General features: G+C 48.1%; 5 protein-coding genes and 1 long non-coding RNA gene across 15 annotated transcripts; 3 read left to right on the top strand and 3 right to left on the bottom strand.

Annotated features, from left to right (window-relative positions):
- Positions 1 to 16,204: 16,204 nt before the first annotated feature.
- zbtb24 (zinc finger and BTB domain containing 24) lies at positions 16,205 to 51,657 on the top strand. 2 transcript variants are annotated; one of them, XM_072499990.1, is made up of 7 exons: positions 16,205 to 16,251; positions 24,640 to 25,631; positions 31,573 to 31,740; positions 35,720 to 35,803; positions 40,028 to 40,111; positions 41,605 to 41,686; positions 49,093 to 51,657. In XM_072499990.1, exons 2-7 carry the CDS (start codon positions 24,677 to 24,679, stop codon positions 49,928 to 49,930), a joined length of 2,211 nt encoding a protein of 736 aa, XP_072356091.1. In that variant the 5' UTR covers positions 16,205 to 16,251; positions 24,640 to 24,676; the 3' UTR covers positions 49,931 to 51,657. The 2 variants fall into 2 exon arrangements, with proteins under 2 accessions (XP_072356091.1, XP_072356092.1); XM_072499991.1 differs by having other exon boundaries at positions 16,214 to 16,251; positions 24,637 to 25,631.
- On the bottom strand, positions 33,478 to 49,374 carry LOC140411026 (uncharacterized). The gene is made up of 4 exons (XR_011940787.1): positions 49,111 to 49,374; positions 48,968 to 49,021; positions 46,974 to 47,203; positions 33,478 to 34,622 (listed from the first exon to the last, which is right to left on the bottom strand). It is a non-coding gene; the product is annotated as an uncharacterized lncRNA (long non-coding RNA).
- Positions 51,658 to 65,556: 13,899 nt separating the features above from the next.
- Positions 65,557 to 169,373, top strand: ppil6 (peptidylprolyl isomerase (cyclophilin)-like 6). Of its 7 annotated transcripts, none has more exons than XM_072499983.1 (10): positions 65,587 to 65,716; positions 77,576 to 77,799; positions 83,534 to 83,646; positions 89,402 to 89,497; positions 100,126 to 100,314; positions 102,087 to 102,149; positions 103,633 to 103,780; positions 107,811 to 107,867; positions 109,752 to 109,887; positions 122,984 to 123,193. In XM_072499983.1, exons 3-10 carry the CDS (start codon positions 83,569 to 83,571, stop codon positions 123,093 to 123,095), a joined length of 879 nt encoding a protein of 292 aa, XP_072356084.1. In that variant the 5' UTR covers positions 65,587 to 65,716; positions 77,576 to 77,799; positions 83,534 to 83,568; the 3' UTR covers positions 123,096 to 123,193. The 7 variants fall into 7 exon arrangements, with proteins under 7 accessions (XP_072356088.1, XP_072356089.1, XP_072356083.1 ...); XM_072499984.1 differs by lacking the exon at positions 77,576 to 77,799 and adding an exon at positions 77,858 to 78,058 and having other exon boundaries at positions 65,591 to 65,716; XM_072499986.1 differs by lacking the exon at positions 83,534 to 83,646.
- Positions 169,374 to 172,232: 2,859 nt separating this feature from the next.
- On the top strand, positions 172,233 to 193,851 carry cd164 (CD164 molecule, sialomucin). 2 transcript variants are annotated; one of them, XM_072499980.1, is made up of 7 exons: positions 172,234 to 172,409; positions 175,287 to 175,376; positions 184,436 to 184,522; positions 186,190 to 186,249; positions 186,408 to 186,470; positions 187,486 to 187,551; positions 191,367 to 193,851. In XM_072499980.1, exons 1-7 carry the CDS (start codon positions 172,331 to 172,333, stop codon positions 191,531 to 191,533), a joined length of 612 nt encoding a protein of 203 aa, XP_072356081.1. In that variant the 5' UTR covers positions 172,234 to 172,330; the 3' UTR covers positions 191,534 to 193,851. The 2 variants fall into 2 exon arrangements, with proteins under 2 accessions (XP_072356082.1, XP_072356081.1); XM_072499981.1 differs by lacking the exon at positions 186,408 to 186,470 and having other exon boundaries at positions 172,233 to 172,409.
- Positions 193,852 to 194,524: 673 nt separating this feature from the next.
- LOC140411021 (uncharacterized) lies at positions 194,525 to 593,821 on the bottom strand. Its single transcript, XM_072499979.1, has 48 exons — positions 593,673 to 593,821; positions 589,558 to 589,630; positions 572,884 to 572,994; positions 565,150 to 565,263; positions 556,377 to 556,571; positions 549,144 to 549,309; positions 540,527 to 540,610; positions 538,814 to 538,971; positions 535,956 to 536,108; positions 532,715 to 532,816; positions 509,353 to 509,511; positions 507,490 to 507,608; positions 497,789 to 497,924; positions 497,100 to 497,303; positions 490,956 to 491,142; positions 474,310 to 474,458; positions 472,300 to 472,500; positions 467,780 to 467,904; positions 467,160 to 467,388; positions 463,162 to 463,364; positions 446,619 to 446,774; positions 433,017 to 433,110; positions 415,647 to 415,784; positions 414,538 to 414,689; positions 403,310 to 403,421; positions 399,952 to 400,001; positions 397,206 to 397,382; positions 393,738 to 393,855; positions 390,567 to 390,726; positions 382,955 to 383,093; positions 354,934 to 355,087; positions 348,550 to 348,645; positions 346,049 to 346,213; positions 344,560 to 344,780; positions 337,457 to 337,595; positions 329,328 to 329,448; positions 325,270 to 325,379; positions 321,858 to 322,007; positions 313,875 to 313,928; positions 304,570 to 304,737; positions 294,755 to 294,907; positions 287,684 to 287,818; positions 266,956 to 267,108; positions 264,866 to 265,075; positions 245,541 to 245,661; positions 212,603 to 212,668; positions 203,922 to 204,070; positions 194,525 to 194,811 (listed from the first exon to the last, which is right to left on the bottom strand). The coding sequence occupies exons 1-48, from the start codon at positions 593,807 to 593,809 to the stop codon at positions 194,698 to 194,700; spliced, it is 6,780 nt and encodes a 2,259-aa protein (XP_072356080.1). The 5' UTR covers positions 593,810 to 593,821; the 3' UTR covers positions 194,525 to 194,697.
- An 11,683-nt stretch (positions 593,822 to 605,504) lies between these two features.
- On the bottom strand, positions 605,505 to 771,894 carry cep57l1 (centrosomal protein 57, like 1). 2 transcript variants are annotated; one of them, XM_072499977.1, is made up of 14 exons: positions 771,794 to 771,894; positions 746,397 to 746,562; positions 740,654 to 740,821; positions 718,601 to 718,722; positions 712,946 to 713,120; positions 710,509 to 710,679; positions 694,766 to 694,887; positions 685,065 to 685,181; positions 672,261 to 672,338; positions 650,513 to 650,605; positions 634,778 to 634,855; positions 628,307 to 628,572; positions 611,487 to 611,631; positions 605,505 to 606,245 (listed from the first exon to the last, which is right to left on the bottom strand). In XM_072499977.1, exons 1-14 carry the CDS (start codon positions 771,890 to 771,892, stop codon positions 606,009 to 606,011), a joined length of 2,037 nt encoding a protein of 678 aa, XP_072356078.1. In that variant the 5' UTR covers positions 771,893 to 771,894; the 3' UTR covers positions 605,505 to 606,008. The 2 variants fall into 2 exon arrangements, with proteins under 2 accessions (XP_072356078.1, XP_072356079.1); XM_072499978.1 differs by having other exon boundaries at positions 740,654 to 740,818.
- Between the last annotated feature and the right edge of the window lie 58,601 nt (positions 771,895 to 830,495).

Raw genomic sequence — 830,495 nt, 5'->3', positions numbered from 1 at the left:
CACACTTACTCCAGGTGTGGTCTCACCAAAGCTCGAACTGAAACAAGACTTCTTTACTCCTATGTTCAAACCCCCTTGCAATAAAGGCTTATTTACCTTATTAATTGCTTGTTGAAACTCATAATAATGTGTAGATCTTTATTAAAGTGCACAATATTAAATGGACTTCTGAAAAATAGTATTACAATTATAAGGTTTATTGGGCCAGGGGGAGGGGTGCAATTCACGCAACGCCGGAGACCGGAAAATCGCTGCCAGACCGTACCGGCAGCGGCCTCCCTCGGTGATTCTCTGCACACGATGAGCCAAGTGCCCGCCGAGATAGGCCGAGTCCCGCCGGCGCCGTTCACGTGTGGTCCTTTTCCATTTCTGCTGTACCACACCTGTAGAGTGGGCCGTATGCTCCCCATACCACAAGCTATTAAAGGTTGTGGGTCAGGTGAACTCCATGATACACTTTGGGGTTCTCTAAACTCTGGCCCATAACAGTACTCTGCCGATTATTCTTTGGATTGGGTTGGATTTGTTTATTGTCGAGATACAGTGAAAAGTATTTTTCTGCGAGCAGCTCAACAGATCATTAAGTACATGAGAAGAAAAGGGAATAAAAGAAAATACATAATAGGGCAACACAACATATACAATGTAACTACATAAGCACTGGCATCGGATGAAGCATACAGGGTGTAGTGTTAATGAAGTCAGTCCATAAGAGGATCATTTAGGAGTCTGGTGACAGTGGGGAAGAAGCTGTTTTTAAGTCTGTTTGTGTGTGTTCTCAGACTTCTGTATCTCCTGCCCGATGGAAGAAGTTGGAAGAGTGAGTAAGCTGGGTGGGAGGGATCTTTGATTATGCTGCCCGCTTTCCCCAGGCAGCGGGAGGTGTAGATGGAGTCAATGGATGGGAGGCAGGTTCGTGTGATGGACTGGGCGGTGTTCACAACTCTTTGAAGTTTCTTGCGGTCCTGGGCCAAGCAGTTGCCATACCAGGCTGTGATGCAGCCCGATAGGATGCTTTCTATGGTGCATCTGTAAAAGTTGGTAAGAGTCAATGTGGACATGCCGAATTTCCTTAGTTTCCTGAGGACGTATAGGCGCTGTTGTGCTTTCTTGGTGGTAGCGTCGATGCTACTATGTCTACTATGTGCATCCTGTGGACGTTCCCTTTGCCGCAGAAAAATACTTTTCACTGTACTTCGGTAGATGTGACAATAAATATCAATCAATACTGGAATTCTTCGAGGATGTAACTAGTAGAATTGATGAAGGGGAGCCAGTGGATGTAGTGTATTTGGGCTTTCAGAAGGGATTTGACAAAGTCCCACATAAAAGATTGGCGTGCAAAATTAAAGCGCATGGGTTTAGGGGTAGTGCATTGAGATGGATAGAAAACTGGTTGGCAGACAGGAAACAAAGAGTAGGAATTAACAGGTCTTTTTAAGATTAGCAGGCAGTGACTAGTGGGGTACCACAGGGACCGGTGCTAGGACCCCAGCTATTCACAAATTTGCAGATGACACAAAGTTGGGTGGGAGGGTGAGCTGTGAGGAGGATGCAGAAATCCTTCAGTGTGATTTGGACAAGTTGAGTGAGTGGGCAAATGAATAGCAGATGCAGTATAATATGGATAAATCCCTTTGGTAGCAAAAACAAGAAGGCAAACTATTATCTGAATGGCCATAAATTAGGAGAGGGGAACGTTGAATGAGACCTGGGTGTCCTTGTACACCACTCACTGAAGGTAAGCATGCAGGTGCAGCAGACGGTAAAGAAGGCAAATGGTATGTTAGCCTTCATTGCGAGAGGATCAAGTATTGGAGCAGGGATGTCTTGCTGCAATTATACAGGGCCTTGGTGAGGCCACACCTGGGATATTGTCTGCAGTTTTGGTCTCCTTATCTGAGGAAGGATGGTCTAGCTATGGAGGGAGTGCAGCGAAAATTTATCAGACTGATTCCTGGAATGTCGGGACTGACATACGAGGAGAGATTGAATCTGTTAGGATTATATTTGCTGGAGTTCAAAACAATGAGGGAGATCTCATAGAAAACTCTAAAATTCTAACAGGACTGGACAGGTTGGATGCAGGAAGAATGTTCCCGAAGGTGGGTGTGTCCAGACGAGGGGCACCGTCTGAGGATATGGGGTTGATCATTTAGGACAGAGATGGGGTGTTATAACCTGCCTGCTTACCATTGGCTGGGGACTAATGACAATCCCACAACCCTGTGGGAGTATGAGCTTCCCCAATGAGGGGGGCGGAGAAACCATTAGTAAACTCGAAGTATAAATGAAGCTGGCCAGTTCAGGAACCAGCAGGAAGGAGTGTGCAGCAAGGGAAGTTACTGCTGCTGTTATTATATATATACATATATATATATATATATATATATGTTATTGTAAATAAATGTTATTACTTTGTATCCTTAAAACTCGTGCTGGATTCTTCGTGGCCCTCACAAACTGGCGACAGGGATGGGATGTGAATAGCTGTCTACACTGCTGAAGCCACCTCCCTGGATTTTTGTTGAATACAGGTTGGAAGTTGTTTTCTATTATACCATGCCTCTGTACGAACGTTTGGATGTTTTTAATGCTGCGCTGGAAAGTTGGAACCAGTACGCACAACGGATGCGTTACTATTTCCGGGCAAACAATATCACCGAAAACGAGCACCAGGTGGTCATATTGCTCACCGCCTGCGGCCCGCATACGTTTGGGGTGATTAGGAGCCTTACGTACCCAGCTGTGCCGGACACCAAAACGTTTGATGAACTTGTGAATATAGTGGGGCAACATTTTAACCCAACCCCGTCCACGATAGTCCAGTGTTACCGGTTTAATACTGCTGAGAGGACCCCAGGAGAATCCCTTGCTGACTTTCTATCCAGACTACGCAGGATTGCGGAGTACTGTGACTATGGTGAGACCTTGTCAGAAATGTTACGCGACCGTTTGGTTTGCGGTATTAACAATGCGGCCACCCAGAGAAAGTTGTTAGCTGAGCCACCATTGACTTTTCAACAGGCCATTCAAATAGTATTGTCCCGAGAGAGCGCAGAACGAGGAGTGCAGGAGCTACAGGGAATGGAAGTGCATGCCTTGGGGCGCAACCCCTTCCATCCGAAAACATCCCCCCCGCACTCCTGCGGTACCTTGGGCGAGGCGACGTCCGGACCGACGCCAGTGGCCGTCGGACATTCCTCCCTGAAGGGAGCCTTCTCCAGAACCAATGGATGAGGAGCCATGTCCGTGTCAGACTTGTAGGCGCCGACCCCGTCGCGGACGCCGGTCCTGGGAGCGCCAGAGGCGCCGTCGTTCCGACCAAAGCTGGGACCAGCCCAGGGGCCGTACCTTCCATGTGGATGAACCTGCGGCGACTACTCCTGAGGACGTGGAGACGGAGGACGATTGCCTGCAGCTGCATTGTGTGGCAGCTCCCCGTGTGGCCCCCATTAAGGTGACAGTACGGGTCAATGGTCACCCGCTTGAGATGGAGTTGGACACTGGCGCAGCGGACTCCGTGATCGCCCAGAGGACATTCGACCGCATCAAGCAGGGTATACAGACCCTGACATGAACCGACTCACAGGCCAGGTTGGCCACCTACACGGGGGAACCACTGGACATTGCAGGAACTACAATGACCCGTGTTGTTTATGGACGCCAGGAGGGGCGTTTCCCACTTATCGTGGTGCGCGGCCATGGGCCCAGCCTGTTGGGTCGGGACTGGTTGCGCCATTTGCGGTTGCAGTGGCAGCACATCCTCCAAACAGTTTCTGGAGGGTTGACTGAGGTGCTCGGACGATACCCAGATGTATTCAAGCCTGGTTTGGGGAAAATAAAAGGGGCCGTAGCCCGTATCCAAGTCGAACCAGGAGCCACGCCGCGCTATTTCCGGGCGCGCCCGGTGCCTTACGCCTTGCTCGAGAAGGTAGAAGGGGAGCTCACTCATTTGGAGAGTTTGGGTATTATCAGGCCCGTCCGTTTTGCTGACTGGGCAGCACCAATTGTACCTGTAATGAAGCCAGATGCCACAGTTCGCTTGTGTGGCGACTATAAACCTAAAGTGTATATGGCTTCCAGACTCGACCGTTATCCAATGCCTCGCATAGAGGATCTCTACGCGAAGATTGCAGGCGGACTCTCGTTCACAAAATTAGATATGAGTCACGACTACCTACAGTTGGAGCTGGACCTTGCCTCCCGACCATATGTAACGATTAATACACACCAGGGCCTGTATGAATATACACGGTTGCCCTTTGGAGTATCCTCTGCCTGCGCTATTTTTCAACGTGTTATGGAGGGCATTTTGAGAGGTTTACCACGTGTCGCTGTCTACTTAGATTACGTTTTGAATACAGGGCAGTCGGAGCAGCAACATTTGGAAAATCTGGAGGCTGTCCTTAGATGGTTTTCGGAGGCTGGAGTCCGTTTACGTCGCACAAAGTGCGTATTTCAGGCAAAGGAAGTAGTCTACCTAGGTTATCGGGTGGACCGCGAAGGTTTGCACTCCGTCGCAGAGAAGGTGCGTGCGATTCAACATGCCCCCGCCCCGACTGACACTTCGCATCTTCGTTCTTTCCTCGGTCTCGTAAACTATTACGGGAAGTTCCTCCCCAATCTGGCAACTACGCTGGCCCCTTTGCACCTTCTGCTAAAGAAAAATCACACCTGGGTTTGGGGTCAGCCGCAAGAAACCACTTTCCGGCGGGTAAAGCAACAATTGTCGTCGTCTGGGTTACTAACCCACTATGATCCTGGAAAGCCTTTGCTCGTCACATGTGATGCATCCCCGTATGGTATTGGGGCCGTCCTGTCCCACAAGATGGAGAACGGGGCCGAGCGACCGATAGCTTTCGCCTCCCGCACATTGACTGTAACGGAGAAAAGGTACGCGCAGATCGAGAAGGTGGGCCTGGCAGTGGTTTTTGCGGTGAAACACTTCCACCAGTACGTGTATGGCCGCCATTTCACTATCGTGACTGATCATAAGCCTCTGTTGGGACTTTTCAGAGAGGATAAGCCAATATCGCCCATTGCTTCCGCACGGATCCAGCGCTGGGCTTTGTTGCTTGCTGCATACGAGTATTCTCTGGAGCACAAACCAGGAACGCAGATAGCAAATGCCGACCGGCCCCATGTCGACCTCCACGACCGGTGAGGTGGTTGCAACCCTAAATTTTATGGACACCTTGCCTGTCACGGCATCACACATCCGTGAGTGGACCTAGACGGAGCCAGTCCTGTCAAAGGTTCGGCACATAGTCCTGTATGGTGGGCAGCATAAACATCTCCCAGGCGAGTTTTCCTCCAAGCTGTCAGAATTCAGCGTGGAAGACAGCATCCTCTTGTGGGGAACGCGTGTGATCGTCCCGGGAAAAGGCCAGGAGCTGATACTAAGAGACTTGCACAAAATGAAAATGTTGGCCCGGAGTTATGTCTGGTGGCCAGGCCTCGACACCGACATTGAGAAGGTGGCCCAAAACTGCTCCATTTGCCAGGAGCATCAGAAGCTTCCGCCGGCCGCGCCCCTACATCACTGGGAATGGCCAGGGCGGCCTTGGGCACGCTTGCATGCAGATTTTGCAGGCCCTTTTCAAGGATCCATGTTCCTTCTATTAATCGACGCCCAGTCTAAATGGCTAGAGGTGTATAAGATGCAGGGGACAACGTCCTGCGCAACAATTGAAAAGATGCGTTTGTCTTTTAGTACGCATGGCCTCCCCGAGGTGCTGGTCACGGATAACGGCACTCCATTCACGAGTGAGGAGTTTGCGAGCTTCATAACTGCACTGCTCCTTACCACCTGGCTTCAAATGGGTTGGCAGACATTCAAAAGAGGCCTAAAGAAGCAGTCTTCCGGATCAATGGACACGAGACTGGCTCGCTTTTTGTTTTCGTATAGGACCACCCCCCATGCGGTGACTGGGGTAGCTCCCGCAGAACTCCTAATGGGCCATGGACTTCGCACCCGCCTTAGTATGGTTTTCCCGGACATTGGTGCAAAAGTACGCCGCACACAAGATTGGCAGGGACAGGGATTTTCTCGGCATCGACCGATTCGGCAGTTTGCGCCCGGTGACCCAGTGGGTTCCTGGCGTAATCTTTCGCCAAACGGGCCCTATATCTTACCAGGTGCAAGCCCAGGGTCGTCTCCAGCGCAAACATGTAGACCACGTTCGGTCCAGAAGACTATCCCCTCAAAAGATTCCCCGCCCCCGGAGCTCATTTCTACAGCCGCAGAGACCAGAGACAATGGAAGGTAGTCCTCACAATCGTCCTCTGGTGCCTCACTCAAAGCCTGCGCAGGTTGTTACAGAACGGAATGGAGATAAAGACGCTGACATGACGGAGGCAGCAGACTCTGACTCCGAGATGGAGACACAGGACGCAACAGAGGGGGTATCCTCGGGTCCAAGGGCCGTGGATGTACAACCGTTATGCCGGTCACCGTCTCGTTACACGCCGCCTGATCCCGTGCCACGTGCAAATGGTGTCCGGCCTGCGGCCAAACGAGTCCGACGCCCTCCTTCGCCAGGGTCTTCGGTGGAATCCTTGGACTTTGGGGGGGGAGGGATGTTATAACCTGCCTGCTTACCATTGGCTGGGGACTAATGACAATCCCACAATCCTGTGGGAGTATGTGCTTCCCCAATGAGGGGGGCGGAGAAACCATTAGTAAAGTCCATGTATAAATAAAGCTGGCCAGTTTGGAACCAGGAGGAAGGAGTGTGCAGCAGGGGAAGTTGCTGCTGCTGTTATACATATATGTTATTGTAAATAAATGTTATTACTTTGTATCCTTAAAACTCGTGCTGAATTCTTCGTGGCCCTCACAAAATGGGGAGAAATTCTTTCACCCGGAGAGTGGTGAGCCTGTGGAATTCGCTACCACAGGAAGTAGTTGGGTCCAAAACATTGTATGGTTTCAAGGAGCAGTTAGATATAGCACTTAGGATGAAAGGGGTCGAAGGATATGGGGGAAAGCAGGATTAGGTTGGATGATCAGCTATGATCATAATGAATGGCATAGCGGGCTTGAAGGGGCGAATGGCCTCCTCCTGCTCCTATTTTTTCTATGTTTCCATGTTTCTATAGGACCCACATGATGCTGGTGAAAATGAGAAGGTCTTTTGAGGGGGTGGAAGATAGGTCTGGGCAGTGCGCGGGGGAGGGTGGGGCGCGATTCACGTCTACATGTTCGGGGTGTGTCCAAGACTGAGAGGGTTCTGGCAGGAGTTCTTGGATGTTATATCAAGGTTCTAGGTGTGAATCCAGAGGTGGCAATATTTGGTATGTCGGAAGACCCGGGAGTACGGGGGTTGGGGGGGCGGGGGGGGTGGGGAGGCCAATGTATTGGCCTTTGCCTCCCTGGTAGCCCGGAGACGGATTTTATTACATGGGCGGAACTTGGAGCCACTGAAGGCAAGGATGTGGGTGAGCAACTTGGTAGAATTCCTGAGGTTGGAGAAGATCACGTTCGCTCTGCGGGCGCCGGTAGAAGAGTTCACCCGGAGGTGGAAACCATTTATTGATTTCTTCAAGGAGCATTGAAGGGTCAGCAAGGGCGGTGGGGGGGGGGCGGTGCTTTTGTGGGGTTAAGGGGATTAAAATGGGGAAGGTGGGACATGGATGGGGGGGCGGTATCGGGGGGGGGGGCTGGAGGATTGTGGTAGTTTGTTGGGTTGATGTGATGTTCTTCTGATGCTCTTTGGTTGTTCTTTTGATATTTTGTATATTTATACTTTTGTTGAAAAGCCTTGAATAAAAATATTTTTTTAGAAAAGAATATCTCCAACATAAACAGAACCAGCAAACTGTTTATAAAACTGGACAGGGAAACCATGCAGACCCAATGCCTTACCTGTCTGCATTAGACGAATAAAGTTCAAAATCTCATCCTGTCCAATTGGTGCCTCTAAGTCCTGCCTTCTATCCCACTCCACCTCTGGAAAGGTCAACTCATCTAAAAATTCTACATTGGTGGTTCTTCCTCCGGAGGCTCAGACTGATATAGCCCACAGTAAAAGTTCTCAAACACCTCACTGATCTTCTCTGGGACAGAAACCAATCACCAACCGAGAACTATCTCCTGAGAGGCAGCCTGCTGCCTCAGCTAGTGAGCTAACAAGCAGCTGGTCTTCTCCCCATACTCATAATACATCCCCCTCATGTGATGAAGCTGGCTCACCGCCTTCCCCATTGACAACTCAAAGTCCATTTGTGACTTCTTTCTCTCTGCCAAAAGCTCTGGCATCGAAGTACTCGAATATTGAAAGCCCACTTCCAGAATTGAATTCATCAGGCTCTGCCTCTCCATCCTCCCAGATTTATCCCTATGGTACTTGTATGAAATTATCTCCCCCCTACTGTCTGCCTTCAATGCTTCCCAGAGCATGGAGGGCGAGACCACCCTATTCTTATTCAACTCCCTGTACTCCCAATGGCAAAAAATACCCACTCGCAAAACCCCTTCTCTGCAAGCAACGCCGTGTCCAACCTCCACGGGGGTCGCAGAGAGTGGCCCGGCTCCAACAACAGATCCACATAATGTGGGGCATGATCCAACATTACTATCGCTCAGTACCCCGCCCCTTTGACCCCTACCCAACACAAAAACAATCGATCCGGAAGTAAACCCGATGAACATGGGAATAGAAAGAAAACTCCTTGTCGCCCGGATGTCTAAATCCTCACGGATATGCCCACCCCACCCTATCAGTTCCATGAATACCTTTGCCACCCCTGATGTAGTGAAGGACTTGGAACTCGACCTGGGGTCCAACACACAATTGAAGATCCCCCCCCCCCCCACAATAATTAACTGATGCGTATAGAGATCATGAATAGACACCAGCACCCTCTGAATAAATTCCATGTCATCCAATATGGAGCATATACGTTAACCAAAACCACTAATGCCTAATAATACGCCCTTTACTATTATATACCTACACCTGAGTCCACCATAAGGTTGACCGACAAAAAAGCCACCCTCTTATTAATCAATACTGCACTGACCCATGATGTGGCATCAAAGCTAGAGTGAAACACTTGCCCAACCCATACTATTCAGGATAGTCACATGGATTGGATTGGATTTGTTTATTGTCACATGTACCGAGGTGCAGTGAAAAGTATTGTTCTGCGTGCAGCTCAGACAGATAATTCCGTACATGAAAAGAAAATAAATAATAGGGCAAACATAAAATACACAATGTAAATACATAGACACAGGCATCGGGTGTAGTACTACTCGGTAGAGACGATGTGTGAAGAGATCAGGGGAGGGATTCTCCGACCCCCCGCCAGAATCGCCGGGGGCTGGTGTGAATCCCGACGTGTCCCGAATTCTCCGCCACCAGAGATTCGGCGGGGCCGAGAATCGCGCCGCGCCGATCGGCGGGCCAACCCCCGGCGATTCTCCGGCCCGCGATGGGCCGAAGTCCCGCGGCTGTCAACCCTCTCCCGCCGGCATGGATTAAACCACCTACCTTACCAGCAGGAGCAGGCAATGCGGGCAGGGTCCGGGGTCCTGCGGGGGGGTTGGGTGCGGGGAAACACAGAAAGAGGCCCTTCGATCCCTCAGTTGTGGCGGCCCTCAAACACCTATCTATTCTAATTCCTTTTTCCAGCATCTGATCCATAGCTTTGTATGCAATGGAGTTTCAAGTGCTTATTTAAATCCTTTTTAAATGTTGTGTTCCCGCCTCTACCATCCTTTCAGATAGTGAGTTCCAGATTCCCACCACCCTCTAGGTGAAAAAGGTGTTCCTCAAATCCCCTCTAAATCTCCTCTCTCCAGTGGCGGCACAGTAGCACAATGGTTAGCACTGCTGCTTCAATAGTGACGCACGCGACTGGCGGCGATGCTACGCTGAGCCTCCAACTCAAGCTCTGAAACCCGGCTCTTAGGCTGGTCAAATCAGTGGCACATCCTGCAAATGTGGTCATCCAGACATCACGGAACATCTTGGAATTCCCACATATTGCAGGCCAAGCAAAACACGGGACTGCGCTCCCAGCCATACTTTTAGTTAAAAGACTTATCTTTGGCTTCCGGGTGTGGCGATGACCAGCTGAGTCGCACGTTTTGGCAGCTCCCGGTGGAACGGACTTTTGGGCTCTTAATAAGAGCAATTTTAACGGCTAAAAGTACTGTGCGGTGGACCAGAAGGGAATCCCCCCTGGATACGGATGAAAAAAGGAGAGGACGGTGGCCGGATTGCAGTGGATCCTTTAGAGCAGCGGCAAGGAAGGCAAGCAAAAACCAAGATGGCGTCGGAAGGTGGCAGTTTAATATGGGGCCCTGAACAACACGAGTTTTTGAAACGCTGCGTGGAAGAACTCAAAAAGGAAATGAAGAAGGAGCTGTTGGCCCCGATATTACAGGCGATCGAAGGGCTAAAGGAGGAGCAAAAGACCCAGGAGCGGGAGCTTCGGGTCGTGAAGGCAAAGGCTGCCGAGAATGAGGACGACATACAGGGCCTGGTGGTGAAGACGGAGATGCACGAGGCACACCATAAACGATGTGTGGAAAGGCTGGAGGCGCTGGAGAACAACGCGAGGAGGAACAACCTAAGGATTCTTGGTCTTCCTGACGGTGCGGAGGGAGCGGACGTCGGGGCATATGTGAGCACGATGCTGCACTCGTTAATGGGAGCGGAGGCCCCGGCGGGTCCGCTGGAGGTGGAGGGAGCATACCGAGTGATGGCGCGAGGACCGAGAGCAGGAGAAATTCCTAGAGCCATAGTGGTGAGATTCCTCCGTTTTAAGGATAGAGAGATGGTCCTTAGATGGGCAAAGAAAACTCGGAGCAGTAAGTGGGAGAACGCGGTGATCCGCGTATACCAAGACTGGAGTGCGGAGGTGGCGCGAAGGAGGGCGAGCTTTAATCGGGCCAAGGCGGTGCTTCACAAAAAGAAGATAAAATTCGGAATGCTGCAACCGGCAAGACTGTGGGTCACATATCAAGGGAGGCACCACTACTTTGAGACGGCGGATGAGGCGTGGACTTTTATCGTGGAAGAAAAATTGGAATGAGCGGGTTATTAAAAAAAGAACGTTTGAAACAAAGTGGTGGGGCGAGTATGGGGGGGCGAAGAGGGGGATAAAAAAGGGGGGAAAGAGGAGTTTTATGTTATTAATCCTGCGATGTGGTAACTTTTCTCTCTTCCACAGGAGGTGGTGGGGGGAGGAAAGGAGGTGGAAGAGATGGGGCGTTGGCCATTGGGGCGGGGCCAAGGGGGAAGCGCGGGCTCAGTTCCCGCGCTGTGATAATCATGGCGGGAATAGGGAAGCAGGAAGGAGGGGGCGTCGCACGGTGCGAGCCGAGGTCACGGGGGGAAGCTGAGGTCGGCCAGAGTTTGCTGACTTCTGGGAGCAACATGGGGGGTGTAACTACGCTAGTGGGGGATCTAGCGGGGGGGGTGGGAGGGGGGAATTATTGGGCTGCTGTTGCTGGGGAGAGGGGGGAGCTGGCATGGGGTGGGATGGGCGGGGGGGCACCGCCTGGGGGGGACACAGCTGCGTGGGAACCGGGTGAGGAGCTGGAAAAAGGGGATGGCTAATCGACAAGGGGGGGTAAAAAGCCCCCCAACCCGGTTGATCACGTGGAACGTGAGAGGGCTGAACGGGCCGATAAAGAGGGCACGGGTACTCGCACATCTTAAGAAACTTAAGGCAGACGTGGTTATGTTACAGGAAACGCACTTGAAACTGATAGACCAGGTGAGACTACGCAAAGGTTGGGTGGGGCAGGTGTTCCATTCGGGGCTAGGTGCGAAAAACAGGGGGGTGGCTATATTAGTGGGGAAGCGGGTAATGTTTGAGGCAAAGACTATAGTGGCGGATAGCGGGGGCAGATACGTGATGGTGAGTGGCAAACTACAGGGGGAGACGGTGGTTTTGGTAAACGTATATGCCCCGAACTGGGATGATGCCAATTTTATGAGGCGTATGCTAGGACGCATCCCGGACCTAGAGGTGGGAAAGTTGGTAATGGGGGGAGATTTCAATACGGTGTTGGAACCAGGGCTGGACAGGTCGAGGTCCAGGACTGGAAGGAGGCCGGCAGCAGCCAAGGTGCTTAAAGATTTTATGGAGCAGATGGGAGGAGCAGACCCGTGGAGATTTAGCAGACCCAGGAGTAAGGAGTTTTCGTTTTTCTCCTATGTCCACAAAGTATATTCGCGAATAGACTTTTTTGTTTTGGGAAGGGCGTTGATCCCGAAGGTGAGGGGAACGGAGTATACGGCTATAGCCATTTCGGATCACGCTCCACATTGGGTGGACTTGGAGATAGGGGAGGAAACAGAAGGGCACCCACCCTGGAGAATGGACATGGGACTAATGGCAGATGAGGGGGTGTGTCTAAGGGTGAGGGGGTGCATTGAAAAGTACTTGGAACTCAATGATAATGGGGAGGTCCAGGTGGGAGTGGTCTGGGAGGCGCTGAAGGCAGTGGTTAGAGGGGAGCTGATATCAATAAGGGCGCATAAAGGAAAGCAGGAGAGTAGGGAACGGGAGCGGTTGCTGCAAGAACTTCTGAGGGTGGACAGGCAATATGCGGAGGCACCGGAGGAGGGACTGCACAGGGAAAGGCAAAGGCTACACGTAGAATTTGACTTGCTGACAACGGGTACTGCAGAGGCACAGTGGAGGAAGGCACAGGGTGTACAGTACGAATATGGGGAGAAGGCGAGCAGGTTGCTGGCCCACCAATTGAGGAAAAGGGGAGCAGCGAGGGAAATAGGGGGAGTGAGGGATGAGGAAGGAGAGATGGAGCGGGGAGCGGAGAGAGTGAATGGAGTGTTCAAGGCATTTTATAAAAAATTATACGAAGCTCAACCCCCAGATGGGAGGGAGAGAATGATGGGCTTCTTGGATCGGCTGGAATTTCCCAAGGTGGAGGAGCAGGAAAGGGTGGGACTGGGAGCACAGATTGAAATAGAGGAAGTAGTGAAAGGAATTAGGAGCATGCAGGCGGGGAAGGCTCCGGGACCGGATGGATTCCCAGTTGAATTTTACAGGAAATATGTGGACTTGCTCGCCCCGCTACTGATGAGGACCTTTAATGAGGCAAAGGAAAGGGGACAGCTGCCCCCGACTATGTCTGAGGCAACGATATCGCTTCTCCTAAAGAAGGAAAAGGACCCGCTGCAATGCGGGTCCTATAGACCTATTTCCCTCCTAAATGTAGACGCTAAGAATCTGGCCAAGGTAATGGCAATGAGGATAGAGGATTGTGTCCCGAGGGTGGTCCATGAGGACCAAACTGGGTTTGTGAAGGGGAGACAGCTGAATACGAATATACGGAGGCTGCTAGGGGTAATGATGATGCCCCCACCAGAGGGGGAAGCGGAGATAGTGGTGGCGATGGATGCCGAGAAAGCATTTGATAGAGTGGAGTGGGATTATCTGTGGGAGGTACTGAGGAGATTTGGTTTTGGAGATGAGTATGTTGGATGGGTGCAGCTGTTGTATAGGGCCCCAGTGGCGAGTGTGGTCACGAATGGACGGGGATCTGCATACTTTCGGCTCCATAGAGGGACAAGGCAGGGATGCCCTCTGTCCCTATTATTGTTTGCACTGGCGATTGAGCCCCTGGCAATATCATTGAGGGGTTCCAAGAAGTGGAGGGGAGTACTTAGAGGAGGAGGAGAACACCGGGTATCTCTGTATGAGGATGATTTGTTGTTATATGTAGCGGACCCGGCGGAGGGGATGCCAGAGATAATGCGGACACTTCGGGAGTTTGGAGAATTCTCAGGATATAAACTGAACATGGGGAAAAGTGAGTTGTTTGTGGTGCATCCAGGGGAGCAGAGCAGAGAAATAGAGGACTTTCCGCTGAGGAAGGTAACAAGGGACTTTCGTTACTTGGGGATCCAGATAGCCAAGAATTGGGGTACATTGCATAGGTTAAATTTAACGCGATTGGTGGAACAAATGGAGGAGGACTTCAAGAGATGGGACATGGTCTCCCTGTCACTGGCAGGGAGGGTGCAGGCGGTTAAAATGGTAGTCCTCCCGAGATTCCTCTTTGTGTTTCAGTGCCTCCCGGTGGTGATCACGAAGGCTTTTTTCAAAAGGATCGAAAAGAGTAAACAGAGTTTTGTGTGGGCCGGGAAGACCCCGAGAGTGAGGAAGGGATACTTACAGCGTAGTAGGGATAGGGGGGGGCTGGCACTACCGAGCCTAAGTGAGTACTACTGGGCCGCCAATATCTCAATGGTGAGTAAGTGGATGGGAGAAGAGGAGGGAGCGGCGTTGAAGAGATTGGAGAGGGCGTCCTGTAGGGGGACTAGCCTACAAGCTATGGTGACGGCCCCATTGCCGTTCTCACCGAAGAAATACACCACAAGCCCGGTGGTGGTGGCGACTTTGAAAATTTGGGGACAGTGGAGACGGCATAGGGGAAAGACGGGAGCCTTGGTGGGGTCCCCGATAAGAAATAACCATAGGTTTGCCCCGGGGAGAATGGATGGGGGATTTGGAATATGGCAAAGAGCAGGAGTAACAAAAGATCTGTTTGTGGATGGGAAGTTCGCAAGTCTGGGAGCGCTGACCGAGAAATATGGGTTGCCCCAAGGGAATGCATTCCGGTATATGCAACTGAGGGCTTTTGCGAGGCAACAGGTGAGGGAATTCCCACAGCTCCCGACGCATGAGGTGCAGGACAGAGTGATCTCAAAGACATGGGTGGGGGACGGTAAGGTGTCAGATATATATAGGGAAATGAGGGACGAAGGGGAGATTATGGTAGATGAGCTAAAAGGGAAATGGGAAGAAGAGCTGGGGGAGGAGATTGAGGAGGGGCTGTGGGCGGATGCCCTAAGTAGGGTAAACTCATCGTCCTCGTGTGCCAGGCTAAGCCTGATTCAATTTAAGGTGTTACATAGGGCGCATATGACTGGAGCACGGCTCAGTAAATTTTTGGGGGTAGATGATAGGTGTGCGAGATGCTCGAGAAGCCCAGCGAATCACACCCACATGTTCTGGTCATGTCCGGCACTACAGGGGTTCTGGGTGGGGGTGACAAAGGTGCTTTCGAAAGTAGTGGGGGTCCAGGTCGAACCAAGCTGGGGGTTGGCTATATTTGGGGTTGCACAAGAGCCGGGAGTGCAGGAGGCGAGAGAGGCCGATGTTTTGGCCTTTGCGCCCCTAGTAGCCCAGCGCAGGATACTGTTGATGTGGAAGGAAGCCAAGCCCCCGGGGGTGGAGACCTGGATAAATGACATGGCAGGGTTTATAAAGCTGGAACGGATTAAGTTCGTCCTAAGGGGATCGGCTCAAGGGTTCACCAGGCGGTGGCAACCGTTCGTCGAATACCTCACAGAAAGATAGATGGAATGGGAAAGAAGAAGGCAGCAGCAGCCCAGGATCGGGGGGGGGGGGGGGGGGGGGGAGGAACCAGAAGGACTCTCAGGGTTGTTAATATATATGTATAATATGTATAGGTCGTTGCTATAAATAATTGTATATTGGACTGTTAAATCATATTTTTGGAGAGTGTTTATCTGAGACAAGTCAGTTGCCATTTAGTTTTAGTTTTAGTTTTTGTTATATATTATTTATTCTTTGTTTATAAAACAGGTCATTGTTATTTATACTGTTATATTATTGTGGAAAGGATGCACAATGTACTGTGATGGTTGACCAAAAAATTTCAATAAAATATTTTTTAAAAAAAGACTTATCTTTAATTTGTGTCAATTAGAAAATTATTTGTTATTCATAAAAAAAGCTAGAGCTCTTACATTTCCTTAATGTAGCTTTAAATGAGCGAAAGACAACTCACCAATCATCACTGTCCCTTATAGCCTCTACTTCTGCAGCAGGGAGTCTCTTTTTAAATAAAGCAGAGGGGAGCTGGGCTGATTTACAGTAGTTCAGCTTCAGTGGGGAACAATTGTTGGGGCTATTTTATTGTATGCACTTTCAAAAGTTAATTGTGGAGGGGCACAAGCTGAAGGTTCGCCTGGGACGGTTTATACTCTTATATCGGCCTTGGCAATTGTCAAACACCCAATCTACCTCTGATCAAACTTTTGCCCACCTGCCCTAACATACCCTGATGGCTTGGAGCCAGACTGTCCCCATTGGGAAGATGCAGTGGGATGAAGGATTGGCAGAGCTCTTGCTCTCTGCCGCCCCCTCTTGGTGACTGTGCGCTCGCCTCCTCAGTCTCGCGGGAGTTTGGCCGCTCGGGCCGGGCTCGCCGCCATCTTGCCGCCGCCCCGGGTAAGGTCCTGGCAGCGGAAGGTTTAAAATCCGCTTTTAAACCGCCGCCCGCGCCCGCGCCGCTTCCGCCTCAGAAACCCGCCTGGTCCGCGCGCCCGCTCCCGGCGCCCGGCGACGCGAGCCCAGCTGCGGGGCGCGCCGGCTGCGGAAATGTGTGTTCCCTGCCCGAGAGTTAGTGACCCGAGAGGGGCCTTGGAGCAAGATCCAAACCTCAGAACACCGAGAGAGAGGGGGAGAAGGAGAGAGAGAGGGGGAGAAGGAGAGAGAGAGGGGGAGAAGGAGAGAGAGAGGGGGAGAAGGAGAGAGAGAGGAGGTAACGAGAGACAGTGGAGAGGAGAGATGGAAAATAGAGCGGCAGGATAGTGAGCACTGCTGCCTCACGGCGCCGCAGACCCGGGTTCGACCCCGACTCCAGGGCACTGTCCGTGTGGAGTTGGCACATTCTCCCTGTGTGTACGTGGGTCCCCCCCCCCCCCCCCCCCACACACACACAACCCAAAGATGTGCAGGGGAGGTGAATTGGCCCTTAATTGGAAAAAACAAAGAAGTGGGTACTCTAAATTTACTTTTAAAATTTTAAATGGAGAAAATAGAGATGGATAGAGGGATCGATCGGGACAGCGAGGAGGGAGAGCGAGATGAGCGAGGGGGCAGCATGGTGGTACAGTGGTTAGCTCTGCTGCCTCACGGTGTCAGGGACAAGGGTTCTCAGCACAGGGCTAAACCACTGGCTTTGAAAGCAGACCAGCAGCACGGGTTCAATTCCCGTACCAGTCTCCCCGAACAGGTGCCGGAATGTGGTGACTAGGGGCTTTTCACAGTAACTTCATTTTGAAGCCTACTTGTGACAATAAGCAATGTTTATTTCATTTCAATTCCAGCCTTGGGTCATTGTGTGGAGTTTGTACATTCTCCCCATGACTGTGGGTTATCTCCGGGTGCTCCGGTTTCCTCCTACAGTCCAAAGCAGTGCAGCTTTCGTGGATTGGCCATGGTAAATTGCCCCTTAGTGTGTGTCCAGGGATGTGCAAGTTAGGTAATGGGGTGGACAGGGGAGGACACGGGTAGACTTCTCATCTGAAGGATCGGTGCAGACTCAAAGGGCCAAATGGCACCCTGTACTGTAGGTGATTCTATGAGAGGGATATATAAAGAGGTGGAGAGAGTTTGATAGAGGAGAGGAATAAATAGAGGGAGATATCGAGGAGAGAGATTGAGAAAGGGGAATACAGAGAGGGGGATAGAGATTGGATTTGGGTTTATTGTCACGTGTACCAAGGTACAGTGAAAATTATTGTTCTGTGTACAGTCCAGACATCATTCCTTACATGAAAAACATGGGACATACGATGAATACACAATGTAAATACACAAACACAGACATCGGGTTACGCATACGGAGTGTAGTACTAATCAGTAGAGAAGATCTATGGAAAGATCAGTTCAGTCCATTCAGGAGTCTGGTAACAGCCGAAAAGAAGATTGTTTTTGAATCTATTAGTGCGTGTCCTCAGACTTTTGTATCTCCTGTCCAATGGAAGAGGTTGGAGTCTTTGTCAAGATGTTCCAGCGATGCGTGTAGGGCCAGGGAGTTGCTGTTTGCTGTGGCGCGGTTGTGGTGGTATGCAAATTGCAGAGGATCAAGGCGTTCTGGGAGTATGGAGTTGATGTGTCGCATGACCAACCTCTTGAAGCACTTCATAATGATCAATATCAAGGCCACCAGATGGTAGTCATTGATATAGAGAGAAAATAGATAGAGACAGAGGAGAGATAGATAGGATAGATAGAGACAGGGGAGAGATAGATAGAGACAGAGGAGAGATAGATAGAGACAGAGGAGAGATAGATAGAGACAGAAGAGAGATAGATAGAGACAGAAGAGAGATAGAGACAGAGGAGGGATAGATAGAGACAGGAGGGATAGATAGAGACGGAAAAGGGACAGATAGAGACAGAGGAGAAATAGATAGAGACAGGTGGGATAGATTAGAGACAGGAGAGATAGAGACAGAGGAGAGATAGATAGAGACAGAGGAGCGATAGAAAGAGAAAGGAGAGATAAAAAGAGACAGGAGAGATAGAAAGAGAATTAGAGATGGATACAGGAGAGAGATAGAAAAATAAAGATAGAGGAGAGAGGGAAACGGGAAGGAGAAATAGATGGAAATTTGGAGGAGAGATAGAGGAAGGAGAGAGGAAGTGATGGGGAGAGATGGAGGAGAGAGAGATTAGTAGAGGAGAGGGAAAGATGGAGGAGAGAGCCAGGAAGAGAGAAATAGGCAGACAGGGAGGAATAGACAGGAGAGAGAGGGAGGGAGAAAGAAATAGGGCAGAGAGAGAAATAGAAGGAGAGAGACAGGGATGTAGGGGTGGCACAGTGGTTAGCACTGTTGCCTCACAGTGCCAGGGATCCGGGTTCAATTCCGAACTTGGGCGACTGTTGAGTTTGCACTTTCTCCCCGTGTCTGCGTGAGTTTTCTCCGGGTGCTCCAGTTTCCTCTCTCGGTCCAAAGATGTGCAGGTTGGATGGATTGGCCTTGTTAAATTGCCCCTTAGTGTCCAACGGTTAGGTGGATGTACGGGTTAGGGTGAAGATTAGGCTTAGGTAGGTTGCTCTTTCCGAGGGTCAGTGCAGATTAGATGGACTGAATGGCCTCCTTTTGCACTGTAGGGATTCATAGACAGGGAGAGAGGTCGGGGGGAGTGACAGAGAAAGAAAGAGACCGGGAGTAGGGGGTAGAGAAATAGAGACAGGGAGAGAGATGGGAAGAGAGAAAGAGATGTGGAGGCAGTCGGGAGGGTGGACAGCGAGATGGGGGAGAGAGAAAGGAGGGAGGGAGAGAGAGATGGGAGGAGGAGAAAGTGGGGGTATTGAGTATAGTGAATGGAATGGCAGGGTGAGAGAAACATGGGATGCTAGATAAAATGGAGGGAAAGAGTGACAGGATGAAGTGGAAAGAGAAATGCACGTCAGATAAAGTGGAGAGAACCGGACAGACATGGGATAAAGTAGAGAGAAATTATAAAAAATTTGCAGCTAGTATAAAATTAGTCGTGAGGTTGACAGTGTGGAAGAAAGCTGTTAATTGCCAGAAGATATCAGTGGATTGGAAAAATGGCAAATGGTATTTAATTTGGAGAAGTGTGGGGTTATTGATTGGAGGAAGACAAACAAGGCGAGAGAATAGACACATTGTGGGATAGTGAGCACTGTGGAGGAACAGGGGCACACATCTGTGACTGCCTGAAATCCTCATAACACTTCAAAAATGCTTGAATGTGCACTTGAGTTGTAAGTGTCAAGATCGCTCTTTTTCCGCATTTATGCAGAGGTAGTGGTGTCATGATGTCACTGGGCTAGTAATCCAGAGGCCCAGGCTAACTGCCTCTGAGGTCATGGGTTCAACTCTCATCACGGCAGCTGGTGGAGTTTAAATTAAATTAAATTCATAAATCTAGAATTAAAAGCTAGTCTCAGTAATGGAGATCATGAAACCATTGTTATTTGTTGTAAAAACCCATCTGCTTCATGGATGTCCTTTATGGGTGGAAATCTGTCTTACCTGGTCTTGCCTAAATGTGACTTAAGCCACAGCAAAGTAGTTGACTCTTAAACACCCTCTGAAATGTCAAAATGGAATGAAACTGGACGGACCACCCAACATTGACCTCAACACCAGAAACAGCAAAGGCACATCCCACCCTGCAAAATCCTCCATGCTAACATCTGGGGGCTTGTGCCAAAATTGGGAGAGCTGTCTCTCAGATTAGTCAAACAACAGCCTGACATAAACTCAGGGAATCATACCTTACAGACAATGTCCCAGATACCACCATTGCTGGGCATGTGCCCTGTCCCACTGGCAGGACAGACCTACCAGAGGTAGCAGCACAGTGGTATACAGTTGGGATCGGATTGTCCTGGGAGATCCCACTATTGACTGCAGACTCCATGAAGGCTCATGACTTCAGGTCAAACATGGGCAAGGAAAAGTGCTGATCAACACGTACTGTCCGCCATCAACAGATGAATCATTACTCCTCTATGCTGAACACCAATTGGAAGAAGCATGGAGAGTGACAAGGACTTTGGGGACTTCAGTGTCCATCAAGAATGGCTCGGTTGCACCGTTACTGACCGAGCTGGCTGAGCCCTGTAGGAAATAGGTTCATGCCAGGTGATAGGGGAGTTAACAAGAGGGAAGAACCAATGTGACCTCGTATTCACCAGTCTACCTGTCGCAAATGCATCTGTCCATGACTGTAATGGTGAAAGAGACCACCACTGTGGAGGCAGCATCCTGTCTTCACATTGAGGTTCGCCTTCATTTATGTGGTACTAACACCATGCTAAATTTCTATTTTACCCAGTCTGTCTGAAGTTATGGAAAGGATTGTCCATAAGCAGCTACTTTTTTTAGGCACGAACAACATTTTGTCAGATATGCAGTCTATTTTGGGTATGTTACAGCTGCATTAAAAGTTTTAAATATTATAACTGCCTTCGACAAGAAATAGATTTTGCAGCTATTGTGGCTACAATAGCAGGCCAGAAGCTGGGAATCATGTGATGAATAACTTCACGACCTGACTCACATATTACAATCATAGAATACCTACAGTGCAGAAGGAGACCATTTGGCCCATCGGGTCTGCATCGACCCTCTGAGCACGCCACCCAAGCCCACTACCCCGCCCTATCCCAGTAACATCTTAACCTAACCCGCACATCTTTGGACACTAAGGTGAAATTTAGTGTGGCCAATCCACCTTTGGACTGTGGGAAGAAACCAGAGCACGTGGAGGAAACCCACGCAGACACAGGGAGAACATGCAAACTCCACACAGTAAGTCACCCAAGGCCGGAATCGAACCTGGGCCCCTGACACTGAGGCAACAGTGCTAACCACTGTGCCAAAGCCTGTTCACCATCGACAAGGCACACGTTAGCAATGTGGTAAAATATTCTTTCCTGGATCAGTGCAGTTCCAACAACACTCAGGAAGCTCAACACCATCCAGGGTAAAGCACCACATGCATAAAGATTCACTCCCTCCGTCACCACTGATTTACTGCGGCAGCAGTGTGTACTATCTACAAGATGCTGTGCACTTTGACAGCACGTTCCAAACCCACAACCTCTTACACCCAGAAGGACAAGGGCAGCAGAACACCACCACCTACCTACACATTCCCCTCCAAGCTGAACACCACCCTGACTTGGAAATATATCGCCATTCCTTCACAGCACTGGGTGTACCTACACCACATGCCTGCAGTGGTTTACGAAGGCAGCTCAACAACACCTTCTCAAGGGCAATCGGGGGTGGGCAATAAATGCCGGCCTAGTCAGCGAAGCCCACGTCCCACGGCAGAATTTTTAAAAAGACATGACATCCTTTTAATTTCAGTTGGTCATAATGTAAAAGACATGGTAGCATTTTGACTTGAAGCAGGAAGTCTGCTATGCTTAGAGTACATTCTGTTTTGATTTTGTTACTGCACCAAATTGGTATTACTGATTATATCAACAAGCAGTCTGTAAGTGGGTGACTGGTAGGTGGAATTAAGGTGGAGAAACAAGTCCTTTTTCTAGTCAAATGGGATCATCTCCTAAATAGAAAAAAATTGTCAAGAAGTATCTGGGGATATGGTAAGTCAGCAAGCCCTGAATCCAGTTTACTTAAATATTTTTAAGAATTGATGCAGAAGTTTGTAGATTGTCCTCACCCAAAAGTGTTTCTAACTTTAAACAAGGTGAAAGGACTGTTGATGAATGTTAAAAATAAATGAGTGTAAGATGAGTTTACATATATGTGGATGTATATATTTGTGAAGACAGACAAGGTTCAGAGAAACAGTATTTTGTAAACTTTTTATTCTTAACTTTCCTCGCCCACAAACTAAGAAAACAGATGAATTGTTTCCATGCTTTCCTCTATGTTTCTCACATGTACCTGCAAGCAAGTCATCATGGTAATACAAGAAAGATTGCATTCTTTCTTAGAATTTCTACTTGCAGAGTATTGGATGGACTTCCATTCAGCCAAGTGTTTAGCATCTCTTTATTTGGCAGAATTACTTGTATTCCACGTAGTTCCCAAACGTGCTGTTTTCTTGGTGTTGTGGATCCAATCTATTTACATTGCAGGGTATATTTAACAGCACGGTCTGCAATAATGACAAAAATTATCATGGATAATTTTGCACTTGGTGCAACTGTTTAAAAGTTGCAATTGAAGCTTTCATTTCAGGCCGTGAACCTCCCCTGTGGCCAACACAACACAGGCCAATTTTGCAAAGCATGCAGTACTCCGGCAGTAGGTATGCCTCCACTGTGCTATTATCTTTCGAGCTCCCAAATAGCACATTTTACAGTAGTAAAACAAGAGTGCTCAAATTTCTTTGGCAAGCAAATGAGGCGATTATAAGAGATCCTATTATGAAAATTGTGTCTTTGGGAACTGGTGCGAGATGATGATGCTGACAGTAAATAAATCAGGATAATGTGACACTAGATTGAACTCAAAATTGGACTGATCTAAAATGTTGAGTTCATTTTTATTCAGCTTAAGTTTTCGAGGATCTTGACTGGTTGCTTGAAGGTCTCACACAATTACTGTGGAAGTATTCCGATCAATAACTTGTTGGACCTGGGAACTTTGATCCTTGCCTGCAGAAACTCCCAACTCAGCTAATAATAAAAAAACTCTCAAAGACTTACCTATTAAAGTATCAAAGTATTTTTAACCTTGGACATTCTTTATCAAAACTGCAAGAGTTATTTATAATGGGTTAGCTGATGGAAATGGGTGAAGCAAAGGCAGTGGATGTGCCGTACAGGGATTTTGAGAAAGCCTTTGACCAGGCAATACAAGATTGCTACTGTTCATTGCATATGTCAATGATTTGATAATACACCCAGAGGAAGCAATATCCAAATTTGTAAACTCTGTTAAAATAGGAAGTACAGTAAATAATTATATGAACCAAAAATAGCTACAAAGAAGATGTGATGAGACATGGAATGGACAAAAAGAGGCAGGTAAAAAGTGAGGAAATGTGAGATGGCATGCATGTTCCTTTAAAAGCAGTACCTGAAGTGAATAGGGCCTATCTTTAGGGATATACTTGATTTTATAGCAAGCGGTTTAGAATGAATTCAAGCTGTCGTGGTAAATCTATGTAAAACCATAGTAGGACCATCAATGGAGTAACCTGTTTTGGGCTGCACATTAGGAAGGCATTGAGGCAAATGTGGTACGTATACGTAGAACAGGCAAATAAAAAGGATAGTTTATTGGAAGTGTTTAAAATTATGTAGGGATGGGGCAGATAGAAACTGCCAGGTTCCAGTGATTGAGGGATAAGATTTATCAGCACATTTACTGAAAAGCTTATTTGATTATTTCAAAATGTATGTTTCGCGGTTACACGTAGTTGGCCATCCAATGGATTGCTGAAGGTCACATGATTTTGTTCAAGTGCTTATGCATGGCCGTTTAGCACAGATGGTTAGAGCGTGGTGCTAATAATGGCAAGGTCGGGGGTTTGATCCCCATATGGGCCAACAATGCAAACCTGCCACAAAACCATCTCCATGCCTCGTATGTGTTCAGACCCTCTTTGGTGTCATGTTTCCACGGCAGCTTGACTAAGGTGCAGCAGTGCGAAGTCCCATTTGTCGCCTTGAAGGGCGGCATGGTAGAACAGTGGTTAGCACTGTTGCTTCACAGCGCCAGGGACACGGGTTCGATTCCCGCTTGGGTCACTGTCACGTTCTCCCCGTGTCTGCGTGGGTTTCCTCCGGGTGCTCCGGTTTCCTCCCACAAGTCCCGAAAGATGTGCTTGTTAGGTGAATTGGACATTCTGAATTCTCCCTCAGTTAACCCGAACAGGCGCCGGAATGTGGCGACTAGGGGATTTTAACAGTAACTTCACTGAAATGTTGATGTAAATCTACTTGTGACAATAAAGATTATTATTATTTATACAATTGCAAAGTATGTATAGTTATCACTAGGATTTCGGGAAAGCATAAAACGTAGTGAAATTTCCATGTCTACAACATGCAATTTTGAACTATGAAAAATACCCAGCCATGAAGTTAGCTTTGTTCTTCCAAACTTGACATTGCGTCAGGAGGAAGTATGATACGCCATAAAAAACTGAGGTGCAGTGCTGGTCTGCTACAGATGGAAAAATGAGTAGACAAATTAAGAGCAGTACACAATGCTAATTTGTATGCGTTGACATGTAAAAGGTCTTCCTGTGCTACACTGTTATCAAACACAAATGTGACCTGAGATCTGTCTTGCTGAATCAGAATATGATATTAAAAGTCATCAATACTTATTAGTCAAATATTTTTTTTCGCATCAGCAGATATGCCAGGAAGTATGTTTGACTGAGTGTCATCGAGATGGCTGGGACATTGCCCAGTGCCCCACCCTCCTCCTCTCTTATCATCCAGTCTAAGACTCACAAAGATACTGTTCTAACTAACTTTGCAGAACAAAGAAAGAGAAACTTCTTGTGCGACATCACTTTAATTGCCGAGGATGTTCACTTCAAAGCGCATAAAGCACTGCTTGCTGCTAGCAGTGAGTATTTCTCTCTGATGTTTGCTGATGAGAACCAGCAAGGCCAAGCTATCTACATGCTCAATGGGATGGCTGCAGACACGTTCAGTGCTGTGCTGGAATTCATATACACCGGTCGCCTGAATGTCACTGAAAAGTCCATTGAACACATTGTGACCACTGCCGAGGTTCTGAAAGTCAATGATTTGATCAAAGCATACTCAGACTATCAGGACAACCATTTACATGTTAAGGTATCGTTGGCTTCCAATGGAATCAAAGTAGTAGTTGTGGAACCCAATGCTGACCATGATCAACCCTCAAAGCCAAAACGCAAGAGGGGGAGGCCTCGGAAATGTGAGCAGGCACAAGCAGGAGGGAATGAAGTTAACAATGGTGCTCCAGCCGACCCACAGGAACATCACAGCACATTTGAAGAGCCTGCAGAGGAAGCTAATTCTAAAATGAGCAGTAAAATGGGTGAAGGGAGACAAGGCTGCAAGACATCAGAACCACAGACTTGTTTTGATACTGGCTCTGAAACAGCTTCTCATTCCGAAGAAGTCTATGAACATAAGTTAGCAGTGGTGAGTCGCAGCCGCTATAGCAACCGTAGAATTCAAAGACCGATTAAGTTAATGGGATACAAGCTTGGCATGGTAGATGAAGAACAGGAGGAAATGAGGAAGCGAGGGAGGAAGAGAAAGTATCCAGATGTGGAGGCCAGATGTGAAGACTGTGACAAAACGTTTAAAAATCACCACTTCTTGGCCATTCATCGAAGGACACACACAGGTGAGCAGTGAATCGGCTAGCTTTTTTGTATTGTGGTTGGCAGAGCATTGAAACAATGACAATTCATAGGTCAGCACAGCAGTAGAAAGGCTAAGATACTCCTTTTACAAACTCCCACACGGGAATCATGAACTATTCAATATTTTCTAAAGATCATTTTGATACAAGTGATTGCTTATCTATGCCATGCTTGTTTATTAAAATGGCCATCTATTCATTTGCTGTGCCTAACACCATAAATTATTTTTCACTGTGTCTGGGGAGTGTTCATGTTCCAATTTGTTCCTCTGTCTTAGAAGCATTAGACTGTGAAACCTTTGGGCAGTCCTATCAAACCTCAGGGTCAACCCTTGTTCTGTGTTACTACTCTGCATGACCCTTCAAATGCTGTAAAACCTGCGTTTGCCCATTCCCGTTCACTGTGAGTAGTAAATCCTATGGACCCCCTTTTTTCCATTACAACTAAATGCCAACCTGGCATATATTATACACCACATCACTGTGCGTTTTGGGAATTAAACAAAGTCCAGTTCATTGACAAATGAACATATAATAATCAAGAGACTGATGTGCTTTCATGAAAAAATTAATTGGAGCATGGAATTCAGTCTCTCAAACACGAACAGACAGACACACACACGTCCAGAATATAAAGTCATAAAAATGTAATTTTGTTTTAGATGGCTGGCCTTCATAATCACATCCCACCAGGGAAGCTGGTGGAATTTCAATGAATAAATCTGGGAAATAAAGCTAGTCTCAGCAATGATGACCATGAAGCCATTATAAAGAACCATCTGGTTCACTCATGTCCTTTAATGAAGAGAATCTGCTGTCCTTACCTGGCCTGGCCTCGGTGTGACCCCAGTCCTGACACAATGGTCTAGCTAGCCACTCAGTTTAAAGACAATTAGGGATGGGCAACAAATGTTGACCTTGCCAGCGCCGCCCACATCCCTTGAAAAAGTACACTTTTAAAAATTACTTTTTTCTCCTCTGCACCCCCTCCAGTGCCAGTATATCCTTTCTAAAGTAAGGAGACCAAAACTGTACACAGTACTCCAGGTGTGGCCTCACCAGCACCCTCTACAGCTGCAACATAACCTCCCTGTTTTTAAACTCCATCCCTCTAGCAATGAAGGACAACATTCCATTAGTCTTCTCAATTACCTGCTGCACCTGCAAGCCAACCTTTTGCGATTCATGCATAAGTGCACCCAGGTCCCTCTGCACAGCAACATACTGCAATTTTTTACCATTTAAATAATACATAGAATTCCTACAGTGCAGAAGGAGGCCATTTGGCCCATCGAGTCTACACCAACCCTCTGAAAGAACACCCTACTTAGACCCACTACCCCACCCTATAACCCCATAACCCCACCTAACCGTTGGACATTATGGGACAATTGAGCATGGCTAATCCACCTAACCTGCACATCTTTGGGCTGTGGGAGGAAACCGGAGCACCCGGAGGAAACCCACGCAGTCACGGGGAGAAAGTGCAAACTCCACACAGTCAACCAAGGCTGGAATTGAACCTGGGTCCCTGGAGTTGTGAGGTTGCAGTGCTAACCACTGTGCCACCATGGTGCCCATTGCAGACTAATAGCCCATTTTACTGTTATCCGTACCAAAATGGATGACCTCACATTTACCAACATTGTACTCCATCTGCCAGACCCTTTTTCACTCACTTAAACTATCTATATCCCTCTGCAGAATTTCAGTGTCCTCTGCACACTTGCTCTACCACTCACCTTAGTGTCATCTGCGAACTTTGACATATTACACTTGGTTCCCAACTCCAAATCATCAATGTAAATTGTAAACAATTGTGGGCCCAACATTGATCCCTAAGGCACACCACTAACCACTGATCGCCAACCGGAAAAACACCCGTTTATCCCCACTCTGCTTTCTGTCAGTTAACCAATCCTCTATCCATGCTAATGCATTACTCATAACACCTTTCACCTTTATCTTATGCACCAGCCTTTTGTGCGGCACCTTGTCGAATACTTTCTGGAAATCCAGATACACCACATCCACCCGTTGTCCACCATGTTCGTAATGTCCTCAAAGAATTCCAGTAAATTAATTAAGCATGACCTGCCTTTCATGAACCCATGCTGCACTGCTCAATGGGACAATTTCTATCCAGATGTCTCGCTATTTCTTCCTTGATGAGAGATTCAGGAATTTTCCCCACTATTGAAGTTAAGCTAACCGGCCTACAGTTACCCGCCTTTTGTCTACCTCCTTTTTTAAACAGTGGCGTCAAATTTGTTCTTTTCCAATCTGCCGGAACTGCCCCAGAGTCCAGTGAATTTTGGTAAATTACCAGGAGCGCATTTGCTATTACCCCCGCCATCTCTTTTAGTACCCTGGGATGCATTCCATCAGGGCCAGGAGACTAGTCTACCTTTAGTCCCATTAGCTTGCCCAACACTACCTCCTTAGTGATAATGATCGTTTCTAGGTCCTCACCTGCCATAGCCTCCTTGTCATCAATTATTGGCATGTTATTTGTGTCTTCCACTGTGACGACCGACACAAAATACCTGTTCAATGCCTCGGCCCTTTCCTCATTATTAAATCCCCCTTCTCATCCTCTAAAGGACCAATGTTGACCTAAGCCACTCTTTTTTTGTTTTATATATTGTAGAAACATTTGCTATCTGTCTTTATATTCCGAGCTAGTTTACTCTCATAATCTATCTTACTTTTCTTCATAGCTTTTTTCATGGCTTTCTGTTGACCTTTAAAGATTTCCCAATCCTGTAGTTTCCCATTAATCTTTGCCACTTTGTGTGTAATATCTTTCAATTTGATACCCTCCTTTATTTCCTTAGATATCCATGGCTGATTATCCTTTTCTTCAGTCCTTCCTTTTCACTGGTATATACTTTAGCTGAGCACTAAGAAAAATCACTTTGAATCACTGTCCCACCATAAAGTCTTTACTCCCAGTCTACCTTAGCCAACTCCTCCCTCATCCCATTGTAGTCTCCTTTGTTTAATCACAAGATACTGTTAAAGGATTGTACCTTCTCACCCTCCATCTGTATTTTAAATTCAACCATACTGTGATCGCTCCTCCCAAGAGGATCCCTAACCATGAGATCATTAATTATTCCTGTCATTTTACACAGGACCAGATCTAGGATAGTTTGCTCCCTCGAAGGTTCCATTACATACTGTTCGAGGAAACTATCGCGGATACATTCTATGAACTTCTCCTCAAGGCTGCCTTGACTGACATGGTTTGACCAATCGATATGTAGATTAAAATCGCCCATGCTAGTTGCTGTACCATTTTTAAATGCATCAGTTATTTCTTCCGCCCCACCGTGATGTTATTATTTGGTGGCCTATGGACTATGTCTATCAGTGACCTTTCTCCTTACTATTTTTAATTTCCACCCAAGTAGATGGATTCAACCTTTTTCTCCATAGATCCTATATAATCTCTCACTACCCCCTGATATCAACCTTATATATCACACCTCCCTTACTTTCCTGCCCATCCTCCCGGATAGTCTGATACCCCTGGATATTTAACTCCCAGTCTTGACCACCATTCAACCATGTCTCTGTAATTCACAATGATTTTAGCTGCCAAATCATTTACTTTGTTGTGAATGCTATGAGCATTCAGGTAAAGTGTCTTGCTAGTTTTTATACCCTCTTCTTGAATCCTAACACCTCCGTTAAAAACATCTCCTGAGTTCTTCTTCCCTTTAACATTTTTCATCATTTTTCATGTAGTTGAGCTCACCTCCCCACGTGCTAACCTGCTTCTTTGCTTCCCATTAACCATTATACTTTCCCTAATTTCCTCCCCCCCTCCTCCCCACTTGCTAGTTTAAAGTCCTTGCGACCATCCTATTTAGCCTTTCTGCTAGAACACTGGTCCCAGATCGGTTCAGGTGAAGACCGTCCCAATGGTCCTATCCCTCCTGTCCCAATACCCCGCATCACTCCTTTATCATGTGTTTACTTCCCTTTGTTGTTTATTTAATTCCCTTTCAAAAGCCAAAATTGAATCTGCCTCCACCCCACTCTCCGACAGTCCATTCCAGATTCTGATCACTTGCTGCATCAAGAGTTTTTCCTTGTGTCGCCATTGGTTCCTTTGGCTTTGGCTGCTGAGACAAAACCATTGTTTGAAAGGTTAATCGTAGCTTCAAAGAAGAACAAAGAACAAAGAAAAGTACAGCACAGGAACAGGCCCTTTGGCCCTCCAAGCCTGCGCCGACCATGCTGCCCGACTAAACTAAAATCTTCTACACTTCCAGAGTCCGTATCCTCTAATCCCATTCTATTCATGTATTTGTCAAGATGCCCCTTAAACGTCACTATTGTCCCTGCTTCCACCACCTCCTCCGCAGAGAGTTCCAGGCAGCCACTACCCACTTCCTTTTTTTTTAACTCTGAGCCTTCTTTCTGAAACCCAGGATCCCCTCTGCCTTTTAACCACTTTCTCAACCTGCCCCCCCACCTTCAACAATTCGTGCCACACACATTCCCAGTTCTCTGTTCCAGCACCCTCTTCACTTTATATTGCCACTGCTCATTCCTACTGAACTGTATCACTTCATGCTTCTCTCCATGAAATGTTACCTGCCATGCCGATCACGTCTATATATATATATCCATTCAACCAGCCTGTCTGTTCTCTTGCTCTATCACTATCCTCCTCACAATTCACAGCACTCCCCTGTTTTGTAACACCCACAAATTTTGAAGTCAAGATCATTAAGTATATAAAGAAAAGCAGAGGTCCTCATTCTGACTCTTGGGAACCCCGCTGTATACCTTCCTCCAGTCGGAGATAACGGTCCTTCGCCAACACTGTTTCCTGTCATTCAACTGGCTTTGTACCTATGCTGCCACTGCCCTTATTATTCCATGAGCATCACCTTTGCTGGCAAGCCTGATATGAAGCTGAGGCATTTGAAGAGACACTATCACTTATGGAACTGTGCCCAAATATAGGTTATAGACAGAAAATGCTCAGCATCTGTGGGAGAGAAAAAGAGTTAAGGGCCAGAATTCTCCAGCCATCGGGATTCTCTGTTCCCGCCGGCAGCGTACCCCCGCCCGTGGGTTTCCCGGGTGGCGTGGGGTGGCTTCAATGGGAAATCCCATGGACAAGCCGCGGGAATAGAGAATCCCGCCGCCAGTGAACAGTGCACCGCTGACAAACACGAGAATTCAACCCAATATTTCAGGATCTGAGATTTCATCAGGACCAGGCTTGTATTCCCTTGAGTGTGGAGGACTGTGGGATAATCTAATTGAGGTATTTAAGATAACTGAAGAAAGGCACAGGGTTGTAAAAAACATCATTTTCTCTGGTGGTAGATATAACTTTAAAATTAGAACTTGGTCCAGGTGGTGATGTCAGGAAGCCACTGGAAATCGGAATCTCCCTCTCTCTCTCTAACTCTCTCTCTCTCTCTCGCTCGCTCTCTCTTCACCCCCCACCCACTCCCAAAAATCTGTTGATGCTGAAGATTAGTTAAAAATGTGAAAATTGACAATTTTGATAATATTAAAATCATAGAATCACTGCAGTGCAGAAGGAGTCCATTCGGCCCATTAGGTTTGCACTGACCCTTTGAAAGAGCACCCTAACTAGGCCCAATCCCCTCCCTGTAACCCTAGCCTAAGGGGCAATTAAGCATGGCCAAACCTGAACATTTTTGTGGGAGGACTGTGGACTGTGGGAGGAAACCCACGCAGACAAGTGGAGAACGTGCAGACTCTGCACAGTCACCCAAGGTCGGAATCGAACCCGGGTGTCTGGCGCTGAGGCAGCAATGCTCAACACTTTAAAAAGAGGAAAAAAGCTTCACTCAGTTCTTTTGTCATACGGTTGAATGCAAATTTTGACATTTAAGTATTCATCTAAAGAACAATTTTTCCATGGCAGGTGAACGTCCTTTTAAGTGTTTTGAATGTGGTAAAGCATTTACACAGAAGCACACGCTGCAGGTTCATGAGCGAATGCACACTGGAGAGCGTCCTTATCACTGCACAGTTTGTGGAAAGGCATTGACCACCAAGCACTCCCTGTTGGAGCATATGAGTCTGCACACAGGTAATTGCACCTTGTTTTTGTTCATCGGAATTTGAAGAACAAACGGATCATTAACAACAAAAGATAATTAAAATACCAGCATGGTGCACGAAACACAAGTGAATTGTATCAAAGATTCCTCGGGAGAGACTGAATTAAGTTCTAGCAAAGTACTTACAGAGTCGTTCAACTTGAGAGGGGGGCAATCTGTCTGTTGAACTCATGCCAGCTCTCAATATGGCAATAACCCTGAAAGTTCTTTCCCTCCAGTGCCTATTCAATTATCCGAAACCCATGTTTCAATGACATGAGACTGGGGAATATGTTTATTTGGTAATAGATTCCACTCGTGCTGCTTTGATGGCACAGTCGGTAGATGTACCTCGTGTTATAATCGAGTCAGACAGACCAGCAAGGTATCAGCTTGATCACAGTGCTTCTCTCATAAATCACAATAATTACCTTCTTGTATGTTAATGATCATCTTGATTGTGTGTATTTTCATACAAAACTCACATTCCAAAACCCATAATTTGAATTAGTGCTTCATGATCTCGTTGGTGAATATCCTGGGTTTGTTTTATTATTGCTGTAACGCTGCAAGATTCCATTCCAGACATGTCTGCTTTTTCAACCCTACATTGCATTGTTTTTGTTCCCATTCCAGATCATTTCCTTTCACTTATGGCCAATATATTGGTTTTCAATACCAGGGAAACATTTAAAAAACGTGTTTCTGATATTCCTCATTTTTTATATTTTGCTTTTATTTTCAAAGATCAAAAACATCTTTAACTTCACATACTGACTTCCAAAGCTTCAAATTCTGAATGTGAAAAGAAGCAACTTGTGTGACCACAGAATCATTTGCTTCTGTGATTTTGTGATGTTTTCTGATTTTATGTCACACTTTGATCATTGTTATGAGTAGGCAGGTGTGGTTTATTCAAGCTCATACATTGCATGGATGAACAAAAGTGAAGTCGGGAACTGGCGCCGGTCCAGATTCCTTGCGGGAAAATAGATTCACCACCCCCGCGCCGACCACGATTTCGGCATCAAGATGCAGAGAATTCAGCCCAATGCCTTTGGTTTAAAAAACCACTGGTACTGACATAGCTGGAGTGGTATATGTGTTCAAAAGAGTTTCTCTCCACAACCTACACTCACCAGGTTTGCAAGAGGGGCAAATGCACATTTTGGATATATATCGTGTTTGGTTCTAGTCATTTTTGAATATGGTGGCAGTTATGAAAATCTTTGAATTTTGATAATTATATCAAAGTGCGAATGGAATTTGTATTGTGTGGTTGTATTATAATTTCATTCATTCATTGCTCAGTAAAGTTGCGACATAGTTTAAGTCTAGAGCAAGGTCTGACTTGGCGAGCGGTGGGCAGTAGAGGATAGCTATAATTTCCAAAATGATATCGATGGGTTGGTGGAGTGGGCAGTAAAGTGGCAGATGGAATTTAACACAGAGAAGTGTGAGGTTATGCATTTATGGAGGTAAAACAGTTATAGGGAGTACACAATAAATTGGAATATAAAGAGGGGAAGATGAAGTGAGAGATCTTGGTGTACACAGGTCCCTAAAGGCAGCAGTCCAAGTAGACAAGGTTGTTAAAGCATATGGAATGTTCTCTTCATTGGCAGAATATAAAAGTAAGGATAGAATGTTGGAATTGTATAAAACATGGTGAGGCCACAACTGGAGTATTGTGTGCAGTTCTGGTCACCATATTACAGGAAGGATATTATTGATCTGGAGAGAGTGCAGAGGAGGTTCACAAGAATGTTGCCAGGGCTAGAAAAGTGTAGCTACGAGGAGAGATTGGAGAGTTGGGTTTATTGTCCTTGGAACAAAGAAGGCTGAGGGGTGACTTAATTGAGGTGAACAAAACTATGAGGGAAGAGATATAGTGGACAGGATAAAATTGTTTCCCTTGGTGGAGAATTCTAGAACCAGGGGACAGAGATTCAAGATAAGTGGCAGAAGGTACAGAGGGGACATGAGGAACAACTTTTATACGCAGAGGGTAGCGGGAGTCTGGAATTCACTGCCCAAGTTGGTGGTGGAGGCAGAGACCCTAACCTCTTTTAAAAAGTACCTGGATCTGCAGCTTAAGTGCTGTAAGCGACAGGGCTATGGACCGGGTGCAGGAAGGTGGGATTAGAAAGGGCACCTGGGAGTCCTCGGGCTGGCATGGACAAGATGGGCCGAATGGCCTCCTTCTGTGCTGTAACTTTTCTATGATTCGATGACTTAATTCATCCAGCATCCCAGGTTCGATTCCCGGCTGGGTCACTGCCTGTGTGGAGTCTGCCAGTTCTCCCTGTGAGTGTGTGGATTTCCTCCGGGTGCTCCGGTTTCCTCCCACAGTCCAAAGATGTGCAGGTTTGGTGGATTGTCCATGATAAGTTGCCCTTAGTGTCCAAAAAGAGAAGGTGGAGTTACTGGGTTACGGGGATAGGGTGGAGGTGTGGGTAGGGTGCTCTTTCCAAGAGCCAGTGCAGTCTCGATGGGCCGAATGGCCTCCTTATGCACTGTAAATTCTGTAATTCTATAAGTCTTTTTCCCAAGACTACAAAGTACCCAATACAGGAGACAGGATCCAAAACACAAGATATCATAAACCTTGCTAATTAACTGTTGAGGTTCTGCAGAAATCAGGATTTTTCCAAAGAGAAATAGAGGAGTTAAGACACAGGGTTATCTTATTCAGGATAAAGACTGAGTTGCACATATTAAAAAGGAGGTCTCAGAATGTCAAATTGTTGGCATAGCTGCCCAAAGGATGACAAGGAAACATCACTGATTATTTCTCCCAGCTACAAATGCCTCTATCTTTCCAAGCATCGGATCCATGGTCCATAAGAGATGGTGGGAAGACCGGGCTGCCCTGGAGAGGGGAAAGAGCAGAAGTCAGTTTAGATCTCCCTTCTAGTTTATGGACCATTCTCTATGCTCTAAGAGTATTAATAATAATAGGATTTTCATATCTAACAGAACCTGACCTAAAATCCCCATAAAATGACAAGACCTACAAAGGCTAAACTGACAGGTCTACACCAATATCGAGCCAAATGGAAATAGGTCCTTCCTAACCCAATTCCTTATAAACCTAAGATGAGAGCTTAGCTGGTACAATCTAATATTCGGGACACCCGGACGCCCCTTCGAGGCTGGGAGCCCCAACTTGGCGAACTTTAGACGAAGCTTGTTCTTATCCAAATAAACAAACTAACCGTTCCAATAAACTCTTTTTACAACTCTTGCAGACAACAAGATTGGCAACACCTGCAAAGGATACAGCAATCTAGGAAACACATTCATCTTAACCAAAGCAACCCTTTCCAGGAGACCAATGAGTCAAATCCCACCTAATAGATGGAATCAGATGAAGGAAATTGACCCCATATATAATTGTTTGAAAGAGAGTGTTACTGCAACATGCAAATACATCAACCCCAAAGGGAATCACCTAAAGTGGAAGTTGGCAAGGAGAGGTTGTCTACACCTCAACTTCTCCACCAGATGGCTTCCGATTTTGTAAATTTAATCTTATAACCGGAGAAGGCACTAAATCTACCCACCATGTCAATAATAGGGGGGATTGTAATTTCAGCCTCGACACAAACAGCAGCCACAGTTACTGTACGTGTTTGAGAAAACGTTTGTTGAAAGATATTTTGACAAGATTCTTGCAACATTTTTAATAATATTGACAAATGTTTTATCATGTTCAAAAATACCAGAAATCTGGTGCTATGAAGTCAGACACGTTTCCTGACACAAGCCTGGCAAATTGAAGGGATTATCAACATTAGGGAGACATCAGTGTGGAACAAACACTGCCCTCCGTTTGCGTTGCCACCGACTAAACATTCAGCATCTTTTAATTTATACTATTCCTGTTTTCAGTCATCTATTCAATTGGCAGTGTTACGTATATATATCTCCAGAAAACCTCCCCTAAAATGTTCTTTTTATTTGAAGGAAAGAAAGCTTTTAACTGTGACCAATGTGGAAAGTTTTTTACTCAGAGGAGACAATTGAAGAGCCATTACAGAGTCCATACAGGTATGGTGTATTGTACATTTGTTTTAAGTATCAGTCTACCAAATGTACCATGTTCCCCAGCTTGTTAGATTTCCAAAACAAGAGTGCGCTGGGATTTGTTGTTTATCATAAATGTCATAATGTAGCCACTATAAATGGCTGAAATGTTGCCCTTTGGTTTTGATCATCTCTGAACTGGATAACTCCTTTGGGAGTATCCCAAGTGTTTTCTTCCCTACTGCAACAACTTGTATTTAGGTAGTGCCTTTAACACAGTGTATATACAGTGTCAGCTGAGGCACCGTTGTTGGCATTCTCACCTTTGAGTCAGGAGGTCAAATGTTCAGGTCCAACCCCAGAGGCTTGAGCACCAAAATGTAGAATGATGCTCTGGCGTAACACGGAGCGAGAGAGTAGCACTGACAGGTAGCACGGAGCGAGAGAGTAGCACTGACAGGTAGCACGGAGCGAGAGAGTAGCACTGACAGGTAGCACGGAGCGAGAGAGTAGCACTGACAGGTGAGAAATTCAGTTGAGACATTAATCCATGACCTCATCTGCCCTTTCATGTGGACATAAAATAATTCACGGATTCAATATTTTGAAGACAATCTGTGTTATCCTGGGTGTCATGGCCTGTATTTATCCCTCAGTCTGGTCATTATCACATTGCTGTGTGCAAGCAATGACCACACTTTCCTGCACCACACTTTTTTTTTTAAACAGTACTTGATTCATTGGAAGACGATGTGGGCTGTCCGGAGATTATGAAAGGTGCTGTATAAACACAAGTGTTGTAAAATTTCCTAAGGCACTGGAACTTTATCAAACAAAATTTAAAGAAAAAGGAGGAAGATAGAACTATTAAGGTAGATATCAAAAGCTTGGACAAGAGGTAGACTTTAAGGTTTTAAAAGAAAGTAGAGCAGAGGAGAGAAGGATTTAGGGAGGGAATTCAGAATTTAAGCCGAGGTGGCTGAAGGTGGTGGTGGAGTGATGAAAACAGGATATGTGCAAGAGGATAGAATTGGAGGAGTACAGAGGTCTCAGAGGGCTTTAACGACTGGAGGAGGTTGCAGAAATAGGGAATGACAAGGCCATGGAAGGTTTTGAAATAAATGTGAGGATTCTCCTTGTAATTGATTAACTAAGTCCCTCATTATTCTTCAGAACTGAATCATGCCGTGAGCCTTGTTGGTTCAACATTAACTGGGCAAACTGGAGAAACAGTAATAATCTTTTAATAATCGTTATTTTCACAAGTAGGCTTACATTAACACTGCAATGAAGTTACTCTGAAAAGCTCCTAGTTGCCACATTCCGGCGTCTGTTCGGGTACACGGAGGGAGAATTCAGAATGTCCAAATTACCTAACAACCCATCTTTCGGGACTTGTGGGAGGAAACAGGAGCAGCTAGAGGAAACCCACGCAGACACGGGGAGAACGTGCAAACTCTGCACAGACAGTGGCCCAAGCCGGGAATTGAACCTGGGACCCTGGAGCTCCCCCCCCCTACAGTATAAATCTGACCCCCATCTCCAGTTCTCTCTAGCTTTGACAAAGGGTCGTCCAGACTCGGAACGTTAGCTCCCTTCTCTCTCTGCAGATGCTGTCAGATCTGCTGAGATTGTCCAATATTTTCTGTTTTTGTTTTAGGTTCAACATTAGCTTCCTTTCAGCTCTCTTATTATTCTATACTGTATTATTCTTATGTTGGTTGTTTTGCTTATTTTACAAGTTAGTTTTCCTTATTTTTGCCATTCCCCACATCATAATGTCAAATTATAATGTAATTAAGAAAAATTCTTCTGATTTCCTGGCTATCTCACATTTGTGTGCTGGTTCCTGAGCTGTGTTAACCCTGGGTTTCAGCAGAAGGCCTGAGAATATTACAGAGATCTCAGCAGCTGTGTTGTAAATGGTCCCATAAACCATAATGCTTGTTAGAAATGGCCATATTAGAGCCATGTGAAATGCTCATTTGTGAAAGGACTCGTGGATCCAATTTCAGTACACTCCAGTGTCAGATTTACAATGTCTGCAACACAAATGGTTGCTTTATGCATTTTACAACCCTTGATAAGATGCTCGCTATTGGGGAGAAATTACTGTTGGTCAATCAATATACAAATTCTGAATACGTTAACCATTTGAGTTCATACATTCATTAAAGTTTAGTAAAGTAAGTTATTTCACAGCATCATGGAGCAGTTGGAGAATAAAAGGAGGCCTTTTGGCCTGCCATGCCTGTGCTAGCTTTCTGCAACAGCAACTCAACTAGTTTCTTCTCTCTGCCTTTTCCCCGCAGTCCCGCAAAGCTTTTCTCTTCAGGTAATTATCCAAACTCCACAGTCACCCAAGGCCAGAATTGAGCCTGGGTCCATGGTGCTGTGTGTCAGCAGTGCTAACCACTGTGCCACTGTGCCATGTATAACTCTTAACTCTACAACCACCATTGCCAGTAAGTGTCTCTTTGATGTCTCAAGTCGTCATCTAATGAATGCCCTCCACCTGCAAATCCTTAACCATAATTTATACAATTAACAGATTCTTCCACTAACATGAACAGTTTCTCCCTATATAATCTGTGCAGACCTCTTATGTTTTTGTATTCCAGAAATCTTCTTTCAACCTTCTCTTTAAGGCAAATAACCCCATTTTCTCCAAAATATCCACATAACTGAAGTCCTTTGTCCCAAGAACAATTTTTGTGAATGTTTCGTGCACAATATTTCAGTTGAGTCCAAACGAGTGTTTTACTAAAATTCAGCATAACTTCCTTACTTTTGTACTCTGTACCTCTATTTATATAGCCCAGGATCCTGTATGCCTTATTAACCGCTTTCTCAACCTGCCCTGACGCCCTTAATGATTCGTGCACATATACCCTCAGGAAATTATTTGATATCATTTCACTGGCATTCATAAGGTGGTCGTGTCTACATTCATTTCTACCTGACCCTTTTTATGTACTAAATGTGGCAAACAATGAAATTATTTTCAGATGGTTGGCACGTGGCGCAGTGGTTAGCACTGGGACTAAGGCGCTGAGGACCTGGGTTTGAATCCCGACCCTGGGTCGCTGTCCGTGTGGAGTTTGCATATTCTCCCCGTGTCTGCATGGGTTTCACCCCACAACCCAAAGATGTGCAGGTTAGGTGGATTGGCCATGCTAAATTGCCCCTTAATTGGAAAAAAAAATAATTAGGTACTCTTATAAAAACAAATTTAAAATATTTTCAGCTGGACCTCAAAAACAATCATATACACAGACATATATAGTCTCACAAGATGTATTGATGTTATAATGTTAAATAGTTCTCCAAAATATATTATGGAAGAAATGTGAGGTGATGCATTTGGGAAGGTCAGACAAGGCAAAGAATTATATAATAAATAGGAGGATAATGAGAGGTGGAGAGGAAGTGAGGGACCTTGTAGTCAATGTCCACAGATCCCTGAGGGTAGCAGGAAAGGTCAACAAGGTGGATAAGGAGGCTTATGAGGTATTTTCCATTTATTAGAATATAAGAACTGGGAGATTACGCTGGAACTGTATAAATCATTAGTTAGGCCACAACTTGAGTACTGTGTGCAGTTCTGGTCACCCCAGAAAGGATGTAATTACTTTAGAGCTGGTACTGAGGAGATTTACAAAGATGTTGCCAGGACTGTGAAAATACAGCTCTGTGGAAAGATTGGATAGGCTGGGGTTGTTCTCCTTGGAACAGAAAAAGCGATTTTATTGTGATGTACAAAATTGTGAGGGGCCTGGATAGAGTAGTTGGGAAGGACCTATTTATCTTAGTAGAGAGGTCAGTAACCAGGGTCATAGATTTGAAGTGCTTTGCAGAAAGATTAGAGGGGAGTGAGGAAAGATTTTTCAGCCAGAGGGTAGTAAGAGTCTAAAACTCATCAACCTATTTAAAAGAATATGCACCTTGTGCGCTAACCTGGGAGGCTTTGGAACAAATGCTGAAAAGTAAAGGAAAAGTAAGTAAAGTCTCCTTGGTCCCAGATGACCATTGGCTGCTTTTCCCTTTGAGGGGGAGAGCTGACTGGTGGTGATTTAACCTGAGGGTCACATCACCTCAGGCGAGGGGCAAGGTTGAAAAGGCCTCAGCCAGTACGCTGTTGGTCTCACTCTGCATCGCGAACCAGCTTTGAGCTAGGCAGACATAGTGGGCCAAGTGGCCTCTTTCTCTGCTGTACACCTGCAATGATTCTATTCTATATTTTGCTAGGTCAATCTATGCCCGAATGTGTGCACTGTCATCGTAAATTCATGGATGCTGCTCAGCTGAAGAAACATCTGAGAACACACACAGGTAATTTGCACTTTGAAAGATGGATGGCACAGTAACACATTTTTAGATAAAATGTGAACATGTGAGAAACCAGTGATGAATAGGAATCAAGTTTGAAACTTACGCGAAAAAGTAAGATTATGTACCGTCTCCTTCTACCTGGACAAGTGTGCAGACTGAGTTAGGTGAAATGGGACAGAGCTTTTGTCTGGAGGCAAAGAAAGCTGGCTTTTGTTTCATCGCAGTTTGGAGAAGATGTTGTCTGATCTATGACTTACCATATAGACAGAGGTGGTTGCAGAATTCAGGCTGATGTCTGAGAGGTAGCTCTGGTTGTTGATAATGTGTACTTGGAAAGTGAGCATGTACCCGTGGATAATTTCTCGGAGGCGGCAGGTAAATAATGAAAAGAGTGGGTCCAAATTGGAATCTTGGAGTACTCCGAAGATGATTGGGGTGAGATGTGAGTGCACACTAATACTAAAGATGCGCTCGCTCTGTTAGGAAAAATAGGTGGAGTGAAACAAAACTGATCCCATGGATGCGGACAATAAAAGTACAACAGGAATGGAGATGGAAGGAGTGGCCGAGAATCAAACATTCTCATAAAGGCCAAGGAGAACAAGGGGCAATGGCACAACATGGTTGAAGTCAGGGGAGATCATAGAATTCACAGTGCAGAAGGAGGCTATTTGGCCCATCGAGTCTACACCGCCCCTTACAAAGAGCACCCTACTCAAGCGCGAGTATCTACCCTATCCCAGTAACTTCCACTTAACCTTTTTGGACACAAAGGGCAATTTGGCTGTCAGTACAGTCAGGGCAATTTAGATGTCAGTACTGACTTTGACTTGGGCAGTTTGGTCCTCTGAGGGAGGTGTAAATAAGATATTTTTGAGGGAAAATATATTTGAGGCCAAAGGCGGGTTTATAATTGACAAGTTATTGTGAGTTTTTCTTGAAAATGAAAATCGCTTATTGTCACAAGTAGGCTTCAAATGAAGTTACTGTGAAAAGCCCCTAGTCGCCACATTGCAGCGCCTGTTCGGGGAGGCTGGTACGGGAATCGAACCATGCTGCTGGCCTGCCTTGGTCTGCTTTAAAAGCCAGCTATTTAGCCCAGTGTGCTGAACCAGCCCCGTCGTGAGGACGGGGGTGACAAGGTGACAATAGCACCTGGAAGGAAACGGATGTATATGTGAGAAAAGGTCAGTCGTTCAGGATTTGGCGACCAAGGAACAACAAACCACCAAAGATGTACTAAACCAGATGTACTTGATGCTAACACTGGTCCTGGCACCACTGTGGTGAGCACAAAAACATTTTTTTTTTAAATGTTGAGACCAATAAGACCAGAGTTGGGTTGGAATTCCACAAACAAACTGTAGATGCTGGAAATGTATCTTTCAGCATTAAACAGGGCTTAACATTTCAGGGCAGCTTCAGTCAGAAAAACATATTTAGTCATGGTGACCAACTATGGCAATAATGCTCACTTACCATTGGTTTTACAGGTGAGAAACCATTTACGTGTGAGATTTGTGGTAAATGTTTCACTGCAAAGAATACCCTGCAGACCCACATAAGAATCCACAGGTATATAGTTTTGTGTTTCACAACGTTAACATTGCTGATAGTAATTTGAATATAAAATAATATAGTTGTCATGGACTATAATTGTCTATACTTAAACAGTCATTGTCTATACTGAATCATAACTGGAGATGTGTTTTTGACATGATCTGTTGAGGAAGAGAAATTTGATTTACAAAAGGAAGAATTTTCTTGTATAAACACTTTCCCAATCTGGGGACATTCCAAATTGCTTTGCAAGCCATGAAGCCCCTTTGAAGCCTAATCACTGATGTAATGTTAGGAAACATGGGGCGAAATTCTCCTACCCGCCCCGCCACATTTCTGCGCCGACCGGCCGGCGGGAGTCTCCGTAACACCGGCCGGTCAATGGGGTTTCCCATTGTGGGGCACCCCCACGCCGTCGGGAAACCCCCGAGCGCCGGCAGAACGGAGACTCCCGCCGGCGGAGAATGACGCCCTTGGTGTCCAATTGGTGAGCAGAAAGATCCCACAACCAGCAGTTTAGCAAATGCACAACAAATCTGTTTTTGGGCTGGGAGAAAAGGAGCAAAAGAAGCCCTTCAGCCTTCATGTGTTCTCCACCATTAAATTCATTCATATCTCGTCTGCACTTGAACTCCACTTCTCTGTCCTAGATCTCGATTCCCATGTCTAACGAAAATCCACCTCAATCTTGAAAGAGCCGATTGTTGAAACATTCAGGGCGCGATTCACCCAAAAGATTTCTATGTCCAGTTTTGGGTGCGTTTGGCGGGGTGTTTGTTGGCGGCTGCAGGGCAGAGAAACATCTCAGTATTCAAAAGCAGATTGCCATGATTTTTTGGCCTCAGGAAGATTCGCTCCTGCAAAGCTGCACTTAGAGTGATCTCCTGCTGGTGAGTTGAGATAGGGATGTCATAGAATCATAGAATCATAGAAGTTTACAGCATGGAAACAGGCCCTTCGGCCCAACCAGTCCATGCCGCCCAGTTTTTTACCATTAAGCTAGTCCCAGTTGCCCGCACTTGGCCCATAACTCTCTATACCCATCTTACCCATGTAACCATCTAAATGCTTTTTGAAAGACACAATTGTACCCGCTTCTACTACTACCTCTGGCAGCCCATTCCAGACACTCACTACCCTCTGAGTGAAGAAATTGCCCCTCTGGGCCCTTCTGAATCTCTCCCCTCTCACCTTAAACCTATGCCCTCTAGTTTTAGACTCCCCTACCTTTGGGAAAAGATGTTGACTATCTACCTTATCTATGCCCCTCATTATTTTATAGACCTCTATAAGATCACCCCTAAGCCTCCTACGCTCCAGGGAAAAAAGTCCCAGTCTATCCAGCCTCTCCTTATAACTCAAACCATCAAGTCCCGGCAACATCCTAGTAAATCTTTTCTGCACTCTAGTTTAATAATATCCTTTCTATAATAGGGTGACCAGAACTGCACACAGTATTCCAAGTGTGGCCGTACCAATGTCTTGTACAACTTCAACAAGACGTCCCAACTCCTATATTCAATGTTCTGACCAATGAAACCAAGCATGCCGAATGCCTTCTTCACCACCCTGTCCACCTGCGACTCCACCTTCAAGGAGCTATGAACCTGTACTCCTAGATCTGTTTGTTCTATAACTCTCCCCAACGCCATACCATTAACTGAGTAGGTCCTGGCCTGATTCGATCTGCCAAAATGCATCACCTCACATTTATCTAAATTAAACTCCATCTGCCATTCGTCGGCCCACTGGCCTAATTGATCAAGATCCCGTTGCAATCCTAGATAACCTTCTTCACTATCCACTATGCCACCAATCTTGGTGTCATCTGCAAACTTACTAACCATGCCTCCTAAATTCTCATCCAAATCATTAATATAAATCACAAATAACAGTGGACCCAGCACCGATCCCTGAGGCACACCACTGGTCACAGGCCTCCAGTTTGAAAAACAACCCTCTACAACCACCCTCTGCCTTCTGTCGTCCAGCCAATTTTGAATCCAATTGGCAACCTCACCCTGGATCCCGTGAGCTTTAACCTTCTGCAACAACCTACCATGCGGTACCTTGTCAAAGGCTTTGCTAAAGTCCATGTAGACAACGTCTACTGCACTACCCTCATCTACCTTCTTGGTCACTCCCTCAAAAAACTCAATCAAATTTGTGAGACATGATTTTCCACGCACAAAGCCATGCTGACTGCCCCGAATCAGTCCTTGCCTCTCTAAATGCTTGTAGATCCTGTCTCTCAGAATACCTTCGAGCAACTTACCTACTACAGATGTTAGGCTCACCGGTCTGTAGTTCCCAGGCTTTTCCCTGCTGCCCTTCTTAAACAAGGGCACAACATTCGCCACTCTCCAATCTTCAGGCACCTCACCTGTGGCTGCCGATGATTCAAATATCTCAGTTAGGGGACCCGCAATTTCCTCCCTAGCCTCCCACAACATCCTGGGATACATTTCATCAGGTCCCGGGGATTTATCTACCTTGATGCGCTTTAAGACTTCCAGCACCTCCTCCTCTGTAATATGCACACTTCTCAAGACATCACTATTTATTTCCCTTAGTTTCCTAACATCCATGCCTTTCTCCACCGTGAATACCAATGAGAAATATTCATTCAGGATCTCACCCAACTCTTGTGGCTCTGCACATAAATGCCCTTGTTGATCCTTAAGAGGCCCTACTCTGTCCCTAGTTACTCTTTTCCCCTTTATGTATCTGTAGAATCTCTTTGGATTCTCCCTTGCATTATTTGCCAAAGCAATTTCATGTCCCCTTTTTGCCCTCCTGATTTCCCTCTTAACACTATTTCGACAATCTCTATACTCTTCAAGGGATCCACTTGATCCCAGTTGCTTATGTACGTCATATGCCTCCTTCTTCTTTTTGACCAGAGTCTCAATATCTCGAGTCATCCAGGGTTCCCTACTTCTACCAGCCTTGCCCTTCACTCTAAAGGGAATGTGCTTACCCTGCACCCTGGTTAACACATTTTTAAAAGCCTCCCATTTACCAGCCGTCCCTTTGTCTGCCAATAGTCTCCCCCAATCTACCTCTGCAAGTTCCTGTCTGATACCATCAAAATTGGCCTTGCCCCAATTAAGAATTTTAACTCTTGGGCCAGACCTATCATTCTCCATAGCTATCTTAAAACTAATGGAATTATGGTCACTTGTCCCAAAGTGATCCCTCACTAGCACTTCTATCACTTGCCCTTCCTTATTTCCCAAGACGAGGTCAAGTTTTGCCCCCTCTCTAGTCGGTCCATCCACATACTGAATGAGAAATTCCTCCTGAATACACTCAACAAATTTCCCTCCATCCAAGCCCCTAATGCTATGACTGTCCCAGTCAATGTTGGGAAAGTTAAAGTCCCCTACTACTACCACCCTATTATTCTTGCAGCTATCTGTAATCTCCTTACATATTTGCTCCTCAATTTCCCGCTGACTATTTGGGGGCCTGTAGTACAGTCCTACCAAGGTGATCTCTCCCTTCTTATTTTTCAGTTCCACCCATATAGACTCAGTGGGCGAACCCTCGGATATATCCCCTCTAAGTACTGCCGTGATGTTCTCCCTAATCAAAAACGCCACTCCCCCTCCTCTCTTACCTCCTGTTCTATCCTTTCTATAGCATCTGTAGCCCGGAACATTGAGCTGCCAGTCCTGCCCCTCCCTTAGCCATGTTTCAGTCATAGCTATAATATCCCAGTCCCATGTGCCCGTCCATGCCCTGAGTTCATCCGCTTTGCCCGTCAGGCCCCTTGCATTGAAATAAATGCAGTTTAATGTAGACCTTCCTTGCTCTCTGCCCTGCTTTCTCTGGTCATGCTTTACACACTCTCCCTTCCTGCCTTTTGTTTCTGTCCCCACTGACTTCCTACATCGGTTCCCATCCCCCTGGCACATTAGTTTAAACCCTCCCCAACTGCACTAGCAAACACCCCCCCGAGAACATTGGTTCCGGTCCCACCCAGATGCAGACCGTCCGATTTGTACAGGTCCCACCTCCCCCAGAATCGGTCCCAATGTCCCAGGAATTTGAAACCCTCCCTCTTGCACCATCTCTCAAGCCACGTATTCATCCTAGCTATCCTGTCATTCCTACTCTGACTATCACGTGGCACTGGTAGCAATCCTGAGATTACTACCTTTGAGGTCCTACTTTTTAGTTTAACTCCTAACTCCCTAAATTCAGCTTGTAGGACCTCATCCCGTTTTTTACCTATATCGTTGGTGCCTATATGCACCACGACAGCTGGCTGTTCACCCTCCCCCTCCAGAATGCCCTGCAGCCGCTCCGAGACATCCTTGACCCTTGCACCAGGGAGGCAACATACCAACCTGGATTTTCGTTTGCGTCCGCAGAAACGCCTGTCTATTCCCCTTACGATTGAATCCCCTATCACTATAGCTCTGCCACTCTTTTTCCCGCCCTTCTGTGCAGCAGAGCCAGCCACGGTGCCATGAACCTGGCTGCTGCCACCTTCCCCTGGTGAGCCATCTCCCCCAACAGTTTCCAAAACGGTAAATCTGTCTTGGAGGGAGATGACCGCGGGGGATCCCTGCACTGCCTTCCTACTCTTCCTCTGTCTGTTGGTCACCCTTTCCCCATCTGCCTCAGTAATTTTAATCTGCGGTGTGACCAACTCACTGAATGTGCTTTCCACAACTTCCTCAGCATCGCGGATGCTCCAAAGTGAGTCCATCCGCAGCTCCAGAGCCGTCAAGCGGTCTAACAGGAGCTGCAGTTGGACACACTTCTTGCAGATGAAGGAGTCAGGGACACCAGAAGGGTCCCTGACTTGCCACATCTCACAAGAGGAGCATGACACGGGTCTGAGCTCTCCTGCCATGACTTAAACCTGAAGTTAAATTTGAACTACACTACACAGCTAGGAGAAAGTCAAAGAGAGAGAAATCACTTACCAGTTACAAGCCAAACACTTACCTGCTGGCTGTGATGTAATTGCTCCAGAGACTCCCTCACAGGTCTGCTTCTCTGCACCTCCTTCAGGTGAGCACCAAATTCCCTTAACTAGTTAATTAATTTACTTAATTAACTTGATTTTTTTTTTTTTTTTTTTTGTCACTCACCTCTTAACCGAACTCAGCCTTACCCAAACTCAGATACACTCTGTTTGCCTTCAGCACTCTGTTTCTAAAGGCACTTCAGCCACACCCTTTGTATCCTTCCTGATTTACAGTCAGCCAATAGGCCTGCTCCCAAAACTGATCTCTCTCCCAAACAGCTGACCTGCAAGGTAAGGAAGTGGTTAATCAGTACTTACCTCACCCACAGCGCGCCCTTTTAAACTGTCCCCTCTGCCTCGCAGCTCCCGCGCTTTTTGAAACTCCCGCGCTGTTTCCAAGGTCCTGGCTCCCTCTCTCTCCCGAACAGCTGACCTCACCCACAGCGCGCCCTTTTAAACTGTCCCCTCTGCCTCGCAGCTCCCGCGCTTTTTGAAACTCCCGCGCTGTTTCCAAGGTCCTGGCTCCCTCTCTCTCCCGAACAGCTGACCTGCAAGGTAAGGAAGTGGTTAAGCAGTCATTTTGGAAGGATGCCCCAATCTTTCTCCACCCCCCTTCAGCCACCCCCCCCCCCCTGTTTTTGACCCACTCCCCCTCATCTCCCCAACCTTGAGGAGGCCCCCGGGAACTTTGCCCCCCCACCCCTCCCCTCACCCCTTCTCTATCTGGTAAGGCACCCGGGATTGATCCCTGCTATTACCACCCTGGCAGTGCCCCTGCCAGCCTAGCAGTGCCACCCAGGCACCCTGGCAGAACCAGGGTGACAGTGCCCAAGAGCCAGGTTTCCAGAGGGAGAGCCAGGGTACCAAACTGCCCTGCCCCCCAACACCTGGCGTTCTCTAATGGCCTGAGAGACCCTTCCCCCCCCCCCGCCCCCCCGCTGGCACTGTTACGCCTGGTCCACGTTTGTGTGGACCAGTACTAAACGGCACCAGGAAAATCCGGCAAACATATAGGCTCATTGAAATATACTGCTCTGGGTCACGCCCAGTGAGGTTGAGATCCAGATCGCGAGGTTGATCTACCCTATCAAATTGTGTTAATATTTAAACTACTCAGTCTTTTCTATTTGAGGGAATGCAAGCTAGGCTTCAGTGCCTGTCCTCATTTTTTTAAGCGTGTTAGCACTGGTATTACTGGTGAACCTGCACAACACCCATTTCAAACCCAAAATACATTTCCTGAGTTGTGCTGCCCAAAAATGAACTCAGTAATCCAGGTGGAACCGGACCAAGATTGGTTACAGTAGAGCGATGACTTCCTCCCACTGGGTTGACAGCCCTTTTAAGATTAAGTCCAACATTCCTTTTTAAAAGATTTTGTACCTGTGCCCTAGCTTTCAATGGTTTGTGCATCCAGATCCCAAAATGTCTTAGCTTCTCTTGTACCTAGTAACTCACCATTTGGTTTTCTTTGATCCAAAGTGGTTGACTCACACAGGACCACAATGAACTCCATTTGCCACCACTTTACTCACTCATCGAATATGTCTGTGTCCCTTTACAACTTCTTAATCCCGCAAGCACTGCTCACCACGCTTTCTATCTTAGTTTTATCAATACATTGTTTGTACCTGTGTCTGTTCTTTGAAATAGATGTTAAATCAGTTCCACTCTCCTGCTCGTTCCCATAGCCATGCATTTGTTTTGCATTCCAACTGTTAATCCAATTCACTTCTGAATATTATTATTGAATCACCTGATCCTGTCCGTGCCTCAGCTCATGTGCTGCTGAAAATCCTTTATCCATGCCTTTGTTACCTTTAGACTTGGCTATTTCAGTACACTCCTGGCCAACCTGATTCACATTCAGCTACACTCAACCCTCTGTAAACTCGAAATCATCCAAAACTCTGCTGCCCATGTCGTAACTCATATCAAATCGCATTCATGCATCACCATGTGCTCGCTAATCTCATAGATACGTAGAAGATTGGAGCAGGAGGAGGCCTATTGGCCCTGCGAGCCTGCTCCGCCACTTATCACGATCATGGCTTCAAATCTTTCCACTCTCTTGTTCCTCTCTATCTCTGTAATCTCCTCTAGTCCTATTACACTCCAATATCTGCCCTGCTCTAATTCTGCCCTATTGATCATTCCTGATTTTAAGCGTTCCACCTTTGATGGCCATGTCCTCAGCTGCCAGCCCTAAGCTCTGGAATTTACAGGAAAATCCCGATATTAATAGATATATATATATATATCAAAAGGAACAGTGACCCTAATACTGACCCCGAAGGTCATTGTATACTTACTTCCCTCTGGTCTGAACATGTGATACTTGATTGAGAATTTATTGTTATTCCTGCCTAAAAGGAAATAATGTTACTTTTCAAATTTTCCATGTGAAAATTAGTGTATAATATTTATTTAATTTTAGGGGAGAAAAACCTTTTACCTGCACAATCTGTGGAAAATCCTTTGCTGATCCGAGTGCAAAAAGGCGTCATGATGCCATGCACACTGGAAACAAGCCTTTTGTATGTCCAACGTGTAATCAACGATTCACTCGCGCTGACAACCTAAGGTCCCATATGAAGATTCACAGCAAAGAGAGGAAATCTCATGAGATTATTGATGTTCCAGGTGATGGAGGTACAGAGGAGGTGAAGACCATCTTGCAACTACAGCAGTACCAGCTTCCTACTGCAGGTGAACAACAGATACAGCTAGTGGTGACAAATGATGTTCATAACATTAATTTCATGCCCAACCACGGACAGAGCATCAGCATTATTTCAGCGGAGGGGCCACAGAGTCTCCCCGAAAACCAGGCTTCGAACTTGGCTCTGTTGACACAGCAAGGAGAGCACATGCAGAATTTAACTCTGGTAGCTCAGCCTGGCCAAACAGACCACATCCAGGCCTTAGGCATGGTGGAAAACCAGCAATGTCCAGGTCAGCCAGAGCAGATGCATGTGATCACATTGACAAAAGAGGCAATAGAGCACCTCCAGGATCAAGCTCAGCAATTACAGATAGCACAGGGCAGATCGCAACCGATTAGTCTTGGGCACGAGTCCAGCCAGCCAGTTAATTTGAACCAGGAGGCCGCTCAACATGTCCAGCGGAGTCGACCTGCACATGTTCCTGAACCATCAACTCCAACAATCTCCATTAACCAAGCCACACAGCAAATGCAAGGAGAGCAAACATTCCAGCTGCAAGCAAACGGTGTTTCTTACCTCTATACCACTAATTTAGTCACACAGAGATAGGATAATCAATAAATGTAATTGAAATGTTTTACTGAAAATGGAATACCTTTTAATAATCATGTTTCAAAGAGGTTATCCTATAACCAGGGCTTCTTACAGTCTGCAGAAGTTACATTTAAAACAGCATCTATCGGTCTATTTTTTAATATAAATTTAGAGTACCCAATTCATTTTTTCCAATTAAGGGGCAATTTAGCATGGCCAATCCACCTACCCTGCATATTTTCTTTGGGTTGTGGGGGCAAAACCCACGCAAACACGGGGAGAATGTGCAAACTCCACACGGACAGTGACGCAGAGCCGGGAACGAACCTGAGACCTCGGCGCCGTGACGCAGCAGTGCTAACCACTGCACCACCGTGCTGCCCACTTCTTGTCTATTTCAAGTATGCATTTAAAGGTTGATTTATTCCAGATTATTTTTTCTCCTCTTTGCTTTCCGATCTCTGCAGAGGTTTTGTTGAGCCTTGCAAAATATTATACTACATTTTCTTTCCCCTCTACCTCCCCACCTCAAAATAAAATGGAGGGGGTGGGGAGGAGTGAAATGAGGCGAAATTCTCCCGAAACGGCGCGATGTCCGCCGACTGGCGCCCAAAACGGCGCCAATCAGACGGGCATCGCGCCGCCCCAAAGGTGCGGAATGCTCCGCATCTTTGGGGGCCGAGCCCCAACATTGAGGGGCTAGGCCGACGCCGGAGGAATTTCCGCCCAGGCGGAAACGGCCTTTGTTGCCCCGCCAGCTGGCGCGGAAATTACATCTCCGGGCGGCGCATGCGCAGGAGCGTCAGCGGCCGCTGACAGTTTCCCACGCATGCGCAGTGGAGGGAGTCTCTTCCGCCTCCGCCATGGTGGAGACCGTGGCGGAGGCGGAAGGGAAAGAGTGCCACCACGGCACAGGCCCGCCCACGCCCCCCCCAGGATCCCGGAGCCCGCCCACGCCGCCTTGTCCCGCCGTTCAAAAGGTGGTTTAATCCACGCCGGCGGGACAGGCAATTTATCGGTGGGGCGAACCGGCGCGGCCCGATTCCCGTCACCGCCGAATATCCGATGCCGGAGACTTCGGCAACCAGCAGGGGCGGGAGTCACGGCAGCCCCCGGCGATTCTCCAACCCGGCGGGGGGTCGGAGAATGACGCCCATGATGTGCATATACTTGAACTTTAGGTTGAAGATCATTGGTTAGGACCCACCTTTTGTTGAAAAATGCCATTTCCTTTTTTGTCAGCTCAAACACCCAAATAGTTCTGAAGGGGCTCAGATTAAATCTAACCGTGTTCTCTTGTGCCTTTTCTTAACCAAGATTAAACTTTAAAGCTTGACAGCAAAAGTAACTCATTGCTGTTCCCCTCCAAACTGCTGCTGTCCTTTGTGGTATTTTAATCTAAATTAACAATGTCATTGTGGTTTTGCCATTTTTTAAATATTAGAATGCTCATGGTTTAAACTCATTATGTCCAAATGATTCATGCATCACAGAACGCAAAGTACTTGTTATATAATAATGTGCCCAACTCAATTGCAAGCTCAGGAATAACAAAGTTAAAAATCTTTTCCTTGCAACTTTTAAGATACATCTTGTGATTCAGTACCTCACAAGTTGCATCTTTTTCTCCCTCTATTTTTAAGTTTCAGATGTAGTAGTGGAGGTAATTAAAATTACACTTTTTATTATTTCTCTTTTTAAAAAGAGGTCATATTTGATAAATAAATACACTTTTGCTTGAAGCATTGCACACACTTTTGGTTTGTTTTTTGCTTATGCACGTGATGGGCTTCAATTTATTACTAGTAATATGTGGGAAGTTAACAAAAAATAAAGAAAATTAACAGCAAAGGAACAGGCCCTTCGGACCTCCAAGCCTGCACCGAACATGCTGTCCATTTAAACTAAAATCTTCTGCTCTTCTGGGGTCTGTATCCCTCTATTTGCATCCTATTCTTGTATTTGTCAAGATGACCCTTAAACGTCACTATCGTCCCTGCTTTCACCAACTCAGGCACCCACTACCCTCTGTGTAAAAAAACTTGCCTCGTACATCTCTAAACCTTGCCCCTCGCACCTTAAACCTATGCCCCCTAGTAATTGACCCTTCCATCCTGTGAAAAAGCTTCTGACTATCCACTCTGTCCATCCCCCCATTATTTTGTAGACCTCCATCAGGTCGCCCCTCAACCTCCGTCGCTCCAGTGAGAACTAACTGAGTTTATCCAACCTCTCCTCATAGCTAATGCCCTCCATTCCAGGCAACATCCTGGTAAACCTTCTCTTCACCCTCTCCAAATCCTCCACATCCTTCTGGAGGTGTGGCGACCAGAATTGAACTCTATATTCCAAGTGTGGCCTAACTAAGGTTCTACACAGCTGCAGCATGACTTGCCAATTTTTATACTCAGTGCCCCGGCCAATGAAGGCAAGCCGTATGCCTTCTTGACTACCTTCTCCACCTGCGTTGCCACTGTCAGCGACCTGTGGACCTGTACACCCAGATTCCTCTGCCTATCAATACTCTACCATTCACTGTATATTTTCCACCTCTATTTGATCATCCAAAATGCATTACCTCACATTTGTCCAGATTAAACTCCATCTGCCATCTCTCCACCCAAGTCTCCAACCGATTTATATCCTGCTGTATCCTCTGGCAGTCCTCATCACTATCCGCAATACCACCAACCTTTGTGTCATCCGCAAACTTATTAATCATTTTTACTGGTTACATTTTCCTCCAAATTATTTATATATACTAACAGCAAAAGTCCCAGCACGGATCCCTGTGGAACCTCACTAGTCACAACACTCCATTCAGAAACGCACCTTTCCACTGCTACCCTCTGTCTTCTATGACCGAGCCGGTTCTGTATCCACCTTGGCAGCTCACCTCTAATCGCGTGTGACTTCACCTTTTGTACCAGTCTGCCATTAACAATTCTGATTGTCACAACCCCAGTGTGTAAAATAGATATTTTATATTAACACAAAACTTTCATAATGTTTTATGTTTGTATGGATTATATCGCGTTGTTATTCACGCACTTTTTCAGCTCCCAGTAATTCATTACTCACCACTTTCCACAAAAATAGCATTCAGCAATAATATAACTGCAAAAGTCAATTTTATTTTTTTCCCTTTCGTTGGTGACAGATCAGTCTGCAAATCAAATGTTTTGTGCAAAAAACATAATGCACATATAACTTTAAAAAATGAAGAGTTTTTAATAGAGCGCACTTCGATTGCCACAATGCAATCATTCCAAGCTGCTGCAGGTGTGGGGTGATGCAAAGTTGTGCCTGTCATGCTCCCAGCTGGTGTCAACTGTCGTGCACCTCCTCACAAAATAAGTGGGGAAATTGAGGGGCAAACTCCATTTCCCTCATCCCATTTCCCCTTGGCCTGCTATGCTCTTGGGCATCTTGCTCTTTACAGGCCAGCACCAGCTGAGGCCAGGAAACAAAGCTTCATTCCAGGTGATGAACAGTAGACAAGCAGCTGGGCCTGAGGACAGAGGAGCAAAGGTGAGCCCCTAAAACTGCTGTTTGGTTATGTTGCTAATTGTGTTTTCTTTATTTGGCTCTGAATACGTTTGCCTTCCTTAATTCTGATTACGTTTCGCTCTAGAGTCACCAGGTATCTTTCGTTACCGCCACAAGGTTCAAACCGAATACTGATCAAATACTCGATACACCAGTTAGTTAGTTCAAAGTCAAATGCTTATTTATTTACACACACAGTTAAATATACTCATGCACAAATATTACAGACTAAACTATCACTACTGCTGAAGCCTATACGTAGCTTCGGGCGCCCACTCAGTCAGAGGAACAATGGCCGTTGTTTGGTTCTGAGGCTGCTGGGGTTGAAGTGGTGAAGGGGAACAGCTAAGATCATCTCTCTGGTAACGTGCGTTGACCTTGGACTTACTTGTTCTGGTGCAGCTGTTGGGCAGGTCTCTCCTCGGTGAGAGCGGAGCCAAGAGAGCGATTCTCTCTTGGGGTATCCTTCTTATACCCAAAGGGGCTTTGTGCGTTTTTGGGCGAGCCTTTGAACTTGGCCCCAATTAATAGGGCCGTTTCTCGATCGTTCCTATTGATTTCCTCCAATAATGTTCTGTGCTGTATTTTTCTATGTCCTAAAGGGGTGGGTGCCCTGATGGCTGGGCGTGTCCTAGGTGGCCGTTGGCCTGCTTTGTTCTGGTCTCCTCTGGCGCCGGGGTGTCTGCCTTAGTATCGGTTGCTCAAATGTTACTCTTTTGTTCCCGGAGATGGCCATTAATATGCTAATGGGTTTGCAGTTTTGGTCTTGTCTGGGACCTGCGGCTCCAATATGCAGACAAACCCTGAACCTGCTTGTTTTCTCAGTATTGTCCATTTTCCCTGCAATCTTGGCAAAGTGTCCATTTTGTAATCGTGACGTGGCCATCCCAGATGGCTACAGTTACTACTTATATAAATGTTTTAAATTATTTACATTTGCACATTACAAGTTGTGTTGATCAACTGGGATTGCTGGGATGGCATTTTCCCCTGAAAACTATATGAATTACATGATATATATATTATTGAATCTGTTTACTCATTTAAAGTAAAGCGTGTTGGGTAATATGTAATAATAATTATAATAACCTTTTATTGTCACAAGTATGAAGTTACGGTGAAAAGCCCCTAGTCGCCATATTCCGGCACCTGTTCGGGTAAGCTGGTACTTGTTCTGCATCACAAACCGAGTTCATTTGTTTTAATGCATTTATACCCTTTGAGATACAAAAACAGTTTTACCAAATTATGAAAGTTCTCATTGGATCAGATCATTGTTGGTGTTGTTCTGAACCACTTCAAATCTCGACTCTTTAAAAGTTGGGACCTGTGATCAGCCTTACGTACCATCTCCACTAAAGAGCCAATACTGCAGTAGCTGTTCCATAGTGGAATTTCTTTTTCGTGCAGTCCTGAACTGTAATGGTTTTACTAAGGAGTTGGCCAATTTTGCAAGTGTAAGCATCGTAGGGCTGAAGTGCAGTGCCTAATGACACCAATAGTGCTGGTTCAGTCCCCGTGCCAGCTGAGGTATTGCTTGAGTCCTACCTCTTCTATTTGCCCCTTTGCGGTATCATGCTATCATGGAAAGATTGGCAGAGATAGCGACACGTGGAGAGCCATGATTAGCAACCTTAGGACAACCAAGGATGCTTCATGACAAAAGAGAGAATCAACTGACTGAAAACCCTTGACATAATTGTTAAAACCCGACAGGAGGCCCGGGATCTGCAACCTCCGAATCCCTGTGGCCTCACCTGAGTCTGATCTACCCAGATGAGGGGCATGGGGTGGAGCTACCCCCACCTTAATCCTTAGGACTGCTGGGACATAAATACTCCAGTCCAGGTGTGGGCCGGGCCACGGGAGTCCCTTCAGGAGTAGGAGGTGTAAATAGTAAGGAGAATAAATCAAAGCTTTTCTACAGTCAGCGCTTCCGAGTGGTCGCTTGCCTGAGACATAATAATAATGTCAATAACCCTTGACAATAAACAGCAGAAAAACAGGCCTTTCAGCCAAATCGATCAATACCAGTATTTATACTTCACTCAAATGGGCGGCACGGTAGCACAGTGGTTAGCACTGTTGCTTCACAGCTCTAGGGTCCCAGGTTCGATTTCTGGCTTGGGTCACTGTCTGTGAGGAGTCTGCACATTCTCCCTGTGTCTGCGTGGGTTTCCTCTGGGTGCTCCGGTTTCCTCCCACAAGTCCCGAAAGATGTGCTTGTTAGGTAATTTGGACATTCTGAATTCTCCCTCTATGTACCCGAACGAGGCGCCAGAATGTGGTGACCAGGGGCTTTTCACAGTAACTTCATTGCAGCGTTAATGTAAGCCTACTTGTGACAATAAAGATTATTATTATTATCTTCCCATCTTCCTTCATTTAAATCCACCCTTTTGTGGATTGTGACAAGCACTTTTGACTGTTGGACAGTGATGAAAATCTCTACAACATTGCTGCAGGAAAGTAATACAGTTCAGGCAGGGCTGGAGTACTGACTATTTTGTTTTCTACATAAATTAAATTTTGTAATCCATTTTTAAACTTAATTTATCACATATCAGTTTTATGTTTGTGGTCAGCAAGGTAAAGATTAATATTGCTGTGGAATGGGGCACATATCCCTTTCACCTGGAGCACATGGCCTAGGCCCAAATGTCTTCAGTTACTTCTTTATTTCTCTTCCCTCCAACATGAGGTCAGAATAGGGGATGTTCATTTCCATTCGCAACTCCTCATATATTGAAGAAGTTTGAATGCAACAAGATCTAGACAATATTTAGTCTTAAGCTGATAAATATCAAGTAATATTCACGCCACACAAGCGTCAGGCAGTAAGCACCTCCAACAAAAGAGAGTCTACACACCACCTCCATGTCATTCAATGCCATTACCATCACTGAAGCACCACCATCAAAATCTTAATAGACAGGAAATCTAAACAACTATATAAGTAATGTGGCTACAGAGCAGGTCAGAAGCTGGGAATGAGTGAGTGACTAACCTCATGATTTCTCAAAGCCAGCCTCATCACCTACAGTGCTCAAATCAGCAGTGTGATGGAATACTCTTGATTTTCTGTGCCGCTTCAACAACACTCACGAAGCTGAACACCATCCAGAATAAAGCAGCTCCCTTGATTGATCAAATCCCCCCATCTTAAATATTCATCTTGGCTGTAGTGTACAACATCTACAAAATGAGCTGCAACAACTGACCAAGGCTATCTCAATAGCACATCTCAAACCTGCGACTTCTACCACCTAGAAAGACAGGAGTATCAGGTACTTGAGAATAACACCATCTGCAAGTTCCCTTCCAGGTTGCACACCAACCTGACTTGGAACTATATTGCCGTTCTTTTATAGTTACTGGGTCAAAATCCTGGAACTCCCTCACTAACAACACCAGAGGAGTACCTACACCACATGTACTTCTCTGATTAAGGAAGATGGCTCCCGATCACCTCAACGGCATTTAGAAATAGACAATAAATGTTGGCCTTGCTAGTGATGCCCACTTTGCATGAAGGAGTAAAAATTATCATGCTCTCTGAAACAATACAGCTTTGGGTTACATCCAGATTTAGACTTCATTTTAGCCGAATAGCAAGTAACAAGTCGGTGGAGGCTGTGATCAAACTGTGTAGTGCTCTTGGGCATTTCAGCTTGAAAACAAAGCACCTAAAAGAGGTTTATATAAAAGTATGTGATGGCTTAATGAATACAAAAGATAAAACCAGAAGATTAGATAGAGGGTAAAATGAGACACATGCAAGCCAGTAAAAATTTACTTTCGACTAATGCCGGGGAATTCTTTACAGGAAGTGATTCAATGTATGGAATGGATTTCTAGATAACCTGCTTCAGGAATCTTTAAAAAAATACCTGGGGCGAGATTCTCCGACCCCCCGCCGGGTCGGAGAATCACCGGGGGCTGGCGTGAATCCCGCCCCTGCCGGTTGCCGAATTCTCCGGCACCAGAGATTCGGCGGGGGCGTGAATCGCGCCGTTTGGCGCCCCCCCCCCCCCCCCCCCCCCCCAGCGATTCTCCGGCCCGGATGGGCCGAAGTCCCGCTGCTAGAATGCCTACCCCGCCGGCGTGGATTAAACCACCTCTCTTACCGGCGGCGCGGGCGGGCCCCGGGGTCCTTGGGGGGGACGCGGGGCGATCTGGCCCCGGGGGGCGCCCCCACGGTGGCCTGGCCCGCGATCGGGGCCCACCGATCCACGGGTGGGCCTGTGCCGTGGGGGCACTCTTTCCCTTCCGCCTTCGCCACGGTCTCCACCATGGCGGAGGCGGAAGAGACCCCCTCCACTGCGCATGCGCGGGGATGCCGTGAGCAGCCGCTGACGCTCCCGCGCATGCGCCGCCCGGCAATGTCATTTCCGCACCAGCTGGCGGGGCACCAAAGGCCTTTCCCGCCAGCTAGCGGGGCGGAAATCAGTCCGGCTCGGGCCTAGCCCCTCAAGGTTAGGGCTCGGCCGGTCAAGATGCGGAGGATTCCGCACCTTTGGGGCGGCGCGATGCCCGACTGATTTGCGCCGTTTTTGCCGCCGGTCGGCGGACACCGCGCCGATACCGGAGAATTTCGCCCCTGGTTCTTGAAATAGGGAAATTTGGGGATCTTTCTAGGTGGATGAAATGATCCAAATGGCCTTCCTCATTTCCAATTGTCAGCACAGCAAAAGATATGGAACTGAGAAGGAAGTTAGAAAATTGGTATAAAGCGGAAGCCAATGTTTATGGAAATATGAGGCTTCATACAGAGGAAGAATACGAGGGAATTGAGGATCGGGCTGTGAGGCTCCCTGGAGGTTACCTGAGGGCAAGAGAAGTGTCCTTGGAGGAGACATGTTTTCTCTGACGGGTGCTACAGTAATGGAACAATGCAAGTGTCACCATCTGCAAATTTCACCATCTGGCATTGCGGGGTTTGAACCCGGATCCCCGGATCATTATCCTGGATCTCTGGATTACTCATCCAGTGACAATACCACTGCCTCCCTTTTATCAAAAGGTCCATTAACATTGGGAAATAGGGTGAATTGACTTTTTTTTTAGAACGTTGTGTGTTGTTTAATTTTGATTGTTTTCGAATGTTGTGGATTGTCTCAGCTGCTATGATGCAATTTGTTGCAGCTGTCAACATGAGCAGAGTTCCCAGAGCAGGTTGTTTGATGTGCATTGACCTGAAGCCTCGGTGAGATGGAAGCTGTTAAGAAACTGTTTATTTTTTTCAGCTATGTAGTTACAGAGAATCAACCGGGCAGGGGAACGCCTCGAGTGTGAGCTGTGTTATTGTAATAATGTTGAGTTAACACAGCACGGAGGAGCTATGTGTTCTACTAAGTGCTCTCTTTTATTCAATTGTTTTAGCTATGTATTTCAGCATTTACACGTCACTCATGTATTTACCTGTATGCAGTACTTTCCATTTCTCTTCATGGAATGTTATGTCATTTCCACCCGATGAAATATTTTAACACACTGTAGGAGTGCCATTTTCCTGTAGGTGACTCCAACCCCAGGTTGTTAAACTGAGTTTCCATTCTGCCTCTCCATTTAGACATGAACCACCTAATTTCACTGCTCAAAAGGAGTACTGGATTAATCCCTCAGCCAGTTCCAGAGTAGTTATGGGTATTATTTTTTTCTCTGTAAGATCACCATAATTAAAATGGAATAAGCTATTTTACTTAAGATTTTAAATATTAACAGTTCCGACCTCTGGGGAATGAATCACGCTTATATTTATTTATTGTTTTTTGCACGTGTTTTCAAAATACTCATGCAGATTTTTGTTTGGAATAGCAGATCCACAAGTGTAAGGGTTTTAAGAATAAATTATTTTTCACCTCATCAGTGCACAATAAACTTCAAGCTCAGTTCGAGACTAAAAAGATATTATTCTCCAACCATCTATATTTACATTACATCTAATAGATTTGAGGTAAACTTTCTTCATTTATTGAGAATAAAGATCTTATATGCAATGTTAAAATTAGAAGTAAAAATTATTGCAAACTGTATTTTTTTAATAGAATGTACCATGCAGAAGGAGGACATTCAGCCCATCGAGTCTGCACCGGCCCTTGGAAAGAGCACCCTACTGAAGCCCATTCCGGTACCCCAGTAACCCCACCTAACCTTTTGGACACTAAGGGCAATTTAGCATGGCCAATCCACCTAACCTGCGTATCTTTGGACTGTAGGAGGAAACCAGAGCATTCGTAGGAAACCCACGCAGACACGGGGAGAAAGTGCAAACTCCATGCAGTCAATCACCCGAGGCTGGAATTGAACCTGCGTTCTATGCATCTGGATTTATATGTGCAGACTCTTTGCTCAAGAGCAATTAAAACACCAAGTATAGTGATGCTTAACTGTTTCCATCATGAACTAACCATATTGGACCAGGATAACAACCAGTTTGAGACAAAACTAGCAAAACACTGCTGAACGGGATCCAGACTCTGCCAAGCTTTTGGGAAGAATGTGAAGGTTCAGTGCTTAGAATCAGAGCTGTTAGATTTAACATCTGTATGTGGGGGTGGCACAGTGGTTAGCACTGCTGCCTCACAGCACCGGGGACCCGCTTTCAATACAGGTCTTGGGTGATAATTTGCACTTTCTCCCCGTGTCTGCGTGGGTTTCCTCCGGGTGCTCCAGTTTCCTCCCACAGTCCAAAGATCTTCAGGTTAGGTGGATTGGCCTTGATAAATTGCACCTTACTATCCAAAGATGTGGAGGTTGGGTGGGGTGGTGGGGGAGTGGGCCTAGGTAGGGTGCTCTTTCAGAGGGTTGGTGAAGACTTGATGGAACAAATGGCTTCCTTCTGCACTGTAGGAATTCTATCATTCTATTTTCTAATTCTAATTGCTTGAGGAGCTGATATGTAAATTAGCCATGGCAGCCCCCTTTACCTGATTCACATAGATTACAGAAACCAGATACAAGTAATGGAAGTCATAGCATACACACAATTGTTAAATTTAACATGATGAAAGATGCAGATGTACTAAAGAGCCAGGTAATTTCAACAACTCTAAATTCAAAGAATTGAATGGAAAACTAAAGCAAATGGATTGGAGAGGTATCATAGAATCCCTACTGTGCAGAAGGAGGAAAAAGACAATGTTGTCGAGGAGAATACTGAGATACAGGCTACTAGACTAGACGGGATTGAGGTTCATAAGGAGGAGGTGTTAGCAATTCTGGAAAGTGTGAAAATAGATAAGTCCCCTGGGCCGGATGGGATTTATCCTAGGATTCTCTGGGAAGCTAGGGAGGAGATTGCAGAGCCTTTGGCTTTGATCTTTATGTCGTCATTGTCTATAGGAATAGTGCCAGAAGACTGGAGGATAGCAAATGTCCCCTTGTTCAAGAAGGGGAGTAGAGACAACCCCGGTAACTATAAACCAGTGAGCCTTACTTCTGTTGTGGGCAAAGTCTTGGAAAGGATTATAAGAGATAGGATTTATAATCATCTAGAAAGGAATAATTTGATTAGGGATCGTCAACATGTTTTTGTGAAGGGTAGATCATGCCTCACGAATCTTATTGAGTTCTTTGAGAAGGTGGACGAGGGTAAAGCAGTTGATGTGGTGTATATGGATTTCAGTAAAGCGTTTGATAAGGTTCCCCATGGTAGGCTATTGCAGAAAATACGGAGGCATGGGATTGAGGGTGATTTCGCGGTTTGGATCAGAAATTGGCTAGCCGTAAGAAGACAGAGGGTGGTGGTAGATGGGAAATGTTCAGTCTGGAGTTCAGGTACTAGTGGTGTACCACAAATGAAAAATGAACTGAAAATTGCTTATTGTCACAAGTAGGCTTCAAATGAAGTTACTGTGAAAAGCCCCTAGTCGCCACATTCCGGCGCCTGTTTGGGGGGGGGGCTGGTACGGGAATTGAACCGTGCTGGCCTGCCTTGGTCTGCTTTCAAAGCCACCGATTTAGCCCTGTGCTAAACCAGCCCCTTGGAAGGATCTGTTTTGGGGCCATTGCTGTTTGTTATTTTTATAAATGACCTGGAGGAGGGCGTAGAAGGATGGGTGAGTAAATTTGCAATGACACTAAAGTCGGTGGAGTTGTGGACAGTGCGGAAGGATGTTGCAGGTTACAGAGGGACATAGATAAGCTGCAGAGCTGGGCTGAGAAGTGGCAAATGGAATTTAATGCAGAAAAGTGTGGGGTGATTCAAGGAGCAACAGGAATACAGAGTACTGGGCTAATGGTAAGATTCTTGGTAGTGTGGATGAGGAGAGAGATCTCGGTGTCCATGAACGTATATCCCTGAAAGTTGCCACCCAGGTTGAGAGAGTTGTTAAGAAGGCGTACGGTGTGTTAGCTTTTATTGGTAGAGGGATTGAGTTTCGGAGCCATGAGGTCATGTTGCAGCTGTACAAAACTCTGGTGCGGCCGCATTTGGAGTATTGCGTGCAGTTCTGGTCGCTGCATTATAGGAAGGATGTGGAAGCATTGGAAAGGGTGCAGAGGAGATTTACCAGGATGTTGCCTGGTATGGAGGGAAGATCTTATGAGGAAAGGCTGAGGGACTTGAGGCTGTTTTCGTTAGCGAGAAGAAGGTTAAGAGGTAACTTAATAGAGGCATACAAGATGATCAGAGGATTAGATAGGGTGGACAGTGAGAGCAGGGTGTACAGTGAGAGCCTTTTTCCTCGGATGGTGATGCCTAGCACGAGGGGCATAGCTTTAAATTGAGGGGAGATAGATATAGGACAGATGTCAGAGGTAGGTTCTTTACTCAGAGAGTAGTAGGGGCGTGGAATGCCCTGCCTGCAACAGTAGTGGACTCGCCAACACTAAGGGCATTCAAATGGTCATTGGATAAACATATGGATGATAAGGGAATAGTGTAGATGGGCTTTGGATTGGTTTCACAGGTCGGCACAACATCGAGGGCCGAAGCGCCTGTACTGCGCTATAATGTTCTATTCTATTTGGCCCATCGCGTGTGCATCGACCCTCCAACAGTGCATCCTACATAGATCCACTTCCCTGCCCTATCCCTGTAACCCCACCTAACCGTTGGACACTTGTTAAACTAGAAAAAATGCATAAGAGATTTACGAGGATGCTACCAGGACTTGATGGCCTGAGTTATAAGGAGAGGCTGGATCGGCTGGGACTTTTTTCCCTGGAGCGTAGGAGGCTTAGCGGTGATATTTTTGAGGCCTATAAAATAATGAGGAGCATTGATAAGGTAGATAGTTAGCATCTTTTCCCAAAAGTAGAGGAGTCTAGAACTAGAGGGCATAGGTTTAAGGAGAGAGATACAAAAGAGACCAGAGGAGAAATATCTTCACACACAGGGTGGTGAGCATCTGAAACGGGCTGCCAGAGGCAGTGGTAGAGGTGGGTACAATTTTGTCCTTTAAGAAGCAGTTAGACAGTTACATGGGCAGGGTGGGTATAGAGGGATATGGGCCAAATGCGGGCAAATGAGACTAGCTTAGAGATAAAACTGGGCGGCATGGACAAGTTGGGCTGATGGGCCTGTTTCCTTGCTGTAAACATGACTATGATTCTAAGGGGAAATTTAGCATGGCCAATCCACCTAACCTGCACATCTTGGGACTGTGGGAGGAAACCAGAGCACCCGATGGAAACTCATGTATGTTTTTGATGCGCTAAGCATGTGAGACTTTAACTCAGGCTTTAATATACTACATGGGAGGCTTACCCGACACAGACGACCCCAGAAAGAATGGGGCCGGTCCCAGAAGAGGGTTCTTATACTAACTCCCGGGGGAGTGGCTAAGGCGGAGCTCTCCGTGGCCAGGTTGGGTTACCTACCAGTGACCGAACCTCTGCAGAGCTACAGTACAATACACAGTATTCCAGGGCCACGTTACACACAACTATTATATACTATGTACAATGGTAGGGAAGTACAGTGGTGTATCACCACAGTTTTACAGTCAATTACAATTTCTCCTAACCTATATTTTTTTATTCCATCTATTGAGTAAAAAGTCAGTGGAGGACTATGTTCTGGCCAGGCTCTATCTTGGGCAGTATCCCATTCTGGTTGCTAAGAAACAAGCCTTTCTGTTGCTGGCACAATCCTCTCATATCCAAAATCTGGGAAGCCTTGGGCCTTTCGACCATTACAAATAGTGTCTGGGATGTGACGTTATAGAGGGAAATGATAATAAATAAAATTGGAAATGAAAATCCCCCAAATTTCTCCAAATTAAACCATGGGATTAGGACGGGCATGCAAATTCATTGAAGTGTTGGAAGTAAATCCCTGAAATACTTTAACAATTAGAAACAGACTGAAGAATTGTAGGATCCTGATTAATTAAAATGGACTAAAGGGACTTCACTCATCCATAAGTTCTTGTAAAGTCCATTTGAACAATTTGCTCCTGGGACCCTATTGAAAAGAGGAAGGAAAATATTTTTTAGTTAATGTTGTTTTGACATGGAATGCCAAACAGAAACAGCAGTGGAAGCAAAATCTGTAATCTCTGAAAGGTAAGTGATTAATTATTAGACAAAATGAGAAGGGCACGGGGAAAGTTGCTGAGTAAATTACCGAGGGTACAGCACAAACTTCATGGATTAAGCAGTCCCCTCCTGTGCTGTAAAAAAATCAACAATTTAATGTTTTGTTCTTCATTTGTAAGTCACGGCAATAGGTCTGGGAGGCTGTTTGGCTGTGGAGGGAATTCCAGGAAAGCCTAATTCGTCTTTCTCCAACATCCACGTGTACGTGTATTCAGCAGGGACACTGAATAATCATCTAGAATCCCTACCGTGCAGAAGGAGACCATTTGGCCCATTGAGTCTACACAACCCTCTGAAAGAGCACCCTACCCAGGCCCATTCCCTGCCCTATCCCTGTAACCACACCTAATCGTTCGACACTAAGGGACAATTTATCATGGCCAATCCACCTAACCTGCACAACCTTGGACTGTGGGAGGAAACCGGAGCACCCGGAGGAAACCCACGCACACACGGGGAGAACGTGCAAACTTATCACCTGAGGTTGGAATTTAACCCAGGTTCCTGGCGCGGTGGGGCAGCAGTGCTAACCACTGTGCTGCCGTGATGCCCCATCTGGAATGGGGAAAGCCAAATGTTTCCTTCACTGACTAAAACAAATATGGTATAAAAGAAATTTCCGTGTTTATGAAGTAAATTCATGACACTCTTTCTTGGGATGTCCGGTTGAGATTGGTTAAAGCACATCTGAGTCACCAATATAATAATAATCGCTTATTGTCACAAGTAGGCTTCAACGAAGTTACTGTGAAAAGCCCCTAGTCACCACATTCCGGCGCCTATTCGGGGGGCTGGTACGGGAATTGAACCCACGCTGCTGGCGTTGTTCTGCATTACAAGACAGCTGTTTAGCCCGCTGTGCTAAACCAGTCCCTAAACCAATATCAATGGGACCACGATGTAGTCAGGGCTGAGAGATCGTCTGTTAGGGAGTCAAAGCTTCCATCACCGCCACCTACACCCCCACAACCCCCACCCACCAACCAATCCCCAGTGGGGGTGATTTATGCCCTTTGGTCCAAGGTATTATGTTTGGTTGAAATTGGACAGAGGACCCTAGTGGAGTTTGTGAGCAGACATTTTGTGAAGATAGGAAGGAAAAGGGAACTCAGAATATAATCAAAAATGACACCTAGCTAATCATTGATGAATACTCCAATAGTTCTGTGTCTCAAGTTGATTCTTTTTTACTGGTCTTTACTGGTTTGGTTTGAATGCTTGCACGTTTTTTTGCGTTGGGTCTCCCTTAAAGTGCGGCACGGTGGCGCAGTGGTTAGCACTGCTGCCTCACTGCGCCGAGAACCCCGGGTCGATCCCGGCCCCAGGTCACTGTCCGTGTGGAGTTTGCACATTCTCCCCGAGTCTGCTTGGGTCTTACCCCCACAGCCCAGAAGATGTGAAGGGGAGGTGGATGGGCCCCTGAATTGAAAAAAATAAATTGGGTAATTTAAATTTTAAAAAAATCTCCCTTACAACATTAGCTCTGACTTCCTGAAACATTAGCTCTCCTGTAGTCAGTTTGAAACTACCTTCCCTCGTTCCTAAGGCAGGAAGGTTTCTCTGCACAGGACTTTGACCTTCTCCATGGAAACTGCATGTCTGTTTACAATTTCTCCCTTCAGCATGGCTCTGTCTCCGTGTTTACTGCTCGAAGTAGTCGGTTGCATTACAGATCCAGCATTTTGCCAAGTAAAATGTGAAGCAGAGGTGATTAAAATGGTTTTGCTTTCTTTCTGTTACATAAAGGTTGGTTTGTTTTAAAGGACAGGCGACTAATGAATACAGAGATTCCTGACAGCAGGATGAATCCGTTGCAAGATGTTCTCTGGTTTTACTTTAGATAAAGGGTAAATGTTTAAACCGTAAAAGTGTTAGCATATATATACCAAGCGAATTACTTTCTAAAATTGTTAACATAAAAATGCAGCGACTAGTTTTGAGTTATTTGAATGTGAGCATTGCACTTGCAGCATTTATTGCCCATCCCTAATTGCCCTTGAGTAGGTGATGGTGATTTACCTTCTTGACCCGCTGCAGTCTATATGGTGTAAGTACCCTTAGGAAGGGAGTTCCAGCAACAACGAAGGAATGGCGATATAGTTCTGAATCAGGGTGGTATGTGACTTGGAAAGGAACTTACTGGTGCCGGTATTCCCATGCAGATGTTGCCTTGTCCTTCTGGGTGATAGAGGTCATGGGTTTGGAAATTGCTGTTGAAGGAGCCTTGGTGAGTTGCTCAATGCATCTTGTGGTCAATACACAGCGCTGCCACTGTGGGGCAGGGGTGGAGTGAGTGAATGAGGTGATGGGGTGCCAATCAAGTGGGCTGCTTTATCTTAGATGGTGATGAGCTTCTTTAGTTTTGTTGGAGCTGTTGTCATCCAGGAAAGTGGAGAGCATTCCATCTTGACTTGTGTGGCACGGTGGTGGACAAATTATTGGAACTAATTCTGAGAGACCGGATAAACTGTCACTTAGAAAGGCACGGATTGATCAGGGGATTTGGTGGGTGAAGATTGTGTCTTATTATCTGAATCAAATGTTTTGAGGAAGTAAAAAGGAAGATATACGAGGGATGTCATGTGCATTTGACAAGATTCGGTCACAAAAGTGATATTTCATGTGATGCACTGAAAGATGATGAGTTGTATTCAAAATTGGCTCAGTGACAGGAAACAAAGGTTAATAGTAAATTTATGTATATTTTAATTTTTGCCAGCCAGCCATTATGTTTATCCCTGTACGGTGAGCTTCTATTTTCCGCAGTAACCTTTGATAACCACCTGATTGAATGCCTTCTGAAAATCCAAGTACAGCACGTCAGCAGTCTCCCCTTTATCCACAGCACACTTCACTCCTTCAAAGAACTCCAATAAATTTGTTAGACATGATTTCCCTTTCATAAAATCATGCTGACTTTTCCCAATTACCTTGAGTTTGTTGAAGTGCTGAGCTCTTCCCTCCTTAATGATGGATTCTAACACCCTTCCCATGACAGATGTCAAACTCACTGACCTAGAGTTTCCTGTTTTCTGTTGTCGTCCCCCCCCCCGAAAAGAGGGGTTTCATTTGCTTCTTTCCAGTCTGAGTGGAAGGAATAGTGGCAAATGGAATTCAATCCAGAGAAGTGTGAGGCAATGCAATTGGGGAGGACAAACCAAGCAAGAGAAGTCACAATAAGAAACCAGCCAGAGGAAGAGTAGGAAGGCGGCCATCTCCCAGGTATACCGTTTTAGATACTGTTGGGGGAGATGGCTCACCAGGGGAAGGCAGCAGCAGCCAGGTTCATGGCAACGTGGCTGGCTCTGCTGCACAGGAGGGCAGGAAAAAGAGTGGTAGAGCTATAGTGATAGGGGATTCGATTGGAAGGGGAGTAGGCAGGCATTTCTGTGGACGCAAACAAGACTCCAGGAAGGTATGTTGCCTCCCGAATGCAAGGGTGCTGGATGTCTCAGAGCGGCAACAGGACATTCCAAAGGGGGAGGGTGAACAGCCAGCTGTCGTGGTGCATCTCGGCACCAACGATATAGGTAAAAAAACTGGATGAGGTCCTACATGTTGAATTTAGGACGTTAGGAGATAAACTAAAAAGTAGGACCTCACAGGTAGTAATCTCGGGGTTGCTACCAGTGCCACGTGCTAGTCAGAGTAGGAATGGCAGGCTTAAGAGATGGTGCAGGAGGGAGGAATTCAGATTTTTGCGACATTGGAACCGGTTCTGGGAGAGGTGGGACCATTACAAATTGGACAGCCTACACTTGGGCAGGACTGGAACCAACGTCCTCGGGGGAAGTGTTTGCTAGCGCTGTTGGGGAGGGTTTAAACTGATATGGCAGGGGGATGGGAACCAATGCAGGAGGTGAGAGGGTAGTAAAGATGTGATAGAAACAAAAGTTTGTAAGGTGGAAGGCAGAGAAACAGTTTGAACTGTCTAGTATGGCAGAGGGCTGAAAACCAGAGCAGTATGTCAGCGGGAGAAATAACAGAGAGAACTACAGACTAAGGCCAGTAAGATTAAGAGGAAGAGCAGGCAGGGAGTGGTTGTTCAACACAGCGGGGTTGGTAGGCTGAAGTGCATTAGTTTCAATGCGAGGAATATTTCAGTTAAGTCAGATGAACATGGAGCTTGGATTGGTACGAGGAATTATTTTTTAAAAATTTATAGAGTACCCAATTCATTTTTTTCCAATTAAGGGGCAATTTAACATGGCCAATCCACCTAGCTTGCACATCCTTTGGTTGTGGGGGCGAAGCCCATGAAAACATGGGGAGAATGTGCAAACTCCACATGGACAATGACCCAGAGCTGGGACCTCGGCGCCGTGAGGTCGCAGTGCTAACCCACTGCGCCACCGTGCTGCCCCGGCATGTGGAATTCTGATGTTGCTATTACAGAAAGAGGGACAGGATTAGCAACTAAACATTCCAGGATTTAGATGCTCCAGGAAGGATAGACAGGGATGCAAAAGGGATGGGGGAGTTGCATTATTGGTTAAGGAGAATATCACAGCTGTGCTGAAGGAGGACGCCTTGGGAGGGTTCAGGCTGCGAGGCAATCTGGGTCGAGCTCTGAAATAGGAAGGGTGTTGTCACAATATTGGGGGTTTACTACAGACCTCCTAACAGCCAGCGGGAGAAAGAGGAGCAGATATGCAGTCAGATCTTGGAAAGATGCATAAACAATAGGGTTGTTGTGGTGGATGATTTTAACTTTCCCTATATTGACTGGGGCACACTTACTGCTAGAGGCATGGATGGAGCAGAATTTGTAAGGAGCATCCAGGTGTGTTTCTTGAAACAATATGTAAATAGCCCAACTCGGGAAGGGGCCATATTAGACCTGATGCTGGGGAATGAGCCCGGCCAGGTGATCGAAGTTTCAGTAGGCGATCATTTCAGGAACAGTGATCATAATTCTGCAAGTTTTAAGCTGCTTATGGATAAGGAGAAGTGTGGTCCTCAGGTGAAGGTGTTAGACTGGGGGAAGGCTAATTACAACAGCATTCGGCAGGATCTGGAGAGTGTTGACTGGGCGAGGCCGTTTCAGGGAAAATCAACATCCGGCATGTGGGAGGCTTTCAAATGTCAGTTGATTATAATTCAGGATCAGCATGTACCTGTGAGGACGAAAGATAAGGGTGGCAAGTATGGGAACCCTGGATAACGAGGGATATTATGAATTTTGTCAGAAAGAAAAAGGAAGGTCTATAAGGCTTAGGACAGATGAAGCCCTTGAAGAATATAAAAGAAAGTAGGAAGGAACTTAAGGTAGGAGTTGGGAAGACTAAACAGGGTCATGAAATGTCATTGGCAAGCAGGATTCAGGAAAATCCCAAGGCGTTTTATGCCTACGTAAAGAGCACGAGGGTAGCTAGAGAAAGGGTTGGTTCATTCAAGGATATTGGAAGGAATATATGTATGGAACCAGAGGAAATGGGAGAGATACAAAATGAATACTTTGCCTCAGTATTCACCAAAGAGAAGGAGTTGGTGGATGAAGAGTATAGGGTAGAGTGTATAAATATTCGGAGTCATGTTGATATTAATAAAGAGGAGGTGTGGACATCTTAAAAAGCATTAAAGTAGATAAGTCCCCAGGGCCTGTTGGGATCTACCCCAGAATACTGAGGGAGGCAAGGGAGGAAATTGCTGGGGCCTTGACAGTAATCTTTGTATCCTCATTAGCTACAAGTGAAGTTCGAGAGGACTGGAAAATAGAATTCACAGTGCAGAAGGAGGCCATTCGGCCCATCGAGTCTGCACCGGCTCTTGGAAAGAGCACCCTACCCAAGGTCAACACCTCCACCCTATCCCCATAACCCAGCAACCCCACCCAACACTAAGGGCAATTTTGGACACTAAGGGCAATTTATCATGGCCAATGCACCTAACCTGCACATCTTTAGCCAATGTTGTTCCATTGTTTAAGAAGGGTAACAGATAATCCAGGAAATTATAGGCTGGTGAGCCTTACGTCAGTGGTAGGGAAATTATTGGAAAAGATTCTTAGAGACTGGATTTACTCACATTTGGAAACAAATGGACTTATTAGTGATGGCCAGCATGGTTTTGTGAAGGGGAGATCGTGCCTCACTAATTTGATCGAGTTTTTCGAGGAAGTGACAAAGATGATAGATGAGGGAAAGGCAGTAGATGTTGTATACATGGACTTCAGTAAAGCCTTTGACAAGGTACCTCTTGGTAGACTGGTACAAAAGGTGAAGTCACATGGGATCAGAGGAGAACTAGTAAGTTAGATACAGAACTGACTTGGGCACAGAAGACAGAGGGTAGCAGTAGAAGGGTGCTTTTATGAATGGAAGGCTGTGACTAGCGGTGTTCCACAGGGATCAGTTCTGGGACCTGTTGTATCTGTCCAATTCAGATACTTCAACCAGCTCTTTAATTAAAATTTACCCAGGTGTCTTTATTTATGAGGAGAACAAATTAGGATACAGGTATAATACAACACACTTTATTAAATATAGTTAACCCATAAATTACCCACTATACATACAAGAAACACCCAGGATTCGACTATTCTTCCCGTAAAGGTGATTTGGTAAGCTGCAGATCTGATCCCAGAGTCCTTCTGGTTCCTCTTTGTAAAGGTGATTCTCGCTGGCTGTTCCTTGCTTGCTTCCTTCCTTCTGGTCTGGTCAAGGGCACCTCACACACAGTCTTTGCCTCAAGTCTTTTGCTTCCAGTCCTATCTCTCCAGATGTCTGGAAAATGCCTATCTTTTTATCCCCCTGTTGCCACCCATCTCCTTTCTCCACCTGTCCTTGGCCTTCTGCCAATGGAGTCTCAGGAGGCAGGGTCTCAGTGCCCAATGGTCTGGTTGATGACCTGTTGACAGGGTACCTGAGCCCGCCCTGGGAGGAGCGATGATTGCTTGATGGGATATCAGGAACTGTGGATAATAGGCCAGTGAATCTCAAGTAACAACGATAATTACTCGATGGGTTATTCAGGGCTGATTCAGACAGACCCCGGCAGCTTGTCTGAGTTCTGTATATTCGGATTCTGCAGGCTTCTGCAAACTGTGGTTTTTAAAGTGCCCAATTCTTTAATTTAAGATATCCAATTTAATCGGCCTTAAAACTAGGCCCTGATTATTACTACAGATCTTTTGCAGTGTATATAAATGATTTGGAAGAAAATATAGCTGGGCTAACTAGTAAGTTCACAAACGGCACAAAACTTGGTGGTGTTGCGGATAGTGAAGAGGATTATCAGAGGATGCAGCAGGATATAAACTGATTGGAGTCTTGGGGGGAGAAATGGCAGACGGAGTTTAATCCGGACAAGTGTGAGGTAATGCACTTTGGAAGGTCCAATGCATGTAGGAATTACACAGTAAATGGTCGAACTCTTGTGAGTATTGACAGGCAGCGAGATCTGGGTGTGCATGTCCACTGATCACTGAAAGTGGCAACGCACATGAATAAGGTGGTCAAGAAAGCATACGGCATGCTGGCCTTCATCGGTCGAGGCATTGAATATAAAAATTGGCAAGTCATGTTGCAGCTGTACAGGACCTTAGTTCGGCCTCATTTGGAATATTGTGTACAATTTTGGTCACCACACACCAGAAGGATGTTGATGATTTGGAGAGGGTACAGAAGCGGTTTACTAGGATTTTGCCTGGTACGGAGGGCATTAGCTGTGAGGAGAGGTTAGATAAACTCACTGAATCCACATCCTTCTGGTAGTGCGGTGACCAGAATTTTACACAATATTCCAAATGAGGCATAAGGTTGTACAGCTGCAACATGACTTGCCAATTTTTTAAAGAACAATACAGCACAGGAACAGGCCCTTCAGCCCTCCAAGCCTGCGCCGACCACGGTACTTCCCTAAACTAAAACCGCCTGCTTACAAAATCCGTATCCTTCCATTCCCACCCTATTCATATATTTGTCTAGCTGTCCCTTAAATGCAGCTATCGTACCTGCTCCCACCACCTCCCAAGGCAGTGCCTTCCATATATTTACCACCCTCTGTGAAAAAAACTTGTCTCGCACATCTGTTCTAAATTTTGCCCTGCGCACTTTAAACCTATGTCCCCAGTACTTGACTCTCCTACCTTAGGAAAGAGCATCTGACTATCCACTCTAACCATGCCACTCATAATTTTGTAGACCTCTATCAGGTCTCCTCTCAACCTCCGTCGTTTCACTGAAACCCTTCATGCGCAGGTGTGGTGGCCACTAACCCCCCTGACCCATCAAGCATGCGGCTCACAATGTTCTCTCCTTGTCCCCGCAAGAGAAACTAGCCCATAATAAAGAGAGAAAGAGCAGGATGGGGTGCGGAGTACCAGAGATTCGAGTCCTCACCCCCTCTGAGGCCCGGGCCCTGGAAATCATGGGGTTGCCCGAGGAGAGACCAATGACTGGCCTGTGCCAGTGAGGTAAGGTCCACTGCCCCTTCACCCAGATGAACTGTCTGAAGTGAGTTGTTGATATCCCTCAAAATTAACCTTTCCCTTTCACTGATCACATGTCCATTGCCTTAAAGGATCACCATCTGATGATGCAATGAGGTCAGGCCATCGCCGCCCCCACCCCACATCCACCTAAGAGAACACCTTTGGTGGGGGGGGGGGTGGGGGACCAATGGCGAGACGTACATTTATTACCACCACCTTACACAAGTGAAAATCGCTTATTGTCACAATGCTTCAAATGAAGTTACTGTGAAAAGCCCCTAGTCGCCACATTCCGGCACCTGTTCAGGGAGGCCGGTACGGGAATTGAACCGTGCTGCTGGCCTGCCTTGGTCTGCTTTCAAAGCCAGCGATTTAGCCCTGTGCTAAGCAGCAGACACACACCTCGGTGGGCGACATTAGTGGTCCACCTTCGGGACATTCTCTGGTGAGCACCTGATGCCTGATGCACATCAGGTGGAGGCAAGAGCATTCAAGGGAGACAGCAGTTGGAGGTCTGCTGGATCCCAGGACACAGCCAGTTGCCGAGCCTTTGGAGCAGTTTCTCCCAAAGTTGCTGCAGGTGGTAGGCCAGAGCCGTGAAATTCAGGAGGGGGTGTCGACATTCCAGCGACCGCAAGCCGATTGGAGGAGTCGCAAAGCCTCCAGGTGCAGGAGATGGTGCTGGCAATGCATGGCACTGAGGCCAACACTGCTAGGGAGTGACTGGAAAACGTGGAACACAACGTACGGTCTTAAGCGGTCCAAGGCATGATTCAGTCTGTGATGACCGATGTTACTTTTGCGGCCAGCAGAAACACCCCCGCCAACTCTGCCCGGCCAGCGCTGCCCTTTGTAAGGCTTGCGGCAGGAAGGGGCACTTCGCCACGGTGTGCCAGGCCCGCGCAGTCGACGCTATCGCCCCCACCCCCTCGTTTATGGACCACGGGCGCCGCCATCTTCACCACCCCGGAACACGTGCGGCCAGTGGGCGCCGCCATCTTCTCCCCCTCAGACCACGCGGGCCAGTGAGCGCCGCCATCTTCCCCTCCGAGCCACACGTGCGGCCCATGGGCGCCGCCATCTTGCTCAACCCCCGCCAAGTGCGGCCCATGGGCGCCACCATTTGTCCTGCTCAAGATCTTCAGGTGCCGCCACCTTGGGGGAGACAAGTAACATCGGGGACCCCCGGGTTCGCTGGCTGGTGCGTGGCGTAGGCATATTGGCTGGGTAAGGCCCTCGCTGGGGAGGCCGTCTGTGGGGTCCACTATGCGTAGAGTGGGGTGGGCCTCGCGGCTGGGGGTATAGGCCTGAACGTTGCGCGAGGCGACCGTCATAGAGAGTGCTACTTTCTTTGTCTCTGCTAGGTCGAGCGTGGCCCCTTCTAACAGTCGCTGGCGTATGAGGTCCGACCCAATGCCCGTAACAAACGCGTCCCACATGAGGAGGTTTGACTGTTCAGTGGCCGTAATGGCCTGACAGTCATAGTCCTGGACGAGTGGGATTAGGACCCACCAGAAGTCTTCTCTGGACTCACCAGGGAATTGAGAGCGAGTGGCGAGTACGTGCCTGGCGAAGAGCGTGTTCGTCTTCCGAGTATAATTCTCTTTGAGAAGCGTCATGGCTTCGGCGCGTCCTGGATTAGCGGAAAGACGCTGGAGCTCAACCTTGAGTACAGGATCTGTATCTTCTGAGCCTCCGAGACAGGGCTGGGCGGCGAGTTGATTTACGCCTCGAAACAAGCTAGCCAGTGTTGAAAGTCCTTTTTGGCGTCGCTTGAATGCGGATCCAGCTGCAGGCGATCCGGTTTGATACGGAGGTCCATCTTTTGTAAATCTTAGAGCAATAAATTGATGCACGATCAATTGCACAAAGAATTGGGTACAACTGAGGCTTTCTTGCTCTAAGGTGTGTGGCCTCCCACAGCAGCTGGCAGAAGATCAAGGAGAGTGAAGAGCACTGAGTGGGCACTGGTGAGGTCACTATCCGTGGCTAGGGGGATACATGTGAAGCTTCTGTCACGTTAATCTTCAGAGCAGGCTTGACCGAAACCCCACACTGCATCCCCCTCGGGCACAGTGATCCAAGGTCAAAAGCCCCCGATGCAGACCCCATTCAGAGGATGGGTGTGAGCGCGATGTCAGCAGAGACTGGAGTCAGACTTTATCAGACCCTGAGGAGCACTAGAGCTTTCCTCACAGCGCGTGTTCATCGCTCTCCTGCCTTGTATGGTGACCTGCTGACAGTGCCCATCACCCTGAAGTGATGTTACACGACCCTTGGCGGGCTGAACAGGGTGGTCAGGGAGTGAGCAATGTGATGGGGGAAGTGGTGATGGGGGGGCAGTTGGGGAGGGGGTGGAGGAGTTGGGCGGGAGGGGAATAAGTGGGCGGGGACCGGGCAGCACGGTGGCACAGTGGTTAGCACTGCTGCCTCACAGCGCCAGGGACCCGGGTTCGATTTCGACCTCGGGTGGCTGTGTGGAGTTTGCACATTTTCCCCGTGCCTGCATGTGTTTCCTCCAAGTGCTCTGGTTTCCATCACAGTCCAAAGATGTGCAAGTTAGATGGATTGGCCATGTTCAATTTCCCCTAAATTGAGAAAGGTTGGGTGGGGTTACGGGGATAGGATGGGGGGATTGGGCATAGGTAGGGTGCTCCTTCGAAAAGTCGGTGCATTTTCAATGGGCCGAATGGCCTCATTCTGCACTGTAGGGATTCAATGAAGTGGGGGGGGTGGAATGGGGATAGGGAGGGCAGCGGGGATAAGGTTGGCGAAGGGGGAAATGGAGTGGGTGGGGCTGAGCAAACAGACACAGCCTCATCCTAGGAGAATTTGGAGACAATGAAGGCCTCCTTGGTCCTCCTGGCATGTCGGAAGCTCGCCACCGCCTGGCCTCCATCTTCCGGTTCCTCTTCAAACTCGTCCTCCAGCCCCTCCTGGCCAGGCACTATCAAATCACCTACCACTACTTCTAGTCTTCCTTGTACACTCCCCCCACCCCCCAACCAAGTACAGCTGAGTTGCCAGTGGTGCCATGGACATGTGTCTGGCTGCATTCCCCAGATGAACCACCATCCTCACCAGTATTCAGAGCTGGATGCACTTGGGGACTCCAACACTATCTGCCTGCTCCTTTATGACTATCAGGTATTCGTCCATTCTTTCTCTCCTCTGAAATGCTGAACCTTACAGATGAGTTGTGATGTTCAAGTTCTAAAACCTGGAGCTCATGCTGCTGCAACTGATGGCATGTCCTGCACAAATGGTTATCCAGGACACAGGAAGCATCCCGGAGTTCCCACATGGAACAGGATGTACAATCTGGAGGCAGAAATAGCACTGCCTTTTCTATTTTTGTTAGTTGACCTTGCTACTGCTAATAAACTGTACTGCTATTAGTAAAACATACTACTATTGTTAATCCTTACTAATACTGATAAATCCTACCAATACTTATCACACATTACTTGTAGTAATAAACCTTACTTAAGATAACCGAGCTGTCTGAAGACTGGTGCCAATTAGAAGGAGGTTGGGATGGATCACTCAGAGCTTCTGATTGAAGATGCTGGCTCCACCATGATTGAGAATTTTAGTTGTCTACTTGTCCATTCATGACTGGATGTGACAGGATAATAGAGCTTTGATCTGATTGGTTGGCTGTGTTAATTATAAATGGGCAATTATAATAATAATCTTTATTGTCACAAGTAGGCTTACATTAACACTGCAATGAAGTTACTGTGAAAATCCCCTAGTTGCCACACTCCGGCGCCTGTTCAGGTACACTGAGGGGGAATTCAGAATGTTCAATTCACCTAACAAGCACACCTTTCGGAACTTCTGGGAGGAAACCGGAGCACCCGGAGGAGACCCACGCAGACACGGGGAGAATGTACAGACTCCGCACAGACAGCACTCCAAGCCGGGAATCGAACCTGGGACCCTGGCATTGTGAAGCAACAGTGCTAACCACCGTACCACCATGCCGTTAACTATATTTATACCATGCTGCTTTCTCCTTGGCATGTATGTAGCCCTGTGTTGTAGCTTCATCACATTGGCATCTCATGTTAGGTAAGGTAATGCTGCCCTCTGGTTTGATGGTAGAGTGGGGGAATATGCCATGAAGCTGCAGATTGTGTTTGAAAACAATGCTACTGCTTCCGATGGCACACAGTGCATCATGGGTGCCAAGATTTGAGCAGCTATGAACAATAAAAATTATGAGCACGCTGACTCCCTTCACTCAGTGATAGCCTTTCAGTCCAAGTTATGGGTTCAAACCCCACTCTAGTATTTGAGTGCACAATCTATCTGCAATCAGAAGGGCCCTGTTTTAAATGCTCAACCTGACATGACGGTAAGTGAGCACACAGGATTTTGAATTAATAAGTATGGTTTGTAATGAATATTAAATAGCTGGCAGTAAGATTCAAACTAATTCAACATCCAGGTCTTCCTGCTGTTCACAAACAACCTTAAGCTTTTCTTGCACTTTATGCATTGCCAGGCTGCCATCTGTCATCTGATAGGATAATAAAAAATTCATGAACTACGAGAGATTTGTTTTTATGATCTGCTGAAAAATGGTGAGACAGTGATGTTGTACTGACAAGACAGAATGTAGAAAGGGAGCTACTTCAATGGAAAATATTCTCATGAATAAACAATTAAAAAAGACTTTACAAGACCTTCCCACAAGGACAAACTGAATTGATTTCCTAATGAGATATAAGTCAATATGAAGCCAGCCACATCAAAGGGCCTGATTGGAAAAGACCTCGTCAAGGGATAGTCAAGGCCACCTCCTGCTTGCTTTCATTATGTTAAATAGAAACCTGAGTTGAGGTCCTGACATTTGACCCTGGTACTGTTGGCATAAGCGAAGAGCTTACACTGCAGGATCTGAACCTCGCGTAAAACTTTGAAAGACAGTGGAAAGTTAAGCTTGGCATCCAGCTTCAGGAATGTAGCCAATTCTCAGTCAATAAAATAACAGCTCTTCTAAGATTTCATGATAGACTTCAGAAGGGTGTAATTAGCTAGTAGATATAGTGTGACAGATCTTACATGTACCACTTTCTCCTTAGAAACCAGGAAATATCACCTTTTTAAAAATTCACTTACAGGATGCTGGTTCGATCAGCGTTTATTGTCCATCCCTAGTTGCCCTTCAAAAGGTGGAAGTGAGTTGCTCCAGCGAGAGTGAAGGAGCGGTGATATATTTCCAAGTCAGGGTGGTGTGTGGCTTGGAGAGGGACCTCTAGATGGTGGGGTTCCCAGGCATCTGCTGCTCCTGTCCTTCTAGATGGTACTGGTCATGCGTTTGGAAGGTGTTCTCGAAGGAACCTTGGTGAGTTACTGCAGTGCATCTTGTAGATGGTAATAATCTTTATTATTGTCACATGTAGGCTTACATTAATACTGCCATGAAGTTACTGTGAAAAACCCCTAGTCGCCACACTCCGGCGCCTGTTCGTGTACACATGGCTGCCATGGTTTGTCGGTGGTGGAGGGTTTGAATGTTTGTGGAAGGCGGAGCAATCAAGCGGGCTTCTTTGCCCTGGAAGGTGTTGAGCTTCTTGAATGTTGTTGAAACTGCACTCATCCAGGCAAGTGAAAAATGAAATGAAAATCGCTTATTGTCACAAGTAGGCTTCAAATGAAGTTACTGTGAAAAGCCCCTAGTCGCCACATTCCGGCGCCTGTTCGGGGAGGCTGTTACGGGAATTGAACCGTGCTGCTGGCCTGCCTTCGTCTGCTTTCAAAGCCAGCGATTTAGCCCTGTGCTAAACAGCCCCTGATGGAGTCCCCAAGTGGAGAGTATTCCATCACACTCCTGTCTTGTGCCTGTAAATGGTGGACAGGCTTTGGGGGTTCAGGAGGTGAGTTAATTGCTATAAGAGTCCCAGCCTTTGACCTGCCCTGTAGCCACAGTATTAATGTGGCGAGTCAAGTTCAGTTTTTGATCAATGGTGACCCCCGGGATGTTGATTGTGGGGATTCAGTGGTGGTAATGCCATTGAATGTCACGGGGCGGTGGTTAGATCCTCTCTTGTAGGAAATGGTCATTGCCTGGCACTTGTGTGGCACAATGTAACTTTTTAATCGGAAATGGGCAATTGGCTAAGAATAAAAGCAAAGTTCCATCTATTGGGGACAATTATCCTTTGACAGAATGGTTACTTATGAAATGTTTGCTTCATTTCTGAAATGCAGGAACATCAAGAGAAAAGGAACTGACAATACTTGATAAATAGTCTTCAACAAAAACAAAGCTAATATTTGTGCATTACCACATAATGACATCTTTGGAGACTGCTAAATTATTAAAAATATTGTCAACCCCATTTTGACCCCAAATATGTCCCAAGTGCAACTTGCGCAAGGAATAATGGAGTGAAGGAGAGGTGACAATGATAGTGTTAACTATGATGTAAACATAAGAACTAGGAGCAAGAGGGGCAGCACGGTAGCATTGTGGTTAGCACAATTGCTTCACAGCTCCAGGGTCCCAGGTTCGATTCCAGCTTGGGTCACTGTCTGTGCGGAGTCTGCACATCCTCTCCGTGTGTGCGTGGGATTCCTCCGGGTGCTCCGGTTTCCTCCCACAGTCCAAAGATGTGCAGGTTAGGTGGATTGGCCATGATAAATTGCCCTTAGTACCACAATTGCCCTTAATGTTGGGTGGGGTCACTGGGTTATGGGGATAGGGTGGAGGTGTTGACCTTGGGTAGGGTGCTCTTTCCAAGAGCCGGTGCAGACTCGATGGGCCGAATGGCCCCCTTCAGCACTGTAAATTCTATGATAATCTGGCCCCTCGAGCCTGCTCCACCATTCAATGAGATCATGGCTGATCTTTTGTGGACTCAGCTCCACTTACCCGCCCGCTCACCATAACACAGAGTTCTGAGGATTATCAGTCTGGAGAGGATTACTGACATGGAGTGAGACCACAAAGAGATTAAAACAATGCAAATTTTAAATTTCGGGCATTGGGGCTGAGAGTCTGTTAAACTACATGGGTAATGATGTGGCGATGCTGGCGTTGAACTGGGGTGAACACAGTAAGAAGTCTTACAACACCAGGTTAAAGTCCAACAGGTTTGTTTCGAATCACTAGCTTTCGGAGCGCTGCTCCTTCCTCAGGTGAATGAGGTGAATGAAGACCTCTTCATTCACCTGATGAATGAGCTGCGCTCTGAAAGCTAGTGAGTCTAAACAAACCTGTTGGACTTTAATCTGGTGTTGTAAGACTTACTGTACATGAGTAATGGGTGGGGAGGACTTGGTGTGGGATACAATATTGACAGCAGAAGTAAGAGCAGGAAATTCTGAAATACTCAGCAGATCTGACAGAGAGATACAGGCTGAATGTTCCAAGTTGAACATAACTCTTCAGAACAGTCCTGGTTGTTCTGAAGAGTCATGTTCGACTTGAAACAAACTCTGTTTCTGCCTCCATAGATGCTGCTGGACCTGCTGAGTATTTCCATCTCTTGCTGTTTTTATTTCAGATCTCCAGCATCCGCAATATGTTGCTTTTATTTTACTGACAGCAGAGCTTTGGTTGTGCTGAAGTTTATGGAGAATAGGAAGGTGGCCAGCAGAGCATCATGACAGTCAAACCTGCAGGCACCAAAGGCATTATTGAGATCTTCCATATTGGGCTGTATTCAGGATGGAGATGAACTGATGACATTAAAACTAAACTGGAGATTGTCAGATTATTAGCTCACCATCTATTCTGGCTACTCTCTTTTGGAACTGTGGCAGTCAATTCTTCCCCAGTCAACTCGTATTTATCTTGATATCTTGCTATTTTTTAATGTTTCTGTTCCAGCAAACCTCCTTTGTGCTTGAACTCAATTATTACCCTGGCCCCTCCCACCGTAGTTCTCACTCCTGGGCTTCAGCCCTGCCTTTGCTATCCCGACCTCCACGCTTTGTTTTTGCAACTCCCACTGTTGCTTCACAGCGCCAGGGTCCCGGGTTCAATTCCGGCCTCGGGTGTGGAGTTGCACTTTCTCACCCGTGTCTGCATGGGTTTCCTCCGGGTGCTCAGGTTTCCTCCCACAGTCCAAATATGTGCAGGTTAGGTGGATTGGCCATGATAAATTGCCCTCAGTATCCAAAAGGTTAGGTGGAGTTACTGGGTTACGGGAATAGGGTGGAGGCATGGGCTTAAGTAGGGTGCTCTTTCCAAGGGCTGGTGCAGACCTGATGGGCTGAATGGCCTCCTTCTGCACTGTAAATTCTATGATTCTATAACTCGAGTCCTTTTTGTTGTTGACATCTACTCCTTGGTCAGCAGTGTCGTTTGAGATTATGAGCAAGAATATATTCGTGCTTCAATATTCAGTCCCCCCTCCCCATGTAAATTGTCAAGACTCGCGTTGAGCTCAGCAGTCAGAATTTTAAAAATGGCTTAATTGTGAGATCAACAATATGCCTTCTAAGATCTTCAATTTATCATGTCATGTGAACATAATACAGCATTCTGCTAATCAGTAGTTTAGGCATATTATAAAATAGCATAACAAGTGCTTCATCAAATAGTATTATAGGGGAAAAGAATGATGTGGAGATGCCGGCGTTGGACTGGGGTGAGCACAGTACGAAGTCTTACAACACCAGGTTAAAGTCCAACAGGTTTGTTTCGATGTCACTTGCTTTCGGAGCGCTGCTCCTTCCTCAGGTGAATGAAGAGGTCTGTTCCAGAAACACATATATAGACAAATTCAAAGATGCCAAACAATGCTTGGAATGCGAGCATTAGCAGGTGATTAAATCTTTACAGATCCAGAGATGGGGTAACCCCAGGTTAAAGAGGTGTGAATTGTACCAAGCCAGGACAGTTGGTAGGATTTCGCAGGCCAGATGGTGGGGGATGAATGTAATGCGACATGAATCCCAGGTCCCGGTTGAGGCCGCACTCATGTGTGCGGAACTTGGCTATAAGTTTCTGCTCGGCGATTCTGCGTTGTCGCGGGTCCTGAAGGCCGCCTTGGAGAACGCTTACCCGGAGATCAGAGGCTGAATGCCCTTGACTGCTGAAGTGTTCCCCGACTGGAAGGGAACATTCCTGCCTGGTGATTGTTGCGCGATGTCCGTTCATTCGTTGTCGCAGCGTCTGCATGGTCTCGCCAATGTACCACGCTTCAGGACATCCTTTCCTGCAGCGTATGAGGTAGACAACGTCGTACGAATGGGATATGGCACTCGACTCATCGATCGACAGTTCCAACGCCCCACAGCGAAAAACCGGACCGACCTCCTCAGAAGACAAACATGGGACACAACCGACAGAATACCCTTCGTCGTCCAGTACTTCCCCGGAGCGGAGAAACTACGTCATCTTCTTCACAGCCTTCAACACGTCATTGATGACGATGAACATCTTGCCAAGGTCATCCCCACACCCCCACTACTTGCCTTCAAACAACCGCGCAACCTCAAACGAACCATTGTTTGCAGCAAACTACCCAGTCTTCAGAACAGCGACCACGACACCACACAACCCTGTCATGGCAATCTCTGCAAGACGTGCCAGATCATCGACATGGATACCACTATTACACGTGAGAACACCACCCACCAGGTACGCGGTACATACTGGTGCGACTCGGCCAACGTTGTCTACCTCATACGCTGCAGGAAAGGATGTCCTGAAGCGTGGTACATTGGCGAGACCATGCAGACGCTGCGACAACGAATGAACGGACATCGCGCAACAATCACCAGGCAGGAATGTTCCCTTCCAGTCGGGGAACACTTCAGCAGTCAAGGGCATTCAGCCTCTGATCTCCGGGTAAGCGTTCTCCAAGGCGGCCTTCAGGACCCGCGACAACGCAGAATCGCCGAGCAGAAACTTATAGCCAAGTTCCGCACACATGAGTGCGGCCTCAACCGGGACCTGGGATTCATGTCGCATTACATTCATCCCCCACCATCTGGCCTGCGAAATCCTACCAACTGTCCTGGCTTGGTACAATTCACACCTCTTTAACCTGGGGTTACCCCATCTCTGGATCTGTAAAGATTTAATCACCTGCTAAGGTCGCATTCCAAGCATTGTTTGGCATCTTTGAATTTGTCTATATATGTGTTTCTGGAACAGACCTCTTCATTCACCTGAGGAAGGAGCAGCGCTCCGAAAGCTAGTGACATCGAAACAAACCTGTTGGACTTTAACCTGGTGTTGTAAGACTTCGTACAGGGGAAAAGAAGGCCTTACAAATAAAAAACATTTCTGGGTCATACAATCCCTACAGTGCAGAAGGAGGCCATTCGGCCCATCAAGGCTGCACCGAACCTTGAAAGAGCACCCTGCCTAGGCCCACTCCCCCGCTCTATCCCCGCAACCCCACCTAACCTACATATCTTTGGTCACTAAGAGGCAACTTCGCAAGGCCAATCCACCTAACCTGCACCTTTGAACAGTGGATGGAAACCAGAGCATCCGGAGGAAACCCAGACACAGGGTGAAAGTGCAATCCCCGCACAGTCACCTGAGGCCGGAATTGAACCTAGGTCCCTGCCGCTGTGAGGCAGAAGTGCTAACTAACCACTGTGCCACCGTGCCCCCCTAATCATTATGACTAGCCAGATTCTAACACTGTACATTTTCACATCCCTGTACTCTGTTACCTTGTTCTTAAAGTTGTGTTTCCAAACTCCTGCCAGAATTACTAAAACGTTTGGTGTCATTAGCCTGGGTATCCAATGTTTTCAGCAAAATACTGCGGATACTGGTCTCTGAGCCGAGGACAGCGGATGCTGGAAGTACTCAGCAGGTCTGGCAGCATCGGGAGGGTTGCTGTCCAACCAGTTGAGTTTTTCCAGCATCCTCTCTTCTTGCACCCAATGTTTTGAGGGTGGAAATTGGTAATGAATCAAGCCTCTGATTCAAGTGTATTTGCTCTGACATCACAAACGATTAATTGTGAATGGTTTGTGGTGGTGTGCTACATTTGTGCTGCATCCTCCCTAGCACGCGGCCACCTCTCTGAAATGTCACCTCTTTAATTGTCCGTTTGGAACCTTCACGCAAAGTTCCCCCTTACTGATTTTTGTTCACCTTCCAGAAAGCTGCATATTTGGTCAGCGGCAATAACCCAGCATGGACCAACACTTTTACATCGAGGTGGTGGGGCTCCTCAAAGATTCAAGATTTCATACTGTGGTACTAACCACAAAGGTGATTTAAGAGACTTTCACTGTTTTTTTGTCTTTTTTCGCTGGTTTGTTTGATTTGAATTGAGCTTTAATAAGAACCTAAGAAACCAGGATCAGGAGTAGGCAGTTCAGGCCCTGGGGCGTGCTCTACCATTCAATATGATCATAGCTGATCTCATCTCGGCCTCATCTCCGCTTTCCTTCTCGCTCCCCATAAGCCTTCACCCCATTACTAATTAAAAACCTTTCTATCTCCCCCTTAAATTTGTTTAGTGTTCCAGGTGTCCACTGTACTTTAGGGTGGGGATTTCCAGAGATTCCCAACTCTTTGTGAGAAGTAATTCCTTCTCATTTCGGTTTTAAATCGACCAACCTTTAGCCTAAAACTAAATTCAAGAATGTCCAGCAAAGGGAAAATGTCCACTTTATTTCTCCCCTGTTTATCCTCTTTAGCATCTTATATACCTCAATTAGATCTCTCATTCTTCTAAACTTCAGCGAGTGTTGGTCTAAACTGCTCAATCTCTCGGGCCCAGGAGTGGTCGCCCCTTAAAGAGGCCACGCTACCACATTCTTTATATTGGGTGCGGCTGTTGAAGGGTAAATCAACATCGAACATGTGGGAGTCTTTCAAGTGACAGTTGATTAGGATTGAGGAAAGTCACGTTCCTGGGAGAACAAAGCATAAGTATGGGAAGTTTAGGGAGCCTTGGATAATGAGGGATATTGTGAACCTTGTCAAAAAGAAAAAGGATGGGTACAGTTAAAACCCTTGAGGAGTATAAAGAAAGTAGGAAGGTACTTAAGTGAGAAATTAGGAGGGCTAGGAGGGGTCATGAAAAGTCCTTGGCAAGTAGGATAAAGGTGAATCCCAAAACGTTTTATTCATATCTAGGAGTACAGGTCCACAGGTCATTGAAAGGGGCAACACAGGTGGAGAAGGTAGTCAAGAAGGCATACGGCATGCTTGCCTTCATTGGCCGGGGCATTGAGTATAAGAATTGGCAAGTCATGTTGCAGCTGTATAGAACCTTAGTTAGGCCACACTTGGAGTATAGTGTTCAATTCTGGTCGCCACACTACCAGAAGGATGTGGAGGCTTTAGAGAGGGTGCAGAAGAGATTTACCAGAATGTTGCCTGGTATGGAGGGCATTAGCTATGAGGAGCAATTGAAGAAACTCGGTTTGTTCTCACTGGAACGAAGGAGGTTGAGGGGAGACCTGATAGAGGTATACAAAATTATGAGGGGCATAGACAGAGTGGATAGTCAGAGGCTTTTCCCCAGGGTAGAGGGGTCAATTACTAGGGGGCATAGGTTTAAGGTGAGAGGGGCAAGGTTTAGAGTAGATGTACGAGGCAAGTTTTTTACGCAGAGGGTAGTGGGTGCCTGGAACTCGCTACCGGAGGAGGTAGTGGAAGCAGGGACGATAGGGACATTTAAGGGGCATCTTGACAAATATATGAATAGGATGGGAATAGAAGGATACAGACCCAGGAAGTGTAGAAGATTGTAGTTTAGTCGGGCGGCACGGGCTTGGAGGGCCGAAGGGCCTGTTCCTGTGCTGTACATTTCTTTGTTCTTTGTTCTTTGTTATATGTAAAAAGCAAGAGGGTGCCACCGAAACTAGGGTGTGGGTGAGTGGCCAGGCAGAGTTCCTTAATAATAATATAATAATAATTATTATTAGGTTGGAGAAGATAAAGTTTGCCTTGAGAGGGTCTGTGGAGGGGTTTGCCCAGAGAAGGCAGCCGTTCATCGACTTCTTTAGAACAGTTAAGATGTCAGCAGTCCGGTAGGGGGGAGGGGGTATAAAATAGGAGGTAGGGGAGTGGGAGGTGGGATGGGGGGGGGGGGGGGTGTTAGGTATTGAGTTGGTTTGATTATTTGCAGCCCTGTTGGCTTGTTTTGTTTTATGGTTGTGTTTGATGTGTAAATATATAAATGCCTCAATAAAATTATTTTTCAAAAAAATTGCAAGAGGGAAAGGATTGGACCATTTAAGGACAGTGGGGGGAATCAATGTGTTGAGCCAGAGGAAATGGGCGAGGTGCCAAATGAATACCTTGCTTCAGTGTTCACCAAAGAAAGGGAATTTGTGGAAGATGATTCTTGGGTAGGGTGTGTGGACAGTCTGGATCATGTTAACATCAAAAAGGAGGAGGTATTGGATCTTTTAAAAGATATTAAGGTCGTGCCTCACTAACTTGATCGAGTTTTTTGAAGAGATGACAAAGATGATTGATGAGTGGAGGGTGGTGGATGTTGTTTACATGGACTTCAGTAAAGCCTTTCACAAGGTGCCTCATGGCAGACTGGTACAAAGGTGAAGTCATACGGGATCAGAAGTGAGGTGGCAAGATGGATACAGTACTGGCTCGGTCACAGAAGGCAGAGGGTAGCTGTAGAAGGGTGTTTTTCTGAATGGAAGGTTTTGATTAGTGGTGTTCCACAGGGATCTGTTCTTGGGCATCTGTTGTTTGTAGTGTACATAAACGATTTGGAGGAAAATGTAGCCGGTCTGATTAGTAAGTTTGGAGATGACACCAAGGTTGGTGCAGTGGCAGATAGTGTTGAGGATTGTCAGAGGATACAGCAGGACAGAGATAGGTTGGAGATTTGGGCAGAGAAATGGCAAATGGAGTTTAATCCTGACAAATGTGAGGTAATGCATTTTGGTAGGTCTAACATAGAGGGGAAATATACCGTAAATAGCAAAACTCTTAGGAATATAGAAAGTTAGAGAGATCTGGACGCGCAGGTCCACAGGTGTTTGAAACACAAGTTGTCAAGGTAGTCAAGAAAGCATATGGATTGCTTGCCATCATTGAACGGGGCACGAGTTGTATAGAACCTTGGTAAGGCCGCACTTGGAATATTGCGCACAATTCTGGTCGACACACTACTAGAAGGATGTGGAGGCTTTGGAGAGGGTGCAGAGGAGGTTTACCAGGATGTTGTCAGGTCTGGAGGGTGTTAGAAATGTGGAGAGGCTGAATAGACTTGGACTGTTTTCATTAGAAAGGTGGAGGTTGAGGGGTGACCTGATAGAGGTCTACAAGATTATGAGGGGCATGGATAGAGTGGATGGGCAGGCACTCTTTCCCAACGTGGAGGGGTCAATCACCAGGGGGCATAGGTTTAAAATCCATGGGACAAAGTTTAGAGGAGATGGGCGAGGCAAGTTTTTTACACAGAGAGTGGTGAGTGCCTGGAACGCGCTGCCAGGGGAGGTTGTGGAAACAGATTCAATAACGGTGTTCAAATGGCATCTTGACAAATACATAGATAGAATGGATATAGAGGGATACGGCATAAGGAAGTGCTGAGAGCCATGACCGGTACAGGCTTGGAGGGCTGAAGGGCCTGTTCCTGTGCTGCATTGTTCTTTGTTCTTCCCCATCCCCCCTCCCTCAAGTCCCTCTATACTATATACATTACAGGATACAAACAGACAACTATTTAAAATAAGGGCGGAACAACAAAAAGGGGTGATAGGGTACAGTCTTTCATAAGGTCAATCTATCAGGCTACTTCCAATGTCTGGTGGAATGCCTCAGTTCTTTGACAGGTTCTTCCACCATTGAGGTTGTGGTGTCATTAGCAGCAGATGGTTGACTAAAAATCTCAGAAGGTGCGTTGGTTCAGACCCCTCCAGTTCCTGCTGAAGTAACAAGAGGGTCCCCTTCTGAAACAACCATTCCCTAATTTCTGGCTCTGATGAAGAAACATTAGTCGTAACCAGTGGATCCACTTGTTTTACTGTTGGGCCTGAAGCCTCTCTCCTTATGTGGTCTACATGCTTTCAGACCTCTCTCCCTTGTAGATCTCCCAAATAATATACAGGCCCAGACCTGGCTACGATTCTCCCAGATACCATGGAGGGCCAATCCCCAAGTTTCTGATGAAAACGAGATCAACTGCTCTGAAAGTTCTGTTACCTTCGGTGGAGTCATGGTGTTTTTTGCGTAGCTTGCCTCACCTCCATCCTCCCCACGTCAAATTTGGGAACACCAATGTAATGTGGGGAGTGGTGTATGAAAGAAGAAAATTGGCTAGCTTGAGATGCGAGGCCTATCTAGCTGCTTATTCATCGTGGATTTAAAAATATGCACCACTCTTTCTGCCGGGCCATTCGAGGCTGGGTGATCGGAAGCTGTGTGGATGTGCTGAATTTGATTAACCTGTATGAAATACTGGAATTACTCCCCCGTAAAGGTGGTGCTATTTATTATCAACACCAGGAGTATTGTGTGCAGTTTTGGTCTCCTTATCTGAGGAAGGATGTTCTTGCTATGGAGGGAGTGTAGCGAAGGTTTACCAGACTGATTCCTGGGATGGCAGGACTGTCATATGAGGAGAGACTAAATCAGTTAGGATTATATTCACTGGAGTTTAGTAGAGTGAGAGGGGACCTCATAGAAACTTACAAAATTCTAACAGGATTAGACAGGGCAGATTCAGGAAGAATGTTCCCAATGATGGGAGAGCCCAGAGCTCGGATTAGACAGGGGTCATAGTTTGATGGTAAGGGCTGAGGTGAAATAGCGCTGTTTAGCATTGGTCCACACAAATGTGGACTCGGCGTAACAGCATCTGTGAAGGTCTCCCAGGCCATCGGAGACCCTTGGATGGTCGGGTTCTGGGCAGGGTGGTACCCTGGGACTCCTGCTGCAACCCGGGCATGTTGGCACTGCCACCCTGGGTGAGGTGCCCAGGTGCCAGGTTGCCAGTGACACGGATTGGGCCCATGGGTATCCTTCCCTTGCGCGGTTGGGTGAGGGGGGCGCGAAGACCCCCTAAGAGGTAGGTTGGACAGTGGTATTTAAAAATGGCACCCCAATTTCTTTCTGCACTGACGAGCTCAGTTCAGTTCGTCAGTGCAGGAAATGAGGTAAGTGCGGCCTTGGCGGGGCTTTCCCAACTAAGGCCAGAAAAACGCCAGTCTTGTCTGATAGTGGGGCCATTCTCGGTCCTGCAGGTGCCGTGGAAGACCCCACTATGCCTGTCCAAAACGGACCGTTTTTTTAACGTTAAATCGCGCCCATTAACTCTGACAATGTGGAATCTGTATAGGTCGAGCTGAGAAACACTGAGGTGGAAAAAGCCTTAGTGGGGGTTGTATGTAGACCCCCAAATTGTAGTGGTGCTGTTGGGAATACAATGTCAAACATACAACCCAAGGGGTTTTACACAGTTTCCAGTTCACTGGTGTACGAAGGTTGAAAGGCCTTATGGTGCCCCTTCCCCATTGCACCTCTGCGGTGGCTGCCCCAAGTGTTAATGCATCCCTCAGCACACAGCCTTGGACCTTGGAAGGTACCAGTCTGCAATGCTCAGCCATCGACAACATTTTGAACTGAAAGACCAAACAGAAGGAAACTACTTCCTCTGGCGGGGGAGCTCAGAATACCTTAACCTTGGAGCCAGGCAGAGTTCACTGGTGATCTCAAGAAACAGGGAGCGGGATTCTCCGCCGGCGGGATTCTCCGGTTTCTCGACGGCGCGGGGCTGCCCCACAATGGGAAACCCCATTGACCTGCCGGCGTAACGGAGAATCCCGTCGGCGGGTCGGGGCAGAAAGGTGGCGTGGCGGGGTGAAGAATCCAACCCCAAAGGTCACACAAAGGGGCCGTGTAAATCTAAAACTCTTCCCCCTAAAAGCTTTTGAGTTTAGGTCAATGGAAATATTGAAATAAGGATTTCTCGCTCTCCTCATTGTGGGATGAAAGACTGAAAGAAAAAATAAAGTTTTAAAAATCCTTCCTTTTTATGCAGGTGCTGAAGCAGACATATCCTTCCCAATTGGCTGATCCAGTAATACGCCCGCTTCTGGAATTTGCCTGGCATGTGTACTTGGATGAGGCAAAGAAGGTATTTGCGTCTTTTTCATTCTTAATCTAAGTTAATTATTTTATTTTTTCATGGTAGTTGAGCGTCACTGGCAAGTCCAGCATTTATTGCCAATCCCTAATTGCCCTTGAGTAGGTGGTGGTGAGTTGCCTTCTTGAAAGACAGCAGCCCATGAGGTGTAGGTGCACCCACAATGCTGTTAGGGAGGGAGTTGCAAGATTTTGGCCCAGCGACAGTGTGGGAACAGGAATATATTTCCAAGTCAGGTGTAGCTTGGACGGCAAATTGCTGGTGGGTGTGTCCCCATGCATCTGTTACCCCCTTGTCCTTCTTAATGGTAGATGTCATGGGTTTGGACGGTGCTATAGAGAAGCCTTGGTAAGTTGTTGCAGTGCATCATGTAGATGGTGTACTCTACTACATTGTGGAGGGAGTGAGCGTTGAAGGAGTTGGATGGTGGGCCAATCAGATGAGCTGCTTTGTCCTGGATGATGTTGAGCTTCTTGAGTGTTACTGGAGCTGCCTCTGACCTGCTTTTGTAGCCACAGTATTTATATGGTGAGCCCAGTTCAGATTCTGGTCAACGGCTATGTTGAATTTGTCCTGATTTTTGTGGACAGGGCATAACTGGGCAATTTTCCACTTTGCTGGATTGGTGCCAGTGTTGTAGCTGTACTGAAACAGCTTGGCTAAAGCTTAGCTGGTTTGGAGCATAAGTCTTCAGTACTATTGCCAAAATGTTGTCAGGGCCAATAACCTTTGTAGGATGGCCTTTAGCCATTCCTTGATATCACATGGAGGGAATGAGATTGGCTGAAAACTGGATTCTATGATGTTGGAGATCTTTGAGGAGGCCAAGTTGGATCATATACTTAGCATTTCTGGCTGAAGATTGTTGCAAATGTTTGAGCCTTAACTTGTGCACTGATGTGTTGGGCTCCTCCATCATTGAGGATGGGAATATTTGTGGAGACTCCTCCTCTCTCCTCCTTTAGTGAGTTGTTCAATTGGCCACCACCATTCATGGCTGGATGTGGCTGGACTGCAGAGCTTAGATCTGATACGTTGGTTGTGGGATCGCTTAGCTTTAAATTTTAAAAAATAAATTTAGAGTACCCAATTATTTTTTTCCAATTAGGGGGCAATCCACCTAGCCTGCACATCTTTGGGTTGTGGGGGCGAAACCCACGCAACCACGGGGAGAATGTGCAAACTCCACACGGACAGTGACCCAGAGCCGGGATCGAACCTGGGACCTCGGCGCCATGAGGCTGCAGGGTTAACCCTCTGCGCCACCGTGCTGCCCCGGTTAGCTTTAGAAGGGCAATACTTCAGATACAATGGATTTGTTTGAAGAATTTGCTTCAGCAGCAGGAATACCATTTGGTTATCAGTGGTGCTGCCTTAAACCATCCCAACAATGGACTTACCTTGCAGACTACAACCAAATCAATGTACCCAAAATATATGGCCCACCAGTCAATTCCTGCCATGACTTGGCCGAAGGCCTGGAAATTGAACCAGGATCCAGATAACCTAGATCCACCCTGAGGTGGTGGAATTTAGTGGAATTGCAGATAGCGATGAGGACTGTCAGAGGATACAGCAGGATTGAGATTGTCTGGAGACTTGGGCGGAGAGATGGCAGATGAAGTTTAATCCGGACAAATGTGAGGTAATGCATTTTGGAAGGTCTAATGCAGGTAGGGAATATACAGTGAATGGTAGAACCCTCAAGAGTATTGAAAGTCAGAGAGATCTAGGAGTACAGGTCCACAGGACTCTGAAAGGGGCAACACAGGTGGAGGAGGTAGTCAAGAAGGCATACGGCAAGCTTGCCTTCATTGGCCGGGGCATTGAGTATCAGAATTGGCAAGTCATGTTGCAGCTGTATAGAACCTTAGTTAGGCCACAATTGGAGTATAGTGTTCAATTCTGGTCGCCACACTACCAGAAGGATGTGGAGGCTTTAGAGAGGTTGCAGAGGAGATTTACCAGGATGTTGCCTGGTATGGAGGGCATAAGCTATGAGGAGAGGTTAAATAAACTCGGTTTGTTCTCACTGGAACGACGGAGGTTGAGGGGCGACCTGATAGAGGTCTACAAAATTATGAGGGGCATAGACTGAATGGATGGTCAGAGACTCCACAGAATGAAGGGGTCAATTACTAGGGGGCATAGGGTTAAGGTGTGAGGGGCAAGGTTTAGAGGAGATGTACGAGGCAAGTTTTTTACACAGAGGGTAGTGGGTACCTGGAACTCGCTACCGGAGGAGGCGGTGGAAGCAGGGACGATCGTGACGTTTAAGGGGCATCTTGAAAAATACATGAATAGGATGGGGATAGAGGGATACGGACCCAGGAAGTGTAGAAGATTTTAGTTTGGATGGACAGCATGGTCGGCGCAGGCTTGAAGGGCCGAAGAGCCTGTTCCTGTGCTGTACTTTTCTTTGTTCTTTGTTCACCCATTATTCCAGGATTTCCATGGAGCTTGTAAAGAGTGGAATTTTTTCTATGGTTGTGTCATCCAAAGGCAGAAATTCCAGAGCTAACGAATACTGTCAGGCGTTGTATATCTGATATGAGACCTAGGATGTCATACGGCCAAAGAACCCAAGTGGTCACACTGAAGAATGCGGGGCAGGATTTGGGTGTGGCACCAAAAACTAGGCGAGGCTTTTTATATATCATTTTAAAATGTGATCCTCTCACAAAGTAAGTTCTTAGGTACTTGATGGTTATTTCCTGAGGGAGAGAACCACTGCACCATCGCAATCCATGGGTCTTTACCGGGCAAACACCCCATGCTAGTTAAATGGTGCTGTTGCTCGCCAGTCCTATTCAAATTAGACGTCTTCTCCCAGTCTTGCTAAAATTTGGTGTGATCAATATAAGAGTTGCTGCGTGGGCGCATCCTAGACCACTCATTGGTTTTACAAAGAATCTTATGAGTTGGTATATAAAATAATTGACTTTCCAGCAGGAGTCACTACTGTCATGTGAGAGTACCTTTAAGAGATGGATGTTTAAGCAATGTACCTTTAAGAAAACAGTGATGTCAGAGAGTGGGTGGAGCTGGGCTTTAGATCAGCCATTTTGCAATTTTTAGTTTTGCAGTTTGAAAAGAGCTTGTGAGTGTCTATGTTTGCAGTGAGCTGGATTTGCTGTGATGTCTGCCATGAAAGACTATCTCTGGATCATTTGGGTAATTTAAACTCATAATAGTAAAGCCTTTAACCTGATGTGATTCTGTTTAAAGGTGTTAAGTCTCTTGGAAGTTTGAAGGAACATTTTGAGGAATTATTTACTGTTGCAATATTTTCTGAGTTATCTTTGAAGTAAGGGGTGTTAAGAGATCCAATGTTTATTTAAAATGTTGAGTTGAGTTCATGGAATAAACATTGTTTTGTGTTTAAAAACCCATGTGTCCATAATTGTAATCCCACACCTAGGGAACAAGCCGTGTGCTCGGAAAAGCAACCAATACATTAAAGGGGGAGGTTGGTTGAACTTCATGATACATTTTGGGGTTCTGAAAACGCCTCGCCCATAACACTACATGCTATGTGGAAACGTGGAAATTCTGTTCTGACTGATGGCACCTTCTCAGCCAAGCTTAAGGATGGTGAGATCATTGGTAACATCCCCAACCTAGTCCACATCCTCAACCTAGTGCAAGATCTAATGGCTACACTCCACCTGAAAAGCAGTTCAACGGGGCGCAGCGTGGACAATAAAAGTCAGGATACCCTGCTCCCGGGTACCACCTAGCTCGCAACACCTCACGAGATCCAACGCCTAGTTTTTTGGTGGCCACACCTAAATCCTTTTGTTTCTTGGCGTCCCAAGCGGGAAACACACGGCCAAATGTGCTCACCATGGGACTTTGTTCCCAATTAGTTAAATTGAGCCCAATGTTTATTAAAGCAGCAGAAAATTAGTCAGAGGATGTCATGATGAAACTTAGCATTGTCCTGTTCAAACTGCAAGTTGTCAGGGTGCACAGACCAGCCTTGAATTTCCTCTAGTATGGGAGATTGAGAGGTGATCTAATTGAGGTGCTTAAGGTGATTTAAAAAAATTAAAAAGGTACAAAAGAAATAATAGTCCTTAATATGGGGACCTTACTAAAGGTAAGCTATTCAGGTGTAATATCAGGAGTTACTTCTTCACACAAAGGGAAGTGGAAATCTGGGACACGCTCCCTCAAAATGCTGTTGGACGGGATTCTCCGGTCGCCGGCGGCAAAATTGAGTTCGGTGATGGGCCGGAGAATCACTGTTTGCGCCGAAATCGGAGGGGCATTGCCGCATCTGCGTTGCTCCGCCCCCTCAATAACGGCAAGCCGCTGGGGCGCCCTCAGGACATATGAGGCCCTCCCCCGCTGCTGCACCCCCGATGGGCCGAGTTCCCGACGGCGTGGATCACTTACGGTATTTTTTTTTCATGGACCATGAGTCCAGTGCCGCCAAAGTCGGGGGGAGCCGTTCTTCGGGCAGGGGGCCTTTGTTGGGGGCTGGGGGCACTGGTGGGGGGGGGGGGGGTGGTGGTCCGGGGGTGGCGAGGCTGGCTGCAGGGGGACATTATTTCTGTGTGTCAATGGTACGGCTGGCATTTATTCCCCATCCCAAATTGCTCTTGAGAAGATGCTCGTGAACCACCTTCCTGAATCGAACTGGGTGGCTTGCTAGGCCATGGCAGAGGACGTTTCAGAGTTAATCACACTGCTGCGGGCCTGGAGTCACATGTAGGCCAGGCCAGGCCAGGTAAGGGTGGCAGATTTCCTTCCCTCAAGCACATTAGTGAACCAGATGAGTTTTTAAAACAATTCAGTCATTCCATGGCTGCCATTGTTGAATACTATCTATTTATTGCAGATTTATTTAATTAACTGAATTTAAATTCCTCGGCTGCCATGGTAGAATATCACAGTTGGAAAACGACATTCAACTGTTACTCAGTGAATACCCTGAAGTATTTCATGGAATGGGCACTTTGCCATATCAGTACACGATTTTGCTAAAAAAGGATGCAAAACCCATCATCCATCCGCCAAGAAGAGCTCCAGCACCTCTACGAGAGAGATTAAAAGTGGAATTACAGAGATTACAAACTCAAGGCATAATATCCAAAGCCATGCAACCGACTGATTGGGTCAGCTCATTGGTTTGTGTAAAAAAACCTTCAGGAAATATTAGAATTTGCATGGATCCCAAAGATCTAAATAAAAACATACGTAGGGAACATTATCCTATTCTCAAAAGAGAAGAAATTACTTCTGAAATGTCGAATGCGCGAATTTTCACAAAGTTGGACATCACAAGGTTTTTGGCAGATGCAGCTCGAAGACTCCAGCAAGCTCCTCTGTACATTCAACATGCCTTTTGGAAGGTACTGCTTCAATAGAATGCCCTTCGGGATCATCTTCTGTTTCACCGAATTATGGAGCAAATGACCGAAAAAATAGATGGTTTTCGAGTCTGTATGGACGACATCATTATATGGTCAACCACTGAGGAAGAGCATATTGCAAATCTTAGGAAAGCATTTCACCGAATATATCAATATGGTTTAAAATTGAACCACTCTAAATGCACATTTGCTACCTCGTCGTTAAAATTGTTTGGTGATACCATCTCAGCTAAAGGTGTCAGACCGGATGAAGAAAAGATAGAAGCAATACAACGAATGTAGCAACCAAAAGACAGGAAAGCTATAGTTAGGTTTCTTGGGTTCGTAAATTTCCTCAGGAAATTCATCTCCAACTTATCTTCAAGAAACTTGATCAGAAAAAATACTGAGTTTGAATGGACTCCACTTCATGCAGAATGGCTGCACCTCAAACAACAATTAATCAAAGCTCCTAGTTTAAATTTCTTCGATCCAACTAAACCCACAAAATTCTCGACAGATGCAAGTCAAGATGGAATTGGTGCAGTTTTACTTCAGCAAGACGATCAGACCAATTGGATTCCAATAGCACACGCATCTAGAGCGATGAGTGCCAGAGTGCAGGTATTCGCAAATAGAAAAGGAATGTTTAGGACTAGTAACAGGCATCACTAAGTTTCATGACTATGTGTATGGTCTACTTAAGTTCATAGTTGAGACTGATCATCGACCTCTAGTAAATATCATAGAGAAAAGCCTCAATGATATGACACCAAGATTACAGAGAATGATGATAAGTTGAGGTATGATTTTACCTTAATCTATACTCCTGGCAAAGATCTCGTAATTGCAGATACACTTTCAAGATCTATAAATACCGATAATCTACTGTTTGAATCCATCAATGACCTAGAAGCTCAGCTGCAGTTATATAGAGAAGAGAAACACTTCCTGCATCAGATGCAAAGCTGAAGCAGATACGTGAAGAAACAAAAAAAGATTTAACCTGGCTTAGAGTTATCGATTATCTACAGCATGGGTGGCCAAAAGGACACTGTCCTTAGTATCAAAGTATTCAAGCTGAACTTACGGTAGATGGTATATTATTAAGAAATTACAGGATTGTCATTCCATCAAATTTCAGGGCAGAAATGCTTCATGAAGGACATCTTGGCATCGAGAAGTGCAAACGAAGAGCTAGGCAAGCTGTGTATTGGCCGAGTATAAACAAAGACATTGCAGAATTGATAATGTTGTGTTTGACATGTCAAAGGCATCAACCAGCACAATGCAAAGAAACACTCCAACACCATGACATTGCTACGTCACCATGGGTGAAAGTAGGCATTGACTTGTTCCATGCAAGTGGAAAAGACTATGTTCTTGTCATTGATTATTATTCCAACTTTCCGGAAGTAATGAGACTACCTGATCTCTCCTCTACAGCTGTGATCAAAGCGTGTAAGGAAACATTTGTGAGACATGGCATTCCGCCAACTGTTGTGTCAGATAATGGTCCATGCTTTGCAAGCTAGGAGTGGACGTAATTTTCGTGAACATACAACTTCAATCACAATACTTCAAGTCCCCATTTCCTCAATCAAATGGAAGAGTGGAGAAAGGTTGTGAAGCAATTGTTGAGCAGAGCAAGAAATTCTCAATCGGATTTTTACTTGACTTTACTATCATACAGAGCCTCTCCGTTGAATTCAAGTTTATCTCCAGCTCAAATGTTGTACAATCGTGAAATTAGAACAACATTACCGAAAATTCATGTAGGTGATCCAGATCAACTGGGTGTGCTGAAAAGAATTCAACAGCAACGTGAAAAACAACAAAGTTACTCTGACAGGCCAGGGTTGGAAACGGGAGCGGAGGCAGATATCATAGCCTTCGCCTCGTTGATCGCCCGAAGGCGGATCCTGCTGGGATGGAGAGCAGCCTCTCCACCCAGTGCCCTGGCGTGGCAGGGGGACCTGTTGGAATACTTGGCCCTTGAGAAGGTTAAGTTCGAACTGAGGGGAAGCTCGGAGGGGTTCTACAAGTCATGGGCACTATTTAATATGCACTTTCAAGAACTGGATAACATCGAACATTAGTTGGGGGGGTGGGTAGGGGGAGGGGGGCTGTGTATATTAAGGGTGACTACGGGTAATCCCTGATTCCTTTTTGTCATTTGTTTATGTAAACATGTGGGCTGATGTTTGGGGGTCGGTGGGCGGATGGGATCGTTGTTATTATGGGGACTGACATATCTTGCTGTTTATTGTTTATTGTTGATGGGTGTAAATGTGGGAGAAAATGTGAAAAAGGAGGAGAATAAAAAAAATGTTTTTTAAAGTTACTCTGACAGGCACGCAAAACCACCAAAACCTCTCACAACAGATGACGTTGTTAGAATCAGATGCCCTGTTGGAGGATGGTCTGATACTGCTATGGTTATTAGGCAAATATCACCACACTCCCACATAATCAAAACTGCAGAAGGTGAATTGATTAGAAGGAACAGGCGTGACATTTTTAAAAAGTGCACATTTGTCAACCTATCTTTCCAAATTTGAATGTAAACCAATCTTTGAATCATCCTGTGAATATCAAACAACCTGTTGAAAGTGAACAGCAGAACATTAAAGTGTCGACCATCTACAAGGCAATTTAATTGGAGAAGTTGACACTTTAATGTTCTGCTGTTCACTTTCAACAGGCTGTTTGATATTTTCAGCACACCCAGGACATGGTAATGCCATTGAATGTCAAGTGGCGATGGTTAGATCCTCTCTTGTAGGAGATGGTCATTGCCTGACACTTGTGTGGTCCTTGTCAGCCCAAGCCTGGATATTGTCCAGGTCTTGTTGCATTTGGACATAGATTGCTTCATCATCTGAGGAGTCGCGAATGGTGATGAACATTGTGCAGTCATCCGCAATCATCTCCACTTCTGGCCTTATGATGGAAGGGAAGTCATTGATGAAGCAGCTGGAGATGGTTGGGCCTAGGACACTACCCTGAGGAACTCCTGCAGTGATGTCCTGGAGCTGAGTTGATTGGCCTGCATGTGTATTTCAAGTGTTTAACTCCGTTACATCATTGCAAGTGACAAAATAGGCAACAGACAGTGTCTGTTTAGTGAATACTGATGGAGAAATGATTTTAATGCACCAACAACTCCCAACATGTCCTGTTATTTTATTGCAACCACACATTTATAAATTAAAGGGCACAATTTCTCCTCATAAAATGCCAAATCCTCAATTTTATTAGTCAGATACTTGATATGATGATACCGCTTTAGAACTTAGCATCGCCAGGAGACAGGGAGAAAAAGTAAACTGTCACGTTATTAATAATATCACCTCAATGATGTAGTGGTACAAGAATGAGACTTGGGGTAATTCCCACTTGCCCTCACCCCCATTCCACAACATGTATCACTCTGTAGCCTTCAGAAAGAAATCCAAGGCTGATTAATCTAAGAGGTGATCCTAAGCTAAGCTAAGAGGAAAAGTCACTGTTGGATAAACAGATTACGGATCGTAAACCAAGCATTACCCATTGTTACAACTGCTGCATCTTAAATCAAAGTCACTTAATTCGAGTGATCAATCATTGAAAGTGTTGGCTCTAGTATATATTGCTTAATTCACGTTAACCAAGCGCAAATACCCATATCAGCGCAAAATGAGCTTTGGAGTAGCTTTGCCAGGCTGGGTGCAGCGGTGTGGTGTGGTGCACTCGTGTGGGGTTCAGTACGCATGCATCGGTGGTCATATTGTCCTGTCATCTTGATTTGTAAGTGAGGAAGGTGAGAACAGAAAGAGAAGAAAAGAGCAGTGTTAGGGTGGAGGGCAGGAGAGATTACTTGATATAAGGTTATATTGCAAGGCCAAAGGGAGTAAAAATGGAAAAAGTAAAGAAATAATAGATGTGTCTAGAGAAGATGTGAATGGCCGGATAGATGGCTGCCATCCAAATGCAAAGTGAAGGGAACAAGAGAGAAACAAGAGCAAATAAAAACAAAACTAGCAAGAAACATGGAACAAAATCAGGTTGTGCTCCAAAATTGTTGAACTCAGTTTCAGTGCCCAGTTGAAAGATAAGGTGCTGTTCCTTAAGTTTGCCTTGGGTTTCTTCAGAACACTGGGGCAACCAGGGACAGAAATATCAGATTGGGAGAAAGGTGGATAATAATAAGGGTAGATGGCTGGGAGCTCGGGATCAGTTTTGAGGACTGAAAGGAGGTGAAAGTGATCTTCGGGTCTATTTTTGGTCTCCCCAATGCCGAGGAGACCATAATGTGAGCAGCGAATACAGTAGGCTAATTTGAAAGAAGCAGGAGAAAAATCACCGTTTCACATGGACGGAATGCTTAGGATTTGGATGCTGAGAAGGGTAGTGTTAAAAGGGCAGGTGTTGCCTCTCCTGTGTTTACATGGAGATGTGACTTAGGAAGGGAGGTGGTGGACAAGGGTGTAGCGGAGGGAACGGTTCCTTCGGAATATTGGAAATGGAAGATATTTTTAGTGATGGCATCGTGCTGGAGATAGCAAAAATGGCAGAGGATGGTCAGTTGAATATGGAGGCTAGTGGAGTGAAAAATGAAGACAAAGGGAAGCTTATCGTGGTTGTGCAAGGGCAGGGCATGGGCGGCATGGTAGCACAGTGGTTAGCACTGTTGCTTCACAGCACCAGGGTCCCAGGTTCGATTCCCGGCTTGGGTCACTGTCTGTGCGGAAGCTGAACGTTCTCCCCATGTCTGCGTGGGTTTCCTCCGGGTGCTCCGGTTTCCTCCCACAAGTCCCGAAAGACGTGCTGTTAGGTGAATTGGACATTCTGAATTCTCCCTCAGTATACCCGAACATGCACTGCAGTGCGGCTACTAGGGGATTTTCCACAATAACTTCATTGCAGTGTTAATGTAAGTCTACTTGTGACAATAAAGATTATAATTATTATTATTATTATGAGAGCGAATGTGCATAAAAAATAACTGACTGTTTATTGTTGATATCCAGCTAAATTGGGACTGCGACAGGCTGAAAGGTCTCCTTCCCTGCTACTTGAATCTGTGCTCTACATGGATGTTAACTTGCTTAATTTAAATGACTTGATGCTCAAAGGAAAAAGAGAAAAGCACCTTAGTGCAGTTACAAGTACTGCATCATTGTGTATCTGTAAACAAATTAAAAGTTTACCAAAAACTGTTCATGAAGATGGTACCCCCCTTACATATTGAAGACACTCGCTATTCTGTTTTCACAGACAATGAAAGGTAATGTGTGGGGCTTCTCCTCCAGTGTCATGTGCTTTGTCAATGGCCAGCTTCTTGGTGATGAGAAGGATTTCCTGAAATGGGCAGAAGATGAGTTTGACTACACAGATTTCAGACCTAAAGCACTGTATGAGGCAATCGCTGAAGATTCTTATTCTAAGTACCTGAAGGGCATTGGGGTAAGTATCAGTATTTCCTTACAGTGTAAAGCTAAACTTCCCAGTCACTCATACTCAGTGATAACCTAATCCACACATTGAATAGGCTGGAGTCAAAATAAATGCAAACAAAGTGTTTAAAATATATGATGCTTTCATGGATGAAGACTGGAAATATTCTCGCAATGTTCTAAACCACACAATGGTGCTGTAAAGAACAAAGAACAAAGAAAAGTACAGCACAGGAACAGGCCCTTCGGCCCTCCAAGCCTGCGCCGACCATGCTGCCCGTCTAACCTAAAACCTTCTACACTTCCAGGGTCCATATCCCTCTATTCCCAAGTGGTGCTATCTGAGGTTTGAGCCCTTGATTGGTTTTTTGCTCCAGTTTTTTAAGTTGCTTTCTTCCAATTTGGGCTCCGTGTCCCCCACCATTGTCATCGGAATAATCTTTTAAGTAAATAATATTATTAGCACATGTAAAACAGGCCTTTAATATGTGTACATTTATTAATTAACATTGGTTAATTTTCTATTTAGCAGAAGCTTGTCAGCCCATCACAAAGTTAAAGTTCATTTCTTGTAGATCTCTGAAGATCATCGAATGCACCTACCATTCATTATGAGATTTGGTGAAACTGATGGATCTTTGCTTTGTAGAACATAAAGGTTCTTCATCTTCTTACAGTTGGATCACTGACTTAAATGCAATCTTTGAACAATGTAGCGAACCGTTTTATGAAATACAGTAAAAATCCAACCAACCCTACATCCCATGTCCTTTATAATTTTGCCAATACCAAGGGTGTTCCTGATCTTGTGGAATTCTAGGATATCTTTTGGATGGTGGGATCTCTGGCAGACAGAATGGTATATCCCTGACCAAGGCCAATTTTCGGCCATCCGTAGCAATTGCGTAATTTTGGCACGCTCTCAACAACACCTCAACCCTACTGAGGAGGTCTGCCCTCAGAAAGAGCTTCAGAAACATGCTGGAGCTGCAAAGCTCCACTGACCATCTACTGGTGGCCAAAGAAATTTTAAAAATATGTATACCGTCAGAATAAATGCAAAACAAAGACTAACTCGACACAATATGAGCGATTGGAGTCACTTAAACATCGAGGCAGAGAGGCAAGAGGAAAGTCATAACATCTGCTCCCAGCATGCCCTGACTTCAGCAGAAAATCTAAGCTCCCTGCCAGGTCCTGGAATAATAGCTGAAGCTGGTGCATACTTGCATTGGGTCAATCACCATCTGAATGATGAGGGTATAACCCTTTGTACCAGGATCATTAACATGGCTCCCAGGCAGGTGCTGCCCCCATCTCCTTCACCCTTTCAACCCCTTTTGTTTTTAAGAGTTCTGGGATTTGAATTTTCTGCGGGTTCCAAATTCCGTGGCTTGAAAGTTTCTTTCTTGTCGAAAAACAATTCCCTGCATTAGTCGACGATCCTTTACCTCAGAACTGCGTTCCACGGTTCTGTCCGTAATGTGTTGCCCTGATTCCTAGCTGCCCATATTTGTTTGTTTTGCTGCTACAATTACTTCAAAGAAATAGCCTTCCTATTCCGGTTTTCAGCAAAACCTGAACTGCAGGCGTCCTGATCTGGCAGCTCCCAATTTGACTCAGCTTTTAGATTGACCCTCCGTGTTGTTGATAGTTTCTTCTGCAACTCTTCAGGTTTTCTAGCAGGCTGTTTTGCTCTGTGCCCGATTCTTCGCTGGCTTCTTGAAAAAAGGATAATTGGACTAGTTTGATGTTTTGACAGATTGTTTTTGTTTTTTGCAGCACACATTTATTTATATGGACATTTGCATTGATCAGAAACCAATTGGGAGGTTATTGTTTGAGGTAAGGAAAAGAGTGAGAGGTTGTTAGAAACATAGAAACATAGAAAGCAGGAGTAGGTTGTTGGGCCCCTCAATCCTGCTATCACGATTCAATATGACCATGCTTGACCTCTACCACAATGCCATACTTCTGTGCTCTCCCCATACCCCTTGATGCCTTTAGAGACTAGAAATATATCTACTTCCTTCTTGAGTATATTCAGTGACTCGGTCTCCACAGCCTTCTGTGGTGGAGAATCCCACAGGTTCGCCACCTTCTGAGTGAAGAAATATCTCCTCATCTCAGTCCTGAATGGCCTACCCCATATCCTGAGACTGTGACCCCTTGTTCTAGACCACCCAGCCAGGGGAATTATCATCCCTGCATCCAATCGGTCTAGCCCTGTCAGAATTGTATACAATTAGATTCCCTATCGCTCTTCAAAACTCCTGTGAATACTGGCCCAGACAATCCAATCTCTCCTCATATGACAATCCTGCCATCCCGAGAATTTGTTTGGTGAACCTTTCCATCCTCAATGGCAAGTTTAACCTTTCTTAGGCAAGGAGGCCAAAACTGCACAGAATACTCCAGGTGTGGCCTTACCAAGGCCCTGTACAGCTGCAGTAAGACATTCTTGCTCCTGTACTCAAATCCTGTATCTGTCCTCCCCGCAATCTAATTTCTCCCTCATTGTCCCTTAATTTGTGAAAGTCCTGATTCATTCTAGAATAGAGTCTCGAGGGAATGATAGCATCCAACATTCCAAATAAATGCCCAGTCTTCAGACATGAGACTATATCATGTTGGAAAGCTGCTCAACCTGGAACTACTGCTGTTAGGCCTGATGCTGTCCATATCCAAATTCAATGTGTATACTCGCACATTTTCAAGAAGGTTGACAATCAGTATCGGGACCCCTGGCTGCTTTTAGTTCTTTCTATTCGCTCCTTGCACTGAGGCAGAAAATGCCAGATCCAAATGTATTGCACCATTGTGCTAACTAAGGTCATATATCTGAACATTGGCCAGCATCCTGATTCAGATTATGGATTGCTTGGTGTTGGCTGTGGTTCAATGATAGCACTCTCACCTCTGAGTCAAAAAGTCCTATTTCAGAGACTTGAGCAAATTGACAAAGCCATCAGTGCACTATTGAGGGAGCACCTCCCTGTCAAAGATTCGGTCTTTCAGATGAGGTACTAAACTGGGGTCCTGTCTGCCCCCTCAAGTGGCCATAAAAGATCCCATGGCCCCATTTCAAAGGCAATCAGGGAGTACAGCTTGGTGCCCTGGCTAACCTACCTGGTCATTACTGCAATGCTATTTGTGGAGTCTCACTTATACAAACCAGCAGCAGCATTTTCTGCATTGCAACAGTAACGCTTCAAAAATACTTAAATGGCTGTAAAGTGCTTCTCTTGCAGAGAGGGCAGCTTATTTATCATCAGAATAATAAATTCAGCCATCAAAATCCTGACACTAATCAATAATACACTGAAAGCTTTTTACAGATGTTTGTCCAAAGACTTGCAAGAATTTTGAGGCACTGTGTACAGGAGAGGCAGGATTCTCACCTACAAACATAAAGTTGTGTTATAAAGAAACCAAGTTTCACAGACTAGTGAGGAATACCTGGATTCAAGGAGGAGGTGAGACTGAAAGCTAATTTAAATACAACATTGTAGCATCCAGCGTGGATCAGAATTCTGCATATTTTAAAGTCACCGTGACTGCAAACAAGGTTTAAAATCACATTTTGCAGATTATTTTTTTTTAACCACAGTATTCCTTCCCTGGAGCCGCTTAGACACTGGCATTTGCCCATGGAAAGGGGGCTTCCACTCTACAAGGAATGCCAACAGAATGGAGCAGCTGCGAGGAAATTCCCCAGCCAGTGTGTTGCCCAGGCGTGCACCACATCGCCTGTGATCTCCTCCCATTCAGGCTCAGAGATGAGAATGGAGGGGCTATTGGAGGAGGGGTTTGGAGTGGAAAGAGGAAGTTGGGCTCATCCTCATTCTCCTGAATGAATCTAATGTAACAGAAGAATTTGGTTTTGGAAGAGTGAGACTGTGAAGTGGACCAACTACCTCCACAGGTGGGTGGCAGTCCAGTCATAAGACAGTGGGTGCGATTCTCCAGAAACATTTCTAAATGTGGCAGCGAGTGGGAATTGCCGCGAGCTTCCTGAAACGAGGCCCAGCGAGGCCGGCAACGCAATTCAACGTTAATTGGTCCACTTAACGAGGCCACACGGGCTTCTCGTCGCAATGAAAGGCTCACCAGCTGATTTGCCGGGACCGCGCTCGCCCCAGCTAACAAGATCGAGCAGCACTTAAGCTGCACTTGCTCAGGCCACCCCAGCCAGCTCCCAATAATGGCACCCTGGAGACCAACCCTAAGATTCAGGGACACTGACCTGGGGAGGCTGCTGGATGGTGTGAAGGCCAGGAGGGATGTCCTGTTCCCCCGAGGGTCCAGGCGAGTCAGCCATAAGGCAGCCAGTGCTACCTGGGATGAGGCGGCGGCAGCTGTCAGCTCGGGGAGTGTGACCAGGAAGACTGGCCTCCAGTGCCAAAAGGTCAACGACCTACACCAGGCAGCACGAGTGAGGAGACACCAACTTCCCCCACCCCCCTCACCCCCAAGGGAGTATCCATCCCCCGACTTCTCATGCGACCCCCACCCTTCCTCCACCCCCCCCTCATCCTTCAACACCCCTCCCAACCTCTTCTTCATACCCCCTCTCCTACCACTGTGAACCACACATGTGGCTAACGATGCCCTCTCTGTGTCTCCTCAGGAAAAGCTCTCCCATAACCAGCGTGAGAGGGTCCAGACTGGTGGAGGGGTGCCGGACATAAGAACCCTCAGCTCCTTCGAGGGGCGAGCCCGGAGGTGACTGGCGTGGCCGATGACAGGTCGGTGACCCTCGCGGAGGCTGGCGGACACCGCAGAGGTGAGGAATCACTGGCCTCTACTCGGAGAACCTGTCAAATGTGAGTTGTTATTGCCTTACTGACTGACCCATCCCTCCCACTGACCACATCTCCATTCTCCCGCAGGTCCTCCAGCCGACGGCACTGGCCCATCCCGGACGGCCCCCTCTCCTGACTCCAGGGAGAACACCTCGGAGGGGGGCTACTAGGATGAAACTTTTATAGTTGCGGCACAGCTGCAATCCCCACCCTCCACCAGCGCAGAGACACACACCTCGGTGGGACATGTTAGTGGATAAGCTTCTGGGGCACAGTCTGGTGAGCACCACACTGCTGCTGATGTACATCAGGTGGAGGCAGGAACCCCCAGGCGGGACAGCAGTCGGAGGTCTGCTGGATCCCAGGACCCAGCTGGGTCCCAGCCTGATGCTCAGCCTCTGGAGCTGATGGAGATGATAGGGAGCGGCCAGGACGGTCAGAGGGAGATGTCACCGTCATTGCCGCAGATCCATAGCCGCTTGGAGGAGTTGCAAAGGCTACTGGCACAGGAGATGTCGCCAACAATGCGTGGCACTGAGGCCAACACTGCTAGGATGGCGGCCGCAGTGGGAAGCCTGGTGCATGACGTCGGCTCCATAAGGAAAGGTGTCCAAGGCATCGCGCAGTCGGTGATAATGTGGTCAAGAGTCTCGGCAGAATGTCCGAATCACTGAGGGATGTCACCCAGGTTTGACAGGTCCTCCGGGTGGAGTCCGGTGGTTCCTCACCTCTGTGGCATCCGCCAGCCTCGGCGTGGGTGCCCGCTCTGTCATCGGCCACCCCAGTCACCTCGAGGACTTGCTCCTCGAAGGAGCTGAGGGTTCATGTGTCCAGCATCACTCCGCCAGTCTGGACCCTGTCCCGATAGTTATGGGAAAGCCTTTCCTGAGGAGACATGCCCCGCTCTCAGGTGGGCATGGATGAGGCATTGCGGAGCTTGTCCCAGTTGTAGGTGGGCATGGCTGAAGCACTGCAGAGCATGCCCCAGTCACTGAGGAGCATCGCTGAGGGTGTCGACACAACGTGCAGTCCATGGAGAACCGCCAGGGCTGGCAGAGCCAGATGATGCAGGGGCAGCCGGGGCTCGAACCAGCTACCCCTCCATCCCAAGGTGGGCCCCAGGGCCCTATGGGCACCAGGCGGAAGGAGGGGGCGCTGGGTGCAGTTATGGGCGAGGCGTTTTCAGAACCCCAGAATGTATCATGGAGTTCAACCAACTTACCCTTTTAATGCTATTTGTTGCTTTTCCGAGCATACGGCTTGTTCTCCAGGTGTGATACAGCAATTATGGACACGTGGGTTTATTCTATGAACTCAACTTAACCTTTTAAATAAATATTGGATCTCTTAACACCCCTTACTTCAAAGATAACCCCGACAATATTACAACACTAAATAATCCTTCAGTTACTCCTTTCAGCATTCAAGAGAAACTTAATACCTTTAAACAGAAACACATCAGGTTAAAGGCTTTACTTTTATGAGTTTAAATCACCCAAATGATCCAGAGATAGTCTTTCATGGCAGAGATCACAGCAGATCCAGCTCACTGCAAACACAGACACACACCCAAGCTCTTTTTAAAACTGAAACTACAAAATGGCTGAACTGAGCTCAGCTCCACCCACTCTCTGACATCGGATGGTGCAAGCCTCCCGCAGTGTTCAAGCACAATGTCCAGACATCAAAGTCTGATTGGGATGCTAGGCAATGACTCCCACATGCTACATGGCCACCCACCCACTGGAATCCACTTGGCAGCTGTGAAGTGCTTGCTCACTTCACCACGATTGCCAATTCCCTCTCAGCAATAGCCTTCAGCCGCGCAGCCATAGGAAGCCTCGGCAGTCGGTGGGGGTTATGGGTGGTCGTTAGGGCAGACGGGGCAGTATCAGGGGTTGCCCCCGGAATGGGTACACATGATCCAGGGGCAGGTATGGTGGTGCCGTGAACAGTTGCCCCCCCGGTTGCCCCCCAGTGAACCCCCCACCTCCCCCATGGCAGCCGACCCCTGCGGAGGCTCCTCCACCCCCAGCCGAGGGTGGCAAGCCCAGCACTCTTGGGCTCTTTGCCTGTGAGCAGAGATGGCTACTCACCACCTCTGCTCCCCACAGCAGCTCTTCCGCCAGGTTCATGTTTTTAAAAAGGAGTCCTAATCAGCACCTGCTGGGGAGGGCGCTGTATGGCAGGAGGCCGTTGGATATGAGGTGGCTCTCATTAATTGTATGGAAATGGGGGGTTAAGTGGTTATAATTAGTTTATCGCCACGCTCTGACGAGGTTCCAATTTCGCCTACAGGAGCTGGCCGGTTGTATCGCAAACTGTTTGGCGCCTACGCGGATCTCGTTTTTGGCTTCTCCCGCTATTCACCGGCCTCGTTACCTTTGAGCGAGAGTACAACGAGGCCAGAGAATCACGCCTAGTATCTGCAGTCTGCCATACTCAAAAATGAGTTGATGAAGATGGCTCTTATGAATAAGAGGGTCCAGGGGAAGATGGAAAACTGTTAAATGTATTAATAGAATGTGTATTATTTTATGTTTCATGCAATAGGCTTAAGTAAAATTAATTCCAGGACTACATAAATACAAAAGCAATATATAGTAACAGAAACTAATCACTTTGGGGATATAACTGTTAGAACGTTGTCTAATTTATAAATTATGATTCTCATTCTGGAATTTTATTCCTAAAACTATAGACATTTTTAAAGGTAGAGGAGACGGTGGAGCATCCATTTACGGAAAAACGTTTGAAGGTAATAAAACAGCAAGTTTTATAATGGGAGAACCATTACAGAGCATGATCTGTAATGTTTGAATATCACCTAACCTTGCTAAAGCGGATGTTCCAAGTTGGTGCTTGAAACAACATGAAGTTTATATCCCAGAATCACAGAATAATACAGCACCGAAGAGGCCCTTCGGCCCATCGAGTCTGCACCGAGACATGAAAGGCATCTGACCTATCTACCTAACCCCATTTGCCAGCAATCGGCCCATAGGCTTGAATGTTATGAAGTGCCAAGTGCTCATCCAGGTACTTTTTAAAGGATGTGAGGCAACCCACCTCCCAGGTGCGCATTCAAGATCGTCACCTCCCTCTCGGCAAAACGTTTTTCCTCAAATTCCCCCTTAACCTCCTGCCTCTGACTTTGAACTCGTGTCCTTCATAACTGACAGCTGTTCCCTATCCGCTCTGTCCATGCCCCTCATAACCCTGTACACCTCCAACTGGCAGGTTTTGGGTTCTGGCAGTTTGGTGACAAGTAGTGCACTTCTCAGAGAGACTAAATCAACTAGCGAATGTTTCCAGTGCCCTCAAGTTCAAGAAAACACTTGGAACCCCCCACCCCCAACCCCCCTCGCACCACTACCACCACCATCGACTCCCCAGTGTTTGTTTGCCAGAGTTGCTGGGATGGTGCTTGAACCCTTGACTTGTAACAGAGTGGTGGTCACTCAGGATTGCAAGTAACCACTAAATGGCGGCCCAGAGTTCAGTTCTTTGGGCCTCCGAATCGTCGTACTCCAGAGGTACCTCACAAAATGGGCTGGGGGCCCACTCAGAATTCCCCACACACTAACTGCATGGTAATTGCCCAGGAAGTTTTAACTTCCAGCAGACAATTATCCTGCATCTGGAAACCTCCAAGAGTCTGATTTAAAGTTGGAGAGCTTGGATGGTTTCCACTCGTTTCATTGAATAGTTAGTTATCCAGATAAAGTCAGAAGGACTAAGACAAGTTCTAACTCCTGGGTGACCCCACTCCTCACCCTCCTGACCCCTGAAAAACCCCACCCCCAGCTACTTCTCCCGAAACCCTCACCATCTCCACAACCGCATCCACTGCCCGGATCCCCGCAACCCACTCTACCCCCTCAGCCACTTAGCTTACCTTGTCAATGTGGTTTTAGGACACTTAAAATTTCCGGTGCACAGCAGTCAATGCTGTAACAATGGGACATGGCTTGGGTTCCCCCAATGCTCATTCAACTACAAAGGAAGGGTTCCAATTAATAAAATATAATTTCCTCATGAATCCAGTTCGGTGATTTAACAAGAAGCGGGCTGTATGTTTGTTTCACCATATAAATTAATTTTGCCACGACAGACTGTGGGAGCTTTTCAGAGTTACTAAATACAGCAAGCAAGGCCCTTTCAGATTAACATTTGACAAATGTCAACCTTGTGGGATGAGGTTGTTACAGAGAATACAGTGACATTCACTGTGTACAAATTCAATAGTATTCATCCTCCTGAAGGTCAGCAATCAATGTTATCAAATTGTTATGGAGATCAATAGGTAGACATGATTACTGGGCAGTAATCTCATGAAGCAGTTCAGGTGGCACCATAAGTTATCCATGAAAAAAATATTCCTTTAAGATTTGAGTGCAGTTTATTCCGTGAACGATTTATCTTGAGGTTTTACATATGCCTTGCGTGACATGGTCCACGAAATAAATAACAGTGGGTTGAGACGTTCCGATCCGAATTAAAATAGAGCAATGGGACTCGGATAGACTCTCAGTTTAATCTAAGAATACTTGCTAACAGCATATCCCAAATGGAAAATGTTTTGGTCAACACCAGTACCAGCAATAGCTACTATTTCACAGGATGTGTTTTCTATTATTAGATGAGACCTTTGCAATCTCCCACTGCAAGAGAGGAGTTCTTGGAATGGCTAACATGGGGCGACATACTAACGGAAGCCAGTTTTACATCACACTACAGCCATGTCTTTGGATGAACACCAAGTTTGTAGCTTTTGGGTTGGTACTTTCTACTTACCTTTGTCTGAATATTGTTAGTTTAACATAGTGGAGAAGAAACTCAATGATGTGACTGAAGAATACTGCACAGGTATTGAACTGCAGAATTGCGTATTCCCTGGGGAATGGAGTTAAGTCTGTGTTGAATCACGTTATGCAAACTAATTGACATACACACTTATGAATTAGGAGCAGGAGTAGGCCCCTTGCGCCCGCTCAGCCATTCAATAAGATTATTGCTGTTCTGATTGCGGCCTCAACACCACATTTCTGCCTCCCGCGATACTCTGATTTACTTGTTAGTCAAGAATCTATCTAATAATAATCTTTATTAGTGTCAAAAGTAGACTTACATTAACACTGCAATGACGTTACTGTGAAAATTCCCTAGTTGCCACACTCCGGCGCCTGTTCGGTACACAGAGGGAGAATTCAGAATGTCCAGTTCACCTACTAGCACGTCTTTCGGGACTTGTGGGAGGAAACCGGAGGAAATCCACACAGACACAGGGATAATGCACAGACTCCACACAGACTGTGACCCAAGCTGGGAATCGAACCCGGGTCCCTGGCGCTGTGAAGCAACAGTACTAACCATTACCTCTGCCTTAAAAATACTCTGCCTTTGTCACTCTCTGGGGATGAGAGTTCCACAGACACATGCCTCTCTAAGAGAAGTAAAATTCTTCTCATCTCTATCTTAAATGGGAGACCCTTTATTTTTAAACTGTGTCTCCTTGTTCTGGCTTGTCCCACAAGGGGAAACTTCCTGTTAGCATTAACTCATAACTGCTCGGAATACTGTATGTTTCAATAAGATCACCTCTTATTATTCTAAACTCCACTGGATACATGCCCAACCTGTTCAACTTTCCCCCATCCCAAGTATCAGTTGAATGAAACGTCGCTGAACTGTATCTAATGTAATTATGTTTTCTAAAATAAGGAGATCAAAACTTTTTTTTATATATATATTTAGAGTACCCAATTATTTTTTTTCCTATTAAGGGGTAATTTAACGTGGCCAATCGACCTAACCTGCACACATCTTTGGGTTGTGGGAGTGAAACCCACGCAGACACGGGGAGAATGTGAAAACTCCACACGGACAGTGACCCAGGGGCCGGAATTCGAACCCAGGTCTTTAGTGCCGTAGGCTGCAGTGCTAACCACTGTGCCACGTTACGCCCTAGGAGATCAAAACTGAACACAGTACTACAAATGTGTTCTCACCAATGCTCTGTACAACTGTAGCAAAACATCTCTGCTTTTAAGTACCAGCCCTCCCGCAATAAACAACAGGGTTACAAGATTTCATTTGACTTCCTAATCACTTGGTGCACCTATGTACTAACGTTCGTGATTCATGCACCAGATCCTTTTTTACATCAAAGTTCTGCAATCGTTCTCCATTTAGATAATTTGATGTTTTTCTATTCTTTGTGCAAAAATAGACAAGTTCACATTTTCCCATATTAAACTATATCTGCAAATCTTTTTGCCCATTCAATTACCTATCTGCTTCCCTTTACAGACCCATGTACTCTCTACAATTCACTTTCCTACCTATCTTTGTGTCATCAGCAAATTTAGTAGCTATACATTTGGTCCCTTAATTCAAATCATTAATATAGATTGTAAATAGTTGAGGCCCAGGTGTTGATCCCTGTAGCACTCTATTCATGACATCTTACCAACCCAAAAATGACCCATTTATGCCCACTCTCTGCTTCCTGTTAGCTAATCATTCCTCTATCCATGTTACTAAGTTGCCCCCTATGCCATGAGCTCTTATTTTGTGCAGTAATCTTTGATGTTGCACCTTGGTGCCTTCTGGAAAGCTAAGTAGACCACATCTACTGGTTCCCCTTTATCCATGTTACTAGTCACTTCCTCAAAGAACTCTAGTAAATTAACCAAACACAATTTCACTTTCAAAAAATCCATGTAGACTGCCTGATTGTGTTATGATTTTCTAATCCATATAGCTTTTTGTTTCTTTCATGCAGTGTGGCGGGTCACTGGCTCAGTCACTATTTATTGCCCAACCTTCCTCAATAATAGATTCCAGCAGATCCTGGAATGAAGTCCTTCAGGACCTGGGAACTTGTCAATTTTTAATTCTAATAAATTTTCTCAGTATCCTTTCTCTGGTGAACAAAATTGTTTTCAGTCCCTCCCTTTGACCTGTTGATTCGTAATCATTTCTGGGATGGCAGATGAAAAACCTCTATTCAAATCATCTGCCATTTCCTTACTTTCCATTATTAAATTCCACATTCTTATTTTCTAGAGGACCGTCCCTCACTTTACTTCTTATTTTCCTTTTTAAATACCTGTAGGAACTCTTATTATCTGTCAGTTATACGGACTTCAAAAAGGCATTTGATTAAGTCCCACACAAGAGACTGTTAACTAAGGTGGAGGCTCACGGAGTTGAGGGCAAATTATTGGCATGGTTAGGAAATTGGTTGAGTGACAGGCGACAGAGAGTGGAGATAATGGATAATTACTCAAATTGACAGGGGGTGACTAATGGTGTACCACAGGGATCAGTGTTGGGGCCTCAATTATTCACATCGTTCAATAATGACTTGGATGATGGCATAGAAAGTCATATCTCTAAATTTGCGGATGATACAAAGTTAGGTGGCATTGTAGACAGCCTAGATGATTGCATAAAATTGCAAGGAGATATTGACAGACTAGGGGCGGGATTCTCCGACCCCCCGCCGGGTCAGAGAATCCCCGGGGGGGGGGCGGCTCGAATCGCGCCCCCCGCCCCTCACCCCGACGCCGGCTGCCGTATTCTCCGGCGCCGTTTTTCGGGGGCGGGATTCACGCCATGCCGGACTGGGGCCATTGACAGCGGCCCCCCAGCAATTCTCCGGCCCTGATGGGCCGAGCGGCTGTCTGTTTTTGGCCAGTCCCACTGGCATGTGTTACGTATGGTCTCACACTGCGGGACCTGGTAGGTAAGTCAGCGGGGGCAGCCTTCGGGGGGGGGGGGGCACGGGGGGATCCGACCCTGGGGGGGGGGGGGCCACGGTGGCCTCGCCCGCGATCGGGGCCAACCGATCTGCGGGCGAGCCTGCGCCGTGGGGGCACTCCTTCCTTCCACGCCGGCCCCTGTAGGTCTCCGCCATGGCTGGCGTGGAGAAGAGAACCCCCCCCCCCCCGCATGCGCCAAACTAGGCCAGACGGTCTGCGCGTGCACAAGATCACGCCGGTCCTTTGGCACTAGCGCAAACTCGCACCGGCCCTTCAGTGCCGGCTGAAGAGGTGCCAACCCCTCTATCATCCACCTAACCCCTGAAAGTGCGGATAATTCCACACTTTCTGGGGCTATTGATGCCGGAGTGGTTGGCGACGGTTCTCCCGCCACGTTAGGACTTAATCCCCAGAAGGGAGAATCTTGGCCTAGGTGAATGGGCAAAATTGTGGCAGATGGAATTTAATGTAAGTAAGTGTGAGGTTATCCATTTTGGACCAAAAAAGGATAGAGCAGAGTAGTTGCTAAATGGAAAGAGGCTAGGTACAGTGGATGTCCAAAGAGACTTGGGGGAAGTTCAGATGCATAGATCCTCAAAATGCCATGAACAAGTGCAGAAAATAATCAACAAGTCTAATGGAATGCTGGCCTTAAAACTAGAGGATTGGAACATAAAGACACAGTGGTTATACTGCAGCTATGCTATACTCACTTGGAGTACTGTAAATTGTTCTGGGTACCACACCTTAGGAAAGATATTTTGGCCTTGGAGGGAGTGCAATGTAGGTTTACAAAAATTATACCTGGAGTGAGTGTTCTCTCCATCCAGGTATAATTTTTGTAAACCTACATTGCACTTGGTTTCGCTCAAATTTAGAAGGTTATTAACAGGGAAAGACACGGTAGATAAAGATAAATTATTTCCACTGGTTGGAGATTCTAAAACTAGGGGGTATAGTCTAAAAATTAGGGCTAGACCATTCAGGAGAGATGTTAGGAAAAACTTCTTCACTCAAAGGGTGGGAGAGGTTTGGAACTCTGTCCCACAAACAGAAGGTGAAACTAGATCAGTTGTTAATTTTAAATCTGAGATAAATTAATGTTTGTTAAGCAAAAATATTAAGGGATACGGGCCAAAGGCAGATATATGGTGTTAGGTCACAGATCAGCCATGATCTAATTGAATGGTGGGACAGGCTCGAGGGGCTGAATGGCCTGCTCCTGTTCCTATGGTCTTATATTTCTGGCTAGCTTTCTTTCGTATTCCAATTTCTCCCTCCTTATTATTCTCTTAGTCATTCTTTGCTATTCTTTCTACTTTATCCAACCAACTAACCTGCCACTAACCTTCACAGTATTGTATGTTTTTAAAAAATGTTTACACTATTTCTAATTTCCTTAGTTTGTCACAGCTGGTGCATCCTTTTCCTAAAGTTTTTCTTTTTCACTGGAATATATATTTGCGGAGTGTTATGAAATATCTCCTTAAAAGTCTCCACTGACCTATCCCACAACCTAAGTTCCCAGATCACTTATGCCAGCTCTGAATTCATGCCCTCAAAACACTTGTCTTAGACCCACTCTTCTCTCCCTCAAACCAAATGCAAAATTCAGCCATGTTATGATCACTGATAACTAGGTTCTACTTTACTATAAGGTCAGTAATTAATACTGTCTTGTTGCACCTTACCAGTTCTAGAATAGCCTACTCCCTGGCTGGCTGTGGAGTGTGATGCTCTAAGAAACCATCCTGAAAACACCCTATGAACGCATCTTCCAGGCTACCCTTGCTAATCTGATTCACCAAATCTATATGTAGATTAAATGTATCCATGAATAGCATTGTACCATTCTCACAAGTCCCCATATTTCATCCTATGAACTGCATCATCCAGTGTGGCTATTATTAGGGGGGGTCTATAAACTACTCCCAGAAATAACTTCCTATCTTTATTACTAATTCTACATCTTGATCTTGAGAATTAAGTTCAGCCCTTTCTATTGTACTAATGCCATCATCTGTTAACAGGGCTACCCCTCCACCTTTTCCTAGCTTCCTGTCCTTCCGAAATGCCATGTACCCTTGAACGCAGCCATTGGCATCTTGCAGCCATGACTCTGTAATGGCTATCAGATCATGCAGATTTATTTCTATGTGCAGTCTCAATTCATTTGTTTTGATATGAAACCTCCTATTGGGTGTATAAGGCATTGAAGTGTCCAATCAGCCACGATAATGTCAAATGGCGGAGCAGGCTTGGCGAGCTGAATGGGCCTACTCTTGTTCCTATGTTTCTATGGACCATGACCACCAGTCACAACCCCCCACCCCCCTTTTAATTTCTTCCCCTGAATGCTTATAAGACAGTGGTTAATTTATTTGTTCAATCTGAGATTTGTAATCTTAGTTCTACCATTCTTCATGAAATATTTTCTGGGAAAAATGAAATCCTATTCTCGTGAAAGATCAAATTGATGTATATTTTCTGTTTAGTTTCTTATTCCAAATTAGGGTTCGAAAGTATTGATCCTTCAAAGAGTTGACTTGCAGCCTTGTTTGTATCCCACACATAAATGCACCCAAGCACAGGCACAGACATATGTACACGCATGTTGTATCTATTCGCACATGGATAGACAGATGAAAACAGTTTTAAGATGGTCCACGCACAGAAAGGGGTGAGATTATTTTTTAATTGAAAAGTCAAGGTGAAGGTTCAAAGCCTTCAATAACACAATTCAATAATACTGGACAATTCCAACCTTGAAAAGGCTGAAATAGAAGACGAGGTAAATGAAGCAGTGAGTGACGGCTTTCTGGGTTTTAAAAGCCGAAAGATTGCAGCAGAAAGTCAGGACTAGGGGAGAATATATTAGGAACTCCACAATTCTGAGGACCTGGGAAAGAATTAGATTAGGATTTTTAAAACAAATATTTTTATTAAAGATTTTCCAGTTTTACAGTATATTTTGCAACAAAACCCATATTACCACAGCGGATGATGCACAGAAACCAACATAGCAAAAACACGGACTAACAATCCCCATTTCATCCACCAAGATTTTGTTTAAAAACCGAAAAAAGGAACAAGATAAACTAAACCCCAAATCCTATTCCCCTGCAACCCCCCCCCCCCCCCCAAACAACTGAGAGTGACCAATTTCCTTAAAGTAGGAAATGAATGGCTGCCACCTCTGGTAGAACCCCTCAACCGACCCCCTAACGGTGGACTTGACCTTTTCCAGGTACAAGAATTCCATTAGGTCGCCCACCATACTGAGGCGCTGGGCGGAGACAAAGACCTCCACCCCAGCTTAACTCGCCTCCGGGCTACCAACGAGGCAAAGGTGAGGATATCTGCCTTCACTCCCGTCTGCAGGCCCGGCAAGTTCAACACCCTGAAACTAGCCACCAGAGGGCAAGGCTCCAGTTCGAAAGTCAGAATCACTGACGTGGTGTTGAAGAAGGAAACCCAAAAGCTTACCAATTTGGGGCAAGACCAGTATGTGATTGGCTGGCCCACCAGAACACCGCTCACACCTGTCTTCTACCTCCGGGAAAAAAAAAGGGAACCGGGTTTTGGTCAGGTGTGCCCTGTGCACCACCTTAAGCTGGATTAGACCAAGCTGCGCACAAGAAGATGTGGAGTTCACTCTCCGCAGGGCCTCACTCCACACCTCATCATCCACTCTAGGTCCCAACACCCTCTCCCACTTCGCCTTCACGTTCTCCACCAATTCCGAGTCCTCAAACACAATTTGCCCATAAATACCTGTCGTGGTACCCTCTTCCAACCCGCCAATGAAAGTATCCTTTCCAACAGAGACTCCCGCGGTCCCTCGGGAAATGTTGGAAAGGCCACCTGCCCAAACCCCATTCTCTGGAGGTACCTCAACGAGTCTGCACACCACCCCCGCCCTCCATCACAAACTTCACCGACAATTCCTCCAAGGCTGAGAAACCGTCCCTCCAGAAACAAATCCCTGAATCCCTCCAGCTCTTTCCCTTCCCACACCCCGTACGTAGCGACCAATCCTAATGGTTCAAATAAATGATTCGCACAGATAGGGGCCAGCTTCGACACAGTTCCAAGCTTAAAATGCTGCCTGAATTATCTCCATATCCTTAAAGTTGACACGACCGCTGGGTTCGAGGAATATCTAGCCGGAGAAAAGGGAAGCAAGGCCGTCACCTACACCCCCAACACGACCTCACCTCTATCTATCCCCATACAGAACCTGCACTGCATCGCCCAGCACCTTCTCAGCATTGGCCGCCCAATAATAAGAAAGCAAATTCAGCAGTGCTATCTGACTGCCTATCCCGCTGAAGAACTACCCCCTGGATGCTGAAAATAGTACCTGCCCATATTAAGGATGAAATATACCTGTTCACCCTCCCATAGAAAGATTTAGGGAGGATGATAGGAAGACATTGAAACAAAAGCAAAAACCGTGGAAGAATATTCATTTTGATTGACTGGACTCTGCCTGCCAGGGACAGAGGAAGGTTGTTCCACTTTTGCAGATCGGACTTTTAACCTTGTCCACCAGACTCGTGAAGTTCAGTTTATGAAGCCAGGCCTAATAATGGTCCACCCGGACCCCCATATATCTGAAGCTAGAGCTGGCCAAGCGAAAAGGAAATACTTCCAAGTTGGCTCTGTGGTGATCTCTGTAGGTGCATGCACACAAGGGGTTAATGGGTAGATAGCAGCACCACATGATTACCAGAGGGCTGGACCAACAGGGGTATAAAGGGCAGCCACACGGGGTCTGTCTCTCTCTCGGGTGTGCTGTGAACAGGGAAACATCAGAATCACATAGATAGTTAGTGGAGTTACATTTAGTTACAATTGTTAAATCTTGTTATCCAATTCCCAGTTCCCACGTTAAGGTAAAGAACTCACGCATTAATAGTTATAGTTATTCAATAAACCTTTGTTGTTACTGGACGAGTTCAAGTCTTCTTCAACAAGATTCAGAGGACCTCACCATCAGCCAAGGATTGAGTAACACGTGTTATGGACCACGCAGGTAACACTACATGGTACCACGGAGTGTGTTGGCCTTAACAACGAAAATAGAAACTAGCTAGTTTAGGTTCGACAGACAAGAGAAAACAAAAAAAAGAAAAAAAAACTCGGGTAAGATATTCGGCCAAGGAAGGCATCGCTACACTCGGATCTCTCGGGCACAGTCCGGTAAGTTGGAATCACTTCCAGAACACCTCAGAATTCTGGTAATCTCCAGTATAATTGGAAGATGTTCCTGCAACAATTTAATTTGTTTCTGGAAATTAAGGACATGACCGTTGCGCCAGATAAAAAAAAATTGCATACCTCTTAGCTGCGGCAGGAAAACCAGCCATGGAGATATATAACTCATTTACCTATGCCGAAGGGGAGGATAAGAATAAGTGGGACACAATTATAAAAAAAATTCGATATCCACTGCAAATCGGAGGTGAATGAAACATTTGAACGCTTCAAGTTCACCAGGTGTATACAAAGACCAGGAGAATCATTCAGCAGCTTTCTCACTGACTTAAAGCTGCTGGCCCAATCCTGTAATTATGAGACCCTCCGTGGCTCCCTCATCAGAGACCAGATTGTCAGTGGTATTTCTGACGAGGGACTCAGAAAATCTCTCCTTAAGCACAAAAACCTTGATCTTGAAATGGCTACACAACTATGTTCTGCTCATGAAATCACTGAAGCACAATATCAACAGTTTACTCACCGGGACCAGGGCCTCCACCACGAGGTTGGAGCAGTCAAAATGGTAGCCCAGGCTTCTCGAAGGCGCTCCTCCACCGGCAATCCCGTGCGCGCGAATCTGCAAGTGGCCCACACACATGCGCAGTTCGCACGGAGACTGGAACTGGCTGAGAACTCTACTGCGCGAACATGCCAGGACGGCATCATGATGTGTCATAACTGCGGACACGCCCACTTAAAAGGGCATTGTCCAGCTTATGGCAAACAGTGCCTGAGGTGTGGAAAGTACAACCACTATGCCTTCAAATGTCGAGCTGTGCTACAGATAACTTCCACGGGACAACAACTAAGACCCTGCGACGTTCGGAACGTGGCATCTATGGACCGCCAACCAATATTCAGTGATTACCTGTCCGAAAACGAAGACCTTGCCTATGATGACTCCTACCGTGTGGCCACGGTCACAGTCGCGGAGGAACCTTACATCACCACGCCTCATCCAAAATGCCCGAAAGCGAACAAAAAGGGGTTTAAAATCTCAAAACAAAAAATTATTTTCCCCAGCGACAGAATGAAGCTCGAGCCTCCACTTACAGTTAAAGATCACTGCCGCAGCACCCTGAAACATACCGTTTGCAACACCCAAAGAGAAGAGCACAATGACAAATCCATAGCAAAAGATTTGTTCACTGACAATGATTACTCAGTGGATGAGTTCCTCATTGGACAAATAGAGCACCATGACACATCCTCGACAAGAAGCGATGATTTGCTCGCTGACGAATGCCACTCAGCTATGGATCAGTTCTCCAGATCTGATGGTCATTGCAGCAGCAACATGGGGGCCAAGTCCCATACGAGTCTCATGGTGGGAGAATCCAGTACCATGGCGACATGGCAGCTCGTCGACAAAATGGATGACAACCACATGTCATATATCCTAGCAGAAGGCGACGCCACGCAGAGAGCACAGGTTGACTCCACTGAGGGAGTGATACCGGCCTCCATAGCGAGCTCGTTGACAGGCTCCAGAATGGCCGCAAGCAACGACTCCGGAGCGACAGCCGTGAACGAGGAAGACGGTCTATCTGCCTTGTGTGAGCAGCCAGCAGCAGACATTAAATGTCTACCCACTGTTGATCAAAGCAGTGAACAAAACCACAACAACAACAACAACAAATCTCGTGATTTTGTGTCTGCGCCGCAGCAATCGCCCAACCCAGCTTGCAAAAAAGATGACATACGGGGTCAACACTGCAAGCACAAAAGAACGTCCGCTACTAACGTCAACTTACTTCGACCATTCCGATGTCTCATGATGTCCTCACGGACACACATAAACACTGACGGTCACAACGACATGGCGACATCAACACTGCCACCTCGACGACAGGCAAAAGGATCAACCCACCTGATCAAAGGCATACAGTCTGGGCTCACAATGTTTTTCGTTAGAATTGGACTTTTTAAACGTTGATTGACTTTGTACAGTCATTAATACCATCCCATTCTGTACACGGCGTTACTTGTTCCCAGTTGACTTAATTCATTATGTTTGTTTAGTTTTCGTTACACAGAAAACCTGTAGCACATTAAAAAGGGGGAGATATGGTGATCTCTGTAGGTGCATGCACACAAGGGGTTAATGGGTAGATAGCAGCACCAATGATCACAAGAGGGCTGGACCAACAGGGGTTTAAAGGGCAGCCACACGGGGTCTGTCTCTCTCGGGTGTGCTGTGAACAGGGAAACATCAGAATCACATAGATAGTTAGTGGAGTTACATTTAGTTACAATTGTTAAATCTTGTTATCCAATTCCTAGTTCCCATGTTAAGGTAAAGAACTCACGCATTAATAGTTATAGTTACTCAATAAACTTTTGTTGTTACTGGACGAGTTTGAGTCTTCAACAAGATTCAGAGGACCTCACCATCAGCCAAGGATTGAGTAACACGTATTATCGACCACGCAGGTAACACTACAGGCTCCCCTCCCTGGGGGCTTGTCTGGAAAACATTCGCTCTTTTCCAGATTCAGCTTGTAGCCCAAAAATGTACCAAAGCTCCTCACTAACTCCATTATGTCACCCACAGTGAGGACTGGGTCTGTAACATAAAGCAGCGGTTCTTCGGCATATAGACACGGTATGCTCCACCCCTCCCTCTTTATTGCCGACTTACCAGAAGCCCTTAAAGCTATGGCTAAGGGCTCAATTGCTAATGCAAATAAGAGGGGAGACATCGGGCATCCCAGTCTAGTCCCCCTTTTCAAACTGTAGTACCCCGAACTCAAGGAATCGGTACAGACACTAGCCAAGGGGGCCCTATACAACAACCATACCCATGAAATTAAATTTGGCCCTGGTCTTCCGGGAGTCCGCCTGCTGCCTCAGCTGATGAGCTAACGAATGGCTTGCCTTCTCCCATATTCATAAAATATACCCCTTGAACAACGCAACAACTCAACGCCTTCCCTGTAGACAACAGATCAAACTGTGTCTGCAGCTCTTTTCTGGGTAGGGTACCTGCGGTCCACCTCCAAGATCTCATCCCCCAACCTCTGCCATTCAACCTTTACCTCCCTCTCCATATGCACCTTGTACGATATAATCTCTCCCCAATCACTGCCTTCAAGGCCTCCCAAAGCATGGAAGGCGAGACGGAATCATTCCAGTAGAATTCCAAAGACTCGCCAATGGCCTTGGACATGCGCCTGCAAAACCCCAAATCCGCCAATAACCCCGCACCTAAACTCCACGGTGGGCCACTGAGCGGGGCCCGATTCCAGAACCAAATCTACCAGATGCGGGGCATAATCCGAGATAACAATGGCTGAGTATTCTTTTGTCCTCGCCCAACGGGGAAGAGACCCACCCGCCAGAAATAAGTCAATCCTGGATTACACCTTATGTACTGGAGAGAAGAACGAAAATTCCTCACCTCCCGGGTCCACCGATCTGCCCCCCGCACCTGTTCCATAAATGCTCACAGCGACTTAGCCACCCCCGAGAGCACCAATGATTTTGGTCGAGAACAGTCCATCTTCGGATCTAGCAAGCAATTCAAATCACCCCCAAAAATCAGTTGGTGCGTATCCAGATCTGGAATGGAAGCCAACATCTTCCCAACGAATGCTTTATCATCCAAGTTCAGGGCATATACATTAACTAACACCACCACTCGTCTAACCAAGGACCCTGTAATCATCACAGAACTACCGTATGGATCCGCCACTACCTTGTCCGTCAAATAACTAATCCAATTGCCGCCCCCCCTGCCCCCCACCCCATTCCCACCCCCTCGCCCTGCCGTCAAAGCCAGAATGAAAAACTTGGCTCACCCACCCCTCCCGTAGCCTGGTCTGGTCCTTCATCCGCAGATGAGCCTCCTGAAAAATACCACATCAGCCCTCAGATTCTTTAGGGGGGAGAAAACCCTTGACCTTTCTACCCCCCAATCCCCGTGACCAACCGAACCAGGGGTCTCCCACCACCCACCCTTAACCTGGAGTTAGCCATTTCTGCTGTAAAGGATTAACAACTGCTAGCCCAGAGGATGTAGGCCCACGGCCCACCCAAGATGGCCACCAAACCAACCCACAAAACGAAACATAGAAAATCCCATGGTCACCATCAGAAAACTAACCATACCCTCTTCCCCCCACCAAACCCCACCCAAACAGCCATGTTAATCACATTGCACAGATCAATACCCCCTTCTAACCAATCCCCACACCCACCTAAACAAAAACTCTTGGCTCATTGAACCACAAAAGGTCCAACAGGCCACAGCCCCTTCCCCCACCTCACTCCCATTAAGAATTTAGATTAGGATGTTGTACAATTAATTATAGTTTCATATCATGTGAAAATGGGAGGAATGGAATATAATACATGTGGGACTTTAGCTACAATGAGAGGGAAATTTAGAGGAGCATTCACCTTATTAATGTACAGGGAACAGGGATAAACAAGGTAGATTTTCACAGAGGAAGATATTTTGCATGTACTTTGACATCCTCTTCCCAATCTACAAGCTCTATTGCTAAAGGGAATAAGGGCAGTAGGCGCTTGGGAACATCACCACGTGCAAGTTTCCCCAAACCACACACCGTCCTGACTTGGAACTATGTCACTGTCCCTTCACTGACACTGGGCCAAAATCCCTGGGACAATCTCTAACAGCATTTTAGGTGTACCTACACTGCATGGAGATCAGTGAATCAAGAAGGCAGCTCACCAGCTGAGGGCCATTATGGGTGGGTAATACTTGGCGATACTCACACCCCACAAACAAAAGTTTGAAAAAATACCCAGCCATCAAGTTCCTTTTTCTTCAGATTCAAATCTTTCCTGACCTGGCTTTTTATTTTTCTTTCGCCAGACACGTGGTAGCCGGCACAAAGGTTCTTGAAGAATTGGAACTGGTTCCCACATACAATGAGACACCAACGGTAGAATGCAAAATTGAAGATTGTGGCATATATTCTCCCTGAACACCATTGCACTTTTTGCTTGGTTCCAATAACACTCTATTTCCTGCACAATATTTAATTTCCTCACAATAAAATGTTATCTTGCAGCACACAAACAATCTGGAGTCTTCAATACTCTGTACCTTTATACTTTTATTTATACAATAAGTGATACATTAATGAAAGTGAAAACTCCCAAAGTTAATAAACTGGGAGATGGGGACACTCCTTCATAAACTATCAACAGAAAGCAATTAGTTGCCCCAATCATAGGCTATAATTTACTTTTTCAGACAAATGCTTGCAATATGGCAGTCCTCTTGTGTTCGTTTAAAGAGCATGATCCACATCTGTTTTATGACATGACTTACCAGTGTCACTGGCATCGCTGTTCCACCCTGTTCTGCCCGCTGCCCTATAGATGGACCGGTGTCAGTCAGGTGGGATTCAGTAGAGTTAGAGACTGCCGTCGTCGCCTTGGTTGCAGGCTCAAGGTTGCCTCTAGCGTGACCTCCTCCCTGACGGTGTCCATAGGGCACTGGGATGGAGGGGCAGCTGGAGTGAGCTCCAGAGGCCTCTGCGTCATCTGGCTCTGCCTGTCCTGGCAGCTCCGCATTGTCTGCACCGTGGTTTCGGAGCCCTCAGCGATGCTCCGCAGTGACTGGGCCACGCTCGGCAGAGCTCCCACAATGTCCACCTGCATTTGGGACATACCTCTGATCGATTGGGACATGATATCAAGGCCCTCAGCCATGATCGTCACAGACTGAACCATGCCTTGGGCAGCACCACTCAAGACGCTGACTTCCAGGTTTTCCACTGAGGTCGCCACCCTGGCAGTGTTGGCCTCGTTGCCACACATTGGCGGCATCATCTCCTGCGCCTGTAGCCTTTGGGACTCTTCCAATCAGCTGAGTCTTGGGGTCCAGTTGACCTTTGACTGCTGACTCCCTTGAATGTTCCTGCCTCTACATGATGTGCATCACCAACTGTGTGGCAATCACCTGTGGAGGAAGTGGACACCCTCTCCCTGTGGCCGTGAAGGTCACCGCAGCCCTGAATCTCTGTGCAACCGATTCATTCCAGGGCTTGAGCAGGGACTGGTGCGGTATTTCCCAAGCCCACAAGTGCATCTGTGAGGCAACGTATACTATCTGCCCGAGGCGTGTGTCTGCGCTGGTGGAAGGTGGTGGTGGTAGCTGTGATACCTCGATGCTGGTCTCCTCGGAGCTCTCCTCTGAGGTGGTGTCTTGGGTGGTATGGAGACCCCGCGAGACAATGGACATGAAGGGAAGGATCATTTTGTCTGACATGAACAATTCATTTTGAGACAGGGGTGAAGGGGCGATGGATCTTCACCTCTGCGGCGGAGGCCTACCTCGCTGTCGGTGACTTTGCTCTCCTCGGTCAACCCCATGATTTCTAGGGCCCATTCCTCATAGGGGGCGAGGTCCCGAATCTCTGGTACTCTGCCAACCCCATCCCCCCCCCCCCCCCCCCCCCCGGCCCTTTGCATGCATATTATGCAACTTCTCCTGCGAGGACAAAGAGAGGGTATTGTGAGCCGAATGCTTGATAGGTCAGGAGGCGTCTGTAGCAGGTGGGATGTGTGGGCATTACACCTGGATATGATGGGGTTGTGCTGGTGAGTGCCAGTGGGTTCTGAAGAGCAAACCTGAAGATCGGATACGGGGAGGGTGTGAAGTGTCAGCCAGTGATTTGGTGGTGAGGGGGGAGGAATTTGAGGGGTGGCAGGTGGAACCTATGTTAGGAGGGAGGTGGTAACTTACCCTTGCTGTCGGTGGAGGTCATTGGTCTTCTATCATTGATCACTGGTCCTCCTGGTCATGCTGCCCGCACTGAATCCACTGCCACTGCCTCCCAGGAGATATTGGTGACCCTGCTGCTGGTCCTCCGACCCCTTTGGAAGAACAGGACGTCCTGTTTCGCATCCACAGTGGCAAGAAGCCTGGCCAGGTCGGCGCCCCCAAAATGAGGAGCAGGTCTGCGCACTGCCATGCTTGTGTGTTGACTGGGAGTGAGTGGTGAGGGAGCTTTTAAAAGCAGCTCCATCTTGTTAGCAGCGAGACGCTGACGCGCGAGTCTGGCCAATCAGACGGCGAGACAGCCAGTAATGGCGAGAAGCTCGTGGGGGCCCATTTCCGGCACTACGTGCTTTTAAATACGGGCCGTGAACTCGCTGACGCGGCTGTCAAGAAACACCCCGCCATCACGCCCAAAATGTCACATAGAAATGGTTCCGTTAAACGCGCAAGTAAACCTCCACCCACACTACCTCACAACAAAGTTCCTGTCCCAAACAACTCCTCAAAAAGGGAATAAGGTAAGTCAGGGATACAGTCAACCTGACCATTTTCAGAGCCCCGCTAGCTGGTTTGCAGTGTACCATCCTGACTAGGAACGTTGTGTGGTGAGAGGAAACTCGGAGAGGAATTTGGGTGCGAATATTGCACTCATTTTATAAACGTTCCTTTTATTTTTTTGACATGTTATTTAGATGACAAGACTGACACTGCCTCATGTTGTAGGACAATTATGAAAGTAAGAACTTGCATTTCTATTGTCCCGAATATCCTAGGGAGTTGGTGGCATCGTGGTATTGTCACTGGACGGGTAATCCAGAGACCGAGGGAATTGCCCTGGGGGAACCCGGGTTCGAATCCCACTGCGACAGATGGTGAAGTTTGAATTGACTAAAAGATATGGAACTAAAAATGAGTGTCAATAGTCGTAAGAAAGACCCATCTGGTTTACTAATGTCCTTTAGGGAAGGAAATCTGACACCCTTCCCTGGTCCTGACCTACATGTGGCTCCAGATCCACAGAAATGTGGTTGACTCTTAAATGCCCTCGGAAATGGACTAGCAATAAATGCTGGCCCAGCCACCAATGCCTACATCTCATGAAATAATTTTTTTTAAATTCTAAAGCGCTTACAACCACTGAGGTACTTTTGAAATACAGTCACTACTGCAATTGGTATACATATAAATATATATAAGGGGAATAAAGTAGAGTGGAAGTCAAGTGAGAGTAAAACTAACTTGACCTGAAGACATTAGTCCAGAATTTGCTGGTGTGGGGCATCTCACAGCATAGCTTCGGGAGTTAGATTTTCTCCCTCAGCCTCTGGCTCAGAAGGTATTGTGCTGCAATTTGCTGGGAGTGTGAACTGGAAGGCACAGCAAGAGCCATGGGGCACCTGAGACCTTGGTGAACGACACGACCATCGGTCTATCCCCTCAACCAATCAAATTTACAGATTGAGAAAGAACCAGGGTGACCGAGAAGGGATGAACTAGATTCCAATCAGTTACAGAAAGTGAAATAGATTTGATTGAGAGGGCAAGAAAAAAAAAACGAGTAAGAAAAAAATTACGGGCCGGGTTCCCCGTTCCTTAGACTAAGTGTTGACGCGGGGCAGGGTTCGCAGCATTCTAATGACAGCAAAACTGGCAGCACACCTGGACCAATTCAGGGACCATTGAGGGGATAGCACCAGCATCACGTGGGACACGACCAATTCCTTTTTTTTTTAAATATATTTTATTCAAGATTTTTTTGGCCAAACATAACAGCACATAGCGTTTCCTTTACACAGCAATAAAACAATATAAATAACAATGGCCAGTTTTAAACAAGTAAATAAATAATATATGAACAAAATCAAAAATAAAACTAAATGGCAACTGCCTTATCCAAGATAAATACTCTCCAAAAATACAATCCAACAATCCAATATACAATTACATATACCAAATACCTATACATATACAATAACATCCCTGAGAGTCCTTCTGATTCCTCCCCCCTTCTCCCCCCCCCCCCCCCCCCCCCCCCCCCCCCGGGCTGCTGCTGCTGTCTTCTTCTTTTCCATTCCATCTATCTTTCTGCGAGGTATTCGACGAACGGTTGCCACCGCCTGGTGAACCCTTGAGCCGACCCCCTTAGAACAAACTTAATCCGTTCCAACTTTATAAACCCTGCCATGTCATTTATCCAGGTCTCCACACCCAGGGGCTTGGCTTCCTTCCACATTAACAATATCCTGCGCCGGGCTACTAGGGACGCAAAGGCCAAAACATCAGCCTCTCTCGCCTCCTGCACTCCCGGCTCTTCTGCAACCCCGAATATAGCCAACCCCCAGCTTGGTTCGACCTGGACCCCCACCACCTTCGAAGGCACCTTTGCCACCCCCACCCAAAACCCCTGTAGTGCCGGGCATGACCAGAACATGTGGGTATGATTCGCTGGGCTTCTCGAGCATCTCGCACACCAATCCTCCTCTCCAAAAAGCTTACTGAGCCGTGCTCCAGTCATATGCGCCCTGTGTAACACCTTAAATTGTATCAGGCTTAGCCTGGCACACGAGGACGATGAGTTTACCCTACTTAGGGCAACAGCCCACAGCCCCTCCCCAATCTCCTCCCCCAGCTCTTCTTCCCATTTCCCTTTCAGCTCATCTACCATGATCTCCCCCTCGTCCCTCATTTCCCTATATATGTCTGACACCTTACCGTCCCCCACCCATGTCTCTGAGATCACTCTGTCCTGCACCTCCTGCGTCGGGAGCTGCGGGAATTCCCTCACCTGTTGCCTCGCAAAAGCCCTCAGTTGCATATACCGAAATGCATTCCCTTGGGGCAACCCATATTTTTCCGTCAGCGCTCCCAGACTCGCAAACGTCCCATCTACAAACAGATCTCTCAATTGTGTTACCCCTGCTCTTTGCCATGCTCCAAATCCCCCATCCATTCTCCCCGGAACAAACCTATGGTTATTTCTTATCGGGGACCGCACCGAGGCTCCCGTCTTTCCCCTGTGCCGTCTCCACTGCCCCCAGATTTTCAGTGTGGCCACCACCACCGGGCTTGTGGTGTATTTCTTCGGTGAGAACGGCAACGGCGCCGTCACCATAGCTTGTAGGCTAGTCCCCCTGCAGGACGCCCTCTCCAATCTCTTCCACGCCGCTCCCTCCTCTTCTCCCATCCACTTACACACCATTGAGATATTGGCAGCCCAGTAGTACTCACTTAGGCTCGGTAGTGCCAGCCCCCCCCTGTCCCTACTACGCTGCAAAAATCCCCTCCTCACTCTCGGGGTCTTCCCGGCCCACACAAAACTCATAATACTCTTCTCAATTCTTTTGAAAAAAGCCTTCGTGACCACCACCAGGAGGCACTGAAACACAAAAAGGAATCTCAGGAGGACCACCATTTTAACCGCCTGCACCCTCCCTGCCAGTGACAGGGACACCATGTCCCATCTCTTAAAGTCCTCCTCCATCTGTTCCACCAACCGCGTTAAATTTAGCCTATGCAATGTACCCCAATTCTTGGCTATCTGGATCCCCAAGTACCGAAAGTCCCTTGTTACCTTCCGCAACGGTAAGTCCTCTATTTCTCTGCTCTGCTCCCCTGGATGCACCACAAACAACTCACTTTTCCCCATGTTCAATTTATACCCTGAGAAATCTCCAAACTCCCCAAGTATCCGCATTATCTCTGGCATCCCCTCCGCCGGGTCCGCCACATATAACAACAAATCATCCACATACAGAGATACCCGGTGTTCTTCTCCTCCCCTGAGTACTCCCCTCCACTTCCTGGAACCCCTCAATGCTATTGCCAGGGGCTCAATCGCCAGTGCAAACAATAATGGGGACAGAGGACATCCCTGCCTCGTCCCTCTATGGAGCCGAAAATATTCAGACCCCCGTCCATTCGTGACCACGCTCGCCATCGGGGCCCTATACAGCAGCTGTACCCATCTTATATACCCATCTCCAAAGCCAAATCTCCTCAGCACCTCCCACAAATAATCCCACTCGACTCCTGCGGCATCCATCGCCACCACTATCTCCGCTTCCCCCTCTGGTGGGGGTATCATCATTACCCCTAGCAGCCTCCGTATATTCGTATTCAGCTGTCTCCCCTTCACAAACCCAGTTTGGTCCTCATGGACCACCCCCGGGACACAATCCTCTATCCTCAGCGTCCACGTTCAGGAGGGAAATGGGCCTGTATGACCCGCATTGCAGCGGGTCTTTTTCCTTCTTTAGGAGGAGCGATATCGTTGCCTCTGACATAGTCAGGGGCAGCTGCCCCCTTTCCCTCGCCTCATTAAAGGTCCTCATCGGTAGCGGGGCCAGCAAGTCCACATATTTCCTATAAAATTCAACGGGGAATCCGTCTGGTCCCGGGGCCTTCCCCGCCTGCATGCTCCGAATTCCTTTCACTCCTTCCTCCGTTTCAATCTGTGCTCCCAGTCCCACCCTCTCCTGCTCCTCCACCTGAGGAAATTCCAGCTGGTCCAGAAAACACATCATTCTCTCCTTCCCATCCGGGGGCTGAGCTTCATATAATCTTTCGTAGAATGCCTTGAACACTCCATTCACCCTCTCCGCTCCCCGCTCCATCTCTCCCTCCTCATCTCTCACTCCACCTATCTCCCTCACTGCTCCCCTTTTCCTCAGTTGGTGGGCCAGCAACCTGCTCGCCTTCTCCCCATATTCGTACTGTACACCCTGTGCCTTCCTCCACTGTGCCTCCGCATTACACGTAGTCAGCAAATCAAATTCTACATGTAGCCTTTGCCTTTCCCTGTACAGTCCCTCCTCCGGTGCCTCCGCATATTGCCTGTCCACCCTCAGAAGTTCTTTCAGCAACCGCTCCCGTTCCCTACCCTCCTGCTTTCCTTTATGTGCCCTGATTGATATCAGCTCCCCTCTAACCACTGCCTTCAGCGCCTCCCAGACCACTCCCACCTGGACCTCCCCATTATCATTGAGTTCCAAGTACTTTTCAATACACCCCCTCACCCTTAAGCACACCCCCTCGTCCGCCAATAGTCCCATGTCCATTCTCCAGGGTGGACGCTGTTCTTTTTCCTCCCCTAGCTCCAAGTCCACCCAATGTGGAGCGTGATCCGAAATAGCTATAGCCGTATACTCCGTCCCCGTCACCTTCGGGATCAGCGCCCTTCCCAAAACAAAAAAGTCTATCCGTGAATAAACTTTGTGGACATAGGAGAAAAACGAAAACTCCTTGCTCCTAGGTCTACTAAATCTCCAGGGGTCTACTCCTCCCATCTGCTCCATAAAATCCTTAAGCACCCTTGCTGCTGCCGGCCTCCTTCCGGTCCTGGACCTCGATCTGTCCAGCCCTGGTTCCAGCACCGTGTTAAAATCTCCACCCATTACCAGCTTCCCCGCCTCTAGGTCCGGGATACGTCCTCGCATGCGCCTCATAAAGTTGGCATCATCCCAGTTCGGGGCATATACGTTCACTAAGACCACCACCTCCACTTGTAATTTGCCACTCACCATCACGTATCTGCTCCCACTATCCGCCACTATGGTCTTTGCCTCAAACATTACCCGCTTCCCCACTAGTATGGCCACCCCCCTGTTTTTTGCATCTAGCCCCGAATGAAACACCTACCCCACCCATCCTTTGCGTAGTCTGACCTGGTCTATCAGTTTCAAATGCGTCTCCTGCAGCATAACCACATCTGCCTTAAGTTATTTTAGGTGTGCGGGTACCCGTGCCCTCTTTATCGGCCCGTTCAGCCCTCTCACATTCCACGTGATCAGCCGGATTGGGGGGCTCTTTACCCCCCCCCCCTTGTCGACTAGCCATCCCCTTTTTTTATCCAGCTCCTCACCCGGTTCCCACGTAGCTGTGTCCCCCCCAGGCGGCGCCCCCCCGCCCCGCCCACCCCACCCCATACCAGCTCCCCCTTCTCCCCAGCAGCAGCAACCCAGTTAACCCCCCCCCCACCCTCCCCCCCCGCTAGATCCCTCACTAGCGTAATTGCACCCCCATGTTGCTCCCAGAAGTCAGCAAACTCTGGCCGACCTCGGCTTCCCCCCGTGACCTCGGCTCGCACTGTGCGATGCCCCCTCCTTCCTGCTTCCCTGTTCCCGCCATAATTATCATAGCGCGGGAACAAAGCCCGCGCTTCCCTTTTGGCCCCGCCCCCAATGGCCGACGCCCCCAGCTCCTCCACCTCCCCCCCCCCCCCCCCCCCCCCCCCCACAACACGGGGAAGAGAGAAAAGCCACAGGGCCGCAGGATCAACAACCCAAAAATCATCCCTCCCCCCCTTTTCCCCCTCCCCGCCCCCCATATTCGCCCCACCACTTTGTCTCAAACGTTCTTTTTTATAACCCACTTATTCCAATTTCTCTTCGACAATAAATGTCCATGCCTCATCTGCCGTTTCAAAGTAGTGGTGTTTCCCTTGATGTGTGACCCACAGTCTTGCCGGCTGCAGCATTCCAAATTTGACCTTCCTTTTATGAAGCACCGCCTTGGCCCGATTAAAGCTCGTCCTCCTTCTCGCCACCTCCGCACTCCAATCTTGATATACGCGGATCACCGCGTTCTCCCACCTACTGCTCCGAGTTTTCTTTGCCCATCTGAGGACCATCTCTCTGTCCTTATATCGGAGAAATCTCACCACTATGGCTCGGGGAATTTCTCCAGCCCTCGGTCTTCGCGCCATAACTCGATAAGCTCCCTCCACCTCCAACGGACCCGTCGGGGCCTCCGATCCCATTAACGAGTGCAGCATCGTGCTCACATATGCCCCGACGCCCGCCCCCTCTGCACCCTCGGGAAGACCAAGAATCCTTAAATTCTTCCTCCTCGCATTATTCTCCAGCACCTCCAGCCTTTCCACACACCTTTTATGGTGTGCCTCGTGCATCTCCATCGTCACCACTAGGCCTTGTATATCGTCCTCGTTCTCGGCAGCCTTTGCCTTCACGACCCGAAGCTCCTGCTCCTGGGTCTTCTGCTCATCCTTTAGCCCTTCAATCGCCTGTAATATCGGGGCCAACAGCTCCTTCTTCATCTCCTTTTTAAGTTCTTCCACGCAACGCCGCAGGAACTCTTGTTGGTCAGGGTCCCATATTAAACTGCCTCCTTCCGATGCCATCTTGGTTTGTGCTTGCCTTCCTTGCCGCTGCTCTAAAGGATCCACCGCAATCCGGCCACTTTCCTCTCCTTTTTCTATCCGTGTCCAGGGGGGATTCCCTTCTGGTTTACCGCACAGTGTTTTTAGCCGTTAAAATTGCCGTTGGGGCTTCTATTAAGAGCCCAAAAGTCCGTTCCACCGGGAGCTGCTGAAACGTGCGACTTAGCTGGTCATCGCCGCACCCGGAAGTCTTGGAACACGACCAATTCCAATGAGCATTTGTGTCTGATTCGCCGGGTCTGTGATTGACACTCGGGAGGCTGGCAAGCCGCATATACACACTTCACTCCCCACACACACTCATCCCAGCCAACAAGATAGCACTGGTTGTGCTGGAGCACACTCATCCCGTTGATGGGTTGGCTGGGGCCAGAGGGCACCTAGGAGGGGGGGGGGGGGGGGGTCTGAGGACACACCCATACGACCTGTGGCACTAAGTTGACAGTGGGCAGTCAGCGGCGTGCGCAGCTACATGGCTGCCTTGCAGGCTGCGGCAATGGTGTTCCATGCCTGTCCACCCCAACTCCACAGCCCACCTCCTGGCCGCCCCCGCACCTCCCCCCGTACCTGGCCAAAGTCCCCTGGCCAGCGGCGCAGCTGTCAGTGCACTCTGGCGATGTTGGACACTTTCTGTATCCCTTCTCTCCCCCTCAGCAGCCATGGTGCCTGGTTCACAATTTTTGAAAGCACAAGTGAACCTCGCCGTCGCTGGAGGCGGAGAATGGCAGAGGCCCCGGAGAATACCGGGTCAGGCCGCTAATGATATGCGAACGGCATTTACTCTCTGTGTGGAGGGGAATGCACTGACGCCGCTGTTGAGGCCCCGGGGAATTGCGATTTGGAATGAACCCGGAGCCTGCCACACTTTTGCCGTCAATACCGATTCTCCGCCCAATCGCCTTTCCAGATTTCGGGGTCGGCCAACGGAGAATACTGCCCTATAAATTTTAAATATCTCAGAACAATTTACTATCTGCAAGAATGAGATTCCCCTGTTTCAATTGGTCCTTTTCTGGGCCGGAGAACTTGAATGTTATTTTGCAGAAACATGGGCTATGTCCCCACGCCCAAGAGAAAACGGGTGCGAATCACTCTAGACTTTCCTGTTGGTTCCGCGCAACATGGGGGACCCACACAGCGGGCCGACCCCGACAATATAGGCACCCCCGAGATCGCGTGCACCTTCCGATCGATGCCCCCGATCTCGAGCCTGGCCATCCTGGAGGCCCCCCCCACCCTGGTGACGGATCCCCTCGCCCCCCCCCACCAGGGTGGCCGCGGACTGGGTCCGCAGCCACCTCTCTGAGCTCCCACCGGGTGGAACCACAGTGATCGGCGCCGGCGGGAACTTGGCCAGTTGTCAAAGAACAACAAAGAACAAAGAAAAGTACAGCACAGGAACAGGCCCTTCGGCCCTCCAAGCCCGTGCAGACCATGCTGCCCGACTAAACTACAATCTTCTACACTTCCTGGGTCCGTATCCCTCTATTCCCATCCTATTCATGTATTTGTCAAGATGCTCCTTAAATGTCACTATCGTCCCTACTTCCACCACCTCCTCCGGTAGTGAGTTCCAGGCACCCACTACCCTCTGCGTAAAAAACTTGCCTCGTACATCTACTCTAAACCTTGCCCCTCTCACCTTAAACCTATGCCTCCTAGTAATTGACCCCTCTACCCCGGGGAAAAGCCTCTGACTATCCACTCTGTCTATGCCCCTCATAATTTTGTAGACCTCTATCAGGTCGTCCCTCAACCTCCTTCGTTCCAGTGAGAACAAACCGAGTTTATCCAATCGCTCCTCATAGCTAATGCCCTCCATACCAGGCAACATTCTGGTAAATCTCTTCTGCACCCTCTCTAAAGCCTCCACATCCTTCTGGTAGTGTGGCGACCAGAATTGACCACTATACTCCAATTGTGGTACTCCAATTGTCGGCGGAGAATTTTTCAATGGCCCCCAAATGGCGCCAGGTCGCCCACGGGCGAGCGACCGATGCTGATTTTCCAGTCCCTGGAGAATTACGGGAATGCGTCGGACCTGATCGTGGGTCTGACACCCCATTCTCAGAGGCGCAGAGGCTCGGAGAATCCCGGCCCATAAGTCTCATCATTAAAAGGGTCCTTAAGCTTTTAAGTACCAGCCCTAAGTTTCTGCATCAAGTTTAATTGGTAATTAACGCAGAAGTGTTTTGAAACCCATGGGGGGAAGCAATTTGTGACCATTCACAGCACATAGGTTCACAACACAAATTGCTGGACAATTTACACAATAATGATGACGAGCTCATTCGACCCAGTAAGAAATGCCGGCCCAGTTTTGTTTTGTGATATTGTCTGTTTTGCTGAGTGATGTGCAGTCCTGCAACTGGCTTAATTAACATAGGTTTCTCCAATCTTGACTTATTGATCCAGATATAGTCAACTGCAATTCAGAGCTATAAACATAGTGCAACAAGAAATATGTGTGTGTTTGCCTGTAGGCCAGGACCAAGGTTTCATAAATCATATTCATTTCTTTCTTCACACTGTATGATTTTTATATTGCTGAGGTGTGGAACAGTGCGTTATATACAGCCCTTTTGTCAGATTCCTGGGTTCGAGTTAAAAGTTGCGCTCACTGTAAAAGTGTTGAATAAAATGAGTTTGACCAGGCATGACCCAATTCGCAATTACTTGTCTGAGGCTATAATACAAATCAGCTCAGCATTTGGCATTTACAAATTAATGTTTATTAATTATACATGCCCCAAGGATGACTGCTGTAGCAACTGGAAATGTCACACCAGTGCACTACTTCTCAAACTTTTCCATGGAAGCAAATATTCACATACCCCTGGTATGGGTGCGGGTACATTCCTCTGTTTTGACATTTAAAAGGCAGTCTCAGGTGCCCAAAGGAATACTTAGATTTAGATTTAATGTCACGTATACTAAGGTACAGTGAAAAGTATTGTTCTGCGTATAATCCAGGCCGATCGTTCCATACATGAAAGCATAGGACATATGATAAATACACAATGTAAATACATAGACATAAACATCGGGTGAAGCATTCGGAGTGTAGTGCTACAACAGGAGAGAAGATGCGTAGAGAGCTCAGTTCAGTCTGTAAGTGGATCATTCAGGAATCTGGTAACAGCGGAAAAGAAGCTGTTTTTGAACCTGTTAGTGCATGCGATGCACGATCAATGACCACTAAAGCCAGGGTGTAGTCCAACTGAAGGCTTTAATAAGCTAGATGTTTCCCCCAGCAGCTCAGGTACAGGATGAAGGCTGCTGGGGTGGCACGGGCTCTTATACCCCGCCTAGCAGGGCGGAGCTACCATACAGCTTGACCAATAGGAAGCATACAATATCTACCAATGGTGTTCCAGCATTACCAGGTACCGTAATAGCTCTACACCGACTACCACATTCACCCCGTTAAAAAGGAGTCCGGCGGGTTTGGTGGCCTGATACTGCAAACATGGCAACGTGGTAGAATTAGTTATGGAGGTGCCGTAATACCTCCGTACAGTGTTTTGTAACTATTTACAATTCTATTAACTATTTACAATTTATGATTTAAATTTACAATTTAAAATGAAGCAATCAGTCGATCGGGGGCCCTGGTCGTCCTCTGTGACCGTCGGAGCTTCGGCGGTGACTCCGGTGGAGGCTCGGGCGTCTGTGACTCCGGGGGCATGGCTTCGATCTCCATGGCAGCTTCGTCACCCCTAGACGGCGCTGGTGGGGTTGACCTGGGAAGGGCGCGCCTGCGGGGTGCGTCGGTGGGTGGGGGGGCCTAAACGGGGCCGACGGAAGGACCGATCCTCCTGTAAGGTGCTCTGGTGGGGGGGAGAGTGGGATTGGTGGCTGGGGTGTGCGTGGGGATTCGGCGGGCGCCAGGTCTCATAGAGAGACCGTATCTTGTCGGCCGTCAGGGTACGCCACGTAGGCCTACTGGGGGTTAGCGTAGAGAAGATGGACCCTCTCAACTAACGGGTCCGACTTGTGCGCCCGCACGTGTTTTCGGAGCAGGATGGGTCCGGGAGCAGCCAGCCAGGTTGGGAGCGAAGTCCCTGAGGAGGACTTCCTGGGGAAGAAAAGGAGACGTTTATGAGGTGTCTGGTTCGTTGTGGTACAAAGCAGTGACCGGATGGAGTGGAGGGCATCCGGGAGGACTTCCTGCCAACAGGAGACTGGGAGATTCCTGGATGACCATAGGGCCAGTAGGACGGTCTTCCAGACCGTTCCGTTCTCCCTCTCTACCTGTCCGTTACCCCGGGGTTTGTAACTGGTCGTCCTGCTCGAGGCGATGCCCTTGCTGAGCAGAAATTGACGCAGTTCGTCTCTCATAAAGGAGGACACCCTATCACTGTGTATGTAAGCGGGGAACCCGAACAGTGTAAAGATACCCTGGAGGGCCTTGATGACGGTGGTTGCGGTCATGTCTGGGCAGGGGATGGCGAATGGGAACCAGGAGTACTCGTCAATCACGTTCAGGAAGTACGTGTTGCGGTCGGTGTAGGGGAGGGGGCCTTTGAAGTCCATGCTGAGGCGTTCAAAGGGACAGGAAGCCTTTATCAGGTGCGTTTCTCTGGCCGGTAGTAGTGCGGTTTGCACTCCGCGCAGATTTGGCAGTCCCTGGTGGCTGGCCTGACCTCCTCGATGGTGGAGGGCAGGTTGCGTGTCTTGATAAAGTGGGAAAAGCGAGTGACCCCTGGGTGGCAGAGGTCCTCGTGGAGGGCTCGGAAGCGGTCCGCTTGTGAGGTGGCACATGTGCCGTGGGACAGAGACTTGTTTAGCTTCCCAGGACGATACAAGATCTCGTAGTTGTAGGTGAAGAGTTTGATCCTCCACCGCAAGATCTTATCGTTTTTTTATCTTGCCCCGCTGTGCATTATCAAACATGAAAGCAACCGACATTTGGTCAGTGAGGAGAGTGAATCTCCTGCCGGCCAGGTAATGCCTCCAATGTCGCACAGCTATGGCCTGGGCCTCCTATTCGACTAAGGAGTGGCGGATTTCGGAGGCATGGAGGGTACGTGAGAAGAAGGCCACGGGCCTGCCCGCTTGGTTGAGGGTGGCCGCCAGAGCTACGTCAGACGCATCGCTCTCGACCTGGAAGGGGAGGGACTCATCAGTGGCGTGCATCGTGGCCTTTGCAATGTCCGTTTTGATGCAACTGAAGGCCTGGCGGGCCTCTATCGACGGGGGAAAAGCTGTGGATTGGATCAGGGGATGGGCCTTGTCCGCATAGTTGGGGACCCACTGGGCATAGTAAGAGAAAAAACCTAGGCAGAGTTTCAGGGCCTGAGAGCAGTGAGGGAGGGGGAACTCCATAAGGGGGCGCATGCGTTCAGGCTCGGGGCCTATAACTCCATTTCGCACTACGTAGCCGAAGATGGCTAGGCGGTCGGTGCTAAACACACATTTATCCTTGTTGTATGTAAGGTATTTAAAAAATAAATTTAGAGTACCCAATTTATTTTTTCCAATTAAGGGGCAATTTAGCGTGGCCAATCCACTTACCCTGCACATCTTTAGGTTGTGGGGGTGAAACCTACGCAAACACGGGGAGAATGTGCAAACTCCACATGGACAGTAACCCAGAGCCGGGATCGAACCTGGGACCTCGGCGCCATGAGGCATCAGGGCTAACCCACTGCGCCACAGTGCTGCCCCGTTGTATGTAAGGTTAAGGATCTTTGCGGTCTGGAGGAATTTTCGGAGGTTGGTGTCATGGTCCTGTTGGTCGTGGCCGCAGATGGTGACATTATCGAGATACGTGAATGTTGCCCGTAAACCGTACCGGTCAACCATTCGGTCCATCTCGCGCTGTAAGACCGAGACCCCGTTGGTGACACCGAAGGGAACCCTTAAGAAGTGATAGAGCCGCCCATCTGCCTTGAAAGCAGTGTATTTGCGGTCACTAGTGCGGATGGGGAGCTGGTGGTAGGCGGACTTAAGATCCACCATGGAGAAGACCTTGTAATGCGCGATCATGTTTACCAGGTCGGATGCGGGGGAGAGGGTACGCGTCCAGCTGCGTAAACCTGTTGATGGTCTGACTGTAGTCGATGACCATCCTATGTTTCTCCCCGGTCTTTACCACCATTACTTGAGCTCTCCAGGGACTGTTGCTAGCTTCAATGACTCCTTCCCTCAGTAGCCTTTGGACCTCTGACCTAATAAAGATCCGGTCCTGGGCACTGTACCATCTGCTCCTGGTGGCGACGGGTTTGCAATCCGGGGTGAGGTTCGCAAACAGGGAAAGCGGGTCGACCTTAAGGGTCGCGAGGCCGCAGACAGTGAGGGGGGGGGGGTTATTGGGCTGCCGAATTTGAAAGTTAGACTTTGGAGATTACACTGGATGTCTAAACCGAGAAGTGTGGCCGCGCAGAGGTGGGGAAGGACGTAGAGCCGGTAATTTTTAAATTCCCTTCCCTGGACCATGAGGTTTGCGACACAAAACCCCTTTATCTCTACTGAGTGGGAACCGGAGGCCAGGGAGATTTTTTGATTAACGGGGTGGACGCGGAGAGAACAGCGCCTTACCGTGTCGGGGTGTATGAAGCTCTCCGTGCTCCCAGAGTCGATTAGGCAGGACGTCTCATGCCCGTTGATAAATACAGTCATAGCAGTTGAGAATGTTCGAGGCCGGGACTGATCCAAAGTCACCGAGGCTAATTGCAGCAGTTGAGTGTTCTCTTTGGGCAGTGTGTGGTCAGCCGAGCTGGGGTCCTGGGAGTCCATCCAAGATGGCGGCTCCCATTGGTCGCACATGGCTGGGGGTGCACAAAATGGCGGCGCCCATCCATCTAACGTGGCGTCCGCGGGACAAGATGGCGGCGCCCAGGATCCGCACGTGGCCCTGGAGTAGGAAGATGGCGGCGCCCGCTGGCCGCACTGGGACCATGGAGAGGTTTGTGGTGGCAGCCCGCATTTGCCGCCGGAGACCGCGGCAACCGCACGGGCCTGGCATACCGCTAAAGTAGCAACGGGCCCCCCCCAGGGTTGCCAGGCAGCCTTGCAGCACAAGTAAGGGGCAGGCCTTGGGGCAGCACGGTAGCATTGTGGATAGCACAATTGCTTCACAGCTCCAGGGTCCCAGGTTCGATTCCAGGTCACTGTCTGTGCGGAGTCTGCACATCCTCCACGTGTGTGCGTGGGTTTCCTCCGGGTGCTCCGGTTTCCTCCCACAGTCCAAAGCTGTGCAGGTTAGGTGGATTGGCTATGATAAACTGCCCTTAGTGTCCAAAATTGCCCTTAGTGTTGGGTGGGGTTACTGGGTTATGGGGATAGGGTGGAGGTGTTGACCTTGGGTAGGGTGCTCTTTCCAAGAGCCAGTGCAGACTCGATGGGCCAAATGGCCTCCTTCTGCACTGTAAATTCTATGATTCTATGAAGCTTGTGGGGGGATGGGGGATGTCTCGGGGTCGGCTGCGGAGGAGTTCCACGCTGCCCAGGGGGCTGCCGCGCGGTCGGGAACGTAAGCGCGGGCGTTTCTGGGGGCCACATCCAGGGAGCCTGCAAGGGCCCGTGCCTCCTTGAGACCTCGAGTGTCTTTTTCCAGCAATCGCTGGCGTATTTGGGAGGACAGCATACCTGCCACGAAAGCATCCCGGCCCAAGAGTTCTGTGTGTTCGCTCGCCGAAACTTGCGGGCAGCTGCAGTTTCCCCCCAACACCAGGAGCGCACGGTAGAATTCTTCCAGCGATTCCCCTGGGGTTTGTCGCCTCATTGCTAGCAGATGTCGGGCGTAGACCTGGTTTACCGGGCGAATATAATGTCCTTTTAGCAGCTCTATTGCTGCATCAAAGTCTTTCGCTTCCTCGATGAGGGTGTAAATTTCCGGGCTCACCCTCGAGTGCAGGACTTGCAATTTCTGTTCTCCCGTGGGCGTGTTTTCGGCCGTCCCGAGATATCCTTTAAAACACGCCAGCCAGTGCTTGAAGGTTGCCGCTGAGTTCGCCGCATGGGGGCTGAGTTGCAGACACTCCGGCTTGATTCGGAGCTCCATCCTTTTAAATCTAGCTTATTAAATTGATGCACGATCAATGACCACTAAAGCGAGGTTGTAGTCCAACTGAAGGCTTTAATAAGCTAGATGTTTCCCCCAGCAGCTCAGGTACAGAATGAAGGCTGCTGGGGCGGCACAGGCTCTTATACCCCTCCTAGCAGGAAGGCGCTACCATACAGTTTTACCAATAGGAAGCATACAATATCTACCAATGGTGTTTCAGCATTACCAGGTACCGTAATACCGCTACACCGACTACCACAGCATGTTCTCAGACTTTTGTATCTTCTGCCCGATGGAAGAGATTGGAAGAGAGAATAACCCGGGTGAGAGGGGACGTAGATTATGCTGCCTGCTTTCCCAAGGCAGTGGGAGGTGTAGACAGAGGGCGGGATTCTCCCAGCCCATGCCGGGTTGGAGAATCGCCTGGCCGGGCGCGATTCGCGTGATGCCGCCCCGACGCCGGTCCACCGATTCTCCGGTGACCGGAGAATTGGAGCCATTGGTGCCGGCGCGGTCGACACGGCACCAGTCGGGGTTCGCTCGACGCGCCCCCCCCCCGCCGGCAATTCTCCACCTGGGTTGGGCCGAGTAGCCGCCCAGAAAAGCCCGAGTCCCGCCGGCGCCGTTCACGTGGTCTTACCCGGCGGGACCTCGGCATCCATCCTGTCGGAGACGGCCTGGTGGGGGGGAGGGAGGGGCCTCCACCGTGGCCTCCACCGTGGCCTGACCCGCGATCGGGGCTTACCGATCAATGGGCCGGCCTCTCGTGGTGGGGGCCTCTTTTGCGCCACGCCGGCCCCTATAGCCCTACGCCATGTTGCATCGGGGCCGGTGCAGAGAAGGAGGCTACCACGCACGTGCGCATTTGCTCTGGTCGCAGCGCACATGCGCAGACACGCGGCGCCCATTTGACGCCGATATCGGCAGTTGGAGTGCCGTGGATCGCCCCAGTGCCCTACTGGCCTCCTGTAGGGCAGAGGATTGCTACACTTAGCGGTCCGATGACGCCGTCGTTAAACTCTCCAGTTTTTATGACGCCGTCAACACCCTGCCTTCAGATGGGAGAATCCCGCCCAGAGTCAGTGAATGGGAGACGAGTTTGCGTGATGGACTGGGCTCTGGCCACTGTGATGAAATGCATCATGTAAGTTTGTACATAATGTTATGTATGACCTCCGACCACTAGGTGGCATTGTAAACCCATCACGTCACCATGTGATCTGGGAGTTGGTAGTTGATCGTGATGGGAGATGGATGCATTTGCAGTAGTTCCACAAGAGTTGTTTAGTGGGAGGATTTCCGGAGGTGGGACCCGCTCCCATTGTCATTGGCGTGGCGTGCACAGACAGTTAAAATGACAGTCCTCCCGAGGTTTCTGTTTCTTTTCCATGGCCCCCCAATTTTTATTCCCAAGGCGTTTTTCAAAAAGTTGAATGCAGAGATCTCGAGATTTGTTTGGGCGCATAAAACTCCACGGGTGAAAAAGGTGCTGCTGGAGCGGGGGTGTGAGGGGGCGGGCTGGCTCTCCCGAATTTTATCAACTATTACTGGGTGGCGAATATTGCGATGGTCAGGAAGTGGGTAGTGGGGGAGGGGTAGGTATGGGAATGGGTGGAGGCGGCCTCATGTAAGGATACGTGTTTGGGGGCATTGTTGGCAGCACCTTGGCCATTCTCGTTGGCCCAATACTCCACAGGCCCAGTAGTAGTGGCAGCCCTGAGGGCTTGGGGATAGTGGAGGCAACATATGGGATTAGCGGGGGCATCGGTGTGGGCACCGATATGTGATAACCACTGTTTCGCTCTGGGGGGGGGGGGGCAGCGGGCGGGGAGCGAGAGATTTGGGGATCTCTTTATTGAGGAGGGCATCCTGTGTCTGGAGGAGCTGGAGGAGGAGTTTGAGTTGTCAGGGGGGAATGGGTTCCGTTATCTGAAGCTGAGGGATTTTGTCTGGAGGGAGGTTTCAACATTCCCACACCTGCCGCCCCAGGGGCTACAGGATAAGTTGGTGTCGAGACAGGAGTAGGAGAGGGGAAGGTCTCCGAGATCTGTAAAGGAGCTGATGGAGGGGGAGGGAGCCCCGATAGGGGAGGTGAAGAGAAAGTGGGAAGAAGAGCTGGGTGGGGAGTTGGAGGCTGGGTTATGGGAGGAGGCCCTGAGGAGAGTTAATGCATCCTCGCCGTGCGCCAGGCTCAGCCTAATACAGTTTAAGGTGGTCCACAGGGCATATTTGACTGTGGCCTGAATGAGCTGGTTCTTTGAGGAGGTGGAGGATAGGTGTGGGCGCTATGCGAGGTGGGGGGGGGGGGGGGGGGGGGTCCTCCGAACCCTGTCCATGTTTTCGGTGTGTCCGAGGCTGAGGAGTTTCTGGGAGGGGTTTTCTGACGTCATGTCAGAGGTCTTACATGTGAGGGTGGTGCCGAGTCCAGAGGTGGTGATCTTCAGTGTGGCGGAAGACCCGGGAGCCCAGGGGGCGAGAGAGGACGACATCCTGGCCTTTGCCTCCCTGGTGGCCTGGAGACGGATCTTACTAGGATGGAGGGACACGGAACCCTCGAAGTCGGGGGTGTGGGTTAGCGACATGGCGGGGTTTCTCAGACTGGAGAAAATGTAATTCGCCTTGAGGGGTTTGTTGCAGGGGTTAGCTTGGAGGTGGCAGCCGATCATCAACTTCTTTGAGAAAAATTAAGCTGTCAGCGGGGGGGTGGTGGGGGGGTGGGGGGGAGGCATGGGAGGTGGTTGGGGAAGGTGGCATTGTTTGTGTAAGCCATGTTGGCTGGAGTTTGTGTCTGCTGGGACGGTGGGTTATTGGGTATATTATTGTGGTTTTGTTTTTATTGAAATTTGATGTTTAAAATTGTTAAAATTATAAATGCCTCAATAAAATATTTACTAAAAAAAAAGAGTTGTTTAACGGTAGTTGTTTATTAGTTTATTTATCCTACTTTTTTTTTACCATGCAGTTGCTTCACAATAAGTTATTTTAAGCTATATGTTCTGTAGATTATCATTCACTTCGGCCAGTGTACAGAACATGCCATTCACGACTCTCTGTAGTTTCTTACGGGCTTGGGCCGAGCAGTTGCCATACCAGGCTCTGATCCAGCCAAATAGGATGCTTTTCATGGTGCATCTGTAAAAATTGAAGAGTCAATATGGACATGCCGCATTTCCTTAATTTCCTGAGGAAATATAGCCATGTTGTGCTTTCTTGATCGTAGCGTAGACATGGGTGGACCAGGACAGATTGTTGGTGATGGGCACACCTAGGAATTTGAAGCTGTCAAACCATCTCCACCTCCGCAACATTGATGCAGACAGGGCTGTCTACGAGACTTTGCTTCCTGAAATCGATGACCAGCTCCTTAGTTTTGCTGACTTTGAGGGAGAGATTGTTGTCATTACACCACTCCACTAGGTTCTCCATCTCCCTCCTGCATTCTGACTCATCGGTGGACAAAACTATGATGGTTTATTCATCTATTAAGGTCTGGGACACTTGGATTCGCAAACCAATGCATTGATATTGCAAAGAATCCTGGCAGACGAGACGCATTCCCACAAGAGGGAAAGGAAAGGCACCAAGACTAGCTCTCTCTGGTTAAAGATACAGGGTGCGATTCTCTGGCCTCGTTAATAATAATAATCTTTATTAGTGTCACAAGTAGGCTTATATTAACACTGCAATGAAGTTACTGTGAAAATCCCCTAGTTGCCACACTCCGGTGCCTGCTCGGGTACACAGATGGAGAATTCAGAATGGCCAATTCACCTAACAAGCACGTCTTTTGGGACTTGTGGGAGGAAACCGGAGCACCCAGAGGAAACCCACGCAGACAAGGGGAGAACGTGCAGACTCCGCACAGACAGTGACCCAAGCCAGGAATCGAATCCGGGTCCCTGGCGCTGTGAAGTAACAGTGCTACCCACTGTGCTACCGTGCCGCCCATTTGCACGCGCTCAAGTGAAACCAGGCCGGTGAATAGCGGGAGAGGCCCAAACTGAGAAAGGCGCCAGGTGCCAAACAGTTTGCAATGCAACTGGCCTGCTCCCGTAAGCGAAATCAGGATCTCACCGTGGCATGGCGATAAACCAAATATCACTCCTTGAGACCCATTTCCATACAATTAACGGGAACCACCCCATCACCAACGGCCTCCCGTCATTCAGCGGCCTCCCCAGCAAGTGGTCTCGCTGCCGCCGATTAGTACTCCTTTTGAACGACGTGAACCTGGCGGAAGGGCTTCTGTGGGGAGCTGAGGAAGTGAGTATCACAGTCAAAGCGCCCAGGGATGCTGGGATTGCCACCCCAGTACCCGGCAGGGGACGGGGGACCCTTGGCTGGGGGTGGGAGACCCTCCGCAGGGGTGGGCCGCCATGGGAGGGTGGAGGGTAGATGCTGGGGGGCAACTAGGAGGAAACCGCTTGTTGCACCAACATGCCAACCCCTGGATCATGTTTACCCATTTCGGGGGCAACCCTTGTCCCTACCCGTCTGCCCCAATGACCACACATAAACCCTGCTGACTGCCGAGGCCTCTGGGCATATGGCTGCAGACTATTGCTAATCGGGAATTGCCAATCGAGGTTAAGTGGGCACTTCACACATCCCAAGTGAATCCCCGTGGGTGGGCGGGCCATGTAGTATGTGGGAGTTATTGCCTAGCATCCCAATCACACCTTGATGCGTGGACACTGTGCCTGAACACTGCGGGAGGCAACACCACACACGCAACAGCCAACATCCGAACACCCTGGGGATGGGACACAGCTCCGGGGACATGTCCAAGGCCGGAGGGTGGGTGGGTGCCACGGGAAGGCGGAGGTACCTGGAGACATGGGCAAAGGGTTCGGAGGTCGTCCCGCATTGCAGAACAAAGTGACAGAGGCATCATATTGTTTGTGCACAGGGGTGTTTAATGTGTAATACAAGTCTCCACTCTCCCAATGGTGCCAGCCCCCAACCCCCCTCCCTACCCCCTACCTACCCCCTCCCCAGTGCCCTCCATGATCCCCAACGTGCTTGGCCCCCCTAGCTCTACCGCTGCATCCAGGTGTCTTCCCAGGATGCACATCTGAGATCAAGGCAGCCAGCTTCCAAGGCCCCTGACGGGCGTCCTCTGGGGCGCTCTGAGTCTGGAGGACCCCGGCCCACTTGTCGGCACACATGCACAGCCATATCGCAATGTCCCGTGTGCTGACTTCGAGTGGCAGCCTCATCAGAGAGTTGGAATCGGGGGAGCTGGTGGCCACCTTTGCCATTCCATGAGACGGGTCTGGGTTGGCACTCAGCACCCTCCTTTCCACTCGGTGCCTATAGGGCCCTGAGGTTCACCTTGGGACAGAGGGGTGTGGTGATATGCATCACTGTATATACACAAGGGGTTAATGTAAATACACTACAACTAAGTAACCACTAGAGGGAGCACCAGACATGTCATGACATGCAGACATACAGCCAATGGGTCATTACAACAGGACATAACCAATCGGTAATCAGGACACCCAGAGGTGGCATTACCACAAGGGGGCATTTACAACCCATATAAAAGGACAGGGCACACATGCTCTGCCTCTTTCCACAGACAGACATCTAGAGAGTACATCAGGGTTGATCAACAGCATCACACCCAGCACGTGGCTTAGAGCAGGCTGGTAAAGATAGACTGAGTTACTACAGTTAGATTAGCAGAGAGTCAAACTCATTTAAGAACTGTGTTAATAGTTCAAGAAACAAGTTGAACTCATTTCATAGTCTGAGCTTCCTTTGTCAAAGCATACATCAAGGAAGCAACTTATGCTACACGAAGCAGCATAACACAACAAGGGGCAGCTGGTTTGAGCTCCAGCTGCCCCTGCATCATCTGGCTCTGACAGCACTGGCAGCTCCCCATGGTCCGCACCATCTGGACGATGCCCTATACGCAGTGGAGGCCAGGAAGGATGTCCTGTTCCCCTGAAGGTCCCGGAGGGCGAGCCACAGGGCAGCCAGAGCTGCCTGGGATGAGGTGGCGGCAGCTGTGAGCTCAGGGTGTGTGACCAGGAGAACGCCACCCCCCCCTCTCAAGGTTGCATCCACCCCCCAACTCCCCTTGCAACCCTCCACCCTCCCTCCACACTCCTCCCCCTTCAAACCCCTCCCCCCACCCTCCCTTCACAGCCCCCTTCCCAACACTATGAACCACGCATGTGGCTAACGACGCGTTCCTGTATTTCCTCTCTGCCATATTCGTCCAGACTGGCGGAGTGGTGCCGGACTTAAGAATCCTCACCTCCTTCGAGGAGTGGGCTCTGGAGATAACTGGGGTCGGCGAAGACAGGGCGGTCACCCACGCAGAGGCTGGTGGATGCCGCAGAGGTGAGGAACCACCAGACTCCACCCGGAGGACCTGTCAAACGTGAGTTGTTATTGCCTTACTGACTGACCCATCCCTCCCACTGACCACATCTCCATTCTCCCGCAGGTCCTCCAGCCGACGGCACCGGCCCATCCCGGGCAGCTCCCTCTCCTGCCTCCCAGGTGACCACCTCGGAGGAGAGCCCAGAGGATGCCACCATTATAGTCACGGCACAGCTGCCTTCCCCACCCTCCACCAGCGCAGAGAGACATTCCTCGGTGGGACATGTTAGTGGGGCCGGTACCTCCACGGTGCCATTGTTGCGAGCTGGCTGGGCAAGTGCAGCTTAAGTGCTGCTCGACCTTGTTAGCAGGGGGCTGGCAAGCAGGTCCCGGCGAATCAGCTGGTGAGCCTTCATTTGCGGTGAGAAGCCCGTGAGGCCTCGTTAAATGGATCAATTAACATTGAATTGAACTCACTGGGCTGAGTGCCAGGAAGCTCGTGGTGATTTCTGTTCGCTACCACACACTTAGCCCACAGAGCTTATAAATGGAACGAAGGAGGCTTATGACATATGTTAAGGTCACAATGCAGCACAGAATAAAGCTGACTACAGAAAGTACAGGGAACTGGAGAAGTACAAAAGAAGGGCACAGTAACTGGATGATAATAGGCAGTTCAAGACACTGTCAGGTCCTATTTCTTATGGTTAGTGGGTATCATAAAAGTAAACCCACAGGTCCTTTATGAACAAATATATTATAACATGATATTCGAAAGAAGGGTGGGGTTGATTAGAGATCAAAAAGGCAGATCACATTGTGGAGGCAGAGGACATGGCTCAGGGACTAAATACAAAGAACAGGAGTAGGCCATCCAGTCCCGTGTGCCTGTTTCAGCATTTAATAAACTCATGGCTGATTGCCAACTGGGTGGATTGCAAACTCCATTGACCGACACAGAAATCAGAAAAGGCGATTGGGCGGAGAATAGGCGGTGAGGTCAAAATCATGGCTGGCGTGGGCACCCGGCAGAATGCCATGCTCTGGTGCCACGACAGCGGTGTCAATGCAAGATTGTCCGCAGAGAAGGAGACTTGATGCTCCATCACCCTGCCTCTCAATACCACTCCACCCCCCTCCCTACCCCCCCAAGCCTTAAGTGCCATTGCCATAGGCTCGATCGCCAACACAAGAATCAACGGAGACAACGGACACCCCTGCTTCGTTCCCTGGTGCAAACGGAAACAACCCAAACTAATATTATTCGTGGGGGCCCTATGAAACAACAACCTAACCCAATCCATGAACCCCTGCCCAAATAAATCCAAACCACCCCATCTCCTCGAACAAACAATCCCAGTTAACCTCATCAATCGCCTTCTCCACATCCATGGACGCTATCACCTCTGTTTCCTGACCCACCAAGGGCATCATAATCACATTTAACAGCCTCCTAATATTAGCTGACAACTACCACCCCTTCACAAAACCACGTTTGGTCCTCATCTATCACCGCCAGCACTCAACCCTCCATGTGTGTTGTAGCCAATAATTTTGCATTTACTTTCAACAGCAATATCGGACAATATGGTCCACAATCCTCTGGGTCCTTATCCTTCTTCAAAAAAAGTTAAATTGATGCCTGTGTCACTGTGGGCGGGAGATCCCCATGCCAGTCGACTTGTTAAACATCTCCACTAAAAGCGGCCCCAATTCTGTGACATATTTTTTATAGAATGCAGCTGGGAATCTGTCTGGACCCGGGGTCTTCCCAGACTGCATCGAACACATGCACCCTATCACACTCCCAGCTCAATCGGGGCACCCAACCCCTGCACCTCCCCTCCTCCACCACCGGAAAATTCAGGCCATCCAAGAATCGCTCATGCCTGATTTGGCACGACATCTCCCCCAGTCCCCGATAGAAGGCCTCAAAATCCCCATTCATCTTCCCACTGTGATCACTCTATCCCCAAATTCTTCATCCGCCCAATCTCCCTTGCCGTAGAACCATAGAATAGAATCATAGAATCCCTACAGTGCAGAAAGAAGCAATTTGGCCCATTGTGTCCGCACCGACTCCCCGAAAGAGCCCCCCTAACTAGGCCCACTCCCTGTAAACCCACACAACCTGCACATCTCTGGATACTAAGGGCAATTTAGAATGACCAATCCACCTAACCTGCACATCTTTGGACTGGGAGGAAACCCACGCAGACACCGGAGAACATGCAAACTCCTCTCAGACAGCATTAGAAGCTGTAACTGCCTTGGGTGGTTTTATTTGTAAATCAAATTCTGCTGTGCGGTTACAATAAGGTGTTAATACACTGGTGCACTTCCCAATTGATTGTCAATTAGGAAGTTTATTATTGTGTCCCTTGACTGTTGGAACTGTATGTTACTGTTGAAAGTACTAAGTTACCCCTGTATTGACCCAAAAGGCATGATCAGAAAACACAAATCATTGATGCAGCACTTCAATAGCTTTTATAATTAAATATTGATTGGGCAGGTCCTTATTAAAACTCTTTAATCAATAACCTAAAGCCATGCGGCATTGATCTATTCTCCAAGCTGACAGTTGTATTGACCAATTTTACAATTAGCCAGAGTCACAGACAGTGGTACAGGATCTCTAATTGAATCTACTTAAATTGATAATCTGACTGATCATCTGCCTTTCCCATCCATCATTAGGTGGGTAGGTAGAATTAATTGGTTTCCTTGTGCATCCTCTGAAAATGCTCAACTAACAAATCTGGAAGATGTGGATCAGTTCAGAGAGGAAACCCCACTTCCCACAGATATAGTGGGCGGGATATTACCATGTTTTTTCAAAATGTTGGCCCCAGCAAGAAAACTGGAGAGAATCCCTTCTGCACCAACAGTGGGAAAACTCATTGTATATTCCAGAGTTTTCCCAAACTGCGGGTCGCGACCCGCGGATGGACATGGGTGCATTGCCTGGCACAGGTGGTCCACCATCCCCAGGACAGACAGCATCATCTCCGGCACAGGATCTCTGACATCTGGAGGTAGGAGGTTCTATGTCGGTATACCCATGGCAGTAGTGTCTTCTCCTAGGCTCCACCATCTGTGGCTCTGCTCGCAGAAGGTCAACGGGCCCTGCCTCCCTCTCCCCCAGGGCCCTGTTCTTGGCCGCGTGCAGCTGCCCGATAACAATGAAAAGAATTGCCAGCACAACTGGCTCCATGATTATCCAGAATCAAGAACTGAAAGGAAAAGAACATCACAGTGAGTGATGACAACGCCCTGACCCTCAGGGCTCTCTGGATCTGGGGCATTCACCTGTGTACATCCATTATGTGAGCGCCTTTCCATTGAGCCTCACTCTCTACCCGTTACAAAATAGCCACTTTCCCACAGTTCCCCTCTCAAATCCACCTGAATGAAACACTTCAACCCTTGAGAGCCTCAGCGGTCCGCATGTCCCCTCCATGGGTGAGGAGTTGAGTTAATTCAATCTGCAGTCTAACCTCACGGGAGAGGACTCTTCCTGTTGATTCCCTTCATTTCTATTTCTTTTATTTTGTCTTTATGATTTTTGGTCCATAGATCGTGAATGGAGACATACCTTTAAATCGAGCAGAGGAAGTAAGGAACTTAATGTCAAAATAGTACACTGTGTTATAAAGGTTTGTACTTTGGGCAGAAGAACCAGACTTTATGGCACCCAAGAGATCGGAGGAGTTCATTTTGATTGGATGGCTGGTGGCCAATGGATTGGCCAGGGACAGTATTCTGCCCAGCAACTGATAGCGATTGGTTCCTGTTAGGTGGGGTTTTTTGGAGAAAACTCAGGAGAAGCAACTGGACCCTCAAGGTGGAAGCAGCTCTCTCGCTCTGCTCTGCTGCCTACTGTCTGAAGGCAGAATCTTCTCGACCCTGAAAACAGGAGCTGTCTCGCTGTCTCTCGAATGTTGGGTGCATGTTGTTTCTGTGAGTCTACAGTGGAAACCATTACAAGCTAAAAGAAACATTAACATCCATCTGAGAGCTCAGACTGAAGAAACTAACTGAAAGAGTTCATCTGTAACAAAGATTCTGATCCTTTTACCTTCATCATCATTTTACACCCCTCTTTCCCCTCTGTGTTTGTTTGTCTGTGTGTGTGTATGGAGGGTGGGGCAAGTTAAAAAGGGGGCGAGATGGGGAATTTGGAGATTAGATAGTAGTTAACTAGTTGTATTTGTTGCCTATTTTAATTATAGTCACTGTTAATGATAAAAGGTTAATTGTTTAAAAGTTTGCATTTACAAACCTGGTGACAATGGTTACTGGGCAGCCGAAGACATCGGGTATTTTAAAATAAAAGTTAATTTCAACTGTGTTGCCACTCCAGGTCAAGTAGGACTGGAATTGACCATGCTAGGCCCAGAGTGTCATAACACGTGGCATTGCGATGCTGAGCAAATTGGCACAATTGACTCATCGTGGAAGGCGTAAGCATGGGACCAGGTCAGAGGCACCTGCAATATATGTATGTGTGTGTGTGTTGAATGCATATCAATGTATACTAACCACAGGTACATATTAACAATGCACATGCACTAACCATATATAATAATCATGCGCACATACTAACTATATAGATATATAATCATAGACACACGCTAACAATATATAATCCTAAATCCTGCTTCAAAGGGAAGCATAGCAGTTTGTGAGGCATCATGGGGCTTATGACTAACCTACTTGGCCATTTGTGAAACCTTGTTAGTTCCCACAGACATACATGGGAATGGTTTATGCAGCGGGACATCCCTTATCACCAGCTGCCTCTGAGGAATGCTGCTTGTAGCGTCAGTCCGTAACAAGGTTATGCTAAGGAAGTCCCAGTCTTTCGGTGTCACAAACCGAAGGACAGTTGATAAGGGTGGGCTTTCATCTGTTGCTGAGCAGACCACACAGCCCATGTTGCCTAGCAACCAATAATTTTTATTGAGCTGTATCCAGCCAAAATGGACTGATGAGCTGTTTCCATAACTGCATAAATGATTTCCTATACTCGGCGGAGAGAGAAGTGCATAGTGTGTACAGCAGCTTATTCCCGCTGGTGTTAAATAAACCATTTGATGGATGAAGCAGACCCGAGTGTTGAGTGATTCTTTGTGATTCATTCCCGCTAACAAAGAGTCAGGGACCTGATTAGGCAATTGGCTTGCCCTTATGGCAGGTGAGGCACACCTGATGTGTGTGAAGACTGAAATTAGCTTGTCAACTTCATCCTTAGAGGACACCCTGTGGTCAGGTGACCCATGACCTCCAGGATTATCACAGAAATATTGATAAATACTTTTCATGAACATGGATAAAAACTCAAATTGTGAGCGTGGCACGGTGGCGCAGTGGTTAGCACTGCTGCCTACGGCACTGAGGACCCGGGTCTGATCCCGGTCCCGAATTACTGCCGTGTGGAGTTTGCACATTCTCCCCGTGTCTGCGTGGGACTCATCCCCACAACCCAAAAAGATGTGCAAGGTAGGTGGATTGGCCATGCTAAATTGCAGCTTAATTGGAGAAAAAAGGAATTGGGTACACTAAATTTATTTTTAAAAACTCGAAATGTGGAAGCCAAGTTTAAAGATAGCAGATCCTGCAATTTGCAAACTGCAGAGCTGGAATAGACTGTATTCATGCACAGTAAGAAGCCTTACAACACCAGGTTAAAGTCCAACAGGTTTGTTTCGATATCACTAGCTTTCGGAGTGCTGCTCCTTCCTCAGGTGAATGAAGAGGTAAGTTCCAGAAACATATATATAGACAGATTCAAAGATGCCAGACAATGCTTGGAATACGAGCATTAGCAGGTGATTAAATCTTTACAGATCCAGAAATGGGGTAACCCCAGGTTAAAGAGGTGTGAATTGTGTCAAGCCAGGACAGTTGGTAGGATTTTGCAGGCCAGATGGTGGGGGATGAATGTAATGCGACATGAATCCAGGTCCCGGTTGAGGCCGCACTCAAGTGTGCAGAACTTGGCTATAAGTTTCTGCTCGACGATTCTGCGTTGTCACGTGTACAGGAAAGGATATCCCAAAGCGTGATACATTGGCGAGACCATGCAGACGCTGCGACAACGAATGAGCGGCCATCGCGCGACAATCACCAGGCAGGAATGTTCCCTTCCAGTCGGGGAACACTTCAGCAGTCAAGGGCATTCAGCCTCTGATCTCGGGGTAAGCGTTCTCCAAGGCGGCCTTCCGTACGCGAATATTTATGAATCTTATTTAGTAGTGTTAATAAATTAGTTTTGTTCATTAACAAAGCTTGTTCTTTGTTCAACACGATGCATCCAAGCCATCCAGGTAAAGCAGAGAACAGCACATGGTACCAGGGCTGGTTTCTAAAGCGGTAATGTTTAGGGAGAAAGAAAAAAAAATCTCCGTTCGAAGAAAAAAATACATGTCACTCTCAACTCCAGAATCAACCTAGTGAATCTCTTCTGCACCCCCTCCAGTGCCAGTACATCCTTTCTCAAGACCAAAACTGTACACAGTACTCCAGGTGTGGCCTCATCAGCACCCAATACAGCTGCAACATAACCTCCCCATGTTTGAACTCCATCCCTCTAGCAATTAAGGACAAAATCCCATTTACCTTCTTAATTACCTGCTGCACCTGCAAGCCAACCTTTTGCCATTCTTGCATAAGAGCACCCAGGTCCCGCTGCACAGCAGCATGCTGAATATTTTTACCATTTAAATAATAGTCTATTTTGCTATTATTCCTACCAAAACGGATGACCTCACATTTACCAACATTGCACCCTATCTGCCAGGTTTACCCCTTATCCTCAAACTATGGCCCCTAGTTCTAGACTCCTTCACTATCAGGAACATTCTTTCTGAATCATAGAATTTACAGTGCAGAAGGAAGCCATTCGGCCCATTGAGTCTGCACTGGCCCTTGGAAAGAGCACCCCACTTAAACCCACGCCTCCACCTATCCCCGTAACTCCATAACCCAGTAACCCCACCCAAACGTTTTCGACACTAAGGGCAATTTAGCATGGCCAATCCACCTACCCTGCACATCTTTGGACTTTGGGAGGAAGCCGGAGCACCCGGAAGAAACCCATGCAGACATGGGGAGAACGTGCAGACTCCACACAGACAGTGACCCAAGCCGGGAATCAAACCTGGGACCCTGGAGCTGTGAAGCAACTGTGCTAACCACTGTACTACCGTGCTGCCCATAAATCTACCCTGTCTAATCCTGTTAGGATTTTGCAAGTTTCTATGAGGTCCCCTTTCACTCTTCTAAACTCCAGTGAATATAATGCTAAACGATTTCGTCTTTCCTCATATGACAGTCCCGCCATCCCAGGATTCAGCCTGGTAAACCTTTGCTGCACTCCCTCCATAGCAAGAACATCCTTGCTCAGATGGACACCAAAATTGCACACAATACTCCAGATGTGGCCTCACCAATACCCTATACAATTGCAGTAAAACATCTCTATTCCTATACTCAAATCCTCACGCTATGAAGGCCAACAAGTCATTTGCATTCTTTACCGCCTGCTGTACCTGCACGCTTGCTTTCAGCGACAGATGCACAAGGACACCGAGATCTCACTGAGTACCCACCTCTCTCAATTTACACCCATTCAGATAATAATCTGCCTTCCTATTTTGCTACCAAAGCGGGTAACCTCATATTTGTCCACTTTATACTGTATCTGCCATGCATCTGCGCACTCACTCAGCCTGTCCAAATACTGCTGATTCATCTCTGCATCCTCGTCACAGCCCACCCTCCCACTCAACTTTGTATATTCTTCAAATTTGGAGATAATGCATTTAGGAGGAATAACAGCAGAATGGATTATTATTTAAACGGTAAGATGTTAAAACATGCTGCTGTGCAGAGGGACCTGGGTGTGCTGGTGTACGAGTCGCAAAAAGTTGGTGTGCAGGTGCAACAGGTGATTAAGAAGGCTAATCGAGTTTTGTCTTTCATTGCTAGAGGGATGGAGTTCAAGACTAGGGAGGTTATGCTGCAATTGTATATGGTGTTGTGTTCAGTTTTGGTCTCCTTACCTGAGAAAGGACATATTGGCACTGGAGGGAGTGCAGAGGAGATTCACTAGGTTGATCCCAGAGTTGAGGGGATTAGATTATGACGAGAGGTTGAGTAGACTGGGACTGTACTCATTGGAGTTTAGAAGGATGCGGGGGGATCTTATTGAAACATATAAAATTATGAAGGGAATAGATAGGATAGATGCGGGCAGGTTGTTTCCACTGGTCGGGGAAAGCAGAACTAGGGGGCATAGCCTCAAAATAAGGGGAAGTAGATTTAGGACCGAGTTTAGGAGGAACTTCTTCACCCAAAGGGTTGTGAATCTCTGGAATTCCTTGCCCAGTGAAGCAGTTGAGGCTCCTTCTTTAAAAGTTTTTAAGAAAAAGATAGATACCTTTCTAAAGAATAAAGGGATTCGGGGATATGGTGTACGGCCGGAGAGTGGAGCTGAGTCCACAAAGATCAACCATGATCTCATTGAATGGCGGAGCAGGCTAGAGGGGCCAGGTGGCATACTCCTGTTCCTAGTTCTTATGTTCTAATTCCAACTTTTTGCTTCCTGTCTGCAAACCAGCTTTTTAATCCATCTCAAGACAATACCGTAATCCTATGTGCTTTAACTTTACATATTAATCTACTATGTGAGACCTTGTCGAAAACCTTCTGAATAAACCACATACACTGGTTTTCCATGCTCAACTCTACTAGTTACATCTTCAGTGCCCATGTGGCACCAAGCTGGCATTTTTTGCGTGTGCACGACTGGGCTGGAGGTGCCTTGCCTGGGTGTTGGGGAGGCAGGGACCCTCCCATAGTGCGTTCGGGCTGGGTGGGGAAATGTTGGGGATTGTTTTGGGGGCCTCAGAGATCGGGACGCCATTTAAAAATGGCATCCCGATCTCTCGCTACACTGGGGAGTTCTGGCGAATAGAGCGTTTAATAGCCATGTGTTTCTTGGCGCTGAGAGCGCTGGGAAACATACGGCTAAATGCGCTCACTATGGGACTCTGCACCCATTTGGGTGAATCGCACCCCTAAAGCATACTGAAATGGACCACTTTCTGTGGCGGGTTTAGTTTGTATCGACTGCCCAAGTACATCAACTTCAATATATTTCAATAGTGAGGCAGACATCGAGATGTTGTTTTCACAAAGCCCAAAACAGAACAATGCAACTGAGACAGGAACTATTGTATTTCTGCTTAGCTGTCCTTGCCTGAAGTTGCATACACTTGCACATAGATAACAAGTGCCGTTAATGTCACTGTTACTTTGACAGCAAATCTTGGGGCCAATATGTGGCATCTCATGATTAAACCATGGAGGGTCTGTGGGATTTGAAATTAAAGCAATATTTAATTTGACCTATCGCTTAATATTTATTTGACTGTCAACTCAGTTCTTTTCAGTGGCAGCGAGTCTGGTTCATAAGGAAAGGAAATATTGGAAACTATTAGCTAGGAAATAGCTTGTGCCGAGTGCTGCCAAGTGAATCTCTGCTAATAAGCCCGCCTAAATGTCAAGCAAAGATAGGGCGGTAATCATCCACAGTGAAATCACTCACTACCAATTATATCAAGAGAAAAAGGTGGAAAATTTAAAAACAAAGTGAATTCAAATAACTGATCTTGAACCCTTACCTTCCCAGACAATTTGGAGTGAAATCCTACCTGTTTAAAATGTTTGTTAAACTATTGGGTTGCATATGTAGTGGTAGGAGTTGGAGGTAATTGAAGTAACCACTTTGCAAAACCTTGTTATTCAACTGCACTTCAATGAAATGTCTACTGTGAAGTTTGACATTCTGAAATCTTTAGCTGTGTTCGACTGGTATTAATGTGTGTGAGCTTCCAGATCACAGGAAGAAGGGAAAAATGACTGGTGCAAATGGCACGGTAGCCGAGTTAAAACTGAAGTGATTACTCTCTCCACTGTGTTTGTGTTGTCAGACCATTAATTCAACATCAAGTTGTGAATAAACTGCAGTGAAGTTCCTTTGGATAATTATCTACATTGAAGCTGTTATATAAATGCAATATATTTTGCTGCTGGAATTTTAAATGGTGATATTTAATTATGTTGAAAATGTATAATTAAGGGGTTGCAAACATTAGTTTTCAAGAAAAGAAGGAACATTTGAGTTAGTTACCTTATTTAACACAGTTTTTAAGGTCAATGGTAGAAGTATTCGAGGGGATATTAGGAAAGTATTTTTCCACCCATGATGTGGAGATGTCGGCGTTGGACTGCGGTGAGCACAGTGAGAAGTCTTACAACCCCAGGTTAAAGTCCAACAGGTTTGTTTTGAATCACTAGCTTTCGGAGCACTGCTCCTTCCTGCGCATTCACCTGAGGAAGGAGCAGTGCTCCGAAAGCTAGTGATTCAAAACAAACCTGTTGAACTTTAACCTGATGTTGTAAGACTTCTTACTTTTTTCACCCAGAGGGTGGTAGGTGTCTGAAATTCGCTGCCTGAATTGGTGGTTGAGGCAGAAACCCTCAAATTGTATAAAGGTAGCTGGATCTGACCTGGAGTGCTGACCTGGAGTGCTGTAACCGGCAAGGCCACGGACCAGCTGCTAGAAGGTGGGATGAAAATTGGCGGCTGGGTTCTTTTAAGCCACCATAGACATGATAGGCCGAATAACCTCTTTCTGTGCTGTGACCTTTCTATGCTTTCTAATATTTACGTAATCTCTTTCACACTCTCAGGGTGACACAAAGTATCTTAGAATCAATGAATTATTTTGGAAATGTAATCACTTAGTTTGGCAAGTACAGCAGTTAATTTTCAAACATCAGTATCCCACTAACAGCAATGTGGCAGTTTTGTTGTTGATTCAGAGATAAACGTTGGCCAGGCCACCAAAGCATTGGTTTAAGGTCTTGCCTGAAGGATGACACCATTGACAGTATTGAAGGATTGGCTGTGATGGTGTAACGTGGGGTAGGCCTTGAATGCATGACCTTCTGACTCAGAGGGGAGAGTGCTTCTACTGAGGACGGTGAGGAGTTATCAGAGGCCAACAAAACCTGCAGCCTGTGAGAATGTTTCATTTTCTAGACTTTCCCACAAAAGGCTTATCTGTCCACATTTCACAACAGCAGTGTCCATAGAGGTGGGCCATTTGCTGCGGGGTAACCTGTGGACTACATCTGGGACAGGGACGAGTCTTTCTGTAGACTGATTCTGTTATCCCTCCAATCTAAACAGGCACCACCAGGCAGTCCCACGTGGATCAAGCAAGTGATAAACATGTTGTTTGTAGCACATTTACAGAAGTATCAACTTCTGTGCACTCTTTGCAGTTGATGGCAGAGTTCCCTCCAAAGCAAGGAGGCCCTGGACGAATACTGCAGCATGGACCTCTTGAGTCTTGGTGACATTATTAAGCTCCAGCCTCACAAACCACTATAGACAGCTACAGCGTTATTTATTATCGATTAGCTGAGCATCTTGTTTAATTTGTTAATTCTTGTCTGCAGTATCTGGCCACAGTGATTTGAATTTATGATCACTCCCAGAACTCTATCAACCTCTCCCCAGACAGTTCTACACCACTCACTAACGTAGTCCTTCAGTTAACTGCAATGTTTAGGACCTTTCACTAATATGTACTGGTTTTAATTTAATCACTTGCCAATATGCCCAGGTTCTCTATAACTCTTTGACTACTTCATCTACTCTTATCAACAGTGCTGACATAGAATGAAGCTGAAAGAGACAAATGGAGTGTTGTAGACTCTACATTAAACATTTCCAATAAATGCAAAGCAGTAAGAAATAAAATGTTGATGTAAATGGCCTTAAGAGTAGAATGTAAATCAAGGAGGTGGTGATATATATGGCACTTCAGTGACTACAACTTGAATAATGACTAGTTCTGGTAATCTAGAAACAAGGGAGCATTTAAGGACAGCAGGTAATACGGAAAAGATCCATAATCTTGATCCCTAGGGAAGAAAGACTTTAGAAACTTGGCTGTCTTAACCTAGAGAGAAAGTTATCTGAGAGGTGATCTTTTAGATGTACGGAAGGTTGTTGATGCAATGCTGAAGATAAAACCAGAATATCCATTTAAATTGCGGGAACACAGGGTACAGGTTTTAACTGTTAAATGGTCATTTTAAGACTAGCATCAGTTCATTCTTTTCCACTGTGTGATCATGGCGTAAAGTACTGGAGGTAAAGACACTGGAACAATTTGAAAAAACAATTGAATGTTACATTTGGATGATTAGTCGGATCTTTTTAAGTGGATGAAATAAGATGGACTGAAATGGGCGGCACGGTAGCACAGGGGTTAGCACTGTTGCTTCACAGCGCCAGGGACCTGGGTTCGATTCCTGGCTTGGGTCACTGTCCGTGCGGAGTCTGCACGTTCTCCCCAAGTCTGCGTGGTTTTCCTCTGGGTGTTCCGGTTTCCTCCCACAGTCCAAAGATGTGCAGGTTAGGTGGATTGGCCATGATAAATTGTCCTTAGTGTCCAAAAAGGTGAGGTGGGGTTGCTGGGTTATGGGAATACTTAAGTAGGGTGCTCTTTCCAAGGGCAGGTGCAGACCCGATGGGCCAAATGGCCTCCTTCTGCACTGTAAATTCTATGATTAATTCATAAGTATCTTATGATTAAGCTGAACGACACCCCCTTTTTAAACCTTTGAGACTGTTGCGCTCGCTCAGTGTTGTAGTTGCGTCAGTCCACTTTAGAACCAACAACCTCTAGGTCTACTAACAATCGTCCGTATGTGTCGCCACAGTTACCGTCCCCTAGCAAGTCCGGCACTAGTAGTCTGTCCAGTAGGGTGTGTCTGGGTGTCTGGGGGAACATTGTGGTCTCTTTGCGGAGGAAGTCCTGCACCTGCAGGTACCGGAGCTCGTTCCCAATCGGGATCTAGAGCTTCTCTGTTAGCTCCCCAGGATCGTGACTCTGCCGTCCCCATACATGTCTCTTACCGTCATTACCCCTCGCTCCTCTCTCCATGTTTTGAAAGTGGCTTCTATTTTGGCCAGGATAAATTTGTGGGTCCTGCAGATGGGGCCCGCACAGACATGTCACCCAGATTAAATTATCGCCTGACATGGTTCCAGGTCTGTAATGTGGGTATTACCACCGGGATGCTCGAGTGTTGGGCTGGGGGGATGAGAGTGAGGCGGCGGCCAACACCCAGAGGGACATTCCCATATAGGGGGCTTCCTCCACCTGGACTCATTCCACCTCCAGCTTCCTCAACTACCCCTGCACCCTCTCTGTGTTTGCTGCCAGTAATAGAATAGGAGGCTCGGCAGAGCCAAGCCCCCCCATATGCCGCCCTCTTTGTAGGACGGTTTTCCGTATCCTAGGGTTCTTTCCCGCCCAGACGAAGGCCATGATCCTGGTGGACGATTTTGGGGCTGAAGATTGGGAGTGATCTGAATAGGAAGAGGAACCATGGCAGCACGTTTATTTATTTTCTTTAAATATTTTTTTATTCTCCTTTTTCACATTTTCTCCCAAATTTACACCCAACAATAAACAATAATCAATAACGAATGTAATGTCAATCCCTATATCAATAACAACGATCCCATCCTCCCACCAAACCCCAGACATTGGCCCACATGTTAACATAAACAAATGACAAAAAGGAATCAGGAATCACCCATAGTCACCCTTAACACATACAGTCCTTCTCCCCCAACCCTGCCAGCCGCCCCCCCCCTAATGTTCGATGTGATCCAATTCTCGAAAGTGCATAATGAATAACGCCCATGAATTGTAAAACCCCTCCATCCTTCCCCTCAGTTCAGATTTGACCTTTTCAAGCATTGAGAATTCCAGCAGGTCCCCCCGCCACGCCAGGGCCCAGGGTGGAGAGGTTGATCTCCACCCTAACAGGATCCGCCATCGGGCGATCAACGAGGTAAAGGTTACGACATCCGCCTCCGCGCCCGTTTCCAGCCCCGGCTGGTCCGACACCCCGGATATGGCCTCCCGAGGGCCCGGGTTCAGTTTCACATGCACCACTTTAGAGATTACCCTAAACACCTCCTTCCAGTAATCCCCCAGCTTCGGACAGGATCAAAACATATGAATGTGGTTTGCGGGGCCCCCCCTGCAATATTCATACACATCTTCTACCCCTCAAAGAGCCGGCTCATCCTCACCCTTGTAAGGTGTGTCCATACACCACCTTCAGCTGTATCAGCCCCAACCTTGCACACGAGGTGGAGGTGTTCACCCTCCGGAGCACCTCACACCAGAACCCCACCTCCATACCATCTCCCAACTCTTCCTCCCACTTTGCCTTGATGGCATGGTCATTTTAACCATCTTCTTTCTTCCTGCCAGGGAGAGTGGGAGCAAGTCCCATCTCCGTAGGCCTCTCTTCACCTCCTCCACCAGGCTGGACAGGCTCCACTTAAGCGCCATGTTCAGTCATGAGCTATACGTATTCCCAAGTACCTGAACTTGGTTTGGGCCAGTTTGCATGGCCACGTCTCCAGCTCTGCACCTCCCCTCCAGGGGTTCACGGGGAAGATTTTGCTCTTGCTCAGGTTTAGTTTGTATCTCGAAAAGGCTCCAAACTCCCTCAGGAGTTCCGTTATATTGCCCATGCTGGCCAGGGGATTCGACACGTAGAGCAGCAGGTCATCCGCATAGAGTGAGACTCTGTGTTCCCTGCCATCTCTCTGGATGGCCATCCACCCTTTCGCCGCTCTGAGCGATGGCCAATGGCTCCGTGGCCAGTGCCAACAACAGCAGGAACAACGGGCATCCTTGCTTTGTGCCTCTGTGTAGCCAGAAATACTCAAGAGCTGGTGATGTTCATTCGCACACTCGCCATGGGCGCTCTGTACAGGAGTTTCACCCACGAGGTGAAAACTGGCCCAAACCCAAACCATTCAAGCACCTCCATGGGGTACCTCCATTCCACTCATTTGAAGGTTTTCCCAGCGTCCAGGGAGACGATCACTTCTGGTGTCCCCTCCCAGGGTGGGGGGTCATAATCATGTTCAGCAGGTGTCTGATGTTTGTCGTTAGCTGTCTGCCCTTGACAAACCCGGTCTGACCTTCCGCGGTCACTTCTGGCAAGTGGCTCTCCAATCGCCTTGCCAGAACTTTGGCATCAGTGTTCAGGAGTGAGACGGGGTCTGCATTCCGTCAGCTCTTTGTCATTTTGGGGGAACAGTGAGATCGAGGCCTGTGCCGACATGGGTAGCAGAAACACTCTCAACAGCGAGTCATTGAACATCACCTGCATGTGAGGGGCAGTGCTGCTATAAACCCCTTACAGAAGTCCACTGGGAACCCATCCAGTCCTGGTGCCTTCCCTGACTTCCATACATTCCATGATTTCTTCCAGCCCTCGCGGTACTTCCAGTCTGTCTCCTCCTCTACGACTGGTATGTCCAGTCCATCGAAGATCTGTTTCATCTTTGAGTCCCCCTTCAGGGGCTCGGAGGTATACAGGTCCGGTAAAAGTTCACGAAGGCTTCGTTGATCTCGCCTGGAGCTGTGACCACCCTACCGTTCCCATCCTGAACCTGTGCTGTCTCTCTTGAGGCAGCCTGCTTCCTCAGCTGGTGTGCCAGGAGGCAGCTGGCCTTGTCCCGGAGATCATAAAAGGTCCCCTGTGTCAGGCAGAGCTGGTTCACTTCTTTCCTCGTGGAAAGTAGGTTAAATTCCAGTTGTACCTTTTACCTCTCCACCAGCAGCTCCACGGTCAGGGCCATGGAGTACCTCCAATCGACTTCCAATATAGAGTTGATCAGCTTCTGTCTGGCCACCCTTTCCCTCCTGTCTCTAAGTGCTATTATTTCCCTTCTTATCACTGTCTTCAGTGCCTCCCGGAACATGGTGAGACTTCCCTGTTTTGGTTGCAGGTTACATAGCCATCGATGGCTCTTGTTAACGAGGACGGCTGTGTCCAGCATCCATGGGGGGCACTGGGCCCAGCCCGTCTCCAACCTCACGTCCTCAAGCTCTTTAGATGGGCGTAGACTCTGGATCTTTATACCGGTCGTTCCCTCATGTTCCAGGTGACTATTCTGATAGGGGGTTTCTGTCTCTCCCCACCCCACCCACCCCACTTTGTGGTGTCAGCCATACTTACCTCATGGACGAACCGTTGCACGCCAGGGTTTCCCTTTGTTCGTAAGCCATCCAAGATGGCCACCATTGCCTTCTTCTTTTCAGCCATTTCCACGTGTGACCTGTTGTATTCAGCATTCTACTCTCCTCCCACCCCCCCTCCCTACGCTCTTCTACCCATGCGGCCCCCCCTTCCCTTTTCCACCATTATTTTCCCCCCTAGCCACTCGCTCCTTGTCCTCCGTGGATTGTTTACCACTCCCTACCAGGTGTTCCCTCCCTTCTGGAAGGTCCATCGCGGTTCCCCCCTCTTCTTACTCCCGTGCACCAACTTGCTCGCTAGTTTGGTGGCTCCCCTCGAGACACAGATTATTTTGTGTTCATTTAATCTGATTCCTCAACCCCCCCCTCTGTGTCTCCAAGTACAGTTACCCCTTTCCCCCCGGATCGTGAAGGTACGCATTGAGATTGTTGTCCCTCACTGCTTATTCCAAACTCATTCTTATGGACAAACCCATTTGCCTCCTCCAGCGTGTCAAAGTAGTGTTCTTTGTCTCTGTATGTGACCCATAGACTAGCCTGGTAGAGCATGCCAATCCACACCTTGCTTTTAAACAGCATGCTTTTTGCCCCATTAAATTCTGCCCGGCGCTAGGCCAGGTCTACTCCTTTGTCCTTGTATAAGCGAACGGTGTGTCCTTCCCACATGCATGACTGCTTGCTCTTTGCCCACCTCAGAATCCATTCTTTCTCTTGGAATATGTGGAGCCTTTTTCTCATTGCCCGCGCTGATTCTCCCGACTTGGGTCTCTGTCAGGTGACCTTTGGGCCTGGTCCACCTCTGGATGCTTGGCGAAGCCCTCCTCCTCGACCAGTTTTCCGAGCATCGCTGCCTCCTCCTCTCTGTGCCCTCCAGTAGCCCAACGATCCATAGGTTCTGCCAGCGGGACCTGTTTCCCTGGTCGTTCAGTGTCTTCTGGGTTGAAACCAATCTTGCCACCATGGCTTGGAGCGAGGCGTTTTAACCCCCCCCCCTCAGTCCGTGTTTGTCTTTTCCAGGTCCTGTACTGTTTCTTCTTGGGCACCCAGTCTCCGCTCTGTCCATTGCTTCCTTTATGGGGGCTAACGCGGCCTCTACTGCCACCATGAGGCTTTCTTTGACCGCTTCTCTGTCCTTCTAGAGTTACATTGTGATGGACTCCATCAGCTTTCCATTGGCTGGACCGGCATTGCCGAATCTGTTGGGTCCGCCATGCTTAATCCTGGGCCTCGCTGCGGGGCTCCCTGTTATTGGGTCTCCCTGTTCTTGGGTCTCCCTATTTTGCTGTTTTTGCGGCATAATGCTGGCTCCTTGGCATCTGGTTGGTTGAGTAGTAGATGGGGGTTAAGCTGGGGAACATTTTGTACTTTTGGTGCCTGTTTGGCGGGGTTAAAATGTCTAAACCAAAGTGTCTGATGCCACCTTTCATACAACCGGTCAGCTCATGGCCATCACCGGAAGTCCAATAGTTAATAACATAAGAGCAGGAGCAGGCCACTCAAGTCTAAAATGTAATGCCATGATTGATATTTTCCTCAGATCTATTCGCCCTGATTTCAAAATAGTGTTGTGAATATCTGATTCCAAAATTCATTTGTTAGAGGTATAACTACTAGTTTTGGAATTAACTTTTTAGGATAAGGTGTAAATTGTCAGATATATGGGGTGAAATTCTCCCGAAACGGCGCGATGTCCGCCGACTGGCGCCCAAAACGGCGCCAATCAGACGGGCATCGCGCCGCCCCAAAGGTGCGGAATGCTCCGCATCTTTGGGGGCCGAGCCCCAACATTGAGGGGCTAGGCCGACGCCGGAGGAATTTCCGCCCCGCCAGCTGGCGGAAACGTCCTTTGTTGCCCCGCCAGCTGGCGTGGAAATGACATCTCGGGGCGGCGCATGTGTGGGAGCGTCAGCGGCCGCTGACAGTTTCCCACGCATACGCAGTGGAGGGAGTCTCTTCCGCCTCCGCCATGGTGGAGACTGTGGCGGAGGCAGAAGGGAAAGAGTGCCCCCACGGCACAGGCCCGCCCGCGGATCGGTGGGCCCCGATCGCGGGCCAGGCCACCGTGGGGATCGCCCCACGCCCCCCCCCAGGACCCCGGAGCCCGCCCATGCCGCCTTGTCCCGCCGTTCAAAAGGTGGTTTAATCCACGCCGGCGGGACAGGCAATTTATCGTCTGGACTTCGGCCCATCCGGGCCGGAGAATCCAGCGGGGGGGGGCCCGCCAACCGGCGCGGCCCGATTCCCGCCCCCGCCGAATATCCAGTGCCGGAGACTTCGGCAACCGGCGGGGGCGGGATTCACGCCAGCCCCCGGCGATTCTCCGACCCGGCGGGGGGTCGGAGAATGATGCCCATGGAAGCATCTGTTGAGAAACTGATTAACAAACCCTGAAGAAATGTAATTCAAACAGACCTGGGGTCTTTAGAGTTTCAAGTGATTATCTAATGCCAGAATTTGATGGGGGAAGAAAACGTAACTTCAATAATGCATGACCCACCTTTGAGTTTTTGGCAGGGACAGCGAATCTAGTTGTTTTCATAAGGGATTTAAGTTATTTATGCAGTTCCAAGATCAGTCATTATGAGCACGTTTGTAAACAAAGGAGTTCCTTGGTGGAACTTGGGGCCAGGATTCTCCGAAACGGCGGCTAAGTGTTGACGCCGTTGTAAACATCGGAGTGTTTCACGCCGGTGTCAACGGACCCCTTGGCCCAGCGATTCACTTACCTGAAGGGGGCCAGCAGGGCACCGGAGTACTCCGCGCAGCTCCGGCTGCCGATATGGGGTCCTGCACTTACGGCCGTGGATCCGTGCATGCGCGCGGCGGCCGTCTGCAGTGGCGGCCCCGCGCAACATGGTGGACCCACACAGCGGACCGGCCCCAACAATATAGGCCCCCCCCCCAGATTGCGTGCGCCCGCCGATCGGTGGCCCCCTATCAGAACCCTGGCTGTCCTGAAGGACCCACCCCGGTGACGGATCCCCCCCCCCCCCACCAGGGCGGCCATGGCAGCCGCCACTCCGAGTGCCCGCCGGGTGGAACCATGTTAGAACCACGCCAGTGGGAAGTTGGCCAGCTACCGGTGGAGAATCGCTGCGGGGGGCCTCTTTCAATGGCCCCCGACCGGCGCTGCGTCGACCGCGCTTGCGCGACTGGTGGCGATTCTCTGATCCACGGAGAATCGCGGGAAGGTGTCAGACCTGATCGCGGGTCTGACGACCCATTCTCCGCCCCCCGCACCCAGTGCGATTTTGGCGCGGAGACCCGGAGTATCCCGGTCAGGGAGTTTGTAGAGCGGGCAATTATATCCATTAAAGGCATAAATTAGTCATCTGGGTCACAAAATCAAAGGGGTTTGTTTGAAGGTAAAAACTGGTTACATTTTTGTTTGAAAAATTCAAAGAATGCCATGTTACTATTGGGGATGGGCTGTGTGTGTTTTTGCTTACATGAGCAGGCAGTCAGCTGTTCAGTTTAGAGACAGAGTGTGTAAGGGAATAGAGGTTGGAAGATTTGCCTAGCCTGGAGTTAAGAGTAACAAATATACATTAACACTCGTAGAAAAGCAAGCAGTGAGCTTGGAACCATACAGAGAGACAACTGCGGACTAGGAAAATTGAGCTATTTAAGCCACTGCACAGGAAGCTTTGGAAGTCCCAGACCTTACAGTGAAAAGTGTAAATAATTGTCTAAGATGGTGTTAAATGACTGGTATTTTGTTTCATTTTGTTTTATATATGGTATTTAAAAACATGAAATCTTGTGGAATAGTTCTTTCAGTTGATCACTGAGTGTTTGAATTTCTCTTTGATTGTTAAGTCTCTCCGGGGATCATAACAAGATGCAGACATTATTTTTCCTGAGTTTGATTTGTTGTTTTTTTGTGTTGTTGCTATCTTGCACAACTGCAGGAAGTTAGATAAGTAAAAATATCAAGAACAGGATCTGTCACCTTTCACCAGGATGCTAAATGATGAAACAGCCATCGGCATACCAGGCCAAAGAATTGTAGAATGGTTACAAGTCAGAAGGAGGCTATTCAGCTTGTTGTGCTTATGCTGGCCCTGTGAAGGAGCAATTCACTCAGTGCTACTCTCAAGGCTTTTCCTGTTGGCGTCCATTTTTTCCCTTCTCAGATAATGATCCATTTAAAAGCCCTAATTGACACTGCCTCCATCCCACTCTTAAGCAGTGCATTCCACACCAAACCACATGTTGCAACAAACCGATATTCCTCATGTCACCATTGCATATTTTACCTTAAACCTGTGCCCTATGGTTCTCAATCCTTCCATCAATGAGAACAATTTATCCCGATCTACTCTGGCCTGACTTTTCGTGATTTTGATTACCTCTATCAAATCCCCACTCAGTTTTCTCTTCTCTTTAAGGAGCACAGTCCCATCTTCTACAATAATATGGGGACTTAACTTTCTGGCTCCCCAGCGTTGCATTTTGGAGGTACCCCAAAGATGCGCTGTCCTCTTGGAGGTTCTCACATAAGGATCGACACAGAAATTGTCCAGAAACGCTAACTTCCCCTGGACAATTGCACTGGCAACCATCCAACAAAGCCATTTAAATTGCTCACTTCAGAGATCTGCAGTTTTACACCCGTAGTTACTTTTACCTCAGATCCATTAACCCTCAGGAACGAAAGTACTTCTAATTTCAGAGTAACTATTTTAAAGAACCCAGTATGGAACACACCCCACACACTGACCCTCCCAGAGGACTCCCACAGCCCTCCTCAACCAAGCATCGCAAGCCCCTGACCTGACCGGGTTTGATGTCCCCCAACCCTCCATCTGAACGACACACATCCCCCATGTCTGGACCCGACCCAACCCCCTCCCCATGTCTGGACAAATGGCATGTGGATGACACGGTAGCACAGTGGTTAGTACTGCTGCTTCACAGCTCCAGGGATCCAGGTTCAATTCCGACTGTGGGTCACTTCCTGTATCGAGTTTGCATGTTCTCCCCGTGTCTGCGTGGGTTTCCTCCGGGCGTTCTAACTTCGCCCACAGTCCAAAGATATGCAGCATTGGTGGGTGGGCAGGATAAATTGTCCCTGTGTCCAAAAGGTTAGGTGGGGTTACGGGGATAGGGCGGAGGAGTGGGCCTAGGTAGGGTGTGCTTTCAGAGGGTCGGTGTAGACTCGATGGGCCGAATGGTCCCTTTCTGCACTGTAGGGATTCTATGAGTACTGCGGATGCTGAAAATCGTAAATAAAAATAGAAAGTGCTGGAAATGCTCGGCAAGTCTGGAGATAGAAACAGAGTTAAAGTCTTCAATCAAATGTGACTTCTTCAGAACTGAAAATCTTCTTCACTCGACCTACGTAACTGACATTCCTCATCCCTGGGAGTACTCTTTTGAATCTTTACTGCAACCTCCTTCACATCCTAAATCCGGTACCCAGTTTCTTTTATACTCTGTGTCCGTGGTAATAATGCCATATGCTTTAATAACCCCTCTCCCAACCTGTCCTGCCAGGGTTAATGCTGTATGCATATATACCCCCAGGTCCCTGAGCACCAGCTTTAGGATTGTATCTTTTCTTTTATAGTGTGTTATTTTGTGCCATAACACTAGGGAAAGCACTTCCTGCACATGCATATATGTGATGTTTTTGTCAGTGTCAAGAGTGTCAGCTGCCTGCATAAAAACAGTAGGTCAGTTTGACACAGACTGACAATAAAGTTCAAGTTACCCATTTCTACATCTGTGTCAATTGCAAGTTCTTGTAGTTAATGCACCTCCCATTTAGCTACTTCTCCCTCTGTAAAACATGCTTCTGACGATTCAGTAGATGAAGAAGATATATAATCAGGAAATTTTCTAACTTCTAATGTGGAGAATTGATGGTAACATTTTGTTTAAGGCCACAATCCGGGTAAATAAAATCAGCAGAAAAATGAATTTAAAATGAAATATCAATGTTGAGGCTTGAAAGCTTAACCCTGAGAATAAGTCCTATTATCTACCAGCTGAGCTAGCCAGGCTAAATGGGAACTGCTTACACAAAACCTGTCCAACTTATTCATGGAGTTTCCAAGAGCTATCAATCTTGTATCAGTCAAAATATAACCTTACCTGCTCCAACATTAATACTGGTACCAGTGTTGTAGAACTAGATGGTTATTAATGTATACAACTGCTGTGGTCAGCAGCAGATGTTATGGAACTAAGTTAAAGTGTATGTAAAAAAAACAGCACAAGTTCAGTTACTCCGTAACCAACATCACTGAATACACAATAGATTGTATGTGATCAATAATAATATTTATCTTTATTAGTGTCACAAGTAAGCTTACATTAACACTGCAATGAAATTACTGTGAAAATTCCCTAGTTGCCACACTCCGGCGCCTGTTCGGGTACACTGAGGGAGAATTCAGAACGTCCAGTTCACCTAACAGCACGTCTTTCGGGACTTGTGGGAGGAAACTGGAGCACCCGGAGGAAACCCACGCAGACATGGGGAGAATGTGCAGACTCCGCGGACAGTGACCCAAGCCGGGAATCTAACCTGGGTTCCTGGCGCTGTGAAGCAACAGTGCTAACCACTGTGCTAAGACATAAACCCAATCAGTGGGGGATAAACCCAATCGAAGGGAAGGATTTTGTCCCACTGCATCATATTACAACCAATCCGTGCAAGGAACTAACGCTCTCACAACCCTGCCTCTGAACAAAGCTGTGATGGTTGTAGGCATTGTGAGGAGAAAGAAGCGATACCAGCATGTAACGTTGAAGACTGAATAAAATTTTGTATGATTGTACCACAACTCCGGCTCAAGTCTCGTGAATATAAGTGGAGTGAGAGAATTTACAAATTGCATTTTCTTCATATTTAATCCCACAAATAAGACCATAGGAACAGTAGACAATTCAGTCCTTCGAACCTGCTCCATTTAATAAGATCATGGCTGATCTAACACTAAGTCCACTGTCCTACCTTATCTCTTTGTAACCCTTAATTCAACTTATTAAAAAAAACTATCGAACTCAGCCTTGAAAATGTTCAAGGACTCACCACGCTTTGAGAAGAAATTCTTCCTCAAATCAGTCGTAAATGAGCACCCCCTTTTTCGATGCCTGCTGGTCCTACATTCTCCCATACATCCTCCCAACATTTACCCTGCCTAATCCCCTAAAAATCTTTTATGTTTAGGTCTGGCTGATGTCAGAAGTCTCACAGACATACAACTCTTCTCTCTCCACTGTTGCTATAAGACCTGCTGAGTTTTTCCAGCATTTTCTGTTATTTCATTCCAGCATCCGCGGTATTTTATTTTTTTATCATACAACTGTTCCTGACACCTTTCTGGACAGCGGCTGGAGTTACGGCAGATTTCATATACTCTCTCTCCACATTAGTGTCATTAGGGTTTTATAAGTAGGCTGTCAGATACTAAAGTCGGTGGTGTTGTCGATAGTGTGGAAGGATGTAGCAGGTTACAGAGGGATATAGATAAGCTGCAGAGCTGGGCTGAGAGGTGGCAAATGGAGTTTAATGTAGAGAAGTGTGAGGTGATTCACTTTGGAAGGAATAACAGGAATGCGGAATATTTGGCTAATGGTAAAGTTCTTGAAAGTGTGGCTGAGCAGAGGGATCTAGGTGTCCATGTACATAGATCCCTGAAAGTTGCCACCCAGGTTGATAGGGTTGTGAAGAAGGCCTATGGAGTGTTGGCCTTTATTGGTAGAGGGATTGAGTTCCGGAGTCGGGAGGTCATGTTGCAGCTGTACAGAACTCTGGTCCGGCCGCATTTGGAGTATTGCGTACAGTTCTGGTCACCGCATTATAGGAAGGACGTGGAGGCTTTGGAGCGGGTGCAGAGGAGATTTACCAGGATGTTGCCTGGTATGGAGGGAAAATCTTATGAGGAAAGGCTGACGGACTTGAGGTTGTTTTCGTTGGAGAGAAGAAGGTTAAGAGGAGACTTAATAGAGGCATACAAAATGATCAGGGGGTTGGATAGGGTGGACAGTGAGAGCCTTCTCCCGCGGATGGATATGGCTGGCACGAGGGGACATAACTTTAAACTGAGGGGTAATAGATATAGGACAGAGGTCAGAGGTAGGTTCTTTACGCAAAGAGTAGTGAGGCCGTGGAATGCCCTACCTGCTACAGTAGTGAACTCGCCAACATTGAGGGCATTTAAAAGTTTATTGGATAAACATATGGATGATAATGGCATAGTGTAGGTTAGATGGCTTTTGTTTCGGTGCAACATCGTGGGCTGAAGGGCCTGTACTGCGCTGTATTGTTCTATGTTCTATAGCACAGAAAAGACGGCCTTTGGCCCATCATGTCCGTGCTCGCCAACAAGCACCTCCCGATTCTAATCCTATTTTCTTCTTTTTAGAAAATAGTTTATTGAGGAATTTATAATTTTAACACTTTTCAACAATAACATCGAACAGAACACACAACGAAATAACCACCATTCCCCCCAAACACAAACCCCAACCAACATGGCTTAGAAAAACATAGCGCCAGCCCTCCCGCTATTGGTTTTCCTACCCTTATTCGTCACTTCCATGACTCCCATTTTCCCACCCTCCCCACTCCAATTTTTCTCGAAGAAGTCGATGAATGGCTGCCACCTCCGAGCGAACCCCGGTAACAAATCCCTCAAGGCTAATTTAATTTTCTCCAGCCTGAGAAACTCCGTCATGTCGCTAACCCAAACCCTCCCACTTTGGGGGCTCGGAGTCTCTCCATCCCAGTGAAATCCGTCTCCAGGCCACCAGGGAGGCAAAGGCCAAAACATCGACCTCTCTCCCCACTGGGTTCCCGGGTCTTCCGACACACCAAAGATTGCCCTCTGGCCTGGGAGCCACCCTCCCGTGCAGGACCTCTTGACGTGACGCCCACAAATCCCTGCCAAAAGCCCCTCCGCTTCGGAAACACCCAGAACATATGTACACGGTTCGCACCACCCCACCTATCCTCCACCTCCTCAAAAAACCTGTTCATCCGGGCGTCATATGAGTGCTATGGACCACCTTAAATTGGATCAAGCGGAGCCTGGCACACGATGAGGACATGTTAACTGTCCGCAGGGCCTCCGCCAATACCTAACTTCCAACCCCCCCCCTTCCCACTTTCTAATCCCATTTTCCAACACTTGGACCGCAGCCTTCCTATCAAAATGAATAATTTCCAGGTCCCTGCATCCAATTTCAGCTGCCACCTGCCCGCCCAGGCCACCAATAGGCGGGCCACACAGCAGGCGTTTATAAATGAATCCCAACAAAACGTCTCTACGTGGAAGCTGTAGCGCGGGAGTGAAGGCGGCGCCGGCATCAAACCGCGCAACTTCCTCCCAGAGCCAGAGGGGCGCCATGTTGCCAATCTCCCGGACAGCCAGCGGCTCTCAGCCAATCCCGGAGCAGGAGGCGACTCCGCCAATCCCGGGCCCAGCGGCTTTCAGCCAATTCCGGGGCAGGAGGCGACTCACAGCCAATCCCGGGGCAGGAGGCGAATCGGCCAATCCCGAGAGAGGAGGCGGCCGAGCCAATCCCGGGGCGGTATCCGGATGGCGCTGAGCCAATCCCGGGGCGGTATCCGGATAGGGCTCAGCCAATCCCGCTGCTCCATTCCCCCCCCCCCCCCCCCCGGGCCGGTCACGTGAGCTCGGACGTTGTTTGCGGAGCTGGAGTGGCGATAGTAGCGGCTCTGGCGCGGCCTCCGATTGTTTCTGCCCCGCGCCACTCTCATCATGCGTTGGCCGCTGCTGTGCGGCGCCCTCGCCGTCCTGCTGTGCTGGAGCGGGAGGCTGTGCGCGGAAGGAGGGACAGGTATGTTTACCCGGCCGGAGGGAGCGGGGCCTCGGTCAGCCCGGCCGGGCGGGGGAGCGGTGGCCTTGATCAGGGAGCCGGGCCGGGGGGAGCGGGGCCTGGGTCGGGGGGCCGGGGGGGAGCATGGCCGGGGGGAGCGGTGGCCTTGATCAGGGAGCCGGGCGGGGGGGGAGCGGGGCCTCGGTCAGGGAGCCGGGCCGGGGGGAGCGGGGCCTCGGTCAGGGAGCCGGGCCGGGGTGAGCGGGGCCTCGGTCCGGGGGCCTGGGGTGAGCGGGGCCTGGGGGGGCCGAGCCGGGGTGAGCGGGGCCTCGGTCAGGGAGCCGGGGGGAGCGGGGCCTCGGTCAGGGAGCCGGGCCGGGGTGAGCGGGGCCTCGGTCCGGGGGCCTGGGGTGAGCGGGGCCTCGGTCCGGGGGACTGGGGGGGCCGGGCCGGGGGGAGCGAGGCCTCGGTCTGGGAGCTGGGGTGAGCGGGGCCTCGGTCCGGGGGCTTGGGGGAGCCGGGCCTCGGTCGGGGGGCCGGGCCGGGGGGAGCGAGGCCTCGGTCGGGGAGCCGGCCCTCTCTCTACCCCCCCCCCCCCCCCGGAGGGCCCTCCCCAGGGCTGCAACGAGGCGCCGACCCGCCGCCGCCAGAAAGACCCATTTACACCTGAGTGTAAAATGGTGGCAGCCCCTTCCCTGGGGTCAGCCTCTTGTGCCTTCCCCTGTTTTATTGAACATGACCAAAGTGCTTCGTGTGTCTGTGATTCCCGACTGGGATGTGCTGAGGCTGTGGAAAGCCCCAGATTCTCACTTTCTCAACCGTTAGATGCTTAAATACATTTTGGTTGTGATTTTTATTTTCCGCAAAAGACATGCAGCGAATTGGGAACCCGGTTAGGCAAATGGGACGAATTTGAACCTTTTTTGTTGATTACCCTAACCCATGATTACAGGCCCGGCATTCGGGAGGGTGAGGGGGAGATTTCATGTTTGTAAAGTCAAAATCCTGGGAGTCCCTTTAACAACACTGAATATCTTGGCCACCTGGACATCGAAACAAACCTGTTGGACTTTAACCTGGTGTTGTAAGACTTCGTACTGTGCTCACCCCAGTCCAACGCCGGCATCTCCACATCATTGACTGCGGTGGTTTAAGATGATGGTGGACCACCACCATGAGGGCAGTTAGTGTTGGGCAATAGATGCCAGTCATGGCAAGTCCGTGCTCTGAAAATTGAATATGAAATAAGATTTGTTGCGTGATATCCAAGTTCGGGTTTCAAAATCTTGAAGATTTTGGATGGAATGGCCATACTGAAATACCCTTTTAAAATCATCATTATGGCCGACGTTCTCAAGTTGAATTTATTGATGCAGTTAACTCATGAGTTCAGCTCTTGCTTCAAATGTGTAGCTCTTAACAGTATGTAAATTTTAAGATAGTGGTGATCTAAATTTGCGATTCTTTTAGTTTTCTATTAAAGTAACTATTATTGATCTAATTCTCTCTTCACACTCTACCTGCAATTCTGTCTTTTCAGTACTGTCTGCAACCCATTCAACTGAAAGGTGATTAGATGAATTTTAAAATATGAAGTAACTTCCTGTAACTTAACACAATCCAGTCTCCAGAAAAACTCTGGGCAGCATCTGTAGTTCTCCCTCTTCTGGCCAGTCTCAGAGCAGGGAATCTGGGAATATCAAATGCTCCCACCTAATTATCTATTGTAAAGCGTACTGCAATGATAGGCTGAACAATTCTAAATCTATAGAGTACTGATTTCAGCAGAGGTTTACTTTGTGTACTGGGGTGGAGTCCTGTTGCTCAGGAAACAGCTTGCTTATGTTTGCTTTTTTAAAGTCAGCACAGTTCCAGTGCTGAAGGAAGAGCTGTCATCTGCGCTCAAGCAGATTCTTCTGGTTGTTTAGTCAAGATCTGCAGTAGAAATTCTTACCGTTTAAATTTTCTTGCTTCGTACCCCATGGAATAACAAGGATGTCTACAATATTTCTCTTCAGGGTTTAAATTATATGTGGAGGTTCAACTCATAGCTTTTCAGGGGCAGACATGAAAGACAATAGATACCACACCTGCCTGATATTATTTGGAGTCAGTAGCAGAAAGGAAGGCTTCTTCCTAATATTTTTACTTGGATACATTCATCAGATTCCAGGCTTTTTGTCATTATTGACTGCAAAGTGTGTAATGTGAAATCCTGGGAGCTACATGTAATGTTTACATGAATTTTGTTTTGTGTCTCAAGTTGTGGATACCTTGAGATCTTGATGTTCTGATTTGGGATTCATTTGCCATGGAGGTAATCACAAAAAAGCAGTCCTTTTCAAACCTCTGGACAAACAAGCAGACTGAGTTTCCCAAACATTGTGATCTTGATTCGTCTGACAACTTATGGACCAAGGGCATCATTTTATACACTCAGAATGCTATAAAATTTGTAGTTACTACCATTTTAATTATATTTTTTGTAAACTAACTGTTGCGAGATAGTCTCCTGACTTAAGTAAACATTTTCCCTGATTAGATAAACTTACAGATAAAGTTCGCTTTTATTTCACATTTGACTTGATTTAGCTGTATCTTGGCAGCTATGTTCACATTGCACACCCCCTCCTAAGGAGCAGAAATTCTTTCAAGAGCCCTGTAGGAGGTTCTAGTACCAGTAGAAGTATTTTTTCCTTCCGCTGAAAATACTAAGAATCATGCTACGTGAAGTTGCGTTCAAAGCTATTTCCAATATTGATATTGTTGACATAGTATTCACATTTTTATTTCCGTATTGAAGTAAAACAGTTGATGACTTTCCAAGTAGTTTTGTGCTCTATTCACTCCCAACTAGCTGTGTACAACATTTGACTGTTTTTATTGTACTTTTTCTAGATGATTGCAGCACTTTAAATAATTGTGCTAATTGCACTTCGCAAAACCACACGAATGCCAACCTAACCTGCGCCTGGGTGGTGTGTAGAGGTAAAAGATTTTGCTGTGTTCTATTATAGTTTTAAGCATCACCAGCAACTCCCTTTTTTATAGTTAGGTCAGTTCTTGGATAACTAGATACCGGTTGGAGTCTCTTTTTGCTTTATATAAATTGCACTCGAAATTTGAGCTTCTGAAAATTAAATGATAGGTAAGACATTAAAAGATTCTGAGCCATGTATTTTGGAGAATTCGAACACTTGTCCATGAGTTAATGTTTGGTGATCATACATAATAATGGGTGTGTGAGATATTCATTTAAATCTAGATTTAATTGCAACCATAATTTCATGAGATGCACCAATTTTTAGTAGTGTTGTAAGTATTACTTTTCCTAATTTTGTGTTAACAGACGCTGCTCCAAAAGCTAGCAGTTAACATGCTGTCTGGATTCGTATGTTCTGTATTGCTTTGGCAACACAAGTCACTGGAACACCTTGAGAATGCAATAGTGAATTTGAGAGATTTAATAATTTCAGGAATAATAATTTCAGGAAATGTATGTTGATCAGTTCTTCATTGTGGTGACCTGAATAAATGATGTTTCTGGTCTTCATATATTCTAACTAACACATGACATTTAAGGTATAATTTCAATTTCTACCCAGTCTTTTTTGCCATAGGAAGAGGAAAAAGAAACACTAAATTAAAATGGGACCTTGCAATTATTATTGTGATATATTTGTTTGTGTATTTACTAATGTTGCCAAGCTCAAATTGCATGCAGGTCCTATTCTGCCTCCTGTAAAACTTTGCGACTATTCCCTTTCCTCTTTTAATGCCAGAAGTTGCCCCTCGGGTTTATTCAAGGATTGAATGCTATCGCGACTGGGAAATGCTTTTCCAGTGACCCTTGCCCTTCTGGGCGGGATGTAAGACGATACTTGTTTATCTACCTCCAGCATCCAACTAACTCGTGCATTTAATAAAGCAAAATCGCAGTATGTTTGTCCAGGATATTCTGCACCAGCAGCTACAGAAGAACAAATAAAACAGTTCTAAGATCATTTTTTTTTTTTTAGTAAATCATGATTTTAAGCTTCAGTATGAGAAGTGACACCAGAATACCTATTAAATCATCCTTAAAAAATGTACTTAAATTGTGGAATCAAAATCTTGATCTTAATTCGAGTAACCGACTGCGGAAACTAGGTGAGCATCCTAGCTGAGTACTCAACAGTATCTTGAAATGCCTTTATCATAGAATTTACAGCGCAGAAGGAGGCCATTTGGCCCATCGACTCTGCACCAGCCCTTTGAAAGAGCACCCCATTTAAGCCCATGCTTCCAACCTATCCCAGTAACCCCAACCTTTTTGGACACGAAGGACAATTTAGCATGGCCAATCTACCTAACCTGCAGACTCCACACAGACAGTGACCCAAGCCGGGAATCGAACCCGAGACCCTGGAGCTGTGAAGCAACTGTGCTACCGTGCTGCCCTTAATCACAAGTGAAGGATCACTCTCGTCATGACAGTATGCCAATATAAGTTATAATGTTTGGCAAAAGGCTCCCCCCTCTGAACTGTGGTTGCACCATTCTGACTTTTGTTTTATTTGTTCATGGGACGTGGGCTTCGCAGGCTGTGCTAGCATTTATTGCCCATCCCTATTTGCCCTTGAGGGGCAATTAAGAGTCAACCACATTGTTGTGGGTCTGGAGTCACATATAGGCCAGACCAGGTAAGGATGGCAGATTTCCTTCCCTGAAGGTCATTAGTGAACCAGATGGGTTTTTATGGCAATCGACAATGGTTTCATGGTCATCGTTAGACTTTTAATTCCAGTTTTTTAAAATTGAATTTAAACTTCACCATCTGCAGTGGTGGGATTTGAACCTGGGTCCCCAGAGCATTACTCTGGGTCTCTGCATTACTAGTCCAGTAACAATATCACTATGCCACGTCATGGTCTCTCTCCAAAGTTTTCTAGTGCTGGCTACAGCTCGTATGAAATAACCTGTTTAAGCTGTTGGTCTGCATTCCAAGAAATATTTGACAGATGACTTGCTGGCTGCATTATGTAAAGCATCTTATTTTGGCAACGTTGCGTCTCCTGCGTTTCCATTGATCACAACGTTCAGAGAAGTAGGAATAATAGAATAAAAACAAAATACTGTGGATGCTGGAATCTGAAACAAAAATCAGAACACTGGGAAAGCTCGGCAGCATCTGTGGAGAGCGAAAATAGAGTTAACCTTTTGAGTCTGTTTGACTCTTCAGAGATAAAGAGAGGAAAAAATGTGATGGGTAATGTACTCTGAGTGGAGCAGAGTAGATCACTGAATTGGGAAATTGGAGAGATTGTAGCAAAGATGTGGATATCACAAGACACAGGAAGAGTGGTTGCAAGGACTATAAAAGGTGCTAATAGTTGTATTGGGGTAAAATATGTTAATGGGCGAATAAAAGTTACTGCTCAGTGAAAGCATAGCATAAGAATAAATGACAGGTTGTCCGGTGGGGAAGGTTTTTTGGCATTCGAACAAAATGTTTTGAATATTTATAAAAAGGGTAAAGACAAGGAAAAGTTGTTCAACTCAATATTGAGTCTTAGGGCTATAATGTTCCTAATCAGCTCCTCCAGTTTGCATTGGGCTTCACAGGAACATTGCAGCAGGCTAAGGGTGGACATGAGAGCAAGATGTGCGTTGAAATGGAAAGCGGCTGGAAGTTTGGAGTCATGCTTGTGGACTGAGTGAGGTGTTCCGCAAAGCAGCTACTCAGTCTGTGTTTACTCACTCCGCGCGAGGCGGCATTGGGTGCAGTGAATACAGTACATCAAATTGAAGGAAGTGAACTGTTGCTTCACCTGAAAGGAATGTTTGGGGCAGGCGATAATGAGGCAGGTGCTGCACCTTGTGCGATTGCAAAGGAAGGCGGCGTGGGCAGGGGATGAAGAGTTAGGGGTGGTCCCTGCAGAATGCTGACGGCAAGGTGTGTTTGGTGGTGGCATCATGCTAGAGGATGAATGGGGAGGCTGGTGGGGTGGAAAGTGAGGACGGGTGTCCCTATCTCGGTTCTGGGAGGAAGGAGTGAGGACAGATATGGAAAATGGGTCAAACCCGGTGAGTGCCCTGTCAACCACAGGTGCAGGGAAACTTGGTTAAGAAAAAAACACATTTCAGGAGCACCATTTTCAAAGGTGGCATCATCAGAACAGGTGTTTTTCCTTTCCAGGAAAAAAAAAGCAAGCTATGAAAATGGGCTTTAGCATGAGGAGCTATAGTCGAGGTAGCTGTGGGAATTGGTGGGTGGTCAGTGGTATCGCCAGAAATGGGGGCAGCGGAGTTAAGGAAGGGAAGTATCCGAGATGAATCATGTGAAGGTAAGAGCGGAGTGGAAATTGGAGGCAAAATCAATACATTTTTCCAGAAGAGAGCATGAATGTATTTTTCCAGATGTAGAGGGGAGCATCAATACAGTCATAGATGTAACAACAAGAGTTGTGGGAGGGGCACTGAGTTAGAGTGGAACAAGGAGTGTTCTACATAACCCACAACTAGACAGGCATAACTGGAGCCCATGCGGGTACCCATAGCCACTTTTTCAGGAAGTAGGACAAGTTAAAGGAGAAATTGTTGAGTGACAGAACAAGTTCAGCCAGGTGGAGGAGAGTGCTGGTGGATGGAGATTGTTTGGGCCTTTGCTCAAGGAAGAAGCAGTGGGAGGTGGAGGGGTTGGACATCAAGGCAATTAGGCTAGCGAGCTGGAAATTGATATGATGCAGGACATCAGATGAATCAAGAGTGTAGGTAGGAAGAGACTGAGCAAAGAGATAGAGGATTGAGTCTAGATCATAAGAAATTAGTTCCATGGGGGACTAATGGAATAGCTTTATCAAAAAGCAGGCACTGGGGTGATGGGCTGAATGGTCACCTGTACTGTATGACTTATTAATTTATATGGTTTGGGGTGGGCGTTCTCAAGGACATTCTTGTAGGTTGCTTTTAGCCGTGTTCTATCTGATGTAGTTATGGTGTGGGTTCCTGTTGGTCATGTAATGCCTTAAATCAGTTGAGAAAGTCTGCTCTGTTTATAAAGCAATGCTAGCTTAAATCAGTGGCTATTGGGACCAGTCAGTTGGGTTTCTCTGTGGGTTATGAATTCATGTGTCCTGGTTATTGGGAGTCAGCCTTAAATTGTCATTTTGATAGGAATGGAAGTGGACAAGGTATAGAACATAGAACAATACAGCGCAGTACAGGCCCTTCGGCCCACGATGTTGCACCGAAACAAAAGCCATCTAACCTACACTATGCCATTATCATCCATATGTTTATCCAATAAACTTTTAAATGCCCTCAATGTTGGCGAGTTCACTACTGTAGCAGGTAGGGCATTCCACGGCCTCACTACTCTTTGCGTAAAGAACCTACCTCTGACCTCTGTCCTATATCTATTACCCCTCAGTTTAAAGTTATGTCCCCTCGTGCCAGCCATATCCATCCGCGGGAGAAGGCTCTCACTGTCCACCCTATCCAACCCCCTGATCATTTTGTATGCCTCTATTAAGTCTCCTCTTAACCTTCTTCTCTCCAACGAAAACAACCTCAAGTCCGTCAGCCTTTCCTCATAAGATTTTCCCTCCATACCAGGCAACATCCTGGTAAATCTCCTCTGCACCCGCTCCAAAGCCTCCACGTCCTTCCTATAATGCGGTGACCAGAACTGTACGCAATACTCCAAATGCGGCCGGACCAGAGTTCTGTACAGCTGCAACATGACCTCCCGACTCCGGAACTCAATCCCTCTACCAATAAAGGCCAACACTCCATAGGCCTTCTTCACAACCCTATCAACCTGGGTGGCAACTTTCAGGGATCTATATACATGGACACCTAGATCCCTCTGCTCAGCCACACTTTCAAGAACTTTACCATTAGCCAAATATTCCGCATTCCTGTTATTCCTTCCAAAGTGAATCACCTCACACTTCTCTACATTAAACTCCATTTGCCACCTCTCAGCCCAGCTCTGCAGCTTATCTATATCCCTCTGTAACCTGCTACATCCTTCCACACTATCGACAACACCACCGACTTTAGTATCATCTGCAAATTTACTCACCCACCCTTCTGTGCCTTCCTCTAGGTCATTGATAAAAATGACAAACAGCAACGGCCCCAGAACAGATCCTTGTGGTACTCCACTTGTGACTGTACTCCATTCTGAACATTTCCCATCAACCACCACCCTCTGTCTTCTTTCAGCTAGCCAATTTCTGATCCACATCTCTAAATCACCCTTAATCCCCAGCCTCCGTATTTTTTGCAATAGCCTACCGTGGGGAACCTTATCAAACGCTTTGCTGAAATCCATATACACCACATCAACTGCTCTACCCTCGTCTACCTGTTCAGTCACCTTCTCAAAGAACTCAATAAGGTTTGTGAGGCATGACCTACCCTTCACAAAGCCATGCTGACTATCCCTGATCATATTATTCCTATCTAGATGATTATAAATCTTGTCTCTTATAAATCTTGTCTCTTATAATCCCCTCCAAGACTTTACCCACTACAGACGTGAGGCTCACCGGTCTATAGTTGCCGGGGTTGTCTCTGCTCCCCTTTTTGAACAAAGGGACCACATTTGCTGTCCTCCAGTCCTCTGGCACTATTCCTGTAGCCAATGATGACATAAAAATCAAAGCCAAAGGTCCAGCAATCTCTTCCCTGGCCTCCCATAGAATCCTAGGATAAATCCCATCAGGTCCCGGGGACTTATCTATTTTCAGCCTGTCCAGAATTGCCAACACCTCTTCCCTACGTACCTCAATGCCATCTATTCTATTAGCCTGGGGCTCAGCATTCTCCTCCACAACATTATCTTTTTCCTGAGTGAATACTGACGAAAAATATTCATTTAGTATCTCGCCTATCTCTTCAGACTCCACACACAATTTCCCATCCCTGTCCTTGACTGGTCCTACTCTTTCCCTAGTCATTCGCTTATTCCTGACATACCTATAGAAAGCTTTTGGGTTTTCCTTGATCCTTCCTGCCAAATACTTCTCATGTCCCCTCCTTGCTCGTCTTAGCTCTCTCTTTAGATCCTTCCTCGCTACCTTGTAACTATCCATCGCCCCAACCGAAACTTCACACTTCATCTTCACATAGGCCTCCTTCTTCCTCTTAACAAGAGATTCCACTTCCCTGGTAAACCACGGTTCCCTCGCTCGACGCCTTCCTCCCTGTCTGACCGGTACATACTTATCAAGAACACGCAGTAGCTGATCCTTGAACAAGCCCCACTTATCCAGTGTGCCCAACACTTGCAGCCTACTTCTCCACCTTATCCCCCCCAAGTCACGTCTAATGGCATCATAATTGCCCTTCCCCCAGCTATAACTCTTGCCCTGCGGTGTATACTTATCCCTTTCCATCATTAACGTAAACGTCACCGAATTGTGGTCACTGTCCCCAAAGTGCTCTCCTACCTCCAAATCCAACACCTGGCCTGGTTCATTACCCAAAACCAAATCCAACGTGGCCTCGCCTCTTGTTGGCCTGTCAACATATTGTTTCAGGAAACCCTCCTGCACACACTGTACAAAAAACGACCCATCTATTGTACTCGAACTATATCTTTTCCAGTCAATATTTGGAAAGTTAAAGTCTCCCATAATAACTACCCTGTTACTTTCGCTCATATCCAGAATCATCTTCGCCATCCTTTCCTCTGCATCCCTAGAACTATTAGGAGGCCTATAAAAAACTCCCAACAGGGTGACCTCTCCTTTCCTGTTTCTAACTTCAGCCAATACTACCTCGGAAGAAGAGTCCCCATCTACCATCCTCTCCGCCACCGTAATACTGCTCTTGACTAGCAGCGCCACACCTCCCCCTCTTTTGCCTCCTTCTCTGAGCTTACTAAAACACCTAAACCCCGGAACCTGCAACATCCATTCCTGTCCCTGCTCTATCCATGTCTCCGAAATGGCCACAACATCGAAGTCCCAGGTACCAACCCACGCTGCCAGTTCCCCTACCTTGTTTCGTATACTCCTGGCATTGAAGTAGACACACTTCAAACCACCTACCTGAACGCTGGCCCCCTCCTGCGACGTCAAATCTGTGCTCCTGACCTCTATACTCTCATTCTCCCTTACCCTAAAACTACAATCCAGGTTCCCATGCCCCTGCTGCATTAGTTTAAACCCCCCCAAAGAGCACTAACAAATCTCCCCCCCAGGATATTTGTGCCCCTCAGGTTCAGATGTAGACCATCCTGTCTGTAGAGGTCCCACCTTCCCCAGAAAGAGCCCCAGTTATCCAAAAATCTGAAACCCTCCCGCCTGCACCATCCCTGTAGCCACGTGTTTAAATGCTCTCTCTCCCTATTCCTCATCTCACTATCACGTGGCACGGGCAACAACCCAGAGATAACAACTCTGTTTGTTCTAGTTCTGAGCTTCCATCCTAGCTCCCTGAAAGCCTGCCTGACATCCTTGTCCCCTTTCCTACCTATGTCGTTGGTGCCAATGTGGACCACGACTTGGGGCTGCTCCCCCTCCCCCCTAAGGACCCGGAAAACACGATCCGAGACATCACGTACCCTTGCACCTGGGAGGCAACATACCAAACGTGAGTCTCTCACGCTCCCACAAAATCTCCTATCTGTGCCCCTGACTATAGAGTCCCCAATTACTAATGCTCTGCTCCTCTTCCCCCCTTCCCTTCTGAGCAACAGGGACAGACTCCGTGCCAGAGGCCCGTACCCCAGGTAAGAGTGGAGCTGTCACGATGGGTACATAGTTTTGGAGGAGGGCCATCTAGAGTTGTCTTCAGGAATACTACTGTCTTTGAGACAGCAGCAAAATGTGTAATCCTTGGCTTTTTCCAGTTCACATCACTGACCTTGCAGGGGTTGCTGTTTTTTGGAATCTGGTTCTTCCTGCATTTTTGTTTTTGCGGTCATAACAATTTGGTTGCTAAAGTTGAAATTTTGAAACTTAAAAGAAGTTAATTATTCTGTTCCTGCAAATTAGTTATCTTCTATTGCAATGGATTCTGCTTTTGCTAATGTAAGCAGAAGTTTGTCTTTTTTGCCTAGTGCTTGTATTTGTTTATGTTTTCAACTGAATCAAACTGATTTGTTTTGTCCCCTCTGTTCACTGTGCTGAACAACTACAGCAATGATATCCTGGGACTGATAATTGGCCTGCAAGATCCACAAGCATCTTCCTTTGTGTTTGATATAACTACAACCAGTGGAGTGTTTTTAATTTTTACTGATGCCATACTCTATTACAATACTAACTTGATTTTATGGGTAGTCACTCTTATCTCTGGAATTCAACTCTTTGCATGATTGAGCGAAGATTGTAATGAGTCTAAAGATAAGTGGTCCTAAAACAGCCCTCACTGAGCATCGGTACATGGCACATTGCTATGTGCTACATGGTAGCACCCTCCGTGACTGCTTCCATCACCTTACTTATGATTGGGATGGCCTGATGTGGTGATACTTGGCTGGATTGGATGTGTCCTGAGTGTGGGGCAACCATATGTGGGCAATACCAGTATTGTAGTAGTACAGCGATAGCTCAAGGCGCTGCTAATTCTGGAGCCAGTCTGTAATATCACAAGATGGGTTGTCGGGGCCTTTGTTGAATTTAGTACGCTAATGCCATTTTATCAAATTCGCAAGAGACTTGATTCTGTGATAACTGTTCAAAAAAATAGGGCTCACCACCACCTTCTCGAGTGCAATTAGGGATGGACAATAAAAATGCTGGTCTAGCCAATGACACTCTTATCCATCTTTGCTTTCTCCCGAAGTTCCCACTTTTTTATTTCTTTTGAACAGCAATTGTGACTGCAGCTCCGCCATCTACATTTTTTTAATGTTGGTTTTAAAGTAAAGGTTCCAGTTGGAAAGCTCTGATATGTGTTAAAGCATGGAATACTTTGCCATGGAATCGCTGTTATTGAGTCAATTGCATCCCAAGGAAAAAAATTGATGATTTAATGGTGAATTGAACCTATGCTTAAATGTCTGATTCTGTATATAAATTTGCTAACTGACCTTTATGGTGTTCCAGATGGAGTTAAAAGTGAAGAAAAATGTGTCAACACAACAGTGACTCCACCAGAACATTGCACATTGGGGAATGAGACTGTGTGTGAAGGTGAGAAAACCATTTGTGTGGCTTTCTAATGGCTGTAGTTTGAGGCAATTTTGATAGCACTTTTTTTTATAAAAACCAAACCATAATGCCGGTTGGATTCCTCTTAACAATTTGCTAATTGTTTTGCCTTTTATAAAATGGAAAAATAGATTTAAGAAATACGAAAGTAGAATTGAAAATAAGGTGTAGGCTGACACAACATAAGCTTTGAACTGTTTCATCGTGCAACTCAAAACCATAAATCTTTGACCCCTGTTCCTTGTATGATCAGCTAATTGGAAATGTTTTTTCTTGTCTACCGTGCCTATTTCTATAATAGTCTTGTACAAAAACTCTTATTTGTATACATTTCCAATCTGGAAAACTGGGCAATTCCCTAAAATAGGGCAACTTTATTCAATGATTGAATCCAGTTATCCAATTCTAGTTAAGTATTGTAACCAATATTTTATGGATCTGCTGTGATTTTGTTTTTTTCTTTTAAATTTGGAGTCTGAATTTTTAACTGGGTCCAAAAAGAGCTATTTGACTTTGGCATGCAAGTTGAGCACTGCCGCCGTAGCAACATGCAACTCTGGGACACCAGCCTGCTCTACCTTGCTCGGAGGGCAGGTATTTTTACATCATGTGTGCATTTCTCTGTTTTTGACAACCTGAGAATTGCTACCAGACACTAAGTTTCTTGCACTGAACATGAGTGCAAAGTGCAAGCAATATGGTTATTGTGAATGAGTTGGTAAAACTGGTTGCCTCCAGTGAGATTTTTGTTTAAACTGAGTTCTTGTGTAATATCCTTCTTGCTTAGCCATTAATTTGGCAATCACAGTTGTAATGGAATTTAAACTTCCTTGGTACAGTTTAGATCCAGTGCTAACGCAATAGGGCAGAATTGGGACACGAGGCTCTTCCTCTAAGGCACTGTGATTGAAGAAAGACTATTTAAACGCAAGTTCAGTAAAAGATTGCAACTGTCATATTTCCTAAGTTGTAGAATTACTGGTGCAGGAGGTACCCTAGCCCACTGCAAGTTCTTCCGCTTTCCATCCCAACCCTCCCTCCTTCCAACTAAACTATTTACTTTAATCTATGTCCCTGGAGTTTTCTAAAATTGATCTATGTGTGTGGCCGTTCTTGTGTGTGTCCTTGAGATTATAAAATCAAAGAACAAAGAAATGTACAGCACAGGAACAGGCCCTTCGGCCCTCCAAGCCCGTGCCGACCATGCTGCCCGACTAAACTACAATCTTCTACACTTCCTGGGTCCGTATCCCTCTATTCCCATCCTATTCATGTATTTGTCAAGATGCCCCTTAAATGTCACTATCGTCCCTGCTTCCACCACCACCTCCGGTAGCGAGTTCCAGGCACCCACTACCCTCTGCGTAAAAAACTTGCCTCGTACATCTACTCTAAACCTTGCCCCTCTCACCTTAAACCTATGCCCCCTAGTAATTGACCCCTCTACCCTGGGGAAAAGCCTCTTTTGGAGGAAAATCGTTGCCTTCAGAATGGAAAATAGTTGTTAACTTCAATTTCATGAGAATCCCAGGATACTGTAGCTTTAAATTCTTATGTCAATGCGACTTCTGCGTTATGATCTGTTGACTTACCTGGTACAAGTTGTATTTGCTTTTTTAAATGGTTGTCATGCTGTTTGTGTATTTCAGCTCCTGAAAGTACAACTGCAACTCCTCCGATTACCAGCGCTTCAAACACTTCCACTTCAGGTAATGAGAGAATCTGGTGGGTTTCTGTGCACATCAGTGATCCAACATCAATCCGAGGATATTGTAGAGTTTTAAATTTTGTATAACTGTGGCTCATGAAGTATGATATCTGGTGATGGCTACTTGTAAATGCTTTGCTTGCTGTTCTTGTCCTTCAGCCACTACACATACAACTGCAACTCCTGCTTCATCTACCAATTCTTCAAACTCTTCTACTTCAGGTAATGGGACAATCTGATGGCTTTCTGTAGGTTAACTATGATTTTTTTTTTAATATAGAGATGTTTATTTGGGTAATTGCTTTTTCGTGAGAACAGCTTGCCTTGGGACCTGTATCAAAAACACACATGCTGAAAATACTCCGCTCTGGCAGCATCATTAGAGCGGGGCTGATGGTCTTTCATCAGAGCAGATATTATCAGATCTGCTGAGTATTTCCCAGCATTGTGTTTTTATTTGGTTTCTCACATCTGCATTAATTTGCTTTTGTTGAGGGTAGACCTGCATTCTGGGCCTGGGATTCTTCTCACTCTGATTATATAATGATGCAGGACAGTTCCCTGACTGGTAAGATGGCTGGAGAAAGTAGGCATGTCGTGTTGAATTTCTCAAATTAGTATTTTAACTTTGACAGCTTAAATCATGATGCACATATGTCTGGTCGACAATCATTGGTAATTCCACTAAACCATAGAAATTTAAAAATAAAAAAACAATTGGGCACCTACATAAAGTGATCTGGTCTTTACAGAATGTTCTAGTAAAAACCATACCTCTGTCCAAAAGATCTCATTTTACCAGCCTGTGATGCTTTCATATTCTTGACATGATTGGAAAATCCCATCCCTGTTTTCTTTTTAAATGCTGTACATTTCCTGTATTCTATCTAGTTAGTAGAGAAGAGCTTAGTATGTTGGTTGACTAGCTTCCTCCTGTGTTCAGTGTTAAGATGCAAGGCATGGGGACAATAATATGATAGGTTCAAGTTGCTTTGTTTTGGTTCTGGATATTGGTTCCCAATACAGATTCTGACAATTTCTTCTCCCATCCCCCCACAAAAGGTGATGCCATGTGCAACTTGTGTTCCAATACATAGCCATAAAAACTGGCTATTTGTTCATCTCCGGTCCCACTGTGACAGATTTCAAAATTGTAATCTGACTATTGACCATAAAATGGTGTATAATTATTATGTTTATTCCATTAACCACCTTCTGTTATGACTTGCTTGCACAGCTACTTTCACTCCGGTTAGCACAATGGTTACCCTGGCACCCAATACCAGCAGCCTTACCACAGCAGGTAAATGTGTTGCATGTTCTTTGCTTGGAGATAAAAGAATATTTCCAGTAGTGTTCCTGAATATTTATATTGGAGCAATTAGTATCTACGGGAACTGCTTCTAAAAGATGATCCAGGTATTATTGTATATGAAAAAGAGTGTAGGCCATTTCATCCTTCAAGCCTGCTCCACCGTTCGAAAAGATCATGCCTGATCTGGCTGTGGTCTCAGCTCCACTTTTCCATCTTTTCCTCGCTCACCCCCACCAAACTCTTGATTCCCTTGCCTGACAGAAACGTCTAACTTTGCCTTAGCTAAATTCAAAGACCCAATCTACTACTTTCTGTGAAAGAGAATTCCATACTCCAGCAACTCTGAAAGAAAAGGTTTCTGTTCCCCCCCTCATTTTTAAACTACAACCCCTAGTTTTAGTGTCTCCCACAAGAGGAAATCTCCGGGTATCCATCCTACCAAACACCCTTCAGGATCTTGTGTTTCAGTAAGATCACCTCTTGTTCTTAACTCCAATGGGTATAGGCCTAACCTGTTCAACCTTTCATCATAAGGCAACCCCATCATCTCAGGGATGAGTTCAGTGAACCTTCTCAAAACTGCTTCTGAAGTAATTATTTTTTTAATGAGGACAAAATTGTATCCAGTACTCCAGATGTGGCCTCACCAAGGACCTGTGCAACTGTAATAAAACTTCTCTACTTCTATATTTCATTTTCATTCCTAATCACTTGCTGTAACTGCATACAATTTGTGATTCATGTACCTAGATCCTTCTGACTTGTGCAATCTTTCTTCATTTAAATACACTCCTTTTTTTATTCTCCCTTCCAAAGTGAACAGGTTCATGTTTGCCAGTAGTATACTTCATCTGCCAAACTCTTGCTCACTTAGCCTGTGTATTTCCCTTTGTAGACACACTGCCTACTTTCCTATCTATCATCGGGAAATTTAGATACCACACGTTTTGCTCCCTTCATCCAACCCTTCATCCTGATCGCTGAGGCACTCCACTAGTTACAGCTTGCCAATCTGAAAGACTCATGCATCCCTACTCTCTGCTTACTGTTAGCTAACCAATCTTTCATTCACGCTAATATGTTGCCGCCTTCACCATGTGCTCTTATCGAGAATCATAGAATCCCTAGTGCAGAAGGAGGCCATTAAGCCCATTAAGTCTGTACTGACCTTCCAAAAGAGCACCCTACTTAGGCCCATTCCGCCACATTCTCCCTGTAACCCCACCTAACCTTTTGACACTAAGTGGCAATTTATCATGGCTAATCAGGTGGATTGGCCATGCTAAATTGCCCCTTAGTGTCCAAAAGGTTAGGTGGGGTTACGGGGATAGGGTGGAGGCGTGGGCTTGAGTACGATGCTCTTTCCAAGGGGCATCTTGACAAATACATGAATAGGATGAAAATAGAGGGATATGGACCCCGGAAGTGTAGAAGATTCCAGTTTCAGCTTGGAGGGCCGAAGGGCCTGTTCCTGTGCTGTACTTTTCTTTGTTCTTTGTTCACAGTTGCTTCACAGCTCTAGGGTCCTGGGTTCGATTCCCGGCTTGGGTCACTGTCTGTGTGGAGTCTGCACGTTCTCCCCGTGTCTGCGTGGGTTTCCTCCGGGCGCTCCGGTTTCCTCCCACAGTCCAAAGATGTGCCGATTAGGTGGACTGGCCATACTAAATTGCCCTTAGTGTCCAAAAAAGGTTGGGTGGGGTCACTGGGTTGCGGGGATGGGGTGCGGATATGGGTAGGGTGCTTTTCCAAGGGCCGGTGCAGACTTGATGGGCCGAATGGCCTCCTGCGCTGTAAATTCTATGATTATGAAATCAATCTCTTCCCTTTAACTTTAGCATTTAAGTTGACCTTGTTCAAACACAAATGAGACAGGTGAAAGCAAACTGATCCATCTACCCTTTTCCACATAGCTGTGATGCCTTATGAGAACCACACACTCTCAACCCCCCACACTACATTGTACACTGCATTTATCACATTAGCTTTCATTTTTGCTTTTCTATTCAAGATTTTTTAAAAATTGGTTTTCTTTCTATTTCTTTAGATTGCATTTCCTTTTCAAGTTTGATTTTGAACTCTTAAATAGAGTCTCGGACTTGACTGCTGCTAGGCTGACTGAGCCAGCCTTCAGTTGTCTTCCTTCCATAAACTTGAACTCACCCATTTCCTATACCAAGCCCCGTGCATCAATCACTTCTGTTATTCACCTATATAGTTTTTGGACAGCCAAAGCTTCACTTAAATTTCATCCTTGTTTTTAAATATTTTCATGGCCTTTCGCCATCTTGGCTCCAACTCAAATCTAGTGTTTCAATGTCCTCCATAACTCTCCCTCCGATCCTGGCTTCTTGTGCAGCACCCCACTATGGGGATTGCCTTTTCAGCTGTCTTGACCCCATGCTTTTGAGTTCCCTCCTTAAAAAATCATTTTTAAAATTGCTTGTTTGGGCAAACCGTTGCTCACTTGTCTCAATATCTCCTGCTTTTGATTCAGCATTCATGAATACGCAATACAAGTGTATGTTGTAACCATTGTTATTCTGTTCCCATTCCTTTTATATCTAGTTGCCCATTTCATTTTCGCAAAATAGAGTTGGCCATGTCATTTTCCTTGTTAAACCAAAACATGGGTCTGTAGAACAGTGTTCTTCAAACTTTTTTTCTGGGGACGCATTTTTACCAACCGGCCAACCTTCGTGGCCCACCATTTTCTCTTACCTTGTTTGCTGCTGACAAAAATGGAGGAAATGGTTTTGGGTCCCTTTGGCCCTCGTAAACGCTCCTCCAATGGAACCTGTTGGATGAAGGTGAAGCCTTCCGGTGTCGGAAAGTATGGAGTCTCTCCATCTGTCTAAAGTTGTGCATTTTTTTTCCTGTAACATTTTATCAAATAAAACCCCCCCAAACTTGTAAAACAAAAAGCTGCAACCATTTTTTAAAAAATGGACGCACTGCGCATGCGTGCCCGATCACTGGTTATGCGTATGCGCACTGCTGATTGGGCGTCAATGCGGCCGCATTTTTTTTTATATATGCATGTTCGCGGCCATTTTGAAGGCCGCTTGCAGCCGGCGTTGTTAAACGCCGGCTGCTGTGCGCAGATTTGCACGATTGGGAGCGCCGCGAAGGACTGCTCCGCAACCCTCCCGGCACCCACCTGCGGGTCGCACCTGAGTTTTACCCTTTTTTTTTTACTATCAACATCATGTAGACATTTAATTTCAGATTTGTATTGAATTCAAATTTCACCATCTGCCCTGGGGGATTTGAACCAGTGTCCCCTGAGCATTGCCCTGGTCCCTGGATTAGTAGTCCAGCCCTGCCTGCAACAGTAATGGACTCGCAACACTAAGGGCATTCAAATGGTAATTGGATAGACATATGGACGATAAGGGAATAGTGTAGATGGGCTTTAGAATGGTTTCACAGGTCGGCGCAACATCGAGGGCCGAAGGGCCTGTACTGCGCTGTAATGTTCTATGTAACAATACACCTACACCACTGCCTCCTACTAATGGTTCCCTTATTACTGAAATCATCCTGATCCCTTCATGATTATTTTAGTGCTGTAGTGGAGTCTTTCGCTTCTGCATCTGCTTTCAGTTACTTGGTCTCTAGGGAACCAATTGACTGCTTGTGTTTCTTTGGTTGTTAAGATATGCATGTGGCCAACTGCAGGCCCTCTTTGAGCATTTAAAGCAGGCTAATGACATGCCCAGAATAGACTTGTGCTTTAGTTATGTTTAGTCTTAAAAGTATGCTGAATTTGGTTGTTCCCTAATGTGTATGTTCATTTTCGGCAGCTACAAGTAATGGGACGACTCCTGTGCCATCGCCGCTTCATAAGAAATCTACTTTTGATGCAGCAAGTTTCATTGGAGGAATTGTACTCGTGCTTGGATTGCAAGCTGTAATCTTTTTCGCTGTGAAGTTCTGCAAAACCAAGGATAGGAACTACCATACGCTCTAAGCACCTCACTGTTGGACCACATTGACTCAGCTGTTGCTCACATTGTTGGTCCACTATGTTAAGTTTCAGGAGCTCACACACCACTCTTTAGAATTAGCCATAGTTTAGTGATGAATATGGTATAACTTTTTAAATTTGGTTTTGACTTGCCATCATTTGTTCAACAGGCCTGTAAACTTTAATTGATCCAAACTTAATTTAGTACTGGGCACATCGATTTATTTGGGGGAGGAAAAACAGCCATGCCTTAAATAAATGTGGCCTTATTCCTGCTAATGTTTTGTCCTCTGAACAGGGGCGTCCTTCAAACAAACTAGAGTTCTGTATTCACAAAAGTATTTTCTCTTTAGATTGTTCAGTGTTAAAAAGGTTGATTTGTAATCTAGAGCTGCCAACTGGGCTGATAGCTGTAGTACAGTATGTAAATTATTTTTAGTGAATGTTCCAAACTGAATTTACCTTTTATTATTGGATTATTTGCACTAGATCCAGACTTTGGCCATTTTTAGTTTACATTCTCCAAAGTAACCCACTCTACTTGCGGTGTATGAGTGTGGTTGTATACCATGCACAAATGGGTTGTAAATTAGAAAGCATGTTATCTACTTTTATTTGGAAATTCACTCTTGGTGATTTTGGGTGTTTGATTTGGTTCCACTATCCTCCCTGGCCATTAGCTCTTGTAAAATACTGCATGCTATGGTACTTTGAAGATTTCCGTTGTTGTAAGAAAAGGACAGATTATACACGGCAAATTTTAGTTTATCTTTGAGCAGTTGTCACTAAAGTTGGTAGCTCTTGCAATGACCTGAATGTGAAGAATTTAACATAATTGTCCTGTTGATGTGTGAAGATTGGAAGACAATCATTTCAGATTAAATTTCTAAATCTTGAAACGTGGTATATTGTTGTTTAATTCTGGGGTTGGTTAATTGCTTTGATACCTTTTTTTAAAATGATTTTATCAGTTGTGTACAATAACTTCACAGTCATTACTTTCGGGTTGGAACAGTGTGGCTCTTGCACACCTTGGAAATGGAAGCAATTGAAATGTGAATGGTAACCAGGAACAGTGATGCAATTCAGGGGGGGAAAGAGAGGTTGTGTACAAAATTATTGACCTGAGGCAGATGATTTGAAGATGGACATATGGATTACCCAGATTTTTCATTTGGTGACCAGTGCAATGAGATTTTCTTTTGAAATGCAAAATGTATCCTGGTGTAACTGCCCCCTCGCTGATTCTCTCTTCCCCCCCCCCCCCTCTTTTCGTAAATTTGCAAAGCAGCATCAAAAGCTGAAAATCATGCCCCAGCTCCATCACTTTTGAAGCTGGTGCAAAGTGACTGGTTCCCAGAATCAAAATGGACAATCTGAAGTTCTGACAATACCACAAATTCTCCTCCCCCACCTCAACCTCTCTCTATAACGATAAACTACGTAGAAATGACACTTGCTGTTTAATGGGGTTGGGGTGCTGCTCAGTTGGCCACCAATGTTTGAATAACCAGAGTACTTTCTGATAAGCAGTGCTAACTAAATTGTACAATTTAAATGACAGTGTGTTTCGGACTTGTAGAATATTAAAATCTGCTTTAAAAACAAACTGATCTTGTAATAGTCAAGCTAATGCACTCCAGTGCTCTAACTTGTTGTTGATAATGTGTTATCTTTGTCTCATTGCTGCATTTGTTTTGTTTGTCATCTGAAACTTAAGGGACTCTGTCAATTTGTTCTTCGTGCCTATGCGCATCTTTGCATTAAATTAACAAAGCTTTAGTTTAACTGAAATGTCTGAATTTGGGCAACCTACTTGAAGATAACAAGACTAAATTGCATCCAGCTGTGAGGGGCCTTGTTGGCGATCCATGTTGTTCAGCTGCTTTAATTTATTGCACTGAATTGTTCACTGCACCCAGACATTACTTTGTAGTTGTAGCTGCATATTGTATTACTGTCCTCTAGTTTCAGGTGCTCAAGATTTGCACTACATCTCAGCTGTGCAATTGAGAATTGAATTCAGGTTAAAGTGCCTTAAAGGATACCTTGCAAGCCATTGACTTGAAGTATGGCCAAAAATATAATTGGAGGGCAGGGGGGAGATGAGAAAGAGAGGATGTTAATTTTATGTTTTGGAAGTGCTTTGTTCAGAACTCTGCTGCCTTCACTTGCCAAAGTGTGATGTAATGTGTAAAAGCTGAAGCGTTTTTGGATGCCTGCTTTACCTGTAACATTGTGAAGTGTTTTTACACCTCACAATCTCATTGAGAACAGAATGTGTAACCATACCAACCAATAAATTTCACGTTTTACTTGTTTTTGTGATTCTGGGGTTACTTAATTAACACTTGTTGAGCTTGGTCACTTGTGACAGAAATAAAACTGGGTAGGTGTACAGGGCCTACATAGCAAGGACGCAATTCTGTTGATTTTCCTGATCATGCTGGGACTGAAAGTATCCTGAGTCTTTGGTCATAAGCAGCAGAATGAGTTAAGTTTGTAAGCTTTTAATAAGTGTGTGTAGTGCAGGATAAGAATGAGATTTTGGACAGTGATGTCCTCATAGCTTCATAACCTGCTAACACTTTGCCTCATGGAACCAAATTCCTGGGAGGTAAATGGGGGGAAAAAATGATTATAAATGTCATTGGAAGGTGCTTTTCCCCCCCAAACATTTAGTCCTCTTCAGAAACTAATTGATATTGCTGTCAGAAATGTTGTTAGTCTTTTGTAGATAGTTCCATTCCTGTTGGGAATCAGCAGCATTTCAGCTGATATTAAGGGTTTATATGTGCCAATTGCCACCCCTATCCAAGCTCGTCACATTTTTATTGGATCCATAATTCCAAAACAGATTTTGGAGAGTGACTGCTTGGTGCCTGCTGAATAGCCTGGACTCTTGTGAGCGAAGGGGAGAAACCAGCCTGGCTTGACAAGTAAATGAAGAAGCCACAGCTCCCACAATCTTCCTCCAAATAATGAGAACAAATGTTTGATCAATTGTGAATGTTTACTGCAATAAAATAGCATTTAGTCTGGAGTTGGTTTAACGACTTATTCGTGCATTCCATTGAAAAGAAATGTACTGTAAAACTAGTGACTGGGAAAACTTAACATAAAAATAAAACATTCTGTGCAATGTGCCTCCCAGCAAGTCTCCCCAATTAATTCTGATTTAATCTGAAGCCTTGCAGCTCTCTGAGAAGATTGTGATGAGTTGGTTCTTCCAACTCTGGCAATAGTGCTTCCACCACCTTGTTACGGAGTCTGCATGGAACCTTTAAAAAAAGAAAATATATATAAGTTTGTCAGCCCATGTGTAGAATGTTTATCATGACGGATCAGTCCCTTCTCAAAGACCAGCAGACATGTTCAAAATATGTGATATCTACTTACTTGCCCTTGATGTGGGTAACAGTTGCAAAAGGGCTTTTGTTGCCCTGGACCATGAAGTGGCCTATGCAGTGTGGTAGGACTGACTGCTCATTAATCATACAATTTAAGCATATCTTTCCCTTACAATTTAAGCATATCTTTCCCTTAATATGCTTGAGGTCTTCTCGGAGTGCATAGTCTATACTTTGCTCTTTTATGGATAATAAAATCATAGAATGTCTACAGTGCAGAGCGAGGCCAATCAGCCAATCGAGTCTGCACCAACCCTCAAAGAGCAACCCACTATATCTGCACATCTTTGGACACTAAGGGGCAGTATGGTGGTGCAGTGACTCCAATTCTAGGGGCACGATCTACTGTCCGCGTCACATCCCTATACAGCTGAATGGGCGTGCGGCATGGCTGGTAGATGCTGGAAGAGGCCTCTTCCTGGATCTACCTGGCTCGCCACGCTTTGCTGTCTCATGGCGCTGAGGTCCCAGGTTTGATCCCGGCTCTGGGTCACTGTTCGTGTAGAGTTTGCACATTCTCCCTGTGTTTGCGTGGGATTTGCCCCCACAACCCAAAGATGTGCAGGTTAGGTGGATTGGCCACAATAAATTGCCCCTTAATTGGAAAAAATGAATTGGGCACTCTAAATTTCTAAAAAAAAATCTTTGGACACTAGGGATTGTGGGAGGAAACTGGAGCACCCGGAGGAAACCTATGCAGACATGGAGAGAACATGCAAATTCCATACAGTCACCCAAAGCTGGAATTGAACCTGGGCCCTGGCGCTGTGAGGTAACTGCTAACCACTTTGCTGCCCTTATTTGTGGAAGATCTAGGCCTGTTACTTCCAGTTCATAGTGATAACCAATTTGGTTAGAGATCTGGGATGGATTTTGCAGATACCTGTATTCAGATGCTGCATGCGGTTGCAGTGAATCTGCTATTGTAACCAATTACTGATCCATATGAAGGTTAACAAAATTGCAACATCATTGTATATCATTTCAGTAAGTAATGCATACTTACTGCAGGAAAGGTCATAACTTGGTTGGATAATGAGAACTCTAGTTGGATCAATTGTAAGTCCACCTGATTTTGAATCTAATATTAAATTTATAGTTTGAATTGAGCTTCATGTTTAAGCATTGTTTAGAATGTAAGCTGGGATTGATCAAACTTGATGTGAAGTTCGGACCACTTGGAATTTGGTTGCAACAGCTTAAATCATACCCCCTCAACGTCATAGCTGCATCAAACATGATGCATACATACCCATGTGCTATATGTTTCAACCTAAACAAAGCTTTTTGCATGTTTTGATTTTACATCATATAAATGGATTGGTCCTATTTGGGTTACAATGATAAAAGTTGGCCTGCAGTGTGCAGTAAATCACACCTTCAGTACCTTTGACTACTCACAATAGCCTGCAAGGCTGTGTACTTAACCCCCTACTCTACTCCCTGTACACACACGACTGCGTGGCAAAGTTTGGTTCCAACTCCCATCTACAAGTTTGCTGATATGACCATAGTGGGCCGGATCTCGAATAACGACGAGTCAGTACAGGAGAGAGATAGAGAACCTAGTGGTGCAATGACAACAGTCTATCCCTCAATGCCTGTAAAACTAAAAGAGCTGGTCATTGACTAGGAAGCAAAGTCACACACCCACCCCTGTCAGCATCAACGGGGCCGAGATGGAGATGGTTAGCAGCTTTGAATTCCTAGGGGTACACATCTCCAAAAATCTGTCCTGGTCCATCAACATCGATGCTACCACCAAGCAAGCACAACATGCCTCTACTGCTTCAGGAAATTTGGCATGTCCGCATTAACTCATACCCACTTTTACAGTTATCTGGCTGCATCACAACCTGGTATGGCAACTGCTCGGCCCAAGACCACAAGAAACTTCAGAGAGTTGTGAACATAGTCCAGTCCCATCACACAAACCTGCCTCCCATCCATTAACTCCATCTACACCTGCTGCCTGGGGAAAGCAGGCAGCATAATCAAAGACCCCTCCCAATAGGCTTACTCACTCTTCCAACTTCCATCGGGCAGGAGATACAAAAGTCTGAGAACATGCACTTACAGACTCAAAAACAGCTTCCCCGCTTTTACCAGACTCCTAAATAACCCTCTTATGGACTGACCTGATTAATGCTATACTCCTGTAAGCTTCGCCTGATGCCGGTGTTACGTAGTTACATTGTGTATGTTGTGTTGCCCTAGGGGCTAGTTTAGCACAGTGGGCTAAATAGCTGGCTTGTAAAGCAGACCAAGACCCGTTCAATTCCCGTACCAGCCTCCCTGAACAGGCGCCGAAATGTGGCGACCAGGGGCTTTTCACTAACTACTTTTGAAGCCTACTTGTGACAATAAGCGATTTTCATTTCATTATGTATTTTCCTTTCATGTACTTAATGATTTGATGAGCTGCTCGCAGAAAAATACTTTTCACTGTACCTCGGTACATGTGACAATAAACAAATCCAATCCACCAAGTTGCAGTGAACGCTTTAAGAATTTTGGGGTTGATTTTTGAATCTGTCAAAAGATAGAAACTATTCCATTATTCACTTTTGTTTCTTTTTTAAAAAATATTATTATTCTCCTTTTTCACATTTTCATCCAAATTTACACCCACCAACTATCGATAACAAATACAATGTCAATCCCCTAGTCAACAATCCCTTCTACCAACAACCCTTAGCATTTTAAATATAAACATCAAAGAAAAGGAATCCACCATCCACCCATACAGTCACCAAAAGCATACCACAGTCCCAAGCTCCGCCCCGAATGTTCGATATCATCCAACTCTTGAACGTGCATAATAAACAAAGCCCATGAATTGTAGAACCCTTCTATCCTTCCCCTCAACTAAAATTCTGACATCCCCCCCCGCTACACCAGGGCACAGGGTGGAGAAGCTGACCTCCACCCCAATAGGACCCGTCTTTGGGCGATCAATGGGGTGAAGGCTGAAACATCTACCTCCGCACCCTCCAGCTTTGGCCAGGACCAAAACATATGAACGTGATTTGCGTCCCCCCCCCCCCCCCCCCCCACACACACACACACCGTTCACAAACATCCTCTACCCCCTCAAAGAGACGGCTCATCCTCGTCTTTGTGAGATGGGCCCGAAAGTTTAAGGGGTATGTGCGTGGAGCGTTTTTTACGCAGAGGGTGGTGGGTGTCTGGAACGCTTTGGCAGCGAAGGAGGTAGAGGCGGGCACGATAGCATCATTTAAGATGCATCTAGACAGATATATGAACGGGTGGGGAACAGAGGGAAGTAGATCCTTGGAAAATAGAAGACCGGTTTAGATAAAGGATCTGGATCGGCGCAGGCTGGGAGGGCCTGTTCCTGTGCTGTAATATTCTTTGTTCTTTTAAACACCACCTTCAGCTGTATCAGCCCCAACCCCGCACACAAAGTTGAAGCATTGACCCTCCGGAGCACCTCACACCCCAACCCCTCCTCCATGCTCTTCCGACTCTTCCTCCCATCTTGTCATGCCTTCAGATGGCCGGAGCGAGGCGACTTCTTCAAGCTGTGCCCAGCGTACCCTCTAATTCTATCTTTTACTCTCGTTCTATGCTTCTAAAACGTTATTCTAACTTTTACCTCGTATTAAGTTGATCTTTTCTCTACACCTTGCTATAACTGTAACATTATATTCTGCAGTCTCCTTCCTTCCCGATGTACGGTATGCATTGTTTGTACAGCATGCAAGAAACAATACTTTTCACTGTATACTAATACATGTGATAATAAATCAAATCAAATTGTCTTAATCCCTTCCAGTGGTGCCTTCTCTTCTAGAACCACCCCATAAATCGCTGGCACCACCACCCTCTCCACTCCCCCTGTCGTCGGCACCTCCTCCAACAGTGTGGGGGCCGGCGCCACCAGAAAGCTCTGTATCTCAGCAAAATCTCAAACCTGCATATCATCCACTTTTATTTCTGGTCAGAAGATTCTGTTTCATTACTTTTTTAATATTTTGACATAGCTACATGGAAAAAAAAGTATGCAAAACTTTTGATCTTAAGAACTGGTAAGTGGTGTGTGTGTGTGTGTTTTTATAAATGTACCGTTTGTACTTCAACAACATCAGCCACAGTAAATAATGGAATTGCTATGGTGAAACCAGGCAGGTGAGGCAGCAGCTATGAAGTTGAGGGGGTATGATTGAAGCTTGTGCAACCAAATTCCAAGTGGTCTGAACTTCACACCATGTTTGATCAATCCCAGCTTGTATTTACATTCTAAACTAATATTCAATTCAGTAAGAACTCCTGAATCTGCAGATATTAATATCTATTAAATAGTTTTCTTGCGCTGTATTTAGGCACTGCGTAAAAACACTAGTGTATGAAACAACATTGATTTGGCAAATTATTGGATAATCTCTTCAGGAAATTCAGGTAAGGTGGACCTTGCTGCATTTATCACCTTCTTTGACCTTAAGAGGTAGGGGAGCTCAAGGCCCTTGGTTGAATGTATCCATGATCCATCTCCATACCTGCTTCTCTGACCACTCCTTGTTTAAAGTGCTTTAGCCTGGTTCTTGTTCTGTCACAGCACTGACACCAGGGCAACCTGGAGTCTGATTCTGATGCCCTGAGCAAAATAGTGCCGTATCCACTAACTGGAGGGCTACAGGATCAAGTCACATTGGAATGAGGCTTATTCTAAATGATCTCTTTCTGTCTAGTCTCCTCATAGGTCTTTAATTTATGCATGGGGTTCTCCCCTTCCCCAAATGCACATTTTGGATTTGCCATGTTAAATGTGCAATTTCATTTACTCATTGCCAGCTCGGCCAGCATTTATTGCCCAACCCTAGTTGCCCTTAAGGGGTGGTGAGCTGCCTTCTTGAACCGCTGCAGTCTGCCGTGTGTAGGTATACCCACAGTGCTGTTAGGCAGGTCCATGATTTTGACCAAGCGACACTGAAGAAACGGCGATATATATTTCCAAGTCAGGATGGTGAGTAACTTGGGAGGGGAACCTCCAGGTGGTGATGTTCCCAGGTATCTGCTGCCCTTATCCTTCTAGATGGTGGTGGTCATGGATTTGAAAGCTGCTGCCTTAGAAGCCTTGGTGAGTTCCTGCAGTGCATCTTGTAGATGGTACAAACGGCTGCCACTGTTCATCGGTGGTGGAGGGTGTGAATGCGGAAGGGTTATCAATCATGCAGGCTGCTTTGTCCTGGATGGTGTTGAGCTTCCTGAGTGCTGTTGGAGCTGCATTCATCCAGGCAAGTAAAGAATATTCCATCACGCTCCTGACTCGTGCCTTGTAGGTGGTGAACAGGCTTTGCGGAGTCAGGAAGTGAGATACTCACCACAGGACCTACTCGTGTAGCCACAGTATTTATATAGTTAGTCCAATTCAGTTTCTGGTCAATGGTAGCCCTCAGGCTATTAATGGGGGATTCAGCGAAGGTAATGCTATTGAATGTCAAGGAGCGATGGTTAGATTCTCACTTGCCAGAGATTGCTTAGCACTTTTGTACATAATTTTGTACACCCCGATCAGGTCGACCCCTCAAGTCTTCTCTGCTCCAGTGAAAACAACCCAAGCCTATCCAACCTCTCTTTATAACTTAAATGTTCCATCCCAGGCAACATGCTGGTGAATCATCTCTGCACCCCCTCCAGGTCAATCACAGCCCTTCAGTGCAATCACATCCTTCCTATAATGTGGTGACCAGAATTGCACACAGTGCTCCAGCTGTGGCCTCACCAAAGTTCTATACAACTCCAACATGACTTCCTTGCCTTTGTAATCTATGCCTCGATTGATAAAGGCGAATGCCCCATCTGCCTTTTTCACTACCCTATTAACCAGACCAGTGCCTTCAGAGATCTATGGACAAACAATCCAAGAGCCCGTTGTTCCTCAGAACTTCCCAGTGTCAGACCATTCATTGAATATTTCCTCATCACATTACTCCTTCCAAAGTGTATCACCTCACCTTTCAGGGTTAAATTCCATCTGCCACTTTTGTGCCCATTTGACCATCCCGTCTACGTCTTCTTGTAACCCAAGACACTGAACCTCACTGTTAATCACCCGGCCTAACTTTGTGTCATCCGCAAACTTACTGATCCTAACCCCAGATAGTCATCTATGTTGTTTATATAAATGACAAACAATAAGGGACCCAGCACAGATCCCTGTGGTACATCACTGGACACTGACTTCCAGTCACTAAAGCAGCCGTCTGTCATCACCCTCTGTTTCCTACAGCTAAGCCAATTTTGAATCCACCTTATCAAGTTACCCTGTATCCCTAGTGCATTTGCCTTGTGTATAAGTATCCCATGTGAAAAGCTTTGCTGAAATCTGTGTAAAGTACATCAACTGCACTACCCTCATCTACACATCTGGTCACATGTTAAAAAAATTCAATCAAATTTGTTCGGCATGACCACCATCTGACAAAGCCATGCTGACTATTCCTGATCAGAGGGTGGTGAATCTGTGAAACTCTTTGCCACAGAAGGCTGTGGTGTCCAAATCACTGAGTGTCTTTAAGACAAAGATAGATAGGTTCTTGATTAATATGGGGATCAGGGGTTAAGGTAGGAGAATGGGGATGAGAAAAATATCAGCCATGATTGAATGGCGGAGCAGACTCAATGGGCCGAGTGGCCTAATTCTGCTCCTATGTCTTATGATCATATCTTACCTCTCCAAGTGGAGATAGACTTCCCGCCTTCAGAATTTTCTCCAATAGTTTCCCTACCACTGACGTGAGGCTCACTGGCTTATCTATACAACCTTTCTTAAATAGTGGGACCACATTAGTTCTCCAGTCCTCCAGCACCTCCGATGCCTGAGAGGAATTAAACATTTGGGTCAGAGCCCCTACAATCTCTTCCCTCACCTCCCATTGCATCCTTGGACACAATTCATCCGGACCTGGAGGTTTGTCCACTTTTAAGCCTGCTAACACCTCCAATATCTTGTCACTCCCTAGAAATCAGCCTGGTGATACAGTAGCCAGCATTCAAAAGGCATGATGAGATGCAACTTTCCTAGAAATGAGACAACGGGCGGGATTCTCCAACCACCCGCCGGGTCGGAGAATCGCCGGGGGCTGGTGTGAACCCTGCCCCCGCCAGCCGCTGAATTCTCCGGCACCGGATATTTGGCGGGAGCGGGAATTGCACCGCGCCGGTCGGCGGGCCCCCCCCTGGCGATTTTCCAGCCCGCAATGGGCCGAAGTCCCACCGCTGCCATGTCAGTCCCACCGGCGTGAATCAAACCCCCCACCTTACCGGCGGGACTGGCGGCGCAAGAGGGCTCCGGGGTCCTGGGGGTGGCGCAGGGCGATCTGGCCCCAGGGGGGTGCCCCCACGGTGGCCTGGCCCGCGATCGGGGCCCACCGATTCGCGGGCGGGCCTGTGCCGTGGGGGGCACTCTTCCCTCCGCCTCGGCCATAGCCTTCACCATGCTGATGCTCCCGTGCATGCGCGGACTTCCGCCGGCCGGAGAAGCGGAAACCACTCCGGCGTAGGCCTAGCCCCTCAAGGTGAGGGCTTGGCCCCTAAAGGTGTGGAGAAATCCACACCTTTAGGGCGGACTGACGCCGGAGTGGTTCCCGCCACACCATCCCTTGGGACCCCCCGCCCCGCCGGGTAGGGGAGAATCCCGGTCCAGGTGTAAATTGCCCCATTAGTAGAAAAAATTACCTGGACGACTTAAAAGATCAGTGAAGGTCTACACATGCTAATTTCTAGAGTCAATTAATTTCAGAGAGCCAGACAGCCGAATACACAGAATGAAGAATCAATGGGGCAAATGGTATAATTGCCAGCACCCGCAGAAGCAGCCTGAGAGGTTAGTCCACCATTCACAGCCTGGAGGTCAGTATTACAACTAAGTCTTAGGGCTAAGGTTGTGCACAAACCTTCGTAAAGGCACTGACTATTTATCAGACTTGATTATCAGCCCTGTATTGTGTGGTAACTATAAGCTGGATTTGACGCATAGATTTATTTAATTTGGATGTTGTTTGGGGGAAGGGGACGTCTTAAAGAGTTCAGGGATCGTAGATATATTTTGGAACAAGGGGTACATTCTCCAAAAACATATACTTAATTGTCTTAGAGTATTGCAGTCCAGTCCGTGTGTTTTTGTCTTTTAAGTTAATAGTCTTTAATAATTATTGCACGACGACTGGGCTGTTTTTTTCACTGGGGTTGTGCGTGACTCTTCACACTATTCCAAATACAACTATACACCCCCATGAACTGGTGTTTCAAGTTAGGATACCCTTGCAGATAATCATCAGCATGGTTCGTGACAGGAGGCATGAATGGTGCTGAACATTATACAGTCTTCTGTGAACACTCCCACTTCTGACCTTGTGATAAAAGGAAGGTCATTGATGGTTGGATCTGAGGAACTCCTGCAGTGATGTCCTGAGATGTTTGACCTCTAACCACCACAACCAGCTTCCTTTGTGAAAAAGTTGTGTGTGTATAAATCGTAATGTCAAGTAATAATAATAATCATTTATTGTCACAAGTAGGCTTCAATGAAGTTACTGTGAAAAGACCCTAGTCGCCACATTCCGGCACCTGTTCGGGGAGGCCGGTACGGGAGTTGAACCCGCGCTGCTGCCTTGTTCTGCATTACAAGCCAGCTGTTTAGCCCACTGTGCTAAACCAGACCCTGTGCTGTGCTAGTCCAACTGTTTAGCCCAACTGTGCTAAGTCAGAATATTTGTGTGGAATAATAGAACATTTTAAATTTAGTTCATCTTCAGGTTCAGTCTTAATTAAATGGTGCTTAAGTCAAGTCTTGTTTTAGCATTAAATTTCTATTCTGTAGTGTCACTTCCATTGAGTGCTTAATTCAAATTATTTTCAGTTGGAGATTTACTTTGTACAGATAACTCAATATAGAAGGAACATACTGCCAACTAGAATGAGGGGCATGACATAAGTGTTACAAAACTGCTACTCACCGTTTGTGGCCGTTGCACCTTTCTTCCTCCACCAGTAATGGTGCCACTCGAATCAATGGTCTTTGAATCAGTGGTCAAACAGCGCCGATAATAGTCTCTGGAAATCACCATTGAGGAATGGATTCGAAAGGGACTCAGTGATCCAGTGCCTACGTAAGTACACATGTATTTTACATGCTGATTATATCCAGAATTTACCAAGCAGAATTGAATCCAAGGTTACTAAACTGTTTCCACTGCACCCACCACAGTTGTAATACAGCATCAATTATAAATCATTGTGAAAACGTTTTATAAGCAAAAACAGTATTAAACAGACCAATACAGAAACCCTAAATGGCACTAAAATACAAGAAACCTACAGCAGCATAACAGGCCATGCCTCCTTTGACAGCATCTTTCAAACTGGTGGCCTCTACAATCTTGAGGGACAAATGCATGGGAACACACCCATCTGCAAGTTCCCCCCCCAAGCCACACAACATCCTGTCTCGGAATTATACCACTGTGCCTGGACCAATGTCCTGAAACTCACTTCCTAACTGTGGGTGGACCTACGCCACATGGACTACAGAGGTTCAAGGCAAATTCGGGACAAACTATAAATGTTGGCCTTGCCAGTGATGCCCACATGAAAGAATTTTGAAAAATCTAATCCAGAGGTGGCACAGTGGTTAGCACTGCTGCCTCATGGCACCGAGGACCCGGGTTCGATCCCCGCACCGGGTCACTGTCCGTGTGGAGTTTTCACATTCTCCTTTTCACATTCACATTTCACATAGCAAAAACCTGCAAGTTCATTTGTTCCCAGCACTGAGCCACCTATTTATTTTTAATCAGAATTAAGTGAATTCCATTTGCCACTTTTTAACCTATTCCCCTCTCTGATCAATATCTCTTTGCAGTTTCCTTTGGTTTTGTAACTATGCCACCTATTTTAGTATAATTTGCACGCTTTTCACAGTAACTTCATTGAAGCCTACTTATGACAATAAGCTATTTCCTTTTGGGCCTGGATCCAAAACGTTGTTGTAAAACAGTGATGGGCACCCCAGGATGGTGAGTGGGCCGCGTGAGTGGCCCTCCTTCACCTCAGTGGAGCTTCACTTTCCCTTGCTTTACAGTCACGCCGAAAAAAACTACCGGAATGTGGCAACCCTGGGTGACGGTCAATAAAATGTCTCATGGGCCGCATTCAGAGCCCAGATGGGCCGCTTGTGGCCCCTGGTTGCCCACCACGGTTGGAGAATGAACAGAAGTCGCCTCAGAACTGAAACCTGTGGTTAGCACTGCTGTCTCACGGCGCTGAGGACCCGGGTTCAATCCCAGCTCCGGTCACTGTCTGTCTGGAGTTTGCACATTCTACCCGTGTCTGCATAGGTTTGACCCCCACAACACAAAGATGTGCAGTGTAGGTGGATTGGCCACATTAAATTGCCCTTAATTGGAAAAAAATAATTAGATACTCCAAATTTATAAAAATAAAAGAACTGAAGTCTGTGGGGTACATCCAACGCATCACCCTCAACTTTTAGTGTTTTCTCTCTTTAATCAATTTTCAAATTCATGATTTAATTTTGTCTAGTAATCTCTCCTGTAATAAGTTCTTAAACACCGTGCAAGGTACATACACGGGTTTGGATCTACCATGCCTGTAAGCTCCTTGAAGAACTTTAAAAGATTTGCCAAGCACAATTCACCATTTGAAATCCATGCTTACTATTTCTAACTATTTTTTATCCACCTACATGGTAATTTCATCCATAATTAGACTTCAAATTTTCACCATCATGGACTTTAAACTGTTGGACATAATTATTTTTAAAAGGACACTCAATTGACTGCTCAACAAATTCTTGAAATACAATTGTTAGGACCTTGGCAATTTTCTCTCTCTGGATCCTTGGATATATTCGGTTGGATCCTGATATTTTGTCTTCCTTTAACCTAACTAACAATGATAGCTAAATGCTGTCTCTAAGCCATCATAATATCACTTAGCTTGGTCTTATCATTTTAGGATTCACCTCATCGTTGATAGTCCCTCTCGTAAAGATTGTTGTAAAATATTTATCAAATCCCTCTGTCACCTTTTGATCATCTATAAGTTTCCTCTCTGGTCCCAGCACCATTTCATCAATTCTCTTTATAGAATCATAGAATTTACAGTACAGAAGGAGGCCATTCAGCCCAACGAGTCTGCACCGACCCTTAGAAAGAGCACCCTACTTAAGCCCACACCTCCACCATATCCCTGTAACCCAACCTAACCTTTTTAGACACTAAGGACAATTTAGCATGGCCAATCCACCTAACCTGCACATCTTTGGACTGTGGGAGGAAACCGGAGCACCCGGAGGAAACCCATGCAGGCTCCGCACAGACAGTGACCCAAGCCGGGAATTTATAAATTGACATACTTCTAAAAAACTTAACTGTTCTTTTCGTTTTAGTATTTTGTTCTCCCTTTCCTTTTGTTATCCTGCTCTAACCTCTTCCTTTCTCATATTCTTCTTTTAGTACCATTTTTGTTCTAAAGGTCCGTCCTTAAATTTAATTGATTTCTAACTACATCGCTGTGATATTCTGGGCGAGATTCTCCGGTCTGCCAGCCATGTGTACCTCTGCGGCACGCCATTCACTGGTGACGGGATTCTATCTTCCCGGCACTTGTCAGTGGGATTTCCCACTGTAACCACCCCACGCTGCCGCAACATCCACTGGCGGGGATGCACTGTCAGCGGGAAAAGTGAATCGCAACGGCCGGACAACTCTGGCCTCATAGTTGCCTTTCTCTTCTCTTTATTCTGTACCTTTTGTACATTAGTAACAACGGTCTTTCGCTGAACACCAAATTTCTCCTTGCACCTCACCTGAGCTAGTTAGGTCACTCCCCACCTTTCTAAAACCTCAGTCAATCCAATCTGGTGTTCTAGTGTTTTATCGTACAGACGTTCTTCCTTTCCAGTTGGATATTAACCCACATTTTGGTCACTATTTGCTAACCTGACCTGTTTCATCTCTTGGGACCGGTTTCTTGCAGTTTCTCTGCCTGCATTCCAATTATTCTGCTCATTCCAATCTACTATGTGAACACAGTACAATATACCCACAGTCTATATTGTGAGTAAAGACAGCAGATGTGGCATCAAGCCATATAGCTAAATCAAGACTTTGCCAGGTCTACATTCAGTCACCACAGTTGAACTCAACAGGTTAAACAATCGGGCAGGGGATGGTGTGGCGATCAGGGGAGTATCACCAAGGCTATGCAGGCTGTTCTACTGGTAAGTCTGGGCCAATGGGTAAGGGCAGGGTTTAAGGTGCACCGAATGATAATACTTTGGCCAGTTGGCATTACTATAGCTGGGGGAGGCACTGGCATAGAGGCACTGTCACTGCACTAGTAATCTAGAGACCCAGGGTCCGAATCCCACCATGGCAGATGGTGAAATTTGAATTCAATAAATACTAAAGTCTAATAATGTAAAAACACATCTGGTCCACTAATGTCCGTTATAGAAGCAAATTAGCCGTCCTTACCTGGTCTGGCCTACATATGCTCCAGATCCACAACAATGTGGTTGATTCTTAAATGCCCTCTGAAATTCCGGGATGGTCAGGAGGCCAGAATTGGAGGAGCATGAAGGGACGGCATGGTGGCACAGTGGTTAACACTGCTACCTCACAACATCAGGGACCCAGGTTCAATTCTGACTTTGGGTGACTGTGTGGAATTTGTACAATCTCCCCGTGTCTGCGTGGGTTTCTTCCGGATGCTCCGGTTTCCTCCCACAGTCCAAAGATGTGCAGTTAAAGTGGATTGGCTGTGCTAAATTGTCCCTTAGTGTCCAAAGGCTAGGGGGGGTTATGGGATTACAGGGATGGACTGGGGGAGTGTAGACTCGATGGGCTGAACGGCCTCATTTTACACTGTCGGCATTCTATGGTCTCGGATGGTTCTAGGGTTGGATGAGGTTACAGAGTTGGGAAGGAATGGTGTCTTGGAAGGGTTTGATTATAAGCATGAGAACTGTAACACAGTGGTGTCATTCTGAATCACCTCATTCTGGAAAGTAACAGGGAGAAAAGTGAGTGGCAGGAACTTTGAACAGTTTTTCATAATTCCACCATTGGCGGCTGTGCCTTCAGCTGCCGAAAACCTAAGCTCAGGAATTCCCTCCCAAAACCCTTCCACCTCCCTGTCTTCCTTTAAGATTGGATTGGTTGATGAAGGAAATGCAATGGATATTGTCGACATGGATTTTAAGAAAGTGTTTGGCAATTTTTCAAATATCATTCTGGTTAACAAAATTGAAGATAGAAGAGTCAGTGCCAGCATGGATCGGAAATCTCCTTAAGGACAGAAAGTGGTAAGAAATGGTGCTTTTTCAGACTGGAGGGTGGCAGGCAGTGGTGTCCCCCAAGTTCATTGTGAGGACAACAGTTTTTATTGATATATATGGCCAAGATATTGGAAACAGAGTAAAAAAATTTAATTTGCTGCTGCTACCAAACTTTGAGGTGTGATGGATGGTGTGGAGAATACCAATCAACTACATTAGGACACAGAAAACACGCAGAATGGGCAACTGAAAAAGTGAAAAGTGGAATTTAACAAAGAAGGATGCTGTAATGCATTAGGGTTAAGGGGACACAAACCCGACTTAATGGCACAGTTCCAAAGAGTGTATAGGGACAAGGGGACCATGGGATTCATGTGCATAGATCTTTGAAGAGGACAGGACAGATTGAAAGAGCGGTTAGAAAAGCTTATGGGATCTTGCACTTCAGAAATAGAGGCATTGGTTGGGATTTTCCAGCCCCACCGTAGCAGATACAGTGAGCAAGCCAAAGGTCCTTTGACTTCAGTGGCACTGGTAAATCCCACCAGTAGGTGGGACTGGAAGATCCCACAGACCGAGTTGAAAGTTGTGCTGAACCTCTGTCAAGCTCAGGTTCGGCCACAACAAGAGTATTCTTTGAGTGTTAGGAACAAGATACAGCTTCAAGTTTAATTTATATAGTTTTATTTGCGTGTTAAGAAAGGTGAAATCTGAGTTTGGTTTCATTTTAGTGTATTTTTCAAGGGGAGCCGGGAAGTCTCCATTCCCTGTTTGTATGCATGTATTTTTAACGTGGTTTTATGACTCTTGAAGTGTCGAGATGGGTTACCAAGGGGTTAGTAGTTTTGGGAAATTACAGTAAACACAGTAAGTAGAAAAACCTGCTGTTGCCTCGTATCAGATGGTCAGCGAAAAGTCCCACACAGAGACCAAGAGATAAGAAAAGCAGTTTTAGTTTCAGATGTCATGGTTATACCATAGACTGAAGAAAGGATGATCTAGGACTCTCTAGCTGAAAATGATGCCAGACTATTAATTAAATAAATTTAAGGGACTTGTAATTTAGAGTGAGTTTTCTAGATCTCAAGGGAGATACTAATTGTAGAAGAATTTCTAGTGAATCTTCAGAAGTGTTCTGGAAAATAAACCTCTTTGCAACTGAACCAGCTCTACCATTGGTTTGGAAATAGAGGTACCTGTTCACTGGAGTGTTAAGTCTATAAGGATATTGCTGAGGAGCTTGTGGAGGCATTGGTGGTGATCATTCAGGAATCACTGGAGGCAGGGAGGGGCCCAGAGGACAGGAAAGTGGCTAATGTAACAGCCCTGTTTCAGAAGGGAGGGAGGCAGAATACGGGGAATTATAGGCCGGTTAGCCTGACTTTAGTCATTGGTAAGATTTTAGAGTCCATTATTAAAGATGAGATTGCATGATAAAATAGGACTGAGTCAGCATGGCTTCGTCAAGGTGAGGTCATGTCTGACAAATCTGTTCGAGTTCTTTGAGGAAGTAACAAGGAAGTTAGACAAAGGAGAACCAGTGCACGTGATTTATTTAGATTTCAAAAGGCCTTTGACAAGGTGCCGCATAGGAGACTGTTAAATACGTTAAGAGCACATGGTGTTAAGGGTAAGATCCTGGCATGGATAGAGGATTGGCTGACTGGCAGAAGGCAGAAAGTGGGGATAAAAGGGTCTTTATCAGGATGGCAGCCGGTGACTATTGGTGTGTGTCAGGGGTCGGTGCTGGGACCACAACCTTGTACAATATACATTAACGATCCAGAAGAAGGAACTGAAGGCACGGTTGCCAAGTTTGCAGATGATACAAAGATCTGGAGAGGGGCAGGTAGTATTGAGGAAGCAGGGGGGCTGCAGAAGGACTTGGACAGTCTGGGAGAGTGGGCAGAGAAGTGGCAGATGGAATACAATGTGGAAAGAAAAGTGTGACGTTATGCACTTTGGAAGGAGGAATGGAGGCATAGACTATTTTCTAAATGGGGAAATGCTTAGGAAATCAGAAGTACAATGGATCTTGGGAGACCTTGTTCAAGATTCTCTTAAGGTTAACGTGCAGGTTCAGTCGGCAGTTAGGGAGGCAAATGCAATGTTAGCATTCATGTTGAGAGGGCTAGAATACAAGACCAGAGATGCACTTCTGAGGCTGCACAAGGCTCTGGTCAGACCCCATTTGGAGTATTGTGAGCAGTTTTGAGCCCTGTATCTAAGGAAGGATGTACTGGCCTTGGAAAGGGCCCAGAGGAGGTTCACAAGAATGATCCCTGGCATGAAGAGCTTGTCGAATGAGGAACGGTTGAGGCCTGGATAGAGTGGACGTGGAGAGGATGTTTCCACCTGTTGGAAAAACTGGAAGCAGAGGACACCATCTCAGACTAAAGGGATGATCCTTTAAAACAGAGATGAGGAGGAATTTCTTCAGCCAGAGGGGGTGAATCTGTGGAACTCTTTGCCGCAGAAGGCTGTGGAGGCCAAATCACCGAGTGTCTTTAAGGCAGAGTTAGATAGGTTCTTGATTAATAAGGGGATCAGGGGTTATGGGGAGACTGGGGGTGAGAAAATATCAGCCATGATTGAATGGCGGAGCAGACACGATGGGCCGAGTGGCCTAATTCTGCTCCTATGTCTTATGGTCTTATTGCTGGGATAAAAAGGATAGCATGAGTTCGTTTCACGTTTTTCCTTGGTTTCTGTATTGAAATCTTTCCAACCTTTTTGTTGTCTTGTGTAATATAGTTAATGTTTCCTATTTAATAAATGTTTTATTGTTTTGTAAAAAGCCCACAGCAGACTCTTGTGAATCTGTTCAGTAAATAACCTCCACAGTTTTTAAAAAAGTATGATCTATCAAGACAGGTTCCACCTGGGATCTGACTTGTCCAGTAATAACATCAGCTAGGATGATCAGTATTGTGTTCACCAGTGGCCACACTTGCGGCAGGATCTGAGGGCCTTTGAGAGGATTCAGAAGAAATTTACCAGAATGGTTCCAGGGATCAGGGGGGGTTTCCTACAAAATTAGGTTAGAAAAATTGTGATTTGGTCTCCATAGATTAATGGGGGATTGAGGAGTACAAGATTGATAGGTTTAGAGGCTGTTTAGCACAGGGCTAAATCGCTGGCTTTGAAAGCAGACCAAGGCAGGCCAGCAGCACGGTTCAATTCCTGTATCAGCCTCCCCGAACAGGCGTCGGAATGTGGCGACTAGGGGCTTTTCACAGTAACTTCATTTGAAGCCTACTTGTGACAATAAGCGATTTTCATTTCATAAGGTGGAGCAAGAAAAACAGTTTCCATTTCCTGACAGGGAAAGAGACTGGGCGAGGGGGGTTGATTTCTCCATGGCCGTCACCGGAAGTCACATGCATGCATTTTAATGAGGTTTTACCACCCTTGAAGTGAAGAGATGGGTTACCAAGTGGTTAGTAGTTTAGGGAAGTTAAAGTAAACACAGAAAGTAGAAAAACCTGTTGTTGCCTAGTATCAGGTGATCAGAGAAAAATCCCACACAGAGACAGAGAGATAAGAACAGGGCAGCACGGTAGCATTGTGGATAGCACAATTGCTTCACAGCTCCAGGGTCCCAGGTTCGATTCCGGCTTGGGTCACTGTCTGTGCGGAGTCTGCACATCCTCCCCGTGTGTGCGTGGGTTTCCTCCGGGTGCTCCGGTTTCCTCCCACAGTCCAAAGATGTGCAGGTTAGGTGGATTGGCGATGATAAATTGCCCTTAGTGTCCAAAATTGCCCTTAGTGTTGGGTGGGGTTACTGGGTTATGGGGATAGGGTGGAGGTGTGGACCTTGGGTAGGATGCTCTTTCCAAGAGCCGGTGCAGACTCGATGGGCCGAATGGCCTCCTTTTGCACTGTAAATTCTATGAAAAAAAAAAGTTTATCTGCAGGATTGGAGCAGGGGATGGAGCTGCCAGGGTTGCTCGATGGAGAGCCAGCATGGACGCAATGGACCCCTGTGCTATAGTAAAGATGCTATGACTCTGCCTGACTAGGACTTAAAACCTCCTCTGATCAAGTGCACAATAATGTTTTATTGAACTTCTGTTCAGTCTCTTGGCACATTTTACTTCATTAAAAGTGCTGCTTAAATACAAGTTGTTATTGTAGTCATTAGGAAGAAAAAGCTGCTCACCGACAAAGAAAAATTGAACGACGACCTTCATGTCAGCTCGGGCCGCAGGAGGGGGAGAGGAAGGCTGGTTACGAATGGATGGCAAAACAGTTCAAGTATATATCGCCACATAAAGGGATATATATACTTGACCAAAAGATTTTAGGCAACAATTTATTTATCAATGTCAATACCTGGTAAAAGACTTCTGAAGCTGCTTGCGCTGCGACACAACGATGACGGTGATTTCTTCATGGTACCTGTAGAGATTTTTCAAAAAGTAGGAAATATTTTCAACGTTGGTTCATTCACACCAGCTATTGCTCTCGGGTTTTTAAATCAAGTTGTGGGTTTTAAGTCTGTGCTTGATGGTTAACAGTCATTTCATTGCAATCCAAAAAGGAAATAAAATAAAAGCAAAAGTAATGTGGCGCAATTCTCTGTTCCTGAGACTAAGTGTTGACGCCAGTGCAGGATTCATGGACTTCCGCAACAGCAGAACTGCCGCGGCATCTGGACCGATTCAGCGTCCATTGAGGGGCTAGCACCGGTGCCACGTGAAACAAACTCGATTCCAATGAGAAACGATATGGGACTCACCGGATTTGTGATTTACACTTCGGAGGCTAACAAGCTGCAGCCGCACATACACACTTCACTCCCCACACCACTCATCCCAGCCAACAAGATGGCACTGGTTGCACAGAAGCATGCCTGTCCCGCTGATGGGTTGGCTGGGGCCAGAGGGCACCTGGGGTGGTGGCCCGGGGGCACACCCATATGACGTGGCCCTAAGTTCACAGTGGCGAATCAGCGGCATGCGCAGCTGCATGGCTGCCTTGCCGGCTGCGGCGATGGTGTTCCATGCCTGTCCATCCCGACCTCCTGGCCACCCCCTGCCTCTCCCCCCGGCCCTGGCAGAAGCCCCCCGGTCAGCGGCACAGCTGTCAGTGCACTATGGCGATGGTGGAGACTTTCTGCACCCCTCTCCCTCCCTCAGCAGCGTGGCGCCTGTTTCACGACTTTTAAAAGAGCAGGTGAGCCGTGCCGTCGGGAATTCGCCCCAGTGGAGGCAGAGCATTGCAGATGCTCTGGCGAATACCAGGTCAGACCTGCTAACGTGCGTTCTGCAACGTATTGGCACCACTGTCGACGCGACGGAGAATTGCGATTTGGCGTGAAACCTACACCCTCCACTATTTTGGCGTTGGAACCGATTCTCCACCTAATTGCGTTTCCTGATTCCGGTGTGGGCCGACGGGGAATCCCTCCCTTGGTTTTTGAGCTTTGCAGGTTAATGGCTGTGATAGTGCAGCGGCTGTGTTACCAGATGGATAAAGGCCTGAACCAAAGGTCAGAGTTCAAATCGCAGTGTGTCAGTTTGAGGATTTTAATTCAGTTAAAGATTAAAATTTGGCAGTAAGAAAACCTGTACCACAGCGGAAGTGAAAATATAAGTAGTCGTAAAAGTCTGCCATTTCTTTCTGGTTTGAGTTGTACAAGATCATAGATTATCATAGAATTTACAGTGCAGAAGGAGGCCATTTGGCCCATCGAGTCTGCACCGGCTCTTGGAAAGAGCACCCTACCCAAAGTCAATACCTCCACCCTATCCCCATAACCCAGTAACCCCACCCAACACTAAGGGCAATTTTGGACACGAAGGGCAATTTAGCATGGCCAATCCACCTAACCTGCACATCTTTTGGACTGTGGGAGGAAACCGGAGCACCCGGAGGAAACCCACACAGACACGGGGAGGACGTGCAGACTCCGCACAGACAGTGACCCAAGCCAGAATCGAACCTGGGACCCTGGAGTTGTGAAGCAATTGTGCTAACCACCATGCTACCGTGCTGCCGATGGGAGATCTCAATCTCCCATCGATGCGGTTGACTTTTAACTGCCTTCCGAAGTTACAAAATACCCAGTTATTGCTCTGAACCTGGGCAACTAGAAATGGGCAATACATGACAGTGATGCCATATCCAGAGAATGCATTAGAAAACTGAGAATGAGCATTCAGATGACCACTTCATTAGGATATGGGGCCTTTTCTGAGGGTAAAGCAAATCGCAGTTTCTAGGAACTCTTGCCCTCCCACCCAGGGGCAGCAGGTTAAATATCCACCATGTTGGCCAATATCCAGCCTCCAGACACTGGGAGGGAGTACAAAGGTCAAGCTGTTGACTTCCCTTTCAGCTAAGAAATGAAAGGCAGTTCACGGATAGAGAGGTAGCTGTTCCCCTCCCCGAGATGGTGGCACTCAGGATTTGGAGGGCGGCACGGTGGCACAGTGATTAGCAGTGCTGCCTCAGTGCCAGGGACCCGGTTTCAATTCCGGCCTTAGGAGTTTGTATTTACTCCCCGTGTCTGCGTGGGTTTCCCCTACGTGCTCCAGTTTCCTCCCATGGTCTAAAGACGTGCTGTTAGGTGGATTGGCCATGATAAATTGCCCCTTTCATGTCCAAGGATGCATTATGGGGATTAGGCGGGGAATGGGCCTCGGTAGGGCGCTCGTTTGGAGGGTTGGTGCAGACCCGATGGGCCGAATGGCCTCCTTCTGCACTGTAGGAATTCTATGATTCTATGCAGATGGGAGCAGCCAGAGATGGTTCTTCTTCTCAATTTCTTATTTCTTCTCACTTGGAACTTTAGCTTACCCACCAAAACCCCACAGATGAAATACTCTCAGCAACAGCAAATGATTATAACTAGTTCAGCCATTCATGGTCAAGTCTTGCTGGACACAATATTGGGTTCTGTTCTCCTCTGCAAAAACTGCTCATTGTTCCCACATCCATTTAGAATGTTACGGTAACCTTCAGCTTCTTTTCTTTACTGCGAGGTGTCTTCACAAACTCCTCTCCTGGGGCAAAAGATCATGGGCGTGATTCAACGACTCCCAATTTGCTCAACGGGTGAATCACGTGACTCAGTGCCAGACATCGGGCTGATCGTGAGTCATATGACTGCCTCCGCCCGGTGCAATCTGGGTGAGATCCAGATCTGCATATTTAAATGAGTCTAACGTCTCTCCCCAGATGTTGGATTCACCCGAGGTCTCTACGGCCGCACCTGCAAGACCTCCCCAGGGCACAAACATGAACCAGGCATTACGGCATCTTGGGGGATCTCGTAGGCCATTGGAGACCCCTGGTTGATTGGGGACAGGGCAGGTGATACCCTGGCACTCCCCCATGGCACCACCAACCTGGCAATCCTATGTGGTTTGCTTACCAAATGTTGCCAAATAGAAAGTTGACTCGACTATTAGAAATAATTAATATTGACCACTAGGCCATCAATTTCTTGTGCTTCCATACGTGGTCTTTGCAACTGTTCAATCAGCAGCTCCCACCTATAAGATTTGGTGGTGTTCTGAAGAAATAGGTGCTGCTTCTCAATAGGTAACCCTTTAGGACTATAAAAACCTATCTTGATTGATGGGCCTTTCACAGGACGAAGTGGTTCATTGTGAGTTTGCTTTGATTAAATATGAACACCATCTCCTGATCTTCCTTTGTATTAGTACGAAGTCTTACAACACCAGGTTAAAGTCCAACAGGTTTGCTTCGATGTCACTAGCTTTTGGAGCGCTGCTCCTTCCTCGGGTGATTGAAGAGGTCTGTTCCAGAAACATATATATAGACAAATTCAAAGATGCCAGACAATGCTTGGAATTAGTACAGATCATTGGTATTAGTACAGATCAAAGAGGAAGAGGTATGGCTCGGCTTTGAAATCATTAACCCCTTTTCTGTGACTGATATGTACTGAGGGAAACCAGATCATCTCGTTCTCATCTAAAATTAAAAAGACTCCTTCAGTACATTTGCATTTGACTTGAAAACAACTGAATTTTGTTTGAATACTGCAGTTGTATTACAATTCACAACAGGCTGTTTGTGACCGTTAAAGTTCAGATAAAGGCCATTGCTAATAAACATATGAAGGAACAGAGCCTGGTTGCTGTGAAATCAAACATATTTTTGCGGGTCAATTCATTTTTTTAGGTGGGAAACCAACAAACTATTCATGATTAGAAAACACTTACCAGCTCTCTCTGCAACAATTAAGAATCCTTTGGTTTGGACTTCCACAATGTCCTGAAAACCAACTATGTTTAGTGGGCATCCCAGGACACCCTTGGTTCATTACTCATTAGTGAAAGAATACAGAGGTATGATGACTGCCTTGCTCTCATGAATTCCATTCTCCAAATTAGTTGTTGTTGAGACATTTGCTTCCACCTTCCTGGAGCACTGCTTTTTCTTTTTTACTTCATTTAAGGGATGTAAACATTTATTACCCATCCCTAATTTCCCTTGAGAATGTGCTGGTGAGCTGTCTTCTTGAACCGCTGCAGTCCATGTGGTGTAAGTATACCAAAGTGCTGTTTAGGGAATTCCAGGCTTTCAACCTCTACTAGTAAGGGAACAGTGATATTTTTCCAAGTCAGAGTGATGCCCTTGTTCTTCTAGCCGGTAGGGGTTGCAGGATTGGAAGGTGCTGTTGAAGCTGCCTTGGTGCATCTTAAAGATGGCACACATCTGCTATCATTGTACGCCAATGGTGGAGGGAATGAATGTTTAATGTGGCAGACCTGAACTGGACGGGCACCAATATCCTGGGCGGGAGGTTTGCTCGAGCTCTTTGGGAGGGTTTAAACTAGTTTGGCAGGGGGATGGGAACCAGAGCTACAAATCAGAGAATAGGGTAGCTGTTGAACGGGCAGAAATAGTATGCAGACGTCTGTGACGAAGGATAGACAGTTGATAGGGCAAAGTTGCACTCGGTGGGATGAGTTAAAGTGTGTCTGTTTCACTGCAAGGAGTGTCAGGAATAAGGGAGATGAACTTAGAGCATGGATTAGTACTTGGAACTACGATGTTGTGGCCATACAAAGACATGGAACTCACAGGGGCAGGAATGGTTGTTAGATATTCCAGGGTTTAGATGTTTTAAGAAGAATAGGGAGGTAAAACAGGAGAGGGAGTGGCACTGTTAATTAGAGAGTGCATCACAGCTGCAGAAAAGGAGGTAGTCGAGCAGGGTTTGTCTATTGAGTCAGTATGGGTGGAAGTCAGATACAAGAAAGGATCAGTCACTTTATTGGGAGTTTTCTTTAGACCCCCAATAGTAGCAGAGAGATGGAGGAACAGATTGGGCGGCAGACTTGGAAAGGCGCAGAAGTAACAGAGTTGTTGTCATGGATGACTTCACCTACCCTAATATTGACTGGAACCTCCTTAGTGCAAATGGTTTGGATGGAGCAGATTTTGTCAGGTGTGTCCAGGAAGGATTCCTGACTCAATATGTAGATAGGCTGACTAGGGGGAGGCCATACTGGATTTGGTGCTTGGCCGCGAACCAGGCCAGGTGTCAGATATCTCGGTGGGAGAGTATCTTGGTGACGGTGACCACAACCCCTTGGCCTTTACCATAGTCATGGAGAGGGATAGGAACAGACAGTATGGGAAGGTATTTAATTCGGGGAGGGGAAATTATACTGCTGACAGGAGCTGAGGAGCATAAATTGGGAACAGATGTTCTCAGGGAAATGCACAACAGTAATGTGGGAGTTGTCTAAGGAGCATTTGCTGTGAGAGCTGGATAGTTTTGTCCCACTGAGACAAGGAAGGAATGGTAAGGTGAAGGAGCCTTGGATGACAAGAGAGGTGGAGTTTTTAGTCAAGAGGAAGAAGGAAGCTTACTTAAGGTTGAGGAAGCAAGGATCTGGAACGGCTCTAGAGTGTTACAAGGTAGCAAGGAAGGAACAAAAATGGACTTAGGAAAGCTAGAAGGGAGCATTAAAAAGCCCTGGCGGGAAGGATTACGGAAAACCCCAAGGCGTTCTACACTTACGTGAGAAATAAGAGGATGACCAGAGTGAGAGTAGGACCGATCAGGGATAGTGGAGGGAACTTGTGCCTAGAGTCTGAGGAGGTGGGGGAGGCCCTAAATAAATATTTTGCTTCAGTATTCACAAGAGAGAGGGATCTTGTTGCTTGTGAGAACAACGTGAACCAGGTTAATAGGCTCAAACAGGTTGATATTAAGAAGGAGACTGTGCGGGAAATTTTGAAAAGCATCAGGATAGATAAGTCCCCTGGGCCAGACGAGATATACCCAAGGTTACTACGGGAAGCGAGGAAGGAGATTGCTGCGCTGTTGGCGATGATCTTTGCGTCCGCACTCTCCAATGAAGTAGTACCGGATGATTGGAGGGAGGTGAATGTTGTTCCCCTGTTCAAGAAAGGGAATAGGGAAATCCCTGGGAATTACAAAGCAGTCAGTCTTACGTCTGTGGTGAGCAAAGGATTCTGTACTGGAAAGGATTCTGAGAGATAGGAAAAACATAGTTTGATTAAAGATAGTCAGCATGGCTTTGTGAGGGCAGATCATGCATCACAAGCCTCATTGAATTCTTTGAGGATGTAGTCGAAGCCCAACTTTGTATCATCTGTAAATTTGGAGATATTTAATTTAGTTCCCTCATCGAAATCAGTTTATCAGGCCCGAAGGTTTGCATAACTTGATTATTTCAAATGTCTGAAAAAAGTGTTGCACAAAAATGTTACATATTCACATTAATATATTAAATTTATCCATGGAGTTGGCTCTACAACCTAGCACTGGGATTCTCCCCCCCCCCCCCCCCCCCCCCCACACACACACACCATGGATTTTCCGATGGGGGATGCAGTGAGCCAATGGTCACCGGCGGGATCTTCCAGTCCGATCACAGTCTATGGGATTTTGCGTGGCTTGCCGCCCTGTTATTGAGAACCCACTGCAAGGGGTTGACTTTGGCAGGACCGGAAGATCCAGCTGGTGGGATGGTCTGGAAAATCCCAGGACCTGCCGCGGGGGGATACGGCAGGCCAGGCAAATGTCCATTGACTTCTGGCGGAACTGAACAATCCCAGTGGTGGGCGGAACTGGAAAATCCCACCCTGGGTATCTGTGCCGAGTGCTGCGTATTGTCAGAGATAGGGGGCGGGTTTCTCCGTCCCGCACGCCGCCGGGATTCTCCGTTTCGCCGGCGGGTCATTAGGTTTCTCAATGTGAGACAGCCCCACGCCATCGGGAAACCCCCGGGCTGCCGGCAAAACGAAGAATCCCAACGGCGGAGAATTGAGCCCAGGACCATTGACATGTTGGTGCAACAACTGGAGAGTCCGCTTAACAATTGACATTAACCAGGTCTGTGTTGCAATGAACCAAACTTGTCAATCAATGTTCTGAGAAGCACTGAAAGGAAACCCTTTGGTGTTTTAAAGATCTAATTCATTTAAAGAATTATCTGCACTTAGGTTGCAATTAGTATTAAGCAAACTTTTTGTTTGTTTCTTCCTTTTAGGTTAGTGCAGGCACACACTATCCCCCTCCCTGAACAGAAAGGTGGGGAAATTGCTCCCTGGTCACTGGCAGACCCATTTTACCCAGCTCCTGGTAGATATGTTTTACTTTTTGAATTATTAGTAAAGCTCTCTGCTTTTTCATGCCCTGTGGAAAAGTGCCTGCCTTCTGTTTCAACCCCCTCCCTTCCCCTAACAGCTCAGTGGAGGTTGAGGAGCTGCTGTGTGAGGAACTATTGGCACAAACCCACGCCCGCCACCCACTGGCAGAGCCAGTTACCCCGCCACACACTAGCGGGGGTGTTACCCCACCACTCACTGGCACAAACCCACGCCCGCCACCCACTGGCGGAGCCAGTTACCCCGCCACACACTAGCGGGGGTGTTACCCCACCACTCACTGGCACAAACCCACGCCCGCCACCCACTGGCGGAGCCAGTTACCCCGCCACACACTAGCGGGGGTGTTACCCCACCACTCGCTGGCACAAACCCACGCCACATGTCTCAGTTAATCATTTTCTTCTTTTGTGTTCTGAAGCAGAAAACATTACGCACAAAGATCTACTTGCATTTCAAAGGCTATTACACGTTTGCAAGGAAATGGTGAATTGTACAGTGCTCATTCTCAGCAGGTGTCAAAAATTGATTCACTGTCTAGGCTCATTCAGAAAGTCAGGGACCATGGGATACAGGGAAATTTGGCTGTCTGGATACAGAATTGGCTGGCCAAAAGAAGACAGCAAGTGGTAGTGCATGGAAAGTATTCCGCCTGGATGTCGGTGACCAGTGGTGTCCTGCAAGGATCTGTTCTGGGATCACTGCTCTTTGTGGTTTTTATGAATGGCTTGGATGAGGAAGTGGAATGGTAGGTTAGTAAGTATGCCGTGACACGAAGGTTGGTGGAGTTGTAGATAGTGTCGAGGATTGTTGCAGATTACAACAGGACATTGACGGGATGCAGAGCTGGGCTGAGAAGTGGCAGATGGAGTTCAACCTAGATAAATGTGAAGTGATTCATTTTGGAAGGTCGAATTTGAATGCTGAATACAGAGTTAAAGGCAGGATTCTTGGAAGTGTGGAGGAATAGAGGGATCTTGGGGTCCACGTACAGAGATACCTCAAAGTTGCCACCCAGGTTGATAGGGTTGTTAAGAAGGCGTATGGTGTGTTGGCTTCCATAAACAGGGGGATTGAGTTTAAGAGCCGCGAGGTTTTGCTGTAGCTTTATAAAACCCTGGTTAGACCACATTTAGAATATTGTGTCCAGTTCTGGTCACCTCATTATAGGAAGGATGTGGATGCTTTGGAGAGGGTGCAGAGGAGATTTACCAGGATGCTGCCTGGACTGGAGTGCATGTCTTATGAAGAAAGGTTGAGGGAGCTAGGGCTTTTCTCACTGGAGCGAAGAAGGAAGAGAGGTGACTTAATAGAAGTGTACAAGGTGATGAGAGGCATGGATAGAGTGGAGATAGTCATTGTCTGACACTTGTGTGCCTTTAATGTTACTTGCAACTTAACAGTCCAAGTCTGAATGTTTTTTATTCATTAATGGGAGGTGGGCATCACTGTCTCGGCCAGCATTTATTACCCATCCCTAATTGCCCTTGAGAAGGTGGTGGTCAGCTGCCTTCTTGAACTGCTGCAGTGCATGTGATGTAGGTACACCCACAGTGCTGTTAGGAAGGTAGTTCCAGAATTTTTACTGAGCAGTGAGGAAATATGTTTCCAAGTCAGGATGATGTGTGGCTTGGAGGAGAACTTCCAGGTAGTGGTGTTCCCATGTGTCTTCCAGACCCTTGTCTTTCTAGATGGCAGAGATTGTGGGTTTGGACAAGCTGCCTATGGAACCTTGATGAGTTTCTGTTGTGGATCTCATAAATGGCACACACGGTGGATATTGTTCGTCGGTGGTAGAGGGATTGAATGCTTGTGGAAGGGGGAGCAATCAAGCAGGCTACTTTGTCCTGGATGGTGTCGAGCTTCTAGGTGGTGGACAGACTTTGGCGAGTTCAGGGTGAGTTAAGCATTGCAGGATTCCTAGCCTCTGACCTCCTCCTGTAGCCAGAGTATTTATATGACTAGTTCAGTTCAGTTTCTGGTCAATAGTAACCCCCAGAATGTTGATAATAGGGGATTCAGCGATGGTAATGCCATTGAATGTCAAAGGGAGTTGGTTAGATTCTCCCTTGTAGGAGATGGTCATTGCCTGGTACTTGTGTGGCCTGAATGCTACTTGCCGCTTGTCAGCCCAAGCCTGGATATTGTCCAGGTCTTGCTGCATTTGCACATGGGCTGCTTCAGTATCCGAGGATCGCGAATGGTGCTGAACATTGTGCAATCACCAGTGAACATCCCCACTTCTGACCCCATGATGAAGCAGCTGAAGATGGTTGGGCCTGGGACACTACCCTGAGGAACTCCTGCAGTGATGTCCTGGAATTGAGATGACTGACCTCCAACCACCGCAACCACTTTCTTTTGTGCCAGGGATGACTCCAACCTGCGGAGTTTTCCGCTTGATTCCCATTGACTCCAGTTTTCCTTGGGTTCCTTGATGCCGCTTTTGGTTAAATGCTGCCTTGATGCCAACGGCAGTCACCCTTGCCTCATTTCTGGAGTTCAATTCTTTTGTCCATGTTTGAACCAAGACTGTAATGAGGTCAGGAGCTGAATAATCCTGATATTTATTATTATTATTGTCTGGGACTTGTTGCACATGGGCACAGGGGGCATCATTATCTGAGGAGGTGGGACAGGAGTGGAACAAAACAATCAGCAGCGAACATCCTCACCTCTGAATTTGTGGTGGAGGGAAGGTCCATTTGTGAAGCAGCTGAAGATAGCTGGGCCTACGACACTACCCCCAGGAACTCCTGCAGTGAATCCTGGGTTAGAGATGATGTCCTCCAGCAGCCATTGCCATTTTCTCTGTGCCATGTATGACTCCAGCTAGTGGAGAGTTTTCTCCCCAATTCGTGTTGACTTCAATTTTACTCAGGCACCTTTGTGCTAACCCCAGCTGCCTTGATTGTCCAGGGCAGACCTTCCTACCTCAGCTTTCTGAATAAGATAATGTTGCAAAAAGCATTCTCAACCCATCCTTGCAGCTGTACAACTCACACTGTATTATCAGCTAGGAACAGCTAGAAAGACAACAGCCTGGAAACCATGTCAATTTTACAGACTAAACTGGGGCGTCATTTTGCGACCCCCCGCCGGGTCGGAGAATGGCCGTTGGCCGCCGTGAATCCCGCCCCCGCCCCGCCGAAGTCTCCGCTCCCGGAGATTGGGCGGGGGCGGGAATCCGGCCCCGCCGGTTGGCGGGACCCCCCGCTGGATTCTCCGGCCCGGATGGGCCGAAGTCCCGCCCAGAAATTGCCTGTCCCGCCGGCGTAAATCAAACCTGGTATTTACCGGCGGGACCAGGCGGCGTGGGCGGGCTCCGGGGTCCTGGGGGGGGGCGCGGGGCGATCTGACCCCGGGGGGTGCCCCCACGGTGGCCTAGCCCGCGATCGGGGCTCAACGATCCGCGGGCGGGCCTGTGCCGTGGGGGCACTCTTTCCCTTCCGCCTCCGCTACGGCCTCCACCATGGCGGAGGCGGAAGAGACTCTCCCCACTGCGCATGCGCGGGAAACTGACAGCGACCGCTGACGCTCCCGCGCATGCGCCGCATTTCCGCGCCAGCTGGCGGGGAAACAAACGCCATTTCCGCCAGCTGGCGGGGCGGAAATCCCTCCGGCGTCGGCCTAGCCCCTCAATGTTGGGGCTAGGCCGCCAAAGATGCGGAGCATTCCGCACCTTTGGGCCGGCGCGATGTCCGTCTGATTGGCGCCGGCTTTGGCGCCAGTCGGCGGACATCCCGCCGTTGGGGGAGAATTTCGCCCCTGATGTCTACAAGTTGCATCTTGTTGTATATGTTGTGTCCTCCAAACGCAGACTTCCACAAAGATAACATTTATAGTAATCCAAATTATACAGAAGGGATAAACTACTAATGGTTGGACATATTACAAATCCTAATTAATCCTGCCTCACGGTGCCGAAGACCCGGGTTCGATCCCAGTCCTGGGTCACTGTCCGTGTGGAGTTTGCCCATTCTTCACGTGTCTGCGTGGGTCTCACCCCCACAACCCAAAAGGATGTGCAGGGTGGGTGGATTGGCCACGCTAAATTACCCCTTAATTGGAATTATTATTATTTTTTTAATCTTAATTAATTACGACACTGGATTGAACAGAAGTATTCAGTGGGTCAAACGATTTGTTAAATCAGTTATTTGACATTAGAAAGGGAGCAGAAGACTTCCGGTTGCGGTGATGCCTTGCTAGCCGCACGTTTCGGCGGCTCCAGCTCCGACGGACCTTCGGGCTCTTTTAAGAGCCCCAACGGGAAATTTTTTGACGACGCAACCCGGTGTGGGGTGAGTGAGAAGGGAGTCCCCCCCCAACGAAGGAGGAAAAAACCGGCGGCGGCGGCTGCAGCGCGAGGAATCGTCGACCAAAGGGTCAGAAAGGGAGAAGCACAAGATGGCGGCGGAGAAAGCGCAGGCGACATGGGGGCCTGAGCAGGATGAATTTTTGAGACGGTGCGTGGAGCTGCTGAAGAGGGAGGTGCTGACCCCGATGCTACAGGCAATTGAGGGGCTCAAGGAGACACAAAAGACCCAGGAGACTGAGCTCCGCGTGGTGGAGCAGAAGGTGACAGATATTGAGGACGAGATCCTGGGCCTGGCGGTTAAGACACAGACACACAGGCACTTCATAAAAAGTGTACTGAAAGGATCGAGGCCCTAGAAAACGGAGCGCGAAGGAAGAACCTTTGGATACTGGGTCTCCCTGAGGGTGTGGAAGGAGTGGACTGTGGAGCTTATGCAAGTACGATGCTGAGCTCACTGATGGGTGCTGAGGCCCCTACGGGCCCCTTGGAGGTGGAGTGGGCACATCAGATCCCGGCGAGAAAACCAAAAGCGGGAGAACCACCCAGGGCGATAATCGTGCAATTTCACCGCCTTAAGGATAGAGAAGAGGTCCTGAGATGGGCTAAAAAGGTGCAGAGTAGCAGATGGGAGAATGCAGTGGTACGGGTGTACCAGGATTGGAGTGCGGAGGTGGCGAGAAGGAGGGCGAGCTTTAACCGAGCCAAAGAGGTGTTGCATAAAAGGAAGGTGATGTTCAGGATGCTGCAGCCGGCAAGACTATGGGTCACGTATCAGGAGAGACACCATTATTTCGAGACGGCGGAGGAAGCATGGACCTTTATCAAAGAGGAGAAATTGGATCGGAACTGAGGGACTGATGCTGCAGGAAATGTTATTGTTAATGTTATGGTTGAAGTTAATTGAGAAGTAAATTGGGAAGGGGGGAGACATTGGGGAAATGTGGGCGCCGGTGAGGGGGGAAAGACGGGACATAGTTGGAGAATGGGGAAGGGGAGGGGGAGGGGAAAGGGAGCTGCGCCATAAGAGGCGGGTCAGGTAAAGGGATGTTCCCGCGCCAGAAAGAATATGGTGGGAAGACAGGCGCAAGGTGGATGGGAGTTCCCCACACGGGGGGGTCGAGGAGTGAGCAGGAGTAGCCGGGGTCAGTTGAAGTCAGATGACTTACGGAAGTAATATAGGAAATGGCTAAAGAGTGGGTGGACGGGGATGGTATGTGACGCTGGGGGATCGAGTGGGAGCGCGGAGGCGGGATATGGGACTGGCCTAGAGAAGGTAATGGCTAGTCGACACGGGAGGGGGGCAGGTAGCCCCCTAGTGAGGCTGATCACGTGGAACGTGAGAGGCCTGAACGGACCGATAAAAAGGGCCCGAGTGCTCGCGCATTTGAAAGGACTAAAGGCAGACGTGGTTTATGCTCCAAGAGACGCACCTAAAGGTGGCGGACCAAGTTAGGTTAAGGAAAGGATGGGTGGGACAGGTGTTCCACTCAGGACTAGACGCAAAGAACAGAGGTGTGGCCATTTTGGTGGGGAAACGGGTAGCATTTGAAGCAAAGAACATCGTAGCAGATAGCGGAGGTAGATATGTAATGGTGAGTGGCAGGCTGGAGGGGATGGAGGTCGTGTTGGTTAATGTGTATGCCCCAAACTGGGACGATGCGGGATTTATGAGACGGATGCTGGGGCGTATACCGGACCTGGAGGTAGGAAACTTGATTTTAGGAGGGGACTTTAATACTGTGCTGGATCCGGGGCTAGATAGATCCAGCTCAAGGACCGGAAGAAGGTCGGCAGCGGACAAGGTACTTAAGGGGTTTATGGACTGTGGTAGCATGCATTAGGGGTCATGTGGGACTGTGAAGCCGTGATGTCATTGGCTGACAGATCCCGGGTCCTGGTTGGCTGTTGATCTCTAGCTCCGCCCTGAAGGCGGAATATAAGAACCAGAAATTCTCCCCGCAGCTCCAGTCTGTTGCTGAACTGCGGGGAACGAGTCACGCTTAATAAAGCATCATCGACTTCACCTCTATTCGTCTCTCGGGAGTCTTTGTGCGCTACATGGACCAAATGGGGGGAGTGGATCCATGGCGATTTCTTAGACCTAGGGCTAGGGAGTTCTCCTTCTTCTCCCATGTCCATAAAGTGTACTCCTGGATAGATTTTTTTGTTTTGGGAAGGTCGTTGATCTCTAGGGTGGAAGAAGCTGAGTACTCAGCCATAGCGGTTTCAGACCATGCCCCACATTGGGTGGACCTGGAATTAGGAGAGGAAAGGGAGCAGAGAACACTTTGGCGATTAGATGTGGGATTGATGGCGGATGAGGGAGTGTGTGCAAGAGTGCGGGGGTGTATTGAGAGATACCTGGAGGTCAATGACGACGGCGAGGTCCCTGTGGGAGTGGTATGGGAAGCACTAAAAGCGGTGGTCAGAGGAGAGCTGATCTCCATTGGGGCCCACAAAAGGAAAACAGAGGCCAAGGAAAGGGAAAGATTACTGGGGGAGATTTTAAGGGTGGATAGGGAATTTGCAGAGACCCCGGAGGAGGGACTGTACAGGGAGAGGAGACGACTCCAGACGGAGTTTGACCTTCTGACCACCAGAAAGGCGGAGGTACTGTGGAGGAAGGCACAGGGGAGGAGGTATGAATATGGGGAAAAGGCTAGTCGCCTGTTGGCTCATCAATTGCGAAAGACGACAGCAGCGAGGGAGATAGGAGGAATTAGAGATGAAAAGGGAGACACGGTGCAAAGAGCAGGAAAGATAAATGAGGTGTTCAAGACCTTCTATGAGGGACTGTATAGGTCTCAACCCCCAGAGGGAGAGGAGGGGATGCGGCAGTTCCTGGACCAATTGAGGTTCCCGAAAGTGGAGGAGCAGGAGATGGTAGGCCTGGGGGCACCGATTGGGGTGGACGAGGTTATTAAGGGACTGGGAAGCATGCAAGCAGGGAAGGCTCCGGGACCAGACGGGTTCCCGGTGGAATATTACAGAAAATATGTGGACTTGTTGGCCCCGTTGATGGTGAGGACGTTCAATGAGGCCAGGGAAGGAGGGACTTTACCCCCGACGATTTTGAAGAGGGATAAAGATCCGTTGCAGTGCGGGTCCTATAGACCTATTTCATTATTGAACGTGGACGCCAAATTGTTGGCAAAGGTACTGGCATCGAGGATAGAGGACTGTGTCCCGGGGGTGGTGCACGAAGACCAGACAGGGTTCGTAAAAGGGAGACAACTGAATGTTAACGTGCAACGACTATTAGGGGTGATAATGATGCCCCCAGTGGAGGGGGAGGCAGAGATAGTGGCGGCAATGGATGCAGAGAAGGCATTTGATAGGGTGGAGTGGGAGTATTTATGGGAAGTGTTAAGGAGGTTTGGGTTTGGGAACGGGTTTATTAGCTGGGTTAAACTTCTTTATGGGGCTCCAACGGCAAGTGTAGTTACGGGTCGACAAAGATCGGAGTATTTCCGACTATATAGGGGAACAAGACAGGGATGCCCGCTGTCTCCATTGTTGTTCGCGTTGGCAATTGAACCTCTGGCCATGGCGTTGAGAGACTCCAGGAAATGGAGAGGGGTGATTAGAGGGGGAGAAGAACACCGAGTCTCGTTATACGCAGATGACCTATTGTTATACGTGTCGGACCCAGCGGGGGGGATGATAGAGGTTATGCGAATGTTGAGGGAGTTCGGGGATTTCTCGGGGTATAGGCTAAACATGGGGAAGAGTGAATTATTTGTGATACATCCAGGGGACCAGAGTAGAGAGATAGAAGGCCTGCCTCTAAGGAAAGTGGAAAGAAACTTCCGATACCTGGGGATTCAAATCGCTAGGAGCTGGGGAACCTTGCACAGACTTAATCTGACACGGCTGGTAGAACAAATGGAGGAGGACTTCAAGAGGTGGGACATGCAGCCTCTGTCGCTGGCGGGCAGGGTGCAAGCAATTAAGATGATGGTCCTCCCGAGGTTCTTATTTGTATTTCAATGTCTCCCTATACTAATCACTAAGATCTTTTTTTAATAAAATAGACAGGAGCATCACGAGCTTCGTGTGGGCAGGGAAAGTTCCGAGAGTAAGGAGGGGGTTCCTTCAGCGTAGTAGGGACAGAGGAGGATTGGCACTACCGAACTTGGGCGATTACTATTGGGCCGCCAATGTGGCAATGATACGTAAATGGATGATGGAGGGTGAGGGAGCGGCGTGGAAAAGACTGGAGAGAAAGTCCTGTAAAGGGACGAGTTTAGAGGCGCTGGTGACGGCGCCGCTACCGTTCTTGCCAAAAAAGTTTACCACGAACCCGGTGGTGGCGGCAACATTGAATATCTGGGGACAATGGAGGCGACAGAGAGGGGTGCGGGGTGCCCTGGTGGGGTCCCCAATTAGGAAGAACCATAGGTTCGCCCCAGGAAGAATGGATGGAGGATTTCAGAGCTGGCACCAGTTGGGAATTAGGAGGGTGGGAGATTTATTTATAGATGGGACTTTTGCAAGCTTGGGAGCATTGGAGGAAAAGTATAAGTTGCCCCGGGGAAACTTCTTGAGATATATGCAGGTGAGGGCATTTACTAGACAACAGGTGAGGGAATTTCCGTTGCTCCCGACACAGGGGATTCAGGACAGAGTGCTTTCAGGGGTGTGGGTCGGAGAGGGCAGGGTGTCAGAGATATACCGAGAGATGAGGGAAGAGGGGGAGGAGTCGGTGGGCGAACTAAAAGGAAAGTGGGAAGAAGAACTAGGGGAGGAGATAGAGGAGGGTATGTGGGCTGATGCCCTAAGCAGGGTAAATTCCTCTTCCTCATGCGCCAGGCTTAGCCTGATTCAATTTAAGGTGCTACATAGAGCACACATAACGGGAGCAAGATTGAGCAGGTGCTTTGGAGTGGAGGACAAATGTGGGTGGTGTGGCGGGAGCCCGGCAAACCACGCACATATGTTTTGGGCGTGCCCGGCACTGGAAGGGTATTGGAAGGGAGTGACGGGAGTGATTTCGAAGGTGGTGAAGGCCCGGGTCAAACCAGGCTGGGGGTTAGCTCTATTTGGAGTTGCGGATGAGCCGGGAGTGCAGGAGGCGAAAGAGGCCGACGTTGTGGCCTTTGCGTCCCTAGTAGCCCGGCGCAGGATCCTACTCATGTGGAAGGAGGCGAAACCCCCCGGACTGGAGGCCTGGGTAAATGATATGGCGGGGTTCATTAAATTGGAGCAGATAAAGTTTGCCCTGAGAGGATCGGCTCAAGGGTTCACCAGGCGGTGGCAGCCATTTCTCGACTACCTAGGGGAACGTTAGAGGGAAGACAGATGACCAGCAGCAGCAACCCAGGGGGGAGGGGGGGGGGAGGGGGGATGGGGGGGGGGGTTAGTTTAGTTTATGTCAAAAGATTATGGGGTTTAGTTATTTGTATATTGTTAAAAAATTCTTTACTGTTATGTTTGCTTTGTAAGAGGGAAAAAATTGTTGTTTGGAAAAAATTTTCAACAAAATATATATTTTTTTTTAAAAGAAAGGGAGCAGAAAGATTCACAGGAATGGTGGTGTGGTTGAGGAACTGCAGTCATTGTAGATAGATTGGAGAAGCTGAGGCTGTTCTTGGAGAGGAGAAGGTTGAGAAGAGATTTGATAAAGATGTTCAAAATCATGAGGGATAAGGAGAAATTGTTAGCGATTGGTGAAAGCCAGAGCACACCAACTGACTGACAAAGTAGTAATGGCAACGTCAGAAAAACATCTTTGCACAGCAAGTCTTTGGGATCTGAACTGCATTGCCTCAAGAGTGTGGCAGAAGCAAGTTCAATAGTGGATTTCAAAAGAATCTTGGATCATTATCTTTGTTCTTCATTCATTTAAGGGATATGGGCATCGGTGGCTAAGTCAGCATTTGCTGCCCATCCCAAGTTTCTCTTCAGAAGGCAGCAGTGAGCTGCCTCCTTGAACCGCTGCAGTCCATGAGGTGTAGGTACGCCCACAGTGCTGTTAGGGAGGGAGTTCCAGGAAGAGGAAAGATCTGAAGAGGAAGAATGTACAGGGCAATGGAGAAAAAAACAGGGGAGTGGCACTAGGCGCATTGCTCTTGCAGAGAGCTGGCACAGACACAATGGGCTGATTGGTCTCTACCTGTGTTGTAACTGATGCACGATCAATTAAACTCAAAGACGAGATTGTATCATAACTGAAGGCTTTAATAGACTAGATCTGTTCCCCAGCAGCTTCGGTACAGAATGAGGGCTGCTGGGACGGCACCTGATCTTATACCCTGCCTGTCAGGGCGGCGCTACATACCAAACAGCCAATGGTAAGCTGCTAGGCTTACCCAATGGTCTACACCCTTTCGGGTACAGCAATACCTGATACTACCACATTCACCCCCTGTTAAAAAAAGAGTCCGGCAGGGGGTGGTGGCCAGTGGTTACAATTGCATTTAACATGGTATGATCAAATATGGAGGTACCGTGAGTATTTACAAGTGTGGCAGATATATATAGTCAGTGTTCATTTACAGTTACAGTTACACTGAAGCAATCAGTCGGTCGGGTGGCCTGGTCGTCCTCCTGGATCGTCTAAGCCTCTGTGGTGATTCTGGTGGGGGTTCGGGCGTCTGCGACTCCGGGAGCATGGCTTCGTCGTCCATGGCAGCTTTGTCACCCCTAGATGGCGCTGGTGGGGCAAACAGTTGACACGAGAGGGGGGGCGCCTGTAGGGGGCGTCGGTGGGTGGGGTGGCCTAGGTAGGAGGGGCGGGAGGACCGACCCCCCCAGTGAGGGGGGGTAATGGTTCAGGTGCGTGTGGGGTTCCGGCGGGCGCCAGGTCCCGGAGGGAGACCGTATCTTGCCGGCCGTCAGACGTTCCTGAGGTGTCTGATTGGTAGTTGTACAGAGCAGCGACCGAATGGCGTGGAGGGCCTCCAGGAGGACTTCCTGCCAGCGGGAGACGGGGAGAGTCCTGGACCGCAGGGCCAGTAGAACGGTCTTCCAGACCATTCCGTTCTCCCTCTATACCTGCCCGTTTCACCGGAGGTTGTAACTGGTCGTCCTGCTTGAGGTGATGCCCTTGCTGAGCAGGAATTGACGCAGTTCGTCGCTCATAAAGGAGGACCCCCTATCACTGTGTATGTACGCAGGAAACCCGAACAGTGTAAAGATACCCTGGAAGGCCTTGATGACAGTGGTTGTGGTCATGTCGGGGCAGGTGTGGCGAACGGGAACCGGGAGTACTCGTCATTCACGTTCAGGAAATACGTGTTGCGGTCGGTGGAGGGGAGGGGGCCTTTGAAGTCCATGTTGAGGCACTCAAAGGCGCTTATCAGGTGCGCCCTCTCTGGCCGGTAGAAGTGCGGTTTGCACTCCGCGCAGATTTGGCAGTCCCTGGTGACTGTCCCGACCTCCTCGATGGAGTAGGGCAGGTTGCGGGCCTTAATGAAGTGGAAAAAGCGAGTGACCCCCGGGTGGCAGAGGTCCTCATGGAGGGCTCGGAGGCGGTCCACTTGTGCGGTGACACACGTGCCACGGGACAGGGCATCGGAAGGCTCGTTTAGCTTCCCAGGACGGTACAAGATCTTGTAGTTGTAGGTGGAGCGTTCTATCCTCCACCGTAAGATCTTGTCATTCGTTATCTTGCCCCGCTGTGCATTATCAAACATGAACGCCACCGACCGTTGGTCAGTGAGGAGAGTGAATCTCCTGTTGGCCAGGTAATGCTTCCAGTGTCGCACAGCTTCTACTATGGCTTGTGCCTCTTTTTCGACCGAGGAATGGCGAATTTCTGAAGCATGGAGGGTACGGGAGAAGAAGGCCACGGGTCTGCCTGCTTGGTTGAGGGTGGCGGCCAGAGCTACATCAGACGCATCGCTCTCAACCTGGAAGGGGAGGGACTCGTCGATGGTGCGCATCGTGGCCTTTGCAATGTCTGCTTTGATGCGGCAGAAGGCCTGGCGGGCCTCTGTCGACAGGGGGAAGGTTGTGGACTGGATATGGGGTCAGGCTTTGTCTGCATAGTTGGGGACCCACTGTGCGTAATTACTGAAAAACCCGAGGCAGCGCTTCAGGGCCTTGGGGCAGTGAGGGAGGGGGAACTCCATAAGGGGGCGCATGCGTTCAGGGTCGGGGCCTATAACTCCATTTCGCACTACGTAGCCGAGAATGCCTAGGCGGTCGGTGCTAAAGGCGCATTTATCCTTATTGTACGTTAAGTTAAGGATATTCGCGGTCTGGAGAAATTTTCGGAGGTTGGTGTCGTGGTCCTGCTGGTCGTGGCCGCAGATGGTGACGTTATCAAGATACGGGAACGTTGTGCGTAAGCCGTACCGGACAACCATTCGATCCATCTCGCGTTGGAAGACCGAGACCCCATTAGTGACACCAAAGGGAACCCTTAAAAATTGGTAGAGCCGCCCATCTGCTTCGAAGGCAGTGCACTTGCGGTAACTAGTGCGGAGGGATAGCTGGTGGTAGGCGGACTTGAGATCCACCGTGGAGAAGACCTTGTATTGCGCGATCCTGTTCACCAGGTCGGATATGCGGGGGAGAGGGTACGCATCCAGCTGCGTAAACCTGTTGATGGTCTGACTGTAGTCAATGACCATCCTATGTTTCTTCCCGGTCTTTACCACCACTACTTGAGCTCTCCAGGGTCTGTTGCTAGCTTCAATGACTCCTTCCCTCAGTAGCCTTTGGACCTCTGACCTGATGAAGGTCCGGTCCTGGGCACTGTCCCGTCTGCTCGTGGTGGCGACGGGTTTGCAATCCGGGGTGAGGTCCGCAAACAGGGAAGGCGGGTCGACCTTAAGGGTTGCGAGGCCGCAGACAGTAAGGGGGGGCTATAGGGCCGCCGAATTTAAAGGTGAGGCTTTGCAAGTTACATTGGAAGTCCAACCCCAGGAGTGTAGCCGCGCAGAGGTGCGGCAGGACATAAAGGTGGAAATTGTTGAATTTCCTGCCTTGGACAGTGAGGTTTGCTAGGCAGAACCCCTTTATCTCCACTGAGTGTGACCCGGAGGCCAGGGAGATTCTTTGGTTTACAGGGTGGGTAACAAGTGAACAGCTCCTTACCGTGTCGGGGTGTATAAAGCTCTGCATGCTCCCAGACTCGATCAGGCAAGATGTCTCGTGGCCGTTGATGAAGATTGTCATCGTTGCTGTTGCGAGTGTCCGAGGTCCATTTTGGTCCAGCGTCACCGAGGCCAGATGGAGCAGTTGTGGGTTGTGATCGGGCAGGATGTAGTCGGCCGTGCTGGGGGCCTGGGGCCCCATCCAAGATGGTGTCTCCCATGGATCGCACATGGTGGTCGGGGATGGACAAAATGGCGGCGGGGATGGACAAAATGGTGGCGCCCATCCGTCCAGCGTGGCGTCCGAGGGGCAAGATGCCCACGGCCGTGGGTCGGACGTGGCCCTAGGATAGGGGGGTGGCGGTGAGTGCTGGCCGCCTGGGGCCCGAAGGGAAGGTTGTCGCGGTGGTCAGGAGTCGTTGGTGACTGCGGCCACGGCTCGTGCTTGGCAGACCCCCACAAAATGGCCCTTCTTGCCGCACCCTTTGCAGGTGGAGGTGAGGGCTGGGCAGCGCTAGCGGGGGTGCTTCGCATGCCCGCAGAAGAAACAATGGGGCCCAACGGAGTTAGCAGGCCGTCTTACAGCGCAGTCCTGCGGGGACACGGGGAAGGTCAGTTGGGCTGCCGCTGCGGGATGCCACGCAGTCCAAGGGGCCGCTGCGCGGTAGGGCGCATAGGGCTGCACGTTTCTGGAGGCAACATCCATGGACCCTGCCAGGGCCCGTGCTTCTCTCAGTCCCAGGGTGTCCTTTTCTAAAAGTCTTTGGCGGATCTCTGAAGAGCTCATACCTGCTACGAAGGCATCCCGGATTAGAAGTTCCGTGTGCTCGCTGCCCGAAACTTGCGGGCAGCCACAGTTTCTGCCCAGCACCAGTAGCGCATGGTAGAAGTCCTCCAGCGATTCCCCGGGGCTTTGCCGTCTAGTTGCAAGCAGGTGACGTGCGTAGACCTGGTTCACAGGGTGTATATAATGTCCCTTTCACAGTTCGATCGCATCATCATAGTCCTCTGCCTTCTCGATGAGGGAGAAGATTCCAGGGCTTACTCTCGAGTGCAGGAGATGCAGTTTCTGTTCTTCTGAGGGGGTGCCTCCGGCCGTCTCGAGGTAGCCTTTAAAACACGCCAGCCAGTGCTTAAATATCGCAGCCGAGTTCTCTGCGTGGGGGCTGAGTTGTAGACACTCCGGCTTGATTCGGAGATCCATTCTTTCAGCTTAAGAGTAGTCTATTAAATTGATGCACGATCAATTAAACTCGAAGACGAGGTTGTATCATAACTGAAGGCTTTAATAGACTAGATCTGTTCCCCAGCAGCTTCGGTACAGAATGAGGGCTGCTGGGACGGCACCTGTTCTTATACCCCACCTGTCAGGGCGGCGCTACATACCAAACAACCAATGAATGGTAAGCTGCTAGGCTTACCCAATGGTCTACAGCCTCTCGGGTACTGCAATACCTGATACTACCACATTCCTCTCGGGTACTGCAATACCTGATACTACCACAGTTACCATTTTATGATAGTTGAGCTGTGAGTACATTTGTGTCTGGAGGCTGAGATTTTTAATCAGTTAGGGAATCAAGGGTTATGGGGGTAAGGTGGGAAAGTGGAGCTGAGGAGTGTATCAGATCAGTCATGATGTCATTGAATGGTAGAGCAGATTCGATGGGCTGAATGGCCTACTTCTACTCCTACGTCTTATGTTTTTATTGCTTCACCAAATTTGATTGCACATTCCTGGGGCATCCCGGAGGTCAGTTTCCTATCTAGTAAATTGAAAATTTTGGTAAATTTCCAAAGAATTCCATATATTTGGATAACTGCAAAGTTAATGCATAGAAATGAGAAACTGTGCAGAACTGAGGGCTGTGTTTGAAAAGACTGCAGACGATCAGTCCGTGCTTAAGCTGCGATACGAAAATCATGGAAAAATGTATTCAGTGCTAAGCTTTTTTAATAAAAGTTCCAACGGTTTCAGTCAGCTCAGTGATCGTGGGAGCCTTGTTGGAGAAAACACCATCAAAGGCGGTTGAGCTAACCGGAAAAATCTTGCATCTTTCACAAATGATATCGCTTCTTTCACAAATGATGTCTCAAAGAGTTTTACAGCCAATGAAATAATTGTGACGTGCAGTCACTGTCGTAATGTAGGAAACACGGAAGACAATTAGCACACATGTTCCAACAGACAGCCTTATGACCATGATCAGATCACCTGTTTTCAGGGATAAAAATTGGTCAGGACACCAGCGAGAGCACCTCTGTTCTTTTGTTTAAAATGTTTCCAATGAAGGGGCAATTTAACGTGGTCAATCCACCTCCCCTGCCCATCTTTGGGTTGTGGGGGTGAGACCCACGCAGATACGGGGAGAATGTACAAACTCCACACAGACAGTGACCCGGAATCGAACCCAGGTCCTCGGCACCGTGAGGCAGCAGTGCTAACCATGGAGCCACCGTGCCACCTGATGTGTTATGTACTCTGGGATAGTACAGGCTGCAACTGGATGCAGCTTTAACCAAAGGACACTCCAGACCTTGAAGTTAGTTCAATCTGATTTATTGAACCAGTAGCACAGTTAGCACAGTTCTCTATGAGTTCGACTATCTGCTAACCTAAGTGTGGTTACTCTGCCTGACTGAACCAGACTAGCTCTTAGCCACGTGCTGGAGGTACGATGCTGTGCATACACCCTGACTCACTCTGTAGATGTTCATCAGTGTAAAGAGACAGAGTGTGAGTGCCTTGTGCCTTTTATCGTGAGATACCACCCCTGAGTGTCCTGTCTGCTCATTGGTCATGTCCTGTTCTCTGTGTTCATTAGCTGCCTGTCTGTATATCATTATCTGCATGTTTGCATATCATGACATCACCCTTTTTTTTGTGTTCTGTTGGCATGTGGGAATGTATTTACACGTGGTGGCATATACTAACATATGTACAAGCGGTGGCATTTGTGAACGTATTTACATGTGAAGACAGCTGTCTAATGTGAGAAAACAGAACATAGCAAACAAAACAAATGTTCATAAGTTCAGTCTCTGGGGGTTGCGTCTGATCCTTGTCGACCGCCGGAGAGGTGGTGGTGGGGACGATGACGCCTTGACAGGCGGGATGGAAGCCTGACTGGTGGCCTCGTAGTTCGAGGTATCAGGAGGTGGCAAAACAACGGACGGAAACGGAGAAGAAAGCAGTTGCGGGCAGGCAACTTTGCACAGTGCCCGTCTGTTTCGTCGCACAACAGATCCATCAGCCATACGTACAACATACGAGCGGGGCGCAGCCTGTCGAACAACGACAGCTGGAGCAGACCAGCCACCATCCGGTATCTTGATCCTGACAGTGTCTGCCGGGGATAACACGGGCAAATCGGTGGCATGAGCATCATAGCCCTGCTTTTGCTGGTTTCGGAGCTGCTGCACCTTCTGCAGCACCGGGAGGTGATCCAGGATGGGCAAGTATGGCTGGAAGTGTCGTCCGCATTCATCAGGAGTTGAGCCGGTGACATGCCAGTGGACAGTGGGGTCGCCCTGTCGGTAAGCAGCGTGAGGTAGATGTCAGAAGCAGAATCCGCGGCCTTGCAGATGAGCTGTTTCACAATGTGTACCCCTTTTTCAACCTTCCCATTGGACTGTGGATAATGTGGGCTGGAAGTGACATGTTTGAAATGGTATGACTTGGTAAACATAGACCACTCGTGGCTGTTGAAGCACGGGCCATTGTCACTCATGACAGTGAGTGCGATACCATGCCTGGAGAATGTCTCATTACAGGCCTTGATGACGGTCCAGGATGTGAGGTCTGAGAGCTTCACGACTTCAGGGTAATTGGAGAGATAGTCAATAATCAACACGTAGTCCCGACCATTCGCACGAAAGAGGTCGATGCCAACCTTGGACCATGGGGAGGTCTCGATTTCATGCTGCTGGAGCGTCTCCTTGCTCTGCGCTGGCTGGAAGCGTTGACAGGTCGCACAGTTGAGGACCATGTTCGAGATGTCCTGGCTAATACCGGGCCAGTAGACAGCCTGCCTGGCTCTGCGCCTGCACTTCTCGACGCCCAGGTGTCCCTCATGGATTTGGCTGAGCACTAAGCTCTGGAGACTGAGTGGAATGACAATCTGGTCCAGCTTGAGGAGGATACCATCAATCACCGTCAGGTCGTCCTTTACATTGTAAAATTGAGGGCACTGCCCTTTCTGCCAGCCATTGGCGAGGTGGTGCATGACACGCTGCAAGAGGGGGTCTTTGGCTGTCTCCTCGCGGATACGAACCACCTTCTCATCAGACGCCGGGAGGGTGCTAGCACACAGCTGCACCTATGATTCAATCTGCCGGATGATTTCCAGCGGTTCACTCGGCAATGTGATGGAGCGGGACAATGCATCAGCGATGATGAGCTCCTTGCCAGGCGTGTACACTAAGTCAAAGTCGTACCTTCTGAGTTTGAGGAGGATGCGCTGCAACCGAGGCGTCATGTCGTTCAGGACCTTGTGGATAATGTGGACCAAGGGCCTGTGATCCGTCTCGACAGTGACTGTCGGCAGGCCGTAGACATAGTCGTGAAACTTGAGAATGCCAGTGAGAAGACCCAGATATTCCTTCTCTATTTGCGCATACCGTGTTTTAGTGGGTGTCATGGCCCGCGATGCGTAGGCTACCGGTGCCCAGTCTGAAGTGTCATCGCGTTGAACCAGCACCGCACCGATGTCATCCTGGCTCGCATCTGTTGAGATCTTTGTCTCCCTGTCCGGGTCGAAAAATGCCAAGACAGGTGCAGTGGTGAGCTTGGCTTTCAGCTCCATCCACTCTGCCTGATGTGCTGCCTTCCACTCAAAGACAGTGGACTTTTTCACCAGGTGTCGTAGGGCCGTGGTGTGTGAGGTCAGGTTTGGGATGAACTTGCCCAGAAAATTGACCATGCCCAGGAAGTGCAACACCGTCTTCTTGTCTTCAGGGATCTTCATGGCTTCGATGGCCTTGACCTTGTCTGTGTCCGGGCGAACGCCCTACTGGGAGATCTGGTCACCTAGGAACTTGAGTGTCGACATGCCAAAGCAACATTTGGACCTGTTCAGCTTCAGGCCATTGGCATGGACACTGCGGAATACCTGCTGGAGACGGGAAACATGCTCTTCAGGGGTCGTGGACCATATGATGATGCCGTCCATGTCCACACGAACCCCCTCAATGCCCTCCATCATCTGCTCCATGATGCGATGGAAGATCTCCGATGCCGAGACAATGCCAAACAGCATGCGATTATAGCAGTACCTGCCAAACGGTGTGTTGAAGGTGCAGAGCCTTCTGCTGGACTCATCCAGCTGGATTTGCCAAAATCCATGTGATGCATCTAACTTGGTGAAAAAACGTGCATGTGCCATCTCACTGGTGAGTTCCTCCCGCTTCGGGATGGGGTAGTGTTCACGCATTATGTTCTCATTAAGATCCTTGGGATCAATGCAGATGCGCAGGTCTCCCGAAGGCTTTCTAACACATACCATCGAGCTGACCCAGTCAGTCGGTTCGGTTACCTTGGAAATGATGCCCTGTTGCTGAAGACCCTTGAGCTGTGCCTTCAGGCACTCCCTCAGCGGAACCGGGACCCGGCATGATGTGTGGACCACTGGCTTGGCATCAGGTCATAGCAGAATCTTGTGCCGATATGGCAGCGTGCCCTTCCCGTCGAACACATCCGGATACTGAGCGAGGATGTCGTCAATGCCGGCCTGAAGATCCACGTTGGAGGATGTTGTTGTGTAAACCCGCTGCACGAGGTTCAGCTGCTTGCAGGCATGCGCGCCAAGTAGGGATGCCCTGTCTGGCTTGACAATTTCAAAACGTAACCATGCATGGGTGCTCCGGTTGGAGACGAGTAGATGGCAGGATCCCAGTGCCATGGTGGCATTTCCGTTGTAGTCCAGGAGCCTGCAGGATGCTGGAAGGACCTTGAGGGGCTTCTTGATGCGTTTGAAATCTGCCTGTGAGAGGAGGTTGGCAGAAGCACCCGTGTCCAGCTTAAACTGGATGGAGCAGTGGTTGACCTGCATCACCGCACGCCATTCGTCCGCAGAATCCACAGCGAGGATGGATTGACTTTGTGATGAGTTGGATGTGGCATATTCACATTTGGTAATGATGCCCACACAGTGGGCGGAGTCCAGGCATTCTTCCTCGGGATCCGTTGTGCTGCCAGGATCAAAATCCTGTAATCGTTGTTGCACACTCTGAATGCGCCGTTGTCGGAATTGGGAGCGCTGACCCCTGACTGGTGGTGCAGACCTGCACAAGGCTGCATAGTGTCCAGGCTTCCTGCAGTTTAAACATCGCCTGCCTCTTGCAGGGCAATGTTTCTTTAAGTGGGCGTTGCCGCAGTTCGAGCACGTCATGACGTCGGCATCCTGACATGCGCAGTGCGGGTGTCGGCCGCTTCGTTATCCCGTTCGCATCGCGCATGCGTGGGGCCCCGGGAAAAGCGTGCAAAATGGCCGCTTTCATCAATGCTGAGGCGCTGCATCCGGGAGATGGCCTGCAGACTCTCTGCTTCGTGGGAGGCAAGTTTCTCATTTTCAGCCAATTTGTACTGGGCATAGCGATTTTTGGCGTGCTCATGCATTGTGCATGTTTCAATCACGACTGGCAGGATCATATGCTTGAATTTCAGTAGCTGCTCTCTCAGAGGATCAGAGTGAACTCCAAAAACGATTATGTCTCTGATCATGGAGTCAGCAATATCACCAAAGTTGCAGGGCAGCGCTAGTGGCGGAGGTTAGTAAAGGAGTTGAAAGATTCATCTTTGCCTTGTAGACGCTGTTGGAACAAGTAGCGCTCGAAGATTTCATTGGTGTCCACTTCACAGTGACTGTCAAACTTGTCCAGGATGGTCTGAAACTTTGTCGTGTCGTGGCCTCCGGTGAGGTGAAAAGTGTTGAAGAGTTTGATGGCTTGATCACCCGCTGTTGAGAGGAGAAGCGCGATCTTCCTTGCATCAGACACACCCTCGAGGTCTGAAGCTTCGATGTACAGCAGAAACTTTTTCTTGAATGTCCGCCAGTTGGCACTGAGATTGCCGGAGGTCCTGAGCTGGTGAGTGTCATGATATTCAGATAAACATATCATGGTGCAAACACACATACACACTGATGGACAGATCAACGGACCAATCAACACACACGCAACATCACAGCCAATCACCAGTGAGAGCACACGCACTATAAAACGGGGAACACCACAGTTCCCGCTCATTCCAGCAGGAGACAGCTCAGGGCACAGAGCTCACAGCAAGCCACTCAGACATACACCATGTGCTGAGTGCCTCTCTAAGATAGTGTTAGGGCTGGGTCCACAGGTTAAAGGGTAAAGTACAAACCACAGTCATAAGTTTACAGATGTTGTTATCAAGAGTAATAAAACAGAGTTGTACCATCTACAACCGTGTTGGTTCGTTTGTGTAGCGGAACACCCAACACAACAGTGAGGAGCCTGAATCTTCGCCATGGTGCCGGGATACATTCGCTGGTCGTCACGGAACGGACTGAGGTAAATCACCTAGATTAAGCAGTCTCCTGGTTGCATGATGTGTTATGTACTCTGGGATAACACAGGCTGCAACTGGATGCAGCTTTTACCAAAAGACACTCCAGACCTTGAAGTTAGTTCAATCGGATTTATTGAACCAGTAGCACAGTTAGCACAGTTCTCTGTGAGTTCGACTCTCTGCTGACCTAAGTGTGGTTACTCTGTCTGACTGAACCAGACTAGCTCTTAGCCACGTGCTGGAGGTGTGATACTGTACACACATCCTGACTCACTCTGTAGTTGTTCATCAGTGGAAAGAGGCGGAGTGTGAGTGCCTCATGCCTTTTATAGTGAGATACCACCCCTGAGTGTCCTGCCTGCTCATTGGTCATGTCCTGTTCTCTGTGTTCATTAGCTGCCTGTCTGTATATCATTATCTGCACATTTGCCTATCATGACACCGCCCACAACAATTCTGTTCTTAATCAAAACATTACCATGAAACCTCTTATTTATCTGAGAGGGCAGATGTGGCCTCAGCTTACCATCTCATGCAAAAGACAGCACTTCTGACAGTGCAGCACCCCGTACTGTCCGTCTAGATCTTGTGCCCAAATCACTGAGGCAGGACTTGGACCTATGACCTTTTGATTCAGATATTCATGCTGCCAACTTAGGTTTGTGCTTTTAACTGAGCTCAATCCTTGAATTAGATGGAGCCTGCAAGCTGTGACGCATTATTAATACAGTAATCAATAAAGAGTGACAAAATGATCGTCCCTGGCAAGCAATGTATCAGTGTCGTCGGAACATTGAGGCACTTGGGATTATCATAGATTATCATCGAATTTACAGTGCAGAAGGAGGCCATTCGGCCCATCGAGTCTGCACCGGCTCTTGGAAAGAGCACCCTACCCAAGGTCAACACCTCCACCCCATCCCCATAACCCAGTAACCCCACCCAACACTATGGGCAATTTTGGACACTAAGGGCAATTTATCATGGCCAATCCACCTAACCTGCACATCTTTGGACTGTGGGAGGAAACCAGAGCACCCGGAGGAAACCCACGCACACACGGGGAGGATGTGCAGACTCTGCACAGACAGTGACCCAAGCCGGAATCGAACCTGGGACCCTGGAGCTGTGAAGCAATTGTGCTATCCACAATGCTACTGTGCTGCCCCGGGGATTGAATGATGTTGCTCATACCCATGTGTCAATAACAACAACAACTTAGATTTACATAGCGCCTTTAACATAGTAAACGCTCCTCAGATGTTCTCAAACAAGCAACAAAGGAGATGATCAAAGATCGGCTTTAAGGGGACCTTAAAGGAGGAAATAATTCTAGAGCTTCGGAGCTAGGCAACCGGAGGCATGGCCACCAATGGTGAGAAATTAAAATTTGGGATGCACAAGATGACAAAACTGGAGGAGCATTGAGATCTCAGAGTGTTGTAGGACAGGGAGAGGTTAGAGATAGGGAAGGCATAACGGTGGAGGTATTTGAAAATAAGAATGAGAACCATACCATTGAGGTGTTGCCGGATCTGGAGCCAATAGAGTTCAGTGAGCACAGAGGTGATGGGTGAAAGGGACTTGATGTGAGTGATGGTGTCTGAGAAACGGTGTTTGTGGTAGGAATTGAAGACAATGGGCTCGATTGTCTCACTGTGTTGAGCTTGGCACTGATCCGGGTGCATTGCGGTAGAAGCCCTAAACTGGTTTCGCGCCGGGAACCGAGCCGATCGCCTCACGAGGGCGTGATCCAGATAATCATATTTAAACGAGCCTTAGGCTCGTTTAAATATGCGCGGTCCGTTTGGGGCCACGTTCTCCCAGCTACCGGGAGTCACCGGCCAAACCGGCTCGGATTCGCATCGGTGCGGATTAGTACTGGTCCCCACAAACAGAGACCAGGCACGATGGCCGTGATGGGGTGGGGCAGGGTCACCCTCATGCTTGGGTGGGGGTGGGGGCGATCATGCTAACGTTTAGTGATGGAGCGGATGTTGCCCCTTGGGGAGCAAGGGTTTGGGGGGGTTGCATTGTCTGTGGGTGAGGGGTGTCGGAGACCCTGAGCCCCACTTTGAGACCAGGGCACCCTTTCAAAATGGCGCCACATCTCTTGTGTGGGCCAGTCTTGCTGGCGACTTTAGTTGTCCATTGCAGAAAACAAATTCTAAGGGCGGGATCTACCGTTGCGCTCGAGCGAGAGCACAACATGTCTGGTAGATCCCAGGAGAGGCCTCCCGCGGGTTTGCTGGCAGCCTTTACACTTCACAGGATAAAATCAAGTCCCGAGAGGTGTCAAAATCAGAATCCCGCCCAAAGGGGACGTGGCCAAACAGCGCACGTCTAAGTGAGGTTTATACCTACTTAGGCAAGTTTACCCATAATCTACCTGCCTCCCGGGATCTACCAGCCTCCCAAGCAAGGCTGCCGCTGTGCGCCGTACAGTACTGGTCATCATAGATGTGGAACAGGCAGAACGGCATCCGGGAGATCCTCCGGGCCATCGGAGGCCCCTAGATGGGCAGTGATAGTGCAGGGTAGCTCCCTGGTCCTTCCCCCAGAACGCAGGCATCTTGGCATTACCCAGCTGGAATCTTGGCACTGTCACCCTGGCATTGCCAAGCTGACAGGAGCACTGCCAGGGTAGCAGGGTGGCACTACAAAGGGGCAGGGTCCAAGGGGGGCCGGCCAATGAAAGGAGGCTGGAGGGGGGTTTGAAAGGTGGGAGGTGAAGGGCAGGTAAGTAGAGGCCTCTGGGAGGTTGGGGGGTGACATGTGAGGGTCCTGGAGGGAGGGCGCCTGTAAGGGGCGAGGGAACCTAGAGAAGGGGAGCCCAGGGACTCCATAGTGATGTGTTCTCACTTGGGGGTTGTGAGGTAGTGTCCATGCATTTGGGGGGTGACATTGCCCATGGGTGAAGGGGTGTGGGGGACCCACAAGCTCACTTAGAGATCGAGGCACTCTTTCAAAATGACGGCCTGATCTTGGAGTTCAGCTTCCCAGTGCAGAAATAATTCTAAGGATGCAATTCCCAGGCCTTGTTGTGCTCTCGCTTGAGCAAAACAAAGCTGGTGAGTAGCGGGAGAGGCTGAAAACGAGAACCGCGCCAGGCGGCAAATGGTCGTGGTACAACCAGTCCACTCTCATAGGCGTAATTGGGATCTCACTGTAGTGTGGCGAGGAACCAATTATCACCACTTAAGCCGCATTTTCATACAATTTACGGGAGCGACCCCATATCCAACGCCTCCCGTCATTTATCGACCTCCCCAGCAAGTGGTCACGCTGGCGCCATTTAGTACTCTTTTGAAAATCGTGGACTGGCGGAAGGGCTTCTGCAGGGAACCAAGGAGGTGAGTAGACATCTTTGCTCACAGGCAAAGAGCCCGGGGCGCTGGGTTTGCCTTGCTGGGGAGGCCGTTGAATGACAGGAGGCGTTGGATATGGGGTGGCTCTCATTAATTGTATGAAAATGGAGCTTAAGTGGTGATAATTGGTTTGTCGCCAGACTACATCAAGATCCTGATTTTGCCTATAGGAGCGGGTCGGTTGCATCACAAGCTGCTTGCCGCCTGGCGCGGATCTCGTTTTTGGCCTCTCCCGTTATTCACCGGCATCGTCATACTTGAGCGAGAGCGCAACGAGTCCGGAGAATCATGTCCTTAGAAACTCCCCAAGTTCAAAACAATTACTCCGTTTATGTGAATACCAGTTTGGATCTCAACAAAATAGCTGCCGTGAATCATCCCACCAAAACTTGCCCAAAATGACACTAAGATGCGCACAATGACTTCCCTCTTCCCAAGTGCCAGTTGTGGCTCAGTTGGTCTACTCTTGCCTCTGAATCATAAGGTGCCAGTTTCAAATCCCCCTCCAGGGTTTGAGCACACCAAACAATGCTGACACTCCAGTACAATACTGAGGGAGCGTGGCACTGTCGTATGGATGGGATGTTAAGCTGAGGGCCCGTCTGGTTGCTCAGAATGGAAAAGATTCCACGGTGACATTCTGAAGAGGAATGTTGGAATTACCCCACTGACTAATATTTGCCCTTCAACTAACATCACAAAAAAAGCCAGGCGACCTGTTACTATCACATTGCTGTTAGTAGGGGTTTGCCGAGTGATATTGGCGCACCATTTCCCACATTACAACAGTAACTAAAGTGCTTTGAGGCATCCAGTGGTTGTGAAAGGGCTGTATTAAAGTAAGTCTCTCTTTTTACTCCTTTTAATGTTTAGTTGGAGGAAATTTCTTCTTGTGCAATGTGGCCAAACAGCATGGCAAGAGAAAGAGTAAGATCAGGGTGTAGAGAGGCTGAGATAGAGCTGGATATTGTCAACATTCAGGACCTGGTGTGTTTTCAGATATTGCAATCGCAGAGCCGCAGAGAGACGAGAAATAGAAGGTAGATCCTTGAATTCAGGTGTAACGATGTGAAGGGGGCAGAGAAGCCAATACAGCTGGCTCTCTGGGCACACGAGAGGTAAAGGCCAAAATCTAATTAATCCAATGCTCTTCATGTTGTAGTAAGTGGTGCTACTATGCTGCCTGCGATTTATTTATGTGTGTGATTGTGTGTATGGTGAGCACGCTGACAATTCAGGTATCGCAGGCACAGTGACATTGGTCATCTAAATATACAGGCAAATGTATCTGACATGCAAATACAAACTTTAGTGATTAAAGCAAAATACAAAATTCCATGAATGAAAATAAATAGTTAGACAAATATATTTGCTTTACCTGTTGCACTTTCTCTCTGAGACAAAGCAGCCTCAACATCGTACATCTGGTTTCGCAATTCACCGACCCGCTGGAAGGCATCGAGTTTCAAATTACGCTCGTGGACCAACTGACAGCGTACCTAACCAGGGACAGAAAACGGATCACGTTGTGGGGCAGTGCTACCAGCAGACTCTCAACAGGCTTCTCGCACAGAAGGTATTGAAGGAAACAAGGCTTCCAGCTAACTCGGCTTTGTTAACTTCAGATCAACACACAGAGCAATGCGACTGATTACTGAATAGCCACGATGAAGGGCAAGCCCACTAGGGCAAGGATCGAGGATGAGAAAAGTGATCAATACAGGCCCAGAGCACAGTATCTAGACTGGCACCTAAGTGCCACGCAGTTGGAGGCTGCGTCATTTGGATGAGACATCAAACCGGGGCCCCGTTTGTCCTCTTGATTGGATGCCAAAGATCCCATGGAATTATTTGAAAAGGAGCAGGGAACTCTCCAGGGATTATAATATTGCTGTTGTGAGAGCTTCCTCTGTGCAAATTGGCTGCCACATTTCCCACATTACAACAGTGACTACACTTCAAAAGTGATTTATTGGAAGGTGCGGCATGAACACAAGTTGCTGCTGTTTTGCTTTTTTTCAAGATTTTAAAGGCCTGAAAATAGTAAGAGATTAGAAAGGTGCTTACGAAGCTGCACAAATTTGGAATTTAACCATCCTTTCCTCCAACTAGGCAATGGAAAGACCAAAACCATTGTTTTTAGCACCCGCTATAAATCCCGCTTTCCAATGATTCTCAGTCAGGCTGAACCAAAATGTAAAATCTTGGGGTTCTGTCGACCTAACGCTTCAAACCTCACACTCTATTCATCATCAATTCTGTTTGCTGTAACCACTTGATGTATCCACGCTCACCTCACTCCCATTACCACTCCCACTGAAATCTTCAACACTTCTAGCTTCAAATCTCCATGATCTCTGCCAACCTCCGCCTTATAATAAATATCGATTTCTACTTGTTTGCCACCTTAGATCCCACAAGGTTATATCTCCAATTTTTCTCAGTCACACTGTCTCTGTAGTAACCTCAAATCTGCATCCTGCCTCCCCCTGAGAATCTATCACCCCACCCCCCGGCTTACCATGAATCTGTCCACCTCTGCCTTAAAAATATTCAAAGACTCTGGGCGGGATTCTCCGACCCCCCACCGGGCCGGAGAATCGGCAGGGGGTGGCGTGAATCCCGCCCCGACGCCGGCTGCCGGATTCTCCGGTGGCGGTTTTTCGGCAGGGGTGGGAATTGCGCCGGTCGAGGGCCGTAGCCAGTGGGCCCCCCCCCCCGGCGATTCTCCGCTCAGCGATGGGCCGAGTGGCCATCCATTTTCGGTCAGTCCCACCGGCGTAAATCAAACAAGGTCCTTACCGGCGGGACCTGGCTCTGCGAGCGGCCTGCGGAGTCCTGGGGGGCGCGGGGGGATCTGGACCCGGGGTGGGGAGGGGAGCCCACGGTGGCCTGGCCCGCGACTGGGGCCCACCGATCTGCGGGCAGGCCTGTGCCGTGGGGGCACTCTTTCCCTCTGTGCCGGCCGCTGTAACGGTCTGCCATGGCCGGCGGGGAGAAGAACCCCCCAGAACACGCTGGCGCTCCCGCGCCTGCGCCAACTCGCGCCGGTGCCGGCCTAGCCCCTGAAGGTGTGGAGGATTCCGCACCTTCCGGGCGGCCCGACGCCGGAGTGGTTCACGCCACTCCTCGGGGCCGGTACGGCCCGTCCCGCCGGGGAGGGGAGAATCCCGGCCTCTGCTTCCACCACCCTTCCATCAAGAGAGTTGAAGAGACTCACGACCCTCTAAGAGAAAACAATTTGCCTGATCGTTTTAAATGGGCGACCCCTAATTTGAATGTCAATTTAGCAGGAACAAGAGCACAGTCACCAATAAATCCAATAAAGAAATTAGGGGGAGCTTCTTTACTCAGAAAGTGGCGAAAATGTAGAACACGTAGGCACAAAGAGTGGTTGAGACAAATAACATAGATTTAAGAGCAAGCCAGATAAATGCATGGGGGAGAATGGAATGGAAGACTCTGTTGATGGGTTGTGATGAATTAAGTGAGGTAATGCTCATGTTGAACATACACCCCAGTGGAAATCTGTTGAATTGATTGGCCTGTTTCTGTGCTGTAGGTACATGTAAAAACATGTGTGCAAGTTCAGAGGAGCACTGACCAATATAGGAATGCATGTCTAAAATTAATACTCAGGGATGTGGGCATCGCAGGCAAGGACAGCAGTTATTGTCCATCCCTATTTGTCCTGAGAAAGCAGTGGTGAGATGCCTGGGGTTACTGGGTTACGGGGATAGGGTGGAAGTGTGGACTTAGGTAGGGTGCTCTTTCCAAGAGAAGGGCCGGAGCAGACTCGAATGGGCCAAATGGCCTCCTTCTGCATTGTAAATTCTATGATTCTATGATTATTGAACTACTGCGGTCTATATAGTGAAGGCTCTTCTGCAATTGTGTTGGGAGCATTGACAAAATAGGGAACAAGGTTTATGACAGAGAGCTAGGAGCGAGAGGAGAGAGAACCGGCGTCATCAGTCAGACAGGAAGCTGTTACCTGTGAATCTCACCACATGTGGTCCCATATCCAGGTTTTCCACATGACCTAACCCTTCTCTAAGCTGCCTCTGCACTTGCTCAATAATATGCTACAGTAGGAAACCTTTCACACCCTCAGCATATCCTAAAACCATTTCACAGCCTGTGGATTACTTTCAAAGTTCCGTTTTTAAAAATTTGTTGGATATGTATTTTGCTGTCTGGGCCAGCATTTATTGTCCATCCCGAATTGCCCTTGAATTGAGTGAATTTCAGAGGGCAAAACATTCAACCACATTGCTGTAGATCTGTAGTCACATGTAGACCAGAAGGATGACAGATTTCCTTCCCTAAAGGGCATGAGTGAACCAGATGGATTTTTACGACAATAGTTTCATGGTCATTCTAGGTTCTTTTTATTGAATTCAAATTTCACCATCTGCCACAGTGGGATTCGAACTTGGTCCCTGGAGCATTCCCCTGGGTCTCTGGATTGTTAGTCCAGTGACAATACCATTATGCCACTGCCTCCCCTCACATGCTTATTCTGTGGCTAAGCATGGAAGCTTTATTAGGTACAAGCTCCTCAGCAGCTCAAGGGATAAATAATAAATGAATCTGTTTGGGGAGGTGTTGATTGAATGCTGAATGCTGCCAGGATTATCTCAGCTGAGTGAGAGCATTCTCAGTATTGTAAGAAGTCTCACAACAACCAAGTTAAAGTCCAACAAGTTTATTTGAAATCACAAGCTTTCGGAGCATTGCTCCTTCCTCAGGTCCTTCCTCCTTCCTGCTCACATTCACCTGAGGAAGGAGCAATGCTCCAAAAGCTAGTGATTCGAAACAAACCTGTTGGACTTCAACCTGGTGTTGTAAGACTTCTTACTGTGCGCACCCCAGTCCAATGCCGGCATCTCCACATCATGGCATATATAGGCAGAGATACAATTGCAAGATAATTACAGATTCGAATGTGAATAATGGTTGGAATGTGAGTCTTTACAGGTAAACAAATCTTTACAGGAACAGACAGTGTGAGTGCACGCATGAGGAAGGCCTCAACCAGGATCTCGGGTTCATGTCACTTTACGTGTAACCCCCACCATACTGTCCGGGTTTGCAGAATCCTACTAACTGTCCTGGCTTGAGACAATTCACACCTCGATTATCTGTGATTATCACTCACTCCACTCACACTGTCTGCTCCTGTAAAGACTTGTTTACCTGTAAACACACAATCCAACCATGCTTCACATTCCAATCTGTAATGGTGTCTCCCCTATATTTGCTGTGATTGTAAATCTGTCTTCACTTCACCTGAGGAAGGAGCTGCGCTCCGAAACCTTGTGATTTCAAACAAGCCTGTTGGGACTTTAACTTGGTGTTCTGAGACTTCTTACTGTGTCCACCCCAATCCAGCACCAGCCTCTCCACATCATGGCTCTCAGTATTGGACGGAGATGTTCACCTAGATTATGTAATCAATTGCTGGGGTGAGGTTAGAACGCACAATTACTTACTTATTACAGAAGCAGAAGTGTTTGTTTCAACAACTATGGTCCACAGACTCAATTTCAAATCCTCTTCCTGATGTCTGTGTTAACAAACCAAACCTACAATAAACTCATTTCCTGATTCTATTTTTTTAACAAACAATTTTATTGAGGTATTTTAGGCATATAGAAAAAGTGACATTGTACAGTACAAAAAAAAGCCAAGACACAAATTAAACATAGTGCAAACCACAGCTCTGTTCACGCAAGGACCTGCCTCAATATCCCCCTACTCTACTCTACCCTAGCCCCCCCCCCCTTCCGCTGACGCTTACTCCTCTGCGAAGAAGTCAATGAATGGCTGCCACCTTCGGGCGAACCCTAATAGCGAACCTCTCAAGGCGAACTTGACTTTCTCTAGGCCAGAAAGCTCGCCATGTCCGATAGCCATACCTCAGCCCTCGGGGGCTTTGAGTCCCTCCATGCTAACAGTATTCGTCGCCGGGCTACCAGGGAAGCAAAGGCCAGAATGTCGGCCTCCCGGGTCCTCCGAAACCCCAAACATTGCCACCTCAGGGCTCATTACCACCCCAGTTTTCCATACCCGGGACATGACATCTGCGAATCCCTGTCAGTTCCCCCTGAGTTTAGGGCACAACCAGAACATGTGTACATGGTTAGCCGGCCCTCCGGCACATCCGGCACACTTGTCCTCCAGCCCGAAGAATCTGCTCATCCGGGCCACCGTCATGTGGGCCCGGTGCACGACCTTAAACTGGATCAGGCTGAGCCTGGCGCATGTTGCGGTCGTGTTTACTCTGCTCAGGGCTTCTGCCCAGATACCGTCCTCCATCTCCCCCCAAGCTCCTCTTCCCACTTAAGCTTCAGGTCCTCGGTCTGCGTATCCTCAGCTCCCATTAGTTCCTTGTAGACGTCTGAGACTATACCCTCTCCCACCTCTCCCCTAGAAACTACCCCGTCCTGCCTCCCCTTCGGCGGGAGACGTGGGAAGGACGGCACCAGTCTGCGTACAAAATCCCGCACCTGTAAGTATCTAAATTTGTTCTCCCTCCCCAGCCCAAACTTCTCCTCCAGCGCCCTCATGCTTGGAAAGCTCCCTTCCAGGAACAGATGCCCCATCCTCACAATCCCCGCCCTCCTCCACAGTCGATACCCCCCGTCCATGTTCCCCGGGGCAAATCGGTGGTTGCCGCAGATTGGGGTCCACACCGATGCTCTTACCTCCCCTACATGCCTCCTCCACTGGCCCCAGATCCGAAGAGCCGCCACCACTATCGGGCTGGTGGAGTACCGCGCCGTGACCAGGGCTGCTAAGCTAGTGCCCCTGCACGAAGCAGCCTCCATCCGCTCCCAAACCGACCCCACACCCACCATCCATTTCCTTATCATCGCTATGTTGGCCGCCCAATAATAGTAGCTGAAGTTCGGCAATGCCAGCCCCCCTTCTCCTCTGTTCCTTATAAGCATCACCCTCTTCACCCACGGGGACTTCCCCGCCCATACAAATCCCAGAATAATTTTATTCAGCCTCTTAAAGAAGGACTGCGGGATAAAGATGGGGAGACACTGAAAAACAAACAACCGCGGGAGAATCGTCATCTTAACAGTCTGCACCCTCCCCGCCATTGACAGCGGGAGCACATCACACCTCCAGACCTCCTCCCTCACTCGTTCCACCAGTCGGGACAGGTTGAGCCTGTGCAACTTGCCCCAGTCCCGTGCCACCTGAATTCCCAAATATCGGAAACTCTCCCCCACTAGCCTGAACGACAACTCCTTCAGCCTACTCTCCTGCCCCCTCGCCTGAAATACAAACAACTCGCTCTTAGCCATGTTCAGTTTGTATCTGGAGAACCGGCCAAATTCCCTCAGGGTTGCCATGATACCGTCCATCCCCATCATTGGGTCCGATACAAAAAACAGCAGATCGTCTGAGTATAACGAGACTCTATGTTCCACTCCCCCCCCCCCCCCCCCCCCCCCCCCCCCGGACCAGCCCTTTCCAGCCCCTAGAAGCTCTCAATGCAATTGCCAGCGGCTCTATGGCCAGCGCAGACAGCAGTGGGGAGAGAGGGCAGCCCTGTCTTGTCCCACGGTGCAGTCTAAAGTAGTCCAATGTTGTCCTGTTCGTCCTTACACTCGCCTCCGGGGCCTGATACAATAGCCCAACCCAGTCGATGAAACCCCCCCGAACCCGAACCGTCCTAGTACCTCCCACAGATAATCCCAGTCGACCCGGTCAAAAGCCTTTTCAGCATCCATGGCTACCACTATCTCTCCCTCCTTACTCTCCGGCAGCATCATAATCACGTTAAGCAGCATTCTTAGGTTGGCTGCCTCCCCTTTACAAACCCGGTTTGGTCCTCCCCAATTACGTCCGGTACTTTGTCCTCAATTCTAGTTGCCAAGATCTTGGCCAGTAACTTGGCGTCTATGTTGATCAAAGAGATCGGCCTGTATGACCCACAGGCCTCCGGGTCCTTATCCCGTTTCAGAATGAGCGAGATGGTGGCCTGCGACATCGTCGGGGGGTAAACTCTCTCTGTCTCTTGCCTCATCAAAGACCCTGACCAGCACCGGCCCCACTATCCCAGCAATTTTTTTATAAAACTCCACCGGATACCCGTCTGGCCCCGGGGCTTTACCCGACTGCATGACCTTCGGGCCCCCCCAATACCTCTTCAATCCTGACCAGGGCCCCCAGTCCGTCCACCAATCCCCTCCCCACTCTTGGGAAGGTCAGCCCGTCCAGGAATCGCCTCATCCCCCCCCGGTCCCCCGGGGGGGTTCCGAAGTGTAGTTTCCTATAAAAGTCCCTAAAGACCTTGTTCAGCCCGGCCGGGTCACCCATTAGATTACCTTCCCCATCCACTACCCTCACTATTTCCCTAGCCGCTTCCCTCTTCCTGAGCTGTTGCGCAAGCATTCTACTGGCTTTCTCCCCATGCTCATAAATCGTGCCTTTTATCTTTCTAAGCTGCTCTACAGCCTTGCCTGTAGTCAGCACCCCAAATTCGGCCTGCAGCCTCTGTCGTTTTCTGAGTAACTCTGGCCTCGGGGATTCCGCGCAACTCCTGTCCGTCCGTAGAATTTCCTTAATCAGTCAATCCGTCTCTGCCCTATCTGTCCTGTCCCTGTACGCCCGGATTGAAATCAGCTCCCCTCTCACCACTGCCTTCAGTGCCTCCCAGAGCACCGCTGCGAAGACTTCTCCAGTATTGTTCACCTGCCGGTAATTCTGCATGCATTTCCTCAGCCTCTCGCACACCGCCTCGTTCGCGAGTAATCCAACTTCCAGCCTCCAAGGTGGGCGCTGAAAGCTGTCCTTGCGAAACTGCAGGTCTACCCAGTGCGGAGCATTGCATTTGGTAATTGCCGAATATTCTGCCCCCACCATTCCGGCCAGCAGGTCCCTACTCACAACAAAGTAGTCAATTCGGGAATACACCTTGTGGACGTGGGAGTAGTACGAGAACTCCCTCGCCGCCAGCCGGCTACATCTCCACGGATCTGCTCCCCCCCCGTTTGCTCCATGAACCCTCTCAGTTCCTTTGCCATCACTGGCAACATGCCCATTCCAGGCTTGGGTCCAGGACGAAAAGTCATTGGCAAATAGGGTTAAGGAAAATCCCAAGGCTTTTTACACGTACATAAAAAGCAAGAGGGTAGCCAGGGAAAGGGTTGGCACACTGAAGGATAGGCAAGGGAATCTATGTGTGGAGCCAGAGGAAATGGGCGAGGTACTAAATGAATACTTTGCATCAGTATTCACCAAAGAGAAGAAATTGGTAGATGTTGAGTCTGGAGAAGGGTGTGTAGATAGCCTGGGTGACATTGAGATCCAAAAAGATGAGGTGTTGGGTGTCTTAAAAAATATTAAGGTAGATAAGTCCCCAGGGCCTGATGGGATCTACCCCAGAATACTGAAGGAGGCTGGAGAGGAAATTGCTGAGGCCTTGACAGAAATCTTTGGATCCTCACTGTCTTCAGAGGATGTCCCGGAGGACTGGAGAATAGCCAATGTTGTTCCTCTGTTTAAGAAGGGTAGCAAGGATAATCCAGGGAACTACAGGCCGGGGAGCCTTACTTCAGTGGTAGGGAAATTACTGGAGAGAATTCTTCGAGACAGGATCTACTCCCATTTGGAAGCAAATGGACGTATTAGTCCATGGGCATGGACGGGCACATGGGACTGGGATATTATAGCTATGACTGAAACATGGCTAAGGGAGGGGCAGGACTGGCAGCTCAATGTTCCGGGGTACAGATGCTATAGAAAGGATAGAACAGGAGGTAAGAGAGGAGGGGGAGTGGCGTTTTTGATTAGGGAGAACATCACGGCAGTACTTAGAGGGGATATATCCGAGGGTTCGCCCACTGAGTCTATATGGGTGGAACTGAAAAATAAGAAGGGAGAGATCACCTTGGTAGGACTGTACTACAGGCCCCCAAATAGTCAGCGGGAAATTGAGGAGCAAATATGTAAGGAGATTACAGATAGCTGCAAGAATAATAGGGTGGTAGTAGTAGGGGACTTTAACTTTCCCAACATTGACTGGGACAGCCATAGCATTAGGGGCTTGGATGGAGGGAAATTTGTTGAGTGTATTCAGGAGGAATTTCTCATTCAGTATGTGGATGGACCGACTAGAGAGGGGGCAAAACTTGACCTCGTCTTGGGAAATAAGGAAGGGCAAGTGATAGAAGTGCTAGTGAGGGATCACTTTGGGACAAGTGACCATAATTCCATTAGTTTTAAGATAGCTATGGAGAATGATAGGTCTGGCCCAAGAGTTAAAATTCTTAATTGGGGCAAGGCCAATTTTGATGGTATCAGACAGGAACTTGCAGAGGTAGATTGGGGGAGACTATTGGCAGACAAAGGGACGGCTGGTAAATGGGAGGCTTTTAAAAATGTGTTAACCAGGGTGCAGGGTAAGCACATTCCCTTTAGAGTGAAGGGCAAGGCTGGTAGAAGTAGGGAACCCTGGATGACTCGAGATATTGAGACTCTGGTCAAAAAGAAGAAGGAGGCATATGACGTACATAAGCAACTGGGATCAAGTAGGTCCCTTGAAGAGTATAGAGATTGTCGAAATAGAGTTAAGAGGGAAATCAGGAGGGCAAAAAGGGGACATGAAATTGCTTTGGCAAATAATGCAAGGGAGAATCCAAAGAGATTCTACAGATACATAAAGGGGAAAAGAGTAACTAGGGACAGAATAGGGCCTCTTAAGGATCAACAAGGGCATCTATGTGCAGAGCCACAAGAGTTGGGTGAGATCCTGAATGAATATTTCTCATCGGTATTCACGGTGGAGAAAGGCATGGAGGTTAGGAAACTAAGGGAAATAAATAGTGATGTCTTGAGAAGTGTGCATATTACAGAGGAGGAGGTGCTGGAAGTCTTAAAGCGCATCAAGGTAGATAAATCCCCGGGACCTGATGAAATGTATCCCAGGATGTTGTGGGAGGCTAGGGAGGAAATTGCGGGTCCCCTAACCGAGATATTTGAATCATCGGCAGCCACAGGTGAGGTGCCTGAAGATTGGAGAGTGGCGAATGTTGTGCCCTTGTTTAAGAAGGGCAGCAGGGAAAAGCCTGGGAACTACAGACCGGTGAGCCTAACGTCTGTAGTAGGTAAGTTGCTAGAAGGTATTCTGAGAGACAGGATCTACAAGCATTTAGAGAGGCAAGGACTGATTCGGGGCAGTCAGCATGGCTTTGTGCGTGGAAAATCATGTCTCACAAATTTGATTGAGTTTTTTGAGGGAGTGACCAAGAAGGTAGATGAGGGCAGTGCAGTAGACGTTGTCTACATGGACTTTAGCAAAGCCTTTGACAAGGTACCGCATGGTAGGTTGTTGCAGAAGGTTAAAGCTCACGGGATCCAGGGTGAGGTTGCCAATTGGATTCAAAATTGGCTGGACAACAGAAGGCAGAGGGTGGTTGTCGAGGGTTGTTTTTCAAACTGGAGGCCTGTGACCAGTGGTGTGCCTCAGGGATCGGTGCTGGGTCCACTGTTATTTGTGATTTATATTAATGATTTGGATGAGAATTTAGGAGGCATGGTTAGTAAGTTTGCAGATGACACCAAGATTGGTGGCACAGTGGATAGTGAAGAAGGTTATCTAGGATTGCAACGGGATCTTGATCAATTAGGCCAGTGGGCCGACGAATGGCAGATGGAGTTTAATTTAGATAAATGTGAGGTGATGCATTTTGGCAGATTGAATCAGGCCAGGACCTACTCAGTTAATGATATGGCGTTGGGGAGAGTTATAGAACAAAGAGATCTAGGAGTACAGGTTCATAGCTCCTTGAAGGTGGAGTCGCAGGTGGACAGGGTGGTGAAGAAGGCATTCGGCATGCTTGGTTTCATTGGTCAGAACATTGAATACAGGAGTTGGGACGTCTTGTTGAAGTTGTACAAGACATTGGTACGGCCACACTTGGAATACTGTGTGCAGTTCTGGTCACCCTATTATAGAAAGGATATTATTAAACTAGAGAGAGTGCAGAAAAGATTTACTAGGATGTTACCGGGACTTGATGGTTTGAGTTATAAGGAGAGGCTGGATAGACTGGGACTTTTTTCCCTGGAGCGTAGGAGGCTTAGGGGTGATCTTATAGAGGTCTATAAAATAATGAGGGGCATAGATAAGGTAGATAGTCAACATCCTTTCCCAAAGGTAGGGGAGTCTAAAACTAGAGGGCATAGGTTTAAGGTGAGAGGGGAGAGTTTCAGAAGGGCCCAGAGGGGCAATTTCTTCACTCAGAGGGTAGTGAGTGTCTGGAATGGGCTGCCAGAGGTAGTAGTAGAGGTGGGTACAATTGTGTCTTTTAAAAAGCATTTAGATAGTTACATGGGTAAGATGGGTATAGAGGGTTATGGGCCAAGTGCGGGCAACTGGGACTAGCTTAATGGTAAAACTAGAGGGCGCAGAAGAGATTTACCAGAATGTTGCCTGGTATGGAGGGCATTAGCTATGAGGAGTGGTTGAATAAACTCGGTTTGTTCTCACTGGAACGAAGGAGGTTGAGGGGAGACCTGATAGAGGTCTACAAAATTATGAGGGGCATAGACAGAGTGGATAGTCAGAGGCTTTTCCCCAGGGTAGAGGGGTCAATTACTCGGGGGCATAGGTTTAAGGTGAGAGGGGCAAGGTTTAGAGTAGATGTACGAGGCAAGTTTTTTACGCAGAGGGTAGTGGGTGCCTGGAACTCGCTACCGGAGGAGATGGTGGAAGCAGGGACGATAGTGACATTTAAGGGGCATCTTGACAAATACATGAATAGGATGGGAATAGAGGGATACGGACCCAGGAAGTGTAGAAGATTGTAGTTTAGTCGGGCAGCATGGTCGGCACGGGCTTGGAGGGCCGAAGGGCCTGTTCCTGTGCTGTACATTTCTTTGTTCTTGACTGTATTAAAGTCCCCGCCCATGATCAGCTTACACGAGTCCAAGTCGGGGATCTTCCCCAGCATCCTCCTAATAAAATCCACATCGTCCCAATTAGGGGCATACACACTGACCAGGACTACTCTCACCCCTTCAAGCTTACCCATCACCATAACGAACCTGCCACCCCCACACACGACTGTGCCCTCCGCCTCAAATTGTACCCTTTTATTAATCAGGATCGCAGCCCCCCTCGTCTTAGAATCAAGCCCCGAATGAAAGACCTGACTGACCCAGCCCTTCCTTAGCCTAACCTGGTCTGCCACTTTCAGGTGCGTCTCCTGCAGCAAGACTACGTCTGCCTTCAGAACCCGCAGATGCGCAAACACACGCGCCCTCTTCACTGGCCCGTTTAACCCTCTAACATTCCAGGTGATCAGCCTGGTTGGGGGGCACTTCGCCCCCCCCCCCTTTGCCGATCAGTCATCCCCTTTCCTTGGCCAGCCCCCCAGCCATGTGTCGCGCTTCATCTGGCCCACCTCCTGACCGGCTCCACCCATGACCTCCTCACTGTTACCATGCCCAGTTTCCATCCCCGTCAGCAGAACAACTCCCCCCCACCCCCACCCCCCTAGCAACACCATCCTATCACCTAACTCCTGCTCTAATCTAACTATATGCACACACCCCACCTCGGCTACCGTTGACTAGCCGCACTCAGCTAGCTTGGGGCTCCCAGCCTTGGCTCCAGCCCGTCTCCCACCCATTGTTCCCAGTCACCCCTCCCCCGACCCCTCCACACCACTTCCCCAGATCAGCCCTACTTAAACAAACACCCTATACAAGTCATAAACAACCCCCACAATAGCACAATTCGAGTTAAACAAGAAAAAAGAGATAAGAAATATCAGGCATTCTCAGTCCCTCCCATACAGACGCAGAAAAAGATTGCACAAAGTTCCCCTGAAGAGTCCATCTTAACCCAACCCTTTTAACTGTTTTCTTTATTATTTTCCCCCCAGCCAAACTCCAACAAATCAAAGGACCCAAAAAGGAAACATTCAGGTAAACCATGCAAAAAGCACGCAAAAAAACACATCTGTACCACCTTCCACCACCCTAAAAAGGTCGAAAAAAAGAACAAAAACTGACCCAAACATGCAGGCAATTTTCAAAACGGGAGAGACACCACATATACTTAAAAGCTCTATCATGAGTCCAAACGTCCTCAGCTCAGGGCCAGCCCTTGCTTCTTAATGAAGTCCATCGCCTCTTCGGGTTCCTCAAAATAGTGGTGCTGACCCTTATACGCAACCCACAGTCGTGCCGGAAAAAGCAGCCCGAATTTCACCTTGTTTTTATACAGTATCTCCTTCACCTGCCTGTAGCCTCCCCTCCTCCTGGCCACCTCAGCGCACAAATCTTGGTGAACACGCAGGATGGTATTGTCCTAAGTACAGCTTTGTGTGCTCTTTGCCCATTGCAGCACCCGTTCCTTGTCCAGGTACCTGTGAAAGCGTACCACCATCGCTCGTGGGGGAACCCCTTGTCGCAGCTGCCTCACCTGCACCCTGTGTGCCCCGTCCACCACTGACGGGCGCGGGAACACCTCGTTCACCAGCAACTTCTGAAACATACCCTCCACAAACGCGGCAGCGTCCAGCCCCTCTGCCCCCTCCGGGAGGCCCACGATTCTCACGTTCTGCGACGAGATCTGTTGTCCAGGTCCTCCAGCCTTTCCAGAAGCACTTTTTGCTGGTCCCTCAACCTCCGAATCTCCACATCCGCCACCGTTTGAAAGTCAGCCTGCTCCTCCACTGACTTCTCCAACTGCTGGAGCTTCTCAGCCTGATCATCCAGCCTTTTCCCATCCGATCAATCGACTTCTGAAGCGGCTCCAAGTTGTCACGCTTCAAAGCCAAAAAGCCCTCCTGCATAGTCTGCAGCAGCTGCTCCATTGTGGGCTGGGCTGTCGGCTCCTTGCTCTGCACACCAGCCATGCTGGTCCCTCACAGCCTCCACTGAGCCCTTACTCGACCACTTCTTCGGCTGTTTACGGTCCCTCCGGCTTCTTAGGTCCATACAATTCTGTATGGGTCCTGTGCCTGAGTACTATTGCTTTCCAGTTCCGCATTCAAAAGCGCAAAAAAGTCAGGGGAAAAGGTCCAAAAGTCCGACCGAAACGAGAGCCACCAAATGTCTGACCTACTCCCACATAGCCGCCACCGGAAGTCCATTTCCTGATTCTTAAAGATCAGGCTAAGCTACGCATCATGAGCCAGAAAGTCTATGAGAATGCATGTATTATAAAAGTTAACTGGAAAAAGCACCATAGAAACCATCCTATCTGGCTGCATCACAGCTTGGTATGGCAACTGCTCGGCCCAAGACCATAAGAAACTAGAGAGTCGTGAACATAGCCCAGTCCATCACGCAAACCCACCTTCCATCCATTGACTCTGTCTGCACCTCCTGCTGCCTTGGGAAAGCAGGCAACATAATCAAAGACATCTCCCATCCGGATTATTCTCTCTTCCACCTTCTTCCATTGGGCAGAATATATAAAAGTCTGAGAACACGCACTAACAGATTCCAAAACAGCTTCTTCCCCGCTGTTAGCAGACTCCTGAATGACCCACTTATGGACTGAACTGATCTCTCTACGCATCTTCTCTACAGTTGTAGCACTACACTCCAATGTCTGTGTCTATCCATTTACTTTGTGCATTTATCGTATGTCCTAAATTTTTCATGTATGGAATGATCTGCCTGGATTGTAGCAGAACAATACTTTTCACTGTAGCTGGGTACACGTGACAAATTTAAATCTAAAATCTAAATCATAGTTGTGCCAGTACCATCAGATTTGAATTGTTATCGAGGAACTATCATACTGTTCCAAGCCTGCTGAACAATGGGCTGGGTTTTATTGCCACAAATCAGGAACGCCGACATCCTTTCCGCAAAAATGTCAAACAGGGCGTGATGACGTCATTGCGCCAGCCTCCCAAATTACGGAAAGCGAGCAGAGGCAGAAATCGGCAGCCTGCCGCCCTTTTCAAATCACTAATTAACAAGCTATTAAGCTTATTAACAACCCAGCCGTCTTCAATTTTTTGATGCCTGCTGCATTTTCCTGGTGTCAGATGGGAGTGTTTTACAGCAGCTATGACGAGGTGGCACAGGGGCAGAAGGACAGGCCTGCCATGGGTACCGGATGTACCAGCAGATTCTGCTGTGGCAGGCAGGCAGCACCTGCATGTTTTTGAAGTTATTTTAAAATATTTTTTGACGCTTCAATAAAAAAAAGACTGATTCTGAAAGTACGAGGTCTTTACACTTCTGACCAACTTCCTGTTTATGGCATTATCCCTCTGCCACCTGATGTCCCGGGCGACAGTCGTGATTGGGCGCTGACCCACCTACCCCTAGCTTCTCAAATTGGCGTCCTGGCGTTTGATTGGATGAGCTGAGACTGTGAGGGTGGGAGCAGGCAGATCACTCAGCTTCCATTCTACCTCCCTCACCCACTACAACGTGTAAAATCCAGTTCAACGTTCACAATTCATTGCGAAACACTGAAGGTAATTTTACTGCTTCAGTGTAACTAGTCAAAAGCCCTCGAATCAGCAACCACTTTGTACGAAAGGTTATCCACCTGAAACATTTGGCAGACGTTTATGCTTCCTCGGGGGTGGATTGGCAGGTGAGCGGGGGCATGAAATTGGGTGTAATGCCACCCAAATCCTCGCCAGAGAAGGTGTCAGGTGGCCCACCCACCGTTAAATGGACAATTAATCAAGCTGTTAATTGATTTCTTTAAGGAGGTTTGAGGAGTCAGCAGGGGGGGGTAAGGGGGTTAAAATGGGGAAGGCAGGATGGGAGAAGGGGGTGATATTAGGGAAGTGGCGGTGGGGGAGTGGGTGTTGGTTATTTATGATGGTTGATTGTTCTTCTGCTTTCATTTGTTTGTATGAAAATGCCTTGAATTAAATATTTTTTTAAAAATGGACAATTAATTACCACCTAAAATCCTCGTCCAAAAGGTAAACTTCTGTTTGCGTTGGCGATTGGGCCTTTGGTCACAGCGCTGAGATCTTCGGGTAAATGGAGGGGTATTTAGGCGGGGGGGGGGGGGGGGGGGAGTGGGAGGGACCGTAGGGGGCGGGATTCTCTGTCCCGCCAGCCCCGTTTTCCAGCACGGCGCTCCCCCGCTGGCAGCAGGATTCTCCATTCCCACAGCCGGCCAGTGGCGGTTCCCATTGTGGGCCACCCCTATCGCTGTCGGGAATCCCACGGGCGTGGGTCCACTGCCAGTGAAACGGAGGATCCCGCCGACGGAGAATCCCACAGAGGGTGTCCCTATCCGCCGATAACCTGCTTCTGTATATTACGGACCCAGCTTTCCCTCGAAGCCATTCAGGAGCTTTGGCTGCTTTCCGGAAAAGAGAGAATATTTTCCGGTTAACCTCCCTGCCCCCAGGGAGGGAAGCCAATCTGGGTGTATTATCTTTTCCTCTTGCCGGAGGTTGCTTTCGTTATCTGGGTATCCGGGTGGCCCATGATTGGCAGTCACTCCATAGATTGAATTACGCTGGTCTGGTGAGCAGGGTGAGTTCTGACTTGTAGAAGTGGGATAACCTCCCTCTGTCCTTGGCAGGCAGAATCCAGACTATAAAAATAAATATCCTCCCAAGGTTTTTATTTCTTTCTCAGTGTCTCCCTATTTTTCCACCCCAAATATTTTTTTGCTAAGATTAATAAATTAGTGGCGTCCTTCATTTGGGTGGGGAAGCTCCCAAGAATCGATAGGGTGTTCTTTCAGAGGGACCGCAAATTGGGTGGGGGAGGTCAGCATTTCCCAACTTGCTCTTTTAATATTGGGGGGCCAACATCGAGAAGGTCCTGGGGTGGATTAGGCAGCCGAGCCCCATATGGGGATAGATGGAAACGAGCTCTTGTGGGGGCCTAGATTAATGGCCTCGCTTCCCTTCTATCCGTAGAAGTATCAACGGGCCCGATGGTGGTGTCCACTTTGAGGATGTGGAGACAATTTAGGCAGCATTAGATATTGGGCTCCATATCATTGCTCGCTCCAGTTTGTCGTAACCACCTATTGTTCTTCCGAGTCTAGACAAGACATTCAGGTCGTGGGAGGGAAAGGGCCTTGAGAGTTTTGGGGAAGGGTGGTTTGCTAGTTTGGAGGAGCTATCGATGAAGTTTCAACTTTCACTGGGGGATGTGTTCCGTTACCTCCAAATACGTGATTTTGTCCGCAAGACTTTTCCTACATTTCCCTTGGCTCCGCAACCCTCCTTGTTGAGAAGGATCCTTTCACTGGCAGGGTCTGGCAGGGAGGAGCACACAAGTGCCGCAATGAAAATCTCTCAGAGAGAATCTAATGGTGCGCCATCAATGGTGCCATCCGATGGCATTATCATCATTAAATCCCCCACTATCAACGTTCTGGGGATTACCATTGAGCAGAACCTGAGCTGGACTAGCCAAACAGTGACTGGAAGAGCAGTGAGGAACTCACACATAGAATTCCCATAGTGCAGAAGGAAGCCAATCAGCCCATCGAGTCTGCATCGACCCTCCTGAAAGCGCACCCTACTTAGGCCCACCACCCTGCCCTATCCCCGTAACCCCAACTAACCTACACATCTTTGGACACTAAGGGGGAATTTAGCATGGCTAATCCACCTAACCTGCACATCTTTGGACTGTGGGAAGAAACCGGAGCACCCGAAGGAAATCCAAGCAGACACAGAACATGCAAACTCCACACAGACAGTGATCCAAAGCCGGAATTGATCCCGGGTCCATGGCGCTGTGAGGCTGTGAGGCAGCAGTGCTATTCACTGTTCCACCATGCCACACCCTGACTCCCAAAGCCTGTCCACCATCTACAATATACAAGTCAGGTGTGTGACAGAATACAGGTCACAAAGACCTGTAACAGTAGACATAGTGAGATCTAGTGTCACCAAAGCTCCTTTGTCAAACACTGCTCAATTATGTGCCTGGATGAGTGCAGTTCCAACAACACTCAAGATGCTTAAGACCATCCAGGACACAAAGCAGCCCACTTTATTAGCGTACCATGCCCCACCTCAAACATTCGCTCCCCCAATACTGACACAGTGTCTGCTGCATGTACCACCCACAAAATTGATTGCAGCAACTCAGCAAGAGTCACGAATCACAGAATTATAACGGCGGAGGAGGCCATTCAGCCCATCGTGTCTGCACCAGCTCTCCAAACAAGCATCATGGCTTAGTGCCATTCTCCTGCTTTTCCCCGTACCCCTGCACTTCTATTCAAGCGATCATCCAATGCCCGACTGAACCTGTCTCAGCCACATTCCCAAGCAGCTTCCACCACACTACCCGGTCCTTTAACAGCATCTTCAAAACCCGCAACCTCTAAAGTCTAGAAGAACAAGGGCAGCAGACATAGGGGAACCCCCCCCCCCCCCCCGCCCCGCCTGCAGGTTCCTCAACCCCCTTCCCCTAAGCCACACACCATCTTGACTTGGAACTTTATTATCATTCCTTTACTGTTATTGGGTCAAAATGGTGTAATTCTCTCTCCTACAATACCGTGAATGCACATACACCACATGGACTACAGTGGTTCAAGCATGTCACTTACCACCGTCCCCTCAAGGACAATTTGTCAGCGATGATCACATCCCACGAATGAATAAACAAAAATACTGCAAAGGTCATTTGCACATTTGCTCTGCCTCCCAGTCTGCTTCTTGCACCTGGTTTGTTAAAACTGCTGTTCTGAGTGGGCCTGGGAAGCTGGACTCGGTGAAGCATCTCTTCTCCAGTTACATCATGAACAGTAAAGTACTGTGTTGATTAAGGTCACCAAGACCTGTAACAGTAGGCATCGTGAGTATCCAGTGTTACCAAAGCTCCTCTGTCAACCGCTGCTCAATTACTTGGCTGCCCATTCACCTTTCAATATTTGAAACTCATATTAAAGATCATTTGTAGGGGAAGACCAGCTGTCTGCACTAACCACCTAATGACAGACCTGTATTATATTCATGTTGCATCTGAATCCTTATTAAGAGACCAGCTGCTGACAAAGCTTTCCTTGAGACAGCCCCTAATTATTGTTTATGAGTGAGTTTCGCTGTATTGTCCTTTTAAATTAAAGACAGTCATGAAACAGAAAGATGCTCAGATTTGAAAGAAATTTCCTGCCACCAGCAGAACAACAGGTGAGCACTGCTGTGCAATTTTTCAGTGATCTGGTCACTGGCTCACAAGGAGAGTAATATTCCAATATAACTTGATCATTATTATCAACAAAAACCTGCATTGTTCTCGTGTTTGCACAGTTAAAATGCCCCCAAACACTTTATAGAGGGTTTTAAGGAGGCTGGACAGGTAAAGGGAAGGAATTAGGAGAGAGGGGCCAAAAGCAGAACTAGGTCTTATGTCAATTGTCTTTTACAATTGTATTTGGGCCTTTGAGAATCCAGAGCTCTGCCAGTCACTGAACATTCAAACCATGCTTTTTTCACACCATTAAAAAGTTGATCTTTGACTCAAGTATCAAGTTTTCTGACACTCTGCACCATCTGTAGTGTGGTGTATGTGGTTCACGAAAAGCAACCTGTCCAACCTCTTGACTTCCATTCAGCCCTAACGCCCCGAGGAGGGTATTTTTCGCTCACTCCAGAAGAATAGCAAACTAACACGTTTTAGCTTTGCTGCTCTAAATGGGCCCAGTATCATTTTCTGTATACAACAATGGAGCGCAGAAGCATGTTTTCCACGGTGCCGTACCTGTTTGATCTCCTTATCGATCTTATGGTGGTGTATTTGAGCCATTTTGGAAGACCTCTCAAACTCATTGCTCAGGACATGGAGCCTCTGCTCCTTCTCCTCCACGTCGTTTAGCAGCTGCTCCATGTCGGAGGCCTTCATGCTGTCCAGCTGTTGTCGGCTCTTCAACTCTCGAGAAGCCCGGTGCTCGTACTCCTTCAGCAGCCATTTCTGTGGTCAATAAAAACTCAAGTGCGTCAGGCACATGGCATCGTGAGTGACATTTCTGCGTACCTACGTGTCAATTTACTCTTTGTCGTATTGGTCTCTTACTTAAGGAAGGATGTAAATGTGCTGGAAGCAGCTCAGAGAACCTATACTAGCCTAATACTTGGATTGGCTAGGTTGTCTGATGAGGAACGGTTGAATGGCTTGGCTTGTATCCAATGGATTCATTTATTTTTTATTTGTTCATGGGACGAGTAATAGATTGCTTGATTGAAACCTTTAAGATCATGAGGGCCAGGTGGAGGTGGAGAGGATGTTTCCTGTTGATGGAGAATCTAGGACTAGGAGTCACTGTTTAAAAATAAGTAGTCACCTATTTAAGACAGAGATGGTGAGAATTTATTTTCTCAGAGGGCCGTAGGTTTTTGAATCTATTCCTCAAAAGGCGGTGGAAGCTGAGCCTTTGAATATTTTTAGGCAGAGGTAGATAGATTCTAGACAAGTTAGGGGGTGAAAGGTTAACGGAGATAGGCGGAAGTGTGGAGTTGGGTTACAATCCGATCAGCCAGGATCCTATTTTCAGGTACTTGGCCTGTAGCCTTGTACGCTATGGTCTTTCAAGTGCTGATCTAAATGCTTCTTAATGTTGTGAGGGTTCCCACCTCTACCACCCTTTCCAGCAGCGAATTCCAGATTCCCACCTTCCTCTCGGTGAAAAAGGTTTTCCTCAAATCCCCTCTAAACTGCCTGTCCATTACCTTAAATCTATTCCCCTGGTTATTGACCCCCTTACTTAAAGTGAAAAGATTCCTCCTATCGACCTTATCTATGTCTTTCATAAGCCTTCTCTGCTCTAAGGAGAATAAGCACAGCCTAAACATCCTTTCTATATAGTGGATGAATGTAAGAAATGGTTATATATAATATTTTATATTTCATTGTGGTTATGTTATCAAAACCCCTGGGTTCAAATACATACAGGCAGTATGTCTGCTAAAGCTGTGACTAAGGGATCATGAAGGTGAGGTAATCATTGATTTTAACCATTTACTTGTTTACAGAGAGATGACTAATGGAATATTGTTTATGTTTAGGATATTCTTTGTGGTGTAGATAATTTATGTGGGATTGTGTTTAGTCCTAGCTAAGCAGATAATGGGGGCAGCTTGGTGGGAGCAGCCTGGAGGATGCCTTATGCTTGGGATACAGATTATGTAATTAATGGGAGGGCCAGGTCTCTCTGCAGTTTGGCAATCAGCAATAAGATTTTAAGTTGAACAGCAGTTTGCAATAGGATCTGAGTGTGAGAAAGCAGGAGGATGTTCAAGTTGTTCCTGAAAGGATCTCCCTCCAAAGGTCTGCACAGTGAAGCAAGTAACCCTGATTGTTAACTTTATTTATAAGTGGCATTTGAATTGTATTAGGTTGCTTAATTGGAATATATAGTGGCAGATGTAGATAGAGAGTTAAATCTTTTTTCACTTTTATTTAAGAACTGTTTTAATTGTTAATTGGAAAGCTATTACTGTGTTGCTAATGTGATTGATTCTGTGTTTAAATTAAAGTTTGTTTTAACATAAAATATCCTATTGGTCAGTGTTATCACTCCTGTGGTTTAGTAATCTTCCCTGAGTGTTACAAATTGCAAATTGTTAGGATACCATATGGGTGTCCTAACAATAGCTGAAATACTCCAGCCCTGGCAACACCAGCCATATTCTAATCCACTGCAGCATTCAGCTGATTACTAGCAATGGAGGCGGACTGTCTGATGCCACAGGAACTGGTAGGGATGGCAATCTGGGGTACCGAGTTATAGATAAGGTAAAATAATTGATGTTGGGAGATTTGTAATGACTGGGATTTGGAGTTTCTGTGACTACCTCTTTTTCCAGCTCGCTCTTCATTTTCTCATTCTCGGACTGCGATCTGCTCAGAGCTTCCCTCAGAGCTGTGAGCTGCTGTCGCAGTAGAACGACCTCTTCTTCTGCCACCATTTTAATATGGAGGTAATCCTTCTTGACTTTAATGACTTCCTGTTCATATAAAGGGTCAAAAAACAAGAAGCTAATTCCCTCCAATATCTATCATTTCTCAAAATAAATTTAAAAATAGGAAAAGAAGCGCTTTAACTGTTCAATTGTCTGTTCTCTTCAAGGTGGCAGGAGAACAAAAGCTCACTAGGCCATGGGTTTACTGTGATCAGGAACAGGAATTTTATTGCCCAATTCTTGCCCTCGTTTCTTGTTCCTTGCTTGATCTCCTCACGTTCACTTGGATTACTTTTCGACTCAGTGATCAATCAGGAGGCCATGGGAGCGATTCTCCAAAATGGAGACGAAGTGTTAGCGCCGTCGTGAACGCCATCGCATTTCACGGCGGCGCGAAACGGGCACAGAGCCGACCGATTCTGTCCCCCACAGGGGGCCAGCACGGCGCTGGAGCAGTTCATACGCTCCCGCCTCCCTTCCCGGTGCCAAATGGGCGCCGCGCCGACCCGCGCATGCGCTTCAGTGTGCCAGCCCCGACGCAACATGGTGTGGGGATTCAGGGGCCGGCCATGCAACAAAGTCGGCCCGTGGGAGAGAGAGGCCGGCCCGCCGATCGATGGACCCCGATCGCGGGCCAGATCCCATCGGAGGCCACCCCCGGTGAAGGAGCACTTTTACCCGCCCCACAGGCCACCCCCAACCCTTCGCACAGCGTTCCGACCGGCAGCGACCAGGGGGTGAACGGCGCCGGCGGGACTTGGTCATATCTGTGCGGCTGCTGAGCCCATCCGGGCCGGAGAATTGGCGGCCCCACCGATTCCAGCGGCTCACGGCCAGCGCCGCGTCAAACGCACTGGCGCAAATGGTGCCAATTCTCTGCACCACGGAGAATCGCGCGCCGGCGTCGGGGCGTTGTGGCGCGGTTGCGGCGATTCTCCGGCCCAGCGTGGGGCTCGGAGAATCGCCCCCGAGTCTACAAAGTCAGGGAGAAACTCCTACATCTACCATGGAAACATTGCCATCTTCTAGCTTTGAGGACACTGGCCGCCCCGCAACCATTTAACATTCCAAAGGTTGATTGGGTCCTCTGTCCCCTTAATCTGATTGACTCTCTAGTCCTAGCAGTGCAAGAAGTTACAATGGGCCCAGAGTGCAACGGAAATAAACGAGGTATTCAAGGCCTTCTATGAAGAGCTGTACAAATCCCACCCCCGGGGGGGGGGGGGGGGGGGGGGGGGGGGGGGGGGGGAAGAGGGGATGGGAAGATTCCTGGACCAACTGCGGTTCCCGCGGGTGGAGGAGCAAGAGGTGGCTGGTTTGGGGGCACCAATCAGGTTGGAGGAGCTGAGTATGGGTTTGGGGAGCATGCAGGCGGGGAAGGCCCCGGGGCCGGACGGGTTCCCGGTGGAGTTCTATAGAAAGTATGCGGACCTGTTGACCCCGCTATTAGTGAGGACTTTTAACGAGGTAAGAGAGGAGGGGACCCTGCCCCCGACAATGTCGGAGGCGACAATTTCCTTGATTCTGAAGCGAGACAAGGATCCACTGCAATGTGGATCGCACAGGCCGCTTTCGCTCCTTAATGTGGACGCTAAGCTATTGGCAAAAGTGCTGGCCACGAGGATTGAGGACTGTGTCCCGGGGATGATACATGAGGACCAGACGGGATTTGTAAAGGGCAGGCAGTTAAATACGAATGTGCGACGGCTCTTAAACGTGATAATGATGCCATCGGAGGAGGGAGAGGAGGAGATAGTGGCAGCTATGGACGCGGAAAAGGCCTTTGACCGAGTAGAGTGGGAGTACCTCTGCGAGGTGTTGCGTAGGTTTGGGTTCGGGGGAGGGTTTATTAGCTGGGTTAAGCTCCTTTACAGCGCCCCGGTGGCAAGTGTGGTGACGAACCGGCGGAGGTCGGAGTACTTTTGGCTGTACCGAGGAACGAGGCAGGGGTGCCCTCTCCCCCCCCCTGTTGTTTGCATTGGCGATCGAACCCTTGGCCATGTCATTGAGGGAGTCTAGTAAATGGAGGGGGGTGGTCCGCGGGGGAGAAGAGCATCGGGTGTCTCTATACGTGGATGACCTGCTGCTGTACGTGGCGGACCCAATGGAGGGGATGGTGGAGGTCATGCAGACTTTGAGGGAGTTTGGGAAGTTCTCGGGCTATAAGCTCAATGTAGCGAAGAGCAAGCTTTTTGTACTACAGGCAGGGGACCAAGAAAGAGGGATAGGGGACCTACCGCTGAGGAGGGCGGAGGGGAGTTTTCGGTATCTAGGGATCCAGATAGCCAGGAGCTGGGGGGCCCTTCACAAACTGAATCTGATGAGGTTGGTGGACCAAATGGAGGTGGACTTCAAAAGATGGGACATGTTGCCGCTCTCGTTGGCGGGTAGAGTGCAGTCGGCAAAAAATGGTGGTCCTTCCGAGGTTTTTGTTTGTGTTCCAGTGCCCCCCCATCGTGATCACCAAGGGCTTTTTCAAGAGAGTAGGTAGGTGTTTTATGGAGTTTGTGTGGGCGAACAAAACCCCGAGGGCAAGGAGAGGGTTCCTGGAACGCAGTAGGGACAGAGGAGGCCTGGCGTTGGAGGGAGCTACTACTGGGCAACAAACGTGGCGATGATCCGTAAGTGGGTTATGGAGGGAGAGGGGGTGGCATGGAAGAGGATGGAGATGGCGTCCTGCAAAGGAACGAGCTTGGGGGCGCTGGTGACGGCACCACTGCCGTTCTCGCCATCAAAGTACACCACGAGCCCGGTGGTGGCGGCAACGTTAAGGATCTGGGGCCAGTGGAGACGGCACAGGGGTGCAGTGGGAGCCTCGGTGTGGTCCCCGATCAGGGGTAACCACCGGTTTGTCCCGGGGAAGATGGACGGGGGGTTCCAGGGCTGGCACCGGGCGGGGATTAGAAGAATGGGGGACCTGTTCATCGACGGGACATTTGCGAACCTAGGGGCACTGGAGGAGATGTTTGAGTTACTCCCGGGAAATGCATTCAGATATATGCAGGTCAGGGCTTTTGTGAGGCGACAGGTCAGGGAATTCCCGCTGCTCCCGACACAGGAAATTCAAGATAGGGTGATTTCGGGTGTATGGGTCGGGGAGGGCAAGGTTTCGGCAATACACCAAGAGATGAAAGAAGAGGGGGAAGCCCTAGCAGAAGAGTTGAAGGGCAAATGGGAGGAGGAGCTGGGGAAGGAGATCGAGGAAGGTTTGTGGGCTAACCCCCTGGGTAGGGTTAATTCCTCCTCCTCATGTGCCAGGCTCAGCCTGATACAATTTAAGGTACAGAGCGCACCTGATGGGGGCGAGGTTGAGTAGGCTCTTTGGGGTAGAGGACAGATGCGGAAGATGTTCAGGGAGCCCGGCGAACCATGTCCACATGTTCTGGACATGTCCGGCACTGGAGGGGTTCTGGAGAGGAGTGGCGGGAGCAATATCTCAGGTGGTGAAAGTCCGGGTCAAGCCAAGCTGGGGGCTAGCAATATTTGGAGTAGTGGACGAACCGGGAGTGCAGGAGGCGAAAGAGGCCGGCATTCTGGCCTTTGCGTCCCTGGTAGCCCGGCGAAGGGTCTTGCTATTGTGGAAGGAGGCGAAGCCCCCTAGCCTGGAGGCCTGGACAAACGACATGGCTGGGTTCATAAAGTTGGAGAGGATTAAGTTTGCCTTAAGGGGGTCTGCGCAGGGGTTCTACAGGCGGTGGCAACCGTTCCTAGACTACCTCGCGAAGCGTTAGAGGAAGGTCGGTCAGCAGCAGCAGCAACCCTGGGGGGGGGGGGGGGGGGGGGTGGGGGGGGAACGAGAGATTGCTTGAGGGGACGGATGAGCGGGGGATAACATGGAGGGTGGGAGAAACTGGCACGAATGGGCGAGAGCCAGTGTATAAAGCTAAGTAAATATATCATCTTACCATGTATATATCTTGCTCAGGGCAATTTTGTGTTATTTTGTTACGGGAGGGGGGGGGGTTATTGTGTGTAAGGGGAAAACATTGTTTTGTTTTGTTAAAAAACTTTAATAAATATATATTTTTTAAAAAAGAAGTTACATTGGACAGGACTGGGGCTAAAAGCAGTTCCCAGATTCTAAGTCCCGTAATCCAAGGCCAGGGAGGTGTGGGGGTCTCAAGGCAGGGAGCCAGTTGTTGTGTTCTGTGTTATGGCCGTAGTACAGATGCACACAGAACATCTAGTTCTTTGAGTAGTACAATGATTTATTAACAATATTAACTAACGAATTGTGATACAGACAGTAACGAATAAATGAATTCAGTGAATTCTCCTGGAGCAAAATCTAGTGCGACCGTCCTCATGTACGACTTACTACCAACTGCTGGATATCACAAGTCACATGGTAGCTCTCTATCGCTGGTTGGAGGTCGCATTGATAAGTATATACATTGATGGACAACTATATACAAAACTGTGCACAGGCATATCACCACAGGAGTTGAGGGTGGGAGGAGGGGTTCGGCAAAGATCGGGGTGGGGTTGTTGGTGGTGAGGGGAAGGGAGCATCTACGAGTGGCTGAACTTATTGAAGCGGGGGCACTGATGTTGAAAAGTGGTTATTGTTGGAGGCGCCTTCCCCACAACCCTCCACACCCTGAGGTCCAAGCAGGATCACTTTCAGAACTTCCCCCACTCTCCACTCCCAAACCCCTCCCACCGTCTTGAAAATTGAGGTCCTTGTGGTTATTAATTGGCCACTGCAGGGCCTCAACTGAGACAGGGAAAGGCTGGCCGAGGCCTTGCCCACCCCACCGTAAAACTTCTAGAGTTTGGAGCAGTGGAAAGACTATCTGAGGAATTTTACAGGCTCCAGTGGAGGAAACACAAAATTAAACTCCAAGGTATAAAATACAGGTGTGATTAGATTCATATAATTACACACCTGGGGCATCATTCTCCGACCCCCCGCCGGGTCGGAGAATGGCCGTTGGCCGCCGTGAATCCCGCCCCCGCCGACGTCTCCGCTCCCGGAGATTGGGCGGGGGCGGGAATCCGGCCGCGCCGGTTGGCGGGACCCCCCGCTGGATTCTCCGGCCCGGATGGGCCGAAGTCCCGCCCAGAAATTGCCTGTCCCGCTGGCGTAAATCAAACCTGGTATTTACCGGCGGGACCAGGCGGCGTGGGCGGGCTCCGGGGTCCTGGGGGGGGGGGGCGCCGGGCGATCTGACCCCGGGGGATGCCCCCACGGTGGCCTGGCCCGCGATCGGGGCCCACTGATCCGCGGGCGGGCCTGTGCCGTGGGAGCACTCTTTCCCTTCCGCCTCCGCCACGGCCTCCACCATGGCGGAGGCGGAAGAGACTCTCCCCACTGCGCATGCGCGGGAAACTGACAGCGGCCGCTGACGCTCCCACGCAGGGAAACTGACAGCGGCCGCTGACGCTCCCGCGCATGCGCCGCATTTCCGTGCCAGCTGGCGGGGAAACAAACGCCATTTCCGCCAGCTGGCGGGGCGGAAATCCCTCCGGCGTCGGCCTAGCCCCTCAATGTTGGGGCTCGGCCCCCAAAGATGCGGAGCATTCTGCACCTTTGGGCCGGCGCGATGCCCGTCTGATTGGCGCCGGCTTTGGCGCCAGTCGGCGGACATCCCGCCGTTGGGGGAGAATTTCGCCCCTGATCTATGAGCTCTTAAAAGTTATTATCCACATTTTCAAAATCATAGAACTCAAGTCATTGAATGATACAACACAGAAGGATGTTATGCGACCTATCCTGGCTCTGTGAAAGAGTTGTCCAATTAGAGCCATTCCCCTGCTTTTCCTCTATGGCCGTATGATTATTTTATTTTTGAATACATCTCCAATTTCCTTTTGAATTTGCTTCCACTATGCTTTCAGACAGCACATTCCTGATCATAAACAACAAATATAGTCACTATTTAATAGAAGTAACAAAGCATTTTCAACAAAGGAGTTTCTAAGTTTCACATGGCTAATTGCAGGTGACTGAAGATGAATGAAATGCTCGGAACAATATTACGTTCCTTATCTTGTCAGACCATCACCAAGCTGTATGAGATGCTGGTTGTCGTCAAGTTTCATAGAATCTCAACAGTGCAGAAGGAGGCCATTCGGCCCAATGATCTGCACCAACCTTTCGAAAGACCACCCTATCTAGGCCCAATCCCGCACTTTGGGGGCGACTTTCCGAGCCCCGCACCGGGCCGGAGAATCGCCGCAACCGCCCCCCGACGCCAGCGCGCGATTCTCTTGAGGTGCAGAGAATCGGCGCCATTTGCGCTGCCGCGTTTGACGCGACACAGGTGCGGACCGCTGGAATCGGTGGGACTGCCGATTCTCCGGCCCGGATGGGCCAAGCGGCCGCACGGATACGACAGAGCCCCGCTGGCGACGTTCATTCCTGCTCACTGCCGGCGGGAACTCTGCGTGAAGGGTCGAGGGGGGGGCCTGTCGGGCGGGGAAAAGTGATCCTTCACCGGGGGGGGAGGAGGGGGGCGGGGGGGCTCCGATGGGGTCTAGCCCGCGATCGGGGCCCACCGATCAGCGGGCTCGTCTCTCCCTCCCCCGGGCCTACTTTGTTGCACGGCCGAACCCTGAACACCAACGCCATGCTGAAGAAGTACCCCGCGCATGCGCAGGTTGGAGCGGCCCAACTGCGCATGCGCAGGTTGATGTGGCGCCCATTTGGCACCAGGAGAGGAGGCTGGAGCGGCATGAACTGCTCCAGTGCCGTGCTGGCCCCCTGTGGGGGACAGAATCGGTCATACCCGGGCCCGTTTCGCGTCAACTTGGTCACCATTTTGGAGAATCGCCCCTCTTATTCCTGTAACTCAACAACACCTTGGGACACTTAGGGGTGTTATGGGTCAGGGTTTAGAGAACCCCAAAGTGTATCATGGAGTTCACCTGACCCACAACTTTTAATAGATTGTGGTATGTGGAGCACACGGCCCACTCTACAGGTGTGGTACAGCAGAAAATGGTCAAGTATTTGTTAAAGCAAAACAATGTTTATTCTATGAACACAAGTTAACCTTTTTAAAACAAACAGTGAACATCCAAGCAACCAGTAAATCAATTACAACCCCAAAGACTAAAAGCTGTCCTTTTAACATCCAAAAGACTTAACAAACCTTCAAACAGGAGCACATTAGGTTTACATTCAATACTGAGACTTTTTACAATTCTGGGTTCACGAAATGATCCATAGATAGTTTTTGGATGGCAGAGATCAACAGTACAGCTTTTCTTCAGATGCAGCTCACTGAAAAACACAGACACACCCAAGCTTTTCTCAAATTGAAACTAAAAAGCAGAAGTAGAGCTCAGCTCCACCCACACTCTGACATCACTCCAGTAACATGAGCAGCTCCTTTTCTTAAAGGTACATATCTTAAACACCCATTTCTTAAAGGTACTCTCACATGACACCTCTCCCCAAGAAAAACCTCTTCAACTTCAAGATGGTTTCATTTTCCACCTTTGTACTATCCTTTAAGAAATGCACACAATAAATATACTTGTTCACGTGAAGACAAGCATCCAGCAGAGGGCAGTAGAGTGGAGCTGCTGATTGGCTGTTGCGGGGGCAATTTGCATACGTCTGTTGTGCTCACCCTAACTTGAAGGTGGTTTGTGGAGGAGCTGTTGGCAAGTGACACTTAAATGCAAAACACTTCTTCAGTGTTTCCCTCCCTACCCCCTCCTCTAACCAAAAAAAAAACAACTGCTGTAAAGATCAAGAGGAAGGCTCGAGGGCAGGTAGAAGTAGAAAGAAGTTGAACCGTGAAGTCACAGCTTGCAGGTAAGGGATTCGCTGGTGACTGGTAAGTAGGTTTTTTTTCTTTTCTTTTCCCTCAGGCGTTATCGTGTGGGGCGCAGAGGTTGCTGAGTGAGTGCTTGCTGAGAAGGGAAGTGAATAGCAGATGAGCACTTTCTTTCTTTTTCTTTTCTTATCTAGAGGGGATGGCAGGGAAGCTAGTGCAATGTTCCTCCTGCAGAATGTTTGAGGTGAGGGACGCCGTCAGTGTCCCTGCTGATTTCATCTGTGGGAAGTGCACCCATCTCCAGCTCCTCAGAAACCGTGTTAGGGAACTGGAGCTGGAGCTGGATGAACTTCAGATCTTTCGGGAGGCAGAGGTGGTCATAGATAGAAGCTTCAGGGATGTAGTTACTCCAAAGAATAAAGATAGATGGGTGACGGTGAGAAGGCCTGGGAGGAAGCAGTCAGTACAGGGATTCCCTGTGGTCGTTCCCCTTAGTAATAAGTATACCGCTTTGGATACTGTTGGGGGGGGGGGCTTACCAGGGGTAAGCCATGGGGTACAGGTCTCTGGCACCGAGTCTGTCCCTGTTGCTCAGAAGGGAAGTGGGGAGAGGAGTAGAGCATTAGTCATTGGAGACTCCATAGTTTGGGGATAGATAGGAGATTCTGTGGGAACGAGGGAGACTCGGTGTGTTGGTGTGTTGCCTTCCAGGTGCCAGGGTGCGTGATGTCTCGGATCGTGCTTTCGGGATCCTTAAGGGGAAGGGGGAGCAGCCCCAAGTCGTGGTCCACATAGGTACCAACGACATAGGTGGGAAAAGGGAGAGGGATGTAAGGCAGGAATTCAGGGAGCTAAGGTGGAAACTTAGATCCAGAACAAACAGAGTTATTATATCTGGGTTGTTACCTGTGCCACGTAATAACGAGACGAGGAATAGGGAGAGAGAGGAGTTGAACCACATGGCTACAGGGATGGTGCAGGGGGGAGGGTTTCAGATTTCTGGATAATTGGGGCTCATTCTGGGGTCGGTGGGACCTCTACAAACAGGATGGTCTACACCTGGACCAGAGGGGTACCAATATCCTGGGGGGGAATTTGCTACTGCTCTTTGGGTGGATTTCACTAGTTCAGCTGGGGCTTGGGAACCTGAATTGTAGCTCCAGTATACAGGAGGTTGAGAGTAGTGAGGTCATGAGTAAGGTTTCAAAGTTGCAGGAGTGTACCGGCAGGCAGGAAGGTGGTTTAAAGTGTGTCTTCTTCAATGTCAGGAGCATCCGGAATAAGGTGGGTGAACTTGTGGCATGGGTTGGTACCTGGGACTTCGATGTTGTGGCCATTTCGGAGACATGGATAGAGCAGGGACAGGAATGGTTGTTGCAGGTGCCGGGGTTTAGATATTTCAGTAAGCTCAGGAGGAAAGGTGGTAAAAGAGGGGGAGGGGTGGCATTGTTAGTCAAGGACAGTATTACGGTGGCAGAAAGGACGTTTGATGAGGACTCATCTACTGAGGTAGTATGGGCTGAGGTTAGAAACAGGAAAGAAGAGGTCACCCTGTTAGGGGTTTTCTATAGGCCTCCGAAAAGTTCCAGAGATGTAGAGGAAAGGATTGCAAAGATGATTCTGGATAGGAGCGAAAGCAACAGGGTAGTTGTTATGGGGGACTTTAACTTTCCAAATATTGACTGGAAACGCTATAGATCGAGTACTTTAGATTGGTCCGTTTTTGTCCAATGTGTGCAGAAGAGTTTCCTGACACAGTATGTAGATAGGCCAACGAGCGGCGAGGCCATATTGGATTTGGTACTGGGTAATGAACTAGGACAGGTGTTAGATTTGGAGGTAGGTGAGCACTTTGGTGATAGTGACCACAATTCGATTAAGTTTACTTCAGTGATGGAAAGGGATAGGTATATACCGCAGGGCATGAGTTATATCTGGGGGAAAGGCAATTATGATGCGATGAGGCAAGACTTAGGATGCATCGGATGGAGAGGAAAACTGCAGGGGATGGGCACAATGGAAATGTGGAGCTTGTTCAAGGAACAGCTACTGCATGTCCTTGATAAGTGTGTACCTGTCAGGCAGGGAGGAAGTGGTCAAGCAACGGAACCGTGGTTTACTAAAGCAGTCAAAAAACTTGTCAAGAGGAAGAAGGAGGCTTATGTAAAGATGAGACATGAAGGTTCAGTAAGGGCGCTCGAGAGTTACAAGTTAGCTAGGAAGGACCTAAAGAGAGAGCTAAGAAGAGCCAGGAGGGGACATGAGAAGTCTTTGGCAGGTAGGATCAAGGATAACCCTAAAGCTTTCTATAGATATGTCAGGAATAAACGAATGACTAGGGTAAGAGTAGGGCCAGTCAAGGACAGTAGTGGGAAGTTGTGCTTGGAGTCCGAGGAGGTAGGAGAGGTGCTGAATGCATATTTTTCATCAGTATTCACACAGGAAAAAGACAATGTTGTCGAGGAGAATACTGAGATTCAGGCGACTAGACTAGAAGGGCTTGTGGTTCATAAGGAGGAGGTGTTAGCAATTCTGGAAAGTGTGAAAATAGATAAGTCCCCTGGGCCGGATGGGATTTATCCTAGGATTCTCTGGGAAGCTGGGCAGGAGATTGCTGAGCCTTTGGCTTTGATCTTTAAGTCATCTTGGTCTACAGGAATAGTGCCAGAAGACTGCAGGATAGCAAATGTTGTCCCCTTGTTCAAGAAGGGGAGTAGAGGCAAACCCGGTAACTATAGACCAGTGAGCCTTACTTCTGTTGTGGGCAAATCTTGGAAAGGTTTACAAGAGATAGGATGTATATTCATCTGGAAAGGAATACTTTGATTAGAGATAGTCAACACAGTTTTGTGAAGGGTAGGTCGTGCCTCACAAACCTTATTGAGTTCTTTGAGAAGGTGACCAAACAGGTGGATGAGGGTAAAGCAGTTGATGTGGTGTGTATGGATTTCAGTAAAGCGTTTGATAAGGTTCCCCACGTTAGGCTACTACAGAAAATACGTAGGCATGAGATTCAGGGTGATTTAGCAGTTTGCATCAGAAATTGGCTAGCTGGAAGAAGACAAAGGGTGGTGGTTGATGGGAAATGTTCAGACCGGAGTCCAGTTACTAGTGGTGTACCACAAGGATCTGGTTTGGGGCCACTGCTGTTTGTCATTTTTATAAATGACCTGGAGGAGGGCGTAGAAGGATGGGTGAGTAAATTTGCAGATGACACTAAAGTCGGTGGAGTTGTGGACAGTGCGGAAGGATGTTACAAGTTACAGAGGGACATAGATAAGCTGCAGCGCTGGGCTGAGAGGTGGCAAATGGAGTTTAATGCAGAAAAGTGTGAGGTGATTCATTTTGGAAGGAATAACAGGAAGACAGAGTACTGGGCTAATGGTAAGACTCTTGGCAGTGTGGATGAGCAGAGAGATCTTGGTGTCCATGTACATAGATCCCTGAAAGTTGCCACCCAGGTTGAGAGGGTTGTTAAGAAGGCGTACGGTGTGTTAGCTTTTATTGGGAGAGGGATTGAGTTTCGGAGCCATGAGGTCATGTTGCAGCTGTACAAAACTCTGGTGCGGCCGCATTTGGAGTATTGCGTGCAATTCTGGTCGCCGCATTATAGGAAGGATGTGGAAGCATCGGAAAGGGTGCAGAGGAGATTTACCAGAATGTTGCCTGGTATGGAGGGAAGATCTTATGAGGAAAGGCTGAGGGACTTGAGGCTGTTTTTGTCAGAGAGAAGAAGGTTAAGAGGTGATTTAATTGAGGCATACAAGATGATCAGAGGATTGGATAGGGTGGACAGTGAGAGCCTTTTTCCTCGGATGGTGATGTCTAGCACGAGGGGACATAGCTTTAAATTGAGGGGAGATATAGGACAGAAGGCAGAGGTAGGTTCTTTACTCAGAGAGTAGTAAGGGTGTGGAATGCCCTGCCTGCAACAGTAGTGGACTCGCCAACACTAAGAGCATTCAAATGGTCATTGGATAGACGATAAGGGAATAGTGTAGATGGGCTTTAGAGTGGTTTCACATATCGGCGCAACATCGAGGGCCGAAGGGCCTGTACTGCGCTGTAATGTTCTATGTTCTGTGTTCTTGTTCGTTTCAAAAAACAACACACGCAAACAGGTATAATAATATAGTCCATTTTTTCCGTTCTTCTTCCTCCAACTGAAATCCTTCTCGATTAACAGTCTCTTTGAACAAGAAGGTCTCTGCACGATCCGTCCATTTCTCTACGCCTCGGCATTTCTCTTTAAAGTCAGATACATTAGTTCAATTTGATCACAGATTCCTTTGTAATTCTCCAACACAGGAGCATCGGTTATCATAGCTTTCAGGCAGTCAAATACCTGTTGTAAGTCCGCTGTCCATTGAAATTTTCGGTGTTTCTTCAGCAAGTCCATCAGTGGAGCAATCACGCTACAAAACCTTTGCACAAATGTTCGATCAAATCCACTCGTGCCAAGAAATCACAATAATTCCCTTTGTCTTGAGGGTATCGAAAACTCCTCAAGGAAAGTGACTTGGGCTTTTCCAAATTCACTTTTGGCTAGGTTTATCACCAAACCCGTCCCCTGAAGTCGATCGAATAACTTCATCACATGTTTTAAATGTTCATTCCATGTCTGGCTGAAAATCATCAGATTGTTGATGTATACCACACAATTGGGTAATCCTGAAACAACTTTGTTAGTTAACCGTTGAAATGTGGCTGGGGCGTTTTTCATGCCAAATGGCATAACTTTGAATTGGTATTCATAGAACATGCAGTACAGAAGGAGGCCATTCGGCCCATCGAGTCTGCACCGACCCACTAAAGCCCTCACTTCCACCCTATCCCCTTAACCTAATAACTCCTCCTAACATTCTTTGGTCACTAAGGGCAATTTATCATGACCAATCCACCTAACCTGCATGTCTTTGGACTATGGGAGGAAACCGGAGCACCCGGAGGAAACCCACGCAGACACGGGGAGAACGTGCAGACTCCGCACAGACAGTGACTCAAGCCGGGAATCGAACCTGGGACCCTGGAGCTGTGAAGGCACAGTGCAAATCACTTGTGCTACGTGCTGCCCGGTAAGAGAAGATATGCTGCCAAGTTTGTCCTCCTCCTCTTTGAAAGCTAGGCTTTGTTTTGGGTCTTCAGATGACCTACAAGTACATATGACAATATACCATCTGGAGTCACAAAAGCTGAAATCTCCTTCGCCCATTCAGATAAAGGTACCTGCCAGTAACCTTTAAGTAAATCCAATTTGGAAATAAAAGCAGGCTGTTAATTAGGAATGAAATTAAATCAATAGCACTAAATGACATAGGGTCAGATGATGTGGAGTCTGTGTGGGTAGAGTTGAGGAACCACAAAGGCAAAAAAAACATAATGGGAGTTATGTACAGGCCTCCTAACAGTGGTCAGGACCGGGGGCACAAAATGCACCACGAAATAGAAAGTGCATGTCAGAGTGATCATGGGGGACTTCAATATGCAGGTGGACTGGGTAAATAATGCTGCCAGTGGACCCAAGGAAAGGGAATTCATTGAATGTTTACAGGAGGGCTTTTTGGAACAGCTTGTGGTGGAGCCCACGAGGGAACAGGCCATTCTGGACTTAGTGTTATGTAATGAGCCAGACTTGATTAAAGATCTTAAAGTAAGGGAACACTTAGGAGGCAGTGATCATAATATGGTAGAATCCAATCTCCAATTTGAAAGAAAGAAGGTAGAATCAGATGTAAAGGTGTTACAGTTAAATAAAGGTAACTACAGGGGCATGAGGGAGGAACTGACGAAAATCGACTGGGAGCAGAGCCTAGTGGGAAAGACAGTAGAACAGCAATGGCAGGAGTTTCTGGGAGTAATTGAGGACACAGTGCAGAGGTTCATCCCAAAGAAAAGAAAGGTTATCAGAGGGGGGATTAGGCAGCCATGGCTGACAAAGGAAGTTAGGGAATGCATCAAAGCAAAAGAGAAAGCCTATAATGTGGTAAAGAGTAGTGGGAAGTCAGAAGATTGGGAAGGCTACAAAAACAAACAGAGGATAACAAAGAGAGAAATAAGGAAAGAGAGGATCAAATATGAAGGTAGGCTAGCCAGTAACATTAGGAATGATAGTAAAAGTTTCTTTAAATACATTAAAAACAAACGGGAGGCAAAAGTTGACATTGGGCTGCTCCAAAATGACGCTGGTAATTTTGTGATGGGAGACAAGGAAATAGCTGAGGAACTAAATAAGTACTTTGCGTCAGTCTTCACAGTAGAAGACATGAGTAATATCCCACCAATTCCGGAGAGTCAGGGGGCAGAGTTGAATATGGTAGCCATCACAAAGGAGAAAGTGCTAGAGAAACTAAGAGGTCTAAAAATTGATAAATCTCCGGGCCCAGATGGGCTACATCCTAGAGTTCTAAAGGAGATAGCTGAAGAAATAGTGGAGGCGTTAGTTATGATCTTTCAAAAGTCACTGGAGCCCGGGAAAGTCCCAGAGGATTGGAAAATCGCTGTTATAACCCCCCTGTTCAAGAAGGGAACAAGGAGAAAGATGGAAAATTATAGGCCAATTAGCCTAACCTCGGTTGTTGGCAAGATTCTAGAATCCATTGTTAAGGATGAGATTTCTAAATTCTTGGAAGTGCAGGGTCAGATTAGGACAAGTTAGCATGGATTTAGTAAGGGGGGGTTGTGCCTGACAAACCTGTTAGAGTTCTTTGAAGAGATAACAAATAGGTTAGACCAAGGAGAGCCAATGGATGTTATCTATCTTGACTTCCAAAAGGCCTTTGATAAGGTGCCTCACGGGAGACTGCTGAGTAAAATAAGGGCCCATGGTATTCGAGGCAAGGTACTAACATGGATTGACGATTGGCTGTCAGGCAGAAGGCAGAGAGTTGGGATGAAAGGTTATTTTTCGGAATGGCAACCGGTGACGAGTGGTGTCCCGCAGGGTTCAGTGTTGGGGCCACAGCTGTTCTCTTTATATATTAACGATCTAGATGACGGGACTGGGGGCATTCTGGCTAAGGTTGCCGATGATACAAAGATAGGTGGAGGGGCAGGTAGTATGGAGGAGGTGGGGAGGCTGCAGAAAGATTTAGACAGTTTAGGAGAGTGGTCCAAGAAATGGCTGATGAAATTCAACGTGGGCAAGTGCGAGGTCTTGCACTTTGGAAAAAAGAATAGAGGCATGGACTATTTTCTAAACGGTGACAAAATTCATAATGCTGAAGTGCAAAGGGACTTGGGAGTCCTAGTGCAGGATTCTCTAAAGGTAAACTTGCAGGTTGAGTCCGTAATTAAGAAAGCAAATGCAATGTTGTCATTCATCTCAAGAGGCTTGGAATATAAAAGCAGGGATGTACTTCTGAAGCTTTATAAAGCATTAGTTAGGCCCCATTTAGAATACTGTGAGCAATTTTGGGCCCCACACCTCAGGAAGGACATACTGGCACTGGAGCGGGTCCAGCGGAGATTCACACGGATGATCCCAGGAATGGTAGGCCTAACATACGATGAACGTCTGAGGATCCTGGGATTATATTCATTGGAGTTTAGGAGGTTGAGGGGAGATCTAATAGAAACTCACAAGATAATGAATGGCTTAGATAGGGTGGATGTAGGGAAGTTGTTTCCATTAGCAGGGGAGACTAGGACCCGGGGGCACAGCCTTAGAATAAAAGGGAGTCACTTTAGAACAGAGATGAGGAGAAATTTCTTCAGCCAGAGAGTGGTGGGTCTGTGGAATTCATTGCCACAGAGGGTGGTGGAGGCCGGGACGTTGAGTGTCTTTAAGACAGAAGTTGATAAATTCTTGCTTTCTCGAGGAATTAAGGGCTATGGAGAGAGAGAGCGGGTAAATGGAGTTGAAATCAGCCATGATTGAATGGCGGAGTGGACTCGATGGGCCGAATGGCCTTACTTCCGCTCCTATGTCTTATGGTCTTATGGTCCCACTTTCTCAATGCAATCCTCCAAATGTGGGATAGGATAAGAGTCTGTTCTTGTAACTGCATTAACCTTTCTATAGTTCACACACAACCGTTGGGTACCGTCTAGTTTAGGCACCATCACTACGGGTGAGCTCCATTGGCTGAAACCCACTTCCATTATGCCATTTTTAAGCATACTCTCAATCTCTTTGTTAACCTGTGCCAATTTTAAAGGGTTAAATCTATATGGATGTTGTTTGATCGGAACAGCATTTCCCACATCTACATCATGTATAGCCATTTTAGTACTTCCCAATTTATCTCCACAAACTTGCCCACGTGAGATCAGTAACTCTTTCAGATCAGTCCGTTTTTCCTCTGGAAGGTAACACAACAATTTATACCAATTTTTAAGAACATCCTCGTTTTCCAATTTAATTTGAGGTATGACAAATTCACAGCCATCTGGATTTGGTTCATCACTTTGAGTTAGAACCATTAAAACCTCCTTTTTCTCTCCTTCCCTTTCAAAGTACCTTTTAAGCATATTCACATGACACACTCGGTGAGTCTTCCTTCTATCTGGTGTTTTTACCACACAATTCACCTCACTTAATTTCCTTTCAATTTGATAAGGTCCACTAAACCTAGCTGTTAAAGGTTCACCTACCACTGGTAACAATACTAAAACTTTATCTCCAATGGCAAAACTACGAACTTTGGATTTCTTGTCCGCGACCCGTTTCATCACATTTTGTGCAACTTTCAAATGTTGTCTAGCCAATTCACCTGCTCTATTTAATCATTCCCTAAAATTCGACACGTAATCCAAGAATGTAATTTCCGATTTCTCACCCACCAATTTTTCCTTAATCAATTTAAGTAGTCCTCTTACCTCATGACCAAAAATTAGTTCGAAATGACTAAATTTGGTTGACTCATTAGGTGCATCCTTCATTGCAAACAGTATGACTGGAATTCCTTTATCCCAATCCTATGGATAATCTTGACAATAAGCCCTCAACATTGTCTTTAATGTCTGATGCAATCTTTCTAACGCTCCCTGCGATTCTGGATGGTACGCAGTTGATTTAAATTGTTTTATTCCTAAGCTATCCATAACTTCTTTGAATAACTTGGAGGTAAAATTTAATCCTTGATCCGATTGTATTTCTGTGGGTAGTCCATACCTAGTAAAGAATTTAAGTAACTCCTCCACAATCTTTTTAGCTGTAATATTACGTACTGGAATGGCCTCTGGAAACCTAGTAGACACATCCATTATAGTCAAAAGATATTGATTCCCACTTTTCGTTTTAGGAAGCGGTCATACGCAATTAATTAGGACATTTGTAAAAGGTTCCTCAAATGCTGGAATGGGTATAAGGCCGCTGGTTTTATCACTGCTTGAGGTTTCCCTATCCCTTGACATGTGTGACATGATTGACAAAATTTAACTACATCTTTATGTAGTCCAGGCCAATAAAAATGTTTCTGGATTTTAGCTTGAGTTTTCCTTATCCCCAAATGACCTCCCACTGGTACCTCATTTGCAACTCGCAACACCTCCTTTCGATACCCTACCGGCAATACCACTTGATGAACTTCTGCCCACTTTTCATCCACCTGCATATGTAAAGTCTCCATTTTCTCATCAAGACATCACTTTTACGGTAATAACACTCTGGTATACACTCAGATTCCTCTTCCGTGTATGCTTTCTGATACATCCATTTTATTTCTACATCTTTCTGTTGTAACTGCCAATTTTCCTGAACTAAAAATAACAACCTCATCCTACACCTGTTCTTGTTCTTTTTCAACCATCTGATCAAAAATCGTTTCTGATAATTGCACTTCAACTTCATCTTCACTCTTTGATTTCTCCTCTTGTCATAACCTGTGACTTTGAGACCTTGTTACTACACAATCCGGAAAAATCCCAGTATATTCGTCCTTCAACACTTCAGTTGTCTGATTTTCCACTGGCTTATCAACCACAGTCGGCATCACTCCCACTTGCGATCCAGCTATATCATTACCCAAGATAAACTGTATTCCTGGACAAGATAGTTTCTCTATTACTCCTACTGCCACTTCACCACTCTTCACTGGACTTTCCAACCTTACCTTATATAATGGAACGCTACTCCTCTCACTCTGAATTCCACATATTATCACCTTTTCTGGCAACATTCTTCCGAAACTACATAACCCCTCATCTCTGATCATTAAAGATTGACTAGCTCCCGTATCTCTTAAAATTGTGACTTCTGTCCTGCTCCTCTTGGTACACGAGTAAACTTTACCCCCACAAGTAAATTCTTTAAAGAGATCTGGCACCTTCGTATCAATCTCCTCTTGAACAGGCTGTACAACCTTTTGCACCTCCTTCACTTCCCTTGGGCTTTCCTTTACCACTCTAACAAACCCCACTATTTTATCCTGTTTTACCACATCAGCCTTCCCAGTTCTTTTCTTCAACCACCAACACTGTGACTTTTCATGGCCTAATTTATTACAGTGAAAACATTTGAAACTTTTCATTTCTTTTCCACCCTCCTGGATTTCCTTTTTAATCTGAGGTACACTCTCCTTATTATCTCCCATCAGATCACCTTTACCACTTGAGTATTTCTCATGTTCCCAATTTCTATCCGTCACAAGCTGAAACTGATGTCGGAAACCAAGCTTTGATTTATGAACTAATTCATAATCATCTGCCATTTCTGCTGCTAACCTCACAGTTTTAACCCTCTTTTCTTCCACGAGTTCTCACTACATCAGGAATTGAAATTTTAAACTCCTCGAAAAGTATAATTTCTCTGAGAGCTTCATACGTTTGGTCTATTTTCAAAGCCCTTATCCACATATCAAAATTACCCTGTTTCAGCCTTTTAAACTCCAAGTATGTTTGACCAAATTCTTTCCTTAAATTTCTAAACCCTTGTCTGTAGGCTTCATGCACTAGTTCATATGCACCCAAGATGGATTTTTTCACCTCCTCATCCATCCCAGATACCTCCTCCGGTAGTGACACAAACACTTCACTAGCCCTACCTACCAGCTTTGTTTGAATCAGTAATACCCACATGTCCTGTGGCCATTTCATTTATTTAGCTACCTTCTGAAATGAAATGAAAAAGGCTTCTACCTCCTTCTCATCAAACCTTGTCAATGCTTGTACATATTTAAATAGATCCCCACCAAGCCTTCGACTTTGATGCTCTTTCTCACTATCCTCATCACTATCATCCAACTGTACGTTTCCCTTTATGTCTGCAATTTTAACTGACTGTTATGTTTCATAGCCATTTTCTGAAGTTCAAACTCTCTCCCTTTTTCCCTTTCCTCTCTATCTCTTTCTTTTTGTTCTGCTGGGGCTATTCTTTCTTTGTTTCTTTCTTCTCTCTCTTTTTCTTTTTCCGCGATCTGTATCTCCCTCTCTCTTTCTTTTTCTCTCATTGCATATTCAAGCTGCTTTAATTTTTTTTCATGTTCAAGTTGCTTAATCTGCAACTTGGTCTTTGCTATTTCTAATGAGTCAGACTGTATCTCAGGCAACTTTAAATGCTTAGCCACCGCCATAATTACCTCATCTTTTCGCATTTTGTCAGGTAATATTAACTGCAATGTTTCTGCCAAATCTAAAAGTCTGTCTTTAGTCTCTGTCCGTAAGGTACTGCGTGTGACCGTCTCCACCCCCAAAAACATCTGAGCCTCTGAAAGAGCCATTGTCCACAACACACTCCCAACTTAAATTAAAATACCACACCCTGAAAAGCAACCACAATATGCTCACCCCTCACTGTCTTTAAGTTCACTAAGCCAATCCAATAGATAGACTTTTATCATGGATGAGCCCCCAATTGTTATGGGTCAGGGTTTAGAGAACCCCAAAGTGTATCATGGGAGTTCACCTGACACACAACTTTTAATAGATTGTGATATGGGGAGCACACAGCCCACTCTACAGGTATGGTACAGCAGAAAATGGACAAGCATTTTTTAAAGCAAAAGAATGTTTATTCTATGAATGCAAATTAACCTTTTTAAAACAAACAGTGAACAGCTAAGCAACCAGTAAATCAAATACAACCCCAAAGACTACAACACTAAGTAACCGTGTAAGCTGTCCTTTTAACATCCAAAAGACTTAACAAACCTTCAAACAGGAGCACATTAGGTTTACATTTACAATTTTGGGTTCACCAAATGACCCATAGATAGTCTTTGGATGGCAGAGATCAACAGTACAGCTCTACTTCAGATGCAGCTCACTGAAAAACACAGACACACCCAAGCTTTTCTCAAACTGAAACTGATGAGCAGAAGTAGAGCTCAGCTCCACCCACACTCTGACATCACTCCAGGAACATGAGCAGCTCCATTTCTTAAAGGTACATTTCTTAAACACCCACTTCTTAAAGGTACTCTCACATGACAGGGGCAATTCAGTATGGCCAATCCACCTAGTCTTTTTTTTATTCGTTCATGGGATGTGGGCATTGCTGGCTGGGTCAGCATTTATTGCCCTGAGGATATTTAAGAATCAACCACATTTCTGTGGGTCTGGCGTCACATGTAGGCCAGACCAGATAAGGACAGCAGATTTCCTGAAGAACATTAGTGAACCAGATGGGTGTTTATGACAATCGACAATGATTTCATGGTCAACTTTAGACTTTTAATTCCAGATTTCTATTGAATTCAAATTTCACAATCTGCCATGGGGGGGATTCGAACCAGGGTCCCCAGAGCATGACTCCGGGTCTCTGAATTACTAGTCCAGCGACAATATCACTAGTCCACCTAACCTGTACATCTTTGGGCTGTGGGAGGAAATGGGAACACCCGGAGGAAGCCCACGCAGACACGGGGAGAATGTGCAGACTCCATGCAGACAGTAACCTGAGGTTTCCTGCCTAATTTACACAGATTGTGCTCTGCCTACCCGCCATCTCTCACCTGCTCCGAGGTAGCACATGATCTTTGGAGCTGTTTCTGCTTTACAATTTGTCGCCAGCAGCTCAGGGTTCTCAGCTGACAAATCAACCTCTCCAGTTTACTGTTCTCTTCCCGTAAGGACTGCAGCTGATCTTTCTGGGAAAACAAAGGGAAAGGATTTGTCTTGCACACATCAAAATATTCCATTGTTCACTCTGTTCCCCAGGGAGGAGCCCAGTCCCTCTTGCTGCTCCCCCAACATGTGCCATTTCGGCAACGTCACAGAGACAACATTTTACACTCACCACATCACAGCAACCGTTCTCCTCTGATTTTAACACATGACTCATAATTGTCACATGCATCTTCAATATTCCATAATGTTAGAATGGAGCCAATCAGAATGAACTCTGTCTGTTCACTTCTGTAGTGAAAGAACCAAACTGGTGGCCTATTAAATGAATGCACTCAAGTTGGCAAAATGCAAATGTTTGCACATATTTTCCTCTTAGAGCCACCTTGCTATGCTGCTGTAATGCATGCATGAGCGCACCCATGTTTCAGCCTCTTGAAGGATGCCATGGCCACTGAACTGCATTGTGTGGCAGTTGCGTGAGGAAGTGTGCTTGTGTAGTGCGACGCACATTCCAGTGGCCACATGGTCCCTAGGCTACTTCATCTTCCAAGGATGAGTTCATCGTTAAGGTTGAAGATGACATATGCTTCCTCAGTGGTCATTGTGAGATTTCTGATCTGTCATGGCATGTTGAAGATGACAATGAAGGTGTTTCAGTGTCTGCTGCATCAAAGGAGCTCACTCTCTATGAAAAAAACAGCGCTCAACTTTCTTTACCTTATCCTTCCTAGAATCTTGTAGCTAAGAGGTTGTCATCGGAACATCTTCTGCATTGGGCTGATGCAGTAGCATCCTCATCTGGCGCGTTTGAATCCCTGACCTCTTCGGGTTCATCCTTTACAATGTCCTGTTCATCTGAGGAGACATTTGGCTCCTCCATGTCTCCCTCTGGCAAAACATTCCTCATTTGCTGCACTAGGTTGTGCTGAGCACAACAAACAACAATGATGCAGGTCACCTTATGTAATGAGTATTGGAGAGCCTTGCCTGATCGTCCAAACATCTGAAATGCATCTGTAAGAGGCCAATTGTCTGGTCTACTAAAGACATTGTGGCTGAATGTGTAGCATTGTAACTCTCCTCAGATGTACTTTCTGTGCAAAATAAAGGAAAGCCAAGGGCTAGAGACTGCACAGCTGCCTTGTATGTGGATTGCGATCACTTTATGGGATCGTTCATGTAGCCAATCACAGATACAAGGAGAAGTGGAGAATGTGGGCTGCACTGAGGAGCCAACCCTGTAAGTGCAAAGCTCCTTTGAATATTTCTGGTAGCTCAGGGTGACTCTAAACATACAGGTTGTGTGAGCTCTCTGTGTACCCAGCTCAACACTAGTTCTGCTTTCTGTGATCACAAATTAGCTGGCTGTTTAGAGAGTGATAACTGTTTCTATTAGTGACTCTCGGGCTGCTGCCAGGGAGCTCTCAAAGCCACATGTGTGCAGTCGTTGGCGCCCTACAATGCGGAAAGCCTGAGATTGCAGCGAGTCCCACAGCTCTGGCAGCTTGTCTTGTTTCATCCAAGGGGAACTGCATGTAATGGTGAGCTTTACTGAAAATTGCATCTGGCACTTCCCATAATGCATTTGTGAGTCACCGAGTGTTAGATTCCACAGTGATCTTCAGTGGAGCCCTGGAAGGATCCGCAGGCAAAAATGTTCAGGGTGGCAGTAAACTTCAAACCAACTAGCATTCGATGCAATCCACGTTTGTATGGGGTAAAATCTTCACGAAGAATGTGGCAAATATGAGCCACTACATTCCAGATAAGTGAAGATGTCTGTGTCACTGTCTTTCGCTCATCTTCATTTCTCATCTGTAGACCCTTGGTCACACCAACTTTGGAATTTGTGGAATTGGCACCTCATTGTCAACATCTGGGTTTTTCTGGGCCCCGCCTGGCTCTTATTCCTCAGGGAGAAGGTCTTCCCTGACCTGTGCCAATTGATGAAGGGTTCTACTTCTCCTCATTCTCACCAAAGCTATCAAGAAGACAGAATGTTTTCATCCAAAACATTTTTTGCTGCGTTTGCATAGCAGAAATTACCATTGGTTGTTGGGCCCTGCATCTATTCCAACAGCCTGTGTAAGGATCAGATGCCAATTTAGACCATATGCACCACATCTCCCAAATGTAATGGATTATCACCTGAATCCACACTATAGAAAGGGAGCCAAGCTCATTTATTGTGTTAAACCCCTGGGTCCAGCACTCAGCTGAGCAATGCTCTGCATGGTTTGGCAGGACAGTTATAGGATGCCCCTTCAATCGACCAGGAGTTTCTGTGCTGAACTCCTCCCACACGCTCCAAGACCCCACCCCAACGGACTTTTTCTGGCTTGTTTTACGAAATGCGCCATTGCAAGATAAGTTCAAAAATAGTGCTGTTGAACTTCATCTGGGAGACTAGCTTTTAACCTTCCCCTCTCACCCACTGCCTTCCTTCAAACCTCCTCCATACTCACCGCCTTCTAATCCCCCTTCCCCTTATCGCTATTCTGCCTCCTCCTGTTACTGTAGACCGCATCATTGCGTATGTTGACATTCCTGTCTTCCCTTTGAACCCTTGAATATATATATTTTTAATATTTATAAATTTAGAGTACCCAATTATTTTTTTTTCCAATTAAGGGGCAATTTAGTGTGGCCAATCCTCCTAACCTGCACATCTTTGGGTTGTGGGGATGAAACCCACGCAGACATGGGGAGAATGTGCAACCTCCACACGGACAGTGACCCAGGGCCGGGATTCGAACCCGGGTCCTCAGTGCCACAGTCCCAGTGCTAACCACTGTGCCACATGCCGATCTGAACCCTTGAATATTGATGTCTCTATGATCTTTATCGAACTGACCCTCCTTGAGGCCACATGCACTATGTCTCTCCAGCATGCCCCCCAAGGGACCATCCAGCACTGCCCCATGACTTTTCAGTTGCCAACTTAAGGATTCAGTTGCCTACTCTGGCCATGACTTTGCCCTCTGCCTCACAGTATCATGCCTCCAATCCCCAGGATGAAATTCCTGAGGTGCCCTGCACAGTATGCTGTGTATGACCATTACTGCCCAGAAAGGCCATCCTCATCCAAGATCAGGATCAAACAGACCATGCATGCCATTCCTCAACAAGTTAGCCTTTTAATGAGCATTCATGAGATACAAATGAATGCAAATGTAGCTCCCAACAGCTCAGTGGGAAACTTGAGCCGCTTTTAACCCACCATCAATATCGGGTGAACAAAATTCCAAATACATTTCCTATTGGTGGGAAACCGATTTTTTCCATCAAACCAAATTTAGTGCCCTCATCTGCCATGATTCTCGCTGCTGTTGGGAGTGGAAAGTTCCCTCAAATATCTTTTAATCGAAGATGGCTTTTTGGGATTGTAGGGAAGAGAAGGCTTTGCAACATAACCACAAGAGAATAAAATGGATTCCCCGAGTAGGGGCTACCTGAAATCTCATCCTTCAATCTGGTCTATTGCATTTGCTACTCCCAATGCGGTCTACTCTACACTGGAGAGACTAAACGCAGACTGTGTGACCGCTTTGCAGAACACCTTTGGTCCGTCTGCAAGCAGGACCCAGACTTTCCTGTCGCTCACCGTCCTGCTCTCCCATTCACATGTCTGTCCTTGGCCTGCGGCAATGTTCTAGAGAAGCCAGTGCAAATTGGAGGAACAGTACCTCATCTTCCGATTGGGCACATTACAGCCTTTTGGACTTAATATTGAGTTCAGCAACTTTACACTGTGAACTCTCTCCTTCACCTTCACTCCATTTTTATTTCTATCAATATATTTTCATTTCTTCCAGCAATCTGTTATTCCTCCACTATTGTCTCTAACCCCCCCCCCCCAAACCAGGTCCTTTGTTCCCTGTTCCTAGTTGTCCTTTAACACACTGTTTACCTCTGTTCTGCCAGCCAGTAACATAACGTGATCTCTTAATGTGCCACTACCAGCACCCTTCTTAGTCATTATCACCGCCATTTACATTCCCTTCGCCCATGACATCTTTGTTAATCTCCACCTATCGCTGGTCCTCTATCCAGCCCCACTGCCCCCCTTTCCCCAAACAGGGTTAATTTGATCCTATTTCCAGTTCCCTCCAGCTTTGGCAAAGAGTCACCCAGACACGAAACGTTAGCTCTCTTATCTCTCCACCGATGCTGTCAGACCTGCTGAGATTTTTATTTTTCCAATTAAGGGGCAATTTAGCGTGGCCAAACCACCTACCCTGCACATCTTTGGATTGTGGGGGTGAAACCCACATAGACAGGGGAAAAATGTGCAAACTCCACACGGACGGTGACCCTGAGCCGGGATCGAACCTGGGACCTCGACGCCGTGAGGCAGCAGTGCTAACCACTGCGCCACCGGGGCCCCCAAACCTGCTGAGTTTTGCTCTTTTAGTTTTAGATTCCAGCATCCGCAGTAATTTGTTTTTATCCCTGAATATCTTTCTCAACTGAGAGTGTGCTCCTGCAAGGCTGAGCAATAGTGAGGTTTATATAATTTGCTCCCTCAAAAGGAAAATACAAAATTAAATAACCAATCAGATTGATGAAGTATCCACCTGCCAAGGGTACTATTTACCTTTATTAACTTTATATGTGCACAGGAATGCAATGGGAAGCGTCATTTAACTTTCTTGGATAATGAGTGACCTTTATTGCTGTAGAAATGATCCAATTAAAGTTTTTGCTATTTGCAATCAAAGTGTAGATTAGCTAATATGGCAAGACATGAATAAAGCTAAAGTGTGTACTTAAAAATGACACTGCCAAGTCAGAGAGTGAGATCAAAGTCCTGTGTTAGAAATGTAGTTTCCAGAAACGTTAAGGTTCATGCACAAAATAGTTCCAAAGGAAATGTGTGAAAGTGTTAAAAATGCCAAACCCTAAAATGTCTTGCTAAATTTTCAAGTCAACTGGTCTGATTTTGGTGCAATTTATTAGCTGAAACATAGAACATAAAAAAGTTGATAAATACTAATCTTTAAATGATTAATTTATTAAACCTATAACGGACCTGGTGTTATGTTTAATATAATCATTGGCCACAAAGTTATTATTTAAAAGCAATGAGCTAAATCAGGTTAACCAAATAGGGCAGCACGGTAGCGCAGTGGGTAGCACTGTTGCTTCACAGCTCCAGGGTCCCAGGTTCGATTCCCGGCTTCAGCCACTGTCTGCGTGGAGTCTGCACGCTCTCCCCATGTCTGTGTGGGTTTCCTCCGGGTGCTCTGGGTGTTTCCCCCCATAAGACCCGAAAGATGTGCTGTTAGGTAATTTGGACTTTTTGAATTCTCCCTCTGTGTACCCAAACAGGTGCCGGAATGTGGCAACTAGGGGCTTTTCACAGTAACTTCATTGCAGTGTTAATGTGAGCCTACTTTTGACAATAATAAAGGTTATATAGATTATATATTATTATAGGTTTGCAAAATACCCCATTCTTTCAAGCAAGTGATTTTTCAAAACCTGGAGGATCTGAACCTGGGCAGCACAGTAGCATTGTGGATAGCACAATTGCTTCACAGCTCCAGGGTCCCAGGTTCGATTCTGGCTTGGGTCACTGTCTGTGCGGAGTCTGCACGTCCTCCCCGTGTGTGCGTGGGTTTCCTCCGGGTGCTCCGGTTTCCTCTCACAGTCCAAAGATGTGCAGGTTAGGTGGATTGGCTGTGATAAATTGCCCTTAGTGTCCAAAATTGCCCTTAGTGTTGGGTGGGGTTACTGGGTTATGGGGCTAGGGTGGCGGTGTTGACCTTGGGTAGGGTGCTCTTTCCAAGAGCCGGTGCAGACTCGATGGGCTGAATGGCCTCCTCCTGCACTGTAAATTCTATGAAATTCTATGAAAAATCTCTTTCAAAGTTTAGTTTTTTTGATAAACAATAACATTAGTAAATAGTTTGAATACTTTGGAAACAATTCTTCAGGAATTTAACAAAAAGATATTTTGGCCTCTGAAAACAAAATCTACAAGTGAGGACTATGTGATTATGTGGACAATAATGAAGAAAAGCCTACTCAGTCACCATGGGTTTTGTGCACGAGTAAAAGGCTACCAGGGGCTGGTTTAGCTTACTTGCAAAACAGCCAAGTTCATGATGCAGAGTGGGTACAATTCCTGCAACGGCTGAGGTTATTCATGAAAGCTCAACCTTGCCCGAGGTTAATGATCACCAGGTTAAATCACCACCAGTCAGCTCTCCCCCTCAAAGGGGAAAGCAGCCTATGGTCATCTGGGACTTTGGCGACTTTACCTTACCTCCTACAAGGCTAACTCACAGAGAAAAATGATGTGTTAGGCAGGTTGGTTCGATGTTGACGGCACTCGATGCAGGGAAGTTAGAAACAGACGTCTAACACAGGAGAAGATCCAACACTGTTTTATTCAACTAGATGAACTGCTGTACATATTCAGCTGTTGGTCGACACTATACTGATCTGACTAGTGACCTTGTAGTAGCCTGACCAGGCTTACTGGCATGGTGTTTGTACTTGCTAGCTCGTGGACTCTGTTTCAGTAGCTGGGTCCCGAGAGAGCGGGAAACCTAGTGCCCTCTGGCTTTATAGTGGTAGAGTCCTGTCCGGTGATTGGCTGTGCTGTATGCTTACTGGTCATCCTATGTGTCAATCACTGCCTGTCTGCATCTCATTATATACATGAGTGGATATTATGACAAAAGATACGTACAAGTGTACACAATTACTGTTTGAATGTTTCCTTGGTTTGAATATTTTTGAATTTATTTCTATTTCTTCTCTTAGATTCTCGTAACCTTATGACAGGAGCTCAGATTCAAAGCAACAGAAATGGAACAAAACCACTGTCGGTATTTTCACAAGTTTTCAGCCAGTTGAAGGTCAGGGGTCGGAGTAATCTCTGGACCGAGAAACACTTCAAAGAGCTTTTCCTCTGATAAAAGTGGAGAGTTAACATCCTTGCTTACCTGTGCCAGGTTCTCTCTTAAAGTGTCATCTTTCTTTGTAGAGCCGATCTTCCTCTTGAGGGCAATCATGTTTTCCACACCTTTTTTCCTCACTTCACTGATCAGTTCACAGACCGTTTTGTTCATGCTGATGTGGTATTCATCCAGCTTTCCCTGTTGTGAACGTGCCGAGAGTGGCAATGACATTAACAGTATAAACATTTAACCATATAACATCACACTAGTGGCAGTCAACTCTCCCACTGGTATTCTAGGCAATTGAGGCATTGCCAACAAATACTTCATCTTCTCAAGAGAACTGGGTTTGCACCTTTATTAACTCAGCAGTAAAAGATATTTCTTGTGTACATGATGGAAACAGCTTAAAAACTGAGCTGCTGAAATATTGTTCGAGATACAAAATATAAAATCTGGGGCGAAATTCTCCCCCAACGGCGGGATGTCCGCCGACTGGCGCCAAAGACGGCGCCAATCAGACGGGCATCGCGCCGGCCCAAAGGTGCGGAATGCTCCGCATCTTTGGCGGCCTAGCCCCAACATTGAGGGGCTAGGCCGACGCCGGAGGGATTTCCGCCCCGCCAGCTGGCGGAAATGGCGTTTGTTGCCCCGCGGCGCATGCGCGGGAGCGTCAGCGGCCGCTGTCAGTTTCCCGGCGCATGCGCGGGAGCGTCAGCTGCTGCTGTCAGTTTCCCGCGCATGCGCAGTGGGGAGAGTCTCTTCCGCCTCCGCCATGGTGGAGGCCGTAGCGGAGGCGGAAGGGAAAGAGTGCCCCCACGGCACAGGCCCGCCCGCGGATCGGTGGGCCCCGATCGCGGGCCAGGCCACCGTGGGGGCACCCCCCGGGGTCAGATCGCCCTGTGCCCCCCCCCCCCAGGACCCCGGAGCCCGCCCACGCCGCCTGGTCCCGCCGGTAAATACCAGGTTTGATTTACGCCGGCGGGACAGGCAATTTCTGGGCGGGACTTCGGCCCATCCGGGCCGGAGAATCCAGCGGGGGGTCCCGCCAACCGGCGCGGCCCGATTCCCGCCCCGGCCCAATCTCCGGTACCGGAGACTTCGGCGGGGGCGGGGGCGGGATTCACGGCGGCCAACGGCCATTCTCCGACCCGGCGGGGGGTCGGAGAATGACGCCCCTGGTATCAAAGAGAAAATGCTGGAAATTCTCAGCAGGTCTGGCAGCGTCTGTAGGGAGAGAAAAGAGCAAACGTTTCGGGTCCAGGTGGCCCTTTGTCAAAGCTAAAAGACAGAGAAAGTGGGAAATATTTATACTGTGGAGTGAGAATGAAAGATGAGTCATAGCCACAGAAACCCAGGGAAACGAGGTGCTAATGGCAGTCCCCAGAGAGAACAAAAGGTGTTGATGGCAAAACAGCAGCGAAACTAACATCAGAGGATAGACTGTGAAGCAGAGGGGAGAAAGGGTAAGGAAAGGTGTATAAGATGAGGGGGGGGGGGTAAATATATATAAAGAAAGACAAGAAATACAGAAATGGTAAAAGACAGTTAAAATGAAATGGGATGAAAACAAATGGGTCGAGGTGGGGTAGAGCTAATCACCTGAAGTTGTTGAATTCGATGTTGAGACCAGAAGGCTGTAGCGTGCCTAACCGGAAGATGAGATGTTGTTCCTCCAGTTTGCATTGAGCTTCACTGGAACATTGCAGCAGCCCAAGGACAGACATGTGGGCATGGGATCAGGGCCTTGTGTTAAAATGGCAAGCACCGGGAAGGTCAGGAATGTGCACAGACCGAAGATACTCAGCAAAGCGATCACCCAGTCTGCGTTTGGTCTCTCCGATATAGAGGAGACCACATTGGGAGCAGCGAATGCAATAGATCAAATTGAAAGAGGTGCAAGCAAAACGCTGCTTAACCTGGAATGAGAGTTTTGGGCCTGGGATGTTAAGCATGGAAGAGGTAAAGAGGCAGGTGTTACACCTTCTGCTATTGCATGGAAAGGTGCCATGGGTGATGGGAGAGATACTGGGTATGGTGGAGGAGTGGGCTGGATTATCTCGGAGGGAACGGTCTCTGTGGAATGCTGACAGAGGGAGTGAAGGGAAGATGTGTTTGGTGGTGGCATCACGCTGGAGTTGGCGAAAATGGTGGAGGATTTATGCTTTGCATACGGAGGCTGGTGGGGTGAAATGTGAGAACGAGGGGCACTCTATCCTTGTTCTGCGAGGGAGGTAGTGGCTTGGGAGATGGACCACACACTGTTGAGGGCCCTGTCAACAATTGTAGGTGGGAAATCACGGTTCAGGAAGAAGGAACACATTTCCAAAGCACCATTTTGGAAAGTGGCATCATCGGAATAAATGCGCCGGAGGCGAAGGAGCTGAGAGAAAGGGATCGAGTCCGGTTAGGCACACTACAGCCTTCCTGTCTCATCATCGAATTTAAAAACTTCAGATGATTAGCTCTACCCCACCTCGACCCATTTGTTTTCATCCCATTTCATTTTAACTGTCTGTTACCATTTCTTCTTTCTTGACTTTCTTTACCATACCCCCCCCCCCCCCCCTCTTATCCACCTTTCCTTACCGTTTCTTCCCTTTGCTTTCCCCTTCCCCTCTCCCCACATCGACATCTTGTCCACCAGCACTTTAAAACTTACTGAATTGTGGTCACTGTTCCCGAAATGCTCCCCTACTGAAACTTCTACCACCTGGCCGGGCTCATTCCCCAATACCAGGTCCAGTACCGCCCCTCCCCTAGTTGGACTGTCTACATATTGTTTTAAGAGGCCCTCCTGGATGCTCCTTACAAACTCCTTACAAATATGAGTCCCAGTCCATATTGGGGAAGTTGAAGTCTCCCATCACCACAACCCTGTTGTTTTGACTCTTTTCCAAATTCTGTCTACCTATCTGCTCCTCTATCTCCCGTTGGCTGTTGGGAGGTCTGTAGTAAACCCCCAACATTGTGACTGCACCCTTCTTATTCCTGATCTCTACCATATAGCCTCACTGCCCTCTGAGGTGTCCTCCCGCAGTACAGCTGTGATATTCTCCTTAACCAGTAGCGCAACTCTGCCACCCCTTTTATATCCCCCTCTACCCCGCCTGAAACATCTAAATCCTGGAACGTTTAGCTGCCAATCCTGTCCTTCCCTCAACCAGGTCTCTGTAATGGCAACAACATCATAGTTCCAAGTACTAATCCAAGCTCTAAGTTCATCTGCCTCACCCGTAATACTTCTTGCATTAAAACATATGCACTTCAGGCCACCAGACCCGCTGTGTTCAGCAACTTCTCCCTGTCTGCTCTGCCTCAGAGCCCCACTGTCCCTATTCCCTAGTTCTCCCTCAATGCTCTCACCTTCTGACCTATTGCTCCCATGCCCACCCCTCTGCCATACTAGTTTAAACCCTCCCGTGTGACACTAGCAAACCTCGCGGCCAGGATATTTATGCCTCTCCAGTTTAGATGCAACCCGTCCTTATATAGGTCACACCTGCCCCGGAAGAGCTCCCAGTGGCCCGGATAATGGAAACCCTCCCTCCTACACCAACTGTTTAGCCACGTGTTTAGCTGCTCTATCTTCCTGTTTCTAGCCTCACTGGCACGTGGCACAGGGAGTAATCCCGAGATTATAACCCTACAGGTCCTGTCTTTTAACTTTCTGCCTAGCTCCCTGAACTCCTGCTGCAGGACCTCAAGCCCCTTCCTGCCTATGTTGTTAGTACCAATATGTACAACGACCTCTGCCTGTTTGCCCTCCCCCTTCAGGATGCCCTCTACCCGTTTGGAGACATCCTGGACCCTGGCACCAGGGAGGCAACATACCATCCTGGAGTCTCTTTCACGTCCACAGAAGCGCCTATCTGTGCCCCTGACTATAGAGTCCCCTATTACTATTGCTCCCTTATTGCGCTTTGACCCTCCCTTCTGAACATCAGAGCCAGCCGTGGTGCCACTGCTCTGGCTGCTGCTGTTTTCCCCTGATAGGCTATCCCCCCCCGACAGTATCCAAAGGGGTATACCTGTTTGAGAGGGGGACAACCACAGGGGATTCCTGCACTGACTGCCTGCCCTTTCTGGTGGTCACCCATTTTTCTGCCTGCACCTTGGGTATGACCACAAGGAGGTTGAGGGGCGTTCTGATAGAGGTCTACAAAATTATGAGGGGCATGGACAGGGTGGATAGTCAGAGGCTTTTCCCTGGGGTAGAGGGGCCAATTACTAGGGGGCATAGGTTTAAGGTGAGAGGGGCAAGGTTTAGAGTAGATGTACGAGGCAAGTTTTTTTACACAGAGGGTAGTGGGTGCCTGGAACTCGCTACCGGAGGTGGTGGTGGAAGCAGGGACGATAGTGGCATTTAAGGGGCATCTTGACAAATACATGAATAGGATGGGAATAGAGGGATACGGACCCAGGAAGTGTAGAAGATTGTAATTTAGTCGGGCAGCATGGTCGGCACGGGCTTGGAGGGCCGAAGGGCCTGTTCCTGTGCTGTACATTTCTTTGTTCTATCTGTCACAGTTTAGCGTCTAATGTTAGTTTCTCTGCTGTTTTGTCTTCAACACCTTTTGTTCTCTCTGGGGACTGCCATTAGCACTCTTTCCCCTTGGTTTCTGTGGCTATTAGCACCTCGTTTCCCTGGGTTCCTGGGGCTATGACTCATCTTTCATTCTCACTTCACAGTGTAAATATCTCCCACTTTCTCTGCTTTTTAGCTTTGACAAAGGGCTATCTGGACTCGAAACGTTAGCTCTTTTCTCTCCCTACACATGCTGCCAGACCTGCTGAGATTTTCCAGCATTTTCTCTTTGGTTTCAGATTCCAGCATCCGCAGTTATTTGCTTTTATAAAATCTAGTATGCGTTCCTGCCCCGTTTCCCATCCACTGGAGTTGTGAAGAGGATTATTCAGACTACCATTTCAAGCAGGATCAAAATGGTGATGCATCCAGGAGTACCCCCCCCCCCCCCCCCCGAACTCTCCCCCCCTGGGTAAGCAGGAGTCAGCATCTAGTTTACTCTTGTGTTATAATTCTGACTGAACGGGACATTGGACTTAGAAGCATGAGAGGCCTTTTCCACCATTCAACAAGATCATGACTCAATTTCAGCCCCCCATAATTCTCGACTTCCTTGCCTACCAAAAATCTATCAAACTCAGCCATCACTGAGCGTGATCCAGGTAATGATATTTAAATAAGCCATTGAGCTCATCTAAATGTGCGTCGCCAGTTTGAGGCCTCAGTCTCCCAGCTCCCCGAAGTCACCAGCAGCACCGGCAATGCAACACCTGGGCTCCAATTAGTGCTGGTCACCACAAGCGGAGACCGATTTGATGGCCAATTGGGAGCCTCAGACACTATTGGAGCCTGCGGGTGATCGGGGACCAGGAACTGCCCCTGGCACCTGCACACTCTGGCATAGTGTCAGGTTGGCACTTCCAGGATGCCCTGGGAAGTTCTGGGTGGCAGTATGGCAGAGCCTGGGTGCCAGGTTTGCACTGTCAAGGGACAGGGCCTGAGGGGGCCATGCCCATCAAAAGGGAGTATGAAGAGTGGAGGGGGGGGGGGGGGGGTGAAGGACTATGAATGACCTTGTGCCCACAAGGATGGATGGGTGGGGCAGGGTCACCTTGATGCCTTGATGGTGGGGGTGGGGCGGGGGAGGGTTGCTCAATAAATTTAATTGATGGGGGGAGCTTACCCTTCAGGGGTTGAGTGTTGGGGGTGTTGCCCATAACTGCGGGTGGGTCGCATTGTCCATGGGTGGGGGTGTGAGAGACCCTCAACTTCACTGTTAGATCGGGCCACCCTCCAGCCAGGGTTGGAAACGGGTGCGGAGGCAGATGTTGCAGCCTTCGCCTCGTTGATCGCCCGAAGGCGGATCCTGATGGGTTGGAGGGCAGCCTGTCCACCCTGTGCCCTGGCGTGGCGGGGAGGCCTGTTGGAATTCTTGAGTCTTGAGAAGGTTAAGTTTGAACTGAGGAGAAGGATGGAGGGGTTTTACAATCCATGGGCATTATTCATCATGCACTTTCAATAACTGGATAACATCGGAAATGAGTTCGGGGGGGTTGGGTGGGAGGGTTGGGGGGAGGGGGGCGATGTGTGTTGATGGTGACTGTGGGTGATTCCTGATTCCTTTTTGTCATTTGTTTATGTGAACATGCGGGCTAATGTTTGGGGCTTGGTGGGAAGATGGGATCGTTGTTATTGATATGGGGATTGACATATTTGTTAATGATTATTGTTTGTTGTTGGTGGGTGTAAATTTGGGAGAAAATGTGAAAAGGAGAATAAAAAATATTTTTTTAAAAAGATCAAAAGGTTGCGTCCCAGCCAGGTTTGAGGCTTGGAATAGGATCTGAACATATTGAGGACAGAGAGGATGCACTTCCTCCTCACACAATTGAAGTAAATTGCAAATAGTCTCCTGCAACTATCTTGCTCCCCAATGTGAATTACCTGAAATCTCTCTCAAGCAGATCATCAGCCAAACTAACATTCTCTATTTATTAGTGGTGGATGCCAATGATATCAGCAATGAAAGAAAGTCTTGATTTATCCAGTCTCAGGATCTACCAAAGTACAATGAATACTTTTGTAATCACTGTTGCAAAAACACGGCAGATGGAATACAAGGTAGTGAAGGATGAAGTTATCAACTTTCATAGCATATCAAAATAATCCAAACACTTATTCAATGGCAAGAGACTGGGAAATATTTTTATTCTATTGCTGCCAAGAACAATATAAAGCTAACACATAGCTACAGCAAGCAGCAAAGAAGGCAAATGGTAGCATAGTGGTTAGCACTGTGGCTTCACAACGTCAGGGTCCTAGGTTCAATTTCCTGCTGGGTCACTGTCTGTGTGGAGTCTGCACATTCTCCCGTGTCTGCGTGGGTTTCCTCCGGGTGCTCTGGTTTTCTCCCACACTCCAAAGTTTTGCAGGTTAGTTGGATTGGCCATGCTGAATTGCCCTTAGTGACCAAAAAGGTGTGGAGGGTTTTTTGGGTTAAGGGGATAGGGTTGAAGTGAGGGCTTAAGTGGGTCGACGCAGACTCGATGGGCCGAATGGGTTCCTTCTGCACTGTATGTTCTATGCCAGCTTTTGTTATAAAGAGATTGGAGGATAAAAGTAAAAAAGGTCTTGCTGCAAATATACAGAGCATTGGTGATGCCACACCTGAAATACTGTGCACCGGGCTTTGCTCTCCTTACCCAAGGAAGGACGTAACCTGCCCTTCGAGGGAATGCACCAAAGGTTCATCAACCTGATTCCCTGGACTGCCCTATGTCCAAAGACCAAAGATGTGCATGTTAGGTGGATTGGCCATGATAAATTGTCCCTTAGTGTCCAAAAGTTTTGGTGGGGTTAATGGGTTACGGGATAGGGTGGAGGCGTGGGCTTAAGTCGGGTGCTCTTTCCAAGGGCTGGTGCAAACTTGATAGGCCGAATGGTATCCTTCTGCACTGTAGGGAATGTATGATTCTATGAGGAAAGATCAAACAGACTAGGCCCATATTCACTGGCGTCTAGAAGAATGAGAGGGAGTGTCATTGAAATATATAAACTTATTTAGGGACTTGACAGGAGATGCTGAGAAAATGTTTGCTCTTTCTGGGGAATGTGGAAGACAGGCTCACAATCTTAGAATAAGGTGTCAGCCATTTAGGACTGAGATGAGGAGAAATTTCTTCACTCAAAAGGGTTGCGAACCTTTGGAGCAGGGGATGACCGATTGTTGATGTATTCAAAACAGAGGTTGAAAGATTTGTAAATGGTGTTGGTTGCCTGAGGAGAGAGCAATCGCTAACAGCGAGTTTGGCCTGTGCCAGACAGGTGAGGATCCACTGTCCCTTAACCCAGATGACCTGTCTCAAGTGAATTGTTCATGTCAGACAAAATGAACCTTCCCTCTCACTGACCACAGATCCATTGTTTTGCAGGATCATATTCTGTTGAGGCGGAACAATCCGGAATCATTCACCTCTACCCAAGGGGCCACCTCGGAGGGGAGCTCTGAGGAAACCACCATCGAGGCGTCACAGTTATCACCCGCACTTTCCACCAGCAGAGACACACGCCTCAGCGGGCGACATTAGTGGACAGGCTCCTGGGGCACAATCTGGTGAGCACCACACAGTTGCTTGTGCACATCAGGTGAAGGTAGGAACATCCAAGGAAGTCAGCAGTCGGAGGTCTGCTGGATCCCAGGACATAAATGGGTCCCAGCCAGATGTCGGGCCTCTGGACAAGGTTCTACCTGGAGCTCATGCAGATGTAGGACACAGTCATGGTATTTAGAGAGTACAATCCAGCGACTGCTCGGTGGCAACCGCAGTGGAAAACCTGGAACACGGCGTCCATGTCTTGAGTGGTGGTGTCCAAGGCATGGCTCAGTCTGTGACAGCCATGGCTGAGAACCTCAACATCATGTCCCAGTCGACGAGAGCATGCCCCAGACGCAGGTGGACATTGCCGAGGTACTGCAGGGCGTGGCCAGTTACAGAGGGCCATTGCTGATGGCTTAAACACCACGGTGCAGACAATTGGGAGCTTCCAGGACTGACAGCGTCAGTCCAGGGGCTGGTTTAGCACACTGGGCTAAATCGCTGGCTTTTAAAGCAGGCCAAGGCAGGCCAGCAGCACGGTTCAATTCCCGTACCGGCCTCCCCGAACAGGTGCCGGAATGTGGCGACTAGGGGCTTTTCACAGTAACTTCATTTGAAGCCTACTTGTGACAATAAGCAATTTCCATTTGATTTCATTTTCACTCTAGCTGTCCCTCTGTCCCAGCACGGTAGCACAAGTGATTAGCACTGTGGCTTCACAGCGCCAGGGTCCCAGGTTCGATTCCCTGCTGGGTCACTGTCTGTGCGGAGTTTGCACGTTCTCCCCGTGTCCGCGTGGGTTTCCTCCGGGTGCTCCGGTTTCCTCCCACAGTCCAAAGACGTGCAGGTTAGGTGGATTGGCCATGCTAAATTACCCGTAGTGTCCATAAGGGTTGGGAGGGGTTATTGGGTTGCGGGGATAAGGTGGAAGTGAGGGATTAATGTGGGTCGGTGCAGACTCGATGGGCCGAATGGCCTCCTTCTGCACTGTATGTTCTATGTAAATCTATGATCATTCGCTGTGAGGAAAGCTCCGGTGCTCCTCAGTTTCTGCTAAATTGCGACCCCCGACCTGCAATGTTTTAGCCCTCCCGACCAAGTCCAACTCCCACCCCGAGCACGGAACTAGCAGTTCCAGTTCTCTTGGGCTGCATGCCGGTCAATGGAAATGGCTACTCGCCTCCTCACTTCCCCTTTGTAGCCATTGCACCAGCTTCAAGTTTTTGAAAAGGAGCACCAAACAACGCCCACCTGACTTCCCGCGGGGTAATCGGGTAATTGAAAATCGCTTATTGTCACAAGTAGGCTTCAAACGAAGTTACTGTGAAAAGCCCCTAGTCCCCACATTCCGGCACCTGTTCGGGGAGGCTGGTACGGGAAGGAATTCGCGGGAGGCCGCTGCATTTGACGTCAATCGTTAATGAGATTGAAAAGCATGCAAATTACACTTGGTGACATTCTCACCAGCTTTGGGCGAAATCCAGAACTTGCCATTGGAAGCGGGCCAGGTAAATTGCAAAATGGTTTGCTCCCGTCCCGAATCTCGATTTTTCCCTCTCCCCTATTTCCCGACGCATCCCGATCCATGGGAGGCGCAACGCAGTCACTAAATTGCACCCTCATTCTATCCTCTCCTGAATTGGGAATTTACTCAACATCTTTCTGGATGCAGTAGCTGAGACAAGGACATGAAAATAGATGAATTATTTAACATTGCTGCTTGGCTACAAACGCACCTTCAATGCAAAGCAGGATGCAAACAAATGTCTGACCAAACCATCATATTCCTGTCTCACTTCTTTCCTGATCTCGTCTTTCAATCTCACATTCTCTTCCTCCAGGTTGGTCAGCTTTGCTCGGAGAGCGGTGATCTCTATAATTATTTCGTGGCTGAGATCAGCTAACTGAGAGGGGGGGGAAAAAGAATTAAAACACAGAAATCCGATAACATTGACATTCTGCATAATGTACATCCATCAAGAACCAAAGTATCCGTGTTGAGAAAAGATAATTGAACTCATTAAAGTTCTTCCCTCTCCAACTCTTCCGTCCTGACATCGAGGGCGCGGTACTCCCAAAAAAGGCTGGGCTTCTCCGATGGTTGAAATTCTCTGTTCCCGCAGGCAGCACCCCCCCCCCCCCCCCCCCCCCCGCCCCCCCCACTCACGGGTTTCCCGACAGCTTGTGGTGGCTTCGATGGGAAATCCCATTGACAAGCGGCAGGAGTACAGAATTCCACCGCCAGCGGAGGGAACGCTGCCAAGGAACACGTGGCAGGGGAAGCGGAGAATTCCACCCTGGGCGAGATTCTCCTTTTGGGAGACTTTTTATGTTCTCCCGCTGAGGAAAATTGCTACTGATTTACGTTCCCCCTGGGACTCGCAGCCCACGAGTAGAAATGAATGAACGGCTTGCAATTAATGGATGAGGAGTTGAAACACAGATCACAGCTGTTCTTCTTCTAGGAATGGACATGTGGAGCCTCCAGGTAAGTTTTACAGCTCTAAGTTTTTTCACTCCCCTGTATGGATTGCTCACTAGCTTCCAGACAGGGGTCTATTTGTCCATTTAGTCAGGGGGTCCCTGTGGGCGGCCCCTTTAGTTCAGAGGTCCCCGTGGGTAGTCCCTTTGGTTAAAGGGTCTCTGTGGGTGGGGGGGGGGGGGGGGGGTCCATTAGTTAGGGGATCCCTGTGGCAGGGTTCCTTTAGTTAGGGGGTCCCTGTGGGGGAGGTTCCTTTAGTTTAGGGGTCTCTTTAATTAGGAGGTCTCTGTGGGGGGAGGGGGGTCCTTTAGTAGGGGGACTTTGTTGGTGAGTTCCTTTACTTAGGGGGTCTCTGTGGGGGGGGGGGGGGGGGGGGAGAGAATAGTTCCTTTAGTTAGGAGGTCCCGGTTGGGTCTCCCTATTAAGGGGGTCTCTTGGCGGAGTCTCCTGTTTTGGGGGTCTAGGGGGGGCATCTGGCAGAGGAGGGATGGGGAGGTTGTGCATTGTGGGAAGGGGGCAGGTGGCCATCGGATGGACTCTGGGGGATACTCCCTTAAGGAGTTACCCCCTTGTCCCACCACAAGGTCCATCACATCAGGCTCACATTTGTTGAGACCTGTAGTAATCCCCGCCCACATGATTCCCAGCCCAACGGACCAGGAATCACGGAGGGCTGGAGATTAGGGTGCCGGGCCAGTTAAATGGATGCAAATGGATCATTAAGACATCCCCCACTGGTGCATGGGTGTAAACCCTGATCCCGCCACCAGTGGTGGGGTCAGAGCATCGCATTCAGATGGGTATCCGCCAATGCATGGCATCGATCCTGATTTTTGGATTCTCTGTCGCATGCCCCATCGCAAGCTGGCAGGGGGCAGTGGTGAATTCAGTCCATTGTTTTGGGGGGAGTTTCTCACCTGTCAAGCCCACACTTAGAAAATATTTCAGCAGAGGGGAGCTGAACCCGCTGGCAAGACCGGCTCCTCAGAGGTCGGGGCACCATTTCGAAAGGACCTCGCCTCTAAGTGAGTTTGAGGATCCCCCACATCCCCCCATCCACAGACAATGCGACCCACCACAAACATGGGCATCACACCCCTCCTGCCCCCACTCCCCCAGATGAGCACCCCTCGCTATGGTGCAGAGGAGGGGCCCCCCACCTTTAGGGACCCAACTTTCAGCATCCTCCTAATGTTCATATTTAAAAAAAAATATTTTTATTCAGGTATTTGAAAATTTTAATAAAAATTATGACATCAACACGGTATAATAAATATTTCCCCCCATCACGATCTTCACATCCCCCAACCATAAAACAATAATCCGTCCCTCTTCCCCCCCCCTTGGAATTCTGCATCTGCTGACATTTTAATTTTCCCCGAGAAAGTCGACGAACGGCTGCCACCTCCGGGTGAACCCAACCATTGACCCTCTTAAGGCGAACGTTATCTTCTCGAGACTGAGAAACCCAGCCATGTCACTAACCCAGGTCTCTACACTCGGGACTTCGAGTCCCTCCACATTAATAAGATCCGTCTCCGAGCTACCAGGGAGGCAAAGGCCAAGACGTCAGCCTCTTTCAGCCCCTGAACTCCCGGATCTTCCGACACTCCAAAGATCGCTACCTCCGGACTCGGCACCACCCGTGTTTTGAGTACCGTGTTTTGAGTAGCGAAACCTTGCCAAAACCCTCTCACCTTCGGGCATGCCCAAAACATGTGGCCATGATTTGCTGGGCTTCCCGCGCACCTCACACATCCAACCTCTACCCCGAAAAACTTACTCTCCTAACTGCTGTCATGTGTGCCCTGTGGACTACCTTGAACTGTATCAGGCTCAGCATGGCACATGATGAGGATGTATTAACCCTGCTTAGGGCATCCGGCCACCGACCCGCCTCTATCTCTCCTCCTAGCTCGTCTTCCCACTTGCCCTTAAGCTCCTCCACTGGGGTTTCCTCCGCCTCCAAAAGCTCCTGGTAAATATCTGAAACTTTCCCCTCTCCCACCCAGGTACTGGAGACTACGCTATCCTGTGACCCCCGTGGCGGCAGCAGCGGAAAGGCCGGCACCTGTTTTCTCAGGAAGTCTCGCACCTGCAAATACCTAAACCCATTCCCTGCTGGCAATTCAAATTTATCCTCCAAGGCTTTCAAGCTGGGGAAGCTCCCGTGTATAAATAGATCCCCATCCTCCTAATTCCTGCCCTTTGCCATCTCCGGAACCCACCATCCAGCCTACCCGGTACAAACCGATGATTATTATAAATCGGGGTCCAAACCGATGCTCCCTCCACTCTCTTATTATATCTCCTCCACATCCCCGGATTCTCAGAGCTGCCACCACCACCGGACTTGTGGAGTATCGGGCTGGCGAGAACGGAAGAGGTGCCGTTACCAATGCTCCCAAACTGCTGTCTTTGCATCACGCCGCCTCCACCTGCTCCCATGCCGACCCCTCCCCCACTACCCACTTCCTAATCATGGCTATATTAGCCGCCCAGTAGTAATTGCAGAAGTTCGGCAGCGCCAACCCACCCGGGTGACTGTGCTCCAGCAGCAGTCTCTTCACTCGCGGGGTTTTACACAAAGCCCGGGCTGCCTGCAAAACGGGGAATCCCGACGGCGGCGAATTCAGCCCCATATCTTTAAATGAGCGATCATGCCCAGCGAGGATGTGATCCAGATCGCCCTCGGCCCCGCAGGTTGGCTGACTCACGCACGGTTTTGCACCCTGCACAAAGCCCATTTCGGGCATCTCCTGTGATACTCGCACTGCAATGGGATGGGTGCCGGCAACAACGCGATGGAAAAATCACACTCCTCGTTTAATTTGGTACAAGGGCAGTGCTTGTCGCTCTATTACTTGTTGGGAAAATATTCCTCACTCCAATCAGAGTGAGTAATACCATTTGTCATCTTGGTTCAGTGGTTTTTATCTTGACTGTGAATGAGAAGAGTGGATTCAAGGCAAAGGGACTTGGGAGTCCTAGTCCAGGATTCTCTAAAGGTAAACTTGCAGGTTGAGTCCGTAATTAAGAAAGCAAATGCAATGTTGTCATTCATCTCAAGAGGTTTGGAATATAAAAGCAGGGATGTACTTCTGAAGCTTTATAAAGCATTAGTTAGGCCCTATTTAGAATACTGTGAGCAATTTTGGGCCCCACACCTCAGGAAGGACATACTGGCGCTGGAGCGGGTCCAGCGGAGATTCACACGGATGATCCCAGGAATGGTAGGCCTAACATACGATGAACGTCTGAGGATCCTGGGATTATATTCATTGGAGTTTAGGAGGTTGAGGGGAGATCTAATAGAAACTTACAAGATAATGAATGGCTTAGATAGGGTGGATGTAGGGAAGTTGTTTCCATTAGCAGGGGAGACTAGGACCCGGGGACACAGCCTTAGAATTAAAGGGAGTCACTTTAGAACAGAGATGAGGAGAAATTTCTTCAGCCAGAGAGTGGTGGGTCTGTGGAATTCATTGCCACAGAGGGCGGTGGAGGCCGGGACGTTGAGTGTCTTTAAGACAGAAGTTGATAAATTCTTGATTTCTCGAGGAATTAAGGGCTATGGAGAGAGAGCGGGTAAATGGAGTTGAAATCAGCCATGATTGAATGTGGAGTGGACTCGATGGGCCGAATGGCCTTACTTCCGCTCCTAGGTCTTATGGTCTTAAGGCTCACTGCAGAACTATTGAGCATTAGAGCAGGAGAAATCCACTCTCCTCTTTCTCCAACATTCAGTCAGATCATGGATGCTCTGCACCTTCACTCCATTTACCTGCTGTGAGTCTGTAGCACTTAATCTTCTTATCTAATAAGCCAGGAAGTGCTTCCTTCATTATCCCTGGTTGACCTAGCTCTAATTTAAGGTTATATTTGCTTATTTACACATCCCCTACTGGAGGAAATAGTTTAGTGGCGATTCTCTGGCTGTGTTGCTCCCAGGCCAAATCTCGTTACATCAGGAGGGCCCTGAAACGGGATTTGCGCCGGGTGCAAATCAGTTTCCCATTCTCCCGGCCCGCTTCAGTTGGCGTCATAAGGATCTCGCCTGGAAACGGTGAGAAACTGATCACAGCTAATATGCATTTATTTCAATCTCATTCGTATTTATTTCAATCTCATTCGCGAGATTAAAGTCGAATGCAGGGGCCTACCATTGTTCCTGTTATTCGCCCCCTCAAGCATCCTAGTCACCTGGATGTGAATCACTACTGGTCCTTAAAATCGGGGACCAGGTCTATAGGGGCAAAGAAGGTGAACACAAGGGCACAGCAGCCGCTTTCCATTTGCTATTGGGGGGGGGGGGGGGGGGGGGGGGGCAATGCTTCAAAGGAGCTGGAGATTTGTGGACGCGGGCTGGGATGGAGGGGGCCAGATTGGGGGTCTCTCCTGGGATGGGGGACTCTTTGGGTCTGTGAAGCCTTGAAGCCTAATTTCTTTCACTTTTCATAACCCATAACAGGGAAACGCACACCCACAGCCTGTCTGTCCTCAAGTCCTCTCACAGGACAGAGCTTTTCTGCAGCTTGTTTCTTGGAGAAACATTTCACTCCCTCTGAAATGTCAATCGGCTCTGTGGTTTCAATGTTGCAGTATGCCTGCTTTCATCCCTTTGTACTTGGTTGTTTACATTATATTTTACACCCCATTGACTTGAGCATCTTGACTGACAGCTGAAGGCTAACTCACAGAGGGGATTAGCTTTGTTTATTTTTATTGCTGAGATTGGGGTTCCCTGGGCGACCTGATCTCCGCCGATCCAGTCTTACTGGCTTCTTCAGGTTCCACAGCGCGAATCATTTGGTTCCAAAATACTTTCTAAGTGTGGGTGGATTGCAATCTGGGTTGTGCCGATCCATCCGGCGGGAATCGCACCTCATTTCCCGCCAGAGACCACACTTAGAAATTATTCAGGAGATTTTCACCCTTTCTCTCTACTTCCTTAATCTACTCCCGTAATCATCTCAAACACCTTATTAATATCAACCTTTAACTTTCTGTACTCGAGGGAATTCAAAGTTTCTGCATGCAACCTGCCCTCATAATTTAACCCTTTTAGCCCTGGCATCATTCCGAACTTCAGCAGAGTTTAAGCTGAGGTTTAGGCCAGAAACTGTGGTAGTGAGGATCATAGAAGCCACTTTTCAGATGAAATGAAATGAATGAAAATTGCTTATTGTCACAAGTAGGCTTCAAATGAAGTTACTGTGAAAAGCCCCTAGTCACCACATTCCGGCGCCTGTTCGGGGAGGTTGGTACGGGAATTGAACCGTGCTGCTGGCCTGCCTTAGTCTGCTTTCAAAGCCAGCGACTTAGCCCTGTGCTAAACAGCCCCACTAATTATAGAATAGCAGAGATGTTGACCTGGCTAACATTTCTATCTCAAACTAACAGCACCAGACTTTCTGGTGATTTATGTTTTTAAAATTCATTTAAGGGATGTGGGCGTCGCTGGTTAGGCCAGCATTTATTGCCCATCCCTAGTTGCCCCTCAGAAGGTGGCCTTCTTGAACGCCACAGTCCTTGAGGTGTAGGTACACCCACTGTGCTATTAGGGAGGGAGTTCCAGGATGTTGCCCCAGTGACAGTGAAGGAGCAGTGATATATTTCCAAGTCAGGGTGGTGAGTGACTTGGAGTGGAGCCTCCAGGTGGTGAGGAGCCCAAGTATCTGCTGCTCTTGTCCTTCTAGATGGTAGTGGTCGTGGGTTTGGAAGGTGTTGTAAGGATCCTTGGTGAGTTACTGCAGTGTCACTGCAGTTTGTTGGTCCTTGCCAAGTCCAGATTCGCTGAGGCATCTGCTTCCAATAATATGAGAGTGACCACATTTCAGAAATAATTAATTGGCTGTGGAGTCCTTTGGGAATTCCTTAGGAAGTAAAAAGGCACTAAACAAAGTTGGTCTTAAAGGTACTTTAAGAGGTGGCACGGTGGCACAGTGGTTAGCACTATTACAACACAGCGCCAGAGACGCGGGGTCAATTCTGACTGTCTGTGTGGAGTTTACACTTTATCCCTGTGACCGCATGGGTTTACTCTGGCTGCTCCAGTTTCCTCCCACAATGCAAAGAAGTGCAGGTTAGGTGGGTCTGTGCGGTTATGGGGCGGGGCTGGGGTCAAGGTGGAGTGCTCTTTCAGAGAGTCAGTGCAGACCCAATGGGCCGAATGGCCTCTTTCTGCACTGTAGAGATTCTATGATTCTATTATTTCACTAATAAGGCCAGAAGTGCGCCATTCGCTAGCGGCAGCTGCCGCCGCTGTCAATGGGAATTCCCACTGAAGGTGCCCCACGCCGCCGGGAAACCCACGGGCAGGAGTGCGCTGCTGTCAGAAACAAGGAAGTCTGCCGCCATGGAGCGGCCGGAGAATTCCAGCCCACGTGATAGCAGAGCATGGAGAGAGATACAGGTCAAGAATTCTTTATCTGACATCCTTGGTGATCGATTGCATTTCAGTCCTGAAATACAGTACAAAGTACAAGAAACAGCAAAGGATGGGTAAAAGATTAAAAAGGAAGGAAAAATTAGAGCATGAAAGAAAGCTAGCCAGAGATATAAAAACAGATAATAAGCGTTTTTAAAAATAATTAAAAATGCAAAGATTAACAAAGTGAGTGTTGGTCCCGAAGGAAGTGAGTCTGGAGAATTAACAATGGAAAATAAGGAGTTGGTAAATGAAATGAACAGGTATTTTGCATCAGTCTTCACCACAATGCTTATCTCTGTGAACCAGAAATGAAGGAAGAGACTTTGGGGGAAGATGTAGCATAAAGGCTTAATTTTGAATGCATAAATATTAGTCCACATCATCCGCAACATGAGATCACATGATAATGAGCATGGTGAGAGATAGTTCAATGTAGAGCATCGTGACTATGTTGTAAATTGTTAGACAGACAGTGTTTGTTAACAGTATCATCTCCAGCCTGATCTGTAAATCCAGGGCCACAAGACCACATGTTGGTCCAAAGACAACAATGCCAGAATGACAGCATTGTAACATGGAGTGGGAAGTGGGGGCTGGGGGATGCAGGGGTATGTGGAAAGAGGTTTGACTGTCAGTCAGTTTAAATTGAATAGTTAGTTTCCCACCTTCCAGCTCCCCACTCCTCCAGGAACAATAGCAACGCACAACTTCTCCCACCAGCTCCGCAGCCCCTTATATTAAAAGTATAACAAATAAAATTTGAAAAATCTCTAAAAACCACTTACCTGTCATTGAGCTGAAGACAGACGTCAAGGAATGTGCCTTCAGCTCATGATGTCAAAGGGGTGTGGCTTCATCAGCAATGCACTTTGCTGTGAGGCCTCTCCAGATATGTTGTTGGACCCACGCTGCACCTGGGAGAGGAAGTTCCTGCTGTGGCCTACAGAAAGAGAACGCCTCCACTTCGCCACTGACTAAAAGATCTGGGCCATTTCAACTCAATTAAAAAATATATGATCCAGTCAGCCCCATAAAACAAGTGTAATTCTGATCCGTGTTGTCTTATTCCATTTTATGATTCAACTCCAAAAATCAAGGGCATGGATCAGCTCAATTTGACTAAGGAAGCAAGGGCACTCTCCAGGAATAATAATCTTTATTATTGTCACATGTAGGCGTACATTAATACTGCAATGAAGTTACTGTGAAAATCCCCTAGTCGCCACATTCCGGCGCCTGTTCGGGTTCACAGAGGGAGAATTCAGAATGTCCAAATTGCCTAACAGCACGTCTTTCAGGATTTGTGGGAGGAAACCGGAGCACCCGGAGGAAACCCACGCAGACACGAGGAGAACGTGTAGACTCCGCACAGACAGTGACCTAAACCGTGAATCGAACCTGGGACCCTGGCGCTATGAAGCAACAGTGTTAACCAATGGGCTACCGTGCCGCCCATAACTGGGGCTCCCAGCAGTGGGAATGATTAGTCCATCTCAGTGGTGGATTAATAATCCCAGTGTCTCAGGGCGGCACGGTGGCACAGTAGCTAGCACTGCTGCCATTCGGCGCTGAGGTCCCCCAAGGCCCTGGGTCACTGTCCGTGAGTTTTCACATTTTCCCCATGTCTGTGTGGGTTTCACCCCCACAACCCAAAGATGTGCAGGTTAGGTGGATTGGCCACGCTAAATTGGAAAAAAAAAATTGGGTACTCTAAATTTATTTAAAACAAATAATCCCAATATCACAGTCTACAAGTGATATTCATACACCATGCTGAATGAACAGTTGGAAAGACCATCTCGACCTGCAATATTCGGCTGGATTCTTCGCCGGCAAGATTCTCCATTGCGCCGGCAACGCACCTACACCCACGGGTTTCCCGGCGGCTAGGGGTGGCCACAATGGGAAATTCCATTGGCAGGTGGCGGGAATGGAGAATCTTGCTGCCGGCGAGGGCGCGCCACCAAGGAAAATGTGGCTGGCGGATCGAAGGATCCCGCCCATTATCCCTGGCCCTCTCCACAGATGCTGCCTGGCCTGCTGAGTATTTCCAGCATGTTTTATTTCGGATTTCCAGCATCCGCAGTATTTTGCTTTTGTCCAGTTGGAAAGAAGAGGTTTGTTACCTGGCAGTCAGGTGTTGTAGATGGTGTTCTGGATCTCTGCATTCCCTTCATTTCCTGAAAAAAAGTCACAACAGCATAATGCGCAGAATATTAACTTCCCAACACTATATTATGAATTTCATGCAATTCGATGTAATAAACAGTTTTTTGACAAGACATTCTTCCTCCATTTTGGCAAAAGAATACCCTTTCCCTCCCATATTCATCCGGTAATTTATTTGACTAAGGAGAATAGTTTCCAGAACATGTGGGAACGGCTGCAGTCCAGATGATTTTCTGTACCTTGCAGCTTTGTACTGTAGTTACTGCAAAGTTCGTTAACACGCCGCAATCGGAAGTCCTTCAATCTGCTGGTCCTTCACAGCTGGGGGCCAAAATCAAACGCTGTGAGAAGCAGCACAAAAAGAGAGACATACGTGCAAGGCGGCACGGTAGCACAGTGGTTAGCACTGCTGCCTCACAGCTCCAGGCTTCCAGGTTCAATTCCGGCCTCGGGTGGCTGTGTGGAGTTTGCACTTTTTCCCTGTGTCTGCATGGGTTTCCTCCGGGTGCTCCGGTTTCCTCTCACAGTCCAAACTGCGGATTAGATAGATCGGCTATGCTAAATTGCCCTTTAGTGTCCAAAAAATTAACTGGTGTTACTGGGTTACGGGGATAGGGTGGAGGCGTGGGTTTAAGTAGGGGCTCTTTCCAAGAGCTGGTGCAGCCCCGATGGGCCAAATGGCCTCCTTCTGCACTGTAGATGATCTATGATCTATGACAGAGTCGGCAACCACAGACAGTGAGCAAAGGAAGATGATTGTATTTTGGCTGCAGAATGGACACGTGGCTAACATATTTGTGAAGTGGTCATTTTGGTTCCTGTCGGTTCGAGCGTATAATGCAGGGACATTCCCTTAACGGTCAACATCACATCAGTTAGATGATTGGTTTGAATCAGACTGCTGCAGTCTTGATTGGAAGTTGGAGTCTTATAAACAGAGGGTGAAATCCTGAATTGTATCATTTCCATTCAGTCTTGGGTTACAAAAAATCCAAGTTTTCTCACCATCCCTACATCACTGCACATTCTATTCTAAAGTGGGTCCTGTCACAATGCTGCTCTCAGCTTGCTGATCTCACTGTGTTTTTACAGCAGGTGCTGCCTTAACAATGCCATTTTATGTTGACCAGTCATGCAGTTAATAGTAATGTTGCAAAACAGAATACAGACACAACAAGCTTTCTTCTGTGCTGTGAACATCTGTGGTTTCAGGATAATGAACACATTGTGCAGTGTATCAAGACAGTGAAGAATCACCTGTTTCCCCACAGCGCCAGAGAAAACAGACACCATACTATCGTCAGAGAGAATACTGTCAGTATGTTAATACCATCACGTCACTGAGCCAGTGCCTGCCCAAATCTATGCAGCTAACACAAACACAGAACTGGCATGGCCATGTGCAGTCTGAATCCTCACCGTTTGACCAGGTATTAGAGGGCTAGGTCTGTGGGCATCGCGATCGTAGTGCAGTTTGCTTCTCAATCTGCATTGCATAGGTCATCATTCACATTGGTTTCAAGTTTGGGCTGCAGCGGAGTCTTAGCAGCAGGAAAAGAGTCATTTTGCTGACGAGGGCGGGTCCTGTCGTGGTAGATTTCTCATTTTTCTAGAAGATGCTTGGCTCAGTGAGCTGCCCATTCCACCAGACCATTCGACTGTGGACACAGGGGGCTGCTCGTGATATGCTCAAAGTCCCATGTGTGTGCAAAGTTCTGAAATTCCATGGAGACAAGCTGGTGAACGCAGTCTGTCACGAGTCTCTGCGGGATGTGTGGCAGAGTGTCTCTTGAGCTTGATAATGATTGTGGTACTTGTCATGTTTGGCATGTAGTCGAGATCAAACCACCCAGAATACGAATCAACTAGGGCTAAATAGAACAAAGAAAATTACAGCACAGGAACAGGCCCTTCGGCCCTCCCAGCCTGCGCCGATCCAGATCCTTTATCTAAACCTGTCTTCTATTTTCCAAGGATCTACTTCCCTCTGTTCCCCGCCCGTTCATATATCTGTCTAGGTGCATCTTAAATGATGCTATCTTGCCCGCCTCTACCACCTCCGCTGGCAAAGCGTTCCAGGCACCCACCACCCTCTGCGTAAAAAACATTCCACGCACATCTCCCTTAAACTTTCCCCCACTCACCTTGAAATCGTGACCCCTTGTAATTGACATCCCCACTTTTGGAAAAAGCTTGCTGCTATCCACCCTGTCCATACCTCTCATAATTTTGTTGACCTCAATCAGGTCCCCCCTCAACCTCCGTCTTTCCAACGAAAACAATCCTAATCTACTCAACCTTTCTTCATAGCTAGCACCCTCCATACCAGGCAACATCTTGGTGAACCTCCTCTGTACCCTCTCTAAAGCATCCACATCCTTCTGGTAATGTGGCGACCAGAACTGCACGCAGTATTCCAAATGTGGCCTAACCAAAGTCCTATACAACTGTAACATGACCTGCCGACTCTTGTACTCAATACCCCGTCCGATGAAGGCAAGCATGCTGTATGCCTTCTTGACCACTCTATCGACCTGCGTTGCCACCTTCAGGGTACAATGGACCTGAACTCCCAGATCTCTCTGTACATCAATTTTCCCCAGGACTCTTCCATTGACCGTATAGTCTGCTCTTGAATTGGATCTTCCAAAATGCATCACCTCGCATTTGCCTGGAATGAACTCCATCTGCCATTTCTCTGCCCAACTCTCCAATCTATCTATATTTTGCTGTATTCTCTGACAGTCCTCCTCGCTATCTGCAACTCCACCAATCTTAGTATCATCTGCAAACTTGCTAATCAGACTACCTATACCTTCGTCCAGATCATTTATGTGTTTCACAAATAACAGTGGTCCGAGCACGGATCCCTGTGGAACACCACTAGTCACCTTTCTCCATTTTAAGACACTCCCTCCCACCACTACTCTGTCTCCAGTTGCCCAGCCAGTTCTTTATCCACCTAGCTAGTACACCCTGAACTCCATACGACTTCACTTTTTCAATCAGCCTGCTATGGGAAACTTTATCAAACGCCTTACTGAAGTCCATGTATATGATATCTACAGCCATTCCCTCATCAATTAACTTTGTCACTTCCTCAAAGAATTCTATTAGGTTTGTAAGACATGACCTTCCCTGCACAAAACCAAGCTGCCTATCACTGATAAGTCTATTTTCTTCCAAATGTGAATAGATCCTATCCCTCAGTATCTTCTCCAACAGTTTGCCTACCACGTCAAGCTCTCAGGTCTATAATTCCCTGGATTATCCCTGCTACCCTTCTTAAACAAAGGGACAACATTAGCAATTCTCCAGTCCTCTGGGACCTCACCCGTGCTCAAGGATGCTGCAAAGATATCTGTTAGGCCCCAGCTATTTCGTCCCTCGCTTCCCTCAGTAACCTGGGATAGATCCCATCCGGACCTGGGGACTTGTCCACCTTAATGCCTTTTAGAATACCCCAAACTTCCCCCTTCCTTATGCCGACTTGACCTAGAGTATTTAAACATCCATCCCTAGCCTCAACATCCGTCATGTCCCTCTCCTTGGTGAATACCGATGCATAATACTCATTAAGAATCTCACCCATTTCCTCTGACTCCACGCATAAATTCCCTCTTTTGTCTTTGAGTGGGCCAATCCTTTCTCTAGTTACCCTCTTGCTCCTTGTATACAAATAAAAGGCATTGGGATTTTCCTTAACCCTGTTAGCCAAAGATATTTCATGACCCCTTTTAGCCCTCTTTATTGCGCGTTTGAGATTTGTCCTACTTTCCCGATATTCCTCCAAAGCTTCATCAGTTTTAAGTCGCCTAGATCTTATGTTTAGCTGGGGCTGTTTAGCACAGGGCTAAATCGCTGGCTTTGAAAGCAGACCAAGGCAGGCCAGCAGCATGGTTCGATTCCCATAACAGCCTCCCTGAACAGGCGCCGGAATGTGGCGACTAGGGGCTTTTCACAGTAACTTCATTTGAAGCCTACTTGTGACAATAAGCGATTTTCATTTCATTTTTCATGTATGCTTCCTTTTTCATCTTAGCTAGTCTCACAATTCCACCCGTCATCCATGGTTCCCTAATCTTGCCATTTCTATCCCTCATTTTCACAGGGACATGTCTGTCCTGCACTCTAATCAACCTTTCCTTAAAAGACTCCCACATTTCAAATGTGGATTTACCCTTAAACAGCTGCTCCCAATCCACATTCCCTAGCTCCTGCTGAATTTTGTTATACTTGGCCTTTCCCTAATTTAGCACTCTTCCTTTAGGACCATTCTCGTCTTTGTCCATGAGTATTCCAAAACTGACGGAATTGTGATCGCTATTCCCAAAGTAATCACCGACTGAAACTTCAACCACCTGGCCGGGATCATTCCCCAATACCAGGTCCAGTATGGCCCCTTCCCGAGTTGGACTATTTACATACTGCTCTAAAAAACTCTCCTGGATGCTCCTTACAAATTCTGCTCCATCTACGCCTCCAACACTACATGAGTCCCATTCAATGTTGGGGAAGTTAAAATCTCCCATCACGACCACCCTATTGCTCCTACAGTTTTCTATAATCTGTCTATATATTTGTACCTCTACTTCACGCTCGCTTTTGGGAGGCCTGTAGAAAAGTCCCAACAATGTTGCTGCACCCTTCCTATTTCTTAGCTCTACCCATATTGCCTCAGTGCTCGAATCCTCCATCATGCCCTCCTTAATCACAGCTGTGATATCATCTCTGACCAGTAATGCAACTCCTCCACCCCTTTTACCTCCCTCTCTATCCCTCCTGAAGCATCTATACCCTGGGATATTTAGTTGCCAGTCTTGCCCTTCCCTCAACCAAGTCTCAGTAATACCAATAACATCATATTCCCAGGTACTAATCCATCCCTAAGTTCATCTGCCTTACCTGCTACACTTCTCGCATTGAAACAAATGCACCTCAGACCACCTGTCCCTTTGCGTTCATCATCTCTTCCCTGTCTACTCTTCCCCTTAGTCACATTGAGTTTATTATCTAGTACCTTACTGGCTTTAGTTGCTGCCTCTTTACTGACCTCTAACTTCCTAATCTGGTTCCCATCCCCCTGCCACATTAGTTTAAAACCTCCCCAACAGTGTTAGCAAAAGCACCCCCTAGGACATTGGTTCCAGTCCTGCCCAGGTGTAGACCATCCAATTTGTAATGGTCCCACCGCCCCCAGAACCGGTTCCAATGTCCCAAAAATCTGAACCCCTCCCTCCTGCACCATCTCTCAAGCCACGTATTCATTCTGACTATTCTTGAATTTCTACTCTGACTGTCTCGTGGCATTGGTAGCAATCCTGAGATTACTACCTTTGAGGTCCTACTTTTTAACGTATCTCCTAACTCCCTAAATTCTGATTGTAGGACCTCATCTCGTTTTTTACCTATATCGTTGGTGCCTATATGCACCACGACAACTGGCTGTTCACCCTCCCCCTTCAATATGTCCTGTAGCCGATCTGAGACCTCCCTGACCCGTGCACTCGGGAGGCAACATACCATTCGGGAGTCTCGTATTCGACCACAGAAACGCCTGTCTACTCCCCTTACGATTGAATCCCCTATGACTATAGCCCTGCCAGTCTTTTTCCCGCCCTTCTGTGCAGCAGAGCCAGCCACGGTGCCATGAGCCTGGCTACTGCTGCCTCCCCCTGGTGAGTCATCTCCCCCAACAGTATCCAAAACGGTATACCTGTTTTGGAGGGAGATGACCACAGGGGACACCTGCACTGCCTTCCTGCTCTTTCTCTGCCTTTTGGTCACCCATTCCCTGTCTCCCTTACTAATCCTAATCTGCGGTGTGACCAGCTCACTGAACGTGCTATCCACAACCTCCTCAGCATCGCGGATGCTCCAAAGTGAGTCTATCCGCAGCTCCAGAGCGGTCATGCGGTCTAACAGGAGCTGCAGGTGGACACACTTCCCGCACATGAAGGAGTCAGGGGCATCGGCCGTGTCCCTGAACTCCCACATTGAGCCAGAGGAGCATAACACGGGTCTGGGATCTCCTGCCATTTTTACACTCCCAAGAGTAAGTTAAAAAATTTACTCCCTTTTTCAGCAAGCACTAACTCAGCAACCACTGCGCCCCACACGATAACACCTCGGGGAAAATAAAAACTACTTACCAATCACAGCCAATCACTTACCTGCAGGCTGTGACGTCACGGTTCAACTTCTTTCTACTTCTACCTGCCCTCGAGTCTCCCTCTTTATCTTTACTCGGCTGGGATCCTTACAGTGATTGTCTTCTTTTTTTTTTTGGTTAGAGGAGGAGGTAGGGAGGGAAACAGAAGTGTTTCGGGTTTAACTGTCACTTGACAACAGCTCCTCTACAAACCACCTTTTGGATGCAGTGACCGCAATGCACGGATGCCAATTTTCCCCACAACAGCCAATCAGCAGCTCTGCTCTACTGCCCTCTGCTTGATACAGCTTGAGTGCATCGCATCTGGAGATTTCACTTTCCATGTCTGTGTACATGGAGGGCCAATATAGTGATTCCTTGGCCCTATATCTGGTTGATTCCATACCAGGGTGCCCTTGGTGAAGTTGTTCGGTGTGGTATTTTTGAAGAACAGTAAGGATGACGAATCGCTGGTGGTGAAGAACGTGCAGTGCTCATGTGGACATTCCCTTGAGGAATCTGGCCAGCACTTCATGATGCCATTGTGTAACTGTCAGCATGCGATATCTGCCTATAAGTCACCTTTGAACTCCTGATGTTGACAAGAGGACAGCATCTTAATTGTCATGATGTCGATGTCTTCTGCATGATCTGCCTGGTCTGAAGTAGATAGGAAGGCTCTGGAGAGGGCATTAGCCAAGTACAGCTCTTTACCACATTTTGGATTGGATTTATTGTCACGTGCACGGAGGAATAGTGAAAAGTATTGTTCTGCGTACAGTCCAAACAGATCATTCAATACATGAAAAACATAGGACATACAATAAATACACAATGTAAATACATAGACACAGACATTGGGTGAAGCGTTTGGAATGTAGTACTACTCAATAGGGAAGATGTGTGGAGAGATCAGTTCAGTCCATAAGAGGGTCCTTTAGGAGTCTGGTAACAGCGGGGAAGAAGCTGTTTCTAATAATAATAATAATAATAATAATAATAATAATAATAATAATAATAATCGCTCATTGTCACAAGTAGTCTTATTGTCTTCAATGAAGTTACTGTGAAAAGCCCCTAGTCGCCACATTCCGGCGCCTGTTCGGGGAGGCCGGTACGGGAATTGAACCCGCGCTGCTGGCCTTGTTCTGCATTACAAGCCACCTGTTTAGCCCGTGGTGCTAAACCAGCCCCCCGAGTGCTGCTTGACTGCAGTATTCATGACCCTCTCAGCTATCCGTTCATCCAGAATGAAGCAGCCCACTTCATTGGCATCACATCCACCACCTTCAATGCGCACTCACTGCCTTTATCACTAACACACAGTAGCAGCCGTGTGTACCATCTACAAGATGCACTGCAAGAACTCGACTGAGGTTCCTTCAACAGCATCTTCCAAACCCACAAGCTCTAACACTTCGACAAGGGCAGCAGATACATGGGAACACCAAGGTCTCTTAAGTTCCTCTCCAAGCCACACACCATCCTGAATTGGAAATATTTCGCCATTCCTTTAATGTCACTGGTTTAAAATCCTGGAACTCCCTCCCTAACAGCACAGTGGGTGTACCTACACACATGGACTGCAGCGGTTCAAAAAGGCAGCTCACCACCACCTTCTCAAGGGCAATTAGGGACAAGCAATAAATGCTGGCCCAGCCAGTGATTCTCACATCCCATCAAAGAATACATTTTAAAAATACTCTTTAATATCAGGTTTTCTTAACGAAAACACTGATGGCTAAATATATAACCTATTTTGTTAAACGACCGCTTTGCTGTTCCATACCTGTTCCTTTTGGTAAAGCAGCTGGTGCTCCTGTCGCAGTATATTTTCATAACACATGGAATAAGTCTCAAAGTTAGAGCGTTCTCTTCCCATTACATCACAGGCGAGAGTCATAAGGCAGTCTTTTAAATGATCCTTGCTGAAAGTAATCTGTCAAAATCACCAAATCATTATCATACACATCAGAGCCATGCTTTATAGAATTATCACTGTAAACTTTGCTTTCTGACATAAGATTTTTAACTTCTATTTCCCCCCATCCCAATCCATAGATAAGAAGTAAGATGACAATTCTACTAATGATGTTCATCTCCTTCAGTCATCACTAATCCCCAGCGAATTTTCTAAACTCTATCTAATTTAGATACTTTTGCCAGACTCCCAGTGGTATTTCTGTTTTTGACAGGCTTGGCTAGATGGAAAATTACTGCTGCCAACCTCAATCGCCAGCCACAGGGAGACAGTGTAATAGCCCGCACGGGCGATTCTCCGCAGCCCCGCGCTGAAATCACGTTCGGCGTGGGGGCAGAGAATCCAATTTCATGCCAAAATCGGGCCCGCCGCCGGTCCGCCGATTCTCCGGGGCCCAAGAATCGGCATGATCGCGGAGTACGGCTCACGGCTGGGGGCCCATTGACAGAGGCTAGCCCAGCGATCCTCCGCTCCCGGCCGGCCGAGTTTCCGACAGAGTGGAACTAATCACCTATTGCCGGTTGGGATGCTAGCATGGCGGCTGCGGACTCAGTCTGCGGCCGCCCTGGTGGGGGACGGGGGATCGGACACTGGGGGGGGGGGGCTTTATTAGCGGCCGGGTTAAAATCTGCGTGGACAGATCTTCGGACGCGCAGCCGATCGGGGGATTCTAAGTCTTCAGTCTGCCTCCGCGTTCTGAGTCTGCCATGGCACTCGGCATGGCCGCTGGAGGCCACCGGCGTGCGCCTACGCAGACTCAAAACCGGAAGTGCGAGGACCCATATCCGCAGCTAAATCTCTGTGAATTACTCTGGGTTCCTGATAGCCCCCCTGTGGGGCATTGAATTAGCTGATCTTTTTTGCAGGAATCACCAGAGTAAAGCTCCAGCCTTTTTACGCCGGCGTGGGGACATAGTCCCATTTTGGGAGAATCTAGCCCGGGGTCTATGGGGTGGGAATGATCATCTTTCCCGTGGTCCTTACGGAATACAAGCTCCCTCGCTAGGGACGGGGAATTTCTATTAACTTCTACATAAAAGGTTGGCCAAGGTAATGCACAGTCCAGAGAGAAACCCAGTAGGGGTCTACTGGGCCGTGTATATATTGTGCTGTAAATATCAACTTTGTTCCTTTATTTTTACTCGGTTTGGACTCCTCGTGTCCCTATTAAAGGCAGCAGGAACGGATTTTTTAAAAATCTATTGACAGGGATTACCTTCCAAAATGTAAGTAGCCTCCTGGCCACTGCAACAGTGAAAGGCAGGGACACACTGGCATCTCACAAGGTATTTGGTACCTCCAGCTCTCTTCTGGCACTACAGTGAGTGGGGGAAGCGGGGTTAGACATAGGAGCGGAAGTAAGGCCATTCAGCCCATCAAGTCCACTCCACCATTCAATCATGGCTGATTTCAACTCCATTTACCCGCTCTCTCTCCATAGCCCTTAATTCCTTGAGAAATCAAGAATTTATCAACTTTTGTCTTAAAGACACTCAACATCCAGGCCTCCACCGCCCTCTGTGGCAATGAATTCCACAGACCCACCACTCTCTGGCTGAAGAAATTTCTCTTCATCTCTGTTCTAAAGTGACTCCCTTTTATTCTAAGACTGTGCCCCCGGGTCCTAGTCTCCCCTGCTAATGGAAACAACTTCCCTACGTCCACCCTATCTAAGCCATTCATTATCTTGTAAGTTTCTATTAGATCTCCCCTCAACCTCCTAAACTCCAATGAATATAACCCCAGGATCCTCAGACGTTCATTGTATGTTAGGCCTACCATTCCTAGGATCATCCGTGTGAATCTCCGCTGGACCCGCTCCAGTGCCAGTATGTCCTCCCTGAGGTGTGGGGCCCAAATTTGCTCACAGTATTCTAAATGGGGCCTAACTAGTGCTTTATAAAGCTTCAGAAGTACATCCCTGCTTTTATATTCCAAGCCTCTTGAGATGAATGACAGCATTGCATTTGCTTTCTTAATTACGGACTCAACCTGCAAGTTTACCTTTAGAGAATCCTGGACTAGGACTCCCAAGTCCCTTCGCACTTCAGCATTATGAATTTTGTCACCGTTTAGAAAATAGTCCATGCCTCTATTCTTTTTTCCAAAGTGCAAGACCTCGCACTTGCCCACGTTGAATTTCATCAGCCATTTCTTGGACCACTCTCCTAAACTGTCTAAGTCTTTCTGCAGCCTCCCCACCTCCTCCATACTACATGCCCCTCCATCTATCTTTGTATCATCGGCAGCGTGTGATGGATGTTGCTGGTTTACCTTCAGCAATGCCTCTTACGGTTTGATGTAACTGCAGACAATGGTGGAAACTTTCGTCTAACCCGTCCATTGGGAAACTGATGGGAATTAGGTGCAAAGCTGGTTTCGTATACTGCCTGATTTTACTCTCCACTGACGGTCAGTGGATGGGCGTAAAGCTGACACTCCAGCTGATCCCGTGGGGTTCCCTCCTTGGGTTAAAAGTAACTCCCAGTGACTATGCGTTATGGACAGACTCCCATTCACCCAAGCTGGAGCTCTCCCAACATCCAGACAAGTACAGCTGAATCCCAATGAACAGAAAAAAACATTCAAATTTATTTTTTCCTTTGGAATAGCCACAGATTACAAATGAAAAAGAGCATAGGCGATATTTACAGAATTATAAAATTGCTGTCTCTAACCATCAGAACTAAGGATATACATTTTAGCATTTCTTTTAAAATTTATTGGGGTGTGGACATCACTGGCTGGGCCAGCATTTGTTGCCCATTCCTAATTGACCCTTGAACTCAGTGACTTGCTAGGCCATTTCAGAGAGCATTCAAGTGTCAACCCCATTGCTGAGGATCTGGAGTCACCTGGAGAGAACAGGTAAGGGCAGCAGATTTCCTTCCCTAAAGTACATTATTAAACCAGATGGGTGTTAACGACAGTCAACAATGGTTTCATGGTCACCTTTAGACTTTTACCTCCAGGTTTTATTGAATTGAAATGTTGCCATCTGCTCTGGTGGGATTCAAACCCAGGGACGGAGCATGACCCTGGGATTACGAGTCCAGTGACAATAACACCACTACCTCCCACAACAGCTTCATTATTCAAGTAACAACCTTGTTAATTGAATCCTACTGTCGACAATGATTCAAATATCAAACATTTGATAACACATTTGTGAGTTTATTTGGAGTTCTTGAACTGCTAGCAGACTGAACTAGTCCCATACCTCTTCATCGGTCTCTTGTGAATGTTCCTTCAATTGCTGAACAAAGCTTTCAACAATCTGAGGCCTCACTATCAAGAAGTTTTCTGTCATGACTGAATGTTTCCAAACGTCTGGGGGAAAGAGGAATTTCAAGTGTAAGTTGCATTTTAATCCCCCTTTGTCGTCGCTGTATTTGAAACATTTTCGCGATTCAATAGTTAGGGCCACAGACAGATGCTTCTGAGGGACCCATACAAACCAGACTGGTTGTACCCAGGCAGAGCTGGGCCCAATGGCCTTGCGGGGGCTTTTGCTAGTTCTGTTGGGGAGTAATTAAACCTGTGTGGCGGCAGGATGGGATCCCAGGAGTAGGATCAGATGGGTCAATTCAGATCAGGAAAACAGAGGTAGAACATTACCTACAGATGTAGACAATGTTGTGATAGACTTGGAATTACACGAGAAGCAAAATTTTAAAAGTGACCAGCAAGGGAAATTGACAGGGTTAAACTTTTTATACTTCAATGCAAGGAGTATTACAAACAAGATAGATGAGTTTTAAAAATAAATTTAGAGTACCCAATTATTTTTTTTCCAATTAAGGGGCAATTTAGTGTGGCCAATCCACCTGAACTGCATATCTTTGGGTTGCGTGGGGTGAAACCCACGCAGGCACGGGGAGAATGTGCAAACTCCACACGGACAGTGACGCAGGGCCGGGATTCGAACTCGGGTCCTCGAGTCCCAGTGCTAACCACTGCGTCGCGTGCCGCCCAAGATACATGAGTTAAGGGCACAGGTAGACATATGGCAGCAGGATGTCATTGCTATAACGGAAACGTGGCTATAGGAAGGGCAGGACTGGCAGCTCAACATTCCGAGTTATAGAGTCTTCTGACACAATAGAGTGGGAGATAAAAAAAAGAGAGGGAATAGCACCAATGGTTAAAGAATCAATTCCAGTTGTGAGAAGGGATGATATACTAAATGGGTCAACAAACAAGGCTTTATTGGTTGAGCTTAGAAATAAAGAAGGGGCAGTCACACTACTGGGAATATACTACAGACCCCCAAATAGTGAAAGGGAGATAGAAGATCAAATATGTAGGCAAATTTCTGCCTGTAAGAACGAGGGCAATAATAGTGGGAGACTTTAACTATCCTAATATCAACTGGGATTCAAACAATATAAGGGGCACTGAGGAAGCAAAATTCATGCAGTGTGTCCAGGAAAAAGTTTTCAACCAATTAGTGGACAAGGATAAGAGTGGTCCGAGGATGAATGTGCTAAATTGGGGGAAGGCTAATTATAACAATATTAGGCGGGAACTGAAGAACATAGATTGGGGGCGGATGTTTGAGGGCAAATCAACATCTGACATGTGGGAGGCTTTCAAGTGTCAGTTGAAAGGAATACAGGACAGGCATGTTCCTGTGAGGAAGAAAGATAAATACGGCAATTTTCGGGAACCTTGGATGACGAGTGATATTGTAGGCCTCGTCAAAAAGAAAAAGGAGGCATTTGTCAGGGCTAAAAGGCTGGGAACAGACGAAGCCTGTGTGGCATATAAGGAAAGTAGGAAGGAACTTAAGCAAGGAGTCAGGAGGGCTAGAAGGGGTCATGAAAAGTCATTGGCAAATAGGGTTAAGGAAAATCCCAAGGCTTTTTACACGTACATAAAAAGCAAGAGGGTAGCCAGGGAAAGGGTTGGCCCACTGAAGGATAGGCAAGGGAATCTATGTGTGGAGCCAGAGGAAATGGGCGAGGTACTAAATGAATACTTTGCATCAGTATTCACCAAAGAGAAGGAATTGGTAGATGTTGAGTCTGGAGAAGGGGGTGTAGATAGCCTGGGTCACATTGTGATCCAAAAAGACGAGGTGTTGGGTGTCTTAAAAAATATTAAGGTAGATAAGTCCCCAGGGCCTGATGGGATCTACCCCAGAATACTGAAGGAGGCTGGAGTGGAAATTGCTGAGGCCTTGACAGAAATATTTGGATCCTCGCTGTCTTCAGGGGATGTCCCGGAGGACTGGAGAATAGCCAATGTTGTTCCTCTGTTTAAGAAGGGTAGCAAGGATAATCCCGGGAACTACAGGCCGGTGAGCCTTACTTCAGTGGTAGGGAAATTACTGGAGAGAATTCTTCGAGACAGGATCTACTCCCATTTGGAAGCAAATGGACGTATTAGTGAGAGGCAGCACGGTTTTGTGAAGGGGAGGTCGTGTCTCACTAACTTGATAGAGTTTTTCGAGGAGGTCACCAAGATGATTGATGCAGGTAGGGCAGTGGATGTTGTCTATATGGACTTCAGTAAGGCCTTTGACAAGGTCCCTCATGGTAGACTAGTACAAAAGGTGAAGTCACACGGGATCAGGGGTGAACTGGCAAGGTGGATACAGAACTGGCTAGGCCATAGAAGGCAGAGGGTAGCAATGGAGGGATGCTTTTCTAATTGGAGGGCTGTGACCAGTGGTGTTCCACAGGGATCAGTGCTGGGACCTTTGCTCTTTGTAGTATATATAAATGATTTGGAGGAAAATGTAACTGGTCTGATTAGTAAGTTTGCAGATGACACAAAGGTTGGTGGAATTGCGGATAGCGATGAGGACTGTCTGAGGATACAGCAGGATTTAGATTGTCTGGAGACTTGGGCGGAGAGATGGCAGATGGAGTTTAATCCGGACAAATGTGAGGTAATGCATTTTGGAAGGGCTAATGCAGGTAGGGAATATACAGTGAATGGTAGAACCCTCAAGAGTATTGAAAGTCAAAGAGATCTAGGAGTACAGGTCCACAGGTCATTGAAAGGGGCAACACCGGTGGAGAAGGTAGTCAAGAAGGCATACGGCATGCTTGCCTTCATTGGCCGGGGCATTGAGTATAAGAATTGGCAAGTCATGTTGCAGCTGTATTGAACCATAGTTAGGCCACACTTGGAGTATAGTGTTCAATTCTGGTCGCCACACTACCAGAAGGATGTGGAGGCTTTAGAGAGGGTGCAGAAGAGATTTACCAGAATGTTGCCTGGTATGGAGGGCATAAGCTATGAGGAGCGATTGAATAAACTCGGTTTGTTCTCACTGGAACGAAGGAGGTTGAGGGGCGACCTGATAGAGGTATACAAAATTATGAGGGGCATAGACAGAGTGGATAGTCAGAGGCTTTTCCCCAGGGTAGAGGGGTCAATTACTAGGGGGCATAGGTTTAAGGTGACAGGGGCAAGGTTTAGAGTAGATGTAAGAGGCAAGTTTTTTACGCAGAGGGTAGTGGGTGCCTGGAACTCACTACCGGAGGAGGTAGTGGAAGCAGGGACGATAGGGACATTTAAGGGGCATCTTGACAAATATATGAATAGGATGGGAATAGAAGGATACGGACCCAGGAAGTGTAGAAGATTGTAGTTTAGTCGGGCAGTATGGTCGGCACGGGCTTGGAGGGCCGAAGGGCCTGTTCCTGTGCTGTACATTTCTCTGTTCTTTGTTCTTTGTTCTAGTGACAAACCCAATGAGAATGGGGACAGTGATCCAGTTCAAAGGTGATTTAGTCTGATTCCTGGGCATACAGAGCATCCGTTACTGCTCGGATGCACCTGTGGCGGGTGGCAGTGATATGCTGCACAGGACGCCACGCGAGCCATGGAATGACCCGGTGGCATAAGGCATTTAGATCTTCAGCCACTGGTAGCAGGTGCCCTCCTCCTCCACAGGGTGCCATGTCCACGAGTGTTTGCACAGGTGCCACACTGTCTCTCTGTTGAGAAAAAGTCCTCTTCAGCATATGCTATCTATCAGCTTATGGAAGGACCAACTACACCTTGGGCTGTCGCTGGCCTCCGCTTCTGGCCCCCTGCGGGTCTTGATGGGCAGACCAGCAGATTTTGAAATTTTACAGCTTTTCCTTTGTTTTCGTTATCACAGGAAGACGTCTCCCAGGACTAGTTGAGATCAGAAACTCAGAGCCAATTATTTGCCAGGAGCCATGTATATTATGAGGGCTTCATTTTACCTTCCTGACAAAACAGGGTCCGGTAGAAGTGAGGAACTATCAGCCTTTTGATGACTACGTGATTCTTTACCTATTGGTAGAGTAGCTTCCCCTCTGGCTCTTTCTGACATGACAAGTGTCATCTCCTTTGCGATCTTCTTCTGAAGCACATGGATCAGGTAACATTCCATGCTTTCAAGAATTTTGTGTAGCTGTAAATAAATGCAGACAAGGCAATCAACTTTGTGACTGTTTCAACTTTTGTTTGACTTTGTTTTTTGGATTCTTTCAGATGCACTGACGAGAGAAAGAAACCTCATTATAGCGCAGTGTACATAATTACCAGTTGATTTCCCATGGTGCTGCTCACAGACAACTACAAAATTGGCTGCTTCTCGGTCTCTTTTCTATTCTGTATTATTTTCTGTGCCTCCCCCTGTGGTGACTCGAGAAACATTCTGGAGGCTTCCAGAAACAAAGGGGTTTCTTAACGAAAGGCAGAGGCTGGTAATTTTCCAGGCGCAGAACACTATCTCTTCGGTTCCCAGGTCCACACTGCACAGACACCTGCTCTCAGGGTCCCACGCTAACTCGCTATTGTGGGGTTCACTCCCGCGCGATTAGCCCCAAGCTGGTCATGTGGCCCGCCAGGCCTCCCCCCGGCCCTTAAAGGGGCCGTGCTACCCCATCCTTCCTCCCTTAAATCCATTATATTTCACACAATAACAATGTCCAGGTTTTATACTACTGGCAAAAGACATCAGAGAAGGGAGAGGTCATCAAAGAGTCAGTCGAATCTTCGAGCCCTCTCGGACCTCCGTAGTGCTCTCACAGGCTCAATAGTTTCCGAGGTAGTCATGTTGTCAGCGGCTGATGACAGTTCAAGAGGTACCATCTCCTCAGTCGGGGAACTAGTCTCACTGGTTTCCGCTGGTTGGATGACTCAGGAGTTCTCAGCTCCCTCTGCTCAGGAACATTCACAGGAGTGGCGACAACACCAGTGGGACTCGTCTGCTCTGAAATGGGGCCAGTGCCCCCGGCTCCTCAAATGGTCAATGTGCTTTTAGGCCATCCTTCCACTTACATTCATCACAGAAGACACGGGCTCAAACTGGGACACAATCCGCACGGATAACCATAGTGGGCCTGAGGCGAAATTCCCCACTACGACACAGTTTTCCACCGGGAATGACACATTGCCCCTCTATGTAGTGTGCAAACTTTTCTGGGAGGCCTGACGTGCCTCAAACCTCCCCGCAAAGTTAGGAAACACTGAATCTAAACCAGTTGAGGCGACAGCCCATCAGCGACTTGGCAGCTGCGAGCCCCGTTGTGGTGTAGAGGGTAGAGTTGTACAATAACAGGAAATTAGCAAGCCGGTGGCGCAGCGGGTTGTCGGATTGTTTCCTCATGGTGTCCTCTCGACCAGTCCATTGGACGCAGGGGGGCATGGGGCCATCCTGGTGTAGCAGATGCCATTCGCTCAAACAAAATTCTGGAACTTGTCCCCTGTAAAAGGGATGCTGTTGTCACATACAATGGATTCAAGCAGCCCATGTAAAGCAAACACTCAGTGCAAGGCATCCACCATGGCCGCCGAGGTTGTGGTCCCGATTCCTGTATTAACAGCCACTTGGAGTGGCCATCCATAACTAAAGACTTAAGAAAGGGCCTGTGTAGTCATCATGGTTCATCGGCGACACGGCACTCTCAGGGGTGAGACTGGCCGATGGAGGCAGAGACTGCTGAGTCTGACAGGGATGACATTCCTGTACCATTTCTTCAGTGGCTTTATCAATGCCTGACCACCGTCTATAGCTGCGTGCCAGCATCTTCAGCTTGGTTTGCCCTGGGTGGGCACTATGCAGTGATGTGTTGGCTGCTCTGGATCCGTGGAACACATACAGGCCACCAACACTTAAAATAGTGCAACACTATTTTATTAAGTTAGAAACTGTTGAACATACTTTCACTGTGGGTTAACACGATGTTAGATTAAACTAAAGACCTATGCCTGTCCTAACCAGTCTATGCACTCAGCACATGGTGAAGATCTGTGCTGTAAGCTGTAAGCTCTGTCCTTCTGAGAGGCTGCAACCCAAATCAACGGGAACTCTGATGCGCTCTATCTATATAGTGCGTGTGCTCTAACTGGTGATTGGCTGCGATGTTGTGTGTGTTGATTGGTCTTGCTGTGTGTCCATCAGTGTGTGTGTCTGCACCATGATATACTGGTGTATATTATGACATCCCCCTTTTATAAAAAAATGTATGTGTGTGGCAATAAATAATGTGTGGTGAGAATGTTCCTAGCTACGTGTGGGGTGCGAAGACATATTTACAAGACTACGTACATGAGAACTAAGCTATTCACATGGGAAGGTGCCTGGTGCAGAGAAGCAGTATGCAACAAGAGTAACAAGATCAACACTATATACAAACCAGGGAAACGATCAAACAAAGCAACAAAACAATTCAGAGAGTCCATAAATTCAAAAAGTTCATAAATTTAGTCTCTGAGGTGGGCGGCGAATTCTGGTTGACCGCCTCAAGGGTGGGTTGAGAGCTGCCGGTTCAGGAGCGGGCTGGACTGAGTCAAAGTCAGGGGGAGGCAGAGTGACAGGGAGCTCTGCATAGTCTGTGGCAGGGTCAGCAGGAGGTCGAGGCGACACTGGAGGATCACGTGGCGAGCGTGGAACGAGACGAAGGGCGCGTCGATTGCGGCGCAGAATAGAGCCATCCGGTAGACGAACCAGGAACGAGCGGGGGGCCACCTGCCGAAGGACAACAGCGGTTGCAGACCAGCCACCATCCGGAAGATGGACGCGGACGTTGTCATCTGGAGCCAGAGCAGGGAGATCAGCTGCACAGGAGTCATGACCGCCTTGTGCTGTGCACGAGACAGCTGCATCCGGCGAAGGAACGTGGTCGAGGTCTGGGACATGGATGATCGTCCTCAGGGTGCGACTCATGAGTAATTGGGCTGGCGACAGGACAGTGGACAGTGGGGCGGAACGATAGGCCAGCAAGGCGAGATAGAAATCAGACCCAGCATCGGCAGCCTTGCATAGGAGCCATTTGACGATATGTACTCCCTTCTCTGCTTTGCCGTTGGATTAGCGGTGCAGGGGACTGGACGTCACATGGGCAAAATTGTACCGCCTGGCAAAGTTGGACCATTCTTGGCTGGCGAAGCAGGGGCCATTGTCCGACATAACCGTGAGCGGGATGCCGTGTCGAGCAAAGGTTTCTTTACATGCACGAATGACTGCAGACGAGGTGAGGTCGTGCAACCGTATCACCTCCGGGTAATTTGAAAAGTAGTCCACGATCAGGACATAGTCTCTACCCAGCGCGTGGAACAGGTCGATGCCCACCTTGGTCCATGGTGACGTGACCAACTCATGGGGCTGCAGGGTCTCACGTGGTTGGGCTGGCTGGAAGCGCTGACAAGTGGGGCAGTTGAGCACTGTGTTGGCTATGTCCTCATTAATGCCGGGCCAGTACACTGCCTCTCGGGCCCATCGGCGGCACTTTTCCATGCCAAGGTGGCCCTCGTGTAGTTGTTCCAGGACAAGCTGGCGCATGCTATGTGGGATGACAATGCGGTCCAATTTTAGAAGAACCCGGTCTACTACCGCCAGACCATCTCTGACATTATAGAATTGAGGGCATTGGCCCTTGAGCCACCCGTACGTTAGGTGGCGCATGACACGCTGTAGCAAAGGGTCAGCAGCCGTCTCGCGGCGAATCTGGACGAGGCGTTCATCCGAGGCAGGAAGATTGGAGGCCGCGAATGCCACATGGGCGCCAACCTGGCAGACAAATCCCGATGGGTCACATAGAGTGTTGACTGCCCTGGAGAGAGCGTCAGCAATGATGAGGTGTAAACCAGCCTGGGGTGTAAACCAGCTGGAAGTCGTATCGCCGGAGCTTGAGAAGAATACGCTGGAGGCGAGGCGTCATGTCGTTCAAGTCTTTCTGTATTATCTTGACCAGCGGGCGATGGTCGGTCTCGACGGTGAATTGAGGAAGTCCGTAGACATAATCGTGAAACTTAACAACACTGGTCAGAAGGCCCAGGCACTCCTTTTCTATCTGCGTGTAGCGCTGTTCCGTGGGGGTCATCACACGTGACGCATATGCAACGGGGGCCCATGATGAGGCCTCATTACGTTGAAGGAGCACTGCCCCAATGTCGAATTGACTGGCATCGGTCGAAATCTTGGTCTCCTTTGCTGGATCAAAGAAAGCTAAGACCGGGGCCGTGGTCAGTTTTGCCTTGAGTTCTCTCCATTCGTGCTCGAGGGCAGGGAGCCATTGGAAGTCTGTCGTCTTCCTGACCAGGTTCCTGAGAGCCGTGGTATGAGAGGCGAGGTTAGGGATGAATTTCCCTAAAAAATTGACCATGCCCAGAAATCGGAGGACCGCCTTCTTGTCCTCTGGTGTTTTCATAGCTGTGATGGCAGCTACCTTGTCCGTATCCGGCTGCACACCCAATTGGGAGATGTGGTCCCTGAGGAACTTGAGTTCCGTCTGACCAAAAGAGCATTTGGCCCTGTTGATGCAGAGGCCATGCTCATGTATACGTCTGAATACCCGCTGGAGGCGACTAACATGCTCCTGCGGGGTGGTGGACCAAATGATTATGTCATCGACATAGATGCGAACACCTTCAATACCTTCTATCATTTGTTCCATAATCCTATGGAACACTTCTGATGCCGAGATGATCCCAAACGGCATCCTGTTCTAACAATATCTTCCAAAGGGGGTGTTAAACATGCAGAGTTTCCTGCTGGATTTATCGAGCTGGAATTGCCAGAATCCTTTTGAGGCGCGAGTTTGGTAAAGAGCTTGGCGCGAGCCATCTCACATGTGAGCTCTTCGCGCTTGGGAATTGGATAGTGCTCTCTCATAATATTGCGATTTAGATCCTTGGGATCAATGCAAATTCTCAATTCGCCGGAAGGCTTTTTTACACATACCATGGAACTGACCCAGTCGGTCGGTTCCGTGACTTTGGAAATCACTCCTTGGTTCTGGAGGTCCTGCAGCTGCTGCTTGAGGCAGTTGAACATGGTTGATAATGGCGTCGAGCTGCGCCCTGAAGTCGGTGTCCTGAAAGGCAGACGTGTCAGCAGGAGAGAGAGAGTGAACTCTCTAAACTAGATTCAACAGCTTGCATGCCTGCGCGCCAAGCAGGGAGGCTTTCGAGGAGCTCACGATTTCAAAGGGGAGGATGGCTTTGCGTGACCTGTGCGTCACTTCAAGTTGGCACGAGCCGCTGGCAACAATGGCATTGCCATTGTACTCTAATAGCTGGCAGGCTGATGGCAGGATGGCTGGTTTGACACGATGGCTTTGGAGGTCAGACCGTGCAATGAGATTGGCGGAGGCACCAGTGCCCAGGCGGAATTGTATTTGGGACCGGTTGACTGTCAGGGTGGCACACCACTCATCGTCTGGATCGATGCTGTATACCGATAGAGGCTGGATTCTTTGCTTCGGGGACACCCTGTTTTTTGTAATGATGCCGACTCAAAAAAGCGACTTCGGGTCCTCGGTGTCAGTATCGGGTAGCAGGTCCGAATCGGGCTCGGTGACCGTGGGTTGAATGGCCTGGACATTCCTGCGAGGCTCGCTGGAGCGACGAGAGTTGGCAGGCTGAGCTGATCTGCATAAAGCAGCATAGTGGCAAAGTTTGCCACATCGCAGGCATCGTCGGGATTTGGCAGGACATTGCCGCTTTAAGTGGACGGAGCCACAGTTGCCGCACGTTGTAGCGTCAGTACGTTCGCTGTGCCACCGCGCATGCGCGGTGCGGTCGTGCGTGGTGCGCGCCTGCGCAGTACGTTCGTCGACGTCCCCTTGTTCGCTGCGCACAAGCGCGGGAGTCAGAGAAAAGCGAGCAAAATGGCCGCCCTCATCCAGGCTGAGGCCCTGGAGTTACACAATTGCTTGGACCCGTTGTGCCTCGTGGGGACCTTGCCGCGCCGCTTCATCGCTTGGATGTGGGAATACCGACTAGTGGCGTGTTCGTGTAGCACGCAGATCTCGATGGCAATCGCTGAGGTGAGCTGCTGTACCTTTAGGAGCTGCTGGCGTAGGGGGTCCGACTGAACACCGAAAACGATCTGGTCGCGTATTATGGAGTCGGAGGTGGACCCGTAATTACAGGACTGCGCAAGGATGCGGTGGTGTGTGAGAAGGGACTGGAAAGGTTCATCCTTACCCTGCAAACGCAGTTGGAACACAGAGCGCTCAAAACTTTCATTCACCTCGATGTCGCAGTGACTGTCAAACTTAAGGAGGACCGTCTTGAATTTTGATTTATCTTCACCATCAGCAAAGTTGAGAGAATTGAAAATGTGGAAGGCATGTTCCCCGGCAGTGGATAGGAAGAGAGCGATCTTCCAGGTGTCTGAGGCATCTTCCCGGTCTGTGGCTTCAAGGTAGAGCTGGAAGCGTTGTTTGAATATCTTCCAGTTGGCCCCTAGGTTACCGGTTACGGAGCGGCGTCAGCGGGCGGACGCTGTCCATTTTACAGGATGGCTGTATGCTGCTGGAAGGCAGATCACTTGCAAGTAGGTCTAAGAAGTTCTAACATCCCTCAACTCCTGGTACCATGATGTGTTGGGTGCTCTGGATCCATGGAACACATACAGGCTACCAACACTTAAAATAGCACAACACTATTTTATTAAGTTAGAAACTGTTGAACATACTTTCACTGTGGGTTAACACGATGTTAGATTAAACTAAAGACCTATGCCTGTCCTAACCAGTCTATGCACTCAGCACATGGTGAAGATCTGTGCTGTGAGCTGTAAGCTCTGTCCTTCTGAGCGGCTGCAACCCGAATGAGTGGGAACTCTGATGCGCTCTATCTATATAGTGCGTGTGCTCTAACTGGTGATTGACTGCGGTGTTGTGTGTGTTGATTGGTCTTGCTGTGTGTCCATCAGTGTGTGTGTCTGCACCATGATATACTGGTGTATATTATGACATGCAGCTCTGCAAGAGAAGCCCCCTGGCTGCTGGCGGAATGAAGACTCATGTGCCCCACAAGCTCACACCATCCTCGCAGGTCAGTTCATCTTGGCAGGTTAAATAATGGCCCCAGGGGCTCGGTTTCTTCATAGTGCCACCCGGTCTGTATCATCGACTTTACTTTCGACAATATGGGATTCTGCTAGGTCAAGTTGTGTGTGGCCACCCAAACTGGCAAGGTTTCAAAGAAATTCAAGGCCTATATAATTATTGGCAAATATCATGGATTCCCATTGGTGAGTTTCCAGGTGGTGGGAGTTGGGTCATAAAATACTCTGAGTGGTTGTCCCGCTGCCTAAAATATGTCTTGAATTTTACGATCGTGAGTGAAGCCTACAGCCACTCCTGCCCTTACCCAAGTGGAGACCCTCAAGTGATCAACTAGTGGCCACTTAAGGTTTACTTCCTACCTGACTTGATTTTTATAGGCCGGTAGGGGGGGGGGGGGCGATGGTCAAGGACGGGGATGCTTGGCTGTTTAGTCTGCTTTGGCCTCGGACAGGGGGTGGGGGGGGGTTTGGGTGCCTCCCTCACGGGCCCCCTTTCCAAATTCACATCTCCACCCAAGGTATTTCCCCCCCACCCAGTGTCCCCTCGCCACCTCCTGCCTTTTCAATGGGATCCCCCCCCCCCCCCCCCCCCCCCCCCCCAACCCCCCCCAACCCCCTCACCTGGCCCTCGACCTCCACGGAGTGTTGAATGTCTGTATCATCCCCCCCCCCTGTCTTTGCGAGGTGCGGGTTGGGACGGCATCCAAAAAATCCTGCCCACTTTATTTAACTAAAATGGTGGAGGACCCTTTGACCCCCTGCAGCTGGCTGAACTTATCGGCAATTATCAAAACCATGGAATTAAATAAATAATATTGAGGACAGAAATTCAATAAGTAATATACAACTAGGAATTAAATAATAAGGAATTAAATAATAACAGCGGAGCGTGTATGGACCTAACAGCTGGTAATGAAATGTGGAGAGAGTCATGCTTCCTGTCAGCACAGCAAGCATTAATAAAAATTCTGGCAACCGTGATTGAATTAAATAGAAAGCCGTGAGAGCCAAATGAAATACTTAACTGTTTATGGGGGGAAAACTCTTTGAAAATAGCATGCCTAATGAAAAGGAACCTAAACCAAATTGCACCATTACTGAGATGTGTCGAACATACCTGCTGAGTTTTTATTTCCACTTCTGATGTCCCCTTTGGCGGGAGCAGTGGTTGGTTTTCCATCATCATTCTTTCATACTGATCTCCTATCCCTAATTGACAGGCGATTACATTCATAGCTGGGTACATGATTTCCAATCTAGAATAGAGGGCAAAGTCCTCAGTTTCACTGATTTTCTTGGCAGAGCATTTAACAAACGTCCAAGTTGCATAAGATATTTGATAATGAAAGAGGTTAATTTGCTCTCCTTCATAGAAACAGAAGCGGTTCTTAACATCTGATCATTGATAAAAAACAAATATACTGCTAAATGACCAGATAGTTATAGCTATTACCCAGCTGCAAATGGATATGGACTCTCCAAACACAAAGGGCTAGGGATTAGTTAATATAAGTTTTGTTTCCACACAGCTCACCACCTCCTCCTCCATACAGTGATGGACTTGCTCACAGGTTCTTTTCAACTTTTCACCACCATCTATTTTCATGGACCTGAGAACAGTGGGGAATGATATTGTTAGGCAGCCATTAGGGAATGGAGGACGAATAGTTCAAGAGGGATTGGTTTATGCTGGAAGGGGCGGTATGGTCGCACAGTGTTTAGCACTGTTGCTTCACAGCACCAGGGACCCGGCTTCGATTCCCAGCTTGGGTCATTGTCTGTGTGGAGTCTGCACATTCTTCCTGTGTCAGGGTGGGTTTCTTCCCACAAGTCCTGAAAGACATGCTGTTAGGTGAATTGGACATTCTGAATTCTCCCTCAGTGTACCTGAACAGGTGCCGGAATGTGGCGACTCGGGGCTTTCCATGATAACTTCATTGCAGTGTTAATTTAAGCCTACTTGTGACATTATGATTATTTCTCATGCTAAACTCTAAATTCACATGAGGCAACTCCCTCGAGCTTCTTGTTGCAACAGATTGAGAACAGGGCTGATTGACCAGATAGGTATTCAGCCTATTCATGCTGGAGTAGTGGTGGGAAACCTGCAGCCCATTTGGGTTCTGAGTACAGTCCACGAGACCATTGCCCACATGCAGGGTTGCCACATTCTACTGATTTCTTACTGCATAATTTTTTTCCCCTACTGGTACGACTAAAGTGCGAGGCACGTAAAGCAAGGGCATGTGAAATGAGATGCAAATTATCTTCTAACCTCTCACAAACTGTACTGAGTTTGCTGCATGCAATTATGCGTTAGCGGAATGAATATTAAACTTGAAATTCTTTACCACTGAGGTTGCAGTTATAGTCAAAAATTTGTCAGATCTTGTACAGGAGGCAATGAGTTCATGAATTGGAGTGCATTCCCAACGTAATGTGATTGGGGAAGAGGGCAGGTTTTGGGGAATGCAACATTGAAGGATTAATAGCGACAAATCTGAAATTTCTTTGACTATAATTGCATCCTCAATGGTAAAGAATTTCATGTTTAATATTCATTCCGCTCGCACATTATTGCATGCAGCAAACTCAGTACAGTTTATCAGACGTTAGAAGATAATTTGAGACTTCCGGTTGCGGCCATGCCTGAATAGGTCGCACATTCGGCAGCTCCCGCCGGGAACAGACTTTAGGGCTCTCTAGAGGGGCCCCAACGGCACTTGTTCGATGACTTCCAGTGTGGGAAGGTGACAGCAAGGTCCCCGCGACAGTATATGGATTGGACCAGGAGTGGAGCGGTGAAAAAAGGGATCTTGGAGCAGCGAAAAGTGAGAGGGAGAAAAAGCAAGATGGCGGCAGGTGGAGACCAAGCAGCATGGGCGCAGTGGTCGCAGGATCAGCAGGAGTTTCTTAAATGCTGCTTTGAGGAGCTGAAGACAGAAATGCTGGCGCCAATGAAGGCGGCGATTGAGAAGCTAGTGGAGACCCAGAGGGCCCAGGGGGCGGCGATCCGGGAGGTGCGGCAGAAAGCCTCGGAGAACGAGGATGACATCTTGGGCCTGGCGGTGAAGGTGGAGGCGCACAAGGCGCTGCACAAGAGGTGGGCGGAAAAATTTGAGGACCTGGAGAATAGGTAGAGGAGGAAGAATCTTCGGATTCTGAGTCTCCCTGAAGGAGCTGAGGGGCCCGATACCAGGGCATATGTGAGCACGATGTTCAATTCGCTGATGGGTGCGGGAGCCTTCCCGAGGCCCCTGGAGCTAGATGGGGCTCATCGGATCCTGGCAAGGAGACCCAAGGCCAACGAGCCGCCAAGGGCTGTAGTGGTGAGGTTCCACCGCTTTATGGACAGAGAGTGTGTCTTGAGATGGGCCAAGAAAGAGCAGAGCAGCAGGTGGGAGAACACGGGGATCCGAATCTACCAGGACTGGAGTGCAGAGGTGGCCAAGAAGAGAGCTGGCTTTAATCGGGCCAAGGCGGTGCTCCATCGGAAGGGGGTGAAGTTCGGTATGCTGCAGCCAGCGCGATTGTGGGTCACATTCCAAGATCGGCACCACTATTTCGAAACGCCTGAGGAGGCTTGGAGCTTTATACAGACTGAAAAGTTGGACTCAAATTGAGGGTCTGTGGTTGTGGGGGGATGTCTGCTGTATATATGGTTTTAATTACGTGTAGGGAATGTTCCCTTGGTTGGGTGCTGGATGGGGATGGGTGAAGGGATTTGATGGGGAGACTGTGGGAGAGTGTGGGCGCCGGTGTTGGAGGGAGGGGAGGCCCGGGGATGGGGGAATTGAGATAAGGCCGCAAAAGGAGCTGCGCCAGAGGGGACGGGGCCGGCTCAGGAAAGCGCGGGCTTTTTCCCGCTCTAGGGAAGGACGGCGGTGGGGGTCGGAGGAGCGCACACTGACTGCTAGGGAGGAGGGGGAGGGGGGATTCCCACACTGGGGGGGTCGATGGGAAGGCGGGAGAGGCCGGGGTCAGCAGGAGTCAGCTGACTTACAGGAGTGTTATGGGGGGAGCAAAAGAGCTAGATATGGATCTAGCGGGGGTGGGGGGGGGGGGGGTGGTATAGGGTTGCTGCCGCATTGGCCAATAGGGAACTGGAAATAGAAGAGGTGGTCGGGGCAGGGGTCCCCCGTCTGGGGGACTGGAGGGTGCGGGTGGCGCGGGCACGTGACTGGCCTAGAAAAGGAGATGGCTAGTAGGCAGGGGGGGGGGGGGGGGGGGGGGGGGTGGTGAGAAGCCACTCAATCCGGCTGATAACTTGGAATGTGAGGGGCCTGAATGGGCCAGTTAAGAGGGCCCGAGTGTCCGCTCACTTAAAGGGACTGAAGGCAGACGTGGTCATGCTTCAGGAGACACATTTGAAGGTGGCAGACCAGGTCAGGTTGAGAAAGGAATGGGTAGGACAGGTATTCCATTCGGGGCTGGATGCGAAGAACAGAGGGGTTGCAATACTGGTGAGGAAGTGGGTGTTGTTTGAGGCCAAGAATATTGTAGTGGATAATGGAGGTCGATACGTGATGGTGAGCGGTAGGTTGCAGGGGGTGATCCAAGACGGGGAAGAGGTCGGCTGCGGCCAAGGTGCTTAGGGGGTTTATGGACCAGATGGGGGGAGTGGATCCATGGAGGTTTGCTAGGCCCTTGGCCAGGGAATTCTCATTCTTTTTCCATGTACATAGAGCCTACTCCCGGGTAGATTTTTTTGTTTTGAGTAGGGCGCTAATCCCAAAAGTGGAAGGAATGGAATATTCGGCCATAGCCATCTCAGACCACGCCCCGCACTGGGTGGAGCTGGAGTTAGGAGAGGAGAGGGACCAGCGCCCGCTGTGGCGTCTAGATGTCGGATTACTGGCGGATGAGGTGTGCGGGAGGGTGCGGGGGTGCATTGAGAGATACTTGGAGGCCAATGACAATGGAGAGGTGCAGGTGGGGGTAGTCTGGGAGGCGTTGAAGGCGGTGGTCAGGGGAGAGTTAATCTCCATTAGGGCCCACAGGGAGAAGAGAGGGGGCAGAGAGAGGGAAAGGTTGGTGGGGAGATCTTAAGGGTGGACAGGAGATATGCAGAGGCCCCCGAGGAGGGGCCACTTAGGGAGCGGCGAAGCCTCCAGATGGAGTTTGACCTGTTGACCACAGGGAAAGCAGAGGCACAGCGGAGGAAAGCACAAGGGGTGACGTACGAGAATGGGGAGAAGGCGAGCCGGATGCTGGCACATCAGCTCCGTAAGAGGATGGCAGCGAGGGAGATAGGTGGAGTTAAGGATAGCAGGGGAAATATGGTGCGGTGTGCGGTGAGGGTAAATGAGGTATTTAAGGACTTATATGAGGAGCTGTACAGATCTGAGCCCCCAGCGGGGGAAGAGGGGATGCGACGATTTTTGGATCAACTGAGGTTCCAGAGGGTGGAGGAGCAGGAGGTGGCTGGCTTAGGGGCGCCAATTGGGTTGGAGGAGCTGGTTAAAGGATTGGGGAACATGCAGGCGGGGGAAGGCCCCGGGGCCAGATGGGTTCCCGGTCGAGTTTTATAGGAAATATGTGGACCTGCTAGGCCCGTTGTTAGTGAGGACTTTCAATGAGGCAATGGAGAGGGGGACCCTGCCCCCAACAACGTCCGGGGCGCTGATCTTGCTGATTCTGAAGCAGCAGAAGGACCCACTGCAATGTGGGTCGTATAGACCGATCTCGCTCCTCAATGTGGATGCTAAATTGCTGGCAAAAGTGCTGGCTACGAGAATTGAGGACTGTGTCCCTGGGGTGATTCATGAGGACCAGACGGGATTTGTAAAGGGCAGGCAGCTAAACACTAATGTGCGAGGCTCCTCAACGTGATTATGATGCCATCGGTGGAGGGAGAGGCGGAGGTAGTGGCAGCTATGGACGCGGAGAAGGCCTTCGACCGGGTGGAGTGGGAGTATCTTTGGGAAGTGTTGCGGAGGTTTGGGTTCGGGGAGGGGTTTATCAGTTGGGGCAGGCTCCTATCTAGAGCCCCGGTGGCGAGTGTAGCTACGAATCGGCAGAGGTCGGAGTTCTTTCGGCTCTACCGAGGAACGAGGCAGGGGTGCCCCCTGTCCCCCTTGTTGTTTGCATTGGCAATTGAGCCTTTGGCCATGGCACTAAGGGAGTCCAGGAAATGGAGGGGGTTGGTCTGAGGGGGAGAGGAACATCGGGTGTCGCTGTCTGCGGACGACCTGTTGCTGTATGTGTTAGATCCAGTGGAGGGGATGGTGGAGGTCATGCGGATCCTAAGGGAGTTTGGGGACTTATCGGGCTATAAGCTCAACGTAGGGAAAAGTGAGCTCTTTGTGGTGCATCCAGGGGACCAGGGAAGGGGGATAGACGACCTACCATTGAAGAGGGCGGAAAGGAACTTTCGGTACTTGGGGATCCAGGTGGCTGGGAGCTGGGGAGCACAAGCTCAATTTGACGCGGTTGGTGGAGCAGATGGAGGAGGATTTCAAAAGATGGGATGTGCTGCCACTCTCGCTAGCAGGCAGGGTACAGTCGGTTAAAATGATGGTCCTCCTGAGGTTTCTCTTTGTGTTCCAGTGCCTTCCCATTATGATTACCAAGGCCTTTTTTAAACAGGTAGGTAGGAGCATCATGGGATTTGTGTGGGCAAATAAGACACCGAGGGTAAAGAGGGTGTTTCTGGAGCGTAGCAGGGACAGGGGAGGGCTGGCGCTGCTGAATCTGTGCGGCTACTATTGGGCAGCCAACGTGGCGATGATCTGTAAGTAGGTAATGGAGGGAGAGGGGGCGGCGTGGAAGAGGTTGGAGATGGCGTCCTGCAAGGGCACGAGCCTGAGGGCGCTGGTGATGGCAACGCTGCCGCTCTCGCCGACAAGGTACACCACGAGTCCGGTGGTGGCGGCAACGTTGAAGATCTGGGGGCAGTGGAGATGGCATAGGGGCGAGATGGGAGCCTCGGTTTGGTCCCCGATTCGGGAGAACCATCGGTTCGTCCCATGAAGAATGGATGGGGGTTTCGGAGCTGGCATCGGGCAGGGATCAGAAGAATGGGGGACCTGTTTATAGATGGGACGTTTGCGAGCCTAGGGGGCTGGAGGAGAAGTTTGGGTTACCCCCGGGAAATGCGTTCAGGTATATGCAAGTGAGGGCGTTTGTGAGGCGGCAGGTGAGGGAATTCCCGTGGCTCCCAGCACAGAGGATTCAGGACAGGGTGATTTTGGGTGTATGGATCGGAGAAGGCAAGGTTTCGGCGATCTATCAAGAGATGAAAGTAGAGGAGGAGGTTTCGGTAGAGGAGCTAAAGGGCAAGTGGGAGGAGGAGCTTGGGGAGGAGATTGATGAGGGTCTGTGGGCTGATGCCATGAGTAGGTTTAACTCCTCTTCCTCTTGCGCCAGGCTCAGCCTAATACAATTCAAGGTTACTCACAGAGCGCATATGACAGGGGCGAGGTTGAGTAGGTTCTTTGGGATGGAGGACAGGTGTGGAGGTGCTTGGGAAGCCCGGCGAATCACGTCCACATGTTCTGGTCGTGCCCGGCACTGGATGGGTTCTGGAGGGGTTTCACGAGGACTATGTCCAAGGTGGTGAAAGTCCAGGTCAAGCAGAGTTGGGGATTGGCACTATTTGGGGTAACGGACGAACCGGGAGTGCAGGAGACGAAAGAGGCCGGTATTCTGGCCTTTGCGTCCCTGGTAGCCCGGCGGACGGTCTTGCTATTATGGAAAGACGCGAAGCCCCCCAGTGTGGAAGCCTGGATAAATGACATGGCAGGGTTCATTAAGCTGGAGAGGATAAAGTTTGCCTTGAGAGGGTCTGTGCAGGGGTTCTTCAGGCGGTGGCAACCGTTCCGGGACAATCTCGCGGAGCGTTAGGAGGAGGTCAGTAACAGCAGCAACCCAGGGAGGGAGGGGGGGGGGGTGTCTCTTTCGGGGGGGTATTTGGGCGGGTGGGGGGGGGGGGTTTCCCCAAGGGTACTTTTGAATGTCATATGGGGGGTTAATACGTCCGGGAGAAACCCAATGTATTAGTAGTTTATTATTTTTGATTGTGGTGTTTGTGTTCTTTCTTCCTTTTGTTATGGGGGGGGGGGGGTTTGTTTGTTAAAAAATGTTGTTGGAAAAATTTGAATAAACATATTTTTAAAAAAAAAGATAATTTGCAACGTAGAATAATACAACTAGTGCATACTACTGAAGGATGTAATTATGTAATTCAAGATTCTCTTCTTCCACATTCATCTTTCTTACCTGTAAACTTTGCAGAATTGTTTGTAGAGGGTCACAGAGTTGATCTGCTCCACATTGAGCTTTAGTCTTCCCCATTCCTCCTTAAACACCTCAAGTTGTTTCCATAATATTAAGAAGGATTTAAGCGCCATGTAGGCTGATATAGGCTCCTTTGTTTTCATGGAAGGGGCTATGTTGCCGACTGAGGATTGTTCCTCATCTTCCTTTTCAACTGCAACTTCCTATGGTAAACACCAAAAATCATGAAGTGTAGAAAAATCAACTTCAGCCGAGGAAAGCCACTTGTAAATGAGAAAATTACATGTTATAATAGGCAACTTCAGTTGGGCCCAGAGTCTTCATGAACTGTGTACAGTTAGATGCTACAAACTAGGTGTTTGCTTCCTTATAACATAATATAGGAAAAGAAAATGAGATTATACTGTTGTAAATATTAGCTGAGCAAGTGGACCTCCGCCCTTCATTGTTTTGCATATTTGTTAGCAGTTGTACAAGTCTTTGGAAGAGATTACCAACAAGGATCACAATACTGCATGGAAAATCCGAATGACCACAACCATTCCTACTTCTTTATTTCACACTCACTTTCACTCAGCCCGCCCACCTTTTCCTTGAATGAGAAGACGGGCAGGTTGAATTGCTCCCAGGAATCTACACTGGCAACGAGGTTTGCAAAAGCAGCTGACATTGAATCAATTTGTCCCCGTGATAGAATAGTGGAGAAGAGGAAATGCTCATTGGGGTTGCCAGTCTACCATTTCCGAGGTAGAATATATTGCAGTTGAAGCCACAAATCATGCCTCCAAGTTTTTGATCATTTTCAAACAGATACAAATGAATGAAAATGGTGCACAGGTACTTTGGAATAAGAACGCTCCTCGGGTTATTCATCATTTGTCTGAAAACTGCTTCTTTTTTGCCCTCATATCAGCATATCTTTGGGTACACTTTCAGACCAACAGAACATAAGCAAAGCAAACTGTAAAACGTGCATGTGCACATCTGTACTGGGCACTATTTCCTCGAATTACCCATGGGTATACTGTACGCACAGAAACACTGACATACATTTCTCGGTTTCCCCCAGTCACTCTCAATGAGGTACTACAACCTGGGTTGTATTGCTTGCTGCATGTCCCAGTTGAACGTTTGGGTCTCTTTTGTTAGCTCAAGGTGCCCAAAGTTATAAAGTTGGCAGAAGGGACCTCAGAAGAGGGATCTCTCAGAACAAATGGTGCACAAGCCTCCGAGGCAGTCCACAGATCTGAAATAAATCTGGTCCATTTTTCAGGCAGGTGTCTATTTCCTTTTCCCAGTCTGCCAGGATCGAAAAGGTCACGGAAAGTAAAATCCAGGAAGGATATAAACCAAATGGCCACCCCAAACCCATCAGCTTCCTACTGGGCAGCTTAGTCCCAATTAAGTCACTAACCATGTCAGCCAGGGATAAGAATGCAATTTTACAAACTATAATTGCTGAAGATTTTACCTGCTCGGCTTTGGTCACGGACTCATCACATGACTCCTCATCCTTTTCAGTAAACAGGAAAGCTTCATTCCCACTCTGCATTACATCTTCCATCAAAAGAGAGACGCCAAGTAGTTCAGCATTGGCCACATTTCGATCACGATCGTTCAGTTTGCACAGGCACATCTGGAATAAAGAGAAATGGCAGCAATTCTAAGGTGCCATGACCCCTGAGTCACAGGCTTCTTTGGTGATCAGCTGCAATATATTTCTTGTCACACTTGCAAAAGCAATAGGGCGGGCATCTCCAATAATGGGGCTATGTCCCTACATCGGCGTGAAAAGCGGCGCCAACCACTCCGGCGTCAACGGTCCCCGATAACAGGGAATGCTCCCCTTCCTAGGGGGCTAGGTTGGCGCCGGAGCGGTCCCCGCAGCTCCAGCCGGCGAGGAACAGCCCGCGCGGGTTCGCGCATGCGCGCTACGGCCAGAGTATTTCAGCGCATGCGCGGTGGTTCCCTTCTCCACACCAGTCCCCAGGCAATATGGTGGAGCCCTACAGGGGCCCGCGCGGAGTAAAATAGGCCATCACGGAACCAGCCCGCCCGCTGATCGGTCGGCCCCGATCACGGGCCTGACCACCGTGCCCCACGCCCACCGGGGTCGGATCCCCCCGCCTCCCCTCCAGGACGGCCCCCGCAGACTCACCTTCCAGGTCCCGCTGTGTGGTACCTGAGTAACCCACGCCGGTGGAACTCGGCCAAACTCATCGGCCACTCGGTCCGACGTGGCGGGTATCCCACGGGCGCCCGAGAATCGGTGGCGGAGAATGGGGAAGGCGGCGTCGGGGTGGCGGGGCGCGATTCATGCGTGCCTCCGGGGATTCTCCAACCCGGCGCCGAGTCGGAGAATCCCGGCCACGACCTTTCAGTATCAATGTCATTGCACATCAATGACACTCAATGCACCGGCTGTTATTTATCTCACAACACCAGGTTAAAGTCCAACAGGTTTGCTTTGAATCACTAGCTTTCGGAGCGCAGTTTCTTCCTCAGGTGAATGATGTGAATGAGCTGCGCTCCAAAAGCTAGTGATTCGAAACAAACCTGTTGGACTTTAACGTGGTGTTGTAAGACTTCTTACTGTGCTCAGCCCAGTTCAACGCCGGCATCTCCACATCAGGGGCTGTTTAGCACAGGACTAAATCGCTGGCTTTGAAAGCAGACCAAGGCAGGCCAGCAGCACGGTTCAATTCCCGTAACAGCCTCCCCGAACAGGCGCCGGAATGTGGCGACTAGGGGCTTTTCACAGTAACTTCATTGAAGCCTACTTGTGACAATAAGCGAGTTTCATTTCATTTCATTTCATGGTTATTTATCTCAACACCCGTTCTTCAAAATCTCTAATTGCATATCATTCTGAGGTACAATGTAAATACTAAAACCGAGATTGGCTGCGTGGCAGGAAGCAGAGGGCGATGGTCGAGGGGTGTTTTTCTGACTGAAAGCCTCTGTACAGTGGGGTCCCACAGGGATCAGTATTGGGATCTTTGCTGTTTGTGGTTTATCTAAATGATTTAGATATGAATGTAGGAGGGTTGGTCAGTAAGTTTGCGAATGATACAAAAATTGGTGGGGTGGTAAATAGTGAGGAGAATAGTCTTCGATTACAGGAAGATATAGGCAGGCTGGTCAGACGGGCTGATCAGTGGCAAATGGAATTCAATCTGGTTAAGTGTGAGGTGATGTACTAGGGCAGCACAAACGAGGTAAAGGAATACATGATAAACAGCAAGACCCTGGGAAGCACTGAGGATCGGAGGGACCTTGGTGAAAATTTACAGTGGCCCCTTAAGATGGCAGAGCAGGTGGACACAGTGACTAAGAAGACATCTGGTATACTTGCCTTTATTAGCCGAGGCAAAGAGTTAAAGAACAGGGAGGTTACGCTGGAACTGTATAAAACGTTGGTTAGGCCACAGCTAGAGTATTGTGTGCTGTTCTGGAATCCACATTAAAGGAGGGGTGTGATAGCACTGGAAAGGGTGCAGAGGAGATTTACCAGGATGTTGTCTGGGCTGGAGAGATTTAGCTATGAAGGGAGATTGGATAGACTGGGGTTGTTTTCCTTGGAACAGAGGAGACTGAGGACGGGAGATGATTGAGATGTATACAATTGTGAGGGCTTAGATAGAGTAGACAGGATCAAGCTTTTCCCCTTGATGGATGGACCAGGGGCATTGATTTAAGGTAAGGGGCAGGAGGTTTAGAGGGGATGTGAGGAAAAACCTTTTTATCCAGAGGCAGAGACCCTCATAACACTGAAGATGTATTTAGATGTGCACTTGCGATCCCAGGATGTACAAGGCTGGAAAATGGGATTAGAATGGTTAGGTGGTTGTTTTTGATCGGCGCAGATGCGATGGGCTGAAGGGCCTTTTCTGTGCTGGATGAATCTATGACTCTATGGGAGCTTAAGTGCTCTCCGCAATAGAGAAAATGCAACCAAATTAATGCTTCTACCTGCATACTATACTCAATAGTATGAAAGTTGCCGAGCATCACTGGGACAAATCCTTCTCTTGCTAAGAAGGTTCTCCAGGGAAACAGTGCAGAGGCCTAGAACAGAAAACACTGGGTCAATAAAGGAAGAGAAACCTGTAAATAAGCTCAGTTGTGAAGTATAAAAAAGGAAAATACTGCAGCTGCTGGAACTCTGAAACAAAACCAGAAAATGCCAGAACCACTCAGCATATCAGGCAGCATCTGTGGTGAGAGGAAGGTTGTCGTGTTAAGCACACTGAGATAACACGGGCTGCAACTGGATGCAGCTTTAACTGAAAGATATTCCAGACATTGAAGTTAGTTCAATTTGATTTATTGAATCTGTCACACAGTTAGCTCAGTTCTCTGTGAGTTCAACTCTCTGCTAACCTAAGTGTGATTACTCGGTCTGACTGAACCAGACTAGCTCTTAGCCACATGCTGTAGGTGTTATGTGATATATACACCTGACTCACTCTGTAGATGTCCCCAGTGGAAAGAGGTGGAGTGTGAGTGCCTCGTGCCTTTTATAGTGGGAAACCACCCCCAAGTGTTCTGCCTGTTGATTGGTTATGTACTGTTTTGTGTTCATTAGCTGCCTGTCTGTATCTCATTATGTGCATGTCTGCATATCATGACATCTCCCCTTTTGAAATGTTTTTCTGTAGCATATGTGAAAGTATTTACATGTGTAGGCCGAAAAACTAACTTATTTACATACAATGGCAGATGGGAACATATGTACATGTGAGAACAGGCGCCTAATGTGCGAAAACAGAACAGAGCAAACAAAACAAATGTTCATAAGTCCAGTCTCTGGGGCTTGCGTCTGATCCTGGTCGACCGCCGGAGAGGTGGTGGAGGGGACGACGGCACCTTGATGGGCGGGGTTGCAGCCGAACTGGTGGATCGTGGTTCGAGGTGTCAAGAGGTGGCACAATAACGGATGGAAACATAAAAGAATGTGGTTGCGGGCGGGCAACTGTGCGCAGTGCCCGTCTGTTGGGCCGCTCAACAGAGCCATCAGCCATACGCACAACATACAATCGAGGAGCAGCCTGTCGAAGAACAACCACTGGAGCTGACCAGCCTCCATCAGATAGTTGATCCGAACAGCATCTGCCGGGGGTAGCACAGGCAAATCGGTGGCATGAGCATCACAGCCCTGCTTTTGCTGATCCCCGAGTTTCTGCAGCACCGGGAGGTGATCCAGATCAGGCAAGTGTATGGCTGGGAGCGTCGTCCGCAGGTCCCTGTTCATCAGGAGTTGAGCCGGTGACATGCTGGTAGACAGAGGGGTTGCCCTGTACGCAAGCAGCGCTAGGTTGATGTCAGAAGCAGAATCCGCGACATTGCAGATGAGCTGCTTCACTATGTGCACCCCTTTCTCAACCTTCCCGTTGGACTGCGGGTAATGTGGGCTGGAGGTGACGTGATGAAACTGATCTAACTGGGCAAATCTTGACCACTCTTGGTTGCTGAAGCAAAGACCGTTGTCACTCATGCCAGTGAGTGGAATACCATGCCTGGAGAACGTCTCTTTACAGGCCTTGATGACGGTCTTGGATGTGAGGTCCGAGAGCTTCACGACTTCCGGGTAGTTGGAAAATTATTCAACGATTAATACATAATCACGACCATTGGCGTGAAAGAGGTCAATGCCCACCTTGGACCACGGGGAGGTCACGATTTTGTGCTGCTGAAGCATCGCCTTGCTCTGTGCTGGCTGAAAGCGTTGACAGGTCGGACAGTTGAGGACCATATTTGAGATGTCCTGACTAATCCCAGGCCAGTGGACAGCTTGCCTGGCTCTGCGTCTGCACTTCTCGACACCCAGATGTCCCTCATGGATATTTGCCGGAGCACCAAGCTCTGGAGACTGGGTGGAATGACAATGCGGTCCAGCTTGAGGAGGATGCCATCAACCACCGTCAGGTCGTCCTTCACATTGAAGAATTGAGGGCACTGCCCTTTTTGCCAGCCATTGGCGAGGTGGCGCATGACACGCTGCCGAAGAGGGTCTTTGGCTGTCTTGTCGCGAATGCGGATCACCTTTTCATCCAACGCCGGGAGTTTGCTGGCCCACAGCTGCACCTGTGATTCGATCTGTTGGATGAATGCCGGAGGGTCAGCAGGCAAGGTTATGGAGCGGGGCAAGGCATCCGCAATAATGGGCTCCTTGCCAGGCGTGTACACGAGTTCAAAGTCGTACCTTCGGAGTCTGAGGAGGATGCGCTGCAGCTGGGGCGTCATGTCATTCAGGTCCTTGTGGATAATGTGGACCAGAGGCCTGTGATCCGTCTGGACAGTGAACGTCGGCAGGCCGTAGACATAATCGTGGAACTTGAGAATTCCAGTGAGAAGGTCCAGGCATTCCTTTTCAATTTGGGCGTACCGCTGCTCGGTGGGTGTCATCGCCCGTGGTGCGTAGGCAACCGGTGCCCAGGATGAGGTGTCATTGCGCTGGAGCAACACAGCGCCGATGCCGTCGTGGCTCGCATCTGTCGAGATTTTCGTTTCCCTGTCAGGATCAAAAAATGCCAAGACGGGTGCAGTGGTGAGCTTGGCTTTCAGCTCCAACCACTCTGCTTGAGGAGCTGCCTGCCACTCAAAGGCAGTGGACTTTTTCACCAGGTGTCTGAGGGCTGTGGTGTGTGAGGCCAGATTTGGGATAAACTTGCCCAAAAAGTTTACCATGCCTAGGAAGCGCAGCACCGCCTTCTTGTCTTCAGGGGTCTTCATGGCTTCGATGACCTTGACCTTGTCTGTGTCCGGGCGCACACCCTGCTGCGGTATCTGGTCACCTAAGAACATCAGTGTCGACATGCCAAAGCAACACTTAGCCCTGTTCAGCTTGAGGCCATTGGCATGGACACGGCGGAATACCTGCTGGAGACGAGATATGTGCTATTCGGGGGTTGTGGACCAAATGATAACGTCATCCACATACACACGAACCCCTCCATCATCTGCTCCACGATTCTATGGAAGATCTCAGAGGCCGAGACAATGCCGAACGGCATACGGTTATAGCAGTACCTGCAAAATGGTGTGTTGAAGGTGCGGAGCCTTCTGCTGGACTCATCCGGCTGGATTTGCCAGAATCCATGTGACGCATCTAACTTTGTGAAAAACCGGGTGTGTGCCATCTCACTTGTGAGTTCCTCCTGCTTCAGGATGGGGTAGTGTTCCCGCATTATATTCTGGTTGAGATCCTTGGGATCAATACAGATGCGCAGCTCCCCCGAAGGCCTTTTTACACATACCATCGAGCTGACCCAGTCAGTCGGTTCTGTAACTTTGGAGATGATGCCCTGATCCTTCAACTGTGCCTTCAGGCGCTTCTTCAGTAGAGTTGGGACCCGGCGTGGTGCGTGGACCACAGGCGTGGCATCAGGCCGTAGCACGATCTTGTACCGATATGGCAGAGTGCCCATCCCGTCAAACACATCCGGATACTGAGCGAGGATGTCGTCAATGCCGGCTTGAAGATCGGCGTTGGGGGAGGTCATTGTGTGTGTAGACCCGTGCACAAGGTTTAGCTGCTTGCATGCATGTACCCCGAGCGGGGAGGACCTATCTGGCTTGACGATTTCAAACCTTAGCCTTGCGTGATTGCTCCTGTTGGAGACGAGCAGATGGCAGGATCCCAGTGCTGTGATGGCATTGCCGTTATAGTCCAGGAGCTGGCAGGCTGCTGGAAGGAGCTTGGGTGGCTTCTTGATGCGGTTGAAATCTGCCTGTGAAAGGAGATTGGCAGAAGCACCTGTGTCCAGCTTGAACTGGATAGAACATTGATTTACTTGCATCACCGCACGCCATTTGTCCGCAGAATCCACAGTGAGGATGGGCAGGCTCCGTGATGATGTCGGTGAGGCATGGTCACGTGTGTTAATGATGCCCACATGGTAGGGGGAACTCCAGGCAATCGTCCTCTGGATCCGTTGCACTGCCAGGATCAGAATCCTGTAAATCTTGCTGTACACTCCGAACGCACCTGCGTTGGAGTTGGGAATGCTGGCCCTTGACTGGTGGTGCAGTCCTGCACAAGGCTGCATAGTGTCCAGGCTTTCCGCAATTTAAACAGCGCCTGCCTCTTGCAGGGCAGTGTTTCTTTAAGTGGGCAGTGCCTCAGTTCGGGCACGTCATGACGTCGTTACGCTCCGTGCGTCGTCGCACATGCGCAGTGCGGCCGGCAGACGTTCGCACCTGCGCAGTGTGGTGATCGGTCGCTTCGTTGTCCCATTCGCATCGCGCATGTGCGGGGCTCCGGGAAGAGCGCGCAAAATGGCCGCTTTCATCAATGTTGAGGCGCTGCATCTGGGAGATGGCCTGCACACACTCTGCCTCGTGGGAGGCAAGTTTCTCATTTTCAGCCGATTTGTATTGGGAATACTGATTTTTGGCGTGCTCATGCACTGTACATGTTTCAATCGCGACTGACAGGGTCATATGCTTGATTTTTAACAGCTGCTCCCTCAGAGGATCAGAGTGAACTCCAAACATGATTTGATCTCTGATCATAGAGTCAGCAATATCACCAAAGTTGCAGGACAGCACTGGTAGACGGAGATTAGTTAAGAAGGAGTTGAAAGATTCATCTTTACCTTGTAGGCGTGTTGGATATATATAGCGCTCAAAGATTTCATTGGTGTCCACTTCACAATGACTATCAAACTTGTCCAGGATGGTCTAAAACTTTGTCTTGTTCTGGCCTCCGGTGACGTTAAACGAGTTGAAGAGTTGGATGGCTTGATCCTCCCGCAGTTGAGAGGAGAAGCGCAATCTTTCTTGTATCAGATGCACCGTCGAGATCTGAGGCTTCGATGTACAACAGAAACCTTTGCTTGAAAGTCTGCCAATTGGCACTGAGATTGCCGGAGGTCCGCAGCTGTTGAGGAGCCTGGATCATCTCCATGGTGGTCATTTGCTGGTCGTCACGGAACAGGTGGAGGTAAACCACCTAGGGATAGCAGTTTTCTGGTACCATGTCGTGTTAAGCACACTGAGATAACACGGGCTGCAACTGGATGCAGCTATAACTGAAAGATATTCCAGACCTTGAAGTTAGTTCAATTTGATTTATTGAACCTGTCACACAGTTAGCTCAGTTCTCTGTGAGTTCGACTCTCTGCTAACCCAAGTGTGATTACTCTGTCTGACTGAACCAGACTAGCTCTTAGCCACGTGCTGTAGGTGTTATGTGATATATACACCTGACTCACTCGGTAGGTGTCCGCAGTGGAAAGAGGCGGAGTGTGAGTGCCTCGTGCCTTTTATAGTGGGAAACCACCCCAAGTGTTCTGCCTGCTGATTGGTTATGTCCTGTTCTCTGTGTTCATTAGATGCCTGTCTGCATATCATGACAAAGGTAGCATTAACATTTTGGGCCAATGGCCCTTAGTTAGGATCTGGAGTGTTTGTCTTTTTCTGGTTTTACTTCAATTACGAGGCACCCCTCATTAAAACCTCTCTCTGTATGGCCGTCAAACACCATGACGGAGTCTCCTAAGATTACCTTTATGGATGATACAAAACTTCAAAGCATTGGGAAGTGAAGAGGATAGTGTGTAGAGCTTCAAAAGAACTTAAGAGAGGTTGTTGGAAAGGACAGACAAGTGGCAGATGCAATTTATTACAGAGAAGTGTGAAGTGATTCACTTTGTAGGAAGAACATAGGGAAATTATAAGATACAATTCTAAGATACAATTCTAAAGGGGGGACAGAAGCAGAGGATTCAGGGAGTATGTGTGAATAAATCATTGACGGTGGCACAAAAGGTTGAGAGAATGCTTATTAAAGCAGACAGACAGGCAGCAACCCGGTGGCGCAATGGTAGCACTGCAGCCTCACGGCGCCGAGGTCCCAAGTTCGATCCCGGCTCTGGGTCACTGTCCGTGTGGAGTTTGCACATTCTCCCCGTGTTTGCGTGGGTTTTGCCCCCACAGCCCAAAGTTGTGCAAGGTAGGTGGATTGGACACGCTAAATTGCCCCTAATTGGAAAAATTGAATTGGGTACTCTAAATTTTTTTTAAAAATAAAAATTAAAGCAGACAGTATTCTCGGTTTTATTAATAGGGGCATAGAGTACACAGAGGTACCCCATAACCCTACCTAACCTTTTGGACACTAAGGGGCAATTTATCATGGCCAGTCCACCTAACCTGCACATCTTTGGACTGTGGGAAGAAACCAGAGCACCCAGAGGAAACCCACGCAGACACGGGGAGATAACTTGCAAACTCCACACAGTCCCAAGGTTGGAATTGAACCTGGGTCCTTGTCATTGTGAGGCAACCTGTGCTAACCACTGTGCCACTGTGGATCAGGATTGACATGGTAGATCTCTATCTTATACTAACCCTGGTACTCCATGCATCCATTGGCTGTGGCAGAGGAAGCAATGAACCATACAGGCTGCTAACTACAGAGTTACTTATGGTTGGCAGTGCTTGGCACATACTGTCCGTCACGGTTTGAAAAGCTGACACATTCCCAGCAGACAGAAAAGTTTCCCTGTGAAAAGACAAGTCAGAATGTGAATTTGCAGCACAGAAAATATGATAATTGCTTTCACATCAGCTGCCTTCATTGCGACAGGACAACTGGTGAACAAGAAGGTTTAATATACAGCTTAGTATTCTGCAACACACGGTGTGCATGACAATCAAATAACATTCCAGTCAGACCAGATAAAACATCCATATTTCAGGTCGTATAACTCTGACCATTTACACCAGAGGAGTCACATTTCTATCAATATTTATGAGCTAATAGATGGAATGCAGAATTATTCAATTATGTGTATGGCAGAGAGAGAAATTACATTTAAAAAGAAGTATGCAGGATACATCATTGCCTGATAGTGTACTGTAAATTATTTCTCAGGAAGCCTGCATTAATTCCTAGCAAAAAGGAAGATGGTTGTGGTTGTAGGAGGTTGAAGGTCAATCATTTCAGTTCCAGGGCATCACTGCAGGAATTCCTCAGGGTAGTGTCCTAAGCCCCACCATCTTCAACTGCTTCATCAATGACCTTCCTTCCGTCATCAGGTCAGAAGTGGGGGCCTTCGCTGATCACTACGCTATGTCCAGCACCATTCGCCATTCCTCAGACAATGAAGCAGTCTGTCATGATATTCAGATAAACATCATGGTGCAAACACACATACACACTGATGGAATAGATGGAATGCAGAATTATTCAATTACGTGTATGGCAGAGAGAGAAATTACAGAGAGAGAAATGGACAGATCAATGGACCAATCAACACACAAGCAACATCACAGCCAATCACAAGCAAGTGCACACGCACTATAAAACGGGGAACACCACAGTTCCCGCTCATTCCAGCAGGAGACAGCTCAGGGCACAGAGCTCACAGCGTGCCACTCAGACATTCAACATGTGCTGAGTGCCTCTCCAAGATAGTGTTAGGGCTGGGTCCACAGGTTAAAGGGTAATGAACGGACCACAGTAACAAGTTTACAGATGTTGTTAATGATAGTAATAAAACAGAGTTGTACCATCTGCAACCATGTTGGTTCGTCTGTATAGCAGAACACCCAACACGACATAGTACCAGTATTGGAACCCAGCAACTGTGAGACCTACCTACACATCTTCAGTGATCCGCCATGCTGCGCCATGGACACCATCAGCCCGCCGCAGACGCTCCAAATTGCAGGAAACCTCGGCGTCAACTGGAAGCTGTTTAAACAGCGCTTCCAGCTCTTCCTAGAAGCCACAGAAAGGGAGAATGCTTCGGACACCAGGAAGATCACCCTCCTCCTCTCCACGGCAGGGCAACACGCCATCCTCATCTATAACTCCCTGGTGTTCGCGGAAGGTGAGGACAAGATGAAGTACAAGACAGTCCTTCTCAAACTTGAGCAACACTTCAGCGTCGAGGTAAATGAGAGTTTCGAGAGGTACCTCTTCCAGCAGTGCCTGCAGGGTAAGGATGAGCCTTTTCAATCTTTCCTAACACACCTCCGTATCCTCGCTCAGTCCTGCGGTTACGAGGCCACCTCCGATTCCATGATTCGGGACCAGATACATTTTGGGGTCACCTCGGGCACCATACGCCAGCAGCTCCTCAAAATTAAAAGCCTCACCCTAGCCACCGTCATCAAAGCCTGCGTCTTCCATGAAAACGCGATCAGCCGGTACTCCCAATTCCAGGCGGCCGAATCGGCACAGCAGGGGTCCTACAAGGCCAAGCGGGTCCAGGCGATCGAATTCCTCCCGGCCCGCGGCCCGGACGAGGGCGGCTATTTTGCGCTCTTTCCGCGCCCTCCCGCGCTTGTACGTGCCAAAAGAGACGTCAACGCAGAGGGACGTGACGCGCAGGCGCGCTCTACGCAGGACCGAACTGCGCATGCGCGATGGCGCAACGAACACCATGACGTCACGACGTGCGGCAACTGTGGATCCGCACATTTAAAGCCGCAATGTCCAGCAAAGAACCGACAATGCCTCCGCTGTGGCAAGATCGGCCACTACGCTGGCTGCTGTCGAGCAGCTCAACCTGCCAACGCTCCCCAATTCCGCCAGCCTCGCAGGGACGTGCGGACCATTCAGCCTCCATACACCGAGTCATACCCTGACGATATACAGATCGGTGATACAGACAACCGGGAAGCCTTCCATGTTGCGGTCATTGACAGGAACCGGATGTCCCCAAGCAGGACCCACCAGCCGATGCCAGTGCACAGCGTCAATCCGGGTGATGAATGGTGTGCCACCCTAACGGTCAACCGATCACCAATCACATTCCGTTTAGACACTGGTGCCTCCGCCAACCTAATAGCATGGTCAGCCTTCTACGCCTTGAAGGTCAGACCACCGATTCAGCCATCCCGTTGTAAGATGGTCGACTACAACAGAAACGTCATTCCGGCCATGGGATCCTGCCAGCTCCAGGTGACACACAATGCATACACAGCATCACTGTCCTTTGAGATAGTTGGATCATCGAAGGACTCCCTGCTAGGCGCACAGGCATCTAAGATCCTCCACCTCGTTCAGCGGGTACACGCTCTGTCTCCAGAAGGCACGTCCGATTTCCCGGATGCAGAATTTAAGGCACAGCTCCACTCGCTCCTCGCCCACAACCAGGAGGCATTCGAGGGCATGGGCACACTTCCCTACACTTACAGAATACGGCTCAAACCGGACGCCACCCCGGTCATTCACGCACCTCGTAGAGTCCCAGCACCACTCAAAGACCGCATCAAGCAGCAGCTGCAGGATCTCCAGGACCAAGGAGTGCTATCCCGGGTCACGGAGCCCACGCCATGGGTAGCTCCATGGTGTGTGTAAAGAAGCCCTCTGGTGAATTCGGGATCTGCATTGACCCGAAAGACCTAAACAACAACATCATGAGGGAACACTACCCCATACCCAAACGGGAAGAGATCACGAGCGAAATGGCCTGGGCTAAAATCTTTACAAAGCTGGATGCCTCGAAGGGTTTTTGGCAGATTCAGCTGGATCAGTCCAGCAGGAAGCTGTGCACCTTCAACACTCCTTTCGGCAGGTTCTGCTATAACAGAATGCCGTTTGGCATCATCTCGGCATCCGAGGTGTTTCATAGAATCATGGAACAGATGATGGAGGGCATCAAAGGGGTGCGCGTCTATGTTGACGACGTCATCATCTGGTCCACCACACCACAGGAGCACATCAGTCGTCTCCAGCGTGTCTTTGCGCGGATACGGGAACACGGCCTGCGCCTCAACCGAGCCAAGTGTTCTTTTGGCCAAACCGAGCTAAAGTTTCTGGGGGACCACATATCCCGGTCAGGAGTGCGTCCGGATGCAGACAAGGTGAGCGCCATTACAGCCATGCCGCAGCCGGCAGACAAGAAAGCAGTGCTACGCTTTCTCGGGATGGTCAATTTCCTGGGGAAGTTCATTCCCAACCTTGCCTCCCACACAACAGCTCTTCGCCACCTAGTGAAGAAGACCACGGAGTTCCAGTGGCTGCTCGCACACCAGAAGGAATGGGAAGAGCTCAAAATGAAGCTCACCACAGCCCTGGTATTGGCGTTCTTCGACACCCCTCGAGATACGAAGATCTCGACTGATGCCAGCCAGTCCAGCATTGGGGCGGTACTCCTGCAACGGGACGACACTGCATCATGGGCCCCGGTCGCCTATGCCTCGCGGGCCATGACCCCCACAGAACAGCGCTATGCGCAGATCGAGAAGGAGTGCCTGGGTTTGTTAACCGGCATAGACAAGTTCCACGACTACGTGTATGGTCTCCCTCAGTTCACCTTGGAAACGGACCTTCGCCCCCTGGTCAGCATCATACAAAAGGACCTGAATGAGATGACCCCTCATCCAGTGCATTCTGCACAAGCTCCGGAGGTACAATTTCCAACAGGTCTACACCCCAGGAAAGGACCTCATCATCGCGGATGCCCTATCCAGAGCAGTGAGCATACCGCCCGAGTCGGAGGGGTTCGTCTGTCAGGTCGAAGCGCATGTGGCCTTCACATCGGCCAATCTGCCAGCTGATGATTCAAGTCTTGCCCGTATTCGCCGGGAGACTGTGGCTGACCCCCTTCTACAACGAGTGATGCGCCACATGATGGGAGGGTGGCTCAAAGAACAGTGCCCACAATTCTACAATGTCCGGGACGACATGGCCGTCATTGACGGTGTCCTCCTAAAGTTGGACCGGATTGTGATTCCACACAGCATGCACAGGCTGGTCCTCGAACAACTGCACGAAGGCCACCTCAGGGTTGAGAAGTGCAGGCGGAGGGCCCGAGAAGCTGTCTACTGGCCGGGCATCAGCGACGACATTGCCAACATGGTGCTCAACTGCCCCACCTGCCAAAGGTTTCAGCCGGCGCAGCCCCCTGAGACGCTTCAGCCCCATGAGTTGGTGACGTCCCCCTGGGTGAAGGTGGGTGTCGACCTTTTTCATGCGCTCGGCAGGGACTACGTCATCATCATCGATTACTTTTCGAATTATCCAGAGGTCATACGCCTGCACGATTTGACATCGTCCGCTGTCATCAGGGCATGCAAAGACACCTTCGCTCGCCATGGCATTCCGCTTACTGTCATTTCGGACAATGGGCCCTGTTTTGCAAGCCAAGAATGGTCTTCTTTCGCTGCTTCGTATGGCTTCACACACGTGACGTCCAGCCCTCTGCATCCCCAGTCAAATGGCAAGGCGGAAAAGGGCGTTCATATCGTTATCGGCTCATCTGCAAGGCTGCTGATGCCGGATCTGACTTCTGTTTAGCCCTGCTGGCCTATCGCTCGGCCCCACTAGCCACTGGCCTCTCACCAGCCCAGCTGTTGATGGGTCGCGCCCTCAGGACCACTGTGCCATCCATTCTTGTTCCTACACCCGACTATGCTCCAGTACTGCAAAGGATGCGACAGCAGCGTGCTCAGCAGACGGTGGCACATGACACTCGGGCAACTGATCTTCCTGCCTTGGCGCCTGGAGATAACGTCCGCATCCACCTACCAGAGGGTGGCTGATCGGCAACTGCCGAAGTTCTCCGACGCGTGGCTCCCCGCTCGTTCCTGGTTCGCATGCCTGATGGCTCCATTCACTGGCGCAATCACCGGGCTCTTCGCCTGCTTCTGCGCTCGCTCCTGTTGTTCCTGATGTCGACTTCGTGGAGCCTCCTGCCACCATGCCCATTCCTCTGTCGCCTGTGGCCAGGCCCATTCCTCAGCCGGTGGATCCTGACCCACCCTTGAGGAGGTCAACCCGAATTCGTCGCCCACCTACTAGGCTGGACTGATGAGCCTGTTTCAACATTGTGGCATAAAACTTTAGTGAGTCCAATGTTAATATGTTTCTCTTTTTGTCGTTACAGGAGTTTGTTTTGATGCTTGATGTTTACACTTGTTTTGTTTATGATACAACCTCGTTGCTATGTTGCACCTGACACCTTCCTGTGTATATAGTTTAGCCTCATGTACATGTTGTAGATATTGCACACACACATTCAGCTGCACTCAATACACATCTATATTTATTAATACATAGGCTCATATTTTTGGAAAAAAGGGGGGATGTCATGATATTCAGATAAACATCATGGTGCAAACACACATACACACTGATGGACAGATCAACGGACCAATCAACACACACACAACATCACAGCCAATCACAAGCAAGGGCACACACACTATAAAACGGGGAACACCACAGTTCCTGCTCATTCCAGCAGGAGACAGCTCAGGGCACAGAGCTCACAGCAAGCCACTCAGACATTCAACATGTGCTGAGTGCCTCTCCAAGATAGTGTTAGGGCTGGGTCCACAGGTTAAACAGTAATGAACGAACCACAGTAACAAGTTTACACATGTTGTTAATGACAGTAATAAAACAGAGTTGTACCATCTGCAACCGTGTTGGTTCGTCTGTGTAGCAGAGCACCCAACACGACACAGTCCATGTCCAAATGCAGAAAGACCTGGATAATATCCAGGCTTGGGCTGACAAGTGGCAAGTTACAAATGGTAGGCAATGACCACCTCCAACAAGAGAGAATCTAATCATCGGCCCATGACATTTAATGACATTACCATCGTTGAATCTTCCACTATCGACATCCTGGGGGCTAAACATTGACCAGAAACTGTGAACTGGACTAGCCAGATAAATTCTGTGGCAATGAGAGCAGGTCAGAGGCTTGGGACCCTGCGGCAAATAACACAACTCCTGACTCCCCAAAACCTGTCCACCATTTACAAGGCACAAGTTAGGAGTGTGATCGAATACTCTCCATTTGCCTGGATGAATACAGCTCCATCAACACTCGAGAACCTTGATGCCATCCAGGACAAAGCAGCCGCTTGATTGGCAACCGTTCCACAAACATTCACTCCCTCCACCAGCAGCACACAGTGGCAGCCGTGTGTGCCATGTATAAGATGCACTGCAGGAACGCACCTTAGGCAGCACCTTCCAAACCCACGACCACTACCATCTAGAAGGACAAGGGCAGCAGGTACCTGGGATCGCCACCACCTGGAAGTTCCCCTCCAAGCCACTCAGCATCCTGACTTGGAAATATATTGCTGTTCCATCACTGCCACTGGGTAAAAATCCTATAATTACCTCCCTACCAGCACTGCGGGTGTACCAACACCACAGGGAAGGCAGCTCAACGTCACCTTCTCAAGGGCAATTAGGGATGGTTAATAAATGCTGGCTTAGCCACGATACCCACATCGCAGAAATTAATAAAACATTTACTATGAATATCATAAGTATCAAAGGCTGTGGAGAATGCTGAAAATCTGTTACAGAACAAAAAGCTGCTGTCAGTAAAATAATTGACCCCAAAAAATGTAATTTAAAAGAATGATATATATTACACCAATAATAATATATTACAAAAGTGAGCTCAAGGCCAGAAATCAATCTTTGGTTTCGGGTGGCATATCTAAACTGCCTAAGGTTCATTCTTATGATTCAGGGTATTAACTGAACTCTCTCATTTTGTTACTAACTAATGAATAATCAGGTGTCATTGATCAAATGGACAGATGTATATTAATATTCTGGTGCTGAATCACTAATTAAATGGTTCTACCATTTATGTAAAACAATAAAATATCTTCAGTAGCATTCCTGTTTCTCCTAAGGACGGTTTAGTTGGGTGTTGGATTGGGCTCCCTGTCATGAAGCAGATCAGGTTCCAGCCTGGCTCTCTCTCTGAAACAATAAATCATACAGAAAAAGAAATGATCCGTTTACTATCACACACACCACTGGACCCGATTCAGAGTTACAAATGAGGGAGAGATTAAGACAAGTTACATATTTTTGTTGTAAAACAGGATAATATTCTTTCAAGCCTTTTTGATTCAGTCTCATGTCAGTGTGACCATTGCTTTCAGGTGAGTCATGCTAATTGTGATAGCAACATTCATTAAGTGGTAATTAAAATGGCAAGTTACTTACCCAGGCATGAATATTTCTAGAAGTGTGTGAGTAGGTGTAAGTGTGTGAGTCAACAGGCCAATGCCAGTGTTAATAGTCCACACCAGTCACTTCTCGCCCCTCTTCAGCTCTCCTCGAGTCACAGGTGTCTGAGTTAATGTTCCAATCTACAAAAATCAAGTCTGGCACTCCAGTGCAGTCCTGAGGGAGCAGTGCACTATTGCAGGTATTGGGAGGGATTCTCCATTCCCCGACGCCAATTTCGTAATCAGCGATCGGGTGGAGAATCCTTTTTGACACCAAAATCGGGGGTGGCGTCTGTTTGACCCACGTCTTCAATGCTCCGGTCCCTCCGAAATGGCCACATGCCATTGGGACGGCCTCAGCGCGTCACCTGAAGGCCCTCCCCCGATGCTCCGCCCCCAATGGACCGCGTTCACGCCAGCGCAGTTCACTCATGGTCTCAGCCGTGCGGGAACCGGGGGCGTCATTCTCCGAACCCCGCCGGGTCGGAGAATGGCCGTTGGCCGCCGTGAATCCCGCCCCCGCCCCCGCCGAAGTCTCCGAAGGGAGAAAAGTCGGCGGGGCGTTAATGGCGCCGCTGCCGCGGAGAATGTCACGGGTCTGCGCAAGGCAGCCGATTTTCGGCCTGCCGATATTCTCCCTTCCGGATGGGCCGAAGTCCCGTCGACGTGATGACCGTTCACGTCGACGTCAATCAAACCTCCTTTTCATCGGCGTGACCCGGTGCTCCAGGCTCACGCCGACCAGCGAGGAGGTGAGTGACGGCCTGGGGGGTTGGCTCTGGGCAGGAAATGGCGTGGCCGCAGACTGATTGCGTGAGGAGAGGTGTGTCTCGGCTTGTGTGTGTGTGCGGCGGGGGGGGGGGGGGGGGTGGTTAGAGTAGGCTGGGCTCCGGGGGAGTGCCGGGAGGGGGTCCGTGCCGGGGTGGAGGTTGGGGGTTGGGGGGGGTCCGTGCCGGGGTGGAGGTTGGGGGTTGGGGGGGGTCCGTGCCGGGATGGAGGTTGGGGGGGGTCCGTGCTGGGGTGGAGGTTGGGGAGGGGGTCCGTGCCGGGGTGGAGGTTGGGGGTTGGGGAGGGGGTCCGTGCCGGGGTGGAGGTTGGGGGGGGGGTCCGTGCTGGGGTGGAGGTTGGGGGTTGGGGAGGGGGTCCGTGCCGGGGTGGAGGTTGGGGGGGGGGGTCCGTGCTGGGGTGGAGGTTGGGGGTTGGGGAGGGGGTCCGTGCCGGGGTGGAGGTTGGGGGGGGGTCCGTGCTGGGGTGGAGGTTGGGGAGGGGGTCCGTGCCAGGGTGGAGGTCCGTGCCGGGGTGGAGGTTGGGGGGGGGGTCCGTGCCGGGGTGGAGGTTGGGGGGGGGGGGTCCGTGCTGGGGTGGAGGTTGGGGAGGGGGTCCGTGCCGGGGTGGAGGTTGTGGGGGGGTCCGTGCTGGGGTGGAGGTTGGGGAGGGGGTCCATGCCGGGGTGGAGGTTGGGGGGGGGGGTCCGTGCTGGGGTGGAGGTTGGGGAGGGGGTCCGTGCCGGGGTGGAGGTTGGGGGGGGGGTGTCCGTGCTGGGGTGGAGGTTGGGGGTTGGGGAGGGTGTCCGTGCCGGGGTGGAGGTTGGGGGGGGGGTCCGTGCTGGGGTGGAGGTTGGGGGTTGGGGAGGGGGTCCGTGCCGGGGTGGAGGTTGGGGGGGGCGGTCCGTGCCGGGGTGGAGGTTGGGGGTTGGGGGGGGTCCGTGCCGGGGTGGAGGTTGGGGGGGGGGGGGGGTCCGTGCTGGGGTGGAGGTTGGGGAGGGGGTCCGTGCCGGGGTGGAGGTTGGGGGTTGGGGGGGGGGGTCCGTGCCGGGGTGGAGGTTGGGGGGGGGGGTCCGTACCGGGGTGGAGGTTGGGGGTTGGGGAGGGGGTCCGTGCCGGGGTGGAGGTTGGGGGGGGGGGGTCCGTGCCGGGGTGGAGGTTGGGGGTTGGGGAGGGGGTCCGTGCCGGGGTGGATGTTGGGGGTTGGGGAGGGGGTCCGTGCCGGGGTGGGTGATGGGAGGGCAAATGAGTTGGTCCACTTGGCCAGGTGCCAGCCTCCAACAGTTGGACCCATGCGGTCCATGCCACCTGGCTGGGGGGAGGAGGGGATATGGGCAATGATGACATGTCGTCGTTCCCCTCCCCCCCACCAGGCCGTCATGTTTTCAGACCATCCAGCGATGTTGGCCGCCGTGGTGGCAGCCGCTCATGTCTATGTTGCCCTGGATGAGGAGGAGGAGGAGCGTGCCAGAGAGGCGGCGCAGGCTGCCGCAGAGGGGCAGGCGGCAGCCGCCCAGGCTGGAGGGACACCTGACCGACAGGACGAGGAGGGGGAGGAGGACGTCGTGGCCCCACGGCAACGGAGGCACCCGAGGGCGCCCCGTGTGTACCGGCCCCGGCAGTCATACCAGGACCTCACGGACCGGGAATGCAGGAGGAGACTCCGGATGAGCCGGGAAACCGTGGCACACATCTGCCACCTGCTGGCACACCTGTCACCGCGTGGCACTGGCGGGGGACACCCTCTCCCCGTGTCCGTCAAGGTTACGGTGGCCCTGAACTTTTATGCAACGGGGTCATTCCAGGCACCGAGTGGGGACCTGTCTGGCATATTGCAGACATCGGTGCATCGGTGCATCCGGGCAGTGACAGATGCCCTTTATGCCATGGCGCACCGCTACATCTGCTTCCCCGTGGACCGGGCCAGCCAAGATGCCCGGGCCGTGGGCTTCTCTGCCGTTGCCGGGTTCCCCATGGTCCAGGGCGCGATCGATGGGATGCACGTCGCCGTGCGGCCACCTGCAGAGAACAGGGCCGTGTTCACTAATAGGAAGGGGACCTATTCAATGAACGTACAGGTGGTCTGCGACCACCGCATGATGATCCTGCACGTCTGCGCCCGTCACCCAGGCAGTGTATACGACTCATACGTGTTGTCGCGGTCATCCATCCCCGGCATGTACGAGGGACGCCATCCCCGGCTGAGGGGCTGGTTGCTGGGCGACAGGGGCTACCCATTGCGATCGTGGCTGATGACGCCTATACGGAGGCCACGCAATGAGGCGGAGAACTGCTACAATGATGCCCATGTAGCGACAAGGGGAGTGATCGAGAGGTGCTTTGGCGTGCTGAAGATGCGTTTCAGGTGCCTGGACCTCTCTGGGGGCGCCCTCCGGTATCGGTCAGATAGGGTCGGCCGCATCATTGTGGTGTGCTGCGTCCTGCACAACATAGCCCAGCAGAGGGGCGATGTGCCGCAGGCAGAGGAGGGCGGAGTGGAGGAGCAGCAGGAAGAGGTCCAGTCCTTCCCAGATGAGGGGGATGGGGGCAATGGTCAGGGCAGACGGGGTAGACACAGGCGGGTGGCTGTCCACCGTTACCGGCTGGCCCAGCGGGCACGGGACAGACTGATAGACGCCCGCTTCACTGACTAGATGGGCGTGGGAATCGGGTAGTATGGCCACAGACCGCACACCATGACAACAGCCGACCACCCACACCCCCCACCCATCCACCCACCCAGCACCCTCGCCCCCCTCCCCAACCCCACACACCCCACCCGCATGCACACCACCCCCCCCACCCCCAATTGCCGATCCCACGGGCCGGGCTCACCCAGTTGCGGGTGGACGCGTGTCTATCGCAGGCCATGGAGGATGATGACAACCCGCCTCCGATGAGCTCCTGGCTCTACACCGTTGGACTATGTCTGACCCATGGCCACAGTACCACCATCCACCCGGACCATCCCTGCATGCGGCTGTGACACTGCAGCGCACGGTCCCGTCCTCTGCCCGGGGGATGTTGATGGCGGCCCAGGGGGAAGGGGGCAGACTCACCTGGGGCTGAGGTAAGACCACCCGTCACACACACACTTGCGCTCAACGTACATGACACGCCCGCACACTTTGGACAGAGCACAAAGGCAGCTTCGGTAGGTGTAACATTGACTTTAATAACCAAAGGAGTTCATGCACGTGCCCTAGCCCCTAAAACTCATCTGTGCTCTGCACCCGTGCCAACTTACTCAGTGTCTAATTGTTTGGCCTTACGGGCCCTTTGACTACGTCTACGTGGTTCCCCAGACGGTACAGCAGAACTGGAGGTGGACTCCTGTGATTCCTGCCCTCTGACACCGGATCCCTTTGGTGGCCGTTTCCTGGGGCGTCCTGGCCTAGATGGGCCAGGCTGCGGCCCGGGCGACTGGGATGGCGAGCTGCCAGCCTGTCCTGCCCGTTGCCCACCCGATGCACCTGGGACGGAAGGGGGGGGGGGGGAGTCCGAGGTGTCGCGGTGTACCGGGACCTCCCCTACAGAGGGAGCCGGGACGGACCACACCACCTCCTCCTCCCTCGGGGTGCCCGATGGCCCCCAGGCCTCTACATGGGTGGGGGATGCGAACGGACTGGCCATCCGATGCGCCCCCGACATCTGGCGCTGCCAGTCCTGGAGGCCCGTGCTGGTATCGACAGGGGTCTGCAGGTTTGCAGCCATGGAGCCCAGGGGGTTGTCGAACCCTGTCTGCGACAGTGCGACGCCAGCTCGCACATGGCCACTGGCGCCGATGCACTCAGCGATGGCCTGCTGAGACTGGGCCATGGCCTGCAGAGACTGGGCCATGGCCTGCAGAGACTGGGCTATGGCCTGCTGAGACTGGGCCATGGCCTGCTGAGACTGGGCCATGGCCTGCTGAGACTGGGCCATGGCCTGCTGAGACTGGGCTATGGCGTTGAGCGCCCCTGCCATCTGGCGCTGGCACTGCCTCATGGCCTCCTGTGAGAGGGCAGCCATTTCCTGGGCCACAGACGCCGCCTGCACGGAAGGCCCCAGGCCTCACAAACCGTTCCCCATGTCTGACACCGTCGCACCCATTGCCTCCACCGCGGACGCCACCCGTGCGGTGTCAGCCTGGGTGGCACGCATGACCGGGACCACTCCCAGCTCCTGGACGCGGGTGGACTCCTCCACCTGCGACCGCAGCCGCCGCAAGCCACCCGTCACCCTATTCGCTCGTCTCCGTGTCGGTGGTTGCATTGGATCTATGTGTGGGTGTGGTAACTGCAGGAACCCGGGATCCATCTGGGCGGCAGATGTTCACTTGGCCTGGGCTGCCCTCCGACCGCCCGGTCCCTCTGCTGCTCCTACCTCCACCTGCTGTAGCAGGACGGCTGTGTTGTGCGCACCAGTGAGTGTACCAGACGCCTCATCACTAAAGTGCCCAACCGTGGTGAGTGTTTCTGCGATGGTGGAGGGTGTTGGTGACAGCAGTGGCGTTGTGTCGTGCTCTTCGTCCCACTCTGAGTCCATGGCACTTTGGGGTGGGGGTTCGTCTCCACCCATCCACTCTGAGTCACTGTCCGGTATTTCGTCTTCCCGGGTAGTGGTGTCCTGGGTAGTGGTGTCCTGGGTAGTGGTGTCCTGGGTAGTGGTGTCCTGGCTCGGATGTGACGGGGGCCTGTGGCTGCCCCCCTCATCGCTGGGTGGTCGCTCCCGCACGTGACGGGGGTGTCGTCTCCCTGTTGCTCCAGGTCTCTCCGTCTCCCGTGGTCTCCGAGGGGCATCCTGCGGGCGTCGCATGCTGGAGGGTGCGGGTCTCTCCGTCTCCCGTGGTCTCCGAGGGGCATCCTGCGGGCGGTCTGCATCTGCGGGGATGGGTGCCTGGACGTTTGGTCCTGCGATTCACAATGAAGCATGCATGGTTAGACATCAGGCAGTGATCAGGCGATACGGGGGAGGGGGATATAGGGGAGGGGGGATATGGGGACGGGCTGTTGGTGGCTCACTTGCTCGTGGGGCCCCGACCTCTGCATCAGCAACCTCCCGGTCCTCAGGTCCGCCAGCCAGTTCCAGGGCCCTTTCCTCGTGTACGGTCAGTGGCCTCTCATCAGCGGGCCCTCCTCCAGTCCTCACATGCTCCCTATTGTTGTGTGCGCGCTTCTCCTGTGGGGGGGGGGGGGTGGTGGCAGGGGTAAAAGGCAACAGTGTTAGGCAGGTATATGAATGCACGCCATCGGTTGCGCGTGCATTGCAGAGGTTAAGGTTAGGGCTGGATTCACTTGGGGATATGGGGGAGGGGGGATATGGGGGAGGGGGGATATGGGGGAGGGGGGATATGGGGGAGGGGGGATATGGGGGAGGGGGGATATGGGGGAGGGGGGATATGGGGGAGGGGGGATATGGGGGAGGGGGGATATGGGGGAGGGGGGATATGGGGGAGGGGGGATATGGGGGAGGGGGGATATGGGGGAGGGGGGGATATGGGGGAGGGGGGGATATGGGGGAGGGGGGGATATGGGGGAGGGGGGGATATGGGGGAGGGGGGGATATGGGGGAGGGGGGGATATGGGGGATATGGGGGAGGGGGGGATATGGGGGAGGGGGGGATATGGGGAGGGGGGATATGGGGAGGGGGGATATGGGGGAGGGGGATATGGGGGATATGGGGGAGGGGGATATGGGGGATATGGGGAGGGGGGATATGGGGAGGGGGATATGGGGAGGGGGGATATGGGGAGGGGGGATATGGGGAGGGGGGATATGGGGAGGGGGGATATGGGGGAGGGGGGATATGGGGGATGGGGGATATGGGGGATGGGGGATATGGGGGAGGGGGGATATGGGGGAGGGGGGATATGGGGGATATGGGGAGGGGGGATATGGGAGGGGGGATATGGGGGATATGGGGGAGGGGGGATATGGGGGGGAGATATGGGGAGGGGGGATATGGGGAGGGGGGATATGGGGGAGGGGGGGATATGGGGGAGGGGGGGATATGGGGGAGGGGGGGATATGGGGGAGGGGGGGATATGGGGGATATGGGGGGAGGGGGGGATATGGGGGAGGGGGGATATGGGGGAGGGGGGATATGGGGGGGATATGGGGGAGGGGGGATATGGGGGATATGGGGGAGGGGGGATATGGGGGAGGGGGGATATGGGGGAGGGGGGATATGGGGGAGGGGGATATGGGGGAGGGGGATATGGGGGAGGGGGATATGGGGGGGGATATGGGGGAGGGGGGGATATGGGGGATATGGGGGAGGGGGATATGGAGGAGGGGGGATATGGGGGATATGGGGGAGGGGGGATATGGGGGAGGGGGGGTATGGGGGATATGGGGGGGGATATGGGGGATATGGGGGAGGGGGGTATATGGGGGAGGGGGTATATGGGGGAGGGGGGATATGGGGAGGGGGGATATGGGGGAGGGGGGATATGGGGGAGGGGGGATATGGGGGAGGGGGGATATGGGGGAGGGGGGATATGAGGGAGGGGGGATATGGGGGAGGGGGGGATATGGGGGATATGGGGGAGGGGGGATATGGGGGATATGGGGAGGGGGGATATGGGGAGGCTCACCCTGCCTGCTCTGACGAGGTCGTTCACCTTCTTGTGGCACTGGGTGCCTGTCCGTGGTGTTAGGGCCACAGCGGTGACGGCCTCTGCCACCTCCCTCCACAGACGCCGGCTGTGGCGTGGGGCAACTCTGCGGCCGTGCCCGGGATACAGGGTGTCCCTCCTCTGCTCCACATCGCGTGACTCGAACCTCGGGGCTGAGCGACGGCCAGCCATCCAGTCGGGTGTTGCGGTCGGGTGTTCCGGTCGAGTGGGGGGGGAGCTGCGCGGCCTTATGAGCCGTCACGCCGTGCAGCGCGTATGACGCTGCACGGCGTGAACCACTGCGCAAGCGCGGATCCCGTTACGTCGCTGCTAGCCCATTTCGGGCCGCAGACTATCGGCCCATTTTTATGACGTGACGCAAGTGGGATTTGCGCCGTTTTTTTGCACCGATCGGCGGAGTTTCCGCCGATAACGGAGAATTTCGCCCCGGGTGTGGAAGCTGCGGACTGTGACCAGCAGTCGGGTGGGAGCCGCGCTGCTGGCCGGGGGGGTGTCTTCCGCGAGGGCTGGGGGGGCAGGTGGGGGGGGGGGTGGCCAGTGGGGCACTATCTGGCAGGTCGGGTCCGCGCATGGCCAGCGCCATGTTTAACGGCGCGACCGCTGCAGATCGTCACCGTGCGCATGCGCGGCCACCGACCCGGCCATTCTCCGGCCATTTATTTTGTGGAGGCCGGGAGATTTACGTGGTGTGGCTGTTAGCCCCTCTTCGGTTGCAGCATCGGTGAGGGGGCACCGCCGATTTTTTTCCACGCAAAATGCCACAGATCCTCCACACTTAGCCCCAGAATCGGAGAATCTGGCTCCCTGTCTTCTTACTCACAAAAAAACAGATGATTTGGGCGTTATCGCATTGCTGTTTGTGGATGATTGCGGTAAACAAGAAACGCTGCCGTGGCTTTTGAGTGTGTGAGGAGGTGTAAGTGCGTGTATGTATGTGTAAATGCAGGTGTTCGCAGGTATCTGCTGCCCTTCTTCTAGATGGTGGTGGTCATGGATTTGGAAGATGCTGCCTTAGAAGCCTTGGTGAGTTCCTGCAGTGCATCTTGTAGATGGTACACACGGCTGCCACTGTTCATCGGTGGTGGAGGGTGTGAATGCGGAAGGGTTATCAATCATGCAGGCTGCTTTGTCCTGGATGGTGTTGAGCTTCCTGAGTGCTGTTGGAGCTGCATTCATCCAGGCAAGTGAAGAATATTCCATCACGCTCCTGACTCGTGCCTTGTAGGTGGTGAACAGGCTTTGCGGAGTCAGGAAGTGAGATACTCACCACAGGACCTGCTCGTGTGGCCACAGTATTTATATAGTTAGTCCAATTCAGTTTCTGGTCAATGGTAGCCCTCAGGCTATTAATGGGGGATTCAGCGAAGGTAATGCTATTGAATGTCAAGGAGCGATGGTTAGATTCTCACTTGCCAGAGATTGCTTAGCACTTGTGTGGCATGAACGTTACTTGCCACTTGTCAGCTCGACCTTGGATATTGTCCAAATGCAGCAGACCTGGATGTGGACTGATTCAGTATGTGAAGAGTGTCATGGATCTGCCTAGTAACAGCAGTAAAACTAATTTAACAAGGCATGATAGGGTGCAATCTGGTCAGCGACAGGTATGACAGAATCACAGAATAATAGTGCAGAAGAGACCCTTCGGCCCATCGAGTCTGCATCGACGCATGAAAAACACCTGACCTGCCTACCTAATCCCATTTGCCAGCAATCGGCCCATAGCCTTGAATGTTATGACATGCCAAGTGCTCACCCAGGTACCTTTTGAAGGATGTGAGGCGACCCGCCTCAGGCAGTGCATTCCAGGCCGTCACCACTCTCTGGGTAAAAAGGTTTATCCTCAAATCCTCCTGCCCCTCGTCTTGAGCATGTGTCCCCCTCAAAACTGACCCTTCAACTTAAGGGAACAGCTGTTCCCTATCCACGCTCCTCATAATTTTGTACACCCCGATCAGGTCGACCCCTCAAGTCTTCTCTGCTCCAGTGAAAACAACCCAAGCCTATCCAACCTCTCTTTATAACTTAGATGTTCCATCCCAGGCAACATGCTGGTGAATCATCTCTGCACCCCCTCCAGGTCAATCACAGCCCTTCAGTGCAATCACATCCTTCCTATAATGTGGTGACCAGAATTGCACACAGTGCTCCAGCTGTGGCCTCACCAAAGTTCTATACAACTCCAACATGACCTCCTTGCCTTTGTAATCTATGCCTCGATTGATAAAGGCAAGTGCCCCATCTGCCTTTTTCACTACCCTATTAACCAGACCAGTGCCTTCAGAGATCTATGGACAAACAATCCAAGAGTCCGTTGTTCCTCAGAACTTCCCAGTGTCAGACCATTCATTGAATATTTCCTCATCACATTACTCCTTCCAAAGTGTATCACCTCACCTTTCAGGGTTAAATTCCATCTGCCACTTTTGTGCCCAGTTGACCATCCCGTCTATGTCTTCCTGTAACCCAAGACACTCAACCTCACTTTGGGCGTTATCGCATTGCCGTTTGTGGATGATTGCTGTAAACAGGAAACGTTGCCGTGGCTTTTGAGTGTGTGAGGAGGTATAAGTGTGTGTATGTATGTGTAAATGCATGTGTTAAGTGCGTGAGAGAGAGAAGTTAAATGTAAAAAAATGTTCAATCAGCTTTCATTACCATTGGGCTACTGCAGGGTTTTCTCTTTCCTGGACAAGAAAGAAGTCTATGTATCAGTCACCAGTTTGAAGCTTCTCTGGGCCAGCAGGACTGAGCCAGACAGCCAAGGAATCATTTGTTTTTGTGCATTGTAGTTGTTAGACAGGCTGGGCAGTTGACGAGATACTGGGCGCGATTTTCTGGAAGGATTTCTAAGTATGGTAGCGAGTGGGAATTCCGCGACCGGCCCCAAGATTGGGGGACGCACACCTGGGGAGGCTGTAAGACGCTGTGGAGGCCAGGAGGGATGTCCTGTTCTCCCGAGGGTCCAGGAGGGTCAGTCACAGGGCAGCCAGTGCTGCCTGGGATGAGGTTGCGACAACTTTAAGCTCTGGGAGTGTGATCAGGAGGACTGGCCTCCAGTGCCGAAAAAAGGTCAACGATCCACACCGGGCAGCATATGAGTGAGTTGACACCAACGCCACCACCGCGCCCCCCCCCCCACCCAACCCCCACCCCCGAGACCTTTCTGCGCCCCCATGCCAGCATTCACCCCCCAACTCTCCTTGCAACCCCCAACTCTCCCTTCACCCTCCCTTCAACCCCCAACTCTCCCATCACCCCCCCTCTTTCTTCAACACCCCCAGCCCTTCCTTCACAGCCACCCTCCCACCACTGTGAATCACACATGTGGCTAACGATGTGTCTCCTCAGGAAAGGTTCTTCCACAATCACATGTTAACATGAACAAATAACAAAAAAGGAATCAGGAATCACCCATTGTCACCATTAACACATACAGTCCAGACTGACAGTGGGATGTCAGACTTAAGAATCTTTACCTCCTATACTGGACCCGGGCCCTCGGGAGGCCATATTCGAGGTGTCGGACCAGCTGGGGTTGGAAACAGGTGCGGAGGCAGATGTTATAGCCTTCGCCTCGTTGATCGCCCAAAGGCGGATCCTGTTGGGATGGAGATCAACCTCTCCACCCTGTGCCTTGGCGTGGCGGGGAGGCCTGTTGGAATTCATGACTCTTGAGAAGGTTAAGTTTGAACTGAGGGGAAGGATGGGGGGGTTCTAAAATTCATGGGCGTTATTCATTATGCACTTTTCAGAATTGGATAACATCGAACTTTAGTGGGGGGATGGGGACTGTGTGTGTTAATGGCGACTTTGGGTGATTACTGATATATTTTGTTATTTGTTTATGTTAACATGCGGGCTAATGTTTGGGGTTTGGTGGGAGGATGGAATTGTTGTTGATATGGGGATTGACATTGCATTCGTTACTGATTATTGTTTATTGTTGGTGGGTGCAAATTTGGGAGAAAATGTGAAAAAGGAGGAGAATAAATATTTTTTTAAAAAAAGAACCTTCACCTCCTTCGAGCAGCGGGCCCTGGAGGTGGCTGGGGTGGTCAAGGACAGGGCGGTCACCCATGCGGACGCTGGCGGATGCCGCAGAGGTGACGAACCACCGGGCTCCACCCGGAGGACCTGCCAAACGTTAGTTGTCATTGCCTTACTGACTGACCCATCCCGCTCACTGACCAGATGTCCATTCTCCCGCAGGTCCACCAGCCGACGATGCCGGCCCATCCCGGGTGGCATCCCTGTGGTCACACCCAAGGTGCAGGCAGAGAAATGGGTGACCACCAGAAAGGGCAGGCAGTCAGTGCAGGAATCCCCTGTGGTTGTCCCCCTCTCGAACAGGTATACCCCTTTGGATACTGTCAGGGGGATAGCCGATCAGGGGAAAACAGCAGCAGCCAGAGCAGTGGCACCACGGCTGGCTCTGATGTTCAGAAGGGAGGGTCAAAGCGCAGAAGAGCAAGAGTCATAGGGGACTCTATAGTCAGGGCACAGATATGCGCTTCTGTGGATGTGAAAGAGACTCCAGGATGGTATGTTGCCTCCCTAGTGCCAGGGTCCAGGATGTCTCCGAACGGGTAGAGGACATCCTGAAGGGGGAGGGCAAACAGGCAGAGGTCGTATTGGTACTAACGACATAGGCAGAAAGGGGCATGAGGTCCTGCAGCAGGAGTTCAGGGAGCTAGGCAGAAAGTTAAAAGACAGGACCTCTAGTGTTGTAATCTCGGGATTACTCCCTGTGCCACGTGCCAGTGAGGTTAGAAATAGGAAGATAGAGCAGCTAAACACGTGGCTAAACAGCTGGTGTAGGAGGGTGGGTTTCCGTTAACTGGTCCACTGGGAGCTTTTCCGGGGCAGGTGTGACCTATATAAGAAGGACGGGTTGCATCTAAACTGGAGAGGCATAAATATCCTGGCCACGAGGTTTGCTAGTGTCACGCGGGAGGGTTTAAACTAGTATGGCAGGGGGGTGGGCATGGGAGCAATAGGTCAGAAGGTGAGAGCATTGAGGGAGAACTAGGGAATAGGGACAGTATGGCTTTGAGGCAGATTAGACAGGGTGAAGTTGCTGAACACAGCAGGTCTGGTGGCCTGAAGTGCATATGTTTTAATGCAAGAAGTATTACGGGTAAGGCAGATGAACTTAGAGCTTGGATTAGTACTTGGAACTATGATGTTGTTGCCATTACAGAGACCTGGTTGAGGGAAGGGCAGGTTTGGCAGCTAAACGTTCCAGGATTTAGATGTTTCAGGCGGGATAGAGGGGGATATAAAAGGGGTGGCAGAGTTGCGCTACTGGTTAGGGAGAATATCACAGCTGTACTGCGGGAGGACACCTCAGAGGGCAGTGAGGCTATATGGTAGAGATCAGGAATAAGAAGGGTGCAGTCACAATGTTGGGGGTTTACTACAGGCCTCCCAACAGCCAGCGGGAGATAGAGGAGCAGATAGGTAGACAGAATTTGGAAAAGAGTCAAAACAACAGGGTTGTGGTGATGGGAGACTTCAACTTCCCCAATATGGACTGGGACTCATATTTGTAAGGAGTTTGTAAGGAGCATCCAGGAGGGCCTCTTAAAACAATATGTAGACAGTCCAACTAGGGGAGGGGCGGTACTGGACCTGGTATTGGGGAATGAGCCCGGCCAGGTGGTAGAAGTTTCAGTAGGGGAGCATTTCGGTAACAGTGACCAAATTCAGTAAGTTTTAAAGTGCTGGTGGACAAGGATAAGAGTGGTCCTAGGGTGAATGTGCTAAATTGGGGGAAGGCTAATTATAACAATATTAGGCGGGAACTGAAGAAGCTAGATTGGGGGCGGATGTTTGAGGGTAAATCAACATCTGACATGTGGGAGGGTTTCAAGTGTCAGTTGAAAGGAATTCAGGACCGACATGTTCCTGTGAGGAAGAAGGATAAATACGACAATTTTCGGGAACCTTGGATAACGAGAGATATTGTAGGCCTCGTCAAAAAGAAAAAGGAGGCATTTGTCAGGGCTAGAAGGTTGGGAACAGACGAAGCCTGTGTGGAATATAAGGAAAGTGGGAAGGAACTTAAGCAAGGAGTCAGGAGGGCTAGAAGGGGTCACGAAAAGTCATTGTCAAATAGGGTCAAGGAAAATCCCAAGGCTTTTTACACGTACATAAAAAGCAAGAGGGTAGCCATGGAAAGGGTTGGCCCACTGAAGGATAGGCAAGGGAATCTATGTGTGGAGCCAGAGGAAATGGGTGAGGTACTAAATGAATACTTTGTATCAGTATTCACCAAAGAGATGGAATTGGTAGCTGTTGAGTCTGGAGAAGGGTGTGTAGATAGCCTGGGTCACATTGAGATCCAAAAAGATGAGGTGTTGGGTGTCTTGAAAAATATTAAGGTAGATAAGTCCCCAGGGCCTGATGGGATCTACCCCAGAATACTGAAGGAGGCTAGAGAGGAAATTGCTGAGGCCTTGACAGAAATCTTTGGATCCTCACTGTCTCCAGGTGATGTCCTGGAGGACTGGAGAATAGCCAATGTTGTTCCTTTGTTTAAGAAGGGTAGCAAGGATAATCCAGGGAACTACAGGCCGGTGAGGCTTACGTCAGTGGTAGGGAAATTACTGGAGAAAATTCTTCGAGACAGGATCTATTCCCATTTGGAAGCAAATGGACGTATTAGTGTGAGGCAGCATGGTTTTGTGAAGGGGAGGTCGTGTCTCACTAACTTGATAGAGTTTTTCGAGGCAGTCACAAAGATGATTGATGCAGGTAGGGCAGTGGATGTTGTCTATATGGACTTCAGTAAGGCCTTTGACAAGGTTTCTCATGGTAGACTAGTACAAAAGATGAAGTCACACGGGATCAGGGGTGAGCTGGCAAGGTGGATACAGAACTGGCTAGGTCATAGAAGGCAGAGAGTAGCAATGGAAGGATGCTTTTCTAATTGGAGGGCTGTGACTAGTGGTGTTCCGCAGGGATCAGTGCTGGGACCTTTGCTGTTTGTAGTATATATAAATGATTTGGAGGAAAATGTAACTGGTCTGATTAGTAAGTTTGCAGACGACACAAAGGTTGGTGGAATTGCGGATCGCGATGAGGACTGTCAGAGGATACAGCAGGATTTAGATTGTTTGGAGACTTGGGCGGAGAGATGGCAGATGGAGTTTAATCCAGACAAATGTGAGGTAATGCATTTTGGAAGGTCTAATGCAGATAGGGAATATACAGTGAATGGTAGAACCCTCAAGAGCATTGAAAGTCAGAGAGATCTAGGTGTACAGGTCCACAGGTCACTGAAAGGGGCAACATAGGTGGAGAAGGTAGTCAAGAAGGCAGACGGCATGCTTGCCTTCATTGGCCGGGGCATTGGCAAGTCATGTTGCAGCTGTATAGAACCTTAGTTAGACCACACTTGGAGTATAGTGTTCAATTCTGGTCGCCACACTACCAGAAGGATGTGGAGGCTTTAGAGAGGGTGCAGAAGAGATTTACCAGGATGTTGCCTGGTATGGAGGGCATTAGCTATGAGGAGCGGTTGAATAAACTCGGTTTGTTCTCACTGGAACGACAGAGGTTGAGGGGCGACCTGATAGAGGTATACAAAATTATGAGGGGCATCGACAGAGTGGCTAGTCAAAAGCTTTTCCCCAGGGTAGAGGGGTCAATTACTAGGGGGCATAGGTTTAAGGCGCGAGGGGCAAGGTTTAGAGTAGATGTACGAGGCAAGTTTTTTTACACAGAGGGTAGTGGGTGCCTGGAACTCGCTACCGGAGGAGGTGGTGGAAGCAGGGACGATAGTGACATTTAAGGGGCATCTTCACAAATACATGAATAGGATAGGAATAGAGGGCTACGGACCCAGGAAGTGTAGAAGATTGTAGTTTAGTCGGGCAGCATGGTCGGCACGGGCTTGGAGGGCCGAAGGGCCTGTTCCTGTGCTGTACTTTTCTTTGTTCTTTGTTCTTTGCTCTTTCCAGTTTCCCAGGAGACCAACTCGGAGGGGAGCTCAGAGGAAGACACGATCGCAGCGTCTCAGCTTTTTTTACACAGAGGGGTAGTGGGTGCCTGGAACTCGCTGCCAGAGGAGGTGGTGGAAGCAGGGACGATAGTGACGTTTAAGGGGCATCTTGACAAATATATGAATAGGATGGGAATAGAGAGATACGGACCCTGGAAATGTAGAAGATTTTAGTTCAGACGGGCAGCATGGTCGGCACGGGCTTGGAAGGCCGAAGGGCCTGTTCCTGTGCTGTACATTTCTTTGTTCTTTGTTCTCTGTAATCCCCACCCTCCACCACTGCAGATACACGCAGCTTGGTGGGAAATATTAGTGGTCAGGCCTCTGGGGCACAAGCTGGGGAGCACCACACAGTTGCTCATATACATCAGGTGGAGGCGGGAACTCCCAGGCGAAACAGCAGTGGGAGCTGGGTCCCAGCCTGATGCTGAGCCTGTGGAAGGACATTCAGAGGGAGATGTCAGCGATGCTTCAGCAGGTCCATATCCGATTGGAGGAGTCCCAGAGGTTACGGGCACAGGAGATGTCACTTCCAATGCATAGTTCCAAGGCCAACACTGCTAGAGTGACGACCGCAGTGGAGAGCCTGGTGCATGGTGTCAGCACTATTAGTGAAGGTGTCCAAGGCATTGCGCAGTTGGTGACGGCCATGGCTGAGGGCCTTGACAGAATGTCCGACTCGCTGGGGAATGTTACCCAGTACCAGGCTGACCTTGATAAGGTGCTGCAGGACATGTCCGTTCTCATATGGGAATGGATGAGGTGCTGCGGAACTTGTCCCAGTCACAGGTAGGCATGGCTGAGGCACTGCAGAGCATGGCCCAGTCACTGAGGAGCATCGCCGAGGGCATCGACACAACGGTGCAGACCATGGGGAACCAGCAGGGCTGGCAGAGAAGAGGTTGATGCTGCAGGGGCATCCGGGGTCCGAACCAGCTGCCCCTGCATACCAAGGTGAACCCCAGGGCTCTATGGGCACTGACCAGGAAGAGGGGGGGCCTGGGTGTCAACCCGAACCCGTTCCATGGAGTGGCGACGGTGGCCACCAACACCCCGAGTTCCACCCCTCTGCTGAGGTCACGTCTCAGTCAGCACCGGGAACATGAGCCGCCGACAAGTGAGCCGGGGCCCTCCGGCCCCAGAGCTTGTCGAGGACGCCCAATTGACCACGGGACGAGGTAAGCAGCTGGCTGCCTCCACCTCTGATGTGCATACTGGGGACACACTGAGACGTAGTGGTAGAGCTAGGAGGGCCAAGTAAGTCGAGGATCACTGAGGGCACCGGGAGAGGGAGGACAGGGTGGGGCGGGGGTAGGTAGGGGGTGAGAGGGGGCAGCACCATCGGGAGAGTGGGGAATTGTATTACATTTTCAACACCTTTGTGCACAACCAGTATGATGCTTTTGTCACTTTCTTTTGCAATACTGGCCGACCTCCAAACCCTTGGCCCATCTCTCCAGGCATCGCCCGCCCCCCCCCGAACATCACATCCCCCCTCCTCCGTACTGGCGTTATTAGCCAGGTCCTCAGTGGGTAACCCTTATCCCCAAAGAGCCGAACGGCCATGCTGGGGTGGTCCTCAAAGAGGCTGGGGATGACCGACTGCCCCAGGATGTAGTTGTCATGCACACTCCCAGGGAAGCGGCACACACGTGCATGATCTTCAGGTGGTGGTCGCACACAAGCTGGATGTTCAGGAACCCCTTTCTGTTAACATAGGGCACTGCCAGGGCAACATGCGTGGCATCTATTACACCCTGGACCTGGGCATACCGGCGATGACAGAGAAACCTGCTGCCTGGGCATCCTACTGGACATATCAAAGTTGATGTAGTTTTCGGCGTGGACAATCCGTGACCTGTCGGATGCACCTGTGGCCTGTGGCCTGCGAGATGCCACACAGGTCCCCACTCGAGCCCTGGAAGAATCTTGAGACATAAAAGTTCAGAGTTGCGGTGACCTTGAAGGCCACTGGGAGCGTGTTTCCTCCTCCTCCATGTGGTTCCAAGTCCTGATTGAGGCGGAGCCTCCTGTGGCACACCCTGTCCGTCACCTGTTCGAATGACCAGTGATGGCTGTACACCCTAGGCTGTCACAGGACTCCCCCCTCTGGGTTCCTCCCTGGCCTGATGGGTGACCAGGTCCTCAGGGTGTGGGGCGGGGTCCGGCACATGGGCCGCTGCCTGGAACATCTGCAGACACTGCTGCTGCTGCCGTCTCCGGCATCTGGCTGCCCAGCCTAGCAGCACCAAGACAAGTTCTGCTGGGTCTGAAATCCCTTCCATAGCGTCTGATATCTATAAGGAATTGGGAGGGAATGTTAGACTGACAAACGGTGCTGGCTCCCTCCCCCCTCCCCTCCCCCCCTCCCCCCTCCCCCCTCCCTCCCCCCCTCCCTCCCCTTCCCTTCCCACCCCCCACGGAACGCCCTGTCCACGGACTCCCGGGTGCGGTGGGCCTCCTCACCAGATTCCAGACCCTGTACCCCAGACACCCGCTCATAACATCACCTGGACCGGGCGTTGGTCCCCTCCCCGTTGCACTCACACACCCTCCGGCCATGGACATGTCCCCGGAGTTGTGTCCCATGCGCTGGGTTTCGGATGTTAGCTGCTGTGTTTGAGGCGTTACCTCCCACAGTGTCCAGGCATCACGGTGTGATTGGGATGCTAGGCAATGACTCCCACATGCTAGATCACCCGCCAACCACGGGAATCCACTTGAGTTGTGTGAAGTGTTCACTTAATCTCAATTGCCAATTTCCTATTAGCTATAGGCTTCATCTGCATGGCCAGAGGCCTTGGCAGTGGATGGGGAGGTATGGATGGTCGGTTGGACAGAGGGGCAGGGACAAAGGTTGCCCCGAGAATGGGTACGCATGGTCCAGAGGTTGGTATGGTAGTGGCGAGTGCAGTTGCTCCTCGGTTGTCCTCTGTTGCTCTGTTTATCTGGTTATAAATATGGCGGTCAATCTGGTCGCCTTCCTTAATCCTAATTATGTTTATTTTAGAGTCGCCAGGTATCTCTCGATACCGCCACAAGGTTCAAACCCGAATACCGATCAAAGAGCCAATACACCAGTTAGTTAGTTCAAAGTCAATACTATTTGTTTACATACACAATAAGATCTACTCATGCACAAAGTACTACAAACTAAACAATCTCTAACGCTAACGCCTATACTTAGCTTCGGGTGCCCACTCAGTCAGAGGGACAATGGCCGTTGTTCGGATCTGAGGTTGTTGGGTTCGAAGTAGTACTGGAGAACAGCTAAGGTCGTCCATCTGGTAGCGAGCCTTGACCTTGGACTTACTTGTTTCTGGTGCAGCTGGAAGACGGGTCTCTCCGCTTTGAGTCCAAGTCCAAGAGAGCAATTCTCTCTCGGGGGTTTCTTCTTATACCCGGAGGGGCTTCGCGCGCTTTTTGGCGGACCTTAAACTTGGCCCCAATTAATTGGGCTGCATCTTGATCACTGGTATTGATCTTGACCAATAAAGGGGTGGGTGCCCAGATGGCTGGGCGTGTCTTTGGTGGCCGTTGGCCTTGCTTTGTTTGTGCTTTTGGTTTGGGGAACTGGCGCCGGGATGTCTGGAGCAGTATCGGTTGCTTGAGTGTCTTTCCTTTGTTCCCGGAGATGGGCCATCAATATGTTAATTGACCTATAGTTTCAGCTCCGTCTGGGAGCTGTCTTTACAATATGCATACAGGCTCTGTGCCTGCTTGCTTTCCTAACATTGTCCGTAGTTCCCGACATTCATTGCGAGCATCCATTTTGTATTCTGGAAGTGGCCATCCCAGATGGCTACACCTCCCAGCGCCTCCCCCCACACTCCTATGGCGGCCCACCCCTGCTGAGGGTCCCCCATCCCCAGCCGCACCAACTGAGGGTCCCCCACCCCCTGCCAAGCACTGAGGTGGCAAGCCCAGCACCCCCGGGTTCTTTGCCTATGAGCAAAGATGGCTACTCACCTCCTCGGCTACCCACAGAACCCCTTCTGCTAGGTTCACGTTTTTCAAAAGGAGTACTAATCAGCACCAGTATGACCACTTGCTGGGGAAGGCAATGAATGATGGGATGCTGTAGGATAAGGGGTGGCTCTTGTTGATTGTGTGGAAATTGAGCTTAAGTGGTGATAATTGGTTCTTCACCACGCTATGGCGAGATCCCGATTTCACCGACAGGAGCGGGCCGGTTGCATCGCAAACTGTTTGGTGCGGTTCTCGTTTTCGGCCTCTCCCGCTATTCACCAGCCTCCTTTCGCTCGAGGGAGAGCGTAACGAAGCCGGAGAATTGTGGCACTGTTCTCTGTAGAGGGTTCACATTCCATCACAGACACACACAGTTTAATGGCTTGTGCTTCATCCAACTACATATCGATGAATTACCAAGGAAACACATCCCAGTGGACTTAAATGACATTACATTTGAACTGAATTATCTACACCACTTCAAAAGTAGCCATTGGCTGTTTTTGCACGTCACAAAATCACAGTGCAGAAGAGGCCCTTCGGCCCATCGAGTCTGCACCAACACGTGAAAAACATCTGACCTGTCCACCTAATCCCATTTACCAGCAATCGGCCCATAGCCTTGAATGTTAAGACGTGCCAAGTGCTCATCCAGGTACATTTTAAAGGATGTGAAGCAACCCACCTCTGCCACCCTGCCAGGCAGTGCATTCCAGACCGGCACCACCCTCTGGGTAAAAGAGTTTTTCCTCATAACCCACCTAAACCAACAGCCCCTCACCTTGAACTCATGTATGCCTTTTCACCACTATATTACCCTGCACTTCTGCCTTCAGAGATCTATGGACAAACACGCCAAGGTCCCTTTGTTCCTCAGAACTCCCTACTGTCATGCCGCTCATTGAATATCACTTTGGGACATCCTGAATATGTGAGTAGGGAAGTCTTCCTTTGAAGAGAATTATATTTCCAATTCTCTAACTAGAACTCCACAATTTGCAGTAACCAACCAGCAATAAGATTGCTATTCAAAACGACTCTTCATAGAAGATGTTCTTTACCTGATTAAATGGCGAACAGCAGCATCAAACTGCAAGAACATGACCTCTCTTTTGAGAACGAGAAGCTTCGCTACTGTGGCAGGATCCCGTGGATTTTGAAGGTTATCGATTTGAGACTGAATCTCCTGAAGCTCAGAACCTGTCCCAATATGAAGCAGCAAAATATGTAAATAGACAATAAATGACAAACAATAACTTGAGTGAATGTAGTTTAGAACGGTATTTGGGACATGTAGGTCATAAAAAAACATATATTTATCATTCGGAGATAATAGCGTCCATTATTCCCTTTGTTCATCAATTTCTATTCTTCATTTTATTTCCCCCTCTTTTCTCCCAAGTGTCAGAGTTTGCTCCAGTTGAGAAGCACGGTTGTCAACCAACCTGATCAGAGCTTCCTGCTGAAGCTGCCATTCTGGCACAGGGCAAAACAGTGTTCTTCTGAGGCCTGTGTAAATCACACAGGGTTCAACTCACTGCTTTTCACAGGCTAAGGCCTAAAACTAAATCTCGATGGAACCACGAGCACAATTTTATTATTTTTTTAAATTTAGAGTACCCAATTCATTTTTTCCAATTAAAGGGCAATTTAGCGTGGCCAACCCACTTACCCTGCACATCTCTGTTGTGCGGGCGAAACCCATGCAAACACGGGGCGAATATGCAAACTCCACACGGACAGTGACCTAGAGCTGGGATCAAACCTAGGACCTCAGTGCCATGAGGCAGCAATGCTAACCACTGCGCCACCGTGCTGCCCCCCCGGAACCACAAGCACAAATTGACAGTCTTTCGCTTTGATGGTTTATTTGTGACCTCAGAAGAGCATCACTTGCTCTGCACTAGAAGAGCATCTTTCCAGTGTTAACATGATTCCCTCCTCTGAGTGAAACTGCCAATTTAATGCATACTGGGGCCATTTGCAAGTAGTTTTGTGCTATGGACGTATGCTTGTTAGGAACTGGATTGAGACGGCAAAATTATTTAGCCCAGGCTGTGTCAAAGTCAAGAGAGGACATTTTTATTCTAACTATGTGACTCTGCCTCTATCAATCTGTGGTGTAGCACCGAAATACTGAACCCATCAAGCTACCCTTATATACTGTGCTCTCTCTATTTTATATGATCATTATTTCAAGTAAGTAATGTGGTGTTGGGTGCTCTGGTGCACAGATGAGCCAACACAGTTGTAGGTGGTACAACTCTATTTTATTTTAACTCTTATAATACAGTTCGTTCTGGATACTCTGCACGTGCTGTCTCCCTGAGTGTCTTTGGCAATAGCTCTGTCCTGGTTCTCCTCTGCAGCTCTTACTAACCACCAGGGGTCGTGTCTGTGCTTTTATATCTTTCTGTCATTGGTTGTGGTGTTGTGTGTTCTGATTTGTCTGTTGGTGTGTCTATCATGATGTGTGTGTTTGAATATCATGACATCCCCCCTTTTTACAAAGACAAGTGCCTACGTGGTTATAAATATAATTGTGTCGTGAGTGCATCTAAGAGTGTGCGTTTGTGTTGTGTACAGCGTGTGTTTATGACGTAACTATTTACATGGGGCGATGTCGGGTGCGTCACACTAACAAGGTTGTACCATAACAAAACTTGGATGCGAGAGAAAAAAAAAACTTGAACATTGGTCCGGTCAGACGATATCTGGAACAATAAACAACAACAGGTTATAATACAGAAGTGTTTGACTTTTTGAACGTATTAACAGCGTTATAAGTCCAGTCTAATGGGTGACCGCCTCAAGAATGGGCTGGTCCTCAAGCCGGTTCAGCTGTGGAGATTTGGGGTCACACTGGTTCACCTTGGACTGTTGGAGGTGATGCTGTTGCCGAAGTCTCTACTTTACCATTTGTTGTACTTCATGCAGTGCTTGGTTTTTTTCATTCTTGCAAATATAACATTCAACATCTTTGTTAGTGGTGCCCTGGCTGTGGTTTGGTTCTGGTGGCGATGGAAGGGGCATGATCCGTGGCATCTCCACGAAGTCATCCTTGGGAACCAGTGGAGGATCCGGCGTGTGCGTACGGTGCAGTTGCGAGCGTGGAAGGCGGCACAAAGCCCGCTGATTGCGCCTACGCACCAATCCATCCGCCCTGCATGCCAGGAACAAGGTGGAGTCTGTTTTCTTTTTATGTTTGTGGTGGACGGCATCTTGTAGCCGATGGGTCGTTGCCATCGAAGTAGCACCATCACTAATATCATGCAAGGCGATGACTGTGCCAGATGTGGAAGTTGGCCAAGACAGTGTACGCTGGTTCCGGCCACCTGCTGTGCCGGAAGGGCGACTCCGCAGAGAAACGTCGAAGCATGTCGCCTTGGAGAGAGAATTGTTGCTCGTATCAACGTCTGGCGATGGCGCGAGTTGGTGTGTCCATCTTGGACCGCCGGTGCTGGTTTCCACTGCCGACCCAGTGGGACTGCCACGCGATCCATTCCCTGTCGCCGTGGCATCTGCCGTCACCCTGAGCGTGCCATCACCGAGGCCGCGACACCGCCCGTCCGGAGCAAGGTCTGGCGTGCGCAGATCAGAGTCGGCGCTTGGCTGCTCCCCATCTGGAGTCCGGTCTGCCTTCCGTCGATGCCCCCCGTCCGGAGTCCCAACAGGTTCACTGGAGGCAGCCGAGATTCCCTGAAGCTGCACTTCTGGAGTCGGAACATGCAGGAATGCACCAACCAGTGGAGAGGCTCGAGCCATCGAGGGTGGAAGCGGTGCGCCGCCACCGCAGTCGTCAGTGGTCCCACCGTGATCGTTGAGTGCCTCGGTACGCACTAGGCGAGGTCTGTCACCTTGCACCTTTTGCATGGGAAGTGGGATGCTGTCGTCACTCGTCTCACATCCCGTGGATAGATCGTCATTAGCAGCTTGCTGTTCACTAGGGTTGGGTAAATTGTCAGAGTTTTCATCTGGTGGTGCACACCATGTCGGTGGACTGTCATTGTCTTGCCATTGTCCTTCATTTGGGCTTTTCTTCTTTGGAACTTTAAATCTTCCCCCAGACATTGCAGAACCTTGCTCCCATATGTATGGTCTCGAATACAGGATCCACTGTTTCTATCGAAATTGTACCATTTTCCAAAGAACATTCCGTTTCACTTTTCTTCTCAGGTACCTCATATGTAACTTTGTTTAATGTACATGCCTTCATGGTCTCTGGGTCTGATTTTGCTGGGACTGGCATGGTCACAGTCTCTCTTTTACTGTTCTCAATTGCCCACATTATACTCCCCATACATAACTGCTTAATCACTGGGGTTAGTGTGGTACAATGGATAATCGGGTCGACCTTATCTGCATCTTCACCATTAGTGGAAAGCACACTTGGTTCACTTGAAACTGCTGTGGGTTTTAAATTCGTTATCTGGCTACTCGATGTCGGTGTCCTCAGGATTCTTGCTCCAATGTTCTGCTCAATAATCAGTGGAGTGTGTATAGGTTCAATGCAATTAATGTTCCCCTCCAGGTTTGAAGAGTCATTACTGACGAACTGCTGGTCTCCGAAGTTGGGATTTTGCGGCATTGTGTTGAAGGGAGACATTTGTCCCTGCTGTAGATATGATTCAGGTTGTGTTATTTCCATTACCTGAGGATCAATGTCTTGTCCATTTTTTCGATCCGTACTAAAACACTGGCAATTCTCAGTCTGCTCCTTGCAAGCTAAACATTCAATTAATTTCGTTAGCAAATCCTCAGCATCCTTCTGTGGCCGTGCTGCATTATTAATCTCTGTTCGGCTACAATGATCCTGAAGGTCAGCGCATAAACCTTTTTTCTTCGGGCTTGGACGAGGCGATTCCTTTGGCTTGTCTTCAGTTGGGCTTGAACAGTCTTCAGCGCTGTGCCCTTTATTGTAGCATGAGAGACCGTCATGGTCATGCTGCTGTGTAGTGGAGCATGGTAGGCTGTTATAGCCTTCTTGCTGTTCACGGGAGCATGGCAGACTTGCATCGTCTGCCGCTGGTTGGTCAGGAGAGGTTGCTAGACCCTCATGGTCTTGTTCCTGCAAGGACTGCGCTCTGGAGTCTTGCGTTCCTTCCATCGTGGAGTCCGTCCACGAGCTCTCTGTGGAGGCTTGTGACACGAGTCACTTCTTGTCCGTGCAAGGACTGCGCTCTGGAGTCTTGCATTTCTGCAATTGTGGAGTCTGTCCACGAGCTTGCTGTGGAAGCTTGTGACACTGGAGTCACTTCTGGTTCATGCGAGGACTGCACTCTGGAGTCTTGCATGTCTTCTTTCATAGAGTCGGGAACGTTGAGCGGGACGTGGACCACGCTCTGTGTGGCAGCAGGGCACTCTCCGTGTGCTTGCACCGCTCCCTGTCTGTTAATGTCAGGCTGCAGCATCATCCGGTACTGATAAGTTGGAACGTCATATCTGCTGGATTGAAGATCCTCAAATCCGAAAAATGAATCCGCATCTGCGTCGGATTCAATGTGGGGGCCGCCAATGTGCAACACGAAAGGTTCGTCCGAGTCATAGTCGTATAGGACCACGGAGCTATCATTGGGCTCGCGAGGTCCGGAAACACTGTAAAGATCGTCATCGAAGTATTCGAGGTCGGAATCATCGGCTTGTGCGTAGGTAACTGCTTGTCGGAGGGTTCTTCGGAGGTCAAATTCATCTCCTGGGTCAATTTGCGGCAATGTGCTGTCATTCCAGGTGAGGGAAGGTTGTTTTACAGCTTTAACAGATTTTTGTTTTTTTGATTTGGGACGTTTCCCTTTTAAATTGGATTTGGGACATTTCCCTTTTAAATTGGTGCAGTCTGGGGCCTCTGACATCCTGACGCTCGGTATGTAGCACGTAGGAAGCGACTGCGCATGCTCAGATCGCTGTTCCTTTACCGATGGCCGTTTTCTTGACTGCGCATGCGCAGCATCTCGCGCATGCGCAAACGAAACTTCCGGTTCTGCGCACTGCTCGCGCAACTGTGCGCGCAACTGTGCTAGCGTGATACCTTTAGCAAGATGGCCGCCGACCTCGACCCAGCCATCTCTCAGGCCCGGGATTTCGGCCTCTGGGAATTCGGGCTCCGGGATCCCAGCCACGAGGTGAGTACTGCAGCTTTTCTTACCTTTATTTGCCGATTGGATTGCGTTTTCTTCAGAGTACTTGGAGAATTTGTCCAGGACTGCCTGGTAATCGTACCTTTGCTGCCTCCTGAAGAACCTGAACCTTGTGAATATTTCTCTTGCCCTTGCACCGGCGATGGTGAGGAGAAATTCAATTTTTTTGCTATCATCCAGGTCTTGGAGTTCAGCTGCCACCAGGAACAATTCGAACCATTGCCGGAATCGCCGCCAGTTTTCGCGGAGATCGCCGTAGCACTGGAGCGGCTGCGGAACCGGGAGCTCTATCATTTTGCCTGGGCACTGCTGGTTGTCTCTGTACACTGAGGTATGCCGGCAGGTATCGATCCACTCATGTACCATGTGGTGTTGGGTGCTCTGGTGCACAGATGAGCCAACACAGTTGTATGTGGTACAACTCTATTTTATTTTAACTCTTATAATACAGTTCGTTCTGGATACTCTGCACGTGCTGTCTCCCTGAGTGTGTTTGGTAACAGATCTGTCCTGGTCCTCCTCTGCAGCTAATACTGACCACCGGGGGTCGTGTCTGTGCTTTTATATCTTTCTGTCATTGGTTGTGGTGTTGTGTGTTCTGATTTGTCTGTTGGTGTGTCTATCATGATGTGTGTGTTTGAATATCATGACAAGTAACAGGTTTTGTTGATGTTATATGATACCCATCAACACTAGTTATAAACTTGTGCTGGTATTCCAGTTGTAGCTGGTGTAATACTGATCCATAAGGATCACGGAAGTCCCAGGTTTGATCCCCGTTTTGTGCCTTATCTCAGCTAACAGACCGGTAGGATTGCTGGAATTGGTGGCAGCATTGCTCAGTCAGGAGAGGTAAATAAGCCTATGTTACACCTTCTGGCCATTGTCCAAACTATGGGTGTTTCTAGGCAGTGGGAGAAGGATACAAGTTGTGCGCATTTCTGATCGCCACATTACAGAAAGGGCGTTATTGCTCTGGAGCGAGTGCAGAGGAGGTTTACAAGAATGCTGCCAAGGCTAGAAAAGTGTGGCTATGAGGACAGATTGGATAGGTTGGGGTTATTTTCCTTGGAACAAAGAAAGCTGAGGGGTGACTTAATTGAGGTGTGCAATATTATGAGGGGTAGAGATAGGGTGGACAATATAAAATAGTTTCCCATGGCAGAGAATTCTAGAACCTGGGGACATAGTTTCAAGATAAGTGGCAGAAGGTGTACAGGGGGCATGAGGAAGAACCTTTTTACACAGAGGGTAGTGGGAGTCTGGAATTCACTGCCTGCGTTGGTGGTGGAGACAGAGACCCTAAACTCTTTCAATAGTACCTGGATTTGCACCTTAAGTGCTGTAAGCTACAGGGCTATGGAATGGGTGCAGGAAGGTGGGATTAGAAAGGGAACCTGGGTGTCCTCGGGCTGGCATGGACAAGATGGACTGAATGGCCTCCTTCTGTGCTGTAACTTTTCTCTGATTCTATGATAGAATTGGTCTCAGTCATCTTGTCCAATCATTATCAAATAGTGATCTATTGGGATGACTGGATCCTGCCACCTCAGGGACAGTTTGCCATTTTTAAAGGGCCTGTAAGGGCGGGAGAATGGAAAAGCTGCTTTCTCTTAACTAATCGGAATGAAATGGATTTTCAATCTATTCTCTGGACCAGACCGAACCGTCTGGTGCATGTTAGTGCACAGCTGTCCGGACCGCTGTCGGACAAAAGGAAGGTTGTTTCCATCTGCGATTCTCTGTGAAATTTGAGGTGTCAACTAGAGCTCTATCTCAACATGCTGCCCATGGCTGCTTTACTTCATTTTTATCCTCTTGGTCCTTTCCTGAGCTGCCAGTGCCTTTCAGCAAGACAGCAGCTCCCAACATGGCTGCGGCTTGCCTTTTCCAATGGCACCAGGCAGGCAGCTCCCGCCACCGAGAGGCACTCGATGTCTCTAATGGGGTGGCATGCTTGCCTCAGCCCATTTACATTTAAAAATAGCACCATGAGAGTGTTGCAGTTCAGGCGCCAGGTCGAGGCCTGGAATCTATACAGGGGTTGGGTTCCCAAATCCACTTTGAAAATCCTGCCCCACGTGTTTTAAATCCTTCATGGCCTTGCTCCTCCCTCCCACTGTAACATCCTCCGGTCCTCCAGCACTTTCCTCCTGAACTTCCAGTTCCTTTAATTATGGTTTGTTGTGCATCCTTTCACTTCTTTCACACGACCACTGGTAGTTGCGCCTTCAGATGGCAAGGCCCCAAACAGTGGCCTTTCCTCTCTGAACTCTTCCACCACCTCTCTTACCTTGAAACCCACCATTTTGCTCAAGCTACATTGATCACCTTCCCAGATATCTCTGACTTGGTGCCAGAGTTTATTTCAATTATCCCTTTTTGAAGCACCTTAGAGTGTTTTTCTGCTATGAAGGTGTTTTATGAATGTTTTCTTCTCATTTCACTGACAGTCCCGACATTCTGAGTGATTTCCTTCTGAGCAACACCTAACAAAGTCTCAACAAATCTTTTTTCGTTCTCTCTTTTTGTGGCTTACCAATGCCTTCGAGGCCTCCCCACTCTGCTGTCAGTGGCTGCACTTTCTGAGAACCAATCGGAGGTGAGTTTCCAAGTCGTGCAAAGCAGCACAAGTATGTGAAAATATCATGAAGTGCTGCTACGATCTCTAGGGTCTGGTACAAGGCTCTCTGACAAACCTGAGAGGCCGAAAGAATCAAAACAAGTCAAATTTTTAGCAGGCAACATCTAAATTCCACAAAGAGTCATCCCAATTCAATTATCCTAATATTTCACCTCAGTGAAGTTCATCCAATGATCCTTCACTTAAAAGGAGAATTTCATTAGATTTTAGGCACAGAAGATGTTCAGCAGTTAGCACTGCTGCCTCACAGTGCCAGGGACCTGGGTTCAATTCCGACCTTGGGTGACTGTCTGCGCGGAGTCTGCACATTCTCCCCGTGTCTGCGTGGGTTTCCTCCGGGTGCTCTGGTTTCCTCCCACAGTCACAAAGATGGGCAGGTTAGGTGGATTAGCATTGCTAAAATTTCCCCTTAGTGTCCAAAGACGTACAGGTTAGATGGGTTGGCCATGGAGTTATGGGGATAGAGCAGGTGAGCGGGCCCAGGTAGAATGCTTTTTCAGGGGCTGGGTGCAGACCTGATGGGCCAAATGGCCTCCTCTGCACTATCGGGATTCTATGGACAAATCTCAAAACTAAACGGTCAAAATGAATAGTAAGCAGATCTTGAAAAACACAATTCACTGAAGCAGTTCTTGGGATTATTGTGAATGGTGTGAAGACGTGGTAAGGTGTCCTCTGTAGGCCAGAAATTGAATCACTGAAATAAAGAGGGCTAAACCATCATCATACAGTGAATGAATGTGATAACTGTCAGACAGCCGATGGGGGGAGAGGGAGGGTCGGACAGTTGCCGGGGGGAGGGTCGAGTCAGGTTGGACCTGGAGAGGTAGTTGGCGGCTGGTGGAGTACCAGGGTGGGGTGGGGGGGGGCTGAGGGTTAGGGAGTGTCCTGGGGGGAATTAGTCAGGAGTAGAAGAAGTCCCTTGGTGGTAGTTGGGGGATGGGAGGAGTCCGGTGAGGAGTTCGGCGTGTGCCTGTACAATAGTTGCCCAGGAGTGGAATTAATTCTTTCAACTTTTTTGGGGTAACAATCGGAACACTCCGAAGATTGCAATTTAAATGGAATTTTGGATGGTTCCCAGTGCAGGAAATTGCCTAGTGGAAGGCAATTGCGTGATATATTTACCTGGACCCTCCGGAAGGCAGGAAATTTCCCAGTGCATCTTTCCCAGTTACACTGCACTGGAGCTCAGGGATTGGGGCCCAAGTTAATAAAATGGAAACAGAATAAAGAATGAAAGGTAAATACTGGGCGGGATCTGCTGGTTGCATTGTGCCCGAAAGGCAGTGCGACGCGCGGAATGTGACTGGTAGATGCTGGGAGGTCCCACTTCTGGGATCTATCTGGCTCACCACGCCTCGTGAGATGTAACCCGATCTCGCGAGACGTTGCGATGTGAATCCTGCCCATTGTGGGCAGGATCACTTTCTGGCAAATCTACATATTAGAGTTAGACAGCTAGTCTCACTCTACTATGCGTTCCTGAGATATAACCAAGGCGTGGGGTCTAACCCCATCACCTTGGAGACCTTGGGTGAGTGCTGTTCAACACTGGTCTCCACAAATGGGGACCAGACAGAAAGACATTGATGGGGGTCTCCCAGAGGATTGGAGGCCCCCAGGTGCATGCCCTCTGGACAGCGTGGTACCCTGGCACTGATGGTGCCATCTGGGCATCCTGGCACTGCCAGCCTGGTATCCTGGTAGAGCCACCTGGGTGCCAGCCTGGCACTGCCAAGGTGCTGAGGTGCTGCCAGCGCCACCTCAGTACCTTGGCAGTGCCAGGCTGGCACCCAGTTGGCTCTACCAGGATACCAGGCTGGCAGTGCCAGGATGCCCAGATGGCGCCAGCAGTGCCAGGGTACCACGCTGTCCAGAGTGCATGCACCTGGGGGCCTCCAATCCCCTGGGGACACTGCCATGGTGCCAGGCTGGCAGTTTTTGCGCTGCGGTGATCGGACTGGGGATGGCCACTTATAGTGAGTTGGGAGTTCCGGGGTTGCATCAGGGGCTCCAGAGATTGGGACGCCATTCGTGAATGGTGTCCTGGTCTCTCGTTGCACTGAGGCATTCTGGCGAGTGGAGCTCCTGATTGCAAAAAACAGAGATAAGTGTGGCCTCATCGGGCAGTTTCCCGCTGAGGCCCTCAATCTACCCGGATAGGCATTAGATTGTGGGGTGATTCTCGCCGCTCCATCCCCATTCAGGTAGAACGCACCAACTATGAATTCTAAAGTAGATCATTTAAAACAACTTGAAACCCAGAGGGCGGGATTCTCCACTCCCACGCCGAAGTGGCCGTGCCGTCGTGAACGCCGTCGAGGTTCACGACGGCGCGGAACGGCCCCGGTCCCGACCGATTCAGGCCCTGACAATGGGCCAGGATCGGGGCCGCGTCATCTACATGTGCCAGGCCTTGTCGCCCGTGTAAAAGTGGCGCCGCATAGATGACGCGGCCAGCGCCGCATAACGGGCGTCATCCGCGCATGCGTGGTTGCCGTCCTATCTAAGTCTGCCCCGCAAGAAGATGGGGGACGGATCTTGCGGGGCCGCGGAAGGAAGGAGGCCCTCCTTCAGAGAGGACGGCCCGACGATCGGTGGGCACCGATTGCGGGCCACCCCACATTCCAGGTGAAGCCCGGTGCAGGATCCCCCCTCGCCCCCCCCACAGGCCGCCCCCCAGCGTTCACGCACCGCCCACGGCTGCAGCGACCAGGTGTGGACGGCTCGGGGGGGAACCCGCCGTTTTGGCCTGGCCGATCGGCCCGTCCGGGCCTCAGAATAGCAGGGGTGCCGGAGAATCGCCATTTTGGGTGTCTCCGGCGATTCTCCGGCCTGCAGCCCGCGAAACTCGACCGGGCCATTCCCACCACTTGGGAGAATCGCGGGAGGGCGTCGGACCGGCATCCCCGGAAATTTTGGCCCAGGCAATTCTCCCAACCGGCGTGGGAGTGGAGAATCGCGCCCAGAATCTATGAAAGGAAGACAAAAGAATACAATGCCATAATTGTATTTCAGATATAAGGCCCAACTCCATAAAAAAATATTATTTAAAAGAAAACAAACCTTTTCCTCCAGGGTTTTAAACATAATAAGCACTTCAGAATAATGAGGAATGAACCACAAATTAAGGAATGTTCTTCCATCTGCAGACAATAAACTGCGAGGACGTTGATGGAGTTTCCTGAATTAAATAGAAACACCTGTTGATGCAGAATCATTATAAAGTCACATCAAACTCATACATACTCTGTTGTACCATCTGAGATCACGGATCTCCAACATCTGCAGGGAATTGACCACAGGCATATGCGAGTCAGAATTCTACCCAATTGAACGGGAAATTTATCCCATTAACCATGCAATTGGCCCTAATTTTATGTGGTCCATGTATTTTTACGCTTGGCACACAGGCCAATCAACCAGAAATCGGTCACGTTTTTTCACTATTATCTGAGGGCTGAGATAACATGGGCAGCATTTTCCCAAAGTTTGTCAGAGGATCCGGTTCAGACCGGTTCATACCGACCGGCGTGTATGTCACAAAAGTTTCCACTCCAGATTTTCACGCTGTCAGTGAACAGAGAATCTGGGGTTTGGGTTTGCACCGTCACTCAGGTGGGGCGGGACCTGCCATCACTAGAGGGTGCCCAATCTGCGCTGGAATTATACATCCTCCCCCTCCGCCCACCCCACCCTGAAAGACACTGAGGGCCACCCACAAGCATCGCGGCAATCCCGCCACCACGTTAACATTGGTGCAACCCCTCCACTCAAGCATTGAGGCATTCCCCTCACAGGCATCGACCACTCTGCCCCCCCCCTGCCCCGCCCCAGGCATTGGGGAACTCAATCATGCCCCCCCTTCCCAAGGCATCGGGCCTCCCCCCTCACAGCCATCGAGGCACACGTCCTCCACCACACATAATGGACTGCAAAGTTGGAACTGTAGGGTGCCAGGGGACGGTGCCCTGGCTATTTCCCTCACCATCTTGGGGCTATACTTTTGTGTGCCTCCAGTGTGGTCATCACGACTGATTTTCACTTTTGAAACCGATAGTGACTCACACCGGTGTGACGTCACGCTGGTTGGGTGGGACGATAAGTTGAGGGCAGAAGCAGCAGCATTAAGCCCAATAATGTTTTTTGATTTTATTTTTTATAAATTTAGAGTATCCAATTAATTTTTTCCAATTAAGGGGCAATTTAGCGTGGCCAATCCACCTACCCTTGCACATCTTTTTGGCTTGTGGGGCGAAACCCACGCAAACACGGGGAGAATGTGCAAACTCCACACGGACAGTGACCCAGAGCCGGGATTGAACCTGGAACCTCGGTGCCATGAGGGACCAGTGCTAACTGCGGTGCCACCGTGCTGCCCATTAAGCCCAATAATGAAACACAAATTTTATATAAAGTGTGCTAATCAGGCTCGCACCCTTCCTGGGGTGAACCTGATTATAGGGGTCGGGAAGATCTCGCTGCTGCAAATCCCATTTTGGCCTCTCACGAGATTTAGCAGCCATTATGGGGGTTGTGCTCATGGCTAGAACCGCCCAAAAATCATGGCCTATGTGTTAAGCTGCCAGTTGTTTGATTCTGCGTGGTAGAGAGAGTTTGCAGCAATTCTTTGGTGCAAATGTCATTGGAATAATATTGCAGCTCCCTGAACCAGCTCCTTCGAAATGCCTGCCTGCACCATCAGGTCTCAAAGAACAAAAGAACAAAGAAAAGTACAGCACAGGAACAGGCCCTTCGGCCCTCCAAGCCTGTGCCGACCATGCTGCCCATCTAAACTAAAATCTTCTACACTTCCTGGGTCCGTATCCCTCTATTACCATCCAATTCATGTATATAGCCCTCCAATCAGAAAATCCCCTTCCATTGTTACTCTCTGCCTTCTATGACCAAGCTAGTTCTGTGTCCATCTTGCCAGCTCACCCCTGATCCCGTGTGACTTCACTTTTTGTACCAGTCTGCCATGAGGGACCTTGTCAATGGCCTTACTGAAGTCTATATAGACAACATCCACTGCCCTACCTGCATCAATCATCTTTGTGACCTCTTCGAAAAACTCTATCAAGTTAGTGAGACACGACCTCCCCTTCACAAAACCGTGCTGCCTCTCGCTAATATGTCCATTTGCTTCCAAATGGGAGTAGATCCTGTCTCGAAGAATTCTCTCCAGTAATTTCCCTACCACTGAAGTAAGGCTCACCGGCCTGTAGTTCCCTGGATTATCCTTGCTACCCTCCTTAAACAAAGGAACAACATTGGCTATTCTCCAGTCCTCCAGGACATCACCTGAAGACAGTGAGGATCCAAAGATTTCTGTCTAGGCCTCAGCAATGTCCTCTCCAGCCTCCTTCAGTATTCTGGGGTAGATCCCATCAGGATCTCCTGGCGCCCGCCCTTCCCAGCAGCACCCAGCTTTTCAGAGCGCATGTTTCATGCTGGCTGGCCATTCGTGATGGCTGAAAGATTCAGCCCAGTTCTCTTTTTTTCAACAATTATTACCTTTGCTCATTGCTCAGTTTTTCTCAGAATAAAACAAACATTATACTGAAAATGGAGATGCTAAGTTTAGAGGTAGGAAGTGATTCCCCAAGCTGGGGGTTGCAGGATAACAAGAAGAGGAATAGACAAATATGGCACACCCACCACGGCAATTCAACTGTGAGAGAAGCTGGGTAAGTGAGCTAAGGCCACAATCAGGTCATCTTCTTGAAAGGTGGGCCGAATGGCCTACTCCTGCTCCTATTGTGTGTTTATGTACTTGTGTTTTGATGTAGGCCAACCGTACAGGCCAAAAGGTCACCCCAACCAACCTCAGTACAGAATGGGATCAAGGCTGGGTCCGGGCTGCACAACTACTAAGCAGAGCATTTATCGAGTGGATCAGCAGAGAGCCATTTTGAATAGAATCTCTCCAGCTACTATGCATCTCGAGCAAAATTGTTGGCAAAATGGTTCATTTCTGGAACTGCTCCGTATAGATTGCAAAATGTGCATGTTAAAATGCCATGGCATACAAAATATTGCCGTCAAGTCATGAACCCTCAGTCAAGGTATGGTGTGCAGTAGGAACAACCTAGGGAGGGAATATAAATTCAAGTACCTGAAGTACAATGAATGAACATCATGTGGTGCAGTTTAAGTGACCATTTAAATTGAGAATTAAGCATTGACAATTGAGCCTAGAAATGATTGTTAACTTGTCCATGTGGTGATCCTCTTTCTATTATTTTAGAGGCGGTGCGAACCATTTAAGGTCCCTCCGACATTACCGCAAGTTGCAAGTGCATGAATGTTACGATTGGCCTGACTGTGGTTCTCCCTTAGTCAAGTATCCCAGTGAGCCTTCTTGCCTAATCCCACAAGTGAAAAACGACCACTTGTGGACCAGGTCGCCAGCCTTCAGTAGAGGCGGGACGTCAAAATAAACCGTTTGCTCATAAAAACCCGTCAGTGTTTCAGTGCCAGTTTTTCAATGTGAGATGCAAAAAGAACATGCAGCATTAAAGAGGCACTGACCTTGGATCAGAAATCAGACCCAGCTCAGAGTCTCGCTCTCCCTTCTTTTCTTGAGGTTGGCCTAACACAAAATATGTCTTTTGGGCTGTGGGAAAGTCTTGCAGTAAACGTAGCAGGCTACAGTAGTGTGCGATGATTTGTCCTCGTAGCGAGCACCCTGACACACGCTCATTAAACCTGAGGCAATCAAACCAAAGATCATGTTCTATTGGTCACTGTTGCCTGTGGTAAATTTCTTTATTGCAAGCCTGGAAAGAACTCAGAGTGAAATATTTTAGAGAAAGCTAAACATTTAAATGATTCATCTGGTTAAATTATTGTTTACATCATCAATTACTTGGGATGGCTATTTGTTCCCCAGTCTAAAACCAGGCTACAAGGGCAAAATGACCTGCACACTGAGTGCACTGATCATTAAAAATAAAGCTAATCCAACGCTGAGAACCAGGGGCGAGATTCTCCGACCCCCCGCCGGGTCGGAGAATCGCCGGGGGCTGGTGTGAATCCCGCCCCCGGTGGTTGCCGAATTCTCTGGCACCGGATATTCGGCGGGGGCGGGAATCGCGCCTCGCCGGTTGGCGGCCACCCCCCCCCCCCCCCGCGATTCTCCGGCCCGGATGGGCTGAAGTCCCGCCGCTAAAATGCCTGTCCCGCCGGCATAGATTAAACCACCTACCTTACCGGCGGGACAAGGCGGCGTGGGCGGGGTCCTGGGGGGGGGGGGGGGCGGCGGGGCGATCTGGCCCCGGGGGGGGTGCCCCCACGGTGGCCTGGCCCGCGATCGGGGCCCACCGATCCGCGGGCGGGCCAGTGCCGTGGGGGCACTCTTTCCCTTCCGCCTCCGCCACGGTCTCCACCATGGCGGAGGCGGAAGAGACTCCCTCCACTGCGCATGCGCGGGAATGCCATCAGCGGCCGCTAACGCTCCCGCGCATGCGCCGGCCGGAGATGTCATTTCCGTGCCAACTGGCGGGGCACCAAAGGCCTTTTCCACCAGCTGGCGGGGCGGAAATTCGTCCGGCGCGGGCCTAGCCCCTTAAGGTTGGGGCTTGGCCCCCAAAGATGCAGAGCATTCCGCACCTTTGGGGCGGCGCGATGCCCGACTGATTTGCACCGTTTTGGGCGCCAGTCGGCGGACATCGCGCCGATACCGGAGAATTTCGCCCCTGATCTTCTTTGTCCAGTTTCAAGCTGAGAGAAATGGAGCCTGGAGTTTTCCAGAGTGTGGGTGAGAGTTTTAACACTGATGGGGTGAGGTTGGAATGCAGGCGGGTGACACTATGGAGGTGAAAGCAGAGCATCTTCATGATAGTGGGATGTGCTGTGTTTGGTCCCTTGTACTATTATGAAGAACTCACCAAACACTTTGATCTGTCCAAATCAAGATCCTTTTATTGTGTCTCGTGCGGCAGGATGGCAATCTGGTGCAGAGCACGTTATCATGGAGTCTTGCTACTCCTCTGGAACTTACACCTTCCGCTGATCAATTACATGTACATCTTATTACCCTCTATATCTTGTTATGTCAATGGCCGAATGTGCCTCTCTTTATATACAGGTCCCAGGTCACAAGATCTTGGTCGAGACTGCATGGTGAGTCTGCACCGCCACCTGCTGGTTGGAGGTCTCATACCATCCATAGGCATATCACCACAGGATGTGGGTTGGTAGCTTAATTCTAACTGTCAAACAGGAATTCAAGGATGATCACCGTCAAGATTTGGTTTAAGTAAGTAGCTAGGAAAGAGGATCAACAATTAGAGTGGGGAGCTTCTAGTGGGACTATCGACATGACTGACCAGTGAGAATAGATTAAGTAAAGGAGAATTTTTGTCACAGATATCGAAGTACTTCCTGTTTTTCTAAGTCTTGTGCCACATGAGAAGGACGAAACAGTTCCGACCAGTATTCGTATTTCCTCATTTTACTGTTTTGTTTTCCTTCTGGGGATCATCAAAATAAACTACCGGAACAGGCAGGTGGCATGTTAATTTACCATCCCTTCTGAAGAACAGCGCATCTCGACTCCACAATGCAGCGCATTCCTCAGTGCTGCACTGTGGTGCACCACAGCCACATGTGATAAGCTCAACCCTGAGCCACCTGGTAGAGGCAAGAATGCTGCCAACCACAGCAAACAGACACCCTCGATTATGGTGCCGCCACACAGAGGGTCAGCGACTGAGTGGGAGCTGGGCATTTCGGCAGGCGGGGGTGGGAGCAGGTGTGACGTACACTTCCGGCTGTTTTGCTAAGCCTCAGTCGGCCAAAAAAAAGCAGATGTGCAACAGATCGCCCTGGTCAAACTCTTGGCAGCAGAAGCTGGAAAGGCACAATGAAAGGGAAGAAACAGGGGAAAAAATGCATTTGTTGTGCTTTTTTACAGAACGTAAGACATATACCTGGGAGAATAAAGAAAATAAATAATATACCGAGAACATTGAGCATGGGGTAATTTTAAATGAAGTGGCTTAAAACCCGAGTTGTGGAAAGGTATGAAAACCGCTCTCCATTAGCATTGAACTGATTTGACTAACAGGAACATTTCCATTGAACTGTGATGTACAGCTGGACACAGGAGTGTGTGGTCCACCATGAGGTCATTTGATTATTTGAAAATATCAATCCAAATAAGGGCTGGAAATATGCATTCTTTCAAAATAATAAACTGATTTAACTTAACAAAGCTACTGAACCACAGGACATCAGGAAGATCAGCATACAAGCTTAAAGTGCGTAAGTATACTTGCGGCAGTAGGCAACGATTAAGTGTCTTTTGATTTTCTCCACTTCCTCCTGTAAAGACAAGGAATCTTTTCAAGTGACAACTATATAAATTGTTCAGTCATGTTCTTCTAATCCTCCTCACCTATGCCATATTTTTTGTAAAATGCTTTTGAAGCTGTCCTGGTTTTATGGGGCTTGCCATATTTCCTTCCTCCTCGAGTTCCCACTCGTTAAACTTTCACCCACTAGGCTTTTTGACCAGCGAGGTCAGATGGAGAATGGGGGTAAGGTTCCTCCCTCTGGTCCTTTATATCTCAACTGAGCGTATTTTTGTGCAGTTCTGTAATGACTACTATGGCAGCAGTGTTACTATAACTGGACCAACTGATTGGTCAGTTGACAACATGGCAGCACTTCGGCCCATTCACCTGACCTTTCTGCTAACCCACTGGGCACGATCTAACCAAAAAGTTTCTAAGTGTCAATTGTGGTGAACTTTGCTGGGAGTTTCCCGCCAGCTTTGTCGGCGAGTTCCCCACCGCTATCGAACCACACCTAGTCACTTTTTGGGCCCTGCGGAGATTCCCCCGTCATGCCCACAATTAGAATTATTTTAATCACTGGGGAGCTGAACTCACTGGACAGACCGGCTCGTCAGGCATCGGGTCACCATTTTGAAAGTGAGCTTGTGGGTCCCCCACACCTCCCACCCATGGGCAATGTCACCCCCCACACGTAGGGGCATTATCCCACACCTCCCCAAGTGATGACACCCTGCTAAAGAGTCACAGAGGACCCCCCTTTCCAGGCCTTCCCATGCCCCTTTTCAGGTACCCCCCTTCCAGGCCTTCCCATGCCCCTTTTCAGGTACCCCCCTTCCAGAACCCCCCCTCTTCACCCCCTCCAGCCTTCATACCCCGCTCTACCATGTTTTCATGGTTATGGCACTCTCAGGCCCTGACCCTTGGCAGTGCCAGCTTTGCACATTGTGCCAGGGCATCCTGGCACAACTACCCTGGCAGTGCTCTTGCCGGCTCTGCAGTGCCACCCGGGCACTTTATCAGTGCCAGGGTACCGAGTTGGGCAGTACCACTGTGTCCATCTTCTAGGGCGAGGTCCAAAGGTCCACCCTGCCCTGACCCTGACCACTCAGGGGCCTCCAATGGCCTGCGAGACCACCGGGTGCCGTTCCGCATGCTTCATGTTTGTGTGGACCAGTACTGAACGGCACCCAGCTGGGGACTCCCTGAGAAGGTCATTAGATGCCGGGAACTTGGCAGATCCTGGGTGAGCACTCCTAAGTGGGTTTAAAATCCACTTAGATGCGTGAGGCTTGGTCACGCCCATTGTGGGATCCCGATCGTGACACCTTGCGAGACCTGGATAGATCTCGCGAGGCGCACTAGCTGCCGGGAAGCCCGAGGGAGGCCTCTCCTGGGATCTACTGGCCAGGTCACACTCCCGTTCAGATCACACCCCCGTTCAGATCACACCCATTGTCTTTTCTCCAATTATATATGCACAGTGGGAGTGTTGGTATCACTGCCCATTTGTTTATCGCTGCTGGAGAGAGAGAAATCATGTGCTTCTTTGTGGGTGGGATGTGATGGCGGGGGTGGGGGGGTGGGCAGAGGGTGGAGCAGTTATGGGCAGCTGCAGGAATCACCACACCTCAGGCAAGGGGCAAGGTTGAGAAGGTGGGGCCTTCATGAATAACCTCAGCCTTTCCGGGAATTGGAACCGTGCTGCTAGCCTCGCTTTTCATAACGGACCAGCTGTCCAGCCAACTAAACCAGCCCCGGTCGGAGAGGGAGAAGTTAGGAATGAGGCGGCAGGGAAAGAAAAGGGTGTGATCTAGGCCGGGCAAGGCTCATTTCGGAAGGCTTCGGCCAAACGTATTTTTTCAAAGTATCGCATTGCTCTTACACTCAGCTGCTGTATCATCAAGGAGAAACGTCATTTTGAACATAGCTAAACGTGCTCTCATTTTTTTGACATCAATGCCCTGGAGAAAATGATTGTTCATGAAACTATACACAATGCACATATGGGTCATAAGAGGCATGTACTGCATCAATTACTCATTTGCAATAGTGGAAGCCATGCCTATGTGTAGATTTGGATAACTGTTCGATGTTTCTTCTTGGAAGGAACTTAAACGAATGATTCACCTGAAGACAGAGCTGTTTATCTTTTCTGGACAATTCTGAGCTGCTGCCTGGAAGCAAAGAATTTCAAGGCACTTGTGGATTGAACTAATGTGAGACAATGCAGCTCTCCTGGGCGGTGTCCTGGCAATGCTAACATGGCAGTGCCAACCTGGCAGTGCCAACCTGTGCCTGGGCTGTGCCAGGGACAGGCCCTCGTGGGAGCCCCATGGAGGTTCCATTAATGTGTGGTGGGGGTGGGGGAGGGGTCCGGTCTCTGAGGGTGGAATCTTACAGGCAATAGGGAGTGGAGAGAGTGGGCACTGGATGCGGGGGGGGGAATGCCAGTGATACCTTTCCAGTGGTGAGGTGTTGGGGGGAGGGGGGCGCTGATGCTTGTCCATGTGGGGGGGGGGGGTGAATCCCAGATACCTCTGTGCTGGGGGCTGTTGGGTTTCATTGGTGATCGAGGCGACATTTAAAGATGGCTTCCCGATTTCTGTGGAGCCAGTTGCCGGCTCTATCCGGCCCCGCCCTGCCTGAGTGATGCCGTAAACACTGCCCACTCGTTTTCTCAGGATCTGGGGAGAAAACTGGACTGTGCGGGAAAGTAATACCCCATTTTCAGTCTGAGCCTGACACTTTCCCAAATTCTGTTAAAATTCCACCCCCTGTTTGTGTCACAGGGAGCAGTAGGTGCAGAGAATATTAAATGTTTTTAAATGAAAATTGGAGAAATATTTGAATCAAGAAGCCATCTAAGGCAATTGGAAAGGGAGCCGTGAGGCAGTGGGATTAGTTCTGGATTGCTCTTGCAAAAATTCAGCAAAGACATAATCGGCCAATTGGCCTCCTTCTGAAGTGTAAAACCCCTAGGGTTCAAGCTAGTTTAGTTAAGATCTGAGGGACATTGTGCACAAACTGAAATATGATCAAATATTAATCTGCACACGTTGAACAAGATAGCAGATGGTTTCGACAGATGTTGGCTCCTTATTGGTTTGCAACCTGTTATCTTCGTAAGTAATACTACCACTGAGGCAAATGGAAACTGGCACCATCTTGGGAATACCTAAACATCCCAGCTAGCCATCTGTTGCTCTCTGCCACATTAAATCCTGGAGGCTGCATATAGTTCATTAGTACAAGGTTGAATGGGGACACAGCAGCCTTTAACTCCCGCTTTCAGCTTTCTCTCGTCAGTCCTCCACAGAAAATGTCGATACTCACAGGGTTTTTCATGATTGGCCCCGCGGTGCTCTTCTTACTAATGAACTGATTCAGCATCATGTCGCGAGGACCTAGTTTCTCCAGCTGGATGGAGACAAAGGCCTCTGGAGGTCTGCAAAGGCAAAACAGCAGAAGTGAATTCCTGGGCACATCTCTGTGACAAACTGTACACAAACCGGAGTGCTTGTTCGTGCGTTTTCAATTCAGAAGTAATAAAAAGGAGGAAAAAGAAAGAAAGGTATGGTGAGAAACTAAGATTGTGTAAACTTGAAAGGAAAAATGCTCAAAACTCTGGAACCTACAGGCATCTGAAATGGATGGGTGGCTTAGATTTCCCAGTTGACCGGGCAACTCATTAGATGTAAACCTGCTCCTTCTCATCAATCAGCACTCAATTAAAAAGTCATCACAGGTCTAGAAGACACACTAGGGCTAAAGCTGTCATTCTGCAAAAATTGGGTCACTTCTGTGACAATAAATCAATTCTGTAGCAACGGATCAAATCTGTGGCAATGGGTCATTTGGTGGCTATAAATTAATTTCATTGGATCAATTATGTGGCAATGTTATCCTCCAGCCAAGCTAAAACATAGAATTGACTATTCTACAGACAGCTCTGCCTTGCATCAAACTTTAATCCACAGCCTGCTGTTTCTCCTCGTTGGCCGTATTTACAATAATAAATCGAATTGATGCAGTCTCTTTGTCACCAACGAGTTTGAATCTGGTTGGAAACATGAGGTAAGTCATAATGCTGAAGCTTGTTTACAGATGGATGATGCAGTGTTGTATAACAACAATAATAATCTTTATTAGTGTCACAAGTAGGCTTACATTAACACTGTTTACTGTGAAAAGCTCCTAGTTGCCACATTCCAGCACCTGTTCAGGTACACAGAGGGAGAATTCAGAATGTCCAATTCACCTAACAGCACGCCTTTTGGGACTTGTGGGAGGAAACCGGAGCACCCGGAGGAAACCCACGCAGATATGGGGAGAACGTGCAGACTCCGCACAGACAGTGACCCAAGCGGGAATCGAACCTGGGACCCTGGTGCTGTGGAGCAACACTGCTAACCACTGTGCTACCATGCACCCTTAAGGGTAAATACAGGTAACAGAGGCCATTTGGTTCATTAACATAATCTCTAGAAACCTGTGTTCCCTCCAAGTTGCTTCTTAAATACTGGAGGGCTTCTGTCTCCAATACCAATTATCGCCGGTCCATCAGAGACATTCTAATAAGGTCAGAAGAACTGTTTCTGGTCTTCCGCCTTATTGAAAACTGGAAAGGAAGGTCTCATTTTAATTCCCTCCTACCCTCTCCCCTGGGCAGATTGAGGCCTGCCTCCAATCTCCAAACTTCCTTCTATTTCTGCCCGTCAGTCTGGGTAAGCCAGGAGGGGTGTGGCAGTGGGGCGGTGTGTGAAAAAGGGGGTGGGATGCCCCAGAATCTCGTTCAATTGGACAGTGTTAACGAGGCTGTTGTATTGTTTTGTATATACTGCACTGCATACGAGGGTATTATGGTAAGGCCCTGTACTACAGGTAGGGGTGGTAGAACCCTGCCTGCTGGCTCCGCCCAGTAGTTGGAGTATAAATGTGTGTGCTCTCCGAACTGCAGCCATTTCAGCAGCAGCTGTAGGAGGCCACACATCTCTGTGTAATAAAGCTTCGATTAATCTCTCTCTTGTCTCGTCGAAATTGTATCAGAGGCAAAACAGGAAGTTACGGCACGTGATGTCCAGTGCAGAGTTCAGGAGTCACAAAAATCTTCTCATATGTTGTTTTTGTCATTCCAACGTTGTTGTTTCTTTGGACAGGGTAGGTTTTACTAACTTATTAGGCCCAGATTTTCTGCCCCCTCTCCCTCCCCTCCCGGTGTACTTTCCGGTGATGAAGGCAGCTCTTCATTGGCCGCTGGCAAGATCTTCTGGTCCCGCCCAAGTCAATGCCATGGTGTGTGGCTCACCCTCCCCACTGCCGGGGAAGCCGCCACGGGAGGGTGGTGGGGTCACCTTCGGCCAGAGCGGAAGGCCCCACCAGCGAGAAGGGCCTGAAAATCATGCCCCTCATCTCCTGCCTTCATTTAAAAAATATTTGATCATTTTCTCCCTCTCCCTCACACACACAAACTAGATTTGTTGGTGAGTGTATCAATGTCGCGCATGCTTGTGTTTGGCCTCAAAATGCTACGTCCAACGATAAGCAAAAAACTGGAGTCAAAGGAATCTTATTGTTGGCTTTAAATGTTATAAACAAAATGGCAAACTAAACATCACACAGATGGCTGTTTGAAGTGACTTTCTATTTATATACACTGCTGCTGTCTGAGAATTGTAGACCTCTCCGAACAAAAGGTTTTAAGATTGATTTTACCTACAATTTCTACAGCGTTTAAAGATAAATTAAACCTTTAAATGCACATAGGCTAGAACTAAAAAGCTAACATAGGAACAGTAAGAGGCCATTCAATTAGATCATAGCTGAATATCTACCTCAACACCACTTTCACGCACATTAGTTGGTCTTGATGGCATTCGTCTCCAGAAATCCATCAATCTCTGTTTTAAACATGCTCAGTGACAAAGCTTCCACAGCCCTCAGGGGTAGGGAATCCCACAGATTCACCCTCTCAATGAAGAAATTCCTCCTTATCTCACCCTCCACACACACATAGCGTACAACATAGACCTGGGAGGGTGGAACCGAGTGGTCGGGGGGTGGAGGGGCGGGGGGGGGGGGGGGGGGGGGGGGAGGTGGGTTGGTGGGGGCACCGGACCCCAGACCCTGGATACTAGACCCCTGCCAGGAACATGCACTGCAGTATACCCACCAGAGGGTCACCCGCTTTGTGGTGGTCTGCTGTGCCCACCACAAACTGAGGCCCATGGGAGCAGCCGGAGGATGGAGGACAGGCAGCGGTGGGGGTCTGACATGCCCGGAGGACCAGAGAGGCCCTCATTCTCAGACGCTTCTCATAGGACTGGGCTTCATCTGTCATTTCACCCCTCTCCTCTTCCTACCCACTCCCCCTCGCCCCTCAACCCCCACCAATCCACCTCCCCCAGACCATTCCCCTACCTGCCCACCGAATCCCCCCCACCCTTCCCGACCACTTGGTCTATGCTACACCACTCCAGGGTGATGTGTCGACATTGCCAAAGGATCAAAATACAAGGCAGGAGGGTGATGTTAATCTGCTGTGAGGTGAGCTCTGGTGCTTCTCAATCTATGCCATAGTCTGACTCCTGCCATTTTGCTGACAGCACGCTCATACCCATCACCTGCACGTGGTGTGCCTTGGGTTGCCCCGATCGAGGACCACCGTGCCCAGGGGGCTGGGGCCAGCAGAGAGCAGAAGGCGACAGGGGGAGCAGGCCGGCTGGCAGTACAGAATAATGTCACAGGGGCTTCACATGTCTCGGGTGTAATCATGGTGAACAATCGTGACCCTAACTGTCCCTAGCTACCGATGCAGTCCGATGTCCTCTCGTAAATCTGAGCGATGCTGCCGTCAGTGGCTGCCTGCAATATCCATAGACAGCTACTGGCAGTGGGTGTCCACTTGCTCCTTGTGGCGTACGGTCATCCTGCACCAGGGCGTACAGAGCACCCACCACGTGCCTCAACAGGCACAGCCATCAGCGCCATTGCTGCTCAGATATGATCGGGAAGCTGATTATTTGTTACCTTCCTGCCCCTCGAGCATCAGCTCTGCATCCTGTCATAATATACACCAGTATATCATGGTGCAGACACACACTGATGGACACACAGTGGGACCAATCAACACACACAACACCGCAGCCAATCACCAGTGAGAGCACACACACTATAAAGACGGGGCATCAGAGTTCCTGCTCATTCGAGTTGCAGCTTCCTAGTAGGACAGAGCTCACAGCCTGCAGCACAGACATTCACCTTGTGCTGAGTGCATCGACTGGTTAGGACAACGCAAAGGTCTTTAGTTAAAGCTAGTATTGTATTAACCCACAGTCGAAGTAAGTTTAAACATTTAATGATTCAATAAAATAGTGTTGCACTATTTCAAGTGTTGGTGACCTGTATGTGATCCAGAGCGCCCAACACCACATGTTACCAGGAGTGGTGGGATACTAGCACTTCTTAGACCTACCTGCAAGTGATCTGCCTTCCGCCAGAATTCCGTCATCCTGCAACATGGACAACATCAGCCCACCGCTGCTCCGCATCGCCGGCAACCTCGGGGCCAACTGGAAGATTTTCAAACAGCGCTTCCAGCTCTTCCTCAAAGCCACGGACGGGAGGGCGCCTCTGACACCAGAAAGATTGCTCTTCTCTCCACGGCCGGGGACCATACCATCCACATTTTCAACTCTCTCACCTTTGCAGATGATGAAAACAAGACGAAGTTCAAGATGGTCCTCCTCAAGTTTGACACTCACTGCAGCGTAGAGGTGAATGAAAGTTTCGAACTTTACGTGTTCCAGCAGCGTTTGCAGGGTAAGGATGAACCTTTCCAATCCTTTCTTACGCACCTCCGCATCCTTGCGCAATCTTGCAGCTACGGGCCCACCTCCGACTCCACGATACGCGACCAGATTGTTTTCGATGTTCAGTCGGACCCCCTACGTCAGCAGCTCCTCAAAGTAAAGCAACTCACCCTAGCGACCGCCATCGAGACCTGTGTCTTACATGAAAACGCCACGAGTCGGTATTCCCATATATAAGCGGCTGAAACGACGCGGCAAGGTCCCCACGAGGCAGAACGGGTCCAAGTAATTGAGCACCTCCAGGGCCTTGGCCTGGATAAGGGCGGCCATTTTGCGTGCTTTTCGCGGACTCCCGCGCTTGTACGCACCAAACGAGGGGACAGCGACGTGAAGAACGTAATGCGCAGGCGCGCACCATGCACGACCGCACCGCGCATGCGCGGTGGCGCAGCAAACTTGCTGACGTCACGACGTGCGGCAACTGTGGCTCCACCCATTTAAAGAGGCAATGCCCCGCAAAATCTCAACAATGTCTACGATGTGGAAGACTTGGCCACTATGCTGCCTGCTGTCGAGCAGCTCAGCCTGCCAACTCATATCGCTTCAGCCAGCCTCGCAGGAATGTCCGGGCAATTCAACCCACGGTCACCGAGTCCGATGCGGACCTCCCACACAGCAATGACACTGAGGACCCGAAGGTACTTTTTCGAGTCGGTCGTAACGAAAAACAGGGTGTCCCTGAAGCAAAGACACCAGCCGCTGTCGGTATACAGCATCGATCCAGATGATGAGTGGTGTTCCACCCTGACGGTCAACCGGTCCCAAATACAATTCCGCCTGCACACTGGTGCCTCCGTCCATCTCATGGCGTGGTCTGCTTTCCAAAGCCTTCGTGTCAAACCAGCCATCCTTCCATCGGTCTGCCAGCGATTGGACTACAATGGCAACATCATTCCTGCTAGCGGCTCGTGCCAACTTGAAGTGACGCACAAGTCACGGAAAGCCATCCTTCCTTTCGAGATTGTGGGCTCCTCGAAGGACTCCCTGCTTGACGCACAGGCGTGCAAGCTGTTGAACCTCGTTCAAAGAGTTCACTCTCTCTCTCCTGATGACACGCCCGCCTTCCAGGACATTGACTTCAGGGCGTAACTCAACGCCATCATCGACCAGCACCGCAACGTCTTCGAAGGCATGGGCACGCTCCCATATACTTACAAGATCCTACTCAAACAGAACGCCACGCCTGTGGTGCATGCACCTCGCAGAGTCCCAGCACCCCTCAGGGACCGCCTCAAGCAGCAGCTGCAGGACCTCCAAGACCAAGGAGTGATCTCCAGAGTTACAGAACCAACCGACTGGGTCAGTTCCATGGTGTGCGTAAAAAAGCCTTCCGGCGAGCTGAGAATTTGCTTTGATCCCAAGGATCTGAATCGCAATATCACGAGGGAGCATTATCCAATTCCCAAGCGTGAAGAGATCACATGCGAGATGGCTCACGCTAAGCTCTTCACCAAACTTGACGCCTCGAAAGGATTCTGTCAAATACAGCTCGACAAATCCAGCAGGAAACTGTGTACCTTTAACACCCCCTTTGGCAGATATTGTTACAACAGGATGCCGTTTGGGATCATATCGGCTTCAGAAGAGTTCCACAGGATCATGGAACAAATGATTGAAGGCATTGAAGGTGTTCGCGTTTATGTCGATGACATAATCATTTGGTCCACCACCCCGCAGGAGCATGTCAGTCGCCTCCAGCGCGTGTTCAAACGCATACGGGAGCAGGGCCTACGCCTCAACAGAGCCAAATGCTCCTTTGGTCAGACAGAACTCAGGTTCCAAGGGGACCACATCTCCCAGTTGGGTGTGCGGCCGGATGCGGACAAGGTGGCTGCTATCACAGCCATGAAAACGCCAGAGGACAAGAAGGCGGTCCTCCGATTTCTGGGCATGGTCAACTTCCTAGGGAAGTTCATCCCTCACCTCGCTTCTCATACCACAGCTCTCAGGAACCTGGTCAGGAAGACGACAGACTTCCAATGGCTTCCTGCCCACGAGCGCGAATGGAGAGAACTCAAAACCAAACTTACCACGGACCCGGTCTTAGCTTTCTTTGATCCAGCGAAAGAGACAAAATTTCCACCGATGCCAGCCAATCTGCCATTGGGGCAGTGCTCCTGCAACGCGATGAGGTCTCATCATGGGCCCCCGTTGCATATGCTTAACACGCCATGGCCCCGACGGAACAGCGCTATGCGCAGATAGAAAAGGAGTGCCTGGGCCTTTTGACCGGTGTCATCAAGTTTCATGATTATGTGTATGGCCTTCCTCAATTCAACGTCGAGACCGACCATCGCCCGCTGGTCAATATAATACAGAAAGACTTGAACGACATGACGCCTCGCCTCCAGCGTATTCTGCTCAAGCTCCGGCGATAAGACTTCCAGCTGGTATACACCCCGGCAAAGACCTAATCATCACCAACGCTCTCTCCAGGGCAGTCAACACTCTGTGTGGCCCAGTGGGATTCGTCTGCCAGGTTGGCGCCCATGTGGCCTTCGTGGCCTCCAATCTATCTGCCACGGATGAACGCCTCGTCCAAATTCGCCGCGAGACAGCGTGTCATGCGCCACCTAACAGACGGGTGGCTTAAGGGCCAATGCCCGCAGCTCTACAACATCAGAGATGATCTGGCGGTAGTCGATCCTGAAACTGGACCGCATTGTCATCCCGCACAGCATGCGGCAGCTCGTCTTGGAACAGCTACACGGGGGCCATCTTGGTGTGGAGAAGTGCCGCCGACGAGCCCGAGAGGCAGTGTACTGGCCCGGCATCAATGCCAACATCGCTAACACAGTGCTCAAATGGCCCACTTGTCAGCGCTTCCAGCCGGCCCAACCACGTGAGACCCTACAGCCCCATGAGTTGGTCACGTCCCCTTGGTCCAAGGTCGGCATCGACCTGTTCCACGCGCTGGGCAGGGACTATGTCCTGATTGTAGACTATTTTTCAAACTACCCGGAGGTGGTACGTTTACACGACATCACATCGTCTGCAGTCATCCGTGCCTGTAAGGACACCTTTGGCCGACACGGCATCCCACTCACTGTGATGTCGGACAATGGCCCCTGCTTCGCAAGCCAGGAGGTACAACTTTGTGCATGTGACATCCAGTCCCCTGTGCCCCCAATCTAGCGGCAAAGCAGAGAAGGGCGTCCACATAGTCAAACGGCTCCTCTGCAAGGCTGCCGATGCTGGGTCCAATTTCTACCTTGCCCTGCTGGCCTATCGCTCGGCCCCACTGTCCACTGGCCTGTCGCCTGCCCAGCTGCTCATGAGTCGCACCCTGAGAACGACGGTGCCGTCCATTCATGTCACAGACCTCGACCACGTTCCGGTCCTTCAACGGATGCAACTGTTCGTGCACAGCACAAGGCGGCTCATGACTCCCGTGCAGCTGACCTCCCTGCTCTGGCTCCAAATGACAACATCTGCATCCATCTTCCGGATGGTGGCTGGTCTGCAACTCGGCAGGTGCCCCTCCGCTCGTTCCTGGTATTGTCTACCGGATGGCTCCATTCTGCGCCGCAATCGACGCGCCCTTTGTCGCGTTAAACACTCGCTACGTGATCCTCTATCATTGCCACACCCTCCTGTTGACCCTGACCTGGACTATGCAGAGATTCCGGTCAATCTGCATCCTCCTCACTCTGACGCAGTCCAGCCCGCTCCTCAGCCGGCGGCTCCCGACCACCCTTGAGGCGGTCAATCAGAATTCGTCGCCCACCTCAGAGACTTAACTTGTGAACTTTGTGGACTTATGGACTTTCTGATTTGTTCGGTTCTTCCGTTTAATCGTTCAAGTGGTTTGTATATAGTGTTCATCTCGTTATTCTTGTGACACAGTTTTTCTGCATCAGGCACCTTCCCACGCAAATAGCTTAGTTTTTATGTACATAGTCCTGTAAATATTTCGCACACACATAGTCAGGAACATTCACTATACACTATTTATTGTCACGCAGATACATTTTTTATAAAAGGGGGGATGTCATAATATACACCAGTATATCATGGTGCAGACACACACTGATAGACACACAGTGGGACCAATCAACACACACAACACAGCAGCCAATCACCATGAGAGCACACGCACTATAAAGACAGGGGCATCAGAGTTCCCGCTCATTCGAGTAGCAGCTAGCTAGGAGCACAGAGCTCACAGCCTGCAACACAGACATTCACCATGTGTTGAGTGCATCGACTGGTTAGGACAAGGCAAAGGTCTTTAGTTAAAGCTAGTATCGTATTAACCCACAGTCTGAGTAAGTTTAAACAGTTAATGATTCAATAAAATAGTGTTACACTATTTCAAGTGTTGGTGACCTGTATGTGATCCAGAACACCCAACACATCACATCCCTGTGCACCTTTGCTGCTGGGGCCACTGTCCGTCCCCAGTGCTCCAGCCAGCCCTCTGTGTAAATTGCTATGTTGTCTCTCTCAAGTGTCTGCTTCATTGATCCGATTGCTGTCACCATCTCCGGGAAGCTGCTCCGGAAAAACCGAGCGGAGGTGGCAGCATGGCGCGCAACTGACACACAATCCTCTTCGCAAAACTGCAGGGACGGCCTCCCCCGAACCCACCTCCAGGACAAAATTCAGCCGTCTGACTCCTCTTCAGGGGCATTCAGCCCATCAGCGCTGGTGCAGGGGCTCAGGCCCCGGAGCAGATTGTCTTCTTTATTCATTTATGGGATGTGGGCGTCACGAGCAATTGCCCTTCAGAAGTTGGGGATGAGCCTCCTTCTTGAACGACTACAGGCCAAGTGGTATAGGTACATCCATAATGTGGTTAGGGAGCAAGTTCTGGGATTTTGACCCAGTGACAGTGAAATAAATAAGAACTAGTTCCAACTCAGGAAGGTGCGAGGGGAAGCGGCAGCTTGTGAAGGTCCATGCGCTCGTGTCCTTCCAGGTAGTTTTGAAGGTTCTTTTGAAGGAGCCTGGGTGAGTTGCTGTGGTGCAACTTGTACGTGGTGCACTCTGTGCGTCAGTGGTGGAGGGATTGAATGTTTAAGGTGGTAGGTGAGCTGCCAATCACTCAGGCTGCTTTGCCCTGGATGGCGTTGAGCTTCTGGAGTGTTGTTGGAGCTGCATTCATTCAGGCAAGTGGAGACCTTTCCGTCACACTCCTGACTTGTTGATGGTGGGCAGGCTTTGGGGCGACAGGAGGTGAGTTACACACTGCTGGATTCCTAGCCTCTAACTTGCACTTTCCTTTCCCCTGGACACAGAAACTGCGTAAGTTCATAAGATATAGGAGCAGAATTAGGCCATTTGGCCCATTGAGTCTGCTACGCCATTCGATCATGGCTGATCCCATCCTGGCCTCAACTCCACCATCCTGCCCATTACAACCCAGTGCCAATTAAAAATCTGTGTAACTCCTCCTTAAATTTACTCACTGTCCCAGCACCCACCGCACTCTGGGGTAGCCAATTCCACAGATTCACAACCCTTTGGGAGAACAGAGTTTCTCCTCAACTCTGTTTTAAGAGTTTGCTACCTCTTACCCCTTATTCTAGACTGTCCCACAGGAGGACGTATCTGCTCCACGTTTACTTTATGCATACTTTTAATCATCTTGAATACCTCAATTTGATCTCCCCTCCTTCTTCTAAACCATAGAGAGTACAGGCCTAAACTGTTCACTCTCTCGTCATCTCTGGAATCAACCTAGTGAACCTCCTCTGAACTGCCTCCAATGCCACTGCATCTTTCCTCAGATAAGGGGACCAAAAAGTTCAAGAAGTGTAGGTTCGAAAGCCAACCTCTTCCCAAAGGGGGAAAGTCCCAGGTGTAAAAACTACAGCAATAATCTGTACAGGTGGCATTTCACCTGTTCCAATCTCTGCACCCCTTCACTGGGGGATTTCCCACATCCTGGGCGGGATTCTCCGTAATCGGCGCGATGTCCACCGACCGGCGCCAAAAACGGCGCGAATCAGTCCGGCATCGCGCCGCCCCAAAGGTGCAGAATTCTCCACATCTTGAGGGGCCGAGCCCTTACCTTGAGGGGCTAGGTCCGTGCCGGACTGATTTCCACCCCGCCAGCTGGTGGGAAAGGCCTTTGGTGCCCGCCAGCCGGCGCGGAAATGACTTTGCCGGGCGGCGCATGCGCGGGAGCGCCAGCGGCCACTCACGGCATCCCCGCGCATGCGCAGTGGAGGGGGTCTCTTCCACCTCCGCCATAGTGGAGACCATGGCGAAGGCGGAAGGAAAGGAGTGCCCCCACGGCACAGGCTCGCCCGCGGATCGGTGGGCCCCGATCGCGGGCCAGGCCACCGAGGGGGCACCCCCTGGGGCGAGATCGCCCCGCGCCCCCCCAGGACCCCGGAGCCCGCCCGTGCCGCCGTGTCCCGCCGTCCCAAAGGTGGTTCAATCCACACCGGCTGGCGTGGGTTGACAGCGGCAGGACTTCGGCCCATCGCGGACCGGAGAATCGCCGGGGGATTCCCGCCGACCGGCGCGGCGCGATTCCCACCCCCGCCGAATATCCGGTGGCGGAGAATTCGCGACACGGCGGGGGTGGGATTCACGCCGGCCCCCGGCGATTCCCCGACCTGGTGGGGGGTCGGAGAATCCCACCCCAGTTGTTTTATATTTGTCTTTCTTTATTGCAGTCACTGCACCTTTGCTTCTCGGAGACAGGACACAAATACTGACTGAAATGTGACCTAGTCATACCTTTTTCTGGTACAAAGTAGTTGCTTCCGACCTCCGAGGGAGCGGGATACTCCTAATGACATGGCGAGCTGTTGGCTTTCCGATTCTCTGGCAGTACCACAATGATTCGCCCCGGCTGAGCTGTCCAGACTTCTGCAACTGGACATTCCATCCTTAAAAGTTGATTAAACAAGATTCAGCATCAATGGTGAACACAAGGTAGCCTATGAGTAATTGAAATCTATGCATCTCTGCACTGAAAATAGATAATGCTGGAAATACCAGACAAATACCATGATGAGAAGAACAGAGTTAACTTTCCAGGTCAATGAGCCATTGTTAGCAATTCTGATCATAGGTCATTGACCTGAAAAGTTAACACCTTTCTCTCTCTCTCCACAGACGCTGCCTGATCTGCTGTGTTTCCAGCATTCTCTGTTTTTGTTTCCGATTCGCAGTCTTTTGTAGTTTCCTGAGGATGAGGGGACAAGCAGCCTTCTCTCGAGCTTCGACCCATTAACTTGGGAGGTTTATGTGGATGGTTCCAGATGACCAGTTAGATTCCCCACCATCAAGGACAGCAACAAAACTCTGCTCAAATAATTTCCGCATCCTCCTCCCATCCCACGGTATGAGTGAAACAAGGAATGTGGAGGAAGTGAGGAACAATGGGATGTAAATATGCGTGCTGTGTGTCTGTGAAACAGTCCACCATTACACCCCTTCATGGAGATCCACCAGGAACCAGGTATGGCTCAACTGATTCAGGTACAGGGGATTTGTCAACGCCTTTGTCTTCACTACACAGTTGGGGAGCCACAGATCCAGCAGGCACAAAACATGGGGACAACTCCCTGGAAATGAATTCCATGTGGCTCAGACATTTTTGCGTGAGTTCAGGAAATTCCTGCCTGCCATGTCTGCATTATGAATTTTTTGGCAAAGCTGAAGCCATGTGGGACAAGAGTCCTGTGCAGATCATGGGGGAAGGGGTGGGGGGAGGGGGGGGGGGGGGGGGAGAAAGATAACAGTTCTTCCTATAAAATGGCGAGAGCGAGAGAACAGAAAACGAGGAGCATGGTTCCAGCAACCAAGGGAAAGATAGATTCCACAAAAAGAGATCCTCATACCTTTGAACCCATGGAATGAGCGGCTTTTTCACTGGGACAGAACAGAGCCTGTTGAACAGCTGCGATCAGGGAATTTTTCTGTACTGTTTGACAAGCCAAGGCTACCTGCATGTTATCCACCCCATGCTTTGCCATCAACTACAAGGGATGGAAAAGGAAGGTTACAAATCTGGAACATTGCAAAGTAAAGCTTGCTGAAGTTAAAAGGGACACTTTACTTTGAAAGTTGCAAAATGGGGAGCAGGTCAGTCAAATGAGTTAGAAATCAATGAACCCCATCTTCTGCCCGCTCCTTTCCTCTCTGAAATTGACTGACTCCCTCACAGTTCCTTGGGCTCATCCCTATCCAATGCCTCGCTGAGACAACCATTCCTCAGGGGAGTGAGTGCCTGCAGGCTATCAAACTGTAGGGGACATCATGACCAAGCTTCTCCCTTTTTCAACATGGGTGGGGTAGAGGCACTCTGACTCGATAGTAGAGAAACAAGTATCTGCGGCTCAAGAGAGAGCTGGCAAATTTCTTCAGCAGCTATCAGAGATTTGTGGTTGCCTCAAAATAAACCATATCACTAAAAATAAAAGAGTGCGAGAGGGAGACAGGAACAAAAAAAAGAGAACATTATACTGGGCATAGCCTCCACCTCTGTGCAAGGGAGCAACAGGCATTTTGTAAAATATACAGAAACGGCAAAGTCACTTTTTTATCATTCCAAAGGCCAACAAAAAAATCTTTCCTTGGCAATATCAGCCTGACCCTTAAAACAGACATGCATGGAAACCTCTGATGTAAGTAGCACAAGATATTTCTGGAAGCACTTTGACCCTGAACATGGCGTTGTGACGCTATTTCAAGCTTTAGTTGAAACATTTTTTAAAATTCCTTTTTGGGATTGGGCGTCGCTGGTTAGGCCATGATGTATTGTCCATCCCAAACCCTAGATGCCCTTCAGAAGGTAGAGGTGTAGGTACACCCACAGTGCTGTTAGGGAAGGACTGCAGGATTAGATCCTCTCTTGTTGGAGATGATCGTTGCCTGGCACTTAGTGTGGCAAGATTGTTACTTGCCACTTGTCAGCCCAAACCTAGATATTGTCCAGCTCTTGCTGCAGGTGGAAGATCGTTGATGAAGCAGCTGAAGATGGTTGGGCCTAGGACATTACCCTGAGGAACTCCTGCAGTGATGTGCTGGAGCAGAGATGATTGACCTCCAACCACCACAATCATCTTCCTTTGTGTCAGGCATGACTCCAATCAGTGGTGAGTTTCCTCCTGATTCCCACTGACTCTAGTTTTGCTAGGGCTCCTTGACGCCACCTCCTTCAAATGCAGCTCACCTCTGGAGTTCAGCTCTTTTGACCATTTTTGAGCCAAGTTAGGGTTAGGGTGAGCTGTGATGAGGTCAGGAGTTGAGTGACCCTGGCGAAACCCAAATTGAGCGTCCATGAGCAGGTTACTGCTGAGTAAGTGTCGCTTGATAGCACTGTTGATGACTTCTTCCATCGCTTTGCTGATGATGGAGAGTAGACTGGGGAGGGCAGTAATTAGTTGGGTTGGATTTGTTCTGCTTCTTGTGTACAGGACACACCTGGGTAATTTTCCACATTGCCGGGTAGATGCCAGTGTTGTAGCTGTACTGGAACAGCTTGGCTGGGGGTGCGGAAAGTTCTGCAGCACAAATTTTCAGAACTATTGCCGGAATATTATCAGGGCCCACGGCCTTTGCAGTATCCAGTGCCTTCAGCCGTTTCTTGATATCGCGTGGAGTGAATCGTATTGGCTAAAGACTGACATCTGTAATGTTGGGGACCACCGGAGGAGACTGAGATGGATCGTCCACTCGGCACTTCTGGCTGAAGATTGTTGCAAATGCTTCAGCCTTGTCTTTTGTACTGATGTGCTGGGCTCCTCCATCATTGAGGATGGGGATATCTGACGAGCCTCCTCCTCCAGTGAGTTGTTTAATTGTCCACCACCATTCACGACTGCACGTGGCAGGACTGCAGAGCTTAGATCTGATACGTTCTTTGTGTAATCGCTTCGCTCTGACTATTACTTGCTGCTTATGTTGTTTGGCACACAAGTATACCTGTGTTGTAACTTCACCAGGTCGACACCTCATTTTTCGGTATGCCTGATGTTGCTTCTGGCATGCTCTCCTGCACTCACAGTATGCACTCGGGATACTGCACCTCATGGATGCCCAGTCTTGAGTTGCTAGATCTGTTCGAAGTCTATTCCATTTAGCACGGTGATAGCGCTACACAATACGATGGAGGGTATCCTCAATGTGAAGATGGCACTTTGTCTCCATAAGGACGGTGCCGTGGTCACTTCTACCAATACTGTCATGGACAAATGCATCTTTGCCAGGTAGGTTGGTGAGGATGTGGTCAAGTACATTTTTCCCTCTTGTTGGTTCCCTCACCACTGGCCACGGTCCCAGTCTAGCAGTTATGTCTTTAGGACCCGGCCAGCTCGGTCTGTGGTGGTACTACCGAGTCACTTTCAGTGATAGACATTGAAGTCCCCCACCCAGAGCATAGTGCTACCCTTGGTGTTCGACATGGTGAGTACTGATTCAGCAGCTGAGGGGGATGGTACGTGGTAATCAGCAGGAGGATTCCTTGCCCATGTTTGACCTAGTGCTAGGAGGCATCATGGGGTCCAGAGTCGATGTTGAGGACTCCCAGGGCAACTCCCTCCCGACTGCACACTGTGAGACAAGACAAAGCCAGGATTAGTGATAGTGATATCTGGGACATTGTCTGTAAGGTATAATTCTGCGAGTACAACTATGTCAGGCTGTCGCTCGATTTTGTGCCCCCAGTCCCAAGTTTCTAGATGTTAGACTTAGCCAGGAGGACTTTGCAGGATTGATGGGGCTGGGATTGTTGTTTCCAGTGTCTACGTCGATGCTGGGTCCGCCCAGTTTCATTCCTTTGTGTTTTCTTTGTAGTGGTTGAATACAACCGAGTGACTTGTTAGGCCATTTAAGTGTCAACCACATTGCTGTGGATCTGGAGTCATATGTAAGCCAGACCAGGTAAGGACAGCAGAGTTCCTTCCTTAAGGGACATTAGGGCACCAATTTGGTTTTCACAACAATCGACAATGCTTTCATAGAATCCCATCGAGTCTGCACCTACCCTCTGAAAGAGCATCCTACCAGACCAACTCCCCCACCTAACCTGCACATCCCTAGATACTAAGGGGAGATTTATATGTCAATCTACCTAACATGTACATCTTTGGATTGTGGGAGGAAACCAGAGCACCCGGAGGAAACCCACACAGATGTGAGGAGAAAGTGCAAGCTCCACACATTCACCCAAGGCCAGGATTCAGGTCCCCAGAGGATCATCCTGGGTCTCTGGATTATTATTCCAGCGACAATACCACTGCCCCACCACCTCCGCCCATTTAATGCTGCCAACTCATTCAACAATTGTCAAGTGTCACCTAGCCTTACTCAGCATTTAACCATGCACCCTTCCTCGGCTTGGGTCAAGTGTCACCTAGCCTTACTCAGCATTTAACCGTGCACACTTCCTCGGCATTGGGTCAATGGATGAAAATTGGGGGCAGGGTTTTCTGGCCCTTCTCGCTGATGGGATCTTCCAGTTCTGCCGAAGGCGGTCCCTGCAGCAGATTCCCTGGCGGCACTGCCGGCAAGCATTGCAAATGGCGGGATTGGGCATTCCCGCTGCAGGCCAATGGTGAGCCACCTCTGCCACAGGAAACTGTGCTTCGGGGGGGAAATTCTGGCCTGGGAGAGGGAACACTGGCTAATTATTTCCCTATGTTAGTGACACAAGACCAGTTGTCACACCTGGGGCAGGATTCTCTGGTCTCCGACGCCAAAATCGGGTTTGGTGATCGGCCGGAGAATCCACGTTGGCGCAGATATCGGGAGCGGTGCCGCGTTTGCGATTCTCCGCCCCCTCCAAAGCAGCGTACTCTAGGAGTACGGCGCCCGCCGTATGGACGGCTTCAGGACATTACCCGAGGCCCTCCCCCGATGCTCCGCCCCCAACCAGCCGCGTTCCCTATGGTGTGGGTCTCTCATGCTATTTTTTTTTCGGAAACTCAGAACACAGTCGGGGGAGAGCCGATCCGCGAGCCTGGCCAAAGTGGGGAGGGCGCTATTTGGCAGGCCGGGTCCATGCACCGCCGGCGCCATGTTGCACGCCATTGCCGGCCGCCGGTGTGCGCTTGCGCGGCCACGGACCGGGCAATTCTCCGGCCGTTTCGACAGCTGGAGCCGGGTGCTCTCAGTGCGTGCCTGCTATCCCGCCGCTAGACGGAGGATTGGTGGCTGTTTTGCGTCGATTTATCGGTCGTAAAAGGCCACCGTTCCCACGCCGGCGTCAGGACAGAGTCTCCAAATCGGAGAATCCAGCCCCCTATCTCCACCATCAGCGCGGCTGAGGTGAGGGATCATTTCTCCACTAGAGTTTGGCCAAATGCTAACGACAGGCACTAAATCAACAGGACAGAGAGTGAAGCAGCAATGCCAATTGCTACAACAGCCAAAAACACAATTTCAAGTATTGGCTCCACATCAGAGTTACAATCACCGGCAGACGTCACTTTTGCTCATTTAAACTTTGTTATGACCTGTGTGCCTTTTTCTACATTTCACCGGTATTATCCCTCTGTCAAATTCCACTTAAACACTCCAGCAGCTGGTTCATCTCACAGAACTGGAGCAAAAGTAACAGGAATGCCATAAGTGCTGCAGAGATTGATGAGGAGCCAGTATTTAGAGCATAGACTGAAAGTGAACAGAGATGAAAGGGACCCTCACAATTCCTGGCACCAGCGAACAGACCCACTGATTCAGGAGTGACTACTTGGATAGAATCCCATTGTAACCAGAGTGGGAGTGGGGGGGAATTCCCCCAGAAGGCTTTTAAAATCACCACATCCCAAATTTTAGTTTTCAGTTTTGCACTTAAAGCGTATCTTGTAGCGCAGCGAGCAACACCCCTACCTCTGGGTCAGAAGCTTTAAGCCCCACTTCAGAACTCCATAGCCACGGAAGGGACGTGCATTACTTGGCCAAACAGGTTGATTTTCAACCTGTAAATGCCAATGGTAAAGAGCGGGAGATGTTCCTGGTCAGCCATACTGCAGAAGGCAATAGCAAACCACTGCATGTACTTTACCAAGCATAATTATTGAGTAATCCAATGGAAGTCCAATGGTTGCCAACAGCCTCTTAGGACTTGGTACCTGGAGGAGGAAGGCCTTAGTAAAGCGAGTGGATGGTTAGTCCGAGGAAACGGTATGGTATTTATTTCAGTAACTAATCATCTCAATTCCAATGTATAAAGGGAGAATTTTAACTCCTGACAGGAATGGACAACAATCCGATCCAGTTGTCACTGTCAAGAGGCTTGGTCCATTTTCATTATGGGGCTTCATTTTAATGCCATAGTTTGGGGCACAGAACTGCAGCTAGCAGGCTGGAGGGGAGAGGGTGATGTTGGGATAAAGATTTGGAGGCGACAGCAGCAAGATAACCTGCAAGTGAGTGGAGTGGGTTTTGGGTACAGATTCCCCCAGTATGGTTTAATATGAAAGGGACTTTCAAAACATACAAATAAATAAAGAGTGAATAAAAGAGATATTCCAAAAAACAAAGAACCAGAGTATAGTATTCAGAATGCAAGATTTCAATCTATCTGGATTCAGGTACTTAACATTGTGAATTAAGTGTAAGGTCCCTGGACAGTATGCCTTTATAGATGATCAAAAATGAAAGCAATTGGAAGTGGAGGTAACCAACGTGACATGAGCTGGTAATACTTTGGGAAGTAAAAGCCCGGGAATAGGGATATCGAAAAGGTTCCCCGGTTTTCAAGATGTGACAAGTGAAGTTTCCCAAAGGATTTGGCATCTTTGTAATGTCCTCAGAGAAAACATATTTCTCTAATTCTGGCCTCTTAAGCATCCACCCTTGGTAGCTGTGCCTTCAGTTACCTCGGCCCCAACCTCTGGAATACCCTCACTCCACCACTCCACCTCTCTACCTCACTTTCCGCCTTTAAAAACTTCATAAAACCTTACTCGTTGATGAAGTTTTTGGTCACCTTCCTCAATATCCCTTTAGGTGGTTTGGTGTCAAGTGTTGCTTTATAATACTCCTGGTGCTATACAAGTACAAGTTGTTATCGTACGTTTCTATTATTTTACGGACCTGAGAGAGACTCTGTTAAAGCCCACTCCCAATTCAATGCACAGAACTGCAGAAAGTTCCAGCCAGCCGAGGTTCACCTGGTAGACAGTTTCTAAAGGGTGCCAGGTGGCGCTAATTGCACACCGGAGGCCACTTAGGCTTTTGCAATTCAAATTGTGCAGTACAAAAACAGGAAGGGGTATTTTTCAGTCAATGAACAAAGAGGATGATGTCAAGCTGAGGATTCTCCAGGACAATGTCACGTCTCTTGTCTCCTGCAACAGTCCAACATTCAAGATTCTTTTCAGCGAGATAACAAACTGGATGGGTGGCTTTCAAGAGATTCCAGTTTTTAAAAATTCATTCATGGGATGTGGGTGTCACTGGCAAGGTTGGCATTCATTGCCCTCTACAATTGCCATCAAGAAAGGTGGTGGTGAGTCTCCTTACGTACATTTAAATGGCTTGCCAGGTCACAGAGTTAACAATATTGCTGTGGGTCTGGAGTCACTCAAAAGCCAAACTTGGTAAGGATCTGTGATGGGTTTCCTGACAAACCGGTACTGCCATGGCCACCATTCTAAGAGAGATTCGAAGAGACGGACAAACAACATTGGCGAACCAAAGGAGTTAAGGAGATTACTAAGTTGAAAGAAAAAGAAGTTAAATAGGCAAGAGTCGAGACTTCCGGTTGCGGCGATGCACTGCTAAGTCGCACGTTTTGGCAGCTCCCGTTCTAACGGATTTTTGGGCTCTTTTCGGGAGCCCCAACGGAAATTTTTTCAGACCAAACCCAGTGTGGGGTGACGAAGGAAGGTGTCCCCCTGGGTGTGTATGGAAAGGACCAGTGGCAGTGGCCAGATTGCGAAGGATCCTCTGGAGCAGCGGCAGAGAAGAGAAGGAAGAAGCAAGATGGCGGCGGATGGAGCCCAGACGACATGGGGCCCGGACCAGCAGGAATTCCTCCGACGGTGTGTGGAGGAACTAAAGAAGGAGGTGCTGGCGCCGATGTTATTGGCAATCGATGGGCTGAAAGAAACACAAAAGGCCCAGGCCCTTCCGTGGGGTGAAGGCAAAGGCAGCCGAAAACGAGGATGAGATACAGGGCCTTGTGGTAAAAATGGAGACGCATGAGGCGCTACATAAGGGATGTATCGAAAGGCTCGAAGTCCTGGAGAACAGCTCGAGGAGGAAGAACCTCCGGATTCTAGGTCTCCCCGAAGGAATGGAGGGAGCTGACGCTGGGGCCTATGTGAGCTCGATGCTCCATACGCTAATGGGAGCTGAGGCCCCCTCGGGCCCCCTGGAGGTGGAAGGGGCTCACCGGGTCCTTGTGAGAAGACCAAAGGCTGGAGAACTACCAAGGGCGATAGTGGTGAGATTTCACCGCTTCACGGACAGAGAGGCTGTCTTGAGTTGGGCCAAGAAGGTCCGGAGTAGCAGGTGGGAGATAGCGGTGATACGAGTGTATCAGGACTGGAGCGCGGAGGTGGCGAGAAGGAGGGCGAGCTTTAATCGGGCCAAGGCGGTGCTTCACAGGAAGAAAATAAAATTTGGGATGCTGCAGCCCGCGCGATTGTGGGTCACGCACCAGGGCAAGCACTACTACTTCGAAACGGCGGATGAGGCATGGACCTTCATCCAAGAAGAGAAACTGGACTAGAACTGAGGGACTGATGTTGGGGGGGAGACAACGAGGTTGATGTACAGAAGTGTAAATTGGGGAATGGGAGGTTTCTAGTATCGAGACGATAGACGGGGAATTTTTCTCCTCTTGATGGGGGGACACTGAGAAATGTGGGCGCCGGTGGAAAAAGGGACTGAGAGGGGGGATGGGGAATGGGGGAGCTGCGCCATAGGGGGCGGGGATGATCCAGGAAAGCGCGGGGTTTTTCCCGTGCTATGGAGATGATGGCGGGAAGATAGGCGCAGGAAGGAAGAGAGTTCCACGCACAGGGGGGTCAAGGAGAGAACGGGGGGAGCCGGGGTCAGTTAGAGTTAGCTGACTTTCGGAAGCATCATGGGGAGAGTAACCATGCTAGATGGGGATCTAGTGGGGGGGGGGGGGGTCAACTGGGTTGCTGCTGCTGGGAGCGAGAGGGAGCTGGGAAGGGAAGAGGTGGTCGGGACGGGAGTGCGCTGCCTGGGGGACGGGTGGGTGCGCGGGACCCGGATGGGGGGCTGGCCTAGAACAGGGAATGGCTAGTCGGTGGGGGGGGGGGGGTGGGGGGGGGGGGGGGGTGCAATCCGGCTGATCACGTGGAATGTGTGTGAGAGACCTGAATGGGCCGATTAAGAGGGCCCGAGTGTTCGCGCACTTAAAAAGACTGAAGGCAGATGTAGTCATGCTTCAGGAGACGCATCTGATGGTGGCGGATCAGGTTAGGTTAAGGAAAGGATGGGTGGGACAGGTGTTCCACTCAGGGTTGGACGCGAAAAATAGGTGGGTGGCGATAGTGGTGGGGAAACGGGTGTCGTTCGAGGCTAGGAATACAGTGGTGGATAACGGGGGTAGATACGTGATGGTGAGTGGTAGATTGCAGGGAAAGGAGGTCGTGCTGGTAAATGTATATGCCCTGAACTGGGATGACGCGGGATTTATGAAGCGGATGCTGGGACGTATCCCGGACCTGGAGGTAGGAAGCCTGGTAATGGGGGGGGGGGGGGGGGATTTCAATACTGTGCTGGATCCAGGGCTAGACCGGTCTAGATCCAGGACCAAAAGAAGGCCGGCAGCGGCCAAGGTGCTTAGGGGGTTCATGGAGCAAATGGGGAGAGTGGATCCGTGGAGATTTGCTAGGCCGTTGGCCAAAGAGTTCTCCTTTTTCTCCCATGTCCATAAGGTATACTCTCGAATAGATTTCTTTGTTTTGAGCAGGGCACTGATCTCGAGGGTGGCAGGAACGGAGTACTCGGCCATAGCCGTTTCAGACCATGCCCCGCACTGGGTGGATCTGGAATTAGGAGAGGAGAGGGAGCAGCGCCCACTCTGGCGACTGGATGTGAGACTATTGGCGGATGAGGGGGTCTGTGGAAGGGTGCGGGGATGTATTGAGAGGTACCTGGAGGCCAATGATGATGGTGAGGTCCAGGTGGGGGTAGTATGGGAAGCGCTGAAGGCGGTGGTTAGGGGAGAGTTGATCTCCATTAGGGCTTACAAGGAGAAACAAGAGGGCAAAGAAAGGGAGAGATTAGTGGGGGAGATTTTGAGGGTGGATGAAAGATATGCGGAGGCCCCGGACAAAGGACAATATAGAGAGAGGCGAAGACTTCAGACTGAGTTTGACCTGCTGACCACAGGAAAGGCAGAGGCACAGTGGAGGAAGGCACAGGGGATGAGATACGAATATGGGGAAAAGGCGAGCCGGCTGCTGGCCCACCAACCTCGCAAGAGGATAGCGGCGAGGGAAATTGGGGGAGTTAGGGCTGAAACGGGATCTACGGAGCGGAGAGCAGGGAAGGTAAATGAGGTGTTTAAGACCTTTTATGAGAGGCTATATAAGTCCCAACCCCTGGAGGGAAAAGAGGGAATGCAACAGTTTCTGGACCAACTAAGGTTCCCGAGGGTGGAGGAGCAGGAGGTGGCAGGTCTGGGGGCGCCAATTGAGGTGGATGAGGTGACTAAAGGGCTGGGGAACATGCAGGCAGGGAAGGCCCCGGGACCAGATGGGTTCCCGGTGGAATTTTACATGAAATATGTGGACTTGTTGTCCCCGCTGCTGGCGAGAATCTTTAACGAGGCCAGAGAAGGGGGGACTCTACCCCGACAATGTCGGAGGCAACGATATCACTAATCCTGAAGCAGGATAAAGATCCACTGCAATGCGGGTCATATAGGCCTATCTCACTCCTAAATGTAGAAGCCAAGCTGCTGGCAAAAGTGCTGGCGACGAGGATCGAGGATTGTGTCCCGGGGGTGGTGCATGAAGACCAGACAGGGTTTGTAAAGGGGAGACAACTGAATGTCAACGTGCGACGGCTGTTGGGGGTGATAATGATGCCCCCAGTGGAGGGGGAGGCAGAGATAGTGGTGGCGATGGATGCAGAGAAGGCATTCGATAGGGTAGAGTGGGAGTATCTATGGAAGGTGTTGAGGAGGTTTGGGTTCGGGGAGGGGTTTGTCAGTTGGGTCAGACTCCTATATGGGGCCCCAGTGGCAAGTGTAGTCACAAACCGGCAAAGATCGGAGTATTTTCGGTTACATAGGGGAACAAGGCAGGGGTGCCCCTTGTCCCCATTACTGTTCGCGTTGGCAATTGAACCACTGGCCATAGCGATGAGAGACTCTAAGAAATGGAGGGGGGTGGTTAAAGGGGGCGAGGAACATCGAGTGTCACTCTACGCAGATGACCTACTGCTATATGTGGCGGATCCTGTAGAGGGGATGACAGAGGTTATGCAGATATTGAGGGAGTTTGGAGATTTTTCGGGAAACAGGCTAAATATGGGGAAGAGTGAGCTTTGTGTAATACACCCTGGGGACCAGGGAAGAGGAATAGATGCCCTGCCGTTAAGGAGAGTGGAAACGAGCTTCCGATATTTGGGGATTCAGGTAGCTAGGAGCTGGGGAACTCTACACAAACTCAATCTGACGCGGCTGGTGGAGCAGATGGAGGAGGATTTCAAGAGGTGGGATATGCTGCCGCTCTCACTGGCGGGCAGAGTGCAGGCGTTAAAAATGATGGTTCTCCCAAGGTTTCTTTTCGTGTTTCAATGTCTCCCCATTCTGATCACGAAGGCCTTTTTCAAGAAAATAGACAGGAGCGTTATGAGTTTTGTATGGGCAGGGAAGACCCCGAGGGTAAGGAGGGGGTTCCTGCAGCGTGGCAGGGACAGAGGGGGACTGGCGTTGCCGAACCTGGACGACTACTACTGGGCCGCCAATGTGGCGATGGTTTGTAAGTGGATGAGGGAGGGAGAGGGGGCGGCGTGGAAGAGGCTGGAGATGGCGTCATGTAAGGGAACCAGCCTAAAGGTGCTGGTGACGGCGCCGCTGCCGCTCTCCCCAAAAAGGTATACCACAAACACAGTGGTGGTGGCAACCTTAAGGATCTGAGGGCAGTGGAGGCGACACAGGGGGGTAATGGGTGCCTCGGTGTGGTCCCCGATCAGGAACAACCATAGGTTTGTCCCAGGAAGGATGGACGGAGGGTTCCAGAGCTGGCAACGGGCAGGAATTAGGAGATTGAGAGATTTGTTTATTGACGGGACATTCGCGAGCCTGGGAGCGCTGGAGGAAAAGTATGAGCTGCCCCCGGGGAATAATTTTAGATACATGCAAGTGAGGGCGTTTACGAGGCAACAGGTGAGGGAATTTCCGCTGCTCCCGACACAGGGGATCCAAGATAGATTGATTTCCGGGATATGGGTCGGGGAGGGCAAAGTGTCCGAAATATATCAGGAGATGGGAGACGAGGGGGAGGCGCTGGCAGAGGAGCTGAAGGGAAAATGGGAAGAAGAGCTGGGGGAGGAGATTGAGGAGGGGCTGTGGGCTGATGCCCTAAGTAGGGTAAATTCCTCGTCCTCGTGTGCCAGGCTTAGCCTGATACAATTTAAGGTTCTACACAGCACATATGACGGGAGCAAGACTGAGCAGGTTCTTCGGAGTGGAGGACAGGTGCAGGAGGTGCTTGGGAAGCCCGGCGAACCACACACACATGTTCTGGTTGTGTCCGGCACTGGAAGAGTACTGGAGGGGAGTGGCAAAGGTGATCTCAAAGGTGATGAAGGTCCGGGTCAAGCCAGGCTAGGGGTTAGCTATATTTGGGGTAGTGGAAGAGCCGGGAGTGCAGGAGGCGAAAGAGGCCGATATTCTGGCCTTTGCGTCCCTGATAGCCCGGCGAAGGATCTTACTCATGTGGAAGGAAGCGAAACCCCCCGGCGTGGAGGCCTGGATAAACGATATGGCAGGGTTCATAAAACTAGAACGAATGACATTTGCGCTGAGAGGATCGGCTCAGGGGTTCTCCAGGCGGTGGCAACCGTTCCTTGACTATCTCGCGGAACGTTAAGGGAAAATAGATCGTCAGCAGCAGCAGCCCGGGGAGGGGGGGGAGGGAGCATTATTTTTTGTTAATTTGTTAGTTCACTATTTTATTTAAATAATGTTATTTATCAGTTATTGTGCTATTTTTATGTTGATTTGTAAAGTGGAAAAATTCTGTTTGAAAACTTTAATAAAATATATATATTTAAAAAAAGAGGCAAGAGTCAGTGATAGCCCCAAAGATTGGGGTAAATTCAGAATCCCACAAAGGAGGACTTAAAAGATGACAAAGAGCAGAAAATAAACTACACGGGCAAACTAATGAGGAAAATAAAAACTGACAATAAGAACTTCTTTAAATATATAAAAAGCAAGAGAGAGGTCAATGTGAACATAGGTCCCTTAGAAAATGAATCTGGGGAGATAGTTATGGGGAACAAGGAAATGGCAGATATTTTGCACAAGTCTTTACGGTGGAAGATACTTTGAACATCCCATTAATACTAATGAATACAGGGAGCAATTAAATACCATCATCATCACTGGAGAAGCAATATTAGACAAATTAATGGGGCTAAAGGCAGGTAAGTCCCCAGGCCCTGATGGCTTGCATCTTAGGATCCTAATAGAAGTAGCTACAGAGATGGTGGATGCAACATGGATAAAAGCAACAGATACTGTCAGACCTGCTGACATTGTCCAGTATTTTGATTGTGATAGTGGATGCATTGATTGTAATTTTCCAAAAACTCCTTGGATTCTGGAGAAGTACTGGAGGATTGGAAAACCGCCAACCGCTATTCAAAAAGGGGTGAGGCAAAAAGCGGATAACTATAGACCGATTAAACTAACATCTATTGTTGGAAAAATGTTGGAATCAATTATCAAGGAAGTAATAACAGCAAATTTGGGAAATCATAATCTAATCTATCAGAATCAGCATATCTTCATGAAAGGGAAATCGTGTCTGACTAATTCATTAGAGTTTTCCGAGGAAGTTGCAACGAGAGTGGATAGAGGGGAAACAGTAGATGTGTTATATTTGGGCTTCCATGAGGTATTCAACAAGGCACCAAACAAAAGGTTAAGTTGTAAGATAAGAGCCCATGGTGTTGAAGGAAGTACATTGGCATTGAGAGAGAATTGGTTAATGGGCAGGAAACAGTGAATGGGGATAAGGGGTTCTTATTCAAATTGGTGACCTGTAACCAGTGGGGTTCTACAGGGATCAGTGCTGGGACCGCAACTGTTTACAATATAGATGAATGACTTGGAGGAATGAAGCGAATGCACTGTAGCCAAATTTGCAGACGACACAAAAATAGGTGGAAAAGCAAGTTGCGAGTGGGATATCAACAGTTTGCAAGGTGATAGTGATAGGTTAAGTAAGTGGGCAAAAAGTTGGCAAATGGAGTATAATGTGGGAAAATGTGAAGTTGATCATTTTGGAAGGGAGAACAAAAGGACAGTATTGTTTTAGTGTAGAAAAACTGCAGAAAGCTGCAACACAAAGGGCCTTGGGGACACTTGTGCATGAAACACAGAAAGCTAGCGCACAGGTGCAGCAGGTAATCAGGAAGGCTAATGGAATGTTGGCCCTTATTTCAAGGGGGTTGGAGTGTAAGAGCAGGGAAGTCTTGCTGCAACTGTACAAGGTACCCGAGAGATCACGGGCAGGATTCTCCGGGAATTGGCGGGGCGGGCAGAAACAGCGCAGTGGAGTGGCGGGAACCACTCCGGCGTCGGGCCGACCCAAAGGTGCGGAATCTTCCACACCTTCAGGGGCTAGGACGGCGCCGGAGCGGTTTGCGCCCCGCCGGCTGGCGTGGAAGGCCTTTGGCGCTGCGCCAGCCGGGGCCGAAGGGACTCCGCTGGCCGGCGCGGGTCCGCGCATGCGCGGGAGCATCAGCGGCTGCTGATGTCATCCCCGTGCATGCACAGGGGGGTTCACCTTCGCGCCGGCCATTGCGGAGGCTTACACGGCTGTGTAATGGCTGTCAGTCGGTTAATTTGCTTGATTTGGACCTTCTACCTTTATAAGCCTCTAACAACTCTCTAGGTCCAGCAGTGCCGCCTGGAATGGTGGTCACTGCCAGGACTGCATCTAGTCCCCAACAACGATCATCAAGGGAGTGTCTCTCTAGGATGACAGGCCCTAGAAAGGGGCACTAATGGAGTGCCTTTGAATGTTTGCCATTGCCTATTCACATTTCCCAATCGATCATAGTCAACTCACGCTTCATTTTATCGTAATTTCCTTTGTTAAGATTCAGGACCCTACTCTCAGAAGCAACTACTTCACTCCCCATTTTGATGAAAAGTTCTATCACATTATGGTGCAGGAAGGTGGAAATCTGGTTGGTAGAAGATCAGCCACGATCTTAGTGAATAGCACGGCTTGAAGGTAGAAGAACAAAGAAATGTACAGCACAGGTATGTGTGCGCACGTGTGTGCATACGCAATGGCTGAAAGTAAGACGTTGGAAATCATTACTGGGGGTGGAGTTGTAACATGCAAAATTTCTGGAGAAAAAGAGTTAGGCCCATCTAGGTGTCACCTCAACTCAATGGTAGCTCATAGGAACATAGGAATTAGGAGCAGAAGTTGGCAATTCAGCCCTTCGAGCCTGCTCCACCATTCAATCAGATCATGGCTGATCTCTTCCTGGTCTCAAATCCACCCCCTCACCTGTTCCCCATATCCCTTTAACTTGCTTTTTAATCAGGAATATATATATCTCCTTCTTGAAACCATTTAATGATTCCGACTCCACCGCACAATGGGGCAGCGAGTTCCACAAATTCACCACCCTCTGCGAGAAGTAGTTCCTCCTCATCTCAGTTCTCTCAGTCAGGAAGTGGTCTGGTAAAGTCTCACTCCAGAGACATGGGGCGGAATTCTCCCCCCCCACGTTGGGTGGGAGAATCGCCGGGGTGCCGCGCGTGTCCCGCCACGCTGTCCTGATGCCCGCACGCGATTCTCCCACCCCCCCCAAACCGGTGCAGCGAGAATCACGGCTGGCCGCTGGGAGAATCGGCACTCGCCGTTTGCAACAGGTGAGTGGCGATTCTCCGGCCCGGATGGGCCGAGCGGCCTGCCCAATATGACGGGTTCCCGCTGGCGCCATCCACACCTGGTCGCTGCCAACGGGAACAGTGTGGGAATGCTGGGGGGGGGGCTGCCTGTGGGAGGGGGGGGGGGAAAGAGGGGGGTTCCTGCACCGGGGGGGGAGGGGCCTCAAATGGGGTCTGGCCCGCGATCGGTGCCCCCCGATCGGCGGGCCGGCCTCTCTGAAGGAGGACCTCCTTTCCTCCGCCGCCCCGCAAGATCCATCCGACATCTTCTTGCGGGTCGGCCTCGGGGAGGACGGCAACCGCACATGCGCGGGTGATGTCATTTATGCAGCGCCGCTTTTACGCGGCACCAAGGCCCGGCACGCGTAAATGACGCGACGCCGCTCCTAGCCCCCAGGGGACGGGAGAATAGGGGGCTGGGAGCGGGCTCCGACGCCGGAGTGAAACACTCCAGTTTTCACTCTGCTGTCGGCACTTAGACTCCCGATGGGAGAATTACGCGCATGAGTACAAACATGTCCAGGAAACATAGTGAAATAGAGAGCCTTTCAGGTAAATGTCAAGGGTTCCATTGTACTACTGGAGGAAAAGTAGGGTGTTGAGGCGAGCACTTCATTGACTGTGAAGCATTTGGGATGTCGCAAATGGCACTTTTGCATCTTTATTCTCTTCATAAGTACATTTGGTACCTACACTACTATTAATTAGGCTGCAAACCTGTGCCAATATGCTAGTGAGTCCTTTCATGAGTGGATGTACCATCCAGAGGAAGGTTCAAGCTGCACCCAAGATTCACCAACAACTGCTAATTAGTTGCCTTGCCAGCAAACATTCATTTATTGTGAAATTAGCATCAGATAACAAGCTTCTGTTTTCTCTCCATTTCAGTTTCAATTTTGTGTTAGAAGAGCTTGTAAGTATTAGATTCAGTACTCCTTTCTTCCTCCACTGACACTGAAGAAGCTGAATTGATGACTGTCAGGACTGCTGATGCTGTTCCACCATGTTACTCTTCATCACTGTGTTACTCTTCACCACTGTGTTACTCTTCACCGCCGTGTTACTCTTCATCGCCGTGTTACTCTTCACCGCCGTGTTACTCTTCACCGCCGTGTTACTCTTCACCGCCGTGTTACTCTTCACCGCCGTGTTACTCTTCACCGCCGTGTTACTCTTCACCGCCGTGTTACTCTTCACCGCCGTGTTACTCTTCACCGCCGTGTTACTCTTCACCGCCGTGTTACTCTTCACCGCCGTGTTACTCTTCATCGCCGTGTTACTCTTCACCGCCGTGTTACTCTTCACCGCCGTGTTACTCTTCACCGCCGTGTTACTCTTCACCGCCGTGTTACTCCTCATCACTGTGTTACTCCTCATCACTGTGTTACTCCTCATCACTGTGTTACTCCTCATCACTGTGTTACTCCTCATCACTGAGTTACTCTTCACCACTGTGCCAATCTTCACCACTGGGGTTGGTTTAGCATAGGGCTAAAGAGCTGGCTTTTAATGCAGACCAAAGCAGGCCAGCAGCACGGTTCAATTTCCGTACCAGCCTCTCCGAACAGGAGCCGGGATGTGGCGACTAGGGGCTTTTCACAGTAACTTCATTTGAAGCCTACTTGTGACAAAAAGCGATTTTCATTTTCATTTTATCATTGTGTTACTCTTCACTACTGTGTTACTCTTCGCCACTCTGTTCCTCTTTACCACCATGTTACTCTTCATCACTGTGTCCTCTTTACCATCATAGAATTTTATTCCTAATTCCTTATTGCGATGTTGAGGAATAATCAAACAGAGGATAACTGGAAAATTCCATTTAAGAACCATTGTTTTTATTAAACAGTCCCACATGGTGTTGATCCAGAGAAATACATACAAATATCTTGAAGGAATCATGAATGTTATTTCCTGCTTAGGCTGGGTGAAATCTCCAGTGAGTAATAGCTTGATTAAAGATCTGAGTGATTGTCTGATTTTTGTTTCTACTGTGGTGGAACATGTCACTTCAAGTAAATGAATCCAGGAGCTGGACCTAGTCACCTCCATTTCTTCCAATCTACTGGTTAAACATGGACGCTTACTCTTTACTCAGCTGACATTCCCCAATAAGCAAATGTCTCACCTGAAGAACTGACTCCTTGGTACGAAAACTGAACTTTCCTATCTGGTTTTCATCAACTTCCTTGATTGCTAATGGTAAACTCGAGGGAACGTATCTGTAAACAAAAAAAATTAAGGAAAATTAATAAATTGGTACAATAAACATGTTATGGGCAAATGGATTTTAACAAAGTTATCTATTACACTCTGATAAGAAAGATAAGGAACTCACATTTCATTGACCACTTAAGAGCCAATGTCCATCCATCCTTAATTTTGAGGCAGGCAGGGGGGAACATGCCAAGTCTATCTGATCTAAGGAGGCCTTGTGGTGCAATGGTGTCAAGCCTTTATAGCTTGACCGGAAGCTCTGGGTTTGAATTCATCACCAGGACTTGCTGGTCACGGAAAAAATGCTCATAACGGAGTTCAAAAAGCTGACAATCTCCTCCGGAATCCTTCCATCGCTTCCCCATTATTCCCCGAAGGGTAAACCATATGGTGGGCGTGAAGATACGCTAAAAGAAAAACCCTACCCTCGCCTTGAGTGGGAAGTGGGGGACCTCCCTCAATGGGCACCTTTCAACTTCAGGCACCTTCCCACCATGTTTTGCATCCCACGAGTGCTCCATCTCACCCTGGCCTTTCCATCAAGACACTCTTCGCTGTGAATGACCTGATCCTGGGACTTAGGATCTTAAGGCTGCTTGTAATCCCAGTCCTGGCCACTACTGGCAGAGGTGCCGTGGGCAATCGTCGGCAGCACTCGGTGGTGGGAGTCGCACCCGAGGGAGGAAAGCCCCTTGGAGAGTGGCTCCAAGACTGTGGGACTGTTGTGGGGAATCAGAGGGGATGCGTTCTGCACTGTCTCATCGGGCGGCAGGGCGGGGAACTCCATCATGCGGAAAATCCTGCCACAGGAATGGGAAAAGGTGAGAGAGGGGAACAAATAACTGGGAGCCTTATGAGGCATATCACAATAGAACTGATACGAACATTAGCTGTTGAAAAATAATGTGTTCGAATTTCACTCTTGCAGGTGGTGGGAAACTGGCCCGAGCCGACTGTGCGGTTATGCAGCAGGTGGCCAATTACCCCTTCCAATTTTGATCCTTTTCACTTCACTTCCATCTTTTCCATGGACTTCGACCCACTCCCTCCAGTTTTTGTTGCCATCGCTCAGAATTACAATCTACCCAATGATTTATTTTTAAGACAAGTTATTCAATCATGAAATCCTAAACATACATGTCTAGAAATGATTGCTGGCCATATTAATAAAATAAAGCATTAAACCAAGCATAATTTTTTGGCTGGCACATTAGAGCCACTAAACATTACCCTGGAGTTTGATTTAGTATGAAGCAAGAAGATGAGGCCTGGAGTAAATTTTCATTTATGGCTTCAACTGGCACTGAGCTTTGTTATTAAAGCATTGAACTGGAATGGCTTCAAATGAAAGTCCATAAACAGTTGAACTGTTAAAGGGTTTGCATCATTTTACTCATTTTAATGTAGGCTTCTACACATTTTGGGGGCATTTTGATATATAAAAATAAATACATTATCCAGAAAAGCTGAAGAAATTTTCATTTCCCCCAAGTTAACACCTGAACTAATGGCCGGGATTCTCCATTTGGGAGACTATGGGCAGGATTCACCGTTGTCCGACGCTGATACTGTAGTCGGCAACTGGGCGGAGCATCCCTTCCGACACCCAAATTGTGGGTGCCGCCGCATTGACGCCAGTTTTCTATCCTCCGCACCCTCCGGAATGGCGTCGTCACGTCGCGCGCCACAGGAACAGCGTTGGTGTGTCACCTGAAGGACCTCCCTCGATGCACCGCCCCCAATAGACTGAGTTCCAGGCCGCGCGGGGGTCATGTGGTGTCACCGGTCGGGAACCCGGCATGGCGGCTGCGGACGGTGTCCAATGCCGCCACAGTTGGCCAGAAGAGCTTCCGCGAGGGCTTGGGAGACAGGTGGGGTGTGGCCAGGGGGGGGGGGGGGGGGGGAGCAGTATTTGGCAGGTTGGATCCGCACACGGCCGGCGCCATGTTTTAAGGCGCGACTGCTGCAGGTCTTCGCCGTGCGCATTTGCGGCCACAGACCCAGCGATTCTCCAGCCATTTATATCGTGGCTGCCGGGAGTTTTACCTGGCGTGATTGCTAGACCCTCACCGATCACAGGATTGGTGAGTTTTCCGTGCTGATTTTGGCATCATAAATGCCACAGTTCCCACGCCAGCATCAGCACTTAGCCTCAAAAACAGTGAATCCAGCCCTATGTTCTCCCGCCAGAGGAGAACTGCTACTGCTTTACAAACATCAACCACATCAAAGAGAGTTAAGTGCTGTCAATTTCCAGCTCAGCACTTCAAAATCACTCTAGTGTGAAGGGGTATGATTGGAATGCACTTAACTCCTTTTGATGTGGTTGATGTTTGTAAATATTGTGGTTACAGCTGACTCCTGCTGACCCCGGCCACTCCCGCCTCTCCATGAATGAAGCAAGGCGCACACCTATTTTGTGGAAGCTGTCAATCACAGCCCTTCACGAGAAATGAATGAATGGCTTGAAGCTAAAGGACCTGAGGGGTTTAAACACACGTCACAGCTGTTATCTTTCCAGGATTGGACATGTGTTGCTTCCAGGTGAGTGTTATAACTGTAACTTTTTGGTCTTCCGGTTGAGGTTATGTGGAGCTAAGTCGCACATTCGGCGGCTCCCGCAAAAACAGACTTTTGGGCTCTTTTCAGGGCCCCCAACGGCACCTTTTCGATGCTTCCCGGTGTGGGAAGGAGTCTACAACACCTCCCCATCAGTATATGGTTTCAACTAGGAGTGGGGCGACAAAAAAGGTGGTGGTGGACCCGAAGAAGGTGCGAGGGAAGAAGGACAAAATGGCGGCGGGCGGAGACTAGGCAGCGTGGATGCAGTGGGCGGAGGAGCAGCAGGAGGGTATCCAGCGCTGCTTAAAAGAGATTAAAACGGACATGCTAGAGCCGATGAAGGCTTCTATTGATAAGCTGCTGGAGCCACAGACGGCCCAAGGGGCGGCGATTCCCGAAGCTCGACGAAAGATCTCTGACAATAAGGACAAGATCTTAGGCCTGGCGGTAAAGGTGGAGGCACACAAGGCGCTCCACAAGAAATGGCAGGAGCGGTTCGAGGGGATGGAGAATCGGTCGAGGCGGAAGAATCTGCGGATTCTGGGCCTCCCGGAGGGGCTGTATGTGGGGGCCTATGTGGTCACCATGTTGAACTCGCTGATGGGAGCGGGGTCCTTACAGGGGCCCCTGGAGCTGGAAGGGGCCCATAGAGTGCTGGCGAGGAGACCCAAGGCTAACGAGCCTCCGCGGGCGGTGCTGGTGAGGTTCCATCGGTTCGTCGATCGGGAGTGTATGCTCAGGTGGGCCAAGAAGGAGAGGAGCAGCAGGTGGGAGAACGCGGCTGTTCGGATATATCAAGACTGGAGTGCGGAGGTGGCGAAGAGGAGGGCCGGGTACAATCGAGCGAAGGCGGTGCTGCACAGGAAGGGGGTGAAGTTTGGCATGCTGCACCCGGCGCGACTGTGGGTTACCGACAAGGACCGGCGCCATTATTTTGAGTCTCCGGAGAAGGCGTGGGCCTTTGTTCAGGCCGAGAAGCTGGACACAGATTGAGGGTCAGGATGGGCGATTGGGGACTGCGGTTGATATGTTATGTTTATTTATTTTTTTCGAGGGGGGGCCTTTGTATTGCTCTGGGTTTCTTTTTCTCTGTGTTTTCTCTTTCGGGTCGGTTAGGGTGGCTGGGGCGGGTTGGGCACTGTTTTGATTGGGTTAGTCGGGGGGGCTCTTGGAGAGGGGTAGGCAAAAGGAATACGGGAGGGTGGACGGCGGTGAGATGGGGCCCCGTGGGGGAGGGGGAGGCCCGAGTCGGGAGTGAGGGGACTGTGCCTGTAAAAGGAGCTGCGTCAGAGGTGGCGGGGCCTGGTAGGTGGAAAGCGCGGGCCTTTTCCCGCGCTGAAGACTGAAGGGGGCGGGGTCGGGGCGGAGAAGCGAGGGTGGTTTCCCACGCTTAGAATGGAAGGGGGAGGGGGAGAGCCTATGGATGGGAAACGGGAGAGGAGGGTGTGCCACACAATGGGAGGAGTCGAAGGAGAGGCGGGAGTGGCCGGGGTCAGCAGGAGTCAGCTGGCTTGCGGAAGTGCAATGGGGGGAATAAATCAGCTACGATGGGTCCTAGCTGGGAGGGGGGGAAATCGAGTTGCTGCTGCTATGGTCAAGGAGGAGCTGGAGCGAGTGGGGGGGGGGGGGGGGTCGAGACGGGGGTATGCCGCTGTGGGGAACGGGCCAGGTGTGGGGTGCGGGTGCGTGGCTGGCCGAGGAGGGGGTCATGGCTAGTCGGCGGGGGAGGGGGGGGGCGGGTAGCCCCCTGATCCGGCTGATAACCTGGAATGTAAGGGGACTGAATGGGCCAGTTAAGCGGGCCCGCGTGTTCGCGCACCTGAAGGGGCTCAAGGCGGATGTGGTTATGCTTCAGGAGACACACCTGAAGGTGGCAGACCAGGTAAGACTGAGGAAAGGGTGGGTAGGTCAGGTGTTTCACTTGGGGCTGGATGCCAAAAATCGAGGGGTGGCAATCTTGGTGGGAAAGAAGGTGTCATTCGAGGCGTCGAGCATTGTGGCAGATAATGGCGGTAGGTACATAATGGTAAGTGGTAAGTTGCAGGGAGAGAGGGTGGTACTGGTCAATGTGTATGCCCCTAACTGGGACGATGCGGGTTTTATGCGGCGTATGTTGGGTCGGATCACAGACTTGGAAGTGGGGGGCCTGATAATGGGGGGAGACTTTAACACGGTGCTGGATCCGGCACTGGATCGCTCCAGGTCTAGGACGGGTAGGAAGCCGGCGGCGGCTAGAGTGCTGAGGGGGTTTATGGACCAGATGGGAGGGGTGGACCCTTGGAGATTTGCAAGGCCGGGGGCTAGGTAATTTTCATTCTTCTCACATGTCCATAAGGCTTATTCCCAAATCGACTTTTTCATTTTGAGTAGGGTGCTGATAGCGAGAGTAGAGGAGCCTGAGTATTCGGCAATAGCCATTTCGGACCACGCCCCGCATTGGGTGGACTTGGAGATGGGGGAGGAGAGGGACCAGCGCCCGCTGTGGCGCTTGGAAGTGGGACTGTTGGCGGACGAGGAGGTGAGCGAGCGGGTCCGAGGAAGTATAGAGAGGTACCTGGATACCAATGACAACGGGGAGGTCCGAGTGGGGATGGTATGGGAGGCACTGAAGGCAGTGGTGAGTTTAGAGCTGATCTCCATTAGGGCCTACAAGGAGCGGAGGGAGATGGAGTGGCTGGTGGGGGAGATGGTGAGGGTAGACAGGAGGTATGCGAAGGAGCCCGAGGAAGGATTGTTGAGGAAGAGGCGTAGCCTCCAGGCCAAATTCGACCTGGTGACCACCAGGAAGGCGGAGGTGCAGTGGAGGAAGGCCCAGGAGGCGATTTACGAGTATGGGGAAAAGGCAAGCCGGATGCTGGCGCATCAGCTTCGGAAGCGGGACGCAGCTAGGGAGATCGGGGGAGTTAAGAACAGGGGAGGGAGTGTGGTGCGGAGTGGGGCTGGCATCAATGGGGTCTTCAGGGACTTTTACGAGGAATTGTACCGATCCGAGCCCCCACGGGAAGAGGGAGAGATGGGCCGCTTCCTGGACCAATTGAGATTTCCAAAGGTGGAAGAGGGACTGGTGGCGGGATTGGGGGCCCCGATTGGGCTGGAGGAGCTGATCAAAGGGATAGGAAGCATGCAGGTGGGGAAGGCACCGGGGCCGGACGGTTTCCCGGTCGAATTCTATAAAGAATATATGGACTTGTTGGGCTCGCTGTTAGTTAGGACCTTTAATGAGGCAAGGGGGGGGGGGGGGGGGGCTTTGCCCCCGACGATGTCCCGGGCACTGATCTCCGTGTTCCTGAAGCGGGACAGGGATCCCCTGCAATGTGGGTCTTACAGACCGATTTCCTTGCTAAATGTAGATGTCAAGGTGCTGGCGAAGGTCTTAGCCACGAGGAGACGGCAAAGGGGGGGAAGTTGGGGCCTCGGCATGGACCCCATTACGGGGAAACCACCGGTTTGCCCCAAGAAGAACAGGTGGAGGGTTTTCGGCGTGGCACAGGGCAGTGATGCGAAAGTTGGGGGACCTGTTAATGGACGGGAAGTTCGTGAGCCTGGGTGAGCTGGAGGAGAAGTACGGGCTCCTCCCGGGGAACATCTTCAGGTACTTACAGGTAAGGGCGTTTGCCAGACGGCAGGTGGTGGAATTCCCGCGGCTATTGCCACACACAGTACAGGACAGGGTGCTCTCGGGGGGGTGGGTGGGAGTGGGGAAGATCTCAGAAACTTACCAGGTGATGCAGGAGGAGGAGGCCTCGATGGTGGAAGTAAAAGGTAAGTGGGAGGAGGAGTTGGGAGAGGAAATTGAGGAAGGGACCTGGGCAGATGCCCTGGGGAGGGTGAACTCTTCCTCATCGTGCATGAGGCTCAGCCTCATACAGTTTAAGGCGCTGCACAGGGCTCACATGACCGGGACAAGGATGTTTAAGAAGGGTAGCAAGGATAATCCCGGGAACTACATGCCGGTGAGCCTTACTTCAGTGGTAGGGAAATTACTGGAGAGAATTCTTCGAGACAGGATCTACTCCCATTTGGAAGCAAATGGACGTATTAGTGAGAGGCAGCACGGTTTTGTGAAGGGAAGGTCGTGTCTCACTAACTTGATAAGAGTTTTTCGAGGAGGTCACTAAGATGATTGATGCAGGTAGGGCAGTGGATGTTGTCTATATGGACTTCAGTAAGGCCTTTGACAAGGTCCCTCATGGTAGACTAGTACAAAAGGTGAAGTCACACGGGATCAGAGGTGAGCTGGCAAGGTGGATACAGAACTGGCTAGGTCATAGAAGGCAGAGAGTAGCAATGGAAGGATGCTTTTCTAATTGGAGGGCTGTGATCAGTGGCGTTCCACAGGGATCAGTGCTGGGACCTTTGCTCTTTGTAGTATATATAAATGATTTGGAGGAAAATGTAACTGGTCTGATTAGTAAGTTTGCAGACGACACAAAGGTTGGTGGAATTTCGGATAGCGATGAGGACTGTCAGAGGATACAGCAGGATTTAGATTGTTTGGAGACTTGGGCGGAGAGATGGCAGATGGAGTTTAATCCGGACAAATGTGAGGTAATGCACTTTGGAAGGTCTAATGCAGGTAGGGAATATACAGTGAATGGTAGAACCCTCAAGAGTATTGAAAGTCAAAGAGATCTAGGAGTACAGGTCCACAGGTCATTGAAAGGGGCAACACAGGTGGAGAAGGTAGTCAAGAAGGCATACGGCATGCTTGCCTTCATTGGCCGGGGCATTGAGTATAAGACTTGGCAAGTCATGTTGCAGCTGTATAGAATCTTAGTTAGGCCACACTCGGAGTATAGTGTTCAATTCTGGTCGCCACACTACCAGAAGGATGTGGAGGCTTTAGAGAGGGTGCAGAAGAGATTTACCAGAATGTTGCCTGGTATGGAGGGCATTAGCTATGAGGAGTGGTTGAATAAACTCGGTTTGTTCTCACTGGAACGAAGGAGGTTGAGGGGAGACCTGATCGAGGTCTACAAAATTATGAGGGGCATAGACAGAGTGGATAGTCAGAGGCTTTTCCCCAGGGTAGAGGGGTCAATTACTAGGGGGCATAGGTTTAAGGTGAGAGGGGCAAGGTTTAGAGTAGATGTACGAGGCAAGTTTTTTACGCAGAGGGTAGTGGGCGCCTGGAACTCACTACCGGAGGAGGTGGTGGAAGCAGGGACGATAGTGACATTTAAGGGGCATCTTGACAAATACATGAATAGGATGGGAATAGAGGGATACGGACCCAGGAAGTGTAGAAGATTGTAGTTTAGTCGGGCAGCATGGTCGGCACGGGCTTGGAGGGCCGAAGGGCCTGTTCCTGTGCTGTACATTTCTTTGTTCTTTGTTCTTTGTTGAGCCGGTATTTTGGGGGTGAGGACAGGTGTGTTAGGTGCTCAGGGAGCCCAGCAAATCACACCCATATGTTCTGGGCATGCCCAGTGCTGGAGGAACTTTGGAAGGGCGTAGCGTCGAGCGTGGTAGGATCCAGGGTCAAACCGGGCCGGGGCTCGCAATATTTGGGGTGGCAGAGGAGCCGGGAGTGCAGGACGCTAAAGAGGCCGGTGTTCTGGCCTTTGCGTCCCTGGTAGCCCGGCGAAGGATTCTCCTTCAGCGGAAGGATGCGAGGCCCCCAAGCGTGGAATCCTGGATCAGCGATATGGCAGGGTTCATTAAATTGGAGAGGGTGAAATTCGCCTTGAGAGGGTCGATACAAGGGTTCTTTAGGCGGTGGCAACCGTTGGGCTTTCTGGCAGAATGATAGACATTGGTTAATGGCAGCAGCAGCTCGGGGGGGTTGGGGGGGGGGGGGTTACTTTATTACTGTTTTTGTTATTTACACTGAAGGGTCGGAGGGGGTGTATATACCTGTTGTGTTAAGTCGGGGTGTTAATGTTAATTTATTATTTATGTACAGGGGGGTGAGGGGGGGGGGGTTATGGGGGGTTGCTTTCCTAGATTGTGTTTTGTACTTAACCCTGTTGGGTTCTTTTTTTTCCTCATTTTGTTATTGATATTTTATGAAAACCTTTAATAAAAATTATTTTTTTTTAAAAATAACTGTAACTTTTTTCACTGCTCCTGTCTTGACTGCTCTCTAGATTCCAGATTGGGGTCTCTTATCTGGAGGGAAGGGTATCTGTGAGGGGGGGGTTCCCTTTAGTTTGGAGGTCCCTTTAGTTGGGCAGCACGGTAGCACAGTGGTTAGCACTGTTGCTTCACAGCGCCAGGGCCCCAGGTTCGATTCCCGGCTTGGGTCACTGTCTGTGTGGAGTCCGCACGTTCTCCCCGTGTGGGTTTCCTCCGGGTGCTCCAGTTTCCTCCCACAAGTCCCGAAAGACGTGCTGTTAGTTGAATTGGACATTCTGAATTCTCCCTCTGTGTACCCGAACAGGCGCCGGAATGTGGTGACTCGGGGCTTTACACAGTAACGTCATTGCAGTGTTAATGTAAGCCTACTTGTGACAATAAAGATTATTATTAGGTCTCTGGGGGGTCCCCTTTAGTTAATTTAATAATAATAGCTTGAGAGTCGGCTGGAGGCTCAGTGGTGCATCCGCGAAGCTGAGAGGTTCCTGGATGCCACGTTTTTAGACAGCTTAAGGAGGTGAAGTCAGGGAGGGAATGGGTGACCATTAGTGAGAAGAATGGGGGCAGGCAGGTCGTCAGGAAAACCCCAGAGTGCATCTCACTCAAGAACCGTTTTTGTGTGTTGGAAAACGGTGAGAGGAATAGTGCCAGAAGACTGGAGGATAGCAAATGTTGTCCCCTTGTTCAAGAAGGGAAGTAGAGACAACCCCGGTAACTATAGACCAGTGAGCCTTACTTCTGTTGTGGGAAAAATCTTGGAAAGGTTTATAAGAGATAGGGTGTATAATCATCTGGAAAGGAATAATTTGATTAGAGATAGTCAACACGGTTTTGTGAAGGGTAGGTCGTGCCTCACAAACCTTATTGAGTTCTTTGAGAAGGTGACCAAACAGGTGGACGAGGGTAAAGCAGTTGATATGGTGTGTATGGATTTCAGTAAAGCATTTGATAAGATTCCCCACGGTATGCTACTGCAAAAAATACGGAGGCATGGGATTCAGGGTGATTTAGCAGTTTGGATCAGAAATTGGCTAGCTGGAAGAAGACAAAGGGTGGTGGTTGATGGGAAATGTTCAGACTGGAGTCCAGTTACTAGTGGTGTACCACAAGGATCTGTTTTGGGGCAACTGCTGTTTGTCATTTTTATAAATGACCTGGAGGAGGGCGTAGAAGGATGGGTGAGTAAATTTGCAGATGACACTAAAGTCGGCGGAGTTGTGGACAGTGCAGAAGGATTTTACAAGTTACAGAGGGACATAGATAAGCTGCAGCGCTGGGCTGAGAGGGGGCAAATGGAGTTTAATGCAGAAAAGTGTGAGGTGATTCATTTTGGAAGGAATAACAGGAAGACAGAGTACTGGGCTAATGGTAAGATTCTTGGCAGTGTGGATGAGCAGAGAGATCTCGGTGTCCATGTATATAGATCCCTGAAAGTTGCCACCCAGGTTGAGAGTTGTTAAGAATGCGTATGGTGTGTTAGCTTTTATTGGTAGAGGGATTGAGTTTCGGAGCCATGAGGTCATGATGAAGCTGTACAAAATTCTGGTGCAGCCGCATTTGGAGTATTACGTGCAATTCTGGTCGCCGCATTATAGGAAGGATGTGGAAGCATTGGAAAGGGTGCAGAGGAGATTTACCAGAATGTGGCCTGGTATGGAGGGAAGATCTTATGAGGAAAGGCTGAGGGACTTGAGGCTGTTTTCGTTGGAGAGAAGAAGGTTAAGAGGTGACTTAATTGAGGCATACAAGATGATCCGAGGATTGGATAGGGTGGACAGTGAGAGCCTTTTTCCTCGGATGGTGATGTCTAGCACGAGGGGACATAGCTTTAAATTGAGGGGTGATAGATATAGGACAGATGTCAGAGGTAGGTTCTTTACTCAGAGAGTAGTAAGGGCGTGGAATGCCCTGCCTGCAACAGTAGTGGACTCGCCAACACCAAGGGCATTCATATGGTCATTGGATAGACATATGGATGATAAGGGAATAGTGTAGATGGGCTTTAGATTGGTTTCACAGGTCGGCCAACATCGAGGGCCGAAGGGCCTGTACTGCGCTGTAATGTTCTATGTTCTATGAGAGTGACGGTTCCTCTGGGGAGTGCAGCCGGAGCCAGGTTCACGGCACTGTGGGTAGCTCAGCTGCACAAGGGGGGTGGGGTGAGAGTGGAAGAGCAGTAGTGGTTGGAGACCCAATGGTGAGGGCTGTAGACAGATGTTTCTGTGGCTGCAGACGTGACTACAGGATGGTGCATTGCCTCCCTGGTCAAGAATGTCACTGAACAATTGTAGGGCAATCTGAAGTGGGAGGGTGACCAATCAGGGGTCTTGGTTCACATTGGCACCAATAACATAGGTAGAAAGAGGGATGAGGTCCTGCAGAAAGAATTTAGGGAGCTAAACAGCTGATTGAAAAGCAGGACCTCAAATCTCTGGATTACTTCCAATGGCACGTGCCAGTGAGTATAGGAATAGGAGGATAGAGCAGATGAATGTGTGTCTGAAGAGGTGCTGCAGGAGGGGGGGCTTTAGTTTCCTGGGTCACTGGATCAGTTTCTGGAGAGGGTGGGACGTGTACAAATCAGACAGGTTGCACCTAAATTGGAATGGGACCAGCATCTTTGTGGGTGGTTTGCGAGTGCTATTCGTGGGTGGTTTGCGAGGGGTTTTAATTAATTTGGCAGTGGTATGGGTCACTGTCCGGAATCACAGTGAGAGGTGATGCACAGCTAAATATAGAAGAAAAAACCAAGTCAGTGTGGAAGACAGAGCAAAGAGAGATATGTCGAGGCACAGGGGAATATGATAGCAAGGCCGGATGCCATCTATATTAATGCAAGGAGCCTTACTGCTGAGGCTGAAGAATTGAGGGTGTTGATTAATACAAGGTGGTATGATATCACAGCGACATGATTGAGGGAGGGGCAGGACTGGCAGCTCAATATTCCGGGGGAGTGGGGGGAACCAGCCCCTCAGAGATCAGGCCACCATTTTGAAAGGGTGCCCTGGTCTCTAAGTGGGCTTGAGGGTCACCACACCCCACCCATGGGCAATGTCACCCCCCACAAAGATGGGCACTACCCCAGAACTTCCCAAGTGATGAAACTTTGCTATGTGGTTGCTGAGGACCCCCTTTTCAGGACATCCACGCCCCTTTCACCCCCTCCCCCCCCCCCTTCCAGGACCCCCAGCCTTCACCCCCCTCAACCTTCCAGAGGCCCTTTCATACCTGCCCTGCACCCCACCCCACCCTTCATACCAGCCCCCTCGACCCCTCCTTTCATGGGCATGGCCCCTCCTTCAGGCTTTGACCCTGGGCCATGCCACCCTGGCACCTGGGAATCCTGGAAGTTGTCCGGCCAACTTGACAGTGGCACCCGGGAACCTGGCAGTACCAGTGTGGTAGTGCCACTCTGGCAGTGCCCGTGTTCCGGGAGAGGGCTAGTGGGGCACCTTACCACATCCCTGACTGCCCAGGGGCCTCCAATGACCTGGGAGACCCCTGCATGCCATTCTGCCTGGTCCACATTTGTGTGGATTAGTACTGAACGGCACGCAGCTGGGGTCTCCCTGGGGAGGCCAGTAGATGCCGGGAGCCAATTCAAACCAGCGTCAGCAAACCCAAGTGGGTTTTAAATTTACTTAGGCATGCGAGGCTTGGTCCTGCCCATTGTGGGCGGGATCCTGATCACAGCACCTCACGAGACCTGCGTAGATCTTGCGAGGCGTACCGTACCGGCTGCCAGGAGACCTGGGGAGTGTCTCTCCCGGCATTCACCGGCCACATCACACTCCGATTCCGGCAAGGTGCGGCCGGTAGATCCCGCCCAGAAAAAAAAAAACAGGGCCAACATTTTCCTGTGGGACCAGAAAGTCCAGAGAACACTTGTTAGGGCACAGCAGGAGTAATGAGGCAGCTCTGGTCTCCACACTATAGGAAGGGTGTGATTAAACTAGAAAGGTACAGAGGAGATTCACCAGGGTGACTTCTGGGCTGGAGCATTTCAGCTATAGTAATAATCTTTATTGTCACAAGTAGGCTTACATTAACACTGCCATGAAGTTACTGTGAAAAGCCCCTAGCCACCACATTCCGGCGCCTGTTCGGGTACACTGAGGGAGAATTCAGAATGTCCAAATTACCTAACAGCTCGTCTTTCGGGACTTGTGGAAAGAAGGAAAGAAACCGGAGCACCCGGAGGAAACCCACGCAGACACGGGGGAAACGTGCAGACTCCGCACAGACAGTGACCCAAGCCGGGAATTGAACCCGGGTCCATGGCGCTGTGACGCAACAGTGCTAACCACTGTGCTACCATGCCACTACCATACTGTGTTGTTCTCATTAGAGCAGAGAAAACTGGTGGGCGGGGGGGGGGGGGGGGGGGGGTTTACCTGACTGATGTAGACACAGTTATGAAAGACATAGATAGGGTAGATAGGAAGACACATTTTGCCTTAGTTGAGGGGTCAATAACCAGGGGGCATAGATTAAAGCTAAGGAGCAGGGGAGTTAGAGGAGATTTGAGGAAAATCTTTTCACCCAGAGGGTGGTGGGAATCTGGATCTCACTGACTGAAAGGGAGGTGGAGGCGGGAACCCTCACAACATTTAAGAAGCATCGAGATGAGCACTTGAAACGCCATCGCATACATGGTTACAGACCAAGTGCTGGAGAATGGGATTGGAATAGATAGGTGCTTAATGGCTGGCAAAGACAAGCTGGGCCAAAGGGACTCCTTCTGTGCTGTAAAACTCTGACTCTATGACAAGAAAACATAAAATGCAAGTACCTTTACGACAGATACAAATGAGACAGAGAAGTTAACAGGGATCCTCTGTCTGTTGGATAGTAAGCACTATGACTGTGATACCTGTCAACATGGCTGTTGTCTTCCAGCAGAGTGGTGATGAATACCGGTGGGGGCTGATCAGCTTTCTCCTTGAAGGCTGCAAATTCAAACTGTAAAGGCCGCAGGTAGAGATGGAATTCATCAAAACCCATTTGCACTGCCACAGACTTGTATAATCTGTGAATAAAACAGCAATGTATAAAAGGTAACATGTTCTAATAAACTTTCAAGAGCAAAGAGAGACAGAAGGGAAGTTGCAACAAACCCAGATGACAAGTTTTAAAAATCAAGTCATAACATTCCCATATTTGAACTGTGGTAGTGGAATCTGTCCACTAATATTCATTACAAGCCCACTAACTCCCAAAGCTACCTTGATTACACCTCCACACACACTCTGCTTCCTGTAAGGACTCCATCCCCTTCCCAAGGCACCTTCCAACGTAACCGCAAGGGGTGTAACACCTGCTTGTTTGCCTCCTCCCTCCTCACTGTCCAAGGCCCCAAAAACTCCTTTCAGGTTAAGCAGCATTTTACTCGCACAATTTTCAATTTAGCTTACTGTATTTGCTGCTCCTAATGCGGGCTCCTCTACATTGGGGAGACTAAACACAGATTGTGTGATCCCTTTGCACAGCACCTTCACTCAGTCCACAAGCAATACCCTGACCTTCCTGTCATTGCCATTTCAATGCAACGTCGTGCTCTCATTCCCACATTTCTATCCTCAGCCTGCTGCAATGATCCAGTGAAACCCAACTCAAACTGGAGGAGCAGCACTTAACCGCCTGATGAGGTACTTTACAGCCTTCCGGACTTAACATTGAGCTCAACAACTTCAGACTATGAACCCTGTCCTGGTTTTGATTACTCCCCCGCCCTCCTGATTTTGAAAACTCCCACCACAAGTTCCCTATAAATCTCCTGCCCATTACCTTAAATCTAAGCCCCCTGGTTATTGACCCCTCAACTAAGGGGAAAAGATTATTCCTATCTACCTCACCTATGTCCTTCATAATTTTGTACACCTCAATCAGGTCCCCCCTCAGCCTTCTTTGCTCTAAGGACAGCAATCCCAGCTTAACCAGCCTCTCTTCATAGCTGAAACGCTCCAGCCCAGGCACATCCTCTGCACCCTTTCCAGTGCAATTACATCCTTCCCATGTAAGGCAACCACAACTGCACACAATACTCCTGCTGTGGCCCAAAGAGTATTTTATACAGCTCATAACCTTCCTCTCTTATAGTCTATTCCTCGGCTAATAAAGGCAAGCATCCAATTCGTTGGAGTTTAGAAGGACGAGGAGGGATAGTATTGAAACTTACAGGATTCTGCGAGGCCTGGATAGAGTGGACATGGAGAGGATGTTTCAAAGAACAAACAAAGAACAAAGAAATGTACAGCACAGGAACAGGCCCTTCGGCCCTCCAAGCCCGTGCCGACCATACTGCCCGACTAAACTACAATCTTCTACACTTCCTGGGTCCGTATCCTTCTATTCCCATCCTATTCATATATTTGTCAAGATGCCCCTTAAATGTCCCTATCGTCCCTGCCTCCACTACCTCCTCCGGTAGTGAGTTCCAGGCACCCACTACCCTCTGCGTAAAAAACTTGCCTCGTACATCTACTCTAAACTTTGCCCCTCTCACCTTAAACCTATGCCCCCTAGTAATTGACCCCTCTACCCTGGGGAAAAGCCTCTGACTATCCACTCTGTCTATGCCCCTCATAATTTTGTATACCTCTATCAGGTCGCCCCTCAACCTCCTTCGTTCCAGTGAGAACAAACCGAGTTTATTCAATCGCTCCTCATAGCTTATGCCCTCCATACCAGGCAACATTCTGGTAAATCTCTTCTGCACCCTCTCTAAAGCCTCCACATCCTTCTGGTAGTGTGGCGACCAGAATTGAACACTATACTCCAAGTGTGGCCTAACTAAGGTTCCATTTGTAGGAAAAACTAGATCCAGAACGTGACGCTTCATGAGATCTCATCTGCTGTATTTTGCTTTTATGATAGCAGAATAATTGATGTGCAGATTAGACACAGGCAGATGTTTAAAGTAATGTCCAAAAATATGAAACTAGCAGTAAACCAAAACAGCTGAGTATAATTTTCTCACTGATTTTTCCTGTATTGTTGATACTTTGCTGGGCTAAAGTTCCAAGAACGCCTCCAGTCTCTCACCCGGGTGAACCTCAACAGTTTGTGTCTGTGTACCATCCACCTGGACAGGCGTCTCAACCCAGCTGGGTGCTGCTTTATGTAATATGGACCCATTTGCACTTTCCACTGCGTGAGACTTCATAAATGGGACCTTCTCCGATAGGCAGGCAGTGACAGTGGGTGCCACAGGGATCTGTGCTAGGACCCCAACTGTTCACATTATATATTAATGATTTGGACGAGGGAACTAAATGTATTATCTCCAAATTTGCAGATGGTATAAAGTTGGATGGGAGGGTGAGCTGTGAGGAGGATGCAGAGAAGCTTCAGCAGGATTTGGACAAGCTGAGTTAGTGAGCGCATATGCATGGCAAATGCAGTATAATGTGGATAAGAACATAAGAACTAGGAGCAGGAGTAGGTCATCTGGCCCCTCGAGCCTGCTCCGCCATTCAATGAAATCATGGCTGATCTTTTGTGGACTCAGCTCTACTTTCCCGCCCGAACACCATGATAATGTTGTGGAGGAGAATGCTGAGCTCCAGGTAAATAGATTAGATGGCATTGAGGTACGTAGGGAAGAGGTGTTGGCAATTCTGGACAGGCTGAAAATAGATAAGTCCCCGGGACCTGATGGGATTTATCCTAGGATTCTCTGGGAGGCCAGGGAAGAGATTGCTGGACCATTGGCTTTGATTTTTATGTCATCATTGGCTACAGGAATAGTGCCAGAGGACTGGAGGATAGCAAATGTTGTCCCTTTGTTCAAAAAGGGTAGCAGAGACAACCCCGGCAACTATAGACCGGTGAGCCTCACGTCTGTAGTGGGTAAAGTCTTGGAGAGGATTATAAGAGACAAGATTTATAATCATCTAGATAGGAATAATATGATCAGGGATAGTCAGCATGGCTTTGTGAAGGGTAGGTCATGCCTCACAAACCTTATCGAGTTCTTTGAGAAGGTGACTGAACAGGTAGACGAGGGTAGAGCAGTTGATGTGGTGTATATGGATTTCAGCAAAGCGTTTGATAAGGTTCCCCACGGTAGGCTATTGCAGAAAATACGGAGGCTGGGGATTGAGGGTGATTTAGAGATGTGGATCAGAAATTGGCTAGCTGAAAGAAGACAGAGGGTGGTGGTTGATGGGAAATGTTCAGAATGGAGTACAGTCACAAGTGGAGTACCACAAGGATCTGTTCTGGGGCCGTTGCTGTTTGTCATTTTTATCAATGACCTAGAGGAAGGCGCAGAAGGGTGGGTGAGTAAATTTGCAGACGATACTAAAGTCGGTGGTGTTGTTGATAGTGTGGAAGGATGTTGCAGGTTACAGAGGGATATAGATAAGCTGCAGAGCTGGGCGGAGAGGTGGCAAATGGAGTTTAATGTAGAGAAGTGTGAGGTGATTCACTTTGGAAGGAATAACAGGAATGTGGAATATTTGGCTAATGGTAAAGTTCTTGAAAGTGTGGATGAGCAGAGGGATCTAGGTGTCCATGTGCATAGATCCCTGAAAGTTGCCACCCAGGTTGATAGGGTGGTGAAGAAGGCCTATGGAGTGTTGGCCTTTATTGGTAGAGGGATTGAGTTCTGGAATCGGGAGGTCATGTTGCAGCTGTACAGAACTCTGGTACGGCCGCATTTGGAGTATTGCGTACAGTTCTGGTCACCGCATTATAGGAAGGACGTGGAGGCTTTGGAACGGGTGCAGAGGAGATTTACCAGGATGTTGCCTGGTATGTAGGGAAAATCTTATGAGGAAAGGCTGAGGGACTTGAGGCTGTTTTCGTTAGAGAAAAGAAGGTTAAGAGGAGACTTAATAGAGGCATACAAAATGATCAGAGGGTTAGATAGGGTGGACAGTGAGAGCCTTCTCCCGAGGATGGAAATGGCTAGCACGAGGGGACATAGCCTTAAACTGAGGGGTAATAGATATAGGACAGAGGTCAGAGGTAGGTTCTTTACGCAAAGAGTAGTGAGGCCGTGGAATGCCCTACCTGCTACAGTAGTGAACTCACCAACATTGAGGGCATTTAAAAGTTTATTGGATAAACATATGGATGATAATGGTATAGTGTAGGTTAGATGGCTTTTGTTTCGGTGCAACATCGTGGGCCGAAGGGCCTGTACTGCGCTGTATTGTTCTATGTTCTATGTTCTATAACCCTTAATCTCTTTATTCTTCAAAAAACTATCTATCTTTATCTTAAAAACATTTAATGAAGGAGCCTCAACTGCTTCACTGGGCAAGGAATTCCATAGATAATGTGTCTTTGTGCATCAGTCGCTGAAAGTAGGCAGAAGGCAGTAAAGAATGCAAATGACATGTTGGCCTTCATAGCGAGAGGATTTGTGTATAGGAATAGGGATGTTTTACTGCAGTTGTTCAGGGCATTGGTGAGGCCACACCTGGAGTATTGTGTGCAATTTTGGTGTCCTTATCTGAGGAAGGATGTTCTTGCTATGAAGGGAGTGTAGCGAAGGTTTACCAGGCTGATTCCTGGGATGGCGGGACTGTCTTATGAGGAGAGACTAAGTCAGTTAGGATTTTATTCATTGGAGTTTATTGAGAGCGGTTCGCACAGAAACCTATAAAAATCTTACAGGATTAGACAGGGTACATTCAGAAAAAATGTTCCCGATGGTGGGGGAGTCCAGAACTAGGGGTCACAGTTTGAGGATAAGGGGTAAACCTTTTAGGACTGAGGCGAGAAGAAATTTCTGCACCCAGAGAGAATTGAATCTGTGGAATTCAGAAAGTAATTGAGACCAAAATGTTGTGTGATGTAAGAAGGAATTAACTCTTGGGACTAACGGGATCAAGGGATATGGGGGGAAGGCAGGATCAGGGTATTGAACTTGATGATCAGCCATGATCATAATGAATGGCGGAGGAGGCTCGAAGGGCCGAATGGCCTCCTCCTGCTTCTATTTTCTATAATGTTTCGATGTATGTTTCTACAATGTTTCTATGCATGTTTCTACAATGTTTCTATGTATGTTTCTACAATGTTTCTATGCATGTTTCTACAATGTTTCTATGCATGTTTCTACAATGTTTCTATGTATGTTTCTACTGAAACACATTTTATATTCAGATAGGCATGAAAAAGAAAAGCATATTCTAGAGCTCATCAGCCACAAGAATATCTCAGTATTGATATTAGAAACTTTGAGCATGGTATCGAGAATGTGAAAGTAGCTCCTCCAGCATGTGAAACATGGCTCCCTCTGCAGGTGCCAGGTCCTAAATTACAGCACATACAAGATTTAGATTTAAAAATAAATCTTCGCAGTTTCAACTACCAAGATCAAAAATCACCCTACCCGTGTTAACAAAAGCACAGGTCTGTATATCAGATAATCTAAAAAGTAAGGCGAGAGAAAACATGATCTGTTGTTAATCGCTTCTCAAGGTTGGTACATAATAAGGATAAATATGTGGCTCTTTCATTAGCTTCTAATACTGTTGTATGCTCATTTATATTCACCTTTAATAAACTTGGCTGAGCAACATGAGGACAAGTGTGCCAATGCGGACTCACAACATGAAACAAAGCATGATTTTGCACAGAAAGTGCTGGGAAAACTCTGCAGGTCTGGCAGCATCTTAGGAGAGGGAACGTTTCGCGTCCTTATGACTCTTTGGAACTGGAGAGAGGTGGTTATGCGATAGGTTTAATGCTGTCAAAAAAAGAGGGGTGGGTCAGGCAAAGGTTAGAGGACGGAGAGATTAAATGCCAAAGATATCACGGAACAAAAGGCAAAGGGACTGGTAATGGTTGCAGTAAAGAAACAAAGCATAGGTCCAGGATGGATGATAATAGCAGAATAAAGGTTAGCTCAATTCAAATGGAGGTCAGGGGTCATAAATACAAATGGAGGTCAGAGTTCATAAATTCAAATGGAGATCAGAGTTCGTGGTCTGAAGATGTTGGTGGGATCCTCTGTTGGCCGACGGCGAAACCGCGAATAGGCGGAGTATACGTTCCTAAGCCAAAATCCCAGCGGACGCCAATTTGATGGCAAATCACGATTCTCCGTCACCTCGAAAGCGGTGTCAATGCGTACCAGAACTGACGTACAGTAAACACGTTTGCATATCATTATCGGGCCTGATCCAGTATTCTCCGGGGCCTCCGCGATTCTCCTCCTCCGATGGGCCGAGTTCCCGACTGCGGTTCACTTATGTTTTTAAAAATCGTGAAACTGGCGTCGCAGCTGATGAAAGAGCGAGGAGTTCGGACACAGAGGAGCAACTGTGGGCTGCCGGGCCAGACACTGGCCAGGGCTGGGAAGTGTGTGGGGGGGGCGGGTAATGGGGGAAGAGGCTGAGGAGGCGGAGTGACCACCCCTCCCTCCAGGGCTAGAGCGGTGTCCAGGCACAGACCGCCATTACCGCCGCTACCTTGCCAGGCATCCACTGACCCCTGATCACTGATCCTGGCCCCTGGTTCTGCAGTGACACTAGCCGTATGGACAGAGCCCGTGCTGCCAACTGGGGCCACCATGTAGCCCTTGGACTTGGTTGGGCATGGGGGTACGCACCATGCTAACATGTCGGCCTTCACCCCCTGAAGACAATGGATATTGGAATTCAACCAGCAATGGTGGCCTTCCTGCTCGTCACCGCACCCTGGGGTAACGGACACCGCATCCCAACCCCCACCCCTCACTCCCCGGCCACTCCTCACCTGCAACTTCCCCGTGATACATACCTGCCGTACTACAGTGTGGGGGCCCTGGGTTGGCAGTAACATCAGGTCTGCTCCATGGGATGGAGGATGATGACAACCTGCTCTGCGATGAGCACTGGTGCTCCACATCATATGCTAGGGTCTGACTCCTGCCCATGGTAGCACATTCCACCATCCACCTGAGTGATCCCTACATGCGAGCTGACCATTCCATCACATGGTCCCATCCGCTCCCTGGGGTGGCAGTGGGAATGGCTGGGGGGAGGGGGGAAGAGCCCAGCCACCCACAACGTCTGCCCATTCCCACCCCACACCCTCTCTCTGGCCATTCCCGACCAGCCCACCACTCACATCCATCTGTTAGAGCACTGAGGCAGGTTGTAACAGTGGTAATAGTGTTTATTGTGAACAAATATTTTAGGTTTGTGCCCTAGCCCCTACAACTAAACTGTGCCTTGCACCCGTGCCAACTTAACTGGTGTCTAACTTTCTGGCCTTACGGGATCTAACGCTATCCCCAGACAGTACAGCAGGAGTGGAGGCAGCCTGCTGTGATTCCTGCCCTGCAACCTGGGTCCCCATTGACACGTATCTTCTGGGGCGACCAGGCCAGGATGGGCTCAGCTGCCGCTTGGGTGTCCTGGGTGGCGTAGTACCGCCCCGTTCTGCCCGCTGACCACAAAATGCACCAGGAACAGGAGGTGCTGCGGTGACCGGCACCTTTCCTGCGGGAAATGAAATGAAAATCGCTTATTGTTACAAGTAGGCTTCAAATGAAGTTACTGTGAAAAGCCCCTAGTCGCCACATTCTGGCACCTGTTCGGGGAGGCTGTTACGGGAATTGAACCGTGCTGCTGGCCTGCCTTGGTCTGCTTTCAAAGCCAGCTATTTAGCCCATTGTGCTAAACCAGCTAAACCCACAACGGAGACGCGGGTGATAGTGACGACGCGGTTAACACATCATTGAAAAGAGAGGCATGAGGCCACTTTTCTGGGGTTCCCCGGGATCCATGAGTCTGGCGTTCGGGTAAGAGCAAAATACTCTGGTACAAAAAAACAATGATCAGAGATGGATGGGATCCCGAAGCAGCCCCTATAGAACAAAGAAAATGGTGGGATACACAGAAGCGAGATAAGACGAATAAAGCAGGAGTCATCTTAGCTCACCAGTTAGAAGAACAAATGACAGAAACTAAGAGCACCCTCATGCAGCGTTACGCTAATAATGTAAATGACAGATATAAAGCCTTCACACTGTTTGAAAAACAGGCTATTTTAAAGGAATTGAGCTCTCACTCTCCCACATTCTCACCAAATCATTTTAAGCACAGCAATAAAACGAGAAAAGATAGCGGCAGTACAGATTGTGAAAACTGGCAAAGAATCACAGGAAACTGCTACAATTATGGCTAAGGACTATCCTGGAATGTCTGAAGGAGAGGGGAAAGAAACAGGCTCCCTGGGAATGGACATTTTAAATTAACTAAAAGTTTAGACATGTCCAAAGCAAAAGAAAAAATCAAGTAAAGTAAAAATCCAAAAGATCAGACCTCGTGGTCATTGAGGAATGAGGAGGGGAAGGTACATTGTCCCAGAAACATTGTAACCCAATTAATAAAAGTGGAAGCTGGGTGGATTTCAATAAGACACACTGCGGCACAGTAAAAGAAAAGGGGGGCTGAAAAGCTCAATCAGCTTTTTGTTCAGAAATATCTGAGCATGACAAATCCCCCTCCCAAAATAAAAAAAAAAAGGGGAGTAAAGTCAATCCAAGATTAAGGTTAGAAACTTAATGGATTCTTGTCTAGAAGTACTTCAGATAGTTTCAAATTTGCGAGATCAGTTTTCAGTTTGAGATTAAGCCTTTCAAGCCGTCCAGATAAACTCGGTAGTAATTCAATTCATTTGAATCAAAAAAAAAAAACCCCCTGTAATATCTCTTTCAAACACTGGTTAAACAGCGAACATTGAAAATTGAATTCAGTTTAAAGAACAAGTAGGAAATTTGAGTAACATTAAAGGAAAGAATAAATAATGTTTAAGATCACATAGCAGACGCAAATGGCATCATTCCAAGTTCTCTGCCTTCTTTGGTTCTGTACAAAAATTTAACCATTTCAGCAAGCAGGTCATCTGCACAAAAATATACGTCTCTAAGAATAGCTAATGCCTATAAAATCAATCAGTGGAAATTGACTTAAATGGAATAACACAGATAAAGTTTTATGACGTAGGAGAATGGAAGATTTTGTTCAGTATATTAATTAAGCGATTGTGAAATTGCTGTCTCTTTGAGAATCTGTAGCCATGCGAGAGGGCTAACAGTTAACTCTGATATTTGCGACTGTGAGAATGTGTGTTTCGTCTGTGAATGTTAATATCTCTCTGCTAAAATTTATCTTCTGAGAAGTAACCTTGAGTTTATAATTTGCAACTTTAGAATAGGAACCAGAAGGATTTTTACCTAACTTATTTTGGTTAAAGCACTGAAGTGCTAGGTTTCCTTTGTGAGTGTGGTGATATTTATGTGTCGTCTGACATTGTGATTTAAAGATCATAGTTTGAGTGTAATTAACAAATTTTTCTTTTCAAAGGTTATCATTGACATTTCCAGGGTAATTTTGATACACGAGGAATTTTAATCAGGGTACAAAATCACATATGTAAGAATAAGAAAATATTGGTTTTATGGTGTTCATTGGAAGTTAGGATAGTTGAAATACACAGGACATATGACCAATCCGATGTTTCATTTGTTCAGGGTTAAAACTTCCCTGACACAACGCAGATGTATTAATTCTGAGATTGCAGAATTAAGTGTAAATGACAGATGGGTAAATAAAATATGTCCATGATCATATTTCTTGTTTAAACAAAAGAAGGGTGGTGACAAAATGACGTCTGGTAGAGAACTCTTACTCCACCCCATTTTGGAATTGTTTTTTGGAGCAGGCGAGGAGCTGGATTCGGGGTTTGCCCCGTCCACACACTGAGCTCTGGCTTTGTAATTCTGATAAAATAATTTTTTAAAAACAGCTAAAGATGTATTTTTAATTGGAAATTATAAATCTTGTTTTGAATTGTCAGATATATTCAGATTCAGTTAACCCACTCTGTCCCATGCAGAATGGATCTTTTGTGGCACAGTATTTGCAGTAACTTCAGGAATTTGCGATAGTTGAGTGATTGTAAACAGGCTAATTAACCAGGCAATAGCACGTCAGGGCCGGGTTTAAGCGCAACAGAATAAGGTGCGTAACCACAAGGAAAATAGATGAGAAGGTTCCAAAATATGAGAACTACTAACCCCCGGATAACACACGTGTTCGGCCCATACAGGAAAAGCTTTATACGGACAACATCTAACACCTGGTGACGACCAGGACACTTTTCCACTTTTCCTTTAAATGTTTAGGCTAAACATTCAAGAAAGGCTGGAACGACAGCAGCAGCTGTGGGGACTCGTGATGGCTCTTGAGATCTCAGAACAACTACAAGCACATAAGAGCGTAGGAACATCACTGATTTCACAAACGACACAGGATGAACGTAGTTATATGAACTATGGTGCTTTATATAATTTTATTGACGGGATGTGCATTCCAACAGCCAGAGATTGGAACAATGATATAACTTATTTTAATGCATGGCTGCAGCTACATTCTGGGAAAGACAGCAGACGCGTGTACAAATTGTGTCCATACTTCTTATGCGATTGTTTATAATATGAAATAAATATGTTTTGGGGGCGATTCTCCGATATGGAGGCCAAGTGTTCGCGCCGTCGTGAACGCCGTCGCGTTTCACGATGGCGCGAACAGGGCCCGGGCATGACTTATTCTGGCTCCCACAGTGGGCCAGCACGGCGCTGGAGCGGTTCATGCTGCTCCAGCGTCCTTACGCGGCACCAAATGGGCACCGCGCCAACCCGCGCATGCGCAGTTGGGCTGTGTCATCCTGCGCATGCGCGGGGAACGTCTTACGCACGCCGGCCCCTCACCAACATGGCGCCGGTATTCTGGGGCCGCGCACGGAAGGAGGGAGGCCCAAGGGGGAGAGAGGCCGGCCCGCCGATCAGTGGGCCCTGATCGTGGGCCAGACCCCATCGGAAGCCACCCCGGTGAAGGGCCCCCCTCCCTCCCCCACAGGCCGCCCCCCCAGCGTTCCCGCAGAGTTCCCACCGGCAGCGACCAGGGGTGGATGGCACCGGCGGGAACCTGTCGTGTCATAGCGGCTGCTCGGCCCATCCGGGCCGGAGTATCGCCGCTCTCCGGTTCTCCGAGCGGCCCGGTGTGAATCGCGCGCCGCTGGTTCGTCCGGGGGGTGGGAGAATCGCGTGCGGGGGTCGGGGCGGCGTGGAGCGATTTGCGCAGCGTCCCGCCGATTCTCCCACCCGGCGTGGGGGGGGGGGGCAGAATAGCGCCCATAGTGTTTTAAGTAAGGTTGTTATGAAGCAGGCTTCCAATGACAAGTGTGCCACTAGATTTTGAGGGCATGACAACCTACACAGGGTTGGGAGAGGCATAATCAATGATGCAGTGACATGACTTAACACATAAACTTCTATGTTAAAGTCACTAGACATACAAAGGTTAAATGCAAAGGTGGAACAACTTACAGGAATAAGGAAGAGAATATTAGGAAAAGCAGAGAAAGGTCTAGCCAGCTTGGGGGAAGAGGGCCTGGATATACAATTGAATAGGACAATAGTGCTAGGTAGACACACTAAGACATTCAACATTAATTAACAAACTCATCGACCGAGAAAGGGAGACAGCCGGAAGGCTCTAACAGGGGCAGCTAAGCCACAACCTTGATCTGATCTAAAGTGGGGAGGTGCCTGATTGAATAGACAGCCCGCAATTGGCTAAGCTAGCCAAATGACAAGGGGCGCGGGGCAACCGTACTCTGAAGGGAGTAACCAGAGTCTACTCAGCGATCCCCGACTGCAAAATGAACGAGATAACGGGGGTAGAGATGGTCCTGATGACCCCTATCATCACACTGGACTCAGGGCCATACCCTCACAACTAACTGGAGGACATTGGAATCGTACGGGTTAACACCTCCCTCAGGTATTATCTCATCGAGACCTCTGCTATACACAGGGATAAGATATAGGACCTCCCTCACGTTGCCCCCACCCGGTGGGACAGGGAGAGTTGGACGAATGTGGGTTAATCAGAACTCATGGTTGTGTCTTAGAGATTACACCTGCCCTCATGCATTTTAAGTTTACGGAGGAAAAGTAAATATTGCATCTCCGCCATCGTAACCTCCTATTGCTATAAATTTTGCACCTCTTAGGCCCACGACTATAGGCCTAGAAAGATCATTTGAGTTGGGATTATAAAGAGCCAGAGACGGTACCACATCTGGCACAAACTCTGAGGGAACGAAGACTCAAGATCGGTCAATCAGTTAAGCTTTACTACCAGTTAACGAAAAATCCATGCTTGACAAAAAAGCACACAGACACACACAGAGCAACTACTTCAGAGTGAAAGTTGGTGGCAGAGAGTGTGGGACTGTTAGATGAGCTTACTTGAAAATGAATAACATCATTTAATGACGGACAGCAGAGATAGTCAGGGAGGCAGGAATGATTGATATCAAGACATTAAATGTGATATACATGAGTTTGTTTAAGAGGTGATCTTTGAATCACAGGGCTGTTTAGCACAGGGCTAAATTGCTGGCTTTGAAAGCAGACCAAGGCAGGCCAGCTGCACGGTTCGATTCCCGTAACAGCCTCCCCGAATAGGCGCAGGAATGTGGCGACTAGGGGCTTTTCACAGTAACTTCATTTGAAGCCTGCTTGTGACAATAAGCGATTTTCATTATACAGGGGCTGGTTTAGCACACTGGGCTAAATCGCTGGCTTTTAAAGCAGACCAAACAGGCCAGCAGCACGGTTTAATTCCTGTACCAGCCTCCCCGAACAGGCGCCGGAATGTGGCGACTAGGGGCTTTTTACAGTAACTTCATTGAAGCCTACTTGTGACAATAAGCGATTTTCATTTCATTTCACATGCACGGTGTACATAAGGAACATCTGGGAGGTTACATACATCAAAGGCCGTATATCTTTGCTACACACCCTGCAGCCCTCATGTCATTTCATTGTGGTCAGTTGGAGTTCTGTAAACATCTTCCATAACCAAAAGGGGGAAGTGTTGGAGGGCATTTTCTGATACTGGACTATGATATAAATTATAGGTGGCCCTGTAGCTACATTTGTGCTCCTATATTACTTTTGAATAGTTCTGATGAGACAAAAGGTACTCATCAGCTTAGATGCCTGTTTATAAGAGGCAATTTGTAGAAATAGATAGTGTATACACAATGCTTGTTAATATCAGAAAGGACACAAAATGGCTGTTAACTATTTTAGCAATACTAAAGACACAAAATGGCTGATCTAGCCACTTTCCTTTAACAATAAGTTACAAACTGTGTAAACTCTCTCATGAGAACCTAGGGAGTATTTCAACAGCCACTGATAACAGCTTCACAGAACAAGAAATGCTATGTGTCCTTGATAAGCCCAAGGACCCCAATTGCAGACAGGACATCATTATGTTACTTTTGAATGACTTCTGTATGAAGTTAGGGGCGGGTAAGACAACACCCACTTTAACCATATATGTGATAACTGGGATACTAGGAAAATTGATTGACTACATGTAATGAAATGTGATGCGAATATTGTTGATTGATTGTATGTAAATGAGAATACAACTAATTGCGCCCCTTGAATCTGTATATTAACCCGTGTAAGCCTTAGCTCAAGTGAGAAAAGGTGCTATCAATAGGCTGCGGAGTCTCAGGCCTTTCCTCCCAGAATTCTGATATAATAAACTATTTTTTTAAACTTATAATCACGCCGTTGTGTGAATATTTTCACCTTCAGCACGGTAGCACAAGTGGATAGCACTGTGGCTTCACAGCGCTAGGGTCCCAGGTTCGATTCCCTGCTGGGTCACTGTCTGTGTGGAGTCTGCACGTTCTCCCCGTGTCTGCGTGGCTTTCCTCCGGGTGCTCCGGTTTCCTCCCACAGTCCAAAGACGTGCAGGTTAGGTGGATTGGCCATGATAAATTGCCCTTAGTGACCAAAAAGGTTCGGAGGGGGTATTGGGTTACGGGGATAGGGTGGAAGTGAGGGCTTAAATGGGTCGGTGCAGACTCGATGGGCCGAATGGCCTCCTTCTGCACTGTATGTTCTATGTTCTAACAGGACCCTCCTGTGATCCTGGGAGGAAAGGGAAGAGGTGACTGCGTAAATGACAGGAAATGGGTCAGAGATGGTTTGAGGGCCCTGCCAAGCACAGCTGCTCTTTGATTCCACTAATTGATTGACTGTTTCCCAATTAAGCCTAATCCTAGCCAACTATGCTCGACCAAATAGAGCATGAATGTTTCCTTGGACAACATGAAGAGGAAACTGCCCATTTGCTTCTACTTTCACCATACATTATCCTGTTAATTGAACAGCTTCTTCATTGTACGACGGTTTTATAGACAGATGCTTCAACTTATGATGATAAATTGTCTCAGGTATTGGCGATGCTGCTGCACCTGTATCTACTTCCATTTTAATGTCATGACCTTCAAGTTTTGGATATGCCGAAAAACATTGTTGATTGCCTCACTGACAGAACCCCCAGCTTTAGCCTTTGCAGGAGCTCGGTTTTGCTGCCTTTTGAGTGATCATGAGTCTCATCCACCAATTTGTAGACACAACTAGATTGTTTACTTGTGTTGTTCGTCTTCCACTTTTTTTGGTGTAGAAGTATTTTTCTGAGCCCAACACGCCTTGGCAGTTAGACTCCAGGGACGAAATTCTCCCCAAACAGCGCGATGTCTGCCGACTGGCGCCTAAAACGGCGCCAATCAGACGGGCATAGCGCCGCCCCAAAGGTGAGGAATGCTCCGCATCTTTGGGGGCCGAGCCCCAACATTGAGGGGCTAGGCCAGCGGCGGAGGGATTTCCGCCCCGCCAGCTGGCGGAAACGGCCTTTGTTGCCCCGCCAGCTGGCGCAGAAAAGATATGTCGGGGCGGCGCATGCGCGGGAGCGTCAGCGGCCGCTGACAGTTTCCCGCGTATGCGCAGTGGAGAGAGTCTCTTCCGCCTCCACCATGGTGGAGACCGTTGCGGAGGCGGAAGGGAAAGAGTGCCCCCACGGCACAGGCCCGCCCGCGGATCGGTGGGCCCCAATCGCGGGCCAGGCCACCGTGGGGGCAGCCCCCGGGGTCAGATCACCCTGCGCCCCCCCCCCCAGGACCTTGGAACCCGCCCACGCCGCCTTGTCCCGCCGGTAAATAGGTACTTTAATTTACGCCGGCGGGACAGGCAATTTATCGGCGGGAGTTCGGCCCATCCGGTCCTGAATCGAGTGGGGGGGCCCGCCAACCGGCGCGGCCAGATTCCCGCCCCCGCCGAATATCCGGTACCGGCGACTTCGGCAACCGGCGGGGGCGCGATTCACGGCTGCCCCCGGCGATTCTCCAACCCGGCGGGGGGGTCGGAGAATGACGCCCCAGATTCAGGAAATCATTGAAATGATGTAGGGTGTCAGAAGAAGCATGAATGTAGGTGGAACATGGGGTTGAGGTGAAGGAAAATGTCATTCAGCATTCTGAACCTGCTCCACCATTCTAAAAGATCATCGTTAACTCCACTTTCCTCTCTGCGCCCCCAACTCCTAGAGGTGGGAAAGAAATAGATAAAGGGAGAAAAAAAAGAGTCCAACGTATGAAGGAATAGGTTCTGTGGAGCAGGAACAAGCTGAAATGATGGTTCTACCAGGACGGCTTTAACTGTGGTCGTGACAAGTGGACCAGTGCCATGTTGCTCTTGGAGATTTCAAACCAACTAGATTGAGCATGGCACTGAAATAAACCTGGAAGCACGATGCCTACTGCGTCAATTTCACAGACAGGAAACATTCACGGAAGGAAAAAAACATGGAATTAAAAGATCCACTCAAAGTAAAGAACATTATATCCTGAGAGATGGGAGGCGGTGGTATTGTCACTGCGCTAGCAGCCCAGAGACCCAGAGTACTGCTCTAGGCACCTGGGTTCGCATCTCACCGTGGCAGATGCTGCAATTTTAATTCAATAAAAAAGGTGGAATTAAACGGACCATGAAACTATTGTTGTAAAAAGCCATTTGTTTCGCTAACGTCCTTCAAGGGAAGAAATCTACCATCCTTACCTGGTCTGACCTACATGTGACTCCAAACCCATACAATGTGGTTGACCCTTAACTGCCAATCAGTTCAAGGGCAATTAGGGATGGATAATAAATGCTGGCCTTGACAGCGAAGCCCACAGCCCATAGAACGTAGAACATACGGTGCAGAAGGAGGCCATTCGGCCCATCGAGTCTGCACCGACCCACTTAACCCCCACTTCCACCCTATCCCTGTAGCCCAATAACCCCTCCTCACCTTTTTGGACACTGAGGGCAATTTATCACGGCCAATCCACCTAACCTGCACGTCTTTGGACTGTAGGAGGAAACCAGAGCACCCGGAGGAAACCCACGCAGACACGGGGAGAACGTGCAGACTCTGCACAGACAGTGACCCAGTGGGGAATCGAACCTGGGACCCTGGCGCTGTGACACCACAGTGATATCCACTTGTGCAACCGTGCTGCCATCAATGAATAAAGAAAAGAAATGCACTTACCGAGCCAACAGCGTGGTTTCAGACGCAGCCTCGATCAATCGATGGCGCAAGGTAATGATCTCCAGAAGCCTGGAGAAAGTATGCAGCATAAAAGTTTGTTTCTCTGCCCCTGGTCTATTTTCAGCTTCTTCTGAGCCTTCGATAAAGGAAAGGCCGATGTCTCTGACAAACAGCGGATCTTCGATAAACACACCCAAAAACAACTGCAACAACCAGAAGTACAAAGGAATGAGGGCAGAAGATTTAGCCAAAGACAAATTGGCTACCATCTCCTCAAAAGCAACCATAATCAGTTAATTGAATTTACATCAGAGGCTTGATTTTATCCTGAGACTACTGACGTTTTGAGGTGGGGTGGGACGGCTGGGTAAGTGTGTAGCCTTAGTTTCAGCTCCAGCCATGATCATTTCTGAGCCTCATTTAAAGACTGCAGGTCCACTTTCCAGGGAGAGGAGATGTCATGATTTTTCTTGTAGGATCTGGAGACGGAAAACCTGCTTCTCGTGGTACCTGGGACAGATTTACACTTTTCAGATTGTCTACAGACCAGCTGCCAACCTGCTTCTGCCCTACTTGAAAAGACACGGTATCCTCTGCATGCAGCCCCTGGATGTTTCATGATGATGTATCGGACCCTAATTTCCATAACATTATGAGGCACCTGCTTTAAACCCTGGACCTAATCCGCCTGCAAACCCTCACAGGTTAACATTGCCAACGGTTGACAATGATCAGGTTCTGAGGGGGCACGTAATCGGCTTGTTTCCAATGGGCAGATAGGGTTAATATTGTACCCCGTTTTTCACTTGTTCACCAAATATAAATCATATCATTATACATTTTTTGCCAAGTGAGACTGACTAACAGTCCGCCACCTCTCCAAATCCTTACAGTTGTCTCGTCTCCTGGTTGGATAGGTTGCTACCATATACCTCTGCTCCTAATTCACATGTCCAAAGAATAGCTTCTCCCTGTTGTAAAAGCGACATGTGCGAGATTGTTCGGCTGTTCACACTGGCGGGATGTTCCAGTCCTGCCGACGGCGTATCTCAGCTGCGGGTCTCCCGGTAGCATGGGGTGGATTCAATGGGAAATCCCATTGACAGCGGCGGAACTGGAAAATCCCGCCACCGGCCAATGGCAGGCCACCTCCTGCCGTCGAGAAACGAGGCCAGAGAACCTCGCCCAACGTCAGTACTCTGTACCACAAAGAAACTTTATTAAGTGGTGAAAGCGTATGAAATATTTCCCTGTGAATCCGAATTTTCCTGTTCATTACACACTTTGGTCTGGCTGACATCGTGAAGGTGTCAAATAAAACACCCTGGGCCGAGTTTTACAGCCCCGCACCTATGCGACAAACTCCATTGACTTTGGCGGGAATGGAGGATCCCGCTGGCAGGAGGGGCTGTAATATTCCACCCTCTGTTTTCTGGCAACATGAAGACTCAAAGGCTTAGCTGAAAAAATGCAAACTCCAACGAGTAAAAGCTGTGAACAAAACCACATTGTACATCACATAATAGAGAGCAGTCAGGGAGCTGCTCAAGGCAATAATGCAGTCTCAGGTCTTGAATGACTATTAAAGCCACTGGAGCGTTGCTGTCACTGTTTGTAATCTTATCCAACACCCTTGTGTATGTCAATGCCTGGTTATCCAGTGACAGCTGTCACTTTCTGCTGTGTAACTCAACAAGCCCCACTGAATTCACCGTTTCAAATATCACTCTATTTAGTGAAAGCAGCAGTATGATTAGGCAAAGGTTTACATCCCTCCTGACAAAACAGATTTAAAGAGAACACAAGAATAACGCAAGGCCATTCAGCCCTTCAAGCAGCTCTGTCATTCAAAGAGATCAAGGCTGATCGGTAGCCCAAATGCATTAAGCTCCTTTGGCTTCATGTCCCCAATACCTTTCCCCAGCATAGATCTAACCAGCTCAGACTTAAATTAGCGGTTTAGTTAGCATCTGCTGCTTTCTCTGGGAGATCATTTCATACTTCCAGCACCCTTGGTGTGAAAAATTGTTTCTGAACTTCTTTCCTGCAAGGTTTGGCTCTAATAAGATTGAGTTTGCTTGTCTAAGACACCGGCACCGATAGTGACGTTTCTCTCCATCTACCCCATCATAGAATGAAAGAATTATAGAATTTACAGTGCAGAAGGAGGCCATTCGGCCCATCGAGTCTGCCCCGGCCCTTGGAAAGAACACCCTACTTAAGTCCACACCTCCAGCCTATCCCTGTAACCCAGCAACCTCACCTAACATTTTTTGGACTCTAAGGGCAATTTAGCATGGACAATCCACCTATCTGCACATCTTTGGACTGTGGGAGGTAAAAGGAGCACCCGGAGGAAACCCACACACACACGGGGAGAACATGCAGACTCCACACAGGGGGCGAAATTCTCCGGTATCGGCGGGATGTCCGCCGACCGGCGCCAAAAACGGCGCAAATCAGTCGGGCATCGCGCCGCCCCAAAGGTGCGGAATCTTCCGCATCTTGGGGGGGCCGAGCCCTAACCTTGAGGGGCCAGGCCCGCGCCGGACTGATTTCCGCCCCGCCAGCTGGCGCGGAAATGACATTGCCGGGTGGCGCATGCGCAGGAGCGTTAGCGGCTGCTCACGGCATCCCCACGTATGCGCTGTGGAGGGAGTCTCTTCCGCCTCCGCCATGGTGGAGACCGTGGCGAAGGCGGAAGGAAAAGAGTGCCCCCACGGCACAGGCCTGCCCGCGGATCGGTGGGCCCCGATGCGGGCCAGGCCACCGTGGGGGCAGCCCCCGGGGCCACATCGCCCCGCGCCCCCCCCCCGGACCCCGGAGCCCGCCCGCGCCGCCTTGTCCCACCGGTAAGGTAGGTAGTTCAATCCACGCCGGCGGGACAGGCATTCTAGCAGCGGGACTTCGGCCCATTCAGTGCCGGAGAATTCGGCAACCGGCGGGGGCGGGATTCACGCCAGCCCCCTGTGATTCTCCGACCCGGCGGGGGTTCGGAGAATCTCGCCCAGGATCCAAAAACTTCAATCATCTGTTTTGGGGGAATATGGGCCTAGATTATGTAATCTCTCTTCATAAATTAATCTTTGGAAGCCTGGTAACGTTCTGCTGAATCTGGGCTGCACTCCCACCACGGACAATCTGGGAAAATTTACACATCTTATCCCCTGACAAAAAGGTGTGACCCTGAGTGACCCGGAGTGACTCGGGAACCCCATGAATAATAACAGAAAATGCTGGAAAAAACCATCAGATATGGCAGCATCTGTGAAGAAACAGAATTAACAGGTGGGGTTTTCAGTCCCTTCCCACCATCAGGATCTTCTGGTCCTACCAAAGCCGACATCCGTAGCAGGTTCCGCTGGCAACAAGACAGGCGAGCCATGCAAATTTCCATCGACTGCGGCGGGACAAGTAGGACCGATTTGCCTACTGCCACAGGGATGATGTCGACCTTCTCACCCAATGTCACTTTTAGGGGATTTAACTCCCCATATGCACACATTAGCTGAGAAAATTTCCTCCATGTCTTTTCAAAGACATGGTGGCCAGAAATATATACAGTACTCCAGAAGTGGACTAACCATGGCTTTATATATCCATCGAATCCCTACATTGCAGAAGGAAGCCACTCGGCCCATTGAACCTGCACTGACCCTCTGAAAGGGCACCCTACTTCGACCTACTTCCCCGCCCTATCCCCGTAATCCCACCCCAACTGCACATCTTTGAGCACTAGGGGGAAACTTTTAGCCGATCCACCTAACCTGCACACCTTTGCACTGTGGAAGGGAACCGGAGCACCCGGAGGAAGCCCACGCAGACATGGGGAGAATGTGCAGACTCCGCACAGACATTGACCCAAGCCGGGAATCCAACCCGGGTCGCTGGCGCTATGAAGCAACAGTGATAACGACTGTGCCACCGTACCGTTGCTTTACAAACTAATAAAAGCAGATCTGTACCTCAATGTCATTAACCCGACTTGGTATACGTACATCCTTCTGAACCTGAAGGCTATAGGACAACTCGGGCTTTTCCAGGGTTGACCACTTTTCCAACGCCAGATTAAGGACTTGTTTCTCTAGGCTGATGCTCTCATCAGAGTTCTTTGGTCTGTGAATGTGATGCAATTCCCAGTAGGCATTTTCTAGTGTCTTCAAAATACGTGAGGCCAGCCCTAATGACGGATGGAACTCCAGCAAGTAGATCTTTTTCAAGGCAGGACTGAAAGCACAGCAAAATGATCGTTGTAGTTCTATCTTGCCATATTTTACAGAGAAATCCCAATCCGAATGCAGATACCATAACAATATGATTATATAGTTGTTACCCACTATTCCACTACTAAATGATTTCTAGCTCTTACGTTTTATGAAGGCGGGACTATGTCCTGTGTTTTGTGGTGTTTTCAAATATTACACAGAATTTAGTCAAGCATTCATCAAATGTGCAGTTTGACACAGCAATGAAATTACAGTCGAGTTAAAGTAGGAAAGACTGGTTAAAATATCCAGGTTCTAGTTCTAGTTCTTACAAAGAGTCTCAAATCAACAGACAGAAGCAATCATAATCAGTAAAACATGATAAATTGGGAGCAGTTTTTGTTTAAACTTACCAACTGTTGTTAATGGCAATTGGTTGCTTAGTAATGATGTTAAGGGGCAGGCCAAATTCAGTACCAATCTCCACCCCTCTGTCATCCCTCCAAATCTTCTGTACGTATTTCCGCTGGTCCTCTATCTGTAAAATGTTTTACGAGATAACGTTTCAGTGTTGCTATATTAAATGGAATTAACAACATTCTAATGGACCATTCCGCCCAACTGGTCCCCACCAGCATTTATGTTCCACACGAGCCTCCTCACATATCAGCTTATCGACAGCACAGAAGATGGAATAACCGGGGTGGTGTGATGACACACTGAATGACCGACAAGTGGCACAGAGAAGGGGATCCATCTCTGAATCTCCTGTTGGTTCACTGAGTTCCCCTAAGGGGAAATGCCGGGTTCAGGCCTGTCATCCACCCAAGTAACAAAATCACAGATCAGGCAATACTGGGGCTCCTGTAACCGTCAGGTTATAGCTGAAAAGCAGATCCGGAGCAGCTTGATCTGTTGAGTTCACGCCCACATGACACATTGCACTAAATCTGCTGTTGTTCTATTTAAAGCAAAATTAATTTCTTAAGGCAACTCATTTCACTTCTGTAGGTGTATTAACATTTGGCAGTTCCCACAAGTCAGGTTTAGTAAGGTTGTCAGGCCTGTCTCCGAATTCCACTCTTCCCTTCCGGGTCCCAGTCTCTCCACTCAGTGTCTCCATCCGAACCCCAGTGATGTGTTGGGTGCTCTGGATCCGTGGAACACATACAGGCCACCAACACTTAAAATAGTACAACACTATTTTATTACGTTAGAAACCGTTGAACATACTTTCACTGTGGGTTAACACGATGTTAGATTTAACTAAAGACCTATGCCTGTCCTAACCAGTCTATGCACTCAGCACATGCTGAAGATCTGTGCTGTAAGCTGTAAGCTCTGTCCTTCTGAGAGACTGCATCCCGAATGAACGGGAAAACTGATGCCCTCTGTCTTTATAGTGAGTGTGGCAAAGTTGGACCATTCTTGGCTGGCGAAGCAGGGGCCATTGTCCGACATAACCGTGAGCTGGATGCCGTGTCGAGCAAAGGTTTCTTTACATGCACGAATGACTGCAGACGAGGTGAGGTCGTGCAACCGTATCACCTCCGGGTAATTCGAAAAGTAGTCCACGATCAGGACATGAAATGAAATGAAATGAAAATCGCTTATTGTCACAAGTCGGCTTCAAATGAAGTTACTGTGAAAAGCCCCCAGTCGCCACAATCCGGCGCCTGTTCGGGGAGGCTGTTACGGGAATTGAATCGTGCTGCTGGCCTGCCTTGGTCTGCTTTCAAAGCCAGCGATTTAGCCCTGTGCTAAACAGCCCCTATAGTCATAGAGACATAGTCTCTACCCGGCTAGTGGAATAGGTCGATGCCCACTTTGGTCCAAGGTGACGTGACCAACTCATGGGGCTGCAGGGTCTCACGTGGTTGGGCCGGCTGGAAGCGCTGACAAATGGGGCAGTTGAGCACTGTGTTGGCTATGTCCTCATTTATGCCGTGCCAGTACACTGCCTCTTGGACCCGTCGGCGGCACTTTTCCACGCCAAGGTGGCCCTCGTGTAGTTGTTGCAGGACAAGCTGGCGCATGCTACGTGGGATGACAATGCGGTCCAGTTTTAGAAGAACCCCGTCTACAACCGCCAGATCATCTCTGACATTATAGAATTGAGGGCATTGGCCCTTGAGCCACCCATCCGTTAGGTGGCGCATGACACGCTGTAGCAAAGGGTCGGCAGCCGTCTCACGGCGAATTTGGACGAGGCGTTCATCCAAGGCAGGTAGATTGGAGGCCGCGAATGCCACATGGGCGTCAACCTGGCAGACAAATCCCGATGGGTCACATGGACTGTTGACTGCCCTGGAGAGAGCGTCAGCAATGATGGGGTGTATACCAGCTGGAAGTCGTATCGCCGGAGCACTGCCCCAAAGCCGGATTGACTGGCATCGGTCGAAATTTTGGTCTCCTTTGCTGGATCAAAGAAGGCTAAGACAGGGGCCATGGTCAGTTTTGCCTTGAGTTCCCTCCATTCGCGCTCATGGGCAGGGAGCTATTGGAAGTCTGTCGTCTTCCTAACCAGGTTCCTGAGAGCCGTGGTATGAGAGGCGAGGTTAGGGATGAATTTCCCTAAAAAATTGACCATGCCCAGAAATCGGAGGACCGCCTTCTTGTCCTCTGGTGTTTTCATAGCTGTGATGGCAGCTACCTTGTCCGCATCCGGCTGCACACCCAATTGGGAGATGTGGTCCCTGAGGAACTTGAGTTCCGTCTGACCAAAAGAGCATTTGGCTCTGTTGAGGCAGAGGCCATGCTCATGTATACGTCTGAATACACGCTGGAGGCGACTAACATGCTCCTGCGGGGTGGTGGACCAAATGATTATGTCATCGACATAGACACGAACACCTTCAATACCTTCTATCATTTGTTCCATAATCCTATGGAACACTTCTGGTGCAGAGATGATCCCAAACGGCATCCTGTTGTAACAATATCTTCCAAAGGGGGTGTTAAATGTGAGGAGTTTCCTGCTGGATTTATCGAGCTGGATTTGCCAGAATCCTTTTGAGGCGTCGAGTTTGGTAAAGAGCTTGGCACGAGCCATCTCATTTCCGGGAGCGGGAGAGAGAGAGGGAGCCGGAGTGCAGCTTGGGAATCAGGTTCTGTATATAAGTTGGGCAGTTGCTAAACCGAGACACTACACTTATAGTGTCCCCCACCCTTCCACCTCCTCTAACCTAAGGGGTTTAGTGAATATAAGGTAAGATCTTCTTTTCTTTTTTTCTTCTTTCTTCTTGTTTCATCTAGAGGGATGGCAGGGAAGGCAATGCAATGTTCCTCCTGCAGAATGTTTGAGGTGAGGGACACCGTCAGTGTCCCTGCTGATTTCATATGTGGGAAGTGCACCCATCTCCAGCTCCTCAGAAACCGTGTTAGGGAACTGGAGCTGGAGTTGGATGAACTTCGGATCATTCGGGAGGCAGAGGTGGCCATAGATAGAAGCTATCGGGATGTAGTTACGCCAAAGAATAAAGACAGATGGGTGACGGTGAGAGGGGCTGGAGGAATCAGTCAGTACAGGGACCCCCTGTGGTCGTTCCCCTTAGTAACAAGTATACAGCTTTGGACACTGTTGGGGGTAATGACTTACCAGGGGTACCATGGGGTACAGGTCTCTGGCATAGAGTCTGTCCCTGTTGCTCAGAAGGGAAGGGGGAGAGTAGAGCATTAGTCATTGGTGACTCTATAGTTAGGGGGATAGATAGGAGATTCTGTGGGAACGAGAGAGACTCGCGGTTGGTGTGTTGCCTCACAGGTGCCAGGGTCTGCAATGTCTCGGATCGTGTTTTCGGGATCCTTAAGGGGGAGGGGGAGCAGCCCCAAGTCGTGGTCCACATAGGCATAGGTAGGAAAAGGGATAGGGATGTAAGGCAGGAACTCAGGGAGCTAGGGTGGAAACTTAGATCGAGAACAAACAGAGTTATTATCTCTGGGTTGTTGCCCGTGCCACGTGCTAGCGAGATGAGGAATAGGGAGAGAGAGCAGTTGAACACGTGGCTACAGGGATGGTGCAGGAGGGAGGGTTTCAGATACCTCGATAATTGGGGCTCATTCTGGGGTAGGTAGGACCTCTACAAACGGGATGGTCTACACCTGGACCAGAGGGGTACTGATATCCTGGGGTGGAAATTTGTTAATGCTCTTCGGGAGGGTTTAAACTAGTTCAGCAGGGGTCTGGGAACCTGAATTGTAGCTCCAATATACAGGAGGTTGAGAGTAGTGAGGTCAGGAGTAAGGTTTCAAAGTTGCAGGAGTGTACCGGTAGGCATAAAGTGGGTTAAAGTGTGTCTACTTTAATGCCAGGAGCATCCAAAATAAGGTGGGTGAACTTGAGGCATGGGTTGGTACCTGGGACTTCGATGTTATGGCCATTTTGGAGACATGGATAGAGCAGGGACAGGAATGGTTGTTACATGTGCCGGGGTTTAGATATTTCAGTAAGCTCAGAGAAGGTGGTATAAGAGGGGGAGGGGAGGCATTGTTAGTCAAGGACGGTATTACGGTGGCAGAAAGGACGTTCGATGAGGACTCGTCTACTGAGGTGGTATGGGCTGAGGTCAGAAACAGGAAAGGAGAGGTCACCCTGCTGGGAGTTTTCTTTTGGCCTCTGAAAAGTTCCAGAGATGTAGAGGAAAGGATTGCAAAGATGATTCTGGATAGGAGCGAAACCAGCCATTGGTTTCTCTACACTGGGACCTATAGAAAGTCAAGTCCTGAATATTGTCAAAATACCATCAACAAAAAAGGTACGAGAGAGTAAGGATCTAGAATCAACTACCTCAAAGTGCATTGTGTCAATCTATCAGCACATTTCACATCAGTCATTTGGTTCTACTCAGTCACTTTAAAGTGGATTTTACTCTCCGCAGCACAACATATGTTCATTACCCAGACTGCAATACTAGTACAGTTCCCTTGCACTTACCTGCTTGTTCAAAATATCTCTTATAAGTTGTAAGTGAAGTTTCAGACATGCACATTCAGCCTGATAGGTCTTCACAAAGTACTCCCTGCTCAAATTAAACCGTGGGCGTTTGTGCATGATGTCTGTGATAACTTGGGCCAATGCAAATCGTTCTTCCACATCGTAAACATGCTGATAGGCTTCAAAGTAACTATCCAGGAGCTGAGTAAAAACAAATAGATATCACTCAGGTGAAAAAGCGCATTTGTTATATTCTTTCACCCACCTCCACCCACCACAACCCAATTTATCCTCTTAATCTGAGCATAGTCGTTTACTCGTAGCTGTGAATACACCGCCATTGCCTGCAATCAAATAATAAGTCATTCTCCTTGTATGAAGCCATACCCCAAATTTAAATCAGGGCAGAGTTTTGAACATGAAGCACAGGCTCTTTTAGGTTTTGGGCCTTGTTTGGGCCTTTCACCCAATGCTGATGGGAATGAATTCTCATCCTCATGGAACGTGTCACATCCTCCGGGAACAATGTCATATCCTCTGAGAAGATATCACATCAGCCGGTGGAACAACATCACATCCTCTGCGAATGACATCACAGCTGGTGTGAATGATGTCACATCTTCTGGGAACCATGTCACAGTCAGTGGGAATGATGCCACAGCCAGTGGGAACGATGTCACAGCCAGTGTGAATGATGTCACAGCCAGTGGGAACGATGTCACAGCCAGTGGGAACGATGTCACAGCCAGTGTGAATGATGTCACAGCCGGTGGGAATGATGTCACAGCCGGTGGGAATGATATCTCAGCCAGTGGGAATGATGTCACAGCCAGTGGGAACCATGTCACAGCCAGTGGGAACTATGTCACAGCCAGTGGGAACTATGTCACAGCCAGTGGGAACAATGTCACAGCCAGTGGGAACAATGTCACAGCCAGTGGGAACCATGTCACAGCCAGTGGGAACCATGTCACAGCCAGTGGTAACCATGTCACAGTCAGTGGAAACGATGTCACAGTCAGTGGAAACGATGTCACAGTCAGTGGGAACCATGTCACAGCCAGTGTGAACCATGTCACAGCCAGTGGGAACCATGTCACAGCCAGTGGGAACCATGTCACAGTCAGTGGAAACGATGTCACAGCCGGTGTGAATGATATCAAAGCAGTCAGGTGAGGGAAATGTGGCAGGAGAGTAGGGCTCTGGCGACTGTACTGAGCAAGGGGTCTCCAAAGAGTTGGTGGGAATGAGCAGGAACACCCTTGTTGGGCAGGCTCAAGGATTTCTTGCAAGGTTTGAGGTGGTAACTGTTGCTCTTCCTGTCTCACAAGGAACACTCACCATTTTCTTTATGTAATAACTACTAACCTCGGCTTCTTCTGACCACTCCGCAAATCCTGCCAGATTTCTCTAGCAGGTTTTGCACCGTATTAGCATCCCACAGGTTCAAGTGAAAATTCTGCTGTGGCACCAACCACGTCATTGGGCCCCAACTTCAGCATACCAAGTAGGCCTGCCGGGGTGGGGTGGGTGACCCTGATGTGCCAGAACTACCACTGGTTAAAATGGTGGTGGATGGAGTCACATCAGGAACCCCCTCTACCGCCATTCCAACAGCCTGCCCGTTCCTCTTGCATGGGGCAAGGGCGGTTGTGACAGCAGCACTACACTTTCCATTCACTTCTGCCCGCAAACGTGGACAAAACCAACCAGGAAATATAAAATGGAGCGTTGGCCTGATGTGCATGTATTAATCTGTCTTGTAATGTGTTTGGCATTCTTTCATTACACTCTGTTGTAATACATCGTACAAACCATAATTTACATGGTACACGTGTGGGGATTTTTACACCCCCTCAGTGTCTGCAATTATTTTAATTACATTAATAATGATCTCAAGTACTCAACACAAAGGATGGTTTATTTGTTATCTCACCTAACAATTTCATTTTCTATCCTATAGTAAGTGAAATCTGCCCATTCTGCTCCCAGGAAACTGCATCTTTTTACCTGTCGTTTATTCTCCAGAAAAGCTGCTTCGCACCTCCACAGGTCAAGCAGAACAGCGAATCGATCCACTGAGAGGTGCGCCCAGGCTGGGAGATCAACCTCACCACACTCGGATCCTCCTGCAGGGGAAACTCTGCATGTCCTCTGGCCTGTAAAAAGTGATATGTGGAGGGAGGTTTTAGCTCACTCATACCACAATAACTTACAACACACTGTGTAGATGTAACTCATTTTAAAACTGCTTAATAAATAAAAGAAAGGAAATACTATATCCTCCATTTTATGGTGGGTTTCCCAGGTATATGCTGCCCTTGTCCTTCTAGATGGCAGTCGTTGAGGGTTTGGAAAGGAAGCGTGGCGTGTAGATGATACACAAGGCTGCTACTGTGCGTTGGGTGGAGGGATTGAATGTTTGTAATGGTGTCGAGCTTCTTTAATGTTGTTAGAGCTGCCCATAAAGGCAAGTAATCCATCAGACTCCTGGACAGGCTTTGGGAAGTCAGTGCGTCACTCACCACAGGATTCCTTTCCTTTGACCTGCACTTGTAGCCATAGTATTGACATAATGCTTCAGTTCAGTTTCTGGTGAATGATAGCCCCCGGGATGTTGATAGTTGGGGATTGAGTAATGGTCATGCCATTGAATGTCAAGGAGCGATGGTTAGATTCTCTTGTTGGAGATGGTCATTTGTGTGCAACGGATGTTACTTGCCACTTCGCAACTCAAGCTTGGATATTGCTGAATTTGGTCCTTTTTTAAATTTGTTCATGGGATGTGGGCAACACTGGCTGGGTCAGCATTTAATGCCCATCGATGCCAGGTGGTCTGTCCGGTTTCATTACTTTTTTCTGTTTTCATAGCAGTTGAATACAACTGAGTGCTTGCTAAGCCATTCCAGAGAGCATTTAGAGTCAACCACATTGCTGTGGATCTGGTGTCACATGTAGCCCAGACTAGGTAAGGACAGTAGATTTCCTTCCCTAAAGGTCATCAGTGACCCACATGGGTTTCCACGACAATGGTTTCATGGCCATCATTGGACGTTTTAATTCCAGATTTTTATTGAATTCTAGAGGTGAGATTCGAACCCGGGTCCCTAGAGAATTACCCTGGGTCTCTGGATCACTAGTCCAGTGACAGTCCCACTACTCCACTGTCTCAGTATCTGAGGAGACATGAATGGTGCTGAACATTATGCAGTCATCAGCGAACATCCCCACTTCTGACCTTATGATGGAAGGAAGGTCGTTGATGAAGCAGCTGAAGAAGGTTGGGCCTAGGACACTACTCTGAGGAACACCTGCAGTGATGTCCTGGAGCTGAGATGACTGACCTCCAACCACCACAACCATCTTCCTTTGTCATGATGTGGCGATGCCGGCGTTGGACTGGGGTGGGCACAGTAAGAAGTCTTATAACACCAGGTTAAAGTCCAACAGGTTTGTTTAGAATCACTAGCTTTCGGAGCGCTGCTCCTTCCTCAGGTGAATCAGGAGGAAGGAACCTGAGGAAGGAGCAGCGCTCCGAAAGCTAATGATTCGTAATAAACCTGTTGGACTTTAACCTGGTGTTATAAGACTTCTTACTATCTTCCTTTGTGCCAGGTATGACTCCAACCAGTGGAGAATGTTCCCTCAATTCCCATTGATTTCAGTTTAGCTAGGGCTCCTTGATGCCATACTCGTTCAGATGGTGCCTTGATGCCAAGGGCAGTCACTCTCACCTCTGGAGTTCAGCTCTTTTGTCCAATTTTGAATCAAGGCTGTAATGAGGTCAGGAGCTGAGTGACCCTAGCGGAACCCAAAATGAGCATTCGTGAGCAGGTTATTGCAAAGCACATGCCATTTAACAGCACTGTTGATCACCCTTTCCTTACTTTAGATACTCGAGAGTAGATGGGATGATAATTGAAAACATGTGCTTGTGATTCGCTGGCCCCCACCCACACCTCTCGCACTCATCTGCTACCCCCTGAAAGAACCCACTTATTCTCGCCCGAGTCATATGCACCCTGTGCACCACCTTAAACTGTATCAGGCTCATCCTTGCACAAGAGGAGGTCCCGTTTACCCTTCGCAGTGCCTCACTCCATACTCCCCAATTGATCTCCATTCCCAACTCCGCTTCCTATTTCTCCTTGATCTTCAACACCTGCTCGCCTCCTTGCTCCCCCAGCCACTTATATATATCCCCAATTCTTCCCTCCCCTTCCACATCCGGAAGCAGCAGTCGCTCCAGCAGGGTGTATCCCGGCAATCCAGGGAACCCCTTCCAGACCTTTTGTGTAAAGTCCCTAACCTGAGGATACCTGAACTCACTACCCCTCGGCAGCTCCACCCTTTCCCTTAGCTCCTCCAGACTGGCGAACCCTTCCTCCAAATACAAATCCCCCACCTTGACCAGCCCCACTTCCCTCCACCTCCTGTATACATCATCCATCCCCCCCGGCTCAAACCCATGATTCTTGCACAGCGGCGTTAGCACCGACATTCCTTCCACCCTAAAATGCCTCCTCAGCTGATTCCATATCTTCACTGTGGACTGCACCACTGGGCTCCCTGACTACCTACTCGGAGCCATTGGCAATGCTGCCGTCACCATAGCCCTCAAACTAGACCCCTTACAAGATTCCTCCTCCATCCTAACCCACTCTACCCCTTCTCCTTCCCACCACCGCCGCACCTTGTCCACATTTGCCGCCCAATAATAATGAAGCAAGGTTGGCAACGCCAATCCCCCCTGCTGCCTCTGTAGCAGGGTCCTCCCCACCCTCGGTACCTTCCCCGCCCATAGATCATAGAATTTACAGTGCAGAAGGAGGCCATTCGGCCCATCGAGTCTGCACCGGCTCTTGGAAAGAGCACCCTACCCAAGGTCAACACTTCCACCCTATCCCCATAACCCAGTAACCCCACCCAACACTAAGGGCAATTTTGGACACTATGGGCAATTTATCATGGCCAATCCACCTAACCTGCACATCTTTGGACTGTGGGAGGAAACCGGAGCACCCGGAGGAAACCCACGCACACACGGGGAGGATGTGCAGACTCCGCACAGACAGTGACCCAAGCCGGAATCGAACCTGGGACCCTGGAGCTGTGAAGCAATTGTGCTTTCCACAATGCTACCGTGCTGCCGTGCATACAAAGTCAGAGATGATTGTGTCCACTTTCTGAAAAAAGGCCTTTGGTATAAAGATCGGGAGAGCCTGAAAGATAAACAAGAACCTCGGCAGAATATTCATTTTCACCACTTGGAGCCTCCCCGCCAATGTTAAGTGCAGTGTGTGGTGATATGCATCACTGTAAATGCACAAGGGGTAATGTAAATACACGTAGACTAGATAGACACTAGAGGGAGCACCAGAGACATGACACACAGACAGTCAACCAATAGGTCAGTAAGATAGGACACGACAATGGGCATTCACTACCACAGGAGGGCATTACACCAACCCATATAAAAGGACACAGCACACATGCTCAGTCTCTTTCCAGTGGAGACAGTAAGTGAGTACAGACACAGGGTTGATTGAACATCACACCTACCACATGGATTGTAGCAGACTGGTTCGTCAGTCTGAGTAGCCATAGCAGGATTAACAGTAGAGTCGAATCCAAGTAGGAGATCGTTAACAGTAATAAATGTGTTACAGCTATCTCCAAGTCTGAACCTTCCTTTATCAGAGTGCACATCAAGGAATCAGCTTATGCTACGTCAAGAGCATAACAAAACATGGTATCCAGGAGTGACTGTTAAATCCATACAGTTACAACTCAGCAAAGAGTGACAATTAGCAACAACACCCAGGCAAGATGATCAAGATTCCGGTTCCACAGCGGCTCAGGTGCCACGGCAATCTCTGTACAAATTGGCGGGCATTCAGGCAAAGGTTTTAGATCTTCCTGGTTGCAGCCGACCTACAAGACGTGGCCGATGCTGAAAAGACAGAGCTTCTGCTCACCATCACGGGTGCCAGAGCAGAAGAAATCTTCAAAACATTCAAGTTCTCCAAAGGGCAAAACAGAAGCGATTTCCAGGCAGTCCTGGACAAATTCGAACAATACTGCGAGGAAAACACAAATAAACCAACAGAAAACGGTAAGAGAGGCGCCAATACTCACCACGAGGCCGAGGTCCCGGAGCAACGACCGACAATTTTGATCGGCGGCCATGCGCAGTTGAGAGAAATGCGCAAAGTAAAGGAACAGCAATCTGCGCATGCGCAATCACTTCCTACGGACTATGTCACATGCTTCGTGACATCAGAGGCCTCGGACCACACCCACTTAAAGGGGAAATATCCCAAAACACGAAAAAAAAAATTTAGAGCCTCAAAACCAGATTCTTTCACCTGGAACGACAGCACAATGCCTGAAGCTGAAAGTAACCTCCGCAGAACCCTGCAACAAGTAGTTAACACCATCCAAAGAGATGATACAGTCCTTGAAGACTATGACTCAGACCTTGAATTCTTCTTTGGACATCACGAGCCCAATGCCAGCTCTGACACAAAAGTGATGATATGGTCTTGGAAGACTACGACTCAGACGATGATTTCATCATTGGAGATGGCGACCCCAGTACCAAATCTAAACCGCAACGAGATGTGTTGCACAGTGATGAATCCGACACAGACGCGGATGTGTTCCTCGGATTGGGGAATCTTCAGCCCAGCATATATGACATCCCGACTCGGGAGTGCAGGATTATGCTGCGGCCTGACACCAAGAGACAGAGAGCGGTACAAGCCCACAGAGGGCGGCCTGATGCCACACAGAGAGTGGTCCATGCACCACAAAGGGTCCAGCCTCCACACAGAAAGTGATGAAAGACTCCACAGCGAGCTCGTGGACAGCCTCCACGATAGAAGCAACGCAAGACACCAGAGCGCAGTCCTTGCATGAACAAGACCATGAGGGTCCAGCAACCTCCTCTGAGCAATCATCAGCAGACGATGCAAGTCTGCCATGCTCAAGTGCACAACAGAAAGACTATGACAGTCTGCCACACTCCAGTGAACAGCAAGAAGACTATGACAGTCCACCCAGATTGTTTGAACCACGAGAAGAAGACTCTGACGGTCTACCCAGCTCAAGTGAACGACAAGAAGACATTGAGGCTCTACCCACTGTATGTGTGACAAGTGACGACGGCATCCCACTTCCCATACTAGATGTGCAACATGACAGACCTCAGCTGAAATGTATAGAGGCACTCGACAATCACAGTGAGACTACTGGTGACTCCGGTGACACCACGTTACTTCAAACCTCATTCGCTCGAGCCTCTCCACAAGCAAATGCATTCCTGACTGTTTTAACTCCAGACGGGGAGCATCACAAAACTTCAGAAGATGCAAGTGAACCTGAAATGACTCCAGACGGGGAGCATCGACAAGCCAAAACTGATTTGGGTGAAACAGACCAGACTCAAAAACAAAGAACAAAGAAATGTACAGCACAGGAATAGGCCCTTCGGCCCTCCAAGCCCGTGCCGACCATGCTGCCCGACTAAACTACAATCTTCTACACTTCCTGGGTCCGTATCCCTCTATTCCCATCCTATTCATGTATTTGTCAAGATGCCCCTTAAATGTCACTATCGTCCCTGCTTCCACCACCTCCTCCGGTAGCGAGTTCCAGGCACCCACTACCCTCTGCGTAAAAAACTTGCCTCGTACATCTACTCTAAACCTTGCCCCTCACACCTTAAACCTATGCCCCCTAGTAATTGACCCCTCTACCCCGGGGAAAAGCCTCTGACTATCCACTCTGTCTATGCCCCTCATAATTTTGTAGACCTCTATCAGGTCGCCCCTCAACCTCCTTCGTTCCAGTGAGAACAAACTGAGTTTATTCAACTGTTCCTCATAGCTAATGCCCTCCATAGCAGGCAACATTCTGGTAAATCTCTTCTGCATCCTCTCTAAAGTCTCCACATCCTTCTGGTAGTGTGGCGACCAGAATTGAACACTATACTCCAAGTGTGGCCTAACTAAGGTTTGAAACAGCTGCAACATGACTTGCCAATTCTTATACTCAATGCCCCGGCCAATGAAGGCAAGCATGCCGTATGCCTTCTTGACTACCTTCTCCACCTGTGTTGCCCCTTTCAGTGACCTGTGGACCTGTACACCTAGATCTCTCTGACTTTCAATACTCTTGAGGGTTCTACCATTCACTGTATATTCCCTACCTGCATTAGACCTTCCAAAATGCATAACCTCACATTTGTCCGGATTAAACTCCATCTGCCATCTCTCCGCCCAAGTCTCCAAACAATCTAAATCCTGCTGTATCCTCTGACAGTCCTCATCGCGATCCGCAATTCCACCAACCTTTGTGTCGTCTGCAAACTTACTAATCAGACCAGTTACATTTTCCTCCAAATCATTTATATATACTACAAACAGCAAAGGTCCCAGCACTGATCCCTGTGGAACACCACTGGTCACAGCCCTCCAATTCGAAAAGCACCCTTCCATTGCTACTCTCTGCCTTCTATGACCTAGCCAGTTCTGTATCCACCTTGCCAGCTCACCCCTGATCCCGTGTGTCTTCACCTTTTGTACTAGTCTACCATGAGGGACCTGGTCAAAGGCCTTACTGAAGTCCAGATAGACAACATCCACCGCCCTACCTGCATCAATCATCTTTGTGACCTCCTCGAAAAACTCTATCAAGTTAGTGAGACACAACCTCCCCTTCACAAAACCATGCTGCCTCTCACTAATACATCCATTTGCTTCCAAATGGGAATAGATCCTGTCTCGAAGAATTCTCTCCAGTAATTTCCCTACCACTGAAGTAAGGCTCACCGGCCTGTAGTTCCCTGGATTATCCTTGCTACCCTTCTTAAACAGAGGAACAACATTGGCTATTCTCCAGTCCTCCGGGACATCACCTGAAAACAGTGAGGATCCAAAGATTTCTGTCAAGGCCTCAGCAATTTCCTCTCCAGCCTCCTTCAGTATTCTGGGTTAGATCCCATCAGGCCCTGGGGACTTATCTACCTTAATATTTTTTAAGACACCCAACACCTCGTCTTTTTGGATCTCAATGTGACCCAGGCTATCTACACACCCTTCTCCAGACTCAACATCAACCAATTCCTTCACTTTGGTGAATACTCATGCAAAGTATTCATTTAGTGCCTCGCCCATTTCCTCTGGCTCCACACATAGATTCCCTTGCCTATCCTTCAGTGGGCCAACCCTTCCCCTGGCTACCCTCTTGCTTTTTATGTACGTGTAAAAAGCCTTGGGATTTTCCTTAACCCTATTTGCCAATGGCTTTTCATGACCCCTTCTAGCCCTCCTGACTCCTTGCTTAAGTTCCTTCCTACTTTCCTTATATTCCACACAGGCTTCGTCTGTTCCCAGCCTTTTAGCCCTGACAAATTACACCAACCCATATAAAAGGACACAGCACACATGCTCAGTCTCTTTCCAGTGGAGACACTCAGTCAGTACAGACACAGGGTTGATTGAACATCCCACCCACTACGTGGATTGTAGCAGACTGGTTCGTCAGTCTGAGTAGCTATAGCAGGATTAACAGTAGAGTCGAATCCAAGTAAGAGAATCGCTAACAGTAATAAATGTGTAAAAGCTATCTCCAAGTCTGAACCTTCCTTTGTCAGAGTGCACATCAAGGAAGCAGCTTATGCTACGTCAAGAGTATAACAAAACACAGTGTATCCCACCTCTTAAGATCCTCCCTGGCCTCCTCCACCAGCTTCGTTAAGTTCCACTTATGGAGCCCCATCCATTCCCTCACTACCTGAATTCCCAAGTACCTAAACCTATCCCTCGCTACCGTAAATAGCATCCCCCCTAAATTAGCCCGCTGTGCCAGCTCATTCACCGGGAATACCTCGCTTTTCCCTACATTCAGCTTGTATCCCGAGAACCCTCCAAACCTCCCCAACAGGCCCATATTCCTTCCCATACTCTCCAACGGATCCAAAACATACAGCAGGAGGTCATTGGCATAGAGCAACACCCGATGCTCCCTCTGTCCCCTCATTATATTGCTGGAATATTATCAGGGCCCAGAGACTTTGCAGTGTCCAATGCCTTCAGCCATTTCTTGATATCACGTGGAGTGAAGTGAATTGGTTGACGACTGGCATCTGTGATGGTGGGGCCCTCTGGAGGAGACCGAGATGGATCATTCACTTGTCAATTCTGGCAGAAGATTGTGGCAAATGCTTCAGCGTGAGCGAGATTCTCTTGCCTCCCCACGGCCTGTTTTTTGTAGGGGAAGGCAGCACACCATTGGCCGTGGGATCTTCTGGCCAATGGGATTTCCCACTGAGTCCTCCCCAAGATGCTGGGAAACCCGCGGTGGGGTGCGCTGTCGGCGAGAGCAGAGGATCCCGCCAGCATGAACAGCTGAAAGATCTTGCCCAGTATCTTTTGCAATGATGTGCTGGCCTCCCTCCATCATTGAGGATATTTGTGGAACCTCCTCCTCTAAGTTGTTTAATTGGCCACCACCATTCACGATTGGATCTGGCATGACTGCAGAGCTTGGATTTGATCTGTGGAATCGCTAAGCACTGTCAATCACTTGTTACTTATGCTGTTTGTCACACAGGTAGTCCTGTGTTGTAGCTTCACCAGGATGTCAGCTCATTGTAGGGTTGCCTGGATAATAAATCTACTCAAAATCTACGCATCAACAAGTTACATCAGTTCTCAAAGTGAAAGTGAGAAACGGGAGCCAACAGTGGAGAATTTGCCAGCTGTCACGTGAAATAATATGTTGGCACCAAAGACGATTAGTAAACTTAGAAAGAAAACTTAATTTATGGAAACTTGATTATTTAATCTCGAATTCATAATCGAATGTGGCAATGATTTAATTTTTGACACCAGCATCGAAACTCATGATAATTATCCAACGCTCTTTAAAGGGCTTAGAAAGAGAACTGGATAATTATCTGAAGTGAAGACAAAAATCCTGGGTACACGGGAAGGAAGAGAGAGTGGGACCAAGTGAGTTGTATTTCTGGGCTATAGGGGAAAGGAGAGAGAGTGGGACCAGGTGAGTTGTATTTCTGGGCTATAGGGGAAAGGAGAGAGAGTGGGACCAGGTGAGATGTATTTCTGGGTTCAGGAGAAAGGAGAGAGAGTGGGACCAGGTGAATTGTATTCCTCGGCTATGCGAGAAAGGAGAGTGGGACCAGATGAATTGTATTCCGGGGCTATGCGAGAAAGGAGTGAGAGTGGGACCAGGTGAGTTGTATTCCTGGGCTATGCGAGAATGGAGAGAGAGTGGGAACAGGTGAATTGTATTCCGGGGCTATGCGAGAAAGGAGCGAGAGTGGGACCAGGTGAGTTGTATTCCTGGGCTACGCGGGTAAGGAGAGAGAGTGGGACCGGGTGAATTGTATTCCTGGGCTACGCGGGAAAGGAGAGAGAGTGGGACCGAGTGAATTGTATTCATGGATATAGGAGAAAGGAGAGAGATGGACCAGGTGAGTTGTATTCCTGGGCTTTGCGAAAAAGGAGTGAAAATGGGTCCAGGTGAGTTGTATTCCTGGGCTATAGGGGAAAGGAGTGAGAGTGGGAACAGGTGAGTTGTGTTCCTGGGCTATGCGAGAAAGGAGAGAGCGTGGGACCAGGAGAGTTGTATTTCTGGGCCATAGGGGAAAGGAGAGAGTGGGACCTGGAGAGTTGTATATCTGGGCTATGCGAGAAAGGAGAGAGAGTGAGACCAGGTGAGTTGTATTTCTGGGCTATGCGAGCAAGGAGAGAGAGTGGGACCAGGTGAGTTGTATGAGGTGTTGGGTGCTCTGAGGTACAGACGAACCAACACGGTTGCGATTGGTACAATGCAGTTTTATTCCATCTAACTATTTATACATCAGACTTGGTACTCAGCACGTTGTGACTGTGTGAGTGTCTTGCTATGAGGTCCTGGCCCTGTGCTGTCTCCAGATGGACTGCCCAGGAAGTGTCGTGTTTCTTGTCTTATACTGTGTCTGCTCTTGTCTGTGATTGGCTGTCGTGTTATGTGTGCTAATTGGTCCGTTGTCCTGTCTATCATTATGTATGTGTTATGATGTATGTTTGGATATCATGACATCCTCCCTTTTTTACAAGATTATGTGCCTACGTGGGTATAAATATAAATGTGTCCTCAGTGCAGCTAAAGGTGTGTGTCTGTGCGTAATATTTACATCATGTACATGGGGCTTAACTATATACAAGGGGCGATGTCAGGTGTGACATGCTAACGAGGTTGTACCATAACAAAAGAAGAACAACGTGGAAATTTGGAACGATCAAACGAGGCCTGTAACGAGAAAACAGAGACATGTTATAAAACAGTGGTTGCAAAAGTTTGACGTGTGAACAGTCTCATAAGTCCAGTCTAGTAGGTGGGCGACGAATTCGGGTTGACCGCCTCAAGGGTGGGTCGAGAACCACCGGCTGAGGTGCGAGCCTGGCCACGGGCGGCGACAGAAGGGGCATGGTATATGGCAGCTCCACGAAGTCACTATCAGGAACCAGTGGAGGACACGACGTCTGTGTAGGGTCCCGTTGCGAGCGTGGAAGTAAGCGAAGGGCTCGGCGATTGCGCCTACGCACGGATCCATCCGGCATGCGTACCAGGAATGAGCGGGGAGCCACGCGTCGGAGAACTTCGGCAGGTGCTGACCAGCCACCGTCTGATAGGTGGATGCGGACGCTGTCTCCAGGGGCCAGGGAGGGAAGATCAGTTGCCCGTATGTCGTACGATCTCTTCTGGCGATCGCGCTGCAGTTGCATCCTATGCAGTACCGGAGCATGGTCTATTGTTGGTCCCAGGATGGAAGGCACAGTGGTTCTGAGGGCGCGACCCATCAGCAGCTGTGCTGGGGAGAGACCAGTAGCTAGTGGGGCCGAGCGATAGGCCAGCAGGGCGAGGCAGAAGTCCAACACGGCAGCAGCAGCCTTGCAGAGGAGCCGCTTGGCAATGTGAATGCCCTTCTCCGCCTTTCCATTGGACTGGGGATGCAGAGGGCTGGACGTCACGTGTGTGAAGGCATACGAAGCAGCAAAGGACGACCATTCATGGCTGGCAAAACAGGGCCCATTGTCCGACATGACAGTCATCGGAATGCCGTGGCGAGCAAAGGTGTCTTTACAGGCCCTGATGACAGTAGACGACGTCAAATCGTGCAGGCGTATGACTTCTGGGTAGTTTGAGAAGTAGTCAACTATGATGACATAGTCCATGCCGAGCGCGTGAAATAGGTCGACACCCACCTTCGCCCAGGGGGACGTCACCAGCTATGGGGCAGAAGCATCTCAGGAGGTTGCTCCGGCTGAAACCTTTGGCAGGTTGTACAGTTGAGCACCATGTTGGCAATATCGTCACTGATGCCCGGCCAGTATACCGCCCCTCGAGCCCTCCATCTGCACTTCTCGACCCCCAAGTGGCCTTCGTGTATTTGATCGAGAACCAGCTGGCGAATGCTGTGCGGAATCACAATCCGGTCCAGCTTCAGAAGGACACCATCAATGATGGCTAGGTCGTCTCGTACATTGTAGAATAATGGGCACTGCCCCTTGAGCCACCCTTCCGTCATGTGGCGCATCACACGTTGTAGAAGGGGGTCAGCCGCAGTCTCACGGCAAATGTGGGCCAGACGTGCATCAGTAGCTGGCAGATTGGCCGATGAGAAAGCCACTTGTGCCTCGACCTGACATACGAACCCCTCCGCATCTGGCGGCATGCTCACTGCTCTGGATAGGGCATCCGCCACGATGAGGTCCTTCCCTGGAGTGTAGACCAGTTGGAAGTCGTACCTCCTGAGTTTAAGGAGGATGCGCTGGAGGCGAGGGGTCATCTCGTTCAGGTCCTTGTTTATTATGCTGACCAGGGGGCGGTGGTCAGTTTCGACCGTGAACCGAGGAAGACCATAGACGTAATCGTGGAACTTGTCTAAACCGGTTAGCAAGCCCAGGCATTCTTTTTCGATTTGCGCGTAGCGCTGCTCTGTGGGGGTCATGGCCCGCGATGCATAGGCCACTGGGGCCCATGATGCCGTGTCATCCCTCTGCAGGAGCACTGCTCCAATGCCGGATTGGCTGGCATCAGTTGAGATTTTGGTGGCACGAGACGTGTCAAAAAACGCCAACACTGATGCCGTAGTGAGTTTGCGTTTGAGCTCCTCCCATTCCAGCTGGTGCGTGTGTTGCCACTGGAACTCTGTGGATTTTCTGACGAGGTGGCGCAGAGTCGTTGTGTGGGAGGCAAGGTTGGGAATGAACTTCCCCAGGGCGTTGACCATGCCAAGGAAGCGTAGGACAGCCTTCTTGTTGGCCGGCTGCGGCATGGCTGTGATGGCGCTCACCTTGTCTGCATCCAGACGGACCCCTGACCGGGTGATATGGTCCCCCAGGAACTTCAACTCGGTCTGGCCAAAGGAGCACTTGGCTCGGTTGAGGCGCAGGCCATTTTCCCGTATGCGGGCAAAAACGCGTTGGAGGTGCTCCTGCGGTGTGGTGGACCAGATGATGACATCGTCCACATATACGCGCACCCCTTCAATGCCCTCCATCATCTGCTCCATAATTCTATGGAAGACCTCGGATGCCGAGATGATGCCAAATGGCATCCGGTTGTAGCAGAACCTGGCGAAAGGGGTATTGAAGGTACACAGCTTTCGGCTGGACGGGTCCAGTTGGATCTGCCAAAATCCTTTAGAAGCATCCAGTTTCGTGAATATCTTCGCCTGGGCCATTTCACTGGTTTCACGGTGATTTCCCCCCGTTTGGGTATGGGATAATGTTCCCTCATAATATTATTGTTGAGGTCTTTGGGTTCAATACAGATGTGGGCTATGCGAGAAAGGAGTCAGAATGGGACCAGGTGAGTTGTATTCCTGGGCTATAGTGGAAAGGAGAGAGAGAGGGACCAGGTGAGTTGTATTTCTGGGCTATAGGGGAAAGGAGAGAGAGTAGGACCAGGAGAGTTGTATTTCTGGGCTATGCGAGAAAGGAGAGAGAGAGGGACCAGGTGAGTTGTATTTCTGGGCCATGGGGGAAAGGAGAGAGTGGGACCAGGTGAGTTGTATTCCTGGGCTATGCGAGCAAGGAGAGAGAGTGGGACCAGGTGAGTTGTATTCCTGGGCTATGCGAGCAAGGAGAGAGAGTGGGACCAGGTGAGTTGTATTCCTGGGCTATGCGTGAAAGGAGTGAAAGTGGGATCAGGTAAGTTGTATTTCTGGGCTATAGTGGAAAGGAGAGAGAGAGGGACCAAGTGAGTTGTATTCCTGGGCTATGCGAGAAAGGAGAGAGAGTGGGATCAGGTAAGTTGTATTTCTGGGCTATAGGGGAAAGGAGAGAGAGTGGGAACAGGTGAGTTGTATTCCTGGGCTATGCGAGCAAGGAGAGAGAGTGGGACCAGGTGAGTTGTATTCCTGGGCTATGCGAGCAAGGAGAGAGAGTGGGACCAGGTGAGTTGTATTCCTGGGCTATGCGAGCAAGGAGAGAGAGTGGGACCAGGTGAGTTGTATTCCTGGGCTATGCGAGAAAGGAGTGAGAGTGAGACCAGGTGAGTTGTATTCCTGGGTTACAGGAGAAAGGAGAGAGAGTGGGACCAGACGAGTTGGATTCCTGGGCTATGCGAGCAAGGAGAGAGAGTGGGACCAGGTGAGTTGTATTTCTGGGCTATGCGAGCAAGGAAAGAGAGTGGGACCAGTTAAGTTGCATTCCTGGGCTATGCGAGAAAGGAGAGAGAGTGGGACCAGGTGAGTTGTATTCCTGGGCTATGCGAGAAAGGAGAGAGAGTGGGACCAGGTGAGTTGTATTCCTGGGTTACAGGAGAAAGGAGAGAGAGTGGGACCAGACGAGGTGGATTCCTGGGCTATGCGAGCAAGGAGAGAGAGTGGGACCAGGTGACTTGTATTCCTGGGCTATGCGAGAAAGGAGTGAGAGTGAGACCAGGTGAGTTGTATTTCTGGGCTACAGGGGAAAGGAGTGAGAGTGGGACCAGGTGAGTTGTATTTCTGGGCTATGCGAGCAAGGAAAGAGAGTGGGACCAGTTAAGTTGTATTCCTGGGCTATGCGAGAAAGGAGTGAGAGTGGGATCAGTTGAGTTGTATTTCTGAGGTATGCGAGAAAGGAGTGAGAGTGGGATCAGTTGAGTTGTATTCCTGGGCTATGCGAGAAAGGAGAGAGAGTGGGACCAGCTGAGTTGTATTCCTGGGCTGCAGGGAAAAGGAGTGAGAGTGGGACTAGCTGAGTTGTATTCCTGGGCTATGCGGGAAAGGAGTGAGAGTGGGACCAGCTGAGTTGTATTCCTGGGCCATAGGGGAAAGGAAAGAGAGTGGGACCAGGTGAGTTGTATTCCTGGGCTATGTGAGAAAGGAGAGAGAGTGGGACCAGGTGAGTTATAGTTCTGGGTTATGGGAGAAAGGAGAGAGTGAGACCAGGTCAGTTGTATTTCTTGGTGACAGGAGAAAGGAGGGAGAGTGGGAACAGGTGAATTGTATTCCTGGGCAATGCGAGAAAAGTGTGAGAGTGGGAACAGGTGAATTTTATTCCGGGGCTATGCAAGAAAGGAGTGAGAGTGGGACCAGCTGAGTTGTATTCCTGGGCTACGTGGGAAAGGAGAGAGTGTGGGACCGGGTGAATTGTATTCATGGCTGTAGGGGAAAGGAGTGAGAGTGGGAACAGGTGAGTTGTATTCCTGGGCTATGCGAGAAAGGAGAGAGAGAGTGGGAACAGGTGAATTGTATTCAGGGGCTATGCGAGAAAGGAGTGACAGTGGGACCAGATGAGATGTATTCCTGGGCTACGCTGGAAAGAAAAAAGAGTGGGACCGGGTGAATTGTATTCCTGGGCTTTGCGAGAAAGGAGAGAGAGTGGGAACAGGTGAATTGTATTCCTGGGCTACGCGGGAAAGGAGAGAGAGTGGAACCGGGTGAATTATATTCATGACTATAGGGGAAAGGAGAGAGTAGGACCAGGTGAGTTGTATTCCTGGGCTATGCGAGAAAGGATTGAGAATGGGACCAGGTGAGTTGTATTCCTGGGCTATAGGGGAAAGGAGTGAGAGTGGGACCAGGTGAGTTGTATTCCTGGGCTATTCGAGAAAGGAGAGAGCGTGGGACCAGGTGACTTGTATTCCTGGGCTATGCGAGTAAGGAGAGAGAGTGGGACCAGGTGAGTTGTATTCCTGGGCCATAGGGGAAAGGAGAGAGTGGAACCAGGTGAGTTGTATTCCTGGGCGATGCGAGCAAGGAGAGGAGTAGGATAGGTGAGTTGTATTCCTGGGCTATGCGAGCAAGGAGAGGAGTGGGACTAGTGGGTTGTATTCCTGGGCTATGCGAGCAAGGAGAGAGAGTGGGACCAGGTGAGTTGTATTTCTGGGCTATGCGAGAAAGGAGAGAGAGTGGGACCAGGTGAGTTGTATTCCTGGGCTATAGGGGAAAGGAGTGAGAGTGGAACCAGGTGAGTTGTATTTCTGGGCTATGCGAGCAAGGAGAGAGAGTGGGACCAGGTGAGTTGTATTTCTGGGCTATGCGAGAAAGGAGAGAGAGTGGGACCAGGTGAGTTGTATTCCTGGGCTATAGGGGAAAGGAGTGAGAGTGGAACCAGGTGAGTTGTATTTCTGGGCTATGCGAGCAAGGAGAGAGAGTGGGACCAGGTGAGTTGTATTCCTGGGTTACAGGATTAAGGAGAGAGAGTGGGACCAGGTGAGTGTATTCTTGGGCTATGCGAGAAAGGAGTGAGTGCGGGATCAGGTGAGTTGTATTTCTGTGGTATGCGAGAAAGGAGAGAGGGTGGGACCAGGTGAGTTGTATTCCTGGGCTATGCGAGAAAGGAGAGAGAGTGGGACCAGGTGAGCTGTATTCCTGGGCGATGCGAGAAAGGAGTGTGAGTGGGACCAGCTGAGTTGTATTCCTGGGCTATGCGGGAAAGGAGAGAGAGTGGAACCGGGTGAGTTGTATTCCTGGGCTATGCGAGCAAGGAGAGAGAGTGGGACCAGGTGAGTTGTATTCCTGGGCTATGCGGGAAAGGAGAGAGAGTGGGACCAGCTGAGTTGTATTCCTGGGCGATGCGAGAAAGGAGTGAGAGTGGGACCATGTGAGTTGTATTCCTGGGCTATACGGGAAAGGAGTGAGAGTGGGACCAGGTGAGTTGTATTCCTGGGCTATGCGGGAAAGGAAAGAGAGTGGGACCAGGTGAGTTGTATTCCTGGGCTGTAGGGGAAAGCAGACAGTGGGACTAGGTGAGTTGTATTTCTGTGCTCTCGTGGAAAGGAGAGAGAGTGGGACCAGGTGAGTTGTATTTCTGGGCTCTGCGAGAAAGGAGAGAGAGTGGGACCGGGGGAGTTGTATTTCTGGGCTCTGCGAGAAAGGAGAGAGAGTGGGACCGGGGGAGTTGTTCTTCCAGACAGTTAGCGCAGACAGGGCCGAAAAGCCTCTTTCTGAGCTGTAATCATACCATGATTCAATGACACGTGGATGTACGCCAGTGGACTTGTGGAAGTTAAAAAAAGGGACTTCCAGCTCCTCTTCCTCCTCAGAGCTGAGAAGAGCCTTTGTTCAGGAGACACAGTGGTTCTCTAAAAATAAAGAGAAGTAATGGCCCACATTATAGTATGTGGATGCTGAAGACCATTTGTCACCTTACCTTTCTCAATATATTGAGTTGCAAGTAGCAGCAGCTGGTTTTCTAAATCTGTTAGATCCTTTATTGCCACATCATAGATGATATAAATCCCTCGCTGATCCTGCGTGTGAATGAAACCATCCTCGGTTGTGTAAAAATCATCATGGTTCTCAATCTCTGAGAACTCCATGAATTCGGTGACAGACCTCTATAAGCACGATTATAAATAATGGTCAATAATTTACATTGACGTGACTGTTTCTTTTTACAAGTAAGAAAGTCCAATCTTTACCTTTACCTTAAATGAACAGTGGTCTTTAGTGGATGAATTTGGTTTTCTGAAAGTGTTCTTTCAGAATGTCAACACTGTTGCCCCAGCACCTGCTCTTTCTAGGAAGCTCTTCAGAACAACAACAGTCTCTTTAAAATAACTGTGCTGAGGTAGCTCAAAAGAGGAAGCACTTCAGAGTTAATGGACCCTGAAGAGCTATAAAACAAACAACCTAAACCCTCATTTGAAATAGCCTGGACCTGTCAATCAAGGGGTTTGTAAAAGGCAATGGACCGTGAAATTGAATGTAAACAATGCAGTTCAAACTTAGGCTTGCTAATCATGCCCAGAGACTTGAAAAAGTTAAATGAGAATGAGATTGACTGTGGAAAAAGCAGATCAAAGGTTTCCAACACATTAAAGGGAAGGCGTCACAGGAATTGAGAGGATGGGGGACCTGTTCCTGGAAGGGAGCTTCCCTAGCTGGAGGGTGCTGGAGGAGAAGTTTGGGTTGGCAAGAGGGAACGACTTCAGATATTTACAGGTGCGGGAGTTTCTGCGCAGGCAGGCATCATCCTTCCCACTCCTGCCACTAAGGGGGATCCAGGATAGGGTAGTGTCTAGGGGATGGGTGGGGGAGGGGAGTGTCTCGGACATCTACAAGGAACTCATGGGGGCGGAGGAGACGCAGACCGAGGAGCTGAAGTGTAAGTGGGAGGAGGAGCTTGGGGGAGAGATGGAGGACGGTTTATGGGCGGACGCGTTGAGCAGAGTCAACGCGACCGCAACATGCGCCAGGCTCAGCTTGATCCAATTCAAAGTGGTCCACCGGGCCCACATGACAGTGGCCCGGATGAGTAGATTCTTTGGGATGGAGGACAGGTGCGTAAGATTTGCGGGAGGACCAGCGAACCATGTCCACATGTTCTGGGCGTGCCCAAAACTTTGAGGATATTGGCAGGGGGTTGCGGACGTCATGTCCAGAGTATTGAAAACAAGGGTGGCAATGAGTCCAGAGGTGGCGATTTTTGGGGTGTCGGAAAATCTGGGAGTCCAGGAGGAGAAAGAGGCAGATGTTCTGGTCTTTGCCTCTCTGGTAGCCCGGAGTCGGATATTATTAGCTTGGAGGGACTCAAAGCCCCCGAAGTCGGAGGCCTGGTTAACCGACATGGTAAGTGTTCTTGGCCTGGAGGAGATTAAGTTTGCCTTGAGAGGGTCAGTGTTAGGGTTCGCACGGAGGTGGCAACCATTCATCGACTTCTTTGCGGAGAATTAATCGTTGGCGGGGGGGGGCTAGGGTAGCATAGAATAGGAGGTTAAATAGGCGGGTCTTGGAGGGACGGGTGTCGGTGTTTGCACTATGTTTATTGTTCTTTGTACACAGTTTTTATAGTGTTGTTGTTTGTAATGCCAAAAAATACCTCATTAAAATTGTTCCTTAAAAAAAAGGGAAGTCGTCACCTTCTTCTGAAAGATCATCGATTTTGAAATGCTGGGAGGGTTTAGAGGTTTCAACGCTACAGAGAGAAGATTTTGGCATTCTACTGACAGATCTTTGAATTTGACATACTAGGAGAGACATCAAACGGTTCCAACACATCAGAGGTCTGACCTTTGACTACAACTTGACATGCTGAAAAACAGTTTCATGATTTTCAAAGTTAGAGAGAAGACCTGCCACATCACCTCCCCCCACCCATCCAGGGAAAGGCACCCAACCTGAGGACCTCCAGCCCAGCTCCAGCCCCTAAAGGGGGGCAACATATTTGGTGAGCCCATTACATTTTGTCACTCACGTGTGTGTGTGTGTGTGGGGGAGGGGGGGGGAGGGGGGGGGGGGGCAGAACTTGCCAATGATTGGAAGGGTGGCCCCATCATCAAATTGGGAGGGGGGGGGGTGCCTTGCCAGTTATTCTGGTGGGGAAGAGGGGCCTTTTGAGGAGTGGGACCTGTCAGAGGGTTTATACCCCGCCCCTCTCAAGGCCAGCGTAAAACTCGAGCCTCTCAAAATAAGCTTCAAAGTTTTATTGAACAGTGCTGCCAGCGACAGTGGGAAACATTCTGGTTTTCCAGCTGGCCGCAGCACTTGAGTGAATTTAGGATAATTGTCCCCACATCTGGAACATTTTGTACAGTTTAGTCTCCTAATTTGAAAATTATTTTTAAATGATGTAACTCCGTTCGAAGCAGTTCAGAGAAAGTTCATTCGACACATTCCAGGGGTGAAGAGACTATCTTATGAGGAATGGTAGAACAGGCTGGGCCTAAACCCATTGGAGTAAGAGTGATATTATTGAAACGTATAAGGTCCTGAGGGGAGTTAATTGGGTGGTTACCGGTAAGATGTTTCCTCTTGTGGGGGGACACTAGGACTAAGGGACGCAGATTAAGGACAAGATATCTCCTTTTTATGATGAAGCTGAGGAGAATTTATTTCTCTCAAAGGACATTAGTCTGTGGAATTTCCTCCCCAGAGAGCAATGGAGTCTGGGTCATTGAATTTATTCAAGGCTGAGTTAGATAGTTTTTTGATCAACAAGAGAATCAAGGGTTATGGGGCAGACAGGAAAATGGAGTTGATGCCACAATTAGATTAGCCATGACCTTAGAAAATGGCAGAGCAGGCTTAAAGTGTAGAATGGTCTACTCCTAAGTCCTAAATTCTGACAATTTGAAGAATCATGGGACGAAAACTGGGGTGTGGGTCTACATTGATCGGCTCTTTCAATGAGCTGGCACCGACAAAATATGCTGAATGGCTTCAGCTGTGCTGTAGGATTCTGAGATCCAATGATCTTAACACTATCGTCGGGCATTTATCCACTACGGAAAAGGCCACCCAATTGCCCAAGGCCAGGAACTTTAGGATGGCAGGATTACCCTTCCACTCTGTTTCCACTGCCCTTTGAGGAAAAGAGTTCCAAAGACAAACCACCCTCTGAGAAAGAGGATTTTTCCTCATCTGTGTCTTAAATAAGCAGCCCCTTATTTTTAAACAGTGAATCCCCAGTTCTAGATTCTCCCACAAGAGGAAATATCCTCTCTACATTCCCCTGTCAATGCCCCTCAGGATCTTAAAGATTTCAATCAAGTTGCTTCTTGCCTAAACTCAATCAGATACAAACATAGCCCATCAAGACCTTCCTGGTAAATCTCTGCACCCTTTCCAGTGCTATCATACCCGTCCTGTAATGTGAATTTCAAAGGCACACAATACTCTAGTTGTGGACTAACCAACGTTTTATACAGTTCCAGCATAACCACCCTGCTCTTATGCCTCAGCTAATAGCGGCAAGTATACCGTATGCCTTCTTAACCACCTAATCCACCTGCTCTGCAACCTTAAGGGGCCGCTGTACATTCACACCAAGGTCCCTCTGATACTCGCTTCCCAGGGTCTTGCTGTTTATCATGTATTCCCCTGCCTTGTTTGTGCTGCCCAAGTGCATCACTTCACACTTATCCAGATTGAATTCCATTTGCCACTGATCAGCCCATCTGACCAGCCCGTCTATATCCTCCTGTAATTGAAGGCTATCCTCCTCACCATTTACCACCCCACCAATTTTGTATCATCTGTGAACTTAGTGATCAACTCTCCCCACGGGACACAGACTTCCAGTCAGAAAAACACCCCTCGACCATCACCCTCTGCTTTCTGCCACTCAAGTCAATTCTGGATCCCATTTGCCAAATTTCCTTGGATCCCATGGGCTCTTACTTTCATTATCAGTCTCGCATGTGGGACCTTATCCATTGCCTCGCTGAAGTCCAAATATCACAGAATCACAGAAATACACAGTGCAGAGTAGGCCATTCGGCCCATCGAGTCTGCACCAACACATGAAAAATACCTGACCTACCTACCTAATTCCATTTGCCAGCACTTGGCCCATAACCTACATAAAATGCAGTTCCCTCATCTACACACCTGATCACCTCTTCGAAAAGTACAATCAAGTTGGTCAGACATGACCTCCCCTTAACAAAACCATTCTGACTGTTCTTGATTAATCCCTACCTCTCCAAATGCAGTCTACTTCTGACTCTCAGAATCACTTCCAATAGTTTCCCCACCACTGAGGTTAGACTGACTGGCCTGTAGTTTCCTGTTTTTTCCCCTTCCTCCCTTCTTGAATAATGGTACCATGATGGGCTAGCCTCCAGTCTCTAACACCTCTCTTGTGGCCAGAGAGGAATTGAAAATTATTGACAGCGCCCCTGCTATTTCCTCCCTTGCCTCACTCAACAGCCTGGGATATATTTAATCTGGCCCTGGAGATATGTCTACTTCTAAGCCTGTCAGACCACTCAGAATGTCCTACTCCCTGATTTCTATACCCACACTGTCCCTCTCTTAAGTGAACACCTACACAAAGTATTTGTTTAGAACCCTATCTCTCTCACTGGTGAACGTTGACACAAAGTATTTATTTAGGACCCTACCTACATACTCCAGCTCCACACACAAATTACACCTGTGATCCTTAATGGGCACTACTCTTTCCCTAGTTATCCCTCTACCCTTAATGTACACAATATTTTCCTTTATTTTACCTGCCAGTGGGCAGCACCATGGTTTGGTGGTTAGCACCCTTTTATAATGCCTTTCCGAATAGTTCTAACATTTTCCCTATATCAGATGTTAGGCCAACTGTCCAGTTTCCAGCTTTCTGTGTTTCTACTTTTTCCAATAAAGGAGTTACATTCACAATTTTCCAATAAAATGGATCCCTCCCTGAATCTAGTGAATTTTGGAAAATTAAAACCAATGCATCAACTATTTCACTAGCCATTTCTTTTAAACCTTAGAATGAAGACCATCTGGACCTGGCGACTTGTCAGCCTGCAATTCTAACAATTTATTCAGTACAATTCCCCTGGTCATTGAAATTTTCTTGTGTTCCTCCCTCCCCTTCCTTTCCTGATTTACAACTATTTCTGGAATGTCAGTCATATCCTCAATAGTAGACCACTGAAAAATGCCTGGGGCAAAATCTTCCGATGGTTCATGCCAGTGAGATCTTCCAGTCCTGCCGACAGTTTCCCGGCAGCATGAAGTGGATTCATGAGGGAAATCTCATTGACAGCGGTGGGACCAGAAGATCCTTATTTACCTTTATTAATCCAGGACCAAGTAAATGTGGTGGGGGGGGAGGGGTCTCAGGGCCTGGAGGGGAGGGGAGGCCAGGGAGATGGGCAGAAGGGGATGCTGGTTGATGTACGATCAATTGCACAAAGACGAGAGTTGAATACAACTGAGGCTTTATTACACTAAGATGTGTGGCCTCCTACAGCAGCTGGCGAAATGGCTGCTGTATGGGGAGCACACATATTTAGACTCCGCCTACTGGGCGGAGCCAGCAGGCAGGGACTACACCCGTACCTGTAGTACAGGGCCTTACCACACATCTCCTAATACATACAACAGTGGTGATTACCAGACTGGTGGAAAGGCTGGGGCTGGGGGTTGGGCTTGGGTTTCAGATACCACTTGCAGGGCCAGGCCTTGTGGTTTAAAGGAGGCTGAATTGGGAAGGGGGCTGTTGGTGGAGGCGCTCCCACCTTCCCGCCCGAGGCCAGAGCAGTCTCGCATTCCAGGCTTCCCCTGTGCTCCTGATCCCCTCCGAGCAGCTTGAAAATTGAGACTGGGCGGGTAACAGCCTTTACAGGGCAAGGGCCACGATTTGGGGTAAGGGCGGGTGAACCAGTTTCGGTTTGAATAGTGGAGGTGTCGGGAGGGGTGGGTGGGAAGCCAGCGGGAAGGCCATCCAAGGAATTTTACAGGACCTCCCCCCCCACTTCCCACCCACCCCCACCCCCACTCCCCCTGCCCCAAGTTAAATTAAATACCGCCTGATGAAAGCAAAGTTGCAGCAACTGCTCATACAAACCTTGTAATCTGCTGGTGTGTTATGTAAATAATAATGTGAGCCCAGGCCATCTGCCACACCCAAGCCGCCTTTTTGTGCACTGATGCAGCATGTGTCTGCTGCCGTCCGGACTAACTTGGCCCCATTCAGGGTTAAGCCGCAGATGCTGATGGTCAGAGTTCGTTCAACGGATCTGAAGTAGTTCAGTATTCCTAAACAGAGTCGCTGCAGAGCAAGGACCATAAGACACAAAACTTTTATCATTGGCCGTTTGACAGCTCACAGAACAACCGCCAAAAATAGCAGGCAAACAAGTTGGGCGTCAGCGCGCTAATATTTGAACAGTCCTATTCCAAGGCGCAGCATTAGCGAACAAAAGAAAAACATGAGGAACCTGAACAGAAAATACTAAATCCACAGCAGTTCGACTCAATCAGCATCTGAACTGAGAATCCCCGTGAAGGGTCACGTTTAAGCTGTCAAGCTCCATTCTTTTTTCATCAATCGAACAGTCTGTTTTACATTCACTCTGCTTACTATAATTATCAAGAACAGCGCATCAATCTTGATGCGAAATGCAGCCAGCAAATTAATTCTTGTCAAGCTTAGATTTATTTTACTGGCAAAATGTGTTCAGTATTATCTGAAATGTGGACAGGAGGTAGACGCGAGGGGAAGATGCTGCAGACCCATGTCAGGCGCACCGTTACCTGCAGCTCCCGAATCCTCAAGTGGCGCAGGGAGAGGAGGGACAAATAAGCCCCCTGTGTCATCGCAGGGTCTTTTGCATTCTCCTCGTTTCCTTCATCCAATCCCAGTAGCTGCAGGGTCCCCGTGTAGCTATAACTGCAAGACACAATAAGCAGGGTGGGTGAGAGAGAATGAATAGCAGCAATTCTCCTCTGCAGCTCTTTAATCCCGCTGCTCACCCAGGCTGAAAACTCGAATCAATGCAATTCCAGTTTTTTTCATCTTTCCAAGGTATAGGAGGCAATAATTGGCACCTTAGGGTGCGATCTAACGGGGAAGTTTCTCAGTGCGGTAGCGAGCAGGAATTGCCGAATGCCTCCGAACCCCCACCGGCATCTAAAGCCAATTAGGGCCGGTAATGATGCCCCACGGGCTTCACGTCGGAAATGGCTGTCCAGCCAGCTGATTCATCTGGACCACGCCCGGCAGCTCCCCGCTAACAAGGGGGCTCATAACATTATACAATTGGTCTAAAACTGCAATTATAGATATAAATGTACTGAGCCACATTGCAATATCTCAGCACAATCATTTCCTCTGACTTAGATATGTACATACGATTTAGGTGTAGGAGTGGACGCCTCAGCCCCTCGACCTGCTCCATATTCAATAGGGTCATGGTTGATCTGATTGCAACCCCAACTCCACATTCCCACCTACCCCCGACTTGTGTTACCTTTTAGACACGTCAATCAGAGAAGGAGAGCTATAAAATTCTAAGAAGTGTCATTGCCCTTCTTGCTTTGTGTAAGAACTCCAGTAAAAGGGTAATCAAAGAAGAAGGTTGGACTACCCATACATGATGGGAACCATCTTGCACATCACAGTGAAGGGTAGAAATATTTAATCAGCAGTTTGCCTCAATTTTGAACTGATTGAGTTGAAATTGGGGTAGTTTGAAAACACAAAGACGAGTTGTGAGAGCCACATTTTCAAATATGTTTTCAAAATGGCACTGTATTAAAAAATATAATCGCGTTATAAATGGAAAAAGTTCCAAGCCAGGGTCACGTGCATCACAGAATAGGGAAAGAGATTGGGGAAAGAGAGGAGTAACTACTATTTCCAAATAAATGTAGGGAAATATGGGGCACCATTTAACGTGCAAAAAAGAGTCCCATTTTGGGAGCGTATAGCGGAGTCTTTCTCGGCGCAGCAGCGTCAGGATCGGCCCGCCAAGGCCGCACTTACCTAATTTCGTGAACTGAGAAGCTCAGCTACCCTTGCAGTGCCAAGGTGCCCGGCTGGCAGTGCCAAGGAGCCCAGGTGCTAGCAGGAATGCTGGAGTACCACCCTGCCCTGTGTCCCGGGGGCCTCCGATGGCCTGGGAGCCCACCCCAGATGATGTTACCCCTGGTCCACGTTTGTGTGGACCAGTGCTAAACGGCGCCATGGCAAGGCCTTCCTGGTGCGGACGATAGTTCCCATGCCTCGGGAGGATCGGGCACGGACCGAATGGCTCATTTAAATATGTTAATCCAATTCTCGCTCAGCAAAGACAAGATCCAGATTACGACATCACACAAGATTTCGTTAGATCTCACGAGGCGTTCCAAGTGTTGCAAATCTCACTCCAAACCAGTACTAATCGGCACCCGGTTTAGGCCTTGCAGGCACGGCCATTGACTCCCGGGTGCCGGGTCCTCCATGGTGGCCTGGCCCGCGATCGGGGCCTACCGATCGGCAGGCGAGCTGGTTCCGTGGGGGCCTATGTTCCTTAGCACTGTGCCCCTGTAGGGCTCTGCCATATTGCCCTGGGCCGGCGCAGAGACGGGAACCCACACGCATGCCACGGTGCGCATGCGCGAACTGGCGCTGGCCGTGGTGCGCCGGCTTTCGGGCGCCGGAGCTGCGGAGACCACTCCAACGTGTACTAGACCCCTGGGAAGGAGAGGGCCATTGACGCATGAGTGGCTCGCGCCACTTTTCACACCGGCATCAGAACTTGGCCGCAGGATTGGAGAATCGCGGCCCACACCTCTGGGGCGAGATTCTCCGACCCCCCGCCGGGTCGGAGAATCGCCGGGGGCTGGCGTGAATCCCGCCCCCACCGGTTGCCGAAGTCTCCGGCACTGGATATTCCCGCCCCCGCCGGTTGGCGGGCCCCCCCACGCGATTCTCCGGCCCGGATGGGCCGAAGTCCCACTGCTAAAATGCCTGTCCCGCCGGCGTAAATTAAACCACCTACCTTACCGGCGAGACAAGGCAGCGCGGGCGGGCTCTGGGGTCCTGGGGGGGGCGCGGGGCGATCTGGCCCCAGGGGGTGCCCCCACGGTGGCCTGGCCCGCGATCGGGGCCCACCGATCCGCGGACGGGCCTGTGCCGTGGGGCACTCTTTCCCTTCCGCCTCCGCCACGGTCTCCACCATGGCGGAGGTGAAAGAGACTCCCTCCACTGCGCATGCGCGGGAATGCTGTCAGCGGCCGCTAACGCTCCCGCGCATGCGCCACCCGGAGATATCATTTCTGCGCCAGCTGGCGGGGCACCAAAGGCCTTTTCCGCCAGCTGGCAGGGCGGAAATTCGTCCGGCGCCAACCTAGCCCCTTAAGGTTGGGGCTCGGCGCCCAAAGATGCGGAGCATTCTGCACCTTTGGGGCGGAGCGATGCCCATCTGATTTTCAGCCCTTCCCGCCGATCTTCCGCCCCGCCAAAGGTGACCCCCCCACACGCCCCCCCCCCCCCCACACCCCACCCCCCTTCCTGCAGCAGGTTCTCTGGCGGCGGGACGGACGAGCCACACAAAATACCAGACATTGGCAGGAACAGAAGATCCCACCGGGGGACAGGGGCAACCTGCCCTCCGCTGCCAGAAAACACCACCCCGCGGTGAGCTGACAAATTCCCACCCTACGGGTTTGTCGAACCTTGTTGTTGGCCGAAATGGGTGGGGATGGGGAACGTGATTCTTCTTCCAGCTCTCGCTTCCAATGTAATTCATGGTGCAACGTAAAAATAGCGGGAACTTCCAGGAGCCAAACAAGACCGTAAGACAGAGGAGCAGAATTAAGACCGCTCGGCCCATCAAGTCTGCTCTGCCATTCGTTCCGGTGGCAGCTATGAAGGAGTAAGTCGCACATTTGGTGGCTCCCGCTCTGGTCGGACCTTTGGACCTTCCCCCTGACATTTTTCCGGTTTTAAACTGTAAATTCGAAGGCTGAGGCAATTGGGCACCGTTTCCACGTATCGGTGTATGGAGAAGAGAACCAGAAGTGCACGAAAAGGCAGAAATAAAAAGACAGACGAGGGCTGGGCTGAAGCTGCAGCAGGAGACAGCATGGCCGAGGACCGGACCCCTGGGGTGTCGGCGCAGCGATCAACGGAGCAGTTGATGCAGGTCATCCATTATGGCTTTGCCAAGCAGAAACGGGACTGCCTGGACCCAATAAAAGAGTCGATTGATCGGCTGGAGCACAGGATCGGGCGATCTAGAAGGTTAAGAAGGCACTGGCTGAGCAGGAGGAGCATCAAACTGCGGTGGAGCTGGACGTGGGGATGTTGAGGGATCAGCATGAAAGGCTTCTGGAGAAAGTGGAGGACCTAGAGAATAGGTCCCACCGGCAGAACTTAAGAATTGTCGGGCTCCCGGAAGGGTCTGAGGGAGCTGATGCTGGGGCAGACGTAGCCGGTATGTTTGAGAAGCTGCTGGGGGAGGGGACATTCTCCCGACCCTTGGAGGCGGACAGGGCGTACAGAGCGCTTGCGAGGAAGCAGCAAACTGGGGCAATGGTGTTGAGATTCCACAGGTTCTTGGACAAGGAATGTATACTTCAATGGGCCAAGCGAACGTGGAGCTGGAAGTGGGACAACACTATCCTGCGGGTTTACCAGGACATGAGTGTGGAGGTGGCCAGGAAAAGGGCAGGCTTGAACCAAATTAAGTCAATCTTTTTTAAGAAGCAGGTGAAGTTTAGCCTGCTGTATCTGGTTTGTCTCTGGGTCACATATGAGGACCGCATCATTATTTTGAGTCGCCCGAAGATACGCTGGACTTCGCAAAAAGAAAAGGTGGTGAACTGAGAACTTTTGAACTTTGATGTAACCTTTTGGCTTATATTGGTTTTTTTTTCCTCTTTTGTTTTTGAGTTCTGTGTAAGAAGGGGGAAAAATGATTTTCGTTTTCGGGTTTTCTTTTTGGTGAATGTTGGCAATGCCTTTTGCTTTGATGTGCATTTTGTGGGATGGAGACGTGCTTGTTTGGAGTTCGGTGTTTTTCTTTCAGTTGGGTGATTGTGTGGGGATCGTTAGATGAGGGAATTTGTTTGTATGAACGGGAGGGAGGGGAGGGAGGGAACAATAGGTGGGAGACTATTTGGTGCCGGGGGCAGGGGCCACCAAGCCAGCTGGGTGAGCTAGCTCACAGAAGCGCAGTGGGGGGTGTGCATATGTTTAGTTTATTGTATGGGTTAGGTTTCAGAATGGTGTTGCTGGGGGGGGGGTAGTTGTTCTGCTGATGAGGGAGGGACTTTGGTTGAGGGACAGAGAGGATGTCGGTGGCGGGGGCTGCCGGGGGGCGGGCTGGAGGAGGTGTGGCGCATGGGCTGGAGGCGGGCCCAAGAAAGGAGATGGCTGATCGGCGGAGGGAGGGGGCACTGTGCCCCCCAACTAGGCTGACCACCTGGCATGTTCGAGGGTTAAATGGGCCGGTTAAGAGGGCGCGTGTGTTCACGCACCTGAGGGGACTGAAGGCAGACGTGATAATGTTGTAGGAGACGCACCTTAGAGTAGCGTTAGACCAGGTTAGATTGAGGAAAGGCTGGGTCAGTCAGGTCTTCCACTCGGGGCTGGACACAAAGACTGGAGGAGTTGCGATCTTGATTAATAAGCGGGTGATATTTGAGGTGGGCAGAATAGTTTCGGATGTGGGAGGTCGATATAATATGGTTAGTGAGTGCTGGTTAATGTGTATGCGCCAAATTGGGATGACGTGGAATTCATAAGGAGGATGTTGGGGAAGATTCCGGACCTGGACTCGCACAAGCTGGTCATAGGAGGGGACGTCAATACAGTTATGGACCGGTCAAGCTGGAAAACGGGCAAGGTGCCAGCGATGGCAAAGGAACTGAAAGGGTTCATGGAGCAGATGCGGGGGGGGTGGATACATGGAGATTTAAGCAGCCAAGGGTGAAGGAGTTCTCCTTCTACTCCCACGTACATAAGGTATACTCTCGGATCGATCTCTTCATTTAGGGTAGGGGCTTGCTGTATGGGGTAGTGGATACGGGGTACTCGGCGATTGCAATCTCAGACCACGCTCTAAACTGGGCTGACCTGCAGGTTAATAAAGATAGTAATCAGCGCCCGCATTAGAGGTTAGATGTAGGGCTGTTGGCGGACGAAGCGGTGTGCAAGAGGCTGAGGAAATGCAGACAAAATTACCTGCAGGTAAATGATACGGGGGAAGTCTCAGCAGCGGTGGTCTGAGAAGCGCTGAAGGCAGTGCTGAGAGGAGAGCTGATCTCGATCCGGGCTCACAGGGACAGGACGGTCAGGGCAGCGACGGACCAACTGGTGAAAGAGATTCTACAAGTCGACAGGAGGTACGCGGAGACTCCAGAGATAGGGAATTTAAGGGAACGGCGGAGGCTACAGGTGGAGTTCGGCCTGTTAACCACAGGGAGGGCAGTGGAACAGCTCAGAAAGGCGAGGGGGGCGATCTACGAGCATGGTGAGAAGGCCAGCAGGATGCTTGCACAGCAGCTCAGAAAGAGGGAGGCAGCAAGACAAATAGGGAAAGTTATTGACGGGGATGGGAACTTGGTTGGGGATTCGGCAGGGGTGAGTAAGGCGTTCAGGGATTTCTACAGCAGGCTGTACAGGTCGGAACCCCCTATGGGACCGGAGGGGATGAGGCGCTTCTTGGAGGGGCTGACTTTCCCGAAGGTGGGCAGGGAGCTGGTAGAAGGACTGGGGGCCCCGATCGGGTTGGAAGAGATAGTGGAGGGTCTGAAGGCCATGCAGTCGGGTAAGGCCCCGTGACCGGACGGGTACCCAGCGAAGTTCTATAAAAAGTTCACTGGGATATTGGGACCGGTGCTGATGAAGGTGTTTAATGAGGAAAGGGAAAATCCAGTGGAAAAAAGGGCCAGTGGAGAATTAAATACAAAATTGGCGAAGGCACAGAAAGCAGGTAAGTCATGCTAAAGTTTTAAAAACCAATGATTGGTCTCAGTTGGAGTATTGTGTTAAATTCTGGGCAATACACTTTAGGAAGTGTAGAATATTACCAGGATGTTACCAGGGGGGAGGGGCTTCAGTTATGTGAGGAGATTGGAAAACCCATCTCTTGAGGAACAGCAGCTTACTTTTCAACTGAGCACAGTTTTTCTTCATCAATAATTTTAGATTTTAACCTCTGACCCCATATTGTTTCCTTTCTCTAAGCTGTTTTGTTTTCTCTCTCTTGTTTCTTTTTTTTCTCTCTCTTGTTTCTCCTTTTTCTCTTCCTTTGCCTCTGGACAGCAGCTATTCATTATCCTGCTATTTACACCTCCTCAGAACATATCTTTTACTTTTTCTAAACTGGTCCCATTGCCACACCCACCACAAGCCCTTTTGTCATTTAAATTCTCCTGCCCTCCATCCAATCACAAACCTTCCCCACGTACCCTGCCTTACATTTGCTCAAATTCCAAACTTTCCAAATTCTGATGATAGATCACTGACCTGGGGCGTCATTCTCCGACCCCCCGCCGGGTTGGAGAGTCGCCGGGGGCTGGCGTGAATCCTGCCCCCGCCGGTTGCCGAAGTTTCCGACACCGGATATTCGGCGGGGGCGGGAATCGGGCCGTGCCGGTTGGCGGGCCCCCCCGCTCGATTCTCCGGCCCGGATGGGCCGAAGTCCCGCCGATAAATTGCCTGTCCCGCCAGCGTAGATGAAACCACCTTTTTAACGGCGGGACAAGGTGGCGTGGGTGGGCTCCGGGGTCCTGGGGGGGGCGCGGGGCGATTTGGCCCCGGGGGGGTGCCCCCACGGTGGCCTGGCCCGCGATCGGGGCCCACCGATCCGCGGGTGGGCCTATGCCGTGGGGGCACTCTTTCCCTTCCGCCTCCGCCACGGTCTCCACCATGGCGGAGGCAGAAGAGACTCCCTCCACTGCGCATGCGTGGGAAACTGTCAGCGGCCGCTGACGCTCATGCGCTTGCGCCGCCCCGAGATTTCATTTCCGCGCCAGCTGGCGGGGCAACAAAGGCCGTTTCCGCCAGCTGGCGCACCTTTGGGGCGGCGCGATGCCCGTCTGATTGGCGCCGTTTTGGGCGCCAGTCAGTGGACGTCGCGCCGTTTCCAGAGAATTTCGCCCCTGAAGGGCTAACTCTGTTTCTCACTCCACAAGTCATACAATCCCAAAAATGCAGAAGGAGGACATTCGGTCCATCGAGTCTGCACGAACCCTCCGAAAGAGCACCCTACCTAGGCCCAATTACCCACAAACCCACCTAACATTTGGACACTAAGGGGGTAACGTAGCGTGGCCAATCCACTTAACTTGCACCTCTTTGGACTATGGGAGGAAACCGGAGCACCCAGAGGAAACCCACGCAGAGACGGGGAGAAAATGCAAACTCCACACAGACAGTCACCCAAGATCAGAATTGAACCCAGGTCACTGGCGCTGTGAGGCAGCAGTGCTAACCAATGTGCCACCAAACCTGCTGTAGATTTCCAGCATTTTCAGTTTTTATTTCAGGGATTCTGGTTTCTCTGGCATTTTACTTCTGGAGAATCTGTGGTTATTTCCCATGGCCCAGAGAAGGTTAAGAAGAGATTGGATACAGCTGTTCAAAACCACGGTCGGGATTCTCTGACCCCGTGCTGGATCGGAGAATCCCCGGGGGGGTGGTGGTGGGGGGGGGGGGCGAGAATCGCACCATGCTGCCCCGATGCCGGCTCGTCAAATCTCCGGCACTGATTTTCGGGCGCCTGCGGAATCGAGGTTGCGCCGGTCGGAGACGGTTGAAAGACCCCCCCCCACGGCGATTCGACGGGCCGAGTGCCCGCGGAGTTCGGCCGAGTCCCGCCGGCGTGGGTCACGTATGGTCCCTCGGAATTCTGTCTGTGGGGGCCGTCCTGGTGGGGGTCGGGGGGGATCCGACCCCAGGGGGGGGCCTCCATGGTGGCCTGACCCGCGATCGGGGCCTACCAATCGGCGGGTGAGCTGGTTCCGTGGGGGCCTATGTTCCTTCGCACTGGGCCCCTGTAGGACTCCGCCATATTGCCCGGGGGCCAACGCAGAGATGGGAACCCACACGCATGGGCAAACTTGCGCCGGCCGCGTTGCGTATGCAAGAACGGGCGCTGGCCGTGGTTCGCCGGCTCTCGGGCGCCGGAGCTGCGGAGACCACTCCAGCGCCATACTAGCCCCCTGGGAAGGGGTGGATAGCTACCAGGTGAGGCCCGTTGACGCGTGAGTGGCTCGCGCCACTTTTCACGCCGGCGTCAGAACTTGGCCGCAGGATTGTAGAATCCCGGCCCACAACTCTAGTTGTGATAAAGTAAATAAGGAAAAAGGTTTCTTCTCAGGGCAGGAAGGTCAGAGAGCAAACAGCACAGGTTTAAGATGATTGATAAAAGACCAGAGATAATATGAGGAAACATTTTTTTTGGGGGGGGGGGCGCAGGGGGTGGTGGGGGGGGTGGGGGGGGGGGAGTGGTGGCTGCGGTGAGGATCGAGAGATCGGGGCATTTAGTGTTAGCAATTTTTTTTTAAATGGTGCCCCAATCGCTTCCTGCACTGGTGAATGTAAATGCTACCTCGTCCGGGTGTTCTTTCCCGAGGCCCAAAAAAGAAAGTAAAGTCCCGTTTAATAGTGGGGTCATTCTCAACACTGTGAGCGCCAAAAAACGTCCCGCTTAACGTGCCCAAAACGGGACTCTTTTTCTTTCCTGTTAAATCACGCCCTATGACTCCGAGGGCAGAATTTTTCAGCCCTTCCCGCCGATCTTCCTCCCCGCCAAAGGTGACCCGCCCACCCCCCCTCCTTGCAGCAGGTTCTCTGGCAGCGGGACGGACGAGCCACACAAAATACCAGACATTGGCAGGAACAGAAGATCCCACCGGAGGACAGGGGCAACCTGCCCTCCGCTGCCAGAAGACACCACCCCGCGATGTGCTGCAAATTCACACCCTACGGGTTTGTCAAACCTTGTTTTTGTTCGAAATTGGTGGGGTTGGGGAACGTGGGGCGCGATTCTCCACTCCCACGGCGGTTGGGAGAATCGCCTGGGCCGCCAAAATTTCCGGGGACGCCGGTCGACGCCCTCCCGCGATTCTCCCAAGCGGCGGGAACGGCCCGGTCGAGTTTCGCGGGCCGGAGAATCGCCGGAGACACCCAAAATGGCGATTCTCTGGCACCCCCGCTATTCTGAGGCCCGGATGGGCCGAGCGGCCAGGCCAAAACGGTGGGTTCCCCCCAGCGCCGTCCACACCTGGTCGCTGCAGTCGTGGGCGGTGCGTGAACGCTGGGGCAATTGCTGTCCACCTTCACCATAGACCAATGAGACTTCATTCAAATTCTAGTCAGGAAGATCCAAGAAAAGAAACCCTGGAGAAAATGCAGTAACAAAGGTACTCTCACCCCTAACCCTTTCAGTCCACAGATTTCAATACAGCCCATCTTCACAAATAATTGCAGGAAATAAAACAGTGTGGGGAATATTTCTCACCCTTGGTCTCTGGTCTTTTTTGAAGAAAAAACACTGGCCGTGCGTTTGTTTTGATTGACATTGTCCACCTCCCAGTCATTGATCTCTACAGGTGAACTACTCTCTTTACATCTTGGCTCCTGATGGGTAACACAATACAAGCAAGTGAACACCAAACATGAGATGTCAACCTGGCAGCACAGGAAGCTGGAGCACAGCACTGCATGCATGTTAAACAGGAGAACCAGCATGCTCTAGACAGACCACATCCAGTACTGATAGACAGTAAAACAGCCAACCGGAGAAGGAGGTTCCACAGATACCCCCATCCTCAATGATGATGGAGCCCCAGCAGATGAGGCTAAAAGACAGGGCTGAAGAACTTGCAACCATCAGTCAGGAGCTCTGGGTGAATGATCCATCTCGCCCCCCCCCCCCCCGCCGAGGTCCCGAGCATAACACATGCTCGACTTTAACCAAATCGATTCACTCCATATGATATCAAGAAATGGCTGGATGCACTGTATCCTGTAAAGGTTAAGGACCCTGTCAATATTCCATCAATAGCACTGAAGACACAAGCTCAATCCAGAATCAGACATATCTCTAGCCAAGCTCTTCCAGTGCAGTTCCAAAACTGGCATCTACCGGAGATTGTAGAAAATTTCCCAAATTTGTTGTGTCCACAAAAAACAGGACATTTCCAATCCGATTAATTACCAGCACACCTGTCTCCTTTCAACCATCAGTGTAGCTTTAAGAGGTGATATTGATAGTGTTATGAAGCAGTGCTTACTCAGTTTGGGTTCTACCAAGGCCACTTGGTTTCATATCTCATTACAGCACTGGTCCAAACATAGACAAAAGAGCTGCATTCTAGAGATGGGATGAGAGTGACTGCCTTTGACATCAAGGCATCATTTGGCCAAGTGTGGCATAAAGCAGCCCTAGCAAAACTGAAGTCAATAGGAATCAGGGGGGAAACTCTACACTGGTTGGAGTCATACCTAATACAAAGGAAGATGGTTGTGGTTGTTGGAGGCCAATCATATCAGCCCCAGGGCACCTCTGCAGGAGTTCCTCAATGTAGTGTCCTAGAACCAACCATCTTCAGCTGCATCATCAGTGACCTTCCCCTCCATCATGTGGGGATATTTGCTTAGGTTTGCACAGTGTTTAATGCCATTCACAACTCTCCACATACAGATACACATGTTGAGGCCTGGACAACACTCCAGGCTTGCACTGAAAAGGTGATGAGTGGCATTCAGAGAAGCAAATGCCTGGAAATGCTTGGCATTCAATGGCACTATCACCATTGAATTGGGGGGGGGGGGACAGGGAACTCTCCCCTAGTGCATTGGAGCTTGGGGAGCTCCAGAGATCAGGACTCCGGGAAACACATGGCTAAACACACTCGCTATGGGACTTTGTTCTAACTTAGTTAACTCCTACCCTATATAATTCTATGTAAACACACATCTTCACAGTAAATACAGGGCACGGCGACGCAGTGGTTAGCACTGGTCGATCCTGGCCCCGGGTCACTGTCCACGTGGAGTTTGCACATTCTCCCCATGTCTGCATGGGTCTCAGCCCCACAACCCAAAGATATGCAGGGTAGGTGAATTGGCCACGCTAAATTGCACCTTAATTGGAAAAAAAGAATGAGGCACTTTAAATTTTTAAAAATACAGCATTAATATAGGTAGCAAGTATAAATTTGGACAGAAATTTGTAAAAGATTTGCTAAAAGTAAGGAGAGAATGTCCACCACTCAAAGGAGACTGAATATTGTCCAATTATCTCCTTGCTCGCTATCTTGCTTCATCTGAAGACTTGGTGTTGTCACCATGGGAGAAGTGAATAAAATCTCACACTCACTCTATAGAGCTTGGCATTTCCATAGATTCTGTTCCAAATATAACTTGTGTGTTGACCCACGTGATGTGAAGTAACAGCCAGAGGTTGCACAGTGCATGGCTCGTGTACTGCCACCGCGTGCTGACGAAGTGTGTCCATCACTTGGTTTGGGTCAGAGATCTAAGTGCACAGAAGTAAAATATCAGGCCGTCCATTTGTCCAAAGATTTTTTTTTTTTTCACTGAACCTCAAAACACAGATGATTAGGACAGTAAAAACGTGTTACAATAAACAAGAGTGCACTGGTGCTGCCACTTTTTCATTCAGACAAAGCAGTGTTTGGGGTGAACAACGACACAGTGGCCATAAAACCCAGGGCTCACAAGCGTGGGGTCCAGTAAAGTCACAAGGTACGAACAGGTCATCAGAAAGTCACCTGTCCCTGGTATGAGTTCACACAGAGTTCACAGAGCGCTCAGAGGGAGTTCACAGAGAGTGCAACATAATTCTACCGTGCAGTATTTCCTAATCAATCTGTGCTCCAATCAATAATTATGTACAGACGAATTCAGAAATATTGTTTCTGCTCTTGTCTCGTAATAGAACCGAAGAAATAACAGCGCAAAAGGCAGCTATTTCAATTAATCACCCTGCTTTAATTAAAATGATCTATCCTCCCCTTTCCTCAAATCCTTTTATTCATTTGTTTACATGGGTAGGAGGATGAAAAATGAAAAATGAAAATCGCTTATTGTCACAAGTAGGCTTCAAATGAAGTTACTGTGAAAAGCCCCTAGTCGCCACATTCCGGCTCCTGTTCGGGGAGGCTGTTACGGGAATTGAACCGTGCTGCTGGCCTGCCTTAGTCTGCTTTAAAAGCCAGCGATTTAGCCCAGTGTGCTAAACCAGCCCCTAAAAAAAATGAAGTTACTGCGAAAAGCCCCTAGTCGCCACATTCCAGCGCCTGTCCGGGGAGGCTGGTACGGGAATTGAACCCGCTGCTGAGGCCGAATATAAAGATTTAAGTTGGGGTTTCATTCTCAAGAGAACAAAGGATGTTAGGCACTCAAGCCGAAGGACAACCGCGCTGATTAGAAATTAGTCTCTCTCTAAAACCTGAGCAACCACTCACCATGCCAATGGACTGCAGTATTGGAATGGATAATAGTCTGTTTCATTGGATTAAAGTACAGCTGACAAGTTCAAGAAAGCAGAGAACTGGTACTCCAAAACCAGAGAGAACAGAGATTAATAATTAATCCCTTGTCTCCACTGCAGTATCATAGATTCTGCAATGCAGAAGGAGTCATTCGGCCCATCGAGTCTGCACTGGCTCTTGGAAAGAGCGCCTTACTTAAGCCCACACCTCCACACTATCCCCATAACCCAGTAACGCCACCTAACCTTTTTTGGACACTAAGGGCAATTTATCATGGCCAATCCACCCAACCTGCACATCTTTGGACTGTGGGAGGAAACCGGAGCACCCGGAGGAAACCCACGCAGACACGGGAGAACGTGCAGACTCCGCACAGAGAGTGACCCAAGCCGGGAATCGAACCTGGGATCCTGGAGCTGTGAAGCAACAGTGCTAACCACTGTGCTACCGTGCCGTCCGCAGAGCGTTAACAGAAATTGCAATGTGTCGGCCATGGCTAAGTTCTTCTTTTTTCCTTTCTTTTGTTTTCTCCCAAACCCTCCACCAATTCCTCATCTATCCTCGGGAACTCCAGTCCCCCCAGGAATCGCTTCATACCCTCCCCCCCGGCTGGGGGTTCCGATTTGTACAATCTATTGTAAAACTCCCGAAACACATCATTCACCCCTGCTGGATCCAAAACAAACTTCCCCCCTGTACCTTTTACTTCCCCAATCTTTCTTGCCGCCTCCTGTTTCCTCAGCTGGTGCGCCAGCATCCTGCTGGCTTTTTTCCCATATTCATACACCCTCCTCAGCTGTCCCTCTGCCTTACCTGTGGACAGGAGCCCAAATTCCAGCTGTAGTCTCGGAGGCTCCTTCCGAAGCCCGTCATCCGGAGACTCTGCATACCTCCTGTCCACCTGTAAAATTTCACCTACCAGCCTGTCCAACTCCGCCCGCTCAGTCTTCTCCTGATAGGCCTGAATTGAGATGAGTTACCCCCCCTAATAACTCCTTTCAGTGCCTCCCACACCACCCCCACTGACCTTACCTGTGTCATTGATCTTTATATACCCCGAATGGCCTCCCTCACCCGCTCGCACACCTCCTCCTCCGCTAATAGCCCTACATCCAACCTCCATTGCGACCGCTGGACCTTTCCTTTGTTGATTTGCAGGCCTACCCAGTGCGGGGCATGGTCTGACACCACTATTGCTGAATAATCAGCATCTACCTCCTCAGCCAGCAGCGTTTTGTCCATCACAAAGAAGTCTATCCGGAAATATACCTTGTGTACATGGGGGTAGAATGAAAACTCCTTGGCCTCCCAAATCTCCACGGATCCAACCCGCCCCCCCCCCCACCCCCCCCCCCCCCACCCCAGAAACCCCCGCAGCTCCTTTGCCATAGCTGATATCTTCCCAGACCTAGAACTCGGCTGGTCCAGCCTCGGATCCAGGGCCGTGTTGAAATCTCCCCCGATAATCAGTCGTTATGAACCTAGGTCGGGGATTTTCCCCAGCACCCGTCTGACAAACTCAACATCATCCCAGTTTGGGGCATATATATTTACCAAATACCACGGCCATTCCCTCCAGCTTCCCACTACCATAGCATATCCACCCCCCGGGTCCGCTTCTATATTCCCCACCTCGAACGCTACCATTTATTCACCAGGATTGCCACCCCCCTCGTTTTAAAGTCTAATCCCGAATGGAACACCTTCCCAACCCATCCCTTCCTCAACCTAATCTGATTCCCCACCTTCAGATGTGTCTCCTGCAACATGGCCACGTCCGCCTTCAGTTGCCTCAAGCGTGTGAACACATGGACCCTTTTGACTAAATGTTCCACGTGACCAGCCACGCAACCTCCTCTGTACATCCGAGTGGCCCACTGTTCATTGTGCATTCCCTTGCCTTTTTAGCCCTCCCAAAATACACCACCTCATACTTTTCAGGGTTAAATTATGTTTGTCACTGTTCTGCCCATCTGACCGTCCTGTCTATATCGTCCTGTAATCTCAGGCTTTCCTCCCAGCTGTTTACCACACCACCAACTTTTGTGTCATCTGCGAACTACCGATCATGCCCCTCACATTCACTTCTACATCATTAATGTACACTACAAACAGCAAGGGACCCAGCACCGATCCCTGCAGAATAGGACACAGGCTTCCAGTCACAAAAACAACCTTCGACCATTACCCTCTGCCTCCTGCCACTCAGCCAATTTTGGATCCCATTTGCCCAATTGCCTTGGATCCCCTGGGCTCTTACCTTCTTCATCAGTCTCCCATGTGGGACCCTGACACAAGCCTTACTGAAGTCCATGTAGAATACATCAACTGCACCTCCCTCATCTACACACCTAATCACCTCCTCGTATAATTCAATCCAATTTATTAGACATGATCTCCTCTTGACAAAGCCATGCTGACTATCCCTGATTAATCCTTGCATCTCCAAGTGGAGATTAATCCTGTCCCTCAGAACTTCTTCCAATAATTTCCCTACCACTGATGTTAGCCTGTAATTGCATTATTTTTTTTTCCTATTTTCCTTCTTGAATAACGGTACCACATGAGCTGTCCTCTAATCCTATGACACTTTCCTGTGGCCAGAGAGAATTTGAAAATTAATATTGGAGCCCCTGCAATCTCCTCTCTTGCTTCAAACAACAGTCTAGGATAAATCTCATCTGGGCCTTTATCCAGCCCACTAAAACCGCCAACACCTCTTCCCTCTCAATGCTAATCTGTTCAATTATATCACAGTCTCCTCTTGGGCATCCATTGTTCTGAGCCCCCCGAATTTGTCATAAGCCTCCCATTTTTTCCTTCCCCAAAACATTATCTCCCTTGACATCCGGGGTTCTCTGGACCTTTTGGTCCCACCCATTACCTTTTGTGCTTTGATGTTGTGTACTCCCTGTGCCTGCAGGAGTGAAACTTTCAGGTAAGTACCTGTATGTTAATTTTGATGTTTTCCGTATTTCCCTTCCCCTTCCGATCGCTTGCCTAAAATCCTTACTGTAAGGTGAGAAAATTGGAATGCCCTCAGTCAGGGCCCAGCAGAGGGGAGTGCAAACAGTGCCAAACACCGGGGGCTAGCGGTACAGGGAGAGGCGCTCAGTGTTGTAATAATGCCCAGAGTGCGGAACCAGACTCGAAAGACTGTTTCTGAGGTGAGGGGGTGGGGGTTTGTGGGGGAGCGAGGTAAGGAGGTAGTATTTTGGGATAGGATGAGTTTGTAGGGCATGGGTAGGGTTTGGGGGTGCTTAGTACCATTAAATTAAATACTGTACAGGTACTGCAATACCCCAGTCCAACGCCGGCATCTCCACATCATGCAATATGTAGGACATGTTAATGGGAGTGAGGCAGTCACCAAAATAGTGTCATCATCTGCAGGGAGTTATAAATAACCAATGGGATATTTTCTTGTCAAATTAATAATACTGTATGATGCTGTTAAAGTAAAATTTGCACTCTCTGGTTTGTTTAATAAGTCGCGTTGAGATCAACTATAAGATGCTCACAAGCTAACATTATATTTCTTCATTTTCTTTCCTTTATTCTTTCATGGGATGTGGGCGTTGCTGACAAGGCCAGTATTTGTTTCACATCCCTAATTATTCTTGAACTGAATGGCTTGCTCAGCCATTTCAGATGGCAGTGAAGAGCCAACAACATTGCTGTGGATCTGAAGCCACATGTAGGCCAGACCAGGTAAGGCCGGCATATTTCCTTCCCTCAAGGGCTTAGTGAACCAGGTGGGCTCTTACAACAATCAATGATAGTTCCATAGTCACCATTACTGAGACTAGCTTTACATTCCAGATTAGTTAAACAAATTTAAATTCCACCGCCTGCTCTGATGGGATTTGAAGACACATCCTGTAAAAGTAAAAATGGGAAATAACGTCATTTGAAACATGGACGTCTGGCAAAACCTAACCTAAGAAAATGTAGGGAAAAATCCCATGAAGGGTTAACAGCAGCTGTAAAAGAAGATTTTGAAATGCAGATAGCCTTTCTCAAACAGGAGTTAAAAAAACAGCTTGTGACTATTAAGCTGTAAAACTGATGTATGTCTTTTAGGTCACAGCAGATTGAACTTTTAGTTATATGGAAAAAAGCAATATTTTGCACCTTCTTTGAAGTTAATTATTTTAGTATGCAGCTAAAAAAGAATTGCTAGGTTCTTCAGTTGAATTGGGTGACAAATGTTTAGGTGTAAAGTTCTGCTGACACCAGGTGAATATGGGAAGACGGAGACAACGTGACAACTGGAACACACGTTAACCCCAAATCGGAGTCAGAGTTCTGAGCTAAGGGCACTATTTGATAATAAAGCAACTTTAGAAATGACAGAAACCAGGTGCGATATTCTCCGGTATCGGCGTGATGTCCGCCGACCGGCGCCAAAAACGGCGCAAATCAGTCCGGCGGGATCCTCTGCATCTTGGGGGGCTGAGCCCTAACCTTGAGGGGCTAGGCCTGCGCCGGACTGATTTCCGCCCTGCCAGCTGGCGGAAAAGGCCTCTGGTGCCCCGCCAGCTGGCGCGGGAATGACATTGTCAGGCGGCGCATGCGCGGCAGCGTTAGTGGTGGAGGCCGTGGTGAAGGCAGAAGGAAAAGAATGCCCCCACGGCACAGGCCTGCCCGCGGATCGGTGGGCCCCGATCGCGGGCCAGGCCGCCGTGGCAGCACCACCCGGGGCCAGATCGCCCCCCGCGCCCCCCCCAGGACCCCGGAGCCCGCCCGCACCGCCTTGTCCCGCCGGTAAGAGAGGTGGTTTAATCCACGCCGGTGGGACAGGCATTCTAGCAGCGGGACTTCGGCCCATTCGGGCCAGAGAATCGCGGGGGGGGGGGCCGCCAACCGGTGCGGTGCGATTCCCGCCCCCGCCAAATCTCCGGTGCCGTAGAATTCGGCAACCGGTGGGGGCAGGATTCACGCCAGCCCCCGGCGATTCACCGACCCGGCGGGGGTCGGAGAATCTCGCCCCAGATGTAACACCCCTCTGGGATCAAAGCACTTTTGAACGTCACAAGGGAAACAATGTAATCAGAGTTCGATGAGCTGAAGTCATGCTCAATATGAATACATAGTCGTGTTAGAAATAATTCAGATTAAAGGTACTTTGTACAATCAAGAGTAAAATAAAGTTACTTTATGATAATGTCATATAAACTTAATAACTGCTAGAAGGGCAGTTAACCCTAAAAAACCCTAAAAAAGGAGTCAACCAGCAGAGTCAGCTCTCACAGCTCAGTCATGGGAAGAATAGAACATAGCAACCGAACAGAATAGCGAATCCATCTGAGGAAGACCAAAAGCTAAAGAAGGCAGAGTCAGCTCTCATAGCTGCCTTCGGTCATGGGAAGAATAGAACATAGCAACCGAGCAGAACAGCGAATCCATCTGAGGAAGACCAAAAGTTAAAGAAGAGAGATCGTTAAGGTGGACCTGAAGGTCTTTTCAACCAACCAGGAGAATCCAGAAACAAGATCGTTATCCTTTTCTGTAAAGACAGTGATTGCATCTTTTAAAAGAAAAAATATAATAATAAAATAACTTAAAAGTTTTAACCTGAAACAGTGGTTATTACAAAGTCTTCTGTACTTACTTAGCAATGCGGGACTCAGGATCGATGCTACTAAGTGGTAAGTAGATAAAATCTTTCTATGAAGATTTTATAGAAAGTTAGGGCATAACTTGAAAATATAGATTGACCCGAATAGCACCCACCTAAGTCTGCATAGGAGTCAGGGAGTGAGAATCCCTGCTCACCATTTAGAATGTCATATTGACTCTTTTTGGTATAGGGGGAATTCTAAGAATAGTGGTGAGTTTTTTACTTCAATCCTCAGAACATCCTGCAAAAGAGTGTCCTAAGAATAACAAATTTTATATTTCCAAGGTCACGGCTTTTATAAATTATACTCAGGCAAGGAAGGAAATCCATGAAAAATATTTATTTTAAGGTCGGGGTTCATGAGATTTGTTGTTTTCATGAATAGGGTTCTCTGGACGTTAATGTTCTTACAGCCTTATTTTCAAATGAGAGGAATCAGCATAGCGAACGGGGAAAGTGAAGCATGAAAGGTCATTCACAAGGCACAGGAGATATCTCTCCAGGACTTCCCCAGTTAATAAACCTGGAGTGAAATCACAATGTTTTGTTCAAGTATCACAGAATATTTTGAAAAGTGTGAATAAGAGCAACAAACGTGTGGATTAGTGCAAAACGCAAAATAGGGGACTTCTGGTGGCATGTAGGTGGAGGTCACATGTTAGGTGGCTCCCGCCAGAGTCCTTGGTGTTTGGCCCTTTTCACCCAATCTTTGGGGGGGGGGGGGGTAAACTTACCCCAATAGAGTTGTGGACATTAGAGAGTGTTGAAATCCCAAAGAAAGAATATTGGGAAAAAAGGAGCAAATGCTAGTCCACCGGCAGTTTCGACAATGCTGTGGGGTGCGTTTGGAGGAACGATGGCGGGAGCTAGCTCGCTGGGTGGGGCTGCGCCCATTACAGTGGATATTCTGGCCCAGGTGATTGTGGTGCGGTTTGAGCAACAATTTGCCAAACATTATGAGCGGCAAGGGAAGGAGATAATGGAAACTCTATAAGAGATTGATGAAATGAAATGAAATGAAAATCGTTTATTGTCACAAGTAGGCTTCAATGAAGTTACTGTGAAAAGCCCCTAGTCACCACATTCCGGCGCCTGTTTGGGGAGGCTGTTGCGGGAATTGAACCGTGCTGCTGGCCTGCCTTGGTCTGCTTTCAAAGCCAGCGATTTAGCCCTGTGCTAAACGGAGGCGAGGGGTGATGGAAATGAAGGATCTATTCCAGAAGGGTGGTTTGTGAGTTTGGAGGAGTTGGGGGAGAAGTTTGGGATCCCGGGCTGGGGGTGGTTTTCAGGTATATGCAGGTGTGGGATTTCGCGAAAAAGGTTTTTCTGACTTTTTCTGTGGCACCACCTTCCTCTTTGTTGGAGGAGGTGCTGTTGGTGATGGGGCTTGAGGAGGGAGGGGGTCATCTCGGTGATCTAGGGGGAATTCTGGAGGAGGATGTGGTGTCTCTGGAGGGAGTTAAGACCAAGTGGGATGAGGAGCTGGGGATGGCACTGGAGATAGGTTTGTGTTATGAGGCTGCGGAGGGTGAATGCCTCAACCTCATATGCGAGGCTGGGGTTGTTACAGCGAAAGGTAGTACACAGAGCGCACCTGACGAGGTCAAGGATGAGTCAATTGTTTGAAGGCTTGGAGGATACTTGTGAGCGGTAAGGGAGGGACCCGGCCAATCACGCACATATGTTCTGGTCCTGCCCCAAGCTGGAGAAATTTTGGAGGTGGTTCTTCAGCACCATATCAGCGATCTTGCAAGTGGATTTGGAGCCTAGTCCTTTGGGGGCCATATTTGGGGTGTTGGACTTGCCGGAGCTGTAGACAGGGAATGGGGGCAGATGACTTAGTCTTCGCCTCGCTGATTACTTGTAAGCGGGTCTTGTTGATTATGTTGTTTATGTGGGCAGGCAAGGTTACCAGAAATCGGAAATCGGTGCTTCAGAGGGGTCAGCAGTTGGGTGGTTTGGCTCTGCCAAATTTGATTTATTACTATTGGGCGGCGAATGCCGAGAAGGTTCTGGGCTGGTACAGGGACCAAGAGGAAATTTGGGTTAAGGTGGAGGTGAGTTAGTGTAAGGGGTCAGGGTTGTGGACCCTGGTGACGGCGCCACTCCCGTTATCCCTGGGGATATACTCTGGCAATCCGGTGGTGATAGCGACTCTGAAGATTTGCAGGCAGTTTCGACAGCATTTTAAGTTCGAAGATGGCACCTATCTGTGCAAATCACTTGTTTAAACCGTATAGATTAGATGCGAGGTTCCGGGGCTGGGAGGGCAATGGGGTGGTAGGAATGAGGGATTTGTTTCTCGGGGGGGGGGCGGTTCATGAGTTTGGAGGAGTCGACGGACAAGTGTGGCATCTCACGGACCGAGACTTTCCGGTATATGCAAGTGCGGAATTTTTCAAGGAAGATCTTTCCGACATTCCCAGTTATGACGCCCTCCTTGCTGTTAGAGAGTGTGGTGTCGGTGATGGACATGGAGGAGGGGGGGGCACCTCGGGGATTTATGGGATGATTTTGGAGGAAGATGTGGTACCACTGGAGGGGGTTAAGGGTAAGTGGGAGGAGGGGTTGGGAATGGTGCCGGAGGAGGGGGTGTGGTGTGAAGCATTGCGTAGAGTGAACGCCACGACTTTGTGTGTGAGATTAGGGTTGATTCATAGAATATCATAGAATTTACAGTGCAGAAGGAGGCCATTCGGCCCATCGAGTCTGCACCGGCTCTTGGAAAGAGCACCGTACCCAAGGTCAACACCTCCACCCTATCCCCATAACCCAGTAACCCCACCCAACACTAAAGGCAATTTAGCATGGCCAATCCACCTAACCTGCACATCCTTGGACTGTGGGAGGAAACCGGAGCACCCACAGGAAACCCACGTACACACGGGGAGGATGTGCAGACTCCGCACAGACAGTGACCCAAGCCGGAATCGAACCTGGGACCCTGGAGCTGTGAAGCAATTGTGCTATCCACAATGCTACCGTGCTGCCCACATTCAATTAAAGGTGATGAATGGGGCACATTTAATGAGGTCGAGGAAGAGCCAGCTGTTTGGGGGAGTGGGGAATATGCATGAGCGGTGCGTGAGGGGGGCCCGGCAATCATGGTCATGTGTTCTGGTCTTGTAATGAACTGGGGAGGTTTTAGGGCTGGTTCTTCAGCCCAATCTTCGAGGGACCACATTTGGGGTGTCGGATCTGCCGGAGCTACAGACGGGGGCAGTGGCGGATGTTTTAGCCTTTGCCTCACCGATTGCCCACAGCTGGGTCCTGTTAGGGCGGAGGTCAGTTTCTCTGCCCTGTGACTCAGTGTGGCTGGGAGGCTTATTGGAACTCCTATACCTTGAAAAAGTTAAATTCACCTTGAGAGGGGCGATCGAGGGGTTCCATAAAAGATGGCGTCCGTTCATTCTGTATTTCAAAGAGTTGGTCACTGTCAGCTGCTAGGGATGCAGGAAAGACTAGGGTTTTGTACGGGTGGGTTGGGGTTTGGGGGGTGGGGGGGGAATATTGTGGGTGTTTTTTTTTGTACTAGTTCTGTTTGGGGTGGGGGTGGGGGGTATTTTCTTTATTATGTCTAAAAAGTTAAAAACTTAATTAAAATATTGCAAAAAGAAAATGCAAAATAGGTTGTTAGCCCAGTTAGGCTGAGGCTCATGTATATTAGAAAGCTACTTTGGCAACCCAATAATACATGCATTGGTATACTTTTGCACTGTTCCAAGTGATTTTGAGATTATAGATATCAATCCAGGATTCTCTATACAGAAAATGTATGTCCTTGAGGCATCAAATAGTTCCAAAAACAGGAGGTAAGTGTAGAAAGATTCAACCTGTACCACCGACATGGACCTATCTACAAGCCATGAAGGCATAACTCAGGAACCTGCCCACAGACTCAACTGGGCAGTGGCGTGTGACAGAATAGATATTAAATTATTGAAAGATAATTGCACTTCCATATCATTCGATAATGTTTAAAATGCGATTAGCTTATGGCATGCCTTCACATTTTGGCTACCACAAGAATATGATGCTAATGCACCCTCCGCACTTAGAACTGGTCTGTTGTCAACATGGAGATGAGAGACAGAATCCATTTAGACTGGGCCTGTTTTGAATTGGAAGAAATAATTGAGTAAAAACCTGGTTGTGTACAGAAAGTTGACATAATCTATTACTTCCACTGGCTTTGTATTATGATTACAAACAAAATCAGAATGGCACAAAGAAGAATAACATGCACAGCAACACAGTGATTGATCCTAGGCCAACATTTATCATCCATCTCTAATTGGCCTTTGAGAAGATGGTGATGAGCTGCCTTCTCCTGTCTATTGTCTCAATTTTGATGCACCTTAATGGCATGCTGGGTATTTTCACAGAGCAGTTTAGAGTCAAATTGCTGTGGCTCTAAAGTTTCATTTAGGCCAGGCCCAGGTAAGGAGAACACATTTTCTTCCCAAAAGGACAATAGTGAACCAGTTTTTTTTAACAATACAGTGATTTGGTGGTCACCATTACTGATACCTGCTTATTGACTGAATTTTAATTCCCTAACAGCTGTGGTGGGATTTGAACCCAAGTCATGATGCCGGGCCCCTGGATTAATACTGCGGTACTGTAACCACTGAGCTTTACTGTATCTTTTACCTGCAGGGGCAGTAGCAATAGTCGGAGGGATTTCACAAGAGTCGTTTAATCACCCTTACAATTTCTAAACCTGTAGGTTTTATTTTCCAAAGTCGAGTAATCTCTCATAAGTGTTTTGGAAATTTTGCGCATGCAAAGTGTAGTTATCTGCTTTCAATTGTAATAAACATTACATCAGTTTTCATTTGGGCCACACGGTGGAGCAATTCACCACTGGAGTGAAGTAACACCACAAGCTCAATGTATCGAGTACAGGTTGAGCAATATGCTTTGTAAACAACACTTTTCTTTTGTGTGCTCGTGCATTAGCATATAAATACGCAGGTCTTCTTACATAATTCAATAGGAAGCTATTTTTAAAAAAATCTACAGCATTTAAGCCACTTCATAATGCAAAGGACAAGTCTACACCATGTGACACTCAGATGTCCATATGGCCACGGTATCAACAAAAAAGCGTTCGGTCTAATACTATTTGGCCCTCATTTACCCTACCAGGTGGAATCCGCAGTGCGGTAATATGCCTGTGAATAATATTGCATGCACTCAGCAATGTAACCTCCCACCAGCAGGTGATGTCAGACATCAGTCATGTGACATCCGGCTATCGTCAGTTGGTAGTAAGGCGTACACAAGGACAAACACACATCGAGTAGTTCCTGAGCAACCTAGTCTGTATAGCATTCTGTATGTTATCCTTCCCTGTGTTAACTAATAAATCATAATTCTAAGTAAGTCATCAGCAGTTCTGTATGAATCATTGCAAGGACAATGATTGTTGTGTAGTAACTACACAAAATTCCCAATGGATCACTTTTGTGCTGTGATCTTACTTTTTGCACAGCAAGTTGCTACGTGAATAGGTCAGAGGCTGGGAATTGTGCAGTGAATAACTCACTTCCTAGCTCCCCAAAGCCTGTCCACCATCTACAAGACACGAATCAAGAATGTGATGGCACACTCTCCACTTGACTGAGTGCAGCTCCAACAACACTCAAGAAGCTCAACACCATCTGGGACAAAACGGTCCGCCTGTTGGCACCCCATTCACCACTGACACAGAGCGACAGCAGAGTGCACCATCCAACAAGATGCACTGCAACAACTTGTAAAGCCTCTTTCAACATCGGGAAGTGTCGTGTTATGTATACTGGTCTAACACTGACGGCAACTGGATGCAGCTTAGATCAGAAAGGTACACTAGACCTTGAAGTTAGTTCAATCAGGCTTATTGAACTAATAGCACAGTTAGCACAGTTCTCTTTGAGTTCGACAATCTGCTAACTTAAGTGTGGTTACTCTGTCTGACTGAACCAGACTAGCTCTTAGCCACGTGGTGGAGGTGTGAGATTGTAACAACACCCTTGACTGACTCTCTAGATGTTCATCAGTGGAAAGATGCGCAGTGTGAGTGCCTTGTGTCTTTTATAGTCAGATCCCACCCCTGAGTGTCCTGCCTGCTTATTGGTCACGTCCTGTTCTCTGTGTCCATTAGCTGCTTGTCTGTATATCATTATGTGTGTGTGTGCCTGCATATCATGACAAGAAGGACAAGGACAGCAATGCATGGGAACACCACCACCTGCAGGTTTCCTTCCAAGCCACACACCATCTTGACTTGGAAATATATTTCCTTTCCTTCACTGTCGCTGGGTCAAAATCCTGGAACTCCCTCTAATAACGCTGTGAGTGTACCCTCACCACAGGACAGCAGCAGCTCAAGAAGGCAATCCACCTTCTCAAGGGTAATTAGGGATAGGCAACAAATCCTGGCCTAGCCAGTAATAGTCACAATACTAGAATGTCATTAAAAAAAAGGCAATGATCAGGATCTCAGTGCCCAAAAAAAGGTGGAATCAGTTTCAATGATGACTTTCAAAAGCAAAGTGGATATATACTTAAAAATAAACAATATACAGGGCTATGGGGAAACAGGCCAGATGAAATGTATCCCGGGCTGCCGAGTGAGGCAAGGGAGGAAATAGCAGTCGGGCTGTCAATCATTTTCAATTCCTGTCTGGCCACAGGAGATGTGCCAGAGGACTGGAGGCTAGCCAATGTGGTACCATTATTCAAGAAGGGAGGAAGGGATAAACCAGGAAACTACAGGCCAGTCAGTCTAACCTCAGTGATGGGGAAACTATTGGAAGTGATTCTGAGAGTCAGAAGTAATCTGCATTTGGAGAGGCAGGGATTACTCAAAAATGGTCAGCATGGTTTTGTTAAGGGGAGGTCATGTCTGACCAACTTGATTGAATTTTTCGAAGAGGTGATCAGGTGTGTAGATAAGAGAAACGCATTTGACATAGCCTACTTGGACTTCAGCAAAGCTATTGATAAGGTCCCATATGGGAGAATGATAGTGAAGGTAAGTGCCCATGAGATCCAAGGAAATTTGGCAAATTGGATGTAACAGGGCAGGTGGATACAGTGGTTAAGAAGGCATGTGGTATACTTGCCTTTCTTAGCTAAGGCATAGAGTTTAAGAACAGGGAGGTTATGCTTGAACAGGATAAAACATTGGTTAGGCCACGGCGAGAGGATTGTGTGCAGTTCTGGAATTTACATTATAGGAGGGATGTGATAGCACTGGAAATGGTGCAGAGGAGATTTACCAGGAAAGACTTGACAGGCCAGGCATTTTTGTACATCATTGCAAAAACATGTGGTATTAAAGTCCTTGAAGTTAAGTGTTGCCACATGAGTGGCTGTTGAGTCACAAAAAGTGATGTGTCACAGATGCCAAGCGCTGAGTCGCTAGACAGAAAATCTGCCAATTATTACACTGAATTAAACTTTACTTTTAAGAGGCCAGTCTCAGCTGTGTTGAATATTTGTTCGGCAGTCAAGTTGTGTCCCTGAACAACTTTTTAAAACTTCAGCACAACATCGTTTAGCACTTTCTTCATCAGCCGAACACTTCTTTCCATTTACCGCAAGTTTCCGAATACCATGGGCGGGATTCATCGTTCCTCGATGCCGAAATAGGGGGCAGTGCCTGTTTGATGCCGGTTTTGTATTCTCCGCCCCCTCTGAAATGGCATTATCACATCGCGCTGCACGCCATTGGAACGGCATTAGCACGTCACCTGAAGACCCTCCCCCGATGTTCTGAATGCGCGATTCACTCATGGTCCCAGCTGCGCAGATACCCGGCATGACAGCTGCGGACTGTATCCAGCGCCACCACAGTCGGGCGGGAGCCGTGCTGTTGACTGGGGGGAGGACTGGGGCCTACAGCAAGGGCTGGGGAGACTGCGGGGTGTGGGGGGTGGGGGGGGGGGTGGCCAGGGGTGCACTATTTGGCACGTCGGGTCCTCGCACGGCTGGCGCCATGTTTTATGGCTCGGCCGCTGCAGATTGTCGCTGCGCGGCCACAGACCTGGCCATTCTCCAGCCGTTTATATCGTGGGAGCCTGGAGTTTTACTCGGCGCGGCTTCACCGGGCGCAGGATTGGTGAGGGGTTGCCGCCAATTTTTTTTGTTGTAAAATGCCACAGTTCCTCTGCTGGCGTCAACACTTAGCCTCAAAGACGGTGAATCCAGCCGTCTATCCTTCAATCTGTTGAGCAACCCAGGAGTTCACAAGACTCCTTAATTCCCATCTGCTCAGAAAATCGATTAGCCTTCTTCATCATCAGATAGCCACAGAGTGGCTTGGCTTCACTGCCTTGTTTCTTGAACTACCTCAAACACGACATTGTCTAATTCCACCTTACGCATTTTCTTTTTCAACCTGCTTTATTAGACTCGGTTTCACTGTAGAAATTACTTATTTGCTCTTTCTTAGCCTTTAAGTCGTACAAAGTGGTGAATCCGATGCTGTATTCTCTAATGAGTTTGCTTGCTGCTTCACCTGCATCCAAGGGTCGGTGAGGAGTCTATGGGCCGAATGGCCTCCTTCTGAACAGTAGGGATTCTATGGTCCTAGAAAGAAACGGCTTAATAGTTCCACTTTTTTTTGCAAATTGTAAGTGTCGTCAGCAATGATGAGGATGTAAAATGAGATCATTTTATGGAGGCCATGGGAAATAAATTGATTATTGAACAGGGAACGGTGTGTTCAGGTGATGGTTGAGTGGAGCAGCCAGTGCCACAACATGCCTAACTGTCCGTTGTCATGTGAGAGTACCTTTAAGAAATGGATGGTTAAGCAATGTACCTTTAAGAAAACAGTGATGTCAGAGAGTGGGTGGAGCAGAGCTCAGTTCAGCCATTTTGAAGTTTCAGTTTGAAAAAGAGCTTGGGTGTGTGTCTGTGTTTTGCAGTGAGCTGGATCTGCTGTGATCTCTGCCATAAAAGACTATCTCTGGATCATTTGGGCGATTTAAACTCATAATAGTAAAGCCTTTAATCTGATGTGATTCTGTTTAAAGGTGTTAAGTCTCATGGATGTTGAAAGGGATAACTGAAGGATTATTTAGTGTTGTAATAGTTTCGGGGTTATCTCTGAAGTAAGGGGTGTTAAGAGATCCAATGTTTACTTAAGACGTTAAGTTCAGTTCATGGAATAAACATTGTTTTGTGTTTAAAAACCCACGTGTCCATAATTGTAATATCACACTTGGAGAACAAGCCGCGTGCTTCAAAAGCAACAATCCATTAAAGGGAGAGGTTGGTTGAACTCCATGATACATTTTGGGGTTCTGAAAACACCGCGCCCATAACAATCGAGGGGGATAAAAGTCTATCTATTGGATTGATTTTTGTGAACTTAAAGACAGTGAAGGATTATTACTTTTCCGGTGTGGTATTTTAGTTTAAGTGGGGAGAGTGTTGTGAACAATGGCTCTTTCGGAGGCTCAGAAGTTTTTGGCGGTGGACACGGTGACACGTGATACCTTACGGACAGATACTAAAGACAAACTGTTAGGTTTGGCAAAAGCATTGCAGTTAACACTGCCAAGCAAAATACAAAAGGTTGAGGTACTTAACGCGGTATCTGCGCATTTACGTTTGTCTGTGATACATTCTGACTCATTAGATATGGCAAAGCTCCAATTGCAGATTAAGCAATTTGAACATGAAAAAGAATTGAAGCAACTTGAACATGAAAAAGAATTAAAGCGGCTTGAATATGCAATGGTAGAAAAAGAAAGAGATAGAGAAAGAGAGGAAAAAGAAAAGGAGAGAGAAGAAAGAAACAAAGAAAGAGATAGAGAGGAACGGGAAAAAGAGAGAGAGTTTGAACTTCAGAAAATGGCTCTGAAACATGACAATTAGTTAAAATTGGCAGACGCAAAGGGACACGTACAGTTGGAGGAGATGGATGAGGATAATGAGTCAGAGCGTCATCGTCGAAGACATGGTGGGGATCTATTTAAATATGTCCAAGCAATGCCAAGGTTTGATGAGAAGGAGGTAGAAGCCTTTTTCATTTCATTTGAGAAGGTAGCTAAACAAATGCAATGGCCACAGGACAAGTGGGTATTACTGATTCAAACAAAGTTGGTAGGTAGGGCGAGTGAAGTGTTTGCATCACTACCGGAGGAGGTATCTGGAACGTATGAGGAGGTGAAGAAATCCATCTTAACTGCATCTGAGCTAGTGCCTGAAGCTTACAGACAAAGGTTTAGAAATTTAAGGAAAGAATTTGGTCAAACATACATGGAGTTTGAAAGGCTCAAACAGAGTAATTTTGATAGGTGGATAAGGGCTTTGAAAATAGACCAAACGTATGAAGCTCTCAGAGAAATTATACTTTTGGAGGAGTTTAAAAATTCAATTCCTGATGTAGTGAGAACTCATGTGGAAGAACAGAGGGTTAAAACTGCGAGATTCGCAGCAGAAATGGCAGATGATTATGAATTAGTGCATAAATCAAAGATTAGTTTCCGACATCAGTTTCAGCTGGTGAGGGATAGAAACTGGGGACATGAGAAATACTCAATTGGTAAAGGTGAAGGTGATCTGATGGGAGACAATAAAGAGAGTGTAAAAAAGAAATCCAGGAGGGTGGAAAAGAAATGAAAAGTTTCAAATGTTTTCACTGTAATAAACTAGGCCATGTAAAGTCACAGTGTTGGTGGTTGAAGAAAATCACTGGGAAGGCTGATGTGGTAAAACAGAATAAGACAGTGGGATTTGTTAGAGTGGTAAAGGAAAGCCCAACGGAAACGAAGGAGGTGCAAACGATTGTACAGCCTGTTCAAGAAGTGATTGTTAAGAAGGAGCCCGATGTCCTTAAAGAATTTACTTGTGTGGGTAAAGTTTACTCATATTTATCAGGAGGAGCAGGTAAAGAAGTCACATTTTTAAGAGCTACAGGGGCTCGTCAATCTGTAATGGTAAGAGATGAGGAATTATGTAGTTTGGGAAGAATGGTGCCAGAAAAGGTGGTGATATGTGGAATTCAGGGTGAGAGGAGTAGTGTTACATTATATAATGTAAGGTTGGAAAGTCCAGTGAAGAGTGGTGAAGTGGTAGTAGGAGTTATAGATAAACTATCTTGTTCAGGAATACAGTTTATCTTGGCTAATGATATAGCTGGATCGCAGGTGGGAGTGATGCCTACTGTGGTTGATAAACCAATGGAAAATCAGACAACTGAAGGGTTGAAGGACAAATATCCTGGGATTTTTCCGGATTGTGCAGTAACAAGGTCGCAAAGTCACAGGTTAAGACAAGAGGAGAAATCAAAGAGTGAAGATGAAGTTGAACTGCAATTATCAGAAACGATTTTTGATCAGATGGTTGAAAAAGAACAAGATCAGGTGGAGGATGTGGCGGATATTTTTAGTTCAGGAAAATTGGCGGAGTTACAACAGAAAGATGTAGAAATAAAACGGATATATCAGAAAGCATATATGGAAGAGGAATCTGAGAGTATACCAGAGTGTTATTACCGTAAAAGTGATGTCTTGATGAGAAAATGGAGACCTGTACATATGCAGGCGGATGAAAAATGGGCAGAAGTTCATCAGGTAGTATTGCTGGTAGGGTAATGAAGGGAGGTGTTGCGAGTTGCACATGAGGTACCAGTGGGAGGTCATTTGGGAATAAGGAAAACTCAAGCTAAAGTCCAGAAACATTTTTATTGGCCTGGACTACATAAAGATGTAGTTAAATTTTGTCAATCATGTCACACATGTCAACTGATATGGAAACCTCAAGCAGTGATAAAACCAGCGCCCTTAATTCCCATTCCAGCATTTGAGGAACCTATTACGAGGGTCCTATTGATTGTGTAGGACCGCTTCCTAAAACAAAATGTGCGAATCAATATCTTTTGACTATAATGGATGTGTCTGCTAGGTTTCCAGAGGCCATTCCAGTACGTAATATTACAGCTAAAAGGATTGTGGAGGAGTTACTTGAATTCTTTACTAGATATGGACTACCCACAGAAATTCAATCGGATCATGGATCAAATTTTACTTCAAAGTTATTCAAAGAAGGTTAGCTTAGGAATAAAACAATTTAAATCAACTGCGTACCATCCAGAATCGCAGGGAGCGTTAGAAAGGTGGCACCAGACATTAAAGACAATGTTGAGGGTGTATTGTCAAGATTATCCAGAGGATTGGGATAAAGGAATTCCATTCGTATTGTTTGCAATTAGGGATGCACCTAAGGAGTCTCCCAAATTTAGTCCGTTTGAACTAATTTTTGGTCATGAGGTAAGAGGACCACTTAAATTGATTAAGGAAAAATTGATGGGTGAGAAATTGGAAATTACACTATTGGAATACATGTCAAATTTTAGGGAACGATTAAATAGGGCAGGTTAATTGGCTAGACAACATTTGAAAGTTGCACAAAATGTGATGAAACGGGTAGCGGACAAGAAATCCAAAGTTTGTAGTTTTGCCAGTGGGGATAAAGTTTTTGTGTTGTTACCAGTGGTAGGGGAGCCTTTAAAAGCTAGGTTTTGTGGACCATATCAGATTGAAAGGAAATTAAGTGATGTGAATTATGTGGTAAAAACATCAGATAGAAGGAAAACTCACCGAGTGTGTCATGTGAATATGCTTAAAAGGTACTTTGAAAGGGAAGGAGAGAAAAAGGAGGTTTTAATGATTCTAACTCAAAGTGACAAACCAAATCCAGATGACTGTGAATTTGACATACCTCAAATTAAATTGGAAAATTAGGATGTTCTTAAAAATTGTTAAGTTACCTTCCAGAGGAAAAACGAACTGACCTGAAAGAGTTATTGATATCACATGGGCAAGTTTGCCGCGATAAATTGGGAAGTACTCAAATGGCTATACATGATGTAAATGTGGGAAATTATGTTCCTATCAAACAACATCCATATAGACTTAATCCTTTAAAATTGGCACAGGTTAACAGAGAGATTGAGAGTATGCTTAAAAATGGCATAATTGAAGTGGGTTGCAGCCAATGGAGCTCACCCATAGTGTTGGTACCTAAACCAGACGGTACCCAACGGTTGTGTGTGGACTATCGAAATGTGAATGCAGTTACAAGTAAGGACTCTTATCCTATCCCACGTTTGGAGGATTGCATTGAGGAAGTGAGACAATCCGCTTTTATTTCCAAATTGGATTTACTGAAAGGTTACTGGCAAGTACCTTTATCTGAAAGGGCGAAGGAAATTTCAGCTTTTGTAACTCCAGATGGTATATACCAGTTCAAAGTTCTGCCATTTGGCATGAAAAACGCACCAGCAACATTTCAACGGTTAACTCATACCGTCGTTTCAGGATTTCCCAATTGTAGCTTTCAGCCAGACGTGGAAAGAACATTTAAAACATCTGAGGGAATGATTCGATCGACTTCAGGAGACGGGTTTGGTGATAAGCCTAGCCAAAAGTGAATTTGGAAAAGCCCAAGTCACTTTCCTTGGCCATACAATCGGACAGGGTTGAATGGTCCCACAGGATGTGAAAACGAAAGTTATTGGGGAGTTTCCGATACCCTCGACACGACGGAAAATAATGCGATTTCTTGTGTCATGTGAGAGTACATTTAAGACATGGATGTTTAAGCAATGTACCTTTAAGAAAACAGTGATGTCAGAGAATGTGTGGGGCTGAGCTCAGGTCAGCCATTTTGGAAGTTTCAGTTTGGAAAAGCAGCTTGTGTGTGTTTCCAGAGAGCTGTAGTTTTGCAGTTTGAAAAGAGCTTGGCAGTGTCTGTGTTTGCAGTGAGCTGGATCTCTGCCATGAAAGACTATCTCTGGATCATTTGGGTGATTTAAACTCATATTAGTAAAGCCTTTAACCTGATGTGCTAAGTCTCTTGGAAGTTTGAAGGAACATTTTGAGGAATTATTTACTGTTGCAATATTTTCTGAGTTATCTTTGAAGTAAGGGGTGTTAAGAGATCCAATGTTTATTTAAGATGTTAAGTTGAGTTCATGGAATTAACATTGTTTTTTAAAAACCCACGTGTCCATAATTGTAATTCCACACCTAGGGAACAAGCCGTGTGCTAGGAAAAGCAACAAATACATTAAAGGGAGAGGTTGGTTAAACTCCATGATACATTTTGGAGTTCTGAAAACGCCTCGCCCATAACACATGGTATGAGTGGATTTTACCGGAAATTTGTACCAAATTTTAGCAGTGTGGTCGTTCCACTGACGGACTTGCTCAAGAAGCGTAACAAATTCCAGTGGACAGCGGAGTGTCAACAGGCATTTGACGGCCTGAAGGCGGTATTAACCACTGCTCCTGTGTTAGTCATCCCAAATTATACCAAACCATTCAAAGTGGCTGTTGATGCGAGCGATATGGGCGTAGGTGCGGTGCTTCTACAAGACGACGACAAAGGGCTGGAGCGGCCTGTTGGTTATTTTTCAAAGAAATTGAATTCTCACCAGAAAAAGTATTCGACGATTGAGAAGGAGACTTTGAGTTTGGTGCTGGCTTTGCAACATCTTCACATTTATGTGACCAGCAATCCATCTGACACCATTATATATACTGATCATAATCCTTTGACGTTTTTGGAGCGATTCCAGAAATACAATGCAAGGCTGTTTCGCTGGAGTTTGTTGTGACAGCCATTTCATTTTAAAATAGTACATGTGGCAGGACGGGAAAATGTGATAGCCGATGCTTTGTGAAGAATGTGATGAATGGAAGGATTTCGGTTGGAGGAAAAAGAACGGGAAAAATGGACTTTATTATTATACCTGTTTGCGTGTGTTGTTTTTTTTTTTAACCGGTAAAGTGTTTTTACTGTGTGTGCATTTCTTAATTGATGGTGCAAAGGTGAAAAATGAAACCATCTTGAAGTTGATGGTTTATTTTTATTTCTTGGGAGGAGGTGTCATGTGAGAATACCTTTAAGAAATGGATGTTTAAGCAATGTACCTTTAAGAAAACAGTGATGTCAGAGAGTGGGTGGAGCTGAGCTCAGTTCAGTCATTTTGAAGTTTCAGTTTGAAAAATAGCTTGGGTGTGTGTCTGTGTTTTGCAGTGAGCTGGATTTGCTGTGATCTCTGCCATAAAAGACTATCTCTTTGAGATCATTTGGGTGATTTAAACTCATAATGGTAAAGCCTTAAACCTGATGTGTTTCTGATTAAGGTGTTAAGTTTCATGGATGTTGAAAGGGATAACTGAAGGATTATTTAGTGTTGTAATATTTTTGAGGCTATCTTTGAAGTAAGGGGTGTTAAGAGATCCAATGTTTATTTAAGAGGTTAAGTTGAGTTCATGGAATAAATATTGTTTTGTGTTTAAAAACCCACATGTCCATAATTGATGTATCACACCTGGAGAACAAGCCGCGTGCTTCAAAAGCAACAATCCATTAAAGGGAGGTTGGTTGAACTCCATGATACATTTTGGGGTTCTGAAAACACCTCGCCCATAACACCATTTACAACCCAATCACTCTCATTCCGTAAAACCTGCATTTCCGGTAAAACGTAAGAACAGGGTTTACCAGTATTATGTTTAAAATTGAACAGGTGTGTGTTGCCCACAAACAACAAGACAAATTCAATCTGGCCAAATACTACCCCAATGATTCTGAATTACCAGCAAAGTGGTGGAGGGGGTCATTGACAGGACTATCAGTGACACACAAATTAATAATACTCAAAGTAAAAGTGGAAACTTTAATCACATGTGACTCCCTTCATCAATGTTTACTTTGGGATCCGCCAGGACCTCATTAAAAGTTTCAACCAATTATGGGCACAAGAGCTGAACTCCAGAGGTTAGGCTGGAGTGACTATCTTTGATATGTAGACAATATTTGACTGATCGCGGTGTCAAGGAGTCCGAGTAAAATTGAAATTAATGGGAATCAGACGGCAAATTCTCCAGTGGGTGGAGTTGTACTTCGCACAAAGAAAGATGGTGGTGGTTTTTAAAGGCCTATCCGAGATCCAGGACATCGCTGAAGGAATTCTTCAAAATAGCATCATAGGCCTAATTATCATTCGCTATGTCATCTATCCCCTCCATAAGGTCAGATGGAAAGATGTTTGCTGATATTTACACAGGGTTCAGTTCTATTGACATTTCTTCAGGTATTGAGGTTCATGCTCGCATCCACTCTCTCCACCACCCGTGTATTATGGCTGCAGTGTGTACTCACTACAGGGTGCACTGCAGTCATTTACCACAGCCCCTTCTGCAGGACCTCCCAAATCTACGACTTCCACCACCCAAGAAGGACATATGTAGCAGGGGCATGGGAGCGCTGCCACTTCCAAGTTCCCCTCTAAGTCTCACACCACCTAAATTAAACATACATCACCTCTTTTGCATTAGCACTGGGTGAAAATCCTAATCCAACTAGTCTGTGCTCCACACGAGAACACTTGAGCTTATCTCAGTTCGACACAAGGTGATGCCTTGCTGGAGTTCAGCTCTGCCTAACGAGATAAGGGTTTCCTCTCCTCAATATGCGATTCTATCTGAAATAGTTGTCATGTCAGCTCAAGCCTTGGGTACTTTTACGTTAGAGGTGCTGTGGCAGCACAGGTTTTTGCAATCATCCATCACGTGTCGGGTGTTTACCTGGAAAAACTGCGACTGCAATCTCAAAATTTCATCCATGTTCTTCTGCTGTTGCAGTTTAGTCATGATTTTCTGCTGCCAAGGATCTTGTTTCGGTTTGATCTAATCAACAAAACATAACTGCGTGATCCAGATATCATGCGGTACAAAACAAAACCAGTGATTCTGGTTAATCTGATCCATAGGAAGCAGGAGCTACAAACAATGTTATGATACACAGGTATAAGCAACTCTGGGACTCACTTGTACTGACCATTCTGGGCTAAAACCCCACAAATAAAGAAAGCCATTCTGTCTGTAAGGTGGGGGTGATAATGCGGAGGAGCAGAGGGTGGGGAAAGGAGAACAAAACACCCATTTCATCCAGTTTTATGAAGTAACTATCAGTTGAATGTGCCACTGAGAATAGCCATGAAGGTGTCTGTGGGTCAGGCACACTCTTCTCTTCCCCTGTACCAACCGTGGAGGAGGAGGAGTTATGTGGAGAAATACAAATACTACCACGCATGCATATTTTTCAACATACTACATTACGCTAGCTGACTGCAGCTAGCAATGAGTAACGGTTACCACTGGAGATGTATTTTCAGCAAGACTAATGCACACTACATTGTGGCATTGTAGTCCACAAGATTGCAAACAGGTTTGTAAGATTTTATATTTCAAAACTGTGGGTGGGATTTTTCAGCCCGCCATTGGCTGTCAGCGGGATCTTCCGGTCCCGACAATGTCTATGGTGTTTTGTGTGGCTCCCCCATCCTGCCACTGGGGAACCCATCACAGGGAGAGGAGGGGCATTGCAAGATCTTGCTGGTGGGTAGGGCCAAAAGCCCCCACCCTGTGTCTTTAATTAAGAGTAAGATGGAGGAATGAAGCGGGTCGTGTGGTGTGTCCTGAATCCTGCTGACAACAAACCTGGCTGGCTTGTTTGTTCAAGGTTAAGGGGTGGATCCAGGTCATTTTGCTGAGAATAAGTTGCAAGATATTCATACTTGTAAATAATGACCCAAACAGCTGTGCTAATAGTCGATAGATTGTTAGTCTCCATGTCCCAAGACGGCGTTATGAATGTCAAGTTTTATAAACATTATACCTTAAACTGTCAATTTAATTCTAAGATTGAATGGAGTTTAGAGTTAGTAGGATACATAATCAGACTTTCTACCTGGCTACAAGGCCTATGTGATTCATATAGCCATGGAGAAGGGGGTTGAGAGGGAAATGTTCCACAGTAAGCCATTGTAGGGTCGGGTTTATTTTCCTAAAATTACCAATGAAAATCACAGATGGGGTCAGTCTGCAAAAATCTGAAAGAGCAGAGAGATTGAGGCAGCAAGTCTCTATTGTTCATCATGCAAGATATGCGGCAGAGTTTGTACTTGGATTGAAGAGATCAAGTTTGTGAGGGTTTAGGTTAAGCTGGAAGATTCGCCTAGCTTTGGCTAATGGGAGGGATCTCCTATTCATCGTTAACTATGAAAGTCGATTTAGGGATTAGAAGTTACCCAGCTGGAAAAGGGCAAAGGAGCTGAGAATTGTTTCGGACTGGTTCCTGTAAAATGAAGTGTCCACCTATGGGACAGAGTGAAATATGACCACAGCAGGGCAATTTTCAGTTGCTGTTAAAGCTATAGGGCGGATCTTTCCTGTAGTTTACTGTTATGACCTTTCCTTGGGTGAGATCCGTTAATTTGTTTTCCCGAAAAGGACCCCAAATTTGTTATGTTCCGGGTGAAAAGGAATTAGCTGACTACCCTTATTTATTCACCCCCTCCCTCAGTCGGTTACAACCAGGTTAATTTAAAAGGAACCTCCCCCACCCCCCCTCCGCGTTACCCTTTAGGCAGTCCAAATGCATTTACTCTTTAGAATGAGCCAATCCAGGGCAGCACAGTGGTGCAGTGATTAGCACTGCTGTCTCATGGCACTGAGGTCTCAGGTTCGATCCCGGCTCTGGGTCACTGTCCGTGAGGAGTTTGTACATTCTCGCCGTGTTTGCATGGGTTTCGCCCCACAACCCAAAGATCTGCAGGGTAGGTGGATTGGCCACGCTAAATTGCCCATTAATTGGAAAAAATGAATTGGGCACTCTAAATTTTTTTTAAAAGAATAAGCCAATTTAACCAGGCCTTCTTGAGTCAACCAGGGGCTGGTTTAGCACAGGGCTAAAGAGCTGCCTTTTAAAGCAGACCAAGGCAGGCCAGCAGCACGGTTCAATTCCCATACCAGCCTCCCCGAACAGGCGCCGGAATGTGGCGACTAGGGGCTTTTCACAGTAACTTTATATGAAGCCTACTTGTGACAATAAGCGATTTTCATTTTTCATTTCAAAGAAACATTAAGTTTAGTAGTTACCAACAAAAGAACCCGAGAAAATAATAAAGAATGTAACACACATGTTAACTCTCTGCTCAAATGAGAAGTTAAAGAGTCCAGATACAAGTGATTGTCATATTTCCTGACTGTGTGGTAACTCGGTCTATGTCCAGACAAGTCCTGTCAGGGGACACTGAAGTAGTATTGCAGACAGAAGACCCTACAGTCTGGTTATCTGAAATATTTTTGGGATTCTCGAAGACCCAAAGGAGGTAATAAATAGAGGAGAGAATTTCAAAGTTTAACAACCCTCTATGAGAATAGATTATTTGTCATCTCCATCTGAAATGGGAGATGCGTTATTTTTAAAACAGTGCCCCCCTCATTCCAGGTTCCTCATTCTCTTAACATTGACTCTGTCAAGCTGCCAACAACTCTTATGGCCAGGATTTTCCAGACCCCCGCTGCGGGCTTTCACGTGGTGTAGGCAGCTTGCCATTGGCCGTGAGCAGGACCATACGGCCCTGCAAATTCAATGACAACTCACATGGCTCACCCATCCCACCGCTTCTTTGCCAAATCACTTTAAATCTGTATCCTCTCGTGCTTGATCGTTTTATGAGAGGGAACAGGTTCTCCCTATATACTCTATCCAGCCCTCTCATGATTTTGAACATCTCTATAAAATCTCCTCTTGGCCTTCTTCTCTTCAAGGAGAACAGCCTGAACCTCTCCAATCTATCCTCATAACTTATGTTTCTCATGCCTGGAACCATTCTTGTAAACATCTTCTGCACCCTTTCCAATGTGTTCACATCCTTCCTATAGTGTGGCACCCAGAACTGTACACAATATTCAGCAGTGTCTTGTGTAAATTCATGCCTGGAATCAACCTAGTGAACCCTGCGGATACACTTTCCTGTACCTTTAAGAATGGAATCCAATTTGCTTCTTTCCTCAGTGCCATATTTGGACCTTTCATTCCCCAGTGTTTTGTTCCAGATTCAAAGGCATCATAAACCGGAAAAGTCTTCATAGTTTCTTCCTTGCTAAAAATGCTTCTGAATTTCCGAATCACCTGAAATATTAATGTTGCATCAATCATTTCATAACAACTATTTGATTTTGCGCAGAGCTTAATGATATGACACACCAACTACCTTGCTTGCTGATCCACAGTGGGTGAACCTACACCTCATGGACTGCAGCAGTTCAAGAAGGCAACTCGCCACCACCTTCTGAAGGTCAACTAGGGATGGGCAATAAATGCTGGCCTGACCAGCGACGCCCATGTGGTGATATGCCTGTGCACAGTTCTGTATATAGTTAGCAATGCGATCTCCAACCAGCTAGTGGCGATAGAGATCTAACACGTGATTCAAGGCACATGGCAGTCGGCAGTAAGTTGTACAAGAAGATAGTCGCACTTAGAGTAGCTCCAGGTGAATTCACTGAATTCATTTAATAGCCATCGCCTGTATTATAGTTCGTTATTTATCTTTCCACATGTTTGTTACTGAATCATCTTTACAGTTAAACAATTATATGTTCCGTGTACATCATTACAACGGTTAAATCACACAACACAACAGCCCACATCCCTTAAATGAATTTAAAAAAAATAAATGCAACTTGTTGTAGTTGTAATTCCTTCAGAAGCATGCCCTATCATAACGTACCATCAATTGAAAGCACCAGATTACTGCTAGGTACTTTCAGAGGAAGGTAATTTATGAACATAAAACAGAGTTCAAGCAGCAAAGTGGTGAAGTGTATTTGAATACCAACATGCAGAACGCTTAATCTCTGTTATACGGGTTTATGGAGGTGTCAGACCAGGGCTAAATACCAAGACATTAAAAAAAGAGAACATTTCTCAAATTACCATTAACACATTTAATATTATGTCCTATGACACAAACAAGCGTACTAATAATGCCTCAGGGAACCGCATCATTGACTCTCTGTATAGACAGGAATAGTTACTGCGCTTCAATGATGTTAGTACAGGAAAGGAGCTCCCATCTGAAGAAGAACTTGATCCAGGAATGAGGCAGAACTGTCAAATAGGTTCAGCAACCATGATCTGCAGGCAGTTAGGAGGCAGAGTATCTCTGTGAACTGACAGTGATGTATGTGTACGAGAGGGTGAATGTTACTGAATGGGAAGGGGTATTCCTATGTGTCGAGGTGGGGGGTGGGGGGGGATTATTGTTCTGAAACCTTTAAGAAAGGGATGCTCTGTTAATGACAGATACATTAAAAGGGCACTTATTTCTGCTATTTTTAAGATTGAAAATCAGTTCATTCTGAAGTAAAATGGGTGTTTAAAAGGAACAGGGTAGTTGCAATTGGAATAAAAATTCCACCTCGAAACATGGGGCGCGATGCATGCCGGGTCGGAGAATCGCCGTGGGCTGGCGTGAATCCCGCCCCCGCCGGTTGCCGAATTCTCCACCACCGGAGATTCGGCGGGGGCGGGAATCGCGCCGCGCCGGTTGGCGCGTCCCCCCCCCGTGATTCTCTGGCCTGGATGGGCCGAAGTCCCGCCGCTAAAATGCCTGTCCCGCCGGCATAGATTAAACCACCTACCTTACCGGCGGGACAAGGCGGCGTGGGCGGGCTCCGGGGTCCTGGGGAGGGCGCGGGGCGATCTGGCCCCGGGGGGTGCCCCCACGGTGGCCTGGCCCGCGATCGGGGCCCACCGATCCGCGGGCGGGCCTGTGCCGTGGGGCACTCTTTCCCTTCCACCTTCGCCACGGTCTCCACCATGGCGGAGGCGGAAGAGACTCCCTCCACTGCGCATGCGCGGGGATGCCGTCAGCGGCCGCTGACACTCACGCGCATGCGCCGCCCAGAGATGTCATTTCCACGCCAGCTGGCGGGGCACCAAAGGCCTTTTCCGCCAGCTGGCGGGCGGAAATTCGTCCGGCGCTGGCCTAGCCCCTTAAGGTTGGGGCTCGGCCCCCAAAGATGCGGAGCATTCCGCACCTTTGGGGCAGCGCGATGCCCGACTGATTTGCACCGTTTTGGGCGCCAGTCGGCGGACATCGTGCCATTTCCGGAGAATTTCGCCCCATGTGTGCCAAATGGGGCCAGCGTTTTGAATTTAAGTTGTAGTATAACTTTAGTTGTCTCTTCTATAAGGGGGCACCCTAAACTGCACAAAGTACTCGATCCGTGATCTAACAACATACACATTTAACATGATGGGCAGGATTCATCGGTTCCCCAGCTGTGTGTACCTCGGCCACGCGCCGTTCGCTGGCGGTGGGATTCTATCTTCCCGCCACTTGTCAATGGGCTTTCCCATTTTAACCACCTCACGCCGCCGGGAAACATACAGGCGGGGAGCGCTGCCGGCGGGAAAAATGAACCACAACAACCGGACAATTCCACAGGATATCTTCACTTCTATATGAGGGTTAGCATTTATAAAACCCAAAGTGATTGTGACTTTAAGCCCCCAGTGCTGACATGTTCAAGAAATTCCTGCTTACATACACAATTACATCATTCTGGTCTACCTTCTCAGCCCCACCCCCTTCAGCTTCTTTATATTAATGCATACTCCCATTAATTTTCTCCTCCTGATATGCACCACCCTTTCTGTATTAAATTGCAGCTGTCAGCTGACTGCCCATTCTGCTGACCTGCCTATGTACTTCATTTCTAATCCATCTCGCTCTTTCCCAAACTCCCGGAATGGACAGAGGCAGAATCACTAACATAATAAAAGGGAGCAGAGGTTCTCGGAACTTGAGTACATAAGGAAGCAAATACCAATGTGAATAGCTCTGTCTCATCAGCAGTGTTTCCGATATCGTCCAAATCATATTCAATGCTGAAGTGAGAAAGGAGGTGCTGAAGCTGAGGTTTAAACTCCTCAATGTTCACTTTGTGCACAGGCAGACAAAGGTTAACTTCAAAATCAAACACATCTGCAACAAAAGAAAGTCATTGCAACAGTTTATAATTGATGCAGTAGAACTGGCAGAAGATTTAACCCGATAAGATCTGCCAACAGTACCGCATGTGCACTCGTAGAATCACAGAAATGCACATCACAGAACATGGCCTAATGTGCCTGTGTTACCTCTTTGAAAAAGCAGTTGTGCTTAGACCCATAACCTCCGCAATCCGTCTGTAATTATTTATGGAATCAGCTTCCGCCAACTTTTCAGGCATAGCGTTCCCAATCCTGATAAATCTGTGAGTGTTGAGAGATACTGAAAATAGCTAGCATCTAATAAAAGCAAATTACTGCGGATGCTGGAATCTGAAACCAAAAGGAAAATGCTGGAAAATCTCAGCAGGTCTGGCAGCATCTGTAGGGAGAGAAAAGAGCGAACGTTTCGAGTCCAATGACTCGTTGTCAAAGCTAACCGACAGAGGAAGTGGGAAATATTTATACTGTGGAGTGAGAATGAAAGGTGAGCCACCATGGCTCCTTCCCATGCAATCACAGAAGGTGTAACACCTGCCCCTTTACCTCTTCCATGCTCAACATCCCAGGCCCAAAACACCCATTCTAGGTTAAGCAGCATTTCACTTGCATCTCTTCCAATCTGGTCTATTGCATTCGCTGCTCCCAATGTGGTCTCCTCTATATCGGAGAGACCAAACGCAGACTGGGTGATCGCTTTGCTGAGCATCTTCGGTCTGTGCGCATTCTTGACCTTCCCGGTGCTTGCCATTTTAACACAAGGCACTGCTCCCATGCCCACATGTCTGTCCTTGGGCTGCTGCAATGTTCCAGTGAAGCTCAACGCAAACTGGAGGAACAACATCTCATCTTCCGGTTGGGCACGCTACAGCCTTCCATCTCAACATCAAATTCAACAACTTCAGATGATCAGCTCTACCCCACCTTGGCCCATTTGTTTTCATCCCATTTCATTTTAATTGTCTTTTACCATTTCTTTCTTTCGTAATATATATTAAACCACCATCCCTACCATCTTATCCACCTTTCCTTACCCTTTCTCCACTTTGCTTCCCCTTCCCCTCCCCCAAATCTACATCTGTCAGAGTTTACCCTCTGATGTTAGTTTCTTTGCTATTTGGTCTTTCACATCTTTTGTTCTCTCTGGGGACTGCCATTAGTACCCTGTTTCCCTGGGTTTCTGTGGCCATGACTCACCTTTCATTCTCACTCCACAGTATAAATATCTCCCACTTTCTCTGTCTGTTAGCTTTGACAAAGAGTCTTTGGACTCGAAACGTTAGCTCTTTTCTCTCCCTACAGCGAGCATCTAATTGTTGGCGGACACTGGTTCAGGAGTACAATTCCTCATTCTCTGCTCAACTAAGACCTCTGAATACTTCCCAGCAGCTGGGTCAGTGTTCTGACACCCATGGACAGCAGTGGAGAACCTTCTGAAAACAATTGGGAAATAAGCTGCAAGTATTTCACAGCAGAAGATCTTTAATTAGGACACTCCACTGCTATATGACAGATTCACAACATGTATTTAAATTCTGCTTCATCTTTACCTTCAAAGCCCACGACAGTTGAGTACTTGTTGCAGATCGAGATGGTATGGGTTCCAGCTGATGACAGGAGAGCAGAGGTTTTTCCTGATATGAATCATGTAAATAGTCAGGTAACAGCACACTACACATTACAATTACCAAAGAATGGTACACTGCACATAACAATTACCAAAGAACAGTACATTACACATTACAACTACCAAATGACAGTAATACACATATTAACACCACAAAGTTGGATTGGATTTGAATTATTGCCACGTGTACCGAGGTACAGTGAAAATTATTGTTCTGTGTACAGTCCAGGCAGATCGTTCCATACATAAAAAACATAGGACATATGATAGATACACAATGTAAATACACAGACACACATTGGGTGATGCATACGGAGAATAATACAACTCAGTAGAGAAGATGCGTGGAGAGATCAGTTCAGTCCATAAGAGAGTCATTCAGGAGTCTGGTAACAGTGGGGAAGAAGTAACAGTAAATTGCTTATTTACAACCAACAAATTAAAATACACTACACATTTAAGCTATCAAATGACTGAAAACTGCTCATTACAAATTACAGCCTGCACATTACAATGATATCACTTCAATGTACAGAATTACAGAGTCTACAGCACAGCAATAGAATCATAGGGCGCAATTTAATGCGCAAAACACAGAGCCTCATTTTGGGCGCATATAGCAGGGTCTTTCTCAGAGCCTGCACTGCCAAGAGTGAATCTGCTAGCAAATGGAACTCATTTTTCCCCGCTGAGGCCGCACTTACTCCAGTGCAGGAAAAGAGATTGGGGAGCCATTTTAAAATTGCGATCTCTCGACCACTCTCAGGTGTGCCAGGGTACCATACCAGCCTGCCCTGTCCCCTATCTCCTGCAGGCCTCCGATGGCCTGGGAGACCCCCCAGATACCATTACATGTGGTCCACGTTTGTGTGGATCAGTGCTAAACAGCGCCATGGCGAGTTCTCCCAGGCGAGGCCATTCGTTCCCAGGCCTCGGGAGAATCGGGCGTCGATCTATTTAAATGAGCCCAATGGCTCCCTTAAATATGTTAATCTGGGTCTCAGTCAGTGAGGATGAGATCCAGATCGCGACATCTTGCGAGATCCAACCGTTCCGAATCTCGCAAATCTCACAAAAGGACTGTCGCTAGATTTAACAGTCTTGTTGCAGCACCAATTCGGGCGCAATGAGGCCATTCGATTGCGCCCACAGGATCCCTACAGTGCAGAAAGGGACCAGTCAGCTCCTCGGGTCTGCACCAACCCTCAAAAAGAGCACTTTACTTAGGCCCACTACCTCGCCCTCTCCCCGTAACCACGCACATTGATCACGGCCATTCCACCTAACCTATATATCTTTCGACTTTGGGAGGAAACTGGAATACTCAAAGGAAACCCACGCAGACACGGGGAGAACATACAAAGTCCACACAGACAAATAGAACAAAATAATTATGAAAGTTATTGAAAATGGTTAATTATTTCTGAATAAGGCCATTAATTCTTATTAGGGGGCTGATTCATCAATATTTAGCAAATTTAACCAACTCTAATGAAAATACTCCTCATGCCTTGTCAATTTTTCTGACTACTCTGAGTTCACGGAAAATCTGACCACGAGCAGAAATTCACATAGAACTCAAAACACTACCATGATTTGATTGAAAATGACTGCATCATTCAATGGTTTCTAGTATTGGAGATTTGACGCATGAATTCACAGGAGCTCCCAATATTTATGGGGAAATGGGAAAGGGCAGGGACATAGCATGGGAAAATCAGGGAATGCCAGGAGCACAGAGTCCTGCTGATTTTTTTTTTCTTTATTCGTTCATGGGATGTGGATGTCGCTGGCTGGGCCTGCATTTACTGCCCTGAGGGCATTGAAGAGTCAACCACATTGCTGTGGATCTGGAGTCATGTGTAGGCCAGACCAGGTAAGGATTTCCATGCCTAAAGGACATTAGTGAACCAGATGGGTTTTCACGACAATCAACAAAGGTTTCATGGTCACCTTTAGGCTTTCAATTGCAGATGTTTATTGAATTAAAATTCCACCATCTGCCCTGGTGGGATTGAAACCCATGTCCCCAGGGCATTACCCTGGGTCTCTGGATTACTGATCCAGTGACAATACTACTGGGCGGCACGGTAGCTCAGTGATTAGCACTGTTGCTTCACAGCACCAGGGTCCCAGGTTCGATTCCCGGCTTGGGCCACTGTCTGTGTGGAGTCTGCACGTTCTCCCGGTGTCTGCGTGGGTTTCCTCCGGGTGCTCCGGTTTCCTCCTACAAGTCCCGAAAGACGTGCTGTTAGGTCATTTGGACATTCTGAATTCTCCCTCTGTACCCGAACAGGCTGTGTTAATGTAAGCCTCCTTGTGACACTAATAAAGATTATTATTATTATTACTACACCAATGCCTAAAGTTTGTAATGGTTGGATCTCAGTATCAGTGATACATTCGGTTGCCTGTCGAGCAGTCGGCCAGGTTTACAGACTTGGTGGCTCTATCTGCTGTGAAAGGCTGAATCAGGGGCTCTAGAGAAGGGCTGCAGTGGAAAAAGCCAGGAGGCTGAAGTGGAGGTCAGAGGCGACAATTGGAATGGAGGCATGAGAGGGAGGGCAGCACCAGCTGGGAGGTCTTTGGAATTGGAATAAAGGGCATCTCCAGACTGCAGCTGAATACCTCAGAGTAACTGCGTTACAGCCTGCAAGTGAAGTAAGTGTTCAACATAGTTGCCTTCGCCACAACATATTGCCTAACAGCACGTCTTTCGGGACTGTGAGAGGAAACTGGAGCACCCGGAGGAACCCCACACAGGCACGGGGAGAACGTGCAGACTCCGCACAGACAGTGACCCAAGCCGGGAATCGAACACGGGACTCTGACTCTGTGAAGCAACAGTGCTAACCACTGTGTTATCGTGCCACCCTAATGAGATCCCCACTCACTGTTTTAAACTCCAATGAATATAATCCTAACCGGCTTAGTCTCTTCTCATATGACAGTCCCGCCATCGCAGGAATCAGCCTGGTAAACCTTTGCTGCACTCCCTCCACAGCAAGAACATCCTTCCTCAGATAAGGAGACACAAACTGCACACAATACTCCATGTGTGGCCTCACCAATGCCCTGTACAATTGCAGTAAAACATCCCTATTCCTATACTCAAATCCTCTCGCTACGAAGGCCAACATATCATTTGCTTTCTTTACTGCCTGCTGTACCTGCACGTTTACTTTCAGCGACTGATGCACAAGGACACCAAGGTCTCGCTGAGTATCCACCTCTCTCAATTTACATCCATTCAAACAATAATCTGCCTTCCTAATTTTACTACCGAAGCATTTATTCCCATTATACTGCATCTGCTATGGATGCACCTACTCACTCAACCTGTCCAAATCCCGCTGAAGCATCTCTACATCCTCCTCACAGCTCACCCTCCCACCCAACTTTGTATCATCTGCAAATTTGGAGATAATACATTTAGTACCCTCGTCCAAATCATTAATATATAACGTGAACAGTTGGGGTCCTAGCATAGACCCCTGTGGTACCCACTAGACTGCCAATCATAAAAGGACCCATTTATTCTGGCTTTTTGCTTCCTGTCTGCTAACTAACTTTCTATCCATCTCAGGACACTGCCCGTAATCTCAAATTCATCTACTATGTGAGATCTTGTTGAAGGCCGTCTGAAAGTTTAAATAAACCACATCCATCAGTTCTTCCTGGTCATCTCTACTACTTACATCTCAAAGAATTCTAGTTGATTTGTCGAGCATAATTTTCCATTTGTAAATCCATGCTGACTTTGTCCAGTGACACCACTGCTTTCCGAAAGCTGTGTTATGAAATCCTTGATAATGGACTCCAGCAGCTAATGGACACCGCCGTTAGACTCTCTGGTCTATAGTTTCCTGTTTTCTCTCGACCTCCCTTTTTGAATAGCGGGTTTATATTAGCTACCCTCCAATCTGTAGGAACTATTCCAGAGTTTAAAAATTTTGGAAAATGACCACCAATTGACCTATTTCTAGGGCCACTTCCTTAAGCACTCTGGGATGAAGATTATCAGGCCCTGGAGATTTGTCTGCCTTCAATCCCATTCATTTCCCCAAAATCATTGCCGGGATTCTCCAATCCTGCGGCGAGGTTCTGATGCAGGCGTGAAAAGAGGCGCGAGCCACTCCGGCGTCAACGGGCCTCAACTGGCAGCTATCTAGCCCTTCCTACGGGGCTAGTATGGCGCCAGAGCGGTGTCCGCAGCTCCGGCACCCGAAAGCCGGCGCGAGTTCGTTCATGCGCGTGGGTTTCCGTATCCGCGCCAGCCCCCGGGCAATATGGCAGAGCCCTACAGGAGCCCGGCGGGGAGGAACATAGGCGCGTGGTCGGAGAATCCCAGCCCATTTCTTTACTAATACCTGGGGTCGGTCATAACACTAGGTATGAAATGACAGCAGATTCATATCTCAACAAAATCATGGAGGAAGGAAAAAATGGATACTGTGATGTGAATCTTGTGGCCTTATATGCAAAAGGTGAGAAAGGTGAGCACAATAGCCTTGAGATATGATGAGGTTATGTACAAACATACGAACATAGAGAATTAGGAGCAGTAGGAGGCCGCTCGTCCCCTCGAGCCTGACCGTCATTGAATGGTTGATCTGATTGTAACTTCCTGCCCATTTCTGATTCATCCACATGCTTATCAAGAATCTATCTAGTTCTGTCTTAAAAATATGCCTCCACTGCCTTTTAAGGAAGTTAGTTCCAAAATCTCACGATCATCTGAGACAGGGGAGGCAATGACGTAATGTATTGTCATTGGTCTAGTAATCCAGAGACCCAGGTCCCTATGGGAACCTGGGTTCGAATCCCACTAGAGCAGTTGGTGGAATTTGAATTCAATAACAAAATCTGGAATTAAAAGTCTAATGACCATGAAACTATTGTCAATTGTCATTAAAAACCATCTGGTTCACCAATAGCCTTTAGGGAAAGAAATCTGTGACCTTACCTGGTCTGGCCTTTTGTGTTATGCTGCTTCGGATAACACAGGCTGCTACTTGATGCAGTCTTAACTAAAGGATGCTCCAGACTCTGAAATGAGTTCAATGTGTTTATTGAACTATTAACACAGTTCTCGAATGAGTTCGACTCTCTGCCAATCTAACTGTAGTAACTCAGTCTAACTGTACCAGCTTGCTCTAAGCCACGTGCTGGAGTGTGATGCTGCTGATCAACCCTGTCTAACTCTCTAGATGTCTGTCTGTGGAAAGAGGCAGGGTGTGAGTGCCTCATCCCTTTTATAGTGTTTATGTCATGCCCCCTTGTGGTTATGCCACCTCGAGTGTCCTGACTGCCCATTGGTTTTGTCCTATTCTGAGTGTTCATTGGCTGCATGTTTGCATATCATGACATGGCCTACATGTGACTTCAGACCCACAGTAATGTGGTTGATTCTTAATGTTCCTGAGGGATAAGCAACAAATGCTGGCCCAGTCAGCGACGCTCACATCCCATGAATTAATAAAGAAAAAAAAGAAAAAAATTCTTGTCATCTCTGTCTTAAATGAGTGACCCCTTATTTTTAAACAGTGACTCTTAGTTCTTATATTCTACCACAAGAGATGTCTCCCCCTCTTAAAGGTTTCAATCAATGGAGAAATTGGGTTTAAATGTTGGCCAATTGTCACAACAAGGGATGTTAAATGTAGCACGCTGGGCAGGACTGCATTACCTTGCTGTTTAGAGGTAACAAAGGCATGCTTCAGAGTTTCAGCATGATAAGCTAAGGCAGAGCAGAATCAGGCAATGTTATGGAGGTGGAAATAGGTGATCATAGTGATGGTGTGGATAGGAGGTCGGAAGGTCATCTTGGAGGTGAATATGACACCAAAGTTGGGAGCACACTGGTTTAGTCTCAGACAGCTACCAAGGAAAGAAATGGAACCAGTGGCTACAGAATGGAATTTGTAATGAGGGCAAAAGGTGATAGCTTCAATATTTCCAATATATAAAGAGAGAAAATTTCTGCCCGTCCAGGACTGGACATCAGCCAAGCATTCTGATGATTTAAAGACAGTGGAGAAATCGTGAGAGTTGCTAGTGAGGTAGAGCTAGGTATATGTCAAAACTAAAGCTGTGCTTTTTTCCAAGAGGCAACATGTGGGTGAGAAATAGGAGGGGACCCAGGATAGGTCTTTGGGTGTTCATTGGCTGCATGTTTGCATATCATGACACGGCCTACATGTGACTCCAGACCCACAGTAATGAGGTAACAGTGGGGGAGCAGGATCAGTGGTTGTTGCGAATGGGGACGATGGTGTAGCGGTAAAGTCACTGGAATAGTAATTCAGAGTAAATAAATTAAAACAGGACACGGTTGAAAAGCTCAGCCGCATCTGTGGAGTGAGAAACAGAGATAAACTTTTGAGTCCACATGGCTCTTCTTCAGAGCTAAAGAGAGGGAGAAATGTGATGGATTTTGGACTGTTTAAGAGGGGGTGGGGCAGGTAGAGCAAAATAGAAGGTCAGGATAGGTGGGAGCGAGGAGAGATTTATAAATATGTCATAGGCACAAGACAAAGGGAGTGCTAATGGTAGTGTTAAAGACCAAAGAAGGTGCTGATAGTGAATGTGCTAATAGCAGAACTAGGGTCGGTGCTCAGTGGAAGCAAAATCTAAGAACAAGTGACAGATGGCCCTGTGGGGAGGGGGGTGCGTTGGGACAAAAAAAATTGGATTATAAAATGAGGTCGAGATGGAGGAGAAGAGTTCATGGTCTGAAGGTACTGAACTCAATGTTAAGTCCAAAAGGTTTAAAGTGCCCAAGCGGAAGATGAGGTGTGGTCCTCCAATTTGCATTGGGCTTCACTGGAATATTGACAAAATGCATGTCATTCTTAATGATGGTTCCAAATTCATATCTATTGGATCTGTCGCTAAGCATAACCACACAGCCTTGCTTGAAAGTAAGCTACAAAATACTTGTTATACTTGTGTAAGGGGTTTGAGCTGCCTTCCGTATATGATTCATTTTCATGGCTCACCTCCTCCACGCAAAAATGGGCTGCCTAAAACACAAAAAAGTGATCGAACCATAGAATCCCTACTCTGCAGAAGTAGACCATTCGGCCCATTGAATCTGCACCAAACCTCCGAAAACCTATCTAGGCCACTCCCCACCTTATCCCTGTAACCCCGTAACTCCATCTAACCTGCACATCTTTGGACACTAAGGGGAAATTTAGCATGGCCAATCCACCTAACCTGCACATCTTGGGACTGTGGGAGGAAACCGGAGCACCCGGAGGAAACCCACACAGACACGGGGAGAACATGCAAACTTGACACAGTCACCCAAAGCTGGAATTGAACCCGGGTCCCCAGTTCTGTGAGGCAGCAGTGCTAACCACTATGCCACCCCTATGTCCCAATATTATATCCTAATTTACAAATAACTGGTTCTGCACAGCATGAATTGGCAAAATGGTTGTGTGAATTACTACAGCCGGTTCTTTGAGGGTTTTCCACATACATGGTGAAGTATTCCTTCAGCTTCATACATATTGATAGCAATGCTTTGTCTATGTGCTCCTTTGATATTGTGGGACTACTTACGAACTTGCTGCTGACAGAAGGCATCGACGTTTCCCCACATCGCAATTTCATGGCAGTTTAGACAGGCCGCCATTTGAATCTGTAGTCATTGAATTTATGAACTGTGAAACTCACGCAGTCAAGTTCAGTTGTAATGACACGTTGTACGCCCAAATAGATGGTGTAGCCATGCGACCCCCTCTAAATCCAGTGCTCACTGACACTTCCATTGATTTCCAAATCCCAACATGTATATTGACTGGTGAAGCTAGGCTTGCAGTAGACAGTGGTGGAGAACCAGTTGCAGATTTCTCAACTAACACATCAAGAAAAATGGTGTGCTTCATCCCAGAAGTGAAATTTGGAAGATGACCACCAATGCATCCGCTATCTCTACAGCCACCTATTTCAGCACTCTGAGATGTAGATCATCAGATAATAGCATCTTTGGAACTGCATAAAGCACTCTATGATATAACTAAGCTCCAATGCAAGTACACCATTAACTCACCTCACTGCTGCCTCCAGATATAAAATCTAAGATTCAATTGAACCTTTTTTTAATGGCCTCGCTCTCCCAATTTTAATATTTGTGGATCAACACCAGGATCCTTTCCCTGTTCTTAGCTTTAAAACATAGCACTTCACATCTGTCTATGCTGAACTGTACTTACCACCTATCTGCCCATCCCGCTACTGGATCGTTCTCCTTCTGCCATGTTGCAAAACCCTCAACCAACAACCCTCACACCTCAAGTTTGGTGCAATTAGCACATTTCAATATTAATCCCTTAATTCCTAAATCTAGGATTCCGATGTAATAAGAGTGCCCCCAATACAGACCCTCACAGATTGCTGCATCTTCCAGTGGGTGCAATTTCAGTACATAAATTAATAGTGGGTTTAATTAAATAATGGCTGTTTGAGCATGGCTGCTGCAGACCCATGCATTCTTTGTGAAGCCTTCTTCGTGACATTTGATTCCTTACCGGCTGATCCAGAAACACTAGAGAAAGCTGTACCGGGACGAGTAGGAGCAGGTAAAGTGGAAAGCAATGTGATGGTGCTGCCTTTGTCTTCATCATCTGCGAAGGCATCAAAAAACTTCTCAGGCGTCACCTCAATGTTATGAGACATGGGCAGGTACTGTAACACCTGCAAGGTAATGGGGATCACAGGGATTCAGCGGTCTGTTCAGTTAGCACGCAATGTCCCATCATTTCTGGGGAAAAAAGTACTTAAGAGGTTAGGAATCGCATTCACGTTTCTACATTCTCCTTCTCCAAAATCCATGAACTGGGTTTTCCTGCAGGTTTCGGGACCCTGAAATTAGAAGCAAATGTGGGTTCTGAGTCTGCACATGCCAGGAGCGAGGTTGGTGGAGCGCCATGTCCCCAGAGGGGGCCTGTTAATCATAGAACAGGCAGCTGTAGAGCCAGAGCAACCACACTGCCAGAGGTGGGCACCACTGCGGCAAATGAGAACTGTTGGTAACTGACCTGGAAGCCTCTTTGCACTGAGCCACAGCCTTGAACGTGACCATTAGTTACACACTGCACAAAGGTAAATCAGCAATATTGGATTGGGCAGGTCATGAAACTTCAGGTCAGCTTATGGATCTTTGCAAAGGGACAGTGTGCGCACAGTGATAAGGCCAAGGATTGTCTGGGGTGAAAGATCAGGGAGGAAGCATTAGAATCATGAGCAGATGTGTCGTGGACGTAACAGCTGTACAGCATGGTTGGGAGGCAGTAAGAGATAGAGAACTTGGAGACAAGCCATCAAGTAGCCAGATGGTTTGCTTACTGGATTGAGTGTTTGCTGTCGCAGATATTCTGATCATTTGAAAGGTCTCATCATTGCTCAGTCAAATGGCCAATTTTCTTTTTATGCTTCCGCAATCCCTCTCTGTATATGGAAGTTGCTGGACTGAGAGGCAATGCCTAACCAATCCAATGCAATATTAGCTGAGTGCCTCCCACCAGCCCCATCCAATCTCCATCGTACTGTGCCTCCCCCAACCCCGTTCCCACTCACCCATTTCTGTTTAAAATCTGCTCCTCTTTAGCCTAAAACTATGGCCTCGTGTTCTAGAATGTTCCGCAAGGGGAAAACATCCACTTTATGTCTACCCTGTTAATTCCCTTTAGCATCTTGTATACCTCAATTAGATCTCCTCTCAATCTTCTAAACTCCAGCGAATATCGGATAACTACTCAATCGCTCTTCATGAGACAAGTCCCTCATCCCTGAAACCAATCTAGTGAAGCTTCTCTAATGCATTTACATCCTTCCTCAAGTAAGGGGACCAAAACTTCACAGTACTCCAGAAGTAGTCACCAATGCCCTATACAGTTGCAAAAGCACATCCCTACTTTTATACTCCATTCCATTAGCAATGAATGTCAAAATTCAATTTCCTTCTTTAATACCTGCTGCACCTGCATGCTAACATTCTGTGATTCATGGACGAAGACACCCAGATCCCTCTGCACCAGAACATTTTGAGGTTTCTATCCACTTAGACAATAAGTTGCCTTTTTGTTCCTTCTATCAAAATGGACAACCTTACACTTATCCACGTTAAATTCCATCTGCTAAATTTTGGCCCACTCACCTAACCTATCCATATCCATTTGTAAATTTCTTATTTCCTCATTGCAACTTGCTTTCCCACCTATTTTAGTGTCATCTGCAAATTTGGCTACAGTACATTCATATCCCTGCACTTAAATCATTGATATACACTGTAAATAGTTTGTGGCCAGAGGACAGAACCACTTGTTACAGCCTGCCAAACAGAAAAAGACCCATTTATCCCCACTTTCTGCTTTCTGTTGGTTAGCCAATCCTCTGCCCAAGCTAATGTATTACTCCACAACCCTGTGGGATCTTTCCTTGTGTATTAACCTTTTGTGTGGTGCCTTATCAAATGCCTTCTGGAAGTCCAGATATGTTACATCTACTGGATCCCCATTATCCACTTTGCTTGTTACATCTTCAAAAAACTCTAGCGAATCATAAAACCACACTGACTCGGATGGATTGCATTTTTGACTTCATAATGAATTCCAACAATTTCCCAACGACAAACGTTAAACTAACTGGTCTATAGTCTCCTACTTTCTGCCTTTCTGAACAGTGCAGTCCATGCCACTCAAGTCTTCTCCCATCACTCCTCATCTAAATCTATCATTGTAGAATGATAAAATTACAGTTTTTTTTATTTTTTTATTTACAGGGTGTGGGCAAGCATTTTTGCCCATCCCTAACTCCATTTCTGGGGTATTTGCGAGTCAACCACATTGCTGTGGATCTGGAGTCACATGCAGGCCAGGCCAGGTAAGGATGGCAGATTTCCTACCCTAAATAGCATTAGTGAACCAGACGGGCTTTGAATGACAATTGATCCATGGTCATCAATAGACTTTTAAACAAATTCAAATTTCATCATCCCATGGTGGGATTTCAACCCTTGTTCCCAGATCTTGCCCTGGATCTAGTAACTACAAAACAAGTATGTACGGTAGCACAGTAGTTAGCACTGTTGCTTCACAGCGCCAGGGTCCCAGGTTCAATTCCCAGCTTGGGTCACTGTCTGTGCAAAATCTACACGTTCTGCCAATGTCTGCGTGGGTTTCCTCCCACAAGACTTGCTGTTAGGTAATCTGGATATTCTGAATTCTCCCTCAGTGTACCTGAACAGGTGTCGGGATTTGGCGACTAGGGGCTTTCCACAGTAACTTCATTGCAGTGTTAATGTAAGCCTACTTGTGGCAATAATAAGAAAATAGTGACAATGTCATTAAGCCACCATCTCCAATTTTGGCACAAAGGAAAGTCATTCAGACTGCTGTGACGAACATCTAGGGCGAAATTCTCCCCCAACGGCGCGATGTCCGCCGACTGGCGCCAAAAACGGCGCCAATCAGACGGGCATCGCGCCGGCCCAAAGGTGCGGAATGCTCCGCATCTTTGGGGGCCGAGACCCAACATTGAGGGGATAGGCCGACGCCGGAGGGATTTCCGCCCCGCCAGCTGGCGGAAATGGCGTTTATTACCCCGCCAGCTGGCGTAGAAATGCGGCGCCTGCGCGGGAGCGTCAGCGGCCGTCGACAGTTTCCCGCGCATGCGCAGTGGGGGGAGTCTCTTCCGCCTCCGCCATGGTGGAGGCCGTGGCGGAGGCGGAAGGGAAAGAGTGCCCCCACGGCACAGGCCCGCCCGCGGATCGGTGGGCCCCGATCGCGGGCCAGGCCACCGTGGGGGCACCCCTGGGGTCAGATCGCCCCGCGCCCCCACCCAGGACCCCGGAGCCCGCCCACGCCGCCTGGTCCCGCCGGTAAATTCCAGCTTTGATTTACGCCGGCGGGACAGGCAATTCCTGGGCGGGACTTCGGCCCATCTGGGCCGGAGAATTGAGCGGGGGGGGGGTCCCGCCAACCGGCGCAGCCCGATTCCCGCCCCCGCCCAATCTCCGGTACCGGAGACTTCGGCGGGGGCGGGATACACGGCGGCCAACGGCCATTCTCCGACCCGGCGGGGGGTCGGAGAATGACGCCCCAGATCTACGTCACACAAATTAAATGCTAGTTCTTTGACTGCAAAGAAAAGGAGGGAAAATAGGCATTCTGCAACCACCTGGCAATCATCATCAGTGATCATAATACATGCCGCACACCTTTCACGACTGGGAGTTAAATATCCGAGGGTATCAAACTTTTCGGAAGGACAGAGTGGATGGTAAGGGAGGTGGTGTAGCTCTGTTATTTAAGGATGACATCCGGGCAATAGTAAGGGATGATATTGGTGCTATGGAGGATAAGGTTGAATCCATTTGGGTGGAAATCAGGAATAGTAAGGCGAAAAAGTCACTGATAGGAGTAATCTATAGGCCACCAAATAGTAACATTATGGTGGGGCAGGCAATAAACAAAGAAATAACAGATGCATGTAGAAATGGTACAGCAGTTATCATGGGGGATTTTAATCTACATGTTGATTAGTTTAACCAGGTCGGTCAAGGCAGCCTTGAGGAGGAGTTTATAGAATGTATCCGCGATAGTTTCCTAGAACAGTATGTAATGGAACCTACGAGGGAACAAGCGGTCCTAGATCTGGTCCTGTGTAATGAGACAGGATTGATTCAGGGTCTCATAGTTAGGGATCCTCTCGGAAGGAGCGATCACAATATGGTGGAATTTAAAATACAGATGGAGGTGAGAAGGTAAAATCAAGCACTAGTGTTTTGTGCTTAAACAAAGGAGATTACAATGGGATGAGAGAAGAACTAGCTAAGGTAGACTGGGAGCAAAGACTTTATAGTGAAACAGTTGAGGAACAGTGGAGAACCTGCCAAGTGATTTTTCACAGTGCTCAGCAAAGGTTTATACCAACAAAAGGAAGGACGGTAAAAAGAGGGAAAATTGACCGTGGATATCTAAGGATATAAGGGAGAGTATCAAATTGAAGGAAAACACATACAAAGTAGCAAAGATCAGTGGGAGACTAGAGGACTGGGAAATCTTTAGTGGGCCACAGAAAGCTACTAAAAAAGCTATAAAGAAGAGTAAGATAGATTATGAGAGTAAACTTGCTCAGAATATAAAAACAGATAGTAAAAGTTTCTACAAATACATAAAACAAAAAAGAGTGGCTAAGGTAAATATTGGTCCTTTAGAGGATGAGAAGGGAGATTTAATAATGGGAGATGAGGAAATGGCTGAGGAACTGAACAGATTTTTTGGGTTGGTCTTCACAGTGGAAGACACAAATAACATGCCAGTGACTGATGGAAATGAGGCTATGACAGGTGAGGACCTTGAGAGAATTGTGATCACAAAGGCAGTAGTGATGGGCAAGCTAATGGGGCTAAAGGTAGACAAGTCTCCTGGACCTGATGGAATGCATCCCAGAGTGCTAAAAGAGATGGCTAGGGAAATTGCAAATGCACTAGTGATAATTTACCAAAATTCACTAGACTCTGGGGTGGTCCCGGCGGATTGGAAATTAGCAAACGTGACACCACTGTTTAAAAAAGGAGGTAGGCAGAAAGCAGGTAATTATAGGCCAGTGAGCTTAACTTCGGTAGTCGGGAAGATGCTGGAATCTATCATCAAGGAAGAAATAGCGAGGCATCTGGATGGAAATTGTCCCATTGGGCAGACGCAGCATGGGTTCATAAAGGGCAGGTCGTGCCTAACTAATTTAGTGGAATTTTTTGAGGACATTAACAGTGCGGTAGATAACGGGGAGCCAATGGATGTGGTATATCTGGATTTCCAGAAAGCCTTTGACAAGGTGCCACATAAAAGGTTGTTGCATAAGATAAAGATGCATGGCATTAAGGGGAAAGTAGTAGCATGGATAGAGGATTGGTTAATTAATAGAAAGCAAAGAGTGGGGATTAATGGGTGTTTCTCTGGTTGGCAATCAGTAGCTAGTGGTGTCCCTCAGGGATCAGTGTTGGGCCCACAACTGTTCACAATTTACATAGATGATTTGGAGTTGGGGACCAAGGGCAATGTGTCCAGGTTTGCAGACGACACTAAGATAAGTGGTAAAGCAAAAAGTGCAGAGGATACTGGAAGTCTGCAGAGGGATTTGGATAGGCTAAGTGAATGGGCTAGCAGATGGAATACAATGTTGAAAAATGTGAGGTTATCCATTTTGGTAGGAATAACAGCAAAAGGGATTATTATTTAAATGATAAAATATTAAAACATGCTGCTGTGCAAAGAGACATGAGTCGCAAAAAGTTGGTTTACAGGTGCAACTGGTGATTAAGAAGGCAAATGGAATTTTGTCCTTCATTGCTAGAGGGATGGAGTTTAAGACTAGGGAGGTTATGCTGCAAGTGTATAAGGAGTTAGTGAGGCCACACCTGGAGTATTGTGTTCAGTTTTGGTCTCCTTACCTGAGAAAGGACGTACTGGTGCTGGAGGGTGTGCGGAGGAGATTCACTAGGTTAATCCCAGAGCTGAAGGGGTTGGATTACGAGGAGAGGTTGAGTAGACTGGGACTGTACTCGTTGGAATTTCGAAGGATGTGGGGGGATCTTATAGAAACATATAAGATTATGAAGGGAATAGATAGGATAGATGCGGGCAGGTTGTTTCCACTGGCGGGTGAAAGCAGAACTCAGGGGCATAGCCTCAAAATAAGGGGAAGTAGATTTAGGACTGAGTTTAGGAGGAACTTCTTCACCCAAAGGGTTGTGAATCTATGGAATTCCTTGCCCAGTGAAGCAGTTGAGGCTCATTCATTAAATGTTTTTAAGATAAAGATAGATAGTTTTTGAAGAATAAAGGGATTAAGGGTTATGGTGTTCGGGCCGGAAAGTGGAGCTGAGTCCACAAAAGATCAGCCATGATCTCATTGAATGGTGGAGCAGGCTTGAGGGGCCAGATGGCCTACTCCTGCTCCTAGTTCTTATGTTCTTATGTAACACTCCTGTGTCTCTGTCAGCTCTCTGCAAGAGCAATTTCCTCGTACCACATCCCTGCCTTTTCCCTGCAGCCCTGCAAATTTTCCCTCTTCAAATAATTCTCTTTTGCAAGCCCTGACTGAAGCTGCCTCTACCACACTGTCAGGCAGTACATTCCAGATCCTTACAACTTACTGCATAAAAATACGTTCCCTTACATTGCTATTGTTTTTATCAATTAATTAATTTATTTATTTATTAAAACAGTTTATTAAGGCATTTGTGATTTTATAACAATAAACAATACAAATACAAATGTAAACATAGTTCAGTGTATAACACATCCCCCCATCTCCCACTGTTCCTGCTTACTCTAGACACAAAATAGCCTAACTCCCCCCTACCCTCTAACACCCCCCGCCTTATTGAGTCTGCTGACAGTTTAGTTTACTCCGAAGAAGTCGATAAATGGCTGCCACCTCCGAACAAACCCTAACGTCGATCCTCTCAGGGCCAACTTAATTTTCTCAAGTCTAAGAAACCCAGCCATGTTGCTAATCGAAACTCCTTACTGTCAATCATCCTGAACCGGTGTCCTCTGGCTTATGATTCTTCCACAAGCGGGAACAGTTTTCCCCTTTCTACTCTGCCCAGACCCCTCATGACTTTGAAGCCTCTCTTAATTCCCCTCTCAGACTTATACATAAAAATAAATGGGAAGGCTACACTTTTTAAAAGTACACCTCAGTAGGATTACAGTCACGCAAAATAGTTATCAGATCCTCAATTATTTTCTTACCCTCAAGTAGTCATGGATGGTTGCCAGGGAGTGTAAGTGGCACACCAACCACTGAAGGTAGATGACCACATCTTCCTGGGTCACAGATTTACTGGCACTCCCTGCTTCTGTTAAAAGACATTCTCTGGCTGCTGACAGCCTCTGAGCTCTCTGGGCAGCGTCATCATACTCCTTCATAATACGAGAAATTTGTTTCTGCGATGTGGGGAAAAGAAAAGGTTAAATGAGCTTTTCAGATGACCAAGGTGACCAAGTCCAAAGATGTGCAAGTTAAGTGGATTGGCCATGATCAATGTGTGGGGTTATGAGGATAGGGTGGGGGAGTGGACCTAGGTAGAGTGCTCTTTTGGAGGGTCATTACAGACTCGATGGGCCGAATAGCCTCCTTCTGCACTGTAGGGATTCTATGGAATTCTTCAGAAATTGGGACCAAGGAAGCCCATGCCGGCACAGTGGTTAGCACTGCTGTCTCACAGCTCCAAGGTCCCGGGTTCAACTCCGGCCTTGGGTGACTGCCTGTGTGGAGTTTGCACTTTCTCCCCGTGTGTGCGTGGGTTTCCTCCGGGAGCTCCGGTTTCCTCCCACAGCCCAAAGATGTGCAGGTTAGGTGGATTGGCCATGTTTAATTGCACTTTAGTGTCTAAAAGGTTAGGCAGGATTATTGGGTTACAGGGATAGGATGGAGGTATGGGTTTAAGTAGAGTGCTCTTTCCAAGGGCCAGTGCAGCCCCAATGGGCTGAATGGCCTCCTTCTGCACTGTAAATTCTATGATTCTATGATTCCATACCACCAGAGGTAAAAGCACCACAAGTGCAAGCTCGGAGGTCAACCCAAAGCCTGCCTCTTGTAAGACATTTACACCTGTTGTTCACCATTAATAAATCACTGATAAGCCTATGTTTGGGACTGCCTTTAGCTGGACAGACCACCACAAAATAGTAGGAGGAATCTCAAGGTTCAGTCCAGATTTGTGAAGGTGTTTGATTTCCAGAGGGTCTTGACAGAAGGTGTGCTGGTCGTCCGGGCTAAATCCAGGTCATAACGCATTCAAATGTATTTGGTCAAGCCCAGGCGCTGACTGGTGTGTCTAGTTCCGGTTGGTAAGAAACAAAGGGAACATTGAAGATAAGGTACTGCGAGACTTCCGGGTGCGGCGATGACCAGCTGAGTCGCACGTTTCGGCAGCTCCCTGTGAAACGGACTTTTGGGCTCTTGATAGGAGCCCCAACGGCAATTTTAACGGCTAAAAACACCGTGCGCTAAACCAGGAGGGTGTTCCCCCTGGACACGGATGGAAAAAGGAGAGGAAAGTGGCCGGATTGCAGCGGATCCTTTGGAACAACGGCAAGGAAGGCAAGCAAAAACCAAGATGGCGTCGGAAGGTGGCAGTTTCATATGGGGCCCTGAACAACAAGAGTTCTTGAAATGCTGCGTGGAGGAGATAAAAAAGGAAATGAAGAAAGAGTTGTTGGCCCCGATACTACAGGCGATCGAAGGGCTGAAAGAGGAACAAAAGACCCAGGAGCAGGAGCTTCGGGTCGTGAAGGCGAAAGCAGCCGAGAATGAGAACGATATACAGGGCCTGGTGGTGAAGTCGGAGATACAGGAGGCACACCAGAAACGATGTGTGGAGAGGTTGGAGGCACTGGAAAACAACGCAAGGAGGAACAACCTGAGGATTCTTGGCCTTCCTGAAGGTGTGGAGGGGGCGGACGTCGGGGCATATGTGAGCACGATGCTGCACTCGTTAATGGGAGCGGAGGCCCCGACGGGTCCGTTGGAGGTGGAGGGAGCGTACCGAGTTATGGTGCGAGGATCGAGAGCAGGAGAAACTCCCAGAGCCATAGTGGTGAGATTCCTCCGTTTTAAGGATAGAGAAATGGTCCTTAGATGGGCGAAGAAAACTCGGTGCAGTAAATGGGAGAACGCGGTGATCCGCGTTTATCAAGACTGGAGTGCGGAGGTGGCGAGAAGGAGGGCGAGCTTTAATCGGGCCAAGGCGGTACTTCACAAAAGGAAGATAAAATTTGGAATGCTGCAACCGGCAAGACTGTGGGTCACATATCAAGGGAGGCACCACTACTTTGAGACGGCGGATGAAGCGTGGACTTTTATTGTAGAAGAAAAACTGGAATGAGTGGATTATGAAAAAGAACGTTTGGACAAAGTGGTGGGGCGAATGGGGGGGGCGAAGAGGGGTTTTATGTTCTAATCCTGCGGTATGGTAACTTTTCTTTCTCCCACAGGTGGTGTTGGGGGGAGGTGGGGAGGGAGAGGAGATGGGGCGTTGGCCATGGGAGGCGGGGCCGAGGGAGAGGCGCGGGCTTGGTTCCCATGCTATGATAATTATGGCGGGAATAGAGAAGCAGGCAGGAGGGGGCGTCGCACGGTGCGAGCCGAGGTCACGGGGGGAAGCCGAGGTCAGCCAGAGTTTGCTGACTTCTGGGAGCAACATGGAGGGAGTAATTACGCTAGCGGGGGGTCTAGCGGGGGGGGTGGGAGGGGGGAATTACTGGGTTGCTGCTGCTGGGGAAAGGGGGGAGTGGGTACGGGAGAGGATGGGCGGGGGGGCACCGCCTGGTGGAGATACAGCTGCGTGGGAACTGGGTGAGAAGCTGGAAAAAGATGATGGCTAACCGGCAAGGGGGGGGGGGGGGGTGGGAAGCCCCCGAACTCGGCTGATCACGTGGAACGTGAGAGGGCTCAACGGGCCGATAAAGAGGGCACGAGTACTCGCACACCTTAAGAAACTTAAAGCAGATGTGGTTATGTTACAGGAAACGCATCTGAAACTGATAGACCAGGTTAGGCTGCGCAAAGGATGGGTGGGGCAGGTGTTCCATTCGGGGCTGGATGCGAAAAACAGGGGGGTGGCTATATTAGTGGGGAAGCGGGTAATGTTCGAGGCAAAGACTATAGTGGCGGATAACGGGGGCAGATACGTGATGGTGAGTGGCAAATTACAGGGAGAGATGGTGGTTTTGGTAAACGTGTATGCCCCGAACTGGGATGATGCCAACTTCATGAGGCGAATGCGAGGACGCATCCCGGACCTAGAGACGGGAAAGCTGATAATGGGGGGAGACTTTAACACGGTGTTGGAACCAAGGCTGGATAGGTCGAAGTCCAGGACTGGTAGGAGGCCGGCAGCAGCCAAGGTGCTTAAGGATTTTATGGGGCAGATGGGAGGTGTGGACCCGTGGAGATTCAGTAGACCTAGGAGTAAGGAGTTCTCGTTTTTCTCCTATGTCCATAAAGTCTATTCGCGCATAGACTTTTTTGTGTTGGGTAGGGCATTGATCCCGAAGGTGAGGGGAACGGAATATACGGCTATAGCCATTTCGGATCATGCCCCACACTGGATAGACTTGGAGATAGGGGAGGAAACAGGAGGGCGCCCACCCTGGAGAATGGACATGGGACTAATGGCGGATGAGGGGGTGTGCCTAAGGGTGAGGGGATGTATTGAAAAGTACTTGGAACTCAATGACAATGGGGAGGTTCAGGTGGGAGTGGTCTGGGAGGCGTTGAAGGCGGTGGTTAGGGGGGAGCTGATATCAATAAGGGCACATAAAGGGAAGCAGGAGAGTAAGGAACGGGAGCGGTTGCTGCAAGAACTTTTGAGGGTGGACAGACAATATGCGGAAGCACCGGAGGAGGGACTGTACAGGGAAAGGCAAAGGCTGCATGTGGAATTTGACTTGCTGACTACAGGCACTGCAGAGGCACAATGGAGGAAGGCGCAGGGTGTACAGTATGAATATGGGGAGAAGGCGAGCAAATTGCTGGCACACCAATTGAGGAAAAGGGGAGCAGCGAGGGAAATAGGGGGAGTGAGGGATGAGGAAGGAGAGATGGAGCGGGGGGCGGAGAGAGTGAATGAAGTGTTCAAGACATTTTATAAAAAATTGTATGAAGCTCAACCCCCGGATGGGAGGGAGAGAATGATGGATTTTTTGGATCGGCTGGAAATTCCCAAGGTGGAAGAGCAGGAAAGGGTGGGACTGGGAGCACAGATCACGGTAGAAGAAGTGGTGAAAGGAATTAGGAACATGCAGACGGGAAAGGCCCCGGGACCGGACGGATTCCCAGTTGAATTTTACAGAAAATATTTGGACTTGCTCGCCCCGGTACTGACGAGGACCTTTAACGAGGCAAAGGAAAGGGGACAACTGCCCCCGACTATGTCTGAAGCAATGATATCGCTTCTCTTAAAGAAGGAAAAGGATCCGCTACAATGCGGGTCCTACAGACCAATTTCCCTCCTAAATGTGGATGCCAAGGTCCTGGCCAAGGTAATGGCAATGAGAATAGAGGAATGTGTCCCGGGGGTGGTTCACGAGGACCAAACTGGGTTTGTGAAGGGGAGACAGCTGAACACGAATATACGGAGGCTGTTAGGGGTAATGATGATGGCCCCACCAGAGGGTGAAACGGAGATAGTAGTGGCGATGGATGCCGAGAAAGCATTTGATAGAGTGGAATGGGATTATCTGTGGGAGGTGTTGAGGAGATTTGGTTTTGGAGAGGGGTATGTTAGATGGGTGCAGCTGTTGTATAGGGCCCCAGTGGCGAGCGTGGTCACGAATGGACGGGGATCGGCATATTTTCGGCTCCATAGAGGGACAAGGCAGGGATGTCCTCTGTCCCCATTACTGTTTGCACTGGCGATTGAGCCCCTGGCGATAGCGCTGAGAGGTTCCAAGAGATGGAGGGGAATACTTAGGGGAGGAGAAGAACACCGGGTATCTTTATATGCGGATGATCTGCTACTATATGTGGCGGATCCGGCGGAGGGGATGCCAGAAATAATGCGGATACTTGGGGAGTTTGGGGATTTTTCAGGGTATAAATTGAACATGGGGAAGAGTGAGCTGTTTGTGGTACATCCAGGGGAGCAGAGTAGAGAAATAGAAGACCTACCGTTGAGGAAGGTAACAAGAGACTTTCGTTACCTGGGGATCCAGATAGCTAAGAATTGGGGCACATTGCACAGGCTAAATTTAACGCGGTTGGTGGAACAGATGGAGGAAGATTTCAAGAGATGGGATATGGTAGCACTGTCAATGGCAGGGAGGGTGCAGGCGGTTAAGATGGTGGTCCTCCCGAGATTCCTCTTTGTGTTTCAGTGCCTCCCGGTGGTGATCACGAAGGCTTTTTTTAAAAGGATAGAAAAGAGCATCATGGGTTTTGTTTGGGCCGGGAAGACTCCGAGAGTGAGGAAGGGATTCTTACAGCGTAGTAGGGATAGGGGGGGGCTGGCACTACCGAGCCTAAGTGAGTATTATTGGGCCGCTAATATTTCAATGGTGAGTAAGTGGATGGGAGAGGAGGAGGGAGCGGCGTGGAAGAGATTAGAGAGGGCGTCCTGTAGGGGGACCAGCCTGCAGGCTATGGTGACAGCCCCATTACCGTTCTCACCGAGGAACTACACCACGAGCCCGGTGGTGGTAGCTACACTGAAGATTTGGGGACAGTGGAGACGACATAGGGGAAAGACCGGAGCATTGGGGGGGTCCCCGATAAGAAACAACCATAGGTTTGCCCCGGGGGGAATGGATGGGGGATATGGAATGTGGCAAAGAGCAGGAATAACGCAACTGAAAGATCTATTTGTGGATGGGAAGTTCGCAAGTCTGGGAGCGCTGACCGAGAAATATGGGTTGCCCCAAGGGAATGCATTCAGGTACATGCAATTGAGGGCTTTTGCGAGGCAACAGGTGAGGGAATTCCCGCAGCTCCCGACACAAGAGGTGCAGGACAGAGTCATCTCAAAGAAATGGGTGGGGGATGGTAAGGTGTCGGATATATATAGGGAAATGAGGGACGAAGGGGAGACTATGGTGGACGAACTAAAAGGGAAATGGGAAGAAGAGCTAGGGGAGGAGATCGAGGAGGGGCTGTGGGCAGATGCCCTAAACAGGGTAAACTCGTCGTCCTCGTGCGCCAGGCTAAGCCTGATTCAGTTTAAGGTATTACACAGGGCACATATGACTGGAACACGGCTCAGTAAATTTTTTGGGGTGGAGGATAGGTGTGCGAGATGCTCGAGAAGCCCAGCGAATCATACCCATATGTTTTGGTCATGCCCGGCACTACAGGGGTTTTGGGTGGGGGTGACAAAGGCGCTTTCAAAAGTAGTAGGAGTCCGGGTCGAACCAAGCTGGGGGTTGGCTATATTTGGGGTTGCACAAGAGCCGGGAGTGCAGGAGGCGAGAGAGGCCGATGTTTTGGCCTTTGCGTCCCTAGTAGCCCGGCGCAGGATATTGCTAATGTGGAAAGAAGCCAAGCCCCCGGGGGTGGAGACCTGGATAAATGATATGGCGGGGTTTATAAAGCTAGAGCGGATTAAGTTCGTCCTAAGGGGGTCGGCTCAAGGGTTCACCAGGCGGTGGCAACCGTTCGTCGAATATCTTGCGGAAAGATAGATGGGGGAAAAAAGAAGGCAGCAGCAGCAGCCCAGGACATGGGGGGGGGGGGGGGATGGGGGGGGGGGGGGGTATAGCTTGTGACAAGGCAGTTGCCAATTAGGGCTAGTTTTCATTTTTGTTATTTTATATTTATTTATTTGTTGTTTTTTGTTTATATAAAAAGGTCATTATTATCTGTATGCACAATGTACTGTGTTGGTTGACCAAAAATTTTCAATAAAATATTTATTAAAAAAAAAGAAGATAAGGTACTGCAGAGAACAGGAACAGACTGATCCCTATTGACAGGGATGCGAGTTTATGAGGAAAGATAAAAGAATCTTCAGCTTCTCCTTCAGGAAATAAGGTATCTTAGGCATATACAAATAGTCAATGATATGGATTAATCCAGAATAGTACTTTAAATTAAACAGTGTGAGTAGAAGATAAAGACACAAGTTCAAACCAGTGAAAGGTAACTTTAGGACAGATGGCAAGAGGTTCTTCAAACAAAGGGAGATCAACACTTGGAATTAACTTTTTGGCAGAGTTTTGGGACTTATTTAGGATTTTTTAAAAATTCATTCATGCAATGTGGGCGTCACTGGCCGGTCGAATATTTGTTGGCCATCCCTTAAACTGAGTGCCCTCCTAGGACATTTCAGAGGGTATTTAAGAGTCAATCACATTGCTGCGGATCTGGAGTCACATGTAGACCAGACCAGGTAAGGACAGCAGATTTCCTTCTCTGAAGGATATTTGTGAAGCAGGAAGATTGTTAATTCTCTCTACTGCTGTTATATGAATGGTTTATATTATTGTCAATGGGGAAGATTAAGAAGATCATCGTGGGGTTTTCATACCAATAACAGCATTTGCATCGTTTAGAAAGAAAGAGCATTTTGTTACTGGCAATGGAATAGATTCAAAATCTTCCCCAATAAATCATTCATTTCAAAAGTCAGTGAGCAGAATTCCCCCAAAACATTTCTAAGAGAAGTATCCGGCGGGAAATAAGTTGCGATTTCTGCTTGGTGATTGGACACGATCCAGATTGCAATCCACCCACAATTTCTTTGGAGGGGGCAGGTTTAGCACCAACACCAAGAGGGGTGGGGCCTAAACACACTTGCAAACCCGGCTTCACAGAGATTGGGGCACCCTTTTTAAAGGGTTCCCCGATCTCTTGGTGACAGTCAAGGCATCCCACCCCTCCCCCCACTATTCCTGGCATCAGGGCTTCTGTCCCCCCCCCTCCCCCCACTATTCTCACTGGCATCAGCCCCCTCTCCCCTAGCCCCCGCCCCAAGGATCGCTGGCATCAGGGACCCCTCCAATGGTCTATCTTCAAACCACCCCACACCTTATCGCTGGCATCAGGCCCTACCTACAATCACAGCACCAGCAACCCCTCCCACCCCGCCCCCTGCCCCAGGTGAGTGACACCCCACTATGGGGTTGGCAGTTGCTCCTCCTCCCTTCTTGCCCCTCCTTCATGCCCCACCCATTATTGTCCCGTCTCTTCATTTCCTCGCCCCTCGCCCTTCAGGCCCTGTCCTGTTTCAGGCTCTGCCTACTGGCAGTGTCAACCTGCCAGTGTCAACCGGACAGTGCCAACCTGGCATTCTTAGAAATTCCAATCTGGCAATGCCAATGGATGCCATGTTCCTAACCACGCAGAAGCTCCAGTGGTTTCTGCGACCCCCAGTGTGGTCATCACGTCTGGTCTCCGCTGGTGAAGACCAATAGTAATTCCTGTCGGCTCCTCGCTGCGTCGGCTTGGGGGAGAATATCGGGAGCTGGGAGACTGTGGCGTGAAACGGTCCCAGCATATTTAAATGCCAATTTAAAGATGCTAATTTGATTCACACCCAGTGAAGGCGTGAACCAGATTATGTCACTTGCAGCAGACAGGGAGTACTCACATTGGTCAGCGACCGCGTTTAGGGACTTACCCACTAATCTCCCAAGCATAGCGGGATGTGCGCCAGGCGCAACGCAGCCGGAGAATCGCCCCCAATTCTTTTTTTCAATTAAGGGGCAATTTAGCGTGGCCAATCCATCTACCCTGCACACTTTTTTAGATTGCGGGGGTGAGACCCATGAAGACACGGGGAGAATGTGCAAACTCCACTCGCACAGTGACCCAGGGCCGAGATTGAACCCGGTCCTCGGCACCGTGAGGCAGCAGTGCTAACCACTACACCACCATGCTGTCCCGCCCCTAATATTTGACGTTCTTTCCCAAGCAACTCCTGTCACTTGGAATATGCCATGTGTGTTAAAGCAACAAAAGCCTATATTGTAGTGACTGCCTTGCACAGTCATTCAACAAGTTCAAAGGTTACAAATTGCTGCCTACCTTATACAGTGGATACATTTGCTCAATGATGTTTGTATGCTGGCAAAATCTTTTCCATCTGAGCATGTGCAGGTATTTGCATTGCACTAACTGGTGGACCCGATCTGTGAAAAACTGTAAATTATAAAAATTATTCAAGTGAAACAGCAGCAAATAATTTAAATACATAGACATTTTAGACTCAGAGGATGGTGAGCCTGTAGAATTCTCTACCACAGAAGGCTGCGAAGGCCAAATCACTCAATATTTTTCAGAAGGAAATATATGGATTTCTCAACTCTAAAGGCATCAAGGGTCATGGGGAGAGGGAGCAGGAGTATGGCGTTGAGATAGAGGATCAGCCATGATCATGTTTAACGGTGGAGCAGGTTTGAAGAGCCGATTGGCCTACTCCTGCTCCTATTTTCTATGTTTCTATTTGCAATGGGATGAAACTGACTATTTTTTCCAAAATATTTTTATTCTCCTCCTTTTTAACATTTTCTCCCAAATTTACACCCATCAACAATAAACAATAAGCAGTAACGAATATAATGTCAATCCCCATATCAATAACAACAATCCCATCCACCCACCAACCCCCAAACATTAACCTGCATGTTAATATAAACAAATAACAAAAAGGAATCAGGAATCACTCGTAGTCAATATTAACGCATACAGTCCCCCTCCCCCAACCCTCCCAACCTCCCCCCCACCACCCCCCCCACTAATGTTCGATGTAATCCAATTCTTGAAAGCGCATAATGACTAACGCTCATTAATTGCAGAATCCCTCCATCCTTCCCCTCAGTTTAAACTTAACCTTCTCAAGAGTCAAGAATTCCAACATGTCCCCCCGCCACGCCAGCGAACAGGGTGGAGAGGTTGCTCTCCATCGCAACAGGATCCGTCTTCGGGCGATCAACGAGGCAAAGGCTACAACATCTGCCTCAGCACCCGTTTCCAACACCGGCTGGTCCGACACCCCGAATATGGCCTCCCGAGGGCCTGGGTCCAGTTTAACGAGCACCACTTTAGAGATTACCCTAAACACCTCCTTCCAGTAATCCTCCAGCTTTGGACAGGACCAAAACATATGAAATTCCCCCCCCCAACCACAATGTTCTCACACATCTTCCATCCTCTTCAAGATTGGGCTCATCCTTGCCCTTCTTGTGTGCTCCATATACCACCTTCAGCTGTATCAGCCCCAACCTCACACACGAGGTGGAGGCGTTCACTCTCCGGAGCACCTCACACTAGAACCCCTCCTCCATATCCTCTCTCAACTCTTCCTCCCACTTTGCTTTGATCCCTTTGAAGGGTGCCTTCTCCTCTTCCAAAAAATCCCGTAAACCACCGATATTACCCCCTTCTCCAGTCCCCTTGTCAGCAGCAACTCCTCCAGTTATGTGGAGGCCGGCTCCACCGGGAAGCTCTGTATCTCTTTCCTGGCAAAATCTCGAACCTGCGTGTATCTAAACATTTCCCCCTGCTCGCACCCAGCTCCTTCAATCCTGCAAACCGACCTTCTACACAAACTCTCCTCCATTCTGACCCACTGGGAGTCAACCCCTCTGACACAGCTCCGCACCTTCTCCACATTCGCCACCCAGTAGTAATACATCAGGTTCGGAAGACCCAAACCCCCTGCCTGCCTTCCCCTCTGTAGCAGCACCTTTCTAACTCTGGCCACCTTCCCTCCCCATATGAACAAGGTAATCATTCCTTCAATCTCTCTATAAAATGCCTTTGGCAGGAAAAGTGGCAGGCATAGAAAAATAAACAGAAATCGCGGCAACACGTTCGTTTTAACCGCCTGTACCCGACCCGCCAGTGACAGAGGGAGACCATCCCACCTTGCCAGATCAGCTGTCACTCTCCCCACCAAACTAGAAATGTTGTACCTACGGAGCCCCCCCCCCCCAATGTCGGGCAACCTGTACCCCCAGGTATCTAAAGTGAGTCCCTACCCTACAGAATGGCAGCCCCCCCACCCCTGCCCCCACCCCCGGCCGAGACACCACAAAATTCTCATTCTTGTCTAGATTTAATTTGTACGAAACGGGCTATTTTTATCATGTTTTTCACCTAGTGTTAGTTAACCGATGTTAACCTGATACACACTTGATAGAATTAAGAGGCAAGAGTCACCCAATCGTACTTCACCAGATGGATCAAGATTTCACTGCCAGAACAGGTAAGAAGATCTGACCACATTGGAAAGGTAATATTTATCTCCCTTATTCTATTTTGCCAACTTGCCACCTCTCCAAAGGAAAAATGCAGCAAGTTTTCACAAGGTGTTAATGTTCCAGGTATGGTAGTTTGGGGTCACATTATTGAATGAGTAATCAAAAGGATTGGGCTAATGATCCAGGGGACACAAGTTCAAATCCCACCAGGACAACTAGGACATTCAAATTCAATTAATTAAATTAAAGCTACTACTGTAGGAAACTACCGGATTGTTGTAAAAACCCATCCAGTTTGCAGATCTGCTTAGAATCATAGACTCCCGACAGAGCAGGAGGCCATTCGACCCATCGCGTCTGTACCGACCCGACCTAGGCCCACACCCCGCCCTATCACCATAACCCCACTTAACCTGCACATCTTTGGACACTAAGGGGCAATTTAGCGTAGCCCATCCACATGACCTGCACATCTTTGGACTGTGGGAGGAAACCGGAGCACCCAGAGGAAACCCACGCAGACACAGGAAGAAGGTGCAAACTCCACACAGTCACCCAAGGCCGGAATCGAAACCGGGCCCCTCATGCTGTGAGGCAGCCGTGCGAACCACTGTGCCATCGTGCCCCCTTCAGGGAAGGAACCCAGCTTTCCTTACCCATTGCGGTGTACGTACGATTCCAGACCCGCAGCAAAGTGGATTGTTCATACCTACCCTCTGAAATAATAACCTAGCAGGCTACTTAGCTGTATTCCAGGGAAATAAGGATGGGCAATGTTGACCTTACAGTGACACCCAGATCCCATGAATGGATAAAGAAAAGCCATTCCGCACTTGTTCCAAAGGAGATGTTAATCATGAATCTGGGACCCTTGGAAAGCCTTTCCTTTCCCTTAGACAGACCACTGCTACACAACAACGTTATACGGTGGTTAATGTAGATAAATATCTCACAATGCTTCGTTGACCGTGTAACCCAACAAAATAATAATTGCTTATTGTCACAAGTAGGCTTCAATGAAGTTAGTGTGAAAAGCCCCTAGTCGCCACATTCCGGCGCCTGTTCGGGGAGGCCGGTACGGGAATTGAACCCACGCTGCTGGCATTGTTCTGCATTGCAAGCCAGCTATTTAGCCCACTGTGCTAAACCAGCCCCTAATGGGTGCCAAGGCAACAAAAGGAGGAATGGCCACATACTGAGTCAAGGAGTTTTTAAAGCGGGCCTTATAGGCAGAGAGGTCTGCAGAGGAAGATTGGTTTTCATACGAGTTCTAGAGCAGGGAGCACTAGCAACTAAGGAACAGACAAACCTAATGAGGCAAAGGACAGGGGACATATACTATGGAGGGAGTGCATCGAAGGTTTACCAGGCTGATTCCTGGGATGGCGGGACTGTCATATGAGGAGAAACTACAACGGTTAGGATTATAGTCATTGGAGTTTAGAAGAGTGAGGGGGGGGATCTCATAGAAACTTACAACACCCAAACAGGATTAGACAGGGTAGACTGAGAAAGAATGTTCCTGATGGTGGGAAAGTCCAGAACTAGGGGTCATAGTTTGAGGATAAGGGATAAACCGTTTAGGACTGAGGTGAGGAAAATGTTCTTCACCCAGAGAGTGGTGAATCTGTGGAATTTGCTACCACAGTAAGTAGTTAAGGCCAAAACATTGTGTAACTTCAAGAAAGAATTAGATATAAGTCTTGGGGTTAAAGGGATCAAGGGATATGGGGGGGGGGGGGGGGGGCAGGATCAGGGTGTTGAACTTGATGATCAGGCCTGAAGGGCCGAGTGGCCTTCTCCTGCTTCTATTTTCTATCTTTCTATAACAGGCCGGAATTGGTGACATTGTCGCAGAAAGGCACCTGCTGCAATTGGAAGTACATGCATTAAAATCTGTTGTAGATAGCAGATAGTTGACTTAACAAGAATGAACAGTTCAGCAATTCATGTCCAGCATTATGGTTCCCAAAATAGCATTTTGTTGAACATTTTTTTATTAAAACATAAGGGGCGAGATTCTCCATTTCTGAGACTGTGTTGACGCCGACACAGAATTCATGGACTTTTACGACAGCAAAAGTGGCGCCAAACCTGGATCAATTCAGCAACTGTAGAGGGACTAGCACCGGTGCCATGTGCAACACAATTGATTCCACTGAGAAACGGTGCCGGATTCACCAGCTCCATGATTGACACTCATGAGGCTGACCAGCTGCAGCCGCACATACACATTACAATTCCCGCACATACTTATCCCAGCCAAAAAGATGGCACTGGTTGTGCTGCAGCGTGTCCATACAGCTGATGGGTTGGCTGGGGCCAGGGTGGCCTGGGGGGACACCAGTACGACCCGTGGCCCTAAGTTGACAGTGGGCTGTTGGCAGTGTGCGCAGCTGCATTGCTGCCTTGCAGGCTGCGGCAATGGTGTTCCATGCCCATCCACCCCAACACAGTCCACCTCCTGGCCACACCCCCTTCTCCCTCCGGCCCTGGAAGAAGACCCCGGCCAGCGGCACAACTGTCAGCAATCTATGGCGATGTTGGACACCTTTTATACCCCCTCTCTCTCCCTCAGCAGCCATGATGCCAGTTACACGATTTTTAAAAGCACAAGTGAACCGCGCCCTCGGGAACTCGGCCCATTGGGAAGAGGAGAATCGCGGAAGCCCCGGAGAATACTGGATCAGGCCCGCTAATGATATCCAAACGGTGTTTACTGTACGTGCGTTCCGGAAAGCATTGACGCCGCTGTCAAGGTGACTGAGAATTGTAATTTGCCGCCAAATCGGTGCCCGCTGTGGTTTTAGCGTCGGAATTTGTTCTCCGCCAATCGCGTTTTGCAATTTTGGCGTTAGCCAACGGAGAATCCCACGCATGGTTTGAAACATAGGGTGGAATTTTACCTTAATTTATCAGAGGGCCACTGACTGAAAACCAGATGTATCGCTCCAGATGCACTGCCGAGTTTTCAGATCAATCTTGAGCCACTCTGATAAAAAAAATCTGGGGGCGTGGTTTATGCCGTCAATTTGACAGGGCTAGTTTGATCGAGTCGACAAGGCCGGTTTCCAGAGATTGGGGTACCATCTTTAAAGGGAGCCCCAATCAGAATTGCCGTTAAACTAACTCCCCCTAGCCCCCCCCACCATGAGGTATTGAGGGCTCTACCCCCCCCCCCCCCCCCCCCACCCCCAACCGCACAGTTACGGGAGGCTCTCCCCCACACCCTCAACCACGGCTGTTGTGTCGCCACCTGAATGCAAGGATGTCCCCCTCCACCCAGTGCCAGGTTCGCCACCCTCGATGTCCATTCCCCAGCCTCAATGCAAGTTTCCCTCCCCCAAAAGACCACAATCCCACCCAATGCCCGCTCCCCGCCAAATGCCAAGTCCCTCACATCAAAAGCCTCGGTGTTCCCCCCCCCCCCGCCCCCCCCCCCCACGCTCGTAATGGACTGACCCCTCCTTAATTGGGTTCCTCAGAGGCCCCACCCCTGGCACTGCTCTGGCACAGGTTGGCACTGCCTGATTGGTATGGTTTGGCATGTCCACGTTGACAGGGCCAGGTTGGCAGTTCCAATCTGTGCCAGGAGGCAGTGTCAGAGGACAGTGCTCAGACAAGTCCCTCTCCCCCCAGGGGCTATACTTACCTCGGCGATCCTGGCGGGATTCCCTCGACTGCTTCACCTTCTTAAAAAGCTGTTGTGCACCTCACAGATGTGAGGTATAAATATTTAGTGAGGGGGCAACATATTGCTGGGAAACCCTTTAATCATATTTAAATTTAGTAACTTTTATTAAAATGGGGAGTTTTCCGCTGATATATCCCCAGCGAGGGGCAGGAAAAATATGCAGGTTAGGTGGATTGGCCATGCTAAATTGTCCCTAGTGTCCAAAGATGTGCAGGTTGGGGGTGGGGGTGGAGGAGGGGTATATGGGGGTAATGTAGGGAAGTGGGCCTAGGTGGAGAGCTGTTTCAGAAGGTTGGTGCAGACTCGATGGGCCGAATGTCCTCCTTCTGCAGTGCAGGGACTCTATGGTTCTTTCGTTCTCAATGAGATCTCACCGGTGAGAATCTCGTTTCCTGACTTTTGTGATATTTTGCGCCCATGTGGCCAGCCTAACTGACAGTGAACCAGGGTGCAAAATGCCCCCCATAGAGGGCAATTTAATAGTCATGGCAGGAAAATTGGTGGCAACCCCACTGCAGCTATTTCCAGGAGCCCTGTCAGGATTTAATCCCAATCAGGCAGTCTGATAGCTGTCAGGGTTTCCGGGTTCTGCAAGTGAAATTTCCCACCTCCAATCAGAGGCTGTCAGCACTCCTGTGCCAGCAGGGTGACTGGGAGCAGTGGTCACTGCTGGTTCTGCAGTAGGCCTTCGGAGGAGGATGGTTGCTGATGGCCCAGAATACAGGTAAAACAAATGGGTTTGCCGATGGAGTCAGGCAGACCCTGGTGGGGGGTGGGGGGGATTTGTGTAAAGGACAGGGGTGAAGGCAGACTTTATTGTTGGTGGATCCCTCCATTGGACACAGGGTGCCTGAGCAGGAGCCACATCAGGTCCCCATCTATTGAATACCAGCTGTGATAGGATGGGGCTCTTAAGTACCCTTTAAGCGGCCACCTAAGGGCTTCGATCAGCCTCTGGGTAAGAAAGTCACCCTTGACACTTCCCATCCCAACACAATTATGAGGGCACTGCAGGAATCATAGAATTTACAGTGCAGAAGGAGGCCATTCGGCCCATCGAATGCACTGGTTCTTGGAAAGATCACCCAACTTAATCCCACACCTCCACCCTATCCCCGTAAACCAGTAATCCCACCTAATCTAAGAGCAATTTCGCACAGCCAATCTACCTAACCTGCACATCGGGAGGAAACCGGAGTACCCAGAGGAAACCCATGCACACATGGGGAGAACATGCAGACTCCGCACAGACTGAGACCCAAGTCGGAAATCGAACTTGGGACCCTGGAGCTGTGAAGCAACTGTGAAGCATCTGTGCTAACCACTGTGCTACCGTGCTGCCCAGGAAGGTGGCCAACTCTCCACCCCAAGCCTTTCCCTCCCATGATACACCACCCCTGTCTCCCAGCCTGCTTCTCAGGGGTGGGGGATTATGTTCCCATCATTGCAACAGGGAGTGGTGAAAAATAAGCAATTAAGCTTTAACCATGCTTTTTGTTTCCTCCAATAGACAAATAGACTGTGTGCTGTCGAGTGGTATTAGTCAAGATAGCTTGTCCCAGATCAGGCAGCATTTTAGATGCAATCGTTCACGTCTTCACCCTGAGACAGAAAGAAATAGTTTTCATTTGTGACTGTAATCCAGTGGATAGTGTATGTGAGTGAACATGTGGAGAGTGCGGGACTAGGGCTCCCCGAGGCACTGAAAGTACTGCCTTGGATCACATGCAGAGAATGGTTAGTTGAGCAAAATACTGGAGGATTACTGGTGCCCACAGACACAGTCGGTGCCTTCAGCAGAGAAAGGGAGAGGATTGGGGGAGAGCTCTCTCCAACATTTATTTACTGAAAATATCGTGTTACCTGGTGGAGGAGAAGAGGTAAACTATCAGTCGTGTACTCCTGTGTTAGACAGCTCTCCAACTCACTCTGCATAACATCCGCTTGAATTAAAAGTGGTTTGGCTGCAGCCACCTACAAAAGGATACAAAAATAATTATAGTTTAAACCAATCGGCGATCAGAGAGGTTGTTTCAAGACTCCTAAAGGACAAAGAGAACATTTTCCAGTTGTATCACAACACACATATTTAATAATAATAATAATAAGTGCATAATCACTTATTGTCACAAGTAGGCTTCAATGAAGTTACTGTGAAAAGCCCCTAGTCGCCACATTCCGGCGCCTGTTCGGGGAGGCTGGTACGGGAATTGAACCCTGCATTACAAGCCAGCGATTTAGCCCACTGTGCTAAACCAGCCCCTAATCTTTATAGGTGAGTCAGATCATAGAACATAGAACAGACAATGCAGAAGGAGGCCATTCAGCCCATCGAGTCTGCACTGACCCAATTAAGCCCTCATTTCCACCCTATCCCCATAGCCCAATAACCCCTCTGTAGCCACCTGGGTTGGCTACTTCCCGACTTAAAATGGAGATCCGCAAAGACTACAGGGAAATTCAGCCAAGCCAGGAAAATCTAGCAAGTGCAAAGTCTCCTGTGCATTAGAACTTGCAAAAGCCCAGACAGCACTGAAACGCACAGCCATCTGCATACTAATGAGCGATCCCCGGGAACAATTGAAACATTTAAGGTGAATAAGGCCAAGCCAGACTCCTCGGCGCCAGCAGGAGCCAAGACAAAGGAAGGCCAACGGACACTCAGGGACCGCCTAGCGATCAGGGAACAACTCCAGTATTGGAGAAATCGATCCAAGTGATCGGAACGTAGTCCAATCACTTGGAACCAGATACGGGGTCCACCCCAAACGGTGCGAAGCCCCTGGGGACTATAAAGTAGAGCCCCCAAGTTCAAATCGGTCTTCTTGGCAGGGTCACTCAGCAGTGCGAAACAACCCTTGACAGTGAACTGCCCAAGCTGCCGCAACAACCAAGTAAGTCTCCAGCCAACGCACGCGACGAGATAGGCGCTCCGAGCCACCAGTCCATACCAGCTTTTGAATCCTGCAGGCTCAGAATCGAACAAAAGGCCATTTGTTCCCCTGACCTGGTGGGCCAGTTCCGAAGCTAAGTATAGGCCTTTTAGCGCTAGAGATAGCCTAGAAAATAGAGTTATATGCATGAGTAGTGATTTACTGTGTATAATAAATGTGTTTTGATTTGAACCTTACTAATTGGTGTATTGAGTTATTGATCAGTACTTGAACTTGAAACTCGTGGCGGTATCATAAAGATACCTGGCGACTCTAGAGCAAAGGTTATAGAAACAGAGCAAATTCAGTAAAGACACAACGGGCAACGAATTAAGAGCCAACCAAAGATAGCAACACCTCCTAACCTTTTTTTGGTCACTTAGGGCAATTTATCATGGCCAAACCACCTAACCTGGACAACTTTGGACTGTGGGAGGAAACCGGAGCACCCGGAGGAAGCCCACGCAGACACGGGGGGAACGTGCAAACTCCACCCAAGGCCCGAATTGAACCTGGGTCCCTGGAGCTGTGAGGCAGCAGTGCTAACCACTGCGCTACCATACCATGTTAGATCTCGTGAGGCGATCCGAGGGTTGCAAATCTCACCAGAGGCCTCTCATTAGATTTAACGTCCTTGTCTCGTCATCAAGTCTGGCGCGACAAGGCCATTCGATCGCGCCCACTGCTTTCTGTGGTAGAAAATTCCACAGACTCATCACTCTCTATGTCAAGAAATTCATATTCATCTCAGTCCTAAATGACCTACCCCATAACCCAGACTATGACCCCTGGTTCTGGACTCCCCCACCATCGGAAACATCCTTTCTGCATCTACCCTGGCTAGTCCTGTTAGAATTTTGTGTATTTCTATGAGATCCCCTCTCATTCTTCTAAACTCTAGAAAATATAATCCTAACTGTCTCAAACTCTCCTCATTCGTCAGTCCCATCATCCCAGGAACCTTTTCTTTTCTTTATTACTTTTCTTTGTTTTTTAGTCAGGGCAGAAGGTTTTTTTTTAGTTAGGACGCGTGGAGGGCCTATGCTGTACTTTTCTTTGTTCTTTATTCTTTGAATCAATTTGGTAAACCTTCGCTACAGCAAGAACATCCTTCCTCAGACAAGGAGACCAAAACTGCACACAATATTCCAGGTGTGGCCTCACCAAGGCCACCACAGGAAGACATCCCTGCTCCTATTCTCGAATTCTCTCACTATGAAGGCAGCATACCATTTGCCTTCTTTAGTGCCTGCTGCACCTGCATGTTTACTTTCAGCGACTGGTGTACAAGGACACCAAGCTCTTGTTGCACATTTCCCTCTCTTAAACTACAGCCATTTAGATAATAATCAGCCTTCCTGTTTTTTTCTACCAAAGTGGGTAACCTCACATTTATCCACATTATTCTGCATCTGCCATGCATTTGCCCACTCACTCAGCCTGTCCAAATCCCGCTGAAGCATTTCTGCATCCTCATCACAGCTCACCCTCCCACCCAACTTTGTGTCATCTGCAAATTTGGAGATATTTAATTTAGTTCCCTCATCTAAATCATTAAAATATATATTGTGAATCGCTAGGGTCCGAGCACTCATGACCATCAACAACCCATTATTTCAAGGGCCACTTCCGTAACTACAGGGATGAAGTTTATCAGGCCCGAAGGTTTGCATAACCTGATTATTTCAAATGTCTGAAAAAAGTGTTGCACAAAAATGTTACATATTCACATTAATATATTAAATGTATCCATGGAGTTGGCTCTACAACCTAGCACTGGGATTTTCTGTTCTGAGAAGCACTGAAAGGAAACCCTTTGGTGTTTTAAAGATCTAATTCATTTAAAGAATTATCTGCACTTAGGTTGCAATTAGTATTAAGCAAACTTTTTGTTTGTTTCTTCCTTTTAGGTTAGTGCAGGCACACACTATCCCCCTCCCTGAACAGAAAGGTGGGGAAATTGCTCCCTGGTCACTGGCAGACCCATTTTACCCAGCTCCTGGTAGATATGTTTTACTTTTTGAATTATTAATAACGTTCTCGGCTTTATCATGCCCTGTGGAAAAGTGCCTGCCTTCTGTTTCAACCCCCTCCCTTCCCCTAACAGCTCAGTGGAGGTTGAGGAGCTGCTGCGTGAGGAACTATTGGCACAAACCCATGCCCGCCACCCACTGGCGCCGTCTGTTGAACCACCAACATGTTGTGCCACCTGTCTCAGTGAATCATTTTCTTCTTTTGTGTTCTGAAGCAGAAAACATTACGCACAAAGATCTACTTGCATTTCAAAGGCTAATACACATTTGCAAAGAAATGGTGAATTGTACAGTGCTCATTCTCAGCAGGTGTCGAAAATTAATCCAAGTCATCTCTTACAAATGTTATGTTTTTGTTCGTTTTTATAATGCAAAATATCATTTCAACTGTACATTTCTTTTTGTTATTCATTCATGGGATCTGAGCTTTGCTGGCTGGTCCAATATGTACTACCCAGGCCTAATTGCCTTTGAAAAGGTAGTGAGCTGCTTTCTTAAGTGCCAACATGCGAATTAGGAGCAGGAATAGGCCTTTTGGCCCTTTGAGCCTGCTCTGCCATTCAATTGAATCATGGCTGACTGGACTGTAACCCCCATGCCACTTTGCTACCTATCCCTGGTAACCTTTCACCCCCTTACAAATCAACAATCGATCTCGCTCTATCTTAAAAATATTCAAAGATTCTGCTGCCACTGCCTTTTGAGGAAGACAATTCCAAAGACTCACACTCCTCTGAGAGAAAATAATTCTCCTGATCTCTGCCTTAAATGAGCGTCTCTTTATTTTTAAACAGTGACCTTGAGTTAGCACTGTTGCTTCACAACGCCAGAGTCCCAGATTCGATTCCCGACTTGGGTCACTGTCTGTGTGGAGTCTGCACGTTCTCCCCATGTCTGTGTGGGTTTCCTCCGGGTTTCCTCCCACAAGTCCTAAAAGATGTGCAGTTAGGTAATTTGGACATTCTGAATTCTCCTTCAGTGTACCCGAACAGGCGCCAGAGTGTGACAGGTGCTGTAGTGTGGCGACCAGGGACTTTTACAGTAACTTCATTGCAGTTTAATGAAAGCCTACTTGTGACAATAAACATTGTTATTATTTTTTTTTTTTTAATAAATGTTTTATTGAAAATTTTTTCCCAAACAACAATTTTTCCCCTCTTACAAAGCAAACGCAACAATAACAATACAGAAATTTTAAACAATACACAAGTAACAAAACCCCTTTATCTTTGACCTAAACTAAACCCCCCCTCCCCCCCCCCCCTCCCCCTGGGTTGCTGCTGCTGGTCATCTGTCTTCCCTCTAACGTTCCCCTAGGTAGTCGAGAAATGGCTGCCACCGCCTGGTGAACCCTTGAGCCGATCCTCTCAGGGCAAACTTTATCTGCTCCAGTTTAATGAACCCCGCCATATCATTTACCCAGGCCTCCAGTCCGGGGGGTTTCGCCTCCTTCCACATGAGTAGGATCCTGCGCCGGGCTACTAGGGACGCAAAGGCCACAACGTCGGCCTCTTTCGCCTCCTGCACTCCCGGCTCTTCCGCAACTCCAAATAGAGCTAACCCCCAGCCTGGTTTGACCCGGGCCTTCACCACCCGCGAAATCACTCCCGTCACTCCCTTCCAATACCCTTCCAGTGCCGGGCATGCCCAAAACATATGTGCGTGGTTTGCCGGGCTCCCGCCACACCTCCCACATTTGTCCTCCACTCCAAAGAACCTGCTCAATCTTGCTCCCGTTATGTGTGCTCTATGTAGCACCTTAAATTGAATCAGGCTAAGCCTGGCGCATGAGGAAGAGGAATTTACCCTGCTTAGGGCATCAGCCCACATACCCTCCTCTATCTCCTCCCCTAGTTCTTCTTCCCACTTTCCTTTTAGTTCGCCCACCGACTCCTCCCCCTCTTCCCTCATCTCTCGGTAAATCTCTGACACCTTGCCCTCTCCGACCCACACCCCTGAAAGCACCCTGTCCTGTATCCCCTGTGTCGGGAGCAATGGAAATTCCCTCACCTGTTGTCTAGTAAATGCCCTCACCTGCATATATCTCAAGAAATTTCCCCGGGGCAACTTATACTTTTCCTCCAATGCTCCCAAGCTCGCAAAAGTCCCATCTATAAATAAATCTCCCACCCTCCTAATTCCCAACTGGAACCAGCTCTGAAATCCTCCATCCATTCTTCCTGGGGCGAACCTATGGTTGTTCCTGATTGGGGACCCCACCAGGGCTCCCCGCACCCCCCTCTGTCGCCTCCACTGTCCCCAGATATTTAATGTTGCCGCCACCACCGGGTTCGTGGTAAACTTTTTAGGTGAGATCGGTAGCGGCGCCGTCACCAGCGCCTCTAAACTCGTCCCTTTACAGGACTTTCTCTCCAGTCTTTCCCACGCCGCTCCCTCACCCTCCATCATCCATTTACGTATCATTGCCACATTGGCGGCCCAATAGTAATCGCCCAAGTTCGGTAGTGCCAATCCTCCTCTGTCCCTACTACGCTGAAGGAACCCCCTCCTTACTCTCGGAACTTTCCCTGCCCACACGAAGCTCGTGATGCTCCTGTCTATTTTATTAAAAAAGGTCTTAGTGATTAGGATAGGGAGACATTGAAATACAAATAAGAACCTCGGGAGGACCATCATCTTAATTGCTTGCACCCTGCCGGCCAGCGATAGAGGCTGCATGTCCCACCTCTTGAAGTCCTCCTCCATTTGTTCTACCAACCGTGTCAGATTAAGTCTGTGCAAGGTTCCCCAGCTCCTAGCGATCTGAATCCCCAGGTATCGGAAGTTTCTTTCCACTTTCCTTAGAGGCAAGCCTTCTATCTCTCTACTCTGGTCCCCTGGATGTATCACAAATAATTCACTCTTCCCCATGTTTAGCCTATACCCCGAGAAATCCCCGAACCCCCTCAAAATTCGCATAACCTCTATCATTCCCCCCGCTGGGTCCGACACGTATAACAATAGGTCATCCGCATATAACGAGACTCGGTGTTCTTCTCCCCCTCTAATCACCCCTCTCCATTTCCTGGAGTCTCTCAACGCCATGGCCAGAGGTTCAATTGCCAACGCGAACAACAATGGAGACAGCGGGCATCCCTGTCTTGTTCCCCTATATAGTCGGAAATACTCCGATCTATGTCGACCTGTAACTACGCTTGCCGTTGGAGCCCCATAAAGAAGTCTAACCCAGCTAATAAACCCGTTCCCAAACCCAAACCTCCTTAACACTTCCCATAAATACTCCCACTCCACCCTATCAAATGCCTTCTCTGCGTCCATTGCCGCCACTATCTCTGCCTCCCCCTCCACTGGGGGCATCATTATCACCCCTAATAGTCGTCGCACGTTAACATTCAGTTGTCTCCCTTTTACGAACCCTGTCTGGTCTTCGTGCACCACCCCCGGGACACAGTCCTCTATCCTCGATGCCAGTACCTTTGCCAACAATTTGGCGTCCACGTTCAACAATGAAATGGGTCTATAGGACCCGCACTGCAACGGATCTTTATCCCTCTTCAAAATTAACGATATCGTCGCCTCCGACATCGTCGGGGGTAGAGTCCCCCCTTTCCTGGCCTCATTGAACGTCCTCACCATCAACGGGGCCAACAAGTCCACATATTTTCTGTAATACTCCACCGGGAACCCGTCTGGTCCTGGGGCCTTCCCTGCTTGCATGCTTCCCAGTCCCTTAATAACCTCGTCCACCCCAATCGGTGCCCCCAGGCCTACCACCCCCCGCTCCTCCACTTTCGGGAACCTCAATTGGTCCAGGAACTGCCGCATCCCCTCCTCTCCCTCTGGGGGTTGAGACCTATACAGTTCCTCATAGAAGGTCTTGAACACCTCATTTATCTTTCCTGCCCTTCGCACCGTGTCTCCCCTTTCGTCTCTAATTCCTCCTATTTCCCTCGCTGCTGCCCTCTTTCGCAATTGATGAGCCAACAGGCGACTCGCCTTTTCCCCATATTCATACCTCCTCCCCTGTGCCTTCCTCCACAGTACCTCCGCCTTTCTGGTGGTCAGAAGGTCAAATTCCGTCTGGAGTCGTCTCCTCTCCCTGTACAATTCCTCCTCCGGGGTCTCTTTCCTTGGCCTCTGTTTTCCTTTTGTGGGCCCCAATGGAGATCAGCTCTCCTCTGACCACCGCTTTTAGTGCTTCCCATACCACTCCCACCGGGACCTCGCCGTCGTCATTGACCTCCAGGTATCTCTCAATACACCCCCGCACTCTTGCACACACTCCCTCATCCGCCATCAGTCCCACATCTAATCGCCAGAGTGTTCTCTGCTCCCTTTCCTCTCCTAATTCCAGGTCCACCCAATGTGGGGCATGATCCGAAACCGCTATGGCTGAGTACTCAGCTTCTTCCACCCTAGAGATCAACGACCTTCCCAAAACAAAAAAATCTATCCGGGAGTACACTTTATGGACATGGGAGAAGAAGGAATACTCCCTAGCCCTAGGTCTAAGAAATCGCCATGGATCCACTCCCCCCATTTGGTCCATAAACCCCTTAAGTACCTTGGCCGCTGCCGGCCTTCTTCCGGTCCTTGAGCTGGATCTATCTAGCCCCGGGTCCAGCACCGTATTAAAGTCCCCTCCTAAAATCAAGTTTCCTACCTCCAGGTCCGGTATACGCCCCAGCATCCGTCTCATAAATCCCGCATCGTCCCAGTTTGGGGCATACACGTTAACCAACACGACCTCCATTCCCTCCAGCCTGCCACTCACCATTACATATCTACCTCCGCTATCTGCTACGATGTTCTTTGCTTCAAATGCGACCTGTTTCCCCACCAAAATGGCCACCCCTTTATTCTTTGCGTCCAGTCCTGAGTGGAACACCTGTCCCACCCATCCTTTCCTTAGCCTAACTTGGTCCGCCACCTTTAGGTGCGTCTCTTGGAGCATAACTACGTCTGCCCTTAGTCCTTTCAAATGCGCGAGCACTCGGGCCCTTTTTATCGGTCCGTTCAGGCCTCTCACGTTCCACGTGATCAGCCTCACTAGGGGGCTACCTGCCCCCCTCCCGTGTCGACTAGCCATTACCTTCTCTAGGCCAGTCCCATATCCCGCCTCCGCGCTCCCGCTCGCTCCCCCAGCGTCGCACACCATCCCCGCCCACCCACTCTTTAGCCATTTCCTTTTGGATTTCCGCAGCAGCAACCCAGTTGTCCCCCCCCCCCTTCTCCCTCCCTCCTCCCCTCCCCGCTAGATCTCTTTCTAGCTTGATTGCTCCCCCCATATTACTTCCGTAAGTCAGCTAACTTCAACTGACCCCGGCTACTCCTGCTCACTCCTCGACCCCCCCCATGTGGGGAACTCCCATCCGCCTTGCGCCTGTCTTCCCGCCTTATTCTTTCTGGTGCGGGAACATCCCTTTACCTGACCCGCCTCTTATGGCGCAGCTCCCTTTCCCCTCCCCCTCCCCTTCCCCATTCTCCAACTATGTCCCGTCTTTCCCCCCTCACCGGCGCCCACATTTCCCCAATGTCTCCCCCCTTCCCTGTTTACTTCTCAATTAACTTCCACCGTAACATTAACAATAACATTTCCTGCAGCATCAGTCCCTCAGTTCCGATCCAATTTCTCTTCTTTGATGAAGGTCCATGCTTCCTCCGCCGTCTCGAAATAATGGTGTCTCTCCTGATACGTGACCCATAGTCTTGCCGGCTGCAGCATCCCGAACTTCACCTTCCTTTTATGCAACACCTCTTTGGCTCGGTTGAAGCTCGCCCTCCTTCTCGCCACCTCCGCACTCCAATCCTGGTATACCCGTACCACTGCATTCTCCCATCTGCTACTCCGCACCTTTTTAGCCCATCTCAGGACCTCTTCTCTATCCTTAAGGCGGTAAAATCGCCCTGGGTGGTTCCCCCGCTTTTGGTCTTCTCGCCGGAATCCGATTTGCCCACTCCACCTCCAAGGGGCCCGTAGGGGCCTCAGCACCCATCAGTGAGCTCAGCATCGTACTTGCGTACGCTCCACAGTCCACTCCTTCCACACCCTCAGGGAGACCCAGTATCCGAAGGTTCTTCCTTCGCGCTCCATTTTCTAGGGCTTCGATCCTTTCAGTACACTTTTTATGAAGTGCCTCGTGCGTCTGTGTCTTAACCGCCAGGCCCAGGATCTCGTCCTCAATATCTGTCACCTTCTGCTCCACCACACGGAGCTCTGTCTCCTGGGTCTTTAATGTCTCCTTGAGCCCCTCAATTGCCTGTAGCAACGGGGTCAGCACCTCCCTCTTCAGCAGCTCCACGCACCGTCTCACAATTTCATGCTCAGGCCCCCATGTCGCCTGCGCTTTCTCCGCCGCCATCTTGTACTTCTCTCTTTCTGACCCTTTGGTCGACGATTCCTCGCGCTGCAGCCGCCGCCGCCGGTTTTTTCCTCCTTCGTTTGGGGGGGACTCCCTTCTCACACGCCCCACACCGGGTTGCGTCGTCGAAAAATTCCCCGTTGGGGCTCTTAAAAGAGCCCGAAGGTCCGTCGGAGCTGGAGCCGCCGAAGCGTGCGGCTAGCTAGGCATCACCGCAACCGGAAGTCCCTTCAGTGGCCTTGATGAGGTCTTTTCACAGTTGTTCCCTCTGCTGCTAGAATTCACCTTTGATACAGGCCCTCAGGTCAGCTTGCAGCTTTAAGCTTGCCCTTCCCCCGCCTGCATGCTGGAAGAGGCCCTGTTTATCCTGTAGTTGCAGCCAAATCTTTCACTGTTTCTGCGTGTGTCTGGCAACCAAGAGACATACCCTTCCTGGGGGACACTGTCGGGGGAATATTGCCGCCTTCTTCCCACACCGGGAAATGTCAAACAAATGCCGTGGGGGCCCTGTAAAAGAGCCCAAAAGTCCGTTCCAAGCAGGAGCTGCCGAATGTGCGACCTAGCTCTGCATAGCCGCACCCGGAAGTCGCCAAACATTGTTATTATTATTAGATTCTCCAACAAGAGGAAACATCCTCTCCACATCAACCCTGTCAGAACCCCTCAGGATCTTAAAAGGTTTCAATCAAGTTGCCTTTTTACTCTTCTAATTTTACTCTTCTAAACTCCAATTGATAACAAGTCTAGCCTGTCCAACCTTTCCTCATAAGACAACTCGCCCAGTCCTGGCTTACTCTGGTAAGGTTTCTCTGAACTGCCTCTAATGCATTTACATTTTTCCTTAAACAAGGAGACAGATACTATGTACACGGTACTCCATTGGTGGTCTCTCATTTGTACACCTGAACTATAATCTCCCGATTTTTGTCATCAATTCCCCCCACAATAAATGATGCAAACCCTCCCCATTTAAATATTCTTCCGACCAAATTGGACAATTTCACATTTTTCCACATAATACTCAATTTGCCAGATCTTTGCCCACTCACTTAACCTATCTATGTCCCTTTGTAGCCTCCTTATGTCCTCTTCATAATTTCCTTTCCTTCCTACCTTTGTGTTGTCAGCAAGTTTCACAACAATACCTTTGGCCTCTTCATCCAAGCCATTTAAAGAAATTGTAAAAAGTTAAGACCACAGCACTGAAAAGCTGCAGTCTAGTAATATGGACTGTAATATCGACATAATATGCAAGCTGATTTTATATTTCCCTGATAATCAACAGTTCATTATCAATTAACAAATCTGATTGGCTTCGCTAATCTATCAGCCTGATTGAATCCATGGCACTGAATGCTGCCTTTCAGCATCTGCCATCTCGAACAGATGCTGTGCTGCCAAAACTAAAGAACACAAGTCCATATAAAAATTGCAGTTAAAAACCGTACTGTTTTTAGTTGACAGAAAATCGGGAGCAGGTGAACTAGGTCCACAAACCATGTCCTATTTTCCAATCTATACTGTCATCAGGCCAGAGGATTTGCAGATATGCATACTTTATTAAATATCTTGGTGGGATTCTCCGTCCCGCCAGGCCCGTTTTCTGGCACAGTGTGTCCCCGCCGGCAGTGGGATCTTCCATCCCGGCAGCCGGCCAATGGGATGTCCCATTGTGCCACCCCCATGCTGTCGGCGTGAGGGCGCTGCCGGTGAAGAGGAGGATCCCGCCAACAGAGAATCCCAATTCTTATGTTGGAGCATGTATCAAAGAACAAAGAACAGTACAGCACAGGAACAGGCCCTTCAGCTCTCCTAGCCTGCACCGACCGTGCTGCCCGTCTAAACTAAAACCTTCTGCACTTATGGATTCCATATCCCTCTATTCCCATTCCTATTCATGTATTTGTCAAGATGCCTCTTCCTATTTGCAAACTTCAACAACTCACCAAGGCCCCTTTGACAGAACCTTCAAAGACCAGGACCTCTACCATCTAGAAGCACAAGGGCAGCAGATACCGGGAACACCACCACCATTTGGAAGTTCCCCTCCAAGTCACTCAGCACCCTGACTTGGAAATATATTGCCTTTCCTTCACTGTCGCTGGATCAAAATCCTGGAATTCCCTCCCTAACAGCACTGTGGGTGTACTTACACCACATGGACTGCAGCGGTTCAAGAAGGCAGCTCACAATCACCTTCTCAAGGGCAATAGGAATGGGTGACACGCACATCCTCTGGCATTTCAAGTGTTCATCTAAATACTTCTGAAATATTGTGAGGGTTGCCGCCTCTACCACCCTTTGAGATAGTGAGTTCCAGATTCCAGATTCCCAACAATCTCTGGGTGAAAAGCTTCTCCTCAAATCGCTCTAAATCTCCTGCCCCATACCTTGAATCCACGCCCCCTGGTTATTGACCCCTCTACTATGGGGAAACGTTCTTTCCGATCCACCCTATTAATGTCCCTCATAATTTTGTACACCTGGAGCAGGTCCCCCCTCGGTCTTCTCTGCTCCAAGGAGAACAGCCCCAGCCTAACCAACCACCCTCCACAGCTGAAACACTCCAGCCCAGGGAATGGGTCTCAGTTTTTGAAGACTTCTGAGTTTCTTCACCTTTTTTCAAAATAGCTAGAGAGAAACTGGATATTGGATTCTCAGCTTTTATTCCAGGCCAATTATGGATTTCCAATACAAGTGCACTGGAATTAAAAGTCTAATGATAGCCACGAACCATGTCCTTTTGGGAAGGAAATCTTCCACCTTTACTTGGTCTGGCCTACATGTGACTCAGGTCCACAGCAATGTGGTTGACTTTTAAATGCCCTCTGAAATGGCCTCTCAGTTCAAGACAATTAGTGATGGGCAATAAATGCTGGCCCAATACAGCAACGCCTGCCCCCCACCCCCCCCACTCCCCGCCCCCGCCCCGTCCCATGAATGAATTTTTTAAAACACTTTTATATTATGATCACCTCACAGAAAAAGTTCTGAGAGGCTGTATCATTCTTTCACTGTTTTGTTTTTTGATCTGCTGCAAATAATTTGATTATCAAGCATTAGTTTTCTTTTCCTAACCCAATCACCTCTATTGGCTAAATATTGGATGTATAGTGGTTAGCATCCCTGCCTGTTATGCGGGAGACGGGAATTCAAGTGTTGTCTAAAAATGACTCCTGTTTAAAAAGGGAGACTTTGTTTCAGCTGTGTTCCTCAAGGAACCTGGTGGAGTGGTGCAGCGACAACAATCTATCCCTCAATGCCAGCAAAACTAAAGAGCTGGTCATTGATTTCAGAAAGCAAAGTACTGCACACACCCCTGTCAGCATCAATGGGGCCGAGGTGGAGATGGTTAGCAGTTTCAAATTTCTAGGGGTACACATCTCCAAAAATCTGTCCTGGTCCACCCACGTCGACGCTACACCAAGAAAGCACAACAGTGCCTATGCTTCTGCAGGAAACTAAGGAAGCATGTCCACATTAACTCTTACCAAATTTTACAGATGCACCATAGAAAGCATCCTATCGGGCTGCATCACAGCCTGGTATGGCAACTGCTTGGCCCAAGACTACAAGAAACTTCAGAGAGTCGTGAACACAGCCCAGTCCATCACACAAACCTGCCTCCCATCCATTGACTCCATCTACACCTCACGCTGCCTGGGGACTCCCAGCATAAGGTGTCCCAGCGGGCAGCATAATCAAAGATCCCTCCCACCCGGCTTACTCACTCTTCCAACTTCTTCCATCGGGCAGGAGATACAAAAATCTGAGAACACGCATGAACAGACTCAAGAACAGCTTCTTCCCCACTGTCACCAGACTCCTAAATGACCCTCTTATTGTCTGACCTCATTAACACTACACTCCTGTATGCTTCACCCAGTGCCGGTGTTATGTAGTTACATTGTGTACCTTGTGTTGCCCTATTACGTATTTTCTTTTATTCCCTTTTCTTCCCATGTATTTAATGATCTGTTGAGCTGCTCGCAGAAAAATACTTTTCACTGTATCTCGGTACACGTGACAATAAACAAAACAAACAAACAAACAAACAAGGGTCAGTGACAGGAACACTGTTTTTTTTGAGGTCTATAAATGACTTGGACCTTGGAACATGGATAAAAACTTTAAAATTTGCTGATGATAGCAAACTTGGAACTGTGGAGAAAAGTGAGGATGAAATCAACCACCATCTGCAGAACACAGAGAAGAGAGAATAGGCAGACAAGTGTCAGATGGAGCTTATTACAGAGAAATGTGAGGTGATGCATTTTGGCACAAGAGATAGGGAGATGTGATAGTTTAAAGGCGTAGTCCTAAAAGGTGTGCAGGAACAGAGGAACCTGTGGGGTGCATGTGCATAGATGTTAGAAGATAGCAGGACATGGGGCAGGATTCTGTGATCCTGAGGGTAAGTGTTGACGCCGTCGGAAACGTCATCGCGTTTCTCGACGGCGTCAACACAGCCTCAGGATCAACAATTCTGGCCCCTACAGTGAGCCAGCACAGCACTGGAGCGGTTCACGCCACTCCAGCTGCTGATCCCGGCGTCAACTGGGCGCCACGGGATCCGCGCATGCGCAGTGGCACCAGCGCCAACCCGTGCATGCGCAGTGGCTTCCTTCAACGCGCCGGCCCCGATGCAACATGGTGCAGAGCTACAGGGGCCGGGGCGGATGAAAGGAGTCCCCAGCCAGAGAGGCCGGCCGCCGATCGGTGGGCCCCGAACGTGGGCCAGGCCACATCGGAGGCCTCCCAGGGTCGGACCCCCCCTCGCCCCCCACAGGCCGCCCCCCGACCCTTCCACGCCGAGTTCTCGCCAGCTGAGAGCAGGTGTGGACAGCACTGGTAGGACTCGGCTTTTTTACGACGGCCGCTCGGCCTATCCTGGGCCGAGAATCGGCTGGCCGGCTGCATAGAGCGGCCCCCGACCGGCGCCGTGCCAACTACGCCGATTCTCCACAGAACAGAGAATCATGAGCCGGGGCGGTGTGGCGCGATTCGCGGCAGTCGCGGGGATTCTCCGGTCCGGCCCCGGGTTGAAAGAATCCCGCCCATAGTGAGAGAATGGTTAGCAAAGCATATGGGATCTTGGGCTTCACAAATAGAAGCACTGCATACTAAAGCAAAGAAGTTATGTTGAAACTCAATACAGCTCTGGTTAGGCCCCAGCTAGGGTATTGCATCCACCACTTTAGGAAAGGTGTGATGGTCCGTGAGAGGATAAAAAGAGCTAGCGCAAAATATCAAAAAAGATAGCAAAAGATTCTAGAAGTACATGAAAGGGAAAAGAGTCGCGAAAGTGAATGTTGGTCCCTTGTAAGATGAAACCTGGGAGTTAATTATGGGGAACACAGAAATGGCAAAGCTGCTAAATCAATACTATGCCTCAGTTTTCACGGTGGAGGACACTAGTACCATTCCTATAGGAATGGGCAATTCAGAGGTAATAGAAAGGGAGGAACTTAGAGCAATCAACATCAATAAGGAAACGGTACTCAACAAACTATTGGGATTGAGGGCAGACAAGTCCCCCGGGCCTGAAGACCTACATCCTAGGGTGTTAAAGGAAGTGACAGTGGTGATAATGGATCTATTGGTTATTCCAAACTTCCCTGGACAGGGAAAGGTTCCAGTGGATTGGAAAGATGCTAATGCAAAGCCCTTATTCAAAAATGGAGGGAGGCAGAATGTGGGAAATTTCAGACCAGTTAGTTCAACATCTGTTGTTGAGAAATTTTTAGAATCAATTATCAAGGAAGTAATATCAGGACATTTGGGAAGCCAAAGCGCTATCCATCAAAGTAGACATGGTTTTATGAAGGGTAAATCATGTTTGACAAATTTACTAGAGTTCTTCGAAGGTGTAACAAGCAAAGTAGATAATGGGAATCCTGTAGATGTAGTATAACTGGACTTCCGGAAGGCATTTGATAAGGTGTCGCACGGAAGGTTAATTCACAAGGTTAGATCACATGGGATTAGGGGTAATTTATTAGCTTGGATAGAAGACTGGCTGACGGACAGAAGACAGAAGACAGAGAGTCGGGGTAAATGGGTCTTTCTCTGGATGGCAAGATGTAACTAGTGGGGTGCCACAGGGTTCGGTCCGCAGCCCCAGCTATTTACAATCTATATAAATGAGTTGGAAACAGGGATAGAAGGTTCTGTAGCCAAACTTGCAGGCAACAAAAAAATAGGTGGGACAGTAAGTTGCAATGAGCAAATAAGAATGTTACAAATGGATATAGATAGGTTAGGAGAGTGGGCCAAAATGTGGCGGATGGAGTTTAATGTGGATAAGTGTGAGGTCATGCATTTTGGTTGTAAAAATGGGAAGGCAACTTATTATCTAAATGGGGAGAGACTTCGGGGTGCTCTGTTGCAGAGGGATCAAGGGGTCCTCGTTCATGAGTCGCAGAAAATTAGCATGCAGGTACAGCAGATAATAAAGAAACTGAATGGAATGTTGGCATTTATAGTTAAAGGAATAGAGTATAAAGGTGTTGTTGCAACTATACAGGGCATTGGTGAGACCACACCTGGAGTATTGTGCACAGTTTCAGTCCCCTTATTTGAGGAGAGATGTAGTGGCATTGGAGGCAGTTCAGAGGAGGTTCACGAGGTTGATTCCAGAGATGAGGGGTTTGTCGTGTCAAGAAAGATTGAATAGTTTAGGCCTATACTGTCTAGCATTTAGGAGAATGAGGGGAGATCAAATTGAGGTAAACAACTTGATAAAAAGTATGGATAAAGTAGACGTGGAGTTAAGGCCAGGATGAGATCAGCCATGATCAAATAGCGGAACAGACTCGATGGGCCAAATGGCCTAATTCTGCTCCTATATCGGATGGTGCATCGCCGAGCAACAAGTGGCTGGGGGACTGGAGAATCCCACACCATGTCTGCTAATTTTAAAAGGTACAAGAGTTATTCCTAAAATGCTTTCAGGAACATGAAGACAGGAACTGAATGGTGTTAGGGGCAGTGGTGGCCAGAGCACCTGAATGCGCAGAAGGGCTGAGTCCAGGAGAGGAGGCTCGTGGGTGGAAAGACATGGCAAGTTGAGCAGCCAGATGCTTTGTCGTCGACAGTTTGGGCATCATCCTCCTGGGCTCTGTTTCCACAGAAGGCTGCTGCTACATACTGCTTCCTCCAATATTACCTAATCCCAGCAACATCCAATTACGCCAGGCACAGCTCCCCGTGCTATGTTCAGGCTTTTTAACAGTTCTGATACTTTACCTGCAAACCTTTCTTCACAAGTAATTCGCGTTCCTTTCTGAAATAGGAGATGTCCTTCGGTATGCAAACGGAACTGAAAGACAACGGAAGCACGTTAAAGTGATAGTAGAAGCAATAAGGGCTGTTTAGCACAGGGCTAAATCGCTGGCTTGGAAAGCAAACCAAGGCAGGCCAGCAGCACGGTTCAATTCCCGTACCAGCCTCCCCGAACAGGCGCCGGAATATGGCGACTAGGGGCTTTTCACAGTAACTTCATTTGAAGCCTACTTGTGACAATAAGCGATTTTCATTTTCATGTAACATTGTGAGATGCAAGAACTTTAGGAAATGTTTATTCGCAATCTTTGCAGTTGACTTTATGAAGAAACTGTTAAACATTGATTTATTACTTCCTTCAGATTTATAGTAAGTTTCTATTATTAAACCTGATGTCTGTCAACTCTTGAAAAATGTTGATTTCAGTGCAGAATATTGCATAGTTTCAACGTTAGGTTTTCACTGAAGCTATCAATTTGAGACCAGTAGCTGTAGATCAACCTCCCCCCCCTCCCCCTCCCCACCCCCTCCCCACCCTACCTGGCTAGAACTTTAACAAATTTGTTCAGGGGAGCACTTACCTTGAATCATGCTGGGTTCTGACCAGCAAAGGTTCAAACATTAAATATTTAGAAGTAAGGAAAGGTAATGGAGTTACATTTACAATATGCTTAACAAGGCACTTGCATTCCATACGATGTCAAACCAAAATAATATGACGCTGTCATTCCACTTTGCTTCAGAATCAAGTTTAACTCGGTGACTTGAGATTTACGCTTCCAATTTATTATTAGGCGAAAGTTTAAATCACTTCGCAATGATGTTAAACTTGTGGTGTAAATGTAACCGCAGGGCAAAATGGGAACATAGGAATTAGGAGCAGAAGTAGGCAATTCAGCCCTTTGAGCCTGCTCCACCATTCAATCAGATCATGGCTGATCTCTTCCTGGTCTCAAAGCCACCAACTTGCCTCTTCCCCATATCCCATTAACCCATTTTTATCAGAAATATATCTATTTCCTTGAAACCATTTAAAGACTCCGATTCCACCGCATTATGGGGCAGTGGGTTTCACAAATTCATCACCCTCTGCGAGAAGTAGTTCCTCCTCATCTCAGTTCTAAATCCCCTTAGATTTAGAGAGAAGGTTAAGAAGTGACTTAATTGAGGCATACAAGATGATCAGAGGATTGGATAGGGTGGACAGTGAGAGCCTTTTTCCTCGGATGGTGATGTCTAGCACAAGGAGTCATACCTTTAAATTGAGGGGAGATAGATACAAGACAGATGTCAGAGGTAGGTTCTTTACTCAGAGAGTAGTAAGGGCGTGGAATGGCCTGCCTGCAACAGTAGTGGGATTGCAGCCAGGAAGCCTGCTCCAAGATTCTCGGAGGGAGCCCTGATCAGACGCCTGGTTGGAATTCAGCAGAGGTGGGACCCAGCAGAGGTGGGACCTCCAGTACTCGAATTCCAGAAGGCATCCTCCACAAAGGTGAATACCTCTGCGTTTGAGGGTATTGCAGCTTTAGTAAGTGTCAGCTCCCTGTGGAAGAGAACGGACAGCAGAGTCAGACAAAATAAATGACCTTCACGTGGTCAGGGTAGGTCTGCCATCTGAAGTCTCTCACTGCACCTTGCAGATTGTCCACCTGTCACGAGGCCTTCCTCTTCATCTCTCACCCCCCCCCCCCGCCAATTCCCATGGTGTCACTCCAGTCTCGACTCAGCTCCTCACATCCCTGCTCCCACCCCAGTCCCACACATACCACTCCTCAACCATCTGAACTGGCAGGACCCCCGCATACGCTCTCCGCATCTGCCTCTCCGCAGTTCAAAATCGAGCACAACTGTCGTGAGAGGGCCCAGCCACCCAGAGTCTGAGAGGGCTCCGCAACATCACCCCACATGAGAAAAGAGCTGGCTGCGGAGGAGCAGGACTGTGCCTGTGCGGAGGGCAAAGTAGGAGCAGTGAGCAAAAGTGAGAACCCTAAGTACACACAGTCATTCCTCAAGCCTCACGTGAGTAAACAAGATGTACTAATGCCATCTTTTTTCCTTGCAGGGCAATCAGATGAGTAGCCCGGACCATCCTCAAGCCCCCCCCCCCCCCCGGATACTACTGATCCGAGCAGCTCAGTAGGGGAATTCTCGGACATCACCATGGAAGAGGCGTCACAGCTGTCAACCGCACCCTGCACCAGCCCGAACTTGCACTCGACGGGATTAAGTAGTAGGAAGACTTCAGGGTCACTCACTGGTGAGCACCTCACAGCTGAAGATCCACTGCAGGTGCAGGCAGGGACACAAATGCAACTTAAAACATCAAATTAAAATGTGATTACGACGGTCAATAAAGCACCCCAGTCCGTCCAGGACCCGGGACTCAAACTATTTTTAATTCAACCAAATAAACTAAATTAAACAAACTGAGGGACAAAGTAATATGGTCCGTTCCTTAAAGGGCTACTGCCTTAAACAAAAGCAAAGAGAAAATTAATCATAAAATGTCAAATCAAAATGTGTTTCAAAGGGTCAATAAAGGCCTGGGGCCTGGGACTCCAATCAGTGGCACTGCTGTTTAGCTCTTCATTGGCACAATTAACTTGTCAATGAAGGGTAAGACAACATATCAGGAAAATGACTGCCTCTTGTGGCTTACAAGTCACAGCTGATTAGAGGGAAGCCTGCAATTAGTATGACAAGCACAGACCGAGAGGGCACCCTCATTCTCCCAGTTCACAGCCCAACACACTAATTCCAACAGTCAAACTTCTCAGACAAGTGGAATTGAAATTCCATATAGCTTCACCCCTTTGACCTCACAGTGCTGCCTGAGCGTGGGGTTCTACTCACACTGCAGCCATGCTTCCCCAAGTACGAGGGTCTTCATGCCTCATAAGATAAGGATGCAGCCTTTTCCTAGCCTCTCATGGAAACTCCACTCAAGAGGCACACAGTCGTCCCCAGTGCTGAACCTCTTTATTCACCTCTTTCCACCCACTTTCCAGCTCGTACTAAGGATGGGCACACCCCCAGTGGAGATTTGAGCACAAGCCTAGCAAGGAAGGCACAGGAAGCAATGTCTGCATGCCAGCCTCCAGATACTTAAAGCAGAGGGCGCCTCGAAGTGAGTGGAAGCTAAGGCCTGCTACTGACCCCTTCCCCCAAGATTGAGAGACTGACCCCCAGCCCAGGGTTGAACTTATCTGTGTCCCCACGTCCTCTCACAAAAGATTAGGTGGGGTTATTGGGTTACGGGGATAGGGTGGAAGTGAGGGCTTAAGTGGGTCGGTGCACTCAATGGGCCGAATGGCCTCCTCCTGCACTGTATGTTCTATGTCTATGGCTCTCCAGTGCACCCGAGCAGCGAAGACCCTGGAGATACATGGCTCACCTCCGATATCCCACTTGAAGGTGAGGCCGCCAGGTTCACGTTGATGCAAATCTGTTGTAAATGGCGCCGTCGTGATGTCAGGCCAGTGCCCCATGAATGTTCCGTGAGGGGGTAGGGCAAGGTGCGGAGTGCTTGCTGATCACATGCTAATGGTAAAATGGTGTTCCTGGGCTCCTGCAGCGTGGTAATTGTTTGTTAAAAAAAAATTATAATTTTAGAGTACCCAATTCTTTTTTTTTCCAATTCAGGGGCAATTTAACGTGGCCAATCCACCAAACCTGCACATCTTTGGGTTGTGGGAGTCAGACCAATGCAGACACGGGGGGGAAACTCCTCACAGACAGTGACCTGGGGCTGGGATTGAACCCGGTCCTAGACACCATGAGGCAACAGTGTTAACCACTCCGCCACCATACCGCCTCCCTCCTGATTTTGAGTCCGCATCACATTTCTCACTGACGGAGAGTGCGGCTCAAAATGGCCCCCGCAGGATTGCCTCACATCCTCTCATTTCATTACACAGTGCTTCTGGATATTTACAACTTCAATTTTTTGCTTCCTTTGTGGTGCTAGCAAACAAGTAGTGTTTGCACATTTCTTAAAATATATAATTATTTTTAGTATGCATCAAGTATTTTTAATTTTAACGAAAAAAAGCAGGCCGATGTTTATTGCAAAACATTACCTGAAAGGTCGTGTAGGTGCTCCCTGTAATATTCCATTTTCTTCAATCTCTTGCTTCAGTTCTGCCAGCTCTCCAGCCAGCTCATTTTCCATAGCCTGGATTCGGGAAGTAGCAGAGACTTTGTACGTTTCACCCATTGTGGTACAGTTATTGACCAGCTGAAGACAAATGTGCCATCAAATAAGTGTTAGAATAGATTTGGATTAATCGGGCACAGACACAATGGGCTGAATGGCCACTTTCTTCATCGTAACCTTTCTGTGGACTGAGTTACTAATATACTCATTTCATTGGCAAGCACCGACTGCATCACTCATCATTCATGTGTTTAACCTGACGTCGGGCATTTGCCTAGAATTCATAATATGGACTAAGCTCGGTACGAAACCTGAGCATATTTTTTAGAGACAAACATGCTGAGGAATTATGTTTTCAAATTTTTTGATTTTGATTTGGCCTACAAATCTGATGGTGTGAATCAAGGTTAATAGGTGGAATTTTCCATTCCGGAGTGCTGGCTGAGGCGAGAAGACAGCGCGTGCAGACCTCCAGATGGTCTGGCACTCTGCACAGAAACATTCTGCAGGCATGGCCCACGGCATCACTGCACTGCATGGGGCAGTGTCATGCAGCACTGCCAGGGTACTGCCTGGCCATGTCCCTTGTTGCTCTTTCTAGCTTTAGTCTATTTGCTCTGTTTAGGTCACCTTTGCTCATGAGTCGCCAGGTATCTTTATGATACCGCCACGTGGTTCAAGTTCAGGTTATGATTAATAACACAGCACACCGCTTAGTAAGGATTAAAACAACGGTCATTTATTATATACAACAAGCAATATTAATACCCTAATACTACTTTCTATATAACAAACCTATCACTACTGGCCAATACTTAACTTAGGAAGAGCCCACCAGGTCAGGGAAACGAATGGCTTGTCCAATCAAATCTGGCCCGTGGGATTCAAAAGGCTGCTACAGGTCGGTGGCTAGGTGTCTCTACCGGATAGCGATCATTGGATTCAAACCTACGATACAGGGTGGCTGGTCTTGCGAAGGTCTCGAGCAGGCGAAGATGAGAGAGAGAGAGATCTGAATTTGGACCTTTACTTTTATAGGGCCCAGGGGCTTCCCGCCTCCCGGGGCGGCGCTTGACCCTGAGTCCCAAGTGATTGGATTCTGTCCCCAGTCTCTGGGGTCGATGTGTCCAATGGTGAGGCGATTCCTTGATCGGGGGGTGGTCGCTCACCTGTCTTTGTTTCGGCCACTGCAGGCGCCGACAGGTCTGGCCCGGTATTCAATTGCTAATATGTTGCAATTGTTCCCGGGGATAGCCGATTTAACTGTGGATGTCTGAATAGATTAGGTGTAAACAGTCCTGAATGAAACTGCGGATACCTGGGTTGATGGGCTGTTGATAGCCCTGAGTATCGATCTGGGCTACCTTCCCAGAGCTGAATATGCAAACCTGTCTGCAGCTGCCTGCTTGTGTCTTTTTGGCTGCTTTTCCCAGCAGTCTTTCGGGTTAGCCGTTTTAAACTGGGTTTTGGCCAGATTAATCGGAACGCAGCCATTTTACATGGCTACACCCTCTCCCCCCTCTGGGGACTATACTTACCTATGCGCCTCCGGTGGTTTATCTTCGTCTTGTTCCTGCTTTTGAAAATCAATTATAAACTTCACTAATGTGACAATAAGGAGGGGACATGTGTCCCACGCCATCGGGAACTCGGCCCATCGCGAGCGGAACATCGGGGGAGGCCCTTGGGTGACGTCCTGAGGCCGTCCCAACGGTGTACGGCGTACTCTGCCATTTTTGAGTGGGCGGAGCATCGCAAAAGCAGCGCTGCCCCCCGATTTCGGTGCCAACGGGGATTCTCCGGTCGATCGCCAAACGCGGTTTCGGCGTCGGAGACCGGAGAATCCCGCCCTCTGTTTCAGATGGACGTCTTTCAATTAGATTTTTTTTCAGTCTAGGCTTCTAGTTGGATGTCTTTGCCTTCAGTCTGTAATGGTTTTCACTGTAGACTCATCAGAGTCTTGAGACCTCTCTGCGGACTCAGAAACAGCAGGCAGGAAACATTTGGGAGAAAGAGGAGAGAAACACAAAGCTTCTCCTCACAGCACCCAATAGCTTTCTGCTGGGTTCCCTGAAAACCCCACCTGGCAATACCAAATCACTACCTGTTGTCAGGCAGGATACTGTCCTTGGCCAATCCATTGGCCACCAGACACCAATCGAACCAAATCCCTCCAATCACTCGGGTGCCATAAAGTCTGAGTTTGTCTGTTCAAAATCTAAATCTTCACAGCACAGTGTACTATTTTGCAACTTTTGAGTTCCTCACTGTCCCTCCTCGACTTAAAGGTGAGTCTCCCTTGAAGATCCATGGAGCAAAAATGAAAATGACAAAGTTAAAGAAATATGAAATAAGGGAATCAACAGGAAAGTCCCTTATAAGGATTATTAGTCTTTGGAATTCTCCTCCTGGTGTGATGAATGTAGGAAATTGTTATATGTTATTTTTTATATTTTGTTGTAGTAATGTTATTAAAACTCTGGGTTCAATACATACAGGTAGTATGTCTGCTAAAGCTGTAATTAAGTATTGTGAAAGGAGGGAATCATTGATTCTAACCATTTCCTTATTTACATATAGTTGGCAAATGGAATATTGTTTCTAAAAAGGAGATTCCCAGGGGTGTAGATAATTAAATGGATGATGTTTGGTCCTAGCTAAGCAGATCATTGGACATCTTAGTGGCATTCAGATGATGTAAGTAATGAAAGGAGCCAGGTCTATCTGTGCTTTTGGCTGTTTTTCCATAGGATTGGAGTCTGACAAGACAGGTTGTTCCTGAAAGTCTCTCTCCAAAGGTCTGCATAGAGAACAGCAAGTAAACCTGGTTGTTAACTTTATTTATAAGTGTATTTTGAACTGCATTGGGTTGCTTTGTTTCTAAAAATATATAGTGACAGGTGTAAATAGTGAGTTAAAGTTTTTCCTTTTAAGAGCTGTTTAACGGTTAATTGTAAAGCTTTTTTATGTTAATGTGGTTAATTCTGTGTTTAAATTAAAGTTTGTTTTAACATAAAAGATACTTATTGGTCAGTGCTGTCACTCCTGAGGTGAAGTTTCCCCACAGTTTTACAAATTGAAAATTGTTTGGGGTTTCTCATCTGGTGTCCCAACAGAAATTGGGGTCTGCTCCGGTATCCTAATACCATACAACTAAATCATTGAATATATTCAAGGCAGAACTAGACAAATCTTTGATCTGCAATGGAGTCAACAGTCATGGAGGACATGCAGGAGAGTGGAGTTAAGGCTGCAATAAAATCTGCAATAGGTCTAATGATGACCATGAAACCATTGTTGAATATTGTAAAAACCCATCTGGTTCACGAATTCCCTTTAGGGAAGGAAATCTGCTGTTTTTAGCTGGTCTGGCCTCCAGGCCCTCCTCAGCAATGTGGTTGACTCTTAAATGGCCTAGCAAGCCAGTCAACCCAAAGGCAGTTGGGGATGGGCAATAAATGCTAGCCTAGCCAGCGATGCCCACATCCCATAAATGAAATAAAGTCATTCAGTAATAAATGTTTTCAGGTCCCAAAGTCTTAGCAGTCTGAAGTGAATAATATCACATGAATCAAAGTGACTGAAGACTGGCATCTGCAAAGCTGGGGGGTATCAGGAGGAGGCGAAGATAGCTCATTCACTTGGTAATTCTCATTGATGATGCTTTGTCTTTTGCACTGATTTGCTGGCTTTCTCTGTCATTGAGGATGGGGATATATGTGGAATATTCTCCTCCAGTTGGTCCTTTATTTGTCCACCGCCATTCATGTGACAGGACAGTGACAATTTGACTTGATCCATTGTTTGTTGACTCACTTTGCTGTGTTTAGCATGCTAAAGAATGGAAGCAACATGTAGTCTCGTGTGTTCTAACTTGATCAGGTTGGCATTTCATATAAATGCTTGGTACTGCCCCTGGCATGCCCTCCTGCACTGTTCATTGAAACAGCATTGATCGGTCCCTTAGCTTGATAGTAATGGAACAGTGAGTGATAAGCCAGGCCATGAGATTACAGATTGTGGTGGAATACTATTCTACTGCTGCTGATGGACCATTGTTCCCCATGGATGTCTAGCTTAGAGCTGCTAGATCTGAATCTATCCCATTTAGTACAGTGGTAGTGCCACACAATACAGTGTGAAGACAGGACTTCACCTCTACAAGGACTGTGCGGTGATCACTTGTACTAATGGGCAGATACGTAGATTAATGAGTAGGTTTCCCCCTCTTGCTGGTTCTCTCACCACCTGCTGCAGGCCCAGTCTGACAGATACATCTTTCAGGCTGGCCAGTTCAGCCACTAGTGGTACTATTGGGCAACTCTTGGTGATCTTGCTACCCTCAGTGCTTCTTCCAAGTGCTGTTCAACATGGAGGAGCATTGATTCACCTGCTGTGGGGAGCACCTCGGGAAGTGCAGCTCTCCCTCACTACTGATTTGCTGGCTTTCTCTGTCATTGAGGATGGGGATATATGTGGAACATTCTCCTCCAGTTGGTCCTTTATTTGTCCACCGCCATTCATGTGACAGGACAGTGACCATACAGTGCTGGATTGTATGTTCCTCCACAGGTGGATTTGAAATTTTATGGCGGAGGGTGGGGGAGGCATTGGATGGCCCGCCCACCCTTCGGCTTATTGAGGCCCTGACACAGTCAATTAATGGACACTTAAGCATTTTATCCCACTCCCACTGGAATTTCCTCTGTGGTGGGGTCCCAATATCATGTGGAAAGCCCAGCAGCTATAACACTGCTGGCTGGCGTCTGGCAAGATTTTGATGTTCCCCCTCCCTCCAGGTCATCCCTCCTTTCACCCTCCCCCGGCACTTGAACACTGCAACCCTCCAATCAACCTATCAGTTCAGGCACCTCAGCATTGGGAATTGCTTGTAGTTCCAGCAGTGGGTCCTCGTGGCGTTGCTGGGACTACAGAGCTACTGGACAATAAGATTGGTCGGCAACTCTCTAAGGCAGGACTTCCTCCCAAGAACGGGTCAGGCGCCTCAAAGAAATTAATGCTGCTGCCGGTGTTCAAGGGCAGGGAGCTGCTGGGAGCCTGGGCAGGTTTCCCTGATGATTTAGCCATTGGGGTGCCGATCACCCAGCCCAATATAATCAGCCTAAAGTGTCAGCCTAGGTTACCTTTGTACACTGTGGCTTGTGATATTCATGTGACCTCTGTCATCATGTTATATAAATAAAAGGCTTTAAGGCAGTAACCATTTTACATACCACATGGAGTCAGAGGCAGGAGTGTTAGCACTGAGCCAAGGCTGACAAGAAGGCATAAACAGTTGTGTAAATATAGTCATAGAATCCCGACAGTGCAGAAGGAGGCCATTTGGCCCATCAGTCTGCACCACCCCTCTGAAAGAACTCTCAACCTGGGCCCAATCCCCCCCCCCCCCCATTCCCGTAATCCCATCTAAGGGCAATTTATCATGGCCAATCCACCTGACCTGCGTATCTTTGGACTGTGGGAGGAAACCAGAGGAAACCCACGCCAACACGGGGAGAATGTGCAAACCCCACACAGTCAACCCAAACCAGAAACAAACCCGGGTCCCCATCACTGTGAGGCAGCAATGCTAACCATTGTGCCCTCCGTGCCACCCCTGTTAAATCATCCAGAAAAAAATCAACAACGTTTTGCGAATAGGGACGGTCAGCCTGTGACTACATGGTAACACGGTCAAGTCTAGCGCCACGTGGGAGAACTGTGTCAGATCTCCCTGGGACCGTGGGCAGTGCACAAATGTATCTTCCAGCTGAAGAGTTAGTTAAATAAACGTACTGTTATTACAGTCCTTGTTAGTCAGTGTTACAGCGAAGCACAGAAAACTACAGGGGACAAAGTTCTAGTGTAAACCTAAACTGGTTCCTCAAAGCACTGGAGTGGGATTTGAACCGGAATCCAAAGGTTCAGAGGCTGCTGGTGTTGCTACTGAGTCAAGAGTGAACGAGATGGGAGCATCTGCATGGCCCTACCCAAAAATATAACTCAATAGGCGCTGCACAGCAACCAGGGGAAACAAAATACTTCCGTAATGGAACTTGAAAGATTTGAAATACTAAAAATCTCTTTATTCTAATGGTTATAAAAAGGGTAACAGACAGCTTCACATACAGTTAAAACAGGTGGTTTAAGTGACCAGGTAAAGCAGCAACCTCTATTTTCTCTTATTTGCTGTTTTATTTTAAGTCCCACAGTCTACCCGGAGATCAGGAGTCGCTCCAAGTTCCTGCCTCAAGAAGCAAGGCGGCTTCAAAAACAAAATGTAAGATGAAAAATTATTACTGAATTAGCAACGCCAGGTTGCTATTTTCCCACACGAATTGCAAAGCAGCGTTTCAACTCGTTTGAGTCTATCCCACGAGTGTTTCTAAAAAAAAAACATTTCCCAACCTGGAAGAACGCGGAATGATCCCGGAGTGAAAATCCTAGCAGCAAATGCGTGCAGTAGGGAGAGTGTTAGGGAGCCAGTGTAAGGGGAGGGTGACAGCCAGCTGAATGTGCAATCACCAGGGCAACAATATCAACATTCACAATCGCCTCTCACTTTATGCCTATTCATCTCTAAACGTTTCTTTGACGTGTACCCTCTCATTATCCTTTAATGCCCTTCAAACACCTATGTGTTTATTATTGTCTGCCTCTCCCTCCCCAGCACTCAAACTTGTCCATTTGTAACTATAGAAACGCTACAACAGCCGGGGAAGGCGATTCCAGGTGTAGGTTCCTCAGCCGCTGCTAGGCTGCAGGTGAGTCCATCAGAGATATACGAAGCTCTCCATTCAAATTACCCCCCCCCCCCTCTATTAGGTATTCAGAATGGCTGGTTTTAGATTTCAAAAGTTCAGATGGAAATCAAACATGCAACAATTTTTTTTAGAATTACTGCTATTTCAGATATCCAGCATTTGCAGTACTCTGCTTTTGTGGATGTACTGCTACATTGGTGGGGCGAGGGGAGGGGGGATGTAGTCATTTATGTGAGCTATAAGAATCATGGAGTCTCTACAGTGCAGAAGGAGGGTCATTTGGCACATCACCGACCCCCCAAAAGAGCACCCTAACCTAGGCCCACTCCCCCACCCTATCCCTGTAACCCCACCTAACCTTTGGCGACTAAGGGGCAATTTAGCGTGGTCAATCCACCTAACCTGCACATCTTTGCACTGTGGGAGGAAACTGGAGCACCCGGAGGAAACCAATGCATTCACGGGGAGAATGTACAACACTTATCCAGGCACTTTCTTTGTGAGGAAAATTCACTTATTTGCGGTGGGAATATTTTTCAGTGGTTTAGATAATTTGGCCATAGTTCCTGGATTTCAGTAGGGCAAAGGTCCAAAATGGCATTCTGGGGAGGCAGTGGCAGTGATATTGTCACTGGACTACCAATCTAGACACCCAGGGTAAATGCTCTGGGGACCAGGGTTCAAATCCCACTCCGGGAGATGGTGAAATTTGAATTTAATAAAAATCTGGAATTAAAAGTCTAATGATGACCATTAAACCATTGTTGATTATTGTAAAATCTCATCTGGTTCACTAATGTCCTTTAGGGAAGAAAATCTGCATTTCTTACCTGGTCTGACCTAGATGTGACTCCAGACCCCCAGCAATGTCTTAAATGCCCTCTGAAATGGCCGAGCAAGCCACTCAGTTCAAGGGCAATTCGGGATCGGCAATATATGCTGGTTCAGCCAATGGCACTCACATCCCATGAACGAGTTTAAAAAAAAAATCTATAAGGCTAACTCGGTCATCTCCTTTACAAAGGTTTGGACAGTCATGGATGTTTACGGGTGGGTCATAGAGGCCTGCTGAAAAAGACTCTCAAGTGTCTATAATATCATTGAAGGTCCAGAGGATGCACACCATCTGAATACCTATTTCTGGAAGGTCTTTTACCTGCTTGTTTATTATGTAAATATGAGGTGACTCCTTGTAGTCAACAGTTGTGTTGCGTTTAAGTGAGAGATGTGCTAGCTTGTGTGTGGCAGTCCGTAGGGGAAAGAAGATCTCCGTTTGATAGTAAGCACTGCAGGATCCATAGGGCCTTCTACACTATCTTTGCAGTTACTCAGTGCGTTATACAAAATGCTTGCATGTGGAGGTCAGACCACAACACACATGGCAGTGTACCTTCTGTTCCCTTCTGTGGCCATAGTATAAACGTGTATGATGTTGAATTCTGCTTTGCAGTTAAGATATTTCTCAAAGAACTTCATTTTTATCCAAGTGAAAGAACAAACCATCTGTACACAACTGAGATTTGCTTCAGGTTGCATGCAAATAATGGGATTTGCACCAAGTTTATGCAAAGTAATAGCACATAGGGAAAATCTTGCATTTAAATAGTCGCTCGACTAGCTTAAAAAATATTTACTCTTCAAATGTGGTGTGCTTTCATTAACATTAATGTCTTACATTGTGCATTGGAGAGGATGTGGTCCCAGTCAGACCTGTTAATTCTCATGCATTAGAGAAACAATTCATTTGGGATTTCAACATTTGTGTGTCAGGTTCTTTAAATATAAACACATTTTCATCAAAATTTTACCATAACCTGCAGCACACTAAATCATTGAATAGGGTATGAAATCTATTTTTCCCTAAGCACTTCCTGTGGTTATGTTAGAGCGCCAACCATTGCCAAACCTTTACGAATGCTGTTCTTCAGGCAATTGAAGCCTTGCAGCAAACTATTGTCTCTCTTCCCTATTGGACAGCTCAAGAACCCGGGTGAAGGGGGGTGCAGTCAGGGGAAAGAATTGAACCTGGATTCCAATACTTCAACTGAGATTTTTCTTGCCACACTTTGGCAGACCAACTTTCTTGTTTTGATCTAATCAAAACAAGAAAGCATTTGAGATTTCACTTCATTTTCAACTGGCAATTCATCCAAACAGTGATTTGAAGGGGGGGGGGGGCTACCGAACTAGTTACATCTGAGAGCAACAGCACCCTGTTTTAAAAAGCGAGGATGTGTGAAATTTAGTAGATAGAGCCATAGAAACATAGCAAGTAGAAGCAAGAGGGGGCAATTTGGCTCTTTGAGCCTGCTCCACTATTCATTATGATCATGGTTGATCATGAAGTTCAACACCCTGATCCCTCCTTCTCCCCCATATCCCTTAATCCCCTAGAGCTATATCTAATTCCTTCTTGAAATTACACAATGTTTTGGCCTCAACTACTTTCTGTGGTTGCGAATTCCACAGATTCACCACTCTCAGTGAAGAGATTTCTCCTCACTTCAGTCCTAAAAGGTTTACCCCTTATCCTCAAACTATCTCCCCTAGTTCTGGACTCCCCGATCATCAGCAACATTCTTTCTAAATCTACCCTGTCAAATACTGTTAGAATTTTGGAAGTTGGCGGCACAGTGGCTAGTACTGCTGCTTCCGGAGCGGAGGACTCAGATTCGATCCCGGCTCCGGGTCACTGTGTGGAGTTTGCACATTCTCCCTGTGTCTGCGTGGATATCACCCCCACAACCCAAAGATGTGCAGGTTAGATGGATTGGCCATGCTAAATCGCCATTTAATTGGAAAAAAAAATATTTGGGTACTCTAAATTAAAAAAAAAAGAATTTTGTAAGTTTCTACGTGATCCCCTCTCATTCTTCTAAACTCAAATGAATATAATCCGAGCCGATTTAGTCGTTCCTGCCATCCCAGGAATCAGGCTGGTAAACTTCGTTGCACTCCCTCCATAGCCAGTGAATGATAAGTGAGCTAAAGTGTGGACTCCCCCAATATAAATGTGGAGAGAGTTTGATGGATAGGTGAGAAGCAGTCTGAAAATAATAACAATGTTAAATGAAGGATTTAAAATAAAAAAGGCTAATCATTTGCAACCTTTTCAGGCCATCGGGACATATTTAAGCACTTCATTGTAGATTAATAAACTTTGAAATATTGGCTGCGATTCTCCGGGGGCCGCTAGCCTCAGGTGAGATTCCCAAAGGCTGTTGAATCGGACATGAGTGCCATAATGGGATTCTCGCTGGGCGTCAAACTCGTAGAGAATCTTCCGGCCCACTGCGCCTAGCCTGAACAATTTCCCAACCAGTGTGGGCGAAAATCTGAGCTCATCTTAATTAACTTAAATATAATTACCAGGTTTAAGGCCAGGGCTCGAGTTGGGCTGGAGGGGTTCAGGTTGGGGATCTTTCCTGGGATGGGGGTTGTGTGGCAGATCATGCCTCTGTAGCTTTGAAAATCATTAAGCTGTCTGTCAGTATGTCAAGTTATAGTTAAAAGTCTTCCCTCTGATATGTTGGAACCCTTTGATGTCTCTCCCAGCATGTCAATATCAAAGGTCTGTCAGATGAAGTTGGAAATTTTTCCTCTGTAGCTTTGAAACACTTGGATGTCTCTCCCAGCATGTCAAAGTGTTTCAAAGGAAACTCTTCCGAACAAAGAAACAGACCTTTTTAAAAAAGAAACGTGGTTTGAAACAACACCTGCTCAAAAGACTGTGGAGAGCTATAAAACAAACAAAGCTTAGCCCTCCTTTGAAATAGACTAAACCTGTAAGAGGCTTGTAAAAGGTAATGGACCGAAATGGAATGCAAACAATGCAGTTTAAAGCTTTTAGTTTTCTCAGCATGCCCAGAAGCTTGAAAAGGTTAAAGGGGAATGCCATTGACTGTGAGAAAAGCACTTCAAAGGTTCCAACACATCAAAGGGAAACCTTTTACCCTCAACTGACAGATCTTTGATATTGGGGGCATTTGGCGAGCCCATAACAGAATGTTACTCAATTTAAGGGGGGGGGGAAAGAGAAAGAGGACCCTTGTCAGCAATTGGAGGGGACATGGAGGGGATCAATTAGGGTGATAAATCCAGCAATGAGGGGGTATGCCAGTGATTGGGGTAGGGGGTGTATTTTGGAAATTTGGAGGGTCGTACCAATGGTTCAGGGGTTTTTCCAGTGATTGGGAGGGGTCATACCATGGATTTGTTAGATGTAATTGAATTGGATGGGGAAAAAAAAATCAAAAGTGCTGGAAAAACTCAGCAGGTTTGGCTGCTTCTGTGGTTTGAGAAACAGAGTTAATGTTTCGAGGACAATGCGACTTCCCTTCAGAACTGACAAGTAGATGGGACCTTGGTTTAACATTCATCCAAAGATCGCATCTCAAATATTAAGCGGAAACCTTTCTCAGGACCTTCTGATACAAGAGTGCTGTCATTAAGGGCTAAATGTTGCACCTACTTACTATGAGAAGGCAGGGAATCTATCCCAGATTTGTTTTCCTTTCCCATCACTAAGTAGGCTCATTAAATATGACAGTAAACATTGTGGAGGACTAAAACCCCACACGGAGTGTTTTTATATAATATTTATATCTTTGATTCTGGACTCTGGAATCCGCGTGAACCAATATGTATTTTCTCTGTGGTCTGTCTCTTAATTCTTTCTTCTGTCTATCCCTCTTTGCTGTCTGTGTGTGGAGTTAAAGTTGTGTCCTCGTGCATTTTGAGTGTGTGCAAATAAATTAACCTTTTGAGTTCGTTCTATTTTGAGTTTGCAGTTTGGGTTATTACTAGAATTTTGGATTCCACAAAAACCGAGGGGTTGAGGAAATACGGCACCATTTATAGAGAGAAACACATATCAAAACACCTTTGTTTACATACAGCTGGTGAGAGGAGAAATCAGTGCTGTTTAAATTAACCCCCTCATAAATATAGCCTGAAGACTTAGATAGCCAATTATAAGCAGCATTCTATAGTCCATTGCCCTTTGAGTTTAATCTTCGATTAACAGCATCATAAGCAAAACAGTTTTTCTTCAGGCTGGGTTACCTAAACAGTTCTTTGCAGTAGTTCATGGCAACAAAATGGAAGTGTATGAAAAATAGGCAGACAGGGGACACAGCAGATCCTCAAGGATTTTTAAAATTAATTTGTATACACAAATAATACATGTACAAATCATTGAAGATGGTCAGCAACCTATCTCCAAACAAGGACATTGCTACAGATAGGTTGTGCCAAATGCATGTAGTGAATCATGTTAATACATAAAGAATTTATGAATGTAAAAAAACACAAATTTCAAGTACATTTACACCCATATGATTATCTGCAGCATTTAAAGTCAGTTTCAAAGTGACAAGAATCAGCTTAAAAAACACAGCGAAAAGTGTACAGATTCAGGAAGCGAATCTGCAGTAATCTACTAATTAAAGACATCACAATTGAATTTATAGACTTTGCCTTCTGAGCCACAGTGATCACTGCTCCCATGTGATGTCATTTTGCCTCAGGGTCAGCTGCAGTTTCTGTGCATTCCTAAGCAGTTGCAGGCTCTCTTTTCCTTTCTGGCCAGGAGCAGAAGTTGTTTTGACTGAAAATTCTGTCCCCCTGGGGTTAGCTGGCACTTCCTTCATTTCATCTAAAGCTTTTGCTCGCTTCTTAGCGTCAGCCATCTCCCTCGTCATTTTTTTTGCTTTCACCTTCAATTTCTCAACCTTAGAAAGATAAAAATCATTGCCCAAGTAATGTCACTTTAATTTTTCTTTGTGCACACAGACATTTTATCAGTGCAAGAAGTCTGAGTTAATGTTAATTTAAAAATTGACACAAGATTAGTAACAAACATCTTGAAGACTGCATTTCACAGTGTTTAAGTTAAAGGAAAGCTCACTCATGCCGCATATTTTTATTCTTGCGCATCGGTTTTGTAGTGATTTAAAATGTATAATGTAACTGAAGCCAAATTAGGTCCAGTTCTGTTTCCCATGTTGGATATCTCATAACTGGCTTCACATCTGTTGCAAGCAAAGTAATTTTATTTTCCGGATGTGAGCTTCGCTGGCAAGGCTGACAACTATTGTCCATCCCTGATCACCGAGAGGTCCGCGAGCCATCTTCTGATGCAATTTTAACACAGTGGAGTCACTTTCATCTCTTCAAAGAGTAATTAGTTGTGGGGCTGGGTGTGGGACTGAAGTCGCATAGACTAAACAGGATAAGGTGGGCAAGTTTCCTTCCTTAAAAAAAATCATGAGCTAATGAATTGTATTTTTTATAACAATGTGACCAATTTAAGGCCATTTTGATCTGAAAAGCCGGAGTGTCCGGCTTCTAAAAATATAATTTCTTTTGATGCCTATATTTCAACAAGCAAGGATTAAGTGAGATTTACCGCTCTTAACTCTTCCATATAAGGGGGAACCATTTCTCAGGTAAAATTATTTTTACTTTTTCCATGAATGTTTCCAGCTGCCAAATCAGTCAATACATTTCCCTCCATCTCAACATCCATCATTGTTTCCCCCCCATTTGTATTTTGTAAGGTAGGGTAACCAAAATAATCAAGGCATTTCCAATGAGCCCAAGTTGGTCAACTGGATGGTGTTCATTACGGCTTCCGAGTAGAAAATAAAGCAAGTCTCAACAATGTTCTATTCCTGTAACAATTTTTACTCAATGGCTTAAGTCAGAAGAAGGTTGCAGGTTCAAGCCCCATTGCAAGGCCTTGAGCACATAATGTAGGCTGACATTCCATGCAGAATAGAGGAAGTGTACTGGACAGTTAGCTGTACGGTTTCTCAGTTGAGATTTTAAGTATGCAAAGATTAGCATAAAAGATCCCCTGGCACGATTTGAATGCTATCCTAGCCAACAATTATTTCTTAACCAATAACACTAACAAAGATTATCTATTAATTTGTCTCATTGTAGTTTCTGGAACCTTATTGTATGCAAGTGGGCTGCAGTGTCTGTCTACAAAATAGGGACTACATTTTTCAGTTGCTATGAAGCCCTTTAAATGTTAAATGTGGAAGTGTAATATAAATGTAATCTTTCTTTATTTTCTTACACCATTTACTTGGGATTTTTCTCTAACATCTAGAGGCAAGAATAAAACCTGGTTCTGATGGAGATTACAGCGTTACCCACAGGTTTCCAAACGCCTGGTTACTTCTTTGCCCTGCAACAAATTTGATGTAAAGCTAGTTTAACATTTCCCTCCTTACCACAGGAAAAGTGTGGAAACAAAATCATAATGGCAGTTTGTTTACTGAAGTTTTGAATGATCAATGTTTTTCATTTGCCCTCTAGGTGTCACACTATCATCATGGTTACAATGGTACTTCTCTTTTTATATAAATTTAGAGTATCCAATACATTTTTTCCAATTAAGGGGCAATATAGCATGGCCAATCCACCTACCCTGCATATCTTTGGGTTGTGAGGCGAAACCCACGAAAACATCAGTAGAATGTGCAAACTTCACACGGACAGTGACCCAGAGCCGGGATCGAATCTGGGACCTCGGCGCTGTGAGACAGCAGTGCTAACCACTGCGCCACCGTGCTGCCCTACAATGTTACTTCTAACCAAATGCTACCTCTATCAAAGCAGGTTTTTAAAAAAAAGTAAAAATGCTTTGGGAAATTTCTTCCACATTAAAGGCGCTGTGTATAAGTGCAAGTTATTGTTGTTATTAAAGTTCCATCGTACACAGAATTTTGGGGGACATTTTCATAAATTTGGGCTAGCCCCAACAAAATGATTCAAATTAAACAAGCACCAAGTGGAACCTAAAGTATAATAGTTTTCAAAATGGTAAATACTGAACATTGTCAGAAGCTTTGAGCTCAATATGAGGATGATACTTGCAAAGTAATTGTGAACTAACTATACAGTTCAAGTAGACCAATGTTAGCCTGTGCGAGGGCACAGGAAGTGATCATCTCTGGTCCAACAATGATTGGATTCTGTATTTTTGCTGCAGAAACCAGCTACAGACATTCCTTAATATAAGGTGGGATTTAGAAAGGAATTTTTAAAAGGCAGAGCTGAGCTTTTCCCATTGCTGGAAAGTGTAGAAAACAAGGGAGCTATACCTTAAAATCGGAGCCAGGTGTTTCTGGGGAGAAGTTAGGAAACACTTATTCATGTAAGGGGTGGCAGAAGTGTTGAACTCTCACCCGCCTAAAGCAGATGATGCTGGTTAAAATAATAATTTTAAATTTGAGATCAATTTTTGCTCACCAAGGATATAGGAGAGGCAGACGCATAGTGGTATTGTCACTGGTCTAATAATCCGGAAACCCAGAGTAATGCTCTGGGGACCTGGGTTCCAATCCCACCATGGCAGATGGTGAAATTGAATTCAATTAAAACATCTGGAATTAGAAGTCTCATGGTGACCACGAAACTGTCGTGTTGGGTGTTCTGGTTTACAAACAGGTCAACACGGCTGGAGATGGTGTAACTCTATTTTATTAATAACTCAACTGTAATAACATACTGTAAGCTTGAGTACGTGCATTACCAGCTTATCTGTGGACCCTGTCCTATCACTATCTAGGTGAGGCACTCAGCACATGGTGAATGTCTGAGAAGCAGGCTGTGAGCGCTGTGCGCTGAGCTGGCTGCTGCTAGAATGAGCGGGAACTCTGGTGTCCCCTGTCTTTATAGTGCGTGCGCTCTCACTGGTGATTGGCTGCGATGTTGTGTATGCTGGCTGGTCCTACTGTATGTCCATCAGTGTGTCAGTGTGTGTGTGATTGCACCATGATATGCTGATGTATATCATGACATCCCCCCTTTTCATAAAGAATATGTGCCTACATGAGAATAAATAAAGTGTAGCGAGTGTGTCTGATCATGTGTGTGCATTATTTACATCAATATGTACATGTGGCTATGCTATATACACGGGAAGGCGCCAGGTGCAGAGGAAAACTATGTTACACCAAGAACAAAACAAATGCTATGAACAAACGATGAAAAACTCTTAAACAGTACGGCAGAACAAGTCAGTGAGTCCAATAGTGCAAGATTTATAAATCAAGTCTTTGGGGTGGGCGACGAATTCGGGTTGATCGTCAGGATGGCACACCACTCGTCCGGATCAATGCTGTGCACCGACAGCGGCTGGTGCGTTCGACTCGGGGACAGCTTGTTCTTGTTGATGACAGCAATGCGGAAAGGCTCCCTGTCCTCAGTGTCACTGGTCTGTATGATGTCAGGATCGGACTCAGTGAACGTGGGTAGAATTGCCCAAACATTTCTGCGAGGCTGGTTAAACTGTTGCGAGTTGCCAGGTTCAAGTGCTCGACAGCAGGCAGCATAGTGGCCAAGCCTGCCACAGCGTAGGCATTGTCGCGCTTTGGCCGGACATTGCCGCTTTAAATGGGCGGAGGCACAGTTGCCGCACGTCATGACGTCAGTGCGTTCGTTGCGCGACCACGCATGCATGGTGCGGTCTTGCGTAGTGCGCGCCTGCACATCGCATTCCTCCGCGTCAACGTCCCCTCTTTTGGCGCGTACAAGCACGGGAGGCCTCGGAAAGCGCGCAAAACGGTCGCCCTCCTCCGGGCCGCGGGCTGGCAGGTACTCGATCGTCTGGACCCGCTCCGCCTCGTGGGGCCCCTGCCGCGCCGTTTCAGCCGCCTGGATGTGTGAGTACCGGCTGGTGGCATTCTCGTGCAGGACGCAGGTCTCGATGGCTGTTGCTAGGGTGAGTTGCTTGATTTTAAGGAGCTGCTGGCGCAGGGTGTCCAACATGACCCCGAAAACTATCTGGTCGCGTATCATGGAGTCAGAGGTGGGCCCATAGCCGCAGGACTGCGCGAGGATGCGGAGGTGCATTAAATAAGACTGGAAAGGCTCGTCCTTACCCTGCAGGCGCTGCTGGAACAGGTACCTTTCGAAGCTTTCATTAACTTCAACGCTGAAGTGTTCATCACATTTTAGGAGCACCGTCTTGTATTTGGTTTTGTCCTCGCCGTCCGCAAATGTAAGGGAGTTGAAGATATGAATGGCGTGTGGCCCTGCCGTGGAGAGAAGAAGGGCAATCTTCCTGGTGTCCGATGCATTCCCCCTGTCTGTGGCCTCTAGGAAGAGCTGGAAGCGCTGTTTAAAAAGCTTCCAATTCACCACGAGATTGCCAGCGATGCATAACGGCGGCGGCGGGTTGATGTTCTCCATGCTGCAGGATGGCGGATTGCTGACAAGTTGCAGGTAGCTCTCACAGGGGCTAGTATGCGTCCACTCCTGGAACCATGTCGTGTTGGGTGTTCTGGTCTACAAACAGGTCAACACGGCTGGAGATGGTGTAACTCTATTTTATTAACAACTCAACTGTAATAACATACTGTAAGCTTGGGTACGTGCATTACCAGCTTATCTGTGGACCCTGTCCTATCACTATCTAGGTGAGGCACTCAGCACATGGTGAATGTCTGAGAGGCAGGCTGTGAGCTCTGTGCTCTGAGCTGGCTGCTGCTAGAATGAGCGGGAACTCTGGTGTCCCCTGTCTTTATAGTGCATGTGTTCTCATTGGTGATTGGCTGCGATGTTATGTATGCTGGTTAGTCCTACTGTATGTCCATCAGTGTGTCAGTGTGTGTGTGATTGCACCATGATATGCTGATGTATATCATGACAGAAACCATTGCCGATTGTCGTAAAAACCTATCTCATTCACTAATGTCTTTTAGAGAAGGAAATTTGCCATCCTTACCTGGTCTGGCCTACATGTGACTCCAGACCCACAGCAATGTGTTGACTCTTAAATGCTGTCAGGGCAATAAATGCTGGCTCAGCCAGCGACACCCGCATCCCATGAACGAATTTTAAAAATGTTTTAATGCAACAGGGTTATAAAAAATAAAATTCTGAATTGCTCAGTGAGGTTATTGTCTGCATGTCATGCGAGAATATGAAGATTTTTTTAAAAATTAGACACTTACTTTATCCTGGTGTTTCCTGAGTTTAGAAATCTGATCCGCTTTCTTCTCCATCCGCTTTACAAGACAGTCAAGTTCACGTTCTAAATCTTCACGGACATCAGTATTTTTGGTACCTTGTATTTGTTTGAGCAAGTCTTGATGCTCACTGGGAATACAGAATTTGGCAACATTTACATAACTGAAAAACAATCGACATGACTTTAATCTTCACCACCACAACACCGATCTTCATCCCCTCCCCCCTTTCCAAGCATTCAAAGCTATTCTCCCACGTCCCTTAGTTAAGAAAGAATAACTATGAAAATGCATTTATATAGCATTTTTCACATCATAAAACACCTTCACAGGAGCATTATCCGACAAAACATGACAATGCATTTTGGAAATATTAGGACAGGTGTCAATTGTTTTGGAGAACAGAGTTTGTGGCAGGGATTGAAGGCAATAGCTTCAGCAGAAAGTGCAGGGGGGACATGAGGAAGAAATCTTTTACGCAGAGGGTAGTGGGAGTCTGAAATTGCTTCCTGTATTGGTGGTGGAGGCAGAGACCCTAAACCTACCTGGATGTACACCTTAAATGCTGTAAGATACAGGGCTATGGACTGGGTTCAGAAAGATGGGATTAGAAAGGGCACCTAGGTGTCCTCAGGCTGGCATGGACAAGATGGGTTGAATGGCCTCTTTCTGTGCTGTAACTTTTCTAAGATTCTTCCCACTATTTAAATGCAGGAAAGCTCTGTTCATGCAGCACTTGGATTGGATTGGATTGGATTGGATTGGATTTGGATGTCAAATACACATCGTGCCACATCAGAGCAGTGGCGAGATCAAGAGGTGTTGGTGAGTTAGGGTTCGTGTTAATGGCATTCACATGGAATCTGACATGTTTTCCAACGCTCTTGTTGAGTCGCTGCATGTAGATGAGAATCAAAGCACTTAAACCTTTAAGCAAACGTCTTAAATCGTTCTTGGTGAGCAGCTTTGACGTTCTCTTTTTTCTGGGGAGCAATAGAGAATGACAGGTTTCTAATAAGTAACAGACAACAGAAGTGAATTCAGATATTCCACCATCTAGGCTATGTTGAAAACCATGCATCAGCATCACTCCACTGGTGGCACTCTTGCCTTTGCTCCAGAAGGTATGAATATTCTATACCAGGTGCCGAGTTCCTATTTGTTGCTGCATTGTAACAGTCCTTCACTTCAATGGGTCATATCCACCTGTTCTGATAATTCAGGTGCATAGCAAAATAGCCACTATTCAAAAATAATTGCAGGTCTTGTACATTCTGGTCAGAAAGTCACTGATCTCATTGCTGTATGCGTGGGATGATCCCAATACAGACAGCCGGTTGCCAAAACCACAAGCACATCACATCACCTGAAAAGTAACTCATTGTGTGTGACGCATTCTCTGAAACAGATAAGCTGATACGGTGAAACCTAAATAAATAACATGTAGAATCTTTGGCCATATGGACCATAAATTCGGCAAGCTGACTGACCATAAGAGTAGGAAAGCATAATCTTGGAATATCAACAGCATCCTAGTGATGACTAAGATGGGGTATTCACTTGGTCGGTATCTCAGGCACAGCTGCTGTATAAACAGTTTCCTATGACATGCAGCACACTTCTAGAAGGTAAATTTAACACTCCCAGCATGGCTCTGCAGCTTCTATTTTTTAAATCCTGGCATTTGGCACTGTGTAGTCGCAAATTAAACCTTTCTTTTGTGGGTTGTCAAGTATTAGATTCTGACTACATGAAGAAACAAAGCTAAATCTCTTATCAGATATTTCAATAAAATGTAATAGAATGTCATGTTATTTTTCTTGCTTATGGTCCTAACAATCATTTATAGAAGGGACCTGGGATTCTATTATTACTTGCACAGACAATAAATTCACCCCGTCCTTCAAATTAATGCTGTTTACAAACAAATTACATTTTAAAAATGTATTTGTTCATGTTATGTTGATGTCACTGGCTAAACAAGCATTTATTGCCCATCCCTAATTGCTCGAGATGATGGTGGTGAGCCGCTTTCCTGAACCGCTGTAGTCCATGTAGGACAGGTACACCCATCCTGCTGTTAGAAAGGGTGGCCCAGTGACAGTGAAGGAACAGAGACATAGCTCCAATTCAGGATAGTGTGGGGCTTGGAAGGGAACTTGAAGGATGTGGTGAATCCTTGCATCTAGCACATAGAACATTACAGCGCAGTACAGGCCCTTCGGCCCTCGATGTTGCACCGACCTGTGAAACCACTCTAAAGCCCATCTACACTATTCCCTTATCGTCCATATGTCTATCCAATGACCATTTGAATACCCTTAGTGTTGGCGAGTCCACTACTGTTGCAGGCAGGGCATTCCACACCCTTACTACTCTCGGAGTAAAGAACCTACCTCTGACATCTGTCTTATATCTATCTCCCCTCAATTTAAAGGTATGTCCCCTCGTGCTAGACATCACCATCCGAGGAAAAAGGCTCTCACTGTCCACCCTATCCAATCCTCTGATCATCTTGAATGCCTCAATTAAGTCACCTCTTAACCTGCTGCCCTCGTTCTCCTAGGTGATATACAGCTTGCAGGTTTGGAAGGCGCTGTTGAAGAAATCTTGGTGAATTGCTGCAGTGCATCTTGTAAATGATACACACTGCTGCTACAGTGAGTCAGTGGTGGAACAAGTGAATGTTGAAGGTGGTGGATGGGGTGCCAATCAAGTGGGCTGCCTTGGCCTGGATGGTGTCCAGGTTCTTAAGTGATGTTGGAACTGCACTCATCCAGGTAAGTGGACAGTAATCCTTCACACTCCTGACTTGTGCCATGTAGATGTTGAACAGACTTTGGGAGTCCTATCTGATCTGCTCTAGTAGCCACAGTATTTATGTGGCAAGTCCAGTTCAAGTTCTGGTCAATGGCAACCCCCAGGATGTGAATAGTGAGGGATTCGGTGATAGCAATGCCATTGAATGTCATGGGAAGTTGGTTGGATTCTCTGTTGTTGAAGATGTCATTGCCTGGCACTTAAGTTGCAAATACATTTCGTGCCACACATCAGCTGAAACCTGAATATTGTCCAGGTCGTGCTGCATACAGACATGGACTGCTTCAGTATCTGAGGAGTTGTGAAAGGTGCTGAACATGGTGTAGTCATCTACGATTATATTGAATATATAGCACAAAAACAGGCCTTTTGGCTTAACTAGTCTGTATTAATATTTTTATTCCACACAAATCTCCTTCCATCCCTTCTTCCTTGCATCAAATTTTCAGGATATCTTTCTATTCCCTTTTCTCTCTATTTGTATCAACCACTACCTGGTTTTACAGCCTTTGTTTGGATTCACCCAGGAGCAGAATCATAGAAATATTTTTTCCATTTCAAATCTCTCTTACTCATTCATAATTTCTAAAGGAAGGGCAGCACGGTGGTGCAATGGTTAGCATTGCTGCCTCATGGCGCCGAGGTCGCAGGTTCGATCCTGGCTCTGGGTCACTGTCCGTGTTGAGTTTCCACATTCTCCCCGTGTTTGCGTGGGTTTTGCCCCCACAACCCAAAGATGTGCAGGGTAGGTGAATTGACCATGCTAAATTGCCCTTAATTGGAAAACAAAATTAATTGGGTACTCCAAATTTTTTTTTTTTAATTCTAAAGGAAAAAAGCCCCAATTTATTCAATCTATCTTGATCTGGAGCACCAAATCAACATCATACTATAAGAAAGCTTGCAAACCTTTTGCTTGATAGCACAGAGAAAGGCAAAAAAAGTTAGGAACACCAGGGCTAAATAAAATACACCAAAATCTAAAAAGAAAAAGAATACTCTGAAATGTCAACAGTTAAATAAATTGTTGGATTAATTTGTCTTGTTTTAATTTACCCAAGTCAATATTGGGATTTGTGTTCAATAATTCGGGTCGTTTTTTGTTCAGTGTGTGCAGGAGGGTTTCCTGACACAGTTTGTTGACAGGCCAACAAGAGGTGAGGCCACATTGGATTTGGTTTTGGGTAATGAACCAGGCCAGGTGTTGGATTTGGAGGTAGGTGAGCACTTTGGGGACAGTGACCACAATTCGGTGACGTTTACGTTAAGGATGGAAAGGGATAAGTATACACCGCAGGGCAAGAGTTATAGCTGGGGGAAGGGAAATTATGATGCCATTAGACGTGACTTGGGGGGGATAAGGTGGAGAAGTAGGCTGCAAGTTTTGGACACACTGGATAAGTGGAGCTTGTTCAAGGATCAGCTATTGCGTGTTCTTGATAAGTATGTACCGGTCAGGCAGGGAGGAAGGTGCCGAGCGAGGGAACCGTGGTTTACCAAAGAAGTGGAATCTCTTGTTAAGAGGAAGAAGGAGGCCTATGTGAAGATGAGGTGTGAAGTTTCAGTTGGGGCGATGGATAGTTACAAGGTAGCGAGGAAGGATCTAAAGAGAGAGCTAAGACGAGCAAGGAGGGGACATGAGAAGTATTTGGCAGGAAGGATCAAGGAAAACCCAAAAGCTTTCTATAGGTATGTCAGGAATAAGCGAATGACTAGGGACAGAGTAGGACCAGTCAAGGACAGGGATGGGAAGTTGTGTGTAGAGTCTGAAGAGATAGGCGAGATACTAAATGAATATTTTTCGTCAGTATTCACTCAGGAAAAAGATAATGTTGTGGAGGAGAATGCGGAGCTCCAGGTAAATAGATTAGATGGCATTGAGGTAAGTAGGGAAGAGGTGTTGGCAATTCTGGACAGGCTGAAAATAGATAAGTCCCCGGGGCCTGATGGGATTTATCCTAGGATTCTCTGGGAGGCCAGGGAAGAGATTGCTGGACCATTGGCTTTGATTTTTATGTCATCATTGGATACAGGAATAGTGCCAGAGGACTGGAGGATAGCAAATGTGGTCCCTTTGTTCAAAAAGGGGAGCAGAGACAACCCCGGCAACTATAGACTGGTGAGCCTCACGTCTGTAGTGGGTAAAGTCTTGGAGGGCATTATAAGAGACAAGATTTATAATCATCTAGATAGGAATAATATGATCAGGGATAGTCAGCATGGCTTTGTGAAGGGTAGGTCATGCCTCACAAACCTTATCGAGTTCTTTGAGAAGGTGACTGAACAGGTAGACGAGGGTAGAGCAGTTGATGTGGTGTATATGGATTTCAGCAAAGCGTTTGATAAGGTTCCCCACGGTAGGCTATTGCAGAAAATACGGAGGCTGGGGATTGAGGGTGATTTAGAGATGTGGATCAGAAATTGGCTAGCTGAAAGAAGACAGAGGGTGGTGGTTGATGGGAAATGTTCAGAATGGAGTTCTGTCACAAGTGGAGTACCACAAGGATCTGTTCTGGGGCCGTTGCTGTTTGTCATTTTTATCAATGACCTAGAGGAAGGCGCAGAAGGGTGGGTGAGTAAATTTGCAGACGATACTAAAGTCGGTGGTGTTGTCGATAGTGAGGAAGGAAGTAGCAGGTTACAGAGGGATATAGATAAGCTGCAGTGCTGGGCTGAGAGGTGGCAAATGGAGTTTAATGTAGAGAAGTGTGAGGTGATTCACTTTGGAAGGAAAAACAGGAATGTGGAATATGTGGCTAATGGAAAAGTTCTTGAAAGTGTGGATGAGCAGAGGGATCTAGGTGTCCATGTACATAGATCCCTGAAAGTTGCCACCCAGGTTGATAGGGTGGTGAAGAAGGCCTATGGAGTGTTGGCCTTTATTGGTAGAGGGATTGAGTTCCGGAGTCAGGAGGTCATGTTGCAGCTGTACAGAACTCTGGTACGGCCGCATTTGGAGTATTGCGTACAGTTCTGGTCACCGCATTATAGGAAGGACGTGGAGGCTTTGGAACGGGTGCAGAGGAGATTTACCAGGATGTTGCCTGGTATGGAGGGAAAATCTTATGAGGAAAGGCTGATGGACTTGAGGTTGTTTTCGTTGGAGAGAAGAAGGTTAAGAGGAGACTTAATAGAGGCATACAAAATGATCAGAGGGTTAGATAGGGTGGACAGTGAGAGCCTTCTCCCGCGGATGGAAATGGCTAGCACGAGGGGACATAGCCTTAAACTGAGGGGTAATAGATATAGGACAGAGGTCAGGGGTAGGTTCTTTACGCAAAGAGTAGTGAGGCCGTGGAATGTCCTACCTGCTACAGTAGTGAACTCGCCAACATTAAGGGCATTTAAAAGTTTATTGGATAAACATATGGATGATAATGGTATAGTGTAGGTTAGATGGCTTTTGTTTCGGTGCAACATCGTGGGCCGAAGGGCCTGTACTGCGCTGTATTGTTCTATGTTCTATGTAATTACAGAATTGTTAGGATGCAGAAAGGAGGCCATTCAGCACTGGCTCTCCAAACTAGCATTAGACTTAGTTCCACTCTTCTGCCTTTACCCCTTATCCTTGCACATTGTTTCTAAATAATGGTCTAATGCCGTCCTGAATGTCTTGATTGAGCCTGCCTCCAGCACACTCCCAGCTCGTGCATTCCAGACCTGAACCATTCATTGTGTGAAAAAGGGTTTTCTGGCATCACATTTGCTTCTTTTGCAAATCACATTAAATTTGTGCCTCTCGTTTTACGAACAGGAACAGATTCACAGAGGTTTGAAGAATAGAGCAAGGGATACATGTTTAAAGCTAAAATAATGGAAAACTGTAAATGCGAGAAATACACAGCAACTCAGTCACCATCTGAAAATATAGGTCTTTAGTTCTGATGATGCATTTAGCCTTCTCTCTCTTTTTACAGATGCTGATTCTACATTTCTAGCATCTCTGTGCTTATCATAAGCGGAAAACTGATTGAACAACAGTGAGTAAATGGGTCAGGATTTTTTTGGATGGCGAGATTTCCCCACACCACTCACCCAACCGAAAAGTCAGGAAAGAACTCACCATTGCCGCTACCAAGTGCCATACAGCCGTTTGCCAGAAGATGGCACTTCCACCCCTCACTCAGAATGAAGTCCCCCCCAGAGAAAGGGTCTTCATAGTGAGGTCACAGGGGGTTGGGGGAGTACCTGTGGGGTGGAGGTAGGGGGCAGTACCTGCGGGGTGGAGGTAGGGGGTTACTGGAGGTGGCAGACCTCATGGGGTGGGGTGGGGTAATATTGAAGGGAGGTCGTTGATGGATGCGTTTTCCTCCCTATCCGAGATCACTTCATTTTCATTTCACTTTCCAGGCTTTCCCACCACTGCTAGACATCTCCCACCAACATGAAAATTGAGGCTGGGCAGGAAATGACCCTGAAATGGTCATTAATTGGTCTCAAATCAGGCAAAGGAGACCTCAGCTGTCCTACTGTAAAATTGCGAGAAGTCAGGGAGGGTTGGAATCCAGTGGGAAGGCCATCGGAGGAATTTTAGCCCCACCAGCTTGCAAAGCTGCCAGTGGGGAAACATTCCGCCCATGGTATCTGTCGTCTACAATAACTGGTTCTGACCTGTTTAATAGCTTTTTTTTCCAGACAAGGATCAGATAAAACCAAATAGAGGTCCTTTTCAATCCCCAATTTTCCATTTAGAATAGTCTATGTATGTCTTAAAATGTAATTAGCAGGTCAAGGAGACACAGTCTGAGTGAGACACATCCAGAGTGGGAATTGGAACTTGGTAATTTGGTGCAGTGAGGTCATCAGGAATGGTAAATGGGAGAGAACCAGAGAGCATCTGAAAATCGAGGAAGGTAAGTGATTTTTATTTATTGTTATTTTTATTACCTTTTCAAATTGTGTGTGGGGGGGGGGGAAACTGAAGTGACATCACAGTAAAGCTGTGACCTGATTGGCTGGTTGGGAATCTACACTAAATTTAAAAATTAAGCATCGTTAAACTAATTACACATAATTATTTAATTATAATTTAGAGGGGTATCTAAGCCAGAGATCGGAGAGTTCTGTATTTAGCTTTCACATTTATAGTAGAAATCTAGTGCTAGGAAACAAATAGTGAGTGAACAGTAACTTAAATTTTTTAATTTATTTTTTTAATTTAAATTACTAATTCATTGACGCAATGTCCATTAGAGGTGTGCAGTGCTCTGACTGTGAGATCTGGCACGTCCGGGAGGCTTCCAGCGTCCCAGATGGCTTAATCTGCAGAAAATGCACCCAACTAGAGCTCCTTACAGACGGCATGGTTCGGTTGGAGCAGCAGTTGGATGCACCTAGGAGCATGCAGGTGGTGGAAAGCATCATAGATAGCAGTTATAGAAATGTGGTCACACCCAAGGTGCACGCAGAGAAATGGGTGACCACCAGAAGGGGCAGGCAGTCAGTGCAAGAATCCCCTGTGGTTGTCCCCCTCTCGAACAGGTATACCCCTTTGGATACTGTCGGGGGGGGGGGGGAAATAGCATATTAGGGGAAAACAGCAACAGCAGCAGCCAGAGCAGTGGCACCACGGCTGGCTCTGATGTTCAGAAGGGAGGGTCAAAGCGCAGAAGAGCAATAGTCAGAGGGGACTCTATAGTCAGGGGCACAGATAGACGCTTCTGTGGACGTGAAAGAGACTCCAGGATGGTATGTTGCCTCCCTGGTGCCAGGGTCCAGGATGTCTCCGAACGGGTAGCAGGCATCCTGAAGGGGGAGGGCAAACAGGCAGAGGTCGTTGTACATATTGGTACTAACGACATAGGCAGGAAGGGGCATGAGGTCCTGCAGCAGGAGTTCAGGGAGCTAGGCAGAAAGTTAAAAGACAGGACCTCTAGGGTTGTAATCTTGGGATTACTCCTTGTGCCACGTGCCAGTGAGGTTAGAAATAGGAAGATAGAGCTGCTAAACACGTGGCTAAACAGCCAGTGTAGTCCATTATCTGGACTACTGGAAGCTCTTCCGGGGCAGGTGTGGCCTGTATAAGAAGGACGGGTTGCATCTAAATTGGAGAGGCATAAATATCCGGGCCGCGAGGTTTGCAAGTGTCACACGGGAGGGTTTAAACTAGTATAGCAGGGGGGTGGGTACCGGAGCAATAGGTCAGAAGGTGAAAGCATTGAGGGAGAACTAGGGAATAGGGCCAGTATGGCTCTGAGGAAGAGCAGACAGGGAGATGTTGCTGAAAACAGTGGGTCTGGTGGCCTGAAGTGCATATGTTTTAATGCAAGAAGTATTATGGGTAAGGCAGATGAACTTAGAGCTTGGATTAGCACTTGGAACTATGATGTTGTTGCCATTACAGAGACCTGGTTGAGGGAAGGACAGGAATGGCAGCTAAACCTTCCAGGATTTAGATGTTTCAGGCGGGATAGAGGGGGATGTAAAAGGGGTGGCAGAGTTGCGCTACTGGTTAGGGAGAATATCACAGCTGTACTACGAGAGGACACCTCAGAGTCAGCGAGGCTACATGGGTAGAGATCAGGAATAAGAAGGGTGCAGTCACAATGTTGGGGGTTTACTACAGGCCTCCCAACAGCCAGCGGGAGATAGAGGAGCAGTTAGGTAGACAGATTTTGGAAACAAGTAAAAACAACAGGGTTGTTGTGATGGGAGACCTCAACTTCCCTAATATTGATTGGGACTCACTTAGTGCGAGGGGCTTAGACGGGGCAGAGTTTGTAAGGAGCATCCAGGAGGGCTTCTTAAAACAACATGTAGACAGTCCAACTAGGGAAGGGGCTGTACTGGACCTGGTATTGGGGAATGAGCCCGGCCAGGTGGTAGAAGTTTCAGTAGGGGAGCATTTTGGGAACAGTGACCACAATTCAGTAAGTTTTAAAGTGCTGGTGGACGAGGATAAGAGTGGCCCCTAGGGTAAATGTGCTAAATTGGGGGAAGGCTAATTATAACAATATTAGGCGGGAACTGAAGAACATAGATTGGGGGCGGATGTTTGAGGGTAAATCAACATCTGACATGTGGGAGGCTTTCAAGTGTCAGTTGAAAGGAATTCAGGACCGGCATGTACCTGTGAGGAAGAAGGATAACTACGGCAAATTTCGGGAACCTTGGATAACGAGAGGTATTGTAGGCCTCGTCAAAAAGAAAAAGGAAATTTGTCAGGGCTCGCATTCCAAGCATTGTCTGGCATCTTTGAATCTGTCTATATATATATGTTTCTGGAACATACCTCTTCATTCACCTGAGGAAAGAGCAGCGCTCCGAAAACTAGTGACATCGAAACAAACCTGTTGAACTTTAACCTGGTGTTGTAAAACTTCTTACTGTGCTCACCCCAGTCCAACGCCGGCATCTCCACATCACCACTGAAGGATAGGCATGGGAATCTATGTGTGGAGCCAGAGGAATTGGGCAAGGTACTAAATGAATACTTTGCATCAGTATTCACCAAAGAGAAGGAATTGGTGGATGTTGAGTCTGGAGAAGGGTGTGTAGATAGCCTGGGTCACATTGAGTTCCAAAAAGACGAGGTGTTGGGCGTCTTGAAAAATATTACGGTAGATAAGTCCCCAGGGCATGATGAGATCTACCCCAGAATACCAAAGGAGGCTAGAGAGGAAATTGCGGAGGCCTTGACAGAAATCTTTGGATCCTCACTGTCTTCAGGGGATGTCCCAGAGGACTGGAGAAGAGCCAATGTTGTTCCTTTGTTTAAGACGGGGAGCAAGGATAATCCAGGAAACTACAGGCCGGTGAGCCTTACGTCAGTGGTAGGAAAATTACTGGAGAGAATTCTTCGAGACAGGATCTACTCCCATTTGGAAGCAAATGGACGTATTAGTGAGAGGCAGCACGGTTTTGTGAAGGGGAGGTCGTGTCTCACTAACTTGATAGAGTTTTTCGAAGAGGACACAAAGATGATTGATGCAGGTTGGGCAGTGGATGTTATCTATGTGGACATCAGTAAGGCCTTTGACAAGGTCCCTCATGGTAGACTTGTACAAAAGGTGAAGTCACACGGGATCAGGGGTGAGCTGGCAAGGTGGATACAGAACTGGCTAGGGCATAGAAGGCAGAGAGTAGCAATGGAAGTGTGCTTTTCTAATTGGAGGGCTGTGACTAATGGTGTTCCACAGGGATCAGTGCTGGGACCTTTGCTGTTCGTAGTATATATAAATGATTTGGAGGAAAATGTAACTGGTCTGATTAGTAAGTTTGCAGACAACACAAAGGTTGGTGGAATTGCGGATAGCGATGAGAATTGTCAGAAGATACAGCAGGATTTAGATCGTTTGGAGTCTTGGGCAGAGAGATGGCAGATGGAGTTTAATCCGTACAAATGTGAGGTAATGCATTTTGGAAGATCTAATGGAGGGACTATACAGCGAATGGTAGAACCCTCAAGAGTATTGAAAGTCAGAGAGATCTAGGTGTACAGGTCCACAGGTCACTGAAAGGGGCAACACAGGTGGAGAAGGTAGTCAAGAAGGCATGCGGCATGCTTGCCTTCATTGGCCGGGGCATTGAGTATAAGAATTGGCAAGTCATGTTGCAGCTGTATAGAACCTTAGTTAGGCCACACTTGGAGTATAGTGTTCAATTCTGGTCGCCACACTACCAGAAGGATGTGGAGGCTTTCGAGAGGGTGCAGAAGAGATTTACCAGGATGTTGCCTGGTATGGAGGGCATGAGCTATGAGGAGCGGTTGAACAAACTCGGTTTGTTCTCACTGGAATGACGGAGGTTGAGGGGCGACCTGATAGAGGTCGACAAAATTATGAGGGGCATAGACAGAGTGGATAGTCAGAGGCTTTTCCCCAGGGTAGAGGAGTCAATTACTAGGGGCATAGTTTTAAGGTGAGAGGGGCAAGGTTTAGAGTAGATGTACGAGGCAAGTTTTTTTACACAGAGGGTAGTGGGTGCCTGGAACTCGCTGCTGGAGGAGGTGGTTGAAGCAGGGACGATAGTGACATTTAAGGGGCATCTTGACAAATACATGAATAGGATGGGAATAGAGGGATACGGACCCAGGAAGTGTAGAAGATTTTAGTTTAGACGGGCAGCATGGTCGGCACGGGCTTGGAGGGCCGAAGGGCCTGTTCCTGTGCTGTACTTTTCTTTGTTCTTTGTTCTAAAATCACTCTCAGCTTTCCTTGATGATCACTTCGCGTGGTTCTTTGTGCAAATGTTACAATCATTATGGTGAGGTTGAACAGCCTGAGATTGTTTACACTGCAGAAATCTCAGGGCATACAACTATCCCTCATTTAGCACTCCTAATGTGTTCCTAAAACACAACATGCCAAACAAAAACATGCAAAATGCTTCCTCTATAAGAAACCATGCAATAAGGCTTGGTCATGTTCCTGACCTGTAATTTTTCTCTGAAAAACCTATTGATCGCATTGAACCTAACTGGTCTAACTTGCCAATAACTCGCTACTTTTCCTGACATCATCGCTGCCTCCCATGCACTGCTTCCTGCCCGTCTCATTCTTCGCTTTCCTCTCCCGAGCCCCTCACACCCTCCCATGCAGCCCCGCTCACCACCTTGCACACCCCCTCGGGCTCACTACACCTCTCCTGACCCCTTCACTGCTTCTCACTCACAAGCTCTCTCCCGAGCCCTCGCTTAAGGGGCGGTGAGTGAGGCGGCGAGTGGGAAACAGAAAAGAGGTTGAAATAAGGAGGTACAAGCAGGAGGAAGTAAGGGAGCAAGGAGTCAGGAGAGGGAAGCAGTGAGCATGAGGGACTGAGGGAGTGGGAAGTAGGAAGAGGATTGGGAGAGGGAAGCAGCAATCTCAACTGAGCAAGTGGGTTGGAAGCAGTGAGCAGGAGGGAATGAGGGAGTTGGAAGATGCAGGGTGCAGGAGGGAGTAAAGAAGCCAGGAGCGGTGATGAGCGGGAGAGGAGTGTGAAGTGGCAAGTGGGATGGAGTGATAGGATCAGGAGAGGCAACAAATTAAGTGGCATTTGTTTAAAAAAAACAGACCAAGCGTGCGCAGTTAGAATGTTGTTCTTGGTGCACACACAGGTAACTGCTCCAAAACAAAAAAAATTAAGTTCTATTATTTACAAGCCCCACTAAAACATGAACACATTAGTAGAACACATTTAAATGGTAATACCTAAATAGTATTTAAGCATTAAAGGCCCTTAAATTAATAAATTGAACATGGCATGGTGGCACAGTGGTTAGCACTGCTGCATCACAGCTCCCGGAACCCAGGTTCAATTCCAGCCTTGGGTGACTGTCTGTGGAGTTTGCACTTTCTCCCGGTGTCTGCGTGGGTTTCCTCCGGGTGCTCCAGTTTCCTCCCACAGTCCAAAGATGTGCAGGTTAGGTGGGTAGGCCATGCTAAAAGGGCAGGGAAGTGCGCCTGGGTATGGTTCTCTTTCAGAGAGTTGGGGCAGTCCCGATGAGCTGAATGGCCTCCTTCTGCACTGTAGGAATTCTACGGTTCTATGGTTCTAACATTAATATGTTCAGAGATGGTCACAAATTCTAGAAGAATTCTAGACTCAACATTAAAAGAGAGGCCGCGATCTTGAGACCGCACTCACCGTCTGCGGAATCAGCAGCGTGGGCGGAAAATCTAACGAGAATAGGGAAATGCGATTCTCACCGGAGAAAACACTTCTCCCAACTTTCTCGGTCGCCGATGTCACAGGTTTCACACCCACAAAGGGTGAACATCATTTTAAAACATTTCAATACGTCTCAATATTATTAGCAGACCACCCACCAAATGACCCTCCCTCACTAAATATTCATACCTCGTTGACGTGATGTCATGTCGGCAAGCATTACAAGTTTGGCTCAGCGTGAGGCAGTGGAGGGGATCCCTCTGGGGGGGGTGCAAAGGTAAGTATAGCCCCGGGGGGAAGAGGGGGGGGGGGGGGGGGAGGGACATGCCAAGGCAGTGCCCAGACACTGTCCCCTGCCACAGGTCCTCAATGCCAGGTTGACAGTGCCAACCTGTGCCAGGGGGAAATGCCAGGGGCAAACGCTAGTGGTCCAAAGAGGGGGGGGGGGGGGGGGGGGGGGGGAGGGGGGGAATAGTGCACGGATGTGCGGTGGTTTTCCGCCGGTGAATGGGTGCGGGGGGGGGGGCAGATTTGCTGGCGATCAATGTGGGGGAGGGGGGGAGCGCCTTTGAAAGATGGTGCCGCAATCTCTTTGGAGCCAGTTTCTGACTCTATGAGGTCCCGCCATAGTGATGGTGTAAGCCACACCCACTTATTACTTTTGGCAAAGAAGCTCAAGATTCCGTGAGAAAACTGCTGTGTGCAACTGCAGAGTTGGAGTTACAGGCCAGTTTTCGGTCTATGCCTGACACTTTCCCAAATTCTGGTAAGATTCTGCCCAGAGAAGATGCAGACAGTTTAAATTTAACTTCTGTACGGCAAAGGTAACGAATGTCGGGAACAGATTCTCCAGAAGGTAATGCTTAAACTGCTTTTTTCTATACCTGGGCTCAACTAGTGCCTTTAGCTTCAGAACATTTAAATTCACACATCTCAGTGTGACCTGGCACTGGAACGCAAACTCAACTGAGTGCTGAGAGTTCAGTGAGGAATGGGGCGAGGTGTTCCTTTGTTTTTTCTAACATATTCACCCTGTGAGAATTGGTTCTTTCTCTACTACAGGGGAAGAAGCTAGTTGTTCAATGAGTAACTGGTGAGTCTTTAAGGTCTATTCTATTCCTAAGATTTAAAATAGTACAGGAATTTGTGGTAAGATTAATAAAGTACATACACATAAAAGAAAATAAATAGCTGAATGAAAAGGATGGCGGGACAGGTGATGTGTCATGGCTGCAGCATGTGGGAGCACCTGGATATCAGCGTGATCCAGGGCGAACACATCTGCAGTAAACGCTTGCAGCTTAAGCAGCTTTAGTTCAATTATTCAGCTTGAGGCTGAGCTACAGACACTGCGACACATCAGGGAGGTGGAAAGTCATCTGGACGCTTTGTACCAGCAGACCCTTAGGATATGGTCTTCTGATTTAGAAGGTGGTCAGGGTTAGGAGGGTGCTAGTGCAGCTGAGGCAGGTAAGGGAACCCAGAGTGCAGGAGTATCAGCCTCTGCAAATATCCAACAGATTTGAGTTTTTTTCCAGCTGGTTTGGATGAGAATGTGGGCTGCAGGGTGGGTGCGTTGACTATAGCACTGTGATATAGGAAACCATTCAAGTGGGGGTAGCAAAAAGGAATGTAGTGGCAGTAGGGAACAATATAGTGAGGGGCATAGACACTGACACTGTGCGTCAGTGTTGGGAGGGGAGAGCACCCGATAATTGTGCTGTGGGGGTGGAGAACCCTGATACCTTCATGGTGATGGAGGGTTCGGGGGGGGGGGGGGGGGGGGGGGGGGGAAAGAGTTTAACCTCAGTTCTGATCAGGACACCCTTTAAAGAGAGTGCCCCGATCTCTGTGGAGCTGTCCTTGCTGGCTCTATCAGGCCCCGCCCCACCAGACGTCCCCAGATTTTATTTTAGTCAGAATGCCTAGAGATCTGGGGCGAAATTCTCCCCAAACGGCACGATGTCCGCCGACTGGCGCCCAAAACGGCGCCAATCAGACGGGTATCGCGCCCCAAAGGTGCGGAATGCTCCGCATCTTTGGGGGCCGAGCCCCAACATTGAGGGGCTAGGCCGACGCCAGAGGGATTTCCGCCCCGCCAGCTGGCGGAAACGGCCTTTGTTGCCCCGCCAGCTGGCGCGGAAATGACATCTCGGGGCGGCGCATGCGCGGGGGCGTCAGCAGCCGCTGACAGTTTCCCGCGCATGCGCAGTGGAGGGAGTCTCTTCCGCCAGAGGTGGAAGGGAAAGAGTGCCCCCACGGCACAGGCCCACCCGCGGATCGGTGGGCCCCGATCGCCCCGCGCCCCCCCCCCCCAGGACCCCGGAGCCCCCCCACGCCGCCTTGTCCCGCCGTTCAAAAGGTGGTTTAATCCACGCCGCCGGGACAGGCAATTTATCGGCGGGACTTCGGCCCATCCGGGCCGGAGAATGCAGCGGGGGGGCGCGGCCCGATTCCCGCCCCCGCCGAATATCCGGTACCGGAGACTTCAGCGACCGGCGGGGGCGGGATTCACGGCAGCCCCCTCCGATTCTCCAACCCGGCGGGGGGTCGGTGAATGACGCCCCAGGTCTGAAAACTCAGCAATGCATCTGAAGAGATACATGCCCGTTTTCAGTCAGAGCCTGACACTGACAAATTGAGGAAAATTCAGCCCACAAAACTATCATCGATTGCCATTAAAACCCATCTGGTTCAATAATGTCCTTCAGGGAATGAAATCTGCAGTCCTTACCTGGTCTTGCCTATCTGTGACTCCAGATCCACAGCAATGTGGTTGACTCTTAACTGCCACTCAGTTGAAGGATAATTAGGGATGGGCAAAAAAATGCTGGCAAGCACCAGCATTCCAGGAAAGAATAAACGTAACTGCCTTGGAAAGTGTCGTGGTTCCAGCATTGTGTGAGCTCCCACTGGCCCTTCAAATCCTGGGAAGGTGGTTTAAATCTTGCAGTGGGTTGTACCCATATCCAAAGCAGGTTTCAAAGGTAAACACTCTTTAGTGTGTTCGAACAAACTTTTTCACACAGCCTGGAAGTGTGGTGGAGGCAGGTTCAATCGAGGCATTAAAAGAGGGCATTAGGTGATTATCTGAATAAAAACAAAGTACAGGGACACGGGGAAAAGACAGGGGGATAGCACTAAGTCACGATGCTTGTTTGGAGAGCCGTGCAGACATGATGGGCTGATTGGCCTCCTTCTGCATCGTAACAATTCTGTGAAGTGGCCATCTCATGCTCCCAATTTGTATGTCTGTACATATGTTCGTATGCATTGAAGACAAATGGTGTTGAACAGTTTAAGGTAGGATTGGATAGTTTCTTTTCCCCACAGTCCAGTACCTTACCAGGTAACTTGAGCTAACCAATGAAGAAGAATTAGATTTTCATACTTACAAGCTCATTTGGCCCAGCTCATCCTGCAATGCCAAGAGGATCTCAGTGAGCCCCTCAGTTGGTGAAGAGGCGGAGGAATAGGGCGATACAAAATGTAGATCCCCATTCTTCACTTTGCCACTATCGTAAGTTGTTTTTCGTGAATTCTGAGGAGTCCTTTGCACAGGGAGCTTTTGTCTTCCATCAGACATCATGGTGTTATAATGCTTCATCAGATGGAAAACATTCTGTATATTTGCTGTGACAGAATGACTGGTGCTAATGGACTTGAACACAAGAACAGTGAATTTAAGGATGGATTGATAAAAAAATGGCACTTTCTTTCACACCAGCATCTCACCAGATTTCAATTCCATAGAACTGAACACGATTCGAAAAAGCTGCTGAAAACAATCAGGATACTCAATTATTTTAAAAAACCATGCTGAGTCCAAATGCAGAACAGTTTGTGAACAATTTTAATGTTCACATGGGACACCCTCCACTGCATACTGTAGGTTTAGCTGACAGAACACCACCAATTTAGTTATAAATACACTTTGGCAAAAATTACTTGACAACATCATCTCAATAGAAGGAAAACAAGAGGATACCAGTGGAATTCAGCAACAGCAATGTAATATACAATAACGCGCAACGTGCATTTGATCCCTGTACTCTCAAGTATCCACTGTGGAGGCAGTCGCCATCCCGCTGACCACTAACCAAATTTCCTAATGACGCAGCATAGAGCATTAATGTTCCTTATTTTGCTCCTTCACATATTTCTGCAATATGAGAAAAGAACCTGTACACCAGCCCCGGAAGCTCCATGAACACTCCATGATCACTCTATTAATGGCCTGCTAGGGGATGTACAAAGTCCAATCCAGGTGACCTGCTTCCTTGTGGATAATCAATTGCCACCACCTCTGCATTTCACGGTAATAAATAGAAAATAAATTAAAGCACATTAAAAACAGGTGAATGAGGAGTAAGTCATACGGACCCTTGACGCTACTCTGCCATTTGATCTGACTGCGGCCTTACCTCTGCTTTCCTGCCTACCCCCCTTTGGCTCCCTTGTCAATCAAGAATCTATCTATTTAACGCAGCCTTAAATATATTCTATGACCCTGCCGACACTGCTCTCTGGAGAAGAGAAATCCACAAACTAACGACCCTTTGAATGAAAACATTTTTCGTCAACTCCATCTTAAATGGGAGACTCCTAACTTTTAAACTGCGTTCCCTAGTTCTCATGTTTCTCACAAGAGGAAACATCCTTTCAGCCTTCGCCCTGTCAAGTTCCCTCAGGACCTTACATGTTTCAATTAAATCAGTTCTTATTCTTCTAAACTCCCAATGGTTAGAGGCTCAACCTGTCAAACCGTTCCTCATCAGATAACCACCCCAGGAATCAGTCGAATGAACCTTCTTTGAGCTGCTTCTAATACCTATCACTGCACCCCCCGAGGGATTCCCTTGACGATCTTCATAATAATAATAATAATAATAATAATAATAATAATAATAATCGCTTATTGTCACAAGTAGGCTTCAATGAAGTTACTGTGAAAAGTCCCTAGTCGCCACATTCCGGCACCTGTTCGGGGAGGCTGGTGCAGGAATTGAACCGTGCTGCTGGTCTTGTTCTGCATTACAAGCCAGCTTTAGCCCCCTGTGCTAAACCAGCCCCTGATTTTGGCCAAACGTGTTGTAAACCTCGCTGACGTGATGTCACATCGATGAGGTTTGAATATTTATTGAAATACGGGAGGTAAACATGTGGCAGGAGGCCCATGAATGATATTAAAATACACTAAAATCTATTAAATGAGGTTCCCACCCTTTGTGGGCATGAACCTTGTGACATCATCGGTGAGAGGTGGAGAGAATCAGGGAACAGGGTCTCTCCGGAGAGAATCGCATTTTCAACTCTCTCTTGATTTTCTGTCCACGATGCCAATCCCTCACATGGCTAGTGCAGACTTCAAATCATCCCCAGTGTCTTTAACACTGCTGCCATTTCCTTATTTCCCATGAGTACCCCAGTCCCATTCTCTTGAACAGGGTTTCCCAAACTTTTCCAGCCACTGAAGCCTTTTGACCTTCGAAGGGTACTGACAGAACCCAGTAAGAAACAGTCTTATTATGTTGAAGAGTTAAACTACAAAAAATACAAGGACGCATTGATACAAGTCTTTTCTATTTCTTACATGTATACATCTATTATAATTTAAAAGTTCTCTGATTCAAGAAATACTTAGGTCTTATCTTCTTTTTGTCATTTTTAAGGAGTGATGCCGCTTCTTTTGCTCACACATTTGTTTCATATTAGGAGTGTTGCTGGAGAGCTGGATTCTCATAAGTCATGTGCACACACACCCACACAAATACATTCCCCTATGTCTCTCATAACCAGACTCCCACTTCTCTCCCTCTTATTCACCACCCAGCTCTCTCTATCTCTCTCCCACTTACACCCACCTCTCTCACTCTCTCATTCACACACCCACCTCTCTCTCCCCTACCTCTCTCCCAATTCCCCGTACTCCCACCTACCCACACTCTCATCTCTCTCCCACCTCCCAACACTCTCACTCCACTCTCTCCCACCCACCCACATGCCCACCTCCCCACACCCCCACCTCTCTCTCCCATCCACCCACACTCCCACCTCTCTCTCTCCCATCCACCCACACTCCCACCTCTCTCTCTCCCATCCACCCACACTTGTTAGTAACAAGTATACCGCTTTGATAACTGTTGGGGGTGGGGGGGAGGGAGGGGGTGGACTTACCAGGGGTAAGCCATGGGGTACAGGTCTCTGGCACAGAGTCTGTCCCTGTTGCTCTCTGGGTTGTTATCCGTGCCACGTGCTAGCAAGACGAGGAATAAAGAGAGAGAGAGGAGTTGAACACCTGGCTACAGGGATGGTGCAGGAGGGAGGGTTTCAGATTTCTGGATAATTGGGGCTCATTGTGGATGGTCTACACCTGGACCAGAGGGGTACCAATATCCTGGGGGAGAAAATTTGCTAATGCTCTTCGGGAGGGTTTAAACAGTTCAGCAGGGGCTTGGGAACCTGAATTGTAGCTCCAGTATACATGAGTTTGAGAGTACTGAGGTCATGAGTAAAGTTTCAAAGTTGCAGGAGTGTACCGGCAGGCAGGAAAGTGGTTTAAGTGTGTCTTCTTCACACTTCTCTCTCTCTCCCATCCACCCACATTCCCACCTCTCTCTCCCCTGTCCACCCACACTCCCACCTCTCTCTCCCATCCACCCACACTCCCACCTCTCTCCCATCCACCCACACTCCCACCTCTCTCTCTCCATCCACCCACACTCCCACCTCTCTCTCCCATCCACCCACATTCCCACCTCTCTCCCATCCACCCACACTCCCACCTCTCTCTCTCCATCCACCCACACTCCCAACTCTCTATCCCATCCACCCACACTCCCACCTCTCTCTCCCATCCACCCACACTCCCACCTCTCTCTCTCCCATCCACCCACATTCCCACCTCTCTCTCCCCTGTCCACCCACACTCCCACCTCTCTCTCCCATCCACCCACACTCCCACCTCTCTCTCCCATCCACCCACACTCCCACCTCTCTCTCTCCCATCCACCCACACTCCCACCTCTCTCTCTCCCATCCACCCACACTTCCACCTCTCTCTCTCCCATCCACCCACACTCCCACCTCTCTCTCTCCATCCACCCACACTCCCACCTCTCTCTCCCATCCACCCACACTCCCACCTCTCTCTCTCCATCCACCCACACTCCCACCTCTCTCTCCCATCCACCCACACTCCCACCTCTCTCTCTCCCATCCACCCACACTCCCACCTCTCTCCCATCCACCCACACTCCCACCTCTCTCTCTCCATCCACCCACACTCCCACCTCTCTCTCTCCCCTGTCCACCCACACTCCCACCTCTCTCTCCCATCCACCCACACTCCCACCTCTCTCTCTCCCATCCACCCACACTCCCACCTCTCTCTCTCCCATCCACCCACACTCCCACCTCTCTCTCCCATCCACCCACACTCCCACCTCTCTCTCTCCCATCCACCCACACTCCCACCTCTCTCTCTCCCATCCACCCACACTCCCACCTCTCTCTCTCCATCCACCCACACTCCCACCTCTCTCTCCCATCCACCCACACTCCCACCTCTCTCTCCCATCCACCCACACTCCCACCTCTCTCTCTCCATCCACCCACACTCCCACCTCTCTCTCCCATCCACCCACACTCCCACCTCTCTCTCCCATCCACCCACACTCCCACCTCTCTCTCCCATCCACCCACACTCCCATCTCTCTCTCCCATCCACCCACACTCCCACTTCTCTCTCTCCCATCCACCCACACTCCCACCTCTCTCTCTCATCCACCCACACTCCCACCTCTCTCTCTCCCATCCACCCACACTCCCACCTCTCTCTCTCCCATCCACCCACACTCCCACCTCTCTCTCCCATCCACCCACACTCCCACCTCTCTCCATCCACCCACACTCCCACCTCTCTCTCCCATCCACCCACACTCCCACCTCTCTCTCTCCCATCCACCCACACTCCCACCTCTCTCTCTCCCATCCACCCACACTCCCACCTCTCTCTCCCATCCACCCACACTCCCACCTCTCTCTCTCCCATCCACCCACACTCCCACCTCTCTCTCCCATCCACCCACACTCCCACCTCTCTCCCATCCACCCACACTCCCACCTCTCTCCCATCCACCCACACTCCCACCTCTCTCTCCCATCCACCCACACTCCCACCTCTCTCTCCCATCCACCCACACTCCCACCTCTCTCCCATCCACCCACCCTCCCACCTCTCTCTCTCTCCCATCCACCCACACTCCCACCTCTCTCTCCCATCCACCCACACTCCCACCTCTCTCTCTCCCATCCACCCACACTCCCACCTCTCTCTCCCATCCACCCACACTCCCACCTCTCTCCCATCCACCCACACTCCCACCTCTCTCCCATCCACCCACACTCCCACCTCTCTGTCTCTTGCCCCCCCCCACCCCTCCCCCTCGCCCCAATCTCTCTCTCTCGTTCACTGGCCCCGGCCACTGCTCCCCTGCTCTCACCTCTGGCATCCAAGTCAGCCTTCCCTCTGCCCCATGGTTGCGGCCTACTTCCAATCAGAGGACAGCTTCTCAGTGCAGTGTGAAAACTGTCTTCGATTGGACAAGCTGGAAGCACAGCTTTTTTCAAATTTAAAATGGCCGAACCTATCGGCACCACAGATGAGTCCCACAGAACATCTGGATAAGTCCCATGGAGCCCCAGGGTGCTGCGGAACTCAGTTTGGAAAATGCTGTTCTAAAGGACCCATGCTCACTTTAGGTATTCTTTTCCTTTTTAAATACTTCTGGAAGCTCTTACCATCTGTTTTTATATTTTTAGCTAGCTTTCTCCCATGCTCTAATTTCTTCCTCCTTATTCCTTTGTCATTAGTTGCTGGTTTTTAAATTCTATCCAATCTTTTGCCCCTAATCTTCACAGAATCGAATACTTTTAATTTCAATGTGATATATTGTGGGTGCGATTCTCCGAAATGAAGACTATGTGTTCGCGCCGTCGTGTACGCCGTCACGTTCCACGACGGTGCGAAACGGCCGCGGGCAGTAGCGATTCTGACCCCCACAGGGGGCCAGCACGGCGCTGGAGCGGTTCACGCCGCTCCAGCCTCTCTTCCCAGCACCAAATGGGCGCCACACCAACCCACGCATGCGCAGGGGACTTCTTCAGCGCGCTGGCCCCTACGCAACATGGCGTAGTGGTTCAGGGGCCGGCCACGCAACAAAGGAGGGCCGGGGGGGGGGGGGGGGGGGGGGGGGGGATCTCGATCGCGGGCCAGATCCCATCGGAGGCCCCCCCCCGACCCTTCGCGCAGAGTTCCCACTGGCAGTGACCAGGGGTGAACGCCGCCGGGGGGACTATGCTTTTTCCGCACGGCCGCTCAGCCCATCCGAGCCGGAGAATCAGCCGATTAAACGCGCCGGCGCAAAAGGCACCGATTCTCCGCACCTCGGAGAATCGCGCGCCGGCATTGGGGCGTCGTGGTACGGTTGCGCCGATTCTCCGGCCTTGCGCGGGGCTCGGAGAATCGCGCCCATTATCTTTAACTTCCTTAGTTAGCCAGCGACTGTGCATCCTTCTCCGACAGTCTTTCTTTCTCACTAGCATATATCTTTTCGGAGTGTTGTAAAACATCTCCTTAAATGTCCTCCACTTCAGTTCTATTTTCCTAACCCCTCAATCTAATTCCTCAATACACCTTAGTCAGCTCTGTCTTCATACCCTTGTACTTGGCAACAATATGCATAAAATTACTTTGTACAACTTGGTACAATTGCATATCTCTCAACATCATCACCCTCCCAAGAACATTCTTCTATCTTCTCTCTGTGCAAGAATAGACATGTCCTAAAACTTTTGAAACTTACTGTGCCAGCGACAAATGGAAATTCAGCAAGGCCTGTCCTAACACGAGGTGACCAAGAGGATTTTTCTCTCATCTCATTCTGTAAAACAAAGAGATTTCTTGTTTAAAAACAATTAGAAGAACTAAAGGCATGCAGTAATAAATGTTGAACAGCCTCTTAAAACATATAAGAGCAAAATACTGAGGGTGCTGGAAATCTAAAGCATTCAGTTTGACATTACTAGTTTTATTCAGTCAAAGAAATAAAAAATAAGGAACAGTGAGTGAGAAACCGAAGGATGTACCATTTCTATTACTTCTTTCACTAGGCATCAATCTAGTGAACCTGTTGGGAGGCAGTGGCATAGTGGTATCGATGGCCTAGAAATCCAGAGTCATACTCTGGGGATCTGGGTTCAAATCCTGCCATGGCATATGAAATTTGAATTCAATAAAAATCTAGAATTGAAAAAGTCTGAACGGTGTGGTAGTCACCACTGACGTATATATAGGATGTTGATATAGGTGCTTTACAGTAAGGCCCCTGTACTACAGATACGGGGGTAGATCCCTGCCTGCTGGTTCCGCCCAGTAGGCGGAGTATAAATATGTGTGCTCCCCATACAGCAGCCATTTCGTCAGCTACTGTAGGAGGCCACACATCTCAGTGTAATGAAGCCTCGATTATATCCTACTCTCGTCTTTGTATAATTGATCGTGCATCAAACGGTGACCATGAAAACCATTGGCGATTGTTGTAAAACCTATCTGGTTCACTAATGCCCTTTGGGAAAGGAAATCTGATCTACATACGATTCCAGATCCACAGTAATGTGGTTGACTCTTAAATGCTGGCCCAGCCACATCCCATGAACAAATAAAAAATAAAAAAACTACCTCCAATGCAAATATATCCCTCCTTAAATAAGATGAAAACTACACAGTATTCCAAATGTGGTCTCATCAATGCCCTGTAGAGTTGTAACTATGCGTTCCTAGTTTGATACCCCATTCCCCTTGTAGGCCAACATTCTATTTGTCTCCCTAATTACTTGCTGTACCTGCAAGCTAGCTTTTTGTGAATCATGTATGAGGACATCCAGATCTGATAATCTCACCTTGCTAGCGGAGTCAATGGGTCTGCTAGACAATGGCTTCCTGACGCTAGACCTTGAAATTGGATGGTAACTCTTTTAACAACTAGTGACTGGGACACACCCATACCAACAGTCACAGCTTCTGAAGTCATAGAACATACAGTGCAGAAGGAGGCATTGGTCTGCACTGATCCACTTACGCCCTCACTTCCACCCTATCCCCATAACCCAATAACCCCTCCTAACCTTTTGGACACAAAGGGCAATTTAGCATGGCCAATCCACCTAACCTGCACGCCAGATCAGCCTTCTTGAAAGTGAACTCACTGAAAGCAATGGGTCCTGACCGAGTCCCTGATCATGCAATCAGATCCTGCGTGGACCAACTGGCGGTTTTGGTTGTGGACATCTTCAACCTCTCCCTACTCCATTCAGAGGTTCCCACCTGCTTCAAGAAAACCATTATTATACTGGTGCCAAAGAAGAACCAAGCAACGTATCTCAATGACTACTGTCGATTGGCCTTGACATCTATCATTATGAAGTGCTTAGAGAGGTTGGTCATGAGACACATCAACTCCATACTTCCAGACTGTCTTGATCCACTGCATTTCGCATAAAGCCAGCCGGTCCACAGCAGATGCTATCTCCCTGGTTCTACACGCATCCCTGAAGCATCTCAACAACAAGGACTCCTACATTAGACTATTATTCATTGACTACAGCTGCACCTTCAACACCATAATCCCAGCCAAGCTTGTATCACAATTCCAAAACCTAGGACTTGGATCCTCCCTCTGTATCTCAATCGTCGACTTCCTGACCCATAGACCACAATCAATAAGGATAAACAACAACACCTCCCCCATGATAGTCTTCAATACCAGGGCCCTGCAAGGCTGCGTACTCAGCCCACTACTATACCCTTATATTCACATGACTGCATGGCAAAATTCAGCTCCAACTTAGTCTACTAGTTTGCTGATGACACAACCATAATGGGTCGGATCGCAAACAACGATGAGTCAGAGTACAGGAGGGAGATAGAGAACCTAGTGGAGTGGCGTAACGACAACAATCTCTCCCTCAATGCCAGCAAAACTAAAGAGCTGGTCATTGACTTCAGGAAGCAAAGTATTGTACACACCCCTGTCTGCATCAATGGGGCGAGGTGGAGATGGTTGACAGCTTCAAATTCCTGGGTGTACACATCACCAACAGTCTGCCCTGGGCCACCCACCTCAACACAACGACCAAGAAAGCACAACAGCCTATACCTCCGACAGATGCGCCAGTGAAAGCATCCTATCTGGCTGCATCACAGCTCGGTATGGCAAATGCTCGGCCCAAGACCGTAAGAAACGACAGAGCATTGTGAACACAGCCCAATACATCACACGGACCCGCTTCCCATCCTTTGAGTGTATACACCTCCCACTCCCTTAGGAAAGTGGGCAGCATAATCAAAGAAATGAAATGAAAATCGCTTCTTGTCACAAGTAGGCTTCAAATGAAGTTACTGTGAAAAGCCCCTAGTCGCCACATTCCGGCACTGTTCGGGGAGGCGGGTACGGGAATTGAACCGTGCTGCTGGCCTGCCTTGGTCTGTTTTAAAAGCCAGCGATTTAGCCCAGTGTGCTAAACCAGCCACTCCCACTCCCTCCCGGGGTATTGTCTCTTCCATCGGGCCAGAAGATACGAAAGTCTGAGAACACGCACTAACAGATTCAAAAACAGCTTCTTCATTGCTGTTAACAGACTCCTGAACAATCCATAAAAGGGTCAAACTGATTTCTCTACGCATCTTCTCTACTGAGCAGCACTACACTCCGAATGCTTACCCGATGTCTATGGCTATATATTTACTTTGTGTATTTATCGTATGTCCTATGTTTTTCTCATGTATGGAACGATCTGCCTGGACTGTATGCAGAGCATACTTTTCATTGTGCCTCGGTACACGTGACAATAAGTCTAAATCAAATCAAATCAAATCACCTCTCAACTCCACAAAGCCCGTCTAATTTTACAAATCGCTGATCAATGCCTGCCCAGCAGTCTAAACACAGAAAGTCCATCATGCTGCACCATCATTCATTTCCAGGATTTACATAGCAACCCGGAACTGAACCCTGCCACAACTGACACATATTATGGAGATCTTGGACACTGGAAATCACGTGAAACAATATTTATTTCTGTGGTTCTTGTTGTAAAACTCTTCTGTTTTCTATCTCCGTTTCAGAGAATGTGTTCGGGGTGGGAAGTTGATAGCACTGCTCCACTGGGGTTTTTTTTGAATGTGAAATAAACTAACCTTCTGAGTTAATCGTACGCGAGTTTTCTGTGGATTATTATTAAATTGGATCAGAGGGATTGGGAAACCACGCCACCGTATACTTCAAAACTTATTCAAAGCACTTTCTGCTTACGGACAGGGGGTAGGAAGAGAATAGATCCTAAATAGTTGAGGCCCCAGCACTGAGATACGGTCAGATCCCAACAGTGGCTAAGATACTAGACCAGAACTGCAATGCTTTTTAAAAAATTTTAAGACTGCGCAGAAAGATCGATTCGCTCCAGCAATGATTGCATAAGAAATAGAGCTTGGTTATTTTCACAAACAAAACTTTATTGAACAAAAGAAAAACAATATTTAAGTTTCTAAACTTCAAACCTAACAACATCAGCTAACTCCAACTCATGATTTCCCATTAAACAGCACACAGCCCTATGCTCCACTTACACAGGAGGATAAACTTGATACGTTCATTCACAGAACATATTCCTGCTGGTAGTGAAGCTCTTTCAGACACCTTTCCGAAAACCTCTCTCAGTGGCAACTTTACATGACCTCTCTTACATGATCCAAGATGGCGCCGAATGCAAGATGAATGCAGTCTTCAACTGTGAAAACGAAACCAAAAACACACTGCAGCTGCCAACTCAAAAAACGAAAGTGAAAGACAGACAGCCCAGCTCCACCCACATACTGACATCACTGCAGCTATTTGATAAACACCCATTTCTTAAAGGTACATACACCTGACAATAGTGACCTTTTGTGTGTTAGCTTATTGAATGCCTTTTGCAAATCGAAGTGCACTATATCCATTGGTTCTCCTTTATTCACCCTGCTTGTTGCATCCTCAAAGAAATCTTAATTGATGAGTTAAATAATATCCCTTTCACAAAACCATGTTGACTCTGCTAGAGTGTATTATGATTTTCTAAATGTCCTGCTACTGCTACCTCAGAAATAAATTCCTGCATTTTCTCAATGATAAAGTTAAGTTAACTAGCATATAGTTTCCTGCTCCGTCTCCCTTTTTTATTTGAATAGCAGGGTTATATCTGCAGTTTTCCAATCCACTCGGACCTTACTAGAATCTAGGGAATTTTGGAAGATTACAATCAATGCATCCACTACGTCTGTAGCCACTTCTTTTAGACCTCGGGATGCAGGCTATCAGGTCCAGGGGACTTCTTAACCTTTAGTTCCATTCATTTTCCTAATACTTTTTCTCTAGTGAGCGTCATGCAATAGTTTCTTGAATGTCAGTGACAGATCTACTGCAAGAAAAATACAGTATATATAAAATCCACCCCATTTCCACTGTTAAAAAAGTTTTTCTAATGAAGCATTTGTGCATGAGTTTCCTCAGCCTGGTGCCACATCGAATTGTGTATCCTTTGCAGCATTAACTCATGGAAATTGTTTGAATTTTGATGAATTATATAGTATGGTGTTTTTGAAATCAAGGGAAAGATTTTCCACCAGGGAGTTGGAATTCCAACATTGGAACCATTTCTGGATCTTGACTGCACTCTAGGAGATGGGAGGGGGATGGGGTCACAACCCACAATTGTCGTCACGGTCGGGAGTGAATTGGCCGAAATGAGTTAGGCAGTCAAATAGCACCAGCAGGCACGTAACAGAAGTAGGACTCAAAGCGTGGGCTTATAGCAGCCATTATAATGGCAGCAGCTGCATATGATTGGAAGCCAGAAGTCAGGAAAGGCAGATGCTTGGCACCCACAACATCGCTGTCTCACGGTTTAATGCTGCAGCCCTGAACTGATTTTGGGCACAGTACACGAGAGGTGAGGAGTCTTGTTCTTGGAATGTGGCACAGGAAGACCACTCAGCCAAACTAAGCAGGCCTGACCACAAGTGCTGTGTCATGATATCCAGATCAGCATATCATGAGTGCAATCACACACACACACTGATGGACAGGCATTTGGCCCAACCAGCACACACTCAACATCGCAGCCAATCACTAGTAAAAGCACACGCACCATAAAAGGGGGAACACGAGAGTTCCCGCTCATTCTGGTAGGAGACAGCTCGGGCCACCTCCGACTCCATGATAAGGGATCAGATAGTTTTTGGGGTTGTGTCAGACACCTTACGCCAGCAGCTCCTTAAAGTGAAACAACTCACCCTGGCGACTGCAATAGAGACCTGTGTCCTCCATGAAAACGCGACCAGCCGGTACTCCCATATCCAGGCGGCCGAAACGGCGTGGCACGGGGTCCCCGAAGCGGAGCAGGTCCGGTCGATTGAGTGCCTCCCCGCCCGCGGCCCGGATGAAGGCGGCCATTTTGCGCGCTTTCCAAGGCCTCACGCGCTTGTACGCGCCAAAAGAGGGGACGCTGAGGCAGAGGAACGCTGTGCGCACTACGCAGGACCGCACCGCGCATCTGCGGTGGCGCAACGAACGTAATGACATCACGACGTGCAGCAACTGTGGATCTGCGCATTTAAAGCGGAAATGTCCTGCTAGAACCCGACAGTGCCTACGCTGTGGCAGGTTGGGCCACTATGCTGCCTGTTGTCGAGCACCTCAACCTGCCAACTCGCAACAATTCTGCCAGTCTCGCAGGACCGTGCGGGCCATTCAGCCTACATTCACTGGCTCACCTCCAGACACCTTGCAGACCGGCGACAGCGAGCCTTTCCGCGTTGCGGTCATCCATAAGAACAGGCTGTCCCCATGTAGGCACCACCAGCAGCTGCCAGTCCACACCATTGATCCGGACGATGAGTGGTGTGCCACCCTGATGGTCAACCGATCCCAAGTCACATTTCGCCTGGACACTGCTGCCTCCGCCAATCTGCTCACATGGTCAGCTTTCCAGGCATTAAAGGTCAAACCACCCATTCTACCTTCCCACTGTCAATTAGTGGATTACAATGGGAACGTCATCCCGGCCACGGGGTCCTGCCAGCTGGACGTCACCCACAACTCGCGCACGGCCAAGCTGTCATTTGAGATCGTAGGATCCTCGAAGGATTCTCTGTTAGGCGCACAGGCGTGCAAGATTCTCCACCTCGTTCGGCGAGTCCACACTTTGTCTCCTGACGGCACATCTGACTTTCCAGATGTAGACTTTAGGGCGCAGCTCCACTCACTCCTTGCGCACAACCAGGAGATTTGAGGGCATGGGCACACTGCCCTACACGTACAAAATACGGCTCAAACCAGATACCACCCCAGTCATTCACGCCCCTCGTAGGGTCCCAGCACCCCTCAAGGACCGCCTCAAGCAACAGCTGCAGGTTGTTGGGACCAAGGAGTGCTTTCCCGGGTCACGGAACCAACGCCATGGGTCAGCTCCATGGTGTTTGTGTGTGTGAAGAAGCCATCCGGCGAGCGATCTGCATTGACCCGAAAGACTTGAATTCCAACATCATGAGGGAGCACTACCCTATACCTAAGCGAGAAGAGATCACGAGCGAAATGGCTCGGACAAAAATATTTACCAAGCTTGATGCCTCAAAGGGCTTTTGGCAGATTCAACTGGATCCGTCCAGCCGGAAGCTCTGCACTTTCAACACTCCATTTGGCAGGTTCTGCTGTAACAGAATGCCATTCGGCATCATTTCTGCTTCCGAAGTGTTCCATCGCATCATGGAACAGATGATGGAGGGCATCGAAGGAGTACGCGTCTACGTAGACGATATTATCATCGGGTCAACAACACCACAGGAGCACATCAGTCGTCTCCAGGGTGTCTTTGCACGTATCCGAGATCAGGGCCTGTGCCTTAACAGAGCTAAATGCTCTTTTGGCCAGACTGAACTAAAGTTTTTTGGGGACCACATCTCCCGGTCGGGTGTCCGGCCAGATGCTGACAAGGTGGCAGCCATCACGGCCATGCAGCGGCCGTCAGACAAGAAGGCAGTGCTACGCTTTCTCGGGATGGTCAACTTCCTGGGGAAGTTCATTCCCAACCTTGCTTCACTCACGACTGTTCTTCGCCACCTGGTCAAGAAGACCATGGAGTTCCAGTGGCTGCCTGCACACCAGAATGAATGGGAGGAGCTCAAGGTCAAGCTCACCACCGCCCCGGTATTGGCGTTTTCGACACCACCCGGGAGGCAAAGATCTCCACGGATGCCAGCCAATCGGGTATTGGTGCGGTCCTCCTGCAACGGGACAACACCTCATCATGGGCTCCAGTCGCCTATTCCTCGCGGGCCATGACCCCCATAGAACAACGCTATGCGCAGATCGAGAATCATAGAATTTACAGTGCAGAAGGAGGCCATTCGGCCCATCGAGTCTGCACCGGCTCTTGGAAAGAGCATCCTACCCAAGGTCAACACCTCCACCCTATCCCCATAACCCAGTAACCCCACCCAACACTAAGGGCAATTTTGGACACTATGGGCAATTTAGCATGGCCAATCCACCTAACCCGCACATCTTTGGACTGTTGGAGGAAACCGGAGCACCCGGAGGAAACCCACGCACACACGGGGAGGATGTGCAGACTCCGCACAGACAGTGACCCAAGCCGGAATCGAACCTGGGACCCTGGAGCTGTGAAGCATTTGTGCTATCCACAATGCTACCGTACTGCCCCTAGAAGGAGTGCCTAGCATTGTTGACGGGCATTGACAAATTTCATGACTATGTCTATGGTCTTTCGCAGTTCACTGTAGAGACCAACCATCGCCCTCTGGTCGGCATTATCTAGAAGGATCTAAACGACATGACCCCTCGCCTCCAGCGCATTCTGCTCAAGCTCCGGAGGTACGACTTTCAGCTTGTCTACACCCCGGGGAAGGAGCTTATCATCGCAGATGCTCTCTCTAGGGCGGTCAACACACCGTCCGACCTACCGCTGAGGAGGGCGGTGGGATCCAGATAGCCAGGAGTTGGGGGGCCCTACATAAACTGAATCTGACGAGGTTGGTGGACCAAATGGAGGAGGATTTCAAAAGATGGGACATGTTACCGCTCTCGCTGGCGGGTAGAGTGCAGTCGGTCAAAATGGTGGTCCTTCCGAGGTTTTTGTTTGTGTTCAGTGACTTCCCATCGTGATCACCAAGGGCTTTTTCAAGAGAGTAGGTAGGAGTATTATGGGGTTTGTGTGGGCGAATAAGACCCCGAGGGTAAGGAGAGGGTTCCTGGAACGCAGCAGGGACCGAGGAGCGTTGGCGCTGCCAAACCTAGGGAGCTACTGCTGGGCAGCAAATGTGGCGATGATCCGCAAGTGGGTTTTTTGAGGGAGAGGGGGCGGCATGGAAGAGGATGGAGATGGCGTCCTGGAAAGGAGCAAGCTTGGGGGCGTTGGTGACGGCACCGCTGCCGTTCTCGCCATCAAAGTATACCACGAGACCAGTGGTTGCGGCAACGTTAAGGATCTGGGGCCAGTGGAGACGGCACAGGGGTGCAGTGGGAGCCTCGGTGTGGTCCCCGATCAGGGGTAACCACCGGTTTGTCCTTGGGGGGATGGAGGAGCAGGAGATAACATGAAGGTTGGTAAAAAACTTTAATAAATATATTTTTTTTTAAAACACACCATCCGACCCCGAGGGGTTTATGTGCCAGGTCGAGGCACAGGTAGCCTTCACATCGGCCAATCTGCCGGCCACTGATGCACGTCTGGCCCACATTCGACGTGAGACTGCGGCTGACCCCTGCTACAACGTGTGATGCGCCACATGACAGAAGGGTGGCTAAAGGGGCAGTGCCCACAATTTTACAATGTCCAGGACGACCTGGCCGTCGTTGATGGCATCCTCTTAAAATTGGATCGCATTGTGATCCCACACAATATGTACCAGCTTGTCCTCGAGCAACTGCACTAAGGACATTTCGGAGTCGAGAAGTGCAGACGGAGGGCCCGAGAGGCTGTGTACTGGCTGGGCATCAGCGACGACATCGCCAACATGGTGCTCAACTGCCCCACCTGCCAGAGGTTTCAGTTGACGCAACCCCGTGAGACCCTTCAGCCCCACGAGTTGGTCACTTCCCCCTGGTCGAAGGTCGGTGTCGCCCTCTTTCACGCGCTCGGCATGGACTACGTTATCATTGACTATTTCTCGAGTTACCTGGAGGTCATACGCCTGCACGACACTTCATCATCTGCTGTCATCCGGGCATGCAAGGAGACCTTCGCTCGCCATGGCATTCTGCTCACTGTCATGTCTGACAATGGACCTTGCTCGGAGAGTCAGGAATGGTCTTCCTTTGCCACTGCCTATAACTTCACGCATGTGACGTCCAGTCCGTTGTATCCTCAATTGAATGGCAAGGCGGAGAAGGGCATCCATATTGTTAAGAGGCTTCTCTGCAAGGCTGCTGATGCCGGGTCGGACTTCTGTCTAGCCTTGCTGGCTTATCGCTCGGCCCCACTGTCCACGGGACTGTCGCCGGCTCAGCTGTTGATGGGTCGCACCATCAGGACAACTATTCCATCCATTCATGTTCCTGACCTCGATCATACCCCGGTCTTGCGGAAGATGCAGCAACAGCGCAATCAGCAGAAGGTGGCACATGATGCTCGGGCGATGTCCGCATACACCTTCCAGACGGTGGCTGGTCAGCAACGGATGATGTTCTCCGCCAGGTAGCTCCCCGATCATTCGTTGTTCGCATGCAAGGTAGGGGAACTGGCAGCGTGGGTTGGTACCTGGGACTTCGATGTTGTGGCCATTTCGGAGACATGGATAGAGCAGGGACAGGAATGGATGTTGCAGGTTCCGGGGTTTAGGTGTTTTAGTAAGCTCAGAGAAGGAGGCAAAAGAGGGGGAGGTGTGGCGCTGCTAGTCAAGAGCAGTATTACGGTGGCGGAGAGGATGCTAGATGGGGACTCTTCTGCCGAGGTAGTATGGGCTGAAGTTAGAAACAGGAAAGGAGAGGTCACCCTGTTGGGAGTTTTTTATAGGCCTCCTAATAGTTCTAGGGATGTAGAGGAAAGGATGGCGAAGGTGATTCTGGATATGAGCGAAAGTAACAGGGTAGTTATTATGGGAGATTTTAACTTTCCAAATATTGACTGGAAAAGATATAGTTCGAGTACAATAGATGGGTCGTTTTTTGTACAGTGTGTGCAGGAGGGTTTCCTGAAACAATATGTTGACAGGCCAACAAGAAGCGAGGCCACGTTGGATTTGGTTTTGGGTAATGAACCAGGCCAGGTGTTGGATTTGGAGGTAGGAGAGCACTTTGGGGACAGTGACCACAATTCGGTGACGTTTACGTTAATGATGGAAAGGGATAAGTATACACCGCAGGGCAAGAGTTATAGCTGGGGGAAGGGCAATTATGATGCCATTAGACGTGACTTGGGGGGGATAAGGTGGAGAAGTAGGCTGCAAGTGTTGGGCACACTGGATAAGTGGGGCTTGTTCAAGGATCAGCTACTGCGTGTTCTTGATAAGTATGTACCGGTCAGACAGGGAGGAAGGCGTCGAGCGAGGGAACCGTGGTTTACCAAGGAAGTGGAATCTCTTGTTAAGAGGAAGAAGGAGGCCTATGTGAAGATGAAGTGTGAAGTTTCGGTTGGGGCGATGGATAGTTACAAGGTAGCGAGGAAGGATCTAAAGAGAGAGCTAAGACGAGCAAGGAGGGGACATGAGAAGTATTTGGCAGGAAGGATCAAGGAAAACCCAAAAGCTTTCTATAGGTATGTCAGGAATAAGCGAATGACTAGGGAAAGAGTAGGACCAGTCAAGGACAGGGATGGGAAATTGTGTGTGGAGTCTGAAGAGATAGGCGAGATACTAAATGAATATTTTTCGTCAGTATTCACTCAGGAAAAAGATAATGTTGTGGAGGAGAATGCTGAGCCCCAGGCTAATAGAATAGATGGCATTGAGGTACGTAGGGAAGAGGTGTTGGCAATTCTGGACAGGCTGAAAATAGATAAGTCCCCGGGACCTGATGGGATTTATCCTAGGATTCTATGGGAGGCCAGGGAAGAGATTGCTGGACCTTTGGCTTTGATTTTTATGTCATCATTGGCTACAGGAATAGTGCCAGAGGACTGGAGGACAGCAAATGTGGTCCCTTTGTTCAAAAAGGGGAGCAGAGACAACCCCGGCAACTATAGGCCGGTGAGCCTCACGTCTGTAGTGGGTAAAGTCTTGGAGGGGATTATAAGAGACAAGATTTATAATCATCTAGATAGGAATAATATGATCAGGGATAGTCAGCATGGCTTTGTGAAGGGTAGGTCATGCCTCACAAACCTTATTGAGTTCTTTGAGAAGGTGATTGAACAGGTAGACGAGGGTAGAGCAGTTGATGTGGTGTATATGGATTTCAGCAAAGCGTTTGATAAGGTTCCCCACGGTAGGCTATTGCAAAAAATACGGAGGCTGGGGATTGAGGGTGATTTAGAGATGTGGATCAGAAATTGGCTAGCTGAAAGAAGACAGAGGGTGGTGGTTGATGGGAAATGTTCAGAATGGAGTACAGTCACAAGTGGAGTACCACAAGGATCTGTTCTGGGGCCGTTGCTGTTTGTCATTTTTATCAATGACCTAGAGGAAGGCGCAGAAGGGTGGGTGAGTAAATTTGCAGACGATACTAAAGTCGGTGGTGTTGTCAATAGTGTGGAAGGATGTAGCAGATTACAGAGGGATATAGATAAGCTGCAGAGCTGGGCCGAGAGGTGGCAAATGGAGTTTAATGTAGAGAAGTGTGAGGTGATTCACTTTGGAAGGAATAACAGGAATGCGGAATATTTGGCTAATGGTAAAGTTCTTGAAAGTGTGGATGAGCAGAGGGATCTAGGTGTCCATGTACATAGATCCCTGAAAGTTGCCACCCAGGTTGATAGGGTTGTGAAGAAGGCCTATGGAGTGTTGGCCTTTATTGGTAGAGGGATTGAGTTCCGGAGTCGGGAGGTCATGTTGCAGCTGTACAGAACTCTGGTACGGCCGCATTTGGAGTATTGCGTACAGTTCTGGTCACCGCATTATAGGAAGGACGTGGAGGCTTTGGAGCGGGTGCAGAGGAGATTTACCAGGATGTTGCCTGGTATGGAGGGAAAATCTTATGAGGAAAGGCTGATGGACTTGAGGTTGTTTTCGTTGGAGAGAAGAAGGTTAAGAGGAGACTTAATAGAGGCATACAAAATGATCAGGGGGTTGGATAGGGTGGACAGTGAGAGCCTTCTCCCGCGGATGGAAATGGCTGGCACGAGGGGACATAGCTTTAAACTGAGGGGTAATAGATATAGGACAGAGGTCAGAGGTAGGTTCTTTACGCAAAGAGTAGTGAGGCCGTGGAATGCCCTACCTGCTACAGTGGTGAACTCGCCAACATTGAGGGCATTTAAAAGTTTATTGGATAAACATATGGATGATAATGGCATAGTGTAGGTTGGATGGCTTTTGTTTCGGTGCAACATCGTGGGCCGAAGGGCCTGTACTGCGCTGTATTGTTCTATGTTCTATATGCCTGATGGCTCTATTCGCCGCCGCGATCGGTGGGCCCTTTGTTTGACTCCGCGCTCGCTACGACACTCTGCAACGGTGCCATGCCATCCTGTTGCCCCGGATGTCGACTTTGTTGATCTTCCTGCCATGATTCATTTTCCTCTCTCGCCCGTCGATAGGCCCATTCCTCAGCCGGTGGCTCCTGACCCACCCTTGAGGCGGTCAACCTGAATTCGTCGCCCACCTCAGAGACTGAACTTATGAGCCTGTTTTGGTTTCTTGTGTTCCATTGAACTTACTGAACTGGTTTACAGTACTGTTGACATGTTTCTACTATCGTTCTGTGTTCGAGAGTTTGCATTTGTTCCGTTCTTGGTACACTTTTGTTCTTGTGTTGCACTCAACATCTTCATATATATATATATATATATAGTTAGCCTCCTGTACATTTTGTAGTTAATCTCACACACATATTTAGTTGCACCCAGTACACAATCTTATTTATTATCATGCAGGCACATGTTTCTTGTGAAAGGGGGGGGGGGGATGTCATGATATCCAGATCAGCATATCATGGTGCAATCACACACGCACTGATGGACAGGCATTTGGACCAACCAGCACACACACAACATCGCAGCCAATCACTAGTGAGAGCACACGCACTATAAAAGGGGGAACACGAGAGTTCCTGCTCATTCTGGTAGGAGACAGCTCGGGACACAGAGCTTGCAGCGTGACACTCAGACATAGACCATGTGCTGAGTGCCTCACCAACATTAGTGATAGGGCAAGGTCCATAGGTTAGCTGGTAGCAAACGTACCCAAGTCTATCGTTAGTTGCATCTGTTAGTTAACATAATAAAATCAAGTTGTACCATCTACAGCCGTGTTGGCTCATTTGTGTATCAGGACAGCCAACACGACATGCTGTACATGTTGGCAGCCGCAATGTCACCCTGAGGACCTGGGTTCAGTGCGACAAAGGGTTTAATAACTTTCATTGTACTTTCAAAGGGAATGTAGATGACAGACTCCAGCCCCCAGCAGAAACACTAGCTGAGTAGCCAGTGGATGCATAATACTCCTGAACATGGAAGAAACCAACAGGGGAATTACTGACCTTTCAGCAAAGGTCAGAACCCTATCTCTGCTGAGGATCAAACAGCACTGGTATATAAAAAACTTATTTCAATGAGCCAGTGGGCATTGGTGAGAGAGGCCAGTATTGCTTTAGCTTCCTTGTTTTTGTCCTTGCAGGAGAAAATGCTGCAAAATGCAAAGGAGAGGGTGCGTACAGGAGGCAGCAGCAATAGACATTGCCAGGTTGTTGCCGCATTAAGAAGTGTGCAGCGGAGAGATGGGCGTACAAGTATTGAAATCGATGGATGAAGAGGATGGAGTGCATCCCTCCCCATTTAACGTAAGCCAAAATCTGAGCTGCACTGAAAGCCTCAGTTCTGCAGAGACATCTGCTGCGAATACTCAACCTTTCCATGTATCCCAAAAGGTGGTGGATCATGCAGGAGGAGCATGTCCGTGCTGTTGCCACATTGATGTGGATCTTGGACAAGACAGAACCTACACACCAAGCACTGTCATCATTGCTGAAGTACATTGAAGGGCGGCCCATACTGATCCAGGCGTTGGAACTATATCTTCAGAAGCCCAATGACCTGCTCAGTGGTGGTCCTCGTGAGCAGATAGCTTTGGTTATTGCATATTTGTGGCTCTGTCATGAGTCGTGCAAAGGAGCGAGTTGCCATCTCATCAAGGGATATCCCTTGTCCCCTAGAATCCATGCACAGAGTTTCAATGATGACATGAAGTGCTATTGCCAGACGATAAAGAAGTCCCAGGATAATGAGCACTCACAGGTACCAGCTGAACATTTAGACAATGGAGAGTCTCCCTGTTGAGGAATTTCACCCGCCACACAGTCGACACCTTGATAGCCATGTGGGTGCCATTGATGGTGCTCTGCTCCTGTAAGGATCCAGCAATGGAGACAAATTCACAACCAGAGCATCAGTGATCTTCGAGATGCAATGTTGCGCTGTCGCTTGTGGATAGGTGCAGTCTCCTCCAGCACCGATTCCCCGACATGTCCAGGTAATTTCTTTTTAGAACCACTGTCTGCTTTGCATGGACTTCATTGCCCTCCTGCCCTTGTTTCCCCCCCTCTTTCCTTCTCATGCCTGGGCTCTGCAACTGCTCCTGAGGATGCTGATACTCGTTGCTATTTAATCCCATGACTAGTTGTTGCCTTGCTTGTGGTCAGTTGCATTCACAATGATTAATGAACCCAACCCCTGCCAATGCCTCACAATTGTCGGAGGGTCACAATCTTTCCACTGAACTTCCAGTGCGCAGACTACTTGCTCTGCTACATCTGCTGACCCAATGGCAACAGTATGACAACGGAAGCGCCCGACTCAGCCATGCACCCTTATAAGAGCCCACCTAGTTGAATGGCGCGGCCATGACTGTTGACTCCTCCTTCTACTTGGACTTCAGATCAATCGTGGAATCTTCCCTCTCCACAAAAATAACAAAAAGGGCCCTAAATAAGTGAACAAGCTTGTTAACAAGGTTAACTGGCACAGAACCAAATTGGGCATGTTGCTGGGTGCCACCTTCCCCTTCCGAAGCAAAATCACTGACAGACAAAATGACAACAGTAAACCGATCAGTGGTACTAGAATATATGCTCACACATCTATGTTCCTGCCCCAATACTCTGGAAATGGAAAAATTCTACCTCAACTTGAGCAAATCACATTAAATGCACAAATAAACTTTAGTCTATATGCTGCAAATAGAACAAGGATCTATGTAACCCGCCCTTGTGTAGAACAGTGCTTTAGTGAACATCTAGAATTTAGCAAAACTTTGTTGAAATTTAAGTTCATGAAAATGTAGAACAGTGGCATTACAACCATTTACAAATAATTTTAATCATTTTGTCCCGCACCTTCACAGTGTCTTTCTTTTTCTTGGTTTTCTTTTTCTTTTTCACAGAACAGGATCCTATAAGTATTCGGTTCAGTTCAAGTCCAGTCTGAAGCTGGAAAGAAATAGAAAAAGTTCTCAAACAAAAATTCCTAAAATGCTCAAATCTTGCACAATTCATGGCTGCCCAGATTTAAGGCAGACATTATTACTCAAACATTAGGTTAGGTGGATTGGCCTTGGTAAATTGCCCCTTGGTGTCCAGAGGTTAGATGGGGATATGGGGTTAGGATAGGGCGGAACAGTGGGCCTAGAAGGCTGCTCGTTTGAAAATGAAAATGAAAATCGCTTATTGTCGCGAGTAGGCTTCAATGAAGTTACTGTGAAAAGACCCTAGTCGCCACATTCCGGCACCTGTTCGGGGAGGCTGGTATGGGAATCGAACTGTGCTGCTGGCCTGCTTTAAAATCCAGCGATTTAGCCCAGTGTGCTGAACCAGCCCCACAAAAGATCCTCTTTTGGAGGATCAGAACAGTTTTGAAGGGGTCATTGGCCTCCCTCTGCACTGTAGCGATTCTATGATTCGAAGATTCTACGATTAGAGAGTCCGATTTGCCCAACAGAGAATTTTCAGAAAGCACCTATGGCAATATAATGTTTTTGCAAAGGAAAGAAAATTAGAATTGGCATTATGTGTGCGGTTTCTATCTAAACACTGAAACGTTGCACAATCCTCAGAGGATATAAAATGCTTTTAAACAATGCTGTTTAGTTCCAGCATGAGTAACTATTATAAAAACAGAAAGTGCTGGAAGTACTCAGTAGGTCTGGCAGCATCTGTAGAGAGAGAGAAACTGAGTTAACATATCAAGTCCAATTTGACTCAATTTTTGGAACAGTTTTAGTTCAGATCTTCAGCAGTGCCATATTTTGCTTTTAATTAGAACTGTTAAATAACCACAATGGAATGGCATGCAGAAGCTCTCTTGATACATTTTGTAAATGGTTTTCGCCATACCCGAACAGGCGCCGGAGTGTGGCGACTAGGGGATTGTCACAGTAACCTCATTGCGGTGTTAAGCCTATTTGTGACACTAATAAAGATTATTATGATTACATCACTTCAAACATGGAGCTGTCACATAGGGTTGCCAACTCTCCAGGACTGGCGTGGAGTCTACAGGAGTTGAAGATCAATCTCCTGCACACTGCTGTGTGTAACCCTGGAGAAACACCATAGAGACATTAAAAAAAATTGTTCTGACATTTTCTTTGAACATCTTTCTTTACCAGGTATAAGGACGGCACGGTGGCACAGTGGTTAGCACTGCTGCCTCACAGTTCCAGGGACCCAGGTTCAATTCCAGCCTTGGGTGACTGTCTATGTGGAGTTTGCACTTTCTCCCCCTGTCTGCGTGGGTTTCTTCCGGGTGCTCTGGTTTCCTCCCACTGCCCAAAGATGTGCAGGTTAGGTGGACTGGCCATGTTAAACTTGCCCCTTAAGTGTCCAAAAGGTTAGGTGGGGTTACTGGGTCACGGAGATAGGGTGGAGGCGTGGGCTTAAGTAGGGTGCTCTTTCTAAGGGCTGGTACAGACTCGATGGGTCGAATGGCCGCCTTCTGTAGGTATTCTATATTAAAAATGAGGGAACAAAAAAATTATTTGGCTGACGGTCAAGCATCATTCACTTGAGTAAGGAGTCTTTTTCCTTTCCTACTGGCAAATTGGTAGTGTGTCACAAGGATGGGATGTGTTGGCCCACTAATGGCTGGAGTGTGGGTGCAGGACGTATAATGAAATCTCCAGGAATTTGATCACATTTGGCAACTTTAAGCATGACACTGTACTTTTAATAAATAACTGAGATTTATTTAAAGATATAACAATGCATATGTAGCCCTAAAATCTCTCATGCACATCTGGTTTTAGAGCATGGAAGTCATTTACTGACTTGTAAAATAATTATTTATTATGTAAAAAAAAAGGATTCTTGTAACAAAATCAAAATAATAAGCCACAAAAATTAGAATGAAAAGAAACACATTAACAATCCTTGAAGACATGGACATGATCGTGAAGCATCGAGTATCAGAAATAATAAAATTACATTTAAAATCAGACATAAAAAAGTCATTCTGAAACAAGAAAATACAGATGTGTCCACCTCTCAGTATGAGCAAAGGACTGTTCTGACGGAAGACAGCTTATGTTGCCACACAGTTTTACTTCTCAAAACTCAGTCTGCCAGCCAAACTTTGTGCCTTAGCCCAGCAAGACACTTCCCACTAACTGGTTGAACACAGCAAATCCAAGTTAACCCCTTATTGAGTACATTCATTAAATGTGGGGACACTGATGTGTACTGAAGATGTGAAAAAGGTATTATATGAATGCAAGTTTCTTTCTTTGATTGCAAAGATATTTTTGCTCCCAACAGGCAAATAAAAAACACAATTGGATTTAGATTTCATTTGTTCTGTCATTATCAAGTACTTGGCCATTCTTTGTGTTTCAATAATTCCAGAACAGAATGCAACAAAATACATTTACAAAAGAAGTCATGACTGAAGGGGATTTCTGTTTTTTTACAGACGTATTTTTAGACAATTTCACATACATGATATTTTTAAGTACTGTTGACCTGCCCGGGAATGTTGCAAACATTGATGCACAGGATGACTTCACAAACAGCAATGAAAAATTATCAAATGCAAAATATTGCAGATCAGCTCAGGAGGCAGCCATTGAGCTGGTTGTGGCTGGGACAGCTCTTTGCAAGATCAACTCATCTAGTCCCATTGGCCCACTTTTTCTCCTGAATTTTGTTTTCTTCATATAAATATCCAATTCTGGTCTGAAGGCCGTCATTGCATCTGCCTGGAATGTATGGTGGAGATGATGTGTTCAAGATGCTAACCACTCGCTGTGTAAAAAACACTTTGCTCATGTTATCGATGCTTCTTTTGCCAAGGGAAAATGGTGACGTAGTGGTAATGTCACTGAATCCAGAGACCCAGGCTTTGGGGACACAGGTTCAAATCCCACCATGCAGCATAGTGGTTAGCACCTCTGCTTCACAGCACCAGGGACCCAGGTTCAATTCTGGTCTTGGGTCGCTGTCTTGTGGAGTTTGCACTTTCTCCTCGTGTCTGTGTGGGTTTTCTCCGGGTAGTCCGGTTTCCTCCCATGATGTGTCGGTTAGGTGGATTGGCCATGCTAAATTGCTCCTTAGTGTCCAAAACGCGGTAGGGTTACGAGAATAGCACAGAGGCATGGGCTTAAGTAGGGTGCTCTTTCCAAGGGCTGGTGTAGACTCGATGGGCTTAATGGCCTCTTTCTGCACTGTAGAGGTTCTATGGCACTTCTATGAGCTGTTGACATTTAAATTCAATTAACCAAAAAAATCTTGAATGATAGCTAGTCTCAGTAATGACCATGAAACTACCATCTGGTTCACTAATGCCCTTTAGGGAAGGAAATCTGCAGTCTTTACCAGGTCTGGCCTATATCTGACTCCACAGATCCACGGCAATGAGGCTGACATTTAACTGCCCTCAAAGAGCAATTAGGGATGGACAACAAATGCTGGCATTGCCACTGTTGCTGACATCCCATCAAAGAAAATCCCCAAAATTAAAATCACCTAAATTCAGTGTCCTCCGATGCTCAACCCTTCGATCAGGTAGGACAGTTTCTCCCTATCTACTCTGTCCAGACCACACAGGATTTTGAACACCTCTATCAAATCTCCTCTCAAATCTTCTCAAGCTTGCCCTTTGCCCTTAACAAATCCGTGCTGGATTTTATCTGCATTTTCCCCGATTCTTAATTTTGTTCTGGATTATTCTATCTAGAAGATGCTCCGCCAGATGTTAAATTGACTGGCCTGTAGTTTCTTGGATTGCCTTTCCACTCTTTTTGAACATTTACAAATATCCCACCCTTTGGCAACAGTCCCATATTTAAGGATGACTGGAAAATCATGCCCAGTGCCTCTGCAATTTCCATCTGTACTTCCCACAAATATCCTTGGATTCCTCTCATCCGATCCTGGTGACTTACCAACCTTCAAGCACAGCCAACCTATCTAATACCTCCTCCTAGCCTGACAAAGAAAGTCAGGGAATGCATCAAAGCAAAAGAGAAAGCCTATAATGTGGCAAAGAGTAATCCGTTGTTGGCAATCGTTAAGGATGAGATTTCTAAATTCTTGGAAGTGCAGGGTCAGATTAGGACAAATCAGCATGGATTTAGTAAGGGGAGGTCGTGCCTGACAAACCTGTTAGAGTTCTTTGAAGAGATAACAAATAGGTTAGACCAAGGAGAGCCAATGGATGTTATCTATCTTGACTTCCAAAAGGCCTTTGTTAAGGTGCCTCACGGGAGACTGCTGAGTAAAATAATGGCCCATGGTATTCGAGGCAAGGTACTAACATGGATTGACGATTGGCTGTCAGAAGATTGGGAAGGCTACAAAAACAAACAGAGGATAACAAAGAGAAAAATAAGGAAAGAGAGGATCAAATATGAAGGTAGGCTAGCCAGTAACATTAGGAATGATAATAAAAGTTTATTTAAATACATTAAAAACAAACGGGAGGCAAAAGTTGACATTGGGCCGCTCCAAAATGACGCTGGTAATCTAGTGATGGGAGACAAGGAAATAGCTGAGGAACTAAATAAGTACTTTGCGTCAGTCTTCATAGTAGAAGACATGAGTAATATCCTAACAATTCAGGAGAGTCAGGGGGCAGAGTTGAATATGGTAGCCATCACAAAGGAGAAAGTGCTAGAGAAACTAAACGGTCTAAAAATTGATAAATCTCCGGGCCCAGATGGGCTACATCCTAGAGTTCTAAAGGAGATAGCTGAAGAAATAGTGGAGGCGTTAGTTATGATCTTTCAAAAGTAACTGGAGTCAGGGAAAGTCCCAGAGGATTAGAAAATCGCTGTTGTAACCACCCTGTTCAAGAAGGGAACAAGAAAAAAGATGGAAAATTATAGGCCAATTAGCCTAACCTCGGTTGTTGGCAAGATTCTAGAATCCATCGTTAAGGATGAGATTTTTAAATTCTTGGAAGTGCAGGGTCGGATTAGGACAAGTCAGCATGGATTTAGTAAGGGGAGGTCATGCCTGACAAACCTGTTAGAGTTGTTTGAAGAGATAACAAATAGGTTAGACCAAGGAGAGCCAATGGATGTTATCTATCTTGACTTCCAAAAGGCCTTTGATAAGGTGCCTCACGGGAGACTGCTGAGTAAAATAAGGGCCCATGGTATTCGAGGCAAGGTACTAACATGGATTGACGATTGGCTGTCAGGCAGAAGGCAGAGAGTTGGGATAAAAGGTTCTTTTTCGGAATGGCAACCGGTGACGAGTGGTGTTCCGCAGCGTTCAGTGTTGGGGCCACAGCTGTTCTCTTTATATATTAACGATCTAGATGACGGGACTGGGGGCATTCTGGCTAAGTTTGCCGATGATACAAAGATAGGTGGAGGAGCAGGTAGTATTGAGGAGGTGGGGAGGCTGCAGAAAGATTTAGACAGTTTAGAAGAGTGGTCCAAGAAATGGCTGATGAAATTCAACGTGGGCAAGTGCGAGGTCTTGCACTTTGGAAAAAAGAATAGAGGCATGAACTATTTTCTAAATGGTGACAAAATTCATAATGCTGAAGTGCAAAGGGACTTGGGAGTCCTAGTCCAGGATTCTCTAAAGGTAAACTTGCAGGTTGAGTCCGTAATTAAGAAAGCAAATGCAATGTTGTCATTTATCTCAAGAGGCTTGGAATATAAAAGCAGGGATGTACTTCTGAAGCTTTATAAAGCGCCAGTTAGGCCCCATTTAGAATACTGTGAGCAATTTTGGGCCCCCCATACCTCAGGAAGGACTTACTGGCACTGGAGCGGGTCCAGCGGAGATTCACACGGATGATCCCAGGAATGGTAGGCCTAACATACGATGAACGTCTGAGGATCCTGGGATTATATTCATTGGAGTTTAGGAGGTTGAGCGGAGATCTAATAGAAACTTACAAGATAATGAATGACTTAGATAGGGTGGATGTAGGGAAGTTGTTTCCATTAGCAGGGGAGACTAGGACCCGGGGGCACAGCCTTAGAATAAAAGGGAGTCACTTTAGAACAGAGACGAGGAGAAATTTCTTCAGCCAGAGAGTGGTGGGTCTGTGGAATTCATTGCCACAGAGGGCGGTGGAGGCCGGGACGTTGAGTGTCTTTAAGACCAAAGTAGATAAATTCTTGATTTCTCGAGGAATTAAGGGCTATGGAGAGAGAGCGGGTAAATGGAGTTGAAATCAGCCATGATTGAATGGTGGAGTGGACTCGATGGGCCGAATGGCCTTACTTCCGCTCCTATGAGTTATGGTCTTATTAATTTATATCCCGACCAGTGTTTGAACTACTTCTTTGACTATGACTTGTGCAACATCTTCCTTGGTAAAGACAGACGTGTACTTAGAACATAAAACAGTACAGGCCCTTCGGCCCACGATGTTGTGCCAACCATTTATCCTAATCCAAGATCAACCTAACCTACACTCCTTCAATTTACTGCTGTCCATGTGCCTGTAAGAGTCGCTTAAATGGCCCTAATGACTCTGACTCCACCACCTCTGCTGGCAGTGCATTCTACGCACCCACCACTCTCGGTGTAAAGAACCTACCTCTGACATCTCCCCTATAGCTTCCTCCAATCACCTTAAAATTATGTCCCCTCGTGACAGCCATTTCCGCCCTGGTGAAAAGTCTCTGGCTATCCACTCTATCCATGCCTCTCATCACCTTGTACACCTCTATCAAGTCACCTCTCTTCCTTCTTCTCTCCAGTGAGGAGAGCCCTAGCTCCCTCAACCTTTCTTCATAAGATATGCCCTCCAGTCCGGGCAGCACCTGGTAAATCTCCTCTGCACCCTCTCCAAAGCATCCACATCCTTCCTATAATGAGGCGACCAGAACTGGACACAATATTCTAAGTGTGGTCTAACCAGGGTTTTATAAAGCTGCAGCAAAACCTCGCAGCTCTCAAACTCAATCCCCTTCTTAATGAAAGCCAACACACCATACGCCTTGGTGGCAACTTGAGGGATCTATGTACATGGACTTCAAGATCCCTCTGTTCCTCCACAATTCCAAGAATCTTGCCTTTAACCCTGTATTCAGCATCCAAATTCGACCTATTTGTGTGAAGTCCATCAAAGCCTTAAAGGCATGTTTATCCAGATACCAAAACTGATTTATAAATAATCCAAATGTTTTAAATCACTCATATATAATGTTTTGTTTATATTGGGCCATTATTAAATCAAATCTGAAAACCTCTGCTCCATGCGATCAGTCCCCCCCTTTATGGGATCCACCACCCTGGCCAGGTCCTCCAGATATGAGCAAATTTCTCATGGAGAAAGGCCACAAGCTGATCCATCGACGACTGGGCCGGCATATTCCCCTGACCCTCTGCCATATTCCCGTGTCGCAGGCTCCACAACAGATTTCAACGAACTCTCTCTTCTTTTTAGACCACATCTGGTCCACAAATCCATACACCGGTGGGGAACTTTCTTCTACCTCACCAGCACCTCGTTTTGTCATTCAGATCCATCGTAAATCAGGGGAAAAGGTCCAAAAAGTCCACCACAAGCGGGGCCACCAAATGTGGGACCACTCACACCATGGCCGCCACCGGAAGTCTATCACCAGGAATTGAACTAGACTAGCCATATAAATACTGTGGCTATGAGAGCAAATCAAAGACTAGGAATCCTGCTGTGAGTAACTCGCCTCTTGACTCCCCAAAGGCTGCCCACCATCTACAAGGCACAAGCCTGGTGATGGAATACTCTCCACAATGCTTGGATAAATGCAGTTCCAACAACACTGATGGAGCGTGACACCATCCAGGACAAAGCAACCCACTCGATTGCTACCGCTACCCAAATATTCCTCTCTCTACCACTGACGAACAGTGGCAACAGTGGTACCATCTACAAGATGCACTTCAGGAACTCATCCAGGCTTCTTCTGCAGAAACTCACCAAGGCTTCTTCTGCAGCCTTTCCAAACCCATGATCTTTACCATCTAGAAGGACAAGGGCAGCAGATACCTGGAACCACCACCACCTGGATGTTCTCCTCCATGTCACTCGTCATCTTGACTTGAAAATATATTGTTGTTCCTTCACTGGATCAAAATCCAGGAGCTTTCTCCTTAACAGCACTCTGGGTGTACCTGCACCTCAAGAGACTGCAGCAGCTCAAGAAGGCATCTCACAATGACAAAATACAAATTTCTTTACCCGTCAGTCTGGCCTCAATAAAAGTCGAGATGGATTTGCAGGTACAGCATTAGTTATTTTATTTGGCTTGCAAGCCTGATTCATTTCACAGAGGCAGAGGACACATCTAGTCTCCTACACCCTGGAAAGCGAGTGAACAAAGAGACAAAGAGATTTCTGCAAATAAATTCAAATGGTATCAAGTTTCACATACACGATTCCCATAGGTCATCCTATACCCCTCCTGACCTGGTCATACATTCTGATTGGCTCACTTCTCATCCCTTCCTCTGGCCCCCTTATTACCCAGCATCCTTTTCTCCTCCTTTGGTGGACACATCTCCTCCTTGCTTTGCCATGCGGTCTGAAATCCTTTGTCTGTGAACTCACCAGAATGAGACTGGCCTATCTCTACATTACAGTAACTAATATCTCTAAAGTAACTATTTTATATCACATTCATCATTCCCTCCTTTTATCATTCCATGATAACCAAACTATCCAATCCATAGCTACGGTCCCTCATCTAAAAAGATCCGTCGCTGCATTTCCAATTCCTGGCGTAGCCCCCCTTCATCTGCTGCACCCTCATGGATTTTGACAGCCAAGATTTTAGGGGCGTTGATCTGTTCCAGTGTAACCGCATTCTACCCATCACACATTTAAGGATGGCTGGGCCCACAAAGGTGCAGCCAATAGCCACTGCTAAATACATGGCCATATTTATCAACCTCCAAATCCCCAGTTACCCCAAGAGCCAGGATCCTGCATTCCGTCCAGGTGATCCCGTATGCGATCCATAAATTTAGTGATGTTAGCGGTTAAGTCTTGAACTCCCATGATACACTTGCCCTGTACTATGGCGCATACCCCATCCTCACGGGCCAGAAGATAGTCAAGAGCATACCGGTTCTGCATTGCAAACAACCGCAGCTGAGACAATTCCTTGGTTATTGCCCCGAGAGTGCCCAAGGTTTCATTTCCCAAGATGGTAAGGCCACAAATAAAATAATTCCTATCGCTGACAGCCAAGGAACCCCCCACACCTCCCAGTGTCAAGACGCTCCGAATTCCCTACCGGGCTGAGGGGCCCCGGTTGGGTGCGAGAACCTGAGGTTTTTTCCAGTTCTCGCAGAATTCAGCTGAGACTGCCCTGCGTGCTAACTGATTATGCAGCATCCACGCTGAGGGGCAGGGGACTGTGGTAGGGACTAGAGTCCCAATAGCAATTTGGCGGGGAAATGGGGGTGACAAAACATTAGTTGCTGTACCATTTTTTTTTTTTTTTTTAAGTAGTATCCTTGTTCCGTGTACAGGTGAGCATCACAATCAGTATATCGGTTGCGCAGGGATCCCCTAGTAGCCCAGTTTATCCAGCTTTGGAATGCCCATTCGGGCCTCCTAGCAATGCAGAAAGCCCTAGTCCCAACAGTGATATGAGAGACATTCGCCCAGCCACAAAGGAGCTAGAGGCCGGCGTTCAATAGAACGCCAGGTGTTGTTGTAACAAACGCATTGGCCAGACGCCTGGGTGATATGACACCTCCTGTCCGTACAGGTGGGGAACAGAAATGTTATATTCGTTTCCACCTCTACCAGCAAACAGCCGTATCCTTCACTGCTGAAACAATTCTCGTACGACCGGGAATTCCTATTGGGAGTGAAGTGGCTAGGTATATACGCCCTCCACCGTTGCAGCCTATCATACTGTGAGTGGGAATTATCCCGAGGATGGGGAAGGCAAATAGCTGGTGGTGCTGAACCCGGATCGTAAGGAAGAGTGACTTGCTCGGGCGGTGACTCGGAACGCTGACAATGAACCACCGTTTGGGGAGTGCCCCAAAGCGGTGAAACAGAAAATAACCTAGACACCGCTGCGGGGTTCGGGTAGCAGACAACCGTCCGTGGCCATACAAGCGGTGGTAAATCTGGTAGAAGAGATTCATACTACCCGGGTTTTCCTCAGTGTGGCCTTTAACTAAATTAAGTGTATCTCCTGATAACCTACGTTCTAGCTGTACTCCCCTTCTCACACGCTCCGTCCTCTCTCTAGTCCCCCTCTCTCTCTCACAACCTCTTCCTACCTTCTCCTGACGGTCTGATGTTACCTTTATCGCACCAATCTTAACACATCCAAAATCAAATTTACATGTACTCCAAAAACAAGGCAATGTCCATATAATGTTTCCTTCCCATCGCCGGGACCGGTGCAATTGCTTCATGAGTCCTGCATTTTCCTTGAATTTGGTGACCTTCCATGAGTCGATACTATGTCCTCGTATATGGGGGCAGCGAAGAACATCACCTTTGCATAAATGAAATGTCCTTGTAGCTTGGTTGGGGTTACAAATGTAGATAATATTTCCCTTTTCCATGTCCGTCGCCAATAACACTCCAAGCGAGGTGAGGCCGAATATCACACAGACGGTGCATAGCCACCCCATCATGCTCCACACCTGTAAAATAGCACTGGGGAAGAGTGGCAGGTTAATCTGTCCAAGAAAATGAGGCCCGTTATCAGAACTCAACTGAGCTGGTATACTGTACCGGGGAATGATTTTCCGCATCAGAACTTTAACCACAGTAGCAGCTTTATTATCGGTAGTCGGATACGCCTCAACCCATCTGCTGAACACATCCACAATGACCAAAACATATTTATAACATTGACACCTTTCCAACTCAATGTAATCCATTTGTAGCGTCTCAAAGGGACCACTGGGCAACGGGGTTTGCCCCATCCCACAAGGGATACCTTTGCCGGTGTTATATTGCTGACAAATCAAACACCAATTACTGATACTCTGGGCCAGCCCCTGCCTTTCAGGGTGCCACAAGTGTCCAGCAACAAATCACTAGTCCCTCGAGCCCCACAATGAGTTGCAAAGTGTACACATTCAGTGACCCATAAAGCCAGTACATCAGACATACAAGTCTGATGTGCTGGTGTGGTCCATAAAGAGGAAACAGAATCGTATGTACAACCTAACCGTTTCCACATTTGTTTATCATTCTCAGGAGCGTCCTCCTGTAACCTTATGACGTCTTGGATGGTTGGCATTGACTTGTCAGAAGCAGACATATTTATAGTAGATCGTTTAGTCTGACTTAACATTTTAGGTACCATCTCTTGCTGAATTTGCGCGGCTGTCCGCGCTGCACAATCTGCTTGTTCATTACCAACGTCAACTGGGGTCTTACCACTTGTGTGGGCAGCGCATTTAATGATGAAAATCTGCACGGGAATAAGGAGGGCCTGCAGTAAGTCATTAACTAAACCCCGGTGGGATATTTGACCACACATAATCATGTCAGGTTGTTCTGACGAAATATCACTCAAATCGTCCCTTATTGTGGTAGTTTCCTGAATCAAGGCTACACAGTCGTGGCCAGGTGCGTCTTCATGGACAGGGGGACCACTAAGAAAACAGGCTGGATTGATAGTGGTACAGTGTTTAAATGTCAGACGTGGATTGTTCAAAAGGTATATCTCATACCTATTCTGACGAGCTGCGGTAAGATGCTGAGTCTGCAGTTGCCTCAGTAGTGCGATGACCGAGTGGGAGCTATACACCGTAATATCCTGTTGGAGAGTGAGAGTATGTAACGGTTGTGCGATGGTATTGATTGAACGTAAATCCTGTACTAATCAGTACTGATCTGGCTTGGCTGGTTTAGGCACAGCAAGTATGGGGGTGTTACATTCTGATTGGCAAGGGACCAAAATACCCTGTTGCAACAGCTCTCGGATTAATTTGTCTATAGACGGGGCTGCAGTTGAGTGTTAATCGTTTCAGGGACCTCAAAATATTTTATGGCAGTGCCGTCTGGCGTGACTTGAAGTGTGTACTCTGTTGGATCTGAATGATCCACTGCCCTCCTTACCATAGGCCCCAAATCCCTGGCATGGTACTGGTCGTGGACCTGACGTGTAATATGAGGGCTTACCGAAGCTGACTGTGGCCATAAATGTGGTGGTGTTGTAACAAAATCGGCTGTACCTTCTCTTCCCGTGACTGTGGCTGTAACTTTGACTGGCCATTCGGTCCCAATTAATGGCCGGTATTTGTCCTCCAACTCCCTGTTTTGTCTGGTTCTGTCATAGGCCAGGGTAACGTGATGCAGTGAATGTTCAATGTCTACGTCCACCACTGGGGGGGTGATAGAAATATAGCACTGTTGTCTCATCCTCCATGATTGGACCGTTACCCCTTTGTCTCCGTACTCTAGCTGTAGCTGGAAGATACACAGTAAATCTCGGGCCAACAATTTACAGTCCAATCCAGTAGTCACTACAAACTGATGATCTGCAGACTTATTCTCGTAAGTGACTGTCACAGGTTCAGAAATAGGATACTCACACACCTGTCCTTGGAACCCCGACAAATGCTAGGTGTGGTCAGATAATGGTAGGCGAAGTTCTGATTGCAGAGAAGACATGGCTGCTCCAGTGTCGATTACAAATGGGTGATGTTCATCTCCTATCTGCAAAGAGATAATAGGTTCCCTGTCCGATTGGAGAGTCCTTATGACTAAATTAGCTAGTCAATCCTGTGTTGGGAAAGGGTTTGCCTGGGAGAAGTCAGTGTATCTCGTCTGTCCTCCCCTTGGTGGGTACCCCCTCCTTCTGCTGCCTGTCTTTTAAAGGGGCATTCCTGTTGCCAGTGATCTGCACGGCCGCAATTAAAACATGCATTGCTCCCTCTATATCTGCCCTGTCCTCTTCTCCCAGTAGACCAATGGCCCCTCAGAGGGGGCGGCAGTTGTAAAGCTGTTGGTGCATACGGTGGGCCAAAAAAAGGAGCGGAGGGTCCCTTTGGGTGGGTTTGATATCCTCCCCCTCGCTGACCCACCCACCCAAAGTCACAATATTGGGGCTCCAGCTGGTAAGCTACCATTTCTGCCGCTTGTTGGGGTCGCAGATCATCCTTTTTCATTACATACTCAGTCTTAATCTTTGTAACTGAGCCTCCTTCCTGGCCTACACCCTCCTTCCAATAAAATCTGACTGCCCTTGCCATCTGGGAAGGGTCGTTCTCTGTCCAATTCATGTTATTACATTTCACAGCAGTAGCCACGGAAGGTGGTAGGCAATGCATTAACATAGCACAATATTGAGGGGAATTCTGACCATTTTGATATGGCAAGTCGCCTGACTGCCCACAGTAGATTTCATTAAAACGTTCCAGAAATTCCTCTGGCTCTTCAATCTTCTTAGGTTTTAGGTCTAAGATAGCAGAAATATTTATGGGCTTTTGAAATGTGCTATTCAACGCATTCAGGATTTGTGTCCCTCTATCGTCGTCTAACGCATGGGCTTGCTGAAGTGCGGTGTGGCTAGCATAATTCAAGTGATTAAGGTGATTGCGGTACTCTGCTGGGGTTAAAACCTGCTGGACTAGGGCCCAGAGGTCCCTAGAATCAGCTTGATAAATTGAGATGGTAGTTCTCAGGAAATCCACGAAAGCAGCAGGAGATTTTTTTCTATCTGGGATTGTAGCCATAATAGCCATCAGCTCACTGGGTGTCCATGGGAAATAAACGTCTATCGTGGGCTGGGCCCCGGCAGTCACTGCGTCAAGGTTTGGTATCTTCCTAATCGGCAACTGTCTCCGAGTCTCACCAGGGGGCACTCTAGCTATTTCCTCTGGTTCTTCCAAGACTTCGACGTCCCTCCCTGTCACTAGAGGGAGTTCTTTCTCTTCAGAATCATCCCTGGCATCTCCCTTTGTTCTCGAAATTTGCGGTTTCCCCTTGGTCTGAAGGGATTTAGGTGGTATGTTTCTGGTTAGGATCAAGCCCTTATCTCGCTGTCCGAGATCGGGTCCTAGAGCTAACTGGGCTTGTGGAACAGAGCTCCTCTTCCCCTACTGATCGTGAAGATGGTAAATCGGGACCCACGCTATCAACCAAAAGGGCTGGAGTGACTGGCATGATTGGGATCTGGGGAGCAGTGACTGGATATAAATTATTATACTCTGGTGGTTCTGGAATTAGTGCAGACAATGCTACAGGTGCAGTCGAAATCCTTTGCTGACATTTTCAAATTATCGAATTGGTCATTTTCTGTCAATTCAAGGCCAGCCATTGAACTACGTAGCCCATCTTTTGTTTGACCCGAGCCTTTCCTGTCTTTACTTGCGCATTTATTTGAATGCACATTCCTTTTTCAAGACCTGTAATGTTTTTTGGTTACCCTGTTCACTAATTGGAATTCCCATTTTAAGGGCACTGTCCTGCCAACTTGATAACATGATCTTATCTCTTTCCTCTTGACAATATTGTCTCCATAATCTAATTAACTCTTTAGCTTTCATACTTTGGCTCTTTCTTTTTTTTTTATTATATATATTTTTTTTATTTGCTTATTTATAACCAATGGCAATTTTTGCTCCTTGGCAAAATGATTGAAAAGGTTCTAACAGTGTTCTTTTAAAACTTAAAATGTTTGAAAATTCAAATTGAATTACTGCAACTTGCAAGCTTAGCTCTGATCTCAACTCAGAACTAAATTTACGATTTGCTTAACACAAACTTGTATAACATTTATATACAACTTAATTAATTCTTTATCTTAACAATTTTTCTTTTAACAAGTTTTTCTTACATTCTCAAAAATGTTGGCTGCTATCAATGAGGGAGCAGTTAGCTGCGGTGATGTATACCGGAGCAAAGTCAACTGTCATCTCCAGATTTACACTTTTTAAAATGGTGTCAGTGAGTTTCTTTAAGTTTCTATTAATTCACAAATAAAATGAGATAAACATTATTTCAAGTAAGTAAAACTTAAGATTCTGGCAATTTCAATCAATTGCTTTCGAAAATAATAACTTTTATCAAAGAGGTGGAGAACCCCACTGGTTTCCTTTAATTAATTCAAAACGTAACTTTGCTGGAGTTCACTGACTCAAAGGAAAGGTATCCGATTACACTACAGGCTGCTGCTGTTATCTCAAGGCCTGAGTGAGAAGCACTGTCTGTCGTCTTTAACTTTGGCTGCTGCTGTTAACCCTTTGAGAGACTTCTGTTTTAACTAACATGCAGCATCCAGTTCTATGGATGTTCTTTGTTTTGAAATTTATCCAAGCAATTCCCCATAATCTCAACTAGTCCTCAAAACTGCGTTTTTCGCCACTACAGTCCAAGGGTACAATTTTAGCTTAATCAACTATAGATTTAAAACACTCACACATGGAATTGAATCATCTGTTTTAGATGTTGCATCAACCCAAAACCTAACCCAAGCCGAATCAGAACTCACACATGGAGTTGAACCATCTTCAGATTTAAAAACACTCATTTAACTGAACCTTCATCTGCTGAAGTCACATCAGTCGTTTAAAACACTCATTTAACTGAACCTTCATCTGCTGAAGTCACATCAGTTCATCAACAACACAATTAACCCAAAACTGAACTATCAATTATGATATCCCATCAGTTTAATTTTCTAATCCCCAGACTGACCTTTGATTTCGTTGAGATGATCTTTCTGTACCAACCGCGAGTGACCAGACTAATCAGACGATAAGAAGAGGGGAAAAAGCAATGCACGGTCATTTTCCAGCTATACATTGTGGGCCCCTTCTTCCCACTCTCCCTGTTCATAATCAGTCTAATTCTGATTTCGCGGTTGGTCAGAACCGTCTTGAGAAATCCCGGGTTTCTGGCACCAAATGACAAAATACAAATTTCTTTACCAGTCAGTCTGGCCTCAATAAAAGTCGAGATGGATTTGCAGGTACAGCATTAGTTATTTTATTTGGCTTGCAAGCCTGATTCATTTCACAGAGGCATAGGACACATCTAGTCTCCTACACCCCGGAAAGCGAATGAACAAAGAGACAAAGGGATTTCTGCAAATAAATTCAAATCGTATCAAGTTTCACATACACGATTCCCATAGGTCATCCTATACCCCTCCTGACCTGGTCATACATTCTGATTGGCTCACTTCTCATCCCTTCCTCTGGCCCCCTTATTACCCAGCATCCTTTTCTCCTCCTTTGGTGGACACACCTCCTCCTTGCTTTGCCATGCGGTCTGAAATCCTTTGTCTGTGAACTCACCAGAATGAGACTGGCCTATCTCTACATTACAGTAACTAATATCTCTAAAGTAACTATTTTATATCACATTCGTCAACAACACCTTCTCAAGGGTAACCTGGATGGTCAATAGATGCTTCGCTAACCAGCAATGCCCACACCCTATAAGTGAATTTTTTTAAAACACCGCTGCCACTGTGCGTTGGTGGTGAAGGAAGTGAATGTTTAAGTGTTGGTTGGGATATGATCAAGCGATCATTCTAGAAGAAAAAAAAATGAAATGAAAATCGCTTATTGTCACGAGTAGGCTTCAATGAAGTTACTGTGAAAAGCCCCTAGTCGCCACATTCCGGTGCCTGTTCAAGGAGGCTGGTACGTGAATTGAACCGTGCTGCTGGCCTGCCTTGGTCTGCTTTAAAAGCCAGCGATTTAGCCCAGTGAGCTAAAGATGTCGAGCTTCTGCAATGTTGCTAGAGTTGCATTCATCCAGACAAGTAGAATGCAGTCCATTACACTCCTAACTTGGGTCTTCTCGCTGGTGGACAGGCTTTGAAGAGTCAGGAGATGAGTGACTTGGCACAAAAGTAAGTCCCAGCCTCTGATCTACTCTTCTAGCCACAGTAATATGATTGGTCCATTTCAATTTCTGGTCAATGGCCAATGGTAACCCTCATGATGTTGATAGGGATTCACTGATAGTAATGTGGTTGAATGTCAAGAGGATATGGTTAGATTATCTCTTGTTGGAGATAATTGTCTGGCACTTGTATGGCACAAACATTATTTGCTATTTATCAGCCCAAGCCTGAATTTTGCCCTGGTTTTTGCGAATTTGGATACAGAACTTCAGTATCTGAGTACAACTTAACACTGCAATGATCAACTAACAACCCACTTCTAACAGATGAAAGTTCACTGATTATATGGCTGGAGAGAGTTGGGCCACGGACATTATCCTGCAAAACACCTGCAGCAATGTCCTAAGACTGAGGTGATTGGCCTCCAAAACCTCAACCATCGTCCTTTGTAGTTGGTATGACTCTAACCAATGGAGACTTTAACCCTTGATTACCAATGACACCTGCTTTGATAGGACTCGTAGATGACAAACGCTGTTTGATGTCAATGTTAGTCACTCTCACCTCACCTCTTGAACTCAGCTCCTTTGTTTATGTTTGGACCAAGGCTGTAAAAGAACAGGAGCGGTGTGGCTCTGGTGGAACCAAAACTGAAATGTCAGTGAGCAGGTTATTGCTGTGTAAGTACCACTTAACAGCACTGTTGCTGGCTGGATTTGAATTGTTCTGCTTTGAGTACAGAACAGACCTGTGCAATTTTCTACATTGCCAGATAGGTGCCAACATTGCAACTGTTTTGGAAGAGCTTGGTTAGAGGCATGGCTATTTCTGGAGCACAAATCTTCAGTACTATTGCCAGAATATTGTCAGAGTTCATGAATTATTCTTCAGCCATTTCTTGATATCACATGGATTAATCAAATTGGTTGAAGAGAGGCATTTGTGATGCTGGGGACCTCAGGAGGAGACCTATATGGGTTAAATCTCAGCACTTCTGGTTGAAAATGCTTCAGCTTTGTCTTCTGCACTGATGTGCAGGGCTCCCCTATCATCGAGGATGAGATTTGTGTAGTCTCCCCCTCTGGCTACAGTAATTCCCCGCTTAACGTCGTTGCTGCATTTCTGCAAAGAACAACTTTAAGTGCAACAACTTTAAAAGAATTAGATTTTTTTCATTATGACCAATATAAAAGCTGTATTAGGTGCTGTAGTACCTATCTCATCAAACCCCGTTATGAAATACTGCACATTCCTAAATTTGTAAATGAAACACGTTAAAAACTTATTTTATTTCCATATTGAATGAGCATTAATTGGCTATAGGTGAGATTTCTGCCACTCCCTCGAGAACAAGTCCCGCCTTAGGGAGCTGTCGGCCAAACAGTCCTTGCAGCGACAGTGCTTTGTTTGAACCAATCACTATTTGTCGATGTACCATTTATCAATGTACTCTGTCAATTATAATTTTCTTTGTCTTCTATGTACGTACTGTGTACGTTCCCTTGGCCGCAGAAAAATACTTTTCACTGTTCTTCGGTACATGTGACAATAAATCAAATCAAATAAAAAAGAGGAACTACACCAACCTGCCTGAGCCCAAGTGCTGGAGCCACAGGACAAGCTAAGTTTAAGGGATCCCAGGGCAGGAAGGGTAAGGAAGGCATGAGGAATTGTGAGGTGGAAAATCGAGGTCTCAGATGAGAGGCTTGATGGGAGGAGGGAGGTCCAGAGGCCACCAAACCTTAAGGGAAGGACAGCCCCCACTCCCTTCCCACCCATGATTCTGTCTTTTCCCCCATGGAAGTTCTCGGCAATTTCGCACTCCGACCCCATCTAAAAACCCACCATGGGGGAGCGTAAAATCAGGCCGTGTTTCAAAGGGAGCGTTTTAAACCTTTGTGTTATCATTTTCAATAATAAACACTTCAGGTAAGTTTAAATCAAAAGGCAGCATAATTTTTAATCACACAATATCCCAAAATGTAAAAGCAAAGAAACATCCTCACTCCTCATGACCACAGACATACACATAAGTAAATATGGATGTATGATTAGGTTATTAGTAAAATAAAATACAAGTAATATATCATGTATCCAAATACCATTCCTTTCAAAATGCTAACTAGCAGGCCTGGATAGGTTCTCTCCCACTATTCTTTGGATGAATGGACGTTGGAAGCCAGATGAAATTATGGCCAGGTTTTGTCAAGGTGAAACATCCTGGTGAAAATGAATTAGCCTGTCTTGCACATTGTCTTGTTGACTGGCTGTTAGGCAGGGTTATGTTCTTCTTGATGGAGGATGGTTGCTGTTGCCCGAATGGCTCATAGACTAATCTGTCTCTCCCCAGTTCTTGGCATTAAAAAAATGTGATCTGAAGTCGGTTTCGATCATATGACCAACCCCCCCCCCCCTCTCTCCTCCCCATGGTCGATACCTCCATTGTGCATGTAACTGTTTCAAAGTTAGAAACCACTGCTGCACAATGATGCCTTGAAACATCATGGGCTTCAATGTTGAACTGCCCAATGTTCAGGGCAACAACCTCCTGACTGCATACCCCTATACCACCACCTCTGCCAGTGCAACAGGACATACAGAGGAATGGTGATGAAGGTGTCAGTTATGATTTTAAATATGACTGTCAGGCTGGTGCTTGACTAGTCTGTGGGACAGCTCTCCTAATTTTGGCACAAGCCCCCAGATATTAGCAAGTATGTCTTTGCAGGATCGACTGGGTGGGAAGTGCTGTTGCTATTTACAGTGCCTAGGTCAATGCCAGTTGGTCCATTTGGTTATTTCCTTCTCAGCTTGATGCAAATTGGTTTAATAGACCATTTCAGAGGGCAGTTAAGGGACAACAACATTGTGTGGATCTGGAGTCAGACTCAAAAGAACATTAGTGATCCAGATGGATTTTTACAGCAATTTGTTAGTTTCCATTAAATCACTGCAGTTCAGGAGGCCATTTGGCCCATCGAGTCTGCACCAACCCTCTGTAAGAGTACCCCACGTAGGCCCACAACCACGCATAACCTGCATATCTTTGGACGCCAAGGGGCAATCCACCTCACGTGTGCATCTTTGGACTGTGGGAGGAAATTGGTGCACCTGGAGGAAACCCATGCATACACAGTGAGAACATACAAACCCCACATAGACAGTCACCCAAGGCCAGAAATGGTCACCATTATTAAGACTAGCTTTTAATCACAGATTCATCAATTAATTGAATTTAAATTCCAGCAGCTACCGTAGTGAGATATGAATCTGTCTGCCCAGAGCACTAGCCTGGGCTCCTGGATTACTAGTCCAGTAACCATACCAATCTCTGAATAGCAATGTATGTTTCACTATGATCATTTTAAGGAGTCTACTGTGCCTGTAATATTTTAGGCACAAATCTATCACGGAGACTATTAGTCTCAAGACAGTTCTCTGCAGACATGTCCCATGCCAGCTCGGTGCACTGAAGGATACCAGATGAACAAATAACAAGAACTTGAATCTACCACAGTATTTAACAACCACACTGCATGTTTAAGCAGTTTCAGGTGAATGAATACATCAAAGGATGTCCTGCAATACAGGTTTGTGGCCTGTTGTAAACCGCAGAGTCACATTCTTAGAGGAGGAAGGGTCCAGTCCAGGCAGAGTGAAGCACCCAGTAAGAAAGGTAGAAGCAGCTTCCAGAGATTCGGAAAGAGAAGGTGGTGTTGGCTTCGGTAGACAATGAGCAAGTTCTCATATACAAGAATGTTAACTTGGAAACCTGCCCACTGCATTTCAAGTCCTGCCTACATCTTACTCATGCTATCCTTTACTAATAGTGGTTTTCACACACAAAATAGACACACACTGTTCTAAATAGGCACATCCTTTCCCCAAAACATTGAGTAGGGCATTTCTAACACCATAATTACGTTTAACTTCTTTGTAAAGTTTGTAATGACTCATAACTTTATTATGACGCAAATTTTATTCCCAGTAGCTAATTTCTCAATTTAGCAGAGAAAGAAAAGTGGCAGCTGAAAATAATTTTCAAAAAATGAGAATTTCATTCCTTCTTCTTTTTTCCTTTTATTGCTATATTTGATGGCCACTAATCGTCAATTAGTTGTTTTAATACAGCCTTAGCAGTTTTCATTGAACCAGTTTGTCTGCTTCCAATTGGTAAATACCAGGTATGCACTGCAACAAATCAAATGATAGTCATTCACACTTAGATAAGTGCAATGCCCAAACTATGAAAGACAAAATGCACAAGATACTGTAGATCATACATTCATATTATACTCTATCAACTAATAGCTGTTCTTGATTAACGTATTCAAAGTCTCCACAAGAGTAAAATTTGAGCATTTCAATCTGTTCCACTTAATTACATTAGTCTTATACCACATTCCAAGCCAACTGCTCTTCTGAAATACAAGCATTTTATTTTTCAAAGAAATATATTAGCCAGTTTAGCAACACTGGAATAACTGTTAGTGTCATTTGCAGTTCAAACTTTCCTTGGAAAAATAAACACACTTCTGCTACAACTCAATGTAATTAGTGAAATAAGATTATATTCTACTGGATTTCCCCAAATGTTAAATTGAATTTTCTTATTTGATGTGTCTTAAGAAATTCATCTTTAAGAAATTTATTGATATAGTTTGCAGCTGCATGTGGTCTGGGAGCAAACATTTTGTACAGAAATTCCACATCCTCACTCCCCAGCACAACATTGTATTATTCCACTACATAAAACATCACAGGTGGGACAGCGAACCATGTACGACATTCCCCATTCACAAGGTTACACTGCCCTTCAAAACTACTGTGAAACATCAGGCTGTTCTACTCACCTGAGCTGCTTTATCTTGGATCAATTTACGCTGATGTTCTTCTTCCTGAAGTTTCTGTTCCAGTTCATTAATTTTACTCTAGAATTGAAAGATATTTACACCAATCAAAAAGCGCTCGCATTTAAAACCGAGCACATCACTTCAGAAGGTTACTTTGAGGAAAAAGAAAAAGTAATTTTACAATGTGGTCATCTTCACGTACTGTGTTTGTTTGGTGAACAGAATTGGCTAAAGTGAACTGGGAAATTAGGTTAAGGGATACATCTATAGAGATGTTGTGGTAGACATTCAAGGAGATATTTCAGAATTCTCAGAAAATATATCGATAAGAGAAGGACATACCATCAATGGCTACTAAAGGAATTAAAGACAGAATCAAATTGAAAGAAATAATGTATAATTCCACAAGGATGTGTGGCAGGTTAGAGATTGGACAGAAAAGAACCAAAGAACTTGTGTGCCAAAGAAGCAAATCTGCGTGTTTCCCAACTGGAAACCCTGGATGAACATGGATATCCACTGCTTGCTGAAGTCTAGGTTTGAGGCGTTCAAGTCGGGCAACCCTGACCACTACAAGAAAGCCAGATATGATCTAAAGAAATCCATCAAAGATGCCAAAAGACAGTACCGGACCAAGCTCGAGTCCCAAGCTAGCCATATGGATCCCCGACGTCTATGGCAAGGTCTGCAAGACATAACGGGCTACAAGATGAAGGCATGTAAAATCATCGGCTCCAACACACCCCTCCCTGATGAGCTCAACGCATTCTATGCCCGCTTTGAGCAAGAGGTCAGCGAGAGCGAGCCCTCCACCCCAGAAGCCACGGATGAACTTGTATCTGAGATCACCACTGCAGACGTCAGAGCAGCCTTCTCGAAGGTCAACCCACGGAAAGCCTCTGGCCCAGATGGGGTACCCGGAGGAGCACACAGGCCTTGCGCGGATCAGCTGGCGGGGGTATTCGCAGATATCTTCAACCTCTCTTTACAACAATCGGAGGTCCCTGTCTGCTTCAAGAAGACGACCATCATCCCTGTACCAAAGAAAGTCAAGCAGCGTGCCTTAATGACCATCGTCCAGTGGCTCTGACATCCATCATCATGAAGTGCTTCGAAAGGTTAGTCATGGCACGAATCTACTCCAGCTTCCCGGATTGCCTTGATCCACTACAGTTCGCCTACTGCTGCAACAGGTCCACAGCAGACGCCATCTCCATGGCCCTGCACTCTACCCTGGAACACCTAGGTAACAAAGACATCGATGTCAGACTCCTATTTATCGACTACAGCTCAGCCTTCAACACCTACGAAACTCATCTCCAAACTCCGTGGCCCTGGCCTCGGCTCCTCCCTCTGCGATTGGTTCCTGAACTTTCTAACCCACAGGCCACAATCAGTAAAGGTAGGCAACAACACCTCCTCTACGATCATCCTCAACACCGGTTTAAATGGTGCAATGACAATAATCTCTCCCTCAATGTCAACAAAACGAAGGAGATCGTCATCGACTTCAGGAAGCGTAGTGGAGAACATGCCCCTGTCTAGATCAATGGGAACAAAGTAGAAAGGGTCGAAAGCTCCAAGTTTTTAGGTGTACAGATCACCAACAGCCTGTCCTGGTCCCCACATGAGACACTATAGTTAAGAAAGCCCACTAACGACTCTACTTTCTCAGAAGACTAAGGAAATTTGGCATGTCAGCTACGACCCTCACCAACCTCTACAGATGCACCATAGAAAGCATTCTTTCTGGTTGTATCACAGCTTGGTATGGAGCCTGCTCTGCCCAAGACCGCAGGAAACTACAAAAGGTTGTGAATGTAGCCCAGTCCATCATGCAAACCAGCCTCCCATCCATTGACTCTATCTATAATTCCCGCTGTCTCAGAAAGGCAGCCAGCATAACACACCCTGGACATACTCTCTTCCACCTTCTTCCGTCAGGAAAAAGATACCAAAGTTTGAGGTCATGTACCAACCGACTCAAGAACAGCTTCTTCCCTACTGCCATCAAACTTTTGAATGGACCTACCTCGTATTAAGTTGATCTTTTCTCTACACCTTGCTGTAACTGTAACATTATATTCTGCAGTCTCTCCTTCCTTCCCTATGTACGATATGCATTGTTTGTACAGCATGCAAGAAACAATACTTTTCACTGTATATTAATACGTGACAATAATAAATCATATCAAAAGAACAGCAAAAGAATGACTAAAACATTAATAAGCAGAGAGAAAGCTAGCTAGAAATATAAATACAGATCATAAGAGCTAACAGTTTTTTAATGTTTATTGAAAATATATTCTAAACAAATTAATATAAAACAATTAACCCAAGTTACAACAGCAAAAGAACATAAACAACCAAAAACAAACACCCTCTCCCCAACATGAAACTAAACCTCTTGACAACCGACGGTGACTAGCTCTTTAAAAAAGGAAATGAATGGTTGCCATCTTAGGTCGAACCCTTCTACCAACTACCTGATGGTGTATATAACCCTCTCCAAATGCAAGAATGACATGAGGTCACCGAACCAAGCCGACACACTGGGCAAAGTAGGAGACCTCCACCCAAGCAGAACTCATCTCTGGGCTATTAACGTGGCAAGGAACATCCATCTTCACCCGTCTGCAGCAGCAGCGAGTCTGTTACCCTGAAAATGACGATGAGTGGACATGGCTCCAGATCGACATTAAGCATCTCTGACAGGGTGTTGAAGAAAGAGACCCAAAAGCTTACTAACTTGGGACAAGACCAAAACATACGTGTGGTTAGCCAGTCCCCGAGAACAATGCTCACACCTATATTTCGCCTGAGAGAAAAATCTGCTCATTCTCACTTTGGTCAGATGAGCCCTGTGCCCACCTTGAACTGGATTAGATTAAGCAGAGCACAAGAGGACGTGGAGTTGAGGCTGTGAAGAGTCTCGCTCCATACCTCATCACCCAGAATAAGCCCCAATTCACCCTCCCATTTCACCTTTACCTCATTCAACAGAGCCGACTCCCCTGATAGGATCTGGTTGCGTATGCACAAAATAATCTCCCCCATCAGACACGCCCAAAGACAAAATGCTCTTCAAGTGGGAGGAGGGTGGTGCCAAGGAGAAAGGGCAAATCTGAAAGTATCTAAACAGATTGTAACCAAGGAATTGAAATTTCTCCGACAGCTCCTTAAAACTGACAAACCTTTCCTCCACGAACAAGTCCCCAAACCGCTCCAAACTCTTACCCTCCCAGGACCTAAACGCCGGTGTCCAAACCCACTGGCAGTAAGAGGTGATTATTGCATCTAGGGGTCAGAAAAGACATGGAACTAAGTTTTAAATGTTGTCTGAATGTTGTTTAAATGCTGGAAGGAACGGCATCAATGCGGTAATTAATGCACGAAGGCCAGCACCCCTACAGGAACTCGCCTCCATTTGCCCCCATATGGAACCCGGATCACTAAACCACCCAGTACCTTCACAATTTTGACTGCCCAATAGTAAAATAATAAATTGTGTAAAGCCAAGCCTCCTGACTGCCTATCTTTCTGGAGGAATACACTGCAGATCCTTGGGGTCTTACTTGCCCAAATAAATGAGGACACTAATTTATTAATTTTGACAAAGGAGGATTTGGGGAGAAAAGTGGGGAGACATTGAAAAAGAACTGAAAACCTTGGGAGTACATTAATCTTAATAGACTGGACACTGCCCTCTAAGTCAGGCAGAGGTTATTCCACTTCAGATTTGACATCATTAACCAGACTAGTACAATTTAATTGATGAAGGGAGGCCAAATCGTGGGTCACCTGGATTCCCAGATAACAAAAGCTAGATCGGGCAAGGCGAAACGGTAACATCCCCAGATGGGCTACCCTCCCTGGGAGTTAACCGGGAAGTATTCACTCTCATCCAAATTCAACTTCTACCCAGAAAAGGAGCCAAAGCTCCCAAGCAGCTCCATTATCTCATCCATAGTGGATACCGAGTCCGTAATATAAAGAAGGTCATCCACGTACAAGGACACCCTATGCTCCATCCCTCCCCAATTTATCCCCCTCCACGTACTGGAAAATCTCAGCACTATGGCAAGCGGCTCCATTGCCAGAGCAAACAGGAGCAAAGCTGGACATCCCTGCCTCGTGCCCCAATTTAGCAGCAAGTAGCCCAAATTTAAAGCATTCATGCGAACATTAACAGTGGGGCCCTATACAATAAACAAATTCAAAATATTAACTTTTGCCCAAACCCAGACCTCCCAAGAATTACAAAGAGACATCCCCACTCCACCCTTTCAAATGCCTTTCAGCGTCTAAGGAAACAAGCACCTCCAGTTTGCACACCGAAGAGGGGGAAAAGAGGACAACATTTAATTGATGACGTATATTGGACAACAATTGTCCACCCTTGATGAAGCTTGACTGGCCTAGCTGGTGAGCTAAAAGGTGACTAGCCTTCTCCCAGTGTTCATAAAATACACCCCTTGAACGTCGCAGCTGGTCCACAACCTTATCCGTTAATAATAATTCAAGTTAGCACTGCTGCCTCCCAGCATCAGGGATCTGGGTTCAATTCCAGCCTTGGGTGACTGGCTGTTTGCACGTTCTCCCAGTGTCTGCGTGTGCGCCGGTTTTCTCCCACAGTCCAAAGATGTGCAGGTTAGGTAGATTGGACATGCTAAATTGCCCCTTAGTTGTCCAAAGATCTGTAGGTTAGATGGGATTATGGGGATAGGGCAGGGGAGTGGGCCTAGTTAGGGTACTCTTTCAGAAGGTCGGTGCAGACTCGGAAGGTCGAATGGCCTCCTTCTGCATTGTAGAAAGAGAAATTTTATGAATTGCGTCTGCAGCTTTTTTCTACTTGCCAATACTCCGGGGTTGGGGCAAGAGTACTGATGATCCACCTCAAGGATGGAGTCCAGCAGCCTTGGCCACTCTTCCCTCGCAGTCCTTTCCATGTGCATTTGTCAGAAATTATCTCCCGACACCCACCTTAAGGCTTCCCACAGTCTAGAAGGTGAAATAGTCTCATTTTTACTCAATTTAATATATTCCCCAATGTTGGTGGATATGCGTCCACAAAATCTCTTGTCTGCTAAGAATGCCATATCCTATCGCGATGGCGGACGCTGGGAGGGACCTGACTCTAGTGCCAAATCAACAAAACGTGGGGCATGGTCTGAAATCACAATCACCAAGCAACCCATCCCTTCCACCAAAGGGAGGCAAGATCTACCCACCACAAAAATGTCGATATGCAACTATACCTGGTGCAAAAAACATCACAGGTCTGAACCCCCCCCTCCACCCCCCACCCCACATAAATACCACATAGGCATTTAAACTTTCATAGTGAGCAAATACCCTCGGCCTCTTCACTGGGCCATTCAATCCTGACATTCCAGGTGATCAACAAATTAGGGGGCCACCAGCAACCCCACCCCGCCAGTCAGTCATTTCCACCAAGAAGGATTATCCAGCAGTTATATCAAAAGTGCAGCAACCAGGCCATAAGATGGCTGTTGAAGCCACAAACAAGATTAAACAAAGAACTCTGCAGTTACCATCAGCAAACTATCCCTACCCGCTTGCCCCTCTGCCCTCAGACACAACTATACCCAAATATACATACAGAAAACAGCATGGCGAATATAATCCACTAAAACCTACTTCTAATAAACCTAACCCAAACAAAACAAAAACTAAAATCTAAAACAGAACTAATATAATGAGCTGCAGTCAGCCCCTCAGCACTGCTCCCATAAGTGAATTCTTCGGCTATCAGGGTGGCTCCCACCCAAAATGAAGGAGAATGCTTGCAGAAAAAGGACACAAAGTATTAAAACCCCTTACAACATAGTACTCCAACAGAGAGCTATATATTTCCACAATTTGAACAAATAGAGGACAAATCCACATAAAATTAACCCTCCTACCCAAGTCCAACTTGTAAATCATTCGACCCAACCGAGAACTGAACAAAATGCAAACATGAACAAGGAACCCCAACAATTCCACATACCAACATGCTCATCCCCAATATCCAAAAACTTCAATCATACCCCGCCCAGCCTATGCTTCTTTACAAAGGAATCCGCCTCACCATGCGCAAAAAAAAAAAAAAAAAGTATTTTCCTCAAAGTCACTCTTAGCCACACGGGGTACACCACCCCAAACCGAATGCCGCTTTTATACAGGACGGCTTTGGCCTTGAACGCTGTCCGCTTCTTTGCCAGCTCCGCTTCAACACCTTGATAAAACATGATGGCGTGGCCTTCCCATTTGTAATCGCAATTCTATCATGCCGATCTCAGGATCCGCTCTTTTTCTTGGAAGCTATGAAACTTCATGATTACTGCTCGCGGTGGTTCGCTGGGGCGAGGATTTTGTTGAAGAGTTCGGTGGGCTTGCTCCAATTTGGGAGGGGACATGTGTCTACATCTTTGCAAAATACTCTGTGGGTGTTGGGCCTTCCATCCCCTCTGGCAACCCCACAATTTGGATATTTTGTCCTGGAACGATTCTCCACTTTGGCCTTCAACACTTTATTTGCATCAGCCATCAGAGACACCTCTGCTTCCAGAGATGGAAGCTTTGGTTGCTTTGCCTTGAAAGGGCCACCTCCATGTCTTGTACCCTGTCACCATGCACCTTTACCGTTTTGTTGGTCCTCTCCAATGCCAAATGAATTGGAGCCAAGGCCTCTTCCATCGATTTTGGAGGTCCAAAATCCTGAATCAATCCGCCAGTGTTTGTCGAATTCTGCCGCCAAGGTGCTTGTGAGCATCTCGGCTGTTAGTGGAGTGGCCGGAGTCACTGAGGCTGCCTCCACCATTTCTCCACTGCCAAGCCTAGACAAACTTCTGCTTTTTCCCCCTGGGTTTTCTAGGCATTTCATCTATTGTCCCATTTAACAAGTGGGTTTTTAAACTAAAATGCTTTCTGAAATGGAGTAAAAAGGACTGAAAGAACAGTACCCTAGCGAGAGCCACCACATACACATCTTCCCCCTACATAACACCACCAGAAGTCCCCGTTGTTACAGGCATTTAAAAAGAACAAGAGAAAATAAAGTAAGCATTGGTCCTATAGAGAGAGAGAGAATGGGGAATTATCGAAATAGCAGATTAATTGAACAGATATTTTGTGTCTGTCTTCACTGTGGAGGATACAAAGAACATCCTAGGAATGATTGTAAATCAGGAGGTAACAGGGAGGAAGAAACTTAAAACAACTGCAGTCACCAGAACAACAAAAGAACAAAGAAAAGTACAGCACAGGAACAGGCCCTTCGGCCCTCCAAGCCCGTGCCGACCATGCTGCCCGACTAAACTACAATCTTCTACACTTCCTGGGTCCGTATCCCTCTATTCCCATCCTTTCCAAGTATTTGTCAAGATGCCCCTTAAATGTCACTATCATCCCTGCTTCCACCACCTCCTCCGGTAGCGAGTTCCAGGCACCCACTACCCTCGGTGTAAAAAACTTGCCTCTACTCTAAACTTTGCCCCTCGAATCTTAAACCTATGCCCCCTATTAATTGACCCCTCTACCCTGGGGAAAAGCCTCTGACTATCCACTCTGTCTATGCCCCTCATAATTTTGTAGACCTCTATCAGGTCGCCCCTCAACCTCCATCGTTCCAGTGAGAACAAACAGAGTTTATTCAACCGCTCCTCATAGCTAATGCCCTCCATACCAGGCAATATTCTGGTAAATCTCTTCTGCACCCTCTCGAAAGCCTCCACATCCTTCTGGTAGTGTGGCGACCAGAATTGAACACTATACTCCAAGTGTGGCCTAACTAAGGTTCTATACAGCTGCAACATGACCTGCCAATTCTTATACTCAATGCCCCGGCCAATGAAGGTAAGCATGTCGTATGCCTTCTTGACTACCTTCTCCACCTGTGTTGCCCCTTTCAATGATCTGTGGACCTGTACACCTAGATCTCTCTGACTTTCAATACTCTTGAGGGTTCTATCATTCACTGTATATTCCCTACCTGCATTAGACCTTCCAAAATGCATTACCTCACATTTGTCTGGATTAAACTCCATCTGCCATCTCTCCGCCCAAATCTCCAAACAATCTAAATCCTACTGTATCCTCTGACAGTCCTCATCGCTATCCGCAATTCCACCAACCTTTGTGTCGTCTGCAAACTTACTAATCAGACCAGTTACATTTTCCTCCAAATCATTTATATATGCTACAAACAGCAAAGGTCCCAGCAGTGATCCCTGTGGAACACCACTAGTCACAGCCCTCCAATTAGAAAAGCATCCTTCCATTGCTACTCTCTGCCTTCTATGACCTAGCCAGTTCTGTATCCACCTTGCCAGTTCACCCCTGATCCCGTGTGACTTCACCTTTTGTACCAGTCTACCATGAGAAACCTTGTCAAAGGCCTTACTGAAGTCAATATAGACAACATCCACTGCCCTACCTGCATCAATCATCTTTGTGACCTTCTCGAAAAACTCTATCAAGTTAGTGAGACACGGCCTCCCCTTCACAAAACCATGCTGCCTCTCACTAATACGTCCATTTGCTTCCCAATTGAAGTAGATCCTGTCTCGAAGAATTCGCTCCAGTAATTTCCCTACCACTGACGTAAGGCTCACCGGCCTGTAGTTCCCTGGATTATCCTTGCTACCTTTCTTAAACAGAGGAACAACATTGGCTATTCTCCAGTCCTCCGGGACATCCCCTGAAGACAGTGAGGATCCAAAGATTTCTGTCAAGGCCTCAGCAATTTCCTCTCTAGCCTCCTTCAGTATTCTGGGGTAGATCCCATCAGGCCCTGGGGACTTATCTACCTTAATATTTTTCAAGACGCCCAACACCTCGTCTTTTTGGATCTCAATGTGACCCAGGCTATCTACACACCCTTCTCCATACCCAACATCTACCAATTCCAGGAAATCTATCAGGAAAGGCAACTGGGAAAATTATTCGGACAAAAGCTGGCAAATCTGAGAGTCTTAAAAGAAGTGGCTGCTGAGATCGTAGATGTATTGATTTTAATTTGCCAAAACTCCCTAGATTCTGGAATGGTCCCATCAGATTGGAGAATAGTGAATGTGACTCTTCTACTCAACATAGAACATAGAACGGTACAGCGCAGTACAGGCCCTTCGGCCCACGATGTTGCACCGAAACAAAAGCCATCTAACCTACACTATGCCATTATCATCCAATATCCAATAAACTTTTAAATGCCCTCAATGTTGGCGAGTTCACTACTGTAGCAGGTAGGGCATTCCACGGCCTCACTACTCTTTGCGTAAAGAACCTACCTCTGACCTATATCTATTACCCCTCAGTTTAAAGCTATGTCCCCTCGTGCCAGCCATTTCCATCCGCGGGAGAAGGCTCTCACTGTCCACCCTATCCAACCCCCTGATCATTTTGTATGCCTCTATTAAGTCTCCTCTTAACCTTCTTCTCTCCAACGAAAACAACCTCAAGTCCATCAGCCTTTCCTCATAAGATTTTCCCTCCATACCAGGCAACATCCTGGTAAATCTCCTCTGCACCCGCTCCAAAGCCTCCACGTCCTTCCTATAATGCGGTGACCAGAACTGTACGCAATACTCCAAATGCGGCCGTACCAGAGTTCTGTACAGCTGCAACATGACCTCCCGACTCCGGAACTCAATCCCTCTACCAATAAAGGCCAACACTCCATAGGCCTTCTTCACAACCCTATCAACCTGGGTGGCAACTTTCAGGGATCTATGTACATGGACACCTAGATCCCTCTGCTCATCCACACTTCCAAGAACTTTACCATTAGCCAAATATTCCGCTTTCCTGTTATTCCTTCCAAAGTGAATCACCTCACACTTCTCTACATTAAACTCCATTTGCCACCTCTCAGCCCAGCTCTGCAGCTTATCTATATCCCTCTGTAACCTGCTACATCCTTCCACACTATCGACAACACCACCGACTTTAGTATCGTCTGCAAATTTACTCACCCACCCTTCTGCGCCTTCCTCTAGGTCATTGATAAAAATGACAAACAGCAACGGCCCCAGAACAGATCCTTGTGGTACTCCACTTGTAACTGAACTCCATTCTGAACATTTCCCATCAACCACCACCCTCCGTCTTCTTTCAGCTAGCCAATTTCTGATCCACATCTCTAAATCACCCTCAATCCCCAGCCTCCGTATTTTCTGCAATAGCCTACCGTGGGGAACCTTATCAAACGCTTTGCTGAAATCCATATACACATCAACTGCTCTACCCTCGTCTACCTGTTCAGTCACCTTCTCAAAGAACTCGATAAGGTTAGTGAGGCATGACCTACCCTTCACAAAGCCATGCTGACTATCCCTGATCATATTATTCCTATCAAGAAAGAAGAGTGACAAAAGCAGGAATCTACAGACCAGTTAGCTTAACATCTGTCATAGGGAAATTTCTAGAATCTATTAAGGAGGTTATAGTGGGGTACTTAGAAAATCTTAAAATAATCAGGTCAGTCAACATGGTTTTGTGAAAGGGAAGCCGCATTAATTAATTGGAGTTCTTTAAGGAAGCAACAAGGATAAAAGGGAACCTGTGGATGCGGGGTATATTTAGATTCTAGAAGGCATTTGACAAGTTGCCATATGAAAAAGTACTCTGCAAAATAAGAGGGGGTAATTTATTTACATGGATAAAGGATCGGTTAACTAACAGGAAACAGGTTAGGCATAAATGGGTCATTTTTTTAGGTTGGCAAGAAGTGATGAGTAGAGTGCCACAGGGATCAGTGCTGGGGCCTCAATATTTACAATTTATATCAATTGTGGCGGCACGTTAGCACCATGGCTTCACAGATCCAGGGTCCCAGGTTCAATTCCCGGCTTGGTCACTGTCTGTGCGGAGTCTGCACATTCTCCCCGTGTGTGCGTGGGTTTCCTCCAGATGCTCCGGTTTCCTCCCACAGTCCAAAGATGTGCAGGTTAGATGGATTGGCTATGCTAAATTGCCCTTAGCGTCCAAAAAAGCTTAGATGGGTTTGCTGGGATAGGGTGGAGGTGTGGGCTTAAGTAGGGTGCTCCTTCTGCACTGTAAATTCTATGATCTATGACTTGGTTGAGGGACCAAGTGTATATTTGCTAAACTTGCAGATATAGGTAGGAAAGTAGGTTGTAAAGAGGAAATAACGAGTCTATAAAGGACATGGATAGGTTGTGAGTGGGTAAAAATTTAGCAGGTGCAGTATAATGTGGGGAAAATGTACAGTGGATAATTTTGGCTGGAAAAATAGAAATACTGAATATCATTTAAATACTGCAGCAGAGGAGGATCTGGATATCCTCGTGCAAGTTAGCATTCAGGTACAGCAAGTTATTAGGACTGTAAATGTAATGTTGGCCTTTATTGCAAACGGGGTGGAGTATGATAGTCTTGCTACTACTGTACAAAACATTGGTGATACCATACCTAGAGTACTGCGTACAGTTTTGGTCACCTTGAAGAGGGACATACTTGCATTGGAAGCGGTTCAGAGAAAGTTCACTGGATTGATTCCTGAGATGAGGGGTTTGTTTTATGAGGAAAGGTTGAGCAGATTGGGTATTTTCTCAATGGTGTTCAGGCCAATTGGCCTACTCCTAGTTTGTATGTTCTTCCATAAGAATGAGGTGATCTTACTGAACATAAGGTTTGACAGGGTTGATGATGGAATTTGTACTCTTGGGGTACAGTTTCAAAATAAGGAGTCTCCCATTTAACACAGAGATACGGTACAGTGGAATTTCTTCTCTCAGAGGGTCACTAGTCTTTTGAATTTTCTACCCCAAGGAGTCGTGGAGGCTGGGGTCAGCGAGTTAGACATATTTTTGTTTGAGAAGGGAGTTTAGAGTTACGGGGGACAGGCAGGAAAGTGGAGTTAAGGCAACGATCAGATCAACAGTAGTCTTGCTGAATGGCAGAACAGACGCGATGGGCGAATGGCCTACTCCTGTTCCTCAAAAGGGTTGGCTTAGCTCAGTGGGCTAGACAGCTGGTTTGTAATGCAGAACAAGGCCAGCAGCGCAGGTTCAATTCCTGTACCAGCTTACTCGAACAGGCGCCGGAATGTGGCGACTAGGGGTTTTTCACAGTAACTTCTTCCGATTGCTGGATCTCTTTAAAACAGAACAAACCCGCAGTCAATCTGTTGAGGACTCAAGTGTGAGGACTCAAAATATATGCCATCGGGTCTCCCTGTACCAATGTGTGCTAATTTCAGATCACTGACAGCACAAGGGGTGTCACTTGAACACAGTTGTTAAATCCTAGTCAAATCACAGAATATTACAGTGTGGAAGATGCCCTTCGGCCCATCGAGTCTGCACTGACGCATGAAAATTTTAAAGCATCAGCTGGACAAAATAAGTAGTGTATCAGCTAGTAGTAGTACAGAGTGTATTTTAATGCAGGACAGCAGTTGTAACCTTGAGAGAGAATGCAGTAAGTGCAAGGATGTAAAATTGTGCCGAAAGAGGCAAATCAATTTGCTACAACTCTTAATCCTGGCGTACATAATGTAAAGCTACAATAACTATGTGAAATACATGACAATTTATTTTAAACGGCTATGACCATTAATTGATCAGAAAACCAAATTCTCCTTACCACATCTAGACAGGCTGGGTGTACAGCTAAAGAATTAAAATCAATCCACTCACAAATATATGCAAAAAATTTTGATGTATAAATTTTAACCTGTGCCAATAATTTGAGGAATGAAAGATGAAAAACAACAAGTTTATTAATTTTGTTCCTATACATCATCATTGGACTTTAAATAAAGAAGTCTTTATTTACTTCAGCTCTGGTCTGTGTTGCGTTGACTTTTAGACACTCTTGTTCTAGGATTTCCAGTTTTTCAAGCTTTGATTGCAGCTCTGCAGGATTCCACTGCCTATCCATCTGCAATGAGGCCTATGGATCAAAGCATATCATTTACTACAAGATAAATATCATGGAAAAATGGGTAATAAAAAGATTGTGGTCAAATATTCTTCTTCCACCTTACTGATGGAGGGATAATTTTTAATAGATACCTGCGAGAGAAGACCAAGTAATATCAATTTGCAGTAATACAGTTTGTAGCATATGGCAACTTAAACGCATGCCAAATCCATAGCCAATCTCAGTCAAAGATTTTCCTGATGAAAGACAGTTCTAAAAGAAAACTGTACAAGGCTCAACAGACGTCGAAAACATTATAAAGTTTTTGATAGAAATTGAATGAATATGAAAATAATTTCCTTTGGTTCGAGTCAGTAATAAAGTGTAATCAGTTTAGAAGAGAACTCATGCAGAGTGTTAGAGCATGGAATACTTTGGCACAGGAAGTGGTTACGGCAAAGTCCATTTCATGTCCCAAATAAAGTGTGGATAATTATCTGATGCAGAGATGATTGGAAAACAAAGGTAGTTTTTTAAGGGATTTTTATTGGAAATATTAGAAGTAGATTTAATTATAAGTGGGTTTAATGTTTCTGAGCATGGAAGGATAAAACTAATAGTTAGATTCATGCTGGACAAAGATGTTTTGTATGTGTGGGGGTTGGTTTCAGTTCCAATTGTGTTTCTATTGTGCTTAGAGATGGTTACAGCATGAATTAGTTCTTAGTTTAGTGGAACTTGATTGTAGTTGGAGACAGAACACTAGGGAGTCTCAACTCTGCCACAAGAAATTCTGGGCGGGGGGACTTCCGGTGAGGGGGATGTGCTGAGCAGTTGCACATCAGGTGGTTCTCCTCCACAGTACAATCATATAGAACATAGAACATACACAGAACATACACAGTGCAGGAGGAGGCCATTCGGCCCATCGAGTCTGCACCGACCCACTTAAGCCCTCACCTTATCCCCGTAACACAATTACCCCTCCTAACCTTTTTGGTCACGATGGGCAATTTATCATGGCCAAACCATCAGCCATGCCAGACGGCACCTTTAAGAGATGTTAGACAGACAGGGGGACGCTAGCGATTAGGGACTTCTACACAGAGGACAGACTTGCAACCTTAGAAGAGCTGACAGAGAGACTGGCACTATCGAACGGACAGGAACTCCAACATTTACAAGTCAAAAACATTCTCCGCAAGGAGATGACGAGGTACCCCAGGGCCCCAACAGACACAATATTGGAGGAGCTACTGGATGTGGATAGTATGGAAAAAGGGAACTGCGGGGACATATACGGACGACTTTTAGAAAAGGCGAGAGCACCACTGGATGGAGCAAGACAGAATGGGAGGACAAACTAGGGATGGAAGTAGGGTGGGGACTCTGGAGCAAAGCACTAAGTAGGGCCAACTCCACCTCCTCCTGTGCAAGGCTAGCCTCATGCAGTTTAAAGTGGTGCACAGAACCCAAACCCGAATGAGCAGGTCCTTCCCAGAAGTGGAGGACAAATGCAAACGGTGCCAGGGAGGCCTGGCCAACCACACCCACATGTTCTGGGCATGCCCCAGGCTTGTCGTGTTCAGAACAGCCTTTTTCTAGGCGTTGCCGGAGGTTGCGGGGGTGAGTGTGGAGCCGTGCCCGAGTGGCAATTTTCAGGGTATCAGACCAGCCAGACCTTCATATGGAGAGAGGGCTGACTTCCTTGCATTAAAAAAAATGCTTTGCAGCACCACCCACAGCTGCAGGCTGGCTGGCAGACCTGTCAAAATTTCTCCATCTGGAGAAGATCAAATATACCATCCGAGGGTCAGACGATGGCTTCCACACAGCATGGGGGCAATTCACCAGTCTGTTCCAAGACCTGTTTGAAGCCAATAACGGATAGGAAGGGAGGGAGAGGAGGGAGAGGAGGGCGAGGGGACCAATAGGAACCACCAGGGCCACACAAAGCAGACAGGAAGGGGGGGTGGGGGTGGAAAACGGACAACGAGAGAGGGACCAAAGGAAAAACCAGGGGGTTACCCAGGGTGGGTCCTCTATGTAGAAGCTAAGAACAAAATGAATGATAGATAGATGATAACATCGACGGCAGAGGAAAGGGCCTAAGACAGAGCCCGAGTAGCAAAAAGGGTCTGGGAGGGGAGGGACAGGAAGTGCCAAAAAAGGAAAACCATGTAAATTGTAAATGATAACCATTTCAATCATCTTCTGTATAGTGTACAAATGTAAAATTCAATAAAAATATTTATTAACAAAAAAGAAAGACTGGAGAGGACAAGGGAGCCGCAAAGAGGCAGGCTTCCCAAGGAACCAGACACAATGCACATAACCAAGCAATTGGGACATAACACTGCTTAACAACCTCCTTACCTTGCAGGTCAGCTGGGAGCGGGAGAGAGAGAGAGCCGGGACTTTGGAAACAGCGCGGGAGATTGAAAAAGCGCGGGAGCTGCGAGGCAGAGCGGACAGTTTAAAAGGTCACGGCCTGGGTGAGGTAAGTACTGCTAACAACCTCCTTACCTTGCAGGTCAGCTGGGAGCGGGAGAGAGAGAGAGAGAGAGAGAGCCGGGACTTTGGAAACAGCGCGGGAGATTGAAAAAGCGCGGGAGCTGTGAGGCAGAGCGGACAGTTTAAAAGGTCGCTGCCTGGGTGAGGTAAGTACTGCTTAACAACTTCCTTACCTTGCAGGTCAGCTGTTAGTTTCGGGAGATCAGTTTCGGGAGCAGGCCTATTGGCTGACTGTAAATCAGGAAGGATACAAAGGGTGTGGCTGAAGTGCCTTTAGAAACAGAGTGTTGGAGGCAAACAGAGTGTATCTGAGTTTGGGTAAGGCTGAGTTTGGGTAAGAGGTGAGTGAGGGCTGTGTTTTTTGGTGTTTGAGGGTGAGTTTCCAAAAGAATTTTTTTTTTTTAAATCCAATTAATTAAATTAATTAACTAGTTAAGGGAATTTGGTGCTCATCTTAAGGAGGTGCAGAGAAGCAGACCTGTGAAGGAGTCTCAGGAGCAATTACATCACAGCCAGCAGGTAAGCGATTGGCTTGTGACTGGTAAGTGATTTCTCTCTCTTTGACTTTCTCTTAGCTGTGTAGTGTAGTTCAAATTTAACTTCAGGTTTAAGTCATGGCAGAAGAGCTCAGACCCGTGTCATGCTCCTCTTGTGAGATGTGGCAAGTCAGGGACCCTTCTGGTGTCCCTGACTCCTTCATCTGCAAGAAGTGTGTCCAACTGCAACTCCTATTAGACCGCTTGACGGCTCTGGAGCTGCGGATGGATTCACTTTGGAGCATCCGCGATGCTGAGGAAGTTGTGGATAGCACATTCAGTGAGCTGGTCACACCGCAGATTAAAATTACTGAGGCAGATAGGGAATGGGTGACCAACAGACAGAGGAAGAGTAGGAAGGCAGTGCAGGGATCCCCTGCGGTCATCTCCCTCCAAAACAGATTTACCGTTTTGGAAACTGTTGGGGGAGATGGCTCACCAGGGGAAGGTGGCAGCAGCCAGGTTCATGGCACCTTGGCTGGCTCTGCTGCACAGAAGGGCGGGAAAAATAGTGGCAGAGCTTTGGTGATAGGGGATTCAATTGTAAGGGGAATAGACAGGCGTTTCTGCGGACGCAAACGAGAATCCAGGTTGGTATGTCGCCTCCCTGGTGCAAGGGTCAAGGATGTCCCGGAGCGGCTGCAGGGCATTCTGGAGGGGGAGGGTGAACAGCCATCTGTCGTGGTGCATATAGGCACCAACGATATAGGTAATAAACGGGATGAGGTCCTACAAACTGAATTTAGGGAGTTAGGAGTTAAACTAAAAAGTAGGACCTCAAAGATAGTAATCTCAGGATTGCTACCAGTGCCACGTGATAGTCAGAGTAGGAATGACAGGATAGCTAGGATGAATACGTGGCTTGAGAGATGGTGCAAGAGGGAGGGTTTCAAATTCCTGGGACATTGGGACCGGTTCTGGGGGAGGTAGGACCTGTACAAATCGGACGGTCTGCATCTGGGTGGGACCGGAACCAATGTTCTCGGGGGTGTGTTTGCTAGTGCAGTTGGGGAGGGTTTAAACTAATGTGGCAGGGGGATGGGAACCGATGTAGGAAGTCAGTGGGGACGGAAACAAAAGGCAGGAAGGGAGAGTGTGTAAAGCATGACCAGAGAAAGCAGGGCAGAGAGCAAGGAAAGTCTACATTAAACTGCATTTATTTCAATGCAAGGGGCCTGACGGGCAAAGCGGATGAACTCAGGGCATGGATGGGCACATGGGACTGGGATATTATAGCTATGACTGAAACATGGCTAAGGGGGGGGCAGGACTGGCAGCTCAATGTTCCGGGGTACAGATGCTATAGAAAGGATAGAACAGGAGGTAAGGGAGGAGGGGGAGTGGCGTTTTTGATTAGGGAGAACATTACGGCAGTACTTAGGGGGGATATATCCGAGGGTTCGCCCACTGAGTCTATATGGGTGGAACTGAAAAATAAGAAGGGAGAGATCACCTTGATAGGACTGTACTACAGGCCCCCAAATAGTCAGCGGGAAATTGAGGAGCAAATATGTAAGGAGATTACAGATAGCTGCAAGAAAAATAGGGTGGTAATAGTAGGGGACTTTAACTTTCCCAACATTGACTGGGACAGCCATAGCATTAGGGGCTTGGATGGAGGGAAATTTGTTGAGTGTATTCAGGAGGAATTTCTCATTCAGTATGTGGATGGACCGACTAGAGAGGGGGCAAAACTTGACCTCGTCTTAGGAAATAAGGAAGGGCAAGTGACAGAAGTGTTAGTGAGGGATCACTTTGGGACAAGTGACCATAACTCCATTAGTTTTAAGATAGCTATGGAGAATGATAGGTCTGGCCCAAGAGTTAAAATTCTTAACTGGGGCAAGGCAAATTTTGATGGTATCAGACAGGAACTTTCAGAGGTAGATTGGGGGAGACTGTTGGCAGGCAAAGGGATGGCTGGTAAATGGGAGGCTTTTAAAAATGTGTTAACCAGGGTGCAGGGTAAGCACATTCCCTTTAGAGTGAAGGGCAAGACTGGTAGAAGTAGGGAACCCTGGATGACTCGAGATATTGAGACTCTGGTCAAAAAGAAGAAGGAGGCATATGACGTACATAAACAACTGGTATCAAGTGGATCCCTTGAAGAGTATAGAGATTGTCGAAATAGAGTTAAGAGGGAAATCAGGAGGGCAAAAAGGGGACATGAAATTGCTTTGGCAAATAATGCAAAGGAGAATCCAAAGAGATTCTACAGATACATAAAGGGGAAAAGAGTAACTAGGGACAGAGTAGGGTCTCTTAAGGATCAACAAGGACATCTATGTGCAGAGCCACAAGAGTTGGGTGAGATCCTGAATGAATATTTCTCATCGGTATTCACGGTGGAGAAAGGCATGGATGTTAGGAAACTAAGGGAAATAAATAGTGATGTCTTGAGAAGTGTGCATATTACAGGAGGAGGAGGAGCTAGAAGTCTTAAAGCGCATCAAGGTAGATAAATCCCCGGGACCTGATGAAATGTATCCCAGGATGTTGTGGGAGGCTAGGGAGGAAATTGCTAGTCCCCTAACAGAGATATTTGAATCATCGGCAGCCACAGGTGAGGTGCCTGAAGATTGGAGAGTGGCGAATGTTGTGCCCTTGTTTAAGAAGGGCAGCAGGGAAAAGCCTGGGAACTACAGACCGGTGAGCCTAACGTCTGTAGTAGGTAAGTTGCTAGAAGGTATTCTGAGAGACAGGATCTACAAGCATTTAGAGAGACAAGGACTGATTCGGGGCAGTCAGCATGGCTTTGTGCGTGGAAAATCATGTCTCACAAATTTGATTGAGTTTTTTGAGGGGGTGACCAAGAAGGTAGATGAGGGCAGTGCAGTAGACGTTGTCTACATGGACTTTAGCAAAGCCTTTGACAAGGTACCGCATGGTAGGTTGTTGCAGAAGGTTAAAGCTCACGGGATCCAGGGTGAGGTTGCCAATTGGATTCAAAATTGGCTGGACGACAGAAGACAGAGGGTGGTTGTAGAGGGTTGTTTTTCAAACTGGAGGCCTGTGACCAGTGGTGTGCCTCAGGGATCGGTGCTGGGCCCACTGTTATTTGTGATTTATATTAATGATTTGGATGAGAATTTAGGAGGCATGGTTAGTAAGTTTGCAGATGACACCAAGATTGGTGGCACAGTGGATAGTGAAGAAGGTTATCTAGGATTGCAACAGGATCTTGATCAATTAGGCCAGTGGGCCGACGAATGGCAGATGGAGTTTAATTTAGATAAATGTGAGGTGATGCATTTTGGCAGATCGAATCAGGCCAGGACCTACTCAGTTAATGATATGGCGTTGGGGAGAGTTATAGAACAAAGAGATCTAGGAGTACAGGTTCATAGCTCCTTGAAGGTGGAGTCGCAGGTGGACAGGGTGGTGAAGAAGGCATTCGGCATGCTTGGTTTCATTGGTCAGAACATTGAATACAGGAGTTGGGACGTCTTGTTGAAGTTGTACAAGACATTGGTACGGCCACACTTGGAATACTGTGTGCAGTTCTGGTCACCCTATTATAGAAAGGATATTATTAAACTAGAAAGAGTGCAGAAAAGATTTACTAGGATGTTGCCGGGACTTGATGGTTTGAGTTAGAAGGAGAGGCTGGATAGACTGGGACTTTTTTCCCTGGAGCGTATGAGGCTTAGGGGTGATCTTATAGTGGTCTATAAAATAATGAGGGGCATAGATAAGATAGATAGTCAACATATTTTCCCAAAGGTAGGGGAGTCTAAAACTAGAGGGCATAGGTTTAAGGTGAGAGGGGAGAGTTTCAGAAGGGCCCAGAGGGGCAATTTCTTCACTCAGAGGGTAGTGAGTGTCTGGAATGGGCTGCCAGAGGTAGTAGTAGAGGTGGGTACAATTGTGTCTTTTAAAAAGCATTTAGATAGTTACATGGGTAAGATGGGTATAGAGGGTTATGGGCCAAGTGCGGGCAACTGGGACTAGCTTAATGGTAAAACCTGGGCGGCATGGACTGGTTGGGCCGAAGGGCCTGTTTCCATGCTGTAAACTTCTATGATTCTATGATTCTATAAAGAAAGTCTGAAAAGACTGAAGAAAACAGAAACCAAGGTATTGTTCAGGAGAATTCAAGGGGAAAAGTAAACAGCGTTCTGAGTTAAAGAGACAGTTGCCGTAACCAAATTTAAAGTGGGAAAGCAGACTTCAGAGGTAAAATCAATAGTTTGATGCCATCTTAATATCTGAAATTGATAGGTAATGCAATTGTGAACAGTTTGTACAACAGTCAAGTCAAGAAATCCTAATAGGGACGTTGTAAATCCCATTGATACTGGATTCATTGTTAAAAGTGGGGTGGAAGCTTTGTTTAAAAGAGTCATTTGGAAAACCTGGACTGGATGAGAATGCAAACCACTGATGTAAAGCAGTGTTGTGACAATCATCTGGGTGGTTTCGGAGGAGAAAGCCACAGACACTAACTTGGGTTCAGAATGGAGTGTGTGTTTTGAGCCAGCCAGTCTGTGTTTAAAGGGACATTGTGTTAGTGGGACTGTTGTAGATTTAGATATATTTTGTAATCCATGTTAATCTTAAAATTTGTGGGCATTTGTTCACCTAAGGGGGTAGTAAATTAGTATTGTATTGTAATCCAAAGATCTCCTACAATGCAGAAGGAAACCATTCGACCCACTGTATCTGCACCGACCCTCTGAAGGAGCACCCTACCTGGGCCCACTCCCCGCCCTAAACCCATAACCTAACCTGTACATCACTGGACACTATTTTAGCATGGCCAATCCACCTAACCTGCATATCTTCGGAATTAGGCTTAGATTGCTCTAGCAAAGGGTGGCACGGTGATAGTGGTTAGCACTGCTACCTCATGGCGCCAAGGACCCGGGTATGACCCCGCCCCTGGGTCATTTTCCGTGGGGAGTTCGCATATTCTCCCATGTCTGCGTGGGTCTCACCCCCACAACCCAAAATGATTGGCCATGCTAAATCGCCCCTTAATTTGAAAAAAAAATGAATTGGGTACTCTAAATTTAAAAAAAAGATTGCTCAAACAAAAAGCTGGTATAGATATGACAGGCACAGTAATCTATTTTGTGCTGTGGGAATCGACCCAAAGCTAGAACAAGTCTCTATATCATGATCTTTGAAGGTGGCAACGCAAGTGGACAAGGTAGTCAAGAAAGCATACAAAATGCTTGCCTTCATTGGACGGGGCATTGAGCATAAAAACTGGCAAGTCATGCTATAGTTGTATAGAACCTTGGTACGGCCGCACTTAGAATACTGTGCACAATTCTGGTCGCACACTACCAGAAGGATATGGAAGCTTTGGAGAGGGTACAAAGGAGGTTTACCAAGATGTTGTCTGGTCTGGAGGGTGTTAGCTATGTGGAAAGGCTGAATAGACTAGGACTGTTTTCATTAGAAAGACGGAGGTTGAGGGGTGACCTGATAGAAGTCTACAAGATTATGAGGGGCATGGATAGAGTGGATGGGCAGGCACTCTTTCCCAGGGTGGAGGGGTCAGTCACCAGGGGGCAACGTTTAGAGGAGATGTGCGAGGCAGGTTTTTTTTACGCAAGAGGGTGGTGAGTGCCTGGAACGCGTTGCCAGAGGAGGTTGTGGAAGCAGATACATAAATGGCATTCAAAAGGCATCTTGACAAACACATGAATAGAATGGGTATAGAGGGATATGGCACAAGGAAGTGCTGAGGGTTTTGACCAAGGGTGGTAACATGACCGGTACAGGCTTAGAGGTCAAAGGGCCTGTTCCTGTGCTGTATTGTTCTTTGTAAATGAAAATGCCCAGCATTGGTATGATCACTCTTTTTTCCCTGGGGAACCAGCAAGATATTTTGGTAATTGGACACTGCAGAATAACCTGCAGTAATACATTCTTTAATTTTTATTCCTGAGGATTAGGGAACTCAAAGAACATGCAACAGTAATCAAAATTCTGTGCTAAATAGCAAACAGGGAAATTCAATGTTGGCTAGGTATCAGTATGTATTTAAGGCTGCACTTAAAATGTTGGTTCAGCATTATTAGGGTAATTCTAATATGAGAGAGTGAAAGTATCACACTTGCCTCTCTAAAGGGAACTTGTTCACTACAAAAAAGGTAGAAACGTAACAAACACCTTTGCATTCAGATAAAGCAATGCAAACCCAAGCTGAAAATTCACCTTTTTATTCTGTGACCCTTAACTTTGCAAACCTGTACATTCGAATATTTACCTTAAATGTACTTTTTGAACCTTGGATTCAGGATTCAGCTAACTCCTTACTTTGAAAATTTGGAGTAGTCAACTGACCTCTTATGTCTTCCAACCCAGAGTATGCTCAGTTGAGCTTTCTACTAGATATGCAGTAAACTAACCATTACTTCCTGCAGAGGCGAGCCTGGAACCCACTCAGCATCTATTGAGGGAGTGAAGTCACATGCGACTGGTATAGGCAGTGTGGCAGTGGACTCATCTAGACGGTCTCATCATCAGCCAATTTTTATTTTTACCATTTACTGAAAGAGACCCATTGCATATCCCAAATACAAAAGGAGAATAGTAATTTGACATATTCACCTGTTTCTGCAATAAAATACTCTTCTCTGTTTGTGTATGGTCCACCATCGTCCTCATATATTCTAACTGTTTCTCCAAAAGTGAGCAGCGCCCTTCAACAGTGGACAGCTGAACAGAAAGTTCTAAATAAAGAAAAACAATCAGGTCTTAGTCTTGAACTAGTTCAATAAGTGAGTTTTGTTTTCTTCCGTCATGCTCCTTCTTCCGTCATGCTCTTCCTTTAACATTCCAGAGAATTTCCCAACTTCCTCCTTAAAGTCCTCAATATTTCAACTCCACCTTCCTTATGCCTGGAGGGTAACCAAGTCCCATCAAATACTCAGCAGTTATTATGTCACCATAGCTATCAAGCAGGAGGTATGTTATTCTGGAACGGAATTACAACACAGAATCAGATCACTTATTTTTTAAAAAATATATATTTTATTGAAATTTTTTTTCCCTGAGCAACATTTTTCCCACTTACAAAACAAACGAAACGATAACAATAACAAAACAGAAATTTTTAACTTTTTAACAATAATAATAATAATAATAATACACAAGTAACAAAACCTCATACTCTATTGACCTATACTCAACTAAACCTCCTCCCCCCCTCCCTCCCCTCTGGGTTGCTGCTGCTGGTCATCTGTCTTCCCTCTAACGTTCCCCTAGGTAGTCGAGAAATGGCTGCCACAGCCTGGTGAACCCTTGAGCCGATCCTCTCAGGGCAAACTTTATCTGCTCCAGTTTAATAAACCCCGCCATATCGGTTACCCAGGCCTCCAGTCCGGGGGGTTTTGCATCCTTCCACATGAGTAGGATCCTGCGCCGGGCCACGAGGGACGCAAAGGCCACGACATCGGCCTCTTTCGCCTCCTGCACTCCCGGCTCTTCCGCAACTCCAAATAGAGCTAACCCCCAGCCTGGTTTGACCCGGGCCTTCACCACTTGCGAAATCACTCCCGTCACTCCCTTCCAATACCCTTCCAGTGCCGGGCACGCCCAAAACATATGTGCGTGGTTTGCCGGGCTCCCGCCACACCTCCCACATTTGCCCTCCACTCCAAAGAACCTGCTCAATCTTGCTCCCGTTATGTGTGCTCTATGTAGCACCTTAAATTGAATCAGGCTAAGCCTGGCGCATGAGGAAGAGGAATTTACCCTGCTTAGGGCATCAGCCCACATACCCTCCTCTATCTCCTCCCCTAATTCTTCTTCCCACTTTCTTTTTAGTTCGCCCACCGACTCCTCCCCCTCTTCCCTCATCTCTCTATAAATCTCTGACACCTTGCCCTCTCCGGCCCACACCCCTGAAAGCACCCTGTCCTGTATCCCGTGTCGGGAGGCGTGGAAATTCCCTCACCTGTTGTCTAGTAAACGCCCTCACCTGCATATATCTCAAGAAATTCCCCCGGGGTAACTTATACTTTTCCTCCAGTGCTCCCAAGCTCGCAAAAGTCCCATCTATGAATAAATCTCCCACCTTCCTAATTCCCAACTGGTACCAGCTCTGAAATCCTCCATCCATTCTTCCTGGGGCGAACCTATGGTTGTTCCTGATAGGGGACCCCACCAGGGCTCCCCGCACCCCTCTCTGCCGCCTCCACTGTCCCCATATGTTCAGTGTTGCCGCCACCACCGGGTTCGTGGTGTACTTATTCGATGAGAGCGGTAGCGGTGCCGTCACCAGCGCCTCTAGACTCGTCCCTTTACAGGACCTTCTCTCCAGCCTTTTCCACGCCGCTCCCTCACCCCCCATCATCCATCTACGTATCATTGCCACATTGGCGGCCCAATAATAATCTCCCAAGTTCGGTAGTGCCAGTCCTCCTCTGTCCCTACTGCGCTGAAGGAACCCCCTCCTTACTCTCGGAACTTTCCCTGCCCACACAAAGCTCGTAATGCTCCTATCTATTTTATTAAAAAAGGTCCTGGTGATTAAAATAGGGAGACATTGAAATACAAATAAGAACCTCGAGAGGACCATCATCTTAATTGCTTGCACCCTGCCCGCCAGCGATAAAGGCTGCATATCCCACCTCTTGAAGTCCTCCTCCATTTGTTCTACCAGCCGTGTCAGATTAAGTCTGTGCAAGGTTCCCCAGCTCCTAGCGATCTGAATCCCCAAGTATCGGAAGTTTCTTTCCACTTTCCTTAGCGGTAAGCCTTCTATCTCTCTACTCTGGTCCCCTGGATGTATCACATATAATTCACTCTTCCCCATGTTTAACCTATACCCCGAAAATTCCCCGAACCTCCTCAAAATTCGCATAACCTCTATCATCCCCCCCGCTGGGTCCGACACGTATAACAATAGGTCATCCGCGTATAACGAGACCCGGTGTTCTTCTCCCCCTCTAGTCACCCCTCTCCATTTCCTGGAGTCTCTCAACGCCATGGCCAGAGGTTCAATTGCCAATGCAAACAACAATGGAGACAGCGGGCATCCCTGTCTTGTTCCCCTATATAAATCGGAAATACTCCGATCTATGTCGACCTGTAACTACGCTTGCCGTTGGTGCCCCATAAAGTAGTCTAACCCAGCGAATAAACCCGTTCCCAAACCCAAACCTCCTTAACACTTCCCATAAATACTCCACTCCACCCTATCAAATGCCTTCTCTGCGTCCATTGCCTCTGCCTCCCCCTCCACTGAGGGCATCATTATCACCCCTAATAGTCGTCGCACGTTAACATTCAATTGTCTCCCTTTTACGAACCCTGTCTGGTCTTCGTGCACCACCCCCGGGACACAGTCCTCTATCCTCGATGCCAGCACCTTTGCTAGCAATTTGGCGTCCACGTTCAATAGTGAAATAGGTCTATAGGACCCACACTGCATCGGATCTTTGTCCCTCTTCAAAATTAGCTATATCGTCGCCTCCGACATCGTCGGGGGTAGAGTCCCCCCTTCCCTGGCCTCATTGAACGTCCTCGCCAACAACGGGGCCAACAAGTCCACATACTTTCTGTAGAATTCCACCGGGAACCCATCCGGCCCCGGGGCCTTCCCTGCTTGCATGCTTCCCAGTCCCTTAATAACCTCGTCCACCTCAATCGGCGCCCCCAGGCCTGCCACCGCCTGCTCCTCCACTTTCGGGAACCTCAATTGGTCCAGGAACTGCCGCATCCCCTCCTCTCCCTCTGGGGGCTGAGACCTATACCGTTCCTCATAAAAGGTCTTAAACACCTCATTTATCTTTCCTGCCCTTCGTACAGTGTCTCCCCTTTCATCCCTAATTCCTCCTATCTCCCTCGCTGCTGCCCTCTTTCGCAGTTGGTGCGCCAACAGGCGACTAGCCTTTTCCCCATATTCATACCTCCTCCCCTGTGCCTTCCTCCACAGTACCTCCGCCTTTCTGGTGGTCAGAAGGTCAAACTCGGTCTGGAGTCGTCTCCTCTCCCTGTACAGCTCCTCCTCCGGGGACTCTGCAAATTCCCTGTCCACCCTTAGAATCGCCCCCAGTAATCTATCCCTTTCCTTGGCCTCTGTTTTCCTTTTGTGGGCCCCAATAGAAATCAGCTCTCCTCTGACCACCGCTTTTAGTGCTTCCCAGACCACTCCCACAGGGACCTCGCCGTCGTCATTGACCTCCAGGTATCTCTCAATACACCCACTCACTCTTGCACACACTCCCTCATCCGCCATCAGTCCCACATCTAATCGCCAGAGTGTTCTCTGCTCCCTGTCCTCTCCTACTTCCAGGTCCACCCAATGTGGGGCATGGTCCGAAACCGCTATGGCTGAGTATTCAGCTTCTTCCACCCTAGAGATCAACGACCTTCCTAAAACAAAAAAATCTATCCGGGAGTACACTTTATGGACGTGGGAGAAGAAGGAATACTCCCTAGCCCTGGGTCTAAGAAATCGCCATGGATCCACTCCCCCCATTTGGTCCATAAACCCCCTAAGCACCTTGGCCGCTGCCGGCCTTCTTCCAGTCCTTGAGCTGGATCTATCTAGCCCCGGGTCCAGCACCGTATTGAAGTCCCCTCCTAAAATCAAATTTCCTGCCTCCAGGACCGGAATACGCCCCAGCATCCGTCTCATGAACCCCGCATCGTCCCAATTTGGGGCATACACATTAACCAACACGACCTCCATTCCCTCCAGCCTACCACTCACCATTACATATCTACCTCCACTATCTGCTACGATGTTCTTTGCTTCAAATGCTACCCGTTTCCCCACCAAAATGACCACCCCTCTGTTCTTTGCGTCCAGTCCTGAGTGGAACACCTGTCCCACCCATCCTTTCCTTAGCCTAACTTGGTCCGCCACCTTTAGGTGCGTCTCTTGGAGCATAACCACGTCTGCCTTTAGTCCTTTCAAATGCGCGAGCGCTCGGGCCCTTTTTAATCGGTCCATTCAGGCCTCTCACGTTCCACGTGATCAGCCTCACTGGGGAGCTACCTGCCCCCCTCCAGTGTCGACTAGCCATTACCTTCTCTAGGCCAGTCCCATATCCCGCCTCCGCGCTCCCGCTTGCTCCCCCAGCGTCGCATTCCGCCCCCGACCACCCACTCTTTAGCCATTTCCTTTTGGATTTCCGCAGCAGCAACCCAGTTGTCCCTTCCCCCCCCCCCACCCCCCACCCCCCCGCTAGATCCCTATCTAGCTTGATTGCTCCCCCCATATCACTTCCGTAAGTCAGCTGACTTCAACTGACCCCGGCTACTCTTGCTCGCTCCTCGACCCCCCCGGTGTGAGGGAACTCCCATCCGCCTTGCGCCTGTTTTCCCGCCTTATTTTTTCTGGCGCGGGAACATCCCTCTACCTGACCCGCCTCTTATGGCGCAGCTCCCTTTCCCCTCCCACTCTCCTTCCCCATTCTCCGACTATGTCCCGCCTTCACCCCCCCCTCACCGGCGCCCACATTTCCCCAGTGTCCCCTCCCTTCCCTGTTTACTTCTCGATTAACTTTCACCATCACATTAACAAAAACAATAATAACAACAATAACAGTTCCCTGCAGCATCAGTCCCTCAGTTCCGGTCCAGTTTCTCTTCATTGATGAAGGACCATGCTTCCTCCGCCGTCTCGAAATAATAGTGTCTCTCCTGATGCGTGACCCATAGTCTTGCCGGCTGCAGCATCCCAAACTTCACCTTCCTTTTGTGCAAAACCTCTTTGGCTCGGTTGAAGCTCGCCCTCCTTCTCACCACCTCCGCACTCCAATCCTGGTAGATCCTTACCACAGCATTCTCCCATCTGCTACTCCGCACCTTTTTAGCCCATCTCAGGACCTCTTCTCTGTCCATAAGGCGGTAGAATCGCACGATTATCGCCCTCGGTGGTTCTCCCGCTTTTGGTCTTCTCGCCGGGATCCGATTTGCCCACTCCACCTCCATGGGGCCCGCAGGAGCCTCAGCACCCATCAGTGAGCTCAGCATCTTACTTGCGTACGCTCCACAGTCCACTCCTTCCACACCCTCCGGGAGACCTAGTATCCTAAGGTTCTTCCTTCACGCTCCATTTTCAAGGGCCTCAATCCTGTCAGCACACTTTTTATGAAGTGCCTCATGCATCTGAGTCTTAACCGCCAGGCCCAGGACCTCGTCCTCAATACCTGACACCTTCTGCTCCACCACGCGAAGCTCAGTCTCCTGGGTCTTTAAAGTCTCCTTAAGCCCCTCAATTGCCTGTAACATCGGGGTCATTACCTCCTTCTTCAGCAGATCCACGCACCGTCTCACAACCTCGTCCTGCTCAGGCCCCCATATGCGATTTCTCCGCCGCCATTTTGTTCTCCACTCCCTCTGACCTTGTGGTTGAAGATTCTTCGGGCTGCAGCCGCCGCCGCCGGTTTTTCCCTCCGTCGTTCGGGGGGGGGGACTCCCTTCCCACGCACCTCGCACCGGGTTTTTCGGCCGGCAAAGTCCCCGTTGGGACTCTTAAAAGAGCCCGAAGTTCCGTCGGAGCTGGAGCCGCCGAAACGTGCGGCTAGCTCATCCCTGCCGCAACCGGAAGTCCAGAATCAGATCACTTATCATAACAGTCGGTTTGTGGTTTATCCTCCTTATAAGCCGTGGTCCGGATCCCATATCACTTTTAGTTCCCATCCATCCTCCACCATTCAAATCACATAAATAACCTATTGTGAAAAGTTGACTTGGTTTCTGCTTCAATGACCAATTCCAGTAGAACAGTGCATGATCTCACAACTCCCGTACAAATGTTTCTCCTGCCCTCACTCCTAAATGTTTCAAATCTTATACCAGTGTTGATCTAAACCCTTCAACCACTAGAAACAGACTGCTTCTAATTCCTCTATTCATCCCCTCCATAACATTAATAAATCTTATTTTTTATGTTCTATACCCCTTTCTCCCAAAAAACAGGATTTCCTTCAGTTTAATTATGTCCTTATTCAGATCAGTTGCTGCTTTCAAAGGTTTTGAGAATCTGAACTCCCAAATCATTCTGCCTTGCCACATCATTTAACCTCCCCCAAAATGTAATAGCTACAATCTTTCTTTAAAAAAATAATTGTGTTCGCACAATTACTGACATATCATAGCCACAATCCACCACCGTATAAATATCCTTTGCAGCTCCCTTTGATCCTCAGAATTATTTACTACACCTTTGATTTTAGTTTCTTCGCCACTAACCTTGGATAAAAATCACTGATTATCATTGTGAACAGCAGTCCAAGGACATTGCTATCCGCTTCCAATCGCTCGGAAAACTGTTCTATCTCCTACTCTTTGTTCCTTTCCTGCGAACTTCAGCAACACTGGCCATATCAATTTTTGTACCCTCATGCAAGACAGAGCACAACAAGTACTAAACTCCATCTTGTAGCTGTATGACTATTTCCTAATCCGGAGTGTCAGATTTCAGAGATTTTGATTCTCAGAATTTCCTCAATCAAATGTTCCAATCTCAGCCATGTGGTTAAGTGAAGGTCATTCAAGCATTCCCCAGCAAGGGACTTAGAGGAAGGTTCCAACTGTGCTATACCCAAATTTGATGATCATGCAAAGATAGGTAGGAAAGCAAGTTGTGAGCAGTATACAAGACGGGTTAAATGAGTGGGCAAAAATTTGGCAAATGCAGTATAACATTAGAAAATGTGAATATGTCCACTATGGCAGGCAGAATCATACCATTCAGACAGTATCTCAGACACCACCATCACCATCCCTGGTCATGACCTATCCCACTGACAGGACAGACCCACCAAAGATGGCCGTGTCGTGGTATACAGTCAGGCAGATATTTCCCTGGAACTGTCAATATTGACTCTGGCCCTCATGAAGTCTCATGCATCATGTCAAACATGGGCAAGAAAACCTCCTGCTGATTACCACCTACTGCTGCCCCCTCAGCTGACAATTCAGTGCTCCTTCATGTTGAACATCACTTGGAGGAAATACTGAGGTTGGCAAGGGTGCAGAATGTACTCTGGGTGGGGGACTTCAATGTAGCACCACCACTAACTAAATCCTAAAGGACATTGCTGCTAGACTGGGTCTCTGGTAGGTGGTGAGGGAACCAACAAGAGAGAAAAGCCTACTTAGCCTTGTCCTCATCAATGTACCTGTCACAGATGCATTTGTCCATGACAGTAGTTGTAGGAGTGACCATCGCAGAGTCCTCGTGGGTCAAGGTCCCGTCTTCAGATGGACGATGCCCTCCATTGTGTTATGTGGCCCCATCATCGTGATAAATGGGATAGATTTTGAACAGATCTAGCAACTCAAAATTCGGTACCCTTGAGATATTGTGAACCTTCAGCAACAGCAGAATTGTATACAACCACAACTTTTAACTCACGGCCTGGCATATCCCCAGTCTACCATTACCATCAAGCTGGGGAAATAACCCTATTTCAAATGAAGAGTGCAGGAGGGCATGCCAGGAGCAGCACCATACTCACCTAAAAATTAGGTGTCAAACTTGTGAAGTTACAACACAGGATTACTTGCATGGCAAACAGTGCAAGCAGCATACGATACATACAGTTACTGGAGGTCCCAGCATCTCAGATGCCAGTCTTAATCAATTCAATTCACTCCACGTGATATCAAGAAAAGGCATTGGATACTGCACAAGCTGTGGGCCCTGACAATATAACAATAATATAATAATCACTTATTGTCACAAGTAGGCGTCAATTAAGTTACTGTGAAAAGCCCCTAGATTCCAGCAATAGTACTGAAGACTTGTGCTCCATAACATGGGGCGCCCCAAGCCAAGCTGTTGCAGTACAGCTACAACACTGGCATCTACCCGGTAATGAGGAGAATAGTCTTGCTAATGCCCTGTTCACAAAAAGCAGGACAAATCATGCCCAGCCAATTGGTGCCCCATCAGTCTTCTCTCGGGTTCTGCCAGGGCCACTCAGCTCCTCCCCTCATTACAGTGTTAAGAATCTTAAAACTTATCACGAGGTCAGGAGCTCCCAATTCCCAAAGAACCTTAGGCTTCGCTGGCAAGGAACTGACTGCACGTGCACAGTTCGTATATTTCACATTCCTTGCTGCCAGGATCGGCCCGATGTGTAAAGAAGAACGGTGCCAAAAGCTCCAGTCAGGTGACCAGGTGCAAAGCCCCATTGTCAACTAAGTGTCTCAGGGAGGGGTACAAAAAGCAGAGGTCATATAACATGGAGGGGAACGGGGAGAAGGTCCCAAGATGTGTGCCAGAGGCAGGGGCAGGAATAGGTCCGAGTTGAATTAAAAAAAGGAGAAACAGTTATTGAAGATGTGAGAGAGTCTAGGATCAGAGGGCATAATCTCAGAGTAAGGGTTCTTTCCAACAGAGAGCTGTAGAGGTTGGGTTGCTAAGTATGTTCTAAGCCGAGATAGAGAGGTTTTCAAATCAGTAAGGGAATCAAGGGTTATGGGGGTAAGATGGGAAAGTGAAGTCGAGGATATCAGATCAGTTATGATGTCATTGAATGATGTAAGAACGCTGCAGGAAAGGATGTCCCGAAGCGTGGTACATTGGCGAGACCATGCAGATGCTACGACAACGAATGAACGGACATCGCACGACAATCACCAGACAGGAATGTTCCCTTCCAGTCGGGGAACACTTCAGCAGTCAAGGGCATTCAGCCTCTGATCTCCGGGTAAGCGTTCTCCAAGGCGGCCTTCAGGACGCGCGACAACGCAGAATCGCAGAGCAGAAACTTATAGCCAAGTTCCGCACACATGAGTGCGGCCTCAACCGGGACCTGGGATTCATGTCGCATTACATTCATCCCCCACCATCTGACCTGGGCTTGCAAAATCCTACCAACTGTCCTGGCTTGAGACAATTCACACCTCTTTAACCTGGGGTTACCCCTATCTCTGGATCTGTAAAGACTTAATCACCTGCAAATGCTCGCATTCTAAGCATTGTCTGGCATCTTTGAATTTGTCTATATATATGTTTCTGGAACATACCTCTTCATTCAACTGAGGAAGGAGCAGTGCCCCGAAAGCTAGTGTTTGAAACAAACCTGTTGGACTTTAATCTGGTGTTGTAAGACTTCTTACTGTGCTCACCCCTGTCCAATGCCGGCATCTCCACATCATTGAATGATGGAGCAGGCTTGATGGGCCAAATGGCTTACTTCTGTTCCTACGTCTTATGCTCTTGCCCATATGCAGCAAGACATGAACAACATTCAGGCCGGAGCTGATAAGTGGAAAGTAACATTCACACTATACAAGTGCCAGGCAATGAAAAAGAAAAAAACCATTGGCCAGAAACTCAATTGGACCAGCTATGGCTGCAAAAGCAGCTCAGAGGCTGGAAATTCTGCAGAGAGTAACTCACCTCCTGATTCCCCAATGCCTGTCCACAATCTACAATAAGTCTTACAACACCAGGTAGAAGTCCAACGGTTTTTTTCCGAATCACTAGCTTTCGGAGCACTGCTCCTTCCTCAGGTGAATAAAGAGGTAGGTTCCAGAAACACTATATTTAGACAAAGTCAAAGATGCAAGACGATACTTTGAATGCGAGCCTTTCCAGGTAATTAAATCTTTACAGGTCCAAACAGAGCAACTGGAGAGAGGGATAATCACAATCTACAAAGTTCAAATCAGGAGTGTGATGGACTACTCTCCACTTGCCTGCATGAGGGCAGTTCCAACAACATTCAAAGAAGCTTGAAACCAAGCAGCCCGTTTGATTGGCACCCCATCCACCTGCTTCAACATCCACTCGCTCCATGTGCAACATCTGCAAGATGCACTGCAGCAACTTGCCAAGACTCCTTTGACAGCACCTTCCAAACCCGGTGATCTCTACCATCTAGAAGGATAAGGCCTGTACTCATTGGCATTTAGAAGAATGAGAAGTGACCGTATTCAGACATATAGGATTCTCAGGGGCTTGACCGGGAAGATGCTGAGAGGTGGTTTCCTCTTGTGGGAGAGTCTCGGACCAGAGGGCATAATCAAAAATAAAGGGTCACCCATTTAAGACAGAGATGAAGATGAATTTCTTCTCTCAAAGGGTATTGAATCTGTGGAATTTTTTACCTGCAGAAAGCTGTAGAGGCGAAGTTGTTAAGTATATTCAAGGTCGAGAGACAGATTTTTAAATCAGTAAAATCAAGGGTTATGGGGATATGGCGGTGAAGTGGAGTTGAGGATTACATCAGATCAGCCATGATCTCATTGAATGGCGGAGCAGACTCAATGGGCCAAGTGACCTACTTCTGCTCCTACATATTATGGCCTTATAAGGGCAGTAGATGAATAGGGACACCACCACCTGCAAGTTACCTCCATGCCACAAACAATCCTGACTTGGAACTACACCATCGGGCCTTCACTATAGCTAGGTCAAAATTTTGAAACTCCCTAACAGCACTGGGTGTACACCAATACCAAATGGACAGCAACAGTTCAAGGTGGCGACTCATCACCACCTTCTCAAGCACAATTAGAGATAGACAATAAATACTGGCCTAGCCAGCAATGCTCACATCCATGAAAGAATTTTTAAAAATACTGCAGAATGTTATGATAGAGGTATTTGGGTTCTTTAGAGACACAGAATATAGTGGATGTCTTAAGCAGGGTTAACACATCCTCATCACGTGCCAGGCTTAGCCTGATACAATTTAAGGTAGTCTACCGGGCACACATGCCGGTGGCCCGGATGAGCATGTTTTTTGGGGTAGAGGACAGGTGTGTGAGGTGCGCGGGAGGGCATGCAAATCATGTCCACATGTTTTGGGCATGCCCAAAGCTTGGAGGGTTTTGGCAGGGTTGTGCTAATGCTATGTCCACGGTACTTAAAACACAGGTGGTGCCGAGTCCGGAGGTGGCAATCTTTGGAGCGTCCGAAGAGCTGGGAGTCCAGGCGGCGAGAGTGGCTGACGTTTTGGCCTTTGCCTCCCGGGTAGCCCGAAGACGGATACTGTTAATGTGGAGGGACTCGATGCCCCCGAAATTAGAGACCTGGGTTAGTGACATGGCTGGGTTTCTCAGTCTCGAGAAAATAATGTTCGCCCTAAGAGAGTCAATGTTAGGGTTCGTCCGGAGGTGGCAGCCATTCGTTGACTTTCTCGGAGAAAATTAATATGTCAGCAGAGGCAGAAGTCTTTGGGGTGGGGGGGGGGGGGGTGGGGGGTAGGGTGCGCGGTTAGGCTAGTGTTTCATTGTTGGGTGCGAAGAACGTGATAGGGATGGAAATGTTTTATGTACCATGTGTATGTTGCCGTTATCGTTATTATTATAAAAACTACAAATACCCTAATAAAATGTTTTTTTTTTAAAAAAAAAGAACACAGAATATAGGAAAAGCAGGTCATTCGGCCCATTGAGCCTGCTCCGGTATTCAATAGGATCATGGCTGATCCTCTATCTCAACACCATGTTCCTGCCCAGTCTCCCCATACCCCTCCACACTTTTAGTGTCTAGAAATCCATCTAGTTCTTTCTTAAATACAGTGAATGACTTGGCCTCCACAGCCTTATGTAGTGGAGAATTTCATCGGCTCACCACTCTGAGTCAAGAAAGTTCTGCTCATCTCAGTCCGAAATGGCCTATCCGGTTTCTTGTTCCCCTTGTTCTAGATCCCCCAGCCAGGAGAAACATCATCCCTGCTTAATGTCTGTCCAGCCCCATCAAAAATCTATACATTTCAATGAGAGCCCCTCCCATTCTTCTAAACTACAGTGAATACAGGCCCAGCTGGCTCAATCTCGCCTCGAACGACAATCCTGTCATCCCAGGAATCAGTCTGGTGAACCTTCGCTGCACTTCCTCAACTTAAGTACATCTTTTCTTCGGCAAGAAGACCAAAACTGCACAATACTCCACGTGTAGTCTCACCATGTACAGCTGCAGTAAGACATCGTTGCTCTTGTACTCAAATCCTCTTGCACTCAAATCCTCTTGCAAGAACCCCAGATCCCTTTGTACAACATTTCCCAATCTATCACCATTTAAATAATACTCTGCCACCATTCTGTTTCCCCTATCGAAGTGGATAACTTCATATTTATCCACTTTATACTGCATCTGCCATGTATTTGCCCACTCACTCAACTGGTCTAAATTGTCTTGAAGCCTCTTTATTTCCTCCTCACCACTCACAATTCCACCCAGTTTATGTCATCAGCAAACTTGGAAATATTACAGTTGATTCCCTCATACTGATGTATAGTGTGAATAGCAGGGGCCCCAAGCTCCGATCCCTGTGAGACCCCACTAACCACCGCCTTCCACCCCAAAAAAGACCTATTCTTTCCTACTCCATTTCCTATCTGCTAACCAATTCTCAATTCATGCCAATATATTACCCCCAATCCCATGCGCTTTAATTTTGCGCACACACACTAATCTCATGTGGGACTCTACAAAAGCTTTCTGAAAATCCAAATACACGACATCCACTGGTTCTCCCTTATCTATTCTACTAGTTTCATGCTCAAAAAACTCCAGTAAGTTTGTCAAACATGATTTCCATTTCATAAATCCATGTCGATTTTGCCTAATCCCATTTTCTAAGTGTCCTGTTATCAAATTCTTTATAATAGGTTCTAGAATTTTTACATATGAAAAGTGCAAAATCCACACAGTCACCCAAGGTGGGAATCGAACACGGGTCCCTGGTGCTGTGAGACAGCAGTGCTAACCACTGTGCCACCGTGTCTCCCAGCAGTGTGGTGACCAGAATTATATTCAATATTCCAAATGTGGCCTAGCAAAGGTTCTATAGAGCTGCAGAATGACTTGTCAATTTTTATACTCAATGCCCCAAGCATGCCGTATGCCTTCTTGACTGCTTTATCTATCTACGTTGCCACATTTAGTGACTTGTGGACCTGTACGCCCAAATCTCTCTGCATGTCAATACTTCGAAGGCTTCTGCCATTTACTGTACAACTCCCATCTGTATTAGACCTTCCAAAATGCATTACCTCACATTTGTCCGGATTAAACTCCATCTGTCATTTCTCTGCCCAAATCTCCAACCGATCTGTATCCTTTGACAGTCCTCTACACTATTCGCTACTCCACCAATCTTTGTTTCGTCCGCAAATTTGCTAATTAGATCACTGGCCTATAATTTCCTGGATTATCCCTTCTACCCTTCTTAAACAAAGGAACAACATTAGTTATTCTCCAGACCTCTGGGACCTGCATCATCCACTAAGTCCTTCTCTTTGGTGAATATTTGGTGTACTTTGATGCAAAGTACTCAATTAGTATTTCCTCTGGCTCCACATGAAATGAAATGAAAATCGCTTATTGTCACAAGTAGGCTTCAAATGAAGTTTCTGTGAAAAGCCCCTAGTCGCCACATTCCGGCGCCTGTTCGGGGAGGCGGTTACGGGATTGTTCCTTCCTCTATCCTCGAGTAGGCCAACCCTTTCCCTGGCTACTCTCTTGCTCTTTATAACACATAAAATGCCTTGGGATTCTCCTTAATCCTGTTCGCCAAGGACTTCATTTTAGCCCTCCTTTTTGCTTAAGTTCATCCCTTAAATATTAGCCATTATCTATCTACCATCGTCATGCCTTTCAATTAAGTTACCCAATCTATCTTAGCCTAGGTTTCCTTTGTTTAGATTTAGGATCCTAGTTTCAGATTGGACTACTTCACTTCCTAATGAACAATTCGATCATGCTATGGTCACTGTTCCCTAAAAATGTCCCGCACAAGATGATTATTAAAAATTTGTACAAACTGTACAGTTGTGTGTTGGGGAGTTTGCTCCCCGAATTGTTTATGTTTTGTAACCTTTTATACAAGTTTGGAATAAAATACATTTAAAAAAAGGATTGATAGGGTCTGAGAAGCAGATCGTCTCATCTGCCTTCTCAAGGAGGACAGAAGGGAATTTCAACCTGTAACTAGTGGGGTCCCTCAAGGATCAGAGTTGGGCCCGCAGTTGTTCACAATTTACATAGATAATTTGGAGTTGGGGACCAAGTGCAATGTGTCAAAGTTTGCAGACGACACTAAGATGAGTGGTAAAGCAAAAAGTGCAGAGGATACCGGAAGTCTGCAGAAAGATTTGGATAGGTTAGGTGAATGGGCTAGGGTCTGGCAGATGGAATTCAATGTTGTCAAGTGTGAGGCTATCCATTTTGGGAGGAATAACAGCAGAATGGATTATTATTTAAACGGTAAGATGTTAAAACATGCTGCTGTGCAGAGGGACCTGGGTGTGCTGGTGCACGAGTCGCAAAAAGTTGGTGTGCAGGTGCAACAGGTGATTAAGAAGGCTAATCGAGTTTTGTCTTTCATTGCTAGAGGGATGGAGTTCAAGACTAGTGAGGTTATGCTGCAATTGTATAAGGTGTTGGTGAGGCCGCATCTGGAGTATTGTGTTCTCCTTACCTGAGAAAGGACATATTGGCACTGGAGGGAGTGCAGAGGAGATTCACTAGGTTGATCCCAGAGTTGAGGGGATTAGATTATGACGAGAGGTTGAGTAGACTGGGACTGTACTCATTGGAGTTTAGAAGGATGCGGGGGGATCTTATTGAAACATATAAAATTATGAAGGGAATAGATAGGATAGATGCGGGCAGGTTGTTTCCACTGGTCGGGAAAAGCAGAACTAGGGGGCATAGCCTCAAAATAAGGGGAGGTTTAGGATGGAGTGTAGGAGGAACTTCTTCACCCAAAGGGTTGTGAATCTCTGGAATTCCTTGCCCAGTGAAGCAGTTGAGGCTCCTTCTTTAAACGTTTTTAAGAAAAAGATAGATGCCTTTCTAAAGAATAAAGGGATTCGGGGATATGGTGTACGGGCCGGAGAGTGGAGCTGAGTCCACAAAGATCAGCCATGATCTCATTAAATGGCGGAGCAGGCTCGAGGGGCCAGATGGCCTACTCCTGTTACTAATTCTTATGTTCTTATGTTCAGAGCTGTTCAATCTCTCTATCCTGCTTCAGAGAGAGGGAAAGAAAGAGAATGCTAAAAAGAGGGTCTATTCCAGATTCAAAAAGCAAGGCAAAGGAGTCTATTAAAACCACAGGATCAATAGTCTATAAAAACTGTCTTTACTGGTCTCAGACCACCTCCATTCTGTAGTATCTAACTGCAATGTGGAAGTATCTTCACCACATGACTGCAGGAGTTCAAATGGTGGTCCATTACCACTTCCTCAAGTACAATTAGGGATGAACAAAGAGTGCTGGCCTTGCCAGTGACAACCACATTCCCTGAATGAATTAAGAAAAAAGGTTCTATTGCTGAGCAGGGCACTGCTTGGATTAGTGGCCGAAGCTGGTGACATTTTATAGTCAGAAACATTTGCACAAAGCAAATCTAATCACATTCACCATTGGATACTCCAGTCTTGATGTTGGTACTGTTTTTCTCTTCTTGTTCCACAGTATTTTTGAATTTAACTGATTCATAGGTCAGATTTTGCATTTTTTTTTCAGCTTCTGTCCGCTCCACCTCTAAACACCGAATCTTTTCCTGAAGATTTTTCAAAGCCGAAACTATAGCTGAACACAAAAAAAATTAATTAATTAACGGTGAGAAAAGCAGAGGTGTCAGTGCGTCTGGTATTCAAATCTAGGCTAGTCTACAAGAGATGAAATCAGTTTAGTTCTCAAATAAGTTCCCAACGTGAAAAGTTTCACACTAGTCCTAATTTCATTTAGAGAAGTCACAGGATGGTTGGTACAATAAGGGTAACCATCTGAAGTTGGGGCAGTGTAGAGGGATCTAATGTCCTGTATAAACTGGAAACAATAACTACAGCAGTCATGATAAATTACCTCAGATCAAAGAGTGTTAAGCAGAGATTTAATGGAGGTGTTCAAAATCATGAGGGATTAGGAGAATAAATAAAAGGTAAACTGTTTATACTGGCATTAAGATTGTTAATTAGAGACTACAAGTTTAAGACAAATAATCAGAGGGGAAGGCAGGAGAATTTTTTCATGCAGCACTTTGTGATGATCTGGAATGAAGGCCTGAGGCAGTGGAAGGAATTTTAATAGTAACTTTAACAATCAGTTGGAGTTTCGACAAATGCAGGAGGAAATGTGAAGGAGAACTTAAAAAATAAAAACCTAATGGTAGTGGCCTGGAACTCACTGTCTATGAAGGTGATGGAACTGGAGACAATGAATGATTTCAAACGAAAATTTTAAAATTTGATGGGTATTCGAGAGAAATAAACTTGTAGGATATTGAGGATAAGAGTGAGAGAATGGGACTGATTGTTTGGTTGCTCTACAGAAAGCCAGCACAAACTCCAAGGGCTGAATGACCTCTTTCTGTGCCATAATGATTCTATTATACAAGAAGAATCTCTTCGTTTCCGGGGATACATTCCAGTTGCTGAAAGACTAATCCAGAGACTCAAGATCAATTAATTTTACACTATATTGTTAAACAAATCAATATTGCCTATGCCCACAGAAGATGACAACGCAGGTCCAAAAAAATTGGAACTCAGAGCATTGCCCCATTACTTGACTCTATTGAAAAAATGTAATAAACACTGTCTTCTACATATTAGAACCATAGAAAGGTTACGGTGCAGAAACGGGCCAGTCAGCCCAACCAATCAAAATAAAAGAGAAAAATGAAACTAGCTGCTCATTTCAATCCCATTTTCCAGCATCTGGTCAGTAGCCTTGCAGGTTACAGCACGCAGACCAGGTACTTTTTCAATGAGTTGAGCATTTCAGCCTCAACCACCAATTCAGGCAGTAAATTCCAGATGCCCACCACCCTCTGCGTGAAAATGTTTTTCCTCACATCCCCTCTGATCCTTCTACCAATTACTTTAAATGTATGGCCCCAGAAATTAACCCCTCCGCTAGGGGAAACGGATTTTACTATCGTATCTAGGCCCCCCATAATTCAGTACACCCTACTTAGCCTCCTCTGTCCAAAGGAAAACGATAGCCTATTCCATCTCTCCTCATAGCAGCAACTTTTGTAAACCCCTTGCAACATTTTTGTAAATCTCTGCATTCACTCCATATTAATTATGTCCTTCCAATAATGTGGTGACCAGAACTGTGAACAAAACTATGCACAAAAAGGGCAGCACGGTGACACCTCACAGCGTCAGGGACCCGGGTTCGATTCCGGCCTTGAGTGACTGTCTGTGGAGTTTGCACGTTCTCCCCTCATCTGCGTGGGTTTCCTCCAGATGCTCAGGTTTCCTCCTACAGTCCAAAGATGTGCAGATTAAGTGGATTGGCCGGGATCAATACATGGGTTTATGGGGATAGGGCAGGGGAGTAAGCCTCCGTAGAGTGCTCTTGTTGAGGGTCGGTACATACTCAATGGGCCAAATGGTCTCCTTCTGCATTGTAAGGATTCTATGGAAAACTCCATCTGTGGCCTAACCTGCATTTATACAGTTCCATCATTATATCACTGCTTTTGTATTCAATATCTCGCCCAATAAAAGGAAAGCATTCCATGTACTTTCTTGATCAGCTTATCCACCTGACCTGCCACCTGAAGGACCTGTGGACATGTACAGCAAGGTCCCCGACTGTCTCAACCTACATAGCCAATTTTTATGTCATCTGCAAATTTTCCAACCATGCCACCCACATTTAAATCAAAATCATTAATATGTACAACAAACAGCAAGGATCCCAATTTACTGGGCCCTGTGGAACACCATGGAAATTGTTTCATCAATTGACCATTACCCTTTGCTTCCTGTAACTGAGTCAATATTGCCTTTCAACCAATATCAAAAAACATAAAAATCCTATTGCCTATAGACAATTATACCTTTGCCATTGGCAGCGTGGCTAATCACATCAGCCTTATCACGATTTCTTGATCCAGTGATAGTCACATGAGGAGGTACTGGCTTTTGTTGAACATCAAGAGAAGTCTGTGGAATGTTCTCCAAGCTATGCAGTGGACTTCCTACATAACCACGTTTGAATGTAAATTCCATACTCTGTAGATGGGAAAATTCTCCAGAATCAAGTCATAAACAAAAACATTTATCAACATGATAATACAAATAGAAAAGTCAAGTTTGCCATCATTTTAAACATAAATATTTAATCGTAATGGTAAATGGGTAGATGTGAAAGAGAATATTCACTCTTCGTTCAACTCTCTCTCATCCTAGAAGAATGTGTTAAATGAGAAACAAAATTCCCATTTCAATTCCAATCAAAATCCACATGGTTGTGTATTTTCCCTGGGGTGAATGATAAAAATAGGTCTGATGTAGATTTAACTACTCAAAACCGAATAATGGCCTGCTTGTTGATCAGACTACAGCAATGATTTTTGGAGTGGCTTTTAACCCATTAGCAAATTACATTCTATTGCACCTTTGATGCGCAATCAATTACTCTCGAGACAAGGTGAGTCATAACTAATGGGCTTTAATCTGCTAGAACTGTTCCCCAGCAGCTTCGATACAGAAAGTGAAGGCTGCTGGGACGGCATTGGTTCTTATACTCTGCCTCTCAGGGTGGAGCTATGTACATCAGCCAATGGTAGACTCCTAGGTCTAGCCAATGGTCATCCACCTCTCAGGTACCGCAATACCTGGTATTACCACAACCTTAAAATGTAGGAATAACACCAAAACACTGCCCAGAAAATTGGGTAACATACTTTGAGGGATGTTAAGTCATGTTTGGTTGACAAAAAGTTTTAAGGTGGCTTTAAAAGGAGTGGATGGCCTTATTGATTAAATATATTATTTAAACAGGAGGAAGAGGGAATCTAGTTAAGGAAAAGACAATTACTGGAAATTAAGATTAAAATTAAATGAGAGAAGTCTCAAACTGTAATTTGAGTTGTATGCAAACCTCTAATTACAGCAACAAAGTAGAAGAATGTTTAAGCTTTAGAGGTTATATAGGCTGGTAGCAAAAGCAGTTGTTTTAATGGGAGACTTTAATTTTTTTTGCCGACAGAAAGAACATGTACATATTCCGCTTGTTTCAACTGAACAAAATAGGTGACAGCCATTCACTGGCTCATTCCCCAGAGGAATGCCTTGACCTGGGTCAACATGTGTGGTTTCAATGTAAACAAAGCTTGGAGTTAACTATCAGTCATCAGTTAACTGGTGCATTCTCAACTAATAAACATATGAGCTAGAAGGAGTAGGCCACCCGGCCATTCAATAAGATACTGGCTGATCTAATTATAACATCAACACCACATTCCTACCTAGCCCTAATAATCTATCTACCCGCCCCCCCCCCCCCCCCCCCCCGCTGCCCCTTGCTCATCAAAAATCTATCTAATTCTGCTTTAAAATATTCAAAGACTCTGCTCCAACTGCCTTTTGAGGAAGAGAGTCAGGAGAAAAAATTATCCTCCTTTCTGTCTTGCATTGGCAATTCCTTATTTTTAAACAATGACTCTCCAGTTCCAGATTCTCCCACAAGAGGAAAAGTATTTTCCACATGCACCCTGTCAAAACTCCTCAGAATCTGAAATTTCAATCAAGTTGCTTCTCACTCTTCTAAATTCTGGCAGAAACAAGCCTAGCCTGTCCAATCTTTCCTCACGAGCCAACCCTTCCATTGCAGGTATTAGTCCAGTAAACCTTCTCTGGAACGCTTCCAATGCACTTTTCCTTGAATAAGGAGATCAATACTCCAGATGTGGTATCACCAATGACCTGTATAACTGAAGCATAATCTCGCTATCTTTCCCCTCTCTCTATCGTTCCCCTCGCAATAACTGACAACAATCTATTAGCGTTCCTAATTACTTGCTGTATCTGCATACTAACCTTTTACAATAAATGCATCAGGACACCTAGATCCCTCTGCATCTCAGAGCTCTGCAATATCTATGCTTTTTTATTCGTGCCAAAATGGACAATTTTACATTTGTCCACGTTATACTCAATTTGCCAGATCTTTGCCTACTCTTTTTTTTAAAAAAATTTTATTGCATTTTATTCTAAATATGTATAAACAAGAACAAGAACCAATACATCAACACAATCAACAGACAGTTTTATCCCGTTTTACCCTTTACCAGCACCGCCACAACAAACAGAACAGTTCTTCAAACATTGTCATGAACAATTCCCATCGTGCCTCGAATCCCTCCTCCGAACCCCTCAACTCATATTTGATCTTTTCCAAATGAAGTCATACAAGTCCCCCAGCCAGGCTACCACTCCTGGTTGCGTATCTGCCTTCCAAATATAGCAAAATCCTCCGCCAGGCAATTAGAGAAGCAAAAGCCATAACATCGGCCTTTTTCTCTTCAATCAGCTCCAGCACCTCCAAGTCCCCAAAAATTGCCATCAATGGGTCTGGCCAGACCTCTACCCCTATAATTTTGGATAATGTCTCAAACACCACTTCCTAGTATCTTGCCAGCTTTTCACACCCCCAGAACATGTGCACATGGCTCGCCAGCTCTCGCCCACATTTTGCACACACATCAACCATCCCAAAAAACAACCCGCTCATTTATGCTCGACTTGTGTGCATAGTCGTAAACTGGATCGGGCTCATCTGCGCACAAGTAGTAGCATTTGCCAACGCAGAGCACCACAGACCTCAACTCTATTTCCTCCCCCAGCTCTTCCTCCCACGTCCATTATATCCTCACGACTTTCCACCCCCCCCCCCCCCCCCCCCCCCCCCCCCCCCCATACGTCCCCAATCTTGCCCTTTCCAGGCTCGTCTGGGAGTATCAATTGCTTCAGCAGAGTATACCCTGGCAACAAAGGAAACACGCGCCACTCTTTTCTTACAAAGTCTCGTACCTGCATGTACCTAAACTCATTCCCTCTTGGCAGCTCGAACCTTTCCCCTGGCTCATCTAAACTCGCAAATTGCCCTTCCAGGTACAGGTCCCACACCTTCTTCAGCCCCACCTCCTATACATCCCATCTATCTCCCCAGGCTTAAATCTGCGGTTCCCACACAATGGTGTCTATGTCGACATCCCCTCCAATTTAAAGTGCCTCCTCAGTTGGTTCCACACCTTAACTGTCGATTGCATCACTGGGCTCTCCGAGTACTTCCCTGGGCGCAAACAGTAGAGGAGCCATCACCAAGGTTCTCAGGCTGAATCCCCTGCAGGACTCCTCTTCCATCCTAACTCACTCCGCTTCCTCCACCACCTCACATTCACTGCCCAGTAGTAGCATAACAGGTTTGGGAGAGTCAACCCCCCTTTCTGTCTCCACCTCTGTAACAGGACCTTCTTTACCCTCAGCACCTTCCCCGCCCATAGAAACTCTGAGATTATTGCCTCTAATTTCTGAAAGAAAGACTTTGGGAGAGATTCATTTATATGACCTGCATTAATCATGCCACTGAGGCTATATATAAAACAAGCAACCCATACCACAAACTTCATTCCAAATCCAAACTTGTCCAAAATTTCAAGTAAATACCTCCATTCCCCCCGCCATCCCCTGCAATGCAGAAGGATGTAATTCAGCACCAACCCTCTGAAAGAGCCCACTGCCCCACCCTATCCCTGTAACCCCATCTAACCTGCACATCTTTGGACACTAAAGTGCAATTTGGCATGGTCAATCCACTTAACCTGCACTTCTTTGGACTGTGAGAGGAAACCGGAAAATCCGGAACCTGAACTTCTTTGGACTGTGAGAGGAAATTGGAAAATCCAGAGGAAACCCAAGCACACATGGGGAGAAAGTACAAACTCCACACAGGCACCCAAGACCGGAGTTGAACCCGGGTCCCTGGCACGGGGCAGCAGTGCTAACCACTGTGCCACCTTATGTTAGGTTTGAAAACATGCAACATATAGCAGTTACTAAGATTCTAGATTTTTGCAAGACTAATTTGTTGTTGTTACAGTTACCCCCATCCCATTAGTTTAATTAGTGTAAAGGTTCAGGGCTGGCTACTTTACCACAGTAACTTTAATCTTAAAATTTGTGCAGTCTCTCTGGCAGGCTCTCGGTCCTGTATCACAACTGCTGTTGAGTCAATGCATTGATGTGTCAAAACAAGAACTAAAAGAAAAACAAAATCGTCCCAACTTCAGCAGCCTGCTGTCACAACAGATTCTGCAGCCTATCAGGTGACATCTACGAACGAAAACCCTCAAACTTAAACCAGGATCTGGAAATCACAACCAAGCAGAAGAGGGACAAAAAAATTCACCAAAATCAGATCTGGCTGTAACTCAACTTCAATTTATACATTTACCAAGACGAAAATACGTACAGATACAAACCTTGCTTTGGAGCTAAATTTCTGCTTTAAAAATAAGAAATAAGACCAGTTGGGGAAATAGTTGGACAGCAATATATATGTAATATAAAATGAACTGTCACAGCAACCCCAGCTGCATTGGCGGTTGCTTTCCTGTGTTTGGTTTCCACGGACGCACTGGGATGGTTGATGATGGTTTTAAAAGTCCCTCCGGTTGTTGCTCCTCCCCCTCCCAGCTTCAGCATTGGCCGAAATGGCTCATAAGGCGTTCGCCACACTCGGGGGGGGGGGGGTGGAGGCTCCGTAAATATTTTCACCAAAAAAGTATTTCTCCTCCTTGCTGAGGGACAGAGAAAGCAGCAGATGATGCGAATCCCCACGGTCCAGATTTAGGCTCCAGCTATCGCCACAGCAGGCCTCCGTATCCTAGTAACCGGCGTACCCTCTGCCCCCTGAAGCGGGGTTGAAAAGCTGATTTTGCCAACGAGCAGCAGAGACGGCACAAGATGGCCAGTCTTGTAAGTACGCTTCCTTCTCCCCTCACAGCGCCACTGCTGGCCACCACCTGCTACATCACAGCAATTCCTGCCGCTGATGCAGGGATATATCTTTGCTGCTTCAATCTCGTTTTTCTCTATTTGTTATTTTTTTTTAACATGGTTTGATGCTGTGCTTAATTATTAATCGCAATCTAAAGATTCTGGTGTGAAGAATTTAGAGCTAGTTTTGCAATTGCGTTTAGAATAGCGAGTGCCTTTTGTAAATCGGAGAATGTCCCAAGTGGTTTCCTCACATAAAACTTTAAAAATGGACGTTGTGACAGAGAAGCCTGTATTAGGAGGGATGACAATATTTAAGGGGCTCAGTAATTGTGCTGCTGCTTTCGGCAGAAGCAATGGGCTCAAGTTCTATGCCATAATTTAGGCTGATATTTAAGATATTTAATATGAAAATGAAAAATGAAAATCGCTTATTGTCACAAGTAGGCTTCAAATGAAGCTACTGTGAAAAGCCCCTAGTCGCCACATTCCGGCGCCTGTTCGGGGAATCTGGTATGGGGTATTACAGATTGTCCTAAAGACCAAACAATTGCATGTTGAGAGAGTGTCAGATTTAACAAGGAACTGAGGAATATTGCTATTGGATAACAATTAATTAACTTTTTTTCAAGTGTGTTGCTGTACATAAAGTTATTAAATATTTCCAAATAGGGAGAACACAAGTCACAAATTTCATAATCCTCACTCACCTCTTTCTCCAGCGCTCTGTTTATTTCAGTATCTCCGTTCTTCAATTCATCTATCATATATTCTAACTGTATTTGCAGGAGTGAACAGTTGCCCGCAGAAGCTGACACATGGACACATGGACCTAAAGAAACCATTAGAATTAGGCCTTCAGAAATACTCTTATTAATTCTCATTCTTTGCTTTGTATCATGGCCTACCAGCTGATTCCTGTCATAATATACGCCAGTATATCATGGTGCAGACACACACTGATGGACACACAGTGGGACCAATCAACATACACAACACCTCAACCAATCACCAGTGAGAGCACACGCACTATAAAGACAGGGGGGCATCAGAGTTCCTGCTCATTCGAGTAGCAGCTAGCTAGGAGCACAGAGCTCACAGCCTGCAACACAGACATTCACCATGTGCTGAGTGCATCAACTGGTTAGGACAAGGCAAAGGTCTTCAGTTAAAGCTAGTATCGTATTTACCCACAGTTCAAGTATGTTTAAATAGTTAACCTTTGAATAAAATAGTGTTCCACTACTTCAAGTGTTGGTGATCTGTATGTGATCCAGAACACCCAACACATCATGATACCAGGTGTGGTTGCATACTAGCACTTCTTAGACCTACCTGCAAGTGATCTGCCTTCCGCCAGCATTCCGTCATCCTGCAACATGGACAACATCAGCCCGCCGCCGCCGCTCCGCACCGCCGGCAACCTCGGGGGCCAACTGGAAGATTTTCAAACAGCGCTTCCAGCTCTTCCTCGAAGCCACGGACAGGGAGCGCGCGGCACACCAGAAAGATTGCTCCTCTCCTCTCCACGGCCGGGGACCATGCCATCCACATTTTCAACTCTCTCACCTTTGCAGATGACGAAGACAAGACGAAGTTCAAGACAGTTCTCCTTAAATTTGACACTGCAGTGTAGAGGTGAATCAAAGTTTTGAGCGCTACGTGTTCCAGCAGCGTAAGGCCGAACCATTCCAATCCTTTCTAACGCACCTCCGCATCCTTGTGCAGTCTTGCAGCTACGGGCCCACCTCCGACTCCATGATACGCGATCAGATCGTTTTCGGTGTTCAGTCGGACCCCCTACGTCAGCAGCTCCTCAAAGTAAAGCAACTCACCCTAGCGACCGCCATCGAGACCTGTGTCCTACATGAAAATGCCACCAGTCGGTACTCCCATATACAAGCGGCTGAAACGGCGCGGCAAGGTCGACACGAGGCGGAACGGGTCCAAGTGATTGAGCACCTCCAGGGCCTCAGCCTGGATGAGGGCGGCCATTTCGCACAGTTTTCGCGGTCTCCCGCGCTTGTACGCACCAAACAAGGGGACGGCGATGTTGAGGAACGTAATGCGCAGGCGTGCACCACGCATGACCGCACTGCGCATGCGCGGTGGCGCAGCGAACGTGCTGACGTCACGACGTGCGGCAACTGTGGCTCCGCCCATTTAAAGCGGCAATGCCCCGCAAAATCTCGACAATGCCTACAATGTGGAAGACTTGGCTACTATGCTGCCTGCTGTCGAGCAGCTCAGCCTTCCAATTCATATCGCTTCAGCCAGCCTCGCAGGAATATCCGGGCAATTCAACCCACGGTCACCGAGTCCGATTCTGACCTCCCGCACAGCAGTGACACTGAGGACCCGAAGGTGCCTTTCGAGTTGGTGTCGTAACGAAAAACAGGCTGTCCCCGAAGCAAAGACACCAGCGGCTGTCAGTAAACAGCATCGATCCAGACGATGAGTGGTGTGCCACCCTGACGGTCAACCGGTCCCAAATACGATTCCGCCTGGACACTGGTGCCTCCGCCAATCTCATGGCGTGGTCTGCTTTCCAAAGCCTTCGTGTCAAACCAACCTTTCTTCCATCGGCCTGCCAGCTATTGGACTACAATGGCAACATCATTCCTGCTACTGGCTCATGCCAACTCGAAGTGACGCACAAGTCACGAAAAACCATCCTTCCTTTCGAGATCGTGGGCTCCTCGAAGGACTCTCTGCTTGGTGCACAGGCGTGCAAGCTGCTAAACCTCGTTCAAAGAGTTCACTCTCTCTCCTGATGACGCATCTGCCTGCCAGGAAGCTGACTTCAGGGCGCAACTCAACGCCATCATCGACCAGCACCGCAACGTCTTCGAAGGCATGGGCATGCTCCCATATACTTACAAGATCCTACTCAAACAGAACGCCACGCCTGTGGTGCATGCACATCGCAAAGTCCCAGCACCCCTCAAGGACCGCCTCAAGCATCAGCTGCAGGACCTCCAAGACCAAGGCGTGATCTTCAGAGTTACGGAACCAACCGACTGGGTCAGTTCCATGGTGTGCGTAAAAAAGCCTTCCAGCGAGCTCAGAATCTGCATTGATCTAAAGGATCTGAATCACAACATAATGTGGGAGCATTACCCAATCCCCAAGCGCGAAGAGATCACATGCGAGATGGCTCGCGCCAAGCTCTTCACCAAACTTGACGCCTCTAAAGGATTCTGGCAAATTTAACTAGACAGATCCTTTAACACCCATTTTGGCAGATATTGTTATAACAGGATGCCGTTTGGGATCATATTGGCGTCAGAAGTGTTCCACAGGATCATGGAACAAATGATGGAAGGCATTGAAGGTGTTCGCGTCTATGTCGACGACATAATCATTTGGTCCACCACCCCGCAGGAGCATATCAGTCGCCTCCAGCGCGTGTTCAAACGCATACGGGAGCAGGGCCTACGCCTCAACAGAGCCAAATGCTCCTTCGGCCAGACAGAACTCAAGTTCCTAGGGGACCACATCTCCCAGTTGGGTGTGCGGCCGGATGCGGACAAGGTGGCTGCCATCACAGCCATGAAAAAGCCAGAGGACAAGAAGGCGGTCGTCCGATTTCTGGGCATGGTCAACCTCCTAGGGAAGTTCAACCCTAACCTCGCCTCTCATACCACAGCTCTCACGAACCTGGTTAGGAAGACGACAGACTTCCAATGGCTTCCTGCCAACGAGCGCGAATGGAGAGAACTTAAAACCAAACTTATCACGGCCCTGGTATTGGCCTTTTTTGATCCAGCGAAAGAGACAAAAATTTCGACCAATGCCAGCCAATCTGCCATTGGGGCAGTGCTTCTGCAACACGATGAGGCCTCATCATGGGCCCCCGTTGCATATGCGTCACGCGCCATGACCCCCACGGAACAGCGCTACGCGCAGATAGAAAGGGAATGCCTGGGCCTTTTGACCGGTGTTGTTAAGTTTCATGATTATGTCTACGGCCTTCCCCAATTCACCGTCGAGACCGACCATCGCCCGCTGGTCAATATAATACAAAAAGACTTGAACGACATGACGCCTCGCCTCCAGCGCATTCTGCTCAAACTCCGGCCATACGACTTCCAGCTCGTATACACCCCGGGCAAAGACCTGATCATAGCCGACGCTCTGTCCAGGGCAGTCAACACCACATGTGACCCAGCGGGATTCGTCTGACAGGTTGACGCCCATGTGGCCTTCATGGCCTCCAATCTACCGGCCACGGATGAACACCTCGTCCAAATTCGCCGCGAGACTGCAGCTGACCCCCTGCTACAGCGTGTCTTGCGCCATCTAACAGACAGGTGGCTCAAGGGCCAATGCCTGCAGTTCCACAACATCAGAGATGATCTGGCGGTAGTCGATGGTGTCCTCCTGAAGCTGGACCGCATTGTTATCCCGCACAGCATGCGCCAGCTTGTCTTGGAACAGCTACACGAGGGCCATCTTGGCGTGGAGAAGTGCCGCCGACGGGCCCGAGAGGCAGTGTACTGGCCCGGCATCAATGGCGACATCGTCAACACAGTGCTCAACTGCCCCACCTGTCAGCGGTTCCAGCCGGCCCAACCACGTGAGACCCGACAGCCCCATGAGTTGGTCACGTCCCCTTGGTCCAAGGTCGGCATCGACCTGTTCCACGCGCTGGGTAGGGACTATGTTCTGATTGTAGACTATTTTTCAAACTACCCAGAGGTGGTACGTTTGCACGACATCACATTGTCTGCAGTCATCCGTGCCTGTAAGGACACCATTGCTCGTCACGGCATCCCACTCACTGTGATGTCGGACAATGGCCCCTGCTTCGCAAGCCAGGAATGGTCCAACTTTGCCAGGAGGTACAACTTTGTGCATGTGACATCCAGTCCCCTGTACCCCCAATCCAACGGCAAAGCGGAGAAGGGCGTCCACATAATCAAACGGCTCCTCTGCAAGGCTGCCGATGCAGGATCCAACTTCTTCCTCGCCCTGCTGGTCTATCACTCGGCCCCACTGTCCACTGGCCTGTCGTCAGCCCAGCTGCTCATGGGTCGCACCCTGAGAACGACGGTGCCGTCCATTCATGTCCCAGACCTCTACCACGTTCCGGTCCTTCAACGAATGCAACTGTCTCGTGCACAGCACAAGGCGGCTCATGACGCCCGTGCAGCTGATCTCCCTGCTCTGGCTCCAGATGAGAACGTCCGCATCCATCTTCCGGATGGTGGCTGGTCTGCAACCGCAGTGGTTCTTCGGCAGGTGGCCCCCCGCTCGTTCCTGGTTCATCTACCGGATGGTTCCATTCGGCGCCGTAATCAACGTGCTCTTCGTCTCGTTCCGCGCTCGCTACGTGATCCTCCGCCATTGCTACGCCCTCCTGTTGTCCCTGACCTGGACTATGCGGAGATTCCGGTTACTCTGCATCCTCCTCACTCTGCCGCAGTCCAGCTCGCTCCTCAGCCGGCGGCACCCGACCCACCCTTGAGGCGGTCAACCAGAATTCGTCGCCCACCTCAGAGACTTAATTTGTGAACTTTGTGCACTAATGGACTCTCTGGTCTGTTCATTTCTTCCGATTAATCATTCAAGTGGTTTGTATATAATGTTCATCTCGTTATTTGTGTGACACACTGTTTTTTCTGCACCAGGCACCTTCCCATGTAAATAGCTTAGTTTTATGTACATAGTCCTGTAAATATTTTGCACACACGTCAGGAATATTCACCACACACTATTTATTGTCACGCAGGCACATTTTTTTATATAAAAGGGGGGATGTCATAATATACACCAGTATATCATGGTGCAGATACACACTGATGGACACACAGTGGGACCAACCAACATACACAACACCGCAGCCAATCACCAGTGAGAGCACATGCACTATAAAGACAGGGGGCATCAGAGTTCCCGCTCATTCGAGTAGCAGCTAGCTAGGAGCACAGAGCTCACAGCCTGCAACACAGACATTCACCATGTGCTGAGTGCATCAACTGGTTAGGACAAGGCAAAGGTCTTTAGTTAAAGCTGGTATCGTATTTACCCACAGTTCAAGTATGTTTAAATAGTTAACCTTTTAATAAAATAGTGTTGCACTACTTCAAGTGTTGGTGACCTGTATGTGATCCAGAACACCCAACACATCAATTCCACTTTTTAATTTTTTTCTCTTGTCATTCATCATCCAAGCGCTGAGACTGAATAACTATCTTCACTTTTTTGTTATCAACCCTGATTAGACAGAATAATAATCTTTATGTAAGCCTTACAAGTAGGCTTACATTAACACTGCAATGAAGTTGCTGTGAAAAGCTCCTAGTCGCCACATTCCGGCACCTGTTCGGGTACGAACCCAATTTATGAAATTATGCTGAATATTGATAGAAATTCAAACTGAAAAAAATTAATGGGCTAAACACAGATTCTGCTTCAATTCTGTTCTCTCGGCATTTTGTTTTTTTTCTTTCATGTTCTCTGTGAATATTGCGTTGCACAGCAGATAAATGTTTTGCCAATCCAGTGATTTGTGATTTGATACATCAAAAACATTAACACAATTGTTTGCTGACGGGAATCCACTTTTATATTTCTTAGACAAATAATAGTTAGAGCAAAGAGATGGCATTTTTGTCCCCTATTGTGACATTTAGCTTTAAGAGATTGCATCATTGATTTCACCGATTATCCCTTCTAGGGCCACTCAGTGATTAAAATGGAGGTTGGGCATTTCCACTACATGCATTTGACCAGTTTAAGTAAGATGTTAATCCATTTAAAATAAAATAAGTTAATGTCGCATGAAAATAGCAACTGTATGTCTTATGAATATGATAAGCATTCATCCATCATCAACAACATTATTATCCATTACTATCTCAAGGACAATTGAAGCAGTCCAAGTTGAAATGCAGCAAGACCTGGACAATATCCAGGTTTGGGCTGACAAGTGTAAGTTAGATTCGTGCCACACAAGTGCCAGGCTATGACCATCTCTTACAAGAGAGGATCTAACCATCGCCCTTTGATATTCAATGGCATTACCATCGCTGAATCCCCCACTATCAACATAATAATATTAATGGCATTACCATCGCTGAATCCCCCTTTGATCAACATCCTTGGGGTTACCATTGATCAGAAACTGAATTGGACTAGCCACATTAATACTGTGGCTACCAGAGCAGGTCAAAGGCCAGGAGTCCTGTGGCGAGTAACTCACCTCCTGACCATCCAAAGCATGTCCATCATCTACAAGGCACAAGTCAGGGGTGTAATGGAATACTCTCCACTTGCCTCCAACAACACTCAAGAAGCTCAACACTATCCAGGACAAAACAGCCTGCTTGATTGCTACCCCTTCCACAAACATTCAATCCCTCCACCACCAATGAACAATGGCAGCCATGTGTACTGCAGGAACTCGCCAAGGTTTCTTAGGCAGCACCTTCCAACCCATGACCACTACCATCTAGAAGGATCAGAGCAGCGGATACCTGGGAACCTCACCATCTGGAGTTTCCCCTCTAAGTCACTCACCATCCCGACTTGGAAATAGATCGCCGTTCCTTCACTGTTGCTAGGTCAAAATCCTGGAACTCCCTCCCTAACAGCACTGTGGGTGTACTGGGACTGCAGGGAATTTTAATTGGCATAGGGTTGATGTGGGTGATTGAGGGGGTGGCAGTGAACAGCAAGCCCACCATACATCATTACTGTCACACCACATCAATTTTAATTGCAGGGCCTCATTTGCATCCAGTGAGGGCTACCCATTGCAGGGGCTGCATTTCCAGTGGGTCTTCAGAGGCCTACTTAAAAGGTTGAATATACCACTAAAGGATGTTGCGTTCAGTTCTAAAAGACTGCTGTATTTTAGTAGACTATTCCAAAGTGGTGATTGTTAGAAGCAACTTCCTGGGCTCATGGACACGTGGATACATCTTTAGAGGTCCCAGTGAAAAAGGTGATGGCAAGGAAGGATGCCCTTTTTCCGTTCAGTGGGCAAAAGTTCCCAAAGGCCAGTGTCCAAAGACTGGTGTGGGAGAAGTGGATTTGGGTTCGTGGCGCACTGACAAGGATACTGGGGAAAGTGGGGATGGCCTACATGTGAACCATGTTCGGACCAGTCTTTTGGAAACTGCATAACTAGGGAAGTAGTGACGTTTTAAACTAAACAGAGGGGGGGCCGGATCTGGAGAGGGGAAACATAGGCTTACAAAGCAAAATAATATGGCAGGATTACAAGGCAACTATTTTGGTTAGGACACCCAGAATGTGACAGGAAGAGGACAGAGTGTACAAACATTTTTAAAAAGCAGCAAATAGGGTCAAAGGGGGAGGGAAAAAAATGTTTAAAAGCCAAAATTAACGACTCTTTACTTAAATGCACGTGGCATTCGCCAAAAATTAAAAGAATTAACAGCACAAATTGACGTTATTGGGTGTGATCTTATAGCTACCACAAGAGATGGGGTTACAAGGAGATCAAAACTGGGAACCAAATATTCAGGGGTATGTGACTTTTCATAAGGACAGGAAGGCGGGACAGCTTTGTTCGTACGAGATGGAATATGCACAATAGCAAGAAATGATCTTGGATCGGAAGATGTGGAACCCATGTAGCAAAAGTAACAAAATGGCCCCCGCATCCTTTTTTTTTTTTAAAAAGGTATTTTTATTTTCAGCATTTTCACAATACAAAAACAACTACAAAAAAACTCCAACCCCCACCTTGAACCGCCCCCTCAACAATAACTGTGGTGAACGTATAACTGCTAATAATTCACCAGTGCATTGTATCATGTTCTGCTGTGGTGTTATGTTATTGATGCGCTAAGCGTCAAGAACCACAAAGACATGTGAGACTTTAACTCAGGCTTTAATATACCCCAAAACACCCCAGGAAACGCTGCCCTGCTAGAGATGCTACCTGTTCAGCCTGTGGCAGGAAAGGCCACTTTGCAAACGTCTGCCGCTCCACTGCTGCCTCGGGGTCCAACGCCGCGGCCTGCTACTCCGGGGTGCCGCCGTCCTCCGTTCCCGGCTCGCTGTTCAACATATGCGACGCAAGGGCGCCGCCATCTTTGATCATCCCCGGCCCGGCTCACTTCACTCCCGGTTCGCCGATCGCCACTTCCGGTTCGCCGATCGTCACTTCCGGTTCGCCGATCGTCACTTCCGGTTCGCCGATCTTCGCTTCCGGTCCGTCGCCGATCGTCGCTTCCGGTCCGTCGCCGATCGTCGCTTCCGGGTCCGCCCCGCCACCGAATTACGTAACTTCCGGTCCACCGCCGATCGTCACTTCCGGTCCTGCGCACTGGACCGAAATGCTGCAAACAAAGGAGATGCAGCCACCAACAGCAACCTGGCCTCCAACAGCAGCCTACGACGTCTGGGGTCGTCTGTGTCGGGTAAGCCTCCCATGTAGTATATTAAATTGATGCGCTAAGCGTCAAGAACCACAAAGACATGTGAGACTTTAACTCAGGCTTTAATATACTACATGGGAGGCTTACCCGACACAGACGACCCCAGACAGAATGGGGCCTGTCCCAGAAGAGGTTCTTATACTAACTCCCGGGGGAGTGGCTAAGGCGGAGCTCTCCGTGGCCAGGTCGGGTTACCTACCAGTGACCGAACCTCTGCAAAGTTACAGTACAATACACAGTATTACAGGGCCACGTTACGCACAACTATTATATACTATGTACAATGGTAGGGAGGTACAGTGGTGTATCACCACAGTTATTAACCCTGTGAGCTCTGCCTATGGGCCATTGTGTGGCTTCACCCATAGGGGGATATGTTGGGACATGTACAGGCTCCGCCCATGGCTCCTCCCCTTAAGGGGAAGTATAAAAAGCAGCTGACCTGCGGGCCGTCCCCAGTATTGTACCGGTCGCAGGCAGGCACTATTGTAAGCAGATTAAAACCACGGTTTCCTTCTCCTCGTGTCTCTGAGTGAATTGATGGTCGCATCAATTTAATTAGCTTAAAATACAACAATGGAATCAGCCCTCAAACCTGGCAGACTGGAACTCGATCCACAGGCCGTGGAGGCGAAATAAATGTTTTTGCATTGGCTTCGATGCTTCGAGGCCTATCTCGTCGCGTCATCCACACCATCCGTCACTGATGAACAGAAACTGAGCCTCCTCCACGCACGGGTGAGCCATCGCATCTCTGTCCAGCTCGACGAAGCCGCCTCCTACACAGAGGCCTTTGCGCTACTCGAACGCCTCTACGTGCGGCCTGTGAATGAAGTCTACGCGCGACATGTCTTCACCACTCGCCACCAGCGCCCTGGGGAATGGCTAGATGATTACCTAAGTGACCTCAAAGCCCTTGCACGCAACTGTAATTACCAGGCCGTTATGGCCACTCAGCACATGGAACTCGCCGTCCGAGACGTTTACGTAGCAGGGGTCCGGTCGAACTATGTGAATCAGCGCTTGCTCGGAAAAGGGGCCCAGGACCTGGACGACACGGTAAAACTAGCTACCTCTCTGGAGGTCGCTTTTCAGAGCCTTACTGCGTTCCTGGCCGACCACGCGACCCCCTTGTGGGCCCCCGACCAAAGACTACCCCAGGCCTGTGCCGCGCGGCCGCCCTGGGGGGGGGGGGGCTACCCTGCTATTTTTGCGGCCTGTCCCAACACCCCCGACAGCACTGCTCGGCCTGCAACACAAACTGCAGCAGCTGCAGGCGAAAAGGACACTTCGCCAAGGTCTGCCTGGCCAGGTCTAAGAACTCGAACTCACAGACCCGATCCACAGACACACAGGCCTGCAGACCCTGCAAAGTGGCTGCGTGTCTGCCGCCTCCGCCTCCGCACAACACGTGCGACTCATGGGGGCCGCCATCTTGGCCATCCTTCCCCACGCGGCCAGTCACGTGCGATCCATGGGGGCCGCCATCTTGGACGCCATCATCCTCACCGCCCGCCACGCTCGACCAACGGGGCCGCCGTCTTGGCCGCCATCTGCTAAGCCGTTCGAAGCGTACGACCTACACGGACAGCCATCGTGGGGCCGCCCCAGCACCTCCGATCACGCCGCTGGCTACCCACAACTCAGCGCGGTCACCCTGGACCAGCCGCGACCCAAGCACCTCCGGAGCTCCATGATGGCCGTCCGGGTTAACGGGTCTGAGACACCTTGTCTTTTCGACTCCGGGAGCACAGAGAGCTTCATTCACCCGGACATGGTAAGCCGTTGCTCGCTCCCAATATTCCCGACGCAACAAACTATCTCCCTCGCCTCTGGGTCGCACTCGGTGCAAATCCAAGGGTGCACTACTGCAACCCTAGCGATACAGGGCGCTAATTTTCAACTATATGTGCTCCTGGAGTCGAGGGGCTGGTTTAGCACACTGGGTAAATCGCTGGCTTTTAAAGCAGACCAAGGCAGGCCAGCAGCACGGTTCAATTCCCGTACCAGCCTCCCCGAACAGGCGCCGGAATGTGGCGACTAGGGGCTTTTCACAGTAACTTCATTTGAAGCCTACTTGTGACAATGAGCGATTTTCATTTTCATTTTTCCCAGACCTCTGCGCTCCTCTCCTTTTGGGACTCGCATTCCAGTGCAACCTCAGGAGCCTAACTCTTAAGTTCGGGGGGCCCCTGCCCCCATTCACCATATGCAGCCTCGCGACCCTAAAAATCGACCTCCCCCCACCTCTTCGCAAACCTCACCGCCGATTGCAAGCCAGTAGCCACCAGAAGCAGGCGGTATAGCATGCAGGACAGGACATTCATTAGGTCCGAGGTCCAGCGTCTCTTGCGGGAGGGAGTCATAGAGGCCAGCAATAGCCCCTGGAGAGCTCAGTGGTGGTCGTCAAGACCGGGGAAAAGTTCCGGATGGTGGTTGATTACAGCCAAACCATTAACCGGTTTACGCAACTCGATGCGTACCCCCTTCTTTGGATTGCAGACATGGTAAATCAGATCGCACACTACCGCGTGTTCTCCACGGTGGATCTGAAGTCTGCATACCACCAGCTCCCAATCCGCCCAGAGGACCGCCACTACACGGCTTTTGAGGCAGAGGACCGCCATTACACGGCTTATGATGAACAAACCCCAACAATTGTAGAACCCTTCCTTCACCCCCCTTCAGCTCAAACTTCACCTTCTCCAGGGTCAGCAACTCCAGTAGGTCCCCAGCCACATCGAGGAACAAGGTGGAGAAGCTGACCTACACCCCAACAAGACCCGCCTATGAGCGATCAGCGATGCGAAGACTAAAACGTCTGCCCCGCCTGCAACTCCAGCTGATCTGACACCCCAAATATGGCCACTAGAGGACTGGGCTCCACATCCACATGCAAGACTCCCGAGATGGTGCTGAACACCGTCCTCCAAAACCTTTCCAGCTTTGGGCAGGACCAAAACATATGAACATGGTTTGCGGGGCCCCTCCCACATCACAGACATCCTCCACCGCCTCGAAAAGCTGGCTCATTCTCGATTTTGTGAGGTGCGCCTTGCACACTACCTTCAGCTGGATCTGCCCCAACTTCACGCATGAAGTTGAGGCATTCATCCTCTGCAGAACCTCACAGCACAGTCCTTCCAGCGCCACCCTCTGCTCTTCCTCCCACTTGACCTTCGCCCCCTCCATAAACACCTATCCTCCTCCAGGATCCTCCTGTAGATCACTGAGATGACCTCCCCTCTCCAACCCCCTCCTGACAGCACTGCCTCCAGCAGTGAGGAGGCCGTGCTAACGGGAAAATCGGGAAAACCTTCCTTGAAAAGTTCCATGCCTGTACGTACCTAAACCCTTCCTCCTGAGCCAACCCATACCTCTCCCAGCTCCTCTAAGCTCACTATCTCTCCACCCCCGCCCCCGCCAAGGAACAATTCCTTAATCCACCTCTCGTCTCATCCCCGAAATCTTGCATCCATCCTCCCCGGCTCAAACCCACGATTCCCCCTAATCTGCATCCCACACGACCCGGTTCCCAGTTTAAAGTGCTGTCTGAACTGCCTTCAAATCTTCAATGAGGCCACCATCACTGGACTCACTGACTACATTCCTGGGGCCATCTGAAGCAGCGCCAGTGCCAGCAAACCGCAACCCCGGCCCCCTACATGAGCCCGCCTCCACCTTTACCCACAGCGCCCCCCCCCCCCCCCCCAATCCTTGCTCCAGCTCCGCACCTTCTATGCATTTGCCACCCAATAATAATACAGCAAGTTTGGGAGGCTTAACCACCCCCCCCCAACCCCCCCCCCCCCCATGCCTGCCATCCCGTCTGCAATACCACCCTCCTAATCCTGGCCTCCCCACCCCCCACCCCCACCCCAACCCCTACCCCCACCCCCACCACCACCCCCCCCCCCCCCCCGTCCTCCCCAAATGAACAAGATCAACTTTTTAAAAATACATTTTGAGCACCCAATTATCATTCTCCAATTATGGGTCAATTTAGCGTGGCCAATCCACCTAACTTGCACATCTTTGGGTTGTGGGGTGAGACCCACTCAGACACGGGGGGAATGTGCAAACTCAACATGGACAGTGACCTGGGGCTGGGATTGAACCCAAGTCCTCAGCGCCGTGAGGCAGTAGTGCTAACCACAGCAAACTACTTCCTCAGGAAACTAAGGAAATTCGGCATGTCCACATTGACTCTTACCAACTTTTACAGATGCACCATAGAAAGCATCCTATCAGGCTGCATCACAGACTGGTATGGCAACTGCTCGGCCCAGGACCGCAAGAAACTTCAGAGAGTCGTGAACACCGCCCAGTCCATCACACAAACCTGCCTCCCATCCATTGACTCCATCTACACCTCCCGCTGCCTGGGAAAAGCGGGCAGTATAATCAAAGATCCCTCCCACCCGGCTTACTCACTCTTCCAACTTCTTCCATCGGGCAGGAGATACAGAAGTCTGAGAACACGCACGAACAGACTCAAAAACAGCTTCTTCCCCACTGTCACCAGACTCCTAAATGATCCTCTTATGGACTGACCTCATTAACACTGCACCCTGTATGCATCATCCGATGCCAGTGCTTTTGTAGTTACATTGTATATGTTGTGTTGCCCTATTATGTATTTTCTTTTATTCCCTTTTCTTCTCATGTACTTAATGATCTGTTGAGCTGCTCGCAGAAAAATACTTTTCACTGTATCTCGGTACACGTGACAATAAACAAATCCAATTCAATCCAATCCTTGGGCATGAATCGCAGAAAGCTGGTTTGCAGGTGCAGCAGGTAATTAAGAAGGCAAATGTAATTTTGTCCTTCATTGCTGGAGGGATGGAGATTAAAAGTAGGGAGGTTATGCTGCAGCTATATAGGGTGTTGATGAGGACACATCTGGGAGTACCGTGCACAGTTTTGATCTCTTTACTTGAGAAAGGATGTACTGGCACTGGAGGGGGTGCAGAGGAGATTTACTATTACTTTAAAATGGGCGAGGTACTAAATGAATACTTTGCATCAGTATTCACCAAAGAGAAGGAATTGGTAGATGCTGAGTCTGGAGAAGGGGGTGTAGATAGCCTGGGTCACATTGTGATCCAAAAAGACGAGGTGTTGGGTGTCTTAAAAAATATTAAGGTAGATAAGTCCCCAGGGCCTGATGGGATCTACCCCAGAATACTGACGGAGGCTGGAGAGGAAATTGCTGAGGCCTTGACAGAAATATTTGGATCCTCGCTGTCTTCAGGGGATGTCCCGGAGGACTGGAGAATAGCCAATGTTGTTCCTCTGTTTAAGAAGGGTAGCAACGATAATCCCGGGAACGACAGGCCGGTGAACCTTACTTCAGTGGTAGGGATATTACTGGAGAGAATTCTTCGAGACAGGATCTACTCCCATTTGGAAGCAAATGGACGTATTAGTGAGAGGCAGCACGGTTTTGTGAAGGGGAGGTCGTGTCTCACTAACTTGATAGAGTTTTTCGAGGAGGTCACTAAGATGATTGATGCAGGTAGGGCAGTAGATGTTGTCTATATGGACTTCAGTAAGGCCTTTGACAAGGTCCCTCATGGTAGACTAGTACAAAAGGTGAAGTCACACGGGATCAGGGGTGAACTGGCAAGGTGGATACAGAACTGGCTAGGCCATAGAAGGCAGAGGGTAGCAATGGAGGGATGTTTTTCTAATTGGAGGGCTGTGACCAGTGGTGTTCCACAGGGATCAGTGCTGGGACCTTTGCTCTTTGTAGTATATATAAATGATTTGGAGGAAAATGTAACTGGTCTGATTAGTAAGTTTGCAGACGACACAAAGGTTGGTGGAATTGCGGATAGCGATGAGGACTGTCTGAGGATACAGCAGGATTTAGATTGTCTGGAGACTTGGGCGGAGAGATGGCAGATGGAGTTTAATCCGGACAAATGTGAGGTAATGCATTTTGGAAGGGCTATTGCAGGTAGGGAATATACAGTGAATGGTAGAACCCTCAAGAGTATTGAAAGTCAAAGAGATCTAGGAGTACAGGTCCACAGGTCATTGAAAGGGGCAACACAGGTGGAGAAGGTAGTCAAGAAGGCATACGGCATGCTTGCCTTCATTGGCCGGGGCATTGAGTATAAGAATTGGCAGGTCATGTTGCAGCTGTATAGAACCTTAGTTAGGCCACACTTGGAGTATAGTGTTCAATTCTGGTCGCCACACTACCAGAAGGATGTGGAGGCTTTAGAGAGGGTGCAGAAGAGATTTACCAGAATGTTGCCTGGTATGGAGGGCATAAGCTATGAGGTGCGATTGAATAAACTCGGTTTGTTCTCACTGGAACGAAGGAGGTTGAGGGGCGACCTGATAGAGGTATACAAAATTATGAGGGGCATAGACAGAGTGGATAGTCAGAGGCTTTTCCCCAGGGTAGAGGGGTCAATTACTAGGGGGCATAGGTTTAAGGTGAGAGGGGCAAGGTTTAGAGTAGATGTACGAGGCAAGTTTTTTATGCAGAGGGTAGTGGGTGCCTGGAACTCACTACCGGAGGAGGTAGTGGAAGCAGGGACGATAGGGACATTTAAGGGGCATCTTGACAAATATATGAATAGGATGGGAATAGAAGGATACGGAACCAGGAAGTGTAGAAGATTGTAGTTTAGTCGGGCAGTATGGTCGGCACGGGCTTGGAGGGCATTTCTTTGTTCTTTGTTCTTTGATTCTGGAGTTTGAGAAGATAAGCTAATGAGGACTAAGTAGACTGGGACTATACTCATTGGAATATAGAAGAATGAGGGGGGAATCTCATAGAAACATATACAATTTTGAAGGGAATAGTTAAGATAGAAGCAGGGAGGTTGTTTTCACTGCCGGGTGAAACTGCAACTAGGGGGCATATCCTCAAAATAAGATGGAGCAAATTTAGGACTGAGTTGAGGAGGAACTTCTTCATCCAAAGGGTTGTGAATCTGTGGAATTCCCTGCCCAGTGAAGAAGTTGAGGCTACCTTGTTAAATGTTTTTAAGGCAAAGGTAGATAGATTTTTAAACAGTAAAGGAATAAAAGGTTACGGTGAGAGGGTAAATGGAGCTCAGTCCACAAAATGATCAGCCATGATCTTATTGAATGGCGGAGCAGGTTCGAGGGGCCAGATGGCCTACTCCTGCTCCTAGTTCTTATGATCCTATTTATGTTCATCGGTTCTTTATAAGCAGCCACACTCATCCACAAACTCTTCAGTACCGTCATCAAATAACCCCACTCTACCCGATCAAACACTTTCTCTGCATTCAACGCCATCACCACCTCCGTCTCCCTTCCCTCTGCCGGAGGAAAATATTCAGCAACTCCCTCATATTCGATAACAACGGCCTTCCTTTCACGAATCCTGTCTACTCCCCGAGCCCTACTTTCAAATCCCAAGTGAAACACCCGACACACCCAACCCTCCCGGAGCCTCACCTGATCCTTCACCCTCAAATGGGTCTCCTGCAGAATTACCACATCGGTCTTTAAACTCTCGATCTCGTCACCTACATGCCATCACCGGAGGCTTTGTATGCCAAATAAAACAAAACTCTCAAAGGTAAACTGACCTGTGGAAATCCTAAAAGAAATCACCTGAGATTTGCAGGTGAGTGCCCCTTCAAATATTGCTTTCATTGGACACCAATACTGCGTAGTTTGGGGGTCGGTTCAGCTCACCTGGCTAGACAGCTGGTTTGTGCTGCAGAGCGAGGCCGACAGCGCGGGTTCAGATCCCGTACAGGATGAGGTTATTCATGAAGGCCCCACCTTCTCAACCTTGCCCCTCGCCCGAGGTGTGGTGATCCTCAGGTTACGTCACCACCAGTCAGCGCTCCCCCTCAAAAGGGGAAAGCAGCCTACTGGGACTATGACAATTTTACCTTGCCTTTACTCAGTAGATGCAATACTGACTGGGACTTCTGAACTTTGTGTTAAAACGGATTCAAGGTTGAAATGATCTCATTGGACTCCGCTTTACATATATTCATAAGCTGCCTGCCACCTTCTGACAGGCACCACAGATGCCTGAAAGAAACATGCACAGTTCTGGCAATAAACAAGAATTTAGCAGCATCAGGGCAGTAAATATGGAATATAACTTTAACTCCTTTACCTCCCTATTCCTGCAAGTGGGGGTATTTTGAGATACCCTCAATTACGACTCAGGAGAGAAGATTGATAATTCAAAGGCTTTCATTACCAGAGAACCAGACAGCTGTCGAGAAGTGTGCTCACTGCACGCTGCCCACTAAACGTAACCTTATATACAGTTCCTTGGGGGCGGAGCCGGAATGCCCCAGGGTTCCAAACCCAGTCTTAAAGGTGCCTACACATTAAAGGTACATGTGTATACAGATATCATTCATCACACTCCTTTACCTCCCTATTCCTGCAGGTGAGGGTATTTAAAGTTCCCCCTTATTAATCAGACATATTTTACTTGACTTCAAAATGTAAGCGGCCTGCTGTTCTATTTTAACTACTTTATTATTGATACCAATCAATCCAGTCTAAACGGTAGTTAACAAGAACTGTGGTTTTAATCAGCTAGAATGTGCCCACCAGTAGCATCTCCCGCACTGGGAGGCTGTCCCGGATCGATGGGTTATATACCTTCTCAGAGGGGCAGAGCCACAGGCGGAGCCAACAACAACATCAACACAACAACAGTAACAGTCAGTAAATACAATAATATATACAACAGCCATACGTGACTCACCACATTCACCCCCTGTTAAAAAAAAGTCCGGCGGGGGTGAAGTCGACTGACAGGTTCAGTCTCACAGGAGGGCGTATTGTCCGCTGTGAACGTCGCAGTGTAGGCGCTGGCGTCGAGACCTACGACTCCGGGAGCACGTCGTCCTCACAACAGGGTCCTGGACAGGGTGACGGCGCAGGGGCGGTGCTAATGGACCCCGGATCAGTTGCTGGGGTAGATGGGGAGGTAGAAGGAAGCGGTGAGGTGATGGTGGGTGCAGGGGTATCTGCGGGGGCCAGGTCCCTGAGGGAGACTGTGTCCTGCCGCCCGTCGCGGTGTGTCACGTATGCATACTGAGCGTTCGCATGGAGGAGGTGAACCCTCTCGACCAAGGGGTCGGCCTTCTGGCTCCTCACGTGCTTCCGGAAGAGTACCGGCCCAGGAGACGTGAGCCAGGTAGGAAGCGAGACCCCGGAGATCAATGTCTTGGGAAAGACAAATGGACGGTCGTGAGGGGTCTCGTTAGTGGCAGTACACAACAGTGACCGGATGGAGTGGAGCACGTCAGGGAGGACCTCCTGCCAACGGGCGACTGGGAGACTGCTAGACCGTAGGACAGAAGGACGGCCTTCCAGACCGTAGCATTCTCCCTCTCCACCTGCCCATTTCCCCGGGGGTTGTGGCTGGCAGTCCTGCTCGAGGCGATGCCCTTACTGAGCAGGTACTGACGCAACTCATCGCTCATGATTGAGGATCCCCGATCGCTGTGAATATGTGGGGAAACCGAACAGGGTGAAGATGCTGCGCAGGGCCTTGATGACTGTGGCAGAGGTCATGTCAGGGCATGGGAAGGTGAAAGGAAAACGCGAGTACTCGAAGTACACGTTACGATCAGTGGAGGAGAGTGACCCTTTGAAATCCATACTGAGGCGTACAAAAGGGCGGGAGGCCTTCACCAGGTGAGCCTTGTCTGGCAGATAGAAGTGCGGCTTGCACTCCGCACAGACTTGGCAGTCCCTGGTCATGGCCTTGACCTCCTCTGTGGAGTACGGCAGGTTGCGGGCCTTGACAAAGTGGAGAAGCCGGGTGACAGAGGTCGTTGTGGATAGCCCATAACTGGTCAGCCTGTGCGTTGGCGCAGGTGCCACGGGACAGGGCACCTGGGGGCTCATTGAGCTTCCGAGGACGATACAAAATGTCGTAGTTATAGTGGAGAGCTCGATCCTCCACCGCAAAATCTTGTCGTTCTTAATTTTGCCCCGCTGCGTGTTGTTGAACATGAAGGCAACTGACCGTTGGTCTGTGAGGAGAGTAAATCTCCTGCCGGCCAGGTAATGCCTCCTGTACCGCACAGCTTCCACAATGGCTTGCATCTCCTTTTTAACAGAGGAGTGTTGAATTTTGGAGGCATGGAGGGTACGGGGAAAAAAGGCGACAGGCCTCCCTGCCTGGTTAAGAGTGGCTACCAGGGCAAAGTCAGACGCATCGCTTTCCACCTGGAATGAGATGGATTCGTCCACGGCGTGCATCGTGGCCTTGGCAATTTCGGATCTGATACGGTTGAAGGCCAGGCGGGCCTCAGCCGTCAGGGGAAAAGTGGTGGACTTAATGAGTGGGCGGGCTTTGTCCGCGTAGGGACCCACTGGGCATAATAGGAGAAGAACCCCAAGCACCTTTTCAGGGCCTTGGGGCAGTGGGGGAGGGAGAGTTGCAGGAGGGGCGCATGCGTTCGGGGTCAGGCCCTAGGACTCCGTTTTCCACGACATAGCCGAGGATGGCTAGCTAGGTTGTGCGGAAAACGCATTTCTCCTTATATGTCAAATTAAGGAGTCGGGCGGTGCGGAGGAATTTTTGAAGGTTGGCGTCGTGATCCTGCAGGTCACGGCCGCAGATGGTAACATTATCCAAGTACGGGAATGTGGCCCGCAGCCCGTACTGGTCGACCATTCGGTCCATCATTCGTTGGAAGACCGAAACCCCGTTGGTGACGCCGAAGGGGACCCTGAGGAAATGGAAGAGATGGCCATCTGCCTCAAAGGTTGGCGGTCCTCCCGCCGGATAGGGAGCTGGTGGTACGCGGACTTCAAGTCCACCGTAGAGAAGACTCGATACTGCGCAATCTGATTGACCATGTCAGATATGCGCGGGAGGAGCTGCGTGTACCGGTTGATTGTCTGACTGTAGTCGATGACCATCCAGTGTTTCTCCCCGGTCCTGACGACTCCACTTGTGCTCTCCAGAGGCTATTACTGGCCTCAATGATCCCTTCCCTCAGGAGTCGCTGAACCTCTGACCTGACAAAGGCCTTGTCATGAGCATTATACCGTCTGCTCCGGGTGGCGATGGGCTTACAGTCTGGGGTGAGGTTCGCGAAGAGCGAGGGAGGGGCGACCTTCAGGGTCGCGAGGCTACAGACTGTGAGAGGGAGCAGGGGTCCCCCGAACTTCAGGGTTAGACTACGGAGGTTGCACTGAAAGTCTAAACCCAGTAGGAGAGGGGCACAGGGATGGGGAGAACGTAGAGTTTGAAATTGCCGTATTCAACGCCCTGTATTGCCAGGTTGGCGGTGCAGTACCCCCAGATCTGCACGGAGTGTGATCCGGAAGCTAGGGATATGACTTGTGAGACGGGGAGGACCCGGAGGGAACAGCGCCTTACCATGTCCGGGTGGACGAAGCTATCCGTGCTCCCGGAATCGAAGAGGCAGGACGTCTCCTGCCCATTGAGGCTGATGGCCATCATCGAGCTTTGAAGATGGCAAGGCCGGGACTGGTCAAGTTGAATGGAGCTGAGCTGATGAGTGTCGTCCTGGTCGCAAAATGGCGGCGTCGACGAAGTCGGACAAAATGGCTGCCCCCATGGATTGCACACGGCGTTCGATGTCGATGACGTCAGACAAGATAGCTGCCCTCCACGGATTGCACACGGCAAGTGACGTGTCAGCAGAGGGCAGGCACAATGCCACGCTGCAGGGTCTGAGAGTCTCAGACTGGGCTTGACAGGCTTTTGGTTTTTGATTTTGATTTTTAGGCTTAGCTAGGCATACTTTAGCGTAGTGCCCCTTCTTGCCACACTTGTTACACGTGGAATTGCGAGCCGGGCAATGCTGCCTGGGGTGCTGGCCCTGACCGCAGAAGTAACAGCATGGTCCTGGAGGAGCTGGACGGCTGCCACGCGGTGCAGGAATGAGGCACGTCTGGGTCGGGTGATGGCTCTGACGTCCCCGAGGATGCCGCGTGGTCGGATGGGAAGGCATCCAGGCTCTGGAAGGCCACTTGCAGCGAGGTAGCCAGCTTCACAGTCTCCTCGAGGTCGAGGACCCCCTTTTCTAGAAGCCGCTGCCGGATATAGCTGGACCGGACACCTGCCACATAGGTATCCCGGACCATCAGCTCCACGTGCTCGACCGCTGTGACAGTCCTGCAGTTACAACTGCGGACGAGTACTCTCAATTCACGTAGGTATTCAGCCAGTGACTCACCCTGGCGCTGACGCCGCGTGGTCAGGAGGTATCAAGCAAGTACCTCGTTCACCGGCCTCACAAACTGTCGTTTGAGCAACTCCATTGCCTCTGTGTATGAGGCCGCGTCTCTGATGAGCTGGAAAATCCTGTGGCTCACCCGGGCGTTGAGGAGACACTGTTTAATTTCTAGGGAGTCCTCGGCGGCGAAGGAGCTGAGGTAGGCCTCAAAGCAATTGAGCCAATGCTCAAATATTGCCGTAGCCGCCGGCGCCTGCGGGTCAAGATCGAGGCGTCTGGTTTTAAAACTGCTTCCATGTTAAAGAAAATTCTAGCTGATTAAATTGATACCAATCAATCCAGTCTAAACGGTAGTTAACAAGAACTGTGGTTTTAATCAGCATGAATGTGCCCACCAGTAGCATCTCCCGCACTGAGAGGCTGTCCCGGATCGATGGGTTATATACCTTCTCAGAGGGGCGGAGCCACAGGCAGAGCCAACAACAACATCAACAGTAACAGTGAGTAAATACAATAATATATACAACAGCCATGCGTGGCTCACCACAATTAAAGAACAAAATGGGGGCGATTCTTCGAGCCCCACGCCGGGCCGGAGAATCGCCGCAACCGCGCCATGACACCCCGACGCCGGCGCGCGATTCTCCGGAGTGCGGAGAATCGGCGCCATTTGCGCCGGCGCATTTGACGCGGCGCCGGCCGTGGGGCACTGGAATCTGCGGGGCTGCCGGTGGGAACTCTGCGCGAAGGTTCGGGGGACGGCGCACCGTCCCCGGCGGGGCCTCCAATGGGGTCTGGCCCGCGATCGGGGCCCATCGATCGGCAGGCCGGCCTCTCCCGCCCCGGGCCTACTTTCCTGCACGGCCGGCCCCTGAACACTGACGCCATGTTGAGTCGGGGCCGGCGCGCTGAAGAAGTCTCCTGCGCATGCGCGGGTTGGCGCGGCGCCCATTTGGTGCCGGGAAGGGAGGCTGGAGCGGCGTGAACCGTTCCAGCGCCGTGCTGGCCCCCTGTGGGGGACAGAATCGGTTGTCCCGGGCCCGTTTCGCACCGTCGTGAAACGCGACGCCGTTCACAGCGGCGCAAACACTTGGGCTCCATTTGGGAGAATCGCCCCCAATATATTCAGTCGTACAGATTCAGATATACTCACAGTTAACAGCTTCATTGTTGATGCGGGCAATATCTTTCTTCTCGGTTTCTTGATCCGAAGGCTTTGTGTATTGAACACATTCATTGTACAGATGCTTCATGTGCCGCTCAGCTTGCTTTCGCTCCACCTCCAGTTGTTGAATCTTCTCTTGAAAACTTTTCCAAGCTGCTGGATATTAGCAAAGGATAGATGAATTCCACGTGGCAGCTGTATAAATGGCAACGCTTAACTAGCTTTCACCCAATAGTGTGTTGTGAAATCTGTTTGTGCTGAAGGAATGTTACATAACGTTTCAAATGTATGCTTAGAATCGAAGGTGTCCTTTGGCTAAACAAAGTGTACCTTTTTTTTTCAAAAACTTGACTTTCTTTTTGTGTCAACGAGGACAATATTACCAATAATGCACTCTTGAAGCAAACAAAGGATTTGAATCCTCTTTTGCAAAATTATGGGCCATTAATGTTTCAAAGCTGACATAAGACAATAAGACATAGGAGCAGAATTAGGCCACTCAGCCCATCGTTTCTGCTCCGCCATTCAAAACTGATTTTTTTCTCACCCCCATTCTCCTGCCTTCTTCCCATATCCCCTATCCCCTTACTCATCAAGAACCTATCTATCTCTGTCTTAAAGACACTCAGTGATTTGGCCTCCACAGCATTCTACGGCAAAGAGTTCCACAGATTCACCACCCTCTGGCTGAAGAAATTCCTCCACATCTCAATTTTAAAGGATCGTCCCTTCAGCCTGAGGCTGCGGTCTCGGGTTCAAGTTTTCCCTACTAGTGGAAACATCCTCTCCACGTCCACTCTATCCAGGCCTTTCAGTATCCTGCAAGTTTCAATAACATCCCCCCTCATCCTTCTAAACTCCAACGAGCACAGACCCAGTGTCCTCTACCGCTTCATATGACAAGTTCTTCATTCCATGGATCATAGTTTCACATTCTCAGCCCTTGTATAATTCTGGAGAATCTTGGCTGTACCCCTGGATGTTGTGGTACAGAGCACTGTGTAGCAATAAAGGAAGTACTTTAAGGGGGCAAGATACATTTGCAAGAAATTCATCTACTTAGTGCCACAGATGGATGCCGAGTGCTGTTTTGCTGTGGCGTGAGCTGCCAATTGCTTTCAACTCAAACCTTCTGGAGAATGGTGCCCGTGCCAGCGTTGCGTGCACCCAAAAGGTGTGAAGAAGGCCAACTAGCTGGTGTGGTACTCAGATGCCCAATTGCACCATGCAGGTCCAAACAATAATTTCATGCATCACGCTGCAAACAATTGTTGAATTTTACTAGCTTCTCTTCGGTGATTGGCTGGGAGGCGGGAACGCTGGCCAAATGGAGTTGGAGGATGGTAGGTGGCATGTCCATCATCTTCCAGCCGTGCCATTTTAGCTGCGGTGAAAAGGTGGAATACGACTTATCTGTCCGGAGCATTAGGTGCCCAATCAAGGATCTACTATCTCCAAATTTGCAGATGACACAAAATTGGGTGGGAGGGTGAGCTGTGAGGAGGATGCAGAGATCCTTCAGTGTGATTTGGACAAGTTGAGTGAATGGGCGAATGAATGGCAGATGCAGCATAATTTGGATAAATGTGAGGTTATTCACTTTTGTTGCAAAAACAGGAAGGCAGATTATTATCTAAATGGCCATAAATTAGGAGAAAGGAATGTGCAACGAGACTTGGGCGTCCTCGTACACCAGTCACTGAAGGTATGCATGCAGGCGATAAAGAAGGCAAATGGTATGTTGGCCTTCATAGCGAGAGGATTCGAGTACAGGAGCAGGGATGTCTTGTTCTTTGATGAGGCCACACCTGGAATAATGTGTGCAGTTTTGATGTCCTTATCTGCAGAAGGATGTTCTTGCTATAGAGGGAGTGCAGAAAATGTTTACCTGACTGATTCCTGGACTGCTGTATGAGGAGAGATTGAATTGGTTAGGATTGTATTCACTGGAGCTCAGGAAAATGAAGGGGGGATCTCATAGAAACTGATAAAATTCTAACAGGATTAGACAGGGTAGTTACAAGAAGGATGTTCCCGATGGTGAGGTTGTCAAGAAGTAGGAGTCACAGTCTGAGATGTGCGGTAGACCATTTGGGACAGCGATGAGGAGAAATGTTTTCTCCCAGGGAGTGGCCGGCCTTTGAAATTCACTTCCACAGAAAACAAATGACTGTAAGCTGGATTCTCTGACTGAGAGACTAATTGTTGACGCCGGGGCTGAATAATGGGTGTTCCATGGTCCCGATGGCGGCACCGGTCTCAGAGCAATTCAGGACATGCTAATGGGCCAGCACATGTGCTACATGGAACATGGAACTAGTGCAATTCCTACTCATGCCGTCGTCAGATTCGCTGTGGTCGGGGTGGACACTCGCGAGCCTGACAAGCTGGAATTGCATATAAGCAGTCGACTCGCTGTGGGATGCCACAGTTCAGGAGAACAAGGGGGCAGAGGTGAGTGCAGTGACCATTACTAAGGAGAAGGTTCTGGGGAAACTGAAAGGTCTGAAGGTAGAAAATCACCTGCACCGGATGGACTACACCCCAGGGTTCTGAAAGAGATATCTCAGGAGATCATGGAGGCATTGGTGACGATCTTTCAGGAAACACTGGAGGCAGGAAGGGTCCCAGAGAACTGGAAAGTGGCTAATGTAACACCTCTGTTTAAGAAGGGGGGGGAGGCAGAAGACAGGAAATTATAGGCTGGTTAGCCTGACTTCAGTCATGGGTAAGATTTTAGAGTCCATTATTAAAGATGAGATTGTGAGTACTTGGAAGTGTATGATAAAATAGGACTGAGTCAGCACAGCTTTGTCAAAGGGAGGTCATGTCTGACAATCTGTTAGAGTTCTTTGAGGAAGTAACAAGGAAGTTAGACAAAGGAGAACCAGTGGACGTGATTTATTTAGATTTCCAGAAGGCCGTTGACAAGGTGCCGCATAGGAGACTGTTAAATAAGTTAAGAGCCTGTGGTGTTCAGGGTAAGATACTGGCATGGATAGAGGATTGGCTGACTGGCAGAAGGCAGAAAGTGGGAATAAAGGGGAATTTTTCAGGATGGCAGCCGGTGACTAGTGGTGTGCCTCAGGGGTCTGTGCTGGGACCACAACTTTTCACAATATACATTAATGATCTGGAGGAAGGAACTGAATGCACTGTCGCAAAGTTTGCAGATGGTACAAAGATCTGTAGAGGGGCAGGTGGTATTGAGGAAAGGACAGGGTAGGAGAGTGGGCAAAGAGGTGGCAGATGGAATACTATGTGGAAAAGTGTGAGGTTATGCACTTTGGAAGGAGGAACGGAGGCATAGACTATTTTCTAAATGGGGAAATGCTTAGAAAATCAGAAGTACAATGGATCTTGGGAGACCTTGTTCACAATTCTCTTTCGGTTAACGTGCAGGTTCAGTCGGCAGTTAGGGAGGCAAATGCAGTGTTAGCATTCATGTCGAGAGGGCTAGAATACAAGACCAGAGATGTACTTCTGAGGCTGCACAAGGCTCTGGTCAGACCCCATTTGGAGTATTGTGAGCAGTTTTGAGCCCCGTATCTAAGGAAGGATGTACTGGCCTTGGAAAGGGCCCAGAGGAGGTTCACAAGAATGATCCCTGGAATGAACAGCTTGTCGAATGAAGGAAGGTTAGGGGGCGCGATTCTCCGAATTCAGAGAATCGGCGGCTTGGCCTCGTACAGCGGCCCGCGACCGGCGCCGCACCAAATGCGCCTCGGAGAATCGCGCGCCAGCGTCGGGGCGGCGCGGTTGCGGCAATTCTCCAGCCCGGCACAGGGCTGGGAGAATCGCGCCCAAGGACTCTGGACTTGTTGGAGTTTAGAAGAATGAGGGAGAATCTTATTGAAACTTACAGGATACTGTGAGGCCTGGATAGAGTGGATGTGAAAGGGTGTTTCCACTTGTAGGAAAAACTAGAAGCAGAGGACACCATCTCAGACTAAAGGGACAGTCCTCCAAAACTGAGATGAGGAGGAATTTCTTCAGCCAGAGGATAGCGAATCTGTGGAACTCTTTGCCGCAGAAGGCTGTGGAGGCCAAATCACTGAGTGTCTTTAAGACAGAGATAGATAGGTTCTTGATTAATAAGAGGATCAGGGATTATGGGGAGAAGGGAGGAGAATGGGGATGAGAAACAGATCAGCCATGATTGAATGACAGAGCAGACTCGATGGGCAAAGTGGCATAATTCTGCTCCTATGTCTTGTGGGATCCTTTCTCTGACATGATGTTCCATTTTCTATCTTTTAAATTTCAACAATATTATTCAGTGCAGGTTCCCTTTAAGGAGGCAGCCTGCCTTTGAGAAGAGAATGTTGGCTGCACCACATGCTCTCAGTACAAAGGCAGAGGCAGCCAGGAGCGTAGAGAAGATGGCAGCACTAAGGAATCCATTTGGCCCAGCACTGCATAACAATAAGGAGGTGGGAGCACCAACTCTGCTTGGGCACTCCCAGTAAAACCAATGTGGACAGAGAGCAAATCATGACCCCCAGCAGCCAGAAAATGGTACAGCCAACAATTTAGTCACAATCCACGATCAGGGCTGGAATTTCCTGGCCTTTGTGATTCTCTTTTCCTGCTGGCAGTGTGCCCACGCCCATGGACTTCCCAGCAATGTAAAGTGGCTTCAGTGGGAAATCCCATTTGCAAGTGGAGGGAAGAGAGAATCCCGCCGCCAGGGAACGGCACACCGCTGAGAAACATGCGGCAGAGGTCCCGGAGAATCCTATCCCAAATGTGAACTGTAATCTGCTGAAAAATCGTTCATTCTTCAGTGAAAATCATAGCGTAATGCAGCATTGAAGAAATCCAAGGTTTTAAAAAAATTATTTCAGGAGGTGTGGCCATTGCTGGCTGGACCGCCCCTAACTACCCTTGAACTGAGGGACTTGCTGGCCATTTCAAAGGGTATTGAAGATTCAGCCACATTGCTGTGGGATCTGGCGTCACATGTAGGCCAGATCAGGCGAGGACAGCAGATTTCCTTCCCTAAAGGACAGTAGTGAACCAGATGGTTTGTTATGACAATCACCATTAGACTTTTGATTTCAGATTTTGATTGAATTCAGATTTCATCCGATGTGATGGTGGGATTCGAACCCAGGCCCCCAGGGTCTCTGAATTACTGGCCCAGTGACAATACCACTATGTCACTACCTCCCCAAGCTCTTTGCTGGTTCTTTCAAACAACATTCCAGTTAGTCCCACTCCCTTACTCTGTTCCTACTTCTCCTTCAAGTACTTATCCATTTTTGAATTTTCCCTAACTTTCAGACAGTGCAATATAAATCCTAACCACTCATTGTGTAAAAAATGTACTTCCTTGTATCACATCTGTTTTTCTTTTGAATTATCTTAAATCTGTGCCCTCTGATTATTGACCCCACAGCCATTGGGACTGGTCTCTCTTTGTTTACTGTGCCCAAATCATAGAACATAGAACATTACAGCACAGTACAGGCCCTTCAGCCCTCGATGTTGTGCCGACCTGTGAAACCACTCCAAAGCCCATCTACACTATTCCCCTATCGTCCATATGTATAGGGCTGGGATTTTCCACTCCCGCCTACCGTGGGTCCAGCAATTCCTACCCAAGGTTAACGGGCCTTCGGCTGGTCTGTCAAATTTTCTGTCCCATCCTTGAGGATTTGCGCCATGGGTGGGACCAGGAACTCCATCTGAATTTAAACACCTCATAGCCCTCCCTGTTCTAATATACCTTTATTGTATGCAACCAGATCCATCACAGTGGTTTTAGAGTCAGTGAAATGCACATGAGAGGCTGATCTTTGCATATGATCTGTCCGTGCTGAAGCTTTCTCCAAATTTGTACGCTGAGAGAAATCTCCAAAGAAGGCATGTTTTTTTGATGAAGAGTCCACTCTCTGAAGAGATAAAATGAATGTAATTAAAATTACCTGTCCGTCATAAGCCATAATTTATAATTGCATTTTGTACAAATTATTTTCATTTAATAATCTTTATTGTCACAAGTAGTCTTACATTAACACTGCAACGAAGTTACTGTGAAAATCCCCTAGTCGCCACATTCCGTCACCTATTCAGGTACACAGAGGGAGCATTCAGAATGTCCAAATTACCTAACAGCACGTCTTTTGGGAGGAAACCGGAGCATTAGGAGGAAACCCACACAGGCACGGGGAGAACGTGCAGACTTGGCACAGACAGTGACCCAAGCCGGGAATCAAACCTGGGATCCTGCCGCTGTGAAGCAACAGCACTAATCACTGTGCTCCTGTGCCACCCAGGCAAATGTATACAGGCCATCCATGGGTCTTTGAATCAATGGTGTATTGACATCTGAGGCATGAGGGTGTAACATTTTTGAGGGTCTACTCTACACTTCTCTATTATTTGAATATTTCGCCACCATCTTCATGCACAAGTTTGAACAGGACCTACTCACCGCACAGGACCTTCAACCGATGTTATACACCAGATACATCAATGACATTTTTTTCCTTTGGACCCACGGCGAAGAATCACTGAAACGACTACACGATGACATTAATAAGTTCCATCCAACCATCAGACTCACCATGGACTACTCTCCAAAATCAGTTGCGTTCTTGGACACACTCGTCTCCATCAAGGACGGTCACCTCAGCACTTCGCTTTACCGCAAACCCACGGATAACCTCATGATGCTCCACTTCCACAGCTTCCACCCTAAACACATTAAAGAAGCCATCCCCTATGGACAAGCACTCTGTATACACAGGATCTGCTCAGACGAGGAGGAGCGTAACAGACATCTACAGACGTTGAAAGATGCCCTCGTACGAACGGGATATGGCACTCGACTCATCGATCGACAGTTCCAATGCGCCACAGCGAAAAACCGGACCGACCTCCTCAGAAGACAAACATGGGACACAACCGACAGAATACCCTTCGTCGTCCAGTACTTCCCCGGAGCGGAGAAACTATGTCATCTTCTTCACAGCCTTCAACACGTCATTGATGACGATGAACATCTTGCCAAGGTCATCCCCACACCCCCACTACTTGCCTTCAAACAACCGCGCAACCTCAAACGAACCATTGTTTGCAGCAAACTACCCAGTCTTCAGAACAGTGACCACGACACCACACAATCCTGTCATGGCAATCTCTGCAAGACGTGCCAGATCATCGACATGGATACCACTATTACACGTGAGAACACCACCCACCAGGTACGCGGTACATACTCGTGCGACTCGGCCAACGTTGTCTACCTCATACGCTGCAGGAAAGGATGTCCCGAAGCGTGGTACATTGGCGAGACCATGCAGACGCTGCGACAACGAATGAACGGACATCGCGCAACAATCACCAGGCAGGAATGTTCCCTTCCAGTCGGGGAACACTTCAGCAGTCAAGGGCATTCAGCCTCTGATCTCCGGGTAAGCGTTCTCCAAGGCGGCCTTCAGGACCCGCGACAACGCAGAATCGCCGAGCAGAAACTTATAGCCAAGTTCCGCACACATGAGTGCGGCCTCAACCGGGACCTGGGATTCATGTCACATTACATTCATCCCCCACCATCTGACCTGCGAAATCCTACCAACTGTCCTGGCTTGATACAATTCACACCTCTTTAACCTGGGGTTACCCCATCTCTGGATCTGTAAAGATTTAATCACCTGCTAATGCTCGCATTCCTAGCATTGTTTGGCATCTTTGAATTTGTCTATATATGTGTTTCTGGAACAGACCTCTTCATTCACCTGAGGAAGGAGCAGCGCTCCGAAAGCTAGTGACATCGAAACAAACCTGTTGGACTTTAACCTGGTGTTGTAAGACTTCGTACTGTGCTCACCCCTGTCCAACGCCGGCATCTCCACATCATTAAATATTTTTATTCGACAGATTTTCAACATTTTTAGAATACAAAATCCAAACAACCCCTAAATAATCCCCAAACGATCAAACCTCCCCCACCCTCCATCTTCAAGTCAACGGTAACCAACTCTCGAAAGTGCATGATAAACAAACCCCAATAATTGTAGAACCCCGCCTTCACCCCCCTCAGCTCGGACTTTATCCCATCTCTGGGGTCAACAACTCCAGCAGGTCCCCCCGCCACGCCGAGGCACAGGGTGGAGAAGCTGACCTCCACCCCACCAAAACCCACCTCCAAGCGATCAGTGAGGCGAAGGCTAAGACATCTGCTCTGTTAGCCGTTTTAGTTGCTGTGATATGAAGAATCTAAAGTTCTTGTTCCTTTTCACCAAACACCATTATTTCACTTCCACAGCCTCTGCTCAAAACTCTTAACAACACACCACCTGACAGAGGCCACCTGAAGCCCCTTTACATATCAGTGTCAATTAATGGATACTTAACATAAATGAGACAACTAATTGCAATGTCTCTTAACCCATTACTTAACATGCTCCTGCGCCCACCAGCAGCTCGAGCTGGTCTGACACCCCAAATATGGTTTCTAGGGGCCCGGGCTCCACATCCACATGCAAGACTCCCGAGATTGTACTGAACACTGTCCTCCAAAACCTTTCCAGCTTCAGGCAGGACTAAAACATGTGAACATGGTTCGTGGGGTCCCTCCCACATCGCTCACAGACATCCTCCACCCTCTCGAACAGTCGGCTCATGCTTGATTTTGTGAGGTGCGCCCTGGACACTACCTTCAGCTGTATCAGTCCCAGCATCGCACATGAAGTCGAGGCATTCATCCTCACACCAGTCCCTATTCCAGCGTCGCCCCCAGCTCTTCTTCCTACTTCGACTTAACCCCCTCCATGGAAACCCTGTCCTCCTCCAGGATCCTCCCATCGATCGCCGAGACGACTCCCCTCTTCAACCCTCCCGCTGACAGCACCGCCCCAATCAACGAGGAGACTGGTGCTATCGGGAAGGTCGGGGAAACCTTCCTTGCAAAATCCCGTGCCTGTATGTACCTAAACCCCTCCCCCTGCACCAACTCATACTTACTTCTCTCCCAGCTCCTCTAGACTTGCAAATCGCCCCAAAAGGAACAAATCTTTCATTTCCTTAATCCACCTCTCGTCCCATCCCCAAAATCTCACGTCCATCCTCCCTGGCTCGAACCCATGATTCCTCCTAATTGGCATCCCAACTGAACCAGACCTCAGTTTAACGTGCTGCCTCCAAATCTTGAATGTGGCCATCACCACCGGACTCCAGGAATACTTTCCTGGGGTCAACGGGAGCAGCGCCGCTGCCAGTGCCCGCAACTCCGACCCCCTACAAGAACCCACCTGTTATAACCTGCCTACTTACCATTGGCTGGGGACTAATGACAATCCCACAATCCTGTGGGAGTATGAGCTTCCCCAATGAGGGGGGCGGAGAAACCATTAGTAAACTCCTAGTATAAATAAAGCTGGCCAGTTTAGGAACCAGCAGGAAGGAGTGCGCAGCAAGGGAAGTTGCTGCTGCTGTTATATATATATGTTATTGTAAATAAATGTTATTACTTTGTATCCTTAAAACTCATGCTGGATTCTTCGTGGCCCTCACAAAACCACCTCTATCTTTACCCTTAGAACATTCTCCCCCTCCTCACTCCAGCCTTGTACCTTCTCCGCATTCACTGGCCAATAGTAATACAGTAAGTTTGGGAGGCCTCGCACCCCCCCACCAACCCAACCTCTGCCGTCCCCTCTGCATTACTAACCTCCTAATCCTGGCCACCTTCGCCCCCAAATGAATAAGGGGATCATCTTGTCCTTCCCCTTGAAGAAAGATTTAGGCAAAAAATGGCAGACACTGGAATAAAAACAGCAATCGAGGCAACACATTCAACTTAACTGCCTGCACCCGACCCGCCAGTGACAAAGATAGATCGACCTTTACCCTTCCTACCAAACTCATAAAATTAAACTTCCCAAGCAAGATCAGCAGGTCACAGGGGAGGTTAGGAGGAGGAAGGGGGAACAGACACACAATGAATGGGGGGGGGGGTTAATCGACCCCAGGGGGAGGGTCACCACACAAGCAGGAGCTAACACTATGAGATACGAGCGGGGTGGGGATCCACAGTACATCCTCCGTCGGGGAGAGTGTGCCTGGTACCAGGAGGAGAGAACATCACAAATGGGGAGGGGTGAAATGGGTGGAGGGAATAAACAGGGAGGGCAAGGCTGGGGGAGTGGGGGCTACTCACAGAGATGAAGAAGGGGAGGGGGAGTGGGAAGTGAGACCGAGGGGGAAAGCAGAGGGACAAGGGGAAAAGGGTGATGGGCTAGTTACGACAGATCGCACATGACGTCAAGGAACACAAAAGCACCGCAGACAGCCACTTTGGAGGACCCCCAAACAAAGCGAAACTCCAGAGTGCAGGGGCTCACCCACATGGTGTATACGTACATACATACCCCTTGGGTGGCCCCTGGACAAAGGGAAACCCCGGAGCACAGGGGCCCGGCCTCATGGTGAGTACTGTAATCATGGCCATTTTGGATGGCCCCCTATCAAAAGGAAACCCTGGAGTGCAGGGGCGCATCCACAAGGTAAGCACGGTGGATCCCACATGAGGGGGGAGACAGAAATCCCTTGTCAAAATAGTCACCTGGAATGTCAGGGGACTTAACAGCCCAGTGAAGAGATCCAGTCTTTGCCCACCTGGGAAGTATGAAAGCCGACATAGTCTTCCTCAGGAGACCCACCTGTGGGAGAAGGACCGACTGCGGGTAAGAAAGAGCTGGGTGGGACAGACTTACTAATCGTGCTACGAAACGAGGGCTGGGGGGGGTGGGTGTGGCCATACTGCTCAGTGAGAGGACAGCATTTACAACGACGAGGACGGTTATGGGCCAAGGGGGACGGTACGTCATGGTTAGCGGTGTCCTCGAAGGGGCACTAGTGATCATTGTAAATGAGTACACTCCCAACTGGGACAGTGCGGAATTCGTGAAAAAAATCCATGGTGGAAATCCCTGACATAGACACAGACCGACTTATCATGTGAGGGTACTTTAAAAAAAAAATTAGTGTACCCAATTCATTTTTTCCAATTAAAGAGCAATTTAGCATGACCAATCCACCTACATAGAACATAGAACATAGAACAATACAGCGCAGTACAGGCCCTTCGGCCCACGATGTTGCACCGAAACAAAAGCCATCTAACCTACACTATGCCATTATCATCCATATGTTTATCCAATAAACTTTTAAATGCCCTCAATGTTGACGAGTTCACTACTGTAGCAGGTAGGGCATTCCACGGCCTCACTACTCTTTGCGTAAAGAACCTACCTCTGACCTCTGTCCTATATCTATTACCCCTCAGTTTAAAGTTATGTCCCCTCGTGCCAGCCATATCCATCCGCGGGAGAAGGCTCTCACTGTCCACCCTATCCAACCCCCTGATCATTTTGTATGCCTCTATTAAGTCTCCTCTTAACCTTCTTCTCTCCAACGAAAACAACCTCAAGTCCATCAGCCTTTCCTCATAAGATTTTCCCTCCATACCAGGCAACATCCTGGTAAATCTCCTCTGCACCCACTCCAAAGCCTCCACGTCCTTCCTATAATGCGGTGACCAGAACTGTACGCAATACTCCAAATGCGGCCGTACCAGAGTTCTGTACAGCTGCAACATGACCTCCCGACTCCGGAACTCAATCCCTCTACCAATAAAGGCCAACACTCCATAGGCCTTCTTCACAACCCTATCAACCTGGGTGGCAACTTTCAGGGATCTATGTACATGGACACCTAGATCCCTCTGCTCATCCACACTTTCAAGAACTTTACCATTAGCCAAATATTCCGCATTCCTGTTATTCCTTCCAAAGTGAATCACCTCACACTTCTCTACATTAAACTCCATTTGCCACCTCTCAGCCCAGCTCTGCAGCTTATCTATATCCCTCTGTAACCTGCTACATCCTTCCACACTATCGACAACACCACCGACTTTAGTATCGTCTGCAAATTTACTCACCCACCCTTCTGCGCCTTCCTCTAGGTCATTGATAAAAATGACAAACAGCAACGGCCCCAGAACAGATCCTTGTGGTACTCCACTTGTGACTGTACTCCATTTTGAACATTTCCCATCAACCACCACCCTCTGTCTTCTTTCAGCTAGCCAATTTCTGATCCACATCTCTAAATCACCCTCAATCCCCAGCCTCCGTATTTTTTGCAATAGCCTACCGTGGGGAACCTTATCAAACGCTGTGCTGAAATCCATATACACCACATCAACTGCTCTACCCTCGTCTACCTGTTCAGTCACCTTCTCAAAGAACTCAATAAGGTTTGTGAGGCATGACCTACCCTTCACAAAGCCATGCTGACTATCCCTGATCATATTATTCCTATCTAGATGATTATAAATCTTGTCTCTTATAATCCCCTCCAAGACTTTACACACTACAGACGTGAGGCTCACCGGTCTATAGTTGCCGGGGTTGTCTCTGCTCCCCTTTTTGAACAAAGGGACCACATTTGCTGTCCTCTGGCACTATTCCTGTAGCCAATGATGACATAAAAATCAAAGCCAAAGATCCAGCAATCTCTTCCCTGGCCTCCCAGAGAATCCTAGGATAAATCCCATCAGGTCCCAGGGACTTATCTATTTTCAGCGTGTCCAGAATTGCCAACACCTCTTCCCTACGTACCTCAATGCCATCTATTCTATTAGCCTGGGGCTCAGCATTCTCCTCCACAACATTATCTTTTTCCTGAGTGAATACTGACGAAAAATATTCATTTAGTATCTCGCCTATCTCTTCAGACTCCACACACAATTTCCCATCCCTGTCCTTGACTGGTCCTACTCTTTCCCTAGTCATTCGCTTATTCCTGACATACCTATAGAAAGCTTTTGTGTTTTCCTTGATCCTTCCTGCCAAATACTTCTCATGTCCCCTCCTTGCTCGTCTTAGCTCTCTCTTTAGATCCTTCCTCGCTACCTTGTAACTATCCATCGCCCCAACCGAAACTTCACACTTCATCTTCACATAGGCCTCCTTCTTCCTCTTAACAAGAGATTCCACTTCCTTGGTAAACCACGGTTCCCTCGCTCGACGCCTTCCTCCCTGTCTGACCGGTACATACTTATCAAGAACACGCAGTAGCTGATCCTTGAACAAGCCCCACTTATCCAGTGTGCCCAACACTTGCAGCCTACTTCTCCACCTTATCCCCCCAAGTCACGTCTAATGGCATCATAATTGCCCTTCCCCCAGCTATAACTCTTGCCCTGCGGTGTATACTTATCCCTTTCCATCATTAACGTAAACGTCACCGAATTGTGGTCACTGTCCCCAAAGTGCTCTCCTACCTCCAAATCCAACACCTGGCCTGGTTCATTACCCAAAACCAAATCCAACGTGGCCTCGCCTCTTGTTGGCCTGTCAACATATTGTTTCAGGAAACCCTCCTGCACACACTGTACAAAAAACGACCCATCTATTGTACTCGAACTATATCTTTTCCAGTCAATATTTGGAAAGTTAAAGTCTCCCATAATAACTACCCTGTTACTTTCGCTCATATCCAGAATCATCTTCGCCATCCTTTCCTCTACATCCCTAGAACTATTAGGAGGCCTATAAAAAACTCCCAACAGGGTGACCTCTCCTTTCCTGTTTCTAACTTCAGCCCATACTACCTCGGAAGAAGAGTCCCCATCTAGCATCCTCTCCGCCACCGTAATACTGCTCTTGACTAGCAGCGCCACACCTCCCCCTCTTTTGCCTCCTTCTCTGAGCTTACTAAAACACCTAAACCCCGGAACCTGCAACATCCATTCCTGTCCCTGCTCTATCCATGTCTCCGAAATGGCCACAACATCGAAGTCCCAGGTACCAACCCATGCTGCCAGTTCCCCTACCTTGTTTCATATACTCCTGGCATTGAAGTAGACACACTTCAAACCACCTACCTGAACACTGGCCCCCTCCTGCGACGTCAAATCTGTGCTCCTGACCTCTATACTCTCATTCTCCCTTACCCTAAAACTACAATCCAGGTTCCCATGCCCCTGCTGCATTAGTTTAAACCCCCCCAAAGAGCACTAACAAATCTCCCCCCCCAGGATATTTGTGCCCCTCAGGTTCAGATGTAGACCATCCTGTCTGTAGAGGTCCCACCTTCCCCAGAAAGAGCCCCAGTTATCCAGAAATCTGAATCCCTCCCGCCTGCACCATCCCTGTAGCCACGTGTTTAAATGCTCTCTCTCCCTATTCCTCATCTCACTATCACGTGGCACGGGCAACAACCCAGAGATAACAACTCTGTTTGTTCTAGTTCTGAGCTTCCATCCTAGCTCCCTGAAAGCCTGCCTGACATCCTTGTCTCCTTTCCTACCTATGTCGTTAGTGCCAATGTGGACCACGACTTGGGGCTGCTCCCCCTCCCCCCTAAGGACCCGGAAAACACGATCCGAGACATCACGTCCCCTTGCACCTGGGAGGCAACATACCAAACGTGAGTCTCTCACGCTCCCACAAAATCTCCTATCTGTGCCCCTGACTATAGAGTCCCCAATTACTAATGCTCTGCTCCTCTCCCCCCCTTCCCTTCTGAGCAACAGGGACAGACTCCGTGCCAGAGGCCCGTACCCCATGGCTTACCCCTGGTAAGTCCCCCCCCCCCACAAGTATCCAAAGCGGTATACTTGTTTCTCAGGGGAACGACCGCAGGGGATCCTGCACTGACTGCTTTTTCCCAGTCCCTCTTACAGTTACCCACCTATCTCCAATCTTTGGTGTAACTAATTCCCTGAAGCTGCTATCTATGACCCCTTCTGCCTCCCGAATGATCCGAAGTTCTTCCAACTCCAGCTCCAGTTCCCTAACTCGGTCTTGGAGGAGCTGGAGATGGCAGCACTTCCTGCAGGTAAAATCAGCAGGGACACTAACTGCATCCCTCACCTCAAACATCCTGCAGGAGGAACATTGCACTCCCTTCCCTGCCATTCCTCTTACTTTCTACCAAGATCTGGCTAACAACTAAATTAAATTTTTATAAAAAATAATAATAATATAATAAAATATGGTACTTACCTCAGACCAATGGGTTTTATTATTAGGTTAGAGGAGGAGGGGCGAGTCGACTTCCTGTTCCCGCCTAAAAAACTAATTTAAAAAAAAAGAAAAATTCTCAGCTCCTGCTGAAATTGACTAACCAGCCAGCTCCACTCCCGCCGAAATCGACTGGCCTGCCCCTGCAAAGACAAGTGCTTTTAAAGGTTGACTTACCTCCCAGCAGCCACTTCCGCAATGCTCCCGCTGAAACTGACTCACCAGCTGTTCTCCCGCCGAAATCGACTGGCCTGCCCCTGCAAAGACAAGTGCTTTTAAAGGACAGACTTACCTCCCAGCAGCCACTTCCGCAATGCTCCCGCTGAAACTGACTCACCAGCTGTTCTCACGCCGAAATCGACTGGCCTGCCCCTGCAAAGACAAGTGATTTTAAAGGTTGACTTACCTCCCAGCAGCCACTTCCGCAATGCTCCCGCTGAAACTGACTCACCAGCTGATTCTCCCGCCGAAATCGACTGGCCTGCCCCTGCAAAGACAAGTGCTTTTAAAGGACAGACTTACCTCCCAGCAACCACTTCCGCAATGCTCCCGCTGAAACTGACTCACCAGCTGTTCTCCCGCCGAAATCGACCTAGCCTGCACATCTTTGGGTTGGGAGGGTCGAAACCCACGCAAACACGTGGAGAATGTGCAAACTCCACACAGACAGTGACCCAGAGCCAGGATCGAACCTGGGACCACTGTGCCACCGTGCTGTCCCATGGGAGGGTACTTCAACTGCTTACAGGATTCATGGCCAGACAGTTCGAACCCCAAATTGGGGGAAAAAAATCAAACATGGCGACGGAACTGGGCATGTTCAGATGGGGGCAGTGGACCCATGTAGATTCACACGCACAGAGGAGAAGGAGTTCTCCTTCTCCCAGGTACACAGGGTCTACACCAGGATCGACTTCTTTGAAGTGGGGAAAACGATGCTTGCAGGGGGAGTAGGAGCAGAGCACTCCGCAATCATAATCTCCATCCACGCTCCACATTACATGGATGTCAGGCTGGACACGGCCTTGTCGACAAGACATTCTGCTAATGGATATCACAGGCCATAGGCGGGTACATTACCAACAACCATAATTGGGAGGTCTCACCCTCCTCGTTCTGGGAGTTGCTGAAAGCAGCGATAAGTGGGGAAATTATCGCTTACAAAGCACGCAAAGAAAGTGAGGACGGCTAAGCTCCATACTGGAGGTGGACTGGTGGTACTCCATGGCCCCGACCGTAGTGCTGCTGGTGGAGAGGAAGAAGCTACAAATGGACTTTCACCTGCTCTCCACGGGTAAAGCAGTGCACCAGCTCCACCTGCCACATGGGACCTTTTACGAACAGGTTTCATTCCGTTCTCATTTCACAGCACCCAGTTCAGGACGGCCTGCTCTCGTGTTGGTTCCTCAATATATTGGTCCAGAAAACCATTCCATATACACTCCAGGAATTCCTCCTCTATGGCATTGCGGCTAATTTGATTTGCCCAATCCAAATGGAGATTAAAATCACCCATAATTACAGATGTTCCTTTATCGCACGCATATCTAATCTTCAGTTTAATGCCATTCCCAACATCACCACTGCAGTTTGGGGGTCTATATACAACCCCCACTAATGTTTTTTTGCCCCTTGGTATTTCTCAGCTCTACCCATACAGATTCCACATTGTCAGAGCTAATATCCTTCTTCACTATTGTGTTAATTTCCTCCTTAAACAGCAGTGCCATGCCACCACCTTTTCCTTTCTGTCTGTTCTTTCTAAATACTGAATACCTCTGGACATTCATTTCCCATCCCTGGTCACCCTGCAGCCATGTATCCGTAATCCCGATTATACATCTATTTGTGCAATTACTTCATCCGCTTTATTGTGAATGCTCCACGCTTTAAGGCACAAAGCCTTTAAGCTTGTCTTTTTAACATGACTTGTCGCGCTCCCAATATTTTTCACTGTGTCCCTGTTTGAATCCAACCCTTGGTTTCTCTACCTATCGCTTTTCTTATTCCCTTTTCTGTCTTTTGTTTTAGTCCTTGTTTCCTCCTCCTCTGACTCCTTGCATAGGTTGCCATCCCCCTGACATTTTAGTTTAAACCCTCCCCAGCCACTCTAGCAAATACTCCCCCTCGGACATCAGTACCGGTCCTGCCCAGGTGTAACCTGTCCAGTTTGTACTGGTCCCACCTCCTCCAGAACCGGACTCAATGCCCCAGAAATCTGAAACCTTCAGCTTCACACCATTTCTTCAGCCACGTCTTTATCCGATACATCCTGCCACTTCTACTCTGACTAGTATGTGGCACTGGTAGTAATCCTGAGATCACTACCTTCGAGATCCGACTTCTCAATTTTCTTCCTAACTCCCTATATTCTGCTTTTAGGTCTGCATTCCTTTTTTTACCTTTGTCATTGGTACCGACATGTACCATGGCCACTGGCTGTTCACCCTCCCCCTCCAGAATGTGCTGCAACCGCTCCGAGACATCCTTGACCCAAGTACCATCCTGGAGTCTTGTTTGCAGCCACAGAAACGCCTATTTATTCCCCTTACAATTGAATCCCCTATAACTATTGCATTCTCACACTTTTTGCTCAATCCTCTCTGTAGCAGAACCAACCATACTGCAATGAATTTGGCTGTTGCTGCTTTCCCCTGAGAGGTCATTTCCTTCATAGTATTTAAAGCGGTATATCTGTTTTTCAGGGGAATGGCCACAGGAGAGTCTTGCCCTGTCTGCCTGGTGGTCACCCATTCCCTTCTTGCCTGTGGAGTCTGAGCCTGCAATGTGATATTGTGCTATCTGATTTGTTATGTTGTAGGTGTAACATAAGCGGCTTCCTTGTGGTGCACTTGACAAAGGAAGGTTCAGACGTGGAGATAACTTCAACACGTTTATTAAACTATTTACACTTCTATTACTCGGGTTCGACACTGCTGCTAATCCTACTATAGCTACCCAGACTGACTAACCAGTTGCTGCAATCCACATGGTGGGTGTAATTTTGAATCAACCCTGTGTCTCTACTCACTGACTGTCTCCACTGGAAAGAGGCAGATCATGTGCGTGGTGTCCTTTATATATGGGTTGGTGTAATGCCCTCCTGTGATGGTGTCACCTCTGTGTGTATCGTGAATGTCCATTGGTCGTGTCCTATCTAACTGGTCTATTGGTTGAGTGTGTGTGTGTGATGTCACTGGTGCTCCCTCTGATGTCTAGCTAGCCTACATGCATTTACATTGATGCACATCACCACATCCCCCCTTTTTTATATGTTACATATTTTCTGTAGACTTTAAGAAAATTGAACAAAAAACAGGTAGATAAGTTAAGGTGTACACAAGTCATGGAACAGTGATTAAACAATAAGTCCAAATCATTCGTGTGAGTCCAAGAACCATCAATCATCATGGTCAAATGTCTCTCTTGGTTATGAATGCCATCAACGTCCCTGTGCCAGAGGAACCAAGAAATGGTCAAATCACTTCGCTGTCTGATTTGGAGTCTTTTTTTTTCAATGTTTGTGATGGTGCTGTCAGTTGGCATCTTGTAGCTGATAAGGTGTTGACGTTGAAGAGGTACCATCAACATTCGAGGTCATGGATGTGCCATATGTTGAAGTTGGATAAGACTGTACATACTGGTTCTGGCCACGTGCTGTGCAGGAAGGGTGATCCTGCTGAGAACCGTTGAAGCTTGTCGAATTGGAAACAGAATTGCTGCTCACATAAATACCCGGTGATGGTGTGAAACTAGAACCTTGCATCTGATAGGAATATGCCGTGTGGCCAGGCTGGGGTGCAGCAAATCTTGGGTTGTAACTAAGGCATCCAGTCTGTAGTGCAGATTGCGCTTGCGGTAGTTCCCCTTCGGTCTTGATTCCATTAGTGGGCAATCCATAGTGCTGGCCTGTTTGAGAAAACGCTGCATAGACTGCTGGCTGCTGCATGCCTGAATACTGGGTTTGTCCAGCATGAGCTCGCATTGGCTGCACTGCTGCTGTGGAAAAAATGTGTGGATATAGCTGTGGTGAATATTGGTGTGTTCCTCTTGGACTGTAGCCGCTGCTTATTATTACTGACCCAGTGTAATTGTTAAGTCATCCATCTCCTGTCATTGTGGCATCTGCTGTCTCCCTGAGCGTGCCATCACTGAGGTTGCGGCACTCCCTGTCTGGAGTAAAGTCCGGCTTACGTGAATCAGAGTCAGCGTTTGGTTGCTCCCCATCTGGAGTCTGGTCTGTTTTAACTGAGTCAGTGTTGGCTTGTTGATGTTCCCCGTCCGGAGCCTTAGCAGGTTCACTAGAGTCAGCTGAGATTTCTTGAAGCTGCACGTCTGGAGTCGGAACATGCAGGAATGCATTGACTTGTGGAGCGGTTCGAGCGAATGAGCGTGGAAGTATCATGGTGTCACCGGAGTCACCAGTGGTCTCACAGTGATCGTCGAGTGCCTCTGTACACACTAGCTGAGGTCTGTCACTTTACACATCTTGCATGGGAAGTGGGATGCTGTCGTCACTCGTCTCACATACCATGGGTAGATCCTCAGTAGCTGCTTGTTGTTCACTTGGGTTGGGTAAATTGTCAGAGTCTTCATCTGGTTGCGCAAACAATGTGGGTGGACTGTCATTGTCTTGCTGTTGTCCTTCATTTGGGCTTGGACTGGCATTGTCGCTTGGTTCTTCACTGTAGCATGATAGACCGTCATGGTCGTCCTGCTGTGCACTGGAGCGTGGTAGACTGTCATAGTCTTCTTGCTGTTTGCTTGAGCATGGCAGACTTGCATCGTCTGCCGCTAGTTGGTCAGAGGAGGTTGCTAGACCCTCATGGTCTTGTTCCTGCAAGGACTGAGCGTCGGAGTCTTGCGTTTCTTCTATCGTGGAGTCTGTCCATGAGCTTGCTGTGGAGGCTTGTGACACTGGAGTCACTTCTTGTGTGTGCAAGGACTGCGCTCTGGAGTCTTGCGTTTCTTCTATCGTGGAGTCTGTCCACGAGCTCGCTGTGGAGGCTTGTGTCACTTCTTGTTCATGCAAGGACTGCGGTGTGGAGTCTTGCATGTCTTCTTTCGTAGAGTCGGGAACCCTGAGCGGTGCGGGGACCATGCTCTGTGTGGCAGCAGGCCGCTCTCTGTGGGCTTGTACCGCTCTCTGTCTCTTGGTTTCAGGCTGCACCATCATCCTGCACTCAGGAGTTGGGATGTCATATCTGCTGGGCTGAAGATCCTCAAATCCGAAGAATTCTTCGTTGGGGTCGTCAATGTGCAACACGTCTAGTTGCGGTTCGGATTTCGAACTGGGGTAGCCTCCCAAGGTGAAAGGTTCATCTGTGTTGTTGTCTTCTAGGACCATATCATCACTGTTTGCGTCGGAGCTGGCATTGGGCTCGCGAGGTCCAGAAAAAATGTAAAGGTCGGTTTCGAAGTATTCAAGGTCGGAATCATCGGTTTGGGCGTAGGTGCAGGGTTATTGCAGGGTTCTTCGGAGGTTCATTTCATTTCCTGGTTCAATTTGAGGCATTGTGCTGCCATTCCAGGTAAAGAAGGTTGTTTTACGGCTTTAAAAGATTTTTTCTTTGATTTGGGACGTTTCCCTTTTAAATGGGCGTGGTCCGGGGCCTATGACGTCATGATGCATGTGACATCATATGTAGGAAGCGTTTGTGCTTGCGCAAATCACTCTTCCTGTACCGGGGGCCATTTTCGTGACTGCGCATGCGCGGCGTTTCGCAACTGCGCAAGTGCAGTCCCTTTAGAAAGATGGCTGCTGATCAAAATTGTTCTCTGCTCTGGAATCTCGGCCTCATGGTGAGCACTGGCACTTCTCTTATCTTTTCTTGCTGGTTGGAGTGTGTTTTCCTCAGAGTATTTGCCGAATTTGTCCAGGACTGCCTGGAAGTCGCTCCTATTTTGCCCCTTGGAGAACTTGAATTTTTAAAAGATTTCTTCTGCTCTGGCACCGGCGATGGTGAGGAGAAGCTCTGTCTTTTCAGCATCGGCCAGGTCTTCTAGTTCGGCTGCTACCAAGAAGATTTCAAACATTTGCCGGAATACCCGCCAGTTTTCGCGGAGATCGCCGTGGCACTGGAGCTGCCGCGGAACCCGGATTTCGAACATCTTGCCTGGGTATCGTTGCTGGTTGTCACTGTACACTGAGATATGGCTATCTGGATTGAAACAGTTCAGTCTTGGTACCATGATTTGTTATGTTGTAGGTGTAACATAAGCGGCTTCCTTGTGGTGCACTTGACAAAGGAAGGTTCAGACGTGGAGATAACTTCAACACGTTTATTAAACTATTTACACTTCTATTACTCGGGTTCGACACTGCTGCTAATCCTACTATAGCTACCCAGACTGACTAACCAGCTGCTGCAGTCCACGTGGTGGGTGTAATATTGAATCAACCCTGTGTCTCTACTCACTGACTGTCTCCACTGGAAAGAGGCAGATCATGTGTGTGGTGTCCTTTATATATGGGTTGGTGTAATGCCCTCTTGTGGTAGTGTCACCTCTGTGTGTATCGTGAATGTCAATTGGTCGTGTCCTATCTAACTGATCTATTGGTTGAGTGTGTGTGTGTGATGTCACTGGTGCTCCCTCTGGTGTCTAGCTAGCCTACATGCATTTACATTGATGCACATCACCACACTATCCACAATATTGATATATCTATCCATGCTATCCATGACATTCTCCACCTCACCGATGCTCCACAGTGTCCTCAGGCACCGCTCTAGCTCCAAAACCCAGGCTTCCAGGACCTGTCGCTGGAGACACTTCCTGCACACATGCTGGTCCAGGCACTGGAAATGTCCCCGGCCTCCCACATGGAGCAAGAGGAGCATAGGACTGTCCTACCAACACCGGTATCAGCCGAGTGAACCTCCGCTGCACTCCCTCAATGGCAAGTATATCCTTTATTAGATAGGGAGACCGAAACCGCACACAATATCCCAAGTGTGGTCTCACCGAGGCCCTGTACAGCTGCAGTAAGACCATTCTCTGCTCCACCTTGAATGGATGAAGATTTGAATATCTTACAGGCCCCATTGGTCTTGGTGAACTTCCTCCTATTGCGTGTGTTCTTGTCCTATAGACAGTCAGAAGGCTAGATTGTCAATATGTTTGCATGAGCTGTTTAGGAGCAGGCATGCCTATGCCAGCTCCTGAGCCTTCCCCGGTAAGTGACTGAGAAGCAGGATACGTTGCAACTGATATAACATTGGGAGCATGATGAGGTTGCCACACATTTGGTCACATGTCCCACATCTGCTGTTGAGTCCTGCAACCCAAACTCCTATCTGACACCCCTGTGCACTCGCACATTTACACAGCCTGATGCTGTTATGAGTCTCACACTGCCGCAGGTAGACTGTGCCACGTTTCCTGGCAGAGCGCATCATTCATCCTTTTCTGACCCTGCTGGGCTGTTCTCCTATCAGTCCCTTAACTCCACTGTGATCTCTATCCAGGTCACCATGGTCAGGTGGGAGGGCATCCTGCTATGATCCCTGGGAACAACACCTCTCGTCTTTCCTATAATGTGGAAATGCCGCCGTTGGACTAGGGTGAGCACAGTAAGAAGTCTTACAACTCCAGGTTAAAGTCCAACAGGTTTGTTTCAAATCACTAGTTTTCGGAGCACTGCTCCTTCCTCAGGTGAATGAAGCGGTATGCTCCTGGATCCCACCTCTTCATTCACCTGAAGAAGGAGCAGTGCTCCGAAAGCTAGTGATTTGAAACAAACCTGTTGGACTTTAACCTGGTGTTGTAAGACTTCTTACTCGTCTTTCCTGGTCAGCGTGGAGGAGAACATGCAGGGAGACATCACTTAACAGTGGGGCCACACGTAGTCATCTCTGGGACATTCAAGTTGATGCAGAATCTTGCACTACAGCCAGATGGATGCTCATGATTTGCAATGAGTGAATGGCTGTCCAGGTGCCCTTTAAACATGACGCCAGGACCTTTGACTCGATATTGTAATGGCGGGGATGGCGACTTCCTGTTCTCCCGTTGCATGATTCGCCATGCTCCTTGCGCATACATATGTAATGAGCTGAATAGCATGAGATTGAACGTGGCCTGTCATCATGCCCACCCCAAATAGAAATCATTCCCACGTCCGATCCCACCACCAAACATATACATCCAAACAGAAGATACCGCCGCTGTATTTTCAGGCAGTGTCACCACCGAAGACACCAGCAAGACTGCACCACATGGACTGCAGAATTAAAGACAGCTCACCACCATCCTTTCAAGGGAAATTAGGGATGAGCAATAAATGCTGGCCTAGTCAGTGACTCCCACATCCCAGTAATGAATTTTAAAAATGCATAAACCCAGAGTAACTCAAACATTTTCAGTCACTTAATTTTTGTGCCCAACACTAATTGTCCTTGAGAAGGTGGTGACAGACTGCTGCACTTGTACTAGAGTGGTTTGTTGAATCATTTCAGAGTCAGTCATACTGATGCGGGAATGGAGTTAAAAATAGGGGGCGGCTTGATGGCACAGTGGTTAGCACTGCTGCCTCACAGCACCAGGGACCCGGGTTCAATTCCGGCCTTGTGTGACTGTCTGCGTGGGTTTCCTCCGGGTGCTCCGGTTTCCTCCCACAGTCCAAAGATGTGTAGGTTAAGGGCCAATCCGGCCATGCTAGATTTCCCCTTAGTGTATCCAAATATACAGGCTAGGTGGAGTTGGGGGATAGGGTGGGGAATGGGCCTAGGTAGGGTGCTCTTTTGGAAGGTCGGTGCAGACCCGGGGGGCCGAATGGCCTCCTTCTCCCCTATCGGGATTCCATAGGGCAGAGTAGGTCAGAGTGGATGGCAGGTTTCTTTATTCAAAAGATATTAATGGACTATCTGGATTTTTTTGAACAAGAAATCCAACAGTTTTTATTAACTCCAGCTTTTTATTTCCCGATTTGTTTGAATAAACTGACTTCACGTTCAAATAGCTGTGGGAGTTAAGTTCACATCCCCTGCCTTATTAGTCCAAAAACATAACCACTTAATAATTTTGTATTGAGAGGATTTTGAAAAAATCAATACATTGGATTTTGAATCATATACAGCAAATTTAGTAATTATATTTCACATTTTAGAAATTTGTTTGGCAACTTATTTCTATCTAGAAAAGAAATAAAAATATGCTGGAAAACTCCACTGTACTCTCAAGCACTGCCCATTCCTCAGAGTAACTGAAGAGAAGGTCAATAACTTTAGCCTCACCCACATCCTGAAGGCAAATTTATTTTGTTTCTAAACTCTTGGCCAAAGTTGATTTCGTGGAAAGCTGGGATTAGGTCCCATTGTTACTGTCTCATTTGTGACCCGCAGGAAGCTCAAAGTGGTTGAAAGGGAATAAATGATAAGTTATACAATCCTATAAACAAAATGCATTGCAATGTGAAGAGGGCAGTTATGTGCAGATCTGCAAATCTCTTATCTTAATTTAACTACTTCAATTTGTTTTATCAGGAAATGCATCAAATTAACAGAATAATGTATATAGGAGAGTGAAGAGCAAAAGGTGCAAACATAGTTATTTATATGTTGAACCAACGCATTTCCTGTGGGGTTGATCAGAGTAGGTCAGAGGATATGGTGCATCTCTTAACCTTTCTAAATCTTCTCCGTGGTGTTTCTGTTTGTTTGTCTTTGCTTCCACTACTTTCCCTTCCTCCTGCTTCTATATACATTGATTTTTGCTTCTCTTGTCTTTCCTCTTTTGTTTGACTTTACCATTTCCTGGCAGTTTAAAATGAGGAGGTGTGATGTGGTGGGGTGAGAAGGGGAAAGTCCAAAGTCTGCAAGCGTCATTTTTTAGCAACAGGTACAGGGAGAAAATGGGACGCAATCCTCCGGCCAGACTGCGCTGGAAAAGCAGCTCACCGCGGCGCAGCGTGGCCATTGAAAGCCGGGAGACCCCGCTCTCGGGATCTACCCGGCTCGCAACGTCTCGCGAGATTCAACGCAATCTCATGGGACATTGCAAGGTGAATCGCGCCCACAATGGGCAGAATCCCTTTTTGACAAATCTGCATATTAGAGCAAGGCAGTCAGCCTCACTCTAATGTGCAGATTCCCAAGGTACCTGAGACTTTGGGATTCAATCCCTTCACCTTGGGGATCTCGAGTGAGCGCCATTTGGTACTGATCCCAACAAATGGGGACCAGATGGAAAAGAACTCGTGGGCGGTCTCCAAGCAGATCAGAGGCCACCAGCTGCATACCCTTGGGTACCCTGGCACTACTGGTGCCACCTGGGTACCCTGGCAGTGCCAGCTTGGGACCATGGCAATGCCAAATGGTTGCCAGCCTGGCCCTGCCAAGATGCCCAGGTGGCACTGGCAGGTTCACTGCCAAGGTGCCAGGCTAGAAGTGCCAAGCTGAAATCTTTTGTACACATGTAATTGGACAGAGGTTGCTTGGCGTGGCATCCTTCCTTCTTGCTGTTGTGCTTTGAGGGAGATCGGGGATTCTTTTGGGAGCCTCGGACGTTGGGACACCATTTGTAAAAAAACAGGGCCATGTGCATCCTCTGCCTCGCATTCCCCGTTCAGGCCCCTTATTCAACGAGTCCCGTTGAAGGGCCTTGTGTTTCTCAGCACTGCGAATGCCAGGAAACACGCGGCTAAGCGTGTTCGCTCCGGGTCTTTGTTCCCTCCTGGGAAATCGCACCCATGGCCTCTAAGTTTTGGTGATTTCCTTCTCCTTCCCTTTCCCCAGTATTTTTGCTTCCCTTAACCCTTAACTGTCGTAGTGTCTCTTAGCCATTCCTCCCCTCCACTACCAACTCTACTTACTGTCACCACAATGCTCCTATTGCCAATCCATAATCCAGATTGTCTGTTCAATATGTGTATCATTTCCTGCAGCTCACTCAGGTGTCTCAGATTCCACTCCAGTTTCCAAGTAGTTCCATATGACTTCCCCTGTAGAATTTCCCTTCTCAAGGGTAATTAGGGTTGTGCAATAATGCTCGCCTAGCCAACTAACTCCACATCCCATGAATGAATGAAAAAAATACCCTTGTTTCACTCTAAAGTAACAAACTTGACAAAATTGTATTACACAAGGTGAAATGTGACAAATAAGCCTATCCATGATGTAAGCTGCATGACATTCATACATTAATAGTAAATCGTAATAAAACAATTACTCCAAACAAATATGTCAAAACATAAATATGTTAGGTACTAAATGTAGCGTGAACACATCAAGCTGAATGATTGTTAGTGGTGGATGAAGTGAGAATAGAATGTGCACAAAAGAAGTCCTGAAAAAGAAAGGATGGGGTTGACATGGAGAAGAAATATAAAACATATATGCCTTGAAAGGGCTCTGGCATATCAGAGGCCCCTCGCATTATAGTGAGTAGAACAGTTGTAAATCATTCAAGAGTAAACATATCAAACCCCAATATTCAGTATCTCTGTAAGAGCCATGCCCAAATCTTTGAACATGGAATCCAAAAACGTTTGTACGGAATAAACTATCTCCATGAGATCTAGCCCTCCCTTCCATTTATAGCCAAAAATCAAATAAAGCTTGTTCTTTATCAAATACGTAAACTTGAATAAAGTTCTGAAGAGTCATATAAGAGGGATTTTCTGTCCCCCCCACTCCCCTGGCATGATGCCCCCCCTCCCCCGGCATGATGCCCCCATCCCCCGCCCGTATGATTTGTGATGGTGTCCAGCCATTGGATCTTCCAGTCATGCCGCTGTCAATGGGTTTTCCCGTTCACACCTTTCGCCACCAGGAAACCTGCGCCAGAGGTTGCCATCAGTGGAACTGGAAGATCCCACTGGAAGGAACAGCCGGAAGAGTGAAACCTCTGTTTCTCAGTCCACAGATGCTGCCAATTACTAGTGGTGTACCATAAGGATCTGTTTTGGGGCCACTGATGTTTGTCATTTTTATAAATGACCTGGAGGAGGGCGTAGAAGGATGGGTGAGTAAATTTGCAGATGACACTAAAGTCGGTGGAGTTCTGGACAGTGCAGAAGGATATTACAAGTTACAGAGGGACATAGATAAGCTGCAGAACTGGGCTGAGAGGTGGCAAATGGAGTTCAATGCAGAAAAGTGTGAGGTGATTCATTTTGGAAGGAATAACAGGAAGACAGAGTACTGGGCTAATGGTAAGATTCTTGGCAGTGTGGATGAGCAGAGAGATCTCGGTGTCCATGTACATAGATCCCTGAAAGTTGTCACCCAGGTTGAGAGGGTTGTTAAGAAGGCGTACGGTGTGTTAGCTTTTATTGGAAGAGGGATTGAGTTTCGGAGCCATGAGATCATGTTGCAGCTGTACAAAAGTCTGATGCGACCGCATTTGGAGTATTGCGTGCAATTCTGGTCGCCGCATTATAGGAAGGATGTGGAAGCATTGGAAAGGGTGCAGAGGAGATTTACCAGAATGTTGCCTGGTATGGAGGGAAGATCTTATGAGGAAAAGCTGAGGGACTTGAGGCTGTTTTCGTTCGAGAGAAGAAGGTTAAGAGGTGACTTAATTGAGGCATACAAGATGATCAGAGGATTGGATAGGATGGACAGTGAGAGCCTTTTTCCTCGGGTGGTGATGTCTAGCATGAGGGGACATAGCTTTAAATTGAGGGGAGATAGATATAAGACAGATGTCAGAGGTAGGTTCTTTACTCAGAGAGTAGTAAGGGCGTGGAATGCCCTGCCTGCAACAGTAGTGGACTCGCCAACGCTAAGGGCATTCAAATGGTCATTGGATAGACATATGGACGATAAGAGAATAGTGTCGATGGGCTTTCGAGTGGTTTCACAGGTCGGCGCAACATTGAGGGCCGAAGGGCCTGTACTGCGCTGTAATGTTCTATGTTCTATGTTCTAGACCTGCTGAGCTCTTCCTGCATTTTCTGTTTTCATTATCTAAATTTGAATGTTTTCTTATGCTCATTGTCCCAGCAGAGTAAAATCCCAAGGGGTAATCTGAGGAAAACTATTAAAATCAAACCTAATTTAAGGTTTAAGAAAATCTATAAAAATTGATCTTGTAGTCATATCAGTGACTTTTATTCAGCTGGATCCTGAGCAGCATAACTAAACGTACAAGTATTCATTGTAATGAATATATTATGTTGGGATTGTATCCCTGGATCAGACATATATTTTGGACTCTACAACTTTTTGTTCAAGAGAACTTTGTGTGAGACCATTCTAGCTCATCCGTCAAGGAAAAAAATCTTAACTAGTCCGCAAGTTATCTAATTGGATTGTAAAATGAGTGTAAAATTCTTGGGCAGTATTCTCCATCCCACTAGACCGGTTTTCTGATGCAGCCCGGCCCCCCCCGTCAGCATGTCCTCCGACCCGGCAGCCGGCCAATGGGGTTACCCATTGTGGCCACTCCCACGCCGTCGGGAAATCCGTGGGCATGAGTGCGCTGCCTGCGAAGCGGAGGATCCCTCCAACTCTGTACCATCCTCTTTAGAAAATCCTGCTCATTCCCAAAGGCATGGAAGTCCTAATGTGAACTTTTACAAATTTTACCCTGTGCCTCTGTACTGTGTTGGTTCACATTGAAGTATGATCCTGAATTTATCTTCTCAGTATTATTTAATATCTACAGAACTAATAAGTCTTTTTTCTTGTATTTCTCTAACTTAAGTTAAATAAAATTTTAAAGGGATACAATGGCAGGACATGTGACACATGTCTGAATCTCACTGACCATTTTATTCTTGGATGATTTGGGCAGACAGAGCAACACACATTCACAGACAGACAAGCATAAAGTTAGATTATGAAGATTGGAAGCATGCAATCATTGAAATGGTGACTTAGCTTTGAGGAGCAGCGGTCACAGTTGGGAGGAGGAAGGGTCCCCCTCAAAGTCCAGGAGGTGATCACTACACAGACAGACAGAAAGGCGGATAATGAAGATTGAAAACAAGGGTGGAAACCTGATTGGAAAGACTCAACATGGAATTATTAGAAAGATGGGAGCGGATTTGGGAGGCACCAACACATTCAAGGACATTAGGGAGGTTGGAGATGAACATTAGTTTGCAGGGATGATGGGGGTCAAGTGTTGGATTTTGAGGAATGGGGTGATGACCACAGATTTAAAAGAGTGAGGGACAACACCTGAAGGGAGAAAACCGTCAACAATATCAGCTAACATGGGGAGCAGGAGAGGAAGTTGCAGGGCAGCAGTTTGGTGGGAATAGGGTGGAGGGAACAGAGGATGAATTGCAGCATGGACAAATATTTTCAGCGAGGGCATGGCAGGAGATAGGTGAAATCTAGAGAAAGATATGCATTCAGAGTTAATGCAGGACAAGTATTAAAAGAAGCTTATGGGAACTTCAATGGCTGTAAAATGCTTCTTTCCTTTTCAGAAGGTTTCACAAATAGATTGTTATAATTTCCTTTGGATCTGATCTATAGGAAGCTGATTAGCATGTAATAATCAGGCATCTAAATGATTCAAGTAGAAGCCTCAACTCTCAATTCTAAAATGATTGTGGTGCGGCCTTGGAGTGGGAAAACAAATTGATTTTAATTTCTGAAGAGATTTAAAATCCCCTTGAACAAATTCACTGGTCTAGTAATCTAAAGTAATAGATGTGTTGGGAACCTGGGTTCAAATCCCACCACGGCAGTTGGTGAAATTTGTATTCATTAAATATCTGGAATTAGCAATTCTAATGGTTAAGCCATGGTCATTTTTTTTTTGTAAAAGCCCATCTGGTTTACTAATGTCCTTCAGGGAAGGAAATCTGCCACCCATACCTGGTCTGGCCTACATGTGACTCCAGATCCACAGCAATGTGGTTGATTCTTAAATGCCTTCTGAAATGACAACTCAGTTCAAGGGCAATTAGGGATGGGTAATAAATGCTGGCCCAGATAGCGATGCGCACATCCCATGAATGAATAAAAGATATATATTATTATACAGTAGCAAAAATTGCTGAGTCACACATTCTATTAAAAAATATATTTAAAACACTTAGGTCAACTTCTGTTAGAAAGTTTTTAAAAATTATGTATGTCCATATTTAAATGTTACACCTGCTTGCTATGCCTTTATATGATACTATGATCTTTAAATGTTCAGCTAATATTATTGACAACAAACATGCTTACATTTCTCTACAGCATTTATTTATTCCAATTAGGAGTAGCAAGATTCCTAGATGATTGAGAGCACGATTCATGTTAAGAAATGAGTACTAATAAAATTAGAAAATAATTGAGCCAATAAACTTTTGAAACCAATAATTGTGACATTAAAAATGTAAACGTTTGAGAAACCATCAGGAGGTATAAAACATTTCAGGTCTCTACAACCACTTTCAGCCCTACAATGAAGTACTTTTTCCTTTCTTTCCTTTCACATTGAGGTGGCTTACTGACTCCCAACCCTACAAAGGTAGTTTTACGATAAGCCTATTGAGGTAATTTCCTGATTGTCCCCACTACCCCCCCCCCCCCCCCCCCACACACACACACACAATGAGACAGTTTCCCACTCTTGCCTACGTTCACAGTTTCAAATCCCCCACAAAGACGACATAGCGACACAGTGGTTAGCACAGCTGCCTCACAGCACCAGGGACACAGATTCAATTCCAACCTTAGATAACTGTCTGTATGGAGTTTGCACTTTCTCCCTGTGTGTGTTTGGGTTTCCTCCGGGTGCTCCAGTTTCTTCCCACAGTCCAAAGACGTACAGGTTAGGTAGAATGGCCATGCTAAATTGCCCCTTAGTGTTCAAAGATGTGCAGGTTGGATTGGGTTATAGGGATAGGGCGGGGGAGTGGGCCTAGGTAAAGTGCTTCTTCAGAGAGTCATTGCAGGCTCTAAAGAGCTGAACAGCTTCCTCCTTCACTGTAGGTATTCTATTCTATCAAAAGGCAGTCTCAAATCTTGCCCATTCTTCTTCTCCATTCATTCCCTAATCCCACATCTGTAACCACCAGTCTCTGACATGGATCTATTTATACAATGTTTACAAAATAAGTATCCCAAATTTTTAGCTTATCATTTTTGGCGACACTGTTTTGGCGTGCAATGATATATTAGGTGGTACCTACATTATTAACATCCCTGCCAATGTTTCTGACACATTTTGGCGCCGTGTGCATTGTTGTATCAAAAGGAAAAGATCCCAGCTGATCACTGGTGGGAGGCATAACCTATTCAGAGGAAGAAGCTAAACTAAAGGCCACATACATCACATACTCTCATGTAACTGTCATACACTTAAACACAAATGTTAGTCAACAATTCTGTGTTGGATCATTAATGAGCCATTGTGATATATTTTGTTAAATTTATGATGCAATAATCAGACAATACTTGTAAGGCAATGGTGTCATAAAGATTGTCTTTTTGAATCTGTTACAATTGTTAATTGTTACATTGTCCCAAAAATCAGGAGCGGAAATCTCTGATAATGGGACTAATGGGATAATGGCACCTGCGAGGAAACGGGCCCACCGAGCCCGATTTCGGCACGGAGGGTCGGAGAATCCCACCCCAGAATTCTGGAAATCATCGATCCATTGAGTGGAAAAGCATAAAATGAACTCTTTTGATGAACAACCCAGTTATTCCCTGGAATAAAAGCAAAATGTCGCAGATGCTGGAAATCTAAAATGGAAATAGAAAATGCTGGAAAAACCTAGCAGGTCTGACAGCATGTCAGCATGTGGAGAGAGAAACAGTTAATGACACTTCATCAGAGTCAACGAGAGGGAGAAATATGATGGATTTTATACTGTTTAAGAGGGGGTGGAGCAGCTGGAGCAGAGTAGACCTGGGTAGCACGGTAGCATAAGTGGATAGCACTGTGGCTTCACAGCACCAGGGTCCCAGGTTCGATTCCCTGCTGGGTCACTGTCTGTACAGAGTTTGCACGATCTCCCCGTGTCTGCGTGGGTTTCCTCCGGGTGCTCTGGTTTCCTCGCACAGTCCAAAGACGTGCAGGTTAGATGGATTGGCCATACTAAATTGCCCTTAGTGACCAAAAAAGGTTAGGAGGGGTTATTGGGTTACGGGGATAGGGTGGAAGTGAGGGCTTAAGTGGGTCGGTGCAGACTCGATGGGCCGAATGGCCTCCTGCACTGTATGTTCTATGTTTTATGTCGTAGACAGTTTGTGATTGTTGGGAGCGGGAAGAGATTGCAACATAGACGTGTAGGCCACAAGACAGCATTAATGGCAGTATTAAAGGTTATAGAAGGTGCTGATAGTGGCATAGAGGTAAGATATTGGAATGTGTTAATGGGAGAACAAAGTTCAGTGCTCAGTGAAAGCAAAACTAAAGAACAAGTGACAGAGGGGGTTTGCCTTGGGACAAAAAAATGTATTGAATAAAAAAGGGGCTCAAGATAAAGGAGAAAGTTGATGAACTCAACGTTGAGGCCCAAGGGCTGTAACGAACCTGATCGTAAGATGAGGTGCTGCTCCTCCATCTTGCGTTAGGTTTCACTGAAGCATTGCAGCAGGTCACGGATGGGCGTGTGGGCATGAGAGCAAGATGCGGAGGTAAAATGGCAAACGACAGGAAGGTTGGGGTCATGCTTGTGAGTTGAGCGAATGTGTTCAGCAAAGCATTTACCCAGTGTGCGTTTAGTCTCTCCATTGTCGAAGAGACTGCATTGACAAAGGCAAACACAGTAGACCAAGTTGAAGGAGGTGGAAGTAAAATGTTGACTCACCCGAAAGGAATGTTTGGGGCCTTGAGGAGGGGTGAGGAGGGAGGAAGTAAAGGGGCTGTTGTAGCATCTTCTGTGATCACAAGGGAAGGTGCCTTGGGATAGGGATGAATACCTGGGCGTGATGGGGAAGTAGACCAGGGTGTCACAGAGGGAGCGGTCACTGCGGAATGTTGACAGGGGATGAGGGGAAGATGTGTTTAGTGTTGGCATAATGCTGTAATTGGCGGAAATGGCAGAGGATGATCCTTTGAATGCGGGTGGAAATGCTATGACACCATCACTGATTATTGTAAAAACCCATCTGATTCACTGATGTCTGTCAGGGAGGGAAATTTGCCAACCTTACGTGGTCTGGTCTACATGTGACTTCAGATGCATAGCGATGTGGTTTTTCTTTTCACTGCCTTCTGAAATGGCCTAGTAAGCCACTCAGATCAAGGGCAGTTAAAGGATGGGCAACAATGTTGGCCTATTGAAAATGTCAATAAAAAGATTTTAAAAAAACAATGCTAGCCTTGCCAATGACATCCACATCTCGTTAAAGAATAAAAAAATGACCAGCAGTTTTTTATTATTCAAGAAAATTACAATTGATCTCCCTTTACAATTGATCTCTTGATGAAAACTCTTAAAAGTCCTCTTCAAACATTCTTAAAAACAATTACAGATTCCTCAGACATTTTAAAGAAACTACAAATTTTCCATACTGTACTGCTTCTGGGGCTGAAGTTCAATAATTTTCATTGGTATGCCTCAACCTATCTATCACAAGGTGATTAACTAATGATTTCAGTCAATGGGGACAGGGATTTTGCGGTATTCAATCATGTGTTTTTGCCACATAAATAATTATCTCCACATGGAATTAGCTTATATTACATAATTCTTAATGGGCCACACGGAATGTTCCCAATTTCAAAATAAATAACACTTAGCAACTGCTTAACTTAATTAACAAGTGTTTATTGCCATTAAAACATTTTAACAGTGTAGGAGAGTTGGGGGGGGGGGGACTGTATGTGTCAACATATGGTGATTATGGGTGGTTCCTGATTCCTTTTTGTTATTTGTTTATGTTAACATCCGGGCTAATGTTTGGGGATTTGGTGGGAGGAGGGATTGTTGTTATTGATATGGGAATGACATTGCATTCGTTACTGATTTTTGTTTACTGTTGGGTGTCAATTTGAGAGAAAATGTGAAAAAGGAGGAGAATAAAAATATTTTTAAAAACATTTTGACTTCCATAGCATTGGATTTTGATTGACTGATTTGATTTATTGTCACGTGCACGAGGTACAGTGAAAAGTATTGTTCTGTGAAGTCCAGACAGATCATTCCATACATGAAAAAACATAGGACATACATAAATACACAATGTAAATACATAGACACAGGCATCAGGTGAAGTTTACGGAGTGTAGTACTACTCAGTAGAGAAGATGTGTGAAGAGATCAGTTCAGTCGGTACAGACCCGATGGGCCGGGTGGCCTCCTTATGCACGGTAGGGATTCTATGATACTATGATTCAATCCGTAAGAGGGTCATTCAGGAGTCTGGTAACACCGCGGAAGAAGCTGTTTTTGAACCTGTTTGTGCATGTTCTCAGACTTTTGTATCTCCTGCCCAATGGAAGAGGTTGGAAGAGTGAATAATCCGGGTGGGAGGGGTCTTTGATTCTGCAGCCCACTTTACCAAGGCAGAGGGAGGTATAGACAGAGTCAATGGATGGGAGGCGGATTTGTGCGATGGACTGGGCTGTGCTCACGACTCTCTGTAGTTTATTACAGTCTTCAGCCGAACATATGCCATACCAGGCTGTGAGGCAGCCAGCCAGGATGCTTTCTATGATGCATCTGCATGGTGCATTTTGAGGGGAGAAATATGGTTGAGGGCCTTTTTTTATGATTGCTATTCACCAACCCATGTATTGGAGTGTCATTTGACAACAAGATCAAACTTGGTATCTATGGTCGACTATTTTCCACTATCAGGGCGCAATACCAGGGGGCACTGCCGGGAGGGAGGGCTTCCGTTGGGGAAGTGGTGATGGGGGGGGTCTTACCTGTAGGTTGAGGGGGGGGTTCACTGGGGTGGGGGAGGGGGGCATTGGTTGTCCCACGTCCTGTGGGTTATTTGTGCTCGTTTTTAAAATGTTTTCAGCTTGGGCCTCTGTCTTGTCATGGGCCGAGATTGCTGGTGCTCATTCAGCTTCCTGGATTTTTTTGACTATGTGTCCTCTCCCGGCTGAATTGACAAATATCAAAAAATGAGGACATTCTGCCCAGGTATGACTTTGACATTGTTGCTCCTTGAGAAAAGTAAAATCACCAACAACATATTGGCCAAAATCTTCCGACTCTTGTTATTGAAAATATGGAAAGATGTGTCATTTGAAACATGGAAGTCTGGCAATATCTGGTCTGAGAGAAACATGAGAGGATACAGGGAAACATCCCATAAAGGGTTAACAGCAGCTGCAAGGAGCAGGATTGTAAAATCCTTGGTCAAGCAGGCTTAGCAAACATACGTGATTTTGAATGAAGCCAAAAACAATGGCTCACACCTTCATTGAAAGTATCTATCTTAGTAAGCATCTGGAAAAGCATGGATGATAGTTTCAGTTGAGCTAGGTGATAAATGTAAACCTTTGAACTTATAACCAAGTGGAGTTTTAGCATACAGCTAAAAGCAATGTTTCACACCTTCGTTGAAATTAACTATCTTAGTAAGCAACTGGAAAGGAAAGGATGAGGTTCAGTTGAATTTGGTGACAATTCTAGGTGTGAGATTTTGCTAATATCAGGTAAATTTAAGAAAACTGGAGACTATCAGTCTACGAGAAACATAATATAAAGCTAAAATCAAAGTCAAAATTATGAGCTGAGGACACAATTGGAAAATAAAACTATAGAAATGACAGGAATTAAAAGTAACACCTCCTGAAGTCAAAGCATTTTGAACATCACAAAGGACACAATGTAATCAGATCTATGAGATGAAGTCATGTCAAAATGTATACTTAGTTGTATTAGAATGTTTAGATCAAAGATACTTTTTACAATCAAAGTGAAATAAGAGTTACTTTACAATAAAGTCATAAAAACATAATAACTGATAGAAAGAGAATATAAACCCAGAGACCAGAGCAGGAACTACCAGAACTCAGAGAGGCGGAGAAGCAGAGAAGGAACAAGTAGCTCAGAGTCAGATTACAGTCGGCTCGGCCATGGGAAAGGGACAGGTCAAAGCAGCCGAGCTAAAACAGCTGATACATCTAAGGAAGACTAGAATTTAAAGAGGAGGCAGAGTCAGCTCAGAGACAGCCAGCAGAGCCAGCTCTCACAGCTCGGTATATGGGAAAGATAGGACACAGCAACCGAGCTAACCAGCGAATACGTCTAAAGAAGACCAGATTTTTAAAAAGAAGATTGATTGTCAAGTTGGCCTGAAGGTCCCTTCAACCAACCAGAAGGATCCAGAAGCAAGATCTTTTTACATTTCTGTAAAGACAGTAATTGCAACTTTTAAAAGAAAAAATATAATAATAAAATAACTTAATTTAACCTGAAATAGTGATTATTCCAAAGTCTACTTTACTTACTTAGCAATGCGGGATCCAGGATCGATGCTACTAAGTGGTAAGTAGATGAAATCTTCAGTGAAGGTATGGGTTATACCGGGAGATAACTTGAAAATATAGTTTGACCTGAATAGCACCCACTGAAGCCTGCATCGGAGTCAGGGAGTGAGCATCCCTGTTCACCATTTAGAATATCGATCCGTTTTGGTATAGACTTCTAAGAATAATGGTGAGTCTTCAACAACACTCTTCATGTCGGTGGGATCGTCTGGCACCCGGTCGAGAAATACGCTGCAGGGAGGCCGGAGAACCCCATCCACTATGTGGGCTGGATGCCTAAGAACATAAGAACTGGGAGCAGGAGTAGGCCATCTGGCCCCTCGAGCCTGCTCCGCCATTCAATGAGATCATGGTTGATCTTTTGTGGACTCAGCTCCACTTTCCGGCCCGAACACCATAACCCTTAATCCCTTTATTCTTCAAAAAACTATCTATCTTTATCTGAAAAACATTTAATGAAGAAGCCTCAACTGATTCACTGGGCAAGGAATTCCATAGATTCACAACTCTTTGGGTGAAGAAGTTCCTCCTAAACTCAGTCCTAAATCTACTTCCCCTTATTTTGAGGCTATGCCCCCTAGTTCTGCTTTCACCCACCAGTGGAAACAACCTGCCCGCATCTATCCTATCTATTCCCTTCATAATTTTATATGTTTCTATAAGATCCCCCCTCATCCTTCTAAATTCCAATGAGTACAGTCCCAGTCTACTCAACCTCTCCTCGTAATCCAACCCCTTCAGCTCTGGGAATCTCTTCCGCACACCCTCCAGCGTCAGTACGTCCTTTCTCAGGTAAGGAGATCAAAACTGAACACATTCTCCAGGTGTGGCCTCACTAACACCTTATACAATTGCAGCATAACCTCCCTAGTCTTAAACTCCATCCCTCTAGCAATGAAGGACAAAATTCCATTCACCTTCTTAATCACCTGTTGCACCTGTAAACCAACTTTTGCGACTCATGCATGAGCACACCCAGGTCTCTCTGCACAGCAGCATGTTTTAATATTTTATCATTTAAATAACAATCCCTTTTGCTGTTATTCATACCAAAATGGATAACCTCACATTTGTCAACATTGTATTCCATCTGCCAGACCCTAGCCCATTCACTTAACCTATCCAAATCCCTCTGCAGACTTCCGATATCCTCTGCACTTTTTGCTTTATCACTCATCTTAGTGTCGTCTGCAAACTTGGACACATTGCCCTTGGTCCCCAACTCCAAATCATCTATGTAAATTATGAACAATTGTGGGCCAACACTGATCCCTGAGGGACACCACTAGCTACTGATTGCCAACTAGAGACACACCCATTAATCCCCACTTTGCTTTCTATTAATTAACTAATCCTCTAACCATGCTACGACTTTACCCTTAATGCCATGCATCTTTATCTTATGCAGCAACCTCTTTTGTGGCACCTTGTCAAAGGCTTTCTGGAAATCCAGATATACCACACCCATTGGCTCCCTGATATCTACCACTCTGATAATGTCCTCAAAAAGTTCCACTAAATTAGTTAGGCACGACCTGCCCTTTATGAACCCATGCTGCATCTGCCCAATGAGACAATTCCCATCCAGATGCCTCGCTATTTGTTCCTTGATGATAGATTCCAGCATCTTCCCTATTACCGAAGTTAAGCTCACTGGCCTATAATTACCCGCTTTCTGCCTACCTCCTTTTTTAAACAGTGGGGTCACGTTTGCTAATTTCCAATCCACCGGGACCACCCCAGAGTCGAGTGAATTTTGGTAAATTATCACCAGTGCATTTGCAATTTCCCTAGCCATCTATTTTAGCACTCTGGGGTGCATTCCATCAGGGCCAGGAGACTTCTCTACCTTTAGCCCCATTAGCTTGCCCATAACTTCCTCATTAGTGATAACAATCATCTCAAGGTCCTCACCTGTCATAGCCTCATTTCTATCAGTCACTGGCATGTTATTTGTGTCTGTGAAGACCGACCCAAAAAAACCTGTTCAGTTCCTCAGCCATTTCCTCATCTCCCATTATTAAATCTCCCTTCTCATCCTCTAAAGGACCAATATTTACCTGAGCCACTCTTTTTTGTTTTATATATTTGTAGAAACTTTTACTATCTGTTTTTATATTCTGAGCATGTTTCCTCTCACAATCTATCTTACTCTTCTTTATAGCTTTTTTAGTAGCTTTCTGTTGCCCCCTAAAGATTTCCCAGTCCTCTAGTCTCCCACAAATCTTTGCCACTTTGTATGCATTTTCCTTCAATTAGACACTCTCGCTTAATTCCTTAGATATCCACGGTCAATTTTCCCTCTTTCTACCGTCCTTCCTTTTTGTTGCTATAAACCTTTGCTGAGCACTGTGAAAAATCGCTTGGAAGGTTCTCCACTATTCCTCAACTGTTTCACCATATAGTCTTTGCTCCCAGTCTACCTTAGCTAGCTCTTCTCTCATCCCATTGTAATCTCCTTTCTTAAAGCACAAAACACTAGTGTTTGATTTTACATTCTAACCCTCCATCTGTATTTTAAATTCCACCATATTGTGATCGCGCCTTCCGAGAGGATCCCTAACTATGAGATCCTGAATCAATCCTGTCTCATTACACAGGACCAGATCTAGGACCGCTTGTTCCCTCGTAGGTTCCTTACATACTGTTCTAGGAAACTATCGCGGATACATTCTATAAACTCCTCCTCAAGGTTGCCTTGACCGACCTGGTTAAACCAATCGACATGTAGATTCAAATCCCCCATGATAACTGCTGTACCATTTCTACATGCATCAGTTATTTCTTTGTTTATTGTCTGCCCCACCATAATGTTACTATTTGGTGGCCTACAGACTACTCCTATCAGTGACTTTTTCGCCTTACTATTCCTGATTTCCACCCAAATAGATTCAACCGTATCCTCCATAGCACCGATGTCATCCCTTATTATTGCCCGGATGTCATCCTTAAATAACAGAGCTACACCACCTCCCTTACCATTCACTCTGTCCTTCCGAATAGTTTGATACCCTCGGGTATTTAACTCCCAGTCGTGACCATCCTTTAAACATGTTTCAGTAATGGCCACTAAATCATAGTTATTCACGGTGATTTGCGCCATCAACTCATTGACCTTATTCCGAATACTACGAGCATTCAGGTAAAGTACACTTATGTTGGCTTTTATACCTCTGTTTTAAATCTTAACACCTCGATCAGTAACCTCTCCTAAGTTATATTTCCTCTTAACTTTTGTCCTAATTTTCCTTGTCATTGAACCCATATCTTCATGTAACAACCTGCCGCGTCGCTTACCATTTATGTTTTTACTTCCTGTTTTATTCCTTTTCGTATAATTGGGCCTATTCGCTGAGCTCCCCTCAGTCACTGTACCTTGTACTGTCGCCCTTTTTGCTTTTTGACTATGGCTTCTCTGCCTTAAACTTTCCCCCTTATTGCCTTTTGTTTCTGTCCCTGTTTTACTACCTTCCGACTTCCTGCATTGGTTCCCATCCCCCTGCCACATTAGTTTAAACCCTCCCCAACAGCTCTAGCAAACACCCCCCTAAGACATCAGTTCCAGTCCTGCCCAGGTGCAGACCGTCCGGTTTGTACTGGTCCCGCCTCCCCCAGAACCGTTTCCAATGCCCCAGGATTTTGAATCCCTCCCTCTTGCACCATCTCTCGAGCCAGGCATTCATCCTATCTATCCTGACATTCCTACTCTGACTAGCCCGTGGCACAGGTAGCAATCCTGTAGAGATTCCTACTTTTTAGATTAACTCCTAACTCCCTGAATTCAGCTTGAAGGACCTTGTCCCATTTTGTACCTATATTGTTGGTGCCTATGTGCACCACGACAGCTGGTTGTTCACCCTCCCCCCCAAAATGTCCTGCAGCCGCTCCGAGACATCCTTGACCCTTGCACCATGGAGGCAACATACCAACCTGGAGTCTCGATTGCGTCCGCAGAACCGCCTCTATTCCCCTTACGATTGAGTCCCCTATCACTCTAGCCCTGCGATTCTTCTTCCTGCCCAGCTGCGCAGCAGAGTACAGGGTCACCTGTACTCAAAACTTTAGCCCTTTTCTCTCCCTACAGATGCTGCCAGAACTGTTGAGATTTTCCAGCATTTTCTTTTTGGCTTACATTAACACTGCAAGCTAAGGTGTTGCATTCGAAAATGAATGAATGAAATGAAAATCGCTTATTGTCACAAGTAGGCTTCAAATGAAGTTACTGTGAAAAGCCCCTAGTCGCCACATTCCAGCACCTGTTTGGGGAGACTGGTACGGGAATTGAACCGTGCTGCTGGCCTGCCGTGGTCTGCTTTAAAAGCCAGCAATTTAGCCCAGTGTGCTAAACCAGCCCCGGATAGACTCCTGGTGTTAAATAGCATTAGATTCTCAGGAAGAGACTCCTGGTGTTAAATAGCATCAGATCTGATGCTGCTAAAAAATTAATGGGGAAGCAATCCCTTCCAGCAGACATGATGGCACAAATGGTACATTCTGAGGTATTGCAAAAGATGGAGGACTCATTGATTGCGGCCTTGTGAGTTCATTCAAAGGCAGACATCAGTACAAAATAATAGTAATAGTCAGAAAGGATGAGGATGAAAGCACTTTTAGCATTTCTGCATATCACAGCAGACAGCAAGATTGGAGTAGCAGAAAATCTAGAAGGACAAGGGCAGCAGGCACTCGGGAACAGCACCACCTAAACGTTTCCCTCCAAGTCACTTGATGCACGGTCAATTGTACAAAGACTCAGTTTGGATACAACTGTGGCTTTATTGCAGTAAGATGTGTAGCCTCCCACAGCAGCTGGCGAAATGGCTGCTGAATAGAGGACACGCATATTTATACTCCTCCTACTGGGCGGAGCCAGCAGGCAGGGGCTACCGGCGAATCTGTAGTACATCTACCTTACATCATCTAATACAGGTGTAACAGTGGTTTACCACATTCACCTCCTGTTAAAAATGAGTCCGGCGGGGGTGGTGGAGAACTATATACTGTAGTGAATTTATGTACAGTGTTTTATTAGGAGAGAAACAAATGTCTTTTGAAAGTCCGGTGCCAGTTAGAGATTCAACCGGTCTGGTGCCTTGACGTTCCGCTGGGAGCGACATAGTAGTGGTGGCAATGTCGATGCTGGCGATGTCGGGTGACCCCGTGAGCGTGCCGAAATCATCTTTATCCTTGGGTGTGGGCAGGGAAAGGAGGGATGGTCCTGGTGGGGTTAATGATGAGAGCGCCGGGGGAGGAGAGGGTGGCGCCGGACCGGAGAAGTGTGAATGAGTGGAACCTGCTGGTGCCAGGTCCCTGAGGGAGACAGTATTTTGGCGGCCGTCAGGGTACGCCGCATAAGCATACTGGGGATTGGCGTGGAGCAAGTGCATCCTATCCACTAATGGGTCCGCCTTGCCGAGTCGGATGTACCTACGGAGCAGGACTGGTCCTGGAGCTGCGAGCCAAGTCGGGAGCGACACCCCGGATGTGGACTTGCTGGGGAAGGCAAAAAGGTGTTCATGGGGTGTGTTATTCGTAGCGATGCACAGTCGTGACTGAATGGAGTGGAGTGCATCAGGGAGGACCTCCTGCCAGCGAGAGGTTCCTGGACCGTAGGGCCAGTTGGACAGCCCTCCAAACCATCCCGTTCTCCCTCTTTACCTGCCCGTTTCCCCCAGGGTTATAACTGGTCGTCCTGCTGGAGGCGATACCCCTGCTGAGCAGGAACTGTCGCAGCTCATCACTCGTGAATGAGGATCCCCTATCACTGTGGATGTAGGCGGGGAAGCCGAACAGAGCGAAGATTGTGTTTTGGGCTTTGATGACGGTGCCAGATGTCATATCGGGGCAGGGGATGGCGAAGGGGAATCTGGAGTACTCATCGACCACACTGAGAATATACGTGTTACTGTCGGTGGAGGGGAGGGGCCCTTTGAAATCCACGCTGAGGCGTTCAAAGCGGCGGGAGGCCTTCACCAGGCGTGCAAGGTCCGGCGCGTAGAAGTGCAGCCTGCACTCCGCACAGACCTGGCAGTCCCTGGTGACTGTCCGTACTTCCTCGACCGAGTAGGGCAGATTGCGAGCCTTGACAAGATGGTACAACCGTGTGACCCCCGGGTGACAATGGCTGTCGTGCAGGGTCCGGAGTCGGTCTACTTGTGTGCTGGCACATGTACCTCGGGATAGGGCATCTGGGAGCTCATTGAGTTTGCCGGGGCGAGACAGAATCTCGTAATTATAGGTGGAGAGCTCGATTCTCCACCGCAAGATTTTGTCATTTTTGATCTTGCCCCGCTGCGTGTTGTTGAACATGAAGGCTACCGACCATTGGTCAGTGAGGAGAGTGAATCTCCTGCCAGCCAGGTAATGCCTCCAATGCCGCTCAGCTTCAACGATAGCTTGGGCCTCTTTTTCGATGGACGAGTGCCGAATTTCTGTGGCATGAAGGGTACGGGAAAAGAGTGCCACGGATCTGCCTGCCTGGTTGAGGGTGGCGGCCAGTGCGACGTCAGATGCGTCACTTTCTACTTGAAAGGGCAGTGTCTCGCCTACTGCGTGCATCCCGGCCTTGGCGATATCGGCTCTGATACGGGCCAAGGCCTGTTGTGCCTCGGCCGGAAGGGTAAAATGGGTGGACTAAATGAGTGTGCGGGCCTTGTCCGCGTAGTTTGGGACCCACTGGGCGTAGTATGAGAAGAACCCCAGACAGCGTTTGAGGGCTATGGGGCAGTGGGGAAGGGAGAGCTCCATGAGGGGGCGCATGCGGTCGGGTTCGGGCCCCAGAACTCTGTTCTGGACCACATAGCCAAGTATGGCTAAGCGGGTCGTGCTAAACACGCACTTCTCCTTGTTGTAGGTGAGGTTGAGGAGAATAGCGGTGTGGAGGAATTTAGCATGGTTGGCATCGTGGTCCTACTGGTCATGGCCGCAGGTGGTGACGTTGTCTAGGTACGGAAGGGTGGCCCGCAAACCGTACCGGTCGACCATTCTGTCCACCTCCCTTTGGAAGACCGAGACCCCGTTAGTGACGCCGAAGGGAACCTTGAGGAAGTGATAGAGCCGACCGTCTGCCTCGAAAGCAGTGTATGGACGGTCCGATTTACAAATGGGGAGCTGGTGGTAGGCGGATTTTAGGTCTACCGTTGAGAAGACCCGGTACTGCGCAATCTGATTGACCATATCAGATATGCGTGGGAGGGAGTACGAGCTGCGTGCACCGATTGATGGTCTGGCTGTAGTCTACGCTTCTGTGCTTCTCCCCAGTTTTAACGACTACCACTTGATTGTTCCTACTTCCTACCACTTCCTACTCGGGGCTGTTGCTGGCCTCGATGATGCCCTCCCGAAGCAGCCGCTGGACCTCGGGCCTGATGAAGGTCTTGTCCTGGGTGCTGTACCGTCTGCCCCTAGTGAGGGAGGGTGGGTCGACCTTTAGGGTTGCGAGGCCGCACACAGTGAGGGGTGGTTGGGGCCCGCCGAATTTGAGGGTGAGGCTCTGGAGATTGCACTGGAAGTCCAGGCCTAGTAGTAGTGCAGCGCAGAGATTAGGAAGGACGTAGAGGCGGAAGCCGCTGAATTCTACGCCCGTGAGAGTGACCGTGCAGAACCCCCGGATCGGGATGGAATGGGATCCGGAGGCCAGGGAGATTCTTTGATTGATGGGGTGGACCGTGAGGGAGCAGCGCCTTACCATATCTGGGTGGATGAAGCTTTCGGTGCGCCCGGAGTCCAGCAGGCAAGAGGTCACGTCGCCGTTGATTTTCACCATAGTCGAAGCGGCGGCCAGGTTGTGTGGACGAGACTGGTCGAGCGTCATTGAGGCGAGCTGCGGTTGGTCGTTGCGGGTGTCCGAAGATGGAGCGTGTGGGTGGCCCAGGTCGTGGAATGTTGTCAGCGTCCATGCCCCGTGGGGAAGACAAGATGGCGGCCCCTGACGATCCTGCGGGGGACAAAATGGCGGTGCCCAGGGGTTGCACGTTGCGGGGGCTGGACAAGATGGCGGCGCCCATGGGCCGCACGTGGACTGAGGGGGGGAAGGCGGCACCCATTGGCCGCTCGCGGCTCCGGGAGGTGAAGATGGCGGCGCCCACTGGCCGCGCGTGGTCCAGAATGAAGATGCGGCACCCATTGTGTGTGGGTCAGGGGTGAGGGGGCGATAGCGGCGACTGCGAGGGCCTTTTTGCTGCAAGCCTTGCAAATGGCAGCGCGGGCCGGGCAGCGTTGGCGAGGGTGCTTCTGCTGGCCGCAGAAGTAACATCGGGGACCCCGTGGTGCGCGGATTGCTGTGTGGTGCAAGCGATTGGCTGGGTAAAGCTCTCGGCTGGGGCGGCCGCTGTTGCTAACTTTAGCCTTAGTTTAATTGCTCTGTTCTATCACCTTTGCTCTTGAGCCGCCAGGTATCTTTTTGATACCGCCACGTGGTTCAAGTCCGAGTAATGATCAACAATCCAACACACCACTTAGTAAGAGTTAAATCAACGCACATTTGTTATATACAGTAATCAATACTTATGCATAAATTCTACTTCTAAGCTACTTACTACAACTAACAGGCCAATACTTAACTTGGAAATGGCCCACCAGGTCAGGGAAACGAATGGCCTTTCGTTTGGGTTCTGAGCCTGCGGGATTCGAAGCTGGTACAGATTGATAGCTAGGAGTGCCTATCTCGTAGTGAGCGTTGAAGTAAGACTTACGATTTGAGCGGCTGTTGCAGAAGGGTCTCGAAGGGTGCGGAAGGATGAAGAAGGTTCGATTTGAACTTGGACTCTATTCTTATAGTCCCCAGGGGCTTCCCGCCTCTCGGGGTAGACCCTGTACCTGGTTCCAAGTGATTGGACTCCGTCCCAATCACTTGGTTCGATATTCTCTAATGCTGGAGCGATTCCTTGATCGATGGGCGGTTTTGGAGTGGTCGTTCACCTCTCTTTATGTAGGCTCCTGTTGGCGCCAAAAAGTCTGGGTTGGCTTTGTGTGTCTAATTTGTAGCATATTGTTCCCGGGGATTGCTAATTAATATGCAGATGGCTGGTGTGTTGTTATGCTGATGGCTGCAGGTATCGATTCTGCCTGGCCTCCCCAGAGGCGAATACACAATTTTACCTGCAGCAGCTTGTTTGAGTCCTGTTGGCTGATTTTCCCATCAGCCTTTTCCATTCGCCATTTTAAATCGGGGTTGGCCATTCTAAGTCGGGAGTTAGCCATTTTAACTGGCTACATCCCTCCTTGTGATCCTAACGCGAAGTGTGAAGGATCACATCATTATGTTGCTTTCCATTCCCTGACCTGGGGGGGGACACTTCCTTCATGGTTTCTGCACTGACCATAGCTATGCACAAAAAATTTTAACTAACAATTCTAAGGGCGCTATGTCAGACAGGGACATGCATTAACAAACAATAAACTTGGAACCTCTAACTTATTCTTAATATACTACACTCGCTTAAACATTCTATTATCCTACCTTCCTCAATCATACAACAAAATCATAGCATTTCATACAGTCTTTCCTGGCTTGGCAGTCAAGCTCAGCTTCATACAATTTTTTGCTCATGAAAAAGTTCTTTACATCTCTTTATTTACAATAACAATAAACGCAAGTGAATGCACTTTATTACTTTATTATAGATCGCGGGGTCGGGGGTCTGGTCGGAACCGAACATAGGGGATCTGATCCTATATACCGGAGTTCGAGCGCGGTAGGCTCTCCTTCTCCATTTTCGTAGACGCAAAGTCTGCACTACACAGCAGAGTATCGCCAACGCTAGTAAAGTTTCGATTACATAGGACAGGGAGTACCAAGTTATGAACCTGGCACACCAGGATGATGTGGTGTCGCTGGTGACTGGGCTCTGGGTACTGTGGGGAAGTGAAACATTAACGGCTGGGGGGTTTGAAGTCATGGGGTTGGCGTTCACGCGCAACCAAATGTCCATAATCAGTATGCTGATCCATATGAAGGAAGTCCTCATGGCTGTTCTCTTTCCTTTTCTTTCTTTGTTTTCTCCGATCCTGGAGCTTCTGGAGTTCTGTAGAAACAAGCATAGTGTCTGTAACTATCTTTGTTTAATATCTGGTACGCTAGTGTGTCTGTTCTGTAGTGCCAATTATTCCCTTTATAATTGGTCACTTTTTATGTGTGACTCACTCATTTTTTTTTTCAAAACAAATTTTAGGACACGGCACACTTCCCAATGATGAACCAGTGCTGATTTACCATCCAAATGTTCCAGGATGTAAATAGCAGATGGCCGGCAACCTAAAGGTTACCTAAACAAACAAAACGTTTTGAACTGAAAAATGACAAATGAGGTGCGTATGGGCCGCGACGGGTACGATTTGGATGGAGTCCCCAGGTAGGACGGCTACCAATGCCATATCTCTCCTACCTGAGCGTAGTTGACCAGCGGGGGGTTCCCAGGCAGGGCGGGTCTCAAGCCGTTTCTCCACTGCCTCAGCAACCGACAAGAACGGGCAAAATGTAGTCATCGTGGTGGGGCTGCCGTAGTGGTTCTACCTTCGAACCAGAAGGGCAGTTACGAGCGGGCGTCTGGTACCCAAACAAGTGTCTGCCGACAAGCTAGTTCCTCTGAACTAGTGTATGGCAACGGTGAGTCTCTGTGGGCAAGTGCTCAGAGGTTTCAGGTAAATTGGCGTCTGGCAATGGTTAGTCTCTGAAGGCAAGTCCTCGGAGGTTTCGGCCGAATAGGCGTGTGGCAGTGAGAAAAAAAAATTCTCCTGTCGGACAGACAACATTTAACAAACGTACACACAACATAAAACATTCTGCAGGTTCCATCGGAAAGGACAACACTTCTCCCAAGCGGTTCCTTTAAAACATCATCTGGACACCTCAGTTCTCGGTTGCGAACAGGGTCGCAAAGGGGTTATCGGTTTGGGAGTCAGACCCAAGGTCGTCACCTTCTCCCGGGTGCCATACTCTGGAGTGGATTAGGGCTGAAAGGGCTGCATGGTGTGAGTTGGGGTCGCTCTCGTCATTGCGGAAGAGTCGGTATGAGTTGTCACGGTGCCAGTAATTGGTGTCTAGTTGTGTGGGGACAAAATCGGGGTCGTCAGTGTGGTTCAGTGGTCGGTGGTGGGGTTCGTTCAGGAAAGTGATCAGGAAGGGATCACTTGGATCGTAGTCGGAGTCGCTGGGTGTGGGTCCGGTTGCATGGGGATAGTAGGGAGGCGTGCTGTGGCTATCGTCCGAGTCACAGTCGCTGTCTCTGCTGCTGCTGTCTGTGGGCGTTCCGGGGCAGAGTGTATATTTCGGGGTGGAGTCGAGGTCGAGTCCGTGGCTGGGCTGGACGTGGTGGGGGTTGGTAGGGTTACGTTGGCTGTGGGCGGGGTGTGCTGCGTCAAGCATGACGTGGTGTGCGTGGTTCGACTGTGTTCCATATGCCTTCAGCTGGTTAATATGAAACCACGCAGTCTTACCATTGGGGTACTTTATTTTATAAACGGAAGGGCTTACTTTATCCGCAATGGAATACGGACCCGAGTATTTAGGTGACAGGAATGTGCTGGGGTTATATGCAGAAAGCATCACTTGCTGTCCGATACTATACTCAGTCGCATGCACTGTCTTGTCGAAACAAGCCTTGCTCTGTTTCTTTCTGGTGCCCAATTTTACTGCGGCTGCTAGCTGTGCCGTTATAACATTTGCAACTAATTGCTCCACAGCTTTCTCGTGTGTGAGGGCCGTCACTTCGGGGCTGGCCAGGTCCAAACATAACAAATATTCTGTGCCTTGCATGGGGCGTCCGGTCATGAAGGTGTGTGGGGTGTAACCTGTGGAGGTGGAAATAGTGTTACGCAAAAACATCAGCGCAAAAGGGAGGACTGAGTCCCAAGTAGTGTTGTTCTGCTGGACCATTTTTCTGAGGGTGGTTTTTAGGGTCAGATTCATGCGCTCCACAATACCACTCGACTGTGGGTGGTATGCTATGTGGAATTTTTGGGTGATGCCAAATATCGTGAGGACGTTCTGCATGACACGTCCCGTAAAATGGGAACATTGGTCGGATTCAATGCTGCGGGGGAGTCCCCATCTTGTAAAGATGTGGTGGGTTAGAATTTTGGCTGTGGTTTTTGCAGTGTTTGTGCGGGCTGGAAATGCGTCCACCCATTTCGTAAATGTGTCAATTACCACAAGTACATATTTATAACCATTCCTGCAAGGGAGCAATGGACCTATAAAATCGATCTGGAGGTTAGTCCAGGGGCCATTAACGGGTTGGGTGTGGCTGTCTTGGGCCTTTTTGGCATATCTATCGGGATTATTCTGCGCACAGATCAGACAATTTTCTATGTAATGGCTTACATCTTCCTTTAAATTTGGCCACCAACAAAGCTGTTTGAGATGGGCTGTAGTGGGATCGATTCCCTGATGTCCATGACCGTCATGGAACAAACAAATCAATTGATTCCTGTCCTGTTCAGGAACCACATAAAGGGTGTCCTTTAACACCACACCGTCCTGTGTGGTCAGTGTATTTCTAAACCTATCATAGGATGCGGGATGCTTCCCTTTTACAATCTCCGTGAGATTGCTGTCCTGCTTCTGGGCCTCCACTAGATCCTCGATCTTTATCTGTGAGACCTGAACTGCACTCACTGGTGCGCTTTCGGGGGGTTTCCAAAAATACCCATGTCTGGAACCTGCTTTAGCCAGTGCGTCGGCTTTTACATTTCCAGGGGGGGGAGGAACGATGGTGGCTGCGGACTTTGATTATCCCATAAGTCCTGTTCTGGACTTTTCCTAAAATATGACGGAGCAATGGGGCTGAGGGAAGGGGTTTTCCGTCTGCGGAAACAAATCCTCTAGCTTCCCACAGGGGCAAAAGTTCCGTAAGGCTGTTACAGACATAGAGGCTGTCCGGGTATATGTCTGCTGGGCTGGGGAAGGAATCTGGGTGTTCAACTATATATGCGATGGCCGCAAGCTCTGCTGCCTGCGCGCCTAAGTGTCCGGGTAGTTTTAACGATATTTCCTCGAGGGCGCATCCCTGTGCGTCCTCGACATAGATCCCGCAACCTGTTATGCGCTGCCCATCCAAGCCTGTGGAAGATCCATCCACATAAATCTTTATGGGCTCACACTTGTCCATGTGCGGGGGGCTCTGAGTTGAATTATCTATCTTTCTGGGGGGTGTTTTAGCGATAAAGGGGTCTGTGTTGTGGTGTGGAGAGATAATCTCACATTCATGGGGGGTTCCGGGGTACTGTAAATTGTCGGCTAAATAGGTGTGTGTCTTTGTCCTTTTCACAGTGATGTTCCGTCCCTGCAAGAGAAGGGTCCATCTGGCTGCTCTTATTTGGCTTACTGTACCGTCCTTGAGTCGTCCGTCCAGTAAAAGTTGGGTGGGGGTGTGTTCGGTGAGAATTGTGATGGGGTTCAGTCCGGTAATGTATGAAAAATACTGGACTGCCAAGAATACTGCGAGCAGGTGCCTCTCACAGGCTGAAAATCCCTGCAACACAGCATCTAAAAGTCGGCGTTCCTGGAGGAGCACGGCTGAAAGGGTGTGGTCTGTGGTCGTTACCTCTATGGTGTAAGGGGAAAGCGGGCCTGGAACTTGTAGTGCGGGGGCTGCTATGAGTGCCTGTTTTAAAGAGTCCACAGCATCCGTATGCTGTGGAAGCCATTCCCAGGGGGCTCCTTTCTTTAGGAGGTCTGAGAGGGTTGCTGCCTTGCTGGCGAAACCGTCAATGTGGTTTTGGCAGTAGCCAACCAGTCCTAAAAACGACCGGAGGACTGAAACGTTCTGGGGAAGGGGCAATTTAGCAATCGAGTCAATCCTTTTATGCTCAATCTCGCATTTACCGTGCGTGATAATTGTTCCCAAATATATCACTTTTTCTTCCAAAATCTGGGCCTTTTTGGGGTTGACTTTACAACCAATTGAATGTAATAGTTCCAGGAGTTCGGACAGAAGCTCAATGTGCTCTTCCTTGGTGTCTGTCTGCAGTAGTAGGTCGTCTACGTACTGGACCAGACATTCGGGACGAGAGAATTTTGCTAAACCATTTGCCAGCTGTCGGTGGAAAATGGAGGGAGAGTTGTGGAATCCTTGTGGCAGGCATGTCCACGTGTACTGCTGCGCTTTAAAGGTGAAGGTAAATTTGTACTGGCACACCTTTGCCAATGGAATGGACCAGAATCCATTACTGATGTCCAAAACCGTGAAATATCGGGAATTGAGTCCCTGCTGAGCATGGTCTCGGGACTTGTTGCTACGGTGGGGGCTGCTGCGGGGGTGACGTTGTTGAGTTCCCGATAATCAATGGTCAGTCGCCATGATCCATCGGGCTTTCTCACTGGCCAAATCGGGGCATTATTAGTGGAGGCTACTGATCTAAGTACGCCCTGCTCTAATAAGCTCTCTATTACTTTTGAGATTTCTCCCTCTGCCTCTTGGGGAAATCCGTACTGTTTTGGGGGTCTAGGGTCAGGTCCTGTTATTTGTACGGAGCCAGTCATCCATCCACAGTCGTGCTTGTGGGTCGCGAATGCTGCCCTGTTCTTTTGCAGAACTACCCTAACCTGCTTGTCCGTACTAAGCGTGGTCGGGTTGAACCAGAATTCGCCTACGGCGCTAGTTTTGTTCATATATTCGCCTATGTTTAGCGTTGCGGGGGCTCTTGCGGATTTCGCCATCTTCCAGACACACTGGTTGACTGGATTGAATGATAAGTTGTGGGAATTCATGAAATCAATTCCCAGAATGTGTTCTGCTGTGTGGGGCAGGTCAACTAAAACCACGGGGTGCTTGGTGGTAATGTTACCAATTTGAATGGGTACAGGGGCTGTGATGTGTCCCTGAGTGGCCTGTAAAGCCGCTGAGGGTGATAGTGGGCCACGTGTCCTTTTGAAATAGGGTGGAGGAATTTATGGTGGTGCGGGACCCTCCTGTGTCCCAGAGAAATTCGATAGGCTGTCCCCGAATTTTCGCTGCAACTACTGGTCGTCCTGACCTATCCCAAAGGGTGTCGCAGACCCAACTGGGGGAGCCTGTACACCGTCAGTCCGTTCCGGCCAAGTCCGTCTGATCCGAACGGGCGCTAACGCTATGAATGGGCTCTGTCTTTTTCTTAATCAGAATGCCCGTCTGCTGGGCTCTCTGTGGCTTTTTAGGGGCATTGTACTCTTTTGCGAAATGTCCCAACTGTCCGCAGTTGTAACACTCTAGTGACTTGGGTGGGGGGGCTGTTCTTTCCCTCATTTACCCATGCGGGGTTCTGGTGTGTTGTTTTTACTGCCTGCATATCTGCGGCGGCCTGCTTTTCCTCGTTATTTTTAACGGTAGGTTTGCTCTGAACCGATTGCTCCCAAACGCGGGACAATCTTTTCACTACCCACTTCTCGTTATGGGCCTCCTCTGAGGGATCATAACTCATACAATCGATTTCGGCGGGAGAACAGCTGGTGAGTCAGTTTCAGCGGGAGCATTGCGGAAGGAGGTTGCTGGGAGGTAAGTCAACCTTTAAAAGCACTTGTCTATGCAGGGGCAGGCCAGTCGATTTCGGCGTGAGAACAGCTGGTAAGTCAGTTTCAGCGGGAGCATTGCGGAAGGAGGTTGCTGGGAGGTAAGTCAACCTTTAAAAGCACTTGTCTTTGCAGGGGCAGGCCAGTCGATTTCGGCGTGAGAACAGCTGGTGAGTCAGTTTCAGCGGGAGCAGTGCGGAAGGAGGTTGCTGGGAGGTAAGTCAACCTTTAAAAGCACTTGTCTTTGCAGGGGCATGCCAGTCGATTTTGGCGTGAGAACAGCTGGTGAGTCAGTTTCAGCGGGAGCATTGCGGAAGGAGGTTGCTGGGAGGTAAGTCAACCTTTAAAAGCATTTGTCTTTGCAGGGGCAGGCCAGTCGATTTCGGCGTGAGAACAGCTGGTGAGTCAGTTTCAGCGGGAGCATTGCGGAAGGAGGTTGCTGGGAGGTAAGTCAACCTTTAAAAGCACTTGTCTTTGCTGGGGCAGGCCAGTCGATTTCGGCGGGAGAACAGCTGGTGAGTCAGTTTCAGCGGGAGCATTGCGGAAGGAGGTTGCTGGGAGGTAAGTCAACCTTTAAAAGCACTTGTCTTTGCAGGGGCAGGCCAGTCGATTTCGGCGGGAGAACAGCTGGTGAGTCAGTTTCAGCGGGAGCATTGCGGAAGGAGGTTGCTGGGAGGTAAGTCAACCTTTAAAAGCACTTGTCTTTGCAGGGGCAGGCCAGTCGATTTCGGCGTGAGAACAGCTGGTGAGTCAGTTTCAGCGGGAGCATTGCGGAATTCTCAGCAGGAGCTGAGAATTTTTCTTTTTTTTTTAATTAGTTTTTTAGGCGGGAACAGGAAGTCGACCCGCGGACGTCTGGGAAGACCCTCACCAATAAATTCTGGTGGAGAGGAAACCCGAGACACTACACGTGTAGTGTCTCCCACCCGCCCTCCTCCTCTAACCTAATAATAAAACCCATTGGTCTGAGGTAAGTACCATATTTTATTATATTATTATTATTTTTTATAAAAATTTAATTTAGTTGTTAGCCAGATCTTGGTAGAAAGTTAGAGGAATGGCAGGGAAGGGAGTGCAATGTTCCTCCTGCAGGATGTTTGAGGTGAGGGATGCAGTTAGTGTCCCTGCTGATTTTACCTGCAGGAAGTGCTGCCATCTCCAGCTCCTCCAAGACCGAGTTAGGGAACTGGAGCTGGAGTTGGAAGAACTTCGGATCATTCGGGAGGCAGAAGGGGTCATAGATAGCAGCTTCAGGGAATTAGTTACACCAAAGATTGGAGATAGGTGGGTAACTGTAAGAGGGACTGGGAAAAAGCAGTCAGTGCAGGGATCCCCTGCGGTCGTTCCCCTGAGAAACAAGTATACCGCTTTGGATACTTGTGGGGACGACGACTTACCAGGGGTAAGCCATGGGGTACGGGCCTCTGGCACGGAGTCTGTCCCTGTTGCTCAGAAGGGAAGGGGGAAGAGGAGCAGAGCATTAGTAATTGGGGACTCGATAGTCAGGGGCACAGATAGGAGATTTTGTGGGAGCGTGAGAGACTCACGTTTGGTATGTTGCCTCCCAGGTGCAAGGGTACGTGATGTCTCAGATCGTGTTTTCCGGGTCCTTAGGGGGGAGGGCGAGCAGCCCCAAGTCGTGGTCCACATTGGCACTAACGACATAGGTAGGAAAGGGGACAAGGATGTCAGGCAGGCTTTCAGGGAGCTAGGATGGAAGCTCAGAACTAGAACAAACAGAGTTGTTATCTCTGGGTTGTTGCCCGTGCCACGTGATAGTGAGATGAGGAATAGGGAGAGAGAGCATTTAAACACGTGGCTACAGGGATGGTGCAGGCGGGAGGGATTCAGATTTTTGGATAACTGGGGCTCTTTCTGGGGAAGGTGGGACCTCTACAGACAGGATGGTCTACATCTGAACCCAGGGGCACAAATATCCTGGGGGGGAGATTTGTTAGTGCTCTTTGGGGGGGTTTAAACTAATGCAGCAGGGGCATGGGAACCTGGATTGTAGTTTTAGGGTAAGGGAGAATGAGAGTATAGAGGTCAGGAGCACAGATTTGACGTCGCAGGAGGGGACCAGTGTTCAGGTAGGTGGTTTGAAGTGTGTCTACTTCAATGCCAGGAGTATACGAAACAAGGTAGGGAACTGGCAGCATGGGTTGGTACCTGGGACTTCGATGTTGTGGCCATTTCGGAGACATGGATAGAGCAGGGACAGGAATGGATGTTGCAGGTTCCGGGGTTTAGGTGTTTTAGTAAGCTCAGAGAAGGAGGCAAAAGAGGGGGAGGTGTGGCGCTGCTAGTCAAGAGCAGTATTACGGTGGCGGGGAGGATGCTAGATGGGGACTCTTCTTCCAAGGTAGTATGGGCTGAAGTTAGAAACAGGAAAGGAGAGGTCACCCTGTTGGGAGTTTTTTATAGGCCTCCTAATAGTTCTAGGGATGTAGAGGAAAGGATGGCGAAGATGATTCTGGATATGAGCGAAAGTAACAGGGTAGTTATTATGGGAGACTTTAACTTTCCAAATATTGACTGGAAAAGATATAGTTCGAGTACAATAGATGGGTCGTTTTTTGTACAGTGTGTGCAGGAGGGTTTCCTGAAACAATATGTTGACAGGCCAACAAGAGGCGAGGCCACGTTGGATTTGGTTTTGGGTAATGAACCAGGCCAAGTGTTGGATTTGGAGGTAGGAGAGCACTTTGGGGACAGTGACCACAATTCGGTGACGTTTACGTTAATGATGGAAAGGGATAAGTATACACCGCAGGGCAAGAGTTATAGCTGGGGGAAGGGCAATTATGATGCCATTAGACGTGACTTGGGGGGGATAAGGTGGAGAAGTAGGCTGCAAGTGTTGGGCACACTGGATAAGTGGGGCTTGTTCAAGGATCAGCTACTGCGTGTTCTTGATAAGTATGTACCGGTCAGACAGGGAGGAAGGCGTCGAGCGAGGGAACCGTGGTTTACCAAGGAAGTGGAATCTCTTGTTAAGAGGAAGAAGGAGGCCTATGTGAAGATGAAGTGTGAAGTTTCGGTTGGGGCGATGGATAGTTACAAGGTAGCGAGGAAGGATCTAAAGAGAGAGCTAAGACGAGCAAGGAGGGGACATGAGAAGTATTTGGCAGGAAGGATCAAGGAAAACCCAAAAGCTTTCTATAGGTATGTCAGGAATAAGCGAATGACTAGGGAAAGAGTAGGACCAGTCAAGGACAGGGATGGGAAATTGTGTGTGGAGTCTGAAGAGATAGGCAAGATACTAAATGAATATTTTTCGTCAGTATTCACTCAGGAAAAAGATAATGTTGTGGAGGAGAATGCTGAGCCCCAGGCTAATAGAATAGATGGCATTGAGGTACGTAGGGAAGAGGTGTTGGCAATTCTGGACAGGCTGAAAATAGATAAGTCCCCGGGACCTGATGGGATTTATCCTAGGATTCTCTGGGAGGCCAGGGAAGAGATTGCTGGACCTTTGGCGTTGATTTTTATGTCATCATTGGCTACAGGAATAGTGCCAGAGGACTGGAGGACAGCAAATGTGGTCCCTTTGTTCAAAAAGGGGAGCAGAGACAACCCCGACAACTATAGACCGGTGAGCCTCACGTCTGTAGTGGGTAAAGTCTTGGAGGGGATTATAAGAGACAAGATTTATAATCATCTAGATAGGAATAATATGATCAGGGATAGTCAGCATGGCTTTGTGAAGGGTAGGTCATGCCTCACAAACCTTATTGAGTTCTTTGAGAAGGTGACTGAACAGGTAGACGAGGGTAGAGCAGTTGATGTGGTGTATATGGATTTCAGCAAAGCGTTTGATAAGGTTCCCCACGGTAGGCTATTGCAAAAAATACGGAGGCTGGGGATTGAGGGTGATTTAGAGATGTGGATCAGAAATTGGCTAGCTGAAAGAAGACAGAGGGTGGTGGTTGATGGGAAATGTTCAAAATGGAGTACAGTCACAAGTGGAGTACCACAAGGATCTGTTCTGGGGCCGTTGCTGTTTGTCATTTTTATCAATGACCTAGAGGAAGGCGCAGAAGGGTGGGTGAGTAAATTTGCAGACGATACTAAAGTCGGTGGTGTTGTCGATAGTGTGGAAGGATGTAGCAGGTTACAGAGGGATATAGATAAGCTGCAGAGCTGGGCTGAGAGGTGGCAAATGGAGTTTAATGTAGAGAAGTGTGAGGTGATTCACTTTGGAAGGAATAACAGGAATGCGGAATATTTGGCTAATGGTAAAGTTCTTGAAAGTGTGGATGAGCAGAGGGATCTAGGTGTCCATGTACATAGATCCCTGAAAGTTGCCACCCAGGTTGATAGGGTTGTGAAGAAGGCCTATGGAGTGTTGGCCTTTATTGGTAGAGGGATTGAGTTCCGGAGTCGGGAGGTCATGTTACAGCTGTACAGAACTCTGGTACGGCCGCATTTGGAGTATTGCGTACAGTTCTGGTCACCGCATTATAGGAAGGACGTGGAGGCTTTGGAGCGGGTGCAGAGGAGATTTACCAGGATGTTGCCTGGTATGGAGGGAAAATCTTATGAGGAAAGTCTGATGGACTTGAGGTTGTTTTCGTTGGAGAGAAGAAGGTTAAGAGGAGACTTAATAGAGGCATACAAAATGATCCGGGGGTTGGATAGGGTGGACAGTGAGAGCCTTCTCCCGCGGATGGATATGGCTGGCACGAGGGGACATAACTTTAAACTGAGGGGTAATAGATATAGGACAGAGGTCAGAGGTAGGTTCTTTACGCAAAGAGTAGTGAGGCCGTGGAATGCCCTACCTGCTACAGTAGTGAACTCGCCAACATTGAGGGCATTTAAAAGTTTATTGGATAAACATATGGATGATAATGGCATAGTGTAGGTTAGATGGCTTTTGTTTCGGTGCAACATCGTGGGCCGAAGGGCCTGTACTGCGCTGTATTGTTCTATGTTCTATGTTCTATACAGGCTTTCTGTCCTGTATCTGTGGCATGGGAGCTAAAGGTGCGGGTCCATTTGGCCATGTTGTCTGGGGACAAATGGGCAAGGTCTGCGTCTCCAAAGACTGCTGCGAAGTGAATCCACAGGCGTCCAGCGAACGCTGTGGGGTGCTCAGATTTCTTCTGCCTACATTTATTGAGGCGATCTACGGGGTCACCCTGGTTATACCCGATCGCATCCAGGATCGCGGTATGCATTTCTGCAAGGGTGCCTCCTCCTACATTTTGTGGGGCAGGAAGGGCTGCTGCTACCGACGGATCTAAACTTAAAACTGTGAGCTTTACATGCTCTCGCTCATCCAGGCCGTACATGTTCGCCTGATGTATAACTGTGGCAAAGAAATGGTGGGGATCTGAGGCGGGGAGGAACGGTGTGATCTTCTCGCACGCGTCCCGTAGTTGGGTCACTGTTAAGGGGGTGGAATATAGAAATTCCGCATCGTCCGATGTGGCTGTGCGGTGGGTGGTTACAGGGTTCATTGGAGCGTGAACTATCTGCTGCGTGGGGGTGCTTTTCTCTTTTGGGGCTTTCCCTGCGCACATGTTCACTGAACATATCTCTGCGCTGTTTCATGTAACTCTTCCCAATCAGGGCCGTCTTCCTGGTCTAACTTTTCCCCAAAGGTTTCCTGAAAAACTTTCTGAACAGAAAGCAGTGATTGCAGCTCTGCAATCTGCTTCCGGCATTTTGCGTGATCCAAGGTGCTTTGTCTTTGTTCTGTGTTGGCAGCATGGAGTGCTCTTAATGCTGCCTTTAGATCGCGACACTGTCTCTGTAACGCTTCTACCTGTTTTTCTGTTTCTTCTCTTACCAGGACCGCTCGTTGCGTGTCCTGATAGGCCTTTTCACATTGCGACTGGAAACTGCTTAAATGCGCCAGACAAGACTGGTGAGCCCGTTTGGCGTCATCCACCTCTCCATCTTTTGCTGCCAATTTCCTCCTCAATTCCATATTCTCTCTTTCAACTTCGCTTACATCAACCTTACTCATCTGATGTATGCCCTCAACCTCTTTGCGGAGCGCCTTAACGACCTCCTCTGTGCCTCGCAATTGTGCCAAACAGGACACGATTGCCATCGGCTTGCGAGCTTTTCCCAAGCTCTTTTTGTGGATCTCGCTCAGATTCTCCCACCAAGAATGTCCTATACTCCCGGGACCTGATTCCTCATTATCACAGAAATCATTCCAAAGGGGCCATCCTTTCCCTTTCAGATATTTCCGGATTTCTTCCTCCCAAATGGGACACTGTCCCACTCTACTGCTGCTGGTCGCTGCGACCGCAAATTCCTCAGGGTTCATGAGGCGCTGCTTTGCCTGCATTGCCATCTTCCTATCCGACTGCTTCTTCTTTAAAATTTGGAACAGGGGGCTAAGGCGGTGCTGTAAACACGGGTATGGCTTTCGCTACTTTCCGAAAATACAAACTTTCAACAGTTTTGACGCAACAAAAATCTACCAGTTTTATCTTATAGCCCTGTTAGTAATGCATGCAATCAAACACTTCCGAATTATGAGCATTGATCAGAACTGCTTGAACACTTGTGGGTTTCTGTTTCCAATTGGGTTTCTAATTCAAATTCTTGGGTTCTCCCGGAGTGGTTTTCCACTTCTAGATCGGGTCCCGTCAGGATGTCACCAAAATGTTGCTCGTTAACTTTAGCCTTAGTTTAATTGCTCTGTTCTATCACCTTTGCTCTTGAGTCGCCAGGTACCTTTCTGATACCGCCACGTGGTTCAAGTCCGAGTAATGATCAATAATCCAATACACCGCTTAGTAAGAGTTAAATCAATGCACATTTATTATATACAGTAATCAATACTTATGCATAAATTCTACTTCTAAGCTACTTCCTACAACTAACAGGCCAATACTTAACTTGGAAATGGTCCACCAGGTCAGGGAAACAAATGGCCTTTCGTTTGGGTTCTGAGCCTGCGGGATTCGAAACTGGTACTGATCAATAGCTAGGAGCGCCTATCTCGTAGCGAGCATTGAAGTAACAATATTAGGCGGGAACTGAAGAACCTAGATTGGGGGCGGATGTTTGAGGGCAAATCAACATCTGACATGTGGGAGGCTTTCAAGTGTCAGTTGAAAGGAATTCAGGACCGGCATGTTCCTGTGAGGAAGAAGGATAAATACGGCAATTTTCGGGAACCTTGGATAACGAGAGATATTGTAGGCCTCGTCAAAAAGAAAAAGGAAGCATTTGTCAGGGCTAAAAGGCTGGGGACAGACAAAGCCTGTGTGGAATATAAGGTAATTAGGAAGGAACTTAAGCAAGGAGTCAGGAGGGCTAGAAGGGGTCACGAAAAGTCATTGGCAAATAGGGTTAAGGAAAATCCCAAGGCTTTTAACACGTACATAAAAAGCAAGAGGGTAGCCAGGGAAAGGGTTGGCCCACTGAAGGATAGGCAAGGGAATCTATGTGTGGAGCCAGAGGAAATGGGCGTGGTACTAAATGAATACTTTGCATCAGTATTCACCAAAGAGAAGGAATTGGTAGATGTTGAGTCTGGAGAAGGGTGTATAGAAAGCCTGGGTCACATTGAGATCCAAAAAGACGAGGTGTTGGGCGTCTTAAAAAATATTAAGGTAGATAAGTCCCCAGGGCCTGATGGGATCTACCCCAGAATACTGAAGGAGGCTAGAGAGGAAATTGCTGAGGCCTTGACAGAAATCTTTGGATCCTCACTGTCTTCAGGTGATGTCCCGGAATACTGGAGAATAGCCAATGTTGTTCCTCTGTTTAAGAAAGGTAGCAAGGATAATCCCGGGAACTACAGGCCGGTGAGCCTTACTTCAGTGGTAGGGAAATTACTGGAGAGAATTCTTCGAGACAGGATCTACTCCCATTTGGAAGCAAATGGACGTATTAGTGAGAGGCAGCATGGTTTTGTGAAGGGGAGGTCGTGTCTCACTAACTTGATAGAGTTTTTCGAGGAGGTCGCAAATAGCATTGATGCAGGTAGGGTAGTGGATGTTGTCTCTGGACTTCAGTAAGGCCTTTGACAAGGTCCCTCATGGTAGCCTAGTACAAAAGGTGAAGTCACATGGGATCAGGGGTGAGCTGGCAAGGTGGATACAGAACTGGCTAGGTCATAGAAGCAGGGAGTAGCAATGGAAGGGTGCTTTTCTAATTGGAGGGCTGTGACTAGTGGTGTTCCGCAGGGATCAGTGCGGGACCTTTGCTGTTCTTAGTATATATAAATGATTTGGAGGAAAATGTAACTGGTCTGATTAGTAAGTTTGCAGACGACACAAAGGTTGGTGGAATTGCGGATAGCGATGAGGACTGTCAGAGGATACAGCAGGATTTAGATCGTTTGGAGACTTGGGCGGAGAGATGGCAGATGGAGTTTAATCCGGACAAATGTGAGATAATGCATTTTGGAAAGTCTAATGCAGGTAGGGAATATACAGTGAATGGTAGGACCCTCAAGAGTATTGAAAGTCAGAGAGATCTAGGTGTACAGGTCCACAGGTCACTGAAAGGGGCAACACAGGTGGAGAAGGTAGTCAAGAAGGCATACGGCATGCTTGCCTTCATTGGCCGTGGCATTGAGTATAAAAATTGGCAAGTCATGTTGCAGCTGTATAGAACCTTAGTTAGGCCACACTTGGAGTATAGTGTTCAATTCTGGTCGCCACACTACCAGAAAGATGTGGAGGCTTTCGAGAGGGTGCAGAAGAGATTTACCAGAATGGTGCCTGGTATGGAGGGCATTAGCTATGAGGAGCGGTTGAATAAACTCGGTTTGTTCTCACTGGAACGACGGAGGTTGAGGGGCGACCTGATAGAGGTCTACAAAATTATGAGGGGCATAGACAGAGTGGATAGTCAGAGGCTTTTCCCCAGGGTAGAGGGGTCAATTACTAGGGGGCATAGGTTTAAGGTGAGAGGGGCAAGGTTTAGAGTAGATGTACGAGGCAAGTTTTTTACACAGAAGGTAGTGGGTGCCTGGAACTCGCTACCGGAGGAGGTGGTGGAAGCAGGGACGATAGTGACATTTAAGGGGCATCTTGACAAATACATGAATAGGATGGGAATAGAGGGATACGGACCCAGGAAGTGTAGAAGATTGTAGTTTAGTCGGGCAGCATGGTCGGCACGGGCTTGGAGGGCCGAAGGGCCTGTTCCTGTGCTGTACATTTCTTTGTTCTTTGCTCTTAAGACTTACGATTTGAGTGGCTGTTGCAGAAGGTCAGCAGAAGGGTCTCGAAGGGTGCGGAAGGATGAAGAATGGTCGATTTGAACTTGGACTCTATTCTTATAGTCCCCAGGGGCTTCCCGCCTTTCGGGGCAGACCCTGTACCTGGTTCCAAGTGATTGGACTCCATCCCAATCACTTGGTTCGATATTCTCCAATGCTGGAGCGATTCCTTGATCGATGGGCGGTTTTGGAGTGGTCGTTCACCTCTCTTTGTAGGCTCCTGTTGGCGCCAAAAAGTCTGGGTTGGCTTTGTGTGTCTAATTTGTTGCACATTGTTCCCGGGGATTGCGAATTCATATTCAGATGGCTGGTGTGTTGTTATGCTGATGGCTGCAGGTATCGATTCTGCCTGGCCTCCCCAGAGGCGAATACACAGTTTTACCTGCAGCTGCTTGTTTGAGTCCTGTTGGCTGATTTTCCCATCAGCCTTTTCCGTTCGCCATTTTAAATCGGGGTTGGCCATTCTAAGTCGGGAGTTAGCCATTTTAACTGGCTACACTGTTTGTGGGGTCCACGAGGGATAGGAGGGGTGGGCTGCCTGGCTGGAGGGGTAGGCCTGAGCATTATGTGAGGCGACCGTCATGGAGAGTGCTAGCTTCTTAGTCCCTGCTAGGTCGAGCGTGGCCCCTTCAAGCAGTCTTTGGCGAATGAGGTCCGACCCAATCCCCGTTACAAAAGCATCGCGCATAAGAAGGTTAGAATGTTCGGTGGCCGTAACGGCCTGACAGTCACAGTCCCGGACAAGTGGGATTAGGGCCCGGCAGAAGTTTTCTATGGACTCACCAGGGAGTTGAGAGAGAGTGGCGAGTACATGCCTGGCGAAGAGTGTGTTCGCTTTCTGTGCGTAATTTTCTTTGAGGAGCGCCATGGCGTCTGCGTAGTTCGGGGTGTCCTGGATCAGCGGAAACACGCTGGAGCTCAACCTTGAATACAGGATCTGTATCTTCTGAGCCTCCGTCAGAGGGGTGGTCGCTGAGTTGATATAGGCCTCGAAGCAGGCTCGCCAGTGATTAAAGTCCTTTCTGGCGTTGCTCGATTGCGGATCCAGCTGCAGGCGATCTGGTTTGATTCGGTGATCCATCTTGTAGAAAATCCTACTGCAATAAATTGATGCACGATCAATTGTACAAAGACTCAGTTTGGATACAACAGATGTGTGGCTGCTGAATCGAGGACACGCATATTTATACTCCTACTGGGCGGAGCCAGCAGGCAGGGACTACCGGCAAACCTGTAGTACAGGTCCTACCTTACATCACCTAATACAGGTGAAACAGTGGTTTACCTCATCACTCATCATCCTGACATGGAAATATATCGCCGTTCCGTCACTGTCGCTGGGTCAAAAATCTCTCTCAAATAACACTGTGAGTGTACCTGTACCTCATAGACTACATCGGTTCAAGAATAATAATAATCTTTATTCGTGTCACAAGTAGGCTTACATTAACACTGCAATGAAGTTACTGTGAAAATCCCCTAGTCGCCACACTCCGGCGCCTGTTCGGGGACACTGAGGGAGAATTCAGAATGTCCAATTCATCAAACAGCACGTGTTTCGGGACTTGTGGGAGGAAACCGGAGCACCCGGAGGAAACCCACGCAGACACGGGGAGAACGTGCAGACTCCGCACAGACAGTCACCCAAGCCGGGAATCGAACCTGGGACCCTGGCCCTGTGAAGCAACAGTGCTAACCACTGTGCTACCGTGCCATCCATAAAGCAGCTCACCACCACCTTCTCAAGGGCAATTACAGATGGGCAATTAATGGAGGCCAAGCCAGAGACACCCACATCCCATGAAAGAATTTTTTAAAAGACAAATGAACCCGAGGAATGCCTGAGAAACAGGTGCTTCAGATCTGATTCAAACTATCATCATTCCATGGAATTCCATAGAATCCCTGCAGCGCAGAAGGACGCCATTCAGACCATTGAGTCTACACTGGCCCTCTGATAGAGTATCCTATCTACACCCACTCTCCGCCCTCTCCTCACTTAACCTGCACATCTTTGGACACTAAGGGTCAATTTAAAAATTGATGTATGTTTATTCAAAAATGTCGATTTGTAACATAAAAAATATTCAAACCATTCAAACCAATTTCACATTATTTACAAAACAAAATATCCCCAACACAACCCCATTCATCCTAACCCAGCTTCTTACCACGACTAACCCCCCCACTGCATTCCCACCCTCCAAGAAAGCCCTACCAAACTGACCAACACCCTCCTCCCCCCCAGCAGCTGACCGTAACCAGCTCCTTAAAAAAGGAAATGAAGGGTTGCTATCTTGAGTAAAGCCCACCACTGTTTTATCTTCTCCAGGTGCAGAAAATCCACCAGGTCCCCTAACCAAGCCAAAGCCTTTGACAGCTCCAGGGACCTCCACTCAGGAAGACTCGTCTCCGGGCTATTGGAGAGGTGAAGTCCAAGACATCCGCCTTCTTCCCCTCCTGCAGCACCGGCGAGTCCAAAACTCTAAATAGGGCCACCATCGGGCATGGCTCACCTTATCCCTGTTGTACCCTCAATAACGACGCGAGAGAGTAAAACGGTAAAGAAGGCTTTAATAAGCTAAGAACTAGTCTGGTGCCGAGACGGGTGCTTGCTGGGTGCTGCCTGCAAGGTGGCCCCTTATATATGACTCCCAGGTGGGCGGAGCCAGAGGTGGAGTCCCCCAGGGTTCCAAGCCCGGTCTTAAAGGGGACATCACCTTACTTGATGATAAGGGTACAGGAATACAATAACCGTTCATCACATTCACCCCCTGTTTAAAAAAACGAAGTCCAGCGGGGGTGAAGTGGAATCACAAGTCCATTCGTTTCGGTGGCTTGATCGTCCTCATCGACCTCCTCACCTCGGGCGGTGATGCGACAGACACAGACGTCTTAGTTGAGGGTACGTCCGGGAGCACGGTGGTCGGAGCCTTGGTCCGGGTCAGGATAGGGGATCGGGGTGCAGGGGAAATAGCTGGGGCTGGGGGTAGCGGTGCCAGTGCCGGTGGGGATGTAGGGGGGGTGCTAGGGGGCGCGGGCGGTCGGTGTCCACCGACGGGGAGTGGGACCGGTGGGGGGGGGGGGAGGAGTAGTGGGTGCCGGATCCAACAGGGGAGCCGTGAGGGAGGGGGCATCTGTAGTGGGGAACCAGCGGGTGCCAGATCTCGGAGGAAAACCGTATCTTGCCTGCAGTCGGGGTACTCGACGTAGGCGTATCGGGGGTTCGCATGTAGTAATCGGACCCTCTTGACCAGGGGGTCTGTTTTATGGCTCCTCGCGTGCCTCTGGAGAAGAACAGGTCCCGGAGCCGTCAGCCAAGGTGGAAGCGTGACCCCGGAGGTGGACTTCCTAGGGAAGACAAACAAGTGGTTGTGAGGGGTCTCATTCGTGGCCCTGCAGAGGAGCGACCTAATGGAGTGTAGGGCATCGGGTCGGACCTCCTGCCAGCGGGTGGTTGGGGGACTTATCAACCGTAGGGCCAGAAGGACAGCCTTACAAACTGTCGCGTTCTCCCTCTCCACTTGCCCGTTTCCCCGTGAGTTCTAACTGGTCATTCTGCTCGAGGCGATGCCTTTGCTGAGCAGATACTGACGCAGTTCATCGCTCATGAACGATGTACCCCGGTCACTGTGGATATAAGCGGGGAAACCAAACAGGGTGAAGATGCTGTGCAGTGCCTTGATTACGGTGGCCAAGGTCATGTCGGGACAGGGGACGGCGAATGGGAAGCGGGAGAACTCATCGATAACAGTGAGGAAATAGGCATTGCAGTTGGTGGATGGGAGGGGGCCCTTGAAGTCCACACTTAGTCACTCAAAGGGCCCCGAGATGAGCCTTGTCTGGCAGGTAGAAGTGCGGTTTGCACTCCACGCAGATCTGGCAAGTCCTGGTCATGGCCTTGACCTCCTCGGTTCAGTAAGGTAGGTTGCGGGACTTGATAAAGTGGTCGAGCCGGATTACCCCCGGGTGACAGAGGTCATTGTGGATGGCTTGCAGGCGGTCCTCCTGCGCGTTGCCGCACGTGATGCGGGAGAGGGCATCTGGCGGCTCGTTGAGCTCCCCTGAACGATACTTGTGACCAATGTGATATAAAATAGTTACTTTAGAGATATTAGTTACTGTAGAGATAGGCCAGTTTAATTCTGGTGAGTTCACAGACAAAGGATTTCAGACCGCATGGCAAAGCAAGGAGGAGGTGGGTCCACCAAAGGAGGAGAAAAGGATGCTGGGTAATAGGGGCCAGAGGAAGGGATTGGAAGTGAGCCAATCAGAATGTCTGACTAGGTCAGGAGGGGTATAGGATGACCTATGGGAATCGTGTATGTGAAACTTGATACCATTTGAATTGATTTGCAGAGATCCCTTTGTCTCTTTGTTCATTCGCTTTCCGGGGTGCAGGAGACTGGATGTGTCTTATGCCTCTGAGATGAATCAGGCTTGCAAGCCAAATAAAATAACTCATGCTGTACCTGCAAATCCATCTCGACTTTTATTGAGGCCAGACTGACGGGTAAAGAAATTTGGGATTTGTCACTTGATATCGTACGTGTAGGTGGAGAGTTCGATCCTCCACCTCAAAATTTTATCGTATTTTATTTTGCCCCGTTGTGCGTTATCAAACATGAAGGCGACCGACCGTTGGTCGGTGACAAGGGTGAATCTCCTACTGGCTAGGTAGTGCCTCAAGTGCCGCACAGCCTCCACAATGGCTTGTGCCTTCTTCTCGACTGCAGAGTGCCGAATCTCGGAGGCGGTGAGGGTCCGGGAGAAGAAAGCTACTGGCCTGCCTGCCTGGTTGAGGGTAGCAGCCAGGGCGATGTCTGACGCATCGCTCTCTACCTGGAAGGGGATAGTTTTGCCCACCGCGTGCATAGCGGCCTTGATGATGTCGGCTTTGATGCGACTGAAGGTCGAGCGGGCATCAGCCGACAGGGGAAATATTGTGGTCTTTATGAATGGGCAGGCTTTGTCCGCATATTTGGGACCCACTGGGTGTAATAGGAGAAAAGCCCCAAGCACTGTTTGAGGGCCTTGAGGCTGTGGGGGAGGGGAAGTTCCTCAAGGGGCGCATGCGGTCAGGGTCGGGACCTAGGACCCTGTTTTCCATGACATATCTGTGGATGGCTAGCCGGGTTGTGTGGAAAATGCATTTTTCCTTGTTATAGGTCAGGTTGAGGGCTCGGGCGGTCTGGAGGAACTTTGAGGTTCGCGTCATAGTTCTGCTGATCATGGCTGCAGATGGTGACGTTGTCCAAGTACGGGTAAGTAGCCCGCAGGCCGTACTGGTCCACTATTTGGTCCATTGCCCTCTGGAAGCTGGAGACCCCATTTGTGACGCCGAAGGGGACCTGAGGAAGTGGAAGAGCCGGCCGGCTGCTTCAAAGGCAGTATAGGGGCGGTCTTTCGGTTGGATGGGGAGCTGGTGGTAGGCGGATTTGAGATCAACCGTGGAAAATGCCTGGTATTGGGCAATCCGATTTACCATTTTTGCTATGCGAGGAAGGGGGTACGCATCGAGCTGCGTGAAGCGGTTTATGGTCTGGCTATAATCCATGACCATCCGTTTCTTTTCCCCGGAACGGACTACCACCACTTGTGCTCTCCAGGGGCTGTTGCTAGCCTCGATGACCCCCCTCTCCCAGTAAATGCTGGACCTCTGACTTGATAAAAGTCATGTCTTGGGCACTGTACCACCGGCTCCTGGTGGCGATGGGCTTACAGTCGGGAGTGAGGTTCGCAAATAGAGAGGGGGGTGCGACTTTCCGTGTCGCAAGGCCGCATACTGTGTGGGGGGGCATGGGTCTGCCGAACTTCAGTATCAGACTTCGGTGGCTGCATTGGAAATCCAGTCCGAGCAGCAGGAGGGCGCAGAGGTGAGGGAGGATATACATAGAACATTACAGCGCAGTACAGGCCCTTCGGCCCTCCATGTTGCGCCGACCTGTGAAACCACTCTAAAGCCCATCTACACTATTCCCTTATCGTCCATATGCCTATCCAATGACCATTTGAATGCCATTAGTAATGGCGAGTCCACTACTGTTGCAGGCAGGGCATTCCATGCCCTTACTACTCTCTGAGTAAAGAACCTACCTCTGACATCTGTCTTATATCTATCTCCCCTCAATTTAAAGCTATGTCCCCTCGTGCTAGACATCACCAACCGAGGAAAAAGGCTCTCACTGTCCACCCTATCCAATCCTCTGATCATCTTGTATGCCTCAATTAAGTCACCTCGTAACCTTCTTCTCTCTAACGAAAACAGCCTCAAGTCCCTCAGCCTTTCCTCACAAGTCCCTCAGCCTTTTTACCACATAATTCACCTCACTTAATTTCCTTTCAATCTGATACGGTCCACAAAACCTAGCTTTTAAAGGCTCACCTACCACTGATAACAACACTAAAACTTTATCCCCACTGGCAAAACTACGAACTTTGGATTTCTTGTCCGCTACCCGTTTCATCACATTTTGTGCAACTTTCAAATGTTGTCTTGCCAATTCACCTGCTCTATTTAATCATTCCCTAAAATTTGACACGTAATCCAATAGTGTAATTTCCGATTTCTAACCCACCAATTTCTCCTTAATCAATTTAAGTGGTCCTCTTACCTCATGACCAAAAATTAGTTCAAAAGGACTAAATTTGGTAGACTCATTAGGTGCATCCTTAATTGCAAAAAATACGAATGGAATTCCTTTATCCCAATCCTCTGGATAATCTTGGCAATACGCCCTCAACATTGTCTTTAATGTCTGATGCCACCTTTCTAATGCTCCCTGCGATTCTGGATGGTACGCAGTTGATTTAAATTGTTTTATTCCAAGCTATCCATAACTTCTTTGAATAACTTTGAAGTAAAATTTGATCCTTGATCTGATTGAATTTTTGTGGGTAGTCCATATCTAGTAAAGAATTTAAGTAACTCCTCCACAATCCTTTCAGCTGTAATATTACGTACTGGAATGGCCTCTGGAAACCTAGTAGACACATCCATTATAGTCAAAAGATATTGATTCCCACTTTTTGTTTTAGGAAGCGGTCCTACACAATCAATTAGGACCCTCGTAAAAGGTTCCTCAAATGCAGGAATGGGTATTAAGGGCGCTGGTTTTATCACTGCTTGAGGTTTCCATATCACTTGACATGTGTGACACGATTGACAAAATTTAACTCCATCTTAATGTATTCCAGGCCAATAAAAATGTTTCTGGATTTTAGCTTGAGTTTTCCTTATTCCCAAATGACCTCCCACTGGTACCTCGTGTGCAACTCGCAACACTTCCTTTCTATGCCCTACCGGCAATACTACTTGATGAACTTCTGCCCACTTTTCATCGGCCTGCATAGGTACAGGTCTCCATTTTCTCATCAAAACATCATTTTTACGGTAACAACACTCTGGTATACTCTCAGATTCCTCCTCCGTATATGCTTTCTGATATATCCGTTTTATTTCTTCATCTTTCTGTTGTAACTCCGCCAATTTTCCTGAACTAAAAATATCCGCCTCATCCTCCACCTGTTCTTGTTCTTTTTCCACCTATCAAAATTACTCTGTTTGAGCCTTTCAAACTCCATGTATGTTTGACCAAATTCTTTCCTTAAATGTCAAAACCTTTGTCTGTAAGCTTCAGGCACTAGCTCATATGCACTTAAGATGGATTTCTTCACCTCCTCATACGTTCCAGGTACCTCTTCCAGTAGTGATGCAAAAACCTCACCGGCTCTACCTACCAGCTTTGTTTGAATCAGTAATACTCACATGTCCTGTGGCCATTGCATTTGTTTAGCTACCTTCTCAAATGAAATGAAAAAGGTTTCTACCTCCTTCACGTCAAACCTTGGCAATGCTTGGACATATTTAAATAGATTCCCACCACGTCTTCGACTATGACTCTCTGTCTCATTATCCTCATCCATCTCCTCCAACTGTACGTGTCCCTTTACGTCTGCCAATTTTAACTGATTTTCATGTTTCAGAGCCATTTTCCGAAGTTCAAACTCTCTCTCTTTTTCCCTTTCCTCTCTATCTCTTTCTTTGTTTCTTTCTTCTCTCTCCTTTTCTTTTTCCTTGCTATCTCTTTTGTATTCCAGCTGCTTTAATTCTTTCTCATGTTCCATTTGTTTAATTTGCAACTGAATTTTTTCCATTTCCCATGAGTCAAACTCTATCTCAGGCAACTTTAAATGCTTAACCACTGCCATAATTACCTCATCTTTTCGCATTTTGTCAGGTAATGTTAATTGCAATGTTTTTGCCAGACCCAACAGTCTGCTTTTCGTTTCTGTCCGTAAAGTATTGTGTGTGACAGTCTCCACCCCAAAAAAGACTCTGAAAGAGCCATTGTCCACAACACACTCCCCACTTAAACTAAAATACCACACCGGAAAAGCAACAATCCTTCACTGTCTTTAAGTTCACAAAGACTATCTATTGGATTGGCTTTAAATCCAATAGATAGACATTTATCCTGGACGAGTCCCCAATTGTTATGGGCGAGGCGTTTTCAGAACCCCAAAATGTATCATGGAGTTCAACCAACCTCACCCTTAATGTATTTGTTGCTTTTCCTAGCACACGGCTTGTTCCCTAGGTGTGGGATTACAATTATGGACACGTGGGTTTTTAAACACAAAACAATGTTTATTCCATGAACTCAACTTAACATCTTAAATAAATATTGAATCTCTTAACACCCCTTACTTCAAAGATAACTCCGAAAATATTGCAACAGTAAATAATTCCTCAAAATGTTCCTTCAAACTTCCAAGAGACTTAACACCTTTAAACAGAATCACATCAGGTTAAAGGCTTTACTATTATGAGTTTAAATCACCCAAATGATCCAGAGATAGTCTTTCATGGCAGAGATCCAGCTCACTGCAAACACAGACACTGCCAAGCTCTTTTCAAACTGAAACTTAAAACTGCAAAATGGCTCATCTAAAGCCCAGCTCCGCACTCTCTGACATCACTGTTTTCTTAAAGGTACATTGCTCAAACATCCATGTCTTAAAGGTACACTCACATGACAATACCATTAGCCTTCTTTACCACCTGCAGCACCTGCATGCTCACCTTCAGCGACTGGTGCACAAGGACACCCATGTCCTGCTGCACACTCCCCTCTCCCAATTTACAACCATTCAGGTAGTAATCCTCCTTCCTGTTTTTGCTTCCAAAGTGAATAACCTCACACTTATCCAAATCATACTGCATCTGCCATTGATTTGCCCACTCACCCAACCAGATCATGCTGCAGGATCCCTGCATCCTTATCACAATTCACCCTCCCACCTAACTTGGTATCATCTGCAAACTTTGAGATGTTACATTTTGTTCCCTCATCCAAATCATTAATATATATTGTGAATATACTGTAGGGAATATACAGTGAATGGTAGAACCTTCAAGAGTATTGACAGTCAGAGAGATCTAGGTGTTTATGTCCACAGGTCACTGAAAGGGGCAACACAGGTGGAGAAGGTAATTCTTTTATTACGCCCCTGTATTATTTTTTCATAGAATTTACAATACAGAAGGAGGCCATTCGGCCCATCGAGTCTGCACCGGCTCTTTGAAAGAGCACCCTACCCAAGCCCACACCGCCACCCTATCCCCATAACCCAGAAAGCCCATCCAACACTAAGAGCAATTTTGAATACTAAGGGCAATTTAGCATGGCCAATCCACCTAACCTGCACATCTTTGGACTGTGGGAGGAAACCGGAGCACCCGGAGGAAACCCACGCACACACGGGGAGAATGTGCTGACTCCGCACAGACAGTGACCCAAGCCGGAATGAACAGGAATGAACAGTTGCTGTAGTTCCCCCATGCGTTCTTTGAATGTTTGCCATTGTCTATCCACTGTCATCCCTTTAAGCAACTCTCTTCAATCTATCAAGGCCAACTCACGCTTCATATCTTCATAGTTCCCTTTATTAAGATTCAGCACCCTTGTCTCTGAATCAACTACTTCACTCTCCAGCTTGATAAAAAATTCTAACATGTTATGGTCGCTCATCCCCAAGGGGTCTCGTACAGCCAGATTGGCAATGATTTCCTTCTCATTACCCAGTGCCTAGTCTAAGATGGCCTGCTCTCTAGTTGGTTCCTCCACATATTGGTCAAAAAAACCATCCCGTATACACTTCAGGAATTCCTCCTCTACGGCATTGTGGCTAATTTGATTTGCCCAATCTATGTGAAGATTAAAATCACCGATATTCCCTTATTACATGCATCTCTAATTTTGTGTTTAATGCCATTGCATTTTGGGGGTCTATATATGACACCCACTAATGATTTTTGCCCCTTGGTATTTCTCAGCTCTACCCATTCAGATTCCACATTGTCAGAGCTAATGGGCGGGATTCTCCTAACGGGCGGCTAAGTGCCAATGCTGGAGTAGAAATGGGAGTGTTTTACTCTGGCCTCGGCACCCATTACGGGACCCCATTCTGCAGCCCACAGGGGTCTAGGATGGCACTGGAGTGGCGTCCGCCAATCCCGGCCTGAACCCGGCACCACGGTGTCCGCGCATGTGCAGTGGCCTTCTTCCCCGCGGTGGCCCCGATGCCAAATGGCACAGGGCTACAGGAGCCAGTGAGGAGGAAAGGAGGCCGGGGGGCAGAGAGGTCAGCCCGCCGATCAGTAGGCCCCGATCGCGGGCCAGGCCACTACGGAGGGCCCCCCCCCCCCCCCACAGGACGCACCCGGACTCTTCAACACCGAGGTCCCGCCGGCTCAGAGGATGTTAGAACGGCGACGGCGGGTCTCGGCTTTTTGTTGACGGCCGTTCGGCCCATCCGTCCCGGAGAATCGGCGCATCAGCCCATGCCGGCCCGGGCTGGAGAGTCGGCGCATACCCTGACCCGCACCGCGCCGACCATGCCGGCGCCGATTCTCCGCATAGCGGAGAATTGCGTCCCATCGCGGGGCGGCGGGGCGCAATTCACGCGGTGCAGCGCCGGTTCTCCGACTCGACGGGTGTCGGAGAATTCTGCCCACTATCCTTTCTCACTACTGTGTTAATTTCCTCTTTAACCAGCAGTGCCACGCCACCACCTTTTCTTTTATGCCTGTCCTTCCTAAATACTGAAAACCCTGGGACATTCAGTTCCCATTCCTCGTCACCCTGCAGCTGTGTCTCCGTAATCCCAATTATATCATTCCCATTTATATCTATCTGCGCGATTAGTTCATCCACTTTATTGCAAATGCTCCGTGCATTAAGGCACAGAGCCTTTAAGTTTGTCTTTTTCACATTGTTTGTCTTGCTCCCAATATTTCTCTCTATTGCTCGGTTTAAATTCTGCCCTTGGTTTCCCCGCCTATTACTTTTCTTATTCACTTTTCTATCTTTTGTGATTGTCCTTGCTCCCTCTTTCTCTGACTCCTTGCATAGGTTCCCATCCCCCTGGCATATTAGTTTAAACCCTCCCAACTGCTCAATGGCATTACCATCACTAAATTCCCCTCTGTGTCCTGTGGGTTACCATTGAACAGAAATTTAATTCGACGAGCCAGATAAATACCATGGCTACAAGAGCAAGCCAGGGGCTAGGAATACTATGGTGAGTAACTCACCTTCATACTCCCCAAAGCCTGTCCACCACCTACAAGGTGCAAGTCAGGAGTGTGAGGGAATACTCTCCTCTTGCCTGGTAAGTGCAACTTTAACAACACTCAAGAAGCTTGACATCATCCAGGACAAAGCAGCCCACTTGATTGGCATCCCTTCGACAAGCATTCACTTCCTCCCCCAGTGACACACTGTGGTAGTATGCATTAGGGGTCATGTGGGACTGTGAAGCCGTGATGTCATTGGCTGACAGATCCCGGGTCCTGGTTGGACGTTGACCTCTAGCTCTGCCCTGAAGGCGGAGTATAAGTACCAGGAGTCCTCCCCCGCAGGCAGTCTACTACTGAACTGCGGGGGAACAGTCACGCTTAATAAAGCCTCATCGACTTCACTCTATTTGTCTCTCGGAGTCTTTGTGCGCTACACACACAGTGGCAGCCTTGTGTATCATCTACAAGATGTACTGCAGGGATTCACCAAAGCTCCTTGGGCATCATCTTTCAAGCCCACAACCACTACCATTCAGAAGGACAAGAGCAGAAAAGTAGGGGAACACCACCACCTGGACGTTCCCCTCCAGGTCACTCACCACACTGACTTGGAAATATATTGCTATTCTTTCATTGTTGCTGGGTCAAAATCCTGGAATTCACTCCCTAACACACTGTGGGTATACCTACACCTCAGGGACTGCAGTGATTTAAGGCCGATCATTACTACCTTCTTGAGGGCAATTAGGGATGGGCAATAAATGCTGGCCTAGCCAGTGAAGCCCACATCCCTTGAATTAATTTTTTTTAAAGGAAATTATTGAAATCACCAATAATCCTCACATCCGAGCCAGTCATAAACAGATCGTAGACTTCCTTCTCCTGGTTATTAGTTTAATTATTTCAGCCTCCTCCAGAGCACCACTCCAAGTCATGGTCCACAGCCCCACACCAACATTTTAACAGTATACATTCTTACTATAAACATTTCATGCTGACATCAATGTTTTAGAGATCAGCTGAGCATTTGCGGACAAAAAATAGCAATCTGCAGGTCCCATGCCTTTCAGACCCAATCCATCATTTCTTGCACAAATGGAATGGATTCTACCTTTAGTATGCTGTGGGCAAGAATTCTCACAAACAACAAATTCCTGACTGCAATATACAGATGTTGGAACCATTTGTACTAAGAGCAGAATTGAAACAAATGAGGCACTGACCTGATCCATTAACAGCTGCACTCACATAGGAAACCAGTTTAGCCGAACTTGGCTTGGTTAAATCACCACCAGTCAGCTCTCCCCCTCAAAGGGGAAAGTAGCCTATGGTCATTGTCGTGTTGGGTGTTCCGCTATACAGATGAACCAACACGGCTGCAGATGGTACAACTCTGTTTTATTACTATCAATAGCAACATCTGTAAACTTATGACTGTGGTTCGTTCTTTACCCTTTAACCTGTTGACCCAGCCCTAACACTATCTTAGAGAGACACTCAGCACATGGTGTATGCCTGAATGGCTTGCTGTGAGCTCTGTGCCCTGAGCTGTCTCCTGTTGGAATCCGCAGAAACTGTGGTGTTCCCCGTTTTATAGTGCGTGTGCTCTTGCTTCTGATTGGCTGTGATGTTGCGTGTGTGTTGATTGGTCCGTTGATCTGTCCATCAGTGTGTATGTGTGTTTGCACCATGATATGTTTATCTGAATATCATGACATCCCCCTTTTTTACAAGAATATGTATGTGCCTATGTGGTAATAAATATAGATGTGTACTGAGTGCAGCTGAATGTGTGTGTGCAATATCTACAACATGTACATGAGGCTAAACTATATACACAGGAAGGTGTCAGGTGCAACATAGCAATGAGGTTGTACCATAAACAAAACAAGTGTAATCATCAAACATCAAAAACGAACTCCTGTAACGACAAAAAGAGAAACATATTAACATTGTGGCATTACACTGTAGTGAGTCCAATGTTGAAACAGGCTCATAAGTCCAGCCTAGTAAGTGGGCGACGAATTCGGATTGACCGCCTGAAGGGTGGGTCAGGATCCACCGGCTGAGGAATGGGCCTGGCCACGGGCGATAGAGGAATAGGCATAGTGGCAGGAAGCTCAACGAAGTTGACATCAGGAACAAAAGGATGGTATGGCACCGGTGTATGATCACATAGCGAGCGCGGAAGCAGGTGAAGAGCCTGGCGATTATGCCAGCGAATGAAGCCATCAGGCATGCGAACCAGGAACTAGCGGGGAGCCACGCGTCGGAGAACTTCGGCAGTTGCCGACCAGCCACCCTCTGGTAGGTGGATGCGGACGTTGTCTCCAGGCGCCAAGGCAGGAAGATCAGTTGCCCGAGTGTCATGTGCCACCTTCTGCTGAGCATGCTGCTGTCGCATCCTTTGCAGTACTGGAGCATGGTCGGGTGTAGGAACAAAAATGGATGGCACAGTGGTCCTGAGGGCGCGACCCATCAACAGCTGGGCTAGAGAGAGGCCAGTGGATAGTGGGGCCGAGAGATAGGCCAGCAGGGTTAAGCAGAAATCCGATCCGGCATCAGCAGCCTTGCAGAGGAGCCGCTTGACGATATGGACGCCCTTCTCCGCCTTGCCATTTGACTGGGGATGCAGAGGGCTGGACGTCACGTGTGTGAAGCCATACGAAGCAGCAAAAGAAGACCATTCTTGGCTTGCAAAACAGGGCCCATTGTCCGACATGACAGTAAGCGGAATGCCATGGCGAGCGAAGGTTTCTTTGCATGCCCTGATGACAGCGGACGATGTCAAATCGTGCAGGTGTATGACCTCTGGATAATTCGAAAAGTAATCTATAATGATGACATAGTCCCTGCCGAGCGCATGAAAAAGGTCCACACCCACCTTCGCCCAGGGGGATGTTACCAACTCATGGGGCTGAAGCATCTCAGGGGGTTGCGCCGGCTGAAACCTTTGGCAGGTGGGCAGTTGAGCACCATGTTGGCGATGTCGTTGCTGATGCCCGGCCAGTATACAGCTTCTTTGGCCCTCCACCTGCACTTCTCATCCCCGAGATGGCCTTTGTGTAATTGTTCGAGGACCAGCCTGTGCATGCTGTGTGGAATCACAATCCGGTCCAACTTTAGGAGGACACCGTCAATGACGGCCAAGTCGTCCCGGACATTGTAGAATTGTGGGCACTGTCCTTTGAGCCACCCTCCCGTCATGTGGCGCATCACACGTTGTAGAAGGGGGTCAGCCGCAGTCTCCCGGCGAATACGGGCCAGACTTGAATCATGAGCTGGCAGATTGGCCGATGTGAAGGCCACATGCGCTTCGACCTGACATACGAACCCCTCCGAATCGGGCGGTGTGCTCACTGCTCTGGATAGGGCATCCGCAACGATGAGGCCCTTTCCCGGGGTGTAGGCCAGTTGGAATTCGTACCTCCGGAGCTTGAGCAGAATGCGCTGGAGGCGAGGGGTCATCTCATTCAGGTCCTTTTGTATGATGCTGACCAGGGGGTGATGGTCGGTTTCCACGGTGACCTGAGGGAGACCATACACGTAGCCGTGGAACTTTTCTATGCCGGTTAACAAACCCAGGCACTCCTTCTCGATCTGCACACAGCGCTGTTCTGTGGGGGTCATAGCCCGCGAGGCATAGGCGACCGGGGCCCATGATGCAGTGTCGTCCCGTTGCAGGAGTACCGCCCCAATGCCGGACTGGCTGGCATTAGTCGAGATCTTCGTATCTTGAGAGGTGTCGAAGAACGCCAATACCAGGGCTGTGGAGAGCTTAATCTTGAGCTCCTCCCATTCCTTCTGGTGTGCGGGCAGCCACTGGAACTCCGTGGTCTTCTTCACTAGGTGGCAAAGAGCCGTTGTGTGGGAAGCAAGGTTGGGAATGAACTTCCCCAGGAAGTTGACCATCCCGAGAAAGCGTAGCATTGCCTTCTTGTCTGCCGGCTGCAGCATGGCTGTAATGGCGCTCACTTTGTCTGCATCCGGATGCACTCCTGACCGGGATATGTGGTCCCCCAGAAACTTTAGATCAATTTGTATATGTTAATCCCTCAATTAGGACAATATTTCTCTTTGGGCAGCATGGTAGCATTGTGGTTAGCACAATTGCTTCACAGCTCCAGGGTCCCAGGTTCGATTCCGGCTTGGGTCACTGTCTGTGCGGAGTCAGCACATTCTCCCCGTGTGTGCGTGGGTTTCCTCCGGGTGCTCCTGTTTCCTCCCACAGTCCAAAGATGTGCAGGTTAGCTGGATTGGCCATGATAAATTGCCCTTAGTGTCCAAAATTGCCCTTAGTGTTGGGTGGGGTTACTGGGTTATGGGGATAGGGTGGAGGTGTGGACCTTGGGTAGGGTGCTCTTTCCAAGAGAGGGTGCAGACTCGATGGGCCGAATGGCTTCCTTCTTCACTGTAAATTCTATCTATCTCTTCTTCTCTTCCTTCTCATCTCTCCACAGATGCTGTCAGGCTTGCTGAGATTGTCCAGTATTTTCTGTTTTCGTTTCAGGTTCCATCATCCGCAATAATTTGCTTTTATATTAGGACAATATTTCTACTCACTTTTGAGTTTAACGTCAGCTCCATGGGAGTCCTGGGCTTCCTGGAACTCACCAATGAAAGCAAGATGAAAATATGGAAACAAATATTCAGTACCCACAGCTGATTTCTTACCTGCTAGTGGGAAAGGGTGTTTTGCAATGCTTTTGCTTAGAATTAACTTTCTACACTTTGCATTAAAAGTCAAAAACATTTCTATCATGTCAGGGTGGATGCCATTTGTCGCTTTAAATTGGACCTCAGATAAGGACCCATGGCAGCACCAGCAGTCTGCTGCTGCCAGACCTGCAGCACAACACCGGAGAGGAGAGGAGCAGAGAGAGACAGCCAGTAGAAAGGGGAGCAGCAGAGACGGGAGGCGTAGAGTGGGAAACTGGGGAGTATATATGGGGTTAGGTGGATCGGCCATGCTAAATTGCTCTTCGTGTCCAAAAAAAAAATGTTAAGTGGGGGTTACTGGGATAGGGTAGATACGTGGGCTTCAGTAGGGTGCTCTTTGTAAGGGCCGGTGCAGACTCAATGGGCCGAATGGCCTCCTTCTGCACTGTAAATTCTATAAAATCTATGGGGTCACATGCTCAGGATAAGGGGCTGATAATATAGGATTGAGATGAGGAGAAATTTCTTCACTCATGGTGGTGGGTCTTTGGAACTCTGTACCCAGAAGGTTGTGGATTTCTATTGTTGGGTTTATCGAAGGCTAAGGTACACACGTGGTGATCTGTCAGGGAATAAAGGGCTATGGGGAGGGGGTGGGAAAATGGAGTGAGCCGGAAGATAAGCTGCGATCAAACTGAATGACATAGCAGGCTTAACATAGAACATGTGGAGACATATGGTCAACTCCTGCTTCTTCTGTTCTTATAAAGATGGGACACTTAACGTTTCACTGCTAGATTTGCTACTGGTATTGGGCCAACTTCAATAGACTGCCTATATTAATTGGGGGGGGGGGGAAGAGTTGGCAAGGAGGGGTGGTGAAGTGGTCAATGCGCATCTACATGACTTCAGCACAGCATAGCTTATACCACCATTTTACAACAGTATAAAACAAGACTCTCAGACAGTTTTATTTAAATTGAATAACATGTAACATATGGAGCATGAGTTTGCAAAAGCGTGTTGTGTTTTCTTTCTGTTAACTTGAAAAGTGAGGTTGAAATGGCATTAAATTATCTTTCTGATCTCAGCTTTGTGTGAGGCTATTTCCTGTCTGGTGCAATGACATCTTTGTGGTTTGTTGATGAACAGAAAATACTTGCAGCTCTCTGAGTGGAATAGCTCGCTGTACAATTTCTCAATTTAAAGAAAATATATACCAATCATTGCTTCAATGTAGATAGGAAAAGGAGCAATGTTGAATTGTTTTTCAGGGAAAGGTTAGTTCTGTAAATTGATTTTTGGTTAACTTTCAATGCACAGTAACAATTTTTCTCCTTTTTGAAACACGAATACTATTTTCAAACACTGAATTTAAAATACTTTTTGATGCGTTTAACTAATTGACTTAGTTTGTTTCTGGGGGGCCGTTTTGCGAGGCTGGAGGAGTTGGTGGAGAAATGTGAGCTGGGGCAGGGGGACGTATTTAGATATCTGCAGCACCGAGATTTCATCAGGAAGGAGGTTCAGAGTTTCCCATTGGCGCCGGCCTCCACATTGCTGGAGGAGGTGGTGACAGCAGGGGGAATGGAGAGCGGGGTGGTGTCGGCGACCAAGGGAGGATTCTGGACAGGACAAGCTTTCATTGGAGGGGATTAAAGTGAAGTGAGAGGAAGAGTTGGGGGAGGGTATGGAGGAATGGCTGTGGTGTGAGGTGCTCCGGAGGGTGAATGCCTCAACCTCGTGCGCGTGGTTGGGCTGATACGGTTGAAGGTGGTATATCAGGTGGGACAGTAGCACAGTGGTTAGCACTGTTGCTTCACAGCGCCAGGGTCCCAGGTTCGATCCCGGCTTCGGTCACTGTCTGTGCGGAGTCTGAATGTTCTCCCTGTGTCTGCGTGGGTTTCCTCCGGGTGCTCCGGTTTCCTCCCACAAGTCCCGAAAGACGTGCTGTTAGGTAATTTGGACATTCCAAATTCTCCCTCTGTGTACCCGAACAGGTGCCAGAATGGGACGACTAGGGGCTTTTCACAGTAACTTCAGTGCAGTGTTAATGTAAGCCTACTTGTGACAACAAAGATTATTATTATTAGAGCGCACCTCACAAGGATGAGGATGAGCCGACTCTTTGAGGGGGTGAAGGATGTGTGTGAGCGCTGCGGGAGGTGCCCCACAAACCAAGTTTGCATGTTTTGGTTCTGTCCGAAACTGGAGGGGTGTTGGAGGGAGGTCTTTAAGGTCATCTCGGGCTGGTGCATTTGAGGTTCGAACCAGGGCCCCTAGAAGCCATATTCGGAGTGTCGGGCCAGCCTCGGCTGCAGGGTGCAGGGGCAGATGTTTTAGCCTTCGGCCTCGCTGATTGCCCGAAGGCGGGTCCTGTTGGGGTGGCGGTCAGCTTCTCCGCCTTGTGCCTCTGCATGGCGGGGGGGGGGACCTGTTGGAATTATTAACACTTGAGACAGTGAAGGGAAGCTGAGGGGAAGGATGGAAGGGTTTTACAATTCATGGGCATTGTTTATCATGCACTTTCAAGAATTGGATGCCATTGAACATGGGAGTGGGGGGGTGATAGTGTGGGGGGGAGGGTTGAGTGTATGGTTTATTGGTCACCATGTATGGGATGATCGTGGATTCTTTTTTTTCTTGTTTTTTATTTGGGATGCAGAGGGGAGGTTTGGGTTTGTATGTTGAAGGGGTTGTTGGTCTGGGGATTGCTATTGTATTTGTTATTGTTGGTTATCTTTGGCTTGGTGTATATTTGATGAAAATGTGGAAAATGAGGAGAACAAAAATATATTTTTTCAAAAAAACTAATTGATTTAAACTAACAGCGTAGTCTGGATTTTTCGCTCCCTGAGGGTTTTCCGGAGGCGGAGGTGGCTCACCATTCGCCGGCCTGTTCCGATTTGCTGTGCCAGCGCAAACCCGCCTTCGGCGGCACAGGAGGTTCCCGCGGGCAGGACTGTGAAATGATTACTTCCAATCCTCTTCTCGGGAATACCCACCAATGGTAGTTCAGAAAACACCTGACAAAAAATATTCAAAAGAAAATGTTAGAAAATGAAAATGCAACAACACTTTACATTTACAAACCAAAGAGAAAATGCTGGGAAATCTCAGCAGGTGTGGCAGCATCTGTGGGGAGAGAAAAGAGCTAACGTTTCGAGTCCATATGACCCTTTGTCAAAGCTTTGCATTTACAAAGCTCTTCTGGCATGAGGCAAGAAGAAAGGCAAAATAAATACCAAGACAGACAAGGAGTTATCATGGATTCATAAAAATATATAACACAGGGAGAAGACTATTCAGCTCATCGTGCCCGTGTTGGCACTTTGAAAGGGCTATTCAATGGGTCTCACTCCCGCCCGCCCCCCCCCGCTGTTTCCCTTGCAAATGTTTCCTTTTAAAGTGTATATTTCATTCCTTTTGAAAGTTACGACTGAATTTGCTTTGATGATTCTTTCCTGCAATGCATTCCAGATCATAACAACATTAGGAGAGGTGACCAAAGGTTTGATGAATGGGATGGGTTGTAAGGAGGACCTTAAAATAAGAAAGAGAAATGGAGGAGCACAGGTGTTTAAGGAGGAAATTCCAAAAGATGGGCAGCCCAGTGGTTAGCACTGCTGCCTCACAGCGCCAGGGACCTGGGTTCGATTCCGACCTCGGGTAGTCACGTGGCGTTTGCACATTCTTCCTGTGTCTGCATGGGCTTCCTCTGGGTGTTCCAGTTACCTCCTACAGTCCAAAGGTGTGGGGGTTAGTGGATTGGATATGCTAAATTGTCCCTAGGTGAGGTTACAGGTTGCTCTTCCAGAGGGTTGGTGCAGACTCGATGTGCTGAACGGCCTCGTTCTGCACTGTAGGGGTTCTATGATGGGTCCTGGATCCCTGATGCTAGATGATCACTGATGAGATGAAGGATGTGGATGTGTGTCTGTGTGTGTGGGGAGGTGTTATGGAGGTTGGAGAATAAAATCAGGATAAAATTGTTACCCTTGGTGGAGAATTCTAGAACTAAGGGACACAGAATTCAAGATAAGTGACAGAAGGTGTAGAGGGGACATGAGGAAGAACTTGTTTTACACAGAGGGTAGTGGGAGTCTGGAATTCGCTGCCCCAGTTGGTGGTGGTGGCAGAGAGTACCTGGATCTGCACCTTAAGTGCTGTAAACTACAGGGCTATGGACCGGGTGCAGGAAGGTGGGATTAGAAGAGCACCTGGCTGTCCTTGGGCTGGTATGGACAAGATGGGCTGAACGGCCTCCTTCTGTACTGTAACCTTTCTATGGTTCTAATAGGAGGTCAACCAAGCGATCATTGTGCAAGTCCCTTAGTATCATGGAATCTGGAGGTAACAAACTCATGGATGAGGTTTTCGGTGCAGGTGGACTGTGGGATTTTACAGAAGCGGAAATTATGTGAGTTTTGTGAGGGCCACGAAGAATCCAGCACGAATTGAAGGATAGAAAGAAATAACATTTATTTACAATAACATATATACACAACAGCAGCAGCATCTCCCTTGCTGCTCACTCCTCTCTAGCTGGTTCCAAACTGACCAGCTTTATTTATACAGGAATCTGCGAATGATTTCTCCGCCCCCCCTCATTGGGGAAGCTCATACTCCCAAAGGACTGTGGGATTGCCATTAGTCCCCAGTCAGTGGTAAGCAGGCAGGTTATAACATCCCTCCCCCCCCCCCAAAGTCCAAGGAATCCACCGAAGACCCTGGCGAAGGAGGGCGTCGGTCTTGTTTTGCCGCAGGCCGGACACCATTTGCACGAGGCGCTGGATCGGGTGGCGTGTAACGAGATGGAGAACAGCGCTTCCGTGATGAACGGCGTAACAGTTGTACATCCACGGCCCGTGGGCCTGAGGACTCCCCCTCTGATGCGTCCTGTGTCTCCATCTTGGAGTCGGAGTCCGCTGCCTCCATCATCTCGGCGTCTCTATCTCCACGCGGTTCTGCAATGACCTGCACAGGCTTTGAGTGCGGCACCAGAGGAAGATTGTGAGGAATACTTTCCACTGTGTCTGGTCTCTGTGGCTGTAGAAATGAGCTTCGGGGGCGGGGGATTCTTTGGAAGACATGGTCTTCTGGATCGAACGTGGTCTACATGCTTGCACTGGAGACGACCCTGGGCTTGCACCAGGTCAGAGATAGTGCCCATTCAGCGAAAGATAACGCCAGGGACCCACTGGGCACCACCAGCAAAATTTCGAACGAACACTGGGTCACCGGGCGCAAACTGACGAATCGGCCGATTAGGAGTTCCGCGGGAGCTACCCCAGTCACCGCATGTGGAGTGGTCCTATATGAAAACAAAAAAATGAGTCAGTCTCGTGTCCATAGACCCGGAAGACTGCTTCTTTAGGCCTCGTTTGAATGTCTGCACTGTGCGCGCCGCCAACCCATTGGAAGCCGGGTGGTATGGAGCGGTGCGGATATGGCGTATGCCGTTCATCTTCATGAACCTCGCAAACTCCTCACTTGTGAACAGACTTCCGTGCGGAAGCAATGGGCGGTATTGGCTTATCCTCTCGGAAACGTCCCAGCAGAGGCTTATGACCAGTCACGATAGTGAAGTGGCGGCCGTACACGTACTGGTGGAAGCGTTTCACCGCAAAGACCACCGCCAGGCCCGCCTTCTCGATCTACGCGTACTTCTTTTCCGCTGCAGTCAATGTGCGGGAGGCGAAAGCTATCGGCCACACGGGCCCATCCTCCATCTTGTGGGACAGGACGGCCCCAATACCATACGGGGATGCATCACACGTGATGAGCAAAGGCTTTCCAGGATCATAGTGGGTTAGTAACCTAGACAACGACAATTGTTGCTGTACCCACCGGAAAACGGTTTCTTGCGGCTGACCCCAAACCCAGGTGTGATTCTTCTTTAGCAGAAGGTGCAACGGGGCCAGCGTAGTTGCCAGATTGGGGAGGAACTTCCTGTAATAGATTACGAGGCCGAGAAAAGAATCAAGATGCGAAATGTCAGTCGGGGCCGGGGCCTGTTGAATTGCACGCATCTGCTCTGCGACGGGGTGCAAACCTTTGCGGATCACCCGATAACCCAGGTAGACTACTTCCTTCACCTGAAAGACGCACTTTGTGCGACATAAACGGGTCTCCAGCCTCTGAAAAGCGTCTAAGGACAGCCTCCAAATGTTCCTGCTCAGACATTCCTGTAATCAAAATGTCATCTAAGTCGACAGCGACACGCGGTAAACCTCTCAAGATGCCCTCCATGACGCGCTGAAAAATAGCGCAGGCAGAGAATACCCCAAAGGGCAACCGTGTATATTCATACAGGCCCCGGTGTGTATTGATAGTTACATATGGCCGGGAGGCAGGGTCCAGCTCCAACTGTAGGTAGGCGTGACTCATATCTAATTTTGTGAACGAGAGTCCGCCTGCAAGCTTCGCGTAGAGATCCTCTATGCGAGGCATTGGATATCGGTCAAGCCAGGAAGCCTTATTCACTGTAAATATACCACAAGCGAACTGTGGCATCTGGCTTCATTACAGGTACAATTGGTGCTGCCCAGTCAGCGAAATGGACGGGCCTGATAATACCCAAGGTCTCCAAACGAGTGAGCTCCCCTTCTACCTTCCCAAGCAAGGCGTATGGCACCGGGCGCGCCCGGAAATAGCGCGGCGTGGCTCCTGGTTCGACTTGGATACGGGCTACGGCCCCTTTTATTTTCCCCAAACCGGGCTGGAATACATCGGAGTACCAGGGGTTCACTCCTTCTCCAAATTAGACCTGAGCCACGCATACCTCCAGTTGGAGCTGGATGTGATGTCCAGGAGAAATGTGACCATCAATACCCACAGGGGTCTGTATGTACACACCAGGTTTCCATTCAGAATATCGTCCACCTGTGTGGTATTCTAGCGAGTTATGGAGAGCATCCTCAAAGGGGTCCCAAGGGTGGCAGTTTACTTAGACCAGTGTTCTTCAAACTTTTTTTCCGGTGACCCATTTTTACCAACCGACCAACCTTCGGGACCCAACCCGGCCGATCTTCGTGACCCCCACCGGCTGACCTGCGCAACCCACCATTTTCTCTTACCTTGTTTGCTGCTGACAAAAATGGAGGAAATGGTTTTGGGTCCCTTTGGCCCTCGTACACGCTTCTCCAATGGAACCTGTTGGATGAAGGTGAAGCCTTCCTGTGTTGGAAAGTATGGAGTCTCCATCTTTCCAAAGTTCTGCATTTTTTTCCTGTAAAATTTAATCAAATAAATCCCCCCCGAACTTATAAAGAAAAATGAAAATGAAATGAATAAATTTTTTTAAAAATTAAATGAATAAAATAAAATAAATTGGGGCAGCACGGTAGCATTGTGGATAGCACAATTGCTTCACAGCTCCAGGGTCCCAGGTTCGATTCCGGCTTGGGTCACTGTCTGTACAGAGTCTGCACATTCTTCCCGTGTATGCGTGGGTTTCCTCCGGGTGCTCCGGTTTCCTCCCACAGTCCAAAGATGTGCAGGTTAGGTGGATTGGCCATGATAAATTGCCCTTAGTGTCCAAAATTGCCCTTAGTGTTGGGTGGGGTTACTGGGTTATGGGGATAGGGTGGAGGTATTGACCTTGGGTAGGGTGCTCTTTCCAAGAGCCAGTGCAGACTCGATGGGCCGAATGGCCTCCTTCTGCACTGTAAAATTCTATGAAATAAATGAATAAAACCCCCCGAACTTGTAAAACAAAAAGCTGCGACCGTTTTAAAAAAAGCAGCCGCACTGCGCATGTGCACCGATCATCGGGCACGCATGCGCAGTGCTGCCGTATTTGTTATACTTGATCGTGGCCATTTTGAAGGCCGCTTTCAGCTGGCGTTATTAACAGCCGGCTGCTGCGGCTGTTGCGCGCAGATTTGCATGATCGGGAGCACCGCGGCCCTCCCGACACCCGCCCCCGAGTTAGACAATGCCTGACTTAGACGATTACCGGAGCTACCGAGAAGGAACACCTGGATAATTTAGAGAAAGTCCTCTGGCGTTTCTCTGAGGCAGGAGGCTGCCTAAACGGGGCAAGTGTGTATTTCAGGTGGAAGAGGTCACGTACCTGGGGTACCGGGTTGACAAGGACTGCTTGCAACCAATGGAGGAGAAGGTTCAAGCCATCAAACAGGCCTCAGAATACAACTGAACTGCGGTCGTTCCTCGGACTTGTAAACTATTTGGTATCCATATTGGCACCGCTACATGCACTCCTGAAAAAACATCAGGAATGGGCATGGAGGGTGCCGCTAGAAGAGGTGTTTGCCACGGTAAAGTGACAGCTGTTGTCCTCCAGACTGCTAACACACTACAATCTGTCCAGACCACTCCTGATCAAGTGCGATGCCACCTCATATAGCACGGGGGCAGTGTTTGTGACATTATGAGAAATGTACAGAACTGTAAGGGTTAATGTTATGTCCAAATCAACCACTAGAGGGAGATAGATGCAGAACTATGTAAGGCATTGATGTTAAGCCTTCTGGGAGAGTGTTGAGGAGAAGGCTAGAGAACAGACTGTAGGAAAGATAGTGTGAGTGAGAGCAGATCATAGTTATTGTAATAGTGTAGAGATTAATAGTAGATGAGTGTATGCCTATTGTCAATTGTTTATTATATAGATACTTCTATATAATGTATAGGAAAGAGTCAAATTCAATTAAGTAACTTAAATGAATCTATAGCTTTGTTTAATATAAAAACTAGTTGTGGTCTTGTGAACCATCCTAGGATCTGAATCACACAAAGGTACTCCTGGTACCAGGAGTATTTTTCTAAAAAAACAAGCAATTAGTTTAGACAGTATAGCTTTAAGGCAATTTTTTTAAAACAGTCATGCCGCTAAACCGATTGAAAAGTCTACACAAACAATGGATCGTATGATGGAAGGTCTGAAGAAACATGACCACTTCAGAACGACCGGTAAACTGTGTCAAAATTGGGCACTTTTCAAACAACAGTTTGAAGTTTTCTTATCTGCCTCTGCGCTCGAAAATGCATCTGATCAGAGAAAAATCGCACTTCTTCTTAATTTTGTCTGGACTGCAAGCTTTAGAGTTGTTCAACTCATTTGAATTTTCAGAAGATGAGGATAAAAAAAGTCTAACATGGTGCTGGAAAAATTTGATGCTCACTGCAAAAAGCTACATGTATAGGAAAAGGCTGGAGCTGAAAGGGGAGTCGGTATATTAATTTATTACTGCTTTAAAGTTAAGAGCTCAGTGGTGTAACTTCTCCTCCGTTCCTGATTCATTGCTTCACGATCAAATTGTCTTTGGAATTAATGGTGAATGTTTGCGTGAAAAAATGCTGAGACAACCGATTTTGTCGCTAGGTGAAGCGATTAATATGTGCAAAGCCAGAAAACAAACATCCTTTGAATATGCGGAGTTCTGGGAAAACGAAAAAGGCCGAAGTCGGGAAAAGTGGCCGACGCCATTAATGCTGTGGCGCGGCACATGAAACTGCGCACAAAGACAGGCAGCCATTTTGAAAGTGACATCACGAGTGTGATGACATGCACACTCTGTGGCCACGCCCACAGTAAAAGAAACTGTCCAGCAAAAGGCAAACAATGTTCCAAATGCTGCAAATACAATCACTTTGCAGCACAGTGCCGTTTCACAACAGCTTCAGAAGCAAATAAATTTTAAAGATCCTACAACAATTATAGGAAGATTCAGAGTTTACAGAGTGAAGGAACAGAAAAAAAAGTCTTAACTGATAATGATGATTCCTCCCAAAATGCACTGAAAGATCCTTTCACGATCGATGTGATTACTCGGGTAAATGCTCTGGACTGTGATAATAAGCCGATATATCAGCTCTTCAAAATTATTCAAGAGTGGACTGTACTATTTGATATAAATGGGTCTGACATTCCATTTAAACTAGATACAGGTGCACACACAAATTTAATAACGGAAAAGGATTTAGGACAAGTGCACAGTAAGCCACAGATAAAGAAATCAACCTATCGATTGACTGACTATAATGGCAATGCCATAGCCACGAGCGGTTCCTGCTGTCTCATCGTTCAGAATGGTGACATCAGCATGCCACTAGACTTCGAAATAGTAGAAAATGACAAATCATCACTACTTGGGGTGGATGCTTGCAGCAAACTTGGTTCAAAGGATACCTGCAACCAATAATTCAAATTTCACGCTCAAAGAGCCAGGGAAAGAATTAGTTGTTGCTGATACGTTATCAAGAGCTACAAATAATGTTGATACCACGTCTACAGAAATAGTACATATTGTGGAAGCACAAGCTTCATTTATTGCAGAAATGTTACCAGTGTCTGATAACAAGCTATGTCTAATAAATGAAAACTGAAATGAAAATCGCTTATTGTCACAAGTAGGCTTCAAATGAAGTTACTGTGAAAAGTCCCTAGTCACCACATTCCGGCCCCTGTTCAGGGAGGCTGGTACGGGAATTGAACCCGTGCTGCTGGCCTTGGTCTGCTTTACAAGCCAGCTATTTAGCCCACTGTGCTAAACCAGCCCCAATACATGATGTGGAGATGCCGGCGTTGGACTGGGGTGAGCACAGTAAGAAGTCTTACAACACCAGGTTAAAGTCCAACAGGAATCAGCAGATTCACCTGAGGAAGGAGCAGTGCTCCGAAAGCTAGTGTTTGAAACAAACCTGTTGGACTTTAACCTGGTGTTGTAACACTGAGCCCCAATACAATACAAGAAGAAACAGAGAAGAACTTGACACTCCAAAGGGTAATCCAATACCTGAAAGAAGGATGGCCCAATGGCTATTGATACAGTTTTCGCAGTGTCAAAGATGACCTCACTGTGATTAACGGATTCCAACTCAAAGGAGTCAGAATAGTTATTCCCTCCTGCCTACCAAAAGATATCTTGGAACAGATACATGAAACGCTCCATGATGCTAATGCGTTAATCCCCCTCCCATGGCCCAGCGTCACACTGTTGGAAACATAGCCGCGGGCGAAGCAACGCAGGAGACTGCTCCATTCTCAATGTCAGAGGGACTTGCGGACTTCGGGGGAAGGGATGTAATAACCCTCACGAGAGCCACAGGGATGACCCAATTGATCTCCCCATGGGGCTCGTGGAATACGAGCTCCCATGCTGAGGGGCGGAGGCCTTATAGCTGGAGTTCGCTGAACTGGACAATTAAAAGCCGGCCAAGATTGAAGCTGGCACCTGGGTGGTCCCGGCTGGGACTGATGTACTGCACATCCCATTGAAGCCTCGTTTTTCTTTGACAAAATACATCTGTGTTTGAGCCTCCTCAGATCTCCTGTGATAAATTATATAGTGAATCCTTTACAAGATCCTCTGAATCCACTGGCCAAAAAAGGCAGCCCAACTGAAGTCACAGGCCCTATACTGAGACGCTAATCACCAAAACTAGCTCTGCAGGCAGAACATGTCGTTTATATGCCTGACACCTAAAGCAACTCTTCTACTTGGAGCTTGGAAAATGGAAACACTTTAGGAACGTCTTCAAATCATCCCTGAAATTACCAAAGAGCCCCACCACTGACTCTTGGGAGCCCTTGACTGATGACTGACAAATGGAGAAGGGTACAAACACATCAAGTGGCTTCAGAAGCACACAGAGGTGGTTGAGGCATCAGAGAGACAGCACAAACGTCAAAAAAACTCATTTGTCTGACCCTTCAAGCATCACATGTCCTGCATCTGACAGTCTTAGGTGGTACATTGGACGTATTGGTGCCAGTCACTGGTGTCGCTCAGGAGCCCCACTCTGGCACAATTTATGCAGAGGAAGGCAGTGGGCTGAAAAGGTGCAGGATTTGCTGGTGCTGGTCTGTTTTCTCTGGGTCCTTTTCTCGGCTAGCTGACTTATCAATCATCTCGAAAACCCATCAAGCCAGAGTGAAGCAAGTCATCCTCTGTCTAAGAAGATTGAAGTGAGGCCTTGTCATTAAGATTGGGCAGGCCTTCATGCCTCTCGCGCAGTTTAGGTTCACACACACCATTTCCTCCTCCCTTTGCAAATGGGGGCCAACCTGTCTGAATGACATATGCTGCCTGCAACGTCATTGGATGTCAGTCCTTCTCTCTTCTTCAACAAAATGCATGTAAACTTTATAGAGATGATTCCAAAGTAATCATTTAGGGCCGCACGGTAGCACAAGTGGATAGCACTGTGGCTTCACAGCGCCAGGGTCCCAGATTCGATTCCCTGCTGGGTCACTGTCTGTGTGGAGTCTGCACGTTCTCCCCGTGTCTGCGTGGGTTTCCTCTGGGTGCTCCTGTTTCCTCCCACAGTCTAAAGACGTGCAGGTTAGGTGGATTGGCCATGATAAATTGCCCTTTGTGACCAAAAAGGTTAGGAGGGTTAGTGGGGTACGGGGATAGGATGGAAGTGGGTCGGTGCAGACTCGATGGGCCGAATGGCCTCCTTCTGCACTGTATGTTCTAAATTACCGTATTGCTCATAGGTAGCAGCAGCAGCACCCTATTGGGGTTGAG

The sequence above is a fragment of the Scyliorhinus torazame genome, chromosome 4 (assembly GCF_047496885.1).
Source record: "Scyliorhinus torazame isolate Kashiwa2021f chromosome 4, sScyTor2.1, whole genome shotgun sequence".
In the NCBI taxonomy this organism is placed as follows: Eukaryota; Metazoa; Chordata; class Chondrichthyes; order Carcharhiniformes; family Scyliorhinidae; genus Scyliorhinus; species Scyliorhinus torazame.
The sequence above is the reverse complement of the archived record's forward strand: the minus strand, read 5'-3'. Positions and strand labels throughout refer to the sequence as shown.

What these genes read in the sequence shown, in the direction of transcription:
- LOC140411021 (XM_072499979.1), bottom strand. Translation starts at nt 593,809, where the DNA reads ATGGGTGAAACGTACAAAGTCTCTGCTACTTCCCGAATCCAGGCTATG. An exon ending in ATTGGATTCCATTCTTAAAG is followed by an intron (nt 532,817 to 535,955) that starts GTACAGGAAAGT and finishes TTTGTTGATTAG; the next exon opens with ATCAAACCGAAACAAGATCC. An exon ending in GAGATATTTTGAACAAGCAG is followed by an intron (nt 467,905 to 472,299) that starts GTAAGTGCAAGG and finishes AACATTTTACAG; the next exon opens with ATAGAGGACCAGCGGAAATA.
- cep57l1 (XM_072499977.1), bottom strand. Translation starts at nt 771,892, where the DNA reads ATGCCTCCCACCAGTGATCAGCTGGGATCTTTTCCTTTTGATACAACA. An exon ending in ACAGAGCGCTGGAGAAAGAG is followed by an intron (nt 713,121 to 718,600) that starts GTGAGTGAGGAT and finishes TCCCATCTACAG; the next exon opens with AGTATGGAATTTACATTCAA. An exon ending in TCCAAGATAAAGCAGCTCAG is followed by an intron (nt 650,606 to 672,260) that starts GTGAGTAGAACA and finishes ATTTCTTTCCAG; the next exon opens with CTTCAGACTGGACTTGAACT.
- cd164 (XM_072499980.1), top strand. Translation starts at nt 172,331, where the DNA reads ATGCGTTGGCCGCTGCTGTGCGGCGCCCTCGCCGTCCTGCTGTGCTGG. An exon ending in TTCAAACACTTCCACTTCAG is followed by an intron (nt 186,250 to 186,407) that starts GTAATGAGAGAA and finishes CTTGTCCTTCAG; the next exon opens with CCACTACACATACAACTGCA. An exon ending in TTCAAACTCTTCTACTTCAG is followed by an intron (nt 186,471 to 187,485) that starts GTAATGGGACAA and finishes TTGCTTGCACAG; the next exon opens with CTACTTTCACTCCGGTTAGC.
- ppil6 (XM_072499982.1), top strand. Translation starts at nt 65,594, where the DNA reads ATGGAAACTGCATGTCTGTTTACAATTTCTCCCTTCAGCATGGCTCTG. An exon ending in TTACGGAAAAACGTTTGAAG is followed by an intron (nt 107,868 to 109,751) that starts GTAATAAAACAG and finishes TTCTATTATTAG; the next exon opens with ATGAGACCTTTGCAATCTCC. An exon ending in ACCAAGTTTGTAGCTTTTGG is followed by an intron (nt 109,888 to 122,983) that starts GTTGGTACTTTC and finishes TTCTTTCGCCAG; the next exon opens with ACACGTGGTAGCCGGCACAA.
- zbtb24 (XM_072499990.1), top strand. Translation starts at nt 24,677, where the DNA reads ATGGCTGGGACATTGCCCAGTGCCCCACCCTCCTCCTCTCTTATCATC. An exon ending in GCATATGAGTCTGCACACAG is followed by an intron (nt 31,741 to 35,719) that starts GTAATTGCACCT and finishes TTTTATTTGAAG; the next exon opens with GAAAGAAAGCTTTTAACTGT. An exon ending in ACCCACATAAGAATCCACAG is followed by an intron (nt 41,687 to 49,092) that starts GTATATAGTTTT and finishes ATTTAATTTTAG; the next exon opens with GGGAGAAAAACCTTTTACCT.